The sequence below is a fragment of the Rhinatrema bivittatum genome, chromosome 5 (genome assembly GCF_901001135.1).
Source record: "Rhinatrema bivittatum chromosome 5, aRhiBiv1.1, whole genome shotgun sequence".
Lineage (NCBI taxonomy): Eukaryota > Metazoa > Chordata > Amphibia > Gymnophiona > Rhinatrematidae > Rhinatrema > Rhinatrema bivittatum.
Window position 1 is genome coordinate 159,878,676 of NC_042619.1, and position 1,153,433 is coordinate 161,032,108.

The window sequence follows — 1,153,433 nt, forward strand, 5'->3', positions numbered from 1 at the left end:
ATTTTCCACATGAATGTAGTGTTTATTCTGACCCCTCCTTTTGTTTTAAAATGCTGCAGAACCTGAACAGGACCAGGAAAGGCCAGGCCCAGGTCTGGCACCAGAACCAACAGCAGCCACTCCGGGGGGGGGGGGGGGGGGCCGCAGGAATCCCCCCCCCCCAAGGCAGCATCACAGGGGGTGGCCACCTCCCCATGAAGCGGCACACCCTGGGCCTTTCCCTAGCCCCCCCCCCCCCCCACATAGGGTATCCTCCTCATTTTTCCCAGGGAGTTAGGAATATGGGGACACAAGCAGGCCAGCCTTTTCTGGCCCAGGAAGGCATACATGGCCCTCTGGTTCCTCTATGCTCTCCCTCATGTCAGCAATGCAGAGACTCATCATCAGGAGCACCTTCTCCTGTTGATGAGCCTCTGAGTAGGTGTGAGTTTCATGCTTTCATGAGGGGGGTGTGAGAGGAGCTGAGAGGCACACATGCCTTACAGGAGAGGATGGTCCGGAACACAGCTGGGATTCTCAGGGCTCTACAGCTGCTGGGAGCAGCTGTAAGGGCCCTGGGTGTTCTCAGCCAGTGGTCCTGACCATCTTCCCTTTTCCCTGCCTCCCTAACTCCCCAGGTTTCTTTCTTTTCTATAAATAGTTTTGGTCCCTAGTTCTCCCATTCCCATCCTTTTTATTTTAAGAACAATCTTTTCTCATTTTAAAGCACAAAATACTTATTACAAATGTTAAAGTAATTTTTTTTTACTTTTTTCCACAGGTGTGTTTATTTTAGATTAGGGCAGAGTGGTTGAAGGGAGGGTAGTTATGGATGGAAGAGAGAGTCATGGAAGGGGAAGGGGGGTCCTGGAAGGAGAATGGGGTCTCATGAAAGGAGGGATGTAATGGATGGGTGGGGGTCATGGATGGAAGGCTGGCTCGGGGAAGGGGGGCATAGAAGATGGAAGGGTGGGTCATGGAAGGGAGATGGGGGCTCATGGATGGAAGGGTGTTGGCAGGGGGTGTGGGTGAATCAAGGGTGGGGGAAGGGGAGTATAGTAATAAAAAATAACATGCTCAAAGAAAAAGAGACTGGTTTCTTTGATGGTAACTATTTAACAAATCTTCCAATAGTCAAGGAGGAACAACCAGCTGACAAGCCAAGGAGGTGTGGCAGAGTCAGCATCATCAGCATTGCAATGAAGATTGGCAGCACCATCACCAGCTACACATACAATTGTGATGTCCACCTACATGGACATGCAACACATAGAGGAAAACGCGACTATGAATTCCCTAGCTATCTTCTCCTTATTTCTTTACAGCTGTGGACCACAGGAAGGTACTCAGGGCATGTCACAAATACTAATTTTGGTTAAATTTAGGTTTATGTGTTTATTTATTTTACTCATTGTGACTGTAATTCGGCTGACAGAGGAAAGATTAAACATTCACAGTGTGTAATCATAGTGCACATATGGATCATTAAGAACACATGGTGAAGGAGGAACTGCTGAGGGATAGAACACCATTATACTTACCAGCCCTATACCTTTTTCTATTAGACAGACTGCCTACTCTGCAGTACTATACAGTAGGGATGTGAATCGTTTTTTAACGATTTAAATTATCATCCGATAATTTTAAAATCATCATTAATCGGTAAGGGACTCGATACAATAGGAATTCCCACGATTTATCATGAAAAATCGTTAAATCGAGTATGGGAATTATTTGGGGGGAGGGCGGGAAAACCGGCACACCAAAACAACCCCTAAACCCACCCCGACCCTTTAAAACCAATCCTTTACCCTTCCCCACCCTCCCGAACCCCCCCAAAATGTTAAATTACCTGGTGGTCCAGTGGGGGGGGGGGGGGGGGTCCCGGCGCGATCTCCCGCTCTCGAGCCATTGGCGCCATTTTGGCTACCACTGATAAAAATGGCACCAATGGCCCGATAAAAAAAACCCACCCGACCCTTTACAAATTACCCCTTTGCTTCTCCCACCCTCCCGACCCCCCCAAAAAAAACTTTTACAAAGGCGATCAGCGCCATACTGGCAGTCAATCGCCTTTGCCCTCACTATGTCAAATGCAAAATATGCCACACAATTGCTGTTCCTTGTGTTTGTCACCTCCTGTTGCAGTCTTTTTCCGTTAGACAGAAATCAAGTGCATACACAAACACGTTACTGTTTCCCAGTTACCACCAGTAAGTTCCACTAGCTCTTCCTCCCACCTTCTGCCTTCCTCCAGAATTGAGGGACTCAGAGCGAGGAGGCCAAGAAACTGGAAACAACCGAGGAAACTTGAAAGTAAGCAATCACTTTTGCATACAGACAGGCAGTAGTAAATATACGTGTGTGAAAATGGCTGAACACACCAGGTGATATGCTTGCATCCCTTATGAAATATGTCATGCATGCGTTAATCATGTATATGCCCCCGACAAGCCCCCAATATGCCTTTTTTATGCACGCAACTTTGTGCACAGGCACATTTATGCACACAAATACCCTTATGCAAAATTTGCTTTCTGCATGCAGGATCTACCTACGTGTATAGGTGCCAATTTTTAGGTGCTCAGGTCTTTTAAAAACCGCCCTTAAACTTTCCCAGACCCACAGCATCAGTGAAGGAGGGAAGTACAATGATTGTCTTTAGGTCAACCCAATCCACAACAGAAGTTTAATAAAGAACTAGAGTCACCATATTCTGTGGCAAGTGATTTAAAGTTGGGAACATTGTTGCAAATTCAACTGAGAGGAAAAGAAAGATGGGAAAGTGATATGAATTCCTTACACTTCTTTTAGTTAGAGAGGATAACACATACTAGGGATGTGCATTCGTTTTGAACGAATGTGACATCCGCAACAAATAGGTCCCTCTTTGTTTGATTTGCGGGTCCGCAAAATGCATGCCGATCCCCCACAAATTAAACATATAATATTAGTTTCATTCATTTGGGTAACAGTGCTTTCTTAGCAGCCTTTTGAAATAGGAGAAAGTCATGTGGGAGTATCCATAGTAACAACCAGCCCTTTCCTGTGAGTCATAAGTGACCTCACAGCCCTGTCATGAAGTGGGTCATACAGGTTGGCAAGGAGACCAGATTGCCAATGCATCAGAGCAAAGCATTTTTCTAATTCAGCCAATCGCTGCTCTCAGTGCTCTGTGATGCTGTTCCTGCTGTATTTCTACCTTAAGCAAGCATACCACTCAGTGCACTTTCTTCTTAGCTTCTGTCTGAGAAGGTCGTTGCTTTTAAGATCTCTCCGAGTGTCTCAAATCTTTATTCAATTGCTATTGCTACTTTGCTAGTTTGCTACAATTAATTTTATATTGCTGAAAAATATATTTGTTCTTTTTTGCTGCTGTGCCTGCCAGTCAGCTAGACTTTTTTTTTACTGCACCTTTTTTTATTGAGCTCTGACTGTCTCTTTGTCTCTAATACTGAGACAAGCTGCCAACAGTGGCATTTTGCTGCTGATCTTGCCCCCCTGGGGTAGGTTGCAGGTAGGATTTTGGTGGTGTGGGTGGGAGATAGTGTGAGAGATCCAGTGGCTGTCTGTGAATTGGTATTTTCAAACAACAAGCAGCATCACTGTAGGAATTGGGCTTGCTGAGGCTTACAGTCTTTTCTCTGGAGTTTCATTTTTTGTGCACACACAGCAGTCTCAGTTATAGTGTACAGCAAGACACTGCACTGTGTGTCTGTGTATGTGTGTAGTTTTCCACACTTACATGTATTGTTACAGAAGTGTTCAGTCATCAATAAATAAATAATCCTTTTAATTGAAATCCCTAGTAGTCAGTGACATTAAATCCATGATGTCAGGGAAAGGTAGACATGGCCGAGTGATTGGCACTGGCAGAGGAGGCAGTTCAAAAGACAGTGCCAGTCCCCCATTAAAGTTAAAAAGGGAGCTGTTAAATTCTAAAATCTCTGGAGGGAAAGGCAGTTCCATCCAGAAAAAACTTAAATTTAAACATGATTCACTGCTACCACCTGCTTATGACCCTGTTGTTTTGGACTGTCATAAAAAACTCAAAAAATGCCTTTGAGAGAGAGATCTTCTAATACACAACCTTCTGTCTGTCCAGCCCTTACATCACTACAAGGTCCAAATGCTGTGCCTGTCTGTCTACTCTCTAGCCCTTTCATCACTACAAGGTCCTGATCCCAAACGCTGTGCCTGTCTGTCCATCCCTTTCATCACTAGAAGGGCCTGACACCAAATGCTGTGCCTGTCTGTCCAGCCCTTACGTCACTACAAGGGCTTGACCCCATACACTGTGTTTGTCTGTCCAGCACTTACGTCACTACAAGGGTCTGATCCAAAACGCTGTGCCTGTCTGTCCACTGTCCAGCCCTTACGCCACTACAAGTGCCTGACCTCAACCACTGTGCCTGTCTGTCCAGCCCTTAAGTCACTACAAGGGCCTGAGCTCAACTGCTGTACCTGTCTGTCCAGCCCTTAAGTCACTCTAAGAGCCTCACCCCAAATGCTGTGCCTGTCTGACCACTGTCCAGCCCATTCATCACTGCAAGGGCCTGACCTCAACCGTTGTGCCTTTCTGTCAAGCCTTTAAGTCAATACAAGGGCTTGACCCCAAACGCTGTGCCTGTCTGTCAACTGTTCAGCCCTTATGTCACTAAAAGTGTCTGACCTTAACCGCCGTTGGCTCTTTGCCCTTACCATTTGACATGGGCTATCAGTGCCATTGGCCGGCCCCTGTCATATGGTAGGAGCAATGGATGGTCCATGCCATTTTGTTTACTGACAGCCGACAGCCCGAGAGTGGGAGATCGCTACTGGGATGCCTGCTGGACCACCAGCCTTGGGATTTAAAGGTCCCTGGGCCTGAATGATGATGTCGGATTCTCTCTATCAGCTGTTTTTCTCTCAGTCTCACTTCCCACTCTCTCCGTTCTCATGGATGGTGTTCAGCTGGGTCTTTAATTGATCAGACTATTCCAATTCCAGGTCAGCCTCAGTTGTCCCTTCTCCTCCACCACCGGGCCCACCTTAAATCATTTTTCTAATTCAGCCAATCGCTGCTTTCAGTGCTCTGTGATGCTTTTCCTGCTGTATTTCTACCTTAAGCAAGCATATCACAGTGCACTTATTTCTTGGATTCTATCAGAGAAGCTTGTTTGCGGTTTGAGCTCTCTCAGAGTGTCTCAAATCTTTATTCAATTGCTATTGCTAGTTTGCTACAATTAATTTTCTATTGCTGAAAAAGATATTTGTTCTTTTTTGCTGCTGTGCCTGCCAGGCAGCCAGGCCTTTTTTTATTGCACTGTTTTTTTATTGAACTACTTGTTGACAGTCGGTCTCATGTTGGTATTTAGCCTTAGTTGGAGTTTACCACCCACTTTCGGCTGCAATCACAAACAACCCGACTCCGAGAAGACCTGGTCCTGCCATGCCAGGGGCCACTACTACTGGCCTAACACTGTCTGAGGGCTGATCCTCATCTTGTCTTGCCTCCTTTTCTTTCTCCTATCAACCCACAGCGACCTGACTACCTCAGCTCTGCCAGCCTGTCTTGCCCCTATCAAAACCACAGGGACCAGACTGCCTCCACTCTGCCAGCCTGTCTTGCCCCTGTCAAACCCACAGTGACCTGACTACCTCAGCTCTGCCAGCCTGTCTTGCCCTTATCAAAACCAGAGGGACTAGACTACCTCCGCTCTGCCAGCCTGTCTTGCCCCTATCAACACCACAGCGACCTGACTACCTCAGCTCTGCCAGCCTGTCTTGCACCTATCAACTCCACAGCGACCTGACTACCTCAGATCTGCCAGCCTGTCTTGCCCTTATCAAAACCAGAGGGACTAGACTACCTCCGCTCTGCCAGCCTGTCTTGCCCCTATCAACTTTCTGCCACTCTGCCTTGCTGCCATACACCAGATGACTCTACTCCTTGTGGTGTTCTTGCCACTGTCATGGTTCCTCAGTGGTTTGATGCTAGTCTTTCTGCTGCTTTGTCCCTTTATTGGCACATTGTGTTTTTTTCTAACAATTGTATTAAATCTCCACTCAAAGGGGCTGTCCCACTTTATACTACAACTAGTGGTACCTGGCCACGCGTTGCAGTGGCAGAGTCAGGTTCTTTACCCTCCCTCCCCCTTCCTCTTGCTCATTTACCTCAGTCACTCATCCTCCTCCCCCTTGGTCACTCACCCCCCCCCCCTTCCCTCCCCTGTCCCCACTCCAACTCTCTCCCCTCACATTCACCTCCCCCCTCATTCTCCCTCCCCTCACTGTCACCTCCCCCCACCTACTACCTACCCTTCAGATCAGAAAACCTTTCTCTTTCCATTTCTGTGGGAACCCCCACCCCCCAAAAGAAACCCCAATCCCAACCCTTTAAATCAAATAATAACCCCCACCCTCCTGCCCCCTCCCAAGACCTGGGAAATTAAAATTGTTGGTGCTACATGTGGTCTGTCCCTGGGTGTCTATGCGCGTTATGTAGCCAAATAGGGGAGTGCCTAATCAAATTTGCACTTCCAAATTTGTTTTGTGGTCTGGGGAGGGCTATTTTGGTGCGTTCCTGAGATCGTGCAAGTTTAGTGTATGTATTTGTGTGTTATAGTTTATAGTTTATTAGATTTTTTATACCGCCGTATTGGCGTTAGCCTTCACAGCGGTTTACAATATACAAATTAGGAATAATACAGTAAAACAGTTCAATAAAAGATGACAACTAAAATTAATTAAAAGCACATAAAAGTATTTTAGCTGTACAAGTAGAGATAAAATTATAGATTGTTATTCCTCAGTGTGTTTTTCAAGGGTAAAGTTAAGACAAATTAAAACAGAATAATAAAAACATACATAAAATATCACACTCATAAAACATGAAAGTTGGTTCTACCTTTAAAATTGAAGTTTGTTTTAATACCTGTAACTAGCCTTGTGAAGTTTGATTATTTTCCGAATATGCGCATTTAAAAAGCCAAGTTTTTAAATCAGCCTTACATTTTTTTTTATCAATCGTTAGTCTCAGATCTGTTGGTAACTCGTTCCACAGTTTGGATCCTGCAATAGACAGGGCACGCTCTCTCACCTGGCTTAATCTTGCTGAGCGAATTTTTGGTATAGATAACAAAGCCTTGTTTGCTGATCTTAGATTTTTTTGCGGTACATGCAGTTTTAAAGATAGATTCAACCATTCAGTTTGTTCTCCATATAATAGATTATGTATTAGAGATGTGAATCGTTTCCTCGATCGTCTTAACGATCGATTTCGGCTGGGAGGGGGAGGGAATCGTATTGTTGCCGTTTGTGTGTGTAAAGTATCGTCATAATCGTTAAAATCGTGAGCCGGCACACTAAAACCCCCTAAAACCCACCCCCGACCCTTTAAATTAAATCCCCCCCCCAAATGCCTTAAATTACCTGGTGGTCCAGCGGCACACTAAAACCTCCTAAAACCCACCCCCGACCCTTTAAATTAAATCCCCCACCCTCCCGAACCCCCCCCCCCCAAATGCATTAAATTACCTGGGAGTCCTCCATAGCGGCGGTCCGTGGCTAAATCGGGGGAAGGGGGAGAGCACGAAAACCGGCACACTAGATCGTGAGGTCTTCAGCCGGCGCCATTTTTCAAAATGGCCGCCACAAAATGGCGGCGGCCATAGACGAAAACGATTCGACGCACGAGGTTGTTCCGGACCCCCGCTGGACTTTTGGCAAGTCTTGTGGGGGTCAGGAGGCCCCCCCAAGCTGGCCAAAAGTTCCTGTGGGTCCAGCGGGGGTCAAGGAGCGATTTCCTGCCGCGAATCGTTTTCCGTACGGAAAATGGCGCCGGCAGGAGATCGACTGCAGGAGGTCGTTCAGCGAGGTCCAGAACCCTCGCGAGATTTCCGGACCTCGCTGAACGACCTCCTGCAGTCGATCTCCTGCCGGCGCCATTTTCCGTACGGACAATGGCGCCAGCCATACGCGTATGGCCGGCGCCATTTTCCGTACGGAAAATGATTTGCGGCAGGAAATCGATCCTTGACCCCCGCTGGACCCCCAGGAAATTTTGGCCAGCTTGGGGGGGCCTCCTGACCCCCACAAGACTTGCCAAAAGTCCAGCGGGGGTCCGGAACGACCTCTTGCGTCGAATCGTTTTCGTCTATGGCCGCCGCCATTTTGCGGCGGCCATTTTGAAAAATGGCGCCGGCTGAAGACCTCACGATCTAGTGTGCCGGTGTTCGTGCTCTCCCCCTTCCCCCGATTTAGCCACGGACCGCCGCTACGGAGGACTCCCAGGTAATTTAATGCATTTGGGGGGGGGTTCGGGAGGGTGGGGAATTTAATTTAAAGGGTCGGGGGTGGGTTTTAGGGGGTTTTAGTGTGCCGGTTTTCCTGCCCTCCCCCTTCCCCCGATTTACAATTTTTTGACGATAAATCGGGGGAATTGGTATTGTATCATGGCCCTAACGATTTTTGACGATTTAAAATATATCGGACGATATTTTAAATCGTCAAAAAACGATTCACATCCCTATTATGTATGATGCAGGCGGCTTTATATTTTATTCTGTAGCTGATTGGTAACCAGTGGAGAGAAATCAACACTGGTGTAATGTGATCAAACTTCTTTTTTCCCATCAGCACTCTAGTGGCCGCATTCTGCAACACCTGAAGTGGTCTAATGGTTGATGCAGGCAAACCAAGGAACAGGGTATTAGAGTAGTCAATGTTCGTAAATATAAGAGATTGCAATACCGTTCTAAAGTTTTGTTGATCCAAAAGTGTTTTTAATCTTCTCAATGTTAGTAATTTACAGTATCCATCCCTCAATTTTAAAGCAATATGTTTCTTCATATTCAATTCAGTGTCGATAATTACTCCCAAATCACGTTCATGTACATTCATGTACATATGTTATTTTCTATAACCTTTTGTTATATCCTATAACCTTTTGTTCCATGTACCACTGTTATAATATGTTATAATTGTTTTTTTTTTTGTTTTTTTTTTTTTGGTTACCATGTTATAATGTAAAATAGGGCGGACTACGCCCTATTCTCTTGGTTATCTGGAAACCGATGTGATATCTCGATTGAATGTCGGTATATAAAAGAAATAAATAATAATAATAATAATAATAATAATGGAGATATACTGATGTTGTTTTCAAGGTTTAAAACTGGAATTTCTTTATAACAACATTTTCTTTCTATTAAAATAATTTCTGTTTTATCCATATTTAATATCAGTTTCAGTTGTTGTAAAACTTGTTTTAAGGTGGATAAATAAACTTTAATAATTTCATATGTCTGTTCGATCGATTCTTCTATAGGAACTAAACACTGAACTAAAAACTGAACCTCCCCCTTCCCCCAAAAAACAACTGTATGAGAAAAGTTCTCTTAAACTAACCACCCCACACTCTCCTGCCCCCCTCCCCCAGCCCTGTGAAAAGCAGTAGCCCACCCCCCTGCCCCCCCCCCAGAGTTGCTGAATGAATGAAACCTGTGCCCCCTCGTGACCCCTCCCCAAGATGTTTGCAATAAATTCATTACCACCCCCCACCCTCCAGACCCCCCAAGACCTGATAAAAATGTCTGTCGGTGGAGCGGGCATTCAAGAGCGGTCCGGGAGCAATGTATTGGTGTTGGTCCATCGGCTGCGAGCACTGAAATGGGTTCCGACGGCCCTTTGCCCTTACTATGTCAGTGGGGTGGAGCAATGGCAGTGGTAGGTCCTCTGACATAGTAAGGGCAAAGGTCCGCCGGCTGCCAGTCCTGAAAATGGCGCCAAGGGGCCCTCGCCCTTACTATGTCACATGGGCCACTGCTGCCATTGGTGTCCCCGAGTGGCATAGTAAGGGAAAGGGCCATTGGCACCATGTTGAGTGCTGGCAGCCGACGGCCGTAGTGCAGGAGATGTGTCCCGGACCGGTCCTGGCCCCCCGCTGGAGCCTCCCGGACTTCTGTCAGGTTTTGTGTGTATTGTGAGGGCCTGGGAAGTAAATAAATTTGGCATGTGTGTGGGGGGTGTGAGGAGGGTGGTTTTGTGTGTGTTGGGAAGCTGTGGGAAGTAAATCAATTTGGCATGTGTGTGGGGGGCATGAGGAGGGTGGTGGGTGTATTTTATCTGTAAAGGAAATAGTTATCTTCCGGCAAAAAAAGTGCACGAATGTGTTAAAATGGAAGTGAAACGTGGACCTGGACTGGCGAAATGATTAGTGTAGAGTGTGTTAGTGTAAGGTGTAACAGATGCCGCTTACATCCAGCAGATGTCGCTGTTTTCTCTAATAAAAATTTAAACCTATTTTACCTGTCACAGGTGTGACATATCTGTAATTTAAGTACAGAATAACCTTCCTGTATGCGAAATGAAGGTTGTGTCCAAATTTGAAAGCAATCGGTTCAGTGGTTTCCGAGATTAGCGATTTTGTCCAAACTATTTAGCATTTTTATTTTTATAGATGTAACCATTCAACCCCCTTATTCTTGAATTATCCATAAAACTATCTCTATGGGATGCTGATTTTTTTCTTTATTTTTTCTATTTTAATATTTACTTCACCAATATATATTTTTCAAAAAAAGTTTAAAGATGGAGGTGGAAGTCTCATTTGGTGACCCTCTCAATTAACTTCAAATCGATTGAGTTAATGTTGGTCTGGTTCATGTATTTAATCATTGATATTCCACCCTACCATCCTATTTTTTAATTCAAAACCTAAAAATCCCATGTATTTATTTTTATTTATTTCAATGTAGCAAACTGCTTCCTTAATTATTTAAATATATTCTCCCGTCATTTGCTTAACTTAGTGCTGTATCATATTTCTCTGTTAAATGTCCTCCCAACAAGGCCTTGTTTTGAAATGTCCAAATTTCTTCTTCAGGGGAAATATTGATATGTTCTTCTTCCTTCAAGCATTCTTTTGCACTGAGATGGAATTTCCTCTTGTTTCTATCCCTACCTCTTTTATACTCCTCCTACTGCTCCAGTAACAACCAATCAGGCTCCCCTTCTTAACCACTGCATAACGATAGCCAATCAAGCTCTTCATTAAGTCCATTAGGAATTACTGAGTTCAATCTGAAGATCCATCTTTGTTCCTGATAGTTTGCCGGATAATCTCCTCTCCTTATTGATTGCATCACTTGCTCAATGACAGTCCATCGGAGTTCCTCAAACTTGTGCTGTGTGTCTATACAATGCTGAACTATAGGTGCCGATACAGTTCCAGTGTTCATTTGTGAACGATGTTCCACCAAACTTGTTCTTATCTGCCTGATAGTCCTGCCAACGTACATCTTCGGGCATGGACATATTAATGCATAAACCACATTTGTTGATCTGCAATTTGTTTTATATCTTCTTCTGACATTTACTTTGGACACCGGATCCTGCCATACTTCTCCTTCTATTGTCTACTCCAAAAATCACATATTTGGCATTTTTCATGTATACCCTTAGATGTTATATTTCACTTGTCAATATGGATATGTACTACTTGATCTCTAATATTTACCCCATGAGATGTTGCAATTAAAGGCATATCCTTAAATATGTCATGTAATGCCAAAACATGCCAATGATGTCGTATCAAATCTGCTCTCTAAATACCATCAACGTATTGCTGTAGCCTGTATTTTATATATAAACAGTGAGACCTCATATATTGTGGCGGGTTCATCGTGTGAACGCCCCGAACGCCACTTTCGCGGTTATGCGGTGATAATTTTTCTGAATACACCGTAAACAAAGTTTTTTGGAAACAAGATGTTGTCTCACTACAAACATTTTTGCTTTGGGTTAATACAATTGACAAGGATTTAAAATGTACCACACAATATAGCAGCACACAAATAGCATTTTTAGATATTGCCATTTCCATCCAAAACCAGCAACTCCATACATCTATTCATCGCAAACAGACCGAAAGAAACAATCTCCTTAGATATCACAGCTTTCACCCTAGAGCATTTAAACAGGGTCTTCCTGTGAGTCAATTCTTTAGGCTCAGACGCCTGTGTTCATCAGATGGAGATTTTAAATTTCAGGCAGGTAAATTAGCGGAAAGATTTTTTTCCAGGGGTTACCCATACAGTGCAGTTTACAAAGCTTTCAAGAGAGCGTGGCATTCTCCACGGTCAGCCCTATTGGAATATAAGATTCGGGAGCCGGTAACAACAGATATCTGTGTACTTACACACACAGATAAATCATACTTAATTATGCAGAGCATCAAAAGACACTGGCATATTCTCCAGCTACATCATATATTTACTGAACCCCCGCTGTTTGCGTATCAGAGGAGCAAAAATTTAAGAGACTTTGTAGTGCATGCGGCTGTCACCCCACACAACACAGACAGCCCACAAGGACAACATACTGCCTGTGGCAACTGTGACATGTGCCCCATCACGATGGAAGGATCGTTTTGGCAACATCCCAAAACGGGTCACATATTTCACAAACGATCTGTGACAACTTGTAATTCCACTTTTGTAGTATATCTAATACAGTGCCCTTGCAAACTAGTGTATGTTGGTAGAACCAGCAGAAGAATCAAAACTCGGCTTTTTGAACATCGAAGTCATCTGAATACTTTAAATATGGAGGCACCTATGGTGTCTCACTGCACTTCATCCGGACACACATTTGACCAACTTCGATGGACTATCCTTGAACATATTGTACCCAATATTCGTGGAGGCGACATGAATCAAATTTTGAATGCACGTGAACAATGGTGGATTTTTACTTTAGCATCTACATCCCCCAATGGCCTTAACGATTCTGTGGAATGGACATCGCTCCTCTAGTTATTCTATCCGCTTCAAGCTAATCAGTGTGACGTCACAATTAATTGTTTCCGCCCATTGCGGTAGGTATAAATCTAATGAGTAAAATGGCGGATCCGGCTGCCCGAGAAAAGCTGCAGCCCAGTAGCAGAGCCAAGCGGCAGTGTCTGGGAATCGTAGGTATTAAGCAGTTAGCTATTTGATTTCAAATGCTGTTTTGCAAGGAATTTATCACCCTGTTTTTATTTTTCAGTAGTGGCACAGTGCGGCCCCTGAGGAAGCTTTTGAAAGAAACACGAGCCGTGTCGGGCCAGTGCCAGTGTTCCATATCCCTACTGCATACTCCGCTACAATACGCTACGATAAGTGACACGCTATAATAAGAGTTTTTCGCTGCCTTATATTTCAGGAAACTGACACAAGCTGTCATCACTTTAACGTAAACCTTAACAGAGAGACCGATGATTTAAACTTTGTTTACGGTGTATTCAGAAAAATTATCACCGCATAACCGCGAAAGTGGCGTTCGGGGCGTTCACACGTTGAACCCGCCACAATATATGAGGCCTCACTGTTTATATATAAAATACAGGCTACAGCAATACGTTGATGGTATTTAGAAAGTTGATATTATAAGATTCCATCACTTGTTTTGTACAGTTTGATTTTTCACGTATCAAATCTGCTATCATTGCCATAGATGTACTGTGTCCCAATACACATACCAATCTGTCTTCTTCCCTTCTTTGCCGATATTGCAACAACTGCACTCTGAAGAAGAAATTTGGACATTTTGAAAAAAGGCCTTGTTGGGAGGATGTTAAACAGAGTAATATGATACAGCACTAAGGGCCTCATTTTGTAAAGTATCGCAGGCCTGCGATACTTTAGAAGATGAGGGGCGAGGGGGCGAAACGGGGGGTGGGCCTGCGCTAGCCGGCAGCAATCACACCGTCGCGGTGCGATCCCTGCCGGTTTCGCACCCAATAACGCCACCATAGGAGGTGTAGCTATTGGGAGCGAAATAGGCAGCGAAAAGGCACTTACCTTTTCGCTGTCCACGGCGTCAGCGCAGAGTCGGCCCCGGTGATGCCCTGACTCCTCCTCTTCCAGGGCCGACTCTGCCCCTATCCTGGTATCGCACGCGATAAGGGACTTTTCGCGTGCAAAAGGTCCCTTATCACGTGCGAGCGGCTTGGAAAATGAGGCCCTAAGTTAAGTAAATGACGGGATAATATATTTAAATAATTAAGGAAGCAGTTTGCTACATTGAAATAAATAAAAATAAATACATGGGATTTTTAGGTTTTGAATTAAAAAATAGGATGGTAGGATAGAATGTCAATGATTAAATACAGGAACCAGACCAACATTAACTCAATGGATTTGATGTTAATTGAGAGGGTCACTGATTGAGACTTCCACCTCCATCTTAAAAAATATTTTTAAAAAAAATAATAAAAATATATATTGGTGAAGTAAATATTAAAATAGAAAAAATAAAGAAAAAAATCAGCATCCCATAAAGATAGTTTTAAGGATAATTCAAGAATAAGGGGGTTGAATGGGTATATTGTGTTTTTTTCTGATACCCTTTCTGCTTGCTATGTTCCCCCTTCATTGTGCTGTGGGATGTTGATACCACTTGTCTTGCCACTTTGCCTGTCGTGCTGCCTTTGAGGGTTCATGCAACTGTTATCAGTGCTCTCTTTTGAAGCTGTGGTGTGTTTTTGACACTCCCACTGCTGCTTTGAACCTCTGTTAAAGCATTCTTGCCACTCCTGGTACCCCTTTGCCCCTTTACAGTGCCTTAGGCTATTCATTCCACTTTGGTGCCACTTTGCCACAGTCTAAGTACCTTGGAGCTCTCTTCTTGTTCTGATGATTGCTCCACAGAAGTTTCATCCGAATTGATAAGAAAACCCCAATTCTGCAGCTAAAAATAAGCTGCAAATACTTCCCCCACTGACTTTAATGGCAAACGGAAATGAATGAAACTAATAAACACATTTTTTTTTCCTAAGAAACAAATGAAACAAATTGGGGTCCCCACAAAATGAAAATATGAACCGAAACAATTTTTTCCTTCTGCACATCCCTAACAGATACTTCTGATGATCATGAGGATACAATTCACACAATTGGGTTATTGGTGACCAGGTCTTCCAACCACATGAAATAATATAGACAGATAAGTATATAAATGGCATGATGAAGATCATGTCAAGCTGTATTCAGTTCTAACTTTTTTTCTCCTGAAAAGAGGATGATTGAATGTTTCATGCCTACTAATATTGCATTGTGTGTTACTGAAGCATGGATAATATCCTCTTCTTCACAACTTTACAAAATGTGAATCTATACATTTTTCTTCTTCTATAGCATATGTGTATGTTGAACGTACATATGTGTATGTGTATGTTGAACGTATATGTGAACAAGAGAATTTAAAAACATGCAGAGTATTTATTTTATTTATTTATTTATTTGTTTTTGTATACCGACATTCGATCAAGATATCACATCGGTTCACATAAAACTGAACAGTAAATAAGACATGGGCTGCTTATTAGGGGTGTGCATTCGTTTTGAACTTAAATGGAAAACGCAACTTTTTTTTTTTTTTAACTTAAAAAAAAGATGAGGCTTAAACGATCGGATTTCCAACTTATTCAACATAGCTATGTTGAATACGTTGGAAATCGCGATTGTTGATCTAAATAAAAATTTAAACCCCTCACCCTCCTTAATCCCTCCCCCCCAAGACTTACCAAAGCTGGCCAAAAGTTCCGTGAGGGTCCGGGAGCGGACGCGTGGGGAATCACGTGACGTCCGCGTCACGTCGGAGTGACGCGGCGTCACGTGATTCCCCTCGGGTTCGCTCCCGGAACCCTCGTTGGGCCCAAAAGGCACTTTTGGCCGCTTGGGGGGGTCAGGAGGCCCCCCCAAGCTGGCCAAAAGTTCCTTTTGAGCCCAACGAGGGGTCTGGGAGCGAACCCGAGGGGAATCACGTGACGCCGCGTCACTCTGATGTGGCGCCGACGTCACGTGATTCCCCTCGGGTTCGCTCCCGGAACCCTCGTTGGGCCCAAAAGGCACTTTTGGCCAGCTTGGGGGGGTCAGGAGGCCCCCCCAAGCTGGCCAAATCACGACTCCGACGTGACGCCGACGTCACGTGCTCCTTGCAAAGGAGTTCAGGAATGGCGTCCTGACCCCGCTGGACCACCAGGGAATTTTGGTAAGTCTTGGGGGGGGGGGGATTAAGGCGGGTGAGGGGTTTAAATTTTTATTTGCACATATGGACATAGACTCAACTTATGGAATTCTCCATATGTCCATATTGACCGCAAATGGGACCCCCTTTCGACTTATGGACTTATGAACTTAAACTTTTGGTCTGCACATCCCTACTGCTTATTTTTACAGTACAACTTAGAATAGTTAACAGGAACAAATAATAATACATGTGTCACTTATTATAACATGGGCTGCTTATTTTTTACAGTATAATTTAGAACAGTTAATAAGGGACTAATTATCCTACATGTGCCAAGGAAAATTGGAAGCTTGCACGTTGGGAACATGGCTTAGGAGCGGATCACATTTACTTCTTAGGAACAGTTTACAAGGAGCTGTTTTAACAGAGATGCAAGGGCAGATTGGAGGAAAGAGGGGGGTGGGGTGAGGGGGAGACAGGGAGAAAAGGGAGACCAGGGGAAATAAATGTTGAATTTAACAGATGAGGGGGTGGGAGAAAGGTTAGTTTTGGGGTCGGGGGAGGGGGGATTTGGAGGTGGGCTTTGGGCTTGGGGGAATGTTTTCACTTGCAGGCATTGGCTAGGGCCAATGAGTGTGTTCTTGGATATGCAGGGTGGAGGGGGGCTAGGTATGTGAAAACATGCATGATCACATGGGAAAGTGAGTGTGTTTAGGGTGTCAGGGCGTGATTTTGACCTTCATATGTACTTAACTATTTTAGAATCAACGAACATGTGCACGTTATCAAGAATGCCCAAAAGATTTTACGCCTGATATTTAGCTTTCCAAATTCAAACTTTCATTGACTTTTTGGACTTGGTGTTTGGCATCCTTGCTTCTTATGGTGAATGGAGAGGGCAGCTTGCAAGGCGTAGAGCGAGAATGTGTGGGGTGCTAAATGGGAATTTGTTGTCCCTGCCCATAGGTTTGTCATGTCATGTTAGTTTAGGGGGATCTATCCTTCTATTTGATGCAAGGTTTGTTTCTATTATTCATCTCTGAGAGTGTGAGTGCATGTCTGAGTGTTGGGTGACTGGGGCTAACTGAGGGGTGTGTGTGTGTGTGGGGGGGTAGACTGGGGCTGACTGGATATGTATATGTATGTGTGCAAGAGAAAGAGGCTAATTGGATATCTGTGTGTCACTGGGGCTGAACGGCACTAACTAGGGGGTGTGGGGTCACTGGTGCTGCCTGGAGCTAACTAGGGAAGGGTGAGTGTTTGTGAAATGACTGACAAAACTTGTAGATACTCATGACGGAAAGAGAATAATGGAAGAGGAGGAAGAGGTACCCCTTTGAGAGAGTATAGACCAGATCAGAGCTTTTGGATCTGGAAAATGGCTGAAGAGGTTAGGGCTGTTCAACTTGGAGAAGAGACAGCTGAGGGGGGATATGATAGAGGTCTTTAAGATCATGAGAGGTCTTGAATGAGTAGATGTGAATCGGTGTTACAGGATCGGGCCATGCCCCGGTCCCTCCTCCTACCTCGGGGCCGGCCCAGCCCGCACGGAGCTCTTCCCGGCCGCATAGGCCCAATCTTCAGCCTGCTGCGGCTCTCCCTCGAGCAGGGAGAAGCCGTCAACCTGACGCACTGGGCCCCGCCCCCAGGCACTCACGCGCGTAGAGGCTCGACCCTTAAAGGGGTCAGCGCAGAAAAATCCTAGGACGGCCTCCGGATGACGTCACACGCTGCAGGGTATTTAAACCCTGCAGCTCGATCAAGCCTTTGCCTTGCAACGAGGTTCCCTCTGTCTTCAGAGCATGTAATTGCTGAATAGGATCCGGGATCTTCTCTACTGTCTTCTGGCTTGACCTGGCTTCGTTTCTTGACCTGTCTTCAGCTTCCGCCCCTTGGTTTTGGTATTGACGTCTGACTTCTGGCTTCTGACCTGGCTCTGTCCATGACTTCATCTCCAGCTTCTGCTCCTGGTTTGGTATTGACTTCTGACCTCTGGCTTCTGACCCAGCTCCATCCACGACTCTGTCTTCTGCTTCGTCCCTGGCTTTGGTTTGGATCTCTGACTCTTGGCTTTTGACCTGGCTTCGCTCCTGGACTTCGACTTCTTCCTCACCTCAGGTATCCAGTACTTGCTGGCTCAGAGGATTCTCCTAAGTCCCAGCGGCTCGGGCTCTCACGGGCACCTCCTGGGGGAGCCGCAGGCTTCCAAATGTGAAGACTCTTCAACTACCTGAGCCCAGCCATCCTTCATCCATCTCTTCGACCACAGTCCAGACCCTTGGCCGCATAGGGTCCCACCTAAGTCCAAGAGGTCTGGGTCCCTATGGACTCCTCCTGGGGGGACTGCAGACTTCCAGTGGTGAAGCCTCTTTCGAGCTTCTTCAGTGCCACCTCCCGGCTGAGACACTCGCTGTGGGCTTCCGCAGCATACCATCCACTGTTTCAGCCGATCCAAGGGTCCACAACCAAAACATTGGTTATTTACACTTTCGAATAATAGAAGGACTAGGGGGCATTCCATGAAATTAGCAAGTAGGACATTTAAGACTAATCGGAGAAAATTATTTTTCACTCAATGAACAATAAAGCTCTGGAATTTATTGCCAGAGGATGTGATTAGTGCAGTTAGTGTAGCTGGGTTCAAAAAAGGTTTGGATAAGTTCTTGGAGGAGAAGTCCATTAACGGCTATTAAACAAGTTTACTTAGGGAATAGCCACTGCTATGGATTGCATCAGTGGCATGGGATCTTCTTAGTGTTTGGGTAATTGCCAGGTTCTTGTGGCCTAGTTTGGCCTCTGTTGGAAACAGGATGCTGGTCTTGATGGACCCTTGGTCTGACCCAGCATGGCAATTTCTTATGTTCTTATGTTCTTAATCAGTACTCAATTGTCAACATTTTTGAATGCTTCAATATTATTTTGCTAAGTTTTTAAGGACATAATCATAACATTGGAAACTTATTTATTCTATCTCATCTTTTTTTTTTTCTGTTTTCAAATTTTCACAACTAAACATCATGAATCTTTCTTTATGAGAATACAGTACATAATCTGGAATAAAATATAACATATCTAGTCCAGCAATGAAAAAAAAAAAAGGTAAATTACCATCCAGATACATTCCTAAATATAAGAATTACTGAGGCAAGAACAAATTGAACGAATTGAACAAAATTTAAGTATACATTAATAAAGTAGAAAAGATAGGTGGGCAACTGTTAGTTACTTAGCCGATCACACGACAGGTATTTCTGGAGGGTGTCCCAGTAGAAAATCCCTCAGTTGTTTAGGGTCAAAGAAGACATAATTGTTCCCTTGGAAATTTCTACAGCATTTACATGGAAATTTTAGAACATATTGGGCACCTATATCTAGTACCCTTTGTTTCATAATGAGAAATTCCTTCCTACGTTGCTTATATCGGGATATATCCACAATCTTGCACCATAAAATAAAGCTGTTCTATTCCTTAGGAACTTTTTCAACACATAATTACGGTCTGATAGGAACGCAAAAGATATTAACAATGCTTTCCTTTCTTTAACCTCTGTTTCAATGGACAATTCCAATATCTCAGAAATGTCCATAGCTAGCAAATTAACTTGTGCAGCCTCTGGAGTCCCTTGGGGCAGATAGTATGCCCTCGTACACACAGGAAATGCAGTTTCAGGTATCTTTAAAACTTCCTTCATATAAGTTTTAAACAAGTCTACTGGAGAAATTAATCTCACTACTGGAAAGTTAATCACTCTTAAATTTAACATTCAGAGACTATTCTCCACTTTCTCCAATCTTCTTTCTGTTGCAGGTTCTGATTTTACAAAGTCCTGTTGCAAGGACTCCATTTTCTTAAGCCTGCCTTCATGATCTTGAATTTTCGTATCCATAATCCCAATCCTTGTATTATTTTCTTGTATTTGCTGTTTCACTTCAAACATCGAAAGAGCTATTGATTTCAAAGCAGTGTCTATTGCCTTAAGTGCATACCATACTTTTCCAAGGGTAACATCCTCCGGTTGCTCAATATTAATTTCCACTGCTGGGGGTTCTATATTTGACTCACCCCTCTCTTGCAGTGCTGCCCTTCTGATGTTCCTCACTGATTTATCCGTGGTACGGGTCCCTTGCTCTCCTCTAGTACCCGTCTCCGGTGACACACGGGAATCCTCTCCTTGAGGGGTGAACATACCCTCTCCTTCTACCCCTAGGCTCACCCGTGTAGGCTCCACAGGCTCAAAGTGTAAAACGCCTTGGGCCTCCTCAGGTGTGGATTTGACTGTGCTCGTCGGGCATGTGGGCTTGATTGGCTCACCAGGGCTCAGCGTCACATCCGGGGTCAAGGGGGAGCCTGCTCGTTCACCAGGTTCCTCTCCAGCGACCAGCCCGACTGGCATCCCGATTGCTCCGGCAAAGAAGCCCTCAATCCGTGGCTGGTAAGGATCTAAGCACGGGGAGCTCGTTGAGACCCCCCGGACTTTCCCCTTACGTTTAGTATGGGGCATTTTTCTATTTGAAATTTGACAGAGTTGAAAAACGCCACGGAGCTCGCTTCTTTAGCACCCTACCTGGCAGCCATCTTGCCTTTATTCTATCTCATCTATCCCTTAAGAAATCCTTACATGATTTCTATGAAGCTCTATTTCTCTGTTTACCTATTAATCTTGCAGCAACCCCTCTCCCCCCAAAAAAATTTAATAATTATAAAAATTGCACATCTTCATCTCACATTCCATCATCTCACTCACGTTCCCCACAATCTTAGAATCTGAGTGTACTAGCCCCTTGATTATAGAACATGGATGATCACTTATAAATTCCAACAATTTATTTTTGTATAGTTTTATTGTTTTCATTAATTGTATAGTCAAATATTTAATCACTTCCTTATCATTGGTTGCTTCAAATGTAATATTTGGATAGATTTTATTGATATAATTACAAAATTATACTGTCTCTTTTCTTCCAGTATAAATTTAAAATATATCATAAATGAACCTGTATCAAACAGTTTCAGCACTGAATTTGTATAAAGTATTTCTCTTCCTGAATTCCCATGAATAAATTAGCATATGACTGGGGTAAGTTCACATTCACAGCTGTATCCATTTTTTGTAAATATTATTTATCTTCAAATTTAAATACATTTTTATATAATACATTTACCAATAAACAAATAAAAAAACCCAGAGGTGATCCAATTTTCATTGCATATACTATTTACAATCCTATCTATGCTTTCCTTCAGATCCAATATGGAGTGCATATTTATTCATCATATGTGTCCTTTCTAAAAACTCTTAAAACATCTGATCTATATTTCTGTTTGTGTACTACTACTATAGCCCTGTTCTTTTCTTTATGCTTAATGGTAATAGTAGGTCTATTTTAAATTCCTTACAGAATCCCATCCATCCCTAGTCAAAGTAAACTTTACCTCTTTTAAAACCATTTCATAAATTGCTTCAAATCATAACTTAGTAATCTCTCAAATATGCTGCATCTATTGAGGGATTTATTGCTAATGATGCATTGCTGTAGACAAAACTTCATTCTTATTCCTATCCATTCTGCCGTACATTTAGTCTTTTCTACCCTACAGCATTTTCATGCACATGAATACTGTTTTTCAACTGAATATTTCAAAAAAAAGTATAAAAAAATTCACATTCTAAAGAGAGAAAAAAGAGTCAAGCATTTGTGTTATCAATATGGCCTATTTCAGAAAGCAAATAACAGGGCCCAGAACTGAAAAAAATTGCTATATTAGTAGTTGCATGTAGCAGTTAGGAGTTGATTCATTCTCAAAATGTTTGGGTTTCCTTTAAGTGAATAGTATTAGGTGTTTGGGTTTTCTCAGACTGTAACTAAAGGATCAGATTGAGAAATATTTAGCTTATGCAGTAAAAATATGCATTTCTGCTATTTTTAAATTCTGTATTGCAAAACGGATTACAGTTAAGTACTGTAAGTATTTCCATATGTCCAGAGGGCTTACAATCTAAGGTCTAGATTCATCAAATTGTTATAAATATAGTAGAAATAGTGCCTGAGATAAAAAAAATGGGTGTGTTAGGCTGATATCCTGTGTATCACAACACAGTAGAAATGATTGTATTGTGCATTGTATCAATGTGTGACATGTTTCATCAGTGCGTAGCATTTTGGATCAGTGCATCGTGTGTCATTTTCTTGGCACATGCTGATGGTTATAGTTCTGGCAGTGGGATATGTCGGTTTTACAGATGCTGTTGATGTTGGTGCAGGACTGGCTTGAGCTGCGACCACTGCATCCAAGTGAGCGTGGAGTTGACCAATGGAAAATGCCAAGGACTCCGATATCCGCTGTTGCTCCAACATCCTTTGGGTGAGACCTGGACAGACTTGCAGATCAGAGGCCTCTACCGGGTCCATGGCCTTGGTATACTGTTATAGTTCTGGCAGTGGACCCTTGGTCCGAGGTAGAGTCAGCACTACCTAGGAGAGTAAACCCTCTAAGGTCCCTACCATCGGAAGGGAAGGCCTGGTGATGTAGATGTGGAATGAAGACTTCACCCTGGAAGCTTGCGATTCCCCCAGGAGGAGCCCGTAGGAACCCAGCTGCTGGGACTTAGGAGACTCCCTGGAGACCGAAGAAGATCAGGATGCAGGCACCTCCTGCAGGTCATATAATACAGATAGCTGGTGCCTCCAGCAGGTCGAAGTCATTTCAAGTGTAGATCTTCGGAGAAAGGTCTAAGCCAGAAGAATGGTCGGAAGCCGGTCCAGGGGTCAAAGCCAGAGATTGGTCAGAAGCTGGTCCAGGGGTCAAAGCCAGAGGATGGTTGGAAGCCGGTCCAAGGGTCGAAGCCAGAGGATGGTCAGAAGCCGGTCCAAGGGTCGAAGCCAGAGGATGGTCGGAAGCTGGTCCAGGGGTCGAAGCCAAAAGAAATCCGTCCAGCAAGAGGAGAACCAGGAACAAGGATCAAGAAGAATAGAAGATGAGCAGGCTGCGGACCAAGAACTCAAGGCATAGGACCAAGAGCAAGATACCAAGGCAAGGTCTGAGGAGCAGACCTTGCCTTAAATACAGGGCACCAGGAAGAAGTCCCGAAGAGGAGCCATGACCATTTCCTGTCATGGCCCCTTTAAATCACCTCAGGAGCCGTGCGCGTGGCTCTAGGAGGCCCAGCGGGGGCAGAGTCAGCAGAACAGAGGCCATTTTGGAATCGGCACAGCTGTGAAGAGAATCTCAGCGGTGGCTGCCGTCTCCTGCGGCCGTCCAAGGAACGGCCCGACGCCGCAGGTGAGTGACCAGCCCCTGTTGTGGACTACCACAGCCAGCGGCTATAGCAGTACCCCCTCCTTTAGGTCTCCCCCTAGAAGTCTTGGGCTTTCCTGGGTGATCCAGATGAAAATTGTGTAGAAGGTTCTTATCAAGAATGTTCTTAGCAGGTTCCCAGGAATTCTCCTCAGGCCCAAATCCCTCCCAAGCTAGGAGATACTCCCATTTCCTTCCTCGTCTCCGGACATTGAGAACCTCACGAACCTGATATATAGGGCCTTCCTCTGCTGTGGGCGGCGGAGCAGCAGGCACCTTCCGAGTAGGCCAAGTAAGAACCAAGGGCTTCAAAAGAGGCACGTAGAAAGAATTGTGGATTCGTAATGTGGCAGGCATGCAAAGTTGATAGGTCACGGGACCCTGCTGCTGTAGCACCAGGAAGGGACCAATGTAGCGAGGAGCAAGTCGCATGGATGGAACCCATAGATGAATGTGCCTGGTGCTAAGCCACACCTTTTCTCCTGGATGGAAATGAGGAACTTGTCTTTGGTGCTTGTCTGCAAATGTTTTCGCAGTACGAGCCACCCGTAGTAGCATTTGCCGAGTATGCACCCAAAGTATTTTCAATTGTGCTGCCATTAGCTGTGCTGCAGGTGAGGGAACAGGCAATGGCAGGGGTAAAGGTAGCTGGGGTTGGCGACCGAAAACAATCTGAAACGGAGAAGCCTCAGTCGAAGTGCAGGCATGAGAGTTGTGGGAAAACTCAGCCCAAGGAAGAAGTGCTGCCCAATCGTCCTGACGGGTGTTAACACATAAACGTAGAAATTATTTCAAGGTACGATTAGTCCGTTCCGCTTGACCGTTGGCTTGTGGATGGAATGCAGTGGTAAAGTCCAGAGAAATACGAAACTTCTTGCAGAGATTGGACCAATATGGGGCCGTGAATTGCGGACCGCGATCAGATGCAATGTGCTGTGGCAGGCCATGGAGGCGGAAAATATGAGACATGAATAGTTGGGCCAGGCGAGAAGCAGACGGGAGGGAGTGGAGCGGGGTAAAATGGGCCATTTTGGAGAATCGGTCCACCACGACCCAGATTACTGTATTGCCCTTAGAGGGTGGAAGATCCATGATGAAATATGTGGAAATGTGAGTCCATGGCTTCGTGGGCGTAGGAAGCGGTTGTAAGAGACCCCAAGTTTTCCATGTTGGAATTTTATGTTGGGCACAACTTGTGCAAGAGTCGACATATGCTCAAACATCCTTGCGCATCTCAGGCCACCAATAATATTGCCGAAGAAGATTCAGAGTACAGTCACGTCCTGGATGTCCAGCCAACTGGGAGTCATATGCCCAGGCTAGCACCTTGCTATGGAGCCTCTTTTGCACCACCGTTTTCTCCAGTGGTACTGTAAAGGAAGGAGAGAAGATGATACGAGCCGGGTCAATGATATGCTGAATGAGCTCCTCTGAGTCTTCTGCAGAGAAAAAGCGGGACAGGGCATCTGCCTTAATGTTCTTACTAGCGGGTCGATAGCAGAGTTTGAAATTAAAACGTGAGAAGAAGAGCGCCCATCGAGCTTGGAGCAGGTTAAGGCATTGGGCCTCTTGGAGATATATCAAGTTCTTATGGTCCGTACAAATGGTTATAAGATGTTGTGCTCCCTCAAGCCATTGACGCCATTCTTCTAGTGCAAGCTTAATGGCTAGGAGCTCTTTGTCACCAATAGAGTAGTTATGTTCAGCTGGAGAGAATTTCCTAGAAAATTAGGAGCATGGGTGAGATGTTTCAGATGCGTCATTTTGGCTGAGCACTACTCCTACTCCAACAGCGGAGGCGTCTACTTCTACTGTAAATGGACATCTAGGATCCAGATGCTGAAGGCAAGGTTTCTGCAGGAAGGACTTCTTGAGGTCCCAGAAGGCTTCTTCAGCTTCCACAGGCCATGCCTTGATGTCCACCCCTTTATGAGTTAAAGCAGTGAGGGGAGCAGCCAGTTTGGAGAAGTTCTGGATAAAACTACGATAGTAGTTGGCGAACCCCAGAAAGCGTTGGATCGCACGTAACCCAGTAGGCTGAGGCCATTCTTGGATGCATTTTAACTTGGAGGGATCCATTTGAAAGCCCAGATTGGAAATAATATACCCCAAGAAGGTTAGAGATTCTTTTTCAAAGATGCATTTTTCAACCTTGGCAAAGAGTCTAATCTCTCTTAAGCATTGCAAAACTTGTAACACATGTTGTAGATGCATCTGTAGACCCCGTGAAAAAATCAATATGTCGTCTAAGTAGACTACCACGCATACATAGAGCAAGTCTCAAAATATTTCATTAATAAAGTGCTGGAAGACTTCAGGAGCATTAGATAGACCGAACGGCATGACGAGATATTCATAATGGCCGTCCCTGGTGTTAAAAGCCTTCTTCTACTCATCACCCTCTTGTATCCTGATCTCGTATCTCGTATCATAGGTCCAATTTTGAGAACACCCTGGCTCCCTGTAAGTGGTCAAAGAGTTCAGCTATTAATGGCAATGGATTGTGGTCCTTGATAGTAATAGCATTAAGCCCTTGAAAATTGATACAGGATCGCAAAGTTCCATCCTTTTTCTCAAAAAAGAAAAAAACAGCCCCGGCTGGGGATTTAGATTGTCTGATAAATCCTTTCTTGAGATTGTCCTGAATATATTCAGCCATAGTCTGAGTCTCTGGGATGGATAAGGGATAAACTCTTCCACGAGGCGGAGTGGTTCCAGGGACTAAATTAATGGCACAGTCAAATTCTCGATGCGGAGGCAAAATATTTGCAGCTTTCTTGGAAAATACATCCACAAACTGATTGTAGTGAGCTGGCAATCCCTCCAGGATAGAGGTGCACAAATAGCTACAGGAAGAGGCTGTTACTTTAAGGCAGGATTTGTGGCATGCGGCACCCCAATGAGTTAATTTCAAAGATGTCCAGTCGAATTGTGGGTTATGGCGAGCAGCCAGGGAATACTGAGAACGACTGGGTGGATAGCTTTCTGGATGACATATAGAGAAATTTGTTCCATGTGGTTAGGTGCAATGAAGCAATCCAGAGGAACCATTTGGTGTGTAATTCTTCCTGGTAAGGGGTCTCCATGGATAAAAGATATAGGCAGCGGTCTCGGGCACGGATGGATAGGAATAAGCAATTGTTTCACAATATCTTGCAAGATGAAATTTCCTCCGGCTCCAGAATCTACTAGAGCCAGCATGGTGAATTTCTGACCTCCGAGTCAAAAGGTAACCGGCAAGGAAAGTGGAGGGGCTGGTGAAGTGATGCCTAGGGTTATTCCCCCGGAGGTCCCTAAACTTTGTAATTTCCCAGGACGTAAAGGACAGCCAGCAATGAAATGACCCGAACTTCCATAATATAGGCAAAGGTTGTCCTTGCGATGCCTTTGTCATTCTTCTGGGGAGAGAGGACCATGTCCTAACTGCCTAGGTTCTTCTGTAGTTCCTTCAGAGAAGGATGAAGTATGGGGAACTGGAGAAGAAGAAGAGTGTGGAGGACAAGGAACTGTCATATGCCTGCTCAAACCCAGAGTCTAACAAGCCCTTTCTTGCAGACGGCAGTTAATTTTAGTTGCTAGTTCAATGAGGGAGTTCAATGAAGAAGGGAGTTCCCAAGCTGCCAGCTTGTCCTTAATTTTAGCAGATAGTCCTTCAAGAAAGATGGTCCAAAGACCATGTTCCTCCCAATGCTGATGCCTATGGAGGAGTGCCTCATCCAACAGCTCTGACTGGATATGTTCCAGAGCATGGTTGAGCATCAGCAAAATTGGCCAAGGAGCTCCTCTGCTGGTCATCCAGATGCACCTGTTGCAGTTCACCACCTTGGTCTTTAATTGGACCTTTATGTCCCGGAACCTGCACCTGCCCTACTGACTCCCTTCTCCTCTGCCATCTCTATCCCTTAGAAAATCCTTGCAGGAGGCTGTTTTAATGTGTAATCATTAGGTAAAGGTGCTAGTTATTCAGGCCTAGTGTTGTTGTTTGCTATAGGCAAAGATGCTACAGACTAGAGGCACCAAATGCTCTTTAGTTACTAGCTGTTTAATATCCTCAGAAGCAGTAATAATGGAGGAGCATGGTTCTGGTTCTGGGTGCATCACATCTGCAGCCTTTGAATTTTGCTGTGGTATAATCCATTGAAAACTAATACCAGACAAGACCAATATTGTAATGGAAAGGAGATTGAAGAAAATATCAAAGAGGCTATGAAACATTATAGATAACGGGGTGGGTAATTCCTGACTAAAACATCAGATGGCCAGGACAATACCAAGAGTCTGAAAGTAGTGTAGAGTAAATAGATTTGGAAAAAAGCTCAAAGTCAGACAGAGCAGAGGAGAAAGCAGTTAAGGTACCAAGACTGGTTTGGAGTGACAATAGCAGCAGTGGTACTGGTGATTAAAATCAGAAATGGTAGGCGAAGAGTATTTCATCAAGAAAAGTAGCTTAAAACACTCCAAGGTGTACCTTGAGGGTTGAAGTAGGCAGAAGAATGGCATCAATAATCCAAGGGATCAGGAGAGGCAAAGCAGTACCAGGTGTAACATGAAGGATCTGAGGAGTAGTGCAGTAAGCATGCAAAGCAAGAGATGGCTAGAGGAAGAACAAGAGTCACAAGTATTGTAGGGAAAGGAGATTTGTAAATAATCAAGAAGATAGCTGGAGAAGATGAGGAGGCACCCTAAGGTACCAAAATTGGCTTCCCTTTGGGTCTCCTTTATAGGACTTTATGGCATAGTGCAGGGAGCCTCCACTGAAAGTTGTTTTTGGCATGGAAAGTTCAATTCATCTTGTGGTTCACCCAGGGGCCTCAGCATAGAATTGTGACCAGCCCCTAATACTGGTAGCCAGGGTAAGAAAAGGGTCAGTGCCCAGTATGGTCATCTTCTTCTGGATTTCATGATTGTTCTTTTTTTCAGAGCATGGAACCACCTTGCTCTTCCATTCATCTGCCAGAGAGAAGAGGATGGGCCCTGGTCTAATGCATTGCAACCTGCAGCGGTATGGAGTACTTATCCAGCTGGAGTTTGATCTTACCAGTAGTATACATGGCAGGTGCAGTGAAATTGTGAATGTCTTAACAAATTAGTTATGGCTCCATATGACATATGTGTGATTGAGAGCTTGTGTGTAAGTGAAATAGAAAGAGCATGTATGTGATTGAAAGCCTGTGAATAAATAAGAGAGAGAGAGAGCATTGTGTGATTGAGACAGACTGGTCAGAGAGGTGACATGTCAGTGTGTGAGAAAGACTGATCAGGGAGATGGCTGGTATGTTTGTGAGTATGTGTGTGTGTGTGTGTGTGTGTGTGTGTGTGTGTGTGTGTGTGTGTGTGTGTGTGTGAGAGAGAGAGAGAGAGAGAGAGAAAGAAGAGACTGGTTGTGGTCCCTAAGGAAGAGAACCATGAGGACAGCTTCAGCAACTACTGCTTCTTCTGGTGTGGCCTCCAAGGGAAAGGAGTAGGAAAACTGCTGGAGAGGGTAAGTAAAGGTGACTTTTTAAGTTTATTTTTCTTGATTGACTGCCATTTTAATTATTGGGTATTATGTAATTATGTGAGCTGTCTAAATTTTTGAAATATGTTATTGGTGTTTGGAGAATTTTTAATAATTTTTAAGAGTTGTTAATTATTAAATGTTGTTCTGTTCATCAGCTGTTTTGAAACATATATTCATACAGTTTTAGAATTATTTCTGTGTGGGAATCTATAACAGCATGGCTTTTGCTGTTTTCCTAATTGGAAGTATATTGGTGTTTAGGGCCCGGTTTAATATTTGTACTGTTGCCTTTTTATAGGTAGGGCTGTTCCATTTGAATGCATGCCATAATAGGGTTGTGAATCATTTTTTGACTATTTAAAAACTCGTCAGATATTTTTTAAATCATCAAAAATCGTTAAGAGTCGCGATACAATAGAAATTCCCCCGATTTATCGTGAAAAATCGTAAATCGTGGGAGGGGGAGGGTGGGAAAACCGGCACACCAAAACAACCCCTAATCCCACCCTGACCCTATAAAACTAATCCCTTACCTTCCCCCACCCTCCCGAACCCCCCCATATTTAAAGATGACCGCCGCCATCTTTAAAGATGGCGCCGGCCATCCAGTGCTCCTACCATGTGACAGAGGCCAGCCAATGGCATGGATACCCTGTCACATGGTAAGGGCAAAGGGCCATTGGTGCCATCTTTATGAGTGGCAGCCGACAGCCCGAGAACGGGAGATCGCTCCCGAGACCACCACTAGAACACCAGGTAATTTTAAAATGTTTTGGGGGGCTCGGGAGGGTGGGGGAAGCTAAGGGGTCATTTTTAAAGGGTCGTATTGTTTTTTTTTTTTTATCAGGCCATCGGCGCCATTTTTGAGTGGCAGCCAAAATGGTGCTGATGGCCCGAGAGCGGGAGATCGGTCCCCGTGCCCCCACTGGACCACCAGGTACTCATAAAAAGTTTTGGGGTTTCGGGAGGGTGGGGGAAGGTAAGGTGTCAATTTTAAAGGGTCGGGCCTCACTAAAAAAAAATTTACGATGTGAATCGGAACCGATTCCGATTCACATCACTACTGATCAGATTTTTTTCTCCCTCTAGCCGAATCCGATCGTTAAGACGATCGGGCACACGATTCACATCCCTATGCCATAATGCAGGTGTAACTTTGTGCAGATTAGTTTGTGTGCATTATTTTAGATCCTGGTACTATGATATGTGCTATATTTCTGTTTCCATTTCTCCAGTTTTGTACTGAATGCAGAGTGGCTTTTTTAGTTTTCCATTCTAGTTTCTGTCTCTATATTTGTAATTTGTGGTTTTCTGTACTTGTTGAAGGTAGTTCTTGCATTCATGACCTCACCTTATTTGTTGTATTTTCTCAATAGGACATACATTGGTGTGAACTGCTATTTTTTTTATAAGTAGGGCTATTGTGCCTGGTAGTAGAGGAAGTTTGTGTTGCTGTTATTTAGATAGCACCAGAATATCTTTTTTTGTATAGTGAGTTGTACAGAGAATGTTCTAGTTCTGCTTTATACACAGAATTGAGGGTTGGGGGTGGGGGTGCGATTAGCCTTGTGATTGTCATGTGTTCAGTGTGTCACACACATGGGAACTATCTATCAGGTATGTCCTCACAGAAAAAAAGTTTGAGAACCACTGCCATAGAAAATGGTCAATTCAAATAGCAAAAATGCATAGGCAGATCTAGACAGCAATATGGAAAACTAGAAAGGAATGGAGTGGGATAACAAGCATGTTTTTTTTTAATTTTACTTTTTTATTTTGGGGACATAACACCCCAGTATAACAAAGAAAGAAGACAGGAGTGTGGCTAATGTAACCCCAATATTTAAAAAGGGATCCAGGGGTGATCTGGGAAACAACAGACCAGTTAGCCTGACTTCAGTGCAAGGAAAAATAGTGGAAAGTGTTCTAAATAACAAAATCACAGAATATATAGAAAGACATGGTTTAATAGAACAAAGTCAGTATGGCTTTACCCAAGGCAGGTCTTGCCTCACAAATCTGCTTCCCTTTTTTGAAGGAGTTAATAAACATGTAGATAAAGGTGAACCGGTAGATGTAGTATATTTAGAATTTCAGAAAGTATATGACAAAGTTCCTCATGAGAGGCTTCTAGGAAAAGTAAAAAGTAAATGGATAGGTGGTGATGTCCTTTCGTGGATTACAAACTTGTCAAAAGACAGGAAGCAAAGAGTAGGATTAAATGGACAATTTTCTCAGTGGAAGGGAGTGGGCAGTGGAGTGCCTCAGGGATCTGTATTGGGACCCGTACTTTTCAATATATTTATAAATGATCTGGAAAGAAATACGATGAGTGAGGTAATCAAATTTGCAGATGATGCAAAATTGTTCAGAGTAGTTAATTCACAAGCAGATTGTGATAAATTGCAGGAAGACCTTATGAGACTGGAAAATTGGGCATCCAAATGGTAGATGAAATGTAATGTGGATAAGTGCAAGGTGGTGCGTATAGGGAAAAATAGCCCATGCTATAGTTACACAATGTTAGGTTCCATATTAGGAGCTATCACCCAAGAAATAGATCTAGGCGTCATAGTGGATAATACATTGAAATTGTCAGTTAAATGTGCACCGGCAGTCAAAAAAGCAAACAGAATGTTGGGAATTGTTAGAAAGGGAATGGTGAATAAAACGGAAAATGTCATAATGCTTCTGTATCGCTCCATGGTGAGACCGCACCTTGAATACTGTGTACAATTCTGGTCGACACATCTCAAAAAAGCTATAGTTGCGATGGAGAAGGTACAGAGAAGGGCGACCAAAATGATAAAGGGAATAGAACAGCTCCGCTATGAGGAAAGACTAAAGAGGTTAGGACTTTTCAGCTTGGAGAAGAGATAGCTGAAGGGGGATATGATAGACATGTTAAAATCATGAGAGGTCTAGAATGGGTTAATGCAAATCAGTTATGTACTCTTTCAGATAATAGAAAGACTAGGGGGCACTCCTTGAAGTTAGAATGTAGCACATTTAAAACTAATCAGAGAAAGTTCTTTTTTCACTCAACGCACAATTAAATTCTGGAATTTGTTGCCAGAGGATGTGATTAGTGTAGCTAGTGTAGCTGTGTTTAAAAAAGGATTGGATAAGTTCTTGGAGGAGAAGTCCATTACCTGCTATTAATTAAGTTGACTTAGAGAATAGCCACTGCTATTATTAGCAACAATAGCATGGGATAGACCTAGTCTTTAGGTACTTGCCAGGTTCTTATGGCCTGGATTGGCCACTGTTGGAAACAGGATGCTGGGCTTGATGGACCCTTGATCTGACCCAGTATGGCATGTTCTTATGTTCTTTTGTTCTTAAAACTAATCTGGGATTGTATAAGGGTAGAGCAAATGAGTAATGTAGAAAATCAGTAATGAGGTACGGTGGGAGGATAAACTTGTGGTTTATTTCACATTTTATTTTGGAGACAAATTATCCCAGTATAACAATCAAAGTACAATTTAAAACTAGGCTGGGATCCAAACATCAGACAGCATGGAGGCATGGTATATGTAGGGCATGTCAGCTATACATAGAGGCAATAAAACCTCCAAGGTGGTACATAAGGGGAATGGCAGATAGGCATAGTAGCAACAAGTTCCCCAAGGTGATTCATCTGGGTGTGACAGCTATACATAGTAGCAGAAAGACCCCTAACATCAGGGGCATGTAAGGAATGCACAGTAGCAGCAACGTTTTGGGCTGAGGTGGGGTTGACGCAATTCATAGGAAGGATCCTACGGGTCCCCACCATCGGCAGGTGGAGTGGGCTGAAGGACGGAGGCCAGCTGGTTCTTCACTAATACCAGCCCTCGCTCCACGTGGGTTGAGCCTTTGGGTGCCGGGGCAGCTGGACTTAGGTTGGCCTCCATATGTTGTCGTTGATGGAAGGATCAAGATCAGCCCAGAAGCAGCAACAGAGAAGAGGAGGAGTCTGTACTGGATGAGGCGGAGTCCCGGAGACCCGAGTGCCAAAAGAACCAGAGTCAGACAGGGGGTGCCCAAGCAAGAACAGGCCGAAGCCTGAATGAGCCAAGTCCAGGACGTAGACTAAAGAGGCTTCATAGAGCAAGCTGGAGTCAGGGCCGGCAGCAATCTGGAAGCAGTGGCGAGGAAGGCTGAGATCTGGATGAGGAGAAAGTCAAGAACATAGTCAAGCAATGCAGAGGTCTGGGTCTGGAGAGAGGCAACAGATTAGTCAGGCAAAGCAGAGTTCCGAGCTTGGAGAGAGTCAACAGTGTGGTCAGGCAAAGCAGAGGTCTGGGCTTGGAGAGAGTCAACAGCGTGGTCAGGCAAAACAGAGGTCCAGGCTTGGAGAGAGTCAAAGATGTGGTCAGGCAAAGCAGAGGTCAAGGTCCAAGGAAGCAATCCAAGGATAGGCGGAGGATCAGGAACACAGGAATGAGAAAACTGGAAACAGGAGTCAGCGAGGATCAGGAACCAGGAACGAGGAGAATCTCTAGGAATCAACTAGTACTTGACCAGTGAGGATACCTGTTGCAAAGGCAATCCCAGGAAGTGGAGCCCGGGCTTATATACCGAGCTCCGCTGACATAATCATCCGGGGTCGCTGCTCAGTTCCCGCTGTGGGCCCTTCTTAAGACACAGTGATGCGCATGCGCCTCGGGAGGGGTGCAGTGCTGAGTAGCAGCATCTCTCTGCGGGCCATGCGGAGAGGCCCGACATGGAGCACATGGATCAGTAGCTGAGCCAGAGGCACTAGGGGCAGCCTGGGGATGGAGCCGGTGGCCTACCGCCACCAGGGATGAGAGACAAGGCAATGGATTCACTTGAGAGAGGTGAGGGGGCCAAGCCGTGGGTCTGCCTCAGCTGGTACTTGTAACACAAATCTCTCCAGGGTGGTACATTGGGGGCATGTAAGTAAGCATAGTGACTGCAAGACCCCTAAATTGATATATTTGTAGCATGGCAGAAAGACAGAGTGGTAGCAAGACTCTACAATATATAATAAAGAGTATGGCAGAGTGGTGGCAAGTCCTCCAAGGTATTATTTATTTATTTATTTTTAATTTTTATATACCGATGCTCCTGTATAATATACATATCACACCAGTTTACAATGAACTGAAACTGTCACCTCTGGGGCGGAAAACTTTGGAACAAGTTGAAATAAAGAACTTACAGAGATATAAAAAGGACTACATTCAAAGAGACTATTAGCTGAAATAAAGTACAACTCAAAAACATATGTACAGTGGGATAGATGGACCAGGGTCTATAAAGTCATCGACTTCATCGGGCCTTAGCTCTCCAGGAATGCTTGGGCAAAAAGCCAAGTCTTTAGCTTCTTTTTGAATGTCATGAGGCAAGGTTCTTGGCGGAGATCCGGAGGGAGCGAATTCCAAAGTGGGGGACCTGCAGTGGAAAGGGCGCGTTTCCTCAGTGAGGTTTTTGCCGGCTGGGTGTGTAGCATGTTCTTGTACGCACTTCTTATCGGTCTCTTAGTAATGTGCTGCTACAGTTGAAAAGTTACGTTGAGGGGGGAGATGTTGTGTAGGGCCTTGTGTATCATCATGAGGGCTTTAAAATGAATCCTGAATTTAATAGGCAGCCAGTGAAGGTTCTGGAGGATGGGGGTGATGTGATCCCTTTTGTTGGTGTTTGTAAGGATTCTGGCCGTCGCGTTCTGGACCATCTGAAGTGGTTTGATGGTGCTAGCGGGAAGGCCCAGAAGGAGTGAGTTCCAGTAATCCAGTTTCGGGAGGATGATGGATTGTAGTACCAGGCGAAAGTCTCGGAAGTGCAGAAGTGGTTTTAATTTTTTTAATACTTGCAATTTAAAGAAGCATTCTTTGGTAGTATTGTTTATGAACTTGCTGAGGTTGAGTTGGTTGTCTAGTAGCACACCCAGGTCTCTTACTTGCGATGAGTGGTCGCGATTAAAGTGATAGGGCGTTGGGTGGAAGTTGGAGGGTTGAGCGGGATGCTGTTTTCAGGGGCTATTAGGAGGATTTCGGTTTTCTTGGTGTTTAATACGAGGTTGAGGCTGGTGAGTAGGTTATTGATTGCTGATAGGCAATTGTTCCAATAAGACCAAGTTTTATGGAGAGATTCAGCTATAGGGATGAGGATTTGTATGTCATCCGCGTATAAGAAGTGTGTTAGCTTGAGGTTGGTTAGTAGATGGCAGAGTGGGAGGAGATACATATTGAATAGAGTGGGTGAAAGGGATGATCCTTGGGGTACTCTCAACTTTGAACTGATAGGGTGTGTTATTGATCTTGACCTTATAGAACCTGTTTTCAAGGAAAGATTTGAACCAGTCAAACGCCGATCCTGTGATGCCGATGTCAGCTAGACGCTGAAGGAGGCAAGTGTGGTACTGTAGATAGGTGAAATAAATAAATAAATACCTACATCCATTGGGGGGGGGGGGGGGGGCTTGGATGGCCCATATTACTGCACTCTTTTTTTTTTGGCAGACCTTAATGTGTGGTAGGGATAGCTGGCTAAGGAAAACGGATGTTTTGGCGGCATTGCCACATTTTGAAGGAAAGAGGGGCTGCTAGAGGAGCTAGCCAGTGGCAACATGAATGCTGCATTGTTTTTTGAATGGTGAAAAGTGCCGTGTGAGGCCCCACCTAAAGTACTGTGTTCAGTTCTGGAGACCGTATCAATAAAAGAGAAAGAGACAGAATGGAGGCGGTCCAGAGAAGGGCAACCAGAAAGGTGGATGGTCTTCATAAAATGACTTATGAGGAGAGATTAAAGAACCTAAATATGTACACCCTGGAGGAGAGGAGGAGCAGAGGAGATGGATCAACCAAAAAGGACTGAACTACATAATCTGGGTAAATAAATAAACATGGGGGTAGCTTGCTTATTACGGCGGTTACTACCCTAAACCAATTAAGCCTGATACATCACTTGAATGCATACACAGCATTGCTCTCTGCTTCTATGGCAGGGGGTAATGTGGAAAAGAGGATTAGCATTCAGACAACAACCAACAAGGACTAAACTTCATAATCTGGGTAAACAAATAAGCGTGGGGGTAGCTTGCTTATTATGGTGGTTATACCCTAAACCAATTAAGCCTGATACATCTCTCCTTCAGAAAGAAACTGAAAACCTGGCTGTTCACACAAGCTTACCGTTGAAGGAACCTTTATCAACCAACATTGACTCTCACCCTCTGACCTATTCCCTAACTCCTCCCCCCCTCCCCGTCTCAGTCCCTGCCCTGCCACCCCCCCCCCCCCCCCGCTTCCTCTCCATGTTTCCTCCTTCCACAAGGTATATTATGTTAATAATTGCCTAAGATAAATCTACAGCCGAGCTCAATCAATCTGTTTTGTCTCGCTACTCTATTGTTTTTCATTGACTATTTTTATCACTCTCCAGTAGAGATGTGAATCGGAACTGAAATCCGAACCGATTCTGGTTCCGATTCACATCTATAGAGATGTGAATCGGAACTGAAATCCAAACCGATTCTGGTTCCGATTCACATCTCTACTCTCCAGTTGTTGTTTAAAATCTTTCCTGTCTTCCAGCTCCCATGTTTTTGCTCCCTGTTGAATGTAACTTTTACCTTCTATATAGTTGTTAATTGGTTTCCCTCTGTTCTATTGTAAACCGGTATGATAAGACCTCGTCTTGAGTATCGGTATAGTAAAAGAATTTAATTAAATAAATAAATAAATAAATAAATAAATAAATAAATAAGTAAATATCACTTTGAAAGCATATACAGCATTGCTATCTGCTTCAACGGTAGGGGGAAGTGAGGAAAACAGGATTTGCATTCAGACATCATCCAACAAGGCATCGATCTGTGCAGCCTGGGTGAACAAGCATCGGGGTAGCTTGCTTGATGCGGCGATTACAACCCTTAAACATAAGCCTTATGCTCACCTTTGATGCAACTCCAACTTACTCTCTGCATCAGTGACAGGAGATGGCAGGAAATTTGAATCAAACAGTTACCAACAAGATCCCTGAAGTTGGTGGTTGGTGAAACAGATAAGTGTGGGAAAATAAAAGTTGAAGTTTGCTGGGCATACTAGATGGGCCGATTGGTCTTTTTCTGCCGTCATTTCTATGTTTCTATGTTTCTATGTGATGGTTGAAGAACCACAATGTTTTTAAAGCAGCAAGAGAGTGTGTATGAGGCGAGAGATTTGAATGGCATGTCTGCCATGGGTGTAAAATGACTGCTGGGAGCAGCGAGTGGACAACTTGTGCCACTGTCAGGTAAGGGGAGGACATCAGGACCAGAGCAGGAGGATATTTTTGAGTGTGGTGGCTGCTCCAGGTCTCCAGATGCCTTCTGATGCAGTCCTGGTTAGAGATGTGAATCGGGTAACATATTTGTTTTGGGCTTCAGATTTGGTCCGCTGTGGGAAATTTTGTTTTCCCAAGGTTCAGGCTTTTTTTTTTTCGGGGTAGTTGGGTTTAAAAAAGGTTTGGAAAAGTTCTTGGGGGAGAAGTCCGTTTCCTGCTATTAATCAAATGGACTTAGAAAATAGCTACTGCTATTGCTAGCATCAGTAGCATGGGATATACTTAGTTTTTGGGTACTTGACAGGTTCTTGTAGCCTGAATTGGCTACTGTTGGAAACAGGATGCTGAGCTTGATGGACCCTTGGTCTTAACCAGTATGGCATGTTCTTATGTATAAATTACCATACTGGGTCAGACCAAGAGTTAATTAAGTCCAGCATCCTGTTTCCAACAGTAGCCAATCCAGGCTACAAGTACCTGTCAAGTACCCAAAAACTAAGTATATCCCATGCTAGTAATAGCAGTGACTATTTTCTAAGTCAACTTGAATAATAGCAGGAAATGGACTTCTCCAAGAACTTATTCAAACATTTTTTAAACCCAGATGCACTAACTGCACTAACCGCATCCACTGGCAACAAATTCCAGAGTTTAATTGTGTGTTGAGTGAAAAATAACTTTTTCAGATTATTTTTAAATGTGCTACATGCTAACCATGTAATGCCCCCTAGTCCTTCTATTATCCAAAAGAGTAAATACCCAATTCACATTTACCCGTTCTAGTCCTCTCATGATTTTAAATACCTCTAAAATATCCCCCTCTTATGTTCTTTATGTATAGGAATGACTCTTGCATTTCAGGAACTCAGATCCACCATGGTGTCCTTGAAGTGCTTCAGGATGTATCTTTGCTGGCTCATCACTACCCTTTCATGTTGCTTCAGGTGAAAATCCACATCTATTTCTGTTTCCAGAGATAGATCATGAAGGGGTAACTGCTACTCCACTAATCTGTACACCATCATATAAGTGGAATTCTAAAGGAGACCAACATCTTAAATCAGATGCTTATGAGGCATACTACAATCTTCCTTCTTCTTATGGTAGAAATGCCTCAATATTTTATTCCTTCTGACTCTCAGGTCCTTTAGGAATAGATACCCAAGGTCCTTGAGCCCCAGTCCCAGCCTCAGGCAATGGATTCTCCAAAAGCCCCCCCCCCCCCTCCCATCTTCCATTCTCCTTATCTTTTTTCCCACTTACTTTCACAAAAAAGCCAAAAAACCTGCTTGAAGACTCTTTTCTCTCCTGTCTATTTGTCAGCTCTCCAGCATCTTTCTTTTGGCTGATGGAATACTATATGAGGTATGAAGACTATGCATAGCATGGGTGTGCAGCACAGCCCATCTGCATTCTGATGCTCATTCCCCACTAGAGCTGATGCCTGTCCCTGCTTCAGTTAGTTCCCACTGGAGTGTTGTGAGAGTTAGGTAAGCATGTGTAGCATTCTCACTGGTCCAAATATCACTTGTGAAATGCAAATTACTCTTCTCTGCCTTAGTCAGCTGTGCCTGTATGTGACTGTGGAATTGTTTTACAGGGTGAGGATAAACTGCCTATTAAATGTATTCCTGGAAAATAGAGATGTGAATCAGAACCGGAGTCGGTTCTGATTCCGGTTCCGATTCCCATCGTGATTTTTTTTTGTCCGGCCCAATCAGGTTTTTTTTTACCGGCTACGCCTGAGCCGATAAACGAAAAAACCCACCCCGACCTTTTAAAACTAATCCCTTAGCTTCCCCCACCCCCCCCCCCAAAACCTTTTACAAGTACCTGGTGGTCCAGTGGGGGTCCCAGGAGCGAATCCCTCTATGTGACAGGGGCCGGCCAATGGCACGGATACCCTGTCACATAGTAAGGGCAAAGGGCCATCGGCGCCATTTTGATTAGTGGCAGCTGACGGCCCGAGAGTGGGAGATCACTCCCCGGACCCCCACTAGACCACCAGGTACCTGTGAAAGGATTTTGGGGGGGTCGGGAGGGTGGGGAAGCTAAGGGATTAGTTTCAAAGGGTCGGGGTGGGTTAAGGGATTATTTTTGTGTGCCGTTTTTCCCGCCCTCCCCCAAAACGATAAGAGAACCCCACAAACAATATCATGGGGTTTTCCTATCGGTTTTGGGGAGCCCCCGATTTCTGACGATTTTGAAAATATCGTATGATATTTTCAATAGTCTGAAATACGATTCACATCCCTACTGGAAAACACTTTTATAATTGGGAGCTAACATATATAGCAGATGCTTAAAGTCCATATTCTCCACTATCTGCGGGTACTGGTCATTGAAGGCAGTAATTTCCCTTATGCACCTCATTATTACTTTTTATACTGCCTGCTTCTTGCCCTAGGACAGTAATATGAAACACCACCCTCTTTTCTCTGTGATGGCTTACAGCTGCAGATGCATGGAAGAAGGCTGCTGGCCAGCCACCTGACTGGTGAAAACAGCCATGGGATCAGTTTTGGAAAAAGTCTTCTTCTGTCAACCCCTTTCTTCTGACTTTTGTGTTGAGTAGCAGAGGGGTACCCAGGCTAATACTGCCTTCTCTGATGCCAATCCTAATGGGTGCCACTTCTGCAGGTTGTTGCACTTCTGCTATCCCTGTCCATGCCATTACCCTGCTGATGTCAGCCTTGAATGACTCTCCTGACTTTTGTCCCTACTTTAAAACAAAAGGGAGAGGAACAGGCAGTAATTGCATATGCTCTCCAAATTTCAGTTTCTTTTGGATTGAGGTGGCTTCCACTGCTGGCATTCTGTGGATAAAAAAGTGTCATCATTTTAAGGGAAGGACTGCCTTTATTCTTGCTGCTACTGCTGAGCTGAGCTGCCTCTGCAACAAATCATCTGCCTTTTCTTAGCAGTAATATCATGGCATTTGAAGTGCATAATAGGGATTTTAATCTCATAAATGAATTTATTGATACTTTACCACCAATTACAGTACCATTCTAATGTATGCAAAATGTCTGTCACATATTGTTACATTCTGTGTGTCTTGAACTAACAGTGGGCCCTTGGGTCGTGCCCACAGGGAGGAGCCCTGTGGGCCCTTACCACAACAGGCAAGGTCTCAGCAGTGATGGACATTGGAGGAAACAACTTTATTATACAGCCAATGGTGATCTGAGGAGCGGATCAATAGAGTCAGTTCCGAGAGAGTTACCTGCAGCTGGTCGGTCCAAGTAGTAATCCTCAGCATGGAGTAGTCCAGTGAATATCTTCTCTAGGCGTAGCTTGTGCTGGCAACTCCAGTAATGGTCCACAGCGCGGGGTAGGCCGAAAGTCGATTGGAAGTTGCACAAGACTGGAGGGATCCGGTAGTGGCCCGCAAGCGGGGTAACCCGAAGATCCATGCCACAAAGGTAGAAGAGCAGGTTCTGTACTCATGTTGGTACTATGGAAGTAGATAGAGGATCAGGCACTGAGGAGGTCCGAACAAGAACAGCAGAAACAGAGAAAGAGAAAGTAATGGCTCTCCGAGGAGCAGATAGCCCTGAGTGCGGCAAGGCCCCCGAGGAGCGGGTACATAGGTAAGCCAGTAGGATAGCGAGACAGAATCCCAGTGTGGCGGAAATAGCAGGACAGGTATCCTTGGTAACTCGTATTGCTAAAAGTCAGCTGAGCTTAAGTATCGTGAGCGGATTATGTCATGCGGTGGAGATGCCACCAAGGTTCTCACCATGACGCATTTAAGAAGGGGGCAGGCATGTGAACACATGCCTTAGGTAACCCCAGATGTAAGATGGCTGCTGGGAGTGCCCACACCGTCCTGGGCATGTCATGAATGGCCGGCATGTGGAGGCGGAGGTCGCCATTCTCCCCAGACTTGGAGCTGCATAGAGAAAGGAGATGAGCAGCAAAGGTCGCAGCTGCCTGGGACCAATGGGCGCAACAGTACCCCCCTTCTTGGGGCCCCTCCCAGGGGGTTTTGGCTTCCTAGGATGAGCAAGGTGGAAGCGATGTAGCATCTCTTTGTCCAGTATGTTAACAGCAGGTTCCCAACTGTTTTCTTCTGGTCTGTACCCTTCCCAGGAGATGAGGTACTCCCAGTGCTTTCCTCTTTTACGAACATCCAATATGTCATCTACCTTATATACGATGTCATCTTCAGCATTGAGGGGTTATAGATCAGGAGTCTTATGAGAAAACTCTGAGAGGATACGTGGTTTCAGAAGTGAAACAAGGAAAGCGTGTATTTTCATTGAGGGTGGCAACCTCAAGCTGTAAGTCAAAGGTCACAAACGTCGGATTATGGTGAAGGGTCCAATGTATCACGGAGCAAATTGAACTGAAGGTAGCTTGAGTCGGATATATTTGGTACTGAGCCATACCTTATCTCCTGGCTTAAACTGGGGAGCTGCTTGATGATGAACGTCATAGTATCTTTTTGCTCATTGTCCAGCTTTATGTAGAAACTCCTTGGTCTGAGCCCAGAGTTGGTGAATCTTGTCAGCAGTAGCTTGGGCAACCAGAGATGCATCAGTCAATGGTATGGGAAGTGGTGGAAGTGGCTGTCGGCCATACACAGTCTGAAAGGGCTTGGATCCTGTGGCGGATGTCGGATGTGAATTCAAGGCAAACTCAGCCAGGGGTAGTAATTCTGCCCAATCATTTTGCTTAGAGTTGACATAGGCATGGATTAACTGCTTAAGAGTCCTGTTCATTCTCTCCGTTTGTCCATTAGATTGGAGGTAATATGCAAACGTCAAATCCAGAGAAATATCAAACTTTCGACATAGTGTCCTCCAGAACTTGGCGGTGAACTGGATCACTCGGTCCAATACAATGTGTTTTGGCCTATTAATGTTCTTAGGCAGAATGAAATATTTGTGTACATTTGTGCCTGCTTTGTTACGTCACAGTGTGTAGAATTATATCATGAATTTAATGAGATTGTTTCCTCCTCTTCTGTGATTCTTGTGTATATATCTGAATTTCAACAATTTTATTCTATTGAGACATCTTTGAGGTTTGTTGTGTTTCTCCAGGTGTTTTTCTCCCTTTGCTGGTCTATAAATACAGTGTGTATTATATTTTTTGCTATTATCTTCCATATATTAAGTCCATTGTTATTTGTGGGGACTGAAAAGGATGTTTATGCAATTACTTTTGTTTATTTATTTATTTAAATTCTTTTAATATACCGATGCTCAAGACCAGGTCTTATCGTACCGGTTTACAATAACCTAGGGGGTAAACCAGTTAAACCAGTTTATTTGTTTGTTTTGGTACCATTTGCAGTGTTTCAATTTATGTAAGTGTCTATATCTTTTTTTATTTATTTAAATTAAACAAAGAAAGAAAGCAGACATCAAGGAAAGCTATATAACAAGAGATAAGAGGGACTGCTGAGCCATGTTAGTACAGCTGTGATCACAGATTAGCTATTGATAAATTTATTTGAATATGATAAACAGAAGATTTAAATGTGAACCCAGCTTATAGTTACTTAGATGATGTCTAGAAAAAAGTTGCATATGTTCAAATTATATTGAAGCTTTTATATTACTGCATGTAACATGACAGGGAATATTAATGATAAAGCATGATAAATTGTGGCAATCCTTTATAGCTGCTTTATTAGCAAAATAACTTCTGTTTAAGAGGGAAGGCTAAAAGGTGAGATTTTGCAGATGCTGTTAAAAAAACACATAAAATAAGCTGATACAACACTATATATAACTAGTCTGACTGCAGAACCTATTAAATTAATAAGAATCACAAAGACCATTACACATCTTCCATGATTAAGGACATACTAAATTCCCTATTCCAGGGGTGGCCAACTCTGGTTCTTAACAACCACAAACAGGCCTGGTTTTTAGGATACTAATAATAAATATACATGAGAGAGTTTGCATACAACGCTGGTAGTGCATGCAAACCTTTTTCATACATATTCATTCTGGAAATCATGAAAAACAGTCCTGTTTGTAGCTCTTGAGGATTACTAGACTTGGTCATCTCTACTAGGGATGTGCATTGATTTTAGACAAAATAGACAATGTCAACAAAATTGTCTATTACATCTTGTTTTGGGAGTGCCCTGAAATGAAAATAAAAGACAAAATTATTATTTTGAGTTAGTGCGCACTAACAGAACTTAGTGCACACTAAGTCCGAAATTAGGGAAACATGAAATAAACACCAGGCATGTGCATTGTTAACACCTATCAGTTCAGGCTTCGTTTTTGGGCCCCTGCGGGCAATTTCATTTTTCCTGCGATTTGTTTTTTTTTTCCAAGGTTCTCAATTTTCATGTTAGTGCGTGCTAACCATTGTTAGAGCGCACTAACACAAACTACAAATTTTTCCTAAATTTCAGAAACATTCAGTTTGTTTTTCAGTGCCCATGAACCATGACAAATTAGACAATTTTGTTGAAATTGTCTAATTCGTGAAAAACAAATGCACATCTCTAATAAACATCCCAAACCATTTTAAAAATGAAATTAAACAGATAACAGCTTGAAACAAAAATGACACACAAAAAAATCAGTGCATATCCTTAGTCTCTACCCTATATTATAATTTTGGCCTTCATGTTGCTCTGTGAAATCATATTGCAGAAAATGAGTCCTTCTTTAAAATGACATCTTTAGTATGAATAGAAAATATACTGAATAAGATAAAACCACTTATGATGCATCTAAAGCAGGGGTAGCCAACTCCTGTCCTCAGGAGCAACAAGTAGGCTTGGTTTTCCGTATATCCATAATTAATATCCATGAGATATATTTGCATATAAAGGGCCCATGACTCCTTAAGGGAGCCGGGCACAATGGTAGTGGAGGAGGTGAAAGAGGATGCTGGGAAAAAGGCCGGGGGATGATGCGGTAGCGTCGGGGGGGGGGGGGGGGGGAAGGGGAATGCATTGATGTGGAAGGGAAGGGGAAACCGGTGCTGGGCTCAAGAAGGGAAGCCGTGCTGCAGCCGGCCCCTTTTTTGCCCAGCAGTGGCAGGAGCAGCATTTTCAGGAGAGCAGTGTTTTTTCTCAGGGGAACACCAGAAGCATTTTCAGGAGAGCAGTATTTTACTCTGGAGAACACTGGCAGGAGCAAGGAGAGAGGCAGGCTTCACACCGACAGGAGCGGCAGAGGAGAGACACACAGCTTCCGCCTGCAGCCTGATCACCGGTGGGATGACAGTGGCAGCAGTATCATCAGCGAGGATGACATTTATATCTGCACTTAAAAAAAAAAAAGTAATTAAAAACATTTTTTCAATGGACAGCAGTCTGGGAAAAAACCAGGACAGCAGTCCTGCAGCAAGTGGGACAGCAGTCTGGCAGCAACAGGGACAGCAGTCCAGGAGCAGACCGGGACAGCAGTATAAAAGGAGATTGGTGGTAAGGGGTTTGGGAGAGGGAGAGGGAGGGGGTGGGGGGCTTCCAAAATCATATACAATTAGAAATTTTTTTTTTAATAAGGCAAGTAGGAGAAAGCTAGATGGGGAGATGTTGCATATGTAGTACAGTGCATGGAGGGAGGGAGTGGGGGGAGCTTTACCTGGTTGTGTTTCTGTATCTCGGTGTGTGGCCATGCTTCCTGGGGCAGTGTGTGGCCATTCCAGGGTAAATGGTGTCGTGATGATGTTGGTCCTCCCAAAGATGGCTCCCATTGGTCCTCCCCAAGATGGCCACCAAGAGGACTGCCCAAAAATACAGGGTGGTGGCCATTTTGGTTAGGGAGCACATGCTGGTGGCCATTTTGGATTGTTGAACTACAGGACAGTGGCCATCTTGATGATGGCAGGTAATATATGGGTGCAGCCATCTTAGGTTGATAGTATTTGATTGTATAGGGGCAGCCATCTTCCTGATGGCAAATGATAGCAAGCAAGTATATGAGGATGGATATCAAGCTAATATATGGGGCAGTCAACACTGGCTCAGATTGCATAACACAGCGGCTACTCAGCAGCATTGTTCAACGTGTGCAATGGAAGGAGAGGCTCCCAGCATGTGTTTGTTTTTCCCCTCTTGCAGTACATTCTTGCATTACTACACCTACAGATATAGCTCCCAAGAGAAAGGACACAGCTCCAGCACAGTCTCTACCTTGAAATGGTAGGGCAAAGTTAGCAAACAGGAATGCACGGGTATTGAAAAAAAGGTAGAGCTGCCAACAACAATTGAACTGCAGATACAACACTGCGAGTCAGTCAGAGAGTGGCAAAACAACCATGGGCTGGGTTTCCGTTAACATGCATGAACCAATATGATATAGAAGTTCTCCAATGCCCAGAAAGGGTTCCCGAAGAGAAGATCCCACAACTCAACATACAGAATGCAGTAGGGATGTGAATCGTGTCCTCGATCGTCTTAACGATCGATTTCGGCTGGGAGGGGGAGGGAATCGTATTGTTGCCGTTTGGGGGGGTAAAATATCGTGAAAAATCGTTAAAAATCGTGAAAAATCTAAAAATCGCAAAATCGAAAAACCGGCACATTAAAACCCCCTAAAACCCACCCCCGACCCTTTAAATTAAATCCCCCACCCTCCCGAACCCCCCCCCAAATAACTTAAATAACCTGCGGGTCCAGCGGCGGTCCGGAACGGCAGCGGTCCGGAACGGGCTCCTGCTCTGAATCTTGTCGTCTTCAGCCGGCGCCATTTTCCAAAATGGCGCTGAAAAATGGCGGCGGCCATAGACGAAAAAGATTGGACGGCAGGAGGTCCTTCCGGACCCCCGCTGGACTTTTGGCAAGTCTCGTGGGGGTCAGGAGGCCCCCCACAAGCTGGCCAAAAGTTCCTGGAGGTCCAGCGGGGGTCAGGGAGCGATTTCCCGCCGCGAATCGTTTTCGTACGGAAAATGGCGCCGGCAGGAGATCGACTGCAGGAGGTCGTTCAGCGAGGCGCCGGAACCCTCGCTGAACGACCTCCTGCAGTCGATCTCCTGCCGGCGCCATTTTCCGTACGAAAACGATTCACGGAGGGAAATCGCTCCCTGACCCCCGCTGGACTTCCAGGAACTTTTGGCCAGCTTGTGGGGGGCCTCCTGACCCCCACGAGACTTGCCAAAAGTCCAGCGGGGGTCCGGAAGGACCTCCTGCCGTCCAATCTTTTTCGTCTATGGCCGCCGCCATTTTTCGGCGCCATTTTGGAAAATGGCGCCGGCTGAAGACGACAAGATTCAGAGCAGGAGCCCGTTCCGGACCGCTGCCGTTCCGGACCGCCGCTGGACCCGCAGGTTATTTAAGTTATTTGGGGGGGGTTCGGGAGGGTGGGGGATTTAATTTAAAGGGTCGGGGGTGGGTTTTAGGGGGTTTTAGTGTGCCGGCTCACGATTCTAACGATTTATAACGATAAATCGTTAGAATCTGTATTGTATTGTGTTCCATAACGGTTTAAGACGATATTAAAATTATCGGACGATAATTTTAATCGTCCTAAAACGATTCACATCCCTAGAATGCAGCATCGCATGCTCCTGTCACAGACCGGGGCAGCCCTCAGGGTAGGAGTATAGGTAAGGCGGGTGTCTGACATGGGTTCCTCCTCTGAGGGTAGCGGGGAGGAGGAAGCCTTAGCCAGGATCATGCGCAATGCTCTAAAATCTTATAAAAAGAAAATGTGTGATTCAAGATGGAGAGGTTCCACAGCAACAGTGTGGGAATCTCTTCCCGACTCTCTCCCAGAGCAGAGCTTTCCATCATGGCCAGGCAGAGCTCCAACCCCGGGCATGGCATCCCAGAGCTTGACACCGGCGCCCGCAATCCAGACCGCTGGTGTGATGCCGGTTCCCGTGGTTCAGATCACTACTCCCTTCCCTTCTAAGGAGAAAGTCCTATGTGGGGTTAGCTCTTTGGCTTACAGTGTTCCAGAAAGTATCAAGAAGAAAATTTGGACGTGGGAATTTATTGATAAATTCTCCCTTCTAATAAAAGACCTGGAGGCGGACGACCCAGAAGGTCTCGACAAGGAAGGGGTTAATGAAGCAAAAGAAAAACCACAAAATTTCAAAAAACATACATAACTGGGATAGCGTGTTTCACATCTTTATGAGTGTTATAGTTGAGCGTGAACCAGAGCAGTTCCCTTTTCTAATAAGATACCTGGACACAACCATGAAAGCTCAGAAGCACGGCAGCTGGGCGTGTTTGAATTATGATATAAGATTCAGGAAGAGTATGTCACAGGATAGCTCTATATCTTGGAGGCATAGAATGCTTGATCTATGGCGCGGCCATCCAGTGCTCCTACCATGTGACAGGGGCCAGCCAATGGCACGGATACCCTGTAACATGGTAAGGGCAAAGGGCCATTGGCGCCATTTTGATTCCACATTGGTGCGGCCACCACTGCGGCCAATCTGGGCCTGCAAGATTAGGCAATAATGTCCATTGGCAGGTGGCGATCTGGAAGGTTCAAGTTATACGTTAAACCCAAGGAGTATTTCAGTGAATAGTCTCTAACATGCCTCATCTGTTAACAGATCAAAGACCACAGATACACCACATAAGGATACTAGGCCACTCTTATGTACGGTGGGCACATAAGAGGGCACTCGTGCGACCCGAGGGAGGACACCTGGGCTTGGCTGCTCATTGAATCTCTTTGATATGGAAAGAGATCCCAGGGATGAGATGGGACCAGTTGATGCTGACTGTAATGGACATGAATCGATCTACTGCTCCCCCCCCCCCTCGATGCATTGATTGTGCATCTGGGGGGTAACACCTGACTTCAACGTGCAGTGTACAACTTACACAAAAAATTCCAGGTGATATGGCCAGTTTGGCTAACGTGTTCTCACAGTTGGTGATCGTTTGGTTCTGCATCACCCCCTGAAGAGTATGGAAAGGTGTACGGTCTCATCGTGCAGTAAAAAAAACAGAAAAAAGATCAATAAGTGGGTGAGTAGATTTATGCCTACTATAAAAGGATTGACCATCAAGCACAAATTGCTAGACAAGAGCCCCAGCTTGTTTAGAACAGATGGGGTGCATCTGTCAGACATTGGGTGGGACATATTCAATACTGCTTTGCAAGATGTCATCGAAGCCCTGCATAAGAATTGGACCGCAGCCAAGCTTATTGGGGGGTACTCTGGTAAGCAGGGCTGCTACTAGGATACCATGGCGCGGTGACCAGCTCATTGACAAGCCCCCACAGATTTTAACTACGGATTTTTCATGGGGCCATTCGCCCCGGAGCACCTGAGCGGGCAGGTGATAAGCGGGCTGGCGGCCCAGCAAGTACCAACCCAGACCCCTCATCACTTTGTGGTGACGAGAAGGGGAGTATAGAGGGCACTTCGACCTGAGACCCTAGCTTCTACGGCCGGGCCTGGGTAACCCCTTACTGTGATGATGCTTTGGCTATTACAGCCAGGCGTCTGCAACAGCATCTCGGCTTTTACAGCTGGGGTATTCCCCATTCACCAGCAGCAGTTTGGGCCTAGCACCTGTCATTTGTGTTGGGCGCTGGTCACCAGGAACTGGTCATTTGCAGATTAAGAATTACGATTTGTTAAAAGTTAGGCTATGACGTGAATGTATTATACTCATAGGTTGCAATGTTATGTTTGGGCTGCAGCCAATTCATTTGTCCACAAATAAAACAAAATTTTGATTTAAGCAGAGCGCGTGTGAGTCCATTAATCTCAGATAGCGTGGGGGGGGGGGAGTGGGGGGGGGCAGCGGAATTCGAAGTGCAAGTGATCACCAGTCTTCCCCCTGTCATGTTGTAGAGGCAGTATATACAAATCTATCTCAAGCTTATTTATTGAAAATCAGTCCTGTTTGTGGATCTTGAGTACCAAAGTTGGCCCCTCCTGATCTAAAGAAACATATTATTAAAAAGTTACAGGAAATATTTGATTATGCATAGATTTCATTAAGTCAGAACATAGTCAAATGAAAGATGTTTGTTTAATAATTATCTTTGCTTAGAGGAAATTGCTGCTAAAGCAAGAGTTGCTGAAAGTAGAGCATTAACTGGCATTGGAGGAAAAGTGAGGTATGTCTAACTTGCTAAAATTTGCTTGATGAGGGGAGTTTGTGTTTTGAAAGATATTTTCTCTATTTGGAAGCATGACTGACCATGGTTTGTTTGTTTCTTTATTTATTTTAAAAGCATTTTTTGCCTGCCACTCCAACGAACATGCAGAGTTACAAAATAACATGCACAAAATATACTTCTTTCTGTTTGGAAATTTGATTGTGTTTTAAAATATATTTCTATCTATGTGGGAGCTTGATTTAACTTTTAAACATATTTCTTTCAGATTTGGTATTTATATTTTAAAGTATATTTCTTTCTGTTTTGGAAATGATAGAGATATTTTCCTGTTTGTGTTTCCCACCCTTCTCTGTCTCAAAACTACATTTATGAACCATTGCTCATTCAGGGGGGCAAGGAGAACATTTACATAAAAGGAATCAACTTGTACTTGGTATATAGACTACTGACCATCCAACATAATTGGAGGGGATTTTACAACCTGTGCATGGCGACGCAATCAGCCCTTTTTCCTGTTCCCTCCCAGTCCGCCCCAGTAAAGGAGCGGACTTTTTACACCCCATACTTAACCTGCCTCCCTTTTCCCCTACTAGACCCAACCACTTAAACCCCAACTGACTACCTTTTTTTTTGTTTTGTTTTATTACTTACCCACAGTCCGGAGCAGCATACTAGTTGCACAGGTCTGTGGTTTCTGGCGCATGCTTCAGCCGGACAGTGCCTGAAATGGCGCAGTACCAGCCTGCCCACACCCCACCCAGATCCCACCCAGTCCCCACCCTCCGCCCACCCCTTTTACAAAAGCCTTTCTTGTGTTCATATGGACAGATATATGCATGGCTGCAGGTGTTTTTAAATCTCCTTTGCATGTGTGCATCCCATCCACGTGTGTATCTGCCCATTTTGGTGCCTGCTGGGCTTTTAAATTTCAGCCTTTAGGGTAAAAATGTAAACCAGTCCAACTGTTTTTCAGTGACCTATAATCAACTTGCTATATATTTTAGTCGAGTTAATTTTGTGCTTCTTTGAATGAGGCTATTGAATGACTTTTATTATGTACAATTACTTTCCCTTATTCTGGACATGATTCATCAATCACGCGCACATGCGAGTACCAATGTAAATTGTATGCCCGAGTAACAGATTTTATGTGTGCATTGACACGCACATGTTATAAAATTGGCACATTCATGTGCATGTGCCGGCAACCATGTGCACATGGATGCCCGCGTGCGGGTGTTAAAATCTACCTTTAAACTACATGATACTACAAAACAAACCATGATAAACTAAATTTTTCATAGATACATAAATACATATTATAGGCTGAAAAGATGTTAAACCATTCAATATTTCAAAGCAACAAGTGAGAAAATAAACCGTACTATAAATATGGATTCTGAGCATAGAGGTAGAAGATAGATCCCAGAGAAAAAAAGGGTAATGTTTTTCATGCAGAACATTTGAGAAATATAAACTTTTATAGGTCTCTCTCACATTTTTTTCAGTATCACCAAAGCTGTCACCACTGTTACTAATTCTGCCACTGTTCAGATAGATATCCTGATTCACAGTGAGGAACAGGTTTATTGCAAAAGATGTCTGCATTTCAACTCCCTTGGGAAGCAGGTGGCAGAACTGAGAGATGAGGTGGTAAGAGTAATAGGCATCCAGGACAATGAGGACTACATTGATGAAATGTTTATAGAGGTATCATAGACAGGAAGCTCAAGCAGAGAGGGAGGTGAAACTGGACTGCAGGATGACTGCTGGATCCTGCTTAACAGGATTGCAAGATGGCTTCAGCATTAAAGATTGAATGTTAACCCTAAAAAAATCAGAGGTGATGAGATCTGACCTTTATTGCTTATGTAAGAATCAGTTATTCTACTAAAAGAAGTTGTCTCTATATTGAATATTGGAATTGATAAAAGTCTTGATTTTTGGCTCCCATCTCTTCCCTAATTCAACATTCTTTATATTATCTTTGTTTTATTTGATGCTTAAGACCATTTTAGAAATGCTAGGATTTCCAGACTCCTGTTTACACTTTAGTTCTTAATCGGTTAGACTATTGTAATACAATGTTTCAGGGACTTTCCATGATTGTTCTTATAAGATTATACACAGCAGCCAAACATTTATGGTTTCAAAAATATGATCGTGCAACTTCTTTATTCCTTGAATTGCATTTGTTACCAGTTGAGTGAAGGATAAAGTTTAAAATGATTTGTTTAGCCTTCAGAGCTATTCATAGAGTTCATCCCAGTTACTTTCTTTACATGCTTTGTCCATAAAAACCCTCCAGAACACTTTGTTCTTCTCAGTTGGATTTATTATGTATTTATTTTCCAGTCAAGATGAGATTAGAATGTACCAGACAAAAATGTTTTTCATACCAAGCACCTTCATTTTGGAATGCCATTTCACCTGATGTACATAAAGAGAAAAAGTATGGAAAAGGGGCACCAAGCTTTGGTTGTTTCAGATGGTTTTAAAATATTGTCTTCATTTTTATGTTCATAGTTTTTATTTAAGTTCATCATTATAACAAGATTATGAGGTATTTTATAGGCAATGGCTTAACTGTTTCTTGTAATTATGTTTGTTTTAAATTGCTTTGTCTTTTATGTCCTCATATTTCATCTTATGAATGCTTTTTTGTTTTCTGTACATTGCTTTGATTTATATACAGAATGGCAATTCAGCAAGATAATACAATGAAATAAATTAAATTACCACAGCTACTAGAGCTTACACCCTGACTCCAATTTCCCTTGAACTGAACCTTCATGCTCTTGGTACACTTCAAGAATATTCTCCGTATAACTTAACATGGTACCCTATTGAGAAGGGTCCCAATGTCCCACAATGCTTGTCATATATAGAAATGCTCTTATCCAGTTAACAATATTTTTTGGAATCCTCTTCTCATTTTTCATATTGCCGGTCTGTCCTTCAATTTCTTTTCATCATCTGTCTTTCGCCATCCTTGCAGGATACTAAATAGAGATGTGAATCGGAACTGGAATCAGTTCGGATTCCGGTTCCGATTCACATGTGGGGTTTTTTTCATCGGGCCTGATCGCAGTTTTGTTTATCGGCTGCGCCCGAGCCGAGAAACAAAAATCCCACCTGACCCTTTAAAACTAATTCCTTTGCTTCCCCCACCCTCCCGACCCCCCAAAAAACATTTTACAGGTACCTGGTGGTCCAGTGGGGGTCCCGGGAGCGATCTCCTGCTCTCGGGCCGTCGGCTGCCACTAATAAAAATGGCGCCAATGGCCTTTGCCCTTACCATGTGACAGGGTATACGTGCCATTGGCCAGCCCCAGTCACATGGAGGGAGCACTGGATGGCCGGCGCCATCTTTAAAAATATTGATTGGTCACTCCATCATGAGGTTCTTTTTTGTGAAGGAAAATAAGGACTACAGCAACAGTAGAAAATAAAAATCCTCTTTATAATATAAATTGTCTCTAACTTCTCCCTCTAATATCTGCCTTAATCTCCCTTTTCTTCAGTTCTGTGTGATATTTTCTGTAATGCTCAGAGAGGCCGATATTGTAAAATGTGTGGGAAAGTGGGTGCTCAATGTTGAATGCCCTCTTTCCTAACACATGCCTGGCTACCACTCCTGGGCATGCAATGCCATATTTAAATAAATAAGGGGTCAGGCTGGTAAGGAGGCACTAGGGGCAATAGCATGTCCTAGCACCTCCTTAGCAGCATGGCTGTCAGCAGGTGGCTGTCAGTGGGTTTGGAAAACAGATGCTCAGTTTTATGAGTGTTTGTTTTCCTTCCCTGTGCATAGCCAGGGGTTAGGAAAATGGATGTTCATAAATTTGAGCATCCGTTTTCCTAACCAGACCTGCCGGCACATTTTATTTTTACATTTGTTTTACATTTCATTTCATTTTTAACCTTTTGGTTCCTCTCTATTAATATCACCATGATATTAAGTTGGAGGATGTACAGAAAAGCAGTATTTTCTGCATTTCTGTGCACTTTTCTGTATACTGGGCAAATAATTAATAGCCTCATCAACATGCATTTGCATGTGATGACCGTTATTAGTTTCGGAGGGGGGGAGGGTTGGACCCACATTTTGGATGTGCTAAACCCCTTATTGTATAAGGGGTAGTGGACGCGCATCCAAATGCACGTCCAACCGCTGATAAAACAGTGTGATCGGCTGAGCTTACTTTACTCTATGGGCCTGAGACTGTCTTAAGTGCTTCTTAAAGCTTCTCCCCTTCATTAAGGCCTATTATCTACAGACCTATTGTCCTTTCTACAGCTGTAAATAGCTTACAACAAAACACAGATATCAAGTTTAGCAAATACCCAGAAAGAAAAATAATAAATTAAAAGAAATACTAACCAAACCTCAACTAAATTCCTAGAAAGTAAAATAATAAAGTGAAATACTCAAACACTTAGCATTTCGGAAAAAAAAACAGCCAAAGGTGCCTGCTGTACTCCCATCAGTTGTAGTCCTGTGATAACTTGAAAGTCCCTAAAATTTTTCTTTCTGAGTCTTTGCACAAGTGAAGAAAGAAAGGAATCACAAGTCTGGACAGATGTTCCAGAAAGAGTTCTCATTAAGCATACAAAATATGAAGTAAAGCTTAAGACTGAAGCCATCCCCATGCTTAAATGAGTTCTAAAGACATTTCTCCCAGTAACAAGACATAGAATACAAGATTTCTAACCAGAAGTGGAGATGATATTCCTTAAATTCAGAAAGTACAGTATTATTAGTATGAATGCTCAGGAAAGCACATACAAAATAATACATTGTTCATATTACTCACCAGCATAACTAAAAAAAAAAAAAAAAATGGGAGTTAATTCTTTAGACAAATGTTGGCGTAGCTGTGGGGAGCTAGAACATTATTCCATGTAGGGTGGCAATGTCTAATAAAGAAAATATATTAGTCTAAAATCATTTTCTGGATTTATGAAGTGGTTGTTGGATGATTTAATAGTTACTTTGCTGGTATACCTGGAAGAAATAATACTAATACATAAAAACAAGGCTATTCCTTTAGAGATTCATCTCCTAGTGGCACCAAGGCACAATGTAATGGGAACCAGGTTCAAAATATCCCCTAAAAGCATTGTTGTAAATCATATGGCAAACATATACTGGGAAAGCTACCATTGGAAATACAAGATGACTATCCAGATATTCCTGGTACACTGGGTCCATTGCTTAAAAGGGAAGCAGAAAATAAAATTCTTATAGGAAAAAGATACCGAGTTTAACTCCCAGGGTATGGTTATTTTTTAAGAGGAGGTGGGGAGAAAGACATCATGAAGGATGAAATAGAGCCACAGACAAGAGTTATTTTCCAAAAGCAGGGTAGAGAGGGGGATGTATGTATGTCTGTGGGGAGAAAAGGGGAGAGAATGGCAAAGGTTGTAACAGTTGTAAGTTTCCTCTTATTATTGCCAGTGTTTGGAGACCAAATTATTAGTGTTCAGTAGGGAAAAAGGTTTCTCCTCCATGCAGGAGGACAAGGCTTGGATATAAATTCATGGAGGAGGAATTCTATTGTTTTCAATTAATTTAGTCAATATATATGAAACAAGTAGTGTAACTTACTACACATATTTTGAAGCAACTCATGTCTTATAAACGTGTCAATTTACAACAAAGTGTGTTGAAAATGGGCGGAAAATGTATGAAGTACTGTAGCCATGCATGCACTTTAATCATTTAATTTATTAGTTTTAGAATTTCTTCCAAATCTAGTGCTTTCTTAAATTTACATCAGAGAGGTACATGCTTATTTCATAAGTCTTGGTTATTGAAACATCATAGGTTTGAATTCAGTGCTGTTTTAGGGATATCTCCTTGAAGCAGTCCAGTCACCAAAAATAGAAAAAAAAAAAAAAAAGCATTAAGTATTTCTGTTTGGTTCCTTCCAGAAAATCAGCCTGTTATCTTATTATATATCTCCCCTTTTATAGGTTTAGGAGTGATCAGTTTCTTATGTCTCTATCCCTGCAGCTGCTTGTCTTCATTTTTATATCATTTAAGACTTAGATAAACAGGTTGCTTGTCAGATTGCTGAAAATGCAGTTGCAAAGTCTCTTCTACCAGGAGGAAGAAGATGTATTGTCACATAGGCAAAAAGAACTTCATTTAATATCTTTCTCTAACATATGAATGGCTTCATCTACAGTTCATAAACACTGTTCTTGCCTCCTGGTGGTAAATTTCTGTGAAATGAGTTATAACAAAAATCAAAGTAAAATGTTTGGTACATTATCTGAAACGAATGATTATGACTACAATTTATTTACAAAGCAAAATTCCATTTTGTTATTATGCAATTAGTCTGTTATCACTGATAGCACTTGAGAAGTATTGCTAATTAATTGTTAATAACCTGCTGGGAACACAACCAAGACAGACATTAAATTGTAAAACTACTTATCAAGAGTGCTGAAGCAGAAATGATTTAAAGATTTTAATCAGATCTCAGCACAACAATTTAGCCTGGATACCTAAATGTTTTGTAGAGCAGTTATTCCATACCCAAAAGGGATTTTCTATTCTTTCTATTCTATCATGGAAAACTAACAGGTAAAAGCACGATCAGGAAAATTTTGTATCTGCATACTATATAAAAAAAAAAACAAGTCATAATTTCTTTTTTGGGAGGCATAATCATGAAAGATAAAAATGAGTGAGATTAGGGAAAAATAAGACAATGCTTAATGTTGGTAAGAAGCATTAGACAATTTTGTATGGAAACCCAGATTAAGACACTTTCCATAAAGGTTTCTTCTTTCATTTAAGAAAGAAAAGAGGCAGTAAACAAATACATAAAATATATCAAATATGTAAATAGGCAACATCAATATTCATTCCTAAGGGTGTTGCAGCAGATTTCAAAGGAAAAGAACATATGCTTTCTGTTTAAAAGTTTCCATAGGTGCAAAGTACCCAGTGAATTTTTCACCTATTGTTTAGTAGATTTCTCATACAAAATACAATCTACATGTAATATTTCCCAATCACACCCGAAAAACACATCCAGAAAAGCCTTTCTCAAATGTATTTAAAAGTATGTGTGTGCTTTGTGGAACAAGGCCTGCGCTTTTAGCCATATCGTGGAAGGGAAATTTTAAAGTAGCTAATTTGTGCATATAAATTTTGATTTACAGACATATATGGTTTAAAAAATTGTCCTCTAAAAATATAACAATAATAACATGTAGGGGCCTATGCATTGTAGCTTGATTTGTAAATTAAGGGCCTTTTTTGTATGTAACTCCCATTGTAAGCTATTAGGGGTATGAATTTGGTCCCTACGTATTGGCAATCCGCAACAGATGTGGCCATATTCATTGTATTTGTGGGGAAGTGAAACGTATCGCGATTCCCCAAGAATACACGAATCTTCGCCAAATTATTTGGCCGCCTAAAGAAACCAATTTAAACAAACCCCCCACCCTCCTGACCCCTCTTCAAAACTTATCAAAACTCCCTGGTGGTCCAGCAGGGAGTCCAGGAGCCATCCCCTGTACTCATACCCTCGGTGCCATGTTTTTAGTCACATGATGGAGTCCCTTTAAACGGGGATGCCGAACAGGGGAAAGCAGGTTCACCATTTTTAGGAGAGGAGGATTCACTGAGCAGCGCATTTGCGAGCTTTCTAATGGAATGAAACAACGAAAGAGGTTGAGCGGGGATGTGTAGCGATTAAGTGGCTTCCCCTGATGAAGAAGCAATTCGAAACTTGGCCTTGTTGGGGTACACGCTGCTAAGGATTACACCGAAGCCTGAGGGTTTGAATTTGAGATAAGTGACATTTAAAGCCGGCTCCATTTTTTGAATGACGAGTGGGCGACCTGAGTTTCTCTGTTCTAAACTGTTTGGTCACACTTGTATCAAGGAAGTTTCTTGAATATAAACATAAAAAAAGCTTTTAAATTTTGAAAAATAGTTGAATAACAGAAAAGAAGTTTTTTGAAAAAATAATTAAAGGACTATAGGGTGGATGGTGGTGCTGATGATTAAACAAGAAACCAAGTGAGGTTCACTGGATAGTGTCCCTGAGTTCTATGAAGCATCACTTTACACCTTTTATATATTTTTTCAATTTTTTGTAAATGCTTGAGTAGGATATACAAGTGAGATTAATTCAGTTAATTATAAGAAAAAAAATTGGAAATTGAAACAAGTTATAAACAATAGAAAAATGGTATCCTCAGACATGGCAACCTGTCCTTCATGAGGTGGAATGTGCCAGGGAAGCAAGATGTGCCTAATGGCGCTGACAAACAGCATTGCAGTGTTCAGTCTTGCACCTGGCCTGTGAACCACTACATACACAGGCCACACAGTGGGCTGCACATCTAGGCAACACCTTACACCATGTATGGCAAAAGGTAGACAGCTCAGAGCTTCCGGATGTCCACTTACAGTGGCAGACCATCTGTCAGGGATTGTGTCCTCCACGGACGCAGAAATCTACTCATAATTGAGTACAGTAGTGTGTGACACCCGGTGATACAAATATTTGGTATATTTTACTGACTAATAACAGAACAACAATCATTTAGATGCTGCAGAACCCCAGTGGACTTTCTCTCCTACAGGTATGCTGTTCAGAAGGTTACAGGTAACCAATGTTGCTCACACATCATTATCATCAGAATATTAGTGTTTCCACATACTGTATGACCTCTGGCAATGCTTCACAGCCTATATGTGGAGAAGACCCCTTTACCTCGTTGCCCAACTATGTATTCCACAGGAGCTGGCGGACAGTGGTTTGCCCAGTCACTGCTAACTGAGCTGTGTGCAACAATAGAGGGAATATGGGCCAGACATGGGCCTACATGTCCCTCCGATTGACATAGATGCACCCATATCGCTCCGTTGGGAGGGTATAAGTCCCATACACATGATGTCCCTCAAGAAAGGCTTGCAGGTACAGGGGCTTCAAGACAGAGTATGTAGAAGAACAGGGGTGAGGTGGGTATATTACGTGATGGTGACACAGGTGAGACAGTATGTGGAAACACTAATACTCTGCTGATAATTATGTTGAGCAACATTGGTTACCTGTAACCTTCTGAACAGCACACCTGTAGGGAGGAAAGTCCACTGAGGTTCTGCAGCATGTAAATGATTGTTGTTCTGTTAATAGTCACTAAAGTATACCAAATATTTGTCAACACTGACAGATACCTGTCAGTGGACTGTACTGGTTGTCCAAACAACATGCGCTATCAACAATGACAGTTAACCTTGGAGATTGGCTGGTATATGTGTGTGTGGCGAGGTGAAATATGTGAAGACACTGTAGGACTGTGGACCACACAGTGTTGGCCATCAGACAGTGTTCACATGGTAGACGTGACCAACATTATAAAGGGTCCATGCACAACCCACAGCTGGGAGACGGCACCGGAGGGATGTGTGTAACAACAGATGGTGACCACATCTTGCAACCCTTGCCCTTTTCTGGCCATCAAATTAATATACTGGTGGTTAACACTGACTGCACACCAGCAGTCACCACATCTTTGTGCACAGGGACACCAGATCAACACACTTAAGGCCTGTTGAGCATGCTTTACACCGGTTGCACCATGTAAACGGGTATGACCCATTAGCATTAATATATTCACCTCTCCGTACGACTAGCAACAGCCTAGTTACCTGGCCGCTGACAGTCTGTGCAACTCCTTTAATACACGGCATGCAGATAGCAACATAACCCTTCCCATGTCGCACCTTTCAGTGGGCCACAACCTTAAGGCTAAGACAGTAACTATAGGAAACCTTTCCTGCCACACAAGGAATCCATGGACATGCTGCCATGGTGGGGATGTACACTGATATATGAGTATGCACAGGGTACATGCTTAGTGTGTGGACTCATGACCGCCAACAGTGCCTGACATGAGCACTGCAATTGCAATAGACTGTTGCCCACCCCTTCCCCTTTCCACACAGATCATGAGAGCAGTCATACATCAGAACGCTCCCTTACTGGGCATTCCCTGTACTGAGGAACAGTACCTCTTCTAGTGTAAGGGACATGTCATGTACTCCCCTAATGTTTACTCTGCAGGGTCCCCCTTACCGCCATACTACTATTTGAACATAACTGTAAGGTATTTCAATGGCAGGTGCAGATGTTGCTATACTGAACCTCAGACAGGGGGCAGTTGTGAAAATCAGCATTGGTCCAACGTGTAATGCAGCATGCTAGGTGTGGCAGGTGTACACCAGGGGCACATTAGGAACATAACAAGGACACAAAAGGTGGCATGGTAAACCGGAATTTTATTCCTTACAACATTGTGCAGGGTATAGTGATGTATTAGATCATCAGTTTAACCATACATTAGATGTTCCTAGGTAGTCATAATCTGCAAGTACTAGATAGTAATAGATCCAAAGTGGTCCAATTCCGTGCTACTTACTTCACTCCACTATAAGGCGTATATACTGATATGCAGGTAGTGGGTGTTATCAGTACTGTCAAAGCATGATTACCTAGGAACAGAGAAACAGGAAGTGGCACCCCAATAGCTAGGATACTGCAATACATAGATTACCGCTGGACAATATACAATGTGTTGACTGGCTTAGACCCCAGGCGGTCCATGTTGAAAGAGTGCACTGAAAGGGGACTGCCTGAGAGGCCGGCTAGCAGAGTGAAAGTCCAGGCCTCAGGCAGTCCATGTTGAAAGAGTGCACTGAAAGGGGACTGCCTGAGAGGCCGGCCGGCAAAGTGAAAGTTCAGCCAACAGACAAGGGATCGAGTAGTTCAGCATGTAGGCAGCTGGCAAACACATGAAGGGTGTGGCAACAGCAGTGAAGGCCCAGGAACAGACAGCAGTGGCATGGCAACAGCAGTGAAGGCCCAGGAACAGACAGTAGCGGCATGGCAGCAGGAGAAGGCCCAGGAACAGACAGCAGCGGCATGGTAGCAGGAGGAGGCCCAGACAACACAGCAGCGGCTTGGCAGCTGGAGGAGGCCCAGGAACAGACAGCAGTGGCATGGCAACTGCAGTGAAGGCCAAGGACAGACAGCAGCGGCATGGTGACAGCAGAGAAGGGCCAGGAACAGACAGGCCAAGTGCCAATTGGAGACATGAGGCACAGAACGCACCCCACAACCAGCATTAACAGCCCTTGAGCAGACAGGTCATCCCACAGCACACTGCCATATTTTGCAGCCCTTGAGAACAGAAGGCGGCACACAGCACAGTGGCGCAGTGGATGCAGATGGCACACAGCAGAGTGGCGCAGCGGATGAGATGGCACACAGCAGAGTGGCGCAGCGGATGCCGGTGGGCCAGGTGACCAGGTGGGTGGGAAGTGGCGCCTCATCAGCTTTGCATGGTGCATCCTCTTCCATCTCGACGGCACTGCCCCTCTGTGGGGAGCAGCCAGTGGTGCATCCTCTTCCATCTCGACGGCACTGCCCCTCTGTGGGGAGCAGCCAGTGGTGCATCCTCTTCCATCTCGACGGCACTGCCCCTCTGTGAAGAGCAGCCAGTGGTGCATCCTCTTCCATCTCGACGGCACTGCCCCTCTGTGGGGAGCAGCCAGTGGTGCATCCTCTTCCATCTCGACGGCACTGCCCCTCTGTGAGGAGCAGCCAGTGGTGCATCCTCTTCCATCTCGACGGCACTGCCCCTCTGTGGGGAGCAGCCAGTGGTGCATCCTCTTCCATCTCGACGGCACTGCCCCTCTGTGAGGAGCAGCCAGTGGTGCATCCTCTTCCATCTCGACGGCACTGCCCCTCTGTGAGGAGCAGCCAGTGGTGTATCCTCTTCCATCTCGACGGCACTGCCCCTCTGTAGGATGGTCATCCCAGTGGTGGGTGGGAGTACCTGCTCTACCAGGTTTGTGGTGCCTGATGGTCCCCTCAGGGCCCCTTGCCACATCGTGATGGTCCTGTGGGAGGTGGCAGATTCTTGGGGGGACGGCCCCTGCGGCCTCGGGACCCTGAGGGACTTGGCTGGGGGTGTTGACGTTGTTGATGAGGATGACGCCTGCTGGTCCGGCATCCGCTGCAGGATTTGCAGCGGATATTGTATTGTGTGTGCCAATCGCTGCTGCGATGATGGTGGCTGCCTGTGTGGTTGCTGCAGTCTGGAGCTGGCTGTCGCAGTTCAGCTGTCTGATGGCTCTCCTCAGGCCAGGCAGTTCCATCCTGATTTGGTCTGCCTGTGTGGCAGTCATCGGGTCAGGGTTCGGTTGGAAGGGTGGCGCTGCTGGAGGTGCTTGTGGTGCTGGTGTTGGGACTTCCGGTGCTGGGGAATGTGCCATTGCTGCCCCAGCTGCTGGTGCAGGGCTGCATGGAGACATGACTGGTGTGGGCCAAGTGGGCGGAGTTCCCTCAAAGGGCAGAGGAGTGGGGGAGGTCCCCCACTCCATATCCTCCAGGGACTCGCTCAGGGTGAGGGGGTTGCCTCTGGCTGCTGTTGTGGGCCGCAACTCTTCCTCCTCCTCCGATTCCGACCACTGTGTCTTTGCATCTATGTGATAGGGCCTGGTTACTAGGGATGTGAATCGTTTTTTGACGATTTAAAACAATCGTCAGATATATTTTAAATCATCAAAAATCGTTAGAGCCGCGATACAATAACAATTCCCCCGATTTATCGTCAAAAAATTGTAAATCGGGGGAGGAGGAGGGCGGGGAAACCGTCACACCAAAAAAAACCCTAAAACCCACCCCGAACCTTTAAAACAAATCCCCCACCCTCCCGAACCCCCCCCCCCCCAAATGTTTTAAATTACCTGGGGTCCAGTGGGGGCGTCCCAGCGTGATCTCCCGCTCTCTGGCCACGGCTGCGTTAAGAGAAATGGCGCTGGTGGCCCTTTGCCCTTATCATGTGACAGGGCAAAGGTAGCGTCGGCGGCATTTTGGTTCCTGGCTCCCGATGTCACGCGTGCAGGAGATCGCTCCCGGACCCCCGCTGGAACCCCAGGGACTTTTGGCCAGCTTGGGGGGGCCTCCTGACCCCCACAAGACTTGCCAAAAGTCCAGCGGGGGTCCGGGAGCGACCTCCTGCACGCGGGCCATATTGCCAATATTCAAAATGGCGCCGGCGCTACCTTTGCCCTCACTATGTCATACGGGCGACGGTCGCCCATATGACATAGTGAGGCCAGAGAGCGGGAGATCGCGCCGGGACCCCCCCCCCCCACTGGACCCCAGGTAATTTAAAACATTTTGGGGGGGTTCGGGAGGGTGGGGGATTTGATTTAAAGGTTCGGGGTGGGTTTTAGGGGTTTTTTTGTGTGCCGGTTTTCCCGCCCTCCCCCGATTTACGATTTTTAACGATTTAAAAAAAAAAAAAACAACACAAAACACGACGATCAGATTTCCCTCCCCCCCCCCAGCGAAAATTGATCGTTAAGACGATCGATCACACGATTCACACCCCTACTGGTTACCATTGGTGGCCGCCTTGCCCCGGTAGGTCAGTGCTGGTGCCTGGGCCCTCCCAGCTGGCATCTGACGTCTGCTGCCTGGGACCAGAGTGCTCTGTAGAAGATGGGGGAAAAAAGGATAGACAGCATCAGTACTACAGCGTTTGGTTGCATTAGAGTAACATCATACAGGGACACATAATCTTTGACCAACATGTCATTCTGCCCATCCCCTATGCCATTGTACCTAATGGCATGGGGGATGGGCCTGGGGGATGGGGCCTGAACCCTGGGCGGGGTACAGCACCTGGGGAAACTGACAATGTGAGCAGTTGTAAGCATTTTTTGCACATCTCAGACTGCCAGTTTCCGCCTGTGGGATGGGGCCTGAACCCTGGGCGGGGCACAGCACCTGGGGAAACTGACAATGTGAACAGTTGTATGCATTTTTTGCACATCTCAGAATGCCAGTTTCTGCCTAGGGGATGGCGCCTGAACCCTGGATGGGGCACAGCACCTGGGGAAACTGACAATGTGCACAGTTGTAAGCATTTCTTTCACATCTCAGACTGCCAGTTTCTGCCTGGGGGATGGGGGGGGGGGTTCAAGACTGTTCTGGAGAGCACATGGGTACTTTCTACAGAAAACAGGACTAAACATTGTGTATGAACCTTGCACAGGACAGGGGGGTACAAGCCAACTTACCATCTTCGAGGTGGGATGTATCAAGGCGTGGATCCAATCCCTCGAAGACATCTGGTCTCAGCCGCTGCATGAGATGCCTCTCCATATCCGTGAATCTGATTGGCCAGGGGGACCTTCCTCCTGTCTCCCGCAGGTATTCATTGCGCTCTGCTATCTTCACCTTGAGCTGCACTTTTATTTCCCTGTAACGGTGGGCCACCTGCTCCCCGGTCCGAGGTATGCCACTTTGTCATCTGATGTCTGCAGCTATGGTGGCCCATAGCTGTGCCTTGGCTGCCTTGCTCATCTTCACTGCCAGGTTGCCAAAGAGATGGGCATAGTGATGGAGGACGCCTTCAATCAGCCGATCATTGTCCTCCTGGCTGAAGCGTATAGCTCGCTGCCTCACCCTTGCCTGGCTGCCTGGTTGGGGTGCCACTTCTGGAGGGGTCTCCTCCCTAGACTCTCTCTCCGACCCACCGGATTCCCCACTCCCTTCCTCCCCTCCCCCACCTGACCCTGTACTTCCTGCTCCCTTCACCTCTGCCCTGGTTGTCTAGCCCTACCTCTTCCCACCATTCTCTCCTGCCTCACCCTTTCCCCCTCCCCCACTCTCCTATCACTCCCCTCCTGCCTATCTCTCCCACTAGCCCTGTCCCTGCTCCTACTCCTCAGACCCCTACCACTAGATCCCTCTTCCTCCCTCCCCCTCTCCCCTCCTCCTCCCCCTACTCTCAACTCCCCTCTTTGGTCCTCTCCTCCCACTCCTGTCATGCTCCATCCTCCACCACACTCCTCCTCGCCACCACAACCACCACCACCACTTCCACCGCACTCCTCCTCCTCCTCCTCACAGATAGGGACAAACAGGGAACTGACAATCTTTTACTCCAACACAGATTACACAAGACACAGGAAAAGGGAAACAGATGACAACAAGTAAACCAGACACCGCACTCAGTAATCAAACTCCAATTCCAACTCCAACTGCAATTCCAACTCCTAGCTCCAACTCCTACCTCCTCTCCAAAACTCCTTCCAAACCATCAAAGGAGGAGGGGCAGGAATTGACCTTTTATACATGTCACATTATCGCGGGCCACGGTACTTGGTTTCACTTTAGTCCGCGTACCGTGAAAAAGTCGCGCACCGCAATGATTTTTTACTCTTTTCATTGTGAACCGCGAAAATACTTTCGCGATTCGCGAAGACATTTTCGCGAATCGTGAAAACTTCGTGTCATGCAACATTTTCCTGCTGCGCAGAAAGAGCATCATTTGCATGGGAACGCCCCTTTTATTAACGCAGGCGGTACCCATGCGATACCAATGCGATATTGGTAAATGAGACCTTAGGTCTCTGTTTAAATATATGTGCCAATAAATATCTTCGATCTAAGGCGACTGGTCTGTCTTGCTTCTGTTTGCCTAATCAACATGTGTTACATACACTTCTTCTTCACTTCCAATCAGGATGTCATGCATGGCATAATAATATGAAAAAAGTTGTAGAAATGGCACAAGAGGCTTTTCAAGTTGTAAATTTCTGGATTTATATAATTGTTTGGATTCTTTGGATGTTTACAGGTACATTGCTACCGATTCCGCTTCTTACATAATGGTATATTTAAAATCTTGCTTTGCCTGACATTTGTGAACATGTCCCATTCTTAAAATTGTTATTTTTGGTTATATACATCATGACCAAATAGGTAATAGTGACATAATATAATTGGTTTATTTTGTTTTTTAGTGGGTTTTTATTAGGTGACGTTATTTATGTTTTCTTTTTAGTTTCTTTTTCCTGCGGTGTTTGTCAATTTGAAATTGTTGAGTCGGTGAAGGAGACATCTGTGGTTTGAGGTTTTTATCTATCAAGGTTTTGACAACTAAAAAGTCTTTGATCTGGATAATGAAGATTAAAACACATTTGATAATATATGATTTCGTGTGAAAGCATTTTTTGAAAATTGGCATTTTCATTTTGTATATTTTAGTTTTATTTTTAATTTGAGTTGGATGTATACAGACTGATATGTATGTGGATGTGTGTGAATGATTGAGGGTTTTGAGCATTTTGTGTTGATTAGTCTTATATACAACTAGCGGAATACCTGTGCTTCGCTACGGTGGAGAAGTTGATAGAAACATGTGAGTTTATTTCACGCAAATTGAAAAGTAATTGTTTTGAGTGAGTGAGGGTTTTGGAGTTCATATATTTAAAATGAACATGTTATTATTATAGAGTTAGGTTAGTGGTAATTAAAAAATGTGAAATTAATATGTGGAATGAATGTACTGTGAGTTGCCTGTCATGACGTAATGATTTCTTTGTATACAACATTTGCTGTGTGAACCTCTAGCTGCAGTATGATGAGGCTATCAGCTGAGCTGACTCTAGAGTAGGCCATGTACAGCTGGCCGTGCGAGAATCAGTGGTGCCTTAAGTCAACACCAACGACCTTGAGAGTCTGTCCCTGAGATTTGTTAATAGTCATCGTGAAGCACACTCTGACCGGGAACTGCAGGCGTTTAAATTGAAAGGGTACGTCTGATGGTATAAGGAGGATGCGAGGGATGAAAACTGTTTCCCCTCATCCATAACCTGTGAAAATGATTGCTTCAATGACATTTCTGTGGAAGGACTTGACTTGAAGTCTGGTGCCATTGCAGAGATTTGTTGGCTGTAGATTTCTTAGTAACATAATTGGTGCACCGACATTCGAAATGAGATTGTGCTGAGGAATGCCTGGAGGGTTGAGACTATGCAGGAACTCGACAGGGTAAGTACCACGTCATCGACTTCGATGACCGAGTCCACAGACTTATAAGTTTTTGTTTCTGAGGTGAACGCCTGCAGGAGTGTGTCATTGATAGAGTTTGTCATGTCATTTGTAGAAGTTAAAATTGCCCTCTCTCTAAACCATGATGTGTCCTTCATGTGGATGTTTTGAAGATCTGGGTATACCTTTTCAAATCTGTGACCAGGTGACATAGATTTGCCGGCAGTTTCACTTTGCCATCTTATTCATGGAGTGTACAATCTCCTATAGCCAAAAGAATGCATGAAAATTCTCCTGCTTTCACGTCGCCTGTCAGGTGTACCCTCATGTTCACTCTCAAGGACAGGACTTTCACTGTGGGCCACAGGTAAGAGGACTTGAAAGAGGCTTTAACTTCATTGGCATGGGTCCCCCATGGAACAACTGGCAGAATCCATCTGAAGTCCCCGGCGAGCAGTACTATCAACCCTCCCATGAGGCTGTTGTTGTTTCACATGTCTGGGAGCATCCTATGGAGAGCCTCAATGCCGCCTCTGTGGGCCATGGTGCACTCATCACACACTATGAGTTTGCACTGTCGGAGTACCTGCGCCATGTTGCTCTGCTTGGAGATGTTGCACAGAGGTATTTCAGTGTTGTTGAGATTGAGAGGAAGCTTGAAGGCAGAATGTGCCATCTGTTCACCTTCCAAAAGCATCACTGCAATGCCAAAAGAAGCCGCAACAATGGCAATGTTTGAGTCTCTTTGTACCCTGGCAAGCAACAGGTTGATGAGGAATGTTTTACCAGTACCTCCTGGAGCATCTAGGAAAAAGATTCATCCACTTTGACAGTGAATGCTGGTCATGACTTCATGATAGATGTTCCTCTGCTTGGTATTCAGCCTTGGCTCATTGACTTCAACTATCTTGACCAGATCACAGATGTTGTAAGCCAGCTCTCTGAAATAGTTGGGTTTAGCTGCAGCGTGTTCATGTTCGTGTGATGGCGCAGGCAAGTCGTACTTGTGAAGAGGTTGACCTCCTATAGCCAGTACACAATCCTGAAGGAAGGTGAGACATTTGTTATATTTATCTCTTTTATTAACTTTTTCAACAATTATACAAAGCATACACTTTGCTAAAATAAATATGATATGACAGAAAATAAAGGCAATATACATTTCTTAAGAAACAACATATCAAAGAATTGTTTTTCTTTTTCCTCTGTCTATCTGTTAGACTACAAAATGGGGGTGGAATACCTGTATATTAAAGGAGATTTGAGGAAAACAATATAAAAGGAAAAAAAAAGTGACTCATTCTACCAGTTACATTATTATTTAGAGATTGTCACCACTAATACTTTATTGCTTCAGAACTTTTTTTGCCTCAACAAAGCTTTTCACTTGCTCAGGTTGGGAAAATATATGTATCTTTCTTATATTTTATAACGCATTTACAGGGGAAGCGTAAAAAGAAAGATGCCTCCACTTCCAGAGTCTCTTGTTTTAAAGCCAGAAATTTCTTTCTTTTCAGTTGAGTCAATTTTGTTAAATTTGGAAAAATTCTCATGCAGGAACCCATGAATTCAGAGTTAGCTTTCTTAAAATAAGCCCGCATGACGTCTCCTAAATCTTTCTCATTAAAAAATGAGATTAGCAAAGTTAGTCTTTCTGCAACTTCATAGGAGGATGATTTTAGAAAGCCTGTTAAGTTATCCAAAACATTTGGAGCAATTTGTCGTTGTTGGTAGGTCCAACCTGGCAGAAAGTAAACTTTAGAGATGTGAATCGGAACCGGAATTGGTTCGGTTCCGGTTCAAATCTTATAATTTTTATCGTCCAGCCTGATTAGTTTTTTGTTTATCGGCTGCGCCTGATCCGATAAACAAAAAACCCACTGACCCCTTAGCCTCCCCCACCCTCCCGACCTCCCCAAAATGTTTTAAAATTATCTGGTGGTCCAGTGGGGGTGCCGGGAGCGATCTCCCACTCTCGGGCCATCGGCTGCGCTAATAAAAATGGTGCCGATGGCCCTTTGCCCTTACCATGTGACAGGGTATCCGTGCCATTGGCCGGTCCCTGTCACATGGTAGGAGCACTGGATGGCCGGCGCCATCTTTAAAAATGGCATTGGCCATGGCCGGGGTAGGTTTAGGGGTTGTTTTGGTGTGCCGGTTTTCCCGCCCCCCCCAAATAACTCCCGTTAGTGGACACAAACCCGATTAACGATTTTTCATGATAAATCGGGGGAATTTTTATTGTATCGCACTCTTTAATGATTTTGAAGATTTAAAAAATACCGGACAATATTTTAAATCATCAAGAAACAATTCACATCCCTAGTAAACTTTATCCAGGGGTGGGGATTTTTCAAAGGAAATTTCTAATTCTTCATTGAAGTATCTTTTAACTGTTAAATGCAGAATTTCCCCTATCACCCTGGGAAAGTTCAATATTCTTAAATGCAAATACCTCATAGCATTCTCAATGTCCTCAATTTTTCGATTAATGGCCCCACAATCTTGTATTAATGTTGACTGAACATTTTTCACTTGTTGAATATCACTTTCAACATTATGAAATTTTTCTGCAACTTCCTGTTTTTTAACTCAGAGTTCTTATTTAATAGTTTCATTTGCATTGAAAGATAATTAATTTTACTTGAGCAATCCTCCAAAGACTGCCATTACAGATGTTAATGTCCAAAGCGAGTCTAGTGTTGCTACCTCCATTTTTTTCGATAGTAAAAGTTTGCCAGTACTAACAGTGGTCTCAGGGACGGATCTCTCACCTCCTCCATCTATGACCCATCCTTCCCGACTGTTCAGCTCTCCTCCTCCGGTGCATAACTCTCCGCTTTCCATGGAGGACTGTAGGAGTTCCTCCACCGACGCCGCCCCCTCTGCCCAATTCTCTTGGCACACCACCTCCGTGTTACCGTTTGGGCTGGGTGTTGAGGCTGCCCTCACAGTCAGAGGTAGATGCTCATCCAGTCGGCTGAGGGATGTTCCTTCTGAGATTGGGTCACAGTCTCCTTTCTGTGACCCAACAGCCAGACCTCCCAGACCCAAAATCGCTGGTTTTAATGCACACTGTACAATTGTTTTCTGCCCTGGAGGGAGCATAGAAGTCAAGGGGTAACTTATTATCTTCCTTTTTCATTTCAGAGCCATTGTTACTTAGGAAATTCACATGACAAAGGAAAAATGCCGGAGCAAGGGTGCAGTATGTCTTAGCAAGTCGCCATCTTGACTCCAACCCCCACGCATTTGTTATAGATTATGGATGACCATTCTTGGACATCGTCTTGGAGAGATTCCCTCTGCAGCTGCCTATGAATATCCTCTGAAAGACTATCTTTATGTTTTTGCCATAGTAGTAAAGGTTTGCCATTTGACAGAACACCAACATAGTAGTGAAGAGCTGATGGATCCTAGGTGGCAAATGTGAGAGTGCAGCTTCCTGGAGAGTATTTTCCCAGTGCATATCGTCTTCTAACAGACCAGGTGCCGACAGGCAGACTGGAATGTGGGTTGTAGCACACCAGCAACAGTTTTAAGATATTGAAAGGACGTGGGCCCTCTGATCTCATGCAGCAAGAGTCTGAGATGATAGCACTCCAAATTGTTTGGGTGGACTGTGTACACTGCTGAAGACTTGGTCCTTTTTCACTCCTGGGTAGACTGGTATGCGCTGTCCCTGTTTCCTCCTAACAAATTGGTTATTTTTCCAAACATATTTGCTGGAACCTCAGAGTACAGGAGCTGTTTGGCAAAATCATCCTGTTTGCAAAGATCAAAGAACTCCAAGAGAGTTGTTTGGGGTGGATTGTGTACTTTTTCTACAATGTTGTCAGCTGTGAAGTAAATCCTCTGGCCGTTCTCCAGATGAACAGCAAGATGAACGACTGGGGGAAAGATATGACAAAATTATGTGTAATATTTTTTGAATATTGTATGTTTTTTGTGCCAACTAGCATTTTTTTATAATAAAACATTTTATATTGTTATGTTCTATATTTATATATTGTAAGCATCTCTCTCATTTGCCCCATCATTTATCAAAATGTGTTATGGCGTTAAGGTGCGCGATAATGCATTAACACATGCGTTAATGCTATAAGGCATGCAAAAAGTATGGTAACGCATAGCATGAATGCAAATTTTTTTGGAGGGTTGGATTGTGGGAGGAGTTTGGGTGGGTTTTAGTTAAATTAGGGGCAATGTGGTGCGATAGCATAATGCATGCTATTGCATGGTTTTAACGCTGGAAATAACTACACCTTTTTTCATGGCATTAGGCTGTGCAATATGCCTGAAATGGTCATGATGCAATTTGTGATACATTTTTGGAACTGCATTTTGGTCACTTCTGGGCTTGGGGGGGTGAGGAGAGAGAGGAGAGAGAGGAGAGAGAGGACAGAGGAAAGGGGTGAGGTGGAGTAGAGAGAGATCCTCTGGGGAGGGCCTTACCTATTTATATCTCTATAGAAGGGTGACCTAATAGGTCTAGGTGAGGTGTTGGTGGTGATTTAGGATTTAGGGGCCAGTTTTGCATATAGAGTGAGATGTAGGAACAGCAAGTATACCTTGGAGAAGATTTGATGTCATTTGGAGTGAGGAAAGTCTCAAAAACATGAAATTATGTACCATAGCTTGATAATACGCTATTATAGTGTCCATCAAGCTAGGGTGAAAAAACATAGTAGACATTTCATCTTTTTGAGACTTTCCTCACTCCAAATGATGTCAAATCTTCACTAACGTGTACGGTTCTGTTTGTACATCTCACTCTGCATGCAAAACTGGCCCCTAAACCCTAATCCACCAACAACACCTCACCTTGAACTATTAACTGGCCCTCCTATGGAGTAATATATACTTCACTATTGTGAAGGCCTTGTCTAGTCTCTCCCCCTCTCTTTCTCTCTCTCTCTCTCTCTCTTTCTCTCTCTTTTTCTCCTGTAGTAACTCAAAACTTTTCCCCTTATCATGGGCATTAGTAACACTTTTTGATGAATCAGGGATTAGTGAGTAATCCTTAATTAGGCAATTAAGATATTATATCCCATATTGTTGTTCCTGTTGTAATCCTTTTTTTTGTCAAAGTGTGGCTAATATTTTCAAATGGTGTAAGCATCTCCACTGCATTTATCACTATATTATAAACAGCTGTTACAATATTATTCAGCTCAAGTCTATATGACTTGCTGAAACACCATCTATAGTTCTGAAAGGCTAAAACTGTTTCTTCATCCCAAAGAAAAGGATCATTGCCAGTTGATTCTTTACGTTATAAAGGCTCAGATTAGCATGACCACTTACATTTAAAAACACAATCTATTAGTGCATAGCAATGTGGAAAAGTAGCTTACAGTAAGGGTATAGTAGCAAAATATGGGTTTTTAGTCTTACAATATACAAGATAGTCTGTACTGGTCTCATACAAAAAAGACAGTGAGTTTTTCTAGAATAAAAGCACCTAGTGGCATCAGCACCCCTGAGAGAGGGATAAGGCATGAAGCACAGTGTTCAGAACCCCAAGGTATACAATGTAGATTAAGGAAGGAAACACAGTAGCATAAAAACCCTCAAGCGATAGAATGATGAGTATAGCAGCAAGCATACTGGCATCAAAACCCTAAATCATATACTCAGGGGTATAGCAGAAAACAGTGGCAACAATACCTTAAGACAAAGGGAGAATGGCAAAGTGCACTATAAAATACCCCAAGGCACTGTGAGAGAGGCAAAGCAGCACCAAAAGTGGCAAGAACACCCCAAGTCTAGAAAAGATGGGCAAAGGATTCCAACAACAGTAGAATGAAGACCCCAAAGCACCGGAAGAGATGCAAAGGAGTCCCAAGTGAGGCACAAACTGTCCAAGGCAACATTAGAGGGGAAAGCAGCACCAAAAATGGCAGGAAATGCCCCAAGGCACTACTAGAGAGTCAAATTAGCTCAAACAGTGGTTTGAAGACCCCACCCAAAAGCATTATGAGGGGTACAAAGCAGCCTTCTCCTGTAGCATGAATATCCCAAGACTCCAAAAGAGGAGCAAATAAAAGTGGTAGGAAGTCCCCAAGGCACCAAAACAAGGGCAAAAATAGTGGCATGAAAATCTCAAGCCCCCATGTGAGGGATGTGAAGATATTCTGGAGATGATGCCATTATCCTATTGACCACTAAGATTGATTCAACTGATCCATACTTGTCCCTCTGGGAGCTGTGCCCTTGATCAAAGAGGATAACCTTTCTCTGATTGAAGAAGTACCTTTCTTCTGTTAAGGTTAAATGAGTTACACCAAAAACTACAAAGCCCAGGTAGTCCTCGCTTAACCTTATCAAAAATATCAACAATCAGAGGACACTGAATTTTCTTATGTACACTGTTGTCTGGTATAACTGATTAGGCTATCCCATATGTTGGAGATAGCCTAATCATGAAGGCTGAAGATGGTAAACATACTATCCCTGGGCAGGAAATAGCCAGAAGAAATCATTAGAGGAGGCCTGTAGCTGTCTTGATGTGCAAGATGCACCTCAGACATGGCTATTAAAAGGACAACATATTTATTGAAATACCCCAAAGCTGGAAGATAGTGAACTTACTATCCTTGGGCAGGTAGAAGCCAGAAGACATTTTTGGAGGAGACCTGATGTTGTTTCCATATAACATAATTTGTGGACGGGGCAAGGGGTTCACTCTTAGATATGGCTTTCCCTTTTACTGTGGTAGAATCCATCAAAGGATAGTGAAATACCTGCAATATATGAATGGTGGAATATAAATGAAATAAATAAACACTGGATGAGACCAATAGTAAGAATTGTAAGGGAAGGAATTTGATGAAAAAGTCCAAAAGGACATTGTGGATGCTTCGGCGTGGCCACAGATTGGGTAACAGCCAGGACAAAAAAAGTAGTCCAAATTCTGGCTGGTTCCAAACAAAAAATATTTCTTTACAGGCAAGCATGAAGTCTGCTTATCTCAGCAGTCTCCTGTATCAGTCTAAAACTCTCAAATATAGGTAATCCTTACATAGGCTGGCTTCCTGCCTTCTCTATTGAGCCTCTCTAAACCTTTAGAGCCTTGACTTTTTATCTTTTAGTGGGGGGGGGGGGGGGGGGGGGCGATCCTCTCTCAACCCAGAAAACCTTGCAGGGTTGGTTTTTAAGGAGGACCATATCAGATGGCAATGGTTGATCCTTTAAGGTGTTCAGAGGGAGTTTCATATACTCTTTCACAGACATGAACAGTTAAAACTAACTGGGTAAATTCTGTATAAAACATCAGATTAATCTGGCAAGACCAAAACCCACAAAGTAATATGAAAATAACTTCAAAGAAAATAGAAGCAGAGGTAGAAACACCCATCACCCAAAGGTACCAAGAAGGTTGGAGCAGCAGGAGCACTGGTGTTGAAAACTGAAAGCAAAATAAATACATAAATAAAACTGGCTGTCTTTTTTAACATTTTGTATAAAAGGTCATTCCAATATGGAGAACCACAATACAAATAAAGGGAAGAATGACCTAATCCCATTCATTGTCTAACTTTTGCTTGTACAACATGGTATAAAAAAATGTGGAGAATAAAAGGCTCAATTACTTTTTTTTCCAGCTTCATTCCACATTGTAATCATGTTGAGCCAGAAAAAATATCCCATAACATTTTTTCCAAATTTCTTTCTTTCTTTCTTTATTGATTAATTATTTTTGTATTGCACAAACAATTATGTGCAGTGTGGATCACAATGAAACATACATAACAATTAAACATATAACACATTTATAAATAATGCAAATTCTTTTAAAACTGCAATTCAAGTTGATCACCTACATTATGAAAACTAATGGGTCATAATATATTAGCAAATTATTCCCTAAAATAACATAGAATTCATCATTTTTTAGAAATTCAGATAGTCATTCTCCTTCCAAAAGTTCTCTGGCATTACATAAACTTGGGGCTGCCGCTGCAAAGCCTTTAACTGTGTCTTTTGTAATTTCATGCTTTTACAGTTGCAACTCTTAATAAATTTGTAGTTGCTGAATGCAAAAGGCATAGTGAGTCATTAATTGAGAAATGCAATTGATATCTTAAAGACCCATGAAACCTATATGAAGTGCCAAATTAAAATTATATTGTATCTTAAGCTTCTTTGATTAAGTATGTTGTATATCATCTAGATCAGTGTTTCCCAACCCTCTCCAGAAGACACACCTAGCCAGTTGGGTTTTCAGGATTGCCACAACTAATATGCATGCAATAGTTTTGCATACCCTGGATCTCCAATGAATATAAATCTATCTCAGGCACATTCATTATGGATGGCTTCCTCCAGAGGGACAAAGCTAAAGGGAATATAACACATATTCACAGGAACACATTACCGTATCTGTCAAGATGGTGGATCATGGCGAAACGTGGCCATGTCAGGGGATTTCGTTGATAAGCCTTCTGTCTGGAAATAAAAAAACAAAACAAAACTCAGTTCATACTTCTTTTTACAGTATTTACACATTGTTGAAATGTTTTGATGTGTTGGACCACTACTGTTTAGTTAAACATAAAAAAATTACTTTGAAATCCACATTTTCGGATATTAATAGCTGTGCCTCACACTTTACCAGTTGTGATTTTACTGTGTGATACATATTATATTCCATGATAAGTTTGTAAACATATCATGTGCAATTTTTTCATATTATTGCTTTTATATATAGCATTGGTAGATATTCAAGTAATAGAGGAGATGACTTTTGTTGCTGTTGAAGTAAGCAATATCATTAAAGAGGCACAATAACTCTCCAAGAAAGGAAGGAAAATCACCAAATTTGGCATGCAGGAAAAAAATATAAGTATCTTGGATGAGTTTGAAAATGTGAAACATCAGACATAGAATAAGAAAAATTGTGGAGTGAAATTACAGCTGTAGGGTCAGGAAGAATAAAACCCTTAAAATAAAGGTATTACCTTGATTGATATTCCTTGTTCAACATCTGTTTCAAGAGACATTTCCTAATCTACCTTCTTGGTTTTATTATTTTGATAGGATTTGAATTGTTTAATTATGTTTGCCCTTGTTTTAGTGTTTAAAATTGTATATGTTGTATTGTTCACTGCTTAGTACAATTGATTGGATTTAAGAAATGTAAAATAAATAAAATAAATAAGAGTTAATAAATATATAAATACATGTATAGATAAATATATTGTGCATAATCATCCATTTAATCATGCTATAATTTTCTTAAGGGAACTAATATAACCTACCCAAATTTCTAGCCCTTTGTGATATAATTGGAGAATGTTAATAACATAGACATCACTACACTAGCCAATAAAAGGACTTAGCAATATTTTACTTTCCTTCTTTCCCTCATTAAAAAACTGTCTTAGTCTAGTGTGTTTTCATTTGAAAAAACGAGTATTGCTAGAGATATATCTTGAACAATTGTTTGCAGTGGGATAACATTTTCACATTTATCATATTATCTAATAATGTATCATTTATTTAATGATGGTTTCATTTGCAAATATTTTTTATAGCAGACTATAACACATGCAAACAAAATGCATTGTGGTGCCTAGAAAATATCATGTTTTAAACCTGTCATTTTTGGATCTTTGAAATAACTATTTCATTATCTTTTCCTCTGCTGAAAAAGTTATACTGTATGTGCTACTATAATTGTAAACTATACATATTACCTAAAATATTAGACTTTGTGGTCTTTCCAGCTTGCTAGATATATTGCTATATATCAATGATTATATTACTAGAAAAATGTATCAATATTCTTTCTCAAAAAACTCATGTACTGTTTTGTTACTGACAGGAAAGAAATTGAAATCAAATGTCTTATAAATCAGTATGCAGTCACGGTTCTGCATGCTTCATTCCTCCACTAGACAGCTTATTGAAATTTGGCTCTGTTACCTGTCCACTTCATTTTTGCAGAGTTTATGTCATCTGCTTCAAATCAGGAAGGATAAATCTGATCCTGCAGCAGAATGGATATCCTTTTCATGGCAATTTAAATTACCTTTTTTGTACTTATTGCACAGTTCCTATCTTTTAGATGATCCTTTTCAGAGCTCAAAATGGAATTTTTAAATACAGCATTAACTTACAACAGAAAAAGAACAAAGAAGCTGATGTACCAACCCAGGGTCTTTTCTGTGGATTGGCAGGATGTTTTTATGAAAGTTTACTAAGGATACTAATTAACTTAGAATTCATTTTCCTCCATAGCAAACTTTTGTAAGACATTTTGTGTGTGTTTCTGGCCATGGCAATATGCTGTAGTGGCTCCCAATCTCAAGGACACCCTGGTTCAAAGGGGGTGCATAACCCAGTCAAAGTTCCCCTCCCACACTCCACTGTGAAAAACCCTGGTGATTTTGAAGCAAGTAGTGACTTCTCACCTCCACCCACATGACCCTAAATGCTTGCAAAATTAGCTCCTTAACAAGGTACCTCACACTTTTAAGCCATGCCCTTTTAAAAAAAATCTCAAGTCCCTGAGTGGGCCTAATGCTACCCCTCTGACTCTCCCTAAGTTTAAGATATTGTTGTGGGGTTTTACACAGGGCAGAGTGCTCCCCACTCACTCCTGCACTGCCAGCACCACCTTAGAAAATGGCAGCAGCTGATCACATGGGATCATTTTCCCCACAGGACAAAAGAGCCCAAGGGAACAGCTGATATAATTTTCCAAGATGGTGTCAATGGGACTTGAGTGTCTGGGAATTTTTTCTGCCCTATGAAAAACTTGAAATCTATGGGGTAAACTGACAGGGCCAATAGGGGGTGGTGGTGAGAAAGAGTCTTTGATTTTTTGTAAAGGGAGCAGGGCAAAGAAGTGAGAGGGACTTTGTCATGAGTAATTTTTTTATGCACACAGGAATGAGGAGAGGTTGCTGCTTACCCCTCAGACCATTAGGCATTTTTTTACACCAAAGTTGTAGGTATTGGATGGTTGATTATACCCCCTTTAAACCAGGAACCCACAAGTTTTCTAACTATGATATTAAACTGGGTTGAAAACTTGCGCACCACTCTCAGCAAGTAGGAAAGCCAAAAAAATAACCACACCTCACTAATGTGTAATTATCTTTTATTACAATCAAGGGATCTGCAAAGCTTTGTTCTTAGGCCCATTTTCATAGAGTTCAACACTATTGTGCTACTTTGTATTATCCTGTATCACAGAAGCTCTTTAACGTTGAAGTTAAATAAACTTTAATGCTCGGTAAACTTTACACAAAAGGTTATTATTGAGGAGAATATTTTGGGCACTTTACAAAAGTGTGATTCTCCCTCCAAAACTTGCAAATTACCAACTTTTTGCATTTTTGCATATTTGTGGATGTTTCATATATTTCTATGTGTGAAGAACACTTTACATCTTTTTAAAAAAATATATTTATTGCATTTTTAACATTTTATATTTCAAGAATCCTTGACAAAAGGAAATTAAAACAAATTACCATACAATAAATATTGCAATTAATGTAAATATACAGTATAGAAAAAAGGTAGTAAATATACAGTATAGAAAAAAGGTAGTAACGTGTTTACATCATCTCAAAGGTACCAAATAGGAAAACTTAAAAGGAAGTTCTTGAGAAAAACATTGCAGTATTACCAGAAAAGAGAGAAAAAACACAATGCATGCAGTATTTCAAGATCCATAACCAAAAGAAAAATCTAATTGAGATGGATAACTCTGTCAACAGTGGCACAACTACAAACAGAAAGAGTAAAGTGAATAACAAATCTCAACTAATATCTTATCAGGAGTCCAGGAAAAGCAATAACCTTAAAGAGAGTACCTGGAAGGCTATGACCACAAATGCTCATAGTTTGGGAAATAAAATCCCAGATCTGCAGGCCCTAATGGCTGAGGCAGAATTGGACATTGTTGCTATCACAGAAACATGGTTCACAGAATCTCATGAATGGGATACAACAATACCAGGCTACAACTTGTTAAGGAAGGACAGAGAGGATAGAAAAGGGGGAGGTGTGGCTCTTTATGTCAGAAACAACATCCAAGCATCTGAGCTACAAGGAAGTTGGGGTAAAGAAGAAGCTCTATGGGTCGACCTAAAAAAAGATGACGGAGTGTCCATTTATATTGGAGTGGTTTACAGGCCTCCAAACCAAAAGGAAGAGCTGGACAGAGATCTGATTGAAGACATCCATAAGATAGGTAAGAAGGGAGAAGTGGTGATCGTGGGTGACTTTAATATGCCAGATGTAGACTGGAAAATCCCATCTGCAGAAACTAAAAATAGTAGAGCAATAATGGATGCCATGCAAGTATCTTTGTTCAAACAAATGGTGTTGGAACCCACGAGAGAAGGTGCTATACTCGACTTATTGCTCAATAATGCAGATAATGTCTCAGATGTCCAGGTGGGCGCCCACCTCAGCAGCAGTGATCATCGAACGGTATGGTTTAATATCACTAATAGAATAGGGAAAAGAACCACAAAGACCCGAGTTTTACAGTTCAAAAACACAGACTTTGAGGAAATGGGAAAGTACCTGGAGGAAGAACTTAAAGGATGGGAGAACGAGAGAGATGTGGATCAGCAGTGGACCAATCTAAAAGAAAAGCAAAAGAAAATTGAAACCTATCTGGTTCTCAAAGGAGGTGGCTGACAAAATTAAAGCTAAAAGAACAGCATTCAAGAAATATAAAGGATCCCAAAGGGAGGAGCACAAAGAAGAATATTTGTATCAACTGAGGGAGACGAAGAAAACAATCAAGTTGGCAAAAAATCAAGCAGAAGAGAGGATTGCCAAGGAGATAAAAAATGGTGACAAAACATTTTTCAGATACATCAGCGAAAAGAGAAAGGTCCAAAGTGGTATAGTGAAATTGAAAGGTGGTAATGATCAATGTGTGGAGACAGACGAAGAAATGGCAGAAATATTAAATGAATACTTCAGCTCTGTGTTCACTAAAGAAGACCCTGGAGAAGGACCATCTCTACACAACAAGAAACTGGAGGGAAGTGGAATAGATGAAAATCCTTTTACAGTAGAAAATGTGTGGGAAGAGCTAAAGAACCTGAAAGTGGACAAAGCCATGGGGCCTGATGGGATTCATCCAAGGATATTGAGGGAGCTCAGAGATGTTCTGGCGGGTCCGCTGTGTGACCTGTTCAATAGATCCCTAGAAACGGGAGTGGTGCCGAGAGACTGGAGAAGAGCGGTGGTGGTCCCGCTTCACAAGAGTGGGAACAGGGAGGAGGCTGGCAACTACAGGCCGGTTAGCCTCACTTCGGTGGTGGGAAAAGTAATGGAGTCTCTGCTGAAAGAGAGAATAGTGAACTATCTACAGTCCGGAGAATTGATGGACCAGAGGCAACATGGATTCACCAGGGGAAGATCCTGTCAGACAAATCTGATTGACTTTTTTGACTGGGTAACCAAGGAATTGGACCAAGGAAGAGCGCTCGATGTCATATACTTGGATTTCAGCAAAGCTTTTGATACGGTTCCGCACAGGAGACTGGTGAATAAAACGAGAAGCTTGGGAGTGAGTGACAAGGTGGTGACCTGGATTGCAAATTGGTTGACGGACAGAAGACAATGTGTGACAGTAAACGGAACCTTCTCTGAAGAGAGAGCGGTTTTAAGTGGTGTACCGCAAGGATCGGTGTTGGGACCGGTCCTTTTCAATATCTTTGTGAGCGACATTGCGGACGGGATAGAAGGGAAGGTTTGTCTTTTTGCGGATGACACTAAGATCTGCAACAGAGTGGACACGCCAGAAGGAGTGGAGAGAATGAGACGGGATCTAAGGAAACTGGAAGAGTGGTCGAAGATATGGCAGCTGAGATTCAATGCCAAGAAGTGCAAAGTCATGCATATGGGGAGCGGAAATCCGAATGAACTGTATTCGATGGGGGGGGAAAGGCTGACGTGCACGGAGCAGGAGAGGGACCTTGGGGTGATAGTGTCTAATGATATGAAGTCTGCGAAACAATGCGACAAGGCGATAGCAAAAGCCAGAAGAATGCTGGGCTGCATAGAGAGAGGAATATCGAGTAAGAAAAGGGAAGTGATTATTCCCTTGTACAGGTCCTTGGTGAGGCCTCACCTGGAGTACTGTGTTCAGTTCTGGAGACCGTATCTACAAAAAGACAAAGACAAGATGGAAGCGGTACAGAGAAGGGCGACCTGGAAGGTGGAGGATCTTCATCGCATGACGTACGAGGAGAGATTGAAGAATCTAAATATGTACACCCTGGAGGAAAGGAGGAGCAGAGGTGATATGATACAGACTTTCAGATACTTGAAAGGTTTTAATGATCCAAAGGCAACGACAAACCTTTACCATAAGAAAAAAATCAGCAGAACCAGGGGTCACGATTTGAAGCTCCAGGGAGGAAGATTCAGAACCAATGTCAGGAAGTATTTCTTCACGGAGAGGGTGGTGGATGCCTGGAATGCCCTTCCGGAGGAAGTGGTGAAGACCAGAACTGTGAAGGACTTCAAAGGGGCGTGGGATAAACACTGTGGATCCATAAAGTCAAGAGGCCACCAATGAAGAGTGGGTGACTCGCCAGAATGATGGCTACTGCCTGGAGACAATACCCTTATTCAATAAACATACACATGGTTACTGTGACTCCAACATCACTCTAAGCTTCAACAGCAAGAGGAAATGTGGAAAAAAGGATTTGCACTCACAAAGACGGGAGTAGCTGGCTTGTTACGGCGGTTACTACCCCAAACCAAATATCCAAATTACTACCTCCACCTTCCTCTATTCCTGATGCCTTTCAACTAGCTTGATCACTCCATTCTTATACTTCACTTCAATGCATATCCAGCATAGTTCTCTGCTTCAACAGCAGGGGAAAAGAAAAACTGTTACTTCACACATCCAGCAGAGCTCTCTGCTTAAACGGCAGGGGAGAAGAAAAAAGGATTCACACTCACAAAGCGGGGAGTAGCTGGCTTGTTACGGCGGTTACTACCCCAAACCAAATGTGCCTGATACTTCACTTTCGATGCATATCCAGCATAGCTCTCTGCTTCAACGGCAGGGGAGAAGAAAAAAACTGATACCTCACGCATATCCAGCATAGCTCCCTGCTTCAACGGCAGGGGAGAAGATAAACAACCAATAAGGGCTGTATAACATAATCTGGGTAAAAACAAATAAGCATGGGTGTAGCTTGCTTATTGCGGCGGTTACTACCCCTACTACCTCTAACTACTCAAGCTAGATATTTCACTTGGATGCAGCTCCATCACTGCTCTCTACATTAATGGTGGGGGTGGAAGGGAATTAGAACCAAGAGCTAAGAGAAACAGATAAGTATGAGAGAAGAAATGAGGGAAGCTTGCTGGGCAGACTGGATGGGCCATTTGGTCTTCTTCTGCCGTCATTTCTATGTTTCTATGTTTCTATGATATATGGGGTATAATATCTTTGTAAATAAACCTAAAAACATGGAAAAGAGCCAGAGAGGAAAGTCCAAATCTTCAGGACAAAAATACCTATTATTCATATCTAGGACTGAGAGGGTCCTATGTTGAAAACCAACACAGGAGTAGCCCTTTTTACATTGAAACATAGAAACATAGAAATGATGGCAGAAGAAGGCCAAACAGCCCATCCAGTCTGCCCAGCAAGCTTTCACAATTTTTTTCCTCTCTCACATACTTATCTATTACTCTTGGCTCTTAGTAACCTTTTTTATTCTATTTCCCTTCCACCCCCACCATTAATGTAGAGAGCAGTGTAGGAACTGCATCTAAGTGAAATAGCTTAATTAGTTAGGGGTATTAACCACTGCAATAAGCAAGCTACACCCATGCTTATCTGTTTATCCATACTATGTAATTCAGTCCTTGTTGGTTGTTGCCTGATTATAGATGCACCTTTCTTCATCCCCCCCTACCGTTAAAGCAGAGAGCCATGCTGGCTTTGCATTGAAAGTGATTTTTATCCTGATACTTAATACAACATATGCAAGGAAATCAGTTTGCACCTTCAGGAAATAACTTGGTGTTTGGTCATAAAAGCTTATACCTTTGTTGCATGGCCTTAGACATGGCAAAAAACTTTGAAATTTTATGTGCAATAAACAGTAATTCCCTAATTCTGAAATACATTCTTTGACTCCAATTATAACCTGGTTCAAGGGCAAGGGTTGCCAGCAAAGTGACTTTAAAAGTAATGGCCAATTGAGAGTCTTGTAAATTCAAGAATGTCCTCTGAAACATCTTTGCTAATATCAGATGCTTTTTGCCCTTCTGAAGAGCTAGATATTAGGTAGAAAGCACAGTTAACAGGTCATACAGATTTTTCTGGTACTTGTAGCACTTCCTGGGTTATCACAATCATATCTTTAGAAACATAGAAATATAGAAATGACGGCAGAAAAGGACCGAAGGTCCATACAGTCTGCCCAGCCAGCTTCCCATGGTAGTATCTGTTAGGGGTGTGCATTCATTTGCAACGTATTGGCAATCCGCAACGTATAGGGCCATATTCATTATATTCATGGGGAAGCGAAACATATCGCGATTCCCACGAATACAACAAATCTTCACTGAATTTTTCAGCCGTCTAAAGGAACAAATTTAAACAAAATCCCCACACTCCTGACACCCCCAAGACTTTCTAAACTCCCTGGTGGTCCAGCGGGGGTCCGGGAGTGATCTCCTGCACTTGAGCTGTCGGCTGCCGGTATTCAAAATGGCGCCAATAGCCCCTGTGACATAGTAAGGGCAAAGGCTATCGGCGCCATTTTGATTACTGTCAGCCAACGGACCAAGTGCAGGAGATGGCCCCTGGACACCCGCTGGACCACCAGGGTCTTTTGCAAGTCTTGGGGGGGGACTCCTGACCGGGAGCCATCTACTGCACTCATGCCGTTGGCTGCCAGTATTCAAAATGGCACCAATAGCCTTTGCCCTTACTATGTCACAGGGGCTACAGTGCCATTGGTTGGCCCCTGTGACATAGTAAAGGCAAAGGCTATCGGTGCCATTTTGAATACTGGCAGCTAACGGCGCAAGTGCAGTAGATGGCTCCCGGACCCCCGCTGGACCACCAGGGAGTTTTGGTAAGTCTTGGGGGGGGGGGGGGGGTCAGGAGGGTGGGGGTTTGTAGTTAATTAAATTTTAGCTGGGAAACAAATAAGAATGGAATGCAGGAACGGATCGTGGGCCCACCTTGCTGAATGCAACGTATCTGCCCCCTACGAATATGAATACCGAATGCAATGCATGGGGTCCTTCTACACATCCTTAGTATCTGTTGCACCATACAGGGTATCCCATGTATCAGTCAGTTTTGCTTGACATGCTTTGGACTTGGCCATAGAAGCAGTCCTGTGTTTTTTTTCTTAATGTTTGAGCATCAGTAAACCTAACTGTAAGAAAGTCATGGCTTGTGCTGGTTTTCCCTGAATTCAAATTTCTCTTTCCTTTCAGCCCCTACCCTCCTCCTTTGAAGCAGAAAGCAATGTTGCAGTTGCATCAAAAGTATCAAGGTTTATTGGTTAAGGGCATTGGCTCTCTGATCATTTTACATTCTATACATCAGACAGACCGATAAGAAAAATACACCAAGCTAAAATCTGTATCCCATCACTCAAACATATAAAATATGCGTCTACGAGAGAACGATCATTCACGATTGCAGAATCAACATTTGGAACAAAATGCCCACAGATCTGCGCCAAGAGCCCTGCTACAAGAAATTTAAACAGAACCTGAAAACATGGCTGTTTAAACAAGCCTACAATTTATGAACACTTCCCCTACTAATCATATGACTTTTATGACACATATCCAACAACATCTATCCATACCACTCAGTTTCTTTCAATATCGCCAAACACACCCTATATACTTGCAAGACTCTTACTATTGCAAAGAATAATATGATCTTCTAACCTGTATATCAATGCCTGACTCTCAAGCAATCTCCATCGCCCATTCCTTATTCCAATATTGTAAATATGTGTATTATAATGTTAATTAGTTTATAGTTTTAATTTTTATCCAATATGTACCATTCTATAATTGCTAGATCGTATAGATTGTTGCTAATTTAATGTTCATTGTAAACTGATGTGGATTGTAAAGCTTGTTGCTAATTTAATGTTCTCTGTAAACCGAGGTGATGTTTCCCAACGTTCTGCGGTATATAAAAACCCTTAAATAAATAAATAAATAAATAAATAAATAAATAGTAATTCCATGCTTCTATTAAGGGTAGTAACTGCAGCATTGTGCTGGTTACCTCCATGCTCATGAGTTCTGCAGACCATAAAAGTCAGGGCCCTCAGAGTTTGCTGTCTAAATCTAGTTTCCCATTTCCATGCTGTTCAAACAGAGAACAATGTTGGAGTTGCATCAAAAGTATCAAGTTTTATTTGGCTAATGGTAGTAACTGCCACACCAGCAATTTACCCCCATGCACACATTCTTTGTTTCCCTTAGGACTTGGCCATAGAAGCAGTTCTGTGCTTTTGTTGCAACCATAGGTCTTCTATGGCTTCGCCCCACCTACCTCTCACTACTTGCGTCTCCTCCCACTCACCTCAGACTTCTGGCTGCCGCGGCATCTGTTTGCCATCCTCTCCGGCGTCCCCGGACTGGCTTTGGTGCTGCCTCCCGCCATGCTCCTCCAAGGTACCTTAGGGCGCATGCGCGCACGCCACCCTCATCTTTATTTCCAAGTTGGCGCGGATCTCAAGGGTGTCTTCCTGATATGACGTCACACTGACCGGATATTTAAGCCTACAGTATTTTCTAGCTCATCAAGTTAGCGACGGATTCTTTTCAGATGGGATTCGCTCTCCGTACCGAAGCTGCTCTGCCACTCCAGTGCTATCTGGAACGTTTATACCCTTCGGGGCTGCTAACTGGGTTCCTGCTCCTCGGGGGCCTCTTCTGGTTCTTTCAGGTGCTATCAGGAAACCAGTACTCGCTCCTCGAGGGCCCATGTTCCCTGAGTCGCTGCCTGCATCTTCAATCCTTACTACTTGGAAGACTTCACTAACAGTTTCCATCTGTGAGTACAACTACCATCTATTCCACCTTACTGCTTCACTGGAACCAGGTACTCGCTCCTCGAGGGCCTGCCTTCTGTTCCAGTGCCAGACCTCTTGTCTAGTGGAATCTCTGTTACTACTACATGAGTACAATACAACTGAGTCTCTCTACTCTAAGGGATCAGGTACTCATTCCTCAAGGGTCTGCTCTCCCTGTCTCGGAACTTCTCCTAATTCTACCTGGGACTCTGAATGCTTCTCATTGTGTACTCATAACTCTCAGACTCTTTCCACTACAGCACAGCCTAGCAGAGGATTTGCTGTTCCAGCGTTCTGTGGGAGACCTGCCCAGCCAGGCTCAACATCCACTACTCACTACTGCACCTCTGGTGGTTTCCAAAACTGTTTAATAAAAGATTCAAATCTGTGTTTGTATGTCTAGAATCTAGCCTGACACTGTGGTCCCTCACGGGACAGCCCCCTGTTGGAGTGGTCAGCTGCCACAGTGCCCAAGGATCCACCCAAAGATCAATAACCATAACAGCGTTTTCCCTTATGTCTGAGTAACAGTATTGCAGACCATGGAGGTCAGGGCCCTCAGTTGCTGTCTTAATCAGATTCCTCTTATCCCCCTGCCATTTAGGTGGGGAACAATATTGTAGGCGCATTAAACATTACTTACAATGTTGTATATTCCCAATGATTTATCAAAACTTATAGCCCATACATAAAGCACCTTCATAATATTTTAGGCAGGGGTTGCAGGTTTCATATAGTTGTAATTGCACCATGGCAATAATTGGTCATTTCTTATAATCATTAACCTCCAACCTCCTTCCTCGTGTATTATTTAAGTGCACAATTTCAAGTGAATGGCAGTGAAAATCAACTTCAATCACTACTACTTCTCCTGGACAATTTTTACCCAAATGGCTTACTGCCCTAATGTGGCCATGTTTCAAACAAGCAGTCCTTCATCAGGGGATGACCATTTATATTATAGTCCATGAGTCATCCTGTGACATGAATATCCTCTTACTCTTCTTCCATCAGTCAGACCAGATGGTTAATGTCGGCGCCATTCAACGTCACATCGCTCATGGCCTCACGTATTTATACGTCATCAGAACTAGTAAAAGTAAACAATGAAACTACTTCTCTAAATCTCCAATCAAAATCTCTCATGGTTGCTACCCACTAGCAGCCCACTTACATCAATGATGCAAAATTAAGGTCTTCATTCATCCCCCTCAGAGACACGGAGTTTAATGTATAAATCCAAAATGCTTCTCAGTAGTTGAACCAAGATTCTAGATCCCTACCATGGATTGAGCTATATATCTGTTCAATTATAGTCCACTTCAGTTCCGAAAAGCCATGTTCCACATCAAGTAAATGTTGTACCATTGGCACTGTCATTTTAACAGTATTAAAAATAAATTGATTTATGTTCCACCAATCTGACTTTTATGGACCATGTGTGCACCCCACATAAATCTTGGGACATGGGCAAAGTATGGCATCAATCACATTCTTAGAATTATAATCCATGTGCGATTTTCAAATTATCCTATATTGCATCATTGGTTCTAACCATTCCTTTCCTGTAATCGTCTGTTTATACCAAGCACATTGTCCACATTCAAAATGTCCTGGTTGACTGGTGGGATGTATTTGATTGGCCACTAGGGAATGCACTACTTTATCCTACATTTTTGTCCCTCTGGTTGTGGCTATCAGAGGTGGTTCTTTAAATATCTCTTGGAGTCCTAGTACATGCCAATGTTTTTTTAATAGCAGCAGCAGCAATAATTACCTAGAGAAGAATTGTGCAAACTTTTGGGCTAATTGGTAAAACTGGTAATTTCACTTACTTGCATGAAAAAACAACATACCCAGGATAAGTGCTACTTAAATTTTGCATGTAAAATCTCCACATGTATATTTTTAAAATATAAAGTAAACAAACACATGTACAACACTTCAACGCCACTTAGGTATATAAGTTCCAACATATCCAGCTAACTACCGCCACTTAGTTGAATAAGTTGTAAGAAGCGTTACATAGCCATATATGTAGCACTTTTTAAGACTTATACAGCTACATTGAGTATTCATGTACATTTTTTACATAAATGCAAATGTTGCAGGGAAGAATTACACATATTTAATAACCCATGCATATATGATACATGCAGGTTATAAATACTAGGGTAGATCTGCAAGTGGTCACGTGTGCAAGTATTTCAAAATTATCCTCTTAATTAGGGATGTTTAATAATTCTGGCCTGTTGCCTAGGAACCAGAATAGCTGCATAATTATTGACCTTGGCAGATGGTCTTCCTATAGAGCAAGAAACCATTTCTATACTGGTAATTGTCTTTATTATTTCTTTTGAGAAAGTTGAAGAGAAGCTGTGATCTTTGTGTTTTTATTTTAGTGCTATTGGCAAAGTTGTATACATTGAGGCTTAAATCTGCCAAATAAACCTTGCTTGGAATGTTTGCTGGTATAGCTTATCTGTGCTGTTTTTATTAGTCATCAGTGGCCAGTTTTCTTTGGTACAGTATTTCCTTTTTTTTTGGCAGCAGCTAGACAGTTTTCATATGCAATAAGGGATTCAATAGCTTCAGGCAGAATATTAAACTCGGTTTATCAGGCTTTTCACTTATAAGATAGAAATAGGTGGCATTTGAAGTTCAACCACAGCTTCCTGTGTAAGATTGTATATAACAGTTTTCTCACATTCTGCAAGAATTACATATACAGCTAGAAGGTAATTTTCAAAAGGAGTTACACACATAAAAGTGGAAGTGAAGATATGGGGCAAGAGTATTTCAAGAGATTGGAGGAGGGGGCATGTTGAGAAAATATAGAAACATAGAAACATAGAAACATAGAAATGACGGCAGAAGAAGACCAAACGGCCCATCCAGTCTGCCCAGTAAGCTTTGATCCAAGGCCCTGTGAATGAGGAGAAGAGAGAGTTGTGAAAGAATGGATTGGTGTTGAGAGAATGTGTGTGAGTGAATCAGCCTTCGTGATTTAGGTCCCTTTCCCCAATCCAGATCCCTCTCTTTTTTCCTTCACCTCCTAGAGCCCCCCTTATTTCTCTTCTGGTCATTGGCTTTCCTTCTGATCCCTGATTGCCCTATCCTCCTCTCCTCTTGCAGCTCTGTCCTCCTCCATCCTCTATACTTTTACAGTGCCTGTCTGCAATTCCTTCTCTGAAATCCCTCTTTGTTTCTATCCTCTTTTCTCTATCTTCCTGAATCCCATTTTCTCTATCCCCCAAATTAACCATTTTTCTGCTCCCATCTTAACTTTCCAGTACCTTCACTAAGATAACTTCCCTGAAAAAAGGAACCAAATAAATTTACTGGCCACTGAAATGTCAAAAGATAACTTTATTTTTATCAAATAAAAGAAGAATATACATTAATATAATAGCATAGTTATTCAAATTTACTACATAATTGCCATACCATTTTGAAAAATCTGAAAGATTTATCAGGGTGTGGTTACCATGCCATGGTGAGTGGTGTCAAACACTTAAGTCCAAATTTTCAGGATCCCATGCATGCAAAAACGGGGATATCTGCTTGGCCGGGAATTGCTTTATCAAAACCATAACATCCGCATATTTCAGGACTTTTCGGCAGCCGTTTCAGAGGCCCGGCGGAACTTCTCTCCGGTCTGCTCTGCATTGCATCAGCGGGGGATTCGATTCTCATTACTTTTCCCAGCGAAACAACGAATTTGGCTGGCAGAGAAGAATCATTTTTTTGACAGCCCCGCAGCGGAACAAACCTTTCTAAATACCGTGGACGCCGGGAAATGAAATCTATAATCAGATTTATGAAAAAAAAAAAAAAGGCAGAGCACAACTAAAATATCTTTGTTGTCTTTTTCTCTCGGCCTGTTTTGATAGGCATGGGAGACCATTTGCTTTGGAGTTTAGCCGGAACCCGGCTGTAGACCGAGGGGCATGTGAGTATCAGATGAGCCTGAATGGAGGAACCCCCCTCGTGTTGTTTTGTTCTTATCAGTGTTTTCTGTTTTTCTCCTCCTCTTTGAAAGGAGGCCAGTGTTTCATCGACTTTGACTTCCTTTTCTAGCCAAAGGCACGAAGAAACAACCGTATTAGGTGAACCCCGACAATGGACTTAAAAAAAAAAAAAAGGAAAAAAACTCTTCATGGCAGATGTTCTTTTAAAATTTCTGTTGTTATGCGACCAACCGCGGGAAAAGGAGAGGAAAAAAAAAAAGAGGAGCCAAAGAGAAAATCGCAGGACAATCTGTGAAATCAGAGGATCTTATTTGTTCCATTGGGAGGTTTTTTTTTAATTATGCTAGAACCGCGCAGCATTTTTTTGGACTGTAAAACCACTACATGAGGACTCCGCAGAAAGCGGCCATAGAACTTAGCCTCAGACCAGACTTGGTGGCTTTTTATTTATATTTAGTATTTTCTCTTTCTCCTTTTTACATTATATAATATATATATATTTTTTATGTGCAAGGGTGTTCTTCTTCAAAACCTTTTGGGGAGTGCGGACCCTGGACACATCATTCGGATCCCCATCCCCCCATCCCCCCATTTTCCTTGGATATGGGGGTTTTGAATGGAATCGGTTGGAAGGGGTGGGAGGAGAGGGGGGAGAGGGGGGAAGGGGGTTTCTTCAAGGATTTCTTCATATGTCAAACGGGTGCCGAGGCATGGTATTGTGCTAGTATTTTCACCTTTTATTCTGGTTTTTATTGTTTATGGATCCTTATATTGAACGGCCAAATGCAAGGTATGAGTGTATATCTTATTGCATTTGGAGTTCTGTATGCAAAAGTTGGCAGTGGAGCCATCGCAGGGGAGAAGCGAGACGAGGGAGGGCTGAGCTGAGGGCCTTCCCACGTTTTCATATTTCTGAGAAAGGTTTGGTGACCCATGTTATCCCCCACCTAAATGCTTAACATAATATCTTGGAATGTCAATGGTTTAGGAACCCCAGTGAAGAGAAAAAAAGTGTTGTCTCACCTTAAAAGATTACATGCTGATGTGGCCTGTATACAAGAGACACATCTCACTGCCCTTGAGAGCAAAAAGCTCCACCGGGAATGGGTGGGAGGCTGCTTTTATGTGGAGGCTCTCCACTGAAAAGGTGGGGTAGCCGTCCTAATCAATAAGTCTACGAATCTTCAGGTATCCCGGACTATCCCGGACCCTGAGGGACGGTATCTTATTGTACTAGGTACCTGGAACAACCGACCAATCACTATATGCAATGTATATGCCCCAAATGTCTACAAACATGAGTTTTTCGAGAATATCTGTAACAGTTTGTACCTTCATACCAAGGGAACACTATATGTGGTGGGGGACCTGAATTGTGTACATGACTCTTCTATAGACAAAAGCCCTCCCCAGCCGAAGCGCTTGAGACAGAGAACAATGGGAGTCAGTTATCTTTGTAAACACTTAGACCTTCTGGATGTGTGGAAAACTCTTCATCCAAATGATAGGGACTACACACATATCTCGAGAGCGCATGGTACCATGTCGTGAATAGATTACATTTTGACCTCTACACAAAATTTTTTTGCAGTAACTAATGCCACTATTGAACTTTTAGCCATCTCAGATCATACCCCGATTTCCATACAAATCCGAGCCCAGGCACCTACACATCAAACCCATCTGTGGCGCTTCCCATCTTTCCTTAAGGAAGACGCTCAATTTCAGAGATATCTCAAAGATAGCTGGAGGGATTATGTGATAAATAACAAACAGCACGAGGAAACCCCAATTTTATACTGGGAGGCAGTGAAAGTAGTACTCCGAGGGGCAATTATCTCCTATGTCCACACGTGCCATAAACAGCTAAATCAATATATCCTTCACCTAGAAACCTTACTTCAGAATGCTAAGAAAAAACTACTGCAACAAAATACAGATAACACCAGAGCCGAGTTCTATAGTGTACTGGGCCGATTAAATATCCTTTTGGATACCAGGGCCCAATTCTACATCCAGAAAGGTCAACAATCCTTTTTTAAAGTTGGAAATAAATCAGGCAGATTGCTGGCAAATTTAGTAAAGCTCCGACAACAAAAATCCTCTGTCCCCAGCTTAAGAACGCCTATGGGAAAGATTACATCAAACGGCATGGAAATTAGCGAAGTTTTTCAGCATTTTTATGTCACTATACACAGCAGACGTCTCGGGCGGAGAGAGAGAGGAGGAGGTTTTTCTTCAAGAGCTAAACCTCCCAACCCTTTCGGCCTCCCAACTTGGTTTTCTAAACAGGCCACTACAAACCTATGAAATCTCCCAAATCATAGCTGCGTCCCACCCGGGAAAGTCCCCGGGCCCAGATGGGTTTTCATACAAATTCTACAAAATTCTCTCACCTTATGTTTCGACTCCTTTAACAAATTACTATAAAGAGGGGCTGGTGCGGAAGAGCTTCCCTGCCTCCTTCACTGACACCCATATTATTGTGCTTCCTAAACCTGGGAAGGACCACACCAGCCTCGCAACATTCAAGCCCATCTCCCTGTTAAATTGCGATTACAAAATACTGGCTAAGACCCTGGTGGACCGATTAAACATTTTACTTCCAAGCTTAGTCTCAGCACACCAAGCAGGTTTTGTTAAGAACCGAAAACTGAATAAGAATATCACAAAACTGTTTACTGCAATGACCATTTGTCAACGCCAAAACATACCAGCACTCATCATTGGCTTTGACTCAGAAAAAGCCTTCGATAGGGTCGATTGGCGGTATCTTTTCTCTATTTTACAACGATTCGGCATTAGGGGGGACTTTTTACAATATATATCCCTACTATACCACAAACCTGTATCCCGCATCCTAGTGAATGGATGTCTCTCGAACGCAGTGCGAATCCAAAGGGGCGTGAGGCAGGGCTGCCCACTCTCCCCACTACTTTATTTATTATCCTTGGACCCCCTCTTAAGGAGAATTGATGAATGTCAAATGGTGAAGGGATTTGGGGGCCCCCCACCACATATTTAAAATAGCTGCCTTTGCAGACGATCTTCTGGTTTTCCTCACCCAACCCCAGCTATTGCTCCCAGTGGTGCTTGATATCCAAACTCAGTTTGGCCTCTTTGCAGGCCTTCAGATAAACCGTGACAAATCAGAGGCCTTGGACGTGACGGGCACTCTAAAGCCTCACTGGCAGGGCGGCTTTCCCCTTCGATGGACGCAGAACACTATAAAATATTTAGGTATACACATCCCGACAAAGGTGGGGGATTTCTATAAGGTAAATGTATAGCCTTTATTAACTCACACCCTGGCCACTTTACGAAGATGGATACCTCTACCCCTGTCACTGGTAGGAAGGGTTCAGCTCTTCAAAATGGTCTTGATACCTAAGTAGTTATACATACTTCAATTGGCCCCACTCTGGATTTCTAAGGGAGACCACTAAAAGATAAATCAAGCTTTACGCTCGTTTTTCTGGCAAGGAAAGCGGGCTCGGATACCTCTTCATGTCCTACAAAGCCCAAAGGAAAGAGGGGGCCTGGGATGCCCATACTTAATACTTTACAATTTAGCCTGCAGTGTTAGGCACGCTCGGGATTGGTTAAATGCTCTGTCATCAGTGACCCCATATGCATGCTTACTGGAATGGTATGGAATACCATCTCTTAACCCACTGCTACAGCTTCCCTCACAGTTAGTTCCTCCTCATATAAACTCACAAGACCTTTTGTGCACTTGCAGGAGAGCCTGGTGTTTACTATGCAGGCTGGGACAGGTCCCAACTCCTTTAAGCCCGTTCATTACAATCACGGGCCATGATTTGTTTTCCCCAGGAAAAGAGAGCGGTGTTTTCTCCCGCTGGAAACAAATGGGACTGACATATATATATGATCTGCAGGATGACGCGACGGGGACCCTACTCCTCTTCTCTACACTGCAACACACTTACACACTGCCAGCATCGGACCTATATGCGCACTGCCAAGTTATTCATTTTATACAGTCCATGCAACTCTCACTAAGAGGGACTCCAGAAATTCAAAAACTGAGGGAAATAGTACAAGTGGGCGGATGGGAAAAACCACTGTATCTTACTACTATAAGGAAGTGCTGGGTTTGTCTGACTCCCAATTTTTGACCCCTTTGTACAATAGCTGGACGAAATGGGATCTTTTTGCATTGACTTTTGCAGAATTTCATAATTGTTTTAAAGCAGTGCCGGCTGTTTCAGAAAATGTACTTTTGCAAGAAACACAGTACAAATTTCTTTGGTAGAGTTATGTCACGCCTCTCCGGGCCTACCAAATGAAATTCTCATCATCCCCCCAATGCCCCAAATGTGCGCACCCCGAGAGTACCTTCTTCCATTGTTTCTGGGACTGTGTGCCTGTTTCCCATTTCTGGAGGAAGGTGTGCAGTACATGTTCTGCCCTATTGAAGAGGAAGTTGCCCCCCAACCCAAACCTCTGGCTTTTTGGGGTTGCTGAACCCACTTACCCATACCTATCCCCTACCGAAACACTATTTTTACTTAAAGCTGGTTTGGTGGGCAAACAGACTATTCTGAAACAATGGCTCAACCCTAATAGTCCCAGCCAAAAGATATGGTTTAAAAGCTTGGTGCGATTGTGCTCCATGGAACACGCTATTCTTACCTTGACTATGCCAAAGAGATTGGTACAAACCCTCCAGGCATGGGCGGCTTTTACAGCTTACCTTACCCCTCACAGCGGCATCAGCAGAGACCCCTGGAAAAGATTGAGCGCCATCACTCCACAACCGGACTGATTACTAGGAAGTTACTCTCGTGGATAAGACACATTGGGAAAATGCCAATGCCGGCCCCCTTTGGACACCAGAATAAAGACTCCCCCTTTTTCTTGGTTTTCTTTTTTCGTATAATTTTATTTTTACTCCCTTTTTTTTCCTTTACACCTGTTTGACAACTGGACTCGCAAAAATGGGTGGGAGGGGGGGAGAAAGGGGAAGTTCTGTTCTTGTTAGAGCTTGTAAGTTTGACTTTTCGGAATGTTTTGATATATGAATATTCTAATAAATATATTTAAAAAAAAAAAAAAAGATAAGTTAAGTTAAGCAGCATGCAAAAGGAGAGCAAAAAACGTACTTTTATTTATAACCACCCACAAGTGTCCCTCACATATATAATTAAAAAGAAGTAGTGCATATTTTAAAGTGACTCCAGCAAAGAAATGTCATATGCCAGGTCACTTGATAATGCATTCAGCACTATCAATTGTCCTTCAGTAATTTTTCAAAGCCCTCACAGAATCTCCCATTTATAAGTAATAAGAAATTACCATCATTACAGCAAAAATCACAGAATAAAACTACAAACTCAAACAATCTAAACACTCTAAAGAGACCTTAAACTGCTTAATGCAGTATCAGTTTGCAGGTCTTTTACATCACAATTCCAAAGGTGATGTCTTTTCAAAAGTCAGCAAAACAATCTGTCAGGGCACATCAGTGTTCCCTGTAAGCTGCATGCATATGCCCCTGGCAACCACTTTTCCTGCTGGTGTGCACAACTTTTCTTCCTTAGCACAGGAAGGCAGCGGGGACTATTGGAGCTCATCCCATCATGGCATGAAGAGAAGAGGAGGCTGGCAGGGCTGCACTGGAGCTCATCCCTCCATGACCCAAAGAGAAAAAGAGGGCTTTAGAGTGTGTATGTATGAGAGGAGACTGTTTGTATATGTATTAGGGATGTGAATCGTTTTTGAACGATTAAAATTATCGTCAGATAATTTTAAAATCATCCAAAATCGTTAGAGTGCACGATACAATACAAATGCCCACGATTTATGGTCAGGGGCATTTGTATTGTATCGTTAAACAGGGGGCGGGAAAACCGGCACACCAAAAAAACCCTAACACCCACCCTGAACCTTTAAAACAAACCCCCACCCTCCCGAATCCCCCCAAAATGTTTTAAATGACCTGGGGTCCCGGCGCGATGATCCCGGCACGATGTCCCGCTCTCTGGCCACGACTGCTGTGAAGAGAAATGGTGCCGGTGGCCCTTTGCCCTTATCATGTGACAGGGCAAAGGTAGCGCCGGCGCCTTTTTGATTCCTAGCTCCCGACGTCACGCGTCCAGGAGATCGCTCCCGGACCCCCGCTGGACCCCCAGGGACTTTTGGCCAGCTTGGGGGGGCCTCCTGACCCCCACAAGACTTGCCAAAATTCCAGCAAGGGTCCGGGAACGACCTCTTGCACTCGAGCCATATTGCAAAATGGCGCCGGCCATACGGCCGGTGCCATTTTGCAATACGGCCGGCGCCATTTTGCAATATGGCTCGAGTGCAAGAGGTAGTTCCCGGACCCTCGCTGGACTTTTGGCAAGTCTTGTGGGGGGGTGGGGGTTTGTTTTAAAGGTTCGGGTGGGTGTTAGGGTTTTTTTGGTGTGGCCAGAGAGCGGGAAATCACGCTGGGACCTTCCCACTAGACCCCAGGTCATTTAAAACATTTTGGGGTGGTTCGGGAGGGTGGGGGTTTGTTTTAAAGGTTTGGGGTGGATGTTAGGGTTTTTTTGGTGTGCCAGTTTTCCCGCCCTCCCCAGATTTACGATTTTTAATGATTTCAAAACAAAACAAAACACGACGATCCGATTTCCCTCCCCCCCCAGCCAAAATCGATCAATAAGACGATCGATCACACGATTCACACCTCTAATATGTATGTGAGAGCCTGTGAGCATGCATGTGTTTGTATGAATGTGTGTGAGAGGCAGTGAGCTTGTGAATGAGAGAGTTGCTTTGTGTATGTGACAATATGGGGCAGATTTTTAAAAAGTACGTGAGCGCGTACTTTTGTTCACGCACCCGGCGCAAACAAGAGTACGCCGGATTTTAATAGATACGCGTGTAGCCGCACGTATCTTTTAAAATCCAGGGTCGGCGCATGCCAGGCTGCACAAAATCGGCAGCCTGCACGCGCTGAGCCGCGCAGCCTGCCTCCATTCCCTCCAAGGCCACTCTGAAATCGGAGCGGCCTCAGAGAGAACTTTCTTTCCGGCGCCCCCCACCTTCCCTTTCCTTCCCCTAACTAACCCATCCCCCGATCCTAACTAATTCCCCCCCACACCTTTATTATGCGCATCCCAGGGCTTGCGCGCTCTGCCGAACCTATGCAACATAGGCTCGGTGCGTGGAGAGAGTGGAAGGGGCAGCTTTTTTGGGGTTACGCGTGTACCCCTTTGAAAATCTGCCCCTATATGTGCAGGTGTATATACTATGTGTGTGTATGTATGTGAGAGAGAGAGCCTGTGTGTGTCTCTGTGTGCCTGTGAGGGAGCCTGTGAATCACATATAGCTCTCTTAGACACATGCACATAATATGTCTGTGTGAGAGAGTCTGTGTATGTGATAGAGATATGAGTGAGAGCATGGGCATGTATATGAGAGAGGAAATGTGTAAGAGAATGAAAGTGTTGGAGAGTGTATGTGTGTGTTGGACCCCCACCCCCCCTAATCCATGACAATCTCATGGTGACTGGAAATGAAAAAAAGATCTCAGTTATGAAGAGCAATAGATTTTTTAATCCTTATTAGTTTTAATTATTGAGTGTTATATTATATTTATGTAGTTGTGAAAAATTTTATTGATGTTTGGAAAATAGAACAAATTTATGCAATTTTTAAAAAATTATTAGGTGTTTGTTAGCTGTTTTGACATATTAATTCGTTTTATGAGTATGTTTTAATGTTATGAATGATATTTTATATCTCTTGATTTTATTGCTTGATGCTTTGTGAGGAATGATGATGTTCTGTTTTTCTAGTTATACTGCATAATCGAGCTAGTTGTGGTTTCCAGTTTAATTTTTGTTGGCACATTTCTATTTATACTTTATGGACTTTCTATTCTGTATCTGGTGAGGATTTGTCTATAGTTTAACGGTTCAAGGTATATTTCAGGTAGCTCTGATTAACTGTTTTGAGTGAAAAACAGACAATTGCTGAATTCTGAGTATCCACAAGCAACATTTATCAGTCAGTTTGGTTTAATATGGTGGAAGCAACACACATGCAACACACAGGTACACACACACACACACCTGGCACAATCTCTTCTCTCTCATATACAAACACTGCACTCATCCTCATTCTCTATCTCTCTCACACATGCACCTGCCAGCCAATCTTCTCTTATCCCCAGCCTCTCTCCACCAAACCAGTGTTCCCCCACTCATCCCTTCCTAACCTCCCAAAAAAGATCCCTCTTCGATCTGTCTACTCTAGACTCAAGCCCTCTCCTACTGTCCCAGAATGACAGGAGGGGAGGGGCTGGATTAAGGAGCAGATTATCAGAGGGCTGTTTTCTGCTGAGTGAGATTTAGCAGAGGTTCAAGGCAGCAAAACCTCAGCCAGCCTGTTGCCCCTAAATTTTTGCCCCCGTTCCACTTCAGGCATAGGACTAATGTGCCTATTAGGGGTGTGCATTCAGATTGACCGCATTAGTAAAACGCAACTCATATTTTTTTTTTACTTAAAAAATTGATTCGACATAAACGATCGGATTTCCCACATATCGAACATAGATATGTTCGATATGTGAGAAATCGCGATTGTTGAGCCAAAATAAAAATATAAACCCCCTCACCCTCCTTAATCCCCCCCCGACTTACCACAACTCCCTGGTGATGGAGCGAGGAGTGAGGACGCCATTTCTGCAATCCTTGGCGAGAAGCATGTGACATCAGCGGCACGTCGAGTGACGCCGGCGTCACGTGATTCCCGGCTCGTTCGCGCCGGACGGCTCGTTCGGCCCAAAAAGAACTTTTGGCCAGCTTGGGGGGGCCTCCTGACCCCCACAAGCTGGCCAAAAGTTCTTTTTGGGCCGAACGAGCCGTCCGGCGCGAACGAGCCGGGAATCACGTGGCGCCGCGTCACTCAGACGCGACGTCACGTGATTCCCGGCAAGTTCGCGCCGGACGGCTCGTTCGGTCCAAAAAGAACTTTTGGCCAGCTTGAGGGGGTCAGGAGGCCCCCCCAAGCTGGCCAAAAGTTCTTTTTGGGCCGAACGAGCCGTCCGGCGCGAACTTGCCGGGAATCACGTGACGTCGGCGTCACGTGATTCCCGGCTCGTTCGCGCCGGACGGCTCGTTCGGCCCAAAAAGAACTTTTGGCCAGCTTGGGGGGGTCAGGAGGCCCCCCCAAGCTGGCCAAAAGTTCTTTTTGGGCCGAACGAGCCGTCCGGCGCGAACGGGCCGGGAATCACGTGACGCCGCGTCACTCGACGTGCCACCGACGTCACATGCTTCTCGCCAAGGATTGCAGAAATGACGTCCTCACTCCTCGCTCGATCACCAGGGAGTTGTGGTAAGTCTGGGGGGGGGGATTAAGGAGGGTGAGGGGGTTTAAATTTTTTTTTTGCACATATGTACATATACCCAACTCATTGGATTTTTTTTATGTCCATATTGGCCGCAAGTGGGACCCCCTTTCGGACATAAAAAATATGAACATAAAATTTTGCTCTGCACATCCCTAGTGCCTATTGACAAATCCAGGGCTGAGCATAGCCTCTTGCTTTAGGATTTATTTTTTTCAATTTTTTTAAACAGAGTCCAAGATATTTGTAGTTCTTAGATATTACACAAAGTACACTCAATCCAATTTGAGGCTATCACTAAATATTTCTTGCAGTAAGGATAATTTAATTCTGAATGATTTTATCCATATCAAACATCCTTTGTGTTGGCCCAAATATTTTTCTTCATCAGTGTGAGTAAAAATACAATGAAACAAAAACTATCTTTAGATAGTCTAATACTAATTTGGCTATGAAATTTGCAGGATAAAAACCAACACTGTGGATTCTGAAAAACTCAACCTATGGCAGAAAATGATACAAAACACTACTGCCTGACTGATGCTGAATACAAATAATTTTGAAAGGATCACACGTATTCTACAATCTCTGCATTGGCTCTGATATTGACAGGGCCTAATTCAAAATTTAATGTTTTGACTACCAGAGCCTAAAATGGCTGTGCACCACCCTACCTCAGCTGCCAATTCCTCTCACATGCATCCTTCCACTCCCCACACCTATGATCACAGGACTGCCTAGGAGTGCCTTCACCTAAGGAATTATGCCTCTAAGGTCCTTATTTTCTAAATGTATCGCACGCGGTAAGGGATGTTTCGCACACAAAATGTCCCTTTTCGCGTGCGATACCAAAATGGGGGTGGAGTCAGCCCCGGAAGAGGAGGAGTCGGGGCATCACCGAGGCCGACTCTGTGAAGCCGCCGCGGACGACGAAAAGGTAAGGCCCTTTTTGCGACCTATTTCGCTCCCAATAGCTACACCTCCTATGGTGGCACTATTGGGTGCGAAACCGGCAGCGATCACACCGCGATGGTGCGATCGCTGCCGGCTAGCGCAGGCCTGCCCCCCATTTCGGCCCCCCGCCCCTCATTTCCTAAAGTATCACAGGCCTGCGATACTTTAGAGAATGAGGCCCATAGTCTCCAATCACTCAAGTTGATGCAATAAAGTGCATGTAAAAGCATGTTGGACGCACATTTTTGGAACATTTACACAATCACCTCTCCTATGCGTTCAATGCAATAGGCAAAAGAGCCATCATGTTAAAAAAGATGCGCTATTCTTGGTTACAATTAGGACTAGATTTATCTTTGTGCTTGGAGATGCAATAGAATTTATTTATTTATTTTATTTATTTAAACATTTTTATATACCGGCATTCGTTGTGGACATCATGTCGGTTCACAGTAAACAGGTTAAGTTTGGAAATTACATTTTAACAGGGAAGTCAAAACTGGAAGAGGGGGTAACGATAGAAATTAAAGAAGATGGTGTTCCTTCATAAAATGAGTAATTATGGAAGTTTATTTGTGTTATACAGGTCCCCCTCCATTATTATTTCTAACTTGGGAAATTTTGGATATCTATATATTGTTTATTTATTTGAAATTATTTTTGTGTTTCCAAGTTAAGATTATTTATAGAAATGTGAAATAACATATTTTGGGGCGGATTTTAAAAGGCGCGCGAATAGCCTACTTTTGTTTGCGCTCCAGGCGCAAATAAAAGTACGCTGGATTTTAGTAGATACGCGCGGAGCCGCGCGTATCTGCTAAAATCCTGGATCGGCGCGCGCAAGGCTATGGATTTTGTATAGCCGGTGCGCGCTGAGCCGCGCAGCCTACCCCCGTTCCCTCCCCTCACCTTCCCCTCCCCTCACCTTCCCCTCCCTTCCCCTACCTAACCCACCCGCCCGGCCCTGTCTAAACCCCCCCCTTACCTTTGTCGGGGGATTTACGCCTCCCGGAGGGAGGCGTAAATCCCCGCGCGCCAGCGGGCCTCCTGCGCACCGGGCCGCGACCTGGGGGTGGGTACGGAGGGCGCGGCCACGCCCCCGGACCGCCCCGGGCCATAGCCACGCCCCCGTACCCGCCCCCAAAACGCTGCCGACACGCCCCCGAAACGCCCCCGACACGCCCCCCTCGGAGAACCCCGGGACTTACGCGAGTCCCGGGGCTCTGCGCGTGCCGGGAGGCCTATGTAAAATAGGCATCCCGGCGCGCAGGGCCCTGCTCGCGTAAATCCGCCCGGTTTTGGGCAGATTTATGCGAGCAGGGCTCTGAAAATCCGCCCCTTTGTGTTTTATGTGTAATTTTGGAAAATCAATAAAGAAATAGAAAAAAAAAAAAAAAAAAGGATGCTCTAGGGATAAATTGTGCATCCCTAGCATGTCCTTGGCATCGGGAACCCAGGAGATGTGGCTGTGAGTGGGTTAGGAAAACAGACGCTAAATTAATGAGTGTCCATTTTCCTAACCCTCTCATGGCATCCTTTTCCTTTTTGCTTGCTGTTTTCTTGTGGAACCAAGTATTTTGGGCTTTTTTTGTGGCTTTATAGGGTGTTTTTCAGATGACTCAGAGGATGTAAAGACTTAACACATGCCATTGGGCTGGCATTAAATTTTTTGTTAAAACGTGCGTGTCGGGTGATGGTGAATTTTTGCATCAAAGGGATAATAGCTTATAGCTTCATCTACATGCATTTACATGTGATGAGCACTATTAGTTATGCACTGCCTTGGATGTACCATATTTTGTATGTGTTAATCCTCTTAAAGGTAGATTTTAAGAGGAGCACGCACACGCAAATGGATGCACTGATTTTATAAGACGCGCACGCCGGCACGCACATGTTATAAAATCTGATGGCCATGCACACATGCACAGGCAGCTCGTAACTTGCATGCACGGGGAGAAATTTTAGAACCTACACATGATGATGCGATCGGCCAGTCAGACTGGAAGGGAACTTCCCTAACCCTAATCCTATCCTTCCTCCCCCTTTCCTCCCTGCCCCTAAACCTACCCTAACTATCCCCAAATATTTTATTTTTATACTCACTGCTACACGGCCTACCCCTTTCTTTAGGTCCAGCACTTTGGCACGTAAAGAGGGTTGCGCGCATGGCCGGGATCTTTGTAAAATGTGCGCGGCACGCACAAGACCCAGACACGTGCATAACCCCACATTCTTATGCGGACGGGCCTTTTAAAATGTACTTGTTATTGCATTGGGTGTTAGCTTAGTGCGTATAAAACGTGCATGTAAAGGCTCATTAACCTGTGTGGTAGGCTCAGTGTACGTTATTGCATCAGCCTGAGTGTCTTTTCTCATTCTGCTCTAACCCGTTGATATGCTTTGCCACCCAAAATCAGACTAGCTCCAAATCTGTCTGTCTTTGGAAAACAACTAAAAAATTAAGCTCTTTGAGGTAGTTTATGGGCCACAAACCTAAGCTGACCCACATCTCAAGCCATGATCCCTGCTTATTAAAATACTGCAGGAATTTCCACCCTTCAAGAGCCCATAGAGCACTCAAAAGCCTATCATCTTAGAATGTTAATGCTGTAGCCATATGCTCTCTTTACCTGATCTACCTCACAAGTGCCTAAATTATTTTGCTACCTTGCAGTGCCTTAAGTACTTCTCTAATGTATTTCCCCTTATTTATTTTGGTATACTTATTACATATCCCTTTGAGATATTTATTGTGATTAAAAAAAGCAAATGTTAACCTGCTGTTACATGCTTTGACCTGTCTAGCTGGAAAAGAATGAAATAAATAATGATTATTGGTATCAACCATTATAATTCAATTATGTTTATGTATGATGAGTTGGCTAAGTCTAATCAATGGATAACAAAATAGTCAAAATGCTATATATGCATGGATTTTTTAAACTTTTTATATTTATCACAACAAAGGTTAAGGAAAGATGCCAGTCTTTGCAGATTTTGTGATGGATACTAATCAATTTCTGGAGAATTGCAATAGGATAAATTCCAGGACCATGTTTGACCTTCACACAACAGGTTTATTTTGAAAGTGCTGTTTGCATACAAATGCTCACATAAGTGTGTTTTATGGGCTGAGCGCAAGCAATGTGGATTTTAAAAAGCCGCAAAAGATGGGCATAAGTATCCATGCATTAGGGATGTGCAGAGGGACGCCATACGTTGCATTCGTGATTCGGATTCATTGGGGAGCAGATACGTTTGCATTCGGCCATATGGCACCCCGATGCGTTAATACGGCGATTTCTATTCACGTCCCAGCTAAAATTTAAATTAACTACAACCCCCTACCCTCCTGACCCCCCCCCCCCCAAGACTTACCAAAACTCCCTGGTGGTCCAGCGGGGAGTCCGGGAGCCATCCCCTGCACTCACACCCTCGGTGCCGGTTTCATCATGGCGCCGATAGCCTTTGTCACAGGGGCTACTGGTGCCATTGGTCAGCCCCTGTCACATGGTCATCGGAGCCATCTTGTGCTCCTACCATGTGACAGGGGCTGAACAATGGCACCGGTAGCCCCTGTGACATAGTATGGGCAAAGGCTATCAGCGCCATTTTGAGTACTGGCATCGGATGGCTGGAGTGCAGGAGGTCACTCCGGGACCGCCGTTGGACCCCCCGGGACCTTTGGCCAGCTTGGGAGGGACTCCTGACCCCCACAAGACTTGCCAAAAGTCCAGCGGGGGTCCGGGAGCGACCTCCTGCACACCGGCCGTCCGATGCCAGTACTCAAAATGGCTCCGATTGCCTTTGCCCTCACTATGTCACAGGTACCGACGGTCGGCCCCTGTGACATAGTGAGGGCGAAGGCGATCTGCTGCCAGTATTCAAAATGGCGCCGATCGCCTTTGCCCTCACTATGTCACAGGGGCCGACCATTGGTTCCTGTGACATAGTGAGGGCAAAGGTGATCGGCGCCATTTTGAGTACTGGCATCGGATGGCTGGCATGCAGGAGGTTGCTCCCGGACCCCCGATGGACTTTTGGCAAATCTTGTGGGGGTCAGGAGGCTCCCCCAAGCTGGCCAAAAGTCCCTGGGGGTCCAACGGCGGTCCCGGAGCGACCTCCTGCACTCCGGCCGTCTGATGCCAGTACTCAAAATGGCGCCGATAGCCTTCACAGGGGCTACTGGTGCATTGGTCAGCCCCTGTCACATGGTAGGAGCACATGATGGCGTCCTACCATGTGACAGGTGCTGACCAATGGCACCGGTAGCCCCGTAACAAAGGCTATCGGCGCCATGATGAAACCGGCACCGAGGGTGTGAGTGCAGGGGATGGCTCCCGGACCCCCCCGCTGGACCACCAGGGAGTTTTGGTAAGTCTTGGGAGGGTTCAGGAGGGTGGGGGGTTTGTTGAAATTTTTATTTAGGTGGCTGTATAATTCGGCGAAGATTCGTTATTCGTGGGGAATCGCGATACGTTTCGCTTCCCCATGAATACTACGAAAAGTGCAATATACGTTGCACATCGCCAATACGGTGAAAACGAATGCACACCCCTACCATGCATGTATTAAGAATAAAGGGAAGTAAAAGGGGCAAGATTTATGCAACACAACTCCAAATTTTAAAACCGAAAACTGCTGCACACATATGCTAGCTATCCATATAACTTTACTGCTGCTCCTGATGAACAAGTCTCTAAATCTTGAGTTTTGGGTTCATAGAACAGGGAAAGATGTCCAGATCAGCTAGGGGGTGTGTAGGATGAAGGACCAGAGAGGTGTGAAAGATATTGCTATTAACTGGTCAAACTGGTAGAATAATTCCAAAACTGAGAATGTGCCTTGCACAAGCATGTTTTAAAATTTGATGACATACACATGAAAAAAGCCCACAAGATCAAATGTGTGCTAGCTTTGTTCAAATAACCTCTTAAAATTAGGAGCATAGATATATGCGGTTGATGCATTTTAAAACATACACACGCAAGTACACGCACAATTAAAAATTCCAGCATATACTCACTCATGCCGATGCACGCATGTATGGCCACTTGAACGCTCATTTTAAAATTTGCCTGAAAGGCTTACCGTTATCTGCTCAATTTAATAAAATTTATCGTGTCTATGGACAGACAAATGGACAGGTGAGGACATCGAACCGTTATATAACCTTTTGATTTGGTTTGAAAAGCTGTAGAAAGTAAAATGTAACAATATAACCCTAAAGAAAGAAGAATCGGTTCAAGGCTGAAATGAATTAGAGGCTTGTTGACAGAAAGCAAAATAAAGCTTTTACAGGGTTAAAAAAAATGAAAAAAATCTTAGCAAGAAAGACATGAAAGATAAAGAACTTTTAAAGGTCACATAAAAGTAAAGGCCAATCACCTTGCAGTGATATGTCCATGTACAGTACATGATTAATAATTATACAGATATGATTCATTGGGTTTACTGCCAGTATTAGTACATTTTGTTTAAATTACTTCCTGCTAATGGTGTTCACAGTGGCACTTCTTTTTTATCTGGTTAAGCAGTTCAGACATTGACAAGCTTTTCAGGCCTTCTCAGGCAGCTTTACAAACCTATCCACACCTGATTGCTAATCATGACACTTGCAAGTGCCATGCCATGCAGAATTCTGAACAGCAATATACTTCCAGCCTTGGTTTTAATTAGGGATGGGCATTTGGGAGAAACAAAATAGGAAATGAGACAAAATTTCCAGTTTTGTTTTATTAACGTTAGCAGCCGCCTCTTGCTCCTTGTCCATCGTCCCATTTTGCTTTACCTTACCCCTCCCCTATCACCCAATTTTGGTCGTCCTCCTCCACACCAGTAATCACACAAACTCCATCCTTGGTATAAAATGGCCGCAGCTTTTACTTTTTTAAACATAATATGATAACTTTAATAGGATACCCGAGCCGTCTGTATGCTTATGCCGCTGCCCGCTGCTTGAACCAAGCAAGGCAACCTGACGCTGAGGGCCCCCCGCCTTCTTCCCGAGCAAGGGGGCCATCATCTTTTTCGCCGCCCGGCACCAACGGCTGTCCCACTGTCATGTGATGACACCAGCACCATGTGTAATAGAGATGTGAATCGGATCCGATATCGGATCCGATTCACATCCGATATTGGATCCGATTCACATCTATAGAGATGTGAATCGGAACCAGAATCGGATCCGATATCGGATCCGATTCACATCCCTAATGTGTAATGCGTACCAACCGGCCCGGGTACCCGCCCGCCCCCTTTTCAGCTGCAACAAATTCCCCAAACAGTAACATACATCAAAATTATTCTTATTAACATAGATAAACTAACTGATTGCATGCAGGATGTAAACAACTTGGGTGGGACGGTGGGTTTTTCCTCTGTCGAGCGATCCCAAAAGGATCGCTTTGAGCTTGGCACGGCCCTTTAAAGGGCCATGAATGTCATCCCTGGGCGCTGACGGCGCCCGTCTCATGATGTCACGGCCTCGGGGCGGGGCCGTGACGTCAGTCTGTCGCCCGCCCACCGTCCTCCGTACCGGTTGCTGTGCGCCGCCGTCAAGGGTGGGCTTCGGGCAATCAGTACGGGCCCACCTTTTAATGTTAGCAGCTGCCACTTGCTCTTTGTCCGTTGTCCCATTTTGCTTTACCTTACCCCTCCCCTATCACCCAATTTTGGTCGTCCTCCTCCGCACCAGTAATCACACAAATTCCGTCCTTGCTTTAAAATGGCCAAAGCTTTTATTTTTTTTAAACATAATATGATAACTTTAATAGGATACCCAAGCCGTTTGTATGCTTTTGCCGCTGCCTGCTGCTTGAACCAAGCAAGGCAACCTGACGCTGTGGGCCCCCCGCCTTGTTCCGAGCAAGGGGGGCCATCATCTTTTTCGACTCCCGGCACCAACGGCTACCCCGCCGTCATGTGATGACACCAGCACCACGTGTAATGCATCCCAACTGGCCCGGGTACCCGCCAAAACACGAGGTAGGGAGTACCCTTGCCTCGTGTCCCCCCACTAATGAGCTGCAGCCAATTTACCTGTCTTGTGCCTCGATGGCATCTTGGATGGTATTATTGAAAATGTCGTATCCAATGTTGGATAGGTGTATTTTGTCAAGTCTAAAGAGCCCTGGGGACATATCGTCAGCCCACTGATGTCTTATCAGCTAATGTAGAGCAATATTCCACAAAATAAAATAATTATCATTTTGTTTAGAAAATTATAAAATAAATCAAATGACATTTTGACAATATTATCAATTAGCTGCTGTACTTCTAAATGTTGCCCTCTGCTGGGGAGTATGCGCCTATTTTTGTAGCCATGCACCGATTTGTCTGTTAACTTTCTTTCTGCCACGCCCCCACAATTTTGTTTGTTTCCATTTTGGTCTGGGTATAAAATCAGACCAGCATACTAGTGCATGTAGGAATAGGGCGGGGCCATGACGGCAGACCATCGCCCGCCCACCGTCCTCCATACCGATCAGAGATCTTATTCCAATGTCTTATTACTTCTTTCTTTGCTGTTGAAATGATGCTGTCTACGCAGGATGTGCCAGAGTTAATTAAATCCAGCGCATACTCCCCAGCAGAGGGCAACATTTAGAAGTACAGCAGCTAATTGATAATATTGTCAAAATGTCATTTGATTTATTTTATAATTTTCTAAACAAAATGATAATTATTTTATGTTGTGGAATATTGCTCTACATTAGCTGTTATGGTACTCCCAATTCCTATCTTAAATTGATTTGGGATGTAAATCAGGCAAATTATAAGCAGGGAACCTAACTTTCAAACGTGTCCATGGTACAGTATTTATGCGCGTAAGCAGATGTACGAAGATTAATGCTAGTTTTAATAAGCTGTGCAGCGGGAGCTGCATATTTTATATAATACTGCATATTTCTGTTCTAAATGTACCTATTTATGCTTTATTACAGTATATTCAATATATTTCCAATGCAAGAAAACACATACTTTCTCTATCCATTTTATAAACATACACAATATGAGGTAGATTTTAAAAGTTCGATGTGTTCCAAAATTGGGAGATATGCACAGAAGTCAGGCTTGCACGTGCCCACTCAATTTTAAAAGTTGCCCAGATGTGCATGTATATCACAGATTTCAAAATTTTTCATAAAGGGGAGGGAAGTGGGTATGATCTAGGAAGAATATGGGCATTTTGGGGCGTGGCCAAGGGATATGCATGAAAATATTTACATCGCTGCCTCATAAGTTTACTTCTCCTAGGGACAAGGTGTAAGTTTAACAATTTTTACAACTTGCTATACTTAAGGGGTTTTAATAATCTGAAGTAACTGGGGGGAGTGTAAACTAGTCAACCAGGGAGTTTGGAGGACCTAGCTGTTAACTGGGTGAACTGGTGGATGGACTGGTGAAACCGGCAATAACATTGATGCGCAACCCTTTTAAAATTCCCCTACTTACATGATAGAAATGGGATTTGTATGCCTAGATGTGTGGCTTTTTAAAATTAGGCGCACATGTGCATGCATCCAAGTTCGTTTAAAACAAATGCACATCTCTAATTTCTACTGTTTTCACTGCTACTTACCCCTCACTTTCTTGATTTAGAACTCTTCAGTTTCTTTCCCTCCCTCTCTCTACCAACCTTCACTTCCACTGTCCCTTCAAAACCTTCCTTCTCCTTTTTGTGTAACTGCAAAGTACATATTTTACTCTGTAACTGCACTAAATTCCACTCTGGTTTGTCATTTTCTTCTACAAACTGTCCGCAGAAATGAGGGATGTATGTCCACATATCAGACCATTTCTTGTTCTCCATCCCAACCATAATTAATAGTTTCTTATGTATTGGCATGGGTAAAGTATTTCTTAGTGTTTGATAGAACAACGGTAACATGCTAGGATCATTAGAAAGTATTAGCATTGCAAAAGCCATATGGAGAAGGACCGCAAAGCAGGAGAAAAAAAATATCACTCTAACACAGCACCGAACTAGATTCAGTTGCACAGCCTGGGGAACTTTGGAATGCCCAGGCAAAAGCAATAAATCACCATCTATCTAAAACTGTCAGGGATACAGAGGAAAGCCAATTTAACCCCCTCACAGGCAAAGATAGAGAGACTCCACAGCACGGTATTAGAAAGGGAGTAGCAAAAATAAAACTAAAACAGAAAATACACTTTAAGTTCCATGGATAAGCATTTCAAATTATCCAGATACCACACTGCTTCAACAAATACTGGATTTCCCACCCAGAATGTAGGAGAAATGGGGTCAAGCAACCACACTGTCTGTCCAGGAATAAACCCAACGGTCCTTGACGATTGCCAGTTCATTATCTTCATCAAGTAACTGGTAAATTAAATGGAAAATCGCAGACTGTAAAGCCTCATTTGTGGTAAGAAACTGTTCATGTAAATGGTTAAATTCAGACTTTAAAGTCTCATTCTGGGACCTTGAAAGGACAACTACAAATGGGAGAGGCTCATGATGCATACAAACCTTGCCATCATACTGTAAAGTCTTATTCTGGGGTGAAGGTGTTACAGTATCATTTCCTTCTTTCCTGGCTTCATCTAGACTAATATATTTGAAGCCATTCTTGACTTCAGGAGCAGGCTCATTAATTACCAAAATACAGCCTTGTTGATCTTGTAGGGACTGGACTTTCCATTTCTTTATAAGGAGGTGGCTTTTTGTGTGACTGTGACTTATCTCCCTGCTCCTTAACAGTTTGGTCTAATGCTTGTCTGACTTTCTGCTGCTGTTCCTGCCACAAGTCAAAACATTACAAATGCTTCAATAATGTAACTCCTTTCTTTGTATCCTCTAACAAGACCAGTACATTTTTTGCACTGCAGATTCCAGGTTATATTTCCTGACTGCAAAATAATGTCATACTTTTTCATAAGTTCTAAGGTAATTACTTGTGTGTTAACATTAATGAAAACAGTAAACAAGGCATGAGGCAAACATGTAAATGGTGGTACAAAATTGACTGAGATCTTTCTGCCATCAGGAAAGGTAGCTCCTATGGTATCTAACTAGACTGAATAATACCTGATAGGTTTCCTTTTATCACTGGAAGTGAAATCAGGAATCTTAGCTCCAGGGGATAATTCTGTCAGTTGAAGTAGAAAATTATAACTAGAATACATGTTATCCTAGGACAAGCAGGATGGTAGTCCTCACATATGGGTGACATCAGTAATGGAGCCCTATGATGGAAAACTTTCTGTGTGCCAGTGTCAGTCAAAGCTTTTTAGAAACTTTGACAGAAAGTTTTCCGTCATAGGGCTCCATTACTGATGTCACCCATATGTGAGGACTACATCCTGCTGTCCTGGGATAACACCTATTACAAGGTAAGCAATTTTGCTAATCTTTAAATTTAAAACTGTTCAGGAAAAACAGGGCTGTGAAACATCTGGTATCATTAGGATAAGACATAACAATTTTAATTAATAAACCTACTTTAGCATTGAATATTTATTTTTACAACTGTTTATTAAATAACTCTTATATTTAGTCTATTTTTCTTCCTTACACATTACAGGGCTGTGATACATCTGGTATCATTAGGATATTGTTGTGTCCGTCAGTTCCTGATGCCCTCTCTCCGCCCTCCTTACCTCTTTGGCGCCTCCCTCTTTGACCGCGGGAAGATTGGCTGTTGCGGTTTCCTCCTGCCGAAATCCTCCGGCGTCCCTGGACCAGCTAGACGCTGCAACCTACCATGTTTCCTGGAGGCCTAGGGGCACGCGTACGGCGCGGCCCCCGACTGAAGTACTGGAGATGGTGCGAACCTCAGGGGCGTCCCCCTGAGATGACGTCACCCGTGACAGATATATAAGGTCTTAGAATTTGCTAACAGATCGAGTTAGCAAGGGTTACTCTCCCTAAGCTACTCTGCCTCCTTGGACTTACCAGGGGTACCCGCTCCTCGGGGGCCTCGCTCTCTCCTTTGTTTTTCAGGTGACAGTCTGGAACCGGTACTCGCTCCTCGAGGGCCCTCATTCCAAGACTTGCTCTGAATTCTCTTCTGCCTGGAAGTCATCACTGACAACTACATCAGTGAGTTACCATCGCTCTCTCAGAGCTTTCCCTGGAACCAGGTACTCACTCCTTGAGGGCCTATACATTCCAGCTCCTGGGTTTCTATGAGTCATTGTGTGAGTTTTACCATCAGGTTCGGTACCTGAACTCTGCATACCCTGCCTACTCACTATATTTCAGTTTCTCTACAGCTCAGCCTCCAGGAATCGCTGTTCCAGTATCTGAGGGACTACAGCCCAGCTGGGTATTCCAGCTCACTACTGCCACCTCTGGTGGTTCAGTATTCTGTCTATTAAAAACTAGTGTGTGTCTGTCTCCTAACTGAACCTGACCAGTGGTCCCTCTCGGGATCTTCCCCGAGGGCGTGGTCATCTGCCACTGGTCCAAGGATCCACCCACAACTCTCCTAAATAACAACAGATTGCTAACTCCTAACAGATATGACATAACAATTTTAATTAATAAACCTACTTTAGCATTGCATATATATTTTTACAACTGTTTATTAAATAACTCTTATATTTAGTCTATTTTTCTTCCTTACACATTACAATGCAATAATACACACCATCTGGTAAACTTACTTTCACCTTCAAATAACTTATAGTAGTAACCCTCTGTTCAAATAAACAAAACTCTTCCCAAAAAGGATAGCTCATTCAATTCTTCTTTGAAGAGAAAAAAAACAACAATCATCATAACAATGTTTATCAAAAATATATCACAGTTCATTTTAAAATCCTTAAAGCTTGTATGAATCTATTAAGATGTCTGAGAAATAGTTTATATCAGTGCTTTGTAATATAAAGTTAATCAAAACAAATAGTTACTCGATAGGGTAACAAATAATAATTTCAAATGGATACATTGTAACTTTCTTAACTTGAAATATTTCTCACCAATTGTCCTTTTCAGCTTTTTTTTTCTGCAAAGATGAGTGAATTCCTGAGGGTGGATCTACTTTAGATTCAGTTCAGTCTTATATAAAATAACATCATATGTTTAAATGATCAAAAAGAGATAAAGCATTTTTTTCTTTCAGAAGTAATATGATTATTCATAAAGACACTGTTTCCAAGTATATGAATACATTAACTAGCAAGGAAATTAAAAGTCAAACAGACCCTCACAATGATTTTTCAACATTCACAAAGCACAAACATTAAAGTGATACCTCACAGACAGCATTGCACCATAGATAATTCATTTTAATTCAGAAATGAAGAATATATGATCAATATATCATTTTCTGATAACAAATTAAATACTCATAGCCTTTGTAAATTGTCATATCAAAAAACTGTTTCAGATGAGCACATTTTGCAAAAACATTCCACTCAATTCTATAGTGCAGAGCAGGAAGTGGAAATGCTGATAGATAGTATCCAAAATAAAATCAGGCAGTAAAAACAAACTTTCTTACCACAGAAGCAACTCTAGAGTTTCAAATTGATCAAATATATTTCACTTTAAACTTCAATCATTAGTTTGTTTATTGGCACAACTCTTTCCTAATTGATATGTAAATGGATGGCACTGAGCTAGGGCTAGCAGCAGCTCCTGTAGAGCCAGACTACTTGGAGCTGGGAGTATAGTTGCTGTGGGCAGAAGGAAGATCTGGGGTATAAATTAACTTGGCATGCAGGGTCATCTAAGATACCCTGCACCAAAATAGACACCTTTTCCCATTATGCAGAAGCTGTAACCAATGTGGAGATTGTATACAAACCTTCTAATAGTAAAAACTCTTAACTGCCATAGCTTTTTGAAAATACCTTCAGCTGGAAATATTTCCTTAGTTGACTGATGCCATTCAAACATATACCATACTGTTACGAGCCCATAATTCTTCCACATATATGGGCATAGGTTCCGGGATCTCTTTACTGGGTAGGTTTTCCATACTTAGTAGCACACACTCCCTTTCATATCATACACACACACACACACACACACACACACACACACACACTGCTTCTGGGACCTCCCGGGCAGGAATTCATATTTTCTACCTCACATAAGCAGGGGTATACTTCCTGTACATGTCCAAGGGCATCCCTGTAGACATTTTTCAATTCACTAATCTAATATTTTAAATGAGTATATACAAATACTTAAAATTACATCTTCAATCCCTCTTGGGATTCTTCAGCTGGCTCACCTCTGCCACATCTGAGTGGGTATCCCTCCAGACAGCAAAACTTCATCTGGGCAAACCTAGAACCATGGTCCAACAAAAATATATTGCAGACAGAGTGATCACATCGGGGTCACCAATTTTTCAGCTGACCTGCTGAGTTGTATATCACTGAGCCTGTCTGTATTTAGCTGAAATTTCAAAGTGCTTCTCCCCTAGCTAATCACCTTAGCTAATCACAAGGAAGAGAAATCACAAGATACAAGCTGCCTTAAAATTATTCTATTATTTATTTTGTTCAGTAATAGAATATGGTATGCAAAGCAATAACAGGAAATCAATTGATTAGCAAATTTCTTCCTGGGGAAACTTCCTAATCTCTGTCTTTATACATTTTTTATTCTACTGCAGCTATGTGCATATTTTTAATCTATACAGTTCTAACACTATATCATTGTTCTTTGTTTCCTCTATCTACTTCTTGGAAAGTCCCCTCTATCTCACCCACATTCCTGATGCATACAGTTACCGTTTCTGTTACTGGACATTTCACCAACCAATTTCATGTCTGTCCTCCAGATTATGTAAGATTCCCAAAACACTATGTGTGCAAGATCAACTGTCAGCAGTTTTTCATTAGAGCCCAAGTTAAAGCAATAACTGCTCTTTTTGAACTGGCCAGGCCCAAATGATTATTGGGCCCTTGTATTGTTATTAACCCTTATACTGATGATTTTCTACTGAAGCTGCTGCCTGCCCCTATTTCAGCTAGGCCCCACAAGTGTATCATCAGAGAGAGGAAGGATTGTGAGGCTGTGAACATCTATATGTCACTTTTGAAATGGACACTACTCTCATGTACCTTTATCAGCAGCACCTGTACATGGCTATAGCAATGTTTGTAGAAATTGGGGGTAACCTTTCTGCTAATTGTGGTGCTGAAGGGCACTTTATAGTTTGGTGCTAGAAGATGATTTGCAGGGGCTGATCATCTAAAGCTATCAACTCACCAATAGTTACCACTTTGGGTGTTGCCTGCCTCTTTCACTATGCCAGTGCCATCAAACACCACCCCATTTATCCCATTGTGGGATGTCACTTTTTAGCTATAGTTGGGGACTGCTGATGCTCTTCCTGCCTCCTGACTGTTAGAAATAGCCAAAGTGCTGGAAGGAGTTTGAGGAACATTTGTCACCTTTTCAAAGGCTAGTGTACTCTGTCTTGCAGAAGGGGCCCTCTGACTACTACCACCCCTAGATGCATATTGAAGGGGATGCTGCTTCTTCAGAGGATGCTCCATTCCAGAATTGCTTAAGTGGCTCAGTTGCTTCCCTCGGCTGATGTCGTTTGTGAAATAGCTATAATGCACAAAGGGTGGGTCCTCCTTCCTTTGAAAATGTCTCCAGATCACAGATTTCTTTTGAGATCCCTTGCTGCTGTCTGCATCCTTTGGGGTAGATGGCACTGCTGGCACTGAAGTGGGGGTGGTCACAGATAGATCCTGAGGAACTGCAGCAGAGGAATCACGTAGCCTATGTTCCTGCACTGTCAGTGTGACTTACTCCCCCTCACTAAGATGTCCTCCTGCCTCTCTCACCTCTGTCAGTAAAGTGAAAGCTAGCATAGTGATGACTAGACATGTGATTCAGCCAAACCTTTTGGTTCGGTCTTCATTATCAGCCCACTGCAGAAAATATCATTTTCTCACAGTTTGGGCTGATTTTTTTCAGCTGCCCCAAATTTCAGGGTTAGCACACTAATGGGCATTAGCACACACTAACCCCAAAAAATGAATTTTCCTGAAATTCTGCTTTATTTAATAGGGTGGCTGAACCAGGACGATTTAGGCAATTTCATTGAAATTGCCTAATTCATCCTGGATGAATGCACATTGCTGACTAAACCTCCTAATACAGGGTCTTCAGCTAATACCTCTCCCAACTCTGCTTCAGGAAATCCTTTGAAGGGAAATTCATCAAGCTATGAATCAGAAGAAGATGAAAAAGTTGATCTTATAACCTCTGTTGCACTAAGGATTTGTAGTGCTGGTTTCAGTTTCACAAGTTGTACTTGTACTTCTATTGGCACTGGGGGTTGTACTCTGCTGCTACTAGTACTACTAGTGCCTTTATTTTCCCTCTCCTCTGAGATAGAAAGATCTGGCTGAGACACTTATGGAACATTTAGAGTATCCTCCCCAAATCTCAACTTCTTGTGGCTTGGCATGGCTGTCTCTCCTGCTGATGTTTGGATTTGAAAAAATCCCTCTTTATCTTAGTTGAAGGACTCACTGTTGTCTGTCTAGCAAATCCCCTGTCAACAACTGTGGGCTTCCCACATTCTTTGCCTGGTATTTTTTTTTTTCTGCAGGTGCTGGACAAAAGGTATTGTCATTTAATCTTTATTTCTGAAAATATGATGGTTAGTCACACTGATGACACTAGTGTGGATGAACTACTACAGTTATCCTTCTCTGTGTAAGGATGAATAACACACAGTGGGGCGGATTTTCAGAGCCCTGCTCGCCTAAATCCGCCCAAAACCGGGTGGATTTAGGCGAGCAGGGCCCTGCGCTCTGGTGAGCCTATTTTACATAGGCTCACCGGCGCGCGCAGAGCCCCGGGACTCACATAAGTCCCGGGGTTCTCCGAGGGGGCCGTGTCGGGGGTGTGTTGGGGGGCGGGCCCGGTCGTCGCGGCGTTTAGGGGGCGTGTTGGCAGCGTTTTGGGGGCGGGTATGGGGGCGTGGCTACGGCCCGGGGCGGTCCGGGGGCGTGGCCACGCCCTCCGTACCCACCCCCAGGTCGCGGCCCGGCACGCAAGAGGCCCGCTGGCGCGCAGGGATTTACGTCTCCCTCCGGGAGGCGTAAATCCCCCAACAAAGGTAAGGGGGGGTTTAGACAGGGCCGGGCGGGTGGGTTAGGTAGAGGAAGGGAGGGGAAGGTGAGGGGATGGCGTTAGAGGATTCCCTCCGAGGCCGCTCCGATTTCGGAGCGGCCTCGGAGGGAACGGGGGTAGGCTGCCCGGCTCGGCGTGCGCCAGCTATACAAAATCAATAGCCTTTGCGCGCGCCGATCCAGGTTTTTTAGCAGATACGCGCGGCTCCGCGCGTATCTACTAAAATCCAGCTTACTTTTGCTGGCGCCTCATGCGCCAGCAAAAGTAAGCCAATTCGCGCTATTTGAAAATCTACCCCAGAGAGAATACACTATAGTAGAACAGTAATGTTAGTATTTTGCTTTGCTAATGACTATAATACACACTGATGTACACAACAAACACAGAAAAAGCAAAGAACAATATAGTGCTATACCTATGTGTGTGAGCTCACTACTGGTAAAACAGAAGTAAAAGTAAGAGCACTAGTAATTTAAATACAGTAGCAAAATAAAATAATACGCAAAGTGGCTGGCTATTCCTATAGAGATAACAGTCACAGACCTACTGTATTCTTTGTGGATGCACTGACATATCTAACAGACACATATACAAAGAGAGTTAAAACAGCCTGTTTGAGGGTTACTGTGGCAGAGTTCAGCTACAGTACTGGTACTATACTGGTAGCAACAGGTTTAAAAATTAATGAATCACTACAAAAATATGGGATCTTCTTAGTGTTTGGGTATTTGTTAGGTTGTTGTGGCCTGGTTTAGCCTCTGTTGGAAACAGGATGCTGGGATTGATGGACCCTTGGTCTAACCCAGCATGTTCTTATGTTCTTATATCATTGCAATAATGGAAACCTGGCTCAAAAACACATATTCCGTACTAATTAACCAACTGTCCAACCAAGAATACACCTCCTCAATTCCCAGAAAAAAATAAAAAAACTGACCCTTCATCCATCAAACATATCTCCACCATTTGAAATTGCTTTATTTGATTTGCCAAAACTACAGATCTGCCTCGTTTACTGTCCTCCAGGAGCTCTCAAAAAAAACTGCTCCCCACTAATTGAATATATCATGAATAATATATCTCTCAACAAACCCATCATTATCCTTGGTGACTTTAACATACACTTCAACTTAGCTAACCACTCAAAAACCTGCCAAACTATCATCGATGCACTATCAGCACTAAACCTAAAGCAAATAATCCAATATCCAACTCATAAAGCATGTCACACCATCAACCTCATCTTTATCAACACTGAAGTCTGGCAATCAAATACTACTCAAACCATAGAGATACCTTGGTCTGACCACCACCTAATCCAAGCCAACTTATCTATCAACTTCAACCTTAAAGCAGCTCAAATCATTCCAAACAAAATATCTTACTGTCCTCCGTTCAACACTGAACTTCTACAAAAAACTCTTCAAGCCAAATTAATCAACATAAATCTATCTAACTCCGATTATGCAACAACATCATGGCTAAATATCACGAAACTAGTAGCATACAGCATCAATCCCATTATTACAAAGACAAAACAACAATCCAAACACAACAACCAGTGATATAATGATAACATCAGAACTGCCAAACATATACTCAGGAAAAAAGAAAGAGAATGGAGAAAAAACAAAAATACAACCACACTAAATATTTATCGGAGCCACTTAACACAATATAAAAATATCATCAACAATACAAAGAAGGAATTATTCTCCAACAAAATCTCCAAATTTCATCATAATCCCAGAATGTTATTCTCAATAGTTCAGAAACTTACTAAAAACACCCAAGTTTCTACATGTACCAAACATGGAAGTGATGACTTTGCTGACTTCTTCAACAACAAAATATCTCATCTAATCCAAACCAACATAACCAACAATGACCAAAACATCAAACTGAACACTAAGAAAACCTCATCATGATCAAATTTTGATACTGCCTCCACTCTCGAAATTCAATCTATTATAAATAAAATGAACCCCGCCAGCCATCCAATAGACAACATCCCTATAACAACCCTCAAAACAATTGAACCCACTATATCTAAAACTATCACCAAAATCGTCAATTTATCCCTGACTGAAGGTAATTACCCCAAATGCCTCAAATCTGCAGTTATCAAACCTATTCTAAAAAAGAACAACTTAGATCTTGAAATCCTCGCTATCACCGCATCTCAAACCTATCGTTCATAGCCAAAACCATTGAAAACGTCGTACACACCCAACTTGATGACTATCTTGAAACAAACAACATCCTACCTCCAACTCAATATGGATTCAGAAAAAATCTAAACACAGAATCTCTCCTTCTCTCACTAAATGACATAATACTAAGAGGCTTCGACAAAGGTGAAAAATATCTACTCATCCTCCTTTACATCTCAGCTGCTTTCGACACAGTAAACCACAATATACTGTTAGAACGACTGATTCAAATCGGCTTAACTGACACCACCCTACAATGGTTCTCTTCCTATTTATCTGACAGAACCTACCACGTTTTAATCAATAACAACCCATCCAAAAAGATCAACCTCAACACTGGAGTTCCCCAAGGATCAGCGTTATCCACCACCCTATTTAACATATACCTTCTCCCCATCTGCCAATTACTAAAAGATAATGGAATCACCCACTTCCTCTATGCCAACGACATTCAACTTCTAATTCCCATCCAAAATTCAATCAAAGACACCTACAAGAAAATCTTGACTCTACTTATCTCAATTAAACATCTCCTAAATTCTCTGAAGCTCATAATCAACAGAGACAAAACTGAAATAATATTCATGGACAAAAAAAACAATCCAACTCCGCCACCCCTGCCTTTACTTGACAAACAAATGAACTCTATACTCCCCACCACCCACACCAGGAACCTTGGAATTATCATTGATAAAGAATTTTCATTTAAGAACCACATATCAAATAAAACTAAAGAAGGATATCACAGATTTCTAACCCTAAGACACTTAAAACCGTTTCTTAACCCTTATGATTTCAGAACGGTCTTACAACTACTCATTTTCTCCACCTTCGACTACTGCAACTCCTTACTAATTGGAATACCTTATTCAAACCTCAAACCGCTCCAGATTCTGCAGACCTCAGCAGCCAGAGTTCTGACAGGAAGAAAAATAAATGAACACATAATGCCCATATTGATCTCACTTCATTGGCTCCCAATTAAAGCACGCATCGAACACAAATCAATGACCATCATTCATAAAATTCTAAACAATGATCATCAAGGACTAAACGGCTTAAACATAACCCCCCAGAATCCTCAAAGAAACCTACGTTCAAACAACTCAGGATGCTTAAACATCCCCCCCCATCAGAGATGCACATCTAACAACAACAAGAGAAAGAGCCTTTTCCATTGCCTCCTCTAAATTTTGGAACTCCCTACCTAAAGATCTGAGAACCCAACCCAACCTCAAAATATTCAAAAAAGACCTAAAAACATTGCTGTTTCGCAAATTCTACACTGACCTTCATACTTTTGAACATCCTAACTCCCAATTGAACTTTCATCCAAAAACCTCAAAATAACTTCTCTCCAACCAGAACAAACAATCCCTCCTCCTCCCACATAATGATACTTTCTGGACTTGAAATGTTTAACCTCTGTTTAATATGCACATTGTTATACTTTTTCCCACAATTGTTAAGAGAGTTACAATTTAAATTTTGTAAACCGTTATGATGGCTTTATCGAATGACGGTATATAAAACTCAACAAATAAATAAATATCCAGTATCAGCCAGGCAACCTGGAGTGACTTTCTCCTAAAGGGAAGGGAATGTTGGAGAATACTAACCTTCCTCTAAGTCAGTAGCAATGACAGCAATGAGATATTAAAAAAAAAAAAAAAAGCTGTGCAAATTAACACAGGCTAACAGCTATCAGGATTAAAACAGGTGGAATGTTTCTAATATCGAACCAAAGCACTGTTGATAGTACAAAAGACTATTGTAATACAGAATTCTAAGACAACAGCAAAGCAAGATGTATCCTCCACGAGTGAGAGATAGAATCCAACTGCAAGCTGAAACAGTCAAGGATTGCAATACAAAGGATGAACAATTCACTGATTTAGAAAAATGTTTCCCTCTGATATGTTCCCTTGCTTTATCATTCTGGTTTCCTTGACAACATATCTCAGTTCTCCTCTGACCTCACAGTTGAGGTGTAAGCATGAGGGCTAGTTGCTATGGAAACTTCCACATGACCTGCCCAGCCTCAGAGTCTATTGTTTTAATGTAGCCAATGCTTTTCAATGGGGAGAGTTAAACAAATGACTATGTTTTATTCGTGAGAATTGCTCATACATTTTTGGCAGCAAAAAAAATCAAACAAATATATTACATCAGTCCCAGATAGGCCATTCTTTGTAAACAATTGCACAACCCTAACACACATACACAGAACCCATATGGCCACTACATCTTTTTCCCTTCAGTGTCATTGAGTATGTGTTCCTGATCTGAAATGACTCCAACTCTCCAAGTTCTTCCTGCTTAGGGTATAAACAGACCAAGGAGGAAAGAGGGAAACAAAGAATCTAATAACAAATAAGACACATCTAATTGGTCCAATTTGCTTTATTATTATTACTTATATTTTTTTAAAGTGTTACTAGACATTTACAGCGATGAACAGATTTATAACATGACAGTCCCTACCCTATGGAGTTTAAAATATAATCAAGACAAACATACATGACAATGAGTCTGTGGTAAATTTATTTATAATAGAGAAGAGGTTCAGATTGAAAAGCAGCCTCAAAAAGGTGAGTTTTTTTACTGGACTTGAATATGGTGAGAAAGGATATATGATGCACCAAATTAGTACGTCTATTCCATGCATCAATCACAGCAAGGTGGAAAGCATTTAGTCAGTAGTAGTGTGGGCAATGAAGAAGATCACATACAAAATAAACATGTCCAAAAATTGCATTTACATGGAAAGGAATAGAGAAAGAGAAAAGTGATGAGGAACTACAGAGTGAATACATGTATAGGTGAGTAAAAGAAGCTTGACTTTATGTGAAAATTGACAGATTTGTAATGGAATGACTTAAAAGAGGGGGTTACATGGTCATAACAATGTTGAAGGTAAATAGTTGGGATGTACATTCATTTAAAATTAAAGCACAAAATGTGATGAATAAGGCTGATTTGTTTCATTCTGGGGCCCTGAAACAAATCAGGGCCCTAGAATGAAACAATCCTATTTCATTGCATTTGTTTTAAATGAATGCATCAAGCCTAGGTAAAAACCAAAGCTGCGGCCTCACCTAAGTTATAGGTCAAGGCTGAAAGCAGGGGCAATGGCCTACAACTTAGCACAACACCAGCACCATGGCCTAGGCATATACCTTGGCCTGAAGCCAGGGCCTTGTGTAAATAGTATAAACAAATAGGGACATTAATCAGTTCTGGTTTCGGCATCGTGGACCTGCGGGAAAACTTCATTTCCCGCGGTCCAGACGTTTTGTTTTTTTTTTGGCTGTCCTGAGCCGAAAAAAAAAATCCACCTGACCCTTTAAATCTAATTATTTAGCATCCACCACCCTCCCGAGCCCCCAAAAACTTTCCTAAAGTACCTGGTGGTCCAGCAGGGGTCCCGGGAGCGAACTCTCACTCTTGGGCCATCGGCTGCCACTAATCACATGGTAGGAGCAATGGTCGGTTGGCACCATCTTAAAAAATGGTGCAGGCCATCCATTGTGCCTACCATGTGATAGGGGCTGGCCAATGGCACCAATAGCCCCTGTCACATGGTAAGGGCAAAGGGCCATTGGTGCCATTTTGATTAGTGGCAGCCGACAGCCTGAGAGTGGGAGATTGCTCCCGGGACCCCCGCTGGACCACCAGGTATTTTAGGAAAGTTTTTGCGGGGTCGGAAGGGTGGGGGATTCTAAATAATTAGATTTAAAGGGTGGGGGTGAGTTTGGGGTTTTTTTTTTCTGTGTGCCCTTTCTTCCCACCCCCCAAAAAATGATAAGAAAACTACACAAAACTTTTGTGGGGTTTTCCTATCACTTTCGGGGACCCCCAATACTTGACGGATGAGAAAATATCATACGATATTTTCATCCATCAGAAAAGCAATTCACATCCCTATAAACAAATACATTTAAAAGAGAGTTACCTGGAAGCAAGAAAAGCTGGAAACCAGTGTTTTGCTTTGTTTGTTTTGTCCCTCTGTTATGGGCAGTGCTGATTCAGAGCTTTTGTCACCATGAGAGAAATGAGGGGGGAAAGAAAAAAAAGTTTGTTTCTGTTGCTTGTCACTGCCTCAGGATAAGATAGGTAGCGCTGAGTCAGGCCTGATGAGATGGGGGACAGGGAATAGAGTTGAGCATGGAGTAGGATGAAATCAGGAAGTAGGCAGGACAGCAAGTTGGGGGAGGAGCAGTGACAGAGAGAGAGAAAGTAGTTTTGTAAACAGTACAGGAGAGATATGCTGTATCAGCCAGTGCTGCTGCTGAAGCTAGGAGGAAGAAGGCCTTTAGGATGGTACCGTATTGAAGGAGAATGGCATAAGAGGAATACGCTGGTCAGCAGCAATCAGCTGATTTGAGTCATGGTTGCTGTTGATGGCTTTTCCTTTTATGTTAAAAGCATCGTAGCCTGGGCAGCTGAGAATCAAAAAGCAGAGAACTGATGGGTGAGTTTTTGAGAGGAAGAAAGCAGTTAGAGGAGAATTCTGGCTGATGTGATTGAACAGGGATCTTAATGGAGTGATATTTTAGCTTATAATTGTATGAATGTTAAAGGTCTTAGCGGGAAGAAAATAACTACAAAAGTGGGGAGAAAATATATTGAATATTTTGATGGTATTTATGGAAAAAGTAGAAGTCTGAGAAAGTTTAAGAAATAAAATAAAAAGACAATTGGTGTGATCCGAGCACCCCTATTAGGAGTAGTATGAACCGCAACACCTTTGAAAAATAAGGTGGTAACTGTGTAATGAGGTCAATAGCTTCCTTGGTTACCAGTGAAGAGGTAAGCGCAGTATAAAAGTAAAGGATAAAAGGAAGTTTGGATAATAAAAAATGTATTAAAAATGTTCTTGAATTAAAAATAATAAACACAGATATAAATTTATAAAAAAAAGGAAAATAGAGCATATATAATAGAGAGTACTAAGCTCTATTTAAGTTAATGACATCAGCAAAAGCAGTGATCTGCTGAGATCAGAAAAAGAGAAAAGCAGTTAGAGAAAAAATCAGTTGAGAACCTGAAGTTAAAACAAGCAGAGGTGCTGATGATGTACTCTGACATCAAAACCTATAAAAAATTTATAAATATTAAAGTAAATGAAAGAACATTCATATAGATACAAAAGTAAGAGTGTATGAATGAATGTGTGTTTGTAAAGTTCCAGTTAAGGTAAGAGAATCAGCAGCAAAGTTAATTTATAAAGGTATTTGCTGTACCGCATGTTATAACAGCAATAGTAGAATTAAAGTTGTAGTGTGTACATTTGTGACTCCTATTAATAGTGAAGGACAAGAAATGAGGATTCATAGCAAAACACTATAGACCAGTGTGGATCACACAGAAGAGACACTCTTTCCTGAGAAAGCTATAAATAATATCAACTACACCAATATCAGATGAAATATGAAATATAAGAGTATGATGTGTATGTATATATATATATATATATATATATATATATATATATATATATATATATATACATCCCTTTAAACAGTATATAAAATGCTGTCTCTGTAAAGGAATCAGAGACTCCTGCCTGTCTACAACTACATATTATATGAAGAAACAGAAATTTTATGTAGAATTTGAAGAACAGTTAAAAATATTTGAGTATAAAGAAGAAAGAGTGAATGATTGTGTGACAGTATTGATTGTTTTAGTAAAGAGTGAACTTGTTCTTTCATATAAAAAGAAAGATAGGATGGTTTTAATTATCTTTTAATTTAATTGTGTTAGATATTCAGTAACAATAAGCTTTCAAAAACACTTACATGAAGGGAACACACTGATTAGTACACCGAAGAACTAGAGCAGTTGTAGGGAGTTTAGTATTTGTTATTGGTTTATTTAAAGCGTAAGTTAGTAGTACAAGAAAGAAGCAGCATTCAGAGAAAAAGAAGAGAAAAGAAGAAGACTAAAGTATGAGAGGACGACATTCTTTTCTCTGACATTGTTTTGGCCAGCAACAAAAAGAAGAGGAAAAACAGATACGTTTAATAACAGAACTTAAAGCTACTATTGCCAGGCCTGAGCTTGTTTATACAAATGTTCTTTTGAGAATAACTACAAACAATAAGTAATAAAAGACTCAAAATATAAAGGGAAAGTAAAAGACTATAACAAAAGTAAAGTTTACTTACCTGAATTAACCAAGGAGAAGAGATACTGGACCTAAATAGGAGAAAGAAAAGAAAAGAAATTACAAAGAATCAAATTTCTTTTATTTAAAAGAAATAATATAAGGAACATTAAAGTTAATATACAAGAAAGAATAAGAACTGTAAACTTATCTGATAAATAGTTAAGTTGGAAGTAACTTGAATATATTCTTTTATAATTGCTTGTTTGTTTATACTTGATAATCTGTGGTAGGAAAAAGAAAAAGGAAATATATATAGCAATGTTTATTAAGAGAATGGTTGTTATAATGTTTAATAATATTAATAATTTTGTTTAAGAATTGTTTTAAATACAAAAAATAATATATATAATCTTATTTATCCTTGCCTCCCCTCTTTACCAGCAAGAGACTGCACTGGGTGGGTGGTAGCAATTTGAATCCCTATGCACCCCATTCCTAAGAGAGACCTAGTAGGGAGGAAGGCCTTGTACTGTACTCTCTTGTAGGCAACATCAGATAATTTGCTGCCTAATTTGTCGACTATATTTTTAATACCATTCACATCAATACCGGCCACGATGGTCTTCTTACCCCACAAGAGAGGCGGTTTATGCTTGCCTAACTCACAGGCCAAGGCCCAAAGCAAGGGCCACAGCATTGGCTTGTACACGATGCTGAGACCTCGACCAAGGCCCCCAAGACAAACTTATCTGATCTATTGTTTATCCATGTAAGCTTCCAAGCTGGTTCTGCCTGAGCCTCAGCAAAGGCCAGATTCTTAACCCTGGTCTGACACTGGCAGCACAAGCTAGAGGCCAGGTCCTAATGCCGAGTCCTTGACTTGGACCCAGGCCTGATACTTAAGCCTAGCCCGGAGGCCAGGTCACAACACATGGGCCTTGGCCTAGGCTGTAGCCCGGTCCCAGCCTCGATGCTGCAGCACAGCTTGAATGCAGGGACTTGATGCATGGGCTTCAACCTAAAACAGGACCTGGGCCCAGGCCCAACGCAGCGGCCTGGCCCAGATTCTAAATCGTCATGCTGGGCTTTTGACCCAGACCCAGGCCTGACATCAGGACCCAGCTTCCATGCTTGGTCCTAGTGTCAGACCTTGGTCCATATAGAAGCTCAAGGATCAGGTACCAACCTCCATACCAGGCCATGGAATCATGCCTGGGTCAATGTTGGGCTTGATCTCATGTTTCAGCCTTGGCTGAGGCCTTATGTAGGCCGAGACCGAGGGTGCTGCAAATTACAATGGTCTCTGCTTAATCAAGGCCATAGTTTTGCCCCGACCCTAGGCCAAGGCCAAGGCATTGAGACCTGACCTCTGGACCAAGCTCTGGTGTCAGGCCTTAATCTGCGTTGCGGACTCGGCATTAGGACTCATTCTTTGGGCATTTTTTTTCACACAGATGAAACAAATCAAACATTCCATGAACCAAAATTTGCCGGGGGGAAAAAAAAACCTTCCAAAATCAAACCAAAAAATGAAAATTATTTTTTTTCCCTGTACATCTCTAGTAAATAGATTGAAGAAGTCTAAGTAGGAGTGATGACCATTTAGGATGCATGCTCAGAAAAGAAGAGATTGTAGCAATGTTATAGAGAAAGAAAGGACACATTTTAATAGTGTTATGAGTGTTTTGAATGTGTGTAAAGAGAGTCTTCAAAGATAACCCTAAGGTTACAGGAAAGGGAACCAGAAGATAAGAGCACCATCTACAGTGACAGAGAAAAATGGAAGAGAGGAAGTGAGTTTGTGGATGAAAACAAATTATGGAATGACCATGTTAAGTTTAAGATTTAGGTGGGAAATCCAGCTGCAAACTCAAGCAGGATGAAATCTGGGACTGGATTCTATGTGTGATTTCTGGTGTAGAGAGGTAGATCTGGGTGTCATAAGCATTAAAATAATACCAAAATCCATGGAAGGAATCAGAACACTGAGGGAAAACAGTATAAAGAGAAAAGAGAAGGGGATTCAGGATAGAACTTTGTGGCACATTGATGAATAACGCTGGGCAACAAATTTTCACAAAAGTCATGTTACGGAAATGAAATTAGTCAATTCTTATAAATTTCCATGTGCTAAACATGAATGTGACTGTGAAAATGCAAAATTGGCTCTAGTTTTTTTGTAATATGCAATAATATAATTACATCTTGAACTGTATGCCAATAGTAGGAAACCTACGGTTAATACCGTTTGAAAAATAAAGTCATAGACTACGTCTTAGATTTCTTTGCTTGTCTCTTGTACAACTGTTCGGGAGCATCTCTGCGGAGGACTGCATCTCTCCACACCATGGGGACTGCAAATGGCATTGATGGTCTTGTGCCATTCAACCACTGTGAAAGCTGTGTTGCACATGTAGCACAGCATATATGCGGCGCCCAAGGCTTGTCTTGGTCGCCAATCTTGCATCCAAAATAAAGATGATATGCCTTCTTCACTTGAGAAGTTATACTTTTCTTCTGCTTCGCAAATGTCACTTCCCCATAAATATAACAGAAATTTTCCACAGTATTAACACTTTTGAGGCATTAGTATTCTGTAATTAATTTACGTACATGGATAAAATAGAAAGTTTTATGCAACAGTAGTTTAAACTGTATCCCACGAAGTCTGGAATATTTCAAATGCTCACCCTTTCTAACTGGGCTTCATATAGTATACTGCTTGCTGACGTCAGCTTACTCAGCAGCAGCATGGCAGTAGAACTGCATTGCATCAGATAATGATGTAATAAACTCTGGATGATGTGTGCATGATGGTATTGTGCAATATGATGCAATATTACATCATTCTAGGCTTATTTAGGATGTTGTTACAGTCCTACTGAATAAATTTACACGACTAAACATAGAAAGTGAACTATATTAAATATCTTCAAAACGAGAGCCAATAAAAACTTTTCATGGTCATATTTGTGTTCAGCACATCAAGATACTACAGAGTAGGACCTTTTTAGGTCAGTAACACTTTCATTGCTGCCCAGTGTAATGGAATAGTAGTGTAATGGTAGAACTGGGATAACAATTCTGTTTGGTTGGACACTGTAGCTTTTCCATTAGATTTATTTTCCAGGGCTTCCTTCTCTTGGGGAAAGTTTCCTTTAAAGGCTCTTTACTTTTCCCATAGTTAAGTCTCTTGAACACAGCACTGACAATGTCAGCATAGAGGATAACAAAGTCATTACTTTGTTTGTTTGTTTGGTGGTTTCCAACATTTCTTTTGTACTTATAAGGTGCCATGATTAATTAAATTTACTGCTGTGTACTTTAGTTTCAAGATAATGCAAACACTTGTAACAAGTTTTTGATTTCTTACAGTATTTCCTAAATTCACATGTTTCTCCAATTTACTTAGTTCTTTTCATTAAGAGATATTTTTTCTCCCATTGGAATACAGGTCAAGTAAGGATGTTTCCCTTCCATAGTATTTGAAGTTTCAAGTTGTACTTTCAAAGTGTTTAGTCTTTTATCTCTCACCTCCTCTTGTAATATCAAGGGTGATACTCACTTACTGATTTTTCTCCCAGTCTTCAGTAGATATGCATGGACTATTTCTGTTGACCATCTTCTTTCCTTCTCTCCCCTTCTCGCCTTCTTCCTTCTTTCAGGATGTCTGGAAGTCATCCTCTCCTTGGATTCTGGTGATCTCACATTCTACTTGTTTTGGGGGGTTCGGGAGGGTGGGGGAAGGTAAGGGGTCAATTTTAAAGGGTCGGGCCTCACTAAAAACAAATTAACGATGTGAATCTGAACCGATTCCGATTCACATCACCACCGATCAGATTTTTTTCTCCCTCTAGCCGAATCCGATCATTAAGACGATTGGGCACACGATTCACATCCCTAGTACCACATGCTAAGTTCATGGAGTGCCCCCTAGTCCTTCTATTATCCAAAAGAGTAAATAACCAATTCACATCTACCTGTTCTAGACCTCTCATGATTTTAAACACCTCTATCATATCCCCCTCAGCTGTTTCTTCGCCAGGCTGAACAGTCCTAACCTCCTTAGTCTTTCCTCATAGGGAAGCTGTTTGAAACTTTGCCAACATCAGCTTATATAGTATACAGAGGAAAAAGCCAGACTAGAGAGCATCCAGAATGGATTGATATAAAAGAAAGTCAACATTCAAAACTCCACTTCCTAAACCAGGTCATAAAGAAGATGATATTACTAAAATATATATGATTATCTATACTGCCTGTCCTTTGGACTCCTACCAATCTGACTTCCAGTCAAACAACAGCACTGAAACTATATAAATCAGCTGGTGAATGAATTCCAGCTGTGCCTGGATCATAGTCAGCAATATTAATATCCTTGGATCCCTCAGTGGTCTTTGATACAATAGACTATAGCCTACTCATCTCCAGTCTGAGTGACCTAGGAGTGGCAGGCTCAGTCATGTCTTGGTTCACATCTTTTCAATCTGACCACACCTAATTCTGTAGCTCTGGAAACAGATCTATCTAATTCTCTTTCTCTCTACTGAACTGTACCATAAGACTTCATCTTTTCCCCTACGCTGTTCAACATCTATGTGACCCCTCGGGCAAGCTCATACTTCTACTGAGCTGATGACATACAGATGCTGATACCGCTTAGGTCTAAACATGCCAAAAACATAGACAATTTAAACAATGGTTAGCAAACTTAGGGGGTCATTTATCAAAATGTGATAAGGTGTTTTCGCATGCGTTAAGGGCTTATCGCATGCAAAAAGCGCCGTTAACGCAAGCGATAAGCCCTTAACGCATGCAAAAATGTGTTAACACATGCGAAAAGGGCCATACCGCACATCGCGATGCAAATTTTAAAAAGGGGAGAAATAGGGGAGGAGTTGGGAGAGGTCCAATGTAAAGTAGGTGCTTCTATCGCTGTTTGCAATAGATTTTGTCCATTATCGCAGGCCATTAACGCTGAAAATAACTACACCTTTTTTATTTGCGCTAAGGACAGATCGCATACAATATTGCTTACCGCGCTATTTATTGCAGTGTTTACCGCATGTGATAAAACCTATAAACAGCTACCCAGCTTTTCTGGACCAATAAAATGCTTGTTTTTAGTAGGTGAACCTTCATGAGACCTTCTGCTCCCTGCCAGGTGTATATATACACGGCTACCACATGCCTCACCAGTCCCGTCACAGACCACAGCATGTGGAAGCAGGACAACATGAACAACATGCCAGGCCACATCGAAGAGATCACAGGGAGTTATCAGCAGTGCAAGCAGAGCCTGCACTCCCGCAGGTCACAGGCCTGGTTGGGGCAGGCCACATGCCAGGGCCCAGGCGAGGATAAATAGGGACCGTATATTCCCTCCACATACGTCCTTGGATGGCATGCCTGAGGACATAGTGGTGAGCAGGTATCATCTCAGCACTCAGGCTATACATGAGTTATATGAAGACATGCGAGTTGATCTGGATCCTGTGACCACAAGGTCCCATGCCATCCCTGGCATGACCAAGCAGCTGGCTGCACTCCATTTCACTGCCAGCGGCTCTTTCCAAACCACAGTAGGAGTTGTGGGAGGAATGTCTCAGAGCACATTTTCACGCTGTCTGGATCAGGTCATTGAAGCAGTCATTGCCCGCATTCATCGATACATATAATTTCCTCGCAACAGGCAGGGCTTGATGGACTTGAAGAGAGCTTTTTATGCCTTGGCACACTTCCCCAATGTTATTGGAGCTACTGACTGTACCCATGTGGCCATCATTCCACCACATGAACGAGAGGCAGCTTACCACAACAGGAAGCTATTCCACTCCTTCAATGTCCAAATGGTCTGTGATGCAGGAATGCATATTCTGGACACGGTGGCCAGGGACCCGGGCAGAACGCATGATTCCTTCATACTAAGGCAATCGGGCCTTTTTGACGACTTTGAGGCAGGCGTCTATGGTGATTAGGGATGTGAATCGTGTCCTCGATCGTCTTAACGATCGATTTCGGCTGGGAGGGGGAGGGAATCGTATTGTTGCCGTTTGGGGGGGTAAAATATCGTGAAAAATCGTGAAAAATCGTGAAAAAATCGAAAAATCGAAAAATCGCAAAACCGGCACATTAAAACCCCCTAAAACCCACCCCCGACCCTTTAAATTAAATCCCCCACCCTCCCGAACCCCCCCCAAATGACTTAAATAACCTGCGGGTCCAGCGGCGGTCCGGAACGGCAGCGGTCCGGAACGGGCTCCTGCTCCTCAATCTTGTTGTCTTCAGCCGGCGCCATTTTCCAAAATGGCGGCGAAAAATGGCGGCGGCCATAGACGAACACGATTGGACGGCAGGAGGTCCTTCCGGACCCCCGCTGGACTTTTGGCAAGTCTCGTGGGGGTCAGGAGGCCCCCCACAAGCTGGCCAAAAGTTCCTGGAGGTCCAGTGGGGGTCAGGGAGCGATTTCCCGCCGCGAATCGTTTTCGTACGGAAAATGGCGGCGGCCATGCGCGTATGGCCGGCGCCATTTTCCGTACGGAAAATGGCGCCGGCAGGAGATCGACTGCAGGAGGTCGTTCAGCGAGGGTTCCGGCGCCTCGCTGAACGACCTCCTGCAGTCGATCTCCTGCCGGCGCCATTTTCCGTACGAAAACGATTCGCGGCGGGAAATCGCTCCCTGACCCCCGCTGGACCTCCAGGAACTTTTGGCCAGCTTGTGGGGGGCCTCCTGACCCCCACGAGACTTGCCAAAAGTCCAGCGGGGGTCCGGAAGGACCTCCTGCCGTCCAATCGTGTTCGTCTATGGCCGCCGCCATTTTTCGCCGCCATTTTGGAAAATGGCGCCGGCTGAAGACAACAAGATTGAGGAGCAGGAGCCCGTTCCGGACCGCTGCCGTTCCGGACCGCTGCTGGACCCGCAGGTTATTTAACTCATTTGGGGGGGGTTTGGGAGGGTGGGGGATTTAATTTAAAGGGTCAGGGGTGGGTTTTAGGGGGTTTTAGTGTGCCGGCTCACGATTCTAACGATTTATAACGATAAATTGTTAGAATCTCTATTGTATTGTGTTCCATAACGGTTTAAGACGATATTAAAATTATCGGACGATAATTTTAATCATCCTAAAACGATTCTCATCCCTAATGGTGATGCTTGGCTTGTAGGGAAAAGACGTCATCTTTTCTCTATTCCATATGTATACCATATTGTTGAAGTGTGTCATATCACCCAAAAGGGAGGCTAACAGTTGTGGGCTTGCCATGGCCATGTTAAGTGTTCCAACCCAGTATACATGGCTTGTCAGGGGACATGAGCAAGTGATAGGCTTAATGTATGCCTTTTGAACATCCTTGTTCACTGTCCTGCTGCCGGTCTGTGGTGAAAGGAGTCAGTAATGGTCTGAAATATGAAGCTGTATCTAGGTGCCTAGTACGGTTCATCTATGTGTCCCTTTTCCTATGAGTCCTTGTGGTGGCGTTCCAATGCCTGCACACTGCACACTGATGCCATACTCCCTGTAAGTGTGATTATATAGCGAGCCATCTTGCCCCTTAGCAGCTACTGTAAATCTGTACACTTGCCCTCCTGTACAGCAAGTATTGTGCCCTGCATGTTGCTGGCCCATGGTATTGCCTTGATAGGCTATTGTGCAACAATCTGCCAGACACCACATCCTGCACTCCTGCAATGCACAATCACCATAACAATATAAGCAATGGCAATCCTTTCACTGCAGGTCCCACAGCTGTAATGTTGGTGTGTGCAGTTGTCTGGCAGCTACACCCCTGTACCCTTTCCTGCATTAGAACGGGCAGTTAGGCCACATGCAATGCTGAACTGATGGACATAGCAACTGCTTAGCGCAATAGGTCACAACTCCTAACTATACTGCAGTCAGGCAACACGAATGAGCCTTTAAGGCCAAGCAATGTTCCAGGCTATCTTGCACTTTATAACTGGATGTTGTGGGTAGCCAGTCAAATGTGGCTATTACATAGCTTACAGTAATGTGTTTCTTATGTCATTGGTACAGGAGATTTAGGTTATGGTTGCCAGCCATGGCTTCTCACCCCCATACACATGCCTAATCCGCCTGCAGAGATGAGATACAACGACACTTTATGTGCTACCCGCACAGTCATTGAACACACCTTTGGCCTTCTTAAAAGCCGCTTTCGCTGTTTGGACAAGATGGGGGGAGCTTTAATGTATGCCCCAGACAAAGCTGCCAGGATTGTCCTCCTGTGCTGTGTTTTCCATAATGTGGCAGTACGTCATGGACTACCAATGGATATATGTCCCGACCTCCCACAGGATCCAGCATGTGTGAATGCCCGAGCCCAGGAGACCCTAGCGACTGGCAGCCAGATTCGCCAGAACCTTATAGTTTCACACTTTTCCTGATGGGCCTGGCCAATGGAATGTGTGTTTGAATGGCATTGGTAGGTATGGCCGGCGAATAAGTGCAGCGCTTCCAGTAATAACTAGTAAATTGGTATGATGTGTATGCCTAGGTATCTGCCCTATTTTTATTACTTTCTGTATTATGGACCCTTGCACTGGCATTGGAATAAAAGCTGTGCTGCCAAGTTTATGTTTTATACATGGTGTAGCTACCTTCTGTTCTACCTGCATGACACTGTAAAAGAGGCTGGTCTGTTAATACAGTCTGTCACCTACCTAGAACCATTTGTGTTGACAGGCATCAGGGTGCACCTCTCACCCATTTTGATATGTCCAAGATACAGCTTTCTAAGAGTTGAAACAGACAACATGTGTAAGCACCATGCAGGGTGGTTCAACATTCGTTGCATGTCTGTGTGTATGTACAAGGCTCTTCCCAGTTAATTGTGAAACCTGGGCTTCCTCACATGACCTTTAATCTCTCACATGCATGACGATCTGCATAACACTTCGCTGTGTACATACAGGTACACATCTGATTCCGTACATATCTACAGGTGTACAAAGTGTGGATTGATGTCACCTTCAGGTGACAGTGCTTCATGTACATTGGAAGTATGTACCATAGGTGCCCACAATACCGCACATATCCCACAGGAGAACCCACTCACCTTTCTTTACAAGCAGGCTGAACGTCTTGGTGATATGACTCTCAGGTTTCACAATGTACATAGCTTTTTGAAACCAGCCTTTGATCTTTCACAAAGCAAGCTTAACTGAGTACATGGTCGCAAGGGCAGGCTATTGGCTGTGGTGGTATCATGCTGATATGACACATGTCCCCTCATATGAACATGTGAATATCCACTTGCTGGACTGTGAAGGCACATGACAGTATGACTTACAGTCCTACTGCTCTCTCAGGTTGCACTTACAGATGTTGTCATCATGCACGCCAAGGGTTTACCATCCTTTCAGCTGTCTTTCACATGATGGCTACCTATTATATCCATATGGGTGCCTTTTCTGACGTCTGAGTCATTACACTGTTTCTGCTGTTATACAGCTTTAACAATGAGCACTTCAGTTTGTTCCTTCATGATAACCATTACAGGAATGGCACACAAACTGAAGTCTACAGGGTATGTGTTATGTGTGAGGTCCTGCAAAGCACATATTCTTGCACACTAACCATATTGTACTGCAAACCACCTAATGCAAAAGCCTTGCAGGCGTACATCATGTGCACCTTCAGCTCCTCCACATATGCGTGGAAGTCTGTGAACAGCAGCAAAGGTGAGCAGTGCTTGTGCTGTTACCTGTCGGCATTTGTAGGATTCTAGACCTGTCCTTTGGTCCTATCTAGTCCATGAAAGGTGGTGTCTATGGCTGTTTCAGCAGCCTACCTTTGGTGAACTGAACATGAAAGATTCATCAGGCATTCTCAGATGCACTGCATACTCATTTGGGTGGTCAACTCCAAACACAGATGTTAGGTGTATATCAGGGTAGATTATGTCCTTTACATGTTGGCATTGTGACAAGCTGCCCTGTACAGTATGTTACAGCATTCTGTGGCACATAATCGAATGACCTGAATAAATACCAACTACATTCCCTTTATATTTTATGCTAATTCAAGACACATCAATTGACCATCATAATAGGCATCATAGTTCAATAAAGAATCTCTTTATTGCTCAGCCTTATCTATAATCATCAGTCAGTCAGTACGGTAAATTATTTTTTTTTTATTTTTTCTTCTTTGCATGTGTCAACAACCACCATAGTTTGTTTAAAACGTTATTAATCTGAACTTATCTTAATATATTTCTTTACCCATGTGGATACTTGCTGATGCCAATGCCCAATTTAAGCTGGTGCCAAATGCCTATTTAAGCTGGTTCCAAATGCCCAACACGGGGCCGTGTTTGGGACACGCAGGTCCTTTTTCAAGGGCTTGTTTTCTTACACCCGGTATATAACTTCATGGTGTTTATTGGCATTTTTTTAAGATGCCGGGTGTAAGAAAACAAGCCCTTGAAAAAGGACCTGCTTGTCCGAAACATGGACCCGTGTTGGGAATTTGTCACCAGCTTAAATTGGGCATTGGCATCAGCAAGTATCCGCACAGGTGAAGAAATATATTAAGATAAGTTAAGATTAATAATGTTTTAAACAAACCATGGTGGTTGTTGACACATGCAAAGAAGAAAAACATTTTTAAAAAAAATTTACCGTACTGACTGACCGATGATTATAGATAAGGCTGAGCAATAAAGAGATCCTTTATTGAACTATAATGCCTATTATGATGGTCAATTGATGCGTCTTGAATTAGCATAAAATATAAAGGGAATATAGTTGGTATTATTCAGGTTATAATTTTCAGCAATTCCCAATATTTGGTAGTACTTGGTACTATTCAGACATAATCAAATGAGCCATGAACGTGATGTGAATATTAGCTGTTGGTGCGGTGCTTTCGGAATGCAGCTATAATTACTGTTTGTGGAGGCGGGAGGTGAGATGAGTGAGAAGCAGGTACAGTTAGTTGTCTATGAGCCCCTTCATCCATAGGTACAGGGGTGCCATTCACAGAGTACCGTTGGACCAATTGCCTGTAAAGGGACAGCAACCTGTACGGGGTTGTCATAACATACATGTGCGTGATACGTATGTTATGCAGTTCTGAGTGCAGCATGCTCACTCTGACACTTGTAGTGTGCGGTTCCTGCTGCTTTAGGCACGTCCGCCTGTATGTGTAGTGAACATAAGGGTATAGCAGGTAATCCGGTTCCATGTTTTTTTCTAACCTATAGTTTAGTGTGCTTTTAGATGGTAGATGGTGTCTGTAGCCCAGGGCCCTCAGACACTGTACCACTATGTATTAGGGTCACTATGGTTTCATATATTACCCTCCATTTCTACTACTAATGACAGCACTCGATGAATGTGCTGTTCATGCAGGTGCAGAGATGGGGCCGGACCCATCCGGTATATTGGCTGAGCTTGCACTAACGACCACAGCAAGGGTTGGTCCGCAGTGTTAGTACATAGTCACATCATTTACTGTTTATGTGCACCTTGCCCACTCCATCAATCACATACCATTGTTATTCATGCTGCCAGTTTCTATACTGAACTGGAAGGCACATGCCTGTGTGCATGTGGTGCAGCCTGGAGAATGTCAGTACATAATGATTATTTTCAGCTTTCACTCAAAATAGTTGTAATAGCCGTATTCCCAGCATGCATGTAGATAGAAAGGTGCCTGATTAGCTTTCTGTGTGTATGGATGGCCATGCACTCACACCCCACACACCGGGATTGTGCTATAGCTGTCACTCTGAATATGTATTTATGTCTGAGCAGACGGTATGGCCATAGCATACTCCACAGCACCACTCCTATTTGCGGCCCTCACATAATCAGCCTACACCAGATCAGTATGGGTTATATGATATAGCGAGCCTTTACAGTGTCATGCTGCAGGTACCCTATGTAAAGTTGTTGAGGACGCCTGGATGTCCCGTTTAGAAAATCTGTGTATGGTATATCATACCTTACACCACCATTGTGTTCAAGTTAGCTGTGGTTGGAGTGAGTGGTCTTACACTGTCTAAACTGCCTTCCCACACATGGACAGCAGGCCTACATCAGTACTGTGTGGAACAACATCTGCTGAGGTGGCAAGTAGCACAGTGGTGTTTTGCTCTGTATCAGGAACACCTGTACAGTCAGACTCCTATGGCTGTGCTGGGCTCCCTTGTGGGTGTGTTATGTATGTTTTTAATAAGGCTTCCCTTATACCTACTGTACAGACTCCCCAAGAAAGGTTGTATACAGATGGCCAGTACCATACTGCATAATATGGAATGTACACCATTATCATGACAACTGCTATGAATTGTGCTGTGAATGAGCACAATATCCCGTGAATGGTATTTAAGCAGTGCTAAACGTAAGGTCTACATTAATACAATGGCATGTGACCTTTGTTTAATGTTATACGCTAATAGCATAGCAGGTTGTCAATAAAAAGCTATCTCTTGGAAAGAAACAGATACAGGTACTACATGCAGTGTAAGGGCATATTGTACACCCATGTGGATCTGCATAGCGGCCATGTTCTTTGTGTACTGGATCGTTGACAGAGAGTTCATGTGCTGTAAATTCCACTGTCATATGAATATTGAGATGGCACACTCCCATGTCCAAAAGGAATGGACAGCACAATTGGCTTTTGACTCATTGAACCTGCCATGTACTAACCCTAGCAAGGTATATATTTTTCTATGCACCCTGTTTGTCACACTATGTCTACCAATGTACAAAGCTCGCAATGCAGTGTGACACACAGCATGCCTTCTTACCAACAGTAGTTTGTTTTACAACAACATTACTTGTATGTTGTGACATACCCTTGTATTGCACATTTGCAACCTTTCACATTATGTATACAGTACCCTCCTTGAAAGTCCTTTATAATTGCCTTGAACACCCAGCAGGTGACTGCACACTATATGAAGTGTTGGCATTCTATGTACACAGCTGTGTGACACAGGAGCTTGAAAGCCTCATAAGCATTACGTCAACCATGTACAACCTTTAACAATCATGAACCACAAGCATAGTATAGACACACGAGGAAACGTTACTAAAGCTGAGTGCATTTTATTAACAGATTGTAGTATTCAACTGCTGACATACACAGCAATGTCTTAGGTAATCAAAATCTGCAAGGACATGTGATGACACATCTTACAATAATTCCTGTTCATTGAACAGCACTGTCGTTATGAACCTGTATAATATATATGGAAACAGCAGAATTACATATACAGGCATAGCAATGTAGACATATATCAGAATCATGGTTACACAAAGGACATGTAGAAACTGGAAGTGGCACCCCTGCTACAGTACTGATGGTAAGAGATAAGGTTATGATGCTGTACAATGTGATTAAAGGCAAAGGCCCCAGACTGTCCATGTTGAAAGAGTGCACTGAAAGAGGCCAGCCAGAGAGAAAGGGTAGCAGAGTTCCAGCAAAGGCCCCAGACTGTCCATGTTGAAAGAGTGCACTGAAAGAGGACAGCCAGAGAGCCAGAGCAGCAGAGTTCCAGCAAAGGCCCCAGACTGTCCATGTTGAAAGAGTGCACTGAAAGAGGACAGCCAGAGAGCCAAGACAGCAGAGTTCCAGCAAAGGCCCCAGACTGTCCATGTTGAAAGAGTGCACTGAAAGAGGACAGCCAGAGAGCCAAGACAGCAGAGTTCCAGCAAAGGCCCCAGACTGTCCATGTTGAAAGAGTGCACTGAAAGAGGACAGCCAGAGAAACAGGGCAGCAGAGTTCCAGCAACCAGCCAGCAGCAGATAGAGCATAAGATCCAGCAGCAGCAGTGATAGAGCAGGTGAAAACACAGCAGCATGGGAGCAGGAGGCCCACGAGGAGACACCCCGCAGCAGGCAGCCAGATCTTGGAGCAGATGAGAAGAGGAGACATCCCGCAGCAGGCAGCCAGATCTTGGAGCAGATGAGAAGAGGTTAGCGCACAATGATTCATTTCCTTCCATCTCCATGGCACAGGAACTCTGTGAAGGGCCCACACAGAGTAACTGGAGGGAACGGGTTATTTGACCATGGGATCAACTTTAGGGCCCTTTGCCACGTGGGCCCTTGCCTCTTGGAGGTGGCATTGTTTTGGAGGGCCGACCCCTGCCTCGTCCACGTCCGGGACTGCTGTGTGGGGTTGACGCCAGTGAGGAGGATTCCAATGCCTGGTAGGGCATGCGCTCCAGGATGTGGCTGAGTACATTGGTCATGGTGGTGAGGGCAGCGGCTATGGTGCTCGCATCCTGGGAACTGGAAGCTATCCCATGCTGCAGGATCCTGTTCTGTCTCTGCATTATCCGACGCAGGTATCATATTTCTGCTCCCAAGCACAGGCCCTGCGAGGTTGTCATGGGCCGATCCTGTGCTGCTGCCGGTGGAGCTTCAGGTGGTACTATAGGGGCTGCTGCCGGTGGAGCTTCAGGTAGTGCTGTAGGGGGTGCAGCCGGTGGTGCTGGTAGTGGTGCTGCAGGGGTGGCTGCAGGTGGGGGGGGGGGGGGGGGGGGGAATATGTCATGTTGGCTGGCTAGATGGGGTTGATATCCCATGGGGCCTCAGCACTGGCATCCCCTCACTGCCTGAGGAGTGCATAGGGCGGCTGGTTCTTCCTCTCCAGCCAGCTGTGTCCTGCATGAAAGTGTCGATATCCAGGGAGACATTCAGGCCTGTGAATGGTGGGAACTCCTGTGAGGGTATCAACTCCTCCTGCTCCACCTGTGTCTCTGCATCGAGCTGTAAGGGATGCTGCATGAGAGGGATGGGCTGGCTGACAGATGGCTCTTGCCAGCTGGGTCCTGGCAATTCCTGGCTGGGACCCGGGCATTCCTGAAGGCAGGCTGAGGAAACAGAATTGAAAATAAAAACATCATAAGTATATATGGCGTAACAAGCTGTCAAGCTGTTTGCCATCAGAGGACCACTTTGTGAGATTACAGAGTGATCATCTAATGGCATTTCTGTGTGGCATCCACTACTGTGTTAGGGTCATTCCATGTGAATGGCAAAAACACATAGTGTTTGTCACAGTAGGTGTGTAGAGTTTCTGGGTGGGCCATTATGGACCATGGGAACTTACCAGCCGCCACTCGTGAGGTGTCCAGCCGTGGCTCCAAACCTTCAAACACGTCCGGGCCCAGCCAATCCAACAACCTCTGCTCCATTTGTGTTATTACATTTGGACAAGGTGACCCTCCACCTGTCTGATGCTGGTACCTCCTGCGTGTGGCAATTTTTTTTTCAGCTGGGCCTTTACATCGCGGTATCTGTGTGATACCTGCTCCCATGTGCGTGGTATGCCACTGTGCTGGGTGATGGTGTCACCTATAGCTTTCCAGAGCTGGACCTTGGCTGCCTTGCTGGTCTTCGCTGCTCTGTTTCCAAACAGGTAGGCAAAGTGCTCCAGCACACCGGCTATCAGCAGCTCGTTCTCCTGGCTGCTAAAGCGAATGGCCCACAGTCTCATGTGTGGTGCTGGCTGGCTGCGTGAGGGGGGTGCCACTTCCAGTTCCGGAGGGGTGTCTTCCCTGCCCTCACTCTCTGTCCCGCTCTCATCTTCCCTCCCTTCATCCCCCCCCCAACTCATCCTGCCCTGGCCTATCCCTTCCCCTCTCTCCTATGTCTCTGACTTCTTCCACTCCTCCCACCGCTCTTACCTGACTAACCCCTTCCCTCTCCCCAACCCTCCTATCCCTTCCCTACTGCCTGTCCCTGCTACTAGCCCTGGCCCTACTTCTACTCCTACTTCTCATTCCACTGCCACCCCTCTCCTCCTCCTCCCGCTCCCTCTCACTCCTCCTCCCTCTACTATCCTCACTCTTCTCACCTCTCTTTCCACTTCTCTCACACTCCATTCTCTCCCATGCCTCCTCCACTCCGCTCTCCCACCACTCCTCCTCCACCACTCCTCCTCCACTCCTCCTCCACTCCTCCACACAAATAGACAGACCGAACAAACATCACTTGCACTCCAACAAATATGACAGAAGACAAAAGGTTCAGGGACACAAGGGACAACAAAGAAACAGTACAACTCACTCAGTAATTGATGAAATGCTCTCCAATAAACTGCACTCTTCTCCTATACCTCCAACCACTAACACACCCTCAAAGGGGAAGGTGCAGGAAGTGTGCTTTTATACTGGAAACATTATCACGAAACGCAATGACGTTTTCGCTGAACGCGACAACGTTTCACTCAATGTGATGTTTCTCTGATCGTGAAGTTACTTCACTATGCGCGAACCTACTTCACTGATGGCGTAGTCACTTTGCTATGTGCGAAACTACTTCGCTGAAGGCGGTCACTTCGCTATGTGTGAAGCTACTTAGCACATTGCGATAAATACCGCGATATGCGAAACTTCTCTTTGCGAAGCAGAACTGGCCTTCATTAACATAGACACACCCATTTTGCTATCGCATACGTTATTGCTGCGACAGTTACCGCATTTTGATAAATCCAGGCCTTAAACAGCTGGCTATACCAAAACAAATGAAGCCTAAACTCTAAAAAAGACAGAAGTGCTCACAATTTGAAAAAAGAACCCAGTTACCACGTCCCAAATATGCTCATCAATGGATCCCCATTATCCTTCAGTTCTCTAGAAAGAAATCCAGGTTTTATACAGGACTCACAACTCATTACCAAAGCCAGGACTGGTGCTAGGCATTTTGCTGCCTTATGTGAACAATGATTGAGCTGCCCCCTCATCCTACCCCTCACCCCACCCCTGTGAACAATTAAGTTTTCCATAAAACATTTCTAATTTTTTGATCAAAAAACTTCTAAGTTTACCTCAATATGTTGCCTGTATATATTATACCGTACAGGCTTCAGAAAGAAGCTGTTTGGCAATGCAAGTATTAAGAAAAGCACTCTAAATAAATTTGAGCTCACAGTCAAACCCAACATGCAGTATCCTGTCTTGTATGTGAGGTTCCTTCATGTCAATGTATGTGCAAGATAAACCCAATATAAATTCTGTACCTCCAGTTCTGTAAATATTAGGGATGTAAATCTTTTTTCTAACGGATGAAAATATTGTATGTTATTTCCTCATCTGTCAGGTATCAGGAGGTCCCCGAAAGCAATAGGAAACCCCACAAAATTTTTGTGTGTTTTCTTATCATTTTTTTGGGGGGAAAGAAAGGGCACACAGAAAAAAAACCCAAATCCACCCCAACCCTTTAAATCTAATTATTTAGAATCCCCCACCCTCCCGACTCCCCCAAAACTTTCCTAAAGTACCTGGTGGTCCAGCAGGGGTCCCAAGAGCGATCTCCCACTCTCGGGCAGTCAGCTGCCACTAATCAAAATGGCACTGATAGCCCTTTGCCCTTATTAAACCGATGTGATATCTCGATCGAATGTCGGTATACAAAAGAAATAAATAATAATAATAATAATTATGTGACAGGGGCTATCGTTGCCATTGGCCGGCCCCTGTCACATGGTAGGAGCAATGGATGGTCCGTGCCATTTTGGACTCCAGTGTATCTTTAAGAGTGAGTATTTTAATTAAGAGTTTATTATTTTATTTACCTATACAAGTCAAGACAAATCCTTTTATTACCATAATAGTGAATTCATTCAACTCAAAGAAGAGAAAAGAAAAAGCTAACAACAGACAAGTTAATGAACCTTCGGCAGATAAGTATTTCTTCACTGAAGATAAAATCAAGTTGCACTGCTTAATATGCAAACATTCAACCGTATTAACTATGAAATTCAGCCTGAAGAGGCATTATGAAATAACACATAAGAGATTGGAAGAATTAATGAGAGAATTGCATAAACAAAAATTGTTTCTTTAAAATGCAGTCTCATGTATAACAATGTTCATTAAAACCAAGAATGAGAGTGAAATTGTGAATGAGCCAGTTTTGAAAGATCAGAGTTAATTGCAAAGTTCTTCCAGTCTTTTGCTATGCTGATATTTGCCCCCAAAAATGGAATATCTATGTCTGAATGATATAACTCTTTAACATAGGATTACTGATATGGCAGAGGATGTTTCAGAATAAAGAAACGGAGGGTGCCCTTTAAATATACACAAAAAAATATTTATTTACCCAAATATTTTTAGGAAAAAACTAGAAAGAAATCAAAAAGGCTAATTCCTACCAAAAAGTATTAAAAATGCAATGGCAGCCATATAATTCATAGTTATTACAAATCAGAATAAAAAAACACTGCAGTTATTGACAAATACAGAAAAATTGCCCAAGCTACAAACACATTTCTCTATAGTGAAAACTTACATAGGGAAAATGTGAGGTACCCACAGCTGGACACATCTTTCTGTGCAAAGTGTTACAAGTGAACCAAAAGTGTTCATAATACCGGAAGATATGCTAGAATTTAAGGATTCTCTCTCTTTGCCTTATTTTCTAAATGTATCGCACGCGGTAAGGGGCGTTTTGCACGCGAAATGTCCCTTTTAGCGTGCGATACCAAAATGGGGGCGGAGTCGGCCCCGGAAGAGGAGGAGTTGAGGCGTCACCGGGGCCGACTCTGCGAAGCCGCCACGGACGACGAAAAGGTAAGGCCCTTTTCGCGTCCTATTTCGCTCCCAATAGCTACACCTCCAATGGTGGCACTATTGGGTACGAAACCGGTAGCAATCGCACTTCGACGGTGTGATCACTGCCGGCTAGCACAGGCCCGCCCCCTGTTTCGGCCCCCGCCCCTCATTTCCTAAAGTATCGCAGGCCTGCGATACTTTAGAAAATGAGGCCCTCTCCTGCCATATATCAATCTATGTAGATCTTTCCCTAACATTTTGCCATAAAGGCTTCATTTTGCCATAAAGGCTTTCTTGAGGGGATACAGTCAAACAGGAGACAAAATGCACCATTATAGTCACAGCAAACAAGTTGTCGAAGAACACAATCAATTAGTCATCAGCACTTACTTTATCTCTAAAATCTCCCTCAGATTCATATGAATGTTATCAGTGATAATACACAGACATTTTAAGGCACATTTAGGACAAGATTCTAAAAAGTATTTATGTGCTTACAATTGGGTTTTAGGGGTAATTTCAAAAAGATATACACATGTAAATGTATCTACTATTGTAGTAATTTTCAAAAGTCATTTATATGTGTAAAGTGCACTTAATGCAAGTAAATCTATGGACAATTCAATGGCATATATTGCAGCAATTTTCAAAAGCTCACTTACATAGGTTAAATGCATTTACATTTACAGTTTTACACGTGTAAATCCTTTTGAAAATGTAGGATTACATGTGTAAATGTACTTTACCAGCATAAGTGGAGTTTTGAAACTTCTACAATATATGCCATTGAATTGTCAATACTATTTACAGGGGTAAGTGCACTTTACGTTTGTAAATAGCTTTTGAAAATTGCTACAATAGTAATTACATTTGCATGTGTAAATCCTTATGAAAATTACCCCTTAATAAGGAACTCTGAAAGTTACTGCAATCAAAGTTAAACAAACATATCAGTAAAATTGATAAAAAAAATATTAAAAATACTTTTAAACTTTAAGAAGAAAATAAATGCTGAAAGGTCAGTGTGCTCTGTGCTGTCCAATTAATTCACAAAGCACATTTTCCATAAATTCAGGAGCAAAAATGTATTTGAGGCTTCACAAAATTGTACAGTTATTAATTAATGACACGGTCAGTTTCCCAACAAGGTTTGTGTTTCATTAGAGGGAGTGCATAAGGAAGAATAAGAAAGGGTGATAAAAACCTCAACCCTCTTTTTTTCTTTAGACAAAATTTGATTTGGAAGTCTTTACTTTGGTTGTTAGATTATCTATTTATTGATGTGTACTGGTTCACTCTGCTTTTTGGATTTTAAGAAGAAAATAAAAACATTTTTTGACAATTTATGAATCAATAGACATAAATCTAATTGACATGTTAATGTTTTTCAGTGGTGATAAACACTTTTTCTAATTTCAGATAAGCTATTGGGCATGAAGTCAATTCATGATCAAACAAAAACTAATTTGCTAAATGCTGTTTTTGAAATGTGACCTAATACAGAACTAGACATAAACAAGCTAGGTGGCCCTGGACAACAGTGAGTTGTCCAGGGCCACCTGGACAACAGTGAGTTGTCCAGGGCCACCTGGACAACTCAGCCCCATAATAAATGGGTAAAACAAGACAAATAAGTCTTTTTTTGGTTCATTTCAAATGAGCTGAAATTGAAGGGGGGGAAATGAAAACAATTTGTTTTTATTTGTTTTTAGCAAACAGCACATACTCTTCATTGAAAATGAAAAAAAAAACAAAACATAAAATAATAAAATAAAATAAAACCAATAGAGCCAAGAAATGAAAAAATTATGATGAAAAATGAATAAATAATGAAAATTAAAATTTTGACTGTGCACATCCCTAATGTCAAGTTTGGAATTTTCGTGGCAACAGTGGCTTATAGTCAGGGCCTTCAAGGGATTCCATGAATCCCGTCTTGATTTATTTATTTGTTTTAGGTTTTTTTTTTTTCTTCTTCTCTAACTGCTAACATGGGTAAAGATTTGGGGGGATAGCCTCCTCCAAACATAACAAGAGCAATGGAGGTGCAGCAGGCCGCTGTGGAACCTACCACGCAATGGGCAAAAATAGAAAGGAAGGCACCGTAGGCTGTCGTAGAACCCTTCTTGCAGAAGCTGAAAGCTATGATGGAGGTTCAGCAGGGCCTAGAAGAAAAGACTCAGAACAGAAAGGGATGCCCTGTGAGTTTGTGTGTGTGTATCTGTAAGGAAGAGGATTTGTTTCTATGATTGTTTTTATTTTTTTTTTGGGGGGGAGAGAGCCTGTCTCTCTGTATGTGTGAATGTGTGTGTGTGTATAAGGCAAGAGAGATAACCTGTGTGTGTATGTGTGTGTGTGTGTGAGGCAAGAGAGAGAGAACCTATATGTGTGTGTGTGTGTGTGTATGTGTGTGTGTGTGTCTATGAGGGAGAGAACCTGTGTATTTGTGTCTGTATGTGTGTAAGGAAGAGAGCTTGTATGTGAGAGAGAGCAAGGGTATGTGTGTTTGAGCATATGTATGTGTATGTTAGAGAGGAGAAAGTTTATGCACCCCCCCCCCCCCACACACACACACACACACACACTCTCTCTGCCAAACCATGACAAAATCAGGGTGGCTGGAAATACAAAATCCCAGGTATGGAGGGTGGGAGATTTGTAATCCTTTTTAGTTTTATTATTGGATGCTATTTGATGAGTCTGCTCTTTTGAAATAATATATTGGTATTGTGGTAAATGTATAAACATGTTTATGAAATGTTAATTATTGTATGTTCTATTAATCAGTTGTTTTGAAATATTTATTATTTGTATTAGTATGGTTTTACTATTATGATATATGTTTTATATTTATTGATTTTAATGATTGTGATTACTTATTCTGATTTTGGTAAGGGTCTGTCTGTGTTCTGTATGTGTGACCAAGATGAGGGATTCTACTAGTGTATATTTGCTGCATTAGGCTGTATTTCTTATTTTGATTGTCTTCTTATGTTTTCATTTTAGGAATTTTCCATTTTTTGTAGACTGACAGGGTTTGAGAGACTAATTTGTATTAGTTTGCTAATGATATTTCCTTTTCTTTTGATGTCTGCATACTGTTTTGTACAAGGATTTTGCTTTGATGAAATAATGAAAATGTTATAAATAAATAATTTAAAAAAATAGATAGCAAGTATAAGCTTGTATTTTACAAAAAAAGTTTGCAAAATGTGATTGAACAATAGGATTAGAAATGTATTAAATCAATAAAAAAGTGATTTGTATCATAGATATTAGGGCTCAATTTACAATTTATTGTGCCCAAAATTGAAAGCTTGTCATTTAAATAATGTAGCCGAATATAAATTATCCGGCTAAGTAACATATCTAGCTGTTAATTGGGAAACTGATGGATGAACTGGTTAAATTGGCAATGGCATGGATGTACGCGCCTTTTAAAATTCCCTGCTTTACACATTAGAAGTGGGATTTACGCACCTATGTGCACATTCTCTTAACATTTTGCACAGATGTGCCTACAGCTTGGCTATTTTATAACATGCGTATGCATGTGTATGTTATAAAATGACCATATATTATGGAACACAGCAGCATGCAAGCACATGTGTGCACCAGTGCACAGGTTTGAAAGTTACAGTCCCTATATACTGTAGATTTCAGGAAAAACATGATTGTGGAATATAAAAAAAATATTTTAAAATAAGAACATAGTTTTTAAAAAAAGAAAACTCTGTTGAATGAGCTACTTTTTGATCTTGAACTTTTTCAATGGCCTTGTTTAGATGGAAGCCTGTAATCCATTGTTTACTTTGCAAACTCTAGTTCTGTGCAAGTGTGCATAACAATAATGGTAGAAAAAAGAACATTGGCATTCAATAGTAAAGTCTTCTTGATCAGCTTTTCTAACTATTTATGTAGAGATATAGATATATAGATAGATATTGGGGATCATTAATCAACTGTGATCTACTATGGCAGAACCAGCGCTAAATTGCCCTGCGCTACTTTGGCATGAGAAATTTTGCTTTAAATGCATTTATTATCTAATGATAAATTAATGAGGCATCGGCAATTGTAGTCCAGATGCAAAATTATTATGGCTTTGCACTGGGGATGCCTTTTGATAAATGAGCTCTCTGGTAGTATAAATTGGCCTTTTCCATTGTGTAAAGTTATCTCCAAATAGTAGGTTTAAGAATCATCTTTAATCCTGATTTTGAGAGTCCTTTGTTTTCTAACTTCTGTTAAACATCTTCCATGTTGTGTGATGCAAATACCTATATATTTATATTCTACCTCTTGCTCCTGTTGTGTTCCATCAATTAAAATTTGGAATTGTTTTTTGCAGACTATGATAACTATTGTCTTCTTGGTGATTAAGCTTATTTCATAGACATTACACGTTATGTAAAACCTATTTATTACCTCTTGCAGTCCTTAGATGACAGTAGTACTGTTTAAATATTATATTGAATCTTCTTTAATTTTATAATATTGATGCTCATTTATTTATTTGCCATATTTGATCTCCCAACTTTTCATTCAAAGAACTCGAAGCTGAGCTACAACCTAATAAAAACAGAGGAATATACAGCAAATTACTATACATGTAGGAGGTGTGTATGCATGCTATAAAATACATGTAACTTTAATGTTAATTTAGCACTTGGACTTTTACCTGCATTTGTATGTGGTTTGTAGCTTTTGTGCAAATTTGAATGTAACATCCATATGCACACTTCCATGTCTAAGAACTTCTGGTTCTTAGGGGTAAGTTAACTGAGCCATGCCTCCACTAGCGAGGCAGCCTAACTTCACCACCAGGGATATCACCTGCCTGGTGTCTCTGGTGATGGAGCAGAAGTGAGATGTCTTCCCCATGCCTGGGGTAAGGTGACAAGCAAATCTGCTGAGAAGTCTGTTTAAACACGGAGCTTCATACTCGTGTGGGGGTGTGAGGGCAGGTTAGGGTGTGTTTTGGGGTTCACTGGGGTGGTTCTAGTGGTGGGGGTAAAGGCAGGTTCAGGTGTGCAAATGGGGCTCAATGGTAAAGATCTAGGGATATGGGAGTGGGGGTGGAGAAAGGTTTAGGTGTGCATGAGGAGTCCCTAAGGTGAGTCCAATGTGGCTTTCAAATAGGGCAAGTGTCAATAGGTATTTATGGATACATTAATAGTAGTATCTTCCATAATTAATGTACATGTGTTGCCAATGTAATATTATGCTTCATAACAGCAGAGCGATTGGTGCTAAGCATATTGGAAGCTTCTGTGGGATGGGGTTGGACATTTGCATACCTCCCAACCTCAATACCAGTAAGCAGAACATTTTATATAGTAAATTCTGAAAAATGTATGCATACAATCATGTATTTTTCCCAGCGATAGTAGGCTGAATTAGCCATGCTGTCTGGGAGCATCGCGACTGGATCAGTAGGCGGAGTTTTCTCCAAGAGTACAGAGTTTTGAACTCTGTGCGGCTGCACGGTGAGGTTCCCGCGCGATTGCCAGATTTACCTCAGTCTCTTTTTTTCCGCGAGCAGGACTGCATGCGGGGTTCTTTCTCCTCACTCATCACTTCAATTTTTTCAAATTTTTTCTCAGTTTTTCTCCCGTTCCTTTGGCAGCGATGGCTCCGAAGCCATCAGGTTTCAAGTAATGCCAATGCGGGAAAATTATGTCCATAACTGATAGACATAATTATTGTTATATTTGTTTGGGCCTGGAGCATGACCCAGCCTCATGCCGAGACTGTGGTCGGATGTCGCCCCGGGCCCGAAGACAGAGCGCCGAAAAAATTGCGCGCCTCCGATCACCACATTCTTCGCTGGGCCCGGCGAAGAAACTCAAGAAAACTCTAGCAAGAAGATCCACATTGCTGGAGGGCACTTCGGCCAGGTCAGTACCACCACCAGGGCTGCGAAAGGAGGTCGAGGCCTCGACTCCTTCGTTAGAAATGTCCACTCATGTGCCATTCGGGTCACAGGGCTCTGTACCCACTCGTTCCCACTCCTTGATGCCAAAGCACTCAGAGCATGGGAGCAAGACAGAACAAGCATACGACGCACGGCGCATCGACGCATGGTGCATCGGCGCACGGCGCTTCAACACCGAGACCGACGCACGGCGCATCGGCGCACGGCGCTTCAACACCGAGACCGACGCACGGCGCATCGACGCCTCAGCCAAGTCACGATGCATTGGCGCACGGTGCTTTGGAATATGACACATCAATGCAGGGTGCATCAGACGGTGAATCTGGAAGAGCTGCATCACTATCTGGGTCATCTCACCATGATATTCGCAAACGAAAACATGCTAGACATCACCAGCATGGTGATGCAAAGCGTACAAAACATCATGACCCACCTACAGCTCCAACATTTGCCTCTCCCCAGGATCCACTACAACACGAACACCATTCCAAACAAAAGGCAAAGAGAAAACATCTCCAAAGGCCTGAATCTCCACGGATGGATTCTGATGTAGAAGTAGTTCACTCCTCTACTAATGTTTCTTCGGAGGCTGATAGTTCTCATTTAGATTGGTCATCTTCTCATAGGTCTCATTCAATCCACCATCCAGAACCAAGCCGTCCTTCTCAGGACTTGTCTCTGGGAACACTGCCCCCACTTTCAGCGCCATTTCCAATGCCTTCACAACATGCCCTAGCATCAAAGGTAATGTCACAAATTTCTCTGGCTTTGAATACATTCTTCCAAGATCTGGAAGCCATTCATCCCCAGATTCCAGGTCCATCTTCTCCAACCTCTCCTCGACGTCTACTCACGGTCCCATTACCAAATAAATGAGAAAAATCAATTCCAGCTCCGGATCGACCAGATTCTCCACATTTGCAATGGTCTATGTCGTCCCCTTCCTCATCTACAGGATTTCCGTCAGATCCCCCGGAGGGCCTTCCTGAACCTTATTCTCCTCCTGAGGATTTATCCTACGCTAAATTCATAGAAAAAGTAGGATCTCTCCTAAACATTGAAACAGGAAAGGTCCCGACCCTCATGCTGAGGTTCTAGGGATTCTAAAGATATTTGAAATGCCTCCAGAGCCAACAGCTCTCCCACCATATGCTGTACTAATCGTGGTTCTACATAAAATGTGGGAAAAACCCTTTACCACCTCAGCGGCCTCAAGGAAGGACTTAAAATACTGAATGAGAAATTCCACGGTCTATGATTCCACTCAATTACCCACAACTCTGTAGTAGTAGAATCTGCACTATTACGTGCCAAAAGATCAAAACGTCATATGAATTCACCACCGGGAAAAGACCATAAATCCCTGGATGATTTTGGTCGTAAGGTGTATCATTCCTCCATGCTGGCCACAAAGATACAACACCATCAATTTTATGTAATCAAATACCTCTTTTAATGTCTACAGAGATTACGTCCAACATGTGTGGCTTCCGGTAATTCCTTACCGCAACCATTTACAGACATGGAGGAAGGTCTTCGACATTTACTCCGTTCTGTTTATGAGTCATTTGAATCATCGGCTAGATCCTCAGCAACAGCAATAGCAGCATGGTGCATGGCATGGTTAAGGGCTAGTTCCATATGGGACGATGTCCATGACAAGTTGGTTGATATACCTTGTCTGGGAGACAATCTTTTTGGTAACACATTTGGTGAAACAGTTACCCTTCTGAAGGAACAGAATACTACAGTTCAATCTTTGACATCATCAGACCCTCATCCTTTTTCTAAAAGATTTTACCCTTCATTCAGAAGAAGACCTTATGCAAGGGCACCTTTCAGGCTGTACAATACTTATAGATCACAGTATAATCCCAATCAGCGTTACCAACCACAAACTCAACCTTCACATGGATGTCCACGCCAACCACAACCTCCAAAACCAACTCCAGCAGCACCTCCAAAACAAACTCATTCTTTTTGAGTTACCCAGAGCCACCCCCACCGCACTATATAGGAGGCCGCCTTCAACACTTTTATGCCAGCTGGGAGGCGATTACTTCAGATTGCTGGGTACTAAACATCGTAAAAGAAGGTTACAGATTACATTTTCTAACTTTTCCCACACTTCCTCAAGTTTTCCCTCTCAGGATCACATGACAACACTCCAAAGACCTACAGGAACAGTTAGTCACTCTACAGTTGCAGAACTCAATTTGAGTTATCCCAATCTCCTTTTACTCCCCATATTTTCTCATTCCAAAGCAATCGGGTGGTCTTCGATCAATCTTAGATTTGCAGAACCTCAACAAACACATTCAAAAAGAAAAATTCAAGATGACATCTCTCAAGTGTATTCTACCTCTTCTGCAACCCAACGACTGGCTATGCTCAATAGACCTGAAGGATGCTTATTCCCATATACTCATGCACCCTTCCTCCTGGCATTACCTTTGTTTCTAAGTTCAGAACAATCATTATCAATTCAAAGTTCTACCCTTTGGCCTTTCCTCAGCCCTGAGGGTATTCATGAAATGCTTAACGGTGGTGGTGGCTCATCTCCAACAGCTCTTGATACAGATTTTTCCCTATCTCGATGACTGGCTGTTGGTAGCCTCGGATCTGACTACCTTAAAGACTCACGCATTCTAAACAATCAATTGTCTTCAGACACTGGGATTCATAATCAATTACGAAAAATCCCATCTACAACCAACACCGGTTCTACAGTTCATTGTGGTGCTCATCAATACTGTGCATCAGAGGGCCTACCTACCAAAGGACAGGATACAAACTCTGTCTTCTCTGGCTCAGCATCTATTCAATCGCATGTATCAGCATGACAAATTCTTCAACTGCTGGGTCATATGGCAGCAGCCATCCATGTAGTCCCATATACAAGACTCCACATGCGTCGTCTACAATGGGGACTCAAGAACAAATGGTCAGAGTTCTGGCAACCACTCTCGACCAGAGTATGCCTTACCAGACAAATGCGTACAGACATTCAATGGTGGATAAACACCAACCACCTGAACTCGGGAGCACCTGTTCAATGCTGCTCCTCCAAGGGGAGGAGCTAGCAATTTGTAATACTCCATAGGCGGAGTTAATGATCTATTGTGGGTTGGCTCCCAGGGAGTGGCAGTCTGTATGATACTGCTCTAGTAGTGTAAGGAATAAACACTTAATGGAAATTGGTGAATCCCTGGGCCGATGGCAGATGACAGCACCCCCAGGAGGATATCCTGAGAGGGACCACCAGCTAGACTGGCGTATGGAGACAAACACAGATAGTTCTTTATTAGGCAGGAAGTAGAACCACCAGAGGTGACAGTAGTGAGCTGATGTGCCCAGCAGGGCTGAAGTCCCTCAGATACTGGAATTGTAGTCTCTGGGTGCTGAGATGTAGAGAGAGACTATAGGTAGTGAGTAGACAGGGTATGCTGGATACATAACCAGTAGCAGATGATACACTCACAATTGTAGATATCTGTAATGGCTTCTATGCAACAGAGAGTCTTCAGTATATTCAGGAACAGGAGCCGCAGGCGAGTACTGGTTCCTATATGCAGTCTGTAATAAAAACTCACAATATCTGTGTATGAGATGGCTTCTGGAACAGAAGAGAGTCTTTGGAGGGTTTTAGGAACATAGGCCCTCATGAAGCGAGTACCGGTTCCTATCTGCAATCTATAGTAGTAATGCACAAGATAAATGTATGTGCTAGCTTCTGAAATAGAAGAGAGTCTATGAAGGTTTTAGGAACATGGGCCCTCGTGGAGTGAGTACCGGTTCCTATCTGTAATATAACTCACAGGGTTCACGTCTGCGATCGCTTCCAGGTAGTAGGGAGTCTTCTGAGCATTCAGGGACATAGGCCCTTGAAGAGCCAGTACCAGATCCCATCTTAGCAATTTAAAATCAAGAAGAGAAGGCGGGGCCCCCGAGGAGCGGGTACCCCTTGGTAAGTTTGTGGAGGCAAAGCAGCAGAGAAAGAATTCCCCTTGCTAACTCGATTCGCAGTTGCAATCAAAGACCTTTTAAGTTGGAAGCAGATGATGTCACTACGGGGGGACGCCCACAAGGTTTGCACCCTTGCCGGTACAAACTCTGGAGTGCGCACGTGCCTTTACATCATCAGGAGCATGGTGGATCCACAGCATCAGGCCAGCCCGGGGATTCCAGGGAGAAGTGGCGAGGAGAAGCCGTGGCAGCATCTGTCCGTCAGACTCGAAGGGAGTCACCACAAAGGTAGAGGGGGTGGAGCGAGGGTGAGAATAGGCATGAACGCAACAGCACCTTTTCAGCAGCCACCTCATCAAGTCACTCTCACCACAGATGCATCCCGGAAGGGCTGGGGAGCCCATTTAAAACAACTTAAAAACTCAGGGCCATTGGTCTCTTTGGGAGTCCAACTTTCAAATCAATCTCCTCGTACTTCAAGCCATTTGGAAGGCACTTCAAACCTTCTCTACCCAACTTTGAGGAAAACATATCATGGTATACACAGACAATCAGGTAGCCATGTTCTATGTAAACAAAGAAGGAGGGTCAGGTTCCTGGATTCTCTGTTGGGAAGTGCTTTGCATACTGACTTGGGCAATATCCAACCAAGTCTCGATACAAGCCACTTACCTTCCCAGTCTAGACAATGTAACAGCAGACCGCCTCAGCAGAATTTTCCATCCATACAAATGGTCCTTGAACCATAAGGTGGTTCCAACATATTCCAACAGTGGGGTTTTCCAAACATGGACCTGTTTGCCTCAGAGAGCAACCAGCAAACACAGGCATTTTGCTCCATCTACACAAGCAAACTTCGTTGCGCTCCGGATGCTTTCCTCATTCCATGGATGGGGGGCCTACTCTATGCTTACCCTCCCATTCCACTAATATCAAAATGATACAAAAATGCATCAGAGATGCAGCGGACATGATACTTATATCCCCAATCTGGCCAAGGCAGCCATGGTATGCGTATCTCAAACGACTATTCATTCGCCCACCAATTCTACTGGAGAACCATCTCCAACTTCTAACTTGGGAGGGGGGATCCCGTCTTCATCCAATGGAGATTGAACGGCACATACTAAATTACCTAGGACTCTCATCTCAACTTGAGGACATTCTCATTGAATCCAGAAAACCGTCCACCAGGCATAACTATGCCGGAAAATGATGTTGTTACTCAGAATGGTGCATACCGAAGAATCTAGACCCTTTCTCTACAATGATAACACATCTTCTGGAGTACCTCCATACTCTTTTTGCAGCAGGTCTAGCATACGCCTCCGTTTGAGTGCATGTTAGTGCAATTGCAACTTTTCATCGCACTCACAACGGACTACCCATTTCCAACCACCCTTTAATCTCCAGATTCATGCGTGGCATTCTGCATCTGAGACCACCGGTTACAAAGCCGCCAGTCCCATGGAATCTCAATATCATAGTGGAACAGTTGATGTTACCTCCCTTTGAACCTCTAGACTCCTGTCATGTCAAATACCTTACTTGGAAAATTGTTTTCTTGGTGGCGGTAACATCAGCACAGAGAGTAAGTGAACTACTAGCTTTAGTTCACTATTTCCCAAACTTAGAATCTTTTCATAACAAGTTCACCCTTCAACCTCATCCTGCCTTCCTCCCTAAGGTGGTATCTGTGTTTCATATCAGCCAGTCGATTATTCTCCCAATCTTCAAGCCAAAACCTCATGAGAATGACAGAGATAAGTTTCTCCACACCTTAGACTGTAAACCAATGGAGGTTCCTATCCTCTGGAACCTCCATTGGTTACCTATCAAATTCAGAATTCTATATAAAGTCCTAACAATCATCCACAAACCTTTCACAATCTCTCACCACTCGATCTAAGTATCCCTCTTTAGCCCCACTCCTCCTCTAGAACAGTTAGAAGTTTTTATAAAGGTACACTCTATGCCCCCCCCAGCCAAGACCTTGGTAAAGAAACGTGCCCTATCTATAGCTGGTGCCCCACAATGGAATGCTCTCCCCCCGGACCTCCACCAAGAACCTTGCCTTCAAAAAAAAACTCATAACGTGGTTATTCAGCCAAGCCTTTACATAACCCTACGATCACCTCTCCTTCTGTAAAACATCCTTTGGACAGCACTCCCTAATGTACTCCCTCCCTCGGTGAATTATCATGATTGACACCTTCTAAAGGTCTTTATTAACGGTTAACCTTTTTCTTTAATTCTTAAGTCTTAATGTTATCTCTCAATCTAGTGCTAAACATTTTTTTGACTGTATTGCAACTCCTTGTTTTTAGTTTTATGTAATCTCAACTCACGTTAATGTTTGTCGCAAATCTTGAATGTTAATGTTTCAGATGTTTGCACCCCCAGTTATTACCCCAGTTGCAAATCCCTTGTTCCTTGTAATGCTATTATCCAACAACTGTTCCAATGTAAACCGACATGATATGTCTTTGCCACATGAACGCCAGTATAGAAAAATGCAAAATAAATAAATAAACGAGCATTGGCTTATTACAGAGAACACATTCTGAATCCAGGCCATCTCAGCTGTTCCTCTCCTTCAACCCAAATTCTCCCAACCAACCTGTCTCCAGGAGAACTCTGGCTAGTTGGTTGTCTCAATGCATTATGTTTTGCTACAATGTGCAATCTGCCATTGAATACGAGACCAAAAGCACATCAGATACGAGCAACTGCAACGTCAGTCGCACATTACAGAAAAGTTCTGCTGATGGACATTTGCAAAGCGGCAACTTGGTCGTCTCACCACACTTTCACAGCGCACTACTGTTTACAACAACAGAGCTCTTCTGATGCAGCCATGGGTTCGGCAATCCTGTCAACCATGGCACAAAAATAAGACTGTTTACCAGTCAGAATTCAAGGGTGGCGTCCTGACCTACATAACAAAACACCTTGACACCCCCCGGGAGCATGGGATTCCCAGACAGCATGGCTAATTCAGCCTGCTATCGCTGGAAAAAGCAAGTTTGCTTACCGTAAACTGTGTTTCCGTAGATAGCAGGATGAATTAGCCATGCAACCCCTCCCTCTGACCTAGACAGTCTACACATATACTGACCGCTCGAGACATCCCCGAGACCCTGGACGGAGTCATAGACCTGGCCGGTAGGATCGACCGCTGATTGCAGCAGCGGTCCTGAGAGGGACGCCTTCCTCGCCGCCCAGTCTCCCTGACTTCCGCGTCCTCCAGACCCCAGGCAAACACCACTGGTCAGGGAACAACTCCCAGCAGCTCGTCCTCGGAAGAGCCGATGCAAATCGGGAGGACACCCCTGACTGATGAGGAGAGACGCAGACGCCACAGCCAGGGCCTCTGTTTGTACTGCGGTAACAATGGCCACTTCTTGGCCAAATGCCCGGAGCGACCGGAAAACGCCAGAGTCTAGGGTGGAGGGAGGAGCTCCCCCTAGGCTGTATTAATGCTGCTCCTCAATGTACAGTACTTATCACGCTGGAGTATCCAGGAGACTCCTTCCAGACGGTCGCATTCCTAGACTCGGGGGCTGGAGGGAACTTCATCCTGAAGGATCTCGTACTACAGCTGGGTCTCACTACGGTACCCAGGGAACCACCCATACGGATTACCTCCATTCAAGGAACGACCCTACCAGGCAGCATCACCGAGTGCACCGAAATCCTGACCTTACGCACTGGGATACTTCACTCTGAGTGGATTTCCTTTTTGCTCTTAGAGAAAACAGTGCACCCAGTAGTCCTAGGCCTACCCTGGCTACAGCGTCATGCTCCAATTATCCACTGGGACTCGCTTCAGATTGCTCACTGGAGCCCTTTCTGTTTCCATAACTGTCTAGAGTTACCTCGTTTGCCTAAACTGGCGGTGTGCCGCACAGCCCTCTCTCTCCCCACGCCATACTTAGACTACGCTGGTCTTCTCCAAGCAAAAGGCAGACATCCTACCGTGCCACCAACCCTTTGACTGTGCCATCGAGCTACTGCCTGGCACCACCCCTCCGCGTGGCAGGGTTTATACCCTGTCAATACCGGAGACCCTCGCAATATCAGACTACATTGCGGAGAACCTTACCAAAGGCTTCATTCGCCCCTCCCACTCTCCTGCTGGCACAGGGTTTTTCTTTGTAGCGAAAAAGGACGGCACTCTTAGACCCTGTATCAATTACAGAGGCTTGAATGCTATCACTAAGAAGGACCGGTATCTGCTTCCCTTGATACCGGAACTATTAGACAGACTGCTAGGGGCCAAAGTTTTTAAGAAACTCGATCTCTGAGGAGCATATAACCTGGTGCGTATCCGCCCGGGAGAAGAATGGAAGACGGCCTTCAACACTCGGGACGGACATTATGAATACTTAGTAATGCCGTTCGGATTGTCTAACGCTCCAGCCATCTTCCAGAACTTAATGAATGAGGTCCTCAGAGAGATGCTGATTCATTTGTCATCGTATATCTAGATGACGTCTTAATCTACTCACGAGATTTGAACACGCATCGCCAGCACGTCAGACGCATACTGCAAGCATTAAAAGACAACCACCTGTTCGCCAAATTCGAAAAGTGCCAATTCGAGTGTGAGTCGCTCCTGTTTCTAGGATACATTGTGTCCTCTACTGGCTTCCGGATGGACCCTGAGAAGGTTTCGGCAATCACTAACTGGCCTCGACCCACGGGGTTGAAAGCCTTGCAATGCTTCTTGGGATTTGCCAACTTCTACAGGCACTTAATTCCTCAGTATTCTCAAAAGGTGGCACCGCTCACAGCGTTGACGCGTAAAGGGGCCAACACCAAAAATTGGCCTGAGGTGGCATGTCAAGCGTTCCTAGAACTTAAGCAGGTGTTCTTAGAGGACTCATGTTTGTACCACCCTGATCCGCAGCGTCCTTTCATCGTGGAGGTGGACGCCTCCAACATCACTCACCCTCCGGCGATCTCATGCCCTGCTCCTACTTCTCCAAGAAGTTCTCCCTGACTGAATGCAATTACGGCATCGGGGACAAGGAGCTCCTAGCAATAAAACTGGCTTTTGAAGAATGGAGGCAGTGGCTCGAGGGAGCCATCTTTCCCATCACTGTATATACGGACCATAAAAATTTGGAATTCCTGGCTCAAGCACAACGGTTGAACCCCCGACAAGCCAGATGGTCCCTGTTTTTCAGTCACTTCGATTTCACTCTCAAGTACCGCCCCGCAGCAAAGAATTTCCGAGCCGACACCTTGTCCCGTACCTCACAAGTAGAAGAGGAGGAGGGACTACAACACATTGTAGACCCAGCACGTGTCTGTTTGGAAGCCACAACGCTGGACCTCACATCCAGAACAGTAGTGCCTAGGAGGCACCGCAAGAAGGTTCTAACCTGGGCCCAAGACTCGATGTCCGGGGGACATGCTGGAAGAGAAAGAACTCTTGACTTAGTAACACTCTTCTACTGGTGGCCAGGCATCAGACGGGATGTGACCCTGTACGTGAACTCTTGTCCGACATGCGCTAGGATAAAACCACTAGTGGGTCCTCTGAGGGGTTTGTTACAACCCCTACCCATCCCTACGGAGCCCTGGACACACATAGCCATGGACTTTGTGGTAGATATGCCACCTTCCCAAGGTAAAACGGTGGTTTGGGTCACTGTGGACCGCTTTTCTAAAATGGCCCACTTTGTGCCTCTGGCCAAACTACCCTCTGCACCAGAATTGGCCTTGCTATTCACCCAGCACATATTCCGAATCCATGGACTCCCTCAGGACATAATCTGCGACCGAGACCCGCAATTTACAGCTCGGTACTGGAGAGCTTTATGTAAGGAATTTAACGTCCAACTCAGCTTCTCTACCGCCTTCCACCCTCAAAACAATGAGCAAATGGAGCGAATGAATCGCTCTCTTAAGGCATTCCTGAGAACATTCACCAATGACAAACAGAATGATTGGGCAGAGCTATTGCCCTGGGCAGAATTCGCTTATAATAACCAGGTACACGCAGCTACGGGGAGCACCCCTTTTCAAGTCGTTTATGGGAAACAGCTTAAACCACCCCTACCGGTACCAGTGCCAATGACCTCACCCGCAGCTCATCTGACCGCTCAGCGTCTGCAAAAACTCTGGACATCAGTACAACAAAGACTCTCGAAGGCTGCCTTCCTTGCAAAGAAACACACCGATCATCATCGCAGACCAGCACCCACATTCCAGCCGGGAGACCGAGTCTGGCTCAGCACTAAGAACATCTACCTGAGGCTACCCTCTAAGAAACTCGCGCCCAAGTACTGTGGTCCCTTCCGGGTAGCTGAACAGATCAGGCTGCTCTCCTATCGACTGCGACTGCCCACCAAGTTACGCATCCATAACGTCTTTCACGTTTCCCTCTTGAAGCCAGTGCTCGTCTCCAAATTCCATCGACAGCCACCAGAGGGTTCCACTACTCCTACGGCTGAGGATCCCACGTTCCAAGTATGCAAAGTGCTCGATATCCGCTTCTGCAACAGATGATGGGAGTACTTACTGGCCTGGGAGGGTTGTGGTGATGAAGAAAATACTTGGGAACCTGCCCGCAATATCGTCGATAAGTCTCTGTTGCAGCAGTTCCACTTGGATCACCCCGACAAGCCGGGTCCTTTGAAGAGGGGGCCTAAAGGAGGGGGTAATGTTGCAGTCCTGGTTGCTAAGCTAGCGACCGGGTCCTTACCTGCCTCGCTGCACCCCGCGCCACCTCGGGACCCGCGGACGCCGGGGCCTACTTGACTGCATGGCTGCGGCCTCTCCCTCGTGGAGACGCCATTGAGGCCCGATCCTGGCTCCTCCCCCTCCGGGGCTACTCACGCGCGTGAGGACCAAGCTCTTAAAGGTCCAGCACCCGGAAGTGCTGAAACTCCTCCCGACTGACATCAGGCGCCGGCAGGATATTTAAGCCGGCGTCTGCTCCTGACACTTTGCCTTGCAACGAGGTCTCTTCCTTGTGGAAGTGCTAGTTGCTGTTCCTGCTGTCTTCGTGGTTCCAGTCCTGCTCCTGCTCCTGCTCCTGTTCCTGTTCCTGTTCCTGCTGTCTTCGTGGTTCCAGTCCTGCTCCTGATTCTGCTGTCTTCGTGGTACCAGTCCGGCTCCTGCTCCTGTTCCTGTTGTCCTCATGGTTCCAGTCCTGCTCCAGATCCTGTTGACTGTCTTCCTGGCTCTAGACCCCGGCTCGCCTCTGACTCTTCTGCTTGCTGCCAGTCCCGACTACTTGTCTGCCCAGACGCCTCTTCTCTGCCACGTACCCAGTCCCGGTGGTCCGGATCCCTACGGGCTCCTCCTGGGGGGTTTCTGTCTCCGCCGGGTGAAGCTCTACATCCGTCTGCTGTGTGCTGCCTCCCGGCCCCAGTCCATCTCGGAGCCGCCGCTCCGCCCGGCCGGCCCAAGGGTCCACCTTCTAGCCCAGAGTGCTAACATCTTATGTATCTGAAACACATGGAAACGTTATGAACATTATCCCAAACAGTGTGCCAGTCTTTATCTGCTAACTGCATATTTAAACCTGCATTCCAAATTTCTTTGAGTTTAATGGTGTAACATAATCATCTCTCAAATCTGACAAGGCACCATATAATACTGATAACAATTCATCATATTGTTTTTGAGAGCTCCACAGCTGCTTTATTTCATTTATTCCTCCAGGTGGTCTATTTATCAATGATATCCTGTTGAGAGCCAACCTTAGCTGAAAATTCAAATACCTAGTATAACTATGCAGCTTGAATGTAGCAGATAATATATCAAAAGCATTAGCAGCTCATTATACCAAAGTAGAATAAAATAAATCAATATATTTGTTCCAAATGGTCCTATCAATGGAAAAGTGCATGATACAATTTGAGAATTTCAATAGACGAATAATTCAGTTTTACAGATTTATTAAAAACTCTCCAAACATTTAATATATATGAAAATTGGGGGGCAGGGTCTACAAACCTTTCTATCTTTGGACTCAGCAGGGTTCACTGTATGTAATGCTCCCACACTGATCTCTACTGCCTGGTATGACTCCAATAGGACCCAGGAATTCTGCTTTTTCACAGCCAACCAATCTGTAACACCTAATACATGAGCTGAATATTAGGGTTTCTGTAAATTAGGCAATGTCCTAGGCTTGTATACAGTTTGCATTTTGATTCAAGGTGTTTTTTGCCAAATAAATCACTTTGGGGGTCATTTACCAGACGGATTGCGTGCGATACCAAGATGGGGGCGGAGTTGGCCCCGGAAGAAGAGGAGTCGGTGCATCACCGGGGCCGACTCTGCGAAGACGCCGCGGACGAAGAAAAGGTAAGGGCCTTTTCACGTCCTATTTCACTCCCAATAGCTACACCTTCTATGGTGGCGCTATTGGGTGCGAAACCGGCAGTGATCGCACCACTGCGGTGCGATCGCTGCCGGCTAGCGCAGGACCTCCCCCCGTTTTGGCCCCCGCCCCTCATTCCCTAAAGTATTGCAGGCCTGCAATACTTTAGAAAATGAGGCCCTTTATCTCTGGTTACAAACATTAACCTCAGAAAATATGTTTTGAGGATGTGACATACTACATATCACACTAAATTTAACCACAAATTCTGGGAGGAGTAGGCTGGAAAAAGGAAGTTAATTGGCTACTGCTAATTTTCAGAGCAAAAAATGTTAACTTACTTTTCTAAACCTAGGTGCAGGGATAGGTGTCTTAAATCTAGCTGGCTATTCCTGTACCTGGTGCTGGCAATCCACACCCTACCTCCTGCTAGATTTAAAAACAAGTCTGCCATGATTCCTTCCCACCTGCCTGATCATGAATAGCAAAAGCCTGCTCCAAGTTTTAAAGATCAAGCTAGGAGGAGGACACAGCCCTACTTATTAGCAGCCTAGTGTACAACTCTAAGGAATCAAACAGCACCATTATTTATGAAAAGGCAGCAATACAAATATTATACCAGGCCCTAGAACAATATACACCACCTACTGGGCAAAAAGAATAAGCCAGATTGCCACAAATCCCTACAGAGAAAATGCACTCTAGCAGAAATCCTGCACCTCAGTCACACACAGGCAGAAAACAGCCCACCCTCAACTAACACAACACAAATTAAAAAACAGAAACATGCAGATAAAACAAAATAGAAAGCCTGAGAAACCAGAATCTGTTTAGTGGAACTCTAAAAAGAGAAAAAAATACAAAAATATAAGAAAAATATGCACATTCCCAAAGATGGCATATTCCAATCACTAAAAACTCAACTTTATTTTACCTTTGTTGTTTGATCTTTTTAATTTTTTATTGAGTTGTTCCTGTTCTTTTTTCCACTTTTCCCTTGTCTGTCTTTACGGAATTCTTTTTTCATGTCTCTTTTCTCTTTCTGTTTCTTCTATATCCTCATATCTTCTTCACTTCCTTCCTCACACACAAATATATGTTCTTTCTTTCACAATCTCTCTTTTCTCACACACAGGCTCCCATTCTCACATCCTCTCCCTTTTCTCTCACACAGATTCTTACACACTTACACACACAAACATACACACTTAGGGGTAGATTTTCAAACCGCGCGATTTGGCGTACTTTTGCTGGCGCATCAGGCGCAAGCAAAAGTACGCGGAATTTTAGTAGATACACGCGTAGCCGCGCATATCCGCTAAAATCCTGGATCGGCGCGTGCAAGGCTATCAATTCCGTATAGCCGGCACGCGCCGAGCCGCGCAGCCTACCCCCGTTCCCTCCGAGGCCGCTCCGAAATCGAAGCGGCCTCGGAGGGAACTTTCTTTTGCCCTCCCCTCACCTTCCCCTCCCTTCCCCTACCTAACCCACCCGCCCGGCCCTGTCTAAACCCCCCCTTACCTTTGTCGGGGGATTTACGCCTCCCGGAGGGAGACGTAAATCCCCGCGCGCCAGTGGGCCACTAACGTGCTGGGACGCGACCTGGGGGCGGGCCCGGAGGGCGCGGCCACGCCCCTGGACCACCCCGGGCCGTAGCCACACCCCCGGGCCCGCCCCCGGAACGCTCCCAACACGCCCCCCTCAGAAAACCCCGGGACTTACGCGAGTCCCGGGGCTCTGCGCGCGCCGGTAGGCCTATGTAAAATAGGCTGACCGGCGCGCAGGGCCCTGCTCGCCTAAATCTCTCTCTCACAAACACACACACACAACCATACACACACACACACACACACAGGTTCTCGCTCTCAGGGTCCCCCTCCCCACCACAGGTTCCTCCATGCTCTATCATACATACACACAAAGGCCCACCTAAGCTCTCAAACACACACACACACACACACACACACACACACATACACACACATACACCAAGCTCTCACACACACACACACACACACACACACATACAAGCTCACACATACTCACACCTACACCCCAGCTCTCATACACACACACACAAACACACAAACACTCAATAGAGATCAGTCTCACACTCACCCCTCAATGCCCCTGTCCCAGCAATTTCACAATCACCCCACACTGCCTACCAATTCTCAGCAGTCTTACAGTCATTCTCACTGCCAATGATGTTCCTGTTCCTTCCCTTCCCTTTCACTCACTCACCCCTTTTCTTCTCTTACTACCCTTCCCTTTCCTTCCATTCACTCCTCCTCCATTCCCTTTCCTCTCACTCACATCCTCCTCCCTTCCATTTCACTTATTCAGTTCATCTCCCTTTTCCTCCCCTCCATTGTCAGAAATAGGGAGAGAAGCAAAAGAAGGGGAGCCGATCGCCAAGGAAGATGGAAACTGAAGGGATGGGCAGAGGAATCTCAGGGAGTGAGATGTTCTCACTCCTCCTACCTTCCCTTTCACAGCCTGCCTCCCACACCTCCTAAGGCCTGTCAATTCACCGTGGTTTTCATCCTGCAGGAGATGTAAACCTTGCAATCTTCATAAGGCTGCTGTGGGCAGGTCTTCACTGTGCTGTGCTTATGTGCTTATTTTTATTTTATTTTATTTATTTAAGTTTTTTATATACCAACATTCAAGACGGTGGTCCCATCATGCTGGTTCACAAGAAACAGGGGTGAAACTTTACCATTTAACAAAAGTGCAGAAAAGCAGTTACATAAAACAAGGGAAAACAATAACTTGGGATGAGAGGGGGGTTAGGATCATCATCATCAGTGCACTGCCACAGGACAGGATTGTCATCACTTTGTCGCCATAGTAACTTCTGCTCATGTGCCTGCGAGGGGGGGAGGGGATCCATACCAGCTCATGTACCATTTTGTTTATATATATAGTTAATAACGCTGTGGCATTTTTTATCCATGCAAGGCTAGGGGTCACTCTGAGGTAACGGGGTGGTGGGAGGTTGGGGATTGAGAAGGGTGAAGATGGGATGACAACACAATCGCAGCTGCTAGAGTTAATACTGACACGACCTGGTGCACATCATGGCCCCCTGCCATGTAAATTTACTTCTGGCTGTGAATGCTGTGTAAGTTAAAATTTAAAGAAAACTATCAGATCTGTGGGGTTTTAAGGATCGGGGCTAACTGGAGGGAGTAAAAGCTATCAAACCTGGGAATTGGTGGACCTATCTCTTCACAGGGTGAATAGAGGAAAACTGTAAAACTGGGTTTGGCACTAGCGCACACCCCTTTTAACATCCCATGATCTACACGATAGAAGCAGGATTTGAATGCACCCACTTAAAATTTGCCCATGTGTGCACAGCCAGGCTATTCTATAATGTGCATGCATATGCATATGCTTGCGTACTTTATAAAATGGCCAGGTACGTGGGCGCGGGCTGATGTATCCGCGCAAATGTATACACATGCACCAGTTTGAAAGTTACCATCCATATCAAAATAGTGTGCACTAAATGAAAAATAAATAAACAAAATAAAACCTAATGAAGCAAAAGAAAAAGAAAATAATGGAAGCGGGGACAAAACAAATCAACATGAAAGTTTGTCGATATATACCCCTAATCTCAAATGGCTGGTCATATTTTAAATCCAGAAATTTAATTATGTTGCAGGAAATCTACTGGGCCAGTACCTTCAGCTTGCTTAGGGATGCCCAAGACCTGTATGTTATTCCTCAAAGTTATATTTATTTTTAAGAGACACTGTTTTTTCAATCTTCCACTGCATGCTAGAGATCAGAATTCACATTTTCTACTGTATCATCACTGATTTTGTTCTTCATCGTAAACATTTCTGCATTACGTTTTGCCAAATCTCAGTGAGTTTCAGACATAGATTCTGAGTTCTCTGATTAAGGGTTAGATTTTAAAACGCCTACGCTCACCAGGCCTATTTTAAAAAGGCCTGAGGACGGCCATTTGCTGCTGTGCTGGGGGATCACGTGCTGGCAGGGTGCTGGCTCACGCAACCTGTGCCTGCCCCAAGGCAGGCACAAACGGTAAGTTAAAGGAATGGGGGGTTTAGAATCAGGGGCAGATTGGCCTATCAGGGGATTGGGCATCCCTCAGTGGGCCAATCGCTCCAGCCATGCGGTCTGCCGTGCGCGGCCGTGACGGAGCCGTGCTCGGCAGACCACGTGATGTGTCCTGGGCCAGCCTGGGCGGCGAATCCACGGGCTGGTCTTCCTCGGGAATCCGCCGCTGGTTAGAATAAAGCTAGGGAGCAGGAAGGTTAGGAGAAGTGGTAGGAAGGATAGAATAGGGGGAAGGGAATGGGTGAAGGCCACGGGCGTCAGCGTGCTCAAAATGCACTAGTGTGCACCTCCTTTTGTGCGCCGACTCCCGATTTTATAACATGCGTGCACCTGTGCACGCATGTTATAAAATCGAGTGACCATGTGTGCGTGCCAGGTAGTGCATGTACATGGATGCCCACGCACAAGTTCTTAAAATCTACCCCTAAAGATTTAACTTGCAGGAGCTAATTTATAATTCCTCGCAATGATTTCTTTGCTTACTTGATATTGGGAGGGTCTCTTCTACTCTTTTCATCCCTTACTGCAATATTGATATTGACTCCCCATTATTAGACTTGCTTGCTGCCATAGGCCTTAGGATATCAAGGTCAGGAGAGCCAAACAGAATGGTGATTAAAGTGAGAAATATAATGATATTAATAAATATCTCAGGAGATAGTTTCTTAAAAAGCAGCCATCTTGTACGATGCTCACTAGCATACCCAAATCTGAATAAATTTTAGCCAGATAAGTGGGAGGCATTTTAGGGGCATTCCAAGGCAGGGTAGAGTTAGTCTATAATTTATTCAGCTAACTCTAATATTTGGAGTTAGTCAAATAAGTTATTCAACTAAATCTAGACGAGGGTAAGAGTAGGATTAAAGATAGATGAGAACAAATTCCTGGATATCTTTAATAGGCTATATTCAAAGTGTTAATGTACTCAGTGGCTTCCAGGGTGTACATATTTAGATTCTTCAATCTCTCCTCATAAATCATTCGATGAAGACTCTCCACCTTTTTGGTCACCCTTCTCTGCACCGCCTCCATCCTGTCTCTGTCCATTCGGAGATACAATCTCCATAACTGAGCATTTACTGTTATTGCTGGTATTAAGCCCTCAGTACCAAGGCTAATGTTTTATAAATGTGACTCTTTATTTTATGGTCGAGGGATAAACCCAACACTTTCAAAGTAATTTGCCAATTTGAGTTTTATGCACATAACTTAAAAAATGTACTGACAGAGAAGAAACTATGAATTCTCAGTTATGCATGAACTTGGGAAGCAAACACCTTAACTAAATATGCCCCTACAAATAACTGTTTATGTTTAAGCAATAACAGAAAAGAAAATGTCTACAAAAGAGCAAAATCATAACAGAATCATAAGAACATAAGAAAATGCCATACTGGGTCAGACCAAGGGTCCATCAAACCCAGCATCCTGTTTCCAACAGTGGCCAATCTAGGCCATAAGAACCTGGCAAGTACCCAAAAACTAAGTCTATTCCATGTTACGGTTGCTAATAATAGCAGTGACTATTTTCTAAGTCAATTCAATTAATAGCAGGTAATGGACTTCTCCTCCAAGAACTTATCCAATCCTTTTTTAAACACAGCTATTCTAACTGCACTAACCACATCCTCTGGCAACAAATTCCAGAGTTAAATTGTGCGTTGAGTGAAAAAGAACTTTCTCCAATTAGTTTTATATGTGCCAAATGCTAACTTCATGGATTGCCCCCTAGTCTTTCTATTATCTGAAAGAGTAAATAACCGATTCACATCTACCCGTTCTAGACCTCTCATGATTTTAAACACCTCTACCATATCCCCCCTCAGCTGTCTCTTCTCCAAGCTGAAAAGTCCTAACCTCTTTAGTCTTTCCTCATAGGGGAGTTGTTCCATTCCCCTTATCATTTTGGTAGCCCTTCTCTGTACCTTCTCCATCGCAATTATATCTTTTTTGAGATGCGGTGACCAGAATTGTACACAGTATTCAAAGTGCGGTCTCACCATGGAGCGATACAGAGGCATTATGACATTTTCCGTTTTATTCACCATTCCCTTTCTAATAATCCCTAACATTCTGTTTGCTTTTTTGACTGCCGCAGCACACTGAACCGACGATTTCAATGTGTTATCCACTATGACACCTAGATCTCTTTCATGGGTTGTAGCACCTAATATGGAACCCAACATTGTGTAATTATAGCAAGGGATATTTTTCCCTATATGCATCACCTTGCACTTATCCACATTAAATTTCATCTGCCATTTGGATGCCCAATTTTCCAGTCTCACAAGGTCTTCCTGCAATTTATCACAATCTGCTTGTGCTTTAACTACTCTGAACAATTTTGTGTCATCTGCAAATTTGATTATTTCACTCGTCGAATCAGGATACCATTTTGAAAAAAAGGGTGTATTGAATGTAAATTTCACGCAAACACCATAAGGTTTGATTAATATTTCTTAGCCTATTTTTAAAGTAAACTGAACAGAGTTTATGCATAATTACCTAAGCTGATTATGGACATGTTACAGATGGCAATACATTTCTTACCTAGTTGAAAAGTGCAAATATTTAATTTAAATTTGCTTGGATAATTTGTTTTGACACAGCATCAATATAATGGTTTATTGAAAGTCCAGATTTCTTCTCAAGGGCTTGGATATTTTCTACTAGATAAAGTGCAAATCTTGAAATGCTTTAAAAATTAGAATGCATATTTGGATATTTTCATCTTAACTAGATGAATACGAGGATATGAGTCATGTAGAAAATGGACTGAATTTAACCAGCTTGAGAATTTTTTACTTATTTTTAAATGTGACTGATGTGTCATTTCTTGGCAACATTAACTATCAGAATCACCCCATTCCTCTCCTTCCCCACTCTCTTTTATATATGTATATACACACACACATTCACACACGCTTACTTTAGAATTACTTTAGACTAAATCTAAGGCAGGCCAGGGATCCGGACAAATACATTCATATGGGTCAGAAAGTTGGGAGGTATATGTCTGAGAGGGAGCCAGTAGCAGAGTGAACTACTGTCATATGTTCTTCCTCGTGCATCCCATTAGTGCCGTCTGTGCGTACACATCGACCAAAATGCCCCAATCTTGCATTTAGTTTTTTAACTTGTTGAGGCAAACATAGGAATCCTTTGAGTCACCCTATTCAGCACCCCAGTTTTGATCTAGTTTACCCATCTTTGCTCCGTTCTTTAATTATAAGCTTGAAGCATGCCGCCTTTAAATGTTGCCTACATTTTGAGTTTTGAAATATGACTTAGCAAATCAAATACAAATGTGCAAATATTTTGTCTTAATTTTAGTGCATATCTTTAGTAATAATAATTTTAATAATGTAAGTGTGTAAAATAAGACAAAAGACAGAAAGGAAAGGCATTAAATAAAAAAGCAAACAATACTCTTTTGTTAACTTGTCACTTTGCAGCGTGATTCCACTTAAAGTTACATCTCCAGTGGAGAAAATAGTGAGAAAAAAATGTGTATGTCAGTACTTGAAGCCACTCTTTCACTTAATAATTAATTGGTGTTGACAAAATGGGTATGAGAAAAACAACAACAACAAAAAATCAGAATGCATATATGTTGTTCAAATCCCAGTAATATTTAATCATTCAGACAGAACTCCCTTGGTGTAAAATTTATAAATCCCAGTTTCCCACTTTAAAACAGTAGGTATCCCCTGCACAAGCTATAACTCTTACATAATTGGGCATTCTAGGACGGTTTCCAAATTTTCTGTGGCAGGTATAATTTTTCAAGAATATTTTTGCCATAAATTGGAAAAAAAATAATGTTAGAACAATTATCCACAAAAACTAAATCATACAATTTTTGAAGTAAATACAATATATGTTAGAATAGGATGGCACTTGCTTTATCCTGTATATATGCTAAAATGTTTTTGCTGATATCAGATTACAATTGCATCCTTTTGTGAATAACAGATTGTGTGAAAAGCTTTCTTAGATGTTTCAGTCTTTCACATAGCACCACTAATTTATTTATAGGGGCATCTAATACCCAATATATCTGTGGTGAATTTTCAAAGAACTTTTCTTCTTAATAAATCAATCCTTATGACCTGTTGTACAAAATGAGGAAAAACTATTCTCTTGCCAGTTCTTGAACTGAAAATAAAGTTATAATATTAGCAGAACATAAAAATGACTTTACCAAAGTTTCATAGTATGAGTCCTAAATTCAAATAAAATAGACATGGAATTAATTGGCTTCTGTGTCTGCTATTTACACATGTACTAATAATGGGCAAGAGTTTTCTTCATAAGTGTGGTTTTTTGCACTGTGACAGATCTATGCTGTCTTTGCCTACTGGCCATGAGGCTCCATTATTTATCCATTATACACTTATGGAGTATATAAGAAAGTTTTTGCACCTTTGAAATTTATTTACCTGGCTTGTACTATTGTTTACTAAACTCTGCCTGGAGTTTGCTGCTTGCTCTTTGCATTGAATTGTTCTTGTGCCATTTCTTGCATTTGTATATGAGTTTTGAATTGTTTGATAGTATTCAATATGTTAAAATAAAAAATGTTTTTGTTATGTGCTTTGTCAATAGGGTTCCATCTTGCATTTTTGTGTGTGTGTGTATATATATATATATATATATTAGGGATGTGAATCGTGTCCTCGATCGTCTTAACGATCGATTTCGGCTGGGAGGGGGAGGGAATCGTATTGTTGCCGTTTGGGGGGGTAAAATATTGTGAAAAATCGTGAAAAATCGTGAAAAATCGAAAAATCGAAAAATCGCAAAACCGGCACATTAAAACCCCCTAAAACCCACCCCCGACCCTTTAAATTAAATCCCCCACCCTCCCGAACCCCCCCCCAAATGACTTAAATAACCTGCGGGTCCAGCGGCGGTCCGGAACGGCAGCGGTCTGGAACGGGCTCCTGCTCCTGAATCTTGTTGTCTTCAGCCGGCGCCATTTTCCAAAATGGCGCCGAAAAATGGCGGCGGCCATAGACGAACATGATTGGACGGCAGGAGGTCCTTCCGGACCCCCGTTGGACTTTTGGCAAGTCTCGTGGGGGTCAGGAGGCCCCCCACAAGCTGGCCAAAAGTTCCTGGAGGTCCAGCGGGGGTCAGGGAGCGATTTCCCGCCGCGAATCGTTTTCGTACGGAAAATGGCGCCGGCAGGAGATCGACTGCAGGAGGTCGTTCAGCGAGGGTTCCGGCGCCTCGCTGAACAACCTCCTGCAGTCGATCTCCTGCCGGCGCCATTTTCCGTACGAAAACGATTTGCGGCGGGAAATCGCTCCCTGACCCCCGCTGGACCTCCAGGAACTTTTGGCCAGCTTGTGGGGGGCCTCCTGACCCCCACGAGACTTGCCAAAAGTCCAGCGGGGGTCCGGAAGGACCTCCTGCCATCCAATCGTGTTCGTCTATGGCCGCCGCCATTTTTCGGCGCCATTTTAGAAAATGGCGCCGGCTGAAGACAACAAGATTCAGGAGCAGGAGCCCGTTCCGGACCGCTGCCGTTCCGGACCGCTGCTGGACCCGCAGGTTATTTAAGTCATTGGGGGGGGGGGGTTCGGGAGGGTGGGGGATTTAATTTAAAGGGTCGGGGGTGGGTTTTAGGGGGTTTTAGTGTGCCGGCTCACGATTCTAACGATTTATAACGATAAATCGTTAGAATCTCTATTGTATTGTGTTCCATAACTGTTTAAGACGATATTAAAATTATCGGACGATAATTTTAATCGTCCTAAAACGATTCACATCCCTAATATATATATGGAGAGATAGAGATACATGCATACACATTCACGTATGGAAAGAGAGAGATACATGTATACACTTATGGCTTATGAGTGGATGCCCTTCCCTTCTTAAGTGAATAATAAGCATGAGACAAGCAGATCACATCTCTGAAGGAATGGTAGGGGCTGTAGAGGTGAGCAATTGGTGTGACTGGGCAGGCTAGATAGGCTATATACCTTTTTCTGCCATCATGACTCTTTTTCATATATTGAACAACCATAAAGGTGAATTTTAGAAGCCCTACATGTGCTAAAACCAGGAGATATGCAAAAATGTTAGGCTGGTGCGTGGCGCACAGATTATAAAAAGCACATGAATAGACTCACTTCTCCTGGTACATGCACAAAAAATATTTTGCAAACAAAGGGCAGAATGTGGGCATGATCTGGTTGGGGCATGGACATTCTTATATCTCTCAACGAAATCTTCATACAAGTATTTACACGCACAAGTGTGCACCAGGATCTCCTACCATGCAACTTTACTTCTGCTATGGATGGCGTCTAAGTCCTGAAATAAAAAAAACTAAAGAGGTTAGCAGGGTTTTAAAGATTGGGACTAAGAGTAAAAGGTAGGCTAGTTAATTAGGTAGTTTAGGAAATTTTTAATTGCATCGGTGTGTGTATGTATCAAAATCTTCCCACTTACATGGTGTAGGCAGCATTTGCATTCATATCCACGTGTCCATATAAAATTGTGTGTACATGTACATATACAGCCTATTTTATATCATGCATGCATATATGCGCTTATGTTATAAAATTGCCATGTCCATTAGCATGAGCCGGCATATGCCTGTACATGTGCGGCCAAGTGACTTAAAACTTACCGTCCCTGTATCTTATGTTTAGATCTAATTCTCAGTGGCAAACAGGACCTGTAGAAAGGGGTAAGGGTGGTCTATCCACTTGGCAATAGTAATCATAATGCAATTAAATTTAACACAATCACTGGAAGGAAGATATAAAATAAAACTTCCACAGTAGAAATAAACCTTAAAATGGGAAGATTATAATAACATGAGAAAATCAATTAGATAAAACTAAAAGGAGTGGTTGCCAAGGTTAAAAGTTTGCATGAGTCGATATTGTTTAAAAATATCATCTTAATAAAATAGAGAATCTGCAAATTATACTCACACATTTGGCATGTTTAGTTACTTTTTTGAAAATTTTAAAATTACAGAAAATTCCTATCTTCTCATTATCAGGCCCCACAACTGTCTTTTGATTTATTGGACTTGATTGCTGCTCTGGTAAGTTTGGGGAGTGAATAATTTGTCCTGCAACATTAATTGTGAATTTTAAACTTTATCCTATAGAGATTGGTTTCTTAGGCTATTTCTACATAAGAGGTTAGCAAGAGAATAATCTGAGAAGGCCAATAAGACTGTGCTTCTCTTCACTTCAATCTGTTTGCAGATAATGAATGTAGTTCATTATACAGAGTCAGATAGACTGATAGACACAAAAAATCAGTGTTCACCAGTACTGCTTCTGTATCTTCTGTCCTCTACCCTGCCCCAATGAACAGTTAGAAAGCAGTGTTTCTGTAACATTGAGAACACTGTGACGGTTGCAGTGAAGATTAGAAAAAACTCTTTGCCAATGCAAAAATTCTTCTCTCTCCTTCTTTTAAACAGAGTTTCTGAAAATGGAAGCTTTCTGTGTGAAATCCAACAGAGAAAATGGAGTTTCTTTGCACATGTTCAGTTTTTTTCAATGGGAGGACATCAGTGTCACTTGATCCAAATGGCAGCTATAAGATATTTAAAAAAATCCTTCACCTTGATTGGTCCTCATTCTCACAACTTGCCTATTTCTCCTGACTTGGATCCAGCCTGACTGCTACCTCAAAATGGTTGTTTGATATATTTACCTGTTAGTCCCTGAAGCTTTCTCAAAATGGCAATTTTCAATGTGTTAGACTTGAATGTCGAACATAAATGAATGAAACAAACATTTTCATTAATATTTATGGGCAGCTTCCATTCACTTTGGTGGGCCATGAATGAAGCAAAATTGGTATCTTCTGTTGTATTTTACCCATTCATTTCAAACAAATATACACCCCTGCTGCCAGCACATATAAATGGTGAGGTGAAAGAGTCAGTTAAAGACAAAAGGACATCTTTCAGAAAATGACAGGCAGCTATGAATGAGGAAATAGAAAAGAGCATTCATAGTTGAAAGTTGTTTGTAAAACATTGATAAGGTAAGCTAAGAGAGAATAAGGAAAAAAATTTGACATGAAGATAAAAAAAAGTAAACATTTGTCAAATGCAGGCAACACAAGAAAACTTTGAGGGACTCAGTTGGATGCTAGATATGAAGAGATAAAAAAGTGGTCAGGGATGACAAGGAATAATCAGATAAAGTAGATGATTCTTTTGCTTAAATCTTTACTGAAGAGGATATTTGGAAAATTTCCACTCTAGAAATGTTCATTGATGGTGATGATTCAAAAGAACTGAAGCAAATCATAGTGAAAATTAAAGATATAATAGAGTGAAATGAAAAACTAAAATGTAACAAATTGTCAAGATTTAATGGTATTCACCCTGTAGTTCTGAAGGAACTCAAATATGAAATTACAGACCTGTTATTAGTAATCTGTCACTTATCATTAAAAACAGCCACAGTAACTGAAGACTGGAGGGTGGCCAAAATACTGCCAATTCTTAAAAGTTCTGATGAGGATACTCTAGGGACTAGACCAATGATCCTAATGTCGGTGATGAGCAAAATGGTGGAATATATTCTTAAAAAAGAATTACTGGTCATATAGATAGGCCTGGCCTAATTGTGACGAGTTAACATGGATTTAGAAAAGGGAAGTCTCACCTTATCAACCTACTAAATTTTTTAACAATATTAATAAATATATTGTAAGGATATACTTTGATTTTCGGATGGAATTTCACAAAACCCCTCATGAGAAACTCTCAGGAAATTAAAAAGTCATAGGATAGGTGGCAAGACCCTATTGTGAATTTGTAACTGGATACAAGACAGGAAGCAGACAGTATAATTAAATGATTATTGTTGCCAGTGGTGAAAGGCAAATATTGAAGTGCCCCAGTGATCTGTACTGGGATTGGTGTTATTTAGCATATTCATAAACAGCCTGAAAAAGGGAGCATTGATTGAAATGATTACATTTGCAGATGAATCAAAACTATTCAAAGTTGTCAAAACATGAATAGATTGTGAGGAACTGAGAAGGATGTGAAACTGGAAGACTGGGCATCTAAACAATAGATATAATATAATTTGGACGTGCAAAGTGATTCAAATTGCTAAATCTTTTCAAATTTTAGATAAATAATGCTGTGTTCCATATTAGGAGTCACTACAGAGGAAAAATAGCATATGCATGTGTATGTGGGTCGTATATAGTTTTACCATAGTATTTTATAATATATGCATATTATTAAGTACACATATGTTTACCCATAATGTGCTCACTTGTAGGTTAATACGCAATTATATTTAATCGTTCGGAACCACGTTTTTCAATGCATTGAATGTGTATATTTTACCCAACAATTTTAAAACTATTTGTGCATATATTTTACATGTGAAAATTAAGTAGGATTTATTCATGTAAATCAGGATTTACATACTTAAATTGGTGTATTTTAAAACATATGCACATGAGTGAAATTACTAGTTTAGAAGTAACATTTAAGACCTTATGAGAGGTCTAGAACGGGTAGATGTGAATCGGTAATTTACTCTTTTAGATAATAGAAAGACTGCATTCAAAGGGGCTTGGACAAATTCCTAGAGGAAAAGTCCGTAAATAAAATTACTATGCAGATTTGGGAATGTCACCACTTATCTGTGACAATGAGCAACAAGAAATGGATCTATTTTATGTTGAATCTGTTAGTACTTGTGATCCATTTTGACCACTATCAAAGATAGGATGCCGGACTTAAGTCTTACTCAGTATGGTATATAATTCACAAGCCCTTATGCTGAAAACAACAGTTAAAGAGTTAATAGTGATCTATCAGAACAAATGGCAGGTGCAAAAGATATAGAAACTCTTTCAGTTAATGAAGGGATTGGTGAATCATAGTCTAATGATTACTCAGAAAATCACAGGACAACCGTTGAGTAGATTATTTTATTTCTGAAACCTGGTTATATAACACAGGCACTGTTCTTTTGAACCAAATTTGTCCACCAACCTACTCTGTGATTTAAAAACTGAGACAAACACTTGGGATGCTTACAGCTTTTAGGAAAGTATTCCTTCCAGCAACTGTGGGCATTGAAATCTGTAAGAATATTAATATTCGCTCCTTAAGATGCACAGACATTTTCCCCCCACTTTTGGGGGAAAAAAGTGCATCTTATGGAGTAAAAAATAAGGTAATGGTGTGAAGCACGATAAAACAACATTCAATAGATTAGTTTATATATATTGAAATGATAAAGAAGATGCAGCAATAGAATGTACATTTTTATTTGCAACAAATGAACACAAAAATCTTTGTTTAAGAACTTATACAGCAGCAGGCAACATAGACTGTACAAATGAGTGACAATTATATATAAGGCTGAGCAAAAAGTGGTAACACAGATCGATATTGCCTAGCATGAAGTTCATTTAATGAATATTAGCATCCTTTTGATACTGTGAGTGATTAGAGGGGAGAAAGAATATTATATTTGTTGTTCATTGAAATCTGTAGCCATCTGACTTGCTGCTGCTCATTTCAGGTACCTGGAGCATTGTTTTATGCTGCTGTTGGCCAGGTCTATTCACCTACAACTGTTCTGACTGCTCAAAGCCCTTGCCATTAGTAATGTTAAATTGAACAACTCATTTATTGATAGTGATTTAAATTGTACATGAATATATAACTGTTTTAAATAAAATGTCTGCCATGGACCTTGAGCAAATGGTCCATTAACTAACTCTTGAAAAAGTCCACATTCTTAATCGGGTCTTTTTTAGGCAAGGCCCTAATAAATATCAGGCTCATATACAGAAGGGGTAATATTTTAAAGGATTTACGCACATAAAATATGTTTTACCAATGTTAAGTACACTTTACTGAGTAAATAGGCTTTTGAAAATTGATACAATATAAGCTATTGAATTGTCATAAGAACATAAGAACATGCCATACTGGGTCAGACCAAGGGTCCATCAAGCCCAGCATCCTGTTTCCAACAGTGGCCAATCCAGGCCATAAGAACCTGGCAAGTACCCAAAAACTAAGTCTATTCCTTGTTACTGCTCCTAGTAATAGCAGCAGTGGCTATTTCTAAGTCAACTTAATTAATAGCAGGTAATGGACTTCTCCTCCAAGAACTTATCCAATCCTTTTTTAGACACAGCTATACTAACTGTACTAACCACATCCTCTGGCAACAAATTCCAGAGTTTAATTGTGCGTTGAGTAAAAAGAACTTTCTCCGATTAGTTTTAAATGTGCCACATGCTAACTTCATGGAGTGCCCCCTAGTCTTTCTATTATCCGAAAGAGTAAATAACCGATTCACATCTACCCATTCTAGACCTCTCATGATTTTAAACACCTCTATCATATCCCCCCTCAGCCGTCTCTTCTCCAAGCTGAAAAGTCCTAACCTCTTTAGTCTTTCCTCATAGGGGAGGTGTTCCATTCCCCTTATCATTTTGGTAGCCCTTCTCTGTACCTTCTCCATCGCAATTATATCTCTTTTGAGATGTGGTGACCAGAATTGTACAAAGAATTCAAGGTGGGGTCTCACCATGGAGGGATACAGAGGCATAATGACATTTTCCGTTTTATTCATCATTCCCTTTCTAATAATTCCCAACATTCTGTTTGCTTTTCTGACAGCTGCAGCACACTGGACCTACAATTTCAATGTGTTATCCACTATGATGCCTAGATCTCTTTCTTGGGTTGCAGCACCTAATATGGAACCTAACATTGTGCATGGGTTATTTTTCCTTATATGCATCACTTTGCACTTATCCACATTACATTTCATCTGCCATTTGGATGCCCAATTTTCCAGTTTCACAAGGTCTTCCTGCAATTTATCACAATCTGCTTGTGATTTAACTACTCTGAACAATTTTGTATCATCTGCAAATTTGATTATCTCACTCATCGCATTTCTTTCCAGATCATTTATAAATATATTGAAAAGTAAGGGTCCCAATACAGATCCCTGAGGCACTCCACTGCCTACTCCCTTCTAGGGATGTGAATCGTTTTTCAACGATTAAAATTATCGTCCGATAATGTTTATATCGTCTTAAATCGTTATAGAACACGATACAATAGAAATTCTAACGATTTATCGTTAAAAATCGTTAAATCGTGTTAGTGCGCACTAACTCGAGTTAGTGCGCACTAACTCCCTGTTAGTGCGCACTAACTCGATTTAGTGCGCACTAACTGAAAATGATACAAATAAACACTTTCCAGGTCACTGAAGGTCAGTTAGGAATGAATATGAGTTCCTATTGGCTGGCTGCCCTCTTATCTATTGATATTACCAAGGTTACCACTGAGGTGATGGTTGGGGGGATGGGAAATGGAAATGGAAACTAACGAACACCAACAGAAAATGAAACAAAGTGTTCACACTTCCCAGGTCAGTAAAGGTCACTTAGGAATGAATATGTATGTATGTATTCCTATTGGCTGGCTGTGCTCTTATCTATTGATGTTACCAATATGGTTGGGGGGATGTGAAATGGAAACAGTTGGAAGCTTGACAAAAAAGTAATGTAATGATCAGCACTCACGTGACTAGAACTTGTTTGTTTATTATTTTTGTTAGCAGGCACCTGAAATGCTAGTGCATGTTGAATTTGCCAATCACTGTGCATTTTAGAAAGGTGGTCCTGGCTGGAACTGTACACAGTTCAAATATATGTAATTGATTGTTGGTAAGTGTATTTTTTAAGTAGCCACACTGGCACCAGTATGTTTACTTTTCCTCCTACTTAACTCACTAGCTCAGCTTTGTAAGAAGGGCTTCTCTGCTTGTGTGTTGTTTTTGTTTGGTGTGAGGAGAGCAGAAACATCAGATCTTTATTCAATCTACTACAGTCATCTCTTACAGTGCCCTATCCCTATTAATACCAGGAGTGTTGTGATCTTCCTGCACACAGTGCCCTAACCCTGATACCAGTCTGAGACAGCTCCCTCCCTGCATTACTAGTGAGAGGCTGGCTTCACAGACAGGGGGGAGCTGCCTGACCCTCACTCCTGACTTCCCCCATGTCCCAGCTAGTGAATGGTGTGTGGGTGAGGGGGGGGGAGGATGGTGAAGTCTGAGACAGCTCCCTCCCTGCATTACTAGTGAGAGGCTGGCTTCACAGACAGGGGGGAGCTGCCTGACCCTCACTCCTGACTTCCCCCATGTCCCAGCTAGTGAATGGTGTGTGGGTGAGGGGGGGGGGAGGATGGTGAAGTCTGAGACAGCTCCCTCCCTGCATTACTAGTGAGAGGCTGGCTTCGCAGACAGGGGGGAGCTGCCTGACCCTCACTCCTGACTTCCCCCATGTCCCAGCTAGTGAATGGTGTGTGGGTGAGGGGGGGGGAGGATGGTGAAGTCTGAGACAGCTCCCTCCCTGCATTACTAGTGAGAGGCTGGCTTCACAGACAGGGGGGAGCTGCCTGACCCTCACTCCTGACTTCCCCCATGTCCCAGCTAGTGAATGGTGTGTGGGTGAGGGGGGGGGGGGGGATGGTGAAGTCTGAGACAGCTCCCTCCCTGCATTACTAGTGAGAGGCTGGCTTCACAGACAGGGGGGAGCTGCCTGTCCCTCACTCCTGACTTCCCCCATGTCCCAGCTAGTGAATGGTGTGTGGGTGAGGGGGGGGGGGTGGATGGTGAAGTCTGAGACAGCGCCCTCCCTGCATTACTAGTGAGAGGCTGGCTTCACAGACAGGGGGGAGCTGCCTGACCCTCACTCCTGACTTCCCCCATGTCCCAGCTAGTGAATGGTGTGTGGGTGAGGGGGGGGGGGGAGGATGGTGAAGTCTGAGACAGCTCCCTCCCTGCATTACTAATGAGAGGCTGGCTTCACAGACAGGGGGGAGCTGCCTGTCCCTCACTCCTGACTTCCCCCATGTCCCAGCTAGTGAATGGTGTGTGGGTGAGGGGGGGGGGGTGGATGGTGAAGTCTGAGACAGCTCCCTCCCTGCATTACTAGTGAGAGGCTGGCTTCACAGACAGGGGGGAGCTGCCTGACCCTCACTCCTGACTTCCCCCATGTCCCAGCTAGTGAATGGTGTGTGGGTAAGGGGGGGGGGGGGAGGATGGTGAAGTCTGAGACAGCTCCCTCCCTGCATTACTAGTGAGAGGCTGGCTTCACAGACAGGGGGGAGCTGCCTGACCCTCACTCCTCCGGGGTATTGTGATCTTCCTGCACACAGTGCCCTATCCCTGATACCAGGGGTGTTGTGATCTTCCTGCATGCAGTGCCCTATCCCTATTAATACCAGGAGTGTTGTGATCTTCCTGCATGCAGTGCCCTATCCCTATTAATACCAGGAGTGTTGTGATCTTCCTGCATGCAGTGCCCTATCCCTGATATCGGGATGTGTGCAAGAAGATCACAACACCCCCGGTATCAGGAATAGGGCACTGTGTGCAGGAAGATCACAACACCCCCAGTATCAGGAATAGGGCACTGTGTGCAGGAAGATCACAACACCCCTGGTATTAGGGATAGGGCACTGTGTGCAGGAAGATCACAACACTCCTGGTATTAATAGGGATAGGTCACTGTGTGCAGGAAGATCACAATACCCCTGGTATCAGGGTTAGGGCACAAGTTCTAGTCACATTGACTGATCACATTACTTGTTTTGTCAAGCTACCAACTGTTTCCATTTCCCATCCCCCATATACTGTCAGTAGGAAACTTGGTAACATGAATAAATAAGAGGGCAGCCAATAGGAATACATATTCATTCCTAAACTGACCTTAACTGACCTGAAAAGTGTCAAATTGTATCATTTTCAGTTAGTGCGCACTAACTCCCAGTTAGTGCGCATTAACTCCCGTTAGTGCGCACTAACTCGAGTTAGTGCGCACTAATCGGAAAAAACGATTTTTAACGATTTTTTAACTAAAAAATCGTGCCTAAGACGATTTTCTTGCCCTGCCACACGATTTCTATCGTTAAGACGATATGGAAAACGATTCACATCCCTACTCCCTTCCACTGAGAGAATTGTCCATTTAATCCTACTCTCTGTTTCCTGTCTTTTAGCCAGTTTGCAATCCACGAAAGGACATCCCCACCTATACCATGACTTTTTACTTTTCCTAGAAGGCTCTCATGAGGAGCTTTGTGAAATACCTTCTGAAAATCCAAGTATACTACATCTACCGGTTCACCTTTATCCACATGTTTATTAACTCCTTCAAAAAAGTGAAGCAGATTTGTGAGGCAAGACTTTCCTTGGTTAAAGCCATGCTGACTTTATTCCATTAAACCATGTCTTTCTATATGTTCTGTGAATTTGATGTTTAGAACACTTTCCACTATTTTTCCTGGCACTGAAGTCAGGCTAACTGGTCTGTAGTTTTGCGGATCGCCCCTGGAGCCCTTTTTAAATATTGGGGTTACATTTTGTATCCTCCAGTCTTCAGGTACAATGAATGATTTTAATGATAAGTTACAAATTTTTACTAATAGGTCTGAAATTTCATTTTTTAGTTCCTTCAGAACTCTGGGGTGTATACCATCCGGTCCAGGTTATTTACTACTCTTCAGTTTGTCAATCAGGTCTACCACATCTTTTAGGTTCACCATGATTTTTCTCATGTTTAGTTCACCATAGGTTTTTCTCATGTTTAGTGCACTTACCCCCTCATTTATCAAAATGCATTAAAGCATTAAGGGCTTATCGCATGTGCTAGGCCCTTACCGCATGTGAACACGTCTTTAACGCATGCGATAGCACCACATCTTATGGTGCGATGCAAATTTAAAAAATAGGAGGAGTGGGCTGTGTTAGTCAGTCTGCAAAGTGCTATCACACAGACTTAAAGTCGATGTTAACTACACCTTTTTCATTAGCATTAAGCCATGCGATAGCTTGCGTTACAGGGCGGTAAGGTTTTTTGCATATCACAATGTATCCTGAAAGGCCTGTTTTAGTAGATTTGAAGGAGAGAGAGAGGGGTGCACCTAGCCAAATACATTGGTAACATGAAGATAGGTTGAGAGAAAATTGCACAAATCTCATCTTTGGTTGAGTTTCCTCACGCCGAAGGTCATCAAATATTCACAAGAGAGCACTGTTCTGTTCGTATGTCTCACTCTGAAAGTCAAAGTGGCCCCTAACCTCTACACTCCTATCTAAACCTCACTTCAAGTAACTAGGTGGGCCACATATAGAGGTATAAATACCTACCTGTATGAGTGCCTTATAGCTAGCTGCTCTCTCTCTCTCCCTCCCGTGGTTGTAGGTAGGAATTGCAACAATTACCACAAAGTGTGAAAAAATTATCACAATTTGTGGTAATACCTATGCGAAGCACTAAGATAGCACACTTTGCGATAAACAGCTTATTACCATAAAACACACCCCTTTTCCTATTGTATGCAATATTTAGAGCATTTGGATAAATCCAGGACAATGTGAGGTAACATTACCCTGTGAATCTACTCCAGAGGTTACAGTAGGCTGGCAGGTACCCTAGTCTGTGCAGATCAGTTTTACGCTCCAAATGCCCAAAGACACCATTGCAGAATTGCTTGTAAAGCACTGATTCTCCTGGAACCCATTCTGTAACATAAAAAGGGCTTGCATTTAGGCCAAGACCTGGGGGGGAGGGGCTGAAATGGGAAAAGTGACTCGCTTGTCTTTACTCACTGCCCACCAATTTTGACCATATTACTTATAACTAGGGGTGTGAAAGGATAAAACTTTGTGTTTTTCTGTTTCTTTTTCGGGAGGGATTTTTTCACACAAATTTTTGTTCATGGAATCTTATTCATTTCATTCATGTGAAAAAAATGAATCAAACATTAAAAAATAAATAAACCCCCAAAATGAAGAAAATAACAAAAATGGAACCTCACGGCCTGACCATCCAACAACCATTCCTCCCACTGACCTGGAAAAATGCAGGACCAGGATCATTCCCAGCCCCACTTACCTAGCCCAATGGGGATCCACCAGTGAGGCCTAGGACAATGCTGCCATGACCTTGATCTCAGCCTATATAAGGCCAAGATTTCAGCTTAGGCAGGATTCTGTGCCCAGGCCCAACATTATGCCCGAAGCATAGGCAAAAGCCGAAAACATTACCTTGCATAGACCAAGGCCATATTTTGTTATTGCAACTGCTGCTTCCACCTATTCAAGGAGCTTGGACCAGGGACAATGCTAATGTCCAGCCCAAAGGCTGGGACCGAACACCTGGACCTCAAGAAGGCCTGTCCCAAGTTCAATTCTGTGGCCAGGTCTGGAGACCAGGTTTCATTGCCAGGGTCTTGCCCCAGACCCAAGTATGATGCCTGGACCTGGTCCAAAGTCCAGGTCATGATGCCTGGGCATTGACCTAGGCTGGAGCCCAGGTCCTTAGCCCAACATTTCTGCTTGGCCTGATGACCAGGTCTCGATGCCAGGGCCTCATCCTGGACCCAGACCTGACGTTGGGGCCTGACTCAGAGAACATATCCTGATGCATGGATCCAGCTTGGAACCAGGTTTGATGCTGCGGCCAAAACCAGAGGCCAGGTCCTGATGCCTGGGCCTCAGCCTTCCTTAGGCCAAGGCCACGGTAGGTGACCTCAACCTTGGCTTCAGATTATACAAGGCTGACACCTCAGCCTCAGCTTATGTCAGACACTGGACCAAGGCACAAAGCTATACATCAAAATGGCATTATCTGCTTGGGTGAATACACCATAGTTAATTAACTCTGGCATGACCCCAAAGGATGATGTCCATTAGCAATAGAAGAGTCAAAGAAAGAACAAATACAAGAGGAACTCTGAGGTCTGGGCTCCATGCAAGGGCCTGACCTTAGGCCAGGGCTCAGGAATCAGGATCTGGCCTCTGGGCCAGGCTCCAGCATCGGACCTGGGTCTATGCAGAGTCTCCAGCTATGGGACCCGGCTTTTGGGTCAGACCATGGTATTGGACCTAGGCCCGGGCTTCTGCATATGTTGAGGTCTATGTCTCGATACCTGGGCTTCAGTCTAGGCATTAGTGTCAAGCTTAGGTCCAGTCTGAGGTCCTGGTGTTGGGTCCTGGCCTCCAGCCAGGGCTGTAGATTTGGGCATGGGCCTGGGCTCCCACCTAGGTCATGGCCAAGGTCACAGTGACCTACTGCAACCTTGGCCTATGGAAGGTCAAGGCCCAGGTGTTGGTACATGTTCTCCATCCTGAAGAAAATAGCACTAAAGAGCCAAATCTACTTTGAATTCATGCAGTATCCTAATAAAATGATAATGCCTCTAGTACAACCTGCCAAAATTCTTATGAAAACTCTTCCCATTGGATTATCATACATGTGAATTTAAATTACTATATCAAAACTATATTTGATGCAATGTAATTTTCTTTGCAACAAGTGTCATGCTTATGGCCTGTACCAACTTCTCAGCTTTATCTACTGGCAATCTTGACTCCATCAACTGTGAACTAAGCTCAATCCTTAAAAATGTGTGCAAAGTACAAAGGCCAAAAGACTTATCTGCAGTTAAAAGAATTGCAAAATTCAAAGCTATCAACCACATGTGTACAAACATCTATTGCCACTAACCCTATAAATAGAAAATGATGTAAATATGGAATTATATTATTACAGTCTGAAGCTTTCATAACCACTCCATGGAAAAATATAGTAAAAGCTTCAAATCAGAAACATGCTTCTGAACACACCCATAGGCATGCATTTATCAAAAAGTACTTAGAATAAAATATAAATACCTATAATTGAAAGGAATCTGGATGAATTTGCAAGAACCTGAAGGCAGCCTCAGTATTAGCTTTGACAGATAAAGCTTCTGAACCACATTACCTGAGCAATATAATGGCCTGATCTAAGGAGGCATAATGCACTGAATAACAAGCAGGTTCAATAAAGTCATTGACACTTCTATCCAAAGGATAAGATAGATTATGAATAAGTCCACATTTACCTATCACTTTTCTAGGTACTAAACCCAAAGAGAGGTCACTCTATTGACCTCCCTTAACAAGGATCCTACAGCCATTGCTGACGTGTCATTTAATGCTGATTTTAAAGATTTTTTTAGACTTGGGAGATTTTAATGTTCACATAGATGTATTGCCACATTCAGAAAGTTGTCAAGTTTTTCTAGCTTCAATGGAGACTATGGGGTGGATGCAATTGATAAATCAAGTCACTCATAAACATGATCATTCTCTGGACCTAATTTTTACCAGAGCAAAGTCAAGGGCCTTTACTGGTACCTCTGTAGTATGTTCAGAGGTCCCATGGTCAAATCATTTGTTAATACATCTCACAATTGAAATTGATAATATAGGCTTGAGTGAAAAGGAGATGATGCCTCTAATTATTAAAGGAAAAGATTTGAAACAAATGTTCTTATTGAAGCTTTTTTTGTACAGATTGAATGAGTATATGCCTGATAGTGTGCAAGACACAGTGAATCACTGGGAATTTTCCCTTAAACAAGTGTTAGAGGAAGTAGCTCCCTTTAGTTCATCTCAACCCAAGAGAATCCATAAGGTGCCATGGTTTACTCATGAACTGGCATTATTAAAATGTTCTCTATGACAACACAAGCATGGCTGGAACGAAAAGCAAGTGGATGATGACAAATTAAACTCTATGTCAAAAATGAATGAGTATCAAATCACAATTGATGAAGCAAAAAAGAATTATGTTGTTGCTAGGATCCAAACTGCCCAGAATCATCCAAGAGAACACTTCCAAATTGTAAAGAAGTTAACCACACAGATGGTAGGAAATAGTTCTAATCCTGTCATAGAACAGGATAAGATATGGAAATGTTTCACTGATAAGATTGATATGTTAGTTTCTAGTCTATGATGGTGATTGGAGATAGAAACCTGGGCAGTCTGAGATGAGTCTGTGGGAAGTTTTTGAGAAAACCTATCCCACTGAGATTTTTACAGTCATAGAGAATATTAAAATCAATTAATGTCCATTGAACAAATGTTCTAACATATCTCTGAAATGCATTAGGAAATAATTATCTCCAGATCTTTGTCACTTGATTAAGCTTTCCTTAATAGAGGGATCCATACCAGAGCCGTTAAAAATGCATCTGTAAAGCACACCCTTAAGAAGTCTAATCTGCTGACTGATAATCTCTCAAGTTATAGATCGGTCTCTAATTTACCCTTCCTTACTAATGTTTTAGAGAAAGTTGTATTAAAACAGTTACAAGACTTTCTAGATAAACACACATTTAGGTGCCCAGCAATATGGATTTAGAGCAGGGTACAGTACAGAAATCTTGCTTTTGTCTCTTTTTTTATTTTATCAGAAGTGATTTTGACTCTAGTGTTGAATTATTCATGGCTTTATTAGACCTTACTGCTGTCTTCAACACAATTGACCATGGCATATTGCTACATAGACTTAGGGAACTCAGAATGAATAAGGTAGTCTTCAAATGGTTCTCCTCATTTTTAGAAAACCATAGTTACAGAATTGTAATTTCTGAAAATAAATCAGCCCCATTCAGATTAAAAACAGGAGTCCCACAAGGATCTACATTGTCTGTAGTCCTATTTAACATTTATCTTGCCTTGATTGGACATATTTTCTATGAGTTAGACACTGAGTATAGAATATTTGCCGATGTACAATTGTTTTGTGAGAGTAAATGTGTCATATGATGCTACCCTGTGGACATTTTCTTGTTGTTTGGAAAGACTAAATGAGTGGTTGAAAGTAACAAATTTTTTTAATTATGGATAAATCAGAGATTCTGTATTTAGTAAGATTTCCAAAGGATGAGATCCCAAAATCCTTAAATGTCAAAGGAAAGTTGATCCCAATCTCCAGAGAGATTAGAAACCTAGATATAATAATGGATAGTAGGGGGTTATCCCTTCAACCCGCAAATTAAGCAAGTAGTTAAATCATCTTACTTTAAATTACAAATATTGAGAATATTACAGCCTTTTTTGAATCTCGCAGATTTAAAAATTGTGATATATTCCATAGCAATGTCAACCATAGACTCCTGTAGCTCCCTTTATTTAGGATTTCCTATGAATACCATGCCAGAATTGAAATGTGTACAGAACTCTGTGATGAGAGTTATTGAAAAGATTCCAATTCATTAACATATTACACCATATCTGATGAAACATCATTGGGTATGAATAAATTGGAGGGTGAAGTTTAGAACATTAATGTTTGTATACAAGGGTATTCAGAGCATTACACCTTGCAATGTGAATGCTGCACTAAAATTGTACTTTCCAGGGAGAAACTTACATTCAACCTCTCAATAAAAGTTAGACGTTTCATCATATAATTTGCAAAGATTAGAAGAATCTAGAGATCTACTATTTTATGTTCAGGGGCCAATGCTGTGGAATATGCTACCACCACAATTAAAAAATGAAGTAGTAATGACAACATTCAGGAAGTCATTGAAAGATTTATCTATTAACATAAGTCTACAAGGCATAATAGGGATGTGCAGCAGGGACGGATTTGTCCCATTTGGTATTCGTTTTCATGGGGAGCCAAATCCATTGCATCCATTCTTGGGGGACCCCGATCCATTCATTAGTTACATATATATTCGTTTCCAAAAAAAACCCCCATCCCAACCCTTTAAATTTAATTAACTACAACCCCCACCCTCCTGACCTCCCTAAGACTTACCAAAAGTCCCTGGTTGTCCAGCGGGGGTCCTAGGACGATCTCCTGCACTCGGACTGTCGGCTGCCGGTATTCAAAGTGACGCCAATAGCCTTTGCCTTCACTATGTCACAGGGGCTACCGGTGCCATTGTTCGGCCCCTGTCACATGGTAGGAGCACAAGATGGCACCAGCCATCCATTGCTCTTACCATGTGACAGGAGGGTGGGGGGTTTATTCGTTAGCTATGTTGTATTTGTGGGGGTTCACCATATGTTTCGTGACCCCACAAATACAACGAATAGGGACATATCTATTGCGGATTGCAAATACGTCAAAAACAAATGCACACCCCTAAGGCATAATAAATGATTGCCCACTGATGCATATGTAGTTAGCAAGGTATGAGTAAAACTGCTATTATGATTCATTGTATCATATTTTATGTTAATTTGTTTATTATTTTATTATGTTATTTTAAATTGTGAATGTGCATTGTGTAAATTGCTTAGGATTATAGATAAGCAATCCATACATTTTTAAATAAATAAATATATAAGTTGTTCTACTGGAAAATATATAAGTTGTTCTACTGGAAAACTTTGAACAGGCCAACAATTCTCCCCATAGCCAATTCTTTATATAAATTCTCTAATAATATCTCTCCTTGACAACACAATTTCTCATTCTGGCAACTTTGGCAAAGTTAAGGTCCAACATAAGGGATTAGAAAACCTAAACTTTTTAAAAACAATTTATCATCAACCCACTTATGATAATGTTCTAACCACCTACCCAAGGTCTCAATATTAATTGGTAAAGAAGCTTAGCTGAATATTTTACACATGGACTCCCTGTCCCCTCCCTTTTATCAGGTATATGAGGTTGACATTTGAATGCTGGTTGGCAACCTCCACAGATTGTGTGCTTGTTTCAAAAATGGCACACTGGCTGCAAACATTGGCCTGCAGTGACATACACACAGGCATTTCCAATCTTTTTCCCCCTCCTTTTACCAGTTCTGAATTTGGAAACTACTGCTCTGGTAGAAAAGACCTGGTTGGAAAGTGGTGAATGAGGGGCCCACTGCCACAAAAGGAGGGGATTGTACTGGATGAGTAGCAAGGCAAATACTACTATTAAAATTTGTTACATGCACTAAACATCTTAGTGTACATTGAAAAATGAAACATGCATTAAGGGGACAATTTTGCAACTACCCATATTGGTGCAAAGTTCATGGGTAGTTTTACCACAAGTATTATTTTTTTTTACTACTTACATTTTAAATTAAATTTTAAATTTTTTTCACCACATTTAAATTTATTTTCAAGAATAACTTGCACTGGAAAATAAAGAAAATATCCAGAAGCAAAGAACAAAAACGTAACAATCTAAATGAAAAAATAAGTATGTTTTAATTGACTACTATAAGGGGGGAGATCCAGGAAACTCCAAAATATAGAACATTAGAAGAAACTGTAAAAAAGAAAAGAGAACTAATATTTGAGGGGCAAGCATCAACATCTTAAACAGGCAAAACTGTAACCAAGACTTCCAAACATTTAACCAATATGACCCCATTTTAGCAGCTGAAAATTTACATGACTATGGAAAATGATTAAACCAACATATCAGATGTGCAGTCCCCCTCTCATTATGACCACACTCCAGCTGTTCCCCTCTCTCAATATCTACCTTCTCTAGTTGATCAAATTGTACCCCTCCCTTAATTTCTAGCCCTCCAGGGAAGCCCTATTGTAATCCCTCCACCACAATCTAAAATGTCACAAAGCTCAAGACACATCCAGCTTTTTAGATTCCAGTACAAATCTAAGTTTTGATGGCTCAAAGAAGTCATATTTAACATTTTGCAACATATGAATACATTTAAATGGAAAACAAACCCCAAATAAGACTCCAAGAGCAATTTCCTCTTCTAAGAAAAATATTCTTATTTTGTTGGTATGTCAAAAAATATCTGGAAACAACCAAATGTTTTGGCCATGAAATAAGTCTTGCCTATTATGGAAATAGAGTCTCATAATGGAATCCCAATCCTAAGGGAATACAGAGGTGGCAAGCAGTGTTCCCCCTTACTAGTTCTTTCTCATCGCCTGACTTTTCCCAAGAGGCCTATAAGATGAAGACTGTTGACAGACAGATGGTTTTCTTATGAGGGCACTCTTGTCTCTATCCCACTTTCCATAAGTGCCACTGATATGAGGGACATCTGGAGGTATTTCCTGAATAGTTCAGAAGGCAACTAGTGCTAATTTTGGGAAAGTTCAAGGCATGGATGTTCAAGTGCCTTGCATATTTCTCCAAATTTTCCACTGTCTAGGTTAGCAACAGACTATCCTGAACCTGATCTGAATGGGTAGTGAGCATCTAGGTGATATGTTGTTCTAGATACTCCATGTGCTTTTCCTGATTGGTCAGGGTTACCCAATACGACTGCATCCACAGATGAATACCCACAATGATAGTTACCAATGAAGATACAGCTTGGTCCAAGGAGGCTAAAACCATCTAAACTGAGTCTAAAGCAATGTTTGGGTGTTTAACATAGATAGGACTGATGTACAGCCCTGCAAGCACTGCAGACATGGAGCCCATTCCAGTGTTGCTTACCCCATAAAGGCCTACAGTCGCTGCTGGCTCTCCATAGCATCAGCTCTGGCTCCCTTTTAGTCCCCTGGTTCACCGCATGGGAACTCCAGCACCATGTTCACACTACCTAACTCTTTGTTATCCTCAGAACTCACAAGAATGCTTCCCCTGCCATTGCTGCTAACAAGTCTCATCATCCCTTGAAGAGATGAAGTCTCTCTACCAGCAACCTCACAATTTAGAAGGAGAAGAGTCTCCAGTGCACCCAGGCTCAGAGATGTTGTCATATCCTACTGAAGGGCAGATCACTGTAGTATTTGCTGTAGAATAGCCACTATATGCCTCTCCCGTTGCTCTAGTATGAAAGTCAACATCTGGAAAATGGGGTTTGCACAGGGAGCAACTGGGTACTTGCTCCCTAACTGTACCCTTATGTTTAATCATGAAAAACAAAGAAGAAAACAAGTCAAAGAAAATTAGTAGACAAGCCTTGATGTTCCAAATACACACAGAATCTCTGCATGCTGTAATCTTTGATCCACCTATGCACCAATTTTCCAAGTGAAAGTAAGCATATTCTTTCACTTTGCAAATTATCTCAGGAAAACTAACCATACACAATTGCACCAAATATTTTATATGGGATAGTTTTCATACAGAAAAAAAAAAGTGCATACTTTTTAAAATTCAAAAATATGCATGTTAGTGTAAGACCCTACTCAATCCCATCCCTGGGAATGCCTTTTTGCATTGCAGATAAGGTAATGCATGTAATGGCATTACACACATAGGGGTACATTTTCAAAAACAGCGCGTGTGCGTACTTTTGTTCGCGCACCACGCACGAACAAAAGTACGCTGGATTTTATAAGATACGCGTGTAGCCATGCGTATCTTATAAAATCCGGGGTAGGCGCGCGCAAGGGGGTGCACATTTGTGCAACCTGCGTGCGCCGAGCCTGGCGCGCGCTGCCTGTTGCCTCCAAAGCCAATCCGAAATCGGAGCGGCCTCAGAGGGAACTTTCCTTCCGCCTCCCCTCACCATCCCCTCCCTTTCCCTACCTAACCCACCCCCCCCAGCCCTATCTAAACCCCCCCCCTACCTTTGTCGGCAGATTTACGCCTACCCGAGGCAGTCGTAAATCTGCGCGCACCAGCGGACTGCTGGCGTGCCATCACCCGACCCGGGGCTTGTCCGGAGGCCTCGGCCATGCCCCCAGACCTGCCCCGAACCGCCCCGACCCCCGGACATGACCCCGGACACGCCCCCTCCCACCCCTTTTACGAAGCCCCGGGACTTACACGCGTCCTGGGGCTATGCGCGCACCAGCGGCCTATGCAAAATAGGCATGCCAGCACGCGAGTGCCCTGCGAGCGTAAATCCAGCCGGATTTACACGCGCAGGGCTTTTAAAATCCGGCCCATAATGGCCATCAATATAGAAAATGACCAAAAAAAGGAAAAACAAAACAACTATATTCTCAGTGCTCACGTTACCCAAAAGCTGATTATATATACATTTTTTAGTGAATTGACCGTATTGGCAAGCCTGGCGATGTGCAACCGCACAGTTTTTTAAAGGGAGCCGTCCGGACTTCTCATCATTTACGGTCAAAATAGGTATTTATCAAATTTCTCAATAGTTTTCAATTTTTATACTTTTGCATTTTTTAAGGCATTTTTAATTTTAGATATCCCATGGACAAAGAAGAGTTGGCTCGACACCCAGCCGATGTTTCGCTTCAGCTTCTTCAGGAGCTTACACAATCAAACCTCTCCCGCCAAAATTTTTAAAGGGACTCTGCTTCTTCTGGAGCTTACATATATAATTCTTGCCCGCCAAATTTTTAAGGCGATCTCTTCTCATTTACTGCCCAATATCATGCATAAAAGGAACATAATTAGGTATATACTTTCAACCATTAGTAACTTATCTTATATGGGAGAGCACCACCGAATGATAAGAAGTCCGGACGACTCCCTTTAAAAAACTGTGGGGTTGCACGTCGCCAGGCTTGCCGATACGGTCAATTCACTAAAAAAATTATATATAATTAGCTTTTGGGTAACATGAGCATGGAGAATATAGTTGTTTTGTTTTTCCTTTTTTTGGTCATTGATTATATTGGATGGAAAAACAGTAGCTCTTGTATCTTTTCTGCATCAATATAGAAACCCAGCATTAGGCTAACAAGGCCATTGTTTTTATGGTTGATGATCCTATAATATCCTCATTAGTTGTGTAATAGAACCTAGTTTTGAAAAATTATTTTTATAGTTCTTGAATTAACATGGAACATATTTTTAAATTCAAGATGCTTCCAAGAGGATTTCTCAATCAAAATATTTCCCCAGGGTAAACCAAAACAAACTTAGCAACAAAAGTTCATTGCAGATAAAGTCCATGAACTATATACTGTCAGTTTCCTTGACACAAAATATTTTAGCAGATGTTCATTCAACCCTTATTTAAAATTAGAAACATTTGAAGTAATATTTTAAAATCTACACAGAAATAAAGGTCAACAAACCACCCACAATGCATTTGTAATTAATTCTAAAGATCTATTGAGCATTCATTCTGCATGGGATTATAGTACTTGAAAACTAGTTACAAATGCATTGTTAGTCCAATAGATATCACTAACAACTTATTTGTTAACCTTTATTAGTTCATATTCAAATGGCCAAACATGGCAAACACACTATATTCAATTTGTATCCACATATCCTTAGGACATTATTTAGTTTTACTGGATTGAAATAGTCACTTTGTACAGTATGAACAGCTTTAAATTTTCCAGGAGTTTCTCACATGCTGTATTTGGTGCAATTTATGATTGCAAGATGCATCCCGGCACAACCCCATTTGTACCATTCTATCAGAAAGCAAATAGCAGAACTACAGTAGAAACACTACAGATGGCCTTATGAATATATTCATGAGGCCAGCTGTTTTTGCTGGGGTAGGGGAGAAGAGAAATTCCTAGGACAGAGGCCTTCTATTGAGAAAAGGTCTCTTTCTTAGGGATTTACAGTGTAGTCAGCTGCTATATGCAAATCACTTGATATATCAGAAACCAACATCTAGATACTTAGGAATATATTTTTTAAAAGCTGAAAAATAAATAGGTAATGGCAGTGATGAAAACTACAAATACCACTTTTTTTCTTTTATAGTGATTCTTTAATTTGACAAGCTAATAAGCCCAATCAATCTTCTATAATTGTATGTTAAGTTTTGTTTCAGGATTACATCAGTAAGTATGAATAGAGTAAAATGGTTTGTGCTGTCTTAGTACATCTATACTTTCTGGTAAGTTGAATTCTGAATATAGGAGGATTTCTTAAAGTATATCTTAATGTTAATGCTCTTTTCTTTGTACATATGAAACAGAGATTTCTTATCTCGTTCTATAGTGCTGAATAAAATAATGCTGTGACTAAGTGTGTCATCACAATCATTGCATATCTAGTTAATGGTGTATTTACTGGATAGTTACAGGCAGTGGCCCTAGGCTCCTGCCTTAGGCATCCATGAATTGTTTGCTCATGGGGGATAAACCTCATAATTAGTTTGTTGACTGACAAACTGCCACAGAATCAATATTCCTAAAATCTTTAATACCTTGTAATTCACTTTGAACAAAGCTGCAAGGTGCTTGCCCGCCTGCCTTCAGTCTCAGCTCTCTCTGCTCCTGCTCTAGCCCCTCCCCTCACAGATGGTCCTCAAGGAATGGAGCCAGGAGGGAGTGGGAATGATGCTATAGCAGAGCAGATGAAGAAGTTAGAGTAGACAAAGCTGTCAGAATCTTTGATCACTCAAACATCTCTTAAACCAAACCAAAAAGTATTTTGATATAATTCCTGGATGTAGGGATGTCCCTTTAGAATAATTTCAGCATTATACAAATGTTCTTGCACATGTGGCCAATCATAAACTATCTACATAGACTTTGTTGAGTTTTAGAAGTCTGCAACTGTTGGTGTCTCACAGCTAGCAAAGAGGACATTAATTTCAATTTATAGAACCTTGATGACTGTAACTACTATTGACAAGTTTCAAGTTTGTGTTAATTCAACCCATTTTTGTGTCTTTTACCATGTGCTCTGTATGAGCACATATCTTATTCACATGTAAGCATATATACATGCATGTGCTGTGGGGTGGAGATTATCACAATTTATAAACCACATATATATATCTTATGTGTGAGTTATAAAATACTTTTTTAGATCTGCATGTGGCCATATAGATGAGTATATACCACACTGTACATTTGTTTGAAAGTTTTCCTCCTGTTTTTTAATATACAAAAATGTGTGTGGAATCCCAACTCCTCCCAAACTCCTTATTCTAGAAAATCTCTCCATGATGTACAAAAAAGTACATGCAAAATTGGATTAAGCACATGTGCATCGGGTCCTAGGCAATTTATAACAGCCATTTATATTACTTAATCATGTTTTATGTATATAAAAGGCTTTGAAAATTCAGCCAATAGAGGGTAGTTTTCAAAGCCATTTCTGCAGGTAAAACAGTGCTTTATGCAGGTAAATGGGCTTTTGAAAATTGCTTCAATTTATGCCATTGAATTGTCCATAGGTTATACAAATGTAAGTACACTTTATGTGGTTAAATAGGCTTTTGAAAATTGCTATGCTAGTATATTGCATTTACATTTTCCTTAGAAAAGTACCCTGTATATGTATGTGTGACTATTTTCTCATACTGTGTGAATCAATGGCTGGATGTAGTGCATAAACTTAACTAGCCAGAAAACTATGTACCAAGCTTTGTCGTTCTGTTTGCTCTGCATGGCAGTCTGCTTGTGCAGTTTAGAGATGAGCTTTGTTTTTCTGTGTTGGGTCGTGTTTCGGTTCGGGCACTTCATGGGAAAAATTTGTTTTCCCGCGGGTCATTTTTCGGCAAAACGAATCGGAAAAAACAAATCGGAAAAACAAATAAAAAAAAAAAAATCGAAAACAAACCACCCCAACCCTTCAAATTTACTTTATTATAACCCCCCCCCCCCACCATCCCGATCCCTCCCCAAGACTTACTAAAAGCCCTGGTCGTCCAGCAGGGTCCCGCGAGCAATGTCTCCCTCTCGGGCCGTTGGGCCATCAGGCCTGCCAGGAATCAAAATGGCACCAGTGGCCCTTTGCCCTTACCATGTGACAGGGGCTACCAGTGCCATTGGTCATCCCCTGTCACATGGAAGGAGCAATGGATGGCCTGCACCATTTTTTAAGATTTTTTGATTCCTGGCAGGCCTGATGGCCCAACGGCCCGAGAGGGAGACATTGCTCGCGGCGTTTCGGGGGCGCTGCCTCCATTCCCTCCTACCCCTTAGGGTAGATTTTTAAAAAATGCGCGTTCGCGTACTTTTGTTGGCGCACCAGGCGCAAACAAAAGTATGCTGGATTTTATAAGATACGCGCGTAGCCGCGCGTATCTTATACAATCCTGGATCGGCGCATGCAAGGCTGCCGATTTTGGGCAGCCGGCGCGCACCGAGCCGCGCAGCCTGCCTCCGTTCCCTCTGAGGCCACTCCGAAATCGGAGCGGCCTCGGAGGGAACTCTCTTTCGCCCTCCCCTCACCTTCCCCTCCCTTCCTCTACCTAACCCACCCCCCCGGCCCTATCTAAACCCCCCCTACCTTTGTCCACGGATTTACGCCTCCCGGAGGGAGACGTAAATCCACGCGTGCCAGCGGGCTGCTGGCGTGCTGAGACGGGACCCGGGGGCGGTTCCGGAGGGCGCGGCCACGCCCCCGGACCGCCCCGGGTTGAAACCATGCCCCCGGGCCCGCCCCCGAAATGCCACGTCCCGCCCCCAAAATGCCGCGTCGATCGGCCCCGCCCCCGACACGTCCCCGACAAAAAACCTCGGGACTTACGCGAGTCCCGGGGCTCTGCGCGCGCCGGCAGGCCTATGGAAAATAGGTGCGCCGGCGCGCAAGGCCCTGCTCGCATAAATCCGGGCGGATTTACGTGAGCAGGGCTTTTAAAATCCGCCCCTTAACATACTGGAATGGTAGGTATTGAGTTCTAGTGCTGTCTTCTAAGGACTGCTTGAGGCCCATTGCATGGCTGGAGGCATGGGATTGTAATCTATATGCATTTCTTCTGATACCATCTCCAGTATATTTTAAACTTTGGATTTTGTTTATGTAATTACATAGTTAATATGCAAATAATTTCCCTCTTTTTAGAAAAAGCAAACAACATCTGAATCAGATTCCAGTTAATGTAGGTTAAATGCTTCATAGAAAAACAATGTCTTCAATGTGTTTTAAAAGATTTAAAATACAGTTGCTACGGCAAACAATTTGGTAATAAATTCCACATAAAGGCACTTGCTACAGCAATTAATCTGTCCAGTATAATATTCAGTATACAGATAATCTACATTCTCACATATAGGCATAGCTGGCCAAGGCACAAAGGACTAGCGTGCATTTCACTAACTGCACCAGTAAGAATTCTATGCATGCCTACTAGGGATGTGCAGGCTTAACATTTTCTTTTGGGTTCCTTTTTAAGTTGGAGGGGGGTTCTTTCTTTCAGTTAGGTTTATTTACCAAACAAAAAAAAAAATCCCCCAAAATATTAAAAACCCCAACCCCACCTCCCCCTAAAAATAAAAGAACAAACAAGCTTTAATGGCCTTCTCCTTCCCCCAAAATGGTAAGTGGATCATGCAAGATTCTGTCTGACTCCCTCATCCCTCCTGCCTTTCTAATGATGACAAGGCACTTGGACCTACCCACCTAGATTTATCCCAACCCAGTCAGAAGACTTCTGGGCCTCTCCAACTACCTGCCTGCACCTAGGATCAACTATTGGGGCTAGTGAAGACCCTGGCCCCCACTTACCATTTCACAGGGGTTCTTGGTACTCAAGTGTCAGATATGATGTCCATTTGCTCCTGCTCTTCCTAATAGTAGTTTAAAAAATGATGCCAAATGCACTGAGTCAGATGCCAAACTTATGTCACTTTGGTGCCTGCCTCAGCTATGTCTAGTGCCATTTTCTTATATAGTTAAGTCCAACTGATAGTCCCAGGACCCTCAACATCTTTTGTGGGGCGGGATTGAGAATGCAATGAGGGTCAAAGTGTACCAGTTAGCTTTTGTGGGGGTGGAGATGGGTTGGAAAGGACCAAGGAGACCCCAATTTTTTTATGTATTTTTTTTTTTTTTTGGGGGGGGGTTGCCAAATGGCATATGGGAGGCTATTTTTAAAACAAATATTTAAACTCCCAAAAATGTTTACGTGTTTTTGTCAAAAGTGTTTTTTGGTTCCTTCCATTTGAAACAAAGTTAGAATGGCCTTATTCTTTGCTTTTTTTGTATTCATTAAAAATAAAAGCATATCTCTAATGCCTATCTCTCTCTGTCAGCACACTGGTGTCAGCTGTCTGAAGCAGGGGCAGACAATCGCTCTATCAGTGGTGGCCCAGCATGATACAGCTGGGCTGGGCTGTACATCAAGGTGATGGATAACAGCCTTACCAGAAACAAGAAAGTTTCTAGAGGGCTGGCAGTTAGAGAAGAGAGTCAGAACTGTTCTTCTAAGGTTTTTGGTGCAGACAGTGGTGGAAATATGAAAAAGGCCTTTGAAGGGACCCATTGTTGTTCAAACCTGCTGCAGCTGGCAATCAGGCATGGCCTGATGCTGGGGACCAAGGAATTTGCCAGTTCACTCCTTAAGGAACTCCTAGAGAAGAACAGGAAAATAGTGAAGCTTTTTTACTGGGGCATGAAGGGTGAGCAGCTGCTGAATGAGAAGCAGCAAGAAGTGTGGGTATTTCAGCAGAAGCTGCTTCAAAATATAGGCATCCAGTGTTATTCCACCTATGTGTATGTGATGCTGTAGATGTAGTCAAGCAGCATAAACACCTTCATGGCATGTCTATGGAATCAGAGATAGCTGTGGATTGCCCCCTTTTACATCATTTGGGATATATGAGGCAGAGGGTAAATGTCCTGAAGCCCTTCAAGAATGCCATGGCAGATCTGAGGTCTAGAAGATCTACCCTAAGAGAGGTCATCCCTGTTGTGAGCATGGGGTGTGGTCACTTGCTCGAGAGAGAGTGAGCCCTTGGATCACAGCGCAACTTCAGAGTAAGGCTCCAAAGTAGACACTGAGAGAGGCATGGTCTGGGCTTGGAAAATACTTGGAACTTGGAATGTAGCTTGGAACTTGGGGCTCTCAGGCCTCTGCTGAACCTGCATGCATGAAGTGAGACCCAACAACACAAAGCTGGTTTCTAGGGTAGCCCTTCATCCACTCTATAGCCCTTTCGAACCTGTGACTTGGGAATGGCGAGTGCATCAGGTCGGATGAAGGCTGAGGACAGGAGATGGCATGATAAGGAACTTGAATGAAAACTTGAAACTTGGATGAAGGTTCTGTCCATGAGGAACATGGACAAAGGCTCAGGTTCAGGAAAGAGTTCAGCTCCATGGGCCACTGCATCTCTGCATGCCCTACACAGCCCCCCGTGGGCTAATCACGGATCATGCTGTCCCACTGCAAGCACTATACAACCTGCCGCAGGTTGGTTGCGGACCACACCAGGAGCGAGACAGGCTCAGTACTGAGACTGGGATGAGGACAGGGGCTAAGATGGCCCTTGGAATGAGAAACATGGATTGGAACGAGGAACATGTTGTGGAACAAATATCAATATATGTTCTTATTAGGGATGTGAATCATTTTTTGACGATTTAAAAAAATCGTCAGATATTTTTTAAATCGTCAAAAATCATTAGAGTCATGATACAATAGAAATTCCCCCGATTTATCGTGAAAAATCGTAAATCGGGGGAGGGCGGGAAAACCGGCATACCAAAACAACCCCTAAGCCCACCCCGACCCTTTAAAACGAATCCCTCACCCTCCCGAACCCCCCCCAAAATGTTTTAAATGACCTGGTGGTCCAGTGTGTGGGGGGGGGGGTCCCGGCGTGATCTCCTGCTCTCGGGCCATCGGCGCCATTTTGGCTGCCACTAAAAAAAATGGCGCCGATGGCCCGATAAAAAAAACCCCACCCGATCCTTTAAATTGACCCCCTTAGCCTCCCCCCCCGACCCCCCCCCCCCCCAAACCTTTTAAAATTACCTGGTGGTCCAGTGGGGGCACGGGGACCAATCTCCCACTCTCGGCCCATCTGCTGCCACTAATAAAAATGGCGCCGATGGCCCTTTGCCCTTACCATGTGACAGGGTATCCATGCCATTGGCCGGCCCCTGTCACATGGTAGGAGCACTGGATCGCTGGCGCCATCTGTGGCTTTTAAATGTTAATTGGACCATTGGGAGATTTCTTCAATTTCAGATCATAGTTTGTAATGATTTTCACCTCTTGTAATTTGGAGGCCCTAAAAGGAGAGCACAGAAACTCATATAAATTTGACTGAGCATAAGAACATAAGAAATTGCCATACTGGATCAGACCAAGGGTCCATCCAGCCCAGCATCCTGTTTCCAACAGTGGTCAATTCAGGCTACAAGTACCCAAACAGTAAGTAGATCACATGCTACTGATGCCAGTAATAGCACTGGCTATTCTATAAGTCAATGTGATTAATAGTAGTTAATGGACTTCTCCTCCATGAACTTATCCAAACATATTTAATCCCTGCTACACTAACTGCACTAACCACATCCTCTGACAGCAAATTCCAGAGCTTAATTGTGCATTGAGTGAAAAATAATTTTCTTTGATTAATTTTAAATGTACTACTTGATAACTTTATGGAGTGCCCCCTAGTCTTTCTATTATCCAAAAGAGTAAATCACCGATTCACATTTACCCATTCTAGACCTCTCATGATTTTAAAGACCTCTATCATATCCTCCCTCAGCCCTCTCTTCTCCAAACTCAACAGTCCTAACCTCTTTAGTCTTTCCTCACAGGGGAGCTGTTCCATCCCCTTTATCATTTTGGTCACCCTTCTCTGTACCTTCTCCATCGCAACCATATCTTTTATGAGATGTGGCGTCCGAACTGTAGACAGTACTTAAGGTGAGATCTCACCATGAAGCAATACAGAGGCATTATAAAATGTTCTGTTTTATTCATTCCCTTTCTAATAATTCCTAACATTCTGTTTGATTTTTTAACTGCTGCAGCACACTAAGCCAACAATTACAATGTATTATGATACCTAGATCTTTTTCCTGGTTGCTAGCTCTCAATATTGAACTTAACATCGTGTAACGAAAGCAAGGATTATTTTTCCCTATATGCATGACCTTGCACTTGTACATATTAAATTTCATCTGCCATTTGGATGCCCAATCTTCCACTCTTGCAAGGACCTCCTGCAATGTATCACAATCTGCTTGTGATTTAACTACTCTGAATACTTTTGTATCATCTGAAAATTTGATTACCTCACTCATCGTATTCCTTTCCAGATCATTTATAAATTATAGGGCCAGATTTTAGGGTTACGCACGTAAATCCTCTGGATTTACGCACCTAACCAGCCTTTCGCGTGTCGGGCCTATTTTTAAAAGGCCAAGCGGCACACATAAAGCCCCGGGACACGTGTAAGTCCCGGGGCTTTACTAAAGGGGCGGTCTGGGAGCAGGGCAGTCTGGGGGCGGGGCCAGAGGCCTCCAACACAGCGGCCATTGCTGCTGTGTTGGAGGATCATGTGCCAGCAAGCTGCTGGCAGGCGCAAAAGGTAAGATAATTTTTTGTGGGTTAGAGTAGGGCTAGGGGGGGAAAGGTTAGGGGAAGGGGTGGAAGCTTAGGTTAGGGGGAAGGGACGTTCTCTTCCAGGCTGCTCCAATTTCGGCCTGGGAAGGAACAGGGAAAGGCAGCGCAGCTCGGTGCATGCCTGGTGCATAATTGTGCACTCCTGTTGCAACCATCCTTTCCCGACGGCTTCACTCCACCTGCCTTTCTTTCTTTGCTCCTCCTCTGGCTGTGGATGGATGCCTGGCTGCCGCGGAATCTGCCTGCCATCCTCTCTGGCGTCCCTGTACCAGCTTGGGTGCTGCCTCCCACCATGCTCCACTAGTACCTTAGGGCGCATGCACCACGCGGCCCTCACTCTTATTTCCTACTTGGCGCGAACCTCAGGGGCATCCCCCTGTGATGACGTCACACTACCCAGATATTTAAAGCCTACACTGTTTGCTAGCCTTTGAGTTAGCAAGGGGATTCTTACGGATGGGATTCGCTTTCCGTACCCAGCTACTCTGCCTCTCCAATCTTCCATTGGACTCTTAATGCTAACAGGGTACCCAGTCTTTGGAGGCCTCACTTGCTTTTCAGGTCGCTATCAGGAAACCGGTACTCGCTCCTCAAAGGCCCATGTTCCCTGACTTGCTGCCTGCTCCTACCTTCTCTTCTGCCTGGAAGGATTCGCTATCTTCAAAACCAGTGAGTACTACCATCTTCACCTCAGAGCTCTTCCCTGGAACCAGGTACTCGCTCCTCGAGGAACTGCCTCCATTCCAGCCCTAGTGCCATCTCCTACATGGAACCGCTGTGTGAGTACATCACCTTCAAGCCTCTCAGCTCTCAGGGATCAGGTACTCGCTCCTTGAGGGCCTGCTCTCCCTATCCTGGGGTTCTCCATACTGGGGCTTGTGCATATTCCACTGTACTCATTATTCTCAGTTCTTTCCATTACAGCACTGCTACCGGAGGAGTCACTGTTCCAGCGCCTGAGGGGTACTAGCCCAGCTGGGCTACTTCTACTGTTCACCACTGCCACCTCTGGTGGCTTCATCACATTGTCTAATAAAAGATCAATCTCTGTGTTTGTGTGTCCTAAGCTGAGCCTGACCTGTGGCCCCTCACGGGACTTTCCCCCGTGGGCGTGGTCAGCTGACACAGTGTCCAAGGGTCCACCCAAACCTCACTAATTATAACAACCCCTTAGCGTGCGCTGACCACTGATTTCAAAACATGCACACGCCGGGTAGCATGCGCACATGTAGGCAGCGTGCACTTCTTTTAAAATCTATCCCATATTGAAAAGCACAGGTCCAATTACATATCCCTGAGGCACTCTACTGTTTACCTTTTTTCACTGAGAAAATTGACCATTTAATCCTACTCTCTTTTTCCTGTTTTTCAACCAGTTTGTAATCCAGGAAAGTACACTGCCTCCTATGCCATGATTTATTAGTTTCCTTAGAAACCTCTCATGAGGGTCAAATGCCTTCTGAAAATCCAAATACACAAAATCTACTGGCTCACCTTTATCCACATGCTTATTAACCCCTTCAAAAATAATGAAGCAGATTTTTGAGTCAAAACTTGCCTTGGGTAAATCCATGCTGACTGTGTTCCATTAAACATTGTCTTTCTATATGCTCTGTGATTTTGATCTTTCAAATAGTTTCCACTATTTGTTACGGAGTGCTCGGAGAGCGATCCCACTTCCTGAGAGAGGTGTGTCCTTGGGCCGCGGCTCGACCCCAGAGGATTCTGAAGAGGGCTGCGGGAAGCGTGGCATGCCCGAGCATGGGTTGGACGGTAGCAAGACTGGAGTGATGACCAGGCGACAGGCCCTCCTCCGGACCTGCACGCTTCGGAAGACCCAACACCGCAATGTTGGTCTTGTGAACAGTCCTCCGACCGTTCCCAGCCCTTTTGGACCTGCAGCAGGGTACGGCACGAAGCGGCAGGCTGGATGGAGGCCAAGACAGCGAAGACTGGAACATCGATTCAGAGGAGACTCAGAAGCAGGGTACTGGAAGTGCAGATGTAGACTCAGAAGCAGGGTACTGGACGTGCTGATGTAGACTCAGAAGCAAGGTACTGGAAGTGCAGACGAAGACTCAGAGACAAGATACTGGACGTGCTGACGTAGACTCAGAAGCAAGGTACTAGGAGTGCAGAGGGTAAACTCAGAAGCGAGGTACTGAAGATGCAGAGGTAGATTCAGAAGCGAGGTACTGAAGATGGGAAAGTAGATTCAGAAGCGAGGTACTGAAGATGCAGAGGAAGACTCAGGAACAAGGGCTGAAGGAAGACATGGGCACTGTCCCTCAGGGCGCCCCGCTCAGACCACCCCCGGGACTGAGTCAAGGGCCGCCCTGTCCCACGCTTCCCCAAAACTGCCTTGGAGGGCAGGTCATGGACCACGCTGAGAACAGGAGAATGCAGGAGAGATCGAGGTGAGGAGAACTCCGATGCTAGGATACTGACATCCGAAGCCCCGTCGGCTGGCAGGAAGGGAAACTCCAAAGCACAGGGATGAATCCCACCTGTTGGCCACTCCAGGGCCCAACAGGCCAGAAGGCTCAGGAACCAGACGAAGACAAAGGGCAGAACATCTGGGACTGGATTAGGAACTGGATCAGGCACCGACATCAAGGCAACAGGGAAGAAGCAGGTTGCTGAACACCGGCAGCCAAAGCAGGATTGCTGCACACCAGCAGCCAAGGCAGGTAACAGGGTCAGGAACAAGGACTACTCAGAGATTTAGAAACGAGGTACATGGCTTGCATCACAGTGGGCCCTACTCAGCCCGCCCCGAGGGCTGGACACGGACCACGACGTGGCTTGCCGCGAGGTACCAGGACATTGGAAGACACAGGATCAAGGTGCTAGCTTTCAAGAAATTCAAGAGCAAGGTACTTAGCTTTCAGGCGAGTTTCAGGATCAAGGTACAAGGCTTGTATTATCTGGGCTGGACCATGGATACCGGATTAGGAATCAGACCTCAAGGCAGGAACAGGAACAAGCAAACATCAGGTCTGGAACAACTGGAAACATCAGGACTGGAACAACTGGACAAGAAGTTCCGATAGAAAACATGGTACACTGGACCTTACAGAAGGCTGGAACACAAGGCAGCTCCTGGAACGAGGATCTCAGGAGTGACCAACTCCTTGCGAAGGCAAAGACAGACTGAACGCGGAGCCCTTTAGTAGCGCTGAGGTGGACAACGCCCAGGGAGGGGTCAGCAGGGGGCCACACCTGGATGACCCTTGAAGAGGAGCAGAGAGGTGCGTGCTCGTGCCCTAGGAGACTGGAGAGAAGAGAGAGCTGGGTCATTGGTGGCGTTCCCAGCCACGTGGAAGCTCAAGGAGAAGCAGATGAACATCGGGGCAGCCCTGCCCTGAAGCTGGAGAGATGGCAGGCTGCTGGAACGGCTCCCGGCCAGGATGACTGAAGCAGGGGAGCAGGAAGGTAAGGCTGGCTGCAGGGAGCTGCAGGCTCCGGCAGGGACAACCTCCCTGCTGCCCAAGGACCTGGGCAGCCGTACAGACACCGGCAGGGACGCCCTCCCTGCCGGCTGAGGACCCCGGGATCGTCGGCAACACGCTGGGGAACACAGGAGCAGCAGCGGGGGTCCTGACCACGAGGGAGAGCTCGCAGGGGGTTGGCCCCGCTGCATAAAGCAGAAGGCAGCCGGGGAGGAGCCCGGATACCACCGAGGGACCGCCACGGCGGCGGCGGCGTCAGCGGCCCGGCTGGCTGCGTGGGGGTAAGAGCCTGCCCGCGCTCCTCGCGGGCAGGATCGTAACACTATTTTTCCCAGCACTAAAGTCAGGCTCACTGTTTATAGTTACCTGGATTGTTCATGGAGCCTTTTTTAAATATTGGGGTTACATTGACCATCCTCTAGTCTTCAGGTACAATGAATGATTTTAATGATAGGTTACAAATTTTAACTAATAGATCTGAAATTTCATTTTTGGGTTCCTTGGGTATATACCTTCCAGTTTCGGTGATTTAATACTCTTTATCTTGTCAATCTGGCCTGCTACATCTTCTAGGTTCACATTGATTTGGTTCAGTTCATCTGAATCATCAACATTGAAAACCATCTCTGGATCCTATATCTCCCCAACATCCTCATTAGTAAACCCAGAAGCAAATAATTCATTTAGTCTTTCTGCAATGGCCTTATCTTCCCTAAGAGTCCCTTTAACCCCCTCGGTCATCTAATGGTCCAACCAACGCCCTCACAGGTTTCTTACTTTGGATATATTTAAAAATATATATATTATGAGTTTTTGCCTCTACTGCCAACTTTATTTCAAATTTTCTTGGTTTGACTTAATTTGGCTATGTTTATGCTTTTTAGAGATGTGCATTCGTTTATCACGAATTAGGCAATTTCAACGAAATTGACTAATTTGTCATGGTTCGGGGATGCCTGTTCTATAACTTCCTTTCCCCTAGAAAAATATATGTTTTTAGTGAATTATTATTTATGCCTTTTTGATGTTTAAATGTCTCTATTATATCCCAATTCTAGCTTTATGATCTCAGTAATTATATTTCTAAAATAGTGAAAACATTGTTTAATTTATTGTGTTTGTTTTAAAGCTTTGCTGCTGACTGCTTTTTGGAAAAAAATAATAAAAAAAGAATGTTCCATAAGTATGAAGAGAGCCCTTATTAAACAGTAGCAACAGTGAAAAGTAAAAAAGAAGGCACTTTTTTCTGGAATGATTCCATTTTAGATAAATCTAGAAGTTCCATACTGAACTAATGGAATTTACTTTCAAGAATACACATGCCTAGGTGAATATGGATAACAATATGTCCGACTCCTCTTGGCTCTTAAGATATCTTCTGAAAATTTGGTGTGGATCTGCTACAAATCTAAAATGTTAAGTTGCACAATTAAGCACAAAAAATATTTCCTTGTCATGCTCATCATAGACCACTCACATCTTCTGAAAATGTGGTGAGTTTCAAATATAAAATAAAAATTTCACCAGGTGACATAATTGCATGCATGTGTTCATGGAATACGATGATCCGAGAAATTCATCTTTCTCATGATCCTTGGGAGCCCTTTAATATGTCTTTAAAATCTGGTGTGGATAGAGTTGTGTAGAAGAAACATTTTTGTTGGATTTCTTCATTCATTTCATAGGGCACACAAATACATTTCATTAATTTCAAATGAAAAAACACAATTGTTTCATTAATTTCATGTTTTTCATTTCCCATTAAAGTCAACATGAAAGCAATACAGCCTATTTTGTGCTCCCAAATTGGGATGTTCTACTCATTTCTAATGAAACTGGTGGGTAGAAAGGTAAAGGAATGCCAAGGAATCAAGACGAAGGGCTTCATTTTCTACCCGGATCGCACGCGATAAGGGACATTTCACGTGTGATACTAAAATGGGGGCAGAGTCGGCCCCAGAAGAGGAGGAGTCGGGGCGTCACCGAGCCGACTCCGCAAAGATGCTGTGGACGATGAAAAGGTAAAGCCCTTTTCACGTCCGAGTTCCCGCCCAATAGCTGCACCTTCTATAGTGGTGCTATTGGGTGCAAAACTGGCAGCGATCGCCCCCTGTTTCAGCCCCCCGCCCCTCATTCCCTAAAGTATCGCAGGCCTGTGATACTTTAGAAAATGAGGCCCAAAGTCAACATGATACCAAAAGTGTCATTAATAGATTAAGGCACTGTAAAAGGGCAAAGGGGTATAAATTTTGGCATAACTTCTCCAAGCTACCGTCAGAGAATCAAAGAAGCAGCAAGATTGGAAAAAGGAAACTAACAACAGTGGAATAAACTCTCAAAGGAAGCATGGGAGGCAAAGTGACATCAAGAATCACCTGATCATCCCAAGGCATCATGAAGAGGGAACGGAGCACAAAAGGTGACAGGAAAAACTCCAAGGCACCAATAAAAGCACAAATCAGCACAAAACGTGGCATCAGCATACCAAGGCATAATTAGAGGTGCAAAGTAGCTCTCCACAGTAGAGATGTGCATTCGTTTTTCATGAATTAGAAAATGTCAACAACATTGTCTAATTCGTCATTGTTCGGCGTGTCGGGGGCGGGGACGAACAATGCGGCATTTTGGGGGCGGGATGCGGCATTTAGGGGGCGGGCTCGGGGCGTGGTTTTGGGCCGGGGCGTTCCGGGGGCCTGGTCGTGCCCTCCAGAACAGCCCCCGGGTGGGGTCTCGGCGCACCAGCAGCCCACTGGCGCGCATGGATTTACGTCTCCCTCCAGGAGGCGTAAATCCATTGATAAAGGTGTGGGGGGGGGTTAGATAGGGCCAGGGGGGTGGGTTAGGTAGGGGAAGGGAGGGGATGGTGAGGGGAGGGCAAAAGAGAGTTCCCTCCGAGGCCGCTCCGATTTCGGAGCGGCCTCGGAGGGAACGGAGGCAGGCTGCGCGGCTCAGCGCGCGCCGGCTGCCCAAAATCGGCAGCCTTGCGCACGCCGATCCAGGATTTTAGAGGATACGCGCGGCTATGCGCGTATGTTGTAAAATCCAGCGTACTTTTGTTTGTGCCTGCTGCGCAAACAAAAGTACGCGATCGCGCTTTTTTTAAAAATCTACCCCTATGTGTATGTCCTTGCGCATTGATATCTGTTAGTGCGCAGTAAGATAAAACAATACTAAATTGACACTTTTCTGTCAATTTAGTGAAGAATATGTATGTTACGAGCGCACGCGGGCGCGGTCGTCGTAAGCGGGTGGTGAGCCCTTGGGCCCCGGCAGGACTCAAGGAGGAGCCCCAAGCCACACCGTGGGAGGTGAGCTGAGCAGGCAGGAACAGAAGCAGGGAGCCCGACCCTCAGCCGGACCTGCATGCCCATGGTAGCCAACACGGGGAAGTTGACTAATGAACGGTCCTCCGACTGTTCCCGGCCCTTTCGGACCCGCCGCAGGGAACGGCAATGGGCAGCAGGCCGGACAGAGGCGAGGGCAGACAGAGTCCTTATACAGAAGACGTCAGACGGGGGCTGAAGCAGACATCCAAGACAGGCTGAAGCAAGACACTGAAGACATCAGGGCAAGGGCTGAAGCAAGAAGGAAAGGTCCAGGCGAGCAGGAACTCCGATGCTGGGATACTCACATCCGAAGCCCCTTCGGCTGGCAGAAGCTCAAGAGCCCGTGGGACGAATCCCTCCTGTTGGCCACTCCAGGGCCCAACAGGACAGAAGGCTCAGGAACCAGACGAGGACGAAGGTCAAGGCAGAGACACGAAGACATCAGGAACATCAGGCAGAGACAGGACAAGGCGCCATCAAGACATGGAGGACCTGGATCAGCTAAGTTACAGGTGACTGTAATGCTCAGATCCAAGGCCGAGACACAAAGACATCAGGAACATCAGGCAGAGACAGAACAAGGCGCCATCAAGACATGGAGGACCTGGATCAGCTAGGTTACAGGCGACTGTAAAGCTCAGATCCAAGGCAGACTGAAGCAAGACACTGAAGACATCAGGGCAAGGGCTGAAGCAAGAAGGAAAGGTCCAGGCGAGCAGGAACTCCGATGCTGGGATACTCACATCCAAAGCCCCTTCGGCTGGCAGAAGCTCAAGAGCCCGTGGGATGAATCCCTCCTGTTGGCCACTCCAGGGCCCAACAGGACAGAAGGCTCAGGAACCAGACGAGGACGAAGGTCAAGGTAGAGACACAAAGACATCAGGAACATCAGGCAGAGACAGGACAAGGCGCCATCAAGACATGGAGGACATGGATCAGCTAGGTTACAGGCGACTGTAAAGCTCAGATCCAAGGCAGAGACACAAAAACATCAGGAACATCAGGCAGAGACAGGACAAGGCACCATCAAGACCTGGATCAGCTAGGTTACAGGCAACTGTAATGCTCAGATCCAAGGCCTCTTGCAAGTGAACAGAAAGTCCTTAAATACTGGAGGTAGAAGGCAACTCCCTGGGAGGAGCTTACCAGGACCGCCCACCACTGGTCCTATAACTGGGGTAGAGAGCTGCAGGCCAGCCCCTAAAGAAACGGGCGTGGCTGGAAACCAGGAAGTCCAAACACAGGCACGAAGCCACAGGAACAGCTAGGCCTCTCAGGCCCTGGAGCAAGTCCCGGACGGTGCGTAGGCGAGGCCCTGGCTTCAGAGCGGCCTCTGGAGGAAGGTAAGATGCCTCCTGTAGCGCAGCAACAGGGGGGATCGCAACAATGTATTCCTATTGGTTGTCTTCTTGTTATTTATTCATGTTTGAAATGTTACTCCTACAGTCACTATTGCTGTTTTATTGTTACTTATTATTGTTATAAACTTGAAACATTTCTGTTGCAGTTGAACTGTACTTCCGTGCTTTACTATATTGCCCCTTCCCTTTATTCCCTGTTATTATGTAATTTCACTACTATTGTTATAATGTGAACCGGCATGATGTTCCTCTACGAATACCGGTATAAAAAAGTTTATAAATAAATAAATAAATAAATAAATAAATAAATAAATAAATAAATGTTACCAAGGTTACCAACAGCTGAGGTGCTGTTTTTTACTGTATTCCCTACGTAAAATTGACCTTGTATGTTGGATGGAATTTACTATCTGATTGAAACTTTTGTCACAATCATAACAAGTAAATGGTCTCTCTTCACTTTGGCTTTCCTGGTATTTTGTGAGATTTGTTGTATTATGAAAATGTTTCTCATATTCTGTAACTGAATTTGATTTTCTGGAATTGCATTAGTTCTTTTTTTCCTACTGAAACCTTTATTACATTAAGAACATGTAAAATGTCTCTCTTGTACATTTTTTTTCTCTTGTGGCTGCATTTATTCCCTCTGAATCTGGATTTTTGGGGATCACACAAGTCAGTATAACCAAGAGAGAAAAATGCTGGAAAAACTAGGCTGGGGGGGGGTTCGGGAGGGTGGGGGATGGTAAGGAATTGGTTTTAAAGGGTCGGGGTGGGTTTAGGGGTTGTTTTGGTGTGCCGGTTTTCCCGCCCTCCCCCAAATAATTCCCGTGCCCTATTTAACGATACAATACAAATGCCCCTGATGATAAATCGGGGGCATTTGTATTGTATCGTGCACTCTAATGATTTTGGACGATTTTAAAATTATCTGACGATAATTTTAATCGTTTTTGAACAATTCACATCCCTATTGAATATCAAATCTGTGACTGACAAATGAAAGGGAAAAGAATGAGCTGGACCTCGGAGACCCATCATGATGGGGTCCATAGCCCCAAACCTGGAATCCTCAGGCGGGACCTCAATGGAGAGCTCCCCCAGAATGACAGGTATCAGCGGTCCCAGCTCATCTCTACGAAACAGGTGCACCACCTTGAGATCATCGCCCTCCACCACCGGGACACCCCCCGGATTGGATGGCTGAGGGTGTAGATCCGGATCCTCCTCCTGCCCATCCCCTGGAGCCGATGGAGGTGCTGGATCATCATCCGACAAGTCTGAGAAGACTCCATCAGCTGGGACCAAGACTGGAGAGGGCGCTTCGCTTTGGGGGCATCCCCGCGCCCCCCCCCCCCCCCCCCCCCAATGGCCTGGAGCATTTTCACGAAGAAGTCTCCCAAGGCAACTTGGAATGCGGCCTCTTCTCTGACTTGCGAGCCTTGTAGAACCTGTGCAGCATCTTCACAAATTGTGAGGAGAATGAAGAAGAAGAATCCTCGGACTCTGGATCTTGGTTGTCTTCTGAAAAATCTCCCTCATGGACATCCAGAACTGTGCCCCCACCAGGAGCAGCCGAACTCGGGGAATGCAGAGGGGTAGAGGACCCCCTCTCCCAGTACCTCCAGTGCTGCTCTTTCCGATCCAGCACCCAGCCAGAAAGAAGCAGAGTTCTTCCCCCCACGATTGGGCCTCCTAGGTTCCTGATGTGGCCTGGAGCTTTCCTGAGGAGGTCTGTGAGGAAAATCCTGTGATGGGACATCCCCACCAGAGAGACAGGCCATGCAGAACCTAGCGCAGGAAATCTGCGCGCGCACACTGCCACAGGCAGAGCAGGCCGCACCACGTAGCATATCCCCGAGCTCAGTTTTTTGGCTCCCCAAAAAAAGAACCACGGTGATCGGACCAATTTTCTGCTCAAAGGACGGGCCGAAGAAGTGGCGAAAATGCACCCAAATACTGTGAAAATGGAGCGAACACCTGGCTGGAGGATTCTGACACCCCAAAGCAAGTTTCCTGAATCTTTTTATACTTTTACCCTTGTTTTTTTTTTTTTTTTTTTTTACCTTGATGAAGTCAGGCAGGCTGAAGGTGAGAGAGCCAAGATTCTCCGCATCACCCTTCACCACGGCAGTTGTAGGGTCCCCAACCCTCTGCTCTACAGCCTCAAGTACCAGGGGGGATGCTCCCTCCAGGACCTGAGAACCCCCTGGGAGGCTAGATGCTGCCTTCGGTGCTTGTCTTTCCTTAATTATTATTATTTTTTTTAATTTAAAGGAACCCTGACAAAGTTCCCCTAACAAAATAACACCAGCGCTAAGCTATGAAAAGCAGACAAAACTACCCCTAACTCAGCACCTCTAAGAGACACTAGGCTTTGCACCTCCACCATCTGCTGGAGAAAGAAGAATACTGGCAGACACTAGTTGGCACCTCAGGGGTATAGGACAGAGTCTGCGAAGTCTTGTTCTGTCTCCATCTGCTGGTGGGGAGGCAAAACCCAGCTGTCCTGGACTGTTCCGGGTACATACAGGGAATGTAAGTTTACATTTGGTGTATAAATTAGTGGTAGTAAAAGTGTTTGCACATTCTTGATGATGTTTGCACCTGCATTTTTTATAAAATGATAAAATATGCACAAGAAGGCTAACCATGCCCCAAAATGCTCCAAACACACCCACTTTGTTCATGTGTACTTTTTCTTGCAAAAGTAAGTGTATGTGCTAATGTTGCCCTTTTTAAAATCATAGTTGAAGCATATGTGTGTATATACCATTTTTTGTGTGCAAATCCTTTGAAAATTGCCTCATTAAAGTATGGACTTATGATATCAACATGACTGTAAAGTTCATCACAAAACAAATGTTTATTGCTTTTAAAATTTGTAATCCTTGGAGAAATTGGCATAAAATATTTGAGAAACTCTTAAATTAGGAACTACATTTTTAAATGGGCAGGCAAAACCAGACATGCTCCAAATTAATTTCTCTAGAGTATGCTTCTCTTGTCAGCTTCACCTAGTACTTGTTGATTTTTCTTCTTTTGCCAAAGCATCTTGATATATTTCTTTTTGTACATTAATTTATAATCTGCCAATTACCAGCACTTCTACTCTGAATGGATTAAAATAAAACAAATAACATAAACAACAATAAAATATTCAATAACACTATAAAACAATACAAAATAAGATAATAAAATCAAAAATTCTTCGCTCACCCAAGTGTAAAAGCTTCCCATAATAAATAATTTTCAAAAAATTCCTAAACACTTAGAATTGGACATGAGACAATGTTGTACCAGAAGGTCTTCCAAATTGCCTATATTAGAGCACCCAATAATCTTTAGTCTTACTTGTACAGAGATTTACTAAGCCAAGATAGTTTATTGTGGGGGACAAATATCATGGGGGGGGGGGCATACCCATGATATTGAGCCCCCCTAAACAAACTATTGAGGAAGTACCAAGGTCCAATTTTCTTATTGCAGTACAAATGTGTGACAAAAAAATAAGACCACGGTAAAGAGCCTACCTGAGCGATGGCAGCCCACCTTGACCAGGGCTGCCATCACTTAAGGGACCTGTAGTCTAAAAATGTGCCCCCCCCCATTAGTCAAAAAATACTTGGGTTTAATGATGACCACCTCCCTTGCCCACATCTCCATCCGAGATGGCTCTGGACACTCAAAAGAAAATAAATATAGAGAATGTGCATGATGATGGGCTGCTGCCTTCCCTTTCCCTTCCCCTTAAGCCACAAAAGTGCTCCCAAATCATCTAAAACCCCACCCTCCCTACCATGCACTCTTCCATTCCAAAAATTAAAATATCCTTGGTATCCAATGTCCCTTCACTCCAATACCTCCAACCTCCAATAAAAAAAATTACCCTGTTTGTCTGGGAGGCAGGCAGACCCCCATCCTACCCCCTGAAAACCCTGTACTTTTAAATGAAGACAATGGTAGTCAGTGGGGGACCTGGAAAGTCCCCTAACTCATGCCCCCATTGATGCCATTTTTCAAAATGGTATTGACCTGACATTGCCCCTGTCAAATGACAGGGGCAAAGTCTGGGGACTGGCTAGATCATGTGGCCTGGCTAAATTCTCTAGATAAGTCTGGGCAGAAAAATTACTACCCTACATTTTCTTGAGTAAATTTAGTCAGGTAACTTTCTGGATATATTCAGAGGCACTTTTACCAACATAAGTCCATTGAATATTCATAAAGTTACCAGGGTAAATCAGTGGGTTTTTGAATAATAAACTCTGTGATTATTTTGTTTCATTGTAGAAAATTTGTTAAGTAAAGATGAAAATTTTGAATGTGTAATGCATAATTACATAACAGGTCTCTTTAATTGCAATATTTATACTACTTTTTTCAATTATTGTCATATAATCTACATTCATATTCTATTGCCATATTTCCATAGTCTCCATAGACTTGCTACATCAGCATTGTGTCTTTATAATTTAACATTGTAATGTGATCTCTTCAGATTTGCTCTAAAATTGTTTTGCCACTATCTAAACATCATAACATCATCTCTGAAGATTTCTATTTGACATTGTCTTGTAATCTCCATAGATTTCTACATGCTGCATTTTGTCTTTTTGACATAGTAATGTGATCTCTGCTAACACATATAGCCATTTTTTCTTAGTTTAATATGATATTACCTCTGTAAGCACATTGCAGCAAAGGAATACTGTAGATAATAAATTGGTCAGCTCATCATTTCACTGCAGAAAAGCAGCCAGAGACTATTAGTTATTTTGACAGACTGGTAAATATAAAAATATGTGCTATTCAAAACTGGAGCAGAGATGGTATGGGAAGCCAAATGGGGTAAATAGGAAGATAATAAGCACAAAATGAATCATTTTGTGTTCACTCAGCTCTATCCTGATGAATGCATTACCTGTCTCATTTCCTTATGTAGGTGCCTAATGGACAAGTAAACTTGTCCAGTGACCTTGGTCTTCTATAGAAACAGGTGAGGAAATCATAAGGAGTATGCTCTGCACTGGGCAACAATGAAAGTGTTACTGACCTAAAAAGGTCCTACTCTGTAGTATCTTGATGTGCTGAACATGAATATGACTATGAAAAGTTTTTATTGGCTCTCATTTTGAAGATATTTAATATAGTTCACTTTCTATGTTTAGTCATGTAAATTTATCCAGTAGGACTGTAAATAAGCCTAGAATGAAGTAATATTGCATCATATTGCATAATACCATCATGCACACATCATCCAGAGTTTATTACATCATTTTCTGATGCAATGCAGTTCTACTGCCATGCTGCTGCTGAGTAAGCTGACGTCAGCAGTGTACTATATGAAGCCCAGTCAGAAAGGGTGAGCATTTGAAATATTCATGCTGGCTGACTACTGCTGGACACTCCGCAGAGATGCTCCCGAACAGGTGTACAAGAGACAATCAAAGAAATCTAAGACGTAGTCTATGACTTCATTTTTCAAACGGTATTAACCGTAGGTCTCCTACTATTGGCATACAATTCAAGATGTAATTATATTATTGCATATTACAAAAAAAAACTAGAGCCAATTTTGCATTTTCACAGTCAAATTCATGTTTAGCACATGGAAATTTATAAGAATTGACTAATTTCATTTCAGTAACATGACTTTTGTGAAAATGTGTTGCCTAGTGAGCTATTGGCATACAGTTCAAGATGTAATTATATTATTGCATATTACAAAAAACCTAGAGCCAGTTTTGCATTTTCACAGTCACATTCGGTTTAGCACATGGAAATGTATAAGAATTGATTAATTTCATTTCTGTAACATGACTTTTGTGAAAATTTGTTGCCCAGTGTAATGGTGTTGATGAGTTCAAGTGAAAATAATCCCAAACCACCTGTCCATGTGTCTTAACATACATTTATATACTCCTTGAAATACTTATTCACTTTTGATTCATAGAAGCAATGCAGAAAACCACAGAATCATGAGGTCAGTATAGTAGTGCTAAAGTCTGACACCACACATCTAATCTCAGTCATAAAAATAAAGTAGAGGCAAACATATGCAGAAAAAAAATAGATAAATAACATTGTTGGGCTATTTGCTTCAACACATGCTAGAACTAATTAAGCACCTTTTAAGAAGAGAGCTTTAAGATTCTTGGAAAATCACAAGAACTAATACACATTTGTTAAGATCTTAGTAACAATGCTGAGGATAGCACCACCATAACAAAAAAGTTCTCTGATTTCCTAGGATAATAGATCAATAACAAAAAAGAGACAAACATGAAATACTAACTGATACTACCAATCTATTGATGAAAAAATGTAGGATTAAGAGGTTTCAGCAAGTTGATAACCCCATCTGGCTAATCCAAAAGCCAATGCTGGTCCTCTTGATCATCAACCCCAAAATACTTTTCATTTTTCACAAATCAGAGAAGCAAGTGTACTAAATCTTTTATCAAGTGACATGTGAGTACAAATTAATCAATCAAACAATTTATGGTCTCTTGAAAAAGTGAGGCGGGTGTCTGACATTGACCACCTGCTACAGATAAGTTGTTTAACATTTTTTCATATGCAGTTAACCGTATGAAACACCATCTGGTATTAGGATTTGGATTTTGTTAAGCATAATCTAGGTAAAACTGAACTATATCAGAGTCAATGGGGGACTGTTATGAAGTGTTTGATTGATTAATTTTTCTCACCTGTCACTTGATAAAAGATATTATACACATGCATCACTGATTTATGAAATAAAATTCTTTTGGGGTTGATGATGAAAAGGACTAGTGTCAAGTTTTGGAATAGCCAGCTGGAGTTAACAGCTTGCTAAAAACATTAGTTCTACATTGTTTCATGTACTTGTCTCTTTTTTTTTTTTTTGTTATTGAGGTTATCACCATACAACTTGCATCTCATGAAACAATTAATATATTTCAGCACCTATCAGTAGGAATATATATATATATATATATATATATATATATATATATATATATATATTTATATATTTTAACCAACCACACTTCATACTTTTTTCTGATGTACTATATGTGTAGGGCAGAGGAAATACATTTAGAAATCCATGACTTCACGTCAAGGAAAAATAAACTATAGTAGCCCAGACCACAGTTAACACTCAGGTTCTGGAGTCTGGAGTAGGATGTTGAGGCATCAAGAACTACAAGTTGTCAACTTCCAAGAACTGAAAAGCCAAACTTCCATCACAGAGAGAGAGAGAGAAAGAGAGAGAGAACCTCTGTAGAAGGCAATATGTAAAATTTACTATTTATATCACTGTAAGAGGGGACATTTTAACTCGGGCTAAGGTTTGGGGGGGTGAGGTAGGTTTGAAGGGGCAGTTTTACGTGCACGGTCAGAGGTACGAACAGCAAAGTTGACATCACTGAAGATTTTCTGTCATTTGGAGTGATGAAAGGTAAAAGAGAAGGTGATTTGTACAGTATACTCTCTACATAGAATGATTGAAGTTAGGTAGAGAGTTCATCAAGTTAGGTAGAGAGTACATTGTACAAATTATCACCTCTTTAAACTTTCAAAGTTCTAAATGAACGAAAATCATGAATGAGGTCAACTTTTCTGTTCATACCTTTTCTGTTCCATACCTTATGTAAACTGCCCCCCAAAACTATTTATTCCCCAAACCTCACCCCAAGTTAAAATCACCCCCTCTTACAGTGGTTATAAATAGTAAATTTACATAGTGGCTTCTACAGAGGTTCTCTCTCTCTCTCTCTCTCTTTTGCTATTTCCACTATATTTAAAGCACTTTGATGAATCTAGTTCATAGTTACTAGAGGAAGATGCTGAAATAAGCCCAAAGTTTCTGTGATAAGAGATAGGTTTCTTCTTGTAAGAGAAGCATGATCTGCATAATGATATGGAGAATGGCCAAAGGTTCATAACTTTCTGCATGTATGTCCATGATAGACAAACTGGCATAGACAATGACATTATGAATGCAAAGAGTGTGCTTAGGAGACTGAATGTTGAATTGAGGTAAAGGTGTAGAAAAATAGAGGATTAGCCTAATGATTAGAGCATCAGGCTGAAAACTGGCAAAGCTAAGCTTCAAATCCCACTGATGTTCCTTGTGACCTTGGGCAAATCATTTCACCCTTCCTTACTTCAGGTACAGATTTTAAGCTCTGGGAGCATAGAAGTACTATTGTATCTAAATGATAATTCCCTTTGAGCATCAGCAAAAAGGCATGAGCCAAATGTAAGTAAATAAATAAATAAAAGCATGAGAGGAAGGTCATAATTGCAAGAATAGCATACAACTGCTGGTCATGGTGGAAGGAGGAAGAAGATAGTCCAGTGTTTAGGTCAAACAGGTACAGAGGGGAAGGAAGTAAGAAAGTCATACATTGTGGGTGGATAATATAACTAATTACTGACCAGTTTCAAACTTAAAAATATTAAGTACAATTGTTGAGAAATATATTTTAGTACTTCTGGATGAGTACCTAGATAGAAAGAATGTTTTGGCTCAGTATCAATATGGTTTTAGGAATGTTCACAGTATCGAATTTTATTATTTTCCTTATTATATATACTGTATGTTCCCCTTGATTGAGGTGATGCAGGGCAGTTAATCCAGTTGAAAAAAAGAAAAGAAAAAAAGAAAAAAAAACAGGGATGGGTTCATGGGCTTATAGGTATTACCAATTATTAGGCTTTTCAATATTTGATGATAGTTAATGTGACTTTCAAGGCATTCTTCACTTTCGGTGCATGTCCGGCATGACTCCTTGCTTCAATGACAGGGGAAAAGAAAAACTGATACTTCACACATTTCCAGCATTGCCCTCTGCTTCATGGCAGAGAGCTATGCTGCCGCTTACCCAACTAATCAAACTTAATATTTCACTTGGAAGCAGCTCCAGCACTGCTCTCTACATTAATGGTGGGGGTGAAAAGGGAATTAGAACATAAGGTTACTAAGAGCCAAGAGAAACAGTTAAGTATGAGAACAAATGTGTGAAGCTTGCTGGGCAGACTGGATGGACCGGTTGGTCTTCTTCTGCCGTCATTTCTATGTTTCTATGTTTCTAATATAAGTTCTGCCTTTGATTCTATAGACCACTACTTGATAATTTTTTGCCTTCAAGAGTTAGGAAGTTGTATTAAGATGGTTTAATTCCTTTTTGTCTGGGAGGTATCAGCAGGTATATTTTGAGGAAAGCTACTCTTCTAGAGTAAAAATTGAGTCGGTATATGATAGGGGTCCATGCAATCTGTGGTAATATTCTATATCTGTATAAGCCCATTAGCAAAGAAATTGAAAAGGATGCGCATTAAACATTATGGGGTAGATTTTAAAAATGTGCGCGATCTCGTAGCCGTGCGTATCTTATAAAAGCCGGGGTCGGCGTGCGCAAGGGGCTGCACATTTGTGTGACCTGTGCGCGCCGAGCCCAGCGCCTGCTGCCTGTTCCCTCCGAGGCCGCTCCGATTTCAGAGCGGCCTCGGAGGGAACTTTCCTTCGCCCTCCCCCCACCTTCCCCTCCCTTCCCCTACCTAACCCACCCCCCCCCCCCCCCCCGGCCCTATCTAACCTGCTAAAAGCAGATGTAAATTTGCGCACACCAGCAGGCTGCTGGCGCGCCATCACCCGACCCGGGGGCTGGTCCGGAGGCCTCGTCCATGCTCCCGGTCCAGCGCCACGCCCCCGGGCCCACCCCCGAAATGCCGCATCATTTCGGGAATGCCCCCTCCCCCGCCCCCTCCCCGCTCCTTTTACGAAGCCCCGGGACTTACGCACGTCCCGGGGCTCTGCGCGCGCCGGCGGCCTATGCAAAATAGGCGCGTCGGCACGCAAGGGCCCTGCGCGCGTAAATCCGGCCGGATTTACGCGTGCAGGGCATTTAAAATCCACCCCTACATGTTTGCCGATGACATCCAATTTTTGGTACCATGTCACAAGGCAGGATGCTTTCCTGATGAAAGCTTTCATAAGATAGTGTAGGAAAAATATAAGAACATAAGAACATAAGAAATTGCCATGCTGGGTCAGACCAAGGGTCCATCAAGCCAAGCATCCTGTTTCCAACAGAGGCCAAACCAGGCCACAAGAACCTGACAATTACCCAAACACTAAGAAGATCCCATGCTACTGGTGCAATTAAAAGCAGTGGCTATTCCCTAAGTAAACTTGATTAATAGCAGTTAATGGACCTCTCCTCCAAGAACTTATCCAAACCTTTTTTGAACCCAAATACACTAACTGCACTAACCACATCCTCTGGCAACAAATCCCAGAGCTTTATTGTTCATTGAGTGAAAAATAATTTTCTCAGATTAGTCTTAAATGTGCTACTTACTAACTTCATGGAATGCCCCCTATTCCTTCTATTATTTGAAAGTATAAATAACTGATTCACATCTACTCATTCAAGATCTCTCATGATCTTAAAGACCTCTATCATATCCCCCCTTTGCCATCTCTTCTCCAAGCTGAACAGCCCTAACCTCTTCAGCCTTTCCTCATAGAGGAGCTGTTCCATCCCCTATATCATTTTGGTTGCCCTTCTCTGTACCTTCTCCATCGCAACTATATCTTTTTTGAGATGTGGCGACCAGAATTGTACACAGAATTCAAGGTGCGGTCTCACCATGGAGTGATATAGAGGCAGTATGACATTTTCCGTTTTATTAACCATTCCCTTCCTAATAATTCCTAACATTCTGTTTGCTTTTTTGACTGATGCGGCACACTGAGCTGACAGTTTTAAAGTATTATCCACTAAGATGCCTAGATCTTTATCCTGGTTTGTAGCTCCTAATATGGAACCTAATGTCGTGTAACTACAGCAAGGGTTAATTTTCCCTGTATGCAACACCTTGCACTTATCCACATTAAATTTCATCTGCCATTTAGATGCCCAATATTCCAGTCTTGCAAGGTCCTCCTGTAATGTATCACAATCTGATTGTGATTTAAATACTCTGAATAATTTTGTATCATCCGCAAATTTGATAACCTCACTCATCGTATTCCTTTCCAGATCATTTATATAAATGTATTGAAAAGCACTGGTCCAAGTACAGATCCCTGAGGCACTCCACTGTTTACCCTTTTCCTCTGAGAAAATTGAACATTTGATCTTACTCTCTGTTTCCTGTCTGTAAACCAGTTTGTAATCCATGAAAGGACATCTCCTCATATCTCATGACTTTTTAGTTTTCTTAGATGCCTCTCATAAGGGACTTTGTCAAAAAACATCTGAAAATCCAAATACACTACATCTACTGGTTCACCTTTATCCATATGTTTATTAACCCCTTCAAAAAAAAAATGAAGCAGATTTGTTAGGCAAGTCTTCCCTTGAAAAAATCCATGTTGACTGTGTTCCATTATACCATGTCTTTCTATATGCTCTATGATTTTGATCTTGAAAATAGTTTCCACTATTTTTCCCAGCACTGAAGTCAGACTCACTGGTCTATAGTTATCCAGATCAGCCATGGAGCCTTTTTTAAATATTGGGGTTACATTGGCCACCCTCGGTCTTCAGGTACAATGGATAATTTTATTGATAGCTTACAAATTTTAATTAATAGATCAGAAATTTCATTTTTTAGTTCCTTCAGTACCCTAGGATGCATACGATCCAGTCCAGGTGATCTGCTACTCTTTAGTTTGTCAATCTAGCCTACTACATTTTCCAGGTTCACAGTGATTTGGTTCAGTTCATCTGACTCATCACCCCTGAAAACCATCTCCAGAACTGGTATCTCTCCAACATCCTCATTAGTAAACACGGTAGCAAAGAATGAATTTAGTCTTTCTGCAATGGCCTTATCTTCCCTAAGAGCCCCTTTAACCCCTCGGTCATCTAATGGTCCAATCGACTCCCTCACAGGCTTCTTGTTTTGGATATATTTAAAAACATTTTTATTATGAGTTTTTGCATCTATGGCCAACTTCATTTCAAATTCTCTCTTCGCCTGTCTTATCAATATTTTACACTTAATTTGACAATGCTTATGTTTTATCCTATTTTCTTCAGATGGATCCTTCTTCCAATTTTTGAAGGATATTTTTTGGCTAAAATAGCCCTTTCACCTCACCTTTTAACCATGATGGTAATCGTTTTGGCTTCCTTCCACGTTTCTTAATGTGTGGAATACATATGGACTCTGTCTCTAGGATTGCATTTTTAAACAATGTCCATGCCTGTTGAACCCTTTTAACCTTTGCAGCTGCACCTTTCAGTTTTTTCTATTTTCTTCATTTTATCAAAGTTTCCCTTTTGAAAGTTTAGTGTTAGAGCTGCAGATTTACTTATTGTCCCCCTTCCAATTATTAGTTTAAATTTGATCATGTTATGATCACTGTTGCCAAGTGGCCCCACCACCATTACCTCTCTCACCAAATCCTGCATTCCACTAACAATTAAATCTAAAATAGCTTCCTCTCTTGTTGGTTCATGAACCAATTGCTCCATGAAGCAGTCATTTATTACATCCAGGAACTTTATGCCTCTAGCAAGTCCTGATGTTACATTTACCCAGTCAATATTGGGGTAATTGAAATCTTCAGCAGACAATGGTGCAAGAACACACTTTAAACAATCCACCTTGTTTTTGAATTCAAGTGCTATTTAATGAATATCTCTCACTCAATGTGGTCGGCAACTCCACAGACATTATGGGATGTTTTTATATAGGTCCCCCACTAAATAAATGCCACTCAATTTCTTTATTTAATCCTTTCGGGCTGATGGTATCCAGAGTGAATATCCATCTCTGCTCTTTTCTTCCCAGCATTCCAGGGTAGTCTCCCCCTCTTGGATGTCGGGGGACCACCTCAAGAACCGAGAAGAGAAGATCAGAGATGGCATGGTTATGCTGTACCCAGTGATTTACCAATGGTTCATCTACTCACACCAAACAAATGTTAGAACAGTGTTCGATAATCCTGGTCTTTACCATGCGAGTGGTCTTACCCACATATACCAGGGGGCATGGGCATTGCACAGCATATATGACACCTTTAGTGGTGCAATCAGATCTTGCACGTAATTGAAAAAATTGGCCAGTATTTGGATGAACATCCCCCGACATCACACTGGTGTGGGTACACATGGAACGATGTCCACATGGGCCATGTCCCCTTGCCGTCCCAGAATAATTATCAAAGCTGGTAAAAGATGCATGGACCAGCTGGTCTCATAGATTTTTACCCCTCCTGAAAGTGAAACGCAGGGAACCGTGCAAAAGATTAGACAATGAAAGGGCTTGCCAGTGTCTCCGGATTACAGATTGTATAGCTTTACTAGTAGTTGAAAAAGGGAGTATACAATTGTAAGAAGCTTCATCCGAACCCGAGGGGGGAAGAAATAGCCAATCCCAATTGGAATATAGCGCTCGCTTGAAGGCTCTCTTCACCACCCGGGCCGGGTAACCTCTCTCCAAAATCCGATTTGTCATGTGATGAGATTGTTTTAAAAAATCAGCCCGAGAGGAAGATAACCGCCGGAGGCGCAAAAACTGGCCTGTAGAGATATTATCTCTTAATGGCTTAGGATGGAAGCTAGTGTAGGACAGTAGGGTATTGCGATCCGTCTCTTTCCTGAATAAAGTAGTATTACATTTTCCATCCCTTACTGATATTAGTATGTCCAAAAATGCTATTTGGACCGGATTGATGTTAAAGTTAAATTGAATGTTGGTGTTAACCGAATTAAGCCAGTCTATAAATACATAAAATTGCACATCTGTTCCCCCCCCAGATTATAAAAACATCATCAATGAACCTTAGCCACAGAATCATCAGTGTATTCCATTCCGAGGGATAAATCCATGAGGACTCAAAATGGTCCATGTATAAGCAAGCTAAACTGGGGGCCATAGTGGCCCCCATCGCTGTCCCTTTAATCTGTTGGTAATATGTAGTATCAAAACAGAAACATTTTTTTGTTAAAGCCAATTGAAATCTCCCATTATTATTGCACTGCCAAATTGGTTAGCTTCCCTGATTTCTCTTAGCATTTCATCATCTGTCTGACCATTTTGTCCAGGTGGATTGTATTATACTCCTATCACTATACTCTTACCCAACACACATGGGATTTATACTCATATAGATTCTACTGAGCATTTAGTCTCTTGTATGATCTTTATCCTGTTGGACTCTATACCCTAAAATAAGCAAACCAAACAAAGACTCAAAATCTAAATTTCCAAGCTGTGCACACCCAATGTGTTACAAGATGTTTCAAAAGTTTTGATGAGACCGCATCAGCAAGCCTCACAACGGCAGTGTGATCACTTGCCGTTCGGACCACTCGTCATTTGCGGTATTTGTTAATCAATTCGAAAATGCATATATCAAAAATGTTTCAAATTTTTTGACAGTCAAATGAATAATGTCTGATCCTCGAAAAATAGTAGAAGAATAATAAGCCCGACAACGGCCGGTGTTTCGCGATCAATATCGCTTCTTCAGGAGTCAATTGCAAAAAATAATGGAACAGATGCTGTTTAAAAACAGAAAGATATGCATGAAACAAATGCAATTTTAAGATGTACTTAACTTCAGATGTCACAGCGCGCAAACCTTTATCCCAGACGATGCCGTCTCCAAAGTTGATAAACTACAGCGGGACAGACCAAACCTCTATACCCTCCCAGACATAAAGTGCCACACCTCCACCAAGTTGATCCTCCCTATCATTGCAATATAATGTGTACCCTGATATAGCACTGTCCCATTGGTTATCCTCCTTCCACCAAGTCTCTGTGATGCCAATTATGTCAATCTCATCATTTGCTGCTATACACTCTAATTCTCCCATCTTACTTCTTAGACTTCTGGCATTGACATATAGACATTTCAAAGTGTGTTTTTTGTTTGTATTAACAACCTGCTTTTCAGTTGTTAGGGATAATTTGGATACATTGCTCTGAACCATGCACTGCTGAGTGACTGTCGGCTTTCCCTCTTTTATAGTTTAAAAGCTGCTCTATCTCCATTTTAAAAGTTAGTGCCAGCAGCTTGGTTCCACTCTGGTTAAGCTGGAGCCCATCCTTTCGGAAAAGTCTCTCCCTTCCCCAAAAGTTTCCCCAGTTCTTTACAAAACCGAATCCCTCTTCCCTGCACCATCGTCTCATCCACGAATTGAAACTCTGGAGCTCTGCCTACTTCTGGGGACCTGCACGTGGAACAGGAAGCATTTCAGAGAATGCCACCCTGAAGGTTCTGGATTTCAGCTTCCTACCTAAAATTCTAAATTTGGCTTCTAGAACCACTCTCCCACATTTTCCTATGTCGTTGGTGCCCACATGTACCACGACAGCCGGCTCCTCCCCAGCACTGTCTATAATCCTATCTAGGTGATGTGTGAGGTTTGCCACCTTCACACCAGGCAGGCAAGTTACCAAGCAGTCCTCATGTCCACCAGCCACCCTTTTATCTACATTTCTAATAATTGAATCACCAACTATGATGGCCAGCCTAACTCTTCCCTCCTGGGCAGTAGCTCTGGGAGATTTGTCCTCAGTGCGAGAGGACAATACATCACCTGGAGAGCAGGTCCTTCCTACAGGATCACTTCCTGCTACACCAGGGTCATGTTCTCCAACTGGGAGACCTTTCTGGTACAAGGCAGCTCTGGGGCTGCCAAACTGGATTTAGGACTTGGCTACTATGTCCCTGAAGGTCTCATCAATGTACCTGTCTACCTCAGCTCCTCCAAATCTGCTACTCTAGCCTCCAGAAATCGGACTCATTCCCTGAGAGCCAGGAGCTCTTTGCACCTAGTGCACACATACAGTCTCTCACCGGTGGGTAAAAAATCATGCATGTGACATTCAATGTAAAAGACTGGAAGGCCCTCTCTTGCTGCTGGACTGCTGCCTTCCTCTTAGTTTTATTGAATTCCTATTTATGTTTAGGACACTATGGGAGTCGGAATGAGAGTACTTTAAATGTACAGGTGAATTTACTAATTAATCACCTAGTGTCCTACAAGGGGATGATTAAACTTTCAATAAGGTCTGGAACAATAGTATGATTTATATAAGACCCTGATTGATTTTTAATGAGAAAGTGTCTCGTACCTAAAAATCAAGGGTTGAGTGAGTGGGAACGACAGACACTAGAAATAACTAGGGATGTGAATCGTGTCCTCGATCGTCTTAACGATCGATTTCGGCTGGGAGGGGGAGGGAATCGTATTGTTGCCGTTTGGGGGGGTAAAATATCGTGAAAAATCGTGAAAAATCGTGAAAAATCAAAAAAACGTAAAATCGCAAAACCGGCACATTAAAACCCCCTAAAACCCACCCCCGACCCTTTAAATTAAATCCCCCACCCTCCCGAACCCCCCCCCCCAAATGACTTAAATAACCTGCGGGTCCAGCGGCGGTCCGGAACGGCAGCGGTCCAGATCGGGCTCCTGCTACTGAATCTTGTTGTCTTCAGCCGGCGCCATTTTCCAAAATGGCGCCGAAAAATGGCGGCGGCCATAGACGAACACGATTGGACGGCAGGAGGTCCTTCCGGACCCCCGCTGGACTTTTGGCAAGTCTTGTGGGGGTCAGGAGGCCCCCCCCAAGCTGGCCAAAAGTTCCTGGAGGTCCAGTGGGGGTCAGGGAGCGATTTCCCGCCGCGAATTGTTTTCGTACGGAAAATGGCGCCGGCAGGAGATCGACTGCAGGAGGTTGTTCAGCGAGGCGCCGGAACCCTCGCTGAACGACCTCCTGCAGTCGATCTCCTGCCGGCGCCATTTTCCGTACGAAAACGATTCGCGGGGGGTCCAGGAGCCATCCCCTGAACTCACACCCTCGGCTGCCGGTTTCAAATGGCGCCGATAGCCTTTGACCTACTATGTCACAGGGGCTACTGTACCATTGGTCAGCCCCTGTCACATGGTAGGAGCACAAGATGGTGCTGATGGCCATGTGACAGGGGCTGACCAATGGTACAGTAGCCCCTGTGACATAGTAGGTCAAAGGCTATCGGCGCCATTTTGAAACCGGCAGCCGAGGGTGTGAGTTCAGGGGATGGCTCCTGGACCCCCCGCTGGACCACCAGGGAGTTTTGGTAAGTCTGGGGGGGGGGTCAGAAGGGTGGGGGGTTTGTTTAAATTGGGTCCTTTAGGCGGCCAAATTATTCGTTGAGATTTGTTGTATTCATGGGGAATCACGATACGTTTCACTTCCCACGAATACAACGAATAAGGCCCTATACATTGCGGATTCCCAATTTGTAGGGAACGAATGCACACCCCTAGCAACTAGCTCACACAATGTGATGACCCATTTGCCAAGGAGTGAATGGAGGGCTGAGCCCTGCCTTTTATGCAAGGCTCAGGTGATGTCATCGCTGGGCGCCACGGAGCTGTTTCCCACCATGGCGCCTTTAAATGTCGGCCCTGTGTGCACGCCTAGGGGCCGACTGCAGGAAGGCATGGTGCGGGCCTCTCGGGACGAGGAGCACTGGAGCAGGAGGTAACCGGGTCCAGAGTTGAGGCTGCTGAAGAGCTTGGAGCCCGAGGGCACAGACAGCTAGCTACATCCACGGGAGAGACCGGGGGAGCAGTGGAGTCTGGGTCTGGAAGGTGGGAAAGGCCAGTCGCAGCCCTAGTGCGGCCGGGGTGCACAACAGCTTTTCCCTATGTGCATTAGTTTGCACTTGTCTACATTAAGGGATCGATTTTAAAAGGAGCACATGCATGTGAACAGCATGTGTACATGGATGTGCTGATTTAATAACATGCGCATGTGCTTGCAGCCCATGACTCGTGCACACAGGAGGGGTGAATTTTAGTAAACTATGTGCAGCAACACAATTGGGCTTCCCCCATTTCCCTCCCAGTCTGCTTCAAGTTACCCAGAAATTTATGCATGGGGGTCTTTGAAACTTTACCTATAAATGTTTATCTATCATTTAAATGAGCAGTCTTCTAGTCTTGCAAAGTCATCTTCTGATTAATTAACTTTGAATAATTTTGTATCATCAGCAAATCTGATCACCTCGCTCATTGTTCCCATCTTTAGGTCATTTCTAAATATGTTAAAAAGTAGTGGTCCCATTAGAGCAGGGGTGGGCACTTCCGGTCCTCGAGGGCCACAAACCAGTCTGGTTTTCAGGATATCCCTAATGAATATGCATGAGAGAGATTTGCATGCACTCTGCCTCAGTTGTATGCAAATCTATGTCATGCATATTCATTAGGATATCCTAAAACCTCGACAGGTTTGTGGCCCTCGAGGACTGGAATTGCCCACCCCTGCATTAGAGATTCCTGGTGCACTCCACTGAAGAATAGTGAACATAAACAAAAACAAGTGAATATTTATAAATGACTGATTTCATGAAGAATTGTGTTTGCTATCACTAGGCATACATTGTCATTTATTCATTCCTTGACAAAAGCAATCAGTTTATATTAAAACAATAACAATATTTCATGTTTTCACTCAGCATTTTCCCCATAAGCAAATAGAAGAGAGAAATCTTTAGAGAGTGTCATAAAATTAATAAAATGTAACCTAAAAAAACTCTGCAAATATCATTGTCAATACAGAACAGATATACTTTTCAGTGCTACTAAATTGTATTTTACTTCTGTTGGCTGTCATGAAGAGAGAAGAAAAACTTTTGAAAAGCTTTGCAACAGAGTCAGAGGTTACTAATAAGAAAATCATATGCAAATAGCAAAACATCTCAGCAAGTCTCTGGGCAGACTATGACCTCAAGAGAGCACCAGAGGCAGTTATGGATCTATTAGCATAGCCAGCAGTAGAATCAAATACACAGTTGTGCTTTCCAAGGACCAGCCAAGAAATCAGCCAAGGCTTTGTGACAGACACAGATGTTACTGCTAAAAAATTTATTTCAGACCTTGGCATCCAAGTTTGTCAGCTGTCAGACATGTCCTTTGTGTGGCCCCAGCTGTTGACTTTGCTACTGGATAAAGCAGAAGGGGAAAGGAACAGGGAAAAGGGAATTGCATTAAAATTGAATGCGTATGCAAATAGGATTCATAGCAGTTTCTAGTTAGAAAAATACTTGCATGTGATGTGTTATATCCTATAATGGTATTAAAAATTTAGCCTGTTAATGCAACTAATACTGTAATTTTCATTTTTTTTTACTAGTAAAATCTATCAATATTTTCATATTTTTTTTTTTACATTTCAAATTAAAAGGTTACAATTAAACTGTTATATAACTCAGAAATATGTAAAATTAAACCAATGGGAGGAAGGGTGTTCTAGTGGTTAGAATATTAGACAATGGCTGAGGAAAATGATGTGATCCATATCTGTTGATAAACCAGGACATATTAAAATCAAGGTCCTCTGAAAACAAACATTCACAGATTCCTTGCAGCAATTTTCTAATACTCATTATTTACTACAAGGGAAAGGAATTCTAATGGGGCAATTAAAAAAAGAAAGTTCCACTTGGAATAATTATATCTATTGAGCAGAAGTATTGCAAGCTTGATGTTTAAGATAAGGGCATTATTGGGGAAATATTAAGATTGCTATAAAGAGTGGTAGCAAAATGTGTGGGGGTGGACTTTATAGCCTGCATGTACTATGGAATATGCTATTTGCCATTTTGATTAATTTCAAATATTTAAACATGCAGCTTATATTTTGACCATCTTTTGGAGATAGAGAACTGTTGATAAAGTACTTGACTTTCTGATTTTCATTTTTTATTATCTGTAAGTAGAAAGGTAAGTGGAATATCATTTTACCTTTCCTGCTAAAAATGAAAAGAAAAATCATAACAAAAGCACAGGTGAATCACAAAATTCATTTCAAAGTGAGTGAATAGAAAAATAATAGCTATGCAATATAACCCACTACACACTGTTACATATATTATTGAAGCCATGTTAAATCTTCTCGCTGGATCTAGCTTGAGAAAGATCATTATTTCATAAGAACATAAGAAAAGCCATGCTGGGTCAGACCAAAGGTTAATCAAGTCCAGTATCCTGTCCCTGAAGGATCCAATCTGGATCAGATGAACCCAGCAGACCCCAAAGAGTAGATCCATTCTGTACTGCTCATTCCAAGATATGGTAGCTTTCCCAACCTACTTGGCTAATGGATTATGGACTTTTCCTCCAGGAACTTGTTCAAAAGTCTTTTTAACTTAGCTATCCTAGATGTCTCAACCATGTCTTCTGGCAACAAATTTCATAATGTACATTCAAGAAAAAAATATTTTCTACGATTTTTTTGTAATCTGTTAGCTGTTAGATTTATGAGGTGTCCCCTCATTTTAGTACTATCTGAAAGGGTAAATATCCATTGCTTAGTTACCTGTTCCACCTAATTCATAATTTTATAAATCTCTATTATATTCCCTCTCAGTTGTATCTTATCCAAGCTGAAGAGCCCTAACCCATTTAGCCCTTCTTCCTAAAGGAGCCAATCCTTCCCTTTGTTTATTTATTTATTTATTTATTTTTAGATTTTTATATACCGGTGTTCCTGTATTAAAATACAGATCACATCGGTTTACATTGAAACATAAAAATTACGCCAAGAGGTGGTACATATAACAAGGTTATAGAACTTGGAAAACATGGAAAACAGGTTCGAAAAATAACATTGAGAAAATTGTATAGTCTCTTTGAGAAACCAAATCATAAAATAAGGCGTAATTGTCTAAGATAAATGTGATCTGCAGAAGGGATTGCGATGGTGAGAAAATCTTGATAGCTGGAGGTAAAAAATAATCAAAGTTCTGGAAAAGCTTGGCTAAAGAGCCAGGTTTTAATTTTATTTTTGAAGGAAGCGAAGCAGATCTCAAGGCGGATGTCTGGCGGGAGCATGTTCCATTGGACGGGTCCTGCTAAAGAGATGTTACAAGAAGTTTTATGATGGAAAGGTTGGGCACTTACCTATTATATAATCAATGTGCCCTTGTGGTAGAAGCCCAATTTGAAAATAGGAGAGTTGGCATTTTGTGTCTACAACTGTAAATCACACATTCACTCTGTCATCTTTCACACTCTGGCACAAATTTAAAGACTCTAGAATAGTATAGATACTGTAGTCATTTTATTGCTGATTTGTATAGGTAAATAATATATTTTTATTTGTTCAATTCCCCATATTGTATGATATGCAATAAGTGCTTTGTAACTGCCCAGTTTCCTCCCTTTTCTTACCACTCCCTAAGTGAAGTGGATCAGTACAGAGGCATTATGATCTTCTCTGTTTTAATACTTTCAAAAAAATTGTTGTCGTCTTCAAATTTCATTATCTCATTCATTGATTCCTTTTCTAGATTATTTATAATATATTAAACAGCGCTACTCCCAATACATATCCCTCAGACACTCCACTATTTACATTTATGAAATGGGAAAACTGACCATTTAGTCCAACTCTGTTTCCTATTGTTTAATCAGCTACTAGGCCACAATTGAACATTTCCAATTATATTACCTTTTAATTTCCTGAGGAAATTTCTCATGAGGGATTTTGTCAAATGCCTTCTGAAAATCCAGGTACTTTATATCAGGGGTAGCCAACTCCAGTCCTCGAGAGTCACAAACAAGCCAGGTTTTCAGGATACCCACAGTGAATATGTGCATGAGACATAAAATGGATGCAGTGTATGCAAATCTTTCTCATGCATATTCATTTTAGATATCCTAAAAACCTGGCCTGTTTGTGGCTCTCGAGGACTGGTGTTGGCTACCTCTGTACAAAATCAATTGACTAACCCTTATCCTCACGTTTATGAGCATCTCAAAATTATCTAATAGACTGATAAGTCAAGAATTTCTTTTGCTAAATCCATGCAGGCTTTTCTCCATGACGCCATATTTATCCGTTTGACCAGACATTTTGGTTTTTAAGAATAGCTTTTATCATTTTGCACAGCACAGACAGCAGCTCACTGGTCTATAGTTTTCTAGATTACCCTTGAAACCCTTTTTAAAATTTAGAACTCAATTGGCCATCTTCCATTCTCCAAGTATTGTGTTTGTGCTTAATGGTAGGTTACAGATTACTAGTAACAGATCTAAAAGTTCATGTTTAAGTTCTTTCAGTACTCTAGGATGAATATCATCTGGTCCTGTTGATTTATTATTTTTTAATTTGTCAGTTTGTCCTAGTTTCATCTTCCAGTTTCACAATGATACTTTGGTTCCTCTGGATCATCCTCAACAAAGAGTTTTTCAGGGGTGAATATGACCCTTACATTCTCCTGAGTAAAGATTGAAGCAAATAATGTTTTTGTTGTTGTTGTTATGGTCTTGATTTTCCTGAGTACCACTTTTACCATCTTGGTCATGTTAAAGTTGAATTTTAAAAGCCAAGCATGTACCAAAATTGGGAAATGCATGCACAATTTGGACTTGCACATGCCCACCTAATTTTCAAACTTCTCCAGATGTGCTTATATCTCCTGCTGCACACACATCTCACTTGATTTAAAAAAGAGGCATGGCATGGGCATGGTCTGGGTGGGACATGGACATTTCAGGGTGTGGCCAAGAGACTGCACATAAAAATGTAAGTGCTCTGCCATACACTGAGGTCCACTGCCACATCACTTTACATCTGCTATGAAAGAGGTGTAACTTAAAAAATAAAATAAATTAGGCATTTCTGACTAATTTAAATTGTCTGGGGTAACTGGGGAGATTGCAGGCTATCAAACCAGGGGTTTGGAGGACCTAGCTTTTAACTGAACAAACTGGTGGATGAACTGAAGAAACTGGAAATGGCATGGATGTGCGCCCGTTATGCAGTTGAATTGAGATTTGTGCACCTAGACACATGCCTACTTAAAATTGGGACAAACGGTGGTAATCGGTATAAGCAGGGATTTTTTATTGGTATTTGCCTGACTCTGGACGAGTTTCACTCCTGCAGGAGCTGCCTCAGGTGCTACTGTACCGATGTTTGCTTGTGTTAACTCATATGACAATATGAGAGCTTCACAACGTATCGATTGGAAATGCTTCACAGTCAGAATGAAATTTGTGTATTTTAAAAAAGGAATACTGCTGCTGGTATGGTGTTTTTCTTTGTCACATAGTTGGAGGAAAAGACAGAGTCGGGCCAGAGTCGGGCAAATACCAATAAATAATCCTTGCTTATACCGATCACCACCGTTTGTCCTGCTTTCCAGCATTATTGATCAGCTTCCGATTTGTTTCTTGGGTCCTACTTAAAATTGGGTACACATGTGCACAAGGCCAGGCTATTTTATAATACGTGCACAAGTTATAAAATGGCTGCATATGTGGGCACGCACCTATGCACACATGCCTAAGTGCACCTGTGCACCAGTTTGAAAGTTACCATCTTAGAACTGGATTCAGCATTCTTTGCAGAATGATTGGAACTCCTAACGGGACTGGAACTCCTAACGGATGAGTATTTAAGTTCTTCTGGTATTTTGAAACATAGCAAACTGTGAGCCAAAGTTGGTGTTAAAAATTTTCAGCAGCACGTTGGTGACAAAGATTTTATTGAATGGACAAATAATATTAAAAAATACATTAAAAAAGTTGTTGTAATAAAAAGTAAGGTGACCCTATACCATATTAGAGTCTGTGGTCAATCACAGACCCTTAGAGTAAGGGGTCTACATATGCAATTTTGAGGTTGGCTATGGAATTGTGTTAAATTGATATTGACCAGTTGAACCACAGTTTCAGAGTTGTGGATACATATTCAGGTTACTGGAATACATTGGTTTTGGGGTAAGAGTTGTGATTGTTATTTAAGAATGCCATCTTGCAAGCCCAGATCAGATATATGCCATGCATTAGAAAAGGTGAAAGGAAAGCTAATTGACTATCAGAATGGTTAAAGGGTGAGGAGAAAGAGGTTCTAATAGCTAAAAGAACATCTTTTAAGAAATGGAATAGGGAATGAAATGAAGAAAACAGGAATCAGCATAAGCACTAGAGATGTGAATCGTGTCCTCGATCGTCTTAACAATCGATTTCGGCTGGGAGGGGGAGGGAATCGTATTGTTGCCGTTTGGGGGGGTAAAATATCGTGAAAAATCGTAAAATCGTGAGCCGGCACATTAAAACCCCCTAAAACCCACCCCCGACCCTTTAAATTAAATCTCCCACCCTCCCGAACCCCCCCCAAATGACTTAAATAACCTGGGTGTCCAGCGGCGGTCTGGAACGGCAGCGGTCCGGAACGGGCTCCTGCTATTGAATCTTGTTGTCTTCAGCCGGCGCCATTTTCCAAAATGGCGCCGAAAAATGGCGGCGGCCATAGACCAACACGATTCCACGGCAGGAGGTCCTTCCGGACCCCCGCTGGACTTTTGGCAAGTCTTGTGGGGATCAGGAGGCCCCCCCCAAGCTGGCCAAAAGTTCCTGGAGGACCAGCGGGGGTCAGGGAGCGATTTCCCGCCGCGAATCGTTTTCCGTACGGAAAATGGTGCCGGCAGGAGATCGACTGCAGGAGGTCGTTCAGCGAGGCGCCGGAACCCTCGCTGAACGACCTCCTGCAGTCGATCTCCTGCCGGCGCCATTTTCCGTACGGAAAACGATTCGCGGCGGGAAATCGCTCCCTGACCCCCGCTGGTCCTCCAGGAACTTTTCGCCAGCGTGGGGGGGGCCTCCTGACCCCCACAAGACTTGCCAAAAGTCCAGCGGGGGTCCGGAAGGACCTCCTGCCATGGAATCGTGTTGGTCTATGGCCGCCGCCATTTTTCGGCGCCATTTTGGAAAATGGCGCCGGCTGAAGACAACAAGATTCAATAGCAGGAGCCCGTTCCGGACCGCTGCCGTTCCGGACCGCCGCTGGACACTCAGGTTATTTAAGTCATTTGGGGGGGGTTCGGGAGGGTGGGAGATTTAATTTAAAGGGTCGGGGGTGGGTTTTAGGGGGTTTTAGTGTGCCGGCTCACGATTCTAACGATTTATAACGATAAATCGTTAGAATCTCTATTGTATTGTGTTCCATAACAGTTTAAGACGATATTAAAATTATCGGACGATAATTTTAATCGTCGAAAAACGATTCACATCCCTAATAAGCACTGGCAAGTTAGTTGCAAAGCATTGATAAGGAAGGCAAAGTGTTATGATTCAATGAATTGGTGAACCCTTGGGCCGCAATGACAAGGTAAAAAGGCTTAAAGTGGTTTCTTCTTGGTGGGATTGAACCTCAGGGCCGGCAGCCAGAATTACCAGCAGGGCAGTAGTATAAACAGTCCAGAATCAAGGCAGGCATCAAAGAGACAAAGTCCAGTATCCAAAGCAGGGTCAGAGACAGGCGGCAGGCAAGGCAAAGTCCAGTATCCAAAGCAGGGTCAGAGGCAGGCAGAAGGGAAGCAAAGTCCAGTATCCAAAGCAGGGTCAGAGGCAGGCAACAGGCAATGCAGAGTCCAGTATCCAAAGCAGAGTCAGAGGCAGGTGGCAGGCAAGGCAGAGTCCAGTATCCAAAGCAGAAATCAACGCAAGGCAAGCAAGGTAGGAGACACATCAAACTGGACCTATTGCAAGGCACTGGCAATCCTTCAGAAGCCTCCTTATATATTCCTGGGTGAGGAAGTGGCTCCTGGGAGCCTGGAACTACTTCCTGTTGCTGCTCCTATAAGTGGGGGAGGAGCCAAGCACCTGTGTCAGATTGGGGCTAAGGCTGCCCCTGCGGGAGCCATGCTGCTGGCTCCCTGCTGCCTTAGCTGATGATGAGGACCGTGCAGAGAGTACCGAAGAGACCCGCCTCTGCCACTGCCGGTAGGTGCGGTCGGCCTTGGGGGTCAGACCCTGCCGATTGCAACAGTGCCCCCTCCTTTAAGACCCCTTCCAGGAGGCCTAGGTTTCTCTGGGTGATTGGCATGAAAATCCACAAGGAGTGTTTTGTCGAGTATATTCTTCATGGGCTCCCATGAATCTTCCTCTGGGCCATACCCCTCCCAAGCTATGAGAGATTCCCAATGTCTCTTATGATGGCGAACATTCAGGATCTCTCTGACTTGGTACGTCTCCTCCTCCATGGAGATTTCCTGGGGAGTGGGCGGTTTTCGTGCAGGCCACGACAGTATCACTAGTTTCAAAAGTGAAACATGGACAATATTATGGATTTTAAATGATGGAGGAAGACGTAGTTGATAGGTGACAGGAGTGACCTGTCTCAAGATTGGAAAATGATTCACTTAGTGAGGGGCAAGCTTCATGGAAGGCACACGTAGACCTAGGTTGCGAGTGCTAAGCCAATCCTTTTCTCCAACCTTAAGGTGAGGTGCTGGCCACCGATGCTTGTCTGTAGTATTCTTTGTTCTCTGGGCAGCTTTGCTGATCATGGTTTCAATCTGAGTCCATAGCACATGGAGATCCTGTGCTGTCATCTGAGCAGCTGGGGACAGCATGGATAATGGTACTGGAAGGGGAGGGAGTTGTTGTCACCCATAGACACAGAGAAAGGGGGAGGATCCTGTAGCTGTGTTGGCATCACTGTTATGGGAGAATTCTGCCCATGGGAGAAGGTCGGTCCAATCATCCTGTCATTCATTCATAAAAGCTCTTAAAAATGTTTAAGGTACGGTTAGTTCGTTCGGTTTGTCCATTGGCCTGGGGGTGGTAGGTTGTAGTAAAATCCAGTTTAACCCCAAATTTGTTGAACAAAGACTGCCAGTATTTGGCAGTAAACTGGGTTCCACGATCAGACACAATATGGTGAGGTAGTCCATGTAATAAAAAAATGTGTTTTATAAACAATTTGGCCAAGTCTGGAGCAGAAGGTAGTGTTCAGAGAGCGAAAAAGTGGGCCATTTTAGAAAAACGGTCAATGACCACCCAAATTACTTGATTACCATTGGAAGCAGGTAATTCCACCACAAAATCCGTGGCAATATGAGTCCAAAGCTCCTTGGGTGCCAGCAGAGGTTGTAATAAGCCCCAAGAACGTCCAACCAGAGTTTTCTGCCGGGCACAGGTTGGGCATGAGTCTACATAGGCTTTCACATTCTGGTACATCTGTGGCCACCAATAATATCTTCTGAGGAGTGAGAAAGTTTGAGTTCAGCCTGGGTGTCCTGCTACTTTAGAATCCTGGCCCCATTTCAACAAGTATTGTTGTAATCGTTGGGAACGACAGTCTTCCCTGGGGGAACTACATGGGTAGTAGCCATCAGGATTCGTGTTGGGTCGATAATGAACCTCGGTGGGTGTGGAAGATTTTGGCCTCAGAAGCAAGAGAGAGCATCTGCTCTGACATTTTTGGTGGCTGGCCTGTATTTCACCAGGAAATTGAAACAGTTAAAAAATAAGGACCAGCACACTTGACGGGGGTTTAGACGTTGGGCTTTTCGGAGATGTTCTAGATTCTTTTGGTCAGTATAGAGCATAATAGTGTGTTGAGCTCCCTCCAACCAATCTCGCCAGGCCTCAAAAGTTAGTTTTATAGCCAGGAGCTCCTTATCTCCGATACCATATCCTTTTTCAGCTGGGGAAAATTTATGAGAAAAATAGGAACAGGGGTGAAAAACCCCCTTAGTGGAAATTTGACCAAGACAGCCCCAGCGGCAGTGGAAGAGGCATCTACTTCCAAGACAAAAGGACGTGCAGGATCTGGGTAGTAAAGGCAGGTTTCAGAAAGGAAGGCCTTCTTAAGCCTGGAAAAAGCATCCAACGCCTCCACAGACCACTCTCTGGTATTGGCTCCTTTGCGAATTAGTGCGGTCAATGGAGCAACTAATTGAGAGTAATGAGGAATGAAGTGTCTATAAAAATTGGCAAAACCCAAAAATCATTGTAGGGAGCGCAGACCGGAAGGCTGGGGCCATTCCCGGATGCAGGCCACTTTATCCGGATCCATTTGGAACCCGGTATTGGAGATAATGTATCCTAAAAAAGGCAAGGACTCCGCTTTAAAAATGCATTTTTCCAATTTTACATAGAGCTTGTGGGCTCTCAAGCGTAGCAGTACTTGTTGGACATCACTGCAGTGAGACTGCAGATCTCGGGAGAATATCAACGCATCATCCAGATAGACTACTACTTTATTATATGATAGATCCGGAAACATTTAATTCATCATGGACTGAAAGACTGCAGGTGCATTAAATAGTCCGAAAGGCATTACTAAATATTCAAAATGTCCATCTCGAATATTAAATGCAGTCTTCCATTCGTCACCCGGCCTAATGTGGACTAAGTTATGTGCCCCTCGTAGATCAAGTTTCGTAAATACTTGGGTGCCCTGTAACTGGTCCAGTAATTCAGGAATGAGGGGCAATGGGTAGTGGTCTTTCCTGGTTATGGCATTTAATCCTCAATAATCTATACAAGGCCATAGTGTGTCATCTTTCTTGGCCACGAAGAAAAAACCAGCTCCAGCTGGTGAAGTAGATGGGCGAATGAATCCCTGGTCTAAATTCTCCTGGATATATTGGGCCATGGCCTGAGTTTCAGAGAGAGATAGCGGATAAACCCTTCCCGAGAAGGTATGGTCCCGAGAAGCAGGTTGATGGCACAATCAAATTGTCTATGTTCAGGAAGAATTTCTGCATTTTCTTTTGAAAATACATCAGCAAAACTGACATATTGTGAAGGGAGGTCTCCTGAGGTGGTACCAAGACATACAGTAAGAGGACATGACACTGGAAGAAGGCATCGCTGTTGACAATGTGAGCTCCATTTGGTTAACTGAAGCATTTCCAAGTTGATCGCAGGGGAATGTTTTTGGAGCCAAGGCATTCCTAAAATGACCGGATCAATGGCTTTGTCAATGACGTGAAGAGAAATATCTTCCATATGTAGTATATCAGTCCTTAGGTGCAGTAGAAGAGTAGTCTGAAGGATTCGTCCAGGGAGCGGGTCTCCAGATATTGAAGAAAGTAACAAAGGTGTATCTCGCGGCATGGTAGGTAGACTAAGGTGTTCGACCATATTACTCATAATGAAATTTCCCCCCTGCCCTGGAATCCAGATGGGCTAATGTCGAGAATTCTTGCTGGATTTGAATTATCATTACCGGAAGGATGAGCTGAGAAGCAGAGCCGGTACAACCTAGAGCCATCTCCTCTGTTGGTTCTAGACTCTGGAGTTTCCCCCTTTCTTGGGACAATTGGCCAAAAGATGTCCATTGCTAGCACAGTATAAACATAAACCTTGGGTTTGGTGACGCCGTCTTTCTTTAGTCATTAAAGGACTCCTCCCTAGTTGCATTGGTTCTTCCAGCTGAAGTTCATAGCCGTTGGTTGAGAACCCGTCCGAGGCTGAGAGAAGGAGGGTGCAAGAGTGATTGGTCTATGTGGTTCGCGCAATTCTCTGGCACGTTGCTGAAGACATCGATCAATTTTGCCTGCTAGATCAATCAAATCATCCAAAGAGTCAGGGACATCTTGAGCAGCTAACTCATCTTTGATGCGGGCGGCTAGTCCTTCCAAAAAAATGCTTCGTAAACTGTCTTCTCGCCAATTCAATTCAGTAGCCATTGTCCGAAATTCAATGGCGTAATCGGATAGCGTACGACTACCTTGGAGTAAATGAAGAATGTCTGACCCAGTGGCCGCCAAACGCCCAGGATCATCAAAGGTTCGTTTAAAAACTTGGAGAAAACATTGAAGGTCCTGAAGAATGGGGGTCTCCTCTTTCCCATTATGGAGATGCCCAGGCCAGAGCCTTGCCATCTAACAAGGACAGTATAAAGGTGGTTTTATCTGTATCTGAAGGAATCTGTGCGGGTTGCAGTGAAAAGTGCATTGAGCATTGGTTAAGAAAACCTCGGCATTGTCCTGGATCACCTGCATACCAGGGAGGGGATGGTAGCCGCACAGGAGAGGTATTGTGTGCCGGAACAGTGGGTGGTCCACTGGAGGGCCCAGAAGCATCTAGCCGAGAGTTCAGACATTGCAGAGATGCCGCCAGGGAGTCCAGGCATTGTTGCTGCTGCTATATCTTTAATGCTAGGCCTGGAATAGCCTACAGGCCGGAGAGATCAATCGGGTTCATGGCCTTGCAATCTGTTACGATTCAATGAATCAGTGAACCCTTGGGCCACAAGGACAAGGTAAAAAGCCTTACTGTGGTTCCTTGTCAGCAGGAGATGAACCTCAGGGTCGGCAGCCGGAGTTACCAGTAGGGCAGTGGTATAGAGAGTCTGGAATCGAGGCAGGCAGCAAAGAGACAAAGTCCAGATTCCAAAGCAGGTTCAGAGGCAGGCAGCAGGCAAGGCAAAGTCCAGTATCCAAAGCAGGGTCTGAGGCAGGTGGCAGGCAAGGCAGAGTCCAGTATCCAAAGCATGGTTAAAGACAGGCAAAGTCCAGTATCAAAAGCAGGGTCAGAGGCAGGCAGCAGGCAAGGCAGAGTCCAGTATCCAAAGCAGAAATCAATGCAAGGCAAGCAAGGCAAGAGACACACCAAGCTGGACCTATTGCAAGGCACTGGCAATCTTTCAGAAGCCTCCTTATATATTCCTGGGTGAGGAAGTGGCTCCTGGGAGCCTGGAACTACTTCCTGTTGCTGCTCCTATAAGTGGGGGGAGTAGCCAAGCACCTGTGTCAGATTGGGGCTAAGGCTGCCCCTGCGGGAGCCATGCTGCTGGCTCCCTACTACCTTAGCCGATGATGAGGACCGTGCAGAGAGTACCAAAGAGACCCGCCTCTGCCACTGCCAGTAGGTGCGGTTGGTCGTGGGGTTGGCCCCTGCCGATTGCAACACAAAGAGAGAATTTGAAAAGAATTTGCCATGGAAGAAAATATTGATAATAAAAACATTTTTTCAGGTATATTCAAATTTAAAAGCCTGTAATGAAGTGAGTTAGATTATCAAGGGGTAAAAGGGAAACTTAGGGATTATAAATAGTAGAGAGACTAAACAAATTATTTGCTTCGGTCTTCACTGAGGAAGATGTAAGAGAGATATCCATCAAAGCAAAGAACTGTGTGGCATTCAATACATGTATCTACAACTTTGTTAGGCCAATAGCAGAAAATCTAGTTTTATAATGTACACTTTTTATTAGATATAAGAGCCCCCTCACAGCCTTGTTTCGCGCCAAGACTGTGTCATGGGGACCGTCGGGTAATCACATCTACAAATGAAAACAGTATTGAACAATATTGAACAGAAGGCAGGCAAGAATATATTACAATGTTTCAAGTATAATACAAAAATAGAGGATCACTAGAGCATACCAAGCAGGGAAAGGACACAGTGTGTAGTTCCTGGGACATCCCAGAAGCGCTATGCTGTTTGAACTGCATGCAGACTCCACAAAATAAAGGAACAACATTTCAACTACGGGGGCAGCAACAATGGGGGAGGGGGGAGAGGGGCTTGAAGCTCCACTGGTCGCGCACTGGCTGCCTTCCAACTATGATGTTATGTCACTTACATTTTCTGCACTTGAATAGTTGGTTCGCCCCGCGCAGTGGCGGCAATTTCTTTGAAACCCTGGTTCAGAAAGAACAATGGTGGATTTTTGAATTAAATTCCATAGCTTGAAAAGTCTTACTTGGGGGACTGAATGGCCTTCTTTCTTTTAATGTGAACCACCTGCCCTTTCATCTTGCGGTTCTTTGAGCGCACTCCTCTTCTGCCCAGCTGTCATTTAGTTCATCTCCTTTGACATTTCCCATCTCTCCCCTTTCACATTTTTTTGGAGATGTCTTCCCAACTTTCCCTTCCTCCTCTCTCCTTCCCCCCTCCCTCTCCTGCATTCCCCCTTTCCCCCTTCCTTTCATCTTTCCTCTTCCCCCTTCCTTGTTTCCTTATTTCCTATCCTCCTTCCCCCCACGTTCTTCTGTAATTGGTCCCGTGCCCTTGGGTCCCCCTCTTCGAAATATATTTCTTGCTCCGACTCCGTTCATCACACTCCTTGAATTGATCATCACGTGAGTGAGCTTGGCTTGCTTCTCCTCTTTATCTAGTCCTAAAGCTTGGACCTCTTTGGTTTATTTTGCAGATTACTGCTGCAGTAATTGCTGCCATTGCAAGTATCTCTAAAGTAAGTGTCTCTCCTTTTATTCATGATTTCAGCTGCTGTTGACTTGCCCTCTTACAAGTAACTTTTTTTTTTTTTTATACAGTCCATATTGTTAGTCTCCGTCTTCCTTAAGGAAAGTGTTTTTCCTGTGTAAAGGTATTTACATGCAACAGTTTTATGTTTACTTTTTGATCATATAAGAGCACTTTTTAAGTTCCCGTCTCTCTGTTCCCTAAAATCTCCTTTCTTAAAAGATTGACTTTCTCCTTTTTTTCCGATCACTCTAAATCTAAGTTCATGCCATTTTGAACACCGCGGCAGCGTGGCTACTGTGGCTTTCTCCCCTGCTTCATCTAGGAGCTTCTTATTTAAATGTATTCAATTTCTTGCTATCTTTGATGGATCTTTTTCTTGTTCCCCCGCTTCAGTGGCATAGTAAACCTTAAATGGGCTAGTCATGGTGCTATCATGTTGGACATTTACAAGTTTTCCCTGGTACTGCGATCTCACAGTGGACGAATGTTGGCACCTGCAGAATAAGCCCATGATAGACTGTAGGTTGCACCATTTGCTCTTTATATATGAATGTTTTTATTTCTTCTCCTCACTTGTTAACTTCTTAAACACCTTTTATCGCTTTCTCCAGCATATTCAATTCTATCCCTTTGAGGTGCCCCCATGGCAGATCATGCATATCTGCTTTATTGTGAGTTTTGCTTTATTGTGCTTTATTGTGAGTTTTGTTTTGTCTTTTTTTTTCTGTTTCCCTTAATTCACCTGTCTAGTTTTTCAATTATAATTTTCTTCTCCTCTACCTCCCTCTTTCCCTCCCGTTTTCTTCCCCTCTCCCCCTTGTCCCTTTCCTTCCTTCTTTCTTCTTCCACCCCTTATTCCCTCCTAACCCCTTCCTACCCCTTCCTACCCCTTCCTTCCCCTACTTTTTTTCTCTTTCCCCCTTCCCCCTCTCTCCCCTTCCCTCTCCCCTCCCCCTTTTTTGTTTCCCCCATAGTTCAAATATTGTTCCTTTATTTTGTGGAATCTGTATGCAGTTCCCACAGCAAAGCACTGCTAGGTTGGTCCAGGAGCTACACACTGTGTCCAATCCCTTCTTGGAGTGCTCTACTGATCCTCTACTTTTGTATTATCCTTTAAACATTGTAATATTTTCTGTGCCTGCCTTCTTTTCAATACTGTTCAATATTGTTTTCATTTGCAGATATGATTACCCCTGTCACAGCCTTGGTGCAAAACATGGCTGGTTCGGGATTCTTATCTCTAATAACATTGTAAAACTATATTTTCTGCTGTTGGCCTAATAAAGTTGTAGATATATGCATTGAACAACCATACATATGTACTACACATTTCTTTGGTTTGATATTTATTTGTATGTGTGTGTTGTTTACTCCACATTGGTGGTGTGCATTGCCCAGAGAGATATCCATGCCAGAAATGATATTCAAAGGTGATGATTCTGCAGAACTGAAACAAATCAAAATGAAGCTGAAAGATGTACTAGGGAAAATCAACAAACTAAAGAGTAGCAAATCACCTAGACCATATGGTATAAGTCCCAAAGTGCTGAAAGATCTGAAAAATGAAATTGAGGACCTGCTATTAGTAATTTGTAAACCATCATTAAAATTGTCTATTGTACCTGAAAACTAGAGAATTGCCAATATAACGCCAATTTTTTAAAAGGGCTTAAGAGGTGATCCAGGAAACTACAGACCAATGAGTCTGACATCTATGCCAGGTAAAATGGTAGAAACTATCATAAAGAACAAGATTGCTGAACATATAAATAAGCATATAGACAAAGCCAACATGGATTTAGTCCAGGGAAGTCTTGCTTCACAAATCTGCTACATTTTTTGAGGGCATAAATAAACATGTGGATAAAGGTGAGCCAGTAGATATAATTTATCTGGATTTCCAGAAAGCATTTGACAAAGTGCCTCATGGAAAACGTCTTAGGAAATGAAAATGTCATGAGATAGAAAGTAGTGTCTTATTGTAGATTGGGAACTGGTTAAAAGATAGAAAACAGAAAGTAGGGCTAAATGATAAATTTTCCCACAGTAGAAATGTGAATAGTGGAGTGCCCCAGGGATATGTTCTGGGACCACTGATTTTTAATATATTAACAAAACAACCTAGAAATGGGAACAATAAGTGCGGAGATCAAATTTGCAGATGACATAAAATTATTCAAAGTTGTTAATTAAAAGAGGATATTGAGAATTTGCAAGAGGATCTTGCAAAACTGGGAAACTGGACATGCAAATTGGAAATGTAATTTAATGTGGACAAATCTAAAGTGATGCATTTAGAGAAGAATAACCCAAATTACAGCTACACAATGCAAGGTTCCACATTAGGAGTCACTATTCAGGAAAATGATCTAGGTATCATCATTGATACACATTGAAATCTTCTGTTCAGAGTGCAGCAGCAGCAGCAGCAAGAGAGTAAATAGAATCATCAGGAAAGGAATGGAGGAAAAAAAAAAAAGAATATCATAATGCCTCTGTATCACTCCATGGTATGACCTCATCTTGAATACTGCATGCAGTTCTGGTCACCACATGTCAAAAAGATGTAGTACAATTAGAAAAGGTACAGAGAAAGGTCACCAAAATGTTAAAGGGATGGAATGATTTCCCTATGAGGAAGGCTAAAAAATCAGTACTCTTCAGCTTGGACAAGAGATAGCTGAGGGAAGATATGATAGAGGTCTATAAAATAATGAATGGACTGGAACGAGTAAACATTAATTGGTTGTTTACTCTTTCAAAGGGAGTACAAAGACTGGGGAAACACAATGAAGATACTAGGTCATACATCTATATAAATAGAAATGTTAAATAGTTTGGACAAAATCGCTAATCTCAGAAACCACTGAACCGATTGCTTTCAAATTTGGACACAACCTTTATTTGGCATACAGGAAGGTTCTTCTGTACTTACATTACAGATCTGTCACACCTGTGACAGGTAAAATAGGTTTAATTTTTTTTTCAAGAAAACAGCGACATCTGCTGGACGTAAGCGCCATCTATTACACCTTACACTAACACACGCTACACTAATCATTTCAAATTCACATACTCCCATCCCTCACACATCACATTCACACACAGCCATCACATTCACACACCCATCCCCGACACATCCATGCCCCACATCACATTCACACAAACCCATCCCTCACACATCACATTCACACACACCCATCCCTCACACATCACATTCACACGCACCCATCCCGCACACATCACATTCACATACACCCATCCTCCATACATCATATTCACACAAACCCATCCCCCACACATCACAATATAAATAAATTCACATACTCCCAATCCCCATACATCACATTATAAATAAATTCACATACTCCCATCCCTCACACATCACATTCACAGACACCCATCCCCCACACATCACATCTTCTATATAAATAAAAATGTTAAATAGTTTGGACAAAATCGCTAAACTTATAAACCACTGAACCGATTGCTTTCAAATTTGGACACAACCTTCATTTCGCATACAGGAAGGTTCTTCTGTACTTATATTTCAGATATGTCACACCTGTGACAGGTAAAATAGGTTTAACAATGTTTTTGAGAAAACAGCGACATCTGCTGGGCATAAGCGCCATCTGTTACACCTTACACTAACACACATTACACTAATCATTTCGCCAGTCCAGGTCCACGTTTCACTTCCATTTTAACACATCCACGCACTTTTTTCGCCGGAAGATAACTATTTCCTTTACAGATAAAATACACCCACCACCCACCACCCTCCTCACGCCCCCCCCCCCCCCCACACACATGCCAAATTGATTTACTTCCCACAGCCTCCCAACACACATAAAACCACCCTCCTCACACCCCCAATACACATGCCAAATTTATTTACTTCCCAGGCCCTCACAACACACACAAAACCTGACAGAAGTCCGGGAGGCTCCAGCAGGGGGCCAGGACCTGTCCGGGACACATTTCCTGCACTACTGCCGTTGGCTGCCAGCACTTAACATGGCGCCGACGGCCCTTTCTCTTACTATGCCACTCGGGGTCACCAATGGCGGCAGTAGCCCATGTGACATAGTAATGGCGAGGGCCCCTCGGCACCATTTTCAGGACTGGCAGCTGGCGGACCTTTGCCCTTACTATGTCAGAGGACCTACCACTGCCATTGCTCCACCCCACTGACATAGTAAGGGCAAAGGGCCGTCGGAACCCGTTTCAGTGCTCATAGCCGACGGACCAACGCCAATACATCGCTCCCGGACCGCTCCTGAACACCCGCTCCACCGACAGACATTTTTATCAGGTCTCGGGGAGTCTGGAGGGTGGGGGGTGGTAATGAATTTATTTCGAACATTTTGGGGAGGGGTCATGGAGGGGGCAGGTGAGTGTGGGGTGGTTAGTTTAAGAGAACTTTTCTCATACGGTTGTTTTTTGGGGGAAGTGGGAGGTTCACACACAAATACATACACTAAACTTGCACGATCTCGGGAACGCACCAAAATAGCCCTCCCCAGACCACAAAACAAATTTGGAAGTGCAAATTTAGTTAGGCACTCCCCTATTTGACTACATAACGCGCACAGATGCCCAGGGACAGACCACATGTAGCACCAACAATTTTAATTTCCCTGGTCTTGGGAGAGGGCAGGAGGGTGGGGGGTTATTATTTGATTTAAAGGATTGGGATTAGGGTTTCTTTTTTTGGGGTGGGGGGGTTCCCACAGAAATAGAAAGACAAAGGTTTTCTGATCTGAAGGGTAGGCAGTAGGCAGGGGGAGGTGACAGTGAGGGGAGGGAGAATGAGGGGGGAGGTGAGTGTCAGGGGAGGGAGAATGAGGGGAGAGGTTTGTGTGAGGGGAGAGATTTGGAGTGGGGACAGGGGAGGGAAGGGGGGTGAGTGACCAAGGGGGAGGAGGATGAGTGACTGAGGTAAATGAGCAAGGGGAAGGGGGAGGGAGGGTAAAGAACCTGACTCTGCCACTGCAATGCGTGGCTGGGTACCGCTAGTTTAACTAATAAGCGAAAATATGTTTTACTCATAAGAACATAAGAACATGCCATACTGGGTCAGGCCAAGGGTCCATCAAGCCCAACATCCTGTTTCTAACAGTGGCCAATCCAGGCCATAAGAACTTGGCAAGTACCCAAAAAATAAGTGTATTCCATGTTACCATTGCTAGTAATAGCAGTGGTTATTTTCTAAGTCAACTTAATTAATAGCAGGTAATGGACTTCTTTTCCAATAACTTATCCAATCCTTTTTTAAACACAGTTATACTAACTGCATTAATCACATCCCCTGGCAACAAATTCCAGAGTTTAATTGTGCATTGAGTAAAAAATAACTTTATCCGATTAGTTATAAATGTGCCACATACTAACTTCATGGAGTGCCCCCTAATCTTTCTACTATCCGAAAGAGTAAATAGCTGATTCACATCTACCCATTCTAGACCTCTCATGACTTTAAACACCTCTATCATATCCTCCCTCAGCTGTTTCTTCTCTAACCTGAAAAGTCCTAACCTCTTTAGTCTTTCCTCATAGTGGAGCTGTTCCATTCCCCTTATCATTTTGGAAGCCCTTCTCTGTACCTTCTCCATCGCAATTATATTTTTTTGAGATGCGGCGACTAGAATTGTACACAGTATTCAAGGTGCGGTCTCACCATGGAGCGATACAGAGGCATTATGACATTTTTTGTTTTATTCACCATTTCCTTTCTAATAATTTCCAACATTCTGTTTGCTTTTTTGACTGCCGCAGCACACTGAACCGACGATTTCAATGTGTTATCCACTATGACGCCTAGATCTCTTTCTTGGGTTGTAGCACCTAATATGGAACCTAATATTATGTAACTATAGCATGGGTTAGTTTTCCCCATATGCATCACCTTGCACTTATCCACATTAAATTTCATCTGCCTTTCTGATGCCCAATCCAGTCTCACAAGGTCTTCCTGCAATTTATCACAATCTGTTTGTGATTTAACTACTCTGAACAATTTTGTATCATCTGCAAATTTGATTATCTCACTCATCGTATTTCTTTCCAGATCATTTATAAATATATTGAAAAGTAAGGGTCCCAATACAGATCCCTGAGGCACTCCACTGTCCACTCCCTTCCACTGAGAAAATTGCCCATTTAATCCTACTCTCTGTTTCCTGTCTTTTAGCCAGTTTGCAATGCACGAAAAGATATCGCCACCTATCCCATGACTTTTTACTTTTCCTAGAAGCCTCTCATGAGGAACTTTGTCAAATGCCTTCTGAAAATCCAAGTATACTACATCTACCAATTCACCTTTATCCACATGTTTATTAACTCCTTCAAAAAAGTGAAGCAGATTTGTGAGGCAAGACTTGCCTTGGGTAAACCATGCTGACTTTGTTCCATTAAACCATGTCTTTCTATATGTTCTGTGATTTTGATGTTTAGAACACTTTCCACTATTTTTCCTGGCACTGAAGTCAGGCTAACCGGTCCTTAGTTTTTCGGATCGCCCCTGGAGCCCTTTTTAAATATCAGGGTTACATTAGCTATCCTCCAGTCTTCAGGTACAATGGATGATTTTAATGATAGGTTACAAAGTTTTACTAATAGGTCTGAAATTTCAATTTTTAGTTCCTTCAGAACTCTGGGGTGTATACCATCTGGTCCAGGTGATTTACTACTCTTCAGTTTGTCAATCAGGTCTACCACATCTTCTAGGTTCACCATGATTTGATTCAGTCCATCTGAATCATTACCCATGAAGACCTTCTCCAGTATGTGTATCTCCCCAACATTCTCTTGAGTAAACAGTGAAGCAAAGAAATAATTTAATCTTTCCGCAATGGCCTTATCTTCTCTAAGTGCCCCTTTAACCCCTTGATCATCTAACGGTCCAACTGATTCCCTCACAGGCTTTCTGCTTCAGATATATTTTTAAAAGTTTTTACTGTGAGTTTTTGCCTCTACGGCCAACTTCTTTTCAAATTCTCTCTTAGCCTGTCTTATCAATGTCTTACATTTAACTTGCCAACGTTTATGCATTATCCTATTTTCTTCTGTTGGATCCTTCTTCCAATTTTTGAATGAAGATCTTTTGGCTAAAATAGCTTCTTTTACCTCCCCTTTTAACCATGCCGGTAAACATTTTGCCTTCTTGTCAACAAATAATTATGTTATGGAATTCTTTTCCAGAGGGTGCAGTGAAAGTTATTAGTGTAGTTGCATTTAAAAAAGGTTGGACAAGTTCCTGGAGGAATAGTCCATAAATTATTATTACTTTAGTGTTGCAAAAATTAAAATCTTATTCCTGAAATAAACAGCATGGAATCTGTTTACCCAGTGGTATCCTGCCAGGTACTTGTGACCTGATTTGGCCACTGTTGGATTCAGGTTACTTGGCTTGATGGATCTTTGGTCTGACCAACTATGGCAAGTCTTATGTCCTTATAAGGAAGAGTGGCAGCAAGATTCCCAAAGTGTAGCATCAGGGGCATGGATGTCAGCCAGGCAGAGTGGCAGCAAGAACCAAAGGTGTAGTATAAGGGATAAATGAATATGGAACAGTGGCAGTAATACTACCAATAAGTAGCATACGGAGTATAACAGCAAGGCAGAGTGGTAACAAGTCTGGGTAGGGCAGCAAGTCTGAGTAGTAGCAATGCCTCCAAAGTGTATCATCAGAGTCAGGGCTGCTTCACCTTGATTGTTACTCCATCCTATCTACTTGGCTTCTTTTACCACCTTGGCTCTGCCTGGCTGATACCACACTCCGGAATATCATGGTTGCTCTACTTACATACTGCAGCAGTTTTCAATTGGCCATGAATCAGAAATATAAGCAAATTAAACTAATGTTTTTAATTGATACATAGGCACCATCTGTTCCTTTTTGGGGTCCATAAATGAAATGAAAATGGTCTCATTCATTCAATTTTGCCAATTTTTATTTAACTCAGATGAACATCCCTAGAAGACATAGAAGTCAAATAATTTTCACAGTATGATGAATGAGGATATACATCAACATGTAGATTTAAATCTCCAGTGCTTATGGACTTATTGAGATCATTGTTACTAGTATGAGTGTGCATTAGGTCCCTACATATTGGCAATCCGCAACGGATGTTGCCATATTTGTTGTATTCATGGGGAAGCGAAACATATCGCGATTCCCTACGAATACACGAATATTTGCCGAATTATTCAGCTGCCTAAATAAATCAGTTTAAACAAACCTCCCACCCTCATGCCCCCCCCCCAAGACTTACCAAAACTCCCTGGTGGTCCAGCAGAGAGTCCGGGAGCCATCCCCTGCACTCTCACACCCTCGGTACTGGTTTCATCATGGCGCCAATAGCCTTTGACCTACTATGTCAAAGGGGCTACTGGTGCCATTGGTCAGCCCCTGTCACATGGCCATCGCTGCCATATTGTGCTCCAACCATGTGACAGGGGCTGACCAATGGCACCGGTAGCCCCTGAGACATAGTGAGGGCAAAGGCGATCAGCGCCATTTTGAGTACTGGCATCCGATGGCCGGAGTGTAGGAGGTCGCTCCTGGACCCCCGCTGGACTTTTGGCAAGTCTTCTGAGGGTCAGGAGGCCCCCCAAGCTGTCCAAAAGTCCCTGGGGGTCCAACAGGGGTCCCGGAGTGATCTCCTGCCCTCAGGCCATCGGCTGCCAGTAATCAAAATGGCACCGATAGCCTGTGCCCATACTATGTCACAGGGGCTACCGGTGCCATTGGTCAGCCCCTGTCACATGGTAGGAGCACAAGATGGCACCGATGGCCATGTGACATGGGCTGACCAATGGCACCGGTAGCCACTGTGACATAGTAGGTCAAAGGCTATTGGCGCCATGATGAAACCGGCATCGAGGGTGTGAGAGTGCAGGGGATGGCTCCCGGACCCCCCGCTGGACCACCAGGGAGTTTTGGTAAGTCTTGGGGGGGGTCAGGAGGATGGGGGGTTGTAGTTAATTTTAATTTTAGCTGGGACACGAATAAAAATCGCCGTATTAATGCATCGGGGCGCCATACGACCGAATGCAACGTATCTGCTCCCCGATGAATCTGAATTCTGAATGCAACATTTGGCGTCCCTCTGCACATCCCTAGTTACTAGTAGGAAAACCTTCAATCAAAGTGGAAAAGGTATGTGCAAGCAGCCCTGGTGGGCAATAGCATAGTCTAATACACCAAGAGGTACATTTTTAAAGGGCCATGCGGGTGTCCATGTGCACATGGTTTCTGATTCGTGCACATGGATGTGGTGATTTTATAATATGCCTGTGTCTACGTGTGCATGTTATAAAATTGGCTACTTGTGCATGCCCAATTACATATCGGCACACACATGTGCATATGAGCTCTGAGTCGCGTGCAAGGGGGGTGGTATTTTATAAAAAACATGCAGTGACGCAATTGGGCTTTTACCCAGTTCCCTATCTCTCTAACTAACCGTCTTCCCTTTTCCCCTCTCCTCCCTGACCCATAAACCCAACCTACCTACCCTATTTTTTTTGTAGTGGAACTTACATGCTTTCCTGAGTAGTAGTAAGTTCCACATTCTAGCCAGCTGCCGGCACATGCTTCCCCAAGACAAGGCCTAATGGTGCTGTCCTGGTCGGCCCCTACCCCACACCTGCACAGACCCTGCCCCCAGCCCGCCCCTTTTAAAGAACAGGGCATTTCCACATATATCGTCAGATTATGCACTTGGCTGGGCCTCTATGGAAATGTGTGCGTGTGCGCGGCCTGGCCTCATGCATAAATGTTGGTATTGGCACGCACCAGGGAATTAAAATTCGCTCACAAGTGTTCAATGTAAGCAATAATAGGTCAAATGGCTTTTCTTAAATACAGCACCTCCACCTCCACATCTACATTCTCACAACTTATATAATAAAGAATAAGTTAGTGGACAGAGCAGATTTAGCAAACCACATTTGTTTCATGTAACCAAATTTCACTTCCACATTTTCAGGTGAATTTTCAAAGAAATTATCAGGCCGATACAGTAAGGAGCAGTCGGAAGAGGTGCATTACGGCTGGGCGCACCCGCGTTTGCCGCACGCACAGTTCGGATTACCTACCACTCGATACTGTATTGAAATAGCATGCAAATGCAAGCCGCATCTGAGAAGCGTCCGTGAAGCGTTAGGCTTCCAGCAGCCCCCACCAGTGAAGGTGAATGAATGTGCGCCTGTGCGTGCAATTTGGTCGCTCAAGGCGTGACATCACGACGTTTGGCGTCATGGCGTGTGAAGTCGGCGTTCGCTAATGCACTGCCTTGAGCGCCCAAATTGCATTCATTCATCTTCGCCGGCGGGGGCTGCTGGAAGCCACTTTGGCTCCCCTGCCCCCGCCGGCGAAGGTGAATGAACGCACGCCTATGTGTGCAATTTGGGCGCTCAAGGCAGTGCATTAGTGAACGCCAACGTCACACGCCGTGATGTCAAACGTTGTGACGTCACGCCTTGAGCTCCCAAATTGCACGCACAGGCGTACACAGGCGTGCATTCATTCACTGCCGGCGGGGGCTGCTGGAAGCCACTTTCGCTGCCAGCTCCCTCCGCCTGGATGAATGCACGCCTGCTGGCTCCCTCCACCTGGATGAATGCACGCCTGCCGGCGAAGGTGAGTGAATGAATGCACGCCCACCGGCTCCCGCTGCGTACGGGCGTGCGTTCATTCACTTTAGTCCGTACGCTTTCGCCAGCCACTTTCGCCTGTACGCTTTTGCCCACCTGCCCATACACTTTCGCCTGCCGCTTTCGCCGCCGGCTGCCCCCCGGAGGCAGGGGAACCGCAGTGCCTGCCTCGGTAGGAGGGGAGAGAGGACTGCTCAAACAGCTACTAAATCAAATGGAATTGGTTATAAACATCGACAAAACTGAATTCCTACACCTTGAACGCAAAAATATACATCCTATACAACCTACAATCAAACTCAAAAATAATCAAGCCGTGGAATTAGCAATAAAAGTACGGAATCTGGGAGTAATAATTGACCCTGAATTAAACATGAAACAGCACATCTCTCAGAAATTAAAAGAAGGATACGGTAAACTGATGACACTGAGAAGACTAAAACCCCTGCTAACGATAAACAATTTTCGCACAGTTCTACAGGCAATGATATTAGCAAGTACAGACTATAGCAATTCTCTGATACTAGGGCTACCACAATCAATGATTAGGCCACTGCAAATATTGCAAAATTCCGCTGCTAGAATTTTGACTGGCAAAAAAAGAAGTGACCACATTACAGGAACACTGGCCGAACTACACTGGCTTCCAATTGAACAAAGAATTCAATACAAAGCATTATGTATAATTCACAAGCTAATCCACGATGAAAAAGCCGACTGGCTCACTGCAGCACTACACGTACACATCCCAAACAGAAACCTGAGATTTGCTAATAAGGCTCTACTAACCGTCCCCTCTGTTAAATCAGCACGCCTTACTCAAGTGAGAGAGAGAGCACTGTCACTGGCTGGTCCTGTGCTATGGAACACCATGCCATTCGAATTGAGACTACAGAGAGATTTTAAAATATTCAGAACCAACTTGAAAACATGGCTCTATAAACAAGCTTTTTGTAAAGACAAAGAGAAGGAGAAATACAGCTGAGTGAAAAGGTCGCACCAAGCAAATAATTTGTTTTTAACCTTAAAATATATCATAATATTAAATTTGAATCACCAATATTTCTTAAAATACAGATAGGTTTAATTTATACACATAGTTTATTATTATAAAAATGTTACCGTACTTTGATGGCACATGGTTAACTTGTAAATCTATACCAATCATATTTTACTTTATGGTGCCTCTATGTAAACCATTGTGATGGTTACCTAACTTAACGACGGTATAGAAGAGTTTTGAAATAAATAAATAAATAAAATAAATGCAGTAAGTTTACTTTTATTACACTTTATTTACTTTTGTTTTAATGACATGTCGAGCCGATTTTCGCCCTGCGCCCTGCTCCTTGCTTCGGGAGGGGGGGATTTTGACCGGAGCCTGCCTATTGCTGTCACACCACATTAACGCCAGGGTAAGGGTCCCGGGGGGTGAGGGGGTCGTTTGCCCATGAAATTTCGTCTCTCTGACCTGACGCTCCACACTAACGCAGTGGTAAGGGTAGGCGGTAAGTTAGCAGGATAAACGTGCGGCAAAACTACAGGTTAAAAAGGAGATAATCGGGGCGCATATTGCTGTATGGGAGGGAATAGCTAATCGGAGCATTTACATCTCATATACATGCTGCGGGCGGAAAGGGTTTCCGGTTGATTTAAAGAAGCGGTAAGGATGAGTTAAAAGGGATAGTGAATCGCGGGTTGGACTTACACGGCCAAATTGTGAGTTAGAAGCGGGTTAGAAGCAGGGTAACCGCGGCCGCGCTTTACTGTATCGGCTTGTTTGTGAGTAAATGTAACATACTCGCATAGAAATTTTCAAAAGCTGTTTACTAAAGTGCACTTGCATGAGCAAATCCAATGGACAATTCAATGTCATACATTGTAGCAATTTTCAGAAGCCCACTTACTCGAGTACACTACATTTACATGTGTAAAACCCAATTTTAAGCATGTAAATGCTTTTAAAAATCAGGCACAAAATATCAGGTTCATTATCTCTTAAGATATAAAAAAAAATTAATAGTTTTGTTGCAAATGTACAATGAATTTTTCAAAATTATTGTTAATTTTACATCCATTGAGGTACTATTTACAGACACTTTCAACAATGGTATAATAAACCTGTTTGCCAGCCTGGTTCAAAAAATTAAGACCTTGTATTTGCCACAACCCTATATTAATGGGATTTGAAACAATTAGTTAAAATTACAGATTATCATCATATAAAATTTGAGGCATTCATTTGAATCAGACAATATTTTCCTTCAGGCCAATATGTATGACAAAAGGATTAAACAAAGCAAGACCTCATGGTTAAGTTATTAACATCTCAAGTCATAATATTTAGGCCCAGAAAAAAAATAATTATTTTTCAGGTGCACTCCTTGTCCATGAAGGAGCACACAAAGGAGCAGCTTCTTTATAAAGCTCCTTCAGGTATGTAATAGAGTGCATGTACACCCAAAGTGCACTGACAGCACCCCATGTACCCTCCCTGGCCGCTAAAAATCCATGTTCCCTGGTGAATTCATCAGGGCTAGGAACAACAAGTAGTCCAACTTTGCGGGAAGGGTTCAGCTAAAGGTGGTAGGCCATAGCTCTGGGTGATGTAAATTGGGCTCAGCAGACTTATTGAAGCAACACTGGTTTGGATGAATGCAGAGATGGTTTGTATATTGACAGGTGGAGTTCTGTCCTGTGAAAGGCTATCATCATGGCACAGGTCCACACCAAAATTCATATGACATATAGAGACAGAAACATATTTTATTATGCACTGGGAGACTTTTCCTCAGTGAGAGAGGTCCTTGCTATAGGATCAATTCCTGCTACACCAGGGTGATGTACTCCAACCGAGAGAACCTTCTGATATAAGGCAGCACCGGGGCTGCCAGACTGGATTTGGGACATGGATACTATGTCCCTGAAGGTCTCATCAATGTACATCTATGTCTGTCTCAGCTCCTGCAGGTCTGCCACTCTATCCTCCAGAGATTTGATTTGTTCTCTGAGAGCCAGGAGCTCTTTGCCCTGAGGGCACACATACAATCTCTCACTGGCTGGTAAAGAAATCATACATGTGATACTCAATGCAAAAGACTTTAAAGAACCCCTCTTGCTGCTGGACTTCTGACTTAATTTTAATTTTGTTGAGTTCCTAGATATATTTAGGTTACTAAGGGAGTTGGAATTAGAGCACTTTAAATTTACAGGTGTATTTATTTATTTATCTTTTTATTTACATTCTTTTACTATACCGATATTCAAGACGAAGGTCTTATCGTACTGGTTTACAATAGAACAGGGGGGAAACCAATTAACAATTTAAGTAGAAGGAAAAGTTACATTAAACAGGGAGCGAAAAACCTGGAAGATGGAAGACAGGAAAGATTTTAAACGATAACAACTGGAGAGTGATAAAATAATCATCGAAGAACAATAGAGTAGCGAGACAAAAACAGAGATTTTTTTTTTGAATTTTGAATATTGAATATTTTTGAATTTTGAATATTGGCAATACGGCCCGCGTGCAGGAGGTCGTTCCCAGACCCCCGCTGGACTTTTGGCAAGTCTTGTAGGGGTCAGGAGGCCCCCCCAAACTGGCCAAAAGTCCCTGGGGGTCCGGGAGCGATCTCCTGCACTCGTGACGTTGGGTGCCAGGAACCAAAATGGCGCCAGCTCTACCTTTGCCCTGTCATATGATAAGGGCAAAGGGCCACCGGCACCATTTCTATTAACGCAGCCATGGCCAGAGAGCAGGACATCGCGCCGGGAACCCCCTACTGGACACCAGGTAATTTAAAACATTTTTGGGGGTTTCGGGAGGGTGGGGGATTTGTTTTAAAGGGTCGGGGTGGGTTTTAGGGTTGTTTTGGTGTGCCGGTTTTCCTGCCCTCCCCCTCCCCCGATTTACGATTTTTTAACAATAAATCGGGGGAATTGCAATTGTATCGCGGCTCTAATGATTTTTTACGATTTAAAATATATCTGACGATTGTTTTAAATCGTCAAAAAATGATTCACATCCCTATTATATATAACCACATTTCACATGGTTTTGGATCAAATAATGGCCCTCTGGGATAAAAATGTTACACTTTTTTGAGGGGAACAAGACTGGCTAGAGAGTGCATCAAGCTAGTTAGACAGTGCATTGTACAAATTTACTTCTTTTTTTTAACTTTCATTGTTCCAAATGACAGAAAATCAACTTTGCTGTTCTTACCTCTGACTGTGTATGCAAAACTGTCCCCTCAAACATACCCCACCTCCCCAAACCTCACCCCAAATTAAAAGTGCCCCTCTTACAGTAATATAAATAGTAAATTTATATATTGCTCTCTCTCTCTGTAATAAAAAAACATTTTTGGGCACTATGCATGTTAAAACCCATGTTACTCTATCATATTTGCTGTTAAGAGCTACTTATTACAATTAAGGTACAGAGAAGGGCTACCAAGATGATAAGGGGAATGGAACAGCTCCCCTATGAGGAAAGACTAAAAAGGTTAGGACTTTTCAGCTTGGAGAAGAGACAGCTGAAGGGGGATATGATAGAGGTGTTTAAAATCATGAGAGGTCTAGAACGGGTAGATGTGAATCGGTTATTTACTCTTTCGGATAGTAGAAGGACTAGGGGGCACTCCATGAAGTTAGCATGGGGCACATTTAAAACTAATCGGAGAAAGTTCTTTTTTACTCAACGCATAATTAAACTCTGGAATTTGTTGCCAGAGGATGTGGTTAGTGCAGTTAGTATAGTGGTGTTTAAAAAAGGATTGGATAAGTTCTTGGAGGAGAAGTCCATTACCTGCTATTAAGTTCACTTAGGGGCGGATTTTCAGAGCCCTGCTCGCCTAAATCCGCCCAAAACCGGGCGGATTTAGGCGAGCAGGGCCCTGCGCGCCGGTGAGCCTATTTTATATAGGCCTACCGGCGCGCGCAGAGCCCCGGGACTCGCGTAAGTCCCGGGGGTCTCCGAGGGGGGCGTGTCGGGGGCGGGCCCGGCCGTCGCGGCATTTCGGGGGCGTGTCGGCAGCATTTTGGGGGCGGGTACGGGGCGTGGCTACGGCCCGGGGCGGTCCGGGGGCGTGGCTGCGCCCTCCGTACCCGCCCCCGGGTTGCGGCCCGGCGCGCAGGAGGCCCGCTCGCGCGCAGGGATTTACTTCTCCCTCCGGGAGGCGTAAATCCCCGGAGAAAGGTAAGGGGGGGGTGTAGACAGGGCCGGGCGGGTGGGTTAGGTAGAGGAAGGGAGGGGAAGGTGAGGGGAGGGCGTTAGAGGATTCCCTCCAAGGCCGCTCCGATTTCGGAGCGGCCTTGGAGGGAACGGGGGTAGGCTGCGCGGCTCGGCGCGCGCTGGCTATACAAAATCGATAGCCTTGCGCGCGCCGATCCAGGTTTTTAGCAGATACGCGCGGCTCCGCGCGTATCTACTAAAATCCAGCGTACTTTTGTTTGCACCTGGAGCGCAAACAAAAGTAGGCCTATTCGCGGAGTCTGAAAATCCGCCCCTTAGAGAATAGCCACTGCCATTAGCAATGGTAACATGGAATAGACTTAGTTTTTGGGTACTTGCCAGGTTCTTATGGCCTGGATTGGCCACTGTTGGAAACAGGATGCTGGGCTTGATGGACCCTTGGTCTGACCCAGTATGTCATTTTCTTATGTTCTTATGTTCTTAAACTCCTCCCACTTGCATAACTAATGTGGCATATGCATATTAGCAAGAATTAAGGTCCCAACGTGAAATGATAAATGACCCAGTTACTTTGATGGCATTCCAGAAATTAAATTTTAAAGTTACAAATTTTGAACCAACATGAGGTTAGATATTTTGTGCAAGATTTAAATTTCCTGCCAGTATCTCAAAATATTTCTGCAATTACTCAGAACTGTTTATGTGGGGAATATACAACATAAAATTCTTAAACACTTTTCTCTAGGATTACTTTCTTCAAATAACTGCAGATTAGGGTATGAGAACCATTATACATGTCTTTCTATTTTGCAATATGAACAGGTTGATATCATAACCAGTTTGTTTTTGTTGGCATACTTATTAACTGCTCTGAAATATGCAACATCAAACAGATTAATCACCACTTCTATTAACTGTGCAACAATTTTTAAGCTAGAAAAGTAACACTTACACCCACCAATAATATTGCTGCAAAGTTCTAGCCTCTTGCACTTCTAAACATGTTTATGCAAGTCATTTTTGTCAATAAATAATTCAATAAACCTTCATGGAGCAGTCATATTACACAGAAGTGTGTCACAATCAGGTGGATACAGAACGGTGCGCAGGTAGGTGTTAATTTCAGAAGGCAACGGGTAAGTGTACAGAAAAGCAGAAAAAACTGCTTTTCTGTTCACCCTCTGTCTTAATATCATAGCGATATTAAGTTGGAGGCCCCAAAAATAAAAGAAAAACAAAACTTCTTAAAAAAAAAAAAAAATCTGCCCGCCAGCCTGCAGGTTGGAAAATGGATTCTCAATTTTGCCGGCGTCCGTTTTCCAAACCTGTGGCTGTCATCGGGTCCGAAAACCGACGCTTGTAAAATTAAGCGTCGGTTGTTGGACCCATGGACAGCCTCTGCTTCCGCTAATAAGGAGGCACTAGGAATGCGCTAGTGTCCCTAGCGCCTCCTTACTAGCGCTGACCCTAATTTAAATACTGTATCGCGTGCCCAGGAGAGGTGCCTGGGTGCGTGTCAGGAGAGAGGGCGCTTGCCTCGGAGCGCCGGCTCTCCCACAGGTTTTTTTGAATTGGCCTGAATGTTATATAAAGGTACCTAATTAAAAAAAAGCACAATTTTTTATTCTGCAATGACAAAAACTGTTTTCCCATCGATAAAGTTACAGAGACAGTGTACTAAAGAAAACCATGAACTGCCTGGCTACACTGATCCCTATGTATGAATAAAATAAAGAACAGCATTTGGCATGATTATACTCTAGATAGAAAGGCCTGCTTTGTTTGGCAATACCTTCAGTACATGCTTGCAATGCCCTCAGGTGTATTTCTTGGTTGTTTGCAGACCTAATGCTTTATACATTTTCCTTGTGAACAAGATGAAATACATGCATAATGGTAGATCTGTTTATCTTCATTCACATTGGTTGTCCTTTTTTAGGATTTTTTTTTTTTTTGGTATTGCTTGTATTGTCTTGGAAAAATATGTCTTTTGAGGCCAAAATGTCACATATGTGTAAGAAGAGTCCTATTACAGAGCATCAGTATTGAAATGTTTTTCATCTGCTCTCCTTTATCAGCTTATAGCCTGGGGCAATAAAAATGAAGTTTTGCTATGATTTCTGTCATTTTCTATAAGGATTCAAGTTGTTGAAAGTTATAACACTACGCCAGTGATAAGCACGTTGATACCATATGGTGCAAGAAGATGGGTAGCTAAAAGTTTCTATGCAGTTCTGGGGTCAGTCTTGGCTTCTGGTGATGAATATGAGTTCCATTTATGTGATTCCATATAAAGCAATGGAGTTTTCTGTGTGAACTCATCACCTGCAGATTTTCCATAGATTATCTGTAGGAATATATAGCTTTAAATGGCTTGTACTTCTATTTTTGTCATCTGTAAACAAACTTGGATTGCTATAATAAATTATATACTCTATTCAGTGATTTCAGTTTATATATTTTACTAGCAGAAGTGACTAATACCAGAAAATAGCATTTGCTAAAAAATTTTCAACATAAGAATATACACATTTTTTTCTATTTTCAAATAGAGGAGAACTGCAATGTGTGTCATGATAGCACCACATATTATTAACTACCATAGGGCACAATCTAAGAACTTATAACTTGAGCAATCTTCTTTTAAAGTCAATATTGAAATCCTTTGTGCAGTTAGGCATGCAGAAACTGAGCTGTAAATACTTCTCCCCACCAAATACATTCATTTTATATCAACAATATTTTTGGACAAAGAGGGATATCAGTGAAGGCACTTTGGGGATGGGGAAAAACTTTAGAAAGTGAGTGCACATATTAGGAAATCCTAACTTTATCTGGCTAAAGTTATGTATATAAATGTATCTAAGTATATTCAGCGGGACACATGTATGCATAAGGCCCACTGAATAAGCAGGAAAATTTACATGCAGAATTTTCCCCAGATAAATTTGTCTCTTGCTGGATTTCTGCATATTTATTTATTTATTTATTTATTTTTTAAATTTTTATATACCGATGTTCCTGTATAATATACATATCACACCGGTTTACAAGGAAATAAAAACCGTCGCCTCATGGGCGACTTACATTGAAACTTACATTGAAATATTAACCTTAAAATTGTAATGTGGAAAAAGATGCATCACTGACAACTTTATGCAAAGCAATGGTCCAACAATTAATTGAAACTGTTTTTGAATGACAAAATAATTGTGGTTACAATCTGGGGTTTTTGTACAAAGTAATACTGACACTCATGTATTTTCTAGAAATCCAGATATGGAAAAATGCAGTATGAGTTTCAGACATCTGAAATCTGTCAAAAACAATTAGAAGCTAAAGCGTCATCACAATGTATGAAAATAAATGATATCAAAGGTAAACTAGAGGAACAAGTAGCGAAATCATTTAGAGACTGTCATACATAGTAGAAAAGTGGTCAGTGGGGAAGGAACAGAATTCATTTTAACATATTCAAGCCCAGATTATAATAGCTGCTACCAATTTTTTAAATTATGTCAGCCCCACAAAATGCAAAAAAAATGAGCAAAAATATTGAAGTATATAAAAACAGATTTAAGAATATGTTGTAACAGAATATTTTATATATGGTCAAAATTCTTTTTGAGAAATTCTTAATTATGATGTTTCATTTTAGATAGATGATTGTATCGAATACACTGGCAGCGTAAAATACTGAACTGAAAAAAGTTTCACTTTGTAGTATATTCTTGCCAGTAGGAAGGTATATTTAGATTTTTTATTTCATACATATAAAATGGCTCTAGACTAAGAGTTTTGGTTAATGACAATTTATATGGTATTTTTTCATAGATACCCTTTATGAATTTGAAACCCTCTAGTATAGGCTCATATGGAATAAGAATGGACCCTGCCTGATGGTTCTTAGCACTGTGAAAAAAGGATTGCTTCCATAACTTATCAATGAATTCATAGTGTCCCCGGAAGAAGCCTTGTTTAGGCAAAAAAGATGGGATCCAGAATCTGTTGGGACTGATTCAGTAAAATATTGGAGTTGATCTAGTGAAACATGAGTCTATATGAGTTTTATTTGGTGGTTTAATCAGAGTGAGTAAGGATCATCAGACCACTATAAAATAATTTTTCATTTAAATCGATGTTTGATTTCTAATTGTTACGCCGGTCGGCCACAGAGGCCGTGGTTGACCGAGCTCACCTACCACAGCTATGGCTTGTCGCTCTCCAGGGCCCCGACGCAGAACGCGGAGGCACACTCGCTCATCCCGAGGCCTGCTCTGGCATTGGGAGGCCTCTCTACGTGGCAGGAACACTGCCGCCACTGAAGTCCCACCACCGACATCTCTTTCTTAAAGGGGCCAGCGTGGGAAACCTTGGACAGCTCCCTGGATGTTCTCCACGCTCACCAGGTTATTTAAGGTGCTAACTCAGTTGAAACCACTGAGTTAGCAAGGACTTTGGTTTTAACTACTCTGACTGCTCTAAGCTGCACACTTAGATGCTGCTTTCACTCCAAGGGCCTTGCTCCTGTAGAAGCTCTGGATACCAGCTCCTCGGTGGTCTCTCGCTTCCAACTACCCTTCGGGGTCTTCTCTAACTAAGACAACCGCTCCTCATGGGTCTTTCTCTCTCTTCAGGATATCGGACCATTGGGTACTCACTCCTCGAGGGTCTACCAGCCATTATATCCTGCACCACGGACCTTCGGTCCCAACTTTCCACCATCAGAAAGACACCATCATTCCTGTGAGTACCTCTATGATCCGGTGCTCCCGGACATTACCCGCACTGTGGGCTTCCACCTATCGTGAACATCTGGGTGAGACTTCACATCTGAGCCTGTTGAACGTACTGGCACTTCTTGGATCAGTGCCTTACCTTCCTGCTTTCACCATCTATCTACAGCAGTACAATAAAGCCTCTATCCATACTTTGTCTGCTATCTGAGTTCAGCCTATCGCTGTGGTTCCCCATGGGGCCCCTCCCCGTTGGCAGTGTCATCTCCACAGCGACCAAGGCTCCACAACCCCACAAACACAACACTAATATTGTAGGGAGGTGTATATGTGTGAGTGGGTTGAATGTGTTTAAGTTACTTAGTACAGGGTGGAATATGGTGCAATTTCTCATTAATTTATATGTAACATATATCATATGTATTATAAGTTTTGTAATTTGTTTATTGTCCAATACTGTATAACACATTTTACTGAATTTATTATTATATATTCCAAATAGATTCCTTCAAATAGATTCTCTATAAATGTTCCACTGTAGAGGGGCACTTTCAATCGGGCTGAGTTTCAGAAGATGGGAAAGGGGTTGAGAGCTGTTGTAACAAACATGTTGCATCCATTGTTGGACATTATCTCTTTTAAGATTATTATTTATTGTTTCATATATAGATTATGGTAATAGTGTATGTGTGTGCTTACCTGATTGGCTCACAAACACACTAGAAATAGTCCAGAATACCAAAGAGAGAGTTAGAGGCATCCGAGGTGAGTTAGTACAATACCGTTGTCACTATCCCCCCATTAGCTCCCAATCAAAGTCTAGGATGAATTTAATCTGCTATCCTTTGGGGCAGATTTTAAAAGCTACGCCTGTGGCATACATTTGTGCACACTACCCAGCGCACACAAATGTATGCCCGATTTTATAACATGCGCGCGCAGCCGCACCCATGTTATAAAATCAGGGGTCAGCGTGTGCAAGGGGTGCCCTCAAGGAGACCAGCTGGCTTTCCACATTCCCTCCAAGGCTGTTCCGAAATCAGAGGCAGGTGTAACTTGCGCATGCCAGCCAAGTGCCAGCGAGTGATCCCCCAGCACAGTGGTCATGTGGAGGCCTCTGGCCCCGCCCACCCATGAACCACCCACACCCTGCCCATTCCCCGCCCACAACCCCACCTCTTTTGCAAGCCCTGGGACTTACACACGTCCCAGTGCTATACATTCACCGCCGGGTCTTTTGAAAATAGGACCGGCTCACGTAACCCCCCTACATGCATAACCCTTTGAAAATCTGCTCCTTAGTTTTCCATGGGCTGAAGAAAATTTGTCCTAGGTACTTGTAGAAGTAGTGAGCTGGCATGTTCTAGGGTTATAGCTCTGCTTAAATCAGGCTACATTGTATGGAGTTCCCAGGAAGTGAGGAAGAACCAAGTTAAAAGTAAGGCCTTCTTGACTCAGTTATGGAATAGCTCACCTTAGGAACAACAGCTTGAATTTAATTCTGACACATTTAGGAAAATATTAGAGATGTGACTTTTCTCATATCCCTGAGATATTTAGCTTAGAACAACTATGGTAGTTTCCTGGAGAGAGAGAGATGTAAGATGGATGTATTTGGTTTGGTTTGGTTTTATTGTTTTTTATATACCGTCACATCGGCAAAGCCTTCACAATGGTTTATAATCAAATAAAATAGAGAAATACAATAATACAATAAATAATAGCTAAAATAATTTAAAAGATAAGTACAAAATTTACAGTTTAGCTGTGAAAATAGAAATTAAAATCTAAGACATACTGCATTACTATTCCTAAAAGAAGTTAATAAGAACACATAAAACATTGGACTACGGTATTAATATCATAAATATAAATTAAAACATAACAAAAGAGAACAAAAGTTATGCCTATGTGTGCCTGTTACTCGTTTTCTGTGAATACGCATTTCAAAAACCATGTTTTAAGCTCTGCCTTAAATTTCTTCTTGTCTACAATTGTGTTGGTAGTGTATTCCAAAATTTCGGTCCTGCTATTGATATTGCTCATTCCCTTACTTGACTAAGTCAGGCGGAATTTATTGTCAGAAGTCCTTTGCTGATCTCAAAAGTTTTTGTGGGATGTGCAATCGTATAGCTGTGTTTAACCATTTGGTTCTTTTGCCATAAATTATGTTATGTAATATACATGCCATTTTATATTGTATCCATTAATTTATCGGCAACCAGTGTAATGAAATTAAAGTTGGTGTGATATGATCACATTTTTTATTGCCAGTAAAAATGCAGGCAGTGGCATTTTGTAATACCTGGAGGGGTCTAATAGTAGATTGTGGTAAGCCTAAGAGTAGGGCATTGCAATAATCGGTATTTGCAAATATTAGGGCTTGGAGAACTGTTCTGTAATCATATGGTTCCAATAATGGCTTCAGTCTTCTTAGAGTTAATAATTTAAAATATCCATCTTTTAATTTGGTGGTGATATGTTTCTTCAGACTAAGGCCTGGATTCACCATTCTACCACAGAATGGTGAATCCAATGAAAACAGGGGGCAGGGGAGATGAAGGGGGGGTGGGCCTGCAAAATCCTGCAGCCATCACACCACCACAGTGTTATTGCTGCCAGCTTTCACACCCAATAGCGCCATCATGAAAGGTGGTACTATTGGGCGCGCTACTGGTGACGATAATGGTGCTTACCTTATCACCGCCAGTGAAGACATCACAGCGTCCACCTGCTTTCTGCCCCAAGTCCTCCCCTCGCCACCACAACTCTGCCCCAACTCCACCCCTGGCAAGCTATCACACGCGATAAGCAATAGAAAATGACCCCCTAAGTTCTGTATCTATTATGATCTCAAGATCTCTCGCGACAAAGGATGGTGTTAACTTGACATTATTTTCGAAAGTCAAAGCTGGAATACTATTATAACTGCATTTTCTTTCGAGTAATATTATTTCTGTTTTTTCCATGTTTAAAATCAATTTCATGTGCTGTAATAATTGTTTTATGGTGTATAAATAAACTTTGATAATTTTAAATGTGTGCTTGATTGTGGCTTCGATGGGGAACAAAAATTGTATGTTGTCTGCATATATATAAAAATTTAAACTAGTCCTTTGAGAAGTTGACAAATTGGTAGTAAATAAATATTGAAAAGGGTGGCTGAAAGGGTTGACCCTTGCGGTATTCCCATTTGTAGTGGAATTTTGTCTGAAATAGAATTCTTTATTTTTACTTGAAGGGAGTGATTATTAAGGAAAGAGGTAAACCATAAGAACATAAGAACATAAGAAAATGCCATACTGGGTCAGACCAAGGGTCCATCAAGCCCAGCATCCTGTTTCCAACAGTGGCCAATCCAGGCCATAAGAACCTGGCAAGTACCCAAAAACTAAGTCTATTCCATGTAACCATTGCTAATGGCAGTGGCTATTCTCTAAGGGGCAGATTTTAAAAGGCGTGCAAATAGCCTACTTTTGTTTGTGCTCCAGGCGCAAACAAAAGTACGCTGGATTTTAGTAGATACGCGCGGAGCCGCGCGTATCTGCTAAAAACCTGGATCGGCGCGCGCAAGGCTATGGATTTTGTATAGCCGGTGCGCGCCGAGCCGCGCAGCCTACCCCCGTTCCCTCCGAGGCCGCTCCGAAATCGGAGCGGCCTCGGAGGGAACTTTCCTTTGCCCTCCCCTCACCTTCCCCTCCCTTCCCCAACCTAACCCACCCACCCGGCCCTGTCTAAACCCCCCCCTTACCTTTGTCGGGGGATTTACGCCTCCCAGAGGCGTAAATCCCAGAGGGAGGCGTAAATCCCCGTGCGCCAGCGGGCCTCCTGCGCGCCGGGCCGCGACCTGGGGGCGGGTACGGAGGGCGCGGCCACGCCCCCGGACCGCCCCGGGCCGTAGCTACGCCCCCGTACCCGCCCCCAAAATGCTGCCGACACGCCCCCGAAATGTCGCGACGACTGGGCCCGCCCCCGACACGCCCCCCTCGGAGAACCCCGGGACTTATGTGAGTCCCGGGGCTCTGCGCGCACCGGGAGGCCTATGTAAAATAGGCCTCCCGGTGCGCAGGGCCCTGCTCGCGTAAATCCGCCCGGTTTTGGGCGGATTTACGCGAGCAGGGCTCTGAAAATCCACCCCTAAGTGAACTTAATAGCAGGTAATGGACTTCTCCTCCAAGAACTTATCCAATCCTTTTTTAAACACAGCTATACTAACTGCACGAACCACATTCTCTGGCAACAAATTCCAGAGTTTAATTGTGCATTGAGTAAAAAAGAACTTTCTCCGATTAGTTTTAAATGTGCCCCATGCTAACTTCATGGAGTGTCCCCATTTTAATGTTAGATCTGTGATACCTATTTCTATTAGGCGGTTGTTTAAAATGTTATGGTCGGTATCGAAAGCTGCCGACAAATCAAAGAGAACTAGAAAGTAACTTTGTCCTGTATCAAAACCTCTTAAAACCATGTATTTCAGTGCAATTAAAAGTGTTTCAGTATTAAAATTCTTCCTACAAACTGGTTGGGAAATAAAATATTGTTAGGCTCTAAAAAATTATCAAGCTGTTTTTGAATAACTTTTTCTAAAAGTTTTGCTATAAAAGATAAATTTGAAATGGGTCTCAAATTACTTAATTGTGTGATATCCAGGTTTGGTTTTTTAGGGACATCCGGAAAGATACCTTCTGTTAGAGATGAATTAACTATTCTAGCAATAGGGGATGCAATCGTGTTGGTAATGGTCTTAAGAGTAGTAACCAGGATGGCATCGATTAGATGCTTTGCTAGGTTTAGTTTTTTAATAAGTGATTCAATTTCTAATGCTGAGGTAAATTCAAAGCTGCTCCAGTTTATACCTATTTTGGTGGTATAATGTTTTAGAAACATAGAAACATAGAAACATAGAAATGACGGCAGAAGAAGACCAAATGGCCCATCCAGTCTGCCCAGCAAGCTTCACACACTTTTTTCTCTCATACTTATCTGTTTCTCTTAGCTCTTGGTTCTATTTCCTTTCCACCCCCACCATTAATGTAGAAAGCAGTGATGGAGCTGCATCCAAGTGAATATCTAGCTGATAAGTTAGGGGTAGTAGGGGTAGTAACCGCCGCAATAAGCAAGCTACACCCATGCTTATTTGTTTTACTCAGACTATGTTATACAGCCCTTATTAGTTGTTTATCTTCTCCCCTGCCGTTGAAGCAGGGAGCTATGCTGGATATGCTTGAGGTATATGTTAGAGTTAGTATATCTATTTTCTTTTTGAAGAATAAAGCAATCTCATTGCATTTATCTTCTGGCAATATATTATCTTTTTCAGATTGGTTTTTGGTCAAATTTTTTACCATCAAGAATAATGTTTTAGGATTGTGAATAAATTTCTCAATTTTTTCTTTAAAAATCTTTTTTTGCTCCTTCAATAGCTTTTTTGTAATGATTTAAAGCTGATCGATAGATCCCTAAAGACTGGGCAGTTTTGTTTCTTCTCCAGTTTATTTCTAACTTTTCTATTTTAAAATGTTTGTTATACCATGGGTTTTGTGTGGTTTTAGGTTTAATTTTTTTAGTCCTTGACACAATTTATTTGCTGTATTCTTGGACTCTCATATCCATGTTAAAGAAGCATCAGTTGTATTTTCTATTTTGATATTTTCTGTTAGATTTTGAAATTCATAGAGTAGATCTTCTAATTTAGGATGAGATTGAAAAGTTATGTATGTGACTTCTTCATTATTTTGTTTTAATGGGAAAGTAAATTCTGCTTCTGCATGAATTAAAAAATGGTCTGACCACGGGACCTGAGTAGTATTGGTAGTAATAATTTTACATAGTTTAGACTTGGTAAAGATTAGATCGAGAGAATGGCCTGCTTTATGTGTGGGAGTGTGAGAGGAGAGTTCATATCCTAGTGCTGACAGTGATTCCAGTAAAGTGAAACATGTATTATCTAACGGGATGTCATCCATGTGTAAATTAAAATCACCTATGATAATGGATGGTTTATTTGGATTAAGTGATAATGTCAAAAATTCAATGAGAGGAGAAATGTTATGATCCAAAAGTCCAGGGGGACAATACAGGAGACTGATTTGTAATTGTTCGGATTCAAACAGTGTTATTTCATGTGGTTGAAAAATGCTAGTTGGTACAATTTTGATTTTAAATTGTTTCTTTACTATCAGCATAATTCTACGTCCCCTGCATTGCATCCGGGGAATTTAAAATATGTCATAGTTAGAGTTTGCTAGTTGATTAATCAATACATTATCCATTGATTTTAGCCAGGTTTCAGTCACTGCAAAAAAGTCCGGGGTTTTTTCATATAATAGATCTGTGATCAAAGCATTTTTTTTCCTAAAGCCTGTATATTAATTAGGAACAAAGTAAGAAATAAACAGTTTGTTATAGTAATGTTGTTTCTGCATGGAATATTAATAAGTGTGTGATTGACATTTGATCTTAATAGTTGTTTAATCCTACCTTTTGGCATCTTGTTCATTGATGGTTTCCCGTTTTTTCCATGGTTGATGCAGACGGTAATCTGTTGCGAATGAGAAATTAATCCTGAAGCCATTGTAGCTAAATTGGGAGTGCTTTAGATTAAATGGATGAAATAGTTGCTGAGATAAAATCCATATGTGCCTTAGGTGGGCCGCATGAAGGGGCACACAAAGGGGCGTGCCCCATTGTCATGCTCCTTCGATGCGCGATGCCCGGCATGCGACACCTGGTCCCGGCGCCTGTGCTTTATGGCCCCCATGGGGTTCTCAGTGATGATGCCCGTGGGCAAAGCTAGGGTTGGGGGGGGGGGGGGAACAAGCGCAACGTATGCACGGGTCCTAGCAGAGCAAATGGAAGAGGTGACTTTTACAAGGTCCCTTTAGCCTCCACTGGACGTTGAGACAAATAAACAGGCAGCAGAACAGAAGACAAGACTTGGAAAAGGCTTTGACGACTAGTCCTGGCACCTGTGCTTTATGCCCCCCCCCCCCCCCCCCGCCCGGGGCTCTCAGTGATGACGCCCGTGGGTGCAGCTAGGGTTCGTGGGGAACAAGCACGGCGTATGCACGGGTCCTAGAAGAGCAGATGGAAGAGGTGACTTTTCCAAGGTCCCTTTAGCCTCTGGTGGACTTTGAGGCAAGTAAACAGGCAGCAGAACAGCAGACAATACTTGGTTGACCAATGTGGGGTTTGGTATTTCTGGTAGTTAATCAATCTATGAACTGAAAATTGTATTTGTCTATTCTGTTGGTCTGTTTTAAGTGCTTGTCTTATTGAGTTTTGTTAAATGCATTGCAATTTTTATTATAGTTGTATGCTGTTTTGGGCAGTCTTTTAATTTGAATTTTTAACAAATAATTAAATATTTATTTCAATATTCTTCTTTATCCACAATGCAGAAACCATCATTGAAACTGAAAACCTCTGCATAAGACCCAAGATTTTAACATGAGATACATTTTTATTTCACTGTTATTTCCTCCTGATCAGTTCTCTCCAGTTATGTCCCTTATAATGTGGGGGTATTTTGAAAAAGGATTTATGAACATAAAACTGGGTTTCACATATGTAAATATACATTACCTGTGTATGTGTGATTTTGAAAATTGGTCCAATATATGCCATTGAATTCTCCTGTAAGTGCACTTTATTCTTGGAAATGACTTTTGATAATTGCTAACTTAGGGGGTCATTTATCAAAATGTGATAAGGCATTGCCATGTCTCCTGTAGGTCCTATTTCAGGTGGGTGAGGGGGAGGGAGAGAGAGAGAGAGACTGGCCATAATGTTATGGCCCATAGGTAGGTATTTGTATCCCTATGGTAGGCCCACCTAGTAACTCGAGGTGGGGTTTAGGTATTTTATTTATTTTATTTAAAAGTATTTATATACCGCTTTTTAAAATAAAATTTTATCAAAACGGTTTACAACATATTAAAATAAAGTAAAAATAAAATATAACTAAAATAAACTTAAAATACATAAATTTAACTAAATAGCTAGATAAAGTTAGCTAAAACAAATTATTAAATAACAAAAATAATAATAATGGTGACATGCCATGGGTAAAGAGTAGGGAGGGTAAAAGGGATGGAGGGGGGGGGGAGAGGGGGGGAGAGGGGGGGAGTAGCAACTTATCGGATTGTAATGTCCTGGATGGGATAATAGAAGAGAGACGATAATGTAATATGTATCTGATGAGAGAAATTTAGGGGATGGAGTTTCATTTTTAATCGGGGAGATGTTTAGTGGGAATGTTAAATGCTTGTTGAAAAAAGAATGTTTTTAAAGCCTTTTTGAAGTGGTGAGGATTTGATATTAAGCGGAGTGGGTTGGGTAAAGAGTTCCAGAGGGATGGTCCTGCAACTGAAAAAGCTCTTTTCCTGGTGATATCTAATCTGGCCTGTCGTGGTGATGGAATGTCTAAGAGATTTTGAGTAAGTGATCTTAAGTGTTGAGTGGGTTTGTAAATGCGGAGTAAGGTGCAAAGCCATGTGGAGGTAGAGTTGTAAATTAAACTATGAATGATTGAGATTACTTTGTATTTTATCCTGTATTTTATGGGTAACCAGTGAAGGGAATGTAAGATAGGTGTAATGTGATTGCGAATGGAGGTACCGGATAATAAGCGAGCTGCACTATTTTGAACTAATTGTAGCGGGTGAATTGATGAGTCGGATAGACCTAGATATAGAGCGTTACAATAGTCTAGACCAGAAAATATAAGAGATTGTAGAACAGTCCTGAAATCATGATAGAAAAGAAGAGGACGGAGACTTTTCAGAAGCTGTAACTTGTAGAATGATTTCTTTGTTAGGGAGGAAATTTGTTGTTTCATAGATAAGTCTGTATTTATGGTTACACCTAAATTTATGGCATGGCAGTTAATTGGGATGGTTGAGCCATTGAAAGTGAAATGAGATGGTGGACCTATAGAGGAATCTGTAATGGATGTTAAATGGACTAATTCAGTTTTTGATGGATTTAATTTTAAACGATTATGAGATAGCCAAGAGTTAATGGTAGAAAGAGTGAAACTAAAGATAAAGTATCGGACCAGGAAGTTTTGTAGGGGACCAGAAATTGAATGTCGTCTGCATAAATTTTGAATTGTAGGTTGAGTGATGATAAAATATGACAAAGCGGAAGAAGATATATATTAAATAATATGGGAGATAATGAAGATCCTTGGGGAACACCGGATGGGATTGTATAGGGGGTAGAGGATTGATGGTTAATATTAACTTGCTGAGGACGATCTGTGAGAAAAGAAGAAAACCAACTTAATACTGTTCCAGTGATGCCTATTGCTTGTAGGCCTGAGATGAGAATTTGGTGATCGACCGTATCAAATGCTGCTGAAATATCTAAAAATACTATAATATAATCTGTATATGAATCAAATGCCCGGAATAATGTGTCAAAGGTAGATAGGAGAAGTGTTTCTGTAGAGTGTCCCTTTCTGAAGCCGTGCTGGTTAATGTGGAGAGTGTTATTTTCGGATAGAAAGTCAGAAAGTTGACGTAAAACTGCAGATTCTATTAGTTTAGCTAATGATGTGAGGGAGGCAATAGGTCTGTAGTTATTGAGATCGGCTGTACCTTTTGTTTTTGATTTTAGAATTGGTAGAATGGATGTTTTTTTCAGATTAGATGGAAATTGTCCTGTTTCTAATGATTGGTTAACTAGGCTACTGAGAAAAGAGTATGCATGATGACCAATAGCTTTGAAGAAGACTCCTGAACAAGGGTTGTAAAGTGAATTTGAGGGTTTTTGTTTGCTAATTATAATTTGAATTGAGTTGTCTGAAACCGGACTAAATTCGGACCATTGACAATTAGGTTCTTTCTTGACACAGGTAGAGAGTCCATCAAGCTAGGTTGAGAGAACCTTGCCCAAATCTCATCTTGGAGTGAGTTTCCTCACTCCGAAGGCCAGCAAATCTTCACAAGAGACCACTGTTCTGTTCGTAGGTGTCACGTAGAATGTCAAAGTGGCCTCTAACCCCCTACACTCTTACCTAAACCCCACCTCGAGTTACTAGGTGGGCCTACCATAGGGATACAAATACCTACCTATGGGCCATGATGTTATGGCCAGTCTCTCTCTCTCCCTCCCTCCCTCAGGCAAATTGTGATAAATGCTATATTAGCATAAAACATGCCCCTTTTGCTATCACATGCGGTACTTACCGCATTTTGATAAATTCACCCCATAGTATGTTACATTTACACATATACATTTTTTGAAAATTCACCTAAGAGCTTACTCTGGATACTGAAAGCTTAGGAAATGTATGTGAGTGAATGCAAGGAAAGAATACTTCCACTCTTAATTTAGATTTATTTCTTGCAATGTTGTGAGAATATTAGAGATGTGCATCGTACCGGTAATCGTTTCTGGTTTTGTTTTTGTAGAACCTCGGGAAATTTTGTTTCCCGTGGTTCTGACCATTTTTTTTTCAGCTGTCCCGATCCAAACCCCCCCACCACCCCGATCCTTCAGATTTAATTATTTACAATCCCCCACCCTCCCAACCCCCCAAAAATACTTGCCTAAAGTCCCTGGTGATCCAGCGGGGGTCCCGGGAGTGATCTCCCACTCTCGGGCCATCAGCTGCCAGTAAACAAAATGGTGCAAGTGGCTCTTTGCCCTTACCATGTGACAGGGGCTATCGGTGCCATTGGCTGGCCCCTGTTACATGGTAGGAGCAATGGACGACTGGCACCATCTTAAAAAATGGCATGGGCCATCCATTGCTCCTACCATATGACAGGGGTCGGTCAATGGCACTGATAGCCCCTGTTACATGGTAAGGGCAAAGGGCCATCAGCACCATTTTGATTAGTAGCAGCTGACGGCTCGAGAGGGGGACATCACTCCCAGGACCCCCGCTGGACCACCAGGGACTTTAGACAAGTTTTTTGGGGGTCCGGAGGGTGGGGGATTGTAAATAATTAGATCTGAAGGGTTGGGTTTTTTTTTCTGTGTGACCTTTCTCCCCCCCAAAATGATAAGAAAACCTCACAAAATTTTGTGGGGTTTTCCTATCATTTTCGCCCCCCCTCCCCCGAACTGTGATGAATGCAGATCCCTAGAGAATATAACCATTTTTTATGTGCTCCAATGTTTCCAAAGATGGTAGGGGTAGGGTTGGGGGAGATAAGCTAATGATTACAGGGCACTACCTGGCATGACTGTAAATGCTTTAAATGGACTGCTACAAGCAAACTTCTGTGCAGCAATATTATTTATTTATTTTTGTATAAATTGCTGTGTTGTTGTAGAGCTCAGTCAGTTATTTTTTTTATATAAAATTATTAATCCTATAATGTACCTGTTTATTACTAAATTGAAATATGATTAATACAGTTATTTTAATATACTACGTACTTTCTATTTGTAAAGTTGTAAATGACCTTTTTTCTTATGCTGCTATTTCTAATATACTGTAAATTGCTTTGAGTGAATTTTGCATTGAAAAAAGTAAGTAACAAAGCCAAATAAATAAATAAATGCATATCAAGCAGGAATGAGACCTTGGTTTAATATTGTCTGATGATGTCAAGGTATTGAAACAATGTGATAAGAAAATGGTCAGAGACAGAGGGATGCTAGAAAGCATTGGGAGAAACATACTTGGCAGAAAAAAAAAATGTATTTATGTCTCTGTATAGGTCATTGGTGAGACCTCACCTAAAATACTGTGTTCAATTCTAGAAGGCATTCTGTATCACCAAAAGAAATAGATAGGTTAGAATCAATCCAGAGAAAGGCAAGACAAATGGAGTGCAGTCTGTACTAATAGTGAAATAGAAATTAAATATTTATGCCCTAGAAGAGAGGAGATGTGTGTGTGTGTGGGAGTGTGTGTGTATAATATAGACATTTAAATGTCTGAAAGGTATTAATAATTCACCAGTAAACTGTTCTTGATGGAAAGGAATATGCAGAACTAGAGGTAATGAAATGAAGCTCCAAGAGGGTAAATTCAGAGCAATGTCAGGAAGGATTTTTTTTTCACAAAAAGGTTTTTGGATGCCTGGAATACCCTCATGAAATCAGAGGTAGAGGTTAAAATGGTAATGGACTTCCAAAAAGGCGTAGGAGAGATACACAGATGACCCTTACCTTCAAAAAGTGAAGGAATAGTAGAAGCATGAACTAGTGGCACCACTTGCTATGGGGATAGCAAAAAATGGTGATGTAAAAGGAACAGCAGTTATGACCCCCAACAGCAGTGGTATGAGTACATTGGATTTCAAAGAAAGCATTAGGGTAACCTGCTCAATATTGCAGGTATGATCTTAACATTTGTGGTAAGACTATACCTGGCTTCCAACAATGAAATGATGTAACCTGCAAAGACCGACAGTTACAACTCTGACAGTAGTGGTATGGTTGCACTAGATTTCTAAGAAGACTGGAGTAACCTGAATGATGGGACCAACCATGCTAAAATCACATATTTCAATGACAATGCGGAGGCCAGATTTTTTGCAGAATAATGTTGCTGGTTTTGATGGCTGTTTGGATTATTAGAAAGCTTAATGATAACACATAGAAGAAGACCTGGGTGTTGGATTAAGTGTTAAGACTGATATGGTGGGCAGTGGTAGAGAAAGTTTTGTAGGGATGGGTAAAAGACATTAGTCGTTGTGCTGAGGAGGGGTAGTGGGGGCTGGTGTTGGGTTGTGTGTTTCGCTTTTAGAGGTTTGATTTTCCATGAATTTCATTTCATCATTGTCTGAAAACAATAAAAAAATCTCAGAAAAATGGCTTGGAGTCCAGGAAAGATCTCCATCCCACGCACGCACCTCTACCCTCCCAAGTATATTCCCTTCATCAATTACAAATACAAATTTGAAAATGCCACAGGGCGGAACAATGAAAAATATAGGACTTATCACAATCACAGCTGCCAGGGAAAGAAAATAAGATAGAGATCAAATGAAGAAGCACAAGCACATAGAGTTACCCATGCAAATAAAGGCCAGGATTTATCATTCCGTGCGGAATGATGAACCCTGTACTACAGGGGGGTGGGGGGGAAGGGCAAAGCAGGGGCAGTCGGGCGATTGCCTGCAGCTGGCTGCACTACGGCGGTGCAGTTTCGCCTGATGCAGTGTGGCCGGCTGCAGACTATAGCGGGCATAACACCTCCATAAAAGGTGGTGCTATTACCCGCACTACTGCCGGCAATAACGTTTGAAACATTATCGCCGGCAGCGGTGCTGCCACCAATTACCATAATTCCCTCCCTAACTCCTCCCCGACTCCTCCCCTCCCCTTAATTTAAATCTTACTGCTGCGATAAAGCCCTTATCGTGGCTTGGAAAATAACCCCCAAAGAGAGATACATGGAAGAATTTCATATTGATAGGTAGCAAGGACAGAGCATTGATAATCCACAGTATTTTAATGTTCTTAACAAATGCCCAGATACTCAAATGTCTACATATTACTTTAGATGCCTCACATTCATCTGTGAATATTGCCTTGCACTATATTTTCAGGATGAAAAGACCAGTGGTAGATACAAAATATGTTGCCATAATTGGAAAGTGTGTTTAAAACAAACAAGTTATCATTTAAAAACTGATATCAATGTAAATCTTTCATCCATATAATTCTTGACAGACAAAATAAATTAACAGCTGAAACTATACATATAGGTGATCATAAATTGTCTTTCCATAGTACTGCATTGCAAAGTTGGATTTGATGTAAAATGGAATGGAATAAGAGAGAGAAAGAGAGAAGAGAGAGTCAGTCTGACACTCTCTATGTATTTACCACTTTAGAGGGGTACTTTTAATAGGGGTGGGTTTTGGAAGGTGGGGAGGGGGAATGAGGGAGATGGTGTTACAGAAACAATCTGAGGTATTCATAGTAAAATTAACACCACTAAAGATGTGTAGTCATCATAATAATATTTTTACCATATTGCAAGCACAACGCATCCAAAAAATAGATATAGTTATTTTGCATATGCATTTTCATGGCGTTATTTATCGCATGCATTAGGGCATTAACGTTCATGATAACTGTTAGGAAAGCTCTGTGTTAGAGCTAGTAGTTAGCAATGATGAGATCTGATGCCTGATGGGCGGAGCAATCAAATATTAATGGCTCCTAAAGGAGGAGGAGTCAGCAATCATATAGTGTCTCAGATATCGTCTTGCTAAGGAGTAGCAATCTGTAATGAATCTGATATAGTTGTGGGTGGATCCCTGGGCCGGTGGCAGATGACCACACCCCCGGGAGGATATCCTGAGAGGGACCACCGGCTAGGCCTGAGTATGGAGACAGACACACATTAGTTCTTTTATTTAACAGGTTTTTGAAACCACCAGAGGCGGCAGTAGTGAGCTGATATGCCCGGCAGGGCTGTAATCCCTCAGGTACTGGAACAGCGATTCAGGATGGCTGAGAAACTCTAGAAAGTGAGTAGCCAGAGTAGACAGTGTTCATGATCAGAAATAGATGACAAAACTCATGTAAGGTCTCGAAGAAGCTCAGGAGCTGGAAAGGTTAAGGCCCTAGAGGAGCAAGTACCTGGTTCCAGGGGAAGCTCTGAGATTACTGGCAGCCGTTGGCCCGAGTGCAGGAGATCACTCCCAGACCCCCACTGGACCATCAGGGGCTTGTGGAAAGTCTTGGGGGGACCCTCCTGACCCCCACAAGACTTGCCAAAAGTCCGGGAGCAACCTCCTGCACTATGGCTGACTGCTGCCAGTAATCAACATGGCTCCGATAGCTTTTGCCCTTACTATGTCAGAAGGGCTACCAGTGCCATTGGTCAGCCCCTGTCACATGGTAGGAGCACAAGATGATGCCGGCCATCCATTGCTCCTACCATGTGTCAGGGGCTGTCCAATGGCACCGGTAGCCCCTGTAACATAGTAGGTCAAAGGCTATCGGCGCCATTTTGAATACCGGCAACCCAGGGTGTGAGTGCAGATGGCTCCCGGACGCCCCGCTGGACCACCAGGGAGTTTTGGTAAGTCTTGGTGGGGTCATGAGGGTGGGGGGTTTGTTTAAATTGGCTCCTTTAGATGGCCAAATAATTCGGCGAAGATTTGTTGTATTCGTGGGGAATCGCGATACGTTTCGCTTCCCCACGAATACAACAAATATGTCCCTATACGTTGCGGATTGCCAATTCGTAGGGAATGAATGAACACCCCTAGTGTGGGTATACAGTCTCAGAAGAACATAAGAACATAAGATATGCCATACTGGGCAGGCCATCAAGCCCAGTATCCAGTTTCCAACAGTGGCCACTCCAAGTTTCAAGTACCTGGCAAGTACCCAAACATTAAATAAATCTCAAGCTACTATTGCTTATTAATTAATAGCAGTTTATGGATAAGAATAAATGGTGTATTCCTCTGCTACATAACTGGACAATTTAAAAAGCCCTATGCATGCCAAAGCCAGGAGATATGCATGTGACTTGGCCTGGTGCACGCTGCACAGTTTTTAATACCCAAATGGGTATGTATGTGTCTTCCGGATACATGCATAAACAAGTTTTCTGAAAACTGGTGGGGAATGGGCCTAGCTTGATGCACTCTCTACCTGGCTGCTATCAAGCTAGGGTGAAAGTACATTGTAGAAATCTCATCTTTTTGTAGCTTTCCTAATTCCAAATCACATCAAATCTTCAAAATTTATACTGTGCTGTTTATACATCTGACTGTTCATGTAAAACTGGCCCCCAAACCCTAGACCAACACCAAAACCTTACCGCATGCACGTTACACCCGAAAAGCTGCCCCTTCCACCCCCTGTGCGCGCCAAGCCTATCTTCTGGTGTACGGTAGCAAGGCAGAGTGGTAAGATAGGGACGCGCGTAAGTCCTGTTTCTTTCCTGGGGGCGTGTCATGGGCGTGTCACAGCCGGCGCATCACCGCGGGGCATTCCGGGGGCAGGGCTGAGGGCATGGTTTTGGCCCAGGGGCGTTCTGGGGGCATGGCCTACCGAACAGCCCCCGGACCGGAACATGACGCACCGGCAGCCAGCCAGTGCGCGCAAGTTACGCCTGCCTCAGGCAGGCATAACTTGTAAAATAAAGGTAGGGGGGGGATTAGTTAGGGCTGGGGGGTGGGTTAGATAGGGGAAGGGAGGGGAAGGTGGGGGGGGGGGGGAAGGAAAGTTCCCTCTGAGGCCGCTCCGAAATCTGAAGCAGTCTGAAAAGACAGGACAGTTAGAGACACATCTTCAAATGGGAAAGAAAAGTAAATCAGAAGGAACAGAAAACACAGGGAAGTTTAAAAATACAGTCTTGATATGGTTGGCAAAGAATTAGTTAGTATCAAGCTAGCAGTCATAGAAAGATGTGCTACTAATTGTAAGACACAGCTAAAATTAATTAGAGACTGCAGGGAGATTAGCATGACTCTTAACACTGCCCTTCAGATAGAGAGACAAAATGGCTCACCCAGACGAGATGTAGAAGTGCCAACGGCCTGCACCTAGGAATTTTGGATCTGCAAACATATACAGGTGGTAGTAGGTTCTATATAATCCTAGGAAATTAGGCTGGACTCCAGCTGTTGACTAAATTATCTTACTGGGGAAATCAGGCAATTAACTGACAGTTAAGTGGAAAGTGAACACTGATATCTGCAAGAAATTGATTTTACTGCAAATGGCTAACACTGAGCAATGTGTTCCAAAAACTACCAGTGACTCATGCAGGGCCTAGGCAGCCATTTGTGATACTTCTCTGCAGGATCTATTTACTAGCAATGTATAGCACATTATTTTTAGTTTGATTCATTTCACTTATATTTGGGCAGTTATTATTTTTTTTTATCTAATTTCATTTTGCACTGATAATAGCTGCATTTTTAATCTCCAATGTCATATTCACTTTTCTTCCTGTCTATGCCAGCTTGTAGGTGATCAAACTCAGACTCCGGTGACTGTTCCCTGGTGCCATGCTCTACCTGTTCAACCTCCCTTTACACTATAGGGATGTGCATTCGTTTTGAATGAATGAGTAATCTGCAATAGGTCCCTATTTGTTGCATTCGTGGGTCCGCAAAACGTATGGTGAACCCCCACAAATGCAACATATCATTAGTTTTATAAGAACATAAGAACATAAGAAATTGCCATGCTGGGTCAGACCAAGGGTCCATCAAGCCCAGCATCCTGTTTCCAACAGAGGCCAAAACCAGGCCACAAGAACCTGGCATTTACCCAAACACCAAGAAGAACTCATGCTACTGACGCAATTAATAGCAGTGAGTATTCCCTAAGTATAATTGATTAATAGCGATTAATGGACTTCTCCTCCAAGAACTTATCCAAAACCTTTTTGAACCCAGCTACACTAACTGCACTAACCACCTCCTCTGGCAACAAATTCCAGAGCTTTCTTGTGCGTTGAGTGAAAAAGAATTTTCTCCGATTAGTCTTAAATGTGTTACTTGCTAACTTCATGGAATGCCCCCTAGTCCTTCTATTATTCGAAAGTGTAAATAACCGAGTCACATCTACTCGTTCAAGACCTCTCATGATCTTAAAGACCTCTATCATATCCCCCCTCAGCCGTCTCTTCTCCAAGCTGAACAGCCCTAACCTCTTCAGCCTTTCCTCATAGGGGAGCTGTTCCATCCCCTTTATCATTTTGGTTGCCCTTCTCTGTACCTTCTCCAATGCAACTATATCTTTTTTGAGATGCGGCGACCAGAATTGCACACAGTATTCAAGGTGCGGTCTCACCATGGAGCGATACAGAGGCATTATGACATTTTCCGTTCTATTAACCATTCCCTTCCTAATAATTCCTAACATTCTATTTGCTTTTTTGACTGCTGCAGCACTTTGAGCCGACGATTTTAAAGTATTATCCACTATGATGCCTAGATCTTTTTCCTGGGTGGTAGCTCCTAATATGGAACCTAGCATCGTGTAACTACAGCAAGGGTTATTTTTCCCTATATGCAACACCTTGCACTTGTCCACATTAAATTTCATCTCCCATTTGGATGCCCAATCTTCCAGTCTTGCAAGGTCCTCCTGTAATGTATCACAGTCTGCTTGTGATTTAACTACTCTGAATAATTTTGTATCATCCGCAAATTTGATAACCTCACTCGTTGTATTCCTTTCCAGATTATTTATATATATATTGAAAAGCACCGGTCCAAGTACAGATCCCTGAGGCACTCCACTGTTTACCCTTTTCCACTGAGAAAATTGACCATTTAATCCTACTCTCTGTTTCCTGTCTTTTAACCAGTTTGTAATCCATGAAAGGACATCGCCTCCTATGCCATGACTTTTTAGTTTTTGTAGAAGCCTCTCATGAGGGACTTTGTCAAACGCCTTCTGAAAATCCAAATACTCTGCATCTACCGGTTCACCTTTATCCACATGTTTATTAACCCCTTCAAAAAAATGAAGTAGATTTGTTAGGCAAGACTTCCCTTGGGTAAATCCATGTTGACTGTGTTCCATTAAATCATGTCTTTCTATATGCTCTACGATTTTGATCTTGAGAATAGTTTCCACTATTTTTCCCGGCACACCATTTGAAATAGAAGGCCATCTGAGAGGAGGAGTGGATTGGCCTATTGGGAGATCGGGCTTCCCCTGGTGGGCCGGACTAGCGGATCATGTGGCCTCCTCTGCTCCGGGCCATTGAGGGTGCCGGGCCGAAGAAATGAAGAGACCAGGCCTGCAGGGCCGAAGAAAAGAAGATGGCCACTGCCAGCCGCAGCCGCCGCTGTTGGAGAAATGAAAACCGGCGCAGTCAGCCACCGACAGAGAGCAGGCTGGCAGGGCTGAAGAAAACAAGATCGGTGCAGCCAGCTGCCTACGGAGACCAGCTGTCCAGCTGGGGGCCTTTGTGTGTATATGTATTTGAGATCGGAAGGGTGCTTCTTTGTATGTGTATGTGAGAAAGGAATGGTGCTTCTGTGTGTGTGTGTGTATGTGGTATGTATGTGAGAAAAGAATGGTGCTTCTGTGTGAGAGACAGGGAAGGTGCTTCATGTATGTGAGATAGGGAAGGTGCATCTGTATGGTGTTTATGTGAGTCAGGGAGGGTGCTTGTGTGTGTCAATGTGTGCGTGCGAGAGAGAAATGGAACATGTTTTTGGCTGGCTTGTGGCTGTGAGAGAGGGCATGTGTGTGATTGAGGGCTTGTGTGTAAGTTAGAGAGAGCATGCGTGTGATTGAAAGCCTGTGTGTAAGTAAGAGAAAGCAAGAGCATTGTGTCTTTGAGGGAGACTGGCCAGAGAGGTGACGTGTGTATATGTGAGAAAGACTGATCAAGGAGATGACTAGTGTGTGTGTGTGAGAGAGAGTGAGAGAGAGAGAAGCTGGTTGGGGAGATGATTGGTGTGTGAGAGACAGAAACTGGTCCTGAGGGTGTGACTGGTGTGTGTGTGTGTGTGAGAGAGAGACAGAAGAGACTGGTTGTGGTTCCTAAGGAAGAGGACAGTGAGGACAGCTTCAGCAGCTACTGCTGCTTCTGGTGCAGCCTGCAAGGGAAAGGAGTAGGAGAACTGCTGGAGAGGGTAAGTAAAGGTGTCTTTTTAAGTTCATTTTTCTTGATTGACTACCATTTTAATTATTGGGTACTATGTGATGTGTCTGCTGTTTGAAATATTTTATTGGTGTTTGGTAAAGCTTTCAAAATTTGCATGAGTCTTTAATTATTGGATATTTTATTCATCAGCTGTTTTGAAATTATTTTATTTGTATGATTTTACTATTATGATTAATGATTTATATATCTTGATTTTATTGATTGTTTCATGAGGAATGGTGACATTTTTGTTTTTCCATTGTTACATTGTATAGAGTCTGGCGAGATGCGTTTTACAGTTCAGTTTTTGTCTGCACATTTCTATTTATACTTTATGTGGCTTTATTCTGTATTTGGTGAGGGTTTGTGTTCTGCATGCAAAGACTGAGATGAAGCATTCTTTTAATATGTGGTTTCTCTGTAGGGATGTGTAGTAGCTTTAGCTTGGCTTGTTCTGTTTTCCTGATAGGAGGTGTATTGATATTTTAGATTCTGGTGTAATATTTGTGGTATTCTTTTTCATAGGTAGGGTTGTTATTCTTTGAGTGTTGGCAGAAATATATCACAATAGGTATGATGCCATATGAATTCCAAGATGCAAAGTTTTCTTGTTGGCATCACAACAGTGCATGAACTTATCACAATAATGTATATATTAATTTTACCTCAGAATGTCAGTTTTCATGTAAAATATGTGTTAAATGCCTAATTTAAAATTGTGTATGGGGAGGTGGGGGTATGGCACCAGGCTGTAAGGTTTGCCTAGGGTACCTAATACCCTTGCACTGGCCCTGTGCACAGCAGCAATGCTCCACCCCACCCAGGCATAGTTCATCATGTTTCAGGTCCTAGCACACGTGTTAGACTCCATGGTCCATGTTTCAAGTCAGGTCGGGTGGACAGTATGCCCCGGTTGACCGTCGCGCCACATACTGAGCCTCGTCTTGTCTTGCCTTCTTGTCTTTCCCCTATCAACACCACAGTGACCTGACTACCTCCGCTCTGCCAGTCTGTCTAGCCCCTATCAAAACCACAGGGACCAGACTACCTCCGCTCTGCCATCCTGTCTTGCACCTATCAACTTTCTACCACTCTGCCTTGCTACCATACACCAGACGATTCTACTCCTTGTGGTGTTCTTGCCACTATCATGGTTCCTCAGTGTGTTGGTGCTAGTCTTTCTACTGCTTTGTCCCTTTATCAGCACCTCTGTTAAAGTGCTCTATCTGTTCCTGGCACCCCTTTACAGTGCCTTAGGCTATTCATGCCACTTTGGTGCCACTTTGCAACAGTCTTAGTACCTTGGAGCTCTTTTCTTGTTCTGATGATTGCTCCCCAGAAGTTTCATCAGAATTGATAAGAAAACCCCAATTCTGCAGCCAAAATTAGGCTGCAAATACTTCCCCCATTGACTTTAATGGGAAAATGGAAACAAATAAAACAAATCAAACAAATTGGTTTTTCCCCCATGAAACGAATGCAACACATTTGGGTCCTGGTAAAACAAATATGAATCGAAACACATTTTTTCCTTCTGCACATCGCTATTACACTACTGCTTGACTTGTTGAACCCTCTTTCTATCATCACTATTATCAACTTTGTGGAAGATATTATTATTATCTATAAAAGTTTTCCTACAATTTCCTCTGAGTCTCCTCTATGAAGATACCTTCTCTATGCTGACACTCAAGGAATGCACCCCACTTAGCTTGTTGGTATTTAACAAATGTTTCATGGGCATACATCTGTGACACAGAAATGTTTTCTCTATAGATAGTGGTTTTGTTGTGATTTGGAAGGTGGACCCCTGTTCCGAGGTAGAGTGAATCCTACCAAAGAGAGAGTCAACACTCTAAGGTAACTACCATCGGAGGGCAAGCCAGGTGAATCAGCAGCTAGATGAAGACTTTGCCTTGGAAGCTCATGATCCCCCCAGGAGGAGCCTGTAGAGATCCGGCTGCTGGGACTTTATGAGACTCACTGAAGATGGAAGATAATCTGGAAGCAGGTGCCTCCTGCAGGTCGTGAATTCCAGATAGTTGAAGACTTCACCCTGGAAGCTCGTGATCCCCCCAGGAGGAGCCTGTAGAGATCCGGCCACTGGGACTTAGGAGACTCACTGAAGACTAAAGATAGTCTGGATGCAGGCGCCTCCTGCAAGTCATGGATTCTAGACAGCTGGTGCCTCCAGCAGGTCATAGCCAGTCCAGGAGTAGAGCTGAAGAATGGTGCACAGCCAGTTGTTAAAAAAAGACGACCAAATCAAAATATGTTTAAAAGAACAACTCTGATTTTATTTTACATTATTATTCTTTATCATAAATCATATACTGCGTATAAACAAAAATGGATACACAGGAAGCAAAAGTATACTTACATAATATACGGAGCACAGCGCTGGCTCTGGAACAGATTTTGCTTAAAAAAAAACTGCTACATCCCAGCTACATCCCAGCTCTACTTGTATAGGTTAAAACAGCAAAGTAGGCAAGCCATCTGGTTTCTGCTTGTATGTTTCACACCACAAACTTTATTGCTTTGTTTGCTTTGCCTCCCCCTTATCTCTCTCCCTTCGCATTCCTTCCCACAGATTGTCTGCTTCGTACCCCCCCAGCGCTGTCTCCTGCTTCATCCTGTGTCTCACTTTGTTGATTCTGCTGTTATCTATGAAGTCCTGCAAGAATGGTTTATAACTTTTTCTCCAGAGCCTGGCATTCACGGTCTCCGGTATTTTCTGGTATTTTGCTATCAGCAAAACTTGCTGGCAAGCAGAGACTGCACAGTCCAATGGTAGATTCCAGAAGGGGGTTGAAAGCCAGTCGAGGAGCAAGTCAAGAGAATGGTCCGAAGCCAGTCCAGGAGTAAGCCAGGAGAAGTGTCGGAAGGCGGTCCAGGGTCAAGCCAGAGAAGTACGGAAGTCGGTCCAAGGATCAGAAGCCAAGAGTCGGTCCAACGAGGGAGAAGAGCAGGAGTGGGACAAAGACCAGGACCGAAACCAGGAATGAAGACAATGGACCTACCAAGCCAGAAGCCTCAATACCAAGGCAAGGTCTGAGGAGAAGAGTGATCGACTAGATTTGCATGACTCTGAATGGAGATGCCTGGAAGAAATAGTGAGTGAGAAAATTCAGGTCCTCCAGGAAGTGGTAAGAAAAGAGATCTGAGATGTTTATTATACTATTAAGGCCCAGACTAAGTATGGATGGAGATGCTGCAGAGATTGACTCCCCTGGCAGCTACTCCCATCACTATCTCCCCACTATGGAATGCCCAACTGGATATAGCTACTGTCACTGTTTGCTGCACCAACAGGCTGGATGGCCCCTCCTTAGGCTGGACTTCTACCTTCACCAGTTCACTTCAACCTGTTACTCCATTTACTTCCATCGCCCTACCATCTCCTCCTATAGGACTACCACCACCAGCAGCAACTCCAGGCATGCAACCTGTAGAATCACCAGCACTGCAACTAACTCATCGCCCCCTGCATGAAGCAAGATTTCCTGGTGTCCCCTTGGAGGTCACAGTCAGTCCCTGATACACTTCCTTTCACCCAATGGCCTACTCCTGAGGCCACTCACCAAGAAAATATCAATTAATTATTCCTCTGAGCAGATGCACTTTTATTTGTAAATGAGCATTAGCAAGTGTACATGCATATTTGTGTTGACATCCATATGTATGCCACTTTTAAAATAGGTTATTATTAGGGATGTGAATCATTTTTGAACGATTAAAATTATCGTCAGATAATTTTAAAATCGTCCAAAATCATTAGATACGCGATACAATACAAATGCCCCCGACTTATCGTCAGGGGCATTTGTAATGTATCGTTAAATAGGGCGTGGGAAAACCGGCACACCAAAAAACCCTAAAACCCACCCGAACCTTTAAAACAAATCCCCCACCCTCCCGAACCCCCCCCCAAATGTTTTAAATTACCTGGGGTCCAGTGGGGGGGTCCCGACGTGATCTCCTCCCGCTCTCTGGCCACCACTGTGTTGAGAAATGGCACCAATGGCCCTTTGCCCTTATCATGTGACAGGGCAAAGGTAGCACCGGCGCCATTTTGTTTCCTGGCTCCCGACATCACGCGTGCGGGAGATTGCCCCCGGACCCCCGCTGGACCCCCAGGGACTTTTGGCCAGCTTGGGGGGGCCTCCTGACCCCCACAAGACTTGCCAAAAGTCCAGCGGGGGTCAGGGAGCGACCTCCTGCACGCGGGCCATATTGCCAATCTTCAAAATGGCGCCGGTGCTACCTTTGCCCTCATGCCTGGTGCGCGAACAAAAGTACATGTGCGTGCTGTGTTTTAAAATGTACCCCAGCATGTGTAAGCCTGAAAAGATAGACAGCATGTGTGTAAATGTATAATTAAGAGCCTATATAAGTGAAAAAGAAAAAGCACATGTATATGTGAGCGGATGAGAGCCAGTGTGTGAGAAAGAGAGAGAAAGAGAGGAGAAAGTTGCAAGCAAACCATCCCTCTTCCTGCTAATTCAAAACAATCTCAGGGCACCTGGATATCAAACGTTCCCAGGTATGCAGAGCAAAAAATTGTTTGTATCCTTATTATTTTTCATTACTGGATCTTTATGTTTATTTATTTATTTATTTATTTAAGGGTTTCTTATATACCGAGGCACGTTTGCAAAACATCACCTCGGTTCACAATGTAACATAACTTAGCAACAAGCTTTACAATAATAACATTAATACAATAATAACATTAACAGGTAGGGGTTAACAGGGCAGGAGATGATAATACGAGGAGATGATAATACGTATATATACAAATGTACATTTTAGTTTTAACAAGCTAGTTAAATAATACAATTAGGAGAAAACCTATAGAGGGAGGGGGGTGGGAAGAGAAAATAGAGGAGGGCGAGGGTCAGTTGGGGTAGGGAGAGAAGATAGAGAGGGAGAGGGTCAGTTGGGCGGTCAGACGGCGGTCAGTTGGCCGGTCATGTCGCATCTTAGGGGAAAGTCAGTTCGTTAGTCTGCTATTTTGAAATATTTTATTGGTATCTAGAAATTTTTTATATGAGTTTTTAATTATTGGATATTCCATTCATCTGCTGTTTTGAAATAATATATTCTTTTTGTTAGTATGGTTTTACTGCTACTGATTTTATATTTCTTGATTTGTTTTAAAAGGATGGGTGATGTTTCTTTTTTTCCTTTGTCATACTGCATACAGAGACTATGGCTTGTTGCGGTTTCCAATTCAGTTTTTGTCTGTATGCTTCTAGTTATACATTTTGGTCTCTTTAGTCTTTGTTAGGTGAGAGTCAGCACATGTGATTTAGGTGAGGTTTTCTGCTGGCTTGTAGTTTCCGTGTAGGGCTCTATAGCAGCCTGACTTGGTCCGTTTTCCTAATAGAAGATGTACTGGTGTTTTAAGGCCTGGTATAATATTTTCAGTGTTGCCTTTTCTTAGGTAAGGTGGTTACTGTTAAGTGCTGGAAATTGGTGCTGTTTTGGTGTGGAATGTTTACTGTTTATGCAATTTCTGTTGAGACAGAATACGTTTCTTTTTCTTGTGTCATTCTTAAAAATAAAAATAATACTGGACCTTTATTTTATATTTCCGTCATAAATTGTATCGAGCAATGTGTCACACATGTGAGCATGGTCTGTCAGGTGTGTCACGATGGGAGAAAGGTTGAGAACCACTGCTGTAAAGCATAGTAAAACGCTTTTAGTGATAAAAGGTGTAATCCTCACCCTTACCCCTTCATTGCAAAATCTAACTCCTGGAGACTAGAAGGCTATGTCACCCAGCCCGCCTAATCCTCAATTAAAAAAAAAAAAAACAATGGCCTCAAAGACCCACCCTGCTGGCCATCTCTCTTGCACAAAAAAAGGACCTTGGGATCTAGAGGCCCTCAACCCCCACTCCTCACATTAATCCATCCCCCAGATGAACCCTTACTTATACAAACTGCATTATTGGTGCAGTGGGGCCTGGAGTGCCTTCTAGATTCTAGAGTTGGGCAGCGACCATTTTCCAAAATTGCACCACCTGGCCTTTGCCCTATTTTAGAAAATTGCCACTGCCCAGGCCCAGAGCTTAGGGGGGCACTCCAGGCCCTCACTCTACCACTTAAGCAGATTTTGCATGAAAGGGAGAGGTCTGGGAGGTGGGCTAGTGTAGAGAGTAAGGGTGAAGGGGCCACTAGACCCCATGAAGATTATTTTATTTAAGGGGGGATATGGGCAGGAGGGGGGTTGTTTGGTCTACTGGATCATCAAGGTCATGTCTTTTTCAAAAAATTGGGGGATCCATGGGGGACTAGGATGGGGGAGAGGGTCTTGTCTCCCAGCCTCTGGGGGCTGCATTTTGCAGTGAAGGGGCAGAGATGGAGGATGTGGCTTCCATCTTTATTACTAAATGTTTTTATTACATTTTACAGAACTGTAGGCCACCTTTAAGGTTGGAGGAGGGGTGGGACAGGGGGTCTAAGCAGACACCCAGTGGTTTTTACAACTTGCAGAGGCAGCCCTACAATATCGGGCACATTCTATAGGGGGCTTTTTGTTGCCACTGCCTGCAAGGTAATTTACCACCACTTTGTAACTCCTGCAAATATTTTTCCCTCAGGCAAAAATACCGTACTTTATTGAATGATCCTCAAATTTTGTCTGGCTAGATTTAGCTAGACATTTAGTCCAAAAACTAACTTAGTAAATTTTGACTGAATATCCATCTAAAACTAACCACATAAAATTTTACAAATATTTTGCCCACTCAATGAGTTGTTAAAAATTGACATCTTATAAACAGTCAATTTACCACATTTTAAATATTTTCCTAAAAAGCTCCAAAATAAGTTATTGGTAGATAAAAAACCACTTGGCGAACCCATTCTGAACAGTTACCCAACTGCCCCGCCTGCTGTATAAACAATTATCCTACTCATTTTCCAGTTATTTTTCTCTCTTGTCCTTACCACTGTTTTATGTATCTGTCCTAATAATCTATATTGTAGTTTCTACCCCCCCACTTACAGATATTTCTAGTCATAAACTACTCAATAATGAATTAGCTCACAATTTTGCCCTACTATAGAAAATCACAGTGGGAACTGGTATTCTAAAGATTTTTTTTCCAAAGATGCAAAGTTCACTTCTCCTTTAAGAATTGGTATATAGAAATAATGGTCAGAAGCAATTTGAAAGTGATACCTTTTGATTGGACTAACCATTTTATTAAAGTAATGTAATGTTTGTGACTATATTTCAAGAGCTATGTTCTCTTCATTGAGTCACTAACAAATTTGTTCATTTTACACTGACTTGATAAAGAGTTCTCAAAAGATTGCTGATCTTTATTTCAGTATATCCAAGTAAAGTAAAATGGTATACACACACACACATTATATAAAAACTTAATTCTTTAATTGTCTAGTCAAACATTAAAATATAAGTTAAACAAATATTTATTTATACTATTATATCACATAAAGGGGTAGATTTTAAATATTTGCGCGATCGCGTACCTTTGTTTGCGCACCAGGTGCAAACAAACGTACACTGGATTTTATAAGATACGCAAGTAGCCGCGAGTATCTTATAAAATCCGAAGTCGGCGCGCGCAAGGGGGTGCACATTTGTGCAACCTGCGCGCGCCGAGCCCAGCGCGCGCTGCCTGTTCCCTCCAAGGCCGCTCCGATTGCAGAGTGGCCTCAGAGGGAACTTTCCTTCGCCCTCCCCCCACCTTCCCCTCCCTTCCCCTACCTAACCCACTCCCCCCCCCCCGGCCCTATCTAAACCCCCCCCTTACCTTTATTCCATGATTTACGCCTGCAAAAAGCAGATGTCAATCTGCGCGCGTCGGCCGGCTGCCCCGCTCCGTGTTCCGGTCCCGGGGGCTGGTCCGGAGGCCGCGGCCATGCCCCCGGAATGCCCCTGGGCCGAAACCATGCCCGCGTCGCCGCCCCCAAAACGCCGCATCTCGCCCCCGAAACGTCGTGTCATTCGGCCATGCCCCCGACGCGCCCCCTCCCGCCCCTTTTAAAAAACCCCAGGACCTACGTGCGTCCCGGCGGCCTATGCTAAATAGGCGCGCCGGCGTGCGAGGGCACTGCGCGCGTAAATCCGCCCGGATTTACGCGCGCAGGGCATTTAAAATCCGCCCCAAAGGATACAGTAAAGTACATAATCACATATACCAAAATAAATAGGGGCGGATTTTAAAAGCCCTGCGCGCCGGCACGCCTATTTTCATAGGCCGCCGGGACGCACGTAAGTCCCGGGGCTTTCGAAAAGGGGCGGGAGGGGCCGTGTCCGGGGGTGTTCCCAAAACGACGCGGCATTTCGGGGGCATGCCGCGACTTTTCGGGGGCGGGCCCAGGGGTGTGGCGCCGGCCCAGGGTCATGGTCGAGGCCTCCGGACCATCCCCCGGGACCGGAACACGAGCGGGGCTGCCAGCTGGTGCGCGCAAAGTTAGGGGGGGGTTAGATAGGGCCGGGGGGGTGGGTTAGGTAGGGGAAGGGAGGGCGAAAGAAAGTTCCCTCCGAGGCCGCTTCGAAATCGGAGCGGCCTCGGAGGGAACAGGCAGCGCCGCTGGGCTCGGCGCGCGCAGGTTGCACAAATGTGCACCCCCTTGCGCGCGTCGACCCCGGATTTTATAAGATACGCGTGGCTACGCGCATATCTTATAAAATCCAGTGTACTTTTGTTCGCGCCTGGTGCGCGAACAAAAGTACGCGATCGCGTATTTTTTAAAGATCTACCCCAAACTGTACTAATCTATCTGATAGATACTTTACTGTATCCATTGTGTGATATAATAGTATACATATATATTTGTTTAACATATATTTTAATGTTTGACTAGACAATTAAAGAATGATATTTTAATATAATAAATGATTCCTTCATTTGATATATATTTCTTGATTTTAGAATCCATTTTCCCTACTTTGTCTATTATACAAACACACACACACACAATTTTATTTATCAGTTGGTGAAATTCTTTGATTTTATATTTTGTTACATATTTTTAAGAAGTTTATCAAGTGGTAAGGTACAGAAATGGTTAAGCGAATATTATAAATGATGTTCCAGTCTTCAGCAAACATGTTTTGCATATCTGGAAACTTTTTAAGTTTATTTAAATGAATAATGTAAAAGTAATTGCTGAATGTACAGAACCATCTGGACCATGGTAGCCTGTGATTTGGCTGGTTCACTCCTGGTTTGTACCTTGGAACTGAAAATGCAAATAATGGGAATGATGAATCTATGATACTTAACTGTGTAGGAGAAATTAGCACATCCACTTTCTAATCTGAATATGTAAACAACAGTTTGGTAAAATGGCTAGAAAAGCATAATATGCTGCAATGTGCATGGAACTTGTAAATAATCAGGAGAAAATGCATTAACATATATTTGGCTTGCTCTGCTTTTTTGGAAACTATTGGCATAAGTAGAAGAGATATGAATTGCTTTTGAAGGCTTAATGGATCAAATATACTTTTTAATATTTTTGACAGGTTTTATAGTGCCAAGCATTTAAAAAAATACATCAAAGGTCATAAGCCATACACATTGTTCATGTAGACTACAAATATGTGATCAGAATCATGATGTGTACTGCTGTTTGAAGCTTCTTAACACTAAGTATCTTCATGACTAATGAGTACCGTAATGAGCAGAAATTACTTTGTCAGATTTACTTAGCAGGAAAGATCATGAAGCAGCTCTTTTAATTTATATTTATTTATATTTATTTATTTAATGCTTTGGTTTTGTTTTCTGTGCCTTTCAATGTACCTTTTTCAGATTAATGTGTGAAAAAGTACAAACCATAATCCATAGATTAATGCGTCTTTGCTTTTTTTGTCTTCCTCAAATAAAATGTTTTAAGAACAGGAGAAAACTATCTTTAATGACCACCTACCATTATGAAAACAGGGAATAGATACACTACAAGAAAGGCTCTGGGACAAACTGGAAAATTATAGACCATTAAGCCTAAGTTGGTACCAGACAAAATACTATTGAACCAAATTTCTGGACATATAGATAACATAATGTGGAAGAACAAACATTGATTTAATAAAAGGAAGTCTTGCTTTACCAATCTATTATAATACTTTGAAGGTGTGAATAAGAATGGATAAGAGCAATCTGTCAATATAGGGGTAGATTTTCAAACAAGGCGCGTTGGCGTACTTTTGTTGGCGCTCCAGACGCCAACAAAAGTACGCGGGATTTTAGTAGATACGCGCGGAGCCGCGCGTATCCACTAAAATCCTGGATCGGCGCGCGCAAGGCTATGAATTCTGTATAGCCGGCGCGCGCCGAGCCGCGCTGCCTACCCCCATTCCCTCCAAGGCCGCTCCGAAATCGGAGCGGCCTTGGAGGGAATCCTCTAATGCCCTCCCCTCACCTTCCCCTCCCTTCCTCTATCTAACCCACCCGCCCGGCCCTGTCTACACCCCCCCCTTACCTTTCTCTGGGGATTTACGCCTCCCGGAGGGAGAAGTAAATCCCCGCGCGCCAGTGGGCCGTACCCGCACCCAAAACGCTGCCGACACGCCCCCAAACGCCACACGGTTCGGGCCCGCCCCCGACATGCCCCCGACACGCCCCCCTCGGAGAACCCCGGGACTTACGTGAGTCCCGGGGTCTGCGCGCGCCGGTGAGCCTATGTAAAATAGGCTCACCGGCGCGCAGGGCCCTGCTCGCCTAAATCCGCCCGGATTTGGGCGGATTTAGGCGAGCAGGGCTCTTAAAATCCGCCCCATAGTGTACTTAGATTTTCAGAAGACTATAGACAAAGTTCCTGATGCAAGTCTCCTTAGGAAATTAAAAAGTCAAGGTATAGGAGATAACGTCTTATTGTGGGTTGGTAATTGGTTAGTAGAAAGGAAACAGAGTAGATCTAAATGATCAGTTTTCCTAATGGATAGAGATTAATAGTGGAGTGCCTCTTGAATCTTTACTAGGACAAGTGTTTAATTTATTGATAAATGATCTGGAAAAAAGGAGCAATTCATATGGTGGTCTAATTTGAAGGTTTTTTTCTTTACTTATTTTTTTAAATGTCTTATATTCCCCCCTATTTTATATCAATCATACTAGGCACATTACAATAAAACATAAAGCAATATTATAAAACATAAAATAAAAAGAACAACAACATATAACCTATGTATTTAGTACTTAATCTTAATTGCAAATTATATTAGCTTTAACATTTCATGGACAGGCAAACTGAAAAAGATAGACCTAACCCTTAAAAGTCTGCTTATCTAATTTTTTAGTTTTTGAATTATACACCATCCACAGGAGAAGTAAAGTTACACAACAGGGGACCCCAGCGCACACCTGTGCGCATAAGTATTTATGTGCTAATTTGAAGTTGAAATCCAGGAATATCCATGCCCTGCCTAGACCACACATATGTCCTATATTTGTGCACACAATGGGAGATATGCATGAATTGGGCAGCTTTTAAATTTCGCTCTGCATCCACCAGCCTGACATATTTGTGTATCCCCTAACTGATGTGTTATGAGCCCCGCACGCGGCCGTCCCTCACACGGGACCGCTCAACTGCATAGTTCCTCAGCGGGTCCTGGGACGACCTCCCTCGCGGTGGTTGCTAGTCCAGCTAGGCCCCGGCTGTCCACGGCGGTGGTCGCCGGGCTTTCCACTGTGCACCAGGCCTCACGCCGAAGTTCGGCGCAGCCTGCCCTGAGACTTATAGGGCCAAGGGCCTCGCGCAGTTCGCGGCCAAGGGCAGGACCGGGTTCCGCAGCACACCGTGATTGAGCTACGATTTAAGGTAGTTCTAGACTGCACTTCCTTGCCTTGGCAATCGGGTTAGTACTTTGCTAGATTGTCTTCGCGTTTGTTCCTGCTTGTTCCTAGTCTCGTTCCAGGATCCTTCTGTTCCAGTTCCATTCCTGACTTGTTCCTGTATCCTCGTTCCTGAGTCCTGTCTGTTCCTGTGTTCGTCTATCTGCCTTCCAAGGTAGTACCCTCAGACTGACTTCTGGTACTGACCTCGGCTTGTTCTTGACCTGCCTGCCTGCCTGCTGCCTGTCTATGACCCTCGCTAGTTCCTGACTCATCTGTCTGCCGCCTGCCTCAAGGACCTCAGCCTGTTCTTGATCTACTCACCTGTGTATCACCTGCCTCTAGACCTCTGCTTGCCTCTGACTACATCTGACCTCCGGTATCTGACCCTTGCTTATGTGACCACTACTCAAACTGATCTATGGACATTGACCTTATGCCTGCCTGACCACGCTTCCAGATTCTGGCTCTGTTCCTTGCTTTGTCATCATGAACTCTGTTCTGGTTCTCCTTGCTCCAGCTCAAACCTGAAAGTGCTCCTTCTGTGTCTGTGGGCATGCCGGACTATCATTCTCCCAGGAGACCCTGCGAGACCCACCTAAGTCCAAGCGGCCCAGGTCCCTACGGGCTCCTTCCGGGGGGGGGGGGGGGGGGGGGGGGGATGGGACCTTGGGCTTCCAGTGGTGAAGCTCTACTTAGCCTCTGTCTCCTACAGTGCTCTGCCCCCCTGGTGCCAGTTACCTCCTGTATCCTTTCAGGAGCCATTCCACCCTTGCCCCAGGCCAAGGGTCCACCCCCAAGCACGACATGATGCACATATCGGGCTTTTAAAATTTACCTTTATAGGTACAGAATGTTGGGCTCCATATTAGGAGTCACCAGCGAGGAAAAGGATCTTGGAGTCATTGTAAACAATATACTGAAATATACAGCTCAGTGTATAGTAGGAGTAAAAAAAAAAACATTGTGTATAGTTTTGGCTGCCACTTCTCAATAAATATATAGCAGAACCAGAAAAGGTAAAGAGAAGGACAAAAAAAATTATAAAGGGGATATAATGGCTCTCTTATGAACCTAAGAACATAAGAATTGCCATGCTGGGTAAGACCAAGGTCAATTGAGCCCATCATTCTGTCTCCAAAAGAAGCCAATCCAGGTCATAAATACCTGGCAGAAATCATAGAGTAGATCTCTTATTCACTCCCAGATCTATTCTGCCCTCTTCCTGTGGTAGTGACCTTACCACAGTTGGTGGCAAACTATGTAAACAAGGAAATTCTGATGTTCTCTGTGCAAGGAAACTAGTTGTTATTTTCACAGGGGTAGTAGATAGAAAGCTTGCCTTACTTCAGAGTCTCTAATGAAGAAATGTGTTCTGGAACCCATTCAGTTTATTTTCCTTGGGAAGGCAGGGTTAAATTGAATCAGATGGAATAATTAATTATTGTCTGCATCTTTTTTATTTTAGCTAAAAGATTATGAGCTGGAAACAAATACATATCTAAGAAATAACTTAAATGCAACAATCCTAAATTAATAAAGACTTTGGAATTTTTCTTTTTTTTTAGAATCGATTCCTGCAGCAAAATGGAGAATTTGCTATCAGATAAGTATTTTGTCTTTATATTTCAACATCAGCAAAGTTGTTAAGCTGATTTAGTGTTCTGTTTTATTTTTTTTCTTTAACAGATGTTTCTGATTTCTAAAGATGGTATTGAAGGGTAAGTATGATGTAGTTGATTTTATTTTTTTTCAGTTTGAAAGATGGCACCGGCAGCCAGTGCTCCTACCATGTGACAGGGGCCGGCCAATGGCACGGATACTCTGTCACATGGTAAGGGCAAAGGGCCATCGGCGCCATGTTTATGATTGGCAGCCGACGGCCCGAGAACGGGAGATCGCTCCCGGGACCACCACTAGAGCACCAGGTAATTTAAAAATGTTTTGGGGGGATCGGGAGGTGAACCAGAGAGCAGGAAATTGTGCTTTGGGAGATTCCCCTAATTACCCCTACTGTTTGTAAGGAGCCAAATGCCAGGAAATGCAGAGTGGCCAATAGTTTGGTGAGGCCAGGTATAGCATGAGACTATTCCGTGACTGGATCCAGATCCCCTCTGATTTCATCATATAATTCCATGACGGCCCATGAGGTGAGGCGATACCTGCATACCACATAACCTTCTGGAATGGCCAACAAAGGCATTTGTGGAGGGAAGATGCACTTCCTGTATCTCCTGTGCCATGACTGCCTGCGTGGTAAACACTGTCATGGGCCATTGGCCATGCTCAGGTATTGGGACTTCCCAAGGAGAGGCTGATATTCACGTTCCTTTTCTGGTTGTTGTTGTTCTTCTTCTTCTTGGTGTGGTGATCCCCCTCAAGCATGCTGTATCACCTCACAAGTATGTTTGCCACAAACAAAATGGGTCTAGAAAGGCAGGCCAGGTAGTTACAGCTGTTTTTATCGGCCTAGGAGGGCCTGGTAGGTGCATTTGCAGCAAAGTCCCAAATTATTGCACAAAGTAATAGCCATGACCTGCGGTAATGGCCAAACGTGCGATAAATAGATTTTTCCCTATAGCATAAAATATTTCCGACATTAAATCCTGCTTCATTGTGCATTAATCAGCCACAGGAAGTGTTAGAAAAACTTCTTTTGCATTTACTCCTCCCTCTCTCCTCCCACTTGCATACTGAATTGTAGATTCGCATATACATTTGCATTGTGGTATTTATCACATGAGTTAGGCCATTATCACACTTTTTAAGGCCCTATTAATAAATGACCTGGTAAGTGTGTTCCCTGTAGTGAATGTACAGATGACTTGTTGACCTTTTCTCTTGCTAATTAAAAAAAAAAGATAAACAATTTCCCTACTGTGAGGTGTTATTTTGAGGGAACACATAACATATGGTCTTAAATTTAGGGTTTTCATTCATACTCATTCTCTTCAGTGTGTGCTTATTCCCTCATTGTTGGGGTTTGTTTGTTTTTTTCACTTTAATTTGACATAGACTGTCTCTCTGACAGATCACAGCAAAACACATCTGCTTAATTCAGTGTCAAACATCACTGCTCTCAACAGTTTAAACTGTAACAAATCTTTCATTATGGTGGTATCCTTTGATGTTGATTATAAAATAGTGTCAGTCATACATGCACTAGGTGTGTGCATTCGTTTTCGCCGTATTGGCGATCCGCAACGTATATTATACTATTCTTAGTATTAGTGGGGAAGCGAAACGTATCGCGATTCCCCACGAATACACGAATCTTCCCCGAATTATACGGCCACCTAAATAAAAATTTAAACAAACCCCCCACCCTCCTGAACCCCCCAAGACTTACCAAAACTCCCTGATGGTCCAGCGAGGGTTCCGGGAGCCATCCCCTGCACTCACACCCTCGCTGCCGGTTTCATCATGGTGCCGATAGCCTGTGTCACAGGGGCTACCGGTGCCATTGGTCAGCCCCTGTCACATGGCCATCGGTGCCATCTTGTGCTCCTACCATGTGACACGGGCTGACCAATGGCACTGGTAGCCCCTGTAACATAGTATGGGCAAAGGCTATCGGCGCCATTTTGAGTCCTGGCATCGGACAGCCGGAGTGCAGGAGGTCACTCCGGGACCCCCGTTGGACCCCCAGGGACTTTTGGACAGCTTGGGGGGGCCTCCTGACCCCCACAAGACTTGCCAAAAGTCCAGCGGGGGTCCGGGAGCGACCTCCTGCACGCCGGCCGTCCGATGCCAGTACACAAAATGGCGCCGATCGCCTTTGCCCTCACTATGTCACAGGTACCGAGGTCGGCCCCTGTGACAATTACCCAATTATTTATGACTGTAAGATGTTCCTTAGTCATAAGTTGGAAGAAAAATATTTCTGTTAAAGAAATGTATTTTTTAAAACCTAATAATTTTGTATACATTGTTAAGTATTGAAAATGTCTTTTGATGGATTAAATGCTGCAATGACAAGGTCTAAAATGATGCATAGGTATTCATAGATCAGCTTGATAAAGTTGTGATGAAAATGTGAAATATATTGCTGAACTAAATCTTAAAATATTTGAAGTGACAACTTTCTATTGTAATCAAATCTGTTTTGCCTTTAATGCATTTCCCTTCGCTTTAGTCTAATTCAAATTGTATGCAGTTATAAGGAGGCGACCCGGGCTTGTCCCGCAGGTCGCCGAGAATAACGCAGGATCGGGTGGGAGGCAAGGCAGACAGAAGGGAAGGGGGGGGGGGGGCGAGTAGGAGAGAGGGGGATGGTGGGACCAATGGCAGCAGGCAATTTGAAAAGCCGCGCTGCTATTGGACAGTGGGAGCATGGTAAGGCGCAGGGCTAGTCGAGGGCAGTTAGTGAGGCATTCGGCAGCGAAGAAAGCGGAGGCGATTTTGCTTCCCCTTTGTTTGCTGTCGGAATCCTCTGTACGCCCGGAGGTCCCATAGCTGTTTTTGTGGCTTGGTTCCGTTCAGCATGCGGCGCGCTAAATCTAGGGCAGCGAGCAGGATGCAGACGGGATCGCGAGCACACCCGCCTGCGAGGTCCCGATCGGCGCGCGTTGCGGCCGCGACTGCCAGCTCTAGCCCCATCCGCGTGAGTACAGCGGCGGCTCAGGGTACTTCAGGCACCTCCCCCTCGCTCCCGGGGCCCCCCATTCCCTCGCTCCTCCCGTACCTCTCCGATTCCGGTGAGAGCGGGCCCGAGGCTGATGCTGGGCCTTGCCCCAGCCCTCCTGCTTGCGTCCCTCCGCCCCCCCCCCCAGGACCGGTCGCGACCGCACTAACCTTTACTTTCCTGGACCACGAGCACGGCGCTCGGTCCAGTCCGGTTGCCGGCTGCTCTACCTCCCCCCTGGTACGCGCGGCTTCAGTCCCGGCCGTTCCTGCCTGCCCGCGGGTCCCACGTGGTCCGCTCCACCCTTTACATATGCGGTCTTCCCGGCCATCGGCACCCGCCTGCGCGCGCGGGCGTGGAACTGCACGTTCCTCGGCTTCACGCGCTAAGCCCCCCACTAGCCCCCCCTGCGTGTCCACGTGGCGCCGCCCGGCGCCTACCACTGCCGCTCCAGACAGCAGGCGACGAGGTGGTATGGCGAATGCCAGGCCTAGATCACGCCGCCCCCGCGAGAGCAGGGCAGCCGGGCCGTCCCTTCCCCCCGGGCACCCCCCTTCCCGGCCCATCTCAAGTGCCCCCATGCTGCCTGACGCGCTCGCAGTCCCCAGCACTCCCCTGCTCCCAGCCGGGCTCACATCCACACATGCCCCCCTGCCTCCTGGGGCGTACGCGGCCTCCTGTGCCTCCCTCATTCCTGCGCCATTTAACAGCGCACATGAAGCTGCTGCGGTGGCCGCCTTCCTAGAGCGGATGGCTAGGGCCGGATATGGGTTCGTCCCAGTTACCGAGTCTCCCCATCGGGACAGCCAGGGTTTCGGGACGTGGCACGCCGGACCTGCTCCCCCCCCCTCGGGTGGCCTCCTGTTTCCTCGCAGCGAGGAGGTGGACGGACCCGGTTTACAACGAGTTGGTCGGCGCCAGGGCGGTCTGCATGTCGGGGCCGCAGGGGCTGCGGGCTATTTGGAGGACGAGCGCCCTGGTCCGTCCACTAGTGAGGCCTGGCGTGAATATGAGCCTGCGGCGAACTTCCTGAACCCTGACTGCAGTGTTTTCGGTGGAGGTACATCGGCAGGTGTGTCTGCAGCGACCCCAGGTGTTTGGAGCGGTGCTGTTGCCCAGGTCGAGGGGGCTGCAGGTAAGGTGCTTACCCCCCTGGGGTTACCGGGGTCAGGGCTCGGGGTAAGAGGTCCCGTCCCACCTCTCGTTCACCTTCCTCCTCGTCGGCCTCTGGCTCTAGTGCCCACTTGGCGCGCACGCGGTTAGCCGGCGACGAGGGTCCGAGGTGCGATGTTGGCCATCCAGCTTTGGCATCCCTGACCGAATTATGGGAAGAGGTGCCCAAGCGGCTGGTCAAACGCATTCGAAAACGGAAATTTGTAAACATTTTCAAGTTGTTGGAGGGTCGCCGGGGGGGGAAGAAAGGCTCCAAGAAAGCCAAGAAACGTACGAGGCAGAGAGGTACTGGACCTCGGATTGCCAAGAATATTGTTAACTGGGTACGCGGTTTCCTTCGGCTAGCCAGCGTGGTTAGTCATTTTGATGCTTCCCAGTACGGCTCATTACTGTCCTACGCGGACAGTATACTCGGCGCCTTCAGGGACTACGATGGTTGGGCTTGGCTCAACTACGACGAGAAGTTTCGTGACAAAATGGCGGGTAACAGGTTCATGTCCTGGGGGTCCCAGGACATACACTTATGGCTCACGCAAATGACTAACAAAGGCGTGCAGTCCATCCGGAGTGGCCTGCGGGCGGGGGGAGCGGGTGCTTCGGCGCCCCAGGATCCCACAGTTGTCACAGCGGCACAGTCCTTTCGGACCGGCCCCGGCAAAAAACAAAATGACCCTGGGATTAAAAGTTCGGGAGGAGGATCCGATGTATGCTGGCGGTTCAATAAGCTCACGTGTCTCTTTCCCGCCTGCAAATTTCGACATGCGTGCGCCACGTGTGGCGGAGCTCATTCCGCTCTGCGATGCACCCAAGGGCAGAGCACTGGGGCCGGTAAAGGCGCTAAATGATCGGTCCATTTTTAGCAAAGCCGATTCTCCGATTATCTTGGGAGCGATGCTTGCATCCTTACAACTTTACCCGGATCGTCGGGCAGCTCAGTTTCTTTCCGATGGTTTTCGTTATGGTTTTCATATTCCGTATGGGGGTCCAGGTTATGGGGGGCGGGTGAGGAATTCACGTTCAGCGTCTCGGTTGGCTTCGGTGGTTAGGGACAAGTTGGCGGACGAAATCGCATTAGGACGCATAGCTGGTCCTTTTTTCAGTCCGCCTTTCGAAGTCATGCATTTGTCGCCATTGGCGGTTATACCCAAGAAGGCGCCGGGCAAATTCCGGCTCATTCTTAACCTGTCGGCCCCGGACGGTTCGTCTGTAAACGACTTCATCCCTTCGCAAGACTGTGCCGTTACGTATGCCTCCTTTGACGATGCGGTAGCATTGGTTCGCGCAGCGGGTCCTGGGGCCCTTCTTGCAAAGGCTGACATTGAGTCAGCCTTTCGCTTGCTCCCTATTCACCCACTTAGTTTTCCGCTCCTCGGCTTTTACTTTGACGGTCATTACTTTGTGGATCGGTGCCTACCCATGGGATGTGCGGTATCGTGTGCCTTTTTTGAGACCTTCAGTACCTTCGTACATTGGGCTACGAACACGCACAACGCTTGCAAGGCTTCCGTCCATTATCTAGATGATTTTCTTTTCGTCGGCCCGGGGAACGACGATGCCTGTCGGCGTCAACTGAATGGTTTCCTTCTTACAGCAGAGCGTTTGGGCGTCCCTATCGCACATGACAAAACGGAAGGTCCGGTAACCCGTCTGACCTTTCTGGGTATAGAGCTGGATTCTGTGGCCATGGCTTGCCGGTTGCCAGTCGAAAAGCTGGTGCAGCTGCAGGGATTGGTCGCTATCGTTAAGGGGTCGGCGAAAGTCACATTAACCCAGCTACAAGCCTTAATTGGCTCCCTCAACTTTGCTTGCCGGGTCATACCTATCGGGCACGCGTTTATTCGCCACCTTTCTGCGAGGACGGCAGGGGTGCGGGCCGGTCATCATTTTATACGTGTTACCAAGGCGGTGCGTGACGAGTTGACTATTTGGGATGAATTCCTTGCATCCTTTAATGGGGTGTGCATTATGCAAGCTCCGGAGGTTTCTAATGAGGAACTGTCCCTCTATTCTGATGCTGCGGGTGCGTCGGGTCTTGGTCTCTACTTCCGGGGTAACTGGTGCGCGGAACGGTGGCCGGTGACTTGGGTTGCCGATGGCACGGTTAAGAATATTACCTTTCTGGAACTCTTCCCCATACTGGTGGCGTTGACGCTGTGGGGAGAAGAATTGGCTAACAAACGCGTGGTGTGGTGGTGCGACAACTTGGGAGTCGTGCAGGTGGTCAATAAGCTGGCGGCAAGGTGTCCAAAAGTGTCGGCTTTAGTGCGGGAATTAGTCATGCTATGCCTCCGCTGGAATGTTACTGTTAAGGCGAGACATGTGCCTGGCACTCTAAACCTCATTGCTGACGCTTTATCTCGTTTTAAGTGGGACGTCTTTCGAGCAGTGGCTCCGAACGCCAGACCAATTGGGGATCGGGTTCCAGCATCCCTTTGGCAGCTCGGCACGTCGTGACGTCGGACCTCCTCCAGCGCTCGGTGGCGCCTGCTACGTGGAAGGCTTATCTCTCCGGCAACCGATATGTGACCAGTTTTCTGTTTTCTTCTGGGTGGCGAGGGGGCGCGGTGCGGGAAGGCGATGTTGTCCGATTTATCCTTTGGGCTAAACAGGCGGGGTTCTCCGTCGCCTTGGTGCGGCGCAAGTTGGCAGGTTTTGCCTTCTTCCGTAAGCTAGCGGGGTTCGATAGCCCGTTGCGTAGTTTTTTGGTATGCAAGCTCCTGGCTGGGTGGGGTAAGGGGGCGGGCCGCCAGAGGGATCGGCGCTGGCCTATTCGTCTCCCTGACCTGCTCCAGATTGCTGGGGCGTTGCCCAGTTTCTGCCGTTCGGGATGCGAGCTAGCATTGTTCCGGCTGGCTTTCGCGTGGGCTTTCTTTGGAGCTTTTCGGCTTGGGGAGCTGGTGGCGCGGTCCAAAGGGGATAGGGGTGAGGCGGGGTTGTTAGTTCAGGACGTCCGTTTGTACGAGCATAGCGTGACGCTTCGCCTTCGGCGCTCCAAGACGGATCAATCTGGTCTTGGAGCGTGGGTGTCCTTACCTCGCGCCTCCCATGCCCTGGTCTGTCCGGTCAGCGCAGCACTGCGATATGTGGTGTGGCGGCCTCCGACTGGGCGGCATTTTTTAGTGCATGCGGACGGTACTCCGCTCACTCGTTTCCAGTTCACGGCGGTCTTACGGCAGGTAGTGACTTTCCTAGGGTGGGAAGCGGGACGTTATACCTCGCATTCCTTTCGCATCGGTGCGGCAACGGTGGCGGCCGAGTTGGGGTGGGCACCGGCACGCATTCAAGCCTTGGGCAGGTGGAAGTCGCCGGTGTTCCGCAGCTACGTCCGGAGGGGCAGGGGTCGGGGGACAGCCTTCGGCGGCCTTGAGTGGTAATAGCTGTTTTTCCTCTTTCAGACCAGACCGTTTTTGCGACTGCAGCGTTGCCCCGGGATTGTGCTTGGATCGTGGGCCACTCTTTCGTTCATCGGGCTCACCGTCGCGCGCGGCGGCGCCCATACGGGGAGAATCTTCACGTGGCTGCACTGGAGGATGGCGTTGTGCGCTGGCTGGGAAGAGGGGGCTTGAAATGGGATGCATTATGTGACTTCCTGCAAGGCAATGTAGAATTATTCGGCCTCCCGCGCTTATTGGTTATTCATTTGGGTGGGAATGACGTTGGGCAACTCACATGCCGTGAGTTCATTAAAATTATCCGCAAGGACCTCGCGTTTCTCCTGAATCGCTTACCTGGTACTAAAGTGGGATGGTCGGACATCATCATTCGTCTGCGTAACCGTGATGAGCCTCTGTGGCGCCACGGTGTCAAAAAATTGAATCGCCAAATTGGCAAATGGTTGGTGCGGGAAGGGGGGTTTTGGATCCGACATGACTGGTCTTGGGACGTTCTGGAGGGATATTTCTTGGGTGACGGGGTTCATCTTTCTGACATTGGGCTGGACCTCTTTAATAATGCCTTGGAAGAAGCCATTCATTCGCAGTTGCGATCTTGGCCGCAGTGGGGGAACAAGGGCAGTTAATTGCCTTATTGGGCGGCAATTACCTGCCTTGTTAGTGGCGGTAAACCCGAGCCCTATGTGGTTATGTATTATTTGTATGTTGGGAAGGGCACGTTGGAGGGAGTGGTAATGCTCGTGCAGTTTGGGGCTGCTGCACGAGAAGGCCTAAAGAGCAAGAGGGGGCCGATGCTCAGGCCGCAACTTACCCTCGCCGAGGATGTGGCGGGGTAGGTGAAAGGGGGGGGTGGGCCCCAAGATGCTTACCATTGGGCCGCGATGGTAGGTGAAGAACGGCATGCGGCACAGGTTGTGGAGGGGGGGAGTTTAATGTTTGATCAATGTTAAGTTTGGCTCGGGTTAGGTTTAATAAACTGCGGCCATTATTTATTCCAACTTGTTGTCGTGTTCAATCTGTTTTGGCAATGGTGTGAAATGTTGATGGGCGTGCCTGAACGACTGGTCCCGAGTACTTGCATTAAAGGAGGCGACCCGGGCTTGTCCCGCAGGTCGCCGAGAATAACGCAGGATCGGGTGGGAGGCAAGGCAGACAGAAGGGAAGGGGGGGGGGCGAGTAGGAGAGAGGGGGATGGTGGGACCAATGGCAGCAGGCAATTTGAAAAGCCGCGCTGCTATTGGACAGTGGGAGCATGGTAAGGCGCAGGGCTAGTCGAGGGCAGTTAGTGAGGCATTCGGCAGCGAAGAAAGCGGAGGCGATTTTGCTTCCCTCCCACCCGCCCGCTCAGTTGTTTTTGCGCCCTGTTTAGCTCTTGTTTTGGACTGTCGCAGTAGGCGGTAAACCCGAGCCCTATGTGGTTATGTATTATTTGTATGTTGGGAAGGGCACGTTGGAGGGAGTGGTAATGCTCGTGCAGTTTGGGGCTGCTGCACGAGAAGGCCTAAAGAGCAAGAGGGGGCCGATGCTCAGGCCGCAACTTACCCTCGCCGAGGATGTGGCGGGGTAGGTGAAAGGGGGGGGTGGGCCCCAAGATGCTTACCATTGGGCCGCGATGGTAGGTGAAGAACGGCATGCGGCACAGGTTGTAGAGGGGGGGAGTTTAATGTTTGATCAATGTTAAGTTTGGCTCGGGTTAGGTTTAATAAACTGCGGCCATTATTTATTCCAACTTGTTGTCGTGTTCAATCTGTTTTGGCAATGGTGTGAAATGTTGATGGGCGTGCCTGAACGACTGGTCCCGAGTACTTGCGTTACTATCTATTGGGATAGCTTTTGGGTACTTGCCAGGTACTTGTAGCCTGGATTGGCCCCTGTTGGAAACAGGACGCTGGGCTTGATGCACCCTTGGTCTGACCCAGTATAGCAATTTCTTTTGCTCTTATGTTCCTGTGTTCCTGGTTGTTCTTGTGTCCCTGTGCTCCAGCCTTGCTTTACCCAGCCTGCCTTGTCCAGCTTTGCCTTGCCCAGCCTTGTCCTGCCATTTCATCTAGTGTATCCTAAGTGACTTTGTCCATGGCCAGATCTCCTGGACCTGACCTCTTGCAATGTACCCTGTCTATGCTTGCCTATTACTTGCCCCGACCATTGGCCTGTTCCTCATCCCTCCAATCTGCTACCTGATCTGACCATGGCATGCTTCTGAACTCTTGCTCACTCCACTGACTTAGTGAGCCACCAGAACCAGAACCAGAACCAGAACCAGTGAGCCACCAGAACCAGAACTCAAGGGCTCAACCTGTGGGGGAAGCAGCTGATAGAGACAAAGCTCCAGTCTGTCCTACAACAGTGTGCATTCACCAGATGTCTGCATTGGCCTTGAAGGAACAAAGCAGGAACAAAAGACAAGCAGGAATGCAGGAGCAACTTGTACTGGTACTAGCCATGCTGAGGCGAGGTAATGCTGCAGGGACCTTGCTTAAATAGACTGATCAAGCTGTTTGTGAGTTATGTTTGTGAGATGGTAGATTAGTTCATTAATTTTTGAAATTTAAATGACATGTACTAAACAATGTAAGAATCACATTTTGTACCAGATTAGTTATTCACTGCTTTGCAATATTTGCTTCTCACCCTCTCCTTCTGATCTCTGCATGACCAGGAGAGGAGAGGACTATATTGGAGAGCAAAATAGATTATTTATGTTCTGCTCTGTGCTGCTCCAGTCTCAAAACTTTTCCTCCTGTATCCTGAAGCTTTCTGAAAGGGATGAAGGGTAGGGGGGGGGGGGGAAGTGAGACAGAACAGGAAATGGGGAGTTGGATTTGGGAACAAAGTAACCTCTCTCTTCCCTGCTCTGTCTACTCCAGCCTCAGCATTTCCTTCGCTCCCCACCCCCTCCGGACCCTTCCTCCACCCATCTATTGTGCACAAGTACTGGGCCGGACACTCCCCATCACTATCTGGACTCCCACCCAGCAACCCTGACACTTAAAACCCCTGCTGAAAGCAAGGTACAGTACAAAGACACTCCTGGCACATCCAGAGCAGATTCTGATAGAAGCTATGCTGGAAACATAAATGATCCATAATTTACACTTTTACCAATCTGCTACATTTCTTGAAGAGATTAATAAAGATGTGGCTAATGGGGTGCCAGTGGACAAAGTGCATCTGTATTTTCAAAAATAATTTGTCAAAGTCCCTCATCAGTGGAATGGAATGGATAAATGTGAATCTGTTAACTTTTTCAAAAAATCCAGAAATTATGATACTAAGTATCAGATTTAAAACATATTGGATAAAACATTTTTTTCATTCAATGTACAAATTAGCTCTGCAATTAATTGCTGGATGATGTGGTAAAGGTGCTTAGTTTAGGGGGAATGAAAACATATTTTGATAAGTTCCTGGAGGCAAAGTCCAGAACATTATTTCTGCCCTTTCTTGCTGTGTCATATATTTCTGTTCTTTGAAATGTGTTGTGTTTTAATTACATTGTTTTACACTTGATTTTATATACTATCATTATGTATGTTACTTTGTAACCGACACCAAACCTTTGAAGGATGCAGGTAAAACATATTTTAAATAAATAAATACAATTAAATCTGTTATTAATCAGGTAGACTTGGAGAAAGCCACTGCTAATCTCTGGGAGTAAGCAGCACGAGTTCTACTATTTGAGATCCTGCCAGGTACTTGTGACCTGGATTGACCACTGTTGGAAACAGGATACTGGATTTGATGGACCCATGGTTTGACTCAGCATGACAGTTATTATGTTTATCTGTGGATACTTTGTCCAATCTAAACTGCACACAAGGAGGATAACTTTCATACAATTGTGTGCAAATTACAAAACTCAAAATTATAAGGTTTTAAAAAACACATTTATTTAACAGAAATATTTTTCTTCGAACTTATGATTATGGGACATCTTGCAGTCATAAGTAATTGGGCAATTGTTTTTTTCAAGTTAATATTGCTCTCAGTTGTCAATTGTGATAAAGAAGTGTCTGAAGGATATCTGTACAGCCTACTTTTAGAATGCAAAATACAATGCTCACTTTCCTGCTGCAGATGTTGTATGATGTCTAGCTGTCCAACTTCAACCACAGCTGCCTCAGATAAGGTGCTGAGCACCAGATGCTCAGGAAGTGAATCTGATGTGGCTGCCTTGTCCTTCTGCAATCCTCCTGGCCTGCTTCTGCATCACATGTTTCCTCAGTTCCCTCCACTTGTGCATCAGCTCCCTAATGCTACGGTTGTGGTGTAACACTGAATTGACTACATGCCAGATCCACTTCCAGATCTGCTCCTTCCTATAGGCATCCACCCTCTTGGACTGGGGACTGTATAGTAGATTCTGGTACCATATGACATGCTCAACAAGCATGTCCACCTTAGCTAGCAAGAAGTTGGGCTTGCGAATCAGCACTCCACGTACTTGAGACATGGTGCAAGTAGGACTGTGACTGGGGCAATAGATCCTTTTGTAGGCAGCATAATTTACACCCCTCCCCACGTAAATTACACAGACAGGTGGGTCTGATCTGTGCGCGGGCCATAAAAATTGAGGTGGGACATGTGCGTGCTGGCTGATTTGTATGCACTGCCAATTAACAATGATGAGTAAGATGTGTGCACAGGGTAATTTGTGCTTATAGCAACAACAATTGCTAGCTGACATGTGCGTGCTCATTGATTTGTGTGCATTGCCATTCAGATTGATGGCACACATGTGCGTGCTGTTTGATTTCAGTACGTGTAAAAAAGATTCATTACCTAAATGAGTTAATTACAGTTAGGCTTCAGAATGGGTATCCTCCACCCACTCATCAATATTGTGGTGGACATTAACATATGACTGCCTTGCTGTATGATTAGCACCTGCCCATGAATGGGTTGATCTTCTCTCTGATCTTGCAATCAAGATCCTGCAGTGTTTACTAGGGTTATTATGTGCACAATACCTGGGCTAAGGATGTGTAAGTAATCTAAGGGAGTGTGTTGAAGGTTAAGCTTTATTATTGTGGAGAACCTTAACACCTGGTTGCCTTGCTGTGTAGGGGAGTGGGTTGATTATCACTGGGCCATGATTGGGTTGATCTTCTCTCTGACCTTGCAATCCAGATCCTGCAGTCTTCACTAGGGCTATTTTGTGCAAATACCTAGACTAGAACTTCTATGTAAGAAGGGTTTGCAAATTAAAGCCTAGGAGGTCATGTTAATTATCTTTATCAGTTCACGGATATTTATGTTGAGAGTTTGAATCTTTTATTTTGATTTTTTTGTGTTTTCTCTGTAAAAGGATCAATGCCAGATGAAAGATTTCAAACATGCCTTGTCTGCTTCTCACATCCTTAAGTGAGGTCAACAGTCGATGTATGAGATGTAGCTTCTCACATTTCAACATCACTTGAATCTCTTCCCACTATTCTAGCTCAGCTAAATATCTTCTAGCAAGACTGTATTCTACAGTTTTCATGTTGAAGCCTTTTGAGAGGTTGAGGAGACCTGTATTACATACCAGATACAACATAACCAATTTTCAAGGCTGGGGGCTACCTGAAGCTCTATAAAAGGTGTGAGGTAACAAACGTTATTTGGCTTTTCCTGTCCTAAACAATATGAGCACGTGGATGTGTGTACAAGTTTAAAATTATGGGTGTGAAAGAATCATAAATTGATAGGTAGCAATGAGCACTCTCTATAATTTAGTATGTTTGTGCTGCGACATTTGAAGAGTCTCTGATTTCTAGGGATGTGCTTTGTTTTTTTGATGGTTGAAAATATTGTATGATATTTTTTAATCCGTCATGTATCGGGGGTCCCCGAAAATGATAGGAAAACCCCACAAAATTTTTGTGTGGTTTTCTTATTGTTTTGGGGGAGGGGAGAAAGGTCACACAGAAAAAAAACCCCAAAACCCACCCCGACCCTTTAGATCTAATTATTTACAATCCCCCATCCTCCTGACCCCCCCAAAAAAACTTTCCTAACATACCTGGTGGTCCAGCGGGGGTGCCGGGAGTGATTTCCTGCTCTTGGGCCATCGGCTGCCACTAATCAAAATGGCGCCGATGGCCCTTTGCCCTTACCAGGTGACAGGGGCTATCAGTGCTATTGGCTGGCCCCTATCACATGGTAGGAGCAATGGATGGCCCGTGCCATTTTTTAAGATGGTGCCAGCCGTCCATTGCTCCTACCATGTGTAAATAATTAGATTAAAAGGGTCGGGGTGGGGGTTTTTTTCGGCTCAGGACAGCCAAAAAAAAAAACTGCCCAGACCGCGAGAAACAGAATTTCCCACGGGTCCACGATACCGAAACCCGGAACCGATTCCGGCACCCAATTCACATCTCTAGTTTTCCAGATATATTTTGGCCTATGCCTGCCCCCTATAGATTTCTTCACAGTCTGTATAGTACTACAGACTAGGCATTCTGTTTAGGAAAAGGTATAGGGCTGGTAAGTACAACGGTGTTCTGTCCCTCAGCAGTTCACCTATCACACTGTGTTATTAATGATCTATTTGTGCACTCTCCCTAACCCATGTGAGTCTTTTAATCTTTCTTCTTTCAGCCATATTAGAGTTAACATGTATAATAAAATAAAAATAAATGTTTGCTACACAACCCTTAGTGCCTCCCTGGGTCTCAGAACTATGAAGAAATAATGCTGAGAAGATTGCAATGGAAATCTTAGTGATTGGTTTACCTATATGTGTTGGATGTCCAGGTAGTTGCACATTGTAGCTGTATGTGGAGCTGATGATGGTGCTCCAGATCTTCATTCCAGCACTGATGCTGCTGATGGTGCCACACTTCCTTGGCTTGCCAAGTAGTTGTTCCTCCTTGACCATTGGAAGATTTATTGAAGTTGAAAATAAAGAAAAAAAAAACACATCTCCTTATAAATGTGTAGTATTGTTGCATATCCAGTCTCATTTTGTTTTTTTAAGATAATTTTCCTAAGTACCCTCCCCTTCACCCACCCCACTTCCTTCACACACCCCTTCAAACCACCTTTCATACCCCATTCAAGCCCACCCATTCCTTCACCCCCTTACATACCCCCTTCTTACCCCCTCCCTTCACCCCCTTTCATTCACCTCTTCTTCCTTCACCCACCCTTCCTTCATACCCCTTCCTTCATTCTACCCCTTCCTTTATCCCACCCCCTTTTACCCCACCCCTTCACACCCACCCCCTTCCTTCACCCCACTCCTTCCTTTACCCCTCCACACACCCCTTCACCCCCTTCCTTCATCCCCCTCCCTTCACCCCCCTTCCTTGAATTCCCATTCACACACCTCTATGACTACATCTACAATAAACACTCAACTTTAACTGTACAACTTTTTAAATTTCTTATAAAACATTTCTCTGTACAAGTCTTTTATAACATAAAAAAGGATGGGGAGTGGGCCACTATGGATAAAAATATTTATAGAAAAAAAAACCAGGGAGTTATGGAGGCAGGGATGAGGGAGGATGGTCAGGACCTGGGCAATCGATTACCCAGGACCCTTACAGCTGCACCTAGAAACTGTATGGCCCTGAGAATCGCATCTGTGTTCTGGACCATCCTCTTTTAGAAGGCATGCACACCCCTCAGCTCCTCTTGTACCCCCCTCACATAAGCACAAAATTCATGCCTAGTAAGAGGCTTGTCATCGGGAAAATGTGCCCCTGATGATGATCCTCTGCAATGCTCACTTGTGAGGGGGCAGAGGAATGAGAGGGCAATGGATGCTTTCCTGGGCCAGCAAAGGTTGGCCTGTTTGTGTCCCTATATTCCTAACTCCCCTGGCAAAACAGGAAGAAGCCCAGGATGCACCTGTTCAGCTGGAGGTGGCCACATTCTCTGACGTTCCCTTGGGGGGGGGAGGGGTATAATCTAGCTCCCCTCCCCCATGGTGGCTGGTGCTGGTGCTGGTGCAGAAGATGGGCCTGGTCCTTCCTCTTCTTCTTCAGGTAATGGAGCATTTTAAAACAAAAGCAGGGGTCATAATGAAGTGTACATTAATGTGGAAAAACATGTAATTTATGTAAGAACATTCCATTAGCATGGAATATTCACTTACCATGAGGCCCAGCCTCCTCTGCATGTAGCTGCTCTAACCACCTCCTCCTCTTTAGGCGCAGCCTCCGGGCCTTCTTCTTCAGGTCCTCTATGTATAGGAAGAGTACCATGAGTGTGCTCTGTAGGTGCTAAATAGACTTGCATAGTTACTGGTATGTGACAATGAGTGCTATAACTACATTTCACTACCATAAAGAACCATGATACTGAGGTTCAATAGTCATGGAGCTCTGGGCATATCCTGCTGCATTCACATCAATCCTGCAACTGCCCCTCCTTTATGCCTTCTCTATTCATTGTTCATTAATTGCTCTCCTAATGCCTGTGCTTCTCTAGTCAATCATAGGCAAATACCAATGCGTGCAGTTTGTAAAGTTATCATCTAGGGCCATGCATGCTAATGAGTAAGAGATATAGTTAGCTGGGAATGGCAGAGTATCTCATGCACAGTAATTGTAACTACCCAGAATAGCTGACTACCTAGGTACAAGCTAGTCCTGAGGGTAAAACCTATTGATGGCCATAACAGCAGGAAACCATTTAATATTCCAATGTTCTTTACAGCATTTACAATACTTACAGCAGTAACGCTTGAATCATTCCATGTAAATTAGGCATAATGTCTTTATTACCTAGTATGACCTCATTGTAACTATGATCATACATGCAAATGATCTTTGGTGTTAACATTACAGTCTCCATCCATAACCCTATACTATAACACTCTGTGTTTCTCACTTCCTTTCCTGCCCCCCAGGCCTAACCTGACTTTCACACTCCCTCACTGCCCCCATCTGCATTAGCTTATATAACTGTCAACTTATGCCACGGCGGTGAGAGGCTCGCTGTTTAAACTTTCCCTGCAGCTTCCTCCAGGCTGTTCTGAGGCGGGGAAGGTTAGTGCAGTGACCTCAGACTGGGAAAAGGTACCTCTCCTTTTCTACAACCAGGGATGTAAGCAGAGCAACGTCCCTGGTGGTGAAGTTAGGTTGCCTCCCTCTCCAGTTAATTTGCATGCACTGAAAAGGAACAGGAAGTTTCGTGCTTTCGTGCACGCAGATGAACATAAGTGCTTGAGTGCTTGGCACAGGCAGGGGCATGCAAAAATACATGCATGCACAGGACCACACACTAGAGATGTGAATCGGAACCGGAATTGGTTCAGATTCCGGTTCCGATTCACATGTGGGGGTTTTTTCATCGGGCCCGATTGCGGTTTTGTTTATCGGCTGTGCCCGAGCCGATGAACAAAAAACCCACCCCGACCCTTTAAAACTAATCCCTTAGCTTCCCCATCCTCCCGACCCCCCAAAAAACGTTTTACATATACCTGGTGGTCCAGTGGGGGTCCCTAGAGTGATCTCCCGCTCCCGGGCCGTCGGCTGCCACTAATCAAAATGGCGCCGATGGCCCTTTGCCCTTACCATGTGACAGGGTATCCATGCCATTGGCCGGACCCTGTCACATGGTAGGAGCACTGAATGGCCCGCGCCATCTTGCGCTCCTACCATGTGACAGGGGCTGACCAATGGCACCGGTAGCCCCTGTGACATAGTAAGGGCAAAGGCTATCGGCGCCATTTTGATTACTGGCAGCCGATGGCCCGAGTGCAGGAGATCGCTCCCGGACCCCCGCTGGACCACCAGAGGCTTTTGGCAAGTCTTGGGGGACCCTCCTGACCCCCACAAGACTTGCCAAAAGTCCAGCGGGGGTCTGGGAGCGACCTCCTGCACTCGGACTGTCGGCTGCCAGTATTCAAAATGGTGCCGATAGCCTTTGCCCTTACTATGTCACAGGGGCTACCGGCGCCGGCCATCCAGTGCTCCTACCATGTGACAGGGTCCAGCCAATGGCACGGATACCCTGTCACATGGTAAGGACAAAGGGCCATCGGCGCCATTTTGATTAGTGGAAGCCGACGGCCTGGGAATGGTAGATCGCTCCAGGGACCCCCACTGGACCACCAGGTACCTGTAAAAAGTTTTTTGGGGGGTCAGGAGGGTGGGGGAAGCTAAGGGATTAGTTTTAAAGGGTCGGGGTGGGTTTAGGGGTTATTTTTATATGCCGTTTTTCCTGCCCTCCCCAAAAATGATAAGAGAACCCCCACGATCAATATCGTGGGGTTTTCCTATCGTTTTGGGGGAGCCCCCTATTTCTGATGATTTGAAAATATTATCCGATATTTTCAATCGTCCGAAGCTCGATTCATATCCCTACCACACACAGGGCCACAAAAATCCATACACTGTGCACAAGGGATGCGCACAACTCATGGGTGGAACGTGCATATTTTACAAAGTTCACGCGCAAATGCACGAACATTGCAAAATACATGCCACCCATGACACGTCCCACCCTGTATGCATTTATTTATGCCCAGGTGCACGCATGTTTTAAAATCTACCCCTTAATGAGCAATATTACATTTTTAAACTTAACACAATTGCTCCCTGTGGACTAAATGTCGAGATCAAATAGTACTCACTGATTTAGATTTTCTTCTGAGACAGTGTCGACACCTGATGTCATTTCTCATCAATATCGTGATTGGTAACAATAACATCTGTTTTATAAAATATTTTTAAAATGATAGATGAGGGTACTTCCAGACCCTTAGTCAAACTTTAGCACCAAACTTTCTGGCTGAAATAAAACGGGTTTGCGTAGCTGCTCACTGAGCTATGAGGAGATTGCACAATATTTTAGTGTTTTTTGTTGTTTTCATAGTTCTAAAAGTAACAATTATAAAATTATTGATTCTCCTTATGCAGATTTGAATTTGAAACACGGCCCATGTCAGATGAGATTATGTAATATGGATTTATAATACTGGAAAAAAAAAGATAAGTAGTAGCATTTTAATTGCATATGAAGACATTTAAAAAATATTGAAACTAACATAGGATCAATGATTAATGAAAAAACAATGAGGGTTGTATAACTGGTAGTGCTTAGTATGATGGTCCATTAATTATTGATTGCAAGAACATTATTTTGATAATTATTTTGTATAAAGAAGAAGCAAATATGAGAAGATTTTCTGGCATGGACTAATGTTCTGTGTACTTTATAAACAAATTCCCTTACTCTTATTTCTGGTATACTGTTATATGTGCTGTTTGATTTTTTTGTCACACATTCTTGTCCCTGTACAGTGATTATGATTTTATGACAAGATGAAAAGAGTTACTTGTTTCTGATAGACTTAGTTTTTCAGTACTTGCCAGTTTCTTATGTCTTGGATTGGCCACTGTTGGAAGCAGGATGCTGGGTTTGATGGACCCTTGGTCTGTCCCAGTATGGCATGTTCTTATGAATTTCATACAAGAATTACACTGTGGACATCTATCCGTGCATGGAATGCCTAAGTAACAAAATCAGAAAAATCTACCATATGTTTGTTTTAGATAAAGGGGGTCATAATTTTTTTTAAATGAAGGGCTTCATGTGACATTTCAAATAAACAGAAGGGCTGGGGCAGGGGTTCCACTCACAGTTTTGATAATTGTGTGGGAGGGGGTGCAATGGTGGTGGTTAGGGATATAAGGGGCAGGTTTTCTCTTAGAGTCTGGCCTTTTTCGTGATTTCAGGCAGGGAACAGAAATCCCTCAAAGATATGGCAGATAGAGTGTCCCTAAAGCTGTTTCAATGATGTTGGCAACTCTGCTATCTGCTTCCTACCTTCCTCAGGATCTGCAATATATTTGTGGCACACTATTTCCCAATCACACACACCACTTTATACTCTTGGTCTCACTTTTTCCTTCTCTTTTCTCACCCCTTTCCTCAATCTCTACATGCTCCATTTTCATACCTTCCTGTCCTCTCACTCTCGTGTTCTTGTCTTATGCCCCTTCTCTCCTTCTACTTACTTCCGTACCCTCATCTCCTTTCCTCTTGCCCCATTCCACCTCTCACTCACATTTTCTTCCTTTCCTCTCATTTCTTCTCACTTGCCCTTCCTTCGCTTTCCTCTAATTACTCTCATCTTTCACCCTGTTCTCCTCCCATCACTCACATTAGCCCCCTCATCTCACACGGGATTTCTCTCCTGCTGGCAGGACCCTGCCTGCATTCTATCCTTCTCTTCAAATGGGCAATAATAAAAGTAAACCTTGCTTTGTGGGCTGATTTTGATATCAGCAGGGAAGTGTTTGTCAGGCTGGAATAAATTGCTTTGCAGGCCAGATGCATCCTGTGGAACATAGTTTGGGGGCTTCTGCTTTAGACAAATGTACTGTACATTTTTTCCACTATCAATTTCACAGAAGTGACATGAAAGTTAAAAATAAGTAAACAGATGTATCAGTATCATTTTGTTTATATATTGGTCTATCAGCTAAATTTTCAAAATATAATAGGAATTGCGATATAATCTTATTTTAAAGTCATCATGTGATTTATACAGTTTAAACATACTGAATGTATCATATTCTGTAGACCCATTGTTATTGTACAGAAATACCCCTGAGATTCAAGGTAAATAAACACCATATGCTGTGCTGCTGGAACATAGTGGAAAGTAATTTTGAGAGTGACATTTTCACTTCAAAAATTGTGTTTTATCCATTATGACATTTAAATTCCATGTAGACTTAAACAATGCAATTTGGTGGAGCTAATTGCACCCACTGGAGGGAAGAAGGTGTCACGTCTGGCTCTCTTAAATGATCATTCATCACACTGCAGAATCCTTACATGACCTTGATTTGACAATTGTTCATAGTTTTAGAAAGGACTACCATTATTAGTCCTACTTTTAACCATGGTTCATTCCTTTACTCATGATTATCACTCACCTTTTGACTTAGTCCCTATACATTTATTTATTTATGTATTTGAAAGTTTTTATATACCACAAATTGGGCAGGGACCTGACCGTCTAGGCGGTTTACAATACAACATACATAATTAAAATAACAATACAATCAAATTCGCAATATACATCACAATTACAGCGCTAGCTAATTCCAACAAAAATATGTCTGTTTACTTTGAAACAGCAGTTTAGATGGATATGAACCCTTCAGTACTGACTTAGTTAATGAGCACCATTTTTTGCTTAGTTTGCTAAGCCAGTATTATGGTGTGTAGGCATCCATAATGGTCTTGGAGGAAACAAATTCCTGCAGGTTTTGACATGTTTTATTGGACTAAAAGAAATAAATGAAGATACTTTTATACAGAAGTTTTTGAAATCACATTGGTCCCTCATCCATAGACGATTAATTAATTAATAAAAAAATATCTTCTTATGCCACTCAATATCAAAAGAATTGAGTGATTTACAAGTAAAACATTCCTAAAATTAGCACAAAGAAATTAAAATAAGAAAAATGCAGATTAGGAAATAAATTGCTAATGCTTTGAGAAAGCTGGTTAACTCAGGACTTGTCAGGAAAAGCCAGCTTAAACAAAAAGGGGTAGATTTTAAAAGCCCTGAGCATGTAAATCCTGCCAGATTTACGCGCGCAGGGCACTCGCGTGTCGGCGCGCCTATTTTGCATAGGCTGCCGGCGCGCGCAAAGCCCATGGATGCACGTAAGTCCCGGGGCTTCGTAAAAGGGGAGGGAGGGGGCGTGTATCTGGGGGTGTGTCCGGGGTCAGGGGGCGATCCGGGGCGGGTCCGGGGGCATCATGACAGTTCGGGGGCGGGCCGGGAAGGCGGTCCTGAGTCCCCTGGCACCGCCTTTGTCGAGTGTGGTGGTCTCGAGGGAGCAGCCTCAGAGGGAACGGAGGCAGGCTGCGCAGCTCAGCGCACGCAGGCTGCTGATTTTGCGCAGCATTGCACACGCCGACCCTGGATTTTATAAGATATGCGTGGCTACATGCGTATCTTATAAAATCCGGCGTACTTTTGTTTGCACCGGTTGCGCGAACAAAAGTACGCATGTGCGTACTTTTTTAAGATCTTCCTCAGTGCTTTCAATTGCTTCTTGAACAATTTCATACATGTGGTTAACCATACTGTTCTTGGCAAAGTGCTCCATAGATTGGAATCAACAAGAGAAAAGGATCTCTCTTGAGTCTCTGTTAATCACGTACCATGAACTGAAGGGACCTCAAGAAGTTCTCTTTGTAAGGATCTCAAAGATCTGGAAGGGTTTTAAATATGCATCATATAATTCATCCAAGATAAATTCTCCATACTAGTCATCTTGAATACTAAACAAGTCACCTTGTAGCAAACTCATTTCTATGGGAAGCAAGTGTGAATCATGGAATGTTGATGAAATATGTGCATACTTATTAAGGCCAGTAATTAACAAAGTTATAGAATTCTGTAGCAGCTGTAACACATGTAATGCATAAGACAGTAGGCCAATGAACAGGGCATTGAAGTAGTCTAAGCTAGGTAGTATCATAGCTTGCAGAACAGAGTGAAAATCATCTTTGGTGAGAAGCTTCTTTGGGAGCCTTAAAATGTGAAGTCTGTAATAACCAGATTTAATTACCAAATAAATCTGAACTGACAAAGAGAGCTCTCCATCTAAAGTGATTCTGAGGTTCTTTACTTTATTGACTATTGGGATATTACTATTTTTAAACTTGAAATGGGATTGTGTTGTAAAAATCTAATCCTTTAGTTATACTTTTAATCTATTATAATAACTACAAATCTTTAGTATGTGAATTTTACTATGAGTACCTCAGAATGTTTCAGTAATACAGGTGGGCTCGGGTCGCTACCTCGGGCCCACCCATGACGGCAGCGCGAGGAGTGACGAAAGAGCAAGTAGCAGCTGCTAATGTCATAGGGATGTGAATCATTTATTAGGGATGTGCAGACAAAAAGTTTTCATTGATAAGTTGAAGTTGAGGGTCGATTTCGTTCAATATGGACATATGGAGAATTCCATAAGTTGAGGGTCTGTCCATACGTTCACCGGTTCCCTAAATAAAAATTTAAACCCCTCACCCTCCTTAATCCCCCCCCCCCCAAGACTTACCAAAACTCCCTGGTGGTCCAGCGGGGAGTCAGGAAGCCATCCCTGTATTCCTTTGCGAGGAGCACGTGAAGTCGGCATCACGTTGAGTGACGCCGATGTCACATGCTCCTCCGCGCCTCCACTCCGGGACCCCCGTTGGACCCAACCGGAACTTTTGGCCAGCTTGGGGGGGCCTCCTGACTAATGTTAGACACTTAAAAAATATCAAAACATGTGAAAAAGTCTAGCACAAAAATGAATGAGGATTGTTAGAAAGCATCTAGGGAAAACCTCATATGGTGCCTAAGATAGGCTACTGATGCCTATAGGGCTACTGATACTCCAACCCCATGATTGTGGATGATGGATATGTTATAATCATTGGTTACCCCAGAGCATATGATGCTTTCATTATTTGTAAAGCTATCACTGAGAATCAGGTATGAGTCCACTAAAGTGGATGTGCTGGTATACAATATCGTGTTTTACCAGGCTGTTGTGCTCACTGCAATGGTGCCAAGATCATGGATGAAATATCTTCATGCTGTCTGTGTATCAATCCCGACATTGCAATGTTTAGAAAATCAATTCTTCGTCAGGGAAACACTTATGAGCATGACGTCAGCACTTTAAACATTAATCTCGGCACTGTCATAGATACCTGAAATGATAATGTCAACACAATCCTTAAAATGATGCGATAACATCTACGTGTAGATGGAGGTAAACTGTAATGGACACTTACTTAATTTGGAGTGGTTAATGATGCATCTAAGATCAAAACTCCTTGAGCTCTATAAAAAATGTTAGAGATATCAATAAATGTCCGTATAGTGAAGAAAACAGTTTAGTTGGGAAATCTCTTTAAAGCTTACGTGCGCAACCTGGGTCTGCTGCATCCGGCCAATCTGACATTGACAGTCGGCGGCTATGAGTCGCTGACCTTTAAAACAAAAAAGTCCTGCCGATTTTGGGAAAGCGGAAATGACACGTGTGTCCAAAAATGGACATGTGCATCATACAGGGGCCATTTTGAATTGGATGGAGAACCCCAGAGTCCAATCATTTATTTATTTATTTATTTTTAATTTTTATAGACCGAAGTTCTTGTATGAACTACAAATCAATCCGGTTTACATACAACTTTTAAATGCCCAAAAAGAGTAGTGGGCTTTACATAGAACAGTTGAACAATAAATCAGGTCACAATAGAACTAACAATAATGCTGGAACAACTAGAATATTTGTCATGGTTAAAAGGTGAGGTGAAAGAGGCTATTTTAGCCAAAAAAACATCCTTCAAAAATTGGAAGAAGGATCCATCTGAAAAAAATAGGATAAAACATAAGCATTGTCAAGGTAAGTGTAAAACATTGATAAGACAGGCAAAGAGAGAATTTGAAATGAAGTTGGCCATAGAGGCAAAAACTCATAATAAAAACTTTTTTAAATATATCCAAAGCAAGAAACCTGTGAGGGAGTCGGTTGGACCATTAGATGACAGAGGGGTTAAAGGGGATCTTAGGGAAGATAAGGCCATTGCAGAAAGACTAAATGAATTCTTTGCCTCCGTGTTTACTAATGAGGATGTTGGGGAGATACCAGTTCCGGAGATGGTTTTCAGGGGTGATGACTCAGACGAACTGAACGAAATCACTGTGAACCTGGAAGATGTAGTAGGCCAGATTGACAAACTAAAGAGTAGCAAATCACCTGGACCGGATGGTATGCATCCTAGGGTTCTGAAGGAACTAAAAAATGAAATTTCTGATCTATTAGTTAAAATTTGTAACCTATCATTAAAATCATCCATTGTACCTGAAGACTGGAGGGTGGCCAATGTAACCCCAATATTTAAAAAAGGCTCCAGGGGCGATCCGGGTAATTATAGACCAGTGAGCCTGACTTCAGTGCCGGGAAAAATAGTGGAAACTATTCTCAAGATCAAAATTGTAGAGCATATAGAAAGACATGATTTAATGGGACACAGTCAACATGGATTTACCCAAGGGAAGTCTTGCCTAACAAATCTGCTTCATTTTTTTGAAGGGGTTAATAAACATGTGGATAAAGGTGAACCGGTAGATGTAGTGTATTTGGATTTTCAGAAGGCGTTTGACAAAGTCCCTCATGAGAGGCTTCTACGAAAACTGAAAAGTCATGGGATAGGAGGCGATGTCCTTTCGTGGATTACAAACTGGTTAAAAGACAGGAAACAGAGAGTAGGATTAAATGGTCAATATTCTCAGTGGAAAAGGGTAAACAGTGGAGTACCTCAGGGATCTGTATTGGGACCGGTGCTTTTTTAATTATATATATAAATGATCTGGAAAGGAATACGACAAGTATTCCTTTCCAATACCAATCATGGGCTTGATGTCATCCGGAGGCCATTTTGGATGATTGGATAAACCTAAGGCTGCAAAAATGGGCTTGTATGTCATACCGAGGCCATCTTGAGGAAAACAACAATCACAAAAATGAGCCAATATATCATCACAAGGCCCTATGGAAGAACAGAAATCGCAATCCTGAAATGGTGCTAAATTAGAGAAAACCATTTCACTTTTTCATTGAGGCCGAAGGGTTCTACGCTACGGAGCCAGAAAATCCATTGATTTTCTTTGTAATTGAGGGTAAATTGTCTGTTTCCCTCATGCCAAGCATATGGAATGTGTTCAATGATCAACCACCGAAAATCCTCAAAGGTATGGTTATGAGTTAGGCAATGTGTCACAACTGGTTTTTTTGTATCCTTATTTTTGAGATGACTTTTGTGTTCGGTTAGTCGGGTCCTGATTTTATGTTTTGTACGACCAACATATATCAACTGGCATGGACATACAAGACCATATATTATGACGCTTGTGTTATAATCAACTTGTTGTCTTCTATGGATTGTGATACCACTTTTAGGATCTGTCCAACTTGTACCTGTGAGTGCCTGTGAGTGTATTAAAATTTTTCAGGGCTTCCAGTTCCTCCATGATGATCTCATATATTGGGAGATCAGCATAGTGAAAGTGCTAGTCTTGCACATTCTCAAAGATAACATATGCCAATCACTAAAAATTCAAAAATGATTATTTTTTTTTACCTTTGATGTCTGATCTTAGTTTTCAAATCGGTTGGTTACAGGCTTTTTTTCCCCCACTTTCCATTTCTTGGTCTTTTGCCAATTCCTTTTACAGGGTCTCTTTATTTCTGCTTCTGCTCTATCCACCTGTCTCCTTTCCTACTTCCCTCCTTCCCTCCTTCCCTCAAACACACACTCAGGTTCTCATTCTTGCACATTGTGTCCCTCTCTCTCTCTCACAAATACTCACAGACAGGCACAGGCTCTCACACTCACATGTAGTCTCACACACACATGCACACAGCTCTCATTCTAAAATGTTTTCTCTTTCAAAAGCTGTCTCACTCTTACATGCACACATAGATTTTCACTCTCACATGCTGTCTCACACAATCTCACAGGCTTTCTCTCTCACATGCTGTCCCTCACATACACCCACACATACCACACACACATATACACGCACACGCGTGCGCGCAGAGGCCCTCACTCCCACACACAGTCTCTCAACTAACTCTTTTTTCATTGCATTTAGAATGAAAAAAAAGTGTGGCCACTAATCATGAAATGTCATTCAGAGCTGCCCAAAAAAGCTCCTTTTTCAGAGTCTTTCCTGCTTCAGGGGAAACTTTTCATTTTTCTCAGCGATGCTGCCACCGTTTCTGCAGCTTTCACCATTGATCCTCTTCTGCAGTGGCTGATGCTCCTCCTACTTCCTGCCTGCATGGCTCCTGCAACATTTTTCTTCTGGAACTGTGCAAGTAGAAAAAGGAGGATCACTTTAATATGACATTTTCTTCTGCCTCTGGTGGACCCATTCCTACTGGCAGCAAAAGAAGTGGTGGCCTATGGTGCCACCTGTGGCGATCGGGACCACCGGCAGCAGAAAACAAAAGACACGTCCAGGTGCTCCTCCTCTTTCCTGCTTGTGCAGCTCTGGAAGAAAAATGTTGCCACAGGCAGGAAGGAGCAGCATTTGTGTCAATAGTACCCAAGAAGAGGAGGCCCAGCAATAGGGTGGCCATGGATCCCACCTTACAGCAGCCTGAGAAGATCAGTGCTGCCGCGGAACTCACCCTGAAGCAACGTGTGAAGCCCTGCTCCTGACACTGCCCCACCAGATGTGCCACCCCATGAAATTGCATGGTTTGCACATCCAGTGGCGTCAGGCCTGCGTGGAGGTAGTGGACACCAAAGATATCTGAACTCAAGAAAGCATGGGATAATGTTATGGTTTGAACTGCCAGCTTTTGAGACAGTGGGCTGGGACTCTAGGGAAAGAGGCATCAGAGTCATGGAGAACTGAGGAAGCAATGGTACTGGTATTTCCAGGAGCTTTTGTCTGGGTTACACTTTGCCAGGCACCCATTGGCCAATCATTTCCACCCAGCTATTCAAAGGCTTCAGCCAGCATGAAGTCCCTTCTTGGCACAGTGCTTTCAAGCTTGGAGGGCTGGGTCTAAAAAAAGGGACTGCATTTTGGACTGTATCCTTTCTGAACTGGTTCTCTCCTCCTACTTCCCTGGTATGGGAAATCACATTCTTGGAGTTCCTTGGTTATCGTTGCCCTGCAGTCTCTGAACCAGGGGGTCTGTTTCCTCATTACAACTTATTTTAAGAGGAGACAATCTTATATTCCTTGCAAGTCATTGAAGATTTACCTTGAAGGTTTCCAGAGTAGATTTCTGGTTGGCATCTGAGAAAGGACTGACAGACTGGGACATCTACTTTAAGAGTTGTTGAAGCTCAGCTATTCAGGAAAGTCTTCTACTTTGGTTACTTGACCGCAGAGAACTGCACACCAGAAAGCAGATCCCAATAATAGGAAAGAACAGGAGGCTACCTCTCCACAGATCACCTTCTTGCTAGGCAGTGATTGTTGAAAGAAAGTCCTAGTGAGTGGACATTTGCAGTGACTGTAATGTATTGGACTGTGTACTATCTTTTTTTTCTGAATAGATTAGACTATTTTCCAGTGTAAACACCAATGTTTTTATCTATTTGCATCAAGAATTTATTTTGATCACCACCAGACTGTATGGCATTGTGGGGGTTTTTTTACTGAAAGGTTTCAGAAGAGCTCCTAAAAAGCTAAAAACTTTACCTTTACTCCCTGGCAGGAAAGAATTAAAGAGCTGGGTCACAATTTGGCCCCAGCACTCTTGAGTTAGCTTCTGCATCAGACTAGCCAGTAGGGATAATTGAAATCTCCTATTATGGTGATTCTATGTTTAGTAGTCTGTTAACAATTCACAGTCTATTTCATCATTCTCTTCGACAGGACTGTGTAGACCTTCACTCTTTTACAGTTGTCAGCCTCTAAGGGCACTGTGTTGAATGCTGTAGAGATTACATGTCTGTGAGTACTTTGTAGTCCGAGATCAGCTAGTTCATTTTCAAAGGGAAACTTACCACAGAATTCCCCTTTGAAAATGCAGGTTGGTGGGGACCACAGGTACAAACGTTCCTACAGTCTTTGATCTGTTTTCCCATAGGTGTAAAGACCTCATGGGGAAGTGTCCTGAGTATTTCAAAATGAAACCATCACATGTTCTTTTCCTTTCATTTCTTAATCCTGCCCTATTGCTGCCTCTTTGTAACATGGCTAAAATTGTATGCATTATGAATAAAGAATGCCCTTTTCACCATGTTGTTTGGGGTGCCTAGAACTTTTCAAATGGGTAGTCTAGCTATATTATTATTTATGTGACTTTATATCTCTGGGAGAGTACTTTTTAAACAGCCCATGTAGAGGTAAAGCTCATAGGTACTTTGGACCTGCAGACTTCAGCCTGAATTTTCAAAGCAAATTTATGGCTGGATTTTAAAACCCCAGCGTGCGTAAATCCCGGTGTTTATGCGCGTGGTAGGGCCTTACACGTGCTGGGCCCATTTTCAAATGGGCCTGGCCAAGCGTGTAAAACCTGGTACACGAGTATGTGCCGGGGCTGAAAAGGGGATGGTCTGAGGGGTGGAGATGGGCAATCTGGAAGGCTGTGAAGGTTAGGGCTGGAGGTGCCGATACAGCGGCCATTTGCCGCTGTGCCGGGGGAGTGCGCACCAGCAGTTGGCCGGCATGCGCAAGTTGTTTCTGTTCCGGAGGAGCAGCATTTTCAGAAACAAACAAAAAAAACCAAAGTTAGGAAACATTTAAGGAGTGGGGAGGAGAGGGGAAGGGGAAGGGAGGTTAAGGTAGGTGGTAGGGAAGTTCCCTCTCAGCCCGCTCCTTAATTGGAGTGGACTGGAAGGGAACTGGGGAAGGTTGACGATACATCGCCGCGTGAATTTAGCTCAACTGTGCCCCCCCTTGTGCGTGTCACCCCCAATTTTATAACATTTGCGCACCGGTCGCACGCACGTTATAAAATTGCACGTCCATGTGTGCGCGCACATGGACATGCACCCGTATTTTTCAAAATCTACCCCTTAATGCACAAGTCACCTTTGAAAATTTGCAGGTTTGACCATTCCACACAGATGTACATTCTTAAGTTATCAAGATGCAGAAAGCCAAAAATATATTAACCCGTAGTGGGGGTTATAACAGATATCCATCTGATTTGTCCAGGCATCTAAAGTGAGTTTCTGGAGGCCCAAAGCCCTCAATATTAAGGCCCTGGACTGCATAATCTACTTTGTTGGCTCACTTATCTATATATTCTTGGGGCATGCTAGGAAGACTTTAAACCAGGTTTGAGTGAATAGAATGTATCTCATATGAGGGGGAAGGCAAAGACAAAAGGAATTAGAGATACAAGGGTGGTATGCACTGTTTCCATTGGTGAAGTTTAAGGGACTATCCAGTACCTGGAAATGGATGGGGGAAAAGTCAGGTCAGGCTGGAAGAGGTTGAAGTGGGAATTCTGTTATGCAGGAAAAATATTATTTGGACTGATCTTGGTCCTGAGCATTCTGGATAAATGGTGCGCTGCTCAAATTCATTTTCTTTGTCTTGCAAATGGAATATATGATAAAGAATCTATCTAGCAGAACAGAATGAAAATCTGATTGCACAATTTAGATGTTAAAAAAAAAAGGTTTAGCCATAATTTCAAACTTGAAATGGTTTTCTTAACTTTATTTAGCTGCATTTCCAACTTCAGTTTTAAAGATTCTTTGCATTATAAAGGAAGCAATTAATTAATGATTGAATTAATTGTATTCACTTTGCAATTGACCACTTCTAGTATAGTAATCAATTACATTGACAAAGGGCAGTAGTCAACAACTTAATTAAATTCAGTATGATTACATTTCCACTCACAAAACCTTTTTTTTTTTTTTTTTTTTTTGCTAAATTAAGAAACAACTTGAAATTGCATTTGAATGTATTGGCTACTCAAATTTTAAAATAATAATTGTTAAGTTCAAGACTGGCTAGTAGAACTCTTATTTGTAGAAGCCATATAATAAACTAAATAAAATAACACATTTTAGTATCTTCATAGAGCCATAAGCATTATCCTACACTATTTAATATTATATTACTTCTCACAGTAGGGATGTGCATTCATTTTCAACGAATGTGCAATCTGCAACGCATAAGTCCCTGTTCATTTGATTCGTGGGTTCGCGAAACGCATGGCGACCCCCCACAAATAAAACATCATATTAGTTTCATTCTTTTGGATCGCAGTGATTTCTTAGCAGCTGTTTGAAATAGGAGAAGGCCATGTAGGGGTATCCATGAGAAAAACCAGCCCTTTCCTGTGAATCATAAGTGACCTCACAGCCCTGTCATACCATAGGTCAGACAGGTTGGCAAGGAGACAAGAATGCAACCTATCAGAGCTAAGCATTTCTCTAATGCAGCCAGTCGCCACGCTCACTAAGTGCTCGGGCTCTGCTGCCGGAGGTTTGCTTGCTCCCCCGGAACTCTGCCGGTTTGGCTTGCCTCTTTGACCGGCCAGGGTTCCAGCTTTTTTCCTTCTTCCCCTCGGTGGAGCTCTGAGGCAGTGCTGTTGCACTCCTTGGTCCCACCGGAGACTCCTCTTTCTCCCCCTCCCCCTTTTGTTTTTTGGTTCCTGCTCCCACGTGCAGCGGAGAAAAGTTTGTTTGTTTGAACTTCTCTCCTGCACGGCAGCCCAGCCTCCCTGCCCCCGTCACCCCCTCCCTCTGGTTCCTCTTCCCAACCCTCCCTGCTTCTGCTGTGGCTCTCTTCGGGCGCCTTGTTGTTTTTCTTCTCTGCCTGCGAGTTTCCTGCCGTCCCACCCTGCAGTAAGGTAAGAACATCTGGTGGTGTTCGTTTTTTTTTTTTTTCCTTGCCTTCTGGGGAACGGTAGGGACTGGGCTCCGCCCTGAGAGACTCACAGCACGGGCAAGGTACGTTTTGTCTGCATCTGCCCTGCCTTGTTCCCTTATCTGTGTCTGTTTTTTTTCTGTTTTTCTCCCCATTTGGGTTCACTGTGATTAGCAGAGCCTGGTTTGGGCTTTTTTTCTCTAAAGTTAAGCCTTCCTTTCTTACCTTTCAAGCCTGAGTTAGGCTTTTTCCCATTTGGTTTCCTTTTCTGCCCCTTCAGCCTCAGTTAGGCTGTTATTTTTCTCTGTTTGGTTTCCTTTTCTGCCCCTTCAGCCTGAGTTAGGCTGTTATTTTCTCTGTTTGGTTTCCTTTTCTGCCCCTTCGGCCTGAGTTAGGCTGCTATTTTTCTCTGTTTGGTTTCCTTTTCTGCCCCTTTGGCCTGAGTTAGGCTGTTATTTTCTCTGTTTGGTTTCCTTTTCTGCCCCTTCAGCCTGAGTTAGGCTGTTTCTTTTCTCTGTTTGGTTTCCTTTTCTGCCCCTTTAGCCTGAGTTAGGCTTTTATGTTTTTTTTGTTTTTTTTTTTCTCTCCTGTTTAGTTTTTTCTCCTGCCCCTTCAGCCTGAGTTAGGCTTCCCCTCCTCCGAGTTAGGGCTTTCTTTTCCTGTCCCTTAAGCCCAAGTTTGGGTTTTTCTCCTGAGATTAGGCTTTTTTTTTTTCCCCCTGCCCCTCAAGCCCGAGTCTGGGCTTTTCTCCATTTGAGCTTGAGCTCTCCTTTCTTTTTCTTTTTTTTTTTTTTTTCTCCCCTTAAGCCAGAGTTTAGGCTTCTTCCCCTGAGTTTGGGCCTTTTTTTTTTTTCCCCTGTCCCTCGAGCCTGCGTTTAGGCTTTTTTTTCTCCTGAGTTTGGGCATTTCTTTTCTTGCCCTTTTCAGCCGCAGCCCAGGCTTTTTCCTTCCCTGCCTGCCTCGCGCCGGCTTTCGCAGCCCCGCCCATCTGCGTTAGTTTCTCGTGGCCTCGTCCACGTTTTCTTTCTTTACTATGCCGCGGAGGACTCCTAAGAGGGGCTCAAGGGAGGGTGGTGATCTCGAGGCCCTCGCGCTGGCTCGATTCGGGTATGTGCTCCCACCCGTGCCTGCCGATACCGCCCGAGCTGTGCCTCCCACTACAACCCTTCATCTTGTGCCTCTGCTGCCAAAGCCCTCTGCCTCGGGGACCCCGGGGGGGTGGGGAGACTCCGACAACCACTGCTGCCCCTCCCGTGCTGGAGGTACCTGACTCGCTCTCCTCTGCTCCTCCTTCCACCGTCAGACCCGCTAAGGCGAAAGCCCTGGTGACCAAAGAGCCAGTCACCCGGTTCACGGCCCCCCACCCCATGCCAGGTCCCCCGGTTCCCTCCACGTCCCGTGATGCGACACTCGTGCTGGTACCGCACCACCACGAAGATAGCATTGTCCCCCAGTTTCTATTCTCGCCATCGGGGGGCTGGGAATTGAGCGAGTCAGCCGAGGGGGTGGATTGCGCCCATGCACCGGCTGTTGCCCCCCCTGGGACGCCTACTCCGGCAGGGGTTCGTGCCGAAAGCTTGGGGAGGGACTCGTCGAACCCCTCCGTTCTGGGTGGGTGCCCCCCTCCGGCTGTCTTCTCTAACCCTACAGGGTCCATACTTACGACGGCCGCCGTTGTTCTCGCTGCCGCCCCCCCCGCCCGTCCGTCCGGACGCCGGGACCAGCTCCACAGCCGGGACTCCCGCCATCGATGATAGGCCCCCGAAGCCCGGGGGCAAGGCCAAGTCCAAAAGCAGGACCCACGTTGAGCCCGGCTCCGTGGGCGGAGGTGTGACACTACCGCATCCCGTTCAGCCCGCCGTGCTGTCCTACGCGGCTGTGGCGGCGGGATGCGCCGCCCCACCGCCGAGAGCCGGTCCCACGCCCAGGACTGGTCTTAGCCGTCGCCACGGAGTCCGGTGTTCCATCCTCCCGGGTGAAGAACCCCAGGACTATGCCTCAGCGATGGCTCAGCTGGTGGGTGCTAGGAATCTCGTCTCTTGCGGGAAAATGTACGGCAAGGTGGTTATGTTTTTGGCCAACCTTGCCGCTACGCACGCGGCGCTGGTCACGGGGTTAGTGGTGAAGGGTATTTTTCACATTTTGGAACCCTTAGATGGCGTGGGGACGAAGGTCTTCCTCTCGAATGTCCCGCCCTTCTTGCCCGACGAGGCGCTGGCGGCCTATCTTGGTAGTCTCGGAGAGCTGAAGTCTCAAATTACCACCCTGCCGATGGGCCACTCGGACCGCGCCCTCAACCACGTTGAGTCTTACCGGCGCGCGGCCGTGCTCAAGCTGAAGGCAGGGCGGGAGGAGGCCGAGGGGGTTTTTGTCATCCCCCATCAGGGCTATGCCTATCGGATCTACTATGCAGCGGGGGAGGCGAGGTGCTTCTCGTGTAAGGGGGTGGGGCACACCCGCAAGGTGTGCCCCCTGGCCAGACCGCCCACCAAGGCCACCCCCTCGGCGGCCGCAGAGCCGCGCACCTCAGCCACGACAGCCTGCCCGGCCCCTCCACGGAACGCCCGAGCTCCCTCGGGGCGTGGTCCGGAGGCCAGCGTCCCCGGCGTCTCCGGAGTTCGAGAGGAACCCTGCCATCCAGACACTGCCACGCCACCTGCCCCTCAAGCGCTGGCTGCGGGTGCCCAGCCCCGCCGGAAACGCACGAAGGCCCTGGCCCCTGCTGTCGCTGAGGTAAGCGTTCGGGGTGAACCTACCCTCCCCCCGCAGTCATCTGCGCAGGGGGCTCCGGACTCCCGTGGCGGCGGCCCGGCGGTGGAGGTGTCTGCTGGTACCCCCTCGGGGGACCCACCCGCCGTCTCCTTAGAGGCGGGGGGCGCTCGTCCTGAGGAGGGTCTCCGGCCTCCTCCCACCGCCGCCCCCACTGATGTTGCTTCATCTACTGCCGTGGCGCCTGTCCCCGCGGCCTCTTCCCCACCCGACTTGCGGAGTTCGGCTGCTGAGGTGGTCCCCGCTTCCGGCGGAGACACGCCTACGTCGGGTGTGCCGGAGAGCTGCGGCGGCGGCCCCTTACCGACTGACGGTCCCTCGTCCCCTGGCCCACAGGGGAAGAAAAAATGTAAGCTTGCCTTGTTATTGACAGCGTCTGGGTCTCAGGGCGGGGTGGACTTGTCTCCCGGTCCCGACAGCGCCCCTAGTTGCTCGCTGTCGGGTTTGGGCAAAAAGCGTGGGGAACCCCTAGGTGAGCCCGCGGCTCAGGTCGATAAAACCTACAAGGGTGATAGTCTCACCACTGCACGGCTGAAGGCCGAGCGGCGAGCGCTGCAGCCCGCTCTGGGCGACCCACCGAGCTCTGACCGGTGGGAGCCTGACGCATCCTCCACGGCTGCCTCGCCTAGGACCGCCATGCCCCGCATTGACCTGTCCTTCCGCTCCGTCCTGGACCCGAACGCGATTGACGACGACGGCCCCTTCCTTTTCGGCCCCGGTCCCGGCCTCCCGAGCACCCCCCTTCCCCCTCTCCCCCCACCGCCACCTGGTGCGACGCACCCGTTTAGTGCGGCACCTGGGGGGAAGGGGGGGAACCCCTCGGGAGAGGAGCCTGGTAAAGGCGGGGAACCAGGCTGTACCCCAGGGCTTATCCCCGGGGCCCCCGGCCATGGTGGGGGGGAGGGAGGCCTGTCCCGGCCTATCGACGCGGGCGACTGTGACGAGATGGTGACTGATGCCGCCGCCCTCGATCCGACAGTGTGGCCCCTTTCCTCAGACGAACCGAGTGACCCCGCGCCACCAGTGGGGATCTCGTCTGTCGCATTGTGTCCGGACCCCGGAGGTACTCCGGCTGCTAGCGACGGGGAGCTGGGGGACGTCGCGGCGCCCTCCTGCGAGCCGCGGCTCTCCTCCAGTGCGCCGGTAGGAGGCCCCCCAGCTCTTTTTCATCCAGGGACGGGAGCGGCTCAGTTTGACCAGTCCTTACGGGGGGCGGTCTCTGAGCTCGACCGGCTCCTTAGAGCTACCCGCAGTTGGAAATTTTGTGTCACTAAAGCCCTCGAGCGATGGCCAAGCAGGGAGCGCCTCCGGAAGATAGCGGGCGCGCTCGTGGCACATCTCGAGGGTAGCAAACCTCCGGGGGCCAAGGACATCAAACGGGCTCGGAGGTTTTGTTCCGAAGTAGCTCCCTGAGGGGACGCTTCGGTTGGGTGCACTTTTGTTTCCGTTCCGACAGAGGATGGCTCTGACTTTTAGCACTCTGAATGTCAACGGCTGCAGGGACGGCCTCCGCAGGAGCTGGGTGCTCTCCTATCTTCGGAAGGGAGGGTACTCCGTAAGTCTCCTGCAGGAGACCCATACCGCTCCAGAGGACGAGGCGGCTTGGCTTCTGGAGTGGCGCGGCAGGGCGTTTCTTAGCCACTCCAGACATGCCGGGGGAGTGGCCGTCCTGCTCGCGGAGTCCCTGCAGGCAGACGTGCTATCGGTCCGATCTGTCGTGCCAGGCCGGATGCTACACTTGCGGATCCGCGTCGGTGGCTGCACGGTCCATTTGATCAATGTGTATGCCCCGAACGATGGACCCGCCAGGTTGGTGTTCTTTTGCCGTTTGTCGACCTTATTGCAGACCTTGGATGCGACGCAGGAGGTGGTGCTCGGGGGTGATTTTAATTGCACCCTCGAAGCTGCCGACCGTTCTGGCGTGCAGACGCACCCCGCCTCCGCCGCATACTTGGGGGAGACGATCCGTCGCTTCTCCCTGGTCGATGCCTGGCAGCTGCATCACCCGGCTGGCTCCCCCTCCTTCACCTATGTGCGAGTGGGGGAGGGATGAATCAGCCGCTCTCGGATCGACCGGCTCTATGTCACGGGCTTCTTAAAGTCACGGACCCTTTCGAGTGCCATTGAGGTGGCGGCCTTCTCGGACCACCATTTGGTGTTCGTGAAGGTGAGGCTCGACTCGGCCGGGCCTCGGGCCACCCACTGGCATTTCAACAACTCCTTATTGGAGGAGGAGGGCCTCGTGGCGGCGATCCTGGAGTTCTGGGTGGAATGGCGCACCTTTGAGGGGGACTTTGCCTCACGGTGCCTGTGGTGGGATGTGGGGAAAATCCACCTCAAACGGCTCTGTCAGGACTACGCCAGGGGCGTTAACAGGGAGCGATGCGGAGAGATCTGGCGCTTGCAGGGGGAGGTGCTAGATCTCGAAGCGGACCTCTCTGATGTTGCGGATCAGGCTCTGCGTGATGAATACCAGGAGGAGAAGAAGTGCGCCCTCCGTCACCTCGAAGAGCGGCGAGGCCGGGGGCGTTCGTGAGGTCGCGGATCCATTTCCTTCGGGAGATGGACTGCGGCTCGCACTTCTTCTTTGGGTTGGAGAAGAGGAGGGGCACCCAGAAGCAGATCACGGCCCTGTGGCTGCCGACGGGGCCCCCTTCAGTGATCTGGAGAGGATTCGGGCGGAGGTCTGGGACTTTTACTCGACCCTCTTCTCCCCGGATCCCGTCGACCCGGACGCCTGCAGGATCCTGTGGGAGGGGCTTCCCTCCGTCAGGCAGAGCAGCAGAAACGCGCTGGATGAGCCTTTGAGTCTGGCGAACCTTTCTGAGGCCCTGAACCGGATGCCCAACAACAAAACGCCGGGCATCGATGGTCTGACGGTTGAGTTTTTTCGCCATTTTTTTGACCTGCTGGGGCCTGATCTCCTGCGGGTCCTGGCGGAAGCCCTGGAGAACGGAGAGTTGCCGCTGTCGTGTCGCCGAGCGGTTTTGACGCTGCTCCCCAAGAAAGGGGATGCCCGCGACTTGCGCAACTGGCAGCCCGTTTCTCTCCTTTGCACGGACTATAAGATCCTAGCCAAGGCGCTTTCGCTGCGGCTAGGGCCCGTGCTTGCTCATGTGATCCACCTGGACCAATCCTACACGATCCCGGGCCGCTCGATTTTTGATAACATCTTTTTAGTCCGGGATCTACTTCACTACTGTTGTAGGATGGACCTGTCGGTGGCCTTTCTGTCTCTAGACCAGGAGAAAGCCTTCGACAGGGTGGATCACGGTTATCTCATGAGGACCCTGCAGGAATTCGGCTTCGGCCCCCGATTCATGGGTCTTCTCCGCCTCCTGTACGAGTCCGCAGAGTGTCTGGTTAAGGTAAATTGGTCCCTAACAGCGCCTCTGGCGTTTAGGAGAGGAGTACGTCAGGGCTGTCCCTTGTCCGGGCAACTGTACGCGCTGGCCATTGAACCCTTCCTGTGCTTATTGCGCAGGAAGCTCACTGGCTTGGCGCTGCAGGACCCCAGACTTCACCTTACCCTCTCCGCTTATGCCGATGACGTGCTCCTCCTGATTTCGGACCCGCTTGATATGGCGAGGATGCGCGCCTGCCAGCGGGTGTTTTCATCCGCATCCTCTGCCAAGATCAACTGGGCCAAATGCTCGGGGCTTGTGGTAGGACTGTGGCAGAGGGGCGAGCTCCCGATCGAGTCTGATAATTTTTCTTGGAGCCGGGAGACCCTAAAATATCTGGGTGGCCACCTCTCCACAGCGGAACCCACGGCCAATGCCAACTGGCAGGAGCTCGATGCGAAGGTCGATGCCTGCCTGCGGTCGTGGGCAGGGTTGCTGCGGTTGGTGTCCTACCGCGGGCGGGTTTTGGTGGCGAATCAGCTTGTGTCCAGCATGCTGTGGCACAGGCTGACCGCCCTGACTCCCCCCGCGGGGTTCCTCGCCCGGACCCAGAGGAAGTTGCTGGACTTCTTCTGGGCCGGCAGGAAGCACTGGGTCTCCGCGGGTGCCTTGGCCCTTCCTTTGGAAGAGGGCGGACAGGGACTCGTGTGCCTCCAGAGCCAGAAGCACGCCTTCCGCCTCCAGGCCCTGCGGAGGTTTCTGTATGCAGATCCGCCCCCGCTGTGGCGCCCCCTGGCAGCTTTTTTCTTTCGCCAGGTGGGCGGGTTACAGTACGACTGGCAGCTGTTTGTGATAAAGGCGAGGGGGTACGACCACGACCTCTCGTTGCTGCCGCCTTTCTACCAAGAAATTTTTAAGTCCTGGAGCATGGTTTCCGTGACGAGGCGGCCGGCGGTCCCCACGGGGGATTTTTTGGAAGAACCCCTTCTCCACAACCCTGCCCTGGGTGTGGAGATCTTGGAATCCCCCGTGGTATGCCGTCGGTTGGCCTCGGCCGGAACCACCAAGGTCGGTCACCTTTTGTTGCAGGACCGTACCTCCTGGATGCACCCACTCATCCTGGCGCAGCGGATGGGCCTTCCCGATCCCGCCCCTGTCACCGCAGCGCTAGAGGCCTTAAGAGCCCAGGGTGCCCTGTGCACGAGTCTCTTTCAACAGGAGGGGGGTCTGCAGGCCGGAGGTCCCCGTGGTTTTTCCGTTCCCCCCCCTCCGGACCTGAGTATAGGCCCCATTCATCGGGACCCCCCTCTCTCAGCCCGACCCCTTCCCTCGCGGTCCCTCAGCAGGTTGCACCTATTCCCTGAGGTTTCCTTCGAGGAGTTTGGGAGGAAGGCAATGTATTTGTTGTTTCTTCATATAGTCCATTACCTGGCGCTTATTGCCCGCCCTGATACCATCTGGAGAGGAACGATAGGCGGGGATAGGGGACCCCGATGGCGATCCTTTTATACCCCTCTGATCCCATGGGTGAGCGCGGACCTGGCGTGGCGGGTAGCACACGGGGCTATCCTCTCTGGCTGGGTGATGGCAGCCGTCCTCGGCGCTTCGGCTTGCCCCTTCTGCCAGGCGCCGGAGACAGTGCCACATATCTACTGGTTCTGTCCCCGCCTCACTCCATTCCTCGGCTTCCTCAGGAACCTCATGCTGCAGTTTTGGTTGGCGTTTTCTCCCCACCTCCTGGTCTACGGCTACACCGCGCCAGGGAGCCCGGCGACTCGTTGCCGAGCGCGGTTGGTGAACTACCTCCTGGCCGAGGCCAAACAATCCATTCGAGGTACGAGGGAGGCTCAGCAGGGAGGGGAGCATCCAGCCGCCTGCGAGGCTTACTTCAGACGTCTGGTCCGATCCAGGCTGCGGGCGGAGCACGCAGTGGCAGTCCACCGGAACGCCATCCCGCTATTCTCTGCCACCTGGGCTGTCCGCCTTGTCCTCTGCCCGCCCCCCCTCCCACCCGCTTACACCCTGCACCTTTCCATCTAGGTGCAGCGCTCCGGCGGCCCTCACCCCCTTCCCCTTTTTGGGTTGCTGGTTTCGAGACTTCCGATGATGTGCTAAAGGTCACGGGCTGCGGCCGTTGTGAATCCTTTCTGCCCTAGGGCAGTGTGTTTTGGCTGAGGGCTGTCTCGCACCAGTCCTCCCCTGGGTTTTGTGCCTTTCGACAACTTGGCATCTTGTTGATCCGAGGCTGTGTTTTGTTTGTTCCTTGCTCAGCGCTTCCTCTACGGGATGTAGATGGCGCTGAGCGGACTTACTTCATTTTTCTGGCCAGCGCAGGGCACCTACGGCGCCCTGCACTGGTGCCTTGGTTTCAAATAGGCTCACTCAATGTTCTGTGGCGCTGTTCCTGATGACGCTGAACTATTTATACCTTAAGCATGTGGCGTGCAATGCTCTTTCTTTGTAGGGGTTGTCCGGGGAGGTGTCTTTACTCAGAGCTAGTCTTAGTGTCTCAAATCTGTATTCAATTGCTAGCTACTTTGATAGAATTTTCCATTGAAAAATATATTTTTTCATTTTTTATGCAGTGCCAGGCTTTTTTTGACTGCACTTTTTTTTTATTGAACTCAGATGGTCTCTCTGTCTCTCCCACTAAGACAAGCTGCTAGCATAGCATTTTGCTGCTTATCTTACCCCCCTGGGGTAGGTAGTTACAGGCACAGGCAGGGTGTGGGTGGGAGATAGTGTGAGTTGGTATTTTCAAACAAGAAGCAGCATCACTAGGAATTGTGTTTGCTCAGCTTCCAGTCAAGTCTTATCTGCTGTTTCATTTTCATGCACACAGAGCAGTCTCAGTAGTAGTGTACATCAAGGCACTGTAACATGCGTCTGTGGGAAGTTTTGCAGACTCACATATATTGGGACAGCAGTGCTCTTTTAAGCCAAATCCCCAGTAGGCGTCTTTTGTAGTTACAAGTTTGGTGTCTGCACATACAGCAGTCTCAATTGTAGTGTACATCAAGGCACTGCATCGTGCATCTGTGGGCAGTTTTGCAGACTCACATATATTGGGACAGCAGTGCTCTTTTAAGCCAAATCCCCAGTAGGCGTCTTTTGTAGTTACAAGTTTGGTGTCTGCACATACAGCAGTCTCAATTGTAGTGTACATCAAGGCACTGCATTGTGCGTCTGTGGGCAGTTTTACAAATTTAGTGTGTGCACATACAGTGGTCTGTTGTAGTGTACATCAAGGCACTGCATCGTGCGTCTATGGGCAGTTTTTCAGATTCACACAGACTCACAAAGCAGTGCTCTTTTAAGACAAATCCCCTGTAGGCCTCTTTTGTAGTTACAAGTTTGGTGTATGTGCACATACAGCGGACTCAGTTGTAGTGTACATCAAGGCACTGCATCGAGCATCTGTGGGCAGTTTTGCAGACTCAATTATATTGGGAGAGAGGTATTCATTCACCAATAAAGAAATAACTATTTTTATTGAAATCCCTAGTAGGCAATGATATTAAATCCATGATGTTAGGGAAAGGTAGACCACATGGTTGAGTGATTGGGACTGGCAGAGGAGGCACTTCAAAAGGCAGTGCCAGTCCCCCATTAGAGCTAAAAAGGGAGTTGTTCCAATCTAAAATCTCTGGAGGGGAAGGCAGTTCCATCCAGAAAAAACTGAAATTTAAAGATGATGCACCACCACCACCTGCTTCTGACCCTGTAGTTTTGGAGGTGAGGGAAAGGGAGGCTGAGTCATGTAAGACAAAAGGGTGAAACCCAAAAGCAGCAGTGCAACAGCACTGGTGAAAGGCACAAGTGAAAGGCACAGGGGAGTATGCATTTCACCTGCGATATCTGGACCGCCATGAATGCTGCACACTCTTACCTCTCCCTGACAGCATACTGGTGGGACCTAGCTGAGGCAGGGGCAGGCAGCAGCTCAATTAGTGAACAAGTATCAGGGTGGAGGTGGGCTTTACTGCACACCCACCTGACGGACAAGGCCTATATAGCAGCCAATATTCTAGCATGCATCAGACAGATGCTGGCAGGCTGGCAGCTACACCAGTGATTCAGGAATCTTCAGGCAGGGTTCTTTGTCACAGACAATAGTGAAAACATGGTAAAGGCAAGATGCGACGGGCACTTTCAGAACATCCAATGTTTTGCACACACTCTGCACCTGGTAGTGAAGTCAGCTCTGGGGTTGGAGTCCAATCACCAAGAGAATGAATACCTGCATGTGTTAATACACAAGTGCAGTAACATAGCAGTGCACTTCCACAGAAGTGTGAAGGTGGGGCAGGTTTTCCAACAAAAGCAGACTGATTTGGAGATGCCTCACAAGTGTCTCATTCAAGACATTGGCACCCGGTGGAATTCCACCTATATGATGTTGCAAAGGTTAGTGGAGAAGCAGACACCCCTTCATGACCTTTCTCTGGAAATGAAGATAGGTGTGCATAGTCCCCTAGGGCATCATGATTGGTTAGCCATGAGTCAGCTGGTAAAAATCCTGCAGCCCTTCAATGATGCCACGGAGGAGCTGAGTTCCAGAAGTGACAACATCCCTATAGTTAATTTTCTGGAGGAAAATTGGGAGGGCTTTAAACAGGAAGAGGGAATGACAGCAGAGGTGCTGCATTGTCTGGATTTTTTGCAGAAGCAGGTGCAAGAGAGATTAAGACCTTTAACAAAAGACCACACATACATGCTTGCCACAGTCTGTGATCCCTGTGTGAAAGGGAAACTCGCCCTACAGTCTAATTGTCTCACATTTGTGAAGGACCTGCTGTTAGTAAAAGTCTGTGAACAGGAGCGTCATAGGCAGAGACAGGTTAGGCATGAAGCAGAGGAGGAAACAGCAGGCACTTCAGAGAGTTGTGCTAGCCCAAGCAGGAGCAGCACTGTCAGTGACAGCTAGTACTTCCTGCTCCACTTCAGTACGCCAAAGCCAAGTTGCCCATAAAAAAGCATCTGTTCTGGAATGGGCTAGAGAGAAAGCAGCTGGCATGAGTGAGTGACTCTCAGCCCATCCAAGCAAAGGAGACACCAGCACAAATGTCAGTAACATGGTATCTCACAGAGCCCATAGAGAGCATGCAGACAGATCCGCTGGCATATTTGGCACACAAGTCCACTGTCTGGCCACACCTAACCAAAGTGACTCAGCAATATCTGTCATGTCCACCAACCAGTGTGCCCAGTGAACGTGTATTTTCAATGACAAGGGATTTCATGAGCCCTCACCGCTCAAGGCTGGCATCAGATTTGATGAAAATGCTAGCATTTTTAAAAATAAAAATGCCTTTGCTTTGGCTTCCAAATTTTCCCTGTGAATGGCAAGATGAATAAAAGCAATTTAAAGCCTTGCAGCAGCTCCAACTGCATCATATGCTCCAGATAATATCAGCACATGTACCTGACCTCAAATGCTGTGCCACTCTGTCCACCTTCCAGGCCGTACGTTCCTACAAGAGCCTGACCTCAAATGCTGTGCCTATCTGACCAGGCCTTACATCACTACAATGGCCTGACATGAAACACTACGTCAGTTTGTCCACTGTCCAGTCCGTACGTCCCTACAAGGGCCTCACCTCAAATGCTGTGCCTGTCCATCCAGGCCTTATGTCCCTACAAGGGCTTGACCTCAAACGATGTGCCTGTCCGTCTAGGCCTTACATCCCTACAAGGGCCTGACCTCAAATGCTGTTCCAGTCTGTCCACTGTCCAGGCCTTACGTCCCTACAAGGGCTTGACAAGAAACACTGTGCCTGTCCATCCAGGCCTTATGTCCCTACAAGGGCTTGACATGAAATGCTGTGCCTGTCCATCCAGGACTTATGTCCCTACAAGGGCTTCACCTCAAACTCTGTGCCTGTCAGTCAAGACCTTATGTCCCTAGAATGGCTTGACCTGAAATGCTGTGCCAGTCTGTCAACTGTCCAGGCCATAAATGCCTACAAGGGCTTGACCTCAAATGCTGTGCCTGTCTGTCCAGCTTGGAGCTTGGATATTTCATATGCTCAATAGTTTTCATGACCTTCATAATATGGGCCATTTTCCCTAAATTTTTCTTAGAAACATAGAAACATAGAAATGACAGCAGAAGAAGACCAAACGGCCCATCCAGTCTGCCCAGCAAGCTTCACACATTTTTTTTCTCATACTTATCTGTTTTTCTTAGCTCTTTGGTTCTATTTCTCTTCCACCCCCACCATTAATGTAGAGAGCAGTGATGGAGCTGCATCCAAGTGAAATATCAAGCTTGATTAGTTAGGGGTAGTAGGGGAAGTAACTGCCGCAATAAGCAAGCTACACCCATGCTTATTTGTTTTACCCAGACTGTTATTCAGCGCTTATTGGTTGTTTTTCTTCTCCCCCGCCGTTGAAGCAGAGAGCTATGCTGGATATGCGTGAAGTATCAGTTTTTCTTCTCCCCTGCCGTTGAAGCAGAGAGCTATGCTGGTGCCAACATTAATGTTTCTAGTACTATAGAAAACTGGTGGTAGTTGTACTCTAGCTCATTCTTTGTGTTCCCATAGTTTACAGAGGCACTGTAGGGTACAAAGTCAACGTAGGTTGATATTGTATATTTGGACTTGAGAAGCAGTTTTCTTATTTCTGAAAGCTCTTCAAGAACCTTTGTCATCAGCTGAAGTGCATAAGTACAGTTAATAGCTTCTGGGTATTCAATAGACACCAACGGAACCACTAAACTTTTGGGACCAACCCATTCCAGGGAGCCCTTTCTTGTGCAAAAAAAAAGCAAACTCTCCCCGGGTGTAGCCAGCCTATCTCTTAGTACCCGTTGACCCATGTTGAACCAGAACTGCTTTTCACATGGGAACCTCCTCCACACTGACTTGCCATGCTTTGAAGGCTCATGCCCCACTCTAGGGGCCAACCCATTCCAGGGAGCCCTTTCTTGTGCAAAGAAAAGCAAACTTTCCCCGAGTGTAGCCAGCCTATCTCTTAACACCCGCTGGCCCATGTTGAACCTCTATTCACATGGAAACCAACTCTGCCTCGGCCTTCAAAATACTTGTTTGTATATCTGCTACTTCCACTAGATTTTAAAACACCAGCGAGAGCTCACTAGACGCCAATGGAACCACCCCACTCTAGGGGCGAACCCATTCTAGGGAGCCCTTTCCTTCACAAAGGAAAGAGAACTCTCCCTGGGGCCAACTTGTCTTGCCTCTATCAAAACCACAGGGACCTGACTACCTCCGCTCTGCCAGCCTGTCTTGCCCCTATGAACTTTCTGCCACTCTGCCTTGCTGCCATACACCAGATGACTCACTCTACTCCTTGTGGTTTTCTTGCCACTATCATGGTTCCTCAGTGTGTTGGTGCTAGTCTTTCTGCTGCTTTGTCCCTTTATCCGCCCCTTGTGGGTTTTTTCTGACACTTTCTGCTTGCTATGTTCCCCCTTCATTGTGCTATAGGATGTTGATGCCACTTGTCTTGCCACTTTGCCTGTTGTGCTGCCTTCAAGGGTTCATGCATCTGTTATTGGTGCTCTCTTTTGAAGCTGTGGTGTGTTTTTGACACTCTCGCTGCTGCTTTGCACCTATGTTAAAGCACTTTTGCCACTCCTGGTACTCCTTTGCCCCTTTACAGTGCCTTAGGTTATTCATGCCACTTTGGTGCCACTTTGCCACAGTCTAAGTACCTTGGATCTCTTTTCTCATTCTGATGATTGCTCCCCAGACGTTTCATCAGAATTGATAAGAAAACCCCAATTCTGCAACCAAAAATAGGCTGCAAATACTTCCCCCATTGACGTTAATAGAAAGCGAAAAACAAATAAAACTGATCAAAAAATTGGTTTTTCCCCCTAAGAAACTAATGCAATGAATTTGGGTCCTGGCAAAATGAAAAATGAATCAAAAGCAATTTTTTCCTTCTGCACATTAGAGATGTGAATCGGAACCAGAATCGGTTCGGATTCCAGTTACGATTCACATGTGGGTTTTTTTGCATCGGGCCCAATTGCGGTTTTGTTTATCAGCTGCGCCCGAGCCGATAAACAAAAAACCCACCCCAACCCTTTAAAACTAACCTCTTAGCTTTCCCTACCATCCTGACCCCCCAAAAAAAACTTTTTACAGGTATCTGGTGGTCCAGTGGGGGTCCCAGGAGTGATCTCCCACTCCGGGCCATCCTCCCGCTCCCAGGCCGTCGGCTGCCACTAATCAAAATGGCACCGATGGCCCTTTGCCCTTACCATGTGACAGGGTATCCGTGCCATTGGCCGGACCCTGTCACATGGTAGGAACACTGGATGGCCGGTGCCATCTTGTGCTCATATCATGTGACAGGGGCTGACCAATGGCTCTGGTAGCCCCTGTGACATAGTAAGGGCAAAGGCTATCAGCGCCATTTTGATTTGTGGCAGCCGATGGCCCGAGTGCAGGAGGTCACTCCCAGACCCCCGCTGGACTTTTGGCAAGTCTTATGGGGGTCAGGAGGGTCCCCCAAGACTTGCCAAAAGCCCCTGGTGGTCCAGTGTGGGTCCGGGAGTGATCTCCTGAACTCGGGCCGTCGACTGCCAGTAATCAAAATGGCACCAATAGCCTTTGCCCTTACTATGTCACAGGGGCTACCGGTGCCATTGGTCAGCCCCTGTCACATGGTAGGAGCACAAGATGGCACCAGCCATCCAGTGCTCCTACCATGTGACAGGGTCCGGCCAATGGCACGGATACCCTGACACATGGTAAGGGTAAAGGGCCATTGGCGCCATTTTGATTAGTGGCAGCCGACGGCCTGGGAGCGGGAGAATGGCCCGGAGCGGGAGATCGCTCCTGGGACTCCCACTGGACCACCAGTTACCTGTAAAAAGTTTTTGGGTGCGTTGGGAGGGTGGAGGAAGCTAAGGGGTTAGTTTTAGTTTTATAGGGTCAGGGTGGGTTTAGGGGTTATTTTTGTGTGCTGTTTTTCCCACCCTCCCCCAAAATAAGGGAACCCCCATGATCAATATCGTGGGGTTTTCCTATCGTTTTGGGGGAGCCCCTGATTTCTGACGATTTTGAAAATATTGACAATATTTTCAATCATCCGAAGCCAGATTCACATCCCTACTGCACATCCCTACTTCACAGATCTAAACTATTTGGTGTCTATGAACTAACTAGAGATAAATAGGGATGTGCAGTCATTTTGTTTGCAGTGTACATTATAACATTTTTACATACATTAAATTGTACTTATACACCAGGCAAATCATTTTATAACATCCTACTATTGTAAGAAGGGGCATTATGAACTCAGGGTGAGTTTTTTGGGGTGGGGTGGGGTAGGTTTCAGGAGTAGTTTGAACAGAACAGTTGCCATCAATGAAGATTTAATGTGATTTGGAGTGATGAAAGGTAAAAGAAGAGTAGATTTGTATCATTTTCTCTCTACCTATCTTGAATGCACATAGGTAGAGAGTACATCAAGTTAGGTAGAGAGAACATGGTAAAAATCTGCTTTTAACTTTCATCACTGAAAATCACATAAAATCTTTACTAATGACATCTGTGCTGTAGGTACATATGACTGTGCATGTAAAACTGCCACCAAAACCCATCCCACCCCAAAAAACCTCACCCCAAGTTCATAATGCCCCCTCTTACAGTTGTAAAAAACATTCAATTATAAGTGATCCTCTACAGAGGCTCTCTCTCTCTCTCCCCCAAACTGGCATTTGTGATAAAAACAATTTCGGCTGGTAACGCACTGAAAAAAGGTGTAGTTAAACCTGAGTTACTTTACACAATGTTCACCAACCCTCATTTCTATTTACTCTGCCCAAACTCCTCCCACTTGAGTACTATTTTTAAATCTGCATATGCATTTTGCAATGTGATATTTATCATGTGTCTTGCAGCATTGTCACGGTCGTTAGGACCCTAACAGGCGCGATAACAACCTAAAGCATTTTGATAATTGACCATGTTGGTTTGTATCCTTGCAAGAGAGTGCTTGGTTTGGGCCCAGAAGAGCTGAAACAGGCAAACTTTATTTCTCACAAAGTGCAGAAGAGTTTGTTCCTGACATGATTAGCTGCTTTTGCTTGAAACATCTATCTCAGCAGAGCAGAAGATAAACAGTAATGAGGGAGTAATGAACAGATGTGGTTTAGCCCAGTGAGAAAGCATTCCGTATTGCTCAATGTGCTGTAGGATTCGGTAGGGAATGGGGGTAGGTAAAAGGCTCCCCCCCCCCCCCCCCCCCCCACACACACACCTAATCACTCAGAGGCTTCAGGGAATAAGATATAAAATGTAGCAGATTGTAACAGATTCAGAGAGGGAAAGAGAGTTCTTTATATATATATATATATATATATATATAGATAGATAGATAGATCGATCTATTTCTAGATATATATATATATACTATAGATATATATATCTCGAGAAATAGAGAGAGAGAGATCATCTATTCTTTCATTATTTTTATATAACTGATCACATATAATAACCTATCCTCAGACATACAGTCATGCTGACTCAGTGCCTGAGTGTGAGAGTGCTGTATGAAGGGTGTCATGAATTGGATCCTGTCAGAAAAGAAAGCCTGAAAGCTTGAAACAGCGGATCTCACTGGAGGAAGTGCCCTGGTTATTCCATCTCTCTGTGTTCTTATGCCGTTATCACACCCACAAACACAGATTGAATCTGAAACAGATTTGACATAGTCAGAAGGATCCCAGACTGGGATTTATATGAGCTCAGCTATTCTGATTTCAGTGTTTTACTGTCTCTGTTCATCAGTGTGACTGCATGTATATGCTGATAGTGTGTAATATAAGGCATAAGAAGAAGGGATAAGGTAAGCAGATTCCTAAGGTCCCAGGGTGGACTAAAGATCCACGGGATATTGTGGCACAAGCTGGGAGAGAAACAGGGAAGAGGATAGAAAATTGGAAAAGGGAGAATCTTGATTTCCCCTAAGCCATAATATCTTGCTTAAAAAAATGTGTTTAGGAAAGAAAAATAGATGCTGCCCAGTGGGATGGAGGATAGGAAAAGGGGGATGGATGCTGCTTACTGCACTACACAAACTATGGGAGAATAAAGAGAGATATAAGACAGAATGTGAGCCTCTCCAACATTAGGTGTCTGATATAAAGCGACAGCTGTAAGTACTTCAAACATAGCTAAAACTAGAGATGTGAATCGGAACCGGAATCAGTTCGGATTCCGGTTCCGATTCACATTGTGGTTTTTTTTTCGTCCGGCCCGATCGCGGTTTTGTTTATCGGCTGCACCCAAGCCGATAAACAAAAAACCCACCCCGACCCTTTAAAACTAATCCCTTAGCTTCCCCCACCCTCCCGACCCCCCCAAAAACATTTTACAGGTACCTGGTGGTCCAGTGGGGGTCCCGGGAGTGATCTCCCGCTCTTGGGCCATCGGCTGCCACTAATTAAAATGGCGCCGATGACCTTTACCCTTACCATTTGACAGGGTATCCATGCCATTGGCCGGCCCCTGTCACATGGAGGGAGCACTGGATGGCCAGCACCATCTTTAAAAATGGCACGGGCCATCCAGTGCTCCTACCATGTGACAGTGGCCGGCCAATGGCATGGATACCCTGTCACATGGTAAGGACAAAGGGCCATCGGCGCCATTTTGATTAGTGGCAGCCGACGGTCCGGGAGTGGGAGATCACTCTCGGGACCCCCACTGGACCACCAGGTATCTGTAAAAAATTTTTGGGGGGGTCGGGAGGGTGGGGGAAGCTAAGGGATTAGTTTTAAAGGGCTGGGTGGGTTTAGAGGTTATTTTTGTGTGCCATTTTTCCCGCCCTCCCCCAAAACGATAAGAGAACCCTCACGAACAATATCGTGGGGTTTTCCTATCGTTTTGGGGGAGCCCCCGATTTCTGATGATTTTGAAAATATTGTACAATATTTTCAATCGTCCGAAGCCAGATTCACATCCCTAGCTAAAACTAATCATGCATACAGCGAGTCACTATTGGGGATGGCAGGGAAAGCAGCCATTAGAATGGCATGCTATACATATAGAAAATATCAGAAGTCAGTTGATATCCAGATGAAAGCCATGATTTCTGATGCGCGAGCTGAATGAGACCCTGATAAATGGGATGATGGTATTTTTGAATCCTCAGGAAATGAGGAAGAAGTTGAGGAGGATATATATGCCCTGCTTAAAGTTCTTATCAAGGAAACAGAACAGAGTGAGGGCTTAGCTGTGGCCATCCATTTGAGGCTACTAGCCTGTCTGCTTGTAAAAAATGAACTGAAAATTCCTTTCGATGATAATGGTGTGGAGAGACACTGACGGGCCTCTTATTCAGGATTTCTCACACCAAGATTTACTAGAAATAGCTGAAAAATTTCTGCAGAGGAATACCGAAAGGCTGTTCACATGGCTAGTATGATGATTAGATGAGAGGGTTGAACACAACTAGATCTATACTGCAGATGTGAAACAGATGGTCATCTTCTGCAGAGATCCCCAGAGCTTCTATTAATTTAAGAGATGCCCTAGAAGGACTCAGGATTTTCTATCATGGGTAGTTACATGTGTAAAGAGTAAGTATATGGCTGTGAAAAGCCCTGTAAAACAATAAGGGAAGCTATACAAATTGCAAGGGAAGAGGCTATGAAGTCTATAAAGTGTCAGGATGGTTATAAAATCTCCAATGACTACACTTTTACCCCTGCCATATGCAACCGGTTAATCAGGACTGCACTTCTGGCCCTACTTTCTGTGGCTTATGGGGCCACTGTGGGGAGGATAGTTATGGATTTACAGCAGGTAGGGAACTGAACAATTAAAGCAGACACATTAGTGAGGAAGGGTCTTCTTACCTCCCCGCCCCCCCCCCCCCCCCGTCTGCAGAGAAGGCCACTATGCAGATATGGGGGAATGACCCAAAACAAAATATGAAGTGCACTCCATAGAGCATGAGTACCCAAGGAAGGCATGAATATAAAGGACAACAAGTTTTTAAGGGAATTATTAGGGATGTGAATCGTTTTTTGACGATTTAAAACAATCGTCAGATATATTTTAAATTGTCAAAAATCGTTAGAGCCGCGATACAATAGCAATTCCCCCAATTTATTGTCAAAAAATCATAAATCGGGGGAGGGGGGAGGGCGGGAAAACCGGCGCACCAAAACAACCCTAAAACCCACCCCGACCCTTTAAAACAACTCCCCCACCCTCCCGAACCCCCCCCCCCCCAAATGTTTTAAATTACCTGGGGACCAGTGGGGGTCCCGGCGTGATCCCCTGCTCTCAGGCCACGGCTGCATTAATAGAAATGGCGCCGGTGGCCCTTTGCCCTTACCATGTGACAGGGCAAAGGTAGCGCCGGCGCCATTTTGGCTCCTGGCACCCGACGTCACGAGTGCAGGAGATCGCTCCCGGACCCCCGCTGGACCCCCAGGGACTTTGGGCCAGCTTGGGGGGGCCTCCTGACCTCCACAAGACTTGCCAAAAGTCCAGCGGGGGTCCGGAAGCGACCTCCTGCACGCGGGCCGTATTGTCAATATTCAAAATGGCGCCGGCGCTACCTTTGCCCTCACTATGTCATATGGGCCGACGTCACCCGTATGACATAGTGAGGGCAAAGGTAGCGCCGGCGCCATTTTGAATATTGGCAATACGGCCTGCGTGCAGGAGGTCGCTCCCGGACTCCCGCTGGACTTTTGGCAAGTCTTGTAGGGGTCAGGAGGCCCCCCAAGCTGGCCAAAAGTCCCTGGGGGTCCAGTGGGGGTCCGGTAGCGATCTCCTGCACTCGTGACGTCAGGTGCCAGGAACCAAAATGGCGCCGGAGCTACCTTTGCCCTGTCACATGGTAAGGGCAAAGGGCCACCAGCGCCATTTCTATTAACGCAGCCGTGGCCCGAGAGCGGGAGATCGCGCTGGGAACCCCCCACTGGACCCCAGGTAATTTAAAACATTTTGGGGGTTTGGGAGGGTGGAGGATTTGTTTTAAAGGGTCAGGGTGGGTTTTAGGGTTGTTTTGGTGTGACGGTTTTCCCGCCCTCCCCCTCCCCCGATAAAACGATTTTTTAACCAAAACAACCATGACGATCAGATTCCCCCCCCCCCCCCCCCCCCTCAGCCAAAATTGATCGTTAAGACGATCGATCACACGATTCACATACCTAGGAATTATAACAGAAGAAGAATTTGGAAGGAGGCAGACCAGGTTAATAGAAGAGTTGGACTTTTCATAGATTCCTGCCAAATCATCTCTGCATCCAATCATAGACCCTTTCAGGAAACAAGCACTCCATCCTCTGGGTCTGAGTAGAAAACTGCATTTCCCCTGAACTGATGGCCAAGACAAATCCCTGTAAAAATGTACTGAGTTGGTCAGAGACCACATGTTCCATTGAAACTTTTCTGGTAAAGGAACAATATTTAGAGAACTTTACCTTTAATAGACACAAGGGCAGATGCTACATTAATTAATGGAAATCCAAAATACTTTCACATGGATTCAGTTTTAATTAGTGGACATGGTGGGAGGACTATCACTACTGTAACTGTGAAGCTGAAGATTCAAATTGCAGACTAGACCCCTAGAGAATATCAGATACTAATTACTGAAATCAGAAAATATATCATGGGTAACCATTTACAAGAGTTGAAATAGCAGTTATAACCAAGTACCTTTTAGTCTGGGTTGAGGTTGATATCCATCTTGGCCATGAATGCAGTAGGAACAGTAAAGTGGAGTCCAATTCCCATCTCTCCCCCAGCCAAATCTATTTGCATGAAACAGTATCACATATCCAGGGGACATGTTGAAATAACCCAAATCATTCAGAATTTGATGGCTGTGGATATAATTTGGCCAACTGTTTCCCCCTTTAACAGCCCGGTATGTGCAGTAAAGAAATCTGATGGCACTTGGAGAATGACTGTAGACTACAGAGAGCTGAACAAACATGCTCCTCCATTAGCAAACTATTATTTCCTACATGTATCACTTTGCACTTTTCCACATACAATTTAATCTCACAGCTAGAAGCCCAATCCCATATTCTCACAAAGTCCTCTTGCAATTTCTCACAATCAGATCATGATGTAACAACTTTGAATAAGTCTTTATCTGCAAATGTTATCATATCATTCATTGCTCCTTTTTCCAGATCACTTATACATATATTACAGCTCACCAGTTCCATTACAGATCCGTAGGCTATTCCATTATTTACATTTCTAAATTCAGAGATATGATCATTCAGTTAAAATCACTGTTTTCTACCCTTTAGCCAGTTACCAATTCAATATGGGATATTGCCTTCTTTCCATGACTTTCTAATTTCCCAATGAGTCTCTCATGAAGGACTTTGTCAAACAACTTCTGAAAATCCAGATAGATTATATCAACTGATTCAATCCTGTCCCTATTTGTAAAACAAGACTACCCTTTGTTCAATCCGTGTTCACACTACCTCATTAGTTTGTGCCTATCCAGATGATCAGAAATTTTGTTATTCAGAACAGCTTCTACTAATTTGCTTGGTACTAATGATGAGCTCAGTTGCCTGTTATTTTCTGGATCACTCCTGAAGCCTTTTTTTAAATAGGTAATACACTGGCCACCCTTCAATCCTCAGGTACCACTGCTGATTTGAATAAAGAGTTCAAGATTACTAGTAACTGGTCTACTTTTTCATTTTTGAGTTCTTTCATAATTCTGAGGTATATAACATCTGATCCAGGTGATTTTTTTACTTTATAGGTTATCTATTTGCTCTATTAAATCTTCCCAAATTACTGTGATTTGAATCAGTTCTTCTGAATCACTACCCTCAAAGAATGTTTCCAGCATATGTATCATCTCAATACCTTAATGAGTAAAGAATAAAGCAAATAAATAATTTAGTTTTTCTGCTATGGTGTTGCCTTCTCTGAGTATCCCTTTTACATCTAAGTCACCTAGTGGACCAACTGACTGCCTCACAGATTTCTTACTTTATATATATATGAAAAAGTTTTAATTTTGAGATGTTTGCATCTCTAGTGAGCTTTTCAAATTTTCTTTTGACCTACCTTAATAATGCTTTACATCTAACTTGTCAGTTCTTCTACTTTTACCTGTTTCCTTCACATTTGATGACTCAGGAGCCAATGCAGATGCTGCAAGCCCTAGGTTCACCCAGCCCACTCAATGTGTCCCTCAATCTCTCTGGCTTCATGGAGGAATTGAGTCTTGAGTAAGGGCCTATATAATCATCACAACCTCAACCCAGCACACCACACTCCAGCCTGAAGCACAATGCCTTTGGCAGTAGATGCCCAGAAGCCCCATCATGCCACATTTGGAGGCTCAAAATCTTGCACTCCACATCACCATCACAGGATTGCCACCATCACCAGCACCATTACCAGTACCAGGACTGGCACCAGCACCAACAACATCCTAGCACCAACAGAGGAGTCCATGCATGAGCAGCTGGTCCAGCTGGAAAGGAGGCAAGAGGTATACCTCTTACACATATGGGCTCAGTTAGAGCACCTCAGAAGGGCTATCAATATGCAGAACCAGATCTTACAAGATCAGACTGCCACAAACATGCAGAATGTAATGATGCTGGCCGCAGTAGTCAATAGCATGACAAACGTGCTGATACAGATCCTGAAAAGAAATTGCAAGCAGCCAGAGTCTTCCCCAGCTTCAATGGACTCCACACCCTGAAGCAGTAGCCGGGCTGACAGAAATCTGAGGGGTATGACCCCCAAAGACATGCCCCCTCCAAGTGGCAAGCCATGATGTGGCAAAGGGGCCATAAAGGACCAAAGGTTGTAGCATTGAATGCCAAATAAGAAGAGCTGTTCCAACAATCCTGGGTGGGCCCCTCTACCGAGTTCCTGTGCTGGCTAGATGGAAGAATCCTGCTGGGCTCATCCTCACTACTGAGTTACTATATCAGCTAGATGGAAGAAGCCTGCTGGGCCCGACCTCACTACAGAGTTCATGTTCCAGCATGCAGAAGGGATGCTCTACTGTCAGCCATTGTGGATCAGCAGTCTAACTCTAAGGCCCTCCTTGATGCTCTGCCTGTATTCCATCCTCCTTGCTGTGGCCTCCAGTCATGGTCTAACTGCTGTTCCTTTTCATCATGTCTCATCTCCTGTTCCAGATGCTAGTGTCAATTCTCTACTTATCTCATGATCTGCTGCCTCCATGCCGCTGTGTCTTCTGGGCCTCCTGCCTTCACTTGAATTCTTCTGCCTTGGCCCTTAGGCTGTCCCCTTGAGTGCACTCTTTCAACATGGACTGTTTAGGGCCTTCACTTGAACTCTGCTGCCTGGGGTTTTAGGCTGTCCCTTTGAGAGCACACTTTCAACATGGACTGTCTGGGACGTTTTCCTAGCCATCACATAGCAAGGCTGCTATCAGCTCCGACATTAGAGCTGTACTGTAGCTATTGGGGGTGCTATTTCTGCTTTCTATGCTCTTTGTTGTAATCGTGATTGTGACAAAAGGTTAAAATGATAAGTCTATATATGTAATGATGCCATTTCAAACAATGTATGTACAGGTCTACACAGAATGTGCTATGCATATAATTTAAAATGTTTTGTGCTATTTTCTATCTTGTCCTTGTTGATTGTGATTACTTAAGACTTTGACTTGATTTCAAACAGTGGGCTACTTGTCTTCTCTAATAAAATGGTCACTGGTTTGAAAAAAAAACACTTCCTGTTTGGCTCCTTTTATTGTGTGATCTTTGTATAAAGTTTTCACTAGGTGCAAAGTTTTCCCTCTACATGAACCTGCATGCTAGAATGCCCTTGCTCATTCCAAGTAGCCACTACAGTGACTAGGCCATACAACTGAATGCTCAGTGTATGCTCCTAAGGAAGACAGCAAGAAGAAAATAATATGTTTATTACTGGGGAACTTCAGTATTGCCTCTTGTAGCCTTCTTCAAAATACATACTCTTAGCTAATTCCTGCTTACATGGGCCTGCATGTAAGATTGACAGTAGCTAGCTGCCAAACACAGTATATTGTGAACATGTAGAGCCTATGAGATGTTAAGGGGAAGTTAGAGTCATCATCACATAAGACTTGATCTTCGGCCCTATCAATTTTGACATGAATCAAAGGTTATCTGTACCCGATCATTTGCAGCTTTCACACTAAACCAAATATGACGTCTACTTAGTGATAGTTGGAACAGAATGTCAGCATTTGTGTGACAACTAGGGAGGATGAATGAGGGAGTATTGTTATGTTGAGAATGTCCTCAAGCCAACAACAGACACTGCTGCTGCCACTTGGGATCAGGGATGCCAGCCATTCTATTCCAAAGACTGGCTGGCACCCTTGTACTGGCATGGCTTGCGGATCTGTATAATACATGTAAGGTAAGGATGACCTTACAAGTAATATGCAGAACCTGAAGGTAGCCCACTACAAAGATGGCAGGCAGTCTGTAGAAGTCTGCCTGATCCCAAACAGTAGCAGCAGCCCTCTAGGTTCTCTGCTATTCACCTGTGAACATTTACAACAAGACACTATTCCCTCACATCTCCTTCCTAGTTATCAGCCAGCAGCTGACACTCTCTTCCAACAAATACCAAGTACACAGCAATGTTGAAGGGAAAAGTTGGTTAGTGTACAAGTAAAGCACAAAAACTGCTAAGCAAAACTTGTCCCCTAGATTTTACAGCAGATATGGCCACACCATGTCTATGTATGAACAGGAAAGCTATAAACCTACATATGGCAGAAAGAAGGTATCCCTACTGTGCCATCATATACAGAGGACAGTGTGAATGTCCAATGTTGCAGCCTGGGCTGGTAGCTTCTATGTCTACTGTGCATGATATGATCAACAGAGATGAGGCTAAGGAGACAAGTGACTGGAAAAAGAGACTCTCAGTTAGGACTGCCACCAGACCTCAGGCACCCGCCAAGCAAACCAACCCCCCCCTCCCCAAACACACACACACACACACACACAGCCCCCTGCACTGAGTATATGACTACATGCTGCCATTAAACCATCATCTAAAACATTCATCTGAATCAGGTCGACTTTGATACCATTAGGTGGTCCTTGCCACTCCACATTGCTGCCATCTCAACATACCCACATTCAGAGAACAGCTTCTTAACACCTACTTTCTCCCACCCTCCCTCCCTCCTTAAAGTGGCAAGCCTCAGTGACAGCTTAATCTCTGGATAGCCAGCAAACCCCCAAATAACTGGACTATTAGGTCCACTCTAAGTACTTTATGGTGGATGTACCCACTATGAATTACAGGCAAATGTCTACTAATTATCACACTTTTTAGACTGCATATTTGATGAGTGAAGCTGGCAAGTTTCATACCTCTGCTCACCTCTCAATCAGGCCATTACAGTGAAGTGCTCCTACCATGTGACAGGGGCTGACAAATGGCACTGGTAGCCCCTGTGACATAGTAAGGGCAAAAGTTATTGGTGCCATTTTGATTACTGGCAGCCGACGGCCTGAGTGCAGGAGGTCACTCCCAGACCCCCGCTGGACCACCAGGAAGTTTTGGTAAGTCTTGGGGGGGATCAGGAGGGTGGGTTGTAATTAATTCAATTTTAGCCAGGAAATGAATAAGAATGAACGCATTAATGTATCGGGGGCCCCCCTTGCCAAATGCAACGTATCTGCCATGTGACGAATACGAATTCTGAATGCAACGTATGGCATCCCTCTGCACATCCCTATTACGGAATCCAAATTGTGATGGGACTAGGGTGTTGTGTTGTTCCAAGTGATCTGTAAGTTTTAGGTTGACCACCCTTTCCAAACGTTTAGCTAGGAATGGGAGATTAGAGATAGGTCGGAAGTTTGAAGGGTTAGGTTTCTTTAAAATGGGTGTGAGGGTGGCTTGTTTCCAAGCGGGGGGACTTGTCCTAGAGAAAGAGAGCAGTTAATGATTTCTGATAGTGGCTTGGCAATAGTATCTGGGATAGTGAGAAGGGATTTAATCAGAATAGCATCCTTCGGGTGTGAGGAAGGTTTCATTTTCTTTAGGATTGTTATTATTTTTATTTATTTATTTTTGTTATTTAAAAACTCTTCTATACCATCATTAAGTTAGATAACCATCATAATAGTTTACAAAAAGACACAATAATGAAAATTAAGAGTGGTATAGATTACAAATTAATCATGTGCCATCATAGAACGGTAACAATTTAGTAAAATAAACTATGTGTTTAAGTTAAGTCTGTTTGTTAGGAATATTAGGTGGTTTAAATTTAACATTAATATGCATTTGTAGGTTAAAAATAACAATAACAACTTCTTGTTTGGTACGTCCATATTAATCAACTGTTTTTCTCCTTCTCTTTATCTTTATAAAAAGCTTGTTTAAAGAGCCAGGTTTTTAGATTAGTTTTGAATATTTTCAGATTTCTCAGCAGCCTTATTTCGAGTGGCATAGTGTCCCATAGCACAGGACCAGCCGGTGACAGTGCTCTTTCCTTTACTTGCATGACGCATGCTGATTTGACACATGTTTAGTTCAGGGTCATTTATTACTCCTAGATTCCATACTTTTATTGCTAATTCAACGGTTTGATTATTTTTATTTGTGAATGTCGGTTTTATAGGGTGTATGTTTTTACACTCAAGGTGTAAGAATTCAGTTTTGCCGATGTTTATTACCAGTTCCATCTGGTTTAGGAGCTGTTTGATTATTTCAAGATACATATTGGCTAGTTTCATTGTTTCTTCAATGGTGTTTACAATGGGTAAAAGTAGTTGTATATCATTGGCGTATATGTAATGTATGATTCCAAGTCCTGCCAGTAGGTGACATACTGGAAGGAGATAAATGTTAAAGAATGTTGCAGACAGGGCTGATCCCTGTGGGACCTCGGTTAGCAGTGTGAGTTTGTCTGAAAGTGTATTTTTGATTTGTACTTGGAAACATCTATTGTTTAAGTATGACTCAAACCATTGTATTGTTTTATTAGTGAGTCCTATTTCTTTCAGTCTATTGATTAGTATTTTGTGATTTACAGTGTCAAATGTTGCAGAGAGATCTAATAGAACTAATGGGGCGGATTTTCAGAGCCCTGCTCGCGTAAATCCGCCCAAAACCGGGCGGATTTACGCGAGCAGGGCCCTGCGCGCCAGGAAGCCTATTTTACATAGGCCTCCCGGCGCGCGCAGAGCCCCGGGACTCGCGTAAGTCCCGGGGTTCTCCGAGGGGGCATGTCGGGGGCGTGTCGGGGGTGGGCCCGGTCGTCGCGGTGTTTCGGGGGCGTGTCGGCAGTGTTTTGGGGGCGGGTACGGGGGCGTGGCTATGGCCCGGGGCGGTCCGGGGGCGTGGCCACGCCCTCCGTACCCGCCCCCAGGTCGCAGCCCGGCACGCAGGAGGCCCGCTCGCGCGCGGGGATTTACTTCTCCCTCCGGGAGGCGTAAATCCCCGGAGAAAGGTAAGGGGGGGGGTGTAGACAGGGCCGGGGGGGTGGGTTAGGTACAGGAAGGGAGGGGAAGGTGAGGGGAGGGCGTTAGAGGATTCCCTCCAAGGCCGCTCTGATTTCGGAGCGGCCTTGGAGGGAACGGGGGTAGGCTGTGCGGCTCGGCGCGCGCCGGCTATACAAAATCGATAGCCTTGCGCGCGCCAATCCAGGTTTTTAGCAGATACGCGCGGCTCCGCACGTATCTACTAAAATCCAGCGTACTTTTGTTTGCGCCTGGAGCGCAAACAAAAGTAGGCTATTCGCGCGCCTTTTAAAATCCGCCCCAATGTGTTCCTGTGTCGAAGCCTCTTAATATATTATCTGATAGGGCTAATAGCAAAGTCTCTGTGCTGTAGTGTTTGCGGAATCCATGTTGTGGATTCTGCAAGGTTGTTTGACAGTTGTTTTTGTACTGTTTTTTCAATTAGTTTGGCTATTAGGGGTAAGTTGGAGACTGGTCTGTAGTTGCTAAGATTTAGGGGGTCAAAGTTATTTTTCTTAATGATTGGTTTGATTATAGCTCTTTCAATGTATCCGGCATTACTCCTTCATCTAGTGAGAGGTTGATGATTTTAGTTAGTGTTGGGGTTATTGGGTTGGCTAATTTTTTAAATTCTGTAATGGGTAATGGGTAGCAGGGTTCATTTGGTTTATCGTTTGGTTTATCATTTTCTCGACTTCAAAATGTGTGATCTCCTCAAATTCTGACCAGTTACTGACTTCTCTAGTGGGCATCTTAATCTCTTGTTTTGTAGTGTTAGGGATTTTTTTTTTTCTTAGGTTCTCAATTTTATCTTTAAAAAATTGGGCTACATCATTGCATTGGTTCTCTTGAAGGGTTAGGTGATTTTTTGTGTTGTCGCTTGTTAGATTTTTTACTATGTTAAATAGGGTTCCGGTGTTATTTGCAAATTTTTCTATTTTTGAACTGTAATATTTCTTCTTATTGTCCAAAATTGTTTTTTTGTAGTATGCTAGTTGTTTCCTGTACTTTGTTAAATTCTCAGTTGTTTTGTTATTTTTCCATTCTTTTTCTTTCTAAGGATCCGTTTTACTTCTTTGATTTGTTCACTATACCATGGATTTTTAAACTTTGGTTCTTTAATGCGGGCCATTTTTAGAGGGTTTAATTCATTAGTTAAAGTAGTGGTTCTGTTTAACCAGTCGGTTGTTGCATTGTGGCAACTTGTGAGATTGATGAGTGTTAATTCTTCATTTAGTTTGTCCTTGAGAATATCTGTGTTGAATGGGGGGCGGTATGGGAATTCAGCTGGTTCCATGTTTTGTTTTTTTATTGGTGCAGTGAGCTTGATCTGGGCGTTAATGAGGAAGTGGTCTGACCATAGTATTTGTGTGTTTAGGTTTTTAAGTTTTCAAGGAGGCTACTGTTAATAAAGGTTAGATCTAATGAGTGGCCGGCTTTGTGAGTTGGTTTATCTGTGATCAGTTTGAAGCCTAATGCCGTCATTATGTCAATTAGTGTTTGGCAGGTATTAGATAGGGAGTGAACGTCCATGTGAAGATTAAAGTCACCTAATATTATGGTGGGTTTAGAAGGGTTTAGATGAGTTGTAAAGAATTCTATTAGTGAGGAGATGTTTAGTTCGAGGAGGCTAGGTGGGCAGTATATTAGGCAGATTTGAAAATGATTAGTGTCAAAAAGGGCAATTTCATGAATCATTGGCGTAGTGATTGAGAGTAATTTAGTTTTAAATATTTTTTCAATAATTAATATTAAACCGCCCCCTCTTTTATTTGTTCTCGGGATCGAGAAGACCTCATAGTTTTTGTTCAGTAGCTGATTCTTTAGAACTACATCTGATTTTTTTAGCCATGATTCAGTTATTGCTATAAAATTAGGTTTTGTGTCATATAGCAGGTCAGTGATGATGGGAAAATTTTTTGTCACTGATTGTGCATTAACTAGAAGAAAAGAGATCATTAGTAGACTGTTTAATTTGTTACTGTTGGTATGTTTTACTGGAATTAGGTCATTTGTAGTCAGAACTCTCTTTTCTTTATTGCTTTGATGGTATTTGCGTTGTGGTTTCTTTGTGTTATTTGCATACTTACCCTTTCCTGTGCATACTTGGATGGTGAATGTAGAGCTTGTGGTCGTTGGTATGTTCCTGTTGTTGGGTAGGTAGTGGTCATTGTCCATTTGTGTTCTTTCCAGGTGTATGAAGGTGCTGTATGAAGGGGCGTACAAAGGGGCAAGCCCCTTTGTTGCGCCCCTTTGGAGTGCGCCACCGGCGCACGGCGCCTTCCGGGACCCCAGCGCGCTTTTATCCTCGGCGTCCCTCGGTGATATCGGCCACATCACCGAGGGGGGAGGAGCACAGCCTGGAAGTCCAGGAGGGCTCAGGATCGCTACGAGGAACCTGTGGTGAGATAAAAAAAAGAGACAAAGGGAGGAAAACAGAAAAAAATCAGTGAAAAAAGCCTCAGTTGGTTCCGGAGGCAGGTTGGCATGGCGCCTTCGGGGTCCCCGGTGCACTTTTATCCTTGGCGTCCCTATCTCAGAAGTGGAGTTTCGGATGGCGCTGAGATAAGACGCATATGAGCGTCTCTCTTCAGTTTACCTCAAAACCTTTCCTGATGCCACATTCTGGCCGCAAAAAGAGATCGAGGGAGCAGTCAGCTCTGGAGCCCTCCTCGACTCCTGCGGTCATTGGTCCAATGGATGCTCACCTGTGCCGGGGAGCAGAGTGCCCGGTGATGAGCTTGCTGGACGACATTCGGAGGAAGGAAGAGTCTGAAGCCGTCCCTGAGCAAATAATTCTATCCTCCCCGGAAGATAGACATCCCCCTGAGAATCCAGCGCAGAGACAAACTGCCGAAACTCGGGAGGAACCGGAGGCTCTGGAGATGAGTGCCTCCCAGGAGACTCCTCCGGAGCAAGAGTTGATGGGGGGAAGAGTCTTAGCGCAACACCAACTGGACCGGGAGTTGGAAGTAGTTTCACATGAAGTGGCACAGCAATTGCAAGGAAGGGAGATGCCAGAGCAAACCTCTGCAGACTCGGAAGGAATCGGGTTAACCTGTGAGCTGGTAAAGCCGTTAACTTTTACCCTTGAGTCTATATGGGAAGCATTAAGAGAGACTAACAATAATATATCTCGCCAAATAATAACTACAGTTAATAAAGTGGGAAGGCTGGAAGTCAGAATGGCAACTATTGAAAAGGAAGTGGCAGAAAATATTCAAAAGTTACAATCTTTGGAGGTAAAACTGCAAAGTTTCAAGGATATACAATGTAATATTGTTAAGGAAAATCAAGTTATTCAGCAGAGAATAGAGAATTTGGAAATCAGGCGAGGGCAAGAAACCTGAGATGTATACACTTTCCCAAGGTATCTTACCTGACTCCTAAGGAACTTTGGTGAAGAAACATGATGGAAGTCTTAAAAATAACAGAAGAAACTCTTCAAAAGTATACTTTACCCCGCCGATGAAAAAAAACTGGAATTGACTCTGACAATTTCCAGATTTTGCAACCCAGAGAAACCACTAATTTGGATATATCTGCAATTCTTGAGCAGTCTGATGAGAATATTGCCAGTCCATCCACTTTAATTGTGGTATTTCTGATGGAATCTGATAGGGAGTGGATTTTTAAAAAATATTTCTCCCACCGTACTGAATCTTTTCTTGGCTGTAGACTCCAGATTTTCCCTGATCTTGCGAGAACAATGCAGAGGAGACGACAACAATTCCTTCTTCTGAAACCTCAGATTTTGGAATTGGGAGGGTTATTTTTGTTGAAATTTCCCTGTAAATGCCTGATTAAATTTCAGGGCAATTCCTATATTTTTCTTCAACCCTCTCAATTAATTTCCTTTATAACTAGTAAGAAGGATAACGTGGTGTCCTCTACTTGTGTAAATTGAATGTGTACTTCTAAAAGTGTAACTTGTCTATAAAAAAAAAAATTGTACTGCTACCCCTTTATCTTAATTTCTTCTTTTTTTTGTAATATTTCCTGAGATTGTGTACATAATTGGACCCTTGTTTGAGGGCTTGATTTATATGCTCTGTAGCTGATTTTTCCTTTTTCCTAAAAATTTAGTGTAATATTTAATTTTACAGGGGAAATATTTGTCCTAATTGTTACTTCTTTCCTTTTGTTGTTTAAAGCTGCAAAGTATATATTTTTCAATTCAAGTGGTTCTTGAAATTATTATAAAATTGAATAAATAGAAAATAATAAAAAAAAAAAGAGGTTGGTTTGAAGGAGTTGAGTGAGATGTTAGGGTTTTTTTTGTGTGGCGTGGGGGGAGGGGGGAGGGGGGAGGAGGGAGGGAATTGAGACATAAGTTTGTCAACTTTGTTGTGGAAATAGAGTGCTATTTCATTACATTTGTTCAAGGTGTCATTCTCGGCGATGAGGGGAGGTGGTGTTTTAGTAAGGCTCGAGACATAAGCGAAGAGGGCTTTGGCATTATATTGGTAGGTAGTTATGAATTTTAAGGGCATAGTAGTCTTTTTTGGTTTTAAGGATTGCAGTTCTGTAGGTGTGGAGAGTGGGTTTGTATGTGGCTAGAAGGGTGGCGGATGGATCCCTGTGCCATTTCTTTCTTTGATTCTTAATTCTTGTTTGAGAGTTTTTAGTTCAGGCGTGTACCATGGTTTTTTTTTTTTGTGGAATTAGGGTTTAGGTCTTTGGAGATAAGTGGGCTGATTTTGTCCATTATGTTAGTGGTTATCTGGCTCCATGAGATGCAGGCAGATTCTATGTCGGTGAGGTCAAGATTTTCAAGATTATTGCTGAGGGTAAGAGTTAGCTCCTCTTTGATGCAGGATTTTCTGAATTGTATGGTGTTGTATTGTTTTTGGGTGGGGGGTTGTGTTTTATTTATGGTGACCTTGGTTTTAATGAGCAAGTGGTCTGACCAGGGGACAGGAGTACAGGTTGGAGAGTCCGCACGAAGGAGATGATAGTTTGTGAAAATCAAGTCCAGGGTGTGGCCTCCTTTGTGAGTAGGGCTGAACAAAATTTGTTTAAATCCCATGGCTGAGAAGAAGGATAGGAAGGCTTTGCAAGTGGGGGAAAGGGGGGTGGTGTCAACGTGGAGATTGAAATATCTGAGGATGGTGGCTGGGGTGTCCATATCTATGTTTGCAGTGATAAACTCCATGAGTGAGGAGGCGTTGTGGTTGAGGAGGCCTGGGGGGTGTATACTAGGCAAAATTGTAGTTGGGAGGATTTGAAAAAACATATTTCAAATTTGGGGGCAGTGCTGACTATCTGAGAGATTAATTTAAACTCTTTTTTAGCTGCCAATAAGAACCCTCCCCCTCTTTTTTTGTGGCTAGGTATGGAGAAAATATCATATAGGTGGGTGGGGAGTTGATTCAGGAGTACTATGTCCGTTTGTTTTAGCCATGTTTCTGTTATTGCACAGATATCTGGCTGGTTGTCTGATAGGAGGTCGTTCAGGATAGGGAATTTTTTAGTTAAAGACTGTGAGTTGAAGAGTATAATTGATACAGTTGTAAGGCAGAGAAATTGTGCTATTGGGGAGATCATGATTGATACTAGGGATTCGAGGTTGGAAGGAGGAGAGAAGGGTAAGGGTTTTTTGTGATGGTAAGGTTTGTAGTTAAGAGTGGGAGTAGGTTAGGTTAGCATATCTGGAGGGTGAACAGGTTGTATTGAAATTGAGTGGAAGATCTGCTGGTGAAGGGGGGTATGAAGGAGATAGAGCGGAGTGTAAGAGAAGGAGGGTGGGAGGGCTAGAAGAGGCCTATAACTGGAGTTTTCCTGGTAAGTAGGAAGTGAAAAGCGGAGGCAGCACTGAAGTGGCGACACGAAGGGGTGCACTAAGGGGCAGGCCCCATTGGTCGTGCTCCTTAGGCGCGCGACACCAGGCGTACGATGCCTGCGGTCGGGGCATGTTTTTCTGGCAATGACAGCCGTCCGGAGTGACGTCAGGGAGGCATTCCCAGCATTCTGGGCGGGTCAGCCTTACCTGGAGCTTCAGGGCCTTGCCTGGAGCTTCGGGTGGCAGCGGCCACGGCGGGCGGCAGTCCGAGGCCTTGCTCCTTGCTCCTGACCCCAATGGGTCAGCACCGATCGCACAGAGCAGCAGGGGAGCACAGGTGGGTCACGGGCGCCGAAAGAGGTCCGTCTGCAATCAGGGCCTGTTTTTCTGGTGATGGGGGCCAGACGGAGTGATGTTGGGGAAGCGGTCCCAGTGTTCAGGGTGGGTCGGCCTTGCCTGGAGCTTCGGGGCCTTGTGTGGAGCTTTGGGTGGTGGCGGCCATGGTGGGCGTCGATCCGAGGCCTTGCTCCTTGCTCCTGAGCCCGATGGGTCAGCACCGATCACGTGAAGCAGCAGGGGAGCACAGGTGGGTCACAGGCGCTGAAAGAGGGCCGTCTGCGGTCAGGACCTGTTTTTATGGTGATGGGGGCCGGCCAGAGTGACGTCAGGGAGGCGTTCCGAGCATTAGGGGTGGGTCGGCCTTGCCTGGAGCTTTGGGGCCTTAACATATGGTCAACTCTCAGAAGCATCCCTTCTGAAGAGTGGAAACACTCAATCACTGCTGTCCAAAAGCAGTGTGTACAAAATGAATGCACACATACTGCCAGCTCTGGGGTATGGATTGCTGTGGTAAGGGAGGGACCTCCTAGTGCAACAGCTTCCCCAGAGACAGAGATTGAAGAGGGTAATACAGCACATCACTCACTGAGTTGTATATTGACACACTTCTTTTTTGAGTATGGACAACTTGCAGCACTTTGTGCACTTACACATGGGCAATGCGTATGTTCCTGGAATGTGGACATTGTTGTGTGTGGCAGCTTGTCCATGAATGCTAATGAAGAATTACTAATCCTGCCTCAGGCACTGATTATGTATACCTGGCCACATAAATCACATCTATCAGAGACATATGTGACACCTACTTTGTCTGAGGTACTGACATGGGCCCCTTAAGGCCTTAGGTGGCACTAAATGCATGTCTGGCAAGAGACAAGTACAGAAAGGCCATCAGCCATCATACCAATCACAGAGACTTCTGGGAGCAGTAGGCCTATACATTCATCACTGTGTGCCGTGTACTATGGCGGCAGCTTGTAGGCTCATGAAGTCATCAGCTGCCATCTGTTTCTCTAGCCTTAATGCTTTACCCAGAGCAGATCATTGAGAGTGCAGGAGCACATCTGTCCTGCTCACCACTAACTGTAAAAGTGACTTACACCACATAAGGTGCAGCATAGAGGACAGCAGCTCTTCCTGATTCCCCACAAGCCATGACAGGCATGTGGATGAGCAAGGTCCTGCAAACATTAAACCACGGAAATGTGTGGTATGATATTCCAAACTGAACTATCTGCAAGCTGTTTGGCACAGGAATTCTCAGCCTATCTGCTTTAAGGGTGGTAACAGATCACAGCAGGATGTTAAGAGAGACTAACTATTGCTCAAATCAAAATACATATTTTCTTGGTACACACAGATGTACAAACAACCGTACTACATGACTATCAGTGAGCCATAGCAGTCAAGGGCCTTGAAGCAGCCAGACATTTCAATATCTCTGTAATGCTAGCTGTGACGGGTGATGTGAAGGCTATAGGTTCAAACACACCTAACCGGTGGCTTCTATGATGTCAACCTTTGCTCAGGAGAGATGTTTGTGCTCCTAGAGTCATAATAAACTATATGGTGATGGTAAGAACATAAGAACATAAGAAAATGCCATACTGGGTCAGACCAAGGGTCCATCAAGCCCAGCATCCTGCTTCCAACAGTGGCCAATCCAGGCCACAAGAAGCTGGCAAGTACCCAAAAACTAAGTCTAATCCATGTTACCATTGCTAATGGCAGTGGCTATTCTCTAGGTGAACTTAATAGCAGGTAATGGACTTCTCCTCCAAGAACTTATCCAATCCTTTTTTAAACACAGCTATACTAACTGCACAAACCACATCCTCTGGCAACAAATTCCAGAGTTTAATTGTGCGTTGAGTAAAAAAGAACTTTCTCTGATTAGTTTTAAATGTGCCCCATGCTAACTTCATGGAGTGTCCCCTAGTCTTTCTACTATCCGAAAGAGTAAATAACCAATTCACATCTACCCGTTCTAGACCTCTCATGATTTTAAACACCTCTATCATATCCCCCCTCAGTCGTCTCTTCTCCAAGTTGAAAAGTCCTAACCTCTTTAATCTTTCCTCATAGGGGAGCTGTTCCATTCCCCTTATCATTTTGGTAGCCCTTCTCTGTACCTTCTCCATCGCAATTATATCTTTTTTGAGATGCGGTGACCAGAATTGTACACAGTATTCAAGGTGCGGTCTCACCATGGAGCGATACAAATGCATTATGACATTTTCCGTTTTATTCACCATTCCCTTTCTAATAATTCCCAACATTCTGATTGCTTTCTTGACTGCCGCAGCACACTGAACTGACGATTTCAATGTGTTATCCACTATGACACCTAGATCTCTTTCTTGGGTTGAAGCACCTAATATTGAACCCAACATTGTGTAATTATAGCATGGGTTATTTTTCCCTATATGCATCACCTTGCACTTATCCACATTAAATTTAATCTGCCATTTGGATGCCCAATTTTCCAGTCTCACAAGGTCTTCCTGCAATTTATCACAATCTGCTTGTGATTAAACTACTCTGAACAATTTTGTATCATCTGCAAATTTGATTATCTCACTCATCGTATTTCTTTCCAGATCATTTATAAATATATTGAAAAGTAAGGGTTCCAATTCAGATCCCTGAGGCACTCCACTGTCTACTCCCTTCCACTGAGAAAATTGCCCATTTAATCCTACTCTCTGTTTCCTGTCTTTTAGCCAGTTTGCAATGCACGAAAAGATATCGCCACCTATCCCATGACTTTTTACTTTTCCTAGAAGCCTCTCATGGGGAACTTTGTCAAATGCCTTCTGAAAATCCAAGCATACTATATCTACTGGTTCACCTTTATCCACATGTTTATTAACTCCTTCAAAAAAGTGAAGCAGATTTGAGAGGCAAGACTTGCCCTGGGTAAAGCCATGCTGACTTTGTTCCATTACACCATGTCTTTCTATATGTTCTGTGATTTTGATGCTTAGAACACTTTCCACTATTTTTCCTGGCACTGAAGTCAGGCTAACCGGTCTGTAGTTTCCCGGATCGCCCCTGGAGCCCTTTTTAAATATTGGGGTTACATTTGCTATCCTCCAGTCTTCAGTTACAATGGATGATTTTAATGATAAGTTACACATTTTTACTAATAGGTCTGAAATTTCATTTTTTAGTTCCTTCAGAACTCTGGAGTGTATACCATCCAGTCCGGGTGATTTACTACTCTTCAGTTTGTCAATCAGGCCTACCACATCTTCTAGGTTCACCGTGATTTGATTCAGTCCATCTGAATCATTACCCATGAAAACCTTCTCCATTACTGGTACCTCCCCAACATCCTCTTCAGTAAACACCGAAGCAAAGAAATCATTTAATCTTTCCGCGATGGCCTTATGTTCCCTAAGTGCCCCTTTAACCCTTCGATCATCTAACGGTCCAACTGACTCCCTCACAGGCTTTCTGCTTCGGATATATTTTAAAAAGTGTTTACTGTGAGTTTTTGCCTCAACAGCCAACTTCTTTTCAAATTCTCTCTTAGCCTGTCTTATCAATGTCTTACATTTAACTTGCCAATGTTTATGCTTTATCCTATTTTCTTCTGTTGGATCCTTCTTCCAATTTTTGAATGAAGATCTTTTGGCTAAAATAGCTTCTTTCACCTCCCCTTTTAACCATGCCGGTAATCGTTTTGCCTTCTTTCCACCTTTCTTAATGTGTGGAATACATCTGGACTGTGCTTCTAGAATGGTATTTTTTAACAATGACCATGCCTCTTGGACATTTTTTACTTTTGTAGCTGCTCCTTTCAGTTTTTTTCTAACAATTTTTCTCATTTTATCAAAGTTTCCCTTTTGAAAGTTTAGCACGAGAGCCTTGGATTTGCACACTGTTCCTCTTCCAGTCATTAAATCAAATTTGATCATATTATGATCACTATTGCCAAGCGGCCCCACCACCGTTACCCCACCACCACCACCGTTACCTCTCTCCGATGTCTGCCAAGCGGCCCCACCACCGTTACCTCTCTCCGATGTCTCCAAGCTCATAGGAAAATACAAGTGAAGGCAGGACACCATCACATTCCCAATCCTGCCTTCACAGAGCTAGACATGAATCCAGATGTAGGCTCGCTGAGAAACTAACGAAACCAACATGACATCACAACAGCCAAGGCCCTCACTTTCTGCACATTATCATTTACAAATTGATTAGGTAGGTGTAGTATGGTACATGTGTGTCAGGGTGCATGCAACCACCAAGAAGCATGCTACCTTGGAAGGACCTGTGCACATTGTGGGAATGTCACTAGGTACCATAGGTCCTTTATCAAAAGCTGTAATGGAAGGCGGCTATTAGATCACGCTGATGTCAGCAAAAGTTTTGCCAACTGGCTCCAATTTTCAGGACACATAAATCCTGTCGAGGTTTGGAACACATTACATGCAGGGATTTCACCAGATTTCCTTATAGCTTTTCTGAGCAAACCAACACTATCAATAGCATGCATGGGAATAAGACCAGGATTGGATCAACATATCCAGGAAGTCTGGATCCAGTTGGAAAACTGAATCAGCAGTGGCTCTAAAACTTGTGACGCTGTGGTGTCAGCTGTGTCTTGCCATGCCCATGTGTCAGTAAGCCGACCCAGTACAGGTGTATAACTTCACATGCACACATATGTCAGTTATGGAATAAAGCAGTAAAATGGGAACTCTGTCATTGAAACCTTTAACTATCTACCTGTACCATTAGGCTGTGCCTTTAAGCATTAGAGCTATTTTATATTTAAAGCATTTCTAGAGCTGTTGCTCTCCATGCTCGGGGACCAGATAGGTGGCTTCATTCTTGTGGCAACATTTCATCCACATGTGTGAACTAGGATGGGGTCTGCAGGGGAGGGTTGGCAAATAGAGATGTGAATCATGACCTCGATCGTCTTAACGATCGATTTCGGCTGGGAGGGGGAGGGAATCGTATTGTTGCCGTTTGGGTGTTTAAAGTATCGTGAAAATCGTGAAAATTGTGAGCCGGCACACTAAAACCCCCTAAAGCCCACCCCCGACCCTTTAAATTAAATCCCCCACCCTCCCGAACCCCCCCCCCAAATGCCTTAAATTACCTGGTGGTCCAGCGGCGGTCCGGAACGGCAGCAGTCTGGAACGGCCTCCTGCAATTGAATCGTGTTGTCTTCAGCCGGCACCATTTTTCAAAATGGCGGCGCAAAATGGCGGCGGCCATAGACCAACACGATTCGACTGCAGGAGGTCGTTCTGGACCCCCGCTGGACTTTTGGCAAGTCTTGTGGGGGTCAGGAGGCCCCCCCAAGCTGGCCAAAAGTCCTTGGGGGTCCAGCGGGGGTCCGGAAAACGATCTCCTGCCGCGAATCGTTTTCCGTACGGAAAATGGCGCCGGCAAGAGATCGACTGCAGGAGGTCGTTCAGCGGGGGTTCCGGCTGAAGACAACACGATTCAATTGCAGGAGGCCGTTCCGGACCACTGCCGTTCCGGACCGCCGCTGGACCCCCAGGTAATTTAAGGCATTTGGGGGGGGTTCGGGAGGGTGGGGGATTTAATTTAAAGGGTCGGGGGTGGGTTTTAGGGGGTTTTAGTGTGCCGGTTTACCTGCCCTCCCCCTTCCCCCGATTTACGATTTTTTGACGATAAATCGGGGGAATTGGTATTGTATCGTGGCCCTAACGATTTTTGACGATTTAAAATATATCGGACGATATTTTAAATCGTCAAAAAACGATTCACATCCCTATTGGCAAGCCACACAGCACTAGCTAGGCCAAACTATGAACTCTGTGTTGGCAGTCATTCACAAACTTATGTGACACATATGCCTCTTTTTGTGTCAGTATGAGTCAAGCCACATTATGGCAGCCACATGTATTTTATGTCATCTTAACTTTCACTACTATTTTTCCAGTACACTGTACGGCTCTGTTGCCAATACGAATCCTGAGTAGGCATACTTATTTTCTGTACACAGTGACTCAGACAGAGAAGCAGTGGGAGAAAGAAAGATGATAGTGAGGAGAACAGCAGCTAACAGTCTACTGGCCTCCTTTCCATGGAGGGGGATGTGGTAGGAGAGGTCTATCAGGCAAAGTAGTATTGGATAAGGTTTTGGTGAAGCTGGCTGCCATTCAGCATGGTGTCCTTGGCTCGTGCAGGGACATATGGGGGATCTGGGAGGAGATCAGGAACTATATCATTCATAGTCCTTGTCATAGAGCAGTATTATAGAAGACACAGCAGAGCAGCACTATATCTCCAACTTTGGGTGGGGCATACATTAAATCTCCACCTATATTTTCCAAACAGAGAAATCAACTTTTGAAAACTCTGAAGGTGCATTTGATGACACAGAAAGTAGCACATAAGGCCTCACTGTCCCTTGTCTCTGCCGGTGTGTGGGAATGGCAATGGGGCTGAGAAGTCATGTCCTGCAACCGTACCCAGAGAATCCTGCAGCAAAGACAGATTTAAACCACCATTCATAGCATTGTCACCTGCACATCTGGCTTGCAAACCACAGCATCCTATAAAACTGTATAAGGTAGTTTGTTCCTTTCCCTGAGCCTTAAAGTCTGATTTGCCTAGCCTATGTGCATTTCAAATTTCTCTGGGCCAGTATATGTGCAGGATAGCAGTAGCCAAAAGAAGCTTTGCTTTTCCAGACTACTAAATCGCATCTGGGTATTCCAACAATTGTGTGTCAGGCCATCACAACTGAGCTAAGGCTACTGGTGTGTAGCAGGCTTCCAAGCTTGAAGCAATACATAAGAGCTGCCACATCTGTATTTGCTGAAAGAATGGTACATCATGGTGTGATCACAAATGTCCCTGCCAGCTCCGCAGTATGGCGTCCATATAAACCAATTTGTGCAACCTGACACAGGGAATATGCAAGGCAACAGACATGCATAGGATACTGCTTCTGGTTGAAGTGTGTGAGGGTGAAGACAAAACTGAGTCTGACAATGTGTATGATGCTTCACAAACTGGCCACACATGATCGTGCAGAACCAGCAATGTGGACAAGTCAAGCTTGTCATTAACCAATGAGATTTAAATAGCTCCCAATGGGACTATAGGAACAGGACCATTTTGAAACTTATCATATACAAAGTGTATAGTGTCTGCTCACACACCAAGCTTTAAGGCCGATGCATTGTTTGCCATCACAAGATTATCAGAAAACTGAAGCATGGAAAAAAAAAGCCAGTACCTGGGGCAATGGGCTCCAGACATAACTGTGCAAGCCACTGGTCATGGCAGTGATGCTTTTCATCCCCCCCACAGCCACCCCCCATGTCCGTGCCATTTGGCACAAACACATAGCCAAAGATGGAGTATAAAAAGAAGAGTCTCTCTTACCTATGAGTCAACCATCACTGTACAGGCAGTCCTCAAAATTTTCGCACAGGCCCAACTGCCTAAGTATAAAGGAATCATGTGAAGCTCCTGGGTACCTGGCCACCATGTCAAGGATGAGCATCCGAGCATCACAGATCACTTACACATTGACGGAGTAGAAGAGCTTTCTGTTACGGTATATCTTCTCCCTGTCATGGGGTGGAATGATGGCCATGTGAGTGCAGTCGATAGTAGGGATGTGAATCGTTTTAGGACGATTAAAATTATCGTCCGATAATTTTAATATCGTCTTAAACCGTTATGGAACACAATACAATACAGATTCTAACGATTTATCGTTATAAATCGTTAGAATCGTGAGCCGGCACACTAAAACCCCCTAAAACCCACCCCCGACCCTTTAAATTAAATCCCCCACCCTCCTGAACCCCCCCAAATAACTTAAATAACCTGCGGGTCCAGCGGCGGTCCGGAACGGCAGCGGTCCGGAACGGGCTCCTGCTCTGAATCTTGTCGTCTTCAGCCGGCGCCATTTTCCAAAATGGCGCTGAAAAATGGCGGCGGCCATAGACGAAAAAGATTGGACGGCAGGAGGTCCTTCCGGACCCCCGCTGGACTTTTGGCAAGTCTCGTGGGGGTCAGGAGGCCCCCCACAAGCTGGCCAAAAGTTCCTGGAGGTCCAGCGGGGGTCAGGGAGCGATTTCCCGCCGCAAATCGTTTTCGTACGGAAAATGGCGCCGGCAGGAGATCGACTGCAGGAGGTCGTTCAGCGAGGGTTCCGGCGCCTCGCTGAACGACCTCCTGCAGTCGATCTCCTGCCGGCGCCATTTTCCGTACGAAAACGATTCGCGGCGGGAAATCGCTCCCTGACCCCCGCTTCCTTCCTCTAGTGCAGGGACTTCCCTAGGATGGCTTGGAACAGGCCTTGCCTGTTCCCGAGGTTGTTCTTGTTCTGCTTGTTGTTGTCTGCAGCAAGCCTCCTGAAGCATCCAGTATCCCCCAACAACTAAACTTGCCACAAACATTATGGTTTTAGGAAGCTAGACCAGGTAAGAACAGATGTTTTTATTGGGGCAAGAAGGCCTAGTAGATGTGTCTGTTATAATTCTTCTTTTTATTGCTGTGATAATACCCATGATCCTCAATATCGGACATGGGAACACGATAAATAGTTTTTTCTCCGTACCACAAAAAAAAGGTGTTGTTTATTTCTGGCATTAAATCCTGAGATAGTGTGTGTTACTCTTTCACACTTCACACTAGCAGACTCTCATTGCCATTTACTCTACACAAACCCATCCCACTCAAATAATCAATGTTTAATTTGCATATGCATTTTTGCATTGAGTTATTTATTTCACATTTCGTCTTTACCATGTGCGTTACAGCATTACTGCATGCGATAAGGCCCTAAAACAAAATGATAAATGGCCCAGTTTGTTAGGATATCCAGCTGCATAGCAACACCACTTTATATACCAAACTATCTTAAAGGTAGTCAAGTAATTTTATTCAGCTATCTTTAGGACTATTCTATGGCTAAATGACTTTAAACATAGACCCCACATTTTCCCATTGGTTATCCTCCTTCTACCATGTCTAAAAAATGCCTGCATCTTCATTAACTGCCATATATTTCACCTTTCCAATCTAATTAGGGCCAGATTCATTAAGGATTTTCTCCCATTTTGTGTCTATGGAAAAAACCATTAGTGAATCAGGTACTTATTTTTTTAGATTTTTATTATTCACATACAGACAATTCAAAGTAAATGTTTAAATTGTATTCACAAACAGCTGAGTAGTAGTTTGGAGTCATTTATCTCTGTATACTCTTAATTTAAATGTACCTAGGCTATTTCTGCCTTTATCACAATCTATCTTATTGAAATATCTTAACTTCCTGGTTATGCCAATGTTCTTTGAAATGCCTCATTCCAAACCATGTGCTCCTAAATGACTGTTGGCTTTCCCTCACTATCTAGTTTAAAAGAAACTATATCTCCTTTTTAAATATTAGTGCCAGCAGATGGGTTCCTTGTGGAATATATTCCCTCTTTCTCAATATGTTGCCTAGTTTCTAACAAATTTAAAGTACTCTTCCCTACACAATAGCCTTATCCATGCATTGAGATTCCAGAGCTCTGCTGCCTCTGGAGCCCTGAGAACATGAAACATTCCTGATATTGCTACCCTGGAAGTTTTGGATATGATCTTTCAACCTAAAAGCCTAAATTTGGCTTCTAGAACTTCCTTCCTTATCTATTTAATGGTGCCCACATGTACCACAACAATCAGCTCCTCACCAGCATTGTTTAAAATCCTCTCTAGGTGCTAATGAGGTCCACCATCTTCACACTAGGGGGCTGAGGCAATAATATTTGCGGAAAGTGGGAGCTGACTTTTCAGCACCCGCTTTCTTAACGCATGCATAGCGCCCACAAGGGGGTGCCATGCAATATGTAAATTAGGGGGTCACGCTAGGAAGGAGGCACTAGGGTCACTTGCGCGACCTTAGTGCCTACTTGCTAACGCGATCCACTGCAGCTGCCGGTTATGAAGACCGACGCCGGTAAACTCGGCCTCAGTTTTTATAACCTGCCTGTCTGGCAGTAATGAAAATGGCCGCCGAGTTTATCGGCGTCAGATGCATGTTAAATAGGCACTAATCCCCTATTGCATTAGGGGATGGATTAGCGCCTATTTATCCCACGTCGGACTGCGGGTTATATAGTGCACTTAGCTGAGCGCACTGTATTGCATTGGCCCCTAGGCAAGCAAGTTAGGAAGTAATTCTCACATTCACCAGCCACACGTCTAGCTGCATCTCTTTCCTCCTGGGCACATTTCAACCACAGGGAAGGCAAATTTCAAAGGGATTTCCTAGGTACAAAGCACTTTACCCAGGTAAATTGGCTGTGTAAAAATTTGACTAAGTAAGGAAAAGATATAACAGCTAAAACAAAATTACTTCCCTAAAAAAAAATCTCATCAAACAATAAGGGTAAATATATAATCAATCTTAAGTAAACATAAACACAATCCTTAAACATATTTTTTTATTTGAACAACTTTTTACCAATGTATACCAACAGTCAAATACAAATCATCTTATATTTGTGTATCAAATGTTTATACAACAAAATATAAAGAGTATCATGAAAATGATTAAAAAATATTCACATACAACATACATACCAGAGTACTTACTCACATACATACACGCACAATATATAAAAACAATAATTACAAAAAATAAAAGCTAAATATTTGTTATGACTGTCAGTCGCAGACGGCTGCCACCTCGTCTACTCACATCCTACACCATCCTGCTTCCCTCTCCGGGCCTGCTTGCAGCAGGGGCCAGTCTCTGCTGCTGCGTATCCCATGGTTCCTCGCCACCACCACCCATGCTGACTCTGGGCCTTGCTAGTTGCGCGTGCATGTCACTGGGCCCTCTTTTCAAGCTATCACCTTTGTGTATCTTTAATCATTCCAAATTATATCAAATCTACACTGATGTGTACTGTGCTGTTCGTACCTCTGACTGTGCATGTAAAACTGCTTCCCAAACCTAGGCCACCACCAAAGCCTCGCCCTGAGTTACTAGTTGCTCCTCCTACAGTGGTATAAATAGCTTACTTATAAGACACTATTATAAAGAATCTCTCTCTCCCCCTCATTTTCTCCCTAGAATGTAAAAATATCACAGGTGTAACAAATTTGACACTCATTGCAGTAAAATACCTATGCAATGTGATATCTAGAAAATTACCCTAATCACAGGTACTGTTCTACCGAAATTTATAGCAAAATGATAAATCTAGGTTCTAGTGACACAGCAGCCCATTGAGCAGCCAAATTTGTATCAACAAGAGACAGCTCCCTAGAAACAAACAGTGTCAATTTGAGTAAACTAATAATGGCCAAATACTGCCCGATAAGGTGAAAACAAGAGACAGATAAAGAAAGCATGAACAATCAACAACACAGGGCAATCAGATTTGCACTGAGAGGCTTTGTGCCAGCAGGTTGATGGTGGGCAGGTACTGTCCACAAGGCCACAGGGACCTAGGTGGCTGGTTATTCAGAGAGTGGCCTCACTTGTTTTAGGTGGTTGTTTGAATTGTTGCATTACCTGTACTGTTTGTATTCTAGTGATGGAATAGCTCTAAATTCTCTTTCTACTGAATCTTGTCTGCAGAAGAGCTTAGCTTCAACTGGATTTCACTTCTGCACCTTTCCAATAGAACTGACCTTCATATCATCTGTGTATTTGATCAATTAAGTTGGATACATTCAATTAAATCAAAAAGACACATTTTTTCTTCTATAGACATCATTATTTCTAGAGACATGTGAAACATCTATGCCACCTCAACGCAGATTCTGCATTTTCATTGATATGCAAAATATATGCACGTTTCCAGGGAATTACCCACATTTTTTAAATGTATATGTTTATTTCCAAATTATAATACTCTCTCAAAAAATTCTTGTGAGGTAATTGTCGTAATATCTAGTAGCGATGTAGAAAGACTTAAATACCTCTATCGATTCACAGTCAGTATTTGCCCAAACAAAACAATTTTTTGCTTTTGAATGACCTCATACCACGCTTGGATGTGCAAGTTAGCATGGTCATTCGCCTCTATGTGCAAGAAAGCAAAATCAATTGCTTCCGCCAAGGTTTTTAATCATTGGTCATCAAAATATTTTTCTTTCTGCTTACCGTGACAAAATTTTCTTATTATGACTTGTTAATCTTAAAACTTTCATGCAATAGTTTCATTTCATCAATTTTCAATGTAAATGTACAAGCTACTTAGCTTAGTCGAAGAAACACTATAGACCCAGTGTGTTCAGAGGTGTTAGCAAGCTGCTCGACACGATCCGTGTTTCAGCTGAAATCTTCTTCATGGGGCCATATATCTGCGAGAACAATTATCACAACCCATTATGAATATTCAATAGAGACATTTATAAGGCACATATATGAAGGTACTAACATGTAACTAGTTTCAGCGTCTGTTCATCGGCCATCTGGTAATGCATTTCTTCCACCGGAGGGGCTGCACATACACCATTTTTAAAGGGCTCTTAGCCAATGTGAAGATACTGCGTAAGGTGGAAATGCTGAGATCATAGTCTGACAAACTGGAAACGCTGGTTAAAGGCGAGTGTACCACTCTATTGCTACATTTAATCCAGCGGGATGAATGCAATTTAAATGGTATATCCATCTTTGCTCATGGAAAAGAAGTAATGTTTGTGGATCACCCCCCCCCACCCCAAGACATTATAATTTAGACTATAACCTGCCACTTTAAATCCATGAAAGCATGTGAGTATTGTATGCAGTGTGCAACAATAGGTGTCTGCATTTTACTTGTGGTTATACAGTTGCAATGTTCTATTAATCTGGTCCGTATTGACCGCTTGGTTCTCCTGAGCTAGTATTTGTTGCATGGGCAGATAATTAGGTAGATAACCTGAGATGAAGTACAGTCTGAATATGTCTTGGCTGTATAGATGTTACCTGTTTGATCTGTCCAAGATGGACCCGGCACAATTTGGGCACACACAGAGCATTTCTGACAGGGCCAGTGGCCAATAGGTTGTTCAGTGGACAGAATGGCTTCCGAGCGTAAGAACAAATGGGTAAGAAGGTCTCGTAGATTTTTACACTGGCTATATGCAATTATGGGGCCCTCTGTAAAGACGGGATGGATTTTCAAAATATGCCAATAATTTCGAATCAGAGCTACAATTTGAGATGATTTAGTTGAAAATCTCAACGTGCACACTAATGGAGTGTCATCTTCGTCGTTGTCCTTATCCAACAGCAGCCAAATTCATTGGGCATTTGATGCTCATTTAAAAGCCTTATTTATTGTCCCTGAAGGATATCCTCGATTCAATAATCATGTGGACAGGTTTTTCGCTTTTTATAAGAAATCATCTTTTGTGGAGCATAATTGGCGTAGATGTAAAAATTGTCCAATGGGCAGGTTGTCTTTCAAACGATATGGATGAAAACTTGAGAAATGTAAGAGAACATTTTTGTCTGTGGTTTTTTTTTATATAACGAGGTAACGAACTGGTCATCATGTTGTATAATCAAAATATCTAAGAAATTGATTTGTTTATTTCCAACCAGTTTTTAAAAATTTCTCTGGTATGTTATATATCCTAAAATTAACTTTAAGCTGAATTACCTGTAATTTAGTGTTAGATGTTATATCTTCCACAGAGTAGTGCACTAGAATATCATTCCTTATTTTGGGCTAGAGTTCTCATATCTGACTGCTTCTTCTCTTTTAATCAAATTAGTCAAATGGTCAGAGTCTGGTCCCCAGACTTTGACCTTATAATGTGATGGGGAAAAGTCAGGTTTACGCCATTTTCCAAAATGGTGTTAACTGGGCCCAGAGATTTGGGGCACTCTGGGCCTCCATTGAAAATCAATGAGGATACTTTGAGGCACAGGGGGGCTTTGGGGTGGGCTTTATTTATTGGATTGGGAGGGGCCACTAGACCCCAGGAATGTTGATTTTTGGCAAGATGTGACAAGATTGGGGTTTTGGGTGGAGGGACACATTTGTAAAAACAAAAGGAGAGGTAAGGGGTAGGGCATCAATGAACAAATATTTATTCTTTTTTAAACACTTTTGGGGATCATCAGGGGGGGTCTCAAAAGATTCCTTAGAGGGATTTAAGTATATTTTGGGGGGGGGGGTAGTTTGGGGCCAATTTGCCCTTTAAATGATGGCAGCCTGTTGCACAGTGGGCTGAATTTTATGTTTTCGGGGCCACAGCCATGTTCTTTTTTATGGATACTTTTTAATAGGGAGAGGAAATATATTGCCCGTACACCTTCATAATATTTGGCCCCTCCTGCAATAAAATATTGTGGCTTTGTATATGACCCTTTATGATAAATGCTAGCTTATTAGTCTATTTTGGTTAAAACTGTCAGCTCATATTTAACCAGAAAATATTTCACATTCTACATAGCATCAATTCCGTTTGTATGCATGGAACTTACTTTTTTTTATTTTGTTTGTTCTTTTATTTTTTTTTTCCATTTTATGTTTTAACTTTTTCATTTCATTCTGGGTTTTTTTGTTTGTTTTTTCAATGCATGCTGTTTTCTACAACTCAAGCTATTTTTATGTACAGGTATTATTTTTGAAAATTGCATGCATTAAGAGCTGAATTTTCAAAGTGATTTACACAGAAACAAAACACGGTTTTATGTGTATAAATGACTATTATATCAGGGCTCAGTGTGTACAAAATTATGTTTGTAAGCCAATTGTGCATGCACGTTTTTATGTATCAGAGAAAAGCAGTCGGGGGGGACTTACATGCATATTTTTATATTTTAAATACTATGCACCATAAAATTCACTGTACAAGTTATACCCTCGATAATGCAGGCATAATGTTGTGCACATTTCAGATCACTTATGCAGGAATATTCAAAGCAAAATTATGCACTTTTCCTTTGAAAATTCAGGATAAAGTCTGCATGTAAAAGGTACATTCAGCCTTCATCCTTACCCATAGAATTATAAAATTATCTTATAAATATTTTATTGCATGTTATTTGCAAAATAACAAGCACTATAAACAATAATGCATGCTAAAATGAAAAATGAACTTTTTTCCAATTGTTTGTTGTTAGGACTTGTAATTATGTGGACCCTCTGACCGAGGCAAGAAGTGGAACCGCCCAGGGGAGGAGCCTCACTGAGCCTCACCGTCGGGAGGTGGAGTCTCGGCTGCAGGATGGGATAAAGCAGCGGGTAGAATGAGAGAGAGAGTGACCCCTGGAGGCGGGCCACGGAGCAACAGCGCAGCTGCTAACGTCAGACTCAGCTCAGGAACTGGAGTAGACAAATAGTTGTGGCACTCCCAAGGAGCGGGGGTGTCAGTAGAAGTACAGTCACTAAAGTACACTGGGTCCATAGAAATGGTATACAAGAGGGTTCCTCGGTGGTAGGTCATGGTAGTGGTCCACAAAATGGGGTACACCAGCGAGGGTTCCTCTTCAGATGTTATGGCAATGGTCCGCAGAGTGGGGTACACCGGAGAGAGTTCCCACATAGAGAATGCAACAGGAACTGCAGCATAGTATTCACAGTGACTGAAGGCAATAGCAGGTCCGGAGAAGCCTCGGGGAGCAAGGCATGCAGAAATCCGTGTGAAGGAGCGGATAGCCAAGAGAAGAGATAGGGCCCCCAAGTAGCAGGTACCCAATAGATTCCAACACAGAAGTAGAAACCGGAACAGCATTGCAGAGTGAGTAGATAATTGCAGCGAGTAAACTCATTGCCAAGTCGCTGCCTGTCTGGGCTGGTGAACTTAAGTAATCAGGTTGAGTGACATCATCTGGTGGGGACATTCCCGAGGTTCCCGCCATGACGTAGTTAAAGCAGGTCAGGTAGCGCACACGCACGTCTAGGGAACCCCGCGGGTAAGATGGTGGTCGGCAGCGTCCATGCCACTCGAGGAGGCCCAGGAATGAAAGGTGGAAGGCCGGTGATAGCTGGCAGAGGCTGCGAGTTCCCCCAACGGAGCTAAGGCAGCAAACAAAGAAGTGAGAAACAGTGGCCACAGCCACCTGTGGCAGCGGAGCGTAACACTTGTGACTTTTGAAAAATTCAAAAGTCAGAAGTCTCCCCCTTCTCAGAGGTTCCTCCCTTCCCAGGGGACTTGCTTTACACAAAATTTGATTAAACCAAATGAATTGCTTGGAAAATATTTGCAGGGCGACATATCATCATTTGCCATTTCAACAGTCAGTAACTGAGGACCGAACAAAATTTCATTCTTTCCAATTAAAAAATGGCATGGGCCATCCATTGCTCCTACCATGTGATAGGGACCAGCCAATGGAACTGATAGCCCCTGTCACATTGTAAGGGCAAAAGGCCATCGGTGCCATTTTGTTTACTGGCAGCCGACGTCCCAAGAGCAGGAGATCACTCCCAGGAACACCGCTGGACCACCAGGTACTTTAGGAAAGTTTTGGGGGGTCTGGAATATAACTAATTAGATCTAAAGGGTCAGGGTGGGTTGGGTTATTTTTTCTGTGTGCCCTTTCTCCCTCTCTCAAAACGATAAGAAAACCATACGAAAATTTTCATGGTGTTTTCCTATCATTTTCAGGGACCCCCGATACATGACGGATTAGAAAATATAGTACAATATTTTTATCCGTCAAAAAAATGATGCACACCCCTAGTAAGTTTCTTATGCCATACGTCTAAGAAACATAGAAACATAGAAACATAGAAATGACGGCAGACTGGATGGGCCGTTTGGTCTTTGGGCAGTTTTTGTTAGAACTGGCCCAGTGGTTCTCAAGATATGTGTTGAATTTGCCTCTCAGAAAAAATGACAAATATGTTCACCTCCTATGGCCTCCTCAAATCATTCTGAACTTTGAAAGGCTATCTCCACAGAAAGTTTAGCTCAACTCAGAAAAGCCATTTAAAATTTGAAAGGATGGAATTCATACAGATATGCTTGACTATCTGATAAGCTTCTCTTCCTTATAAAACAAAGGTGATATCCTTTTGTGGATTACAAACTGGTTAAAAGACAGGAAACAGAGAGTAGGATTAAATGGTCAATTTTCTCAGTGGAAAAGGGTAAACAGTGGAGTGCCGCATGGATATGTACTTGGACCGGTGCTTTTCAATATATATATATATATATACATATATATATATATATATATATACATGATCTGGAAAGGAATACAACGAGTGAGGTTATCAAATTTGCGGATGATACAAAATTATTCAGAGTAGTTAAATCACAAAAAAGATATAGTTGTGATGGAGAAGATACAGAGAAGGGCAACCAAAATGATAAAGGGGATGGAACAACTCCCCTATGAGTAAAGGCTGAAGAGGTTAGGGCTGTTCAGCTTGGAGAAGAGAGGGCTGAGGGGGGATAAGATAGAGGTCTTTAAGATTATGAGAGGTATTGAATGAGTAGATGTGAATCTGTTATTTACACTTTCGAATAATAGAAGGACTAGGAGGCATTCCATGAAATTAGCAAGTAGCACATTTAAGACTAATCGGAGAGCATTCTTTTTCACTCAATGCACAATAAAGCTCTGGAATTTGTTGCCAGATGATGTGGTTAGTGCAGTTAGTGTAGTTGGATTCAAAAAAGGTTTGGATAAGTTCTTGGAGGAGAAGTCCATTAACAGCTATTGATCAAATGTACTTAGCAAATAGCCACTGCTATTAATTGCATCAGTAGCATGGGATCTTCTTAGTGTTTGGGTAATTGCCAGATTCTTGTGGCTTGGTTTGGCCTCTTTTGGAAACAGGATGCTGGGCTTGATGGACTCTTGGTCTAACCCAGCATGGCAATTTCTTATGTTCTAAAGGAATAAGTTTGTATGATCAATAGTTCAACTGACCTTTTATATGATGACATAGGTGTAACCCTACCTCTGTGTACCTGTCCTGCACGGTTGAGTACACAAACGTATTTATTGTTCATCGGGGCTGGAACCTGTCACTGGCTAGCTCTTTTATACTTGCTATTTCTTCCAAGGCCAGATCCTCTGTGGGTGGGGGAGAAAGAAAACTTGCAGGGTCCGATGTGACAGGAGTGACTTCTTTACAGATTCCCTGATGCATATAGTTTCCCCTGGGGAGGATAGATGTCCCTGATGTGGGTGCAGTAAGTACAAAATAAATACTCTAGTATCACTTTGGTATTATCTAAAATAAAAGTCTTTACCATCAGTACTGATGATGAATGACACAAAACTTAAACTGTAGCACCAATGAATTATCTTCCCCAGTTATTACAGTCTCTCTCCCCTATCTATGGAGGACTCACTTGTATAAGGACAAGTGAAAACAGCCAGTCTCTTGTAGGTTAAGATGAATGGAGCTCCCAGATGGTCTTTTAAGCTGGGAAAAACTCCTTCCAAACCAATGAAAATGTTACAGAGACTATGTCACAGAGAGTCCATCATGCTAGGTTGAGAGAACATTGCACAAATCTCATCTTTGGGTTAGTTTCCTCACTCCGAGGGTCATCAAATGATCACAAGAGAGCACTGTTCTGTTCGTACATCTCACATTGAATGTCAAAGTGGCTCCTAACCCCTACACTAATACCTAAACCTCACCTCAAGTTACTAGGTAGGCCTCCCATAGAGATATATATATACCTGTCTAGGGTTAGGGCATTATGGCTAGTCTCTCTCTCTCTCTGTAAACATGGTCCCCCTACTGGTTATTTGTAGGAAATACCATATTCTGGCACTTATGAAAAAGTGATCACAATTTGCAGTAACTTAGCTCTTCACATAGGTATTGTGATAAACTCCCTATTACCATAAAACACTTCCCATTGCATGCAATATTTACTACATTTTGATAAATCCAGGCCTTAGTCAGCTAGATCCCTTTGGATAGTGACCTCAATTATTTCTATGCACTGGGATAGCTTTTCAACTCGGGCATGTTTACCAAATACATTAGTGTACTAACATGGGTTACAATGTGTTTTAGTAAATAGACCTTATTGATATCAGTGGGGCCTATTTACTACTAGCACATTTTGGTAAATATGCCCCTTAGTCAGCCAATGCTGAAAATTTGTGATAGCCAGCTAATGGTAACTATCATAAATTAACCACATCCCTGAGACTGACCAGAATTTGGGCAGTTAAATTCAACTTCCTAGTAAAACTAATCAACTAGATTTAGCTGCTCAGTTTATAGGAGATCTTTAAAGGAGTACAATCTAGTCATTTAATCCCTCACTTCCACTTCCCAGTAAATCTCAAGTGAACTGCAGGTTCTCCCATCAAAAAATAATTGCCTCAAGACCTTCTAATAACTGGCCTTTTGGCTTTCATATATCCCTTTCACCACCCTGACAACAAAAATGAATTAAATATTTTCCCCAAATTCCCCTCTCAACCTGCCAAAACAAATGGCCTTTGAAGCCCTACAATCTCTCCCTAACAAATCTCAAGTACCCTCCAGCACTCCTGATGCCTTCCTTCCCCAACAAATCTCAAGGGAAATCCAGGTTCCCTAACAACAACAAAAATGTTTCTGAGCTTACCATATCACTCTTCTCCTTACAAAAATGTCCTACGAATTCCACAATGATTCTTCCATTGCACCCAAAAATGCCCTGGAGATTTATGTCCTCCATTCTAGCTTCTGTCAAATCTCTAAGGATTTCCAGGCTCTCCTAGGAAGAAAATTACCTCCGTGTTCAACAACTATTCCCTCTTAACCTCAAATAACAAAATTAGGCTCAATGTCTCATACCACTTCCCTTACAATAGAAAGGAACTTCTACTATCACTTCTTCTCACCCTCTTACAAAAGTAACCTCTAGATGTTTCCAAATTCCTCCCTCCCATTCCCAGCAATAAATATGACCTCAGAACCTCCATTCGTCTAATACTCATCCCACCATCCAAAATTGATGTTCAACCCTCTGACCAACCCTCAAGTGAGATCCTACCAGCAGCACTACTAAAATGGTGTTTCCTAGCAGTTTTTCACAGTATATGACGTTGTCATGTATTCTACTATTTAACATAAATTCCCATGGTGTTAATAAATATACCTGGGAATGACACTCAGTAAATATAGTGTTGGACAAAGAATAGAGTGATTCTAACAAATATGCTTATTTTTACCTCATTTGAAAAGGTTGCATGTGCATGAATCCTAATTTTTATTTTAATGTACATTCCTGATTTACTGCAGATTGCCCCTTGTGCTATATTGTTCATGATTAAGCTGTCATTTAGCATCCATGCTATATGTTAATGGTTCTAGTAAATTGGTCCTACAGAGTCTATAATTCTAATGTCCTCAAAGCATTGATGAGACAATTAAAGTAAGAGTGGACTCAAACCCTCTATCAATTTCTCATAAACTTCCACTGGAATCCCAGCCAAGCCTGGCACCTTCCCAATCAGCATACTCTTAATCGCTTGTTTAATCTCCATAATGGAAATAAGCACATCCAACATAACTCTCTTTGTGTCACTTAACACCTTGTAGGAAACTCTATCCAACTACAATTTCTCTTCTGAAATTTTTAGCTTACATATATATAAGTCCTGACAAGTGCCAAAATCTGTCATTCTCCTCAGAAATGCTGATTGTCAAAATTCAGTTTTTCTTCAAAGCCTTTCCATTACTTCTGTATCCTTCATGATTCCTAACTAACCATTCCAGTAGTTTCTCTGAGTTATTGCACTGCTTTTAAATCCTTACATTTGATCATAAACCATACTCTTTGAATTGGTGATGTTACATAAATTGTTTTACAGTTTCATTTTATGTTATTCTTCCAGGGGTCCTCTATATTTAGGCACATTAATTTCCTTTTCAGCTTCAACAATTTTATTTTCATATTGTACAGTTTTTTTCCCAATCAAAGCCATTTCCTTCTAGTCAGAAAACTGGTAGATTGTTTTCTCAAAACTGGTTTATATGCTCCCAAGATTGTTGACCAAGATTCTCTTGAACATACATTTTTCTCAAGAAAAATTGAGCTGTGATTTCAAGTGACATGTTACATCTTTTCTCTTGTGTACATAAATTGTTCATTCTCCAATGTCAGAACTAACAATGTCTATGGCTTTCAATATCTACTAGCATATGCAAATATATTCTGCAAGTTTAACATATAAAACCCTGATAATATACAAAGCAATGACCTAGTCAAGTAAATCAACATGCAATGGGATATAATATGTATATTCTCTTAAGAAAGGTTAAAATTCCACAAATTCTATGAGCCCCATAGAAGTAAAATCTGTATAAAGATTACATATCTTTCCTTAAGAATCCAATCTTTTATACATCCAAATCAAAACTGAAAAAAGAATGAACATGGCAGACACAGTCCTCCTCTGTCCAAATTCCAGTACTAGATTTGTTAGATTCCATATAAGATATTATTTATTGGTTGGGTGACAAAAAACACTTGGCAATACATTTTCAAAGGCTTTGTCAGGATGTATATGCATGAAAAAGAGGTGTTAAGTACACGTTATTCATTTTTACCATCTGCATATTTCTCCCAGAAGCCCCAGCAGAGGAATCCAGAGGTCAATGCAAGCCATCCAGGCTTTGACTCCCACAGCTCCAGATTCCACAGGCTCAGAACACTTCCAGCAGAAGAGAAGTGGAAGGCTGATCTGCATACTTCTCCAAGAAGCTCTGACAAAGAACTGCAGAGGACACTGTAAGGCATTCAGGCTTTTACTCCTATAGTTCAGATTCCGCAGGCCCAGCCAAATTCCAGCAGAAGATAACTGGAAGGCTGATCTGCATAATTCTCCCAGAAGCCCCAGTAGAGGGTTGCAAAGGACATCATGAGCCATCCAAATCTTGATTCCTATAGTACCAGCTTCGACAGGCCGCTCATTAGGGGTGTGCATTCGTTTTGAACTTAAATGTAAAACGCAACTTATTTTTTTTTTTAACTTAAAAAAGTGATGAGGCGTAAACGATCGGATTTCCAACTTATTCAACATAGCTATGTTGAATACGTTGGAAATCGCGATTGTTGATCTAAATAAAAATTTAAACCCCTCTCCCTCCTTAATCTCCCCCCCAAGACTTACCAAAACTCCCCAAGCTGGCCAAAAGTTCCGTGAGGGTCCGGGAGCGGACGCGCGGGGAATCACGTGACGTCGGTGTCACTCCGACGTGACGCCGACGTCACGTGGTCCATCGCGGTTCCGCTCCCGGACCCCTCGTTGGACCCAAAGGGCACTTTTGGCCAGCTTGGGGGGGCCTCCTGACCCCCCAAGCTGGCCAAAAGTGCCCTTTGGGCCCAACGAGGGGTCCGGGAGCGAACCCGAGGGGAATCACATGACGCCGCGTCACTCCGACGTAGCGCAGACGTCACGTGATTCCCCTCGGGTTCGCTCCCGGACCCCTCGTTGGGCCCAAAAGGAACTTTTGGCCAGCTTGGGGGGGCCTCCTGACCCCTCCAAGCTGGCCAAAAGTGCCTTTTGGGCCCAACGAGGGGTCCGGGAGCGAACCCGCGGGGAATCACGTGACGCCGCGTCACTCCGACGTAACGCCGACCTCACGTGCTCCTTGCAAAGGAGTTCAGAAATGGCGTCCTGACCCCGCTGGACCACCAGGGAATTTTGGTAAGTCTTGGGGGGGGGGGGGGTTAAGGCGGGTGAGGGGTTTAAATTTTTATTTGCACATATGGACATAGACTCAACTTATGGAATTCTCCATATGTCCATATTGACCGCAAATGACCCCCCCTTTCGACTTATGGACTTATGAACTTAAACTTTTGGTCTGCACATCCCTACCGCTCATATGTCCAGCAGGAGAGGACCAAAAATGAGTGTCTTATCATCCACCTAAAAAATTACAACTACTGGGTTGAGACACAAACTGGAAATTTCAAAACAAGAGCCAAAGGTCAATCTCATTTTTTTTTAACAGGTACTAGAAGCTACCAACAATTGAAGGATGGCAGGGAAACATTGAACCACTAAATCTGTCACCACTGTTAACACATCTACTGCTGTTCAGAGAGATATCCTAATATGTAGTGAGGACCTGGTTCAGTGTGAACATAAGAAATTACGATTTGCCATATTGGGTCAGACCAAAGATCCATCAAGCCCAGAATCCTCTTTCCAACAGTGGTCTATCCAGGTCACAAGTACATGGCAGGAACCCAAGGGGTAAATAAATTCCAAGATGCTTATCACATGAACAAGCAGTAGATTTCTGCAAATCTACCTTAATAATGATTAATGGACTTTTCCTCCAGGAACTTGTACAAACTTTTTAAAATGCAGCTACACTAATAGCTTTCATCACATCCTCTGGCAACAAATTCTAGAGCTTAATTATGCGTTGAGTAAAAAAGTATTTTATCTTATTACTTTTAAATGTATTACCTAGTAACTTCATTGTCTGTTCCTTGTTTTTGTACTTTCTGAAAGAAAAAACAACTAATTAACATTAACTCGTTCCATTCCACTCATTATTTTATAGATCTCTATCATATCTCCCCTCAGCCTTCTCTTCTCCAAGCAGATGAGTCCTAACGTCTTTAGCATTTCTTCATAGGGGAAATGCGCCCCCCCCCCCCTTTATCATTTTGGTCACCCTTCTCTGTAACTTTTCTACTTCTGATATATCTTTTTTTGAGATGTGGTAACCATAACTGCATGCAATACTCAAGATGAGGTTGCACCAAGAAGCAATACAGAGGCATTATGATATGCTATGTTTTATTCTCCATTCCTTTCCTAATAATCCTAAGCATTATATTTGCTTTCTTGGCTGCTGCTGCACACGGGGCATATTTCAATGTATTTTCAACAATGACTCCTAAATCCTTTTCCTGAGTGGTGACCACATATGTCTGCATTTCAACTCCCTCAGAAAACAAGTGGCAGCACTCAGAAAGGAGGTGGTAAGACTGAGAAGTATCAGGGAGAATGAGGATTACATCAATAAGATGCTTTCTGAGGTATCATAGATGGAGAACACAAGTAGAGAGGAAGATGTAACAGGAACACAAGATTACAGATGGACAAAGATGAATACACCCCAAATCCATTTTCCTTTGAGCTGGTATACATTCTTGCTAGTGAAGGAGGAGAAACCATCCCAGGATAAGGAGGAAACAAAGCATGCAGACTACAAAGCTGTGGGCTCAACAACCACTGCACTTAGGAAGTGGAGGGTAGTGGTGGTTGCCGACTCACTTCTAAGGGGTACAGAGGTATCCTTCTACTGACCAAACATGCTCTTCCGGGAAGCGTGCTGTCTGCTGTGTATCAAAATTCAAGACATTATGGAGAGATTGCCGAAAAGTTTCAAGCCTACTGACTACTATCTGATGCTGCTCAGTCATGTTGACATGAATGATACTATCAGGTACCATACAAATCATAACAAAGTGAGTTCCTGGCTCTGGGATAGAGAGGGTAAAGCAGATAGTATTCTCCTCTATCTTCCCAGTCAAGGATAAATGCCAAAGTAGGGAAGCTCACATTCTAGAGATAAATGAATGGCTGGGTAGATGGTGTTAAGAACAATTTGGCTTCATGGACCATGGGATATTTTTTCAAGGTCTGCTGAACACAAATGGGATCAACTTTTCAAAGAAGTGGTGCAGCATCTTCCATCACAGACTGGCAAACCTATTGAGGAGGTTTTTAAACTAGAATCATCGGGGGATGAGTGAACAAAACCCTAAGGTAAGTAAAACATTAAATAGTTCTATAGAAATGAGAAAAAAGGGCAATATTTGGAAAGCTATGAACACTAATGCACATAGTATAGTAAATAAAGTATCAGATGTGGAGACAGTCATTGAAGAAGCTGATTAAGATGAAATGTTTGTTACTCAGATTTTTACACAGAAAACCATGACAGAGAGATAATTATACGGAGCTACAATATATTCAGGAAGGACCAAGTAGGAAGGAAGGGAGGAGGCATGGTATTATATATAAAAAATAATGTTAAACCAACAGGATTGCAGGGCTTATGAGCAAAGGAAGAGGCACTGTGAGTAATTTGGAAAAAGGGGATGGTACATCTATTTATATTGGTGTAATATACTGAAATGGCTCATGGTAGGAGCAATGGATGGCCAGCACCATCTTGTGCTCCTACCATGTGACAGGGGCTGACCAATGGCACCAGTAGCCCCTGTGACATAGTAAGAGCAAAGGCTATCGGCTCCATTTTGATTACTGGCAGCCGACGGCCCGAGTGCAGGAGATTGCTCCCAGACCCCCGCTGGACCACCAGGGACTTTTGGCAAGTCATGTGGGGGTCAGGAGGGTCCCCCAGGACTTTCCAAAAGTCCCTGGTGGTCCAGCAGCGGTCCGGGAGTGAACTCCTGCACTCAGACCATCAGCTGCCAGTAATCAGCTGCCAGTAATCAAAATGGCGCCGATAGCCTTTGCCTTCCCTATGTCACAGGGGCTACCGGTGCCATTGGTCAGCCCCTGTCACATGGTAGGAGCACAAGATGGCCATCCAGTGTTCCTACCATGTGACAGGGGCTGACGAATGGCATCGGTAGCCCCTGTGACATAGAAGGCCAAAGGCTATCGGTGCCATTTTGAATACCAGCAGCCGAGGGTGTGCGTGCAGGAGATGGCTCCTGGACCTCCCACTGGACCACCAGAGAGTTTTGGTAAGTCTTGGGGGGTCCAGCGGGTGGGGGTTGTACTTAATTCAATTTTAGCCGGGAAACAAATAAGAATTAATGCATGTACGTATCGGGGGCCCCCCTTGCCGAATTCAACGTATCTGCCCCCCGACGAATACGATTCCCGAATGCAACGTATGGCGCACCTCTGCACATCTCTAATGCACAATCTTTTAACCTTTTCTGTTGGACAGAAAACTGTAGAACTATGGGGACATGAAATTAAACTGTAAGGGGAATTACTCAGAACCAACATCAGGAAAAACATGTTCACAGTGAGGGTGGTGCATGCCTGGAATGCTCTTCCAGAAAAAGTGGTGAGGATGAAAACAGTAAATGAATTCAAAGGGGCATGGGTTAAACACTGTATATCCCTAAAGACTAGAGCTTGGAAATTAAGAAAAGAGTGCATGATGGTAACATGAATACTATCCTTAACAATATGCACAGGGATTACTATCCTTAACCAATTAGCCTTGATGCTTGTAATGCAACTGTAACATTGCTTCCTGTTTCAGCAGGGAAAAGAGGAATTAGATTCAGATGACAGAATTCAGACAGCCAGTACTTGGCTCCAACTTTTACTGCTCAGGATACTAATTTGCAGACATTAGGGATAAATCACAAGACTGCTTCTATGGCCAAGTCCAAAAGCAAAGTAGGTTCAAGCAGCATTATCTGAATTATCATGAAGGCTGCTCATCCTGTAAAAACTATACTAGCAATAATTTTGTACTGGGTTTGACAGTTGCTTGGTTTGGATTGTAAATATTGCTATCCTTAACAAAAAGCTTGGGGGTAACTTGCATGGAGTGGCAGTTACTATCGTCAACAGAAACACGAGGGTAACCTTCACAGAGAGACACTTATTACCATAAGAAACTTGTTCTGGGACTAGTACTGGGACCCAGCTTTGGCTAGCCTCAGGCTAGAGGCAATGTCCTGGCTGTCTAGAAGCAGACCTTATGGAATCCTCTTTCTTTATCTGCCTGAGTCCTCTTTTTTTATCTTCCAAGTAAAATAACTTCATCTGCATGAATGAATCACCACTGTTATATCAAAGTGGCACCTTCCACCAGATAAGATGGCTCCATTTTTTGTATGTTTGAACATTATTTATTTATTTATTTATTTATTAAAGGCTTTTATATACCGACTTTCTTGATACAAATCAAATCAATTCGGTTTACAATGAACTAAGCAGAATATACAGTTAACCAATCAACAGAATGGTTCCATTCACTCTGAAGGAAGGTACCACAGGGATGTCACTGCAACACATCCTTCTGGCAAAGAATGCCATTTTTAGTCACTAGATCAAGAAAAAAGAAGCCTTAAGGACCTCTCCAGGGCCTCCAGGCCTAGGCCTTAGGCCTGAGCCTATTCCTTGGCCTCAGCAACTAGTACCCAGCCTCAGACCAGGCCTCAGTGTCAGGCATAGGCTTTGGCCCAGGCCTGGGCCTTAGTGACTGGACCCATCTTCTGCTGGACCCTAGCTTCAGACTAGGCTTCAGCAACCAGGACCCACAGACCTGGGCCTAGGTGTTGGACCTTGGCCTGTGCTTTGCAATGTGACCCAGATTTGGGCTGGGTTCAGGCAATGGGCCTAATCTTGGCCAAGTCCTGGGTCTCAGCAACAGGACCCGGCCTCGGTTGATCCCTGGTATCAGATATGGATCTAGACATCAGGCCTAGTCCTGGATCTGGCACCAGACCTGGGCATAGGTTTATGCCTCAGCAATAGGGCCTGGCATCAGGCCAGGCTCTGACATCGGGCCTGGGCCCTGATCTATTTTTATTTTACAAGGATATCAGTGGGGCCTTCTACCATTCACTTTATCGTAAAACAATAAACAAATTAATATTTTTTTTTGTTTTTTTAAATGTAAGAAAAAAATTCAGCTGCCTAGGAAACAAATTAATGAACTGAAGCAAATATTTTCCCTCTGCACTTCCCTAGTATTTTAGAAGAATCTATAGTTGGAGATGTAATTGTAATATAATTTCAGTTTACTCACATCTTTTTGTGAGGAAAACTCACACCCAGCATGTGTTAGATTAAACCCCATATTACATCAATTTACTAAGAAATGCTATATAGTGATATAGAGAGGAATTCAGAAATGATTTTAAGACTTAATAATAGGTGAAACTCAATATAAGTGTAAAGTCTCTGCTTGCATAAGAGGGTACTAAAGGATTGAGGCTAAGGATAAAAAGGCTCAAGATTTAAATTTGTTTTTTTGTTTAGTTCATTTGCGTAACTGAAAAAATATCATTAACATGCTCCCCTTAAAACCCAAAACAAAAAATAACTAAAACAGACCTCCATGAGACCTTCTAGCATCCTCCCACCCCCAGGATAGATAGATAGAGCTAAAAAGGCCCACTCTGAAACCCTTCCACCTGTGAAAGAAAATTTGAAACCCAAAACTACCTACCTGGGCTTAACCTAGCCTAATTGGGACCTTCCCAGGCCCTTTTGACCTTTCCCATCTGCCCCTTGGAAAAAAATGACAGGGCTGGTGAGAACCCTGGCCCCCACTTACCCCTTTATTGGATTCCCCCTGAGATCCAAAGGGCAGGAATGATGCCCATGAGTGCCACCCTTGTTGTGGTATAATTATAAATGGTGCTGGCTGCACTGAGGCTCTTGGAACACAGGAAAATCCACATAAAGGCATAAATGGTGGCCAGAGATCTCCAAGGCTCTTTCAATTTTTCAGCAGGGTATTTGTTGTAGTCAGAACGGCCCCAGCTGGGCTTAGCTAAGCCCAGCTACATTTGCCTTGGCCCTCAAGTCTTCTTCTGAGGGGCCATGTGTGGGTCAGAATTAGGGTAGGAGAGGTCTTTGGAGGTGCTGGCTGTCTTTTTTGGCAGCAGGAGGGTATCTGGAGGTCTAAGCAAGGCCATTTTTTAAAACAAAAATAACTGAAAATCTTTGAATATTTTCAATCAGAAGTCATGTTGGTTCATTCCATTCAGAAGAAACAGAAAATGTCCTCATTCATTGTCTTTTTTTGCATTTATTTTTCAAATGCATATTCCTAATTGATGCCCTTCAACTGAATTTGTCCTCCATTGTTGGAAAGTTTAGTAATGGGGAATAATGCAGACTTAGCCAAAATATATTTCTGCAAATAATTATGCAGACAGGATAAGAAAAGTCAGTTATAAGTTTTAATATGGGCAATTTTCAGAGGACATTAGCTGGGCAAATAGATGAGATTGCCCTGGTTGAAAACTGCCCCCACCCCCCTCAAAAAGGCTAATATTAAATGCAAGCTTTCATAATTTGCATACTTTCAGACAGAATCAAAGGAGGAGCTCCCCTTGGTGTGTTTAAATTAGGGGAGTAAACAAATGTACTTGCATTGTTTTTCTACCAATTCTTCAACCCACTGATAAAGCAGATTCAAAGTATGTAATTACATTGTGACTGCATACCCTGTGGGTACTTTTGAAAGGCACATTACCTTTGATGTTCCCCTTTGCCAGTCAGCTACAAGGTTCACTAGTACCTGCATATTTTGAAACAATTCAGGCTCCTGAAAATTATCTTCATTGCATTTTTGTGCCTAAAGATATGGGTCTTTTACATTGCACAGTCAAGGTCAGAGCTATATCTACTTGTCAGCAACACACAGAAAAAGTAATGCAAATGTAGAATAGTACTTGTTTGGAAAGCAAATCAAGCACTCTGCTACAATGTTTAGAGCCTGCAGAAAAATGAATCCCTAGGGCTATGCAAAGAATGATAATATTATATGTCTGTATGCAAGACTATTAACATTTTAGAAAGTATGTCGCTTAGTAGCAGTATATTCAGAAAGAGGTTGTTGGTAAGCCACTTTGTTCACAGTAATGTCTAATAAAATGAGAATATAGTATGTAATAGCAAATTGCAAATCTTTAAAAAGTAATCGGCAAGGTGACATATGTATATATTACTTTTAGAAATGATTGCATACGATTCACACAGGCCAACCTCAAGATTAACACTCTTAGGGAAAACAAGTTATTAATATATGTTCATTTAGATGAAAGCAGCAACTATGAACACTTTCAGTAGTGAAAAACAAACTGGTGACTTCATCGATTTTTTTTAGATGTTTTAGTGATTTAGGGATCTATTTTAGCCACAATATAACAGCATGGAGTTCAGAAACTTTTTTTTTTCTGCTGCAAGAATTCAGGTTTGGAACTTATCTGCAGGTCAGCCTAGTAGCAAACTCCTACTCCTCAATCTCTGACTAAGCACACCATGCTACCTTGAGGGACAAAAGAGTGTTGAAACCTGAAAGCAGTTACCCCAAATTATGGCCGGTGGGCTCCATTTGGGTCTGTGGCTAAATTTCATGTGTCCCAGTGGTAGCAGGAGGAGTAGCAGAAGTTGTAGTTTATTTGAAAACTTAATATATCACTTTTTTCATATAAAAATATATCAGAAGGGTTTACATTAAGCAATGGCAATTTATTTATTAAACATATTTTACATAAAACATCAAAATGATATATAGTATAACAAATAACTCATAAAAATAGAGCTAAAATATGATTAAATACATTTAAATAAGATATGAGCTAAAATATTAAATATAATTAAATAGAGGAATAATATAGTGAGACAAAGTAAAATAAAGTTTCCATTTAAAGGAAAGGAATAATATAACCTACTCATTGAACACCTGAGAGAATAACCAGGCCTTTACCAGTTTCCTAAATCTGAGACAATTCCTCTCCTTGCATAAGTCTAAGAGGAGTGCATTCCAAAAAGAAGGAGCCTGGTGTTGGAAAGACGTCAGCCTGATATTTTCTAATTGGAATTCCAGAAGCAAGGTAAGTTTTTGTAGCTGGGTATCTTAAAAGGGGGGGGGGGGGTTGGGTATTGTCATGATTCTGCCTGCTATGCAGCCCCTCCCACCTGCAGAGGTCATCAGCAAGCCCCCCTCACAGTCACTCTAACTGCCTTGAAACTGATCCCATGAGGTGGCATCTCCAGCCCCACCTAACCTAGCCTCTCTACACACACTCCTTGTCTCTTCATCAAGTCACCTGGCCATTCTTGCTTTGCTTTCCTTCCTTGTGGCCTTCTTGGAATCCTGCCTTGTCTTGTGGCCTTCCTGCCTCATTCTGTGGCCATCCAGGCCTCCCTGCCTAGCTTTGCGGCTTACGAGGCCTTCCTGCCTTGCTCAGTGGCCTCCTGAGCCTCCCAGTTATACCTTGTAACCTTGTGGCCCTCTAGATTCACCTAGCCCAGTCATGTGCCCTGTTTGGGCCTTCTTATTTATTGTTACTTTTTCTAGTCCTGTCCCTGTACAGTACTTGTATAATCTTGTCTTGTACTGTCTGGTCCTGATCTGTCCAGTCCTTGTCCAGTCCAGTCCCTGTTATCAGTCTAGGCTTTGCCCTCACTTAAAACCCTTGTTTGCCTGACTTCATTCCCAGCATTGTGTCGTTCCAGGCCTTGTCTCCAACCACAGCCTTAACCTTTGTTCTAGTCTGTGTCTTCAGCCCTGCCTGTCTCCAGCTTCTCTCTGCCCTCAGTACTAGCCTTATTTTATTTATTTATTTATTTATGGATTTTATATACTGACATTCATCACAGGGATATCACATCGGTTTACAGAAAATGTAACTACTTACACAAAGGATGCGTTTGACATAAAACATGCGAGGAAAGCCTTGCTTTCATCCCTGCCTTATCCATTTTCTGCCTGCCTTCAGTACCAACCTTTCTTCCAGCCCTCTCTCTATCCAGCTCCTGCCTGCCATCAGTATCAGCCTTGCCTCCATCTCTGCCTGTATCCAGCTTCTGCCTTGCCTCCGTACCAGCCTTGCCTCTAGCTCTGCTTATATCCAGTTCATGTCTGCCTTCAGTACCAACTGTGTTCCGGCTCCCAGCCTGTGCCATTTTCCAGCTCCCATCATGTGCTTAGTTCCATCTCCCAGCCAGTGCCTGGTTCCAATTCCAAGCCTGTGCCATGTTCCAGCTAAGTTCTGTCGGCTATCAGAATCCAAGGGATCAACCTGCGGGGTTGAAATTGTCTAATTGTCTAACACCAATAATTGTCTAATTGTCTAACACCAATAGGGAGGCTTCTTCAGGGGCTTTAAACCCCAGCACTCCCTCCAGGCGCCCTTTTACTCCCGCGCCTGAAACCGCGATCACCATCCGGATTGGGGTGGGAGCTGGGGCCTGCGCAGCCGGCGCGAGAGCCCATCGGGGTAAGGCCTAAGGTTACTTCACCCACCTTCCACCGACGGCTCCCCCACCGGCCACGAGGCTTGCCGCGCCGACCCGACTTCGCCGCAGACCTCCCGCTCCGCCTCTCCCCGAGGAACAACCAATCGGAGAGAGGCAAGCACGAACACCAATTGGGAGGCTTCTTCAGGGGCTTTAAACCCCAGCACTCCCTCCAGGCGCCCTTTTACTCCCGCGCCTGAAACCGCAATCACCGTCCGGATTGGGGTGGGAGCTGGGGCCTGCGCAGCCGGCGCGAGAGCCCATCGGGGTAAGGCCTAAGGTTACTTCACCCACCTTCCACCGACGGCTCCCCCACCGGCCACGAGGCTTGCCGCGCCGACCCGACTTCGCCGCAGACCTCCCGCTCCGCCTCTCCCCGAGGAACAACCAATCGGAGAGAGGCAAGCACGAACACCAATAGGGAGGCTTCTTCAGGGGCTTTAAACCCCAGCACTCACTCCAGGCGTCGTGCGCCTGGCGTCGCGCATCTAAGGAGCGCGACAAAGGGGCCTGCCCCTTTGTCGCGCCCCTTAGTGCGTACCCGTGGTGCGCTCAGAAGCTACAATCACCCTCCCTACTCCAGCTGGAATCCTATACACGGATCTCAAGCATCCCCTAATCAGCCCACCTCTAACACCCTTCCAGCCTATCTTACTCTCGACCAACCACTCCAGCGTGCACCCAGCCACTCCAGCGTGCACCCAGCAACTCCAGCGTGCACCCAATATCCCCCACCTGCCTCAGCAATCTCATAATGTCTCCTTCATTCCCAATTCCAATCCTCCCTCATTATCCACCTTCCAAAGGACATGCAACTCGACAAGCCCATCACCACCTCAGAACCATATCTCCAATTATGATCACTCCATTCACCCAACTACTAGGCCTCACTCTATTCTCTTTAACATTATTCAATGCCCAATCCCTAACAAAGAAATCAGTCATACTAAACGACTATCTCATCGATGTAAAGCCGGATATATGCGCAATCACTGAGACCTGGCTTAAACCATCTGACACTGCAATAATTAATCAACTACCCACAGTGACATACAATTTCTTCTCCATCCCTCGCCAGGGAAGAAAAAAAGGAGGAGGAATCCTCCTAGCTACAAAAAAAGACCTCAGATTCACGCAGCATTCCACCAATACAAACTCCAAAATCGAAATTGGCTTCTTCTCCTCAAACAAACTCCAAATTCTACTTGTCTACGCCCCTCCAGGTGTCCTGGAAACAGACCCCTCACCTCTGGTTGAACTAACCACCTCCCTCATTAATCTGGACGCCCCAGCTATAATCTTAGGAGACTTCAACCTCCATGTCGACAACTCTATACTATCACCCAACTGCGAAGCCTTACTCACAGCATTCTCCGCTTTAGGTTTCTCTCAACTAGTCAACAAACCCACACACAAAGCTGGCCACACGCTTGACCTTATATTCATAAACACAGCAATTAAACCGGTCCAGCACCCCATCTGCACGAAGGTCCCTTGGTCAGATCACTCCCTTATAACAGCGTCATTCTCAATAAAAGATACCAGTCCATCTCCCATTCCATCCCCTTGCTTCTCTTACAGGAAAACATGCTCCATGGAAGATCTCAGCAATCACATATCATCTCATCTCACTCAAGTAGATCTCACCAATCCGAATTCAGCTCTACGATCTTGGAACAACATCACGGAATCCATTGCCAACAGATTATGCCCGCTAACAACAAAAAAACCACACCCCAATTCATCCAAAAGGCAACCGTGGTTTACACCAGAGCTAAAAAAGCTTAAACGAATGCTAAGACAAAAAGAGGCTAAATGGCGCAAAAACCCATGCACCATCACCCTATCTACCTATAAATCTACTCTTCACCAATATAAATCCAATACTTTAAAATCCAAGAGGAACTACTACGCATCCAAGATCCACCACCTAGTCTTCGACGCTAAAGCCCTCTTTAACTACGTCTCTAACCTCACACAAACAAGCCCTCCAGAAATCGCTCTCAACCAAGCTAAATCCAAAGCGGAAGAACTAGCAATATTTTTCAACAATAAAATCAGCAAACTTCTAACGCAGCTTCCCCCTAACACCGTCTCTACATCAACCTCACCTCAGACAGCCGTCAACAATACCCGCTTAGCTGAACTGGAACTCACCTCCTCCATCGAGATCCAAGATACTCTACGGAAAATGAAACCATCCTCTCACCCATCAGATCACATCCCTTCGAAACTGCTCCTATCAATTCCAGACTCTATCTCAAAATCCCTGTCAGACATCATAAATTGCTCAATAACACAACGATCTTACCCAGATGACCTCAAATTGGCCTCACTCAAACCACTACTCAAGAAACCAAACCTAGACCCTAATGACCCAAACAACTACCGACCGATCGCCAACCTCCCCTTCATAGCCAAGATCATGGAGAAATTGGTGAACACTCGACTCTCAAACTACATTGAAGAAAACAACCTCCTATTCCCATCACAATACGGATTCCGCAAAACACTTAGCACGGAGTCCCTCCTCATCTCCTTAACAGATTACCTCATCCTGGGCCTTGATAAAGGACAAGCCTTCTTACTGATCCTACTGGACCTTTCGTCAGCCTTTGACACCGTTAACCATTCCCTGCTCATCAACCAGCTAGCCTCCTTGGGTATCACAGGCACAGCACTCTCCTGGTTCACATCATTTCTCAGCAACAGAAGATACAAGGTCAAATTACAGAACAAAGAATCCTCACAACACACTTCATCAGTAGGAGTCCCACAGGGCTCTTCCCTGTCTCCTACTCTATTTAATATTTACCTCATACCATTATGCCAACTTCTCACCGACCTCAACCTCAAACATTTCCTGTACGCTGATGATATCCAGGTCCTGGTCCCCATTAAGGATTCCCTTGCAAAAACGCTGACTTTCTGGAACACATGCCTTCAAAAAATTCAACGCCTCCTCACCAGCCTAAACCTGGTACTAAATTCCGGCAAAACTGAACTCCTGCTCATCACCTCTGAGAACAGCACCTTTTCACCGACACAAGACACACCAACAATCACACAAGTTAGAGACCTAGGAGTCCTAATTGACAATCGCCTGAATTTCAAAGCCACCATTAACAAAACAACCAAAGACTGTTTCTACCAACTACAGGTGCTGAAAAGAATTAGACCTCTTTTCCATGCCCAAGATTTCAGAACCATCCTGCAAGCAATCATTTTTTCAAAATTAGACTATTGTAACACCATCCTACTTGGTCTTCCCGCTTCTTATACTAAACCGCTTCAGATGGTACAAAATACAGCTGCACGAATACTGACAAACTCCAGGAGAAGGGATCACATAACCCCCATCCTAAAGAGCCTCCATTGGTTACCTATACACTTTAGAATTATTTACAAGGCCATCCTTACCACATACAAAAATATCCACCTACTGGCTCCCATCGACATACAGATCCCTCTCCAACTACATAATTCAGCAAGACCAACAAGAGATGCATACAAAGGATCGCTACAGGTACCACCGTCCAAATCTACCAGACACATCACACTAAGAGATCGGGCATTCTCTACAGCCATTCCTCCGTTATGGAACTCCATCCCTTCAAACCTCAGACTTGAAACATGCATCTCAACCTTCAAAAAAAGACTAAAGACATGGATATTCACACAAGCATTCCCGGACTCAAACTGATCTACCCCATCCACGCCAATCCTTACCTCACATACACCATGACTAACCTTCATGTTTGAATTTTATATTATTTTACACTATCGTTACATGTTTGATTTAATAACCTGTCCTTTGTCTTCTCTCTCTGCCAAGTTCTAATCTCCCTGTTATTTGTAACTGCCTTTTTCCGCACCATCGTTTTAGTTTTGTTTACGATGCACACTTGTTTTAATGTGAACCAGCATGATGGGACTGCGTTCTCGAATGCCGGTATATAAAAACCCTAAATAAATAAATAAATAAATAAATAAATAATTCGTGAAAAACGAATGCACATCCCTACTTTTCAATAACTATTTATGTGCAGATGATTTACAGCTGATTGCTTTTCTTTTTTTTTTATAAGGGTGAATCAGGAAACGTGCTAAAGCTGAATGCTTGTTTGCAATCTGTAATAAATTAATCTCTAATAAATTAAAAGTCAATCCAGTAAAATCTGAGGCACTTTGGAAAGTTACTTGAATTTCTAGAAATGTTCCTGTTTTATATGGTATGATTATCTGTCCCAAAGAAGATGCCAAATACAAAGAGTTGCAGTAATGAAAGCCACTTAAGTTCAACAAATGAACTAATTTTTCCAAATCACTTTTAACAAAGATAAAAAAAGAAATAACAAATTACTGAAGAAATTTGGTTTGCATGGACAATTTAGAGTTCAATTTCATACCTCTTCTTTGGGACAGATAATCACCCCATCTAAAACAGGAAAATTTTCTAAAAATTCAGGTAACTTATCCAAAGTGCCTCAGATTTTACTGGATTGACTTTTAATTTATGTTGAGTCAGTCAGTTTATTACAGATTGCAAACAAGCATTTAGCTTTAGCAAGTTTCCTGATTCACCCTTATAAAAAAAAAAGAAAAGCAATCAGCTGAAAATCATCTGCACATAAATAGTTATTGAAGAGGATAGGACCAAGCGTGGATCTCTGGGGTACTCCACATTCTAAGTTCTGAACTGATTGGGAACCCAGCCCACTTGATAGGTACATTCAAAAAGATAGAGAGAAAACCCTTATCACAACAATACCCTCACAGCGAATATCCTAAAGGCACTGCAGATAAAGGGAATGATTTATCAAACTCAAAACAGCTGACATATCAAGTAAAACACCTCAAGCATTGTTGTCAGCATCTTCTCTAAGCTCAGTTTCATTGGACATGGGTACCAGTGCAGTTTCATTGTTAAACATCTGATGGAAATCCAATTGCCTTGGGTACTGGGTGTTTAGTTTTGTTTTTTAAAGAAAATCAGTAAGTCATTTCAAGTGTATCCTTCCGCTGCTCACCAATCTGAGAGTGATTGTGTAAGTCACGTGTATGTACAAAATTTGTGGGCTGGCACATCCTCCCTGCTTGATTATGCAATGCACAAGATCAGCATCCAGAAGAGAAAATTACACCCGAAGTGTTCTGAACATGCTCGCAGTGCCAGAACAGACACTGCCAGAGTTCTCAGTCTGGGGGAAGGGGCTCCAGCTCCTCAAAGAGAGACATGAGAGAAGATGATATGGAGATTTGGAGGTTGAGGAAGAGGAAAAATCCTGCAAGCATATGCTGGAGAAGGAAAGGCAGGTAGCAAATGACATGGTGTCAATTTCATAGAAACATATATATATATATATATATAGTTTTTAGTTTTTTTATTTTTGGTGGTCCCTCGTCTGAAGATTTGCTGAGCCGGGGAAGGTTGGTACCCTAACCTGTCCTACCCTCTGCATAATTTGAAATGTTCCATGTGGCCCTTCTCATGAAATGTTTGGGGACTTAAGCTTAAATATTTAATAGAAAAGATGGCTATTTGTCATCTGTACCATGTCCTTGCTTCTTCTGTGCATTCTTTCTGAGATTAAAGAGAGAATAAAAATGTAAATATACATCAAAAAATGGTATTTTGCTAGATTTGTAAGAGAGAGAGAGAGAGAGAAAGAGACATATACCACCTCTTGTTTTAATGTAAGAGAAAGACATAACTTGCTGAGAGGGAGTGGGAGATGAAGAGCTATGGGGAAAGGAAGTAAGATCAAGACATTCAGCTTGGGGATTTATATGCCAAATTACAAAGTTGCTGTGCACATTTCATGCAGGGAAGGAAGAAAACAATTGACAGCAGTTAAGTGAATTTCTCTCCAGGTAACTGTTCTTCACTAAAAGGAGATAAGAGAATCTGGACATATTGCAATAAAAAAATATCACAAGAGCATTCCTCCTCTGCTTAGTGTTACTTGTACTGTATTTCGGAAAGGAAGTGTGACACAAGGAAATATTGCAGAGAAAAAGAAAGAAAGTGAAATTAATTAGAAGAGAGGAAGATGAGAGAAGGGAACTTCTGGGAATGTGAGCAGGGAAGAGAAAAGACTGAAATAAAAGAAAAGTGAAAAAAGTAGAAGGCTGTTGAAGTAGAAAAAAAAGACTGAATAAGAAATGTGGGGAGATGGGAGGGAAAATTGTGGAAAACAACACAAGAAGAAGAGAGAATATGAGACTGAGGGAATGGGGCAAGAGAATAAGACAGGATGTGGGAGAGTTTGAGAGAAAGGAAAGAAAGAAAGAAGATAGACATATTGGAAAATGGAGAAAGTCAGAGGAAATATAGAAGGCTGAGATTCTAAGGGGAAGGGAAATAGAAGGTGTTAAGGAAATGTGAAAGAGCAAGCAAAATGAAGAATGAAAAAAGTTAGAACATAAAAAAAAGGACATAAGAACATAAGAAATTGCCATGCTGGGTCAGACCAAGGGTCCATCATGCCCAGCATCCTGTTTCCAACAGAGGCCAAACCTGGCCACAAGAACCTGGCAATTACCCAAACACTAAGAAGATCCCAAGCTACTGATGCAATTAATAGCAGTGGCTATTCCCCAAGTAAACCTGATTAATAGCCGTTAATGGACTTCTCCTCCAAGAACTTATCCAAACCTTTTTTGAACCCAGCTACACTAACTGCACTAACCACATCCTCTGGCAACAAATTCCAGAGCTTAATTGTGCGTTGAGTGAAAAATAATTTTATCCGATTAGTCTTAAATGTGCTACTTGCTAACTTCATGGAATGCCCCCAAGTCCTTCTATTATTCGAAAGTGTAAATAACAGATTCACATCTACTTGTTCAAGACCTCTCATGATCTTAAAGACCTCTATCATATCCCACCTCAGCAGTCTCTTCTCCAAGTTGAACAGCCCTAACCTCTTCAGCCTTTCCTCATAGGGGAGCTGTTCCATCCCCTTTATCATTTTGGTTGCCCTTCTCTGTACCTTCTCCATCACAACTATATCTTTTTTGAGATGTGGCGACCAGTATTTTACACACTGTTCAAGATGCGGTCTCACCATGGAGTAATATAGAGGCATTATGACATTTTCTGTTTTATTAACCATTCCCTTCCCAATAATTACTAACATTCTGTTTGCTTTTTTTCACTGCTGCAGCACACTGAGCTGATGATTTTAAAGTATTATCCACTATGATGCCTAGATCTTTTTCCTGGGTGGTAGTTCCTTATATGGAATCTAACATCTTGTAACTACAGCAAGGGTTATTTTTCCCTATATGCAACACCTTGCACTTGTCCACATTAAATTTCATCTGCCATTTGGATGCCCAATCTTCCAGTCTTGCAAGGTCCTCCTGTAATGTATCACAATCCGCTTGTGATTTAACTACTCTGAATAATTTTGTATCATCCGCAAATTTGATAACCTCATTTGTCGTATTCCTTTCCAGATCATGTATATATATATATTGAAAAGCACTGGTCCAAGGAAGTGAGAAGAAAGATGAAGAAGGGAAAGATCTGAAGAATTTGGAATCTCTTGATATACAAAATAGATGTTTCCTTAATGTTCTCTATATATTTAAATATGTATAATAAAGTATATTTTCCCATTGACTTCCATTTAAACATAAAACATTTGGTCATGTGGATCTATGTAAAAAAAAAAAAAAAATCCCCCAAAATGTTATTTATTTATTTATTTATTTATTTATATTTAAAGAGGGAGGGTCAGACTTCTACTATCTCTTTCTCTAGATAATCTGCCTCTTCTTGTAGCTTATAGTTGTCATCCTACTGATTATCTCATCTGTAACCCCTTTTTCGGGAGTGGGGATTTCCTTCAGGGTACACATCTAATTTATGCTCTTTGAGGCTGCTCTAGCTAGCTGGCTCCATCCCAAGCTTGACTCTTGATCCCAAGGGGGAGATTCCTTTTATGGGGGAGACTCTCATCTATTGCCCAGACAGTGGTGTGATTTCCCTTGCGTGTGTTGTTAGCTATGGCATCCCCTGGAGGAAGATGCAGATTCAAAGCAGACAGGACCATGCACTAGGTGTTAAACAATAATTTACTGATTGGTTAAAGTCAAATTAAAGTCCTCTTTGAATAAGTGTGCAGTTACACTTGATTCTTTCTACAGTTAGGTAGTATCAATCTGGGTAGGTGTCCTTTTTCTCAGAAAACTGTTGCAATGCCAATTGCAGAAGGGCCCCTCAAATTGTCTCACTCACCCACTGCTCCTTCTGATGCTACCTGGCAGATCATTGCCACTTTTTCCTCTTGTGGCCTGGAGTGCCACCAACTGTGTGTGCTGCTGCTCCTGTGGCAGGGAGACCCCTTCAGTTTCCATGTAGCCTGGAGCACTGATAACCTCCTAGACGCTGCCTGTAAACTTCATGGTGAGGAGCCACTGAGGCTATCCTGGTCTTCATGGCCTGAGGGCCACTGCCTTCCATCTCTGCTCCTGCCAGTGTTCTCCTAGCATGCACACATGCCCTAGCTCTATATTTAAAAGGACCATGGTGGGAAAAGCCCCATGGCCCCTTCTATTGATTTCCTTCCAGAAGTCCTATAAAAGGGCTCTTCAAACACTTCCTTGTTGCTTTCGCAAGGGTCTTCTGATCCTGTATTATGATACCTGCAATGTCCTTCATGGCCTTTCTTCTTGTTCTTGGTCTCTTGTCTCATGTGAGCATCAATGGTCTTCCTGTTCCTAGTCCTTGACTGGTAACTGTGTCTTCCTGGTTTCTTGAGTCCAAGTCTTCATTCCAGCTTCCAAGCCTGTTTCCAAGTCTTCAGTTCCTGTTCTTAGTCTGTGTTCTTCCTGAGTCTTCTGCTGGTTTTAGTCTTTGGAGTCTTCCAAGTTCCTGATTCCAAGTTCCTGAGTCTGAGTCCATGTTCCTGAATCTGAGTTCCTGAATCAAAGTTCCTGAGTCTGAGTTCCTAGTCTGAGTTCTTGAGTCTGAGTCTGAATCTGAGTTCCTGAATCCTATCACTGATCTTTGGAGTTCTTGTTCTAGCTTCCATCTTGTTCCAAGTCTTTGAGTCCAGTGCCTGTGCCACTATTGGTGTGGTCTGAGGCCAGATCCAGGGTTGTGTAGGGCATTCATTGCATTGGACTCCCTCAGAGCCTTTGTGATTTTTCCAAGTCTTGAGCGTTTGTCATGTTCCAAGTCCTGAGCCTTCATCTTCTTCCAACATGTCTAAGTCTTCAGAGTTTTGTCCATATCTCCAAAGTCATCTTCTGAGTCCTTAGCCTTTGTCTGTCCTCGCACACAAACCACTTCATAGTGGTCATCCTAAAGGGCTTTCGAGTGCCTGGAGGGCTACCCCAGAGACCAGCATTGTGTTGCTGGGTCTCAGCTCCTGGTGCATGTTGGATATTTGAGAGTTCTTATGTCAAGCCAAGCATGTTCCTGTTTCCAATCCAATAATATTCCTGTTTCAGCCAGCCCATGCCTAGGTACATTCGACCACCAGTAGCATGGACCATGGCCATCCGGGGTTGTGCAGATCACATCGTGGCACAGGGGCTCATGCTCTCGTGTGCCCATCTATGCTCACAACAGATTGTGAAGGCCATGATCTTGGTGAATGTGGCCCCATGACATGCCTTCCATGCTTTGATTCTTGCTGCTTCCTGAGTTTTTTTTTTTGCCTATGACCCGCAAGATGCACCTACATTCAGATTTTTGTTCAAGTTCTTCAGCCTTGGTTCTAGCCTTCAGAGTGTCCAAACTATGTCTTTGTCCAAGCCTGCAACCATGTCTTTGTCCAGCTTGTTCTATATGGTTATTCACCTCAGTACCATATTCAAGTCTCTCCAGAGCCTGTGTTTTTACCCTCGAGTCCTCCTATTGGCATTGGTGTACTTTTATCCTCTCCTAGCCAAAGAGAACAGGATGGAGGGAGGGGGCTTTAAGGAGGGGGTACTGTTATGATGCCACTTGCAGGAAGGCCTTGTGAGCAGTCTCACTTATCCACTGTTCCTCCCAATGCCACCTGGCCAATCAATGCCACTTCTTCCTCTTGCAACCTGGAGCATCGCCAATTGTGTGTGCTGCCAGTCCTGTGCCTAGGAGAATCCTTCAGTTTCCACATGGCTTGGAGCATCACTGACCATCCTGATTCCAGCTGTAAACTTTGCGGTGAGGAGCCACCTCTGCTGTCCTGGTTTCCGTGGCCTGAGGGCCATGTCTGCTCCTGTCAGTGTTCTCCTAGGCATGTGTACATGCCACAATTATAGATTTAAAGGGACCATGGCGGGAAAAGCCCCACAGCCCCTTCTGATGACATCCTTCCACTAGCTCTGTAAAAAGGCTCTTGAAATGCTTACTTGTTGCCTTTGTAAGGGTCTTCTGACCCAGTGGTCTCCTGGTTCCTGCAAGATCCTTCATGGTCTCTGTTCTTGTTCCTGGTCTCCTGTCTCATGTGATCTTTGAAGATCTTCCTGCTCCTTGTCCTCATCTTGTTCCTGTGTCTCCCTGGTTTCCAGAGTCCAAGTCTTCAATCTTGCTTCCAAGCCTTTTTCCAAGTCTTTGGTTCCTGTTCCTCATCTGTGTGTTGCCTGAGTCTTCTGCTGGTTCTAGTTTTTGGAGTCTCCCAGGTTCTTGAGTACAAGTTCCTGAGTCTTACTCTGAAGTCCTGAATCCAAATTCCTGAGTCTGATTTTCTGAATCCAAGTTCCTGTGTCTTGTCCCTGGTTTTCAGAGTTCTTGCTCCAGCTTCGGTCTTTTTTCCATGTCCTTGAGTCCAGTGCCTGTGCCACTATTGGCATAGTCCATAATGACACCATACTCCCAGCCAGGGTGCATAATGACACCAGACTCCCTCAGAGCCTTCATCATGTTTCCAAGTCCTGAACCTTTGTCAAGTTCCAAGTCTTGAACCTTTGTCACATTCCAAGTCCTTCATCTTTTTCCAAGTTCAGAGTCTTCATCATGTCCAAGTCTTCAATGTCTTATCCACATCTCCAGAGTCATCTTCTGAATCCTCAGCCTTCATCTATCCTTGTACACAAACTGTGTTGCATCATCATTCCAAAAGGACATTTGAGTGGCTGGAAGTCTACCCCAGAGACCAGCTTTGCATTGCTGGGTCTCAGTTCCTGGTGCATGTTGGACATCTGAGTGTTCCTATGCCATGCTAAGCATGTTCCTGTTTTCAAGTCTTGAGTATTCCTGTTTCAACCCGCCCATGCACGGAAGCAATCGCCTGTCAGCGGCATGGACCATGGCCAGCCCCGGGATTGTGCTGGTGACATTATGGCATAGGGTTTTCATGTACTGGATGAGGAAGAATATTCAAGGGTCAATATTCAAAACCATTTAGCTGAATATCTTTGACATTACCTGGCTAAATGACAACTTTTTGAATATTTAGTGAACTTAACTGACTAGATTTTAGCAGATAAGTCATTATCCAGTTAAAATCTAGCCAGATGAAAAAGCATTTTGGGGGCATTCTAGGGGAGTCCTAAATTATCTGGCAAACTGCCGATTTTCAGCTGTATCTGGCTACGGGTGTCATTTTCTTTCGCTTATCACGTGCGATAAGCGGCTATCGCATGCGAAAAGTCACTTTTCGCATGTGATAGCTTGCCGGGGGTGGAGTCGGGGTGGTGAGGGGAGAAGTTGGGGCATCAAGGAGGTGGACGCTGCGATGTATTCACTGGCGGCGATAAGGTAAGCACCGTTATTGCGCTAGAATGGTGAATCCAGGCCTAAGTTAGCCAAATAACTTTAGGACTGCCTCAGAACATGTCTAACGTTATCTGGCCAATAACTGTCTATATTCAAAAGAATACAAACTGGTTAAGTGGCACTATTTTGGATAATAACAAGTAAAGTGTTGGACTATGAAGTTTTGATACTCAGTGTGGGAACAGATTTGTATCATCTTTTATTTCCAGCAGGAACTTTCATTTAAAATTATTATATGGAAATCTTTGGCCCTAGATTTCAGTTTGTCTAAGAGTGATTGTAAGCTACTGGAGTTTTTATTTTCTGTGGTGGTTAAGTTGATTTTAACATATTGGAAAAATAATTTAGAGTTAGACATCTACATGTAGTGGAATACTATTTATCCTTTATATCAATATAAAGCTGCAGCTGCTAAGAAGAATGGCTGTTTATTAATGTGCCAGACAATATAGGCTCCTGTTCTTTGTTTTGTAGTGAGAGGATTTTCAAATAGCACTTACATTATTTTTCTCTGTCACTGCTGGCATTATTGTTTTGCTATCATTGGTTATGAAAATACAATAAAGTTTTGACATTTAAAAAAGTGTGGGCCTGCAGCATATTCCCTTTCCCCCTACCAATATTTAACATCTGGCCTTCTTGACTGTGAAACATGAAGATACAAATGAGATAAAATGGATAAAACTTAAATTTAAATTTCAGAGGTGGAAGAAAAAATAGGAGCCTAAATTACATCAAAGTTTGATGAATATTAAGGGCCCATAGATAAAGAAGACAATGTAGAAAACTGCATTAATATTGGTTATTAATGTGTGTTAATTAACTCACATTAACAGTCCATGTTAATTAGATATGAATGTATAATTTACTAATATTAAAATTATACATAAATATGGACATCATAAAAATGTAATTATGCTTCTATAAGGTGTAATTTACTTTTTTTTTGCATGAGTGTTCTATATTCACTTTTGCAAGTTTTTAGGCATGATATATTCCTATGCATCAATGAGTAATGAACTGTTTTCCAAAGTTTTCTACCTTATTACCTCATTAGCATTGGTTTTTACTGTAAAGCTCTCACATGTTAATTAATGCATGGTAAAAGTGCTTTTAGCAAATCTCAACTACATTGCATGAGTCAACAGCACTTTTAACATGTTAACACTTATGAAACTACTGACCCACTTTAGTACATTGGCCTCAAATTGGGAAAATTGGCCGCTAATTGTATTATTTAGATGATATCAAACATGCACCCGTTTAGCAGGATTTTATTTAATTGAAGCTAGGCTGAGTAGATTGTTGAAACCTGTTTAATCTGAGAATAATTTGCAAAGTTTTTTTTTATACAGAAATACAAACCATTCCAACACACACACACATATTCATACAAACACCATCACATAACGTTTGCACATTCAAATATAGGGCCTCATTTATTAACAGCTTTTCCAATTGCTACAACATGATAAAAAGCTTTTAATAAATCAGGCATGTATTTTGTGAACCATTTTATCAGAAGCATTAAAAATGGTTTTGATATTGTTCTCTTCCTTTTGTTTGGCAGTTGGATAGCTAGAATAATGATAGCTAGTCAGAAAAAGATGCAGCGCCGGGCTGGTGCGTGGATGCCATCATTAACCTGGCGCCGCGTCCGGAGCTATAGCAGGTGGGGGGGTGGGGGCGGCTGTTCACATACCTGGTCAGGGCCAGTTCCCAAACCTCCTCTGGCTTCGGTGTTGCTGCACGGGATGCATCATCAGGACACACCATTTGCAGTGATGTCATCACATGACAATGCGGGCTGGGGGATGCATAAAGCCACAGATCTAAGTGGTCTGACCAATGGGAAGCTCAAAGGGAGCCAAGGAGGGTCGGCAGTTATGGGAAGATGCAGCAACCCCACTGGGGAATTTGAAATCTGGTGGCATGTGTGTGTGTGTATGTGTGTGTGTGTGTGTGTGTGGGGGGGGTGTGAACCCAGTTCCTGCCGCATGGGGAGGGCGAGTCCAGGAAGATGATTCTGCCCGTCCTTTTCATTCCTGCTCACTGCTCTGTAGCTGTTGCCTCATTGCTTCAAAGTAGTAAAGTCTTTCTCTTTAACACTTATTGGCTGCCGGCCTCGTATAAAATGAAATCAGGAGACCAGTTCATCTGACACAGTTTGGCAAAAAAAAAAAAAAATAGAAATTACATTTTTTAAAAATCCAGTGGCAAGAAGGGAGCAAAGGCTTTTGATTGCTCAGCACCCCTTCCCCCTATTGTTCTCAACATCTCATGCATTACAATCATGCTCAGAGGCTGGGGTCAAAAAGACTGCTGCCGTAGCCCCTCGCTTGTCCCTGCTTGGGAGGGATAACTCTTCCATCTCACCCCTTAAGGAGTCAAGGGGTGCCTGGCCGCAAGCACCCCCTGGAGAGGTGAAGAGTCAGTCAGGGCACAGAGTACAAGGAGGAAAGAGCAGAGGGCAGGACAGTGCACAAGGCCCCTGCAGCTAATACAACCACAGAAGGGATGCAGCTGGATGTGGGCAGGTCTGCGGAGGAAGCGGAAGAAGAGCCCTCTGAAGAGTGGATTCCTGCAGGTGCCGGTGGTGACTCTCAGCCCCAAAATTTGGCTCCTCAGCCAGCTGGATGGGCAACAGGGTAAGTTCTACCAAGTGTGAGCAAGACAATTCCAGCCTTCTGGCCTCAGATGTCTCAGTGTCCAATGGATTGCTCAGAATCAGGAGGTCAAAAACAGACCATGTGGGGTGCAGTACAGCGATCATACTGGCCACAGTGTGGGGGTTCCCCACATGTTCCGTGATGAATTCTGCATACTACTCTTCCATTAGACAATCTGGGGAGCTACAGTTCCTGATACACTCAGATTTACTCCCAATGAGCAAAGATCAATTTATTGCCATAATTAGGTACACACTATTAGCAGCAGGGATGCAGGCAGTCCAGTTTGGGATGCATCCCTTCAGAATCAGGGCAGCATCAAGCGTGGCTGTGTCCATCTTTCCTGGTGCTGCAATACAGTGCATTGGCAGGTAGTGATCTCTAGCTTACCTATTTTACATCAGTCGGATGGAGCCCCTGATCATTGCGCTCCCTATCTGCCTATCCCTCAGTGTAGATTTTGGGCTTGCATGCTCAACTGATCTATTTGTTGTCATTCTAAGTCTTCATTGGTGACAAGGGATGGTATGGATAGTTGGACACTTGTTCATTTTGTTGGAAGAGCACCAGGTAGTGCCCTAGGAGCTCATTTTGGTCTGGCCCCAAGTGGTATGATGGTATGATGGTTGGGCAGATGAAGAATGTGTTGTGATCAACTCATTCCACTTCTGCAACACCTGCTGGTCAGATCAGCCTCACCTGAGATGCATATCATTCACTTGGGAGGCAATGATCTGTGGGACATTCCCAGCCAGCAGTTAATCAACAATGTCAGGAATGGCATTGCTGTCATCACGGCACTCATGCCCTGCATGACAGTCTTGTGGTCGGAGATCAACCCCTCTCACCGGTTCCAGAATGTTTGGATCTGGCAGTGTTGGTTGGGCAAGCTAAACAAATAGATGGGCAACTTCACTGAGTGAAAAGGGGGCCTTTAAATCAGGTATGAATGGGACTGTGTAGCATACGGAGACCTATTCCGCAATGACAGTGTACACCTATTGGATATGGCCCAGGATCTTTTCTTAAATACTTTGAGACTGGCCATCAGCAGGGGCACTATTTGCTGTTTAAAGCCAATGCTGTAGTTGTATGGGGAGGGTCCTGGGGAGGTCTCCAGCTACCTGTCCCTTTGGTGGGGTACCTGAGCCGGGAAGAGGGGTTCTTCCCTTTGGAGACAGTGCATGGTATGAAAGGCATGTGGTACTGTTCCGCTAGGGACTGTCTGCAGTCAGGGCTGGACGGCCCCAGGTTATGGTACACTGAATGTCCCTCCATAGTAGGCAGTCACCTTGCTTCTCTGTGGCAGGTTGACCAGTATGCCCATGGGGAGCGAGGGCCTCACACATGGACAGGACTTTGCTAGGCAGTGGTGAGCCCTGAAGTCCAGTGTCAATGCATTGCCTTCCTGAGATCAATTGGTCAGTACTCACTGTTATAGCTCTGGGTTCTAGGCTTTCCTTGTATTATTATTTTGAAAATAAAGCCGCAAACTGTATTTACCAGCTCTTGGTCTGACTCAGTTATTGTCTAAGGTCTTAGAGTTGTGTTCAGGTGGTATTGTTCATGTGTCCATTACCCTCCCCCCCCCCCCCCCCCCCCCCCCTCTTGCAAAGAGTTGTCGCAGCTGCCCAGGTTATACTTTTTCAGGCCTTTTCCTTTTTGTCTGATCCTGAAACAACTTAAATTTATTATGCAGCAATTGGTTATAGGGCACAAAAGGTTTTATAAAGATTTTTGATACTTAAATTTGAACTGGAGGTATTTCTTGAAGAATAAAGGAGGCAGCAGGACAACATATATTTTATATTCATTAATTATCAACTGAGATCATAGATATAATAATGTTATTGATTATAGTGACTAAATACATAATAAAGAAAGGCAAGTTTTCCTCCTTTTTAGGATTTTGAAGGCAGTTTTGAATCCTTATAATAAAATGTGTGAGGCCAAAATTCAGTACACCTTTTACCACAAAGCCTGGTTTTAAAAAGGCCAAAGATTCAGGTACTGGGTGGGTGGGAGGACTTCAGGGACAAGGTAGTGGCATGGTGGGGGATGGGGGCCGGTGATGAGGCAGTACTTTTAAAAATATTTTTCAGGGAGGGAAGGGGAGAGGGCTGGAAGGTGTCACTGTTAAATGTGTTTTTTTTTTTAATTTAGAAGCATTTGAGGGGGTACTGGTCAACTGGGGGTTTTAATATTTATGGTGGTGCAGTGAGAATCAGGCTGGGAGGTCCATGATACAGCATTTTCTTTTTTTGGCAGGATCACTACTTAAAAAAAAAAACCATCTAGAAAATGTCCTGTTCCAAATAACGTTTTTGAACCTGCTGGTATCATAAACAGTGTAAGCAGCCCATTGAATTAGGCAAAGATGCCAATAATTGTTTGATACAGAGGATCACTACTTAACCAGATAACTTTTGACAATGTCGAATTACGTACCAGTTATCCAGCCAAACAGGGTTGTATACTTTTAGACCTGCTCTGAAGCATATCTAAAGTTCTGGCTAACTTAGAAGGAGATTTATCAAGACATGTTAGGGCTATAACACAAACAGCATATATCAAATTATAAATGCTGTATATCATGCATTATATAGCCCTATCACAGTGATATTGCATGATATTCACAATAATTGTAGTGAGGCTGTAGGGTTGTTTGTCCTGTGTAACCCAGCAGAAATAAGGCACAAATACTGAGAGAAATTGGCAAAATAACATATGTGAGCTGTATTCCTACACAAGAACTAGCAGTAATATAACTTACACCAAATACGTCCCCAAAAATCATAGGCAATGAAATCAGCAATGTAGAAGCAAAGAATTCAGATTATATCTTAGTGTAGCACATAACTAAATATTTAAAAGCAAGTCGACATGAAAGAACATATATACCAGACCATTTAAAAGAATGGTCTAAAATAATATTTGTAATAGGTAATTCCCTGAAATATAATGCACCCTTTTCATCTTTAGCAATATCTATAAAGAAAGGTATCATTGGAGAGGCTAGCAGTGCACTGGGCACTGTCATCATCATGGAAGATAAGAACATAAGAACATGCCATACTGGGTCAGACCAAAGGTCCATCAAGCCCAGCATCCTGTCTCCAACAGTGGCCAATCCAGGCCACAAGAACCTGGCAAGTACCCAAAAACTAAGTCTATTCCAAGTTACTGTTGCTAGTAAAGCAGTGGCTATTTTCTAAGTCAACTTAATTAATAGCAGATAATAGACTTCTCCTCCAATAACTTATCCAATCCTTTTTTAAACACAGCTACACTAACTACACTAACCACATACTCTGGTAACAAATTCCAGAGTATAATTGTGCGTTGAGTGAAAAAGAACTTTCTCCGATTAGTTTTAAATGTGCCACATGCTAACTTCATGGAGTGCACCCTAGTCTTTCTATTATCCGAAAGAGTAAATAATTGATTCACATTAACCCCTTCTAGACCTCTCATGATTTTAAATACTTATATCATATCCCTCCTCAGCCGTCTCTTCTCCAAGCTGAAAAGTCCTAACCTCTTTAGGTTAGGTTTAGATGTTGGGTCAATTGTCCACTCAGTGCAAAGAGCTACTGTGAATCCCCTCTTATATACCCTAAATTATTGAACTAATACTGGACTATCTTCCAATTATGGGAGGACAGCTAAGTCTGGGTTAACATTGTAGGGTTCTTTGACTGGACACAGATTGGTTCTCTCTGTCCTCAGCCATCATGATATGGGGGGGGGGGGGAGGTGTCTATAAGTTGTATTAGGTATCAAACACACCAGTTGTGTCCCATCTCTCATTGATTCAAAAAGGTGCTTCCTCATTCCTGAGTGAATGAACTTACTGTAGTTACTTCTTCCTTTTAGGTACGGCAGTATCTTCTAAATGTAAGAAAGCATTTGAAAGTATGATAACATAAGAACATTAGACTTGTCATAGTAGATCAGACCAAAGGTCCATTAAGTCCTGTATCCTGTTTCCAACAGTGGCCAATCTAGGTCACAAGTACCTGACAGGATCCCAAGGGTAGATAGATTCCAAGCTACTTATCTCAAGAATAAGCAGTGGATTTCTGCAACTCTACCTTAATAATGGTTATGGACTTTTCTTCTAGGGACGTCTTCAAATCTTTTTTAAACACAGTTACACTAATAGGTTTGACCACATCCGCTAGCAATGAATTCCAGTGCTTAATTATTGTTTGAATAAAAAAATATATTTTCTCCTTTTAGTTTTAAATATATTATCTAGTAACTTCACTGTGTATCTCCAAATCTTTTTACTTTCTGAAAGCGTAAACAACTGATTAATATGTATTTGTTCCATTCCACTCATTATTGTATAGATCTCTATCATGTCTCCTGTCACCCATCTCTTCTCCAAGCTGAAGAATCCTAACCTTTTTAGCCTTTCTTCATAGGGTAATTGTTCCATCCCCTTTATCATTTTGGTTGCCCTTCTCTGTACCTTTTCTAATTTTGCTATATTTTTTTGAGATGTGATGACCATAACTGCACACAATACTCAAGACAAGGTTGTACTATGGAGCAATGCAGAGGCATTATGATAATCTCTGTTTTTTTCTCCATTACTTTCCTAAAAATCCCTGGCATTCTACTTGTTCTTTTGGCTGTTGCTTTATACTGAGCTGAAGATTTCAACATATTTTCAACAATGACACCTACATCCTTTTCCTAAGTGGTAACTCTTAATTGGAATCTTGCATTGCATAGCCAATTCTATATTTTAATCAGAATATGGTAAGACATCTTGTGCCCAATATTCAAAATGTGTTCAGTGCTATTTAGCTGGACAAATGGGACTTATGTTGCTAAGTATCGGATGCTGAATATGTGCATCTGTTCAGTAGTTGCCACTTAGTTGTACAAGTCCCTTATATGGCTAAAAGACATACAGACAAAAAGTAGGCATGTTCTGAGCAGATAGAGGGTAGAGTGAGCTGGACGTCTAACTTCTACATCTAACTACTGACATTCAGAGTTATGCATATATGTGTATGTCTAAGTTTAGTCACCCTATAGACAGAAAGATTTATCCGTCGAAGTGCACACATAGAATGTATATATTCAGTGGCAAAGCAGTGTGTTGAATATACATTGTAACTTAGCCTGATTAGTCATATCCGGTTAAGTTACTTAAATGGCTAGCACTGAATATTAAGCCCTATATGTCAAGCTACAAAAAGGCTCTTACGGTCTATTTGAGTATATGTTCCACTGAAATGGGAAGTTCCTATTTCTGGAGCACTCAGCAGTTCTGGATGGAAGTGCAGTTCTGGGCATATATCCAAGAATGATCTACTACACTAATTTGGATGCTCTACTTTCCTTATCTAAATAAATCTGCAGAAACAGATGGACTTCAGTGAGACTTGTTATTTCCCAGCCATTTCAATACTGTCTGGTTCAAATGCTTATGTGTCTGTTGTTAGATATGAGATGATAACAGAGAAGCCTTTTCTGTCAGGAGAAAAATGCATCAATATAATCTTAAAATGCATAAATGCAGTTTCATATAGCTGACACATACTATAAAATGTCTAATATCCTATATGAACCCTAATGCAAGCAGTGTTTCATTCTGCAACTTGCAGTTTCTTATTAAGTATAACAATTAGCAATAAAATGTCATTGTGCATAAGCAAGCAGTTTATATGTGTGGCACTTGGCAGTGATCCATTTTATGTATGGGCAACCTGCCCCTCCCCCCTTATCCTTTTCTGCTAATTCCACAACAATAATTTACATAAAATTGCCTAGAGTCCCTCCCCTATTCCAATGAGCTACTTTGCATGACATTTGCACACATTGATTTTACAAACCTAAGCAAAGCAGCTCATACATAGGTAATCCTATATAAATAAAATAATGTGGCTGACTTTGAAATTTGTCAGTTATGCTATTTTATCCTCACCTTTCCTAAAAATGATAATCTACCATAGGAGCATCAAGACCCTAATGCAGGTCCCGATGCTACTGCAGTACATTTAAAAGACTCAGCAATTAAAAAAAAAAAAAAGTGTCTACAAAAACAAGAATACCTGCCTGGAGGTCTCCCTTGACCCCCCTCCCTACCCCGGGGCATCCAATCAATATGGGTCGACCCATCTTTGGACTTTCTTTTATTCAAAGAGGGAGTTGACCCTGGGCCCACTATTTTTTTCTGTGTGGATGGGGTTGGGGGGTCATCGTTGTACGAATTGCTACGTCTGGTTTGTTTTTTGTTTGTGATGGGGCCACCTCAGTTGATAGTCCTGGGATGGGGAAGGGTGTCAAGGGAGTCCCCTGAGAATTTTTTCTTACATTTCACCTATACTTTTTTAAAAACTGGGGGCCACCATCATACATTAAAGGCTCATGCTGCATTGTTTTGCATCATGGACTTTTACTGTGAGACAAAACAAACAAGGTGATAGAGGCGTGATATTTTTTTCAGTGGGGGGCACAATATAGCTGGTATGCTACCTGTGATATTGGGGACCCTCTCGTGATAAAAAAATGGCTTATTGAATGCAGGCTTTAGCTGGTTATGGTTGAAAATCAGTTACATTAACCAGATAGTATTGTTGTATCCCAGAACATCCCTTTTTATCTGGCTAAAAATCTATAGCTAATGACTTATCCAGCTATAATTTAGCTGGACAAGTGGTTGAATACCCCAAATATTGCCATTTAGCTGGATAACTTGTGAGCTATCCATCTAAATGGCTTTGAATATTGATTAGCATATGACTTTCATAACTCATATGCAGAAGGCTTAAGCATGCAAGCATACTCCTCCAGCACTCCACTCCTCTTCCCACTCTCACAACACTGAATGTCACTGCTGCCTCTCCTCTCCAGTTCCACCAACCTTTCCACATACCCTACCCAGTATTGCTGCTGTCTCTTTTGTCACTCTCTCCCTCCATACTACCATTCTCTTCCCCTCACTTGTTTCTGTCAGCACACTCATTCCACCCCTTCCCACATAGTGCTGCCATTCTAGCTTTTCCTCCACCCATGCTCACACATAATAATACCAGTTTCTTTCTGCCAGTGGCTGAATACCCCAAATATTGGCTGGTTCTTCTTTTCTCCTTCCCAGCTACCTTTAGGTTTCAGCACTGCAAGAATGTTCTGATTGTGTTTGAAACACCCAGTGCTAGCAGGTTTATGCTGTACTCATGGAACTGCAGGAAGTGAGCTAGCATTGCTTAACCAACACAGATTGCCAGTTCACACTTACTTATTTGGGTTGCAAGGTACCAAGATGAATTTGCAGAAGGCAACTAAGAGGTGGGTGGCAGGTGAGGGGAAGTAAGAGGGGAAATCAACCAAGGAAGAGAGAGAGAGAGAGAGTAGAATGCAAGCAAGAAAGGAGAAGCAGTTAAGAAAAAAAGGGAAAAGAGATGTGGAAACAAGGAAAGACATGGGAGGTGATGGAATGAAAAAGATTGAAATGAGGGGGAAGTCAGGAAGGAGAAGCAAAGTAGGAAGGACAAGTAAGGAGAATATTTAGTTAGGGAGAGGTGGAAAACAAGGGGAATGATAGAAGCATGCGCCAGAGGATAAACAGGAGATCAAAAGACTAAAGATTCCTGGAAATTGAGGGGGGGTGGGGTGGCGGGGGTTATAAACAGGCTGAGAGGATTAGACTAATTTAGACTAATAGAGGGGTCATACAACTGAGGTGGGGCATGTGGATTGAGGAAAGAGAGACAAATGAAGGGGACAGTCTTGCATTGCACATTGTCGCAGGAGGATCTTATGAGGCCTGGCATGGCCCAGAGTGCTTACAGGAAGAAATGAAGATAGCTACTACAGAGGAGGCATAATGTGTTGACTGCTCTTCTTGCAAAGCAATGACAAGAGAAACTGCTCTTGGAAACTTTAAATGTGTCCAACCTATGGTGTGCACTTTTACTACTTGTTTTAAATAATGAAATTACAGCGTGTCAAATGATTGATAACCAACTGACAAGTGATTACAAGATCAATATGTCATTTGGACAAGGCTTAGGCTGACTCTTTTCTCTCTCTGTTTTTATGAAAAGAAGAAGACAACTAAAGAATCTGATACTCAAAGATTATAAATGACTAGGAACTGATCGCACTTCACTTCATCTTGGACATTTCTTGAGTGATGACTTTTTTTTGAAAAACATATTGAATGAATTATAGTATGCACAGTGGAATAATGTCAATGCTTTCAGCTAACAAAATATATGTAATATGTAATATAGAAAAGGTTGGTGCTAATATAAAGTTTATGAGTGTCCTTGAACAAACAGTTGAAGCCTAGAATCTAAATACCCATTTCCTGGAGGTGCCTTTCTATCTGATCTTGTTATTCTAAGGATACTGAAACCATTCAACTTGTTTTATATGAGAAAATTTACCACATAGATTATAGAAACTAGAACTTATATGTATACTGCATTTGTGCCACAATTTTCTATAACTGTTTGGGTATTTGATACCTGTGCTGGTATGCACAGTTATTGTTTCACAACTATCTTTGCTAATAGCAGTCTTTCTACCAAATAGATGTGTGCAGTGTGTGTGCCAAGTTGTGAACAAGGTCAAAATCTGAGTATCCTCGGTTCCTTAAAATGTGAAAATAAAAAGCATACATATTGTACAAATTTGAGCATGAATAAGTCTTTAGGGTCTCATAATGAAAATGAACACTTCATAGATTCCAGTGATAGTGATATAAATGAGCAATGACCTGTTTAACAGACAGAAAGATGGGAGAACAAGCTCCAAGGCTTTGAAGGAAGTCCAGTCCCAAAATATCATAGAAACATAATGAAAATTCAAAGGCAACTTAAGAGGTAGATTTTAGAAGGGTTACGCGCATAAGTTATGCACGTAACCCTTTAAACCCCCCCCCCCCCCCCGCTATTTTACATAGGCTCGGCGGCACGCACAAGCCCCGGGACGTGTTGGGGGCATGTCGGGGGGGCGGCGTGATGTTCGAGGCATTCTGGGGGGGGCATGTTTCCAGCCCGGGGGCATTTCGAGGGTGTGGCTGAGGTCTCCGAAATGGCTCCCGGGTCGGGGAATCGCCCTAAGTGTTCAAAACACTTTTTCAAATTAAACAACCACAATCTGTCCCCCAACTCCGCAGTGTTTCACAAGATATGCTGCACTGGGAGGGACAATTCTGGAACTTTCATATAATCTTTACATACAAGATTGAAATGTCATCCATATTTTCAGGTTTCTGCTATTTGACAAATACAAAATACTTTGTAAAGGGCTGTGCTCTGGTCATACCAGGCAAAGCTGTCTCAGCATCTCCTTTACCATCCATCAGCCATTGTGTCTATTAAACAGGTATTCTCAAAGACAGAGGGCATCGTAAGTCCACATCATTCATGGCTGATGCCAGAGTTGGTGGAAAAGTTGATTGTCATTAAAGTAAATCTCTCTCTGCTGAGTTTCTCTGAATTTTCATGAACCACTGAAAGGATGTCTTGGACACACATTGTAAGGCTAGCAAAGGAAGAGGAGAAGGAGTAAATTGTAGCTTGTCAGGCACAGCCAGCTGCAAATTCTTCTGCTAGTTCAACACATTTTTTCAAATCAGAGTTTTCTTTGCTTTTTCCATATCCTTGTCAACCCTGGACCACTCCATTCAACTCTGATCTCCTGTTCAGGAGTATAATAAGTCTCCCATTTCTTCCTTCTGGACTGATAAGCCAGCCCTGTGTAGCAGGCCAGCTTGTATACCTTAGAAGCCAGTATAATAACATAGTAAATAATGGCAGATAAAGAATGATATTGCCCATTCAGTCTAACCAGCAGTGATTTGTCTACTTTGGTTAATTACATATAGAATTTCATACATATAACTTGACACTTACTCCCTCTCTCCCACTGTTCCATACCTAAAATTTCAAAGTACTTTCACTGCTTTTTAGAATTTTATTTTCTGGTTTATACAGCTTACCCCAATACTTTCCCTTAGATTTGATGGAATCATAATATTTCTGTTTTGGACAGTAACTGTTGCTTCTTGCGGTTACTCCATGCGTTCTGGGAAACATAGTACAGTCCTAACATTCAGAGTCATTCATCAAAATGTGTTAGGCCATTATTGTGGGTGTTAGAACCCTAAAACCTATGATAACACCATAATGCATGATTTATTTATCATGTCATATGACAAAAATGCAAATTTTAAAAATGTATTCAAAGGGAGGAGTTTAGGTGGGATCTATGAAAATGAAGGTCATTAACACAGCTTACGATAGCGTAATGCACGTTATGGCCAGAAATAGCTACACCTTTTTTCCTGGCCTTAAGCTGTGCAATATGTCCAAAACAGAATTAATGATATTTATCATGGGGGGAGGGAGAGGGGAAGAGAGGGAGATCCTCTAGTGTGGCATGCATAATTGTCATCTATATATACCACTATAGGAGGGTAATCTAGTAACCCAAGGTGAGGATTTTGTTGTGGTCTAGTGTTTTGGGGCCAGTTTTGCATACACAGTAAGATGTAGGAACAGCACAGTACACATCAGTGAAGATCTGATGTGATTTTGCATGAGGAAAGACACACAATGATGAGATTTCTACAATGTTCTCTCGCCCTAGTTGATGGACTCTCTACCCGGGTACTATCAAGCTAGGGCGAGAGAACACTGTAGAAATTTCAGCTTTGTCTGACTTACCTCACTCAAATTCACATCAAATCTTCATTGATGTGTACTGTTCTGTTTGTACATCTCACTGTGAATGGAAATCTGGCCCCAAAACCTTATTCTGCCACCAAAACTTCACCCCCTCCTTCTCTCTCTCTCTTTCAAAAAAATGCCTGTCTGGATACTTTGCAAAGCACAAAAATAGTACACAGTGTGGTAACTGTAAAATTATCATAGCTGCACTCCTTATCACAGGTGTTATTCATGCAAAATTTATAGCATTTTGATGAATCTAGGCCATTGTTTTGTGCAGTAACTGCTGCTTTGTGTAGATTATCCCAGATCTTTATTTCTATCCTTTTGCAACTATGAATCATTTGTGTTTTTCTCACACTTTTTTCTAATGTCTGAGGAATGTTGCTACAAGGACTAGATGGAAGTAAGTTGGGGTGAGATATAAAAGATCCAGTTTGTAACAAAATATTCTCCTTCATCAGTGTCTCCTGTTGATGGAAAAAGGGAGTCACTTATTGACCCACAACTTATGCACGTAGATTGGCTGAAGGTGTTTAAGTGTTTATTCAGCAACTTTAAACTACATATTTAAGCTGACAATGTGCAAAACTTTGACCGCATAATAGAGGCATACCTTGGGCATTTTGCTTTGAAATGATGCGCATAGTTTTAAGCAGCTAAAACTCACTTAAACATCAACCAACTTACATGTGCAACTCCTTATTTTATGTGTTAGGCCCTGCACTATTTAGCATTAAATGATTGCGTATAAAATGCTAACTGCCAAAAACTGAAATGTTTATTATAATACAAAACTTCCCACAGAAAGACATATTTTATATTTTCTCAGAACCAATCTCATAATTTTTCACACTGACTCGGCATTGCATTTGCCATGTTAAATATAAAACCACTGTGCAACTCAAAGACAAGTTGTCAACTAGTGGCTGTAATTTCACTTCATCTGCCAATGAAGTGCCAATACATTGAGTGATGATAATGACTTCAAAATAGTTAGCATCATAACTTAGATTCAAATGGTTTCAGCTGAATGGTGACTGAAAGTTTATCATTGGAGGGTAAACTAAAAACAATGAGGTTGATATTCAACAGGCTGGTGAGCTGGAAAGTTATTCCAGAGAACTTTATCAGAATATTCAGTGGAACATATCTGGGTAAGGGTTATGCTGAATATACCAGAGTAAAGTTACCCAGGTAGATTTAGGACAGTTTATTTAGGGCAGAAAATAAGTGCTCCCTGGCTAAAATTTTGCAATGCCTCCAGAACACCCCTGCATCTCTTCTTATCTGGTTACATTTTGTCCAGGAAAATAGTTACCCAGATAACATTTATCCAGAGAGCAGCAAGATTTTTGAAAGTTCAATTTTTGTTTGGGTAACTCAAAAGGTTACAAAAAAAAAAAAAAAAAAGCCTTTGGTTATGGACCTTCCTGCACTTGAGATGGTTCAGAGGCAGCAGGGTGTGCTGCTATGGATAGGGGATCCCTGGTTCAATTCATGGGTCAGATCTACCACATCCTAGGACAGTTAGGTCTGAGAATGCAGCAAAAGAAAGTTTCATGGCAGGGGGAGAGAGGGGAGAAAGATTTGTGGTCATGAAAAAGAAGGGGCTGAGATATAGCACTCATGAATATGGGAGCGTGGCTTAACCAGACTAGGAAGAGCAAGGTTGGGGGGGGGGGGGGGCAGTCTATTGAAATAGGGAAAAATCCTTAGGTAAATGCAAATTAAGTGGGTTATTTTCCAAGTCATGTTAAGGCATTTTCATATGCGAAAAGTACCATAACACATGGTGCGATGCTAATTTTTAAAAGGGGAGCAGCTGGGGGCAGGATTTTGGAAAAGTGGGCTGGCTCTCTCTCTCTCTCTTTCTCTCTCTCTCTCTCTCTCCATGTTATATGATCTCATTATTGTCTCCCTAATAGTTTGTCATTTGTTGTATACATGAATTCTATAACTCTTTGTACAGTGAACCTATAGTTAGTTATCAAAATAATTAGGTTAACATTTAAATTTATGTTATATTTTCAATGTGTGTACAGTAAAACTGAAGTATGTTGAAAATCATGGTATAAAACATTGCAAATGGCAGAGCTTTGGGCCTCCTCAAACATGAAATATTTCTCTGTATTTTCTTCTTGTCGCCTCTGTGCAGTAAAGTGAAGTGTCTTTGTACAAAAGGATGTCTGATACCTTGCTGGAGAGATTAATGATTTACTAGTTATAAAAGATAAAAACTAACTATTTACACATCCTCACAAAATGGTACCATCATGAGTAATAAAAACAAGAAGAATAATTAGCAGAAGAGAGATGACAGTCATATACTAGTCTAAAAGCAAGCAGAAAAACATTCAAAAGAATAGCAAAGTCCATCCTCTTAGAACCAGCTATTTTTAAGTTAGTAGCATACTTATTATCCATTGCCCGTATTCCAATCAGCTTGTAAATTTAAATTTAAAATATTCAGGTTCAGGGTTAAAGATTTGATTATTCATAATTAAAGCTGAAATTTCATAAGTTCAAAGATGCTGTGATTTACTGATTTACATTCACCTGCTATATAAATTTAGGTTTGGGAGTCTAGATTAACTTTAGCTTTTAATAATCTTGTACACAGTATATCATTCCTGATGCCTCAAATGCAGAGTTGAAGAGTAATTGGAAGGCTTGTTCGAAGAACACCCTGAAGCCATAATTTTGTTTTTACGAATATGCTAGACTTATCTATGCCTGCTATACAAGAAACATAGTTCCTTCTTAGTAATTACATTTCTACCATGTTTCATCAACTTTTTTCTTGTTGAATACACTTTCAAATATCATTTTCATGCATCAGAAAAAAATTAATCAGCCTGTTACCTGTATTTTTGTAAAAATACAGATTTCCTTTTCAATAGAAGAACACATACAGTTTGATTCTGGGAACTGCAAAAATGTACATTCTTCTATACATTTGTTATTTAAAGAAATTGGCTGTAAAGAAAGATCACCATTTTGAAGACAACTTCCCTGGTATATCATTGTATTCATTTAATGAAGCATACTAATATATGACAGAAGGAACTGATCAGAATATATGTAATCCACTATATTTTACTGGTTCTCAGACATACCATTTTGTATTGATAAGTAAATATCCACTATGATCTCTGAAAATTGTGAGGTAAAAACTGTGCAGCTGAAATTAAATAATAATTTTGCATTACTCATCAGATGTGCTTGTAAATATGAATTGGACATTACAGTGTTAAAGAACAGTATCTTATTCTTAGAAGGTACAAATTAGTAGCTCATCTCTCCCATTTACAGGCTAGAAAAGAAGTTTCCATTACTTTTATATTGAATTAACTATTGCATGTAGTGAAGTGTTCGCACACAGTGTTGATGGGCTGTATATATGTTTCTAGGGTCTTAAGGACCAATAATAGTGCATTTAATGTTGCTGTGCCCTTGCTATGCTGTTAACTAATGTGTGTGTTTTCTTTTCTTGTATTTTTAAGACATAACTAAACCCTATTATGCACCAGAAATCATAAAATGAATATTCTTCCTCAATTATTTGCAAACAGAAATCACAGCTCGCAGTGGACAGTCTGCTGCACTGCACCAGAGAATGAACCAATATTGGTTTCATTATGAGTTGTGATTTCTGTTTGCAAATAAGCAAGGAAGAATATTCATATTACTTTTTCTGGTGCCTCTTACGGAGCCTTGGAATTTTTACAGCTGTTTTTAGGTTTGTGATGTTTAAGCTTATCTTTGGTCCAATGGTTAGCCTCTTCTTCACTTAGCTAGGAGGGAATAAGGACAATCATTTATAGTCCTTTCATGATAGACTTCTAGCATATTCCCCCTCAGTCGTTTCTTCTCCAAACTGAACAGCCTTAACTTCTTTAGTCTTTCCTCATATGGTATCCATTCCATGCCCCTTATCATTTTGGTTGCCCTTCTCTACACTTTCTCCAGTGCAGCTATATCCTTTTTGAGATGCAGTGACCAGTAGGGGTGTGCATTCGTTTTGAACGCATTTGCAATCCGCAACTTATTTTTTTTCAAACTTAAAAAAAGTGATGATGTGCAACGCATCGCGACTTCCAACTTATTCAACATAGCTATGTTGAATACGTTGAACCTAAATAAACACTTAAACCCCCCACCCTCCTGACCCCCCCAAGACTTACCAAAACTCCCTGGTGGTCCAGCGGGGAGTCAGGAAGCCATACCTGCACTCCTTTGCGATTTCCTCACGGCGCCGATAGCCTGTGTCACAGGGGCTGCCGGTGTCATTGGTCAGCCCCTGTCACATGCTTGGGGGGGCCTCCTGACCCCCCCAAGCTGGCCAAAAGTTCCGGTTGGGTCCAACGGGGGTCCGGGAGCGGAGGAGCATGTGACGCCGGAGCGGAGTAGCACGTGACGCCGGAGCGGAGTGACGCCGGCATCACGTGCTCCTCCGCGCCTCCGCTACGGGACCCCCGTTGGACCCAACCTGAACTTTTGGCCAGCTTGGGGGGGTCAGGAGGCCCCCCCAAGCTGGCCAAAAGTTCCGGTTGGGTCCAGCGGGGGTCCCGGAGCGACCTCCTGCCACATGACCTACCTGTCACGTGGTAGGAGCACAAGATGGCGCCGGTGACCATGTGACAGGGGCTGACCAATGGCACGGGCAGCCCCTGTGACACAGGCTATCGGCGCCATGAGGAAATTGCAAAGGAGTGAAGGGATGGCTTCCTGACTCCCCGCTGGACCACCAGGGAGATTTGGTAAGTCTTGGGTGGGGGATGAAGGAGGGTGGGGGGTTTAAATTTTTATTTAGGGAACCGGGAAAAGTATGGACAGATCCACAACTTATGGATTTCTCCATACTTCCATATTCAACGGAATCGACCCTCCACGAAAACGTATCACCGATTCAACGACTACTTTTTGACTGCACATCCCTAGTGACCAGAACTGCATACAGTATTCAAGATGCAGTCTCTCCATTGTGCAATACAGAGGCACTATGACATCCTCCGTTTTATTTTCCATTCCCTACTTAATGATTCCTAACATTCTGTTTGCTGTTTTGATTGCCACAGCATGTGTGTTGTGCACACTAAATGGGAGTGATAAATTTGGGGTGTTTTAGTGTGCCCTTGGGCCTCAACCTGAGCCCAGACGGATCCAGGACCGGACCGAGGGTTGACGGCGTGTTCCACCATGGCTGACGGTCTGACCCTCTGCCAGGCTGGCAAGCTCCCATGGCCAACAACATGATGATGTTGGAATTTGAATGGTCCTCCTACCATTCTGAGCCCTTTTGGACCTGCTGCATGGAACAGCATGGAGCAGCAGGCCTGGCCTGAGATCGAGGGCAGACGGGCCTTGACACAAAGGCATAACTGCGGGATCGATGCAATGGCATTGCGGACAAGGACATGACAGCAGGATTGATGCAACGGCATCGCGGACAAAGACATGACAGCAGGATCGATGCAACGGCAACGCAGACGAAAACTTGACACCACAGCTGATGTGAAGACATCACACACCAGTGGTCGATGCGATGGCATCCCGGACCAGGGTCGATGCAACGACATCAGGAACAAGACATGATACCAAGAGTGATGCAACGGCATCCATGACAAGACGAGGAACAGACGAAGTCCAGATGAGACGAGAAGATGGGCGGAAGGATATTGGCACTGTCTCTCAGGGCGCCCTACTCAGGCCACCCGCGGGACTGAGTCATGGACCACCCTGTCCCACTGCGCGCCCTACACAGCCAGAGGAGGCTGGTCACAGACCACGCTGGGAGGGGGACAAGCGCAGGAAAGGATCCAGTCAAAGCAGAACTCCAACGATGAAGCCGCTGTCATCCGAAGCTCCACCAACGGCTGGCAGGACATGACGGCTCAGGAGCACAGGACACCAGTCGACCTGTAGGCTGTCCACTCAGGTACAACCTCATCCGAGGGACCCCCATCCTCACAGGTACCAGAAGGCTCAAGAGCGCTGAAGACGAAGACACAGGAGCAGGACATCAAGGAACCTGGAACATCAGGAAACAGAAGACCAAGACGAGACACTAGGACCCCTGGGCAGGGACCTCAGGCACGAACATGACTTGGCATGATGAGACGAAGCAACAAGAACTCCATAGAGAAGACAAGAAGACCTGACGGAGCTCTGGCAGGCAGGAGCCTCCAGAGCGAAGCACCTCCGATGCAAGCCAAGACAGACTGATGGGGCAGCCCTTTTATAGGGCTGGGCAGGAAGTCCACTCCCTAGGTGGGGCCAGCACACCTCCTGTGCCTGGCCCTTTAAATCCAGAAGAGAGGCGTGCGCCGGCGCCTAAGGCGCAGGAAGCAGGGCTGGGCAGGACCACGGACAGCGGCCTGCACTGATGTCGACGTGGGAAGAAGCAGGGCTGGGCCTAGATGCAGGCCTGATGTCGGCAGCGGCTCCGGCCGCTGCAGGACACCCTGGGGGCAGCTCCCACCTCCAGGTGGGACCAGGGCTTGCGGCCTAGCACCGTGAAGATGGAATCAGCGTCGGTGGTGGTCCCGGGCTGCGAAGATGACCAGGGAAGTCCACGGCTCCGGCCGTGGTGAAGACTGCAGCACGGGCGGGCCTTCGGGCCGCGAGGCAGTAACAAAGTCCGTGGCTCCGGCCACTTGGGAAGGCTGATGGCGGCGTCCTGCTGCGTCGGCTGAAGAAAGGCAGCATTGTGAGTGAGCCTGCTCGCGGGGAGACCCGCGGGCAGCGCATTCATAATAGGGAGTTAGTGCACACTAATGGGGAGTTAGTGCGCACTAAACCCGAAAATAAATTTTTCCTGAAATTTCAGGAAAAACTCGTTTGGGTTTCAAGCTCCCCGAACCAGAATGAATTAGGCAATATTGCTGAATGCACATCTCTAGAACGTGAGCATATGTATGCAAATCCTGCTTCTACTGTATAATTCAGGGGATTTTAAAGGGGTGCGCACTGACGCTAATCCAAGTTTTACCAGTTCATCCTGAGTTAGCCCAGTTAAGAGATAGGATCTCCAAACTCCCCTAATTTAATAGCCTTCTCTTCTTCTACAAGCCCCGACCCTTAAAACCCCAAAGATCTGCCTATTTTTCTTTAATTTTTAACTTACACATAATCCATAGCAGAAATAAAGTAATGCAGCAGTAGACATCGGCGCACACTGGGGCGGATTTTCAAACACTACGCGTGCGGGTACTTTTGTTCGCGCCACTGGCGCGAACAAAAGTACACCAGATTTTATAAGATACGCGCGTAGCCGCGCGTAGCTTATAAAATCTGGGGTCGGCGCGCGCAAGGGGGTGCACATTTGTGCAACCTGCGCGCGCCAAGCCTAGCGCGGCCTGCCTGTTCCCTCCGAGGCTGCTCCGATTTCGGAACGGCCTCGGAGGGAACTTTTCTTCGCCCTCCCCCCACCTTCCCCTCCCTTCCCCTACCTAACCCACCCCCCCGGCCCTATCTAAACCCCCCCTTAACTTTGCGTTCATCGCCGGCAGCCCGGCTCCGTCCTCCAGTCCCGGGGGCATGGTCCGGAGGCCTCTACACGCCCCCTCCCTCCCCGTTTCGAAAGCCCCAGGACTTACACGCATCCCGGGGCTTTACGCGCTCCGGCAGCCTATGCAAAATAGGCGCGCCGGCGCGCGAGGGCCCTGCGCGCGTAAATCCTGCCGGATTTACGCACGCAGGGGTTTTAAAACCCCTGTGTTGCATACATTTTTACGCACATATCACAAGTTCATACCCTGAAATGCCCATGCGCTGCCCAGACTATACCCATTCCCCACCACTTTTTGAAACTTTTGAGATTTGCGCTCTGCAGGTGATTCTCATGTATCTTGGCGGCTTTTAAAAGTCTTGGGGTGAGTAAACCAGAGTTATTCATGGATCCCCTAATTAATGCATATGCTGGGCTTTAAAATTCACCTTTATGGTCTTAGGTTGGGCTTGGATTTCTACTTGGACACTTGGCTACCATGTGATTTATTAAACACCCACCCACACATACATATAAATAGAGAGAGAGAGAGAGAGATTCATTCCGTACAACTTGTATAACCACCAAATGAAAGTTGGGATAATATGGGGGTCCTGGCATCCAGGGGATTTTTTTTCTTTTTTGCAGGGGAAGGGTGGAGATAGGGGGCAGGGCCTGGATCAGTCTTAAATTGTTTAAATGTTTACTTTTATTTACTATGGCCACCTTGAAAGGTGATGAGGGCTGGGTGGGATGGGGTCTGTGGAGACTTCCAGGGTTTTTGGTTATTTGCAGGGAAGGGGTTTACTTAGTACCAGTGATTCCTTTAAGCAGTGGTGGCCCTATAATCCTGGTTCTACCATCACACATTGGGAGGGGATTAATTTACTGTCTCAATATTATTCCTCACATAGGGAAAAATGGTGATGATGACACATCAACAGCAGCAGGTTCATTTACCGTGGTTTTTTGACTGCCACACTATTTTTCCCTTCAGTAATTTATTTATTTATTTATTTTCATACTTATTTAATTATTTTTTATTTATTTATTTATTTAGTAGAATGTATTAATCGCCTAACACTAAAAGGCCTAGGTGATGTACATGAATACATACATAATAAAATTACTAAATACAAACAACACTTTTAGTTTCACAGAAACTAAATAACAAAATACCATAAATAATTGGTAATTCCATATCATAGTATATCATATACATAAACAATAGTAGAATTTAGACATCCTGATATAATCTCCATAAAGAGAAAATCCATATTACTGACATATCTGTATTGTTATCAAACATAATCAAGCACATTCATACCGCGTTATTACACATTATACACACGGCTAAGCAGAAATTCTTTAAAAGATATTTTGAACTTCTTAACATCTCCCAAGGATCTTAAATCAAAAGGAATAAGATTCCATAGAGTGGGTGCCGCAATCGAGAAAGAAGTCTCCCTAGTATTAAACAATTGTGCCTGACGAACCGAAGGAACCTCTAACAAATTTAATTGAGACGATCTCAAGCATCTCACTGGTTTATGTATCCGCAACAATGCATTAAACCAATAAGCAGAATTAGACATACGAAGCTTAAAGACTATCATCCCTATCTTGAAGACTATATGTTCATAAGAACAGTGCAGCATAGTAAATTGGCTCCTAAGATTATAAATACTCAAAATTACATCATATTTACACATCTACAGATAGCTACAACCGTGTAGTCTATATTAAATGGATAGGGGAAACCTCATAAAAATGGCGGGCTTTTTATGTAGAAGCCCAAAAATTGCCAACCGTGCAATTTTTACAGTTACTAGCGTAGTTGAGACTGTAATTCACAGATGTTATAATCCTCGGTTTCCCCCTCCGATAACTTTTGAAACCACTTTATTTTGGGATTTTTTAGTTATAATAGCTTTTAGGCAGAAAAAAGAACTTATCATAGCAGGACTTGAACAGCTATGGAAACCGCACAGCCCGACACGGCTCGTGTTTCTTTAAGCTTCTTCAGGGGCAAATAGTGCAGCATGTTTCTGATATCTGCCAAGTTACATATTCTGCTACTGGGTCACAGATTATAGTGAAGCTATTATAACTAACCCCCCCCCAAAAAAAAAAAAAAAAAGTTACATATTCTGCTACTGGGTCACAGCTTATAGTGAACTTCACTATAACTTATAACTATAACTTCACTATAACTGCCTAAAAGCTATTATAACTAAAAAATCCCCCCAAAAAAGTGGTTTCAAAAGTTATCGGAGGGGGAACCGATGATTATAACATCTGTGAATTACAATCTCAACTACACTAGTAACTGTAAAAATTGCACAGTTGGCAATCTTTGGGCTTCCACATAAAAAGCCCGCAATTTTTATGAGGTTTCCCCTATCCATTTAATATAGACTACATGGTTGTAGCTTTCTGTATATTTGTAAATATGATGAAATTTTGGGTATCAATAATTGATTCTACATCATACCCATACAGTTTGATTGAGTTGGCGTTCCTAAGATTATAAACCATCTGGGGATAAGAAAATACCTAATGTACCTGAATGTTATAGGTTTGTACAGGCCAACAAATGTCATTTTCTGTTATGTTATGTCATTTGGGAATTGACTTTCATTGTTGTTAAAGTTTTCCCTTTACTTTTTTCATTTTTTTAATGTTTTGGAAGGAGTGCACACTATGGGGTAGATTTTAAAAACGTGCACGCACACGTCCATGTGTGTGTGCTACCTGTCATGGACACATGATTTTATAACATGCGCGTGCCAGTGTGCACATGTTATAAAATCGGGGGTTGGCACATTTAAGGGGTGCACGTTTGTGCAACCTGCGCATGCCAACGCCCACAACCTTCCGCAGCTCCCTCCCAGTCCGCTTCAATTTAGGAGCAGCCTGGGAGGGAACTTGCCTACCCCCTATACTAACCTTCCTACCCCTTCCCTAACCTTCCCACCTCCTAGCACTATCCTAACCCCCCCCCCCCCCCATCCTTGTCTTACCATTTGCTCCCGCTTCAGGGCAGGAACAAATTATGTGCGCTGGCACCCTGCCGGCATGCAATCTCCCTGCACAGCGGCAAATGGCTGCTGTGTCTTGCACCTCTAGCCCCGCCCCACCTCACCCCTAGACCACCCCTTCCCCACCCCTTTTCCAAAGTCCTGGCACTTACACGCGTCCCTGGGATTTATGCACGTGGCTGGGCCTTTGAAAATTGACCCGGCACACGTAAGCCCGGGATTTATGCGTGTAAGGTTTTGAAAATGTACCCCTATATATGAATAGTGAGCACTATTTTTCAAGTTGTATGCACTGTTTCTTAATAGTGCACACTAATGCTAGACATTCATTTGCAACACAATAGGTAACACAAATGATATTTTCTATTTAGTTGCATTTTGGGAATTAAAAAAATGATAAGAAAAACCACAACATTTTGTTTGTTTTTTCCTACCATTTCTGGAGAGAGTAAAAAGTGCAAGTTATATTAACACCTCAGTGCCAGGCCCAACCCTTCCCATTTACAAGAGAGAGAAACCCCTCCATCTACTTATCCACCACCCACCCTCCTAAACCCCCGAGGACTCACTAAAAGCATCTGGAGGTTTTGTAGGGGGGCCCAGGAGCAACCTCCTGCTCCCAGGCTAGTGGCTGCCATTAGTCAAAATGGTGCCGGCTAGCCTTTGCACCTACCATGTGACAGTCTCTACCATTGCCACTGGGCAGTAGGGATGTGCATTCATTTTTGATGAACTAGGAAATTAGTACGATATTTCCTAATTCGTCATGGATCGGTAAAACCGACACATGATTGCATTTTCCACTAATTTTCGGAAAAAATTGTTTTTCGGTTTAGCACGCACTAACTTTAGTTTAGCGCATACTAATGGGAATTAGTGTGCGCTAAACCAAAAAGATTTGCAACAAAAAAAAAAAACCCCGAACCGCGGGAAATACAAAATTTCCTGCGGTTTTACAAAACCAGAAACAATTCCGGCATCCGATTCACATCTCTACTCGGCAGCCCCTGTCACATGGTAGAGGCAAAAGGCAGTCAGCCCCATTTTGACTAATGGCAGCCGCAGCCCGGGAGCAGGAGGCTGCTCCCAGAGCCTCCACTAGACCACCAGGTACTTTTGGTGAGTCCTGGGGGGGGTGGGGGTCAGGAGGCTGGAGGGGGGCAGCTGGTGGAGGAGTCTCTATCTTGTAATAAATAGGAAGGGTTGAAGTGTGTTCTAGGTTAAAAAAAATGAAACAGGGAAATAGAAAGAAAATAAACAATCCAGAGGTGGACTCGAAATGGCCAACCCCCAGATACAAAACAAAAGCTAAACAAAATATTTGTAGGCTACCACCTCTAGCATGCACTATTTAGAAATAGTGTATACTAAAATTGATAGAAGAAAACCACAAAATGTGTTTTTTTCTATCATTTCATTTGAAACCGACAAGAAATTAAATAGATAATGTTGTTGATGTTGTCTATGTTATTTCAAATGAATGCTTATCCCTAGAATGTAAAACACTTTGAAATGCCTGAATAAATTAAAGGTGAATGGTATATTGTTTATTTATTTTCAAGTTATAATGAAAAATTATAATACATTGGTTTCCCACAACTATACACAATGTACAGTAGTACTCAATGTTTCATTCAACTAAAAGTCACTTTTGGGGGTCTCTCAGATTCATAATTACCTGCTGAAACTTTTCCATCTATTCCTTAAGATTTCTAAGAAGCATGCATGTAAGAGGGAATTGATATGTTTAATAGGGATGTGAATCGTTTTCCATATCGTCTTAACGATAGAAATCGTGTGGCAGGGCAAGAAAATCGTCTTAGGCACGATTTTTTAGTTAAAAAATCGTTAAAAATCGTTTTTTCCGATTAGTGCGCACTAACGGGAGTTAGTGCGCACTAACTGGGAGTTAGTGTGCACTAACTGAAAATGATACAATTTGACACTTTTCAGGTCAGTTAAGGTCAGTTTAGGAATGAATATGTATTCCTATTGGCTGCCCTCTTATTTATTCATGTTACCAAGTTTCCTACTGACAGTATATGGGGGATGGGAAATGGAAACAGTTGGTAGCTTGACAAAACAAGTAATGTGATCAGTCAATGTGACTAGAACTTGTGCCCTAACCCTGATACCAGGGGTATTGTGATCTTCCTGCACACAGTGCCCTATCCCTATTAATACAAGGAGTGTTGTGATCTTCCTGCACACAGTGCCCTATCCCTAATACCAGGGGTGTTGTGATCTTCCTGCACACAGTGCCCTATTCCTGATACCGGGGGTGTTGTGATCTTCTTGCACACATCCCGATATCAGGGATAGGGCACTGCATGCAGGAAGATCACAACACTCCTGGTATTAATAGGGATAGGGCACTGCATGCAGGAAGATCACAACACTCCTGGTATTAATAGGGATAGGGCACTGCATGCAGGAAGATCACAACACCCCTGGTATCAGGGATAGGGCACTGTGTGCAGGAAGATCACAATACCCCGGAGGAGTGAGGGTCAGGCAGCTCCCCCCTGTCTGTGAAGCCAGCCTCTCACTAGTAATGCAGGGAGGGAGCTGTCTCAGACTTCACCATCCTCCCCCCCCCCCTTACCCACACACCATTCACTAGCTGGGACATGGGGGAAGTCAGGAGTGAGGGTCAGGCAGCTCCCCCCTGTCTGTGAAGCCAGCCTCTCACTAGTAATGCAGGGAGGGAGCTGTCTCAGACTTCACCATCCACCACCCCCACCCCCCTCACCCACACACCATTCACTAGCTGGGACATGGGGGAAGTCAGGAGTGAGGGACAGGCAGCTCCCCCCTGTCTGTGAAGCCAGCCTCTCACTAGTAATGCAGGGAGGGAGCTGTTTCAGACTTCACCATCCTCCCCCCCCCCCTCACCCACACACCATTCACTAGCTGGGACATGGGGGAAGTCAGGAGTGAGGGTCAGGCAGCTCCCCCTGTCTGTGAAGCCAGCCTCTCACTAGTAATGCAGGGAGGGAGCTGTCTCAGACTTCACCACCCTCCCCCCCCCCCCCTCACCCACACACCATTCACTAGCTGGGACATGGGGGAAGTCAGGAGTGAGGGTCAGGCAGCTCCCCCCTGTCTGCGAAGCCAGCCTCTCACTAGTAATGCAGGGAGGGAGCTGTCTCAGACTTCACCATCCTCCCCCCCCCTCACCCACACACCATTCACTAGCTGGGACATGGGGGAAGTCAGGAGTGAGGGACAGGCAGCTCCCCCCTGTCTGTGAAGCCAGCCTCTCACTAGTAATGCAGGGAGGGAGCTGTCTCAGACTTCACCATCCTCCCCCCCCCCTCACCCACACACCATTCACTAGCTGGGACATGGGGGAAGTCAGGAGTGAGGGTCAGGCAGCTCCCCCTGTCTGTGAAGCCAGCCTCTCACTAGTAATGCAGGGAGGGAGCTGTCTCAGACTTCACCATCCTCCCCCCCCCCCCCCCTCACCCACACACCATTCACTAGCTGGGACATGGGGGAAGTCAGGAGTGAGGGTCAGGCAGCTCCCCCCTGTCTGCGAAGCCATCCTCTCACTAGTAATGCAGGGAGGGAGCTGTCTCAGACTTCACCATCCTCCCCCCCCCCCCCTCACCCACACACCATTCACTAGCTGGGACATGGGGGAAGTCAGGAGTGAGGGTCAGGCAGCTCCCCCCCTGTCTGTGAAGCCAGCCTCTCACTAGTAATGCAGGGAGGGAGCTGTCTCAGACTTCACCATCCTCCCCCCCCCCTCACCCACACACCATTCACTAGCTGGGACATGGGGGAAGTCAGGAGTGAGGGTCAGGCAGCTCCCCCCTGTCTGTGAAGCCAGCCTCTCACTAGTAATGCAGGGAGGGAGCTGTCTCAGACTTCACCATCCTCCCCCCCCCCCTCACCCACACACCATTCACTAGCTGGGACATGGGGGAAGTCAGGAGTGAGGGTCAGGCAGCTCCCCCCTGTCTGCGAAGCCAGCCTCTCACTAGTAATGCAGGGAGGGAGCTGTCTCAGACTTCACCATCCTCCCCCCCCCCCCCTCACCCACACACCATTCACTAGCTGGGACATGGGGGAAGTCAGGAGTGAGGGTCAGGCAGCTCCCCCCTGTCTGTGAAGCCAGCCTCTCACTAGTAATGCAGGGAGGGAGCTGTCTCAGACTTCACCATCCTCCCCCCCCCCCTCACCCACACACCATTCACTAGCTGGGACATGGGGGAAGTCAGGAGTGAGGGTCAGGCAGCTCCCCCCTGTCTGTGAAGCCAGCCTCTCACTAGTAATGCAGGGAGGGAGCTGTCTCAGACTTCACCATCCTCCCCCCCCCCCTTCCCCCACACACCATTCACTAGCTGGGACATGGGGGAAGTCAGGAGTGAGGGTCAGGCAGCTCCCCCCTGTCTGTGAAGCCAGCCTCTCACTAGTAATGCAGGGAGGGAGCTGTCTCAGACTTCACCATCCACCCCCCCCCCCCCTCACCCACACACCATTCACTAGCTGGGACATGGGGGAAGTCAGGAGTGAGGGTCAGGCAGCTCCCCCCTGTCTGTGAAGCCAGCCTCTCACTAGTAATGCAGGGAGGGAGCTGTCTCAGACTTCACCATCCTCCCCCCCCCCCCCCTTCACCCACACACCATTCACTAGCTGGGACATGGGGGAAGTCAGGAGTGAGGGTCAGGCAGCTCCCCCCTGTCTGTGAAGCCAGCCTCTCACTAGTAATGCAGGGAGGGAGCTGTCTCAGACTTCACCATCCTCCCCCCCCCCCTCACCCACACACCATTCACTAGCTGGGACATGGGGGAATTCAGGAGTGAGGGTCAGGCAGCTCCCCCCTGTCTGTGAAGCCAGCCTCTCACTAGTAATGCAGGGAGGGAGCTGTCTCAGACTGGTATCAGGGTTAGGGCACTGTGTGCAGGAAGATCACAACACTCCTGGTATTAATAGGGATAGGGCACTGTAAGAGATGACTGTAGTAGATTGAATAAAGATCTGATGTTTCTGCTCTCCTCACACCAAACAAAAACAACACACAAGCAGAGAAGCCCTTCTTACAAAGCTGAGCTAGTGAGTTAAGTAGGAGGAAAAGTAAACATACTGGTGCCAGTGTGGCTACTTAAAAAATACACTTACCAACAATCAATTACATATATTTGAACTGTGTACAGTTCCAGCTAGGACCACCTTTCTAAAATGCACAGTGATTGGCAAATTCAACATGCACTAGCATTTCAGGTGCCTGCTAACAAAAATAATAAACAAACAAGTTCTAGTCACGTGAGTGCTGATCATTACATTACTTTTTTTGTCAAGCTTCCAACTGTTTCCATTTCACATCCCCCCAACCATATTGGTAACATCAATAGATAAGAGCACAGCCAGCCAATAGGAATACATACATACATATTCATTCCTAAGTGACCTTTACTGACCTGGGAAGTGTGAACACTTTGTTTCATTTTCTGTTGGTGTTCGTTAGTTTCCAGTTCCATTTCCCATCCCCCCAACCATCACCTCAGTGGTAACCTTGGTAACATCAATAGATAAGAGGGCAGCCAGCCAATAGGAACACATATTCATTCCTAACTGACCTTCAGTGACCTGGAAAGTGTTTATTTGTATCATTTTCAGTTAGTGCGCACTAAATCGAGTTAGTGCGCACTAACGGGGAGTTAGTGCGCACTAACTCGAGTTAGTGCGCACTAACACGATTTAACGATTTTTAACGATAAATCGTTAGAATTTCTATTGTATCGTGTTCTATAACGATTTAAGACGATATAAACATTATCGGACGATAATTTTAATCGTTGAAAAACGATTCACATCCCTAATGTTTAAGCAGAGTTTTGTTGTAGCTTATTTGCTATTTTATGTATGCTTTTATTGCAAACCACCACAATCTGTGGAGTGTGCAGTTAATAAATAATTTTAAATAAAATACATATATGTGTCCATGTTATTCTTTAAAATCATTTTCAAATACTTTATTCAGAGCTAGTTTAAGCACAGAATTGTTTTTAATGCTCTATATCAGATTTTCTGCAGAAAAACTGTTAAATAATTCATAGACTCATTTTTTTTGTTTGTTTGTTGCTTCCTGGATCACAATGTGAAAAGTTCACAAATCTGGTCATATGACAATTGTCTCCTGATGTTCAAGGGCATTGATATTTCTAGATGGACTGACAGTAAATCATAAGTCCCTAGGCTGATTGTTAACTTTTAGAGGTTGAAATATTAACTTATATGTTTGGTCTCTATTGGCTGGCAATGATTTCTGTTTATGGGCACAATAGAGCAAGAGTACACAAGGCTATAATAAATGGTGTCTCAAAAACTAAATTTAACAGTAGCAATCCTGAACTTATCACCACAGTGTAACTATTTTCTCTAGATGTGGTGCCCACCTGACACTTTGGAGGCTTCAGGGATCAGTATGTTTTTCACGCCAGATGAATTGTATTTTCATTGCAGACAATGTCATTATCAGACCCATGGGCAGCCATCAATCACCTTATGATCTCTGAGTCATGGATCACTGCTTTTAGGATCTTGCTAGATTGTGGTAAGGAAAACACTGCACTTCTTAGAGGGAGATGACATTTTACCTGGAGAAACATAATATAATAAAGGAAGCTATCAACAACAATAAATGAACAAAGAATACACTTTAGAGGCCAAATGTATGTGAAAAAGGAAAGCTATTGCAAACAATATGATGAGCTTGGAACTCTTTTCACCAGTGGATATAGCTGTATTTTTTTTTAACTCACTAGTTTTTAAAGTTATTAAAGTTTATCAATGCCAGTCAGCCATCAGTTCCTTGTTCTTTACAATGATGTAAAAGGCATTGTGGGCCTTACTTAATAAAAATTTATTTTTTTCCATTGGTACAGAAATGAAAAATTATATTTTTGAATCATTCCTATGTCTCTTCTCCTTTAAGGCATTGCAAAGATACTAGATTTTTCCACTGGAGTAATCTTTTCCTATGCTGTACAAGTAAAATGTGCTTTACTTTAACCATATAACTGATTGATTGGCATAAAATAAATAATCTCTGCAGTTAAGACAATTAATAGAGGAACTACCTACTAATTGTTATATGTTCAAAGAAAAGCTAACCCTATAGCAGGGCTTCCACAAAATAAATCAAATTAATCAAATTAACAAACTAATTAATTAATTGATATATTTTAATTATTACCCATACCCTCCAAAGTTCAGAATAGGGTAGAATGCAGCATACTTAAAAAATGTAATTAAAACACCATTGGGAAATAACATAGACAACTATTTATAAATACACTACAAATGAGGCATTTAAAAAGACAGGATGCCTTAAAGCCTGGAACAAAAAAGTATTTTTAACCAGCTGAACTAAAGGCCTCTTTAAATAGAAAGGTTTTTAAGTCTTTTTGAATGACTTGGACCCCTTAATGCTACTCACAGACAAAGATCAAGGAATTCCATAAAGTAGAGCCAGCCATTGAGAAGCTCCTCTCACTTGTTTCCACAAGACACACCACCCACCCTGGATGATGGAATATCCAACAGGCCTTGATTAGATGACCAGATGGTATGAATGGGAGTATAGATTGTTAACTGAGTTTGTCCATGGTGAAGTATATAGGAAGCTAATGAAGTAATTCTAACACTAGAGTGGTATGGTCTCTAGGGATGTGAATCGTTTTAGGATGATTAAAATTATCGTCCGATAATTTTAATATCGTCTTAAACCGTTATGGAACACAATACAATAGAGACTCTAACGATTTATCGTTATAAATCGTTAGAATTGTGAGCCGGCACACTAAAACCCCCTAAAACCCACCCCCGACCCTTTAAATTAAATCCCCCACCCTCCCGAACCCCCCCCCCCAAATGACTTAAATAACCTGCGGGTCCAGTGGCGGTCCGGAACGGCAGCGGTCCGGAACGGGCTCCTGCTACTGAATCTTGTTGTCTTCAGCCGGCGCCATTTTCCAAAATGGCGCTGAAAAATGGCGGCGGCCATAGACGAACACGATTGGACGGCAGGAGGTCCTTCCGGACCCCCGCTGGACTTTTGGCAAGTCTTGTGGGGGTCAGGAGGCCCCCCCCAAGCTGGCCAAAAGTTCCTGGAGGTCCAGCGGGGGTCAGGGAGCGATTTCCCGCCGCAAATCGTTTTCGTACGGAAAATGGCGCCGGCAGGAGATCGACTGCAGGAGGTCGTTCAGCGAGGGTTCTGGCGCCTCGCTGAACGACCTCCTGCAGTCGATCTCCTGCCGGCGCCATTTTCCGTACGAAAACGATTCGCTGCGGGAAATCGCTCCCTGACCCCCGCTGGACCTCCAGGAACTTTTGGCCAGCTTGGGGGGGGGCCTCCTGACCCCCACAAGACTTGCCAAAAGTCCAGCGGGGGTCCGGAAGGACCTCCTGCCGTCCAATCATGTTCGTCTATGGCCGCCGCCATTTTTCGGTGCCATTTTGGAAAATGGCGCCGGCTGAAGACAACAAGATTCAGTAGCAGGAGCCCGTTCCGGACCACTGCCGTTCCGGACCGCCGCTGGACCCGCAGGTTATTTAAGTCATTTGGGGGGGGGGTTCGGGAGGGTGGGGGATTTAATTTAAAGGGTCGGGGGTGGGTTTTAGGGGGTTTTAATGTGCCGGTTTTGCGATTTTACGTTTTTTCGATTTTTTACGATTTTTCACGATATTTTACCCCCCCAAACGGCAACAATATGATTCCCTCCCCCTCCCAGCCGAAATCGATCGTTAAGACGATCGAGGACATGATTCACATCTCTAATGGTCTCTAATACTGAAACCTGTCAAAACATGGGTTACCACATTTTGAACAATTTGTGTGTATCTGAGGATATTAAATGGAAGAACAATGTAAAGATATTTACAGAAATCAAGCCCTGTAAACACTAGGGGCCAGATATTTGTACCTACGCGTGGGCGTAGATTTGCGCGCGCAACTCGGCATGCACAAATCTATGCCCAATTTTATAACAAGGGCACTCATGTTATAAAATCCGGGGTCGGCTCGTGCAAGTGGGTGCACACTTGTGCACCTTGTGTGCGCCGAGCCCTAGGGGAGCTCCGATGGCTTTCTCCATTCCCTCCGAGGCTGCTCCAAAATCGGAGTGGCCTTATAGAGAACTTTCCTTCCACCCCCCACCTTTCCCTCCCTTCCCCTATCTAACCCGCCCCAGCCCTACCTAAATCCCCCTACCTTTATTTTTTTATTTATGCCTGCATGTGGGAAGGCGTAGGTTGTGCGCGCCGGCCAAGTGCCAGCGTGCAATCCATGGGCCCAGTGGCAATGGAGAGGCCTCTGGCCATGCCCACGCCCTGCCCTGGACTGCCCTGCCCATGCCCCACCCACACCCTACCCATGTTTTCGAGCCCAGGGACTTACACGCATCTGAGGGCTTGCGTGCATCACCGGGCCTATGCAAAATAAGCTTGGCGCACGCAGGAGCGGGTTTTCGGGGTTACGCACATAATATATGTGCAAAACCCTTTTAAAATCTGCCCCTAGGGCTTGTTAAACCTTGTGAAAGTCATCAAGTTGCAACAGCGGTTTTAATTGTCAGATTAGACACAATGTACCAAATTATGACGGTATGATTGAAGATTCTAAAGTTACCCCTAAATTCCAGACCTAGTAAGTAATATCAATGTTTATTTTGGTCTTGACAATATTGAGATACATTTGTTATGCTGCAATCAACTCTGGATTGCAGCTAGGCAAATCAAAACAATTTGAGGGAAAGAAAAACTGGATGTTGTCTGCAACAGCTTATAGCAGATGTCAAACCCATGAAACATTCTACATAATGGTGTTATATAGATGTTGAATAGAGTTGTGGATAGCTATGACTCCTAAGACTTGAAACATGCTAATATGGTACCAGCCAATCCAATATCCGATAGATGGGAAAATAAAATGTTGCGATTCATTCAACCAGTCTTAGGAGTTAAGGGGGTTGATAGTTTAGAACAAAAGATTCCTGATGAAAATTCCATAAATATTTCTGATTTTTTTACAAAAATCCTTAGAGGACCTTGACATAAAGAAAAGAGGAACACTTTTGATACAGTTTGCATTTATTACGGATAAAGATAATGTAATGAAATTCTTTTTCCATAGCAGACAGAAATTGTTCTATGGCCAGAGAATTTGGATATTCCCTGACCTGGTAAGGAGCATTCAGCTCCACAGAAAGACATTTCTGTTATTGAAGAAAGAAATACTAGATAGAGGTGGGTCTTTTCTACTTAAATACCCTCATAGATGTGCCATTAAATATCAAGGGAAAAATTTCCTGTTTACAGATCCAGACCAACTTAAGAGTCTTCTTGCTGATATAATACCGGTTAAGAAGTAGATAAAGGGGTATCTTGCAATATTTCTTATAGTATTAGGTTATTTGAATGTGTATAATCGCTCAGGGGCAGATTTTCAAAGGCCCGCGCGCGTAAATCCTTCCGGATTTACGCGCGCCGGGCCCTCGCGTGCCGGCATGCCTATTTTGCAAAGGCCGCCGGCGCGCGTAAAGCCCCGGGACGCGCGTAAGTCCCGGGGCTTTTGTAAGGGGGCATGTGGGGGGCGGGGCCTACTGACGCGGCGTTTCAGGCTCGGGCCCGGGGGCATTGCGCCGGCCCCGAAACGCCTCTGGGCCTGCCTCCGTTCCCTCCAAGGTCGCTCCGAAATCGGAGCGACCTTGGAGGGAACGGTGGCAGGCCCGGAGGCAGGCTGCGCGGAGGCAGGCTGCACGGCTCGGCACGCGCAGGCTGCCGATTTTGTGCAGCCTTGCGCGCGCCGACCCCAGATTTTATAAGATATGTGCGGCTACGCGCGTATCTTATAAAATCAGGCGTACTTTTGTTCGCACCTGCTGTGCGAACAAAAGTACGCGCTCGCGGAACTTTTTAAAATCTGCCCCTCAGGTTATAAGAGGTTTCATTTATTTTTCCTCAGTTTAAAAAAAGAGAAATTGATCTATTTAATTACCTGTACATTTTTATATTACAAGGATAAAAGTATCTAGATTATCTATTATTACATAGTTCAAGAGATATTCTTGTAAATGTACATTTAAAATTCAATAAATAAAACATTTAAAAAAAATGTTGTGATTCAAAGTATCAAATGCAACAGAAATATCTAGTAAAATAAGCATGTAATCTAACCCAGATTCAAACCCATGCTAAATGGTGTTGGTAATGGAGAGTAAGAGAGTCAAGGTACTGTGAAACTTTTGAAATCCAAACTGGTTTTGGTCTAAAGCAGAAAGTTTTTTTGAACAGCATTTCCAATTATTTTGGACAAATATGAAAGGGATGATATGTGATGATAATTCTGAAATCAGTAAGATCAGCTGCTTTTTTCAGTATGGGACAAATAGAAGTTCTTTTTAGAGCAGGTGATAGTTCTCATATAGAAAGGGACAGGTTAACTCTTTTACTAATACATTTAACTATGTCATCCTGAAAAATCTTGAGCAAGACAGTGGAACATGGGTTAAGGGGATATGGTAAAGAATTAATTTTATTTATTATCTGTAGTATTTCAGATTGGGAGATATATTCAAACTGATACCATTTCATCCCAACTGTCATAACATTACTAGAGGGGAGAACTGTATCTTTAGTTTAAGCAGCACACAGAGAAACAAGTTTAGAGGCAAATAATTTTATAAATGGTTTGCATAAATTGATAGCAGATATAGCAGAAGGTATGGCAAGAGACTTCAATGGTGAGCTGATGAGTCCGCTCAGCAAACAAAGCACTACTAACAATCCCTTCAGTAAAGTCAGCAAAATTAACCCAATGATATAACACGATGCCCCCTGAACTCAGATTACAGAATAATCTCAAAACTGAGATTATAGAATAATCTCAAAACTTTTAAGAAAAATTTAAAAACATGGCTCTTTAAAAAAGCCTTCTCTAAAGAGTGTGGAGGGCAGAGATTGAAAGTACAGAGTATTGCAGATGAGAATGAATTTACTCAATCCTACATTTAAGAAGTAATATCTCAAAGAGATAGTAACTCAATAATATACCTCGACTTGACCAACATTACTCAAATAATGATTTTATTTATGAAATTGTAACCGAACTTTATTGGCACCTGTTAGAATGTACAATATCCTAGATTTACTAACTTTAGTCTATGTGCCTATTTGTAAACCGTTGCGATGGTATATAACTTAGCGACAGTATAGAAAAGTTAATAAATAAATAAATAAATAAATAAATAAATAAATAAATGGAAAATCATTTGCAAGGGTTATTCCCTGGGGCCATTATTCAGCTACAATAATGTGACATTTTGGCAATATTAATTGCTAACCTTTATTGATTTAAATGTAATCTGTAGGCATCAAAGTTTTATAGGAAGGAGTGTTTATATCAACAAGATTCAAGCCTACAAAGAATTTGTTTCAGGTCTTTTAAAGAATGGGTATACCAAGAAGTATTATTTTTATGCTTTGAGAATCTTGGTTTCAAAGGGGCTAACTCATCAGCCAAAAGAGAATCATGCTATGTGCCAAAAAAGGTTACAATGTGCTGTCCATCGTGCAAGCAAATAAGGATGCTAGTTTACTATTAAACAAGTCCAAATCAATATGGCCAATTAGCCATACTTAAATGTCTCTGGTTGACTGTAAGACATTGTTGAAAATGAAGCACATGTGTCTTCCATAGGAATTTGTCGGCTTTTGCATGCTTATGTAATCAGATTTTAAAACATGCTCGCGCAAGGGACATTCCAAATTGTTCCAATTAGACCACAGGTTTGTCCAGTTAATATCAAGGCCTTCCATACCCCTCTAGTTCTTCAGCCTGCATGCCCTCCAGTTGACCTGGACACCTCACCCTAACCTATGAGCCCTAAACTTCAAAATCAACTCACTTGAGCCTCATTAGGAGCAGCAGTTATGTTATGGGGATAGAAAGCCTATATGCACTGTGGTTTCTGGTTTTAAAATATGAAGTTACGCACCCTTCCCTGAAATGCCCATGCCTTGCCCATGCCCTGCTCCTTTTTTCACCCCTTATATTTCATGCTTGCATGGGTATGTACACTTATAATTTGCCGCTTTTTAAAATCCATGCTGCTCGTGCGTGGCTCTCATATGTGCCTATGTGAGAATTTTTGTGCAAGCATGCTTTTAAAATCAACCTTATAGTTTCCAGGAAGGTTTCATAGGTGATAGACAAAGGACACATTTAGGAATCAATCACCCAAAACAATTGTGAAATATACATTTGCACAAGTAAGCAACTCAATTAAGGGAGAGGAGTTATGTGATAGTAGGTCTGGAGGGCCTTGATGACATCAATAGCACTTCAAACAGTAACAGAAAGGGTGCTGATAATTTTGTAAACTTTAATGATTGCTTATATATGAAAAGCAGGCCTCCACCTCTCTGCATACCTCTTGGCTGAAAAATGTACCTATATTCAGACAGACAGCATTGATTTAACAAGGCCATATCTCAGTCTAAAAGCCAAGACTCTGTAAGAACGAAGCAGTATGGCTTCCGAGTTAATAAGATTTCATGAATTACCACAGATTTAGCATTGATTAGGGATATGAATAATGTGCCCGATCATCTTAACGATCGAAATCGTCTGGCAGGAGAAGAAAATCGTGTTTGGCACGATTTTTTAGTTAAAAAATCGGTTTTTCCGATTAGTGCGCTGCGCGCTAACAGGAAGTTAGCACGCACTAACCATTGTTAGTGCGCACTCACAGAAATGATACAATTTGACACTTTTCAGGTCAGTTAAGGTCAGTTTAGGATTGAATATGTATTCCTATTGGCTGCCCTCTTATTTATTCATGTTACCAAGGTTCCCACTGACAATATATGGAGGATAGGAAATGGAAACAGTTGGTAGCTTGACAAAAAAAGTAATGTGATCAGTCAATATGACTAGAACTTGTGCCCTATCCCTGATACCGGGAGTGTTGTGATCTTCCTGCATGCAGTGCCGTATCCCTGATAATGGGAGTGTTGTGATCGTCCTGCACGCAGTGCCCTATCCCTGATACCAGGGGTGTTGTGATCTTCCTGCATGCAGTGCCCTATCCCTAATACCAGGAGTGTTGTGATCTTCCTGCACACAGTGTCCTAACCCTGATACCAGGATTGTTGTGATCTTCCTGCACGCAGTGCCCTATCCCTGATACCAGGGGTGTTGTGATCTTCCTGCACTCAGTGCCATATCCCTGATACTGGGAGTGTTGTGATCTTCTTGCACACAGTGCCCTTACCCTGATACCAGGGGTGTTGTGATCTTCCTGCACACAGTGCCCTATCCCTGATACCAGGGGTGTTGTGATCTTCCTGCATGCAGTGCCCTATCCCTTATACCAGGGATGTTGTGATCTTCCTGCACTCAGTGCCATATTGTTGATACTGGGAGTGTTGTGATTTTCCTGCACACACTCTTGCCCTAACCCTGATACCGGGAGAGTTGTGATCTTCCTGCATGCAGTGCCCTATCCCTGATACCGGGGGTGTTGTGATCTTCCTGCACTCAGTGCCCTATCCCTGATACCAGGAGTGTTGTGATCTTCCTGCACACAGTGCCCTAACCCTGATACCAGGAGTGTTGTGATCTTCCTGCATGCAGTCCCGTATCCATGCTCAGTGCAGGAAGATCACAACACGCCCGGTATCATGGATAGGGCACTGCGAGCAGGAAGATCACAACACTCCCTTTATCAGGGTTAGGGCACTGCTTGCAGGAAGATCACAACACCCCTGGTATCAGGGTTAGGGCACTGCGTGCAGGAAGATCACAACACTCCCGGTATCAGGGATAGGGCACTGCATGCAGGAAGATCACAACACTCCCAGTATCAGGGTTTGGGCACTGCGTGCAGGAAGACTACAACACTCCCAGTATCAGGGTTAGGGAACTGTGTGCAGGAAGATCACAACACTCCCAGTATCAGGGATAGGCACAAGTTCTAGTCACATTGACTAATCACATTACTTTTTTTGTCAAGCTACCAACCGTTTCCATTTCCCATCCCCCCAACCATCACCTCAGTGGGAACCTTGGTAACATCAATAAATAAGAGGGCAGCCAGCCAATAGGAATACATATTCATTCCTAACTGACCTGAAAAGCGTTAATTTGTATCATTTTCTGTTAGTGCGCACTAACTCCCGGTTAGTGCGCACTAACTCCCGGTTAGTGCGCACCAACTCCCATTAGTGCGCACTAACCCGATTAATGATTTTTTAATGATAAATCGTTAGAATTCCTATTGTATCGTGTACATTAATGATTTAAGATGATTTTAAAATTATCGGACGATAATTTTAATTGTTGAAAAACGATTCACATCCTTAGCATTGATTAACAGGATGGTAAAAGCTATAAAGATGGGAAAGTGCAGCAAGACCACATTAGCCATGACCGACAAGAGTTTGGATTTTCTCCCCAAGGGACAAAATATCAAGAGCAATGTTTAGATAAAGGGAAGATGGAAAGAAACCTAATGGATAGAGTCTACCTAATGCGATGGGTACACACAAAGGGGTGCACAGCAGGTTAGCTCCTTTATCGTGCTCCTTTCTGCGTGCAACAAAAGCATGTGCCCCTTCGGTGTGGGCATCTATGGCATCTGTAGCCTCTATAATTCTCTAAGCCCCCTGATAATGTCACTAGAGGTACAGAGCTGATAGAAATAACGTGTGGGAAAGATAGTGAGGGCCACAGATATCAACAGTAAAAGTCCAGGACCATCCCTGTTGCTGGTAAAAGGGTTGGAAAATTGTACTGCCATCAGTTCAAAATAGCTCCCACTTTATCCTTAGCATTTATAAGTCTTGATGTCTTGATGTCATCTGCTAAATGGCAGATGAAATTTAATGTGGACAAGTGCAAGGTGTTGCATATAGGGAAAAATAATCCTTGCTGTAGTTACACGATGTTAGGTTCCATATTAGGAGCTACCAGCCAGGAAAAAGATCTAGGCATCATAGTGGATAATACTTTAAAATCGTCGGCTCAGTGTGCTGCAGTAGTCAAAAAAGCAAACAGAATGTTAGGAATTATTAGGGAGAGAATGGTTAATAAAATGGAAAATGTCATAATGCCTCTATATCGCTCCATGGTGAGACCGCACCTTGAATACTGTGTACAATTCTGATCGCCACATCTCAAAAATGATATAGTTGCGATGGAGAAGGTACAGAGAAGGGCAACCAAAATGATAAAGGGGATGGAACAGCTCTCCTATGTGGAAAGGCTGAAGAAGTTAGGGCTGTTCAGCTTGGAGAAGAGACGGCTGAGGGGGGATATGATAGCGGTCTTTAAGATCATGTGAGGGCTTGAAAGAGTAGATGTGAATTGGTTATTTATACTTTCGAATAATTGAAGGACTAGGGGACATTTATTTATTTATTTTATTTATTTTATTTAAGCATTTTTCTATACCGAGATATAGCTATCAGCTTCACCCCGGTTTACAGGTACAACAACATATTACATTTGACATTGAACTGCGAGAACTGAGGAACATCAAAACTAAAATCTTACAAGTAAATTTTTCAAAACGTTTAACAGAGTATAAATATGATCAAACCATGTAATTTCTGGCTTAACAAAACGTTCTGTGACCTAGTCTAATTTTAGCTGTTGCATGTCCGAGAAGTGTTATGCATAAGGTCTTATTCATTCCATGAAGTTAGCAAGTAGCACATTTAAGATTAATCAGAGAAAATTATTTTTCACTCAACACACAATTAAGGTCTGGAATTTGTTGCCAGAGGATGTGATTAGTACAGTTAGTGTAGCTGGGTTAAAAAAAAGGTTTGGATAAGTTCTTGGAGGAGAAGTCCATTAACGGCTATTAATCAAGTTTATGCTGAGGTAGATCTTAAAATAGTACGCCGGATTTTATAAGATACGTGCGTAGCTGCATGTATCTTATAAAATCTGGGGTCGGTGCGTGCAAGGCTGTGCAAAATCGGCAGCCTACATGAGCTGAGCCGTGCGGCCTGCCTCCGTTCCCTCCGAGGCCGCTCCAAAATCGGAGCGGCCTCGGAGGGAACTTTCCTTCCCCGTCCCCCCACCTTCCCCTCCTTCCCCTATCTATCCCACCCCCCAGCCCTACCTAAATCCCCCCTACCTTTTGTTGTGCAAGTTATGCCTGCTTGAAACAGGCATAACTTGCCCGCGCCGCCTCGGCATCCCCCGGCACAGGCCACGGTGCCGGGGGATGCCCACCCCCGAACCATCGCCGGGGGATGCCCACCCCCGGGGGCATCCCCAAACCATCGCCGGGGATGCCCACCCCCGAACCATCGCCATGCCCTCGGAACACCCCCTGACCCCGGACATGCTCCCGGACTGCCAACACGCCCCAAGACACAACCCTCCCGCCCCTTTTACGAAGCCCCAGGACTTACGTGCGTCCCAGGGCTTTGCGCGCGCCGGCGGCCTATGCAAAATAGGCGTGCCGGCGGGCAGGGATTTTAAAATCTAGCCCTTAGGGCAGCGGTGGGCAAGTCTGGTCCTCGAGGGCTGCAAACCAGTCGGGTTTTCAGGATACCCCTAATGAATATGCATGAAATAGATTTGCATACAACTGAGGCACTGTGTATGCAGGTCTCTCTCATGGATATTCATTAAAGATATCCTGAAAACCCGACTGGTTTTCAGCCCTCGAGGACCAGACTTGCCCACCCCTTCCTTAGGGAATAGTTACTGATATTAATTGCATCAGTAGCATGGGATCTTCTTATTGTTTGGGTAATTGCCAGGTTCTTGTGGCCTGGTTTGGCTTCTGTTGGAAACAGGATGCTGGGCTTGATGGACCCTTGGTCTGACCCAGCATGGCAATTTCTTATGTTCTTATGTTCTTAGGTGGGCAGAGCTGATGATGAGATCATGTTGAAAAGGTAATCAGGGCCATGGGTCTCAGCTACAAAAGTCTAGGACTGACCCTGTAGCTGTTAAAGGGGTGGCAGATGGAATGGACAACAGTTCAAAATAGATCCCACTGTATCCACAGCATCTAGAAATCTTGATGTCCCTGATGATGTTACTAGGAGGTCAGAGCCAATGACAAGGAAGTATGGGATAGGCTGTCAGGGCTATGGATCTCAGTGTAAAAGTCTAGGACCAAGAGGGGTGGCAGATGGAAAGGGCATCAGTTCGATCGGATACCCAATATATTGGATATCCTATGGTTTCTTCTCATCAGAACACAGCTTATACTCTGCCAGTAATTCCACACTTCAGGATTCTGATTCCTGAGTCCTGCAAAACTCTCCGGGCAATCATCACAATTTGCTTTCAGATGTTCACAGTATCCTGACCCACAGCAATACTTCTTACTATTTTATAGGCCTCTCTCTCTCTCTCCTCCCTCTCTTCTCCTTTGTTGCTACTCTCAGTTCAAAACACCATGAGGGACATGGAATAATTTATCACTGAATGCTCATAGCTTCCTCACATTCATTACAGTTGTGCATGGCAATGTCCAACATACTTCTAAAATGAGACATAGACATGTCAGCATGACACTAGGTTATCTGTCTCTGAGAGTCCAATTCCTTCCTTAGGTATGTATAGAGGTCAGTTCTCCTGGCCACAACAAAAAAAGGCCAAGGCCTTATATCAAAAGTTCAAGTTCTCTTGGTGTCTTATCTGCTCACCGAATGGCAAACATACCAAAAGGAAACAAAAGAAAACAAAAGAAAACAAGCTCAAGGCCCTTGCAAGCTTCAGCCATGAAGAGGCTGTGTTGCCCACCTCTCTTGCAGTTGCTTTACACAGTCTCAGATACAGAAGTTGCTTAAAGGCTACAGTTTTCTCTAGCAACCTTGTAGTGTCCCATCCCTACACTGCAGAAAAAGAAAGCTTGCTAACTACAGATAATAAGGTACTGGATTCTCTTCTCATATCATTTTCCTGAGGCCTTCCTCCTATAAAGCTCTACCTGGGCAGGACGTTCTGGCTCTTCTTACCTCTCGGCTTCTTTTCTCTTAATGCTTCATGGAGGGTGATCTAAGGGAGGGAGCCACACTTCCTTTTGTCTTTATCTAGTCCACCTACACTCAGGTAGGAGGGACTTTGGCTCTTCCGTCTCCCTCAGACCTGTCCACGCCTGAGTGTGCAGTTTTCCTTACGTTTACTTTGCTTTGCTCGGGGGGCTTTCTTCCCCTGCCAGACACTTCTGGTTCTTCCTCTGAGGCTCTTGGGGTTTGCTTTATGAGATTTCCAGCACAATGTGCAAATTTAGCTCACGAATATCCCTTGTGCACAGCCTGAAAATCTAACTGGCTGTGGGGTCATCAGGACAGGTTTGGGAAGCCCTGTCATTTAGTAATGTTCATGAATACTTTAATGCATATTTGCTCTTTTAACTCACCCTGGTGTCTGATTAATAAAAACTTCTAACATATAAAAGTTGTCATCCAGGGAGAACAGGAAATGAAATGGTATGTAAAGCTCCAGAAAATTCTTTCTGAACCTGATATCAATAGACAGTAGGATGGCACAACCTGCTGATATCTACTTCTAAAGGAAATATCTTTATTCTAAAAGCATTTTTACTGAACAGAGATGATATACATATGTATACAAGATGAGTGATCTTTACTTAGAAACCTTATTAGATTTGACCTCTAAGTCATAGAGTAATCTCATGAAAGCTGATAAAAGTTCTCATTATTTTGAAGTCATTTTTATCAACAAAAGGTCTGTTTAAGGGGAAATCAAACCTGGCAATTTGTTCTAAAGAACAGATGACCATGTGCCAAAACCTTCTGATGCACAGTTTTAAACATTCTCAGAAATTCTAAGAATGACATTAATATTAATAAACATTTTCAGCTTCACACTCAATTACTTAGCACTTTGCAGTGTTTCTTTGATCTTTAGTGTTTCTTTGTCTTTCTCCATGCATCAATGATCATTATTGCTAAGTTTAGATTTGTATGCTATGAAATTCCACAAGACATCAACATGTCTATTGAAAAATGCAGGTATAAATGTATTCTCCAGTTTAAAAGTTATGGTTGCTGGACTGTTGAGGATCTAATCAGTTTTATTCCAGTGGTGCTTCTGATTTCAGTGGTGGAATACATTTTCATTCCCTTGTTTCCCCTCCTCATTATCTTTTATAGGATATGAATTCCTGCCAGATGACTTCATGCACATCTGAACCAGGCATAGAGAGAAACCACTGAGCATTCACAACTGCTCATATCACCATGGAGTGTGGGCATGAAACTTAAAATTACTGACTCTAGTAAATCTTACTAAAGTATAACACAAAACAAAACTTGTTTTAGACTCAGAAAATTCTGAAATCATAATGGCAAACCTAGGCTGTAGCAGCAATAGAACATAAAAATCCTTCAACCTGTCTAATAATCTGAAAATACATTATAATGATTTATTCTGCTCTCAGTCATCACAACACATGTTTTTTTTATTGTATTAGCATTTAAACTTTTCTTGAGTCAATGGCACAATCACTAAGTCAATCTTATCGAATCTAGATAATGAACTTTCTGATTTGTATGGCTGTGGTTAGCCCACATGCCACTTTCCTGAAGTATAAGAGGTGAGTAAAAAAATGTGTTCTGGCACACGTTTTCTTTATTCATGTACCAAAAAAAAATGAATTGACTCCTGATACAGTAAGCTAATGGTATACCAATGCATCAGGAACTAAAAAAACAGCATGCTAACCCAAAAATGTGCACATAGATATGTATTTTAAGCTTAAACCATTATTATGTGCTTAAACATATTTTCAGCACTGCAAATATGTGCCCAATATGTATTTTGTACACATAAATCCTGAGTACAGGACCCTTGAACCATGAAATCCATCCCCATAGACATTACTCCACTTCTGACCAGGAGTTAAAAATCCAGCATTAAGAATGGATCCAAAATGGAGTCATATAGGTGGCTGCGTTCCCTGATGCTTTCAAGCTTGGTTAAATGTTTTGCCATTTTTTAAACTTTTGTCATGGTTTAGAGGAGGAAAGGAAGAGTTTATGATTATCCTGCTGTGTCTTCAGACTCTTGGACTTTTGGTTCCATGGATTCATTTGTGCTGTGATCAGAGATGCAGAAAAGTGTATTGGAAGGTGGGACATTGAGGAGTTTCAGTGGAGGGAAGAAGGATCGCTTACTCCTCCATACCATAGGTTTCTGCTTAACCCTAATTGAAAGAGACCTCCTAAGGATTCAGTTGTGGTCCATATCACCCAAGATTTGACAATGATGTCAACGGGTTGCAATGTTGGGTCAGTTGCTGTCAGCAGCAGCTGGTTAGGGGAATTAAGGTATTTCTTCTTGTATGTCTATTTATTATGGGCTAGATTTTAAAAGAAGAACATGGGCGTACATGTGTGCATGCTACCCATGCACACATGTACGCATGTACGCACAGGTGCGCACATGTTATAAAATCGGGAATCGGCGCATACAAGGGGGTGCACAATTGTGCACCCTGCGCACACTGATGCCCTCGGCCTTCATCTGCTCCCTCCCAGGCCACTCCAATTTCAGAGCGGCCTGTGAGGGAACTTCCCTTCCCCCTCTCTATCCTTCCACCCCTTCCACTAACCTTCCAAACCACTAGCTCTATTCTAACTCCACCTACCTCTATCATACCTTTTGCGCCTGCCTTCGGGCAGACGCAAGTTGTGCGTGCCGGCAACCTGCCAGCACGCAATCCCTGCCAGCACGCAATCCTCCGACACAGCGGCAAATGGCCGCTGTGCCGGAAACCTCTGGCCTCACCCTGCTCCACCCCCAGACTGTCCCATCCCCTCCCCATCCCTTTTTCAAAGCCCCGGGACTTAGACGCATCCCGGGTCTTTACGTGTGTCAATGGGCCTTTATAAAATAGGCCCATCACGTAAATCCTTTAGACTTATGAGCATAGGGCTTTGAAAATCCAGCCCTATATGTGCTTTTTTTTTACATGTTTTATTTGGATATTATTTGTTATTTATGTTTTTATTATGAGTGTGATTTTGTTGTAAATCACTTAGACCATTTTATGTTAAGAGATTAATAAATCTTAATACATGAAAAAAAAAGAGGGTTGATCAGGGAGATGGAGTTTTGTAATGTTGAAGCATCTATTTCTTCAAATGGACTCCAGGTACTTTCTACACCTCACGTGTCTTCCCCTTGTGGGTGAAATGAGTTAACTCTTGAGAGACCAGCTGTATTTACTTTAGAAGAGATATGGAATGCCAATTTGGGACTTGACAAAGATTTAATAGATTAGATGTCTACATTAAAGGAGAAGAATGTTACTATAGACATTGACAATAGGATTGGTGTTTTAGAAACTTTACAACAGAAAACTGAGGCACAAATAAATTGATATTGATAATCAAGTTAAACAGATGGTGGGAACTCAATTTGTTGTTAAAAATAATCTAAACTTAACAGTCAAGATGGAAAAATTGGAAAATGCTCATAGGTTACGGAATTTACACCTTATTAGTTATTCTTGGTTGCCTTTAGCTACACCACTTGATATGCTTAAAAGGTATTTGAAAGAATGTTGAATGTTCTAGAGCAGTCACTTCCACCGGTGGAAATGATTATTTTTTATCTTCCTACATTCAAGAAGGTAGAGGGTGTGTATCCTCCAAATCCAAATAGTTTATCACCAATTTCAGATTATAATTTTAATTAAACTTTTTTCTTGAAGACCTCTGAGAAGGAGCTGGCTAAGCCATCTACATTGATTGTAACCTTTGCCTTAAGCTAATATAGATATTATCTCTTGAAATTATTTTTTAAACATTTTTATGAGCTATTTCTTCAATGTTGTGTTAAAATATTTCCTGATGTTTCTAAAGTGACTCAAAGGAAGAGGAAAGAATTTCTATAGATGAGGCCCAGAGATGTTTAGTTAAGGGCCAATTTTGTTTTAATTTCCATGTAAATATTTAGTTAGGTTTAACAATGTATCCTATTTTTATTTTGAACTATCAACTAATACTTTTCTTAGCTGATAAAATTGAATAAATGAGGTCAAGTAGTACTGATTGATATGCCTGTCTATCTGTTGGTGTTCCTTGTAAATGGTCAAGCCAGGAAAAAACTGCCATATTTTGTGGATTTGATCAGAGACACCACCTTGATTTTTTTCTGCATCACAGAGACTTGACTTTACACTTCTGACACTGTTTTATTGAATCAGCTGTGTGTGCCTGGCTTTTTTGCCCAATCTCACACTAACAAGCATGGTCGGGAAGCTCTTGATTATTGCAGGAGAATCTCTGAATTTATCTCAATTATTGGTTGACGAAGTCCTCCACATCGAGTTATTCTTACTTTCTTCTCCTATCTGTGATATCTAATATATCGCCCCCTGGCTTCCTGAGCACCTTTCACCATATTAACAGACTGTTACTTTTAGAATGTATGGAGATGATATACAACTTTTTTTTCCCTTTTAAAAGGGACCTGCAGGCAGTGTTGCATCAGATTAGTGAGACCTTGACAATTATAAATGTTTGGATGTGTAAGAATCATCTGTTGTTGAATTTTACTTAAACTGAAACTATTTGTTTCTCTTGAATTGAAAACTTTTTATTGGAAATTAATGTCTCTGCTCTTAAATGTGAATTTTAAAAGCCCTACACAAACCAAAGCTGGGAGATATGCATAGAAGTCGTGCCAACACTTGCCACACAGATTTTAAAAGCTATGCGAAAATGCATGTATCTACTGGTACTTGCACAAAACGTATTTTGAAAAAAGAGGCAGTGTGTGGGCATGGTCTGAGTGGGGCATAAGCATTCCTGGATTTTTGAATTAAACCAGCACGTAAGTATTTACGCACGTAAGTGCATGCCGAGGTCCCCTACCTTATAACTAATTGTCTAAATTTTAAGTGGCTAAAACAGTGAAAGGCAGAAATGTTTGAGTCCTGATTTAAACTTGTCTGACTAATGCTGAATATCAGTGCTAGCCAGGTAAAGTTATCTGGCTAATTCAGTTCAGGAAAAAACAAGTCTTAAAGTTAGCTGAATAATTGAAAAACCACTCTGCCCCCCATAAAAAATATACAAAATGCTAAGCTGCAGTTTTTGTCCTCTCCACTCCCAAAAAATAAAAAGTAGTAGGTAGCTGAGGGCCTCCTTCCTCCTGATCCCAGGAAGAATAAAATTGTAGCTGCCTGAGGGACCCTTCCCTTAATCTCTAGAAAATGGTAGTGGGCTGAGCCAGTTCCTCCCCCCCCCCCCCACCTCCTACATCCACACCCCAATGAAACTCCAAACCTCCCACTCCAACTGCTGTCCCCAAAAAGTACGCACTAAAGTGAAGATGAATTTTTTTCCGAAATTTCAGAAAACAATCAATCATTTTTCGGTTTTCCTGAACCATTCCGAATTAGGAAATTTTGTTGAAATTTCTTAATTCAGGAAAAAAGATTACACATTCCTAATATGGAACCTAACATTGTGTAACTATAGCATGGGTTATTTTTCCCTATATGCATCACCATGCACTAATCCACATTAAATTTCATCTGCCATTTGGATGCCCAATTTTCCAGTCTCACAAGGTCTTCCAGCAATTTATCACAATCTGCTTGTGATTTAACTACTCTGAATAATGTTGTATCATCTGCAAATTTGATTACCTCACTCATTGTATTTCTTTCCAGATCATTTATAAATATATTGTAAAGTACGGGTCCCAATACAGATCTCCAGGCAAACAGGAGGAAGAAAGAGCCTCTCCTCCTGTTATGACTTGGAAGGTGGACCCTTGGTCCGGCGATGAATGCCGGCCAGCCAGTGCTCCTACCATGTGACAGGGGCCAGCCAATGGCACGGATACCCTGTCACATGGTAAGGGCAAAGGGTCATCAGCGCCATCTTCATGATCGGCAGCCGATGGCCCGAGAACGGGAGATCGCTCCCGGGACCACCACACTAGACCACCGGGTAATTTAAAAATGTTTTGGGGGGATCGGGAGGGTGGGAGAAGTTAAGGGGTCATCTTTAAAGTGTTGGGTGGAGGTTTTTTTAATCGGGCCATCAGCGCCATTTTTGAGTGGCAGCCAAAATGGCGTTGATGGCCTGAGAACGGGAGATCGGTCCCCGCGCCCCCACTGGACCACCAGGTACTCGTAAAAAGTTTTGGGGGGCTTGGGGGGGGGGGGAAGGTAAGGGATTAGTTGTATAGGGTCGGGTGGGTTTAGGGGTTGTTTTGGTGTGCTGGTTTTCCCGCCCTCCCCCCAAATAACTCCCGTTAGTGTCACGGGAGTAATGATTTTTCACGATAAAACGTGAACATTTCTATTGTATTGTCTCAAACAACATATTTCAATAAAAATTCAGGAAGGATACTATAAAATGTTTATACTCAGACGTCTAAAACCACTATTGAACCAGACCAAATTCAGAACAGTGCTTCAGGCTTTAATGTTTACCAACATAAACTATTGTAATTCTTTATACCTATATTCAAACATCAATAAGACCCCTTCAGATACTGAAGAATTCAGCGGCAATAATTCTTATAGGAGCAAACAAAAATGAACATATAACCCCTGTACTTATTGCACTTCACTGGTTACCGGTAGACTCCAGAATCAAATACAAAACCTTGTGCTTAATACATAAAGCTATCTATGCCGACCATGTTGATTGGCTGAACGCAGTGTTACGTATTCATACTCCACAATGTAACCTACGTTATGCCAATAAAGGGTTACTTTCTATTCCCTCTGGGGCAAGTGCTAAACTTACATCAGTCAGAGAAAGAGCTGTCTCGTTAGATGGCCTGAAACTATGGAGCACTCTACCTGTCCAGTTAAGACTTCAGAAAAACCTGAAATTGTTTAAAAAGGCTCTGAAATCATGGCTTTTTAATCAAGCATATGGAACAGTCACTAGCCAATAATTATCACTCTATGTTTTTCTCTTATTCTTGATTTATTATATTTTATCTTTTTTTTAAGTAATTTAATATTAAGAATTTTATGTTACTAGATTTTATATCAAGTATGTGTATTGATAGTCTTAATTTATTATTGTATTTTTTATTAGTTAAATTATGTTTTTTTAATTTTGTAATTAAGATGTAAACTGTTGTGAAGGTCAACACAAAACATCGGTATATAAAACCAATTAAATAAATTAATAAATATTAATATTTATTAAGACAACCTGCAGCAAAGTAACACAGATAACTTTCTCTGGGTAACGTTAGCAACATATATTCTGCTAGAGACTTATCTTGCTGAATATTTGGATAAAGTTATCCAGGTAAATTTACCTGGACATCTTTGCTGCTGGCCAATTAATGAAATATTGAAACCTTCAATCTCCAGAAATCAGTGGCTCACTTCATTATCTGAAGCTATCCCTATTCAAACGCCTGTTCAGGGTGTCTAGTTGAAATTTGTCCTCTTTAATTAAATGCATATATAAATTCTCTTATTTACTAAATACCAAGTCCCCTTTCCCATAAACCTTTACTTGACTTCTCAAACCTTTTCCCATCACTGCTTTCAACAGTTTATCCCACCATGTCCAAAATCTGCCACAGTGATGGCTTCTATTGCCTCTGCATATAGACGATGTCAGGCCTTACCATCTTCAAATTTGCTTCTTATAAAATCAATATTTAAGCCATCAGTTAGGATCCCTTCTTTCATTTATTATTGTTTTGTATTAATCCATACAATCACCAAAAATACTGATATTGTGCTAGAAAAGATCCAGCTTCCCCCTGCTCAATGAAGTTTGGATTTTAATCATGGGCCCTCCATGCTGGTCACTCCAGATTTCTTAGAAGCCCATTGTTGTGTAACCACATTCACAACTCCAGCTCCATGCAGATTTACCCTATTGTTTAATTGGATGTTATTTGTGGTTGAAACTGTCATTCAAAACAAATTACTTCAATGTTTGAAGTATAGGGTGCTTTATAGATTGCCTCAATGCATTCATGGAGGCCTGATGAAATCATGCTATTGCTGTTAAGGACTTTAACCACAACTTTCTTCTTGAAAGTACAAAGCAATCACACCACTGCTGTTATGGGCTGAAGTGCTGCTCTATGCTGCCTATTTCACCAGTACTTCATTAATATCCCCTTGTCTTCAGGAATTCTCTGTCCCACCATTTTTGGAATTTTATTTTTGCCTCCCTCACCTCCTTTCAAAAGGGCATTCCAGACATCAATTACCCTTTCACTGAAAAATGTTCTATGGCAGCTCCTCAGAAACAAACTCACTGCTTTAAAGGGCGCTAACTTTTAAACAGGTGCACGGGTGCAGATGTGCATGTGTTCGTTGGCCCGCACCCAGGGACATGGCCATTTTATATCATATACACGTATATGCACTCCTGTTATAAAATAGTCCGACTGTGTGCACATGTGCACTCAGTTTTATGTGGATGTGTACCTGTGTGTGCAAATGCCGCTTCTATTGTCTAAGTGGAAGGGAATTTTAAAAGACATGTGCGCCAATACCATTATCAGTTTTTTCAGTTTGTTCCCAGTTCATCCAAGTAAGGAATAAGACTTCCTAACCTCCTTAGTTTAATAGCCTCCCTTATCTCCTGTTAGCCCTGACCTTTAAAACCCCATTGATCTGCCTAGAATTGTTTTACAACTTACACGTCATCCATAGCAGAAGTAAAGTTACATGCCAGGGTACCCCGGTGTACACCTGTGTGCATACTCATTAATGCACTAATTTCAACTTAAAATCCAGGAAAATCCATGCCATCTCCAGATCACACCCATGCCATGCCCCGCCCCTTTTGGGAAACGTTTGCTTTGTGCGGGTAGCGGGAGATACGTAAATAGCAAACTCAGTTGGCTTCAAAAATCTGCTTGGTTTGCGCCGGCCTGACTTGTGCGCATAACTCTTGGTTTTGGCATGCCAGGCTTCACCTGTTATTGCTTTATCTTGAAAAGTAATGGGAGGAGAGGAGATAATAAAAGAGAGGACAGGAGAAAGCCATGATGGTAGCTTCCTAGGGATCACAACAGTATAAAAAATTAAATAGCAGCATAAAATACCTGCAGTACTGGTAAGAATGGAGAAGAAATCACAGAGGTTGGTTACTGTAGCACATGGAGAAAAGAGGAGAAAACTAAGGTGAGTGGATTGGATTCTACTAGTTATAGAAGCTGTGAAAGGGAGAACTTTGGTGACTGGGTCCTATGGACACCAGGAGAGTAGACAGGAGACAATAGTGATGCTGATTTGGGTAGCTGTCATTGCCGTCTGCCTGCTGTCAGAGAGCTCACTGAAAATGGCTACTGCAAACCTATATTTTGCAAATAATTCACAAACCCCCCTCCCCCTAAAAAATGAATGCAATCAGATTCAGGAAACATTATTGATATGACAATTGGTCCATGTGCTGCCAAAATAATACATACAGAAAACAGTTTTCACAGGAATTTCCCTCTAAGCAGCCAAAAGTATGTGATCTGTTATACAAGTCAAAAAGGGCAGGGCTGTGGTCATATTGAGGGCAAGATAGTAGGGGTGTGCATTCGGTTGCAACGTATCGGCAATCTGCAACGTATATGCCATAATCTTTCTATTTGTGGGGGTCGCGAAACGTATAGCAAACCCCCACGAATACAACATATCACTAATAAATAAACCCCCACCCTCCCGACCTCCCCAAGACTTGTCAAAAGTCCCTGGTGGTCCAGCGGGGGTCCTGGAACAATCTCCTACACTCGGGCCGTCGGCTGCCAGTATTCAAAATGGCGCCGATAGTCTTTTCCCTTACTATGTCACAGGGGCAACCGATGCCTGTCACATGGTATGAGCACAAGATGGTGCCGGCCGTCCATTGCTCCTACAATGTGTCAGGGGCTGACCATTGGCACTGGTAGCCCCTGTGACATAGTTAGGGCAAAGGCTATCAACACTATTTTGAATACCGGCAGCAGACAGCCCGAGTGCAGGAGATCGCTCCAGGACCCCTGCTGGACCACCAGGGACTTTTGGAAAGTCTTGGGGGGGTCAGGAGGGTTGGGGTTTGAAGTAAATTAAATTTAAAGGGTTGGGATGGGTTTTTTTGGGGGGAAACAAATACATATGTAACTAATGAATGGATCGGGGTCCCCCGAGAATGGATGTAATGGATTTGGGACCCGACGAATACGAATACCAAATAGGACAAATCCGTCCCTGCTGCACATCCCTAGTACCCACACACTCTATGCCTTTGGGTTTTTGAAGCCTCCATGCTGCTTGCCACTTCATACAATCTTTCTTGCTGCCAAGCCTCTGATGCTACATATTGGGGCAGCCTGTAGCTTTGCTTGTTAAGCAGTGCCACTCTTCTTTCTACATTGTTCCGCTCTACCATTTCTGATTTCAAGAACTTGTGCTTCTTCTGTGCCACATTTTTCTTGGTATCTTTAAGTGGTTCTGCATGGGGTCCAACTGTCTTTGAGGTTCTTTCCAAATTCCATTCCCTTACAGGTTTTGATAACTTACCATGGCAATTGTATGCTTTGCACACTTACTGCACCACTCATGAACCCTTGGGTTCTTCAGGCCATTCCTGGAGCCACTTTGTTCCTCTTTTGGTGCCTTGGACTTCTGATGCCATTCTTCCTCCTTCCTCAGTCCTCATTGTATATCTTGGGGCCTAGATGACACTCTTCTTGCTGCTTGGTTCTGATTTTAAATGACAGTACTGTTGCAATGTTGCTGCTGTTCTATGCCTCTCTTGGTACCTTTCAGTGGTTCCTCCTCTACTCTGGTTTTCTTTGAGGTTATTTCCAAAATCCCTTCTATTACAGTCCAGGGGTGATCAAGGAAACTACAAACTAGTAAATATGATGTTTTTTCCAGGCAAAATGGTAGAAACTATCATAAAGAACAAAATTGCTGAACATATCCATAAGCATAGTTTAATGGGACAAAGCAACATGGATCTAGCCAAGGGAAGTCTTGCCTTACCAATCTGCCTCTTTTTTTAAGGGTGTAAATAAACATGGATAAAGGTGCTCAGTTGATACAGTATATCTAATTTCCAGAAAACATTTGAATTACCTCATGAGAGACTTCTTAGGAAATTAAAGTCATGGGATAGGGGACAGTGTCCTCTTGTGGACTGAGAACTACTTAAAAGATAGAAATCAAAGAGTAGGGCTAAATGGTAAATTTTCCCAATGGAGAAATATGGAGTGCCCCAGGGATCTGTTATGGGACCACTGATTTTTAATATATTTATAAATGACCTGGAAATGAGAACAATAAGTGAGATGATCAAATTTGCATATGACACAAAATATTCAAAGTTATAATGCCCCTATATCGCTCCATGGTGCAACCTCATCTTGAACATTGTGTGCACTTTTGGTCACCACATCTCAAAAAAGATGTAATAGAATTAGAAAAGAAATAGAGAAGGGCAACCAAAATGATAAAGTGGATGGAACAAGTCCCCTATGAGGAATGGTTAAAGAGGTGAGGACTCCAGCTTGGAGAAGAGACAGCTGAGGGAGGATATGATAAAGGAATATAAAATAATGAGTGGCATGGAATGAGTAAACATTAATTGCTTTTTTAATCTTTCAAAAAGTACAAAGACTCTGGGTCACGCAATGAATTACTAGGTGATACATAAATAAAATAAATATTTGTTTTACTAAATGCATAATTATGCTCTTTAATTCCTTGCCAGAGGATGTGGTGAAAGCTATTAGTGTAGCTGAATTTAAAAAAGGTTTGGACAAGATCCTGGAGAAGTCCATAAACCATTATTAAGGTGGAATTGCAGAAATATACTTCTTATCCTTGGAATAAACAGCATGGCCTGTATCTACTGCTCAGGATCTGGAAACAGAATACAGGGCTTGATGGATCTTTGGACTGATTCAGTATGGCAAGTCTTATGTTCTAATGTTCTTACTTGATAACTCTTAGACTTGTCATGACAATCCAATGCTTTACACATACTTTACCCAGTTACCTTTAATGGTTTCATGCCCTCTTGGACATTTCCTTCAAAATGTCTTCCCTTAGAGTCCTTACAGACTATTTGTCTTGTCTGGTATTTAAACTTTGATGGATCATGCCAAAGCACAGGAGAAGACCAATTCCAAGCCTGAACCCTCTGCATCTTCCAAAAATGGTGCTATAGTGACATGAACATTGTTAGAAGTGTGGATCCTTGGACTGACAGGGAATTGGTCCCACCAGTGGGGAGGAGCCCCATGGGTGCCCACCATTAGCAGACGAGGCCGGAGAAGTCTGAGACCCCACTGGGGCTTCACCAATACCAGCCCTGTTTCCCCTCAGGTTGAGCCCTTGGTTACTGTGGCTAGCTGGACTTATGTGGGGTCTCAGGTGACGGGTCTCAAGGTCAGGCAGGCAAGGGTCTTTGCAGGCGGCATCAGATGAAACAGGAACTCAGGAACATGTAGCAAAGCTTCTAAGAACAAGCAGGAACCAGAAGTAGCCAAGGCAAGGCCTGAGGAACAGGCTACTTTTCACTTATCATAGTTCTTTTGTGTGTTCATGCCATTCTTTATGCTGCTTTTACCCTATCTTGGGGCTTTAGGGTTTTTCCTGCAACCTCTGCTGCTTCATTTCCCTGTCATGGTGCCTTGGGTTCTTCATACCACTCTTGGTGCTGTTTTGCCCCTCTTTTGATGCCTTGGGGTGTTCATGTCACTCTTATTGGAATAATTTGCCCTTCTTTCAGAGTCTTGGGTTGATCTTGATACCCTTACTTATGCTTTGCTCCTCTCACAGTACCTTGGAGAACTCCCACTGCTACTGGAGCCATTTTGTCCCTTCACAGTCACTTGACCTCTTTATGCCACTTTTGGTGCCACTTTGATACAGCCTTGGTGCCTTGGAATGCTTTTTCCCCTTTTGATGATGTCTTCTTACATGTTTCATTAGAACTAATTAGAAAACCCCATTTTTGGACCCAAAATAGGCTACTTTGCTTCTCCCATTTACTTTAATGGGAAATTAATGGATGAATGGAATGAATAAATTATTTGTTTTTCAAACAAAATTAACCAAATAGATTTTGGGGACCAATGAAATGAAAAAACAAATCTAAATGAATTTTTTCCCTCTGTACTTTCTTAGAAGCCACTAGTCAAATAGGGAATTAAACATCACTTTCACTTCAATAGACAAGTTTTAATGGTAGCCTATGTGGTCAACCCTGTATTCATTCAACATCTTAAAAAGCTGAGAGATAAGAATTGTTGATAAAACTGATTCCATGCTCTTACTCTCAAAGGAGGAATATTATGTTATAGATAGTTTGCTTTCCCCTGCAATATTCACAAAAGAGTAGATGAACTCTTGGAACCTCAGTAGTAAAATCCAAATGCATGTTCTATTTAATTAGACCAAGTGAAAAGGAAATCAGAACCAACTTTGTACCTCCTTTTTTTTATCCATTGTGGTAATTTTGTACAAATGAACATGGGATATGTTTCTGTTATTCTAATCATCACACTACTTCCTCTAGATGTTTATCTTATACTACTATTATTGTGGTACTGTAAATTTACATAATAATAATAATAATAATAATAACAATCATATGTTTCTGGACATATGTAGCAATGTAGGCAAATATTCATGCATAAACAGTGAGAAATGATGCCAGATGATAACTTTTGACATCTTTTTTTCTATTTTCTATTTCCATTCCAATAGAATATGAACAAAAAACATGAGAAATGTCATGCTGGGTCAGACCAAAGTCCAGTGATCCAAGCACGCTGTCTCCAACAGCGCCAGTCAGTGTCACAAATACACAGCAGATCCCTAAAATGAAATCCATTTCCTGCTGTGTACTCTTAATGTGAATGTTTTTAAATGAGTGAGTGAGTGCGCATGTGATTTTTATTTTATGGACACATTGTGTATAGAGGATTTTGTGAACACAAATAAAAATATCAAACTTTCCTCTTTTTTTGATTACGTGATCCATTTCCTCTTAACCATTCCCAGGGATAGCAATGACTTTCCCCAAGACTACCTGTTTCTGAATTCATTTGAAACAAATGTATTAAATGTGACAAATAAACCATTTTCATTTTGTTTCAAATGAATAAAAACTAAAAAAAAAATAAATGTTTTATTTTGAGGAAATAGTGCAAATTATTATCAAATAGTGCACATTATTTGCAAATAGTTTGCACTATTAGCAATAAAGCATGCCCCATTTACAAATAGAATGCCCCATCTTCAAACAGCATAAACTATTTAGCACATTAGTACATGCTATTTGCAAATGGCATGCACTAATTGCTAACAATACATACTATTTCCGAAAAATAGAAAAACTCAAAAAGGAAAATGAACAAAAAATCTTCAAAAAATGAATAGAAATGCAAAACAAAATACAGACATAAAATAGATTGGGGTAAATTTTCAAAGGGTTACGCGCATAATGTATGTGCGTAACCCCAAAAACCTGCCCCTGCGCGCGCCAAGCCTATTTTGCAAAGGCTCTGCAGCATGCGCAAGCCCCGGGATGCGTGTATGTCCTGGGGCTTTGAAAAAGGGGCGGAAAGGGGGCGGGGTTGTGGGCATGGCACCAGTCCAGGGGTGGTCCGGGGGCAGTCCCAAGTCCTCTGGCACTGTAGCCGTGCCGGAGGTTCGTGCGCTGGTAGCCAGCCGGCGCAGCAAGATACGTCTGCAAGAGGCAGGCTTAAAATATAAAATAAGGTGGGGGGGGATTTAGGTAGGGCTGGGGGGTGGGTTAGATAGGGGAAGGGAGGGGAAGATGGGGGAGAGTGAAAGAAAAGTTCCCTCCAAAGCCGCTCCGATTTCGGAGCGGCTTTGGAGGGAACGGGGAAAGCCATAGGGGCTCCCCTAGGGCTTGGCACGTGCAAGGTGCACAAGTGTGCACCCCCTTGTGCTTGCCAACCCCGGATTTTATAACATGCGGGCGGCAGTGTGCGCATGTTATAAAATCAGGTGTACATTTCTGCATACTGGGTATCACGCACAAATGTACCCCTCGCCTAGGATTAAAAATCTGCCCCATAATGTGCTCATCCCTACTGGTTAATAATGTTTTATGGAGATTTCCTCGAGGAAGTTGTTGTACCTTAGCTATGCTAGTCGCCTTGATCACATCCTCTGGTGACAGATTTCACTGTTAGATTATGATCTGGGTGAAAAAGTACTTTCTATGATTTATCTTAAATCTGCTGTTTGTTATTTTCATGTAGCTTTTCTTTAGTAGAATTTGAAAAGGTAATCTGTCCTTTATTTACCTGTTCCTCCACACTCATGATTTTATAACTTCTGTCATGTTCCTATTCAAATGTCTCTTTTCCATGTTGAAGAACTTTGACCTATGTAGCTTCTCAGCAAAGGGGAGTTATTCCTCCCTTTTATCATTTTTTTGTTACCCTTGTCTGCACCTTTTTTTGTAGCTCTGTTATATATTTATTTTTTTAAGATTCGGTAACCAGAACTGCACACAATACTCAAGGTGTAGTTGCATAATGGATTGATGCAGAGGCAATATGATATTTTCCATTTATTCTCCATTCCTTTTCTAATCATTTATATAATTCCATTTGCTTTTATTTTTTATTTTTTGACTCCTGCTGCCACACTGAACTGAAGATTTCAATGTATTTTCTACAAGAACATAAAGGTTCTTTTCCTGGGTGGTGTCTCCTAATACATGTAGCTGGGTCTTGTGCACACAGCATGTAGGATTCGTGGACCCTTGGGCCGATCGGAACCGAAGGATGAATTGCTGAAGGTGGTCGCAGCAGTGGCCCCGACCGGGAGGCGGAAAGGACAGACTCGTGGATGGCCGAAGGAGGGACTCTGGAAGCCCTATGCGACCAAGGGCCTTGGCGAGGAAGAAGGAGACGATGGAGCTGGCGCAGCAGTGGGAAGATCTTCGCCCTGGAAGCCGATCCTCCCCCGAGAGGGGCTCGTAGGAATTCGGCCGCTGGGACTTAGGAGATTCACCCTGGAAGCCGGAGCTCCCCCAGGAGGAGCCTGTAGGAACCCGGCCGCTGGGACTTAGGAGGACCCGCGGGGGCCGAGTCAGATGGAGTCCAAGGTTGAGTGCCGGAGGGACGTCGCTCGCCATTCCAGAGTCAAGAACCAAAGGATCACCGTCAGCCAGACCGAGGTCAGGAGCCAAAGAGTCAACGTAAGCCGGTCCGGGGTCAGAAGCCAAGCAGAGCCAAACGACACAGGAACGCAGCAACTGGAGACAGGAAAACCTGGGAACCTCGTTGCAAGGCGCTGAAGGGGAGCAGCTGCAGGGCTTAAATAGCGTGCGTGCGTCTAGGGGGCGGGGCCAGCCACCGAGGAACGCCGGCTGCTCCGGCGGGGCAGAAACACGGCGGTAGAGGGGTCTGCAGGCCCAAGAGAGATGGGCCGACGTCGGGGCCGCGAAGGTGGAGGTCCCTGGGGGCCCGAGGAGCGCGGGCTGGTGCCGGAACTGCGAGCGGGTAGGCGCCGATCCCGGGGCCGACCCGGGATCGCAACACAGCATATTGTGTGCAGTTCTGGTTTACACATTCAAGCAATTATTATAGATTTTCTAAAACTGTGCTGATATTTACTAAAAACATGTTGATTCTTCCCCATTAAGTCATTTGAGGGGAAGGGCGATGTGAGATCCCTGATCGGGAGACCCGCCCCCACAACATCACTGATGACAGCACAGGACAGTTAAACGGCGCCAGAACACTGGTTGCCTGTGCACAGGGAGGCCACCCACCACCACCATCAGGTACCATGCTACAACTCACAGTGATGAGAAAAGAAAGAAAAGTGAAGGGATTTAATCTGGAACTGTGAAGGGAGGGGCTACGTGAGATCCATGATCGGGGGACCTGTCCCCACGACGTCACTGATGACAGCGCAGGACAGTTAAACGGCGCCAGAACACCAGGCGTCACGTGCCAAAGGGGCGCGGCAAAGGGGCAATCCCCTTTGTGCACCCCTTCATGCAACCCGTAGTGTTAACCATCTTGTTCTTTTTATACCCCTTGTTAACAATTTCCATATTATAAATGTTCAATGTATTAGACAAAGGAATCGCCTGATTTCCTGCATTTTTGTTTGAATATAAACCGATGTGATATGTAAAATCGAACACCGGTATATAAAAGTAATACATAAATAAGTACATAAATAAATAAATAAATTTGTATCTGTCTGGCCAATAATTTTGATTTTAAGAATAGCTTCTACTATTTTGACCAGCATTGACATCAGGCTCACTGCTATGGTTTCCTGGTACTCTGCCATCCAGGAGGGTTGTCACTTGGCTCCTGACATGAAGTCCAATCAAGCAATGGTGTAAAATCTGGACTGGACATGTCTGCCCTGAAAACATGGAGCCAATTGGCAACTCCATCCTCCAATACTAAGGCAATGTATCATGGGGCTGACTCCCACTGTTTGACATGGGATAAAAATAAAATTTAAAAATGCATTTTCCATCTAGAAAATAATGGAACTATATGGGCAAAATAATACCAGCTGGATTTATTTCTGCTTTTAGAAGAAGTAAACACATTTAAGGCCAAATTTTCAAATGAGGTTTATGCGCGTGGCTGGGTCTTGCGCACACAGCATACATTTTATAATCTGCCCAACCACGCTTGTAAACCTCAATACGCACACAAGTGCTGGGTCCTAAAAAGGGGGTGGGCCAGGAGGGGGGCGTGTACTGGGTGGGGAGGGTGGGATAGGGCGGGATAGAGGCCAGCTGGGAGAGTGGCCATTAGCCCACTGTTACGGGGAAGCACGCGCCAGCAGCCAGCTGGCACACAGAGATTACTGCTGCTCCAGAGGAGCACTGAGTAATAAAATAAACAATTTTGGGAGGGATTGGGGTTAGGGAGGAGAGGGGAAGAGGGAGGAAGTTTATTTAGGAGGGTAGGGAAGTTCCCTCCCAGTCTGCTCCTTAATTGGAGCAGACTGGGAGGGAAATGGGGAAGGACCAATTGCGACACTGCGTGTATTTAACAAACATTTGGCCCACCTGCGTGAGCCGCCCGCACATGCGGATTTTAAAATTCAGTGTGAATGTGCACACTGCCATCGGATTTTATTACAATCACGTACTGGCGCATACATGTTATAAAATGGCGCATCCATGTGCGCACGCCGGGAACCGCATGCACATGGATGGCCGTGCGCTCCTTTTAAAATTGACCCCCTAGAATATTGATCTTGGGAAGGCAAATAAAATCCACATATCCGAATGGGTGAGTAACTCTTTGTAAGGTAGGAACCAGGACTAGTGAGAGCATTAGGCAGACTCGGCGGCAGCTGTGAGCACTAGAAGTGGGCAGGGGATCATAGTCGGATGTATGGGTGGCATTTTTTTAAAAGAATGAACGAGGGTGGATAGGCATGGTGCTGGGAAAGGTTGCAGTAGTGATCTGTGGTATTCGGGTTGGTGCGGGAAGAAAGAGAGAGAGCCAGAGAGAAAGTGCAAGAGATATCCTGAACTACCATTACTTCATCGCCCCCTAGGGCAGCTGCAGACCCTTGCACTCACACTGGTGGGAACAAAAGCAGATGGGCTCAACCTCTTGCATGTTCTTTATAACATTTTTTACCTTTACAAAATAACTTTTTTTCAGAGTTTAAAAGCATATTTGATAGTGGCCAAATATCCACTTTTGCAGCAATAGATACTTGAGAAAACTCAAAATTTAGTAAGCAGCTCCTGGTGATCAGAGTCACCAGAGTTGATCTGAAGCCTAGACATTTTCAGACACTGCAGTATGTGGCTAAGGTAGGACTATAATGCTGTCAGACCTATATCTGTAGAAAATAATATATGTTTATCATTAGTGTTCAAAAATTGAAGAAATAGGAAAATGGTTTTTATTTTTCAGAAGATTAGATACCCCTCTATGCTCACAACCTAGGGTTTATTAAGTGGTGCACACCACAGACCAGTAATGCATCTCACATTGCTAGCAACATCTGTTTAACAACTGTTTCCAATACCCATCCCATTTTCCAATTTTGTTAATATTCTAACAATAAGTAATTATATCTAAACACATTTAGAAGTATGCTGTTATTTTACATGCTCTCCATGTGTGTCTGTTAAACCAAATTACTCTTTATATATGTGGGACAAAATGTCTCCGGATCAATGCTTCCTGAATAATTAAGTACATTTCTGGTTTTAACTTAAGGTACAGTTAATGGATACCAAACTGAGCTTCTTTTCAAAGATTTAATATATCTAATAGACAGAAGTGCTGTACTACAAAGTTGCCCCAGTATGATTCAATTTCCTAGTGAAGGCGGGATACCATTATGAAGAAGCTCACACAGTGGGGTTGCTATTCTCAAGCAGCTGGATTTTCCGAGTTGCATGTGATTGGAGAAGGTTTAAATGAAAAACAATTCAACCTTTTTAAAAGACTACAAAAGTTGTCAAAAATAAAAAAGGCATTTAATTAAAGGGAATCTTATCTTTTCTGTAGATTTACTATTAATTACTAAGGGGTTATTTGGAGCATCACTATATCAGGTTTACCTTGTATGTTTATTTTTTCATACACAAGACATTTTTCAAATCTTTTCATTTAGAGAAACAGTTCTTTACTATTAGTTTTGGTGTCTGGATAAATAAAATTCAACCTTGTCCTCAAATGTTTCCACTCATATGATCTTCAAAGCATTTCAGCTTCATGCTCTTCATTCTTCTCTAAAATGTCCTTTCAAATAGCAAAGAATAATTATGCTAATAATAATTATCATAGTAATATGTTCAATGTGCCTAATGGATGAATGGATAGGAAAGGTCAGTGTCATGTGTGGTTTTATGTACTCTCTAGAACCTTTTGGGAATATATAGATGTTCTATGAAACATTTTCGGGTATATTTTAAATGACCGGCACGCATAAATCCCGTTACGTGCCAAAGTGCCGGGCCCAAAGAAAGGGGCATTTTGGGAGGTGTGTGTGTGGGGGGGGGGGGGCAGGAAGGGGTGGGGCTGGATGTGGCTGGTACAGTGGCTATTTACCGCTGTGCTGGGGAAGCGTGTGCCAGCAGTTGGCTGGTGCGTGCAAGTTGTTTCTGTTGCAAAGGAGGAGTAAGCAACAAAACAACAAAAAAAGGTACGAGACAGGGTTTAAGGGGTGGGGAGGAGAGGGGAAGAGGGAGGGAATATTAGGGATGTGCATTGAGTGCCTGATCATTTGCGCTTTCAGGTTCACGTGGCCGTGGGAAAATCTCGTTTTCCCACGTATTGGCGTATTTTTTTTTTTTTTAGTAAAAAATCATTTTTCGGGTTAGTGCGCGCTAATGGGACTAACCCAAAAAACTATTTTCACAAACATTCGGGGGGGAAAGGGTTTGCTTCTAGTTTTCCCCGATATACAACTAATTAAGAAATATCGTATGATATTTCTATTTGTTATAAAAATGATTCACATCCCTAGGGAGTATGGGTGGGGGTGGGTGGGTAGGGAAGTTCCATCTCAGTCTGCTCCTTAATTTGCTAAGGTAGGACTATAATACTGTCAGACCTATATCTGTAGAAAATAATATGCTTATCATTAGTGTTCAAAGGTTGAAGCAGTAGGAATTTTTTTTAAGAAGATTAAATACCCCTCTATGCTCAAAATCTAGTGTTTATTAAGTGGTGCACATCATAGACAAATAATCATCTCACATTCGGGCTGATACAGAAAAACCTGTAGGAGAGCCGGCGAGCGCCCGCTCTCCCGGTGCATGCCCAGGCCACTCTCCTGGGCACACCATTCAATATTGGCCTGTATGCAAATGAAGGCCCACTGTAAAAGGAGGAACTAGGGACACTAGTGCGTCCCTAGTGCCTCCTTTTTGACAGAAGTAGCGCTGTCAGCGGGTTTGACAGACGACGCTCAATTTTATCGGCATCGGTTCTCAAACCTGCTGATGGCCACGGGTTGGGAAAACGGACGCTGGCTAAATTGAGCGTCCGTCTTTCAACCCATATACAGAAAACAGTTTTTTTCTGCTTTTCTGTACACTTTCCTGGTGCCGGCCGAAATTAACTCCTGCCTTTGGCATGCGTTCATTTCTGAAAGTTAAATGTGCGGCTTTGCCGCATATTTTATTTTCAGTATCGTGCGGGAATGACTAATAGGCCCATCAACCTGCATTTGCATGTTGTGTGTGCTATTAGTTTTTGGGGGGTTGGCCGCATGTTTTCCACCCGCTATTACCCCTTACTATATAAAGGGTAAAAATAGTGCGTCGAAAACGCGCGGCCAAATGGGGGATAACAGTGCGCTCAGCCTGAATGCACTTTACTGCATCGGCCCGATTGCTGGTAACATCTGTTTAACAACTGTTTCCAATACCCATCCCATTTTGCAATTTTGTTAATATTCTAACAATAAAGGCTGGATTTTAAGAGGTACACGCGGGCGTACATTTGTACGCACAACCTGGAGGATTTACGTGCGTAACCCTTTGAAAATCTGGCTCTAAGTATTTATATCTAAACACATTCAGAAGTATGCTGTTATTTTACAAGCTCTCCATGTGTATCAGTTACTCCAAATTACTTTTTTATTTATGTGGGACAAAATGTCTCTGGATCAATGCTTCCTGAATAATTAAATAAATTTCTGGTTTTAAATTAAGGTACAGTTAATGGATACCAAACTGAGCTCCATGGATTTTATAATATGCACACTGGCGCGCGCATATTATGAAATTGGTGCGTCCATGTCTGCCCGCCGGGAAGCGCATGGACATGAACGCGTGTGTGCACCTTTTAACATCTACCCCTTTATGTTTTGCAAAACTTAAGAGATGGTAAATTTGAAAAGAAAAGCAATAGTTCCCCCATCCCAAGAATGTCATATAACAAACCAATACAAATTGTTACATTCTAAATAGTAGCATGACTGTGAACTGTATAAACATCAACCTGCTGCTTCTAGCATTATTCACTCTGGGCCAGATTTTATAACATTCATGCGGGCATAGATTTGTTCGCACAACCCGGCGCGAACAAATCTACACCAGGTTTTATAACATGCACACGCAGCCGCGCGCATGTTATAAAATCCAGGGTCGGCGCGCGTATGGGTGTGCACAATTGTGCAACTTGTGCGCTCCAAGCCAAGCAGCCTTCCTCCGTTCACTGCGAGGCTGCTCCGAAAACAGAGCGACCTCGGAGGGAACTTTCCTTCAGCCCCCCTGCACCTTCCCTCCCTTCTCCTATCTAACTTGCCCCCCCCCAGCCCTAACTAAAATCCCCTCCTGACCTTTGCCGAAGAAGTTATGCGTAACTTGCGCACGCCGGCTCTCCATCCCCCGGCCCGGTGGCTGTTCCGGAGGCCTCGGTCTCCCCCTCGGAATGCCCCCAGGCTTGTGCCCCGCCCCCAGAATGCCCATTTTTTTCAAGCCCCGGGACTTATGCGTGTCCCGGGGCTTGCGTGCGCCACCGAGCCTATGCAAGATAGGCTCGGCGCACACAGGGGGAGGCAGGGGCAGGTTTTTGAGGGTTGCACGCATATCTTACGCGCGCAACCTTTGAAAATCTACCCCTCTGTGTCCCTTCTTCACCCAGGTTACAGCATCCTGTCCCCCACTCCTTGCAGCTGACATTGGAATCACCGAGAAGTATCTCTACAGAATATAGATGTGACAGCTCATATTCTGAACATGTATAATTCTACTAGAAATTTGAATCATCAGAACACTTCTATGGAAATTTTAAATTTGATGACTATATTTATTTATTTATTTATTTATTTTATTTCTTTTCTATACTGACATTCATGAAGGTTATCATATCATATTGGTTTACATGGAACAAGGGGTATTGGAATTTTAACTCGCTACATTATTAATGTAGCGAGTTATTAATTTTAATACTCGCTACATTATTAATTTTAACTCGCTACATTATTAATGTAGCGAGAATGCTACTGATAGCGATAAGAGATAAGTTACAATGAAACAAGGGATGTTTTTTATTTATTTATTATTTATTTCGTGGTTTTTTTATATACTGCGGCACGTTAATAACATCACCTCGGTTTACAATAAACAATAAATCAGCAACAAGCTTTACAGTCAATATGAAATAAGAAATAAGGTGTACATAATAAATCAATTAAGAACAAATTCAGAACAAATTCAGAACAAATAACAATTAAACTAATGATCATATTCCATAGTTAATGGCAAGTCTAATAATAACTGGGAGGTAAGAGCCCGATCAAGTAACATTTAGCCGTGAGCAAATAAATAAAATTGGCGAGTGGCATTGGATCAGAGAAACAGGAACAAGTAATTGACATTTCAGAAAAAGAAATGATCATTGAGTGTTGAACTAGGAAGAACAGAAAGTGAAGATAGCAAATCTAACATAAATATATACAATTGAACTAAATTACTTAACAGAGTATCTATTGCTGGATTGGAGGCTATATAACATATCTTTACGATGGTGGCGGCCATCTTTAAAGATGGCGCTGGCCATTTTTACGATGGCGGCGGCCATCTTTAAAGATGGCGCCGGCCAGCCAGTGCTCCTACCATGTGACAGGGGCCAGCCAATGGCACGGATATCCTGCCACATGGTAAGGGCAAAGGGCCATTGGCGCCATCTTTATGAGTGGCAGCCGATGGCCTGAGAATGGGAGATCGCTCCCGGGACCACCACTAGACCACCAGGTAATTTTAAAATGTTTTGGGGGGCTCAGGAGGGTGGGGGAAGCTAAGGGGTCATTTTTAAAGGGTCGGGTGGGTTTTTTTTTTTATCGGGCCATCGGCGCCATTTTTGAGTGGCAGCCAAAATGGCGCCGATGGCCCGAGAGTGGGAGATCGGTCCCCGCGCCCCCACTGGACCACCAGGTACTCGTAAAAAGTTTTGGGGGAGTTAGGGAGGGTGGGGGAAGGTAAGGGATTAGTTTTATAGAGTCGGGGTGGGTATAGGGGTTGTTTTGGTGTGCCGGTTTTCCCGCCCTCTCCCCTCCCCCGATTTACGATTTTTCACGATAAATCGGGGGAATTTCTATTGTATCGCGACTCTTAATGATTTTTCACGATTTAAAAAATATCTGACGATTTTTTTAAATCGTCAAAAAATGATTCACATCCCTAGTAGTAAGTTCTGTCTGAGAGACGGCTGAGGGGGCGTGGTGGAGTGCAGAAGGGCTAAGGAAAGGCTTGTTTGAATAACTAGGTTTTTAGTTTATTTTTGAAGGTCCGGGCCAGTGTTCCTGATGTATATCTGGAGTCATGGAGTTCCACAGGGATCGCCCAGCTGAGGAGAATGCACACTCCCTAATGGAAGTGTGGAGAGTGAGTTTGAGGGGGGGGGGGGGGGTGGAGAGTTCCTTTGTAAGCCGATCTAGCTGGTCTATTGTAGAGGCACTAGGGATGTGCAGACCAAAAGTTTAAGTTCATAAGTCCATAAGTCGAAAGGGGGGGTCATTTGCGGTCAATATGGACATATGGAGAATTCCATAAGTTGAGTCTATGTCCATATGTGCAAATAAAAATGTAAACCCCTCACCCTCCTTAATCCCCCCCCCCAAGACTTACCGAAACTCCCTGGTGGTCGAGCGGGGAGTCAGGACGCCATTTCTGAACTCCTTTGCGAGGAGCACGTGACGTCGGCGTCACGTCGGAGTGACGCGGCGTCACGTGATTCCCCCCATGTTCACTCCGGGACCCTCGTTTGATCCAAAAGGAACTTTTGGCCAGCTTGGGGGGGTCAGGAGGCCCCCCCAAGCTGGACAAAAGTTCCTTTGGGTGCAACGAGGGTCCCAGAGCGAACACGGGAGGAATCACGTGACGTCGGCGTCACGTCGGAGTGACGCGCCGTCACGTGCTCCTCGCAAAGGAGTTCAGAAATGGCGTCCTGACTCCCCGCTCGACCACCAGGGAGTTTTGGTAAGTCTTGGGGGGGGGGGGGGATTAAGGAGGGTGAGGGGTTTACATTTTTATTTGCACATATGGACATAGACTCAACTTATGGAATTCTCCATATGTCCATATGTCAGGAGGCCCCCCCAAGCTGGCCAAAAGTTCCTTTTGGGTGCAAAGAGGGTCCCGGAGCGAACGCGGGGGGGGAATCACGTGACGCCGCCAGCTGGGGGGGTCAGGAGGCCCCCCCAGCTTGGGGGGGCCTCCTGACCCCCCCAAGCTGGCCAAAAGTTCCTTTTGGGTCAAACGAGGGTCCCGGAGCGAACTCGGGGGAATCACGTGACGCCGCGTCACTCTGACGTGACGCAGACATCACGTGCTCCTCGCAAAGGAGTTCAGAAATGGCGTCCTGACTCCCCGCTCGACCACCAGGCAATTTTGGTAAGTCTTGGGGGGGGGATTAAGGAGGGTGAGGGGTTTAAATTTTTATTAAGGATCAACAATCACGATTTCCAACGTATTCAACATAGCTATGTTGAATAAGTTGGAAATCCGATCGTTTTCGCCTCATCACTTTTTTAAGTTAAAAAAAATAATAAGTTGCGTTTTACATTTAAGTTCAAAACGAATGCACACCCCTAAGAGGCGCAGTGGCTCTTTAGCTTGAGAGGGTGCTGATTGTGAATAGTTTTATGAATGATAGTGAGGCTCTTATGTATAATTCTGAAGCTGATAGGGAGCCAATGGAGGTCCTTGAGGATAGGAGTGATGTGGTCTTTTCGGCTGGAGTTGGTTAGGATTCTGGCAGCTGCATTTTGCAGCATCTGAAGAGGCTTAATGGTAGTTGCGGGGAGGATTAAAAGAAGGGAGTTGCAGTAGTCTATTTTCGATAAAAGGATAGCTTGGTGGACTGTGCAGAAGTCATAGTAGTGGAGGAGGGGTCTAAGTTTCTTTAGAATTTGGAGTTTGTAAAATCAGTCCTTTGCAGTGGTGTTAACATTTTTTTTTAAGTTCATCTGGTTGTCTAGTACAACTCCGAGGTCTCTCACTTGTGTGGTTGAGGTGGGGGGGGGGGGGGTGTCAGGGTGGGAGTAGTTGCTATGGTTGGGGGAGATAAGGAGGAGTTCAGTCTTGGTCGTGTTGAGTATGAGGTTGAGACTAGTGAAGCGATGGTTGATAGAGTGAAGACAGTTGTCCCAGAATTTGAGGGATTTGGGGAGAGATTATGTTATGGGGATGAGTATCTGAACATCATCGGCATATATGAAGTGAGTTAAGTTTAGTTTAGCGAGGAGTTGGCAGAGAGGTAGTAGATATATATTGAAGAGGGTGGGGGATAGGGAAGAGCCTTGGGGAACTCCATGGGTTCAGCTGATGGGGGAAGATTCTTTATTGTTTATTATGACCTTATAGTAACTGTTGTTCAGGAAGGACTCAAATCAGCTGAGGACTGATCCTGAGATACCTATGTCAGTAAGGCAGTTTAGTAGGATAGAGTGATTAATGGTGTCAAACGCTGAAGAGATATCAAGGAGTGCCAGTATGTATGATTGTCCTTTGTCTAATCCCAATAGTAGGATGTCTGTGAGTGAAAGTAGGAGAGATTCCGTGTTTATGAATTTACGGAAACCAAATTGAGCGAGGTAGAGAATATTGTGTTTTTCGAGATAGAGAGTTGGGAGTTGACTATTCTCTCCATGAGTTTGGCAATAAATGGGAGGTTGGAGACAGGACAGAAGTTGGAGCGATCCCTTAGTTCCAAGTTTGGTTTCTTCAGTAAGGGGCGGATTTTCAGAGCCCTGCTCGTGTAAATCCGCCCAAAACCGGGCGGATTTACGCGAGCAGGGCCCTGCGTGCCGGTAAGCCTATTTTACATAGGCCTACCGGCACGCGCAGAGCCCCGGGACTCGCGTAAGTCCCGGGGTTTTCGGAGGGGGGTGTGTAGGGGGGCGTGTCGGGGGCGGACCCGAACCGCGCGGCGTTTTCGGGGCGTGTCGGGAGCGTTCCGGGGGTGGGCCCGGGGGCGTGGCTACGGCCTGGGGGCGTGGCCGCGCTCTCCGGACCCGCCCCCAGGTCGCGTCCTGGCGTGCAGGAGGCCCGCTGATGCGCGGGGATTTACGCCTCCCTCTGGGAGGCGTAAATCCCCCAACAAAGGTAAGGGGGGGCTTTAGACAGGGCCCGGGCGGGTGGGTTAGGTAGGGGGAAGGGAGGGGAAGGTGAGGGGAGGGCAAAGGAAAGTTCCCTCCGAGGCCGCTCCGATTTCGGAGCGGCCTTGGAGGGAACGGGGGTAGGCTGCGCGGCTCGGCGCGCGCCGGCTATACAAAATCCATAGCCTTGCGCGCGCCGATCCAGGTTTTTAGCAGATACGCGCGGCTCCGCGCGTATCTACTAAAATCCAGCGTACTTTTGTTTGCGCCTGGAGCGCAAACAAAAGTAGGCTATTCGCGCTCCTTTTAAAATCCGCCCCTAAGGGTTTAAGGGAGACAAGTTTCAATACATTCGGGACTGTTCCCTGGGACAGGGTGCAATTTATGATTTTGGCTAGAGGTTTGGATATAATATTTGGAATGGTGAGTAGCAGTTTTGTTGTGATGGGGTCAGATGGGTGGGAGGAGGGTTTCATCTTCTTTAGGAGGGATTCAATTTCAAGGGATGAAGACAGTTCAAAGGATTCGAAGGAGGTTCTCTGTTCGCAGGAGGTGGAGTTCGGGAGTGGGAGGGAAATACTAAGAAGGGCCAGGATGTTGGAGATTATTTTCTGGAAGAAGGTTGCGAGTTCGTCAGATTTTTTGGGGGCTTTGTTGTCTGGGATGGGAGGAGAGGATGATTTAGTGAGTTCTGAGACATATGAGAACAAAGCCTTTGTGTCATAACCAAAGTTATGGATTTTGTGGGCATGGAAGTCTCTTTTTGTTCAGAGGATGCTTTTGCTGTAAAGGTGTAATGATGACTTGTAGGCAAATAGAGCGGTGGGGGTGGGTTCTTTACGCCAATTATGTTCTTTATGTCTGAGTTCTTGTTTATGTTTTCTTAGCTCTGGGGAATATCAGGGTTTCTTGCTATTAAGGGCTGGGTTAAGTTCTTTAACAGTTAGGGGGCATATTTTGTTGGCAATAATATTGGTGATGTTGAGCCACGATGAGAGGGCTGAATCTGCATTTAATAGGTCTAGTTTGTGTAGTTCGTTGGAGAGATGGGAACTGAGAACTTCCAAGGTGCAGGATTTTCTAAAGTAAAGAGTGGCCTTGTGGGGAGGGGGAGGGATCTGTTTTTCTTTTACCGTGAGGTTGGCGTTGATCATCGAGTGGTCTGAACAGGGGACTGGGGTACAGGTGGGAGGTGTTGTGAATATAAGCTGGGAGTTGATAAAGATTAAATCGAGAGTGTGGCCTGCTTTATGGGTGGGGAAGTCTATGATTTGGTTAAATCCCATAGCTTTGATGGAGACTAGAATGGCTTCACAGTTGGGGGATAGAGGGGCCGTGTCTACGTGGAGGTTGATGTCGCCCAGGATAATGGCTGGTGAGTCATTGTTTATGTGTTTGGCCATGAATTCTATGAGGGGGGAGGCATCAGAGTCTAGAAGGCCTGGGGAGGTGTAGACTAGGCATATTTGTAATCGATTAGATTTGAAGAGGCCAATTTCAAATTTGGAGGTGGTCTTTACAGTCTGAGGGATTAATCTTAGTTCTTTTTTGGCTGCTAATAGTAGGCCGCTGCCTCTTTTCTTGTGTCTGGGTAGAGATATGATATCATACTGTTGTGTGGGTAGTTGATTGATGAATGCAATATCTGTGGGTTTAAACCAAGTTTCAGTTATTGTGCAGATATCTGGTTGCTTGTCTAGTAGTAGGTCATTGAGGATTGTAGTATTTTTGGCTAGTGATTGTGAATTGAAAAGAATAAGGGAGAGGGCTGTGAGACCAAGGAAATGAGTGAGGGGGGAGATCATTATTGGCACCAGTGATCTGGGTTTGGGAGGGTGGAAAGCTGTAGTATGGTTTCTTGGGTGATGGTGTCGCAGCTTGTGGGGGTAGTTGAGGTGGGGATAGGGTCTGACTAAGGTCTTAATAGCAAGGCTTGCAGTAGTGGGTGTTAGAAGAGATTTGCAAGAGAAGGGGGTGGGTGTAATAGCTGAGGACAGCCAGGAAAGGGGGAACATGAAATTCATGAAAGGTGAAAGTGTAGAGGGATTGGATGTGATGGCCAATGGAGGGGGCCAGAAGTTCAGGGGGTAGGGGTGATATCTGGCTATTGGGAGCTGTGATAGTGGTTCACCAGGTAGTGGAGGGATTAGTCTGAGGAAGGGTTATCTGGTCTGAGGGGGATAGCACAAAGGGGAAGCACAAAGGGGTGCACCAAGGGGCAGGCTCCTTGGTTGCGCTCCTTTGGTGCGTGACACCTGGTGCGCTACGCCTGGGGGGGGGGGGGGTGGGGTGCCTGTGCTTTAAAGATCCTTCCTGTCGCTTTCTCTGAGGTCAGCCACATGACTGGCCTCGGATTGGAGAGGGGCGCGGTTAGAGACAGGCCTGTGCGAGTTGAGGAGAGGAGATGCCTGCGAAGGGGGCTCTTACCCTGAATGGGTGGCACCAATCGCGCAAGTCTCAGCAGGGCCTCGGATGAGAAGTGGCGTCCGGCAGAAAGGGCAGGTAAGCAGCTGGAACCTGAGCTTTAAAGATACTTCCTGTCGCTTTCTCTGAGGTCAGCCACACGACTGGCCTCGGATTGGAGAGGGGCGTGGTTAGAGGCGGGCCTGTGAGAGTCGAGGAGAAGAGATGCCTGCTCTTACCCCGAATGGGTGGCGCCGATCACGCGAGCCTCAGCAGGGCCTTGGATGAGACCAATTTGTTTTAAAGTTCTGAAGTCATTTTCTCTTCAAAATAAATGTTTGCCAAGATTGGACATATTAATCATATGTATAAATTTAGTTTTTAGGACTGTTTTTGAAACTTTAAGGCATTTTTAAAATGGTGGCCATGAAAAGCATAAGAACAGCGTAGCATTTTGAAAAGGATGGTTTGGAAAGTATTATATTCAAAAACAGTCCAAAAAACTAAATTCTTCAATTTTAAAACATAGAAAGTATATTTATGTAGAATGTATTAGACAAATGTTATTTTAAAAATAAGTTGTTGTTTGTTTGTTTTTTTACTGTGCATGGGGCCTTAAACAATAGCACTAAAGTCTTGATTTAAATGAAGAATAAATAGTGGCAGAGAGTGGGAAATGTATGAATCAGTTATATTTTCTTTGTAACTCATATTCCTTTCCTTCTTGCAGCTCCCAGAATGAGGAATGTTGTCATTTATACATTCTGCAGACTGTACACATTTTGGTTAAATTACAGCATCAAGCAAAGCCTGGAAAACTAAATCTGTAGGTTTATGTACCACAGAGGCCAATTAACTATTGCCTATATTGAATATGGCATTATATAAGTATCTCTGAATGCTGAAATTTAAATGACTTATTTAATATAATCTAGTCTGTCTTTCTCTGAATCAATTTAATTAGCCTTTATATCAATATTATGTACGCCCAGCAGCACTACAGAAATCATAAGTACTAGTAGTTTGAATATTAATATGCCCATAACAACCTATATCACACAAAATAAAATCAATCTATTAGCAGGCAATCCATTTTAGCAACGCATTATAAGTATTTATGTCCCTATATTTAAAGTGAATGCAGTATAGCAAAAATAAATACATGCTTTTGCAAACTTTACTGTTAATCACAAACAACAAAAGAGAGTCAAATTTGCACAAATAAATAAAGAAATGCAAGTGTTAGGAAGTGAATGAAGCCAATAATAATAGTTCTTACTGATTTATTGTAAAAATATTATACTTTTAAAAAACAAATTGAGACAAATAATTGGTCTTACTTATTTGGTATATGACACTTTTTAAATATTGAATTGCCAATACAATATTTAGATGTATTATTTCCTAGGGGTATACACACTTATTTTTTATTCTGTTTTGTTTGGGCATTCCTTTCATGCTTTGTATTATTTTTTAATTTATTTTGTTTAGTTTTCAATTTTTGTACATTCAGGGGTACATTTAAAAAAAAAAGCGCGAGCGCATACTTTTGTTCGCGCACCAGGCGCAAACAAAAGTATGCCGTATTTTAAAATCTGGGGTCAGCGCGCGGAACGAGGTGTACATTTGTGCACCTTGCACACGTCGAGCCCTGCGCGCGCTGCCTGTTCCTTCCGAGGCAGCTCTGAAATCGGAGCGGCCTCAGAGGGAACTTTCCTTCTGCCTCCCCCCACCTTCCCCTCCCTTCACCACCCCAGCCCTATCTAAACCCCCCATACCTTTATCGCAAAAGTTCTGCCTGCTCGAGCCAGGCGTAACTTGCGTCTGCCGGTGGCCCACTGGCGCGCCATCACCCAACCTGGGGGCTGGTCCAGAGGCCTTGGCCACGCCCCCTGGAACACCCCGGGCTGGCACCACATCCCCCAGAACATCCCCTGGAATGCCCCGAACATCGCGCCGCCCCCCGACAAGCCCCCCTAGCAAAGCCCCAGGACTTATGCGCGTCCCGGGGCTTGTGTGCGCTGCCGAGCCTATGCAAAATAGGCTCGGCACATGCAGGGCTTTTTTTTAAGGGTTTTAAATTCCGCCCCACAGTGTACAAATAGTGGGATAGATTTTAGAAAAGAGCGCGATCGCGTACTTTTGTTCGCGCAGCAGGCGCGAACAAAAGTACGCTGGATTTTATAAGATACGCACATAGCCGCGCGTATCTTATAAAATCCTGGATCGGCGCGCGCAAGGCTGCCGATTTTGGGCAGCCTGTGCGCGCCGAGCCGCACAGCCTGCCTCCGTTCCCCTACCTAACCCACCCCCCTGACCCTATCTAAACCCTCGCCCCTTACCTTTGTCCCTCGATTTACGCCTGCTAGAAGCAGACGTAAATCTACGCGCGCCAGCGGACTGCTGGCGCGCCGTCATCCGACCCGGGGGCTGGTCCGGAGGCCTCGACCACGCCTGGGCCGGCGCCATGCCCCCGGTCCCGCCCCCGAAATGTCGTGTCCCACCCCGCCCCCTGACACGCCCCCTTAAAAAAACCTGGGACTTACGCGCGTCCCGGGGCTCTGCGCGCGCTGGCGGCCTATGCAAAATAGGCGCGCCGACGCACGAGGGCCCTGCTCGCGTAAATCCGGGCGGATTTACGCGAGCAGGGCATTTAAAATTCGCCCGAGAATGTACAAAATTATATTGTGTGCACTATTTACATTTTCTGTGCACAGTTTGTAATTTGATGCTCAAAAAGGAAAAGGAAACAAATTAATTTCCTTGGGTTTTAGTTTCATTTGGAAATGACACAAAATGGAACAGCCTGTTTTGTTGCATTTTTATGTTGTTTCATAACAAATACACATTACATCCTTCTTATTTATATATCATAGCCAGCTGTTTCTATATACCAAGTATTCTGTATTTTTGCAATACAAGGTATTCACACTGGTGGCAGATATTAGACCTGATACTTTTCAGAATGTATATTTATAACTTTCAAAGGGCTAAGGCTAATAATGTTGTGCAATAGATATACTTATCACCAAAAATGAAACTTTGAGTGACAAACAGTGATGAATAAAATGATAAATTAAATAGAAGTATGAATTGAATTCCAAGCTATTCAACGAGATGGACACTGGGCTCTAATCCCAATGTTCCATTGTACTGATTTAACAGTTTGTAAAATATTATTTTTGAAAGAATTAAAACATTATGATAGAAACCTATAATGGAGTTCATATTAAGAATATGACTAAGACATTTATTTTCAGGTACTACCTAAATTAAAGGTTTTTGTCTTACCTTAGACTTGCATATTTTCCAGGCCGAAGATTAATTGGTATTAAATACTTCATCTACCAGCTGCCACTGTTGAATTACTGTTACATGTTTAGTGATATTCCCTGTAGATTTCAATTCTGTTCAGCAGTCTATAAGCTTTGAAAAGTCTGTCTGCTGGAGGTGAGATCCAAGATAGTGTCAAACTGTGCATACTGAGGGGCCGATGCAATTCAGTACGCTCAGCCGAGAACATTGTATAACCCGCACTCCAACGCTGGTTAAATAGGTGCTAATCCACCCCCTAATGCAATAGGGGGATTAGCGCCTATTAACCCGCGTCGAACGTGGAGTGAATGTAATAGCATTCATCACATGCAAATGCATGTGAATGAGCCTATTACTCATTCACTACATGTGCAAAAAAATAAATGTGGGCCTCAGACGCACATTTATCGCTCAGCTATTAACACCTGCCTGGAGCTGGCGTTGATATCTGAGTGCAGGTAAAAGTACCGAAAAGCAGAAAAAACTGCTTTTCTGTACTTCTTTTTTAAAGTAAAAAATAATAATAATAACTCAGCAGACTGCGGAGTTATGAAGACAGTCGCCAGTAAACTCTGCGTCGGTTTTCTTAACCGGCTGTCTGCCAGTAATGAAAACAGGCACCGAGTTTATCGACGGCCATTTTCATTACTGGCAGACGGCCGGTTATGAAAACTGATGCCAAGTTTACTGGCGTCGGTCTTCATAACCGGCAGCCGCGGCAGGGTCGCATTAGCAAGGAGGCGCTAAGGTCACGCAAGCGACCCTAGTGCCTCCTTGCTAGCATGACCCCCTAATTTGGATATTGCATGGCGCCCCCCTTGCTGGTGCCATTGGCACATTAGGAAAGCGGGCGCTGACTTTTCAGCGCCCGCTTTACGCGATTTATTTTGCATTGGCCCCTGATTATGAAGAGCTTCTGTTTGCCTTGTTTTTCTTTTACAAAGGTGAAGCTCAAGAAATTTAGGGGTCCCTCCCAAGACTGCATCTGTCCTGTGACTAATTTAGGCCGAGAGAGAGAGATAGAGTGAGAGAGACTCACTTATATCTTAACATTTTATACCACTGCAAGAGGGGGCATAATGAACTTGGGGTGAGATTTGTGGGGTGAGTTGGTTTTCGGAGGCAGTTTTACATGCACAGTCATGTGTAAGAACAGCACAGTTACAATCAATGAAGATTTAATGTGATTTGGAGTGATGAAAATTGAAGAAGAGTAGATTTGTTCCATGTTCTCTCTAGCTTGCTTGATCACTCTCTACCTCTCTCTCTCTTTCTCCCCTCCTCTCCCTCCTCACGCTAATGCAGGCACAACACACAGGAAAAAGGTGTAGTTATTCCTGTGCTACTCTAATTCATGCCATGCTAATTGACCCTCATTTCCATTTACTCCACCCAAACTCCTCCCACCTGAATACAAATACAAAATTTGCATACTAAATTTGTGATGCAGTATTTATCACAGGTCTTAGGGCCCTAATACAATTTGATAAATGACCAGAGTCCATCAAGCTAGGGTGAGAGAACATAGTAGAAATTTTATATTTTTGAGACTTTTCTCACCTCAAATGACGTCAAATCTTTACCAAGGTGTACTGTGCTGTTCGTACGTCTCACTTTACATGCAAAACTAGCCCCTAAACCCTAAAACACCACAAACACCTCACCTCAACCTATTAGGTGGACCTCCTATAGAAATATAAATACTTAACTACTATGAGGGCCTTGTAGATAGGTTCTCTCTTTCTCTCTCTCTCTGTGAAAAATAGAGACTATTGCATGCCAAACTTACTGTGCTGTGCAATAATGTAAAGTGGTAAGTTACCACACCAAGCAGCAACTCCAAAATTTCCATAAACATGCCCCTTTTCCTCATTGTGGGCATTATCAATGCATTAGTAACACTTTTTGATGAATGATGGGGTAAGTTCTGCAGTATATGGAGGTAAATTGTCTGCCTAACAGATGAAAACTATATTTATACAATTCAAAACGTTTGTACACAATTTTGGGGCATTCTAAAAACGTTCAAAATAATTTTACTACTCATTCCTATTTGAAATCAAATATTTAGATTTAAAAAAAAAAAAAGACTACTAGACTAACCAAACAATGTACTGCAGTTAAATTTACTCAATATGCCATATCATTTTAATTACAGTTTCTATAAATAATCCATGCAAAATACTTCCCCAAACAGAGTGCACTTTTCCTTCTGCACGTAGCACATTTTAATTCTTAAAAGCATTAGAACAGATGTTAGGTGCCTGCTAAACTTGTTTTCAGTTTTCTTTTATTTATATGTTAATGAGAATTTAATTACTTCATGAATACTTAAACAACCTGAGGGTGCCTGATATCATTAACTTGAACATGACAAGCACCTCAAGTGACCACATGGGAAGACTAAAATTGCTTTAAGTTTACTTGAAGACAGAAAGATGAATTGGTTTCCACCCCTGCTGTGTTTTACCTGATTCAGAACTAAACAGCATAGACTCAATTGGGCTTTAACTTGAGCAAGATATGAGTAAAATGTCTTAACACATCACTTTTTTGCTCTATTATCTAAATAGTCTAGATTGTAAGAATGAGCCTTATTTATTTTAACAGCCTTTGGGGGCCATTGTATATTTCAATGTTATGCAGCCTGGCTCTTTGTCTATGTTGTGTCATACTCTATATTCTAGTGAAATGATAAATATATCACCCAGTACTGTCATAATAAGGATGTGCACTGTGAAAGTACATTCACTACTGTAGTAGAGATGAGTTTCGTTTTCCTGGGTTGGGTCGGGTTTCAGTTCGGGCGCTTCGTGGGAAAACGAGTTTTCCCACGGATCGTTTTTCAGCAAAAACGAAGCTGAAAACCGACCCGAACCCAAAAAAATGAATAAAAAAAAAATCCAAATTCGAAAAAAAAACACGCCAACCCTTCAAATTTACTGTATTAAAACTCCCCACCACCCAGATCCCTCCCCAAGACTTACTAAAAGCCCTGGTTGTCCAGCGGGGTGCCGCAAACGATCTCTTCCTCTGGGACGTCAGGCTGTCGGGCCTGCTACGAATCAAAATGGCACCGATGGCCCTTTGCCCTTACGATGTCACAGGGGCTACTGGTGCCATTGGTCGGCCCTTGTCACATGGTAGGAGCAATAGATGGCCAGTGCCATCTTGTGCACTGGTAGCCCCTGTGACATAGTAAGTGCAAAGGCTACTGGCGCCATTTTGAATACTGGCAGCTGATGGTGTGGGGGGAGACCAGAGTCTCCTGACCCCCCAAGACTTGCCAAAAGTCCCTGGTGGTCCAGTGGTGGTCCTGGAGCGATCTCCTGCACTCGCGCCATCGGCTGCCAGTATTCAAAATGGCGCCAATAGCCTTTGCCATTAGCCTTTGCCAATAGCCATTAGCCTTTGCCATTAGCCTTTGCCAATAGCCTTTGCCATTGGTTGGCCCCTGTCACATGGTAGGAGCACAAGATGGCGCTGGCCATCCATTGCGCCTACCATGTGACAGGGGACGACCAATGGCACCGGTAGCCCCTGTGACATCGTAATGGCAAAGGGCCATCAGCGCAATTTTGATTTGTAGCAGGCCTGACAGCCCAATGGCCCAGAGGGAGAGATTGCTTGCGGGACCCCGCTGGACCACCAGGGCTTTTAGTAAGTCGGGGAGGAATTGGGATGGTGGGGGGATTGTAATACAGTAAATTTGAAGGGTTGGGGTGGGTTTTTTTTGTTTTTTTAATAAATGTGCCCCTCCCCCCCCCCCACACTAACCTGAAAAACAAATTTTTCCCAAAGTTCGGGGAAAATCCGTTTCGTGGTTCAGGCCCCCCGAACCACAACAAATTAGGCAATTTCGTGATAAACGAATGCACATCTCTATACTGTAGTTCATGATTAAAGTGCTGCACTGTGAAAGATCAAATTATTACATGAGAGGTTTTACAACACAGAAGAAAACAGATATTGAGTTGATTTCAACAATGTGAACATATTAGGACAGCTTGATAGGGCATGCTATAATCTGAGGGGAAGAATGTGCTAATTCCCAAGGCATAGACAGGAAGAGAAAATAAAAGGTCGAACCGAGGCATGCGGGGAGGGCCCCCCTTAACCTGGCGCTTTCCAGAGGGGGAGCCCCCCCTTTTTCCCCCACTTACCGCAGTGCCGCGGTGGCGATTCGCGAACCTTCCGCTGGTATGGGAGAGGGGAGCTGATGACGCCCGTGGCACGGCGATGCCGGCGCGTCATCACGTGGTGAAGTCAGCATCGCTAGTATTGCGAGGCTGGGGTCACCAAAACGACGGTGAGCACTAGGCCCGGCCTCTTTCCATGGCCAGTGCTCAAGTTTTCCTCCTACCCACCCAACTAAGAAAAGGGGAGAATATCAAGGGGAGAGGGGGCAAGTAAGGGCAGAAGGGATCAATAGTTAGAAGTTGATGTTAAGTAGATAACATGAATGTATAATTTGTCGCAGCTGATTGGTGTGGGGGTACCTGAGTTGGTAGGTAAATGGGGACCTTGAGGACACGGTGAGGACAAACCAGAAGTCCTCAGGGGACGGAAGAGTGCATATAGTTGGGCTGGGGCTGCCTGGAGGAATGGCCCCATGGCTCGGACACGGCGTGGGGCCGGGAAGATGGTGACGGATTGGCTTAACACGGTGGATGCCGGCATGAAGCCCGGATTACAATATGGTTAAATGCACCAATGACTCGGGTACCGGTAATAAATTTACGTTAATGATTTAATAAATGCTGCGGCCTTGTTTTCACGAAAATTGGAGTCTGAGTAGTATGTTGGGTGATATGTGAATGGCGAACAAGAGCGGGGGGGGGGGGGGGGAGTGAACACGAAGGTGCAAGCTGTCAATGTTAATATAAATATTTAGAGGAAGACTTACTCTAGTAGAGGAGATTAGTGAGGCTTCTGGAAAAATTCAGTGATTTTAGCTCCATGAAAATGTACCAGCATGGATACTGACCATATGAAAACAGATTCTGGTCTGCATTAAATATTTTTCACATGACCAAATGGAGTGTATCCATTGTCCAAAAGTTATGAAATTGAATCAAGAACAAGGAGTGACCTTGAACCAAAACACAAGAAATGACTGACAGAGGATATTCTACTTAAAAATAACAAAACTGAAACTAAAGTCTATTGAATAATAGATTGAGCAACACTGATACTCAAACAAGATAGAGGGTTAGAAGATCATAGCACCATAGACATAGGCATGTGCATTTGTTTTTCATGAATTAGATGATTTCAAAGAAATTATCTAATTCATCATGGTTCGGGGGCACTGAAAAATGAACAGAATTTTTCCGAAATGTTGGAAAAATTCATAGTTCATGTTAGTGCACGCTAACCATAGTTAGCATGCCCTTAAATTAAAATCAGGACCCACGAAATCAACCCACAAAAATCGGACCCACAAAAAAAAAAAAAAATGAACCGCGGGAAAAAACAAAAATTCCCACAAGGGCCCGAAAACGAAGCATGAACCGATACAAATAAACAATGCACATCTCTAGAAGTGGAGGCAACACATGAAGATAGTAGGTTTACACATTTTCATTTCATAAAATGACTTCATATATTAACAATGCCGATGTACTTATACATATAATAAAAATAAACCCAAGTACTAGAGGTGTTTCAATAACTTAAATAACAATGAACCACCAAGATAAGCAATGAAGCACGGAGACCTTCATATAAACATACCAAACTGGAGAGTTAAAATATTTTAACTATGCTCAAAAAGTCACTTCCACTGCTTTTGTGCTATACTGTATTTGTCTAATCATCGGTCTCAATCAAATTTTTGATTGTTGTTTTTAAATTTCAACTAAAACGTCAAGCTCTACTAGATATTGCATATAATGATTGGGAACTGATCTTATATGGGATTCATATAAGGTGCCTCAATGTTCTTTTATGTCACATACAGTCTGACAAGATATGCAATTTGCATCAGGCTCTAAACCTACTGAGGTAGATCTTTAAAAAGTATGCGCGCGCGTACTTTGGTTCGCGCAACCGGCGTGAACAAAAGTACGCCGGATTTTATAAAATACGCGCGTAGCTGCTCGTATCTTATAAAATCCGGGGTCGGCGCGCGCAAGGCTGCGCAAAATCGGCATCCTGTGTGCGCCGAGCCGCGCAGCCTGCCTCCGTTCCCTCCGAGGCCGCTCCGAAATCGGAGCGGCCTCGGAGGGAACTTTCCTTCCGCGTCCCCCCACCTTTCCCTCCCTTCCCCTACCTCACCCACCCCCCGGCCCTACCTAAATCCCCCCCTACCTTTGTTGGGCAAGTTACGCCTGCTTGAAGCAGGCGTAACTTGTGCGTGCCGCCTGCATCCCCCGGTACAGGCCGCAGTGCCGGGGGATTTGGGACCGCCCTCCCGGCCCGCCTCCAAACCGTAACCATGCCCCCGGACCCACCCTCAACCGCCCCCTGACCCCGGACATGACCCAGACACGCCCCCTCCCTGCCCCTTTTACGAAGCCCCGGGACTTACACGCATCCCGGGGCTTTGCGTGTGCTGGTGACCTATGCAAAATAGGCACGACGGCGCGTGAGTGCCCTGCGTGTGTAAATCCTGGAGGATTTACGTGCGCAGGGCTTTTAAAATCTAGCCCACTATGTTCACTGGGCAGCCCCTGTCACATTAGGGGCAGAGGGTGTCCAATACCATTTTCACTAATGGAAGCTCCCTGCCCTGGAGTATGAGATTGCTATCAGGTCCCCCACGAGACCACCAGGGATTTTTGTTCAGTTCTGGGGGTCAGGAAAGTGGGCTAGGGTGGGCTGAGGGGTCCTCCATATCGTAATAAATGGGAAAGATTTGGGGTGGGTTCTGGATTATTTTTAACATGTTTTTTTTTACTCTCCCAAGAAAAGAATGATAGGAAAAACAACACAGACTTGCTGAACTATCATCCTATTTCTACCTTACCACTCTTAACTAAGTTCATTGAGAAAATTGTCTTAGGCCAGTTATAAGAATACCTAGAAGACAAAAACTTTCTGGATGAGGCCCAATTTGTGTTTTGGGATCTTCATAGCACAGAATCATTATTGTGTACAAGCTTTGATAGCATCTTTCTGGGATTTGATATGGGGGTTAAATATTTCCTGGCTTTTTTTCACCTGTCATCAGCTTTTGACACACTTAGCCATATGATTTTACTTGGGCAGCTGGAAGTTTTAGGTAGTTCCCCTACTGCACTATGTTGGATTTCCTCTTTCTCCTCAGATCATTCCTTTAGGTCATAGTTGGTAATGCTTCTTCTATTTGATATCCTTTAGCTCAGTGATGTGCAGTGACATTTATAGCACATGATTCAGTTTAACCTCCCCTCCTCCCTAGCAGCCTTGCTCGTTCAGTTCTCTCTCCCCTCCCACACCCCCTCACCAGGTCTCCTGCAATCTTACTCCCTGAACCCCTTTTCCCCAAGACTCAAAAGATATGTGTAATCCATATGGCATTAGGCCCATTTTAACATGGGTGTGGGCCTAGCCCTCAAAAAAGCATGAATAAGGAATTACAATACACTAAACCTCCATATCAAAACATGTATCTAAAAATATTATACAAAACCTTTTAAAACTATATAGATCCCTTCTTCAGATGTCAGATCAGACATTCACAAGACAGGTCCTACATTGTCTCAATAGCTGGATATTAAGTAAACACAGTCCAATAAAAGTTATGATAGCCTACCATCTACCACTAGTCTACAATTTACCCCAAGAAACAAATCTGCCATATGAAAACAACACCAACCACCAGGCCTCAAATAGTTACCACCATATCCAGGAAAAAGCAGAACTGCAAATATTTCAGTAGGCCCTAGAAAATCAATACACATCCTACTGAAAACGGAACAAGCCAGAATGCTATAGACCCCTACTCAGAAATTACTCAATAGCAGAATCCTTCCCCTTATTTGCACTGGAAGAATGAGCAACACAAATATCAAGAAATAAAAAACATCAATCACAATAGTAAAACTATACTACTAAATAGTATAAATATTTCAAGACAACTTATGAATAGAACATTCAATAATTTAAACCTCATGAACATGTTTATAAATTTCCCAAAACACCAATATAATATTTCAAAAGATCAGACACATCAAAAATCATCCAGTAATGAAGTTTATAATACTCAAGACATTTCCCGCTCACCATACACCTTGAGATTGTCATGGATTGGGGGAAGGGAGCTGCCCAATCTTTATCCTCTTTCACATACACACTCTCACATGATTTCTTTCATACTCCCTCTCTTTCTGTCTCATACACACACAAATGCTTACACAGCGCCCCCTATCCCCAGCTCTGATATGCATGCTCCCAAGTTTATCTTCCCACAATCCCAAGCAGACTTGCTCCCCAGTCCCATCTCTCCACCCAGGCACCCCAGTAGTCATATTACCTAGCCCCCTCTCCCCAGCTAGACCCTTCCCCAGCAGTCTTGTTCTACAGCCCGATCCCCCAGTCCCCAATAGTCTTGCATCCCAGCCCCTCTTTCTCCCATTTCTCAATCTCTAGTCATCTTGTTGTCTAGTCTCCCCTCTCCTCCTCTCCTCTCTCACTGTCACTCATAGCTCACTGAACTTTTTCTCAGCTCAGCTTAAACACTGGCACTCATGTCCTAGAAGGAATAGCCAACCAGCATTTACTTATCCTCCTACCCCCTGCCCTTGGATCCACATGGGCAAAGAAGCTAGCTCTGAGTTTGAAGATGCCCCATACCATACTCCCTGCTGGCCTGTTTTTCATGTGGGGTAGAAGATGGGACCTTCTTCTAGCCGAACCAAAGTCCCACCTTTGATCTCATGCTGAGCTGCTGCTTTAATCAGTGCCTATGCTGCTACTTGCCTGGATCCAGTCCCTGGGATTGGTCTCTCTCATGAGGCCCCCTACCTGCTCTCCCCAAACCTTATTCTTATTGGCTTCCTGTAACATCTTGCTCTGAATATCAAGAAAACTGAAATAGTCCTGTTATCTATGACTGAAATGGGTAATGGCCCTATACAGTTTCTATTTCATGGGGATGCTATACCTATTTGATCAAAGGCTCATGACTTGGGAGTATTAATAGACTCCTTTCTTTCCATGCAATCGCATATTGATTCTTTAGTTCAGTCATTCTACTACAAGATACCACTACTGCATTCTCTAAAGCCCTTCTTATCTCACTCAGATTTTCACTGTAACTCAGTGATTTATTCTGTCTTCACTGGACTACTGTAATGTTCTATGCTTGGGGCTCCCTGATACCTATTTATGGGTACTCCAACTTATACAGAATTTTGTACCTCATCCCTTTTCAGGTACCAGAATGTGTGACCATATTTTTCCAACTCTAGTTAGCTTTCACTGGCTTCCAATAGTCTGGCAGGTGAACTTTAAAGTCACCTGCCAGATGTTTAAACTCTCCATGGTCTGGCCCCTTCAGGTATTGTGTCTTCAATAAATATACACCACCCCCACCCGCTTCCTCTGCTCCTTATCACAGCATTTGGTAGAGATTAGCAAACTCCCCATTAGAAACCTCTCAAAAGCAGATCTTTTGTATCACAACCTCTGCTCTCTGGAACAGGCTTCCTGCAGCTATTAGAGCAGGGAGTGTCCTTTCTATTTTTCCTAGCCTTCCCAGACTGAGTATTGCTCAATTTTGTTTAGCTATGGAGGTTTTTTTCCCAAGAGATGTATAGCAACGTTGTTTTTTTAGATGTTTTGGTATGTTTATGTTTTGTGTTGTGTAAGGTTTTGTTATGCCGTTCTGTGTTTGTTGACCGCAATTTGCTCAGATTGGTGGATCAGAGTAATAGAAATCGTGGCAATAAGTAAATAAATAAATAAATAAATAAATAAATGAAATTCCCTAAATATTACAAAATAGGAAATATCATTTGTATTTCCTATTTCATTGCAAACAAATGTCTACCCCCTACTCTCTACCTCATTTCTTATCCTGGTGGTTCATTGTTATTTAAGTACTTATGCATGTGTCATTGATAATCATATTTATGTTCAATTTTTTTTAAGCTTGAGAACACATGCATGACCTTGGAAATGCAAGTATATACTGTGTGTGTAATTAAAAATTTTTAATGACATTTATGTCTTTTATTTCTTTTACAAGTAGCCAGTATCCTTAGTTTTTTTCAGAAATACAAAAAAACACATTTGACTCTGACATGATCAGCTTCCAAGTAACTTATACCAATAAAACGGTTATAAAGAAGGAAAAACATTTGCAAAGCAGGTACATGCAGCAAAATGCTGAAATATAATTGATAGAGATTAATTATTTTACATAAGAAATAATGGATTTCATTATATACCAACATATAGTTAGACAGTCATAAATGTAATGGGGCCATGCCATTTTGCAATGATTTAAAAGCACGGTGCTGGGATGGGTGCATGGATACCATGGATATTCTGGTGCTCACACCTTGAAGCAGGATGGGATCATCATGTGTGGTGTGGGCTGGAGCCGCACAACAGTATGGGAAGGGAGGGTCAGGTAGGGGCTGGGAGGAGCAGTGGGAACATTAGAGCTGTCTGAGCCAAATTGGCGGAGAAGGCTGGGCAAGGGCAGAGAAGAGCCAAGGGAGGAGCCAGACTTGCCCATTGTGCTATTTGAAATTAGGGGGAGGGAAAGAAGCTGAACCTGCGTGGGGAGGGTATCATGAAATGCAGCACAAGAATTGTCCCTTTTGTATCCTGCTTCCCATGCTGTAACAGCTGGTGAATCTAATCCACTCTCCCAAATGTTCTGGGGCATTGATAAACTATCATGTATTAACCAATGTCTAGTTACATCAACTCCTTGAGTTTATGTTGATTTGTAATTGATCTGTTATTTTGTCATAGCAATTACTGTATAGATTACAATGGTTACCAGTTGAATTTAGAGTTCAAGTTAAGATTACCATGCTCACTTTTAAAATTCTTAATGGCATGTGGCTGAAATACTTGTGTTCATGTTTAACCATTTCTGACCCCTCTGGGGAGATATATTCCTCACAGAAAGGGTAACCTTGCATGTCCTTGTTGAAAGAAGCCTATCTTCAAAGAACAAGGGAACTACTTCTCGATAGTCATCCTTATGATTTGGAACAACCTTTCAAGAGAACTCTGAAGTTTAAAGGATTATACAAATTTCAGAAAGATAACCACAGCTTTCCAGAAGGAATAACGAGTATTTAGTAGAGTAGCTAGTATGAGGGCAGGCAGTTTGTTTGAGGTTTTGGGGGATGGGAATTATATTACTTTGTTTGTATTCTATTATTTTTGTACTGCTCTAGTTTGTTTTATATTGTTATTACATTCTGATGTTTGTACATTGCTTCATGTTGTTTCATAGAAAGAATCATAACTGTGAATAAACACATACATAATAAAATAAAATTGTATGCTCATAAATGCTGACTCCTCCTCAACTCTACCTCCTTTCCTAAGTGGAGATATAAGCACATGAGAAACTAAGACCTGGATTTTCTAAGGTCACAGACCTTAGAAAATTTGGCAGTAATGGGGGGGGGGGCGGGGGAGCGAAGTGGGGGGCGGGCCTGCGAAAGCCGACAGCCATCGCACCATATAACTACACCATAAAAGGTGTAGTTATTCAGCATGAAACTGGCGGCAATAAAGGTCCTTACCTTTTGCCGCCAGCGATGTCGCCGTAGAGTCGGCCCTGGTACCTCACCGACTCCTCCTCTTCTGGGGCTGACTCCGCCCTGACTCCGCCCTCATTTAGTGATTGCATGCGAAAAGTGCCTTTTCACATGTGAAAAGTGCCTTTTTGCGTGCAATCGCTTTTGAAAATGACCCCCTAAGTTATGTGTGTACTTTTTCTTGCACTGAGCCTGGGTCAGTTTTAGAACAGGTTTTATGTGCATAAATAGCTTAGAAAATACCCTCCCTTGTGTTATGTGCATATTTGAATATCTTGCCATCTCAACTTTTATTATCATTGCTATCTCTAAGTTCTGCTGAAATACTAGAACATATTTTAAAAGTACTCCTGTTTTGGTTATGGGAACCTGCAAGACTTGATTTGATGACTTAAAAAAGGAGCTCTGGCGATTCCATCCACTGATGCCATAGATTGGATTGGAAAGAAGCTAAAGAATAAACTGAAGAGCATTTAAAAGTTTATCCTGAGCAGGGACCACCTAAGTTCTGGCTGAAGTAGGCTCTAGGTAATCCTTTTAAATAAGTAAATAGAGGTGGCATGAAATGATAGAGAAAATAATATCTTCTGACTGATGTCATATTTCAAAGAGTAACTCCCTCTCTAAAAGCCCTCACTCCTTGGGGGAAGCCTGTTTCATTGCCAACATCTCCTCATGTAGAGAGAGCAGTAATGGCCTTATGGAACAGCAAGGAGAAAGGAAGGGCAGTTTTTAAAAAAAAAGTTATCCTCATCCAGTTTGTTTCTGGTTTCCTGCAGCGCTAAATTGGCCCTAATTAAGACCAATAAGTCCAGCGTGCAAGAAGCAATAGCAAAGTCCATCAATAACTTTATAACAGATTTTTATTAGAACCAAGATATCAACTGTTATTCATGGCAACTCCATATACCTTCAAAGATGCAAGTGCAAGAGTCCCCCGACACGGTCCGTGTTTCGCGGTCGCTGCATCGGGAGGGACCCACAGAAATAATTTCATCTACAACATATAAAGAGTAATAAACGATGAACCGAGGAAATGTGGCCATTACAAGTTAATACAGGGTATAAAAAAGCATACCTTATGTGTTCATCCTGGAGCGCATCGGCTCGTACAATAGGTGACTAATTTAAAGAAGCAATTTGGCGCCAAAGACAGGAGATATCGCGATGGTATCAGGAACAATCGCGATAGAATCAGAAATCAACATGAAAACCACGCCCCCACTGTGAACAATTCAGCTAAATAAAAACCACTCAATATCTTTATTGAGACCTGTTGGGTGGACAGAAGACAGTTTAAAAATCCATTTTTGTTCCCGTCTTCCTAGGATTTCAGAATAGTCCCCTCCCCGAAACGGGGGTGTCACAACCTCCAGAACTGAAAATCTTAAATCAGCAATACAGTGATGATATTGGGTCCAGTGCGTGACAAGGGGTTCGTCCATCCTAAGAAGACGAATGTTCGAACAATGTTCTATTATACGGGTTTTGACCATCCTCGAGGTCTTACCCACATATAATAGAGGGCAGGGGCACTGTATAGCATATACCACGCCCCGAGTAGTACAATTCGAACTATTCCGTAGCTTAAACCGAATCCCCGTGTTAGGATGGATAAAAGAGTCTGACAAAGAAGTGTGGCTGCACATAGTGCAGTGGCCACACGGGCCATGTTGGCCCTCCCTATTCTCCATTGTGGGTCTGTTGAAACTGGCATGTACTAGCTGGTCCCGGAGATTAGTCCCTCGCCGAAAAGTAAACCGCAGCGATCCATGAAAAAGCGAGGATAGGGACAGATTATTCCCTTAACCCACACATTCAATTTAACTTCTGTATTCACCCCCATAAAATTGCATTTCTTGACATTGTCATTTCTGTAGAAGAGGATCAATATACGACCACCCTATTTAGAAAGGAAACTGATAGGAACACGTTACTGGCATATTCTAGCTGTCACCCTAAACCTCTGAAGGATAACATCCCCACGGGACAATTTTTAAGATTAAAGCGTTTGTGCTCATCCCGTACTGATTTTTTGGCACAATCGAAGCTGATGTCTCAGCGGTTTGTGGATAGAGGATATCCTCTCCGCGTGGTGAAAAAGGCTTTTAAAAGAGCCTTGTACACCAATCGTGACTGGTTGTTCCTCCCCTCTGCGGCTGATGAGAATCAATGCTTCAATTGTATTTTACCTTTTCTACTGCTAGCAAAGATATTGCAGCAATGATTCGTAGACATTGGAATAATCTGTCCCTATCCTCGCTTTTTCATGGATCGCTGCGGTTTACTTTTCGGCGAGGGACTAATCTCCGGGACCAGCTAGTACATGCCAGTTTCAACAGACCCACAATGGAGAATAGGGAGGGCCAACATGGCCCGTGTGGCCACTGCACTATGTGCAGCCACACTTCTTTGTCAGACTCTTTTATCCATCCTAACACGGGGATTCGGTTTAAGCTACGGAATAGTTCGAATTGTACTACTCGGGGCGTGGTATATGCTATACAGTGCCCCTGCCCTCTATTATATGTGGGTAAGACCTCGAGGATGGTCAAAACCCGTATAATAGAACATTGTTCGAACATTCGTCTTCTTAGGATGGACGAACCCCTTGTCACGCACTGGACCCAATATCATCACTGTATTGCTGATTTAAGATTTTCAGTTCTGGAGGTTGTGACACCCCCGTTTCGGGGAGGGGACTATTCTGAAATCCTAGGAAGACGGGAACAAAAATGGATTTTTAAAACTGTCTTCTGTCCACCCAACAGGTCTCAATAAAGATATTGAGTGGTTTTTATTTAGCTGAATTGTTCACAGTGGGGGCGTGGTTTTCATGTTGATTTCTGATTCTATCGCGATTGTTCCTGATACCATCGCGATATCTCCTGTCTTTGGCGCCAAATTGCTTCTTTAAATTAGTCACCTATTGTACGAGCCGATGCGCTCCAGGATGAACACATAAGGTATGCTTTTTTATACCCTGTATTAACTTGTAATGGCCACATTTCCTCGGTTCATCGTTTATTACTCTTTATATGTTGTAGATGAAATTATTTCTGTGGGTCCCTCCCGATGCAGCGACCGCGAAACACGGACCGTGTCGGGGGACTCTTGCACTTGCATCTTTGAAGGTATATGGAGTTGCCATGAATAACAGTTGATATCTTGGTTCTAATAAAAATCTGTTATAAAGTTATTGATGGACTTTGCTATTGCTTCTTGCACGCTGGACTTATTGATTTGATTGTTGTGCAAGCTACCCCTGCTTCATGTTTCTGTTTGGTTGATTCACCCTAATTAAGACCCCCACAGAGCAATTTTCTACTTGTATGCTTAGGCAATGATTTGCACATAAAATGCCCCCATTTGCTTTGTATAATTTAAATGCTTGTCCTTTCTTTTTATACTTAGGAAAATGAAGGTCCAGGGCAAGCATAGGCTACTCCTGCACAATTTACCAGCACCACAATCATGGAAAGATACCTCTTTTCCCCATTGATACTTTTCCCCTTTTTTGTGCTTATGTTAAGCTTTTATACATTAACATCATATTTAGGTAAATCAGGTTGTCGTGCATAATTACTTGGAAAACCTTTTACGTTTTATAACTAGTTTCTCTGTCAGAACACTGCACCCAGAAATTTAAAAAAAAAACAAATTAAAAACCTGGCTTTTCTAACTGGCCTTTGCATAATCCCCTCCCCCTCCAAGTGTCCTTTCCATAGTACCTTTTACATTCCTCCTGCTTAAATCTTTTTCATCGCTCATTCCTTCAGGTTTCATATCTTTATCCTCTCCCCATTGCATTTACACTCTATATTTAATTATCATCCTTGTTTTTAATTTTTGTAATCCACTGTTATGGATTTGAGATGTTACTCTTTCCTTCTTTCCATGCATTACTTATGTTATTTTACCACCTGTTCCATGTAAACCTTTACGTTATTTTTTACCTGTTTCATGTAAACTGAGGTGAGGTGCAAACAAATGTCGGTATAAAAAAAGCTTCAAATAAATAAATACTTTCTATTTTACTTAGATAAGCTCAGTAGTATACATTGAGGATAACTTTCAAACTTATTCACGGTAGAGCATTTGTGTGCATAAGTGGACATGTGGAGATTTACACTAGTTTTTTTTATAAACTGTGTGGCATGAGCTATACAGTTTTATAAATTACTGCATAATTCTCCTCTGAAAGTGCCAGTGTATGTTTCAGTACACACAGAGATTGTACTATGTAATGAAATTGGGTATTTTACCTATTTTATAAACATATGTAAATATAGTTTGAGGTCCATATTCAGAGGTAATTAGCCAATAACTCAGAAGTTATCCAGCTAAATTAATATTTGGGCACTTATTGGGCTTTTAGCCAGATATCTAATTATCCAGTTAAAATTATCCAAGGGCATTTCAGGGAGGAATTACATTATCCAGATAAGTTATATGGTTTACTGTGATATTCAGAGTTAGTCAGATAACTTATCTAGCTAAGTATGATCATGCGGAAGAGCTGTCATAAATTATCTGGATAAAGTTATGAGGTTAACTTTAAGATAACCGGTTAGTGGCTGCACTTTTGAATATACCTCCAAAGTTATCTGCATACGTTTATCTGGCTAACTTTGTAATCCAGAAAGTGACTGAATATGGACTCGTTATGCTCAATAAAATATAACATGTACACATATAAACACAGATTTATACTCATAGGCAGGTATATTTTAAAAGATGTGTGATTAATTGAAATCACCGGTTTGTCGATACCTCTGCCAGTTCATCCAGGCTGTCTCCAGTTCACAGTCTAGTACTTCATTCTGAATACCCCCATTTCACCCAGACCGCCTACTCAAAAATGTCAGCCAATAGACAATTCTGATTTCACTTGTGTGAGTCAATTAGCAAGTGTTAAAGTAGGGGAATAAGTTGGCTAATATATTCAAGTAAAACTTATAAAATAGCAACTATCATGAATTTCTCTTGACACTGTCTTGGAACACCCCTATATCACCCCTTTTCTATGCTGATAAATGTGCATGCAAAACCAAACATATGCATGTACTTTCGATATGTATTAAATAGCATGTATGCAAATGTGGGCTACTTAAATGTTTATTTGCTAATTTTCCACTCATATCTCTTTTGAAAATGTACTTAAAAGTATGCAAAACCATGGGACAATTTTCATACCCCATAGGTGCAAAGTCCAGAAACACTTTCTTTTCAAGCTTTGCACTGATTTTAAAAGGCAAAGTACACGTTCCCTTTGAAAATTGCCTTAGGTAAAAATACCTGCAGAGATTTGCCTTTGCTTTTATAGGTACTTTTTTTTGGAAAACAAACGGATGGATTTTTAAAAGAATTTACATGTGTAAATGTAACTACAATCATAGCAATTTTCAAAAACCATATACCCACATAAAGTACATTTTCACAGGTAAATCCTGCAAACAATTCAATGGCATATATTTAGGCAATTTTCAAAAACCAACTTACATGGGTAAAGTACATTTACACCATCTCTTGAACTATATGAGATACCAAATAATCAGTGATCACATTTCGTCACTTTCCAGACTAGGAAAAGGGGGGTTGCACACACACAGTTTACCTCTAGTCTGAGATGATGTCCCTACCTCATATTTCTACAGCATGTATCACATAAGAACTACAGTATTTCCTTATTCCTTATCACATACATACATTTCCTGTCACTATTACCCATGTAATTTTCTTCATTACACTTTTTACCTTTCATCATTATAACATGATTTTATTCACTACTAGCGGTACCCGGCCACGCGTTGCAGTGGCAGAGTCAGATTCTTTACCCTCCCTCCCCCTTCCCCTTGCTCATTTATCTCAGTCACTCATCCTCCTCCCCCTTGGTCACTCACCCCCCCTTCCCTCCCCTGTCCCCACTCCAACTCTCTCCCCTCACACTCACCTCTCCCCTCATTCTCCCTCCCCTGACACTCACCTCCCCCCTCATTCTCCCTCCCCTCACTGTCACCTCCCCCGCCTACTGCCTACCCTTCAGATCAGAAAACCTTTGTCTTTCTATTTCTGTGGGAACCCCCCCCCACCCCTTCAAAAAAAAAATCCAATCCCAACCCTTTAAATCAAATAATAATCCCCCACCCTCCTGCCCCCTCCCAAGACCTGGGAAATTAAAATTGTTGGTGCTACATGTGGTTTGCCCAGGGACAAACCACATGCGCGTTATGTAGCCAAATAGGGGAGTGCTTAACCAAATTTGCACTTCTAAATTTGTTTTGTGGTCTGGGGAGGGCTATTTTGGTGCGTTCCCGAGATCGTGCAAGTTTAGTGTATGTATTTGTGTGTGAACCTCCCCCTTCCCCCAAAAAACAACCCTATGAGAAACGTTATCTTAAACTAACCACCCCACACTCTCCTGCCCCCCTCCCCCAGCCTCACGAAAAACAGTAGCCCCCCCTGCCCCCCCCAGAGTTGCTGAATGAATGAAATCTGCCCCCCCCTTGTGACCCCTCCCCAAGATTTTTGCAATAAATTAATTACCACCCCCCACCCTTCAGACCCCCTGAGACCTGATAAAAATGTCAGTCAGTGGAACGGGTGTTCAGGAGCGGTCCGGGAGCGATGTATTGACGTTGGTCCGTTGGCTGCGAGCACTGAAATGGGTTCTGATGGCCCTTTGCCCTTACTATGTCAGTGGGGTGGAGCAATGGCAGCGGTAGGTCCTCTGACATAGTAAGGGCAAAGGTCCGCCGGCTGCCAGTCCTGAAAATGGCACCAAGGGGCCCTCGCCCTTACTATGTCACATGGGCTACTGCCGCCATCGGTGTCCCTGAGTGGCATAGTAAGGGAAAGGGCCGTCAGCGCCATGTTTATTGCTGGAAGTTGACGGCCGTAGTGCAGGAGAAGTGTCCCAGACCGGTCCTGGCCCCCCGTTGGAGCCTCCCAGACTTCTGTCAGATTTTGTGTGTGTTGTGAGGGCCTGGGAAGTAAATACATTTGGCATGTGTGTGGGGGGTGTGAGGAGGGTGGTTTTGTTTGTGTTGGGAGGCTGTGGGAAGTAAATCAATTTGGCATGTGTGTGGGGGGTGTGAGGAGGGTGGTGGGTATATTTTATCTGTAAAGGAAATAGTTATCTTCCGGCGAAAAAAGTGCATGAATGTGTTAAAATGGAAGTGAAACGTGGACCTGGACTGGTGAAATGATTAGTGTAGCGTGTGTTAGTGTAAGGTGTAACAGATGGCGCTTATGTCCAGCAGATGTTGCTGTTTTCTAAAAAAAAAAATAAACCTATTTTACCTGTCACAGGTGTGATGTATCTGTAATGTAAGTACAGAAGAACCTTCCTGTATGTGAAATGAAGGTTGTGTCCAAATTTGAAAGCAATCGGTTCAGTGGTTTCTGAGATTAGCGATTTTGTCCAAACTATTTAAAATGTTTATTTATATAGATTATCCTATTACATTACTCCTATTTTATTATTACTATTATGATTCATTATAAATACAATGATTACTATTATTGTTGCATTATTCCTACATCTTGTTGATGATGGCATTATTGGTGGTCATACATGTCATACAGCTGAGGCCTGCATAGTAGCCATAGATAGGCTTAAGAGAGATAAGCTCCATTCCTGGCTCATCCCACTAAAAAAAGGGGAAATGTAGGGAGATATCTCATGTTTACCACTGAATCATTAAATATGAATCATAATAGACAAGAAATTACAGGCCCCAAGCACTGTCACAACAAGAGAAATAATTTACCCAGGTGAACTTTAAAACTGTAACGTCTCAGTGAAAAATGAAGAACTTTTGTCCTGTTACACTGAAGGACACCTTATCAAGATGGGCCTGTTTGCATTTTCCTATGTCAATTCTGTAATGCCACTTCTAAAAGGCTTTTGGTCTCCTTAGTTTCAGATGCAAATAAGCTTACAGCCCCTGATGAAGGTTGCGAAACACAAGCGGTGTCGGGCGTTGTTTTATAAGCTTTGTGTTTCAAGAACGGCTTCTGTTTAAGTCTAACTTGGGCAGCTCAGCTTTACTTTGCTGGACTGTTTGTAGAAACATTGTTGAAAGAAGATTGGCAAGAGCCAGGGATTTGCCTATGGACATTCTCTTGACAGAGCTAAGTTGAAAAAAAACATGTTTTCATAACTTTTTTAAAAAAAAGTAAAGTAAAGTTGATTTCAAGTAAAGTATAAAATAAAAAAAAAATAGAAAAATAGTGAAGTATATAATTATGTTGTGGCATGAGTACACGATGTTATTAAGACCCCGTTATTATAAATCAACCTGAGCTTAACACTTATGTTTTCTTAGTGTTTTGATCATTTAAACACTTACACGGCATATATGTATGGTATGCTCAGATATATGAGGGTTTAATTCGTCATAAAACTCTTTACATGTGTTTTTTTTTTCTTATTGCCTATGTCAATAGGAGCAAAGCAGACAGAGAGACATCAACTTAAGCCCATAAGCAGGAGTCATGGATGAGCCAAGCAAGCAAAGGTCAGAAAGACTCCCACCCTGGTTGAGGGAGGCAGTCAGAGGCAGAGAAAAACACTGACACTGGCAGATAGATTAGTATACAGCTATAGCAGTTCTTGCCTTGAAGAAATGGGGAGGGGGAAGAAGACGTGTAATATATCAGGACCTCCCCAAAGTAATGGGGAGAGGAAAAAATACCTGCAAGGCGGCAAAAGACCCTTCACCCACCATGTGGTTATACATGAGCTTTTGCTTATTCATCATATGGGAAATATAAGATAGGGGGAAAAGAAGGGAGAGGGAACAATAGACCCTCTGGAGAGAGCAAACCTGAAAGCAGAGAAGAAGAACAAAAATCATGGCAGAAAACCCAGAAAGCAAATCCTGAGAAAGCAAGACCTTGTGCTGAAGCATCCCTGAAAGCAAAAGGGGAATCAGGAGCAGACCAGCACTCCCTGCTATCGAAGGAAGAAGCTTAGGTGTGGCCAATAGACCAGGGCAGGAGACCAGAGAGATAAGACACCCTGCAGAGATGTGGAGAGTGAAATGGAGTCAGAGATGGTCGAGAGGTGAGAGTAAGCCCAGACAACCAGTAGAAGCTAGTCAAATTACTGGACAGACTACCCACTTGGCCAGTACCAAGCCCAAGAAGAAAGCTTCTCCCTTGCCCACAATCTCCATCTGGAGCCTGCTTCAGAGGTGAACAGAGGTATTGCCTGAAGTTGGAATCAGGGGTAAGTTACTTAGCCATAAGGGTTAATATATTAAGCAGGATAAGGTTTATGGTATGTTTGTCACCACTCATGATACAGAACTTTATTTAGGGAAAACTGATGCTTAGTAGGGATGTGAATCATTTTTCTAATGAATTGAAATATCGTACGATATTTCTAAATTCATTAGAAATCAGTTAAAAGAAAGAAATGATCAATTTTACCCCCACTTTTTCATAAAAATCGTTCTTCAGGTTAGCGCGCACTAACAAAAACATGTTTATTTTTGTAACTTTTTATTTTTGTTAGTGCGCGCTAACATGAGTTAGCGAGCACAAACCCGAAAAATGATTTTTCACTAAAAAAAAACAAAACGGGGAAACGCGGGAAAATGATTTTTTCCCATGGCCAGACGATCCTGAAAGTAGGAACGATTGGGCACCCGATTCGCATCCCTAATGCTTAGTGGTCAGGATGTTAGAGACAGGAATTGTTGTTATTTTCTAAATGCTATGTCCTGCCAAATCTAACAAATAAAAGTCTATTTCTGAGGAGAATACATGTTGTCTTTTCCTGACTTAGGATCACAAGTAAGGTGGGAGGGCAGCTGGCAGTATCTTGTAGCATTATATGGTACCAAACCACAAGAGAATTACCAGATCTCCCAATTATTTTAATGACACACCAATAATAATGGGAATCAAATCAACTAAACCATATAGCTCTATACCAATTAATTCATCATTCAGTGTGCAATATATTTTAAAATTATTATACACACAATACAATTTTTCACAAAATATCATTATTTATTAATTTATTGCATTTCATCCCTTTGTAAACAACAGAATATTTTTTTACAAAAACATCTTCAAAAATATACAATACATACCACTTTCAACATGAGTGGACATATCAATATACCAAACCCATTACACATCTCACAAACATGAAAACACGGACATGTCATAGCCCATCACCCCTATAATAACACATACATCCAATAACCATACATCATTCATTCCTCATAAAAAAACTTTTAACCCTGAAAATCTACAAATATATTTCAATATTCACACTGTCTATTAAACCTTCAATATAATAAACCCTTCTAACTAAATATTTCTACTTCTTCATTGGGTATCATTCACCCCCTGTTCTTCATTCAACAATGTTATCCCCCTTCCTTCAACAATGTTCACTCCAACAAGGTGCCTTGTTTCACCTGACCAGGCCTTCCTTCGGGGAAATCTGTAACCAACTCTTAAATTCCATGAATATTAGCCCCCACTCACAAGTGAGCTCTTAATTTGAAGATATCCAATACATGTCCAAGATCTCCCCCCTAATAAACTTCCCAATATTCACTCACATGAAGCAGCATCAGCCACCCCAAGCACCTCACACAAGCCTGGCCATCGCTCCGGCTACCGTGATACTACTGAACAATTCATACAACTTTAATGCGCTAAATCAGTGTTTCCACAAACAGCGAACACCGGACAAAATCTGCCTTTCCACTGTCTCACTCCACGAATCACAATTTTCTCACCAACTACAAATTTCTCCAAAACCGGTATACCCTGGGGCTGATCTACCGACTGACTCAGCAGACAGAGCAGACAGAGGAGAAAGAGCAGACAGATCCCTGCACTCCTAAACTTGCTTACACTATGGGGTAGATTTTCAGACCGCGCGAATAGGCGTACTTTTGCTGGCGCATCAGGCGCCAGCAAAAGTACGCGGGATTTTAGTAGATACACGCGTAGCCGCGCATATCCACTAAAATCCTGGATCGGCGCGCGCAAGGCTATCGATTCTGTATAGCCGGCATGCGCCGAGCCGCGCAGCCTACCCCCGTTCCCTCCGAGGCCGCTCCGAAATCAGAGCGGCCTCGGAGGGAATCCTCTAACGCCCTCCCCTCACCTTCCCCTCCCTTCCTCTACCTAACCCACCTGCCTGGCCCTGTCTAAACCCCCTCCTTACCTTTGTCGGGGGATTTACGCCTCCCCGCGCGCCAGCGGGCCGCTAGCGCGCCGGGACGCGACCTGGGGGCGGGTCCGGAGGGCACGTCCACGCACCCAGACCGCCCCGGGCCGTAACCACGCCCCCGGGCCCGCCCCCAAAACGCTGCCAACACGCCCCCAAAACGCCGCGCGGCTCGGGCCCGGCCCCTGACACGCCCCCCTCGGAAAACCCCGGGACTTACGCGAGTCCCGGGGTCTGCGCGCGCCGGTAGGCCTATTGAACATAGGCGCACCAGCGCGCAGGGCCCTGCTCGCCTAAATCCGCCCGGATTTAGGCGGATTTAGGCGAGCAGGGCTCTGAAACTCCGCCCCTATATAACTAGGACTACCAACGTATACACTAAAGGCACTACAACTACTACAAACTCAGCATATCATCTTATTAATGGTTCAAGAGCATATTTCTCCCATTTTAGGAGAACTGCACAGGCTACCTATTCAACAGCATATCTTATATAAAATAGCCATTATGGTGTATAACCTTTTAAAACTTAACTCGTTCCTTGGGCAAATTCCTTATTGAGAATTAATGCACCCATGCACATTCTTTGAAAGGCACATTAAAGTCTTTTAGACATTCTATCTCATAAAGAGGCATGATTTAATATTACAGATGAAAGAGATTTTTCTGTTGCTTCCTTTGTATTCTGGAATAGCTCAGCTTTTGAACTAAGGTTGGTAACATGTCCAAAATAATTGAAGTCTCTTTTCAAGACCTATTTATTTCAGATAGCTTATGGATAGCTTTACTTTTCTTGTTGGACTGTCCATTATGTGAATATTGGTTACATGGACTTTTATATGTATATCTTGTTTTAACTGTTTATGTTTTTATTCCTTTTATAGTCTAATTTTATTAGTTTATTACCATTATATGTTATTCTTATGATGCTTTTATTATTTTATACTGCAATTTTGTTTTGAATGTTTCATTATAAATCACCTAGAGTCTCTGATGATACATAAATGTTTAATAAAGATAAAGATAAAGATGAGCACTAAATAGCTTGTGGAAGTTATACTAATAGCAAGCATAGGCTAACTTTTATTTTTGCTCCTTCTTTTTAAAAATGCTGTGAATGAAAGCCTCATATAGGGGAGGGGAGTTGAAGACCAGCTGTCTAAAGGAGAATAGAGAGGTTGAATGTAGAGGAAATAAATGTCTGACGGCTTGCTTTGTGTCTTGTGCATCTTTTGTGTACTACCTTTGTATTGTTTGTCCACTTTTACAGGTCTGTGCATAAAGGAGTCAACATGTTTTTTTCTGCTTATCTGTTTTGTTTGTAAATTTGGGTCATGAAAGAGTGGAGTGAGAGGAGGCAGTTGGGGAAATAATGGAGACAAAATGGCATGTGCATGGGTATGGACGATGCATGAGAGGTGATTGTGTGGGTATGCCTAGCAAAAGAGAAAGTTAGATGGGATCAGATTGTCAGGAGGAATACAGAAGCTACAGGAAGGTCAACTATAGTATAGAGAGAGGCTGAAATGTATTAAAGATTGCCGGGGAAAGGGTGGAATTAGAAAGGTAGCCAGGCCATTGCATTGGAAAGGTATTCTCAGAGAGCACTGGGCAGTCCTATTACACATTAGGGTGCAGATGTAACAAGACAAGAGTAAAAAATGTGTGCACACATTTTTCTTACTCATACACTAAAAAAACCTCTCAATGCAGTAAGCTAATTATATGCTAATGAACTGGGAGTTAAAAAATACATTGAGCCAATAACGTGCACATAGAAATGTGTGCACAAGGGTACAGTTTACATAAAAACAATGTGCCTGATTTGAAAAAGAATTTACGCTCTTAAAATTGGTTTTCACATGTATAAACACACTTTACCAATATAAGTAGGTATTTGAAAATTGCTACAGTATATGCCATTGAATTGTCCATAGGATATTCATGGGTATGTGCACTTTACATGCATAAATGGTATTTTAAAATTGTGATGATAGCATGTTAAATTTACATGAGTAACTCCTTTTAAAATGTACCTGAATATTTATACACATAAACCATATTTTCAGCACAGAAAAAATATTCTAGGCACAAAATTCTTTTTGCACATGAAACATGATTTTTGCAAAAAAACAAAACAAAACATGATTTATGCACAAAGCATAATTTCTGCATATAAATCTTGTTTTCGGTATATAAAACACAATTCATGTGCAGAAAATATGACTTATAAATACTGTAGCATTGTAAATAAATGACAGAAAAAGACGCAGTAGCTCATCCAGTCTGCCTAGCAAACTTTTACAAGGTTGCAATTGTTGCTTTATGAAAGTTACCCCCATGTGATCTATGCAAGTTTGCAACTGCTCTTTATCATTCTAATGATTCTTTGTGTTTGACCTCATATCTTCTTGAATTCTGGTACTGTTTTTTCTCTACCACATCCAGAGGGATGAAATTCCAGGTATACCTTGCATTTTGTGAAAAAAAAAAACAACAATATTTTCTGATGTTGATTCTGAGTGTATACCCATGGAGTTTCAAACGATGCATCCAGAACTTTCCATTTCCATTACTAGTTTACAAATTGGATATTCTATGCATAATTATGAGTACAGGATCCCACACCAGATCAGTCCTTTAGTCTAGCATTGGTCAAAGGAATACTATGCCAATTCTGAACAGAAGTTAAATTTTGAAATTTTGAGTGTTAAGAAAACATAGGTTAAGCCTATGCACCTCTCTACATTGCTGGTGGAGAAGGGAAGGTAATAGCTAATGCCATCATTAATAAGGTATTTTATGGAATAATGCAAATTTAGGTGCACATCAAGTAAATGGTTGTGCATGCATTTTTTCCGTGAAAAACTCTTTGCTAAAATGGGAGTAAAGTTCTGCACACAAATATATGTTCACAACTGCTTGCTAATATTTGTGTACAGCCCAATGCACCTTGTTTCTTTTGGCCCTGGGAAGAAGAATACAGGACAACAAAGCATAACAAAGAAGGGATGGGAAAAATGAAAGGAAAAAAATCTAAATATCATAGGGATGTGCATTAATTTAAAACAAAAGTGCAAAAGACAATGAATAAGGCCGATTCACTTCATTTGGGCTCGAAACCAAATCGGGGGCCCCAGAATAAAATGAACCTTATTTTTTCAATTAATTTTTCGTAGTAGAAGAGGACCGGAAGGCCCCAGGAGAGGAGTCCAGACATCACCACAAGCAATCCAGGGATTGAATTCCACAGCCCCAGCTTCCAGAGGCCCTGCACACTTTGCAGTAGAGGAGGATCAGAAGGCTCATCGGTATACTGCTCCCAGCATCCCCCAGGAGAAGAGTCTAGAGGTCACCGCAAGCAATCCAGGGATTGAATTCCTCAGCCCCAGCTTCCAGAGGCCCTAAACTCTTTGCAGTAGAGAAGGACCAGAAGGCTCATCTGTATACTGCTTCCAGCATCCCCTGGGAGAGGAGTCCAGAGGTCACCACAAGCAATCCAGGGATCAAATTCCACAGCCCCAGCTTCCAGAGGCCCCACACCCTTTGCAGTAGAAGAGGATGGGAAGTGAGCACAATGATAGGAAGGATCAACTTGGTGGGGGTGTGGCATTTTATGTCCGGGAGGGTATAGAGTCCAACAGGATAAAGATCATACAAAAGACTAAATGCTCAGTAGATTCTATATGGATAGAAATCCCATGTGTGTTGGGTAAGAGTATAGTGAGGTCAGATGATGCAGAAAATGGTCAGACAGATGATGAAATACTAAGAGAAATCAAGGAAACTAACCAATTTGGCAGTGCAATAATAAAGGGAGATTTCATTAACCCCAATATTGACTGGGTAAATGTAACATCAGGACTTGCTAGAGACATAAAGTTCCTGGATGTAATAAATGACTCCTTCATGGAATAATTGGTTCAGGAACCAGCAAGAGAGTGAGCTATTTTAGATTTAAGTCTTAGTGGAATGCAGGATTTGGTGAGAGAGGTAACGGTGGTGGGGCTGCTTGGCAATAGTGATCATAACATTATCAAATTTAAACTAATAACTGGAATGGGGAAAGGAAGTAAATCTACAGCTCTAACACTAAACTTTCAAAAAGGAAACTTTGATAAAATGAGGAAAATAGAAAAAAAAACTGAAAGGTGCAGCTGTAAAGGTTAGAAGTGTTCAACAGGCATGGACATTGTTTAAAAATACTATCCTAGAGGCACAGTCCAGATGTTTTCCACACATTAAGAAAGGTGGAAGGAAGGCAAAACGATTACTATCATGGTTAAAAGGTGAGGTGAAAGAGGCTATTTTAGCAAAAAAATATCCTTCAAAAATTGGAAGAAGGATCCATCTGAAGAAAATAGGATAAAACATAAGCATTGTCAACTTAAGTGTAAAACATTGATAAGACAGGTGAAGAGAGAATTTGAAATGAAGTTGGCCATAGAGGCAAAAACTCATAATAAAAACTTTTAAAATATACCCGAACCAAGAAACCTGTGAGGGAGTCGTTTGGACCATCAGATAACAGAGGAGTTAAAGGGGCTCTTAGGGAGCCCCTTTAAGATGAGGCCATTGCAGAAAGATTAAATGAATTCTTTGCTTCCATGTTTACTAATGAGGATGTTGGGGAGATACCAGTTCCGGAGATGGTTTTCAAGGGTGATAAGTCAGACGAACTGAACCAAACCACAGTGAACTGGGAAGATGTAGTAGGCCAGATTAACAAACTTAAGAGTAGAAAATCACCTGGACTGGATGGTATGCATCCTAGGGTACTAAAGGAACTAAAAAATGAAATTTCTGATCTATTAGTTAAAATTTGTAATCTATCATTAAAATCATCCATTGTACCTGAAGACTGGAGGGTGGCCAATATAACCCCAATATTTAAAAAGGGCTCCAGGGGTGATCCTGGTAACTATAGACCAGTGAGCCTGACTTCAATGCCAGAAAAAATAGTGGAAACTAGTCTAAACATCAAAATCGTAGAGCATATAGAAAGACAGTTTAATGTAATTAAATGTAATTAAATGTAAACCGGCATGATGTGCTGTACGAATGTCGGTAAAGAAAAGCTCACAAATAAATAAACAAATAAATAATGGAACACAGTCAACATGGATTTACCCAAGGGAAGTCTTGCCTAACAAATCTGCTTCATTTTTATGAAAGGGTTAATAAACATGTGCATAAAGGTGATCTGATAGATGTAATATATTTGGATTTTCAGAAGGTGTTTGACAAAGTCTCTCCTGAAAAGCTTCTAAGAAAACTAAAAAGTAAAGGGATAGGAGGTGATGTCCTTTTGTGGATTACAAACTGGTTAAAAGACAGGAAACAGAGAGTAGGATTAAATGGTCAACTTTCTCAGTGGAAAAGGGTAAACAATGGAGTTCCTCAGGGATCTGTACTTCGACCTGTGCTTTTCAATATATATATAAATGATCTGGAAAGGAATATGACAAGTGAGGTTATCAAATTTGAGGATAATACAAAATTATTCAAAGTAGTTAAATCACAAGCGGATTGTGATACATTACAGGAGGACCTTGCAAGACTGGAAAATTGCAGATGAAATTTAATGTGGACAAGTGCAAGGTGTAGCACATAGGAAAAAAATAACCCTTGCTGTAGTTACACGATGTTAGGTTCCATTTTAGGAATTACCACCCAGGAAAAAGATCTAGGCATCATAGTGGATAATACTTTTAAATTGTCAGCTCAATGTGCTGCAGCAGTCAAAAAAGCAAGCAGAATGTTAGGAATTATTAGGAAGGGAATGGTTAATAACACGGAAAATGTAATAACGCCTCTGTATCGCTCCATGGTGAGACCGCACCTTGAAAACTGTGTACTATTCTGGTTGCCGAATCTCAAAAAAGATATAGTTGCGATGGTGAAGGTACAGAGCAGGGCAAACAAAATGATAAAGGGGATGGAACAGCTCCCCTATGAGAAAAGTCTGAAGAGGTTAGGGCTGTTCAGCTTGGAGAAGATACGGCTTTGGGGGGATATGATCGAGGTCTTTAAGATCATGAGAGGTCTTGAATGAGTAGATGTGAATCAGTTATTTACACTTTCTGATAATAGGACTAGGGAGCATTCCATGAAGTTAACAAGTAGCACATTTAAGGCTAATCGGAGAAAATTCTTTTTCACTGAACTCACAATTAAGCTCTGACATTTGTTGCCAGAGGATGTGGTTAGTGCAGTTAGTGTAGCTGCTGGGTTCAAAAAATGTTTGGATAAGTTCTTGGAGAAGTCCATTAACTGCTATTAATCAAGTTTACTTAGGAAATAGCCAATGCTATTAATTGCATCAGTATTCACTATTTACCAACCAACCTCTTTCCCTATACAAAATATACTCCAACACCCACTGTTCAAGGGAAACCCTTGCTCGGTGGTTTTGTACAGTGGCTATGTTAAGAGCAACCACTTTGTAATTGTCCCTATTTATAGCCCTGTGTTTTACTCTTTATTGTTCAGTATTGAACAATAAAGAATATATTAATTGCATCAGTAGCATGGGATCTTCTTGGTGTTTGGGTAATTCCTAGGTATTTGTGGCTTGGTTTCACCTCTGTTGGAAACAGGATGCTGGGTTTGATGAACCCTTAGTCTGACCCAGCATGGCAATTTCTTATGTTCTTATGTTCTTATGTTCTTATTTTAAACTAACACATTAGGCCTAGGCCTAAAGCTGGGGCCTCACCTAGGGCATAGGCCAAGGCTCAAAAAGATTCAGACTCTGTCTCAGTCTATAGCATCTGTCTTCGGCTCCAGACTAGGCTGAAACCTTGGCATTGGGTAAGCTGAGGCTGACATTGCGGCACCTACCATGGCTTCAACCTATGCAAAGCAGAGGATTTGACCTTGGCCTAGGTCTTAGCTATGGCGACTGACCCAAGCCTCAACTGAAGCCTCAGCCTTGCATGGACCGAGGTTGCAGCAATGTAGAGTGTGCTCGGCATATGTAAGGCCTAAGCTTTGGCTTGGGCCTAGGCCTCAGTAGTGGATCCCCATCAGACCAGATAACTGGGGGCCAGGGCTAACCTGGCCCAGCATTTTTCTGGGTCGTGGCTCTGTTTTCATTTTTTGTCCATTTTTGGAGTGTTTTGTTTTATAAATGTGTGATTCATTTTTTTCACACAAATGAAAACAAATCAAAGGTTCCATAAACAAAAATTAATGTGAAAAAAAACCTCCCAAAAATGCAATGAAAACAAAAACATAGTGTTTTCCCTGCTCACCCCTAAAAAGGATCCAGGAGCTCCAGATAGTGTGTGCCTCCTGTGACTGCCAAGGAGATAGAGCACATTAAAGACAAAAGGGATGAGATGGCAGAATAGAATTTGATGGAGGAGGAGAAAGAGTTAGTGCTCATTTCAAAATGTAAAGAAAGGATAAGACAACTGTGTTAGTTTTTCTTTCTTTTCAGGGATCACTCCTACCCCTTTCTTCATGGAAGACATCCACAGAGGGGCTAAGTGTAGACTGGAGAAGTCTCCAGCCCCACTTTATGGCAACTGGTGGGGCAATCAGTGAGGCCTAGGAATTCCCCAGGAGACCCCTGAGGAAGTTGTGGCAAGGTCCATGGAAGGCCCCATTTAGTTCAGTTTTGTGTTTTAACATTTATTCATTTTGATTAATCTACCAAATCAAAATAATACATTAAATCAAACAGAAAAGAGAAAAAGGAAAGGAAAATATTTTTTTGACTGCCTATCTCTAGTGGGCAGTACTAAAAGTAGATATTGCAATGGCAATAGCCTTTATTTAGGAAAGTAAATAAAGTTAACAGGAAAATGAGGTTTGCTAAAGAAGTAGCTGATAAGGTAAGAGAAAAACGATTAGCATTCATAAACTACAAGAGATTACTGAAAGAGGAAGACAGGCAACAATATCTGGAAAAGCTAAGAGAAGTTGGGAAGTTATTAAGGAGATAAAATGTGCAAATGGAAGGAAAAAAAAGCTTCATGTACTCCTTCATGCATGCCCGAAATGATGCCCACAGACACTTTTCAATCTTACTCCTCTGCCCTGATGACACAAGGAAACATAGAGCAAGAACACTTCATCACAGTTAAAATAGGACATGGGCTATATAGAAACCTTATGAGATCTACCAAAATCGAACAGCAAACAATAAATAACCTAATCCAGCCCATGGAAAACAATAACTCCTCAGTAGCTCACTTCTATATAATGGTCACACTGTTTCTTCTGAATGTACAGTCTATTTCTAAAAATATCCCTCTTATAAATGATTTACTTGAAGAGCTAAACCCAACCATTTTCTGCACCACTTAAACCTGGCTGAACAATAAAGATAAATTATTCTTTAATCAAATTGAACACTCCAGATATGATGTCTTTCAATTCCCCAGATGTAAATGCATAGGTAGGGGATTATTAATTATTAATAAAAAATAGCTCAAATGTATCCCATACAAAGTAGAAATTAACCACACCCCCCATGAAATGGCAATACTTAAATCACCACAAATTAACATCAGAATGGTATACTGCCCCCCCACCCCCACCCCCCAGGGTTACTTTAAAATACTGCTCACCACCACCATCATATTGTAAGTCAATAACTTAAATTGTTCTTTCTTTGCTAGCTAAGGTGAATAAATGCTTAAGGGTTAATTTCTAGTTACAGTTGATACATGAAAAGTGTTGTGACCAATGGACTAATGGACTCTTGGGCCGGCCTACAGGAGACTTAGGAAGGGCTTCACTGGTCTCGACTGAACAGGCCGGGAGGCAGACCTCTGGTGGACAGGTGGAGATGGTTTCACCCTGGTAGCTGGTACTGCCCCGGGAGGAGCCCTTGGGAGACCAGCTGCTGGGACTTAGGAGATTCACCCTGGAAGTCGGAGCTCCCCCAGGGAGGAGCCTGTAGGGACACGACCACTGGGACTTAGGCGTGGCTCGGGACTGGACCTAGGATTGGTACGTTAGCCAATGCAGTAGAAGCAGGCAAGTACCAGGCTTGGACGAGACAGGCAGGAACCCGGCTTGGGTTGTAGACAGGCAGGAACTCGGCTGGAGCTGTAGACAGGAAAGAACCCAGCTGGGGCTGTAGACAGGCAGGAACCCGGCTTGGGCTGTAGACAGGCAGGAACCTGGCCAAAAGAGCAAGGTGAGTACCAGCACGGCAGGCAGGCAGGCAGGAACGGAGTAGCCAGAGCACTGGCGGACTCAGGGGCTCGAGGCAACGGGGAACCGAGGGAACCCTGTTGCAAGGCCCTGATCAGGTGTCCGCGGTGACCCTAAGTAGGCCGTGGCGTCTGACGTCAGAACAGGGGTGGAGCCACCCTCGGGTGGGAAACTGCCTAGAAAAGTGCGGGGCAGCCGCGTGCGCGCACCTAGAGGCAGTCTAGTAATGGCATCTCCCCCGCGGGGATGCCCAGGTCCCGACTCCGCTTCGTTCCCAGCTGGAAAGGACCCTCGAGGTAAGGGCCAGAACGCGAGCTTCGTGGACTGGACCGCAACAAAAAGGGCACCCTTTTTATCATAAGTTTCCAAGAATAAATTCTTTAAAGTAGCTGGAAATGTTAAAAATGGTTTCAACCAATGTAATAGTCTCAGCTTGGAGTATCCCTTTTAATTAATTTGTTTATGTGCTTTTCATTGTGATGTTCTCATTGATCTGTATTCCTAGACCTTGTACTTGTTCAGAGGGTATAATCTGAAAGTTACCCAGGTCGGAAGGCAGTGGTTTAACTGTGGAGGGGCTTCTCTTTAGCAATTCCATTTCAGTTTTATTTGTGCTTAGTGTTAGTTTAAGCTGTGTCAGTTCTTATTGTAGTGTTTTCATATATGTTGAGAGTGTTGATGCTATATTTTCAATTGTTTTGGTGAAAGGAATGTAGAACTGTATGTCATCCGTGTATAAAAAGGGGTTGATTCCTAGTTTAGCTAGTAGTATACATGAAGGAAGCATATAAATGTTGAAAAGTGTTGCCGAAAGTTCTGAACCCTGAGGGACACCTGTATCAATAGGGAATGTGTCATAGGTGTGATTGCCCAGTTTTACTTGGAATTAGGGATGTGCACAATTTTTTTCAGTTCGTTTTCATTTTCGGGTTTGGGGTGGACCATTTCAGTACTCCGCGAACCCGGAAACGTTTTTTGTTTTGTTTCGGAACCAAACCAAAAAAAAACACCCCGCCCCCAACCCTTCAAATTTACTTAATTACAACCCCCCCACCATCCCAATCCCCCCAAGACTTACTAAAAGCCCTGGTGGTCCAGCGGGGTCCCAGGAGTGATCTTTCCCTCTCGGGCCATCTGCTGCCATTAATCAAAATGGCACTGGTGGCGCTTTGCTCTTACCATGTGACAGGTGCTACAAGTGCCATTGGTCGTCCCCTGTCACATGGAAGGAGGAATGGATGGCCCACGCCATTTTCTAAGATGGTGCTGGATGTCCATTGCTCCTACCATATGACAGGGGCTGACCAAAGGCACCAATAGCCCCTGTCACATGGTAAGGGCAAAGGGCAAAGGGCCCTGGTGCCATTTTGATTCCTGGTAGGCCTGATGGCCCAAGAGTGGAAGATCGCTCCCGGGATCCCTGCTGGACTACCAGGGCTTTCAGTAAGTCTTGAGGGGGGGATCAGGATGTGGGAGGGGGTTATAATTGAGTAAATTTGAAGGGTTGGGTTGGGTTTTTTTGTTTGTTTTTTTTTAATAAATGTGACCCTCCCCCCTGCGCTAACCAGAAAACAAATTTTTCCTGAATTTCGGGAAAAATCCATTTTGGGATTTGGGTCTCCCGAATCCCAATGAATTAGGCAATTTTATTGAAATTGTCTAATTCATTCTAAATGGATGCACATCCTTACTTGGAATGTCCTGTCTGTTTGGAAAGAAAAAAAACATTTGAGGACACTTCCTTTTATTCTAATTTTTCTCATCTGATGACACCAGAGTCTCAAAGGCTGCTTTTAAGCCTATTAGAACCAGGATATAAGATTTGTCATTGTCAAAGCCCTGTTGTACAGGGTCTATTAAATATATTAGTAGAGTTTCTGTTGAGTGATCTTTTATGAATATGAATTGTAGGGATGTGAATCGTTTTAGGACGATTAAAATTATCATCCGATAATTTTAATATCGTCTTAAACCGTTATGGAACACAATACAATAGAGATTCTAACGATTTATCATTATAAATCGTTAGAATCGTGAGCCGGCACACTAAAACCCCCTAAAACCCACCCCCGACCCTTTAAATTAAATCCCCCACCCTCCCGAACCCCCCCCAAATGACTTAAATAACCTGCGGGTCCAGCGGCGGTCCGGAACGGCAGCGGTCCGGAACGGGCTCCTGCTCCTGAATCTTGTTGTCTTCAGCCGGCGCCATTTTCCAAAATGGCGCCGAAAAATGGCGGCGGCCATAGACGAACACGATTGGACGGCAGGAGGTCCTTCCGGACCCCCGCTGGACTTTTGGCAAGTCTCGTGTGGGTCAGGAGGCCCCCCACAAGCTGGCCAAAAGTTCCTGGAGGTCCAGCGGGGGTCAGGGAGCGATTTCCCGCCGCAAATCGTTTTCGTACGGAAAATGGCGCTGGCCATACGCGTATGGCCGGCGCCATTTTCCGTAAGGAAAATGGCGCCGGCAGGAGATCGACTGCAGGAGGTTGTTCAGCGAGGCGCCGGAACCCTCGCTGAACGACCTCCTGCAGTCGATCTCCTGCCGGCGCCATTTTCTGTACGAAAACGATTTGCGGCGGGAAATCGCTCCCTGACCCCCGCTGGACCTCCAGGAACTTTTGGCCAGCTTGTGGGGGGCCTCCTGACCCCCACGAGACTTGCCAAAAGTCCAGCGGGGGTCCGGAAGGACCTCCTGCCGTCCAATCGTGTTCGTCTATGGCCGCCGCCATTTTTCGGCGCCATTTTGGAAAATGGCGCCGGCTGAAGACAACAAGATTCAGGAGCAGGAGCCCGTTCCGGACCGCTGCCGTTCCGGACCGCCGCTGGACCCGCAGGTTATTTAAGTCATTTGGGGGGGGTTCGGGAGGGTGGGGGATTTAATTTAAAGGGTCGGGGGTGGGTTTTAGGGGGTTTTAATGTGCCGGTTTTGCGATTTTTCGATTTTTAGATTTTTCACGATTTTTCACGATATTTTACCCCCCCAAACGGCAACAATACGATTCCCTCCCCCTCCCAGCCGAAATTGATCGTTAAGACGATCGAGGACACGATTCACATCCCTAATGAATTGTTTTGGGTATTGAATATCATTGTCTTCTAGGTGGTTTTCCAATTGGTATAACACCACTTTTTCTAGAACATTTGTGATAAAAGGTAAGTTGGATATTGCTCTGTAATTGTCTTAGTCATCAATTCTGCCAGTTTTATTTTTTATGATTTGTTTGATCACAGCTTGTTTTGCACTATAAGGGACCAATCATTCTGAAAGCAAGTGGTTGATTATGGTTGCTAAGTTGGAGTAATTAATTTGTTTACTGTTTTCAGATAGTTCGCTGGAATAGGGTCTAGTGGGTGGGTAGCTGGCATAATTTTGGCAATGATATGATTTATTTCCGTTTTAGTGACTATGTCAAATGTGTTCCATTTAGGCTGCTCAATCTTTTCTTCTGGTTCTTTAATTGGTGAGCAAGTGTAGAATTATGTTTTTAACTTATTAATTTTATCTATCATTGAGATGGCATATTCATTGCAGCATTCTTTTAGAAGTTGTTGTTACTTGAGATGGATGAAGATGGGTCTTTGATTAGGTTTTTTACAATTTTGAGAGTAATTTGGAATTAAATATTACCCCTTGAATCTGTTTTGCATAGTAGTCATTTTTTGATTGATTTATTTGTTGTATTTTGTTAGGAGGAATCTGTATTTTCCTAGGGATTCTGTAAATGGGTATTTTTGCCATTGGTTCTCAGATGGCACACTCAGATTTTCTCATTTAATCTGAGTGTGCCATGGATTACCAGGTGAATATCGAGATTCAAAAGAAGAGACATGGCTGCTCCCATCGTTGTACCATCATTCATTTTCAGATATACGCTGGGACATCTTAGATATCACCAATAAACATTGGCGAGGGGGGGGGGGGGGGGTAGAGTTCTCAATCTGGCCTGAAAAGAACAAAGTCATTTTTTTAACTTGAACACAGTGGTTCCTCATGGACTCCACAAGGAAATAATAATGGGCAGTTATCCTGTAATTAATTTTTTTCTTCCTTCAATCAATGTTTTCTATCATGTCAGTGAAGCTTCTCTATTAATGCCAGGTGCAGTTCTCTTTGCTGTCAGCAAGGTGCATTCATAATGACATTGGAAGTGACCCTCTAGTCTCTAATGACATTTGAAGGGTTTTCCCTGTCAGCCATCTTTAAAAATCTACGAGTACTGCCAGCATTTCTAGAGTGATGGCGGCATACAAGGAAACCACCTACACTGAACTCTTGCTCCTTGCAGCAATTTAATTCACAACTAAGAACATTAAGTTTAGACTTTCTTAACAGCGAGCTTAAGAAAGTTTATTACCTGTTGCTCAAATTAGCCTTTTAAAGTTGTCCCATGTTTAAGTTTCTTTGAAATATTACATGCTGTATTTTACAGAGAGCACACATGTTTGCAACAATCTAAGTTGTACTCAAGACAAGAGTACCAATCAGTTTTGCCTTTAATCCAGGATAACACCCATGCATTTTGGATATGAGCTCCTAAGCCTCATCATTCTTCAACTTATATTGAGGCCCCTAAAACAGGTCTTCTTAGACATGGTGCCATGTTGAGAATTTTTGAACACAAGTAAGTACTACACTTTCTGGACTATTGAGCTCTATCTTATTTTGAGAACAAGCAAGCACATATTTCTTTGTATTAATTGAAAAGAAAAAAATTTAATTTGAAAACTTGTTGTCTTTTTCAACACACATTTAACAAGCATAAATAAGCAAAAATGATGTATATTTAAAAAACAAAAACAAGTAAAAAAAGACACTTGGACCTATTATTGTACATGACCATTCTTGTGGAGAAAAGTTTTCACTAACAGCTCCGGAGTTATGAAGGTCTTTAAATCAATCCACTGACTGTATCCCGTTTTTGTGCTCTGTCAAATTTCTAAACATTTTTAATGATTGTTTTTCTGTTGTTCTTTTTTAGTTCACCATATGTTCCCTGACCAAGTATAGGTTCAGTACTGTGAATTTACTCCATTGTTGGAATGGCATCAGTCATGAGTGAAGGTGCCATAGAGTATCTCTTGGGTCTGAGTACCTAGAGCAGTGGTTCTTTACCGGTGTATCGAGACACACCAGTGTATCCTCAAGAACACGCAGGTGTGTCACCACACTTCCCAGTCCCCCGCTGACCCAGCTGCTCCCTGGTCCTCCTATGCCCGGGCTTAAAATGCTGCCAGCCTGGGCGGAATGCGGCAGGAGAGCAGGAGAGCAGGAGTCTGTAGTACCGGCATGGTCTCTTCTTCCCGCCCCCCGCAGCCCAGAAGAGGAAGTGGTGAGCAGCGGGTGCTTGCGCGGGTAGAAGAGACCATGCTAGTGTGGTCAGCATTGGCCCAAAGAACAGAAGAGAGGCATGGCCTGAGGAATGAGCAGCACGGCTTGGAGAAAAATGAAGAAGAACGTCAACCCCCGCGGCCAATGGGACTCCTTTCTCCATGAGGGCTGAAAATGAAGGAGGTTAGGGTTGGGAGGAGGCTGCTGCTGCCGCTAGTTCCAGGGAGGGAGGGAGAGCGAGTGAATGAGCAAGCTGGCATGTGTGTTTGGGATCCTGTGTGTGTGTGTGAGATAGCATGTATGTGAATGATTGAGAGCCTGTATATATGAAAGAGAGTATGTCTGTGATTGAGAGCCTGCCTGTAAGAGAGAGAGCATGAATGTTAGTTTACAATTGGGAACCTGTATGTGTAAGTTTATGATTGAAAACCTGTTTGTGTGAAAGAGTATGTGTGTATGATTGAGATCCTTTGTGTGTGAGAGAAATCATGTGTATGTGTATGATTAAGAACCTGTGTATATAAGTAAGAGAGAAAGCATATGTGTCTGTGTGTGATTGAGAGCTGGTTTAGGTGAGAGAGCATGTTAGTATGTGATTGAGAGCCTGTGTGAAAGTGAGAGAAAAAGAGAGAGCATGTCTGTAAGCATGTGAATAAGAGTCTGTATGTGAGAGAAAAAGATAGCATGTATGTGTATTTCTTATCCCATGTCACTTTAATTTTACGTTATTGATAATATTACTTATTGTATTTTTATTCTTACTTTTATTGAAGTTTTTATTTTCTTTATTTGAATTTAATTATTCTCCCTTTTAATTTTATCTACATTGTAAACCACTTTGGTCAGCATTTAATGTTGGTAAAACGGTATATAAAAACGCAAAATAAATAAATAAATAAATGTGTGTGATTGAAAGCCTATGTGTGTAAGTGTGAAAAGATAGACAGCACGTGTGTAAATGTGTAATTAAGAGCCTATATAAGTGAGAGAAAAAGCATGTGTATATGTGAATGACTGAGAGCATGTGTGTATAGGTGTGTAATTGAGAGCCAGTATGAGAGAGAGCACTGGTATGCGACAGAGAGAGGAGAAAGTTCCAAGCAAACCACCCCTCCTCCTGCTAATTGAAAACAATCTCAGGAGACCTGGATATCAAATGTTCCCAGGTATGCAGAGCAAACAAAATGTTTGTATCCTTGTTTTTCATTACTGGGTCTTTGTGTCTGCTATTTTGAAATATTTTATTGGTATCTAGAAATGTTTTATGAGTTTTTAATTATTGGATATTCCACTCATCAGCTGTTTCAAAATAATCTGTTCTTTTTGTTAGTAATGTTTTACTGCTACTGATTTTATATTTCTTGATTTGTTTTATAAGGATGGGTGATGTTTCTTTTTTCCTTTATTACACTGAGTACAGAGACTCTGGCTTGTTGCAGTTTCCAATTCAGTTTTTTCTGCATGCTTCTATTTTATTCTTTATTCTTTGTTAGGTGAGGGTCAGCACGTGATTCAGGTAAGGTTTTCTGCTGGCGTGTAGTTTCTGTGTAGGGGTCTATAGTAGCCTGACTTGGTCCGTTTTCCTAATAGGAGATGTATTGGTGTCTTAAGGCCTGGTGTAATATTTTCAGTGTTGCCTTTTCTTTGGTAAGGTGGTTACTGTTTAAGTGCTGGGAATTGGTGCTGTTTTGATCTGGAATGTTTACTATTTATGCAATTTCTGTTCAGACACAATGCGTATCTTTTCCATGTGTCATTTTAAACAATAAAAATAATTACCGGACCTTTACTTTTTATTTCCACCATGAATTGTAATGAGCATTGTGTCACACATGTGAGCGTGGTCTGTCAGGTGTGTCACGTTGGGAAAAAGGTTGAGAACCACTGACCTAGAGTATAATCAGCAGAGGAGCCTGATGTTTGTGTTTCTGTGTAGATTTGAGGCAGGCTAGGCATCTCTCACTGTTTTAATAACTGCAGTAGTGTATTGACAGGGAGCTTATGCTTTTGTCAGATGGAAATTAGCTAATTCTTTGTATGCTCAGAAAGGATACATATCAAGGAAAAAGGATGTTAAGGATGAAAGCATTGAAGAACAAGGGCACTTTAAATAGTGGGTGACAATTTAAAGATTGCTTAGCTTACATTTCTTGGTCAGTCTCTATTGTTTTCATCATCTGCTTGGTTTATATTCTTACCCTTAAGATTAAGATACCATCATATTTGTTCAGGAATGGTATTATCACCTCATGCACCTCATGCGCACATGAAGGAATGCACAAAGGGGCAAGTTCCTTTGTTGCACTCCTTCATGTGTGTGCCAAGGGTGCACACCTCTCGATGCAAGTGCCTTTGGCATCACTATCTCCGTCTTCTGGTGTCAGTGGATGGGTGGTAGGTGGGTGGTGGGCGGTCCTAGTCACCTCGGTGCTGGCTTCCCTCTCCCTGGCTTCCTGTGCTTCTCTCTCCAGGTGGTGCTCTCTTGCTGCTTCTACACCACTTCCACCACTGCTGCTGCTGGGTAATTGGTGGGAGGGAACCCGGTGAACCTCATTTCATTGCTGCCGTTGTGGTATACTGGTGTCAGTGGGTGGGCATTAGGCAGCTGGTGGGCAGTCCTAGTCACCTCATCACCAGCTTCCATCTCCATGGATTCCAGTTCTTCTCTCTCCAGGGAGCATTCTCTTGCTGCCTCCAGTGCTTCTTCCACTGCTGCTGCTGCTATGTGAGTGGTGGTGAGGGGGAGCTTGGTGGACCTCACCTCATCACCACCGAGGTCGTCTGGTTTTACTGGGTGGGTGTTAGGTGGGCAGTGGGTAGTTCTAGTCACCTCAACACCGGCTTCCCTCTCCCTGGCTTCCTCTTCTTCTCTTTCCTGGGGGTGCTCTCTTACTGCTTTCATTGCCGCTTCCACTGCTGCTGCCGGGGAGAGTGGTGGGAGGGAGCCTGATGGACCTCACCTTGTTGCTGCTGTGGTCTTCTATAATTAACTCATTTCTGGGATCCTTCGAGACAATGCTTAAATTCAAAATGGTGAATGTTAAAACTTTTGTCTCAGAACTTAGTTAAGCAATACATTACCTTTTAATCTCTGTAGCCAGTAATTGCAAGGGATCAAGTATTAATGAGATTTTTTATTCCACTATGAGATAACTATTACAGTTACATTTTAGTATGTTAGGTGAACTGAGTTATAGGGAATAATCAAACTAATTTGACTGAATTCAGAATAGAGAAGGATTTTAAATTTTTTCATTTGGTGATAATAGGCTGCTTTTCCTTGCTTCAGGGTGAATTCCTAGTCAACATTAAGTATACAGAAGCCATTATGGGTTCTTTAAACATCCAGCAACTGCATCATCACCCAAGGACTGCAGATAAATTCATCTAAAGCACTCAGCAAACAGGATGACCTGAGAAATTATATATGAATTTCTGTCCAGAATGTCAGTGGGTATTTTGACACACTTTTAATTTGATTGAACTGAGAAATGAAATGGGGTCTGTGGTGGTCTTTGAAGAAGTTGAAAAATTCTAACTTTTCTATTCTTTCACATGGTAATAAATTCTTCTTTTATTATAAAGACATGAGTATAAGAATCTAATTGACTGATTCACTAAGGCTTTTCTTATATTCTATGTCTCTGGGAAAATACCTTGATGAATCAGGCCCAAAATCTGTAATGTAAATATGCATGTTCCGATTCTGCTAACATTACTATAGTAGTAATTTTTATCTGCTCCGGGAAAACCTTTAGTTGTGTTATCATGATCCACATTCTAAATCACACAGCTGAGAGGTGGGGATATTTAAGTAACCTCTCCCTCAGGAATGGTTCCTTTAGCTCTAGTGCTAAATGTGGTGGTAGTGGGATTTACATTATATATGCACAAACCAGAGTGACAGAGCAATAGAGAAGTGAAAAGAGACAACCTGAGGGAGTAAATTGGTATTGGCAGATATTGCCCTTCATTTCCTTGCTCTTCATAACTTGGGACTAAGTGCTACCAAAAGGGATAGAAAGGACTCGAAGGGAGAACTCAGGTTGCACATACATTTTATGTTGCCTTTGTGCAGCTACATCAAGGTCAGGATAAAGGTCAAAATGCACTTTCCATGATTACAATCAGTTCATTTATCAGAGTCCTTTTCTCTCATGACTGTCGTAAAAGACTACTATTTTCTTGATATTGTTTCTAGTAGCAATTTTGCTGCTAGCAGTGCTGCACATTCAAATCCACCTCATCTAGTGATCTTGACCTATTTTTTTCACTTGGGATTTAGTATAAATAGAGTTTTGCTGCTGTCATTGATTATGTATGTACAGTCAGAGAATTAATACTAATTACTCAGCTAGACAGTGCTAGCTGTGTGCCTTCAGGGTGAATGTTCCTATTCCTAGGAAAAGAAGCAATGATTTTTTTTTTCAATCTGTATTTCTTGTACATGGAATATAAATTTTCTATACAGCATCAAATCCAGGTAGAAGCAATGACATTTTAAATCATTCTCTTTTCCTTTTAATATGCTTCTTTTTTTTATAATAAGGATGACATTGCTGTAGCTGTTTCTCTGGATGGAGGTGACAGTTATGAAAACTAATCCAATTGGTAAGGAATGAGAGACCAAATTCTGTGATAAGGTAGAGCAGAAATGAATAGAGGATATGGTTACCAGTATTGTCAGGTGAAAAAATAAAGAGAATGGAAATGTGTTAAATTACCATGAAAAATCAGCCAGGGCTGTTTTTTTAAAGTTGTGGCTGTCAGATGGAAGAGAAATCTGCTCTGTCTGCCATCATCTTCACAAGCCCTACATCAAAGGCAGCAAGAGTTGAAGGTGGGGGGATCTTTGGGTGGAAGAATGAGAAAACAAAGAGGTATGTTCTTCTACTGAGGCTCATTGTCTTCATTTGGTAAGGGATGGAGAGACTGTGACATGTGGCTTTTACCATCTCTTCTGAGGGTGTGGGGATGGAAAGGGATTTGATTGTATAGACCCTTACCATCTGTGCATGAGGTGGGGGGGGGGAGGGGGGTTCAAGAAGGATCAGGGAATGTGGCCCTTTGATCTTTATGCTGGCCAGGAGGAAGTCCATAGGGGCACTACGGTCCTTCATTCTGAGTGCTAGATTGATGGAAGAGGATAAAATCTTATATGCTGACTAGCCTGTAGTGTAAGAATTGATAAACATGGAGAGAATGATGGAGATAGACAATTTAAGGCCTTACTGTCTATTGTCAAAATATAACACCTGGTCAAAAACATGTTTAATTTTGGGGCCTTACCAGGCATGGGAAGCATGCTATACACTTTCTTGTGGGCTCAGTAAAGCCTCTTTTGTGTATGTTGGGCCCTCAGTTACATATAAGTAAGCAATAATTTTATCACATACACATTAATGTATTGAGGGATGCTCTCATGCTATGCCTCAATGTACACATTGAGGCATAGCATGAGAGCCCTATTATACATGTTACTATTTATTTCATTGGCTCCATAATGGAGGATTTTAAGCAAGCTCTTTTCAATAGGACAAAATATATTTATCTCATTAAAATATACAGATGCTATGTCTATGTCAATATGAAATTAAGTGGAATTGTGCAGAAAAAAATTCATGAAGCATGCTGAAGTAGAGATATCAGCATGATCATTCAGGTACTGTTGGCAAGCCCAGGCATGTGTATCAGATGTTGGCACATCATCACATTTTTGCTAGTAACACAACTGAAAAATGTCAACACGGTCATTTGTGCTGATCTTATGATTCACAAGATCAGCACAATCAGCTGGAAAATTTTGAAAAAGTATAATTTTTTTTTTTTATATAATTTATTGAGTTTCTTACATACATTTATATAAAATAAGAAAAAGAAAATAATGTGTTACAACATAAATCATAATTTGCCTTATAATACAGGAAAAAAATTATTCTGTAACAAACATATACAGACCCCTTTATCTAAGGGGAGCCTTTTATTTTACTAAAATAATAATAAAGGTAATTATGACCCTTTCATAAACAAGAGAGAGACTTATCATTTTTACCAAACTTATTCACCAATAAGGGCTATAACCCACTTAGCCACTTTTATCTTGAAGAAAAACTTCCAGATGCCCTGGATCAACGAAAACAAACTTATTTTTTTGATATGAAATCATACATTTACAGGGATATTTTAAAAAGAAAGTGGCTCCAAGAGCCAATACCCTCTGTTTCAATACCAGAAATTGTTTCCTTCTGTGTTGGGTTGTCCTCGACACATCAGGAAAAATTTGCATTGTTTGTCCACAAAAAGCAAAGGGGCGGATTTTAAGAGCCCTGCTCGCGTAAATCCGCCCGGATTTACGCGAGCAGGGCCTTGCGCACCAGTGCGCCTATTTTCCATAGGCCTGCCGGCGCGCGCAGAGCCCTGGGACTCTCGTAAGTTCCGGGGTTTTTCGAGGGGGGCGTGTCAGGGGCGGGGCCGATCGGCGCGGCGTTTTGGGGGTGGGACGCGGCTTTTCGGGGGCAGGCCCGGGGGCATGGTTTTGGCCCGGGGCGGTCTGGTTGCATGTCCGTGCCCTCCGGAACTGCCCCCAGGTCGCGTCTCGGCGTGCTAGCAGCCCGCTGGCGCGCGGGGATTTACTTCTCCCTCCGGGAGGCGTAAATCCCCCGACAAAGGTAGGGGGGGGTTAGATAGAGCCGGGGGGGTGGGTTAGATAGAGGAAGGGAGGGGAAGGTGAGGGGAGGGCGAAAGCGAGTTTCCTCCGAGGCCGCTCCGATTTCGGAGCGGCCTTGGAGGGAACGGAGGCAGGCTGCGCGGCTCGGCGCGCGCCGGCTGCACAAAATCGACAGCCTTGCACGCGCTGATCCTGGATTTTAGCAGATACGCGTGGCTACGTGCGTATCTACTAAAATCCAGCGTACTTTTGTTTGCGCCTGGTGCACCAACAAAAGTACGCGAAGGCGCACTTTTTTAAAATCTACCCCAAAGTTTTTATTCAAAAACTATTTCTGGAGAACCAGATTTTTCTGGCTCTCCAATGCAAATACCATGACCAAAGTCGATCTTATCTGGATATTATCCACCGAGGCCTCCAAAAAAGATGTCAAATTGGGGCTTTCTGGTTGGAGTATATCCATATCACCATCATTCTTTGCAAGGTTTTTTTTCACATTTGATACATAATACAAATTAGAAATGATTATTTCCTCAGAAATACCCAAAATTTCTTTTCAGTATTTCTTAAATAATTAATTGGCAGACAGAAGTCTAGTTATAGGGAAATTCAATATACGAAGATTTTTTTTCTTAACACATTATCCATATTTTCCAATTGCCTATATATCATTAAAGTGTCCTTCATAAATGCAGATCCTGATGCCTGAATAGTGGCTACTTGTACGGCAGTGGCCGCATTAGTTGCCTCTAAATCTTTCAGTCTCTTTTCATGATCCCCTAGGACTTTCTTAGTGTCTGTGGCAAAGGCAGTGGCTTGGTTCATGGATTGGACTAATCTCCTATCCATGTTGGTTACTGCCCGCCATACATCAATTAAGGAAATGTTTTCAGGTTCAGGTATGCTTGATCCCAAATTCAGGAGGGGTCCTTCAATACCCTCTTCTGCAGTACTCTCTCCTCCAACTGCTCCCATAGCCATATCCTGAACTTTAACAACTACCCCTGGTACATTAGCAGATTTTATTGCCAATTGGGGGGAGTCCACAATAGCTTCATTGGGCCCCCCTCCTGCCAGGGTTGAAATGGATGTTTGGTTCTGGGGCGGACTCCCAGAGTCCTCTGATGAAAAAGATATTTCAGTAGCCAGCTCTCTCAAATTGTAACTCACCCTCCATTGAAGGTGAGCATCCATGGGGCCTCGAACTTCCTTTGCCATCGGCGTTGAGGTCTTAACCTTCCTCTTTCTCCCCATCAGTTGGTAACTTTCTGCCAGAAAAAAAAAATGCCCAGGGGCGCGCCCGTTTGGCACGCGGATTCAGCAGCGCGCTGGCGGCTGCGTGCCACTGTGGAGCTCTTAATATACCCACAGCAGCTCCCGCTGACATCGGGGGGCGGAGCTCGGATCTCATGCAGCTCCTTCCGGTGTTTCGTCCTTCTGCCCCGTATCCTCCTCTCTCGAACCGGCATGCTCCCAGATAAGCACCGCTGTGGAGCTCTTAATATACCCACAGCAGCTCCCGCTGATGTCGGGGGGCGGAGCTCGGATCTCGTGCAGCTCCTTCCGGTGTTTCGTTCTTCTACCCCATATCCTCCTCTCTCGAACCGGCAGGCTCCCAGGTAAGCACCGCTGTGGAGCTCTTAATATACCCACAGCAGCTCCCGCTGATGTCGGGGGGCGGAGCTCGGATCTCGTGCAGCTCCTTCCGGTGTTTCGTCCTTCTGCCCCATATCCTCCTCTCTCGAACCGGCAGGCTCCCAGGTAAGCGCCGCTGTGGAGCTCTTAATATACCCACAGCAGCTCCCGCTGACGTCGGGGGGCGGAGCTCGGATCTTGTGCAGCTCCTTCCAGTGTTTCGTCTTTCTGCCCCGTATCCTCCTCTCTCGAACCGGCAGGCTCCCCGAAAAAGTATAATTTTTTGAATTAGCATCATGCTGAGCAAGTGGGAGGCAGAAGATTGATGGATCTCAAGTCAGAAAATTGTTGGGAACAGAGAACAACTGAATTACATTTTGGAATCACCTAGGAGAATGAATTTTATAAAGGGAGCATCTTACTCCCCAGTGTAAACTTAAGGATAAATGTATAGGCACCCCTGGTCAAAGTGTATGTTCCAATGAATCTCTAACAGGGCCATTTATCAAACTGCAAAGTGATCTTATCATGTGCATTAAGGCCTTATTGCAGGCGATAACATGCTGTCACACATGATAAGTAGCACATTGTGCTGGTAATATTTACATTCAGGAAAGGGGAGGGGTTTGGATGGACTTTGAGTGAGGTAAAAATATTTTAATTACGGTACTGCTGTAGACGATAATGTTTTACACATTATCGCTGGCAGTAGCACCAGAATTAAAACCACCTTTTCCATTGGTGGTATGGGGACAATATGGTGCAGTGTGGCTGCAACCTTGGTGGGCAAAAATGCACTGCCAAGATGCAGCCCACTGCACAATTTCTCTCCCCACCCCTTTTTTTAGCGCGGTTCATCATTCTGCCATATTTATTATAGAATGATGACTCTAGGCCTAAATGAACAGAAGTTAACACAACCTCTGCTTGGTACAAAGTGAAACATAACATCTTTCTGCAATGTTTAATGCAAAATTACTATTTATTTGATGATTTTAACAGACTGAAAATAATAAAACAGTGAATATTACATGTGGAAAAGATTGGGCACCTTTCTAGTTGATTCATTACTACTTTTAAAAAAATAGATTTTATTGGCATTTATACATTACAAAGAATAAAAACCAAAGGATAAAAAGTTTCTACATTACTGAGCAAGGAAAAACAAAACAAGAAATAGAAAATTCAATAAAAAAAACCAACACCCTCCCACTTGCCCACATTTACAATGGAGTACATCGAAGAAAAAGAAAGAATAAGAAATTTAAAAAAATGTACAATTTTATTTAAGCTTTTATCCCCTAGGCTAAACATCTAAAACCTTCCCATGAAACATTTCTAAGATTTATCCAAAATAAAAGTTTCTAAATGGACAAGGTCAATAAAGACATATTTATTACTCTGATGTGTTGTTAGGCATTTGCCTGGAAACTTAAGTATAAAAGAGCAATCCAAGAAAAGTATCCATGACTTTAAGTTGCAAAAAAATCCGTCTCCACATATGCACTTCTCCAGAGACGTCAGGGAGATTTGTACTTTATCACCACAAAAGATATTATCTTTATATTTAAAATATTGTCTTAACACTAGATCTCTATTCATATCTAATGTAAAAGTTAAAGCTGCAGTGGCTCAAGTACATATTTTATCCTGAGAATCTTGCAAATAATTAGTCAAGTTACAACTATCAAATGAGACTAGTATATCCATACTGCCTTCCACACTGACAACTTTTTTCTATCAGGAACATAAAAACACCTCAATAAATTAATATCTTCCTGTGAAATCTGTAATATGCTAAAAACATATATCTTAAATAACTCAGAAAGGGATATGAGATGAGTTTTAGGGAAATTTATAATGCGAACATTCTTAGCTCTCATATTATTTTTCAAAGACTGAATCTTATTATGCAAGAATAAACAATCTTTCATGTAGCAGCTGAATGATTAGACAAGAAATCATTCAGAGCAATAGACAGTTTCTTAAGATTATCAATTTTATAATCCAACTAACACCAATTTGGAAATGGTGCTTGCAGTAAAAGAACAAAATTAAACAACTGTTTGACTTAATGCAGACCTGACTTAATATTGTCTTTGTTAGCCCTGTTTCCAACCTAAGCTGGCAATGGATCCACAACCAAAGACATTAATACAGCTTTGGTTGGTTCAGTGGGTCTTGAACTTGAACTATATTAGGCCTAGATTCATCAAATTGCTAAAAATAGCACCAAATTGCTAGAAATAGCACCCAGAAAAAAAAAGGATGCATGAAAGCTAATTTCCTGCATCCTGCAATGCATAGGCAATTTACATGTGGCACATTGTGTTATCACGCTGCTCGTCATTTTACACAGTGTGCATTGATTTGTGCATGGTGGGTTATTTTTCTAGTTTATATATACTGGCTTCCTACAGCTACCTCTTTAAGGGTGTGTCAGTTGTCTAGAGAGAGGAGAGGAGAGAATATGAGTTGGTAGTTCTGAGTGAGGTGTCTTGTGCTTGTTTCACATCTATTTCCCTTTGTCTATTGTCTTGCTCTAGGTGTGCAAAGGTTTTTGTTAATTTGTCCTGTTTGTCTATATTTGTCTTTAGGTGAGGAATGGTGATGAGGTGGAGGAGGTGTGGTGAGGTGTTGTAGTGTTGAGGAGTGGAGAGGATGGAGCATGAGATGCAGGGGAAGAGAGGAGAGGGGAGGCATGAGGAGAGGAGGGGGAGGAGGGAGGATGAGGACTGGAGTGCTAGGGAAAAAAGGAGAAATAGGAATAGGAGTAGGGACATGGACAGGAGTAGAGATATGTAGGGGGCAAGGGTTAGGAGGGGCTTGTGTGAGAAACGGATAGGCAGACGAGTCCAGTGGGAGGAAGACGATGACAGGCTAGGGATAGACAGAGAGGGTAGAGGGGAGGAAAGTTGGTAGGTCAGGTGAAAGGAGGGGAAAAAGAAGTGGGAATGAGAGTGAGGTAAAGGAGGACACATCTCCAGAAGTGAAAGTGGCACCCTTTCAGGCAGCAAGGCATGTTTATCTTAGGGCGTTGAAGTTCAACCCAGAAGACAATGAGATGAACATCGCTGGGGTCCTGGAAAATTATACCATGCTGATTGGCAACCATGCATCCAAAACCTCGATGGCAGCCAAAGGCAAAATCTGATACACCATTGTCCAAGAAAACTCAAGGAGCAGTAGTGTGAGACACAGTGGGGAGTAGGTGGCTCACAAGTACCAAGGCATAAAGGCCTGGTTAAAGTCCAAGGTGATGAATTGCAACAGGTACATCTAGCAGTGAGGTGGAGGAGACTCTTGTCTGATTGCGCTAATGCCCATGGAGAAGCACCTTGTTCAATGGCTGGGATTGGATGTGTTTGAGGGAATGGATGAACAGCTAGACACTATGTGATTCAGAGCCGGTAAGTTCAACTCACCTGTAAATTGCAAGGCTGCTACAGTTGTGCACATCATTTGGCATAAGATGCTCTCATTGGTTGACATTAAAAGTGTGCATCTCATGCCAAATAGTCCATGTGTGTACCTCTTGGCTTTGGTACTTATGTCTTCTTGTTTCCACAGCTCTCACCCAGGATTCTGCTGGTCCCAGCTATGCAGCTCCAGAGACCAGCAATGAAGCCCCAGGAAACAGCAGTGAAGAACCTGGGACCATCTGTGCATCATCATTTTTTGTGCCCCCCTTGCTTATGGGCACTCAGACACAGTTCAATGAGGAGGAGGAGGAGGAGAAGGAAGAGAAGGAGATGCAGCATCAGTCACCTGAGCACAGCTATATCATGCAAGATCTTGGCTCAGCAAGCCCACTGAATGTGATCCTAAATCTTTCCAGCTTCATGGAGGAATCCAGCCTGCAGTGGAACACAATAGATCCAGCGCAACCTTGCTCCAGCATACCACAAGACCAGCACATGGCAGCATACACCAAGACAGTGCAGCCAACCAGCACCCTTGTGCCACTTCGGGAGGTTCAAACCTCCAATCTGCTCATGATCATGACAGTACCAGCACCAGCTCTGGCACCAGCTCTGGCACCACCATTGGCACTGAGCGAGATCTCAATGCATGAACAGATGGAATGGCTGGAAAGGAGCCATGTTGTCCACCTCTACCACATATAGGCTAATGCACCTCAGGAGGGCTGCCAATGGGGAGACCCAGGTCCAGCCCACACACAAGCACTCACTACAGTGGCAATGTTTATAAATAACCTCATCATCACCCTCATCCAGATTCTCCAAAGAATGCTGAAGTCTCTATCAGTTCCTTCCTCAGCATCCTAAGACTCTATGCCATATAGCAGTCCCTGACCCAATAAACAACCCTGGGATAGGCCCCCCATAGACATGCTATCTCCAAGTGGCAAGCCACACATGCTAAAGGGTCATGAACTTTCAAAACTGCTGCCCTGTAGTGCCTAGAAACTAGACTTGTTGAACAAGCCTGGCTGAGTATCTGGAGAGAGTTCATGTGCTGGTTCGATGGAAGAAGACTGCTGGGCCTGCCTTTCTATAGAGTACCTGTGCTGGCTTGCTGAAGACAGTGGCCTGCTGTCTGCCACTGTGTACTTGCCGGGTTCTTGTGGCCTGGATTGGCAACTGTTGGAAAAAGGATGCTGACCCAGTATGGCATGTTCTTATGTTCTTATGCTGCCTAGTTCTAAAGCCCTTCTAGATGCTCTGCCCATACTCCAGCCTCCTTGATGCATTTTCCTGTCATGGTCCAGCTGCTGCCTCTTCTCATCATGTCTCATCTCCTGCTCCTGATGCTGGAGTCTGTCTCATCTCATTTCATCTCATCTCATCATGCTGCTGCATCTATGCTGCCATTTCTCATCTCATCTCATGCTGCTGCTATCTCCATGCTGCTGTGTCTTCTCCTGGGCTGCTATCTCAATGCTGTTGTGACTTCTCCTGGTGCTCCTTCTTCCATGCTGTGGTGTCTTCACCTGGGGCTCCTGCCTCTATGCTGCTGTGTCTTCTCCTGGTGCTCTTGCCTTCATGCTGTGGTGTCTTCGCCTGGTCCTCAGCCTCCATGCTGTGCTGTCCAGCCCTGGTCCTGATGCCTGCTTTTTAACCTTTGATGCTTTGGCCCATAGGCTGTCCCCCCTTTTAGAGCACTCTTTCAACATGGACTGTCTAGGGGCCTTCACTTGAAATCTGTTGCCTTGGCCCTTAGGCTGTCCCCCCTTTGTGAACTGTCTTTCAACCTGGACTGTCTGGGGCCTTTTGGTTAACATCGCATAGCTCTGCTGCTATCAGTTCTAACATTAGCGCTGTACTGTAGCTATTGGGGTTCCAATTCCTCTTTCTATGTTCTTTGCTGTAATCATAATTGTGCAAAAAGATAAGATTTTGATACTGTATATGTAATATTGTCATTTAGAACAATGTATGTAGAGGTCCACATGCAATGTGCTGTTCATTTCAATTAAAATGTCATGTGCAATTACATATCTTTTCCTTGCAGAATGCGATTTCCAAAGATGTTGACTTGCTTTCAATTTGTTGACATTTGTTATGTAATAAAGCGGTCACAGATTCAAAGAACACTTTCTGATTGCCTGCTTTTATTGTGTGCTTTTTCTCTTAAGGGATCACTAGGTGAACGTTTTGGGATCCACATGATCTTGCATGCTAGTGTGCCAGTGGCCATTCCACGTTGGAACATTTCTGGCAGGCAAGAGCATATGGCCTACAGCATACAAGCTGATTGTAGGCTCCCAAGGAAGACAGAAAGATCTAAACTGGAAGCTCCTTACTATGGAGCTTTAATATTGGCTCCTGTTGCTTTCTCCAGAGACTATACTCTTAGCCAACTTTTATGTATATTGGCATGTATGTGAGATGGCCTCTAGCTAGCTAGCTTTCACCTCCATACACAGTCTGGTGGAATAGGTGTAGAAATGTATTTCTTGAGGTGCAGGAACTATAACTTCACACTGTTGGGGAACAATTGGTTTTCTAGCTATGAGGAAGGTCATAGTGAACCTATTACAAACCTTTGGCCTGTAACATTGTAAAGATATATCATCTCTGGCCAAGCAATCACCCTTCTCTCTGACTCTGGCACTGAATGCTATCATGACATAAGTCTTCAATCAGAGGGCTATGTGAAAATTACATAAAACCCTAGGTATGTTTTATCTATAGGGAGAAGAAATGTGCAGATGCAGGTGTCTAGAACAAAGATCAAATAATGTAAATGTAAATCCTGCGTGGTGTTAAGGGCAAGTTACACTTTATACAAGACTTTACATTGGGGCCCTTACTTGGGTCATCACTACACCTATAAGGCAATCTAAACAAAACCCATATTAGCTTCCACACTAAACAAAATGTCTTCTATTTGCTGGCTGCTCTAACACCATGTCCACAGCTATGTGATAACTGAGGAGGAGTGAGGAAATTGTGTAGGTTAGACCAACCCGACAGCCTAAGAGGAGACAGCTGGGAGGTGTGCTTTTGCTTTGGGGCAGGCAGACCTACACAGACTGTCTGCCTCCCCTGTACTGGCCTGGCATGTTGATCTGCATAATATCTGTTCACTAAGGCTAATAGTTAGCTTCTGTTTACTTACCACTTCACTGAAACATACAGTTTGACCAGAAATGCCGTAACTTTTGCATATAACTGTAACTATAAGCTACAAGCTGTATTGTTCCATTGGTATTGCATTTTCACTTCTGTAGTTCTATGATTCTCCAGTCTTCCTGAGTACCTCAGGGGGTTAAGCACTTCATGGAATATCTCTTGGTGGCTTAGAAAATATATAGGCATTGTGTATATATGAAAAATAGCATCTTAGTTCCATGTGACCAGAATCATGTCCCAAACAATACCCAGTAGGTAAAGAATATTATTAGTTACTCTGTTTTGTTTATAGGCAGTTTATCAAACAATATTAACTATTGCAGTAAATAAGATACAAGTACAGACAGATAATTTGCTATCTAATTGTTTCATGTACTACAAGTGTCTCTCACTTTTACCTATGTTTTACTAAACATCCTGATTTCTTCCATTCTTCTTCTTCCATTTTCACATCTCCATCTTATACAGTCCTTCCTGCATGATCTCCTAAGATGTCTGATAATTATTTGTTAGTTTACATGGCTATATGGGTATAAGCTAGGCACTGTCACTCTACATGTCAATTGAAGAACATCTGGGATGAGAGGTAATCCCTTAACTTCTATTTGAGGTTTTGGAGATGGTGTTTTTATAAGTAGGGCTTCTTAAATTAGGTTTTAAATAATAAATACTAATAAAACTAATAAAAAGAATAGGTGTTTATTGAATAATAACAGAATAATAACAGAAAAAATACCACTTTTCTTAGTATTCACTCACACCTTCCCTTGACTGCCTTGGTCCTTCACTCAGTTTTATTGCCTTTTCCACACTGATGACTCCTCAGGAGCACAAATGTATATATATATTTTAACTGGAAAAGGTACCCAATCTGAAAAAACACCAATAAACACTGATTTTTTTGTACTCTCAAAGAACCCCTAATTAGCTAGTAAATAAACACCGACTTATAAGTCCTAAAATGAATGTAGTATTTAGACCATGGAAATGTTGAGAAGATCCATAACTATCATCTCTTCAAAGTCTTGCAAGCTTATATACCTCAATTTGTGTGCTTTGTCAGTTACATAAGATACTTCCAGAGAAATACATCAGCATGGCCATTTCCTTGAAGAAATTAAATATAAAGATTGATATGTATAAGTACCTGCTTTGGAAAGGATTGGCTTTGAGAGAAAAAGGATTAATGTAGACAGTTACCCGGATGTTGTGTGTCAACAGGATAAATACAATATTAAATAAAAGTTACCTGGGCTGCTGCAGAAAGCAGTACTAAGAGGGGCTAGGCAGAGACAGCATGCTGCTCTTTTGTTTGTGTACTGTCTCCCCCCTGGTTTCAGCTGTTTAAAACAGAGAGAAGGGCTGCTGCTGCTCCTGTGATTGTGAGAGATGAAACAAGCTGCTCACTTATTTTCACTAGCAGCTCAGCAATAATGATGTCATAGCCTGGACTCTTAAAGGGTCCAGGTTATATCAGCACCACAGGGGCAGGCACAAAAGTAGAGTAAAAGAAATAAAAGTTAAACAAAGCTAAGACAGAGCAAAATAAAGGCAAGGGGAAGGGCAAGCAGCAAATGGCATCTACCAAGCTCCTACAGCAGTGACAAGTTAGCACAGCCCCTCCATAACAAGCTACTACAGCTCCTTTCCTGGGAGTGATAAATGCACATCAGAGCATAGAGCACAGCAGGTATAACAGCAAGAGATGCTGGGATAGCCTCTGCTGCTCAGCTATATGAGAGTGGGTCATAGAGAGAAAGATTAATCTTGGTAAGTCAGTCCATGTATCCCCCAGGAAAAATAGTTTAAAAATAAATGAACTAGATTAAGTGTTGGAGTGACCAGTGCTAGTCTCTTCACTTATGCAAGGCTGGTTTTGTGAGTTTATATTGTCAGGAAAAGCCACTGTGCTGCTACGCTAGTCTAAGAAATAATCCAGATCAGGATTTCACAGTGACTTCCTTGCTAAGAGTCAGGCTTAACAACATGCCAAGTAATTAGAAATTCCATTCGGATTTCTCCCTGTGAGAAAATTCAGTGAAGAGACCAGAAGAAGGATACCCTATTTCCTGTAGTGCTTCAGTTTAATTAAGGTTACTGAAAGTTATTTCAACAATCTAGACCAGTGATGTCAAACTCCAGTTCTCAAGCACATCAAAAATCTTTCCATGCATATTCATTGTAGATATCCTGAAAAATTGGCCTGTTTGTGGCACTTGAGGACTGGGGTTTGACATCACTGATCTATACTGTGCCAAAATTATCATTCCTGCTGGCTATTGAAAGCAAGGAATAACATGTTTTTTTTTGTAATTGTAAATGATACCCATGATGACTCCTGGGTACTATTTTTGCTGACATTATCAGCAGAGGATTGGTACTCCAAGTCTGAAAAAATAGTCTGGCTACATGTTTTTTTTTTTTTTGCCAGAAAGAAGGTAGCAAGGTAGCAGCTGAAACAGACTGGAGAAAGAAGGAAGCAGAGAGAAAGAAAGCAAAGAAGGAAAAGCAGTTGGAACAGAACTGAGGTAAAAGCATTCATCCTACAATTCCACAGGACCAGTCTGGTGTCAAACAGAAGAAGATACTACAAACAATAGGAATATTTGGTTTAATGCTTATGCTGAGTACAGAAGATACAAATCAAGTGTTAGTTAATGGTGATTGCTCAGCTGAAGATGAGTGTTTATTCAAATTCAGCTTATTAAGACAGGAATACATAGTCTTTATTGTTGAAGAACTAGAAAGTGAATATTTATTTGATATCACCTGTTCTGTTGAGAGATCCATGTTTAAATGTGGGTGATCATTTAGAGAAAGAACTCACTGTTGTTGTTACTTCAGAATAATTTAATAATGTATCCCTGAGACTGTATGAGATTGAGTTTTATTACAACCAGACAGTGGTAAAGACTGCAGCAACCTGCAACCTCAGAGACTGTTAAACTTTACCCAGGGCAACAATAAAATTTGATTATTCTTAGCAAGGAAATCTAGGTTAAATGGAGAGCCCTCCAAACTACCTTTGTCTCCCAGTTATTGTGCCAAGGAAGGAATTTGCTGTAGAAACAAACAGTATGAATGCTACAGTCAGTACAACTGCTTTAAAAGAAAATAGCCTTCTTTTTATTTTCTCCATATAAAGAGAATAGGAAAAAAATTGCTTATCCTTATCTTTTTCCCTTTAACTAGAAATACCGTACTAACCAGTCTTCAGGACCACACTGAGTTAACGCTGCTTTTAAGAACACCTTTAGAAAATTGTCGTACAGAGTGTAGTGAGTCCCTCCCAATTTTCTTTAATTAAAACAAAGGTAACACATTGAAGAAAGAAGAAAGAAGGTCTAAAAATCACTGATCCAGCAGCTATATCAATTGCAGGACCCGAAGGGAACCAAACTATGGGATCAAGATACAGAAACCAGGCACAAAGAAATCAAGCTATAGACTTTGAGCAAATTATATTTGTACCACATCCTACAGTCTAGCTAGACCAATTCACAGGAAAGACACAGGCTCAAAGAGTGTATACTTACATAGACAAAGAAAAAGACGGCTACAAGAGAACTCTGAGTAGAAAATGTTTAATAAAGGAAAACATAAACAACAAGACACAGCTACAATCTTAAATTAGAAGATTCTTACCTTTTTGCTACTGCCTGGTAGCAGGAACAGTGACACCAGCAAAAGGACAGTGAATAGAAAGCATTAATTAAATTCTTGAACCTACTGTTCACATTTTGGGTTAATATTTAACACCTTACATTTCTTACAGAATACTTATCTGACAGTTATTCTTGAATAGTCATTCTTGATTGAAGGACAGTATACATACAGCCATCTTAGGAACAGTTGCATCTTTAGCGTATAAAAAAAATCTTGTATATAAAAGAAATATTCAGCACTGTTATCAACATTGTTTATGGTTCTTTGCATTTTATTGATGTTCTTGCTAATAGATCTTGCTTACTATACAGCAGAAGAATTCCAGTCATTCAGTACACTTTCCCCCTTTTACCCCTGCTCTCCCTTCATACTTGTAGGAGATGATAATGGGTGCATCTAGTCCCCTCTCTTGCAACACCCAATTGGAGGGAGGGCTTCTGAGACTATCCCCTGCCAGTTCCATCGTAAGTCTTTGCCTTATATACTTTCAGCCAAAATACAGACACCATAGCAGAAGATACTTCCCTGGCAGGGTGGTTTACATATGAAAGAGCATATAGACTAATATGCAAATCAAATGTCAGGTGTTGGTATTTATCCAGAGACAGAAAAGACTGTATATCATGGTTAATAAAAAGCTGGAACAGTGAAACAATCAGTATAATACCAAAGTCATTAGAAAGTGAACTAAACAAGATGCTGGATAACGTTCCAAAATAACTTCATATGTTTTAATATTTATTTATTTTATTTATTTTATTTAGAGTTTTTATATACCGGCAATCATGAAAACATATCTTGCTGGTTTACATAGAATGGGGGTGCAATAAAATACATAGAACTTAAGAACAAAGAACTAGAACTGTGGTGACAGAAGGTACAGTTACATTTAACAAGGTGGCCAAACTTGGAGTAGGAAAAATAGAAAAGAGGATAGAAAATGGTTAAACAATATACAATTTAAATGTAGTATACAAAATAGATAAATGTTATAAACAAACGGCAAGGTGATTTAGGAGTTATTGGATTGTGTCATTGAGTTGTGTCCGGAAAGGCTTGCTTGAATAACCAAGTCTTGAATAACCAAGTCTTAATAACCAAGTCTTGAATAACCAAGTCTTGAATAACCAAGTCTTTAATAACCAAGTCTTAATAACCAAGTCTTTAATAACCAAGTCTTGAATAACCAAGTCTTGAATAACCAAGTCTTAATATTGGAACTATACCGTTGAAAAAAAAAGAAATGAAGAATCAGGATGAGTGCCACTCAGACAGTAAAATCCTGTTACCAAGTGGAAAAATGCTACCTAGACTCTTGTCAGAGAAATGTAATAGTTTGTAATTTCATGGACATATATTAACCAATGGGAAAGTCATGTATGATATATACACTGGATAGTTTAGTTTATATGTTTTGATATATTAGAATTCCCTTGATGCAGGTATAGATACTGAATTATAGCCATGTTAGTTACAATTTGGTGTCAGAAGTGAGAACTACATCTTTTGAAGATAAAAAAAATCCCCAAAAGGAGATTCTACCTGACTTGGGCGCTTGTTGAAGGGAAGTAGATTTACCTCAAAGCACCATAGCAATAATAATGTTTTCTCTATTCTGCTATTTATAAAAAAGCTTTTTGGAGACAGAAATTTCCTTTGGCTTAGGGTGCAGAGTTCAGTATCTCTCAATCCACCCTCAGGGTTTTCTTTTTGGTTGGCTTTACTAAAAGTTCAACAATGGAGTCAGAATGTTCATTAAACTAGCTGGACAAGAAGCAGCAATTTCTACAGTAGATGAGACAGCAAAAGCAGTAATAGCAAATTCAGCAAGTACAACTACAGGCCCTAGGACAGAGACCATTGTAGAATGATCAATTCTATGCTACAGCACCAATAACAATCACTGAATGAAGGGACGAGACAAAGGCCTTCCTGACCACCTTAAAAAAGATAGCCTAGGCCATGGTCTGGCTGAAGCATCAATGGATTTTTCCATCTGGCTCCATATGTTTAACTGAAGCGGTTCAAGTCTCCCACAGATCACAGGATTTTGTATGAGCACAAGACTACGGTAAATTTAAAGCTGCCACCCTGGACTGCCTGGAGCTCACTCTGGAGTCCTACATAAAATGATTACAATAGACAAAGTTCACATTTGGGATCCACCCTCCAGCTCTAGCATAGAAACTTAAAAATGAGCAAACTAGATAGGCTATATGATCTTTTTCTTTTATTACATTTTTATGTTTTTATATGCATTAGTGCTGGTTAGGACTGGATCGAGCCTAACAAATTATGATAGAAAAAATTAATTATACAGTCAATTTTCAAGTAGCCTACATAGCTGAAAACTACATGAATATTTTTCATGCATGTAATTTATGCAAATATTTGCAAATAAACTATCTCTTTTAAAATTAGCAAGTTGAAAGTATACATGCTAAAATATCAACTGCTGATGAAGTTCATGATCTGGGAATCCAAATTGATGAAAAACTCAATTTGAAAAAAACATATTTTGAATATAATCAAATATGGTTATGCCAAACTCAGAATGCGTCATCACCTGAAACCTTTACTAAACTTCCAGGACTTCCGTACAATATTATAAACTCTTATTTTTTTCAAATCTAGACTTCTGCAACTTCCAATTGCTAGGTCTCAATGCAAACTTAATTAAACCTCTTCAACTACAACAAAATGCTTCTGCCAGAATTCTCATTGGATCTAGAAAATTTGATCATATCACTCCTACCCTAATAGATCTTCATTGGCTTCCAATTACCTTCAGAATCCAATACAAAATATTATTAATTATCTTCAATATTATCAATTATCTTGAATCATCGCCTCCCGGAATCTCAATACAACTCTACAATCCAACAAGAGATCTAAGATCCCAAAACAAAGTCATTCTTTCAATACCTTTAAACAATATTATTCATCTAACCCATATCAGAGACCAAATGTTTTCTGTTGCTGGTCCCAAACTTGGGAACTCCTTACCTACTCAACTAAGACTAACAACTGAAAAAAAGAAATTCAAACAGGATCTCAAATCATGGCTCTTCAAAAAAGCCTATGAACTCAGCTGAAATTTCTCAAATCTACTTATTAAAATGACTGATATTATTAGCTAGGGGAGATTTTAAGAAACAGCACGCGCGTGTACTTTTCTTCGTGCACCAGGCGTGAACAAAAGTATGCTGGATTTTATAAGATACGCACGTAGCCGTGCATATCTTATAAAATAAGGGGTCGGCGCGTGCAAGGGGGTGCACATTTGTGCAAGTTGTGCGCGCCGAGCCCTGCGCGTGCTGCCCGTTCCTTCCACCTTCCTCCACCTTCCTCTCCCTTCCCCTACCTAACCCACCCCCCGGCCCAATCTAACCCCCCCCCCCCCCCCCCACCTCCGTCGCAGAAGTTACACCTGCTCGAAGGAGGCGTAACTTTGCGCGCGTCGGGCCGGCTGCCGCGCACCGTGTTTGGGTTTGGGGCTGGTCCAGAGGCTGTGGCCATGCCCCCGGAATGCCCCCAGGTTGAAACCACACACGGCACCACCCACGGATGACGCGCCGACCGTGTCACACCCCCCGACACGCCCCCCGATGACGCGCCATCCGCATCATGCCTCCCGACACGCCCACCCCAAGAAAGCCCCAGGAATTACACGCGTCCTGGGGCTATGCGCACGCTGGAAGCCTATGCAATATAGGCTTGGCACGCGCAGGGGTTTTTTAAAAGTGTTATGCGTGTACCTTATGCGCGTAACCCTTTTGAAATCCGGCCCCTAATGTCCTATAAATTTGATAATTACTTAGATCTTCTATTTAAATAATCTCCTGGAATTTAATTCCATTTTTATGTAATTAATATTTCTCTTATATATTTTATCTTTTATACTCTATTATATTAATGTTGTTTGAAATGTATTAACTTTCTATAATGAATTTCAATGCTACATTTGTAAATTGTTGTGATCTACCTTTTGGAACAATGGTACATATAGAAAGCACAAATAAATAAATAAATGCATCTTTATAGATTGCATCTTCCATATGTGTTGACAGCAAAGGGAGAAGGCAACTTAGCATACAGGCATTTGTAAATAGAATATTTTATTATGACTAAAAATACATGTGCTGTCCAGTCTGATGGATTTGGTAATAAGAGGTATGCACTGCCATGTTGAAGGTCCCCAATTTGAACTTTTGGTTGGGTCTTCTACTCCCTGGGTTGGTCAGGGCTGGGAATTCTGTGGAAGCAGTGTTCATTTTCCCTGGATGAGAAGAACTCATGTTCCTTGCTTAAGTTTGATGGATTTAGGGCCCATGATCACAGGGTTCCAGAAGGAACTCTGGTACATAGCTTCTGATTCAGGACAGTGGCTGCAATTGTGCCAAATTTCCCATCAGGGAGACTTATCTTTCAATGATAAGAACCTGGAATCATTCTAGGTGGGGGATACTGCTCAGAATGCTTCTCTAGAATGTGATAGCAAAACATAAAAAAACAAACATTGCCTTTTCAGGTTAACTAGAAAGAAGATTGAGATGATGAACTCAGGCAGTGACAGACCCGCTCAAAATTTTATGTGCCCCCAGTCAGAACTAAGTTGGAAGGGTATAAAATAAGGGATCCCCAAGTAATTATGAATGAAGGTGTTTGGATTCAAATGCTGGTTCTGGTTCTCACTGAGTTGAAACTGCATAGGTACAAGAGAAAACCTTCCTGATCTTTCAGGATGATCATTTTAAGCTAGTTTATGTGAATCTCAGTTGGGTCACCTGGAAAATTCCCCAACGTTTCTCATGTGTTACCTTTTTTCTTTTGGCCCAGGAAGAACAGAGGGACAAAGACTTTTCTGCTTTCTGCATGTCATATCAGCTTTTTCCAGAAAAGATTGGCTGGTACCTTTGGTTGCATTTACAGGAGGCATTCCCAGGGGAAGAAAATAACACATCTATTGCATTTTCAACTCTACACATGCTATTTTCCATGAAAAAATATACAACAAAAAAGTGCAAATATCAATATATACTTTGGGCCCAATATTCAAAGCATGTTCAATACTTTTTAGTCAGATACACGGTCCTTATGTGGTTAAGTATCAGCTGCTGAATATCACCCTGTAATGATCTCCTCCTCCAGAGGGGAGGAGTTAGCAATCTGTCATCGCTTACTCCACCAGGAGGGTGGCGTTAGCAACCTTGTTCTGCTTTTCTCTTGTAAGGAGGAAGAGTTAGCAATCTGACATGATCTGCTCCTCCAGAAGGTAGGAGCTAGTAATCTGTAGTGCTTACCCGGCCAGGGAGGTGGAGTTAGTAATCTGTTAGCAAACTGCTATTAGATGCTCCTGTAAGGAAAGGAGGTGGCAATCTGTTATGGGTCAACTCCCCAGAGGAGTTGGCAATCTGTTCAATGGTACTCTTCTAAGGAGAGGAGCTAACAATAGATATATTGTACTTCACTACTGAGATAGCAATCTATCATGCCTCTGCTACGGAGTAGCAATCTGCCATATGTAGGCTGCTGGCAAGTCCCATAGAAAGAGGAGTTAGCTATTCTATATAATACTTCCATAAGCGGCGTTAGTGGTCTGTAGTGGTTGGCTCCCACAGAGTGATAGTAGTGTAAGAAATGACCACGTAGAGCAATGGTTCTCAACCCTGTCCTGGGGACACCCCCAGCCAGTCGGGTTTTCATGATATCCACAATGAATATGCCTGAGAGAAAATTTGCATACTCTGCCTCCATAACATGCAAATTTTCTCTCATGCATATTCATTGTGGGTATCATGAAAACCCAACTGGCTGGGGGGGTCCCCAGGATAGGGTTGAAAGCCACTGACGCAGAGGAAATGGTGAATCCTTGGGCCGATGGCAGATGACAGCACCCCCAGGAGGGGATCCTGAGAGGAAACACTGGCTAGGCTAGAATATGAGATAAACACAATAGTTATTTATTATGCTGGAAGCTGGATCACCAGAGTGGCAGTAGTGAGTCAATGTGTTTGGCAGGCTGAAGTTCTTCTGATACTGGAATATAATCTCTGGGTCGCTGAGCTGTAGAGAGAGACTAGAGGTAGTGACTAAACAAGGTATACTGGATACAAGATGGTACACTCACAATAGTAGATGTCTGCAATGGTCTCCCTGCCACAGAGAGTCTTCAGTATATATAGGAACAGGAGCCGTAGGCGAGCATTTGTTCCTGCAAACAGTCTGTAATAACAACTCACAATGGCTTCTAGAGTAGAAGAGAGTCTGTAAAGGATTCCAGGAACATGGGCCCTCATGGAACAAGTACCGGTTCCTATCTGTAGTCTTGCCAATGTAACTCCTGTACCTGCGATAACGTCTAGGATGGAAGGGAGTCTTCAGAGCTATAGGAATGTAGGCCCTCGTGGAGTGAGTACTGATTCCTATCTGCAATAGAACTCACTGTGTTCACATCTGCGATTGCCTCCAGGCAATGAGGAGTCTTCAGAGTATTCTGGCAATCTGAAATCAAAAAGAGAGAGCGAAGACCCCGTGGAGCGGGTACTCCTGGTAAGTTTGAAAAGGCCGAGTAGTGGGGAAGGATTCCCTTGGCTGAATCAAATCACTGTTGCAAGTATCATGGACTGTCGAAGCAAGTCCTGTTGTGTTCCTTGCTAACTCGTTAGAGGTTAGCAAACAAAGACCTTTTAAAGTGGAAATGGATGACGTCACTACGGGGGGGATGTCCCCGTGGTTCGCACCCTTGCTAGTACAAAGTCTGGAGTGTGTGCGCACGTCCTTACATCATCAGGAACATGGCGGATCCGTAGCATCAAGCCAGCCCAGGGACACCGGGACCAAGAGGCAGAGAGAAGCTGCAGCTGCAACTGTCCATCAGAGCCAAAGGGAGTCGCTCCCAAGAGAGGGTGGAGCAAGGGGCGAGAAGAGGCAATGCAAGAGTACCTCCCTTCAAAGGGCGACCTCCTCTTCAGGTACCAGGTTAAGTACCAGAGATGTGCGAGGTGGAGCTGATGAGCATCTTTTATCCAATAGGTCTAAGGATCCCAAAGATGGATTTGGGGTCGAAGCCTTTTCAGGCAAACAAAGTTCAGTCTCTGTTCAATCATCCAAGGTCTCAAAGTCTTGAGTTCAAGTTCGTATAACACAGGTAGATGTAGATTTGAAGAATCTAGTAGAATGAATAATGACGTCAGCAGAGATAAGATGGGCGGCCGTGGACACCATTGAGGTTTCAGTGGAAGTGGTGAGGTAGAAATTGGTCCAATATCCACTTCTGATATTGCTCTTCCACAGGATGCTGGAAGAGAGATGTTGATAATGCCAGCAAAACGAACTGGCTGATGGATGGGTACATCTTCATCCTCAGAATCAAACAGTGATGCAAACTCCCAGCATGACTTCCGAATGATCCAACGAAGTTGATAAGTATAAACATCTTTTTTCTTTCCTCAGAATCAACCAGTGCCATAGGTTTTGGACATGACTTCTGAATAATCCTTAAGTAAGGTGATGAATAGAGATATCTTCTTCTTCAGAATCAAAACAGTGCTGAACCCCAGCATGACTTCTGAGTAGACCAATCGCAATACTGGTAGCTAGGAATGTCTTCTTTCTTCAGAATCAGCAGTGCTGTAAACCTCCAGCACGACCTCCGAGTGGGCAACCCAAAGTTGAGAGGTAGAGAAGACTTCTACTTTGGAATCAACAGTATGTAGTCCTTCAGCATGACTTCCAAGTAGGTAGAATGTATTAGTTTTCTCAAATTTGTAATCCAAGAAGACAGAGTAGATGAAGAACACCCCCTAGCTATGGCATGCTTAGCAACCGCTATGACTACCTGCAGAATTAGAAAACTGCTGGTGATGTTGATAAAATCCTCAAAAGAAGTGGTGGTGAAAAGAATCATCCAAGGCCCACTTCATAGTGTGATACAATATTGGATCTTCAAATTTACCACATGGACTCCTCAGGTATTCCAAAAAACATCTGAGATGGTAGTCATCTCTTGCCCCTGAGTCCTTCAGGGCAGAGGTTCGAACCGTCACTGGTTCAGGGTTCATCAAGACTGGATGAGAGAGTGGAGGAGATATTGCTGTATAGACCAAGAACAGTCCTCCCACGGGACTCAGGCTTGTCCGTTTTCCAGACAAGTAGGGCAGACAGAAACATCATGGCCTGGCTGACCACAGTACATGCACAAGCCATTCTTCCTTCAATATCTTCTCTCTTTAGACGTCGTGACCACGGCCAGATTCCTTCGGTTCCTTCTTCTCCACAGCAGGAGGTGCTGTTTCCCTTGTTAGTGCAGGAGCACTGGTTGGTTTTAACCCAGGTAATACCTTAAGCCGGTGTTCCTTCACCTTGTCTCAGGGCCGCCAGTCAATCCGAGTGGCTAAGGATATCAATTCTTCCAGCGAGTCAGGTGTCTGACGAGCAGCCAACTCATCCTTTAAGTGAGTGTCCAGGCCTCTGCAAAAGAGTGTCTTCAGATATCTGGGGTCCCAGCGCAGCTTTGCTGCTAGAGTTTTAAATTCAATGGCAAATTCTGCCAGGGATCTGTTGCCTTGCTTTAAGTCCACCAAAGCAATTCCAGCAACAGACATACGAGCAGGATCATCAAAGACGGATTTAAAAAAGTCCATAAATCTTTCTATGTCCTGCAAGATAGGGTCCTTGCATTCCGACAAGGCTGAAGCCCATGACAAGGCTCTCCCATCCAAATTAGACAGAATGTAGATGGTCTTGGAGAGACTTGTGGGAAACAATGAAGGTTGTAGAGTGAAGTGTAAGCTGCACTGGTTCAGGAAGCCTCAAGTCTTCTGGAGTTCTCCGGAGAATGAAACAGGCGCCGCCAGTGGAACAGCTGATTTAAAAGTTATCTCTGATAACTGGTTTTCTTGTATAGAAGCTGTGCTTTGTGCCTTCTGCATATGAAGCTGATGAAAGGCTGCAGTAAGTTTCTCCAGGGTTTCTTGCTGTTCTGAAAGGCATTGAGCCAGGCCCGGTATAGCCTGCAAGGCAGAAAGGTGAGCCGGTTCCATGGGTTACAAACATCCAATTCCTTGAACTGAATACCCAGGAGTACTGCTTCTCCAATTCTTTCTTGAAAGCTGGCTTCAAGTTTTAGGCTTCTCCAATTCTTTTCTCGATAGCAGAATTCACTGGAGATAAAGGTAACAACTTAAGCCAGATACACTGAAGTTAAATGTGTTCCATATAGTTCAGCCTGATTCACTGGAGTTAAATGTGTTCCATATTTTTAAGCCGGATTCATGGAGTTAGCAATCTGTAATGCTCTCCTACTCCAGAGAGGAGGAGTTAGCAATCTGTCATCGCTTACCCCACCAAGAGGGCAGAGTTAGCAATCTTGTTCTGCTTTTCTCTTGTAAGGAGGAGGAGTTAGCGATCTGACATGATCTGCTCCTTCAGAAGGGAGGAGTTAGCTCTCTGTAGTGCTTATGCTGCCAGGGAGGCGGAGTTAGTAATCTGTTAATGAACTGCTGTTAGATGCTCCTGTAAGGAAAGGAGGTGGCGATCTGTTATGGGTCAACTCCCCAGAGGAGTTGACAATCTGTTCAATGGTATCTTCTAAGGAGAGGAGCTAACAATAGATATATTGTACTTCGCTACTGAGATAGCAATCTATCATGCCTCCGCTATCGAGTAGTAATCTGTTATATATAGGCTGCTGGCAAGTCCCATAGAAAGAGGAGTTAGCTATTCTATATAATACTTCCGTAAGCGGTTTTAGTGGTCTGTAGTGGTTGGCTCCCACAGAGTGTTAGTAGTGTAAGAAATGACCACGTAGAGGAAATGGTTAATCCCTGTGCTGATGGCAGATGACAGCGCCCCCAGGAGGAGATCCTGAGAGGAACCACTGGCTAGGCTAGAATATGAGATAAACACTTAGGGGCGGATTTTAAAAAGCATTTACATGCGTAAATCTGGGTTTTACGCATGTAAATGCACTTTACTCGAGTAAGTGGGCTTTTGAAAATTGCTACAATATATGCCATTGAATCGTCCATAGGATTTATTCGCATAAGTGCACTTTACGTGAGTAAATGGCTTTTGAAAATTACTACAATAGTAGTTACATTTATGCGCGTAACTCCTTTGAAAATTACCCCCAATAGTTCTTTATTATGCTGGAAGCAGGATCACCAGAGGTGGCAGTAGTGAGTCAATGTGTTTGGCAGGCTGAAGTTCTTCTGATACTGGAATATAATCTCTGGGTCGCTGAGCTGTAGAGAGAGACTAGAGGTAGTGAGTAGACAAGGTATACTGGATACAAGATGGTACACTCACAATAGTAGATGTCTGCTATGGTCTCTATGCCACAGAGAGACTTCAGTATATATAGGAACAGGAGCCGTAGGCGAGCACTGGTTCCTGCAAACTGTCTGTAATAAGAACTCACAATAGCTGTATATGGAATGGCTTCTAGAGTAGAAGAGAGTCTGTAAAGGATTCCAGGAACATGGGCCCTCATGGAGCGAGTACCGGTTCCTATCTGTAATCTTGCCAATGTAACTCACGATCTCCTGTACCTGCAATAATGTCTATGATGGAAGGGAGTCTTCAGAGCTATAGGAATGTAGGCCCTCGTGGAGCGAGTACCAATTCCTATCTGCAATATAACTCACTGTGTTCATGTCTGTGATCACCTCCAGGCAATGAGGAGTCTTCAGAGTATTCTGGCAATCTGAAATCAAGAAGAGAGAGTGGAGTCCCTGTGGAGCGGGTACTCCTGGTAAGTGTGAAAAGGCCATGCAGTGGGGAAGGATTCCCCTGACTGACTCGGATCATTGTTGCAAGTATCGTGTACTGCCGAAGCAAGTCCTGTTGGAGTTCCTTGCTAACTCGTTAGAGATTAGCTAACAAAGACCTTTTAAAGTAGAAATGGATGACGTCACTACGGGGGAACGCCCCCGAGGTTCACGCCCTTGCTGGTACAAAGTCTGGAGCGCGCGCACCCTTACATCATCAGGAACATGGTGGATCCGTAGCATCAAGCCAGCCCGGGGACACCAGGACCAAGAGGCAGAGAGAAGCCACGGCTGCAACTATCCATCAGAGCCGAAGGGGGTCGCTCCCAAGGTGGAGAGGGTGGACGAGGGGCAAGAAGAAGCATGAACGCAACACACCTACATTCAGCAGTCATCACTTAGCCGTATAAGATGTGGACATAAAGTTGTGGATTGGAGTGGAGTGAATTAGCCATACAACTTATGTGGCTAACTACCAATATTTAGTTTTAGCAACATAAGTTATACAGCTAAGCTAGATATGATATAGTGAAAGTCAAAACTTAGCCAGTTAGACTTATTTGGCTAAGCGATCAGTTATATATGTATCTTCAGCAGCAAAACCATAACACTGGCCAAAGAGAGCTTAAAAGAAATCTCAGAAGAAGAAAGAGACAGCAAGTCTGAGAGAATACAGTCTGGGAAACAGGGTATTACAGCTGATGTTCCCCAGCCTCAACAACTACTGGCTAAGCAGAGGGATCCATACCCAAAGAAATGTCATTTTAGGCTGGTAGGTTATGAAGTATAACACCCAGGGTGCTGTAAAGTCATATTAGTGCATCATGTGAACATGAAGCCATAGTCAACAGAAGCAGCTTAGTTGCCATGAAGAAAGAAGAGAAGGACATTAACTTGTGGTCCCAGTCCACAGATCAAAGATGGTGGGGAATTTAAGATGGGGAAAACTATCTCAGGGCATTGGGGTCAGGATTCTCTCAATATTTTCTTCTAAGTAGATTTCTGTGTAAATGTATAAAGAAACTGTAAAAAGCATTATCTTTTCTTCTAGAAATTTGCATACTGTATATTATTTTAAATGTGTTACCAAGTCTTGAATATCTATTAGAAGCAAAATAGAAGTAACATTATAATAGAATGAATCTGATCAGGTATCAAATACAATCATAGAAAATAAGTATTGAATTTGATGTCATTGTGCAGCAAATTCAATTGCTATTCACTGGGAAACAAAGTATCTTCCCTTTAGAAAAGACTGAATTAAAGTTTGAGAATAAGGGTGGATATATCAAGTGGTGATTTAACTAATTTGTTGAAACACAAAGGTTCACAAAACAGATAAAGTATAGCTTGGTAGATATAATTAGTTATAACTCCAGGTAATAAGATGAAATATTTCTGGAAAATTAAACCTCTCTTTTAAAGATGTTTTATATTTTAATGGACTTAATGCTATTCACTATACATATTAGAGACATGATTTGATTTAAGTTCATAAGAATGTGAAGAATATGGATGAAAATAGAAATTCTCTTTTTTAGCACTGCATTTTTATCTAGCACATACCTCAATGTGATATTAGATTTAAATGTTTAAATATTTTAAAAATAGGAATTTTGATTAAATAGCTGGATGCCAACAAAGCATTGCAGCATAAACTGTAAGCTTGGTTCTCTTTCCTGAAGGCTGGTCAATAATGGCCAAATATATGTTTGTCTAAGGATATTCAGTTGCTCAAAACTTATCTGGAAGGACCTGTTAAAAGATATGCAGATCATGCAGGAGGCACCCTAGATCCTACATTGTCAGACTCTACTCTGCCCTGGCCCTTCCTCCAAAGAGGTTATTCACCCATTTAAGAGAAAATTTTTGAAAAGTCTGTGTAGTTACAAAGTGCATAGGCATTTTATTTATTTAAATGTCAGGTTTATATACTGAGTTAAAAAACAAAAAAAAATTAAGTACAAATTATATGAAAAATATATATAATAAAACAAAACAGACTCACTGATATTATAAGAACATAAGAAATTGCCATGCGGGGTCAGACCAAGGGTCCATCAAGCCCAGTATCATGTTTCCAACAGAGGCCAAACCAGGCCACAAGAACCTGGAAATTACCCAAACACTAAGAAGATGATCCCATGCTACTGATGTAATTAATAGCAGAGGCTATTCCCTAAGTAAACTTGATTAATAGCAGTTAATGGATTTCTCCTCCAAGAACTTATCCAAACCTTTTTGAACCCAGCTACACTAACTGCACTAACCACATCTTCTGGCAATAAATTCCAGAGCTTTATTGCGCGTTGAGTGAAAAATAATTTTCTCCAATTAGTCTTAAATGAGCTACTTGCTAACTTCATGGAATTCCCCCTAGTCCTTCTATTATTCAAAAGTGTAAATAACCGATTCATATCTACTCATTCAAGACCTCTCATGATCTTAAAGACCTGTATCATATCCCCCCTCAGCCGTCTCTTCTCCAAGCTGAACAGCCCTAACCTCTTCAGCCTTTCCTCATAGGGGAGCCGTTCCATCCTCTTTATCATTTTGGTTGCCCTTCTCTGTACCTTCTCCAGAGGGAAACTACTCAGATAATGTCCCTTTGAAAATTACCTGAAAGGTATGTGTGTAAAAACCATGCTTTGGACTTGCTCTTGCTGCTGGTGGAAAAACTGGGCAAAATTGATAAAAACATACTTAGCTTAGATTCATCAAATTGCTATAAATTCTGCAGAAACATGAGGCATTAGCAGCTGCAATAAAAAAAAGGGCAAGGTCAGGAAAATGTTTCTTAAATACCATATTGCTAGGTAAATTTCATAACCTGCGATTATAATCTTGCATTGTGGGACAAGCTATCATGGTGTGCGAAGCATTACCGTGCTGCATGTGCAAACCAGGAGATACGTGCAAATGTCAGACCAGCATGCGCTGAGTGGGATTTTAAAAACTGACCGCGTACACACATATCTCCCACTTTGCACACATGTGAAAAAGTATAAAAAAGGTCATGGCATAGCCAATGTGGGAGGAGGAAAATATATGTGCACATATATACTTATGGGCACAGTTACGCGCTAGAGTCCCTTGCCTCGCAACTTTACTACTGCTATAGATGGCGTGTAAGTCATAAAAGAAAATCGCAACTTTACTACTGCTATAGATGGCGTGTAAGTCATAAAAGAAAATAAGTAAAATAGTCAGCGGGTTATTACAGGTTGGAATAATAGGGGAAAAGGAAGACATAAATTAGGAGGTTAGGAAGTCCTATCCCTCGCCTGGATGACCTGAGAACAAACTGGCGAAACTGGCAATGGTATTGGCATGGGTCTCTTGGATAAATAAGAAATTAATTGGGATGCTTACCCTGGTTGGATACCCCCTGAGAATGGATAAATATATACTTGGGTTGTCATAACACACAAAGTTTTAGCTCCTTGAAGCATGATTAGGTCAGAGGAGGAAGACAACATGCATAGATTTGATTTTCAAAACTAACAGGGTCATTCATCAAACAGTGTTAGGGCCTTATGGCATGAAAAAAGGGGTCTAACACATGATAAACACATGATCTTTATTGATTCTCATGTTTGCATGTTATTGAGATGATGTGTGAGGTTTGCTACCTTTGTACCAGGAGGAGTAGCCTTAGCCTAGTGGTTAGACCAATGGGCTACAAACCAAGAGACCAGGGTTTGAGTCCTGCTGCCATGCCTGGTGGCCTTGGGCAAGTCACTTTACCCTCTATTGCCTCAGGTACAAACTTAGATTGTAAGCTCTCTGGGGATATGGAAATACCTATAGTACCTGAATGTAATCCACTTTGAATCACTGCAAAAAGCAGAATATGAATATCAAAGAAAAAAATAAGTGATCCTTATGCACACCAGACAACTTGCTATCTACATTCATAATGATCAAATTGCCAACTTCAACAGCAGTCCAAACCCTCTATTTTGGGCACACAACACTAAAGAAACATCCTCAATGCAAGAAGATAAAGCATCACCTGGAGGGCTGGTACTAAGTACAATTGTTTGATAAAGATGGATGATAAATATCTTAATAAACATTTCCTGAAACACTAAGGTGATGCTCTTCTTCCAGGTGACCTCAATTCTCCAAAGCAGCACAAGGGCTGCTAGACTGAAGGTGGGATTGATTTACTATGTCCCTGAAGATCTCCTCTATATATCTCTCTGACTCCTGTTCTGCCACTCTAGCTTCCAGAGTTCTGACTTATCATCTAAGAGCCGGGACCTATTTGCATAGCATGCACACATCAACCTCCCACTCACGGGTAACTAATCATAAATATGGCACAGTTTCAAGATGCCTCTTTTCTCCCTCCTTCCTATGGTCAAATCTCTCTCCCCCCTCTGTAAAAGTGTTTCAAAAACATTCCAGCAACTGAAATGCCACCTCTCTCCATCCTTCTATCTGCATTCAGGAAAAAAAAAAATAATGCTAGTTCCTGTTCTCCCTTTTTATTTCAGCTGTGACCAAAAAAAAAAAAAGAAAGACAGTGCCATTAGAGGGATCTTTCCACTTTCCCTTTTGGGTTGGAGATGGATGCCTAACTGTCACTATCCATGTTTGGTCCCAAGTAGGGAGGAGTGAAGGAGCATACATTTATTTTCCTGACAGCACAAATGACAGAAGGAAGGGAGAATCTTCATTCTTGGCAAACTGATTCTAAACGTTTACAGGGGAGGGGAGGGAAGGAGATCAGATGTTGGTAGTCTTTTGCTTTCTATTTTTTAAATCATGCTGCCAGAGGCTCTTTCTTTCTTTTTTTTCTTTTTTTTTTTTTTTTTAAGATATGATGTCAGGAGGGAAGAAGGAATGGGATATGTCCCTTTCCCCCAACACTCTTTGTTTAAATCACTGAGAGGCTTACTCGGTTAACGTTAGGCCTGGTATTTGGCTGACCACAGTTAACCTGGTAACACTGGCCAGCCAGCGCTGAATATCAGAGTTGAATGGTTACAGTTAACCCTACCACTACAAAGCCCTCAGGGCTGCCTCATATTGTCTGGTTATGTTTTGTGCAACCTATGATTTCTTAGACATAATTTAGTCAGCCAGCAGGGGAAGAAATTGAAATAAGTTTTATCTCTCTCAATCCTAAAGTTAGATTGATATGCCATTTGAATATTGACCTCAAATGAGTAATTTGTATTGCTGGAGCACATGTATCCCTTTTTCTGCCATCAGAAAAGTCAGTCCCTTTTAAAGCATGGACCTGGCCTTGCGAGTTTCCTACTCTGCACTCTGTATTTGACCCACCGATTCTCCAAACGTTCTAAAGACAAGCCCTATCCCTACCACAATTTCCCGTACCCATCAAAGCCCCAAGCTAACCCAAAGCTCCTCTATCCACTAAGTGCAACTTAGGAATTAAAAATAGTATTTATTTATTTATTTTGACATTTTATATGCCGTTGTTCCAAGTGAAGATCATAACAGTTTACATCACGACAAAAATATCATAGGTAGCCAATTACATTCATTTGATGTGTTCATACATCATACATTTTAGCAAAAGACACTTACATTGAGTAGGGTGGTCAGGGATAGTGAGATATACAGGGATGAGGTAGCAGGAATGAGGTATCACTTTTAACACAAGGTGCTGGAAGGATATAAAGTAAGGAGTTGAGAGAAGAGGTTTTAGAAATATTTATTTGGGATGGGTTGGAAAGTAACGTGGTAATGAGTTCTTTAGTTAGGCTCACAATGAATTTGTCCATGTAGGAACAAGTACTGTTTTAAGAAAAGTTAAGTTAGGTTACATGCATTTTGAAATAACCATGTTTTAAGGACATGTTTAAATTTATTTGCTTCAGTTGTCAGACACAGAGTCTCAGACAAAGAGTTCCAAAGTACATGGCCTGCTATGAAGAACCTATGGTCTCTTATTTTTGTCCAGTGTGTATTCTGTACTGATGGCACAGTTAGTAATCCTCTCTCCTGAGATCTTAGTGATCTCTGTGGCTTGTATGGTGGTGGCACCACCCCTACCAGACCAGTGTCAGAATGGAAAGAGGAATGTAGTAATGTTAAGACTTTGAAATGGATTAGGGATTATCTCGGTAGCCAGTACAGTGCTATCAGTGATTGTGAAATGTGATTTAATTTCCTGGATCCTGTTAGGAGTCCAGCTGCAGCAGTTTGTAGAAGTTGCTGGTTTTTTTTATAAGACCTTTAGGAGCTCTGAGTAGAAGAGAGTTGCAGTATTCTAAGTTTGAAAAAATTAGGGTTTGTAGTACCATGCAGAAGTCTACATGAGTAGTAGTAATAGTAGTAGTAGTAACTGTAATAGGTGAACTCCTACTAGCACTATTGACAGGTCTAGATTTGTATGAAAATCCTACAAAAGAATTTTACAAGGCTCTTGCTGTGTGTTCCTACTTTGTGTTGCTGTAATATTAGAAACTCGTCAGCTTGTCCAAGTTCTATTGTTGATACTGCATCCATGGATTCTGGGAGACTGATGGTGACATCCGGACCCAAAATTTCAGTGATGTGTTTCTCCAGTATTGTAAGGTTATCACCTCCTTTCTTTTTTGTTGGTCACAGACATTGGCAGACTTTTCTCAGAGGCCACATTTAATGTCCTAATAATGTTTCACTTGTGCTATTCTGCTAGTGTCACTGGTGACTACTAGACTGTTGATCTCAAATATAATTTGTTTCCAAATACAATTTTTAACTTGCATGGATTTCTTTGAAGAATATATACTAAAGACCATGCTGTACATTTTCAATTTGCCCTACCTCCCTCACAGATATAGAAGGTATGTTCTTAAGGGAATCCATGAATCCTTTACATATTCACCCTATTCCTTCTCCCATTACTTCTGCCCCTGTTGAAAATGTCCCCAACTGGTATCTAATGAGCCAGACCTGGTCACCTTCACCTGTTTGCTCTGATAACGCTAACAGAGCTCATGACCTAGCACTGCTTACTCCCTTTCCACCTCTCCCTGCACTATTATAGATTTCCACCCTGGAGCCTCCATTCATTTCCTGACACTACTACCCATTTCACCTCTCAAACACTTTCCACACCAATACACTATTCTCTCACCAACCACATCTTCTCACTTCATTCCTTCTAGACTCAGTCTTTCACACATAATTGCTGTACAAAAAATATACACTTAGGGGAGGATTTTCAGAGCCCTGCTCGCCTAAATCCGCCTAAATCCGGGCGGATTTAGGCGAGCAGGGCCCTGCGCGCCGGTGCGCCTATGTTCAATAGGCCTACCGGCGCGCGTGGGACTCGCGTAAGTCCCGGGGTTTTCCGAGGGGGGCGTGTCGGGGGCGTGTCGAGGGGGCGGGCCCGATCTGCGCGGCGTTTTCGGGGCGGGCCGTAGCATTTCGGGGGCGGGCCCGGGGGCGTGGTTACGGCCCGGGGCGGTCTGGGGGCGTGGCTGCGCCCTCCAGACCCGCCCCCAGGTCGTGTCCCGGCGCGCTAGCAGCCCGCTGGTGCGCCTCTTGGAGGGAGACGTAAATCCCCCGACAAAGGTAAGGGGGGGTTTAGACAGGGCCGGGCGGGTGGGTTAGGTAGGGGAAGGGAGGGGAAGGTGAGGGGAGGGCAAAAGAAAGTTCCCTCCGAGGCCGCTCTGATTTTGGAGCGGCCTCGGAGGGAATGGAGGTAGGCTGTGCGGCTCGGCGCGCGCCGGCTATATGGAATCGATAGCCTTGCGCGCGCCGATCCCGGATTTTAGCGGATACACGCGGCTACGCGCGTATCTACTAAAATCCAGCGTACTTTTGTTGGCGCCTGATGCGCCAACAAAAGTACGCCAAATCGCGCTATTTGAAAATCTACCCCTTACCCTCTTTCCCACAGACTTTGAACAATGGATAAATAATGGAAAGAGATTACACAAAATGAGTACAAGACAAAACACAAGCCACTCAAATATCTGCTTTTTTCCTTTCTTCTCTGTTTTCCTCAATTTTATTTCCTGGGACCCAGTTTCTTTCCCTGTCCTCTTGTCAGCATTGAAAACCAGCAGCCTATTCCTGATTTCCTTTTATATCACTTTTAATTAACAAAGAGGACCAATGAAGAAAAGAACACTTAGGATGCTCAGTTTAATGTAAATATGTTAAAATGCTGGTGGCTCCTTGTAAACTAATTGATTTATTCCTTGATTTTATAATGCTTATCAAATAATCAGTCAATTTTTGCTGCTATATACTAATATGGCTACCCCTTTGTAAATTTCAACTTGTAATTTCCATACAATATTATGCACCCAGGTAGAAAAAGGTTTCAACTGCTATATGTTTTGGGATTAACATGGTACTATCAATAACATATTATAGAGGCTATTTTCTTGCATGATAAAATGTACTACCCATTAAGCAGAGTTTTAGTACATACATATGCATTTTGTTGACACACATTCCATGCATTTTTAGCATGAGTTTTACTGAATAGTAGGGATGTGCAGAGCAAAATTTTATGTTCATATTTTTTATGTCCGAAAGGGGGTCCCACTTGCGGCCAATATGGACATAAAAAAAATCCAATGAGTTGGGTATATGTACATATGTGCAAAAAAAAAAATTAAACCCCCTCACCCTCCTTAATCCCCCCCCCAGACTTACCACAACTCCCTGGTGATCGAGCGAGCAGTGAGGACGTCATTTCTGCAATCCTTGGCGAGAAGCATGTGACGTCGGTGGCACGTCGAGTGACGCGGCGTCACGTGATTCCCGGCTCGTTTGCGCCGGACGGCTCGTTCGGCCCAAAAAGAACTTTTGGCCAGCTTGGGGGGGCCTCCTGACCCCCCCAAGCTGGCCAAAAGTTCTTTTTGGGCCGAACGAGCCGTCCGGCGCGAACGAGCCGGGAATCACGTGGCGCCGCGTCACTCAGATGCGACGTCACGTGATTCCCGGCAAGTTCGCGCCGGACGGCTCGTTCGGCCCAAAAAGAACTTTTGGCCAGCTTGGGGGGGCCTCCTGACCCCCTCAAGCTGGCCAAAAGTTCTTTTTGGGCCGAACGAGCCGTCCGGCGCGAACTTGCCGGGAATCACGTGACGTCGGCGTCACGTGATTCCCGGCTTGTTCGCGCCGAACGAGCCGTCCGGCGCGAACTTGCCGGGAATCACGTGACGTCGCGTCTGAGTGACGCGGCGCCACGTGATTCCCGGCTCGTTCGCACCGGACGGCTCGTTCGGCCCAAAAAGAACTTTTGGCCAGCTTGGGGGGGTCAGGAGGCCCCCCCAAGCTGGCCAAAAGTTCTTTTTGGGCCGAACGAGCCGTCCGGTGCGAACGAGCCGGGAATCACGTGGCGCCGCGTCACTCGACGTGCCGCCGACGTCACATGCTTCTCGCCAAGGATTGCAGAAATGGCGTCCTCACTCCTCGCTCCATCACCAGGGAGTTGTGGTAAGTCGGGGGGGGGGGATTAAGGAGGGTGAGGGGGTTTATATTTTTATTTTGGCTCAACAATCGCGATTTCCCACATATCGAACATATCTATGTTCGATATGTGGGAAATCCGATCGTTTATGTCGAATCAATTTTTTAAGTAAAAAAAAAATATGAGTTGCGTTTTACTAATGCGGTCAATCCGAATGCACACCCCTACTGAATAGGCCATTACATTTGTAGCTCCTGATGATGTTGAACTAGTATAACAATATCCCACATAGCTCCTGAGGTGGATGATACCACATGAAAAATCATCAAGGGAGGTATTTCATTTTCTTTGTACCACAATAACTACAAATTCAACCCTTTACAACTACACAGGATCTATTTCCTGAATGATTCTTAATCTCTTTCTATAGCCAAGAAATGGATAAGGGGGTACAGATATTTGTCCAAGAAAGTTTACCCTCCCAGCACAAACATTGAAAGAAAATAATTTAAAGCCTCCAGTGGCCTGTAGTAAATGCCTCTGTATTATACACTCCTCTCCTATATCTTCTGAGTCAATCAGAAAGGGAAAGCATTTTTATATATAAGTTCCTGTGAGATAGCACTTGAGTATAATCTAGACCATTTGTAGGATCCTAAAAGGAGTTGTATGGATGTTTTCAGGCTTATTAAAAGCAATAATATGAACTGCAGCACAATTCATGACTTCTCAAGAGAATCAAGTGGGTCAGTATATACAGTAGCTGAGTGGCATATTATGTTTGAAATGCAAGAGGCTAATGCTGCTTCCTTCTATCAAATATTTGAACAATATTTGGCATGTAATTGATGTAGGAACAACATATGATTTGCAGACTACATATTGGGTTGCCTAGCCATGACAATACTCTCAGAACAGAGTTTGGGATTGAGGCAAGAAGAGGAACATGGAACAAGAACTATGGCATGAAGCTGGAACTGGAACTCAGAGCAAGATCTGGACTCTGGGATGAGATGTGGAACTTGAATTGGGCTTGAAGTTGGAACTGGAAGCATGTATAGGCCTAAAGCTTGGAACAGTGACTGGATATACAGACTTAATTGACAGCTTTGAGCAAGGACTAAAACACATTCTGAATCATCATCTTAGTGCGAGAGTGCGAGGACTGAATTTGCAGACTGGAACAAGGGCTGAGTCTAGAAGCTGAAGTTGGAGCTTACATCAGGGAAGGCTGGAAGGCAGGCAGGAACTAGAACTGGAAACTGTAGATAGAGCTTGAGATAGTAACTGAAGCCATGCATGACTAAAGCTAGATTCTGAAATCCAAGCTACAGATGAAACTTGAGGACAGAGCTTCGCTGTGAAAGGGGAGACTTCACCTCTCTGCAAAGCTTGGGTAGCCTTCTGGTTGCTGTGAATGACTTTCTGTTTTCTGAATATGGCCAATCTGGGTCATGGGGGGGGGGGGGGCGGGGAGGGGAGTATGGCCATCTTATTCCTCCGTCTTCTCCTATGCTTCTAGCTTCCTGATTAGCTCTCTGATTAAGGTTCTACACCTTCATTTCCTGGCTGTTGCTGGTCCAAATCCTACAGGACCATTCTTCTGACACGACATCAAAATGCAGTCTTCCTTTTAACTTTTCAATGAGAATTTGTATAAAATCAGTACCTATGATGGTATAGATTTGCTTCCACATTTTCTAGAAGGCAGAATGAGAGAAGGTCAAGATGATAGTTTGTGAGTTGAGGAGGAATCAGTCTTTCAAACCACTGTACATAGTCATAGAAGGTCTGTATTCATGTTTGCTTTCTGGGATACTTACTCATAGACTGTAAGCACCAAGAGTCAGAGATTCTGGTAGAGGTTCACAAGATGTAGCTGTATGAAAGGGCATGCCATTCCTCCCCCCCTGTTTATAAACAGAATACTGCTTCCTCACCATCCTTCATCTATATCACCTTCTGAGTCTCCTGCTCTCCCCTGTTTTCTACTTAAAGGTTGGAGGTGATGTTCTTCTTTAAAATGTGTCTTATATGGTTTTGTTTGTACTTCTTGCTAGTAGCTTTGCTTCATGAGAGAAAAGTCATGCAGGTATTAAAAAAAGCTATGCCAGGATAAATATTCATGTAGTTTTTCTAGTGTTTGGATGTCAAGGTCTTTTGCCTTATATGGACAATACAATTTCTTGACTGCAATGACTGCCTTAATATTGAGTGGAATGATTTGTTTTTAAAACTTTTTTCAATTATATGTATTATACTGGATTCAGATAAGCTGCGCCTTCATGTTGCCAGGTATTGAATGGGCACTTTGTATGTGAAAATTGTATGGCTTCTTGGTAATATTCAGATGATTATGCCACTATGGGACATTGAACATTTCTAATAGGGATGTGAATCGTTTTTCAACGATTAAAATTATCGTCCGATAATTTTAATATCGTCTTAAATCGTTATAGAACACAATACAATAGAAATTCTAACGATTTATCGTTAAAAATCGTTAAATCGTGTTAGTGCGCACTAACAGAAAATGATACAAATTGACACTTTCCAGGTCAGTAAAGGTCAGTTAGGAATGAATAAGTATTCCTATTGGCTGGCTGCCCTCTTATCTATTGATGTTACTAAGGTTCCAACTGAGGTGATGGTTGGGGGGATGGGAAATGGAAACTGTTGGTAGTTGACAAAAAAAGTAATGTGATCAGTCAATATGACTAGAACTTGTGCCCTATTCCTGATACCAGGGGTGTTGTGATCTTCCTGCACTCAGTGCCCTAACCCTGATACCAGGGGTGTTGTGATCTTCCTGCACACAGTGCCATAACCCTGACACCAGGGGTGTTGTGATCTTCCTGCACACAGTGCCCTATCCCTATTAATACCAGGAGTGTTGTGATCTTCCTGCACACAGTGCCCTAACCCTGATACCAGGGGTGTTGTGATCTTCCTGCACACAGTGCCCTAACCCTGATACCAGGGGTGTTGTGATCTTCCTGCATGCAGTGCCCTATCCCACCTGCATTACTAGTGAGAGGCTGGCTTCACAGACAGGGGGGAGCTGCCTGACCCTCACTCCTGACTTCCCCCATGTCCCAGCCAGTGAATGGTGTGTGGGTGAGGGGGGGGGGGAGAGGATGGTGAAGTCTGAGACAGCTCCCTCCCTGCATTACTAGTGAGAGGCTGGCTTCACAGACAGGGGGGAGCTTCCTGACCCTCACTCCTCCCCTCCCCCATGTCCCAGCCAGTGAATGGTGTGTGGGTGAGGGGGAGGGAGGATTGTGAGGCTGAAACAGCTCCTTCCCTGCATTACTAGTGAGAGGCTGGCTTCACAGACAGGGGGGAGCTGCCTGACCCTCACTCCTCCCCTCCCCCATGTCCCAGCCAGTGAATGGTGTGTGGGTGAGGGGGGGGGGGGGAGGATGGTGAAGGCTGAGACAGCTCCCTCCCTGCATTACTAGTGAGAGGCTGGCTTCACAGACAGGGGGGAGCTGCCTGACCCTCACTCCTCTGGGGTGTTGTGATCTTCCTGCACACAGTGCCCCATCCCTGATACCAGGGGTGTTGTGATCTTCCTGCACACAGTGCCCTATTCCTGATACCAGGAGTGTTGTGATCTTCCTGCACGCAGTGCCCTATCTCTATTAATACCAGGAGTGTTGTGATCTTCCTGCACACAGTGCTCTAGCCCTAAAACCAGGGGTGTTGTGATCTTCCTGCACACAGTGCCCTATTCCTGATACCAGGAGTGTTGTGATCTTCCTGCACGCAGTGCCCTATCCCTGATACCGGGATGTGTGCAAGAAGATCACAACACCCCTGGTATTAGGGATAGGGCACTGTATGCAGGAAGATCACAACATCCCCGGTATCAGGGATATGGCACTGAGTGCAGGAAGATCACAACACTCCCGGTATCAGGGATATGGCACTGCATGCAGGAAGATCACAACACCCCCGGTATCAGGAATAGGGCACTGTGTGCAGGAAGATCACAACACTCCTGGTATTAATAGGGATAGGGCACTGTGTGCAGGAAGATCACAACACCCCTGGTGTCAGGGTTAGGGCACTGTGTGCAGGAAGATCACAACACTCCTGGTATTAATAGGGATAGGGCACTGTGTGCAGGAAGATCACAACACTCCTGGTATTAATAGGGATAGGGCACTGTGTGCAGGAAGATCACAACACCCCTGGTATTAATAGGGATAGGGCACTGTGTGCAGGAAGATCACAACACCCCTGGTGTCAGGGTTAGGGCACTGTGTGCAGGAAGATCACAACACTCCTGGTATTAATAGGGATAGGGCACTGTGTGCAGGAAGATCACAACACTCCTGGTATTAATAGGGATAGGGCACTGTGTGCAGGAAGATCACAACACCCCTGGTGTCAGGGTTAGGGCACTGTGTGCAGGAAGATCACAACACTCCTGGTATTAATAGGGATAGGGCACTGTGTGCAGGAAGATCACAACACCCCTGGTATCAGGGTTAGGGCACTGTGTGCAGGAAGATCACAACACTCCTGGTATTAATAGGGATAGGGCACTGTGTGCAGGAAGATCACAGCACTCCTGGTATTAATAGGGATAGGGCACTGTGTGCAGGAAGATCACAGCACTCCTGGTATTAATAGGGATAGGGCATTGTGTACATGAAGATCACAACACCCCTGGTGCCAGGGTTAGGGCACTGTGTGCAGGAAGATCACAACACCCCTGGTATCAGGGTTAGGGCACTGTGTGCAGGAAGATCACAACACTCCTGGTATTAATAGGGATAGGGCACTGTGTGCAGGAAGATCACAGCACTCCTGGTATTAATAGGGATAGGGCACTGTGTGCAGGAAGATCACAGCACTCCTGGTATTAATAGGGATAGGGCATTGTGTACATGAAGATCACAACACCCCTGGTGCCAGGGTTAGGGCACTGTGTGCAGGAAGATCACAACACCCCTGGTATCAGGGTTAGGGCACAAGTTCTAGTCACATTGACTGATCACATTACTTTTTTTGTCAAGCTACCAACTGTTTCCATTTCCCATCCCCCATATACTGTCAGTGGGAACCTTGGTAACATGAATAAATAAGAGGGCAGCCAATAGGAATACATATTCATTCCTAAACTGACCTTAACTGACCTGAAAAGTGTCAAATTGTATCATTTTCAGTTAGGGGCGGATTTTCAGAGCCCTGCTCGCGTAAATCCGCCCAAAACCGGGCGGATTTACGCGAGCAGGGCCCTGCGCGCCGGGAAGCCTATTTTACATAGGCCTACCGGCGCGCGCAGAGCCCCGGGACTCGCGTAAGTCCCGGGGTTTTCGGAGGGGGCGTGTCGGGGGCGGGCCCGAACCGCGCGGCGTTTTCGGGGTGTGTCGGGAGCGTGTCGGGAGCGTTCCGGGGGCGTGGCTATGGCCCGGGGCGGCCCGGGGGCGTGGCCGCGCCCTCCGGACCCGCCCCCAGGTTGCGTCCCGGCGCGCAGGGAGGCGTAAATCCCTCGACAAAGGTAAGGGGGGGGGTTTAGACAGGGCCGGGCGGGTGGGTTAGGTAGGGGAAGGGAGGGGAAGGTGAGGGGAGGGCAAAGGAAAGTTCCCTCTGAGGTCGCTCCGATTTCGGAGCGGCCTTGGAGGGAACGGGGGTAGGCTGCACGGCTCGGCGCGCGCCGGCTATACGAAATCGATAGCCTTGCGCGCGCCGATCCAGGATTTTAGCGGATACGCGCGGCTCCGCGCGTATCTACTAAAATCCAGCGTACTTTTGTTTGCGCCTGGAGCGCAAACAAAAGTAGGCTATTCGCGCTCGTTTTAAAATCCGCCCCTTAGTGCGCACTAACTTGAGTTAGTGCGCACTAATCGGAAAAAACGATTTTTAACGATTTTTTAACTAAAAAATCGTGCCAAACACGATTTTCTTCTCCTGACAAACGATTTCAATCGTTAAGACGATAGGGCACACGATTCACATCCCTAATTTCTAACACTTCAAAAGAAGTGGATAGCCTTTTGCTTGGTGAATAGTAACACATTGCTGCTATAGGGAATGAAAAATAAATGTTGTACAATATAGAAATAATGGTGATAAAATTGTCAAAGTATTTTTCTAAAGATATGCTAAGGGTGTGATGTCATTAACCAAGATGGCTCTGGGAAGCATATTAGGAGAGTAATTTTCAAACCCATTTATGTGTATACAATCCAATTTTATGCATGTAAATGGTTGTTATAAAATGAATACTGGCTCAGTGCACATAAAAGTAGACATGAAACCAGGTCTCTGTACCTTTATGCACTCTGAGGAGAGGCATTCTTGGGGATGGAGCTGGAACAGAGCAGGCACATAACACACATATATATATTTTTTTTAATTTAAAAAAGCATGCACAGAAGTATATGTGTGTAAGTTAGAACCTCTGAAGTAAAGGTGTATAGAATGTGTGCTTGTACTCGGCCAATTACCTGAGTATTTTCAAGGCAAACTTCCACATGGAAGTTTTCTTTGAAAAAATGTAGTAATGTCTCCTTGGACAATGTATTCTCAGACTTTATCACTATGCGGGCTCTAAGAAAAGTATCCTTCCTTTTAGCAGTTCACTCCCTGTCATTTAATTATTCAATCCCTAGAGCATGTTAGCATTGTATCAGTGATGAAAGATAAGTATGCTGTGCTATTATCAATTACTGTACACACATGAAGTTCAATTTAGCAGGCCTGATTTAAGAGCACTGATCAGGGGAAAGTAGAAAGCCCCAGGTGTGGTATATTGCACAGCAGGGTTGACATGGAGGATTTTGATTTGGAATGAATGCACAATTTTAGGGAGGCCCCAGTGAATAAAGCTGCTGCCCAGAAGATTATTTTTTACTTTAAAATGAGCAAAAAGCAATAAAGGATATCTTGTTAACATTAAGAAACTCAAGGTCTGCTTTAATGAATTAGGTGTTCATACAATGTTGTTGAGGAGAAATTGGAGGTACATGATGACTGATGGCAATGGATAAAAGTTTGTTAAAAGAAAATAACTTAATGGAATAAAAAACAATGATATAGAAAATCAGGAAATGTGAGATAACCTGCTTATAAGGATGTATCACAATAAGGAGGCTAAGAAAAGTACTCAATCTTTTGAAATGTTTTTTTCTGGAAGTCATTGATCTAGATAAGGACAACCAAATGGCAAACAAGCACCTTTAACTAGACTCTGTAACATTATAATTAAGAATAAGAAGGTCAATTTCCAGAATTAGAGACTATACTTCAGAGCATGATAAATCTGCAAGATTTTACATTTCAAAAAACACAAAAATTAATGAGTTATTTGTACTTACTATGGCAAGAAAAATAAAAATAATCACTGAGAATTTGCACAATGGCAATAAAGAGCTACCAAGCAAACCAGTTCCAGGAAGAAGATTTTAGGTCAGTCCTAGTTTTCTGACAACCCCATTCTAATGCATTATGGGACTTGCAGTTCTGAATTCAATGGGTAGAATCAGGGAGTATAAATACAACTATACTTTAGTCCAGGACTGGATAAAAGTCTCTCTCCTGGAAATGGATAACTTGGCAGCTCCGATAACATTACATACTCATGAGAACTATGAATATATTAATTGAGGAAGACATGTCTGATGACAACTTATTGCCAAAGACTCAAATATGTGAATGCAAAATAAAATAAAAAGACTTTAAGAGGATAATTTTCTAACAGCTTGCCTAATTCTGGTTATCTCATCTCAGTAAGAAATAGCAGAACTGAAAAAGGTGCAGAGGAAGGTGACAGAAATGATAAAGAAGATGGAACATTTCTCCTATGATGAGAGGCTACACTTCAGCTTGGAAAAGAGACAGCTGAGAGCGGACATGATAGAAGTTTATAAAATCATGAGTGGGGTGGATCAGGTAAAATATGGACAGTTGTTTACCATTTCAAATAGTACAACAAGGGACACTCGGTGAAACTAACAACCAGCAGATTTAAAACAATCGTAGAAAGGGTTTAAAAGAGGTTTGGACAAGTTCCTGGAGGATAAGTACATAACACAATTAGCCAGGTAGACTAAAGAAAGCTATTGCTATTCCTGAGAGTGAGTAAGAGGAATTAGATTTACTTTATAGGCTCTGCCAGGTATTTGCGAACTGGATTGGCAACTGTCAGGGACAGAATGTTAGTCTCAATGTATCTTGATCTAACCCAGCATAACAATTCTTATGTTCTTATTTTCTTATGTTCCTTACCCCAAATTTTCACACCAGAATGCCTTTTGTGGCGTGCACAAAATCGGGTTTCATACATACTTCTGTGCATGTAGTCCCTGGTTGGTTTTCAAAAGGCCATTTACATGCATAAAACTATGTTTTATGAGCCACATTTTATAAAAGTGTGCTTATGACTGAAGCCTGCATGTATCAACTACATGCAGACTTCAACAAAGTTTTCAAAGGGAACTTGTATAAATATTGATGCAAACATTTAAGTGCATACCTTTGATAAATGAATTTCCTTCCCCAACTCCACCCATGAGAGTGCTTCTTTCAAGAACACATAAAAGTACATGCACAATCACTTCCACACATACTTTTATATGTACAGCCTGCAAGGTAATTAAAAGAAAATGTACAAATACTTTTGAAAATCACCCTCCCAGCATTTAAATCCTTTTGAAAATCTATTCCTAAATAGCATTGAGTGTCTCTGGTTAGGGAGAGTTTGGCAAGGCAGAATAAATTTGTGTTTTGCTTTCTGAAGTGAATTCAACATGTCAGACAGCTTCTTGAAGCACTGATATGAAATGGAAAATCAATGTATATTGCCAACTAAGGAAAAGCATTTTTCCTCTGAAGAGAAGAGGATATCCTACAATATTGGCATTTAAAGAAAAAGGTGCTTTGTTAAAATAAGTTTAAATGTTGCATTGTCTATATTTCATATATTAACATTAATACAGGGAGACATCTAGTGGAAGCCATCTGTTTTTGCTCTAGTAAAAAATTCTGTTAAGGTCTATTAGTCATAGGGAACTTTTTATTTTCCAGGACCTTAGAATAGAAAAATGAGGAAGATTAGTACTATGGGAATAGATTTCCCTCTGTAAGTGGCTAGAAGGCAGGAAAGGACCACAATTTGAAGTTATTTACAATAGTTAAATTTGCTAGGAATAGCATTGTTATGTCCATTTCGGGCAATATAAATGGGAAAATAATATTTGTTTACCATCATAGATTTCAGCATCCAGGTAGCCAATAATGGTGAAATGAGGTTTCCTACTGTCATTAAAGGGAATATTTGGCTGCTATGCAGTGTGCATTGAAACACTCCTAAACTTATTTTCAAGGACCTAAATAAGTACAGATAGCTATAAAAGCAGAAGGTGAAGCCCTTCATTTTTCAGGATCCTCTCTGCCTCAGCTCCAAAAGGGCCACTCACCCATTTAAGATTCATAATTTTTATTTTCCTCCTTGCAGCCTCAACCATGAATATATTAACTCCACAGACCAGGATTAAGTCCAGCCAGTCACTATTTCTGATAAATCTCTTTATATTTCTTATGGAAGGAAAAATGCATTTGTTTTCTTTCTATGGAAAATCATGGAAGCTGACTTGTATTACACTACTATTACTACTATGTATTTTTAAAGTACTATTAGACATATGCAGTGCTGTAGAGAAAATAAGAGGCAGTCCCTGCTCCATGGAGCTTACAATCTAGTCAAGACATACATGACAAGCAATAATCTGTAGGAAGTGTATTTATTATAGAGAAGTGCTTAGGATTTAAAGGTAAGTTTTTAAATTGGATTTGAAAATGGTCAAAGAGGGAGAATGATGCATGGATTCAAGAAGACTATTCCATTCATATGGCACAGAAAGATGGAAAGCATGGAGGTGGAAATTGGCAGTGGAAGCGAAAGGAACAGATAAAAGTGAATTGCCAAATGAACGGAGTTCACAAGGAAGTGTGTAGGGAGAGAGAAGAGAACCTTAGGGATGTGAATCGGGCTTCGGACAATTGAAAATATCGTACAATATTTTCAAAATCGTCAGAAATCGGGGGCTCCCCCAAAATGATAGGAAACCCCCACAATATTGTTTGTGGGGGTTCTCTTATCGTTTTGGGGGAGGGCGGGAAAAATGGCACACAAAAATAACCCCTAAACCCACCCTGACCCTTTAAAACTAATCCCTTGGCTTCCCCCACCCTCCCGACCCCCCAAAAAAAAACTTTTTACAGGTACCTGGTGGTCCAGTGGGGGTCCGGGGAGCGATCTCCCGCTCCCGGGCCATCGGCTGCCACTAATCAAAATGGCGCCAATGGCCCTTTGCCCTTACCATGTGACAGGGACTCCGTGCCATTGGCCGGCTCCTGTCACATGGTAGGAGCACTGGATGGCCCGCGCCATTTTTAAAGATGGCACCGACCATCCAGTGCTCCCTCCATGTGACAGGGGCCAGCCAATGGCATGGATACCCTGTCACATGGTAAGGGCAAAGGCCATTGGTGCCATTTTGATTAGTGGCAGCCAACGGCCTGAGAGCGGGAGATCACTCCTGGGACCCCCACTGGACCACCAGGTACCTGTAAAATGTTTTTGGGGGGGTTGGGAGGGTGGGGGAAGCTAAGGGATTAATTTTAAAGGGTCAGGGTGGGTATTTTGTTTATCAGCTCGGGTGCAGCCGATAAACAAAACCGCGATCAGGCCGGACAACAAAAAAACACGATGTGAATCTGAACCGGAATCTGAACCAATTCCAGTTCCGATTCACATCTCTAGAGAACACAGATAAAGAGGAGCTGCAGAGGGAATGCATTTATAGGCAAGTAAGAGAAGCTTGCACGGTCCACTGAAGTGAACAGGGAGCCAAGATAGCAACATGAAAAGAGGAGTTACATGGTTAAAGTGATGTTGAAGAAATAAATGAGTCAAATTTTGAATAGATTGCAGTGAAGAAAACTGATTCAGCAGGAAGCCAGTAAAGAGAAAGTTACAGTAGTCTAAGTCAGGGTGATAAGGGAGTGGATAAGCAGAAGGAAGGGACCAACACACTTGAACAGTGTTTTGAATGTGCATAGAGAAGGAGAGAGAAGTACCAAAGATGAGAGAACAAGGAGGAAGAGAGTACCATTCACAGAGGCAAACGGGTAGATTTGTGCACATGGAAACGAGGGTTATGCGCGTGGCCAGCCCTTAAATGCGCCACACACATCTTCAAAGGGGTCTGGCCACTTGCAAAACTCCTGTTATGCACAGAAATGATGGACTGAATGAAAGGGGCAAACTGGGGAGTGGGGAGTGGTGGGGATGGAGGCGGCCAGTACAGCGGCTTTTGCCCCTGTACCAGGAAAGGTATCAAAAATGCGTGCATGTTGCTACTGCTCCAAAGGATACATATTGATCCATGATGCACATACTTTTCCCTGAGTTCAGTGGAGGAATTCCTTTAGGCAGGGTTAGGGTAGAAATGCAACAACACATGTAGTTTGATTTTTCAAAACTAAGAACATTGATTTGAAGGGAAAAGTACATGCAGAAAAAAGGAGGGGTAAATCTGCCCATTACCAATTCCACTACTCAATTTTCCAAGGGAAAGTGCACACATGCTTTGCCTTCGAGAATTTTTGCAAAATCAGTGAGTAAAAATATCCACATACTTTGCAACTACCTACAGACATTTGAGAATTATAGAAACATAGAAACATAGAATTGACGGCAGTTTGCCCAGCAAGCTTTCATACTTTTTTTTTTCTCATACTTATCTGTTACTCTTGGCCTTTATTAGTAACTTTTTGGTTCTAGTTACCTTCCACCCCTGCCATTGATGTAGAGAGCAGTGCTAGAGCTGCATCTAAGTGAAGTATCTAGTTTAATTGGTAGGGGTAGTAACTGCTGCAGTAAGCAAACTACTCCCAAGCTTATTTGTTTACTCAGCCTGTACTATTCAGTCCTTGTTGGTTGTTGTCTGATAATTCCTCTTTTCTTTATTCCCCCTGCCATTGAAGCAGTGAATTGCGCAGGATCGTATTCCAAGTAAAGTATCAGGCTTAATTGATTCAGGGTAGTAACCGCCGTAACAAGCAAGCTACACCCATAATTATTTGTTTACCCAGTCTATGTAATTCAGTCCTTATTGGTTGTTGCCTGAATATAAATCCTCTTTTCCCCTTCCCCCTCTGCTGTTGAAACAGAGAGCTATGCTGGATATGCATTGAAAGTGAAGTATCAGACTTATTTGGTTTGGGTGAGTAACCGCCGCAACAATCAAGCTACTCCCCGGTTTTTTTGTGAATGCAAATCCTTTTTACCACATTTCCTCTTGCCGTTGAAGCATAGAGCAATGCTGGAGTCGCATTGACAGTGAGTATGTTTATTGAATAAGGATATTATTCTCCAGGTAGTAGCTGTCATTCCCGCAAGCCACCCCCATGCCTCTTCTTCACATCCTCTAGACTTCATGGATCCACAGTATTTATCCCATGCCCCTTTGAAGTCCTTCACAGTTTTGGTCTTCACCACTTCCCCCCATTATGGATATATAACAGAAGTTTGAGGATCCCAATGCTTAAATACTAGCATAAAAGAGATGGGTTTTTTTAAGGAGCTACACATGCAAAGAAAGAAGAATGTGGATATATTTTAGATCAACCCCTTTGGTTCCAAAAGCCATAAGTCATGACACTAACTCATTCTCTTTTATCTAAGCAGGTATGCTAAACATTTTCTAGCTGTATCAGAGAGAGTGAATATGAATTTCTAATTAAATAATGATTTCCTTTTGCCTGACATTCTGCCCCACTTGCTGGAACCAGTTTCATTATCAAGGGATGTAGCTGAATTTTCCACAGCACCAATTTTGGTGGAGTCTTTCTGAGCCAATTGAGCAGAACATTTTGGGTTTTTTTTGTAATCAGGCATGCTTTCCTAAGATATAACAGAGTTTATATTCAGTAAAATATTTATTGGACAAGTTATCCAGCTAAAATTAGCCAGATATTCAGTGGATTGCCAACTGGTTAAAAAATAGAAAACAGAGCGAAGGGTTAAATGGTAAATAATCCTAATAGAGAAAGGTGAGTAGTAGAGAGCCCCAGGGAACAGTTCTGGGATCACTTTTTAATCATACTTATAAGGGAGCTCGGACCAATGTGCCACATATGTGCAGTAGAGAGCAGCTGGGACTGACGGGCCATGCATGTGCGGATGAGAGAGCTCTGACCGACGTGCTGATTTGATGTCCCAAGGCAGAGAGATCAGGCAGACAACAGCTTGAGCCCACCCCACCGACACCGGGGAAGGGGGTGGGAGCTGGGACGGCCGTCCGTCATGCACAGGGACAGCAGTGAGAAGCCTCACGACATCCCCCTCGGCTGCTGCTGCAGCTCCTGCCACCACCACCGCCGCCGCCTCCGGCCCTTCGCAGAGCGGGAGGGGGGGAGGAGGTCGGACTGGCAACAGCTGAGCCCATCCCTCCACCACCGGGGAAGGGGGGAGGGAGCTGGGATGGCTGGACCGTCATGCAATGGACAGCAGTGAGAAGCCTCGTGAGAACCCCCTCGGCCTCAGCTGCAGCTCCTGCCACCACCACCGCCGCTGCCTCCGGCCCTTGACGGTGCCGGGGAAGGGGGGAGGGAGTTGGGACAGCCAGAGCAGAGCAAATATCACCCGTTTTAACGGACATTATGGCTTGTATATTTATAAATGACCTGGAAATGGGAACAACAAGTGAGGTGATCAAATTTGCCGATAACAGAAACGTATTCAAAGTTGTTAAATCACAAGGGTATTATGAGAAATTGCAAGCGAACCTTGCAAAACTAGGAGACTGGGCATGCAAATGGCAAACAAAGTTTAATGTGGACAAGTGTAAAGAGTAAACCAAATTACAGCTGCACAATTCCAAGAGTTCCACATTATGATTCACCAATCGAAAAACTGATCTAAGTGTCATTGTTGTTAATACATTGAAATCTTCTGCTCAATGTGCAGCAGCAGCCCAGAAATGGAGATGAAAAGGAGCAAGAAGCACCAGGAGCCTTGGGAAAGCCCCTGTCACAATGTTGAACTTTAGGCTGCAGTCCTCTTTGACTCAATGCCCTTTTTCACATATAGTGCCATCCCCCTACCAGTTTGAGCCATCCTATCATTTTGATATAATTTGTATCCTGGTATTACAATGTCCCCTCCTTCCACCAGGTATTTGAGATGCCAATTATATCTACTTATACATCCAGTGCTATACATTCTATCTCTCCATCTTATTTTTATTTTTTTTCACTTCTAGCATTTGAATACAGACATTTCAAAGTATGCTTTTATTTGTATTAATAACCTGCTCATCAATTGACAAGGATAATTTGGAATCTTTCTGATCTCACCTGGTTCACTTTTGCAAAAGTCATCTCCCTCTTGACAAAATGATGCCCAGTTCCTTACAAACCTAAAATGCCCTTCCCTGAACCATAGTCTCATCCATGCATTGGGACTCTGAAGATCTGACTGCCTCTGGTGTCCTACACATGGAACAGGGAGCACTTCTGAAAATGATACCCTGGAGGTTCTGGATTTCAACTTTTTACCTAAAATCCTAAATTGGCTTCCAGATCCTCCCTCCTACATTCTCCAATGTCATTGGTACACACATCTATCAAAAAAGCCAGCCCATACACAGCCCTATCTAAAATCCTATCTATGTGATGCATGAGGTCCACCACCTTCACACCAGGCAGGCAATTCACCAAGCAATCCTTATGTCCACCAGATAATGAGCCATCAAACGTCCTATAATCTAAACATCATCTGTGTTTAAAAAAGGATTGGATAAGTTCTTGGAGGAGAAGTCCATTACCTGCTATTAAGTTCACTTAGAGAATAGCCACTGCCATTAGCAATGGTAACATGGAATAGACTTAGTTTTTGGGTACTTGCCAGGTTCTTATGGCCTGGATTGGCCACTGTTGGAAACAAGATGCTGGGCTTGATGGACCCTTGGTGTGACCCAGTATGGCATTTTCTTATGTTCTTATGTTCTTAATGGCTATAATAACCATTTCCTTTTAGATACTTGCCCCTGGAGACTTATGCTTGGTGCAAGAGGATACTACATCACTTTGAGGGCAGGTCATATCTACAGGATTGCTTTCTGTCTCATCAGAGTGATGATATCCTCCAAGATGACCTTTCTCTTCCAAGGCAGCTCAGAATCTGCAAGAATGGAGGTGGGACTCCTGTATTGCTCCTGTTCTCTCTCTCCTTTACCACCATGGAGGGAAAGTGAGAATAGAAGCATGATAGGAGCAATGACAAAGGAAATGAGGACAAGCATAAAAACAACACTGCAACCTAGAATGTAAGGCAGTCAGGATTGCTGGCAACACCTAGTACCAACAATGGGCCTGAGTGACCTGTTGTTGAGGTGATGATGTCCAGGGGTCTGGTCTTTAAATACCTTGAGAATCTGACATCATCAAAGGGTTCTGTGGACTCTTCCCACCATTGGCATAACCAGATGCATGGCCTAAGCATGTTGATGGCAGCATGAGGCCTGGGATGATTCATGGTAAGGGTTGTCGATTGCAGGGAAAGCACCATGGTTGTTGAGCTGTTACAGAAGAAGTGCAGATAGAAAGGCCCCAGGACAGAGCCTTGAAGCACACTGACTGATAGTAGAATAGCAGTGGAGGAGGAACCACTAAAGATACAGTAAAATTGCAATGGGAGAGGTAAGAATAAAACCAGAGTGGAGCAGAATCCAAAGACCCTTTTGAATACAGTGTGTCTTGGAGTAGACAGTGATTAACAGTACCAAAAGCAGCTGTTTTAGGAGGATGAAGATCAAGTAAAAGCCCTTTATATTGGCCACAGAGATGTCACTGAAGACTTTGTTGAAAGCAGTTTTGTGGAAAGTTGAAAGCGAAAGCCAAACTGCTGTGTTTCTAGATTGGCTTGAGGTGAAAGAAAGTCAAGATATTGAAGATGAATGGGACATTAAAAAAGTTTAGATACATAAGGGAGAAGGTAGATGGGATGATAATTAGCATGACACATAAAGTCCAGTGAAGGTTGTTTGAAGAGCAGTGTAATTCAACTCCATTTTAAAATATAAGGGCCCAATATTCAAAGATATCTAGCTATCTGACTAGGAGTTGCATCAAGCTGCAATAGGGTTCTAATGCATGTTAAACAGCATATATCGCATTATATAATCCTATTGCGGTGATTACGTGTGATATACACAATGGGGTAGATTTTAAAAGAAGCACGCGTGCACATGTACTCCCGATTTTATAACATGCGCGCAGGCATGTTATAAAACTCCCTGGTGGTCCAGCGGCGAGTCCAAAAGCCATCCCTGCATTCTCACACCTACGTTTGCCGGTTTCATCATGACGCCGATAGCCTGTGTCACAGGGGCTACCAGTGCCATTGGTCAGTCCTTGTCACATGGTCACCGGCGCGATCTTGTGCTCCTACCATGTGACAGGGGCTGACCAATGGCACCGGTAGCCCCTGTGACATAGTATGGGCAAAGGCTATCGGCGCCATTTTGAGTCCTGGCATCGGACGGCAGGTCGCTCTGGAACCCCTGTTGGACCCACAGGGACTTTTGGCCAGCTTGGGGGGGCCTCCTGATCCCCACAAGACTTGCCAAAAGTCCAGCGGGGGTCCGGGAGTGACCTCGTGCATGCCGGCTGTCTGATGCCAATACTCAAAATGGCGCCGATCGCCTTTGCCCTCACTATGTCACACATAGTGTCACACATAGTGAGGGCAAAGGCGATCGGCGCCATTTTGAGACGCAATCGCCTTTGCCCTTTGCCTTTGTAATAGGTAATAGAGAGCTGGTGGTAACCTTCAGCAATGGTCAAGCTGAAAGGACCAACTGGACCTTGAAAACATTCCTTTATTCCTACGTGAATGACCAGCAGGACAACTGGTCTAATCTGTTACCCTGGGCTGAGCTGTCGCATAATACCCACGTCGCTGCTGCCACCGATGTATCTCCATTCTCCGTGGTATTTGGACGACAACCTCAGCTGCCCCTTCCAGTTCCTCTGACTGTTCTTTCTCCAGCTCCGCAATTCATGGCCCACACCATTCGCCAGGTATGGAATCAAGTCAAAGAACACCTTACCAAGGTTGCTGAGTGCTTCAAGCGCACTTCTGATGCCCACTCTTCTGTCCTGGTCATAAGGTGTGGTTAAGCACCCAACACATAAAGTTAAGACTCCCTTCTCATTGCTTGGCTCCCAAGTACATTGGCCCGTTCCCTGTGCTTTGAAGAGTGGGAGCAGTGTCTTATCAACTTCAGCTACCTCATGCCATGGACATCCACAAGACATTCCATGTCTCTCTGTTGAAGCCTTTGGTCCTCTCCTGGCCCTCTCGTAGAGATCCTTCACCTCAGCGGATCTCTACCAAACCAGATTTGTCACTCCGGTTAAGAGAGGTCCTCGACATCATTTGGTGTTGAGGCAGATGGGAATACCTCTTAGCCTGAGAGGGTTATGGGGCCAAGGAGAACTCATGGGAACCTTCCCACAACATTCTTGATAAAGAGCTCCTCAGGACTTTCCTTAGGACCAATCCTGAAAAGCCATGGCCGAGTAGAGAGAGGCCTAGAAGGGGGGGTACTGTTGCGTGCCTCATCCACATCAGGCTTGCGCAGGGTCTGCTCACCTCACTAGCTCCTCTGCACGTCACGGGTCAGCCTCCCCAGTGGCAGCCGCCAGCTCCTCCAGGCCTCTGCGTCCTGCGACGGCGGTCGCCAAGCCTTCCACTGCGCACCAGGCCTCACGCCGGAGTTCGGCATCCCCAGTGGCATTGGCCACACCCCTACATGCGCACGCGCGCAGACTGCCTGGTATCTTGTAGGGCCAATGGTGGGTCCTAGTTCTGAGGCACGACCTGATTGAAGGTACAATATAAGGAAGTCCCTGCCTCACTTCCTTGCCTTGGCAATCGGGTCGGCACTGTAAGTGTACTAGTTTGCCTCCGCGTTCACAGACTGGTTCCAGCCATGTTCCAGCCTTGTCCAGCATCCTTCTGTTCCAGCGTCTGTCTGTCCTGTCTCCCCAGGTAGTACCCTCGGACTGTCTCTCTGGTACTGACCTCAGCCTGCTCCTTGACCATTCTCTTCGCTGCCTGGATCCTGACATCTGCCTGCCTTGTGACCTTGTCTGACCTCTGGAACCTTACCCCTGCTTCATTGACTACTCTTCGGACTGATCCTCGGATTCTGACCCCGGCTGCCATTGACTACGTCTCCTGATTCTGGCTTTGTCCCTTGCGTTGTGATTGCCTACGCCGTACTGGACTTCCTTGCTCCTCCAGACCTACAGCCTAGAGTCTGACCACGCTCCCTTGCTGTTCGTGAGCACACCTCTCTTCTACCTCTCCAGGACACCCTGCAAGGCCACCTAAATCCAAGCGGCCCGGATCCCTATGGGCTCCAAACGGGGGGGACTGTGGGCTTCCAGTGGTGAAGCTCATCCTAGCCTCTGTCTCCTCCTGTGCTCCATCCCCTGGTGGCAGGTGGTTCCTGGTCCCTACCAGGGAATCATTCTCCACTACTCCAGGACAAGGGTCCACCTCCAAGCGCAACAGTATCAAAGTGCTTCCTTACAATTGCCCATATATAAATTATCAGACTGAACCTCATGAAGAGTCTCTCTCTCTCTCTCTCTCTCTCTCATGCTGCATCCACCAAGGAGCTCCGGCCTGCATAATTTTCATGCACCAGCTGTGGAAAATTAGGAGTTACATATCTCAGTGCTCATCCTGCATCTACTTTTTCTGGCAGTCTGGTGGTCTCTAAGCGGATCCGCTCTTGATATACTGAAAAACGCACATTTAAAAGTCTTTACTGGGACCTTAAAGTCATTGCTGTTTTTTTGAGGAGACGATAGTTGTTTGCTGCATCCACTAAAAACTCACTGCTGCTTTTTTATAAATACTTTGGAGTCAGGATAGAGTCCCTGCACTGCTGCTAGAATTGCATCGAGAGTGGGTCCGCTTAGAGACCACCAGACTTCCAGAGATTTTGTGAATTAATGTTATGAGAGTACATTCATATACATTAAGACAACTATATTCAGCCCCTGAGGCAGCCCCTACATGGGGCAAAACTTGGCCTGAGTCGGGCACATATATCAGATTGCGTCTCCATTCAAATAAAGCTCAAAATTGGACTACCTTTTGGCTTCTAATCCATTCTGTTACCCTAACGGCTTTCTTAGATAGCCTACCCTCCTGTTTTGTTGGTCTACTTTTTCTGGGCACACATACATTAATGTACACGCACACTTTCCAGATATTTAAAATTTGCATAGGTCCCACATGGCCCTCTTATGCGCATATGTGGCCATTTTTGCATGCACAAAGTTTTTAAAATCTACCTTATAGAATGTATATTTACAGTATTTACACATGTTCTTATTTCAGGAGAGCAGCCAGGTGATGACCATGATACCCCAGTGACTTCCAAATGGCAAGGTGGAATTCTTGTTTGCTGCTTGCTAGCATAGAAGAGGACTCTGAAGAGGAAGCAGCAGAGGATCACCTAGTGAGATAGTGGACAACTGGAGGAGGAGGAGGAAGAATTTATGAAGACTCAACGTACACAGACTTTGTCACACACCATAACTCTGTAAGCATGCGGCAGGCCTGGAGAGGGCAGTTTTGCTGGAGAGGACCTTGTCTGTTAGGAGGAAGAGGAGATGCAGGCCACTTCCGCAGAGAGGCATGTAATGGACCTAAATGGTCAAGTGGTGAGGAGATCAGTGGCCTGAAGTATGGCCTGAAGGGCCTGTGGGATGTGCTAAAATAAGAGATGTGGGATAATGTGACAAGAGCTAAAAGGACATTGCAAAACAAATGGAGGCCCATACAGAATATATAGAGGTCCAAAAAGCTGTGTGGAGGAAGATGCTTCAGAGGATGACCTCTGCCAGCCACAGCCCCACCAGCTCTTTACTACATGATACCTTTGTGAACGCAGCCCCACCAGGATTGGCAGCACCACCACCACCCTTGATAGTGCCACCCCAGGCCAGAGTTCTCCCTGCCATGTGGCAAGCTCCATCTATTCCTCCACCACCACCCATAGTAGTTCAATCTCCTCTTCTGCCACCATTACCTGCAGTAAGGAAGCCTGCAGAATCACCACCAACACCATCTCCTTGACCACCATCACTAGACAGAGATGCACCCCCTCTATTATGTCACAGAGAAGGATAGGCCTAACACTGCTGTCAACCCATCTTTACAGCTTCCTCATAGCTCTCTGGGCCCCTCCCACAGGTATCAATGAGCCATTGTTCATAGTTCTTGGGCTATCCAAGTGCAGTGTAATCTGTGATAGAACCCAATTGCGGAGAAGCACATGACTTGGGTAGGCCAGGGCCTACCCCAATTTTGAAAGAGAGGCCCCCAAAGGAGCCCAGTAATCTTTGAATTTATTCATCATCATATTGAGCACTTCATGTAAATAAATCCATATTCACCTTCCAATTAATATTTGCACACCCTGTCAATAAATGCATCTTTATTGTAAAAAATATATCAGAGTTTTCCTTTCCTATATAGCCTGCTACTGACTCTGACAATTTATCTCCTGCACTTCCTCCTGACTCAGCTCATGAGCCTCCTTCTCCTCTTCCTCATTTACGTCTAGATGATCTTCTAATCCCTCTGGAGGAGACAGGCCTCTAGTTTTGTGCAGGATATGAAGCATATAGCAGACTAGAAAGATCACAGATCTTGGGTGGGTGGAGGTGTAGAGAAGATACCCCCCAGGTCTGTCCAGGCAGAAATAATTTGCTTTGACTAGGTCGGAGATTATTTCAATAACTAACCTGGTCTGCCAGTGATCCCTGTGGTAGCAAGCCTCTTCAGCTTTCACTGGGTTAGCTAGAATGATCATGAGCCAGGTTTTGAGTGGAATCCTCTATCACCTGTTGGGGAGAAAACAGAAGAGCAGTGCTAGCTATCCTTTAGTGTTGGGCAGGGGGGTAGCAGAAATGTAAGTCCACCCAGATATGAGGGACAACAAAAAAGAAGAGATTTTAGCTGTGTGATGGTAGTGGTAACGGAATTCCTACCTGGAAGCCAGCCCCCGGTGATGTGCCCTTTCTGGAAGCAGTCATGAATTCCAGACAGCAAGAAGATGTTGCAAATGTGACTGGATCCCAGAAACCTGAGCATGACATCCAAGATGATGCCCTTTGTGTTAGAGATCACCTTCATGTTGAGGGAGTAGAAACCCTTGCAATTGCAGTAGGTGGCCTCATCATCCCTGGTGCCCTTACAGGGACATGAGTGCAATAGCCCCAATACAGAGGGGATGTATGCACATTAGTAGAAATTAATCATTATTTGCTGTTGTTGCCATCTGCTCTGAGGGATAGAGATATCTCAATGTATTTTCCTAAAAATGACAGCTAGGAACTGATCTATACACATGAAGGTGGTAGACTGGCTTATTCCAGCTGTGACCTCTAAAGGTGTCTAGAAAGCAAGGTATCCACAACTGCCAGAGCTATAATGACCTTGATGTATACAGGCAAGGTGTGGCACTCAGAGTTAAAAGGGTATAGGTTCTGCTTTAACTGCTGACATAGGTACAGAATAATTTCCTTGTTGAATCTGAATCAGTGTATGACTTGCTCTTCTGAGAGAGCCAAACACTTTACCCTAGTCCTGTATACTCTCTGTAAGGGTTCCTCCTCCTCCTCCTTCTCCACCTCTCTTCCTCTGTAACTGTTCTGACATGAGTACCCATAAGGTCATGAAAGTCATTTTGATTATGGTTTCCCCACCATGGAATCCCTCCCCTTGTTATAGCCATGTCAGACCCAGGTACACTCAATCTTACCATAGTATAGCCCAGTATTTCCCAGTAACCCCTCCACCCCAGTATAGGCTAACCTGTACAAGGAACACTCACTGCCACCCATTAGACTGCTGTCATGTCTATTCAAGTAGAGAAAATGGCCAACCAAATATCAAGTGGCAAAACAAAATGAAAATTTGAAGTAGTGCTAATAAATGAGCAGTAGCAAATGTATTTCCATAGTTTTGATGATATGTAAGATGCTTTTAAAATAGCTCATTACATGTGTATATGCAAACCATGTCCTGATATGCCTCTAACATTTCCCTTTTTTTCATGTAGACATTTACTTGCCAAGACTCATATATGTGCATGTGTGACCCCTTTATAAAATACAGATTGAATGCAGAAGTATCATATTTACATGTGTATACAGTATATGCATTTGTTTGCATGTAAGCTTTTGAAAATTCACCTAATAAAGTACATTATATGGGCATATTATCACAGAGACAACATACAAAATTGTACATGTAGACAAGACATCTATTCAAAACTTTTTCTCTGAGACTTAAGGCAGAATTTTAAAACAGCCACGCGCATAAAAATCGGCACTTATGCACATAGCCGGGCACTGCGCACACCGCACACATTTTCAGAAGGGCCCGACCACACGTGTAAGTGCCGATATGTGTACAAGTGCCAGGCCCTGAAAAAGGGGCAGGGTAGGATGGAGGCCGACCAGGACAGCAGACATTAGCCACTGTCCTGTGGAAGCGTTCATCGGCAGCTGGCCGGTGCAAGCAAACTACTTCTGCTCCAGAGGAGCAGTAAGTCATAAAATAAAAATGTTATGGTAGTTAGGTAGGGGTTAGGGGTCGGGGTGGAGAGGGGAAAGGGGAAAGGGAAGGAAAGTTAGGCAGGGGGGTAGGGAAGTTCCCTCTCAATTCGCTCATTAACTGGAGTGGACTGGGAGGGAACTGGGGAAGGCCCGATTGCGTCGCTGTGCATAATTTAGTAAAATTCACCCCCCCTGCGCATGCCACCGGCATAGGCATGCATGGATTTTAAAATCCAGCATGCGTGCACGTGTGGCCAATGGATTTTATAACGAGCGCGTCCATGTGTGTGTGTGCCAGGAACAGTGCGCACATGGACATTTGCTCGCTTCTTTTAAAATCACCCCACACTTTCCTCATTTATGTTGGCAAAAGAGAGTAGAGCCTATAGCTAAAATTTATCTCTGTTTCAGACAATGTAAAGCATTGTTGACCAGTCAATATTTTGTTTAAATGGTTCCCAAAGTTGATTAGATCATCTGTATTCAAAATAGACCAATGTCTACAAGTAATTTGCTTAATAAACCATAGCAGTTTTGAGATTAGATATGTTTTAAACATCTTTAATATTGCTTATTTACTGATGTCTTTATTTTAGGATATATAATATAATGTATTTCTTGACTTCTGTATTGAAAATTACAAATTTAAACAAGATGTGATTTGTGATGAAATATAAGGAAGTTTCAGAGTCTGTTTGATGTTTCCATTCTATCCCCTGAGACAGAGTTGGATTCTACTCAACTGTGTTCTTTCACATCCATCCAGATAGTTATAAATATATGATTGCAGCTTTGGTTTGGAATTTCTTTAATGTTCATTAATAAGATTATATACCGTATCTCTCATGTTCATTCACAGATTTGAAATTAAGTGTATCACTTTCATTTTTCATACACAATTTTATTTCATCAGTATTGATATTTTTCTATGTTAATATCTTTTGATATATCCATATCTATTTATATATGTATCTCTCTATATATATAGCATTGACTACTTATGAGTACAGATTAATGTAGAAATTGGAATATAAATTGGTTAGTTAAATAAATGAATAACTAAGTAGATACTTAGATGTTGAGCTTTTGAGATTTTTAGCAGAGGTTATAAAAGAAGAGTTATATGTTTGTTTAAAAATGGCTTATTCTCCTCTTGATTTTATGACAGTGACATGATAGAATAGGCACAGACTTATCATTTGGAGAATGAGTTGTAAAATATGAGTTGTAAAAAATAAGTAAAAATTCATAAACTATGTGACATTTCATAAAAATGTTGTCTTTTACTCATTCTATTTTCAGACTTCTGAAAACTTGTGAAGAAATAAATTGTTAGAAACATAGAAATGACGGCAGAAGAAGACCAAATGGCACATCCAGTCTGCCCAGCAAGCTTTCACACTTTTTTTTTCTCTCATACTTATCTGTTACTCTTGGCTCTTAGTAACCTTTTTTTTCTAGTTCCCTTCCACCCCCGCCATTAATGTAGAGAGCAGTGTTGGAACTTCATCTAAGTGAAATAGCTTAATTAGTTAGGGTATTAACCACCGCAATAAGCAAGCTACACCCATGCTTATCTGTTTATGCAGACTATGTAATTCAGTCCTTGTTGGTTGTTGCCTGAATATAGATCCACATTTTTTCAGTACCCCCTGCCATTGAAGCAGAGAGCTATGCTGGATATGCGTGAAGTGTCAGACTTTCTCCCCTGCCGTTGAATCAGAGAGCTATACTGGATATGCGTGAAGTGTCAGACTTTCTCCCCTGCCGTTGAAGCAGAGAGCTATGCTTTATATGCATTGAAAGTGAAGTATCAGTCTTGCTCCCCTGCCGTTGAAGCAGAGAGCTATGCTGAATATGCGTGAAGTGCCAAACTTTCTCCCCTGCCGTTGAAGCAGAGAGCTTTGAAAGTGAAGTATCAGCTTTGAAAGTGAAGTACCCCACTTTTTTGTGAATGCAAATCCTTTTTTCCACATTTCCTCATTGCTGCTGAAGCTTAGAGCAATGTTGGAGTCACATTAACTGTGTGTATGTTTATTAAATAAGGGTATTATCACCAGGTAGTAGCCATCATTCCCATGAGCCACCCACTCTTCATTTCACATCCACTAGACTTTATGGATCCACAGGGGTGGATTTTTAAAAGCCCGCGCGCGTAAATCCTTCATGATTTACGCGCGCAGGGCCCTCGCGTGCCAGCGCGCCTATTTTGCATAGGCCGCTGGTGCGCGTAAAGCCCCGGGATGCGCATAAGTCCCGGGGCTTCCTGTCGGGGGCGTGTCCGGGGCGTGTCGGGATGACGCGGCATTTAGGGGGCGGGCGCGGCGTTTCGGGGGCGGCGACGTGGGCGTGGTTTCGGCCCCGGGGCGTTCCGGGGGCATGGCCGCGGCCTCCGGAACAGCCCCCAGGACCGGACCACGGAGCGGGGCAGCCGGCCGACGCGCGCAAAGTTAAGGGGAGTGGTTTAGATAGGGCCGGGGGGGTGGGTTAGGTAGGGGAAGGGAAGGGAAGGTGGGGGGAGGGCGAAAGAAAGTTCCCTCCAAGGCCGCTCCAAAATCGGAGCGGCCTCGGAGGGAACAGGCAGCGCATGCTGGGCTCGGCGCGTGCAGGTTGCACAAATGTGCACCCCCTTGCGCGCGCCGACCCCGGATTTTATAAGATACGCGCGGCTACGTGCGTATCTTATAAAATCCAGCGTACTTTTGTTCGCGCCTGCTGTGCGAACAAAAGTACGTGCTCGCACAAGTTTTTAAAATCTGCCCCACAGTGTTTATCCCACGCCCCTTTGAAGTCCTTTACAGTTTTGGTCTTCACCACTTCCTCCGGAAGGTCATTCCAGGCATCCACCACCCTCTCCGTGAAGAAATATTTCCTGATATCGGTTCTGAGTCTTCCTCCCTGGAGTTTTAAAATCATGACCCCTGGTTCTACTGATTTTTTTCCAATGGAAAAGGTTTGTCGTTATCTTCGGATCATTAAAATCTTTCAAGTATCTGAAAGTCTATATCAAATCACTTCTGCTCCTCCTTTCCTCCAGGGTGTACATATTTAGATTCTTCAATCTCTCCTCATAAGTCATTCGATGAACACCATCCACCTTTTTGGTCACCCTTCTCTGGACCGCCTCCATCCTGTCTCTGTCTCTTAGGAGATACGGTATCCAGAAATGAGCGCAGTACTCCAGGTGAGGCCTAACTAAGGACCTGTACAAGGGGATCATCACTTCCTTTTTCTAACTTGATATTCCTCTCTCTATGCAGCCCAGCATTCTTCTGGCTTTAGCTATCGCCTTGTCACATTGTTTCGCCGACTTCAGTAGACACTATCACCCCAAGGTCTCTCTCCTGCTCCGTGCATATCAGCCCTTCACCCCCCATCAAATACAGTTCTTCCAGATTTCCACACCCCATATGCATGACTCTGCACTTCTTGGCATTGAATCTCAGCTGCCATATCTTCGACCACTCTTCCAGCTTCTTTAAATCTCGTCTCATTCTCTCCACTGCTTCCGGCGGGTCCACTCTGTTGCAGAGTGTCATCCGCAAACAAACAAACCTTACCTTCTATCCCGTCCGCTATGTCGCTCACATAGATATTGAACAGGACCGGTCCCAACACCGATCGTTGCGGCACTCTGATTAACACCACTCTCTCTTCAGAGTAAGTTCCATTTATCATCCACATTGTCTTCTATCCGTCAACCAGTTTGCAATCCAGTCCACCACCATGGCACTCATTCCTAAGCTTCTCATTTTATTCACCAGCCTCCTGTGCGGGACCGTATCAAAAGCCTTGCTGATATCCAAGTAGATGACGCTGGGTGCTCTCCTTTGATTCAACTCCCTAGTCACCCAGTCGAAAAAGTCAATCAGATTTGTCTGACAGGATCTTCCCCTGGTGAATCCATGCTGCCTGTGGTCCAGCAATTCTCCTGACTGTAGATAGTTCACTATTCTTTCTTTCAACCAGCGTCTCCATCACTTTTCCCACCACTGAGGTGAGGCTAACCTGCCTATAGTTACCAGCTTCCTCTCTGCTCCCACTCTTGTGAAGCGGGACCACCACCGCTCTTCTCAAATCACTCGGCACCACTCCTGTTTCTATGGATTTATTGAACAGGTCACACAGTGGTCCCGCCAGCATGTCTATGAGCTCCCTCAGTATCCTGGGATGAAGCTTATCGAGCCCCATGGCTTTGTCCACTTTCAGTTTCCCCAGCTCTTCCCACACATTCTCCACTGTAAACAGAGTTACATCTACTCCAATCCCCTCCAGTTTCTTGCTAACTAGCAACGGTCCTTCTCCTGGGTCCTCTTTAGTGAACACAGAACTGAAGTATTTGTTTAATATTTCTGTCATTTCTTCATCTCTCTCTACACATTGATCCTTTTCAACTTTCAATTTCACTATACCTGGGTTCAAAAAAGGTTTGGATAAGTTCTTGGAGGAGAAGTCCATTAACGGCTATTAATCAAGTTTAATTAGGGAATAGCCACTGCTATTAATTGCATCATTAGCATGGGATCCTCTTAGTGTTTGGGTAATTGCCAGGTTCTTGTTTGGCCTCTGTTGGAAACAGGATGCTGGGCTTGATGGATCCTTAGTCTGACCCAGCATGGCAATTTCTTATGTTCTTAAAGCAAAAGAGGAGATGGCTCTTCAGCATAGAGAAGAAACAGCTGAGGAGAGATATGATAGAGGTCTATAAAATGAGTGGAGTAGAGTGAGTAAATGTTAATCAGTTGTTTACTCTTTCACAAAGTAAAAAAACTAGGGACACACAATGAAGTTACTAAGTAATATGTTTAAAATAATAAGAGAAAATATTTTTCACTCAATGCATAATTAAATTCTAGAATTCAATGCCAGAGGTTGTGATGAAAGCTTTTGTGTAGCTGTGTTTAAAAATGGTTTAGACAAGTTTCTAAAGTAAATGTCCATAAACAATTATTAAGGTGAACTTGGGGAAATCTACTGCTTATCCCTGGATCTAAGCAGCATGGAATCTATCTACCCCTTAGGATCCTTCCAGATAAATGAGAGCTGGATTGGCCACTGAAGGAGACACAACACTGAGCTTGATGGACACTTGGTGTGATCCAATATGGAAAATCTTATGTTCTTATGCTCTTAAGTTATTTTAGTAATTGAGTTACAGCCTCTGGGCTGGGCCCCAGTATTGGGATCTAGCCTAGGACCCTGGTTTGTTTTCAGGAGATTTTTTTCCCATTAATTTTGGTTGATGGAATATTTGATTCATTTCATTCTTGTGAAAACAAAACAAAATATTAAAATCAAATATTTAAAAAATGGACCAAAAAAAGTAAACATCATCTCCCAAGGCCTCCCCTCCCTTCCTCCCACCCACCTGTAAAACCGATGGGGCCAGGATCACCATGGTCCCCACTTATTCGGTTCGGTTTGGATCTAACAGTGAGGCCTAGGCACAGGCCAAATTCTTTGCCTTACGTAGGTCAAGGACATGGTAAATTGCTGCAATCTTGGCATACACAAGGGCAATGCCTCAGGTTAGACCAGACCCCAGGCTCAAGACTGATGCCAAGACCCAACCCAGATGCCAGGTCTTGATTCCAGGGTCCTAGGATGGATTCTGAGTCCAGGCCTAAAAAGACAATCCTGACCCAAATGCTGGGTCCCAAAGCTAGGACCTTGAAGCAGACATAGTCCTGACAGCAGAGCCCAGCCTGTAGGCTGGGTATAAAATCCTGGGCCTTGGCATAGGTCAGAGCTCAGGTCCTGGCCCAACACCATGGGCCAACTGAGGCCAGATCCCAATACTTGGGCCCAGCCCAGAGGCTGTATCTCAATTCCTGGGCCTCAGCCTAGGCCAAAATGTATGCCCAGGTCTGACACTGGGGCCTGGCCTAGGATGGAGCCCATGGCTTAGCCTGGAGGTTGGGTCACAAAGCCTGAGCCTCAACCTAGGGTCAGGCTGAGGCCCAGAGCCCAGGCCTCAGAACAGCTCTGAAGATGTCATCTACTTTCTACTTTTCTTCTTCAACTGATGCCATCTGCTGGGGTTGCATGAGAGTTAATTAATGTAACTCCTTTAATATGGTCCCAGAAGCTATATGATATGAAAAGCCTTGCCACTGCATTTTGCAGCATTTGTAAGTCCCTCTCACTTACTAATCAGAAAGACCAATGAACAAAGAATTACAAAATTCAGTTGTTGTTAAAATACATGTCTGAACAATAATCCAGAAATCAACTCTTACAAAATATATTTTAAACATCTAACAAGAAGCAATTTAAAAAATGAAAGTTTATTTTGCTACAAATATCTATTAGACACAATGAGGGAAGACAATTTTCAGAGAGCCAATTAATGGGAATAAAATTATTTTTTCCCATAAAATCACTTAGAAAATTGTGCTCCCTATGCCATAACTCAGTTTCTTAGAGTCAGAAGAGACAAATAAGGGATCCCTGATACTCAGATATACAGCAAAATGTATCAGGCTATGCATCCCATTGAATATAGCTGGATAATGTCCAAATTATCTGGATAAAGTTATTTGTTCTTTAGCACAGCTAAACTTAGGGCCTGATTCCTGAAGGAATTTTCCCATAGACACAAAATGGGAGAAATGCCTTAGTGAATCAAGCCCTAATTACTAAGATAACTTAGACCTAGAATCATCAAAACGCTTTAAATACAGAATAAATATGTGCAGTGGCATCTGCATAAAAAATGGGTGTGGTTAGGTAAATTTAAGTTCTACTGCATCGCATAGATAATTAGCACAACTTGGGATACCTTATCATGTCTCGTGAAACGTCAGCACATCACTCACTATTGTACACGATATGTGTCGATTTATGTCTGATGTGTTATTCTTTTGTTTGTTTATATATTCCAGCTTCCTGTAGCTGCCTCTTTGAGGCTGTTTCATACATTGGAGAGAAGAGAGGAGAGTTGGTTTACTGGGAGTAGAAGCTTTTTTCATTTGATTAACTGAGTACTGTTTTCATCTCTGTGTCTTGACCTTGGTCTATTGTTTATATGTTTGAGTGTAAAAGTTTTTTTCATTTGTCCAGTTTGTTTGTCTGTCTTTTAGTGTAGAGGAGTGATGGTGGTGCTTTGGAGGAGTGAGGAGGAGTGGTGGTGCTTGTGGTGAGGAGGGGTGGTAGTGGTGGTGGTGGTTTGGAGGAGTGAGGAAGAGTGATGGTGGAGTGGAGGAGTGAGGAGGAGTGGTAGTGGTGTGAGGAGTGGTGGTGTGGAGAAGTGATTATGGTGGTGAGGAAGCATGAGGAAGCGTGAGGACTGAAGATCTGGAGAGGATGGAACATGAAAGGTGTGGGAAGAGAAGGGAGGCAGGCAGCAGGAGAGGAGGGACAAAAAGAGTAGAGAAGGAGGGAGAACGAGGGCAAGAATGCTAGGAGGAGGAGGAGGAGAAGGGATAGAGATAGGAAGTGGAGTAGAGATAGGCAGGAGGGAAGGGATAGGAGGGGGCAGGAAGAAGGGGATAGGCAGGGAAGTATGGTGGGAGGGGAATGGTAGAGTAGGGATAGACAGAGAGGGCAGAGGGGATGGGAATTGGTAGGGAAGGGAAGGGAGGGGGGAGAAAGGTAAGGGAGCAGGACATAGGAGTAGGAATGAGGAAAGTAAGACCTCTCAGGAAGCAGAAGTGGCATCCCATTCATCTGGCACCCAGGCAGCAGAGCGGAGTCATCTTCAGGTGTTAAAGTTCAGTGTCGAGGATGACATCAACATGATCAACGCTGGGATCTTTGAGAACTATACCATCCTGTTTGGCAACTGTGTGGCCAAGACCTTCAGGGCATCCAAGGGCCAAATCTGGCGCACTATTGCCCAGATAGTGATACACTGAATGAGAGTCAAAAGGTCACTACATTCATAACAAACTTCTATAAACACTTTATTATAGCAGCTTCATAAAAAAAAGTGTTTATAGAAGTTTGGTATGAATGTAATGACTTTTTGACTCTCATTCAGAGTATCTCTATGTAGGTTATAAATTGAGAGTCATAGGCAATTCTACCTGCATTAGTTTGATTTACACTATTGCCCAGTCCATATCCCAGTGCAGCAGAGTAAAAAGGAGTATGGAGCAGGTGGCCCACCAGTACTGAGATGTCAAGGCCCAACTAAAAAACAAGGTAGTAAGCCACAATAAATATATGCAGCAGACCAGAGGAGGAGCCTCTTACCCTATTGTCAAAACACCTATGGAGGATAGCCTCATCGAATGACTTGGACTGGATGTCTTTCAGGGGATGGATGAGTGGCTAAATGCCACATGAGCTGGAGCTGGCACATTCACCTCACATGTTCACATATTTTGGCATAAGATGGATTGATGAAAGTGTGCATCTTATGCCAAAAGTACATGTGTACTTCTTAGCATGCACACTTATGTCTTCTTCCTTGTTTCTACAGCTCTTGACCAAGAAGCCGCTGGTCTCAGCTGTCAAGCCCCAAGGACCAGTAGCACAGCCCTAAGATCCAGCAGTACAGGCCTAGGGACCAGCAGTGCAGCCCAACTTTTCTGTGCATCCTTAACACTGGAAGCTGAAACACAGGTCAGTGAAGAGGAGGAGAAGCAGCAATAGCAGCCTCAAGATCACCTGTAATTGCTAGCACCTGTCAAATCAGCAAGCCCTCTGAACATAATCCTCAACATCTCAGGCTTCAATGGGAGGCAGTGGACCCCTCACAACCTTTCTCCCGTTACCATGGAGCCAGCTGGAGGCAGGAGACACCAAGAAGGAACAGCCCACAAGCCCCATCATGCCACATTTGGAGGCTCCAACAGCAGTTCCAACCAAACTGAGCATAGTACCAGCAGCAATGGAGCGCTCTATGAATGAGCCACTCAACTGCCTGGAAAGGAGGCATTGTGTTTGCCTCCACCACATTTGGGTAGAGCTAGTGCTCTTGGGGAGAGCTTACCATGCTCACACCCAGCCCTACATGTCAGACAGCAGCCCACACACCAGCCCTAAGCAAAATTGCTACCTCCATTAATAATCTTACCAGTGTTTTAACACAAATACTGCAATGAATGCCCAAGTTTATACCTGTGCCCTCCCCAGCTTCTCAGAACTCCACTCCATGCAGGAGTCCATGACCAGAGAGACAACCAGGGATAAGCCCCCACCAGGAAAGCCATGCCAAGGACAAGTGCCATGAGGCCACAGTACTGGTGACATATATATACAGCTTATAAAACTGGTGGAAACAAGCCTGACTGGTCCTCTATTCAGAGTTCATGTGCCAGCTAGCTGGAATGAGACTCCAGACCACAGAATTCAGGTGCCGGCTAGATGGAAGAAGCCTCCTGACAACAGAGTTACCGTGCCAGCTTGCTGATGGGGATGGACCATTGTCTTCTTATGGTGTCCTGCTGCCTACTTATATTGTCCTCCTCTATGCTCTGCCCATACTTCAGCCTGTTTGATGAGGTCTCCAGTCCCGATCAAGTTGCTGTCTCTTCTCATCATGTCTCATGTCATCCTGCTACTGTATCCATGCTGGTGTCTCATCTCATTTCATCTGATATCATCCTGCTGCTGCCTCCATGCTGCTGTGTCATCTCATCTCAATATTATCCTGCTGCTGCATCCATGCTGGTATCTCATCTCATGTCATGTCATCATCCTGCTTCCTCCATGTTAGTGTCTCATCTCATTTCATCCTGCTACTGCTTCCATGCTGTTAGGTCATCTCATACGGTTGCTGCCTCCATGCTGTTCTGTGCTGTCCTAGAGATGCTACCTCTATGCTACTGTTTCATCTTCTGGTCCTCTGCCTCCATGCTGTGCTTTTCAGTCCTGGTCCTGCTGCATTCTACTTGAACTCTGCTGCATTGGCTCTTAGGCTATCCCTTTTTAGTGAATTATTTCAACATGGACTGTTTGGGCAGTCTTTTGAACTCTGCTGCCTTGGCCCTTAGGTGCTCCCCTTTGAGTGCACTCTTTCAACATGGACTGTCTGGGCCTTCTCTTGCCTCCACATACTTGTACTGGTATCACTTCTATCATTAGAGCTGTATTGTAGCTATTGAATTTTCTCTTCTTATTTCTATGTTCTTTGTTGTAATCATGATTTTGTAAGAGATAAGGTAATAATACTGTATATGTCATGTTGCCATTTGTAACTATGTATTTACAGTTGTATACTAAATATGTGCTAGTCATTTTAGGTACAATGTCATGTGTAATTTGATATCCTGTAACTCTCTCCTCCTAGGCCTACCAGCATGCACCATCAAACCACTTCAGATGGTCCTGAACGCCTCTGCAAGAATTATATCAAATGCCAAAAAGAGAGATCATATCACCCCAATTCTCCACCATCTCCACTGGCTTCCGATTAAATACAGGATCCAGTTCAAGTCTTTAATGATGATACATAAGGCCTTACACAACATCGCACCTCTCAACCTAACATTTCAAATTCAATTACACACATCTGTGAAACCAACCAGAAGCGCCTATCAGAACAGACTAATCACACAACCGGCGAAATCCGTTCTGAGGAAACGTGCATTATCCACAGCGGGCCCTTCACTTTGGAACTCGCTCCCTCCAGACCTTCGTTTGGAACCATGCCACTCTACATTTAAAGGGAAACTTAAGACTTTGCTTTTCAAACAAGCTTTCCCCTAGAGCCAAGAACTCGAATAAAAGTCTTTTTCAAGCCCACAACGAGTTATTCAGATCTATTATTTTCTTCCTTTTTTCAATCAGAAATTTACACATGCTGACTTCAATGTAAAATCTTGTTTACTTAGTTCTTGTTCAATGTAAAACTTCTTTTTTATTCTGTTCTATGTAAACCGCTATTTGTAGCGATAGTTACTGTTCTTTGTGAACCGGGGTGATATGTATATTATACAGGAACCTCCGGTATATAAATTATTTAAATAAATAAATAAATCCTGTCCTTGAAGAATTTGATTACCAAAGATGCTTTCAATCTGTTGACTACATTTGTTGTGAAATAAAGTGATCACAGGTTTGAAAAAACACTTTCTGGTTATCTGTTGTCATTGTGTGCTTTTTGTCTTAAGGGTTCACTAGGTGAAATGATTGGAATCCACATGACCTTGCATGCTAGTGTGCCAGTGGCTATTCCAACTAGGTACTTTTCAGGTAGGCAAAATCATGTGGCCTAGGACATACAACCAAAAGCTCATAGTTTGCTTCCAAGAAAGACAGCAAAACCTAAACAGGAAGCTCCTTACTGTGGAGCTTCACAATTGGCTCTAGTTGCTTTCTACAGAGAGCATACTATTAACTATCTGTTGGGTGTATGGGCATGTATATGATATGGGCACTAGCTAGCTAGTATTCACCTCCATACATAGTCTGATAGAATAGTTATAGAAATACTTGGATAGAGGTACAGTAGCTATGGTTTCACTCTGTTGAGTCCCAATAGGTTGTATAGCTATGTAAAGGTCATAGTGCAGCCATAATAAAGCATTGACCTCTTTCATTCTGAAGCTAGTTCACCTCTGAACCAAACAACGGGCCTTTTCTCTGGGACTAGTACCAAATGCTGTCATCTCATAAGTCTTTAGTCAGAAGCCTACTTCAAAAGTAATTAAAGCACTCAGTGTTGTTCATCTCTAGCAAGCAAATATGTGTAGCTGCAGGTGGCAGGCCCAGAGAATATATAGTTGGCATACAACTATTGTGTGATGTTAGGCAAGTATAACCATCCCACAAGAGATTACTTAGGGCCCCTTACTTTTGCCCTCATTCAGCTTAAAATACATTCAATCCATAAGCCTTTTTAGGTCAGACACTTGCAAGTATATGACCAAGCCTTGCAAGTAGTTGACCAAGATTTCATCAACTTACAAGGATGCTAGAACACATCGTTAGGTGCTGTGTGATACCTGAGAAGGCATAAGAGAGGTGTATAGTATTGAGATTGACCACTTGCCAAGAACAGACAGTGATGAGGCCTGCTGTTGCTTGGGAACAGGCCAACTTGAACAGACTGGCTCCCACCCCTGCACTGACCTAGATTGTTGATCGGTACATACCTCATGGAACAGTTGGGCTCCATGTCCTAGGCCCTGCTGGAATTCCATCAAACCTATTCCACTATCTCACTCACATATGAGGACTAGGACAGGATCCAAGGCATAGCCCCGGCAAACAAAAATGTGCTAGCTAGGGCAATCTATATACACTATGTGGGCAGTCCTACACAAACTCTATTGCCAGACATGGCATTTTTAGACTGATAATCACTCAGAATACAATAAGGCAGCCACATGTCTTTGGTGTCATCTTTATTTTGTGTCTACTTTATATACTCCAGTCTATTACAAAAAAGTCTGGATGTAGCCTAACTAGGCCTAAGTGATTTCTTTGATGTACTAACCTAGAAAGAGGACTTGTGAGTAAAAGAAAGATGGAAAGGATACCAGCTGGAAACACTCTGCTGGGCTCTCTTCCATGGAAGGGGAAGGAGTAAATAAGGACTAACTGGCAAAGTAGCATTGTAGGACATTTTGCAAAAGCTGGTTTCCAGTCTGTGTGGTATTCCCATCTTTGTCATTGAGACATGGAGGATCCTAAGTTTGATCTGGAACCATATCTATTGGGATACCCTAGCATAGAATGATATTATGGAATACAAAGCAGAGCAGCACTATCTCGGCAATTCTTGGTGGGGCATGCCCCTGTTTTGTCCCCTGTTTTGTCCCCTGTTTTGTCCCCTGTTTTGTTGTGGAAACACAGGTAGCGGTTCCATCTCTGGTGTTTTCGTGTGCCCTGGGCCCCGATACATTCACAGAAGAGATCCAGCAAGCACCGAGGCAGGTGAGATGTGCCCCAGCATGGGCTGAAGATGGAGACCGATGACCTCAACCACAGCCACACCTGTATGCAGCAAAAGAGACCCAAACAATGCAATGCTGGTCTCATGAGTGGTCCTCCGACTACTCCAAGACCTTTCAGACCTGCCGCATGGAGCAGTAACTGTGACAAGGCGGACAGTGATCAGAGAATGAGGACATCAAAGATGAAGACTTGAAGTGAGACAAGACCCAGGATACGTGAAGTGGAACATCACTCTGGATACGAAGTAAGAAGAGACTTCAACACATGAATAATGCAATCTGGATACGTGGAGTGAAAAGGAACCCGGGTCATGTATATGAAGAAACTCTGGAAGGCCATGAGTTGCTTGAAGAAGACTCGGTCGGTACCGGATGTCATGCGCCCAACACAACCTAGCTGGACTGGTCTCGGACCATGCAGGCAGCGCACCCTACACATCTGGGGTAGGCTGGTCGCGGACCACACTAGTGGTCCCCACACAAGTTGGTAGAGCTGAGTCGGTACTGCACATCATGTGTCCATATACTCAGCCAATGAAGACAGGTCACGGACCATGCTAGTGGTTCCCCCATGGAGTTGCCTGTCTTTAACCCTACTAAAGGGCTCTTCAGTCATTCCTCCAGTGCCTTCACAATGAGCCAGTGTCCTGACGAGCTTCTCCTTCCTCTTGGACTCCATGTTCCTGCTCTTGCTTGGTGTTTCAATATTTCAAGGGATCCCTCTTTGTTTCATCTCTGCTGTTCTTGATCTCTGTCTCTGATGTCCTGATGTTCTCGACGTCCTCTGTCTCTGCCATCCTGATGTACCAGAAGGCCTAATGTCCTTGATGGCTAGAGATCCTAACATTTCTGATCTTCCTGATGTCTGTTCCTGTGATGTCCCAGCTCCTCGAGTTCTCCAGATGTCCATCCCTAGGGTAAATATGTTTTGTCCAGTTCCTGTTCTGACTTTGGAGCCTCGGTCAGTTGGAATCCTTTTCTGAGCCTTCCCCACTCCCGCATGGTCCATGACCAGCCTCCAGGTTGTGTAGCGTGCGCAGTGGGACAGGGTGGTCCATTACCAGCCCATTGGGTCCGCTTGTGTTGGTTAGCTGTGTAGGGCGCCCTGAGCAACTGTGCTCATCTGTCTTCGTCCATTGTGGATAACATGTTGAAATCTTTTGCTCAATGCGATATGATCAAATTTGCAGTTTGTTCAAAATTATTCAAAGTTATTAGAACATGAACCAATTGTGAAAAATTGTAATATGACCATATGAGGCTGTGAGGATTGAGTGCTAATTGGCAGATGAAATTTAATGTGGACAAGCGTTAACTGATGTATATAGTGAAGAAGAATACAAACTATCAGTGCATCATACTGATAGCCCCATCTCATAAAAGACAGAATGGAGCTAGAAAGGTTACAGAGAAGGAGGACCAAAATGATAAAGGGGATAGAACAGTTAGGGCTTTTCATCTTGGAGATGGATGAGAAGAGAAATTATAGAGGACTTTAAAATCCATGAAGCTAACAGGTGGCACATTTTAAAACATTCAGGGAAAGTATTTTTTCTCTCAGCGCACAATTAAACTGTGGAATGTTTTGCCAGAGGAGGTGGTAAAAACAGTTGTCAGAGTTGGGTTAAAAAAGGATTTTGACAAGTTCCTAGAATTAAAGACCATTAGTCATTATTACTATATAGACTTGGGAAAACCACTGCTTATTCCTGGTTATGAGCAGGAAGAATTGAATGTATTCCTTGGGATCCTGCCAGCCTGGCAGTTCCAGGTACTTGTGATCTGGAACACACACTGTCAGAGACAGCATACCTAGTTTGATGGGTCTTTTGTCTTACCTAGTATGGCATTTTTTATATTCTTATGTTCTTAAGTCAATTAAGTGATATTTTGCATTTTTTGTTGTTGTTCTGCTCTTTAACCCAGTAATGGGTATCCCCATTTTCACCCACACCAACCTGATTTATGCATCCAATTTCAGAATCAGAAAGTACTAAAATACTGCCCACAAGTACAGTAGGGAGTTATTAAGTGCAAAAACTGCTTCCTGAGATAATGAATCCATTGAACTATATTGAAACTTTCAGTTTGTTATTTCATCCAGTGCAAAAAGAAATATATGAGTTTGCTTCAAGCTTCATTAGTTGTGAGTCCAGGTGACTATCTTGATTGGAGGAAAATGATGTGGAGACTGAGATGTGAGTCCAGAAAGAGGTTGAAGAGGAGATGGAACTTCAGGGACTGTGACAGCATCTCAGAGACATTGGATCATTGTTAAATATTTCTGTTGAGTCCTAAAATGTAGATATGATGTATTTATGGAATTTGACATTCATAGTTGGAAGGTTTTGAGTGGGAGATGGTCTGTGTGAATTTTGTCTTGTTTGTTTTGTCTTTCCTATGTTCTTGTGTGTTTCAGGTCATGAACTATTGAAATCTGAAAATGGTTCTGTTTTGTGAGCAAATAATGTAGAGTAATAAGCAAGCATGTGTTGTTTGTGAAGAAATTGTCACTTATTGATGTGCAGTGCTGCTATAAAGCAAAAAGGATAAGGCAAAATGTGTAAAGAGAAATACATTTTCTTGCCTTTCTTTTATTAAAATTTCTAAATATATGATTTTCTAGGGATGTGAATTGTTTTTTGACGAATTAAAACAATCGTCAGATATATTTTAAATCGTCAAAAATCATTAGAGCGCGATACAATAACAATTCCCCCGATTTATCATCAACAAATCTTAAATCGAGGGAGGAGGGAGGGCGGGAAAACCGGCACACCAAAACAACCCTAAAACCCACCCCGACCCTTTAAAACAAATCCCCCACCCTCCCGAACCCCCCCAAAATGTTTTAAATTACCTGGGGTCCAGTGGGGTGGTCCCGGAGCGATCTCCCACGATCTCCCGCTCTCGGGCCACGGCTGCGTTAATAGAAATGGCGCCGGTGGCCCTTTGCCCTTACCATATGACAGGGCAAAGGTAGCGCCGGCGCCATTTTGGTTCCTGTCACCCGACGTCACGAGTGCAGGAGATCGCTCCCGGACCCCCGCTGGACCCCCAGGGACTTTTGGCCAGCTTGGGGGGGCCTCCTGACCCCCACAAGACTTGCCAAAAGTCCAGCGGGGGTCTGGGAGCGACCTCCTGCACTCACGCCGTATTGCCAATATTCAAAATGGCACCGGTGCTACTTTTGCCCTCACTATGTCATACGGCCAGGCTCCCAGAGCCAACAACAGATGATGTTGGTAGGGGAACGGTCCTCCGAGTGTTCCGAGCCCTTTTGGACCTGCCTTTTGAATCAGCATGGAGCAGCAGGCTGGCCTGAGGATGAGGGCAGACGGAGGCCTTGACACGAAGACATGACACCAAGGTTGATGCGACGGCATCACAGATGAGGGTTGAAATGAAGACATGACACCAGGGCAGATGCAACAGCATCAGAGGTGGGGAACTTAATGAAGTCCAGACGAGACAAGGAGCTAGGAAGGAAGACATTGGCACTGTCTCTCAGGGCGCCCTTTGCAGCCCACCTTCACGGGCGGACCCAATGGGCTGGTCACGGACCACCCTGTCCCACTGCGTGCCCTACACAGCCTAAGGAGACTGGTCACGGACCACGCGGAGAGCGGGACGAGCGCAGGAAAGGAATCCAGCTGGCAGAAGCTCCAGTGACCGGGAACAGGAACCAGACGGAATGGATTTACCCTCATGGAGGTCACCTGGAGGACTAGGAGAGCTGGAACATTGCAGGGACAGACATTAGGAAAATCAGACACCAGGACACCTGGACGGGGACCTCAGGCAATGAAGACATGGTTCTAGACACAGGTGAGACGAGGAGCTCCACGAAGAAGACAAAGGCCTATTGGAGCACTGGAAAGCAGGAGCTTCCAGAGATGAAGTAACTCTGATGAAAGGCCATGCTGACTGGAAGTAGAAGTCCTTTTATAGGGCTGCAGACAGGCGACTCCCTGGGAGGAGTTTGGATGGTCCACACTTAGCTGGCCCTATAACTACGGAGGAGTGCTGCGGTCCAGCCCCTAAGGAGAAGGGCATGGCCCAAACCAGGAAGTCCATGCAGACACAAGCAAGCCTCAGGCAGGCCCAAAGAACATTGAGGCCTCCCAGGCCCTGGAGCAAATCCTGTATAGATTGTAGGCGAGACCCTGGCTTCGGAACGGCCTCCAGGAAGAGGTAAGGAGCCTCCCATAGAACCACCATAGGAAGGTTCATAACATATCTGATATGTTGGAAGTGTTTGGGAGGGCATTTTAGGGTAGAGTTGTGTTAGCTGAATAATTTATCTAGCTTTAGATGTGGCCAAGAACAAGGTTAAATGTACCTGGAAACAAGTTCCTGAATAACTTTATCCTGAACCAGATTTATTCAAAGAATATAGCCATTAAAGTATCAACCTTCTTTAAAACAAACATATAAAAGCAATTAAGCAGGACTGAGAGCCCCTACCCCTTTCCCAGACCCCCACCCCAGTAAGAAAATTGTGGGCTCTGTCAGCCCAATAGCTCTCAAAGGGATTTACTCTGATAGCAATGCTAGAAGCCACTGTGATTGCCATACAGAAGGTTTTAGTAGGTGCCAGTTGGGATGGGAGTGTTAATATTAGGGTGCAGAGGGAAGAGAGACGGAGAAGAGGAAGGGGCCAGAGGTAAATATTTATTGGCAAATCTGGAAGGAGAGAAGTTAATTGAGGCAGTGATCAACCCCATTCAACATTTATTTTGCTAAATATTTGGGGCAAAGGGAGTGGGGAGAGGAAGCTTGACCTGCTCTGCCCCACATTTTTATCACTGGGGTGGGGGATAGAGAGTAGGTACAGTAAGCCCACTAGGCTGATTTAAAAAAAAAATGATAATCCTTAACCCACTATTTTCTTTTAACATAGCCATTTAAAGCTAATGTTATTTGCGGGCACATACCCAGATAACTTTGAAACTTAACAAGCAATGTTCAAACATAGCCTTTACCATTTCATAGTTAATCAGCTACTTATAACCAGATATTTTTATTCAAGTATATTCAATGAAATAATGAAATGTTCATCCCGTTGAAAATCTATAACTTATCCAGCTAACTTTAGCTGTTTAAAATTTTCCTGGTTTTTAAATGTCAACATCCTTATAATTGGAAAAGTGTGTGTTTCTACCAGGAATGTAAGATTTCAATTTATTGTTTTTCCTTTTTGCCATTGTCTTTCTGGACTTGAGTTGTGCAAGGGCTTTTAAGTATTTTTAAATGAGGCAATGTAAGGAGTGAAGTGTGGGCATGTATTTTTGGCTTCTAACTCATATAGCGCCTATACAGTAAAACGGATTGAGCTTCTTGGACGCGCTTTGGACGCGGCTTGCATTTGCATGCCATTTAAATACTGTATTGAGTGGTATGTGATCCGGACTGTGTGCGCGGCAAACGAGCAGGCGCCTGGCACTGCCACACTTTTTCTTACGCGCCCTTACTGTATCGGCCTGAATATGAGCTGACATCAAGTTTAGAGAAGTCTTAATGGTCATATACTGTATAAATCCGGGCATTAGTGAAATCAGAAGAGTGACTATTATTAAGAAAAGGATAATATGGGTCATGTACATTGTATTAATGCTGAGGCATTACCTCCTTCCTAGAATGTGAGCTAGCCTGTACATCTGTGATTAAGGTATTTCGTCTGTTTTCCAGATTTATGAGGTGCCTTTAAGGCATGTTTTATTCACCAAGGATGACATGGAACATTCTGCAACAAATGTTACTATGTATTAAATTTAGGAAAATTGAGGCCTGAATTCCCATATGAAGAGCTTCTTTTAATACTGCGTCAGGAATGAGCAGACTAGATGTATCCTGTGGTTCTCATCTGCCATCATTTTCCATGTTTCTCTTTCTAGTAGTTACAATTTGAGATTATGCTAAAATGAATCTGACAGTAACAGGAGGTGAAGGAGCCTTTTAAAAGGAATAGAATCATTAGATCAAAAAAAATCATGCTAATCACAAAATCATGAGGTATTCACTTAGATACTATGAGCTGGGAAAATAAATCATGTGTAAAATGAATCATGTATAAAAAGGTATCATGTATCAAATTGTATGCCAATTAGTCTACACAACCATCACTTACACAATAAATTGAAATTCATTCATTCATTCATTCATTCAAAAGAATGATTAACAGCAAAGTTACTGGGATAGCAAACAGTACTTATCCAGGTAAAAGTGTAGTGAATCTACTACGATTCAGTTACCCTGGTAAAGTTATGTGGGTAACTTTGTCACTCACCAGACTTTTGCATATGAACCTTTTTAATAAAGCAGTAGGGTAGAGGCATCCCGATCTACCTTCCCACCTTCAAGGTTAAAAACTTATAGGAACAGAAGCACTCATAAACCCCATGCCCTACCTAAGTTAAAAGTGGTGTACGAAATCACTACTCCTTGCCCCACCCCTTCCCTAAAGCATCCAAAAGTGTCCATTAAGCTCTGCAGAAGGAGGAAAGAGTTGTATTACCTCCTGTTGATCTGAAAATTAAGTGCCAGTATCGTGACACTTTTTGGGGAGGTGAATGCAGGGATGGGGATTTGATTATTCTACTGATTAGATGGTAAGTTCTACAGAAAATGGAATGTGTTTTTGTACAGTGCTGCATGAGCTAAGTAACACTATAGAAGTGATAAGTAGTAATAATAATAGGTATTTGACACACCAGTTTTTTTAAGTAAGGGATAGGAGGATTAGGATACCCAGATCTGCTATTTGTTTTTGTTTTGTTTGTTTTTTAATTTTGGGGGCTGGGAAGGCAATAGAATTAGGTTCCTCGGGGAAAGCTACTTTATTTTATCTTGCAGATGAGAAGAGTGCCACTTGCCTACTTCTTAAAAAATAACCTTTGTTACCTGGGTAGCCTTAGGACGTTCTTTAGCAGATCAGAATTACTTATGTAACTTTCACTGCTTTGGGCAGAATATCAGTGGAAGCTGACCAAAGTGAAACCACCACATAGGAGCACCCTCAGCATCTCCTCTTTTAATCTGGGTGAATACTATGTGGGCAATGAAATTTAGTCTGTGTGTATGGGGAGGGGGCAGGAGGAGGAAAATTTCAAACACTGGGGTTTATCTGCCCAAAATTTAGCCAGGCAAATCCTTTGAATATCAACCTTTTGGTTTTCATATTTGACATAAAATGTAAAAATTATTTTTTCTTCAAAGATAGAGTGCTTAAATATACCTGGAAAACAATGCACTCTATACTTAATCTGTTTAATAAAAATTACTCAGAGATGTAATCTGGATTTTATAGAAAGGTCATTGTTTTGCTTTCCTACCCTGAAGCTGTTAGCTATCATTAATAAAGACAGCATTCATACAATATTATCAGGTGTATAATCACCAGATAACATATGCAATTTTTGCCAATGGCAAAAGTAACAAATATGTTCTGCAATCTTGTATTTTGTCCCAATAGTTTTGCTAACACATGGTAGATTGTCAGTGACTCTTAGGTGCTACATCAAAAATGGAGAATATAGCACCATCTAGAGACCAAAATGTAAACTAATTTAGAACATTTAAAAAGACTATCCAAACAATCTATCTGCTCATCAATGTGGTAATTTTTAAATTCCATTTTCAATTGCAAATTTCAAATTGTACATTTATGACTGAAGAGCATCACATTTTTAATGCTAATTTACTGTTTCACTTCAGAAATATATCACATGGGTAACTTCCAATTACTAATTTTCAACATAGTAAGCTACTATGTTGATCGATAAGTTTTTTCTCTTACTAAGACCATCCCTTTTGTTTTGTCAGAATATTGTTCAAACATACGGATTCTGAATATGTTCTGTAGAAATATAGTGGTATTGTATATGCATTAAAGGGCCACAATGTATATGTGCTTATTGTATCAAATAAGATACAATCATTGGTGCATTTCATGCTATACTAAGAAAAATTACATTGTAATAAGCAAATATGTAAATCATCATGCAATAGTGCTATATGCACTAAAATATGACAAAAACAATAATTATTGGGTTAATTTTATCATGACGTTTTGCTAGCTATGTACAAACTGACTTTATTTCTTGGGCCTAGCAAGAATAAGAGGCTACACTTCAAGTATTAACTGTTTTAGTAAAAATGAAGACAGGCTACATGCTGCTCATATAACACTGGAGACAGAAGGAAAAAGTAGAAAAGGAAGAGACAGAGTCAGATCTAGGAACAGACAGACGATGAGAAACAAACATTTTTCATGGTAAAGGGAGAAAAGAGGCAACGAAGGGAAAGGAACCTGTAAATGGCAAAAGACTTGGTCAGCACAGGCCCGTGTTCATCAGAAAGAGGAGAATTCTGTTTGGGTTTGCTCAGGAAAAATTCACTCATAGGTTCAGGTTTAGCTCATAAGCCATTAGCACTTATATATGAAGAAATTAAAGCTGATCTTGATCCTCTGATAGCTAGTTTTTGTGCCACAGCTGCAATTGTTAAACTTTTGAGCTCACTATATTTTCAAAAGCTTATGGCTGTTGGAAAAGGAATGAAACTGATTTGTGTTTTCCAGGAATTACAATTAAGTACGAAAAGTTCTGAAAAACCCCACTAGCGATTATATATTTACTTCTAATGAGATGGCTGCATATCAAGATATGAAAAGAGACTTGCTTGACATTGCTGGCTTACTAAACACAATGAATGCTATCAATTGTACATAGGAAAATAAGATCATAAGAAGAGACATGTTGGGTCAGCAACCTGTCTCTGACAGTGGACAACCCTTACAAGTACCTTACAGATCTCATAAAGTAGATATCATTTCTGTTACTCACTCTGTGGGTTAGCAATACCTTTCTTTATTCTACCTGACTAATAATGTGCTATGGACCTACCCTCCAGGAACTTATCCAAGCCTCTTTTAAACTCTGCTATGCTAGTTACCTTGATCATATCTCCTGGCAAGAGATTCTATAGCTTGACTGTGAAAAGAAGTTTATTCAATTTGTTTTAAATTTGTTGGTTGCTAGTTGCATGTTGTATTATTATTTGAAAGGGTATCTAACCACCTTTATTTTCCTGACCCACCTCACTCATGACTTTTATAAATGTTTATTTATTTATTTATTTACTTATTTAGCTATTTACAAAGGACTTATGTCTTGACTCTTTGTGAGCCATTTCCTTTCCAGGCTGATGAACCCTAGCCTGTGTAGCCTCATATCATAAAATAAATGTTCCATCCCCTTTATCATTTTTATCACCCTCCTTCGCACCTTTTCTAGTTCCAGTATGTCTTTCTTGAGATGTGCTGTGCAGAACTTCATATAATACTCAAGGTGGCTCAGTACAGAGGCAAAATGATATTTTATTCTTCATTCCTTTTTGTATCATTCCTAATATTCTATTTGCTTTCCTGACCGCCGCCATTCACCGAGCTGAAGATTTCAACTTATTGTCCATATGGTCTCCAAGGTCCTTTTCCTGGGTAGTGACTCCCAATACAGAACCAAACATTGTGATCTTATAGTTGGTATAATTGTTCCCTATGTACATCACTTTACACTTTGCCACATTAAATTTAATCTGCCATTCAGGTAACATTGGACCTCCAAAGCAGCACAGGGGTTGTTGACTGGCATCAGATCTGCTTTACTATATCACTGAAGGTCTCCTCTGTATACCTCACTGTCTACATCAGCTTCTCCAGATCTGACACTCTGGCCTCAAGAGATCAAACTCATTTTCCGAGAGCCAGGAGCTTTTTGCTCCTACTGCACTCATATAACCTCTCACAAACAGATAAATAACTGTACATGTGGCACTCAGTGTAAAAGACTTGATAGCCCCCAGCTCAATGCTGGACTTCTGTCTGTATGTTAATTTTATTGCATTGCTAAAGTATAAATAATGATTATAGAGAAGGTAAGTGTCTCAATTTAAGGCTTTTAAATCAAAATTAATCTTTGTAAACTACTATTGAATAAATTGCTGAATTAAATCCATCTATAAACAGAGAGATCTAATCTGAGTACATGAGTTCCAATATGTGGGGATGAACAATAACTTATGACTCCACTTCTTGGTAAGGTCTTTATATTTACACAGAATTACTCCTTGCATCCAATTCCTTTCTTTCCTCAGTGGTCCAGATTAAAGTCAGTTTAATCTTCCTTTACCTTCCAAATTATTTCCTGTGTGCTCTTCCCACTGAAGATGGTCAGAATATAGAATTCTGTCCCAATATTTAATCAGAAATTAGTCCCATATTTAATACCTTTCCCAGAAATCCTCTTTGAATAATTTTAACTCCTTATGCAGCACCTGAAGGGTACTTTACTCTCCCTTGTACTTTCCCTGAATTCTTTCCATTCCTTTTCCACCCTTAAATAACCTTCCCCAATAGCAACACAGTTCTTGTCACCTTTATGTTGTATTTTCTGTGCTTCTCCCATCAGTTCACGTGAATGGGATCCTTTGCTTTAGATAGAATTTGTAACACATCTGTATTTTTTGGAATGCAATACTTCCCTCTTCCAAAGGTTTGGTATACTGACTTCCTGGCATCATGGGTTATCAGCTCCAAGTGCAAAATATATTAGTTTAAACCAAAAGGGGAAAACTTTAGCAAGAAGCAGGAAAAGTGGAAAAACCTCTTTGCCTCCAATATAAGATATAGCTGAAAATGGAAAAAAAATATTCTTCCTCTGAAGCAGGTGTATGCTTGTAAGGAGACATATTGGGGTAGATTTTATAAATCTACGCGCGCGTACTTTTGTTCACGCACCAGGCGCAAACAAAAGTACGCTGGATTTTATAAGATACGCGCGTAGCCGCGCGTATCTTATAAAATCTGGGGTTGGCGTGCACAAGGGGGTGCACATTTGTACAACTTGCGCGAGCCAAGCCCAGCGCGCACTGCCCATTCCCTCCACCTCCCCCCACTTTCCCCTCCCTTCCCCTACCTAACCCACCCCCTCGGCCCTATCTAACCCCCCCAACCTCTGTCGCGAAAGTTACGCCTGCTTGAGGCAAGCGTAACTTTGCGCGCGCCGGACCGACTGCTGCACACCATGTTCCAGTCCGGGGTCTGGTCCGGAGGCCACGGCCATGCCCCCAGAACGCCCCCATGCCGAAACCACACCTGCGGCGTTGCCCCGGATGACGCGCCGGCAGCGTCATGCCCCCCGACATGCCCCTGATGATGCGCGGATTGCGATACGCCCCCCCCCCCCCCCAGGAAAGCCCCGGGACTTACTCACGTCCCGGGGCTTTGCGCACGCCGGAAGCCTCTGAAAAATAGGCTCGGCGCGTGCAGGGGTGCTTTAAAAGGGTTACGCGCATAACCCTTTTAAAATCCGGCCCATTATGAGCAGGTCATCCTTACTCTATATTAGGGATGTGCATTTGTTTTCAATGAATAGGAACCTATTTGTTGGTCTGTGAAACAAACAGCAATCCCCCATGAATTAAACATATCATTAGTTTTGTGAGAGAGAGCAGCAATAATGACCTCATACTAGGTAGGTATTTATACCCACCAGGCACTTATGCGGAGGGGGTAGCCCACCAGCACCGGGCACGTTTACAATCAATCACTGAAGAGAAAAGACAAAAAAAACTGAAAAAATCCACTTTGAAATCTGAAAAGAGAACGCTGAGAGGAAAACAGTGAGCAAGAGACCCGCCCCCTCTGACGTCATCCCGCCTAGCGTCGAGCCAGTAAACGGCGCCATTCCACCAGGCATTCCACTCCCCTTTGTGCACCCCTTCATGCAACCCATTGTGCCTCCTTTTCATTTTTAAACTTCTTTGTTTCTTCCTCTTTTGTTTTATCTTTCTCCATTTTTTCTTAGTTTTTATCCCTTGTTAACAATTTCCTTGTTATAAATGTTCAATGTATTAGACAAAGGAAACATTTTGCCTGCATCTTCTGTTTTAATGTAAACCGGTATAATTTGTATATTATACAAGAATGTCGGTATATAAAAATTAAAAATAAATAAATATATGAGGCCCACCTAGTTACTTGAGGTGAGGTATAGGTATTAGTGTAGGGGTTAGGGGCCACTTTGACATGCTAAGTGTGATGTATGAACAGAACAGTGCACTCTTGTGAAGAGACGGCTGAGGGGGGATATGATAGAGGTCTTTAAGATCATGAGAGGTCTTGAACGAGTAGATATGACTCGGTTATTTACACTTTTGACTAATAGAAGGACTAGGGGGCATTTCATGAAGTTAGCAAGTAGCACATTTAAGACTAATCAGAGAAAATTATTTTTCACTCTACGCACAATAAAGCTCTGGAATTTGTTGCCAGAGGATGTGGTTAGTGCAGTTAGTGTAGCTGGGTTCAAAAAAGGTTTGGATAAGTTCTTGGAGGAGAAGTCCATTAATGGCTATTAATCAATTATACTTAGGGAATAGCCACTGCTATTAATTGCATCAGTAGCATGGGTTCTTCTTAGTGTTTGGGTAATTGCCAGGTTCTTGTTGCCTGGTTTTGGCCTCTGTTGGAAACAGGATGCTGGGCTTGATGGACCCTTGGTCTGACCCAGCATGGCAATTTCTTATGTTCTTATGACCTTCGGAGTGAGGAAACTCACACAAAGATGAGATTTGTGCAATGTTCTCTTAACCTAGCTTGATGTTACCCAGGTAGAGAGTCCATATGCAGATACCGAGGTAGAGAGTCCATATGCAGAGTGGAGGAGTAGCCTAGCTATAAACCAAGAGACCAGCAGTTGAGTCCTGCTGTTGCTTCTTGTGACCTTGGGCAAATCACTTTACCCTCCATTGCCTCTAATACAAACTTGGATTGTAAACCCTCTGGGGATAGGGAAATACCTATAGTACCTGAATGTAATCCACTTTGAAGTGCTATGAAAAGTGGAATATAAATCTAAAAAATATATATATATTGTAAAGGAACTGGTGGAGGAGTTGCAATTGTTGTTTCTGCTATGCTAGGCACATTTTATAACCTTTTGGTGAGTACACTAGGAAATTATTGGTGTTTCTGGTAATTACAGATATTATTCAACCATGTTTTATTATAGAAACAAGCTGTTAAGCCCATTAAAATGGGTGAGATGTTCACGGCACATCGATCAGAGCTCTGGATGTTCATGGCATGTCGGTCAGAGCTCTCTTCCATGCAGTCAGAGCTGCTCCCTTCTGCACATTTGCGGTGCAGACGCGGCACGTCGGTGAGAGCTGTCTCATCCGCGCAAGTGCGGCACATGTTGAGAGCTGCTCTCTACTGCACATTTCTGGCACATCAGTCATCACTCAATTATGTAGCTGATGGTTAGGTAAGGGGTGCTTTTGGGAGGTTTGGAACGCATTATGAGTATTTCCATTATTTCGTATTGACTTATTTCCTATTGACTTATTGTCCTGACTTACAACCAACTTGAGTTACAACCAGCCCTCTGGAATCAATTGAGTTTGTAAGTCAAGGTCCACTGAATTTCTACCTTAAGCAAGCATAGCACACAGTGCACTTTCTTCTTAGATTCTATCTGAGAGGGATGTTTTCTAGACTACCTCAGTTCTGCCAACCTGTCGTGCCCCTATCAAAACCACAGGGACCAAGCTACCTCCGCTCTGCCATCCTGTCTTGCACCTATTAACTTTCTGCCACTCTGCCTTGCTTCCATACACCAGACGATCTACTCATTGTGATGTTCTTGCCACTATTATGGTTCCTCAGTGTGTTGATGCTAGTCTTTCTGCTGCTTTGTTCCTATATCGGCACCTTGTGTTTTTTTCTGACACCTTTTCTGCTTGCTATGTTGCCCATTCATTGTGCTTAAGATGTTAATGCCACTTGCTAGCCACTTTGCCTGTCATGCTGCCTTCAAGGGTTCATGCAACTGTTATCGGTGCTCTCTTTTGAAGCTGTGGTGTGTTTTTGACACTCTCGCTGCTGCTTTGCACCTCTGTTAAAGCACTCTTGTCACTAGGGATGTGAATCGTTTTCCATATCGTCTTAACGATAGAAATCGTGTGGCAGGAGAAGAAAATCGTGTTTGGCACGATTATTTCATTGAAAAATCGTTAAAAATTGTTTTTTCCGATTAGTGCGCACTAACTCGAGTTAGTGCACACTAACTCCCCGTTAGTGCGCACTAACTCGAGTTAGTGCGCACTAACTCAAAATGATACAAATAGACACTTTCCAGGTCACTGAAGGTCAGTTAGGAATGAATATGTGTTCCTATTGGCTGGCAGCCCTCTTATCTATTGATGTTACCAAGGTTTCCACTGAGGTGATGGTTGGGGGGATGGGAAATGGAACTGGAAACTCATGAACACCAACAGAAAATGAAACAAAGTGTTCACACTTCCCAGGTCAGTAAAGGTCACTTAGGAATGAATATGTATTCCTATTGGCTGGCTGTGCTCTTATCTATTGATGTTACCAAGGTTCCACTGAGGTAATGGTTGGGGGGATGTGAAATGGAAACAGTTGGAAGCTTGACATGTGATGATCAGCACTCACGTGACTAGAACTTCTTTGTTTATTATTTTTGTTAGCAGGCACCTGAAATGCTAGTGCATGTTGAATTTGCCAATCACTGTGCATTTTAGAAAGGTGGTCCTGGCTGGAACTGTACACAGTTCAAATATATGTAATTGATTGTTGGTAAGTGTATTTTTTAAGTAGCCACACTGGCACAAGTATGTTTACTTTTCCTCCTACTTAACTCACTAGCTCAGCTTTGTAAGAAGGGCTTCTCTGCTTGAGTGAGGGTCAGGCAGCTCCCCCCTGTCTGTGAAGCCAGCCTCTCACTAGTAATGCAGGGAGGGAGCTGTCTCAGACTTCACCATCCTCCTCCCCCCCCCCCCCCTCACCCACACACCATTCACTAGCTGGGACATGGGGGAAGTCAGGAGTGAGGGTCAGGCAGCTCCCCCCTGTCTGTAAAGCCAGCCTCTCACTAGTAATGCAGGGAGGGAGCTGTCTCAGACTTCACCATCCTCCCCCCCCCCCCACCCACACACCATTCACTAGCTGGGACATGGGGGAAGTCAGGAGTGAGGGTCAGGCAGCTCCCCCCTGTCTGTGAAGCCAGCCTCTCACTAGTAATGCAGGGAGGGAGCTGTCTCAGACTTCACCATCCTTCCCCCCCCCCCTCACCCACACACCATTCACTAGCTGGGACATGGGGGAAGTCAGGAGTGAGGGTCAGGCAGCTCCCCCCTGTCTGTGAAGCCAGCCTCTCACTAGTAATGCAGGGAGGGAGCTGTCTCAGACTTCACCATCCTCCCCCCCCCCCCCTCACCCACACACCATTCACTAGCTGGGACATGGGGGAAGTCAGGAGTGAGGGTCAGGCAGCTCCCCCCTGTCTGTGAAGCCAGCCTCTCACTAGTAATGCAGGGAGGGAGCTGTCTCAGACTTAACCATCCTCCCCCCCCCCTCACCCACACACCATTCACTAGCTGGGACATGGGGGAAGTCAGGAGTGAGGGTCAGGCAGCTCCCCCCTGTCTGTGAAGCCAGCCTCTCACTAGTAATGCAGGGAGGGAGCTTTCTCAGACTTCACCATCCTCCTCCCCCCCCCCCTCACCCACACACCATTCACTAGCTGGGACATGGGGGAAGTCAGGAGTGAGGGTCAGGCAGCTCCCCCCTGTCTGTGAAGCCAGCCTCTCACTAGTAATGCAGGGAGGGAGCTGTCTCAGACTTCACCATCCTCCTCCCCCCCCCTCACCCACACACCATTCACTAGCTGGGACATGGGGGAAGTCAGGAGTGAGGGTCAGGCAGCTCCCCCCTGTCTGTGAAGCCAGCCTCTCACTAGTAATGCAGGGAGGGAGCTGTCTCAGACTTCACCATCCTCCCCCCCCCCCTCACCCACACACCATTCACTAGCTGGGACATGGGGGAAGTCAGGAGTGAGGGTCAGGCAGCTCCCCCCTGTCTGTGAAGCCAGCCTCTCACTAGAAATGCAGGGAGGGAGCTGTCTCAGACTTCACCATCCTCCCCCCCCCCCCCTCACCCACACACCATTCACTAGCTGGGACATGGGGGAAGTCAGGAGTGAGGGTCAGGCAGCTCCCCCCTGTCTGTGAAGCCAGCCTCTCACTAGTAATGCAGGGAGGGAGCTGTCTCAGACTTCACCATCCTACCCCCCCCCCTCACCCACACACCATTCACTAGCTGGGACATGGGGGAAGTCAGGAGTGAGGGTCAGGCAGCTCCCCCCTGTCTGTGAAGCCAGCCTCTCACTAGTAATGCAGGGAGGGAGCTGTCTCAGACTTCACCATCCTCCTCCCCCCCCCTCACCCACACACCATTCACTAGCTGGGACATGGGGGAAGTCAGGAGTGAGGGTCAGGCAGCTCCCCCCTGTCTGTGAAGCCAGCCTCTCACTAGTAATGCAGGGAGGGAGCTGTCTCAGTCTTCACCATCCTCCCCCCCCCTCACCCACACACCATTCACTAGCTGGGACATGGGGGAAGTCAGGAGTGAGGGTCAGGCAGCTCCCCCCTGTCTGTGAAGCCAGCCTCTCACTAGTAATGCAGGGAGGGAGCTGTCTCAGACTTCACCATCCGCCCCCCCCCCTCACCCACACACCATTCACTAGCTGGGACATGGGGGAAGTCAGGAGTGAGGGTCAGGCAGCTCCCCCCTGTCTGTGAAGCCAGCCTCTCACTAGTAATGCAGGGAGGGAGCTGTCTCAGACTTCACCATCCTCCTCCCCCCCCCCTCACCCACACACCATTCACTAGCTGGGACATGGGGGAAGTCAGGAGTGAGGGTCAGGCAGCTCCCCCCTGTCTGTGAAGCCAGCCTCTCACTAGTAATGCAGGGAGGGAGCTGTCTCAGAATTCACCATCCTCCCCCCCCCCCCTCACCCACACACCATTCACTAGCTGGGACATGGGGGAAGTCAGGAGTGAGGGTCAGGCAGCTCCCCCCTGTCTGTGAAGCCAGCCTCTCACTAGTAATGCAGGGAGGGAGCTGTCTCAGACTGGTATCAGGGTTAGGGCACTGTGTGCAGGAAGATCACAACACTCCTGGTATTAATAGGGATAGGGCACTGTAAGAGATGACTGTAGTAGATTGAATAAAGATCTGATGTTTCTGCTCTCCTCACACCAAACAAAAACAACACACAAGCAGAGAAGCCCTTCTTACAAAGCTGAGCTAGTGAGTTAAGTAGGAGGAAAAGTAAACATACTGGTGCCAGTGTGGCTACTTAAAAAATACACTTACCAACAATCAATTACATATATTTGAACTGTGTACAGTTCCAGCCAGGACCACCTTTCTAAAATGCACAGTGATTGGCAAATTCAACATGCACTAGCATTTCAGGTGCCTGCTAACTAAAATAATAAACAAACAAGTTCTAGTCACGTGAGTGCTGATCATTACATTACTTTTTTTGTCAAGCTTCCAACTGTTTCCATTTCACATCCCCCCAACCATTACCTCAGTATTAGCCTTGGTAACATCAATAGATAAGAGCACAGCCAGCCAATAGGAATACATACATACATATTCATTCCTAAGTGACCTTTACTGACCTGGGAAGTGTGAACACTTTGTTTCATTTTCTGTTGGTGTTCGTTAGTTTCCAGTTCCATTTCCCATCCCCCCAACCATCACCTCAGTGGTAACCTTGGTAACATCAATAGATAAGAGGGCAGCCAGCCAATAGGAACACATATTCATTCCTAACTGACCTTCAGTGACCTGGAAAGTGTTTATTTGTATCATTTTCAGTTAGTGCGCACTAAATCGAGTTAGTGCGCACTAACGGGGAGTTAGTGTGCACTAACTCGAGTTAGTGCGCACTTACACGATTTAACGATTTTTAACGATAAATCGTTATAATTTCTATTGTATCGTGTTCTATAACGATTTAAGACGATATAAACATTATCGGACGATAATTTTAATCGTTGAAAAACGATTCACATCCCTACTTGTCACTCCTGGTATCCCTTTGCCCCTTTAAAGTGCCTTAGTATATTCGTGCCACTTTGGTGTCACTTTGCCACAGTCTAAGAACTTTTGAGCTCTTTTCTCGTTGTGATGATTGCTCCCCAGACATTTCATCAGAATTGATAAGAAAACCCCAATTCTGCAGCCAAAAATAGGCTGCAAATACTTCCCCCACTGTCTTTAATGGCAAAACGAAAAACAAATGAAACTAATAAACAAATTGTTTTCCCCCCTATGAAACTAATGAAATGAATTTGTGTCCCAGTGAAATGAAAAACAAAATGAAACAAATGTTTTCCTTCTGCACATCCCTACTCCATATACAGCCCTAATCCACTGAGTCAAGGGGGGATGGGTTCTCAAATGGAAATCTCCAAAATGTGCTTAAAACAGTCCAACAATCTGAAAAGGTAGGAAGATGAGTCAACGGGAGGCTGATCCCCCTAAATGAAAACTTCTATACTCCTTTCCCATAACTTAGGAGGAAAAATTAGATGACAGGAGACCAAGAGCTCCTACTTTAGTAAAACCCAAACTAAATTCCATGAGAATAGCAGGTGCTTTGGGTTGATAAGCAGCTAGGATAATAAGCAACGAGGACACATCATCTGCATGTTCCCACATGGGAGAGTAAAACTCAAACGTCTCTTGCTTATTGTTATGCAAAATCTCCCCAGATTAATGGTACACTACTTTAGTAAGGGAAACCAAATATCCCTTACATCTATATTGATCCATTGTGAATACTACTAAGAATGCTTAATTTTGACATCAAGCTAGGTTGAGAGAACATTGCATAAATCTCATCTTTGGGTGAGTTTCCTCACTCCAAAAGTCATCAAATCTTCACAAGAGAGCTCTGTTCTGTTCGTACATCTCACTTTGAATGTCAAAGTGGCCCCTAACCTCTACACTAATATCTAAACCTCACCTCGAGTTACTAGGTGGGCCTCTCATAGAGATAAAAAAATACCTATCTAGTGTGAGGACACTATAGCTCTCTCTCTTACTCTGAATGTGGTGGCTATAATTCCAATATCATGTATTCTGGCCACTGTCAGAGTCAGGATGCTATGCTTGATGGAACTTGTTCTGATTCAGCATGGCATATTTTATGTTCATATATTCTTATTCTTGTTGCATTTCACAGCTCATCGGGAAACCACTACTGGTGGCCTCACATAAAGCATGATGTAAAGAACTATGGGCCTCATTTTCTAAAGTATCACAGGTCTGCGATACTTTAGGGAATGAGGGGTGGGGGGCCAAAACTGGGGGCGGGCCTGCGCTAGCCGGCAGCGATCGCACCATCGCGGTGCGATCGCTGCCGGTTTTGCACCCAATAGCGCCACCATAGGAGGTGTAGCTATTGGGCGCGAACTCGGATGCGAAAAGGGCCTTACCTTTTCGTCGTCCGCGGCGTCTTCACGGAGTCAGCCCCGGTGAAGCCCCAACTCTTCCTCTTCCGGGGCCGACTCCGCCCCCATTTTGGTATCGCGTGCGATCCGGGTGGAAAATGAGGCCCTATGTCAACTTGTGCCCTACCTGCGCACAGCAAAAATTCTTGCACGGCTGACCCTGAGGCTATTAAAGCCATTGTCAGCCACTAGTGAACCCTGTACCCAATTGTATATGGATTTCATCATGCTCTTTCTTCTCACTCATGGCACCACAATAATTTGGGTAGTAATAGATCGCTTTTCCAAAATGGCATATTTTGTTCATCTGCCCAGCCTCCCTTACGCTCCAGAATTGGCATTTCTCTTCACACAATACATCTTGCCTAACCAAATTCTCTCAGATGGGGTGTACAATTTGCTGCCTGCTTTTGGAAACCTTTCTGCAAGACATTTGGGATCACCCTAGGCTATACTACTATCTATCATCCCCAAGGCAATTGACAAGTTGAATGCACTAATTGAACACTCAAGACCTTTCTATGCACTTATGTCAATGAGTGCCAGAATGACTGGACCTCTCTGTTTCCATGGGCCAAATTTTCCCACAATAATCACATCAATGCTGCCACTGGATCTTATTCAGATTGCCTATGAGAAGTGACCCCAGATTCCTTTGTCACTTCCATTAAGGGTAACCTCCCTCGTAGCTCTGATCCCTGTGGAAGAACTTTGGAGAATCTGGGAATAAACCAATGTCATAATTATGAAGGCTGCCACAAAAGCAGAAAGAGTTGCCGATGCCAAACAGAGGCCAGCCCCTCAATTCCATGTAAGAGACAAGGTATGGCTAAATACCAAAGACCTACACATCCTTGTTCCCTCATTATGCTTGGCTCTTCACTTCATTGTAGGGATGTGAATCGTGCTTCTGACGATTGAAAATATCGTACGATATTTTCAAAGTCATCAGAAATTGGGGGCTCCCCGAAACCAATAGGAAAACCCCACAAAATTGTTTGTGGGGTTCTCTTATCATTTTGGGGGAGGGCGGGAAAAACGGCACCCAAAACAATCCCTAATCCCACCCCGACCCTTTAAAACTGATCCCTTAGCTTCCCCCACCCTCCCGAGCCCCCCCCGAAAACTTTTTACAAGTACCTGGTGATCCAGTGGGAGTCCCAGGAACGATCTCCCGCTCTCGGGCCATCGGCTGCCACTAATCAAAATGGCGCCGATGGCCCTTTGCACTTACCATGTCACAAGGTATCCGTGCCATTGGCCGGTCCCTGTCACATGGTAGCAGCAATGGATGGCCCGCGCCATCTTTAAAAATGGCGCGGGCCATCCATTGCTCCTACCATGTGACAGGGACCGGCCAATGGCACGGATACCCTGTGACATGGTAAGGGCAAAGGGCCATCGGCGCCATTTTGATTAGTGGCATCCGATGGCCCGAGAGCGGGAGATCGTTCCTGGGACTCCCACTGGACCACCAGGTACTTGTAAAAAGTTTTCGGGGGGTTCGGGAGGGTTGGGGAAGCTAAGGGATCAGTTTTAAAGGGTTGGGTGGTTTTTTTGTTTATTGTCTCGGGCGCAGCTGATAAACAAAACCGCGATCGGGCCACACGAAAAAAAATTAACAATGTGAATCGGAACCGGAATCAGAACCGATTCCGGTTCCGATTCACATCTCTACTTCATTGGACTGTTTCTGTTGATTCGACAACTTGTCTCTGTCACCTATCAACTGAAGCTACTTCCCACTCTCAAGATTCATAATTCCTTCCATGTCTCTTTACTCAAGCTGCAAGCACTTTCATGGCCTACATGTACCAATTTGACACCTAAGAAAATCATTTCCGAGGAGACGCAATATACGAAATCCAAATGATTCTGGATTCCTGCAAGAAGGGTAACAAGGTGGAATACTTGATCTCTATGGCCCAGAGGAAAACTCCTGGAAGCTGTCCATCAATAGATTGGATCTCAATCTGTTAAAAGACTTCCATGAACAATATCCCTCAAAACCAAAACCTTGATCTAAAGGAGGGGGTCTAGAAAGAGGTGTACCTTTGCATTTTGTGGCTCACAGGCAAACCCCATGAATTGCGCTACTTACTCTGATGCCACTGGTGCAGCAGGATGCTGCCAGCTTCCTCTAGTGTGCACACATGCCGACACTCAGATTCTTAAAAGGCCCAAGGTAGGAAAACCCCCATGGCACAATGAGATGACATCAGCCCTTCTCTCTATATTAGTCTGGCCCTGATGCTCTTGCAATGCCTCAGCAATTGGTCCATCTACTCTATAATGCATGTTGCCAGTCTGATCCTGCCTCCTCTGCCACCTCTGCCCATACTGATCCTGCTTCATCTGCCTAGCCTGATTCTGCCTCATCTGCAAGTCTGATCCTGCCTCTTCAGCCCTGTTGAGCCATTCCTGCTTCACCTCCCACTCTCCTAGTGCCTTAGATGGATACCTGTACTGATATCTGCTTGGATTCTCATTTTTCCTGATATCTGTCTGCCTTCAATTCCTGCCTGGATCCAGTCTTGTCTATTAGCATACACCTTGACCCTAGCTTGGCCCTGGACTCCACTACCTCAACTACTCCCAGAGACCCTTGCTAAGTCCTGCCGGCCCCAGCACTAAAATGATAAACCCAAGGAGAACTAGGGCTGATAAAGGTGAAGCCTCACTCCAGTCTCTGTTAAGCCAGAAGCCTGGCAGAGATAATCTGTAGGATCTGTCCCTGAAAGTTGAGTCAATCTTACCCCAGTCCAAGGATTCACATATACAATAATCCTATGTCACTCCACTTTGATTAATTTGAGAAGCATATATATCACCCACGATAGTTTGTGTGTAAATACTATCTACCTTTCTCTTTTGAGTACCCTCACCTACTAAGAACTTTTAAAGTATTAGTAAATGTGCAAATGTATTGCTGTCTCTGCTTTCATTATCACCAATTCCTTAAAAATTGCAGTACTACACGTGATTATAATTTAGATGGTTGTTTTAGGGAATTTTTGAGTGCTATTTCTTCAATTGGCTTCACCCAATTAGTTGATTGCTCCACACTCCAGGCAGGTCTTATTTTGGATCTTTTTGCTTGTACCAGGGGACCTATCTTCTCAGAATGTGGTATCTAATTTACAGTTGGAAGAGGTTTTACAGACAAAATTCATTTAACAAATGATCTAAGTTTGATGTAGATAAGGGGTTGCCTACTTTTTCCTCGATGATAACTGAGAGACAGTCTTGGGAGAACATTAGTATTTCTATATTTTGGGAGGAATGGGAAGTGGTTAAGGATAATCTGAGTTTTAGCTCTGCAGCAGCCTCAGCAGTATCTTTCTCTGAAAATATTTCTTTTATGATTGACAAAATTGTCCTTCCTTAAGAAGGTGTCCTTTTGATTAGTAAGGCCACAAGTCCCTTGGTTCAGCTCTGAATTGGATAAAAAATGGTTATGCGATGGGCAGAAATGAGATTGTGGAAATTACCAAATGAATTGATGAAGCAAGAGTTCATAGTGGTCAGGCTTCTGTAGAAATCAGGATTTGAACAGAGCAGAAAGGCACATTATACTTTACTTCTGAGTAAGTCATTGAATTGACTTCATGATTTGTTTGCACTGATATCACAAATGACAGAGAAGCCTAGTGCTTTGAGAAGTATAGAGCAGGTAGACTGTCACCTTTTGTCTCTGTATTGTAGGGATAATCTGGCCAAGCTTCATAAAACCTTGGTTTTGTCTGCAAAAAGCACTTCTTCAAATGGTTTATAATTAGGAAGAGGGACATGTTGGCATAATTTTCAAACAGTTGCCTCTACTAAGGCAGAGGTGGCTATGGGGAAGTTAAGGTCCTCCTTTTGTCCTCTCAATATCTGGGTGTTGCAAGGATTAGATGATGAAATACTGAGGGCAATCATGACTTTAGTTAACTTGTCACTCTGAGAAGGTGTAGTTCCTTACCAATTTAAGAAGTCAATTATTTGTCCTACCTTCAAGGCTCCTAACTTACCTAGAAATAAATCTTCTAGTTTCCTCCTAATTTCATTTCTCCCTTCTGTATGAAACATTCTTGAAATTCTTGAAAGTAAATGATTTTTAAAATGACAAAAAGAGTTCAAATATACATTAAACTGATTTTTGTGTGGGTTGCAGAATAGAGACCTTGTTGGAGAAATTGTTTTGGTAGAGCTGGATCAAGGGCACAATATTATGATGGCATTGTTAGGTGTTTCATCAGCTTTTGACTTCTTTTCACACTACATTTTGTTTGGAGAGGTTGGCCAAAATGAGATTAGGGGCACAGTGGATGGTTGGTTCAAATCCTTTTTGAAGGGGCAGATCTAACATGTTTGTGTGGGTCAACACAGTTCATTCTTCGCTTCCAAGATTTCAGAGGTGCCTCAGGGTTTGTCCCTATGGTCATTATTTTTAAATATCTATTAATAACACTTTTGTAATCTATTACAAAAATTTGGAATTATTATTTTTTTTTTAATTTTTTATTTATCCTAAGCTCAATCTAGTCTCACCCTTGGACATGTTTAAGGAATATTTATCATGTATATTGAAATGGCCTGAGAAATCAATGCCTACTATATCTAAAATATACTATGTGGATATTAAGAGTAATACAGCTGAGGGAAAGAAAGAGGAGGGATTGTCATTAAATTTATCAGAAGTGTTAGAAATGACGTTAGAATCAAAAATTGAGGATAGACATAGATTTAAGCTGATTTCTAAAACTGTCAGGAAAAAGAGAAGGGGCAGAGAAATCCACCTATTCTCCTTCCCACATTAAATATATTGTGAAAAAAAGGAAGAAAGAAAGAATGAAAAAATATGAGAAAGAGAATAGAAATAAAGGAAATGGTCCTTTCCTCCCAATCAAGAGGTATCTTGATTGGGAGGAAAGGACCACAATCTACAAATCTGTCCATGATCATTTATCTGGGAACTTTTATTGCATTGGCATTCTCATTAATATATTTTATTCTATTAATTTCCTCTGCCCCACATAAACTGAACATGGAACTAACCTTGCTTTACATACAAGCCTGAGAGAGAGAGAAAGAATAGAATGAAGAAATCCTGAGAACCGGAGGGGTTGATCAAAATATTAATTTGGCTGCTCATGCTAATAATCACCACAAAGTGCATATTAACATATCTTCTTCTTCCATTCTTTGGCTGGGGTAATCAAACCGATTCTTGCCCCCCCCCCCCCCCCAGCCAGGCAAGTTTTCAGTATATCTCTAATGAATATTCATTATAAACATTATCTAGTACCATGTTTGATAGGAAGGTTAGTAACTACGGAGCACCAATTCTCTGAGCTCATCTCTCCTTTTTGCTTTACCCATCTTTCCACATTTTTTTATTTTGCTAATATATATTTATGCTCTATGCATTGAGCATTTGCTTTAGAAGATGTGTTATAAAATTACTATTGTCTGTATATACATGAGAGGGTATGTGTGTGTATCATGTGTATGGAAGAGGGAAGAAGTGAATGAGTGTATATGGGTGTGTGTGGAAAAGGGAAAGGGAGCAGGGGCAGGATGAGAGGGGGCGGGTCAGGATAAGAGGGGGCGGGGCAAGAGGGGGGCACCATCTCTTCCCTCACTTCAGGCAGCAGATCGTCTTGAGCTACCCCTGTCCATAGGGGAAACTCAGAACCAATATCAGGAAATATTTCCTCATAGAGAGGGTGGTGGATGAAGGGAATGCGCTCCCAGAAGAGGTGGTGAATTCAAAAGGTCATAGGACAAACACTTTTGACCTCTAAAGGCATAAAAAAAGGGATGGTATAACATTTTTGCATGAGGATAACCTGCACAGAATGGCAGTTGCTATCCTTAACAGAATGCATGTGGGTATATTGCATGGAGTAGCCCTACTATCCTTACTAGAACGCATGAGGCATGCTGCACAGGGTGGCAGTTACTATCCTTAAACATGGGGGTTACCTCCTTGGATTGGCAATTACTACTATAAGCAAATTACTGTGCAGACTGGATGGACCATCTGTTCTTTATCTGCCATCATTACTATGTTACCATATTACTATGTTACATACATGTGTATTTTGTAAAATAGTCTGGGCATGCTATGTGTGCACCCAGTTTGGAAGTGGATGCACACAGCCACGGAAAGTCGGTATTGAGCCACTCAAGTGGCAAATTTTATAACAGGTGTGTGTTCATGCTGTGACCAGTTTCACCAGTTTGTCCACCATTTCTCTCAGTTTAGAGCTAGGTCCTCCAAATCCCCATTGTTCTTTAGCCTCCCAGTTACCCCATCCCCTTAAACCACTCTGGGATGCATGTTTGTTGGTTTCTTTTTTAACTTACAACTCATCCATAGCAGAAGTTAAGTTAGGCGGTACCGGACCTGAGTGCATGCCCAGGTACATAAGTACTTGAATGCCCATCCCTTGGCCCCGTCCACACCACATCCACAACACACCCCCTTTTTCCTCCAATGAGAGATGTTTGTGCACTGGTACATGCGCTCGCATCTCCCCACTTTATAAAATCACATGTGCACACATTTCCAATTTTGGCGTGTGCAGCTCTTTTAAAATTCACCTTTAAATGTTTAACTACCTTGAGTGTTTGCTTAATCATATGGAATAAGCATGAAATTTACTTGCATGCACTACCTCCGATGTTTGCAAATATTTCAAATACATATTTGTCAGGAACATCCTGAAAACTCTACTGATTTGAAATAGAGAACACGGGATAGACTTAGTTTATGGGAACTTGCCAGGTTCTTATGGCCTGGATTGGCCACTGTTGGAGACAGGATGCTGGGCTTGATGGACCCTTGGACTGATCCAGTATGGCATGTTCTTATGTTCTTAACAGTCTAAGGAGAATACATTACACAATGGTTAAAATTGACGTCAGAGGAGGGGCTGGGTGAGTGTATTTCAAATACTCACTCCCCCCAGGCACCCTCCCTCTATCACCAGGTGACTGTTAAACACAGTCCCACACTTACCAGCTCTCAGGGACTTCTGCAGCGCTGCCGGGAGCCTCTCTCCATCCACCGACATCTGACTCTGCAGGGGCCTACCCCGAGGGTGACCAGACCGGCCTACTGCCCCCACCAACGATGAGGAGGGCCAATGAAGCGACCCCCCCCCCGATCGCGCCTGCATACGGCGAAGCAGGGCCCTAGTCTAGGCCTCGGAGGAGCCTGTGACAAAGCTGCACCAGCGGATCTGAGGCTTGCACAGCCCCCTGACGTCAGAGGAGGGGCCGGGTGAGTGTATTTCAAATATTCACTCACCTCAGGCGCCACGCGCCGTGCGTCGCGTGCCAAAGGAGTGTGTCCAAAGGAGCAGGCCCCTTTGCGCGCCCCTTCACGCAGCCCATTCAGCGCACCCTCCAGTTTGTTTCCTCCTTCCTAATTTTATTTTTCTCTCTCCCTACCTCTCCCAACACTGAAGAAAACAACCCTCATATTATACAACCAATTACTGTCCTCTACCAACTCTACTCACAAATATCACTCATAATCTCCTTACAAACTAAAGGAAGCTCAAACAGAAGATAAAAATATGACTAACAAAATACCACTTCCAAACAAATAACCCACGCCCTCTAATAACCTTTCAGCACAAAAGAAGCACTCAGCCTCTAAACCTCTCTACAAACTGAAACAACCAATAAACAAAAACAACACACATATCCAATTCTCAAGCTATATGCTACTCTCATTCATACTTGTCAATGCCCGTTCAATAATAAAAAAAATTCCTCTGTTCAATGACCTACTCATTGACTCCAAACCAGATTTCATCGCAATAACGGAAACCTGGCTCAAAAACACAGATTCCATACTAATTAACCAACTGTCCAACCAGGAATATAACACCTCCTCAATTCCCAGAAAAAATAAAAAAGGAGGTGGTTTAATGCTTATCTAAAAAATAAACCTTCAACATACCCTTCGTCCTTCAAACATATCTCCACCATTCGAAATTGCTTTATTTGATTCGCCAAAACTACAGATATGCCTCGTTTACTGTCCTCCAGGAGCTCTAAAAAAAAAAACTGCTCCCCACTAATTGAATATATCATGAATAACATATCTCTCTAAAAACCCATCATCATACTTGGTGACTTTAACATACACTTCAACTTACCCAACCACTCAAAAATCTGCCAAACTATCATCGATGCACTATCAACAGTAAACCTAAAGCAAATAATCCAATCTCCAACTCATAAAGCAGGTCACATCATCAACCTCATCTTTATCAACACTGAAGTCTGGCAATCAAATACTACTCAAACCATAGAGATACCTTGGGGTCCCACCACCACCTAATCCAAGCCAACTTATCTATCAACTTCAACCTTAAAGCACCTCAAATCATTCCAAACAAAATATCCTACCATCCTCCATTCAACACTGAACTTTTACAAAAAACTCTTCAAGCTGAATTAATCAACATAAATCTATCTAACTCCGAGGATGCAACAACATCATGGCTAAATATCATGAAACTAGGAGCAGACAGCATAAATCCCATTATTACTAAGACAAAACAACAATCCAAACACAACAACCAGTGGTATAATGATAATATCAGAACTGCCAAACATATACTCAGGAAAAAAGAAAGAGAATGGAAAAAACCAAAAATACAACCACACTAAATATTTATCGGAGCCACTTAGCACAATATAAAAATATCATCAACAATACAAAGAAGGAATTCTTCTCCAACAAAATCTCCAAATTTCATCATAACCCCAGAATGTTATTCTCAATAGTTCAGAAACTTACTAAAACCACCCAAGATTCTACATGTACCAAACATGGAAGCAATGACTTTGCTGACTTCTTCAACAACAAAATATCTCATCTAATCCAAACCGACATAACTAACAACAACCAAAACATCAAACTGAACACTAAGATAACCTCACAATGGTCAAATTTTGATACTGCCTCCACTCTAGAAATTCAATCTATTATAAATAAAATGAACCCCGCCAGCCATCCAATAGACAACATCCCTATAGCAACCCTCAAAACAATTGAACCCACCATATCTAAAGCTATCACCAAAATTGTCAATTTATCCCTGACTGAAGGTAATTACCCCAAATGAATCAAATCTGCAGTTATCAAACCTATTCTAAAAAAAGAACAACTTAGATCCTGAAATCCTCACTAACTAACGCCCCATCTCAAACCTATCGTTCATAGCCAAAACCATTGAAAAAGTCGTACACACCCAACTTGATGACTATCTTGAAAGAAACAACATCCTACCTCCAACTCAATATGGATTCAAAAACCTAAACACAGAATCTCTCCTTCTCTCACTAAATGACATAATACTAAGAGGCTTTGACAAAGGTGAAAAATACCTACTCATCCTCCTTGATCTCTCAGCTGCTTTCGACACAGTAAACCACAATATACTGTTAGAATGACTGACTCAAATTGGCTTAACTGACACCATCCTACAATGGTTCTCTTCCTATTTATCTGACAGAACCTACCAAGTTTTAATCAATAACACATCCAAAAAGGTCAACCTCAACACTGGAGTTCCCCAGGGATCAGCATATCCGCCACCCTATTTAACATATACCTTCTCCCCATCTGCCAATTACTAAATGATAATGGAATCACCCACTTCCTCTACGCCGATGACATTCAACTTCTATTTCCCATCCAAAATGTGATCGAAGACACCTACAAGAAGATCTCGACTCTACTTATCTCAATTAAACATCTCCTAAATTCTCTGAAGCTCATAATCAACATAGACAAAACTGAAATAATACTCATGGACAAAAAATCCAATCCAACTCTGCCACCCCTGCCTTTACTTAACAAACAAATGAACTCAATTCTCCCCACCACCCACACCAGGAACCTTGGAATTATCATTGATAAAGAACTTTCATTTAAGAACCACATGTCAAATAAAAGTAAAGAAGGATATCACAGACTTCTAACCCAAAGACACTTAAAACCATTTCTTAACCCTTATGATTTCAGAACGGTCTTACAACTACTCATTTTCTCCACCTTCGACTACTGCAACTCCTTGCTAATTGGAATACCTTATTCAAACCTAAAACCGCTCCAGATTATGCAGAACTCAGCAGCCAGAGTTCTGACAGGAACAAAAAGAAATGAACACATAACGCCCATATTGATCTCACTTCATTGGCTCCCAGTTAAAGCACACATCGAACACAAATCAATGACCATCATTCATAAAATTCTAAACAATGATCATCAAGGACTAAATGGCTTAAACATAACCCCCCAGAATCCTCAAAGAAACCTACATTCAAACAACTCAGGATGCTTAAACATCCCCCCCATCAGAGATGGGCGTCTAACAATAACAAGAGAAAGAGCCTTTTCCATTGCCTCCCGTAAATTTTGGAACTCCCTACCTAAAGATCTGAGAACCCAACCCAACCTCAAAATGTTCAAAATAGACCTAAAAACATTGCTGTTTCGCCAATTCTACACTGACCTTCATATTTCTGAACATCCTAACTCCCAATTGAACTTTCATCCAAAAACCTCAAAATAACTTCTCTCCAACCAGAACAAACAATCCCTCCTCCTCCCACATAATGATATTTTCTGGACTTGAAATGTTTAACCTCTGTTTAATATGCACATTGTTATACTTTTTCCATAATTGCTAAGAGAGTTACAATTTAAATTTTGTAAACCGTTATGATGGCTTTACCGAATGACAGTATCTAAAACGCAATAAATAAATAAATAAATAGGTTTTCTAAAATCCATGTAGATCACATCAAACATTCTTCCTTGCTCCAATTCTCAAGTCACCCATAAAAAAAATCAGTAAAATTGGTCTGCAGGACCTTTCCTCTGATGAATATTTGCTACCACTGATCCAAAAAGCCACCTGATTGTAGATGGTTCACTATCGTTTCCTTCAACAGAGTCTCCGTTAACTTTCCTACCATCGAGCTGAGGCTAACTGGATTGTAGTTTCAGCCTTCTCTCTGCAACCACCCTTGTGAAGAAGAACCACCACAGCACTTCTCCAAATTTGCTGTACCACTACAATTTCCAGGGATCTATTGAACATGTCTTTTAGTGGACCCACCAGCACATCTCTGAGCTCCCTCAGTATCCTAGGATGTACCTTATCCATGGCTTTGTCCACTTTCAATTTAGTTAGCTCATCCCATACATTCTTTTCTGTTAATGGAGTTTTGACTACTCCATCCCCATCGATGGTTTTGTCAGGATCTTCTTTAGTGAAAACCAATCTTAAGTATTTTGTTTAATATTTCTACCATTTCTTTGTCTCTGACCACACATTGCTCTTCATCACCTTTCAGTTTCACTATTATATTTTGGGCCTTATTTGTTTCTCTGATATATCTTAAAAATATTTTGTCACATCACTTTATCTCTTTGGCAATCCTATCTTCCACTTGATCTTTCGCTTTCCTGAATTCTTTCTTTGCCTCCCTCAGCTACACCAAATATTGTTCCTTTTTGGGATCCTTTATATTTCTTGAATGCTGTTCTTTTTGCCTTTATTTTTTTCAGCCATCTCCTTTGAGAATCAGATAGCTTTCTTTTTCCTCTTACTTTTATTTATTTTTCTAACATATAAAATTGTTGCCTTTATAATAGCTCCTTTTAAAATGGCCCACTGTTGTTGTACCTTACCTATTTTCTCCCAGTCTTACAGTTCTTCCAGGTATATCACCATTTTTACAAAGTCCATATTTGTGAAATTCAAAACTCGGGTTTTCATATGACTTCTCTGTATCCTGTTCACTATATAAAGCCATACTGTCTGATGATCACTGGTGCTCAGGTGAGTATGTTCCTGGACATAAAGACATTATCACCATTAGTGATCATGAGGTCAAGTATCACAATCTCCTTCATGGGTTGCATTACAGTTTGTTTGAGCAAAGCCCCTTGAAAAACATCCACTATCTAATTATTTTAGATTTTTCTGAAGGGATACTCCAATCCACATACAGTAGATTAAAATCTACAACAAGCAACACATCTTCCTTCTTTCCCACCTTTTGGATGTCTTCAATAAGATCTATTTGTGAAGGAGTCTTGTAGACCACACCAGTAAAAATGCAAATACCATCTTCTTTTTTTAGGATGGTTCATAATGCTTCTTTATCCCATGTCCCTTGTAATTCAGTCGCTTAAAGCTGCGACCGAGTAGCAGATCAGACCTCTGGGCAGACTTTGGAATCATTTGGCACAGTATGGCCCCTGATGAAGCCCACAGAAACACGAGCCATGTCGGGCCAGGCTGATGTATTCGCTGCACAAGTTCTGCTACGGTAAATGCATTTATACTGCCTTTAAGTTGGTGACATGACTAAAATTTAAAATATAAAATTCTAAAAAAATTGCTTCTGAATTCTTTAGCTGAGAAACCGATGATTATATGATAGTGACAGTCGGCAATCTGTGACTGCACAATTACATATGTGGCATTCCTGGGCTATCACTGACAAAGCCCGCCATTTTGTATGAGGTTTCTCTGCTTTCCTAATTAAGACTACACGGTATCAGCTATATATAGCTATGACAAATATGATGTTGTTTTGAATTTTTGCAAGGATTGTACATCATATATATATACAGTTTGATTGTTGTTCTGGATTTTGGTTTTGACATAACAAGCAACTCCTCTACCTTTTCTGTCCTCTCTGTCCTTCCTAAACAAGTTATAGCCCAGGATGGCCATATCCCAATCATGAGAATCAGTAAACCATGTCCTCATAACAGCAACAATGTCTAAGTGTGCCTCCACCATTAGGTCTGTGACTTTATTGCTCAAATTACAAGTATTTGTAGTCATAGCTTTCTAGTTGTTACTCTTATTTGAAAAGTGGGTAACATGGGAATATAAAAGAGATTTGATTGGTTTAGAGCTAAGACATTTGCACGTAAAAATACGGCAGAGCCATGTTATTTTATTGAGCCCAACTTGTTAAGAAAGCAACAGCGTGGTTGAAAAGAAAAGGAAAACTGAGTATTTTTTGATCTTTTGAAAAGAGATGTTTAATCCACCTAAATTTTAATATGAAGAAGTTCACCAGCAATACCCTAAGAGATGATTTCTTCAAACTCCAAACCCTCAAAAAATTGAAACCTCTTCTACACCCCCCTGACTTTCGCACCGTACTTCAAGCAACGATCCTTTCTAAACTTGATTATTTTAACTCCCTCCTCCTGGGGTTACCAAAAAACGTCACTCAACCCCTACAAATACTCCAAAACACCACAGCTTGAATTTTAACCAATACACGCAGAAATGAGCACATAACACCTGTACTCATGAACCTATACTGGCTCCCCATTACATCACGCATTCAGTACCAATCCCTCTCTCTCATTCATAAGGCCCTCTACAATCCTGAAATGTACTGGCATAATATTGGTCCCTTAGATTCCACCATGCCACAAAACTCTCAAGACACCAATACCTTGCTACCATGCAAACCCTTTCGCACAAAACCACTAAACTGGCTTCCACCAGAGCATGTCTACTCTCATTATCCGGGCCAACCCTTTGGAATACAATATCAGTAGATTTACGCCAAGAGGACTGCATTAAAACATTCAAACGAAAATTCAAAACATGGCTCTTCACTAAGGCATACTCATAGTGTTCATCACCTAAGTATACTCATACTCATGGACTCACATATAATGTCTATCTCTCACAATCACAATTATTTTGTAAATTCACTTACTATGTCAATTAGGGATGTGAATTGTTTTTTGACGATTTAAAATATTGTCCGATATATTTTAAATCGTCAAAAATCGTTAGAGGTGATATACAATAGGAATTCCCCCGATTTATCATCAAAAATCGTAAATCGGGGGAAGGGGGAGGGGAAGGGGGAGGGCGGGAAAACAGGCACACTAAAACAACCCTAAAACCCACCCCGACCCTTTAAAATAAATCCCCCCCCTCCCGAACCCCCCCCCCAAAATGTCTTAAATTACCTGGGGTCCAGTGGGGGGGTCCCGCTGTGATCTTCCACTCTCGGGCCACAGGTGCGTTAATAGAAATGGCGCCGGCAATACAAAATGGCGCCGGCAATACAAAATGGCGCCGGCCGTATGGCCATATTGCCGTATTGCAAAATGGCGATGGCTGTATGGCCGGCGCCATTTTGCAATACGGCAAATACGATTCGAGTGCAGGAGGTCGCTTCCGGACCCCTGCTGGACTTTTGGCAAGTCTTGTGGGGGTCAGGAGGCCCCCCCCAAGCTGGCCAAAAGTCCCTGGGGGTCCAGCGGGGGTCCGGGAGCGATCTCCTGTGCTCGTGACGTCGGGGGACAGGATCCAAAAGGTAGCGCCGGCGCCATTTCTATTAACGCATCCATGGCCCGAGAGTGGAAGATCACAGCGGGACCCCCCCACTGGACCCCAGGTAATTTAAGACATTTTTTTTGGGGAGGTTGGGAGGGTGGGGGATTTATTTTAAAGGGTCGGGGTGGGTTTTAGGGTTGTTTTAGTGTGCCGGTTTTCCCGCCCTCCCCCGATTTATGATTTACACGATTAAAAAAAAACAAAAAACGCAATGATCCGATTCCCTCCCCCCCCAGCCAAAATTGATCGTTAAGACGATCGATCACACGATTCACATCTCTAGTGTCAATATGTATGTAACCACACAAATGTATATCATGTAAATAAATCCCTGCAACCTATGTAATTTTGCCTTCCCCTCCCCTTCCCCCTCCCCCCTTCCTCCTCCTCCTCCCAATCTTTCCTTCCTGCTCCTGCTCCCAATATTCTCCTAATGTTATCACTGTTTACTCATTATTCCTATTTAAGTTTCTATGTTAAGCCTCATTGCTGATTTGAAGTTTTCATCACTGTTTACCTACAAGTTCTATGTAAAGCCTTGTTTGCTGATTTCGAAGTTTTACTGTAAACCGATCAGATGTTCCTTACGATGTTTGGTATATAAAATCCACAAATAAATAAATAAATAAATAAATTGATATATAAGTTTTGAATTAGGTAGAGAGCTCTAATGCAGTGTTAGCAAAATGTTGTCAATGTTGTCATTTCTCGGCATATAAAAGAAAAAAGCAGTTTTGACAATGTCAAGGATCAAAATGATTGAAGAAACAACAAGATAAGTGTTTCAATTATGAAGTCTTTTTAATCAAGTGAGTCTTGTCTTAAAGTGGTTCAGACTTTTAAGACTTCATATATGTGGTGATCATGCTTTGCTTAAAATAGAGGCAAAACAGGATGAACTTCTGATAAATTGCAAAGTTACAATCCAGTGGGAGCACTGAGAGGAGAGGATCACCTTGCTGGTGGCTGAAAGGAATCAGTAAGTTTTTGCTTGGGACATTGTCTTTTTTAAAAGTATTGGGGCAAAGTTAACTATTTGGGAATATTATTTAGTGTGTTTGTGCTTTTAATAGTCAGTAAGGCAGTGGATAAACAGATGTTATACTGTTTGTATTTTTAAATAGTCAGTGAGGCAGCTAGTAAGCATAAGTTATTGTGTTTATTTTTAATAGTCTGTAAGGCAGCTAGTAAGCAGAAGTTAGAGTGTTTGTATATTAAAAAACAAAAAGTAGCCAGAAGAAAGAAATAAGCTAGGAGCTGTGCATACCTAAGTAAAAAGGTTGAAAAGTTCAGTTCAGTTACTCACCTTGGAAAGGTGTTGAGGTAGTGTGATTTGGTTTGATTAGGTACCAACATTTGCTAATCAAGAGAGCAGTAGGGATGTGCAGAGGGACGCCATATGTTGCATTCGTGATTCGGATTCATCGGGGAGCAGATATCTTGCATTCGGCCATATGGCGCCCCGATGCGTTAATACAGCAATTTCTATTCGTGCCCCAGCTAAAATTAAAATTAACTACAACCCCCACCATCCTGACCCCCCAAGACTTACCAAAACTCCCTGGTGATCCAGCGGAGAGTCCAGGAGCCATTCCCTGCACTCACACCCTCGGTGCTGGTTTCATCATGGCGCCGATAGCCTTTGTCACAGGGGCTACCAGTGCCATTGGTCAGCCCCTGTCACATGGTCATTGGCACCATCTTGTGCTCCTACCATGTGACAGGGGCTGACCAATGACACCGGTAGCCCCTGTGACATAGTATGGGCAAAGGCTATCGGCGCCATTTTGAGTACTGGCATTGGATGGCCAGAGTGCAGGAGGTCGCTCCGGGACCCCCGTTGGACCCCCAGGGACTTTTGGCCAGCTTGGGGGGGGCTCCTGATCCCCACAAGACTTGCCAAAAGTCCAGCGGGGGTCCGGGTGTGACCTCCTGCATGCCAGCCGGCAGATGCCAGTACTCAAAATGGCGCCGATCTCCTTTGCCCTCACTTTGTCACAGGTACTGATGGTCGGCACCTGTGACATAGTGAGGGCAAAGGCGATCTGCTGCCAGTATTCAAAATGGTGCCGATCGCTTTTGCCCTCACTATGTCTCAGGGGCCGACCGTCGGTACCTGTGACATATGAGGGCAAAGGCTAGCGCCGGCGCCATTTTGAATACTGGCAATACGGCCCAAGTGCAGGAGGTCGCTCTCGAACCCCCGCTGGACTTTTGGCAAGTCTTGTGGGGGTCAGGAGGCCCCCCTAAGCTGGCCAAAAGTCCCTGGGGGTCCAGTGTGGGTCCGGGAGTGATCTCCTGCACACGTGCCGTCGGGTGCCAGGAACCAAAATGGCGCCGATAGCCTTGCCCTTACTATGTCACAGGGGCTACTGGTGCCATTGGTCAGCCCCTGTCACATGGTAGGAGCACAAGATGGTGCCGGCCTTCCAGTGCTCCTACCATGTGACAGGATGCGGCCAATGGCCCGGATACCTTGTCACAAGGTAAGGGCAAAGGACGGCCCGGTAGCTGGAGGACGGCCCGGAGCGGGAGATTACGGGAGATCACTCCCGGGACCCCCACTGGACCACCAAGTACCTGTAAAAAGGTTTTGTGGGGGTCGGGAGGGTGGGGGATGCTAAGTGTTTACTTTTAAAGGGTCGGGGTGGGTTTAGGGGTTATTTTTGTGTGCTGTTTTTCCTGCTCTCCCCCAAAATGATAAGGGAAGCCCCACGATCAATATCGTGGGGTTTTCCTATTGTTTTGGGAGATCCCCCGATTTCTGACGATTTTGAAAATATTAACGATATTTTCAATCATCCGAAGCCCGATTCACATCCCTACCTGCAATTAATTAAGTTGAATTAGAAAATAGCCACTGCTATTGCTAGCAATGATAACATGGAACAGACTTATTTTTTGGATACTTGCCAGGTTCTTATGGCCTGGATTGGCCATAAGAACCTGGCAATTGGCCTATTGGAAACAGGCTGCTGGGCTTGATAGACCCTTGGTGTGACTCAGTATGGCATGTTCCTATGTTCTTATGTACATATTTGCATTTTTTTAGATACTACATATATAAGAAGAAATATATTTCATTATTTATTTATTTTATTTATTTGGAGTTTCTTATATACCGATAGCCGTTCGCACATCGTATCGGTTTACATACAACTAATAACTTGTGGGCATAGCCCTTACAAAGAACAGTAAAAATAATGTGGAAAACAAATATACAAGACATATATGTAATTAATTACTATAAGCAACAATATACAATGGATAAATTACTTGCTCTATGCAACAATATACAAAGGATATATGTGTATATACTAATAGGGTGTATGAACGAGGGATTCTTAGGCAACAATAGTAATAAATAAATCATAAAGAGAAAAATTATGAAAAAGGTGTCATGTTACTAGCAAAGGATAATCTTAAACTATACAGGGCTATCATAATAAAGTTAGTAACAGCCGTGAAGAGCAGGGTAAATCAGAGATTCAAATAGTGTGTCGGGGGAAGACAGCATAACGGAGGTAAAAGGGTATGGGAGAGAAAAGGAGGGAGAGGGAAAATACAAAGGAGGGCATACAGAGGTAGGCGCGAGTGGTGGGTCATGGGTTACAGGGTGGGGGTAAGGGTCAGATGCATGAGTTATCTTATCGATATCCTGTTGAGGGGTCTACTTCAGTGGGAATTCCTGTTGTAGGGTCATTAATGAAGGAAGACTACACCAAAGAGATAGAGAGCAGCCATGGACTTTTAATAAATATAAATAAAGAGACGTTATGGACTTTTAATAAATATAGATAATTATAAATAAAAGCAGTGAGAGGTTTTTGACCCATGTTTGCAGCTACTGGATTTGAATTCAGTTGATTACATCTTCAATCAGTGTTGAGGTCCTTTCCTCTCAAAAATTAAAGAAATTAAAAATTAAAAAAACAATAAAATTATAATATTAAAAATTTCAATTAAAATTGGTAAGGTTCAGTCATAGTTCATTTTAATTTTATTAAGTGGAAGTAGAATCTGAACAGTTATTGCAATTTAATACACTAGCTTTCTTTTAAATGGAAATTTAATTCTAACAGCCTTGAAAGGATTATCAGCACCACTGTGCTTCACACTCACAACAATGATATTAGGCATAGCATGTGGTAAACACACAGCAATAGAAGTAAGACATGAGTGTGTAAATTGGATGTAAAAGTCTGCAACTTTATTAATCATCATATAAACATAAATTATCTGTACCCAAACCAAGATAGTAATAGCCAACTGGGCTATGCCCTGCATCTGCTGCCAGATGTACCAAGCAAGGCAGCATCTTAACCTGGCCCCTTCCTTATCCCCAAGCAAAGGGATACCTCACATCCCAAGATGTAATGAAGACCCAGCATTTGCAATAAAAGAGCCAGCCTATCACTGACTTAGATTTGATGCATTTGCACCACATCCTAAACCCCCAACTGGCTCAGGTACCCATCATATGCATGAGGAGATTATGCTATTGCTTCATGCCCCCCACCATAACTCAGCTGTGGCCATTTCATGTATCCTGGAATAAACTCTCTAGGGCTTCCTGTAAACAAGTTTAAATAGATCATAACCTATGTCCAAAAATGTATTTTATCATACATATGCATGCCTTTGCCTTGGCCACCTGCCCACCTGTGGCTGATTTCTGTGGGCTCTAGTACAGTAAGACATGCAATGAGGAGACACACGGCCTATCAAATGACACAAATACAAAATACCTTCTCTGTACTACATAATGAAGAAGCTAATGTGAGGGGGGTTGAAGAGGCATTTGACAAGAAGTAAGATACCCAGTACATGTAAAAATTCAAAAAAAAAGATTTGATGGATCCACAGTGTTTATCTCACGCCCCTTTGAAGTCCTTCACAGTTTTGGACTTCACCACTTCCTCCGGAAGGGCATTCCAGGCATCCACCACTCTCTCCGTGAAGAAATAGTTCCTGACATTGGTTCTTAGTCTTCCTCCCTGGAGCCTCAGCTCATGACCTCAGGTTCTGCTGATTTTTTTTTGACGGAAAAGGTTTGTCGTTGTCTTTGGATCATTAAAGTTTTTCAAGTATCTGAAAGTCTGAATCATATCTCCCCTGCTCCTCCTTTCCTCCAGGGTGTACATATTTAGATTCTTCAATCTCTCCTCGTATGACATTCGATGAGGACCCTCCACCTTTCTGGTCGCCCTTCTCTGTACCGCTTCAATCTTGTCTCTGTCTCTTTGTAGATACAGTCTCCAGAACTGAACACAGTACTCCAGGTGAGGCCTCACTAAGGACGTGAAGTGATTATCCCCTTGTACAGGTCCTTAGTGAGGCCTTACCTGGAGTACTGTGTTCAGTTCTGGAGAGATGGTAATGTCCAGCGAGGCGGGGTATACGGTAGAGGTCTTGGTAGAGATGGCAGTGGCCCGTGGGGCAGGGCACACCAACAAATTCCTTGGTAGAGATGACAATAACCCACAGAGCAGGATATACTTGTGGGGTCTTCTGTAGAGGTGACAGCGGTCCGCAGAGCAAAGTGCATGGTCGAGGTCCCAGGCAGAGATGGCGATGGCCCGCAGCGTGGGGTACATCGGTGAGGGTCCTAGATTGCCCAGGCGGCAGTCCGCAAGGTGGGGTGCACCTGTGAGATCCTCGAGAGCATAGCAAAGGTCCATAGAGTGGGTGCCTCTAGAAGGATTTCTCTGTAGCGTTGGTAATGTCCCGCAGCATGGGGGTACACCAGGTAGGCACTTGGTAAACAGAAGTCATCCGCAGAGTGGAGTACTCACAAAGAGCAAGTTGGTTTCAGGAAAGCCCCGGGGAATGGAGCAGGTGAGTTCCAGGCATCAGGCCCTCTAAGGAGCGGATAGCCGGGATGAGAGAGAGGCCCCCAAGGAGTGGGTACCTGAGATGTCCACGTCGGAACAGGAACTGGAACGCAGGGTCCTCAGGAAGTGATGCGGAATTAGCAAGGATGGTACTCTTTGCCAAATCATCTTCGGATAGGGCCAGCAGATTTAAATATCCAAGGATATTGATGTCATCTGGAAGGGATGCCCCCGAAGTTCCCGCCTTAACGTGAATAAGACTGGCCTGTGTGCACACACATGCGCCTAGAGGGACGTGATGACAAGATGGCAATTGGCAGCGTCCATGCCATCCCAGGAGGCCTGGGAGTATCAGGCAAGTCGTCGGTAGCTAGCGGAGGCTGCCAATCTACCCCATGGAGTCAGGGAAGCAAAGAAGGAGGTGAGCAGAAGTGGTCACAGCCATCGCGACCGATGGACATAACACCATTCTAGACCTAAGGGCCTTTAAAATGTTTATAATAAATGAAAAGTTAAGAATGGGTTCCTGGGGCACCTTAATTTCTTTACTGAAAAAAGGAGACTGGCCTTTTTTCTGCAAATTAAGTGTTATCTACAGCTACACAGGGATATTTCCTGCTCAGAGGAAACATTTCAGATTTTAAATAGGGCGACACATCCTCTGATATTGTGTTCTGCTGTTTGTATAAATGTCATAAAATGTTTAGTGGTGCTGGCTGCAGAAATTTGCATATAAGGAGTACATATGTTATCCTATCTGGACAATTAGCAATCAAGAGAACATCTTAAGGAGGTGCCGCAGAATCAATGAACAAATCCATCTGGGTGCTAGAGTTCCTTCCGTTTGTGAACTACTACTGAGAATCATAATTGCTATCTCAACTGGATATCATAAGAGCTCATAAGAACATAGGAAATGCCATAATGGGTCAGAACAAAGTCAATTGAGCTCAATATCCTATCTCCGACAATGGCCAGCCCAGGACGCAATTAACTGGAAGTTCCTATAAAGTTAATTTATTTCCTATTACTCATTCCCAGTGACAGCAATAGCTTTCTTAAGTCTACCCAGCTAATTATGTTTTATGGACTTTTCCTCCAGGAACCTATAAAAAAAAATATTTTAAACCTGCTAAGCTAACTCTGCTAAATACAAAGGGCTGAATTTTAAAAGCCTTGCTCATGCTAAAAGGCCCATAAATGCAAGTTTGTGGGCTGCTGGTGATCAATGCAGATTTTAAAAGCCACTTATGTGCGAATATGCACATGAAACATAGAAACATATAGAAACATAGAAGTGACGGCAGAAGAAGACCAACGGCCCATCCAGTCTGCCCAGCAAGCTATGCAGTTTATCCATTTTTTTCCCCCTTTTTTCTCCCTCCCACCCGTCTCTATTGGCTTCCAGCACCCTCCGGCCCCAATTCCCTTCCACCCCTCCACCAATGCAGAGAGCAGCGCCATCCTAGTGAACATCCAGCTCAATCAGGGGTAGCAACCGCCGCAACCATCAGGCCACACCCCTGCCCCTTACCCACCCCTGTTTTGTTTGCTTGTTTGTTTGTTTTTTTTTGTTTTTTTTGAGATGGCAGCCCTCCATCCTTCCGCTCCGTGAAGGTGGAATACCAACCACTGGCCACCGGCATCCCACTCCGTGAATGCCTCTGTGGCTACTGCCGCTCCGTGCAGTGTTTTGTTGCATGAAAGTGGAACACCAACTACTGGCCACTGGCATCCTGCTCCGTGAATGCCTCAGTGGCTACTGCTGCTACGTGCAGTGTTTTGCTGCCTGAAGGTGGAACACCAACTACTGGCCACTGGCATCTCACTCCGTGAATGCCTCAGTGGCTACTGCCGCTCCGTGCAATGTTTGCTGCCTCCTCTCTATTTATGCCCACTAGACTTGATTGATCCACAGTGTTTATCCCATGCCCCTTTGAAGTCCTTCACAGTTTTAGACTTCACCACTTCCTCCAGAAGGGCATTCCAGGCATCCACCACCCTTTCCGTGAAGAAATACTTCCTGACATAGGTTCTTAGTCTTCCTCCCCGGAGCCTCAGCTCATGACCTCTGGTTCTGCTGATTTTTTTCCTACGGAAAAGGTTTGTCGTTGTCTTTGGATCATTAAAGTTTTTCAAGTATCTGAAAGTCTGAATCATATCACCCCTGCTCCTCCTTTTCTCCAGGGTGTACATATTTAGATTCTTCAATCTCTCCTCATACGTCATCCGATGAAGATCCTCCACCTTCCTGGTCACCCTTCGCTGTACCGCTTCCATCTTGTCTTTGTCTCTTTGTAGATACGGTCTCCAGAACTGAACACAGTACTCCAGGTGAGGCCTCACCAAGGACCTGTACAAGGGGATAATCACTTCCCTTTTCTTACTCGGTATTCTTCTCTCTATGCAGCTGAGCATTCTTCTGGCTTTTGCTATCGCCTTGTCGCATTGTTTCGCAGACTTCATATCATTAGACACTATCACCCCAAGGTCCCTCTCCTGCTCCGTGCACATCAGCCTTCCCCCCCCCCCCTTCAAATACAGTTCATTCGGATTTCCACTTCCCATATGCATGACTTTGCACTTCTTGGCATTGAATCTCAGCTGCCATATCTTCAACCATTCTTCCAGTTTCCTTAAATCCCGTCTCATTCTCTCCACTCCTTCCGGCGTGTCCACTCTGTTGCAGATCTTAGTGTCATCCGCAAAAAGACAAACCTTACCTTCTATCCCGTCCGCAATGTCGCTCACAAAGATATTGAACAGGACCGGTCCCAACACCGATCCTTGCGGTACACCACTTAAAACCGCTCTCTCTTCAGAGAAAGTACCATTTACCATCACACATTGTCTTTTGTCCGTCAACCCATTTGCAATCCAGGTCACCACCTCGGCACTCACTTCTAAGCTTCTCGTTTTATTCACCAGTCTCCTGTGCAGAACCGTATCAAAAGCTTTGCTGAAATCCAAGTAGATGACATCGAGTGCTCTTCCTTGATCCAATTCCTTGGTTACCCAGTCAAAAAAGTCAATCAGATTTGTCTGACAGGATCTTCCCCTGGTGAATCCATGTTGCCTCTGGTCCATCAATTCTCCAGACTGTAGATATTTCACTATTTTCTCTTTCAGCAGTGACTCCATTACTTTTCCCACCACCGAAGTGAGGCTAACCGGTCTGTAGTTACCAGCCTCCTCTCTGTTCCCACATGCACAAGCTAAAAGAAAAGGGGCAAAAAAGGGATGGGGTAAGGGCATTCTGGGATGAGGCCAATAGTTATGTATGTAAATCCATATTTTAAAACCAAGACCACAGTGCACGGTGGTTTGCTAGCCCCATATATTTACTGTTGCTCCTGATGAGGAGTAAATCTGCAGAAATCACATTTTAGGCCTAACATGGCAGGTTAAGTGATCCGGGTCAACAAGGGGGACTGAAAAATGAAGAACCAGAGGAGTCTGGATGATCTTGAGATTGACTAGGTACACTTGTGTACTAATTGGTGAATCTGGGAAGTCCTTCACACGAGAATGTTTTAATATCCTCTTAAAGATGACAAAATCCTGGAGAACATACGTGAAGTACATTTTCTTGAATAATGGCTTAAAATTAGGAGCATACTTACACATGGTAGGTGCATTTTAATCATATCCATGCAAGTGCATGCATGATTTCAAATTCTATTATATGTCTACTCACACACAAATACATATGTATATGTATGCATGCTCATTTTAAAATTACCCTGAAATCTAGGAAAAGTCTTTCTTTACCAACTTGCTGTCTGTAGTGGAAAGAATAAAAAAGAATCAACAAACATTATCATGGGATATACTGAAGATGTTAGGTCTTATAATATCAACAGTACAAGTCACATCCTTGGCATGTATCCATATGAGATAAGCCCAATGAACCCTAAGATCTCAGTAGATCTCAATAGACAGCAAACAAATCATTCAAAAGCTCAATATTCAGTGGGGGTGTTGATGTTGTCTTTCCAAATGGCACATTCTTGATTTACCATAACAACATGATCTGAGGAGCAAATGTAGTGGGGCTCCACAACCAATATATAAAGGGGCGGATTTTCAGACTCCGCGAATAGACCTACTTTTGTTTGCGCTCCAGGCGCAAACAAAAGTACGCTGGATTTTAGTAGATACGCGCGGAGCCGCGCGTATCTGCTAAAAACCTGGATCGGCGTGCGCAAGGCTATCGATTTTGTATAGCCGGCGCGCGCCGAGCCGCGCACCCTACCCCCGTTCCCTCCAAGGCCGCTCCGAAATCGGAGCGGCCTTGGAGGGAATCCTCTAACTCCCTCCTCTCACCTTCCCCTCTCTTCCTCTACCTAACCCACCCGCCCGGCCCTGTCTACACCCCCCCCCTTACCTTTCTCCGGGGATTTACGCCTCCCGGAGGGAGAAGTAAATCCCCAAGCGTGAGCGGGCCTCCTGCGCACCGGGCCGCGACCTGGGGGCGGGTATGGAGGCCGCGGCCACGCCCCCGGACCGCCCCGGGCCGTAGCCACGCCCCCGTAGCCGCCCCCAAAATGCTGCCGACACGCCCCCGAAACGCCGTGACGACCGGGCCCGCCCCCCGACACACCCCCGACACGCCCCCCTCAGAGAACCCCGGGACTTACGCGAGTCCCGGGGCTCTGCGCGCGCCGGTAGGCCTATGTAAAATAGGCTCACCGGCGCGCAGGGCCCTGCTCGCCTAAATCCGCCCGGTTTTGGGCGGATTTAGGCGAGCAGGGCTCTGAAAATCCGCCCCATTGTCTGCTAAGGAGAAACTATCATATAAAACCTCTAGAATTAGGGGCAATCTGGAAAGCTTTTAAGAATTTCAGAAATCAGATAGCCAGATAGCTCTCTACCTGTTTATATTGTATATAAACAGGAAGAGAGCAACAGGATTCTTTCTTCTCTGCTAGAAGTCTGTCAGAATGTGGTATTTGGACATTTTGCAGAGAATAACCCTGTGAGATACCTATCTCACAAGCAAGAAAAATATACTGGCGGACAAACAGAGTTGTGTCCTGGAACCATATGAATGATTTATATACAAGAGAAATTCTGATATTCCATGAGTGAAAAAACACCAATAGTGGATCTGTTTGCATACCCTCTGAACAGAAAGGATCCTCAGTTTTGTTCCAAGAGAAAGTTATGGTTATAACGTAGCCTTGAAAGCCTTCTCCCTAAATTGAGGAAAGTCCTTCACCAATTTCTCTGCATGAAACCCAGAAAGAAGTCCATCTCCAAAGTTGACCTCCTCCAGCCCCTTCCCCTAATGAAGTGAAAGGCAAGCAATCCTCACTCACATCAATGGCATAAGCTATAAATCCATCAGGCTAAATTATCTGTTTATAAATATTAGTGTTACATAGAGATGAATAGCTATATGCTATGGAGGTAACTTTCAAAAGGATTACACATGTAAAACTGGATTTTGCACATATAAGAGTCCTTTATGCATGTAAGTGAGCTTTTGAAAATTACTGCAATATATGCTATTGGAAAATCAATAGGTTTCAACCACTTTAAGCACACTTAACACAGATAAAAGGGATTTTGAAAATTACTAAGACAATATGTTACCTTTTTGTGAGTAGCTCCTTTGAAAAGTACCACTTTTAAGGACAGAAGTTTAAAATAAAGACTTGATATTAGTCAGTGCGGCATCATATTGCTCCTCCTGATGTCTGGTTACTGTTAGAAATACAAATATTGGAAAAATTTACTTCTTTACCTTTAAGGAGCACATGTCTGAAGTTGTGTACACGATTCCATGTTCTAAGAGTTAAAATAAATAAATAAATTAATTAATTAATTAATAAAATGCTGAACTACATTAATGCAATATTCCTTTTCTTTTGTCAGTTCTGCAGGTTATCCTTATGCAATAAGCATTTGAATGTCTAAATAAATGGTTTAAAAAGTATTTCTTCTAATAAATTGCCTTATGATATTCAAGGATCAAGTACAACAGATGCTAAATATAAGTTAAACTTTGACCTCCCTCTGGTACATGGAAGTGTTGCATGTAGAGCATATCAGTATTCAGGTAGTGCAGGCCTCATTAGTCTGCCATCTGCCATGGTGGATGGTAGCTAAAATGTTGTTTTTGTAAGGTTCATTGAGCAGTGAAATTATAAAATGTTTGTTTTTTTTAATAGATATATTTTAAGTGAAAGTCCCCAAAAGAAAGCAGCTATCAAATAATGATGGCTGTTCTCCCAATAGCAAAAAAATAATAAATAAAATTTTGCATTGCCTTGTCCCAGCTCACTAAGCATTATTGCAAGAAGAATAGTAAGTGCATTGAGAGATCAATGGCTGACATTTCCAACAGGGTGAGGTTTTCATCAAGTTAATATTTAAATGACACAGAAAATATTATGTTTTATCCTAGTTATTTCTATGCTAGCACATCTTTATTTATTGTATGGTAAATGATAGGGAGTGTCAAAAAAGTTGTATTGCTATTTCATAAAGGAAACTTTTCTGGGTTATTTAAAAAACATCATCAGTCCCAATAAAGTTTATACAAAGAAAGGAAAATAAATAGCAGCAAAAACTTCTTGTTAGCTGGGACAGTCATCTGTAGCTAATGAAAAGAAAACTGGATGAATAGATCACTGATCAATCTATGCTGAGGCACATGCATATATACAATAGTGAACAACACACAGGGAATATATTTACAAAAATTCTCTAACAGCTAAATCCACTCGTACACTCAGAGAATTCTCTTGAAATTACAATACAATATTGTGCAATAATTTTTATTACTATACCAAACCTGTAAACATATACACCATTAAAATCAGTAAATATCAATCACTCAAACATTCACACATTAAAAACAGAAAACTCATGACACAATATAATACTTACAGTGCATCAAATTCAAATACAAAGATAATACATCTCAAATGTTTATAATACAGAAACCCTTTTCTTCATAAAGTTTCCAATGTTTTCAACTTCAACACTTGTTTTCCTTTTTGTGAAATCCAGATGTTTATATAAAATGTGTGCGTGCTGATTTTCTGCACCCACACATCACTGTTTGCAATAGTCCACAGCTTCTCTAATTAACTTGTATCAAGGGAACTAGCCCTTCATCACTCCATCCACATATATACAGTCCAACAACGGATCCTTGTTTCACCCACGCTTGGGCTTCATCAGGGACATGTTCTTAATAACTACGGAATATCACCTACATCAATCAAACAATAAAGATTGTGTATAATTAAGTTTTCAATACGCAAAAATTATATCCACACTATGGACTACAAGACACCCGATACATATTAACTATTACCTGTTTTAATTCTCTCAGTATAATTTCAAACTAACAGCGCAAGCTTGCGATAGCTTTGGAAAATGAGGCCCATAATGGAGTAAATTCTACCACATTATTCTTCAAATAACCTGGAATTTCCACACATAAAGCATGATGCACTAAACAAAATGGGTCCAATACTCAATGCTGGCTGGTAAAGTAGCTTAACTGGATATGACTATTCTGGATAAATTATGATGTATATTTCAATGGTATGACAAACCATCTGAATATACACATATATGTGTGCGCTAAGGAATAGATGTGTGGTTTGGCAGGATAGCCTTTCTACTACAGATGGAATATATGGACTTCCGCTCAGGCAAGAAAAAACTGGACAAGATATATAGTGCTTGTTGGAATGCATGTTATGCCCTTTTTCCTCTTGCTCTACAAACTGAGCTCATTAACACTGGATATAAGTCCATAAGGTCTTAACTGAGGTTCCGGGGGGGGGGGGGGGGGGGGGGGGTTGGAAAGGGAGGTATGTATGTGGTATGCATGAGGTATGAATGGGGATGCTTTGGAGTTGGTTTTGCGGGGAGGGGGTGGTAGGGCCAGGATTGGATGGAAGGGATAAAAAACGGAAAACCAGGGAAAACATTTACAGTGGGATCGGTTGTTGGACTGAACATTTATGTGAAACGCTTGTATTGTACGCTGTTTTCTGTGTTGCATATGCTATTGTTATCCCATGTGTGTGTAACATCTTCCGGTTAATAACAAATTATTTTGACAAAAAAAAATAATTAGCTGAGTAACTTATATGGCTAGTTCTAGTCACGTTATAGAGTTCACCTAAAATAGAAAGAAACTTTTCTAGCTATCTTTAAGATAGTTAGAAACTGCACCACTGAATATCCCTCCAAAGTTATCTGGATAAGTTTATTGGGCTAACTTTGCAATCCAGCCAGTGACTGAATATTACCTGCATTATTTATATCCCACTCATAACAGACTGGCTGTGCTAAGTACATAACTATACTTATTCTTGCCAAATATTAATATTACTGCATATACTTAGCACAGTCAATGAATCTAGTAATATATACTGTAAATATGATTTTATGGATATTGGTGCATTAACTATATGTATACATAATTAAGTGACTGCTTAGTGTTAATAAATAGAAATATTTCATATATAAATTAATTAATTTTCAAAGGTTTTTCAAATTTTATCAGCTAACCTTATTTCATGAGTAATTTTTTAATGCAATAACTTTTTGTATTAACTACATAAGCACTTTATAATTTTTCATGCCTATATTTCTTTTTGGGCTAAACTTCTAAAACACATACAAAAACAAACCAAACTTTTAACAATCAAGATGACCATAGACTGCTGATAACAACCTTATCCTGTATGATCCTTTTCTCTGAAGGGGCATAGTCACCGAGGGCACACAAAATAATTTATAGTTATCTGGGGCTTTCTTCACTATGGTTTTCCCCTCTGGTTTGTTGCATCCCAGAGGGAAAGGTGATGCTTATGGCCCAGGCAGAGGTGTAAATATCCTAACAATGTGTGTCTGTAAATCTGTTCATGTGCTGTGGTGCCACAGAACTTTAGGCAGATGAGGTGGACACAAGACTGGGTGTTCAAATAATATTTTACTGATTAAATCAAATGTCCAATTTACAGTAAACTGAAGTTACAGCTGACTGTCCTGTTCTCTCTGTGTATCTTGGTCTCAGGTTCCTCTTGTGATTCCTACAACTCCTGACGAGTGTTTAAAAGGCTCAGTCTCTGGGGAAAACCTTACTCTGTGAGGGGCCCCCTTAAAGCATGGAACAATCCTACCTGGGTCCAAAGTTGTTTGTCCTTCCCAAAGCCTTTGCCTGTGCCCCATGATGAAGGTCCTGTGGAGGGTCTCCATATTGCTTCACCTTCTTCCTTAGAGTTGTGACCTCTCTGAAGGAGCAGTATGATGGTAAAGTTCAAAACTGTGGTCTTCCAACCCAGCTCCAGACAAGGAGGGAAGAACAGAAAAATCTCCTGCCAAACAGAATGGTATCGGTATTTATCAGCCAAAAATCATTGTCACTGCAGATCTGTCTCTCTCCTAGACAGTTCTGTCAGGTCTTCAGTATCCTGACATTTGGATCTGGGGAATCGCCATCTCCAAAATGACAGGGCTTCCACTCCAGTGAACTTCTCAAAAATTAGCACAATACTAACCAAAATTTATTTTCTAAACTGAGATGAACCTCCAGGCAGGCTGGAAGTGCCTAGGAAGGAATAACATCCAATAATATAAGTTAGTGAAGGGAATAGGCCTCATTCTAAAAGAAGCACACAAGGAGCTCCTCTCTTCTCAAAAGCTGAACTCAAAAGCCACACCAATCCTTCTCTTAGCCGCTACTTAGATGCAAAAAGTCCATCCATTACAAACATTCTCTGAGAGAAGTGCTGAACAGTGGTGTTCCTTTTTCTAACTAACCAATTACTAAATGGTGAGGTACTAGGGCTATCTAGTGGCCAAGCATGGGGTCACCACACCTACAAGATGACAACTGCAACCGTTGCATCCCAGATTATTTATTCTGAAATAAAATGTTTTAAGCTGTTTTTGAAAAAGAAAAATCATAATCAGTGATTTGTTGCAAGTATTCAGATATGGCATTCCTAAAAAATGGCCCTGATAGAGAATAGCTCCAATTATGTATCTTCTGTCAATGGGCCTGCTTGGCTAAGGATACTACAAACAAAAATGTAAACATAGCAAAAATATGTTGAATACAGATGACAGGAAAGGGTATAGACATTGGGCAGGTTGGACAGATAAGGTGGACCATCCCCTCTAATGTCTTTAAAAATTAGTGTAGGAAAATTTAATTTTGTCCTGTGACTTACTGATAACCAATGCAGATATACAAGCAAAGAATTCCATGCTCCCTCAGGATCTGACCCAAAACAAGCCATGCAACTGAGTTTTGTAATTTCTGTGTAGCTCTAAGACCTAGATTAATCAAAAAGCTATAAATATAGTAAAAATAGCACCAACAATAAAAAAAAGGGGGCATGATTAGGCTAATTTCTCTGCTCCTACATCTTGCAGGTAATTTCCACAAGCTTCGATAAATTTATAGCAGCAGTGCTAATTTTCACATCACATGCTGATTAATCCAACAAAATAAATATTTACAAATTCAATATCAAATCTCCATCAACAAATTTAAAGTGTACATTAACATTCCATCTTGCTTTAAATTTTTGAGCATTATGAACCATTTTATAATATTTGTAGTCTAATTTAATTCTTGAAATAATTAAGAAATGGAAAACAACAAGAGCATTCTCCAGTAGAGATGTACATTCATTTATCACAAATTAGGCAATTTCGTTGAAATTGCCTAATTTGTCGTGGTTCAGGGGATGTGAACCACAAAATGGATTTTACCCAAACTTCGGGGAAAATTTGTTTTTTGGGTTAGTGCAGGGGGGGAGGGGCACATTTTTTAGAAAAAAAAACACCCCAATCCTTCAAATTTACTGTATTACAATTCTCCCCACCATCCCGATTCCTCCCCAAGACTTACTAAAAACCCTGGTGGTCCAGCGGGGTCCTGTGAGTGATCTCTCCCTCCAGGCCATCGGGCTGTTGGGCGTACCACTAATCAAAATGGCACCGATGGCCCTTTGCCCTTATGATGTCACAGGGGCTACTGGTGCCATTGGTCGGCCCCTGTCACATGGTAGGAACAATGGATGGCCGGCGCCATCTTGTGCAGGCAACAGCACACATGCAGGAGGAGGAATAGCCTAGTGGTTAGAGCAGTGGACTATGAATCAGGAGACCAGGGTTTGAGTCCTGCTGTCACTCCTTGTGACCACAGGCAAGTCACTTTACCCTCCATTGCCTTAGGTACAAAAACTTAGATTGTAAGCCATCTGGGGATAGAGAAATACCTACAGTAAACCAGTGTGATATCTCAATTGAGATCAAATGTTGGTATATAAAAATAATAAATAAATAAAATGTGTTTATCTGTACCAATGTTCATCATACATATCACACCAGTTTACAGAGTAGCAGAGAGGTCTATCAATGTAGACTTCCTGATTTGCATTGGAACTTTGCAAGCCTATAGAGCTATGTGTCATTATACATTGCATGAACTTAGTAGCTTCTTACAATGAGATTAGTAACTTTTTACAATAAAATTAGTAACTTTTTACAATGAGTTTTGTTGAGTTTTGTAACAATATGTATTGTTATACATTGTATAGTGGGTTTAGTGGCTTTTTACAATAACATTAGTAACTTTTTACAATGAGTTTTGTAACAATATGTATTGTTATACATTGTATAGTGGGTTTAGTGGGTTTTTACAATTAAATTAGTAACTTTTTAAGTGACTTTTGTTGAACTTTGTAACATTATATATCATTATACATTTTACAATGAACTTAGTAGCTTTTTACAATGAGATTAGTAACTTTTTACAAAATGATTAGTAGCATTTTACAATGAGGTTAGTAACTTTTTACAATGAGATTATGACAAAGCAGTTGAAGATAGATATTAAATAATGTTGGAGACAACACCAATCCTTGAGGTACACCTGATTCAAAAGTGAACCAGGTAAACCTTTGCTCTCTCAGCCTAACCTGCTGTTCCTGATTTGTTAAAAATGATCTAAAACACTGGATGACATTCCCTTCTACACCCAACCCACTTAATTTCTCCAGGAACACAGAGTGACTCTGTGTCAAAAGCTGATATAGAAAGCAATAACACTATATTGGAACCTCCTCTGTCTAAGTCACAAAAAAGAAAATCAGCACTGACAATAGTAATCTCAATGCTGTGCTAGGCAGAATCTGCACTGATGTGGATTCAAAATATTTTGTTCCTTAAAAAAAACCCTCAAGTTGGCCAACACTATTTTTTCCAATAACTTTCCAGAAGATAAAAGATTTGATATAGGTTTGTAGCTGTATCACCTTTGTTAATAGGATGCACAACTGCCTGTTTCAGTTGACAGGGGAAATCCCTTCTGGCAAAAATAAATTGACCACATAGTGAACAGGAAAAAACTCATCTTTAGAAGCATATAAAACCCCAAAAGAGCAGAGATTGAATGGACAATAGGACAATTTTTACACTATTCATACTGCTCACAATTTCAGTAGTTGTCACATAATGCAATTTATCCCAAACCACAGAGACAATACATATATCTGAAAAGGAGCCCTGTATCCTCTGATGACCTAGAAACTATAAAAGGTTATCAGCTTCACCTACACAGAAGTCAGTAAATCCCTGACAGCACAATTCATGCTTAATTGGAGAAGACTCTTGTCCTTCCAGAAGTGTATTAATAATAGCAAACAGATCATGCAGCCGAATTAAAGAAGCCTATAAGTGAAACAAGAATACCACTGGAGAATATATTTATTTGGAAAAAAGGAGATACAGAATGTTGCATTACAATACATGTCATGATATTCTAGCAAATTCAGGTGATTAACAGCATGTTGAAACAACTTACAATACTTAAACTAAATAATTTCTTTATACAACATCCATTTAGCAAATATCATATTAACTCTTTTAAGTGGTCACTATTTCTGTATAACATATTTTTATCTACAAATACAAAAAAAAGGATGCAATTAAAGAATTATCTACAGTTTTTCAAATTTAAGTTTGTTATATTGTTTGTGTACAACACCAACACATTTGTACATCAAACAAACAATTTTCCACCAACTATGTATTTCTAGGAACAATCCTTCCACTTATTAAGGATGAGTTGAAAGGCTAAGTATAATATCTGTCAATAATTTCTTATTACTGGACAAAATATCTTGGAACTGATTTCCAAATAATAGTTTGAAATTAAATATCACATTGGACATAAAGTATATCTTTAATTACAGAAATGTAACATGTGTGAGAATGCCCCAACTTCTTTATAGTAAAACCAACCTTTATTTTCATCCTGAGCACTGAGTTTCTAGATTTGTATTGGTGCCCAGACTGTCATATGAGCAATTAAATATTTCTGGATGAGGGATGTGGAGAATGACTTGCTCTAAAAAGCAGCAAATAACCCAGGTTTCTTAGTTCACTGCTCCTCAAGTAGAGGACTAACCAACTGGGAAACCAGGCTTCAAATCTTGTTTCTCCCACTAATGCTCCTTGTGACTGCGGGGCAAGTTACTTCACTCTATATTTTCTCAGGTAACAAATTAAAGCTGTCTAGGCAGGGTCCTACTTACTGTACCTGAATTATAACTGACATAAGAACATAAGAACATGCCATACTGGGTCAGACCAAGGGTCCATCAAGCCCAGCATCCTGTTTCCAACAGTGGCCAATCCAGGCCATAAGAACCTGGCAAGTACCCCAAAACTAAGTCTATTCCATGTTACCATTGCTAATGGCAGTGGCTATTCTCTAAGAGGTAGATTTTAAAAACATACGCGCGCGTGAACAAAAGTACGCTGGGTTTTATCAGATGCGCGCATAGCCGCACGTATCTTATAAAATCCGGGGTCGGCGCGTGCAAGGGGGTGCACATTTGTGCAACTTGCATGCGCCAAGCCCTGCGCGCGCAGCCCGTTCCCTCCGAGGCCGCTCTGAAATCGGAGTGGCCTCGGAAGGAACTTTCTTTCTACCCCCTGCACCTTCCCTTCCCTTACCTAACCCCCCCCCCCGGCCCTATCTAGACCCCCCCTACCTTTATTGGAGAAGTTACTACTGCCTACAGGCAGTAGTAACTTACGCGCCGGCGTGGCAGGCACCGACATAGGCCGCTGTGTCGGGGCACTCGGCCATGCCCCCAGACCGCCCATACGCCCTGGACACGCCCCTGATCCCTAACTGTGCCCCCCTGGCCACGCCCCTGACCGCCCCTTTTTGCAAGCCCCAGGACTTACACGCGTCCTGTTATGTTATGAGTAAAGTCAATAGTGGACCCTTGGGCCGGCTGAGGTGGACAGCGTCCACAGGAGTTAATAAGCCGGGAGGCGGCACTCAGCTGGAGCGGACTGGTGGTGTCTTCACCCTGGAAACCCGAGACCCCCCCAGGAGGAGCCCGTAGGGGTCCGAGTCGCTGGGACTTAGGAGAATCGTGAATGAGTCCGAGATCAGTGGCTGGCTGAAGACAAGGAGAATCGTGAAGAAGACCAAGGTTCGTGGCTGGCTGAAGACAAAGGAGAATCGTGAAGAAGACCAAGGTTCGTGGCTGGCTGAAGACAAAGGAGAATCGTGAAGAAGACCAAGGTTCGGGGCTGGCTGAAGACAAAGGAGAATCGTGAAGAAGACCAAGGTTCGTGGCTGGCTGAAGACAAAGGAGAATCAGGTACCGGAGCTGGAGTCAGGATATGTGGACAGCAAGTAGAGCCCAGAGCTGGAGCCAAGGCACAGCAGGACCAAACAGAACCTGACCTGGAAGCAAGGCACAGCTGGAACAAGCAGGAACCAGGGCTGGAAGCAAGGCACGGCTGGAACAAGCTGGAACCAGAGCTGGAAGCAAGGCACGGCTGGAACAAGCAGGAACCAGAGCTGGAAGCAAGGCACGGCTGGAACAAGCAGGAACCAGAGCTGAAAGCAAGGCACGGCTGGAACAAGCAGGAACCAGAGCTGAAAGCAACGCTGGGAAGCAACTAAGCACACAGTAGAGTGACCTCGTTGCAAAGGCAAAGCAAGGAAGTCAGACGCTGGTTTAAATAGCCGGCCAGTGTCTGACGTCAGGAACGGGGCGGTTCAGCACTTCCGGGTGCTGGACCTTTAAGAGCCCCCTGCTCGCGCGCGCGCGTTGCCTGGCAGTGGGAGGAGTCAGAGTCGTCCCTCGGCAGCGTCTCCACGTGGAGAGAGACGCTGCCATGCGGCCCTGCAGGCCCCAGGAGCAACGGAACGTGGCGAGACCGGGAGAGGCAGCAGAAAGGTAAGGACCCGGTCGCTAGCCTAGCGACCGGGACCGCAACAGTACCTCCCCCTTTACGCCCCCTCTTCAGAGGACTTGGCCTGTCAGGATGGTCCAGATGATATTGCCGTAGAAGAGTCTTGTCCAAGATGTTGCGGGCAGGCTCCCAGGTATTGTCTTCGTCTCCACAACCTTCCCAGGCCAGCAAATACTCCCAACGTCTGTTGGCGAAACGAGCATCCAGGACCCCTCGTACCTGAAACGTAGGATCCTCATCCGTGGTGGTGGAAGCGTCGTCAAGAGGCCTGGGGTGGAATCTGGAAAGAATTACTGGTTTTAAGAGAGAGACGTGAAAGACATCATGAATGCGTAAAGTGGTTGGGAGTCGTAGCCGGTAAGAGACCAACCCTACTCTCTCTGCTACGCGGAAGGGACCACAGAACTTGGGAGAGAGTTTCTTGGAAGGTTGCCTCAAATGTATGTTCTTTGTACTAAGCCACACTCGATCGCCTGGGAGGAAGGTGAATGCAGGTTTTCGGTGTCGATCATAGTAGCGTTTAGCAGTGCGTGCGACTTTCTGAAGACGGTGTTGAGTTGAGGACCACAATTTACTCAATTGGTCTGCGGACAATTGAGCAGCGGGTGAGGAGGTTGGTACAGGTAGAGGTAACGGTGGTTTGAGCTGTTTACCGTACACAATTTGAAAAGGGGATTTCCCCGTCGCCGTATGTATCTGATTATTATAGGCGAATTCTGCCCAAGGCAAAAGCTCCACCCAATTATCTTGTTTGTGGTTAATGAACGCTCGTAGGAACAACTTTAAAGAACGATTCATGCGTTCAGTTTGCCCATTACTTTGCGGGTGAAAAGCGGAAGAGAAACTCAACTGGATCTTAAATTTTTTGCATAAGGCTTTCCAATACCTGGCTGTGAATTGAGGACCTCTGTCTGAAACAATGTCCTGAGGCAGACCATGAATACGGAATACATGGTGTGTGAACAGAGAAGCCAGTTCAGTGGCGGAAGGTAATTTGGGTAAAGGCACAAAGTGAGCCATTTTAGAGAAACGGTCCACCGTGACCCATACCACAGTCTTGCCTTGCGAAGGTGGGAGTTCCACCATAAAGTCAGTGGCAATATGTGTCCAGGGTTCCGTGGGTATAGGTAACGGTTGTAGTAACCCTCTCGGGGGGCCATTAAGCGGTTTCTGCAGAGCGCAAGTGGGGCAAGAACTCACGTAAAGGGAAACATCACGTCGAAGCCCTGGCCACCAATAGAAACGATTTATAAGATCCAAAGTTCTTAGTCTACCAGCGTGCCCCCCGGTCAAAGAGTCGTGGCCCCAAGACAGGACTTTCCTCCGAAGCCTTTTAGGAACCGTAGTCTTACTTGAGGAACAAATGGAAGTAGTAGTTAGTTGAACACAGGCAGGATCCAGGATGGTTCGAGGAGAGTCGTCCTCTTCTTCTGGCTGAAAGGTACGAGATAGAGCATCGGCTCGAACGTTTTTCTCAGCTGGTCGAAACTTGAGGAGGAAATTGAAACGACTGAAGAAGAGTGACCATCTTGCTTGCCGCGAGTTTAGTCGTTGAGCTTGGGCCAAGTACAATAAATTTTTGTGGTCAGTGTACACTGTCACCGGATGATTAGCCCCCTCCAGCCATTGCCTCCACTCCTCGAAGGCCAACTTGATGGCTAAGAGTTCTTTGTCTCCGATGCCATAGTTACATTCAGCAGGCGAAAACTTTTTAGAGAAGTAAGAACATGGCATCAATTTGCCCGAAGTATCGTGTTGACTGAGCACTGCTCCAACAGCCAGATTCGAGGCATCGACCTCCAGGATGAAAGGTCGTTGTGGATCTGGGTGTCGTAGGCAGGAAGCGGCTAGGAATGCTTGTTTTAAGTCTTCAAAGGCAGCCGAGGCGGTAGTGGACCAATCGTGAGCGTTAACCCCTTTGCGAGTAAGCGCCGTGAGAGGAGCTACCTTCTGGGAGTAATGTGGTATAAAATGCCTGTAAAAATTGGCGAATCCAAGGAATCGCTGTAGCGCCTTCAGGCCAGACGGGCGAGGCCATTTGACAATGGCCGCCACCTTCTCTGGGTCCATCTGGAAACCGGACGAGGAAACAATATATCCCAAGAACGGAAGCGACTCGCGCTCAAACTGACATTTTTCAAATTTAGCGTATAGATGATTGTCTCTTAGAGCCTGTAAGACCTGTTTGACGTGTTGGCGATGGGAGGAGAGATCTTGGGAATAGATCAGAACGTCATCAAGGTACACTATGACGAAAGAATGAAGCATCTCCCGGAGTACCTCATTCATCAGATTTTGGAAGACAGCAGGGGCATTACATAAGCCGAAAGGCATTACTAAGTATTCGTAATGTCCATCTCGCGTGTTGAACGCTGTCTTCCACTCGTCACCGGGACGAATACGAACCAAATTGTATGCTCCACGTAAATCCAATTTTGTAAAGATCTTGGCCCCCTGAAGTCTATCGAGCAGTTCTGGGATCAGAGGCAAGGGATAGCGATCTTTCTTAGTGATGGAGTTCAGACCTCGATAGTCTATGCACGGCCGGAGGGAGCCATCTTTTTTGGACACAAAAAAGAATCCTGCTCCTGCAGGAGAGTGCGAAGGACGAATGAACCCCTTGGCAAGATTCTCCGTAATGTAGTCTGACATTGCATGGGTTTCTGGCAGAGAAAGAGGGTATACCCTACCCCGCGGGGGAGTGGAACCAGGTAATAAATCAATGGCACAGTCGAAGGGCCGATGGCATGGAAGCAGTTCAGCTTTTTGTTTGGAGAATACGTCAGCGTAATCCTGGTACGGCAAAGGAAGATCCAAGGCAGAGTGAGAGAGTAATATCTCCGGTCTAGGAACGGAATCCAGGCAATTCTGGAAACAGGAAGGACTCCATTGTGCAATTTGGAGAGAGTCCCAATGGATCACCGGAGCATGTTGTTGCAACCAAGGGAGTCCCAGGACCACAGGGTGCACCGATTTATCCAGTAGCAAAAAGGAGATTGTCTCAGTGTGAAGCACTCCCGTCCGTAAAGTGAGAGGCATCGTAGTTTCAGAAATGGATCCAGGTAGAGGGGTTCCCTGGATAGAGGTAACCCGTAATGGAGGTATCCGGCGCTTAGTAGGTAGTCCTAATTGGTGTACCAGTTCTCTCCAGATAAAGTTCCCTCCGGCTCCGGAATCAATAAAAGCTAGAGTTTGGAAGGAGCCACCTGGATACTCCAACGTTATAGGAACTGTACATTGAGGAGTGGCATTAACATAGCCTAGGGGAACCTCCCCATCTCTCCCTAGACCAGAGCTTTTCCCGGCCTCGCAGGACATTGACCTAGGAAATGACCCTTAGTGCCGCAGTATAAGCACAGGCCTTGGGTGCGGCGACGTGTCTTCTCCTCCTCGGTTAGTGGCGCCCGACCAAGCTGCATAGGTTCCTCAGAGGAGCTGTGGGAGGCTGATGGCGTCTTGTGAGGTAAAGTCAGAGACCTGGAGAAGGAGGGTGCCAAAGAGACAGGCCGACGAGGAACTCGTCCCTCCTTAGCTCGTTGCTGCAATCGCCGGTCAATCCTCCCGGCCAAGTCTATCACCCCGTTCAGAGTGAGGGGCAGGTCGCGAGCCATCAGCTCGTCCTTGATACGGCCTGCAAGGCCTTCCAGGAAAATACCCCGCAAACAGTCATCCTGCCAGCCGAGTTCCATCGCCAGAGTACGAAATTCAATAGCGTACTCCGCCAGAGAACGGGAACCTTGTCGTAGCTGTAGAATTTCAGTGGTAGCGGTGGTAGCACGAGCTGGCTCGTCAAAAGTCTGTTTGAAGTGAGTCACGAAATCCTGTAAATTGTGCAGCATAGCGTCCTGTTTTTCCCACATGGGAGAGGCCCATAGCATAGCTCTCCCATTGAGCAGAGACAAAATATATGCTACCTTGACGGCATCAGACGGGAACTGCCCTGGTAGCAAAGTGAAGCGGATGAAACATTGATTCAAAAACGCCCTGCACGATCTGGCATCCCCGGAGTATCGAGTAGGCGCTGGAAGCTGAGTCTGTGCGGGCGCTAGAACCGCCGGTGGAGGCGGGGGTTGTGGCGCCAGAGGAGGATTGGCGTCCAAGCGACTGGCTAGGCGATCCACTGTAGCAGCCAAGACCTCCAGACATTGCTGTTGCTGCTGGATTCTTTGGGCCATGCCAGGGATGGCCTGCATAGGAGCGGAGTCCGCCGAGTCCATGGCCTTTGCAAACTGTTATGTTATGAGTAAAGTCAATAGTGGACCCTTGGGCCGGCTGAGGTGGACAGCGTCCACAGGAGTTAATAAGCCGGGAGGCGGCACTCAGCTGGAGCGGACTGGTGGTGTCTTCACCCTGGAAACCCGAGACCCCCCCAGGAGGAGCCCGTAGGGGTCCGAGTCGCTGGGACTTAGGAGAATCGTGAATGAGTCCGAGATCAGTGGCTGGCTGAAGACAAGGAGAATCGTGAAGAAGACCAAGGTTCGTGGCTGGCTGAAGACAAAGGAGAATCGTGAAGAAGACCAAGGTTCGTGGCTGGCTGAAGACAAAGGAGAATCGTGAAGAAGACCAAGGTTCGGGGCTGGCTGAAGACAAAGGAGAATCGTGAAGAAGACCAAGGTTCGTGGCTGGCTGAAGACAAAGGAGAATCAGGTACCGGAGCTGGAGTCAGGATATGTGGACAGCAAGTAGAGCCCAGAGCTGGAGCCAAGGCACAGCAGGACCAAACAGAACCTGACCTGGAAGCAAGGCATGGCTGGAACAAGCAGGAACCAGGGCTGGAAGCAAGGCACGGCTGGAACAAGCTGGAACCAGAGCTGGAAGCAAGGCACGGCTGGAACAAGCAGGAACCAGAGCTGAAAGCAACGCTGGGAAGCAACTAAGCACACAGTAGAGTGACCTCGTTGCAAAGGCAAAGCAAGGAAGTCAGACGCTGGTTTAAATAGCCGGCCAGCGTCTGACGTCAGGAACGGGGCGGTTCAGCACTTCCGGGTGCTGGACCTTTAAGAGCCCCCTGCTCGCGCGCGCGCGTTGCCTGGCAGTGGGAGGAGTCAGAGTCGTCCCTCGGCAGCGTCTCCACGTGGAGAGAGACGCTGCCATGCGGCCCTGCAGGCCCCAGGAGCAACGGAACGCGGCGAGACCGGGAGAGGCAGCAGAAAGGTAAGGACCCGGTCGCTAGCCTAGCGACCGGGACCGCAACACGTCCTGGGGCTTGCGCGCGCTGCCAAGCCTATGCAAAATAGGCTCAGTGCGTGCAGGGGAGAGTTTGGGGTAGGTTTTCGGGGGTTACGCACGTATCTTACATGCGTACCCCTTTGAAAATCTACCCCTAAGTGAACTTAATAGCAGGTAATGGATTTCTCCTCCAAGAACTTATCCAATCCTTTTTTAAACACAGCTATACTAACTGCACTAACCACATCCTCTTGAAACAAATTCCAGAGTTTAATTGTGCGTTGAGTAAAAAAGAATTTTCTCCGATTAGTTTTAAATGTGCCCCATGCTAACTTCATGGAGTGCCCTCTAGTCTTTCTACAATCAGAAAGGGTTAATAACTGATTCACATCTACCTGTTCTAGACCTCTCATGATTTTAAACACCTCCAAAGTTGGTCCAGTAGTACCATCAGTCTGGTTTTCACAATATCTACAATGAAAATGCATGAGGTAGAATTGCTTGCAAATCCATTTCATGCATATTCATTATGGATATCTAGAAAACCAGACTGACTAGGGGTGTTCCAGGACTGGCTGTCATTAAGACCTTTTTCCACATATTAGCCACAGCCTAGTAAGCAAATATCAATAGAAACTCAAAACCACTTAAAAGGATGCCAACACCTTATAATGATTCAGAATTCTCTGGTAGATATTACCATGAATGGTTATTGATTTCCCATTCTAATACTGTGTATAGTGCCTCAACTGAAGCCATTTAAATCTTTGAGAATTTGCTAAGTTAAAAAATGAACACTGCCAAGATGAGATGCATACCTGAGAATGTTAATCAAATGGGCTTTATCTTGCTAGGAGTCATGTGATATTATGCACCATTCCAGTCACATCTGAATAATGAACCTATATGGTTTCAAAAACTCAAGTACTATAATTTCTTTTGATCATCCTCTAAAAGGTATCACATTCCACCAAGGTGCTAGCACTTTCCATGACCATGTTGGCTAATAGAACACTCCACTACAATACATTATACTCATATCAATTAGCATGACCCTCATTATCACTTTCAGGGTATATATATTAGAGATGTGAATTGTGTGATGGATCATCTTAATGATCAATTTCGGCTGGGGGGGGTAGGGAATCGGATCGTCGCAGTTTTGTTTTTTTAAATATCGTGTAAATCGGGGGAGGGCGGGAAAACCGGCACACTAAAACAACCCTAAAACCCACCCCGACCCTTTAAAATAAATCCCCCACCCTCCCGAACCCCCCCCCCCCACAAATGTCTTCAATTACATGGGGTCCAGTGGGGGGGTCCCGGTGTGATCTTCCACTCTTCCACCCAGGGACTTCCACTCTTCCACCCAGGGACTTTTGGCCAGCTTGGGGGGGCTTCCTGACCCCCACAAGACTTGCAAAAAGTCCAGCGGGGGTTTGGGAACGACCTCCTGCACTCGAGTCGTGTTGCTGTAATGCAAAATGGCCATACAGCCGGCGTCATTTTGCAATACTCGTTGCAAAATGGTGCCGGAGTGCAGGAGGTCGTTCCCGGACCCCTGCTGGACTTTTGGCAAGTCTTGTGGGGGTCAGGAGGCCCCCCCAAGCTGGCCAAAAGTCCCTGGGGGTCCAGCGGGGGTCCAGGAGCGATCTCCTACGCTTGTGACGTCGGGGGACAGGAACCAAAATGGCGCCAGTGCTACCTTTGCCCTGTCATAGGTAGCGCCGGCGCCATTTCTATCAATGCACCCGTGGCCCGAGAGTGGAACATCACACCGGGACCCCCCCACTGGACCCCAGGTAATTTAAGACATTTTGGGGGTGTTTGGCAGGGTGGGGGATTTATTTTAAAGGGTTGGGGTGGGTTTTAGGGATGTTTTAGTGTGCCGGTTTTCCCGCCCTCCCCCTTCCCCTCCACCTCCCCCTTCCCCCGATTTACGATTTTTGACGATAAATCGGGGGAATTCCTATTATATATCGCCTCTAACGATTTTTGACGATTTAAAATATATCGGACGATATTTTAAATCGTCAAAAAACGATTCACATCCCTAATATATATATCTTCAAATGACATCATGAATGTCTAGAAAAGGAATTAAGGAATCACAAGCATCATGTCAAGATTATGATTTCATCCTCAGCACATCTGCTGCACTGAAACAGTTTTTGTCTGTTCTATTATCTATAAATATGTCCTTGTAGTGAACCCTGTATGCTAAAATACAGCAGCAACATGGTTTCTGTATCTATTTCCTTAGTTTAGACTTAGAGATGTGGTTCTCAAAAAGTCCCTAGAGGAACACCAAGGTAATCTAATTATCAGAATATTTACAATGACCACGTACAAGTTATAATTATTGTACATACAGGTGCCTGAAAATATGCTTTATGCATATTCATCATGGATATCCTGAACATTAGTCTAGCTGGCTGGTATCCTGAGGATTGGGTTAAAATCCACTGGTTTAAAAGATGTTGTATCCAAACATGTTACTGCGCTGTGAATTTTTAGGGGGGTTGCTGTCATGATTCCAGCTACATACAGCAATACTCAGCTTTCCAATGAAGACCCATTCTTGCTATTGGTAAAACTAAGCTATCTAGACAATAATTGCTTTAATTTAATTTAATTTAATGACTGAGTATTTCTTCCAAGAAAATGGGTCCCTTGAAGGCTCAGGCTGTTGTTTGGCTGAAAGATTGCCTGGAATTGTAATGGTAATTAAACAGGACAGTCTAAAAACCTAAACTGAAATAGCCACATTTAAAAATGTATAAAAGAAGATGGGTATCGTGGTATGTTACTTCCTATATTGTTGTGAATTTTGATTCACTCCCCAGGTTGGCAAATTACCTAGGTTCTTCTATAATGTGCTTCTCCCTTAGGCCCCAGCCTCTATTCCCTCTAGTCAATCACATTCTCCTGCAACCTTCTTTCCCTATTGATATCTGAATTTTCTATTTGTCTTTAAGGTGCTTAGAGCCAGTTTTTCAACTCTTCTTAATGATCCAAGCATGAGGTATATACATAAAAGATTGTCATTTACTTTAATTATTTTTTTCTACATTTTGAAGTTATTGAATTCTAAGAGGTATATTTTAAGGATGGCAGCAAATGGCAAGATATTTGGGTAAACTTATCTGGGAAACTTTAACTGAAATATATTCAGCAGGTGTATTTCCTGCTGAATATATTTAGTTAAATCAGTATAAGTTCACCTGGATAACTTGACACAGCTCTTTACCATGACCAGACGTATCCGGCTAAGTTTAAGCCCCATCTTGAAAATCACCTGCCCATCTTTTTTTTTTTTTTTTTTTAATCTGGGTAAGTTTCAAATGGGTAATGATTTACTTGCAAAGATGTAGCCATTCAGTGGGATGGGAAATTCAAAATTCAGGGTTTGTCTCACTAATTCCAAATTTAGATAAGCCCTCATAGTGGCACAGGGCAGAGAGGATGCCACAGAGATGCCATTGCTTATGGTATAATGCTACTGTGATACTAACTGTGGCATGAAGCAGCCCCATGATGCAGAACATATTTCAAAAAAGAAGCAAGGTTGGGGATCAAAACCAAGTGGATAAGTATCAATAGTGTGGCGTGTTAAATTTTTAATGCAAAAGGAAAAAGACTTTAAAAAATACAACAATCGATAATTCTTCATCTTGTTACACTGGTCTATCATATGGCCTGCTGATTATATGTAAGGCTTAACTACATATGCTGGTTAAATAATTCCTAAGTATGCCTAATATGGTAGCCCTTTTCAACAGTTGATATTGTGATGTATTGAATGATTAAGAGAAAAACTATTGTGTGATAGATATGAATTTGCCTTTTCCTTTGAACTCTTTTTTTGATGGTAAGTCCAGACATAGCCAGACAAACTCATTTGAATATGATCCTTTACATGTTTGAGAGAGATATGTAAATAGACAATAGGGTTGGAAGCTCAACAATTGATGCTACAGTTCACAAGTTTCAAACCTGTGCTAATTCAGGTCCCTGGTGTATTTGGTGCCATGTGTCCAATATATGCATACACTTTTCTGTACATATACCATGTTTTCCTGGTTCAGTGGTCCTATAAGCTTTCCTTCTTAACTAAGGAGAAGAGAAGGAAAAAAGTATGTTGTTACATGCTAGTTGCTGGAGCTTTAATGTGGATATACCTTACCCAATGAAGTCATTTGATAGGTGCTATTCTGCAACTCTGTGAGTACTTTTGCTAGAGTAAGGGTCACATGCTTAAGTGGCTGTGTATATATGTTAAAAGTGCAAGACACTGTCGGGCGGATTTTCAAAGCCCTGCTCGCGTAAATCCGCTCGGATTTATGCAAGCAGGGCCTTGCGCGCCGGCGCACCTATTTTCCATAGGCCGCCGGCGCGCACAGAACCCCGGGACACGCGTAGGTCCCGGGGTTTTTGGACGGGGGCGTGTCGGGGGCGGGGCCGAATGACATGGCGTTTTGGGGGCGGGACGCGGAGTTTCGGGGGTGGGCCCGGTGGCGTGGTTTCGGCCGGGGCGTTCTGGGGTCATGGCCGCGCTCTCCGGAACCGCCCCCGGGTCGGGTCTCGGCGCACCAGCAGCCCGCTGACGCGCGTGGATTTACGTCTCCCTCCGAGAGGCGTAAATCCATGGATAAAGGTAGGGGGGGTTTAGATAGGGCCGGGGGGGTGAGTTAGGTAGAGGAAGGGAGGGGAAGGTGAGGGGAGGGTGAAAGAGAGTTCCCTCCGAGGCCGCTCCGATTTCGGAGCGGCCTCGGAGGGAATGGAGGCAGGCTGCGCGGCTCGGCGCGCGCCAGCTGCCCAAAATCGGCAGCCTTGCGCGCACCGATCCAGGATTTTACAGGATACGCATGGCTATGCACATATCTTATAAAATCCAGCGTACTTTTGTTTGCGCCTGCTGCGCAAACAAAAGTACGCGATCGCGCAGTTTTTAAAAATCTACCCCTGTGATTGTTATATAGCACCAATATTATACATTGGTTTATGCATAGACTTCCAATTTCAATGTTAGCACAACTGGCTATCATTTTCCTGTCTGTGCTTATGAATTTGAATTGCATTATCTTCTGAATTTTGCATTGTTTGCTATATAAGTTGTAAAAGCCGTTAAAAGACCTACAAAATACAGGAAGTTGTCATACACAACTGGTTTCTGAAAATCATTACTTAAGTTAAAATGTAAGTTGAAACTAGTTGCCCCATAAAAAAATGTTATAAAGGCAGGATTTGTCTGAGCACCAGGGTCCAATACCCTTTTTTCACCAAAATAACATGAAATTTAGAAATATATAGTACTGCACAAATTATAGACACATCTGAAACCATTACTTTTTTTTTGTGCCTAGGCATGCTTACAGGCCATTGGACTGATATTGTTTTAAGGAGAGGAAGTCCTTGGTACTCTTCCTAGTAATGTTCCTCCATTTGGTTCATTAGTTTCAAAACAGCACCATATAATTGTAACCATAACCAGCAATATTAACAGAAAATATGGGTGCAAAGACAATGAATATATTATATAGGGCTCTTATGTTACTCGCCAAGTCATTGTCATGAAAGCATGTGTTCCAGCAGTGTAAGTCTTTTCATCACTCTGCCAACCTACTTCCACAGAGAGTTCATTTTTTTAAGGAGCAAATGTGGGCTAATGAGCAGGAGGATGGAAAACTGAAGAAAACACAACAAACTCCCTTCAGCTGTTAATTGCTTAAAGCTAAAGGAATTCTGATATTTTTTCTTAGATCACCCATTTTTCTGTTCATTAGCCCATGCCTGTTCTTTATGTAACATCATGCTCCATGGGTATGAAAAGTCACAGATACCTATGCAGACTGTCTGCTGGACAACACTGCTAAATCTGATGCTGTCCTCATGCTATCTATCCAGCCTTGCGTGTAACAAAGGTATCTGTTCCTGTCTCTATTTGCTGACACCAAAGCCACCTGTGCTGACATCATCAACAGAGGTCCATAATGATGAGAATGACATTGGGTCACTGATCATGATGTTGGTTCATAGCATCAACAGGCCAGAGAGAATGGAATACTTGCATGAGGTAGGTGAGCCACATAAAATATGGTGACAGGCCAGGTCATAGTTTCCCATCTCTACTCTAAATCATTCTCTTGGTCATCTGTCTCATCCCCTCATCTTATTAATTATCTTCCTCTTCTTCATATCATTCATCATCTTTTTCTGCAATAGGAACAACATTCATTGTACTTTTTCCTCATGGAAAAAAGCACCCTAATGCTGCTGTTTTGAGTATATCATCCTTATATAGCTCCTGTAGCAGATAAACTTGCTATTTATTTCTCTGGATACTATAAGGCTACATTTACAATTTGGATTATTATCCATGAAACACTCCTGAATGTAGTTCATAGTCACCCAGACCTTTCTCTCTGATCTTCAAATCACAGATATTTAGCTTTTTATAGTCTTTACATAACCCTTGAATTTTCAGAATGGTACACAAGCAGCAGGGCCGGTGCAAGGGTATTAGGCACCCTAGGCGAAACGTCAGCTATGCCGCCCCCCCCCCCCCCCCACACACACACACACAATTAACTTACATTGTGCATTAATGAAAATAACGAAGTCTGTATTTATAACAGAACACTTATTTGACATTTTTATGCCATGTAAACCATTGAGATGATTTGTCTTATCGACGGTATAGAAACTCTTTTATAAATAAATAAATAAAAATAAATAAAATAAACATAAACCAAAGCTATACTTGTTGCTCAAACAAAAAAAGCAGACACATCACATAATATTAAATAATTAAAATGGCAGTCAATCAAGAAAAATAAACTTAAAAAGCCATCTTTACTTACCCCCTCCAGCAGCTCTCTTACTCCTCTTCCATGCAGGCTGTAGCACACACCAGAAGCAGCAGTAGTGGCTAAGCTCTATACTCATGGTCCTCTTCCTTAATGCCCATGTCTCTCACACACACACACCATATCAGTCATGCCCCCATGACCAGTTTCTGTCTCTCACACACCAATCATCTCCCAAACAGTCTTTGGCACACACACACCAGTCACCTTCCTGAACAGTTTCTCTCATGCCATACACACACAGGCTTCCCACTCCCGTGTTCCACTTACATATATGGGCTTCTCACTCTCATAATCACTTTCTTTCTCACACACATACCCAGAGTTCTCACTTCCATGCTTTTTCTCTCTTTCACACACACACACACACACACACACACACACACTCACCAGTCTCTCACTCCCATGCTTTCTTTCACATACACCCCCACACCAGGCTTCTTACTCCCATGCTTTCTCACATACCCAGAGTTCTCACTTCCATGCTTTTTCTCTCTTTCACACACACACACACACACACACACACATCCCTGACTGTCTCACACATCAGTCATCTCCTTGAGCAGTCACTTTCATTGTCTCTCACATATACACATACATCAGCTCTCTGACCAGTTTCTCTCAATCACACACACATGCTCTCCATCAAATACATTCTCTCACTTACACACAGACTCTCAATCACACGCAGGCAGGCAGGCAGGCAGGCTGGCTGCTTCTCTCTCTTTCTCTCACTCACTTCCTCCCCCCCCCCCAGCACAAACGGTAGCTGCTCCTCCTCCTCCAGCCCCTGCAGGCCAAGAAGGAAGAATCCCATCGGCCGCAGGAGGCTCGTGCTGCTCTCTCCTTTCCCGATTACCGGCTGCTTCAGTTGCTCTGGGGCCGATGCTGCTGTCGCCGCTATTTTTTCACGCAGCATTTCTCTTTCTTCCCGCGCATCACTTCCTGTTCCGGTTCAAAGGGGGGGGGGGGGCGGGAAGAAGACCAGCCGCGGATGCAACAGCTTTTTTTTTTTTTTTTTTGCACCGCTGCCGTTCCTGCTGGGCTTGAACGTGCCGATAGCCCGGCGGCAACGGCAGCAGGGAAGAAAGAGCAGCGGGAGGGACCGGGAGCCACGCGAACCGCTGGGGGAGGTCAGATGGGTCTTTTGGGGCGGGCTGCCGGCAGCGGCTGTTTTATTTTTATCGGGGGGGGGGGGGGGGCGGCGGCTCTCTTAATTTTACCGGGGCAGTGCCGCCCCCGGGAAGCTGGCGCCCTAGGCGACCGCCTAGTTCGCCTAGTGCTTCCGCCGGCCCTGACAAGCAGGAACTTCATTTAGAAATCACCATTTGCATTGCCTCCCTGGAGACATGTTAAGCTATATTTGGCAGCTTTAAAACTTGATACTCAATTTTCTCATTTGGTATTAAAGGTTCCATCAGGCATTCACTTCCAGAAAAGGACAGTGTCATCAACATTGAAAACTTGCTCTGATTTGTGCCCCTCTTCTCCAATGATTTTTCTCAGCAGTCAGATTAATCACATACAAAGTCTATATTAGCACTTGCTTTTTCATCACTCATATTGATGTTATGCAATTTGTAAAAGTCTTTTAGATTTCACAAAGCAATCAAACTGCCAATACTGATTTATCTTTCAGAGTTCTTTCTGTGCTGATACTGTAAGTCTTCAAACAGACTATGTACTTTCTTGTCAGGACTAGCAACTGGTGGGTTTCAACCATGGAGGACTACTCAGAAAAGAAGAATGTTACTGTACTCTAGCCACTACACTAGTTTTAGTTTAAGGAAAACAGAGGTAATTAAGGGAATGATCCGAATGCTAGGGCCAATAACTAAACCCTTCAGAATCCTGATTGGGCCTTCAGCCTTGGAAAGGAGTAACTGGGATCTAGGAAGCTGCCCCTGGAAACTTAATGGCTTCCTGGTCCATCACTTGCAACCCAGACTCTGCCTCTGTGCAGAAGTGGCTTATTCTAAAACTGGAATGACACATCATTTTACAGATACTTTGATTTGGACTGCACCTTAAAGTGGAAGAGGATAAAACATCCCCGGAAGAGGAGGAACCAGAACTCATAAAGCCCAAAGCTGCAGGATCAGTAATCAACACACCTAGGATGTAAAGGTAGTGATGGTGGTGTTTCACTTCTGAGGGATAAGGAATCATCCATCATCTGAACAGACATGTTGTTCCTGGAGGTGTGTGTTGTTCATGAGATGCCAAAATCTGAGACATTATGGAGAGATTCATAAGACTCATTAAATCTACTACCTATTATCTAATGTTGTACATCCATGATGGCACAAATGATAATACTAAATACCACATAGAATGTTTGAAAATTGACTTCTTAGCTATGAGAGAGAGAGAGAGAGAGAAGCAGACAGATGCACAGGTGGTATTCTTCTCAATCCTCCCAGTCAAGAATAAAATCCAAGGCAAAGAAAGCCACATTCTAAGAGATGAATAAATGGCTGTTTACATGATGTCAACATTATGTAAACAAATCCTAACAAATCCTCGGTCCACAACTCCATTCATAAGCGAACACTTTCGACTGTGGGTCCGCTCCATTGGAATTCGCTTCCCCCAGATATACGCCAGGAACAATGCCATCTCTCCTTCAGAAAGAAACTGAAAACCTGGCTGTTCACACAAGCTTACCGTTGAAGGAACCTTTATCAACCTACATTGACTCTCACCCTCTGACCTCTTCCCTAACTCCTCCCCCCCTCCCTGTCTTAGTCCCTGCCCTGCCACCACACCTCCCTGCTTACCTCCCCATGTTTCCTCCGTCCACAAGATATGTTAATAATCTCCTAAGATAAATCTACAACCGAGATCAATCTAGCTGTTTATGTCTCGCTACTCTATTGTTTTTCATTGTTTTTCATTGACTATTTTATCACTCTCCAGTTGTTATCGTTTAAAAAATCTTTCCTGTCCTCCAGGTCCCATGTTTCGCTCCCTGTTTAATGTAACTTTACCTTCTATAAAGTTGTTAATTGGTTTCCCCCTGTTCTATTGTAAACTGGTATGATAAGACCTTGTCTTGAGTATCGGTATAGTAAAATAATTTAAATAAATAAATAAATAAAACAAGAGAGTTTCAGTTTCCTGGAAAATGGAATGATATTCCAAGGACTGTTAAACATAAATGGGATCCATCTATCAAATAAGGCATGCAATATCTTTAGAAACAGACTGGCAAACCTACAGTGAAGGGATTTAAAGTAGGTTTTCTGGGGACACATGAACAAAACCCTAAAAATATAGAAGTTCTCAGGTAAATAAAATATAAGACACATAAAGAAATGGAGTAAACTGCAACACCTGGAAAACTATGAACACTAATGCTCATACCATGGGAAATAAAGTCCCAGAGATAGAAGCTGTCATAGAAGAGACTGAAATGGGTATAGTGGTGGTTGGTCATAGAGACATGATAGAGAAATATGATTGGGATATAGTAGTTATTCAAAGCTATAATCTTTTGGGAAGTACAGGGTGGGATTAAAGGGAGAAAGAGTGGCATTCTTTATATAAAAAATATTAAAGCAACAGAAATGCAGGGCTTATGAGGTTAACATGAGGCACTGTGGATTGATCTAGAAGAAGGGCATGAAACATCCAATTTTATTATACACCTCTTTTGCAGACAGAAGAAATAGATATTTAATTGAAGAAATTCATAAAATTATTATGAAAGCTGAGGTGATTTCAATCTGACAGATATTGTCCTGGATTTATCAAAATGCACTAAATATTGCATGTGATAGGAAAAGGGGTGTGTTTTATGCTAATACCTATGTGAAGCATTATCTTAGTGCAAATTCAACCACTGGGGGGACCATGTTTAGTAGATTTAAGCTCCTGGAGAGCCAGCCACTGGAAAAGAGAGAGAGAGAGAGAGAGAGAGAGAGAGAGAGAGAGAGAGAACCTAGCCATGATTCACTCACACTAGATTGGTATTTATATCTCTATGGGAAGCCCACCTAGTCAATCAAGGTGAGGTTTAGGTATTAGTGTAGGGGTTAGGGGCCACTTTGACATTCAAACTGAGATGTACGAACAGAAAAGTTCTCTCTTGTGAAGATTTCATGACCTTCGGAGTGATGAAACTCACCCAAAGATGAGATTTGTGCAATGTTCTCTCAACCTAGCTTGATGTTACCCAGGTAGAGAGTCCATCAAGCTAGGTTGAGAGAACATTGCACAAATTTCATTTTGGGTGAGTTTCCTCTCTCCGAAGTTCATCAGATCTTCACAAGAGAGCACTGTTCTGTTCGTACATCTCACTTTGAATGTCAAAGTGGCCCCTAACCCCTACACTAATACATCAAAATGCTAGGTGGGCCTCCCATAGAGATAAAAATACCTATCAAGGGTGAGGGCATTAGGGCTAGGTTCTCTCTCTCTCAACTTAAAACAACATGTGCAAAAAACATCACAACTGTGATAAAGCCCTATCACACAGCTTTACACAAATAAAAAGGCATAGTTAAAGCCATGCAATACTAGGGATGCAAATCGTTTTTCAACAATTAAAATTATCATCAGATAATTTTAATATCGTCTTAAATCGTTATAGAACACAATACAACAGAAATTCTAACGATTTATCGTTAAAAATTGTTAAATCGTGTTAGTGCGCACTAACTCCCGTTAGTGCGCACTAACAGAAAATGATACAAATTGACACTTTCCAGGTCAGTAAAGGTCAGTTAGGAATGAATATGTATTCCTATTGGAAGGCTGCCCTCTTATCTATTGATGTTACCAAGGTTCCCACTGAGGTGATGGTTGGGGGGATGGGAAATGGAAATGGAAACTCAGGAACACTAACAGAAAATGATACAAATTATTAGGGATGTGAATCGTGTCCTCGATCGTCTTAACGATCAATTTCGGCTGGGAGGGGGAGGGAATCGTATTGTTGCCGTTTGGGGGGGTAAAATATCGTGAAAAATCGTGAAAAATCGTGAAAAATCTAAAAATCTAAAAATCGCAAAACCGGCACATTAAAACCCCCTAAAACCCACCCCCGACCCTTTAAATTAAATCCCCCACCCTCCCGAACCCCCCCCCAAATGAGTTAAATAACCTGCGGGTCCAGCGGCGGTCCGGAACAGCAGCGGTCCGGAATGGGCTCCTGCTCCTGAATCTTGTTGTCTTCAGCCGGCGCCATTTTCCAAAATGGCGCCGAAAAATGGCGGCGGCCATAGACGAACACGATTGGACGGCAGGAGGTCCTTCCGGACCCCCGCTGGACTTTTGGCAAGTCTCGTGGGGGTCAGGAGGCCCCCCACAAGCTGGCCAAAAGTTCCTGGAGGTCCAGCGGGGGTCAGGGAGCGATTTCCCGCCGCAAATCGTTTTCGTACGGAAAATGGCGCCGGCAGGAGATCGACTGCAGGAGGTCGTTCAGCGAGGGTTCCGGCACTAACTCCCGGTTAGTGCGCACTAATCCGAAAAAACAATTTTTTAACTAAAAAATTGTGCCAAACACGATTTTCTTCTCCTGCCAGACGATTTCAATCGTTAAGACGATAGGGCACACGATTCACATCCCTATGCAATACAACTTCACAAAACTGTGAGCCCAGCCCACATGGCCAACCTCATTTGCATCACACCAAACATTATGGTGCTTTCACATGCATTAAAGGCATTTTTTGCATGCAAAACATCATATAGCACTTTGATAAATGACCCCCATTGTTTGAGACATCACAGCTGCAATGTCATTTAGAAGCAGGGAGATCCTAGATTGTCTGCAGGAAGAACTGTACAGTCAACTAGTAATAGAATGACCACATAAAGATGCAATACTGGACCTGATACACTAAAAAATGATATAGCTGAACTAGAAAAGATATAGAGGATGACCAACATGATATTGGGAGTGGAATGGCTCACCTTTGAGGAAAGGCTAAATAGGTTATTGCTTTTCAATTACTGAACGGAGATATGATAGAGGTCTATAAAATTTTGCGTGGAGTAGAATGGGTAAAAAGGGAATGGTAATTTAGCCTTTCAAATATTTATTTATTTATTGGTTAAATTTATAATTATCTTAGTTGTAATATACACTCTAAACAAAGTACAGTAAAGTTTATATAAATCAACAATATTCATTTAAAAAACATCATTTAAACACAGTATAAAATAGCAAATAAATAAAATAAAATAACCATAATCAATTAAAATTAAATTAATTAATAAACTAATCCAAATAAAAAGGTCTACAATTTCTTACAAAATCCAAGATATTCACATACCTCTCTAATATCTTGTATCAATTTATTCAATAGATATGGATCAATACAACAAAAAGTTTGGTCACAGGAATATTTTAAGTGAGCTTCCAGTAATGATGAAGCAGACAAAAGACCCACTTGAGATGAATAAAGTGTTCTCACTGAGATGTAAAATTGAAGATGAGCACTCAGATAATCAGCTCCTTCTTTATGCAGCAATTTAAAAACCAAGCATAAACTTTTAAAATGTACCTAAACTGTACTGCCTGATTCACTAAGGCTTTTCTCCCAGTCTGTGCCTATGGAAAAATATCTTCATGAATCAGGACCTTATTAGATTGTAAGCCCTCTAGGAATAGGAAAATATCTACAGGACCTGAATCTAATCCAGTTTGAAGTACCTGAAGGATAGAATATAAATCAAGCTAAAAATAAATAAAACTTTATAGAGAACCATTGTAGCTGTTTTAAAACAGGGAACATATGTTCCCTGTGCTAACAATAATATGTGCAGCAGTGTGTTGTACCAACTGTAAATTCTGAGGTCCATATTCCAAAGCATTTAGCAGGATAACTTGGGCACTTATTTGGCTAAATTCTAACTGAATAATACGTTAGCTGGCTAGAATTTAGCCAGATAAATTAGTGACATGCTGGTGGCATAAGACAGATGGATATATGCTGCAGCTCTACCATACCACTGAATATATGGGATAAATTGGCTAGATAAGTTTACCTGTTTAAATAGCCAAGTCACACAGTGACTGAATATGGATCTCAGTATATATATTTATTTGCAATTCAAATCAGCAGAGATAAATCTAAAGTCTGGACCACCGTAACCATCTGGTCCCTTAGTCAGGAGAGATTTGGCTTGCTTAATTAAAAGTAAATACATAAAATATGTTTTACAAACATGTTTAATCTGGGGATCCATAGCAAACTGACTATCCAAAATTACTTCAAGGTATTATGACTACTTGACACTCTATGAGGTTAATAGGTAGCATAATTAAAACAAATCAGAGAAAATCTTTTTGTTTCATTCATCATACCGTTAAACTGAGGAATTATTTGACAAGGATGTGTTAAAAGCAGTTAGTATAATTGGGTTTAATATGATTTTAAACAAGTTCCAGGAGAAAGAGATCATAAATCATTATTAGACATTTAGAATTGGGAAAGCCGCTGGGTTATCACTGGTTCTGAGAAAGAAGGATCCCTACTGGGATCCTGCTTGGTATTTGTAGCTTGGCTTGGCCACTTGGAGACAGAATACTAGACTTTATAGACTTTTGGTGTTACCCAGTATGACATTTCTTATGATTCTTATATTCAAATGGGGAAACTATTTTTGATTTCATAATACCGTGTTTCCCCGATAGTAAGACACCCCTGATAGTAAGACGTAGTGGGAATTTTAGGGGGGTCGGCTAATGTAACACATCCCCCGAAAGTAAGACGTACCTGTCATTTCAAAAAAAAATTATTTTTAAATACCTGTCGGAGGGCCGCGTGGGTCCAGGCGGCTGGCGGCGGGAGCCGGGTGGTCGAGTGTTAAATCTAGGCCGCGGGCGGGTGGGCGCTTGTTCCAGGCGGTGGCGGGCGGGGGGGGGGGGCGGGGGGACGCGCGTTAGTTCGAGACGGCCGGCGGGCGGCGGGTGGTCGCGTGTTAAATCTAGACCGGGTCGCACAGGCGCGCATTCATTCACTGCCGGTGGGGGCTGCCTCGGCAGCCCCCACCGGCAGTGAATGAATGCGCGCCTGTGCGACCCCTGCAATTCGGCGCTGGGGGCTGCCGGTGGGGGCTGCCGGTGGGGGCTGCGGCAGTGAATGAATTCATTCATCCAGGCGGAGGAGCCGGCTGCTTTCGCCGCTGCCGGCTGCTTTCGGCTGCCGCTGCCGGCTGCTTTCGGCGCTCAAGGCAGTCACATGCTGTGACGTCACGGCATGTGACTGCCTTGAGCGCCGAAAGCAGCCGGCAGCGGCAGCCGAAAGCAGCCGGCAGCGGCGAAAGCAGCCGGCTCCTCCGCCTGGATGAATGAATTCATTCAGTGCCGCAGCCCCCACCGGCAGCCCCCACCGGCAGCCCCCAGCGCCGAATCGCAGGGGTCGCACAGGCGCTGTGGGCCTGTGCGCGCATTCATTCACTGCCGGTGGGGGCTGCCGAGGCAGCCCCCACCGGCAGTGAATGAATGCGCGCCTGTGCGACCCGGCCTAGATTTAACATGCGACCACCCGCCGCCCGCCGGCCGTCTCGAACTAACGCGCATCCACCCGCCGCCGCCGCCGCCGCCTGGAACAAGCGCCCACCCGCCCGCGGCCTAGATTTAACACGCGACCACCCGGCTCCCGCCGCCAGCCGCCTGGACCCACGCGGCCCTACGACAGGTATTTAAAAATATTTTTTTTTTGAACACTCAGGTTTTTTTTCCAATATAAGACATACCCTGAAAGTAAGACATAGTGGGACTTTTGGGGGTAAAAAGAAAGTAAGATGCTGTCTTATATTCGGGGAAACACGGTAGGAAAAGTAAAAAGTCATGGGATAGGTGGCGATGTCCTTTCATGGATTGCAAACTGGCTAAAAGACAGGAAACAGAGAGTAGGATTAAATGGACAATTTTCTCAGTAAAAGGGAGTGGACAGTGGAGTGCCTCAGGGATCTGTATTGGGACCCTTACTTTTCAATATATTTATAAATGATCTGGAAAGAAATACGACGAGTGAGATAATCAAATTTGCAGATGACACAAAATTGTTCAGAGTAGTTAAATCACAAGCAGATTGTGATAAATTGTAGGAAGACCTTGTGAGACTGGAAAATTGGGCATCCAAATAGCAGATGATATTTAATGTGGATAAGTGCAAGGTGATACATATAGGGAAAAATAACCCATGCTATAATTACACGATGTTGGGTTCCATATTAGGTGCTACAACCCAAGAAAGAGATCTAGGTGTCATAGTGAATAATACATTGAAATTGTCAGTTCGGTGTGCTGTGGCAGTCAAAAAAGCAAACAGAATGTTAGGAATTATTAGGAAGGGAATGGTGAATAAAACGGAAAATGTCATAATGCCTTTGTATCGCTCCATGGTGAGACCGCACCTTGAATACTGTGTACAATTCTGGTCGCCGCATCTCAAAAAAGATATAATTGCGATGGAGAAGGTACAGAGAAGGGTTACCAAAATGATAAGGGGAATGGAACAGCTCCCCTATGAGGAAAGACTAAAGAGGTTAGGACTTTTCAGCATGGAGAAGAGACGACTGAGGGGGATATGATAGAGATGTTTAAAATCATGAGAGGTCTAGAACGAGTGGATGTGAATCGGTTATTTACTCTTTCGGATAGTAGAAAGACTAGGGGGCACTCCATGAAGTTAGCATGGGGCACATTTAAAACTAATCGGAGAAAGTTCTTTTTTACTCAACGCACAATTAAACTCTGGAATTTGTTGCCAGAGGATGTGGTTAGTGCAGTTAGTATAGCTGTGTTTAAAAAAGGATTGGATAAGTTATTGGAGGAGAAGTCCATTACCTGCTATTAAGTTCACTTAGAGAATAGCCACTGCCATTAGCAATGGTAACATGGAATAGACTTAGTTTTTGGGTACTTCCTAGGTTCTTATGGCCTGGATTGGCCACTGTTGGAAACAAGATGCTGGGCTTGATGGACCCTTGGTCTGACCCAGTATGGCATTTTGTTATGTTCTTATGTTCCTAAGAGTGACCAAAATGATAAAGGGGATGGAACAACTGACCTATGAGGAAATGCTAAAAAGAATAGGGCTTTTCAGCATGGAAAAGATATGACAGAGATCTATAAAATAATAAGTGGAATGAAGCAGGTAAACACAAATTGGTGAACACAAATTGGATGTTTACTCTTTCAAAAAGTACAAAGACTAGGGGACATGCAATAAAGTTAATAAGTAGTTCATTTAAAACAAATAAGAGAAATATTTTTCTACTCAATGTATAATTAAGCTCTGAAAAGTTTTCACAGATGATGTGCTGAAAGTTGTTATTGTAGCTGGGTTTAAAAAAGATTTGGACAAGTTTGTGAAGAAAAAGTTCATAAAATGGACTTAAGGGAAATTGACTGCTTAGCCCTGGGATTAGCAGTGTGGAATATATCTACCCCTTAGGATCCTGCCAGGTACTTGTGACCCATATTGGACACTTTTGGAACAGTATATTGGTCTTGATGAACCTTTGGTCTTGCCCAGTATCAAAAGTATTATGTTCTCAATGCATTTAAATATCTCCAATGAATAAATGCACAGGAGGCATGTATCTTTCCACAGAAAACATACTCTAGTAACATCAGTCATGTGATGAAGGTGAAAGGGGACAGCAGTCATGTGATGAAGGTGAACCCATTTGTGGGTTCCACGAAATGCATGGTGAACCCCCACGAATGCAACATATGAATAGATTCATTCCTTTGGTCCACAGTGTTTTAGTAGCCGTTTGAAATAGAAGGCCATGTGAGAGTATCCACCAGGGGCGGATTAGCCTACTGGGGGATCGGGCTTCCCCCGGTGGGTTGGACTAGCTGATCATGTGGCCTCCTCTGCTCTTGCTCACATTTGAGGGTGCCGGGCTGAAGAAATGAAGACAGGTGCAGCCTGCTGCCGCTGGCCTCCGGCGGGTCCAAAGGAAAAAAAGATTGGCGCAGCCAGCCACCGCCGGAGAAATGAAGATTGGCACAGCCAGCTGCCATCAGAGAGCAGGCCAGCGGGGCCAAAGAAAAGAAGATCGGTGGGGCCAAAGAAAAGAAGATTGGCACAGCCATCCGCCGCCAGAGAGCAGGCCGGCAGGGCTGAAGAAAAGAAGATTGGCGCAGCCAGCCACCGCCCAAGACCAGGCCGGTGGGGCTGAAGAAAAGAAAAGAAGCTGCCGCTGGAGAAATGAAGACAGGCGCAGCCAGCCGCCGCCGGAGAGCAGGCCGGTGGGGCCGAAGAGAAGAAGATCGGCGATGCTAGCTGCTGCAGGAGACGAACTGTTCAGCTGGGGGCTTTTGTGTGTATATATATAAATTTGAGATCGGAAGGGTGCTTCTGTGTATGTGTATGTGAAAAAGGAATGGTACTTCTGTGTGTCTGTGTATATGTGGTGTGTATGTGAGAATGCAATGGTGCTTCTGTGTGTGAGACGGAAGGTGCTTCATGTATGTGAGATAGGGATGGTGCTTCTGTATGTGTGTGGTGTATATTTGAGTCAGGGAGGGTGCTTGTGTGTGTCAATGTGTGTGTGCGAGAGAGAGATGGAGCATGTTTTTGGCTGGGCTGTGGCTGTAAGAGAGGGCATGTGTGTGATTGAGCCTGTATGTAAGTGAGATAGAACATGTGTCTGATTGAGAGCTTGTGTGTAAGTGAAATAGAGAGAGCATGTGTATGATTGAAAGCCTGTGTGTAAGTAAGAGAGAGCGAGAGCATTGTGTGATTGAGAAAGACTGATCAGGGAGATGACTGGTGTGTGTCTGTGTGTGAGAGAGAGAGACAGACTGGTTGGGGAAATGATTGGTGTGCGAGAGACAGAAACTGGTCCTGAGGGTATGACCGGTGTGTGTGTGTGAGAGACATCTCAAAAAATATATAATTGTGATGGAGAAGGTACAGAGAAGGGCGACCAAAATGAAAAAGGGAATGGAACAGCTTCCCTATGAGGAAAGACTAAAGAGGTTAAGACTTTTCAGCTTGGAGAAGAGACGGCTGAGGGGGGATATGATAGATGTGTTTAAAATCATAAGAGGTCTAGAACGGGTAGATGTGAATCAGTTTTTTACTCTTTCGGATAATAGAAAGACTAGGGGGCACCCCATGAAGTTAGCATGTGGCACATTTAAAACTAATCGGAGAAAGTTCTTTTTTACTCAACGCACAATTAAACTCTGGAATTTGTTGCCAGATGATGTGGTTAGTGCAGTTAGTATAGCTGTGTTTAGAAAAGGATTGGATAAGTTCTTGGAGGAAAAGTCCATTACCTGCTATTAATTAAGTTGACTTAGATAATAACCACCGCTATTACTAGCAACAGTAACATGGAATAGACTTAGTTTTGGGGTACTTCCCAGGTTCTTATGGCCTGGATTGGCCACTGTTGGAAACAGGATGCTGGGCTTGATGGACCCTTGGTCTGACCCAGTATGGCATGTTCTTATGTTCTTATGGTTGTGGTCCTTAAGGAAGAGGACTGTGAGGACAGCTTCAGCAGCTACTGCTGCTCCTGGTTGGCCTGCAAGAGAAAGTAGGAGAACTGCTAGAGAGGGTAAGTAAAGGTGGCTTTTTAAGTTCATTTTTCTTGATTGTCTACCATTTTAATTATTAGGTAGTATGTGATGTGTCTGCTGTTTGAAATATTTTATTGGTGTTTGGTAAAGCTTTCAAAATTTGCATGAGTCTTTATTGGATATTCTATTCATCAGCTGTTTTGAAATTATTGTATTAGTATGATTTTACTATTATGATTAATTATTTATATATCTTGATTGTATTGATTGTTTCATGAGGAGAGGTGAAATTTTTGTTTTTCCATTGTTGCACTGGATAGAGTCTGGCATGATGCGTTTTACAGTTCAGTTTTTGTCTGTACATTTCTATTTATACTTTATGTGGCTTTATTCTGTATTTGGTGAGGGTTTGTGTTCTGCATGCAAAGACTGAGATGAAACATTCTTTTAATATGTGGTTTCTCTGTAGGGATCGGTAGTAGCTTGGCCTGTTCTGTTTTCCTGATAGGAGCTGTATTGATATTTTAGATTCTGGTGTAATATTTGTGGTATTCTTTTTCATAGGTAGGGTTGTTATTCTTTGAGTGTTGGCAGATAGTACTGTTTTGATAAGGGAAGACCATGCCAAAATATATCAGAATAGGTATGATGCCAAGGAGTCTAGCACGCGTGCTAGGACCTGAAAAATGATGAACTATATCTGGGTGGGGTGGATCGTTGCTGCTGTGCACAGGGCTAGTGAAAGAGTATTAGGCACCCTAGGCAAACCTTACAGCCTCGTGCCCTACACCCACCTCCCCATACACAATTTTAAATTATGCATTTAACACATATTTTACATGAAAAGTGACATTCTGAGGTAAAATTAATATATACGTTATTGTGATAATTTCATGCACTGTTGTGATGCCAACAAGAAAACTTTGTATCTTGGAATTCATATGGCATCATACCTATTGTGTAGAAAAAGCTGCATACTTCCACCAAAGAGTGAGGGTGGGGGACCTTATCTGTGAAAAGCAGGAGGAATTAGAAATGCCTCACAAGCATTTCGTTATAGATGAAGGTACAAGCTGGATTTCTATCTACACAATGAAGCAGAGGGTAGTGGAGCAGCAGGTACCCCTGCATGAGCTGTCTCAGGAAATGGAGATAGGTGTCCAGGCTCCTCTAGGGCAGCATGATTGGTCAGTCATCATGAGACAGCTTGTGAAAATCCTGAAGCCCTTTATGGATACCACAGAGGAGCTGAGTGCCACAAGTGTCAACTTGTGAGATGTTATCCCTATAGTAAATATCTTGTTAGAAAAGATGGAGGGCTTTGAATAGGAAGAAGGAATGAGAAGTGAGGTACTGTGTTGTTTGATGTCCTGGTAAAAGCAGGTGTCAGATAGGCTAAGACCTCTGACCCCAAACTCCACATATATGCTCACTACATTATGTGATCCACTTGTGAAAGGGAGACTCACATTGAAGGCCAGGAATCTGACACATATGAAGAGCATGCTGACAGAGGAGGTCTGTCAATTAAAATGCCCGAGGTTGAGGCAGAGGAGGCATATAGCACAGCAGTAAACACATTCATTGCTCAGGTCAGACAGGAGTGCAAGTCAGAGCAGCATCCTGTTATTGCCGCCTAAAACACCCTCGAGCAATGTAAAACAGAAACAATCTTAATTTCTGTCCCAGGTGATCACAAAAGCAGCTGGGAAGAAAGACAAACATCCGAAACCAGCAAAGGAGACAGAAACTAAAATCTTATTGACATGCTATCTCACAGAGACCAATGAGGACTTCTTGACAGATGTGCTGGCATATTGGTCCTACAAGTGCAACATTTGGCCAGATCTAGTGAGAGTGGCTCAGTGTAATCTCTCTTGTCTTCCAATGAGTATCCTCAGTGAAAGAGTATTTTCCATTACAGGAGACATTATAAGCCCTCATTGCTCCAGTCTGTCATCACATTTGCTTGGCTTTCCAGATTTGCCATGTGAGTGGTATGATGAATGAAAGGAAATTTAAGGTCCTGTAACTGTCTGCTCTGCCTTGTGCTTGACATGCCTCATTAATAGCAATGGAGCCTACATCCAGCATCCAGTTATTGTGACTGACTGCATCTACCTATTGTGTCTCCAACACCATCAGTTGGGCCATACTTCAACAACCATACTGCTATTGTCTCCCCACCCGAAAAGCCAATCCAAGGGTCCAAACACACCAATGCAGTGTCTGCTGTGTCCCCATCACCACCAGTTGGGCCATACTTCAACAACTTTGCTGCTGCTGCCTCTCCAACCTGAAAAACAATCCAAGGGCCACAACACACCAGTGCTGAGTCCTGCTCTGTTCCCAACCCTTCCTTGCTCTTACCAACATCACAGCAGCCAATATGCACTGACTCAGTCTGCCTGCTTTTCCCTTACCAACATTACAGTGACCAATGTTCATTGACTCAATCCACCTGCCTTTAACTTACCAACATCACAGGGGCCAGCATGCACTGACTCAATCCCCCTGGTTTCCCTTATCAACATCACAGGGACCAATATGCATTGATAAAATCCACCTGCCATGCCATTACCAAAACTGCATGGGCAAACATGCACTGACTCACTTCACATGATTTACTCTTACCAACATCTCAGGGTCCAACCTGCACTGACACAAACCGCCTTCCTTGCCCTTATAGTTTTTGCCATCACTAGAGTCTGACCAATCCTGCTACCTCCCATCTTACCCTCTCTTACAGCTATGGCATGTCATATTCCAACCCTAACCACTGTGGCCTTACCCTTAGAGCTGCAGCAATGCATATTATTTATTTATTTATAATATGCATTGCTGCAGCTCTAAGGGTAAGGCCACAGTGGTTAGGGTTGGAATATGACATGCCATAGCTGTAAGAGAGGGTAAGATGGGAGGTAGCAGGATTGGTCAGACTCTAGTGATGATTACAACCATTACCACTGTGGCTTGATGTTTTCAACTGCGGCATGCCATACTGCAACCATTACCACTGTGGTCTGCCACTTCTAGATGCTGCTGCATGTCCTACTCCACCATATCCACTCAGGCCTGACGTATCCTACATAAACCTATCTTGCTCCAGCCATGAACACAGTAGCCTGACACTTCCAGCTTCAGCATCCCATGCACCACATATCTATTTACTCCTGTTGTATCCTGCTTAGCCTATTTTGCTGCAACCACAACCCTTGGGACTTGATGCTTCAGCATATCATCCTCCAACAATATCAATATCAAAACAGTCTTAGCAAGGCTCAGGATCCTTAATAATTTCCTATAAACTTTGCAGTCCCTAAGAGTGATATATTTTCAACCTGCAAAATTATTTCTCATATACTACATGGACCTGAATCTGACAACACCACAGCTTTGGGGATGTTACAGCCATACTCTTCTGCTCCTACCATTCCAATTTTTTTAAATTAACAGATACAATTTCTGCAGCTGCTCCAAGCCATTCTTGCCACATTATGGTGCTCACTCACTCCACTGCTCTGTGCATGTGAAGAACTGGTAATCGCCTTGCAGGATATTATACCCTTTTTGCTGCATTACTCTGCTCCTACCATTGAAGTTCTTATGATACACTAGCATCACTGCTGCTGCTGCCTTTCCAAGCCAGTCTTAGTACCTGAGGGTGCTTCCTGCTAATCCAGCTGTGTTCAAGATTCTTGCCAAATACCCTTCCCCTACACTTCCTGCCCACTTCTCATCTTGCCCTAGCTATACATTGCTTTGCAAACTTACTGAAGCACTCCTCAGGGTTTTAATACCATTCTTCATCTATGGTACTCACCTTCTTGCCATCTCTTGCTCTTGCCATGGCTATCCATTCTTTTGCATACTAGTGGTACCACTCCATTATCCATAGCTGATTTCATAACCTACTCACAGGTTTCACTTCAGTATCTACCTTCCTATTACATGTGTGGTGTGCTCCGTGATACAAACTTATCCTACTGGAATGGTGGGTACTTCAACAAGCAGTGGCAACCCCCTGTAAATTTATCTGTATGCTCCAATTGTTACCCGGGGAGTGCTAGGAGAGCAGTCCCCATTAGAGAAAGTGTGCCCTTGGACCCCTGACACGATCCGACACCAAGGGTAGGTGTAGCATGGGCCCGACCCCCAGTTGGACCTGCATGTCTCTGGAACCAACATGTGGAGTGTTGGTGATGAACAGTCCTCCGACCATTCCCGGCCCTTTCGGACCTGCCGCTAGGATGGCAAGAGGCAGCAGGCCAGACTCAGGGTGTGGGCAGACAAAGGATCAGGAACAGACTCGGAAACCATAGACTGTAGACGTAGACTCTAAAGCAAGGTACTGTAGACGTAGACTCTGGAACAAGCAGGGAGGTTCAGACGTTGGTACTGTCCCTCAGGGTGCCCTACACAGCCAGTACGACTGGTCTGGTCACGGACCACCCTGTCCCACAACCGCGGGAGTGGAAGCAGTGCAGGAAGGTAAAATGCTGCACAAAGCAGTCCAGGGAAATGTACTGCACACCGGCAGTCTAAAGCGATACTGCACACCGGCAGTCTAAAGCAGGTCACTGCACACCGGCAGTCAGAAGCAAGTTAAAAACATCAGGGTCAGGAACAAACACCAAGGGACATCATGAAACATTGGGGCATGCAAGACACAGACACCAAGCTGAAGCAAATGCAGAGGCCTGACGGAGTGCTGGAAGTAGAGACATCCAGGGAGGTATAACTCCAAGGCAAGGCATGAGTGCTGGAGCAAGGCTTTTATAGCCCAGAAGCAGGCAACTCCCTGGGAGGAGACCAGATGGTCTGCCCCTAGCTGGCTCCATAAGAGTGGAGAGGAGTCGTGGGTCCGTCCCTTAGGAGAAGGGCGTGGTTCACACCAGGGCATCCAGGCTGCAGTGGAATAGGCCTCGAGCAGGCCCCAAACACCGAAGGCCTCCCAGGCCATGGAGCCAGATCCGGACAACCACTCAGGCAAGGCCCTGGCTTCAGAGCGGCCTCCAGAAGAAGGCGAGATGCCTCCTGTGGCGCAGCTACAGGAGGAATTGTAACACCAATGGAATGACTGACATCTCTCATGCCACTCTGCCTTAATTCTATACCCCTCATTCTACACCGTCAGAATGCTTGACCACTTCTTTCTGCCACTGTACCTTCCTGGCATACTCCATCTCTTACACTTTGAACTCTTCTTGCTAATGTAGGGTGCTCTGTGCACCTCTCCTATGCTTTTGAAATCTTGATACCACTCTTTCTGATTCTTTGTTCCTTTATCTGTACCTTGGGATTTTTTCTGCCACATTTTCTGTTTCATTCCCCCTTCATGGTGCCTTAGGATACTGATGCCACTTTTTGTGCCACATTGTCTCTCGTGATGCCATCAAGTGTTCATGACACTATTGCTGGACTGGCATCCTCTTTTTAAAACCTGAGGTGTTCTTTCTCCCATTTCTGTTTCTTTGCTTTACTTACATTGTGTTAGAGAACTCCTGCTAATCCTGTAACCCTTTCCAGAGTCTTAAGCTATTAGTTATGCCACTTTGCCACACTCTCTATATATATTTCCCCTTCTTAAGATTTCTTCTCACAAGCTTCTTTAGAATTGATAAAAAAAAATCATTATTCTGGAACCCATAGTAGACTGTAATACTATCCCCATAGGTTTTAATGGAAAGTGAATGCAACTAATGAAACAAATAAATGAAAACAAATATATATATTGAAACTAATGGAACAAATATGGATCCCAGCAAACCAAATGAATGAACTGAAACATTTTTTTTCCTTCTGTACATCCCTAGCAATCATTTATTTAATTTAGGAACTTTACCTCTCTAGCAAGTCCTGATGTGACATTTACCCAGTCAATACTGGGGTAATTGAAATCACCCATTATTATTGTGCTGCTAATTTTGTTAGCTTCCCTAATTTCTTTCAGAATTTCATTGTCTGTTTGTTCATTCTGGCCAGGTGGATGTTAATATAGCCCCACTGCTATTTTATTCCCCTTTTAACCTGGAATGTCCAGCCATAAACATTCAACATTACATATTGTTTCCTACAGAACTTTTATCCAGTTTATCTCAGGATATCCTCATTAATATGTATTGCTACCCCCTCCACCAATTTCATCCATCCTATCATTTTGATATAAATTTGAATTCTGGTATTACTATGTCCTATTTGTTATTCTCCCTCCACTAGGTCTCTCAATTATATCAACCTCTTCATCAAGTGCTATACACTCTAACTCTTCCAACTTGTTTTTTAGATTTCTAACATTTGTATACAAACATATCAAAGTATGATTTTGTTTGTATTAACAATTTGTTTATTAATTTAAAAACATAATTTGGAATTTTTCTGCTCTTTATTTAAAGGCACATGGCCCACTTTAGCGTTTATTGTAATGTCTCTACTGTGATGCTCTAAATTCCCTGTTCTCTTAGTATCCTTCCTAGACATATTTTTGAACCATGCGTATTTGAGCAAATTTTGACTTTCCTCTAGTTGGCACTGCAAGCAGCCAGGTTCCACTTTAGTTAAGGTCAAGCCCATGGACAAAGCCCCCCCCTCCCCAAAATAATGTCCAGTAGGGGAGTGCATTCGTTTTGAACTTAAATGTAAAACGCAACTTATTTTTTTTTTTAACTTAAAAAAGTGATGAGGCGAAAACGATCGGATTTCCAACTTATTCAACATAGCTATGTTGAATACGTTGGAAATCGCGATTGTTGGCCTCCTGACCCCCCCCCCCCAAGTTTGGGGGGGTCAGGAGGCCCCCCCAAGCTGGCCAAAAGTTCCTTTTGGGCCCAACGAGGGTCCCGGAGCGAACCCGCGGGGAATCACGTGACGCCGCGTCACTCCGACATGGCGCCGACGTCACGTGCTCCTCGCAAAGGAGTTCAGAAATGGCGTCCTGACTCCCCGCTGGATCACCAGGGAGTTGTGGTAAGTCTTGGGGGGGGGGATTAAGGAGGGTGAGGGGTTTAAATTTTTATTTGCACGTATGGACATAGACTCAACTTATGGAATTCTCCATATGTCCATATTGACCGCAAATGGGACACCCTTTCGACTTATGGACTTATGAACATAAACTTTTGCTCTGCACATCCCTAATGTCCAGTTCCTGACAAACCTAAAACACTGTTACCTGCATCATCGTCTCATGCACACATTGGGACTCTGGAGCTCTGCCTGCCTCTGGGGTCCTACACTTGGAATGAGGGACATTTCTAAGAATGCTATCCTGGAGGTTCTGGATTTCAACTTTCTATTAAAATCCTAAATTTGGCTTCAGTAACCTCCCTCTTGTTCTTTCCTATGTCATTGCCACCCACATGTACCAAGACAGCCGGCTTCTCTCCAACATTATATAATATCCTAACTATGTGATGCATGAGGTCCTTTGCCACAGGCAGGTAAGTTACCCAGTGATCCTCTCATCTACCAGTCATCCAGAAACCAACATTCCTAATAATCAAATCAACTAAATGGCCTTTCTTCCAGGGCATATGGCTTGGAGACAAATCCTTTGTGCAAGAGGGTACTAATCAACTTGATCCCAGGTCCTAGCTACAGGATTGCTTCCTGCCTCACCAAGGTGATGCTTTCCTTCCAGGTGATCTTTCTCATCCAATATGGCACAAGGACTGTCATTTTGGAGGTGGGATTTCTCTATTATGTCCCTGAATGTCTCACCTGTATTAGGGATGTGCAGACAAAAAGTTTTTGTTGCGTTTGTGATACGTTGTCGTTGAGGGTCGATTCCGTTGAATATGAAAGTATGGAGAAATCCATAAGTTGTGGATTTGTCCATACGTTTCCTGGTTCCCTAAATAAAAATTTAAACCCTCCACCCTCCTTAATCCCCCCCCCAAGACTTACCAAAACTCCCTGGTGGTCCAGTGGGGAGTCAGGAAGCCATCCCTGCACTCGTTTGCGATTTCCTCACGGCGCCGATAGCCTGTGTCACAGGGGCTGCCAATGCCATTGGTCAGCCCCTGTCACATGGTCACCGGCGCCATCTTGTGCTCCTACCACGTGACAGGTAGGTCATGTGGCAGGAGGTCACTCCGGGACCCCCGTTGGACCCAACCGGAACTTTTGGCCAGCTTGGGGGGGTCAGGAGGCCCCCTCAAGCTGGCCAAAAGTTCCGGTTGGGTCCAGCAGGGGTCCCGGAGCGGAGGGGCACGTGATGCCGACGTCATGCCGACGTGATGTCGGCGTCACGTGCTCTTCCGCTCCGGCGTCACGTGCTCTTCCGCTCCGGGACCCCCATTGTTATTGAGTTAAAATTTCTACAGAAGTAAGAATGTAAAGCTGTTTTAAATAACTTTTAGTCTATTGATTTATATTGGTCAATCAATGACTCTCAAAACATTCTGGAAGCTGGGGCATGCTAGAGCCTGAAGTCTAGCTCACTCACAGTGATCTTTAGCATCCTGTCCAGAGATTGCTGAGTAATGTATGCAGATGAGCCTTCCTATCCTCTTCTGCTGCAAAGGGTGTAAGGCCTCTGATAGCTGGGGCTGTGGTGCCTGAAGTCTAGATCGCTTGTGGTGAGTTCTGAAGTCCTCACCTGGGGGGCTGCTAAGTACTGTATACAGATAAGCCTTCTGGTCTTCTGCTGCAAGGGATGTGGGGACTCTAGAAGCTGGAGCTGTGGAACTTGAAGTCTAGATTGCCCACAGTGATCTCTAGAGTCCTCCACCAGGGACTGCTGGGTAATGTATGCAGCCAGATACACCTTCTGCTCCTCTTCTGCTGCAAGGGATGTGGGGACTCTAGAAGCTGGGGCTGTGGAGTCTAGGTTAGGATGGTCAAAAACTTTTAAACAAACACATAATAACATTGGATTTCTCATCCATTGCCAAATATAGGCTCTCTTAACTGCAAAGTTTTACTATGTCATCCCCTCTGGCATTCCTTTCCCCCCATTTCCTTTATTGAATTGTAATGACATATGCATATGCCTAAGAATTAGATGACTCATTTGATTTTAAAAAGTGTAACTGTCCTGTTTCTTAACTGACCTCATGAAGAGAGGACAACTCAAATGCTTGTTTCAGATGTTTGAAGTTAGTCCAATGAAAACGTATTATCTACAAATTTTTTTATTGATCCTTAATTCCACATATCATTAGCAAAGAATAAGAAGCAAAAAATAAATCAGGCCTATTCTCTGAAGACAGAAAAACATAGGAAATTCACATTTTTAGATCCCTAAAAGGCTAGAGGATGGGAATAAATAAAAAAAGCTTAAACAGCACGGAGCGGCAGTTACTACCCTTAAGAGAAACATGGGGGTAACCTGCACGGAGCGGCAGTTACTACCTTGGAAAGCTTGCTGGGCATTTTGGTCTTTTTCTGCCATCATTACTATGTTACTAAGTAGAGAAACAAATTGTTCCTTAGTCAGTGGCATGTAGCCAGATAACTTGTGAGTTATCCAGCTATATGTAGGCTTCTGAATATTTCCTCCTCTTATCCCGCTAAAATTTAGCCAGATTATGTAGATGTATTCAAGGGACATTAGCCAGATGATAACCAGATTTTAGTTAGCCAGATATTATCTGGGTATCTCTGATATTCAGAGTTAGCAGGATAACTTATTTGACTAAGTCTGGATCTGCTGTAGTGTAGCCCTTTAGTTAACCAGATAAACCTATCCAGCTAACTTAAAAATAAGGACATTAAAACAGGCACCTTGTCGGCCATCCTGCCATAGCCTGCTAAGTCTATTCAGCTAAATTTGCAAGCTGGCTAGTGACTGAATATTACTAGCTTCTTCAAAAATGCTATTATTTTGTTTGTCATCAAGGCTCAGAATGAGTTGAGGTTCCTATTTATTCCCTGTTAATTACTTCTTTTACATACATTTTTTTATTTACTCCAAGAAATTTATTTATTTATTTATTTATTTATTTATTTATTAGGTTTTATATACCGGGGTTCCTGTATGGGATACAGATCACCTCAGTTTACAGTAACCATTAACTTCGCTCATGGGCTGTACATAGAACAGTAGAAAACAAGAACAGTAGAAAAACTTCGCTCGTAGGCGGTACCAATACAGAAAATAACAGGAATTGGCACAAACTGGTACAACGGGTACATTAACTTTGCTCATGGGCTATACATGGAGCAATAGAAAACACAACAGTAGAAAACTTCGTTCGTAGGCGGAGCAGATAACAGAAAAAACAAGAATTGACAAAAGCTGGTACAACGGGTACAATTGGTGCCAACTGTTAGGGAGGAATACAAGAATTGGTCCAGTTAGTATCTAGAAATGATTTAGTTTGCTTAACTTTGCTTGTTAAAGTGGGTTATCTGGTAAATGTAGCAAATATACATACATATATGTTATATGTAGCAGGATGTATTTCCTTTTTCTATCCATGGTCCAGGAACCTCAAATTAAATGATATTAGCTGAGTCAGATAGCACAACTCAACACAAATCAGAAATCACTGGACTCAATATTTATGGATCTTGGATCACACAGGTAACATATTTGCAACAGTTGATCTCTAATTTTCACATAAATTCCTAGCAGTGGAGAAATAAAACAGCATATGATAATGCAATAGGCCTTATTAAAAATAACATTTGTGCCATTGTGCACTTATGAAAAATATATTTATCGAATAAGATTCAAAGTCTTCTTCAGGACAATTTGTTGTGTTAATGAGAAATAATAGCTGTAATCTATCAAAGTTTAGTACTGCAGTTTTGTTTTAAGATATATTTCCAGAAGGACTAACCTATAACAAAATAATGAAGTTGCTGCTTTATCATCCTAGTCCCCAGTTGCTGAACAGTTGCTGTAAAGAAATCGTTTTCAATGCAACTGATTCATCATTGCATGCTATTTTTAAAAAAGGGTCAGTTCAGTTTTGAGGCTATATTTTGTTTAGATTTGATTTTCTATGAGTATCTCATCTATGTAGGCACTACAGCTTTATTTCTTTAATAAGAAGTTGCATAAATGTGCACATCCCAGTTATATGAGGACTTAAAATAAGGGGTCAGGAAGAATGTAGAGCTAATCTAGATATTACTATCATGATATTTATTAAACTTGGGTGTAAAATTTTTCTCCTTGTCATTTTGTTTAGTTTTGTTCTCTCTATTTTTCAGTTTTGTTTCATTTTGTCACTTGAATGCATAAAATACATGTATAGTCAAACTTATGCACATAAAATCTTTTCTGGGAGCCTAAATTTCAAACCTATATGTGTGGCCCCACTTTTTTGCATTTGGAGCTCTGCATATATTTGCCATTTTAAAACCTGTGTAGTACTATCCATACAGATTTAAAAATATGTGGATCTCCACCCCACCCCCCCACCCCCAAAGTGCACGTGTTCTTTATATGTACCAAAAAGTATGTATGTATTCAGGAATATCAAGAACACACATAATATTTTGCTTGCAAAATTTGGTTCTGCAGGGGCAGATTAATTTCAAAATGGAGGCTCCTGCTTACAGGCCCAATTTCAGCATCCAGCAAATGGCCGAGCAAGTAAACTCCTTGTCCAAAATGAGGACTTTCTGATCCTCATCTATGGGGTGTGCTGCAATGCCCAGCAGAAAATCTAGGTATGGCATGGCCTGCTCCTTAAATTTAACTGCAGAGCCCAATGTCCCAGAGAGCTAAGTGAAGAAGAAGATGGGCCAGGAACTCAGTAGGAAAATACAACATTGCTGCTGGTACTACCGTACATGGCCTACTTATAGGCAGGGCCTGTTCTAGGGCAAATGACACCCTGGGTGAAAATCATTGATGGCCCCTCCCACCACCTCAGAGTCAAAGGATAAGAAAGTCAGAAGGGGGGAGAGGAGAAGGGTAAAGAGCAAATTCCCCACCCCTCTTCAAACTGACCTGATTTAGAGGCAATAGACACATGTTATCTCTCCCTTTGACTTCAGCATATTCCCCATTCCCATCCCCCCTACCACCACTCCACTGCTGACCTTAGAAATATAAAAAATCACATTCTCTAGATATAGAAATTCTGGATCTACAGAATAAGAATACATATTTTTTTCATTTTCTATCAATTATGTATCCCTGGATCATACAACACCAACAGAATTTATCCAAAAAAATCACAAATTCAAATGTAAATTGTTGTTTAAATAACCAAGTAGTAGAGCACATCCCTAGACTATGCATACCTTGACCTAACATTAATTGTATCTGGCAATGTGTCTATAATACATTACAAGAAAATATCTAAAAGCCCTATATGCAATCAAGAAAGCCCTGACCAGTTCTAGTCATCCAACAAAACTATTTGTAAAAACTTTTTACAACATTGCATCAACAATTTTAGAAAACTGATACAAGTTCTTATTCAGATGCTATTTAGTAAATAGTAGATAACCCAAAATATATCCACAAGTGTCAGAGACAAATACAGAATAAAGAGACCATAATGCATAAATAGAAATGTGCAAACAAATACACACCCAGGCATTTCAATAAGCCAGACATTGTATTTAATGCAACATTACTATTACTCATAACACATCAAACAATAAAATGGAGAAATATAATTATGAATCATAAAAGTAAAACTATACTAATAAATTGTTGTGTTTAAGTAAGGATGTGAACCCTTGGGCTGAGATGAGCAATGTCTCCGCCTACAGGGAGGAGCCCTGTGAGCCTAACCGTCAGCAGGCACAGTCTCAGTGATGTGGAACACAGTAGGGATGTGCAGACCAAACATTTATGTTCATAAGTCCATAAGTCGAAAGGGGGGGGTCAATTTCGGTCAATATGGACATATGGAGAATTCCATAAGTTGAGTCTATGTCCATACGTGCACCGATTCCCTAAATAAAAATTTAAACCCATCACCCTCCTTAATCCCCCCCCAAGACTTACCAAAACTCCCTGGTGGTCTAGCGGGGAGTCAGGACGCCATTTCTGTACTCCTTTGCGAGGAGCACGTGATGTCGGCGTCACGTCGGAGTGACGCGGACGTCACGTGATTCCCCGCGCGTTCGCACCAGGACCCTCGTTGGACCCAAAAGGAACTTTTGGCCTCCTGACCCCCCCAAGCTGGCCAAAAGTTCCTTTTGGGTCCAACGAGGGTCCTGGTGCGAACGCGTGGGGAATCACGTGACGTCCGCGTCACTCCGACGTGATGCCGACGTCACGTGCTCCTCGCAAAGGAGTACAGAAATGGCGTCCTGACTCCCCGCTAGACCACCAGGGAGTTTTGGTAAGTCTTGGGGGGGGGGGGGGATTAAGGAGGGTGAGGGGTTAAACTTTTTATTTAGGATCAACAATCACGATTTCCAACGTATTCAACATAGCTATGTTGAATAAGTTGGAAATCCGATCGTTTTCGCCTCATCACTTTTTTAAGTAAAAAAAAAAAAAAAGTTGTGTTTTACCTATAAGTTCAAAACGAATGCACACCCCTAGAACACAGCTAGCAATGAAGACTTTATTAATAGGAAGGAAAAATTAGTCTCCACAGAAATGGAAATATGTTCATACAGTCCTGGGCAATAGGAATTACCCAGAGTGAGACACAGTTGAGAAGATCCGGTAGTGGCCCGTGGAGCGGGATACACCGGGGATTCCCTCTGGTGAGCATAGGCAACTTCAGAATACAGATCCGGTAGTGGCCCGTGGAGCGGGGTATGCTGAGGATGTCTGTACAGTAGATGTTGAAGAACTGGTAGCGATGCCTTAACCCAGAAATGGCTCCTGTAGATGAGATGTCGGTATTTTGTAAAGCCAGAGGGTGGAAGACTCCCACAGGAGGAAGGTGGTATTGCATCCGTCGGGGTCAGACGGCTTCGCCCCTTATGCCTCACCTTTTTCTTGGCTCCTCCCGCTCACCTTGGAAGATGGTTACCTCCGTGTCAGCAAGCCACCCTCTCCGGCTTCCCCGGAACGGCTATGGCATTGCCTCCAATGTTCCTCCCAAGGTTCTACTAAGGTGCGCGCACGTGCGCTACCCACATATTTATTGCAGCTAAGGCGTGAACCTAGGGGGCGTCCCCCTCGAGTGACGTCAACACATCCGGGTATTTAGCCTATGCTTGTTTGCTAGCTCGTTGAGTTAGCAAAGACTGGAACACGGATTGGTCTTGGCCGGTCTAAGCTACTCTGCCGCTTCCTTGCTGCCACTGGAAACCCTCTCTCTGCCCTTCGGGTTAATCTCTAACCTGGGTACCTGCTCCTCGGGGGCCCTCTGCTTTCCTTTCAGGTGCCTTACTGGGACCAGGTACTCACTCCTTGAGAGCCTTCTCTCCCTGCCTTGGTGCCTGTTACCATCTACTTCTGCCTGGTGGAATCGCCAAACCTACAGCTACCATCTAGTGAGTAATATAATTCTCAGTCTGTCTCATCTACAGCTTTGCCATGCTGGGAAACCTATACCTGGATCTCCCTATACCAAATGGTAAGATAGGTCTCCTCTGCCGAGGGTCCCTGGACTGCTACCTCTGGATCAACTCACTACTGCCACCTCTGGTGGCACTCCTCTTCTGTACAATAAAATAACTAATTCTGTGATTGTACATCCTGAGTCTAGCCCAGTACTGTGGCTCCCCATGGGGCTCCTCCCCGTGGGCATGGTCATCTGCCACAGTACCCAAGAATCCACCCAAACACCGCTAAACCATAACAGGTAGTAGTGGCCTGAGGATCAGGGTATGCCATGTGGAATCCTCAATGCAGTCTGTATAGTCGAAGTCAGTAGCAGTACTCACAGTCGGTGGTTCCTGGGGCGAGGTAGAGACCAGAGGAGGCAGGTCCAATAGTAGTCAGGCAGGAAGGCCCTTCGAGGAGCGGTTAGCCTGGAATGCAGGGATGCCCCTGAGGAGCGGGTACTCAGAGCATCTGCATGCCAAGACCGAGTCAGGAGCAGAAAGTTCTTGAAGTGGAGAATACAGCAAGACGGAAGTCCTTGCTAACTCAAGGAAGGCAAGGGCAGGTCAGATTAAATACACTGGTGGGCTGATGTCATTGGGCGTGGAATCCCCCGAGGTTCCCGCCATGATGTGTTCAAATAAGGTCCTTGCGCATGCGCGTCTAGATAACTCTGGGTCCAAGATGGCGGTCAACAGCACCCACGCTGTCCCAGGAACGCCGGAGAGGTCAATATGGACTGTAGAGACTGCCATTCTTTCCAGACTTGATAGAGCGGGGAAAAAAGAGATGAGTATGAGAGGTCGCAGCCGCCTCGACCAATAGGCGTAACATAAATAGAATAAATATTTCAAATCATCTGATGAATAGAACAATCAATGATAACAAAGTGTTATAAATTTCCCAAAACACCAACAAAATATTTCTAAAGAGCAGAAGCATCAAATAATAACTAATAATTAAAAATAATAAGGATTAAAACATCTCTTGCTCTCCATATCTGGGATTTTTATAGCTGCATTAGAAAAGGTACAGAGAAGGGTGACCAAAATCATAAAGTGGATGGAATGGCTCCCCTATGAGGGACGACGAAAGAGGTTATGATAGAGGTCTATAAAATCATGAAAGGACTAGAATGGGTAAATGTGAATTTGGTTATTTACTATTTCAGATAATGCAAGGACTAGGGGGCACTCCATGAAGTTAGCAAGCAGTACTTTTATTTTATTTATTTGTTTGTTTATTTTGGAATTTTATACATCATCTTTCCAAAAGAAGATCACAATGGTTTACAATATCTGCATTCATATTCATGGTCAATGATCACATACTATGTGTCAACATTTACCTTCTAGTTCAATACCACAGAGTATACATATTCTAGTTCATGATCATAAATATTCTAGGATATCACACTATGTAATCTAGTTCATATTCATACATTTTCTTGGTTGACTTGACAATAAAAAGAAGTTCCATTTCTACTAACAGTACACGGCCCGGCCACACACATACCTCCTGATACGCATGGAATTGCCAGGCTTCTTAAAAAGAGCGGGTCGAGGGGTCAGGGTCTGGGTGGAGTGGGCGCTGACCAACACAGCAGCCATTAAGCCCTGTCTTGGTGAAGCACACGCTGGTAGTTGGCCAGCACGTGAAACTTATCCCTGCTCGGAGGAATGGGTAAGTTCTAAAACAAAAAAAAAAAAAAAATGATAGAGTAGGCTTAGCGTTTGGGGAGAAGAGCATAAAAGGGAGGAAGGCTAGGAAGGGGAATAGGAAAGATCCGTCCCAGTCCACTTCTTAATTGGAGCAGACAGGTAGGCTCTATTGCGTTGAAACATATTATTTTTTAAAATCGCCTCTTTGCACGCACATGACACCACTCACCTACAATGTGCACGCCAATATTAAAATCAGGCATGCATGCGCATGTGGGAAAAGTATTTTATAACATGCAGTGACGTGAGTACGTTATAAAATCACCACATCCATGTGCACGTGCTGGGAACTGCGTGCACATGGACACAAGCACAGAGCTTTGGAAATCTACCCCTTAGAGAATAGCCATTGCTTATTACTGGCAATAGTAGCATGGGGGTTATTTAATGTTTGAACTTGCCAAGTACATGTATCCTGGATTGGCCACTGGGATTGATGGATTCTCGATCTGATCTTATGTTCTTATGATTTCTAGTCACCCTGAGATACTGTTGATTGAGAGAGGGTGCCTCACAATCTTTATCCTTTCACACACACACATACTTACACATATTTATAGATACACTCCCTCTGTCATAGACATGCCCAACCTCTCACACACATTCCACTCTCTCTCACATACACAGGCTTTCTCCCTCATACACTCACACAAATACATACACACATAAGCACAGGGGTTCTCACAGACATATACACAAAGGTAAATTATAAAACTAGCGAGTAGGTGCACATGCATGCATGATTTCCAGCTCACAAATGAAGATTACATGATATATAATAGGCTATATGTGCATACATGGGCGTGCAATTTTGTATGATGCGTGCATGTGTAAGTGGGGGTATATTAGTAGATACGCACACTGACATAATTACCAGTTTTCCCAGTACGTTCCTGGTTTGCCCAGGTAAAGGATAGGACTTCCTCACCCCACTAGTTAATCTGCCTCCCTTTTACCCTATTTGCCCCAACTCTTGAAATCCCACTAATTAGCGTATTATTTTTTGTTACATGACTTACACACCATCCATAGCAGAAGTATAGTTATGCAGCAGGGGACCCCAGTGAGTCCTTGTGCACATAAATTCTTATGCACTGGATTCATGCTAAAGACCTGGCCCGCCCATGCCCCTCCCCTGTTGGTGAGAAAAATGTTTATGCACGTACTGGGAGATATGCATGTTACGAATGGGCTCCGGTCAGGAGTCATGAACACCACCCAGAAGGGTGGCTCCAGGTGGAGAGAGACAGGAATGGCTAGAAACAGTGTCTGGGTCCAGGCTGGGTCAGGGCAGGCGGCAGATAGCAGTGTCTGGGTCCAGGCTGGGTCAGGGCAGGCGGCAAGTATCAGTGTCTGGGTCCAGGCTGGGTCAGGGCAGGCGGCAGTGTCTGGGTTCAGGCTGGGTCAGGGCAGGCGGCAGAGCAAGGCAGATCAGAAGGCCCGTAGGCCACACACACACAGAAGGCCCGTAGGCCACACACAGTAATCAGGGCAAGGCAGGTCAGAAGGCCCATAGGCCACACACACACAGAAGGCCCGTAGGCCACACACAGTAATCAGGGCAAGGCAGGTCAGAAGGCCCGTAGGCCACACACACACAGAAGGCCCGTAGGCCACACACAGTAAGCAGGGCAAGGCAGGTCAGAAGGCCCGTAGGCCACACACACACAGAAGGCCCGTAGGCCACACACAGTAAGCAGGGCAAGGCAGGTCAGAAGGCCCGTAGGCCACACACACACAGAAGGCCCGTAGGCCACACACCGTAAGCAGAGCAAGGCAGGTCAGAAGGCCCGTAGGCCACACACACACAGAAGGCCCGTAGGCCACACACCGTAAGCAAGGCAAGGCAAGGTAGAAGGCCCGGGCAAGGTAGAAGGCCCGAAGGCCGCGCAAGGCAAGGCAAGGCAAGGCAAGAAATGAATAAGGCCCGAAGGCCACGCAAGGCAAGGCAAGGCAAGGAATAAGGCCCGAAGGCCGCGCAAGGCAAGGAATAAGGCCCGAAGGCCGCGCAAGGCAAGGTCCAGGGACCAAACGCACAGCAAGCAAGGAAGGAAGGCTAGAGCAGGGAGCCCAGGCGAGCTCAATGCCGAAGCACCGAGGGAACTGTCAGGCAGGGTTATATGGGAAAGCCCAGAACATAGAGTGGACAGGGGAGATGGACTGGGCCTGTCAGGAGAGCCAGCACTAGAGGGACCCCTGGTGGTGAGGCGGTTGCACAGCAGCCATAGCCGTAACAATGCGGTAACCCACACTGGTTTTAATATCCATGCAGCACATGCCAGGCTGAGTCACATGCATATCTCCCAACTTTGATGCATGTAGGGCTTTAAAAATTCACTTGTTATAGTAAAAAAAATATATGTTCATGCATGTTAATGTGTAGAAGTATGTGAATACACTGATCAATGGAGGTAATTTTCAAAAGGATTTACATATAAGTGAGCTTTTGAAAATTGCTACATTACATTCGATTGAATTTTCAATAGGTTTTATATGGGTAACTGCATTTTATTTATTTATTATTTATTTATTTAAAACTTTTCTATACCGTCATTTAGTAGTGCACCATCACAACGGTTTACAGTTAGGCACAAATAAGTGGTTTCTCAATTATCCATAGGGTGCCATTATTATACGGTTACATAGTTCAATAATATACTCTAAATGGGGAATGGGTGTGGTACCATTTACGATTAACTGTCTTTCTAATTTAGAACTTAATTGTGAGAAAATAATAAAAAAATAAGCAATTCTGCTTTTTCTTGGTGACTTCCTGCTTTGTGTATGTGTTGTTATTCCTCTACTTCACTGTGAAATGCTTTTTTGAAAAGCCATGTTTTTAAGCCTTTTTTGAAGAGTTTTAATTCCTTCATTAGTCTTAATTCCAGTGGTAATGTGTTCCATAATAATGGTCCTGCCAAAGATACTGCTCTCTCTCTAACTTGGGTCAACTTTGCTGTTTCGACTGAGGGTAAGGTTAGCAGAGCTTTATTGGCCGATCTGAGATTTCTTTGAGGGACATGTAATCGTAATGCGGTGTTTAGTAGGGATGTGAATCATTTTTTGACGATTTAAAAAAATCGTCAGATATTTTTTAAATCGTCAAAAATTGTTAGAGTCGCGATGCAATACAAATTCCCCCGATTTATCGTCAAAAATCGTTAAATCGGGCACGGGAATTATTTGGGGGGAGGGTGGGAAAACCGGCACACCAAAACAACCCCTAAACCCACCCTGACCCAGTAAAACCAATCCCTTACCCTCTCCCACCTCCCGAACCCCCCAAAATATTAAAATACCTGGTGGTCCAGTGGGGGGGGGGGGGGGGGGGCCCCGGCGCGATCTCCCACTCTCGGGCCATCGGCGCCATTTTGGCTGCCACTAATATAAATGGCGCCGATGGCCTGATAAAAAAAAAACCACCCGACCCTTTAAACTGACCCCCTTAGCCTCTCCCACCCTCCCAACCCCCCCCCAAAAAAACCTTTTTAAATTACCTGGTGGTCCAGGGGGGGTGCGGGGAGCAATCTCCCGCTCTCAGGCCATCGGCTGCCACTCATAAAGATGGCACCGATGGCCCTTTGCCCTTACCATGTGACAGGGTATCCGTGCATTTGACCGGCCCCTGTCACATGGTAGGAGCACTGGATGGCCATATTGCCAATATTCAAAATGGCGCCGGCGCTACCTTTGCCCTCACTATGTCATAGGGGCTGACGGTCGGCCGATGGTCTGCCCCTGTGACATAGTGAGGGCAAAGGTAGCGCCGGCGCCATTTTGACTACTTGCAATACGGCCCAAGTGCAGGAGGTCACTCCCGGACCCCCGCTGGACTTTTGGCAAGTCTTGTGGGGGTCAGGAGGCCCCCCCAAGCTGGCCAAAAGTCCCTGGGGGTCCAGCGGGGGTCTGGCAGCGATCTCCTGCACTCAGGCCGTATTGCCAATATTCAAAATGGCGCCGGCGCTACATATGCCCTGTCACATGGTAAGGGCAAAGGGCCTTGGCACCATTTTTATTAATGCAGCTGATGGCCCGGGAACGGGAGATCATTCCCTGCGGCCCCCCTGGACCACCAGGTATGTATAAAAAGTTTAGGGGGGGGTCGGGAGAGTAATGGGGTAATTTTAAAAGGTCGGGTGGGGTTTTTTTTATCGGCGCGGGCCTCACTAAAAAAAATTAGTGATGTGAATTGGAATCGGAACCGATTCCAATTCACATCTCTAACAATCAGATCTCCCCCCCCCCCCCCCCCCCCCCCCCCGATAAAACGATCGGGCATACGATTCACATCCCTAGTGTTTAGCCAGTCAGAATTTTCATCATTAATTAGCTTATGAACTATGCATATTGTTTTAAATTGAATTCTCTGTTCTATTGGGAGCCAGTGTAGATCTGCAAGTGTTTGGGTGATATGATCTCTTCTGCCTTTACCAGTAAGTATTCTGGCAGCCGAGTTCTGTAGTATTTGCAGTGGTCTGATAGTGGTGTCTGGTAATCCTAGGAAAAGTGTGTTACAGTAGTCCGTGCTGGCAAATATTAATGCTTGTAGTACTGTACGAAAGTGTTCCTGATTTAATAAGGGTTTTAGTCTTCTAAGGACCATTAGTTTGGCGTAGCCTTCTCTTACTTTTATTGATATGTGTTGCTTAAGGCTCAGTTCAGTGTCTATAATTACTCCTAGGTTTCTAGCTTTATCAGTTAACTCTACTGATTTGTCATTTTTAAGTCGAATGGGATTTTGAATTCTTTCGATGTTTTTTCGTTCAAGATGTATAAATTCTGTTTTTTCAATGTTGATTACTAGTTCCATTTGGTTTAATAGTTGTTTAATTATGTCTAGGTATAACATTGCAAAGTTTAATGTTTTTTCAATTGATTTTTCAACTGGTAGAATTAATTGAATGTCGCCAGCATATATGTAGTGTATGATCCCTAGCCCAGCCAGTAGGTGGCAGAGGGGGAGCATGTAAATGTTAAATAGAGTAGCTGAGAGTGCTGAACCCTGGGGGACTCCTGTCTTTAGTGTGATTTTGTCTGATATTGAGTTTTTTATCTGTACCTGATAAGATCTATTGTTAAGGTAGGATGTGAACCATTTAATTGTTTTGTTTTGTAATCCAATTTCTTCTAGTCTTTTCAATAGTATGTCATGGTTTACTGTGTCAAATGCTGTGGACAGATCTAGCAGTATCATGATGTAGTGTTTTCTGCTGTCAAATCCGCGAAGTACGGTATCTGTTAGAGAGATTAGTAACGTTTCTGTGCTATAGTGTTTTCTGAAGCCGTGTTGTGATGGGAAGAATATGTTATTGTTGTCTAGATGTTCTGCTAGCTGCTTTTGTACAGCTTTTTCTATTAATTTTGCGATCATGGGCAAGTTTGAAACAGGTCTATAGTTACTTAATACGGTTAGGTCACTGTTTTTCTTTTTCAGAATCGGTTTTATTATTGCATTTTTGAGTGAGTCTGGCATAACTCCTTCACTGAGTGATAGGTTAATTATTTTGGTTAGTGTGTATGAGGTTATATCAGCTAGCTTTTTTATATCTGTGGTAGGAATGGTGTCAATTTTATGTGGTGCGGGATTCAGTTTTTTTTATCATGCATTCAACTTCGGTCTGGGATACCTCGTCGAATGTGGAGAATTGTGTTACATCTCCTTTTTGCATCTTGATTTCCTGTTTTGTTAGGAACAGAATTTTGGCTTTAAGGTTTGTGATTTTGTCTGAGAAATAGTGTGCTAGGTCATTGCATTTGTTCTCTTGTGGGGCTTGGGGCATATCTGCATTATCATTAGTCAGATTTTTAACTATGTTGAATAGTGTTCATGGGTTGTTTGAAAATTTTTCAATTTTTGAATTAAAGAATTGTTTTTTTGCTTCAAGAATTATTTTTTTATAAAAGGCTAGTTGTTTCCTAAATTTGGTTAAATTTTCCGCTGATTTGTCTTTTTTCCATCTTTTTTCTTTTTTTCTCAGATTTTGTTTAATTTCCTTTAATTTTTCATTAAACCAAGGGTTTTTCTGTTTTGGTTCATGGATTTTTGAAAATTCATGGATTTTTGAAAATTTTTGAAAATTTTGAAAATTGCTACAATAATTTGTTTCAGTTACACATGTAACTCCTTTGAAAATTACTTGCTTAATGCATATTGTTATATGCATACTATATGCATAGTATAATGCATACTGCTTACAAAGGATCCTTAGCTACTCCCACTTCCAATCTACCACAACTCAGTTCGACAAAAAAACGTGCTATATCTTTAGCCAGTCGAACCATATGGAATTCCATGCCTCCTGATCTTTGACAGGAGCACTGTACGGTCACTTTAAAAAAAAAACTAAAGACCTGGCTATTTGAACAAGCCTATACCTAAAGTACCGACTCCCTGCCATCCCGCATCTCCAATCTATCTCAACCTTAGTACCCCTACAATCTCCTCCACCCTGATGCCCTCTATCCGCAACACTGGTACAAATCCCTGTCTCTGGAGTACAATATTTGTATTATATTTATTATAACATAATATATTCTTTTATATTTATTTTATATTAACTGTTACTCTTGGTTGCTTCTCTAGGCCACCATTTGTTTGAAAAAATCTCGTTCTATGTTTCTGTAACTCTTTTACTATCTTCCCTACAGCCCAAGTTCACATATGCCCTGTTTATTGTAACTTTATGCTTCTTGGTTCATTTGATTTTTACCCCTGTTGACTGTAAACCGATGTGATATTGCTATGAACGTCGGTATATAAAAGTGTTTAAATAAATAAAATAAATATTGTATAAGTGCTTTTTAAAATAGCAACTTGAGTGTGTAAATGTTGACTCTGCCCCAGAACACCCCTAGACTGCCTCTTTTTTATGCATGTATATGCACATGTGAAAGTGAAAAATGTGTTGCTTGTATATGAATTTTTGTTTTATTTGCCTAACATTTTTAAAATTCACTCCTGTGTGTGTGTGTGTGTGTGTGCATATGAGAGCCTATGTGTAACACAGGAAATTACTTGCACACACACAAACACGCATGCATACAGGCTCTCTCACAAACACATGCATACAAGTGCTCTCTCTCTCACACACACACACACACACACACACAAGCCCTTGGCACATACCCAGTCTCACACACTCATGCAAACAAAACACATTGGGGTAGCTTTTCAAAGGGTTACACGTGTATAAAACAGCACTTATGTGCGTAAGTGGCAGGAGCGAGAATAACTCGAATTTTGCATAGGAGTATTTATGTGCGCAAGTGACCCTGCGTGCGCAAATTTACACGAATAAGAAAGGGGCGTGTCAGGGGCATATCCCTGACTTATGTGCGTAAGACATATTTTATAAGTGACGCGCACAAATCCACCGGCGCGTGCAACCATTGTCACGCACATATATTTACTACTTCTTTCCTGTGTGCGCAGGCAACAACTGAAGTGTCCGTGCCTGCTGCCTCTCATCACTCAGGGACCCTACATTCTGGAGAAAGGCAGAAAATGGAAGGAAGAGGTTGTGGGGGGCTAACTGGTGATAACTGGGAAACTGCAAACGATTTCCCTAGGCACTGTTGATGTGTGTATAATGGTAGCAGACTGCCTCAGGAGCTCATAAACTCACAGCTATTCTTTGGTTATTCCTGTTTCTACACATGCTTATAATAGTGATATGTGTCCTGCGCTCTATACAGCTCAGAAAAGAAAGAGAGAGGAGGAGGAGGAGAAGAATGCTGAGACAGAGCCGGTACCCTTTACATAGAGGGGCAGATTTTCAAAGGGTTACGTGTGTAAGATACGCATGTAACCCCCAAAAAGCTGCCCCTTCTAACCCCTGCACATGCTGAGCCTATCTTGCATAGGCTTGGCAGCGCGCGCAAGCCCCGGGACACACGTAAGTCCCGCGGGCCGCGGAATGCCCCTGGTCTGTGGGCATGGTTCCAGCCCAGGGGCATTCCAGGGGCATGGCCGCAGCCTCCGGACCAGCCCCTGGACTGGAAGATGGCGCGCCGGCAGCTGGCCAGCCGTGCAAGTTACGCCTGCCTCTGGCAGGCCGAACTTGTAAAATAAAGGTAGGGGGGAATTAGTTAGGGCTGGGGGTAGGTTAGATAGGGGAAGGGAGGGGAAGGTGGGGGGGGGGGCCGGAAGGAAAGTTCCCTCCGAGGCCGTTCCGATTTTGGAGCGGCCACGGAGGGAACAGAGGATGGCTGCATGGCTCGGCGTGCGCAGGCTGCCAATTTTGCGCAGCCTTGCACGCACTGATCCTGTATTTTAGAACATGCGCGCAGCAGAGCACGCATGTTCTAAAATCGGGAGTAGATTTGTTCGCACCGGGTTGTGCGAACAAATCTACTCTCGCTCGCACCTTTTAAAATCTACCTTAGAGTTTACAAGACTCGCACACAATTTCTGGATCTGTCTGATGAGGAAGTAATGCACTGTTTCAGACTTAATAAGGAGACCAAATGATAGAGGCTGACCTGCAACCTATCACCCAAAGGGGCCATGCCTTGCTTATACACATCAAGGTGGCTACCGTCCTGGCATTTTTGGCTACTGGCAGCTTCCAAACACCGCTTGGCATGACTTCCGGAATCACTCAGTCTGCAACATCAAGGTGTCTGGAGCAGTTCCTGGCTGCCTTGCTCCAAAAAAACACAACACTTTATCTCCTTACCCTTCAGAAGAGAGGAACAGCAAGAAATAATGAGAGACTTTTACCAAATTGCACGCTTCCCCTCAGTCTTGGGAGCTATTGATTGCACTCATGTGGCTCTAAGGGCACCAGGAGGAAATGAGGCCACCTACCGCAACCTCAACCGCAAGGGTTTCCATTTTCTAAACATGCAAGTGTTGTGCAATGCCAAGGGCATCATCACCAATGTGGTGCCCTGCTTTCCAGGATCCAGTCACGACGCCTACATTCTATCACAATCCAGAATTCATGACCACTTCCAGCAAGGACACATCACTGGGGGATGGCTCCAAGGTAGTAAGCTTACAAACTTCTAACATTATACCTTCCAGCTATATGTCTGGTAGGCTTGTATTTAGGGTGGCACAGCACGAACTGTGTGTGCTTGCCCCCTGAGCTGTGCCACAATGAAGCACAGAAGGAATGTAACCTTGATTTGCTGTTTTCTACCACAGGTGACAGAGGCTATCCACTTAAAACCTGGCTCATGATCCCCATTGCCTCCTCCGCAACTGCCGCTGAGACTCGCTACAACTGGGCACACCGTAAGACCAGAGCTGTCATAGAGAGAACCTTTGGCATCCTGAAATCCCACTTCCACTGTCTCGAAAGATCTGGAGGATGCCTTCTGTACAGACCCCCTAAAGTGTATGAGATCTTTCTAGCCTGCTGTATGCTATATAACCTGCACTTAACAGACACATCCCTTTGCAGGAGGAGGCCCCTGAAGAGAATGAGGAGGCAGAGCATCTGGCTCAGGAGGAATTGGCAGAAATCCATCACTTGAGTCAAAGGCAGGCTATACAACAAAGGAACACTCTCATAGAAAGCCATTTCATAAGGTGATAGTACATTTATTTACAAGTGTGTATTTAAAGTGGGTTTATGCACAAAAATTACACAGAAATAAAAAAGTAAAAGAAAATCAAATAGATAAATAGAGTAAAAGTTCACTTCCTTGGCCGTCCTCTCTTTCGGCACAGAGGAAGCTTCGGCTGCCTCAACCTGGAGCTCCTGTGCAGTGGACTCCTCCCACTGCTGACGCTACCCCTCAGAGGGCACAGGAGGTTGGGGAAGTTCATGGCTGCAGGAAGGTACAGCCAGTGGCAGCTGTGGCTCTGGTGGTGGTGGTGGAAGCATGACAGGTGGCACAGGAGGGGGTGAGGGTGCCATCCACGGATAGCCTAGAACAGGCTGAGATGCAGGTGGCTGTCCCAAAGCATGGGCAGGTGCTAGCTATGGGAAAAGTGGCCCATAAGGTGGAGGGTAATGCATCTAGGGTCCCACGAAAGCCCATGGTGCCTCTGGTGGCTGCAGCTGCACAGGAGGCAACTGCTGCAGCATCTCCCTCCACACCTCAGTTTGTTGATCAGTAGCCCGGCAAAGGTCCCGGATCGCCTGCTGAAGCCCCTGTCCTTCCTCCCTGATGGTATCATGGAGGGCTTGTGATTCCTCCCTGATGGTATCACGGACAGACTCTGCTTCCTGCTGCACCACATCAGGCAGGCTGGAGATAGCATCCAAGATCCCGGTGCTCTGCTGTAATAGCCGTCTCTCAGCCTGACTGGCAATATATATATATATACTCGTGTGTATATATATATATATATATATTTTTTTTAATTTATTTATTTTAATTTATTTGCAGTTTTTATATACCGACATTTGTTTAGTAACCTCACATCGGTTCACAATTAACAGAAACATTGCAGCTGTGCCAAATAGAACGAACATGTGCAACAGTGCTTTACAATAAACAATAAACATTTACAATAAACAATAAACTTTACAATAAACTTGTTAACGAACATATGCAATAGTGCTTTACAATAAACGTGTTAACTGGGGGGGAGGGGAGAGAACAGTGGAATAATGAAAGGGAAAATAATATAGTGGTACAAAGCAAATTGTTATCTCACTGAATTTATAAGTCTATAAATAAATAGAATGAATTTTATAAAACACAATTGGAAAAGAGAAAAGCTGGGTATGAGAGAAAAAAATGGGATAGAAGTCTTATATACAATTGATATACAATCGATACGAATAATTGCCAACAAAAAGTTAGGTGTGGAGATAAAGAAATAGGGGATGTACGTTTAAGTACATTAGTGGGCAAGGCTGTAGGAGTAAGGAAGAGAGGAGAGCGTAAGGGTTAAGTATAAGCCTGTAGGAAAAGCCAACATTGTTCAATCCCTGACAATAGTATCACCATAACAACTCTCCTCTACAGAAAACAATGTATATTCAATCTTGTAATACAGAACATTTGTCAAAAAATATTGTTAAACACCAAGTTACTTAAATTAGAAATCACATGCTGCAAATATCAATGATTTTCATCTAAACTTCAGTTTTTGACAAATAAGCATGTAATCATACTGAAAAATACTTGGTCTTCTAATTTATCCCCATTTGTCAAGAAATATTGTTGAACACCAATTTCCTTAATGTAAAAATCCCACACTACAAATATCAATAGTTTTCATCAAAACTTCAATTTTTGATAATTAAACATGTAGTCATACTGTTAGATACTCGGTCTTTTTGTTTATCCCAACTGGGCCCATGTTTCACCTTGTGGCTTCATCAGGGGGATTTATAACCAGTGAATTAGTAAACTTCCTGTTCAACATACTGTATGTTCGATGGTCTGCCGTTGTGGAGACACTGTATGTGTGATGTATTGCCTAAGTTAAAAGTCTACCACTGTTTTTCCTTGTATCTCCCAATGGTATTGATTGATGATCAATTCTTTCATCTGCATTCGTACTTACAACCCTCTGACTTCAATCTTCTCATTAAACGTCACCAAAATATAACCCATTTTTCCTCAATGCCTCTGCAATGCTGCCACCTAAACGGTAACCATGAGACTTTAAAATTTCCTTGACTGCTGACAACCTCCTTTACCGGCTTTGATATTTCATGCTTCATTACATCTGACCCTCAGAAGTTAAATCTTAAGCCACCAATGCGTGAGACCTCCTTCCACTTCTTTTGCAGCTTTACAAACTCGGTCAAAAGTTTAATTGTATTTTAGTTTTTAAGTTTTTTTTTAACATCTAATTTATAGTACAGTGGTCAGCCTCATCTCGTCTTAGCTGTGAGGTAAGCTCCACCTCTTACATATTTGTATTTAAATTATATTTTCTTGGCATTTTATGTTATGTGTTGTTATTATTTTTCCCTTTATTTGTTTCTATTATGTTTTTACTATTTTATATTAATTTTTATTATTTTCAAATTTGTATTACTTTCAATTTTGTAGTACTATTATATTTTTATGTTTTTTTTCATATGTTCATAGTATTCTTTGTAATAATTTTACTGGTTTGATCATAGACATTTATGGATTCTTGATAATACCTAAGACAGTAACTTTGAAAAAGCTGTGTGTGCGCACATATATATATGCGTATGCCAGCTCGTGCCAAAGTATATGGCCATATTATAACATACTCGCGGATATGCAAGCATGGTATAAAATAGGCTGTATGTGTATACATGTGTGCACAAATTTATATGGACACTTGTATCTGAATGCAAATGCCACCTCTACCATGTAAGTGGGGGGATTTTATAGAAATATGCACCAGCACAATTACCAGTTTCCCCAGTTTCCTCCTAGTTCACCCTGGTAAAGGATAGGTCTTCCTAACCCCCTATTTTATTAGCCTCCCTTTCACCCTGTTAACCCCTACCCTTAAAACTCCACTGAGTAGCTTAATTTTTTTTAATTTTAAGACTTACATGCCATCCATAGTGGAAGTAAAGTTATGTATTAGGGATGTGAATCATGTGCCCGATTGTGTTAATGATCGGGTTCGGCTAGAGGGAGAAAAAATCTGATCGGTGGTAATGTGAATCGGTATTGGTTCTGATTCACATCGTTATTTTTTTTTTTTAGTGAGGCCCGACCCTTTAAAATTGACCCCTTACCTTCCCCCACCCTCCCGAACCCCCCAAAAACTTTTTACGATTACCTAGTGGTCCAGTGGGGGTGCAGGGACCGATCTCCCGCTCTCGGTCCATCGGCGCCATTTTGGCTGCCACTCAAAAATGGCGCCGATAGCCCGATAAAAAAAAAACCTACCCGACCCTTTAAAAATGACCCCTTAGCTTCCCCCACCCTCCCGAGCCCCCCAAAACATTTTAAAATTACCTGGTGGTCTAGTGGTGGTCCCGGGAGTGATCTCCCGTTCTCGGGTCATCGGCTACCACTCATAAAGATGGCGCCGATGGCCCTTTGCCCTTACCATGTGACAGGGTATCCGTGCCATTGGCTGGCTCCTGTCACATGGTAGGAGCACTGGATGGCCGGTGCCATCTTTAAAGATGGTGGCGGCCATCTTTATGACGGCAGCAGTCATCTTTAAAGATGGCGACGGCCAGCCAGTGCTCCTACCATGTGACAGGGGCCAGCCAATGGCACGGATACCCTGTCATATGGAAAGGGCAAAGGGCCATCGGCGCCATCTTTATGAGTGGCAGCCGACGGCCCGAGAACGGGAGATCACTCCCGGGACCAACACTAGACCACCAGGTAATTTTAAAATGTTTTGGGGGGATCGGGAGGGTGAGGAAAGTTAAGGGGTCATTTTTAAAGGGTCGGGTAGGTTTTTTTTTTATCGGGCCATCGGCGCCATTTTTGAGTGGCAGCCAAAATGGCGCCAATGGACCGAGAGCGGGAGATCGGTCCCCGCACCCCCACTGGACCACCAGGTACTCGTAAAATGTTTTGGGGGGTTCGGGAGGGTGGGGGAAGGTAAGGGATTAGTTTTATAGGGTCGGGGTGGGTTTAGGGGTTGTTTTGGTGTGCCGGTTTTCCCCGCCCTCCCCCCTCCCCCGATTTACGATTTTTCATGATAAATTGTGGGAATTTCTATTGTATCACGACTCAATGATTTTTGACGATTTAAAAAATATCTGATGATTTTTTTAAATCGTCAAAAAACGATTCACATCCCTATTATGTTTAGGGGACTCAGCATGTGCTTGTGCATGTAAGTATCACACAATGATTTCATTCATAAATCCTGGAATGTTCATCCCTCATCCAATCCACGCTTACACCTCACCCATTTTCCATAATATAATTTTGTGCACGTACCGGGAGATACATGCATATGCAGGCACCTTTTATAACCCGCATAGCGCGTGCCAGCCTAGCTTCTGTGTATATCTACCAGCTTTGGCACACGCTGAGCTTTTAAAATTCATCCCTAAGTGTCATAATCATAGTTGCTCAGCAGCCTCCTCACCAGCAGAGGTCCTCACAGAGCAACCCCCTTTCCTGTGCTAGCCATCTTCTTGATGCTCCCATGATGCAGCAGTTCATGCCCTATTTATCCCTGCTTCTCCCAGAATTCATGGCCTCTTCATCAAGTCACCTTGGATCTTTTAATTGGCCCACATTGCCTTGCTTTCCATCTTGCTATATATTGCCTTGCAGCCCCTCTGGACTTCCTGACTTACCTTGTGGCCTGCTTGGCCATACAGCCTTGTCGTGTAGCCTGCTCAGCCTTCCTGCTTTGCCTTGTGGCCTCTTTGTTTTCCTGTCTTGTCCTGTGACCCTGCAAGGCTTCCCTGCCTTGACTTGTGGCCTGATCAGCCTTCCTGCCTTGCCTTGTTTTCTGATCAGCCTTCTAGCCCTTTCCTCAGGGCTTTGATCTTTCTAGTATTTCCTTGCCTTTCCTTAATCTTTGGGCCTTCTGTACTTCCTTGTCTTGTCTAGTCCTGTCCTGTCCTACCCTTGCCCAGTCCTATCCAGTTATTGTCTTGTCTTGTCTAATTCTTCCTGTAGTCCCAGTTGGGTATACCATGTGTTCTTTATATATTGAAGCTGGAAAATAAGGATAAACAGACTTTTGACTATAAACTGAAATGAAACAATCTAATTGCATCTATTTTCAGTACATACATGAAATTTCTTATAAAATTCTTCTTGTGCAGATTCATGTTTAATTGCATAATTTCTACTGTTCACCTGACTTCTAATTAAAAAGGGTATCATTTAATTAGAAGTTCCAATGGTCAATGCAGTTATATATTTGTAGTGGACAACAAAACAGAAAAGCAGCATAATAAAGTATTCTCTATCAGTTTGGAAAGCTTCCAGCTAATTTTTTATTTATTTATTTTTTTACACAGTCATGGGTTTTACTATTATATTGCTTGTTATAGCAAAAGCTAATCCTCAGATGAAATAGATGTAAAAGAGCATGCATTATTTTGGAGGAAGACTGGGGGGGGGGGGTGGAGGGACTGGAAAAAAAATTGCAGTCATTCAGCATTTTCTTCATCAGGAAGATTCTAATGCTGCTCACTTGACTTCTGTATCAAAGCAAATGGAATTGAAAGAGTTTTTTTTTTTCCTTCTTCAAGAAAACAGTTTCAACGATCTTGGCTGTGGAATGAGCTGCATGTCTGGATTACTGAGTTGTTGCTTTTTGAATTAAGTACAAATTCCCAGATCATTTGTCTTCATGTTGTACAAAGGAGGTAGCATTTATTGTATTTTAAAGTAGGTGGCTTGTGAAAAAAAAAGTTATCATAGGTTCTTTTAAATGGAAGAAAGTGAGTTTGGTACAACAAAAAAAGTGAAATAGCTAATATCTAAGGTACTTATCAAAGAAGATAGGTGATAAGAAACACGATAACTATTGATAGAAAAATGTCAATTGTTTTATGAAATTCTTATAAATATAGGGAAAGTTTTCCCTTTTCTTTGGTGATGGTACAGCTAGTGTTAGCCTTCGGTATAGGGCATGTTTTCAAATTATCCCCTAGATTCATCAAAATGTTATAATATCACATGTATAATGCCCGTGGTAAGAAAAAAGGAGTGTGTTTATGGTAATTTTAGAATTATTACACGATATGCTTTGTATGCATGCCCTGTGATACTTCTATTTCACTGCTTGCAAAGGAGAGAGAGAGAGAGAGAAAAACGTATTTTATAAAGTCTTCTTAGCAGTCAACTATTTATATCAATGTAGAAGGGTCACCTAATAGCTCGAGGTGAGGTGGTGGTGGTGGTTTATGGTTTCGGGGACAGTTTTAAACACAGAGTGAGATATACGAAGAGCACAGTATATCTTGGTGAAGATTTGACGTCATTTGGAGTGAGGAAAGTCTCAGAAAGATGAGATTTTGACAATGTTCTCTCACCCTAGCTTGATGGATGCTATATAATAGGGATGTGAATCGTTTTAGGACGATTAAAATTATCGTCCGATAATTTTAATATCGTCTTAAACCGTTATGGAACACAATACAATACAGATTCTAACGATTTATCGTTATAAATCGTTAGAATCGTGAGCCGGCACACTAAAACCCCCTAAAACCCACCCCCGACCCTTTAAATTAAATCCCCCACCCTCCCGAACCCCCCCCCCCCCAATAACTTAAATAACCTGCGGGTCCAGCGGCGGTCCGGAACGGCAGCGGTCCGGAACGGGCTCCTTCTCCTGAATCTTGTCGTCTTCAGCCGGCGCCATTTTCCAAAATGGCGCCGAAAAATGGCGGCGGCCATAGACGAAAAAGATTGGACGGCAGGAGGTCCTTCCGGACCCCCGCTGGACTTTTGGCAAGTCTCGTGGGGGTCAGGAGGCCCCCCACAAGCTGGCCAAAAGTTCCTGGAGGTCCAGCGGGGGTCAGGGAGCGATTTCCCGCCGCGAATCGTTTTCGTACGGAAAATGGCGCCGGCAGGAGATCGACTGCAGGAGGTCGTTCAGCGAGGGTTCCGGCGCCTCGCTGAACGACCTCCTGCAGTCGATCTCCTGCCGGTGCCATTTTCCGTACGAAAACGATTCGCGGCGGGAAATCGCTCCCTGACCCCCGCTGGACCTCCAGGAACTTTTGGCCAGCTTGTGGGGGGCCTCCTGACCCCCACGAGACTTGCCAAAAGTCCAGCGGGGGTCCGGAAGGACCTCCTGCCGTCCAATCTTTTTCGTCTATGGCCGCCGCCATTTTTCGGCGCCATTTTGGAAAATGGCGCCGGCTGAAGACGACAAGATTCAGGAGCAGGAGCCCATTCCGGACCGCTGCCGTTCCGGACCGCCGCTGGACCCGCAGGTTATTTAAGTTATTTGGGGGGGGTTCGGGAGGGTGGGGGATTTAATTTAAAGGGTCGGGGGTGGGTTTTAGGGGGTTTTAATGTGCCGGTTTTTCGATTTTTCGATTTTTCGATTTTTAACGATTTTTAACGATTTTTCACGATATTTTACCCCCCCAAACGGCAACAATACGATTCCCTCCCCCTCCCAGCCGAAATCGATCGTTAAGACGATCGAGGACACGATTCACATCCCTACTATATAAATAACAATTCCAGATTTGTCTGACAAGATTAACCTCTGGTAAAACCATGCTGCCTCAAATTTTGCAATCCATTAGATTCAAAAAATTGTACTTTCCTCTGTTTTTGAAGCTATTTCATTAGAAGTAAACCTTAAGACCTGTGTGTGTGTGTGCACATGTGCGGGCGTTTTCCCGCGTGCTGTTATTGACGTGCCAATTTTAAAACATTTGCACGTATATGCACATATACCCATGGATGTTATAAAATTGGTTATCTGCTCATATATATCAGCATGATTTTATATTGATGTGCGCATGTGCATGCAAATGTCATTTCGAGTGTATAAGTAGGGGAAATTTTAGTAAGTATGTGCAGCAATGCAATAGGCTTTTTTCCCAGTTCACTCCCAGTTTGCCCCAGTAAAGGAGAAGACTTCTTAAACCCTCCAGTTAGCATGCTTCCCTTTCACTCTATTACCCCCAACCCTTCAAACTCTGCTAGCCAGCACATTTTTTGTTATTGCATGATTTACATGCTGTCCATAGCAGAAGCAAAGTTACGTGGTAGGAGATCCTGGCACATGCTTACCCATGTAAATACTTATGCACTGGATTTATGCTACAAACCAGACCCGTACTTGTCCCACCCATGCCGCCAAGACCACGTCCATACCACGCCCCGTTTTCAGAAAACAGTTCTTATGCATCTACCGAGAGATAAGCGCATAGCCACAGGCCTTTTAAAATCCTCACAGCATGCACGAGTCCGAGTCACGCGCTTATCTCCTGGCTTTTTCAGAGCACAAGCCTTTGAAAATTGACCATTTAGTTTGCCCATCAAATAGGTCAGATTAACTTGTCTGTCGTTCCCAGCCTTGTCCTTACATCCACTTTTATGAATGGAAACACACCACTCTTTTCCAGTTCTCTGGGGCTACTCCAGGCTCTAAAGAAGCATTGAAAAGGTTAATCAGAAGAACTGCCGGAACATTTCTAAGTTCCCTTAGTACACTTGGATGTATACTATCTGGCCCCATCAACTTATGTACTTTAAGTTTAGTTAGCTCTTTACAAACACACTGTTCTGAAAATCAGTTGAGTTTTACTTCATTTCCAATCTTATTTGTATTTGTTTTATGTTGTCCTGCTCTAGGCCCTTCCACCATGAAAACCAAACAGAAATGTTTGTTAAGCAATTTTGTTTTTCCTTCATCAACCTCTATATATTTCTCCTCTTCACTTCTGAGACTCTCAATGCCATTGTTGCACTTCCTTCTATCACTAACATATCTAAAAGAAGGTATAACCCTCACTGTTTTATAGAGATGTGCATTCGTTTATAACAAATTAGGCAATTTCAACGATAATAAGCTTCAATCATGGCTGAATTAATCCTAGACAAGGCCTCCCCGAGTCCCTCTCGCATCCATTACCCCCTGCCCCCCAGAAATAAGTCAGTCAAGGGGACTTCCACAGTTGTTCCTGCTCTACCATCATCTCTTTAAAAATGGTACCAGTCAGCCCTGAGGCCGGTGCAAAGTTGACATTGACAAAGTGGCACCGGTCTCAGGGCTAGTTGGTACCATTTACCATTTTGTTATACAGTTCTGTGTTTTCATGCCTGCATAAGAAAATGGCTCTGAGACCGGCAACATTTTGTTCACATCAAATTGCACCGATCTCAGGGCTGACTGTCAACATCTTTTTAAATTATTAATTTATAAATTGTCAATCAAATACAATCAAAATAAGCAACGGTGAAAGGAAATATATACAGAGGGTCAATAATTACAAGCAAACTAATAATTCTAATCTAATATATAATAAAATAGGAACACTAACAATTATAATGATTATAATTCGGAGAAAACTGATTCATCAAGAAAAAAGAAACATATAAACCAGCCCTTCGAAAATTAAGGTTCACAAGAGAAGTGTGGATTCACCCATAGCAGAAGTAAAGTTATGCGGTAAGGGACCCTGGTGTACCTCGTGCACATAAATACTTATGAGCACATTTCATGTTACATACCTGGACCATCTATGTCCCACCCAGACCCTGCCCATACGCTACCCCTTTTTGCCTTTCCCATTTGTGCGTGTACCAGGAGATTCATACATACTCTGGCACTTCTTAAAATCTGCGCCTGAGATACTCATACATCTCCTGACTTTAGCACGCAAATGGCTTTTAAAATTTGCCCAGAATGCATCAAAATTGAGACATATGAATGCATGTAGGACATACACGTGCCCAACAGATTTTATAAGCCATCTACATAGGTGTGAACCCCTTAATGCGCAAATATCTCACTCCAGTTCAAAAAGGGACATGGTATGGGTGACGCATGGTGTGGGTGATGTAAAGGTGTTTCAGGGTGGAGCTAAAAGATGTGCATGCAAATACTTATGCCAGGTTATGAGACTCAAATTTGTTTGCAGTTCTTTCAGTGAATTCACATAATTGTCAAATGTAGTCAATTTCAGAAGCCTATCCTAGCAACTAAAGATCACACCTGACTCAGTGAAATATTCAGCGGTTGGATAGGTAGCCTAGACATAGAGAACTTGACTGGGAGCGGTATTACAGATTAACTCATCTCTGTAACCACAAAGAGCTCATCCTGGTCTTCTCTTGGCACCCCTGGATGAATTCCATTTTTCATCAACATGGCTTCCACTGAAGGTTTCCACTACTTTTTGCCCCTCAGACACTATAGAGGATTCCAAATGATCTTCAGTAGGCTTAGTAGCAAACACATCTCTCAGCATAGCAGTCACATCATCATTCAAGGCCTTAAGGACATCAGTGCTAATTGCTGACACATGCTGCAATTGCAGGGGAAGCAGGGGGGGCTTGCAAACTTGAAGAGGTCTCTGATCACTAAAATTATTCCGTCAACAATCCTAATATCATCAAAGAAGAGTCAGAATCACTCTGATATGCTGTAAATGTTTGTTCCATGGGCTGACCTCAGATGAAGGTAAGATGGGGTGAGATGGCATTTGTCCTTTCCTTTTCTTATCCATTCTCAAATTTCAGCAGCAGAACTCATCAGAATGGAATCACAAATCAGCCATCTTGTATTAGCTCATCTCCACTCACATCATTTGTAAAGGGACATGTGTGGGGAAGGAGTGAATGGGGTTTATTTCTGTCCATTTCTTTTTGCAAGATGCTCATGGAAGCAGTAAGAGGGGGCTGGAGAGGTTCTTGGCCCTGGATTATTTCTGACATGTAGAATGTGAGTCAGAAGGGCCCAGAGGCCCTGATTGAGCTTAGCTCATTCCAACTGGTAGGCATAAGCTCCAGTTTATTTTCAGGGTGGGGGAGGGGAGTTGGTCTGAGGAGGCCCCAGAAGAAAACCTGGGACCTGAGGAAGCAATGTCAGGGGCCTAAGGGGACATATTTTTTTTAAAAAACATTTTGTGGTTTTTCAAAAGTAACTGAAATACCCCAAAATTTTCAGATATTTTTAGTCAAGTCTTATTTCTGTTTTCTTCAGAATAAACCAAAACTAGACTTTATTCATTCTATAACAACAAACATTCATTTTAAAATGAATGAATATCCCTAAAATTAATGAAAATCATCTCTTTAAAACACACTCTTAGAAGGGTTTCTATTTATGGAACTCACATGCCCTATACATTCAGTTAATGACAGACTAGAAAACAAATTTAAACATTCCTATTTTGCTCTTCTTTCTAATATATGACGGGTGATTATTATTTGATTATGTAATTGAAAGAGGAAAAAGGGTTGAGGTGTATACAACATTTTACTGGAGCCACATCTGTCAAGATATTAAAAAGGGGCTAATTTTAAGGGATGAAGTTTTATGGTGGGTTCATGTAAGTCATGTGGTTAATGGTAGGAGTTTTAGTCATTAATTGACCACAGGATTCATTTTGTAACCCTGCCCAAATCCCACCCTAACCCTCCCAATTCCATTATTTAAATGTTAAAGTCACGATGTGGTAGTTATCACATGTGTTATGGCATTATTGCATGCAATAACACCCTAATGCATGTGAGAATGTCCCATCGCGTTCTGATGAATAAACCTGTTAGGCAATATTTTATGTGGATGATTGTTTTAAGATTGATGTTTATGTTTTATTTATTATGATATTAATGTATTCATTTTTTTGTAATTGTACTCTACTTGTTGAGCATCTATAGATTTTATTTATTTATTTATTTAAAACTTTTCTATACCGTCGTAAAGTAGAGCACCATCACAACGGTTTACAGTTAGGCAAAAATATGTGGTTTCTAAGTTATCCAAAAGTAGCCATTATTATACAGTTACATAGTTCAATAATATACTCTAAATGGGAATGGGTGTGGTTACAATTTACTATTAACCGTCTTTATAGTTTAATACTTAATTGTGAGAGAATAACAAAAATAAGCAATACTGCTTTATCTTGGTGACTTCCTGCTTTGTGTAATTTGATGTAATTAGTATCATAATAAATAAATAAATGAATAAATACTGATGTAAATCTCAGAAAAACAAGTATAAAACAGCCATGATAAGAAAAGCTAGCACTAAATTTAAAAATTACACTGTTCACTTTACTTACTTCTCAACTGCCATGAATTTGGCAGTTTCTGTTCATCCTCGTTGAAGATTCTGTAATGTAATAATCAGAATACCGGTACAAGGGGAGTGCTATATCTCAGCTGAGATAGGAGAAACTGCAGGAATATAATCTTGGAAATATGTAATGGTTTCTTCTGCAGGTACAGTTTTTCTGTTCTATTGTTCAATACCAATTCTGGTTTTATAATAGACTACCTGGATTGTACTGTGTGGTTTGTGGATTGAGCAGATGGGCACTACCCATATTTTGCAGAAATTCTGAGGGGGTCATTCTCTAACGCTATCCCTTTTTTTCATGCGATAGCTAGCTCGGGCGAAGTCGGCCCCGGAAGAGGAGGAGTCGGGGCGGCACCGGGGGCTGATGCTGCAGACACAACGCTGGCAGCAAAAGGTAAGATTCCTTATCACTGCCAATTTCACGTGAAAGCCAGCAGCGATCGCACCATGGAGATGAGATCGCTGCCGGCTTTCGCAAGACCGCCCCCCGCTTCGCCCCCCACCTCCCCCGTTCCCGCTGGATTCTCTAAGGTCGCAGACCTTAGAGAATCCAGACCTAAGCCTTCACTGGCAGAAGTATAATTTTAAAAGGTAAACAGACATATACTGACTGCAATGCAGGAGCTAGAAAAACACATAGATAATTAGATTCACTTAATTGAGAACAAGTTAAAAAGCAATTCTAATTTGGATAAAAAGTTAGAGGAAGAAATTAGTAATTTAAGACATGATGTGGTCATGGTTATTGGTTAATAAGTAGAATGGAATGACAAAGGCTGTAACCACTACTTTGATTACAATACTATAGAGAACCCTAGGCTACTACATCATAACAAGATCTTGATATATAAGTTATACTCCAAGGATATTCCCATTATTGGTTTGATTGAGAAATGCAAAAATAATTTTGACGCTAACAGCCGCAACAGTACCCTCAAGTCACTGGCGTCCCTTCCACCCGTACCCCCTTTTACATTATTGAGCATATTTATGTATACATTAGGGATGTGAATCGTTTTTCAACGATTAAAATTATCGTCCGATAATGTTTATATCGTCTTAAATCGTTATAGAACACGATACAATAGAAATTCTAACGATTTATCGTTAAAAATCGTTAAATCGTGTTAGCACTAACTCGATTTAGTGCGCACTAACTGAAAATGATACAAATAAACACTTTCCAGGTCACTGAAGGTCAGTTAGGAATGAATATGTGTTCCTATTGGCTGGCTGCCCTCTTATCTATTGATGTTACCAAGGTTACCACTGAGGTGATGGTTGGGGGGATGGGAAATAGAACTGGAAACTAACGAACACCAACAGAAAATGAAACAAAGTGTTCACACTTCCCAGGTCAGTAAAGGTCACTTAGGAATGAATATGTATGTATGTATTCCTATTGGCTGGCTGTGCTCTTATCTATTGATGTTACCAAGGCTAATACTGAGGTAATGGTTGGGGGGATGTGAAATGGAAACAGTTGGAAGCTTGACAAAAAAAGTAATGTAATGATCAGCACTCACGTGACTAGAACTTGTTTGTTTATTATTTTTGTTAGCAGGCACCTGAAATGCTAGTGCATGTTGAATTTGCCAATCACTGTGCATTTTAGAAAGGTGGTCCTGGCTGGAACTGTACACAGTTCAAATATATGTAATTGATTGTTGGTAAGTGTATTTTTTAAGTAGCCACACTGGCACAAGTATGTTTACTTTTCCTCCTACTTAACTCACTAGCTCAGCTTTGTAAGAAGGGCTTCTCTGCTTGTGTGTTGTTTTTGTTTGGTGTGAGGAGAGCAGAAACATCAGATCTTTATTCAATCTACTACAGTCATCTCTTACAGTGCCCTATCCCTATTAATACCAGGAGTGTTGTGATCTTCCTGCACACAGTGCCCTAACCCTGATACCAGTCTGAGACAGCTCCCTCCCTGCATTACTAGTGAGAGGCTGGCTTCACAGACAGGGGGGAGCTGCCTGACCCTCACTCCTGACTTCCCCCATGTCCCAGCTAGTGAATGGTGTGTGGGTGAGGGGGGGGGGGGAGGATGGTGAAGTCTGAGACAGCTCCTCCCTGCATTACTAGTGAGAGGCTGGCTTCACAGACAGGGGGGAGCTGCCTGACACTCACTCCTGACTTCCCCCATGTCCCAGCTAGTGAATGGTGTGTGGGTGAGGGGGGGGGGGGGAGGATGGTGAAGTCTGAGACAGCTCCCTCCCTGCATTACTAGTGAGAGGCTGGCTTCACAGACAGGGGGGAGCTGCCTGACCCTCACTCCTGACTTCCCCCATGTCCCAGCTAGTGAATGGTGTGTGGGTGAGGGGGGGGGGGGGGGGGGGGAGGATGGTGAAGTCTGAGACAGCTCCCTCCCTGCATTACTAGTGAGAGGCTGGCTTCACAGACAGGGGGGAGCTGCCTGACCCTCACTCCTGACTTCCCCCATGTCCCAGCTAGTGAATGGTGTGTGGGTGAGGGGGGGGGGAGGATGGTGAAGTCTGAGACAGCTCCCTCCCTGCATTACTAGTGAGAGGCTGGCTTCACAGACAGGGGGGAGCTGCCTGACCCTCACTCCTGACTTCCCCCATGTCCCAGCTAGTGAATGGGGTGGGGGGGGGGGGGGGGGGGAGGATGGTGAAGTCTGAGACAGCTCCCTCCCTGCATTACTAGTGAGAGGCTGGCTTCACAGACAGGGGGGAGCTGCCTGACCCTCACTCCTCCGGGGTATTGTGATCTTCCTGCACACAGTGCCCTATCCCTGATACCAGGGGTGTTGTGATCTTCCTGCATGCAGTGCCCTATCCCTATTAATACCAGGAGTGTTGTGATCTTCCTGCATGCAGTGCCCTATCCCTATTAATACCAGGAGTGTTGTGATCTTCCTGCATGCAGTGCCCTATCCCTGATACCGGGATGTGTGCAAGAAGATCACAACACCCCCGGTATCAGGAATAGGGCACTGTGTGCAGGAAGATCACAACACCCCCAGTATCAGGAATAGGGCACTGTGTGCAGGAAGATCACAACACCCCTGGTATTAGGGATAGGGCACTGTGTGCAGGAAGATCACAACACTCCTGGTATTAATAGGGATAGGGCACTGTGTGCAGGAAGATCACAATACCCCTGGTATCAGGGTTAGGGCACAAGTTCTAGTCACATTGACTGATCACATTACTTGTTTTGTCAAGCTACCAACTGTTTCCATTTCCCATCCCCCATATACTGTCAGTAGGAACTTGGTAACATGAATAAATAAGAGGGCAGCCAATAGGAATACATATTCATTCCTAAACTGACCTTAACTGACCTGAAAAGTGTCAAATTGTATCATTTTCAGTTAGTGCGCACTAACTCCAGTTAGTGCGCACTAATCGGAAAAAACGATTTTTAACGATTTTTTAACTAAAAAATCGTGCCTAAGACGATTTTCTTGCCCTGCCACACGATTTCTATCGTTAAGACGATATGGAAAACGATTCACATCCCTAGTATACATCATCCATCATGCAGCTTTATTTAACACTTGATTAAAACCTAACAATTGGCACCCTAGCCAGTATGTGTCTTCACTGCTGCCTGCTGTGAAGACCAAGCAGGGAAGCCTTGTTCTATGGGCCCCCTGCCTTGACCCCAAGCAAGGGGGCCCTGAATATCAGTGAATGTCATGCCCCCTCTTTGCACCGCCCAAGGTACTGATTGGGTGTTACGCCATCCTGTGATGCCACCAGCACCACTTGCAAGATGCCCCACTGGCCCGGGTAACTGCCCCCTCCCTCCAAGCTGTAACATGAACCCTGATCATACATTTGTCGAATTATACTCACTAACATGTGTTTACTGTCTGTCAAATAGCTTAAATTATGGTGACATGCTTTTACAGATACATTGTGATTTGGTCGCTTATGAGTAACCCCGTAGTATAACTATACCGCTCTTTTGAGCTCCAACCATTAAATGGACAATAACACCCTTAGCCAGATAACTTAATAGATGGGTGGGTGGGTTGCTGGCTAGGCGAAAAGAAGGGCTGCATGGTCTCCATTGTGGCCCTTTAAAGGGCCACTAATGTCATCAACCCACATTGTTGTTCAATCAACCATCCCAGCTCTTCCCGCGATGACACATACCAAGTCGGGGGAAAGGAGGGGAGGCATTGGACCATGCCGCAGCCCCTGTACTGCCGTGCTGTACCCTTTTTCCCTCCCCCGCCGGGACACCGTCTCTATTTTGTGTCCAGTGCTTTGGTTATGGGTGGACTCTGGCCATGAAGGCACAGGCCCACCTATTAATGCTAGCAGCTGCAACCGTAACCTCAAGTTGCCGGCATCCCTTCAACCCATATCCCCTTTTACCTTATTGAGCATATTTATGCATACATCATCCATTAACAAAGAAACACCAGAACCGTTATTGGAATAATAAGGCTGCAGCTTTACTTAACACATGATTAAAAACTAACAATTGGTACCTTAGCCAGTGTGTGTCTCTGGTACTGCCTGCCATGAGGACCAAGCAGGACAGCCTTGCTTCATGGGCCCCCCACCTTGTCCCCAAGCAAAGGGGCCATGACCATCGGCACATGTTATGCCCCCTCTTTGCGCTAAGGAAGGCACTGATTGGCTGCCACGCCATCCTGTGATGCCACCAGCAGCACATGCAAGATGCACCACCAGCCTGGGTAACTGCCAAGAACATGAGGTAGGGGGCAGACTCTTGCCTCGTGTCCCCCACTAACCAAACAGCTGTGGCCCATGGCTATTTTCATAACTCCATATCTCTATGGCATCCTGGAGAGCATTGTTAAAAAAAACTAAAAACCTGGTTGTTCATACAGGCCTACCCACATGCTCCCCCCTCCCAATGAAGAAGACCCTGCAACAGGATTTCGATAGGATAACTCATGCACCTGACTCCCACCCCTTTTAGTGATCTCTGCCATTCCCTTAACCCCCTTGGCCACCCCTTGTAGCTCTTGACCCACCTCTCTCCTACTCCTTTGTTTGCCCTCCTTTTCTATTTCCATCACCCTCCTCTTTTCTCCCACACCCTTTTATATCGCCGTTATGCTGTTTTTCTCCCCGACCCACCCATTTGAATCCCTGATTTACTCAGCTCCCCTCCTCTGTTTTTACACTTTCTCATAGCAACATTGTATAGCTCATTGTTCTTGTTACTAGTATCATAACCCCTGTATCATAATTGCTCTCTTTAAGATATAATTATTAATATAGTTATCTAAGAAACCCATTTTATACTCCCTGTTCTTATATTCATATATATCCCTTGTATTTATTGCATATATCTATTAATTACCCATATATCTCTTGTATATTTGTTTTCCACATCTTTCTACTGTTCATTGTAAGGGCCATGCCCATAAGTTATTAGTTGTATGTAAACCAATACGATGTGCAAACGGCTATCGGTATATAAGAAATCCCAAATAAATAAATACAATATCGTAACCAATGTCAGACAGGTGTACTCTCTCCGGTCTGAACAGACCCTGACAAAGATCGTCTGCCCACTGGTGCCTTATCTGTTGACCGCCAAGTTTCTGTATCCAGACACTGATTTGCCGGTTAACTTTCTTCCGACCCCTACTCCACAGTCTGGAGTCTTTCCACTTAGGCCGTGGGATAATGTCCGACCAGAAGAGGGCGGCATTCAATTACCAGTTGGATAGGTTGGCAAAGCCTTTTTTATCAGCTGCTTGACTGACAATGAGCACAATTGTCCCCTAGATGTATTATTATGACATCTGGAACTGCCTTTGAGTCTCTCAGGCACCGTAGAAGGGGTAATACCTGGTCCCAGTGCATGCCAGGCTTTCCCATCCATGTGACAACCCACCCATGAGGTGCCAATCCTAAATGTTGTCCATAGGCTCCGTAGGATCATTTCTGTGCTCTCCTAGCCACCCAATGTATATAAGAGTTATCAATGATCCAAGCTACATGTTGAACCTAAGGCAGATCTAGAAGACAGAAGAATTAAGACTTTTGGTTTTAGGTGCTCACTCTGTCCAATCGGATGTACATATTTACTGCATCAGATCACCATCATCCAATTCTCTGTATCACGGTTGCTTGTAGACTTGCTTGTGCTGCTTTTAGAGCTGCACTGATTCTGAAGGAGTGTGTTGTAAATTTTTTTGTATCCAGACCCATTTTTGCCACTGCAGTTTTGAGTACTGTGGCAAATTGATATCTGGTTAGCGGAGTCCTGTCAGTGTGTACCATTTGGCTGCACTGCCAGGTATATCTTTGTATTGTGTATCAGGCAGTGACACATGCCTCGACACAATTTAGTGACAAAGTAGCCCCTTTTCGGGACTGGTCTGTTTTGGACTTTTATATCATGATGGTTAATATACTGGGAGTCCATGACACATTCCTTAGAAGTATTCCACTGTTGCATATGTCATTTTTGTTGGCGGCAACCAACTCACTTCCTCAAAAGGTTCCAAAGAATATGAGTCAAAATGCAAGCCAAAATAAATCTGTTTCGAAACTGGATGAGCATATTGATGCTAATAGTGCCCAAAGAGTCCTCAGCAGGTTGTGTGAGATGGGGTGTCATCTGTCGATGGTTGGCCCCACCTTTTTAAACCATCTTGTCAACATCTTCTTTAGAATGAATGACTTGGTAGGGTCTCCCCCATATGTATACCTTTAGAAAGAATGACAGGCCTGCCAAGTGTTTGGCCATGGAACTTCGGGATGCTCCCTTCTCCTTTGACGTGGAGACAAATTTGATGATTAGGTCATCAGCGACCGTGCCTTGACTCCACCCGTTTCTCCTCAGGAATTCCATCACATGGTCATAGCTTCAGCAGTATGACGTCCATGTAGAAGGTGGCTGCAGACCAATCTTCCATAAGTATGCTGGCATGTGTGTCCCCACTTCGTCAGCTGTAGGTACCTGCTTACGAAACAAATCCCATTTAGCATGAGATAGGACATCAGCACACCGTTACATATCTGTTGTGTTTGAGGCATTGTGGACCCTTGGTTGCAATGGAGATGACTCCGCCCATGGGGATGACCCCCTGGGAGACCACTGTGATAGGTTGACACAGATAACAGACACAGAATGGATAGAGTCTTTCTTGTACTGCTGCAATAGATGGTGAAGCAGGAAGGTAAAGCACTGATCCACGAAGTGCCAATACGCTCAACAGGCTCAGAAGTATAGTCTCACCCAGATGTTCACGATAGGCAGGAGCCCGCAGTGCGGGTAATGCCACGGTTGGTGGGTGAAGTTGGAGCGCTGGATCGTAGAGGTACTCACAGAGTGAAGGCATCTTCCTAATGGTAGAATGGTGGGACCGAAGGTCTGTGGTGCAGGATATGAAGTAGATAGGCCCTTGAGGAGCGAGTACCCAGTGGTCCAATATCCTGGAAATGAATAGAGAGAAAAGACCCCTGAGGAGCAGTTGTCTTGGTTAGTGAGGACCCTGAAGGGAAGTTGTAAGTGAGAGACCCCCGAGGTGCGGGTGCCTAGAGCTTCTGCTGGAGCGAGGCCCTTAGCATGAAAGTGGCGTCTAAGCGTACAGCTTAGAGCAGGCAGAGTAGCGAAGTGAAGTCTTTGCTAACTCAGATTGGTAGCTGAAGCAGAGGCTAGATATACGCGGAGGTACTGACGTCATGCGGTGGGGCCGCCCCCGAGGTTCAAGCCATGATGTGTATTTGAGCATCTGCGATGTGCGCGTTCACACTCTAGGAGGCCATGGGAGTGAGCATGGCAGATGGGGATGTCCATGCTGGTCTGGAAGCACTGAGACCCTCGGCACTTGGCACTGGAAACAGCCATCTTGCCCAAAGAGAGAGAAAGGGGAGAAAAAGAGGTAAAGCAGAGCGGTCGCAGCCGTCTGCGACCGACGGATACAACAATACTCCTGGAACACGCCTAGCTTGCAAATCCCTTATCCCCATCCTGACCTATCCTCTGACACAACTCCTAGGCCTCACCACCCTCTCCATAATACTCTTTAATGCCAAATCCCTATCCAAAAAGACACCCATCCTTAATGACCTTCTTATCGATTGCAAGCCCGATATCTGTGCAGTTACCGAGACTTGGTTCAAAGATTCAGATACGGTCCTCATTAACCAACTCCCCACTTCCTCCTATGAAATCTTCACTATCCACAGACCCAAAAAAAGAGGAGGAGGCCTCTTACTGGCATCCAAGAAATGCCTAAACCTCAAACCCATCCACATAGCTACTCCTCCCAAGCTAGAAATAGGCCTCTTCAGGTCAGCTACCCTGCAAATCTGTCTAGTATATGCTCCCCCCACCTACCTGGAGTCTAACCCCTTATCCCTAATCAAATTCATCGTTGACTGGATAAAACCCAACATCCCCTCCATCATCCTCGGAGACTTTAATCTCCACGTAGACTCACTACCCCGTTCCGCATCATGCGAAACTCTCCTACAATCCCTCCACACCATAGGTTTCCGGAAAATCATAGCATCTCACACACACAAAGCTGGACATACATTAGACCTGATGTTTATCAACTCTGACGTCCTCTCCACCCACCACCCCACTTGCTCCCCAGTTCCATGGTCTGACCATCACCTAATAGAAGGCTTTCTTTCCATCAACATCCCCCCCACTTGCAACAATACCCACTGCACCACCATAACATCTAGTAAATCTTGCCCCAGTGACGAGCTAGCAAACGCACTATCCACCTCCTTATCCAGCCTAATCTGCTCTGATCCCAACACAGTTCAGGCATCCTGGAATAGCCTTACAGGAGACATCGTCGATAGACTTTGCCCTGTCTCCAAGCAAGTCATAAGAGCCACCTCAAAACCTACAAAGCCATGGTACACACCAGAACTTAAAACCTTAAAAAATACTCTCAGGCAAAAGGAGAGACAATGGCGTAAGGACCAGACCCCTCAAAACTCCTCCATCTACAAAACAGCTCTACACAGCTACAGACTCTCCACCCAAAAACACAAGCGTGACTTCTACGTCAAAAAAATCCACGACTATAGTTACAACCCCAAAGTGCTCTTCTCCTACGTCTCAAGTCTTACCACTCCTATCCCCCCCACCATTCCATACTCTGACGCATCTTCCAAATGTGAAGAACTGGCCAACTACTTCCACAGCAAAATCACAACTCTCCTTCAGAGATTCCCCCTTCTACTAACAGCCCCCCCCCCCCCCCCCACACCCCGCCTGCCTTCCCCACACCTTCCCAACCCACAATGACCGCTTTCGACTCTACCTCCACCAAAGAAGTTGAAAACATCCTTAAAAAACTCAAACCTTCCTCTCATCCCAATGGAACTATTCCCTCCAAAGCCTTACTAGCCATCCCCAATGCCATAGTCAGAGCTATAGCAGATATCATCAACTGCTCACTCGCCCATGGGACTGTCCCAAACACACTCAAACACGCCGTAGTCAAACCCCTCTTCAAGAAACCCTCCCTTGACCCGAAAGACCCCTCCAACTTCTGCCCAATCTCCAACCTCCCTTTCATTGCCAAGCTAATGGAAAGAGTTGTTAACTCACAACTCATGGACTATCTTGAAAATCATGCGATCCTCCATGCATCTCAATTTGGTTTCTGGAAACACTTCAATACTGAATCGTTACTCCTCTCCCTATCCGACCACATCCTCAGAGGTATGGGCCAAGGCCACAGCTACCTCCTCGCCCTCCTCGATATTTTGGCAGCATTTGACACTATTATCTACCAGCACCTACTGACACGATTAGAAAGCATCGGCATCTCAGGCCTTGCCATGGCCTGGTTCAAATCCTACCTCTCAAACAGAAAATTCTCCATTCAAATTGGTAATTCCACATCCGCCCCACAGCCCCACAACAAGGAGTCCTCCAAGGTCCATCACTTTCCTCCACCCTCTTCAATGTCTACCTCACCCCCCTCTACCAACTCCTCTCTGATCTCAAACTTAAGTTCTAACTCTACGCTGATGATGTCCAGATCATCATCCCTATACACAACTCCATTTCTGACGACCTAGAGCACTGGGAAAACTGTCTCACAGCCATCATCTCCCTGCTCACCAACCTCCATTTTGCCCTCAATATGAACAAAACGGAACTCCTACTTATCTCCCCCCACTCTTCCGCCTCACCCCTACTGTCTAACATCCACAAGCCTAACCCCCTCTTAGCACAACTATTTGTGAAGGATCTTGGAGTTCTCCTCCATCACCAATTAAGCATGAATAATTATGTTAATTCTATACTGAAAACTGGCTTCTTCAAACTCAACGTACTTAAAAAACTTAGACTTCTCTTACACACCCAAGACTTCCGTACAGTAATCCAAGCCACAATCTCTTCCAAACATGATTACTGTAATGCTCTTCTCCTAGGGCTCCCATACTCCACGATAAAACCACTGCAAATGTTACAAAACGCCACAGCAAGACTCATCACAAATTCCCGCAAACACGATCACATCACTCCAATCCTCAGAGACCTACTCTGGCTCCCCATCCCCTCCCACATTCACTACAAATCCTTGACCATAGTACATAAAGCCATTCACGCCCACAACTCCAAATGGTTAGACCTTCCTTTCTCTGCTCCCCAGTCCACCCATCCTACCAGAGCTGCCAACAAAGGTACCCTTCTTGTGCCCTCACTGAAAATAGCCCACCTCTCATTTGCACGTGACCGTGCCCTCTCGATTGCTGGTACCGCTCTATGGAACACCTTGCCACCCAACCTGCGCCTCGAACCTTGTGTGAGCAAATTCAAAAAGAAATTAAAAACTTTACTATTCAAACAAGCCTATCCAGAATAGACTTTCCCACAAATCCCCATCCTTGGTATCACTACATGTTGTTTTTATGCATTCCTCATATTGAGGTACCAGTTATTTTATTAATCTTCATAACTGCTCCTTGTTACCCCTCCCAGTTCATTTTTCCCTGTTATCATGTAATTTCTAAGCCTAATTTGTTTAATGTAAACCGATATAATGTCCATACTAATACCGATATATAAAAATCTCTAAATAAATAACTAAATAAATAAATACTCCTGGAACACGCCTAGCTTGCAACGTTGTATTGCTGTGCATGTCAGAAAACATTTTATTATTTTGTGCTTTATTGATAATTATCTGTATTTATTGATAATTATCCATCCTCAAAGACCTACACTGGCTGCCAATTCACTACAGAATCATACATAAGTCCATTACCACTATCTACAAAACCATCCATCACCATGCTCCACTCAACCTACAAATCCCATTCAGAAAACATACCTCCTCCAGACCCATCAGAGAAGTTTACAGAGAATCACTAAATGTACCACACACCAAAACCTGAAAGCAGGCGTAACTTTGCGCGCGTCGGCCAGCTGTCCCGCTCAGTGGTCCGGTCCCGGGGGATGTTCCAGAGGCCACAGCAATGCCCCCGGAACGCCCCCGGGCCGAAACCACTCCCACGTCGCCGCCCCTGAAACGCCGCGCCCTGCCCCCTAAATGCCGCATCATCCCGCCACGCCCCCGACAGGAAGCCCCGGGACTTACGCACGTCCCGGGGCTCTGCGCGCGCCGGTGGCCTATGCAAAATAGGCGCGCCGGTGCGCGAGGGCCCTGCGTGCGGAAATCCGGAAGGATTTATGCGCGCAGGGGTTTTAAAATCCGCCCCTATGGCTTTAGTCAAAGACCTGCTGGACACATTTCAGCTCCCCCTTTACAGACCTTGAGAAGGGCTATTTACAGCTAATCCCTTATCTGTAGTAGGAAAGGAATGTTTAAAGGTATGCATTTTATTTATTTATTTATTTATTTAACGTATTTATATACCGGAGGTTCCTGTATAATATACATATCACCCCGGTTTACAAGTAACAGTAACTATCGCATCAATTTAGCGGTTTACATTGAACAGATTAAAAAAGTAACAAATTAGAGTATATTACAAAACAGTTAATAAGCTTATGAGTTAATTTTATGGCCTTGGGCAGCTTCAACCATTTGATTCACAGGAAGAGCTTTGAAAAAAGTTAAATCTTATCTGTCTAGTTGAAAGTGGCCCCCTTTCACTTTAATTAAAATACATATGAAGCTTCCTAGGATAAAGGGGGTTGTGGTCTCTTGTCTCTGAACTATTAGAAGAAAGAAAAAAAAAGACTGAAAGAGTGTTTTTTGCCTGGCACACCTTGGCATTAAATAAAAGAGTAGAAAATGGGCAATGCTTTAATCGGTAGGAAAAACTCCCATATTTTTATTTTCCATATCCTGATATTAATTATATTGTTTGAACCTTTATCAAGGTTTTTCAAACTAATTTCTTCAAAGACTAAAGATAGACATATTGACAGAATTAATACAGTTAATTTAGATGAGAGGATTTTTAGGGTATAAAACGGGAAGCAGACAAAGAAAGAAAAACTGGGACTTTGGGATTTTCCTTACACGTGGAGAGAGAGAGAGACAAAGAGCGGGCTGCTTCAGATATCTGGTAAAGATCATATATTTTATTCAAGCATATGAGAACCGTTAATTGCTATTGTTTCTAGATTGGCATATGCATTAGAAATGCATTAATTAATTAAAAGATAATCATTAGTTGACATTTATCTAATTTTAATCTTTTCGGTGACCCTATTAATGGTTTTCACATTGATTGCAGGGTATAGTCTGATAAAGTTAAGGTTGGAACATATAAATGTTTCTTAGAATCGTTTAGATATTTTAATATTGATATCTTTCTTTGAAATAAAGAAAATATTTTTTACTACAAATTGTTTGGTTTTATTGCATGCTGTGTTGCATGAATTATTGGTCAATAAAGTTCTGGAGTAAAAACGAAAACACATCTCTTTAAATAATACATTTTTTGTCTATAAGGCAATAAGGATAGAAGGGAGGATTTAAGTATAGGGTTTTCATCCAAGCAGGATTCCCTGGTAATAACTTTTAATTCTGCTAGTGGTGAACCCCTATACTTCTATCAAACCTTTTCACATGCAAAGCCAGTAATACTACTTCCCTAAGGAAATCTACAACCTTCGGGTACTTGGCCAATTGCGAGTTCAATATCTGAATATCTGCTTGGTTGCCACACCAAAATATTATGTGCTTGTTTTTGAGTCTGTCACTCATATAGGGAAGAGTTCCAGAAACATGATGTTCTTCGTGAGTCTGATGTCAACCCATTCTACTGTCCATGGCTCTGTATACCATGCAATGTGGCAGAATGCCCCAAAACCCCAATCTCCTGACGCATCCATGTGAATTGCCAGATCTTTGCTAGAAAGCCGGGGTCCCTGTATGATGAATACACCATTGAAATTTTTGAGGAATGAGCTCCACACATTAAAATCAGCGAGTATGTCTTTGACACTCTTAAGAAGTGATGGGGTTGCTGTATCCTAACTGTGACCGTAGCAGTCTACTCATAAAAGCTCTTCCCATGGGAATTATGTGACAATCAAAGCTCAATATTCCTAAGATGGACTATGCAACTCGTAGTGTTATCTTCTTTGCGACACTGCCTGTTGTATTATTATGCACAGTTTTTCAACTTTTTCCCTCAGGAGCCTAGCAAACATCTTGTTTTAATCCAGCTCAATGCCGAGGAAGGAAATCACCTTTGTTGGACCTTCTGTTTTGCTGTCTGCCAAATGCACACCGAAATCCTGAGTGACAGACGGGAAATCATGGAGCAAGCGAGAGCAGGTGTCTGAATTTCTTGCACCCAAAACCAAAAAGTCATCTAAATAGTGAATGTTGTTACTTGATGTTGTCTTCTGTGCTTCCACCCAATGCAGGAATGAGCTAAATAGCTTGAAATAAGCGCATGAGACTGAACATCCCATAGGCATACATGTATCGAAGTAATATTGATTCCTGAACATAAACCTCAATAATGGGAAACTTCTTGGGTGGACCGGAAGTAGTCTGAAGGCTGATTCTATGTCCAATTTTGCCATTAGTGTACCCATGGCACATGTTCTGAGTAGCACCACTGCCAAATCAAAGAATGCGTACTGAACAGAGCACTCTTCTGGGGGCAGCTGGTCATTGATGGATGCTCCTGGAGGGTATGACAGATTCTGAATGAGACGGAATTTGCCTTTCTCTTTCTTGGGGATCACCACCAATGGTGGAAGGAACATGTTTTGGTATGGTTGCCTTGGAAAAGGACCTGCCATCCTTCTGAGTGCTAATTCGATATCAAGCTTTTTTTTTGCACTATGTCGCGTGCTGCTTTGCTGATGTTGTGTTGCTAGTTATCCAGCCTTGGATTGGAATGATGAATCCTTCCCAAAATCCTTGCCAAATCCTCTGTACATTTTTGCAGCAGGGATAGCGTTTCAACCATGGTATCATTGCTTCTAACTTGATGGGTGATGGTGCTTTCAACTTGCAGAGTTTCAACATGCTTTAATATTACTCCCAGTCACAGGTTTTTTGGGGCACTTCGTTACTGAAGGCACATATTTGTTATCCAAGAAAAGAGAAATAAAAATATGGAACAAGTTTGAAGATAAGTGCCATGTTGCTATTTACAATGTCGGGATATGCGGTACACCATTGAACATATTAAGTTCTTTTTTGGTACCATTATTTGCACATGAGGTTTGCTCCGTGCTAAGGTTTCTAACCACAGGGCTTTACCATCAAGCACAAGTTGCTATTAAGTTTAATTTAGGTTTTCAAGTTTATTTTAAATTATATCACAACATAAGCAGACAGAAGTTGCTAAGAATTTCATTGCAACGCAAGCAGCAAGAGAATATTTGCAACTTAAAAGAACATGAAAATCTATTTATAGAAAGTTTTAAAAGAAAAAAGCAAAAAAGAGAGGTATATAGACTGGTGACTGAATTTACTGGCTATAGAGATTCTATTGGAGTTAGATTTCTTGCCAGTCCTGAGGTCTTTCCTTTCATTATAAAAATTATTTAAAAAATAAAAAAACATAAAATTCATAACATTTTTAGCGTTGAGATTAATGAAAAAAAATTAAGATTCAAGATTCAGCATTAAGAATTAGCAGCTTTTGTTTGATCCTTACAACTAGTTATTGATTTTTATTCAAGGTAAACTAGTTTTTTTTCCCACCTACATTTTTGATTGTCAAATATATTTAAAACAGTTTTTATTATGACTTTTTGCCACTACGGCCAACTTCATTTCAAATTCTCTCTTCGCCTGTCTTATCAATGTTTTACACTTAACTTGACATTGCTTATGCTTTATCCTATTTACTTCAGATGGATCCTTCTTCCAATTTTTGAAGGATTTTTTTTTTTTGGCTAAAATAGCCTCTTTCACCTCACCTTTAAATCATGCTGGTAATCATTTTGCCTTCCTTCCACTTTTCTTAATGTGTGGAATTCATCTGGACTGCACATCTAGGTTTGTATTTTTAAACAATGTCCTTGCCTGTTGAACACTTTTAACCTTTGCATCTGCAAAAGGCTAGATGCACTGACCCTCCTTCCTTTGGAGTGAAGGTTCCTTGTGCGGGTGCAGGCCACTGCCACCAAGGCGAATGATAAGGGTTTTGGCTGCTCATCCTGTCATATGCTGCATAATCCCATGGACTCCCTGCTTGGCCACATCCTGGGAATGGGCCGGGTGCGTTAGGACCCTATGGAGATCTCTGATGCCAGTTTGCACAGTCGAAGTTCTGATATGTCAAATGAGGAGCATGGTATCGCTGGCTGCTAAAGATGTGAATCGTGTGCCAGATAGACTTAACGATCAGATTCGGCTGGGGGGGGGGGGGGGGGAATCTGATCGTTAAGATATGTGAATTGGAATCGTTTCCGATTCCAATTCACATCGCTAATTCTTTTTTTAGGGAGGCCCGCGCCGCTAAAAAAAACAAAAAACACCCGACCCTTTAAATCGACCCCCCCAAAACCTTTAAAATTACCTGGTGGTCCAGGGGGGCCTCGGGGGGCCATGGGGAGAGATCCAGGGGGGCCTCGGGGAGAGGAGAGATCCAGGGGGGCCTCGGGGAGAGATTTCCCGTTCCCAGGCATCAGCTGTTCTAAAAAAAAAATGGCGCCGATGCCCCTTTGCCCTTACCATGTGACAGGGTATCTGTGCCATTGGCCGGCCCCTGTCACATGGTAGGAGCACTGGATGGCCAGTGCCATCTTTAAAGAAGGCGCCGGTAGGGGCTGATGAGTAAAGATGGCCGGCGCCATCTTTAAAGATGGCGCCGGCCATCCAGTGCTCCTACCATGTGACAGGGGCCGGCCAATGGCACGGATACCCTGTCACATGGTAAGGGCAAAGGGGCATTGGCGCCATTTTTTTTTTAGAACATTTTAATTAGTGGCAGCCAAAATGGCGCCGATGGCCCAAGAATGGGAGATCGCGCCGGGACCCCCCCCACACTTAACATTTTGGGGGGGTTTGGGAGGGTGGGGGAGGGTAAGGAATTGTTTTTAAAGGGTCGGGGTGGGTTTAGGGGTTGTTTTGGTGTGCCGGTTTTCCCGCCCTCCCCCAAATAATTCCCGTGCCCTATTTAACGATACAATACAAATGCCCCTGACGATAAATCGGGGGCATTTGTATTGTATCGTGCACTCTAACGATTTAGAACGATTTTAAAATTATCTGACGATAATTTTAATCGTTCAAAAATGTTTCACATCCCTACTGGCTGCCTTGTCCAGGTTATCCTTACATCCATCCTAGGAAAGAGGGGTGGGGTGGCTCGACGTTCAGTGGAAATGGGTACTCCTCTGTGCTTAGATATGCCATACTGTATCAGACAAAGAGTCCATCAAGCCCAGTATCCTGTTTCCAACAGTGCCAATCCAAGTCACAAGAACCTGACAAGTACCCAAACATTAAACAGATCTCAACCTACTATTGCTTATTAATTACCATCATAGCAGTTTATGGATTTATCCTCTAGGAACTTATCCAAACCTTTTTTAAACCCAGTTACACTAACTGCTGTAACCACATCCTCTGGCAATGAATTCCAAAGCTTAACATATGCTGAGTGAAAAATAATTTTGTTTGATTTGTTTTAAATGAGCTACTTGCTAACTTCATTGAGTATGTCTTTGTTACTCATTCTGGCTGACTTGTGGCTGTGGACCTCTGTGGGGGCTGTGGTGTGATGTGTGAGAAGCCATCACCCTCTCAGAGGTGTGCTCCTATGGCTCTAACTCCATGGCCCCTTCTGCCCTTGTCTCCATAGAGTGGCTGAAGGCTGATGTCATGTCACTCATTTGTGGTTCGACTGAGGTGCTTGCCTGCTGGTCTGTTAGATCTTGACTCATTCCTCTTCACCGTGACTTCTTCTTCAACTTCAGGCTGTTCTTTTGCGCTTTCCTCACCGAAATGTCTCTTGCCTTGCGGGCAGCATGGTCTCTGCATTGGTACAGTGGACCCTCGAGTTACAACCGGCTTGACTTACAAACAACTTGGGTTACAACCAAAATTTTAGTTTTGAGTTACAACCAAAGTCTTGAGTTAGAACCTGAATGCCGGCCAAGGCCATGTGTATCCGCTCGTGCGTGCGGTTGCTTCTAATTGGGCGTTTTTAACTGTCAATCGCATTTTTTGGGCTTGGTGGGCGGGACTTCTGCTCTGCTGTTGCAGTGATTGGCTGCTGCTGATGAGACCTGTCCATCTCAGGCGCACCCAGAGCTGCAAATGTTCACAGGAGCACATAGGCAGACCCGGCACAGCATTGCAGCAAGCAACAGCATCACTGGTAACCAAGGAAGCTTCTGTGCAGCAGCAGAAAGGGAGTGTAGCACTCAGCTGGCTACAGCAAGATATCAGGGGGGGAGGAATGAGTATGCTGGGAGGAGGAAATGAGAGTTTGGGGGCCAGAGATGTGCTCTAAAGGGATGGGGAGGGTGGAATCCTCCCCCTCCTCCTTTCCTGCAAGCCAAAGATGTCAACTTGAATGGTGAGTACAGTATGAAATTGTTGTTTCTGGTAGGCTAGGCACATTTTATAAATTTTTGGTGAGTACACTAGGAAAATTATAGGTGTTTCTGGTAATTACGCACAATATACAACCCTTTTTTATTATGAAAATGTTAGGTAAGGGGTGCTTTGGGAGGTTCGGAAAGCATTATGGGTATTTCCATTATTTCTTATGGAAAAAATAGTCTTGACTTACAACCAACTTGAGTTACAACCAGCCCTCTGGAATGAATTGAGTTCGTAAGTCAAGGGTCCACAGTACTTTCGACAATGTCTCTGTCCTTTGAAGCTCTTGAACGCAACCTGCATCCTTGCTCTTTGACCGCTGGACCGGAGGCCATTTTGGTGTCTTGGATTGTTCCCGAGACAATGGTAACTGCACGAGTGCCTAACTTGCACTCCCTCCCCCCAACACACACATTTTTTCTTTTTAAATTTGGGACTTGAGCCCTGTTCTCCTAATTCAAGCCCACTGTACTGACTGCTCAGCCACTCTGCTGCCCTCTCTTTATTTTTTTTTATATTGAATTAAAACTAACTGCCCTCGGGACGCAAGAACTAAATACCTAGCTGCCCCAGTTACCAGTCCTGGCCCCCACAGCTTTAGGGACTTCCCTCTTTTTAAACTAACAGCCCCTGGTGCTCAGAGCACCAATGCCCTACTGCCCCAACCACCAGCTTGCACTTTTTTCTTTTTTAAAAAACATCCCTTTTTTAAAATTTATTTTTCAAATTCCTTTTAATTTTGCAGCTAGGTATGAGGGCTAACTCCTTCTCCCCCCCGCCCTATTTTATTTTTTTGGGGGAATGAGGGGAATCGAATCCCCACAGCCTGTAAAGGCAGCCACGTGTTCCTTTGGCCGGGTTGCCTGCCTCAATCCTGGCTCCTTCTCTACCAGCACTTCTCTCTGACTGCCCCGAGACCCGCAGGCTGCCTCAAGGGGGCTAGCTCTCCCCTCTCTGATCGCAAATGTGCTGGTCTTGCCTGTCTCATTCCCTCTACTGGCACATCCCCCCCCCCCCCTCCAGACCCATGAACTTTAAAACCCAATACTGCCCTGGTCTCGTCAGGGGTAGTCACCGTAGGCTCATGGAGGGTAGTTGGGAGGCTGGCTAAGCAGAGGTGATGCATTCCATTCTGAATTCAGCTTTCTGATTCCCTTCCAATTGCTGGCTAGGCAAAAAGAAGGGCTGCATGACCTCCATCATGGCCCTTTAAAGGGCCGCTTTTGTCATCAACCCGCACTGCTGATCCGCCCCATACCCCAGCTCCACCCGTGATGATGCATAGCAAGCCGGGGGAGGGGAGGCATCTAGCCATGCTGCCACTCCCATACCACCACACCTTATGCTCATTCCCACCATCACACCACATCCCCCTCCGCCAGGATGCCGTCTGTATTTTGTGTCCGGAGCTTTGGTTATGGGTTGGCTCTGGCCATGAAGGCGCAGGCCCACCTATTTCTAGTTCTGCCAGAGAAAAAAAAAATAGTGTTCTATGAGCTCAGAAACTGTCTGTGGAATTTGATCATCCTTTGCTAGAGGATAAAGCATACATAATCTCTTGCCTTCTTCAGAAATCTGCAATGAATAAGGCATTTTCTCAATTAGCTGAATGAAACATTTGTCTTAATACTCTATTATAATACAAATGCATAAACAATCTAATAAGGTTCTATAGCTGGAATCCAACTTAATCTGGTAACTAATTAACCCAGCAATTTACACAATAAATGTGTTAATGTGTTCTAATTGATACATTAAGCTTAACAGAAGATTAAAGTTTTAAGTGGTGTTAAAATAACTCCAATGGGTTGATTAGATATCAATTAATTGTGAAAAACATTATCTTCATTATCTTCTCTTTTACTGCTAATTAGAATAAATAAATAAATTACACATGTATTACTTTCTTAATTTTTGCAGATTCTGGCAACCAGATTTATGTTTCACAATTATTCAACTTCATGTGTTTTCCTTAATTCCTTATTGTATTATTGTAAATAAGTCTCTCACATCTGAAAGTTTAAAGTTCATATATACAAATGCATATAACTAAAATAGGTTTCAGCAAAACATATATTTATTTATTTATTTATTTGCTTTTTTATACCGACATTCATTGGGGTATATCACTCGGTTTACATGCTAACAAGGAGAATAATAAGATTATGGTGTCTTATTATTATTACATTGTAATCATAAAACTCAAAAACATATAACGTTGTAACAATCTTATTATTATTACATTGTAATGGTGAGAAACTCGAAAACTTATATTATTACATTGTAACAGTAGGTAGCTCGAGGAATTACTGCATTGCATTGTATCAGTAAGAACATAGGGAACAGTCATATTTGTGTTATGCGAGCATACAATGAGGTTTAATAGCATGGTGACGGTTGCATTGTGTCATCAGATTAGGATGGTAAGGGGGAGGGGAGGTTTATGATGTGGGCTGGAAGGCATTTTGGAATAACCAAGTTTTTAGATTTTTTTTTGAATGACTGGGTTGAGGGTTCCAGTCTAAGTTGTGTAGGGAGTTTGCTCCATAATGAGGGGCCAGCTATTGATATGGCACGTTCTCTGGTTGTGGTGAGGTGTATTTGTTTTGTGGAGGGTATGTTTAGTAGGGATGTGAATCGGACTGCGGACGATTGAAAATATCAGACGATATTTTCAAAATCGTCAGAAATCGGGGGCTCCCGATAAGAGAGCCCCACAATTTTGTTCCTGGGGTTCTCTTATTGTTTTGGGGGAGGGTGGGAAAAATGGAACACCAAAACAATCCCTAAACCCACCCCGACCCTTTAAAACTGTTCCCTTAGCTTTCCCCACCCTCCTGAACCCCCCCCCCAAAACTTTTTACAAGTACCTGGTGGTCCAGTGGGGGTCCCAGGAGCCATCTCCCTCTTTCAGGCCGTCGGCTGCCACTAATCAAAATGGTGCCGATGGCCCTTTGCCCTTACAATGTGACAGGGTATCCATGCCATTCGCCGGCCCCTGTCACATGGTAGGAGCACTGGATGCCCCGCACCATTTTTAAAGATGGCGCCGGCCGTCCATTACTCCTACCATGTGACAGGGCCTGGCCAATGGCATGGATACCCTGTCACATGGTAAGGACAAAGGGCCATTGGCCCCATTTTTATTAGTGGCAGCTGACAGCCCCGAGAGCGGGAGATCGCTCCTGGGACTTCCACTGGACCACCAGGTACTTGTAAAAAGTTTGGGGGGGGATCAGAAGGGTGGGGAAAGCTAAGGGAACAGTTTTAAAGGGTCGGGTGGGGTTTTTTTGTTTATCGGCTCGGGCGCAGCCGATAAACAAAACCGCGATCGGGCTGCACAAAAAAAAATTAATGATGTGAATCAGAACCAGAATCTGATCCGATTCCGGTTCCGATTCACATCTCTAATGTTTAGCAGGCCGGTGTTCTTGGATCTGAGGTTTCTTTGGGTGTTATCGTGATGGAGTACGTCTTTTAACCATTCTGTGTTTTTTAGGGATGTGCAGAGGGACGTTGCATTCGTGACTCAGATTCATCGGGGAGCAGATACGTTGCATTCGGCCGTATGGCGCCCCGGTGCGTTAATATGGCGATTTCTATTCGCGTCCCAGCTTAAATTAAAATTAACTACAACCCCCCACCCTCCTGACCCCCCCAAGACTTACCAAAACTCCCTGGTGGTCCAGCGGGCAATCCGGGAGCCATTCCCTGCAGTCTCATAACCTCGGTACCGGTTTCATCATGGCGCCGATAGCCTTTGTCACAGGGGCTACCGGTGCCATTGGTCAGCCCCTGTCACATGGTCATCGGCACCATCTTGTGCTCCTACCATGTGACAGGGGCTGACCAATGGCACCGGTAGCCCCTGTGACATAGTATGGGCAACGGCTATCGGCGCCATTTTGAGTACTGGCATTGGACGGCCGGAGTGCAGGAGGTCACTCCGGGACCTCCATTGGACCCCCAGGGACTTTTGGCCAGCTTGGGGGGGCTCCTGACCCCCACAAGACTCGCCAAAAGTCCAGCGGGAGTCCGGGAGCGACCTCCTGCATGCCGTCCGTCCGATGTTAGTACTCAAAATGGCGCCGATAGCTGTTGCCCATACTATGTCACAGGGGCTACTGGTGCCTTTGGCACGCCGTCCGTCCGATGTTAGTACTCAAAATGGCGCCAATTGCCTTTGCCCTCACTATGTCACAGGTACCGACGGTCGGCCCTTATGACATGATGAGGGCAAAGGCGATCTGCTGCCAGTATTCAAAATGGCGCCGATCGTCTTTGCCCTCACTATGTCACAGGGGCTACTGGTGCCATTGGTCAGTCCCTGTCACATGGTAGGAGAACAAGATGGTGCCGATGACCATGTGACAGGGGCTGACCAATGGCACCGGTAGCCCCTGTGACAAAGGCTATCGTTGCCATGATGAAACCGGCACCGAGGGTGTGAGTGCAGGGGATGGTTCCCTGACCCCCCGCTGGACCACCAGGGAGTTTTGGTAAGTCTTGGGGGGGTCAGGAGGGTGGGGGGTTTGTTTAAATTTTTATTTAGTTGGCCATATAATTCGGGGAAGATTTGTGCATTCGTGGGGAATCACGATACGTTTCGCTTCCCCACGAATACTACAAATAGAGTAATATACGTTGCAGATCGCCAATACAGCGAAAATGAATGCACACCCCTAGTGTTTTTATTGTAGATGGTTTTCTGTAAAAGGGTTAGGGCTTTGTATTGTATTCTGTGGGATAATGGGAGCCAATAGAGGTTTTTATGGATGGGTGTGATGTGGGAGGATCGACAGCTGTTTGTTAGGGATCTGGCTGCTGCATTTTGAAGTAGTTGAAGGGGTTTCAGGGAGGATGAAGGGAGCCCATGGAGGATGGAGTTGCAGCAGTCCAGTTTAGAGAATAGGAGGGATTTAGTACTGTCCTGTAGTCTTGATTGAAGAGGACTTGAGGACATGCAGCTTGAAATAGTCTTCTTTTATTGTTGCGTTGATATGTTTTTTTAGGTTGAGTTCGGATTCCAATGTGATTCCTAGGTCTTTTACTTCGGTGATGCATTGGCTGATGTATAATATTTCTGTTTTTTTATAGTTGAGTGTGAGGGATAGCTGAGTAAGGAGGTTTGTTATTTGGGTTGAGTAGGATTCCCACAATAGTAGGGTGCGATATATGTTTTCTTTCTTGGGGAATAGTATCTGGACATCATCTGCATAGACAAAGTAATGGAGGTTAATTGGCGCCATTTATATTAGTGGCAGCCATTTATATTAGTGGCAGCCAAAATGGCGCCGATGGCCCGAGAGCGGGAGATCGTGCTGGGACCCCCCCACTGGACCACTAGGTAATTTAAAACATTTTGGGGGGGTTCGGGAGGGTGGGGGATTTGTTTTAAAGGGTCGGGGTGGGTTTAGGGGTTGTTTTGTTGTGCCAGTTTTCCCGCCCTCCCCCCTCCCCCGATTTACGATTTTTCACGATAAATTGGGGGAATTTATATTGTATCGCAACTCTAACGATTTTTGACGATTTAAAAAATATCTGACGATTTTTTTAAATCGTCAAAAAACGATTCACATCCCTATCAAATACTTAATATCTCAGAATCCCAGAGAGGCCAATATGTTTCAAAAGCTGGTTCAATATCTCAACAGTCTGATTTTCATAAAGCTAGCTCGACAACAACTGGAGTTTCTTATCTCACACTTCATCAGGAGCCTATGGTTATCTTCTTTCATCGATATGCAATCGAATATTTATACCCTTCAAAATTGTTTCATGTTCCTTCCCTTCAAAAAATCATATACAACCAGTGTGAAACCATCCATGTAAAATAGTACTTATCTTTACTGTTGGCTTGAAGTTCTAAATCCTTACATGGGTCAGCAAGTCTCCTGCTTCTTGTCACTCAGGAACAGAGACCATCTTACCAGCATACCTCAGTTTAAATAGTGTGACAATCTCACGTAACCAATGGGACACCACCACATCATCCATGACATCATCATGGCACTCATCCTCTCTTTCACATAATTTTCAAAGAAACACAATTAATTATAAACTGGTGTTGAGCCCTGTTGTGTATACAGTCTGTAACTTATGGATACATTTCTGTTCAAATCCCCTCCACGCCAGTGTAATGTCAAGTGTTGCAACACACATGCCAGTAGATCGTCAAAAATATGAGACATATCTTTACAATGGGATACTAAAGGGGCATTAACCTGATTATGTGCCAAGCATGAACGATGTTCAATCAATTTTGTTTTTAAGGAATGCTTTATTGTGCCCACATAGAATTTATCACAGGGACATTTGATGGTATAAATCACTCCAGCTGTCTTGCAGGTAGTGTGGGCTTTTAGCCACACTGTCTCCCGAATAAATGAAAAATAAATCGAGGAAGTGTTCATCATAACATGATATACAGAACACTCTCTACATGATGCATGTGAGCCTCCAACATCCCATAATGGTTTCAATGTAGAATCAGTGTGTACCAACTGGTCTTTCAAATTAGATCCTCGTGTATAGGTGCAATGGGGTATTGTCTGGAACTCGTCATATATTTGTAAAATGTGCCATTTTTGAAAAACCAAACGTTTCATATTTTTCGCCATGGGTGAAAAAGGAATGATGTATGTTAAAACTTCTTCTTCTTCCCTTCTTTGGGGTAAAAATAAGTCATGATTAATGCATTTAGCTCTTAAAAAAGCCCTTTTAACACAGCGAGCCAAATACCCCCGAGCAGGGAACCTATCTGATAAATCCTTAGATTGATGTTGATATTCTTTTTTTGTGGTTCAAAGTCTACAGATCCTGAAAAATTGACTTATTGGAAGATTTTCTTTTAAATGTTGTGGGTGAGCACTTGTAAAATGTAGCAAAGTATTGCTACAAATAGCTTTTCTATATAAAGTAGTAGTAAAGCCTCCAACTTATTTTGTGATCAGTATGTCAAAAAATGTAATCTGGTGAGTATGAAAATTAGAGGGAAAGCATAAGTGAGTGTTACATGAGTTCAACCATAGCACAAAAGAATCAAAATCTTCTTTTGTCCCCTGCCAAATAATGAATATATCATTGATATAATGTTTCCATGTTATAATCTGTTGGGAAAAAGGATGATTATTATGAATCCAAGTTTTTTCGAAATAGCCCATATATAAGTTTGCCAAATCAGGGGCCATTGTGGCACCTATCACTGTTCCGCAAATCTGCTGATAAATCTGGCATTCAAAAGCAAAATAATTCTTCTTTGCTCCTCTCATGGTGCTTTTGGAGAACTCCTGCCAATGCAGGAAGCCGGACACCCCTTTGCAGAGCATCAGGGAAGTATTTATGCCACTTTAGTTGTCATTTTGGCAAAGTTTAATTGCCTTGTAATTATTTCCCCCTTCTGATTTCTTCTCACAATTTTCATTAGAATTGATAAGAAAATCATCATTCTGGAGTCCAGAATTGACTACAATGCTTCACCCATGGCTTTTAATGGCTAACAAATAAACTAATGGAACAAATAATTTAATATGTTTTTCATATTGAAACTAATGAAACAAATTTGGGTTCCAATGAAATGAATGAACAAATCAAAACAATTTTTTTATTCTGCACATTCCTACTGTCTTGGCTGTTGATACCATTTTTGTTCATGACATTTGCACCTTTTTTATTGCCTTGGTGTCTTCATGCTACTGCTAGTACTTTTAACGTCTGTTTTAGTGCTTTGGACTATTCATTCCACTCTTCTTGCTGCATTGTTCTGTTTTTATGGTTTATATATTTAGCACCAGTGCTTCTGCTGCTCTGAAATTCTCTTGGTGCCTTTGGGTATTTCTGCCGCTCCTTCATCTGTCTTCAAATTTATTTTCATATTTCCATACTGGACTTCCTGAACATTAGGCTTGCTATGCCAATATGATGCATTGCACATTTACTGCAACTCTTATGGTCACTTGGGCAACTGTTGATACTGATTTACTCCTCTTTTAGTGGGGTTTGGATGCTGCTCTTCTTTCTGCTGTAGCCCTCTTTTCATGTGTGGGGAGTGCTGAAGCCACTGTGTGCTTTTTTCTGTTAAATATGATTATTTATGATTTGTGCATTGTACACAAAAAATTAAGGTATTTGGACAGACACAATTTGGGTTACAGTTTAGTTTAATCCAAAATTGAACTGGGATCTGGGTCACTGCACCAGGAAAACATTTTGGCAAACTAGATGAATCCTATCAGCTACAGCTGTAGCCTCAGTGGGAGGAGCAGTCTAGAAATGTGAAAAATAAATAAATAAGTACTATTTTGGGTTTTCCTGACTGCTTATAAACATCTCTTCCTCATATTGCCCTGCCTACTTTTTTGATTTCTTCGCTTCTCACATTCTGATGCACATGTTATTTTCTTATTGCAAATAGTGCTTGGATTAGCATTGAACCTTTAGTACAAGCATTCTTTGCACTTCTTTAGCAACTGGCACTTAAGAAAGGAGAATCCCTAGATCTTCTTTAGTGATTGAGGTTTCCATTAAATTCTTCAGTATCTGAGGCTCCTCTCCTACCCATTCTTTCGATTCATGAAGCCATGAAAAGTCCATGGTACACTTTTTAGAATCATTTTAACCAAAAATCACCATTGTCCATTTTCAAGAAACGCACATTAATATAAAACACAATTCAAATTGATTTGAAAATGAACCTAAAGAAAAACAAACAAAACATTATTTTTCATTCATTTCGTGATGAATGTTAAATACGTAGGTATATGAGCTGCGAGTGAGCAATGCTTATTTTAAAAGTCATAAATTATGTGTGTAATGTGTATATGCATGTGCATGTGTAAAAAATGAAGAGTCAGAGTTGTGGCGTGTCAGTGGTGTTCCAGGGCGGGCCCAAAATTTACTTGCATAAATCTGAAATCTAAATCCAGCAGTCACAACACGCAATGGGTTGTTAGCCCGTGCATGTTTACTTCTGCTCATCATGAGGAGTGCAGGCTGAAGAACCAAAGGTGTCAAGATGACATCATGATGAACTGTACAAACCGGTGGACTAATAGGTAAAACTGAGAATGTCTTTCACTTAAGCATGTTTTAAAACCTGATTACTTGAATGTGTTAAAACTGATGAAGTCCAAAGGAAAATACACAAAATATATTTGTTCAAGTAACCATTAAAAATTAGGGATTATACAAATATATGGTAGGTGTATTTTAAATCATATGCCTGCACAATTTAAAATTCCAGCATATGGGCCAGGAGCGGCTCAAGGCAATCTACTGCCTGAGACAAGGGATGAAATGGCACCCCTGTCCCTCCCCCCGCTGCCGGCCCCTGCACCCCCTTCTGCCCCCATTCCTCCCTCATACACAGGCATCCTCTTATACACACACACACACATGCACACACCCTCCCATATACTCATACACACACACACACACAAACACCCTCTCATACACAGGCACTCACTCTCACAGGGCCAATCTCTCTCTCTCTCTCACACACATTTTAAACCTCTTCTTCGGCAGCTGTTGCAAAGTAGGGCCTCTTCATCTGCTTCCGGCTCCAGGAAAGGCCAGCAGGAAAGCTGGGCATCCTTATCTGCCACCGTCTATGGGGAAAAAGCAATAGCACCGCAGGGCCTCACTTCTGCTGTTGAGAGTAGGAACACTGCCAGCACGTTACTTCTGTGCATTGTCGTAAGACAATGGCAATGGCACACCTACCCCTTTGGCACCCAGGGTAGACTGCCCCCATCACTCCCACCTTAATACGTCTCTAAGATGAAGGTCACCCTGGCTGTCCAGAAGGGAATTCTGCATGTTGTTTTGGCAGCAGGATGAGGCAGCTGCTAGAGGAGCTTGAGGGGCAGTTTTTGTCGCTTCCAAAGATTGCCACCTGAAGCAGCTTCCTCACCCTGCTTCATTATTGAACCGCCCCTGGTATGGACATTTGCATGCCCATACATGCATGTATGGGTGCCCATGCACTGGTTTTAAAGTTACTGTCTTTGTTTTCAAAATGTCACCCCAGCAAACAAAAATGTCTGCTTGTGGCCAGCTCCCTGTTATCCAGGTGTCTAGAACCCTGGATTCTATGTTTCCTCCCCTTGCCCTCTTTCTGCATCTAAGGTGTTGCACTTGGAGGTGGACCCTTGTCCTGGAGCTGTGGAGAACGGCTCCCTGGTAGGGACCAGGAAGCACCTACCCCCGGGGGGTGGAGCACAGGAGGAGACAGAGGCTAGGATGAGCTTCACCACTGGAAGCCCACGATCCCCCCGGGTGGAGCCCGTAGGGACCCGGGCTGCTTGGACTTAGATGAGCCTTGCAGGGTATTCTGGAGAGGTAGTAGAGAGGCGTGCCCATGAGCAGCAAGGAAGTATGGTTGGACTCTAGGCTGTAGGTCTGGAGGAGCAAGGAAGGCCAGTAGAGCGTCACTGAGTTATGCCCCCAGGCGATGACCTGGCAAGGGACAAAGCCAGAATCAGGAGACGTGGTCAATGGCAGCCGGGGTCAGAATCCGAGGATCAGTCCGAGGATAGTCAACGAAGCAGGGGTCAGGTTCCAGAGGTCAGACAAGGTCACAAGGCAGGCAGAGGTCAGGATCCAGGCAGCGAACAGAATGGTCAAAAATCAGACCAAGGTCAGTACCAGAGAGACAGTCCGAGGGTACTACCTGGGGAGACAGGATAGACAGACACTGGAACAGAAGGATGCTGGAACAGAAGGACGCTGGACAATGCTGGAACAAGGCTGGAACAAGACTGTGAACGCGGAGGCAAACTAGTACACTTACACTGCTGACCCGATTGCCAAGGCATGGAAGTGCAGGCAGGGACTTCCTTATATCGTACAAGAGGCCAGGCGGTCTGCGCTCTCACGCGTAGGGGCATGGCCAATGCCACTGGGGACGCCGAACTCCGGCATGAGGCCTGGTGCGCAGTGGAAAGCCCGGCGACCACCGTCTCGGGATGCCGAGGCCTGGAGGAGCTTGCGATTGCCACTGGGGAGGCCGACCTGTTACCTGCAGAGGAGCTAGTGAGGTGAGCAGGCCCATGCGTGGGCCGGGCGCGGATGGGGCACGCAACAAAAGGGTCTTTAGGAGCAGGAGTGATACCCAGTTGCTCCAGTCCCACTGTTCCTGTTTTTCAAACTCAAGGTCAGAGGCATTGTGAATTTTTCCATACAAGAAAATGTCACTGGACTCTTGGTCAGCTGGCACCATTTTCTTGTATGGCAAAATTTCACAGTTTGTGCTGATATTGGGCCAACTGAGTCATTTTGAAAAACAGTACTGTTGGAGTAGGAACATCTAGGAATCGTTCCTGACCTCTGAAGGACAGAGATGGGGGTAAGGCTCAAAGTGTGAAGGACCTGGAGGAGACTGGCCATTGTTCAGTTTAGAGGCTTATTTTCAAATGCTGGTGGAGGCTAGACCCATTATTGATTTTTCATTTTTCTTTCCTTTTGTTTTTGTTGTTTAACTCATTTTGAAAAAAAAAAAAGGAACAAAATGAAATAAAGAAAAAAATGAAAAAGCAAAACAAAATGAAAAACAAAAAGTTCAGTGCACACCCCCATCTTTTTCCCACAAAAATTAATAATGAGACTCCATATGCAAGAAAGAAAATGAAAAAAATGGCCTCGCAGGCCCTGGAGTATTTTCTAGGTCCCTGAAGCAGCTTGCAGGCATAAAGAAAGCCTGACTTTGTCACTCCTGTTTGTTGGTAAGATTCTAATTACCTTATGTAATCCTCTCTTCCAGTGACTCCCAGAATGTAGGGGCACACAACAGTACCCAGGGCCACCGGCTCTCCCACATTTCCTTCCTCTCTCTCTGACACAGTCCAAAACTGAGGGCAAGCCTCCAGGGCATGTGGCTAATGAGGAGCGGACCCTAGAGCAGTGTCTCATACTCCACAATCAGTATATCAAATGTAATCCTTATCTCAGCTGGCACATCCTTGAACTTGAAAGTTACTGTAACATAGGAAAACTGCATCTGATTCCAAAATCACAAAAAAAAAAGCTCAAAATCGTTTTGATACAAGTCTTCTTAATATCCCCACATTGAATCAATGTCCCTTCCTGGTGGCAGGAATACCAGAACAAGCCCCTCTTTCTTAATGTGGGTAGGAATTGCTGTTAAAAGGTTCCTCCTAACAAAAATAGAAAAGAAAATCTTCTAAATAAATTTTCTTTTTTGCAACTTCATACTCCACTCAGACTGGTGGTAGGGCAAAGTGGCATCTTATCCTATTCAAGTACCTCCAGCCAAGACTACCAGACACATCACGCTTAGAGATCGTGCATTCTCCACAGCCGGTCCAACATTATGGAACTCCATTCCCCCGGATCTTAGAATGGAACCCAACATCTCAACATTCAAGAAAAGACTCAAAACGTGGCTGTTCACGCAGGCCTTTCCTAACTCCAACTCCATCTAACTCCCTTCATTCAACACGCTCCACTAGTATTAGCGTTAATAGCCACCTCTTACAATGTTATCTATACATATTTATAACTATCTGATCTTCATTTCCCTTCTCTTTCCAAGTTATTGTTTTCCTTGTTAAATGTAACTGCTTTTCTGCACTATTGTTTAAATGGTAAAGTTTATTATAATTGCACCCCTGTTTCTTGTGAACCAGCATGATGGGACCACCGTCTTGAATGTTGGTATATAAAAAAGTTAAATAAATAAAATAAATAAATATTCCTATCAGCCAGGACTGACTTCTCTCCTGATTTTGAAGCAGGTCAGAGATAAAACCAACTTTCTCAAAAGGTCAAAAACTTTCTCTTTTCCTCTCTCAGGGGCAGGTTCCTTCTCGATCTTTGAAGGTACTAGTAAGAATTAGGCATGTGCATTTGTTTTTTTATGATTGCATTTGTTTTTTGATGATTGTTGGATCAGCAACACCGAAAACCGATTTCATTTTCCCCAAATTTTCGGGGAAAATCAGTTTTCGGGTTAGCGCGCACTAACAAAAAATATTTTTTTTTGTTACTAATGGGAGTTAGTGAGCGCTATCTCCTGTTAGCGCACGCTAAGCCGAAAACCAATTTTTTCACGAAAAAAAAAGTCGATCCGTGGGAAAACAAGATTTTCCCACGGCCACACGAACCCGAAAATGGGAATGATTGGGCACCCGATGCACATCTCTACTAAGAATACATTCCTGATTACTCAACTGGTGCAGGCTGTAGTGCCTACAAGGGTTCACCGAAAAACACTCTTCTGACTCCGAAAGCCAAAATTAATGCCACACTCTGCACATGTTCAGCTTGGCTTTTTATATAGTTGAGAAGAACAATTCTAGCACCCTGGGCAAGGGAAAAATCTTAGTGTCAAAATATTCCCTTGGGTTAACCAGGGGAAAATAAGTAGTAAGGGAATGAATTATCCCTTAGAGTTAGGATGAGCTGATCAGTGGGAATTATTAATCCAATATCAACAGAGTTTTCCCTCATAACCCATTCAATCATAATATGTGTGACTAAAGCAGACACAGCATTTGGCTTCCTTCATCCATTATCATGTGCATCATACTCCTCCTTCTTATCATCAAGGGGGCAGTCCTATTCCTCATTAGAACTCCAATAGTTCCCAGTTGCAACTATTGTAAGGAATCTCACTTCATACTCTCCCTCTGAGTTTCTGGCGCTTCATGACAAGGTGGAATGTGTATTCAACTTGTTCATACCCTCAAGCTTTTTATTTTCTCCCTCTAGCAACACTTGAAGGTTCGGGAAATCCATACTATTTCTTTGGGAAAATAACTTCTATGTTGAATCGGAAGCTTCTGCTTCACATTTTTCCAATGCATAGTACTGGTGGGAGATATCATTCAAACCCAAGCATTTCAGATAGCTACTTTTAGTTAGAAATAAATAGTGCTTAGCCACCTTACAACATAAGTATAATGGGCCTGTTCTATAAGCAATGAGGCTAAGAGTAATGACCTTTTGACTTTCAGGCCATTGTAGTGCATCTTTCAAACTGTAGAAGACATGTCTCCTAGCCATCTATTCTGTAAAGTCTGAGCAGAGCTCAGTTTCTAGATTGATCTTCTATGATAACTGTAGCAATTGCCATAGTAATTCTCCAGTATCTTTGCTGCTTTAGCTGGTACTTTCCTTTGTTTGCTGTTCCTGTATCTGGAGTTCTACTTGCTACAGCTGCAGCAATATGACCATTTGCAATTTCAATCTGTTCTATATTGGCTCTGGTATTTCTGTAGGTGCACAGACACTCAGATATATGGCCATTTTTGGTGGATATTTGTATGAATAGGGATCTAAAAAAAATCTAAATATATAATTACCTGCTCTGGATTACATATATCCTGGAGTTCATGGGTTGCTGTGAGGCTTATGGAGAGGCCTGGCAGCATGGAGCTGCATTTTATGAAGGACTGGGAGGCTAAATAAAGGGCCATCTTGTGACTGTGTGCCACGAGATATTTGAGCCACAGGAGCTGTGCTGAAACTCCCCACAGCATGAAAGAGAGCCTTGGTGAATAGCAGAATTGATGCTGCAGCAGCTGTGTGCTCCGATAGTGCAGTGAGCCATGGGAGTGCAGGGAGCTCCAGGCAGCACTAGTAAAGATAGGCCAGGAAGGGCAGAGCAAGCGACTGTCAGCCATGGTGAAGGCTCACAATGGAAGCGGCAGCCTTGGGGAAACTGCTACAGCAGTGTACTATGATGTGGAGGCATACAGGGCATCAGAGACATTGGGAAAGCCCCAGGCATGAGTGTGCTGAGCATGCCATGACTGCTGACATCAACAATGATGTCAGCATGGATCATGTTGCATGGATCTGGCCCAAGAATAATTTTAAAAGAAAAAATAAAGGCCCAAAACAATAACATAAAATTCTAGGGACCCCCCCCCCCACACACACACACACACACATACACATCCACACACACAAATTTAGGTGAGGAATCCTAGGGAAGGCTCCCTTTCAAATTTTACACTCTGAGAAGCACCATGATGAACCTGGCACCAACTAGTTGAAAAATACTTAAAACAATATTAAATTAAAATAAATTAAATGTTGGGGTTCATGAAAGGAGAGGTTGGGGACCTGAATTAAATCTGTGGTTCAGGTTAAATTTGCATTTGAAAGCTGAAATGTATTCTGTTTTTCACAGAGCAATTTCTGAGGAGAAAAGTACATAAAACTCCACAAAAAAAATTAAATAATGGATGGGAATACCAGTGGAGGTGTTAAAGACCCTTATTAAACTTTTATTTTGGATTAAAATATTAGAATGTTTAAATTGTGAGTATGGGTGTTTTGGGGATATTCCTTGTGAACTTTTATAGGCTTTTGAGGGTGTCGAACATAGTTGCACTCTTCCAGGCAGCTGGGCTAGATCCAGAGCAATTGCTGTAGTACAGCTGCTCAAACTGCAGTGGAAATTAGGTGCTTTCTGATAAAATTTACAATATCATTATGGCACAAGCACAAAGTAAAGGGTGGAAGCTGTATGCAAAGGACTCCCGAGGGAAGAGGTTAATTCAAAAATTCTAAATTAGTTCCAAAATGCAAGAAAAAAGCTCACAGCATCCATAGATGCCTAAAAGCCCAGGAAAGTTCCACAGCTATGGAGGTCTCAGGTTATTTGGCAGTAGAAAGAATGGCCAGTAATAGATGGGTCTTTTGTTTCATTCTTTCATCTAATTGCTTATCTTTTTACTTTTCTATCTCAACAGATAAAGGACCTCAGAAGAAAGCCTGGGAGTTCCAGCAACTCCAGGGGGACTGTCTGCAGCAGCAGCAGCTGTACATCAGACATGAGTGGGCCAGAAGTAAGTACACCTAGCTCACATCTGCAAGTTTTCACCATTGTCAACCTATGTGCAGCTTGTATCACATAGCCAGCCACTACTGCTAATCAAGATGTCCCACCACTGCCCAAGGCTGCAAGTCATGTCTTGGTATTATTAGACATAACTGCAGCATTCAACATACTTGCTCACAACATTCTGATTTTTAGAAATCAATCTATTATAAATACAGGTACAATTCTTGACTGGTTCTCTTCATATTTGACTAATCATTTACAGCCAATTAAAATTGAAAATAACATCTTGGATTGGTATGTGATATCCTTTGGAGTACCTCAAGGTTCTTCCTTATCAGCAACTTTATTCAACATTTACACTGCTCCACTCCGTAATGTACTAGCTTGTCTCAGCAGTAAATTATAACATTTACACCAGTAACATACAGTTCTTTTTCCCATTTGAATCATCATGGTATCATACCTTTTAATTTGTGTCTATGTGCATTCATTCAGTAAAAATTGGCTTTCTCATTACTAGCTACATCTTAATATTAAAAACACTGAGATAATTATTCTCTCTTCTGTTAGAGCAGCATCAGTAGCATTCCCAGCCACCTTTGATTTCCAAGTTGTCAGCAGACCAATTTCACAGATGGGTCAAGATTTAGCTGTTCTTTTTGATCCAACACTATCAATGAAAGCTCAAATTAATGCAGCTGTAAGATTCTCCTTCTATAAGTCGCACCTACTATGACAGTTGAAGCTACTTTTGGACCCAGCTGACTTTTGTTGCAATTCACTGTATTTAGGTCTACCAGCTTATTCCCTCAAAGTGATGCAGTCAGTTCAAAACTCACCAGCAAGTATACTATCTGATGTTAAACTACTTAATAATACCATTCCTGTCTTGTGATCACTTCATTAGTTGCCAATACAATAGTGCATCCATTATAAAGTTTCTAGTCTCATTCATAAACTCCTACACAATGATATCATAATTGGATTTTCCTTGATCCTGCAGTGGTACAGCCAACCAAGACCTCAGCCAATAAAATGCTGCTTACCCTCCATAAAGCTGGCACACCTAAAAATAATTAGAGAAAGGGCCTTCTCTGATGCCAGCCCGCATTTATGGAATTCACTTCCTGAATCACTGTGCACCATCTGTTGCCCAAAGGCTTTTAAAAAAGCGTTAAAGACTCATTTATTTTATTCAGGCCTTTGAAGTATCATGATGAGCCATTTAAGAATCTGTTCATAAAACCAAAAAAAAAATGTTTTTAACACAGCTCTGTTATGTGTTTTTCTTCATTTATTGTACATGTTAATGATATTATGTATGTACATATATGTAATCCACTTTGAGCACAAAGTGCAGAAATACAGAATATAAATAATTTAAAACAAACAAACAAGCAAACAAATACCGGTAAATGCATTTTAACACTTTTTCTATTTTACTACCAGACCAAACATGAAAAAAACAATGAAAAATAGGGGCCATAAGGGGATCTGTTGCTTTGCACATTTCCTGGACTAGGCAGTAAAAAATGGCTAGGGGCCAAGGAGCAATATGGCAGCTTAGTCCATAAAAATCTGTTGAGGGAGTATTGTAAAATAGCAGGGAATTTTCATCAAAGCATGAACCAAGGGCAGCAATTCTGTAACAAGCAAAAAGCCATGAAGGCACTCCTATACTAGATCATTCAGGATGTAGGCACCAGGTGGAATTCTACCTATATAATGCTGAAGACATTAGATCAGCAACAGATACCCTACATTACTTGTCTCTGGAAAGTGAAAGAGATGTGGATCACTCCCAAGGCATCATAATTAGCTATAAATAATGCAGATGATACAAGTTCTGAAGCCTTTCATGGAAGTCGTGGAGGAGCCACTCTAGGTGAGATCATCCCTACAGTCAACATCCTAGAGGAGTAGGTAGGTTTCTGGTAGGAACAAAAGGTGTTGATGATCATTGACTCCTTGCAGCAGCAGGTGCAAAATATGCTAAAACCCTTCAATCAGAAAGATACTGATTTGGCAGCCATGAATGAAAGTCAGTATTGCTTCTCAGTCCAACCGCTAATATACTGGAAGGAGATGCTGGTGTCTAGGGTGTGTTAAATATAACATCAGGGGCAGAAGGACAGTGAGAATGAAGTACAGGAAAAAATATATGCTTCACACAGTAGTATCAGTTACTACTTCATACTTCACCTTTATCCACCACCTTCTTTTCCCGTGGTAGAATGGGCTCTCCTTACAAAGACAATTAATGTAGCAATTGGCAGAAGAGGAGATTATCCTTCCCCAGCAAGGGGACCCAAACACAAATATCAGTCAAACAAATATCTTGTACAACTAATTGAGGATATGGCCGCAGATCCATTGGCATAGATGGTAACTTTTAAATAGGTGTGTGGGTGTACACGTGCACACTTTGCCAATTCATGCCCATGGCCACTGGAAGAAACCTTGGCTCCACACAGAAGATCCAAAGTTTTTTAAGAGGTTGAATCATGTTTTAAACAAGTGTCCCCTTGATCTGATGTTTTTAATTGTGGAGACCAAGAAACGTGCCACAATTTCCTATCAAGAGAAAGACAATCTACAGCTTGTTGACTTAAAGCTTCAAATCTTGGGGGACACCTTTATTAAACAGCTCTCCAACTTCAAGAAAAACCTTGAGATGTTTTGTCAGATTTGAAGGCTGCCAAATATAAAAGGTTCCTCAGGGACAAAGTGGACTATTCCAAGGGGTTTGTCTACCCTTGGATGTCTTCCAATCGTCCTTCACACAAATGTGTTACTTTTGCTAGCTCTTCAGACAATTCTGCTGGTGACAAATTATGCCCCACCAATCACCATATTTCCTCTTCTTCTCCTCTTCTTCTATTCCTGTTACCCGCTGCGCTGCTGGATGGCCAGCACCACCTACCGCCGCTTCAGGGACCTCCTGGCTCTCTCTCATTGTGGCAGGGATCCCTGCCGGCATCCTCTGAAGGTCTCCTCCTGACCCACTTGACTCTCCACATTGTGGCAGGGACACCGTCTGATGAGCGGTCTGCACCTGGCCCCCTAGGTGCATGCGTGCACTGCTTCCCCACAATTAAAGGGCCAGCAGCAGGAAATGCCTGTGGCCCTCAATGATGACATGTCAGCCAGGGGTCTATTTAATTCAGGCCCTGGCAGACTGTAGTCACCTCAGCAACAGGTCTCCCTCTACGTCAGAGCAGCTGGTTGCCTCATCCATTCCTGATCCTGCCTTGCCTGTTTCTGATCTTGCCTTGTCTGTTCCTGATCCTGCTTCCTCTCCAGTCTCCGCTCCTCATTCCCTCAGTTGGTTCTTCTGGTTTTGACTTGGTTCATCCCTGGATTCTGCTTCATCTGCCACCTGCCCTGACCATCTGCTTGCTCGACTATTCTTGCTAGCTGCCTGCCTTGACCTCTGGCCTGTTTCTGGATTCTACTGCATGCTGCCAGCCCTGACCTCTGGGACACCTGACTTCACCTCTGCCTCCTGCCTTCTAGGATCATCTTCATCTGAGACCTGCACCTAAGTCCTGCTGGCCACGGCACCCAAGGGCTCAACCTGCGTGGAACAAGGGTTGGTATAGGTGAAGGTCCAGTTTGGTCTCCATCAGGGGAATTCGCCTCCCGATGACAAGGAGCTATCATGGCCTCCCCTTATAGGTGGCACCAACCTCATCTTGCCTAGGATCCACTGCTCCTCATAACAGTTTGCTGAGGCCATGGACCCAGCAGATCTCTCCGGGCTTCAGGCCATCCCTGGTCTGGTGCATAAGCTCCAGCAACAGCAGCAATGCCTTGAGATGGTTGTGGCTACCATGGACCAGCTCAGCGCTAATCTTGATGCCTTGACCACCTCCTCAAGCCAGTCCCATCTTATGCCACCTAGTCCCGGGGCAGCAGCAGCCCCTGCATGGGTACCGGTTCTGCCTCAATAAGCACTTGACCCCAAACTTTGCCGTGAACTTTTGAATCAATGCCAGATGCATTTCTCCTGACCAGTTTCCCACTGGTTCTGTGAAGACTACTTTCATTATTTCCCTCCTTGATAGGAGGGCCTTGGATTAGGCTTCACCCCTCTGAGAATGAGGGGGTCCCCTTCTTCAGGATATCCAATTATTTTTACAAGCCTTTAGGTAGGTATTTGAAGAGCCTGGACATTCCTTGAGCTCAGAGTTGCTCCATCTCTGCCAAGGGTTGTGGTCCCTGTTTGACTACGCCATTGAGTTTTGCATGCTGGCCTCTCGATTGAATTAGTGAGAGGACAGCCTCCATGCCATTTTTATAGCAGGCTTGTCCCTGAAAATTACAGATGAGCTCACTGTGAGAGATCTAACAGAGGGGGGTCATTTATCAAAATGTGATAAGGCGTTTTTGCATGTGATAAGGGCTTATCGCAGGCGAAAAGCCCCATTAACGCATGTGATAGCACCATATCGTATGGTGCGATGCAAATTCAGAAAATAGGAGGAGTTAGGGGCAGAGAGTGGGCTGGGTTAGCCTGTCTGCGAAGAGCTATTACACTAGCTCTCCACCTAGCTTGTCTGCGAAGAGCTATTGTACTAGCTATCCACCTAGGTTGATGTTACCCAGGTAGAGAGTCCATCAAGCTAGGTTGAGAGAACACTGCACAAATCTCATCTTGGAGTGATTTTCCTCACTCCGAAGGTCATCAAGTCTTCACAAGAGACCACTGTTCTGTTTGTATGTGTCACATAGAATGTCAAAGTGGCCCCTAACCCCCTACACTCATACCTAAACCCCACCTCGAGTTACTAGGTAGGCCTACCATAGGGATACAAATACCTACCTATGGGGATGACATTGTGGCCATTCTCTCTCTCTCACTCTCTCTCTCTCTCACACACAACTGGTCCATCCAGTGGTCATATGCAGGAAATACAACAGGTCTGACACCTATCACAAATTCAGACAATGTGCACTAACTTAGCTCTTCACATAGCAAATTGCAATAAACTAAATTTTTGCATAAACCACACCCCTTTTGCTATCGCATGTGGTACTTACCACATTTTGATAAATCCAGGCCAGAGTCTCTAGACACCCTGATTGATTTAACGGGCTGGATCGACCGGCATTACCAACAGCGATCCTGGGAACTTCGGGGTCCTCACAGGCACTTGCCCCTGGCACCCACCTTTTCCCGACCACTCCTCCCAATGTCTCAGGAAACTACCATCACAAGACATCCAGAGGAACCTATGCAGATGGGCCAAACACACATTTTGGCCGAGGAGAAACTTTGCCGCCACCTTGGTCTCTGCTTCTTCTGCGGTGAGAGGTGACATCTGGTGGATTATTGCCCACAGAAGCCAGGAAATGGACCAGCCTAGGTGCTAGAGGGGACATGTTCCTAGGCTGCACAGACATGGCCCCCATACCTCATAATGCTGTTTTGTCTCTGCAATTCTCCTGCAGTGTTCTAGCACATGATGAATGAGATCTTTCGCAACCTCCTTTATGTCTCAGTGGTAGTCTAACTTGACAACATCCTTGTGTTCTCTCCAGACCTCCAGATACATCATCAACATGTGCAGGTAGTCCTGTAACTAGTCCGTGAACATCAGCTGTATGTGAAACTTGAAAAATGTTCTTTCAAGCAGAGAAGTCTACCCTTTTTGGGATACATTGTATCCAGCCAAGGCTTTTGGATGGATCCCGAGAAGGTGCGTAGCATCCAGGAATGGGCTCAAACCTCGACCCTATGTGGACTCCAGAGATTTCTTGGATTTGAGAATTTTTATTGCCAGTTTATCCCACTATATTCTCAGCTTGTGGTTCCTCTAACCGTGCTCTGAGTAAGGGGGCCGATACCAGGAACTGGTCACCCGAAGCGGTTTCAGCCTTTTCTGACCTCAAACAAGATTTCCTCTGGGAGCCCTGCCTATGACACCTGGACCCAGATCGCCCCTTCACCCTAGATGTTGAAGCCTCCTCCATAGGGGTAGGGGCAGTATTAAGCCAAGTAGCCCACTCCAGAACTCTTCATCCCTGTTCATTCTTCCCCTGCAAATTCACTCCTGCCGAATGAAATTATGGTATCAGGGTCAAGGAACGATTCGCCATAAAGTTAGCCCTCGATGAATGGCACCACTGGTTGGAGGGGCCGCGTCACCACATCACCATCTTCACTGACCACAAGAACCTGGAGCACCTCCACCAGGCCCAATGCCTTGATGAACGCCAGGCCTGGTGGTCACTTATTTTCACCCATTTTGATTTTGAGCTCTGCTTCCACCTGGCCTGGAAGAATACCCAAGCCATGGGTGCCACAATGCTTATATGTGGCCAATTTTGAAAGACTCTTTCTCCACACAGCCCCGTGTTATGGGTTGATAGCCACATGGTTACGATACAATAACAGTGTCCTTGTGATATGGACAGGCACTGAAGTTCAGTTTTATATTTTTCTTGATTTTTTGAATTCCTGCGATCCAAAACTTTGGTTCCAGGCCCAAATATATCCTTCAACTGTTTCGCACTTGGACATCTCAATTACAATACATCAGGCTGTTTTCTCCACATCCATATTCTGGAAACCCACCATCCACAACACCTTGCTCCACTTCACTAGTCACCATCCTTAAGTGCTATGTGCGAATATACTGGTAGGCCAGTTTTTCCATCTCAGGAGACTGTGCTCTTCCCAAGAAGATTTTTTGATTCAGTCCTGGACCATATTAAAACATTTTCAGTCTTGCAGCTATCCGTACAAACTCTTAAAACGCGCCATGAAATGTGCATATTATACCAACCGAGAACTACTTTTATTACCACAGAATCGGTCTTCGTCTTCTGCACTCAATTGTGTTCTGCCATTTTCTTCTAAAATTAGCCAAGATTGTTCAGTGATAAGGCAGTTCTGGCATGTATTGTCCCAAAATTTGCCTTTTTGAGATCCCCCTGTTTCACATTTATACGAGTCGAAACCTGAGAAATATACTTGTATCATCTGAGCTGCATCCTATTCAGAGAGATGCCACTGCAGCTGTCAGTCATGTCCACTGAGGTGCATGTGCAGCCTGGCCCTTTTCTGAATGGCTTTGTAGGTTCTCTAACCCTGCAACTGGTCAATATTTTGTGTTGCATCAAGCCTCTACCTGCAGTACTGCCAGGGTTATCTACATTGTTTCATGACTTTGTCCTTTGTTAAATGAGGGCAAAACAATCCACGCTCTTAAAACCAGGATTTTCGAACACATGAGCTCCATATGCAACTTTCGCAAAGAAGCACCTTTGGTCCAGGACTGGCATGACTTCCACCACCAGTTAGAAGACTTCTGTTTTTTTGCAGTCGAGGTCCCTACTCCACAGTCACATGGGGGTAATTTTGGTGAATGGCTGATAAAAAGAGAACAATGGTGGATCTTCACTCTGAATACAGTCCATCCTTCTGGTTTGAATTGTTACATTCAATGAGCAGTCTATTTCTAATTTCTTCCTTTAGTTCTCATAACTAATCCTCCAGTTTCAGTCTGTTTCCCCATTCTTTGCTTTCCTTTCCTTATTCTCCCTCCCCTTCCCTCCCCCTCTCTCTTCATCTCCGTCCTCCCCTCCCCTTCTCACCCCTTTCCCCCCTTTTCTCCTTCCCCCCCTCCCTTGGTTTTCCTTCCCCTTCCCTTTCTCCAGCCCCCCTCTGCTCTCCCCTTTCTCTCCCCTTCCCCTCCTCCTGCTTTCCCCCTCTTCCTTCCCCTTTCCCCCACCCCTGTCTCTGGTCCCTTTCCCTTTCCCCCTCCCCACCCCTTCTCTTTTCCGTGCCCTCCTCCTTGTCCTTCCCTTTTGCCCTCCTCTCCTCTCTCCCCTGACCCTCCTCCCTTTCCCTCTCCCCTTTCCCATCCCCCCTTCTCCCCCTATTTTCAGGTTTCTCAAAAGACTTATTTATTATCATTTTTATCCATTATTCCTATATTCATCATTGTTGTTCATACTTGTTTATTTTTTATTTATCTTTTTTACCCTTTGTATTTCTCTATCTCGTATGCTAGAGGCTCTCTCTTTTTTGCCCTCAAGTAAGGTGACCAATTACCCTCGTACCTGGTCTCCCTCATCCCCCTTCCCCAGATTCAAATTCTTTCCTTTATGACTCCTGGATATCATGGTATCCCTGTTTTCTTTTGTGCATTTTTGGTGGTAGCCCCACCCCCTTGAGAGCTTTTTTAGACTCAGCTCTATTGCTATGGGCACCTCATGTGGTTTGCTTCTTACCTGTGGTGACAGTAGATCCTTACTGCCACTGCTCATGCTCCCGCTCCTGTTTATGTTCCTGTTTGTCTGTGTTTAACCTGACACCTGGTTCGCTTCTTCACAAGCGACCGGCAATTTCAAATTCTGTGATGGTGTTTCCTAGGTGTTTGGTAGTTTTGAGTTTCTCATGCTGTGGCACTGCTAGTTTTGACCTATGTTGCATGTCTTTGGTCTTCTGCCACTCATTGACTTCTATTCCATTGAACTAAACAGTTGCTGTTTCAAATTAACTCCATTTTTTCTCCATTATTGTGGTATGTAAGTATGCTTTGCCACTCTTTTGGTTTATGGTTTTCCACTGCTTTTTGTTTTCGAACTGTTTTGGTTTTATTTATTAAGATAGGTTACAGAAAGGGCCTCCCTCTTCAAGTTGAATTGTCAATTTATCTCAGCATTTCCCCTACACGGTATGTATTATTTGCCTTATTCCTGGATTCCTAGGCCTTCTCTTCTTTTTTTAGGGTTCTACCCTGACTTTCTCTTTATTTGTTTCCATGAATAGTGCATGGAGATGACTTCATTTGAAGGCCACCAGGACACAATGCAATTAGGTAGCCTCGTAAATAATGAAAACCCGTGGATGCAGCTGAAAAGCAGAATCAAATCACAATATAAATATTCAGCTGGAAAAGGAACTCTTGTTAAAGTGCGTTTAGCAACCTTCATAAATAGCCTCAGTACATTTGTGGCTTATTTAGTGAAGCCTATAATATTCTGGGCTGGTATAATCATGGGTTGCATAGGTTGCATGAACACTTTTATGCACCAACCGGCGCTAAAGATATGGCACAATCACTGTGTAATTGAAATCGCTAGTGTGTGCACTTATCTTTTCTTAATTGAACGCAGGAAAAGATGGCAGATAATCCTGAAGTGTTGCCTCCGACACCTTGGTGTTTCGGAGTCTGATACTCCTTCTTCAGGGACCTTCAGGAGGGACCGAGCCTTCTATGTGCTTTCAGCGTATTCTTGATCAGTCATGTACATTTGAAATGGCAATAATCTGTGTGGTGCATTATAACGTTGACACCTGCCAGCATATCGTTCAATAGGTCAGTCCTTGAACGATTACTCGAGCAAACCTACTTCATGTGACTTTGCAGCTTTAATGTGCATAGGTAAGTGGATTGTAAAACATGCTCACATGTTAAACAGTCCTAGTTTTTCCAATTAGTCCACCAGTTTTTCCACTCAATCTTGGTTATCCAGACCCCTCTTGTTCTTCATACTGCATATCCCCCATTTGACCGAGACCCCACACCCTGTTGTGTAAGCCCTAAAATATGAGATCTGCAGAATTGCTCCACATCAGGAGCAGTAGAAAAGTTAAGCAGTTAACTAACCAATATGGGATGAGGCAGCCATTTTTAAAATACGGACTGCTGCACATAACAGTTGGCCTTGCCTGGAAGGCCCATAGCCTGCCCATTTTCCATTCCCTTATTTTTGCACCCACATGCACAGTTATGCGAATAAATTAAGGGTCCTAAAATTTGTATTGCTTGTGTGTGGCACAGATACTCCCATACATGGGCTTCTTTGAGTGAGAAACACTTTTAAAATTAATTTCTTAGCTTGCTGTCATTCCTTTCATTCTAAGCCTTGAGGTGTTCATACTTCAGGTGATGCTGTCTTGCACCTCTCACATTACTTAAGAGTATTCATGCCTCTCTGTAATTTTTTTTCTTTACCACCTTGCTGTCTTGACATGCCTTGTGATGTTCATGACACTGTTGATACCTCATTTTAGTGCCTTGAGGTATATTTGCTACTATTGCATGTCATTTTCCACTCTTTAGGAACCTTGGGTAGTAAATGGCATTATGTTTGGAGCCCTTTGACTCTCTGTAGGTGCCTTGGAGTGTTCATGCCAATATTATTAGAGTTATTTCCCCTATTTTGTAACCTTGGGTCTTCATGCCACATTTAATGTTGCTTTGTTCTTTTTTTTTTTTTGGTTCCTTGAGGTGTCCATGCCTCTGTTTGGTCTATGTAACCCCCCCCCCCCCCCCCCCTCACAGAGCTTGGGACATTGATGCCACTCTACTTGCTGCCTTGCTCTGTACCTGTGGTTTGTGGTTTTAAACACCAGTACCTTTGCTTCTTCAAGCCTCTCTTGGTTCCTATGAGTTATGCTCCGCATATCTTCCTAATTCTTTTCAAATATTTGCTGACTATTGATTTTACCATGTCAAACTGATGCTTTACATACTTGCTGTATCTCTCATGGGCCCTTGGAGTGTTCATGACACTGTTAGTGCTATTTTGCTCCTCTCTTTTGCCTTGGGTTTTCAGTACTAATCTTCTTCCTGTCTTTGCCTCCTTTTCATGCTTGGGGATATTTATAGTTCCACTGTGTTCTTTTTGTCTATCAAAGATGATGGTCTACACTTTGTGAGTGATTGTGTCCACCCTACTAGGTGACTGTGTAATTGTAACACAGAAGGCTCCTAGATATCTACCATAAAACTTTCAGTAAACCTTGAAGTGTTGATGCAATTCTTCTTGTTACGTTGCTCTGCATCTATGGATTGTACTTTTAAATGCCTATGAACCTATTGCCCTCAACAGCTCTTAATTCTTTTGGGTGATGGGTGTTTCTGCCTTTGCATCAATAGACATGAAATACATAATATATATAATGATGTAATTATACAGTGCAAATTCTCATTACAATTTTTTCAATATTTAATAAGTTATGTAAAGTGCTAATAATCTATAAAGTGCAGGTATTGTAAAACAACCTGATGTAAGTCCAGAAAATCCAACAAAGATCTTCATTTCGCCGAGTTTATCTCAAAGGCTTCTTCAGGGATGGACTTAAACATCGAGAACTAAACACACACCTATTCCCCAACGCTATTCTCTTTAATTCTTTTCACAAGGTGTCTTTATTAGTATCATCAATTCTTGAAGAGACTTCAGACAAAATGCTTATAGGATCAATCACGATTGTTCATATTATTTCCCAACAGGGACTTCTTCATCTTCAATCATCTAAATAAAGATCAATAAAATTGCAATAATCATCTCTTCCACGGACAGGTACCTCATTAACATACACACCACCACAAAATTTCTACTACTATACTACCCTTTTACCCAAGATATAACCTGGTCTCAGAAATATTACATACACACACTCCAATAGCCACTATCATGAACCCTCATATAATAGCTTGTAGGAACCACTATAACATCCCTCATGTAATCACTTATAGAAACCACATCCCCATTTACTATGAAAGTCTTATAAATTGAACTCCAAAATCAAAGTAACCACCAGTACCTTCAGAGCTCTTCAGCAATTTTCTCACACGATCAATCCGAATTATTCATATCACAACCAACAAAGAATTCACCATCTATTACATAAGAAATGTCTAGTGGTCAAATTTATTCCCAATAAACCAACATCCATACATTCACTGTTATCAAGGACCATACCTTCAACAGAATTCTTCAGGGGAACAATTATACATTCAGGGGCAGATTTTAAGAGCCCTGCTCGCCTAAATCCGCCTAAATCCCGGTGGATTTAGGCGAGCAGGGCCCTGCGCGCCAGTGCGCCTATTTTACATAGGCCTACCGGCGTGCGCAGAGCCCCGGGACTCGCGTAAGTCCCGGGGTTTGGCGAGGGGGGCGTGTCGGGGGTGTGTCGGGGGCGGGCCCGGTCGGCGTGGCATTTTGGGGGCGTGTCGGCAGTGTTTTGGGGGCGGGCCCGGGGGCGTGGTCGCGCCCTCCGTACCCGCCCCCAGGTCGCGTCCCGGCGCGCTAGCAGCCCGCTGGCGCGTGGGGATTTACGTCTCCCTCCGGGAGGCGTAAATCCCCCGACAAAGGTAAGGGGGGGGGTTTAGACAGGGCCGGGCGGGTGGGTTAGGTAGAGGAAGGGAGGGGAAGGTGAGGGGAGGGCGTTAGAGAATTCCCTCCGAGGCCGCTCCGATTTCGGAGCGGCCTCGGAGGGGAGGTAGGCTGCGCGGCTCGGCGCACGCCGGCTATACAGAATTGGTAGCCTTGCGCGCGCCGATCCAGGATTTTAGCGGCTACGCGCGTATCTACTAAAATCCAGCATACTTTTGTTTGCGCCTGATGCGCCAACAAAAGTACGCCGAATCGCGCTGTTTGTAAATCTACCCCTCAATTTATAAAGTCTCATAACATCTTATTTCCCTGAAAGGATTTGTCATCTATAACATATGAACAGAAATTAATCAAACAATTTCCCGTTGAGCCAACAAATATACGTCTACTCACCAACGCGCTCTCTCAACGAACACCTACCCGGAAGTGACATCTACTTCATGTTTGAAAAGAGAAGGTAATAGACGGAAATCTCCTCTTCCTTTATATATGTTCCCACGATCAGCTGGTTCACAATATCCATGCCTCTAAAGGCACATTCAGAATCACCAAAATGCACTCCATTCAACCGGTCCGTTAAGTCCGTGTGGGACTTAAAATTCTCTTTTCAAACATGAAGTAGACGCTGGGGAATAGGTGTGTGTTTAGTTCTCGATGTTTAAGTCCATCCCTGAAGAAGCCTTTGAGATAAACTCGGCGAAACGAAGATCTTTGTTGGACTTTCTGGACTTACATCAGGTTGTTTTACAATACCTGCACTTTATAGATTATTAGCACTTTATATAACTTATTAAATATTGAAAAAATTGTAATGAGAATTTGCACTGTATAATTACATCATTATATACATTGTGTATTTCATGTCTATTGATGAAAATTGATTTTATATGTGAGTGTATGTGTGATGGATGAGTGTGTTAGATAGATTTTAATGTTAGACAGGTTAATGATATAATTGAATAAATGAATTTAATTGCCGAATAGGTCCTCTTCTTGTGTATATTTAGTATTACTCTGATGAAGAGGTTGTTTGTTGTTTGACCCTTGTGTGACAATACCATATGGATATAAACTGACATATCAAGAAATGTTTCCATAATCTTTTGTTAAAATATATTTTTGGGTCACAATGTTTGGAGAAATTATATTTTAACATGTTTTTAGCTTGGTATGAATGAGTATGTATGTGGTATAGTTAGATTTTATTGTCTAGATAGAGTGAGGTATTCTATATGAATTAATAAAGATTACATATAACTTTGAACAGTATGTAATATTCTCAGTATTTGGTATGGATCACTTGTAAGGGGATAATGGGTTATTAATTACCCCATGTGTATTATTTACCTTCACTTAGGGGGTCATTTACCAGATGGATTGCACGCGATAAGGGACGTTTCACACGCGAAAAGTCCCTAATTGCATGCAATACCAAGATAGGGGCGGAGTTGGCCCCGGAAGAGGAGGAGTCGGGGCGTCACTGGGGCCAACTCCGTGAAGATGCCATGGATGATGAAAAGGTAAGGCCCTTTTTGTGTCAGAGTTCACGCCCAATAGCTACACCTTCTATGGAGGCACTATTGGGTGCAAAACCAGCAGTGATCGCACAGCGACGGTGCGATCGCTGCCGGCTAGCGCAGGCCCGCCCCCCGTTACAGCCCCCCGCCCCTCATTCCTTAAAGTATCGCAGGCCTGTAATACTTTAGGGAATGATCTAAAGATCTTAAGATCTCAGTTTATACTTTTTCTATTTTTTCTACCCTCATTTCCATTAGCTGGGTCTTATTCACTTGAAGATTCATTTCTTTTTTAATATTTCCCAGTCTCACATTTGACTCAAGAGTTATTTTTGTAAGGTTTAACATTGCTGTTTCAAGACTCTTGATTGCATACCAGAGAGTGTCCGTACATATGACCTTAGGTATCTCCATCGGAGCCATTATATCACTTAAAGTTTTCTTCGCCATAACTTCCCTTCCTAGAGTGCTCCCTCTCACTATCTCCTCGATGGCATCCTTTTCCCTCTCCTCGCTGCATCTAGGTGAGTCTCCCCTCGGTAATTCAGAATGAAATTGAGAGGCATACAGTCATAATTTCAAATCTTTGGGGACTCACCTCTAATGATGCTAAATCAGGGGGGAATCGGAGTTGGGGTGTTGTCGGTGCACCGGGGCTTAGGGTGATGTCGTCAGCCATCAACGCCACTGCCTGCTCTGCTTCGGCAGTTGTAGCAGCTGCTTCCACCGGCTGAGTCCCTTCTCCTTCTAAAGTTTTGCCTTTTATTCAAAGCTTTGAATGTCAGAATTGGTTACATATCACACAGGCATTGGCAATCCACCATCCTGACTTCACGAAGTATACAGTCAGTTTGAATCCCCCTGGCATGCTTCATGCACCTTATTCAGTTACTTTTAATGGTTTCATGCCTTTGTAGAGATAGGCATTTGGGAGAAATGAAATAGGAAATAAGTTAACATTTCCTATTTCATTTCATTTTGTTGTCAAAGTGAAACAATTGAAAATCTAATAAAATTGTGTTGGCTTTCACATTTTGTTTTGAAAACAAAAACAAAAAGATGTGATCTGTGAGGCCTAAGTCCTGGCTTGAGGCCAAGACCTCATCCAGGAAAATGGTTGCGGCCCAAAGCAGTGGCCTTGGCCTACTTCCTACACCATGCCTTTGTGCAGTTTTTCTTCAAACTTCTATTCCCTTGCCTTCTCGTTCTTACTATATAATGGTCTCATCTGGTATTTAAACTTAGATGGATAATACTTTTAGTCTGTATTCCAAAGAAAACCAAGTAAGCCTTATCCCAGTAATGCATGGGCCACTACTGGTCTAATATCATTGAGGGTCTGAATCTCAATTTGAAGGACTGAGGCAATCAAAAAGGCAATCTTAAGTTTATACCATGGGCATCTGTAACTTTGTATCTAAGCTCGCTGTCAGAATTCTCTTTAAATCACAGATATACAATGTAAGTTGTTGTCCCTTTCTATTTCTCTGAATCAGAGATACCTGACACTTTCTCAGTTTGAATTTGTCCCTCCCGATGCAGCCTTGTGAAATACAATCCCTTGTCGGGGAACTGAATGTTTATATGTAAACTCATTATTGAACAGTTATTTAAACAGTTCAATACTCTGGGTCTGTTCAAGTATTTGCCCAATTATATTCTAAATTGTGCTTCTATCAGGATCTCTGATTAAAAGGACATTTTACATTTATTAATCACGTTGAACATTAATGCAGCACACATTTATATTTTTGTTTTCATCATTTGTGTGTATTCTGTGCATAGATCCACTAATTGTTCTGGTACTTTATACCTTTAACAATTTTCAAAGGGAAAATGCACACTTAGTGTCCCTTTGAAAATTAGGTAAATGTTCCAAAGATACAATTTACTCATGGACATTATACCTAGGCAGGAAGTTTTACCTCCAAAGAAATGTATATAGCCTGTGAAGCTGCTGATGATATGAGGCCTAGCTTTCTCAAGCTTTCTGTATATATTATATAATTATTACCACATATTCATGTATATCTAGCTTATTTTTTATACAAAGCACGTTAAAATGTTTCTGATAATCAGAGTGAAAATATGTTAGTGGATTTTGATGTACTTTACTGAACAATGTGGCAATAATTTAGAAAAAATACATTATCCTAAGTTTACATTTATTTCTCACCTTTGCTCTTATGTATAATGGCAGTTGTCCACCTGAGGCATCTATTGAGAGCACGTAGAAAAGAAATGAGGTTAGTTTTATTAATTTACTTTCTTCACAACTGAATAGCTATAGCTACAGTATATTCTTTTATTCCCTTTGGCACTACTTTGTTCCTTTCCTTAATAATAGCAAATGTGAAAAATCAGGATTGGTTCTATTCAGCTTCATTTCACTTAGAGCGCTGTAGGGATATGAGATTTGGAGCTGTTCACTGTAATGTATAGGCTAACTTTTGAATTCACTTTACCAATCATGTGAAAGCTTTACAAATGGATCATTTCTGAATGTATAACTTTACTTGAATATTATAATCTTCTATATTTGGGGGTTTGTTTACTAAATTGAGATCACTTATTGAGCATCAATTTTAGTATTTAAAATAATTTGCTTTAAAAGCACAATCACAAGATATCAGTAACCCTCATGTGAGCATTGCCAAAACTGTCGAAAGAAATCAGGCACAACAATAGGCAAAATTAATAAATTGCATTGCATGCAAATGCATGCAGAGGCACATCTAACTATGCAAAATGATTAATGCAGATTGTGAAAAATATCACGATCTGCAATAAATTGCAGTAGTTAACTGTACTCCAATAGATATAGTGAACTACTGTCAAGGGCATTAGCAGGTTAATACACTCCTGCATGTTCTTAGAGCTTCTTCCTCATCTACTGCTGATGTTTCAAGTCACCCTGACTGAGAATCCTTCCAGCACTGAGGCTCTTCCACACCAAATACCCTTTCATGAAAAGGCTCTTTCCTGTACATAATCCCTGCCCCCCACCCCAAAAAAATCTATTTTAAGCCCTATCACTCAGATGACAAGCCTGCTCTAACCAAAAATGCAAAAACTGCATCCTTCCATCCCACTGCAGGCTCTTCCAGGCATCCCCTCCTTATCTGTAGGAGACCCTTATTGAAGGGCTCTTAATGGAGCAGGAAGAATATTAAATCACACCAACTATACATGGTAATTCACACCTGATTAAGCTAAGAAAAAAATGGTCATTCTCGGAGGAAGTAAGCTACAAACAGGTAATTTCTCTAGCTGAATTCATCTGCTGAGATCTTATTTTGAAAGGAAATACATGTTATTAATTGTATTTTGTCCTTTCTAAAAGTGATTATTTGATTTTTTTTATTCTTGGATATTTTTTCTACTTAGCTTTAGAAATAAAATATAGAAAGGAACAGGCTCCCTCACCCCCCACACCAACTCCCCCTACCCCTACTTTCAATTCTAACTTTATAGACTAACCCACTAATTAATGGGTTAGATTACACAGAATAACCTGACATTGGTTGGCAGAGTATCACAAGGAAGTTATTTAGACACATTTATTTCTTTGTGGAATCAAAAATAAAGTTCAGGGGGAGCTTAATTAGTAATACCATAGTATTTACTTCAAGTAATTAATTTTACAGATAAATTACTAGGCGTCAGTTTGAAAAAAAGCACTGCTGATACCAGAAAGAGAAAGGATAACAAATGAATTAGGTCATTTTGTGTTTTCTGCAAATAGAACAAATTAGGTACATTTCTTGTGAGCTGATTGGCAGCATAATATTACATCTTGTGACAATAATAATTTCTATTTGCTCTGGTTTACTTTATACCCTTGGCTATATGAGTCTACAAAAGGAACAACCCAAACTACATCCTCATAGATTTATGTAGTCAGATAAAATAAGATAAGATACTTTATACATCCAAGCATCATGTAAGCAAACTAATAAGACTATAAGCAAAGATTCTGAGTGGAAAGTTGGAAGTTAGATTCCACAGGCTACCTAATTTTACTTGTAGGAGAGTTGTGGAAAAAGAAGGAACTTAGGTACATCTTTTCCATTTCTTTCAACAGGTGCAAGAAGCTGGATAAGTATTTTATCTGGCTAAGAAGATAGCTGGATATATCATGGGTGGGCAATGGATGAATTGGGGAAGAGTTACTATTCTGTCTTTCATAGCTGGATAAATGTTGATATTTGGACTTATCTGCCTAAGATAGATGTATAAATTAGATTGGCTCAAAAGCAGGTCTAAACTTAGCCATATATGAGTTATCCTGCTAAGTGGTGATTTCTATGGGGTATTCAGTAATATAGTCATACTGTTGAATATCTTATGTAAATTAGCTGAATAAGTCTGAAGCACCTACCAGTTCATGGGACAGTGTGATTCTTTCCCCTTCAGCCACATGGGTCATGGCTCACCACCTTGCATTACTTTCTTCATTTTAAGCATGCCAATTCACTCAAAAATACATAATTTGTAAAACTTCATGCACTGTTTTCAAGGTATGCATGTTGTAAATTAAACAGCACTACCTATTTATTTATTTGCTTATCTATTTATTTGATGTATTTCTGTTTTGCCTATCACAAAAATACATTAAGCGAACTACAAAATGCAATTTGCAAATAACAAACAAAAATAGAGGTAAACATTAAAACATGTAACAAACAGTAAACATTAATCAAATCAAGACAAATAACTGCCAATCTATGCCTTTTATTTCCTGTCATGCCACATTGTCAAACTAAATACTGCCAAATGCCTCTTTAAATAAAAAAATATTTCAGGTGCTTATGAAACATTGTGACATCATCCATGGATTGCAATGATTCCAGTAGAGTATTCCAGAGTGAGAAGCCAATACAAAAATGTTTCTCTGTCAAATTTGCAGCCCAAGTTGTATGAAGGGCAAAGTAACACTAAGGGGGTCATTTTCCAAGGACTTACCGCAGGAAATAACTCCGCAAATCACGCTAACAGCCATTAACGCAATTTGCGAATTTTTAATTCAGGGGGCAGAGTATATGTTAAGTAGGAAAGAGTTGTCATGTGCTGTGAAACAGCTGCAGTGTTAGTGCAGCTCCTAACGTGGCTAATAGCTACACCTCTTTCATTTGTGGTACATTGTGTGCTAGAGGCCAGTAAAGGTTTATTGCAGTTCACAATGTTTCCAGCCAGGAGAGAGAGAGAGAGAGACTTGCTATAGTGTCTCCTCCCTAGACAGGTATTTGTATCTCTATGGGAGGCCCACCTAGTAACTCGAGGTGGGGATTAGGTATGAGTGTAGGGGGTTGGGGGCCACTTTAACATTCAACATGAGACGTACGAACAGAACAGTGGTCTCTTCTGAAGATTTGATGACCTTTGGAGTGAGGAAACTCACTCCAAGATGAGATTTGGGCAATGTTCTCTCAACCTATCTTGATGGACACTCTACCTGGGCAACAACAAGCTAGGTGGAGAGAACATTGTCCAAATCTCATCTTGGAGTGACTTTTCTCACTCCGAAGGCCAGCAAATCTTCACAAGAGACCACTGTTCTGTTCGTACGTCTCATGTTGAATGTCAAAGTGGCCCCCAACCCCCTACACTCATACCTAATCCCCACCTCGTGTTACTAGGAGGGCCTCCCATAGGGTTACAAATACCTGTCTAGGGAGGAGACACTATAGCAAGTCTCTCTCTCTCTCTCTCTCTCTCTCTCTCTCTCTCTCTGAAACAGGCTGTCCGGAAACATTGTGAACTGCAATATATACTCACAATGTAGCCCAAATTGGGTTAATAGCACAACTTGTGCTAAGAGCATGTTGCATAGCTGTTATCACAATACACATGCTTATTAGCATAAGGGAACACCCCTTTTTGGTATCGCATGCGATATTGGAAAATGAGGCCCTAAATCTCTATCAGCTACTAACTAAACTACAGCAACAGATAGAGGATTAACATGAATCCCTAATATTCTGAGGTGACCACTGTTTCTTGTGATATATATCCCCACTGTGCCTCTGCATTTGGCACTCATCTTCACATATCTTAGCTAACAACATCTTCTTCCTTTGACTAATATCCTTCCTGCAATGAATAGACTGAGAAAAACATGGATCCTTCCTCACATTAAAGTGCTTGCAAATCAGTGATTTCTTCCACTATGCCTTCTCTAACTTCTTGGGGGCTGATGCTGGCACTGGAGTTTTGGTGGAGGATGGACCCTGAGAAAACTTTCTAGGGCATCTCTCATGCTCTCTACCTGTGCTGCCTGATCTTGCCAGGGGGCTGTTCAAATTAATGTCAGTATCATCAACTATCTTCCCATCACTGAACTTGAAGCTAAGATGCTACTGACTAATCCTTTCAAATTTTCTTCAGCTACTAGTTCTTCAACTTTGATTCAGAGAATTCCATGCAAGATTCTTCCTAAGAATCAGTGGTTGAAAATACTAAATCCATTACCTAGGAATCAGTAACACACATAGAGGATTATGTAGCTGAGTTTACCTGTTTTACTTTTCTTTTTTTTATTGAAAATTGAAATTTACATCTGGCATCATAAATATTCTCAAACATAATGTGATTATACAGTTATTGCAAGGAAAAAACTAAAAGTACAACACCCTAAATATAGCATCCTCTAGCCCAAGTTATAAAGACCGATTCACTTTTCTTGCCTCTGCCCATGCCCCTACCTAGCTTGATGGACTCTCTACCTGGGTAACAACAAGCTAGGTGGAGAGAACATTGCACAAATCTCATCTTGGAGTGAGTTCCCTCACTCCGTAGGTCATCAAATCTTCACAAGAGACCACTGTTCTGTTCGTACATCTCATGTTGAATGTGAAAGTGGCCCCTAACCCCCTACACTAATACTTAAACCTCACCTCGAGTTACTAGGTGGGCCTCCCATAGGGATATAAATACCTGTCTAGGGAGGAGGCTCTCTCTCTCTCCCTCCTTCTCCCTCTCCCTCTCCCTCTCTCTCTCTCAGACATCATGAACCATGATAAACCTTTACCGGCCTGTAATGCAAATGAAAGAGGTGTAGTTATTGGCCGCGTTAGGAGCCGCGCTAACAGTGTGGCTGTTTCGCAGCACACGATAAATCCCCCCTACTTTACATTTGCTCCGCCCCAACTTTGCCCCCTGAATACGAAATTAAAAATTTGCATTTGCAAATCGCGTTAACTGCTGTTAGCGCGGTTTGCGGAATTATCACAAGCGGTAACTCCTTGGAAAATGAGGCCTATAATTAGCTAACTACTACAAGGGTTTGGTGGATAGTCTTTCTCTCTCTCTTTCTCTCTCTCAGTCGTAAAATGCAATTATGTAGCTATTACTGCAAGGTGTGAAAAGTTAACACATTTTGCAGTAATACTTATGCGAAGCAATAAGATAACACACATTGTGATAAAAAGGCTATTATGATAAAATACATCCCTTTTCCTATTGTATGTGAAATTTACTGCAGATTGATAAATCTAGGCCTTAGTTATTACTATTTCAATTTTCAGTTATATGTAGTTTAATTTTCCTTCTTTTTAGTTTTCAGAAATGTATTTTATTTCATGCAATTTCAAATTAATGTACTAATTTTTATCCATGAACTAACTAATTGTGTACATTCTAGAGATGTGGTTCGTTTTTTTCTGCCAGGTCATTTTTTGACTCGGATACCTCGTGGTAAATTTCGGGTTTTCTCGTTTCATTTTTTGAAAAAACGGAACGAGGAAACCAGAAACCGGGCCAAAAAATGAAACGGCAAAGGAAGCTTAAAAAAAACCCACCCCAAGCATTTAAAATCCGTTTTCTACATAAATACAAACTACCCCCCCATCCCGATCCCTCCCCAAGACTTCCTAAGTACATCCCTGGTGGTCCAGCGCGGTCCCCGGGTTCCATTTTCCCTCCGTGCCCGTGGTAATTCAAGCCGTGCTCTTTAAAATGGTGCCGAATAGCCTCTGAACTACCATGTTACAGGGGCTACCGGCGCCATTGGTCAGCCCCTGTCACATGGCCATCGGCGCCATCTTGTGCTCCTGTCATGTGACTGGAGCTGACCAATGGCGCCGAAAGCCTCTGTGACATAGTATGGGCAAAGGCTATCGGCGCCATTTTGATTACTGGCAGCCGACAACGAAATCGCTTTTGGACCCCCGCTGGGGCCCCAGGGATTATTGGCAAGCCTTGGGGGGGTCAAGAGCCCCCTCCTGACCCCCCCAAAGCTTGCCAATAATCCCTGGGGGTCCAGCGGGGGTCCAAAAGCGATTTCGTTGTCGGCTGCCAGTAATCAAAATGGCGCCGATAGCCTTTGCCCATACTATGTCACAGAGGCTTTCGGCGCCATTGGTCAGCTCCAGTCACATGACAGGAGCACAAGATGGCGCCGATGGCCATGTGACAGGGGCTGACCAATGGCGCCGGTAGCCCCTGTGACATGGTAGTTCAGAGGCTATTCGGCACCATTTTAAAGAGCACGGCTTGAATTACCACGGGCACGGAGGGCAAATGGAACCCGGGGACCGCGCTGGACCACCAGGGATGTACTTAGTAAGTCTCGGGGAGGGATCGGGATCGGGGGGGGGGTGTTGTATTATAGTTTTTTTAAATGTTTGGGGTGGTTTTTAATTAAAAAAAGAAGTGTCCCTCTCCCCATGCAAACCCGAAAAACGAAATTTCCTCGGAATTCGGGGAAAATTCTTTTCGGGTTTCGGGGTCTCCGAAACCACAACGAATTAGGAAAGTTCGTTGTGGTTTTCCTAATTCTGGTGATAAACGAACCACATGTCTAGTACATTCTAAACTCATTTGTAAACAGTTTCATATAAATGAGATCATTGAAATAAACATGAATAAACACTCAAATTTTCTTGTTTCTAGCAGAAAACCCAATGAATACATGTATGATCTTATTCTAAATAATCTCTTATCCTCATTCAATACATTTGGTAACAAATGGCTGATAGTTTCCTATTAATGAAATAGGAAACAGGCTTTTTGTGAAGATAGGTCTCTAACAGTGGAAAGTGAAAGAGTGCTGACAAATCAATGCAAATTAGCAAAGTACCACAAGTATAAGTCAATGGACTTTCCTCCAAGGTGACCTGTATATCAAAGCATAGCTGGCATAAGGCCCTATTCCTGTTGGCAACTTGACTTATATACAAGAGAACAGTGTGTGTGCTGCCCCAAAGTAACATTTTGATGTAATTGGATTTACTTTCTATAATTTTGTCTAAATCAAATTGACCTTAATTAGCCTGACTTTTTAAAGTTTAAAAACTGAGTTTAACTTGCATGAAACTAAATAAGAAAGTGTCCACTTGCATAATCTTAAATTTTTGTGCAAGCTTGGTTTTCCTTAAACTACAAAAAAAAAATAAAAATGATGTTTATGTCTATCCATATTTAATTGTTTTATCTGCATTTTCTTTCCATAAATATTTTTCAGTGGAAGGTAAAAAATAATATTCAATTATGGTCCAATAGTTGTTTCATCTGTGCCATTCATATCTAGAGGTATTTATTTCTTTTAAATCTTTATTACCTACACATGCCACAGTTTAAGATAACATTAAAACATTCCTAATAATTATACAAAAAAAAACAAACAAACACCAGAACAACAAAAAAAATAATAATATAAAAGGTAAATGATACTTCCCAAATTTTTATTTATCAATTTTTTCATAGCCCATACTTAATAAGGTAAACCAGCTACTCAGTATTACAGATAAACAATCTATGTATCAAACAAGATGAGGATTTCCATTCCTGCTTTATAAGCTGGTTAAAGACTGAAAATGAGTGTAGCCATAACCCTCTAGGTAGCTGCTTCCAGCTGAATGCACTTCCCTAATCCCTAATTCAGCCTTGTCTGTCATCTAGAGATTCAGAATTATTGTAAATGTAGCAGTTATGTGGCCTTCATTACAGTGAAATCTATATAATTATATTAGTAGGGGATCCAGATGATTATTGCAGTGTAGCTGTGCATGTGTGCATGCAGTGATGTTTGCCTAGAGCCTGTAGGGCTGGGGCTACCATCATGTATATCAGGAGAGGGGAAGGAACAGTGAAGCCACAGTGAGGGGCCAGAGAGAGAAGGAAAAATTGAGTGGTGGTAGTAGCTGCAAGATTGGTGTGGGTTCCACAGGCCCTACCAGCTTACAAAAAAAAAGAGCAGTGGCAGCACAGGACTGGTGAGGTTCTCTAGGCCTCACTAGCCTCAAAAACAGACAAGGTATGAGGATAAGGAGGTTTAGAAGCAGACGCATGATGGGCCATGGAGTTATATTTTACACACACTACCACCACTACCCCAGATATACACCACTCCCCACACACTCACCACCTCCCCCCACACACACCATTACACCCCATGCCACCACCTACTCCACTCCTTCATACACAAACCATCACTGTCAACCCCGTCACACACATTCCACCACAACCAAACTTACCACTATCACCACTTCTCCATACTTATCACCACCCCCAACCCCCCCCACACTCACTACCACTACCAACCCCCGCATAAGAAACAGCCAATCCCTTCCATACACATATCACCATTGCCAATGGTCCCCCCACATACCACAACTGCTGTTCCTCCACACACATGTACACATACCACCTCACCACACAAACATTTCCACTCCCGTCACCACCTCCAAACCTTCCTACACTCATCACCACTGCCAACTCCTCATGTGCATCAAACAATCAATCCCACCCATAAACATATCACCATCACCAATTGTCCCCCCATACACCACCACTGCTAGCCCACCTCAAACCACCACCACTACCACCATCACCCCTCACACATCACCACTACTAACCTTCCACACAGGGGCAGCTCAAGGCCTGAGGTGAGAGATGAGATTGCAGCCCCCTTCCTCCTCAAGGCATGGTGCAGGTCAAATCATCAAGAAGGGCAAAGGGAGTCTCTTTCTAATCTGGCCCTGATAATGTCAAATTATGTGAAAGGGGGAAAGCAGGGATCAGAGTTCCCATAGGTGTGGCATATAGGGTGTCAGTGATAATGTTTCTAGGAAGCTGGAAAACCTGCCACAATCCCAGGAACCCCAAGACCTGCCTCCCACCTATTCCACAATATTTTCTTCTGGACAAGTAAGAGATGGGTGAATGGTTGGGTATTTTTGGCAAATTCCAGGCCAGTGAAAGGGGATTAGGCACCATAGGTAAACTTTACAGTCTTGTACCTGTGCCCCTCTGCCTTCATCACATACAATTAAAAATCTTGCATTTATAATAATCAATTTAACATGAAAAAGGACATTGAGAGTACAGTCTTCTGAAGTAAAAATATCACAACCCTGCAAAAAACCACAATTGGAATGCGTATGGTATTAGGCCTATAGCAATGCACGTTGGGTGTGGGCTCTGCCCTCAAAGCCCAGAGTAAATTGAATTACAGTTACAATAATAACATAAGAACATAAGACTTGCATATTGGGTCAGACCAAATGTCCATCAAGCCCAGTAACCTGTTTCCAATAGTAGTCAATCTAGGTCACAAGTACTTGGCAGGATCCATAGGATTAGATATATTCCAAGCTGCTTAGCCCAAGAATAAGCATTGGATTTCTGCAAATCTACCTTAATAATTGTTACTGGACTTTTCCTCCAGGAACTTGTCCAAAATTGTTGTTTTTAAATGTAGCTACACTAATAGCTTTCACCATATCATCTGGCAACAAATTCCAGAGCTTTATTATACGTTGAGTAAAAAAAATATTATCTCTTATTAGTTTTAAATGTATTAACTAGTAACTTTATTGTGTACCCACTGCTCTTTGTACTTTTTGAAAGATCTGATGTCGTTCAGAGTGAGGAAACTGACATAACGATGAGATTTGTACAATGTTCTCTCAATCTAGATTGGTATTACCTAGGTAGAGAGTCCATCAAGCTAGGTTGAGAGAACATTGTACAAATCTCATCGTTGTGTCAGTTTCCTCACTCCAGAGGACATCAGCTCTTTACAAGAGTGCACTTTTATGTTTGTATGTCTCACTCTGCATGTAAAAGTGGCCCCCTAACCCCTACACAAACCTCACCTCAAGTTGCTAGGTGGGCCTCCTATAGTAGAATAAATAGCTATCAACTACAAGGGCCTTGTAGATAGTCTCTCCTTTTCTCTCTCTCTCTCTCTCTCTCTCTCTCAATGAGCCCTTTGCAGGTAAGAAAATACAATTATGTAGGTATTACCACAAAGTGTGAAAAGTTAACACACTTTGTGGTAATACCTATTTGAAGCACTAAGATAACACACATTGCAATAAATAGGCTATTACCATAAAAGACACCCCTTTTCCAATAGCATACAATATTTTGATAAATCTAGTCCTAAGTTTGATCAGCCAAAGAGCTGCCCTAGTTAGTCAGATAAAATTAGGTGGCTAACTTTAAGATAACTAGCTATATTCTAGAGATGTGCATTCGTTTTTCACGATTTAGTCAATGGCAACGACATTGTCTAATTCGTCATTGTTGGGGAAGTTGGGAAAAATAATCAAAATTCCACGAATTTTCGGGTTAAAGTCGGTTTTTTATTACTGCGCACTAACGGATGTTAGTGCGCATGGACTATCCGTTAGCGCGCAGTCGCTGGACGTAGTGCGCAGTACATGGCGCCTCACCATACTGCGCACTAACGGATTATTAGTGCGTGCTAGGTACATGACAGTGCGCAATGATATATGTTAGTGCGCACTAATGTAAATTGATACTAAATTGATACTTTTTTGTAAATTGAAGGTTGAATATGTATTCCTATTGGGTTTCTTCTTGTTTTTTATTCATTACCAAGGTTACCAACAGCCAAGGTGCTGTTTTTTACAGATTGTTTTATATGGGGGATGGGGGATAGAGCTATTAGCTTGAAGTTCTAATCCTACTGTAGTAGTGTGTCTGTGGATATTGTGATTATGTCATCAATCATGTAACTAGAATTTGTTTGATATATGATGCATAATATTCATTTGCATCATTTTTGAATTGGCCACTTAAATTAATAGGTTTATTTTCCCTCCTACTTTTAGTCAATAGGTAGCTATAATAGCTATATAATAAGGGGTGCTCTGCTTATGTGTTGCTTTTGTTTTGTGGGTTTGAGGAGAAAACATCAGTCAATCAGTTTATAGCTAGCTGCAGCTGTTGATTTGATAGTTAATATTATACAGCCTTTATTGTTATTAAGGGGTAGCTGCTAGCTGGCTTAGCTAGCTGATACTAGTATCAGCCTATGATACTAGCAGCCAGCCAGTAGCCATTGCCACTAGCCACAGTAGCATATAGCTACTGCTAGCAGCCAAGTACCACTAGCCAAAATAGCCAATAGCCACAACCAGTGAGCTGAGCTGAGCTCTACTCTTTTTTTCTGTTTCTTGAGTGAGCTCTTCGTTCGCAGCATTCCTAGCCTAGGCATAGGCATAGGCAGGCACCAGCACTCCAGTCCAGCAGCAGGGCTTGCTTATAAAGGACAAGGTGAAGGTAGGTGCGTTGATTGCTTTCTGAACATTGCAGCAGTAGAGTTTTAATAGATTTATAAATATATAAAATTATATAATATTATATTTATCAATATTATATAGATTAGGGATGTGAATCGTGTCCTCGATCGTCTTAACGATCGATTTCGGCTGGGAGGGGGAGGGAATCGTATTGTTGCCGTTTGGGGGGGTAAAATATCGTGAAAAATCGTGAAAAATCGTGAAAAATCTAAAAATCTAAAAATCGCAAAACCGGCACATTAAAACCCCCTAAAACCCACCCCCGACCCTTTAAATTAAATCCCCCACCCTCCCGAACCTCCCCCCAAATGAGTTAAATAACCTGCGGGTCCAGCGGCGGTCCGGAACGGCAGCGGTCCGGAACGGGCTCCTGCTCCTGAATCTTGTTGTCTTCAGCCGGCGCCATTTTCCAAAATGGCGCCGAAAAATGGCGGCGGCCATAGACGAACACGATTGGACGGCAGGAGGTCCTTCCGGACCCCCGCTGGACTTTTGGCAAGTCTCGTGGGGGTCAGGAGGCCCCCCACAAGCTGGCCAAAAGTTCCTGGAGGTCCAGCGGGGGTCAGGGAGCGATTTCCCGCCGCGAATCGTTTTCGTACGGAAAATGGCGCCGGCAGGAGATCGACTGCAGGAGGTCGTTCAGCGAGGGTTCCGGCGCCTCGCTGAACGGCCTCCTGACCCCCTCAAGCTGGCCAAAAGTTTTTTTGGGCCGAACGAGCCGTCCGGCGCGAACGAGCCGGGAATCACGTGACGCCGGCGTCACTCGACGTGCCGCCGACGTCACATGCTTCTCGCCAAGGATTGCAGAAATGGCGTCCTCACTCCTCGCTCCATCACCAGGGAGTTGTGGTAAGTCGGGGGGGGGGATTAAGGAGGGTGAGGGGGTTTATATTTTTATTTTGGCTCAACAATCGCGATTTCCCACATATCGAATATATCTATGTTCGATATGTGGGAAATCCGATCGTTTATGTCGAATCAATTTTTTAAGTAAAAAAAAAATATGAGTTGCGTTTTACTAATGCGGTCAATCCGAATGCACACCCCTACCTACCAGTACCCTCTGGAAAAAAAATGTGTTGCTAGTGATAGTGCTACTGGAAAGAGCTGTCTGCCAGTCCCTAGGAAAAAACTGCGATTTTTTGAGAAGAAAGAGGATGTAGAAGTGCAAGGAAACTTGTTGCAAGGGAAGGAACGAGCAAAATTTGAGGGAAAGGTGAAAAGATTAGATGAAAGAATGGTGCTACAGAAAGTATTTGATGATGATGATGAATCAGATATTGAGGAGGAGGAGGAGGAGGATGATCAGGAGTTTTTGGCTAGTAAACATTCTGAGGAGAAGGAGGAGGAGGAGAACAGAAGCAATGACAATGTTAGTCAGATTGCAAAACAAACAACTACTGCCAGTGCCAGCAGTATTGCTGGTACCCTGTCCCCTATACCATTTGAACATCCACGTGTGACTACTACTACTACTACTACTACTACTATTTCTACTACTAGTATGAAAATGACAAGTATCCAGCCTAGAGTAAGGAACAGTACAAGGACATCAAAGATTTGGAATCATTATCATGTTGTGGCTGACCAGAGATTTGGACAATGTATCCATTGTAAAAAGATGGTGAGCCGTGGAAGAATTATTGGACATCTTACTAACAGCAACATGAAATATCACCTTGAAAGAGAACATAGAGCACTGTTGCTTGCAGAAGAAGCTGGTCCCACCGTGCTTGCCCAGGCTTCAAGTAAAGCAACATTGAAGCAGCCACAGAAGGAAAGTAGTAGTACTAAAGAAGATACAGATTGTGTGCATCTGCAGAAGCAGCAGTCTCCTCTTCCTCATCCCCAGCAGCAGCGGCAAGCTACCATGGAGCAGATGGGGTGGTGTTCTTCTGCAATGTCACAGAGCAGGAAGCAGGCAATGTCTAAAGTGGGTACAAGACATATTGCTCTAATGATTGCTTTGGATGATCAGCCACTGCAGATTGTAGAAAATGAGGGATTTAAGCGGATGCTCCATTATTTCGCCCCTTACTACAAACTTCCTTCAAGAAGTACATTTAGCCATCAGGTGCTTCCTTCCCTTTACAGAAAATGTCGTGCTGAAATGCAGATTATGATGGCAAGGGCAAAGGGGAGGAGCATCCATCTCACCACTGATGTTTGGACTAGTATGAATGCAATGCATGCATATTTGTCTCTAACAGCACATTGGTGGCAGCTGGATGAGGCATTAATACCTGTAAGCACTAGCAGCATTGGCAATGGCAGTGGCAGCAGCTCCAAAAAGGTTTCGCCAGGATACCATTGGGCTTTACTGCATGCTCAAGTGCTAGACAAGAGACATACTTCAGAAAATATCTTACACGCAATTCAGGGGATGATGGAAAAATGGAATGGGCTCCTTAGAAGCAGTGATATGGAATGCTTAAATGGATTTTTCATTACTGACAATGGTTCCAATATTATTAAGGCTCTGGCTGATGGTAGATTCAACAGCATCCGATGCTTTGCACATACCCTGCATCTGATAGTGAGGGATGCTTTGGGGCTTAGTGGCAAGGAAGATGGTACTACTAGTTGTAGTAGTCAACTCCTGAAGCGGTTGATTGAAAAATGTCGCAAAATAGCTGGGCATTTCAATCGTAGTGTAAAAAGTGGGAAGCAACTCAGAAAGAGGCAAATAACAGTTGGCGCACCTTTGCACAACCTTCTTCAGGATGTGCCTACCAGATGGAATTCCACCTATCTTATGTTGGAGAGGTTGTCTGAACAGCAGACACCTCTTCATGATTTGGCAATGGCAACTGAAATTGGATTGGAAAATCCTCTTGGATGTCAGGACTGGACAAACATTGCACACATGGTGCATGTCCTCAAGCCTTTCAAAGTATATACTGATGCATTGAGTTCAGCTAATGCCACTTTGGGTGGTGTCATCCCTGTAATAAACTATATGGAGGAGGTATTAGAGGAATTTCTGCATCATCCAGATTTCTCTAAGGAAGTGTTAATGCTTGTTAAATGCTTAAAAGAGCAAGTTGAAAAAAGATTGAAACCTCTCATGCAAAGGGATTGCTATATGTTAGCCACGATGTGTGACCCACGTGTGAAAGGCAGTATTGCTCTCAAGAACAATGCTCTTACACATTGGAGAAAAAAGTTGATTAAAATGGTTGAAAACATAATGTCTAACAGGGTCTGTTCCACTGGTAACGATGAAAAAGAATTAGTATCATCCTCTCAGTCTCCAACTCCATCCTGCTCAAGTACTAGTATGATCAGCTGCTCCCCTACCCCTTCCATAACACATCAAAATATGAGTCATTGCACATTTAATGAACTGCCTGCCATGTCACAAGCAATCGCATCAGCTGTTGGCAGAAGAGTTACTACTACTGAGTCCTACCTGCAGGAGAATGTTTCAGAACTGCATGTTAAGAGTTTTCTGTCTGAGTCAATTTAGAGCATGGACTCAGATCCCTTGAGATATTGGGCACAGAAAGCTTCAATGTGGCCTGATCTTGCAATACTAGCACAGCACTTTCTTTCCTGCCCGCCAACAAGTGTGCAAAGTGAAAGAGTATTTTCAATGACAGGGAACATAGTGAGTCCACACCGTGCACGTTTGTCGCCAGACTTAGTCGAGCAATTGTTTTTTTATCAAAACAAACTTTCTACAGCTTGGGTATCCAAACTTTCCCTGTGACTGGGAGGAGTGAGCCTGTTGTCGAGGGCCGAGATCCAAGGTCAAGGGGTGGAAGAGAGGCTTGGCTCTATGCAGCTGTGCTCCCCGCATCGCTTGCTGGGGCGCCCGGCCACAAGAGGCAGCAGCGGCCACAACACTGCCGCTGCTGCCTCTTGTGGCCCACAGGAGAAGCCAGTCTGGGAGTCACAAGACATGAACACTCTGTCCTGCTGCGTCTCCAACACAGGCTTCTCACTCCCAGGCTCCTTTCCCCCAGTGTCCACCTCTGAGGCAGGCAAGTCCTCGCTGGGTTCTTCTGCCTCAGCGTCCATCTCCGACAGCATGATTGTGTGAATGAAGTATGAAAGAATTTCAGGCCAATACAATATTAAATTGCACTTACAGTGCACAGAGAGGTTGATACTCTAACTAAGTAGCTAGTGGCTGTACTAGTAGTAGCTAGCTACTAGCTAGCTACTACTAGCTACTGGATATCCAAGTACTAGCTACTACTTGGATATCCAGTTTATATCCAACTAGTAGCTACTACTACTAGCTACTAGTTGGATATAAACTGTTACTGTTATATCCACTACTGTAACAATATATTGATTAACCAAATGTATACAAACACCCTTGAGTGTAATAAAAAGAGAAAACAGAGCACCCAGAAGTTGTACATTTCTGAAGGATTTTTTGTTCATGAGTCTGCTTTCTCCTAGTCCTTACTCCTACTGGGTCCTCACAGCTTTTTCTTGGCCTGTAAAGAAATTAAAAAAAAAAAAATAATTCAACATGAGACACAGAACTATACATTATACATACATTACATAGTCAGATATGACAAATAAAAAAGCAAATACTACTGGATGCGTGTGAGCAAGTTTATAAAATAATCTACCCCTTATTTAGTTTATTGACCTTGAGGATTATAGAAAAATGAGGAGTCCATTGCAGGGGAGAAGGAGTGAGGGGGAGAGTGGAGGGATATCAAATCTATCAACATAGATTAGAGAGAATACATAACTTGAAGGATTGGAAGGAGAAATAATAGTCAATCTCAGGTTACACAGAATATGATGGTAGGAGATACACTACAAACCTCTTCTTTTTTTTCACCTTCAATTCTTTAGTTTACTATCATAGCCACTCAGTGTCATTTAATATATACAAATAAATAAATACACACATCCCCCCATTCCCAATCCCCAGCCACTATAACTGACTGATATAAAAAAAAAAAGATTTTGTTTTTCAGCCTCAGATAATATATACTACTGTACTGGCCGTGCCAAGATATATTATTTCCTACCTAGACCACTACTTGTTGTTGCTGCCTCCGTCCTCCTCTGGTGACAGCTCTGCCTCCCACTAGGCCCAGGAAGCCCCGCCTCGTCCCTGCCTGGGTGTGGTTCTGTACAAGACAAATCAAAATTCAGAGAACAACAGTTAGAATTTTAAAAACAAGAATGAGATCAGACACAATGATTCATTCACTGTTATAGTAAAGAAACATTTTTAAACACAAATTCCATTACAATTAATTGAATACTTGTGTAATGTGTGTTGTTCTTGTGTAGTATTCTGAAAACAACTTACCAGGCATGGAACAGGCCAAGGTTCGGCAGACCTCCTCGAGCCACCTACCCTCGTGCAATCGCAGATGGCGACCTGAAATTTAGAGGAATATACAGGAAAAAGAATAACATTGATTAATTTTTACAACATGCCCATGTTTTGCCTTGACCTACTAGATTATTTTTTATGCAACATACAAAAGTTAGTTATACATAAATACTATTTTATTTATATTTCAATGTGGCTTTCAATCCCAGCAATTTTTGGCATTGACGTGTGAGTCATTGCAGTAGCTTGAGTGCTGCACACACTGCACACAGTGCACAATATTGTATTGGCCAGGTTGAAAGATGTGTGAATGGTCAGTAGCCACGGTTGAAGCCTTGACGTTGGCGCTACTGCTCACAAGTATACAACTTGTGCTAATTCAGCCAGACTGAATGTTGTATGGAAGTGTATGACTAACTTAGTTACTACTACTAAAACAATGAAATGTGTTGGATTATAATAGACATACATCCGTACATGTCTGCTCTTTGTAATTTAGTAGTACCATAATATATTATTTTGGAATAATTATTATTAGTTAAATGACTAATAAAATAATATATAAAAAAGAACAAACAAACATTTACATTGTAAACAAATTTATTTTGTTTAACATATTTATATTTCACTATAAATTAACCACCACCACAGTAGACACATTTAAAAAAAAAACAAAAAAAACAGGCCAGCAGCCCAGGTCAAGGCGAAATATGATGCCTTGACTTCATGATGTTGCAGCAGGGTCAGGCTCATGTGGAGAGGAGGGTGCCGCCACTGGAGAAACCTTCTCTGAAGCAGAGGGAACTGGTACCTCCTCCTCATGAGGCATCTCATGAGGAGGAGAAGCCATTTCCCTCTGCTCCTGAGGGGCCTCCTCCAGGGCTAACAACCTCCTCTCCACATTGCACACACTGGCCTGTACCTCTCCGACCCTCTGCTGCAACATCATGAAGTCAGCATCATATTTCGCCTTGAACTGCCGTACTTCCTGCAGGATCTCCTCCAACTTTGAATATTGTGCACAGCAGCACTTACAGGTTGGAGGAGATCCTGGAGGAAGTACGGCAGTGCTGGTGCTGGTGCTGGCACTGACGCTGGCACTGGTGGTGGTGCTGGTGGCAGTGGTGGGCCGCTGGGTCCTCACAGCTTTTTCTTGGCCTGTAAAGAAATTAAAAAAAAAAAAATAATTCAACATGAGACACAGAACTATACATTATACATACATTACATAGTCAGATATGACAAATAAAAAAGCAAATACTACTGGATGCGTGTGAGCAAGTTTATAAAATAATCTACCCCTTATTTAGTTTATTGACCTTGAGGATTATAGAAAAATGAGGAGTCCATTGCAGGGGAGAAGGAGTGAGGGGGAGAGTGGAGGGATATCAAATCTATCAACATAGATTAGAGAGAATACATAACTTGAAGGATTGGAAGGAGAAATAATAGTCAATCTCAGGTTACACAGAATATGATGGTAGGAGATACACTACAAACCTCTTCTTTTTTTTCACCTTCAATTCTTTAGTTTACTATCATAGCCACTCAGTGTCATTTAATATATACAAATAAATAAATACACACATCCCCCCATTCCCAATCCCCAGCCACTATAACTGACTGATATAAAAAAAAAAAGATTTTGTTTTTCAGCCTCAGATAATATATACTACTGTACTGGCCGTGCCAAGATATATTATTTCCTACCTAGACCACTACTTGTTGTTGCTGCCTCCGTCCTCCTCTGGTGACAGCTCTGCCTCCCACTAGGCCCAGGAAGCCCCGCCTCGTCCCTGCCTGGGTGTGGTTCTGTACAAGACAAATCAAAATTCAGAGAACAACAGTTAGAATTTTAAAAACAAGAATGAGATCAGACACAATGATTCATTCACTGTTATAGTAAAGAAACATTTTTAAACACAAATTCCATTACAATTAATTGAATACTTGTGTAATGTGTGTTGTTCTTGTGTAGTATTCTGAAAACAACTTACCAGGCATGGAACAGGCCAAGGTTCGGCAGACCTCCTCGAGCCACCTACCCTCGTGCAATCGCAGATGGCGACCTGAAAATTAGAGGAATATACAGGAAAAAGAATAACATTGATTAATTTTTACAACATGCCCATGTTTTGCCTTGACCTACTAGATTATTTTTTATGCAACATACAAAAGTTAGTTATACATAAATACTATTTTATTTATATTTCAATGTGGCTTTCAAAAAAATCCCAAATACCACCATTTCAAAAAGATAAATATAAATATCAATAATATACCACAGATAATTTTATTTCCTTTGTAGTCTAGTTATTAAGTATTAATACTAGTATAGTATAGGGTAAGGGTGGTACACTAGTAGCTAGCTAGCTAGTAGCTAGCTACTAGTATGTCTGTTTTTTTTAAAATATATTTACTTAACATTATAACTTTTATTACTTATAGTAGTTAATTATTACATTATAATTATATAACTCACTGTATGCTACTAGTAGCTACTGTAGCTAGTATTACTATCATACTCTATTTAATTTTCAATGACAAAATAATATACATAATTTATAATTGAATAATATGATCAACATTATTATTTCTCACCTTTCTTTTTGAGGTCTTCCACCTCACGAGGGTAGGAGGCCCGCCGGCAAAACTCCTCCTGGAGAGAGGCCCAGGCAGCAGTCTCCCTTTGCAGGTTAGGCCTGCTGCCTGGGGGGGTGTAAAGGTTCCTCTCATCCAGGAGCATGAGCTGGGCCAGGAGGTCCACATCGGCCTGGGTAAAGCGGGGCTTCCTGGACCTTGCTGCCACCTTGGAGGAGGATGGTGGGGAGGAGTCAGACTCCCTCCCCCTGTCATCTGACTCCCTTTCACGTTCCATCCTACCATGAGAAAATAAAAAAGAAGATGAAAAAAAGTATGTGCTATAGGACAGCTGTTTGTTCAGAAGCTCACACACTAATGCAGGGAGGGGCTAGGCAGCTCCCCCCTGTCTGTGAAGCCAGCCCTCAGCCCTCACCCTCACAGTGACAGTACGCCATTCAGTTCAGTGGCAGGGACAGGGGGGGAGGGGAGGAGTGAGGGTCAGGCAGCTGAGCTCCCCCCCCTGTCTGTGAAGCCAGCCAGCCTCTCACTACGTAATGCAGGCAGGGAGGGAGCTGTCTCAGCCCTCACCCTCACAGTGACAGTACACCATTCAGTTCAGTGGCAGGGACATGGGGGGAGGGGAGGAGTGAGGGTCAGGCAGCTGAGCTCCCCCCCCCCCCCCCCGTCTGTGAAGCCAGCCAGCCTCTCACTATGTAATGCAGGCAGGGAGGGAGCTGTCTCAGCCCTCACCCTCACAGTGACAGTACACCATTCAGTTCAGTGGCAGGGACATGGGGGGAGGGGAGGAGTGAGGGTCAGGCAGCTGAGCTCCCCCCCCCCCCCCTGTCTGTGAAGCCAGCCAGCCTCTCATGCAGGGAGGGAGCTGTCTGTCTGACACTGACAATCTCTGTTAAACTTTTTTTTCACTAAATTAGCATAAAATTAAATGAAGTACTTTTGTGTGTTAAACTTTTAATTTCCCCTAATGTAAGTAACTTCATTTAATATTATGTTTATATTATTTTATGCTACTTCACCGAAAAAAAAGTGCATTAACTATTTAACTTAACCAACTAAGTAACTAATAGTAAAGTAATACTGTATAAAAACTAAAACAAAATCTTATATATTTATTATATTATACACTTACAGTGGTAAAGTTGAAGTTGATGATAACTCTGTGACGTGCACAGCTCAAACACTGTGCTGCTCAATGCTCATCAGCTTCAGCTCACTGGCACTGCTGCTGCTCTGTCTGACTCAGACAGCACGTAGTAAGAAAATAATTTAGTGCGTGTAGCAAAATGGCCTCTGGGGACCTCACAGAGCATGCTCAAGGTAGCGCGCACTAATCCGCGGTTGTGCGCACTACCCAGCGGTAGTGCGCACTAACTACGGATGAGTTAAAATACTGATTCTCCATTCCCATTGTCTGTTTTCCAGGTGGTGTGAACCAGTGGGAGCCCAGAACCATACATTTAGCTAACGAACTCCTTAAAATTGATACGTTTTACTTAAAAGTTGCAATTTTTGGTAGTGCGCACTAACATTAGTTGGTGCGCACTAACGGGAACTCTGGGCGCACTAACCCCGGTAGTGCGCACTAACTACGGATGAGTTACAATACTGATTCTACATTCCCATTGTCTGTTTTCCAGGTGGTGTGAACCAGTTGGAGCCCAGAACCATACATTTAGCTAACAAACTCCTAAAAAATTGATACGTTTTACTTAAAAGTTGCAATTTTTGGTAGTGCGCACTAGCATTAGTTAGTGCGCACTAACGGGAACCTTGGGCGCACTAACCCCGTTAGTGCGCACTAACTCTGTTCGTAAAAAAAAACCAAACCACATGCGAAAAACTAAACTTTTAAACGAATCGGTCGACCGAAGCCCGACCCGATTCCTAAAAACGAAGCACATCTCTACTATATTCCATAGTGTGGCTGCACCTTTGAATACATCTCCTAAGTTAGCCAAATGAGATTTTCCAGCTAATTTTACTATCCAGACAGTGACTAAATGTGGACCATGTATTACAAATAAAACTGAGCCAGTCTCATGAGTCAATACAGAGAATTTAAAAATTGAAGGTTAAATGCAAAGGTAGTTTAAAACTAATACAACACTTAGGGGCAGAGTTTATAAATCTGCGCACACGCGTACTTTTGTTCGCTCACCAGGCGCAAACAAGAGTACGCGGGATTTCAATAGATATGCACGTAGCCGCGCATAGCCATTAAAATCCGGGGTCGGCGTGCGCAAGGCTGCCCAAAATGGGCAGCCTGCGCGTGCCGAGCTGGGCAGCCGGCCTCTGTTCCCTCTGAGGCTGCTCCGAAATCGAAGCGGCCTCGGAGGGAACTTTCCTTCCACCCCCCCCCCCCCCCGCACCTTCCCTTCCCTTCCCCTACCTAACCCACCCCCCCCGGTCCTATCTAACCCCCCCCCCCCCACCTTTGCGCTCGCTGGGCCGGCTGCCGCGCTCCATGTTCCGGTCTGGGGGCTGGTCCGGAGGCCGTGGCCACGCCCCGGGCCGAAACCACGCCCGCGGCGCCACCCCCGAAATGCCGCGTCACTCGCGACACGCCCCCGAAACGCCGCATCGCTCCCGTCATGCCCCCGACATGCCCCCGACACGCCCCTCCATGCAATCCCAGGAACTTACGCGCGTCCCGGGGCTTGCGCGCGCAGGGGGGGTTTGGGGTAGGTTTTCGGGGGGTACGTGCGTATCTTACGTGCGTACCCCTTTGAAAATCTACCCCTTAATATTCACTGATTGGATTTTGAGTGTTATAAAAATTAATTCACAATTTTCAACTGCAATTTTTATAACTAATGTCCTTAAAAAATATAGATAACTATTCTGAAATTTTGCAAAGGGAAAATAATACTTAGAAAAGGGCCAGAATAACAGCAATAGCTAACAAGAGTAAACATAATTACAACAGTTTTGTTTTTAACTTGTCATAGCACAAACCAAATCTAAGTAAAGCTGTGATAGCATAAATGATAAAAAAAAAAAACTGCATCTGGCTACTCCTGGCAAGATTAGAAAATTACATACAGTCCAGTATCACAGGATTTTGCTTCTTAAAAAGCTACCTTTTCTCTTCTTCTCCTTTCAGCTCTTCTGTAGTAGGCAATGGCATGCATAGATGGACACTGTCACTTTTCTTCTTCTCAGCCTCTTGTCCCAAAAAATCTGCTCATTTAGGACCTTTAAATGTAGTTAAAGTTGTAAAACTTTTATGCTAAAGGTTGGTAGCAAGAATATCTTCCCCTTCAACAGCCTGCATTTCAGAAACTAGATCTATGATACTCAGAGGGAACCCAGCATTTTGTGACCTTAACCCTCGTATCACCTATTCTTAGAGATGTGAATCGTGTCCTCGATCGTCTTAACGATCGATTTCGGCTGGGAGGGGGAGGGAATCGTATTGTTGCCGTTTGGGTGTTTAAAGTATCGTGAAAATCGTGAAAATCGTGAGCCGGTACACTAAAACCCCCTAAAACCCACCCCCGACCCTTTAAATTAAATCCCCCATCCTCCCGAACCCCCCTCCAAATGCCTTAAATTACCTGGGGGTCCAGCGGCGGTCCGGAACGGCAGTGGTCCGGAATGGCCTCCTGCAATTGAATCGTGTTGTCTTCAGCCGGCGCCATTTTTCAAAATGGCGGTGCAAAATGGCGGCGGCCACAGACCAACACGATTCGACTGCAGGAGGTCATTCCGGACCCCCGCTGGACTTTTGGCAAGTCTTGTGGGGGTCAGGAGGCCCTCCCAAGCTGGCCAAAAGTCCCTGGGGTCCAGCGGGGGTCCGGAAAACGATCTCCTGCCGCGAATCGTTTTCCGTACGGAAAATGGCGCCGGCCATACGCGTATGGCCGGCGCCATTTTCCGTATGGCAGGAGATCGACTGCAGGAGGTCGTTCAGCGGGGGTTCCGGACCCCCGCTGAACGACCTCCTGCAGTCGATCTCCTGCCGGCGCCATTTTCCGTATGGCAGGAGATCGACTGCAGGAGGTCATTCAGCGGGGGTTACGGACCCCCGCTGAACGACCTCCTGCAGTCGATCTCCTGCCGGCGCCATTTTCCGTACGGAAAACGATTTGCGGCAGGAGATCATTTTCCGGACCCCCGCTGGACCCCCAGGGACTTTTGACCAGCTTGGGGGGGCCTCCTGACCCCCACAAGACTTGCCAAAAGTCCAGCGGGGGTCTGGAACGACCTCCTGCAGTCGAATCGTGTTGGTCTATGGCTGCCGCCATTTTGCACCGCCATTTTGAAAAATGGTGCCGGCTGAAGACAACACGATTCAATTGCAGGAGGCCATTCCGGACCGCTACCGTTCTGGACCGCCGCTGGACCCCCAGGTAATTTAAGGCATTTGGGGGGGGTTCGGGAGGGTGGGGGATTTAATTTAAAGGGTCGGGGGTGGGTTTTAGGGGGTTTTAGTGTGCCAGTTTTCCTGCCCTCCCCCTTCCCCCGATTTACGATTTTTTGACGATAAATCGGGGGAATTGGTATTGTATCGTGGCCCTAATGATTTTTGACGATTTAAAATATATCGGACAATATTTTAAATCGTCAAAAAATGATTCACATCCCTACCTATTATTAAATTGTCTCAATGTGGTAACAATGAGTGCAAAGAACATTATTATAGAATCAATAACCTTGGATTATATCATGAGATAGGTGACAAGGGTAAGAAATTCCCATATGAAATAATACTAACTTTTCAATTGAAAAACAAGCACTTTTTCATTCACAGTGAGAAATCTGTCCAGGAAGAATGGTTGGTTTGGGGGATTAGAGTGCCTTATGTCATCAGGGAAAATGTCTTACAAGTTCAGACAAATCAAAACTATAACTAGACATTCCAAATCCCATGCATGAAATGGAAGACTTATGCTATAGAGATTCAGGCTGTGAGCTCCTCTTCTCAGCAGCCCAGAAGTACAATTTGTTTTTGCTTTGTTTACTTTGTGGCCTCTTGACAATGAAAAGTACAGAATCTGTTAGAATCATCAGTAGCTACACAGTGGGCCAACGCCTGCAGTGCCCAGTGGTGGCAGAATCAGCAGGGTCCCAAGGATCCAGAAGGTCGGCTCTGGGGCAGATGGAATCCTTGTGGGCTGAACACTCATGATCAGAGCAGTCTGTAGCTGTAGGACAGATACAACTGTCTTTGGTGAGCTGGTGGTGTCTACACAAGCCTGAAGAGACACATCAGCAGCAGCTGGCCAGCTGGGAAATGGGGGTGCAGTGAGAGGTTAGTGTGAGAGTGCTTGGAATGGGGAATGAGAGGGGTGAGTGACAGACTTCTGGGGGCCACAGGTACAGAGGGGTGAGTGTGTGAACCTCCTGGGGACCCTGTTCCCAGCAGTGTCAAGTCTTAACTCTCATCCTTAGCTATCAGAGAGGCTAAATATCAATTTAGGTGACATATTTTATTTGCTATGTAATATAATGTTCAGATCTTTCACTATGTATAGTCCAAACACACCACCATCTCACTCTTTGGCCATCATTATCACTCATTAAGGTGGTAAATCTCACTCATTAGGATTGACCACCCTTGGCATTTCTGTATAACCTTGGAGTTACATCACAAAATATGAGGTGAGTTGTAAAACTTTCCATAAGCTTCAATGTAATTTCCATCTGGGGGGATTACAATGCAGTTTTTCATTCACAGCAGAAAATCTTTATGGTAACTGTAACTGACAGAAATTTGAGGCCCCTAGTCTCCTGTAATTCCATGGCTACTGGAAGGGCTGCAAAATCCAAACCTTACATAAGAGCACAAGATTTGACATATCGGGTCAGACCAAAGGTCCATCAAGCCTAGGATCCTGTTTACAACAGTGGTCATTCCAGATCACAAATACCTGGCAAGATCCCAAATTAGTAGATAGATTTCATACTTCTTACACCCAGAGATAAGTAGTGGCTTTCTCCAAGTCTACCTAGTTAATAACAGTTTATGGACTTCTCCAGGAACTTATCCAAATGTTTCTAAAACCCAGCTATGTTCACTGCAGTTACCACATCCTCCAGAAATGAATTTCAAAGCTTAATTATGCAACGAGTGAAAAATAATTTTCTCTGATTTATTTTAAATGTGCTGCTTACTTACTTCATAGTGTGTCCTCCAGTCAGTGTTTCCCAACCCTCTCCTGGAGCACACTTAACCAGTTGGGTTTTTAGGATATCCATAATGAATATTTATGAGATAGATTTGCGCATATTGGTGATCCAGGGAATTAAAATCTATCTTAAGCATATTCATTGTGGAAATCCTGAAAACCAAACTGGTTAGGTGCACCTCCAGGAGAGGTATGGGAAACACTACCCTAGTCTTGTATTTTTGAAAGATAAAATAACCAATTCACATTTACCCATTTTATTCCATCCATGAGATCCATCTATCCATCATATCCCCATGCAGCTATTTCTTCTTCAACAGAACAGCTCTAACCTATTTTACCTTTCCTCATAGGGAAGTCATTTCTTATCCTTTATCATTTTTAGGGGTGTGCATTCGGATTGACCGCATTAGTAAAACGCAACTCATATTTTTTTTTTACTTAAAAAATTGATTCGACATAAACGATCGGATTTCCCACATATCGAACATAGATATGTTCGATATGTGGGAAATCACGATTGTTGAGCCAAAATAAAAATATAAACCCCCTCACCCTCCTTAATCCCCCCCCCGACTTACCACAACTCCCTGGTGATGGAGCGAGGAGTGAGGACGCCATTTCTGCAATCCTTGGCGAGAAGCATGTGACGTCGGCGGCACGTCGAGTGACGCCGGCGTCACGTGATTCCCGGCTCGTTCGCGCCGGACGGCTCGTTCGGCCCAAAAAGAACTTTTGGCCAGCTTGGGGGGGCCTCCTGACCCCCCCAAGCTGGCCAAAAGTTCTTTTTGGGCCGAACGAGCCGTCCGGCGCGAACTCGCCGGGAATCACGTGGCGCCGCGTCACTCAGACGCGACGTCACGTGATTCCCGGCAAGTTCGCGCCGGACGGCTCGTTCGGCCCAAAAAGAACTTTTGGACAGCTTGAGGGGGTCAGGAGGCCCCCCCAAGCTGGCCAAAAGTTCTTTTTGGGCCGAACGAGCCGTCCGGCGCGAACGAGCCGGGAATCACGTGACGCCGCGTCACTCGACGTGCCACTGACGTCACATGCTTCTCGCCAAGGATTGCAGAAATGACGTCCTCACTCCTCGCTCGATCACCAGGGAGTTGTGGTAAGTCTGGGGGGGGGATTAAGGAGGGTGAGGGGGTTTAAATTTTTTTTTTGCACATATGTACATATACCCAACTCATTGGATTTTTTTTATGTCCATATTGGCCGCAAGTGGGACCCCCTTTCGGACATAAAAAATATGAACATAAAATTTTGCTCTGCACATCCCTAATCATTTTGGTCACCCTTCTCATTTTTCCAGTTCAACTATATCTTTTTTGAGATATGGTGACCAGAATTTTACACAGTACTCTAGATCTTACCATGGAGCAATACAGAGGAATTATTACATTCTCCACTTTATTCTCCATTCCTCTCCCAATAATTCCTAACATTTTGCTTGCTCTTTTGACCACTGATCTGAAGATTTCAAAGTACTATCTACTTTATTTTTTTATTTATTTATTTCAAAATGTATAGGCCAGAAATCAGAATTTCTAAGCAGTTTACAAAACTGCACTCATAAAATGATCATCAATCATAAAATTGTTGCATCTGTGGACCCTGGGCTGAGGCAGGATTGGCACAACTTGCAGGTTCCCACTGTTGGCAGGCAGACCCAGGTGAAGCAGAGATCTGGTGGGACCTTCACTTATACAAGCCCTTGTTCTTCTGGGGTTGAGCCACTGGATGGCAGGGCTGGCAGGACTTAGGTGGGGTCTCTGCTGATGGAAGGAGTGTCAATCCTTGAATAGCTTGAGTCACAGGCAGATGAAAGTCAAGCAAATCCAAGGTCTGGACTATGGTCAGAGGCAGGCAGAGATCAGGAGTATCCGAGGTCAGGCCAATGTCACACAAGGTATCCATCTGAGAGGAGAGGAGGGATGGATAGGCAGGTCAGGCAGGCAAGGAGAGGAACAGGCAAACAATGAAGTAGGAGATGAAGACTGCAGACAAGGCTTGAACTGAAGACAAGATGCTGGAACTAAAGAGAGGACACTGGACGAACACGCTCTATCTGGAGCAGGTGGACCTGATGCTGAGCAATCAAAGCAGAGCTAGCAAGGGCCTTTTATAGGTCTCAGCATCTGAAATCATCATTAGGTGCCACGGGGGTTTTCCCACCATGGTCCCTTAAATAATGATAAGAGGCATGCACACATAAGGAGGATGTGCTGCATAGGAGTTGGTGGCAGCAGCGTCCTGCTGCATTACAGGTTCCATTGGCCAGGCCTGGCCCGAAGGTAAGAGTGCCAGTCTATGACGTAGCCCACAGATAGCCGAGTGTTACAAAAACATAAAACAAATAAAATAATAAATAAAAACAAAAACTAGAAGATAAAAACTTGAGAACATACACATGAGCTATGCATTTTCACCTTTGTTTCATTATTCAACATTTAATTGTTCGTATTTTAAACTTTAAAGTCTGTAACTCTAAATAAAAACATGATTAATATCCAGTGGATAGACTATTCAATAACCGACTTAAAAAAGAAAGACTTCTTCGATTAGAGGCAAGATAGATAGAAAGTGCTACCTTATTTTTCAATTGTCTATTGGGTTTAAGTTACTCATTTCTTGGTCCGCTAAGTTTTTTGATAACCACTAGTGGATTACCCATTTGTTTTAAGATGATACATTTAAAAATGTATTTAAACAATTGCTTTATATGTGATATGTTTACCAATGTATCTAAGTTAAACTTTCTATGTATTGAAACGCATAAATAAAAAATTAATAAAAAAAAAAGAAAGACTTCACTAACTTTCAAAATGTTAGAAAGGAAGTCTCTTCCTTTAACACATAAGGACATTTTTTCTAGAGCTCGGGACCTTATACATAAACATAATCTTTCCAATAATTCATCAAGTCTTACTACTTTAAACAAGGTGAATTCACTAGCTTTTGTGCCACAGATCTTAGTGGTCTCAATGCTGATACAACTTAAGTAGAGCATTAAAACTAGCAGGCATAATTAGACTGAGAGCCTTAAAAACTGTCAGGATTGTTATAACTTATCCTCCACTTTTCCCATGTGCATTACTTTGCACTTGTCCACATAAAATTTCATCTACCATTTAGATGTCATTCTCCCAGTCTCATAAGATCCTCCTGCTATTGCTCACAATGCACTTGTGATTTTGGTTTATCTACAAATTTGATCACTTCACTTATCTTTCCCTTTTCCAAAACTTTTTGAAATATATTAAAAAGCACCAGTCCCAGTACAGATCCCTGAGTTGCTCCACTGCTTACCTTTCTCCACTGAGAAAACTGACCATTTAGTCCTACTCTTTTAACCAGTTAGTATCCACAACAGGTCATTGCCTCCTATCCCATGTCATTTTACTTTTCTCAGGAGTTTCTCATGGGGGACTTTTTCAAATGCTTTCTGAAAATCAGAATACATTATATGCACCAGCGCACCCTTATCTACATGTTTATTAACTTCTGCAAAAAAAAGTAGCAGATTGCTGAGGCAAAACTTCCATTGTATAAATCTATGCTGGCTGTGTCATAGGAACATAAGAACATAAGAAATTGCCAAGCTGGGTCAGACCAAGGGTCCATCAAGCCCAGCATCCTGTTTCCAACAGAGGCCAAACCAGGCCACAAGAACCTGGCAATTACCCAAACACTAAGAAGATTCCATGCTACTGATGCAATTAATAGCAGTGGCTATTCCCTAAGTAAACTTGATTAATAGCCATTAATGGACTTCTCCTCCAAGAACTTATCTAAACCTTTTTTGAACCCAGCTACACTAACTGCACTAACCATATCCTCTGGCAACAAATTCCAGAGCTTTATTGTGCGTTGAGTGAAAAATAATTTTCTCCGATTAGTCTTAAATGTGCTACTTGCTAACTTCATGGAATGCCCCCTAGTCCTTCTATTATTTGAAAGTATAAATAACTGATTCACATCTACTCATTCAAGACCACTCATGATCTTAAGGACCTCTATCGTATTCCCCCTCAGCTGTCTCCTCTCCAAGCTGAACAGCCCCAACCTCTTCAGCCTTTCCTCATAGAGGAGCTGTTCCATCCCCTTTATCATTTTGGTTGCCCTTCCCATGACACCATGTCTTTCTATATGTTCTATGATTTTGTTCTTTAGAATAGTTTCTCCAATTATTTCCCAATACTGAAGGCAGAATCACCACTTTGTAGTTTCCCTGATCACCCTTGTATCCCTTTTTAAAGATCAGTGTTACACTGGCCACTAGGAATGTGAATCGTGTCCTCGATCGTCTTAACGATCGATTTCGGCTGGGAGGGGGAGGGAATCATATTGTTGCCGTTTGGGGGGGTAAAATATCGTGAAAAATCGTGAAAATCGTTAAAAAATCGAAAAATCGAAAAATCGAAAAACCGGCACATTAAAACCCCCTAAAACCCACCCCCGACCCTTTAAATTAAATCCCCCACCCCCAAATAACTTAAATAACCTGCGGGTCCAGCGGCGGTCCGGAACGGCAGCGGTCCGGAACGGGCTCCTGCTCCTGCATCTTGTCGTCTTCGGCCGGCGCCATTTTGGAAAATGGCGCCGAAAAATGGCGGCGGCCATAGACGAAAAAGATTGGACGGCAGGAGGTCCTTCCGGACCCCCGCTGGACTTTTGGCAAGTCTCGTGGGGGTCAGGAGGCCCCCCACAAGCTGGCCAAAAGTTCCTGGAGGTCCAGCGGGGGTCAGGGAGCGATTTCCCGCCGCGAATCGTTTTCGTACGGAAAATGGCGCCGGCAGGAGATCGACTGCAGGAGGTCGTTCAGCGAGGGTTCCGGCGCCTCGCTGAACGACCTCCTGCAGTCGATCTCCTGCCGGCGCCATTTTCCGTACGAAAACGATTCGTGGCGGGAAATCGCTCCCTGACCCCCGCTGGACCTCCAGGAACTTTTGGCCAGCTTGTGGGGGGCCTCCTGACCCCCACGAGACTTGCCAAAAGTCCAGCGGGGGTCCGGAAGGACCTCCTGCCGTCCAATCTTTTTCGTCTATGGCCGCCGCCATTTTTCGGCGCCATTTTGGAAAATGGCGCCGGCCGAAGACGACAAGATGCAGGAGCAGGAGCCCGTTCCGGACCGCTGCCGTTCCGGACCGCCGCTGGACCCGCAGGTTATTTAAGTTATTTGGGGGGGGTTCGGGAGGGTGGGGGATTTAATTTAAAGGGTCGGGGGTGGGTTTTAGGGGGTTTTAGTGTGCCGGCTCACGATTCTAACGATTTATAACGATAAATCGTTAGAATCTGTATTGTATTGTGTTCCATAACGGTTTAAGACGATATTAAAATTATCGGACGATAATTTTAATCGTCCTAAAACGATTCACATCCCTACTGGCCACCCTCCAGTCTTCAGGTTGAATAGATGCTTTTGGAATGGTTAGTAGATATGTTTAATGTCTCTTTACAAGATGGTTGTTTCCCAAAGATCTTTAATCGTTAAGTGGTTACTTCTTTATTGGAAAAACCCCAGCTTGATGCATTCTGCTGAGAGAATTACCAGCCAATTGTCATTTATATTTAAGATCTTTGAGAAAATAGTTACACAGATTTTGAGAATTTTGGAGAACACTAAAAGTCTGCGAGTTTTCATTCTGAGTTTAGTCAGGGCTATAACACTGAGGAGATACTGTTGTCATTATCCGATTTCGGAGCGGCCTCGGAGGGAACGGAGACAGGCTGCGCGGCTCGGCGTGCGCCGGCTGCCCAAAATCGGCAGCCTTGCGTGCGCCGATCCAGGATTTTAGAAGATATGCGCGGCTACAAGCGTATCTTATTTAATCCAGCGTACTTTTGTTTGTGCCTGCTGCGCAAACAAAAGTACGCGAACGCGCTTTTTTTAAAAATCTACCCCATTGTGCACACAGGAACCTTAAGGGGAAATTTTAAGACCTGCACTTGGGCATACATGTACACGCGCTACCTGGCGCGCGCACGTGTACGCCAGATTAAGGCATAGCTTCATGTGGTTTAGCATGTTTTTTATAGTATTGAGGTATGTGGCCAAGAGTTTCATTGCGCTTTCGAGGGTGTTTGTTACAGGTATGATTAGTTGGATATTGTCGGTGTACATGAAGTATGTGACACCGAGACTCGTGAGTAGCTGGCATAGAGGCAGGAGTTATATATTAAACAGAGTGGCTAAGAGAGCGGATCCTTGGGAACTCCGGTTTCTAGTGGTATGGCATCTGAGGAGTGGTTGTTGATGTTTACCTTGACATATCTGATTTTAAGGAAAGAGGTAAACCAGTCTAGAGTTTTACCAGATAGACCGATTTTAGCTAGTCTGGAGATTAGGCTTTTATGTTCGATTGTGTCGAAGGCAGCAAAGAGGTCAAGTAGGAAGAGGATGTATCTTTGTCCATTGTCAAAACTTCTTATTATTGTGTTTGATAAATTGAGGAGTAAGGTTTCTGTGCTATGATTTTTCCTGAATCCATGTTGGGTGGGGTGCAAGATGTTGTTTGTTTTGAGATGATCATTGAGTTGTTTAAGTGCTGGTTTTTACTTCAGTTTGGCGAGGAGGGGTAAGTATGAGATTGGGTGGTAGCTGTTAAGTTCATCTGGATTGAGGTTCTTTTTTTTTATTATGGGTTTAATTGTGGCAATTTTAATATTTATGCCAATAGCATCTAGTTTCTGATTCCAGTGGACTAAGGCATTGTTGAGACAATCTGTCAGCTGAATATCTGTTTACATAAAATTTCTGGTTGGGTAAATGAGAGCCAAATAGTGTTAAATAAGTCAAAGATGGATATCAGGGGTATTGGGACTGTTATGAATGAGGTAAATTACTTGCAATTTCGAAATTGGTTAATGCATATTTATTTCCTTTTAAAGGATAATGTTGAGAGGTGCTTCCAGATGTCAATATCAAGTAGAGTATTAGCAGGATGATGAGTAAATATGGATTTTGTAGGGGAAGGCAGCAGTTGGCAGTAAGTAGTTAGGTGCTATTGAAGTGTATAATTATGTTGATTGTTTTTATTATGATATGGAACTTATAAACCACTTTTATTGTAAACATTTTTTACCATTTATGAGATATATATAATTGTTTTAAATAAATTAAAGATAGATTAAAAATTACCTATTTTTTCTTTCCATTAGTCAAACACACAAACTTAAAATTACCTAAGTTTACTTTTTAATTAAATACACAAACTAAAGAATAATATATCCCACAATTTCACCTTTCGCCCAAGCTTTAAGTCCCAATATTACCAGGCAAAGCAATATTCACGGATCTTCCAGCCACCAGCAAAATCTCCTGCTCTCAATACTTCCTCAGAATTTTCTCAGAATTGACCCATTCTAGCAGAATTACCATGGAATGAGCGAAAGCTGAGCCAGATTAGAGAGACAGAAGTGATTAAGCAGCACTTTTAACATTCTTCCCCTTCCCCGGCCAATTTTTCTCCCCTTCCATGCTGAAGGAGCCAAAAGTGGACGAGAGCAGTGGCAGTCAGTTGGGCCACAACTTCTTTATCTGCTGGCTGAGTCCTGACTGCTTTTTTGAACCATGAGATCCACATTTCAAACTGGTAGTGGGACCCTGGGTAGCAGAGAAAAAAGATGTAGTTCAACGTGGTGCCACTGCTCTCCTACTCCTCCTACCACTCAATCTGTGTAGGATTGGGGAAGGGATATAGAGATGGTATCCTTGAGGAAAGAGGAGTTGGGGGGATAAAGTTTTATTTGGGGGGAGATAGAGTTGTGAAAAAAGTGCTTAGGGATAATAGTATTTTATTTTGCTAGGGGGAATGATTCTGTAAGAGAGTCTGTAAGAGGATGTGGAGATGGTGACATTTTTGAGGGAAGTTATAGAGGAGGGTGTAGATTTGTGAAAGTGGGCATAAGGCTATTGAAAAGGGGGTGTAGGGCTGGAGGATTGTGATAAGGGGGCTGAGGGAATAAAGTTTGTATGAAAGAGGGCTAGAGCTGGTTGTTGTGAAAGATGGAATGGGAATATGAAAGAGAGGATGAGTAAAAAGGGAGGTTAAGTAAAAGAGGATTTGGATTCATGTGTGAATATTTGTACTTGGTAATAGAGAAATGAGAAATGGCATCTGAGATGCGGAGAGGAATGGAGAGAAAGAGGAAAGTAGTAGAGATTCAAGAGGAACAGAATTGTTGCCGGGGAGGGACACCTCCTTTTCTCCCAAGATCCCCAAATCTCCCTCCTCTTATCTTCCCCTCTTCCTGATCATCCCTCCTACTTTTCCCATTCCATTAATCTTAATCTTCTTTCTACTAACCTGATTTTACCTTTTTCCTCCATCCCTAACCTTCCAGCATCCCTCTCTTCTCTGCCTACCTCCTTCACTTCCCTCTTCCCATCTCTGAGATCTCCCTTCTATCTTCCTCCTCACAGCCATACCCAAGAGCTCTTATCTATAAAACTCCCAGGAGAATAAAATAAATGATACAGACTCAAACAAATTCAGTAAACTATTATATTTGTATTATGTAAATACAAATTTGTGTTAATAAGAAAAATTATTCAAATTTATGCAAATATGATACAAATTGCGACACAATTTCCTAACTCTTGCCGCAGAATCTATGCCTGAGCTGCTGCAGAAAAACAAAGGGTGTGGCTTATTGTGTGTTCAGTCAAGAACTTGTTTTAACAAATAGCAACATTCACTAATTCTACATGCTAAACAGAAAATGTGGTAGCTTAACGTACAGGATTATGTCTGACAGTTTCTTAGGATAATCTCTCTCTGCTCTGCAGATTAATGCCTGAACATTGAAATGTATTACCTAATTGGTAAATGGATGAATTGCCTGCAGATGCACTTTAGGATGCTAACAGCAATTAGAGAGAAGGCGGGTTCTTTATTTATACAATATTTATGACCATTTGTTTCATTTTATTACTGGATGCATTATCATCTACTTTTAAAAATTGCTGACTTAGATAAAGAAATACTTAAAGCTTTTTGTCAGTGCTTTAAGATCAAATGGTTCACTTTAGTAAACAGACATGTAGTAAACGATAAGTCAAATAGAAAAAAAAAACACATTCATATTGTTAAGGGATAATGGAGGAAAGATAAACTCTGTTTATATTTTAAGATTTTAGGTAATGTCTGTACTGATTACACTGGGGAACACAATTTTCATTGAGTTAGATCTGACACTTGTTTTTGAGTAACTTTTGACATCTGAATCCAAAAATGACCCCAGTTTTTCTCTATCATGTCAACTTTTTAAGGTACTGGATACCCATCCCTTTGTCCCAAAAATCATACAAAATGTATATACAAAGGAAATAAAAGAAAACATTATCTGAATATACTGTTTATTTAGAGTTATTTTATTCATTTAAAGGCTATATATTGTTACTGAAAGTCAAATTGTATACAAGTAGTAAAGTTCTGCTACCAAACATACATCTCTCTCTCTCTCTATCTCTCTCCCTCTCCCCCCCCCCCCCACAGTGGTGGTAGGCTCTGCTCTGTCTCCCCTAGCAGCTTAAAATACTGAAAACGCTATTTGCAAAAACATTTCTCCCCCCCCCCCCCCCAGCGGTTGTAGGTAGGAATTACAACAATTCTGGCACTTACCGTAAAGTGCGAAAAAGTTATCCAGATAGCACACTTTGCGATAAACAGCCTATTACCATAAAACACGCCTCTTTTCCTACCGCATGCGATATTTAGTGCATTTTGATAAATTCAAACCTAAGATATGCTGTAGAGAAAAAACTTGACATGATAGATGAAAACTAACTGCAGTTTTGAAATCAGATGCCTATTTAAGTCTAAAACAGCTGAAAAATCGAACTCAACAGGAATTATGTTAAAACATTTTCCCCAGTGTTCTAAGTACTTTTCTACACAGAGAGGGAAATTTTCAGTGGCCCACATAGGGTACTGTTTACCTGTAGACTTTTACTCCAAATTTTTAAAGTAGATTTATGCACATAAATCCACTTTGAAAATGTGCATGCATGCACAGAACTCAGTGCGGCATACACACAAAACGTTATGTGATTGAGAGAAGCTGTAATTTGTAAATGTAGATTTACATGCATGATTTCAAATACCAAAAGTCTGCACATAAATAAATTCCCACATCCAGGAGCGGATTGGCCTATCGGGGGATCAGGCATCCCCCGGTGGGACGATAGCTCCAGCCATGTGGTCTGCTGTGCGCGGCCGAGACAGAGCCGTGCTCGGCAGACCACGTGATGTGTCCTTGGCCAGCCTGGGCCGGTCCGACATTGTGAATCCACCACTGCCCATATCCATTTCCTGTCTAAAATAAAATATTTTTGCCTTAGCTGTCTTGCTTTTTCACCTAGCCTATGTTTTCATATATACAGTGAATTTTCAAAGGGATCTAGCTAACTGTAGACTAGGTAGTTAGATAAATGTCTTTGAAAATCTATCTCCACTGAGTAGTTATTGTATATAGGCCTTAAGCCTGAGCTGTGTATTTCCTGACTTTGCTGGCAACATATTTCGCAACCATGTGCTTTGGCAAGCTCAATACCGGAAGAGGCCAACACCCCAGAGACGATACCTGATTGGACAATAAAGTAACGTTCATGATTGGATATTAAAAGAAGATAATACACCCAGGATGCGTATCAATGTATTTCTATTGGACAATGCAAAAAGTTTAAAAACTCCAGCCCGAGGGCTCTGCACTTTGAGAAGCAAGCCCAATGCCCAGTTGACACAGACCTGCGTCTCCAGAGAAACAACGACTTCCTCTTTTCCTTGTTCCTCTTATCTGTATTGTCTATTAAATAAATTTGCCTTTTAGATCATAAAGCTGTCTGAAGGTGCTTTCCGAATTCCCGCTAAAAACATATTGGTGCCGTGACTCGGATCTCCTAATGCGGGCATCGCGGACCAGCACACCTTCAGGAATATCTCATTGCCAGCATCGAAGGAAGTGAGGGTGCCGTCGATCGGGAGTGGGGACCCACCCTGAAGCATCCAGAATCTACTTTGAGATTTTTGAGACCTGAGGCACTTCAGAAACCACGAAGAAAGCATTTGAGGAAGTAAGTTTTACTCTCAAAGAAAAGAAAAAAAACTGTTCAGAAACTTTTATTCTTTCCTAGACCACAGCCCAGCGCGCACTGCTGTCTGGCAGATCTTGTACAGTACCAATCAGTAAGTCCAAGCTGAATACTGCAACATACCACCTGGGGCTCCGGGCTTTTGCCGGGATACGTGCCGGGACGGAGTAGAAACTAGTCAGGTGGATCCCGAAGCGGGAAGACGTATCGCAAGAAATAAGAAGCCTTCAGATCAAGCATTCCACGGCACACATACTTGGAGCTGTCTGGAAAGGTAAGTAAACTTGTCTTATACGAGTGAGTCATAGGTTTTTTCCGTTCGTGCGCCAATAAGTTCGAAAACAGGTGACGGATTTGATGCCGCATCTGGCCCTATCCCGGTTGTTCTGGCGACGCCGCCCCAGGAGCTTGTGGATTCTGGTAACCCGGGCAAACGGAAAGGAGTAGATAGGTCTTCAGTACCGTTGTCTGCAGGCTGTCTCTCCCTGCCCCGCTGTGAATACCTTCGCGTTTGAAGAAGTGTGGATTCACACCGGAAGTGTGGATTCACGGTATGGTGAAAACTACAATTAAGGTAAGGTTGAACCACTCTTTCTCATAAGGGAGTGGCTACACGAAAATCATTTTTAAAATTATTATGTCGAAGTTTTGGTCTGCAATATTAAGAGGTCCCAAGATAGCAGTAGAGGTCTGTCCGTCATGTCCCCTTAATAAAGTTATCGCTCTACATGAGCTTAATGAGAAGTTGATTCGCAAATGCCACTCTAAGTGGGTTGCGTGGGCAGAGAGGGATGATTCCCTAGAATGGCCAGTAGGGGGCTCCTTTGACCCGTCCACGCTCATACAGCTGATGGCTTTCTTTAAGGACAAGTATAGCAAGCCAAGGGCAAAAGACAATAAGAGGCTAGCGGAACATTTACAGGTGTCCAGATGGTTCGCTATGACACGAGTATATTTAGAAGCTATTAATTGGGACAGAGAAGTGTCACCACCCCCATATAATTCACTATATGCTCGTGACTGTTTAGTGCCTGAAGAAACAGTGACTGCAGTGGGTAATTTACATTCAGATCCTGCTGCACTTTCAGAAAGGGAAGGAGAACCCCGAGTAAGCCCCACATTTCACACAAGCACGCCTCGACTCAGTACAGTTGAGATTGAAGATGACCTTTTTGAAGATGTTGTTCCTGCATTCGAGGAATACGGCACATGGCTAGTAGACCCAGTAGAAGACCCAGTAATTGCAGAAAATCCAGTAGAAGGCCCAGTAATTGTAGATATTAGGGATGTGAATCGTGTCCTCGATCGTCTTAACGATCGATTTCGGCTGGGAGGGGGAGGGAATCGTATTGTTGCCGTTTGGGGGGGGTAAAATATCGTGAAAAATCATGAAAAATCGTGAAAAATCTAAAAATCTAAAAATCGCAAAACCGGCACATTAAAACCCCCTAAAACCCACCCCCGACCCTTTAAATTAAATCCCCCACCCTCCCGAACCCCCCCCCAAATGACTTAAATAACCTGCGGGTCCAGCGGCGGTCCAGGAACGGCAGCGGTCCGGAACGGGCTCCTGCTCCTGAATCTTGTTGTCTTCAGCCGGCGCCATTTTCCAAAATGGCGCCGAAAAATGGCGGCGGCCATAGAAGAACACGATTGGACGGCAGGAGGTCCTTCCGGACCCCCGCTGGACTTTTGGCAAGTCTCGTGGGGGTCAGGAGGCCCCCCACAAGCTGGCCAAAAGTTCCTGGAGGTCCAGCGGGGGTCAGGGAGCGATTTCCCGCCGCAAATCGTTTTTGTACGGAAAATGGCGCCGGCAGGAGATCGACTGCAGGAGGTCGTTCAGCGAGGGTTCCGGCGCCTCGCTGAACAACCTCCTGCAGTCGATCTCCTGCCGGCGCCATTTTCCGTACGAAAACGATTCGCGGCGGGAAATCGCTCCCTGACCCCCGCTGGACCTCCAGGAACTTTTGGCCAGCTTGTGGGGGGCCTCCTGACCCCCACGAGACTTGCCAAAAGTCCAGCGGGGGTCCGGAAGGACCTCCTGCCGTCCAATCGTGTTCGTCTATGGCCGCCGCCATTTTTCGGCGCCATTTTGGAAAATGGCGCCGGCTGAAGACAACAAGATTCAGGAGCAGGAGCCCGTTCCGGACCGCTGCCGTTCCGGACCGCCGCTGGACCCGCAGGTTATTTAAGTCATTTGGGGGGGTTCGGGAGGGTGGGGGATTTAATTTAAAGGGTCGGGGGTGGGTTTTAGGGGGTTTTAGTGTGCCGGCTCACAATTCTAACGATTTATAACGATAAATCGTTAGAATCTCTATTGTATTGTGTTCCATAACGGTTTAAGACGATATTAAAATTATCGGACGATAATTTTAATCGTCCTAAAACGATTCACATCCCTAGTAGATATGCACAATTCAGCAGACACTGGAATGCCAGTAGATTCTGCACCGAGTACTATTCTTGTGCCAGAAGATTCATCACCCCCTCGTCCACCACCTCCTCCCACACCTCTTCCTTCGCCTCTTCCTTCACCTCCTCCTACACCGCCTCCTCCAGTATTATCACCACCTTCTGAAATTCCTGAACTGCCACCAGTTCCTGAACCTTTTGACCTGTCACCCACTCCCTGCCTCCGATCCATGCCTATTTTGATTGCAAATAGCGGTGAGGATATGGAAAGTAGTGAGGAAACTGAACTAGTCACTGTAACTTCAGCTGTCGCTGGTCCCCCAGCAGCCAAAATTGCCAAATTAGATCGTTCATTTTTTTATGTCACTATTTGGGTTGATTCATTTCATGGATGGACACTTGCCTTAAGCCCACAAATGAGAGTCTGTCCTCTAGAAGGATCCCTGACTGCAATTGCACTGAACACTGTTCAGAGCGCTGGAAGCCATAACCATGCCTCCAAATGCATGACCAGATGCATGACTTTGGGCCAGGTAGCTTCACTACTGATATCGCAGTGGCATAATAAACAAAAGCAGTGTCAGCATGAAATAAATGATCTGGTAAGACAATACAATGGTCTATTTCAAACCAGATTACACCAAGTAATGGGGCAAGCAGAAAACACCTGGAAAGAGTGCCTTTCATGGGCCCTTGTATTCCGTTACAGGAAACCTGAGTTTTTAGAGCGCATGTCCCCAGATAAAGTGAGTTCACACCTATCAGAGAAGGTATCAGCTAGGGATGTGCAGAGCAAAATTTTATGTTCATATTTTTTATGTCCGAAAGGGGGTCCCACTTGCGGCCAATATGGACATAAAAAAAATCCAATGAGTTGGGTATATGTACATATGTGCAAAAAAAAAATTAAACCCCCTCACCCTCCTTAATCCCCCCCCCAGACTTACCACAACTCCCTGGTGATCGAGCGAGGAGTGAGGACGTCATTTCTGCAATCCTTGGCGAGAAGCATGTGACGTCGGTGGCACGTCGAGTGACGCGGCGTCACGTGATTCCCAGCTCGTTCGCGCCGGACGGCTCGTTCGGCCCAAAAAGAACTTTTGGCCAGCTTGGGGGGGCCTCCTGACCCCCTCAAGCTGGCCAAAAGTTCTTTTTGGGCCGAACGAGCCGTCCGGCGCGAACTTGCCGGGAATCACGTGACGTCGGCGTCACGTGATTCCCGGCTTGTTCGCGCCGAACGAGCCGTCCGGCGCGAACTTGCCGGGAATCACGTGACGTCGCGTCTGAGTGACGCGGCGCCACGTGATTCCCGGCTCGTTCGCGCCGGACGGCTCGTTCGGCCCAAAAAGAACTTTTGGCCAGCTTGGGGGGGTCAGGAGGCCCCCCCAAGCTGGCCAAAAGTTCTTTTTGGGCCGAACGAGCCGTCCGGCGCGAACGAGCCGGGAATCACGTGACGCCGGCGTCACTCGACGTGCCGCCGACGTCACATGCTTCTCGCCAAGGATTGCAGAAATGGCGTCCTCACTCCTCGCTCCATCACCAGGGAGTTGTGGTAAGTCGGGGGGGGGGGGATTAAGGAGGGTGAGGGGGTTTATATTTTTATTTTGGCTCAACAATCGCGATTTCCCACATATCGAACATATCTATGTTCGATATGTGGGAAATCCGATCGTTTATGTCGAATCAATTTTTTAAGTAAAAAAAAAATATGAGTTGCGTTTTACTAATGCGGTCAATCCGAATGCACACCCCTAGTATCAGCGTATGTAGGACCTTACATTGCCACTCTAGTGAAACTTGGACAGGACACAGTGTGAATTCAGTTGAAATACAGTTTTAAATAGAACCACATTTAGGAAAACTTCCTTATTCTGAGCCTTATTTTTATAGCTATTGCTTGCATTACTGCAGTATTCATTTTAGGTCAAAGAGGTTAAATTAGCATTTGTTCACATAAGACTAGTAAATCCTTACCAGTTTTCGCGTTGTCTGTCATGTAAGCCGAAGTGATACGCATATTGGGGCGGATTTTCAGAGCCCTGCTCGCGTAAATCCGCCCAAAACCGGGCGGATTTAGGCGAGCAGGGCCCTGCGCGCTGGGAAGCCTATTTTACATAGGCCTCCCGGCGCGCGCAGAGCCCCGGGACTCGCGTAAGTCCCGGGGTTCTCGGAGGGGGGCGTGTCGGGGGCGTGTCGGGGGGCGGGCCCGGTCGTCGCGGCGTTCCGGGGGCGTGTCGGCAGCGTTTTGGGGGCGGGTACGGGGCGTGGCTACGGCCCGGGGGCGTGGCCGCGCCCTCCGTACCCGCCCCCAGGTCGCGGCCCGGCGCGCGGGGATTTACGTCTCCCTCCGGGAGGCGTAAATCCCCCGACAAAGGTAAGGGGGGGGTGTAGACAGGGCCGGGCGGGTGGGTTAGGTAGGGGAAGGGAGGGGAAGGTGAGGGGAGGGCAAAGGAAAGTTCCCTCTAAGGCCGCTCCGATTTCGGAGCGGCCTTGGAGGGAACGGGGGGAGGCAGCGCGGCTCGGCGCGCGCAGGCTATACAAAATCGATAGCCTTGCGCGCGCCGATCCAGGATTTTAGCCGATACGCGCGACTACGCGCGTATCTACTAAAATCCAGCGTACTTTTGTTTGCGCCTGGAGCGCAAACAAAAGTAGGCTGTTCGCGCTTGTCTGAAAATCTACCCCATTATACAGGAACCTCCGGTATATAAAATCCAAAAATAAATAAATATGTTTTCGCAGGCTTTGCCTGACTAATTACGTGCCTCCCTGTCTTCTGTAGTAGGGACAGCAGCCATGCACTGGGCTCAGATGCATGTGGTCAATTTTTATCAGATTGCAGAACTTTTGTAATGCCATCACAGACGAGTACCGCCCTAAAAGTAATGGGCTTGTGGACAGATATAACGGGTTGCTAGGCTTCCCATGTTAATGTATTTACTGGTCTTATTGTTCAAGTTATTGAGATTTAGTTGCGTTATCATCTGCAAGTATATTTTTAGTATAAGCATTTTTAGTATAAGTAAGTTCATTCTCAAACGGTACCGTATATTTTTAAGTTTTTAAATGTAAGTTCCTCTTTTCAATGTGAATGCATTTCTATTAAGGTGATCACCAAGCGCATGCGATATCTTCCTCTTACAACATGTTCTTTCCTTTCTGATCTAAACTGTACATTTGTGGTAAAAGAGGGATCAAGGGGGGAGCTGGACACATCTCCTACCAATATAATCCCCCTTGCTCTCAACTTTACATGCTGATCTTTTATTACGTTAATGACTTCATATTCCTTAAATACTGGACTGAGGTTACTGACAAGAACATATACTAGTGTTAAAATTTAGAATCTGAGCTGCTGAATTATGATTCTGAGAGGAGAATTATGAATTTGAAAAGACATTTTAGCTAAAGAGTTAAACTGTATCTTAGAAAAAAAAAAAAGGGGAAGTAAGTGTTGCAAGGCATAGCACTGCTTATCTGTTCTGCCAGCACTGGCTGTGCTGCGAACGGAAGAACAAAAAAAGGAGAAATAGTTGTTAGTTTAAAATGTAGCATATTTAAGTATTAATTATTTGATATTTGAGTTCTAATTATTCTAATTATTTGGTTTGACACATTGACTATAAGCTCAGAACGTTATTGATTGAATTTATTTAATATTATTGGTTGAATTTTACATGCACAATATTTGCTAATTTAATATTTCTGTTGTATACTAGTATTTACTTTTCAGATTTTCAGTCTTCCTGACTCAAAGGAACTTCAGTTTTATTTTCCTTTTTCTACCTTTTATACAGAATTCTGAACTTTTATTTTTCCAACATTTTTCAAACACAATTTTGATTTTTGATCTACTCTTTTTGATACATTTTTGCTACGAATTTTGAGCTCATATTATATGTTATCTGTTGTCTGTCTAATGTTAAGAAGATAATAAAAGTATATTTGATGGATGGATGAGTGTGTGTCAGTCTAGTGTGACTTATGTTTAATGTAATGTCTGAAATATTCGTTATTTGTGGTTTAGCTTACCGCTAATTTGATTCTATGCTACTTTACCATATTAGGTATCTGAAACCATTAAAGAAGCACATATCCCCATTAGGCCGTGATGAATGAAAAATTGATACACCTTACTGAAAGCTTGAAAACGACATTTATGGGACTTACTCCATTCTTCCCATCCCTTCTTCGGAAGTTCCACCCTAATCACAGAACTCATCCTTCACTCATCATTGAACTTTATTACTCTTGCTTGATTATATTTTGCCTTTATGTTGTTGTATTCTACATTAATGCAATTCTCATGATTGTGTGAAACATATTGCCCTGATCAGATCAGATCCATTCCCAAATTGTCAGCTCTTTACACAAAGATCAACTGTTATGCATTATCCCACACTATGCTTTGTCAAATGTCAATGATAATTGATTGCCATACACACCAAGCCCGAATGCCACTCTGCAAATGCCATGATTTGGATATCTACATACATCTACATACACCTACATGCTACACATTACATTACCCTAAAAACACTAAAGTTTTGCTGCTACTCCCAGTTCTCTCATATCCATTATATGATTAATTGAGATGAACATTCATCCCTAAGTCCCATAGATAACTGGTTTGAATTACCATCTATTATATGATTTCATTATTGCTTTCCACGTTATATTCATCTCCAGTTGCTACACTCTGCCCTTCCTAGTCCAGACTTGTTCAGATGTCTGCGAGCCAATGGCAGACCGGCGCAATGTGCTGCAGCATAGTTTGTCAGTTCAGCCTTCACACCGTTCTTAGGCAGCTCATGTGAATAGGCTGCGCAGGCGGGCATGTCCTATTCAATTCAAGTACATTTAGTAAGTCTAAAGGTTTGATGTAGTTCCAAATGTTTATATAGTTATTCTTGGTAATTGAAGACAGAATTATGACATTCATTTGATTCCCCAATTCTTAAACACCACACAGTTAGAGTTTGTAGATACCATCCCATTGGTTACAGAGATCTCTTATCCCTTTGGATTGGATGTCTCTTTCAGAAATCCTACTATTGATTTAAACTTAAAGCATTTGTTTATATTCTCATAGCGTTCAAATGCATTGTAGGCTAAGACATAATGCATTTGCCTTTGTTTCCGCCGCTTTGGAAGCACCTTTGCTTCTGCTATGCCTAAAATGCCAGGACTCAATATCATGGTAAATTCTACATCTGAAGTACACGCTCAAGTTACTGCAGTTAGACAACATCTAATGTATGAGCATGATTGAGTCTCCTCCTGAAACTGATGAGTGAATTTTCTTAAGGGATAAGGTTGTATTTTCACAGAATTTGGTTTAATTGATGGGAAACACAGTTTAAAGTGGCTTACATTTCTAAGTGAGTTTGCAATGATTAATTGAAAGAGTGAATGAAGTTTGTTATTTTAATGGCCTGAGACATCATCTGCAAAGACAACAGAAAGTTTTTATTTTACCAGCAGCAATGTTACCTCCTCAGGCTGTTATGCTTAACGATGACGGGTAAGCACCAGGTAGCCAATCATTAGGATTGCGTGCCGTGGGCAACCTAAGACAGTGGCATTAACCCTGAGTAGAATGATGGATTATTGCTTCAACTATTCTAATCATTCATTGACAATCAATAATCAATCATTGAGAGGAATAATTGGAAATATAGGTCACTGGTATGCTGTGTTGTGAGACCCGATCGCGACTGCATGCGATCGGGCCTCCCTACCTGTTCCCCGCAGGTCAATCGGGACTCCTCTGCTGGCGGTCGGCAGGGCGCGGGCCGCGGCATGATGGCGTCCTGCCGTCCAAAGACTGCATCGAAGGAGCCGCGGCTGGCTCCGCCTCTTAAAGGGGCCGGGCCGCGGAAACGAGGTTGGCCCCGGAACTGACGTCAGGCTAGAGGGAGATTTAAACCTCCTCCGCGGGGTTCCTGATGCCTTCTCAACAGGTCCCAGTCGTGTTCTGTCCGGTTCCTGCTGTCTCCCGCCTGGTCTTGACTCTGTGTTTTGCCTGCCGCCCGCCTGTTACCTGGACTGCCTTGACCTTGTCTGCCTGCCGCCTGCCTGATACCTGGACTGCCTTGACTTTGTTTTGCCCACCGCCTGCCTGATACCTGGACTGCCTTGACCTTGTCTGCCTACCGCCTGCCTGATACCTGGACTGCCTTGACCTTGTTTGCCTGCCGCCTGCCTGATACCTGGACTGCCTTTGATCTTGTTTTGCCTGCCGCCTGCCTGAACCTTGGATTGCCTTTGACCTCGTTGCCTGCTGCCTGCCTGGACCTCGGACTGCCTTTGACCTCGTTGCCTGCTGCCTGCCTGGACCTCGGACTGCCTTTGACCTCGTTGCCTGCTGCCTGCCTGGACCTCGGACTGCTTCGGATCTATCTTGTCTACTGGAATCCCTGACTGAAGTCTGCAGTGCCCTGGGAACTCCACTATACCCCTGCCTGGAACTTGGACTTACTTCTGACTCTTCTGGCCTGTACCAGCCTGCCGAGGACTGCAAAGGGTACTGAGGGGTAGCAGTACCGAGACGTCCACCATCCGGAGTCGTGGGGCACCTGGTTCCTCAGGTGGGTGTCTCTCTTTCTCCGGGGCAAGGGTCCACAGTATACCGAGCATAACAGATTGAGAAGGCCATGGACCCGGTGGATCTATCAGGGCTTCAGGCAATTCCGGGCCTGGCCCAGCAGTTATTGCAGCAACGTCAACAACAACAACAACAGCAGCTAAGCCTGGATGCTCTCACAGCTACGGTGGAGCGTTTAGTGCGGCACCTGGAGACACCCCGTGGAGCTGAGGCCGCTGTTCCTGCACCACCTCCGCCTAACGTGTTTGCTTCAGTTTCTCATCTGCCTGCTCCGTCTCGCTTCTCAGGGGAGGCCAAGTTATGTCGTGGCTTCCTCAACCAGTGCTTCATCAGGTTTTCTTTACAAGCACAGCAATTCCCAAACGATCAAACGAAGACAGCATTTATCATTTCTCTACTTGACGGGAAGGCTATGGCATGGGCATCCCCCATATGGGAGAAGACGGACCCCATCTTGAGTGACTTACCCAGATTTGTTACCACCTTCCGCCAAATATTCGATGAACCTGGAAGATCAGCTACTGCTTCTTCTGAACTTCTTAATCTACGACAGGGGTCCCGCACTCTGGCAGATTTTGCCATCGAATTCCATACCCTGGCCTCTGAAGTAGGATGGCAACCGGACTGTCTACGTGGCATCTTTTTGGAAGGTTTATCCCCCCGTATCAAGGACGAACTTGCGGGTAGAGATCTTCCCGAAGATCTAGATTCCTTGATTAATCTGGCAGGTCGGATAGACCGACGAATCCAACAAAGAGCCAAAGAGGCTAAAACCTCTCGTCGAATGTTTTCCTTGGCCCCCAACTTTTCTCGTCCTTTGGTTACACCTGGTCAGGCTGAAGCTCCAGAGACGAAAGACGAGCCTATGCAGTTGGGTAGGAGTCGGCTGACGGCGGAGGAGAAACAGCGTCGACAAAAGATGGGACTGTGCCTATATTGCGGCAACCGGGGTCATCTTTTGGCTCAGTGTCCCGAACGTCCGGGAAACTTCCGGTCCTAGGAGTCTTGGGGGGGCAGACCCTAGGGAGTACTCCTGCTCCTCAATTTATAGTACCCGTGACTCTTCAAGGTGAGACAGGACCTTTCACCACTCAGGCCCTGATTGATTCCGGAGCGGGGGGAAACTTCATATTAGCTGAACTGGTCCATCAACTACAAATACCAACACGGCCTAGGGAAACACCATTATTTGTGTCATCCATTCGTGGAGAGAACCTTCCGGGACAAATTTCCTCATGCACTGCTCCTATACGCCTTTCTACAGGGGTCTTACACCATGAAGAGATTACGTTTTTCATTTTGGAAAAAGCCATCCACCCAGTGGTACTGGGTCTGCCCTGGTTACAACGACACTCTCCTACCATTGATTGGTCAACCCTCCAAATTGCGGCCTGGGGTCCAGATTGTCGTAGGACGTGTATTCATTGGACACGTCAATCCACCGTCTCGATCGCTGCCACTAAGGTGGTCATCCCCTCTCAATACTTGGAATTCATGGACGTTTTTTCCAAAGAAAAAGCGGAAATTCTACCCTGCCATCGAAGATTTGATTGTGCTATCAATTTACTTCCGGACGCCATTCCTCCGAGAGGACGAACTTATCCTCTCTCAGGTCCAGAATCCCAGGCTATGTCGGAGTATATCCAGGAGAACCTCGCACGGGGTTTCATCCGTCCATCCACGTCTCCTGCAGGGGCAGGATTTTTCTTTGTACCCAAGAAAGACGGGTCATTAAGACCCTGTATCGACTACAGGGGTCTCAATGCTATAACTCGCAAGGACCGCTATCCTCTTCCCCTGATACCGGAATTACTGGATCAATTACACGAAGCTAAGATATTTTCGAAACTGGACTTACGAGGAGCATATAATCTGGTTCGCATCAAACCAGGGGACGAGTGGAAGACCGCTTTCAACACTCGTAATGGACACTACGAATATCTGGTAATGCCATTTGGATTATGCAATGCACCAGCAGTTTTTCAGAACCTGATGAATGAGGTGTTTCGGGACATGTTATATAAACAGGTGATTATCTATTTGGACGACATCCTCATTTATTCTAAAGATCTGGCTACCCACCGTAAGGACGTAAAACTGGTTCTCCAACGATTACGAGACAACCAACTATTCGTAAAATTAGAAAAATGCCTCTTCGAAAGACAGTCCCTACCTTTTTTAGGGTTTATTGTATCCACCACTGGATTCCTAATGGACCCTGAGAAGGTGGCCTGTATTCGGGACTGGCCACAACCCACTGGACTCCGAGCCATCCAGCGATTTCTCGGCTTTGCTAATTTTTACCGGAATTTTATTCCACATTATTCACATATCATTGCACCCATTACGGCCCTGACCAGAAGAGGGGCTGATACCAAGGAATGGTCACTTGAGGCTCTACAAGCTTTCGAGAGAATCAAGAGTGCCTTCCTTCAAGGACCTTGCCTTCATCATCCGGACCCTAGCCGACCTTTCGTGGTGGAGGTAGATGCTTCAGCCATAGCGGTCGGGGCAGTCCTCAGTCAGCATTCGGTCCGGGGGGCATTACTCCCGTGTTCATTCTTCTCTAAAAAATTTTCACCTGCCGAAAAGAACTACAGTATCGGCGATAAAGAATTGTTGGCTATCAAGCTGGCCTTAGAGGAATGGAGGCAATGGTTGGAAGGGGCCCAACATACCATCACCATCTATACGGACCACAAGAATTTAGAATATATCAACAAAGCCCAGCGGCTTAACCCCCGACAGGCCCGCTGGTCCTTATTTTTTTTCACGCTTCGATTTTTTCCTGAAATATCGTCCTGCTGTAAAGAATGGTCGGGCTGATGCGCTTTCTAGATCCTATGAGACGGGGGATTCCCCTGAGCCCATTACTCATATCATCGACCCAGCCAAGCTGCTGCTGACGGCTACCGAGACGATGCCTCCGGGTAAGACGGTCGTTCCCCTCCGACTTCGCCCGAAGGTGCTTTCCTGGGCGCACGATTCTCTGTCCGCAGGCCATCCTGGACAAGCTGGAACTTGGGATCTTCTATCCCGGTACTACTGGTGGCCACGGATGAAGAGCGATGTCCGGGCATACGTGTCCTCTTGTCCCAAATGTGCGCAGCAGAAACCTGTACCTGGCCGGCCCTGGGGGCTTCTTCAACCTCTCCCACCTCCGCAAGCTCCATGGACGCACATCTCTACCGATTTTGTGGTGGACCTTCCTCGGTCTGGTGGGAACGAGGTGGTCTGGGTGGTGGTTGATCGGTTCTCAAAAATGGTCCATTTGGTGCCTCTGCCCAAATTGCCCACTGCTCCTGAACTGGCTGATCTCTTCTCCATGCACATTTTTCGCTTTCATGGCCTTCCTCTCCATATTACCTCAGATAGGGGTCCGCAGTTTACGGCCAAATATTGGAAGGGGCTGTGCAAGAAGTTTGGCATCCAACTGGACTTCACGACTGCATTTCACCCGCAAGGCAATGGCCAGGCGGAGCGGGTTAACAGAGGACTCAAGTTATTTTTACGTCTTTTTGTAAATCACCGCCAAGATAATTGGTCTCTCCTTCTACCTTGGGCGGAGTTTGCTCATAACTCCCATATCCATTCCGCCACCGGTCAGTCTCCCTTTCAGGTCGTATTTGGCAGACAGCCTCGCCCTCCGCTCCCTTTACCTCTCGCTGTGGATTCCCCGGCTGCTCAAGTTTCGGCGCAGCATCTCCGTGAGCTTTGGGTGGCTACCAATGCTCGCCTTCTTCGAGCGGCCGCTGCGGCCAAACGTATGGCTGACCGGCATCGGAGACCTGCTCCCCAGTTTAATTCGGGAGATCGTGTTTGGTTGTCCACCCGTCATCTCAGGCTGCGTGTTCCATCCATGCGCCTTGCTCCTCGCTACATCGGACCGTTCTTCATCTCCAAACGCCTGGGTCCGGTGACTTACCGTCTGCGGCTTCCCTCTACGCTTCGGATCCACAATTCCTTTCATGTTTCCTTGCTCAAGCCTCTAGTTTCCTCCCCGTTTCATGAGCCTCCTACTCCTCCTTCCACAATTTCTTCTGAGGACGACTCCGTCTATCGAGTTCAGGAGGTATTGGACGTCCGTCGCCTTCATCGGCGATGGGAGTATTTGATCGCCTGGGAGGGATTTGGGCCGGAGGAGCATTCGTGGGAACCGGCTGTCAACATTTTGGATAAGAACCTGCTCCATCACTTTCATCTTGCTCATCCTGATAAGCCGGGTCCCTCCAGAAGGGGGCGTAAGAAGGGGGGTACTGTTGTGAGACCCGATCGCGACTGCATGCGATCGGGCCTCCCTACCTGTTCCCCGCAGGTCAATCGGGACTCCTCTGCTGGCGGTCGGCAGGGCGCGGGCCGCGGCATGATGGCGTCCTGCCGTCCAAAGACTGCATCGAAGGAGCCGCGGCTGGCTCCGCCTCTTAAAGGGGCCGGGCCGCGGAAACGAGGTCGGCCCCGGAACTGACGTCAGGCTAGAGGGAGATTTAAACCTCCTCCGCGGGGTTCCTGATGCCTTCTCAACAGGTCCCAGTCGTGTTCTGTCCGGTTCCTGCTGTCTCCCGCCTGGTCTTGACTCTGTGTTTTGCCTGCCGCCCGCCTGTTACCTGGACTGCCTTGACCTTGTCTGCCTGCCGCCTGCCTGATACCTGGACTGCCTTGACTTTGTTTTGCCCACCGCCTGCCTGATACCTGGACTGCCTTGACCTTGTCTGCCTACCGCCTGCCTGATACCTGGACTGCCTTGACCTTGTTTGCCTGCCGCCTGCCTGATACCTGGACTGCCTTTGATCTTGTTTTGCCTGCCGCCTGCCTGAACCTTGGATTGCCTTTGCCCTCGTTGCCTGCTGCCTGCCTGGACCTCGGACTGCCTTTGACCTCGTTGCCTGCTGCCTGCCTGGACCTCGGACTGCCTTTGACCTCGTTGCCTGCTGCCTGCCTGGACCTCGGACTGCTTCGGATCTATCTTGTCTACTGGAATCCCTGACTGAAGTCTGCAGTGCCCTGGGAACTCCACTATACCCCTGCCTGGAACTTGGACTTACTTCTGACTATTCTGGCCTGTACCAGCCTGCCGAGGACTGCAAAGGGTACTGAGGGGTAGCAGTACCGAGACGTCCACCATCCGGAGTCGTGGGGCACCTGGTTCCTCAGGTGGGTGTCTCTCTTTCTCCGGGGCAAGGGTCCACAGTATACCGAGCATAACATGCTGCTAATAGGAACACACTACAGTAACCTGGATCAACTGGAAGAAGGCCAGAACAAGACCTGAATGAAGAATTAATGTGAGATTGAATGACAATAGGGCAAAGTACAGAATGTGAATGCGTGAACAATCGTGATTGTGATTGTGAATGTGAGTTATGTAAAAAGAATGATTCAACACCATAAAGAATATGGAAGCCATTTTTAACAGTACAAAAAGGTGGGTCATACTAAATTGATGCTATGACCATTCCAATCCAGGAAATACAATCTCAGCCTTTCATTGGTGAATCGTTCCCAAACGATTCAAGGGGGGAAATGTATATAGGCCTTAAGCCTGAGCTGTGTATTTCCTGACTTTGCTGGCAACATATTTCGCAACCATGTGCTTTGGCAAGCTCAGTACCGGAAGAAGCCAACACCCCAGAGACGATACCTGATTGGACAATAAAGTAACGTTCATGATTGGATATTAAAAGAAGATAATACACCCAGGATGCGTATCAATGTATTTCTATTGGACAATGCAAAAAGTTTAAAAACTCCAGCCCGAGGGCTCTGCACTTTGAGAAGCAAGCCCAATGCCCAGTTGACACAGACCTGCGTCTCCAGAGAAACAACGACTTCCTCTTTTCCTTGTTCCTCTTATCTGTATTGTCTATTAAATAAATTTGCCTTTTAGATCATAAAGCTGTCTGAAGGTGCTTTCCGAATTCCCGCTAAAAACATTATATTGAGTCACTAAAATTATATGTTTCCCATAGGGGTGTACAGATAATTTTATTTCATTTTATTTTCATTTTCTTTTTCTTTTTTTTTTCTTTTATTTATCTTTTAGTTTCATTTTGTATAATTTTTGCTTGAATTTATTTATTTTTTTTGTGCACACCGGGATGGTAACTTTCAAAAGTGGCACGCGGATGCACTTTGGCGCATATGCGTCAGCACGCCTGCCTGGCCACACACATGTGCCCATAATTTTAAGTGGGTTCTTGCATGAGGAAACAAACCCTGCTTCTAACAGGTAAGATAGAAATTTAAAAAGGGGCGCACACCCATGCCATTGCATTTCACCAGTTCTTTCACCAGTTCAGCCAGTTAAAAACTAGATCTGGGCTAACTGGGATGAGTGCAGACTATCAAAGCAAGGGAGTTTTGAGGAATTAGCTGACAATTGGGTGAAATGGTGCACAAACTGGTGAAATTGGCAATGGCATGGGCACGCACCCTTTTTAAAAATCACTGAGTTACATGGTAGAAGCAGGATTTACACGCATAGGAATGTGCCAACTTAAAATCGGGTGCACATATGCATGAGCGCATATACATGTGCAAGTTATAAACTGCTTGTAATACTGATGCACACATGCCAATGTGCACCTGCACACTGGTTTGAAAGTTCTCGGCCCTGTGTGTCTCTATATTCTATTATGTTCTTCTTTCTCTTTTATCCTATCTATTTTGTCTGTTTCTAATAAACTTTACTGTTTAATCATTACTTTTGAAGTCTCTGTTTCTGTGCACTCTTAGCTCTATTATTCCCTGATAAAGCAGCTTGTAGGAGGAGATTGTGTTTGCTCTTTGTGTGCAATAATTATTTGTAACTGATGATGAGAAGATTTAGATGATTGAGAATGAAGTGTAACTTGGGAACTTCTCAGGTTATCATTAAGCTCTTGGTTAGTGCAGCATCAATTAGCTAGAGTAGGATAGATGAAGGGAAGAACCATTCAAATGCAGCCCCTCCTTCTGCAGCTTCTGGAATGGCCAGCCCATTTATGACAGTATATAACCGTGCTCTTGCTACAACTTGGCAGGCAGTCCATAGAGCTAGTACTAAATACAGGAAGCAAAGGGGGAGTTAAGTTTTTGTTGTTTTACAGGCTTAGCCAGTTTTAACTAAGCAAACCCTGTTTGGTGGTCCTGGCCAGGTTAGGGAGGGTTTCTGCTCAGCCAGAACACAACCTGTCTGGTGGGAGATCAATTAGCTAGTAATTATTTTGCCCAATTCTTTCAAAACAAGATCTCCTCCATCACATCTAAATTTCCCACCGACTCTGCCAATACCTTCCTTCCTCCCTTAAAATTGACCACTAACCTCGACTCCTTTGAAGCAACTTCTTTGATTGAAATAGAAACCTTTCTAAAGAAAGCCAAACATCTTCTCATCCTACAGACACCATCCCAACCAAACTCCTATTATCAATTCCCAACATAATAGCAAAACCCATCTCTAAAATTATCACTTGCTCCCTTGCTCAAGGCAACGTTCCCTCTGCCTTAAAACAGGCAGTGGTCACACCAATACTCAAAAAACCCAACCTCGATCCCACCGATTTATCCAATTTCAGACTCATTTGTAACCTGCCTTTTCTTGCCAAAATGACCGAAAAAATTGTCAACATCCATCTTTCTGAATATCTAGACAACCACAAGATCCTATTCCTCTCTCAACATGGTTTCCGTAAATACCTCAGCACAGAAACTCTCCTATTATCACTTACTGACAACATTCTTAAAGGAATGGACAAAGGTCACTCATATCTCCTGGCAATGCTCGACATATCATCTGCATTTAACACCATCAGCCGCAAAACTCTCTTAAAATTACTCGAGGACATTGGGATAACTGGCACAGCCCTTTTTTGGCTTAAATCCTACCTTGAAAACAGACACTACAAGGTCAAGCTAGGTAACAACAAATTTGATCCTATCAACATCACCTGCGGTGTCCCCCAAGGCTCCTCACTATCCTCTACCCTCTTCAACATCTACATGTTACCCCTCTGCAAACTATTAACTAACCTAGGCATCACCCACTACATCTATGCGGACGATGTCCAAATTCTCATCCCTTTTTCTGACTCTGTACATACGGCCCTAAAGACTTGGGAGACTTGCCTCACCTCCATCAACCATCTCCTCACCAACATAAACCTGGTGCTTAACCTGGGCAAAACAGAACTCCTCATCATTTTCCTAAACAACCAAACTTAATCCATCTCCCCTCCCCCCCTAAACCCTTCCCCTGCACGCACACAACCTAGGCGCTACGATTGACAATCAATTGAGCTTAAAACCATTTGTTAAAACCATCTTAAAAGACTGCTATTTCAAACTTCAGATACTAAAGAAAATGAGACCTCTCCTTCACCTTTCTGATTTTCGAACTGTTCTTCAAACCATCATATTCTCCAAATTTGACTATTGTAACTCCCTCCTCCTTGGTCTCCCCACCTTATCCATCAAACCCCTCCAACTGCTTCAGAATGCTACTGCTAGAATTCTTACTAATACACGCAAAAAGGACCATTTTACTCCCATTCTGAGAGACCTCCACTGGCTCCCCGTCACCTCCAGAATTCAATACAAAAGCCTAATTCTCACCCACAAGACTCTATTCAATTAAAATATACAATGGCTACATGGCTCTATCCGCTTTCATAAATCAGACAGACCCACCAGATCAGCTTACCAAGGGATCTTATACACACCCTCTCCCAAACTCACACATCTCTCCTTCACAAGGGCCCAAGCATTCTCCATAGCTGGTCCACCATTGTGGAACAGAATGCCCCCTGACCTCGCATAGAGCCTTGCATACAGAAATAAAAAAAAGAAAATTAAAAGCATGGCTCTTTTAACAAGCCTTCGACTAACACCACCCTCCCTTTCCCCCCTACAAATCCATCTCTATTCTATTTATCACCTCCTTCCTTGATGTTCCACCTTTTTGTTATTCTCGTACATGTTATTCTTGCCTGTCCACCTCCTGACTGGCAAGAATTAACTTTGTTTTACATATTTTTATTGTTTAGAGAAAATCCAAATAATTGAACAATGTACATATTTACCACAGTAAACAATATCAAAGATTGTTACTAAAGGCAACTTGTTAATACAATAACAGAAGTTCAACCACTAAGTGATATTATGAAAGTGTTGGATCATGGATCTTCAGTTTTTCTCCCCAGGTCCCCCCCCCCCCAAACCCACCCCCCCTCCATGTCTCAACAGTTCGATCTCTCCTTTCCATCCCATTCTCTCTTTGCATTCCAGAAAGGCAACAGCAATAAGAACAGTAGTTAGAACAATAATTAGAACAGTAATTAAAGATACCTAGATTAGTGACATTAGATAAATAATTAAGAAAGAAAAATGACAAATAAATGACAGTTAATGAACCCAGAAGACATTAACTCTCCAAGGACCAGAAAAACCATACCAGAAAGCCTGGTGAAAAAGTCTATGATAAGTGTTATAAGTCACCGGGGGATCCCTGGATGTGAAGCCGAACCATCTGATGAGAATGTGGGTAGCGGTGATTTTCCTGTGTCCTTTGCATCTGGATCCAGTTGGCAAATGTGTTGGACCTAGTGAGTTGGCTGGCTATGAAGATTGGTAGTCCATATTCCCCTGGTGTGCTTTGGTTTCTGGATGCTTAACAAGTTGGCCGTCATATATTCATACATGGCTAATTGTAAAAGTTTCCTGTGTCAGTGTATGATATTTGGAGGTTCATTAGATATCCATTTGCTGACTATAATTTGTTTGGCTGTTAAGCTAGCTTTGGCTATGAAAAGTTTTTTTCAGATGGGTTAAAGGAAAGCAAATGCTACTATAAAAACCAAACAACCATAACATGGGGTCAAACTGAATTATATAGCCACAGAGCAAGGAACAGTGACTTTGAACATCTAGCCAAAATGATTTCGCCCTGCAGTGGTTACACTGGATCGAGTGTGGGACTTGATGGTGGTGATGTCTTCGAACATTAAACGTTTAGAAAAAAAGATGGACTTTATTGCAGGGAAAAGTCAGCAGGATTTAGAGAAGATTCATAAAGTGGTTAAAAAGTCTGAAGATACAATTAAAGTCCTGGAAGAAACAGGTGTTAAAAATTTGGAATTTCAGGCTGTAGTGGCTAAGGACAGAGCACTCTCTAGGCGTATAGACATTTTTGAAAATAACTCCAAACGGTTAAATCTCCGGCTGCTCAATTTTCCAAGGGTAGTCGGTGAGATACCGATGGAGTCATTGCAAAAATTTCTTCAGGAAGTGTTGTCTTTTTCTGAACAAGAATTGCCAAGTATTAGTTATTGTTATTTTTTACCTAAGAAAAATGCAAACTTGAATGTTTCAGAGCTGCCTTTCCAAGGTGATTTAACTAATTTCTTAGAAACCTCTAGCAATTTGATAATAGATCGGGGAATATTGCTAATTTCTTTTATAAATGTCTCGGATCATAATAAGGTCATGAAAAGATATTTTTCCAAATACCCTATCTCCTTTCATGGAAATATAGTAAAACATTTTCCTGACTTGTCATTCGCTACACAGCAGAGGAGAAAACAGTTTTTGATATACCGCCAGGATGTGATCACTTTGGGTTATTCTTTTACTTTAAGATTTCCATGTAAGTGCATAATTAAGAAAGAACAAGATGTTTTCATATTCTTTTTACCAGATCAGTTAAAGTTTTTTGTTGAACAGAAGAGATTAACCACCTCGTCCCCCCTCTCTAGTGAGTAATGAGAGAAATAGAATAGCCCAGTATGTGAATTATTAAATTAATAAGTTAATTACCAATATTGAAGCCCCCAACTATATCAATACCTCTGGTTTGTTGACATAAGTACCTGTTACATTTGGTTATGCTATAAGAAACATGCTAATTGCCTAAAGATTATTTTGTGGAATAATTAGTTTGGTAGGTTTTTATCAAACTAAATTCTGTATTCTTGTTTCTGTTTTAATCATGGAAAATCAATAAAGATATAAATTTAAAAAAAATGATTTGACCTTGCTGCAGTCCCAGAAGCAATGTAAATATTCACAATCCTCAACACCTAAGGTGATGCCTAGGTTAGGTTCCATATTAGGAGCTACCACCCAGGAAAAAGATCTAGGCATCATATTGGATAATACTTTAAAACTGTCAGCTCAGTGTGCTGCAGCAGTCAAAAAAGCAAACATAATGTTAGGAATTATTAGGAAGGGAATGGTTAATAGAACGGAAAATGTCATAATGTCTCTATATCGCTCCATGGTGAGACCGCACCTTGAATACTGTGTACAGTTCTGGTCACCACATCTCAGAAAAGATATAGTTGCGATGGAGAAGGTACAGAGAAGGGCAACCAAAATGATAAAGGGGATGGAACAGCTCCCCTATGAGGAAAGGCTGAAGAGGTTAGGCTGTTCAGCTTGGAGAAGAGACGGCTGAGGGAGGATATGATAGAGGTCTTTAAGATCATGAGAGGTCTTGAAGAAGTAGATGTGACTCAGTTATTTACACTTTTGAATAATAGAAGGACTAGGGGGCATTCCATGAAGCTAGCAAGTGGCACATTTAAGACTAATTGGAGAAAATTATTTTTCACTCAATGCACAATAAAGCTCTGGAATTTGTTGCCAGAGGATGTGGTTAGTGCTGTTAGTGTAGCTGGGTTCAAAAAAGGTTTGGATAAGTTCTTGGAGGAGAAGTCCATTAACGGCTATTAATCAAGTTTACTTAGGGGTAGATCTTTAAAAAATACACGTATCTGCATGGACCACTTTGTCTCTGATGTTAGACCCTCTTGTAGTGGCTATTAGAGGAAATTCCTAAAAATTCATGAAGAATTTTGATCTATGAAGAGTTTTGATCTATGCTCTATCAACCTCGTTCTTATTGGCCTTGATGTCCTGCCCACATAGTTTTTTGGGCATGGGCATTGTATAAGATAGATCACATTTTTAGATGTGCAATCTGTATTTCTTTTCCTTTTTACGAGGTATCCCGTTACGGAATCCTTCCATTCATTGCCCTCTATGGTCGTGCTACACATGTCACACCTTTGACATGCTCTATGCTGTCCCCCGTGATATTCATCAATTTTCATTGTATCTGCATGGACCACTTTGTCTCTGATGTTAGACCCTCTTGTAGTGGCTATTAGAGGAAATTCTATTTCCTCTAATAGTCACTACAAGAGGGTCTAACATCAGAGACAAAGTGGTCCATGCAGATACAATGAAAATTGATGAATATCACGGGGGACAGCATAGAGCATGTCAAAGGTGTGACATGTGTAGCACGACCATACAGATTGCACATCTAAAAATGTGATCTATCTTATACAATGCCCATGCCCAAAAAACTATGTGGGCAGGACATCAAGGCCAATAAGAACGAGGTTGATAGAGCATAGATCAAAACTTAACACTAAAACAATGGAGGCTCCAATAGTTGACCATTGTGTCACCAAAGAACATCAGTTTCAACAACTAAGATGGACGATTTTGGATAAAATAGATGACAACGAACGAGGAGGAGATCAAAAGAGAAGTTTAAATTACAAGGAACAACATTGGATCTTTAAGTTAAAAACGGTAGTTCCACATGGACTTAACGAAGAAATTGAGTGGACAACACTGATTTAAACAATCAGAATAACCAAGTTGGTTACCCTGCTGGTACACACGGATTATAGCACGCTTGAAACAGAAATTCAATGTTGATGACGTAAGACGTAACACGTTGTTCTCAGCTGATTCTCAAACACACCTGTAATACTGCTACTGTGAGTAACGTAAGACGTAACACGTTGTTTTCAGCTGATTCTCAAACACACCTGTAATACTGCTACTGTGAGTAACGTAACAACCAAGACGTCCCTCTTACCATTGGCGGGTCTGTGATCCGCTGACTTTTATAAAAAAAGCACACTGAAAAGCGCAAAAAAACGCCGTCATTCAGAGCTGTTAAGCCTGAGAGAAAGAAACAACTATTGCCATGGATCAGTGTTAGTCAACAAGAGAAGAACGCCGAGGAAACTAGTACGCCATTGAACAGCGTTTGCCACTTTGAGGCAGGAAACATTCAAATTCGGGCCAGGAGAAGAGTCTGCAGAACTGGCGGAACTTGAGAGCGCTTTCCACTAAACGGATATAAACTCCCCTGAGGAAGAAAGGACATCTTTTCGAAACACAGCTGTGTTGGGAGATAAGTCACACGTTTTCAATATTTTACTATCATGGCGTTTACTATGGACATTTTCCAACTATAAATTTTTCACCTTAAAGAGGTTTACATTATAAAGTTATTGAGCACAGCCTTTTGACATAAATTCATAGCAAATTAATGGCGTTTTGATTATAAACATCTTACACAAAAACAAGTAAAAAAGCAAAAAGCCATTATTGGCGTTATATAGTGAACAATTTTATTATTTATTAACAAATTGACTAAAATAAAGAAGATACACAAACAAAAAGGGATCGGGAGGTTGGTAAGTTTATGATTACACCACAGAATTGAAGCAAGGCCGAGGAGGCATGCATTCATATGTATGAAACTTACCTTTTTCCATTCTACACCATGACATTCTTATAACCCAACCTTAGCCAATTTCATCCCCTCCATCTAATCCCTCCATTATTCCCTCTTCAATCTCATCTTCAGTCCTCTAGCTGCAATCTATCATTTCCCCTCCAACCCTTCTCTCACATCTCCCAGTTGGCTCCCAATCAATTCACTAGGACCTCTCACATATGAAGTAATTCTTTCATTTTCCTTCTCTTACCCTCCACAGCTGATATAATATTCAAACCTCTCTGGCATATGATCCCTCTGTTCATACAACCCCCTTCTATAAAACAGCCCCTCTCCATGGTCAACTGCAGGATTTTCTTTTAGACTCTGGGCCAAAGATGGATAAAACCTGTTGAGATGGGATGCCAGGCAGAGGTTAGGAGGCATATGCATTGTATCAAGAGGTTCTGTAGTAGGTGAGAGAATACCCATGGCAATCTCCAGTAGCAATTGCACGTTCAACTTTCCCTTCCCTTCACGAATGATCCTAAGCCAGAAGATGATCTTCAAGTACCAACAGCATAAGTAATATAATTCAGTACCATTGCTAGCTCACAGACACCATAGTGACCCTAGTACCTCCTCATGCAAGACTTCCTGTTCACAGAAACCCATGTAAGGGCCTGTGAGTGTTCTTGACTCATGGAACACATGCTGATTTCTACAACTAGTTTAACTGTTGTGTTAAGAATTCAGCCAACTGAGGGTCTAGTGCCACCCTCACCAATCCTTTTGCTGGGAAGCTTCAATGATTATATACCACTTTGCACATTACGTTCATCTTCCCAATATTATTGCAAGTATCAGATATTTATGATTATAATTTACAGATTACAAGGTCTATATATTTTTCAGTCGCTATAGCCGTCTTATGGAACATGCTAGTTTTAGAGATGAGATAAGAACTAGATTATTTCACATTTTAGAAACAAGCCAAAGCAGTTTTATTTACTCAGGCATATGCTGAAGTGAAGAATACAATTTGAGAACAGCTTGGAAGATATTATGAGCTTTATTTTCCAGTTTTTATGTTTGTATGATTTTATTGTAATGTCTCTATGTTTTAAAAATGTTTTATATAAAATTGTAAGCATTTAAAATTGTGATCTGCACTGAACAAAATTGATTTACGGAATACAAAACAAAATAAATACATAAATAAATACTGCTTTTCTAACTCCATTTGGCTTTCTAATCCATAATTTGGGAAGCCAAGAGCAAAGACATCAATGTTGATTTACCGTTCTGCAGTGTTGTGTCCATTTCAGGAAGGTTATTCAGGTTGGTCTTATATACACTGCACACCTTCTTAACTCTCAGTTACACGCAGCCAGTTATAAAGTAACATGAATGGTGGACTGAGATAAATGATCAGACCTGCATGGCTAGCTACATGCATGGCAGTATATGGGTTACAGAGTGATTGCAAGCTGGTATCCTAAAAAAAGCCATTACCAGGAGTAGATAAAGGTTCAACTCATGCATAAAAGCGTTACAAATAGCAATGAAAATATAATTATCAACCTTTATGTAAATTTTAAATTAAATACAAATTTTAACTATTTACAAATGTAAATGTAATATTAGGGGGGAGATATGTAAAGCTTTAACTATTTATAGAAATTAAATAAAAGGTCCAGGGAACCCAGGAAGCTCAGTCCTGAGAGGCTTAGGGGGTTGTTTGCTGTGGTGGATGCCTCATACTAATGAGCTATGGAGCACCTGTGATGGCCTCTGGAACCTCAGTGAGCCAATCCAGAGCCACCACCATCCTACTGAAGTCAGCCTGTATGCCATTGAATTCCTCCTTCATCCTCTCCACAGCCATTCCATGCTATTAAGATTATATTCTGGTGCAGGTATGGGGGCTTCTGGCCTAAAAATGAACTCTGCTGCCAAGGGGCACTGCAGAAATTCTGGAAGAGGGTCTCCAGAGATCAGCAATCTTTCTTTGTCCAGCAAGACCTGTATAGGCTCAGGACCAACATCCTGTGATTCCTGAGCCAAAGGAGGAGGAGGCCCTACAGGGACGGGTAAAGGATTGGATGGCTGTTCAGGCTCATGGGCTACTGCAGAGGAGGGGGGAGGAGTTGGTGGTCTGTCTTTGATAGAGCCAATGCAGTTATAGTGGCTGCAGCAGCCACAGGTGCTTCTGAAAAGATGTATCTGTTATTAATATAATGGTAACATAGAGTTAGGGACTCATTGTGTTCATATGTTTTATTTTGGGGTGTGCCCTAGATACCAATATGTCAAGGTCCAAAATGCTGCCACTACTGTATGGGTGTTTATAGAATGATAGATGCTCAATTTGTCTGGTAAGAGCATTAGTAATAGGAATTAATATGTTCATTATTTGAATGCTAGGTTGTTGACTGCCCAACAAATATTATTTTATGACAGTGCTCTCCTTGACCCAGAAATATGCAAACATGACATTACTGTGCATAAGGGTAGCTTGAAGCATTAGTAGTCAGGAATCCTCAATCATCCCATCAACCAACCCCTACCTAATCCCCCTTGTGCCTCTATTGTCCTTAAAAGTCACCCCACCAGGAAGAGAAGCAAGATGGCTGCCCATTGAACAACACGCGATAAACGCTCCTCCTGTGCTGGAAGATTTCCTTTCTTTATATTTATTGCTCAGATGCCGCACACAAAACGAAAGGCTAAACTCAAAGGAGTAGAGCCTTTAAAAATACCTGAAATGATTCAGATGAAACTAGAGTGTTTTTCAGCAAACCTCGCCCAGACACCCGGTTTGAAAGCCGCTATGGAGGGGGACTTGGAGCGAAGTCCACATCCTTTGGCTGATGAAATCTCATTGATCCCGGGGGCACCAGCTGTACCAACACCTCCGGGAACGTCACTGAGTACGGACGCTCCAGAAACGGAGGGACTTCAAGAGAGAACGAGAGCTGGGCACCTTGAGGAAGTGGGTGCCGAGAGCAGTAAAATTATATACGGATTGGAGGAAGATTTGAAAACACTTGCTGAGATTACGCCATTGCCCAAATCTGCGGTGAATATCGTTACATCGACCCCGGAAGAACTTCGTGGATTGACTTTCGGCTCCCCTGAAACAATGAGCTCAACTCCCGATGGAGGGAAATCAAACATTCTTGGCAGTGCAGGTAAAACTGCTAAACCTGTTATAAATACCTTGGGCACATTACATTCTGCGATAGTAAGATTAGAAAATGCTGTTGCTATGTTAACGGGGGTAGTAATGGAGACAAATATTGCCCTAAAGAAAAATACTGAAATGGTGGAACGACATGAACAAAAACTTACAGATATAGAAATAAGACTGAAAAAAACTGAACATACACAAACTAATTTAATTCAATCTGGGTTATTGAACAGTAAAAAGTTGGAGTATCTAGAAAATAATATGCGAATACTGAACCTGAGGGTCCTAAATTTCCCTATAATACCACAATTGGCACCGGCTGAATTGTTTAAAAATTATGTTAGTCAGATTCTTAAAATGCCAGATTCTTGCATGCCTAATTATTAGCAAAGCTTACTATTTACCATTGGGAAATAAAGGAAATCATATTCAGCAAGAGAAGTCTCAGCAGGAAGAAATTAAAGGAGGAACAACTATAATAGATAATGGCTTGAATTTGACTGAATTTTTACAAAATTCGCAAGAACTGGAAATAACGAATAGACGATCACTTTTAGTATCCTTTACATTTGAATTGGACAGAGACAATATATTAAAATTTTTCTTCAGATTTCGTTTATCACTTTTCTATGGGCAGAAGATCTGGGTATTCCCAGACCTCACTAGAGCTCCACAAATCAGGAGGAAGAAATTCCTTGCATTACGATCTGAAGTTCTGGCTGAAGGAAGACAATTTATTTTACGTTATCCATGTAGATGTCTAGTGAGCTATAGGAATGCCAAATACATATTCCATGAACCCGACCAGCTAAGAATGTTGATAGACTCCCATAAAGAACCGGTCAAGTAAATAGAGAGACGAGTGTTAAATGTTCAATGATTTATATATATATTATTACCTGTAAAAGCGCTCTGTTTTCTTTCTTGCTTCTCCTCTATTGCCTATGTAACATGTTGGGTTTCTTGTGAAATATTTTTCTTTTTCTTTTTTCTTTACATTGGATTGTAAGTCCTAAATTTGTATGGTTTAAAAGAAACCCATATTTCATTTGCAAGAGATTTTCTTGTAATTTTGTTAAACTGCAATAAAAATAAAATTAAAAAAAAAGTCACCCCACCACCCTACCTCAAACCCCAATTATCCTCCATCACCCTCTTAACCCCATCCTCATGCTTCAAAACCCCACCCCTTAACCTACACCACCCATCAAATACCCCATTACCTCCAAACCCTACACATTAAGCTAACCACACCCCAATAGCCCACCCCTAACACTGGCCTTCCATCCTCTACCCATCTCCACATCACTATTACCTACTATAAACTTACACTATTTGCATAATCAGCTAATCTTTCTAAGCAATCCGTAGTCAGGTGTTGTGGTGCCGGACCCCTTGCCCCCCCCCCCCCCCCCCACTCAGCATGGGAAAAGCATGTGCTCATAATTAACCAATAGGGATGCCAGTTGCTAGACATCTCTGGTGGTGAATTTTGGTTGCCATGCAGAGGAAGTCATTTTGGAATGAGCCCACCCTGAAAGAACCAGTAGTCCATAGCCATGGAAAAAACATATGCATCTATGTTGTCAATAGTTTAGTAAAATAGTGCACACATATTATTTCCTGTCACATACTCTTATGTTTTGTGCAATTGCTAACATATGCACGTGTTTTTAAAACAAGATACACATATTTTATAAACGTGTGTTTGCAAAAATGATTCTAAATAGGACTTCTGATTTTAGGCATTAATAAACTATAAATGTAGATGTTTATTTTCCAGCTAATTAGAGGTTCTTTGTGGGTGCAAAAATAGGTGTTTATTGGTGTTTTCATGGCACAGATACCATTGTTGGGCACCTTTTTCAGTAGAGTCAAATACATACGTTTATGCAGCTGAGGAATCGTTAGAGTGGAAAAGACAGAAAAACAAGGAGGAAGATAAAGGCATAGGAGAGGTGAGATAGTACTAAGGAAGCAATGTTTTTAGGTGTTTAATATACATCAATTTGATTTTTTTTTCTTATCTGGAGTGTTTTATCAAGATATTTCAGTAAAAATCTAAAATAAGAAGCCCTAATTATAAAGGGGCGGATTTTCAGAGCCCTGCTCGCCTAAATCCGCCCAAATCCGGGCGGATTTAGGCGCCTGGAGCGCCAACAAAAGTACGCCTATTCGCGGTTTTTGAAAATCTACCCCAAAATGTATGCATATATGCATGCAAGCCTATTTATGCACATACATGAGCTTGCACACATTAGGGTAAGTTTCAAAAGCCCTATGTTGCCTAGGCCGCCGGTGCACGTAAAGTCCCATGATGTACGTAAGTCCAGGGGCTTTGCTCGGAGGGCGTGTTGGGGGGCATGCCGGGGGCAGCGTGGCATTCGAGGGCGTTCCAGAGGCAGGGACGTGGGCATAGTGCCAGCCCGGGGGCATTTCGGGGGCATGGCCGAGGCCTCCGAAGCAGCAGCGGGCCGGGGAATGGCACACCGGCAACTAGCCGGCATGCGCAAGTTACAAATGTGTGTGTGTGGGGGGGGGGTAGTTAGGGATGGGGGGTGGGTTAGATAGGGGAAGGGAGGGAAAGCCATGGGGGGGGGGCACAGAAAAAAGTTCCCTTCAAGGCCGCTCCAATTTCGGAGCGGCCTTGAAGGGAACAAGGAAAGCCATCAGGGCTCCCCTTGGGCTCGGCTCACGCAAGGTGCACATGTGTGCACCCCCTTGTGTGCACCGACCCTGGATTTTATAACATGCGCCCGGCAGCGCACGCATGTTATAAAATCAGGTGTAGATTTGTTCGCGCCGGATTGCATGAACAAATCTACGCCCGCGCGTATGTTTTAAGATCTGCGCCTCTATTTTGAAATTATCCTCCCTGTTTACTATTTTTTAACTAGTAACCTACCCATTATAAGGCCTTACCTCCTATTCCATGAACTTTTAATTTCTTGAGGAGTCTTTTATGAAGGACTTTATCAAATGCCTTCTGAAAATCCAAATGCATTGTGTCAACTGGCTCAACTATAGGCACATAAGAACATAAGAAATTGCCAAACTGGTCAGACCAAGGGTCCATCAAGCCTAGCACTCTGTCTCCAATAGAGGCCAAACCAGGCCACGAGAACCTGGCAAGAACTAAAACACTAAGAAGATCCCATGCTACTGATGCAATTAATAGCAATGGCTATTCCCTAAGGCAACTTGATTAACAGCAGTTAATGGACTTCTCCTCCAAGAACTTATCCAAACCTTTTTTGAACCCAGCTACACCAACTGTATTAGCCACATCCTCTGGAAACAAATTCCAGAGCTTAATTGTGCATTGAGTGAAAAATAATTTTCTCTGATTAGTCTTAAATGTACCACTTGCCAACTTTATGGAAGGTCCAAAAAAACAAACCGGAAACTGATCCAATACTGGAGTAGTGACCAAAACAACAAGGATCAGTGAACACCAGGAGTTCTTTATTCAGCACAGAATATCATAAAAAGCCCGACTCAGGCCAAGTTTCACTCTTTTGAGCTGCTTCAGGGGCTATCAGAACAAAACAGATATAACACCATATAAAAACATATAACCCCAATAAAAACATATACAACATACATACATAATAAAATCATATGAAATAATATGAATTCAAATAAAAGTGTTCAAAACCATAATAAACGGAAACTATGACAACACTCAATGACAAAAAAATGGAAACGTATTAAGAGTGGTCTAATCTATTGTATTAAATAAATAATAAAAAATGTGACATCCTTCCTTATAGGAGAAACTCATATCTGTGTGTTTAATTATATATATGCCTATATATTGAATACACTGTTGCAGTCTATTAAAAAAACTTTTTAATAAAAATAATAATTTTTAATCTGTTAATTTTTAATGTGTAAATACCTATTACAATTGATGCTGGTGGTTGTCTCCATATAGCAGTTCAGATTCTCTGAGTAAGCTAAAAATATATACAAAGTAAATTGAACTATCTCCCTCAAGACCAAATATGTAAGAAATTGTTACAAATTAAGGAAAACATTTTGAAACAATATAACACATCAAAGTCTGGCTAGAATTTTCATAGTTTTTTGCTAAAAGTAAATCATGCCAGATTATAGTGGCCAATCTGCAATAACTGCGTAAACCATGTATATCATAACATCAAACTCAAAAGAGGTGACTGTGCTGATTTCAAGCTATGGTGGTGAGTTTTTTTTTATTTTATAAGTGCAGCATGACTGCAGTTTTTTAGTATAATTACATGGAGGCAATTGTGCCTGAGAGATTTTTAGTAGTTTCTAATGTGATTTTATTTATTTTTTGTGAATGTGCCATGCTGTCTCGTAGGGATTTTTTATGTTCGTTTTTTAAGTTTTTTGGCGTGCAATTTGGCACTTCAATGGCATTATTGAAGACATAGAAATGTGCTTCTATATATTAAAAAAATCAAATGTGAGAGCTCACAACCATGACCAATGATTAAAAAGTCTATAACAAACCACAATACATTTGCAAGTTTCAATATATGTGGTAGATTTATCTATGAGAGTGTTAATGTATTAAACTCTCAAAAAGTTATATGAGGTCGGGTTGTAAGTGGAAATTAGCATTTCTGATCCCAACATATTTAACCATTGTTCTTTTGAGTTTGATGTTATGATATACATGGTTTACGCAGTTATTGCAGATTAGTTGTTATATAATACTGCATAAATGGATCCCAATAAATTAAAGGACACTCAGCTTTTCGGCTGACTACATATCGAGCATGTTACAGGGTCAACCCCTTCTGATTGAAGAATCTTCCCCGCCTAAAGTGTATTTTGAAACAACATACAATGAATTACAACAGCAACTAATTAGATTTGAGCTCCACTCAGCCACATTAATTCAGTATTTACGCCAGCAAATCATTCCTCGGGGCCTTCGGATCAACAAGGCACCACTGGTGTATCAAGAGGATGAATCATTTATGAGTAAATGGATTGCAATTTTGAACAAATGTTCAGTAGACCTTATGACACTTATAGTGGAATGGACAAAGACTTCCATTGATGAAACAACAGCACAAATAGTAGAACTTCAAGAAAAAATAGTTCAAAAAACATCTAATGAACAAGTGGAACAATTGATTCAAAAATGTCAACCGGCTCTAGATGAATTTCGCTCATCAATGAAACAATTTAAAATAAAGAAAATACGACGAGACGAGGATGATTATGCATCCAACAATGTATATCGGTGGCTGAACAAAGACAAAGAAAAAGGAAAAACAAAGGATAAAATATCGGAAGGACGACATGTTACCTTTGAAAGCTCAGACAGCGCGAGCAGTTCAAGTGGCTCTGATGAAGGAATGCCTTTCAAATTTTCAAAGAGAGGCACTGGAAATCGTCCCCCTTTTTTAGGCAGAGGAAGAGGACGGAACCGATGGCAAACCCTGTCTCAACGCAAATCTTACAATCAGGACCCAGTATCGCTGGCACACGCTCAATGGGAGGGACCGCAAACAAGATCCAAAACACAACATGCTCCGCCGTGATAAATATATCCCATCATAAATTGACGGAAGCTCAAGAACAAGTTTTAAATCTTGGATTATCTTTCGTTCCATCTAATTCCCACAGAGCGTTTGAAAGCCGCATTTCCATCGCTCGATTTATTCGTAAACTCCAAATCAAATTATATTGTGCAAATAACTTGATTCCATCAGACACCATTTCCATGGTGAGACCGAAATCGACTTGGTTCCCCCCTGGCCCTATGGATTTGAAAATTAGTACTTTCAGGGATTTGATATTGAAAGATCTTGAAAAAATGGAATCTACTCCTAAGAAATCATATGTCAACATTTCTTCAATTCATAAATCGGCTTTAAAGGAGTTGGCTAATAATGATGAAATCATAGTGAAACCTGCAGATAAGGGGGGAGGAATTATTATCCAAAATAGAGATCAATATATTCAATCTTTACAAGAACAACTCACAGATAGAAATTATTATCAAATGTTGGAGGAAAATCCCACTGTAGAATTACAAATTATGATTGATCAGTGTTGGATGAGAAATTAACTCCCTTTCTTACATGGAAGGAAAGGAATTTTTTGAAGGTACAACATCCGAGAATACCGTTCTTATATGGTATTCCAAAAATTCATAAATCCATTAGTAATCCCCCTTTGAGGCCGATAGTGTCCAGTAACGGTTCACTTTTGGAACCGCTGGCAATTTTTCTTAATAAATTCCTGCAACCTCATGTAGAAAAAATGCAATCCTATGTTAAAGATACGACTCAAGTATTACAGAAGTTAACTGTTTTTCAACATCATTTTGATCAACTTATTTTGACTTTGTTAGATGTGATTTCATTATTCACAAATGTTTCTCAAACTGTAGCCTTGGAAATTATTGCTGATACTCTGGGAGGTCATTCATCATCTAGAATACCTACTGTATTTTTGTTACAAATAGCGAAACTTGTCCTTAAGCACAATTATTTTCAGTTTCAAGATAAATATTATTTACACATCCATGGGATTGCGATGGGGTCCTCAGCAGCCCCCTCCATCGCCAATTTGGTGATGGACTGCTTGGAATGTCATTTCATTTATGTATCTTTATATTTTCAGAATATCCCATTTTGGATACGTTATATCGATGATTTGCTGTTTTTTTGGACATCGGACGAGTTATCTCTGAATCAATTTTTGGTATGGCTCAATACAATTGACCAAGATTTAAAATTCACCTCACAATATAGCACACAACAAATTAATTTTTTGGATATTCAAATTCATATTCATAATAAAAAATGTCATGCTACAATTTATCGGAAACCTTCCGAACGCATTAATCTTTTAAGATTTAACAGCTGTCATCCCATGACATTCAAACGAGGATTACCAGTTAGCCAGTTTTTTTGGCTGAAACGTATTTGTTCTGATCTGCAGGATTTTAAGAAACAAGCTCAAATTTTGGCATATAGATTCTTTGAACGAGGATACCCGTATGATGCAATCCGCAAGGCGTACAGACGAGCAAAATATTCAGACAGATTATCCCTGTTAGAATATCAGACGCGTCAACAAGAGATCCGAGATGTTTGTGTGTTACAACATTCTGATAAATCTAATCTCATTGTTCAAAGTATAAAATGGCATTGGCATATCTTACAGTTGCATTCCTCTGTATTTGCAGATCTCCCCCTGTTCTCATATTCTCGAGGTAGGAACATAAAGGAATATATAGTTCGAGCAAACACTCGTAGTTTCGCCACATTGACAGTGGGTACACATAATAAGTGTGATACATGTGATATGTGTGATCTGGCCATAACAGGTGCTGATTGGCGACATCCAACTACGGGAATAGTGTACACAAAATCTTCAATTACAAATTGCTTTTCCAACAACGTAATATATGTCATTCAATGCCCTTGTCCATTAATTTATGTTGGATGAACCAGCAGACAAATTAAAATCCGTCTACGTTGTTACCGTAGCAGATTGAATACTTTGAATTTTGAAGCTCCAATAGTAAAACATTGTGTAGAGAGAGGACATCACTTCCAAGAGTTGAGATGGACTATATTGGATCAAATCACACAATTGGATCGTAATATTGACATTCAGTCTAAATTAAACTTTATTGAACAGAAATGGATATTCACATTAACAGCTTTTTCCCCGAGTGGGATGAATGAGGCCGTCGATTGGACAACATTAATTTGATGTTTTTACGTTGAACGTTATGACGTTCTAGGTGTCGGGAGTTGGACTGTTCCTATTGGTTGGGATGTCATTCTTGAGCAGGTTTAAAAACCGCCTCGAAACGTTACAACATGGAGGATCAGCTGTTTAGTTATGCTGCGGAAGTCGGGTGATAAAGGAGTTTTGTTGAATGTACGGATGATTAGCAAGTACATCAATTGTTTGTTCTAAATGCATTATACTAATGAACATTTTGTGTTTCAGAAGAATTTCTAACGCCCCTGAAAAAGCGATAAAGAAACACGAGCCGTGTTGGGCATATTATTCACTACGGCGTTCTGGCACAGAGCCTATGCGGCTCAGCGTCTTTTGACTAATTGAGTCATCATCACTAAAGATAAGTACTTTCTACAGCAACGTATGGAAAATGTTTTTATCATAATTTGTTTTGAAGAAAATTAACCAAAAAAAATTACAAAAAAAAGGAAAAATAATGAAATTCAAATGTGAGAGCTCACAACCATGACCAATGATTAAAAAGTCTATAACAAACCACAATACATATGCACGTTTCATTATATGTGGTAGACTTATCTATGAGAGTGTTAATGTATTAAACTCTCAAAAGTTATATGAGGTCGGGTTGTAAGTGGAAATTAGCATTTCTGATCCCAACATATTTAACCATTGTTCTTTTGAGTTTGATGTTAGATTATAGTGGCCGACACAGGAACTGACAACCTTGTAAATGTATGTATCTTAAAAGTAAATAGCCTAATTTTGAGGATATATCTAAAAATACTACCAATTAAATATTAACGACTTGTGTGCTGACAGTGATTTAATTACCAACTTCGCACCAAAATAGATAACAGAGATTTTATTAAATAACACAAATGGCTGTGACACAAAAATAGAATTAAAATTATAAATGATTTTTTCTTCCGACAAGCCTACCCTGATTAAGTACACTGACTTCCGCAAGTATCTTACCTACGCCTTGTATATTCCTGTAAATAGTCTGTTGCAGTTTTATTTATTGCTTTAATTCCTCCACCTCCTGCTCTTTGTATACTCCTCCTTGTTCGCCCTCCCTGTTCATTGTAATTTCTGCCTTTAAAGTTACATTGTAAACCGGTATGATGTATGCATACTAATACCGGTATATAAAAGTTTTTAAATACATTTTAAATAATTTTTTTTAATATATAGAAGCACATTTCTATGTCTTCAATAATGCCATTGAAGTGCCAAATTGCACGCCAAAAAACTTAAAAAATGAACATAAAAAATCACTAAGAGACAGCATGGCACATTCACAAAAAATAAATAAAATCACATTAGAAACTACTAAAAATCTCTCAGGCACAATTGCCTCCATGTAATTATACTAAAAAAACTGCAGTCATGCTGCACTTATAAAATCAAAAAAACTCACCGCCACAGCTTGAAATCAGCACAGTCACCTCTTAGAAGCTAATATCTACATGTCAGCCAAACATAAATTCAGTCTGGAGCCGCCGTTTTTTGCACTCCTGACTTCAACAATATTTCAACACCAACACTCAATGGGTCAGTGCGAACATAGCTTCAACCGGAAATGCCAAGCCGCGCATTGTGCTTACCATTTAAATACTTCCTTTTTGTGCCATTACTGCGTAAAACTTTAAAAACTAAAAAGCTGAAAAAATAAATAAAACTGACCAAGTCAGGAGAACAACCACCAAGCATTATAAAAATATAAATAAAATGGGGGGCACGCTGACATCACCGGCGGAGATGGCGGCTTGAGGCGAGAGCTCCCGGCATTTCTTTTCTTAACTCACCCGAATCAGCTGTATAACACATCAAACTGTGATCAAACCTCGCTGACTGGGGTAAGAGGACATCAGCCATGGCAGCCAAGTGAAAAAGCCCAGACCTCGCGCAGTTTTCCTATCTTAAATATGGCAAGGAACTGGCGGAGACCAGCCCTCCCCTTGCCACGCACAAGGCACCCACATCGGATCCCGATCCGGTGGGACCGGCAATTATCGCCGAACTGCCCTCTTGCTCCGAGCTACGTGAGTGGTTTATAGATCTCCACAAAGATCTAAAACAGCATAAACAAGAATTGCTGCAATCTATTTCAGAGGTGCGGGAGGACCTGGCAGCCATGGTTCATAGAGTGGATGACTTGGATGTGCGGGTAGAGAGGCAGGAGGATCTGGCCCACAAAATGGTGACCAACCAGCAGCAATACTGGGAGGAACAGCTCATGCTGGCGGAAAAGGTCGAAGATTTAGAGAACCGGTCGCGGCGTAACAATATCCGCACCCGCGGGGTGCCTGAGCTACAGGATTATGCCGATTGTAAAGAAATGGCAATGAAAATCCTAATAGCAGATGGAATGGATGCCACCTCCGGGACCAATTCTATCACGTTCCATATTGAGAGGGCACATAGAACACTCGGTCCATGAGTCGCAGAGAGACCTAGAGATCTGCTCATCTGCCTGCAAACCTTCCAGGAAAAATCATTGATTTTCGATGTCTCCAGGAAACACCGGGAATGGCTTTGGGAGGGCCATAAAATTTATGTGTATCAGGATTTAGCGGCAATCACGCTGCGCAAGCGCTTTGAACTACGGGCAGCAATTACCGTGCTTATGGAACGTAATATCAGATACTGATGGACTTTTCCTTTTGGCCTGAAATTCACTGTTGATGGTGTCACACATTGGATAAAGTCTATTGGAGAAGCCAAAGAGGCTTTTCTTAAAGCTAACTTGCCGCTAGCACTCTCAGCTACACGGTCAGAGACCACATCCGCAAACATGGTGCCTACCCCCAGGTGGCAGAGGGTGGGCAACAATAAAAGGCTCGAATGCCAGAAAGGTGCAATGCAGAAGGATATGCAACGGGCAAATACCTGATCATAGGAGAAGGTTTTTAGTGTTTGGTTAGTCCTTTCCGTCTGACCATTGGCTTGAGGATGATAAGCTGTGGTATGGTCTAGGGTAACATTACATTTCTGACAAAGAGAGCACCAATACTTGGCCATGAACTGTGTCCCTCTATCCAAAATTATGTGTTTAGGTAGTCCATGTAACTGGAATATGTGGGAGATGAACAAGCAGGCCAACTCAGGTGTGAAGGGAAGGCCAGGGAGGAGGAAAAAAGTTGCCATCTTCAAAAATCTGTCAGTAACTACCCAAATTACTGAATTGCCATCGGAGAGGAAGGTCTCCCACAAAATCTGTGGATATGTACATCCAGGGTTCCTTTGAGTGGGGTAGTGGTTGCAATAATCACAAAGGTCTTTCTACCAAGGGCTTCTGTTGAGCACAAGAAGGGCAAGATTCTACATAGACTTTCACATCCCTCTGCATATGGGGCCACCAATGATATCGTTGGAGAAGAGCAAGGGTTCTTACTGGCCCTAGTTGTCAAGCTATTCGAGAGTCATGAGCTCATTTCAGTGTCTTACACTGAAGACTGTGTGGAACAACAATTTTCCCGGGGGGACAGTCAAAGAGGAGGCCAGTAGGATATGAGCTGAGTTCTTCACTTTTGAAGTAATGTGATAGGGCATCTGCTTGGATGTTCTTAGAGGCAGGGTAATAGCATATCTCAAAGTTAAAATATGCAAAGAAAAAGGACCAGTGGGCTTGTCAAGTGTTTAAGTGTTGTGTCTGATAAAGGTGTTCTAAGTTCTTGTGGTCAGTATATATGTTAATCTGGTGCTGGGTTCCTTTCAGCCACTGTCACCACTTCTCCAGTACCAACTTAATGGCCAAACACTCCTTATCTCCCATTCCATAGTTGCGTTCAGCAGGGGAGAACTTCTGTGAAAAGAAGGAGCAGGTATGGAGAACTCCAGCGTCTGAATGCTGACTGAGAACGGCCCCTACTCAAGAATTGGAGGCATCAACTTCCAGTATAAAGAGACAAGATGGATCTGGATGATGAAGTCAAAGTTCATGAAGGAAGGCCTTCTTCAATTCATGGAAAGCTTTAACTGTCTCCTGTGGCCAAACCTTCATGTTAGCTCCCTTTTTGGTGAGTCCCATAACAGGTGCAGTAATTTTGGAGTAATGTGGAATGAAAATTCAGTAGTAATTTGGAAAGCCCAGAAATTTCTGCAGGCCAGTCCAAAATGCTATGCACCTTTACAGGATCTATATGGAACACACTATTCAAGATTATATACCCAAGGAATGGTACACTCTCCTCCTCAAAGATGCATTTTTCAAGCTTGGCATATAATTTATTCTCTCATAAGCATTGTAGGACAAGGCATATGTGATGACAATGAGAGGACAGGTCCTTAGAGAAAACAAGAATGTCATTGAGATAAATTATCACACAGTGATACAGGAGATCTCGCAACACATCATTCATGAGGGTTTGAAAAACGGTGGGGGTATTGCAGAGTCAAAAGGGCATTACCATAAATTCATAATGTCCATCTTGCATGTTAAAGGTCATTTTCCATTCATCACCTGGTCTTATACGCAAAAGATTGTAGGCCCTCCCAAAGGTCTAGTTTGGTAAATAGTTGAGCTCCCTGAAGGCGATCAAATAATTTGGTGATGAGAGGTAAAGAATAGCGGTCCTTCTTGGTTATGGCATTAAGGGAACGATAGTCTATGCAAGGCCACAAAGAACCATCCTTTTTAGAGATGAATAAGACAGCTCCTGCGGGAGGTGTAGATGGTCTGATAAATCCCTGGTCAAGGTATTCTTTGATATATCGAGACATAGCCTCTGTCTCAGGAAGTGATAGGGGGTAAATCCTTCCACGTGGTGGAGTGGTGCCAGGCATCAGATTGATGGCACACTCATAGGGCCTATGAGGAGGTAATTCCTTGGTCTTTGTCTTCGAGAATAAGTTAGCATAGTCCGCATATGGTGGTGGCAGACCTGGTAGAGTCATGGCCACCAGAAGTGCTGATGGTGGTAGAACTTGGTCCAAACAGAAGTTGTGGGATTGTGGGCCCCACTTAGAAAGTTGAAAGGACTCCCAATCAAATTGCGGTGAATGGCGTTGCAACCAGGGAAGCCCCAGGATGATAGGGTGGATAGCCTTTTTGATAACCAGGAAGGTGATATTCTCTGTATGAAGAATCCCAGTGTGAAGTTGGAGAGGAGCTGTGCTGGTGGTAATATGCCTCAGGAGAAGGTCTCCATGGATGGAAGAGATAGCAGATTTTCCCGATTCAGTGTAGATAAATCCAAAGCATGAACAAGTGCCCTTGTGATACAATTCCCCCCGGCCCAGGAGTCAACAAGGGCTAGCATGGAGTATTCTTGCCAGTCTGATTTCAGGGTAATGGGCAGGATGAGTTGGGGAGCAGGTGTTGTAAAACCCAGGAGCATCTCCCCTCCAGCTCCTAGTTTGCCTATTTCCCAGCTTCTGTGGGCACTGTGCTAAGTGATATCCTGCACCATCACATTAGAAGCAGAGGCTCAAGGTACGGCGGCGAATCCTCTCCTCCATCATGAATTGGCTCTATCCCAACTGCTTGGGTTCTTGTGCACATACCGAGCTGGGAGTATTAGAGGGGGCAGATGCTGGTTCTATTCAAGGGCAAGAGAAGGCAGGAGCCAACAGTACTTTCCGACATGGCTTTACCTCCTGAGTTCGCTGCTGAAGATGATGATCTATCCGAATGGCCAGGTCAATCAGTTTGTCTAAGGAGTCAGGTAACTCCCAAGTGGTTAATTCATCTTTTATTTGGGAGGATAATACTTCCAGAAATATGCACCAAAGACTATCCTACTTCCAGTTTAGTTCAGTGGCTAAATTCCTGTATTCAATGGTATAATCCATGAGCAGGTATGCCCCCTGGCAGAGATGAAGCAGATCAGAACCAGCTATACTGAGTCATCCAGGCTCATCAAATACCTGCTTGAAGGTTTTAATGAATGTCTGCAAATTTTGTAGTAAAGGATCTCTACATTCCCACAGAGGAGAAGCCCATGCTAGAGCCTTCCCATCCAGGAGAGAAAGGATGAAAGTGGTCTTGACGGAGTTGGTGGGAAACTGTGCCAGCTGGAGGTTGAAATGCATAAAACACAGGCTCAGGAATCCGTGACATTGGGCAGGGTCTCCAGTGTATCATGTTGGTACTGGCAGACAGATCATAGGAGGAACAGTAGCCATCAGAGGAGTCTCCAGGGGAGCAGTGGGTACTTGAGATGCTCCTGCATCCAGCTAGGTGCTGAGGCATTCCAAGTAACTCACAAAAAGTTCCAGGCACTGTTGTTGCTGCAGAATTCTTTGAGCCAGATCAGGAGTGGCTTGCAGACCTGAGAGATCCATTGGGTCCATGGCCTCAGCAATCTATTACTCACGTGGACCCTTGGGCTGAGGAGAGATTGGTGCAAACTCTGAAGAAGAACCCTGCAATCCAAGTCAGGGCAGGCGGCAAGCAGGCAAGATCTGGAGCAATCCAAGTCAGGGCAGGCAGGCAAGCAGGCAAGATGAGAATGAGGAAAACATACCAGGTCAAACCAAAAAGAGAATTCGGAAGCACGCATTAGGACAGAGCACAAGGAACCTGTTGCTGAGGCATCAGATGGAAGGCAGAGCTGCTCTAAAGTAGGGGCAGCTCTATGACATCAATAGGAGGTGCTGTCGAATATTCCCACTGCTGGCCCTTTAAAAATGACTGCCGTGCACATGTGCACCTAAGCAGTCAGTCTCATGGTGTCCACAGCGTGGTGCGGCAGCATCTTCGAGGTCTATCGCATCTTTGGGGGTCGGCATCGGCAGTGCAGCATGGCGCGGGCGGCCAGCCACAGGACAAGAGCGCAGCTGGCCGAGGGTAACAATAATGATATTCCAATTATTCTTATACCTTTATAGTCAAGGTCTGAAATAAGTGATGATGAACTAATAAAACTGCAAATTAATTAGGACCTAAATCAAGAAATAGGTGCATTTTGAGAAAAGTAATAATACAAATTTTTGCTTGCAGGTTTTTTCTTTAATCATTTTTCCCTTACAGAAGTTTCAAGAAATTAATCTCTTGTGCAAAATGGAGCAAGCAAGATGACTTGCTCTACTTTTGTCTGATCTTTGTATCATATTTTATATAATGTTGAAAATAATGTTTTATTTTTACTCACTTTAATTCTTAAGTAGCAGAAGATCAGATTCTGTCATCTTCAATTTTTAGGGCAGTCACAGAAATCAGTGGTCTTCTAACACTTCATATATCCTCCACACATGTTCTCTTATTCTCTTATTAGAATGTAGTAATTATACATATATAATAATATGTAATAATCTCTTTTGCTAATATAGTTATGCCTTTAAAATTCATATATTAGACATTGGTTTAATTTGTAATGTATTTTTTTGTACATAATTGCAAGAGAGCCATACAAACTCTCAAATTACTATTACTGGGTAAAAATCCATTATCCATTATAGTTACCTGCTGTTTCTGAAATCAAGGTAGCTGCCCTTCCATTAAAGAATGTGGTGTTTCATTAGATTTAGCATCTAACCGAGCAGCACATTTCTCCTCATCAGATGTGACATCAGCTGGAACATTTTCTGGATTGATTTACTCCAGACTGAAAGTGAATACTACACTAGGGCCAACATGATTAACAGTCTCAATTTCTCTGTCTTTTCTGTTTCCTAGACAGTAATGGTTCAAGATTAAATACTTGGCTTCTGGACATAAAGAGCAGGTGAGTCATTCCTAACTTTACAATTCTTGTTGCATAGTTTTACATACTGAGAAATTGCCTCATTGCTTAGGGAAGATAGTTTTATAACATACAGCATACATTTTTGAAAAGTGAAATTATGCACATAAGTTTGCTTTGAAAATTATCCAAAACAAAATACACAACCTCTCTCAAAGTTGTTCTTCCATTTTACAACACGTAACTTGTGTGGGATAATTTATGTGCATATTTTTTAAAATTCAACTTGTGTATAAATCCCATCTCTGCCTCAACTGTACTTGCCTAGAACGTCTAGCTTTTGTGCACATAAATGCATCTCTGAAATCAGGTTATGTGCATATTTTTATGCATGCAAGCCCTGTACAATTTTATAAGGAACTATTTATGTATATAAACGCATGTTTTATGCATTTAAATTTGCTTTGAAAATTATCCCCTGGAAAAACTGTTGAAAAAACAGATTTCCCCTATTTGTTTCTTAAAGCTTGAAGCTAGGTGCTAAATGACATGCAATACAAATCATAGAGTATTTTTTTTTCACTCTGCTGTTTTCTATCAAACAGGATTAATTTAGAAACACAAAATTGTGATAATGACAAATTAGGTTGCCTTTTGCACTTGGGAGATTTTGCACTTTTTCAAGAGAATAAAAATATGTAATTCACTTGATAAGTATATATGGATTCATTTACAAAAACTTAGACCCACAAAATAAGGAGTTTTGTATATAGATTTTCGGGGCAATTTTAAAAGGAAACAATAGGTTTTACCTGCATTAAATGCACTTAATTAGGTAAATGGTTTTTGAAAGAGGCTAGGCTGATATGTTGCATTTACATTTACATTTTCCTTTGAAAAGTACTCTGTAAGTGAATAGGTTTATGTGAATATTTTGTTGCCCTTCATCCTACAGCCGGAGCCACGGGAGGCCTCTTACCTCTGGGGCAGGGGCCGTCGCTGCTCTACCTTCATCCTCCTGTCTCCGCAGCAGGAGCTGCCGACGTCATCATCACTCCACAGCCTGGGAGGGCCTTCATCCCCAACCTCTACTGCGGCTGGGGTCGCCCCCAGCTTTCTATTTAGCGGCAGGACGCCACCACTCCTCCATCAGGGCCTGCCTGCGGCCCTTCCCCGGCTCCTCCTGTTCCTCTGCATCAGCGGCAGCATGGCCACTGTCCATGGTCCTGCCCCTTCCTTCTAAGGGAAGAGGCCATGTCTCTCAGCAGGATTTAAAGGGCTCACGGCCGGATAGCCCCGGGACCCACATGAACTCCTCCCTGAGCATTTCCATCTCTGCAGCCCTACTTAAGGGCCCTGAAGTCATTCCGTATTCCCCTTGGCAAGGAGCTAGTCCTCCTGGGAGCTTCTCCTCCATGGACTTTGCTGCATCTTGCTCCTGCCTGGCATCTTCGTTCCTGTTGTCTGAGTTCCTGATGTCCACATCTTGATGTTCCAGTTCCTGAGTACCCGTGCCTCCGGAGGTTCCTTGTTTTTAAGTGATCCGAGATTCTGGTTTCCAAGTTCTGTGTTTTTAAGACTGTATCCTGTTCTGACTCTGGAGGATCCAAGAGGTAACTTGTTCTTGACCTGGTCAGTGTTGTCCAGAGCTTACCTGCTCCCCTCGTGGTCTGCAACCAGCTATCCGGCTGTGTAAGGCATGTAGAGGACAGTGTGGTCCGCGACCAGCCTACAGGCTGTGTTAGAGATGAGCTTCGTTTTTCTGGGTCAGGTCGGGTTTCACTTCAGGTGCTTCGTGGGAAAATGAGTTTTCCCACAGATCGTTTTTCAGCAAAAATGAAGCTGGAACCTGAACCCACAACTGGAAAATGAATAAAAAAAAAACCGGAATCGAAAAAAAAAAACACCCCAACCCTTCAAATTTATTGTATTACAACCCCCCCCCCCCCACCATCCCTAACCCTCCCCAAAACTTACTAAAAGCCTTGGTGGTTCAGCGGGGTCCCGTGAGCGATCTCTCCCTCCAGCCCGTCAGGCTGTCAGGCCTGCTACGAATCAAAATGGCGCCGATGGCCCTTTGCCTTACGATGTCACAGGGGCTACCGGTGCCATTGGTCGGCCCCTGTCGCATGGTAGGAGCAATGGATGGCCAGTGCCATCTTGTGCTCCAACCATGTGACAGGGGTCGACCAATGGCACCGGTAGCCCATGAGATATAGTAAGGGCAAAGGCTATCGGTACCATTTTGAATACTGGCAGCTGATGGCCAGAGTGCAGGAGATCGCTCCAGGACCCCTGCTGGACAACCAGGGATGTTTGGCAAGTCTTGGGGAGGAGCACAAGATGGCACCGGCCATCCATTGCTCCTACCATGTGACAGGGGCTGACCAATGGCACCGGTAGCCCCTGTAACATCATAAGGGCAAAGGGCCATTGGCGCAATTTTGATTCGTAGCAGGCCCGACAGCTCAACAGCCTGGAGGGAGAGATCGCTCGCGGGACCCCACTGGTTCACCAGGGCTTTTAGTAAGGCTTGGGGAGGGATCGGGGTGGTGGTGGTGGGAGGGGGGGTTGTAATACAGTAAATTTGAAGGTTTGGGTGTTGTTTGTTTGTTTTTTTTTAATAAATGTGCCCCCCCCCCGCACTAACCCAAAAAATGAATTTTCCCCGAAGTTCGAGGAAAATCCGTTTCGTGGTTCACATCCCCCGAACCACCACAAATTAGGCAATTTTGTTGAAATTGGCTAATTCGTGATAAATGAATGCACATCTCTGGGCTGTATAGGGTGCCTGAGGGACCTTGCTCGACACGTCTTGTCTTCAGAGTTCCAAGCTCCATGTCTTGTCTTCAGAGTACCAAGCTCCACGTCTTGTCTTCAGAGTTCCAAGCTGCACATTCCAAGCGACCCCTAGCACTCCCTTCTATCACAGTGTAACACGTTTCTGGCAGTGTTATATTTTGTGGATTACTAGACAATATAAACTGAAAAGAAAAGGTGCTCTTGCTTGAAAACATCCGCATGTAATTGTCATCTAGCAAGTAGTTCTCATTATATACCCAAATACAATTAACAAATGTGCCATTCACCCTTACTAACTTTAACATGAAGTATATATTTCTGGTTACCTTATCACAAAATGTCTCCTTTCGAATGTAAAAAATATTTATTTACAAATGTTTCACTAATGAAACCATCACTAAATAAACAAGGGCTTATACAAATAAAGCTGTGTCCTGAAATGATATAATTTATTTTATCTCTGTCAGGTTGTAGACCTTTCCAAAAATCATTAGCTCTTAAATAGTCTTCTGCTTTAGATTAAAATGGCCTCCCTAACAAGAGTAGAAAGCATGTGGAAATATATTTATGATACAATTATTTCCACAAGTCATGTGTGGCAGGCTTCTTTCTATAAATCACTGCCATTTTAACAGTTTAAATATGCCTAGATAAAATCCCATCTGTTGTCCATGAAGGTAATGTTTCAAGAAGGTTTTTCATAATTCTGATAGTTTGAATTTTATTTGTTGTTTTTTTTATTGATAATAGATTGCATAGGTCTATCAAACAAAGGAGAATTAAAGGATTTAAAAAAAATCAAAACTTATTTTTCCTTGGAATATTTACTTGTAATGGAGAATAACACTACAGTGTTTCATTTTCTATTAAACATAAATATTGTTGAGCAGCAAAAGATTTGCCAATTATAAAGTTTTCTTTGTTTAACATCAGAGCATTCCAATGAAGGTCATTACATGCTGGTGCTCAAGCTAGAGCTCATATATGTTTATTCAGAGCCAAGATGGACACAAAATTGTTTGTTTTCTGTCACAAATGGTGTATTCTAGAAATACAATGTTAACTACTTGAGAGAACCCACAAAACTTATACCACATAAATCTGTGTAAACATTTTTTATTATTATTAATGAAACCACACAATAAAAATCCTAACTAGACAGAGAGTACTATCTAGCTCAACATTCATCACATTCACACCTTTCAATCATCACGATAAAAACATCGCATAATTTAATATTCACATTAATTATATGTTCATCAGAAATGTATATGGACATACAGTACAATGAATCCCATGAAATTGTAAACAGTATCATGTGCAAACGTTATAATAATTCTCAACAAAGATATTCTAATCAATCATATTCTCCAAGACTAATTGTGGACCACTGGGTTAGTAATATATCATCACTAAAGTCTAAGCCTTTCAATGAAAAACTTCCAATATCCAGCGTCCAGATAAAGATTCAGCACTGTCCACTGGACTCCTCCAACAAGCGATCCTTGTTTCACCCGAAAACCACGGGCTTCTTCAGGGATGAATTCTTGCCAAATCTATCTCCACTCACCAACAAGTACTCTTTAAACCAAAGAACACTATAACTAAAAATCTATCCAAAACCCCTTCTACACACTAAATACCATTCAACACAACCGCTTACCTTATACACCGAATAAATGCACTCCTAAACTGGCTCAATCCACCAGTCTCCAATTTCATTTCTTTTCTTCACTTTCAAATATTGTTCAAACACATTGAAGATTGTTTCAAAAAATAATATTTTAAACCATTATATCCGGTCGCGTAAACTGCAACCAAGAAAAATAATACAAGGTTAACCTCCGGCAGGCGTAAATCCATGGATAAAGGTAGTGGGGGTTAGATAGGGCTGGGGGGGGGGTGGGTTAGGTAGGGGAAGGGAGGGGAAGGTGAGGGGAGGGTGAAAGAAAGTTCCTTCCGAGGCTGCTTGGATTTTGGAGCGGCCTCGGAGGGAACGGAGGCAGGTTGTGTGGCTCGGCGCGCACAGGCTGCCCAAAATCGGCAGCCTTGCGTGCGCCGATCCCGGATTTTATAAGATACGTGCAGCTACGCGCGTATCTTATAAAATCCAGCTTACTTTTGTTTGCGCCTGGTGTGCCAACAAAAGTACGCGATCGCGTATTGTTTTAAGATCTACCTCATATTCTCTAAGCTATCTTACCTAAATCATGGCAGCAAAGGTCCTCAGTTAGAAGCCAGGCACCAAGACTCCTTCCAAAAACCTGCACATGCAATCACAGTTTTTAAACCCAGCCACTACTTGCACTTTGACTTTTTCTACCCTGACTAGCCTGGAAAGAAGACCTCACCTGGGAATTTGAACTCAGAACTTCTTCAAGGCAGTATGTACTAGAGATGTGCTTCGTTCTTTTCTACCAGGTCGTTTTTCGGTTCGAATACTTCGTGGTATAATTCGGGTCTTCTCGTTTCGTTTTCGGTTCGTTTGCCCGAAAACGAAACGAGAAACCAGAAACCGGACCGAAAAACGAATCGGTAATGAAGCGAAAAAAAAAAACCACCCCAAGCATTTAAAAACATTTTTAAGCATTTTCGTACATACATAACAACCCCCCCCCCCCCATCCCGATCCCTCCCCAAGACTTACGAAGATCCCTGGTGGTCCAGCGGGGTCCCGGGGTCCATTTTCCCTCCGTGCCCTCCATGCCCTCCGTGCCCGGTGTGCTGTGCTGCAAGCCGTGCGCCTCAAAATGGTGCCGAATAGCCCGAACTACCATGTCACAGGGGCTTTCGGCGCTATTGGTCAGCCCCTGTCACATGGCCATCGGCGCCATCTTGTGCTCCTATCATGTGACAGGAGCTGACCAATGGCGCCGAAAGCCTCTGTGACATAGTATGGGCAAAGGCTATCGGCGCCATTTTGGTTACTGGCAGCCGAAAATGAAATCGCTTTCGGACCCTTGCTGGACCCCCAGGGATTATTGGCAAGCCTTGGGGGGGTCAGGAGGGGGCTCCTGACCCCCCAAGGCTTGCCAATAATCCCTGGGGGTCCAGCAAGGGTCCGAAAGCGATTTCGTTTTCGGCTGCCAGTAACCAAAATGGCGCCGATAGCCTTTGCCCATACTATGTCACAGAGGCTTTCGGCGCCATTGGTCAGCTCCTGTCACATGATAGGAGCACAAGATGGCGCCGATGGCCATGTGACAGGGGCTGACCAATAGCGCCGAAAGCCCCTGTGACATGGTAGTTCGGGCTATTCGGCACCATTTTGAGGCGCACGGCTTGCAGCACAGCACACCGGGCACGGAGGGAAAATGGACCCCGGGACCCCGCTGGACCACCAGGGATCTTCGTAAGTCTTGGGGAGGGATCGGGGGGTGGTGTATTATAGTGAATTTAAATGATTGGGGTGGGTTTTAATAAAAAAAAAAAATTGTGCCCCCTCTCCCCAGGCAAACCCGAAAACAAATTTTCCCCCGAATTGCGGGGAAAATTTCGTTTCCGGTTTCGGGGGCTCCGAAATAACGGCGTTTATGTCGTGTTTCGGATACTCCGAAACAGAAACGAATTAGGGAATTTCGTTAAATTTCCTAAATAGGGCGAAAAACGAACCACATCTCTAGTATGTACCACTGCTACTGAGCCACTGCATCTCTTTTGTTCTATGCTTTCTTGATCCTTGGATCTAGTATGACTAATCTAATTGGGAGACTTCTTCCAGTTATTAAACTGAAAAAAAAAAAAAAGAATTTTCTTTTATTAAGATTTATTTATTTATTTATTTATTTATTTATTATTTTTAACTTTTCTATACTGCCGTTCCTGTAAAATATACATATCACATCGGTTTACAATTCAACTTAAACATTTGATCAGGGCGATACAAGGAACAGAGGTGGCAATTAACAGTAAAACGTGTCATAACATTTATATAAAACTTTGTTTCTATATTAATCCACAGGAAACATAGATCTAAAGGTCAACATACAGGTTGTAGGTGAAATCTTATTTGACTAATTTGATACATGTGAATAACTTTAAAGAGTCATACTCCCTTCATGTCAGTGAAAATTGAGCTAATGATAATGTTACCTGAATATATTAGTATGCTGCATGCTGAAATAGAACTTCTGTATTTGTTTTCAATGCTGCAAGGACTTGCAAAGTAAAAGGATAGAGGGAGGAAGAATTCAGTTGAGAGTGGGGTGAGAAAGGTGAGAAAGACAAATAGCAATTTGTGGAAGGTTGTCAATTATGACTTCATTGTTGACCTACATTTCTAAAAATGTATATGTATTTAAAATTATTTGGATTGGGGGAAAACTTGCAAAGCTCCTAAGAACATTCGTCATCCGGGTCTATTGATCAACAGAAAACTTTCTTCAATATTCAATTTACCACAGAAAGAATGCTTGAAGTTTCTCAGACTCTGGAAAATAATAAGGCTTCTTTCCAAATGGAATGTGAGATGAAGACTACAACCTCTGAAAGAATTCAATAACATATGGACTAAAGAATACATTTGTCACTGGAAATATTACAGAATCTATGCTTTCTGCACTTGTAATTCTAATTAAAGATAGATAAATTCTCCAATTTCTGTGCAAATGTTCAGCCTTTTGTACTACTTAAGATGAACATAAAAGTCTTTTAAAGAATCACTGGGCTGCATCTGAAGAATATTATAGTAGACTTGATCAGAGGCCATACGATCTATAAAATAAAAGCATTCATTTGGTAATGTTAGACATTTCATGTGAATGACTTTGCAGCCTACCTGGAGTAATAACTCTTTACATATAGAATATGATAGCAGATGAGAACTGGTGAATCTACTCTGCCAATTTACTTCTTCTTACAGTGCTATGAACCCAAGGTGATCAAAGGCTTTCCTTTCACTTATTTGCAACTTTAGGACCTCTGTGCTTATGCCTTGTTTTCTTGAATTCTGTTACTTTTTCTGCTTCCAGCGTTTTAACTGAGAGGCTCTTCTACAGTGTAACCCACTTTTACTGATTAGAATTGCACTCTAGCACTCCTTGTGGAATTGTTTTTGTTTTCTTGTTTTATCTGAGCAAGCTCCATCATTAGATGAGTCATTCCTTGAAGGGTTTTGGAACAGGGAAGATTCTTTCTCTCCAGCATGCAGCCCTAGAGGACAAAGCTCCCTGTAGAACATGTGCAAACTCTAGGGAAGGTAATACCAATTAATTTAACTGGACTCCTCTTGCTGAGGCATCTTTCTGTAAGTACAATGGGGTTGCATTTGTCTACTCTTTAGTGAAATCTCAATGTATAAACAACATTGTCTGATGTGGATGATTAGATTGCATTATACAAAATTAATATCATTCAATGAACTGTCATTTTTTGGGATTCTATTGAACTGTAACAACTTCCTCTGTCAAGAAAATAAATGAGATGGATAAACTCGGAATATATTTTGTGGTTTTATTTTGCGAGAATGGAGAGACTGGGAAGGGAGGAGAGCAATACCCAAAGACTACTCTGTATAGAAATCCTGCTCATCCTTTTTTTTTTTATTATTCTTTATTTATATGATTTTAATATTATTTAAAGAATAAATTCAAAATATTCAAACCATCGGAAATCATTGAAGAAAGCAATAAAAAGTAAAGAAAAAAATTCACATAATCAAATATTTCCATCTTCCTCCCATTATCATATTTAACTGTTAAGCGGCAATATTGGGAGATCCAAGATATAAAGGAACATTATCTACACAATTATTTAGAATTTCAAGACTGTACTTTCTATCTAAACTCGACTTTATGTCACACTCCCCCCATTCTTATGGCTATCTATAAATGTACGTAGATGGTCAGGTTTGAAGAAAATGTTGTGGGCATTGTTCCAACTTCATACGCATTAGCAAGGATATCTTATGGTTATCCTGACACCCATCAACTTTGCCTCCTGGCATATCTCAATCATCTTTTTTCTCCGGATTTGTGTTGCTTTGGTAATGTCTGGGAAAATCCAGATTTTTTGTCCATATAACATCTTTTCCCTGTTTCACAGAAATAGTTTTAAAATCATATCTCTGTCTATCGAGAAAACAAAGGAAACAGAAATTTTTCCTCATGACTCAATTTGCTCCTCTGTTGATGTCTCGAGAAAAGCTGTTAAATTACTGCCAACATTCAAGGGGGTTAGCCAAACTTGGCTTATTTATGTGGTATATATTTGCAATTGGGTGAATCACTTCTGAGGTATATGGAGAATTTCTATTAAATATTTCATAAATTGATCTCTCAATTGGATCAGCCTCACTTGAGGGAAATTTAAAACCCTCAGGTTCAAATATCTTTCTGTATTCTCCAAATTTTCTAACTTTCTAGGGGGTCATTTTTAGGGGGTCATTTACTAGACGGATCGCACACGATAAGGGACGTTTCACACGCGAAAAGTCCCTTATCGTGTGTGATACCAAGATGGGGGTGGAGTCGTCCCCAGAAGAGGAGGAGTCGGGGCATCACCGGGGCCGACTCCGTGAAGATGCCGCGGATGACGAAAAGGTAAGACTGGGAACAAGAGAGTGAGCAACTGGAAAGAAGATTAAAAGAACTTGAATGACAGAATAACTATCAAGCCAAATGAATGAGAAGATCTAGAGAAAAAGGTGGAGATTTTGGGATTCAAATGCATTCGCCAGAGCCTTATTAGAAAAAGTGGCTGAAGCCACTAAATACACAGCATCATATGTTAGAGATGTGCATTCGTTTTTGCTGAATTGGACAATTTCAATGAAATTGTCCAATTCGGCATGGATCAGAGGACCCGAAAAATGATCGGGCTTTTCCTGAAATTTTGGGGAAAATCATTGTTTGGGTTCGCATGGGGGGAAGGGGCACATTTATTTAAAAAAAAACCCAAACCCACCCCAACCCTTCAAATTTACTTAATTACAACATCCCCCCCCCCATGACTTACTGAAAGCCCTTGTGGTCCAGCAGGGGTCCTGGGAATGATCTTCTGCTCTCAGGCTGTTGGGCCTGCCAGGAATCAAAATGGCACCGGTGTCCCTTTGCCCTTATCATGTTACTGGGGCTACAGGTGCCATTGCTCGGCCCTGTTACATGTTAGGAGCAATGGATGGCTGGCGCCATCTTAGAAAATGTTGCGGGCCATCCATTGCTCCTTCCATGTGACAGAGGCCAAGCAATGGCATCGGTAGCCCCAGTAACATGATAAGGGCAAAGGGCCACAGGCGCCATTTTGATTAGTGACATCTGATGGCCTGAGAGGGAGAGATCACTCCCAGGACCCTGCTGGACCACCAGGGCTTTTAGTAAGTCTTGGTGGGGGATTAGGATGGTGTGGGGGGTTGTAATTAAGTACATTTGAAGGGTTGGGGTGGGGTTTTTTTTCATGGAAAATTGCTGAAAAGAAAAAGAAAACAAGCCACAGGAAAATGACATTTTCCAGGAGGCTCCCAAACTGCAGCCTGACCTGAAAACCTTAAATGATGCACATCTCTATTATATGTACCCAAAGATAATAGAATAGTGGATTTCAGTGGGTATCCCATAAGATCCGGTGATCCAACTGTGGATGAATGAATTAATCAGACAAGACTGGCTCTGGCTCTGCATATTTTAGGAGTCCCTCCAGAAGATCAATGGGAAGTAGTCAAAGATCACCTCAAAGAAACAGCAAGAGATATTCTAAAGCTGCATAAGATAGAGAGAGGAAGATATAGAGGAACTATTCCACATTTTAATGAAAAAAATTGGAGATAAAGTTCCCTTGAATATTAGGAAAAGGGAATTTTATAAACAAAAGGCAGCTGGTGGGAGAAACTGTAAAAACTTGTGGTTGTCATCTAAATGACCAAGATACTAGTTAGAAAAGCTTCAGCCATAATAGATGAAAAGAGGTCTTGAAAAAGCATCTCATCACAGGTTTGAGAGATGATACTCTACAGAGAAGTAACGAGGAAAAATAAATAATGTCCTAAACTCTCCTACCGGGATCTGTTGGTGTTAGCCATAGAATGAAGAGGACAAGTTATTTGGAGAGGGAGACAAAGATAGATATGTCAGGTTAATAACAAGAAAGAATGAGGGGATTGTTAGAGCCACAATGAGCGATCCTGATGTTATCTTATTGGCAGTACATCAGCTAAGCAATGCAGTTGAGAAGATGAGAGAAACCTTGAGAAAAAGACAGAAAGGGTTGTTCAAGAGGTTCAAGAGAATAGAAAACCTCTGATGAGGGATTGGAGAATAGAAAGCTAAGACAGATCATTCACAACCCAGAGAACACCTGAGAGAATTAGCAGAGATGAACTGGTATGTTACTGGTGTACAGAGCCGAGACATGTAGCAAAATATTGTAGGAGTGAGAAAGTTCCTTAATATCGGGAAAATAAAAGATCTTCCAGAAATTATAGAGAGGTGAAAAGAAGTAATAAATCTTCCAAAGAAAGGGAGGAAGAGGAGGAGAGTAAACATGAGAAAACTACTCCATCATCTTCAAAGAGAAAAGGATAAAAAGATAGAGAATGAGATCTACTCAGCACTGCTAGAAGAGGTATTTGTAGCATACAGACAGAATTCCCAATACAGTAATTGATCAGACCCAATGCTATTGGCCCATATCCAGTCATGGAGGCTCTCATTGGTGATATTCCTATCAAATGTTTGATCTATATAGGTTCAGAAGTGAGCACACTTACATTCCACTATTTTTATTAAAACCTAGCAGAAAGAATGTGCTTGTCTAATGCCAAGTGGATAAAATTAACAATGGCTAATGATTTCAAAATTCCATTATTAGGATGCATGGAAGTCATTATAGAGTGCTTTGGACAAAAAGTTCCCAACTGCTGTATATTCATCACCAGGGATGATCCTTGGGTTTCTGAAGATGGAAATAAAGTAGCACCAGGACTAATAGGTACCAATGTGCTAATTCCAAGGCCTATTTCAACATTTTAAGTGGAGAGATTCTAACTCAGAGAACAAACCATCGCAAAAATCAGGGCTGAGATAGCAGAACACCAACAATATAAGCCTGGCAAAACAAATACCAGTGTAGATATATTATCCCAGTTTCCAGGAGAAGAACAAGAGGACACTGAAACAGATTCAAAAAATCTATTAGAGTTGTGTGTGTCTGAGGTAATAAGCAAGCCAGAGATAGTTAATTCCAGTATCTGTCTTTCCCACCCACTCAACCCTTGATTTTTAGGCACAAGACAGTTTTTCATCAAAAATCAATCAGGGTCTTATCTAAATCATACTATTGTACCAGCCCTTACTGAAAGTTTAATCATCCCCTTGTAGGAAACTAGCTGATTAATTAGTAAATTCACCTGTAAATTTAAACTACTCTCATTCCAACTCCCTTAGTATCTTAAACTTAACTAGGAACTCAATAAAACTAAGATGAAGGCAGCAGTCCAGCAACAAGAGGGAGGCTTTCCAGTCTTTTGCATTGAGTGTCACATGTATGATTTTTTATCTGCCGGTGAGAGATTGTATATGTGCACCCGGTGCAAAGAGCTCCTGGCTCTCAGGGAACGAGTCCGATCTCTGGAGGCTAGAGTAGCAGACTTGGAGGAGCTGAGGGAGACAGAGAGGTACATTGACGAGACCTTCAGGGACATAGTAGTCAAGTCCCAAATCCAGTCTGGCAGCCCTAGTGCTGCCTTGGAACAGAAAGGTCTCCCAGTAGGAGAACATCACCCTGGTGTAGCAGGAAGTGATCCTGTAGCAAGGACCTGCTCTCCAGGTGATGTATTGTCCTCTCGCACCGAGGACAAGTCTCCCAGGGCTACTGCCCAGGAGGGAAGGGTTAGGCCTGCCATCATAGTTGGCGATTCAATTATTAGAAATGTAGATAGCAGGGTGGCTGGTGGACGTGAGGACCGCCTGGTAACTTGCCTGCCTGGTGCGAAGGTGGCAGACCTCACGCGCCACCTAGATAGGATTATAGACAGTGCTGGGGAGGAGCCGGCTGTTGTGGTACATGTGGGCACCAATGACATAGGAAAGTGTGGGAGAGAGGTTCTGGAAGCCAAATTTAGGATATTAGGTAGGAAGCTAAAATCCAGAACCTCCAGGGTGGCATTCCCTGAAATGCTTCCTGTTCCACGTGCAGGACCCCAGAGGCAGGCAGAGCTCCAGAGTTTCAATGCGTGGATGAGACGATGGTGTAGGGAAGAGGGATTCAGCTTTGTAAGGAACTGGGGAAACTTTTTGGGAAAGGGGAGACTTTTCCGAAAGGATGGGCTCCACCTTAACCAGAGTGGAACCAAGCTGCTGGCACTAACTTTCAAAAAGGAGATAGAACAGCTTTTAAACTAGAACAAGGGGGAAAGCTGACAGTCACTCAGCAGTGCATGGTTCGGAAAAATGTATCCTTGAAGGATACTAATGAAACAGGAGAGTTAGGGCATCCCAACAGAGAGGTTCCATTAAAAGCAAATATAGTCCATATGCCTATATGTAAAAAATCACCAAAACTAATGATTTCCGAATTATCCCAAACAACTGAAAAGCAGGTTGTTAAAACAAACAAAAAACACACTTTGAAATGTCTATATGCCAATGCCAGAAGTCTAAGAAGTAAGATGGGAGAGTTAGAGTGTATAGCAGCAAATGATGAGATTGACATAATTGGCATCACAGAAACTTGGTGGAAGGAGGATAACCAATGGGACAGTGCTATATCAGGGTACAAATTATATCGCAATGATAGGGAGGATCAATTTGGCGGGGATGTGGCACTTTATGTCCAGGAGGGTATAGAGTCCAACAGGCTAAAGATCATACAAGAGACTAAATGCTCAGTAGAATCTATATGGGTAGAAATCCCATGTGTGTTGGGTAAGAGTATAGTGATAGGAGTATACTACCGTCCACCTGGACAAAATGGTCAGACAGATGATGAAATGCTAAGAGAAATCAGGGAAGCAAACCAATTTGGCAGTGCAATAATAATGGAAGATTTCAATTACCCCAATATTGACTGGGTAAATGTAACATCAGGACTTGCTAGAGATATAAAGTTCCTGGATGTTATAAATGATTGTTTCATGGAGCAATTGGTTCAGGAACCAACAAGAGAGGGAGCTATTTTAGATTTAATTCTTAGTGGAACACAGGATTTGGTGAGAGAGGTAACGGTGGTGGGGCCACTTGGCAACAGTGATCATAACATGATCAAATTTAAACTAATAACTGGTAGGGGGACAATAAGTAAATCTGCAGCTCTAACACTAAACTTTCAAAAGGGAAACTTTGATAAAATGAGGAAAATAGTCAGAAAAAAACTGAAAGGTGCAGTTGCAAAGGTTAAAAGTGTTCAACAGGCTTGGACATTGTTTAAAAATACAATCCTAGAGGCGCAGTCCATATGTATTCCACGCATTAAGAAAGGTGGAAGGAAGGCAAAACGATTACCGTCATGGTTAAAAGGTGAGGTGAAAGAGGCTATTTTAGCCAAAAAATCATCCTTCAAAAATTGGAAGAAAGATCCATCTGAAGAAAATAGGATAAAACATAAGCATTGTCAAGATAAGTGTAAAACATTGATAAAACAAGCGAAGAGAGATTTTGAAATGAAGTTGGCCCTAGAGGCAAAAACTCATAATAAAAACTTTTTTAAATATATCCAAAGCAAGAAACCTGTGAGGGAGTCGGTTGGACCATTAGATGACCGAGGGGTTAAAGGGGCTCTTAGGGAAGATAAGGCCATTGCAGAAAGACTAAATGAATTCTTTGCTTCCGTGTTTACTAGTGAGGATGTTGGGGAGATACCGGTCCCGGAGTTGGTTTTCAGGGGTGATGAGTCAGACGAACTGAACGAAATCACTGTCAACCTGGAAGATGTAGTAGGCCAGATTGACAAACTAAAGAGTAGCAAGTCACCTGGACCGGATGGTATGCATCCTAGGGTACTAAAGGAACTCAAAAATGAAATTTCTGACCTATTAGTTAAAATTTGTAACCTATCATTAAAATCATCCATTGTACCTGAAGACTGGAGGGTGGCCAATGTAACCCCAATATTTAAAAAAGGCTCCAGGGATGATCCGGGTAACTATAGACCAGTGAGCCTAACTTCAGTGCCGGGAAAAATAGTGGAAACTATCCTCAAGATCAAAATTGTAGAGCATATAGAAAGACATGATTTAATGGGACACAGTCAACATGGATTTACCCAAGGGAAATCTTGCCTAACAAACCTGCTTCATTTTTTTGAAGGGGTTAATAAACATGTGGATAAAGGTGAACCGGTAGATGTAGTGTATTTGGATTTTCAGAAGGCATTTGACAAAGTCCCTCATGAGAGGCTTCTACGAAAACTAAAAAGTCATGGGATAGGAAGCGATGTCCTTTCGTGGATTACAAACTGGTTAAAAGACAGAAAACAGAGAGTAGGACTAAATGGTCAATTTTCTCAGTGGAAAAGGATAAACAGTGGAGTGCCTCAGGGATCTGTACTTGGACCGGTGCTTTTCAATATATATATCAATGATCTGGAAAGGAATACGATGAGTGACGTTATCAAATTTGCGGATGATACAAAATTATTCAGAGTAGTTAAATCACAAGCAGACTGTGATACATTACAGGAGGACCTTGCAAGACTGGAAGATTGGGCATCGAAATGGCAGATGAAATTTAATGTGGACAAGTGCAAGGTGTTGCATATAGGGAAAAATAACCCTTGCTGTAGTTACACGATGTTAGGTTCCATATTAGGAGCTACCACCCAAGAAAGAGATCTAGACGTCATAGTAGATAATACATTGAAATCGTCGGCTCAGTGTGCTGCAGCAGTCAAAAAAGCAAATAAAATGTTAGGAATTATTAGGAAGGGAATGGTTAATAAAACGGAAAATGTCATAATGCCTCTATATCGCTCCATGGTGAGACCACACCTTGAATACTGTGTACAATTCTGGTCGCCGTATCTCAAAAAAGATATAGTTGCAATGGAGAAGGTACAGAGAAGGGCAACCAAAATGATAAAGGGGATGGAACAGCTCCCCTATGAGGAAAGGCTGAAGAGGTTAGGGCTTTTCAGCTTGGAGAAGAGACGGCTGAGGGGGGATATCATAGAGGTCTTTAAGATCATGAGAGGTCTTGAACGAGTAGATGTGACTCGGTTATTTACACTTTCGAATAATAGAAGGACTAGGGGGCATTCCATGAAGTTAGCAAGTAGCACATTTAAGACTAATCGGAGAAAATTCTTTTTCACTCAACGCACAATAAATATCTGGAATTTGTTGCCAGAGGATGTGGTTAGTGCAGTTAGTGTAGCTGGGTTCAAAAAAGGTTTGGATAAGTTCTTGGAAGAGAAGTCCATTAACTGCTATTAATCAAGTTTACTTAGGGAATAGCCACTGCTATTAATTGCATCAGTAGCATGGGATCTTCTAGGTGTTTGGGTAATTGCCAGGTTCTTGTGGCCTGGTTTGGCCTCTGTTGGAAACAGGATGCTGGGCTTGATGGACCCTTGGTCTGACCCAGCATGGCAATTTCTTATGTTCTTATGTCATCCTGGAAGTTAAAAAAAAAGGTTGGGGCCAGAAGGGAATTCAGCCAGTATAGAAGCCATCATTTTGCAACCCAGAGTTTTGGAAGAAGATGAATTACATTTAACACCTAAAACTCTAAAATCTTTGCAAAGAAAAGATGTGACACATAAGCCATTAATTTAAACTCTGCTGTTAAAAGAAGAAAACCCATCATTACACAGGAGACACCAAAGATTATTGGAATTACAGAACCAGATTGATCCTAAAAGGAGGACTTTTATACCAGAAAATGTTTAGTCCTAGAGATGGAGAACGGATCTGTCAACTGGTAATCCCTGATTCTCTTAAAACAAAAGTAATGGATATAAAACACAATCATATGGGACATCTAGGTAAAAAAAATGCCAAAACATTAATTAGACACAATAATTATTGGTAAAGAATAACACATAATGTCCAAAACTGGATAAAAGATTGTAAAGAATGTATATTGGCCAGGGGTGTCCTTCCAAAAGCTCAAGCCTCTATGTGTGTGTTTCATGTATCCTATCCTGGTGAAGTTCATGGTATGGATTACACCATATTGGAACCCAGTAAAAACAGAATAGAAACTATATTAGTCATTACTTGCTATTCCAACTAAAGATCAGACAGCACATACCACCACTAAGGTACTGAATAAAGAGTGATTTCACATTATGGAACACCTGACAGATTACAATACAATCAATGAAGGAATTTCAAATCCAACCTATTAAAGGAATGGAATAAAGAAGAGCCAAATCACCCTTTATCATCCTCAGGGGAATCATCTGTATGAGAGAGTCAATAGAATGCTCAATGAATTGTTACATAGTCTACCAAATTTGGAAAAGAAATATTGGGTCAATCATTTACCTGAGATTTTTATGGCTTTTAATAGCCATATACATCAGTCAACAGGGTACTCTCCATATTATCTTTTGTTTGGGACTTCTTTGATATTGCCACAGAGGAAGAACAAGATACTCTTGAATTGGAAAGACAGATAAGGGATCACCATCAAAAGTAAAGAAAGGCTTGGGAAAAGGTGGCTCATGTGAATCTCCAGAAGTGTAATTCTAGGAAGAAAAGTTATGATCGTCAAGCAAGAGATCAGTTGCTTCACATTGGAGACTGGGTCCTGTTGAATTGGATTCATGAGAAGAAGCAAGATAGAAGATTTGTGAGAAGGAAGTATTTATATTGAGGAGAAAGTAAACCTTAAGGAAAATTTGGTACAGATTAAATCTGAAAAGAGAGGCATCTCTAAGACAGTTTACTGAGACCATTTAAAATTATTTCAAAATTCTGTATTAAACTTAGAAGGAGACACAACTTTGGAAACTGGGCAAGAAATAGAAAGTTCTGAAAATTGAGATATCTTATTTCTATTAGTAAGAGAAACAGAAATTGAAAAAGAGAGAGGATACTTCTGTTCATATCAAATTTTTCTTAAAAGATAATGAAGATAATATTAGAATGGAGGAAAATGAGTTTGAAATACCTCACAGTTCTCAATGAGAGAATAAGGGCCAAGTATCCAAATTTTTAATTGATAACTACATAATATATTAGACAAAAGTTCTCTACTTCATATCTGAGCAATGGGAGAACTAAGATCAGGATTCATCATTCCATGTGGAATGATGAAGACTACGCTAAACAGGGTGGGGATCGAAGGAGGAGACAGGTGGGTGATAGCCTGCAGTCAATCATACCATGGTGGTGCAATTTCACCGGCAGTGGTGCAGTCGGCTGCAGGCTATCGCAGGCATAGCACCACTGTAAAATGTGGTGCTATTCCCCATGCTACTGCCAACCATAATGTTTGAAACATTATTACTGGCAGCCGTGCTGCTGCCGACTCCTCCCTAACTCCACCCTGACTCCTCCCCTCCCCCTAATTTAAATGTTACCATCGCAAAAAGGGACTTTTCAGGTGCAATAGGGCCTTATTGTGTTCATTAGGCCCTAACGCTTGCGATAAGTGTTTAGAAAATAACCCCCTAAGCTGGCACTGGAGAAAGCTAAATTGATTTTATTGTGAAATTTCTCTGAAAGGATGAATTTTAGGGAAATTCTTTCTTTGATGCATATGGTCCAAATCAAGGAACACTGATATTATATGTAATACACTGAGTTAAAGTAATATTACTTATTTAAAATTGCACTGGAAGTTATAGGGTTTACTTGACATAATATGCTAAGGAGTGACTATACCTTGTGTGTCTGAAACTAAACAAATTCATAATAGGGATTCCTAATATTATAAATTAGATTAATATAGGATGGAAGGTTTTAAGAAAGGAATTGAGGCCCCTTTCCCTGAAGGATGTCCAACATGGCTAAGATGAAAATGAGAAAGTGTTAAAAAGAGCCCAGTTTAATAACATCTCCTAAAGTCTGTCAGTCCGGTGGGTTTGGGGACACGGGACTCTCATTAAGATACCAGCTCATGAGTTTTCATTCTCCACTGGATGAAGAATTGGAAAGTCAATGGGCAACTCCGAATGAGTCCCACAATCAGTACCCAGGCTTTTTATTGTATTACTCTAATCCTGGTTTTTATTTTTGTGAGTGAGGGGGTTAGGGCTTTAGGATGTTATTATTTGAGTTTATTGATATGGGTTTCTTTTGAAATGAATGAGCAAATGTTTCTTCTATGGCAATCAAACTTTCAGCTGAGGAATCTTCATTTCTATTAATTATAAGAAAATTGAGGAGCTGGATTTAAAAACTGAGAAATTGCAATATGATGAGTTTTCTCTTCTTGAAAGTTAACACATTTTTACATAACAAGTTGGAGAACTTTGAGAGTATGAAGTAGAACAATTTGAGATTAATTAACTTTTTGAATTCAGCAAAACTTTTGGCAACTGAAATGTTCAAGAAGTATATGCCGGATATTTTAAAGTTTACATTTCAAACTTTGCCTCCAATGGCTTCAGCAGACAGTGTAGGTATTATCCTGTGGACCCTGTTTGCTACTGAAAGTAGCAACAGCACTTGAAAAGCTAAAGAAAATGGGGAGTCTATCAATGTGACACTCCAACTGCCTCTGTCAGGAAGTGGCAAGCCAGAAGCACCCACCCAAGTATCATCATTAGCAAACTGCAATGAAGCAGAAAGGATGCCATTCTGCCTCATTCTCCCAGAGCAAGAGGAAAGCAACATCAAAAGTGGTTAAAGTGCATCATGGAAATGATTTCACTAGGTAACAAGCCCCTACATATTGTGGAGGATATGGGATTTCAGTGACTGACTCCACAATTGTAAATTGTACTCCTGGGAAACATTCAATAGACAGGTTATCCCCACCTGTAAACTCGGGACAATGCAGAAGCATCTGACCAAGACAAAGGGGAGTTGCCTCTATTTCATCAGTGATATCAGGATCATCCAGAATTCTAGGCTTACCTACTTCTCCCTGATGGTACATAAGTGGTACATGGCTAAGGTAGGGTTAGTCAGACCTAGTGGGGTTGGACCAGCGGTGAACAAGTGGGCCGTGCTACATACCCAGGTGAGGGATTTCAGCCTTTCCACAGTCAATATCTTAACAGCAAAAAGAAGGAGGGCTGGCACATAGACTGGAGAGAAATGACTATTCCTGTTGTTTTTTTCTTTTTTTAATTACAACACTGGAACAGACATGAAAAAATGCAGTGGAAGAAAGGGGCTTTGAGGAGATTTATTGCTTTGCACAATTTCTTCACTTGATAGTAAGGGATACCTTGGGGCTGGGGGACAAGGAATGCAGCAGTTCAGTCTTGAATGATATAATAGAGAGGTGCATATTGGGCACCCAAGACTGCATTCTGGATAAACCTGGCCAAAGTGGCCCAGAATTTCCATTGCTACCAACCAACCAGCTTGCCTAGTGAGCATATATTCTATATTCTAGGGTATATTGTGTCCACATTGTTCATGGATGGTATCAGAGTTGGTAGAAAATTTGATCTCATTAAAACCTTCTCTCTTTGCAAGGATTCCTAGAATTTCCATGAAATGGCAGTGGAAGGCTGAGTTCACAGATACTGTGAACCAATGCCAAGGGCTTTTCTCCTCTTCACCTTGCTGTGTAGTTTCCAGGTGTTTTGATGATGCTGCCCTGCCTGCTTCTTATGTACTGCCTCTCTTCTGTTTCTGTGCCTTGCAGTAACATCACAGTACTCTCTTGTGGTCCAGTCTATTCCTCCAGATATGTCTATCTCTTAGTTATTCTGGAGTGGTTTGTTCCCAGAAAAAAAAATTAACAACTAAAATAAATTAAAAATGTTCACATCCCTTTCTGTCTCATTTCTGGTTTCTGGTTCAGCACCTTACTAAATGGTTGGAATACTCCTGGATCATGGCCTGGTCCTCACCATGCTTCTCTCTCCTGGTTATACTGGGGTGTTTTGTCTTCCTAAATGAAAAATAACAAAATAAAAATCTTATCTTCCCACTCATCTCTTACCTGTTTCAGTGCTGTGCAGTGTTATTCTGTAGGAATGTGCATTCATTTAAAATAAAAAAGGAATCCAAATGGAATGAGGGTGTTTTGATTTTGGTTTGTTGCTATCTGAAGCAAATGGGCAATGACAGCAAAAATAATGATATTTTTCATTTACATTTGTTTTTAGATCTCATTGAAGTCTATGGAGTAAGCTAAACTGCAGGGTAATCTTTCTCTGCTGAAAGCAATAGCCAGTGATGACACAATGAACCTAGACTAGTTGCAGCTGGGTTGGGAAGGGAAAAGATGAAGCTAAGAAGCACAGGCAATCAAGGGAAAACATTTTTTAATCAGTCTGTCCTAGTTGGCATCTGCATGGGTTAAAAATAAGTTGCTCTTTTTTGTCCAACCTGAAAATGAAAGTAAGTTTGCCAGGCACCATTTGAGTTCACTTCTGTTCAGGAAAATGGAAAGGAAGGGTATGTTTCCAAAGCTTTCAGTACTGAAGATAAATTGAAAAAGAGTCAGGAATGTAAGGAATGAAGAGAATATAAAAGTGAGCTGGGCTCTACATGTTGTCTCTTCTTGTCACACACTGTGTTACTATGTGTAAAATATTACCTTTCTGGTTTGTCAGTGTTATAGAGTTATACTGTGTTCTACCATCTGCTAAGAACAATAGTTTTTGTTTTGCATTTGTTTTTGGAGGTTTATGTGTGCAGTTAATAGTGCCAAATATAACAAGCAATTTGTTTATTAGGTCCACAACTATAGAACAATGCACACAAACCTCCAAACAAGAACATTAAAAGAAGCAAAGAAAAATATGAAAGCAAACTAAAATCCCCACTGAAACATACAAAAACAACAATTTTTGGCTTGCATGTTCCTAATGAACATGAACTTAGTCAGCAAACAGAGGTATGAGAACTCATTTTATAGTCTGCATGCACTGTTGCACCTGTATACAATCTAAAGCTTTGAAAATTGCCTCCCAGGTATTTCAACTTGCATAGCTTGGTCTTCAGGCACAGGCAAATTATACCTCTCATTCACATTTTACCGCATGCTTTCTACCTTGACCATTCTTTATATTTTTCCTGGCAGAACATTTGCTTTTGGTTATACCAATACATAATGAAAAGGGGTAGAGACCAGAACTTCTGAAATAAAAGCTCAAGGTTTTATATAATGTCAACTATTATGTATTAGAGAGGAAATATGATCAGGGGATATTTTTTGCTGACAATTTACAATAAAGACAATTTGAAAATGTATATACAACAGTCATTTATACAGTCAACCAATGTGGCATTACAATGTTCAAATTATATTATTCCAAGTAAATGAGGAGAAAGGATAGCTTCCAGCTCTATAGCACACAGGATTAAAGTACAACTATCTTATGAAATTACCATGAAATTGAGTTGGAGCACAAGAAGTCCTAAACTAACCACTTGGAAAGCATTCTGTTACAAGTCTTTTCTTTTTTAGTGCATGCTGAAATCTAAGATGATTTCAAGGGAACCAGCTTCAATTATATGCTCTAATGTTTAAGCAAATTGTATATAAAATTACAGTAGAAATATACTGAAATGCTCTAAGAAGTTCCTATTGCCAGAAAAGGCATGTTATTTAAATCATCCAATAAAAGAAAAATAGAAAAATACATTGGTTGATTGAGTATAGCATGATTAGAATATGAAAGCAAGTAAACCTATATTAAATAAAAGGTACACTTTTTTTTTTATTATTTATATTAAGTTGCCATACTAGTTCAGACCGAGGGACCATCAAGTCCAGCATCCTATTTCCAACAATGGCCAATTCAGGTTACAAATACTTGGCAAGTACACAAACATTAAACAGATCCCATGTTACTGATGCCTTTAATAAGCAGTGGCTATTCCCTAAAGGACGGATTTTAAATGGCCCGCATGTATAAATCCCAGTCTTTATGCGTGTAGCCAGGACATGCGTGTGCCAGGCTAATTTTCAAAGAGTATCCAACAATACACCAAAACAGCGAACTGGTATTAATCAAACAACAATCAAGAGCGAAAGCTCTGTCGCTGGACAATTGAAAATTTTTTCAAAATTGTAATATTGTTTTTCTAATGTTTCTAATTAAAATAAATACCTACACTGTGCAATGGAAAAATTTTTTTAGTGTTTATGTGATTTATAAAAATATATAATGGAGTCAGAGAAAGGTTTCATACTAGTGTAGGTGCCCTGCACCTCTGTAAGGTGAACATATAATCATCAACCTTCCTCCTCCTCCTCGATGAATTTATGATATAATTTTTTTAAAATGATTTTTTTGTGTGTCTACTTGTGTTGTCCCTGAAAACACCTACAGGATTCTTCCGTGGCGATCTAATTTTTTAATTGCAATGCTGCAAGCTAATTACTCAGTGCTACTCAACGAGAATGCTAATAAAGGGTATAAAAACAGACTTCCCCGTTTTTGGTTGGTGTGTCCATGTTCCTCTATGTTATCCCAACATGTTTCAGACGAAAGTGCCTTTCCTCAGGGGGTTCGATGTTTCCAAAACCAACTTCACGGAATCTGCAACCCTCTTCTCAACGGTTTCTCCTGAGTGATCTTCCTCTCTGTCGCCCGGAAGAATAACCTGTCGGGAGAACAGACTCCTAATATATGTTGCTACTGGGGCTCAAAACGACCAATGAGAAATCTCAACATAGCGATGCAATTAGTGACGTCTCTAACGGACCTGCTAGAGAACAAGCTCCATAGACTGATACTGAAAGCCTCGGACCTGAAAGAGGCGCTCTAGACTGTCAAAACATAATTAATGACGTCAATCTCACACCTGCTGAAGAGCTCATTCAATAGGTTGATACTGCAATCCTCAGGTCTTAAGGTAGAACTTTTCAAGCTGTCAAAAAGATATAAACAAAGGAAACCTTCCAAAACAGTCCGAATGTTTCAGTCTTTTGAGCGATCAGGTAACAAAATGACTAGCATCTACAATGAATAATCACTGTTTACCATTCATAAAAGGATGTTAAAATTAAGCTCGTCATTCATACCGAGGGGTGTAGAGGTCTGTAAGGTAAAAATCCAAAAGGCTTCTCGTGTGTTGAGCAATGATCGTATATCCCCACCGCGGGGAGAGAGCTGTATTTGCTCAATGATCGTCCATTTCAAATCTGTGATAGTGTGGCCAAAATCCACCAGATGTTGAACCATTGGTGCCGTGAGCTTCAACGTGGTAAATCGTGATTTGTGTTCCCCCAATCTCACTCGAATGGGTCTAGTAGTCCGTCCTATGTATAGTTTTGGACAGGTACAAATGATCGCGTACACCACATTGTTAGATTGACAGTCGGTGTTACTTTTCCTCCAAATCTTATAACCTGAAGATGGAACTTCCCATAAGACACCCGTAATGGTCTGTAAACACCAGGAACAATGGCCACATTTGCGGTGACCCACTAAAGGGTCATCTCTATCATAACTGTCTATCTGAGCGTGTACTGTCTGGTCTCTGATGTTTTTCCCCCGTGACATGGCGAATGTGGGTGGTTCTGAAAAAATGTCATACATCGATAGTATATGCCAATGTCTGTGTATTGCTGCTTTTATTGCACTTGCTGCTGTTGATTGTTGCAAGACACACGTTAACCTAGATTCTTCCTTCTGGGGTTTATATTGTAATAGTGACGAGCGTGCACTGAATTTTGCTCTCTTATAAGCACTGTTAACAGCCTTTTGTGGATATCCCCTTTGTTGGAATCTGCCAGTCAATATCGCTGCCTGAGTCTCAAAGTCCTTCTCAGTAGAACAAATTCTTTTCGCTCTGAAGAACTGGCTCACTGGGAGCCCCATTTTAAAGCTCCTAGGATGATGACTTGAAAATCGTAACAAATTGTTGCGGTCCGTCGATTTGCGATAAATAGTAGTGTGTAATACTCCATTGACAATGTTTATCTGGACATCTAGAAATGTAATCTGCCGTTTAGAAACATGGGAAGTGAATTGCAAATTTTCATCCAGAGTGTTAATCCATTCCAAAAACGATTGCAATTGTATTTCTGAACCTTTCCAAATGTAAAAGATGTCGTCTATAAAACGATACCAGCATAAAATGTATTGCCACCAATGAGACGTATATACCCTAGTCCTTTCGAACTGGGCAACGTACAGATTTGCTACCGACGGGGCAAGGGGAGACCCCATCGGGATCCCATGTACCTGATGATAGCAGTTTTGACCGAACCAAAAAGAGTTGTTATGTAGGACTATTTCAGCCAACTCTAGCAATGTATGGGTTTTAATCCTTTCTGTGTCACTACGATGACCTAGTGTACATTCCACAATTTCTAATGCTGAATCTTGCGGTATATTGGTGTACAAGGAGTTTATATCCATAGTTACCAGGATGACTGATTGCCACTCGACTGTCAGAGATTCTAAATTTCGTAGGAAGTGGGATGTATCTTTAATATATGATTGTGACTGTGTCACGTACTGTTGCAAAAAGATGTCTAAAAAATTGGCCACAGGTTCCAGGACAGACCCGTTTTGAGACACTATGGGTCTAATCGGCGGAGCCGTCAGGCTCTTATGTATTTTAGGTATAGAATAGATCACTGGACGCCTGGGAGATGAAACCATGAGATAGGCTTTTTCTTTTAAAGTGAGTCTTAAATCACTATCAACCACTTCACGTACCAACAGTTTCAAAGACTCTGTAGGATCTGTGGAAACTGATCTATAGTATTTCGTATCAGTCAAGTGTGCCGTAAGGTCTTCGATATACTTCGACCGATCTTGTATTACCACTGCCCCCCCTTTGTCAGCGGGTTTGATGATAATCTGGGATTCTTTTTTTAAACTCATAAGAGCTTCCTTCAGTGCTGGGGAAAGATTTTGTGTCCTTCTATGTGTTTTAGATTCAAATGTGGCTAAATCCTTAAGTACCAAAGCATGGAAAGTTTGAATGTAGGGATCCTGAGGTCCCGGTGGTATCCAATGGGATTTGGGTTTAACAACAGACGGATCAGTGTCTCCTGATGTTCTCTCTGAAAAATACAATCGCAAATTTAATTTACGTATGAAACGTTGAATAGAGATGCGACTGTTAAAAGCTGAATGCTTCGAAGTGGGAACATATGACAGTCCCTGATCCAAAAGTGTTATCTGATTGTCCGTCAAGGGTGAGGAAGATATGTTTATAACCGAGGAAACCTCAGAAATTGGCACTTCTGAATTCTCTCGGCTAGTTGGTTGTCATTTCTTTTGTCTTGTGGATCGTGTGGTTGCCCCTCCACCACGATTATCCTTCTTTCCTCGCCCACGATTTGACCATCGATTACCCTTAACGGTGATACCACTCTGTTCTGTGGAGTCTCCAGAAGCTCCAGTGCCAGATTGATCTTCCCCCTCGTCAGTGCTAGAATTTTCATCAGACGAAAAGGTAAAACGGACCTTCTTCGATGCAATTTTGGGACCCATCCAATTGTACACCCTATCCAACTTATAATCAGTCTGGTCACGTTTTAATTTCGATATTTTGCCAGTTTTTATTTGTGTACGAAATTCCTCTAAGGTTGTCTGGAATTCTGATAACTTGTCCTCTAGCGTGGTCACCAAAGGATCAGTGGTGAGTTGTTCCTTGATAAGAGTGGTTTGAACTGTAAGTTCTTTGGTACTAGATTTCGCTCGAGTGATGATTAACAACATTAGATCTAAAGAACATTTGTTCAGAATGGCATACCATGTTTTAACAAATTCAGGATCTTCATTGAATAACATGGGGTCCTTGAGAACTCGAAGACCTCTGGGAATAATTTGCAATTTCACATATTCCACTAACGTGGATCCATGCAATTCTGACCTAATGAGTTTTTTAGATAACCGTAAATATTCATCCCAAGCTGCTTCTTGGTTGATTGTATTGGAGTCTGCTAACAAGGACTCTTCTTTTAGCACATCGGCCAACTGAGAATCTGAAAAACTAAATATGTTTTTCCAAGCTTCCATGACGGGTGTAAATCAAAACCGTGACAAACCAATGAATATCCAACAATACACCAAAACAGCGAACTGGTATTAATCAAACAACAATCAAGAGCGAAAGCTCTGTCGCTGGACAATTGAAAATTTTTTCAAAATTGTAATATTGTTTTTCTAATGTTTCTAATTAAAATAAATACCTACACTGTGCAATGGAAAAATTTTTTTAGTGTTTATGTGATTTATAAAAATATATAATGGAGTCAGAGAAAGGTTTCATACTAGTGTAGGTGCCCTGCACCTCTGTAAGGTGAACATATAATCATCAACCTTCCTCCTCCTCCTCGATGAATTTATGATATAATTTTATTAAAATGATTTTTTTGTGTGTCTACTTGTGTTGTCCCTGAAAACACCTACAGGATTCTTCCGTGGCGATCTAATTTTTTAATTGCAATGCTGCAAGCTAATTACTCAGTGCTACTCAACGAGAATGCTAATAAAGGGTATGAAAACAGACTTCCCCGTTTTTGGTTGGTGTGTCCATGTTCCTCTATGTTATCCCAACATGTTTCAGACGAAAGTGCCTTTCCTCAGGGGGTTCGATGTTTCCAAAACCAACTTCACGGAATCTGCAACCCTCTTCTCAACGGTTTCTCCTGAGTGATCTTCCTCTCTGTCGCCCGGAAGAATAACCTGTCGGGAGAACAGACTCCTAATATATGTTGCTACTGGGGCTCAAAACGACCAATGAGAAATCTCAACATAGCGATGCAATTAGTGACGTCTCTAACGGACCTGCTAGAGAACAAGCTCCATAGACTGATACTGAAAGCCTCGGACCTGAAAGAGGCGCTCTAGACTGTCAAAACATAATTAATGACGTCAATCTCACACCTGCTGAAGAGCTCATTCAATAGGTTGATACTGCAATCCTCAGGTCTTAAGGTAGAACTTTTCAAGCTGTCAAAAAGATATAAACAAAGGGAACCTTCCAAAACAGTCCGAATGTTTCAGTCTTTTGAGCGATCAGGTAACAAAATGACTAGCATCTACAATGAATAATCACTGTTTACCATTCATAAAAGGATGTTAAAATTAAGCTCGTCATTCATACCGAGGGGTGTAGAGGTCTGTAAGGTAAAAATCCAAAAGGCTTCTCGTGTGTTGAGCAATGATCGTATATCCCCACCGCGGGGGAGAGAGCTGTATTTGCTCAATGATCGTCCATTTCAAATCTGTGATAGTGTGGCCAAAATCCACCAGATGTTGAACCATTGGTGCCGTGAGCTTCAACGTGGTAAATCGTGATTTGTGTTCCCCCAATCTCACTCGAATGGGTCTAGTAGTCCGTCCTATGTATAGTTTTGGACAGGTACAAATGATCGCGTACACCACATTGTTAGATTGACAGTCGGTGTTACTTTTCCTCCAAATCTTATAACCTGAAGATGGAACTTCCCATAAGACACCCGTAATGGTCTGTAAACACCAGGAACAATGGCCACATTTGCGGTGACCCACTAAAGGGTCATCTCTATCATAACTGTCTATCTGAGCGTGTACTGTCTGGTCTCTGATGTTTTTCCCCCGTGACATGGCGAATGTGGGTGGTTCTGAAAAAATGTCATACATCGATAGTATATGCCAATGTCTGTGTATTGCTGCTTTTATTGCACTTGCTGCTGTTGATTGTTGCAAGACACACGTTAACCTAGATTCTTCCTTCTGGGGTTTATATTGTAATAGTGACGTCTTAAACCGTTATGGAACACAATACAATAGAGATTCTAACGATTTATCGTTATAAATCGTTAGAATCGTGAGCCGGCACACTAAAACCCCCTAAAACCCACCCCCGACCCTTTAAATTAAATCCCCCACCCTCCCGAACCCCCCCCAAATGACTTAAATAACCTGCGGGTCCAGCGGCGGTCCGGAACGGCAGCGGTCCGGAACGGGCTCCTGCTCCTGAATCTTGTTGTCTTCAGCCGGCGCCATTTTCCAAAATGGCGCCAAAAAATGGCGGCGGCCATAGACGAACACGATTGGACGGCAGGAGGTCCTTCCGGACCCCCGCTGGACTTTTGGCAAGTCTCGTGGGGGTCAGGAGGCCCCCCACAAGCTGGCCAAAAGTTCCTGGAGGTCCAGCGGGGGTCAGGGAGCGATTTCCCGCCGCAAATCGTTTTTGTACGGAAAATGGCGCCGGCAGGAGATCGACTGCAGGAGGTTGTTCAGCGAGGTGCCGGAACCCTCGCTGAATGACCTCCTGCAGTCGATCTCCTGCCGGCGCCATTTTCCGTACGAAAACGATTCGCGGCGGGAAATCGCTCCCTGACCCCCGCTGGACCTCCAGGAACTTTTGGCCAGCTTGTGGGGGGCCTCCTGACCCCCACGAGACTTGCCAAAAGTCCAGCGGGGGTCCGGAAGGACCTCCTGCCGTCCAATCGTGTTCATCTATGGCCGCCGCCATTTTTCGGCGCCATTTTGGAAAATGGCGCCGGCTGAAGACAACAAGATTCAGGAGCAGGAGCCCGTTCCGGACCGCTGCCGTTCCGGACTGCTGCTGGACCCGCAGGTTATTTAAGTCATTTGGGGGGGGTTCGGGAGGGTGGGGGATTTAATTTAAAGGGTCGGGGGTGGGTTTTAGGGGGTTTTAATGTGCCGGTTTGCGATTTTTCGATTTTTCGATTTTTCACGATTTTTCACGATTTTTCACGATATTTTACCCCCCCAGACGGCAACAATACGATTCCCTCCCCCTCCCAGCCGAAATTGATCGTTAAGACGATCGAGGACACGATTCACATCCCTATTATATATATGCTGATGACATTAAGATAATCATTCCAGTATCAGACACTTTAGAACAAGCCTTTAAATTAGCGGTAATGTATCTTAACACTATTAAACAATTCTTAACACACATGAGACTCACCCTTAATATTGATATGACCGAATGTATCTTACTCGAAAGGAAAATGAACATAAATATTAATATTAATAGCACTATTTAACTAGATAATATTTCAATTAAATTAAGGGATAAAGTAAGAGACCTTGGCTTTTGGATTGACCCAGAATTAAATCTTAAAAAGCAGATATCAATAAAGATCAAAGAAGGGTTTAGTAAATTACTGATGTTAAAACGCCTGAAACCACTTTTACATCTGAACAATTTCAGAACAATGTTGCAATCATTAATTTTCACTGGTTTTGACTACTGCAACTCTCTCCTGCTAGGCTTACCCAAATCTACACTGTGACCTTTACAGATACTCCAAAACTCTGCCACTAGAATTCTAACTGGATACAAAAGAACAGAACATATCACTCCTATTTTAAAATCGTTAAACTGGCTACCCATCGACAAATGTATTGAATTAAGGTACTTTGCATCTTGCATAAGGCAATATATGGCAATCAAGTTGAATGGTTAAATGCTGTAATCTGGATTCAAACACCTCAATGTAATCTCAGATCAGCCAATAAAGGACCTTTATCGATACCCTCAGTTTCATCAGCAAGGCTTACTTCACTGAGAGAAAGAGCAATCTCTTTAGCAGGACCAGGTTTATGACACTTTACCTGTGGAATAAAGGTTACAGAGTGATTTAAAAATATTTAGGAAATATCTTAAAACTTGGATGTTTGAGCAAACGTATAACAAAGGCATTGGCTAATCACAATCACCACATATATTGCACTATTTTATGATATTATTTATTTGGATTATTTTTTTTATCCACCTTTAATTTGTTTTTTAATTGATTATCTTAATAATGTATTTAGTTGTTACTTTTATCTTAATAAGTTATTTATAATGCTTTTATGATTTCAGAAGGCTTGTATTTATTCTTTTATGTAATTGTTTTATTCTCCCTGAAACATTTTATCATGTTATGTATTTGTTGCACTGGAGGTGAACCCTTGGCCTAGCACAGGATTGGTATGGCCCTCTGAGGGTTCCCAGAGGATTCCTGCCACCAGGAGATGGAGCACACGAGGAGACAGAGGCTAGCTGGAGCTTCACCAATAACAGTCTGGGGGCTCCATGGGTTGAGCCCTTGAATTCCCAGACTGCCTGGACTTAGGTGGGCCTCTGAGGGTTTCCCGGAGAGGTAGCAGAGTGGTGTGCCCACCAAGAGCAAGGGTGCGTGGCTAGTGAAGAACAGATGAGCTAGACTGGAACAGAGTATACCGGGGACCACTGGAACAAGACAGGAACTGAAGGTCCTCTGGTCAGGATAGGGAGCGCCTAATGATCTAGCCTGTGGAAGGCCATGGGCAGCGTCAGAGCAGGTAGACCTGGTGGTCACAGGAGAAGTGAAGAGAGTATCCAAATGGAGCACAAGGGTCAAAGCCAGAGTATCCATCTGAGGGTTGTCAGCCAAAACAAGGGTCAGTTCCAGGTATCAGTCCGAGCATGGTCAGTCAATCAGTGGTCAGTTCCAGGTATCATTCTGAGTGTGGTCAGTAGCAAGCAGAGGTCAGTTCCAGTCAGAAGTCTACACGTGGTCAGAGGCAAGCAGAAGTCTGTTCCAGGCAGCAGTCCAAACATGGTCAGAGGCAAGCAGAGGTCTGTACTGTGTATCAGTCCAAGTGTGGTCAGAGGCAAGCCGAGGTCAGTACCGTGTATCAGTCTGAGAAGGTACAACCTGGATAGCGGAACGTGGAACAGGAAACAGGAACAGATGCTGCAGCATAGGAAGGACCACAGGAACACAGGAATGCCTACCCAATAGGGGTAGCCTCTGGCCAAAAGTCATGTCATCTTGATTTTAGTTTAGGCAATTAGTTCATCCCTAAATATGCACAGCTGGCAAAAGTAAAAAAAATTGGCCAATGGGAATGTTTTCCCACAATGAACAGGGGTGATGGCTATGTAGGCAAGTAAAGTGTTTCAATCGGTATCTTTTCAGTAAATAGTTCTAGTAAAGCCTTCTTTATTGTATGAAATGAGGGTTCCCAAAAAAGAAATTGCCAAACAATGTAAGAACATAAGAACATAAGAAATTGCCATGCTGATCAGACCAAGGATCCATCAAGCCCAGCATCCTGTTTCCAACAGAGGCAAAACCAGGCCATAAGAACCTGGCAATTTCCCAAACACTAAGAAGATCCCATGCTACTGATGCAATGGCTATTCCCTAACTAAACTTGATTAATAGCCGTTAATGGACTTCTCCTCCAAGAACTTATCCAAACCTTTTTTGAACCCAGCTACACTAACAGTACTAACCACATCCTCTGGCAATAAATTCCAGAGCTTAATTGTGCGTTGAGTGAAAAATAATTTTCTCCGATTAGTCTTAAATGTGCTACTTGCTAAGTTCTTGGAATGCCCCCTAGTACTTTTATTATTTGAAAGTGTAAATAATCGATTCACAGCTACTCGTCCAAGACCTCTCATGATCTTAAAGACCTCTATCATATCCCCCCTCAGCCGTCTCTTCTCCAAGCTGAACAGCCCTAACCTCTTCAACCTTTCCTCATAGGGGAGCTGTTCCATCCCCTTTATCATTTTGGCTGCCCTTCTCTGTACCTTCTCCATTGCAACTATATCTTTTTTGAGATGGGGTGGTCAGAATTGTACATAATATTCAAGGTTGTGGTCTCACCATGGAGCGATACAGAGGCATTATGACATTTTCTGTTTTATTAAGCATTCCCTTCCTAATAATTCCTAACATTCTGTTTGTTTTTGTGACCGCTGCAGCACACTGAACCGACAATTTTAAAGTATTATCCACTATGATGCCTAGATTTTTTTCCTGGGTGGTAGCTCCTAATATGGGACCTAACATCGTGTAACTACAGCAAGGGTTATTTTTCCCTATATGCAACCCCTTGCACTTGTCCACATTAAATTTCAGCTACCATTTGCATGCCCAGTCTTCCAGTCTTGCAAGATCCTCTTGTAATGTATCACAATCAGTTAAATCACAAGCTGATTGTGATACATTGTGATACATTACACCGGGCCCTATATAGAGGCAATATCTCTTCTCTTTTTCTGCTGACCATTCCTCTCCCTGTGAAGCCAAGCATCTTTCTGCTTTTACTGTTATTTTATCCACCTGCTTGGCCATCTTAAAATCATCAGATTCAATTATCCCAGATCCCATTCTTTCTTTGTGCTTAGAAGAATTTCATCTCCAATACTGTAAAATTCTCTTAGGTTTTTGCATCCTAAATGCTTTACTCTATTTTTTTTAGCACTAAATCTTAGCTGCCAGACCTTAGACCATTACTCAAGCTTGACTAGATCCCTCCTCATGTTTTTACACTTTCCTGGCTGTCCACCCTGTTCATCCTTTGTCTTTTTTCAGTTCATTCTTGTTTTGCTACGGTACATAGATGATATTCTGTTGGTGTGGATGGGCACAGATATTCAATTTTTGACTTTCTTTGACTGGTTCTATAATTGTGATAAGAATTTACAGTTTAATTGCTCTCTACATTTGGATGCCCAATCTTCCAGTCTTGCAAGGTCCTCCTGTAATGTATCACAATCAGTTAAATCACAAGCTGATTGTGATACATTGTCTGGTGAGAGGAAAAGTGACTGGGATGACTATATGTACTGACAAGTGATTGAGATACTGGTTAGGATGGTGACTGGTGAGAGAAAGGCAATTTGGAGTGTGCTGGATATGACGTGTCACTCCATATACTCACTCCTGTCACTTACCAGTCAACCACCACACACCCCAGACTGACTTTCTCTCTCACCAGTCACCATCCCAGTCTCTCTCCTACCTGTCACTACATACAGTCATCCCATTCACTCCCCCTCTCACCAGTCAGCACCATGAATACCAGGCTGCCTTTATCTCACCATTACCACCCCAACTAATCTTTCTCCCACCTGTCACCCCATACAATCACCCCAGTCACTCCCCCTCTCACTAGTCACCTTACATACACCAGGGGAATTCAGAGTATGCATATCCCAAAATGCCAAGGCCCTTTTCTAAAATATAAAGGGATTGGTAAATTCAAATTATGCATATTCATTACATGCTTTTGTTTTTGCTGACTAGAACTTGATGCTATTTTTACATCATTTGTTTGTTTACACTTGTTAACAGGCACTGGCCATCTCCCAACAAACACCAACTTGGCAACACAAATAAGTAACTAGGGAAGCAGTAAATGGAAATGCAGACCCATACATTTAGCTAATGAACTTCTCACCCAATTGAGACTTTTTAACATACTGGTAACATTTTCAGTTAGTACGCACTAACTATAGTTAGTGCATGCTAACATTCAGTTTGTTAAAAACTTGGCTATTTGAGCAGGCCTTTACTAACAGTCTTTCTCCTTACCCTTGCCTTTCCATCCCTTTTATAGTTTTATCATCAGTAAGAGATTTTATGACAATAATATGTGGTAATGTTAGGTATTTTATTCTATTTAAAAGAGTGTTATTATAGCGATTTTAAGATGTTTTTTAATGTTTATAATAATTTTTAACTGTTTTTTTGCTTTTAAAATGTACACAGATATAAATATTTTTGAATACCGGTATATAAAAGTGAACTAAATAAATAAATAAATAAATGTTCACTAACATGAAATACCAAGTTTGAAAACATTTTGTCATTTTTAATTTTTTTTTTTTGTGGTGCTCCCAAAATGAGATGAAATAGACAATTTTGTTGCAATATTCTATTTTGTTTAACATGATTGTACACCCCAAATGAGGATAGACTTAAAAATTGAAATATGTATACCTAGAGGAAAGGTGAATGTCATGTGGGCTGGGGTCTGGAAACATCTTCTCAGAAGCAGGGCAGGATTACAGGGCAGGAGCTGGGTTTCTGCCTAGCCAGTCCCTTTCCCTACGGGTTGAGCCCTTGAGTTCTAGGAGCCAGCAGGACTTGGACACAATGCCTAAACATCATGGTTGGTTATGACTGGAAGCTAGGCTGGTCTTCTGCCTAGCCAGGCCCACTCTCACAGGTTGATCCCTTGAGTTCTGGGGCCAGTAGGACTTAACTGGATGAGGCTGGTCCCATACATCTAGCTGGTCAAGCTGGATAAGGCAGGGCGGATACAAGTTGGAACTTTAAATCAAGTACAGGCTAGACATAGTAGCCAAAGACATAATAGAAGCAGAGGTCTAGGTATTGGAACAAGGAAGAAGCTGGAGACTGGATTCTGGAACAAGGCAAGGATTGTATACTGGACCAAACAAGGAGCTGAAGACTGGATTATGAGTCAGGAGGGTAGTAGGATACTAAATAAGGCAGGAACTGGGTACAAATGTAGGCTGGGTAGGACACAGAACAGGGACTGGAACTGCATACAGATACAAATTTGGAGCAAGTCAAAGCAGAGAATGGATGCTAGGATCTGGAATGTATAGGGCATGACAAGACCAAACAAAGAAGGACTAAACATGGTAGACTAGGGAAGTTCTAGGCAAGGCAGAGAAGGGTAGAAGCAAACAGGGACAACACAGAACAGAGAACACTGAAGCCTGAAGGCAGCAACACAGAAGGACTGTAGGCCGCTAAGAATAATGTCAGAAGGCGACTAAGCAAGCAGAGGTCTGAGTAAGCCACAGAGCAAGGTACTAGAAGACAAACGGCCCAAAGGTCACAAGACAAGTTAAGGCCTGAGTAGGCCACAGAACAAAGTATAAGGAGACAGAAGGCCAGAGACTGCAAGGCAAATGAATGCCTAGAAAGGCAACTAGACAAGGTGCAAGATACAAGAATGTCTAGAGGCCACAAGACATGGAGCAAGGTAAAAGTGGCCAAGGGTAACTACATGAAATGGCATCTAGGTTATGGTAAGGCAGGATTAAATGGGGCTGTAGATTGGGTATGGTTCTAGCAGTGAACAGGAGCTTGGCAAGGCTGGAGGAGAAACTCGCTCAAGACCCCTGGTAAAGATGAGGCTGTACCACAGACTGTCAGGAGTCCAGTGAGAAGATGGCTCAGGTAGTTCAGAGCAGAGCTCACTGGAGGCATTACTGGTAGGGAGATGTCATAGTGGACAGGATCAGGGCACAGTGAGGCTGAACAACAGGTATAACTGTGACAGTGAGATAGGTGGGATATGATAGAGACATACAAATATCTCAAGGGAAGTGAGCCTTTTTCTGCCAGGGGTCATTCAATGAGGTTGAAAGGGGGTAGACAAAGGAGAAATGTTAGGAAATATTTCTTTACAGAGAGAATGGTGGATGTGTAGAATAGACTCCCAATGGAAGTCATGGAGGTAAAAGCAGTATCTGAATTCAAAAAATCATGAGATACATACAGGGGATCTCTAAGGAGTAGATGAGAATTATAATGGTAAATTAGTTGGACAAATAGGCAGACTGGTTGGGCCAAAAGGTCTTTTTCTGACATTATGTTTATATGGATAAACAAAGGACACCTTAAACCTATTCTCATAGAGGCATGCGATGTCAGAAGCCATTGGGGCTCCCATAGCTGTGCCCCTTATTTGATGAAAAAAATTTGTGGAAGTGAAAAAACACTCCGGTCATCAGTTTATCAGTGTGTCATCTATGGGTATGTACTTTTGGTTTATTCATATTAAAGTGTCTTGCTAACCCTTTATTATGTCCTCTCTTTATAATGATACATATTTATGTCTTTATTTTTAATTGTTGAACATTTGCCTGTGTTTTCTCTCCTGATGCAGCCTTTGGGCAAAACATGGTGTCCGTGTAGGGGGACATATTGACCTTTATAATCTATTTTTGAGATTAAGAGCTTCTTTACAGTAAAGAATATATGACCGATTTAATGTGAACTTCTTAATTATTCAAAGCAGACAACTACATACACCATGCTTTTATCTATATATATAAATGCCAAAGCCCTCACTGACTCACTCACTCACTCATCACTAATTCTCCCACTTTCCGAGTACCTACAAAGCTGAAACTTGGCTCCATCATTCCCTATCATGTCCTTGGAAAAACTAACCGCTTTTCACTTACCTAAATTCGATGGTTCGTTCCAGCCATCAAATGCAATACCCTTCTAGGGTCACGCCGTGGTCACCATAAAAATGTTAAATACTACTTTTTGGCTCCTCCTATGGCTGTGAGATTAGATCAAACTGGACCTCATTGATCAGGTGATCACTGCAGAGATTCCTGACCCTGAGGTTGACCCTCTACTCCACCAAATCGTTCAGTCAACTATGCTTCATGGACCATGTAGACTCCAAAACAGAAACTCCCCTTGCATGGTAAGCGGATCCTGCAGTAAGAAGTACCCCCATCTGCTCAGCAAAGAAACTCAGACAGGAGATGACAGATACCCCCTGTACTGATGGTGCACTCCTTCGATGGCGGCCACACCATCACCATCAACGGAGTCAAACAAGAAAACAAATGGGTGGTCCCTTACAACTGTGTACTCTCCCGAACCTTCCATGCTCATATTTATGTCGAGTTTTGCTATTCTGTAAAATCAATCAAGTACATCTGTAAATACATCAATAAGGGCAGTGATCAGGCTATATTTGCCCTGGAGAAACAACATGAGGAGGTATCATGGTATGAGACAAGGTGTTATATCAGCAGCTCTGAAGCAGTCTGGTGCATATTCTGTTTCCCTATTCATGAATGTTTTCTTCCAGTCGTTCATCTCACTGTTCATCTGGAGAATGACCAGAGGATTTACTTCATAGCTGACAACATTGTAGAAAAAGTACACAATCCTCCCCAAACAACCCTCTTGGAGTTCTTTGATTTTGCACTCAGGATTGTTTTGTCAAATAGCTCCTGTACTCTGAGGTTCCAGCCTACTACGTATGGAAAAATAACCAATTTGTTAGGAGGAAACAGGGACAGCATGTACCAGGTAGGGATATGCAGCCAAAAAGTTTTCGTTGCATTCGTGATTCGGATTCGTCGGGGCGCAAATGCATTACATTCGGGTGTATGGCACCCCGATGCGTTAATACGGCGAGTTAAATTTGTGTCCCAGCTAAAATTAAAATTAACGACAACCCCCTACCCTCCTGACCCCCCAAGACTTACCAAAACTCCCTGGTGGTACAGTGGGGAATCCAGAAGCCACCCCTGCACTCTCATACCCTCGTTTTCCGGTTTCATCACGGCGCCGATAGCCTGTGTCACAGGGGCTACCGGTGCCATTGGTCAGCCCCTGTCACATGGTCACCGGCGCCATCTTGTGCTCCTACCATGTGACAGGGGCTGACCAATGGCACTGGTAGCCCCTGTGACATAGTATAGGAAAAGGCTATCGGTGCCATTTTGAGTCCTGGCATCGGACGGCCGGCGTGCAGGAGGTCGCTCCGGGACCCCCATTGGACCCACAGAGACTTTTGGCCAGCTTGGGGGGCCTCCTGACCCCCACAAGACTTGCCAAAAGTCCAGCGGGGGGTCCAGGAGCGACCTCCTGTACGCCGGCCGTCCGATGCCAATACTCAAAATGGCGCCGATCGCCTTTGCCCTCACTATGTCACACATAGTCACACATAGTCACACATTTGCCCACACTATGTCACACATAGTGAGGGCAAAGGCGATCGGCGCCATTTTGAGTATTGGCATCGGACGGCCGGCATGCAGGAGGTCACTCCCGGACCCCCGCTGGACTTTTGGCAAGTCTTGTGGGGGTCAGGAGGCCCCCCAAGCTGGCCAAAAGTCCCTGTGGGTCCAACAGGGGTCCTGTTGGACCTCCTGCACGCCGTCCGTCCGATGCCAGGACTCAAAATGGCGCCGATAGCCTTTGCCCATACTATGTCACAGGGGCTACCGGTGCCATTGGTCAGCCCCTGTCACATGGTAGAACATAATAACATAAGAACATAAGAAAATGCCATACTGGGACAGACCAAGGGTCCATCAAGCCCAGCATCCTGTTTCCAACAGTGGCCAATCCAGGCCATAAGAACCTGGCAAGTACCCAAAAACTAAGTAGGAGCACAATATGGCGCCGGTGACCATGTGACAGGGGCTGACCAATGGCACCGGTAGCCCCTGTGTCACAGGCTATCGGCGCCGTGATGAAACCGGCAAACGAGGGTGTGACAATGCAGCGATGGCTTCTGGATTCCCCGCTGGACCACCAGGGAGTTTGGTAAGTCTTGTGGGGGTCAGGAGGGTGGGGGGGGGTTAAATTTTTATTTAGGAGGCTGAATAAAACAGAAATCTGTTAAATATGTGGGGAGTCGCGATGCGTTTCGCCTCCCCACGTATTTAACAGATAGGACAAAATAAGTTGCGGATTACAAATACGTGGAAAACGGATGCACACCTCTAGTACCAGGCTACCCAGGAGTGAAAAAGGACCAAGTCCTCGGCAGAGTGTACATAGTCCACCCAAACAATTCAGAGTGCTATCACCTCAGACTCTTGCTTCTTATGGTCAGAGGTCACACGACCTTTCAATATCTTAAAACTGTCGCTGGTGTGCTACAACCCACATTCCAGTATGCCTGTCGAGTACTTGGTCTCTTAGAAGATGATACACACTGGAACAATACTCTCCAGGAAGCTGCACTCTCACATTCTCCACCTAGGATCCATCAGCTCTTCGCTATTATGTTGGTGTTCTGACAAATGGCAAACCCCTTACCACTATGGGAAAAACATAAAGATAATCTTTCACAGGATATTCGTAGGCAGCTGCAGAGGGAATCTCACCAAGATGATGTCCAAGAATGGTCATCCATAATCTATAACAAATGCCTCACCTTCCTTCAGGATTGTGTACTGGCTATAGGAGGTCAACCTCTTCACAAGTATGACTTGCCTGTGCCATCACACGAACACAAACATGCTGCAGATAACCCCGACTATATCAGAGTGTAATTATCTACTCCTCCTGAGGGGAGAAGTTAGCAATCTGTAGCGTACTACTCCCCAGAGAGGAGGAGATAACAATCTGTTGGTGATCAAACCCTCAGAGAGGAGGAGTTATGCTTCCCCTGTCGGGAGGGCGGAGCTAGCAATCACGATTTGAAGCTCGAGGGAGGAAGATTCAGAACCAACGTCAGGAAGTATTTCTTCACGGAGAGGGTGGTGGATGCCTGGAATGCCCTTCCAGAGGAAGTGGTGAAGACCAGAACTGTGAAGGACTTCAAAGGGGCGTGGGATAAACACTGTGGATCCATAAATTCAAGAGGCCGCCAATGAAGAGTGGGGGACTCGCCAGAATGATGGCTAATGCCTGGAGACAATACCCTTATTTAATAAACATATACATGGTTACTGTGACTCCAACATCACTCTAAGCTTCAACAGCAAGAGGAAATATGGAAAAAAGGATTTGCACTCACAAAGAGGGGAGTAGCTGGCTTGTTACGGCGGTTACTACCCCAAACCAAATAAGCCTGATACTTCACTTTCAATGCATATCCAGCATAGTTCTCTGCTTCAAAGGCAGGGCTGAAGAAAAACTGATACTTCACACATCCAGCAGAGCTCTCTGCTTCAACGGCAGGGGAGAAGAAAAAAGGGTTCGCACTCACAAAGCGGGGAGTAGCTGGCTTGTTACGGCGGTTACTACCCCAAACCAAATGTGCCTGATACTTCACTTTCGATCCATATCCAGCATGGCTCTCTGCTTCAACAGCATGGGAAAAGAAAAACAACCAATAAGGGCTGTATAACATAGTCTGAGTAAAACAAATAAGCATGGGTGTAGCTTGCTTATTGTGGCGGTTACTACCCCTACTACCCCTAACTAATCAAGCTAGACATTTCACTTGGATGCAGCTCCATCACTGCTCTCTACATTAATGGTGGGGGTGGAAGGGAAATAGAACCAAGAGCTAAGAGAAACAGATAAGTATGAGAGAAAAATGTGTGAGGCTTGCTGGGCAGACTGGATGGGCCGTTTGGTCTTCATCTGCCGTCATTTCTATGTTTCTATGTTTCTATATTAGTGATGCGCCCACCAGGAGGGCAGAGTTCGCTATCTATTGTACTACACTACAGTGATAGCAATCTATCACGCTTCCGCTACGGAGTAGCACTCTGTATATGTTAGGCTGTTGATAAGTCCCATAGAAAGAAGAGTAGCTATCTGATAATGCTTCGGTAAGTGGGGTTAGTGGTCTGTAGTGGTTGGTGCCCACAGAGTGGCAGTCTGTATGATGCTGCTAGTAGTGTAAGGAAAGACCAGTAAAGGGAATGGTGAATCCCTGGGATGATGGTAGATGACAGCGCCCCCAGGAGGGGATCCTGAGAGGAACCACTGGCTAGGCTGGAATATGAAACAAACACAGCTAGTTCTTTTATTAAACTGAAAGTTGAACCACCAGGTGGCAGTAGTGAGTCGATGTACCCACAGGGCTGAAGTCCTTCTGATACTGGAAATATAATCTCTGGGTTGCTGAGCTGTAGAGAGAGACTATAGGTAGTGAGTAGACAGGGTATGCAAGATACATAACAAGTAGATGGTACACTCATAATCGTAGATGTCTGCAATGGTCTCTATGCAACAGAGAGTCTTCAGTACATTCAGGAACAGGAGCCGTAGGCGAGCACTGGTTCCTCTGAATAGTCCGTAATAAGAACTCACAATAGCTGTACGTGGAATGGCTTCTAGAGTAGAAGAGAGTCTGTAAAGGATTCTAGGAACATGGGCCCTCGTGGAGCGAGTACCGGTTCCTATCTGTAATAAGCCAGTATAACTCACAATCTCTATACCTGCGATAACGTCTTAGACAGAAGGGAGTCTTTGGAGAATAGGAATAAAGGCCCTCGTGGAGTGAGTACCGATTCTTATATGCAATAGAACTCACAGTGTTCACGTCTGCGATTGCTTCCAGGCAGTGAGGCGTCTTCCAAGTATACAGGGACATAGATCCTCTAGGAGTGAGTACCGGATCCTGTCTTGGCAATCTGAAAACAAGAAGAGAGAGCGGAGCCCCCAAGGAGTGAGTACTCCTGGTAAGTTTGAAAAGGCCGAGCAGTGGAGAAGGTTTCCCCTGGCTGACTTGGATCATTGTTGCAAGTAGCGTGGACTGCCGAAGCAAGTCCCATTGAGTTCCTTGTTGCAAGTGGCGTGGACTGCCGAATCAAGTCCAAGTGGAGTTCCTTGCTAACTCGTTTGAGTTTAGCAAACAAAGACCTTTTAAATGGAAACTGGATGACGTCACTACAGGGGGATGCCCCCGAGGTTCGCACCCTAGCTGGTACAAAGTCTGGAGCATGCACGCGCGCCCTTATGTCATCAAGAACATGGTGGATCCGTAGCATCAAGCCAGCCTGGGGATACTGGGACCAAGAGGCAGGGAGAAGCCGTGGCACCATCTGTCCGTCAGAGCCAAAGGAAGTCACCACAAGGTAGAGAGGGTGGAGCGAGGGGTGAGAAGAGGCACGAATGCAACAGAGAGCTGGCTTACAACATCTGCAATTTGGCCAAGACAGTCGACGACAATGAGCCAAGGCTGAATACTGAGCAGAGGAATGTCTATCACAAAGTAATGACCAGTGTTCACTGTCAAAGTGGCAGAATCCTTTTCCTAGATGCTCCAGGAGGTGCTGGTAAAACATTCCTCATCAACCTGTTGCTTGCCAGGGTATGAAGAGACTCAAACATTGCCATTGCTGTGGCTTCTTCTGGCATCGCAGTGATGCTTCTGGAAGATGGACAGACGGCACACTCTGCCTTCAAACTTCCTCTCAATCTCAACAACTCTGAAACACCTTTGTGCAACATCTCCAAGCAGAGCAACATGGCACAGGTACTCCGACAGTGCAAACTCATAGTGTGGGATGATTGCATCATGGCCCACAGAGGCGGCATTGAGGCTATCCATAGGAAGCTCCCAGAAATCCAAAACAACAACAGCCTCATGGGAGGGATGACAGTACTGCTCACCGGGGACTTCAGACAGACTCTGCCAGTTGTTCCGCAGGGGACCCATGCCGATGAAGTTAAAGCCTCTTTCAAGGCAGGAGAGTTTTCATGCCTTCTTTTGGCTATAGAAGATGGTACACTCCATGAACAAGATAGAAAAGTGAAACTGATGGCAAATCTATGTCACCTGGTCACAGATTTGAAAAGTCTTACACAAAAGGTATACCTGGAATTTCAAAACATCTGCATGAAGGAAACATCGTGGTTTAGAGAGAGGGCAATTTTAACTTCTACAAATGACCCAACAAACTCTATCAATGACATACTCCTGCAGGCGTTCACCTCAGAAACAAAAACTTATAATTCTGTGGTCTTGGTTGTCGAAGTCAACGACACGGTACATTACCATGTCAAGTTCCTGCACAGTCTCAATCCTCTAGGCATTCCTCAGCACAATCTCATATTGAAGGTTGGCGCACCAATTATGTTACTAAGAAATCTATAGCCACCAAAACTCTGCAATGGCACCAGACTTCAAGTCAAGTCCTCCACAGAAATGTCATTGAAGCAATCGTTTTCACAGATTGTGGACGAGGGGGAAACAGTTTTCATCCCTCTCATCCCCCTTATACCATCAGACGTACCCTTTCAATTTAAATGCCTGCAGTTCCCGTTCAGAGTGTGCTTCGCGATGACTATTAACAAATCTCAGGGCCAGACTCTCAAGATCATTGGTGTTGACTTGAGACACCACTGCTTCTCACATGGCCAGCTGTACGTGGCCTGCTCTAGAGTCAGCTCAGCTGATAGCATAATCATACTGCAGCCAGAGGGTCGCACAGCAAACATTGTATACAAAGAAATCATTACGTCGTGACAGGCAAGTCAGTACATTCAATCCACATATTCATTTAACATTTTTTAATTACCACTAACCTCACTCTATAATAATAACATGTTCATTTTAAATATATAAACTCCAAAGCCCTCACTCACTCAAAACAATTACTTTTCACGTTTCTATCAACTTCTCCACCGTAGCGAAGCATGGGTATTCCGTTTGTTTGTTTATAGGCTTCAGTTCCTACCTATTTCTAGCTATAGAAAACTGGAAGGCTCATTTACAATCTTTTACAAGCAATCCCAACAGAAGATCCCTGAAAGATACTTAGGACATCTAGGATACAGTTTTTACAGCTCTGGCATTGTTTCTAGCACTAGAAAACCTGAAGAAACATTTGCATACTTCTCTGTATAGCCCAGCAGAGGACTCTGTGAACTGTCTAGGCTTCAATGTCCATAACCCCCACTCTTTTTCCAACTGCAAAAAAATGGAAGGCTCATTTGCATATTTTTCCAACAGCTTCAGCAGAAGACTTTAGAGTACATTGAGAGCCCTCTAAGTTGCAGCTTCACAGGTCTGCCACTCTTTTTAGGATCATAGCTCCTGAAGGATTATTTGTATACTCTAGCAAATGATTTTAGAGAGTATTGTTTGCTGTCTATGCTTCAACTTCCACAGACCCAACATTCTATCCAGCTTCAGAAAACTGTCAGATTAAGTTGCATATTTTTCTTAAAAGTCCTAGCAAAAAAATCTAGAGGATAGTGAAAACCATCTAGGTTCTAGCTTTCACAGTCTTGGCACTCTTTCTAGTTCAAGAGAACCTGAAGGCTCATTTGCACCTTTCTCCCAGCAGCCCTAGAAGCTCTATGAGCTGGCAAGACTTCAAATTCTACGGCACCCACATTGCTTCCAACTGCATAAAATTAAATGCTCATTTACATACTTTTAGCAGCAGTCCCAACATAAAACTCCATAGGAGACTGTAAACCATCTAGGGTACAGCTTTCACAGCCCTGGCATTTTATCCAATTCTAGAGGACATGAAGGTTCATTTGCAAACTTGCCCTAGCAGAGGACTCCAGAGGACTTTCTAAGCTGACTAGGCTTCAATTTCTACATCCCCCTGCAGGTTGTGCTGCTCCTTGGGCTGTGGAGGGTGGGAGGGAAAGACAGCCTGTGATGGGGCTGATTAGAATGTACTGGAGATTGGAGCAGGAGGATAGGCTGTGCTGAGGCTGTTGGGGACTCCAGGAATTTCCATGGGTGTCAGCTATTAGATTTTTAAATGTCTGAAAACAGGAGATCCTCAGTACCTTTCAAATTCTTTGACCCCCTTCAATCCTGCATGCCTATTGTGCTTTCTGGACAAACAATTGTTTTTGGTATTGCCTGTGAAATATGCTCAACTCCACAAGACCCATTAAAAACCTTCTAAATAATTGGACCAACACAGTAGAACATTCTTTTAATGGCTCTTCATGATTATCAATACTTTAGTAAAAAGTTTAAAGCTTATTTATGTTCAACAGAGTTTGTCTCCTAGCTCTTAGCATTTTTATTGATGCTGCTCCTTTGATTAAGAGATTAAGTATGGGCCGCCGATCAATGAGAACGTGAAAGTAGCAGCTCCTGACTTGTCGAAGGTTTATTGCTTTTCTGTGTAATTTCTTTGGGCTTATTTACCTGAATACCATGCCGCACACAAAAAGAAAAGCAAAAGTAAGAGAAGGATTACCTAGTATTGAAGATAAACGACAGCCGAGTATAGTTGCTGCTTTTGCTAAGACGCCATTGAGTAACCCCGGGGGAGGAGTCGCTGGAGCCGGTAATGAGCAGCTGCCAGGCTCCCAGACCTTAGAAACAACTTTGAGCCCGGAGGCTTCAACAATGCCCGAACCTCCTGTGCGTGGAGAGTTGCTCCTATCTCAAGCACTGCACACCCCCAACTTACAGAGAAGAGCAGAAGATAATGTTGCTTCTTCGGAGAGCCCGGTATCACCGAGCTCCAGTAAGCTGGGAGAGGAAACCGCACGCTGCACAGAACAACGAGAAGAAGGCGCAGTAGCAGAGGTAGGAAGTGAGAATGGATCACTAGGGGTGTGCATTCGGATTGACCGCATTAGTAAAACGCAACTCATATTTTTTTTTTACTTAAAAAATTGATTCGACATAAACGATCGGATTTCCCACATATCGAACATAGATATGTTCGATATGTGGGAAATCGCGATTGTTGAGCCAAAATAAAAATTTAAACCCCCTCACCCTCCTTAATCCCCCCCCCAGACTTACCACAACTCCCTGGTGATCGAGCGAGGAGTGAGGACGCCATTTCTGCAATCCTTGGCGAGAAGCATGTGACGTCGGCGGCACGTCGAGTGACGCCGGCGTCACGTGATTCCCGGCTCGTTCGCGCCGGACGGCTCGTTCGGCCCAAAAAGAAATTTTGGCCAGCTTGGGGGGGTCAGGAGGCCCCCCCAAGCTGGCCAAAAGTTCTTTTTGGGCCGAACGAGCCGTCCGGCGCAAACGAGCCGGGAATCACGTGGCGCCGCGTCACTCAGACGCGACGTCACGTGATTCCCGGCAAGTTCACGCCGGACGGCTCGTTCGGCCCAAAAAGAACTTTTGGCCAGCTTGAGGGGGTCAGGAGGCCCCCCCAAGCTGGCCAAAAGTTCTTTTTGGGCCGAACGAGCCGTCCGGCGCAAACTTGCCGGGAATCACGTGACGTCGGCGTCACGTGATTCCCGGCTCGTTCGCGCCGGACGGCTCGTTCGGCCCAAAAAGAACTTTTGGCCAGCTTGGGGGGGTCAGGAGGCCCCCCCAAGCTGGCCAAAAGTTCTTTTTGGGCCGAACGAGCCGTCCGGCGCGAACTTGCCGGGAATCACGTGACGCCGCATCTGAGTGACGCGGCGCCACGTGATTCCCGGCAAGTTCGCGCCGGACGGCTCGTTCGGCCCAAAAAGAACTTTTGGCCAGCTTGAGGGGGTCAGGAGGCCCCCCCAAGCTGGCCAAAAGTTCTTTTTGGGCCGAACGAGCCGTCCGGCGCGAACTCGCCGGGAATCACGTGACGCCGCGTCACTCGACGTGCCACCGACGTCACATGCTTCTCGCCAAGGATTGCAGAAATGACGTCCTCACTCCTCGCTCGATCACCAGGGAGTTGTGGTAAGTCTGGGGGGGGGATTAAGGAGGGTGAGGGGGTTTAAATTTTTTTTTTGCACATATGTACATATACCCAACTCATTGGATTTTTTTTATGTCCATATTGGCCGCAAGTGAGACCCCCTTTCGGACATAAAAAATATGAACATAAAATTTTGCTCTGCACATCCCTATGGATCACTATCGCTTACTTGCTCTACTCCCATACTAGCTCCTTCCTTGGGTGAAATCAGGAATATTCTGTTTTCAATGCAGAAATCTATAAATGCACTAACTATGTCAGTACAAGAAGCAATATTGAAGTCCCAGAAAATGGAGGAGCAGAATGAAAAATTAGCAAAACGTATAACTCTGATGGAGGGTAAAGTAGATAATATGGCTAAAATTCAAGTGAATTTGATAACATCGGAGAAAATGCAAGAGAGTAAAATGGAACTGCTTGAAAATCAGATAAAAAGAGCTAACCTGAGAATACTAAACTTCCCGAAGACCAGGATGATGACAGTGAAAGATTTATTCTCAAGTTATTTGATAAACATTTTGAAATACTCCCAAGATAATCTACCACTAGAGATGTGAATCGTGTCCTCGATCATCTTAACGATCGATTTCGGCTGGGAGGGGGAGGGAATCGTATTGTTGCCGTTTGGGGGGGTAAAATATCGTGAAAAATCATGAAAAATCGTAAAAAATCAAAAAAACGTAAAATCGCAAAACTGGCACATTAAAACCCCCTAAAACCCACCCCGACCCTTTAAATTAAATCCCCCACCCTCCCGAACCCCCCCCCCCCAAATGACTTAAATAAACTGCGGGTCCAGCAGCGGTCCGGAACGGCAGCGGTCAGGAACGGGCTCCTGCTACTGAATCTTGTTGTCTTCGGCCGGCGCCATTTTCCAAAATGGCGCCGAAAAATGGCGGCGGCCATAGACGAACACGATTGGACGGCAGGAGGTCCTTCCGGACCCCCGCTGGACTTTTGGCAAGTCTTGTGCGGGTCAGGAGGCCCCCCCCAAGCTGGCCAAAAGTTCCTGGAGGTCCAGCGGGGGTCAGGGAGCGATTTCCCGCCGCGAATCGTTTTCGTACGGAAAATGGCGCCGGCCATACGCGTATGGCCGGCGCCATTTTCCGGAACCCTCGCTGAACCCTCGCTGAACCTCGCTGAACCTCGCTGAACCCTCGCTGAACGACCTCCTGCAGTCGATCTCCTGCCGGCGCCATTTTCCGTACGAAAATGATTCGCGGCGGGAAATCGCTCCCTGACCCCCGCTGGACCTCCAGGAACTTTTGGCCAGCTTGGGGGGGGCCTCCTGACCCCCACAAGACTTGCCAAAAGTCCAGCGGGGGTCCGGAAGGACCTCCTGCCGTCCAATCGTGTTCGTCTTTGGCCGCCGCCATTTTTCGGCGCCATTTTGGAAAATGGCGCCGGCCGAAGACAACAAGATTCAGTAGCAGGAGCCCGTTCCGGACCGCTGCCGTTCCGGACCGCCGCTGGACCCGCAGGTTATTTAAGTCATTTGGGGGGGGTTCGGGAGGGTGGGGGATTTAATTTAAAGGGTCGGGGGTGGGTTTTAGGGGGTTTTAGTGTGCCGGCTCACGATTCTAACGATTTATAACGATAAATCGTTAGAATCTCTATTGTATTGTGTTCCATAACGGTTTAAGATGATATTAAAATTATCGGACGATAATTTTAATCGTCCTAAAACGATTCACATCCCTATCTACCACTACTATCGAGGATCTATTATTTGCCTCAGCGTATTTTAATGGACAAGAATCAAGATGAGAACCAACCAGATGAAGATGCAAATTTGGATTTAAATCTTACTGAATTCCTAGAGAAGTCTTTTGAATCTGAAATAAAAACTAGAGCAACACTATTGATTCAATTTGCAAGTGTAATTGATAGAGATAAAGTGCTAAGATCGTATTTTAGATTTCAGAAACTGAAATTTTATGGATATACAATACAGATATTCCCAGACATTGCAAAAAGTTCCCAGGTGAAGAGAAAAACGTTTCTTGCAATGAGGGAGGAAGCTATAGAGCATGGAGCAAAGTATTATTTACATTTTCCATGTAGGTGTATAATAAATTTCAGAGAAGCAAAGTATGTTTTCAATGAACCTGAGCAATTGCGTGTGTATTTAGATTCTTATTCTCAATCCTAGAGAAACTCTGAATAGTAGTTGGAAAAAAAAAATGTGTATGGTGTCACTCTTTGTTCGGTTTTTGGCATTTAATTGATATAAATATTTCTTAGGAGTATTGCTCTAGTTTCCTCTTGGTCTCCTCACAGATTTCTTTGGGGATTTATTCAATATGATTACAGATATAGGGTAGATTTCTTTATTCTTTGAATATTGATATACATTGTTTGAAAAATTTCCTATGGTGTATCTTTATCTGTAAGATTCATATTGTAATTGTGTTTTCTTGTAATAATGAAAAATTCAATAAAATATAAATTAAAAAAAAAGAGATTAAGTATCATGTACACAATCTTTTTTATTTGTTTTTGCTATTTAGGTGATTATATGTTCTTGTTGTTTTAAGATATTATTGTGTCTATTTGTTTTATGATGATTGATGTTTTATTTAGTGATCTACCTAGGACAACTTGTCTTCTTATAGGAAGAATATTAAAATAAATTAAACAAAATAAATTAGTTATTGCAGTGTGCAAAGATTATACAAGCTGCAAGAAATAGACAATCTCTATCTGTACCTTTCCTGCAGCCACAATCATAATGTCAGTTGCAATGGCAGCCTGACTTTTATAATGTACACTGTAACACTCTCACAAAATCAACATGGGGTGGGAAAAATAACTCTTGATAGATTAAAAATTGTTGTGTCATTTAAATAGTACACTATTATCACTGTAAAGCAACTAATAGAATACACAAACACTTCAATATAATCTAAAAAACAATAGGCCGGATTTTAAATGCCCTGCACACATAAATATGGCCGGATTTACACGTGCAGGGCTCTCACGCGCCGGCGCACCTATTTTGCAAAGGCCGTCGGCACACGCACAGCCCTGGGACATGCGTAAGTCCTGGGGCTTCATAAAAGGGGCGGGAAGAGGGCATGTCTGGGGGCGGTTTGGGGTGGGACCGGGGGCATGGTGCCAGCCCGGGGGCGTGGTCAAGGCCTCTGGACCAGCCCTCGGGTCTGGTGATGGCGCGCCAGCAGCCCGCTGGCGCGCGCAGAATTATGTCTGCTTTCAGCAGGCGTAAATCTGCCAACAAAAGGTAGGGGGGTTTAGATAGGGCCGAGGAGGTGGGTTAGGGAGGGGAAGGGAGGGGAAGGTGCGGGGGGTGGAAATAAAGTTCCCTCAGAAGCCGCTCCGATTTCGGAGCGGCCTCTGAGGAAACAGGCAACGTGCGCCGGGCTAGGCGCGCGCAGGTTGCACAAATGTGCACCCCCTTGCGCGCGCCGACCCCGGATTTTATAAGATACGCATGGCTACGCGCATATCTTATAAAATCCAGTGTATTTTTGTTCGCGCCTGGTGCGCGAACAAAAGTACGAGCACGCGCAAAATTATAAAATCTACCCCAGCGTTTTTTATTTATATATGTGCATATCAGGTTTCATTGAAAACTCCACACAATTATCAAAGTTCTTACAAAATTCCAATCAAAAATACATTTTTTTATGTTTATCTGAGCACTAGAAGAGCATATTACCATCCAAACATATAGACAAACAGGAATATGGAAAATTTCAAAAAAGCTCATTCAATTTTTCACTCTGTAAGAAGAGAGAGGTGGTTCTATAATTGTAATGAATACACATGATTATGTTACAGAAGCTTTAATACAATTATTAAATACAACATTTCATCAACCACTTACAGAAGATCCAACGAATGGCATTAAACAAGAAATGGATGATGTAATTTATAGGGATGTGCAGAGGAACGCCATATGTTGCATTTGGGATTCGGATTCGTCGGGGGGCGGATACGTTGCATTTGGCCGTATGGCGCACGATCCATTAATACGTCCATTTCGATTCGTTCCCCCACTAAAATTAAATGAACTACAACCCCCCACCCTCATGACCATCCCAAAACTTAGCAAAACTCCCTGGTGGTCCAGAGGGGGGACCGGGAGCCATCCCCTGCACTCACACCCTCGGTGCTGGTTCAAAATGGTGCCAATAGCCTTTGACCTACTATGTCACAGGGGCTCCCAGTGCCATTGGTCAGCCCCTGTCACATGGCCATTGGTGCCATCTTGTGCTCCTGCCATGTGACAGGGGCTGACCAATGGCAGCGGTAGCCCCTGTGACATAGTATGGGCAAAGGCTATCAGCAGCATTTTGATTACTGGCAGCCAATGGTCCGAGTGCAGGAGGTCACTCCTGGACCCCCGCTGGACCAGAAGGGACTTTTGGCAAGTCTTGGAGGACCCTCCTGAGCCCCACAAGACTTGCCAAAAGTCCAGCAGGGGTCCAGGAGTGACCTTCTGCACTCTGGCCATCAGATGCCAGTACTCAAAATGGTGATCACTTGACAGTATTTCCCCAATGCTCCTGGTTACAACTTTTGAGGCTGCCTGACTCTTACCCTGGGATAGCACTAATGCACACCACCCCATTTCCTCCATGGTGGGTTGTTGATACTGCTACATAGCAGGGGGCTGCTGGCCTGCCACCTGACTGCTAGAAAGGGCTGAGGGCCTGGGGTGACTCTGTTCCTTTTCAACCACTTTACGCTGCCTGGAAAAAGGGTTCCCCTGACTGGTACTGCCACCATCCCCAGATAGCAGTACTGTTGTTGGGCGTTGCCTCTTCATATAATGTGTCATGTCAAAATTAGATAGATGTCCCATTTGCTTGCCTCTGCTAATAGCCCTGGCACATTAATTACATTGAGCAAAACGCGGGTCCTCCGTCACTTTAAAGTGGCTCCAGATTGCAGATTTCTTTTGTGATCCCTTCTCTAAAGCCTTCGGGGTGTATGCTGGCACTGGAGCTGAAGTAGTAGGTGTACCCTGAGAAGCAATGCCAGGGGCATCAGTCATACTCTGTGCCTGCGCTGACTGCTCTTCCTCCTCATCAACATCAGTTTCATCTCTCCCCTGCTGCACTGAAGTGGAGGCTAAGACAGGACTAATTAATCCTCCTAAACCTTCATCAGCTATTACTTCTTCCATTTCTGATGATGAGAATCCCACAAAAGATGCTTCTTCATCGGATTCAGAATCAAACTGTGCCTGCGCTACATTGTCAACGCTTAGTCTGCTGTCACACCGCTGCTTTTGGGTGTCACCATGTTGTCTGGCATGACTCAGCCTCCCCTTTCTTCACCTCCAAAACTAAAGGGTCAGAAACAAGGGGTGGCGATGCATCATCTTTAAATTTCAGTTTTTTTCCAGATAGAACTGCCTGCCCCTCCAGAGATTTTAGAATGGAAGAGATCCATTTTTAAGTTTAATGGGGGACTGGCACTGCCTTTTGAAGTGCCTCCTATGCCAGTCCCAATCACTCAACCACATCTATCTTTCCCTGACATTATGGATTTAATGTCACTGCCCAACTAGGGATTTCAATTAAAAGAATTACTTCCAAAAGTGGCCCACTGGGAATTTGGTTTTAGAGAGAACCGCTGTTCCAATATACATGAGTCTGCAAAACTGTCCCCAGGCCCATGAGGCTGTGCCTGGAAATACACTAAAAGTGGGACCACTGTATATGCACTCACCAAGCTTGTAACTACAAAAGAGGCCCTCTGGGGATTTGGCTTCAGAGAGCACCGCTGTCCCAATATATGTGAGTCTGCAAAACTGCACCCAGGCTGTGCCTGGAAGTACACTAAAAGTGGGACCACTGTATGTGCATGCACCAAGTTTGTAACCACAAAAGAGGCCCACTGGGGATTTGACTTCAGAGAGCACAGCTGTCCCAATGTAAGTCTGCAAAACTGCCCAGTGCCCAATGATGCCCAGTGAATGCCCTGTCTTCTTGGCTTAAAGAGCACAAAGAGACAGCCTGAGTTCAATAAAAAAAAAAAAACTGCAGTTAAATTAAAATGATGGCTTGCTTGGCACAGCAGGAAAAATGAAGAAATATCTTTTTCAATGGAAAATTCTATCAAAGTAGCCAGCAATTGAATAATCTCACACCCACAACACCCAAATCCTGCTTGCAACCTACCCCAAGGGGTAAAATAAGCAGAAAAATGCCATTGCTAGCAGCTTCTTTCAGTGGCACTGACAAAGAGACCATCTCAGATCAATAAAAAAAGTGCGGTCAAAAAATGTATGGCTAGCTGATGGCAGCATTGCAGCAAAATCGAACAAACATCTTTTTCAATGGGAAATTCTATTAAATTAGCTAGCAATTAAATACAGATTTGAGATACTCAGTCTAGCTCTGAGTTCAGCCACCTCCCCTTAGCACCTCCCCAGACCAGCCCCACCAAGGAAGTGCTTAATGTATAAATAGTGCTGCGTCATCAGGAATAGTGTCACAGAGCACTGAGTGAGAGTGGTGATTTGCTGCATTACAAAAAATGCTTAGCTCTGATAGGTTGAATTCTGGTCTCCTTGCAAACCTGTCTGACCCACTCTATGACAGGGCTGTGAGGTCACTTATGACTCACAGGAAAGGGCTGGTTTTTGCTATCTCCTATTTCAAATGGCTGCTACGAAATCACTGCGAGCCAAAAGAATGAAACTAATATGATATGTTGTATTTGTGGGGGATCGTGATGCGTTTTGCGAACCCACAAATACAGATGTATGTATTGTGGATTGTCAATGCATTAAAAATGAATGCACATCCCTATAGATCACTAGCTTTCCTATGCATTGTATAGCACTTTAGGTGCTTCACTTGTACAGTAACCTACCTTTCCCTTTCACACTATTGGGTCAGAGTGTCAGGTATTGCATGACAACTAGGGAGGGTGAGTGAGAGAATATTATCTCATCCAGAATGCCCACAGGTGAAGAGCAGAGGGCATAGAAGGCTGCTGCTGCTGCTGCTGCTTGGGACCAGGCAGATTTCCACAGGCTGACTGCCATCCCTGTACTAGCATGGTATGGGGCTGTGTATAATATATGTGAGGTAAGGGTGAAATTACAGGTAGCATCCAGATCCCAAAGGCTGCTCACTACAAAGATGGCAGATAGTCTGTGGAAGTCTGCCTGGTCCCAAGCAGCAGCAACAGCCATCTAGGCCACTGCTCTTTGCCTGTAGACATTCTGGCAAGGCAGTACTACCTCACTCCTCCTCCCTAGTTGTCACACAGTAGCTGACAATCTGTGCCAACAAACAGCAAGTAGACTTCATATTTTATTTAGTGTGAAAGCTCCAAATGTTTGGTTACAAATGGCCTTTGTGTCATGAAACAAGTAAGGAGTCCAAAGATCAAATCATGTATGATGATGCCTCTAGCATCCCCTTAACACCACACAAGCTCTACATGTTCACAATATTCTGCGAGTGCCAGCAAGCTAATGTCTTTCTCACATACAGATCCATGTAAACAGGAGTTAGTGAAGAGTATGCAGTGTAAAGAAGGCAACAAGAGGCAATACTGAAGACCCCCAGTAATGAACTTCTTCTTTAGCTCTAGTTGTCTTCCTTAGGACCATACACTGAGCACTCAGTTGTATGCCTGAGGCCATATGGTCTTGACTGCTAGATATGTGGCAAGTTGGAATATGCAAGAGCATTCTAGCATGCAAGGTCAAGTGGAGGGCAAACCTTCTTCCTAGTGAACTGCTAACACAAAAACCACACAATGAAAGAAGCCAACCAGGAAGTGTCTTTTCCAAATCAATGACCACTTTATTAGCGAAGACATGTAGTTCACTGTTTGAAATATATTGCATATTTTAGGAAATCACATTATGCAAGGACAAGATAGCAAATAGCACAAAACATTTCTGATTTTATGAGCAGCACATTCTGTGTAGACCTGTACATACATTGTTTGAAATGGCATCATTACATATACAGGCTTAGCATCTTATCCTTCTGGCACAATCATGATTACAACTAAGAATATGGAAAGCAGAAGAGACAACCCCCAATAGCTACAGTACACCTTTATTGTTATAGCTGATAGCAGCCAAATGCTAGGAAAAGGCCCCAGAAAGTCTATGTTGAAAGAGTGCACTCAAGGGGGCACATAAGGGGCAAGGCAGCAGAGCTCAACAAGAAAGCAGCAGGAGCAGGACCAAAGAGTGCAGCAAGAAGGCAGGATCTATGTCAGTACATTTGTCATGCTGTTGACAGCTGAAGCCAGCATTGTCATGTTCTGCATGTTAGCAGCTGTTTGCTCTTGCAGGATCTGGTTCTGCCTGTTGACAGCCTTACTAAGGTGCATTAGCTCTGCCCATATGTGTCAAAGGTGTACCCCATGCCTCCTTTCCAGCTGGTCCAGCTGCTTGTGCATGGACTCCTCCTCTTGGTGACAGGGATATTCTTGATGCTGGTGCCGGGTCTGGTGCTGGTGGGGCTTCTGTTGGTGGTGCTCTGATGGAGGTGTGGAGTGCAGGAACTGGGCCTCCAAAAATTGCATCATAGGGCTTATGGTCTGCTTCTGCTGAGGGCATCGTGCTTCGGGCTGGCACTGTAGTGTGCTGGCTTGAGGTAAAGCAGAATTGTTGGCTCCCACTCAAGGCTCTCTTCCTCCATAAAGTCAGACAAGCTAGGGGAGACTTTGAGTGGGCTTGGTGAACCCAGGGATTGCAGGTTCACCAATGGCTCCTGAACTTGTACCTGCTGCTGCTGCTCCTCCTCCTCACTGACCTGGGTCTGGGCATCCATGAGGAAGTGCCTGTGCAAAGGTGGTATTGTGCTTCTGGCCCCTGGGGCTTCCTGACTGGGACCAGCAGCTTCGTGGGAGAGAGCTGTGGAAACAAAAATAAAATATAAGTAACAATGGCAGCTAGTATCGTTTTTTCATTTGGCATCAGATGTGCACTTTGCTGTTTAGCATTGGGAGCATCTTATGCCAAATGATGTGTACACTAGGGATGTGCTTCATTTTTTTCTGCCAGGTCGGGATACGGGTTGGGTGACCCGTGGAAAACTTCATTTTCCAATGGGTCATTTTTTTTTTGTCAGCAATTTTCGCTGAAAAAAAAACAACCCACCCCAACCCTTCAAATTTAGTTAATTACAACCCACCCCACCCTCACAACAGCCCAAAAACTTGTCTAAAGTCCATGGTAGTCCAGCAGGGGTCCCAGGAGCGATCTCCCGCTTTCGGGCCGTCGGCTGCCAGTAAACAAAATGGCACCAGTGGCTCTTTCCCCTTACCATGTGACAGGGGCTACTGGTGCCTTTGGTCGGCCCCTGTCACATGGAAGGAGCAATGGATGGCCCACACCATTTTCTAAGATGGCGCCAGCCATCCATTGCTCCTACCATGTGACAGGGGCCGACCAATGGCACCGGTAACCCCTGTCACATGGTAAAAGGAAAGAGCCACCGGTGCCATTTTGTTTACTGGCAGTCGATGGCCCAAGAGTGGGAGATCACTCCCAGGACCCCTGCTGGACCACCAGAGACTTTAGACACGTTTTCTTTGGGGGGAGGGGAGTCAGGAGGGTGGGGGGTTGTAATTAACTAAATTTGAAGGGTTGGGGTGGGGTTTTATTTGGGTTTGTTTTTTTTTATAAATGTGCCCCTCCCTCCCCCCACGCTAACCCGAACAACAAATTTTCCCTGAAGTTTGGGGAAAATCCGTCTCGGGATTCGGGTCCTCCGACCCTTGCCGAATTGGACTATGTATTTGAAATTTTCTAATTCGGCAAAAATGAATGCACATCCCTAGTGTACACCCGCTGCTGCCTTCCGATTTACTGGTTAGGGGAACCTACCAGCTGTGGCTCATGTGGTGTGCAGCTGCTCAGGCATGCCCTCAAAGATGTCTGGTCCCAGCCTTTCCATGAGATGCTCCTCCAGGGGTGAGGACGATAGGACAAAGGACTCCTCCTCTGGTTTGTCTTTGATATTTATTTCTCACTGTCACTTTGGCTTTCAGCTTTGCCTTCATGTCCCGATACCTGTACACCACCTGCTCCCCACTTCATAGTATTCCACTGCATGTCTTGATGCCCTGGGCTATCTTGTGCCATATCTAGTAGGGATGTGGATAGGAAACAAAATTGGTTACAGTTTCGGTTTCGTGGATCATCAGGAAATTATTTTTCCCACGGTCCAATCGTTTTTTTCTTTTTTTTATCAGCTGTGCCCGAGCCAATAAACAAAAAAACACCCCAACCCTTTAAATCTAGTTCTTTAGCATCCCCCACCCTCCCGACCCCCCCCAAAACTTTCTTAAAGTACCTGGTGGTCCAGCAGGGGTCCCGGGAGTGATCTCCTGCTCTCGGGCCATCGGGTGCCAGTAAACAAAATGGCACAGATGGCCCTTTGCCCTTACCATGTGACAGGGGCTATCAGTGCCATTGGCCGGCCCCTGTCACATGGTAGGAGCAATGGATGGAAGGTGTCATCTTTAAAAATGGGGGGTCGGGAGGGTTGGGGATGCTAAAGAACTAGATTTAAAGGGTCGGGGTGGGTTTGGGGGTTGTTTTGGGTGCCCTTTCTTCCCACCCCAACCCCCAAAATGATAAGAGAACCCCATGAAAATTTCATGGGGATTTCCTATTGGCTTCGGGGACCCCCTGATATCTGACAAGTTTGAAAATATCATGCGATATTTTCAATCTTCAGAAAAATGATTCTCATCCCTAATATCTAGCCCTTGGCTGCCTTCGAGGTCTTGGCTACCCGGTTGCCAAAGAGCATTGCAAAATGGTGCAGGACCCCTGCAATGACCATCTCATTTTCCTGGATGCTTAACTTGATAGCCCTCAAATGAGGGCATCCTGCTGCCTGGCTGCCAGAAGGGGGTGCCACTTTTACTTCTGGAGAGATAGCCTCCCATTTGTGTCTCTTCTTCCCAGTCCCTTCCCCCCTCTCTTACTTCCTCTCCTTCTCCTGCTCTTCCAAATCCCTTCCCCTCTGCCTTCTCTGTCTATCCCTAGCCTGCCGTCCTCCTCCCTCCATCCTCACCTGCCTAACCCCTTCCCTCTCCCACCTCCTTCTATCCCTCCCTCCTGCCTCTCTCTACTCCTGTCTTTGTCCCTACTCCTACTCCTTCTTCCCCTAGCACTCCTGCCCTCCTCCCACCTCCTCTCCTACCTCCTCCCCATACTTCTCACACTCTATACTTTCCACAACCTCCACTCCTCCATGAACCTCCTCACTCTGCCACACATCTCCTCACTACTCCCTTACTTCCTCCACACAACTCCTCACTAGTGATGAACAGAAGGGACGGATTCTTCCAATTCGGTATTCATTTTCGTTGGGACCCAAATACTTTGTATTCATTTTCACAGGGGGAAACCCGATTCATCCATTAGTTGAATTTGGTATTCATTTTCCATTAAAGTTGGAAAAACAAAACAAAAAAAACCCCCTTCCCAATCCTTTAAATTTAATTAATTACAACCCCCCACCCTCCTGACCCCTCCAAGACTTGCCAAAAGTCCCTGGTGGTCCAGCGGGGGTCCTGGAGTGATTTCCAGTGCCATCTTGTGTTCCTACCATGTGACAGGGGCCGACAAATGGCACCGGTATGTAGCCCCTGTGACATAGTAAGGGCAAAGGCAATCGGCACCATTTTGAATACTGGCAGCTGACGTCCCGAGAGCAGGAGATCGCTCCAGGACCCTCGCTGGACCACCTGACTTTTGGCAAGTCTTGGGAGGGTCAGGAGGGTGGGGGTTTTATTCATTAAAGATACATTGCATTCATGGGGGTTCGCCATACATTTTGGGAACCCACAAATGCAACGAATAGGGATCTATATGTTGTGGATTGCACATCCCTACTCCTCACTGCTCCACTCACCTCCACCACATACCTCCTCACTCCTCCACTCATCTCCTCTACAAAAAAAGGCAAATGGACAAATGTGACAAACTATTATCTAACAAAACTTTCAGCCTCATAGACAAAAGACAAAGGTCAAGGTAAACAGAAGTAAAAACAGTTAAGGACAGGACATCGCACACAGAAATCTTAGTAACATCTAACTTTTAATCCACTGACCACTACTCACCCATGCCTCAACACACCCTCAAAGAGGCAGCTGCAGGAAGCGTGTATATATAAACTCGAAAAAATAATGTTCTATGCACTAATTTACGTGAGGCACATAAAATGACGTGGCACACGCTGATGCAATGTGCTGCACATGTGACTCAACATGTGATGTGCAGGCACAAGGTTGCATGAGCTGATACAATGCCACATGCGGTATTTACCTATGTGATGCGGCAGGCTGCAAATTACCCTAACCATGCCCCCCCCCCTTTTTTTTTTTTTATCTCCGCCGCTATTGTCATTATATTTATAGCAATTTGATGAGTCTAGGTATTAGTTGTAAATCACATATATTTCTAGCTAAGTTAGGAAGATAAATTTAGGCTTGTTTCAGGGGACACTGAGTACTCTCCACCTCCTTTCCCATTTTGTCATGCTGAAACATTGCTTTCCTGCTGCCTCCTTCTCACCTTCTCCCTACCCACAATCAAACTAGTATCAACCTCCACCCCCCCCCCCACCCCCCCGCTCCCAGAAACCCAGCTGGAATGAACTAACACCCTACCTGTTTTCGGTGCTTCCAAGGCTGGAATTGTAACCTACCAGCAGATTGCACTTCCAGTGCTTGTCTTATCAGATCAGCAATGGGTTTGGGTTAGTAGATTATATTTTGATTGCAGGTGGGGAGAGGATGAGATGGGAGCAGCAGGGAAGCTTTTTTGCAGCATTTCTCATATAAGTGACACAAAAGAGTGCAGCAAATACATAAAAAATGCTGGATCATACAGGCTGTCTCTCACATGTGACAACTGAAGAATTAAGAAGAGGAACTGTTCACATTAGGATAGAAAGTTTTCTTGTATTTATAAGAATCTCTAAGTACAGTTTTTATTTTTGTTTTTGCTATTTTCTTTTATTTTAGTGCTTTGTTAGAGATAAAATCAAGTCAATCTGTAAAACAATACCATTCCTTTCATCCAATTATTAACTAAACCATGAACTGATATACTGTTCATTGATAACATATAACCTTGAGCTATAGAAGATTGCTTCATCTGATGCCTTTGGCATACGTCTCCTGGAAATATATGATTCTGTAATTTAAGAAATGCAAGCAGAAATATCTTAAGCAGATATAAAAACGAAACAAGGAGGCAAGCAAAGTTATTACTTTGAGCTTGGTAATAACTTGTACACAGTCCAAGTTTTTGAACTATATTATTTTTAATGTAGGCAATTAGGAATAAGATACAGGGTTATGATGTCTCAAAGTCTCTAGAGTGTTACAATGTTCTTAAAATTGTGTCATTATGAAAAGGTTTACTTACTAGCAAGATTGTTAACATCTCTTTAAACCTGATGTAGAAAGATGATCGATGTTAACTGAGCTAAGCTCTGAGGTCCAGTATAGAAGATGATTCAACCAAAACAAAGGCAGTACATCAACATGTTAGGGAAAAGATTTATTTTTTAGTCTTGAACCAAGACCTGCACAGTTTGCGTCCATTGTGTTATATATTGAGCCACAGGAGGGCTTAGAAAAAGGAACTTGCAGCCTAAAGATAGCTTGCTATATGGCCCCACCCCTGAGGATCCAGAGTGGTCCTCAAGGAGATCAGAAGGAGTGCTGGGATACCTCATGGGGTAGATTTTATAATTCTACGTGCACGCATACTTTTGTTCGCGCACCAGGCGTGAACAAAAGTACGCCAGATTTTATAAGATACGTGCGTAGCCACGCGTATCTTATAAAATCCGGGGTCGGTGCGCACAAGGTGGTGCACATTGTGCAACTTACGCGGGCCGAGCCCTGCACGTGCTGTCCGTTCCCTCCGAGGCTGCTCTGAAATCTCAGCGGCCTCGGAGGGAACTTTCCTTCTACCCCCCCCCCCCCCCGTACCTTGCCCTTCCTTCCCCTACCTAACCCACCCTACCGGCCCTATCTAGACCCCCCCCCACCACCTTTATCTGAAAAGTTACTACTGCCTCCGGGCAGTAGTAACTTACGCATGCTGGTGCAGCAGGCCCTGACACAGGCTGCTGTAGGGGCACTCGGCCAAGCTCCCGGACCGCCCACACGCCCCTGAACACGCCCCCAATCCGAAATCACGCCCCCTGGCCATGTCCCCAACTGCCCCTTTTTGCAAGCCCCGGGACTTACGCATGTCCCGGGGCTTGCGCGAGCAGCCGAGCCTATGCAAAATAGGCTTGGCGCACGCAGGGGGGTTTTAAAAGGGTTACGCACATACCTTATTCGCGTAACCCTTTTAAAATCCAGCCCCATGGGTGTATATCATTTAAACAGAATAGTGGCTAATATGTGCCCTCCTGCACCTGCCTGCCAATTACCTCCCTCTCTTCTCTGTCTATCCTTAACCTGCCATTCTCCTCCCACCACACTAGCCTGCCTATCCCCTTCCCTTCTCACCTTCCCCTATCCCTTACTTCCTATCTCTACTCCTGTCCCTATTCCTACTCCACCTCATCCTACCACTCTTCCCCTCCTCTTCCCTCCTCCCCTCCTTTCCTCATGCCTCTCTCACACCATCCTTTCCAGCTCCTTACACCACTCCTCACCACCACCACTTCTCCTCACTATCACCACCACCACTTCTTACTACCACCAGTCCTCACTACCATCACCACCACTCCTCACCATGACCACTGCCACTCCTCACCACCAACACCATCACTCCTCACAACCACCACTCCTCCTCACCACACAAAGACAGACAGACAAATTTGACTAGCTTACAAAAACTTTCACAAACAAAAAAGGCAAGAGACTACGGTAAAGGAAAACAAGACTAGAAAAGAACAGAACAATTGAAAATGCTTGTAAACTCCCATTAATCAACTCACATCCTCTCCTTTCCACTCTTTTTCCAATGCCTGACACACACTCAAAGAGGCAGTTTCAGGAAGCCAGTATATATAAACAAAAAAAAAACTGATGCCTGGCATGCAAATTGATGTCAAAGCGCAGATGAGTCACACAATACCTAATGTTTCATACGTTGCATAAATTGCCTACAAGATTCAGTAAAGCAGATGCCAATGCATCATATGTCTGCTTTATTTATAGCATTTTGATGAATATAGGCCTTAGTTACTTTCCCTGTTCTAACTCTGCCTCTGCAGCTATCCTCTTTTTTTTAGATCCTAATGAAACTAAGAGCATAAATTTAGGGACTCAGCTTTTTGAAACTTTACTAGTGATACATACTTAAAATTAGGCTGTTAATTACACTAGCAGGTGGAAATGAGTGTGGGTAGATTTCATTAGCAATAAATAGTAGAGATGAGCTTTGTTTTTTACTACAGGGTCGTTTTTTGAGTTGGACGTTTTTCAAAATAACTTACCAAGGAAAATCGAACTTTAGCCCGAAAAGTTCGATTTTCCTTGGTTAGTTATTTTGAAAAACGACCAAAAACTAAATGGGGAAAAACAAAACCGGCCCAAAAATCGATACAGGAAAACGAAGCTAAAAAAACCCACCCCAAGCATTAAAATTCACTTTAATACATTAAATACAACACCCCCCCCCCCCACCATCCCGATCCCTCCCCAAGACTTGCTAACATCCCCGGTTGTCCAGCGGGGTCCCGCGAGGGATTTCTCTCTCCGTGCCGTCTGACTTTCGGGCCTGCCTCAATCAAAATGGTGTCGATAGCCTTTGCCCATACTATGTCACAGGGGCTACTGGTGCTATTGGTCAGCCCCTGTCACATGGCCATCGGCGCCATCTTGGCTCCTACCATGTGACAGGGGCTGACCAATGGCACCGGTAGCCCCTGTGACATAGTAAGAGCAAAGGCTATCGGCGCCATTTTGATTACTGGCAGCCAATTGTGAGATCACTCCTGGATCCCCGCTGGACCCCCAGGGACTTTTGCCATTACCTATAAAGGTGTCTAGAAAGTGTTGGTCACAAAAAAGTCCAGAGCTATGGACATCTTTAGATATATTTGTTAAGTGAGGAGTCTCTGAATGGAAGGGTGCAGGTCTTCCTCTAACTGGTGGAGTAGGTATAGTATGATTTCCTTGTTGAACCTAAATATAGGCCTGCATTCCCTCTTTAAAAGGTTCCTTCTCCTTCTACTACTCTTTCTCTTCCTCCTCAAATGCTGCTCCCTAATCCTGAGAATCCACAAATTAATAATACTTATTTTTCTGCCACTTCACCAACACTCACCCACAATCACCTCAACCCTCCCCCATTCATCCCAGTTATTCACCTGTCATCCCATTCACCCCACCCGTCAGCCAATAATCACTTCCAGTAACCAATATTTCACCCACAGTCACCCATTAGTACCCCATCACTCACCCCATGTACTATCCACCACTTGTCCTCTGATCCCCATTCCCCCACAACTCAGCCTGACACACAAACTGTCACTAAAAATACACAGAATGATACTCAGACCTAGGAAAAATACTCACAGAGCAAGTAAAAGACATAGTGCTTTTTCACTATCTGATAGGACAGCTAATTATCATATAAGCATGCACACATTCTCTAAATACTCCTACCAAACTGCCTTTTCCACTCACCACCAGAATCCAGCATGGCCCATACCAGGTCCAAAATGTAAAGGTTTGAATTTGTTAAATAGCTGGTATAAAAGCATCCACACATACTCGATGATGTTCACACGTACATCTATTATAAAAGATGGAAGTACATGTGTATGTGAAAATCATACCCTAAAATACCCTAAACAAGCCCTCTTTGTACACATTCACTGCTTAATGTAATCATTGGGATGTGAATCGTTTTTTGACGATTTAAAATATTGTCCGATATATTTTAAATCGTCAAAAATCGTTAGAGCCGCGATACAATTACAATTCCCCCGATTTATCGTTAAAAAATCGTAAATCGGGAGAAGGGGGAGGGGAAGGGGAGGGCGGAAAAACCGGCACACTAAAACAACCCTAAAACCCACCCCGACCCTTTGAAATAAATCCCCCACCCTCCCGAACCCCCCAAAATGCCTTAAATTAACTGGGGTCCAGAGGAAGGGTCCCGGTGTGATCTTTTACTCTCGGACCTCAGACCTCCGTGGTCTGTAGAAACAAAATGGCGCCGGCGCTACCTTTGACCTGTCATATGACAGGGCAAAGGTAGCGCCGGCACCATTTTGTTTTTTTTTGTCCCCCGACGGCAGGAGCGTAGGAGATCGCTCCCGGACCTGCAGGGACTTTTGGCCAGCTTGGGGGGGCCTCCTGACCCCCACAAGACTTGCCAAAAGTCCAGCGGGGGTCTGGAACGATCTCCTACCGTGAATCGTTTTTCTGTACGGAAAATGGCGCCGGCCATACGCCGTATGGCCGGCGCCATTTTCCGTACAGAAAAACGATTCGACTGCAGGAGGTCGTTCCGGACCCCCGCTGGACCCCCAGGGACTTTTGGCCAGCTTGGGGGGGCCTCCTGACCCCCACAAGACTTGCCAAAAGTCCAGCGGGGGTCCGGAACGACCTCATGCAGTCAAATTGTGTTGCCGTACGGCCGGCGCCATTTTGCGTCGCCATTTTGCGCAAAATGGCGCTGGCCATAAGGCAACACGTACGGAAAAAACGATTCGCAGTAGGAGATCGTTCCGGACCCCCGCTGGACTTTTGGCAAGTCTTGTGGGGGTCAGGAGGCCCCCCCAAGCTGGCCAAAAGTCCCTGCGGGTCCGGGAGCGATCTCCTACGCTCCTGCCGTCGGGGGACAAAAAAAAACAAAATGGTGCCGGCGCTACCTTTGCCCTGTCATATGACAGGTCAAAGGTAGCGTCGTCGCCATTTTGTTTCTACAGACCACGGAGGTCCGAGGTCCGAGAGTAAAAGATCACACCGGGACCCTTCCTCTGGACCCCAGGTAATTTAAGGCATTTTGGGGGGGTTCGGGAGGGTGGGGGATTTATTTTAAAGGGTCGGGGTGGGTTTTAGGGTTGTTTTAGTGTGCCGGTTTTCCCGCCCTCCCCCCCACTGGACCCCAGGTAATTTAAGGCATTTTGGGGGGGTTCGGGAGGGTGGGGGATTTATTTTAGGGATGTTTTAGTGTGCCGGTTTTCGATTTACACGATATTTAAAAAACCCAAACTGCGACGATCCGATTCCCTCCCCCTCCCAGCCGAAATCTATCATTAAGACGATCGATCACACGATTCACATCTCTAGTAATCATGTGAGTATGTGTCTATTTGCTCCATCTTTTAAATTCCATTTTATGTATATACATTGAACGTGAATGTGTATAATTTGTGTTTATTCACATAAGCCCTTGGAAAATTACCTCCAAATTGCATATGAAAGTATACTTTCAGTCAACATACTGATAAGTTGTGGAATGTATTTTCAGAGGATGTGGTCAAGACTAGTACTGAAGCTGAGTTTAAAAAAAGCTTAAGTAAGTTCCACAAAGACAGGTCCATTAGCAATTAACCTGGTAAATTTGAGGTTCACCACCTCTTCCTTCTGGGAATGAGTAATGTTGAATTAATCTCTTCATTAGGAGCTGTTGGATACTTTCAAATGACACAGATTGATTACTGTCAAAGACAAGATGCTAGGCACAATTAAGTATTGTTCTGAGCCAGCATGGCACCTCCTATCTTCTTAAGCCATTGCTAGTATAAAAGCTTTAATTTTTTTTGCAGTGACTCTGTTATCCTATTTGTTATAACTTGCTCTGGCATTGTGCTTTCAACATGTGTATTCTCTCCCTGTCTGAATTTTGTTCATGCATTATTCCTGACTCCTGACTAATTTGTAACATTTCAGTATTGGTTGCTCTTATTCTGACTCAACAAATAAATTTACACTTTCAATTTACTGGTGAAAGAGAAAGGGCATTTTCTTTTTTACTGATTTCCGCTTTTGGCATATCAACTTGTCAGATGTTTCTGGGGCATATGATTGAGTTTGGGTGAATGAATATTTGTAAGGATGAGTGGAAAGTATACAGGAAAATGATTTATTTCAATTTTGTGCATCTGGGGAAAATGTTTGCTGAATCTAGTCTTTAGTATCTCAAGTCACAAAATGAAAATCATTATCATAAATCTAGATATCTTGGCTTTCTATAATTGAATATAAATTTACGGCATTCACTTTGTGTGTTTCACATTGCCTTTTTCTCTTTCTCTAGTAGCTTTTCTCTGGAATCCCTCTTCTTTGTCTCTCCTCATTCCTCTGCTCCCACCAACCATAAAAATGCCCAGATTCCAAGGCTCTCTATGTTTGGCAGCTGTTAATTGCAGCCTGCAGGATAGAGTCCAACAGTGATTTGGAGTTTCTCTGTTCCTGAAATGCTTCTTGATGACCTCATGCATCTTGAGGCATGTAGTTCAGAAAAGTAGATTTCCTATGATGGGAATGGATTTCTTAGCTATATTTCCCATGGTGCTTCTTGTATAGGACATGCTTTGGATATCAGTAAAAAGTCATTTTCCAACAGTTTCTGTTGATGCTAGTTAATTACATCTTTGTGACTTATACCAGAACAAAAATTGAAACCTTTAATATAAAAAAAGGATTTTCAAAAAAACAGGCACATTTCTTTTACTTTTAGCCCAATCTTAAAGAAAGAGAAAGAATTAGAACTCCTGTGGGATAAAATGCCAGGTATGGAATCCAGCCACACAGAAAATATTTTTCTATTGTCAGCTAGTTATACCTGAGGCACATTGGGGAAATATGCTCTGCAGAACTTAAACAGTGTGAAAGAATATAGTGGTTCTGACATCTAAATAGAGCAATGTTTGAATTTAAGCCTTTATATGCCAGGAATTTATTGTCATACACTGTTTTGCTTTTTATATCATTTTGAATCTTTATAATGATTTTTTTTTTTATTATTTATTAGGACTATAAATCCATTTGAAACTTACTGTGTGAACCAGAACATTGAAATTTTTTTTTATTAAGGGCTCTGACAACAGTGCTAGTAGGATTGCTGCTAGCATTATTGTTAGCACAATGATAAACACCAGGCTAGCAGTAGGGAAGGTCAAGTTCTCTTGCTGACTCAGTTGTTGGCACTGCAGAGTGAGTTTTGGGAGCTTCTAAGTAGGGATGTGAATCGTTTTTTAATGATTTAAATTATTGTCTGATATTTTTAATATCGTCATTAATCATTAAAGAGTGCGATACAATAGAAATTCCCCCGCTTTTTTTTGTAAAAAAAATCGTTAATCGGGTTAGTGCGCATTAACGGGAGTTAGTGCGCACTAACGGGAGTTAGTGCACACTAACAGAAAATGATACAATTTGACACTTTTCAGGTCATTTAGGGACAGTTAGGAATGAATATGTATTCCTATTATTATTTACTGATGTTACCAAGGTTCCCACTGAGGTGATGGTTTAATATATGGGGGATGGGAAATGGAAACGGTTGGTAGCTTGACAAAGGGAAGGGAAAGGGGGAGATGAAGGGCCAAGCAGTCACACTCCCTGGTCTCTGAAGGACAGATCTCTTCAGAAAATCAAAGCTGTTGAATGCAGGGGTTGTCTCCCCCTTCACATCCCTCTTCTCCCCCCCCCCCATTCACTGTGCTCATGTTTGCAGTTCCTGTGTTAAACTAAACTTTTTTTTTCACTAGAGTAGAATAAAATAAAATGAAGTACTTTGTATATTAAATTAAAGAAAGTAAGAAACTGTACATAACATGAAATTAAGTACTTCTGTATATTCTACTTTAGTGAAACAAAACATTTAATAAAGAAATTTGCAACCTGAGCTTGAAAACAATAACATACTATAGAAAAACTAAACAAAAAACTTTATTAATTTATTATATTTACAGTGGTTAAATTTAAAGAGCAGGCTGAGGCTAGACTGGCTACTGGCTAGTGGCTACTGCTGGCACTGTCACTGCTGCAGCCTGCTGGCACTTTTTTTCTCTTTCTGGCTAGTGCGTGCTAATCTGGTATCAAAATGGCCACGGGGGACAGCACCAAGCACCTCTAGCTAACGAACATTTCCTCGAATGTTACTTTTAAACCATTAAGTAACAATTTTTGATAGTGCACACTAACTCGCATTAGTGCGTACTAACCTTCCGTTAGTGTGCATTAACTCAGGTTAGTGCGCACTATTCAGAAAAATGATTTAAAAAAAAAATCATGTTGATCCAATTTTTTTCTCCCTTCAGCCAATCCAGATCGTTAAAATGATCGGGCACACGATTCACATCCCTACTTCTAAGGGATGCAGGTGGGGATTAGGAGGGGTATAAGGATAATATTTTTCAGATGGAGGAATGAGTGGTGATCACAAGAATTCTGCCTCCTCCCGGCAATTTGTTTCTTTTTATGGAGGAGTGGGGGAGGATTGCAGAATGTGCTCTTGGGTAGATGCTCTGTCCCATTCCCTCCCCCTCAACTCAACCTTACTGGGTTTCCTACCTGCCTGTGCTAGGGCTATCTTGCTGGCCCAGAAATCCTTTTCACCCTTGCCCCCTTCTCTGGAGTTCTACCCACTTGGACTTGCTTGAGTCTCTTCCATCATCTTTTTCTTCTGGGCTTAATCACTTTAACTCACTTGATATACAGTCTCTTTCACTTGTTTGCTGCTCACTTGACTTGGCCTCTCTGAACTAATGTACACAGGCCCCAATGATTCATCATGCAGCACTGATTTAAATTTAATTTAAATGGATAGTAGCAGGGACTACAAATGTCACACTACATTTGTGTGTAAATGCAAAATCAGGAATGGCAAAAAAAGGTTTCCCTCATGGAGATGAGTAACTTGGCAGCTCTGCACATACACAAATATTCTCTTTTACTCATATAAGCATGCACAGATTCAGTTTTAGGATTATTTCCCTTTGGTGTGCACTACCTCTTTATTAATTATAATTCTATGCTTAGAATGGGAGACCACTGTCATTAAAGATTATTTGCATAATTTAGATAGCACACTCAAATTAGATAAACACATTTCTAACATAGGAAAAAGTTCCTTTTTATAGCTGAACCGATTACACCAGTTATTCCCAAACTTATAGGGCCATTTATCAAAATGCTATAAGGCATTTTCGCATGAGTTAAGTACCTTTAACACATGCAAAAACCCCTTTAATGCATGCAATAGCACCATAACTTATGGTGCGATGCAAATCCAAAAAAGAGGAGGAATGGGCTGGGTTTACTGTTTTGTGAAGCCCTATTGCATGGCTTTAACTACACTTTTTTCAGTAGTGTTAAGCCTTTATTGCATTGTGTTCTCAAATGCCTGTTTTAGTAGTTTTGAAGAGAGACCATTGCACAAATCTCATCTGAGTTTTCCTCACTCCGAAGGTCATCAAATCTTTACAAGAGAGCACTGTTCTGTTCGTACGTCTCACTTTGAATGTCAAAGTGGCCCCTAACCTCCTACACTAATACCTAAACCTCACTTCGAGTTACTAGGTGGGCCTCCCATAGAGATATGAATACCTATCTAGTGTGAGGGCATTGGCTATGTGCTCTCTCTCTCTCCTCTCTTTCTCTCTCTCTCACTGTTTCTCTCTCCCCCCCCCCCTTCAGTGGCTCTGATAGTAAACATGATCCATCCCAGTGGTTATATGTAGGAAATACCACAATTCTGACACATCTCAAAGTGCAAAAAAGTTATTGCAATTTGCAGTAACTTAGCTCTTCACCATATCATTTTTCAATCATCCTTTTTAAACATGAACTTACAGATGTTTAGGAAAAAAAGGACCTCATGTTATGTTCTACGTAGAACTTTTAACATATAAGAGGTAGTTTTAATCATCGGTCTTTTATAAAACCTCCAACCTCCAAACTTTTAATTGATTTAGTAATTTTAAATCTTTTTAATCAATTTTCTTAATAATAAGCATGTGCATTAAATTGAAGAAAATCAAAAGTTGGCTGTTGTTGTCATTCAACTTTCAAAATATTCTTTTCTCCCAAAATCAAGTTGTAGTAACTTCAAATCACAACACAACAAGAATTTTTTTTTAAACCGTGTTTGTGTGTGACAAAAAAATTCTAGTATATAACTAGATACTTATTGGATCAATTAATTTCCATTTCCATTCAATTCATTATCCTTAAACCAACTTTCCATGTAATCCTTTGTTTAAAATTATGCAATGTGCAATTTCCAAAGGTAGTATAATTGTTGCTCAACATTCAAAAAACCTTTTCCATAATTAGCTCAAGAATTGAACTTATCTGTGTATTGCATTAACCAATGCTGTCCTTCTGCCGGGTGTGCTTTAAATCAGGTCATTATTCTTAAAATGCCGACATCAGCTGATGTTTTGCCATGAGACTGCTTCAAGACAGTAACTGTATGAACACAAAAACAATGTTGAAACTCAAATGTTTGCAGCAACTTAATCAAATGGTATATTACAATCTTTACATACCTCCTGGATCACGACAACTAACATCTGAAAAATTCTCAATGCAGTCTCCCACTGCTAATGGCGATTCAAGTCAGAAAACGCCAGCGCATGCGCCTAGTATTTATATCGGTATCCCACCAATCACCCTTGTTTGTTTTAAAATGACCAGATGTAACGATTCAATCTCATCAACTAGATAGAACAATACACATGGTAATCCCATTGAAACTCTCTGAAATGTTGTATAAAAAGGAAACCAGTCTATCTCCTGATTCAATCCAAATGATGAAAAACTCTGCAGTTTATAAATCCACCTGGTTTCTTGCTGTAACAATTTTGTAGCCTTGTCTCCACCGCTGATCGTAAACTTTATTTGTTCCAGAATGCTACATTTTAGATAACTAAATTTATGTTGCAACTCAATGCAATGATTAACTAGAGGAGCCTCTCTCTTCATAGTTTTCAAACAGCTCTTATATTCAGCTAATCTTATATAGAGTGATCTTATTGTTTTGCCAACGTAAACTAGCTTACAAGGACACATAAGAATGTAAACAACAAAGTCAGAGTTGCAATTGTTAAATTCTCTTAAATTGTATTTTTTAGAATCTTTAGGATTAGTAAAATTGTCACCTTGCATTATAATCCCACAAAAAGAACAATTACCACATCGATAGTGACCCATAAGTTTATTACTAAACAAGGAATTCAAAGAATCACTTTTCTTATCTGCTAGAAAAGATGGACTGGACTGACAATGTCCTTAATATTTTTCCTCTGATTTTTTCTAAACATTTGTAAGTTCATATTTAACAAGGATGATTGAAACATGATATTGTGAAGTTTTACATTTTTGTGATGGTATCAATAGCTTCACATATGTACCTTTAATTTTTGGATTGCAACTTAGCTCTTCGCATAGGTATTAGCACAAATTGCAATAAACTGACTATTACCATAAAACATGCCCCTTTTCCTATCGCATGCGATATTTAGTGCATTTTGATAAATCCTTACAGAGGTCTGATTTGGCTGTTGTGATACATTTACTGATTTCTAGGGATGCACGGGAGAGTTTTGTTTTGATAACTTGTCAAGGATAATCAGACAAGTCTCTCGCTGAATATACTCATCTATTGTTATTTGGGTACATGGGTCCAGATAACTTATTTATTTATTTAAAAAATGTGTAAGCCACATTATCCCAGGTTCGCCACATTATCCCAGGTTCTAAGTGGGATGCAGTAAAAACATTCATAACAAAAATAAAATAATTCAAAAGAACATATGACATAAACAACAGCTGAGCACTCCAAAAAGATAAGGCTCAACCAGCATAGATAAAAATAGATTGCCTTTACAAGGTGTAAAAAGCTGCCCTGAATAAATGAGCCTTTCGTTTCTTTCTGAATGTTTTATAAAAATGTCCTTTCTTGGGTCAAGTGGTTGATTATGTCAACATATTGGCCCTGTAACTGAAAATTACCTATCTCTAAACTCAACAAGCCTAATAGATTGAATGTTGGGAACATTGAGCAAATATTGGTGTTAAGATCACAGGTTTCTTGTAAGACAAGTGTATGATATGTCTAGGAGGGCTAAGATGTATGATTGGCCTTTGTCTAGGCCTTTCAGGAGGTAGTTGGTTAGTGAGAGGAGGAGGGTTTTGGTGCTGTGGTGTTTACGGAAACCATATTGGGATGGGAAGAGGATGTGATGTTCATCTAACTAGTCAGTTAGTAGACAATTAACTGTTTTTTCTAAGATCTTTGCTATGAAGGGTAGGTTGGAGATGGGGCGAAAGTTGGTATGACTGGCAGGGTCAAGGGTGGTTTTTTTTAACATGGGTTTTACTATAGCTTGTTTAAGTTGGTTTGGGACTGTACCGAGTGAGATAGATCTGTTGATAATGTTGGATATAGGTTTGGAAATGATATTCGGGATGGTGAGGAGGGCTTTAGTGGGGATGGTATCTAAGGGGTGAGATGAGGGTTTCATTTTCTTTAGGATGGATTCAATTTCTGTGGAAGCAGTGGTCTCAAAGATGTTAAATACAGCAGAGGGTTAATTGCTTTGTTTTTTGTGGGCGTGGGGGTTGTTGAGAAGCATGACATAATTTTCTTAATTTTATCATGGAAAAATACTGCAAGGTCTTCACATTTGGTCTTCTCATCTGCATCTGGTGTGGGGGTGGGGGATGTTTTAGTTAGATTTGTTACGTATTCAAAGAGGGCTTCAGCAAATTGAAATTGGAACAAGTCGTTCAGCAACTGAAAAGAGAGAGAGAGAGAGCAATTTTTGATCAAATTCTCAGTGGAGCACAGGATTTGTTGAGAGGCAATGGTGGTGAGGCCACTTGGCAACAGTTATCATAATATGATCAAATTTGAATTAATGACTGGAAAGGGGGACAGTAAGCAAATCCACAGCCCTAGTGCTAAACTTTCAAAAGATTTCAGCTTTCTACCTAACAGTCTAAATTTGGCTTCCAGAACCTCCCTTCCACCTTTTCCTATGTCATTGGTGCCCACATGTACCATGAAAGCAGGCTCCTCCCAGCACTGTCTAAAATCCTATCTAGGTGATGCATGAGGTCCACCACCTTTGCACCAGGTAGGCATGTTACCAGGTGATAGGGATGTAAATCATTTTTTGATGATTTAAAAAAATTGTCAGATATTTTTTAAATCATCAAAAATCATTAGAGTCGTGATACAATAAAAATTCCCCCGATTTATCATCAAAAATCGTTAAAATCGGGCACGGGAATTATTTGGGGGGAGGGTGGGAAAATTGGCACACCAAAACAACCCCTAAACCCACCCCGACCCTTTAAAACCAATCCCTTACCCTCCCCCACCCTCCCAAACCCCCCCCCCAAAAAAAGTTAAAATACCAGGTGGTCCAGTGGGGGGGTCCCAGCACGATCTCCCACTCTCGGGCCATTGGCACCATTTTGGTTGCCACTAATATAAATGGCACCGATGGCCCGATAAAAAAAAAAACCCACCCAACCCTTTAAACTGACCCCCTTAGCTTCTCCCACCCTCCCAACCCCCCCCCCCAAAAAAAAAAAACCTTTTAAAATGACCTGGTGGTCCGGGGGGGGGGGGGCACGGAGAACGATCTCCCGCTCTCGGGCCATCGGCTGCCACTCATAAAGATGGCGCTGATGGCCCTTTGCCCTTACCATGTGACAGGGTATCCGTGCCATTGACTGGCCCCTGTCACATGGTAGGAGCACTGGATGGCCGTATTGCCAATATTCAAAATGGCGCCGGCGCTACCTTTGCCCTCACTATGTCATAGGGGCCGACGGTCGGCCGACGGTCGGCCCCTGTGACATAGTGAGGGCAAAGGTAGTGCCGGCGCCATTTTGACTACTGGCAATACGGCCCGAGTGCAGGAAGTCGCTCCTGGACCCCCGCTGGACTTTTGGCAAGTCTTGTGGGGGTCAGGAGGCCCCCCCAAGCTGGCCAAAAGTCCCTGGGGGTCCAGCAGGGGTCTGGCAGCGATCTCCTGCACTCAGGCTGTATTGCCAATATTCCATGCCCATTTGCTTATGGACGCTCAGACACAGTTCAGAGAGGAGGAGGAACAGCAGCAGCCTCATAGCACAGCCAGATCCTACAAGTCCTTGGCTCAGCAAGCCCACTGAATGTAAGTTTAAATCTATCCAGCTTCATGGAGGAACCCAGCCTGCAGTGGCACACAACTGAGCCAGCACAACCTAATTCCAGCACACCACTATGAGTCAGCACACACCATGCCGGAGCAGCTCACCATCCCCAGTACCAGTACCAAATCCAGCTCCAGCACTAGCTGTGGCACCACCACCAGCACCCACCTCAATGCACGAGCAGCTGGATCAGCTAGAAAGGTGCCATGGTGTCTGCCTACACCACATTTGGGAAGAGCTAGTGCATATGAGGAGAGCTGACAATGGGCAGACCAATGCCCTGTATGTCCAGAAGGCAGCCCACACACAAGCTCTCACCACATTGGAAACATTTATTTATTTATTTATTTATTTACTTTCTTAAAAGTACTTATTTCCTGCACCCTCTGAAGTTTGGGATGGGTTACAGTAAATCATGCATAATAGAACATACATAATAAATTAAAATATCATAGACTTGACAACATGAATACTAGGGATTTGCAGTCATTTGCAACAAAATAGGAAATAAAGTTGATATTTCTTATTTCATTGCATTTCGGGGAGCTGACAAAATGAAAGGAAAACCCACAAAATGTTGTGTGGTTTTCCTATCGTTTTTTCAGGGGGGAGAAAGGGCACATTTAAAAAAACCCAAAAATCCCATACCCACCCCAACCCTTCAAATTTAATTAATTACAAACCCCCATCGTCCTGACCCCCCAAGACTTGCCTGCCCCCCACAAAAATAAACTTGCCAAATGTCCATGGTGGTCCAGTGGAGGTCCTGGGAGCGATCTCCCCCTCTCATGCCGTTGGCTTCCAGTAATCAAAATGGCACCAGTGACCCTTTGCCCTTACCATATGACAGAGGCTACCGGTGCCATTAGTCGGCCCCTGTCACATGGTAGGAGCAATGGTTGGCCCGCTCCATCTTAAAATATGGTACGGGCCATCCATTGCTCCAACCATGTGATAAGGGCCGCCCAATGGCACCGGTAGCCCCTGTCACATGGTAAAGGCAAAGGGTCACTGGCGCCATTTTGATTGCTGGCAGCCGACTGCCTGAGAGGGGGCGATCACTCCTGGGACCCTTAAGAATATGATTGATCAGATACACAATATTAGGAAGGAAAAATACCCAGACGCCTCTGCTGTACTGTGGCCTATCAGAGGTGAATGAACTTTGAGTGCCTTTCTGAGCATGACTTGCAGAATGTCTCTGAGGTAGATCTACCGGCACCAACATTTTCAATGGCAACATTTACTTCATAATACACTGAAGCTGGGTTCGCATGAAACCAGGATGCAAGCTTTTGTCTTACAAATGCCTATCTCAACGGACAGAAACCAGGTGAAAAGAAGATCCTTTGAGGTTACAGTTTTAATTAAATCCTGGTGCCAAGAAACGGAATTCAGGCCTAACTCCTATTGAAGCCACAGACTTGCGATTTGTTTACACAACAAAGAATATCAAGAGAAGAACAGAAGGACACAGTGCATCAAAGCCAGGGTGATAAAGGAACTTTTATGGTGGAAGGGTGGTTTCAGGGAAGAGAAGTAAATAGTATGATTTTTACAAATGAATGAAGGGTGGCCTCACAAGCATTTTCTATGCATACTAGGTTATCATGACAACAGCATCATGTGGTTTTGTAGATGAGTTTTTGGGCAGTCATGTGATTCTAGAAACTTCATAATGATGTATTTTTGACTATATAGGAGAGCCATTCCTGTTATTCTGGGAGATGCTAGTTATTACAGATAGAGGGCATATAGTATCTCCCAGGAACACTTGTCTTTGACTCCTCTTTTAAGAAGCCAAATAAATTAAATTTAAAAACCTCTTGCTGAGTTGAAGTGTTCTTGATGCCCTGGCTTTGAGTCCAGAAATTATTGACAACCCCCACTTGACCACCAGGAACTTTCAGTAAGTCTTATTTATTTTATTTATTTAACAGCTTTTCTATACGGACATTAGAATGCACATCATATCAGTTTACATCTCAACAGTAGGTGGAAAATTCAATGAACAGGGGTGGGAGAGGGACAACAGTAGTAATGCGAGGGCAGGAAGCTCTAGGGGGAGCCTGAAAATTGAACTAGAGAAGTAACAATAACTCGAGAGGTAACATATTTACATATTTACATGATGCAAATTACTTGGAGTGAGTCAAAGATAACAGAGAAGCAGGAGAAGAGGGTGAGAGAGGTAAGTGGAGTTAGTCTGGAAATGCCTGGTGGAAGAGCCAAGTCTTTAGCATTTTCCTGAATTTAGTATGGCAAGGCTCCAGGTGGAGGTTTGTGTGTACGGCATTCGAGTGAATTGGGTCAGCAATTGAGAGAGTACGGTCCCTTGTTGCTGTGAGACGGGCCTTCTTGAGGGGTGGGACTTGTAGGGTGCCTTTGAAATTTGCTCTAGTGGGGCGGGTGGATTGTGTGGATCGGAGTGGTTCGCTGAGCCAAGAGGAATTATTTATGTGGATGGATTTGTATATGATAGTGAGAGTTTTGAATAGGATGTGTGATGGGATGGGGAGCCAGTGGAGGTCTTTGAGGATGGAGGTTATGTGGTCTGATTTGCGTGCGTTCATGATTATCCTTGCAGTGGCATTCTGTAGTATTTGGAGGGGTTTGATGGTGGAGTAGGGAAGGCCAAGCTACAAGGAATTGCAGTAATCCAGCTTGGATGATAGGGTGGATTGGATGACGGTTCTGAGATTGTGTGTGTGGAGGAGTGGCTTGAGCTTTTTTATAACATTGAGCTTATAAAAGCCTTCTTTTAGGACGGAGTTAATGTGTTTTTTTAGGTTTAGATGTGGATCAATTAGAACGTCAAGGTTTTGTACAGGAGACTGTGAAGTGAGGGAGGTGGCTGTAGGGTCATTGGGAGGAGAGAGCTTAAGGGTTTGGTGGTTGTGGATGAGGAGAAGCTCAGTTTTTGAGGAATTGAGGGCAAGTTGTAGGGAGGTGAGTAGTGAGTTTATGGATACAAGGCATTTCTCCCAGAAAATTAGTGTTATAGATAATGATTCATGGATAGGGATGATGATTTGTACATCATCTGCATAGATGTAGAAATTAAGGCCAAGGTTAGATAGATGATGGCAGAGGGGCAGGAGGTAGATGTTGAAAAGGGTGAATGATAGGAAGGAGCCTTGGGGCACTCCTTGGGTGAGGGTGAAGTGTGTGGATTCTGAGTTGCCAAGTTAAACAGAGAAATGTCTGTTAGCCAGGTAGGATTTGAACCAGAGTAGGGCTATGCCAGAGATACCGATGTCAGCCAAGCGGGAAATGAGGAGGTTGTGGCTAATCGTATCAAAGGCTGCAGAGATGTAAAGGAAGGCAATGAGAAAGCTCTAACCGTGGTCGAGGCCAGTGAGGAGGGCATCGTTGAGGGATAGTAGAAGGGTTTCTGTGCTCAGGTTCTTATGGAAGCCAAATTGTGAGGAGTGAAGAATGTTGTTGTCTTCAAGATAGTCCATAAGCTGGGTGTTCACCACCTTTTCCAAGATGTTGGCGATGAGGGGGAGATTTGAGATGGAACGGTAGTTGGCCGGGTCTTTAGGGTCAAGAGATGGTTTTTTGATCAGGGGTTTGACGACTGTGTGTTTTAGGGAATTGGGAACTGAGCCAGCGGATAGGGAACTGTTAATGATGTCTGCTAGGGGTTTGGCAATGATGTTTGGGATGGATAGGAGGGTTTTTGGTGGGGATGGTATCGGATGGGTGGGATGCGGGCTTGATTTTTTTGAGAATGGACTCAATTTTCTTGGAGGAGGTGGGGTTGATGGTGTGGAGTGAGTTGTTGGGGGAGGTGTGGTGGTTGCTGGGCATGGGAGTGGTTGTGGGAGAGGGACAGAACCTGAGGAGTATGTTTGTTATTTTCTTATGGAAGAATTGAGCAAGTTCTTCACATTTTGTGCTGGCTTCTTCGTCGGCGATGAGAGGGATGGGGGCTTTGGTGAGGGTGGTGACATATGAGAAGAGGGCTTTAGGGTTATAAATATATCGATGTATTTTGGCAGCATAGTAGTGACATTTGGTTTTTTGAATGGCAAGGCGGTATGTGTGTAAGAATGATTTGTAGGCAGTGGAGTGTTGTTGGGTTGGGTCTTTACGCCAGGCTCTCTCTTTAAGTCTAAGTTTTTCATATGGTGCCGTTCTGTGGTGTACCATGGTTTGTTGTGTGGGGGTGTAGTGTGTTGCTTGCGGGTGATGAGAGGGCATAAGTTGTTGGCTATGAGGTTATCCCAGGAGCTGAGTGCAGCTTCGGGTGAGGAGCAGTCTAGTTTGCTTAGGGATTCGGAGAGTGTGGTGATAATTTCTTTGGATGAACAGGGTTTACGGAAGGAGAAGGAGTTGTTTTGGGGAGGATTACAAGTGGTGGTGGTGATGCTTATGGTATGGTGAGTCTCAATAAGTGAGTGGTCAGACCAAGGGACAGGGGTGCAGGAGGCGGGAGATGGTGTGTGGATGCAAGAGTTGATGAAAATGAGGTCTAGGGTGTGCCCCGCTTTATGTGTGGGGGTGGATATGATTTGGGTGAAGCCTAGGGCCTGTAGGGCAGCAAGGAATGTTTCACATGATGGTGAAAGGGGTATGGAATCTATGTGAATATTGAAGTCTCCTAGTAGTATGGCAGGTTTCTCGTAGTTGATGTTGTTGGATATGAATTCAATGAATGGGGAGGGATTGTGTTCCAAAATGCCTGGGGGGGGGGGGGGGGGGGGAGTAGACTAGGCAGATTTGGAGATCTATGGATCTAAATAGGCCAATTTCAAGTTTGGGTGGGGGGCTGATGTCCAAGGGCCCGAGTTTGAGGGTTTTTTTGGCGGCTAGGAGGATGTCTCCTCCTCTTTTTTTCGGTCTGGGAATGGAGAATATGTCATAGGAATGTGTGGGGAGTTGGTTTAAGGTAACAGTGTCAGAATCCTTGAGCCAGGTTTCCATGACTGCGCACATTTCTGGTTTGCAGTCTAGAATGAGGTTGTCAAGGATGTGGGTTTTTTTTAGAGAAGGAGTGAGCATTAAAGAGAATAAGGGATAATGTGGTGAGGCCAAGGAATTGAGTTAATGGGGAGATAAGGATGGGGAGTAGGGATTTGAGCTGGGCTTGCGGGTTCGCATGATGGAGAGAAGGTGTTCTGAGTGAGGGGTGATGTATACGGGGGATTGGAAATGAGGGAGAGATGGAGCATAAGAGAGGGGGCATGGCAGCTCAAGGTGGAGGCTGAGGAGGGTATTAAGGGGAGTGTGGGGATTAGTGGGGAGGGGGACTAGGGGGAGGTTGACAAAGGTGTAACTAACAGAATCAGCACAGTGCAATATATAGCAGTAACAGCAGTAGAATATAGCAGTAACAGTTTCAGCACGGTGCAGGATATAGCAGTAATAGATGGGTAATGGAGTAATAGATCGCTAGCTGATTTCACAACGGAGCAGTAGTAGACAGTCACAAAAGGTTATCAATGATTCAGTAAAAGCCAGAACGATTACAGAAAGGTCGGGTGCAATGGACTGAGGGTACTCCAGTCAGTCTGTAGTTCACTAGTGTCCGGTGGGGGCACACTAAGGGGCGCACCAAGGGGCAAGCTCCTTAGGCGCGCAACGCCTGTGTGAGAAGGAGAGATTTAAAAGCAGAATCCTTTAGCTTGTCTGACGTGTTCCAGCTGGGGGAGGGGTTAGCAGCCTCGTGGTGGAGGGGAGGAGTGGGCCCAATCGGAGGGCTGAGCACAGGGGAACTCAATCCAAGCCCTGAGCCCTGGCTTGGAGAGCAGTGGGAGCAAGCAGAAAGTAGGTACCTGTGTGAGAAGGAGAGATTTAAAAGCAGAATCCTTTAGCTTCTCTGACATGTTCCAGCTGGGGGAGGGGTTAGCAGCCTCATGGTGGAGGGGAGGAGTGGGCCCGATCGGAGGGCTGAGCACAGGGGAACTCAATCCAAGCCCTGAGCCCTGGCTTGGAGAGCAGTGGAAGCAAGCATACAGTCTTGGGGGGTCAGGAGGGTGGGGGGATTATAATTAAATAATTAGAATGGTTGGGGTGGGTTTTTTTGTTTTTTTGGGTTTTTCCCGAAATAGAAATGAAAAAAGTTATCGGGTTAGAGGAGTGTACCGAAATGGCCCACCCCAGACCTGAAAACGAAACAGAAATGAAAAAATAATGTGTGCACGTCCCTAATGAATACAAATTAAAGATAAAATGAAATCATAAAAATTATATAAATAAATAATCTCATCAGTATCCTCATCCAGAATCTCCAAAGAATGTTTAAGCCCCCAATAGTGTGTTCACCAGCATCCCAGGAATCTGCACCATGTATCAGTCCCCAGTCTGACAGATAACCCTGGGGTTGGCCCCTCAAAGACATACCACTCCCCAATGGCAAGCCTTACCATGGCAAAAGGTCATGAACGTGTGCAACTGATGCCCTGATATGTATAGAAACAAGACTTGTAAAACATGGCTGGGCTTCTGGAGAGAGTTCCTGTGCCAGCTAAATGGAAAAAAGACTGCTGGGCCTGTCCTCACTACAGAGTTCTTGTGCCAGATAATGGAAAAATACTGCTCAGTCCATTCTTACTACAGAGTTCCAGTGCTGGCTTGCTGAAAGGGATGGTCTACTTTCTGAATTGCTGTCATGGCGCCTATTTCTGAAGCCCTTCTCAATGATCTCATGGTGCCTATTTCTGAAGCCCTTCTCAATGATCTGTCCATACTCCAAATCTTCAGCCGCAGTCCAACTGCTGGCACATCTCATCATGTCTCATCTCCTGCTCCTGATGCTGGTGTCTGTCTCATCTCATCTCATCCAGCTGCTGCTACCTCCATGCTGGTGTCTCATCTCATCTCATCCTGATGTTGCCTCCATGCTGGTGTCTCATCTCATTTCATCCCACTGCTGCCTCGATGCTGATGTCTCATCTAATTTCCACTCATGCTGGTGCTACATCCATGCTGGTGTCTCATCTCATCTCATCTCATTCTGTTGCTGTTTCCATGATGGAGACTCATCTAATCTATGCTCATGCTGGTATCTCATCTCTTCTCTTGTTGCTGCTACCTCCATGCTATTGTGCCTCATCTCATCTACTGGGGCTGACCAATAGCACCGGTAGCCCCTGTGACATAGTAAGGGTAAAGGCTATTGGCACCATTTTGATTACTGGCAGCCGACGGCCCAAGTGCAGGAGATTGCTCCCTGTCCCCCACTGGGACCAATTCACCCATGTGTCAGTAGTCGGGGTGTGCATTCGTTTGCAATGTATTGGCAATCCGCAACGTATATGCCATATTCGTTGTATTCGTGGGGGTCACGAAACATATGGCGAACCCCCACGAATACAACATATCACTAACGAATAAACCCCTACCCTCCTGACTCCCCCAAGACTTGCCAAAAGTCCCTGATGGTCCAGCGGGGTTCCTGGAGCGATCTCCTGCACTCGGGCTGTTGGCTGCCGGTATTCAAAATGGCACCGATAGCCTTTGCTCTCACTATGTCACAGGGGCTACCGGTGCCATTGGTCATCCCCTGTCACATGATAGGAGCAAAAGATGGTGCTGGCTTTCCATTGCTCCTAAGGTGTGACAGGGGCCGACCAATGGCACCTGTAGCCCCTGTGACATAGTGAGGGCAAAGGCTATCGGTGCCATTTTGAATACTGGCAGCCGGCAGCCCGAGTGCAGGAGATCGCTCCAGGACCTCCGCTGGACCACCGGGGACTTTTGGCAAGTCTTGGGAGGGGGGGAGGGTCAGGAGGGTGGGGGGTTGTAGTTAATTAAATTTAAAGGGTTGGGATGGGGGGTTTTTGGGAAACAAATACATATGTAACTAATGAACGGATCGGGGTCCCCCGAAAACGGATGCCACGGATTTGGGTCCCGAAAAATACAAATACAGAATGGGACGAATCTGTCCCTGCTGCACATCCCTAGTCAGTAGTCCCATTGCTTTGCTGAGTACCAGCATAACTGTTGCAGATAGACTGTATGTAGTCACTGCTGTGATAGTATCACTTTCCTCATATTTTGTAGTTACTATTGTTAAGCTACTATTGTTAAGCTACAGGTTTGTGGACCAGATCATCCCTGGACCTCAAATCATTAATATCTAGGGGTGTGCATCCGTTTTCCACGTATTTGTAATCCGCAACTTATTTTTTGCAATCTGAAAAATACGTGGGGAGGCGAAACACATCGCGACTCCCCACGTATTCAACAGATATCCGTTGTATTCAGCCTCCTAAATAAACATTTAAACCCCCCACCCTCCTGACCCCCCCAAGACTTACCAAAACTCCCTGGTGGTCCAGCGGGGAGTCAGAAAGCCATCCCTGCACTCATTTGCGGTTTCCACACAGCACCGATAGCCTGTGTCACAGGGGCTGCCGGTGCCATTGGTCAGCCCCTGTCACATGGTCACCGGCGCCATCTTGTGCTCCTACCACATGACAGGTAGGTCACGTGGCAGGAGGTCACTCCGGGACCCGCGTTGGACCCAACCGGAACTTTTGGCCAGCTTGGGGGGGGGCCTCCTGATCCCCACAAGACTTGCCAAAAGTCCAGCGGGGGTCCGGGAGCGACCTCCTTTCAAGCCATCCATCCAATCCCAATACTCAAAATCGCCGTCCCGCCAATACTCAAAATGGCGCCGATCGCCATCATAGTGAGGGCAAAGGCGATCGGCGCCATTTTGAGTATGGAAGGGACAGCGATTTAGAGTCTCAAAATGGCGGCGATCGGCGCCATTTTGAGTATTGGGATCGGACGGACGGCGTGAAAGGATGTCGCTCCCGGACCCCCGCTGGACTTTTGGCAAGTCTTGTGGGGGTCAGGCCCCCCCCAAGCTGGCCAAAAGTTCCGGTTGGGTCCAACGAGGGTCCCGGAGCGACCTCCTGCCACATGACCTGTCACGTGGTAGGAGCACAAGATGGCGCCGGTGACCATGTGACAGGGGCTGACCAATGGCACTGGCAGCCCCTGTGACACAGGCTATCGGCGCTGTGAGGAAACCACAAACGAGTGCAGGGATGGCTTCCTGACTCCCCGCTGGACCACCAGGGAGTTTTGGTAAGTCTTGGGGGGGGGGGGTCAGGAGGGTGGGGGGTTGTAGTTAATTTAGTAGTAATGTATTTAGAGATCGACAACTTATTGAATTCGCCATACGTTTGCATTGAACTGAATTGACTCCCCCACGAATACGTATCACGGACGCAACAAAAACTTTTTGCCTGCACATCTCTATTAGTATCCTAATTTCCCCATGATCTAAATCAAATACAAGTGTCATCAGTGACTTCTGCAATTTGTGAAAATTCCAATGCTCATGATTAGATGGAACTTATTTTGACCTATGGGAAAGTTCTTCCCTAGGCTTTTGTTGCCCAGCAACCTCTGTTTTTAATCTCTCATGGTATTTAATACATTGTTCTACATCCATAAGGTGGGACTGAGCCTTTTAGTAATTTTTGTAAAGGCTGAAGGCTCAAACTTGGGACTGACACTTCAATGCTGTTAACTTCAATGGTCTTTTTTACTTATAATTTATTTCGATTCCTGCTGTATGGACTGTACATGCCTTCTAAAATCTGAGCTGTCTACTAGAAATTTCTTTACATTAGGCCAGAGCAGTCACATACAACTTTTGTTTTGTAGGGTTAATGACATACTATGTTTTGCAATATCTGACTCACTTTCTGCCACCACTCAGTCATCCGAGTTACATGTCTTTGTCCATGGTGAGGGGCCAGAATCTAATGTAAACCACCTGGGCTGGATTCTTCTCACTGCAACTGTCACAAAGTTACCTGGCTGGAATTTACTCAAATAAATCAAGAGCATTCTGGGGGTGAGCAAAAGCATTCTGGGGACAAGCAAAGATAGCCACATAAGTTAACCAGCTAACTCTTGTGGCTATCTCTGGTTGGGCTGTGGGGCTGCCCTAAACTTAACTGCTTATACAGCATTGCTGAATATACCCTGCTAGTTAGCTGGATAAGATATTTTGGCTAACTAGCTGAGATACTCAGCAGCTAAATATTGCCCCCCCCCGCCCCCTTTTCCCCTGGGGTTTCCAATGATTTGTTAAGTGAGATGGTATCAAATCTTGTATCCCAGGATAAATTTACAATGTAATAAATAAATAGAAGCCTTGCTAAGAAAGATGATATTTTATTTTTAAAAAATGAGTAATTAAACTGTCAGAGAAATTGGTAATGTTCCTTATAATGTTTCTTAAAGCAGATAAACAAGAATTTCTTCTCAATATAACATCTCCACAATTTATAAACTCCTAGCTTGAAATATAACCCTTTCAAAGATCTATGCAATTTCCTTTAGATAAATCTCTTTACTCTTTTAGAAATTACAAAGCTCAGAAACAAGTTTCTATATGACTGTTCAATACATCAGATAAGTATAACATAAATAACTACTCTTTTTTTTATTTGATACAATTTCAAATATAAATTAAACTTTTAGAATTGATCCTTTGTGGTTTCTTTTACAGATCAGCAACAGTAATATAATACTGAAAACTGTGAACTTCATTGATACTTCAGAGTAAGTATACTCTAAAATATGTGCACATCCACTCTTATACATGTGTATTTTGGCATGTGCAAATATACTATATGACGATAATGTTTAAACAGGCGTGCGGCGTACATGTGCATGTATTCGTCGGCCTGCAACCAGGGACATGGCGATTTTATAACATGCATGCATATATGAGAGCATGTTTTAAAATAGCTTGATCACATGCACATGTGCATGCATCCACCAGTCCAATTTGTGCATGTATCTCCATGTTTTGGTGCATGCCTGGCTTTACAAGCTCACCTTTATATGCACAGGTTATAAAATACATGCAAATATGCACCTAAACTTTTTATTTATCTGATTTTTATATTCTACTTTTTGGCACTTCAAAAAGGATTACATTAAAGTACTTATACATATTTCCCTGTCCCCACAGGAATTACAATCTAAGTGGTCAATTTTAAAACAAGTGCACATGTACCTATACACCCATGTATCAGCATGCAAGATAGGATTCACTGGAATTTTTTTATGTTCAATGCATGCACTTGGGTGCATAAAGGTAAATTTTAAAAGCCCGGGGTGCAACAAAACCAAGAGATACATGCACAAATTGGGGTTGTGGGCATCAAGCAGTTTTTTTAAGTCACTGGGATAGGTGTTTACATTCTGCTGTATGTACAAAGAAAATGTTTCCAAAAAGGGATATATATTTGTACTTGAGGCAACAGAGGATAAAGTGACTTGCCTAAGGTCACAAGGAGCAGCAGTGAGATTTGAAACATTGTCTCCCTGGTTTATAGCTCACTTCTCTAATCAAAAGGCCAGAGTCATCTGCACAAAAAGCAACACTTATCCAGATAAGTTCCAATATATCTGGTAAAGGTCTGTAAAGTGCTACTTGTCCAAGTAGCACTTTTCAGACTAATCTGACAATTCTTCCAGAAACTTATGTACAGGATTCCCTGGCAAAAGTCGGGACAATTTATTGAACTATATATTGCTAACTAATAAATAAAATGCTATTTGAAATCACCCTGTCTAATGAGCTAAGAGATGTGAAGAAGATGAGACTAAACACCACTAGTAGTGAGTTGAGACTGGAAAAAGAAGACATAAACCATTCATTCATGCACTTTCTTACTCATAGTGGTATTCACTTTCATTTTCTTCTGTATGAGCTCTAATCTTAAAGGAAAATTATTACAAGCCAATCCTCTGATTTAGCTATAACAGCTCTTAATTAATATTTGGGATTTTGTGAAATCCCAGGGTAACTTCCTTATTAATTCTTGTCACACTTTTCTTTCAAGTTAATATTTAAACCTTCTCAATATAAACTGGCTTTTTATATACTAGGCATGCCGTTTGGAGTTTATTATCTAGTGCTTGCATTCCACTATCTTCCTATACATCATAAGTCATCCAATTGTTAGAAATGCTTTTTCATATAATTAATGTTTCAATAAACTTAAAGGTTTATTATTTAACTAAGTTTCTCCTTTGGAAATACTTTAATGGATTTTCTCATGCAGGATATATATATATATATATATATATCTTTGGGGGTTTTCAGCATATTTCAAAATAAATTATTTATTTAGAACGTATGTTTAAATTGGATTACTATGTTCCACAATGGAATGGGGCATTGCTTTTGCAAGCTATGTGTTGAAAATTCTCACTTCTTACAGTACCATAAGATAAGAGAAGTGAAGAGAGAAAGAACAACAAATGTTAAAGTGACAGTTTCCATCTGAGCAGAATGCCAAGAGGTTTACCAGTTTACAGGTTAACCAGGAATTCAAGAATATATTGGAAAGAGTTTTAAAGACAGGAAAATTGGAAAGTAAATCTGCTGAATGGGCATGTTTGGTGAGGTGTCAGCATTTAAACCATATCTGAGCCAACAATTAGATATGCAAGTAATGATATAAATAGGTATATGTCACCACCATTTTAACCTAGTACCAAGTGTGACATTCACATATTCACACTGTTTGAACAATAATAAAATACAATTGCCATTTGTCCTTTTTCTGTTATGATTCTGGAAGGATGTCACTATGTACCCAAACTGCTTGGAAAGTGGAGAAACTACATAAGTTTCTCAGTGCTCCTCCTGAAGCACAGCCTCATCTTCCACCAGCCTCATCTACTGCTACCTGTACAGATAGATCCCCTTCATCCTATCAGCACGAATGGTCTTCACCAAGTGCCTGACTGTAGTTGCAGTACATCTATGACAGCAGGACATCTGAGTCTTCCATTTCCTGAATTACTAGGTTATGACAGTGAGCTCCAAGGAAAAGTGTGCTAACATCTCTGCAAAAATTGATACAACTACTTCAATCACTAGAATTTCTAACAAATGTCAAGAAATCAACTCTGATTCCCTCCCAGAAAATTAAATTAATTGGAACATGGATAGATTCTCAATAGGAGAGAACTTTTCTCTCATCAGAACAAGTGAATACTGTCAAATCAATGGTTTTCAAAATGTCAAATAGAGATCAGTCAATGGCCAGAGAAGTTCTAGTCATTCTGGGCGAAATGGAAGCTGCCATACTCATAGTTCTACCAACCTGACTTTATATATGACTCCTTATTAGAATCCAGATGCCTTCTCAGACTTCTCAGTGGTGGACATTCAGCGTGCAGCAGGGAGCTGCCATTTGGTGTTCTGATGCATGTGAGAATAGGCCCCAGGGAAGAAAAGCTTAGGGTCAGCATCCACATCGGTGCACAGGATTCAGCGCACATTTGTAGGAGAGTTGGGTACCAGCCCTGATGATGATGTCACATGATCTAGACCACTTAGCCTGCCTGGACTTGGATTTGTTGCTTCAGCAAGAAGGTCTCCTGGTTCCTGCTCTTTTTGGTTACAGTCTTCTGTCTTGTTCAAGCCCTTCAGCCTGGTTCTGTCTTTTCAGTCTTTGCCTGTTGCTCTGCTGCAGTTTTCAGCTCTGCTTCAGCCTCAACCTTGGCCTTGTCCCAAGCTGTAAGTTTTGTCCTTGCCTGGCTTCAGCTGCAGCATGGAATTTGTATAGACTTGTGGACTCAGTTATATCCTGGACAGTATGAAGACTTGCTCACTTGTTGCTGCATGTGTCTCAGGACTCTATCTATGAGGCTGTGTAATGGCAAGTGGGGCTAATGCATATGCAGTTCCTTTAGTTTACTGAGGCCATGAGCTCAGTGAATGTGTGCCTTGATCACCCAGATGCAGGAGCAAAAAACATAAGTGATTGGTCTCCCGCACCAGTTCATGCAACTGGCCCAGTAGCAACTTGATCAAGTAAAAGACTGATTAAGGACCTTGTCCAAGCATTTAGATGCAATGCAAGTTCAACGTCCATCTTCAGTATCATTTCCAGTTCTAGCAAACCCTGTGCTGGCACCTATCCAGACTGTTGAGTCCATGATTCAACTACCAGCACCTCCAAGGTATGGGGGTGATTCTAAAGCATGTCAGTTAATTCTTAATATGTGCAATATGCAATTTGAATTATATCTGGATTATTTTTTTCTCCTACCGTGTCAAGATCATGTATATATTATCCCTGTTGGATGGTCCAGCTCTCGCTTGGGCTTCTCCCTTATGGGAACAAGATGATTTGCTTCTCAGGAATTTTGACAATTTCATTCAACAATTTTATCTGATCTTTGATCAACCTGGGTGTGTCACATTCACTGCTACATAGCTCCTTCATATTTATAAGGGCAATTGTTCTGTTTATGAATATGTGTTCAAATTCTGTTCCTTAGCTTCTGAACTCAGTTAGGGCAAAAATAGCCATTTTTTGGCAATGATTATCTGATAGAATAAAAGATGAACTAACAGCCTGGGACCTTCCTCTGACCCTTGAAATACTTCTTGCCTTGTCTATTCGTATTGACCTGAGATTCCAGAAATAAGCTCGTGAAAAGTAGAGCTCTCAGTGGACTTCGCTCATGGTTCCCAGACCTCCAAATCTTTTTCAACCCACCCTGGAATCACTGAAGGTGGATGCTGTCAAAGAAGCCATGCAATTGGGTAATACCCTACATTTGTTTGATGAGAAATAAAGGGAAAGAACAAAAAAATGTTTGCCTCTGCTGTGCCATACAAGATCATTTTGTCTGTCAGTGCCCCCTGAGACCATAAAACTGTATAATGAGAAGTTTCATCAGGAAGGCAGCCTTGTACCATCCTGCTTCTTCTCCACTACTAACAGTTCTGGTGTGTCTTACCTAAGAAAAACAGTTCAGACCAAAACTTGAATATATTCCCTAGCTGGGGGCAACTTTATTCAAGAATAACTGCTATGTCAATGTGGTTGCCCTGCTACCAGCTTAAGTAACCCCTGTATCATTTTGTCCATGTACAGAGAAACCCTTCATGTTAGTATGACTATAGCTTTCTCATCCATCATGATGCAAATTGGGTCTCACCAAGAGAACATTCCTTTCTATGTGCTTTCTAAATCATCCATCCCTCTTGTAGTTGGACTACCCTGGCTGAGTCTTCATCAACCATCTATTGAATGAAATTCATTACAGATTGACCAATGGGATCCATCCTGCTGAGAACATTGTATTGTTTTATCTTTGTCTCCGGCCTCTTCACTTTGAACCACCTCATCTGAAGTACCTGCTTTGCCACATCAATGAATATTATGTCCCTACCTGCATTCTGAATTGTGTTGTCCTCCTGCCAAAGAACCTTTGTCCATCAGTCAGGACCAGCCTCAGTCATTGTCCAAGCTTTCAGCCTTTTCTTCATTTAAGTCTTATGCTTTGACTGATTTTTCATTCCAGTCTTGAAACCAAAGAATTTCTAGATCCTGGTTCTGGACTTCTGAGCCCCCTTTGTCTCCTCAGAACATGAAGAGAAGAGGCTTGAGGAAGGGTAATGTTAGAATCCAGCTGCCTTCCCAGACTCCTTGGCAGTGGACATTCACCAGACGGCAGGGAGCCACAATTGGATGCTCTGATGATTGTGATACTAGGACCTGGTGAAGAGATACTTAGGGTGTTCAAGCACATTGGTGTGCCTGATTTGGTGCAAGTTGATGGGACAGTCTGGTACCTGCCCTAATGATGATTTTACATGCTCTAGACTACTTAGTCTGGCTGGACTTGGATTTGTTGCTACAGCAAGAATGTTTCCTGGTTCCTGCTCCTTCTGGTTCCAATCTTCTGTCTTGCTCAAGCTCTCCTGCCTGGTTCTGTCTTCTCAACCTTCAGCTCCCTGTTAGCCTCAGCCTCACCCTTGTCTGGCTTCAGCTGCACCCGATCATAATCTGGCCCATGCCAAGACTCACTCACCCACCAATAGTTTGGGACTTAGGACTCAACCTGTGAGGCTGTGTCATGGCAAGAGGGGCTCATGTATACACAATTCCTTACACTCCTACAGTGGGGTCTCCACCAGGTAAGACAAACTAATTCAACCCCTGGTGACCAAAGTGAACATTTCACAGGAAATGAAACTGGACATATGCTGGTAGCTAGATCACTACATTGTTCAGGAGGGATCTCCTCTCTGTCTACTTCCTCTCTAAGTTACATTAGTGACAGATGCCTATATAAAAGTTGGGGGACCCCCTTGGGGCCCTTTAGAACTCAAGGAACATGGTCATTTATATGAAAACAATTACAAATCAGTTTCTTAGAATTAAGAGCAATCAGATATGCTATAACAACATTCACCCACTTCTATCAGGGGAAGAGTATTCTAATTCAAACCTACAAATGTTTTGCCATGTTCTATGTGAGCAATAAAGGAGAGACAGGGTCATGGACTTTGTGTCAAGAAGCAATAAAAATATAGGAATTGGCTGGCAGAGTTTTTTTGACTACAAGAATGGTCTCTGTAGTAATTAACATATGACTGTTTAGTCTATAAGGACTTCCAGAATTCAACCTATTTGTATCAGAGCAAAACAGAAAACCAGAAAAATTTACTCCATTCTTGCCAGCAAGCTTGGATCAACTCAGGATGCTTTTCTTCTTGACTGGAATATAGATCTGATGTACACTTTTCCACCAATTCCACTGATAGCCAGAATGGTGAAAATGTGCTCAAAGACCAGGCCTGTCTGATCCTCTTAGCTCTAGCATGGCCCAGACAAGTTTGGTTCACATATCAGGAATAGATATCCAGCAGTTTTCCTATTTCTGTCAGGTTGAATCCATCCTTATTAACATAAAAAGAGGGAAGGCAATTTCATCTGAATCTTTCCTGTCTCAGCTTCACGGATTGAATGTTGTATGCTCAATAATCACTAAATTTCCCTTTTCCAAGGATGTAGGAGACCTAATAGTATATTCCATAAATCCATCAACTAGGAGAACCTACAGATTTAAATGGAAATAGTTCACATGGTGTCAATATAGTTCCTTGAATCTGTTTGCATGCATACCCAAAGATTTATTGAGCAATTTACACTCACTTTCTGCTCTATTAGTATTAGCACCTCATCAGTAAGAGTTCATCTCCATGTTATAGCGACTTACCATACTCAAGTCAAGGATAAGCCAATCCCTACTCATCTGTCAGGTTCAAAGTTTATGAAAGACTTATTGTATGCTAAATCTCCAGTTATGAAATCACCTGTTCTCTGAGATCTAATAGTAGTTTTGGCACAACTAATGAAACTGCCATTTGAACCAGTAGAGTCAGCTGCTCTCAAGTTTCTAACAGGGAAAGTAATATTCCTTGTTGCAGTAACATCAGCCAGAAGAGTCTGCAATCTTCAGGCTTTAGTTCATAATCCACCATGCATACAGTTTTCCCACAACAGAGTGATACTCCACACCCACCCCTCGTTTCTACCAAAAGTAGTATCAGCTTTCTATATTAATAAGGACTTGGTATTAGCTACCTTCTTCCCATGTCCACATTCACATGAAGGTGAGAAAGCACTTCATACCTTAGACTGTAAAAGAACCTCGGCTTACCACTAAAGAAGGAATAAGGTACATCATTAGGCTTCACAACTATTTGTCTCTTATGATGCTAACAGACTGGACATAACAGTGGCCAAACCTACATTGCACAGCTGTATTGTGCACTACTTTCCCTAACAGGCCTACATATTATAGACACCACCAAGGCTTATCAATTTAGAGCCATGGCTATATCAATTACTCATCTATGAGCTGTACAACTTGAAGACATCTGCAAAGCTGCAACATGGTCATTAGTACACACCTTTGCTTCCCATTACTGTCTGGACAATCTCTCAAAAGTGACAGTAATTTTGGATAAGCATTTTTGTGTAGCTTGCTCACCTAGTAATCCACTTTCCATGGTGGGGTCCAGGTTGTTTATCCAGTAAACATTCTGCTGCAACCCTTAGCTTGGGGCTCCCCATATGTAATGACTAATCCTGTCCTGCTTATCAAAGGAAAAAGCACATTTACTAGCCATGAACAGTGTTTTCCATACATAGCAGGATGAATTAGCCATATAAATATGCATCTGTTTCTCTAGAGAGTCGACTACCTAGTTAGAAACAGCTCTCATCTCTAGTGAGGGTCCCATGACGCAATGCCCAAGCAGGAATTCCCATACATGCTCAGTAAACAAACGTTCTACCAGCTAAGAGAAAGAGATCCATTCAATGCCATGGACGACATCACTCACATGTAATAGCTAATTCATCCTGGTTTCTATGGAAAACACTGTTTACAGTAAGAAGTATGAAGTTAAAAGAAGCACTTGTCCTCACAAATAATTTCTAGTAGAACATCTTGAATTCTCAAGTGAAATAAGAGAAAACACTCTGGTAACAAAACAAATACAAAATAATGGGGCAGGTGGTATAAAGATTGAGCAATAGGTGGTATTAGTGCCTTCAGCACTCTGGACACTGGCAATGCAACTGGAAGCTTAGGAAACTATGAAATGCACTGAGAAACTGGAAGTACTGCCAAACACCTTTGTATTCTTTACAAAGAAGGCTTATTATCAGAAACTGGACTTGAATATAATAGGCACACAGAATCAAAACTAAGCAAAATATTAAGAGTGAAGAAAAATTACTGTATTTATTGCTGTAGTTTAATGAATTATATCTGGCTGATTTCATATAGTTAATCTGTATTTGTGTTCGACTCCAATGTGTTACATGTGTGAGAGGCTGGAAAATTAGTACTAAAAAGATGTCACACTGCTAGTAACTAATATTTTATTATTAGATCACAAAACCAAATTACAGGTATCACCAATCACATATTGTAGTGATTTTTGCTAATACAGAAAATAATTGTTAGTTTTTGGTTGGGATCTTTCAGAAAGCATAGTTAACAGCAAGAAAGATTTGCAAAGATTTTTTATGCAAACTATTTCTCAGAAAATTTTCACATGAGAAGTTGGAGAATGGCCAAGCCACATTCCATGCAACTGGCATCTGAGAGACAAGTCTGATATTCATGCAGAGTGTGTCCATAGTACCTTGGATGTGGACATAATTCTACTTTTTACAGCAAGTTTGCTGTCACTCACAACCAGCATACATGCCCACTGTTTCAGAACCAGGTCATTGGCCCAGATAGTCATTGATATGTTGTGCCAGTGCTCCAGGGAACAGGAGAATGTGCTTGTGCACTTGCACATAGCATTCTGTATTTTTCCATTTGTGTTCATAGCAAAATGCTTATCGTATTTATTTTGTCCAAAGTCAGTTTTTTTCAGTGTCTGGCAGTGAATAAGCTTGGAGTCCATCTTGTAAGTAGCAGAACTGTCATCTTGCAGTTGTTTTCTTCAGCCTACATGCATAGCTGAAACTTGTATGCTCAAGTATTAGTTTTTACTAGAGATGTGCAGCGATACTTCACTTCGGTTCAGGCTTCATTTTTGGCCCGCTGTTGGAATTTTTGTTTTTCCCATGGTTTGGGCTTTTTATTTTCGGGGGACGCCGATTTTCGGGTTAGTGCACACTAGCATTTTAAAGTTAGTGCTAATTGTCTAATTCATGAAAACCAAATGTATAGCCCTAGTTTTTACAATATACAGTATCATATACCCTGCCTGGTTACCACATAAGCTTTGTAGGAAAACTTAAAAAATGTAAATTGTAGAGATGTGAATTGGAACTGAAATCCGAACCGATTCTGGTTCCGATTCACATCTCTAGTAAATTGTACCTTTTGAAAAGATTTTCAAAATTCTGCAGTTTATTAAGGGGTACTACTAAATCCTTTGTAAAGACCACTTCCACAACTACCAAGTACAGTTTAAAAATGATGAGGTCTATATCTGAACATAGTTTGGATAGCAAAGTTAGCAGGAGAAACTTATCCAGCTAACTTTGTAGGCATATTCAACAGTGCAGCCACACTATTGAATATAGCAGGATATCTTAGGGCCTGATTTACAAAAGATTTTCTCCCAATGTGTGTCTATGGAAAAAATGCTTAGTAAATGAGGCCCTTAAATTAGTTATTCAGCTAACTATAGATGGCTATCTTTAGGTCAATTTTTTGGCTCAACCAGACTTAATTGGCCCCAAGCTACTTGAGTAGGAGCAGATGACATTGTTGTCTTTCATCCATTGTGCTTCTTTCTGATGTAAGTAGCAACAAAACTTAATAACAAAGATTTATATTTATGCACCAGGGATTCACACTCAAGCTCTACTAGTTTCCACACACTTGGATCTCAAGTTTCTTCTTTCCAATGCTTTCTTTCTAGAAAATAAGGTGTCAGAACTCATGTGCTAGATGCATGTTTTCATTTTTGAAGGACCACAGCACAAATCAAGTAGATGGCCTCCATCTACTTGATTTGTGCTGTGGTCCTTATGTTCTTATGCCTCATAAGAACATAAGAAATTGCCATACTGGGTCAGACTAAGTTTCTAACAGTGGCCAATCCAGGCTACAATTACCTGGAAAGTACCCAAAAACTAAGTATATCCCATGCTACTGATGCTGGAAATAGCAATGGCTATTTTTTAAGTCAGCTTGATTAATAGCAGGTAATGGACTTCTCCAAGAACTTATCCAAACCTTTTTTAAACCCAGCTATACCAACTGCACTAACCACATTCCCTGGCAACAAATTCCAGAGTTTAATTGTACATTAAGTAGAAAATAATTTTCTCCAATTAGTTTTAAATGTGCTACATGCTAACTTCATGGAGTGCCCCTAGTCTATTATCTGAAAGAGTAAATAACTGATTCACATTTACCCATTGTAGACCTCTCATGATTTTAAACAACTCTATCATATCCCCCCTCAGCCGTCTCTTTTCCAAGCCGAACAGCCATAACCTCTTTAATCTTTCCTCATAGAGGAGCTGTTCCATTCCCCTTTATCATTTTATTTGCCCTTCTCTGTAAAGGTGCTAGTATTCAGAACTGGTAAGTACCATCTTAAAAAAGCTCTGCATCTTTCTCAATTATGTTTTTATTGTGTTAGTTGCCAGGAGCTCCACATTCAAATGCCATTTAGATAGATAACATACAATAATAGTTATCCATCTAAATGGTTTACTCTGGTATATTCACACCACAAAGAGTGCTACATCCAAGGTTACACAGTCCAAAATTCCAACAGATTTTTTTAATCCAAAGTCGTTCTTTATTTGAAAATGGCAACTCCACTGTATATAATCATATTCTCAAGGGGAGGGTCCCCCGACACGGACCTGTGTTTTGCCGAGGCTGCGTCAGGAGGGACACACGGTAATTATCAACACGTTCTATAAACAGAGAATATTAAAAGAAGACTGTGTTAGAAATGGTGCCAAAACAGTACAGATCAAAGATTTAGTGCGAACACAAATCTTACCTTAATCCAGTTTCAAAAATTACATGGCAGGGAGCGCACTAAACTATGTTAGAAACTAACTTTAATGCTGTCAAAAAAGGCGCCAAACATTTGTGGACCAATCAGCTAAGGAGATAACCCACCTATCAGGGAGAAGTACCTGCAACCAATCAGCATCAGATGAAACGAAACCACTCTATTTCCTTATTTAAACCCCTCGGGATGACAGTGTTAAGAGTGTGTATCCATCTTTGCTCACGGCAAATCAGATAGCTATCAAAATCGCCTCCTCTGGAGGGGGTGGACACTACCTCCAAAACAAAGAAAACTAAGTTGGACTCAGTATGTGTAGATGTGATCCAGTGATCGACTAATGGGGCCAAATCACGAGCATGTTTAATGTTTGATCTGTGTTCTATGATTCTAGTTCTAACCTGCCTCTTCGTCTTGCCCACATATAGTTTACCACAGGGGCACCGTATTACATAAATAACCCCTTTTGAACTACAGTCAGAGTTATCATGCAGAATAAAGCATTTACCAGAGCTAGGATCAATAAATTGGGACAACATAGTGGTATGTTTACATACTGAACAACTCCCACATGGTTTGTGGGTGCCCACCGTGTGTCTGTCAAAATATTTGAAAGTAAAATCCGAATGTGTTAGAATGACCTGCAAATTTTTACCTCTACGGTAGGTGAATCTTAGGGAACCCTGAAATAACATTGAAAGGGATAAAGCCGACCAATGCCACCGGATGATATTAGTAATAGCATGACTAGATAGCGAAAAAGGTAAAATACAATTAAGAGTTTTATGCGTGTCTTTCTGAGTCAGAAGGAATAATAATTCCCTATTGACAAATAAAGCCCTCTTAAAAGCAAGCTTCAAAACTTTAGATGGGGATCATCCTCTCTGCCTGAACCGGGAGGTCATCTCCTTAGCTTTAACAACGTAATCAGTTTAGAAGAACAGTCTACGCAGCCTCAGGAACTGTCCCGTTGGGATATTCTTCTTTAATACTTTAGGGTGGCAACTATAAAATTTCAAAATAGTGTTTCTGTCAGTGTTTTTCGGTATAATGTCGTCGTAAAAGTAGAGCCATCAACAGAAATAAGCAAATCCAAAAAAGGTATCTGTGAATGATGTAAATTAAAACTGAACTGTAAATGTGGATTACAATGATTTAGCCAATCAAAAAACATGTAGAATTGAATGTCTGTACCCAACCATATTAAAAAGATATCATCTATATAGCGAAACCAAGAGTGTATGAAACTCCACCAACTAGAGGGATAAACTTATGTTTCCTCGAATTTCGCCACATACAGACACGCCAAATTGGGAGCCATCGTGGCCCCCATAGTCGTGCCTTTAATCTGCTGGTAAAATGTTTCCTCAAAACAAAAAAAAAATTTAGTCAATGCCAAAGATGTCAATTGCATTAGAAAAGCAGTAGGGACCCTCACTGGCGGCACACGAAAATCTAAAGTTTTCTCGACCACCTGTAATGCCTCATGTTGAGGGATATTTGAGTAAAGCGATGTTATATCTAAAGTGATAAGACAACACGGGGGAGTCGGTGCGTTTAAATTATTCAACAAAGAAATCAAATGGGAAGAGTCACAGACTTATGACTTAATGCCCGGAACAAATGGTCTCAAAAAAATGTCCACAAATTGTGACAGAGGTTCTAAAATAGAACCAATCCCAGCCACAATAGGACATCCTGGTGGGTTAAGGAGAGTCTTATGTATCTTAGGCAACACATAAAACACTGGTATAACTGGAAATTTAGCGGTCAGGAAACTAGCTTCACGGTTAGTAATGTAACGATTAGTCACTTTGTCCTGTACTAACGTAGCTATCTCTGACTTCAATTAGTCTGTAGGATTACCAGGTAGCAGGAGGTAGAAAGTGGTGTCATTAAACTGGCGATAAACCTCTGATCTATAATCTACTTGGTTCAAAATCACAATACCTCCCCCCTTGTCGGCCAGCATAATGATGATAGTGGGATCCTCTGCTAATGAGAACAAGAGAGCTTTCTCGCTCTTAGTCAGATTATAGTGGATATGGTGTCTACCCTGCAAGAAAGAATGAATATCATGCTGCACCAATTTTTCAAACACCACCAACATAGGATCGATGGGGCCCAGAGGAACCCATCAAGATTTAACAGTAACCAAAGACCCATCTTGTAAAGGTTGATAATCTGAAAAGAAAAGTTAAAGTTTCAACGATCTGAAAAACCTATACAGGTGAACTTGCAAGTCAAAAGGATCACCTTTCGTGGTCGGAACAAATGACAGTCCTTTAGAAAGAGAACTTAACTCATTATCAGACAGAGTTCGAGACGACAGATTAAAAACGGCCTCAGTATTCATTGCCAAGGATCCGGTTGTTGCTGGGTTGTGCAGGTCGAGCGTTGAGTTGTGTAAGGGCGACCCCTGGATCAGGTGCCCCCATTGCTGCGAGGGGCCTGTCCTGAATCTAAAAAAGATGAGGCAATAGAAGAATATTGTCCAGAGGCTGATGGCATGAGAAATGAAGATGATTAGGGTTCTCGGGTGGCTAGTGATGTGACGGGTGCTAAGTCTTCTCCCGAAGAGTCGTCTGAGGACGATTGCGTGAAAGTCACGGTCTTCTTTTGGAACCGGTTTGGGTTCATCCATTGGTATACAAAACCTTTTTTATAATCTGTGTCATCCCTCTGAAATTTCCTAAACTTGACTGCCTTCAGTTCTTTTTTAAACTTCTCCAGATTTTCATCAAATTCAAGCCGCTGCTGTTCAAAAAATTCCAAAGAGGAAGAGCTGGTTCGAATCGCCTGGATGTTGGAATCTACTTCGTTTTTCAGAGGGCCAGTCAACTCCTTGGTTGTTTCAATAATAAGCAACATCAAGTCAAAAGAGCATTTATTCAGAATTTTATTCCAACTTGTAATAAATGCCAGATTGTCAGTGTGCAGTCTGGGTTCCTTCTGTACGCGCAACCCCCAGGGAATTCTTCTAACACTACAATATTCAATTAGAGTTGAAGCGTGTAATTCCGCGCGAGTCAAATGTTTCTGTGAGTTAATCGCATCAAGCCATGACACTGTGGGAAAATCCTCAGTCACTGAATCCACAAAGAATGGAGCATCAGCTAAGACAGCTTGAAAGGCTTCTTCTGAATAGCTGAAGGTCTGGTCATCGGCATTGGCAGCCATTTAAATGCTCACATATAAGGAGAGCAATCCACAACAACGAATGAGCATCAGCCAGCACTCAAAATATAACTCACACCACAAAGAGTGCTAGATCCAAGGTTACACAGTCCAAAATTCCAACAGATTTTTTAATGCAAAGTCATTCTTTATTTAAAAATGGCAACTCCACTGTATATAATCATATTCTCAAGGGGAGGGTCCCCCGACATGGACCCGTGTTTCGCCGAGGCTGCGTCGGGAAGGACACACGGTAAATATCAACAAGTTCTATAAACAGAGAATATTAAAAGAAGACTGTGTTAGAAATGGTGCCAAAACCGTACAGATCAAAGATTTAGTGCGAACACAAATCTTACCTTAATCCAGTTTCAAAAATTACATGGCAGGGAGCGCACTACACTATGTTAGAAACTAACTTTAATGCTGTCAAAAAAGGCGACAATATACTCTGGTATATTGCATGCATATCCAACTAAATTCTAGCCGGTTAATTAGTTACCCAGCTAGAATTTAGGATGATAAGTCAGGGGTGAGCAGGAGGCATTCCAATGAAGAGCAGAATTAGCCATATAAGTTAACCGGTTAACTCCAATATTTGGAGTTGACTGATTAACTTATGCGGCTAACTCTGGTCGAGCTATAGGGCTGACTTAAAGTTAGCTGTTTATACATAACCATGACTGATGTTGAGAACCGACCCAAAGACTGGGTCTTGATGCCAGAACCTTGGCATGGACCCAGTCCTAATGCTGGGACCAGACCTGGAGGCTGGGCCCAACACCTGGGCCTCAGCCAGGACCCAGTTCTGATTCTGTGACCCGACCTGGAGTCCTGAGGCCCAGGCCTTGGACTGGAACTAGGCCTGATGCTAGGACCTTGGCCTGGACCATGCACAAAACTGGGCTTTGGCCCAGTTGCTGGGTACCAACACCAGGGCCTCAGTCCAGGGTCAAGCCCAGGCCTCGAAGTTCAGGCCTGGGGACCCCTATTCTTCATTGTCTTCCTTCTTCAGTGCTTGAAAGCCAAATGGTGCCAATTGCTGAGGTGAATGCGCTGAAGTTAATTAACTCTGGTGTGACCCCAGAAGATGGTGCCAGTTGGCTTCAAGAGCCAAAGAAAGAAAATGGAAAAGGAGCTCAATGAAGCCTGGGCATGACCATTGAGCTGAGGCCCAGGCATTGGAACATATGGCTCAGGTCACAGCATCAGGTTTGAGTCTGGGCCAAGGCCCTTTCATTGGGTCTTGGTGTGAGAACTGTGTCATGGCATCATGCCTGACTCTGGGCCCTGACCTAGGCTGAAGCCCAGGTATCAGGTCCCAGCAACAGGCATGGGTTTGTGCAGAGGTCCCAACATCAGGACTTGGTCTTTGGACCAAGTCACAGAGTCAGGCCTAGGCCTGGGCTTGGGCCCCAGCCTAGGCTGAGTTCCAGGTATCAGGACCAGGCATCCAGGTCAAGTTCCAGCATTAGGCTTGGGTCTGCGATGAGAACCCAGGTTTAGTACCTGGTCTCTGGCCTAGGTTGAGGCATCAGGCCTTGTCCAAGGCTCAGGAATTGGGATCCAGCCTCCAAGTTGGGTCCCAGTGTCAGGCCTGAGTCTGGGCTGAGGTCCCAGTGTCAAAACCCAGTTTCTGTAATAGATCACAACATTGGATCTGGGCATGAGCCCCGGCCTACGTTGAGGCCCAGGATAAGGTCCAGGCCTTAAAGCCTATGCCTTGTATAAGGCATAGGCTAAGGTCATGATGACCTACAGAAATCTAGGCCTATGCACTGAAGTAAGGCTCACTGGACTATAGTTTCCCAGATCACCCCTGAAGCCCTTTTTAAATATTGGGGTTATATTGGCCACCTTCCAGTCTTCAGGTACAATGGATAATCTTAATGATAGGATACAAATTTTAAATTATAGTTCTGAAATTTCATTTGTGAGTTCCTTCAGAACCATGGGGTGTATACAATCCAGTCCAGGTGATTTGGTACTCTTTAATTGTCAATCTGGCCTACTACATCTTCCAGGTTCACAGTGATTTGCTTCTGTTCATCTGACTCATCACCCTTGAAAACCATCTCCAGAACTGGTATGTCCCCCAACATCCTCATTAGTAAATACAAAAGCAAAGTGTTGCATCTGTCTGTCGCAGACGGCTGCAACCGCTCTGCCTCACCTCTCTTTTACCCTTTTCCTCCTCCCTTGGAAGGATGGCTGCCTCCACCTTCAGCATCTCCGAGCCTGCATGGGCATCCGCATCCACCATGCTTCTTCCTGAGGCCTCCTAGGGCACGCACGTGCACGCTGCCTACACCTTTGAATACGTCATGGCGGGAACCTCGGGTGCGGCCCCACCTCATGAATCAGTACCTCCGGGTATTTAAACCTCAGCTCTGCTCCAATTCAATGAGTTAGCAAGGACTTCAGTTTTGCTACTCTGACCACTTCTAAGCTGCTCGCTTGGATTCCTCACTATCCAAAGGGGCATCTCGCTCCTACGGAAGCTCTGGGTACCTGCTCCTCAGGGGCCATTCACTTCTACTCACCCTCCGGAGTTAATCTGCCTAACCATAAGGAGAACCGCTCCTCGGGGTTCCTGTCTGCTTTCTTTCAAGAACCCTCGGTGCTCCTAGATACTCGCTCCTCAAGTGCCTATTCTGCTCAGGGTATCCTGCACCTTGGACCATGGGTCCCTCTCTTCATTCAACTACTGAAGGACATTATCAGCACTGCTACTCTGTGAGTATCACTATGCTCCAGCTCTCCTCATTCCACCCCTTAGGTTCACGGCCTTTCCCGCGCTGCGGAACACTACCGGACCTTTGCTACATCTGGGTGAGACCATCAACTACAGAGACTTTCTGAGCTTACTGTGATATCGGTGGACTACTGCAATGTCTGTTCCTTGGGCAAGATTCTACTCTTCAGCTGCAGTATAATAAATCTTTCTCTCCTCAGTGTCTGATTACTAGAGTCTAGCCAATTGTTGTGGTTCCCCACGGGGCCCCTCCCCATGGGAGGAGTCATCACCACTTCGACCAAGAGTCCACAATATGCCACAAACCCTTCACAAATAATTCATTTAGTCTTTCTGCAAAGGCCTTATCTTCCCTAAGAGCTCCTTTAACCCCTTGGCATTCTAACGGTCCAACCGACTCCCTCACAGGTTTCTTGGTTTGGATATATATTTTAAAAAATATATTTTTAGTTTTTGCCTCTACAGCCAATTTCATTTCAAATTCTTCCTATTATACTCGGATGGATCCTTCTTCAAATTTTGAAGGATTAATTTTGGCTAAAATAGCCTCTTTCACCTCACCTTTTAATTATGCCTGTAATTGTTTTGTTTCCTTCCACCTTTCTTAATGCGTGGAGTACATCTGGACTGCAGTTCTAACATTGTATTTTTAAACAATGTCCATGCCTGTTGTAAATGTTTAAACTTTGTAGCTGCACCTTTCAGTTTTTTTTATATTTTCCTCATTTTATCAAACTTTCCCATTTGAAAATGTAATGTTAGAGCTATAGATTTATATATTGTCCCCCTTCCAGTCATTAGTTGAAATTTGATCGTGTTGTGATCACTATTGCCAAGTGGCCCCACCATCATTACCTTTCTCACCAAATCCTGCATTCCACTAAGAATTAAATCCAAAATACCTCCCTCTCTCATTGGTTCCTGAACCAATTGCTCTATGAAGCAGTCGTTTATTCCATCCAGAAACTTTATGTGTCTAGCAAGTCCTGATGTTACATTTACCCAGTCAATATTGGGGTAATTGAAATCTGTCATTATTACTGCACTGTCAAATTGGTTAGCTTCCCTGATTTCTCTTACCATTTCATCATCTATCTGACCATTTTGGCAAGGAGGATGGTAGAATACTCCTATCACTATACTCTTATGTAACATACATGGGATTTCTACCCAAACAGATTCTACTGAGCTTTTAGTCTCTTATATGACATTTATCCTGTTGGACTCTATACCCTGCTGGACATAAAGTGCCACACCCCACCAAGTTGATCCTCCCTATCATTGCAATATAATTTGTACCCTGATATAGCACTGACCCATTGGTTTTTCTCCTTCCACCAGGTCTCTGAGATGCCAATTATGTCTGTGTCATCATTCACAGCTATACACTCTAACTCTCCCATCTTACTTCTTAGACTTCTGGCATTGGCATACAGACATTTCAAAGGGTATTTTCTTGTTTGTATTAACAACCTGCTTTTCATTTGTTAGGGATAATTTGGAATTTTTTAGCTCAGGTGATTCTTTAACTTTAGATATATGGACTATGTTTGCATTTATTGGAACCTCTCTGTTGGCATGTCCTAAATCTCCTGTTTCGTTAGGAATTTATTTTTAATACTATGAACCATGCACTGCTCTGTGACTGTCAGCTTCCCCCTTGTTCTAGTTTAAAAGCTGCTCTATCTCCTTTTTAAAAGTTAGCGCCAGCAGCCTGGTTCCACTCTGGTTAAAGTGGAACTCATCCTTTCAGAAAAATCTGACCCTTCCCCAAAATGTTCCCCAGTTCCTTACAAAACTGAATCCCTGAATCTATGATCTCATCCACACAATGAGACTCTGGAGCTCTACTTGACTCTGGGAATCTGTACATGGAACAGGAAGCATTTCAGTGAATGCCACCCTAGAGGTTCTGGATTTCAGCTTTCTACCTAAAATCCAAAATTTGGCTTCCAGAACCTCTCTACAACATTTTCCTATGTCATTGGTGCCCACATATACCACAACAGGTGGATCCTCCCCAGCACTGTCTATAATCCTATCTAGGTGATAAGTGAGGTCCTACATTGTTGCACCAGGCAGGCAAGCTGCCAAGAGGTCCTCATGTTCACCAGCCACCCAGCTATATACATTTCTAATAACTGAATCACGAACTATAATGGCAGACCTAACCATTCCCTCTTGGGAAGTAGCCCTGGGAGACTTGTCCTCAATGCAAGAGGGCAGCACATCACCTGGAGAGCAGGTCCTTGCTACATGATCACTTCCTGCTACACTAGGGTGTTGATCTCCAACTGGGAGGCCTTTCTGATTCAAGGCAGCACTAGGGCTGCCAGACTGGATTTGGGACTTGACTACTATGTCCCTGAAGATCTCGCCAATGTACTTTTCTGTCTGCCTCAGCTCCTCCAGGTCTGCTACTCTAGGATCCAGAGATCAAACTCATTCTCTGAGATCCAAGAGCTCTGAACTGGGCGCACACATACAAGGTAAACATTCATACATGTGACACTCAGTGCAAAAGACTGGAAAGCCTCCCCTTTTTTCATTTTTTGGGGGGTTAAATGTTTATTTTTTTTAATTAAATACATGAAATAATCATTTAATGGAACACATTTCTTGGAAAATCAGACCCTCTAAAATGAAATGAAAACCAAAACAGAATTTTTTCTTCTTTCCATCCTTAGATATAATACATACCAGGGAATAGGAAATAGAGTATAAAAGACAGGACATGACCCTGAATATCCTTCAGGCAAGAGTTTAATTGGTAAGTACAAAGTTCATCTATGTGGTATCAACCTTTATCCAATAGTTCAGGGAAGATTGTACCAAGTGTTGTACAGAATGCATGTGAGAAATGAAGGTGAATCACCTTTTTGCAGGATCAAGTTCTGAAATGTTGGGGTAGAATATATAGCTAATTATAGGCATGGTAGCCATAATTCTATGCATATTGGTATGGAAGATGCAATGCATGTTTCACTCTGATAGTTCCTCTGGCCTTTAAGTGGGTGTCTGTATAGGGTCTGATGGAATGCTAGAGCATCAGAGTGAATGATATGATAGATCCCAGTACACATGGACTTGACTCATCTGCCACCTTTAATAATAAGGTTAACACTGCAGCAGCAGTGTCTATGTTGGACTGAAGGGTAGCAAAGGTAATCTGAATAGATTTGTTTATGTACCATAGCATCAGCCAGAAATCATGCCAATGAAATGCAGGCCTCAGCTAAAATAGAGAAATGTCCATACAAGTCATGGTCAGATGCAATGTTAAATACAAGAATGACTCTCACAGCATATTAGATGTACTGTATATTTTAGGGATGTGCATTCATTTGCAACGGTAAGGCAATCAGCAACATATACGTCCCTATTCGTTGTATTTGTGGGTTTGCGAAACGGAGCGCGATCCCCCACAAATACAAACATATCATTAGTTTCATTCTTTTGGCTCGCAGTGATTTCTTAGTGACCGTTTGAAATAGGAGATAGCAAAAACCAGCCCTTTCCTGTGAGTCACAAGTGACCTCCTAGCCCTGTCATAGAGTGGGTCAGACAGGTTGGCAAGAAGACCAGAATGCAACCTATCAGAGCTAAGCATTTTTGGTAATGCAGCCAATCACTGCTCTCACTCAGTGCTCTGTGACACTGTTCCTGATGATGCAGCACTATTTATGCATGAAGCACGCGGCGTGCCACACACCTTCTTGGTGGGAATGGTGTGGAGGTGGTCCGGGAGGTGGCTGAGCTCAGATTTAGTCTGAGTGTATCAAATCTGTATTCAATTGCTAGCTACTTCAATAGAAAAATATATTTGTTTGATTTGGCTGCAGTGCCAGCTAGCCCTGTTTTTTTTTTATCACACTTTTTTAAATTGATCTGAGATGGTCTCTCTGTCAGTGCCACTGAGAGAAGCTGCTAGCACTAGCAGTGGCATTTTGCTGCTTATTTACCCCCTGGGGTAGGTTGCAAGCAGCATTTGGATGTTGTGGGCGGGAGATATATTCAATTTCTAGCTAGTTTGATAGAATTGCCACAGAAACAGATATTTCATCGATTTTGCTTCTGTGCCAAGCCAGGCTTTTTTGTTAATTGGCATAAATGCAGTTTTTTTGTTGTTTTTTTTTTATTGAACTCACTGTCACTCTGTGCTCTTTTAATCCAAGAAGGCAGTGCACTGGGAATCAGTAACAGTTGGCACTGGGTAGTTTTTCAGACTCACATATATTGGGACAGCGGTGGTCTAGGAAGCCAAATCCACAGTGGGCCTCTTTTGTAGTTACAACTTTGTTGTGTGCACATACATTACATTAGTGCACACATCAAGGCACCGTGCCTGTGGGCAGCCAGTTTTGCAGACCCATGCATATTGGGACAGCGGTTCTCTCTGAAGCCAAATCCCCAGTGGGCCTCTTTTGTAGTTACAACTTTATTGTGTGCACATACATTACATTACTGCACACATCAAGGCACCGTGCCTGTGGGCAGCCAGTTTTGCAGACTCACTCATATTGGGACAGCGGTTCTCTCTGAAGGCAAATCCCCAGTGGGCCTCTTTTGTAGTTATAACTTTGTTGTGTGCACATACATTACATTAGTGCACACATCAAAGTACTGTGCCTGTGGGCAGCCAGTTTTGCAGACTCACACATATTGGGACAGTAGTTCTCTCTGAAGGCAAATCCCCAGAGGGCCTCTTTTGGAAATAATTCTTTCAATTGAAATCCCTAGTAGGCAGTGACATTAAATCCATAATGTCAGGGAAAGCTAGATGTGGTCGAGTGATAGGGACTGGGAGAGGAGACACCTCAAAAGGGAGTGCCTGTCCCCCATTAAAGTTAAAAAGGGACCTGTTCCAATCTAAAATCTCTGGAGGGGCAGGCAGTTCCATCTGGAAAAAAATGAAATATAAAGATGATGCATCACCACCACCTGTTTCTGACCCTGTAGTTTTGGAGGTGAGGGAAGGGGAGGCTGAGTCATGCAAGACAAAATGGCAACATCCCAAAGCAGCAGTGCGACAGCAGGCTTGACTTAGCATTGACAATGTAGCGCAAGCACTGTTTGATTCTGAATCCAATGAAGAAGCATATTTTGTGGGATTCTCATCATCAGAAATGGAAGAAGTAATAGCTGATGAAGATTTAGGAGGATTAATTAGTCCTGTCTTAGCCTCGACTTCAGTGCTGCAGAGGAGAGATGAAACTGATGATGATGAGGAGGAAGAGCAGTCAGCGCAGGCACAGAGTGTGACTGATGCCCTTTGCATTGCTTCTCAGGGTGCACCCACCACTTCAGCTCCAGTGCCAGCATCCACCCCGAAGGCTATAGAGAAGGGATCACGAAAGACATCTGCGATCTGGAGCCACTTTAAAGTGACAGAGGACCCGCGTTTTGCTCGGTGTAATTACAGTGGCAGGGCTATTAGCAGAGGCAAGCAAATGGAACATCTATCTAATTTTGGCATGACGCATCATATGATGAGGCAACACCTAACAACAATACTGCCATCTGGGGATGGTGGCAGTACTAGTCAGGGGACCCCTTTTTCCAGGCAGCGTAAAGTGGTTGAAAAGGAGCAAAGTCACCCCACACCCTCAGCCCCTTCTTGCAGTCAAGTGGCAGACCAGCAGCCCCCTGCAATGTGGAAGAAGTGACAACCCACCATGAGGAAATGGGGTAGTGTGCGGTAACGCTATCCCAGGGTAGGAGGTAGGCAGCCTCAAAAGTTGTAACCAGCAGCACTGGGGAAATGATTGCCCTTGATGACCAGCCCTTGTACATAGTGGAGAATGTGAGTTTCAAGCATTTTCTGAAGGTCGTAGTTCCAAATTACAAAGTCCTTTCCAGAACCACATTTAGCAGAAAGGTCATCCCCAGCCTGTACAAGCAGTGTTGCAGTCACATCCAACTGCTGATAGCTAAGGCACAGGGGAGTGTGCATTTCACTTGCGATACCTATAGTACCTGAAAAGTAATCCATTTGAAATGCTGATAAAAGTGTGAAAAACGGAATATAAATCAAAATAAATAAATAATAAAATAAATATCTGGACCACCATGAATGCTGCACACTCTTACCTCTCCCTGACAGCACACTGGTGGGACCTGGCTGAGGCAGGGGCAGGCAGCAGCTCTATTAGTGAACAAGTATCAGGGTGGAGATGGGCTTTAATGCACACCCATCTGACGGACGAGGCCCATATGGCAACCAATATTCTAGCATGCATCAGACAGATGCTGGAGGGCTGGCAACTACATGAGCGAGACAGGAATCCTCAGGCAGGGGTCTTTGTCACAGACAATGGTGCAAACATGGTAAAGACAGTAACCGACGGGCGCTTTCAGATCATCTGATGTTTTGCACACGCTCTGCACCTGGTAGTGATGTCAGCTCTGGGGTTGGACTCCAGTCACCAAGAGAATGAATACCTGCATACGTTAATACACAAGTGCAGGAACATAGCAGCGCACTTCCACAGAATTGTGAAGCCGGGGCAGGTTCTCCAACAAAAGCAGACTGATTTAGAGATGACTCACAAGCATCTCATTCAAGACATTGCTACCCAGTAGAATCCACCTATATGATGCTTCAGAGGTTAGTGGAGCTGCAGACACCCCTTGATGAACTTTCTGGTTCAATTGACATAGGTGTGCAGAATCCCCTAGGGCATCATGATTTGTTAGTCATAAGTCAGCTGGTAAAAATCCTGAAGTACTTCAAGGATGTCACAGAGGATCTGAGTTCCAGAAGTGCCAACTTGGCTGACATCATCCCTATAGTTAATTTCCTGGATGAAAATTTGGAGGGCTTTAAACAGAAAGAGGGAATGACAGATGAGGTGCCATATTGTCTGGACGTTTTGCAACAGCAGGTGCAAGAGAGATTAAGGCCTTTAACAGAAGACCACACATAGATGCTCGCCACAGTCTGTGATCCCTGTGTGAAAGGGAAACTCACCCTATAGTCCAATTGTCTCTCATTTGTGAAGGACCTGCTTTTACTAAAGGTCCGTGAACAGGAGCACCATAAACAGAGACAGATTAGGCATGAAGCAGAGGAGGAAACAGTGGGCACTTCAGAGAGTTGTGCTAGCACAAGCAGAAGCAGCACTCTGTCAAAGACAGCTAGTACCTCCTCCTCCTCCACTTCAGTACACCAAAGGCATGTTGCCCATAAAGTTTCATCTTTTGTGTTACGGGCTAGAGAGAAAGCAGCTAGCCTGAGTGACTCTCAGCCCACCCAAGCAAAGGAGACACCAGCACAACTGTCAGTGACATGGTATCTCTCAGAACCCACAGAGGACATGGAGACAGATCCGCTGGCATATTGGGCACACAAGTCCACTGTCTGGCCACACCTAGCCAAAGTGGCTCAGCAATATCTGTAATGTCCACCAACCAGTGTGCCCAGTGAACATGTATTTTCAATTATAGGGGATTTCATGAGCCCTCACTGCTCAAGGCTGGCAACAGAGTTGATGGAAATGCTAGTGTTTTTGAAAATAAACCTGCCTTTGCTTGGGTTTCCAAAATTTCCCTGTGAATGGCAAGATGAATAAAAACAATTGAAAGCCTTGCAACAGCTCCAACTCCCTCCTATGCTCTAGATAATATCAGCACTGCAGCATATGTACCTGAACTGAAATGCTGTGCCAGTCTTTCCACTGTCCAGACCGTACGTCCCTACAAGGGCCTGATCCCAAATGCTGTGACCATCTGTCCACTGTCTAGGCTGTACATTCCTACAAGGGTTTGACCTCCAATGCTGTGCCTTTCCATCTAGGCGTTATGTCCCTAAAAGGGCTTGACCTCTAACACTGTGCCTGTCAGTCCACATTTGGAATGTAAACATAAAAAGCTGACTTCAGATGTTTGGAGCTTGCATATTTCATATGCGTAATAGTTTTCCTGACCTTCATAATATGGGCCATGCTCCCAAAACCTTTCTTAGGTGCCAACAGTAATGTTTTTAGTACTATTGAAATCTCAACTGGTGGTAGTTGCACTCTAGTTCATCATCTGTGTTCCCATAGTTTACAGAAGCACTGTGTAAACTACAAAGAGAACATAGGTTGATATTGTAGATTTGGACTTGATTAGTGATTTTCTTATTTCTGAGAGCTCTTCAAGTTCCTTTGTCATCAGCTGGAGTGCATAAGTACAGTTAATAGCTTCTGGGTATTCACAAATAATCTCCAGCTCATTTCTTGCTTCACAAATGGCAGTCTCTATTGCTCTAAAAGCATCCTGTGTTGAATTACAAGGGCTTGACCTCTATCCTCTAATGGTATGCCTGTCTGTCCAGGCCTAATGTCCCTACAAGGGCTTGACCTCTAATGCTGTACCTGTCTGTCCAGGCCTTATGTCCCTACAAGGGCTTGACCTCTAATGCTGTGCCTGTCTGTCCAGCCCTTATGTCCCTAAAAGGGCTTGACCTCTATCCTTGATTGCTGTGCCTGTCCATCCAGGCTTTCTGCCCCTACGAGGGCCTAACCTCTATTCTCAAAAGCTGTTCCTGTCTGTCCAGGCCTTATGTCCCTAAAAGGGTTTGACCTCAAATGCTGTGCCTGTCTACCTAGGCTTTATGTCTCTAAAAGGGCTTGACCTCTATTCTCGATTGCTGTGCCTGTCCGTCCAAGCTTTACGTCCCTAAAAGGGCTTGACCTCTATCCTTGATTGCTGTGCCTGTCCATCAAGGCCTTATGTCCCTAAAAGACCTTGACCTCTATCCTCAATTGCTCTGCCTGTCCGTCCAGGATTTAAGTCTCTACAAGGGTTTGACCTTGATTGCTGTGCCTGTCCATCCAGGCCTTATGTCCCTAAAAGTGCTTGACCTCTATCCCCAATTGCTGTGCCTGTCTGTCCAGGCTTTACACCCCTATGAGGGCTTGACATCTATCCTCGATTGCTGTGCCTGTCTGTCCAGGCCTTGTGTCCCTAAAAGGGCTTGACCTCTATCCTCGATTGCTGAGCCTGTCCATCTAGGCTTTATGCCCCTACGAGGGCTTGACCTCTAACCTCGAATGATGTGCATGTCCATCCAGGCTTTACGTCTCTACAAGGGTTTGATCTCAAATGTTATGCCTGCCTTCCAGGCCTTATGTCTCTAAAAGGGCTTGACCTCTATCCTCAATTGCTGTGCCTGTCCATCCAGGCTTTACGCCCCTATGAGGGCTTGACATATATCCTCGATTGCTATGCCTGTCCATCCAGGCTTTATGCCCCTACGAGGGCTTGACCTCTATCCTTGAATGCTGTGCATGTCTGTCCAGACTTTACGTCTCTACCTCTACTTCTATCCTTGAATGCTGTGCCTGTCATTCCAGGCCTTATGTCCCTAAAAGGGCTTGACCTCTGTCCTTGATTGCTGTGCCTGTCCATCCAGACTTTATGTCCCTAAAAGGGCTTGACCTCTATCCTCGATTGATGTGCCTGTCCATCCAGGATTTACGCCCCTACGAGCACTTGACCTCTATCCTCGATTGCTGTGCTGTCCATCCAGGATTTATATCCCTACGAGGGCTTGACCTCTATCCTCGATTGCTGTGCCTGTCCATCCAGGCTTTACAGCCCTACGAGGGCTTGACCTCTATCCTCGATTGCTGTGCCTGTCCATCCAGGCTTTACGCCCCTATGAGGGCTTGACATATATCCTCGATTGCTATGCCTGTCCATCCAGGCTTTATGCCCCTACGAGGGCTTGACCTCTATCCTTGAATGCTGTGCATGTCTGTCCAGACTTTACGTCTCTACCTCTACTTCTATCCTTGAATGCTGTGCCTGTCATTCCAGGCCTTATGTCCCTAAAAGGGCTTGACCTCTGTCCTTGATTGCTGTGCCTGTCCATCCAGACTTTATGTCCCTAAAAGGGCTTGACCTCTATCCTCGATTGATGTGCCTGTCCATCCAGGATTTACGCCCCTACGAGCACTTGACCTCTATCCTCGATTGCTGTGCCTGTCCATCCAGGATTTATACCCCTACGAGGGCTTGACCTCTATCCTCGATTGCTGTGCCTGTCCATCCAGGCTTTACAGCCCTACGAGGGCTTGACCTCTATCCTCGATTGCTGTGCCTGTCCATCCAGGCTTTACAGCCCTACGAGGGCTTGTCCTCTATCTTTGATTGATGTGACTGTCTACATTTGGAATGTATGAACATAAAAAGCTGACTTAAGATGTTTGGAGTTTGCGTATTTCATTTGCTCAGTAGTTTTCATGACCTTCATAATATGGGGGCCATGTTCCCTAAATCTTTCTTAGGTGCCAACATTAATGTTTCTTCTAGTACTATAAAAAAGGTGGTAGTTGCACTCTAATTCATCCTCTGTCCCATAGTTTACAGAGGCACTGTAGGGTACAAAGTCATCATAGGTCGATATTGTAGATTTGTGCGGGAGATGACATCAGCACTTCTTTTGGTCCTAACGGCTGATCCCTTGTTGCAAAGGGAAACCTCAGTCTCTGGCATTTCAAAAGACTAATCCTTCACAGCATGGATCCTTAAATAAAACAGTTTTCCTTTAGTTTCAGGGCAGAGAAGAGAACTTTCTCCAGCTTGCTCATGAAGTCATGATCTGCTTGCACATGCTTAAATCCTAACAATTTGTATCATTATACACTCTAGGGGCCAACCCATTCTGCAGAGCCCTTTCCTGCTCAAAGGAAAGGGAAATCATCCCGGTGTTGCAGCCTATCTCTTAGTACCTGTTGACCCATGTTGAACCGCTGCTCACAGTGAGACCTCCTCCATGTTGCCACGCTTTGAAGGCTCATACTCCATTCTAGGGGCAAACCTATTCCAAGGGAACCATTTCATGCTCAAAGGAAAGGTAACTCTCCCCGGGTGTAGCAGCCTATCTCTTAGCACCGGTTGACCCATGTTGAACAGCTGTTCACATGGCACCCTGCTCCATGTCGCCATGCTTTGAAGGCTCATGCTCCATTCTAGGGGCTAACCCATTCCGGGGAGCCCTTCCCTGCTCAAAGGATAGGGAACTCTCCCTAGGAATAGCCAGCCTGTATCTACCCTCTGACCAATGTTGAACCACTGTCCACATGCACCCTCCTCCGTCTCAGTCTTGAAAATTCTCGTTTGTATATCTGCTACGTCCACCAGATTTTAAAAGACCAGCTAGAGCTCACTAGACACCAATGGAAACACCCCGCTCTAGAGGCAAACCCATTCTAGGGAGCCCTTTCCTGCTCAAAGGAAAGGGAACTCTCCCCAGGGCCATTCTTTCTTGCCCCTATCAAAACCATAGGGACCAGACTACCTCCAGTCTGCCAGCCTGTCTTGCCCCTATCAGCTTTCTACCACTCTGCCTTGCTGCCATATACCAGATGACTCACTCAACTCCTTGTGGTGTTCTTGCCACTATTATGGTTCCTAAGTGTGTTGGTGCTAGTCTTTCTGCTTGCTATGTTCCCCCTTCATTGTGCTGTAGGATGTTGATACCACTTGTCTTGCCACTTTGCCTGTCATGCTGCCTTCAAGGGTTCATGCATCTGTTATTGGTGCTTTCGTTTGAAGCTGTGGTGTGTTTTTGACACTGTCGCTGCAGCTTTGTACCTCTGTTAAAGCACTCTTGCCACTTCTTGTATGCCGTTGCCCCTTTAAAGTTCCTTAGGCTATTCATGCCACTTTGGTGCCACTTTGCCACAGTCTAAGTACCTTGGAACTCTTTTCTCGTTCTGATGATTGCTCCCCAGATGTTTCATCAGAATTGATAAGAAAACTACAATTCTGCAGCCAAAAATAGGCTGCAAATACTTCCCCCATTGACTTTAATGGGAAATCAGAAAACAAATAAAACTAATCAACAAATTGGTTTCCCCCCCTATGAAATGAATGCAATGGATTTGGGTCCCAGTGAAATGAATACCGAATCAAAATGTTTTTTTTTCCTTCTGCACATCCCTAATATATTTATAGTGTTTAGATTGAATAGTTAGAAGTGAAATATTGAAGAAATGATATTGGTCACCAGACACATTTAAGACAATGAAGGTCCAATATATGTATTTTTAATACTTACACTTTATTTTGTATCCTACAGAAAAAGCAGCACTTGCCGAGAGCTCAAAACAAGTTTCTGTGTTCTAAGGTGGCAGTAACCTGAGCTCCTACAGGAAAAGAAGGGAGGGCCAGACTTGAGATGGTAAATATTAATGATTATGCACCACATGTCTTTTGTCTCTGTCAATAGCTGTTCTTTTTTTATTTTAATTCTTTATTTATCAAGCTTTTTAATTTACAAAAACAAGTTTTGCAATGGAAATACATGGTCCGAGAAAACAAACCAGTAATCGATCCAAAATGGCTGTCAGCAATGAACACAAGTAGTTGGATCGGTGTAAAACAGGATTTTATTGAAGCTTGCCCGACTCTGGCCGAGTTTCGCTCAAAGAGCTGCCTCAGGGGCTAATATAAACAAATAAAATTACACACATACATATAAAATTGAGACAACAGATAAAAAGTATGACAAAAAGATAATTATATAAACAATAATAAATAATAAAAACAATAATTGAAATAATTAAAATTGAATAAATCATAATATCAACACAAATGTATTATAGTGTTGACAACAATAGGGTTAGCCACTAACAAGACTCTATAGTGTATCGTATCCATACTAACATAGGGGCGGATTTTAAAAGGGCCGCGTGCGTAAATCCTCCTGGATTTACGCGCGCAGGGCCCTCGCGCGCCGGCGTGCCTATTTTGCATAGGCTGCCGGCGCGCGTAAAGCCCCGGGACGCGCGTAAGTCCCGGGGCTTTTGAAAAGGGGAGGGAGGGGGCGTGTCCGGGGGCGTTCCCGAAATGACGCGGCGTTTCGGGGGCGTGCCCCGGTGTTTCAGGGGCGGGCCCGGGGGCGTGGTGCTGGCCCGGGGGCATGGTCGAGGCCTTCGGACCAGCCCCCGGTACCGGAGGATTGAGCGGGGCTGCCGGCAACGCGCGAAAAGTTGCGCCTGCTTTCAGCAGGCGTAACTTTGCCGACAAAGGTAAGGGGGGGGTTTAGATAGGGCCAGGGAGGTGGGTTAGGTAGGGGAAGGGAGGGGAAGGGAGGGGAAGGTGGGGGGAGGGTGAAGGAAAGTTTCCTCCGAGGCTGCTCCGAAATCGGAGCGGCCTCGGAGGGAACATGCAGCTCGCGCTGGGCTCGGCACGCACAGGTTGCACAAATGTGCACCCCCTTGCGTGCACCGAACCTGGATTTTATAAGATACGCGCGGCTACGCGCGTATCTTATAAAATCCAGCATACTTTTGTTTGCGCCTGGTGTGCGAACAAAAGTACGCGCTCGCGTATTTTTTAAATATTTTTAGCATGCATATGTGTGTACAAATAACATTAGGCATACACTTGAAACAAGAATGCAAACAAAGGTTGTGTGCACATATAGACAACGCAAAAAATCTGTAAACAAAAATAAATGAAAAAATAAGAAAATATAAATGAAGAAATTGAAAAAATTAAAAGATTGAAAAAAATAAAAAAATAAAAAGTGAAAAAATAGAATTATATAAATTATGAAAAGAAGTGTAAAAAGGGGGTAATATCGAATGATTAAATAACATTGTGTGTGGATAGTTCTAGCACCAACAATTTGCAGTATAAGCAAAAACAATTAAATACCTTAAAAGCCACTTGAATTGGCTTAGATCATCTCAAAGCTATCGCGTAGCAAAGTCAGAAAAGTATTACACAGCAGGCTTTTGAAACGGTTTTCAGATCAAATACTTTTAAAACCAAAGGCTTTAAAAGTAGTGATATTGCATTCCTTCCAAAGAGATAAAAAATATATATGAAGATACAGTTCGATAGTACCAAACCATGTATCAAACTCCTAACTAAAAAACGTAAAAATAAAAAGTTATGTGTGCCTCGTTTTTATATATCACTGTGAATGGTTGTTTCCGCCCAAATTGATATAGCATCTAGGAAATGTAAAATCACTCTAAAGCTTTCAAAAAACTGTATACACTTCGAATCATCTCAAAAATCAAATATATATTATAGGGATTTAGCAAGTTGTCAATAATCTGAGCGGGAAATCTTCTAAACAGTTAAAAAAACTTATTTAACTTGATTGTAGACATGATTAATTTTGCTGCCAAATGTCGGTGTCTGAACAAACCTCTTTGTTCTAAGAAAGTTAACCTATCTGTATTCATAGTGATGAAGTCATCACATAATAGCACACTAAAAAATACCTGTGCTGAGCGGCGAGTGGGTGAGTGCTTTTCTTCCGTTTGATACTTTAAATATATGCGTTTGCACATTTCTAAGAAAATAGCACAGTTAGATTTAATTATGTGTCGACTTCTTCACTATGGGGCGGATTTTAAAACCCCTGCGCGTGTAAATCCTTCTGGATTTACGCGCGCAGGGCCCTCGCACGCCGGCGCGCCTATTTTGCATAGGCCGCCGGCGTGCGCAGAGTCCCAGGACGCGCATAAGTCCCGGGGCTTCCTGGCGGGGGCGTGGCGGGGGCGCATCGGGGGGCATGGCGGGATGACACGGCGTTTAGGGGGCGGGGCGCTGCATTTCGGGGGCAGTGACATGGGCGTGGTTTCGGCCCGGGGGCGTTCCGGGGGATGGCCGCGGCCTCCGGAATAGCCTCCAGGACCGGACCACGGAGCGGGGCAGCCGGCCGACGCACACAAAGTTACGCCTGCTGAAAGCAGGCGTAACTTTGCCGACAATGGTAAGGGGGGGGGTTAGATAGGGCCGGGGGTGTGGGTTAGGAATTGGAAGGGAGGGGAAGGTGGGGGGAGGGCGAAGGAAAGTTCCCTCTGAGGCCGCTCTGAAATCGGAGCGGCCTCGGAGGAAACAGGCAGCACGCGCTGGGCTCGGCGTGCGTAGGTTGCACAAATGTGCACCCTCTTGCGCGCGCCGACCCCGGATTTTATAAGATACACGCGGCTATGCGCGTATCTTAAAAAATCCAGCGTACTTTTGTTCGCGCCTGCTGCGCGAACAAAAGTACGCGCTCGCGCAAGTATTTAAAATCTGCCCCTATGAATACAGATAGGTTAACTTTCTTAGAACAAAGAGGTTTGTTCAGACGCCGACTTTTGGCGGCAAAATTAATCGTGTCTACAATCAAGTAAAATAAGATTTTTTTAACTTAGAAGATTTCCTGCTCAGATTATTGACAACTTGCTAAATCCCTATAATATATATTTGATTTTTGAGATGATTTGAAGTGTATACAGTTTTTTGAAAGCTTTAGAGTGATTTTACATTTCATAGACGCTATATCAATTTGGGCGGAAACAACCATTCACAGTGATATATAAAAACGAGGCACACATAACTTTTTATTTTTACGTTTTTTAGTTAGGAGTTTGATACATGGTTTGGTACTATCGAACTGTATCTTCATATATATTTTTTATCTCTTTGGAAGGAATGCAATATCACTACTTTTAAAGCCTTTGGTTTTAAAAGTATTTGATCTGAAAACCGTTTCAAAAGCCTGCTGTGTAATACTTTTCTGACTTTGCTACGCGATAGCTTTGAGATGATCTAAGCCAATTCAAGTGGCTTTTAAGGTATTTAATTGTTTTTGCTTATACTGCAAATTGTTGGTGCTAGAACTATCCACACACAATGTTATTTAATCATTCGATATTACCCCCTTTTTACACTTCTTTTCATAATTTATATAATTCTATTTTTTCACTTTTTATTTTTTTATTTTTTTCAATCTTTTAATTTTTTCAATTTCTTCATTTATATTTTCTTATTTTTTCATTTATTTTTGTTTACAGATTTTTTGCGTTGTCTCTATGTGCACACAACCTTTGTTTGCATTTTTGTTTCAAGTGTATGCCTAATGTTATTTTTATACACGTATGCATGCTAAAAATTATGTTAGTATGGATACGATACACTATAGAGTCTTGTTAGTGGCTAACCCTATTGTTGTCAATACTATAGTACATTCGTGTTGATATTATGATTTATTCAATTTTAATTATTTCAATTATTGTTTTTATTATTTATTATTGTTTATATAATTATCTTTTTGTCATACATTTTATCTGTTGTCTCAATTTTATATGTATGTGTATAATTTTATTTGTTTATATTAGCCCCTGAGGCAGCTCTTTGAGCGAAACTCGGCCAGAGTCCGGCAAGCTTCAATAAAATCCTGTTTTAGTTTAAACGATTTATTAAACATTTTTTTGTTTTTTTGAAACATAAAGCAGAGAGATTACAAAATAAAAGAAGAGACAGGATTCAACATAATGGAGAGCAGCATATAAGAAATTCGAACACAATAGCACATTGCAATAGATATCTAATTGGCAGGGCTCAAATTAAGCATACATTCCAAATAAATAAAGAATCCACATTTACTGTATGAGCAAGAATAATGGAGGGAGTGAGCATAAAGAACAGTACAAAGTACGTTATAAGAGAATCCTGAGAGAAGAAGAGACTAAAACGAAAAGGTAGAGAGGGAATAAGAGAGAGGAAAGATAAAGAGAGAAAGGTAAAAATGCAAGGGAAAGTGACTTATGGATATGGCAGAGAAAGTTGGAATATGCAAGTAAGCATCAGGTTATCAAGATAGAGAGGTGATATAATTTTCAAGCGGTTTCCATACTTGAGCCCAAGAAGCAAGCCGATTACACTTTATAGCCATGGCTTTTTCATACTTATAATACATACACACAGAATTCCACCACCAGGCTTGTGAAAGCAAATCACTACGTTTCCAGTTAGATAGTATTGTGTGAATAGCAATAGCAAACAAGAAGTCCATTAATTTCCGATGAGGAAGAGACAGGGAAAACGTAGGATTGGAACCTCGAAGAAAAAACACAGTATACATAAAGGAGTGGGAGATGGGAATGATGGAAGTGATCGTTGACCAAACTTGGAGCCAAAAAGTTCGTACATATGGGCAAAAAAAGAACATATGCTCAAAAGTCGCTTTGGGTGCTGAGCATGACCAGCATTGATGGGAGGTAAGTAAACCGGCCCTATGTAATCTCCAAGGTGTCCAAAAAGCTCTGTGCATGAGAAAAAAGGAGGATTGCGTCAAGCTGGAGGATAGTGTGATGCGAGTTGTTATGGTCCAAAGATATCGCCATGTAGGTTGACCAATATGGGCGTCAATTTCTTTAGACCATATGGAGTAAAGCCCATTTCGAAGAACATGAGCATCAGTAGATACAAGAATTTTATATAGTTTCGATGCTAAATGCCTCTGAGGCCCATGCTCCTGGAAAACTTGCAATAGATAGGGGGATGTATTGAGTGGAGTGGAGGAGTATGAGGAAGCAGCTATAACATTTCGTAATTGCAACCAAGCAAAAAATTGAGAGGTTGGTAGGCCGTATTTTGCTCGCATTCGAGGAAACGTATGTATCGTAACATCGTCCAAAATGGAGGCCAAGAACCAAATGCCTTTTGTCTGCCATAGCGGCCAGTTGAGAGGGTGTTTGTCAATGGTCAATCTAGAGTTACGCCATATGGGGGCCATGTTAGAATAGCTCCAAGAGCATATATGTTTGGGGCGAATGGAGTCGAAAAGGGAGTATGCCTTGTGAAGTGAGCGTAAAATTGCATTAGATTCAAGTTGTTTGGATATTTTCATCCCTGGGAAACAAGTAAGTGGGAAAGGGGATACTAGTGAACATTCCAAATCTAGCCATCTAGGTCTTTCCCCTTGAGTAGCAGAGGGAGAGAAATGATGCTGAGCTTGTTGAAGCATGAAAGCTTGATGGTAGGCATAGAAGTTAGGGAAATTGACACCTCCCTCAGCCTTAACGAGCTTGAGTTTAGGTAAAGCAATTCTGGGGGTCTTATTCTTCCATAAGAAGGAAGATAGTATCCGGTCAATTTGCTTGTAAAAGGCATAGGAGAAGAAAATAGGAATCATTGATAATGCATAAGTGATCTTAGGGGCAACCACCATTTTTATAGTGTCTAATCGCCCCCACCATGTGAGATATAGGGGTGACCAGTGGATAGTGAGATCTTTTATCGTTTGAAGAATACGGGTTTCAGCATTAGAAATTGTTAATTGGGGCTCGGAGTAAAAGTAAATTCCCAAATATTTAATACAATGGGGGACTCTTTGTATAGTAGAATTAGTGAGATCAACCAAGGAACCTAAAGTATTGAGGGGGAGGAGTTCCGTCTTGTGCCAGTTAATTTTATAACCAGAGAGAGCAGAGTATGAGGCAATTTGCTGGAGGAGGTGTGGAAGGGAGGAATCAGGATGAGACAGAAAAAGCAACACATCATCTGCATAAGCTGATAACTTATATTCCTCCGAACCAATTTTCACACCTGTAATTAACGAATTTTGTCGGATGGCAAGAAGAAGGGGTTCCAAAGCCAGGTTGAAGAGCAGAGGAGAGAGGGGACATCCTTGGCGAGTTCCTCTATGAAGAGAAAAAATTGGGGATCTGCGGTTATTTAGATATAAAAAAACAGTGGGAGAAAAATAGAGGAGTTTAATCCATGAGATGAAATTGGGGCCAAAACCAAATTTATGTAAGGTGGAGAAAAGAAAAGACCACTCCACACGGTCGAAAGCTTTTTCAGCATCCAGAGAAACAGCTATGACCGGGGAGGGGGCAGAGGATACCGCTTCATGAATGTGAAAAAAAAGTCTAGTGTTATTTGTTATGAGCCTATTTTTAATGAAACCAGATTGGTCTGGGTGAATAATACTGGACATTATACGGGATAGTCGAGTTGCTAATATTTTAGTAAAAAGTTTGTAATCTGTATTCAGTAAAGATATGGGCCTATAGTTGCCAACTTCCGTAGCGTCTCTACCTGGCTTTGGAAGAACCACAATACACGCTGTGGAGAAAGAAGAGAAGAGTTCTGGTTGATCTGGGGCAATCAAATAATACTGTTGTAAATATGGAACTAATTCTTTGCTAAAAGTTTTATAAAAATCAGTAGTGAAGCCGTCCGGTCCGGGGGCTTTCCCTGCTGGGAGAGCATGAATCGCACATTCAATTTCCTGCGAAGTAATTGGAAGACTCAAGGTCCTGAATCTGTTGCACTGATAACGAAGGGTGGGAGATTGTGGAAAAAAAGGAATGAAGATCTTCTTCTGAAAGATGAACTTCTTGCTGGTAAAGCTTTTCATAAAAGTCTCGAAATTCACGCAGAATATCCACATCTTGAGTAAGAACCTGATTTGAAGCAGATGTGAGATGAGTGATACGTTTTTTTTCTGCCTTCTTCTTTAAGTAAGAGGCCAGAAGATGTCCACATTTATTGTTTTCCGCATAATAAGTAGCATTTGTGTGAAAAGTAGATAAACGAACAGATGTGCTGAGAAGCTGATTATATTGAAATTTTGCCTTTATTACAGCTGCTAGAGAGGTGCTGGTCGGCCGTTGAATGTGTTCGGATTCCAAAGAGGCAACAGAACTCTGAAGTTTAGCCAATTCTGCTTGTTTAGTTTTCCGCTGATGTGCTGAGTAGCTGATAATAATGCCCCTAATAGTGGCCTTGTAGGCCTCCCAGAGGGTTGAGATTGAGACGTCTGAAGTGTCATTAGTAGAAAAGTAATCCATAGTATGAGTACGAATGTGGTCTACAAAGGCTGAGTCTGCTAATAACGAAGAATTGAATCTCCATATTTTGTCCGTTATAATAGGTGACTGTAAAGTGCATCGAATAATAATGGCAGCATGATCCGAGACCAATATAGGGGCAATGTCAGCTGAGAGGATCTGCGGGATTAAGGAATGAGATGTTAAGAAGAAGTCAATGCGAGAGTAAGAAGAATGTGGAGCAGAGAAGAAAGTGTATTCCTTGTCCCCAGGATGAAGAAGACGCCAAGGATCTGATAATCCAAATGAAGACATGAGATGTTTGAGAGCTTTGCTTGATTTTGATATGGATAAGCGTGCCGTCGATTTCCGATCTATAAAGGGGTCTAGGACCTGATTAAAGTCCCCTCCAACGATAATCTGTGCAGAGTCAGTAGCCAGGAGATGCGAAAACACAGTGTGCAAAAAAACAGGATCATCTTGATTTGGAGCATATAAGTTGAGAATATTGTAAACTTCTTTATGTATAGAAATTTGAATGATATTCCATCTACCATCAAGATCCGCAGATTGCTGAAGAATCGTTGCATCTAGTCGTTTATTGATAAGTATAGCTGTTCCCCGTTTTTTATGAATTGCAGGACTGAATGAAATTTGACCCACCCAGTGCCGCTTCAGTTTAAGGGACTCAGCTGATGTCAACCGGGTCTCCTGCAGGAGAGTGATATCTGCGTGCAAGGAATTTAAATAAGTGAGAACTTTTTTCCTCTTGATGGGATGCGAAAATCCTTGGACATTGAGAGATACCACAGTAAATGAGGTAATGGCGGTAGTCATGAGCAAGTAGGAAGAGGAGCGATGTAAAAATAACCTGAAGTATGCCTTTGTAGTTTAGGAAGTAAGAGCAAACAAGAAGAGAGATAGATAAGTAAATCTGACAGAGAGGAAGAAAGAAGAGGCTAGAAGAGGATTAGAAAGAATATAGAAAAGAGTAGCAAAGAGAAAAGGAGAAGAGATGAGAGAGAGAAAAAAAAAAGGAAAACAAAAGATGTCAAGTGTTGTTAGCACTATCCGTGCTATTCTAGAAAGTCCCTGCAGGGACTAGTGATGGGTTTCCAGGCGGACCACTGGCCTTCCAAACGATCCGCTCCGCTCATCTGAATATGCAAAAAGTGAAATCAATCAAAAAGGGGAAAGGAAGAAGCATAAATGTCAACTGTACCAGCGAAGTTGACGGCCTTTCAGCTCTAGTCAGAGCTATTGCAAAAGGAGTGCCACTTTAGGGCTAAGAGTAGCCTTATATAGTATCAATTCAGGTATTCATATCTTGGCTATCTTCAAGGGATTGAAGGAAGACCTCCAGGTCATGAGGTTGTTGATATATCCTGGTGTGATTAAGGTGAGTAACCTTCATCTGCGCTGGATAGAGGAGCCCGTATTTCGCACCTACGCGCTGAAGCCGTGGTCGGAGGGCGAGAAAGGCTTTACGCCTTGTAGCAGTTTCCTTGGCTAAATCAGGAACAAAAAGCACATTATGGCCTTTATATTGAATAGGTGCCTGAGTCCTGGCAGCCGCCAGTATTTGAAGGACTTGCGGATGACGCAGCAATTTGAAAATAATGGGCCGCGGATATTTAGAGTTATGAAGAGGTTTAGCGGGCACTCTATGGGCCCTTTCAATTTCAGCAGGATACTGAAATGCGAGATGGAGGCTAGTGTTAAGCAGTTTAAGGATAAAGCCGCCGATATCGTTACCTTCTTCCCCTTCTGCAACACCGAGAATCCTTATGTTATTGCGGCGATTTCTGTTAGAGAGGTCTTCTAGAGAATTTTGTAAATGTGCCACATCTTTTGCAAGCTGGGGGACGGAAGTAGTTGTTAGTAACAAGGAGGAGACTTGAGTTTCCACATCGTCGAGACGGGAGCGAAACGTGTCAAGCTGGGTGGAAACCGCTTGCAATTCGCCTCGGATTGCGTTAGTGGCATCAATATTAATATTAATCAAGTCTTTGAGTTGTCGCAGCTCGATTAATACAACATCAGCGGACGCCATGACTTTCGCCGGCGGGGCCTTGCCTGGTGACGGAGGGTCAGCCTTCGATCTTTTTGTTCCGGCCGCCGCCGCAAAAGCTGCCTCTATTTTCCCGGTTTTGTTCGCTGCCATCGGGTGCAGTAACGATTTAGGAGCCGTAGGATCTAAAAATTAGCGCTGGAAAATATTTTGGAGTATAGTTTCCCCAGATTATTGGAAAGACTGGAGCGGAGACACGCGCTTAGGCGGCCATTTTGATCACTGCGCTAGAGCGCCCACTAAAATCCTGTTTTATACTGATCCAACTACTTGTGTTTAATGGAAATACATGGAAAAGAAAAACAAGAACATTTCTAGTAATTTAAGAAAATTTCATAAACCACAATTATACTTCCATTTTCATAAAAAATCATATATCAAGGGTGCCCAAAAAATTTAAAGAGAGACTTATCATACAGCATATATCCAGGTAATGCAATTAAAATTCTATTCCAGCAATTTTAATTTTATGTACATATTGGGGAAGAAGTGGTCATTTTTATAGAATCAAGAAATAATTTTTATTGCTCTGATGAAAAAAAAGATAAATGTCTTAGCCCCTTTCTTCAATAAGCATTTACAGGGAAATCTTAACAAAAAAGAAAAAACAATATCTATTACATCTTGATGGAGGGTTAAAACCCCCTCTGTCTGGCTTGTGTAGACGAGGCAAGATCAGGAAAAATCTTAATATCAGCATTCATAAAGGAAACAGGAAATTTTCTGAAATACTTTTTCATAACCATTTGAGTGTCCAAGGTTATAAAGGAGACCAAGAGAGTAGCTCTATCAAGAACTTCTAGTGTTGAATTTTCAAGTAACTCAGTTAAGTTTTCATGTAAATTTGGTCTCATTGATGTTGTCGTAGGTTTTGGTAAAAAATGACATTTATTAATTGACGGCATATCTTCTTGGGTGAAACCCAAGATATCCAGCATAAACCTTTTCAAAGTATTATATGGAATCTCACCAATTACTCTTGGAAAGTTCATTCATAGGTTGAATTGCCTAGATTTATTTTCTAGACTTTCTATCCTTTTAGCCAATGTGTCCCTATCCCTAACAGTTGCAGCCTTGAAATTTAAGGTCACGGTTTCCTTTTCCTCTAAACTTGTTACTTTGGAAGTTAACAGGTTTAGTTGACTTTGTATTTCAATTGATACTTGAGAATTTTTTTTCATTGAATGCTCTAAGTTTGCGTTAAAACTATTAAGTGTAGCAGTGAAACCTGCAACTAGGTCCCACAAGGTGTCAAGAGTATGACTTGGGGGCATTTGGGGATTGCCAGGGGTTTAAACTCAGGGATTTCCTCTCGAGCGGTTAGCAGGATTCCCTGAGAGGCTACTCCCCACAGCCCCTGCTTCCAGTCCAGTACAGATAATCCACCATCGGTCGGGCTCACCAGGATGACCACCAAAGATTGTTCTGCTTCCACCAAAGCTGCAGTCAATGTTTCCTTCTCTGCAAATGCCCTGAATGGAGTTCCCTCAAATAACAGTCTGGGCTGTAACAATTCCCCCGCCCTTTGCATCGGGGATTGCCTTAGATCGGAGATCAACGACAACTCCTCCGCTGGCTCAGACGGTCCTCTCTCTCCGCCTGGCACATCGGGCTCCTCATGTCTTGGGTTTATTGCTGGTGAGTTCAGGTAGTGAGTTATCTCTTGTTGCAGTATCGGAGATGGTAAGGGAATTGATGGGTACACTCATACCTTTCCCTTTCTTTTAGGAGGCATTGGAATCTAGGAAATAGAGTTAACTCGAAAAGCTCCAAGAGACCCTGCTTACACCCAAGTTCAGTGTGCTGCCATCTTGGGCCACCGTCAATAGCTGTTCTAATTGATTATGAAATGGTGTCCATGGTCTTTATCATATCAAGGCCATACATGTGCAGATGCATTGTTATATATTGGTAAAGCTGTATGTTAAAGAATTCAAAGAAAGACATAAAGGGGAGGATTTTCAGAGCCCTGCTCGCCTAAATCCACCCAAAACCGGGCGGATTTAGGCGAGCAGGGCCCTGCGCGCCGGTGATCCTATTTTACATAGGCTCACCGGCGCGCGCAGACCCCGGGACTCGCGTAAGTCCCGGGGTTCTCCGAGGGGGGCGTGTCGGGGGCGGGCCCGAACCGCGCGGCGTTTAGGGGGCGTGCCGGGAGCGTTTCGGGGGCAGACCCGGAGGCGTGGCCGCGCCCTCCGGACCCGCCCCCAGGTCGCGTCCCGGCGCGCAGGAGGCCCGCTGACGCGCGGGGATTTACGCCTCCCTCTGGGAGGCGTAAATCCCCCGACAAAGGTAAGGGGGGGGCTTAGACAGGGCCGGGTGGGTGGGTTAGGTAGGGGAAGGGAGGGGAAGGTGAGGGGAGGGCAAAAGGAAGTTCCCTCCGAGGCCGCTCCGATTTCGGAGCGGCCTTGGAGGGAACGGGGGTAGGCTGCGCGGCTCGGCGCGCGCCGGCTATACAGAATTCATAGCCTTGCGCGCGCCGATCCAGGATTTTAGTGGATACGCACGGCTCTGCGCGTATCTACTAAAATCCAGCGTACTTTTGCTTGCGCCTGATGCGCCAGCAAAAGTAGGCCTATTCGCATAGTTTGAAAATCTACCCCAAAGCGTATTGCTTATATATGCACGTACTTAAAGTTCTCTGTCCATGTCATTCAGGAGGCACTGACTAAAAGGGTACCATATTCATCACATGAAATCATAGCCATCTATGAGCCAGTAAATACCTTTAACTACAACACAAAAGAGATGATCCCTCATACCTGCATACCATTGAGAAAGAAAAAACTCTTCAGGTAAGCCTTTGGTACATAGGTAAGAAAGTGATGACATCATATATCTCCTTATCATATTTAGCTACATATATTTTCCCCTTCCATTAATTAATGATTAGGAAGGCCAATAAATGAACTGTTAATGGAACAATATTACTTTTGTGCATATTCCTATTTATATCTAATGTAATGATTTTTTCCACCTCACACATCAGACATATGCTCTCAGATTTGGACTGGCATTAACTGCGGGAGTATTAGGAGGAAGAAATATTTTGCTGGTGGCTGAAGAGGATTGGTAAGTATTTCTAACTGGATATTATTGGGATTAAGTTTGGGGAAAGTTGAGTAAAATGGTGGATGTCATAATGCCTCTGTATCGCTCCATTGTGAAACTGCTATTAATCAATAAGGAATAACCACTGCTTGTTACCAGCATTAGTAACTTGGGATTTATTTAATATTTGGGTATTATCCAGGTACCTTGATTTGGATTGGCCACTATTGAAAACAGGATACCAGGCTTGATGGACTCTTCATCTGACCAAGTATGACATATCTAATGTTCTTATGACTAAAAGCAAGGAAAAGCAATTTCTTTTAGTGTGTGTGTATGCCTGATTAAAAAATTAAAGACCAGGAAGCTAGATAAGTTCTTTTTCAGTGACTGGGTGTATGCCTTTTGATTAAAAAAGAAGGCCAGGTAGTTAGGTAAGGATTTTTTTTAAGTGTCCAATAGGATTCCTGTTCAGCCCACATGGAAAGCTTTGTGTACTTTAAAAACACCATGGGAAGCTGTACCCATACATCTAAGATAAAGAACACCTACCCAGAAGAGATAAAAACACATTTGTACAACAGTCAGCTATAAATTCATCTTTATGAACAATGGATTTTAATTTAATTGTTGAAGAATCAGCAAACATTTAATTTAACACCCAGTACCTTGTCCTGCCTGGTTTGGCCCAGTACCTAATACCAGAGAGAGAGAGAGAGAAACATACCACCCCCTGGGTTATAAACGAGAGCTTCCCTCCACAAAAGGATTCTACCCTTGAGTCAGAGAGTAACATTATGGGAGAAGTACAAGCCAGAGAAGCCCCATAGAATAAATACGTTTGTGTGCCCTTGAGATCTAAACCACCCCAAGTAAGGGTTACATAAGTATACATATGCACATCTGTTCCAAGGTTAAGTTATGTGTATTTATAATACATGCGTATATGTTAAGCATAAGTTATAAAATACTATCCTAGATTTAGCCATGGCCTTATAGGTGTATTTGCTGTCACACGTAATTGTTTGAAAGTTACTTTCCTTGTGAGGGCTACCCCAACATGAGAATAAAAAGTAAACTATTCATTATTGTCACCAAAGCCAAATATCAGTCAGTACAAAAAAGAATACATTCAAATTGTATCCTTTAGTAAATAGCAATGAGCAGTAAAAAGCATAATATAAAAACAAAATCTCAGAATTGTGATGAATTTTTTTCTACCAGTTTTCAGTATTTTCATCTATACTGTGTTCCAGTTTCATCAAGTTGATATTCAGGATCTCAATATTATATATGTTATTGAAATTTATTGCAAAATTGAATGCATTTGGAACCAGAATAATTGATGTATGAAATTAGAAACTGTAGCAGATTTATGAAGGTCTCCATAAGAAAATAAATGAACATAATAGAGCCCTTGCTGAAAGTCCAGATTGGGACATACATCTGTATGTAATTCTCGTTGCCATCTGTTTCCTTGCTACTGCTTTAATGCTTTTACTTTTAATTTCATGGTTTTCAACCTGATTAGAGAATGGTGTTGACCTGTATCTTGTTTTTAATTGTGATGGTACTTTTTTAGATTAAAGAAAAATGAAGCAGCTGGTTAACAATAGCAAAAGAGAGTCTAAATAAAGATAAGTAAAGCCTTTTTTTTTCTTAATGATGCATATTGTCAAAAGCTATACTAAGGGCCTCATTTTCTAAAGTATCGCAAGCCTGCAATACTTTAGGGAATGAGGGGAAGGGGGCTGAAACGGGGGGGGGGGGCCTGCGCTAGCCGGCAGCGATCGCACCGTTGTGGTGCGATCGCTGCCGGTTTCGCACCCAATAGCGCCACCATAGGAGGTGTAGCTATTGGGAGCGAACTCTGACGCAAAAAGGGCCTTACCCATGTAAAAAAGGAGATGAGATCAAGGATTGAGATGGGGTTAGATTATGGGAAGCAAAAACATACATGGCATTGAATTTTCAAATGTGCGTTGTTTAGAATGGTTGAAAGTACCCACAGGAAAAGGAGAGGCACATTTTTATGGATACCTTTTCCATAGGTAATGTTTACCTTTAAAAACTGGTGCAAAATCACAGATAAAAGTAAGAAAAGAAGTTCCATGTTGTATCAGACTAATAGTCCATCAAGCCCATCATCCTGTCTCTGGAAGTACCTGGAAGATTGCCTTCTTTTTGCTCATTTCAAGTAGTAGGAGTTGATGATCCCCTCACCTCTCTAGTCTATTTTCATTAATGGATCTGTCCTCCAGAATCCTGTATAATCCATTTTAAAACCAATTATAATAGAGTTAAAACTAAATTAACTGGCTCCTTGGGTGAAGTGTTTCTGAGAGAGTAGATGGTCAGACAAATTGTACTTTTTTGCCAGTTATTGAGGCCTGGTAGAATGGTGTGTGCTTGGTGGTGCTGACTGGTCAGTTATGGCCAAAAAGAAAGTCAGGGCTGCACTAGCTAAGGGATAGCTCTGATGTTTTGATTATTTATTAAGTATTTGTATTATTTGCTACCACAGCCCATGGTACAACAACAGAAAGGGACAAGGCTGTTGGAACTCAAGGCAGATTACAGGGTTAGCAAGGTCCTGGTGAAAAGGGGCTCTTTCATTGCTCTAATGTTTTTAGCTGCAGCCTAATGGAGAGGGGCCTGTGGAACAAAAGGCAATAACCAGCAGTCAGAAAGCAGGAAGAGACTGCTCAGTGCCTTATCTGCTAACACTGAGTCTAGGGCAGGTTAATGAGAATGAGAGGGAGAAGAATCATAGCTTCTGCTGCTGTAGTAATAGACGGGTGATGAAAGGCATACACTGGATACAGCTTTGCTTTGGGTGGGTGCTTATGTCACTGACAATGTCATGAATCCTGAAGTGAGCACCAGGTTGTGGCATCATCACACTAAAAGTGTGAAAAGCTCCATAGGTAACAATAAGCAGTGGGGAGACCATGGGAAGACTCCCACTTTAGTGAAATGCTAGAGAAAAGAAATGTAAAGCCCAAATAAGGTGGCACACAAAAAAATTGCCTACCAGAAACAAAGACAGGAAACAAGGTGGTTCCACTATAAAGGTGGGACAAACTGAAGAGTGATACTGATAGCATGGGTCAAGATAAGGCAGGCTTATGCTAGCTGACAGTATCTCATGGCTATGTCATTGTGAAGAAAGCTAAGTGGAAAAATACCACAGGAGTAATGGGTCTCACTCCTGGGAGAAAATGAGAGGAACTGTATTTTTGTTTCAGTGTTAAGTGAGATGTAGAGGCTGTTATTATATTAAGGAGTGTACTTTGGAAATCTTAAAGCAATCCCTTCGGTAGAGTTCAGAGTGAAGAAAAATGGGACAATTTTATTGATATAAGTAATAAAAAAAAATCCAAATATTATCCTGTATTTATTTGTAATAAACCTCAATCACTTTAAAGAGATCTGTATGTAACCTTTAAAGTCAAATAGGCCTTCATATGAGGAATGGATGCTATTTTACTAGGCTCCCTAGTGTTCTGCAATCATTGGCCTGAATGCATTTACAGCAAAAATTCTTGTCTTAAATGCCCCGACTTGGACCCATGTTTTGAGGAATGAATTCTGCCTCAGGGAAACTACATCATGCTCCACTTCTTGGTGTCCTTATTCTTCCTCATCATTATTTCACATATAACTGCAAAAAGACAAAAAAAAAAAATGGCAGGATAAGCAGGAAAATCGTTCTATTAATTTTTTCATTAACAATCAGAACAGACTTTAAAAGGAAGCTTTAATAAGTTTATTGAACTATATTATTTATTTGAAATAACATCAAACTTTGATGTACACATGGAAACATCAATTCCAATCACTAATAAAATATAAAGGGAAAAATTGTAAATATTACAGTATTTGCCAGATTAAGAGACTACATTTCTGATTTATTGTTACATTCACAGAAAGTATCTATAGTTATTTATGTCTAAGATTCATGTTTTCCCATGTCAATTACCCGTATCAAATAATTAGAGCCTTTAATATTGTTTTTATGCTTGACATTTATATATGTCTCCTCCAATAGCATGGCATATTAATCACTTGCAATTCATCATGGGAATATGAGACTCTTAAATATTGAAATGGTTCTCCTGTTGTTCCAATGCACTGTTTTTTTCCACTGTAATTTTTTGTCAAGCAAGATATCTGAAGATTATCAAAATGCCTGAGAGACCTAAACAAAGGGTACAGATTTTTTATTTTTATGCTTTTCAGTTTGCAAGACCTTTCCTTTAACAAGCTTGTTAGGGCTAATTGGCATCCCCAAGTCCTCTGGGTGAATGTCTTCTATAATTCAAGATGGATTCCAAAGTATTGTCTGGAGGAATATATAGATAATAAAGAACATAAAGAGTAAGAAGACAGGAAAATACAGTGGTAGGGAAAAATAGGGCAAGTTAATCATGCGGTGCAAAAGAAAGTATCCTATACTGCTAGCACTTATGAAGGCATTGATTTATTGCCGTTCTGGCACTTAAATACTGAAAAAGTCTATATACTCCACACACAAAAACCTGCAAAAATATCACTATACAATTGCTTTACCATTTTACTTTGGCCTGGTCTGACACTTGTACTGTCCGATTCAAGACTAAGCCATGCCAATAACTTTCCTGTCTTTTCATGTCATCCCTGACACATTCTATTGAGAATGAATTTGGTGCAGTGTTCTCAAGCTTATATTGATGTTTTTGTCCCTTGACTGCTTGAATAAAACTGATTAACCATATTGTTCTTTTCTGCAAAACAGTTCCCAGCAAACTGTGCACTGGTACAGCTGTCTTGGATCTGTCCATTTTGTTTCCTGAGCAACATACATATTTCCCCAATTCTAGCTTTCAGAAGCTCCCATTAAAAAGCTCATAATATAGCTAAACTGAAATTAAATCCCAGAAATGTAGGAGCTGATTTAATACAAAAATCAGCAAGTTTCAGTAATGAGGCACAGAGTTTCAACTTGAGAATGTTTCTCACAGCATGATCCAGGAAAATCAGCTATTCAAGTGTCTCGTTCAGAAAAAGCAGTACAGCACAGAGACAGGCAGGTACCAGACTTTGTAGCCTCAATAAAATTTCTATTCCTGGGTATGTGGTAATTTACAATACCAGAGAGAAATGCACTTGTGGAAGAACAATCTCAGCAAGCAAAGTGATATGCTTTTCAAATACTTAAACATCACAGATGACTCAAACAAAATGAGGGTCGAGTATCGGATAAACTTCCAATTTGTTATTTTAATCTGAAGAGCATTTCATAATTTGCTATGTGGCCAGGTATCTAGGGGTGAAATGCCTGAATTGCTGCAGGGGTTCTGTATTGATCAACTCAATCAAATTAAGTGGTGAGCCTAAGATGCTGAAGGGGGATGTTAAAGAAACATTCCCCTCTGTGGTGACTGGTAGGGATGTGAATCGTTTTTCAACGATTAAAATTATCGTCCGATAATGTTAATATTGTCTTAAATCGTTATAGAACACGATACAATAGAAATTCTAACTATTTATCGTTAAAAATCGTTAAATCGTGTTAGTGCGCACTAACGGGAGTTAGTGCGCACTAACTCCCCGTTAGTGTGCACTAACTCGATTTAGTGCGCCCTAACTGAAAATGATACAAATAAACACTTTCCAGGTCACTGAAGGTCAGTTAGGAATGAATATGTGTTCCTATTGGCTGGCTGCCCTCTTATCTATTGATGTTACCAAGGTTACCACTGAGGTGATGGTTGGGGGGATGGGAAATGGAACTGGAAACTAACGAACACCAACAGAAAATGAAACAAAGTGTTCACACTTCCCAGGTCAGTAAAGGTCACTTAGGAATGAATATGTATGTATGTATTCCTATTGGCTGGCTGTGCTCTTATCTATTGATGTTACCAAGGCTAACACTGAGGTAATGGTTGGTGGGATGTGAAATGGAAACAGTTGGAAGCTTGACAAAAAAAGTAATGTAATGATCAGCACTCACGTGACTAGAACTTGTTTGTTTATTATTTTTGTTAGCAGGCACCTGAAATGCTAGTGCATGTTGAATTTGCCAATCACTGTGCATTTTAGAAAGGTGGTCCTGGCTGGAACTGTACACAGTTCAAATATATGTAATTGATTGTTGGTAAGTGTATTTTTTAAGTAGCCACACTGGCACAAGTATGTTTACTTTTCCTCCTACTTAACTCACTAGCTCAGCTTTGTAAGAAGGGCTTCTCTGCTTGTGTGTTGTTTTTGTTTGGTGTGAGGAGAGTAGAAACATCAGATCTTTATTCAATCTACTACAGTCATCTCTTACAGTGCCCTATCCCTATTAATACCAGGAGTGTTGTGATCTTCCTGCACACAGTGCCCTAACCCTGATACCAGTCTGAGACAGCTCCCTCCCTGCATTACTAGTGAGAGGCTGGCTTCACAGACAGGGGGGAGCTGCCTGACCCTCACTCCTGACTTCCCCCATGTCCCAGCTAGTGAATGGTGTGTGGGTGAGGGGGGGGGGGGAGGATGGTGAAGTCTGAGACAGCTCCCTCCCTGCATTACTAGTGAGAGGCTGGCTTCACAGACAGGGGGGAGCTGCCTGACACTCACTCCTGACTTCCCCCATGTCCCAGCTAGTGAATGGTGTGTGGGTGAGGGGGGGGGGGAAGGAATGGTGAAGTCTGAGACAGCTCCCTCCCTGCATTACTAGTGAGAGGCTGGCTTCACAGACAGGGGGGAGCTGCCTGACCCTCATTCCTGACTTCCCCCATGTCCCAGCTAGTGAATGGTGTGTGGGTGAGGGGGGGGGGAGGATGGTGAAGTCTGAGACAGCTCCCTCCCTGCATTACTAGTGAGAGGCTGGCTTCACAGACAGGGGGGAGCTGCCTGACCCTCACTCCTGACTTCCCCCATGTCCCAGCTAGTGAATCGTGTGTGGGTGAGGGGGGGGGGGAGGATGGTGAAGTCTGAGACAGCTCCCTCCCTGCATTACTAGTGAGAGGCTGGCTTCACAGACAGGGGGGAGCTGCCTGACCCTCACTCCTGACTTCCCCCATGTCCCAGCTAGTGAATGGTGTGTGGGTGAGGGGGGGGGGGGAGGAGGATGGTGAAGTCTGAGACAGCTCCCTCCCTGCATTACTAGTGAGAGGCTGGCTTCACAGACAGGGGGGATCTGCCTGACCCTCACTCCTGACTTCCCCCATGTCCCAGCTAGTGAATGGTGTGTGGGTGAGGGGGGGGGGGAGGATGGTGAAGTCTGAGACAGCTCCCTCCCTGCATTACTAGTGAGAGGCTGGCTTCACAGACAGGGGGGAGCTGCCTGACCCTCACTCCTGACTTCCCCCATGTCCCAGCTAGTGAATGGTGTGTGGGTGAGGGGGGGGGGAGGATGGTGAAGTCTGAGACAGCTCCCTCCCTGCATTACTAGTGAGAGGCTGGCTTCACAGACAGGGGGGAGCTGCCTGACCCTCACTCCTGACTTCCCCCATGTCCCAGCTAGTGAATGGTGTGTGGGTGAGGGGGGGGGGGAGGAGGATGGTGAAGTCTGAGACAGCTCCCTCCCTGCATTACTAGTGAGAGGGTGGCTTCACAGACAGGGGGGAGCTGCCTGACCCTCACTCCTGACTTCCCCCATGTCCCAGCTAGTGAATGGTGTGTGGGTGAGGGGGGGGGGGGAGGATGGTGAAGTCTGAGACAGCTCCCTCCCTGCATTACTAGTGAGAGGGTGGCTTCACAGACAGGGGGGAGCTGCCTGACCCTCACTCCTGACTTCCCCCATGTCCCAGCTAGTGAATGGTGTGTGGGTGAGGGGGGGGGGAGGATGGTGAAGTCTGAGACAGCTCCCTCCCTGCATTACTAGTGAGAGGCTGGCTTCACAGACAGGGGGGAGCTGCCTGACCCTCACTCCTGACTTCCCCCATGTCAAAGCTAGTGAATGGTGTGTGGGTGAGGGGGGGGGGGAGGATGGTGAAGTCTGAGACAGCTCCCTCCCTGCATTACTAGTGAGAGGCTGGCTTCACAGACAGGGGGGAGCTGCCTGACCCTCACTCCTGACTTCCCCCATGTCCCAGCTAGTGAATGGTGTGTGGGTGAGGGGGGGGGGGGAGGATGGTGAAGTCTGAGACAGCTCCCTCCCTGCATTACTAGTGAGAGGCTGGCTTCACAGACAGGGGGGAGCTGCCTGACCCTCACTTCTGACTTCCCCCATGTCCCAGCTAGTGAATGGTGTGTGGGTGAGGGGGGGGGGGAGGAGGATGGTGAAGTCTGAGACAGCTCCCTCCCTGCATTACTAGTGAGAGGGTGGCTTCACAGACAGGGGGGAGCTGCCTGACCCTCACTCCTGACTTCCCCCATGTCCCAGCGAGTGAATGGTGTGTGGGTGAGGGGGGGGGGGGGGAGGATGGTGAAGTCTGAGACAGCTCCCTCCCTGCATTACTAGTGAGAGGCTGGCTTCACAGACAGGGGGGAGCTGCCTGACCCTCACTCAAGCAGAGAAGCCCTTCTTACAAAGCTGAGCTAGTGAGTTAAGTAGGAGGAAAAGTAAACATACTTGTACCAGTGTGGCTACTTAAAAAATACACTTACCAACAATCAATTACATATATTTGAACTGTGTACAGTTCCAGCCAGGACCACCTTTCTAAAATGCACAGTGATTGGCAAATTCAACATGCACGTGTCTGCTAACAAAAATAATAAACAAAGAAGTTCTAGTCATGTGAGTGCTGATCATCACATGTCAAGCTTCCAACTGTTTCCATTTCACATCCCCCCAACCATTACCTCAGTGGTAACCTTGGTAACATCAATAGATAAGAGCACAGCCAGCCAATAGGAATACATATTCATTCCTAAGTGACCTTTACTGACCTGGGAAGTGTGAACACTTTGTTTCATTTTTTGCTGGTGTTCATGAGTTTCCAGTTCCATTTCCCATCCCCCCAACCATCACCTCAGTGGTAACCTTGGTAACATCAATAGATAAGAGGGTTGCCAGCCAATAGGAACACATATTCATTCCTAACTGACCTTCAGTGACCTGGAAAGTGTCTATTTGTATCATTTTGAGTTAGTGCGCACTAACTCGAGTTAGTGCGCACTAATCGGAAAAAATGATTTTTAACGATTTTTCAACGAAATAATCGTGCCAAACACGATTTTCTTCTCCTGCCACACGATTTCTATCGTTAAGACGATATGGAAAACGATTCACATCTCTAGTGACTGGTGCAAATCATTTAGTAAATGGGAAATAATTGTGACTAACAAAAAAAATTAATTCTAAACCTGTCTAATTTGATTATTTGTGAAGAATGTTCACAGGTTGCTTTCAACAGGGAACAATGAGTTTTCCAGATCTCAATTCTTTTGAAAAAACAATGGAAAAATGATACAGAATTTAACAGGGAATGCCTTAGTCAGCTATGCTAGCACTCATCACACCAAAGGCAGAATTTATGGGAGTATCATAAAATGGCTCAGAAATCTTCTGTGAGTTTACCATATTTTCTTGAAATCTGATTCTGTCCTTGTCTCTACCACTTCTACAAGAAGGCTGTTGAATTTGTCCACTGCTACTTCTATAAAGAAGTATTTTACTAGATTACTCCTGAGCCTACCCATCAAACTTATCTCATTATCCCTCATTCTAGATTATTCTTTCAAAAGAATAAAGCCTGATTCATGTGCATTTATCCCTTGGCCTTATTTAAATGTCTCAATTGGAGGAGTACTGGTGAGTCCAAACATGATGGCTGCCTAAGTCTTTCGTCCCTCCAAAACTTATCATATTGTCTTACTTGGCTAAATGTTTGTGAATCCAAGTAAGCACTGAGTTTTCTAAATTCAGTATGAAGATGTTAGATACCAAGGCAAATAAAACTGAAACTGATTTTGTGGCTGTGTCTGAAGTTAAGCGAACTAAACCATTTCCACCATCCCCATTTTCATTTGGAAAACTGACTGTTCACTCCTACCCTCAGTTTTTGGCTTTTAAACTAGTCAGTTACCAGTCTACAAAAGATTACTGCCTCCCTTACCTTTGTAAATTTTTGGAGAGTATCTCATTGGGAAATTTTTCAATGCCTTCTGTAAGTACAAAAACACTATCTCAACTGGATAGCCTTTATCTAAATGTTTACTTTGAGCATCAGTACAGTCTATTTACCCCATCACAAGCTGCATCTCCCACCCCCCTTATTCACAGCCCCAAAAGCAGTACAGCCTGCCTCCCCCCACACATACCTCAATACCAGCACAGGATGCCCCTCCCAGACACAGCCTCAGCTGCAGCACAGCCACCCATGGAAATTCCCTGGAGGCTCCTATTTGTTGTACTCTCTCTAGTCCCAGGAGCTAAAACTTCTCCCTTCAATCCCAGCACAGTTCCCCTTCACCCATGCAGCCCAAGTCCCTGCATAGTCTGCCTTCATCTTGTAGCAGCCTCAGCACAGCATATGCTTCTCCAGCCCCAACAGAACTAGAACTCCTAGGCCAACCCTCCTGCCTGCCCCAGCACAGCTTGCCCCCACAGGATAATTTCCTCTTCCCAGCCACAACGCAGCCTACCCTCACACCAACCAGAGCCCTATCCACTCTAGCCTCCATATATTACACTCATTCCCTGAGGGCTAGGAGCTCTTTGGTCTGACTGCAAACATACAAACACTCACCAACTGGTAGATAATCATACATCTGGCACTCAGTGTAAAAGACTGAGATCTTAAGAACATAAGAACATGCCATACTGGGTCAGACCAAGGATCCATCAAGCCCAGCATCCTGTTTCCAACAGTGGCCAATCCAGGCCATAAGAACCTGGCAAGTAACCAAAAACTAAGTCTATTCCATGTTACCATTGCTAGTAATAACAGTGGCTATTTTCTAAGTCAACTCAATTAATAGCAGGTAATGGACTTCTCTTCCAAGAGCTTATCCAATCCTTTTTAACAAATTCCAGAGTTTAATTGTGCGTTGAGTGAAAAAGAATGTTCTCCGATTAGTTTTAAATGTGCCACATGCTAACTTCATGGAGTGCCCCATAGTCTTTCTATTATCCGAAACAGTAAATAACCGATTCACATCTACCGATTCTAGATCTCTCTCTCTAGATCTCTCATGATTTTAAACATCTCTATCATATCCCGCTCAGCCGTCTCTTCTCCAAGCTGAAATGTCCTAACCTCTTTAGTCTTTCCTAATAGGGGAGCTGTTCCATTCCCCTTATCATTTTGATCGCCCTTCTCTGTACCTTCTCCATCACAATTGTATATTTTTTTAGATGCGGTGACCAGAATTGTGCACAGTATTCAAGGTGCAGTCTTACCATGTAGCAATACAGAGTAGGGATGTGAATCGTGTGCCCGATCGTTTTAACGATCGGGTTTGGCTGGGGGGGGGGGGGGGGAAATCTGATCAGAGATATGAATTGGGATCGGTTCCGATTCCAATTCACATCACTAATTTTTTTTTAGTGAGGCCCGCGCCGATAAAAAAAACCCCACCCCGACCCTTTAAAATTACCACCTTAGCCTCCCCCACTCTCCCGACCCCCCCCAAAAAAACTTTTTACACATACCTGGTGGTCCAGGGGGGCCGCGGGAGCGATCTCCCATTCCCAGGCCATCAGCTGCGCTAAAAAAAAAATGGCACCGATGGCCCTTTGCCCTTACCATGTGACAGGGCAAAGGTAGCGCCGGCGCCATTTTGAATATATTATAAATATGGCCTGAATACAGGAGATCGCTCCTGGACCCCCGCTGGACCCCCAGGGACTTTTGGCAAGCTTGGGGGGGCCTCCTGACCCCACAAGACTTGCCAAAAGTCCAGAGAGGGTCCGGGAGCGACCTCCTGCACTCTGGCCGTATTGACAGTATTCAAAATGGCGCTACCTTTGCCCTCACTATGTCACAGGGGCCGACCAGCCTTGCGCATGCTGACCCCGGATTTTATAAGATACGCATGGCTACGCGCGTATCTTATAAAATCCGGCATACTTTTGTTCACGCTGGTTGCGCAAACAAAAGCACGCGCGCACATACTTATTTAAGATCTACCTCTTAGGTTCTATCATTGGAGTCACCACCCACAAAAGAGATCTAGCCATCATAGTGGATAATACATGAAACCATCGACTCAGTGTGAGGTGGTGATTAAAAAAAGCAAGCAGAATGTTAGGAATTATTAGGAAGGGAATGAAAAATACAACAATGGATGTCATAACGCCTCTCTATCACTCCATGGTGAGTTCACATCTTGAATACTGTGTGAAATTCTGGTCACCATATCTCAAAAAAGATATAATTGCACTGGAGAAAATGTAGAGAAGAGTAACCAAGATGATAAGGGGCATGGAACAGCTGCCCTATGTGAAAAGGTTAAGGAAGTTATGGCTTTTCAGTTTGAAGTAGAGATTACTTAGGGGAGGGGATATAATAGAGGTCTACAAAATCATGAAAGGACTTGAACAGATTAATGTAAATCAGTTATTTACTCTCTCAAATAATAGAAGGAGTAGGGGGCACTCCATAAAGTTAGCAAGTAGCTCATTTAAAACAAGTAAAACAAAATTCTATTCACTCAGTGCATAGTTAAGCTCTGGAATTCACTGCCAGAGGATAGGTTATGACAGATAGTGTAAATGGGTTTGGATACGTTCCCAGAGGAAAAATCCATAAACTGATATTAATAAGCAATATTAGCTTGAGATTTATTTGTTTGGGTATATGCCAGGTACTTGTGAGTTGGATTGTCCACTGTTGGAAACAGGATACTGGACTTGATGGACCCTTGGTCTGAACCAGTATGGCATATCTTATATTCTTATGTTCTTATGAATGCAGTTTATTGTGCATTAGAACATTCAAAATTGGGTATATTGGTACAATTGGTCATTGCATCTGCTTTTGATGCTGTTCTACATGATCGGTTGATATTTAGGCAGCAGGAAGTTGGAATTGAGGGTACCATATTATTGAGATTCCCTCCTTTGTTAGTTAATACAAAGAAGAGAATTTTCTTAGAAACTTTGGGCTGGTTTAATGCTCAGGTAGGGGTGCCATATGAATCTGTTCTTTCCCTAATTTTATTTAATATATATCTAAGTTCTTTAGGGAACTTGTTCTCTGCTTTTGGGTTAGTTTACAAATGCTATGCAGATGAAGTGCTGTTTTTCATTCTGAGTACTAACTCAGGAGAGTTGCCTTTGCAGTAGTTTCAGGAAAGTATGAAGGCAATTCAGGATTGTCTAATGGAGAATAAATTATTTTTAAACTGCAGTAAAACAAATATATTATATTTGGGAAGCTCTTCACCTTTGACACCAATGACAGTACATTTTGAGAATTGTACGTTGACAGTAAAAACTGAATCCTATAACCTAGGTGTTACATTGGATTTGACACTGACATTAAAGGCTCAGGTGAAAGGAATAGCCCAGAGAACATTTTTTCAAACTAAATATTTTGAGACCATTAAGAAATGTGTTGCCTTTTTTGATTGAATGATTGTCCAGGCACTAGTTCAACTTCTCAGCTATTTAGATTATTGTAATGCAATTTATGTGGGAACACCATTAAATTTGGTAAATTTGCTCTAGTTGATGCTGCAGTTAGGGGTATCCGTAAAGCCTTTTTTTAAATTAAAGTTACATTGGCTCCCAGTTATACACTGAATTCAGATTAAGATGTACACTATCATACATAAATCAATCATGCAGGAATCGTACGGATTGTTTTGAAAAGTAGATACTTAGTTGAATCTTAAGATCATCCACTGAAGAATTGTTGAGATTATCATCAGTGCAGGATTATCAGCTAGTTAGGACAAGATCGAGAGATTTTTCTATCATATCTTCCATTATGTGGAATAAATTGACAAGAGCAAGATTATTTGCAGTTTAGAAAATTGTTAAAAGAAGAAATATTTAGAAAATGAATTTAATAATGTAGAAGAGGGAGTGTTAATGTGAAATGTGGAAAGCATAAGATGTATGTTTTCAATTCTTTTAAATCATGTTTTTAATTGTTTTATCAGTGCTTTTTATGTATGTTATTTTGTAATCTGCATTGTATAAAATGTATATAGTCGAAAATAAGATGTAATAGTAAATAGGTAAATACAATAATTATATGCTCTGCTCACCAGTTCAAGGACCAGATGCTCAATGAAACATTCATTTATATCATCTAGAAATTTAACTTATCTAGCATGTCCTGATGAGATAATAACCCAATCAGTACTGGGGTAATTGAAATCTCCCATTAATATTTTCTGTTTTAATTTCAGAAAGCATTTCACAGTACTATTTAATTTTGGCCAGATGCCAATGCATAACACATGGAATTTCAATCCATAAGGATTCCATACTGCATTTTGTTTTCTGCAGAATTTATATTATACATGACTCTATGCCACCTTTTCATATAGTGCCACCCCTCCAACAATACAATCTTCTCTATCATATTCATAAGAACAGGGCTACACAAAGAAAATCAGTGTGTAGGTCCTAGTATGGTGAATAGAAAAATCATTTCTTTAAGCTTATGTAATTTAGAGATTACAGTAGGCCAAAGGTATTTGATTGCACAAGTAGAAACTAATCATTTTTAAATTATAGTGAGAATAAAGGATATGTAATAAACTTGCTAAAGGCTGAACTATCAGACTTTTGGCTCTCTGAATGATACAAAAGATAATGAGACTAGGATACAAGGAAATGAGGAAGGATGCTGATGGTGAGAGATTGTTTAGCTATGCAGATTACTATATCAAGGTTGAAGAATTCATTATACAGGTTGGCCCATGGAAAAGTAGTCCGCCTCTAATACCAGTGCCATGCAGGCGGGCTACTTTTCCATGAGCCACCCTCCTTTCTTATCAGTAACAAAATGTAGTTGTGCTTGTAGATAATTAGAACTTAAGTCATGCTGATCTGAATAATCATGACCAAGGCATGTGTTGATGGAATAAAAAGCAGAGATAAGACTGTTATTGGTTAAACAAAGATAAAATACCAATGATAAAAGAATAATTTTATCTTTGTAAAGGAACAAAATAGATGTTTGGTTCCTGTCAAAATCATAATTGCTAATTACATCAAAAAAGAGAAGCAAAAAACAAACCTATAATAACCAAATATATACAAAAAATATAGTTGTAACAAAATAAGATAAGCAGAAACAAAATTTAAAAAATAAACCTCTACTTTTATTTATACCAAAATTGAAAATATATTTAATAGCAAAGAATAGCAAAGAATATATTTATAGCAAAAATTTCATAAATATTCTTGTAGCTACAATGATATAACTAGATTCATCATTCTGCTATGAGCTATGGTAAAAAAAAAAAAAAAGGGGTGGGGAAAAATTGTACAGCCTACCACATCATGGTGGTATGTTTTCACCTGCAGCGGTTGCAGACAGGCTGCACACTTTCACACTCATTGTGATACCGGAAAAGACAGTGTTATTCACGCAGTGCTGCCAGTGATAATGTAGAAAACATTATTGCCTGCAGCACTCCAGGGCCATAACCCCACCCAAACCCCTCCCACACTCATCTACTTCCTCTCATTTCAATAATACTGCCACGATGCAGCCATTATCACATGTGATAAGACCCTAATGCATGCAATGAGGCTACATTGTATTTTGATAAATGACTCGGCGAGTTTTCTCAACAATTAAAAACTAACACAACCACACATTCATTCATACAACTAAATAGCACATCTATCAAAATAAAAACAATGAATTAAAGACAATGTTTACCTATTCAGATTAGTGCCTGAAAACTCACTAACCACTTATCCAAATCATCCTGGAGATCTGGATCTCATTATTATGTGCTTAACTTGTTAGAATAAATCACATAGTTTCATTTAAAGTGGTTGAACAATGGTTGTTTGGAAGGTGCCATACAAATTTTAAAGTTCAAGTGAGCAAAGTTCAAATGTAGCCATATAAGGTAAATTACAATGAGTATGACTCAACCTTGAATTTTAAACTCATATCCCCTGAAGAAGCCCTGTTGGGCAAAGCATGGGACCTCATCGGGAGTGCATTGTTGTATTTGCACATTATGTGAGACATCTAAGGAAGAGAAAGCTAATTATATGTATTTCAATAGCATTTTGTAAGGTTAATATTGGGTATCTAAAAATAGTGAAATAGTGAATATTAGGTATTTTGAAAAGGAGTGATTACTGGGAACTGGACAAGAGGGTTTGGTGGTTTGAGAGAGTTTTTATGGGGATTGTGTATGAATGTATGTTTAATTTATGACTGGTAGGGTTAGATGGAATGATCGAAGGATGATGTATGAGTGAGTGATTTTGGTATGTGTTAGCTTTCAAACCATGGGCTAGATTCATCAATCACATGTGATAGGAAGAGGGGCGTATTTTATGGTAAAAGTCTATTTATTGCAATGTGCGCTTTCTTAGCACTTTGTATAGGTATTACTGCAGAGACTGATAACTTTTTCGCACTTTGTGGTAATACCACAATTATTTCAGTTCCTACATACAACCATGGGTGGGGGGTGGGGGGGAGAAAGAGAGGAGAGACTAGCTATAAGGCCCTTCTAGTAGTTAGGTATTTATATCTGTACAGGAGGCCCACCTAGGAACTCAAGGTGAGGTTTAGGTAGTAATGTAGGTGTTAGGGGCCACTTTGACAAGCAAACTGAGACATACAAACAGAACAGTACACTCTTGTGAAGATTTGATGCCCTTCAGAGTGAGGAAACTCACACAATGTGGAGATTTGTACAATGTTCTCTCAACCTAGCTGGATGGACTCTCTACCTGGGGAGCACAATCTTTATAAATCATAGGTATAGAAAATAACCTAAGTACTTTAAAATACTGACCAATTGGCAGGTTTTGTTTGAGTTTAAGAGGGTGACAACTCATACAGTGTAATAAAGTGTTTGTATCAGTGGCTTGCGGAACACAGAAAACTGAAAAAAGAAATCAATCCATGAAATCATAATATCCAAAAAGAATACTATTTAGCATGTCAACATCCCCAGACAAAAACAAACAAATGTCATCAATAAAGCAAGGCCAAGTAATAATATATTAGGTATGTGCAATTGTTATTCCCAAATTAGGCAATTTCAACGAACTCTGCCAGGTTAGTGCACACTAACCTGAAAATCAGGGCCCCCGAAAAAAAACAAAAACCCGAACCATGGGGTTTGAAATGAAGCCCAACAAGAAATTTTTACCCAAAGCATATCTCTATAATATATTGCTTAAAAGGGAACTCTGAAATAAATTTCTGTTTAAAAGTTCTTACATACAAATTAGCTACATCCTAGTTCCCTTAATTTGTTTAAAAAACTGGACAGCGAATAGAAAAATTATTTAAAAGCAAAAGTGTTCAGATTAAGAACATAAGAACATGCCATACTGGGTCAGACCAAGGGTCCATCAAGCACAGCATCCTGTCTCCAACAGTGGCCAATCCAGGCCATAACAACCTGGCAAGGTCCCAAAAACTAAGTCTATCCCATGTTAATGTTGCTAGTAGGGATGTGCATTTGTTTTGAACGAATGCACAATCTGTAACGTATAGGTCCCTATTTGTTGCATTTGTGGGTCCGCGAAACGTATCGTGATCCCCCATGAATGCAACATATCATAAGTTTCCATTCTTTTGGTTCGTGCCTTGGTGTTTGAGAAATAGAAGGCCATGTGATAAAGTAGGGGTGGATTGGCCTATCGGGGGATCGGGCTTCCCCTGGTGGGCCGGAATAGTGAATCACGTGGCCTCCTCTGCTCTGGGCCATTGAGGGTGCCGGGCCAAAGAAATGAAGAGACTAGGCCAGCGGGGCTGAAGAAAAGAAGATAGCCGCTGCCAGCCACCGCCAGAGAAATGAAACTGGCACAGTCAGCCGCTGACGGAGAGCTGACCGGCGGGGCTGAAGAAAACAAGACCGGTGCAGCTTGAGACTAGGCCAAAGAAAATAACATGGCCACTGCCAGCTGCAGCTGGAGACGAGCTGTTCAGCTGGCGGCCTTTGTGTGTATATATATTTGAAATTGGAAGGGTGCTTCTGTGTATGTGTATGAGAGAAAGGAATGGTGCTTCTGTGTGTATATTTGAGAAAGGAATGGTGCTTCTGTGTGTGAGACAGGGAAGGTGCTTCATGTATGTTAGATAGGGAAGGTGCTTCTGTGAGTGTGTATGTGAGAAAGGAATGGTGCTTCTGTGTGCGTCTGTATGTGAGAAAGGAATGGTGGTTCTGTGTGTGAGACAGGGAAGGTGCTTCATGTATGTGAGATAGGGAGGGTGCTTCTGTGTGTGTGTATGTGATGTGCATGTGAGAAAGGAATGGTGCTTCTGTGTATGATCATACATCACAATGGGAATCATGAAAAACCATAACCTTGTGAATTTACCCCACTAATTTCAACCTACAATATATATTTTTAAATTTTTTACACACACATTATGTATTTTATAAAGTATTATTTTAATTTATTGCACTTCTTCCATTTGTAAACATCACACATATTTATTACAAAAATATTATCATTTCATATCCTGATAACCATCACAAAATTTATTACAAACACATTATCTTCATAGTGTATACCAATCACATCTGAAGTGGATATGTCAATATGACCATCACATTACAATTAAACACACATTTTTTTAAAAACAATAGTATAATTAGGGGATCTAACATTTTCTCTCATGGATTGGTACCATAGAAGGCTTCTGTGTATGAGACAGGGAGGGTGCTTCATGTATGTGAGATAGGGAGGGTGCTTATGTATGTGTCTGGTGTATATGTGAGTCAGGGAGGGTGCTTGTTTTTGTCAATGTGTGTGTGCGAGAGAGAGATGGAGCATGTTTTTAGCTGGCTTGTGGCTGTGAGAGAAGGCATGTGTGTGATTGAGCCTGTTTGTAAGTGAGATAGAACATGTGTGTGATTGAGAGCTTGTGTGTAAGTGAAATAGAGAGAGCCTGTGTGTGATTGAAAGCTTGTGTGTAAGTAGGAGAGAGTGAGAACATTGCATGATTGAGAGAGACTGGTCAGAGAGGCGGTGTGTGTATGTGTGAGAAAGACTGATCAGGGAGATGACTGGGGGGTGTGTGTGTGAGAGAGAGAGAGAGAGAGACTGGTTGGAGAGATGATTGGTGTGCGAGATACAGAAACTGGTCCTGAGGGTGTGTCTGGTGTGTGTGGTGAGAGACAGAAGAGACTGGTTGTAGACCCTAAGGAAGAGGACAGTGAGGAAAGCTTCAGCAGTTACTCTGCTTCTGGTGTGGCCTGCAAGGGAAAGGAGTAGGAGAACTGCTGGAAAGGATAAGTAAAGGTGGCTTTTTAAGTTCATTTTTCTTGATTGACTACCATTTTAATTATTGGGTAGTATGTGATGTCTGCTGTTTGAAATATATTATTGGTGTTTGGTAAAGTTTTCAAAATTTGCATGAGTCTAATTATTGGATATTCTATTAATCAGCTGTTTTGAAATTATTTTATTTGTATGATTTTATAATTATGATTGATGATTTATGTATCTTGATTTTATTGATTTGTTTCATGAGGAATGGTGAAATCTTTGTTTTTCCATTGTTACACTGTATAGAGTCTGGCATGATGCATTTTACAGTTCAGTTTTTGTCTGCACATTTCTATGTATACTCTATGTGGCTTTATTCTGCATTTTGTGAGAGTTTGTGTTCTTCATGCAAAGACTGAGATGAAGCATTATTTTAGCATGTGGTTTCTTTGTAGGGATCTGTACTAGCTTGCCCTGTTTGGTTTTCCTGATAGGAGGTGTACTGATATTTTAGATTCTGGTGTAATATATGTGGTATTCTTTTTCATAGGTGGGGTTGTTATTCTCTGAGTGTTGGCAGATAGTAATGTGTTGATATGGGAGGACCTTGCCGAAATATATCACAATAGGTATGATGCCATATGAATTCCAAGATGCAAAGTTTTTTTGTTGGCATCACAACAGTGCATGAAATTATCACAATAACGTATATATAAATTTTACCTCAGAATGTCACATTTCATGTAAAATATGTGGTAAATACATAATTTAAAATTGTGTATAGGGAGGTGGGGGTAGGCTGCCAGGCTGTAAGGTTTGCCTAGGGTGCCTAATACCCTTGCACCGGCCCTGTACACAGCAGCAATGCTCTACCTCACCCAGGCATAGTTCATCATGTTTCAGGTCCTAGGACGCATGTTAGACTCCTTGGTTCGTGTTTCAAGACGGATCGGGTAGACAGTACGCCCCAGTTGACAGTCACGCCGCATGCTGAGCCTCGTCTTGTCTTGCCTCCTTGTCTTTCTCCTACCAACATCACAGTGACCTGACTACCTCCGATCTGCCAGCCTGTGTTGCCCCGATCAAAACCACAGGGACCAGACTACCTCCATTCTGCCAGCCTGTCTTGCCCCTTTCAAATTTCTGCCACTCTGCCTTGCTGCCATATACCAGATGACTCACTCAACTCCTTGTGGTGTTCTTGCCACTATCATGGTTCCTCAGTGTGTTGGTGCTAGTTTTTCTGCTTGCTATGTTCCCCCTTCATTGTGCTGTAGGTTGTTGATGTCACTTGACTTGCCACTTTACCTGTCATGCTGCCTTTGAGGGTTCATGCATCTGTTATCAGTGCTCTCTTTTGAAGCTGTGGTGTGGTTTTGACATTCTCGCTGCTGCTTTGCACCTCTGTTAAATCACTCTTGCCACTCCTGGTACCCCTTTTCCCCTTTAAAGTGCCTTAGGTTATTCATGCCACTTTGGTGCCACTTTGCCACAGTCTAAGTACCTTGGAGCTATTTTCTCATTCTGATTATTGCTCCCCAGAAGTTTCATCAGAATTGATAAGAAAACCCCAATTCTGCAACCAAAAATAGGCTGCAAATACTTCCCCCATTGACTTTAAAGAAAAATAGAGATGTGAATCGGAACCGGAATCTGATCGGTTCCAGTTCCGATCCAAATCTTAAAATTTTTATCGCCCAGCCCGATTTCAGTTTTGATTATCGGCTGCGCCCGATCCGATAATAAAAAAACCCTCCCCCACCCTCCTGAACCCCCAAAAAAGGTTTTAAAATTACCTGGTGGTTCAGCGGGAGTGCGGGGAGTAATCTCCTGCTCTTAGGCCATTGGCTGCGTTAATAAAAATGGCGCCGATGGCCCTTTGCCCTTACCATGTGACAGGGCAAAGGTAGCGCCGGTGCCATTTTGAATACTGGCAATATGGCCTGAGTGCAGGAGATCGCTCCTGGACCCCTGCTGGAACCCCAGGGAATTTTGTCCAGCTTGGGGGGCCTCCTGACCCCCACAAGACTTGCCAAAAGTCCAGTGGGGGTCCAGGAGCGACCTCCTGCACTCAGGCGTTATTGCCAGTATTCAAAATGGCGCTACCTTTGCCCTCACTATGTCACAGGGGCCGAAGGTCGGCCCCTGTGACATAGTAAGGGCAAAGGCTAGCGCCGGCGCCATTTTCAGTACTGGCAGCCGCTAGTCTTTGCCCTCACTATGTCACAGGGGCCAGCCGTCGGCCCCTGTGACATAGTGAGGGAAAGGTAGTGTGGGTGCCATTTTGAATACTGGCAATATGGCCCGAGTGCAGGAGGTCGCTCCCGGAGCCCCGCTGGACTTTTGGCAAGTCTTGTGGGGGTCAGGAGGCCCCCCCAAGCTGGCCAAAAGTCCCTGATGGTCCAGCGCCGGCCATCCAGTGCTCCTACTATGTGACAGGGGCTGGCCAATGGCATGGATACCCTGTCACATGGTAAGGGCAAAGGGCCATCGGCACCATTTTTATTAGTGGCAGCCGATGGCCTGAGAGCAGGAGATTGTTCCCCGCTGGACCACCAGGTAATTTTAAAAGGTTTTTGGGGGGTCGGGAGGGTGGGGGAGGCTAAGGGGGTCATTTTAAAGTGTTGGGTGGGTTTTTTTTAATTGGGCCATCGGCGCCATTTATATTAGTGGCAGCAAAAATGGCGCCGATGGCCCGAGAGCGTGAGATCACGCCGGAACCCCCCCCACTGGACCACCAGGTAATTTAAAACATTTTGGGGGTTTTCGGGAGGGTGGGGGATTTGTTTTAAAGGGTCGGGGTGGGTTTAGGGGTTGTTTTGGTGTGCCAGTTTTCCCACCCTCCCCCGATTTACGATTTTTCACAATAAATCGGGGGAATTTCTATTGTATCGCGACTCTAACAATTTTTGACGATTTAAAAAATATCTGACAATTTTTTTAAATCATCAAAACACGATTCACATCCCTAATGCAGAGGTTCTTTCTTTGCAATCCAACCTCTATGAAAACAATCAGGAATACAAGCATTAACATCATTCTTCAAAGAAAAGGTTGGTTCAAGAGATAATGGTTGGTAGAACGTGCTATCAGAAACCTACCTCAATACTTCTTGAACATATTGGGAGGTATCCATCTTTTTTGGCTTCAAACATTATACCTGATTTGGAGTACAACACATCTGTGTCTTGCATTGAGCAAGGTACAATTGGACTTTGTTCATTTGAAGTTTAAAATTTGTGTTGCACCTTTCACATGTCTATTGGTTATCAAGTTTAAATGAGGCTGTGTGATTTATTTCAACAAGTTAGCTACATACTGGTGAGATCCTGATCTCCAGGGTTATTTATATAAGTGGTTAAAGCATTCTCATGCTCTTATTTGAATAGTTAGATATTATCTTTAATTAATGTTTTAAACTTTGGTGTGAGCTATTTAGGTGCATAAATGAATATGTGGATATGTTAGTTTTTAATTGCTGAAGAAATTAAAGTTATAGCTATAAAATAAATTATTAAATTATTTGCTATAAGAACATTAATAAATACTTTTTCTATTTTGTTATAAGTAAAAGTAGAGGTTTATTCCTAAAATGTTGTTTCTGTTTACCTTATTTTGTTATAACCTTATTTTTGGTATATAAAATCAGAACTGGGACATGACTTGCCTCTCATACTTCTTTATGTATGCAACTTTAAATAAAGGAAATTACTTACTGCAGTAGACTTAGTATGAAACTTATTATATCTAAGTAAGGAAATGGACCAGAAATCTTGATTTTTAAAAGAGGTTTTCCTCACTAGATTTTGCAGAAAGGAAGCCAAATCATTATGCTTACAGGTCAGCTGAGGTAAAGGGAGGGGATTTGATAGATCTTTTCTTTATTTCACAGGTATCAAGGACCTAAGAAGAGCTAATGGATTGCTGGAAAACATCATTTCCACAAAAATGCTTCTGCACTTATTACTTCTGCCTCCATCCTGATCCACAGTGAGGACCCAAATTGGTACAAAGGATGTCTATAATAATATTATGAATCATGTACAGTTTTAAAAACACTGCTTTTTTTAATGCTATAATGATTGGAGGGTGGTTTAAAATATTTTATAAGAGATGAATGTTTTTTAATGGAACATAATGATTAGTTAAAGGTCATTTAAAAATCATTGGCAACACCTTTCTGTTATATACAGTGTGTCATATGAATGCTCCTTTTTTCACTCATATTTAAAAGTTATTGTTGGTAGGAAGAGATATACATAAAGTATTTTTTTCAATTATTGTGCTTTTCTAAAAATTTAGTACCACTTTCTTTGTCATTATATTCATTTGGTGATTAGTTTTGTATTCTACACATTCTTTTTTGTATAACATTTTTGAAAATGATTTATTTATTTTAGAAGTTTTATATACCGATGAATGTTGGGAACATCTCATCGGTTCACATTAAACAAAAATCAGCAAATGGCGCTTTACATTGAAACAAAGAGCATGTGTAAATGCAGAAATGAAGTTGAACGGTTTATAAAGATAAAGGCATAAACTTGTTGAAAGTGTGGGCTAGATATATAACATACTAAAATATGCAACAAAGTAAGCACCCAGGAAGGAGTGGAAAATATGAGGATGGATATAGAGAAGCTTGAAAGAATGGGCTAGAGTTTGGCACCTAAGATTTAATGCTAAAACATGCAGGGTCATTCTTTTGGGCTGCAAAAAACTCAAGGGAGCTGTACAGTCTAGGGGTAAAAATGTTCTATGCACATATCAAGAATGGGATTTGAGGGTGATATCAAAAGGCCAAACAGGTGGATAAGGCAATGGAAAAAGCAAGAAAAATTCTGGAGTGAATAGGGAGAGGAAAAATTGGCAGAAAAAAAGGACTAATAATTAGTGAATTAAGTGTCATTCACTAAAGATTTATCGCGTGTGTTAGTGCCCTAACGCCCGCGATAAGGCCATATTGCATGTGAAAAGGGACTTATCACATGCGATATAATGCTAATTAGGGGAAGGGGAGGAGTCAGGGTGTGGGAGGGAGGAGTCGGCAGTGTCTCCGGCGATAACGTTACCAATGTTATTGTCGGCACTAGCGCGCCGAATAGCACCACCATTCATGGTGGTGCTATTCGGTGCGAAAGCCGGCAGCAAAGACACCAAGGTGGTGCAAAGGTTGTGGGCTTTCGCAGGCCCGCCCCCCCCCTTCGCACCCCCCCCTTCCCTGTTTTCGCTGAATCCAGGCCTTTGTTATAAAGCTGATGGGAAAAGGCTTAAAGTTCTAAACATGTATACACAGAAACATAGAAAAATGATGGCAGAAAAAGACTGAATGGTACATCCAGTCCACACATCCATCCAATTAGTTTAGCATTATAATTTCCATCACTTCAATGGAGATCCTCAGTATTTATTCCATGCTATCTTGAATTCAGTTACTGTTTTGTCTCTACCACCTCCATTGGGAGGCTGTTCCATGCATCCACCACCCTCTCTGTTATGAAATATGACCCCTCCCTTACCATTGAAAAAGGATCACATCCTGTGCATGGAAACCTTTGAGATATTTGAATGTCTCTATCATATATCCCTTATCTCACCTTTCTTCTAGGGTATAAATGTTTAGATCTTTAGAATGAGGACCACTGACCATTTTAGAAGCAGTCTTCTGGACCAACTGCATCCTGTATATGTCCTTTTGAAGGTATGATCACCAAAATGATAAAGGGAATAGAACAGTTCCCCTATGAGGAAAGACTAAAGAGGTTAGGATTTTTTAGCTTGGAGAAGAGACGGCTGAGGGGGGATATGATAGAGGTGTTTAAAATCATCAGAGGTCTAGAATGGGTAGATGTGAATTGGTTATTTACTCTTTCAGATAATAGAAAGACTAGGGGGCACTCCATGAAGTTAGCATGTGGCACATTTAAAACTAATCGGAGAAAGTTCTTTTTTACTCAACGCACAATTAAACTCTTGAATTTGTTGCCAGAGGATTTGGTTAGTGCAGTTAGTATAGCTGTGTTTAAAAAAGGATTGGATAAGTTCTTGGAGGAGAAGTCCATTACCTGTTATTAGTTAAGTTGACTTAGAAAATAGCCACTGCTATTACTAGCAACGGTAACATGGAATAGACTTAGTTTTTGGGTACTTGCCAGGTTCTTATGGCCTGGATTGGCCACTGTTGGAAACAGGATGCTGAGCTTGATGGACCCTTGGTCTGACCCAGTATGGCATGTTCTTATGTTCTTCTTAAGTATTGTACACTAGAGAAGTGAATCGTGTGCCCGATCATCTTAACGATCAAGTTCGGCTGGAGGGAGAAAAAAATCTGATTGCTGGAGATGTGAATCGGAATCGGTTCCAATTCACATCGTTAATTTTTTTTTAGTGAGGCCCGACCCTTTAAAATTGACCTCTTACCTTCCCCTACCCCCCAGAACCCCCCCAAAACTTTTTACGAGTACCTGGTGGTCCAGTGGGGACGTGGGGACCGATCTCCCGCTCTTGGGCCATCGGCGCCATTTTGACTGCCACTCAAAAATGGCGCCGATGGCCCAATTAAAAAAAAAAAAACCCGACCCTTTAAAGATGACCCCTTAACTTCTCCCACCCTCCTGATCCCCCCAAAACATTTTTAAATTACCTGGTGCTCTAGTGGTGGTCCCGGGAGCGATCTCCCGTTCTCGGGCCATCGGCTGCCACTCATAAAGATGGCGCCGATGGCCCTTTGCCCTTACCATGTGACAGGGTATCCGTGCCATTGGCCGGCCCCTGTCACATGGTAGGAGCACTGGATGGCCGGCACCATCTTTAAAGATGGCGCCGGCCATCTTTAAAGATTGCGGCGGCCAGCCAGTGCTCCTACCATCTTTAAAGATGGTGCCGGCCATCTATATGATGGAGGCGGCCATATTTAAAGATGGCACCGGCCAGCCAGTGCTCCTACCATGTGACAGGGGCCAGCCAATGGCACGGATACCCTGTCACATGGTAAGGGCAAAGGATCATCAGCGCCATCTTTATAATTGGCAGCCGATGGCCCGAGAACGAGAGATCACTCACGGGACCACCACTAGAGCACGAGGTAATTTAAAATTGTTTTGGGGGGATCGGGAGGGTGGGAGAAGCTAAGGGGTCATCTTTAAAGGGTCGGGTGGGTTTTTTTTTAATCGGGCCGAGAGCGGGAGATCGGTCCCTGCGCCCCCACTGGACCACCAGGTACTCGTAAAAGGTTTTGGGGGGGTTCGGGGGGCTGGGGGAAGGTAAGGGATTAGTTTTATAGGGTCGGGGTGGGTTTAGGGGTTGTTTTGGTGTGCCGGTTTTCCCGCCCTCCCCCCAAATTACTCTCGTTAGTGGACACTAACGGGAGTAGTGATTTTTCACGTTAAATCGTGAAAATTTCTATTGTATCGCGCACTGTACTGATTTTTGACAATTTAAAAAATATCAGATGATTTTTTTAAATCATCAAAAAACGATTCACATCCCTATTGTACACAGTATTCCAAGTGAGGTCTCATTAGGTTCCTGTACAGGGTCAATATCTCCTCATATTTTCTGCTGATCAGTTCTTTCCCTAAGCAGTCAAGCATCTTTCTGGCTTTACCATCACCTTTTTGGCCACCTTAGATTCATCAGATACAATTATCCCCAGATCCTGCTCTTATTTCATGCTTAGATAAATTTCACCTCCAGTACTGCATATTTTTTTTGAGTTTTTGTATTCTAAATGCATTACTCTACATTTTTTAGGATTAACTCTTAGCTGCCAGACTCTAGACCATTCCTCAAGCTTTGCTAGATCTCTTAACATGTTTTCCACTCCTTCCAAGCTGTCAACCCTGTTACAGATTTTGGTATCTTCAACAAAAAGATAAATATTTCCTGACAACCCTTTTGTTATGTTGTCACAAAAATGTTGAAAAGAACCAGTCTAAGGACTAATCCCCAAGGCACACCACTAGTTACAAGCCCCTCCTCAGAGAAAACTCATTTTACCTGTACCCTTTATCGCCTCATATTCAGCTAGTTTCTAAGTCAGTCAGTCACTCTAGGATCCATACTAAGGGTGCACAATTTATTTATATGCCTTCTGTGCAGAACTGTACAGGTATCGTATGAGGACAGGCTAAAGAGGATAGGGCTATTCAGCTTAGAGAAAAAACACCTAAGGGGGGATATGATACAGAAATATAGAATCATGAGAGGTCTAGAATGGGTAAATGTGAATCATTTATTTACTGTTTTGGATAATAGCAGGACTAGAGGGCACTTCATGAAGCTAGCAAGTAACACATTCAAAACTAATTGGAGGAAATTCTTTTTCACTCAATGCACAATTAAGCTCTGGAACTTGTTGCTAGAGAATGTAGTTAGTGCAGTTAGTGTAGCTGGGTTTAAAAAAGCTTTGGATAAATTCTTGGAAGAGAATTCTATTAACTGCTATTAATCAAGTTGAATTAGGGAAAAGTTTCTGCTATTACTGGCATCAGTAGCATGGGATCTATTTAAGCATTTGGGTACTTGCCAGGTACTTGTAGCCTGGATTGGCCACTGTTGGACACAGGATGCTGGGCTTGATTGACCCTTGGTCTGCCCAAGTAGGGCAATTTCTTATGTTCTTAGGCTATATTAGTAGAGATGTGAATCGGAACCAGAATCGGTTCCAATTCCGGTTCCGATTCACATCATTACTTTTTTTTTGTGCGGCCCAATCGCATATTTGTTTATCGGCTGTGCCCAAGCCAATAAACAAAAAAACCCACCCAACCCTTTAAAACTGTTCCCTTAGCTTTCCCTACCCTCCTGAACCCCCCCCCCCCCCAAAAAAAAAAACATTTTACAAGTACCTGGTGGTCCAGTGGAAGTCCCGGGAGCCATCTCCCGCTCTTGGGGCTGTCGGCTGCCACTAATGAAAACGGCACTGATGACCCTTTGCCCTTACCATGTGACAGGGTATCTGTGCCATTGGCCAGGCCCTGTCACATGGTAGGAGTAATGGATGGCTGGCTGTTTACAGGAGCAGCAATGAATGGACAATGTGGGGAATAACTTGGTAAATCTAGATTCTCCCATTTCATAAGTACAAAAAGAATACCACAAATATTTGAGAGATTTGGAGGATTCTAGAAGATACTAATAGGAGTTGATGGAATAATGTGAAGCAGCTTGGCTTATTGGATGAGATCGAAAGCAATAACTACATAGTTTGTCTTGTGAAGTTTATTATTCAGGTCATATATGTGAATTTTATTTCTTTGATTAAAAAGGACCCAAAATCCCAACATGGCAGGCTAGACTCCAAAAGAAATATATCAATACCACCTAGAACAGTGATTTATTAATTATATATTAATCAAAAGAACAGCAATTGCTGTTCTGTTCACTGTATTGTTTGCTATTTTTCAAAATGTTTTCTAGTGTCCATTTTTATCATATGTGCTATAAATTCTTCATTGTAATCTCAATGCCTACACAATTATTAGAACTATTTTTTCTCCTTTTTTTTAAAAAAATATTTTTAATAATTAATTTTTGGAGTAAGTGGAAGGTTTCTTTCACTTGTGTAGGTGTCCCTGCACCATTCTTGCATTGTAGTCATTAACCTCCCACCGCCTCCATATTACATTTTCTCTTAATTGTTGTTGTTTTGTTTTTGTTGTGTATTTTTTATATTAAAGTCCTGAAAACTCCATGACATCCATAGTGTGGTGACTCTCTATATAACACTTATCTTTTTATTTAAACAATTCTATTGTTCCTTCTTGAAATGCTAATTATTGGCACAATGTTCCCTTCATGCTTTGTTGATGTTATACTATTCCGCCTTCATGTTTGGATCTATTTTCAGAATGGATACCTTACAACATCCTGTGTAATATGAATCTTGCACTCAAATCCCGACACTTGTTTCAGACTTAATGACTTTCCTTAGGGGAATTTCTCTGTGAAGTGAAACTCCAACAAACATGATTAGCCATGCTGATGATTTTGCGGTCGTGTTGCCATTTTTTATGTAACTCCTTCTTTGCCTCCCATTCAGTCTGACGCCATGGATGGCATCGTGCCCTGTTCAATCCTCTTCCCATTATTTATACTAGACCGGGATATGTTGATTTACCAATCCTGAAGCTTTAAATTTAACTAAACCAATCAAAAACATTATAGGTGTATTTCCTTATTCCGTTACTAATGAACTTCCATTCTACCTGCGTCTATTCTATGTATTTCACTGCAACTTGCTATCCTCTTTTTGTTTACTTTTAGACGGACCTGACATGAAACCTGAAAATCCCTGCCTTGTTGTTAACTACTGGCAAAAGCGGACCTGTTAGAATGCTGTCTGTATCTGTGAGCCGTGGAGTCTGGATATCGGCATTATGTTGTAGGGATGTGAATCGTTTTAGGACGATTAAAATTATCGTCCGATAATTTTAATATCGTCTTAAACCGTTATGGAACACAATACAATAGAGATTCTAACGATTTATCGTTATAAATCGTTAGAATCGTGAGCCGGCACACTAAAACCCCCTAAAACCCACCCCCGACCCTTTAAATTAAATCCCCCACCCTCCCGAACCCCCCCCAAATGAGTTAAATAACCTGCGGGTCCAGCGGCGGTCCGGAACGGCAGCGGTCCGGAACGGGCTCCTGCTCCTCAATCTTGTTGTCTTCAGCCGGCGCCATTTTCCAAAATGGCGGCGAAAAATGGCGGCGGCCATAGACGAACACGATTGGACGGCAGGAGGTCCTTCCGGACCCCCGCTGGACTTTTGGCAAGTCTCGTGGGGGTCAGGAGGCCCCCCACAAGCTGGCCAAAAGTTCCTGGAGGTCCAGCGGGGGTCAGGGAGCGATTTCCCGCCGCGAATCGTTTTCGTACGGAAAATGGCGCCGGCAGGAGATCGACTGCAGGAGGTCGTTCAGCAAGGGTTCCGGCGCCTCGCTGAACGACCTCCTGCAGTCGATCTCCTGCCGGCGCCATTTTCCGTACGAAAACGATTTGCGGCGGGAAATCGCTCCCTGACCCCCGCTGGACCTCCAGGAACTTTTGGCCAGCTTGTGGGGGGCCTCCTGACCCCCACGAGACTTGCCAAAAGTCCAGCGGGGGTCCGGAAGGACCTCCTGCCGTCCAATCGTGTTCGTCTATGGCCGCCGCCATTTTTCGCCGCCATTTTGGAAAATGGCGCCGGCTGAAGACAACAAGATTGAGGAGCAGGAGCCCGTTCCGGACCGCTGCCGTTCTGGACCGCCGCTGGACCCGCAGGTTATTTAAGTCATTTGGGGGGGGTTTGGGAGGGTGGGGGATTTAATTTAAAGGGTCGGGGGTGGGTTTTAGGGGGTTTTAATGTGCCGGTTTTGCGATTTTTCGATTTTTAGATTTTTCACGATTTTTCACGATTTTTCACGATATTTTACCCCCCCAAACGGCAACAATACGATTCCCTCCCCCTCCCAGCCGAAATCGATCGTTAAGACGATCGAGGACACGATTCACATCCCTATTATGTTGTCTGAATGCTGTAATAAATGTATAAAAATATTTTACAATACTATACTCAGATTAAGCTCATCATTCATGCCTTCCAGTTCTGATGTTTTTAAAGTATAAATCCAGAATCCTTCTCGGTAGTTCAACTTTGCTCCTATGTCACCATCCCGTGCTGGCATATGAACTTGTTCTAATATTGTCCATCTCAATTCTGCAATTGTGTGACCTGCATCCTTGAGATGCTGAACCATAGGAGCTGCATTTTTACTGTATTGAACCGGGATTTATGTTCACCCAGTCTCACTCGTATCAGGCGGGTCATCCGACCTATGTAAATTTTGGGACACGGGCATGTGATTGCGTATATTACATTACTTGAATTGCAGACTGCTCGTGTCCCAACATTTACATAGGTCGAATGACCAGCCTGATGACATAACCGGTGGACCCACCAAGGAAGGGGTAAGAGATCAGAACAAGGAGAGGGGCAAGAACCACACCAGATAAGACAACAGCAGAGAAAATGACCAGAGGCTAGTCAAGGGAATAAGGTGGAGGAAAATACAGAAGGATCAGCAGTAGTGAATTTATTCTCCACTCCCTTGACAACAGCACAGTTGGCAGTCTTGAATCAAGGACTCTCCTTTGTCCCCACAACCAGACATTTGGAATTTGACATGGCATGGACAGACAGATTGCTCGCGGGACACTGTTGGACCACCAGGGCTTTTAGTAAGTCTTGGGGAGGGATTGGGATGGTGGGGGGGGGGGTTTGTAATAAAGTAAAATTGAAGTGTTATGGTGGTTTGTTTGTTTTTTTTTAATAAATGTGCCCCTCCTCCCCGCACTAACCCGAAAAACAAATTTTCCCCGAAGTTCGGGGAAAATCCGTTTCAGGGTTCGGGTCATCCGAACCACGACAAATTAGGCAATTTTGTTGAAATTTCCTAATTTGTGATAAACTAATGCACATCTCTATTGCCTTCTCCTACATCACCAGTACATCTTACCTTCCCTCTCTGACTCCACATATAGCTACCCTCCCAATGTAGCCCAAACCCATCCCTCCTAACCCTATCACCAGCTGCAGGATAACCACCCACGAAGGTTCCTCAGATTCTTCTATTTATTGTTTTCTACCTCTAACCTTAACAGACTGCCTTTCCCACTAGAGCCCCAGCATAACTTGTCTCCACCCATGCACCAGAATACTTGCCATCACCACCTCCCAGCAGTCTCAGCACATACTGCATTCCCCAAGCCCCAGCAGAGCCAGCTTCCCTAGGTCAAGCCCACTCCCCAGCTACTCCCCAGCCATAACCCAATCTACCCCCATCATTTCAAAGTAGTGGGGGCTACAGGCTGAGCCCCTATCCCCAGCCACAATAAAGCCTGATCCCTACCAGCGAAAACCTTAGCCATTATAGCCTCCAGATAGCAGAATCATTCTTTGAAAGCTAGGAGCTCTTTGCACCAGGTTTACATATACAACCTCTCATCAACTTGTAGCTAATTTTACATATAATACTAAGTGCAAAGACTAGACAGCTCAAAATGTCATCTATAGTCCTTTTCTAGGACTGCTGGGAAAAATATGTAAATGAGCCTTCCAGTTCTCTGCAGCTGAGTAACAGTGTGTGGTATGTAGGAGCTCAAGCCTTAACAGTTCATGGTATTCTCTGGTGTCCTATGCTGGGGCTACTGTAAGACGTATGCAAATGAGCCCTTTAGATTTCTTTTGCTGGGAACAGTGTGAGGTCTGTGGAAGTTAAAGCCTAAACATCTTGCAGTGTCCTTTAGAATCCTTTGTTTTGAGAATTATGCAAACAAGCATTCAGGTTCTCTAGTACTCGATAGAGTGCCTGGGATTACAAGCTAAAACTCAGATGGCTGGAAAAATTATGGAAATGAACCTTCTACTTTTCATAAGAACATAAGAACATAAGAAAGTGCCATACTGGGTCAGACCAAGGGTCCATCAAGCCCAGCATCCTGTTTCCAACAGTGTAGAGGCTGTAGGAATTAAAGCTTAGATAAGTCATAGTGTTCTCTGCTATGAAAAGTACGTAAATGAGTTTTCTGGTGCTAGAATATGCCAGGACTGTGAAATCTGGAAACTAGATGGTTCCCACTATCCTCTAAACTAGAGTCTTCTGCTGGGATAAATATGCAAACAACACTTTTAGTTTTCAGTAGTTGGAAAACGTATGGGTCCTGTGGATACTGAAGCCTAACCAGTTTGCAATATCCACTGGAATCTTCTGGTACAACTGTGAGAAGTATATAAATGATCCTTCAGTACGTCTTGTGTTAGAACAAGAGCCAGAGCTATGAAAATGTTTAGCTCAACTGAACTTTACCCTACATTTACTATTCATAACTCTGGAAATAGTCGTGTTTCAGTTCTCCTTATAGGAGATTGCCAATTTAGTCAGGCTAAACCTTCCTCCCTCAAATGTCTTCCTTTCTATTTTACATTTATATATATATATATATATATATATATATATATATATATATATATATATATATATATATTACAGAAAGAGAAAGACTTGTATACCGGATTATAAAATATAATGTTTATTATATATTTTTTATTAGTAAAAAATGAAATTTATTACAAGTTAGTTATAATCATTTCTTTTATAAGTATAATTTGTATAATAATAATCTTGTGCTCAGTTATAAGTATTATTAAAAGCACAAAAGCAATATTTCAATCAGTTCTTTTTGTTTGTTTAGCCCTTAGAGAAGATAAGGAGTGCCATGTAATAACGTAGTTGCACACTTCAGCAAGGATGCTAGCCTTCTCCAAATTTCCAGGCTTTCTGCACCCCTTTATATATACGTTCTTTAAAATACATTGCATGTGATCGACTCTTACTTCATGGTGCCAGGTTACATATTTTCCTTTGTAATGTCAATTACACATTTACTCCCGACCTTGCATCCCTCTTGATTATTTGTATCATTTATTTCCAATGTATGCATAATTTCCTCTTTTTCCTTGTACATAGGTACAAAAGTTCGTAGTGAATCATAAATGTGTGCACGTGTTTGCATGCATATATTTTATTACCCCTCTGCTTTACATCAACAGCCCCAGCATCTGCTTCCCTCTATGGTATTCTCACTTCTGTATTGTCAAACATAAGCCATCACTCAGAGGGGCCTGCACATGTCCTCTGCTTAGCCAAGTTTCCTTTGGTGCCTAATCGAAGGTAACTATGTGTATTTACATCTATATTTCTTACACTTCCCTCTTTCTTGCTTCTCATATCCACAAATTGTTCTTGCAGAAACAAACATCACTGTGGGAGTAGGGCAAGGGTGAAAGAGTCAATTCTGCAGGGCTGTCTGGATATATATCTCCTCATAAACTGGAACCTAGATAGCTCACAATATCCTGTAGAGTTCTCTGCTAGAGTTACTAAGAAAAGTATGCAAATTAATCTTCTAGTTTTCTACAGCTGGGAACAATTTTATACTACAGTACCTGGAAGTAATCCACCTTGAAGTGCCAAAAGGCAGAATATAAAAATAAATAAATAAAAATGTAGGGGTTGTGGAAGTGTGTCTGTCTGCAGCTGGGGCTGCTGGGAAGGGTGTGCAATAGTCCTTCCAATCCTTTGCTGCAGACAGACAAACTTCCTCCTAAGTGCATTATATTTATAGATGTTTCATACATTTGCCCAGGATACTTTTAGGGGTAGACTTCCAAAAGGTTCGCACACATCCATGTGTGCATGCTACCCGGCGTGCACACATGGATGCGTCATTTTATACCATGCTCGTGCTGGCATGCGGATGTTATAAAATGCCGGGATGGCACGCGCAAGGGGGAGTCTAATTTTGTAAAATTGCACAGCAACACATCACAGCCTTCCCAAGTTCCCTCCCATTAAGGAGTGGGCTGGGAGGGAACTTCCCAACCCCCTACCATAACCTCCCTTCCCCTTTCCCTATCCTACCTCCCCCTATCCCTATCCTTATCCTAACTACCCCAATTTTGTTTTTTGTTTTACCTTTTGTTCCTGTAAAGGAGCAGAAGCAAGTTTTGCATGCCGGCACAGCGGCAAATGTCCGCTGTGCCGGGCTCCTCCAGCCCTGCCTCGCCCCCAGACCACCCACTTTTAAAGCCCCAGCACTTGCACACGTCCCAGGGTTGATGCACGTGGCTGGGCTCATTTGAAAATTGGCCCCCATGCGTAAGGCCCGGCCACACATGTAAACCCCAGGATTTACACGCGCCGGGGTTTTTTGTTTTTTTTTTTAATATATCTTTATTGAATTTTTATATTACACAATATCAATAGAAAGGAAATAAACTGTGCATATCATTAGGAGAGCAAACTTTCTCACCCCCCCCCCCCCCCACATCCCACCGCCCCAACCCCCCTTTATAATTGCGGTCCATGCTCAAAGGGATTAGTCCAATGTTCAAAATCTTTTGATTCTGAAGACTCTATGAATGGAGATTCCTGAGAATATGCAGGTGTACGCTGTTCCGGTATGGATCCGTTCAGCGATTGGATTCCTTGTAGTCCATGGAAAGTTGGAGTTTGACAGAAGCTTGTAGAGGTCTTGGCAAGCGCTGTTAATAATGCAACCACGTCTCTTCCCACAGCACCATTCTGCGTTTCGTCGACCTCCGAGCCGTCATATATTCAAAGGACATTAATTTCACCATCCGAGACTGCCATTGGGCTCGTTCTGGTCGAGTCTCAGCTATCCACTGTGCCATAATAGTCTGAAGGCCAATCAACAATGCCTTCCTCACGAAGAGGCAGGCTGCAGGGGTCAACTCCTCAGCGTCTTTAACCAGGATACCTAAAAGGCAAAGGTTAGGGTCCCTTGGTAGTGTCAGGCCCCAAAGATCACCCACCTCCTCCAACACTATATTCCAAAATTGCACTATCCTCTCGCATTCCCATAAAAGATGGAATAATGTTCCATCAACGGTGTTGCATTTTAAACATTTAGCAGAATCACATAGTTTAGCACTATACATCTGAGTCCGTGACATATACATACAATGCAATATTTTAAAGCTCACTTCTCTAAGAGTTACACTTTCAGTTAGCCTATGACAGTCTTGCAAACATGATTTTATATCGCTTATGCTTATGCTAAGGTTTGCCTTTTTCTCCCACTTACTTTGGATACTTTCTAGAGCGGCATTATTTTCCCTTTTCCTCAAAATTTTAGCAAAGGTCCCACTTGAATTTGGTTTCTGCCCCCCAGTAAAGAAGAATGTTTGAAGATCCAACGCCTTAGGATAATCGTCAACCAGACACTTTAAGGAAAATATATAGTGCCTCATCTGCAGATAAGCAAAGAAGTCTTTGGATGATAATCCAAACTGAATCTGCAGGTCCTGAAAACTTTTTAAGATTAGAGATTTGGGGTCCATGCAACAATGTATATTATCTAGGCCCTTGCCCGCCCATACATGAAAAATCGAGGACGATAGCCCCCCCATGAACTGTGGGTTTCCCAGGAATGTCATATAAGGAGTGATAGTATCCTTCATCCTTAATTTGTTCTGACACAAGTATCTCCAAGCTCCCCTTCCAGAACATATAAGCAGATCCTTTTTAAATCGGTCAGGGACATTCCTCCCCGGGACTTGCAGGATGTTCATGGGACTATAAGGGTACATCCACTGAGCCAGAAACTGCGTCGGCGAGTAGGTGCTGGTGTTATTAAACCAATCAAAGATATGTCGGAGAAGACACGTAAGATTATAATCTCTCCAATTCGGGCATGACAGACCCCCCTGTTCTTTGGGAAGCATCAATGTAGATAATGGTAGCCGTGGTTTATGTGACCCCCATAAGAATCGTCTCACTGCTCTATTTATACTCTTAATCTCTACTTTTTTTTTTAACCATAAAGGAATTTGTTGTAACACATAAATCCATTTTGGAAGTTCCATCATTTTCAGGAGGAATATCCTTCCCGTGAAGGAGATAGGCAGTGCCGTCCACCCCTTTAGCTTATTAAGCATGTTAGTTAGAAGATGGTCTATATTGGCCTTATGTATGTGTTGTACCTCCCTAGTGAGCCGTATCCCTAAATATTTCATATCTTTGTCCACCCACTTCAAGGGAAACGGGCCCTTCCACTCACTCTGTAAGTTAGGACTCAGAGCCATAGCTTCGGATTTTTCCGTATTGATTTTTAAGCCGGCAAACGCCCCAAACTCCCGCTGGTATTGCAATACTTTAGGCAAGTCCAATTGAGGCTTTGAAAGAAATACCATGACATCATCTGCAAACGCAGAGAGATTAAAGTTCTTGCCCCCCATAGTGAAACCTTTGATCTGTGGGTCCCCTGCTATTTTCCTTAACAGGGGATCAATAGAAAGTATATATAACAGGGGGGAGAGCGGGCACCCCTGGCGCGTGCCTCGGTATAGCCGGAAATCCTCTGAGACCTGGCCATTCGCTAAAATCGCCGAGATTGGGTTGCGGTACAACAGAGAGATAGAGTTCAGTATTTCCCCTCCGAAGCCATATCGCTGTAATACTGAGAATAAATAGTCCCAGGACACTCGATCAAAGGCCTTTTCCGAGTCGAATGTAACCAACATCGCTTCTATGCCTTGTTTATGGCACTCCGTCATAGCCACCAGCACTTTAGTCATGTTTTGACTGATAGCCCGGCCTTTGACAAAGCCCACTTGTTGTTCCATAATCAGGAAGGGGAAGACTACACTTAGGCGATCAGCTAGTATTTTGGCAAAGAGTTTCGCCTCACAGTTTAGCAGGAATATCGGTCTGTACGCTGATGGGCACGACAAGTCTTTACCTGGCTTCTCCAAAACCGTAATAAAGGCCTTGGTCACCCCATCCAGGAAGCTCCCCTTCGCCTGGGCCTCATGATAAAATGCCAGTAGTGCCTCCGATGCTTCGTCTTTAAGGAGTTTATAATATTCAGCACTGAGAACATCTGGGCCGGGTGCTTTGTTCCGTTTACTCGAATGTATAACCCCTTTCAGTTCCTCCAAAGTGATAGGCTCATTAAGTTTACGTAAGTGTTCCTCAGACACTCGTGGGAGGACTAAGTCATTAAAGAACTGAGTTTCTTCCATTGCACCCCCTACTCTATCTTCTGTGTATAGCTCCTGATAGAAACGCCTGAACTCCTCCCCTATTTCCCCACCAGATGTGAGGGGCCTCCCTTGTTTATCTTTCAGCTTGTCAATATATGTCTTCCCCCTCTGGAGCTTAACCAGGTTGGCTAGTAACCTCCCAGATTTGTTGCCATATCGAAATCATTTGTGTTCCCCCGCCATTAATACTCTTTGCGCTCTGACATGCAACGCATCATTGAGAGCTCGCAAACAGTCCGTGTATGTAGCCAGATTCTCCCGACTCCTCCGAGTACCCAAATCCTTCTTGGCCTGGACTAGGTTACGTTCGAGGGCCAGAATTTTTTTTATGTAGGATTTTGGATTGCGCAATCAGATAGGAAGTTATCTCACCCCTCATGACCACTTTGCTGGTTTCCCAGTATAAACCTGGTTGACCTTTATGCTCCTTATTGTGCTCTGCGAATTGTGTCCATTTTGTAATCAGGAACTCGCCAAACTTCACATCATCCGCCAGATGACCAGGAAAACGCCACAGCTTCGATTGTTGCAGCGATGGTCCCTCCTGTACAACCAATTCAATCACAGCATGATCAGATATTGCCACGTCTCGTATAGATGTCTCTTTCACTCGTGGGAACACAGCTTCAGAAATTAAGATATAATCTATGCGTGACATCGTTGCGTGTGCCCGTGATACGTGGGAGTATTCCCGGTCCGTGGGGTGGAGTGTTCTCCAAATATCAATCAAAGAAAGTTCCTTGCATAAATAGGCAATCCCTTTCCTGTGGGACATACCGGCTTGCACACTCCGCTGAGATCTATCCAGCGTGCTATCATGGACACAGTTAAAATCGCCTAAGAGGAGGAGATTCCCTTTCTGTAATTGAAGCAGCTTCCCCACTAGCTCTTGGAAGAACACATGAGAATATTGGTTTGGGGCATATGTTGAACAGATAGTAATGTCTTTCCCTTGCAGTTTGCCTATAATAATGAGCACCCGGCCCTCCGTATCTGCATATTGCTGTATAAGTTCAAAATGCAGATGTTTGTGTATCAATATAGCTACGCCCCGCCTTTTTTTTGGCTGCCGGTGAGTAGAAACAATGACCGATCCAACCCCTTTTCAACTTCTGACTCTCTGGTGCTGTTAAATGGGTTTCCTGAAGTCCCACAATGTCGGCCTTCAACCGGTTCAATGTGCTTAAGACTTTCTGTCGCTTAACAGGGGAACCCAAGCCTCCCACATTCCACGAATGGACTTTTAGTTTATGCATATCTCAGGCCGTACTGAAGCGGATAAAGTCCAATAACGAAAAGAGTCTCTCTGGTGAGCCCCCCAGCCTGGGCCCCCAGTCCCTCCATTACCGGATACATCACATACCATACCGGAGAGCCTAGCACACTCTCCTTTGCTCCCACCTCCTGCATACACCGGCTGCGCAATAAGAGTCTTCTTATTTTTTGTCCCTCCAACTTTTGAGTACACCCCTTCTCCCCCCTTTCATACCCTGTTCCCACCCCCTTCCCCCGCCCACCATCAACCCCCATGCCCGTACTTCACCTTAGGTGACTGTCCCACCGACCACCAAAGATGCACCCCACTCACTTGGTGAGGCCTGAGAACCGTTTAATGTGACCAGGTTCTGCCCTCCCCATACTGTCTGGCAACCTATCTTTCAGTTCAGGTATAACCCCCCCTATATTATTATTCATATAGGCTCCTTTACGCACATGAAATAAAATTATCATACAGCATGAACATTATAACAAACATCATAACTCTGTAACAGTAATAGGTGTTAAGTGTACATAACATCTAGGCATTCCTTGGCAAACAGGTATCATTACCATCTATTCAATGCTCCTAGAAGAATGAAAAAATGCACATAAAGTGATAGCACTCTCCCCTCCTCAACTGGGCATTTCTCTGCCCTCTGCCAGTGTTTTGAGCCACGCTGCAGCCTTCTCTGGGGCCTCAAAGGAGAGCATTTGCCCCTCTCTCCAAATTTTTAGGACTGCCGGGAATTGTAGAGGAAACCTAATGTTTTTATTGAAGAGGGTGCTACAGGTCGGTGAAAATAATTTCCGTTTAGCTGCCACAGCAGCAGAAAAATCTTGAAAGATGAGAATTTTCCCTTCTTTATATTGGAGCTCTCTCAATTTTCTGAAAGCATTAAGAATAGCGTTTTTCTGGGCCCAATCCAGGAACCGGGCAATAACCAGGCGTGGCCTTTTATCCGACTCACGTTTAGGGCCAAAGCGATGAGCCCTCTCGATCACCAGCTTTCCGTCCAAGTCTGATAAATTTAGAGCTTTGGGCAGCCAGGTTTCCAAAATGTGCTTAATTTCCAAATCCGATAAATTTTCGGGGAAGCCCATAAATTTCAGATTATTTCTCCGGGCTCTATTCTCGAGATCCTCAATTTTTTGTTCCGCCGCTGCTATGCTCCGTTCCACTGCTGTTAGGCGCGAATTCGCCGCCATGATGTCTTCCTCAGCTGCTGCCACCCGGCCCTCCGCTATTTCTATCCGCCGGCTGACATCCCCCAGCGCCTCCTTCAGAGTCCCAACTCCTTCGGAAAGGTCAGCGAATTTCGGCTCCAAACCTTTAATTACAGCTTCCGTGATCCGGGCTATCAACTGCTCGTCGAAGGCCGTGCTTTCGCGGCTGGCAGTGGCGTCCGCCATTTTCTGCTCCGACTCTGCAGCTTTTGTCTTGTCCTTCCTCACCGGCTTAGTGCTCATTCCTGCTGCCCGCTCTTCGCTCTTATTTGCAGCCCGCCGTCTCAGGGACCACGCAATGATTTTTTTCCGAAATTAATGCCTGCTAACCACTCTGATGTTAGGTTTGGGGAGCGCAGAACCCGGAGCGAGAAGAGAAGCCTCCTTCCCCGCTCACCACATCACGTGATCCTTTTTCACGCGCCGGGGTTTTAAAATCTACCTTTTAGATTTTAAATTTCCAGTTATTATAGAGGATGACATCTATCAAAACCTACAACTTGTCCTGGATATAGAGTTGACTTGTCAAATAAGACCCAATCAAAAAATAGAGGCTTTCAAATCACTAAGAAAAACAGGATGGCTGGTAGTTTCATTACAATTATTGCAGCCTGTAAGTAGGGATTTTACATTTCATTCTTATGCAAATCAGTTATATACAAGGATAAATTGCATTTTGTCTCCTAAAGTGTCTTCAAGGCAGAGGCACATGAGATTCTGATATTAGATCATGCAGGTAAATCTTTAGAATTTAATTGGACTACTTTAAAACTCTAATACTAGTTTGCTACATGATGATGGCATTATTGAGCATATATGCTTGGTATGTGAGAATTATTTCTCCCTTTAGAAACCAGATACTATTTTTATATCATTGTTTGGGATGTGTTTAAAGCTATGCTTAAAAGTGAAATAAAAAGCTATTTGACCAAATTGCAGAAGCAGAGAAATGAGGAAATATCTATTCTTGATAAATACTTGATGTACAGGCCAGATGCAAACAAAATACTTCTAATAATTTATTGAGACAATTACAAAATTAGAAATATCTGTACAACACTGTACTTAGTCATCGAACAAATATTTTTTCATACATACACAGAAAGCTAGATAGTACTCAGAGATCAATAAAGCAGAATATCTTCTTTCACAATATTTAATGGTAGGCAGGAGAGAGAAAAAATAAAAACCATTAAGATAGGTGACGGTCATACAATTGTTCAGGAGGATCAGATACTGGATCATAATTTTCTTTTTACTCTTTCTTGTATTCATTTGAAATAATATAATGAAATGAGGATTACTGAACTTTTAGGAACACTGAAAGGCCTGCTCTCTTAGTGGCTATTAGAAATCACCTACATTGCCCTATAACCATTATTGAAATAGCACAGGCTATTCAATCATTAATTAAACATAAGACTATTCATCCTGATGGATTACTTGCAGAAGTTTTTCAGGTATTTTTGAAACTGTGATCCCCCATTGTGAGCATTTTTTTTTTCTGAAATGTATTCAAAATGCCAAAGGAGCCTACCCCATCTCAGATTAAGGGGGAGGCCATAATTGTAAAGGTGCTTCGCCTCTACGGAGGGGTACAGCGGCTGGTGGGATGGCTGGTGACTTTAGTTTAAGCCAGGAACAGTCCTCCCACCAGCCTCTTCTTTCATTGGTTTTCCCACACAGCCTACCCATTTCAGGACATAATTTATGGTCTCGAGATGGCATGGCAGGGTGCTGAACGATAGCAGCATGGGGCTGGTGTGGTAGACTAAGCCCTATGGGTTCATGGCAAGTGATATTTTAAAGTTGTTTAGATAATATTAAGTGGGTACTCCTGCTGCTACAATGTGCATGGCAGGTGTAATGTGAAAGCTGGTCAGGCAGTGAATACCAAGTGGGTATCTACTGCCATTGTGTTGCATGGGTGGGTGAAAGTGTAGATGAGTTGCTTTTCAACTCATCAGCTTTGACAGCCTGGATTGGCTTGATCAGCCCCCCATACTTCAGCTGCATTCTGAACAAGTGAGTCCTGTTCTTGCTATGGAACAGGACATTGTTGGAGGAGCAAGGTTTCAATGTCCCTGCATCCCCAGCACCAGAATATTATATTAGTATGATACTGAGTCTTTATAAAATGCAACTTAGGAAAGGGTGTGGTCACCTTAGAGGGCTTGCATAATGGTCTAGCGTTTAATTCATAATTGAATATAGTAGTATAATTTGACATATGCTGCAGTAATAATCATCTAATAAAGATCTTATTTTGTGAATAATGTGCCAGAGAGCTTCATTCATGGTAACATTTACTGGATTTTGTGGAGGGAGGCCAGAAGGATGGGATTGGAGATATATGGGATTTGAAAGGAGGAGGTGAGTAAGTACCTGACACAATTGTGCCAATGCTAATGGTACTTTCGCAGAAGCATCGACAATTGTTCTAATTAAAACTGGTAAATATCCATTATTTCCTATATCTTTCATGAATGTTGTATTCAGAGAAACATAGAAATGACGGCAGAAGAAGACCAAACGGCCCATCCAGTCTGCCCAGCAAGCTTTCACACTTTTTTTTTCTCACTTATTTATCTGTTTCTCTTGGCTCTTAGTAACCTTTTTTATTCTATTTCCCTTCCACCCCGGCCATTAATGTAGAGAGCAGTGTAGGAACTGCATCTAAGTTAAATAGCTTAATTAGTTAGGGGTATTAACCACCACAATAAGCAAGCTACACCCATGCTTATCTGTTTATCCAGCCTATGTAATTCAGTCCTTGTTGGTTGTTGCCTGAATATAGATCCACCTTTCTTCATTCCCCCCTGCCATTGAAGCAGAGAACCATGCTGGCTATGCATTGAAAGTGAAGTATCAGTGTTGATCCCCTGCCATTGAAGCAGAGAGCTATGCTGGATATGCGTGAAGTGTCAGACTTTCTCCCCTGCTGTTGAAGCAGAGAGCTATGCTGGATATGCATTGAAAGTGAAGTATCAGGCTTATTTGGTTTGGGGTAGTAACCGCCGTAACAAGCAAGCTACTCCCCGCTTTTTTGTGAATGCAAATCCTTTTTTCCACATTTCCTCATTGCTGCTGAAGCTTAGAGCAATGTTGGAGTCGCATTAACCGTGTGTATGTTTATTGAATAAGGGTATTATCACCAGGTAGTAGCCGTCGTTCCTGAGAGCCACCCACTCTTCATTCACATCCTCTAGACCAGGGGTGGGCAATTCCAGTCTTCAAGGGCTGCAAACTAGTCGGGTTTTCAGGATATCCTTAATGAATATGCATGAGAGAGACCTGCATACACACTGCCTCAGTTGTATGCAAATCTATTTCATGCATATTCATTAGGGGTATCCTGAAAACCCGACTGGTTTGCAGCCCTCGAGGACCGGACTTGCCAACCCCTGCTCTAGACTTTATGGATCCACAATGTTTATCTCACACCCCTTTGAAGTCCTTTACAGTTTTGGTCTTCACCACTTCCTCCGGAAGGTGATTCCAGGCATCCACCACCCTCTCCGTGAAGAAATACTTCCTGACATTGGTTCTCAGTCTTCCTCCCTGGAGTTTTAAATTGTGACCTCTGGTTCTGCTGATTTTTTTCCAACGGAAAAAAATATGTTGTTTAGATATTGTATTCAATATCTAAACAACAGTTTTGGCTGATAGACTGAATAAACTGCTACATTATATAATTCATGCTGACCAAATTGATTTCATAAAACAGATATTCTTCAGGTAATACTTGGTTATTCTGTAACATTATACAAATTTACAAGAATATAACCATTCCTGCCTTTGGTCTATCTCTAGATTAAGAAAATGCTTTTGACCACATAGAGTGTTGGGTAATTATTTTGGATTTTGGAATGTTTGATTTAATCACTTGTTTATTCAAGTGATTAAAATAAATTATTCAATAACTTCTACAATATTATTGGCTAATAATTTTCTATCCATGTCCATTTAATAGGAGAGGAGACCAAGACAAGACAGGAATCAAAACCATAGAGCATATAGAAAGACATGGTTTAATGGAACATAGTCAACATGGATTTACCCAAGGGACGTCTTGCCTACAAATCAGCTTCATTTTTTGAAGGGGTTAATAAACATGTTGATAAAGGTAAACCGGTAGATGTAGTGTATTTGGATTTTCAGAAGGCGTTTGACAAAGTCCCTCATGAGAGGCTTCTAAGAAAACTAAAAAATCATGGGATAGGAGGTGAAGTCCTTTCATGGATTACAAACTGGTTAAAAGACAGGAAACAGAGAGTAGGATTAAAAGATCAATTTTCTCAGTGAAAAAGGGTAAACAGTGGAGTGCCTCAGGAATCTGTACTTGGACTGGTGCTTTTCAATATATATATAAATGATCTGGAAAGGAATACGATGAGTGAGGTTATCAAATTTGTGGATGATACAAAATTATTCAGAGTAGTTAAATCACAAGCAGACTGTAATACATTACAGGAGGACCTTGCGAGACTGGAAGATTGGGCATCCAAATGGCAGATGAAATTTAATGTGGACAAGTGCAAAATGTTGCATATAGGGAAAAATAACCCTTGCTATAGTTACTCGATGTTAGGTTCCATATTATGAGCTACCACCCAGGAAAAAGTTCAGTGGCTCAGTGTGCTGTGGCAGTCAAAAAAGCAAACAGAATGTTAAGAATTATTAGGAAGGGAATTGTTAATAAAACATAGAATGTCAGAATGCCTCTGTATCGCTCCATGGTGAGACCACACCTTGAATACTGTGTACAATTCTGGTTGCCCCTTCTCAAAGGATGCTCCCTGTCTCTTATTAATTGCTTTATTTGGCCTTGGAGCCTTTGACAATTGCTATTCAGCAATCAGATCAGATGAAAGGTATTTTTGTTAAAAATGCATGTTGCAAAATCTCCACTTATGCAGTTGACATTTTTGTAGAGATGTGCAGAGTCAAAAAAATTGTTTCAGTTTGTTCATTTGTTTCATAGGTTGCAGTCATTCATTGATAAAAAAAAAAAAAAAAGATTCAGTCCATACAAAAAAAATGTAATTAGTTTGTTTTATTCTTCATTTGTTTTCTATTAAAGTCAATGGAAAAATTAATGCAGTCACTTCTTTCCCCCAATTCCTGCAACCCAAACTCTAACCTTCAGCAGCACTGAAAACCCCAAGAGCTGCAAGAATCGTGGTTCAATTGTATCACTTTTGATGGCTTCCAGCATTGATTTAACAGCTATGCTGGAAGTGTAATTTACCACCATTGCTGTCAGAATAATTCATTGACAGCAATCCTGGCAGCTTATGCTGCCAGCATTGCTACGAAAAAAATTCTGGAAATCTCCAAAGAGGTACTATTTTGTTGTGCTCCCAGGGACCATGGGGGTTTTAGGGTAGTGAGGGGTAAGACTAGATGCTCAGGTTGGGGTTAAAGAGGAAAAGTGAGAATGAAAATGAAAGAGTCTGAATATAGTTCCTGAAATCAGAAGGAGGGAGTGGGAAGGCTCCTCAGACTTATAGGCCCACAATCTTTATCCTACTGATGCAGAAGCTGCCGCCCCTCATGCTTCAAAGAAAATCCATGCTATTTTCCTGCTCCTCTATACCAAAACCTTCAAGAATGCATTCCAGTGGTCTTTGTGCCCCAGTCCCAGGGCATCCATCACTGCCAGGTGCAGCAATTGGGCAAAGCAACAGGTAGTCCAAAACCCGATCTTCTATTATTCTTAGCATATTTTTCCCACTGTTTGTTACAAAGAAATCTACCTGAAGACTGCTGCCAATCTGATCTAGCTGCCATATTGGGTGTGCAACAAAGCCCACCTGCATCCTAATGCTCAGTCCACACTAGAGTTGATACATGCGCCTGCCTTGGCCAGGTCCACCACTGTGCCATAAGGGAGAGGTAAACATTCACAGCATTCACACTGATCCAGATAATGCTGGTGATGTGCTTGCTACTACCTTCTGCCTTAGCCAGCTGCATCTATATGTGACTATGGTGAATGAAACAGCTCCCATAAGAGGAAAGGCTAAAAAGGTTAAGGCTGTTCAGCTTGGAGAAAAAATGTCTGAGAGGAGATATGATAGAGGTGTATGAAATCATGAGTAGAACAGAATGGGTAAATTTAAATTGTTATTTACTCTTTCAAAAAATAAAAAGACTAGAGGACACTCCAAGAAATTGCATTCAAAATAAATCAGAGAAAATTATTTTTCACTCAATGAACAATTAAGCACTGGAATTCATTGGTGGAGGTTGTGGTTATAGCACTTAGTCTATTGGCTAGTTACTTTGGGTACTTGCCAGGTACTTTTGACTTGCATTGGCCACTGTTGGAGACAGGATATTGGGCTTGATGGATCCTTGGTCTGACACAGTATGATATATCTTATGTTCATATATTCTTATGTGTCAGCCATCCCACATGGGACAGGGAGGAAGAGGAGGCAGCTGCTGTATCAATCAGTCCTGCATGGCCTAAGAAGGAGGCAGTTGCTTTGTCAGCCTGCTCACATGACCCAGAAGGAGAATGCTGTGTTTTCTTTGCCATGGGGATGAAGATGAAAGCTGCTCTTACCTGCACCCTACAGGTCTGGGGAAAGACAAAGAACATTGGAGTGCCTCAGGGATCAGTATTGAGACCCGTATTTTTCAATATATTTATTAATGATCTGGAAAGAAATACGACGAATGAAGGAATTAAATTTGCAGATTATACAATATTGTTCAGAGTAGTTAAATCACAGGCAGATTGTAGGGATGTGAATCGGGTGATCGATCGTCTTAACGATCAATTTTGGCTGGGGGGGGGGGGAAATCTGATCGTCATGGTTTTTGTTTTTTTTAAATCATAAAAAATCGTAAATTGGGGGAGGGCGGGAAAACCGGCACCCTAAAACCCACCCCGACCCTTTAAAATAAATCCCCCACCCTCCCGAAGCCCCCCAAAATGTTTTAAATTACCTGGGATCCAGTGGGGGGGTCCCGGCGCGATCTCCCGCTCTCGGGCCATGGCTGCGTTAAAAGAAATGGCGCCGGTGGCCCTTTGCCTTTACCATATGAAAGGGCAAAGGTAGCGCCGGCGCCATTTTGGTTCCTGTCACCCGTCGTCACGAGTGCAGGAGATCACTCCAGGACCCCCGCTGGACCCCCAGGGACTTTTGGCCACCTTGGGGGGGCCTCCTGACCCCCACAAGACTTGCCAAAAGTCCAGCGGGGGTCCGGGAGTGACCTCCTGCACGCAGGCCGTATTGCCAATATTCAAAATGGCGCCGGTGCTACTTTTGCCCTCACTATGTTGACATAGTGAGGGCAAAAGTCAAAATGGCGCCGGTGCTACTTTTGCCCTCCCTGAGAGCAAAAGTAGCGCCGGCACCATTTTGAATATTGGAAATATGGCCCGCGTGCAGGAGGTCGCTCCCGGACGCCCGCTGGACTTTTGGCAAGTCTTGTGGGGGTCAGGAGGCCCCCCCAAGCCTGCCAAAAGTCCCTGGGGGTCCAACAGGGGTGTGGGAGCAATCTCCTTCACTCGTGACGTCGGGTAACAGGAACCAAAATGGCGCCGGTGCTACCTTTGCCCTGTCATATGGTAAGGGCAAAGGGCCACCGGCGCCATTTCTTTTAACGCAGCCGTGGCCCGAGAGCGGGAGATCACGCCGGGACCCCCCCCCCCCCCACTGGACCCCAGGTAATTTAAAACATTTTGGGGGGCTTCGGGAGGGTTGGGGATTTATTTTAAAGGGACGGGGTTGGTTTTAGGGTGCCGGTTTTCCCACCCTCCCCCTTCCCCGATTTACGATTTTTTGACGATAAATCAGGGGAATTGTTATTGTATCGTGGCTCTAACAATTTTTGATGATTTAAAATATACCTGACGATTGTTTTAAATCATCAAAAAACGATTCACATCCCTAGCAGATTGTGATAAATTGCAGGAAGACCTTGTGATACTGGAAAATTGGGCATCCAAATGGCAGATGAAATTGAATGTGGATAAGTGTATGATGATGCATGTAGGGAATAATAACCCATGCTATAGTTACACAATGTTAGGGTCCATATTAGGAGCTACCACCCAAGAAAAAGATCTAGGCATCATAGTGGATAACACATTGAAATCATCAGTTCAGTGTGCTGCAGCAGTCAAAAAAGCAAACAGAATGTTGGGAATTATTAGAACAGGAATGATGAATAAAATGGAAAATGTCATAATGTCTCTATATCGCTCCATGGTGAGATCGCACCTTGAATTCTGTGTACAATTCTGGTCGCCGTATCTCAAAATAGATATAGTTGTGATGTAGAAGGTACAGAGAAGGGCCACCAAAATGATAAAAGGAATGGAACAGCTCCCCTATGAGGAAAGATGAAAAAGGTTAGGACTTTTCAGCTTGGAGAAGAGACAGAGGAGTTTAAAATAATGAGAGGTCTAGAACGGGTAGATGTGAATCAGTTATTTACTAGGGATGTGAATCGTTTTTTGACGATTTAAAATATCGTCCAATATATTTTAAATCGTCAAAAAATCGTTAGGGCCACGATACAATACCAATTCCCCCGATTTATCGTTAAAAAATCGTAAATCGGGGGAAGGGGGAGGGCAGGAAAACCGGCACACTAAAACCCCCTAAAACCCACCCCCGATCCTTTAAATTAAATCCCCCACCCTCCCGAACCCCCCCCCCCAATGCTTTAAATTACCTGGGGATCAGGCGGTGGTCCAGAACGGCGGCGGTCCGGAACGGCCCCCTCAATAGAATCGTGTTGTCTTCAGCCGGCGCCATTTTTCAAAATGGCCGCCGCAAAATGGCAGCGGCCATAGACAAAAACGATTCGATGGAGGAGGTCGTTCCGGACCCCCGCTGGACTTTTGGCAAGTCTTGTGGGGGTCAGGAGGCCCCCCCAAGCTGGCCAAAAGTTTCCTGGGAGTCCAGCGGGGTTCCGGGAGCGATTTCTCGCCGCAAATCGTTTTCGTACGGAAAATGGCGCCGGCAGGAGATCGACTGCAGGAGGTCGTTCAGCGGGGGTTCTGGACCGCCGCTGAATGACCTCCTGGAGTCGAATCGTTTTTGTCTATGGCTGCCGCCATTTTGAAAAATGGCGCCGGCTGAAGACAACACGATTCTATTGAGGGGGCCGTTCCGGACCGCCGCCGTTCTGGACCACCGCCGGATCCCCAGGTAATTTAAAGCATTTGGGGGGGGGGGGTTCGGGAGGGTGGGGGATTTAATTTAAAGGGTCGGGGTGGGTTTTAGGGGGGTTTAGTGTGCCGGCTCACGATTTTAACGATTTTTCACGATAGTTTACACCCCCAAACGGCAACAATATGATTCCCTCCCCCTCCCAGCCGAAATCGATCGTTAAGACGATCGAGGACACGATTCACATCTCTATTATTTACTCTTTCAGATAATAGAAAGACTAGGGGGCACTCCATGAAGTTAGCGTCTGGCACATTTAAAACCAAACAGAGAAAGTTATTTTTCACTCAGACACATTACTGAGGTCGAATGGCATTACCAGGTATTCATAATGGCCATCCCAAATGTTAAATGCTGTCTTCCACTCATCTCCCTCCTTAATCTGGACTAGATTGTAGGCCCCCTCGGAGGTCCAATTTGGAGAAAATCTTAGCTCCTTGGAATCGATTGAAGAGTTCCGATATAAGCGGGAGTGGGTATTGATCCTTCAAGGTGATGGCATTCAGGCCATGGTAATCGATGCACGGCCGAGATTGCCTTCCTTTTTGCTCACAAAGAAGAAGCTAGCCCCAGCTGGAGACTTGGAGGGACGGATGAACCCTTTCTGCAGATTCTCCCAGATATATGACATGGTGTGGGTCTCCGGCAGAGACAAGGGAAATTCACTTCCCCAAGGTGGTATGGAACCAGGCAGCAGTTTGATAGTGCAGTTGAACTCCGGGAAAGGGGGCAAGATTTCCACAGCCTTCTGGGAGAAGATGTCAGCATAGTGAGCGAAGTGAGAAGGCACTTCTTTAGGGAACGAGGAGGTAGTGCAGCAGACAGAATCTGTGGACTGAGTCATGCAGGTCCAGAGACAAGAGGAACCCCACTGAGCGAGCCTCAATGAGGACCAGTCAAATTGTGGGTTGTGCTGTTGCAACCATGGCATGCCAAGGACTTCGGGATGAATGGCCCTTTGAATCACGTAGAACGAGAGACACTCATGGTGATCAGGCTTGACGTGGCTTAGCAAGGGAATGGTCATGCATGTAATCCTTCACGGGACTGGTCTCCATAGATGGAGGAGAGCGTGAGTGGAATGGAGTAGGGGCGCATAGAGATCAGCAACTGTTCAACTATCTCTTGTAAAAGGAAGTTTCCACCTGTCCCTGAATCCATGAGGGCAAGAGTAGGGAAATCATGACACCCTATGGAGAGGATTACCGGCAGGGTTAGAGGGGGAGCTGGTGCGGTAAGGCCTAGAGTCACCTCACAGGGAGACCTAGGCATGGGAGTTTACCAGCCAGACTGGGCATTGGGTGATGAGATGCCCCATGGCCCCGCAGTAGAGACAGAGACCGCCCTGCTGAAGTCTTTGGTGCTCCTCCAGAGACAGAGGCCCATGACCCAACTGCATGGGCTTTTCAGAAGCACCCTCCATAGGAGGTGGTTGTGAATGCAAGACCTGCCGGGGGCATCTGGGCATGTCCGTGTGTTGCTTGGAGCTGGGGAACTCCAGTGCTCTCTCCTGGAGGCGGCGGTCGATCTGGCCTGCTAGGTCAATTAGTGCGACCAAAGACACAGGAAGGTCACGGGTGGCCAGCTCGTCTTTAATCCTAGGGGAAAGTCCATCTAGGAAGATGGCTCTTAGGAGGGACTCTTCCCAGTGAAGTTCGGTCACCAGGGTCCTGAACTTGATAGCATAGTCCAGCAAGAGGCGATCACCCTGATGGATGTGCAGGAGTTCGGTGCTGGCTGAGGCCCGTCGTCCGGGGTCCTCGAATATGGAGTGGAACAGGTGCAGGAGGCCGGGGAGGTCCAGCAAGATGGGGTCTGACAGTTCCCACAGGGGAGAGGCCCAGGCAAGGGCCTTACCTTCGAGCGGGGACACAATGTAGGTTGTCTTGGTGAAATTGTCCGGAAATAGTTTCTCCTGAAGATAAAAGAGCATATTGCACTGGTTGAGAAACCCGCAACACTGCTGCGGGTCACCCACATATGGTGAAGGAGCCGGTAGGGAAATGACTGGATGAGACAATGAGGCCATCCCTGAGGCACACGGGGCGAGTGAAGGCGTGGAACCAGCATAGGTGACCGAGTCCAGGCGGGGGTTAAGGCGCTCCATGGAGGCAGCAAGTGATTCTAGGACCTTCTGCTGCTCAAGTATTTTTTGTGCCAGTCCAGGTAAGGCCTGTAGAGCTGACATCTCTGCCAAATCCATGGCCTTGGCTTGCTGTTGTGGTTGTGGATCCTTGGGCCAAGGGGGAGTTGGAGCCACCTATGGGGAGGAACCCCACAGGTTCCCACCATTGGCTGGCGAGGCTGGAGAGCGAATGAGACCCCGAGGGAGCTTCACCACTACCAGCCCTTGTTCTCCACAGGTTGAGCCCTTGGGTACCGGGGCTGGCTGAACTTATATGGGGTCTCAGAAACGGGTAGTCTCATTATCCTAGAGAAGCGAGGGTCATGGCAGGCAGTGTATCTCGTGGTCCAGTTAGGCAGGAGTCAGGTCAGGTGGCGTATCTCGTGGTCCAAAGTCTGGCAAGGGTCAGGGCAGGTGGCATATCTCGTTGTCTGAAGTCAGGCAAGGGTCAAGTCAGGTGGCAAATCTTGTGGTCCAAATTCAGGCAAGGGTCAAACCATGGTCCAGGAAGACAAGAACACAGGGCGAAGGTCTGGAATCCCCAATTACAGGAAGAAGAGGTCTGGGGGCAGACCTTGCCTTGATATAGGCTGGGACTGGAAATAGGGAGCTGGGGCATCACCTATCACTGTCCCTTTAAAATAGAGAGGGAGGCGTGCATGCAAGCGCCTAAGGCAGCCAGGGGAAAAAAGGTCTGCGCCGGTGGTAGATAGATGGCACGGAGGGCACCCAAATGAGCGCATCTGCTGTGGTTCCCTACCACCACAAGGATCCTGAAGGTGACAAGGATGCCAACATGACGCCGGTAAGTGGAGGGGGACGGCCACGGGCCTCTATCGCAGGTGCCCATAACAAGATTAATATTTGGTATCTGAAAATATGATCATATTTCTCCTATTCTTGAGCAATTACACCTGTTACATACAGGATTAGGTTTAACATATTATTCATAACATTTTTGGCTTTATCTTCATGTCATCCACTCTACCTTTCAAAAATTATTAATTTCATACATTCTCTTTCATAACCTGCAGTCTTCTCAAGCAGGGTACCTCCATGTTTTTTCTTTGTCAGCCATTCGTTTGGACTTTACCAGAGAAATGTCATGCAGTCATCAAGCTCCATCCCTTTAGAATTCATTGCTTCCAGATATTCACTCCCTTACAGATTATTTAAAATTTAGGTAAGCAGTAAAGGCATGGTTCTTCATAAAGGCTTTTTGACAACACCTAAAATTTCAGGCATTGATGAATTATGGTTTTAGGAGTTCTAAATTATAAAAAATTAGCAATTGTGTTTATACGTAGTCAACATTTCAGAGAGTGATGAATTATAATCTTGTAGTCCTACACCATAACCAACCTACTATTTTGTTTATATGTGTTTCATTATAAATTGTCTTTGACTATTTGGATGTTGTTAATTTTATTTTGGGGATTTTATGTGTGTATTTTAATATTACTACCTGAGTAACATGATTTACAGACAGGTTATAACGTTTTAATAAATGAAATGAAATGCTAAAATATGTGTAGATTATAAAATATTTACATTTACATTTATTTTTATTTTTGAGTCACCTAACAGTGGAAGGACTAGGCAATGAACAAGAATACAATCATAATATTAAAATCATAAGACAAATAACACAATAACATAAAAAGAAAACAAAGAGGGCCAGATTTTGTAAGCCACGCGCATGTTATAAAATTTGGGGTTGGCGCGCACAAGGGGGTTCACACTTGTGCACCTTGCACGTGCCAAGCCCTAGGGGAGACCCGATGGCTTTCCCCATTCCCTCCACTCTCCCCCCCACCTTCCCCTATCTAACTCACCCCCCAGCCCTACCTAAATCCCCCCCTATAATTTATTTCATTAGTTATGCCTGCCTCTGGCATGGCATCTGTGCTGGAAGCCTTGGTCCCACCCCCGGACCACCCTTGGGCTGGCATCCTGCCCACACCCTCGCCCACTTCCCGCCTCTTTTTCAAAGTCCCGGGACATACGCGTGTCCCGGGGCTTGTGCAAGTCGCCGAGCCTATGGAAAATAGGCTCGGTGCGTGCAGGAGAAGGTTTTCGAGGTTACGCGCGTAACTCTTTGAAAATCTGCCCCAGAGATAAAAATGGCAAACTAAAATTTCATAAGTAAAACAACAACATAGAATAAATATATATATAGATAAACCTAATATAAAATGAAATTGAAACTTAAAAATAGGCTAGGTTTAAAAGAAAGATTTTGACTTGCTTTCTGAAACTTTTAATAGACTCACACTGCCTGATGTCAATGGGAAAATATTTCTAAAGGGTGGGCACAGTGACAAAAAATGCACACTCTCAAGTAATATGGAGATTCTTGTTGATGACATCTCAAGGATCCACATTGAGATTTTTATTTATTTATTTATTTTAACATTTTTCTATACCGTCGTTTGGTGGGAACCGTCACAACGGTTTACATTAAAGCACATAAAAATGAAGCTAACGTATCTTAAGTTACATAGGTGCCATTTAAGGATCGGTAACATAGTTTGTAAATAATATTAATTGGTAAGTGTAATGAGTCATGTCCAATTCACATTGTAACAGTTTAGGTTACTAGATTACTTTTATCATTGTACTTTTACCCTTTTGCTGAGCTTTAAAAGAATGAAACTTAATCTGATTAAAAATTACACACATATTGATTTTGGTTATGTGTTTGTTGTTCAATTGTTTGTACCTGCTTTCCCTTGAGTACTATTCTCCTTTCTCTTTTGGTAAGCTAGTTTAAAAAGCCAGGTTTTTAGATTTTTTCTAAAGGTTTTGTTGTTGCTTTGTAGTCTCAACTCTGTGGGCATGGTGTTCCAAAGTATGGGTCCTGCCAAGGATAGAGCTCTTTCTCTTACTTGTGTGAGTCTTGCTATTTTGATTGATGGAATAGTGAGGAGTGCTTTGTTGGCTGAACTCAGGTTCCTATTTGGGATGTGTACGCGAAGGGCTGTGTTCAGCCAGTCTGCTTTTTCATTGTGTATTAATTTATGTATGGTGCATAGTGTTTTGTAAGGAATTCTTTGTTCAATGGGTAGCCAGTGTAATTCTGCCAGGGTTTCTGTGATGTGGTCTCTTTTGCTTTTGCCGGTTAAGATTCTAGCAGCTGTGTTTTGCAATATTTGTAGTGGTCTTAGTGACGTGTATGGTAGGCCTAGCAGAAGGGCATTACAGTAATCGGTACTTGCAAAAATCAGTGCTTGGAGTACTGATCGGAAGTTGGCGGTTGTTAGAAGAGGTTTAAGTCTTCTCAGCACCATTAGTATGGAGTATCCTTCCTTTACTTTTAGAGATATGTGTTGTTTTAAGTTTAGTTATGTGTCAATTATTACACCTAGGTTCCGTACTTTATCTGCTAACTCTATTTTTTGGTTGTTATTGAGTATAATTGGGTTTTGAACGATCTCCGTGTTTTTTCGTTCTAAATGTATAAATTCTGTTTTCTCAATATTAATTACTAGCTCCATTTGGTTTAGTAGTTGTTTGATGATATCTAGATACATATTTGCTATTTTTAATGTGATGATAGCAAAGATCTTGTAGGTTGATAGAATCTCACTAGTGTTGGCCCAGTGACATGCTTGGTCATTTAACAATTTAAAAATTATCATGCCAACCTTGTATTTGATTCTTTCATGAATCAGCAGCTAAGGTAGTTCAATAAACATGGAGGCAATGTGGTCATTTCATCTTACGCCAGAAAGCAGACACACTGCCAATTTTAATAATAATTGTAGTGGTCATAAGGAAATGTTCAATAAACCCATGAACAGACTATTACAGTAATCTATGATAGGAAAGATTGAGGCTTGTAGAACTGTGTAGAATTCAGGGAAGTGAAGAAGCATTTTAAGACCAGCGAGGACTCAAAGCCGGTAGAATCCTTGAGAAATGACGTGTTTTATTTGTGGGTGAAAAGAAAAAGTACTCTTGAGCATAAATCCAAGACTTCTGATGTGATTCTGGATATGAAAGGAAAGATTATCAAGAGTGTTGTGTTAAAACTGAAAGAGGAATATGGACTATGTGTTGCTAGAAACTCTGTTTTGGACATGTTTCAAGAAAATTTGTGGTGCTTTAACCACTTTTGAATAGTAGAGAAACAGATATTGAGATGTTAAAGTATGTCATGCCAAGAGGGGCGAATACAGAGAACAAATGATGTCATCTGCATACAATTTGTAACAATCTGTCAATGAGAAGAGAATTTTACAGATAGTAGTAAGGTAAATATTGAAGAGTATTGAAGAAACTGCAAATCCTTGGGGAATGCCAGACTTGATGGACAGGAGAGAGTAGAGAATTCATTTTTGAATTTGATGGATTGGGTTTGATCGGCTAGGTACGAGTTAAACCAATTGAGAACAGTGACACAGAGACTGCATTCCTGAAGGCAAAAAAGAAGAATGTTCAGATCAATGGTGTAAAAAGCTGCAGAAATGTCTAATGAAATGAGAAGAAATTGTTGGACAGAGTCAAGATCTCTTCTTAGGGTGTCAGTTAGAGAAAGAAGTAAGAGCTCTGTTCTGAGTGAATATGTTATGGCCACCGGCCGTGGCAAACCACGATCGGGGCAGGTCACTCACTGGCGCGGTGGGTAGGGATGTGCAAAGGGACACCATACTTTGCATTCGTGATTCGGATTTGTCGGGGAGCAGATACGTTGCATTTGGCCATATGGCGCCCCGATGCGTTAATACGGCAATTTCTATTTGTGTCCCAGCTAAAATTAAAATTAACTACAACCCCCCCCCCCCCCAAGACTTACCAAAACTCCCTGGTGGTCCAGCGGGGAGTCCGGGAACCATCCCCTGCACTCTCACACCCTCGGTACCGGTTTCATCATGGCGCCGATAGCCTTTGTCACAGGGGCTACCGGTGTCATTGGTCAGCCCCTGTCACATGGCCATCGGTGCCATCTTGTGCTCCTACCATGTGACAGGGGCTGACCAATGGCACCAGTAGCCCCTGTGACATAGTATGTGCAAAGGCTATCAGCGCCATTTTGAGTACTGGCATCGGATGGCCGGAGTGCAGGAGGTCGCTCCGATTCCCCCGTTGGACCCCAAGGGACTTTTGGCCAGCTTGAGGGGGCCTCCTGACCCCCACAAGACTTGCCAAAGTCCAGCGGGAGTCCGGGAGCAACCTCCTGCATGCCGGCCGTCCAATGCCAGTACTCAAAATGGCGCCGATCGCCTTTGCCCTCACTATGTCAGAGGTACTGATGGTCGGCTCCTGTGACATGTTAGGGCAAAGGGGATCTGCTGCCAGTATTCAAAATGGCGCCGATCGCCTTTGCCCTCAAGAGACACTTTCTTATTATATGAGTTTAAGGCTGATGTATTTTGGTAGAGTAAATTTAGAGAAACTTTAAACTGGAACAGCCTAGGACTTTGTTAAAACCAAGCTCACCAACCAAGAGAGGATTTGAATCGTAGCTGTGATATTCTGGAAGAAACACAGTAAGATAAGAATAGGCAATAGAGACGGGAATACCTGGCCTGGGGAGCCTCCAAAGTTGGAACCAGGGGAAGTTGCAAGGAATCGGGCAGTGGAATTGTGGAAAAGCATCCCAAAGCCTTAATCAGTGGTTCAGATTCTTCCGTAACCTGAGAATTCCATCCAGATTGTGACTGGGAGAGTGGCTGGTGGAACAAACCTGTGACGGTATGAATGAATCATTTTCAATTACCAAAATGAAATTTTACAATATATTTTGAAATATTGAAACTAGAGGTTTTCATGGCATGCCATTTTACAAAAATAGCATGGTTAGTGAGATACTTTCCCAGTGTTCAGTACAAGTTAATAACATTTCCTAACTTTGTTTATGAAGTACATGTAAGTAGTGAGAAAAATGATCTGCCACCTCTATTAAATCATGAAGCAGGTATATTTTGAGAAATGAAACACTGATTAAGATACTGTGCTATAAAGATGGTTAAATAATTGCAGAAGAAAATTTATTTTCTCATATTGGTCGTAAAAAACTGATAAATTATGTAACATTTAGCTGGAGAGCAAATTATAGTAGTACAGATATTATAATTTGAGGAGTCTACCTCAATGTCCAATGTTACTAGGCTCTATAGGCAAACAAATTATTATTTTCTGCTTTCCAATATAAGCTCAAACTGCTTACTTTCATATAATTTGTTACATATGATCATGGAGGTCCAGGTCAGTAGTGCATAGGGCACTATTGATGACCCCCTCCTTCTTTGCTACCCTTTACTGATGATTGTTTTTTCCATTTCATAAAAATGTCACAGAGCATCAACAAAAGCATGAGGATATATAGTGCTCAGTGAATAAAGGAAAGCACAATTCAGTGTGTTGCCTTTTTTAGCAGCAGACAAAGAAGACACAGGACATACTTATGGAATACTTTGCAACTAACCTCAGAACCATGCATCCAAGAATATCCACTTGTTAGAGATATTTTTCAATAATGGTCTCACTATATTTATTAGGGATGTGAATTTTTTAAAATAAAAAATGCAAAACATGACAAATAATGCCAATTCATTTAATTTGGGGGACTCCAAACCAAACTGGAGGCCCCCTGACTGAAATAAACCTTATTCATTTGTTTCATTTTAAACAAATGCATCAGACCTAGGTCTAGACCTGAAGTTAGGGCCTCATCTAGGGCATAGGCTGATTCCCAGAGCAGGGACTCTGGCTTAGACCTGAGCACAACACCAGGGTCTCAGCAGAGGCCAGGTCCCGATGCCAGGGTCTCAGCTCGGGCCCTGGTCAGGCTGAAGCGCCGGCATTGGAATGCTGGCCTCAGATAGATACACAAAGGATCAGGTAAGTTTTTAATTTGTTTGATCTTCTGTTGTCTTGGCTGAGGCTCTGGTGATGTGCTCTGGCCTAGGCTATGTACCCAGAGGCCAGGTCCTTATGCCTGGTCCTAAGCCTAGGCCTAGGTCAGGATCTGAGCCCAGGCCCAATGCTGCAACCCTACCCGATGTTGTGTCCCGATGCTGGAGCCTCAGCCTAGATCCAGGCCTGATGCTGTGACCTGACCCAGAGGCCGGTTCCTGATGCCTGGGGGTCTCGGCAAGAAGGTTGGGTCTGATGCCCGGGATCTAGGCCCAGGATCATGCCCAAGCCTTGATGTCCAGTCCTAGGAGTTCTGCAGTCCATCTTTCAGCTCTTCAATGCCAAGTGACAGGAGTCTGCTGGGGTTGTGCTTGAGTTAATTAACTGTGGCCCATTCAGTCCAGAAGTTCACTGGGATAAAAACACTGGAGTTAATTAGCTCTAGCATGACCCCAGCTGTCACCATCATTTGGCATTGAAGAGTCGAAGAAGGAAGACAGACCACAGAGCTTGAGGCTGGACACCAAGGCCTGGGACTGACTCTGGGCCTCAGCCCAGTCAGTGGGACCAAGCCTTCTGGCCAAGCACCCAGCATTGGGCCTAGATCTGGGCCTAGATCCCGGCATTGGGACCAGTCCTCCAGGTCAGGTCACAGCAACAGGTCTGGGTCCAGTCCAAGGCCCTGGTGTTAGGATCTGGACTTTAGATTAGGTTGTAGCATCAGGTTTGGGCTGGGTCTTTGGCTGAGGCCCCAGCATCAGGACCCAACCTCCAAGCCGGGTCCTGGAGTTGACCATGGGTCCAGGCCAAGGTCCCGGCATCAGGACCTAGCCTGGGTCAAGGCTTAGGCCCTGGTTTTAGCAACTAGCCTCTGGGTCGGGTCATGGCATTGGGCCTGGGTCTTGGATGAGTCTCTGGCCTTATGCCTGGCCTCCAGGTCAAATCACAGCATCAGGCCTGGGTCTGGACCGAGGCCCTTGCAACAGTACCTGGCTTCCGAGTCAGGCAGTTATGTTAGACCTGGCTCTGAGCCAAGGCCTCAGTGTTGAGACCCGGTCTTCTAGATGGTTTGCTGCTTTGGGCATAGGTCTGAGCCAAGGTCCTGGCATCAGGACCTTCCCTGAGTCTGGGCCAAAGCCCAGGCATCAGGACCCGGCCTCTGGGTTGGGTCGCGGCATCAGGCCTTGGTTTGAGCCAAGACCTCAGTATCGGGAACCAGCCTCCGGGTCGATTCATGGTTTTGGGTCTGGGATCGGACTATGGCCTAGGCTGTGGCATCAACCTTTATTATGCCAAGGCTGCAGTGACCTCCCATGGCCTTGGCCTACATAAGTCTGAAGTGTCGGCCTAGTCTTCGCCAGCAGATCCCCATTGTACCGGGTGAGGGCCAGGGATAATCTTGGCTCTATCATTTTTCTGGAGGGAGGAGGGAGGGCTAGTTTTCATTTTTTGTCCATTTTTTTTAATTGCTTGATTCTTTTTTTTTTTTTTTCACACAAATCAAATGAATCAAGCAATCCAAGAACTGAAATTTGTGGTGAAAAAAACCTCTCAAAATTGAACCAAATCATGAATACATTTTTTTTCCTGCACATCCCTAATATTTATATAGTTCCTATTTTAACACATGAAGGTAAATTTTTCGCTCTGGTAACATAGCAGTGGTTGAAGTGATCAATAGTCAAAATGCGTGAGGTCCAAGACAAAACAATTTTATAAAGCCATTTGTATTAAACTGCTTGCAATTAAATATGACAATCTTGGCAAACATGTCTCAGGCAAATATAATTCTATTACTGATTATCTTATGCTAAGTGCTTTCATTTCAGGAAGCAACACCAATACCAAAAGCACTATGGCAACTCAGGATGAACTGGCATCTGAGCTCAATAGTCATTCAAGCAACCTTATAATTGCACTGCAAGGAATACAGCAAAATGAGAAAATTATTGTCAAGTAAAGGATGGTTACATGGGAAAATCTTGATATATATATGATGATCCAGTATTTCACACAGACAAAACAGGAGGAGGTGGCTAAGGGAACTATAGTTGCCCTACTGATGGGTCTGTTACTCTTTGTTAAAATACAAAGGTGAAATGTTCACACCACAGCTTTTATAGTTAAACATCTTCCAGTAAGATGAGGAGGGCAATCTGTCCCATATGGGACCAGATACTCTAGGTTACACATACCATCCTAGAAAATCTAAGGCACATTATACCCACAATATGCAGCTCCTCATTTCAGACAACAATATTTTGGATGCCATTGTCAATAATATTTTTACAGCTCTACAGATAAATGAGCTAATCTCACAAACTAAAAAAATTTCAAAACAGTAGAAACTCCAAACAAGCAATGTAAGAATGGTGTGGCAATACATTGTACATTTGTATTTATGGATCCAAGACAGCCAAGCAGATATTGGACAGCAGTAGCTTTAGTATCAATAAGATCAAAAGTCACATGCTCAATTAATAATACCAGTTTGAAAGACCAGTTTGTGACAAGAACAGCTAGGAAATGCGTACTTAATGATTGCATACCTTTAATTCAAATTTGATTTAATGACTGGAAGGGGGACAGTAAGCAAATTCACGGCTCTCGTGCTAAACTTTCAAAAGGGAAACTTTGATAAAATGAGAAAAATAGAAAAAAACTGAAAGGAGCAGCTACAAAAGTAAAAAGTGTGCAAAAGGTGTGGTCATTGTTAAAAAATACCATCCTAGAAGCACAATCCAGATGTATTCCACACATTAAGAAAGGTGGAAAGAAGGAAAAACGATTACCGGCATGGTTAAAAGCGGAGGTGAAAGAAGCTATTTTAGCCAAAAGATCTTCATTCAAAAATTGGAAGAAGGATCCAACAGAAGAAAATAGGATAATACATAAAAGTTGGCAAGTTAAATGTACGACATTGTTAAGACAGGCTAAAGAGAATTTGAAAAGAAGTTGGCCGTAGAGGCAAAAACTCACAGTAAAAACTTTTTAAAATATATCCGAAGCAGAAAGCCTGTGAGGGAGTCAGTTGGACCGTTAGATGATCGAGGGGTTAAAGGGGTACTTAGAGAAGATAAGGCCATTGTGGAAAGATTAAATGATTTCTTTTCTTCGTTGTTTACTGAAGATGATGTTGGGGAGGTACCTGTACTGGAGAAGGTTTTCATGGGTAATGATTCAGATGGACTGAACCAAATCACGGTGAACCTAGAAGATGTGGTAGACCTGACTGACAAACTTAAGAGTAGTAAATCATTTGGACCGGATGGTATATACCCCAGAGTTCTGAAGGAACTAAAAAATGAAATTTCAGACCTATTAGTAAAAATTTGTAACCTGTCATTAAAATCATCCATTGTAGCTGAAGACTGGAGGATAGATAATGTAACCCCCATATTTAAAAAGGGCTCCAGGGGCGATCCGGGAAACTACAGACCGGTTAGCCTGACTTCAGTGCCAGGAAAAATAGTGGAAAGGATTCTAAACATCAAAATCACAGAACATATAGAAAGACATGGTTTAATGGAACAAAGTCAGAATGGCTTTTCCCAAGGCAAGTCTTACCTCACAAATCTGCTTCACTTTTTTGAAGGAGTTAATAAACATGTGGATAAAGGTGAACCTGTAGATGTAGTGTACTTGGATTTTCAGAAGGCATTTGACAAAGTTCTCATGAGAGGCTTCTAGGAAAAATAAAAAGTCATGGGATAGGTGTTGATGTCCTTTCGTGGATTACAAACTAGCTAAAAGACAGGAAACAGAGAGTAGGATTAAATGGACAATTTTCTCAGTGGAAGGGAGTGAGCAGTGGAGTGCCACAGGGATCTGTATTGGGACCCTTACTTTTCAATATATTTATAAATGATCTGGAAAGAAATACGACAAGTGAGATAATCAAATTTACAGATGATACAAAATTGTTCAGAGTAGTTAGATCACAAGCAGATTGTGATAAATTGCAGGAAGATCTTGTGAGGCTGGAAAATTGGGCATCAAAATAGCAGATGAAATTTAATGTGGACAAGTGCAAGGTGATGCATATAGGGAAAAATAACCCATGCTATAGTTACACAATGTTAGGTGCTACTACCCAAAAAAGAGATCTAGGTTTCATAGTGGATAACACATTGAAATTGTCGGTTCAGTGTGCTGCAGCAGTCAAAAAAGCAAACAGAATGTTTGGAATTATTAGAAAGGGAATGGTGAATAAAATGGAAAATGTCATAATGCCTCTGTATCGCTCCATGGTGAGACTGCACCTTGAATACTGTGTACAATTCTGATTGCCACATCTCAAAAAAGATATACTTGTTCACTTTACAAGATTCTAAAATATTTAAATCTGGTGGAGTGGAAAGGCTGGAAATGGCTCTTCCTAAAGTGGACAGTCTGGGTTGAGTTCTCCCCAGAGTTAACTGGCTGGGCCAGAATCTCCCAGAGTGTACTGGCTGGGAATACTTCTTTTACAATTTATGGTGGTAAGGCCCTAGAAAATCATACATGGCCTAAGAGAGAAGTCTTCCTTCCCTAGTAAGAGATTATGCCATAAAGGAGCTGAAGCAGACTAGAAATAGCAGTTGTGGCGAGGAGGGGAAGTGACCCAGAGTGGCCTCTCTGACCAACCCTAGATTCAGGAGTCTCTATTTCTTGGTAAACTGCATGGTATAGTGACCTTGGCTGGCACAATACCGACACAAGTTGAGATGTCAGTGCCTCTGCTTCTCTTCAGTAGTCAGCCTAGGCCTCCTGAGCTGCATGGGTTCCTCAGATGTAGGAGTTATTGTAGTTTCTTAGATAGGAGGCACTGGTAGATGTTGGATTCATGGACCATTTGCAAGTGTTTACAATTGGCATCTCTTTCTCTTGGTTGCTTCTAGATGCGGATATTAATCTTGATGCCAAGAGTGATGAGGTCATTCTGGCCTGTGGGTACCTTTTTCCCCAAAATCTCATCCTTAATATGGTCAGGCAAGTTTTCCAAAAGATGCCTCCTAAGCTCTCCTCATTCCATCTGAGTTTGGAGGCCAAGGTTCAAAACTGAATGGCATAGTTGTCAACAGATTTGCTTCTGTGCTTTAGGAGAAGCAATTCCATGGCTACAGAGGAAGAGAATGCAGGTTCATTGAAGATACGGTGAAATTGCTTGAGAAACTCCTACAGGTTCCCTATGTGGGGTTCATTTCACTCCCAAGAGGAAATGCCCAGGCTAGGGCCAGACCAGCAAGCAAGGACAACATAAATGTAACCTTGGATTGGTCAGATGGAAAACTTACTGCATAAAGATGAAAATGCATGAAACACTAGTTGATAAACCCATGGAAGGTCTTGGGATTTCCATCATACTGGGATGGGGGCTCCACATGGGATATAAAGAACAGATGCTGGAACAGATTAGGCCATTACTGGAGATACAGATTGTAGGACTTGGGTGTGGAACATCTATGTGTGCAGCCAGGCCTTGGAATAATCCAACGAGTTACAGCAACTACTGTTGTTGATGCTGTACCAGGTGGGCTCTTCCTGGAATGGCTTGAAGCAATTTTATGTCTATAGACAAGGGTGGTGTGACAGGAATCATTGTGGGAAGTTAGGCTTCATGGTGTACATTCAAACAGTGGGGCTTTGAAGCAGACCAGATATTTTATTCTCTGTTCCTACTGCTGCTGGACTCAGTGAGCCAATCCAGGTATGGCCTAAGGTGAGGGTGAGTTCACCAAGCTCATGGTCTCAGCAGTCTATCACAGATGTGAACCCTTGGGCTATGGCATGGGTGGTGCAGTCTAGCAGGTGTACCTACTAGGTCTACAGTGACAATTGGTAGACTCGCTCTTGCTAAGACTGGAGCTGGGGCTTCACCTATACTAGTCCTGCTATCTGCAGATTAAGCCTTTGGGTTTCAGGGGCCAGCGGGCAGATGCGGTCAGATGAAGTTGAGACATGGGCAGAGGTCAGTGCTGGCAGCAAACAATGGTATACTGGACTATGCTAAGGTCAGGGCAGGTAGCAAGAAATCAATATCTGGGTCCAAGTCAAGGTCAGGGCAGTCAGAATTCCAAAAGACAATTCAGAGTCCATAGCAGGGATCAGAATGAGGAGCAAAGCAGAGACAAATGGATACAATGAGACAAGGCACAGGGGGATCAAGGCAAGGTGGGAACAAGCAGGGCTAGGCAGGGCAAGGCATGGGGAGGCAAGACAACAGGCAGGGCAAGAAGACAAGGAGCAAGGCAGGCACTTAAACAAGGAAACAAAGAACACGGAAATCAACACACACATACTGCAAGGCTGCAGGAAGACCTGTTGCTGAGGTGCTGGTGGGTTGCAAAGGACTTCCTTATATACTCATGATTTGTGCCAGCACCACAGGAGGTCCAGAGCTACAGGAAGTTTTAGCCAAGGTCCATGGAGCATCATGTTGCTGGAGTCACTTCAGATCAGAGGTGAGGGGCATTTCACCTACTTTATTTAGAATACATTCATTCTAAATAGGATCAGCAACCAGCATAGTGCAGGCAGTGCTATTTGATCAGGTTACATAACGAATCAGCATATATAGGAATGACAAGGAAAGTTAGGGGGGAGAAGTAGAATGGACTAACCAATTGTGTCTTTTTTAGTTTGGTCCACTAGTTGGAGGACAGTTCAGATTATAGAACTCACCTCTGTATTCTGGGTAAGTAAGAAAGCGCTTTCAAAGTTGTGGTACACATCTTAGTCTGTCTATACACGGGATAATTATTATATGGAATAGGGAATGAGAAATGCTGTGGAGTCAGTTCATCTAATTGATTTGACAGCAGTTAAATTCATTAACATGACCTGACACCATCATATTATATGTGAGGGATAATGACATGGCCAAATTATCATGCTAACAGCTTATCCAGAGTTAGACAGGACCTTATGGCAGTTACAATCATATCAACTAGCATGTGCATAATCTCGCAGACATCATACCGAGATGCAAATGAACACACACAAAACTACAGAGTTCCAGAAGGACAAAATAGACCACAGGGAAATCAGGCAATGGAAATAATCCATAAAGAGAAAACAGATTTTTATACCATGGGGCTACAGTTATGTGTGACTGTTTTAACTTTAGTGATGGAGGGTATCTATTAGATAATAGAGATGTGAATCGTGTCCTCGATCGTCTTAACGATCGATTTCGGCTGGGAGGGGGAGGGAATCGTACTGTTGCCGTTTGGGTTTTAAAAATATCGTGAAAAATCATTAAAATCGTGAGCCAACCCCCTAAAACCCACCCCTGACCCTTTAAATTAAATCCCCCACCCTCCCGAACCCCCCCAAATACTTTAAATGACCTGGGGATCCAGCGGTGGTCCAGAACGGCGGCGGTCCGGAACGGCCCCCTCAATTGAATCCTTTTGTCTTCAGCCGGCGCCATTTTGCAAAATGGCCACCGCAAAATGGCGGCGGCCATAGACAAAAACGATTTGACGCAGGAGGTCGTTCCGGACCCCCGCTGGACTTTTGGCAAGTCTTGTGGGGGTCAGGAGGCCCCCCCAAGCTGGCCAAAAGTTTCTGGGAGTCCAGCGGGGTTCAGGAAGCGATTTCTTGCCGCGAATCGTTTTCCGTATGGAAAATGGCGCCGGCAGGAGATCGACTGCAGGAGGTCGTTCAGTGGCGGTCCGGAACCCCCGCTGAACGACCTCCTGCAGTCGATCTCCTGCCGGCGCCATTTTCCGTACGGAAAACGATTGTTGGGGGTGTTGAGCAATTTAATAAACTGCTTGAGGCTTGTGTCAGGGCACCCAACCAAAAAAAAAGACATAATTTGAAAAAAAATTCTGATTTCTCTTCAAATAGAAGGGAACAATTGTTTAAATAAAAAAGTACTAGATGTAATACCACATCATGTCAGCAGGTGACTAGTGTGACATGAGTGTATCTCAAGATAAATGGCATGAGCTGTTTTTTCCCACGCTGGGGCATCCTAGCTTGAACATTGTGATGGCACAACTCTCAGAATTCATAGCCTTGTGATACTAGGAATCTGGTATAACTTGAACACAGTAGACTGGATGACCTTGAACAATGAATATGAAGATTAAACTAGCACAGCAATGAAATAAATTGTTCAAATACAGTATAATTTTTCCATCCACAAACAAGATTGTTTACTTTTTGTGACTTGTGGCTTCTTATTTAAGCACTGCAGGATGGAGAAGGGAAGGAGATGAAAGGTCAGGACTGCCACTGTTATTTACCTTGGAATTATATTGTAAAATTATTATACTTCTTTCATTGTTCACTTAAAATAACTACATTCCATGGAATGGAGATCAGAGTTTCAATGAGGTCAATACTGAGTAATCCAGCATGCAAGAGATTTAGGGCCTCATTTTCTAAAGTATCGCAGGCCTGCGATACTTTAGGTAATGAGGGGCGGGGGGTCGTCCCTGGGGGCGGTCCTGCGCTAGCCGGCAGCGATCGCACCGCCGCGGTGTGATCGCTGTCGGTTTCGCACCCAATAGCGCCACCATAGAAGGTGTAGCTATTGGGCACGAACTCGGATACAAAAAGGCCCTTACCTTTTCATCGTCCGCGGCGTCTTTGCGGAGTCGGCCCCGGTGATGCCCCGACTCCTCCTCTTCCAGGGCCGACTCCACCCCCATCCTGGTATCGCACGTGATAAGGGACTTTTCGCATGCGAAACGTCCCTTATCACATGCGAGCCACTTGGAAAATGACCCCCTTATCTTGTTAGGTTTACCCAGAGGGAGTTGTAGCTGAAGCAAGTACTGTTGAGGGTTGGACCTGGCTAATATCTGGGGTTTCCTAACCTGCTTAACTAAACTATTGCTTACTAAGGGGAAATTTGTTTGCTTTGATGTCTATTATTATTTTCTGCTTAAGAGTTTTGTTGATTTATTTTTTGCTGAAGTCTATTATTTTCAGTTTGTGAGTATGATAGTGCGGTTTCCTAGTCTGTTTTTACCACTCACTTTCCTCAACTCCCATATAGATTATTGCCCAATTGTCCTGTAAAAATATTATCTAGTTTATATTACACCAAATAGTTAATATGAAAACCCTTCAATGTTATATACAGTATGTATGATATGATAAGTATCGATGAAATTCAGATTCACTACTTCAAAGAGAGAATTACAATGCAAAGAAATTTATATTGGATTCATGACAAACACCCAAACTCTTAACTCTTGCAACAACTTGTATTTTTCACCCCTTGAAATTAAAGGTCACCAGAATATGATGAGTAGGAAATCTCTTAAGGATCATTATATCTGTCTTATTCATATTTAAAGCCAGCTTATTGAGAAAAAGCCCTGTTAAGCTGATCAAGAAATATAACATATTTAATAACTACATTTTCTGAATAAAAAACAGTAATGAACTTCATGAGGCAGTATGATGTTTACTATTTCAAAACATTGATGATGTTTCTAGGGAATATGGTAAAACTTTAGAACTGGTACTGAGCAAATGTGGCATCCAGCACAGTAATTAACTGAGTTATATTTGCATGCATATATTGATTCCAAACTCTATAGCATTTGTTACTGTTGATAGCTGTTGAGTGTTAAATCACCAAGATATTAATATCCCATTAGCAACTGTGTTGTAGTGAGAACATAATATTCAAAATAGTTTTCCCTCAATCACTGTTAAGTTTTGATAAATTTTAGAAATATTGTACAGATCTTTGTTTCACATTTCACAGGGACTGATACTTTAAACAGTGAAACCCAAGTTTAGTCTTGTCAGTCATGCTGCAATATACTATTACAACATAGCCCAACTAGAACTAGATTTATTTTTTCTTCATTAAAGGCTGGATTTTCAAAGGGTTATGTGATCTTACGCGCACCGGGCCTATTTTCAAAAGGCCTGGCGACATGCGTAAAGCCCAGGGACGCGTGTAAGTCCCGGGGCTTTACTAAAGGGGCAGTCCGGGGGCGGGGAGTGGGTGGGGGAAGGGGTGGGGTCAGAGGTTCCCGGCACAGTGGCCATTTGCTGCTGTGCCATAGATTGCGTGCCAGCAGTTGGCTGGCACGTGCAACTGGGCTGAAGTAAGTTTTCAAACAAAAGTGAAAAAAAGAAAAAGGTAGGGGGCAAAGGGTGGGGGAGATAGGAGAAGGGAAGGGAAGGTGGGGTTCCCTCCAAGGCCGCTCCAATTTCAGAGTGGCCTGGGAGGGAACGGGGGAAGGCAGCATGGCTCGGCACACACAAAGTGCACAATTGTGCACCCCCTTGCATGCGCCGACCCCCAATTTTATAACATAAAATCAGGCGTACATGTGTGCATGCCGGGTAGTACACGCACATGTATGCCCGCACACAGGTATTAAAATCTACCCTTAAAGAAATAAACCAGCAAAAATAATTTGAGATGATTATGGGTAATAAATGTAAAAGGTCATCTACAGCATTAAAAATGCAACTGAAACTTTTTCACATCTTTTGTAAAGACCAACTAAATGTGAAAGATTGGAAATGGATGTTCTAAATTTGAATTGTAAAACAAAATAACATTAAAAATATCTAGAGATAAATCAAACTAATATTGTCTAAAATAGACACATATTGCAGAGATTTGCAGTACCTTAATTTTAAAGCAGGGACAAAAAGGTTTAACAAATTGGTTCAGATTTTTTTTTTTTACATACTAAATCAGATAATCACTTAAAATGTCTGTTTGAAATTCTCATATATTATCTTTACTCTGGTTTGTAGAACTAGATGAAGGATCTGCAGCCTCCAAAAAAAAGTTCTTTTGGAGTTGGCTTACTAATAAAGGAACTGAATGTGGTAAGAGTGAAGCAAAGCAGTTAGTTCTGCCAATTAGAGAAATGCTATGGAAAGCACATCTCCTACCATCCCGTGGCAGTTTAGAATCATTGCATATTAGCACACTTCATTAAACTTATCTTGGTTAATTGATGCTTCTCTAATGAATTTCTGCATCAAGTGGTATTTAAAACTGTATACTTCAAAGTCTTATTATTGTTTGTTTACAGCATAAACAAAAAAGCGTTGTGAGGGGGACTATGTGCTGTACTTTCATAACAGTCTTTGCAGTGCTCATCCCTCTTAATTAAAGATTCATTCCCATTATGTGACTGTGAAAAAAAAACATGTAATTGATGAGTATGCCACCTATGATTAATCAAAGCACTGAAAAATATGCAGCTTGTGAAGAATATGTTTATTAACTTTTACAATAGATAAATGCGTTAATTGAAAAAGGTGCTACTAGTTATTTTGCGGGATAATAAGGTTTTATATAAGAGACAATCCATTCAATGATGGCTATGGTGGTATAAGGAGCATAGCAGCCAGGCAGAGAAGTTACAGTCAGGCCTCTGGTATATCTGGGGCACAGCAGGCAGGCAGATTGGTTACAGTCAGGCCCCTGTGGTGGTAAAAGAGGCATGCCAGGCAGGCACACAGTGCAGTAACAGTAAGTCCTGTGGAGGATTGAGGGGTATTGCAGTAGGCAGAGCGTCAAGAAGTCTCCCACAGAGCTTTCATTCATCTTGTCACTCACATGAAAAATATGGAAACCAAAGCAAAGGCAGATTGATTTTCAAAAACGCCATATTTTAAATCAACTGTGGCACCAGCCATGGGTGACTGGGCATTCAAGATGTCCCCCTGTGATCAGAAGACACTTTCACTGGGCGTGCTGGCTGCAAGTAGTGCTGGTTTTCATTATTGCATTGCTTCAAGGGTTACAAAGTAATGATGGTCAGTAAGGCTTACCATCCACTATGCTTCATTGTACAAGTTTGATAAGAGGTGACAAGAAGTACAAGGGGTAATCACTTGTCACCTAACCTGCTGTGACGTGCCTAAAAAGAATTAACTACTATGGCTCCAAAGAATGATTCTTATTTGAGAGGAGTAAACTCTTTTAGTCCTGAAAGCTAAGGTTCTGTCTGGAAGGCATGGTATCCTGTTACAGCAGGAGTGTCCTTCCGAAGGTGAACTACTAAAAAGGCAGGGCATAATTACCTGTAATACTCAGAGATAAGTCCTTTGCAATAAGAGTAACTTCCTCTAGCTGCAAGGCAAGCAAAGAACTCTGGATTTCCTTTGTACAAAGTGCCAGATTGACAGAAGTGAATTCAATGCAGTCAAGGAATATGCCAATTTCCCAGGCAGCAATTGAAATTTGGATTATATTTATTCATTTCTTTCATTTCATTAAAAAAAAAAATCTTAAAAGCTGCATTTTCTACATTTCAAAGTGGGGTACAATGTAACATCTGTAAAAATTTGAAAAAGCATAACAACACACACATACTAAATGCTACATTTAGTAGCTACCTCTTAATTGAGATGGTAGAGCAATAGAATGCAAAACTGTGATATAGCCCATGAACAATGGCTGTACTGACTAATGCCATTTACCTGCAATTTAATGCTTTCTAAAATAAATATGTTTTGAGCTGCTTCAGAAATGTCTGTGTGTAGCTTAGTACATTCAGATGTTCTGTTAGTGAGTGCCACATAGAAAGCTTTCTTCTGAGTCTCAGACAAAAGAAGGCATGCAGTAATAGTACATTCAGAAGGAATGTAGAGAACAAAAACAATTTGTTTCAGTTTATTCATTTGTTTTATGGGGACTTCAATTTGTTTTATGGATTTCAAAATGAAAAAAAAATGTATTCATATATTCATTTTTTCTTTTACCATTAAAGTCAAAGGAGAAAGCATTGCAGTCTATTTTGGGCTCCAGAATTGGAATGCTTTCATAAATTCTCATGAAACTTGTGAGAAGATATCATCAGAAGGAGAACAATACTACAAGGTACCTAGAGTATGGCATAGTGGCGCCAAAAGTGGCATAAGGAGCCTAAGGCTCCATAAAGGGGCAAAGGGGTTCCAGCAAAGGCAGGAGTTCTCCAAGGCATTGTCAGGTGAGCAAAGAATCAGAAAGTGGGGGAAGAACAACCCAAAGCTCCTAAAGAGGACACCCATAACAGTGGCATGTGCTTGCAGGCAACACAAGAAGCAAAGTGGCACCAAGTGTGTTATCAGCATGTTAGGCATCATGAAGGGGCAAAAAAGCATAAAAGGTAACAGGGAAAATGTCAAGTCACTGATAAAGGGACTAAGCAGAATAAAAAATGGCATCAACACTCCAAGGAAACATGAGAGGGTATTGTTTAAGAACATAAGAACATGCCATATTGGGTCAGACCAAGGGTCCATCAAGCCCAACATCCTGTTTCCAACAGTGTCCAATCCAGGCTATAAGAACCTGGCAAGTTCTCAAAAACTAAGTCTATCCTATGTTACTGTTGCTAGTAATAGCAGTGGCTATTTTCTAAGTCAACTTAATTAATAGCAGGCAATGGACTTCTCCTCCAAGAAATTATCCAATCCTTTTTTAAACACAGCTATACTAACTGCACTAACCACATCCGCTGGCAACAAATTCCAGAGTTTAATTGTGCGTTGAGTTAAAAAGAACTTTCTCCGATTAGTTTTAAATGTGCCACATGCTAACTTCATGGAGTGCCCCCTAGTCTTTCTATTATCTGAAAGAGTAAATAACTGATTCACATTTACCTGCTCTAGACCTCTCATGAATTTAAACACCTCAATCATATCCCCCCTCAGTCGTTTCTTCTCCAAGCTGAAAATTCCTAACCTCTTTAGTCTTTCCTCATAGGGGAGCTGTTCCATTCCCTTTATCATTTTAGTCGCCTTTCTCTGTTCCTTCTGCATCACAAATATATCTTTTTTTGAGATGCGGCGACCAGAACTGTACACAGTATTCAAGGTGCAGTCTCACAATGGAGCGATACAGAGGCATTATGACATTTTCCGTTTTATTCACCATTCCCTTTCTAATAATTCCCATCATTCTGTTTGCTTTTTGACTGCCGAAGCACAGTGAACTGACAATTTCAATGTGTTATCCACTATGACGCCTAGATCTCTTTCTTGGGTAGTAGCTCCTAATATGGAACCTAACATTTTCTAACTATAGCATGCATTATTTTTCCCTATATGCAATACCTTGCACTTATCCACATTAAATATCATCTGCCATTTTGATGCCCAATTTCCCAGTCTCACAAGGTCTTCCTGCAATTTATCACAATCGGCTTGTGATTTAACTACTCTGAATAATTTTGTATCATCTGCAAATTTGATTACCTCACTTGTATTTCTTTCCAGATCATTTATATGATCTGGAAAGAAATACGTCCACTGAGAAAATTGTCCATTTAATCCTATTCTCTGTTTTCTGTCTTTCAGCCAGTTTGCAATCCACGAAAGGACATCGCCACCTATCCCATGACTTTTTACTTTTCCTAGAAGCCTCTCATGAGGAACTTTGTCAAATGCCTTCTGAAAATCTAAATACACTGCATCTACCGGTACACCTTTATCTACATGTTTATTAACTCCTTCAAAAAAGTGAAGCAGATTTGTGAGGCAAGACTTGCCTTGGGTAAAGCCATGCTGACTTTGTTCCATTAAACCATGTCTTTCTATATGTTCTGTGATTTAGATATTTAGAACACTTTTCACTATTTTTCCTGCACTGAACTCAGGATAATTGGTCTGTAGTTTCCCAGATCGCTCCTGGAGTCCTTTGTAAATATTGGGGTTATATTAGCCACCCTCCAGTCTTCAGATACAATGGTTGTTTTTAATGATAGGTTTCAAATTTTTACTAATAGGTCTGAAATTACATTTTTTTAGTTCCTTCAGAACCCTGGGGAGTATACCATCCGGTCCAGGTGATTTACTATTCTCTAGTTTTGTCAGTCAGGCCTACTACATCTTCTAGGTTCACCGAGATTTGGTTTAGTCCATCTGAATCATTACCCATGAAAACCTTCTCTGGTATGGGTATCTCCCCAACATCCTCTTCAGTAAACACTGAAGCAAAGAAATTGTTTAATTTTTCCACAATGGCCTTATCTTCTCTAAGTGCCCCTCTAAACCCTCAATCATCTAACAGACCGACTGACTCCCTCTCAGGCTTTTTGCTTCAGATATATTTCAAAAAGTTTTTACTGTGAGTTTTTGCCTTTATGGCCAGCTTCTTTTCAAATTCTCTCTTAGCCTTTCTTATCAATGTCTTACATTTAACTTGCCAACGCTTATGCACTATCCTGTTTTCTTCTGTTGGATCCTTCTTTCAATTTTTGAATGAAGATCTTTTGGCTAAAATAGCTTCTTTCTCCTCACCTTTTAACAATGCTAGTAATCATTTTGCCTTCCTTCCACCTTTCTTAATGTGTGGAATACAACTGGACTGTGCTTCTAGGATGGTGTTTTTTAACAATGACAATGCCTCTTGCACACTTTTTACCTTTGTAGCTGCTCCTTTCAGTTTTTTTATATTATTGCAAGGCAGAGTGGCAGAAAGTACTCTAATGTATAATGTTTGAGTATGGGATAGACTACAAAAGCGTAGCATGAGGCACATAACAGCAAGGCAGAATGCCGTGGGAGATGTTTGAATTCCTGTTTGCCATCTGTCATATTTAGTGGAAGACAAAGATCTATCGTTAAAATAAATTTTGTGACATGAGCTTTTATATAATTCCCTACTTGAGCTTGATCTTACTTCAGGGTAGAATTATTATTATTTTTTTTTTAATAGATTTTCCAAATGAAACTTTTATCACATTCAGAACATAGCTATAGTTTCCCCTCACTGTAGTTTTCTGTTGCGTGTTCCGTCCACGCTCAGTCCGTGTCCATGCCTACTCACCCCACCAAGACTACCACAGGACCTGGGTCGTCCTCCCCTGCTTCAGCAGTGAGCTCAGCCAGGCCTCGGCATCCTGCGGCGGCGATCACCGGGCCTTCCACCTCCAGCCAGGCCTCACGGCGGGGCTCGGCATCCTCCATGGCGTCAGCCCAACCCCTAGGTGCACGTGCACAGACTGCCCAGCTCCTTACAGGGCCAGGGGTGGATCCCAGCTCCACGGCGTGCCCTGATTGAACGCTGCTTAAAAGAAAGTACCTGCCTGCACTTCCTTGCCTTGGCAATCGGTTTGCTCACGCTGTGATTTCTAGTTTGCCTCTGCATTTCCAGTGTCCGTTCCAGCATTGTTCCAGTCCTGTTCCATCATACTTCTGTTCCAGTGTCCTTCTATTGCGTCCTCCTGTTCCTTCGTCTCCCCAGGTAGTACCTCTCGGACTGTCTTCTCGGTACTGACCTCTGCCTGTTCTTGACTATGTTGATCACCACCTGGATTTGATCTCTGCCTGTATCCTCGACCACGTTTGCACACTGCCTGTCCACTGACCACATCTGCATGCTGCCTGGAACCTGACCCCTGCTTTGGCTGACTACCCACAGACTGACCTTTGGATCCTGACCCCTGCTTTGTCTGACTATCCTCAGACTGACCACTGGTATTGACCCCTGCTTTGGCTGACTATCCTCAGACATATCACTGGTATTGACCTCTGCTTTGGCTGACTACACTACCTTGACTCTGGACTTGATCCTTGCCATGCATTCAGAGACTTTTTTCTGGCCTTGCCTGGCACCTCAGACTTCCAGCCTGAACATCGACCACGCACCCTTGTTCGTGGTGGGTACACCTCTGAACTTTCTCTCAAGAAGATCCTGTGAGGCCCACCTAAGACCAGGTGGCCCGGGTAATCAAGGGTTCAACCTGAGGGAACCCCAGGTTGCTATTGGTGAAGCTCCAGATAGCTTCTGCCTCCTCTTGTGCTCTGCCTCCTGGTGGCAGATGCTCTCTGGATCCAACCAGGGAGCCTATGAATCCTGCACCAGGCCAAGGGTCCACCTCCTGGTGCAACATTTTCCTGGTAAGTTGTGTTCTTTGATATTAATAAGAAATATTTTCACATATTCTGTAACTGAACTCAGGCATTTCCATTCTGGATTTTATGGCTTTGCATAGTTTCTCTCATCCAACTGAATCTTTCAACATATTCTGACTATCAAAATGGTTTCTCCTTAGCATCATTTCTCTTTGACCATATTTCTTCCTTCTGACTGAGGGATTTAAGGACAAACCCCAGTGTAATCAACAAAACATCTTGGGAGAATCAATTTGAGATTGGAGCCTCTCGAGGAAACTATTGGCTGACCCGGCAGTTTTTGCAGGGTCTTATGTATTTTGGGCAATACATATAAAATGGGGATTTTTGGATAGTCCACCATTAAAAACCTTCTTTCCTTTACGGTGGACTATCCAAAAATCCACGTTTTATATGTATTGCCCAGTCAAATGGGTGTAGCTTACCTGGACACCTTCATTAAAATACATGAAGATGGATTTGAATATACATTGTACCGCAAAGCAACGGATCGGAACACTCTGCTTAGATATGAAAGCTGTCATCCTCAACATCTATGGTCTAATCTCCCTGTGGGACAGTTCTTGAGACTTAGAAGAGTATGTTCTACAGTGAATGAATATAAAACACGTGCAAAAGAGATGATGCAAAGTTTCTGTTCTAGGGGGTATCCTACTCATGTTGTGAAAAAAGCTTACAAAAGAGCCCGGTGGGCAAATCGAGAATTACTCCTGAAACCTTCGCAAAGACATGATAATAATGATAGAATGATTTGTGTTTTACCATATTCACCCCTTGTATACCGGATACAAAACAGTATTAAGCGACACTGGCACATTTTGAGTTTACATCAGATGTTTAACAATGGTCCCTGATTTGCCCTTAAAAGGGGCAGGAATATTCGTGATAACATTGTACACTCGAATTTTTCAGATGATATAACTGTTCCTAAGGAAGAAAAATTGGGAGAAACCGGACATTACCCGTGTAATAGGTGATCTGTTTGTGAACAGTCCTTTAGCGGGCAGGTACTCCCTTTTTTTAAAGGGGGTACGTTTAAATTAAGGGCACGCACTGATTGCTGTACAGTGGGGGTTGACTACAGCATTTGGTGCCCATATCCTCTACTTTACATCGGCAAGACAAAAAGATGCCTGAGGACAAGAATGGTGGAACATAAGAGCTCCATAGCAAGACAAAGGATTGAAGCACCGCTGGTTCAACACTGTGTAATGGAAGGATATGAGTTTTCTGATTTTAGATTTGTGGTTATTGAACATCCGAAACATTAACAGAGAGGTGGAAATTTTGATTCAGTTCTCTTACAAAAAGAACAAAAATGGATTCACTATTTCAAAACAGTGACCCCTAGTGGGTTAAACAAGGAGATTGACTGGTCGATATTTTAATTAAAGTTTTTTGAAGAGCAGGTCCTTTAAAGTTGATTGATAGCTGGTAGTTCCGGGTGGGTAGTTGTATAAGAACCCTGGCAGGAAGTGGAGACACAAATGTAAACGCCGAGGCGCCATTACTACATCAATTGGAAATCTAGCAGAATTTATTTTGCGAGCAGTAGAAAATGGTTTAAAGGTAGTAAATTGGGGTGAGAAATGGGATACAGATTATGTGATGTTCACTGGGAAGTGTGTGGTGATACGTGGGTATGTGGTGAGGATTTTTAATTTTTATTTTAATGTTGTTCATGTGTCCTAGGTCAAATTGAATGTCTAGCGTTGGAAAGGCAAAACTGAATTTGAGATACAAGGCATCCCCTGAAGAAGACTGGAAACAGTCGAAACATGGCCCATTATGGGGGCAGTTTTGAATTAAAATCTACAGTGGGGCTAAGTATATAAATCTTAGGATTCAATGACATTAAAACAAAATTCAGGGTGATAGTGGTATTGAAATATAAATTTACAAATCTTAGGATTTAGCAAATAATAGTCTTTTTGGTTTTGGGATAAAAAATAATAAAAAATAAAAAATAAAGTTTTTAAGTAGATTGAATAAAATGTTATGAGTAAGCGAGGAACAACACCAAATGATTACAAATACAGTGCTTGACAAACTGCTGAAATTGCCTGCGGCCCATTGCGTGGCGAGAGGCAGTGGATTAAACCATAGTTGCACTAATGCTGATGGTGTTGTTCCTGATAATTTGTAATTAAAATAGTAATATAATAAGAATTAATTGAATAGATCCTCTCTATTTAGATTAATTTAATTATATTGTGAGGATACAGAGCTTCTGTGTGGTGATTTTATATCATTATTTTATGTTTCCCATTCAGGTCTATCACCCATTGAAAAATACTGAAGTAAGGCTAGTAAATATATCAACTAACCCTTGCCTATGTGATACAGGATCTGGGGTGAAGCTAAGGCAGGACGGAGGACCATTTAAGTTGAAGCATTTTTTAAATAAGCCTATAGCTGCCATCTGAATCATGTAACACTGAAAGCTCTGAACATATAATGATAAAGGTAATGTAAATATTTGTTTTGATATACTGACTTTTAGAGAACTTCAATATGGTGTACAAAAACATACAATAAGCAATAAAATAACATTACTATAATCAACAACAAACAATAATAAAATAGCAGAAAACAAACAATAGTGGCACTAATCAAAACAGTGTAATACAATAATTTATAAAATTGTAAATCATAAGAAAACCAATCTCTAAATTAAACTTTTTACTGTTATAAACTTGTATAAACAGCCAGGATTTCGCCAGTTTCCTAAATTTTGGAGAAATGTGCTCCAGATGAATAGCAACAGGCAATGAGTTTCACATCGAAAGGACTTTATGCTGAAAAGTTGATTGTCTTGTTTCTTCCAAATAGATTTCTGTAGATGAAGGCAATCACAAAATTTCATGAAGGATTACACAAAATCAACAAATTGGAAAGGTAATCTAGCATCCCCTTTGACAGAACATTATGGATCAGACAGAGAATTATAAATACTACTCTGCAGCAAACAGGCAACCATTGTAAGTCCTTAAGTACTAGAGAGGTGTGATCAAATTTAGAAACACCTTTAATCATTCTAACAGCTGTATTTTGCAATAACTGTATGCACTTTAAGTTGGTCCCAGTAATCCGTAAGTAGAGAGTTACAATAGTCAGTTTTAGATTGGACTAAAGGATAAAATAGCATAATTCATTCTGACTTAGGGGGTCATTTATCAAAATGTGATAAGGCATTTCGCATGCGTTAAGGGCTTATCGCATGCGAAAAGCCCCGTTAACACATGTGATAGGCCCTTACCGCATGCGAAAACGTGTTTACCGCATGCGATCGCACCGTTTCGTATGGTGCGATGCAAATTCCAAAAATAGGAGGAGTTAGGGGCAGAGAGTGGGCTGGGTTAGCCTGTCTGCAAAGAGCTATTAGCACAGCCATAACACTGATTTTAACAACACCTCTTTGGATTGTGTTAGGCTGTGTGATAGCTGCTGTGACTGTGTGGTAAGGTTTCATTGCCATTTGTGATGTCTCCTATAAGTCTGATTTCAGCTGAATTGACAGGTTCAGAGCCTTGGAGAGAGAGAGAGAGTGCACCTGGCCATAATGTCATGGCCCATAGGTAGGTATTTGTATCTCTATGGTAGGCCCACCTAGTAACTCGAGGTGGGGTTTAGGTAACAGTGTAGGGGATTAGGGGCCACTTTGACATTCTACGTGACACCTACGAACAGAACAGTGGTCTCTTGTGAAGATTTGCTGGCCTTTGGAGTGAGGAAACTCAGTCCAAGATGAGATTTGGGCAAGGTTCTCTCAACCTAGCTTGAGGGACTCTCTACCTGGGTAACAGGAAATACAACAGGTCTGGCACTTATCGCAGAATCTGAAAATGGTATCACAATTTGCGCTAACTTAGCTCTTCACACAGGTAATTAGCACAAATTGCAATAAATGCTATATTAGCATAAAACACACCCCTTTTGCTATCGCATGCGGTACTTACCGCATTTTGATAAATCCAGGCCTAACATAGATAAGTTTTAAGTCTCCAAATCATTTGTAAACTGAAAAAAACCCCAGAGTTAGATAAGCAAGAAATCTGCTTAGATATATAAAGTAAGGATATGTATTTGTTATATCTGTTTTGGTGGGTGTGTGCATACCTCACATTCTTTCTAGTACATATAAAAAACGGATATTGAGAGCATAACTCATTAAAAATACATTGATAATATCCATTTGTTTTGCATGTACATGAAGGTTGGTGAGGTATATGTATATGAGCTGAAATAGATATAACAAATATGTATCCCTAATAGAAAGCATTCAATCAAGATCAACCCCAGAATTCCGATGACCTGAACCAGAGGTATATCTGGATTTGTGATACATGGAGCCAGTATAATGTTTGATTTACATCTACTAAACCATACTGCCTTAAATTTTTCAGGATTAGACTGCAGTTTATTGTGGAACAACTAGGTTGCAATTTTATCTAAGCATGCATTAAACTTAGTCATCTCAGCTACTAAATCTGAATTAAAAGATGCTAAAACATGATTATCATTGGCATAGACATAACATATAAAGGCTTGATCCTGAAAAATCTTGGGAAGTGGAGCAAGAAACAAATGGAAAAGGAAGAGATGATAAATAGAGCCTTCAGGGACTTTGCAGGGTACTTTTTTCTGTGATAACAAATCATCCAATTGACAAAAAAAAGTATTGTCTTTTAAAAAGGATCTAAACCAATTAAAAACAGTAGCTCTTATGCCCAAATCCTGAAAACATAGCAATAAAAGACTATATGAATTTACAGTATCAAATTCTGAGCTGATATCTATAGAAACAACGATCAAATCCTTTCCCTTGTCAATATTTTGCCCAATTTCATATACCAGTGCTAACAACGGTGTTTCAGTAATAACATTTGTATGAAATTCCAGTTGTCTAGGATGAAGGACATTTACTTTTACTGCAAAATTACTAAGCTGAGCAAAAAACACTCTTTACCTAACCTTCTCTACAAATGGAATATTTGAAACTGAACAATAACTTCTTAGGTTTGTCAACATCCAGAGATTACTTTTAAGATATGAACATACTAAGAATATTTTCAGTGAAGCAGAAGTGTAGTGCTTGGATTTTCAGAAGGTGTTTGACAAAGTACCTCATGAAAGACTGCGAAGAAAACTAAAAAGTCATTAGATAGGAGGCGATATCCTTTTGTGGATTGCAAACTGGTTAAAAGACAGGAAACAGAGAGTAGGAATAAATTATCTGCTTTCACAGTAGAAAAAGGTAGACAGTGGAATCCTCAGGGGTTTGTACTAGGACCAGTGCTTTTTAATATATTTATAAATGATCTTTAACGGTTCATGATGAGTGAGGTGCTTAAATTTGTGGATGACACAAAATTATGCAGAGTAGTTAAATCTCAAGCGGATTGTGATAAATTGTAGCAGGACCTTGTGAGACTGGAAGATTGGGTGTCCAAATGGCAAATGAAATTTAATGTGTACAAGTGCAAGGTGATGCATATTGGGGAAAATAACCCTTGCTGTGGTTAATAATATAAGGTTCCACATAAGGAGTTACCTCCCAGGAAAGAAGTTGCAACCCTGAAAAATATTGCTGGACACATTAAAGGGTATATTTGTGTCTTTTTCTGTTACCCTTGTTGTGAAGTTACCTTTTGTGGGTCTATTATTGGGTCCGCATTTTCGCCAGCTTTGCCAGTGTGTGCGTTGGTCGGAGGGTTCCACAGGGGTTGCTTCAATCTCGCAGCCGACGTCTCGTGCACGAGCACGTTTGCGTGCCTGACGTCAGCTTGCACGCGTGCGCTTTGGATAGGGGCTTGGTTGCGGTGCACGCAAGTTTTTGGTGGGGGAACTGTTTGGGAATGAGGGATGGCCTCGTGTGCAGGGGCTCGAGCTTGTGCCTTCATTAGGGAGTGTAAGGGAGTCTGTGCTGGGATGTGGGACCTCGAGGAGTTATGGGGCTCGAGCTGATTCCTATGCTGACTACAAAAGGTACGTCACAACTTTATTTTTATAACTGTAATGAGTAGGAGCATTCTGGTTGCCTTGGCAACCTAACAGCAACCCTGAACACATTTTGTCAGTTTGTCTATGCTCTAGTTTTTCTTATTTTTGCTTGTTACCTTGAATTAATATATTAACTTGTTGTTAAGTATTACTACTTATGCCTGAGGTTCCTGTTTTAAGATTAAGATTTCTATATTGGTTTATGAATAAATAATTCTTCAAGAATTTCCTCTGAACTCAGTTCCATTCATCGGCTTAAGGTCAGTTTTTGAAAGACTGTAATTCTTCAATAATTTCCTCTGAACTCAGTTTCATTCATCGGCTCAAGGTTAGTTCTTTGAAAGACTGTTAAAATATTAAAGATCCATTTTTTATTTATAAGATCGTTAATCAAATAAGAGTCCACAAAATAAGCTCATAACAGATTGCCAAGGCCATGGACTCAATGGATCTTTCTGGCCTCCAAGCCATACCAGGACTGGCCCAAAGATTGCAGCAACAACAACATTGTTTAGATGTTACAGACAGCTACAGTTGAAAGATTAGCCAATCGTCTTGATACAGCAGCTTCTGTAGTAGTGCCGCCATTGGTCTCTCCAGTGGTAGGTCCAGCTGCAGCCATGCAATTACCTGTACCACCCCATTATGCAGGAGATGCCAAACAGTGCTGGGCTTTTATTAATCATTGTCTTATATGTTTTTTCTCTTCAACCCACACAATTTTCATCCGACCAAGTGAAGACTGCTTATATATTGTCTTTATTGGATGGTAAAGCTTTGGCTTGGGCTTCTCCATTATGGGAAAGAGGAGATCCGATATTGGGAGATTTGCAACAATTTCTACACAATTTTAAGCTTGTATTTGATGAACCAGCTCGACAATCTACTGCAGCCTCTGAACTGTTACATCTTCGTCAAGGCTCTCGGCCGCTGTTAGATTACGCTGTAGAATTCCACACTTTGGCGTCAGAACTAGGATTGGGAGAGGATAGTTTACACAGCATTTTTTTGGAAGGATTATCTCCTCGAATTAAGGATGAACTAGCAGCAAGGGATCTACCAGAGGATCTTGAAGGTCTTATTAATTTGACCGGAAGAATTGATCGTAGACTTCAACAATGAGCTTGTGAGTTTAAACCTGTCTGGAGATCGGATACATTAGCTCCATCTTTTTCTCAACCAATGACTGTACCTTCAGAACACCAATCCAATCAGCGTATGGAACCCATGCAACTTGGTCATAGTCCTCTTACACCAGGAGAAAGAAAGCATTGACATACTTTAGGTTTATGCTTATATTGCGGTGGGAAGGGACATATGTTAGCACAATATAAGGAATGACTGGAAAACTACCAAGCCTAGGTATTACTGGGGAGCTAATCCTAGGTTATTTGAGTCCAGCTCCTCAATGTACTGTTTTGGTTACCCTGGAGTATCCTGGGGAACTTTTTCAACTTTGGCTTTTCTTGATTCTGGAGCCGGAGGAAATTTCATTCTTGCTGACTTAGTACAACAGTTACAACTGTCGGAAGTTCCTCATTCTCCACCACTTTAAGTGTCTTCTATTCATGGGACTCCTTTGCCAGGCAAAATGTCTTTCATCACTGCTCCTGTGATATTACACACTGGGATTCTTCATAAAGAGAAAATGTCTTTTTATGTGTTGCACAAATCTATTCATCCAATAATCTTGGGTATACCTTGGCTTCAGAAACATTCACCCATTATTGATTGGAGGTCATTACAGATCACGTCCTGGAGTTCAGCTTGCTTTTCTAGTTGTTTGTCCGATCTGCCATGGTCCTGTGTATCTTTGGCCGTTACTCGTTTGTCATTGCCATTTCAGTACAAAGAGTATGCAGATGTGCTTTCTAAAGAAAAGGCAGAACTTTTACCTGAACATCGAAATTTTGATTGTGCTATAGATTTACTACCTGGTGCTATTCCACCTCGAGGAAGGGTCTATCCATTGTCGCTACCAGAAACGCAAGCAATGTCTCAATATATTCAAGAAAATTTGGAGAAAGGATTTATTTGTCTATCTACTTCTCCAGCTGGGGCCGGGTTTTTCTTTGTGGCTAAGAAAGATGGAACTCTCAGACCCTGTATTGATTATCAGGGTCTTAATTCCATTACTCGTAGAGTCTGATATCCTCTTCCTCTCATTTCTGAATTGTTGGACTGATTACAAGGAGCAAAGATATTTAAAAAATTAGATCTTCGCGGAGCATACAATTTAATTCGTATTAAACCAGGCGATGAATGGAAAACAGCATGTAATACTCAAGATGGGCATTATGAGTATTTAGTTATGCCTTTTGGAATTGTAATGCACCGGCGATTTTCCAAAATTTGATGAATGAGATTTTTCAAGACATGCTTCATTCATCAGTAATTGTATATCTAGATGATGATCTTATTTTTTCTAAAGACATACACTCTCATCGACTGCACATACATTTGGTATTGCAATGACTTTGCAAGAATCGTTTATTTGCCAAATTGGAGAAATGTTTATTTGAACAATCCTCTTTACCTTTCTTGGGATACATAGTTTCAACTTCCGGGTTTCATATGGATCCAGATAAAGTGTTAGCTATTAAAGAATGGCCTCGACCTGTCTGAGTGAAGGCTCTCCAACGTTTTTTGGGATTTGCAAATTTTTATTGACATTTTATTCCGCACTATTCTCAGAAAGTATCACCTCTTACTGCATTGACTAAAAAGGTGGCTAATGCCAGAGAATGGTCACTTGAGGCAATTCAAGCATTTGAGAATATAAAACGTGCATTTTTGCAAGATTCTTGTTTACATCACCCAGATCCCACATGACTTTCATTGTAGAAGTAGATGCCTCGGACATAGCGGTTGGGGCAGTCCTCTGTCAATCATCTGATAAAGGATCACTACTTCCTTCATATTTCTCAAGAAAGTTTACTCCTGCAGAAAGAAATTATGGAATAGGGGACAAGGAACTTCTAGCTATTAAAATGGCATTTGAAGAGTGGCAACAGTGGTTAGAAGGGGCTCAACATCCGGTAATTGTGTACACAGATCATAAGAATCTGGAATATTTGTGTCATGCACAATGTCTAAATCCTCGACAGGCTCGCTGGTCTTTATTCTTCAGTCATTTTAATTTCTTTTTACGTTGCAGACCAGCTTCTAAAAATATACGAGTGGATGCACTTTCTCGTATCTCTGAATCTGAGGATATACCTTCTTACAGTTACTGATGTGGCGCCAGCAGGAAAGATGGTTGTGCCTTTTTGGTTACGTATAAAAGTATTGTCTTGGACCCATGATTCATACAGCGGGTTACCCAGGGAGACTTTGTACTCAGGAACTTTTATCTCATTATTATTGGTGGCCATGAGTAAACCAAGATATTAGAGCTTATGTAGATTCTTGTTCAACCTGTGCTAAAAACAAACCTTTACCTGGACGCCCTTGGGGATTATTACAACCACTTCCTATTCCTGTGGAACCATGGACTCATCTCTCTACGGATTTCATTGTTGATTTACCAATGTCAGAAGGGAAACAAGTAATCTAGGTAACTGTGGATAGTAGAGATGTGAATCAGAACTGGAATCGGTTCGGATTCTGGTTCCGATTCACATGTGGGTTTTTTTCCATTGGGCCCAATCGCATTTTGTTTATCAGCTGCGCCCCATCCGATAAACAAAAAACCCACCCCGACCCTTTAAAAGTAACCCCTTAGCTTCCTCCACCCTCCCGACCCCCCAAAAAAAAACTTTTTACAGTTACCTGGTGGTCCAGTAGGCGTCCCGGGAGTGATCTCCCATGATCTCCCACTTCGGGCCGTCCTCCCGCTCCTGGTCCGTCGGCTGCCACTAATCAAAATGGCGCTGATGGCCCTTTGCCCTTACCATGTGACAGGGTATCCGTGCCATTGGCTGGATCCTGTCACATGGTAGGAGCACTGGATGGCCGGCACCATCTTGTGCTCCTACCATGTGACAGGGGCTGACCAATGGCACTGGTAGCCCCTGTGACATAGGGCAAAGGCTATCGGTGCCATTTTCAATACTGGCAGCCGATGATCCGAGTGCAAGAGGTCGCTCCCAGACCCCAGCTGGACTTTTGGCAAGTCTTGTGGGGGTCAGGAGGGTCCCCCAGGACTTTTCAAAAGCCTCTGGTGGTCCAGTGGGGGTCCGGGAGTGATCTCCTGCACTCGGGCCATCGGCTGCCAGTAATCAAAATGGCGCCGATAGCCTTTGCCCTTATTATGTCACAGGGGCTACCGGTGCCATTGGTCAGCCCCTGTCACATGGTAGGAGCACAAGATGGTGCCGGCCATCCAGTGCTCCTACTATGTGACAAGATCCAGCCAATGGCACGGATATCCTGTCACATGGTAAGGGCAAAGGGCTATTGGCGCCATTTTGAATAGTGGCAGCCGACGGCCCGGGAGCTGGATGACAGGCCGGAGCGGTAGATCATGGGAGATTGCTCCCGGGACCCCCACTGGACCACCAGGTAACTGTAAAAAGGTTTTGGGGGGTTCGGGAGGGTGGGGGAAGCTAAGGGGTTACTTTTAAAGGGTCGGGTCAGTTTAGGGGTTATTTTTGTGTGCCGTTTTTCCCGCCCTCCCCCAAAATGATAAGGTAACCCCCATGATCAATATCGTGGGGTTTTCCTATTGTTTTGGGGGAGTCCCCGATTTCTGACGATTTTGAAAATATTGACGATATTTTCAATTGTCCGAAGCCCGATTCACATTCCTAGTGGATAGATTTTAAAAAATGGCACATTTTGTAGCTCTGAAAAAACTTCCAACTGCTTCTGAACTGGCACAACATTTCTGTGATCATATCTTCTGTTTACATGGACTACTTCAACATATACATTCTGATAGGGTATCTCAATTCACTGCAAAGTTTTGGAGAGCACTTTGCAAGAAATTTGATATTCAGTTGGATTACACTTCAGCTTTTCATCCACAGGGTAATGGATAAGTAGAAAGAATTAATAGAATTCTTAAAACTTATTTATGTTTATTCATAGATGAAAGAAAAAATGATTGGGTATCTTTATTATCATGGGCAGAATTCTCGTATAATCACCATACTCAATCATCCATAGGATTCTCACCATTTCAAGTGGTTTATGGAAAACAATTATTTATTTATGTATGTATTTATTTAAAAGGTCTTTTATACCGATATTAGTCGAAACATCATATTGGTTTACATCGAACTGTAGGAAGGAAAATACAAAAACAGGGGAGTGGGGAGGGGGTACAATGAACCAAAAGGAGAGCAAGGAAAGCGCAGGAACAAATCAACAGGCGAACTAGAGAACCTTGAGGACTAAAGCAGAGTCAAATTAAAAGATTATAACATTACAATTCACGGGGGTTGATTAAGGATTTTTGGGGAAGGCTTGTTTGAAAACCACCTTTACCTCTTCCATTGATTGTACATTCACCGGCAGCTCAAACTACTGCTTTACAATTGCAATCACTCTGGAAGGCTACATGGGATAATTTAATTAGAGCTAATTCAGCAGCCAAAAGGACTATGGATAAGCACCGTAGAACAGCACCCATTTTTCAACCTGGAGACAAGGTTTGGCTTAGTACACGGAATATCCATCTAAAATTACCTTCCATGCGTTTGGCTCCCAGGTATATCGGACCATTTGTAGTTACTGAGTGAACTGATTATTGTCTTTTCGACTTAAATTGCCTTCTAAACTTAAAATTCACAATGTATTTCATGTCTCGCTACTCAAGCCTTAATTATGTCTCGATTTCATAAATAAATAAATAAATACATGTCTCAATTTCATAGGATTCCATCTGAATCTTCAATTACATCAGCGGATGCGGACATTATATATCAAGTACAGGATATTCTGGATGTTCGCTTTTTTCATAGACGGGAGTATTTAATTTCCTGGGAGGGTTTTGGTCCTGAAGAGAACACCTGGGAACCAGCTTCAAATATTTTAGACAAATCTTTACTATTACAATTTCACCAGGACAATCCAAATAAAACTAAACCTCCAGGAAGGGGGAATAAGAGAGGGGGTTCTGTTGTGAAGTTACCTTTTGAGGGTCTAGTGTTGGGTCCACATTTTCGCCAGCTTTACCGGTCTGCGTGTCGGTCGGAGTATTCCACAGGGGTTGCTTCAATCTCACAGCTGATGTCTCGTGCACGAGCGTGTTTGCATGCCTGATGTTGGCTTGCATGTGTGTGCTTTGGATAGGGGTTGGTCACGGCATGTGCGAGTGTTTGGTGGCGTAACTGTTTGGGAACGAGGGATGGCCTCGTGTGCAGGGGTTCGAGTTTCTGCCTTCGTTAGGGAGTGTAAGAGAGTCTGGGTCTGGACATGGGACTTCAAGGAGTTATGGGGATCGAGCTGATTCCTATGCTGACTACAAAAGGTACGTCACAACTTTATTTTTATAACTATAATGAGTAGGAGTGTTCTGGTTGCCCTGGCAACCTAACAGCAACCCTGAACGCATCTTGTCAGTTTGTCTCTGCTCAAGTTTTTCTTATTTTTGCTTGTTACCTTGAATTAATATATTAACTTGTTGTTAAGTATTACTACTTATGCCTGAGGTTCCTGTTTTAAGATTAAGATTTCTATATTGGTTTATGAATAAATAATTCTTCAATAATTTCCTCTGAACTCAGTTTCATTCATCGGCTCAAGGTTAGTTCTTTGAAAGACTGTTAAAATATTAAAGATCCATTTTTGATTAATAAGATAGTTAATCAAATAAGAGTTCACAAAATAAGCTCATAATACCCTTTACTAGGTTAGAGCTGAACCATGCTATAAACAGATATCCAGACTATGAGTATGTAATTGATCTGATTTTTTAATCTAGGATTACAATTGCTTTTTGGGGGAATTTATTCAAAATAGAAAAAAGGTTATTAACCTTCACAATAGAATCAGTTATCACGTTGGACAGAAGGTGAGTAAGAAGAAAGAGGTAAGAGACAATGAGAGTAACAGAGATAAAAAGATAAAGATAAGGATATTCCAAAACCACTAGACATATTACCTTAAGAGATTGAGCCCTCTCTACAGCTGGTCCACCGTTATGGAACTCCATCCCCCCGATCTCAGACAGGAGCCCTGCCTCCCAACCTTTAGGAAAAGACTTAAGACCTGGCTGTTTAAGCAAACATTCCCAGACTCCAATTAATGCCCTTCACCATCAACATACATAACACAGTCAGCTCAATTTCATTTCTTTGTAAATTATTTTAGCTGTTATTAACTTTTTCCTTTATTTTCCCTCTTCTCCTAGTTCAACAGTCCTTGTTATTTGTAAATGCTTTCTTCTGCACTATAGTTCCAGTTTGAAGTCTATTTTGCACCCCCTGTTTAACTGTAACCCAGCATGATGTGATTGTATCATGAATGCCGGCATATAAAAACCTTAAATAAATAAATAAATAGAATAATTAATTGATTAATTAATTAATATTCAAAGTTAATTTTTAGTTATTGTTTTTTTGATATAGTTCACTATGTTACCATTTTATTTCTAACCAGAATGCCATGATATATTAATACAACTCATCAATGTCCCACAAAACATTTGCAGGACAATGATGACAACATCCATGTCCCTTTTAAGAAAAAAAAACACATCATATGAAATGCCAATATTATCAGAAAAATGACAAAACCCTCATTGAGGAGCCAAAGTCCAGAAACGACAATGCATTGTCCTCTGTTCACTTATGGGGTGATACTTTCAATACCCAAGTGATACGTATTGGACCGCTCAAAATGTATAATCATAGGGTTTGTCATAAATTTATTTTAAAATGTTTTTAAATTTTTAAACTTTTTAAATTATTTTTTAATTTAATTTTTTATTTAAATATATTAGAAATGTGTAAAGACACTTTGAAATGAAAAAGACACTTATCGTTAGAGTGTATGCAGTGGCAAAAAGTTCAAATGCTGCATACACACAACATAATTAAAATTTTGAAATGTCATTGGCTGATAATACAGCTACTTGAAGGTTTTAGAGACAAAGACCTGCTAATAGCCAGCAAACGTTCTAAAAATATTAAAGATTACATCTCACCATCTGCCTTACCACAAAAACCAATAGTTGACATCAGACCCCCTGGTCATCGACCATGCAATAAGGGGCAGATTTTCAAAGAGGTATGCATGTAAGATACATGCGTACCCCCTGTAAACCTGCCCCAAGCTCCCCCTGTGTACGCCAAGCCTATTTTGAATAGGCTCGGCGGCGTGCACAAGACCCAGGACACGCGTAAGTCCTGGGCTTTTCTGGGGGGTATGTTGGAGGCATGTCGGGGGGGGGGGTGTCACGGCGGCGCGTCATCCGGGGGCATGGTCGTGGGTGTGGTTCCAGCCTGGGGGCATTTCAGGGGTGTGGCCAAGGCCTCCAAAACTGCTCCCGGGATGGGGAATTGCGCGCCGGGCGGCCAGCCGGCCAGCCGGCGTGCGCGAGTTACGCCTGCCTTGGACAGGCGTAACTTTTGCAATAAAGGTAGAGGGGGTTTAGATAGGGCTGGGGGGGTGGGTTAGGTAGGGAAAGGGAGGGGAAGGTGCGGGGGGGGGGAGGGGTGGAAGGAAAGTTCCCTCCGAGGCCACTCCAATTTCAGAGCGGCCTCAGAGGGAACGGAGGCAGGCTGTGCGGCTCGGCATACGCAGGCTGCCAATTTTGCAAAGCCTTGCATGCGCCGACCCTGGATTTTAAAGGATACGCATGTATCTATTAAAATCTGGTGAACTCTTGTTTGCATGGGCATACCTTTTTAATATCTACCCCTAACTGTTCTGTCTGCAATGTTAACATGAAAACTGACAGCCTTGAGATAGCAGGTATTAGAGATGTGAATCGTGTCCTCGATCGTCTTAACAATCGATTTCGGCTGGGAGGGGGAGGGAATCGTATTGTTGCCGTTTGGGGGGGTAAAATATCGTGAAAAATCGGGAAAAATCGTGAAAAATCGAAAAAACGTAAAATCGCAAAACCGGCACATTAAAACCCCCTAAAACCCACCCCCGACCCTTTAAATTAAATCCCCCACCCTCCCGAACCCCCCCCCAAATGACTTAAATAACCTGCGGGTCCAGCGGCGGTCCGGAACGGCAGCGGTCCAGAACGGGCTCCTGCTACTGAATCTTGTTGTCTTCAGCCGGCGCCATTTTCCAAAATGGCGCCGAAAAATGGCGGCGGCCATAGACGAACACGATTGGACGGCAGGAGGTCCTTCCGGACCCCCGCTGGACTTTTGGCAAGTCTTGTGGGGGTCAGGAGGCCCCCCCCCAAGCTGGCCAAAAGTTCCTGGAGGTCCAGCGGGGGTCAGGGAGCGATTTCCCGCCGTGAATCGTTTTCGTACGGAAAATGGCGCCGGCAGGAGATCGACTGCAGGAGGTTGTTCAGCGAGGGTTCCGGCGCCTCGCTGAATGACCTCCTGCAGTCGATCTCCTGCCGGCGCCATTTTCCGTACGAAAACGATTCGAAGCGGGAAATCGCTCCCTGACCCCCGCTGGACCTCCAGAAACTTTTGGCCAGCTTGGGGGGGGCCTCCTGACCCCCACAAGACTTGCCAAAAGTCCAGCGGGGGTCCGGAAGGACCTCCTGCCGTCCAATCGTGTTCGTCTATGGCCGCCGCCATTTTTCGGCGCCATTTTGGAAAATGGCGCCGGCTGAAGACAACAAGATTCAATAGCAGGAGCCCGTTCTGGACCGCTGCCGTTCCGGACCGCCGCTGGACCCGCAGGTTATTTAAGTCATTTGGGGGGGGGGTTCGGGATGGTTGGGGATTTAATTTAAAGGGTCGGGGGTGGGTTTTAGGGGGTTTTAGTGTGCCGGCTCATGATTCTAACGATTTATAACGATAAATCGTTAGAATCTCTATTGTATTGTGTTCCATAACGGTTTAAGACGATATTAAAATTATCGGACGATAATTTTAATCGTCCTAAAACGATTCACATCCAGGTATAGAAAAAAAATGTGTTTTGAAACAATTTACAAACTGTAAGAGTAAAGGTATCATCTATGTCGTCATATGCCCGTGTAATAAAATGTATATAAGCAAGACAATTAGGGAATTTAAGAAAAGAATTATAGAACACAAGAGTAACATCAATAGAAAAATTGAATTATTTTTTAACAATTTTCAAACAACAAATCAGGATAATCACAGACCTATTACCAATGTCCTTGGACTCTAGTTGGTGCCAATCTGAATGAGGTAAAACCCTAAGACATTATGGATATATTTACATATAATCTAAGGTTAAACAAAACTAAATTTTAATATTTTTTCCTGATAGGCATGATATAATTACATCACTTTCTGTTATATGACTGAATCTGTCACGAACAGGAAAATAAGTGCCATGGTCTTCTCTTTAAATATGGCTTTCTATCCTCCTACCGTTTATTCCTTTGCATGTTGATCTTCTTCTCAAAAATTAATTTATAAAGCAAAAATGCTTTTTTCTGTGTGTTGCTTATGAACCTCATTATAATCAAATCTAGCAATGATTGTTTTATTGTATTTTAGCCCCTGAAGCAGCCCTTAATAGGGAGAAACCCAGGCCTTGAGTCGGGCATTTATTGGAATATTGTTTTTTCAATGAAGAATTTTGGGGACTTCGGCTTCTCTGTTCTATATTCTTCACAGCTTTGCTAGACTGACTTCCTTTTTGATTTTTGGGCCTGATATGTAAGCAACTTTCCCCCTGAGGAAGCTGCCTTCACTGCAAAACAAACGGACTTTGTAAGGGCAAGTAGACTCATTTCTTTACACATTTCTAAAACCAAGGAGCATTTTTGAGAGAAAGAGGTTCTGATGCCTAATTCATCAACTGTTCTTATGGACTATATAGCAATTTTGAATTTTGATATTTATTATTTTGTTTGTACTAGCTCCTGTTGATCTTTTTCTGTAGTATATTGTTTAAACAGTCTGCACTATGCTGTACTTTGTAGTAAATTGTTCTTATGTCATTTTTTTGTATTTGTATATAACTATTCATCTTTATGATAATATTTAATATATTTAAATAAAAAATTGCTCTTGTTATTTTTTGCCATTGTTGTTCCATTTTGTATCTTTGGTTTGTGTTATTCATATGGAAAACTTTATTTTTCATTACTTGTCCTATTTATATTATATATATATATATATATATATATATATATATATATATATATATATATATATATATATATATAATATATATATATATAATTATATATTATATAATACTTTTAGAATGATTTGATCATAAATATCATAAACATTCATACTTAAATGAATTCATGTAAGTGTCATGGAAATGGTTTTTATTTCTACCATTGCTTCAATGTGAAAAGCTGCTTATAAAGGGATAGGAAATCAATCAGTGTTGTGCTGGGAACATAGCATTTTTCTCTTAATGAAATATGCAATGCACCTAAAACTAGATCCAGATGAAATTTAATTAAGCAGTAGTAAGATTCAAGTTAAGGCTTAATATATTATCTTCATTTCTTCCTGCAAAATGTATCTCTCTAATATAAAAAAAAAAAGCTAGCTAGTTGCTTAATACTTTGAACCAGGTAAATCTATGTCATTTGCTGTGCTATATATAGTATCTCCACATAAATGAAAATATAAATCAAAATCAGTTATTAACTTTTGAAAACTGAAACTGGTACTGGATAAACGGTTTGGAAATAAGATGACAGACATTTAAAGGATTTCTGCCAAAAAAGATAAAATTAGAATTGAAAAATATCCAAGAGCTTGATTCAAATGGGATCTATTCATTCAGTTTAGAAACAGGAGAAACCATGATGCAACCTTATACCATGAACTTTTTTTTCTCTTAGAAGAGTTTCCTATCTAATAAATGTTTTCTTCTAATGCAGTGTTAAGTTGCAGGTATTTGAATATCTTCTTCATTTACTCCTGCCTTCCCTCTCTTCTAGAGTATGCACAATTTTGTTCTTATGTTTTATCTCATGGCTTTCAGATTTAGGTTTAGGGAGCTAGCTTCCCATACTTATGCTATGATTGCTTATTTGGGGAAATGGTGGAACTTAGCAGTTAGATTTAGCCACTGAAGGAAAGGCAATTTTCAGCCCAGGTATTTTATTAATTGTACTTAATTAAGGGGGTCATTTATCAAAATGTGATAAGGCGTTTTCACATGCACTAAGGGCTTATCGCATGCGAAAATCCCTGTTAACGCATGCGATAGGCCTTTACTACATACGAAAACGTGTTTAACGCATGTGATCACACCATATTGTATGGTGTGATGCAAATTCAGAAAATAGGAGGGGAGAGTGGGCTGGGTTAGCCTGTCTGCAAAGAGCTATTGCACAGCTGTAATGCCAATTTTAACTACACCTCTTTGGATTGTGTTAGGCTGTGTCTGAGAGAGAGAGAGAGAGAGAGAACACCTGGCCATAATGTCATTGCCCATAGGTAGGTATTTGTATCCCTATGGTAGGCCCACCTAGTAACTCGAGGTGGGGTTTAGGTAAGAGTGTAGGGGGTTAGGGGCCACTTTGACATTCTACGTGACACCTATGAACAGAACAGTGGTCTCTTGTGAAGATTTGCTGGCCTTCAGAGTGAGGAAACTCACTCCAAGATGAGATTTGGGCAAGGTTTTCTCAACCTAGCTTGATGTTACCCAGGTAGAGAGTCCCTTAAGCTAGGTTGAGAGAACCTTGCCCAAATCTCATCTTGAAAAACACAAGAATAGATGCCTGGAACTTTTTCGATGTTTATTAAACAGAGACGTATATTAAAAAACTTGCCCGACTCTGGCCGAGTTTCGCGGCTCACTCAGCCGCTGCCTCAGGGGCTACAAGCAAACCAAACAACAATCAATATAAATAACAATCAATCAAAAAGATTTTTTATATAAAATTAATATACGTCTCTGTTTAATAAACATCGAAAAAGTTCCAGGCATCTATTCTTGTGTTTTTCCTGACGGCTATCATAGATCGCCTACCTCTTTGTTTTCTTACGTTTTATCTCATGGGGGTGTCAGGAGACCCCCCCAAGCTGGCCAAAAGTTCCTTTTGGGTCGAACGAGGGTCCCGGAGCGACCGCATGGGGAATCACGTTACGCCGCGTCACTCCGACGTGATGCCGACGTCACGTGCTCCTTGCAAAGGAGTTCAGAAATGGCGTCCTGACCCCGCTGGACCACCAGGGAGTTTTGGTAAGTCTTGGGGGGGGGGGGGATTAAGGAGGGTGAGGGGTTTACATTTTTATTTGCACATATGGACATAGACTCAACTTATGGAATTCTCCATATGTCCATATTGACCGCAAATGAACCCCCTTTCGACTAATGGACTTATGAACATAAACTTTTGGTCTGCACATCCCTAAAGAACTGTACTTTAACAGCATTTCCCGCTCCAAGGCTTCTGCTCAGAACTGCACCTTATTTGCATTCCCCACTCCTCGGGTAATGCTTCCTTTCTCTCTCCTTCATAATAAAGTCTGACTTACAGCTGTGTCCTGATACTGAGACCGTGCCTACCGACAGTGAGACCCACAGGGCTCCTCCCTGTGTGTGGAGTCATCTCTTACCTCAGCCCAGGGTTCACATCCATACCAAAACATAACACTAAGTATATCCCATGCTTCTGATGCTAGTAATTGCAGTGTCTATTTTCTAAGTCAAACTTGATTAGTAGCAGGTAAGAGAGAGAGAGAGGGAGAGGTAGATGATGTTGAGAGCAACCTCCAGAAAGATTTGGCAGCACAGATAGTGTGAGTGATGCCCCTGACATTTTATCTCTCAGAACACCTTCAATCTCAACTCCAGTGCCAATAGCAACAGAAGCACCAGCTCCAGCTGCAACACCCCTATGACACATTACCCTCCAAAGCCCTATTAGACATCCCAAACATAATCGCCAAGCCCTTAGCACAAACAATCAATTGTTCGCTCACCTCCAGAACAGTTCCTGACTCACTAAAACTTGCTGTGGTAAAACCCATCCTAAAAAAAAACAACCTTGATACCTCAGACCTTGCCAACTACTGTCCCATCTCCAACCTCCCTTTCCTGGCAAAAGTCATGGAAAAAATCATCAATGCCCAACTCTCAGCCTACCTTGAAACACACGATACACTTGCTACCAGCCAATTTGGATTCCAGAAATTCCTTAACACTGAAACCCTCCAGCTCTCTCTTACAGACATCATACTAAAAGGAATTGACCAAGGTCACTCCTACATCCTGGCATTACTTGACATCTCAGCAGCCTTTAACACCATCAACCATGACATCCTAATCAGTCGCTTCTCTGAAATCGGGGTCACTGGTTCAGCCCTCCTCTGGTTCATCTCCTAACTTAAGAATAGGTGCTATGTTGTCAAAATTGGAAACTCCAAATCATCACCCACCCAATTCACCCAAGGGGTCCCCCAAGGCTCTTCTCTCTCATCCACACTGTTGAACATCTACCTCCTCCATCTCTGCCAGCTTCTTACATACCTAGGCCTCCCTCATTTCCTATATGCGGACGATGTCCAAATTCTCATTCCCATGCAAGAATCGTTAGCCAAAGCCATCAAAACATGGGAGAACTGCCTTAGCTCAATAAACCACCTACTTACCAACCTTCACCTCGCACTGGACACAACAAAAACAGAACTCATCCTCATCTCACAACAAAATAGCCCCAAGCACATGACAGACAATAACCAACACACAACCGCCATCCCCTTCCAACCACATGCACGTAGCCTGGGAGTCAGCATCGATAGCCAACTCAACTTTAAAAAATTCATTAATACCACGATAAAGGAATCGTTCTTCAAGCTTCACATCCTAAAGAAAATTAAACCCCTCCTACACTTCAACGACTTCTGCACCATCCTACAAGCTACCATCCTGACAAAAACTGACTATTGCAATTCTATCCTCCTAGGCCTCCCCGCCTCCTACATCAAACCTCTGCAAATACTTCAAAACGCTACAGTCAGAATACTAATAACACATGTAAAAATGAACACATCACACCAATCCTTAAGGAGTTACACTGGCTCCCAGTTGCATCCCACATCCTCTACAAAAACGTATCCATTATACATAAATCCATCCACAACAGTAACATTAAGTGGACCAACAACAAAATTCACCTACATGCCTCTAAGCGCCCTACCAGATCAGTATACAAAGGCACTCTTCATACACCCCCACACAAGACCTATTGATTAACATCCTCTAAAGTGCAGGCATTCTCTATAGCAGGTCCCACTCACTGGAACGCCACCAGACATTCGACTAGAAATAAGCACTCAACAATTCAAAAAAAAGCTTAAAACTTGGCTTTTCGAACAAACCTTCCCAGAATAATAAGATTACCCCACCACCCCTGCCCATGCTCTCCTTCACCTCTCACCCTTTCCCCCTCCCTCCTAGCCAGTAACCTTAGCTGCCCTCCATATGTGTATAGTCTACCCACAAAGATATATCTACTTATGTATTAACTGCAATTGTTGAACCCCCTTAAAATTAAAATTTTTATTTCTCCACCCTACTCCTCCAAGTTCTGCCCTCTCCCTGCCTACCCCACGTGTATAATATAACCTCAGCTCCATGTTTTGCTTATATTTATTTTCTACTTGATCTTTCCAAAACTTGCTATATAACTATGTATACTCTCCAAGTTCCGCTTATCTCCCTGTTTAATTTATTTCCCTGCTGTTTCAAGTTACATGTAAACCGATATGATGTTTCGACTAATACCAGTATATAAAAAACCTTAAATAAATAAATAAATAACCACAAAGTATTCAGAAAGGAGACTGTGGAAGACATCCATGGTATGGATCTATGATATATGAAGAAAATCTAGAATGCAGCCTTACCTACAGAAACACCATCTGCTAGCATTTGAATTTGGGGAGGGTGGCAAGACTAGCCTGAGGAACCCCCATGCCACTCAACACAGAAGCCATTGCAAAGGAGTTAAAAAGGGAAGACTTTTCCCTAATCTAATCCCACAGCTTCTTCTACCAGTCAGGTGGAAAGCTAGAAGCTCCCTGCCATGTGTCTACAGTGGCAAATGGCAATAGAGAAACTAGGGTGGGGTTCTGTGTCACTGTCCTGGGACAAGAAACAGACACCATATCCCAGAGGTGCATCAAGGAAAGAATTGCCATGGATGACCAGGCTCTGCAGATAGTGGAAAATCTGGGATTTAAATATGTGCTGCAACTCTTAACCTTCAATTACAAAGTGCCTTCTAGAAATATACTCACTAGGCAGGTTATCCCCACCCTATTGCATACAGGAACAACTGGCCAAGACAGAAGGGAGTAGCACATATTTTATCAGCTACATCTAGACCAATGTAAATGCTACATATACCTCGTCTCTCTGAAAGCACAATAGTAGGAGTTGTCTTAGGGGCATGCAACAACTCTTGCAGGGACCAAGCAAAAAGGTACAGGTGGGCTGTGCTACACATCCACATGATGGATCCCACCCATACTTGTACAATATCCTGACAGCCATAAGAAACATAATGGAAGATTGCAGCTGTACCAGAGAGGCTGGAGTGTTCACGCAAGCCTTTTTAAAATGGATAGTAGTGCAAATATGATAAGAGCAGTGGAAGTTGGTGCTATCAGAGGATCCATTGCTTTGTAAAATTGCTGTAACTGACAATAAGGGATGCCCTGGGGCTGGGACCAAAGGACCATGGGATTTCAGTCCTGATGTATCTGATAGAGAGTTGCAGGAAATTAGTGGGGCATTCTCATCATGGCATGAAGGGAATACAGCTTATCCATCAAAAACAAGAATAATTTGGGATGACTTATAAGTGGCCCATTCAAGATGTTGGCATTCAGTGGTATTGCTACTCAATGCTGCAGATGCTAGTGGAGGATCAGATACCCTTTCATGATTGAGATGAAAGTGGATTTTCCCCTAGGACATGATGATTGGGTAGTGATGAGGAATATGACAGAAGTGTAGTGGCCCTTCAGATATGTCATGGAGAATCAGTACTCCAGGAGACCTTTCCATGAGCATCAGAGCATGAAAGTAGAGGGCTTGAAGTTTGTGAACTCCTAGCTGCAGGTACAAGAGAGACTGATATCTCTGAGAGAAAATAGTACTTATATGCTTGCCATGGTTTGTGACCCATAGGTGAAAGGGAGTCTTGCCCTCTGGTCCTAGCATCTTACTTTCTTGAAGAATATACTGGCAGCTAGAGTGCATGAAGTGAAGTGTCAGAGGTAGAAGTATAGTGGAGATGTATCACAGGAAAGAGTGGCTATCTCAGAGACTAATGTCAATAGGAGCAGCACCATGTCAGCTACCACTTCCTCCCCCCACTATAATAAACAACAACAACATTGCCCCCATAGAACTGTCTCTCTTGATGCAGGCCAAAGCTAAAGCATCTGGCAATTGAGGCCCTTGCCCCACCACTGCAAGGAGACGCCAGCAGAAATTTCTATAACTCTCTATCTGACAGAGTCCATTGAGGATGTGGCAACAGATCTGCTGGCATATTATGCACATGGATCCACAGTCTGGCCAGGCCTAACCAAGTTGGTTCAACATTAGCTTTCCTGCCCATCAAACAGGGTGCCCAGGGGACATGTTTTCTCAAAGTGTCCTCATTATTCAAGGCTAGTGCCAAAGTTGATAGAAAAGTTGGTTTTCTTGAAAATCAGTCTACAATTGTATGTTCTTCAGAGTTTCATGCAAGTGGCAGAACAACTGAAAGCACGTTGGGAGACTTGATGCCATTGTGCCTTGCTGCCCTGCTCCTGACACTACACCTTGGGGGTTTTGTTGTCACTGTGCCTTGCTGCTTGGATCCTGACACTACACATTGTTGGCCTTGCTGCCACTCTGTTCCTGATGATATACCTTGATTGAATCTGTGTCCTTACATCAGGAAGGTCTCAGCATATGGCCTAGCCATGGGCTGGGCCTAGCACTGAGACCTTGCATTGGGCTAGACCTTAGGGGTGTGCATTTGTTTTTGCCGTATTGGCGATCTGCAACGTATATTGCGCTATTCGTAGTATTCGTGGGGAAGCGAAACATATCGCGATTCCAGACGAATACACAAATCTTCGCCGAATTATACGGCCACCTAAATAAAAATTTAAACAACCCCCCACACCCTCCTGAACCCCCCCAAGACTTACCAAAACTCCCTGGGGGTCCAGCGGGGGGTCTGGGAGCCATCCCCTGCACTCACACCCTTGGTGCCGGTTTCATCATGGCGCTGATAGCCTTTGTCACAGGGGCTACCGGTGCCATTGGTCAGCCCCTGTCACATGGCCATCGGAGCAAAAGTACACAATAAGCAACCAAATGTCCGATCTTATACAACTTTATTGTGTAGAAACAATGTATGCAAAAGAGTCCGACTCCAGCCGAGTTTCGCCCTCTTTCAATAGGGGTGCATCAGTGACCACAGCATTTGTGCACTACTGAGGTCCGGAGTGTTATCTCTGAAGAAAATGATTCTTGCACTGCACAGACTGGCGCATTCTTGCAATGCCCTTTGTTCATATATACAACATTGATGAGGAAAGAATATCTATACATGCAAATACCCCTGATGCAGCCCTATTGAAAGAGGGCAAAACTCGGCTGGAGTCGGGATCTTTTGCATACATTGTTTCTACACAATAAAGTTGAATAAGATCGGACATTTGGTTGCTTATTGTGTACTTTTGCTCTCACGGCTTTATTAAGCAACCTTCCTTGCTGCTTTTTTAGTACATGGCCATCGGAGCCATCTTGTGCTCCTACCATGTGACAGGGGCTGACCAATGGCATCGGTAGCCCTTGTGACAAGGTATGGGCAAAGGCTATCGGCGCCATTCTGAGTACTGGCATCGAATGGCCGGAGTGCAGGAGGTCGCTCCGGGACCTACGTTGGACCCCCAGGGACTTTTGGCCAGCTTGAGGGGGCCTCCTGACCCCCACAAGACTTACCAAAATTCCAGCGGGGGTCCGGGAGCGACCTCCTGCATGCCGTCCATCCGATGCCAGTACTCAAAATGGCGCCGATCGCCTTTGCCCTCACTATGTCACAGGTACCGACGGTCGGCCGATCAATTGCACCAGTAGCCCCTGTGACATAGTAAGGACAAAGACTATCAGCGCCATTTTCAATACCGGCAGCCGACGGCTCGAGGGCAGGAGATCACTCCAGGACCCCTGCTGGACCACCAGGGACTTTTGGCAAGTCTTGGGGGAGACTTGGGGGAGACTCCTGACCCCCTCAAGTCTTTCCAAAAGTCCCTGGTGGTCCAGCAGGGGTCTTGTAGCGAACTCTTGCACTCGGGCCGTCGGCTGCCAGTATTCAAAATGGCGCCAATAGCCTTTGCCCTTACTATGTCACAGGGGCTACCAGTGTCATTGGTCAGCCCCTGTCACATGGTAGGAGCACAAGATGGTGCTGGCCATCCATTGCTCCTACCATGTGCAGGGGCCGACCAATGGCACCGGTAGCCCCTGTGAGATAGTAAGGGCAAAGGCTATCGGCGCCATTTTGAATACCGGCAGCCGACGACCCAAGTGCAGGAGAATGCTCCAGGACCCCCGCTGAACCACAAGAGACTTTTGGCAAGACTCGGAGGGGGGGGGGATTCATGAGGGTGGGGGGTTGTAGTTAATTAAGTTTAAAGTTTTTTTTTTTTTTTAACTTTAATGGGAAAGGAATCCCATATGTAACTAATGGATGAATTGGGGATCCCAAAAACAGATGTAACGGATGTGCGTCCCGATGAATATGAATACCGAATCGAACGTATCCATCCCTGCTGCACATCCCTAAGGCAGAATAAGCAGCTCACATATATAGAGCAAATGCAAACATAAATCCCTGGTCAATTCATCTTGGCAGAAAACACTTTTATTGTAGATACAGTCACATCAGTGGTACACATTTTTTCTGCCAAGATGTATTGACCAGGGATTTATGTTTACCACGCATGAGATAATTTGCATAAATAGTAGAGTGACATATTGCTCTTTATGAAGGGTCTCTCTCTCCTTTCCTTCCCTGTGGTATATTGATCAGCACATGAAGTAAAATGTATTTCACCTTCTGGAAATTACCTATGCCCCACTGTTTTTGCTATATTTATAGCATTTTGTTAAATCTAGGCCTTTGCTTGCCTTGCTGAAACATTGTGGTTGAGCTGCCTAGGTTTCAAGGGGATATTTTATTGTTTTACTTTTTGGTTAACTCTGGTTTTATCTTATATTTGTTGATGTTAATACAGTTGTAGTCTTTGTTATCAAAGTTATATGCCTGTATACCTTTGCTGATTAATTAGATTGATTTTAAATTTAGTGAAAGAGGAATTATATAAGAGAAAATTCAGGTAGTACTGGCTGCCCATGTTATTTGTGTGTCAGTCACATCATTGATCATGCAGGCAGAGCTTATAGGCCCAGGGGTACCTTGTAGTTGCAAGTCCATTTTGAAAAGGAAACTCCCTGTGAAAAAGTCACTTTCAAAATTCAGGCTGTGGGCTCTCCCAAGAAAATTCCCACATATTTTGTACCTACATGGAAGAAGGAGTAAAATAAGCATCCCAAAATGCATGGCAATTTATAAATGAACTCCCCAAGCCTACTTTCCTGTCTCTGCCTAACCCTGCCTCCTGTACTGCCCACATTCCACATAGCTTCTTTTAGCCATGCACATGGGCAATAATCAAACTCTTTATTTCACTTCAAAAGCTAATGCATACATTGTCATTGATTTGTTATTTTATTTTATTTTTTTTAAGGAAAATAGAGTACCCTTACATTCACTTGCACTTTAAAAATAACATTTTCATGTTTCAATTGCTTATTCCTCAAGAATATAATCAATAATGTCTTTTAAATAGCCCAATCAAATGCAAATTAGAGACATTTATTTTATTCTAAATAATAAAATATTTTCATGTACAAAAATATATTATTGCTTTTTTATCACACAATACAAGTATGATGTCATCATTTCTTGAAACTACTGCCATTTTAGGTCATAAATTCAAGGTTAAGAGTGGTACAATATTAACCTTTAATGATATTCAGATATCTTAATAATAAACATCTGAGTTATTAGAATAATTCCTTTGTGTCTGTATAACCATCATGTTTTCCTCTTATTATGAACAGCAATGAGCAGCCAGGAAATGAAAAGCTGAAATCTATGGTAAAGGTAATGATCTCTGAAAAATTTCTCTAATGAGTAATTTGTGGCTCAATGGACTTCAAGAGATTATTGGTTTTAGAAATGGATTCTATCAACTTAGAAGATAATGAACATCATTATAGCTGTATAAAATAAAGCAGTAAATTTATAATGCACACAGTAGTACTCTTTGAATGGCCATTTGCCATCCAAGTTTGAAGGCTTAAATAATAGAAGAAATATGGCATGATTTTGCTTGCTATGATAGGTTAAATTCAAGGTTGTTCTCTTTTTGAATGATACAAAAAAAAAAAAACAAAAACCCAACAACCAACCAATGAATGAATGATCCAAAATGTATTTGCTGTACAAACCTACACAATGTTCTGAAAATTGACATTATGGAGCAGATATCCTAAAGTGTAATATGGTGTTTATTGCATAATTCTTATCTTAACTTAAGTAACATTTACCACATCTCTTAAGAAATGATAAAAAAAGTTTGTCCTGGTTCCATGTAAAAAAAAGCAATGGACATGCAAATGAAGAATAATGGTATTCTTCTGGTATTTAGTAAATAGCAATATAGTACTTAAATTGGAAAAAAACTTTGCCACCCAGGAGGTATTAAGATTGCATGAGGATGAAAAGAACATACCAAACAATATTACTTATTTCACTAATGTGACGCCACTTAATGTACTATACCTGAACAGCAAAAGCAAAGAGAAGAAAGAGAAAATGAAAGAGGATACAAGAGAAAAAATGAGAAAGGAAAAAGAGAAAATGGAAAGACATTAAATAAATGTGGGAGTATTTTTTATATGGCTATAAAAATGCTACAAGTAAACCCTCTAAGGGACCTATATAAAATAAAAAAATTGTCAACCAGTTTGAAGTCTCCAATAAAACTATAATTAAAAGCATTCATAGCGTACTTCTGCCATCATGTGTAATGCCGAGACACTTATAGCTAGAATGGGCCTGGAAAGGCATGGTTGTCACAGTAGACTCTACAGGGGGATGCCTTGGCTGGAGCTTCACTGTCTCACTGGGTTACTGCCAGACTATAATATGTCTTTTGGACCATGGACATAGCATGGAGTATAGTGAGTGAACTAAACTTGTTTGCAGCTGTTAAGAGTATTTTGGCTGCAGGAATTATTGGACCTCAAGCTGAGAACTATGGGTCAGGTGCTTGTTAATCTCTGAGAGTGGCATTTCTGACCAGTTCTATCAAAAAACAAGCTCTGTACAAATCTTTTATAAGATTCAGTCCCAGAAAGAAATACAGAAACAGCATATGGGAACATTTCTGGCCAGAGAACAAAAACACAGTATAAAGTAGATATTAAAAGCCTTCCGAGTGCCGAAGCTGGGAGATATGTGCACAAATTGGCCCAGCACACACTATGTGGATTTTAAAATATGCACAAGCATGTGCATAACTCCCAGTACTCGCACAAATTGTTTTTACATAAAATGGGTGTGGTGTGGTCATGGTCTGAATGGAGTATGAGCATCGCAGGAAATATAAATGAAAAAGCGCATATTTATGTTCACCAGCATGCACTGGCGTCCCTATCCAGATAACTTTACTTCTGGAATGGATGGCGTGTAACTTATAAAACAAAACTTGCAAGGTTGGTTAGTGACATTCTAAGGGCTGGAGCTAAAAGGCTAAAAGGGAGACTTATTATCTAGGGTTTAGGAAGTCCTTTCTTTTAAATGGGTGAACTGGGAATTAACTAGGGAAACTGGTAATTATGTTGGCGCACGTATGTACCAAAATCCCCCCACTTACACAGTAGAGGTGGCATTTGCACGCACATTTGCGCTTCAATATAAATTTGCACACACATGTACGCACATAGGGGCGGATTTTAAAAGGGCCGCGCGCGTAAATCCTTCAGGATTTACGTGCGCAGGGCCCTTGCGCACCGGCGCGCCTATTTTGCATAGGCCGCCGGCGCGCGTAAAGCCCCGGGACGCGCGTAAGTCCCGGGGCTTTTGAAAAGGGGCGGGAGGGGGCGTGTCGGGGGCGTCCCCGAAACAACGCAGCATTTCGGGGGCGTGCCCCGGTGTTTCGGGGGCGGGCCCAGGGGCGTGGCGCCGGCCCGGGGGCATGGTCGAGGCCTCCAGACCACGCCCCTGGGACCGGAGGACGGAGCGGGGCTGCCGGCGACACGCGCAAAGTTACGCCTGCTGAAAGCAGGCGTAACTTTGCCGACAAAGGTAAGGGGGGGTTTAGATAGGGCCGGGGGGGGGTTAGGTAGGGGAAGGGAGGGGAAGGTGGGGGGAGGGCGAAAGAAAGTTCCCTCCGAGGCCGCTCCGAAATCGGAGCGGCCTCAGAGGGAACAGGCAGCGCGCGCTGGGCTCGGTGCGCGCAGGTTGCACAAATGTGCACCCCCTTGCACGCGCCGACCCCGGATTTTATAAGATACGCACGGCTACGCGCATATCTTATAAAATCCAGCGTACTTTTGTTCGCGCCTGCTGCGCGAACAAAAGTACGCACTCGCGCAAGGTTTTAAAATCTGCCCCATAAAGCCTAACCTATATCATTTGTGCATATACGTGCATGTGTTATAAAATGGCCACATCCATTATCATGAGCTGGCGTATGCACATACATGTGCACCTGCGTGGCTGTTTAAAAGTTGCCATCAAATTGTTTTAGAGATATTTAAACAGTTCTGGCTATGCAAAAAAAAAAGATTCTTATTCACAATATGATTGAAATGATAGAAAATCAAGCCAGGTGCTTAAATCTGAGATTCCTGAATTCTTTTCAGCCTCCTGATATGTAAAGTTCAGAAAAAGCTTAAGAAATATCCACTGAAGATTGAATATTCCAGATGTCATAATGCTTTCTATTCATAACATCATGAGGATTGCCATACTGGGTCAGACCTAGGGTCCATCAAGCCCAGTATCCTGTTTCCAACACTAACCTCTTTAGCCTTTCCTCATAGGGAAGTCATTCCATCCCCTTTCTATTTGGTCACTTTCCTCTGTACCTTTTCCATTGTAACTATCTTTATTAAGATGAGGAGACCAGAACTGCACGTAGTACTCCAGATGCAGCCTCACCATGGAGCAATACAAAAGAATTATGCCATTTGACCTTTTATTCTCCATTTATTTCCTAAGATTCTGGGTGATTTGATGACAGCTACTTAACTGAGGACTTCAAAGTATGGTTGACTACGTCACCTAGATCCTTTTCCTGGGTGGTAACACCTAATTTGGAACCCAACATTCTGTAACAAAAGAGTGGGTTACTTTTCCCCTTGTGCATCACTTTGCCCTTGTCCGCATTAATTGCATATGTCATTTGAATGTCCAGTCTTCCAGTCTCACAATGTCCTCATGCAATTTTCCACAATCCGCTTGTGATTTAACAACTTCAAATAATTTTGGGTCGTCTGCAAATTTAATCACCTCACTCATCGTTCCCCTTTCCAGATCATGTGTAAATATATGAAAAAGCACTGGTCTCAGTACAGATCCCTGAGGCACTCCACTGTTTACTCTTCACCACAGAGAAAACTGACCATTTAGTCCTTTTTTCTATTTCCTACCTTTTACCCAGTGTGCAATCCACAATATGACATTGCCTCCTTTCCCATGACTTTCTAATTTTCTCAAGAGTCTCTCATGGGACACTTTTTTAAATGCCTTCTGAAAATCCAAATAGAATATAACCACTGGTTCAGCATTATCCACATGTTTATTAATCTCTTCAAAAAATGTACCAGTTTGATAAGGAAATATTTCCCTTGTGAAAATCTATCCTGGCTGTGTCCCATTAAACAATGTTCTGTAATTTTGTTCTTTGGAATAGTTTCCACAGTTTTGCTTAGTACCAATGTCACTCACTAGGCTATTTTTTCCTGGATCACCTGGGAGATCTTTTTAAAGAACAGAGTTAAATTGGCCATACTCCAATCTTCATGATGATAGGTTACAGGTTACCAGTAACATATCTGCAATTTCATTTTCAAGTTCTTTCAGAACATCCCTGAAAGTGTTTAATAAAATGGGGGTGGGGTGGGGGGGGGGGGGGTGGACAATTGGCATATTTTTCTATGACCAGGGAATGTTAAAGAATTTTCTGGTGGCTAAAATTTCTCTAAGGAAAGTGTCAGGGCACATCAGATTGCTAATGGTACATTTAGAAGAGATATACCTAAAGGGGCTGGATTACCGGATAAAGGTTGAGCCTGGGATCTGGGTTTGGAGCCAGAGAGGGACCTGGCCTGTGATCTGAGGCTGGAGCCAGGAAAGGGATCTGGCCTGGAGTTTGGGACTGGAATTGGAGCTGGTCTTGCATGAAAAGCTGGAGTACCTTGAAACAGAGTCATCAGGGAAGTCAGTGCATGAGCTGAAGTAACCAGGAAGAGTCACTAATAAAACTGGTACAGGAGTAACTGAAGTGTCTAGTGTTGCATTGGAGGTGGATTATTGGGCTGAGGTGGGGTTGACACAACCCATAGGCAAGGGCCCATGGGTCCCCACCATCAGCAGGTGGAGTGGGCTGAAGCTAGAGGCCACTGGAGCTACACCTATACCAGCCCACACTCCCGTCAGGTTGAGACTTTGGGTGCCGGGGCCGGCAGGACTTAGGCAGGCCTTGAGATAGGATAATGAAGGTTGATGGCTCAGCCCAGAGACAGCAGCCAGCAGGTGGTGTAAGTCTATCCAAGATGGGTTACAGAACTGGAACCCAAGCACCAGGGAACAAGGAGCAACTGAAGGTGCTTGAGCAAAGAACGGCCAGAGCCTTGAAAGTACATGTCCAGAGGATAGAGGCAGTGGTATCACAGTCGAGCTCAGATGGAAGCTGGCGGCCAATGGAAGCTGTGGCGAGCAACGTAAAACTCTGAACAAGAAAGAGTCTATAGCAAGGTTATCCATAACAATGGTCAGGGCATGGAGAAGGCAGGCGTAGTCAAGCGTAGCAATGGTCAAGGCACAGAGAAGGCAGGCATGGTCAGACGTAGCAGTGACAAGGCAAGGAGAAGGCAGGTGTGGTCAGATGTAGCAGAGGTCAGGCTTGGAGAGAACAGGCGTGGTCAGGTGTAGCACAGGTCAGGCTTGGAGAAGGCAGGTGAGGTTGGAAATAGCAGAGGTCAGGCTTGGAGATAATCATGAGATAGAGTCAGGCAAAGCAAGGTCAAAGTCCATGAAGTCAATCCGAGGCAATGAGCAGGGTAGGAACGAAGAGACAGGAACCAGGAACAACGAGGAATCAGGAACACAAGGCTGAGATGAATCTCTAGAGGCAACGAGCACCCAATCAACAGAGAACCAATGAGACCTGTTGCAAAGGCAACACTTAGGAGCACTGCCTGAGCTTAAGTACGCTGAGAGTGATGATGTCAGCATCCGGGTCCATGGCCAGGTTCCAGCTGCGAGCCCTTTAAAAGCATCAGAGATATGTGCGTGCGCTCCTAAGAGGGGCACGGCGCCAGCGGCGGAGTCTCTCCTCAGAGCGAGCGGAGAGGCCTACTTAGAGGAGGAATCCTGGCTGGAGGTCCTGGGCAGCACGACAGGACCATGTACACTGGCGGGGGCCCGAGGTCAGAGCCTGTGGTTGACTGCCACCAGTGACAGAGAACTGAGTGCTGGGGTCCATCTGGGAAGGTGAGAAGGCCGCGCCATGGGCCTCCCGTGGGCAGCAAGCATAACACCTGGTGCAGCTAAAAACAGAGTTACTCTAAGATCTTGAGTTGCCAGATTGTACTGGTGTAGGCTTTTCTCTGGTAAAAATCCAGCCATGATTCTTCTATTTTGCTCCCCTAATATGAAGATCATGGTACCACAAAGACTTCCAGGTTGTTCCAGATTGTCATTCTCAAATAGAGGGTTAACTCATTGTAAGAATACTCCTGTAATGAGGTTGCTTTTGAGACTCATAAAACATCTCATTGGTGGGATAAGCATGAGTATAGCTCAGGAACCATTATTTTTAATGATTGATGAGTGCTATCCATTTTTTTGCAGAAGGACAAGAAGGTTCCCCTAAATGTCATCAGAGAGGATTCAGGGAATACAGGTTTGCAGCTTTGGCTTGACTGAATTTCTTGAGGGGCTCTCACTTAATTCTGCCAGGTTCATGGAATCCACAATGATGACTTGAAAAAGTCTCTTCATTTTCTGTTTACATTTTGGATGGTACAAGCTGTAAAGGCATGTCCAGTCACTAGTGGTATATTCAGAAAGAAGCATACCTGAAGAGGCTGGATGGATGAATAAAGTTTGAGACAAGGCTGGGAAAACTGTGCCTGCCTTGGGATGCAACTTAGCTTGCTAAAAAATGTGTTTAGTCTAATATATACACTGTGAGATCTCTGAATTAAATGATGGATGAGATAGACTGTAGCATTCAGTTTGAGCAGTAATTGTTTTATTGATGGTTGAGACTTTTGTTTTTATTGTTTTAGACTTTTCTGTTTTAATAATGTATGTTTTTTTGTTCATCACCTAGGGCTTTGATATTTTTGTTCTAGAGCAGGTTCAGGATAAGGAAACTAAGAGAGAGAAGTAAAGCAAGAATACTGGAGAATGATTGCAGATCTGAATGTGGAGCAGTAAAACTGGAACAGGATTTCACAGCTGGAATACAGCCAGACACGCATAGATTCTAAAGCAGTGCTTCCCAACAAATGTGCCATGGTATGCCTTGAAACCTGATCAGGTGTAACATGGAGAAGTTACCATTGCCTGATGCTCGGATCCAGGCCAGCACCTTGGTTCTACTCTAAGCATCTCATAGAAACAAGAGACTCCAACGTTGACTCTTAAATGTGTAGGAGCTCCTTTCAGAGAGCATATTGTTGCAGATCACTATTGGTATCAGCTTCTAAAGCTGCTTCAGAGTCAAGTTTTAAGGAGAGTTTCAGCCTGAGTTAGCCCTGACACTCTTTCTAACATGCTCAGAGGGGGATTGGTTTAAGCAGGAATAGCAAACCTAGAGCCCAGGGCAGACTGGGTTCCCTGTCTGCACTACTTTATTTATAATTATTAGCATACTTCTCACAGTACATTTCAGTTCAGATCTCAGCTTATTGATTGTGGACTCCTTCTGACTTCAACCTCTTCAAGCATTTATATAAGCAGCTTCAAAACCTTCTAGTTTCAGGCTAGTCTGACTCTTGGAATCTCAGCCCTTAGCTCTTGTACTTTAGGTTGCTCACTCTGAATTTTCATTTAAAAAACAAACATCTTATCAGTGTGTCATTCCCCATGACTCATAGCCCTCTGTAAGGCCTCTGCATGTCCTAGCATCCAGGACCTGCTTAATCCTCATGCACTTTCCTTCTCCTCTGTCCTTTCTACAATTCTAGGCTAGCAGTTTGGACCTTTTCATTCATGTATTTATGTCCTAATGAAAGGGTGAGGCTTCTTGCAAGTGGACCCGTCATCTTGGTATAAGAACAGTACAAGTTTCTAAGACTTTCTCAGTGTGCCACAAAGAGAGCACAAATAGCTAAAGCTAGCCACCAAAGTGACTGACAACTAAACAAGGGAAAACAACAAAAGGGGATCCTGTGCCTATGCTTGTTGAAGATTCCCTCCCACCTAATAAGTTGTTATTAAAATATTGCAGTCACTAAGCTACTATAGAAACTTACGATGTTACACAGGTGACAGTTACAATGCCTTCCTCCTTATTGGGTCTCCCAAAGAAAGGATAGAGGTCCAAAAAACATACAACAAAGTCTCTCAAGGTACAGAGGGGAGGTAAAAAGGACAAAATAATGTTTCACTTTCATTATATACTATTTTTTTCTCTTTTATTTAAAATACTTAGAACATTACTTTTATTTCTCAGTAGTATCAATGTGCACATATATAAGAAAAAATTGCTTCTATATAATAAACTTAAACATTCCTCAATACTATTAATAATATTTCTTTCTTTTCTCTCTATTGTTTCCTAGAGAAATTGTTACACAAAACAAGCATGGAATTACAAAACATCTATCAACTTTCTGGTACTTATCAGATAAGAATTTCCTTATAATTTATATTATATATTAGTATATTAATTTTAAGATAGTAATATTCAATGTTCTACTCCTTTGTCTAGTAAGAATTAATTCTTTGTGGTCTTTTTCTTTTTAGGATCAATTCTTCTTTTTGTTTCCAGGTAAGTAATTTTCCTTTTATTCTCTGTGTAGTCTTTTCTCCTTGTCTTCGTTTCTCTTAGGGCTAGATTTTAAAAGCCCTGCGCGCGTAAATCCTCCCGGATTTATGCGCACAGGGCACTCGCGCACTGGCGTGCCTATTTTGCATAGGCCGCCAGCACATGCAAAGCCCCGGGATGTGCGTAAGTCCCGGGGCTTCGTAAAAGGGGCGGGAGGGGGCGTGTCCGGGGGCATGTTCGGGGTCAGGGGGTGGTCCGGGGTGGATCCGGGGGTGATGGTTCGGGGGCGGGCCAGGAGGACAGTCCCAAGTACCCTGGCACTGCGGCCTGTGCCGGGGGATGCGAGGCAGCGCGCGCAAGTTACGCCTGCTTCAAGCAGGTGTAACTTGCCCGACAAAGGTAGGGGGGGTGGGTTAGGTAGGGGAAGGGAGGGGAAGGTGGGGGGATGAGAAGGAAATGGGGGTGGGTTAGGTAGGGGAAGGGAGGGGAAGGTGGGGGGATGTGGAAGGAAAGTTCCCTCCGAGGCTGCTCCGATTTCGGAGTGGCCTTGGAGGGAACGGAGGCAGGCTGCATGGCTTGGCGTGCGCAGGCTGCCGATTTTGCGCAGCCTTGCGCGCGCCGACCCCGGATTTTATAAGATACGCATGGCTACGAGCGTATCTTATAAAATCCGGCATACTTTTGTTCGCGCCGGTTGCGCAAACAAAAGTACGCATGTGCGTACTTTTTAAAGATCTACCTCTTAGTGTCTCTTTCTTTCTATTGACTTTGATAACTCAATGTAGGTGAATTTATAAGCTCAGGCCTATCTATGGTAATTAGTGTTCTTTCCTGTGTAATGAAAACTTTTCTGTATCTTCCTTCTGTCAGTGCTGGCCAGTTCTTCATTCTTCTTTTTCTCCTTTCTTTGGTGGTTTTGGCTTCTTCTTTAAATCTACTAACATACACGTTAAATAAATTAATAAGAGAAATCTTTCTCCCTCAACCCACTCCAGAGCTTCCCACAGCTTATTCAGTAAGTTCCATGAGTGTAAATATCTTTGACAACTTGTTGTAACTGTGCCTCTAACTTATCAAATCACAGGATAATTGAAATATCCCTATCTTTTTATATGGAAGAATAGATCACTAAATAAAAAACAACTTCTTGCATTTGATCTTTTACTCTTTCTCTCTTTCCTTTTGAAATTTGTTTATGGATTCCTTCTGTTATATATATAGTGTTATAAGGTGCACATATGCAGAATCTTCTCTAAGGACAGTGTATTATTTACTTGTCTTCAATATATTAATCTTTTCTTTTTAAACAACCTCTTTGTTTTTCAAAGTTGCTGTTACTATTTCAAGATAGAGTCTCCTTTTCTGAGTGACTCTAAAATCCAACCACTGAACTATCCTGAATTCCTGGACATTCAGCTTTCAATATCAAAAGGATCACGACACTCACACCATGTTATTGATCCTTTCACTTTACCTTGACTGAAACGCACACACATACTCATTTATAAACATAAACTTTCTTCCTATTGTGAATGTTTTTTCATCAGTTTTAAGTGTTTTGCACTTTTATAAGCCCTTGAGGTCATAGGACTTTGACAGCACCTCTGCTCTCTTGAACTTCAGGTTACAACTCTAAAATTCTACAACTGAATTTTCTTTTCTAAGTTCAGAAGATCCTTGCTCATGCTGATGTCATCTTATTAAATAGTACTGGGTACAGTTTAGTAGTTTTAAATTTTACTGCTGGGAGAATTTCCATATGGGTCTATTATTTTTAACATTAGAAAATGTTTTTGTAAGTTTCTGGCTAGTTATAATGACTTTTATTTTCTATTTAAATCATGTGCTGTACCTCGGTATAGTATAGCTACACCTGCCCCTTCACTGGTCTCTAAGGAAGCCATTGTCAGGGCTCCATGGTTACCGTTTCACCTTATCCTCTGGTCACTATGGAGATTCCTGGTTTTTTTAGATGTTAGGGAACGGACCATCCTTATTAGGGGTGCTCAGGTAGTACCAAATTACTTTTTAATTAATTTCTTCACTATTTATATATCCTTACAATGTGAGTGAAATTAAAAAAAAGGGGGGGGCAGAGAGAGGCGGCAGTGAGGAGAGGCCAAGCCAAAGGTGGGCTCACAAAAATCTCAATGTATCTAGTGCACAGTCAGTGCACAGACACCCCGCCCCCCCATGAAGAAAAGAGTGGTGGGTTGATTGGCAGGCTGCGATTCAAGACCCTTGGGGACCATTTTCCAAGGATTTTGTAGCAAGGAGAACAATTTGCCACACCATATAAAATGGTCCAGTCAAGTGGAATTCAAGCCGTCCATGACAGGATGAGAACATTGAGTCAGGTGGAGAGTGAAGCTGGACGAGGGAGTCACGGATCAATGTGATTCCACCTGGAACATGGGTGAACAGCATTTCAAGGTCATCATGGCAGGCTGACATGAGCAGAGCAGACGGACAAAGTTTCACAGCATTGCACATTCAGCGGTCATGTGGCAAGGGTCACCCAATGTCTCCGGTAGACGTGCACCCCCCAGCAGAACCTGTGACTGCAGCGGCAGCACAGGAACCGCAAACAGCTGAGCAAGATGGGAATTGTCATACCGCGGCTGCCGGATGCAGCTTTTGGACTGGACCAGCATACGGCCCCAGCTTCAGAGGACTCGTTTGCCTGCCAGGATTACTGTGGCCCAGTCATGAACAGATGCAGCCATGGACCCCAGGGCCGAGTACCCAACCAAGTAGTGCGCAGATAACTGCTGTGATTCTGAAAGCAGAGTGGCCACACAGGATACCCAGTGACATATCCCTACATGCCACCATTCTGGTCATCATACCCTAATGCAGCTCCATCAGCAGGATCAATGGAGCAGGTTGCTCCAGCACTAGTGGGTGGCCTAGGATTTGGGGCAACTCAGCATATCCAGAGTGAGGAGGTGACGAGGGCACGAGAGACTCAGCAGCAAGTTGACATGCCCAGAGGAGGACCAGATGCAACTGATGGGTTCCATGGAGCAGAACAACTGGACAAAAAGGAGAGCACATCCTCTCAGACAGTGACCACACCAGACCCACTGAGCGGAGCATACTCAGTGGTTGGGACAGGTACAAGTTTACCCAATGATTGTCCCAACAGTTCTGCGCCCATGGCTAGCAATTCTCTAGGTGGCGATGTTGGTGAGGCCAATAAAGGACCTGAAGGCGATGCCAAGTCAGCGACAGTAGCTCAGAGAAAGAAGAGGAAGCACAACAAGAAGTGGGCCTCACGGAATGTCTAGCTCCAGTGATTCCTCTGATTCGTCCAGTACTGATATGTCAGACGATGAGGGCACAGCAAGGCCTTCTGCTGACCCGAGCAAAGCAAACAGGGGCCTACCTGCCCTTACCACATTATCCTAGTTGAGGGAAAGCATACCTAGGGCGCTGCGTAAAAAGATAAAAACGTACATTTACTTTGATATTTTTACTCTGTTGGAAAGAAGGAGGAAAAAGATGATAGGCAGAGGGGCAAGCAAAAGGATGCTGCAGGTGGGTCCTCTGATAGAGCTCCCAGGAACATTGTTAATTGGACCAGGGCTTTTTAAAGAATGGCTAGCGTGGTGGGGCAGAACGATCCAAGTCAACACAGTCCTATGCTCAGTTATGTAGACATGATACTCAAAGCCTATAGGGAATACGAGGGATGGGCATGGTTGAACTATGATGAGCGTTATCAGGACAACACAGAAGAAAATAGGTTAATGACATGGGGCACCCAGGATGTGGGCTTATGGCTCAGGCATATGAAGAACAAGGCACAGGACACGTGCACGAGGGGAAAGCCAGCTCAAAGGCATATGAGTCAGAGTGTTCCCCCAGCGGCGCCTGGTATTACAAAGATATGTTGGCGTTTTAACTTGTCTACTTGCAGCTTCCAGGACTGCAAGTATAAACATGCCTGTTCAGTATGACCAGGGTCCCATTCAACAGTTTGATGTAGCAAGAAGCTCAGTCTTGGGAGTACTACCAAATCCAAATGAGTGTGGTTTGCACCAGAAGGCAACAACTCCGGTAAAACTAAAAAATATGATGGCATGACTCAACTTTTACCCCAAACGATGCACAGCAGTTAGGATATGGCAGAGATTTCACTGGGGGTTTAAAATTACTTTCTGAGGAAAGGTTCCTAAGGTTTCGGCCACCAATGCAAACTATACACCATTACACCCTGTCATGGTGGAATAGTTCAGCAAAAGATCTGCGATGAGATAGCCTTGGGTAGGATGGCTGGCCCCTTCACGGACCCACTGTTCACGGAGATGACCTTCTCTCCCTTGACAGTGGTTCCAAAAAAGGAGCTAAGGAAATTTAGATTGATACATAATCTTTCCTACCCTCCTGGGAGGTTTGCTAATAATCAGTTACCTTGGGACGAATGTTCTGTGCAATATGTGTCTTTTGACAGTGCCCTCATTTTGTTGAGGGCATGTAGAAAAGGTGCATTAATGGCCAAAACTGATATTGAATCAGCATTTAGGTTATTACTTGTATACCCAGACAGTTTCCCTCTACTCAGTTTCTGCTTCAAAGGGCAATACTACTACGACAAATCTATGCCAATGGGGTGCACTGTGTCATGCACATCTTTTGAACTGTTTAGTGCCTTCCTGCATTAGGTCCTTGAACAGTGGGACGGTATCCCGAACATCGTGCATTACTTGGACGACTTCATTTTCATTAGTCCTTAGGGTCCAACACTTGTCCAGCATTGCTATGTGAGTTTCAGGACATGGCTGCGGAGTTTGGAGTTCCGATAGCCACTGAGAAGACTGAGGGCCCCACTACATCTCTGTCCTTTTCGGGAATTGAGTTGGACTCTCAGGGGATGGTATCCAGGTTACTTGCCAACAAACTTGCCAAGCTGAGGCAAATGGTTAAGAACGCGTCAGTAGCAAAGAAGTTAAATTTAACAAGCATGCAGTCTGTTGCGTGTGCCAGCCGCAGCAGGACCGCAACCATGCCCCCCTTACTCTCTTTGGCTCCACTTCTCTCGCGGCCATGAGCTGCCGCCTATGACCTTGGTCCACCCCTGGTGCTCCTGTCTCCGTGATGGATGTCCGTGCTCTGCGGCAGGCCTCCCCGCGTGGTCAGCTGGGAGACACTGCTGTCCCGCACCGCGTCCCTCCTTAGGCACGCTCGTGTGTATCTCCTCTTCCTTTATAGGGACCTTGGCGGGAATCCAACCCGTGGCCCCAGATGATGACGTCACTGGGTCCCGGTATATAAGGCCGGGCCCAGCCACAGTTAGTTTCCTTTGCAACAGGTCTCCACACTGGTCATGTACTTCATTGCTTCCTCTGGTGATTCCTTTGTGTTTCTGCTTTCTGTCTTGTTTGTGTTCCTGATCCTATTTCCGGTATTCTCTCTTGTTCCTGTGTTCCTGTGTTTACTTGTTCTATGGACTGACTCCTGGACCCGACCTCTGCTTTGCCTGACCACGCTATTGATCATCTCCTGGATCCAACCTCTGTTTTACCTGACCACGCTATTGATAGTCTCCTGGACCTGACCTCTGCTTTGCCTGACCATGCTACTAATCATCTCCTGGACCTGACCATTGCCTTGCCTTACCATTCTGCATTGCCTTACCATTCTACCTTGCCTGCCACATGCCCTGACTTCAGCTGGTTCAACAGCACCTCTACTGTACTCTTTCTGGACTTGGCTTCTCAGGCCTGTTCTTACTCGGGCTCCCCCTGTCTGCCTCTCGTTCCAGTTGGTGCCCGGGTATTTGGGACTCCACCATGTCCAGATCAGACTTGCTACACTTACCACTGCTGGCTCTTAGCTGACCTCCTCTTCATCCATCAGAAGACCTAGGATGGAAGTCTACCTAACTTCAGCCAGCCCCAGTACCCAAAAGGTCAACCTGCGGGGAACAAGGGCTGATATTGTTGAAGCTCCAGCCGGCCTCCATCAGTCAGCCAGCTCTGCCTACCAATGGGGGGGACCTCGGCTCAAGGGTCCACCTCCTGCACAACAGGTTGCATGGACTCGGCAGAGCTGTGTGCCCTCCAGGCCATCTAAAGTACAAGAACAGCAGCGGTTCCTTGCGGCATTGGCCTCCTCCATTGAGCGTCTTCATACCTGGCTTGATGCCCAGCATGGTCACTCAGATCCAGTACCAGCTTCAGCCAACCAACAGCCATCTCCCTCCTCCTCCAGGGCTTTGCTGGCCCTACCAACTCCGCCTCATTTCAACGGTGATTCCAAGCTCTGCAGAGGATTTATTAATCAATGCTACATGCAATTTGCTCTGTAGCCATCCATCTTCCAGGGTGAACTCATGAAGGTTACCTTCATTCTGGCTCGACTGGAGGGTAAAGCATTGGCTTGAGCTTCGCCCCTATGGGAGTGTTCAGACTCACTCCTACAAGAACTTTCTTGCTTTGTGTCCATCTTCCGTCATACCTTTGATGACCCTTGATGGAAGGCTGTGGCAAGCACCAATCTGCTTCATTTGCCGCATGGTCAACGGACCCTGTTTGACTATAGCATAGAATTTTGGACTTTGGCTACAGAGCTTTCACGGCAAGAAGATTGCCTTTGAGCCATTTACCTGGACAGACTATCTCCTCAACTCAAAGGTGAACTGGAAGCCCATGAGCTCCAGTCTTCCTTTGAAGACCTCATCGACATGAAAGGCTGCATCAACCATTGCCTCCAAGAGCACCATTGGGAGGCTTGAACGCCCTAGAGATCCACCTTGGAGTGCTCCCGCTCACCACCTACCAAGAGTCTCGCCTCTGGCAGCACTCCCTCACTAGTGAAAGCAGAAGAGCCCATGCAGTTGAGCCGTGGATGTTTGTCCCCAGAAGAGCACCTCCGGTGGAGGCAGTCAGGCCTATGTCTATATTGTGGATCTTCAGGCCACCATCTCCAGATCTATCTAGTCTATCCAGGAAACTACCCGGCCTCATTTCAGTGAGGGTCCTGAACTTGGGCGCTACTTCTCTGGCCTCTCAGTTGTCTCTCCCAGTAACATTAACCTGGGACTCCTGGTCCTTCCCAGTCCTTGCTCTGATTGATTCCGGAATATACTATAGAGATCAAGCACCCAGGTATGACAACTACTCGCAAACTTTCACCTGGTCCTTATTCCTTTTAAACAAATACTACTGCCATACTTAACAATTCACCAATGTATTACCTACTTAAATTTATTATAAGGATGGGTGGTAGTTTCATATATTTTATTGGGCACGCTTCATGTTGCCTCTCTCATTTTAATCATTAACTACCCTCCAACCTCCATTTTTTAATTGAATATATCTTTAAAAAATCAAGTTTGGCAACAGTATTTGCCCTATATGCTTTGCTTTTTCCTTTTTTTTGTGTGTATGTATTTTATTATTTTTTTGTGTGTGCACACCTCATAATCTTTATCACCGTCAGTGTAGCATAATCAATTGCTTTTACTACTTAGCTGTTAAATAGTTACTTAACATGAGTTTAGAAAGTCCCCTATGGTAAATGGTTACAATGTCCTCCGACTTGTACAAGTTTCGGCTTGAAATGTCTTCTTCAGGAAATATTTTTCTCTTTTGTCAAAATGCTATCTTGCAACTGAAAATTACTGTTTCTCCTTCATCGGTGCTCAAAGAGCCTCCGCATGATGCTGACCGATGGTTCTCTTCTACTATATCCTTCCTGTTTCCTTTTAAAGAACCCATGGAATACTCTCACTGCCAGTCACAGAGCTTTATGTTAAAGACACCCAATCCAGTTGTTCGTTTAGTCCAAAGGGTTGTTCTGTGTGTAATTTAAAAATCCAATAAAGTTTGGCTCACTCTCTTATCTACAAGACTGTCAGTCACTGTCCATCTTAATTGTTCAAATGTATGATTTTCCTCTATACAATGTTGCACAATTGGTGCTGTTATTGTGGCAGTGTTAAATCTTGATCAATGTTCTGTAATTCAGGCTCTTATAGCCTTACTAGTGCGGTCTACGTACACCTTTAAACAGGGGCATATAATCGTGTATATAACCAATCTGGTAGTGCAATCTGTGTCGTTGTTCCTATACACTATATATCCTGTTCTTGGATGGGTCCATGTAGATCCTTTGATTGTGGTAGCACACACCGTGCATTTACCACATTTACTGTGTTGTCCCCCACCTGATTGATTCCGGAACAGGGGGGACTTTTATTCTCTAGGATTTAGTTCATCTCCTGGGTATTGCTACCCACTCTTTAGAGACCTCTTTGTGTATTACATCTATTTATGGTAAGCCTTTTCCCGGCTGGATTTCCTTGATAACCGAGCCAGTTTGCCTTCTCACTGGTGCTCTCCATGTTGAAGAGGTGGAATTCCTCGTCTTAGAAAAATCAATTCACCCCATGGTTTGGGTTTACCCTGTCTCCAACATCACTCCCCCCAATTTGATTGGGGATCTCTCCAGCTCATCGAATGGAGCCCAGCCTGTCATCAGTTTCTTTAGCAACCACTTCCTATGGCATTACAGCTCCATACACAGACTTTGAGGATGTTTTCTCAAAACAGATGGCTGATATCCTTCTGCCTCTCTGTAGGTTTGAGTGTCCAATTGAACTTTTACCTGGTACTATGCATCCTTGAGGCCGGACTTACCCTTTAATGCAGCACGAGACCTGTTCCATGACAGTGTACATCTGAGATAACCTGGCTAAAGGGTTCATTCTACCTTCTAATTCTCCCACCAGTGCAGGATTTTTCTTCATCATGAAGAAGGACAGATCTTTAAGGCTGTGTATTGACTATCGAGGCTTAAATGTCATAACTCGTAAAGACAAGTATCCTCTGCCTCTGATCTCCAAATTGTTCGATGGCCTCCAAGGGGCTTCCATCTTTACTAAATTGGACTTACATGGAGCTTACAACCTGGTGCGAATACACCCTGAAGACATCTGGAAAATTGCCTTTAATACCAGGGATGGGCATTACGAATACCTGGTAATGCCTTTCAGCCTTTGTAATGCCCCTGCTGTGTTCCAGAAAATGATTAACGACATCTTCAGAGAAGGTATCATTAATTGCATTCTGCCGTTCTCTGTCCAAAGTACTACTCTTATATCTATTATCCGCCGCCATCGGCCAATATTATCCCTACACAAAATTTTTGCATGCCCTATTAGATTTACCTTCCATTGTGGACAAAACCTTAGGGATTTGCTAGTACATTCTGAGCTGTCTCCAATTAACCTTCCTACAGCTACTTTCAAGGGCCATGGTCCCGGTGGATCCTGTTCCGTTTGCTCTCACTCCTTATCTCTTGATACTTTCAGTCACCCCACTGTATGGGATTATTTTCCATTATGTTTTAATTCTGATTGCACTACATCTGGAGTCATTTATATTATTAGATGCCCCTGTGATATAATTTACTTTGGTAAAACAACAAGGATGATCAAAACAAGAATTATTGAACATCGTTCAAATCTCCATACTCGGCGAGAAAATGTGCCTCTAGTTGCCCATTGGGTCTCTCATGTCCACAACATCTCAAATCTAAAGTTTTGCATAAATGATGTGCTTCCTCCTCCACGTCGGGGGGGGGGGGGAGGGGGTAATCTTTCTGAAATTTTGGTCTGCAGGGAACAAAAATGGATTTTCTCATTAAAAAGTTTATCATTACAGGGTTTAAATAAAGAAATTGAGTGGGGTGTTTTTACATGATCAGTACTTACAGTTGTCTATCAGGTCCACTTTGTCTGCTGTTGTCTGACTGGCTAGCGCTTTTTCGCGCCTTTTTTCAGCTTTAAAGGGCTGTTACATTAAAACCCCCTAAAACCCACCCCCGACCCTTTAAATTAAATCCCCCACAAATAACTTAAATAACCTGCGGGTCCAGCGGCGGTCCGGAACGGCAGCGGTCCGGAACGGGCTCCTCTCTGAATCTTGTCGTCTTCAGCCGGCGCCATTTTCCAAAATGGCGCCGAAAAATGGCGGCGGCCATAGACGAAAAAGATTGGACGGCAGGAGGTCCTTCCGGACCCCCGCTGGACTTTTGGCAAGTCTCGTGGGGGTCAGGAGGCCCCCCACAAGCTGGCCAAAAGTTCCTGGAGGTCCAGCGGGGTCAGGGAGCGATTTCCCGCCGCGAATCGTTTTCGTACGGAAAATGGCGCCGGCAGGAGATCGACTGCAGGAGTCGTTCAGCGAGGCGCCGAACCCTCGCTCGCTGAACGACCTCCTGCAGTCGATCTCCTGCCGGCGCCATTTTCCGTACGAAAACGATTCGCGGCGGGAAATCGCTCCCTGACCCCCGCGGACCTCCAGGAACTTTTGGCCAGCTTGTGGGGGCCTCCTGACCCCACGAGATTTGCCAAAAGTCCAGCGGGGGTCCGGAAGGACCTCCTGCCGTCCAATCTTTTTCGTCTATGGCCGCCGCCATTTTCGGCGCCATTTTGGAAAATGGCGCCGGCTGAAGACGACAAGATTCAGAGCAGGAGCCCGTTCCGGACCGCTGCCGTTCCGGACCGCCGCTGGACCCGCAGGTTATTTAAGTTATTTGGGGGGGGGTTCGGAGGGTGGGGGATTTAATTTAAAGGGTCGGGGGTGGGTTTTAGGGGGTTTTAGTGTGCCGGCTCACGATTCTAACGATTTATAACGATAAATCGTTAGAATCTGTATTGTATTGTGTTCCATAACGGTTTAAGACGATATTAAAATTATCGGACGATAATTTAATCGTCCTAAAACGATTCACATCCCTAGTCTATTGTACTACTCTGGTGCACTCCTGTTTAAGTTGTGCACCAACACTTGGCTAAGGTATGTTTCTTTAAAAATCTTATTTTAAGCAGTTCCCATCATATTTTCTTTGTACTCACACTTTAATTTCCTTTGTTTTAGAAATTTAGAATTTATTGCCATCCCTCCCGATGCAACTGTACAATGAAACATTGGACCGTGTTGGGGGATTGTTTGAAAATTGTGTCACATGTAATCCTTGAAATTGTGGAGTTGCCATACCTACTAAAAATTATTTACATGAAATTCAACTTATTGTGTGGATTTATCATACAATTGCACTACACTATTCTCTTGGATTGTTGATGAATAATTTGGCCAGCTCTGGAGCTGAGGGCAGACCAGGTAACACCACAAAGTGAGCCATCTTCGAAAAGCAGTCTACGGTGACCTATATGGTATTGTTACCACTAGAAGAGGGTAGGTCTACAATAAAGTCCGTGAATATATGTGCCCATGGCTCGCTAGGTGCCAGGAGAGGATATAGGAGGCCCCATGGAGAGCCTGTTGGTGGCTTTTGGTGAGTACATGTGGGGCGAGATTCCATATAGGCCTCAGCATCCTGTTTCATGGTCGGCCACCAGTAGTACCTCTGAAGTGTAGAGAGCATTCTTGTTTGCCTGGGATGACCAGAGAGAAGAGAATCATGTGCCCATCTAAAGATCTTCTTGTGAAGAGGTCGGAGAACCACCATCTTCCAGGCTGGCACATTGTGAGTAGCACAGAGGAGTACTTTCGTAGGATCGATGATACGCCGGAGAAGGTCTGGGACATCATCAGTAGTAAATGAGTGAGAGGAGGGCATCTGCTCACACGATTTGTCTGCTGGTCAGTACCGAAGCAGGAAATTAAATCAGGTGATAAAAAAAGAGACCAACGGGTTTGTCTGTGGTTCAGGCGTTGGGTGTGATAGAGATATTTGAGGTTTTTGTGATCCGTGTACATGGGTATTTGATGCTGTGCTCCCTTGATCAGGGACGAGATTCCTCAAATGCTAACTTGATCATGAGCAATTCTTTGTCTCCGATCCTGTAATTGCGCTCAGCTGGGGAAAAGCATCGGGAAAAGAAGGAACATGGATGTAATGTATGGTTAAGAGAATGCTGGCTGAGCACAGCCCCAACATTGACATCAGAAGTGTCTACCTCAATGATGAAGGGTCGTTGAAAGTCTGAATGATGCAGGCATGGCTCTTGCAGGAATGCTTCCTTAAGTTTCTGGAAGGTGAATACAGCTGTGGGTGACCATGGGGATGGGTCAGCTCCCTTAAGTGTCATGTTCATGAGTGGGGAGGTTAGTGTAGAGTAGTGGTTGTTGAAGGATCTATAATAATTTGTGAAACCTAGAAATCTTTGGAGTGCCTTGAGACCCAGTAGTTGAGGCCAGTCTCGGATGCTTTTAGTCTTTTGTAGATCCATTTGAAATACTTGGCTAGAGACCACATAGCCCATAAAAGGGACAGATTCCTTGTGGAAAGAGCATTTTTCCATCTTGGCATACAGCTGGTTTTCCCTTAAACTTTGTAAGACATATGGCTTTGAAGATCTTGTGAAAAAAACAGGATGTCGTCCAAATAAACTATGACACAACTGTAAAACATGTCTCTGAAGATTTCATATTCTGGAACACCACAGGCAAATTGTATAGGCCGAATGGCATGACCAGATATTCAAAATGGCCATCACGGGTTTTAAAAGCAGTTTTCCACTCATCGCCTTAACATATTCTGATCAAATTATAAGCACCCCTAATGTCCAATTTTGTGAATATCTTAGCCCCCTGGAGCCTGTCAAACAGTAGAGATGTGAATAGTGTGATCGATCGTCTTAACGATCGATTTTGGCTTGGGGGGGGAGGGAATCGGATTGTCGCGGTTTTGTTTTGTTTTTTTAATCGTGTAAATCGTAAATCGGGGGAGGGCGGGAAAACCGGCACACTAAAACAACCCTAAAACCCACCCCGACCCTTTAAAAGAAATCCCCCACCCTCCCGTATGGCCATATTGCCGTATTGCAATACGGCAAATACGATTCGAGTGCAGGAGGTCGCTTCCGGACCCCCACTGGACTTTTGGCAAGTCTTGTGGGGGTCAGGAGGCCCCCCCAAGCTGGCCAAAGGTCCCTGGGGGTCCAGCGGGGGTCCGGGAGCGATCTCCTGCGCTCGTGACGTCGGGGGACAGGAACCAAAATGGCGCCGGCGCTACCTTTGCCTGGGCAAAGGTAGTGCCAGCGCCATTTCTATTAACGCACCCGTGGCCCGAGAGTGGAAGATCACACCGGGACCCCGCCACTGGACTGCAGGTAATTTAAGACATTTTGGGGGGTTCGGGAGGGTGGGGGATTTATTTTAAAGGGTCGGGGTGGGTTTTAGGGTTGTTTTAGTGTGCCGGTTTTCCCGCCCTCCCCCTTCCCCTCCACCTTCCCCCGATTTACGATTTTTGATGATAAATCGGGGGAATTCCTATTGTATATCGCCTCTAATGATTTTTGACAATTTAAAATATATCGGACGATATTTTAAATCATCAAAACACGATTCACATCCCTATCAAACAGTTCGGAAATTAGTGGTAGAGGATAGAGATCCTTCTGTGTAATTTCATTTAAGCCACGGTAATCTATACACGGCCAGAGAGAGCCGTCTTTCTTTCCTACATAAAAGAATCCTGCTCCAGCAGGGGGACTTGGAGGGATGAATAAAGCCTTTGGACAGGTTTTCCTTTATGTATTCAGACATGGCTTGAGTTTTGGTTAAGGAAAGTGGATAGACTCTTCCTCGAGGAGACTCAGAATTGGGCAGCAAATTGATTATGCAATCAAAGGAGTGATGTGAAGGTGAGATATCTGCAGCTTTCTTCAAAATACATCCTGGAAGGAGGAGTATTGAGGTGGAAGCCCTGAGATCTATGGCTGTGTGGTCAGGCAAGGCATCAGTGATTTTGTTCCTAAACATTTTTTTGGCAGGAATCGCCCCAGTGAGAGAGTTGGAAGGTGGTCCAGTCAAATTGAGGAGTATGTATTTTTAGTCAGGGTAACTGGATGTATAGCCTTGTCCAACATCAAAGGCAAATAGGGATCATGGAGAAAGCAACTTCACCAGGTAAGGGTTCACCATGGATAGATGAAAGTAACAAAGGCATTGGCAGACAGACGGTGGGAATGCGTAAATGTTCAACGAGTTGCCGGAGAATAAAGTTTCCCCCAGCTCCGGAGTTCACTAGTGCCAGGGTGTGAAACTCCTGGTTGTACAAGTTAATGGTGACAGGTAGAGTTAATGGAGGAGAAGGTATGATTAGACCTAGGAGGAGTCCTCCAGCAGATCCTAGGCCTGGGAGTTTCCTAGACGGAGAGGGCAGGATGGTACAGCGTGACCCGATTGGCCACAATATATGCAGAGGCATTCTTTCTGGTGCGCCTGCTTCTACTTTGTGGATAAATGACTACGGCCCATCTGTATTGGTTCCTCTTGTTCTGTGTTTGAAGCTGAGATACCCTGAGTAGAGAATGTGGTGTGAACCCATGACACACTAGCAGCCGCTCTTTTGGTTCCTCTGATCTCCTGGGAACGTTCGCGTAGACAACGGTCTATACAACCGGTGAGATCAATAAGTGAGTCCAGGGTCTCAGGGAGCTCGCGTGCTGGCCAACTCATCTTAATATGTGGGCTAAGACCTTCAAGAAATATGGCTTGCAGACAGCCCAGGTCCCAGTGTAATTCTGAAGAGAGAGTCTGAAACTTGATGATGTAATTAGTCAATGATCGGGAACCTTGCTGCAAATGCAAATTGGTGGATCCGGAGATGGTCTTTCACCCTGGGTCATCAAACACAGTTCGGAAGAGAGCAAGGAAGCCTGTTAGATTGCTCAGGATGGGATCTGTACTAGAGATGTGAATCGTTTTCCATATCGTCTTAACGATAGAAATCGTGTGGCAGGAGAAGAAAATCGTGTTGGCACGATTATTTCGTTGAAAAATCGTTAAAAATCGTTTTTTTCCGATTAGTGCGCACTAACTCGAGTTAGTGCGCACTAACTCCCCGTTAGTGCGCACTAACTCAAAATGGATACAAATAGACACTTTCCAGGTCACTGAAGGTCAGTTAGGAATGAATATGTGTTCCTATTGGCTGGCAGCCCTCTTATCTTATTGATGTTACCAAGGTTACCACTGAGGTGATGGTTGGGGGATGGGAAATGAACTGGAAACTCATGAACACCAACAGAAAATGAAACAAAGTGTTCACACTTCCCAGGTCAGTAAAGGTCACTTAGGAATGAATATGTATTCCTATTGGCTGGCTATGCTCTTATCTATTGATGTTACCAAGGTTACCACTGAGGTAATGGTTGGGGGGATGTGAAATGGAAACAGTTGGAAGCTTGACATGTGATGATCAGCACTCACGTGACTAGAACTTCTTTGTTTATTATTTTTGTTTAGCAGACACGTGCATGTTGAATTTGCCAATCACTGTGCATTTTAGAAAGGTGGTCCTGGCTGGAACTGTACACAGTTCAAATATATGTAATTGATTGTTGGTAAGTGTATTTTTTAAGTAGCCACACTGGCACAAAGTATGTTTACTTTTCCTCCTACTTAACTCACTAGCTCAGCTTTGTAAGAAGGGCTTCTCTGCTTGAGTGAGGGGGGGTCAGGCAGCTCCCCCCTGTCTGTGAAGCCAGCCTCTCACTAGTAATGCAGGAGGGAGTCTGTCCTCAGGTTTCACAATCCTCCTCCACCCCCCCCCCCTCACCACACCCCATTCACATAGCTGGGGACATGGGGGGAAGTCAGGAGTGAGGGTCAGGCAGCTCCCCCCCTGTCTGTGAAGCCAGCCTCTCACTTAGTAATGCAGGGAGGGAGCTGTCTCGACTTCACCATCCTCCTCCCCCCCCCCCTCACCTCACACACCATTCACTAGCTGGGACATGGGGGAAGTCAGGAGTGAAGGGTCAGGAGGCAGCTCCCTCCCTGTTTGTGAAGCCAGCCTCTCACTAGTAATGCAGGGAGGGAGCTGTCTCAGACTGGTATCAGGGTTAGGGCACTGTGTGCAGGAAGATCACAACACTCCTGGTATCAGGAATAGGGCACTGTGTGCAGGAAGATCACAACACCCCTGGTATTAGGGATAGGGCACTGCGTGCAGGAAGATCACAACACTCCTGGTATTAATAGGGATAGGGCACTGCATGCAGGAAGATCACAACACCCCTGGTATCAGGGATATGGCACTGTGTGCAGGAAGATCACAATACCCCGGAGGAGTGAGGGTCAGGCAGCTCCCCCCTGTCTGTGAAGCCAGCCTCTCACTAGTAATGCAGGGAGGGAGCTGTCTCGGACTTCACCATCCTCCCCCCCCCTCACCCACACACCATTCACTAGCTGGGACATGGGGGAGGTCAGGAGTGAGGGTCAGGCAGCTCCCCCCTGTCTGTGAAGCCAGCCTCTCACTAGTAATGCAGGGAGGGAGCTGTCTCAGACTTCACCATCCTCCTCCCCCCCCCTCACCCACACACCATTCACTAGCTGGGACTGGGGGAAGTCATGAGTGAGGGTCAGGCAGCTCCCCCCTGTCTGTGAAGCCAGCCTCTCACTAGTAATGCAGGGAGGGGGGCTGTCTCACACTTCACCATCCTCCCCCCCCCCCCCTCACCCACACACCATTCACTAGCTGGGACATGGGGGAAGTCAGGAGTGAGGGTCAGGCAGCTCCCCCCCTGTCTGTGAAGCCAGCCTCTCACTAGTAATACAGGGAGGGAGCTGTCTCAGACTTCACCATCCTCCCCCCCCCCTCACCCACACACCATTCACTAGCTGGGACATGGGGGAAGTCAGGAGTGAGGGTCAGGCAGCTCCCCCTGTCTGTGAGCAGCCTCTCACTAGTAATGCAGGGAGGGGAGCTGTCCTCAGACTTCACCATCCTACTCCCCCCCCCCCCTCACCCACACACCATTCACTAGCTGGGACATGGGGGAAGTCAGGAGTGAGGGTCAGGGCAGCTCCCCCCTGTCTGTGAAGCCAGCCTCTCACTAGTAATGCAGGGAGGGAGCTGTCTCAGACTTCACCATCCTCCTCCCCCCCCCCCCTCACCCACACACCATTCACTAGCTGGGACATGGGGGAAGTCATGAGTGAGGGTCAGGCAGCTCCCCCCTGTCTGTGAAGCCAGCCTCTCACTAGTAATGCAGGGAGGGAGCTGTCTCAGACTTCACCATCCTCCCCCCCCCCCTCACCCACACACCATTCACTAGCTGGGACATGGGGGAAGTCAGGAGTGAGGGTCAGGCAGCTCCCCCCTGTCTGTGAAGCCAGCCTCTCACTAGTAATGCAGGGAGGGAGCTGTCTCAGACTGGTATCAGGGTTAGGGCACTGTGTACAGGAAGATCACAACACTCCTGGTATTAATAGGGATAGGGCACTGTAAGAGATGACTGTAGTAGATTGAATAAAGATTTGATGTTTCTGCTCTCCTCACACCAAACAAAAACAACACACAAGCAGAGAAGCCCTTCTTACAAAGCTGAGCTAGTGAGTTAAGTAGGAGGAAAAGTAAACATACTTGTGCCAGTGTGGCTACTTAAAAAATACACTTACCAACAATCAATTACATATATTTGAACTGTGTACAGTTCCAGCCAGGACCACCTTTCTAAAATGCACAGTGATTGGCAAATTCAACATGCACTAGCATTTCAGGTGCCTGCTAACAAAAATAATAAACAAACAAGTTCTAGTCACGTGAGTGCTGATCATTACATTACTTTTTTTGTCAAGCTTCCAACTGTTTCCATTTCACATCCCCCCAACCATTACCTCAGTGTTAGCCTTGGTAACATCAATAGATAAGAGCACAGCCAGCCAATAGGAATACAATTACATACATACATATTCATTCCTAAGTGACCTTTACTGACCTGGGAAGTGTGAACACTTTGTTTCATTTTCTGTTGGTGTTCGTTAGTTTCCAGTTCCATTTCCCATCCCCCCAACCATCACCTCAGTGGTAACCTTGGTAACATCAATAGATAAGAGGGCAGCCAGCCAATAGGAACACATATTCATTCCTAACTGACCTTCAGTGACCTGGAAAGTGTTTATTTGTATCATTTTCAGTTAGTGCGCACTAAATCGAGTTAGTGCGCACTAACGTTAGTGCGCACTAACTCGATTTAGTGCGCACTAACACGATTTAACGATTTTTAACGATAAATCGTTAGAATTTCTATTGTATCGTGTTCTATAACGATTTAAAACGATATTAACATTATCGGACGATAATTTTAATCGTTGAAAAATGATTCACATCCCTAATCTGTACGTTCCCAAAGAGGTGATTCCCAAGCCAATGCTTTACCGTCCAGAAGGTATAAAATATATGTAGTTTTGGAGACTACATCTAGAAAATATGCAGGTTGTAGGGAAAAGTGCATGTTGCACTGGTTCAAGAAGCCCCTGCATAATGAGGGGTCACCTGCAAAACGAGGAGGAGCCGGCAGATGTACTGGAGGCCGGAAGGCAGGTGCGTGCATAACCAGATCAGGCTTGGCAGGTGTTGATATGGAATCCAGCTGGCTATTCAGTTGATTGAAGGCATTAGCCAAAGTCTCTAAATCTTCTGTTGCTCTTTGATTCCCTGGGCCAGGCCAGGGATGGCATGAATTGCTGAGACGTGTGCTCGGTCCAAGATTTGGCAATCTGTTAAGATTCTGAGTTATCAGATGGTGTGAGAACCCTGGGCTGAAGTGAGAGTTGGTACTGCCCAAGGGGTGGAGCCCCGTGAGCCTCACTGTCAGGAGGCTAGGTCTCAGCTAAGGAAGGCACAGAATGAATAGAGTCTTTATTAAAGAGATAGAAGCACTACACTTGGAGCAGGAGGTGCCAGAGAGAGAGATGATCACACAGGCCCTGAGACACAAGGTTAATGTGATAGATAGTGCCCCAAGTGAATATCTCCGTAGTGCTGGTAGTAGTCCATGAAGCGAGTACACTGGAGAGGTCTCTTGTAGGGATGTGTATTCGTTTCATACGTTTCCCATTACATGTCAATTAGATGTGCATTTGTATCATATGTTTCATACCTTTCATATTACATGCATGTATAGGAAACATATGAAATGTATGAAACGAATGCACATCCCTAGTCTCTTGTAGAGATGGTAATGGCCCTCGAAGAGGCCTTGATAGAGATGGTAGTGGCCTGTGGGGCAGGGTATACCAATGATGTCCTCCGTAGAGATGGGTGAAGCTCGCAGAGTAGGATATGCAGATGAAGTCATCTGAAGAGGTGACAGTGGTCCACAGAGTGAGGAGCACATTTAGGCCCTAGGTGGAAGTGCTAATGGCCTGTAGTACAGGGTACACCAGTGAGGGTCCTCGGTCGTTCTAGTAGGAATCCACAAAGTGGGGTGCGCCTGAGAGGTCCTTGATAGCATAGTAGTGCAGGCACTTCAGACGGAGGTCTCTATAGCGATGGTAATGGCCCGCAGCGCGGGGTACACCCGATAGGCACTTGGTAGGTAGGAAGTGATCCGCAGAGTAGAGTACTCACAAGATCAAGTTGGTTCCAGTAAGCCCTGGGGAACGAAGCAGACAGAATTCCAGGCATCAGGCCCTCCGAGGAGCAGATAGCCAGGATGAGAGAGAGGCCCTCTCGGAGTGGGTATCTGAGACGTCCACATCGGAACTGGATTCTGGAATGCAGCGTCCTCAGGAAGTGAGGCGGAAATAGCAAGGATGAGACTCTTTGCCAAATCATCTTTGGAGAGGGCCAGCAGGTTTAAATATCCCCAGATCCTGACATCATCTGGAGGGGTTGCCCCCGAAGTTCCGCCATGACGTGGATAAGACCGGCCTGTGTGCGCGCACATGCACCTAGATGGCCCTCATGGCGAGATAGCGGTCGGAGGTGTCCGGGCTGACCCGGGAGGCCTGGAAGCAGTAGACAGGTCATAGGTAGCTAGCAGTTACCCCATGGATTTGGGGAAGTGAAGAAAGAGGTGAGCAGAAGTGGTCAAGGCTGTCTGCGACCGACGGGCGTAACAATAATATTTACAGCTTCTATTCTCAATTCACTCCAAGTAAATATATAATATGACAGCAGAAGCATTAATAGACTTGTGACCTCACTTATTTAGTAAAATTTCTCAATTTCTTTGAAAGCACATTTTTCAATACTTCAACTCCTTCTCTTCCTGGTTACTCCAGTTACTCAGCTTGCTCAGGATGAAGATAGTAGGGATGTGCAGAGGGACGCCATACGTTGCATTCTGGATACGTATTCGTCGGGTGGCAGATACGTTGTTGTATACGTCCGTATGGCATCCCGATACGGTTACACGTCTAATCCTATTCGTTACCCAGCTAAAATTAAATTTACTACAACCCCCAACCCTCCTGACCACCCCAAGACTTGCCAAAACTCCCTGGTGGTCCAGTGGGGGTCCGGGAGCACTCTCACACCCTCTGTACCAGTTCAAAATGGCACCGATAGCCCTATCATGTCACAGGGGCTACCGGTGCCATTGGTCAGCCCCTGTTACATGGCCATCGGCGCCATCTTGTGCTCCTGCCATGTGACAGGGGCTGACCAATGGCGTCGGTGGCCCCTGTGACATAGTAAGGGCAAGGCTATCGGCGCCATTTTGGTTCCTGGCACCCGATGGCACGAGTGCAGGAGATCGCTCCCGGACCCCCGCTGGACCCCCAGGGACTTTTGGCCAGCTTGGGGGCCTCCTGACCCCCACAAGACTTGCCAAAAGTCCAGTGAGCGTCTGGGAAAGACCTCCTGCACTCGGGCCGTATTGCCAGTATTCAAAATGGCGCCAGCGCTAGCCTTTGCCCTCACCATGTCACAGGGTCTGACGGTCGGTGACATAGTGAGGGCAAAGGTAGCGCTGGCGCCATTTTGAATACTGGCAATACGGCGCTAGCCTTTGCCCTCACTATGTCACAGGTGCTGACGGTCGGTGACATAGTGAGGGCAAAGGTAGCGCCAACGCCATTTTGAATACTGGCAATACGGCCTGAATGCAGGAGGTCGCTCCCGGACCCCCGCTGGACTTTTGGAAAGTCTTGTGGGGGTTAGGAGGCCCCCCCAAGCTGGCCAAAAGTCCCTGGGGGTCCAGCGGGGGTCCGGGAGCGATCTTCTGCACTCGTGCCATCGGGTGCCAGGAATCAAACTGGCGCCGATAGCCTTGCCCTTACTATGTTACAGGGGCTACCGACGCCATTGGTCAGCCCCTATCACATGGCAGGAGCACAAGATGGCGCCGATGGCCATGTGACAGGGGCTGACCAATGGCACCGGTAGCCCCTGTGACATAGCAGGTCAAAGGCTATCGGCGCCATTTTGAACTGGTACCGAGGGTGTGAGAGTGCAGGGGATGGTTCCTGAACCCCCCGCTGGACCACCAGGGAGTTTTGGTAAGTGTTGGGGGGGATCAGGAGGGTGGGGGGGTTGTTTAAATTGGTGGCCGAATAATTTGGCGAAAATTTGTTGTATCCATGGGGAATCTCGATACGTTTCGCTTCCCCACGAATACAACAAATATTGGCACATCTGTTGCGGATTGCCAATACGTAGGGACCGAATGCACACCCCTAGAAGATAGTTCAATTCTCTTTTAGATTCCCAATTTTATCACAGGTTCTTCCCTCTGTAGGTGGTTAGAATATATTCCCAGTACTTTATCTGAATTTTGTCCCAGCTCTCATACATTTCCTGGATCTTCTTAATTCATTAAATTCCTTGTACAGTACCTGATGTGCACTTTACTCTCCCATGTATTCTACCTGAGTTAGCAGCAGAAAAGTTCTTGTTACCTTAAGCTTCTCTCCACTTTGTATCTTCTGGTTTCCTTCCTTTGGTGCCATTGGCTGGAATCCTTTCCTCCACACCTGAGTTTTTCTCAGGTTAAAAGATACCACTCTCTCTTTGATTTGGTTACTGAGTCCTGGATACCAAGGGCCATCGGCTTCCAGTGTAACAAAAATAGTAGTTAATGCCAAAAGGGAAAAAATAAACCACAGGCAGGAAGGGTGGAAAAACATCCTTGTCCACCTAATTTTACTTAAAAGGAGGGAGATAATTTAAAATGACAACATATTTTAACTGTATTAATAATTTGAACATTGACCCCCAAATAGTATTATATAGAACTTTTTCAGAGGTCATAATTGCTTACATTTTATTTAAGATTAGAGCTTGTTATGTGTCAGAAAGTCCCCTCAACTCTTTTTTTTTCTTTACTGAATTGATTCCAATATGAAAATGTAGAAGAGAAGGACATCTTGTTAAACATCTGAATTACAGTAAAATGAAATCAGTAGGAATGACAACACTGTTCTCACAAGAAACATCAGAGCAAAAATACATTTGCCTAAAGCTCAACCAAATTGGCAACAGAATTGTTTTCACTTTGTTGCAATGTTAGTTTACTTGTTTTGTTTGTGTTTTTTTTGCAAATGATTATTTATTTATGAAAAAGCAGCTCATTCAACAGGAAACTAAATTAAATATTGGCTAAGTATCAGAGCTGCATGCGCTTAATAATCTCCCAATTAAAGCCTGTTTATTCCAATGCTAAGAATTAATTAATTACTTTATGTACTGCTGATAGAGCAGGGGCACGCTTTATAGAAAATCTTATTGCTGATGAATGCATATTCAGTTGTAATTTTGTCCTTGGGAAATATTTCTGGCTGCAGTCTGTTTTATTGGCAAAACAGTTGTTTTTTTTTTCCTAACAACAATGTTAAATGTGTTCCTTCCAGACCATGGCATTCAAATGTCAGAGGACAGCACAGCAGTTGCAATAATTGTGAAGTTTATAACACACAAGATTGTTGTCCCTTGCAGGTTGCAAATATTAATATATTCTCCAATTATAACTCATGACGAAGAGAAAATTATATGGCTGTATCTTGAAACTCTGGTTGTTTTATTATCACTGCTTTTCATTCTAGACAGGCTGAAATACTCTAATGAATTCCACAGGCCAATTTTTCAACAGCTTTAAACCTGCTGGGCATCTGTTGGCACTGCATTCTTTCATATAGATAGATATTCATCTTTTTGTTAGTACCTAGGGCAGTAAAAATGTGAAAGGAGCTCTGAAAATATATTTTAGACAAATAAGGTCACTGCAGAGCTGATGGTATTTGAGTTGCAATTGCTATAGAGTTCATTGTTATCTGCAACTTTCAAGGACTATGAACTTTTCATGACTATAATTTGTATTATTACAGAGCAGACAATACTCTCTTAGGAAAAGTTGTCTTTGTTTTAATTATTTATTTGTACATTTCTAAGGATCAGAGAGACAGAATACTCCCTCCGTGATAGGAAAATGATAGTTAAACATCTAACTCTGAGGCATGTTCAGATGACATAGAACATTGGATCATCCATTATTATTTCAAAACAAAAGGCTTACATGTTCCAAAAGGCATGGCTTATAAATTGATAGAGTGTTTAACAAGCAATAAATCCTGTCTGAATATATGGGCAGACTGATCATTCTGCATTCCCAAATCATGTATAAATGATGAAGAAAAATCAATGTCTTTCATCAACAAGATAATGTGATATTATCTTTCTTACCACACACCCAAAAGTAGTTTATTTTTTTTTAATAGAGTACAAGTGAAACATGAATACTGTATTGGCCTAAATATAAATTGACTTCATATTATTATAACCCATTTGTTCTCTGACCAATTTAGTAGAAGTAGTTCAATAAAGCTGTAGCCTCTTCTGCTGGACCTGAACAGAACAGGGTTCCATTCTCAAGGCTGGCGGATTAACCACACTCTTCAGTCTCAAGAAGGCTTGGCAGTCGGACCTGATCACTCAGTGGTATAGTTACTAATTCAAAGGTTACAGTTTTGAATTTTGAGGTTTATATGGGAGAAAACTTAAATTCGGTACTAAGTCAAAACTTTAGGAAGATGGAGGGTGCAACTTTAAAACAGGTCAGACCTAAGAAAATAATCTTTAGATTTCTGAATTGTGTCTAATCTATGCAGAGATCTAATCACAGAAAACGTCCCTAAATCCTCCTTAATGGTAGAAACAAAAAATGTGAGAATAGGTGGACACAAAAACATAACCACTTTATTGCAAAATATTTAGAGAAAGGATGAAAATAAGGGCATGAGGCGATTGTTTCATGGCAAGATAACAAAATGCAAATGCTCAAAAGAGAGCTAAATTGCCACAGTTGTCTATCATTTACCTTTGAACATTTTTTTAAGAGAAACATTTTTATTTTTTTTAATGTTTTATTTATGAATTTTAAAAATTATAATAAACATTATAATGCATACAGATAAAGAATAGAAGTTTTTACAATCCACCCCTGATCCTCTCTGTACTGCATTTTTTATCAAGAAATAATGAGCATCATTTTCTGTTGAATCACAGGTATTCCAGGAGAATAATAGTAAATAAGTGATTAATAGGAAAAAAAACTAAATAAACTAGAAAAATTAAGGGATTAATACTAATCCCCTTTCTTCTATTTCAGAGATATCAGCCAATAACCTTCATTTGCCCTTAACCATTTTCTGTGTTAAGGGGGTAGGATTCCAAAAAGGCCATTAATTGAGGCACATCAAAGAATACATACTTATGTTCCATATAATAGATTTCACATCTGCAAGGGTACCGTTACAGGAATCTAGCTCCCCTAGCTAAAACTTCTGGGCCGGATTTTAAAAGGGTTAAGCGCATAAGGTACGCGCGTAACCCTTTTAAATCCCCCCTGCGCACGCCGAGCCTATTTTGCATAGGCTTGGTGGCGCGCGCAAGCCCTAAGATGCATGTAAGTCCCGGGGCTTGCAAAAAGGGGCGGTCGGGGGCGTGGCCAGGGGCGCAGTTTAGGATCGAGGGCATGTTCGGGGGCGTGTGGGCGGTCTGGGGGTGTGGCCGAGTGCCCCGACACAGTGGCCTGTGTCGGGGCCTGCCACGCCGGCACGCCTAGTGTGCCTGCCCAGAGGCAGTAGTAACTTTCAAGATAAAGGTAGGGAGGGGGTTTAGATAGGGCGGGGGGGGTGTGGATTAGGTAGGGGAAGGGAGGGGAAGGTGCAGGGGGGTGAATAGAAAGTTCCCTCCGAGGCCACTCCGATTTCGGAGCGGCCTTGGAGGGAACAGGCAGTGCGTGCAGGGGTCGGCGCGTGCAAGGTGCACAAATGTGCACCCCCTTTGCGCGCTCTGACCCCTGATTTTATAAGATACATGCGACTACGTGCGTATCTTAAAAAATCCCGCGTACTTTTGTTCATGCCTGGTGCGCGAACAAAAGTACACGCGTGCGTAGATTTGTAAAATCTACCCCTCTGGTTTTAGATTCAGGAATTCCTTCCTTCTCAACTGAGTCACTTTTACCAGGTCTGGATATATCCAGATCTGTTGTCCATGAATTTCTCCTGATGGTGTCTAAGAAATAATCTTAATACGGAATCTCTCTCTGTCTGAAATAAAAATGACACAAACAACGTGGCTCTTACCGATATCTCAGTATCAATTGAGGTTTCTAACATTTCAGACAGATTAATTGTGACTCCTTCCTGTGGGCAGTACCACCTCTCACTTTGGCCCAGGGTTCACATACTATCTGATACCTCAGAATCCTAACAGATTGCCAAATCCTGGACCTGGAGATTACATTGGGAACTATTTGTTCAGCGATTAAGTCCTTAGAAAAGGCAATTCTGAATTTAGCCCAAACAACAGCTAATTTCCAACAGAGAGTATTGGACTTGGAAAACTCCACTTCTCTATGTAATAACAAGATGAAAAATTTTGAAGAGAGGTTAGATAAGGTGGAATCTCTCCCAAAAAATTTGTAGAAACTGAATTTGTTAATGCTAAGAAAATAGAATTTATTGAAAATTCCCTGAGGTTTCCTAACTTGAGGGCTTTGAATTTCCCCTTCCAGAAATTAATACCGGCAAAGGAAATATTTAAAGAGTATCTATAAAAAAACTGCAGATGACTAAATGCATGGTGAGCCTGTAAACAATGTGAAACGATCGGTGCCTTGATGGTCTGAATATTTATCCGGGATTTCTGTTCATTTAACCGCGTTTTCATACTGCAGGTTATTCTGCCTATATACACCATTGGACAAGGGCAGATGATGGCATATACCACATATGTCAAATTATAGTTTGTTTTAAACTTCCGAAAAACTTTATACTTTGATACTGGGTACACCCAAATATCCTCCTCGATACAGTTAGTACAATGTGGACACTGACCACATTTATGATGTCCCGGTATTTCTGCCCCTTTGGCAATAGGAGAGTTTGCATGTACTAGCTTGTCTCATAAGTTGCTCCCTCTAGATGTCACAATTGTTGGGGGGGTTTGGAAGATGTCATGTAACTGCAAAAGATGCCAATGTTGGCGGATTGCCATGGCTATGATGGATGTTGCAGTGGTGTGTTTCAATATGCAAACCAATTCAGGCACATCCTTTTTAGGATAAATAGACCATCAAGGCACAGATTGTTTCACATTGTTTACAGACTCATCATGCATTTAGTCATCTGCAGTGGACTATCATAGACCAAGTTAAGGAGTCTCCATGGGGAGGTGATCATTTAAACATATTAAACCATCGGGAATCGTTCTGGATTTTCACCTTAAAAATCCAGACGCCGCAAGGCTTAAATGAAGAGCTGGATTGGAACGCATTGGTTTGATACATGGAGTTTGCGGGACACGACGTAAGGCGTGATTGGTCGGTTTTGAATGAAGGGGTGTAGCATATAATCATATCAGCTGTTTTAGTGCAATCTGAGAGTGTTTTGTGAGAAGAGACATCTATCCTCACAAATTCCACTTTTGAGATGGCGAAATAAGGGAAGCATGATGGCTTGAGAAAGTTAAAAAGTCCGGCTCCAAAAAAAGAATGGTTTGAAGAAGCGAGTACCACGGCTTTGAAAATAATGGCTTGAAAAAGACAGTAATTGTCTTTGTAATGACCACAGACATGTAAATACGACTGTTCAAAACTTTATATATATCCCCTGAGGAAAGACCCCTTGCTGGGCCTGAAACAAGGCCTTATCGGGTGGACAATGACAGCCATTAAGATAAGTTGGTTTCTTCTATATTTCATTAGTGAGCATAGTGTTCATGCTGGAGGAAGTTGATCTGTCATTCGTAATAATTGGTTTTCGCCTTCATATGTGCAAAAAGACTTCCTTGTAAACCAGTTGGCTGACCTTTAGCCATCAATGAGGACAATTTGTTTGGGAAGCAGTTATTAAAAGCATTATAAAAAAACATTTTAATTAACCTTGGCGCACGTTTCCGAAATCAAAAACACTTAGGATGAAGGTGGATCATTAATGATTAAAAATTGGTACATTACATGGTGGTAATGACAATGAAAAACTTATGAAACGTTCCACCCTCTCCTTAAAAAATTATTTTTTGTATCTTGGAGCATATCATTTTTTTAAAAAAGTCATGTGAAATATTTATATAGAAGGGAATCACATTTTCCACAGTGAGAAATTAATAAAGACACATTTAAGAACTCTATATGGGATATTGCTGGAGTTGAGATTTTATAAGCATAGGCAGTACTTTTCAAATCAGCATACGGGCAGATTTTGGTGCATGTATGCCGATGCACACCCAAACAAGCAACTGTTTCATAACTTGTGCTCACATATGCACACATGTTATAAAATAGCCTGGCCTGCATGCACATGTGTACACAGTGTTAAGTGTGCATGCTCCCAGGAATGTAAATCGAGTTTCTACTGCGCATGTCAGGTTATTTTAAAACTGGCACGTGTCCATGTATAAATAGTTTCACCAGTTCATCCACTACTTCACCCAGTGTTAATACAGTCCTCCAAATCCCTCTGGTTTAATATTCTGCACTCCCCCAATTACCCCAGACCCTTTAAACCCCTTAAAATGACTTTTTTTTGTTTCTATTTTTTATAGTTACACTTTTTCCATAGAAGAAGTAATTTTGCTTAGCAGAGGACCTGGACGCTAGCTGGGGTGTAAAAATATTTACTCACATATCTCTTGGCCAAATCCAAAAATGCTTCTGCCCATGCCCTGCCTAGATCATACACAGACCACACCCCTTTTTGAAATTGAGATGTGTGCGACAGGAGATATGCGCACATCTGGGTGGCTTTTAAAATTTGGTCGACATGCATAAGCTCAAATTGAGCGTGCATCCCTCAATTGATGCCCACTTTTGGCTCATAAAGAGCATGCATGTATTTTCCATTACACACATAGGGGTAGATTTTCAAAAACCGTGAATAGGCGTACTTTTGCTGGCGCATCAGGCGCAAGCAAAAGTACGCTGAGCGGAGCCACGCGTATCCACTAAAATCCTGGATCGGCGCGCGCAACACTATGAATTCTGTATAGCCGGCGCGCGCCGAGCTGCGCTGCCTACCCCTGTTCCCTCCAAGGCCGCTCCGAAATCGGAGCGGCCTTGGAGGGAATCCTCTAACGCCCTCCCCTCATCTTCCCCTCCCTTCCTCTATCTAACCCACCCACCCGGCCCTGTCTACACCCCCCCTTACCTTTCTCCGGGGATTTACGCCTCCCGGAGGGAGAAGTAAATCCCCGCACGCCAGTGGGCCTCTTGCGCGCCGGGCCGCAACCTGGGGGCGGGTACGGAGGGTGCGGCCACGCCCCCGGAACGCCCCGGGCCGTAGCCACGCCCCCGTACCCGCCCCCGAAATGCCGCGACGACCGGGCCCGCCCCCGACACGCCCCGACACGCCCCCCTCGGAGAACCCCGGGACTTACGCGAGTCCCGGGGCTCTGCGCGCGCCGGTAGGCCTATGTAAAATAGGCTCACCGGCGCGCAGGGCCCTGCTCGCCTAAATCCGCCCGGTTTTGGGCGGATTTAGGTGAGCAGGGCTCTGAAATTCCGCCCCATATATTTTACCGGTGGAAAAGCAGGGCAGCTGGGGCATTCTAGAGTGGAATTCAGAAGAACACTCAGTAGTGGATATTTTGTAAGAGATATATCCATATACATTACCAAACATATTTGTATATTTTTACACCTGCAAATTGAATGGCACAAGTGAAATCAGACTTGTTTTTGGGTGAAAGATCTGAGTGAACTGGTGGGAATGCCAGGTAAAGTGTTAGAGGATCTAGATGAACAGGAAATGGACTAAGTGAAATAATGGAGGTAACTGTGAACTGGTAATTTAAGTAAGTGCACAAATAGGTGTTTTTTAAGTGGTATACATGCATACATAATATATTAGTTCAAATTTACATTATAAAACAAAAATAAGATTTTGGAGCGGCCTTGGAGAAAACGGGGAAAGCCATCGGGGCTTCCCTCGGGCTCGGCGCATGCAAGGTGCACATGTGTGTACCCCCTTGTGCGCGCCGAGCCCGGATTGTATAACATGCGCGCGGCAGCGTGCACATGTTATAAAATCAGGCGTAGATTTGTTCGCACCGGGGTGCATGAACAAATCTACGCCCGCGTATAGATTTTAAGATCGTCCCTTAATAAGGGCATATTTTCAAAGCAGACCTATGTGGTAATCTATAAACTATGCAACATCGGCCATTCAGTTTATAAAATGTTAGCATAAATTTCTGCATGTTCACTTTCATGCAGAAATGTTGTACTGTGGATAGTTTTGAAAATTATGCTCCCTATCTCTCTTGCATACTTCAGATATGCCCTCTTCCTTTATAAAACTAGAAAATGCAGTAAATCTGCTTCTATTGTAAAATAAAATTGACATCCAAAAATCATTAACCTATCTCACATCATGGAATAAGGAGTCCAGTTTCTCAGAATCTGAGACAGCTGCTGTTTCAGCAAATTGTCTGCCTCAGGGACACACAATTTCTAACAGATATTCAGGTCTCTATGATTCATTTGTCACAATATGTCAAACTTATCTTCCATATACAATAAAGTGGTTTTGTTTTTGTACTAACATACAGTATCCTCACATTTTGTGTTGATATTCTATGCATAGAACTAAGTAAGGATTAAAATATTTTGATAAATTGATGAATGCAAAAGGTCTAATTTCTCAAAGATTAATTTTGAGATGAGGACAAGTATAACAGTAAGGGTATACTGCCATTTACTAACCTGATCAGGATGATGAAGTAGAATATTAAATGCTAACAGAGATTAAGCAATCTACTAAATATGTAAAATAATAATAAGAGATTTCAATTATCCCAGTATCAACTGAGTGAATGTCTCACCAGGGCATGTCAGGAAGGTTACATTTCTAGATACTATTGAGGGTTTCATGAAGCAAGTGGTCCTAGAACCAGTGTGGGGGGAGATGGGGCTGGACTGGGGAGGGAGGAGACTACTTTAGATCTAGTTCTTAGTGGAATTCAAGATATGGTGCAAAAGGTAAAAGTGGTGACTTTGCTTGGCTATAACAATCATAGGGGGTTATTTTCTAAAGCGCTATAGGTATGTTCCCCTGTTTTACAGTTTGTCCAACAGTGTATCTTAAGCTTTTCTTTCTTTTTTCATTTTATTTGAAACAGTTTGTTTCCATAATCTAATTCCTGTTTTTCTCCCGCAGATCAGTGTACCATCACATAGTGAAGAATTGTGCATTTTGGAATTATAAACTTTGAAAACATCTGTGAATTTGATTTTGACCTTCTCATATTATGGAATGTACCTCTTTTGTGTACCTTTGAGGGCTTATTATTCTTTATTTTTGCCAGCTTACTTCAGAAGCAATCTGCCTGTTTCTTCCATAGCTCAGCACACCATTTATCTATGGTTTCTACTCTTAAACTTTGGTATATGCTCTCCTCTAATTTAACAACTGAATTTATACTTTATTTACGTGTTTTGTAGCTGCTACTATTCCAGCTTACAAATGTTTATTTGTATATATGAGACATCTGTATGTTCCTCCTGCTGCAGAAATCATGTGAACCACGGCGGTGTATATGAATTAGAGAAATTTTATATTTCAAAACATTTGTGGAATTCAAACAACATAACTTTCCTTCAATAAATGGATTATGATTTTTATTATTATTAGCTTTTATATATCAACATTCATGGATACATCATGCTGGTTTACAATATAACTGAAGGAGGAAATTACAAAAAACCAAGGTGGGGGGAGAGGGAGCAGATAGGAAGAGAGAAGGGGCAAGAGAAGAGAGGGAAAAACAGGAAGAGGAGAAAAGGAATAGTACCTGATGGAAAACAACAGAAGAACATAATAAGTAGCATTGCAAATTATACACTCAATAAGGGACTGTGTATAACCTTATACACTGTGGAAAAACTTATATAAATTATACACTCCAAAAAGTATTATATACAATTATAACAAAAAGTATTATATACAATAGTATACATTATCTTTAACTAGTACATACAGGAGACACTATATATGACATTACAAATTATGCGTTCAGAAAGGCAACTATATATAGACTAGCAGGGTTACTATAGGGAAAAGTAAGGTTTAAAGGATAGCGGAGGGGGAAAATAAAAGGGGTATAAAAGGGTTACTATAGGGAAAAAGGTAGGGTCTAATGACAGTGGAAGGGGGGAAGGGATATAAATGGGGGTAAATGAGCTGAAGAGAAATGGGAGACAAAACAGAGTATAATTAAAGGAATAAAGGAGAAGGTTATGAATACATTAATGACAATGGCTCTTTCTCTGAAGGAGTAAAGATGAACAGACCAAGATGTGATGAACAGTCCAAGAGTTTAAGGACATATTCTTTCTCCTTGTGATTTTTAAACAATGACCATACCTGTTATAAACTCTTAACCTTTGTAATTACATCTTTCATTTTTTTTTAAATTATTTTCCTTATTTAGCAGTATCCATTTTCAATGATCAATGCTATAGTTTAGATTTATTTAATGTCCTCCTAGTCATTAAGTTATATTTAATCATTTTATGATCACTGTTGCTGAGCGGCCCTTTTACCTTTTGCAACAAATCCCATGCTCCACTAAGAATCAGGTTTAATATGACTCCCCCTCTTGTTGGCTCTTGAAAAGGCTGCTCCATGTAGTAGTCATTTATTTCATCTAGAAACTGTTATGGACATGGACCCTTGGACCAGCTAGAGTGGTAGATGGATCCACTGTGGGTAGTCCGCAGTGGGACTCGTAGCCGGAAGGTGGAACTGGACAAGGAGACTGGACAGGACCTTCACCTACACCAGCGTTCATTCCCTGCAGGTTGAGCCTTTGGGTAGCGGGGATGGCAGGACTTAGGAGAGGGTCTCCTGGCAATGAAGAATCCAGAGAACAGTCCGGGTCGAGGCAGGCAGAAGCATTGGAGAGACAGAGATGGTCCTGAGGTTGTGGCAGGTGGCAGTGGTGCGAGATGGAGAACCAAGCCAGAAGTCAGGGCAGGCTGAAGACTAGCGAAGCTGGAGGATGAGCCAAGGGTCAGGACAGGCAACAGACAGATAGAGAAACAGAAGCCAAGCCGAAGTCAAAACCAGGGAATCAAGCCGGAGCAGGAGCAGGAGCTGGACCAGGAATTCAGGAGCGGGAATGGAGCTGGAACAGGAACACGGAGTCAGGAACGGAGCTGAAACAGGATCACGGAGACAGGAACACAGGAACTGGAGAACACAGGGACAGCAACTAGTTACTCGGCGAGTCAACCTGTTGCCAAGGCAAAGAACACTGTTCCAAGCTGGGCTTAAATAGCCCGGGCATCTGACATCATCTTTGGGAGCCAGGCAGATTTTTCCCACCATGACCCCTTTAAATTCCGGCTCGGTACGCACGCGTGCACCTAAGGAGTAGAGCCTGGAGCAGGAAGTCGACGGCCTCTCCCTTGTGGGGAGAATGCAATGTGAAGGCCCTGCCGTGGCCCGGAGCCACGTGGAAAAGGCCATTGCAGCGAGAAGCGGAGAGGAGTATCAGGTAAAGTTTCTATTGTGAACCTGGCAGCTGGCAGCCACAGCAAGCTGGCAGCTGGCTGTGGCTGCCAGCTGCCAGGTTCACAATAGAAACTTTACTTACTTAACATTCCTAATGTGACATTTAGCCTGTCAATATTGGGGTAATTGAATTCTCCCATTATTACTGTGCTGCCAAATTTGTTAACATCCCTAATCTCAGTTGGCATTTCATCATCTGTCTGTTCATTTTGGCCAGGTAGATTGCAGTACACCCTCACCACTAAGTTCTTCCTCACCACACATGAAATTTCAGACCATAAGGATTCAATTATACATTGTGTCTCTTGCAGGATCATTATCCTTTTGGACTCTATGCCATATCCCCACCAAGCTGATCCATCCTATTTTTATGATATCATTTGTACTCTGGTATAGAACTGTCCCATTGGTTATCGTCTTTCCATCATGTCTCTGAGATGCCAATTATGTCTACCTCAGTGCTATGCTTTCTAACTCTCCCATAATACTTTTTAGACTTGTGGTATGGGCATTCAGACATTTAAATGTGTGTATTTTTGTTAATAATCTGTTTGGCACCTGCCAGGGTTTGTTGTGGCCCCGGTCACCTCTCTCATGATCTGGGCCTTGGCCGCTTACCTTCAATCCGGACCGCGGGCAAACCCACTGGGTTCCTGGACTGCTAGGCCGCATGGCTGCAGTGTCTCCACAAGGGAGATGTCTCTGAGGCCGACGATGACTCCGCCCCCCACGTTGCCACACACGCGCACAAAGACGGAGCTTTTAAAGCTCCAGCACACAGAAGTACTGGACAGCCCCCTGGATGACGTCAGATGCCGGCAGAGTACTTAGGCCGGTGTCTGAGTCCAGAACTTCGCCTTGCAATGAGGTCCCTCCTTGGAGTGTCTAGTTGCCGTCCTGATCCTGCTGCCTTGGTTCCTGCTGATCCTGCTGCCTTGACTCCTGCTGATCCTGCTCTCCAGTCCTGTGGAGCCTGCCAGTTCTTCTGGTGGGTCCTGTCTCCTCTTCCTTGTTCCTGTCCCGGATCCAGCTCCGGTTGTTCCTCTCGCTGCTGATCTCCTGGTTCCTGACCCCGGCTTGCTTTTGATGTTCCATGCCTGCCGCCTGCCCTGACCTTCGGACCGTCTCCTTGAGTCGTCTTGCTGCTGCCTCCTAAGTCCCAGCGGTGCAGATCCCTATGGGCTCCTCCAAGGGGGATCTAGGATCTCCAGGGTAAAGACGCCTCCAGCACTTCAGCTTGGTTCTGCCTCCCGGCCTGTCCTCTACAGAGCTTCTGGCTCCATCAGGCCAGTCCAAGGGTCTACCTCACCCCGCAACAGCAACAGTTTGCAAGGCCATGGACCCGGCAGATGTACCCGGCTTGCAAGCCATTCCCGGATGGCACAACGATTGCAACAGCAGCAACACTGCCTCGATGTCCTGGCCACCACCGTGGAGCATTTGGCTAATCGGCTGGAGGCGGCGGCTCCAGAATCACCACCACCAGCACCACCTCCGGCTCCTACCATGAACTTGGTGACGCCCACCCGGCTCCCAGCTCCAACATGATATTCGGGGGATGCCAAGGCTTGCTGAGGATTTTTAAACCAGTGCTACGTCTAGTTCTCCTTGTTTCCTGCCCAATTCTCTTCCGACTCTGTGAAGGTAGCTTACATCTTCTCATTACTCGATGGGAGAGCGCTTGATTGGGCCTCCGCAATGTGGGAACATCAAGATCCCTTACTGCACAACCTCCAGCAGTTCGTCCTTAATTTCTGGCTTCGACGAACCTGCCCACTTTTCTACGGCAACATCAGAACTGTTACAGTTAAAACAGGGATCCCGACCTCTGGCGGACTACGCCATCGAATTCCGGACTCTCGCCATGGAAGTGGGTTGGCGTGATGATTGTTTACGAGGAATCTTTATGGAGGGCCTGGCAAGTAGTATCAAAGATGAACTGGCCCCAGAGACATTCCCGATGATCTGAATGATCTTATAGACATGGCCGTCCGCATTGACCGACGACTTCAGCAATGGGCTAAAGAGGAACGCCCGCCACGCCATTCCGTACCTCTAGCCCCGGCATTCTCCAGAATCATAACTCCATCTGCCATCCAAAGAATACCCCACGCAGGGCCCGCCGCAGAAGAACCTATGCAAATAGGTTGCACTCCATTGACAGCGGAGGAGAGAAGGAGACGTCACACGCTAGGGTTATGCCTTTACTGTGGTGATAAAGGGCATTTCCTAGCACAGTGCAAAGAATGGCCAGAAAACGCTTGAGCCTAGGTGGTACTGAGGAGCTACTCCTAGGCTGCCCTGGTTCTGCTCCTCAATGTACAGTTCCTGTGACTATTAAATACCCTGGAAAGCATTTTCATACTCTGGCCTTCATTGACTTGGGGGCAGAGGAGAATTTCATCATAGTAGATTTAGTGCAGCAATTACGCCTGCCAACCGTAACACGGAATCCTCCGTTACGTGTCACCTCCATTCAAGGCACCATGCTTCCAGGTACCATATTTGAATCCACAATACCACTGACACTCCAAACAGGAGTACTGCATTCCGAGGAAATATCCTTTCTGGTGTTGGAAAAAGCAGTGCACCCCGTGGTGCTGGGCCTACCCTGGCTACAGCAACATTCTCCAGTAATTAATTGGGACACTTTACAAGTCACACAGTAGAGCCCCTTCTGTTTTGCTCATTGCATCAAGATCCCTCGGCCAGCTCAGGTGTCCTTGTTAAGTACTTTGGTACTCCCTCCAGAACCTTACAGAGACTTTGCGGAGGTATTTTCTAAGAAGAAAGCAGAGATTCTTCCACGGCACCGACCCTTTGACTGTGTGATAGACTTACTGCCTGGAACCACTCCTCCTTGTGGCAGAGTGTACCCACTGTCTCTACCCGAGACCCGGGCGATGTCAGAATACATCACAGAGAATCTGGCTATAAGCTTCATTCGCCCCTCTTGCTCGCCTGCTGGAGCAGGGATTTTCTTCATGGGAAAAAATGATGGCTCACTTAGACCCTACATAGACTATCGAGGATTAAATACCATCACTAAACGAGACCGCTATCCGCTCCCGTTGATCCCTGAGCTCCTAGATAGACTACAGGGAGCCAAACTCTTTACGAAACTTGACCTACTAGGAGCTTACAATTTAGTATGCATCCGCCCGGGAGACAAATGGAAGACTTCCTTTAACACCAGGGATGGGCCCTATGAATATCTGGTAATGCCCTTTGGACTGTGTAATGCCCCGGCAGTCTTCCAAAATCTCATGAACGAAGTACTAAGTGAGATGCTGAATTCGTACGTCATAGTATATCTGGATGACGTTTTGATCTACTCTAAGGATCTGGAATCCCATTGACAGCATGTCAGACAAGTGCTACAAGTTCTGAAAGACAATCACTTATATGCAAAGCTCAAGAAGTGTATGTTCGAGTGCGAATCACTACCATTCCTAAGCTACATAGTGTTGTCTACCGGATTCCGAATGGACCCTGGGAAAGTATATGCAATCACCCAATGGCCTCGCCCCACGGGAATAAAAGCCTTACAGCGATTTCGGGGATTTGCTAACTTTTACAGACATTTTATTCCCCATTATTCCCGTAGAGTGGCACCCCTCACTGCTCTGACTCGTAAAGGTGCTGACGCTAAAGTATGGCCAGAGACTGCCATCTGGGCCTTTGAAGATCTTAAACAAGCCTTTCTAACAGACACTTGCTTGTACCACCCTGATCCTCAGCGCCCCTTTGTGGTAGAGGTCGATGCCTCTAGCCTCGCAGTAGGAGTCATACTCAGTCAACATTCTAAGTCAGGGCAATTGCTCCCATGTTCCTATTACTCGAATAAGTTTTCACCTGCTGAATGCAATTACAGCATAGGTGACAAAGAACTCCTGGCAATCAAGTTGGCTTTCGAGGAGTGGAGGCAGTGGCTAGAGGGGGCTGTTCACCCAATAATGGTTTACATGGACCACAAGAACCTCAAATTCTTGTCTCAAGCACAGCGGCTGAATTCAAGACAAGCCAGGTGGTCACTCTTTTTTAACCGTTTTGACTTCACTCTTCATTATTGCCCATCTTCGAAGAATGTCCGGGCTGATGCCATATCCCAAACCTCGGTCTTGGAGGAGGAGGAAAGCCCTCAATACATCCTGGACCAAGCCAAGATTGGGTTGGCCGCTGTCACTGTTGAATCCCAAGAAAGGATGGTAGTTCCTAAACACCTATAAAAGGAAGTGTTAAGTTGGGCTCATGACTCTCTAACCGGCGGGCATGCCAGACGAGACCAGACATTAGAATTGTTGAACCATTACTATTGGTGGCCCAATGTACGATGAGACTTTCTAACCTATGTAAAGTCCTGCCCCACATGCGCCAGACAGAAACCGAAGGTCGGGCTGGCCTGGGGTCTTCTACAGCCACTTCCAGTCCCCACGGAGCCATGGACACACATAGCCACGGACTTTGTGGTGGATTTACCAACTTCACTAGGGAAGACAGTGATTTGGGTAACGGTGGACTGCTTCTCTAAAATGGCCCACTTTGTGCCTTTACCCAAACTACCATCTGCCCCGGAACTAGCTCTATTGTTTGCACAACATATCTTCCGTATTCACGGACTTCCACAAGACATAGTGTCAGACTGGGGACCACAATTTATGGCCCAGTATTGGAAAGCCTTATGCAAGAGCTTTGGGGTTCAGCTCAGCTTCTCCATGGCGTTCCACCCTCAAAGTAATGGCAAAACTGAGCGAATGAATCGCTCGTTGTAAACATTCCTCCGAGCTTTTGTGAATGAGAAACAAGACAACTGGGCAGAGCTACTTCCCTGGGCTGAGTTCTCCTATAATAATCAAATTCATTCTACAACTGGAAGATCACCGTTCCAAACAGTCTATGGAAAACAACTGAAGCCACCCCTGCCTCTATCCATACCAGTTTCGTCACCAGCAGCACAGTTGTCAGCACAACAACTTCAAGGACTTTGGAAGTCCATCCAAAACCAACTAGCTTCTGCCGCCAAGACTGCTAAAAGGAATGCAGACTGGCATCGTCGACCAGTTCCAGTGTTCCATCCGGGAGACCGTGTCTGGCTCAGCACGAAGAACATCCATCTGAGGCTGCCTTCTAAAAGGTTGGCACCTAAGTTTTGTGGTCCATTTTGTGTGGCAGAGAGGATTGGGATGGTCTCCTATCGATTACGACTGCCATCCACGTTGTGAATTCACAATGTTTTCCTGTCTCCCTTCTTAAACCAGTGATTCTCTCTCGCTTTCATCGCAAACTACCAGAGGATACAATGACTCCTACGGCTGAGGACCCTACATACCAAGTACAGGAGGTCATTGACGTACGCTTTTTCAATCGCCGATGGGAGTACCTGTTAGCCTGGGAGGCCTGTGGAGATGAAGACAACACCTTGGAACCTGCTCACAACATTTTAGATAAGTCCCTCCTGCGACAATTCCATCTGGATCATCCCGGGAGGCCCGGTCCTTTAAAGAGGGGGCGTAAGGGAGGGGGTACTGTTGCGGCCCCGGTCACCTCTCTCACGATCGGGGCAGTGGCCGCTTACCTTCATTCCGGACCACAGGCAAAACCACTGGGTTCCTGGCCTGCTAGGCCACATGGCCTAGCAGGCCAGGAACCCATGAGGGAGACGCCACCGAGGCCGACGCTGACTCCGCCCCCCACGTTGCCACGCACGTGCACGAAGATGGAGCTTTTAAAGCTCCAGCACCCGGAAGTACTGGACAGCCTCCTGGATGACGTCAGATGCCGGCAGAGTACTTAGGCCGGTGTCTGACTCCAGAACTTCGCCTTGCAACGAGGTCCCTCCTTGGAGTGTCTAGTTGCCGACCTGATCCTGCTGATCCTGCTGCCTTGGTTCCTGCTGATCCTGCTGCCTTGACTTCTGCTGATCCAGCTCTCCAGCCCTGCAGAGCCTGCCAGTTCTTCCAGTGGTTCCTGTCTCCTCTTCCGTGTTCCTGTCCCGGATCCAGCTCCGGTGATTCCTCTCGCTGCTGATCTCCTGGTTCCTGACCCCGGCTTGCTTTTGATGTTCAGTGCCTGCCGCCTGCCCTGACCTTCGGACCTTCTCCTCGAGTCATCTTGCTTCTGCCTCCTAAGTCCCAGCAGTCCAGATCCCTAGGGGCTCCTCCTGGGGGGATCTTGGATCTCCAAGGTGAAGACGCCTCCAGCACTTCAGCTTGGTTCTGCCTCCCGGCGTGTCCTCTATGGAGCTTCCGGCTCCATCAGGCCGGTCCAAGGGTCCACCTCACCCCACAACAGCAATAGTAACAGGGTTATTTTAAAATATTGTAACTGAGGCACATTGGATACTATTGCTTTTAATGGAACCTGTCTATCGTTATACCCTAACACCTCTGTTATTTTAGTATCCTTTGAAGACACTTCCCTCTGAACCATATGCTGCAGAGCAACTGTTGTCTTTCCCTCATGATCTATTTTGAAAGTCACTCTATCTCCTCTTTTTAAGGTTAGCGCTAGAAGCCTGGTTCCACCCTTTCAGAATAGGCTCCCCTTTCCCCAAAATATTGCCCAGTTCTTAAAACCCTCTTCCCTGCATATATCTTCTCATCCATGCATTGAGGTTCTAGAGCTCTACCTGCCTCTGGAGTCCTGTGCATGGAATGTGGAGCTTTTCAGAGAATGCTACCCTGGAGGTTCTAGATTCAAAGTTATACCATGCAGCCTAAATTTGGCTTCCAGAACCTCCCTCTCACACCTTCCTATGTTTTCCCCAACACTGTCTAAAATCTTATCTTGGTGATGTGTGAGGTCTGCTACCTTTTCACCAGGTAGGCAAGTTCCCAAGCAATCCTCACATCTACCAGCCATCCAGCTATCACAAACTTTGATGCAAGCCTAACCCTTCTCTCTTAGGCACTTGCCCTTGGAGACATCCTCAGTGTGAAAGGATAATACTTCACCTGGAAAGCAGGTCCTTGTTTCAGGATCACTTCATGCTACATCAGGGTAATGCTTTCAGACTAGTGACCTTGATCCTCCAAAACAGCACAGGAACTGCCAGAATGGATTTGGGACTTGGCTATTATATCCTTTTAGGTCTCTTTATACCTCTCTGTCTGCCTCAGTTCCTCCAGATCTGTTACTGTAGGCTCGTGAGATTAAACTTGTTCTCTGAGAGCTAAGAGCTCTTTGCACTAGGCACACACATTCAACCTCTCATCAATTGGCAGATAATCACACATGTGGCACTTTATACAAAAGATTGGAAGGCTCCATTCTCACTGCTGGACTGCTGTCAGCTTCTTAATATTATTTAATTCCTAGTTAATCTACAGGGTCATTTATCAACTCGCATTATGGTGTTTTCACATGCGTTAAAGCATCTTTGCATGCAAAAAACACCTTAACGCATGCAAAAAGCACCATAATGCATGGTGCAATGCTAATTTTTAAAAGGGGAGGGATTGGGGAGGAGTCGGGGTAAGAATTTTGTAAAAGTGGGCTGGCTTCGCGAAGCCATAACACATGATATTGCACAGTTTTAATGCCGAAAATAACTACACCTTTTTCATTAGCGTTAAGCTGTGTAATATCCCATAACACAAATTGCGATTTTTTTTCGCAAATTCTATTTTGGGCATTTTTAGGCTGGGGAAGGGCCTGAGATGTAGGAGGGGGGAGGGAGAGAGAGAGAGAGACAGCCTCTGGGAGAGGCACCATAGCAAGCAGCTATTTATGCTACTATAGGAGACCCACCTAGTAACTCGAGGTAAGGTTTAGGTGGTAGTGTAGGGGTTACGGGCCACTTTTACATGCAGTGTCTGTTTTCCTTTTATATTGTATAAAAGTTTATAAATAAAAGAATGCACTTAGGGGTGGTTGGGAAGGAAAGAAAAGAACTGCCTCCTCTAGTCTTTTCTTTACAAGCAAGACACACACAAACACACATATACATTAAAAGAATGCTTTCATCATTTGTAAGTGCCTTAGGGGTCCTCAAACCAGGTTATTCTTCTCATTTGGAGGCTTGAGGTGTTTTTTGCTACAATAAGAGATCACTTTGCACCTCAGATATTGCTTCGGGATCTTCATGCCACTATTTATTTTGCTTTGGTCCTCTATCAGTGCCTTAGGATTTTTCTTATCACTTTTTGTGCTTTGTTCCCCATCTCATGGTGTCTTGGATGTCTCCATTCCACTGTTATTGGTGCCCTGTACCTTTCTTCTGGATCCGTGGGCTTTTCTTGCAACTTTTTTCTGATTCACTCCTATCATGTTGCCTGGTGAATGGATACTTCTATTTGGGCTATTTTGCTCTTTTATGATGCCTTGGGTTATTCATGCCCTTTTTTTGGCTTCATTTTAACATAGTATCAGTGTCTTGTAATGCTCTTCCCACTTCTGATACTTTCTACCCACAAGTTTGATTACAAAACACAATTTTTAGAACCCAAAATAGGATGCATTGCTTATCGCGTTGATTTTAATGGGAAATGAATGAAAAATTGGAACAAATAAAGAAAACATTTTTCTCATTGTAAACGAAAAAAGAATTTTGGGGGCATACAAAAGAAATTAACTGAGTAAAACAATTTTTTTCTGGGTACATCCCTTTTATTTTTTAACATTTTGATATGCTTTAATCATAACTTTGTGCTTTGTTTGCCGTATTTATGTTTTTAAACTGTCTCCATTTTGAGCTACTTTAACAAGATGGATAACTAAACTGAGCTAATAAAGTAAATACATCTTATAAGTATTTATGCTTTACAGTGCATCCAATGTTAATATCTAAAGATTTCATTAGAATTTTTTATTTATATTCACATTAGTTTTACTGTTAGGAAAGTGCTGGAAATAGCACACAACTTACTTCATATATATGCCTCTATAGGGAAGAGAATAAATAAATAAGGAATTATTAACAATGTTAACCCAGCATGTTTTACACTTTACAAATGTGGATGTAAATAGGCTGGTTATACTACTCACAGACTAAGCCTTAAAATTCAAGAACATTGTGTAGTGATCAGGAGAAATTATTGTAAATCTAAAGTGGAAAAGTTTTGTAATTATTGTCTGGAAGGGATAACCTCTGAATTTTATTGTTTTGTTTTGGAAGAGGTTAAATCTAAGCCATGAGGTGAAAAAAGGCAAAATAAATTGAGGAGGAAAGAAGATAGTGCTGATGACTGGGGATGGGAAGATAATCATGCAGGGGGGTGGCAGGGAAAGAAGAAAAAGTGCTAAGCAAGGAATTGGAACCCTTTTTGACTCATATTTGCCATGTTCATTGTTGCTTAAAAAATAATGAACTACAATTAATCCAAAGTGTTTTTAACTTTACTAATCATTCATTAATTATGTGCTTTTTCAGATGGAGGCATATATTAATTGTTTATTGATCTATGTATACATATACCTCTTACATTATCAGCAGAGTTTTTTGAAAGCACTTTTTTTTTTGTGTGAAGCCTGTTTGGGGACACTCTACTTTCCTCTTCTGCTATAAACTGCTGAGACAGCAATTTGTTTTTAATTCCAGGGCTGATAAAATTGTTTTTAGCACATTCTGGGCAGGCTAATTTTGATTGCTTTACACTAGCAGAATAAATAAACAGTTATTTCAGCAAACATCAGGATGATAGTTATCAGCAAAAAAAAAAAAAAAGGGGGCTCAGAATCATGCACAGATTTAATTATGTGCTATATTTAGAATTAATCAAACAATATAAAGTCAGAAGTTTCCCTCTTGCTAATTAAAAGAACCAGCACTGCTTTTCTTATGCTTCACAAACCTTGTTGAGCAATGAATACCCGTTCTCTTTGGGGCTGAACACACCTTTGTGCTTCTCATTCCCTCTTGAATCTGTTCATGGCACTAGATCAAATCAATGAATGTTGATATGCATTGAGACTCTTTTGCTCCCTTCAGTATGTACCTCCATTCATACTGATAAGGCATGGCCCAAGTGAAGGCTTTTGACCACTTACTTTTTTTTTTTTTTTGCTCCACTGCCTAATTACTCATTTATTGCTGTCTGATGCGTTATACATCTGCCCAATGCAGTTAATTCTGCAGCTCCTTGTGTCTGTTCCAGGCACAGTTTATATTCTAAAATCATTATCCAGGTGACAGACAGGCCAACTAAATTTGCTGTGGAACAATTTTATCACCAAGGAGGTGAATGTGCCCCACAATGAAGCAGCTTATTTTTATTATGTTTGATTCCTTAGGCAATACTTGCAGTGACTTTTAGTCTGTTGGTAGAGTTGGTGCATATGGAGGACATTAAACATGAATCTACTTTTGTCACAAGATGGTCTAACACAATTTTATCATGATGATGACTATAACTGTTCTTGCTTTTATCTGGCACATTTAACCTATACTAGATGCTTCACAATTACTTGCGTCAAGAAAAACTGAGTGCAGCTTCCTTTTGGCTAAACTGGATTGATTCATATGCTTCATGAAAGTTTCTAAATCATCCTTGACAGTATGCACAAATGCATCATAGAATTAATGTCTTTCCATGATGAAGGATGTTATCACAATTTTCTGTTCATTATGCATTGATCACACTAAAGGGACTTGCATAATAGTCTGTGGTAGCTCAGCTAATTTTGCATGCAGTATCACAGGAGACCACTTCAGTGGCCTCATGATAAACAGCATATCCAAAACCAATAATGGAATTGAACTCCTAATGAAATATTCACATATTTCTAAAATCATCTTTATTATCATTAACAGCTGATCACTACCAAAATAACAAATTTGCATTTTATTCATCTTACTATATAATATATGTTATGCCAAGGATTCCAATAAAGAAGACAATTCTCCGTATTGTTTCTAAGTGAACGCATAGCAGGCACTTAAAATTAGCAGACATTAGCAGGCAGAAACTTAAAATTAGCCCCAGATTTTGAGACAGCAGCAAAAATAACTGTGCTATTCTGAAACTTTTCCTGTCTCTGCTCACAAAATATGGCATTGTCAAGTCAGCACACATAATTTGTGTGAGTAAAAATGTACACATGTATTTTGTAGAGATGTGGTTCGTTTTTCGCCCTATTTAGGAAATTTAACGAAATTTCCTAATTCGTTTCTGTTTCGGAGTATCCGAAACACGACATAAACGCCGTTATTTCGGAGCCACCGAAACCGGAAACGAAATTTTCCCCGCAATTCGGGGGAAAATTCGTTTTCGGGTTTGCCTGGGGAGAGGGGCACAAATTTTTTTTTTTATTAAAACCCACCCCAAACATTTAAATTTACTATAATACACCACCCCCCGATCCCTCCCCAAGACTTACGAAGATCCCTGGTGGTCCAGCGGGGTCCCGGGGTCCATTTTCCCTCCGTGCCCGGTGTGCTGTGCTGCAAGCCGTGCGCCTCAAAATGGTGCCGAATAGCCCGAACTACCATGTCACAGGGGCTTTCGGCGCTATTGGTCAGCCCCTGTCACATGGCCATCGGCGCCATCTTGTGCTCCTATCATGTGACAGGAGCTGACCAATGGCGCCGAAAGCCTCTGTGACATAGTATGGGCAAAGGCTATCGGCGCCATTTTGGTTACTGGCAGCCGAAAACGAAATCGCTTTCGGACCCTTGCTGGACCCCCAGGGATTATTGGCAAGCCTTGGGGGGGTCAGGAGGGGGCTCCTGACCCCCCCCTTGGGGGGGTCAGCAAGGGTCCTGACCCCCCCAAGGCTCCTGACCCCCCCAAGGCTTGCCAATAATCCCTGGGGGTCCAGCAAGGGTCCGAAAGCGATTTCGTTTTCGGCTGCCAGTAACCAAAATGGCGCCGATAGCCTTTGCCCATACTATGTCACAGAGGCTTTCGGCGCCATTGGTCAGCTCCTGTCACATGATAGGAGCACAAGATGGCGCCGATGGCCATGTGACAGGGGCTGACCAATAGCGCCGAAAGCCCCTGTGACATGGTAGTTCGGGCTATTCGGCACCATTTTGAGGCGCACGGCTTGCAGCACAGCACACCGGGCACGGAGGGCACGGAGGGAAAATGGACCCCGGGACCCCGCTGGACCACCAGGGATCTTCGTAAGTCTTGGGGAGGGATCGGGATGGGGGGGGGGTTGTTATATATGTACGAAAATGCTTAAAAATGTTTTTAAATGCTTGGGGTGGTTTTTTTTTTTCGCTTCGTTACCGATTCGTTTTTCGGTCCGGTTTCGGGTTTCTCGTTTCATTTTCGGGCAAACGAACCGAAAACGAAACGAGAAGACCCGAATTATACCACGAAGTATTCGAACCGAAAAACGACCCGGTAGAAAAAAACGAAGCACATCTCTAGTATTTTGTATACTCTCTATTTCTGGTTTCTGTCTGAATGGACCACATGATATCCATGGAACCACCAAGATCAAAGAAGCCACTCTTCTCCTGGGGTGATCTGTTGCTGCTGCTATTCAGCTGTTTTTGCTGTGAATGTCTTTCTCCTGTGATTCAACAAGAGGGTATACTATCCTGTGAATTTCAGGATATCAAGAAGAAGGTATATGATCTTCTGTGATAGAGACTGGCTGCTCCCGCTCTAAGTAACTCTGTAGTGCATTCTGGATAAGTACAGACACTTTCATAATGTTATATGTAGACTAGCAGACTTATCTATCAATCAAGCTATCTATTTATTTATTTATTTATTTATGACATTTCTAGTCTGTTAGTCTGATAAATCTTGTTCCTATCAAATTACAAATTTAGACATTAAATGCACTCATATATTAAAACAATAGAGAGTAAATTTAAGACAAATATTGCGAAACATCAAAAGCAGTAAAGTGAAACAAATTTATAATAAACAATATATCAAAAACAATAAAATACTTTCATAATATAGAAGAACAATAACAGAAAAAAGCAATTGGATAAAAGCTTTGCCTAATTATCTTATAAATATTGTCTGCTGGGGGATATTCTGTACCAATATACAAAGCAGATTTTATGTTAAATTGCCATCATGAACACAGTTCTAAAATAGTGTGCAGAATTTGGGCATAGGTAGATGGGAGAGAAAAAATACAATGTGATCCACTGGGATCCTCATCCATTGTTGCTACTGCTATTTCATCCACATTGATATGTCAATCTCCGTACCTTTCCCCCATTCTTAGAGCCAGGCCCTTAGAACAGCTACTGCCCTCTGGCAATGTATATGTATAACTACTACATGTCATTCTGTGTGATACCTGAACTCCCATGGTTTTCTCTGTCTCCTGCTATAATGATTAGAGATGTGAATCGTGTGCCCGATGGTCTTAACGATTGAAATCGTCTGGCAGGAGAAGAAAATCGTGTTTGGCACAATTTTTTAGGTAAAAATCATTTTTTCCGGTTAATGCGCACAGAAAATGATACAATTTGACACTTTTCAGGTCAGTTAAGGTCAGTTTAGGAATGAATATGTATTCCTATTGGCTGCCCTCTTATTTATTCATGTTACCAAGGTTCCCACTGACAATATATGGGGGATGGGAAATGGAAACATTTGGTAGCTTGACAAAAAAAGTAATGTGATCAGTCAATGTGACTAGAACTTGTGCCCTATCCCTGATACCAGGAGTATTGTGATCTTCCTGCATGCAGTGCCGTATCCCTGATACTGGGAGTGTTGTGATCTTCCTGCACGCAGTGCCCTATCCCTGATACCAGGGGTGTTGTGATCTTCCTACATGCAGTGCCCTATCCCTAATACCAGGAGTGTTGTGATCTTCCTGCACTCAGTGCCATATCCCGGATACTGGGAGTGTTGTGATCTTCCTGCACACAGTGCCCTATCCCTGATACCGGGAATGTTGTGATCTTCCTGCATGCAGTGCCGTATCCCTGATACTGGGAGTGTTGCGATCTTCCTGCACACCTAGTGCCCTATCCCTGATACCAGGGATGTTGTGATCTTCCTGCATGCAGTGCCCTATCCCTAATACCAGGAGTGTTGTGATCTTCCTGCACACAGTGCCCTAACCCTGATACCGGGAGTGTTGTGATCTTCCTGCACTCAGTGCCCTAACCCTGATACCGGGAGTGTTGTGATCTTCCTGCATGCAGTGCCCTATCCCTAATACCAGGAGTGTTGTGATCTTCCTGCACACAGTGCCCTATCCCTGATACCAGGGGTGTTGTGATCTTCCTACATGCAGTGCCCTATCCCTAATACCAGGAGTGTTGTGATCTTCCTGCACACAGTGCCCTATGCCTGATACTGGGAGTGTTGTGATCTTCCTGCACACAGTGCTCTATCCCTGATACCGGGAGTGTTGTGATCTTCCTGCACTCAGTGCCGAGGAGAACTGGCGTGAGAGGAAGGCACACGGATGTAGCTTATGACTTTTGGAGGTCTGGCTCAGAATGGCGCCTACGCCTTCTGAGGACGCGTCCACTTCGATGACAAACGGCCACTGCGGATCCAGATGCTGAAGGCACGGTTGTAACAGGAACGCCTCCTTGAGGTGACGAAAGGCAGCCTCTGCTCCAGGAGGCCACTTCTTAGGGTTCGCGCCTTTCTGGGTCAGGGCTGTCATGAGGGCAACGATGGACTCATAATGCGGGATAAAAGATCGATAGTAGTTTGCGAAACCCAGAAACATCTGAAGTGCCTTTAGTCCTGATGGCTGCGGCCATTCCCGAATAACATTCAGCTTCTGGGGATCCATACAAAAACCTTCTCTGGACACTATGTATCCCAGGAAGGAAAGGGACTCCTGCTCAAAAAGGCACGTTTCAAGCTTCGCATATAATTTGTGCTCTCTGAGGTGCTGTAGCACTTGGATGACGTGCTGGCGGTGAGCGGTTAGGGTATCTGAAAATATCAGTATATCGTCAAAGTAAACGACCACGCACTAGAGATGTGAATCGGAACCAGAATCGGATCCAATTTCAATTCCGATTCACATCTCTATAGATGTGAATCGGAACCAAAATCGGATCCGATTTCAGTTCCGATTCACATCTCTACCACGCACTGATACAAGAGGTCACGGAGTATATCATTCATGGTGTTCTGGAACACTGCGGGGGCATTACAGAGCCCGAACGGCATTACTAAATACTCGTAGTGGCTGCCTCAGGTATTGAAGGCCGTCTTCCACTCATCACCCTCCTTGATACGGATCAAGTTGTAAGCTCCTCGGAGATCCAACTTAAAGAAGATCTGCGCTTCTTGCAACCGGTCGAAGAGCTTGGAGATGAGGGGCAAAGGATAACGGTCCTTGACGGTTATCGCATTCAGGCCCCTGTAGTCAATGCAAGGGCGCAGGCTTCCATCCTTCTTCGCGACGAAGAAGAACCCAGCCCCTTCTGGGGACTTTGATTTCCAGATGAATCCTCTCTCCAGGTTTTCCTCGATATATTCTTTCATGGCCTGCATCTCGGCCGGAGAGAGGGCATAGGTATGCCCTCGAGGAGGCTCTGTCTCTGGGAGAAGATTGATGGCACAATTGAAGGATCAATGCGGTGGAAGTATTTCGGCCTTTTGTTTCGAGAACACATCCGTGTATGAGGCATAGGGAGCTGGCAGACCGGGAAGGCTGGTGGAAGCTATTGGGCAGGATACTGTAACCACAGATTGGAGGCAATTGCCGTGTCAATTTAGCCACAAACGAGCCAGCTGAAGTTCTTCCAATTGAACTGGGGCTTATGCTCTTGGAGCTAGGGAAGATCTAGGACGATCGGATGGATGGAGTACTCCAGGACATAGAATGACATCTGCTCTTGATGCAAGATCCCAGCCCTCAGCTGGACAGGAACAGTGGTGTGTGTCACCCTTTCCAGTAGAGGCTTCCCTTGGATTGAGGAGATGACCAAGGGACGAGACAGAGGAACTTGAGGAATTAAGTGTTCTACCAGGCCTTTCATGACAAAATTACCGCCGACACCGGAGTCCACCAAGGCCAGATTGTGGAACTCCCCATCTGCCGCGGTTAACACCCCTGGCAGCATTAGTGGAGGTGCAGGAGAGTTATGGCCCAGGAAGAGACCTCCTTCAGGTCCTAGGCCCGAGAGTTTCCCGACCGCTTCGGGCAGACAGCAATCTGATGGCCCGCTGCTCTGCAGTAAAAACAGAGTCCCTCCCTCATTCTCTGTTGGCGCTCCTGTAGAGAGACTCTCCCATGACCCAACTCCATGGGTTCCTCGGCGGGTGCTCGCAGGACGCCTGAAGCGCTCCTAGGGGAGGGCGAGGGCCTTTTCACTGCCTTTACATCTGGAAGGCGGAACCACATACGACGGTCCATTTGGTTGGCTAATTCTATCATGCCATTGAGGTCGTCCGGCAGTTCCTCCGTGGCTAGTTCATTTTGCAGGCGTGAGGATAGCCCTTCCAAGAAGATCCCGTTGGAGGCAATATTCTCTCCAATTTAGCTCTGCGGCTAGAGTGCAGAATTCTGTTGCGTATTTTGCCACTGTCTGAGTACCCTGTCGCAACCGAAGCAATTGCGAAATGGCAGTGGGTTTACAGACCAGCTCATCAAATATCTGTCTGAAAGCGGATAGAAACTGGTTCAAGTTTCCAAACACCGGGTCTCTTCTTTCACATAGATGAGAGGCCCAGATCAGGGGCTTCCCGTCGAGCAAGGACATAATGTAACTGGTTTTAACCAGGTCACTGGGGAACTGCGCAGGCAGCAAGGAAAAATGGACCTGGCACTGACTAAGGAATCCCCGACACAACTGCATGTCTCCGGCATATCGAGAGGGTGTCGGGAGTTGTGGGGGAACTCCGTGTCCAAAGTCGCCCGTGGAGACCTGGACGGCGCCTTGCTGAGTAGGGCGGCTTCCTTGAGCTATGGATGGAGATGGCGGCGTGGGGTTCGAGGGCCCTAATGCCTCGAAGCGCTGGTTCAGGCTCTCCACAGCAGAGATAAGGGCGTCCAGGGTCTTTTGCTGCTCCACCATGTGCTGGGCCATTCCTGGAATGGCCTGGCGGGCGGATGCCTCTGCCGGGTCCATGGACTTGGCAATCTGTTATGCTCAGGCTTGTGAACCCACGGGCCGATGGGAGGATGGTATACCTTGGGAGAAAGATGCGTAGGTTTTCCCGTCGAGAGGCGAGGCAGGAACAGAGGCTGACACTCCCATTGGGAGGCGAGGCAGGGGCAGAGGCTGACCCTCGGCACTGCAGACAGAGATGACTATGGAGGCGGACGAAGAGTCGTGACGTCGAGGAACGGAAGTGTGTCTTCGCCAATGGAAGTCTGCGGTCCCCTCAAGAGGAGCCCATAGATACCCAGACTGCTGGGACTTAGGTGGACCTTAGAGAGGTCAAGGGCACAGACATTTGGTGCAAGGGCTGGCTGGAGCTTCACCCCTGGAAGCCCGCGGTTCCCCCTGGAGGAGCCCGTAGGGACCCAGGCCACTGGGACTTAGGTGGGCCCTTGGAGACGATTGTCAGGAAGAAGTCCAAGGTCAAGTGCCAGAGGGTCGTCGCCTACCAGTCCGAGGTCACACACCGAGTGATCACCACTTGCCAGTCCGAAGTCACATACCAGAGAATCACCGCTTGCCAATCCGAAGTCAATACCAGGAATCACCGCTAGCCAATCTGAAGTCAATACCAGGAGTCATCACTAGCCGATCCGAAGTCAGGAACCAGGAACACCAAGACGAAACAGGAACAAGGAATCAAGACACTGGAACTTACCGAAGCAAGCGGACCTGACCAACGTAGGATGTTGCCAAGTCAAGGAATGGTCAGAGGAAGTCTCCTTTTATACTTCCTCTGGCCCTATGGATCGGAATCAGCTGAGAACACTTAAAGGGACGAGGTCCCTTTAAATCTGGTGAGGAGGCGCAGCCTCATGCCTAAGATGGCGGCGGCCATCTTGGATCCTGGACCGTGGAGGAAAGCAGCAGCTGCCGCGAGGGAGGAGCAGAGACAGCTCCAGATCCGGCGACTAGCCTGGAGGCCCGCACCGATGCTCGGGGGCACCGGGCCCGGATGCAAGGCAGTCTGCCCCGACGCTGCCGCCGGCGGCCCGGTTACGAGGATGAGGTAGGGGGCCATGCCTGCAGACGGCCACGGGCACGGGACACAACAGTGGGATGCTTTTAATGCTGTGATTTTGGGTGTGTACTCAGCCAAGAAGAGTAAGGAGAGAAAGATGCAATTAGATGCCCTAGAGAAGGATATTTCACAGTTGGAAATGCAACATATTCAGACTCATGATAATTCTCTCCTGCTGTTCTTGAAAAAATTGAAATATCAGTATAATGCCATTTTTAGTCAGCAGGCGAGCGTTATTATGACCTCTCAGAAGGTGACCTATTATAGGTCCAATAATAAATCTGGACATTTATTGGCCCAATATCTTAAGGGTAGGAGATTAAGGGACTGAATTAAATCCTTGCAGTCCTCCATAGGGACTACTGTATTATTGTATGAGGATATTTTGTGATGTTTTATGGATTACTATTCTTCTATATACACCTCAGAATTATAATATTCCAAAGAAAATATATTTTTACTTTTTAGACTTCTCAATTGGTCCTAAACTTTCTGAATGTGATAGAGACTTTCTGGAAAATGATTTAATTCTAAATTAAATATCCCAAGCAGTCAAGGATTTATCATCTAAAAAAGCACCGGATATGGAAGGACTTACGGTTGAGTTCTAGAAGTCATTTTTGTCTGTATTAGCACAAAAGTTGTTTGTTTTATTTAATGGTTTTCAACAAGATGGAAGTGCTGCTGGTTCTCTTTTGGAAGTGAAAATTATTATTTTAGAGAAGCCAGGGAAGGATTCTGTTCTGGTTCAAAATTTTAGGTTAATTTCATGAATCAATGTCAATTGTAAGATATATGCTAACATTTTGGCCACTAGGTTGTGTACTGTTTTAGATTCCATTATATGTAGGGATCAGAGTGGTTTTATGAAACATAGAATGGCTTCAGATAATTTGAGGATGTTTATTTATGTTCTGTCCTCTGTAGCTGAATGTCATGAGCCTATGGTGGCCTTGACACTGGATGCTGAAAAGGCATTCAGTAGAGTTCAATGGGGTTATTTGTTTTTGGTTTTAGATTGGTTTGGTTTTGGTTCTAAATTTATAGGGATGTTGAAGCTTTTCAATTCTTCCCCTCAAGCAAGGCTGTTTGTTAATGGGTTTTTTCCATAGACATACTTGTCAAAGGTGTCCATTGTCCCCTCTATTATTTAATATTGCCATGGAACCTCTTGCCTTGGTCATTCATAAGGATCCTTTCCCAGTTGGGATACATACAAATTGTGTGAAATGTAAAGTATCTATGTATGCAGATAACATTATGGCTTATTTTTAAACACATTAATTTAAACACATTCATTTTCCCATTTGTTAACGACTGTTGCTGCCTTTTCTGAGATCTCAGGCTATAAGGTACATTGATCCAAGGCAGAGGTTCTACCTTTATCAACCAGCACAACTCCTCTAGATTTAGTAAATTATTGTTACACATGCTGTCCGCAGCATACCCATGGTGCAGCACTCTCACCTTCTTGTACGGACTCCACCTCCTGGTTCCTCTCACTGGTGGCAGTGGGCTGCCAGCTCCAACCTCGGGTCACCTCCGGTGCCTCCGGCTCTGCCATGGTCCCCAGCGTTGCCAACCAAGATGCCCCTGCTCGTCAGACCTCTCTGCGTGGCCCACGGAGAGACGCCACCATCGGCACCACACCTCTCCCTAGGCTCACACGCGCATCACTGATTCTTTTAAAGGGCCCGTGGCAGGAACCTGGCCGCAGACCCGGATGCTGACATCAGACTCTTCAGTTTTTATAAGCTCAGGCCTCGCTCCATAGCATTGCCTTTGCAACAGGACTCCTCGTACTCCGAGTCTCTACATCATGTTCCTGTCTCCTGTGGTTCCCAGTTCCTGACTTCCTTGTTCCTGCCCTGTCTATGTGTTGGACTGACTCTTTGGATTTCGACTTGGCTTTGTTTATCTACTCTTTGGCTTATCTCCAACCCCAGACCTTTGCTACATTTGACTACTCTTCAGCCTCTCTCCAACCCCGGACCTCTGCTACGTTTGACCACTCTCCAGCCTATCTCCAACTCCGGACCTTTGCTACGCTTGAATATGCCTGCTTTCTCCATGCCCTTACCATTGCCTTGATTGACTACGCCTGCCTTCTCTGTACCTTGACCATTGCCTTGATCCACTACACTACAGATTACTCCGTGTCCAGAATTCTACATTTTTTGCCACGACCTTTGCTTGCCGCCAGCCCTGATTCCAGCCTGTCAGTGATGCCTCCTCTAGCCTATCTCCTGGACATGGACTTACTAGGCTTCAGCCTTTCTTTGCTTAGGCGCTTCAAGTTACCTTCCATTCAATTGGTGCCTGAGTTCATGTACCCAGTCCAGGGTAGGACTATGCCACCTATTGACTGTTGTCTCTGGGCTGAACCACCTTACTTTACAAACCAGCTTCAAGGCCCACCTAAGTCTTGCCGGCCCCAGCACCCAAAGGCTCAACCCACGAGGAATGAGGGCTGGTATATGTGAAGCTCCAGTGGCCTCTATCTTCAGCCCACTCCACCTGCCAACGGTGGGGACCCGTAGGTCACTACCTATGGGTTGCGTCAACCCCACCTCGGCCCAAGGGTCCACCTCCGACTCAACAATTATCCCATCTGATGGGTGGGTACAGGACTTACATATTTGAGTATGTTATTCTGTCATAATATCTCAAAGTGTAGAATATTTGATTTCCCTGCTATCATTCCTTGTTTCTTGATGGATCTCTCTATAATTTTCCAAGTGGCCTCACTTGGAGGCTCTTAAGATGGTTTAAGAGCCTAAAATAAATTATGTCCGAAGTTTGTTTCCATTACCTTTGGAGAAGAGATTTATTTATTTATTTGTTTATTTTATTTTTATAATTATCAATTATACATTCATATTTTTAAATGCATATCAGAAAAGGAGACTTTATAATTTTAACATATTAAACATAAATTATATTCAGTCTGACTTTTAACAAACATTAACAATCTGCTCCTATTCTAGTCCACATTATGGAAGGGGGGAGGATATTTAAACCTCATTGAAAACCCCAAAACAATATAAGAAAAGACCGACTAGACTGATGTACAGGTTTATACATGGTGGGGTAGATTTTAAAACCCCTGCATGCGTAAATCCTCCCGGATTTACATACGCAGGGCACTCGCACGCCGGTGCGCCTATTTTGCATAGGCCGCCAGCGCTCGCAAAGCCCCGGGATGCGCGTAAGTCCCGGGGCTTCCTCAAAGGGGCGGGAAGGGGCGTGTCCAGGGGTGTGTCCGGGGCAGGGGGCGGTCAGGGTGGGTTCGGGGGCATGGCAACGGTTCGGGGGCGGGCCGGGAGGGCGGTCCCGAGTCCCCCGGCACTGCGGCCTGTGCTGGGGGATGCAGGGGCGGCGCGCGCAAGTTACGCCTGCTTCAAGCAGGCTTAACTTGCCCAACAAAGGTAGGGGGGGGATTTAGGTAGGGCTGGGGGGTGGGGTAGATAGGGGAAGGGAGGGGAAGGTGGGGGGACGCAGAAGGAAAGTACCCTCTGAGGCCGCTCTGATTTCGGAGCGGCCTCGGAGGGAACGGAGGCAGGCTGCGCGGCTCGGCGCGCACAGGCTGCCAATTTTGTGCAGCCTTGCACGCGCCAACCCCAGATTTTATAAGATAAGCGCAGCTACGCGCGTATCTTATAAAATCTGGTGTACTTTTGTTCGCGCCGGTGGCGCGAACAAAAGTACGCGCACGCGTCTTTTTTGAAGATTTACCTCAATATGTGTACATACAACGAGACTTCTATGGAGAATTTCCAAGTTGTATTTAAGTTGTCATGCTAAAAGTTTTATTTGCCAAGAAATCCAGTACCTGTTCTGGGGTATAGAATATATAAGTATTCCCCTGATATTTCAAAATACACTTACAAGGAAATTTTATTAAATAGAACGCTCCTATTTCTAGCACACTAATTTTTAACATTAAGAATTATTTTCTCTTTTTTTGTGTAGTTCTAGATACATCAGGAAAGATACTAATCTTAAATCCCTTAAACAAATCTTGATGATGGCAGAAATAAAGTCTCATAATCCATTCTTTATCTGATTGTATCAGGAATGTAACAACCATTGTAGATGGAACAAGCGTCTCCACATTTGTAGATTCTAATAAATCAGAAATATCCAGTGGTGGTGAGGTTGGCGAAATTATTTGTAGGCCCTCTTGATTCAAGGAGCCTCTTTTATATGGTGGTACAAAAAATGCCTTTGAGATTATCGGTAGGGCTTGCTCTGAAATTTTTAATATTTGAGTCATATAGTTCTTTATAGCATCTTTAGCTGAAATTAGAGGTTCCTTCGGAAAATTCAGTATCCGTACATTTTTTCCCCCTTATTACATTTTCTAAGCTTTCCACTTTGTTCATTAAATTCCTGTTTGTTTTTTTTAATCAAATTCATTTGTAGGTTTTTAATCTCGAGCATTTCTTTCTTAAATATCTCATTGTTTTCATTTTCATTTTTCTCAGCCAAGGTCTTTTCTACTTTCTCTACCCGCTGTTCCAACAATCTTTGAGCATCTAAGACAGGGTTTATTTTAATCTGCAAGTTCTCATTCAAGATCTGGATTGCCTGCCAAATTTTCTCTAACGCAATATGTTCAGGTCTTACTATAGAAAGCAGTTCTACAGTTCTTGGAAGTACCTCTCCATTGCTTGTTGCCGCGCCCATGCCGGCTGTTGAGGCAGATGGTGTCCCATCTCTTCCGGGTAAGGCCTTAGATCTGTGACTTTCTTGAATCACGTGTTCACCTCCTTCTGCACGTTCTTCCTCCCGGAGTCGCTCAACCAGTCTTGCTTCTGCTGGATTTTCGGGCACCATGCGCATTATTGGGGATAGTGATGTTTGTAGTTTTTGCAGGCCCCCGGTTTCTTCTTCCTCCCGGGAGTCATGCTGTGAACCTCCTCCACCCGATTCTTCTCCTCTCTTTATCAGGTGAGCATCCATCGGCCTGGTAAAGACAGCGGCTTGAGGCACGATTGCTGTTTTATGCTCCTTTGCATGGTGCTTAAGCGCTGAATGCGGCATTATTTGCCCAGAGGAAAAAACGCCGAGGAGCATCTCTCACCGACAAACAGACTAGTAGGCCATTTTGACTCCTCCCCCAAAGAGCATTTATAAGAAACTGGAAACTCTCCTTATTAATTTCCTTTGGAAAATTGTTATTAATAAATCAAAACTATCTAAGTATTTAGTGGGAGTTAATTTTACAGATTTTAAATTGTATTATGCTACATTTATTTTAAGACAAAGTAGTTTCTGGTAATTGGAAAACATGGACTTGATTGATCCAAATGTGTTGCTCTTAGAGAAAGCTCTGCTAGCTCCTCTTCCTTTAGTTCTGCATTATGGGATGACACTACCGAAACATCTCAATGGTAGCTGGATATTACACATGACGGTGCAGGCATTTCACCTTTTTGAACATAAATTGCATGATCTCTTGGAAGACTTCTATTAGCATGCTTCTCTGGTTTAACTCCCTTCCTTGACATAGCCATATTGTCTTTAATAAGAGAGAACCAACAAAAGTATTCTGCTCCAAGAAATTATTTTCAACTTACTCCAGCTGAGATGTAATAATTTTGATCTCAATTTCTTGTTCCATTGCCATGGTCCTTTTACAATCTATTTGTTTAAAGAAACATTTTCCATTTGAGTAAAACTATGCATGCACTTTCACCAGATTTGCATGTATACATTTAACAATTAACTTAAGTATTGTTAACTCCAAGGTGTATGTGGATGGTTTTACACTTATATGACAGCCTGTTATCTTATTAACTTCTATCTAGTACATTTCAGGTACAAGGCAATGAGAGCTGAAGGTGGCAACATGATGTGATTAAGGGGTCATGGGAGTTTCTTTTAGGGTAGAGTTTGTGGCAAGGGGATGAGAAAGACAAAGTAAGACACCATGCTGTGAGGATAAATTGCATAGCAAAACTTAAAATGATGCTGGTATGAAGCAGGCAGGAACAAAATTGTGAAAGCATAGTAGTATAGTCTTGTTGGTAGTTCCTATGGAGGACCAATATTAGGATGGGTGGCTGAGATTCCTTTGTGTGTAATAATTAGGGATGCAAATCGGGCTTCGGACGATTGAAAATATCATCGATACTTTCCAAATCATCAGAAATTGGAGGCTCCCCCGAAACGATAGAAAAACCCCACGATATTGGTCGTGGGGGTTCTCTTATCATTTTGGGGGAGGGCGGGAAAAACGGCACACAAAAATAACCCCTAAACCCACCCTGACCCTTTAAAACTATTCCCTTTGCTTCCCCCACCCTCCCGACCCCCCAAAAAATATTTTACAGGTACCTGGTGGTCCAGTGGGGGTCCCGGGAGTGATTACTGCTCCCAGGCCGTTGCCTGCCACTAATCAAAATGGCGCCGATGGCCCTTTGCCCTTACCAAGTGACAGGGTATCCGTGCCATTGGCCGGCCCCTGTCACATGGGTAGGAACATTTTTAAAGATGGCGCTGGCCGTCCATTACTCCTACCATGTGACAGGAGTCGGCCAATGGCACGGATAAGGGCAAAGGGCCATTGGTGCCATTTTGATTAGTGGCAGCTGACGGCCCGAGAGCGGGAGATTGCTCCCGAGACCCCCACTGGACCACCAGGTACCTGTAAAATGTTTTTTTGGGGGGTCGGGAGGGTGGGGGAAGCAAAGGGATTAGTTTTAAAGGGTCGGGTAGGTATTTTGTTTATCGGCTTGGGCGCAGCCAATAAACAAAAACGCGATCGGGCCCGATGAAAAAAAAACCACATGTGAATCGGAACCGGAATCTGAACCGATTCCGGTTCCAATTCACATCTCTAGTAATAATGATCAAACCAGTTTAGAATCAGAACCAGTAGCAATGGGGAGAAAAGTGTTACCATGCTGAAAGTGGTTGGAGCCCTAACAGACATCAAGATCAACAGTGTGATCAAAGACGAGTATTTTAAATTGAATATCTTAACTAAACTGGACTATTATAATACTCTTCTCTTGGGCCTTCCCGCCACTACGATAAGACCACTACAACTACTGCAGAACTCTGCAGCACAACTGTTAACTAACTCTAAAAGATCTGATCATATCACACCTATATTGAAAGACCTACATTGGCTCCCTATTAGTTACCGACTTCAGTACAAGGCACTTTCTTTAATTCATAAAGCACTGTACAATGAGAAGGATGAGTGGCTTAATGCAGCACTACATTTTCAAACACCATCTCGAACAACACGATCAGCCAACTCCAGTCTTCTACCAATACCTTCTTTAAAAGCAGCTCACCTGAACACAGTATGCGAAAGAGCATTGTCAATTGCAGGACTGGACATCTGGAATACCTTACCCTCACAGCTAAGGATGGAATCTGACATTAAAGCCTTTGAAAATGGAATCAAAACCTGGCTTTTTACCCAAGCCTTTCCAATAGTATGATTATTTTAATATTTCAAGTTAAGTCATGATTTTATGTTTACGACTATTTCTTACCATTATGTTAGCTGTATTTTAATAATTTTATAACAAGCAGAAACAATGTTTTTATGTATTTATATATTTTAGTCTGTTTATTTTGATTTCTTAACTGTTATTTGTGTAACTCTGTAAACCGACGTGATATTTTTCAATGAATACCTGTATACAAAACCCCAATCAATCAATCAATAAATAAATAAATAAGAGAAAGAAATGAATTTGTGGTCTCTCTGTAAGACTAAGAATGATCCTAACTTTCTGTTTTTGCCATTATAGCCCTTAAGACAAGACAAAGGTTAGGCTATGAGTTCCCAAAGTACAGCTGCAGAGGAAGAGTGAGCTGAAGCACTGGGCATAGATATAACACATAAATGGGCAGTAGTGACTATATGAGGCACTCTTTATCTTGGCTGACAAAGAGAAAAACTTGCACATGTCAGTTAGGTGTCCTTACCCTTACCACATGCAGCTTGACACACAGCTATTCCTTCCATCCCCCCACCCCCACTCCATTGTGTAGTTCAGCTCTCAGGCCTTCTTGAGGTCTTCAATCTGTAGGGAAAAAAAAGATGGCAAGATGTGGCATTAAATTCTGTATATGGGCAAAACATTATTACACTTTCCTGTTGTTGCCATTAAACCCATCACCTCATTGGCATTGCATTTTTCTGGCCTTTTAGGCATATATGAGTGTTGTTTACCTTGTCCCAGTTTATGGAAAGTAAGTGCCTTTGTATTCTGGAGGTAAATTCTTTTCTAGCGAACCCTTTGCATATAACTCTAACCTATGCATTTGGCTTTAGTTCATGGAGAGATATTAGATGATAGCTGTAAATCACCTTCTTGCCCCTGCAATTTGAGGAGCTTTTGGGGGTCATTCTTTAATGCTATCGCACAAAAAAAGGGACGTTTTACATGCGAAAAGTCCCTTTTCATGTGCGATAGCTAGCTCGGGGCGGAGTCGGGGTGGAGTCGGCCCTGGAAGAGGAGGAGTTGGGGCGGCACCGGGGCTAACGCTGTGGACACATCACTGGCAGCAAAAGGTAAGATTCCTTATCGATGCCAGTTTCGTGCCGAATAACTACACCGAAGCAGGGGGCGGAGGTGTGATTGCTGCCGGCTATAGCAGGATCGCCCCCTGCTTCGCCCCCCCCCGCCCCCGTAATGACCTTAGAGAATCCAGGCCTTAGTGTTCTGCGACCTTAGAGAATCTGAGACCTTAGAGAATCCAGGCCTTAGTGTTCTGCGACCTTAGAAAATCTGAGACCTTAGAGAATCCAGGCCTTAGTGTTCTGCGACCTTAGAGAATCTGAGACCTTAGAGAATCCAGGCCTTAGTGTTCTGCGACCTTAGAGAATCTGAGACCTTAGAGAATCCAGGCCTTAGTGTTCTGCGACCTTAGAGAATCTGAGACCTTAGAGAATCCAGGCCTTAGTGTTCTGCGACCTTAGAGAATCTGAGACCTTAGAGAATCCAGGCCTTAGTGTTCTGCGACCTTAGAGAATCTGAGACCTTAGAGAATCCAGGCCTTAGTGTTCTGCGACCTTAGAGAATCTGAGACCTTAGAGAATCCAGGCCTTAGTGTTCTGCGACCTTAGAGAATCTGAGACCTTAGAGAATCCAGGCCTTAGTGTTCTGCGACCTTAGAAAATCTGAGACCTTAGAGAATCCAGGCCTTAGTGTTCTGCGACCTTAGAGAATCTGAGACCTTAGAGAATCCAGGCCTTAGTGTTCTGCGACCTTAGAAAATCTGAGACCTTAGAGAATCCAGGCCTTAGTGTTCTGCGACCTTAGAGAATCTGAGACCTTAGAGAATCCAGGCCTTAGTGTTCTGCGACCTTAGAGAATCTGAGACCTTAGAGAATCCAGGCCTTAGTGTTCTGCGACCTTAGAGAATCTGAGACCTTAGAGAATCCAGGCCTTAGTGTTCTGCGACCTTAGAGAATCTGAGACCTTAGAGAATCCAGGCCTTAGTGTTCTGCGACCTTAGAAAATCTGAGACCTTAGAGAATCCAGGCCTTAGTGTTCTGCGACCTTAGAGAATCTGAGACCTTAGAGAATCCAGGCCTTAGTGTTCTGCGACCTTAGAGAATCTGAGACCTTAGAGAATCCAGGCCTTAGTGTTCTCCTCTGCACTGCATCTTGCTGAGATGACTGGCAGTGTGTGGCAGAATACTTTTTAATCCTGATGATGTTTTTCCCCCCTCCTGTCTGAGTACTACAGCATGTTCAGCGTAAGAGTTTTTTTAGTTGCCCAATTAGTTGGATACCAACACTCACCTTTCCCTAAATTAAAAAGACCCTTTATCACTTACCCTATGATGGTGGCCTGCATGATGGTTATAGGTCCTCTGAAGAGACTTCTATTCAGCATTCATTTTCTAGAGATTCCTGTGGGTGTAGAAGTACTCTCCCGCCTTCTCAATAACTAGGAGGACGTGTTTCCTGATGTCCCCACTGAGATTGAGCTGATGAGCAGGGGAACCATTTTATCAATGTGCCAGTCCAAGCAGAAGCAGAAACAGATCTGCATGAAAGTACACATGCACATAAAAGCAAAAATCATGCAATTTAATGTGTGTATGAATGTACACTTGCATTTTTTGGAGTATTGATATATGTGCATTAATTAAAATGTATGGCGTGAGTCACACAGATTTAAAATACTTGTTAACATTTCAATGGGCCCACTTAGTTATATTTTATAGACCATGATTGCATTTTCTTGTTTCCCTCTTTGAATTAAGTTCTGGTCATGTAAGAGGCTTTAAAATACATAGAACAATTAACAATAATGAAAATGCCATACTTTTCAAAGAATCACAATTTATATATTTTATATATATACAAAATTTGTATCCCACACTATCTATGACTCCATGCAAGTAACCAAATGTTACCATGGCATTTGACAGACAGATTAGAAAAAACAGTCATTTCAAGAATGAGATACAGTGAAAGCAATAAAGTTTTAACAAACAGCATTCATATCAAGGGAATTGTCATATTACACTAGAGGTAAAATACTGTACTACCTAAAAGAGATATTTATTTTTTTAAAGATTCCTTATAAATATTTAGTATTCTATTCACATTCAGAAATATTTACTGTGAGATAATTTTAGTCTTTGCTCATATATAAATAGAGCAGAGGGATGGATGCTCACAGACAAGACATATTTTCTACAGTTTACAATTGTATATTTCCATTTCTATAGAATGTGCCTCGATGTCCAGATTGGCAAAACTTGAAAGTTACAACCAATTACAACATGTCCACAAAGTAGGTTCTTCACCAAACAATTTTATTATTCTTGATAAACTGAAATTACACTAGGAAAGATACTCTTATAACATCTTTATCCTCGCATGTTTTATGTCCAACGCATCCTTTGCGTAAGTTACTGTTTTCTGTAAACCGATGTGATATCTCTGTGATGAATGTCAGTATATAAAATCCATAAATAAATAAATAAATAAATAAATAAAATATTTATTTCTCTCTTCTCATTACGAAGTTACTGATACTTCTTTCTAAACAATATGATTAGCCAGTCAAATCACACCTTGAGGTAGATTTTAATAGGTCCATGCACACGTCCATGTGCACGCTACCTGGCGTGCATATATGGATGCGCCATGTGCTGAATTTTGTAATCTGCGTGCGCCTGTGTACATGGCACACGCAAGGGGGGTAGTTTTCTGTAGCTTTCCTGCAGTGATGCATTGCAGCCTTCCCTAGTTTTCTCTCATGAGCAAACTGGGAGGGAACATCCTTACCTCCTACCCTAACCTCCCTTACCATTTCCCTATCCTCCCCATCCCCTAAACCCTTTCCCTTACTTTTTTTTTTGGCTTATTTTGTTACTTACTGCTCCAATGGAGCAGTATCAATTTGCACATGCCTTCACTCCCTTCCCAGGTACATCGGCAAATGGCCCATTAATGTTTTGACTTCTGGAGGTTGAATTATGTCCAAATATCAGGTTTTCCTGAATATGCACAAAGGCCTACATTCAGAAATATGGAACAAGCAGGGGATAGAACCTCCTATGCATTCCATTGTCAGGGTCTATTTTTCCACCTTTCCTGCCCATACCTAGAGATTTTACCCCTTCCCTGAGTTGCAGGTCTTATTTCCCCTCTCAGAAGACTTATCCCTAATATCTTTACTTCATTTAAGTTGAAGAATAGGTTTGCAGACATATCTCCCATTGTATTTTTCAAGTGGAGCATGGATTTTTAATTTCCATTTTGTTCCATGGAAAAACCTAGAATCTTGCCTATGAACATGAGTATTGTCCTGTACCCCTGCTGGTTATATTTATGTTAATGTTTTAAATATATATAATTTCTGTGAAGTATGACAGGTTTCTTTTTTCTACTTTGAATGCCTTGATTGGCTCATGACAAAGCACAAAATAGAAAGACCCACATTTTTGCTGTTGAGAGCAGTGGGGAATCCATGATAATATATCCAGTAGGTGCCTTTGTTGAAGCAATTTGATGGCATGAAATGACACAAATAATCTAGTTACAATTGCTTAGACAAGGAAGGGAAGTTGGAATTTCCCTGAAGTATTCACTTTTTAAGACAATAATACAAGCAATGATGGATATTAGATAAACCCCTGTAGCTAATTTATCCTCAGTTCAACATACTGTTGCTGCTTTGGGTTCTAAGAATAACTTATAGCAGATTCTTTACAGAGGATTTTGATGCAAATTATGTAGAAAAAAGTAGATTCTATGGAGCAACAGACACGATCCCTTAAACGTTATTAATGGGACTTTGATGAAAGATAGCATCATTTTGAAAAGAAAGTATATGTTTGGTCAGTACTGTTAAGGACAAAAAACTATAGGGGATTTAATATTCCCTGAAATTGAAACTATGTGGTTTATGCACTAAAGTTTAGCAGGTTTACTAAGACGATAGCTTTAAAAGACCTGCAGCATACCTATATACCCATGTATATCAATGTACGCAGATCTACCCCAAGTATTTTTTAACCTGTGCATTTCATATATGTGCAGTTTATAAAATATCACAGCATAATAGAGCCAACCAGGTAACCCATAAGGGAATCAGCAAGCCAGACGGCGTATTCAACTGGAATTGAACCACCCAGTCTTATCTATCATCCACCTTGTTTTAAAATGTGTATCATACTTCAAAACAGTCCACCATTTAGTGCAAGCGTGAATCAAAACATTTTCAAATTCTTACTGAAAAAGTTTTCAAAATCCTCATGATGAAATTTTGATGGGCTTTGTTTAAAAATTTCATGCATAGCCTTTTGAAAATCCACCTTTTAGAACATTTAGCATACACATGGCATTGTCTTCACTAATGATATAACATGCATGCTAAACCATTCTAAAATATTAGTGGGTATGTACTAAAATTAGCATGTGCACATGTGTAACTGAAGGAACATCCTTGGCAAAGTAGGATTTAGCAGGTTCTTGCTAAATAATGTGCTCTCTTCCATGAGCTACTTAGCTGACATTTCCTGAAGCCTAATATTTAATACCTGTGGTACCTTGGACCAAATGTTAATTTTTCAGCTCACATGGTAATTGCAGGGCATCAGCTAACAGGATGTTCTAGGGATTGCTAATGGAGGAGATGGGCTGATAGAGCAAGGGGTGTACAATCTAAAAGTGTTTGTTTCCTTTATTTGTTTTCTTTTTCTTTTTTTGGTCAATTTTAAAAGCCCTATGCATGCTGATTCTGGGAAATATGTGTAGTGAACACTGCGCAGATTTTAATAGCTGCCTGGTTCGCATGCTTCTCCTGGTAGAGTCACAAAATTAATTTTTGCCAAAAGGGGCAAGGCATGGGTGTGGTAAGGGCAAGGCATGGGTGGGACATGGGTAGACCATAACTGCCCAATGAAGTCTGTGCATAATTCTTTAAAAGCCCAAGCGTTCACTGGGATCCCCTACTGTGTAACTTTACTTATGCTGTGGATAGCATGTAAGTTGTAAAACAAAGAAAAATAGGGCAGTCAGTGGGGTTTCACAGCTCGGGCCTAATAGAGTAAAAGGGAGGCTAGTTAGCTGGGGTGGTTAGGAAGTCCTCTCCTTTACTGGGGTGAACTGGGGACAAACTGGGAATTGAGGTAATTGCGTTTGCTTACGTATCTTATAAAACACCTCTACTTATGCGAGCAAGGTGGCATTTGCGCACTCATGCAGGCATCAGTATGAAATTGTGCACACATGTACATGTGAATAGCCAATTTTAAAACATGCATGTGCACATTTTAAAATTATCGCATCCATGTGAGCACATCGAAAAACTTGCACACATGTGTGCCTGCGTGTGGCTCTTAAAATTCACCTCTTTGTGGAAAGTCATTTAATTTTACCATGTACTAATTTTGTTTTTTAGTGCACAGTAAATGGATTTAGTACACACACACACACACACGTATTTAGTATGTGCACATATTCTTCTAGAGTGCACATATTCTTCTAGAGTGCACTAAGCTGAATATGCAGGTATGCAATTGAATATGTACATCCATAACCAAATATGTAATTTGGTTATGGATGTACATATTCAATTGCATACCTGCATATTCAACTTAGTGCACTCTAGAAGGATATGTGCACACTTAATAAACCAAAACAAATAATGCACAATTCTAGTAGGAGTAGAAAACATTGTGAGACATGCGGAGTTGAACAGGGGTTCTCAATCTAGTCCTCAAGGCACATTTAGCTAGTCAGATTTTCGAGATATCCACAATCAGTATGTTAGAGATAGATATGCATAAAAATGAGGCAGTGAAAATTTATGTTATGCATATTCATTGTGGATATCCTTAAAACTTGAGTGGTTAGGTGTGTAGAGATGGAGGAGAGTGAAAGCATGAGAGAGAGGATGTGGCAGAAAGTAAAAACATCAACATACATTTGATAAATAATTCCACATTTTTGTAGAGAAGAAAATATCCCATGTTGCAAAGATGTGTCTGAATCGGCAGTGATTTGTGTGATTTGATTAACCATACCTATTGAGAACAGCTTTATAATATCACTTAGCTGTTGTGCTATCAGTCTTTCAAACCATGTCAAAATGGCCTGGATTAACATGAATCTGGATTCTATAGATTGGTTAGTAGACTTATACCATTCAGATGAAGAAAGATGAAGAAGCGGTCCTTCCCAAATAAACAAAGAGGAGGTAGTACACAATTCTGCATGTATGAAGGAATGGGCAGCAGCAACTATCTTTGTGTACGGTAGCCAAAATTCAGCAGTCCATTCCTATGGGGAGAAGGGGAAGGAGGCAATCAAATACCCTGGCCCTGGAAAAAGAAGAGGAAGAGGCAATTGCTGCAGCTTTAGTCACAAATGGAAGAGAAAAATAAGGCATCAGTATTGCCCAGATTGCACAGGAAGATGAAATAACCAGCTTATTGATGCTGCAGCTACTGCTTTAGATCCTAAGTATAAAAAGAAGATAATGCTATGGGAGAGTGGAGGATGCAAAGGGATAAGATAGAGTGAGGAGGGAAAAATATAGAGAAAGGATGGACTTCCGTATGAGGTGATAGGCGAGGAAACTAAACAGTACAAGGAAAGCTACTGTTGTTATAGCAGGGGAAGGATGTACCAGGAGAAAAAAGTCAGAACTGTAAGTTGTTTTTCTGACATTATGTATTTCAGTGTTTGTAAAGGTGCAGGTTTTATATACTTCCTAAATGCATAGTGTTAGCCTGAAATGAGTTGCAGCTATTAATTTGACTTTCTTTGACTTACACTTTTAAACCGTTAAAGACAACAATATATACACATCAATAAAAGAATTGCAAAACTTAGTTGACTTAACTAGAATTGCAATGGATGGTTTAATCATTTGAATTTTTAACATGTATGGTACCTCACTTATAATGACAAACATAACAAATGTGCACAATCACAGCTCAGGAGACATTATGTTCACAATTCCTCCAGCCTGGGCAGCCCTTTTTATTCCACATTGCCCCTTTCTTGATTGTTTTAGCAAATGAACTGAGCATCATCCTATTTTCTGTTGCTGCTTTTTCTTTTTTGTGGGGCTGGGGATGTTTGAGAATCTAAACTGATATCCAATCTAGATGCACATTTCTTCATTAAATGTGAAATGAGATACTCAGCTAATGAAACTTTATCTAGTATTTGATGACCGACAATAAATCTGTGATAGGTTCTTAGTCTAAATCCCTTAATGAGTTCACTGAGAGTTAAATCTGACTGTGGTCTTCTATTAACAGCAAGACCTTGCTGGCTAAAGCCTTGTGCTTGTTTAATTATTTAGTGGCTCAGTATCAAAGATAGTCTTCAAACAAGCCAAATGATTGTATGCAGCAACAAATGAGCACCATAATCTTAACAAGATTATCATAGTAAAGAGCCATCAGAGAAATTAAAATTATCTGCTTTAATTACCAGATTATAACCCCATTAATTCCACTGCGTGAAAAGTAGGAACCCGGGAATAGCGATGAAGGATCTGTAGATAGATTTTAAAACTCTAGAGCAAATAAAATTAGATAAAGGGAGAACGGACTCTTCACATTAGCTGAAATATCCCACATAATTTAATTTTAAGACATTTCTTTATTATATCTATTTTATCATCAATCTTTAGATTGGTATTGCTTTATTATATTTTTTTTGTGCTGATTAGGCTATTAAAGAATTGTTGAAAACTTGAAACTAAAAAGCAGCTCTTTTTGAAATGGTCCCAGTTTATACATTACATATTCCCTGAATACGTTAAATAAACAACATACATATATTACTTTTGGTGAGTGTTCCAAAAATGCATTTCTTAAAATATTAACAAGGAAATGAGGATAAATTGAAGAGAAAAAGTATTCAGTGAGCAATCTCTTCCTTGGATAGTTTTCAATAATGCATATACTTACCACTTATTTTTCCAATATAACATGCAATATTCATAGTTCCACTTTACATATTTTTTTCAAAGTAAATTTTCAAATGTAAATGCAAAACAAGGCACATATTGCACTTCCAATATTTTTTTATATTTTAATGTAATGATTTCAATGTTAAAATGTCTAAGTAATGCTGTTACCATTTAAGTCCTAAACTGAAAATTATGTATATTCCTACTACTGGAATGACATTTCAACTTTTAGACAACATAATATAATTATATTAAATGTAAGGTGATCCACACCTAGTGAAGATTAACTAACAAAGAAAACAAATGATCATATTATAGTCAGTGAAGCATATGATTAGATTTCAATACAGCCTCAGTCTCTGTTGTTTATGTCATAAAATTGAAAAACAAAACAGAATTATACTGGCCTGTAGACAAATCATTATGCAAATATCCTTATGAAAACATTCTGCAAAAAAAATAAATATATATATATATATATATATGGAGAGAGAGAGTGAGAGAGAGAGAGAGAGAGAGATTGGAACTATTCAGAAATGACAGTTGATTGTGCTATGAACATTTTAAAGGCAAGATGTAAAACAAAGAAGATATTAACTAGAAAGATTTCATACTATAGTATTCCAACTTATTGACTACAATATATTTTACATTTTTAAGTACATTTTCAAAATGTTACGCACATAAAATATAGTAGGTAATCTCTACATACATAGTCCATATTTTATATAAATAAAAAATATGAGATTGATTTTACAAGCATTGCTTGCTCAAAAATGCCAACATATGCACATATGTGGGCTGCGCACGAGCAACACGGATTTAAAAAAGCTTCAAATTACATGCGTATGCACTCGCAAGTGTGTGAGAAATAAGGGGGCAGGAAAGGGGCAGAACTGGGGTCAGGCCAACAGTTACACGCATAATTCTGTATTTTAAATCCAAAAAACGCAGAGTGCTTAGGCTAGATATCCACGTAACTTTACTGCTGCTCCAGATGAGGAGCAAGTCTGTAGATCTCAAGTTTAAGGCTCATAGGATAGGGTGAGGGGTCCAGGATGAAGAACCAGATGGGTCTGAAAGACCTTGATATTAACTGGCTAAACTGGTGGATTATTTGGAAAACTGGGAATGTGCCTTGTGAGAGCATGTTTTAAAATCCATTGACACATGAACGTTCACGCTGACAAAGTCCTATGGAAGACACATGCATGCTAGGTGTGCTCAAGTAACCTCATAATCAGGCCGATACAGTATAGTGTACTCCGGCAGAGTGCACAGTTAACCCGCGATTGGATGCGCGTTTTCGACGTGCTAGCTTTACCCCTTATTCAGTAAGGGGTAATAGCACGTCGAAAATGCGCGTCCAACCCCCCGAACCTAATAGCGCCCACAACATGCAAATGCATGTAGATGGCCCTATTAGGTATTCCCGTGCGATATAGTAAGTAAAATGTGCAGCCAAGCCGCACATTTTACTTTAAGAAATTAGCATCTACCCAAAGGTAGGCGTTAATTTCTGCCTGCGCCGGGGAAGAAAACCGGACGCTCAATTTTTCCAGCGTCCGGTTTCCGAACCCGTGGCTGTCAGCGGGTTTGAGAACTGACGCCGGCAAAATTGAGCATCGGCTGTCAAACTCGCTGACAGCCACCGCTCCTGTCCAAAAAGAGGCGCTAGGGATGTGCTAGTATCCCTAGTGCCTCTTTTTAAAGCGGATCCTAATTTAAATAAATTAATTTACTGTATCGCGCGCACAGGAGAGTGTCCTGTGTGCCTGCCGGGAGAGTGGGCGCTCGCCCACTCTCCCGCGATTTTTACTGTATCGGCCCGATAATTAGGAGCATATTTACATGAAGTTGGCATATTTTAAAACATATGCATGCAATTATGCACTGATTTAAAATTCTAACATATTTTTGCTCATGCACTGATTCTTGTGTGTATGGGTGCAGGTGAACTCATTTCAAAATTATCATTTGCACACCTTTGTTCACTCTAACAACAGCAAACAACACAGAGGCACCAAAACTCCCATTCTGGTATATAATAAGCATTGCACACAGGCAGAGTGATAGCAATAAGATCACTAAAGTGGTTTAATAGGCAAGGCAGAGAAGTAGCAACAAGACCTCCTAGGTAGAACATCTGGGGCATGGCAGGTAGGCCCAGTGGTAGCAGTAAGACTCCTAAGATGGTATAAGGGTCATAGCAGGTAGGCTGAACAATAGAAGCAAGACCCCTAAGGTGATACATCTCTCATGGCAGATAGGCATGTGGCAACAAAACCCCCTAAGGTGGTATAAGTGGCATGGCAGGTAGGAGGGTAGCAGCAAAAACTTTCAAGGTGCTTTCAGTCATCTTACACTCGCATGGAAATTCTGGAAACCCAAACAAAGGCAGATGGTTTTAAAAAAACACCAACTTTACCACAACTCTGGTGCCAGTTTTGAGCAATGAGGGCTCATGATGTCCTCTGCCATTGAAAATAAACTGAACACACTGGTTGGTGGGCAGAAAAGATATTTCTGATTCACTTGCTTAAGCCTGGCTAGACTGCAGGCTTGTGAGCCCAATATGCCATCACATCTGTATCCATGTCATCAATGGACTTTGTAAGTTAGCATGTCTCAGAAATTTCTGCTGGGGTCTTCTTTGTTGGCTTGAGCTGAGGGTCTTATTTTCCAGATGCTTTAGCTATATAGCCTGAACCAGGAGAAATGGTGAGCAATGTAGCTTTGGCTTATTGAAGTATGGGAGGAAGAGTTTATTTATTTATTTCATTTAATTTAAAAACACGTCTCACCTGCCACTCCAATGATCTGATGAGCTAGAAGTTAACATGCATAAAAATCATTGCATAATACTTAAACTATACAGGGACACAGAAAATATATAAGTATACACATTACTGTCTGGAAATGTTATTGGATGGTGAAAGCTTGTTCAAACAGCCATGTCTTCAATCTCTTTTTAAAGATTTTAGCAGCCATTATCAGCCTTAGTTACTCTGGCATAATATTCTATGTTAATGGACCTGCTACTGAAATTTCATGTTCATGTACTTTGCCCAAATGTGCTTGATGGATGGTTGGAACAGTGACTTAGTCTCTGTTTGCTGATTTTGGTGCTCATTGAGTAGTATATTTGTGAAGAGCAGCACCTAATCATAATGCTCTAAAATGTTACGGTTCTGGCTGCGAGCGCCACGACCAGACCCTTACCTCCGTGTTCCTGGACCTGTTCCCACTTCTGTTGGCCTAGTTCGTGGCCTGTTCGGTGGTGTCCCTGCGAGGGCCGCGCCGCCTGAAAGCCTCCCATGGACGCCCTGCCTCTAGGTACGCGCGCGCACCACTTGGGCGCTTTTCTAGGCCGTTTCCTGCCAGTGGTGACTCCGTCCAGTTCCTGACGTCAGACGCCGCGGCCTTGATAAGCCGGCTGCGGACACTCAGTCTTTGCCTTGCAACAGGCTTACCAACCAGTTCCCTGTTGCTCCGTGCCCCGGAGTGAGCTGCCTTTGGAACTCGCTCCGTTCCTGCTTGCCTGCTACAGTACCTGCTTGCCAGCTACAGTACCTGCTTGGTTCCTGCTTGCCTGCTACAGTACCTGCTTGGTTCCTGCTTGCCTGCCACAGTTCCTGCCTGGTTCCAGTTCCTGAGTCTTGCTACAGTTCCTGCCTGGTACCATTACCCGAGTCTTGCCACAGTTCCTGCCTGGTTCCAGTAACCGAGTCCTGCTACAGTTCCTGCCTGGTTCCAGTATCCGAGTCCTGCTACAGTTCCTGCCTGGTTCCAGTATCTGAGTCTTGCTACAGTTCCTGTCTACTGTTCTAGTCTGGTTCCAATTCTCAGTCCTGCTCATCAGCCTGCTCGCTTCAGTCTCAAGATCATCCACCCGCCTAAGTCCCAGCGGCCGGGCTCCTACAAGCTCCTCCCGGGGGAGTACCAGCTTCCAGGGTGAAGAGCACCTCTACTTCCTGCCTGAACATCTGCCTCCCAGCCTGCAGTGTACCAGAGACATTGAATACCTTTCCCAGTCTCTTGCAGGTTGGCCCAAGGGTCCACTAAATTGAGACTCCATAACACTAAAACTCATTTAGGAAATTCTAAAACAATGTAATGTGCATTAGATTGCTTTACAATATATTAATTGATTTAAAGGTGAATTTTATAAAGTTGCACTCATAAAAAATAGCACTTGCCAGTATAAAATAGAATATATGCATATATATGATAAAGAACCGAGCACACTAGCCAATCATGCGAAAATGCGGCACAAGGGGGATCTCACGGCACATACTCGCCACCCCCTTACCTCTAGGTCCTTCATTCTTCCTTACCCATCAAATCAAGTGTGTGGGCAATGCACGGGAGAAGGAGGCGAGGCTAGGGGTGGTTCAGTTGGGCAGTGCATTCTCCTGAGCATGCAGCCAGGGGGGCCAGTGGCACAATCCTGCCGATGGCGCCGATGGCCCTTTGCCCTTGTCTTGTGACAGGGTATCCCCTGTCACAAGGTAAGGGCAAAGGGCCATCGGCGCCATCTTTATGATTGGCAGCCGATGGCCCAAGAATGGGAGTTCGCTCCTGGGACCACCACTAGAGCACCAGGTAATTTAAAAATGTTTTGGGGGGATCGGGAGGGTGGGAAAAGTTAAGGGGTCATCTTTAAAGGGTCGGGTGGGTTTTTTTTTAATCGGGCCATCAGCGCCATTTTTGAGTGGCAGTCAAAATGGCACCAATGGCCCGAGAGCGGGAGATCGTTCCCCGCGCCCCCACTGGACCACCAGGTACTCGTAAAAAGTTTTGGGGGGGTTCAGGGGGGGATGGGGGAAGGTAAGGGGTCAATTTTAAAGGGTCGGGCCTCACTAAAAAAAAAATTAACGATGTGAATCAAAACCGATACCGATTCACATCTCCAGCGATCAGATTTTTTTCTCCCTCCAGCCGAACCCGATCGTTAAGACGATCGGGCACACGATTCACATCTCTAATTGTAATGTCATGGAACTTATATAAACAATTGGAAAGAAGTTCCTAGAACAATGTTAGGCTGGGACAACTAGAAATGAGGTCGAGATCGTATGTGAATTCTAATGTGGAAGTTGTGGGGGTGCAGGTAAGATGAAAGTATATACGTTAAGTATAAGCTTGTAGGAATAGCCATGTTTTGAGTTTTTGCTTAAATTTTATTGGGCAAGTTTCTTGATGCAACTCTGGTGCCATGTTGTTCCAACAGAGCGGTCCAGCTATGGTTATTGCATGCTTCTTAGTTGACTCGAGAGTGAACACTTTGCGAGTGGGGGTGTGTAGAGTGGCAGCATGTTATGTTCTGGGGGATCTGGAGTGCTTGTGGAAGTGTAGATCATTATTGAGCCATGTCATATTTTTCATTGTGCAGGATCTTGTGAATTAAAGATAAGGTTTTGAACATGATTCTCTGTGCAATGGGGAGCCAGTGCAGGTCCCTGAGTATAGGAGTAATATGCTCTGATCTTCTTGTGTTGGTGACTATGCGTGCTGCTGAATTTTAAAGCAATAGTAAAGGCAGTATGGTTGTTTTGGGGAGGCCCAGGAGAAGGGCATTACAGTAATATACTTTTGAAAAAATGAGTGATTGCAGTACGGAGCAGAAATCATGTTGATATAGTAAGGGTCTTAGTTTTTTTAGGGTGTGCAGTTTGAAGTAACCATCTTTGATAGTGTTGTTGATGTGCTTTTTAAAGTTAAGGCTGGTCTAATGTGACTCCAAGGTTTCTAACATTATTTGTGATAGCAAGAGATGTGAGTGGTGTGTGAGTGGCAGTAAGCATGGTTTTGCAGTTTTGGGGGGTAATGATCATAAGTTCAGTTTTATCAGGGTTGATGGCCAGTTTGATGTTTGTAAGTAGTATGATAGACTTTGATCCAATGATAATAGCAGCTCAACTTCATTGGGTTGGCTATGTTGTATATATGGACAACACCCATATTCCCAGAATCACATCTGGTTACTGATGGAGAAATGATAGTACCATGAAACAGTTGTCAACCAATTCTTTATCTGAATGCTATTTCTGCAGAATAGTGTACTGTATTCACATAGAAAGCATCATTAGTGATGAGATCTAGGGATATGCGGTTCAAATATTTTCATTTTGATCCCTTTGTTTTGTTTCAAGGTGTTTTTTTATTTTTTACATTTTTGTGGTTTGTTTAATATTTTTTCTTTTTTGGTTTGGTTCAGTCACCAAACCAAAAATCATTATACCTCCCTAAACATCCCAAAACAACAACAACAACAACAACAACAAATAAAATATGACTCCTGCATACCTCCAACATCAATACAAGCACTGGGGCCTGGCCTGGGTCTGGCCAAGGCTTCTCTCGGTCCCTATGAATCTCATCCCAATGGTAATCTTGAGCCAGATCTGGGCTAACTGGCTGGGCTTAGCCAGGCCCATTGAGGGCTTATTCAGCCCCATTCTACTCACTTCTATACCCTTCAAAAATTGTCAGGACTGAGGAACTTCCCAGGTCCCACATCTTTACTAGGGTTTGGAGATGGTATTGGCATTGGAATGGGCAGGGACAATGCCCACTCACTCCTGCCCTTTTTCTCTCTTTAAGTAAATTACTGATTGATGCATCAAGCTGAGACAGTGCTCTAATGAATGTTAAACAATGCATGTAGCACAATATATGCTGTACATCATGTGAGAGAGTACTATATCCAATGCTATGCATGACCCAGCCCTGGTACCCTCCCCTATTACAATGACATTCTTTGCATTCAGTTTGCATGCATGAATATTGCAAATGCATGCAAAGAAGGTCATTAATAGGCAATTTGATGTAAATATTTTATCATGGCCAACTGAGAAAGTGATCAGACTGCATGCCAGGCTGCTCACAGTCTCACATCCACTGGCACAAGGGGAAGGGTGGAGATCATGCCCAAGACATTCCTCTCCCCTGGCAGGATTAAATGGTCAATTTTCTCAGTGGAAAAGGGTAAACAGTGGAGTGCCTCAGGGATCTGTACTTGGACTGGTGCTTTTCAATATATTTATAAATGATCTGGAAAGGAATACGGATGATACAAAATATTTCAGAGTAGTTAAATCACAAGCGAATTGTGATATATTACAGGAGGACCTTGTGAGACTGGAAGATTGGGCATCCAAATGGCAGATGAAATTTAATGTGGACAATTTAATGTGCAAGTGCATTCAGGGAAAAATAACCCTAGCTGTAGCTACATGATGTTAGGTTCCATATTAGGAGCTACCACCCAGGAAAAAGATCTAGGCATCATAGTGGATAATACTTTGAAATTGTCAGCTCAGGGTGCTGCAGCAGTCAAAAAAGCAAACAGAATGTTAGGAATTATTAGGAAGGGAATAGTTAACAAAACAGAAACGTCATAATGTCTCAGTATCGCTCCATGGTGAGACCGCATCTTGAATATTGTGTACAATTCTGTTCGCCACATCTCAAAAATGATATAGTTGCGATGGAGAAGGTACAGAGAAGGGCAACCAAAATGATAAAGGGGATGGAACAGCTCCCCTATGAAGAAAGACTGAAGAGGTTAGGGCTGTTCAGCTTGGAGAAGATTTGGCTGAAGGGGGATAAGATAGAGAACTTTAAAATCATGAGAGGTCTTGAATGAATTGATATGAATCAGTTATTACCACTTTTGGATAACAGAAAGACTAGGGGGTACTCCATGAAGTTAACTTTTAAGACTAATCGGAATTTTTTTTTTCACTCAATGCACAATTAAGCTCTGGAATTTCTTGCCAGAGGATGTGGTTAATGTAGCTGGGTTCAAAAAAGGTTTGTATAAGTTCTTGGAAAAGTCCATTAACTGCTGTTAATCAAGTAGACATAGGGAATAGCCTTTGCTATTACTGGCATCAGTTGCATGGGATCTTCTTGGTGTTTGGGTACTTGCCAGGTTTTTGTGGCTTGGTTTGGCCTCTGTTGGAAATAGGATGCTGGGCTTGATGGACCCTTATTCGGACCCAGCATGGCAATTTCTTATGTTTTTAATTCCTGTTTCACCCGTCGGTCGCAGACAGCTGCGACCGCTGTTGCTTATCTTTCTTTACACTTCCCTGACTCCATGGGGTAGACTGGCAGCCTCCTCCAGCTGCCGACAGCCTGCCTACTGCTCCCAGGCCTCCTGGGACGGCACAGAATACACTGACCACAATCATGCCATCGGGATCCTTTAGACATGTGCGTGCATGGGCCAGTCTTAAGCACGTCATGGTGGGAACCTTGGGGGCGTCCCCTCCGGATATTTAAACCAGCTGGCTTTGCTTACAGATGACTTGGCAAAGAGATCGATCCTTGCTATATCCGCATTGCTCTCAGAGGACCTGCGTTCAAGTTCCTGCTTCCTGGTATAGACGTCTCAGGTACCCACTCCTCAGGGGCCCTCTTCTCGTCTTCGGCTATCCACTCCTAGGAAGGCCTGATGCCTGGGACTCTGCCTGCCCCATTCCCTAGGGCTTCTCTGGAACCATCGCTACTCTCTTCGTGAGTACTCCACTTTATGGATCACTTCCTGTTCTGCTGAGGACCTCTCTGGCGTTCCCCGCTCTGCAGACCATTACCATCTCAATGGAGGACTCCCTCAGACGTACCCCACTCTGCAGGCCTTTACCAACTCTATTGCGAACCTCATTGGTGTTCCCCCGCTCTGCGGACTACTATCACCTCTACTGAGGACCCTCACCTCTACTGAGGACCCTCACCGCTCTTCGGGACATTACCATCTCTACTAAGGACCTCATCAGCGTACCCCACTCTGCGGACCACTATCACCTCTACTGCGGACCCTCTCCAGTGTACCACACTCTGCGGACCATTACCATCTCAACTAAGGACCTCAACAGTGTACCCAGCTCTGCGGACTACTATCATCTCTATTGAGGACCTTCTTCGGTGTACCCCACTCCGCAGGCCACTACCATCTCTACTGAAGACCTGATCAGTGTACGCCGCTCTGCTGACCATTAACAACTCTATGAGGTATTCCCTCTGGGCATTCCCCATTCCACCGGCCCTGTATCTCTGGGCCTGTGAGACCTCTCTGGCACCCCCTGCTCTGCGGGTAATGCCTCTCTCTCTTTAATAAAGACTCTAGCCTGATACTGTGTCTGACGTCACTGAGACCTCGCCTCCTGACGGTGAGGCTCACGGGGCTCCTCCCCGAGGGTGGTTCCATCTCTCACCTCAGCCCAGAGCCCACATACTGACTAATTTCAACAGAATCCTAACAGATTGCCAAGTCCATGGACACGGCACAGGTCTCAGCAATCCAGGCCATCTTTGGCCTGGCCCAACCAATCACAGAACAGCAGAAGATCCTAGAGACTTTGGCTAGCGCCATCAATCAATTGAATAATTGGCTGGATTCCATTCCTATGCCTGCTAAGCCTAATCCATCTACACATGTGCCACCCTTCTGGCCTCCAGTGCCCTTGGTGGCACTTCCTCATTTTGCAGGTGACTCCTTGTTATGAAGGGGCTTCTTGAACCAGTGCAACATGCACATTTCCTTACAACCTGCATATTTTCCAAAACCACATATACCTTATCCCTTCTGGACGGAAAAGCATTGGCCTGGGCATCACCTCTTTGGGAACATACAGATCCAATCCTTAATGACCTACCGGGCTTCCTCAACCACTTCTGCACTGTGTTTGACAACCCAGGTTGAAAGGCCATCTCCAGATCTACGCTCTTACATCTGCAACAAGGTTCCAGATCACTGACTGATTATGTCATCGAGCTTAGGACTCTCTCGTCTGAATTGCACTGGGACCTGGGCTGCCTGTGTGCCATATTCCTTGAGGGCCTGAGTCCATGTATCAAGGATGAGTTGGTGGCATGAAAACTCCCCGAGGCCTTGGACTCCTGTATAGACCTTGCTGGTCGCATAGACCGCCATCTGCGTGAATGTTCCCAAGAGGTCAGAGGAACCAAGAGAATGAATTCAAGTGCCCCACGCACTCGCCCAACATCTTCTACTCAGGCTATTACTTCACCGAGCACTGAGGATGAGGAACCAAAGCAAATGGGTCGTAGACACTTATCCTCAAAGGAGAAACACCGTCGCCAGAAGGCCGGTCTTTGCATGTATTGTGGCCAATCGGGTAATGTGGTACCCTCCTGTCCACTCTGTACAGGAAACTCCCAGGCCTCGGATCTGCCAGAGGACTTCTCCTTGGCCTGACCGCACCCTCTCCTCATTATCACTGCCTGTCACCATTAATTTGGATACCCAGGAGTTCCACACCCTGGCATTAGTAGATTCAGGAGCCAGTGGAAACTTTATCCTCTGGCAACTCGTAAAACATTTATGGATTCCCACCGTCTGTGTGCCGACACCATTGTTACTCTATTCTATCCATGGTGAACCATTGCCTGGCGAAGTTGCCTTCTCCACGATCCCTATTCGACTTTGCATAGGATCCCTGCATACAGAGACTATTTCTTTCCTGATTTTGGACAAGGCTATACATCCAGTGGTCCTAGGATTACCATGGCTGAAAATATATACTATACAATTTGATTGGAGTACTCTCCAAATGTGTCGTTGGGGTGACTACTGCCATAAAAAACACGTTTTGGAAAACGTGTCCCCAATGCCCTGCCTAACCACACAGCCATCTGTCCTTGGGCTTCCACCACAGTACTCCTCCTTCCAGGATGTGTTCTCAAAGAAAGTTGCAGACGTCTTACCTCCACATCTCTCTTTTGATTGCACTATTAATCTTTTGCCCAACACTGAGCCTCCCCGAGGAAGAGTCTACCCACTTTCTCTGACTGAGACAAAAGCCATGTCAGAATATATACAGGAAAATGTGGCTAAAGGTTTCATTCAGCCTTCTAAATCTCCAGCTGGAGCAGGGTTCTTTTTGTGGGGAAAAAGGATGGTTCCCTCCGGCCGTGCATAGATTACCATGGCTCAAATGACATTACACAGATGGATTGCTAACCCTTGCCTTTAATCTCTGAACTGTTTGACAGGCTTCAGAGGGACAAGATATTTACCAAATTGGACCTCAGAGGAGCTTACAATTTGAGGAGGATACACCAGGGTGATGAATGTAAAACCGCATTAACACCCACGATGGGCATTTTGAATATCTGATCATGCCTTTTGGCCTCTGCAAAGCTCCAGCAGTGTTCCAGAATATGATGAATGAAATCTTAAGAGACATGCTCTACAGTTGTGTCATGGTCTATTTGGATGACATTCTGGTATTCTCACAAGACTTCCAGAGCCATCGCCGGGATGTCACCAACGTCCTGCAACGCTTAAGGGATAACCAGCTGTACGCCAAGCTGGAGAAATGCTATTTTCACAAGGAGTCTGTCCCTTTATTGGGCTATGTGGTCTCTAGCCAGGGGTTTCAGATGGATCCACAGAAGACTAACAGCATCCAGGACTGGTCCCAACCAATGGGCTTTAAGACACTCCAAATGTTCCTAGGTTTTACTAATTACTACAGGTCATTCATCAATCACTATTTGACACTAACCACCCCACTCACAGCTATGACACGTAAGGGAGACAATCCATCCCAGTGGTCACCCAAAGCAGTGTCTGCCTTTCGGGGCTTAAGGAGGCATTCCTGCAAGAGCCATGCCTACATCATCCAGACCCACGATGGCCCTTCATCATTGATGTAGACGCTTCTGACATAGCAGTTGGTGCAGTACTCAGCCAGCATTCTATTAATCATACCTTGTGCCTGTGCTCATTCTTCTCCCGACGCTTCTCTCCGGCTGAGCATAATTACGGAATCGGGGACAAGGAATTGCTGGCAATCAAATTAGCCTTTGAAGAATGGCACCCCTGGCTCGAGGGAGCACAACACCAAATAACAGTGTTCACTGATCATAAGAATCTCGAGTACCTACACCATGCTCAATGCCTTAACCACAGGCAGGCCCGCTGGTCTCTTTTCTTTACATGATTTAATTTCGTACTTCGATATTGACCAGCTAATAAGAACGCCCGAGCAGATGCCCTCTCTCATTCTTCACCACTGATGATGTCCTAGATGTTCCCTGGCACATCATCGACCCAACCAAAGTACTCCTCGCTGCCACATACACGGTGACATCTGGGAAGACGGTGGTTCCCCGACCTCTTCATAGGAAGATCCTCCACTAGGCACATGATTCCCTACTTGCTGGTCATCCCAGACAAGCTAGAACACTTGCAGCACTCCAGAGGTTCTATTGGTGGCCAACCATTAAGCAGGACGCTCAAGCATATGTGGAATCATGTCCCACTTCTGCCCGTCAAAAACCACCAGAAGGTTGTCCCTGGGGTCCCCTACAACCTCTTTCTGCACCTACTGAGCCATGGACACACATATCCACAGACCTTATTGTGGACCTGCCCCCTTCCAGTGGCAATAACACCATCTGGGTCACAGTGGATCGCTTTTCAAAGATGTCTCACTTCGTGGTGCTACTAGGTCTTCCTTCAGCCCTGGAACTAGCCAAACTATTCATTCATCACATCTTACGCCTTCATGGACTACCGAGGCACACACTCTCGGATAGGGGTGTTCAATTTATGCCCAAGTTCTGAGATCGCTTTACTAAAAAATTTGACATCTCACTGGACCTCACATTGGCCAATCACCCACAGGCCAATGGACAGACAGAAAGGACAAACTGCACCCTGAAGCAGTTTCTTCAGGCATATGAGAACTCTCGGCAGAACGACTGGTCCAACTTATTGCCGTGGACTGAGATCGCCTTGAACTCCCATCAGTCTGCCTTTACTGGGTCATCCACCTTCCAGGTAGTGTACAGACGTCAGCCTCTGCCTCCTCTTTCGATACCTCTGTCTGTACCTTCTCAGGAGCACAAGCTTTGGCTCAAGAACTGCATCAACTATGAGAGCTAGGGATGTGCAGAGGGATACCATACGTTACATTCATGATTCGGATTTGTCGGGTAGCAGATACGTTGCATTCAGCCGTATGGCGCCCCGATGCATTAATATGGTGATTTCTATTCATGTCCCAGCTAAAATTAAAATTAACTACATACCCCCACCCTCCTGACCCCCCCCCCCCAAGACTTACCAAAACTCCCTGGTGCCCCAGCGGGGAGTCCGGGAGCCATCCCCTGCACTCTCACATCCTCGGTGCCGGCTTCATCATGGCGCTGATAGTCTTTGTCACAGGGGCTACCGGTGCCTTTGGTCAGCCCCTGTCACATGGTCATCGGCGCCATCTTGTGCTCCTACCATGTGACAGGGGCTGACCAATGGCACCGGAAGCCCCTGTGACATAGTATGGGCAAAGGCTATCGGCACCATTTTGAGTACTGGCATCGGATGGCCGGAGTGCAGGAGGTCACTCCGGGACCCCCGTTGGACACCCAGGGACTTTTGACCAGCTTGGGGGGGCCTCCTGACCCCCACAAGACTTGCCAAAAGTCCAGCGGGGGTCCGGGAGCGACCTCCTGCACGCCGTCCGTCCGATGCCAGTACTCAAAATGGTGCCAATCACCTTTGCCCTCACTATGTCACAGGTACCGACGGTTGGCCCCTGTGACATAGTGAGAGCAAAGGGGATCTGCTGACAGTATTCAAAAAGGCGCCGATCGCCTTTGCTCTCACTATGTCACAGGGGCCAACCGTCGGTACCTGTGACATAGTGAGGGCAAAGGCAATCGGCGCCATTTTGAGTACTGGCATCGGACGGCCGGCATGCAGGAGGTCACTCCCGGACCCCTGCTGGACTTTTGGCAAGTCTTGTGGGGGGTCAGGATGCCCCCCAAGCTGGCCAAAAGTCCCTGGGGGTCCAATAAGGGTCCCGGAGTGACCTGCTCACTCCGTCCATCCGATGCCAGTACTCAAAATGGCGCTGATAGCCTTTGTCCATATTTTGTCACAGGGGCTACCGGTGCCATTGGTCAGCCCCTGTCACATGGTAGGAGCACAAGATGGAGCCAATGGCCATGTGACAGGGGCTGACCAATGGCACCGGTAGCCCCTGTGACAAAGGCTATCGGCTGTAGGGATGTGAATCATTTTTCAACGATTAAAATTATCGTCCGATAATGTTAATATCGTCTTAAATCGTTATAGAACACAATACAATAGAAATTCTAACGATTTATCGTTAAAAATCGTTAAATCGTGTTAGTGCGCACTAACGGGAATTAGTGCGCACTAACTCCCAGTTAGTGCGCACTAATTCCCGTTAGTGCGCACTAACACGATTTAACGATTTTTAACGATAAATCGTTAGAATTTCTATTGTATTCTATTGTATTGTGTTCTATAATGATTTAAGACGATATTAACATTATCGGACGATAATTTTAATCGTTGAAAAACTCCCGTTAGTGCGCACTAACAGAAAATGATACAAATTGATACTTTCCAGGTCAGTAAAGGTCAGTTAGGAATGAATATGTGTTCCTATGGGCTGGCTGCCCTCTTATCTATTGATGTTACCAAGGTTCCCACTGAGGTGATGGTTGGGGGGATGGGAAATGGAACTGGAAACTCATGAACACCAACAGAAAATGAAACAAAGTGTTGACACTTCCCAGGTCAGAAAAGGTCACTTAGGAATGAATATGTATTCCTATTGGCTGGCTGTGCTCTTATCTATTGATGTTACCAAGGTTCCCACTGAGGTAATGGTTGGGGGGATGTGAAATGGAAACAGTTGGAAGCTTGACAAAAAAAGTAACGTGATGATCATCACTCATGTGACTAGAACTTGTTTGTTTATTATTTTTGTTATTTTTGTCAGGAAGCTCCCCCCTGTCTATGAAGCCAGCCTCTCACTAGTAATGCAGGGAAGGAGCTGTCTCACCCTTCACCATCCTCCCCCCCCCCTCACCCACACACCATTCACTGGCTGGGACATGGGGAGGGGAGGAGTGAGGGTCAGGAAGCTCCCCCCTGTCTGTGAAGCCAGCCTCTCACTAGTAATGCAGGGAAGGAGCTGTCTCACCCTTCACCATCCTCCCCCCCCTCACCCACACACCATTCACTGGCTGGGACATGGGGAGGGGAGGAGTGAGGGTCAGGAAGCTCCCCCCTGTCTGTGAAGCCAGCCTCTCACTAGTAATGCAGGGAAGGAGCTGTCTCACCCTTCACCAACCTCCCCCCCCCTCACCCACACACCATTCACTGGCTGGGACATGGGGAGGGGAGGAGTGAGGGTCAGGAAGCTCCCCCCTGTCTGTGAAGCCAGCCTCTCACTAGTAATGCAGGCGGGATAGGGCACTGCATGCAGGAAGATCACAACACCCCTGGTGTCAGGGTTAGGGCACTGTGTCCAGGAAGATCACAACACCCCTGGTGCCAGGGTTAGGGCACTGTGTCCAGGAAGATCACAACACCCCTGGTGCCAGGGTTAGGGCACTGTGTGCAGGAAGATCACAACACCCCTGGTGCCAGGGTTAGGGCACTGTGTGCAGGAAGATCACAACACTCCTGGTGTCAGGGTTAGGGCACTGTGTGCAGGAAGATCACAACACTCCTGGTATTAATAGGGATAGGGCACTGTGTGTACATGAAGATCACAACACCCCTGGTGCCAGGGTTAGGGCACTGTGTGCAGGAAGATCACAACACCCCTGGTGCCAGAGTTAGGGCACTGTGTGCAGGAAGATCACAACACTCCGGGTATTAATAGGGATAGGGCACTGTGTGCATGAAGATCACAACACCCCTGGTGCCAGGGTTAGGGCACTGTGTGCAGGAAGATCACAACACTCCTGGTATTAATAGGGATAGGGCACTGTGTGTACATGAAGATCACAACACCCATGGTGCCAGGGTTAGGGCACTGTGTGCAGGAAAATCACAACACCACTGGTATCAGGGTTAGGGCACTGTGTGCAGGAAGATCACAACACTCCTGGTATTAATAGGGATAGGGCACTGTGTGTACATGAAGATCACAACACCCCTGGTGCCAGGGTTAGGGCACTGAGTGCAGGAAGATCACAACACCACTGGTATCAGGGTTAGGGCACTGTGTGCAGGAAGATCACAACACTCCTGGTATTAATAGGGATAGGGCACTGTGTGCAGGAAGATCACAACACCCCTGGTGCCAGGGTTAGGGCACTGTGTGCAGGAAGATCACAACACTCCTGGTATTAATAGGGATAGGGCACTGTGTGTACATGAAGATAACAACACCCCTGGTGCCAGGGTTAGGGCACTGTGTGCAGGAAGATCACAACACCCCTGGTATCAGGGTTAGGGCACTGTGTGCAGGAAGATCACAACACTCCTGGTATTAATAGGGATAGGGCACTGTGTGCAGGAAGATCACAACACCCCTGGTGCCAGGGTTAGGGCACTGTGTGCAGGAAGATCACAACACTCCTGGTATTAATAGGGATAGGGTACTGTGTGTACATGAAGATCACAACACCCCTGGTGCCAGGGTTAGGGCACTGTGTGCAAGAAGATCACAACACTCCTGGTATTAATAGGGATAGGGTACTGTGTGTACATGAAGATCACAACACCCCTGGTATCAGGGTTAGGGCACAAGTTCTAATCACATTGACTGATCACATTACTTTTTTTGTCAAGCTACCAACTGTTTCCATTTC